The sequence below is a fragment of the Camelus dromedarius genome, chromosome 17 (assembly GCF_036321535.1).
Source record: "Camelus dromedarius isolate mCamDro1 chromosome 17, mCamDro1.pat, whole genome shotgun sequence".
In the NCBI taxonomy this organism is placed as follows: Eukaryota; Metazoa; Chordata; class Mammalia; order Artiodactyla; family Camelidae; genus Camelus; species Camelus dromedarius.
In genome coordinates, this window is record NC_087452.1 from 10979359 (window position 1) to 12132791 (window position 1153433).

A 1153433-nucleotide genomic window follows, 5' to 3' on the forward strand; every position below is an offset into this window, starting at 1 on the left:
TTAGGGTTCATTTTTGGTGCCGTACATTCTGTGGGCTTAGACAAATCTGTCATGACACATATCTATCATTATAATATCACACAGAGTTTTCACGATCCTAAAACCATGTCTGCCCTGCCTATTCATCCTCCCCTCTCCCATCTCACCACCCTCAGCAATCCCTGGAAACCACTGATCTTTTTTCCTTCACAGTTTTTCCTTTTCCAGAATGTCATATGGTCGGAATCATACAGTCTGTTGGCTTCTTTCACTGTGTAATATGTATATATAAGTTTCCTGCATGTCTTTTCATGGCTTGGGACTGTTTATTTTCGGCGCTGAATAATATTCCATGGTCTGAATACAGCAGAATTTATTTATTCACCTGCTGAAGAATATCTTGGCCCCTTCCCAGTTTGGGCAATTATGAATAATGCTGTTATAAACAGCTGGTGCAGGTGTCCATGTGGATGTAAATTCTCAGCTGCTTTAGCTAAACAGCAGGGAGTGAGATTGCTGGATCATAGTGTCTTATCTGATTTTGTAAGAAATGGCCAGTCTGTCTTCCAGAGTGTCTGTGCCATCTGGTGTTCGACCGGCAGTGAATGAGAGTGCCTGTTGCCCCACAACTCTTACCTCGTTTAATACCTGATATGACTTCCTGTACTCAGCTTACGACGGATGTGTCCTCACCGAGTGACTTGGTGTGTGAAGTTTCTGCCTCAGGGGCTGGGTCTCAGAGTACCTAAGGGAGGAGAGCCCTTCTGCTGTTCATTGTGTGTTTGGTTCATTTTGAGGGCTGGATGTCGTCGCCTGACAAAGCAGGTTCTGGCAGGGGTCTGGCCACCGGCACCAGACCCTCATGTGCTCTCTGCCCGCATTTTCATTGGGAGGGATCCATTTCTTCACTACTGTTCCTGGAGGAAGTTGAGCAGCGTAGATTGCTAAAGATTTTCCCATCAGGCTTTTAAAATAGCCCAACCTGTAGTCTGAGAGCTGGCAAACGGAGCTGAGTAGAGCTATGGATAAAATTAGAAAGTCCTAAAGCCTGGAAGATAGCAGACTTCGCTTTGTAACTCCTGTAACCCTTCTCTTATGTAGCTGGGCTCAGTCACATGCAGGCAGAAGACAACTTTATCGTCTCCCATGACATGTTCGAACTCATCACCTGCGTGAAATCTTGGTCAGACCTCAGCACTTTCAGGGGTCATGCTCAGATAATTATAAAATCTCCCCATCACTTTTCATTCTCAAAACAATCTCAAATCAAGGAATTAAAATCTTCATTTCAGTGCAAGGGTCAAAACTCTAAACTCTTATCTGATGGCAAGGATTCTCAGCTCCAGCTCAGTACTGCTTTGAACCTTTTAGTGTTTTGCTGAAGCCGGAGGTGATAGAGGGTGCCCTGTGGACTACTTCTTGATCTCCTGGTCCTCACCAGCTCGTTTTCCCCTCCATGCCCGGGACCAGGGGCTGGCGAGCAGGTAAAAAGGGCGCAGTCTCACGTGCCTGGTGCTGCCGGGATTTGGCATCAGGACTCTGTACTTGGAGGATCTTTATATCAATCTCTTTCTCTTTGGGGCATTTTTTTCTCTAGTTGGATACTTTTGTATGTTTCTCAGTGATTCCAACTGCCCTGCAGGGATATTTTGCTTCATCCAGTCTCATGAGATTTCCTTCTTTAGGCTTTGGAGTCAGACCACAGGGGTTTACATTGTTAATTGTGAATAAATTACCCAAACCGCCATGTCTCTCTCAGTTTCCCCACCTTGAAACAGGATGATAATAGAATCTACCTCATAAGGCTGTTTATAAAGGATTTAATGAAATGATTAATGTAAAGTCTTTTAAACTAGAGCTTGGCATATATAAGATCTAGTACTAAGTGTTGTTATTGTTAATATAATGTATCCATAGTTTGAAGGCAGTTTTTAGAAGATTGTTACCAGAGATACAGATTCATCGTCAAGAAAGCTGGGAACTAGCTACAAAGAATTCCAGTGTAGAGGATTAAGAAACACATTCTAAAGTTACCCGTGATGTCCTGGTAAAGTAGAAAAACACCTGAGTCATTTTCAGGAGACCTGAATTGTAGTCCTGGTTCTGATACCAACTGCCGTGAGCTCTTGAAAACTTACGTGTTCTACGTCTCGTCTTCCTCCCTAAATTTAGATTAAGAAACATGTTTTTGAGTTCATCTCTAAATATTGGCCAAAGTGTTCAATCCCCAGTGTCTTCCTCTTTAAAATGGAATCATCAGTCCGACCCACCACAAAGTTTTGGCAAAGATCAAGTGATACCTCTGTCACGAGCACACCATAAACCCTAAATCCTTCACTCAGTCACTCAGCAAACATTGACTGGCCAATGACGTTCCCAGATGCTGTGAAACTGTAAACAATTGTTAACATCACCAGGAAGGAAGTAGGTAAACTCCAGTGTTTCTTGTAGCTTTAAAATTCTTGGAGTCAAATTATAAAAAAAGAAAAGAAAAGAAATAGGAATCCTTCTCATTGTTCAAAAATAATTTGCACCCAGTAGCAAAGAGAAACATCTAAAGTATCTCTGTCCAACCGAGCTTTCTGTGGTGGCGGAAGCGATCTATATCTGCACTGACTGGTGCGACAACCGCCAGCCACATGTGGCTGTTGAGTACTTTAAATGCAGCTGGTGCCACTAAGGAGTTGAATATTTAATTTAATTTTAAATAACATATTTAAATACCCACACTTGGCTGGTGGCTACCATATTGGGAAGTGCAGAATTCTAAGACCCATGGTAAAGGCTGGTACAGGAAGGAAAAAGACATGCAGGCCATGGAGTCTAATTGGGGAGATACGTTTGCCGCTTGGTAGGAGTGTATGTTTGACTGCAGATATTTGATTTTATTGTTTTTCAATATTAAACCTTGGAATTTGGATAATTGTGATTTGTCTGGAAGAGACTCCAGCTTAAATTGTTAAGATTTGCCCACGACCTTACCCTGAAAATGGAGTGGGGGAAATCCTCAAGCTTTCTGTTCTTATAGAGTATAATTAAGCACGTTTCACGAACTATGAAGAATCAGGGATTTACTAGAAAGTTTGCACTCATTGGTCCTTACAACAGGCATGCTTTAAGAGGCGCTAAATGCAAACAAATGCATTTCCTCTAAGGGCACCGTGGGTGGGGATGTGATAGTGAATGACCTAGAAAGTAGATATTAAGTGCCTCTGATTCTGTGCATTCTGTGAACCGGACACTGCTGGATGGCGTTAGAGGCAGGTAGACTCACAGATCCACACATGAAGCAGAAGGGCAGCATATCTTTTTGAAAACAGATACCCTGCACTGCCTGGTGTGGCCAAAGGGGTGATAGACCCCAAGTTCATTCTCATGCCAGGCCCGGGGGCTCCCCCACTTCTACAAAAGGGGTGACATTTCCCAAATGTATTAAAATGAGATAGACAGGAGAGGTGATGTGTGTACAGAAAACACCCTTCGGCTCCTGCTCTCCTAGTCACACAGAGCAGTTCTGTGACCTGATGCACCAGCCTTTTCCCACACCAGCCAGTTATCTAACACCAGCTGGGTGTCCAACACTTCACTTTGGTTCTGACGCTGTCGACCAGGAGTTAGGGCAGAGCCCCCCAACTCAGGGCCCAGACCTATGAGACTGCCCCACTTCAGATGCCAATCACGAGTCCCAGGTCATCAGCTGTGCTTGTGACCAACCAGCTATAAATCGGGGTTCCTGCAACCCTTGGGTTTGAGGACTTGCTAGAGTGGCTCACAGAACTCAGGAGAACATTTGAGGTCACCGCTTTCGTACAGAGGGTGTATTCGAGGATAGAGATAAACAGCCAGATGGGAGAATCTGTTTCTTTGCCTTTTCCAGCTTCTAGAGACCGCCTGCGTTTCTTGGCTTATAGCCTCTTTCTTCCGTCTTCAAAGCCCATCAGTCTAACCTCTGCTTCTGTTGCCATCTCTCCTTTTCCTCACTTTGACCCTCTTGCCTCCCTCTTAGAAAGATGCTGGTGGTTAGATTAGGTCCAGCCAGATAATCTTGGCTAATCTCCCATCTCAAGAACCTTAACGTAATGATATCTGCAAAGTCCCTTTTACCGTGTACGGTAACCCAGTCACAGGCTCTGAGGCTGAGGCTGTGGATGTTTGGGGGAATAATTCTGCCCCAGCGTCATCAGCAGGGAACAAGCCACCTGGACGGGGAGATGTGTGCAGTCAGGCTCTCTCCGCATTGCTGGAGCCAGTGGCTCTCTGTGTGCTCCCTGGACCAGCAGCATCAGCCACGTTGGGGAACTTGACGGAAATGTGCGTTCATGAGCCTCACCTCAGACCTGCAGAATCAGAAGCTCTCAGATGGGCAGAGCTCAGCAATCACTATTTTAGTGAGCACTGGGGTTGTTACTGACGCCCTGCCGAAGTCTGAGAACCGCTGGGCGAGGGGCTGGTGTGGGAAAGTCAAGGGCTGAGACTATGCTCTTGGGAGCAGCTGTCTCTCCTTAAATCTTTGTCAAGGAGGAATGCCTATAAGGATGCCTATAGGTTAAATTTCTGTAAGATTTAATCTCATTATGTATTTGTCATAGTTACTCCTTGCTCCAAATGGGATTTCAGGTGGCTTACAAAATCCAGTTATGTCATCTTAAGTCAGGGAGGTTTTAGTCCAGTTTTTGTTATCTCTGGGATATTTGTGCAGAGGAGACAGGATTGGAAGGAGAGGGCAGCGGAGGGCCCTACCCCCTCCCCTTTTCTCCCTGTTCTCCCTTTTACACCTCCCCAGGAGGAGCCTTGCTCATGTCAGTTATGCGCCGATGAATATCATGTTGGAGGAGGCTGGGTGAAGTCTGAAGCCACTGATACACAGAAATAGAAAATGTTAGAATGAGAAGAGGTCTCCGAGAGCATGTTCCCAAGGCCCTCATTCTACAGAGGGCCTCCGAGGCCCAGTGAGGTCACACCCAAGGTCACTCTGTTCACATGGAGAAGTCAGGACGAGAGGCCCCGATTCCTGATTATATGCTAGTCAGGTCTCACCTACAAGACAGAGGAAACCTATGAGCTGTTTTCACCCAACACAAAGAAACATGACTAAAACAGGTTGACTCTGACCCACTCACATCTTCAATAAGGTTCCACACGTGAGGAGAATCAGTTAGCAAAATGTGAGATTCCTGTTATTGGCCCTAATGTTGGAGCAGAATGGAATTGAAATGTATCTGAGGTGTCTCCAGAGCAGGAGTGAGCAGAAGACATCATTATAGTTCTACAGAAACAAAAATCTTTTGAAGGCAAAGTAAGAGTTTTAGGAAATTAACAGGGTAGATGAGGCGATGGTTGCTGGGGTAAGTGGATGGGGGAGTGAGGACTTGTTCATACAAAAGGGAGGACCAGGGGAAAGGGGTTTTCACAAGAATAATGTGAAAATCCAAATGGTAAATTATAAAGCCAAGCCAAGGAGTTCTTGAAATTTATAGGAATGAAAATATACAAGAAAAGTATATTCACCATGGCAAAGAGAGCTAGTCAAAGGGCAGAGAGAGCTAGCCTATGAGTGAAGAGCGGGGTTTCCTTTCCTTTAAGCCAGGAGATGACAATCAGGAGGATTTAAAAGGAAAGTGTATGGAGCTGCAGGTGGGGCGGGACAAGGAGGGGGGTTGGTGAACCAGTGAAGTAGGAGAAAAGTGTAGAGATCTGTCACCATGGTCTGACACCTAAAAAAGTGTATGCACAAGAAAAAAAAAATGTGGGGCTTTAAAAATAACCAAGAGAATATTTTCTCATTTTTTTCTTTTTCTTTTTCTTTTCTTTTTTTTTTTTTTTTTTTTTTGTCTTGGTGAGAGGAAATAAGGTTATTCTAGTGGTAAATATGTTTTAGGAACTGATGAATTCAAATCATTAGCGTCTATATGCAGAGTCAGACCTCCCAAGAAGGGGTGCCAGCCCAACCAACGTTAATTTTCACAGGCAAGGTTGAGGAAAGTTTTCAATTTTAAAAACCTTAGTTGAGCATTTTTTAATGCCTTTCTTATGGGCTTTTGTTTCTTTATTCATTAAGTAGAAAGAAATAGAAAGAGAATTTGTGTGTGTGTGTGTGTGTGTGTGTGTGTGGCACGAGCAGTTTTCAAAAGGTCCAATTCCCCCATGGGCTCTCAGTAAATTTCAAAGACCAAACCCGCCATCTGGTGGCGAATGAATATTTGCGTACCTGGCTTAACTCACTTTGAAAAATGATCAAATTTTAAAAATACCAGTATCATGATTTCTCATTACCTTCGATCATCAAATAAAATATGAATCCTAATACCTTGAATATTAACTAGAATTCAGGATATAAATTAACTAGGTGCTTGTTGTAAAAGATTTGTCATGAAATGAAGGGCAATTAAAAATGAAATAGATACAAACCCTTTACCAGAATCTTACCCATAAACAAATCTTGGGAATTTGTCAAGGTCTGGGATGACGCTTGTGAAAACTTATTTTCCACCCAAACCAAAGTGGGTCCCCCTCAACCCTTACCCTTCTGTACTTCCTTCAGATTATTTTTCACAATTTCCTACTTATTTGCTATTTTCCTCAAGGGGTTGCTTTTAAAATGTAGTAAATTTCACAAGATTAGGGATTGCTTTTGTGTTTTTTATCCTTATATCCCCACTGCTTATAGTAGACACTCAATAAATTTGTCGAGTAAATTTAGTTGAATTAAAAATACTTAAACTCTGAAATGTTAAAAAAGAAAAAAAAACAATTATATGAACAGTTAAATTAGAAAAATCTCTTTGAGTGAAGTGTACTAACATTTTTCAGGAAACTCAGTGGAACTGGTTTGGCTGCATCTCTGGTAGTTCCAAGAACTGCAGCGTCTGGGGCCGCGCTACAGACAGTAAATCTGCTAGCACGTGTGTGTCCATTATTCAGTAGTGTGTCACTGGTTTTGAAAAGCCTTATAAGACTGGAGTCTTTGGCAATAAACTGGAACCTTTCAGAATCAACAATCAACTGAAAGAACAGCTTGAAATTCACATTTTGATGTTTGCCAGAACCACTGGGTTATAAAGTGACATTTGGATACCTGATTTAGCCAGACCACTGGAAGCTTCATAACTTGCTAAAGCTTGTGGACGTCAGTGCATAGGAAGCAAAGTGCTAGGGCTCTGCCTTCTTGGATGTGAACTTAGTCATGTCACATCAGACACTCATTTTCAATCATAGAGCCACATTTGGACTTTGCCCTCTGACAAATGCCAAGTGTTTCCTTACACACACAGCCTTATCACGCAAAACCTACTCGAACAGCAGGGAGAAGTGTGGAAAGGTAGGATTTGATTTGGACTCTGCAGATTTCGTGTTCAGTTGAGTTTGTTGATTTAGAGAGCAATCTTGTGGGTTCCCAAAGATTCGTCCAGGGGGATCATTCGCTTTACTGAAAGTTTGAGACCCTCCCAAGATGGTTCAGAGGCATTAACCACTGTGGTAAAGTCTTAGTTGTATTTAGGGAAGAGGATGTGTTCTGGTTGGCTCTTCCTTCTCCCCTTCCCCCTCCAGTGAACTATGGAGAGAGTGGAAGTGGGGCTCTACCAGCTGGATTATTTTTACTTACAACAATAGGAGCCAAAACTATAATGTGAATTAAAATCACCTGGGAAGCTAGCTAAAATACAGAGTCCCAGGTCTAGCTCCTTCTACTTCTATGGATGTGTAGGCGCCAGGAAGCTGGTGCTCAGAGGAGGTGCAGAACACACTTCGGGACACCTCAATTTAGTCCTGTCAGCCCTATGAAGGTGAGGACTCTGTTTTCTTCCCCAGTGTATCCCCATCCCCAGTGCCCCTGGTGCATGGTTGGTACACAGTGGGTACCTCCAGCAGCGATGATGGAGGGATGGGCGGGGGGTGGGCCGAATGGTGGATGTCCTGGTGGATGAATGTGTAGATTCTGGAACTTAAAACAGGCTGAGCAAGACTAGAAGAGAGAAGGGTCAGTTTTTCAAGGTCCAAAGATTCTTTGAATTTATCCTTAAATTTCTGATACATATGTTACATTCGCCCCCTGATTTTATGTGACCTTTATTTTAAATACCATCTCCCTTTAGCAACAGAGTAACGTTGTCACTTGGGATTAAAAATGATATTTTTGTAAAATGGCAAACCATCTTGACATTTCATTACAAACCTTTTAACAAATTCTTGTTCTCATTCAAAGCTCTTCTTCCAAGTAGAACAAAGTCTCCCATCCATGGTTTTATAAGAACAAAATGCTTCCTTGCAGCGAGAGTCCAGTCGGAAGGGCCACGGGGACAGGCGGCAAGAGGTCTGGGGGATGTGCCAGGACAGCTGGAGTCCACATGCCTTTCCTCCTCTGTCCATCACCCTGTGACTTGAGCAAGTCACGCCCCTGTCTGGGCCCCAGTTTCCTCATCAGCAGAGCAAGAGGTTTACCAAGGTGATGTCCAAGGCCCTGGCGGCTGTATGTGTCATCTTGTATCACTTCCAGACTTTGGTTTTCCCCCATGTCTCATCTTTGGGAGCAAAAGCTAGACTTCCCTGAAGGTCTCTGTTGAGCATGCTGGGGGAGGCAGAATAACGGCTCCCCCAAAGATGTCTGTGTTTGATCCTCGAAGCTGGGAATATGCTACCTTCCATGGAAATGGGGTTGTCGCAGCTGTGATTAGGTTAAGGACCTTGAGATGCGGGAGTTAGCCTGGTGGGCTCAATCTAATCACAAGTCCTTAACATCAGAGAACCTGTCCTGACTGTGATCAGAGAGAGCTACGTGATGGTGGCAGAAGCTTCAGAAAGGTCATGGGAGCTTTGAGGATGGAGGAGGGGGGCTGTGAGCCAGGGAGCATGTGCCGCCTTCAGAAGCCGGATAAGGCAAGGTCAGAGTTTTCTCTAGTGTTTCCAGAAAGAAATGCAGCCCTGCGAACCCCCTTACTTCAGCCCAGTCAGACGCGAATTGGACTTCTGACTTGCGGAGCTGAAAAATAGTAAGTGTAAATTGTTTGAGCTGCCACATTCGTGACAATGTACTATGGCAGCAATAGGAAATTAACAAATATGCCCTAAGAATGCAAGCACTATTCAGGAATCTGGCACTTTCCAAAACCCATTAAGTGGGCAAACCAGGGCCTCCTGGTGGGGAGGGAAGGGGGTTTATGAGGGTCATTTGGCCTGGGCCTCAAACTCATCAAGGGCCTCAAATTTAGACTTTTTTGACCTTGATCTTGCAACAACTCCTTTGAAATATGTGTGTGTATATATATGTGCACGTATATATACACACATATATTCAGGCAGAATTAATTTTTCAGCACCCCCAGGAAAACCACTGAATGGTCTAAAATCAAAAACACACTTGGTAACTGAGAAGAAACGCCACAGAGGCTACGTCCCTTGCAGTGAGGGCACCCAGTGTAAACAGTAAGAGGCCCCCCGAGGCAAGTCTGTCTCGTGTGGCTCTGAAGCACAAAGGTGTTGAGTCTGGGTTTGAGAAACGTGGAAGCCGAAGTAGCATCAGGATACAGGGGAAATTATAGAGCCGAAGGGCCCTTCACAGACTCCCAGGCCACCTCCTTCATGCCGCAGGTAACTGAACTGAGACTCAGAAAAGCAGGAGCTTGTCCCAAAACGAAACCTGGAGTTTGCTTTCTGCTACAGCAGAGGTTCTTATTGAAAAGAAAGCAGGGTTGGAAAGGAAACTTCTAGCACAGTATCCCAGAATCTGCATGGCCTGAGCCTCCCTCACAAATCGACTGGTCACATCACGTCTCGAGGTCTTGCTGCCCAAACCAGGGAACTGACCCCGGTTTCAGGAGGCAGCTGGTGGCGGAGGCAGCCGGGATGTAAGAACCGACACTCACCCAAGCAATCAGTTCATGCTGGCTAGAGACGGACACACACATCTCAAAATAATACACAGAATCTCTACTCTAAGGTGGTCTACGGTCCACTTTGGACTAAATTATCTGGAAATCTTGGATGTTGTCACTAGTTTGTTTGAGCCCTTAGCAAACATTAATGAGCACCATCTGGAATATTAGAGCAGGAGGAAACCGCAGGGGCAAGTGGCTTATCGCTCCAACCACACAAATGGAGATGGGCCCCGGCGGTGAAGGGCTGCATCCTCGTGGCAGACGCAGCCTTCCAGCCCCGTTCGTCAAGTCCCAGGCGCTGCTCCTCCCGACTGCTCACCGGAACGTAGACGATGCTGTCTTGCGAGTGAAGACCCGCAAAGCATCGTGAAACATATTTCCAGTCTCAGCCCATGTACTACCCTTTGCCTAACTGTCAGTCTGAAGATTGTGCCTCCTGAGGTCAGAATTCATGTGCTCTGTTAGAGGAAAAAAAATAGACTTGTAATCCCAACTCTTCGGTGAATAAATAAGTGGTGATACTCCACTTCTAGGCCGAGGACAGTTTCTTCAAGAAGATTGGAATGGAAAGCCCTAATTATTCACCAGTGATTGATACCCTGATCACCTCAGTGTTTGGGGAAAACCACAGACTTCTCACTCTCCTTTCATCCAAGTAACAGCATTTTGACAAACTATTAGTCATTACCCAGATGCTCAGCTTAATATATTTAACATTAGATACGATGTCCATCCAGAGCCAGTAGATAAACTTGAATTTGATACCGAACCTAATTTCAAGGTATTGTTCAAATACTTCAAACCTTGGGCTTCTGCTAGGGCAGTTGCTCAGGTCTTTATTCCTGATTTCTCTGCATTCAGTCTCTTCCATTCAAAATGCTTAGCTGTCAAGTGCTACTGTTTTAGGAAAATTCATTTTACTGTTACCGCCTGAGGGACGGGGGGAATCTCAGATCGAGGTGTCTGCATACTGCTGGGATGCTTGATAGATGTCCCCTTGCTAGTTTCAGATCGCGTCCTAGAGATGAAACGCACACTTAAGAAGAGTCGTGCTCCGTGAGCACCCTTCGTGGACTATTCATTTGCAAAGATTGATAACGCCATAAAATACTCTTAACTTTGAAAGTGTGAGTAATAAAATGTAATCTTTCTCTGATAGTTCTTAATGCACTTTAAAATTAGGCAGTGCCTTGGAGTCATTGCAAGGAATATTACTTTTTGTAGATCATGGACCCATATAACTTTGGAAGTGAAAGGGTCTTAGTGTCACTCAGTTGAGGGTTGATAACTAGGTTTTGTGTAGTTGCCAAGTACAACCGATTGGCACGGCTCTGGTGTGCCACACTGAGGAGTCTTTGGTTACTCAGGCTTGTTGGATGAGTGTAATGTGATTGATTAGCAATGTCTGCCTTGGGCGGGAGGAAGGATTAATCACTGGCAGGGTGCATGTCTGCTATCCTTAACAATTTCAGCCTCTTCATTTTAAAGATGAATAGCCTAAGATCAAGCAAGTTCAGAGGATTGGCCAGAATTTACCTGCTGGTCTGTGGTTGAGCAGAACTGTCCACTATTGTTTCTATCATAGCATGCTACTCTGTAATATGAACTCACAACTTCTAGAAAATAAGAAATCATATAGCAGTTTCTTGGGTATCTGAAAACTTTGGCAGGAATAAAAACCAAAGCAGAAAATATATTTGGGTGGTGATGTACATTACATGGGAAATTGGTGACAATTCATTGAATAGTTCAAAAGAATTTGAAGTTAATTTTTCAATGAGGCACCATGTAGTTTAAACTATAAAGTGTCTTTCAAAATTCATTTCTATATACTCAATAAATATGTCTTCTCTATGCAAGCAACTATATTAGAGGTAAGAATAGTAATCAGATACTCTAGGCAAAAGTCTCCCAGCATCCATTCAACAGACGTTTCCTGAGCCCTTGCTTAAGTCAGACAAATGTACTCAGTCCTGGAGATTCACAACCAAGTAAAACTCTGCCTTAAAGAGTTGTTCTTGTAGTAGGCAGTGTCTGGCACCATGACTCATGGTTAAAGCAACTTTATTTTGTCTTCTAGATCTTCAGGGGATTCAGGAGAAGTCCAAGATAGAGACAGTGCTCTAAAGAAAGATAAAGTGTAACATGGGAGAAGCTGGTAATTTTTCAAAACAAATACCCAGTGAAGATGAGAAAGTTCCAGCTTTAAATAATTTAAATCTTTTTATTGACGTATAGCAAACATCATAAATCAAAATGCACAGCTCATTGGATTAACACACAATGAACAGAGTATTCTTGAAACCATCACCCAGGTCAAGAAATAGAACGTTGTCCACACAGAAACCCCTCTGCCCTCCTTCCAGTCAGCACCCCTCACATCAGCCCCAAGGACGACAATCTCCTGATGTCCAGCACTGGGCTGGCTTTTCGGTTTTTGAACTTTATATTGATGGGATCACAATACATTCATCACTTTACATCTGGCTTCTTTCACTCAACAGCAGTTTTGCTGGAATTATTCATGCTCTGTGTAGCGATAGTTCATCATTTCTGTTACTGTGTAGCATCACCCTAGATAAATACACTTTAGTTTCTTTATCGATTCCATCACTGGAGGGTATCTGTGGTGCTTCCAGATTGGAATTATTGCAGAAAATATTTCTATGAACATTCTCGTATATGCATGTCTACAGGGGGATGGCCCTAGGTTGTAATTGCTGGGTCACACGTGTGAGCGTTAGGTAAGTACTTCCAAAGAGTTTTCCAAAATGGCTCGAACCAATTTCTGTTCATACCTGTTGTGTTAGAGAGTTCCCACTGTTCCACATCCACACCAAGATTTGGTATTTTCAGTACACTTAACAGTAATCGGTCTAGTCGGTATCTCGGAGTTTGAATTTGCATTTTCCTCGACTACAAAGAAAGCTGAACACAGTCTCATGTTTTGGGGCATTCAGATGTCCTCTTTTCTGACGTACATGTTCAAACATTTTGCTCATTTTTCTTCTGGATTGTCTTTGTTTTTTTCTTTTTTTGTTTTTTTTTTTGTTTTTTTTAATTTGTACAAGGTCTTTGGTAAATTGACTTATATTCCAAGTAAGAAGACACCACACAGAGTTTCTGTTAAGGTCTAGTCAAGGAGAGACCTTCCGACCACCCTAATTTACTTGGAAGGAGAGAATGTAAGACCAAGAATTAGTAGCTAGATAGAAAACTGTTCTCTCTGTCACCGAATAGGCCAAAAGAAACCAGTGAGGCCTCACAGAAGTAGCAAGTGCGGGAGACAGCTCCCCCCAAACGCCCCTAGGACTGGAGGAGGTAAGGGCAACGCTGACGTTATTAAACTCAGAAGCCCAGGGAAGGGGCTTCGGCTCAGCCTGCCGAGCAGGAATTTGGTTGTCTGAGGAGGAGGTGCTGGGTCTCCCAAGAGGGGCGCAGTAAGGCTCCTCTTGCAGGTGCTGGGAGAGCTACAAGCTGGGTTTGATTACTGCTGGGGGAACAAACCGACACTGTCGCCGTGAAGTGCTTGGCATTGGGAACAAGCAGCAGGCGGGAAGGTGCACGTCCCCCTCACCACCACCAGCCTCGCAATGTCTGGCCCCATCGTCACAAAGCCAAATAGAGGAGTGTGGGGTTAGAGCTGAGGGAGGAGAGCATAATGCCCAGCAAGAGCACACGAAGGCCAAGCAAAGAGGGGGGAAGGTACACCCAGCAAGGGGTTGGATCTGGGCTTGAGATGTGTCACGGTTAAAAACAGCTAACCTGGAGCAGTGAAAGTCACTAGGCTAAGCGCCTGCTTACCACGTGCCCGCTTGTGAGGCTTCGCCAGAGAATCACACCTCATCTCACAGCCCAGCATTAGGACGAGCACCCTCCTCTTCCCACTGTAAAGAGAAAATAAAGGCCAGAGAGTTGGAGTCACCTGCCCCAGGTCACAGAGCCAGGAGGTGCCCGCACAGAGCAGAGAGCAATTCAGATCAATCGAATTCACTTTTCTCTTTATACTCAAATCCAAAAATAAAGAGGACTTACTGTAAAGCTATAGAGGATTATGGTAAAGGAGATGTGAAAATTAATAGCAGGTCTCCTGACTTCGGGGAACTTTTAGAGTAATCAATGTTTTCTGGTATATTCGCTCATAAAAAATCTGGCAGACGGCCTCAATATCTTTCCTTTTTTACCTTTTGTAAAGTCTGTCTCTTCTCTCAGGAATCCTTGTCACGTGGTGAAAACCCAGATTCTGTTGATGGGTTTGAAATGACATTGACTGACTGTTGCTTTGATTTCTGTCTTTTGTTCTCAGGATGGTAACTGTCTTTGGGTGAGAACGGTCCTCCTCTGCCTTCTCTAGGATCAAAACCTGGGCTCCAGCTGCCCTCAGAGCCGTAACCAGGAGGAAAACTCTCTGGTTTCTTCCTTGTCTGGGTGGGATTGTTCGGATGCAGCTGAAGCACCTGCGGACACAAGGACTTCCCGTTCCTCATGGTGGACGCTGCCTGGACACGCGGATCTGCCCGAGGTTTGGAGAAAATGTAAGACCTTGTTCATTCATTTATTCTCAGGCTGAAGTGTAGGTTGAGTTAAAAGTCTGACTTCCTTTAAAAGATGAACCTGCGTGGCAGTCTTGTGGAATTAGAGGGGGGAGCTCTGCGTCTCTGGGCAGCTGCTGGCTCTCAGGCTCTGTGTCATTTACTCCCACTGCCACCTAATCCGTGTCTCCCTGCCCCTGGGTTCACCCATCCTCCGCCTGGCCACCATATGCTCACTGCCGAATGCAAACCTGGTGACAAGACGCCTTGCTCTGGGGAAGGTGATCATTCTGAGCATGGTCCTCCATACAACCTCACCTCAGCCACTTACGCCTTCCCGCTCTGACCTCCTGCTCCCTGGTTCCCCGCTGCCTCAGGACTCTTGCATATGCTGTTCCTGCTATGCTACACCCTCCCCCACATACACCTCCTTCCCGTCCTGTCCTTGACTCTTACTCACAATCCTTCAGGCAGCATTTCCTGATCCCCAGACAGGCCGGCTTCTCCAGTTGCAAGAGCACAGCTCCCCAGACTTCTCCAGTCTAGCATTTGTCATTCATGACATGTGCTCGCCTGTCTGATCCATGTCTGCCCTGTTTTTCCCACCGGAATATAGCTTCTGGGGGAGGAGGAGCAGGCCTGTTCCGTTCACCATTGTGGGTCCTCAACAACTAACAGTCCGCTGGAACGTGACGACCGCTTGATAACGATGTCACGAAGGGGAAAGTAACATACATGAGCACAGCTGGTGGGGGGCGGTGAGCAACCTCTTCATCCCCGTTCTGCTCTGGCTTTCCCTCCTCTCCCCGGAGGCCAGTGCCAGTGTCTTCTCAGTCCAGGTGCCCTCGGTGAGTTCTCTCTCCAGGCAGGCTGTAGCTTGATGTCCCTTGGCTGTCACAGCACCCACACAAGGTCGTGGGGGCCACTGCACGGGAAGTCCCATGGGGAAGTTCTAAGGTGGGGCCCAGGGGTCTGCATTTCACAAGCACCCCAGGAGCCCCGGGCTCGCCTGGAAAACACGGCCGCAGCCGCACATCCGGCTCCATCCGCACCCAACCGCCCTGACCTCAGAAGCCTCTTCCCCACCTCAGGCCTCTGTGTCTGCGACATCCTGCCCTGCACTAGCTTCCTTTCCCCGCTGTCATGAACTGCCACAAACTCGGCGCCTTACAGGACAGAAGTTTATTGTCTCACCACTCTGAAGGTCAGAAGTCCAAAACCAGTCTAAGTGAGCTAACGTCCAGGTGCTGGAAAAGCTGTGTTCTCTGCGGGGGCACCCCAGGGAGACGCGTTTCCTCGCCTTTTCCCGCTTCTGGAGGCCGCTGAGGCTCTCTGCACCGCTGCTCCTGTCACCACACTCCTCCTCTGACGCTGACCCTCCTGCCTCCTTCTCACAGGACCCTAGTGATGGTACTGAGTCACCCAGATGGTCGAGGATAATCTTCCATCTCAGGATCCTTAATGTAACACGCCTGCGAAGTCTCTTGTTCCGCATGAGGTGACACAGTCCCAGGTTCCAGGGACTGGGTTGTGGACATCTTTGGGGGACCAGTATTGCACCGAGCACATGCCCTGGTCCCCCCCACCGCGTTCTTCCGTCCCTGCCATTTCCAAGGACTGCGTGCCCCACGACTGCCTGCCGAGCTCCCGCCGCACTGCGCGCCCCGCCTGCCGTCAGTGTCTCTCCTTGTCTTCCACTCCAGTGATTACGTTCTTTTTGGAGACAGACTGGTCTGAATCTGAAGTCCCAGCTCTGCTAGTTCCACGCTGTGCAAGCTTGGTAACCAAACTTCCACTGTCTGGTTCCTTTCTAGTGGGTTTGCAAATGCCTACGTGCGGAGCAGTAGGGCGGGCTGACTGGAGTACTGGATGGGAAGTCTCTCTCCCAGGGCTTGGCAGGTGGAAAGCATTCAGCTGAGGTAGGTTATTGCAATCCTTATCTTCAACATCTCCCCCTTTCTCCTGTCCTAACTTGGGGTCTGGGGGTCTATACTGGATTCTCTCTGTAAGTCATCACTCGAGCAGCACCATACAAGGACTGGGGAGGCAGAGGCTGGACTCTTCTGTCTGTCGCGTCCTTTTCCAAGTCGAAATTAGTCCAACAATTATTTATCGGCCCCATCCCAGCACTGGGCTCTGCATGGAGCATACGAAAGGGAGTGAGGCATGGTCTCTGTCCTCAGCAGGCGCTCTACAGACAATGTAACCAAAAAAAGTAAATAAATAAAATTTCAACATAAAATGGCAAATGCCACAGTTGCTTGGTCAAACCAGGAGAGATGTATGGATGAAGGGACCCTTGAGCTGAGTGAGTTAGGAAACACTTTTGCAGGGAGAGGGCTATGGCTTTCTGTATGCATGGATTACATCACTGCCCAAGGCACTGGGCCAAACCGTCATCAGCAAGATTTATGCTTGAGTGTTTCAGAAAAATAAGAGCATCACAGCGCTGTTCTTCTAAGCCCAAGCCTGGCACAGGGAGCGCTTGCGGTGGGGGCCTGGCTCATCCCGGGGTGCCCTGCCTTTCCAGGGACAGGTCTGACATAAATTTAAAGCAACGCAGTCAGTCCACTTGACTGGAGTATGGCGGCTGCCCGAGCATCCCAGCCAGCACAGAGGGGCTCCTGCCAGCGGGAAACAACCTTGTGACGAAGCACAAGAGACAGCAGGCCGGCTCCCTGGCTTCCTGGGTCTCGGCTCGTTATTGCCTCCGCCCATCCCCTGTGGTCTGGCTTCCTGGAGCAGAAGAACCCCGAGATGGCTGAACCTGGAGTGAACAAGGTGATGGTAAAGTCGCTGAAAATGCCTCATTCGGCCAACATCACGATCAACAAAAGCAAATCCCAGCATCATTTTTCAGCTGCGTTAATTCATGCAACAGTACGAGCAACAATCTAGGACCGAGGCCTGCTGAGACGGCCCGGGTGCGGTCCGTGTAAGGCAGCACCTCCCCGAAAGCCGTGGGAATCCCTTCATCTCACGCTTGTATGTTCTCAGTAGAAGCTTTGCAGTGTTTCCAAGGCACTGGGTCGTGGCCACAGTTCTTAATAGAATATAAAATTAAAGTCTTTAGGAAACCCTAATAACACCCTAATTTCAGTCGATGAAAACCAAGTTTCAGTTACCCATGTTTTTTAACTTTATTAGTAAATAGTCCTTAGTTGTGCATCAAAATGAACATCTATAGGTTTGGGTCTTCTGTCTCCAAAGAAAAGACGTACATCCTGGGATACATTTATAACCCATCTGGGAGGACTCCTGTAGCCTGCAGTGGACTCAGGGCCTCACCGTAGGAAACTCTGCTCTACTGAAACCAGCATCCGTTCCTCTTCTCCCAGCCCCGTGGATTGGCTTCTCATGTTTTCTGTCTTGGGCGAAGCTGAGGCGTGTCCGACAGGGCTGAGAGAAGCAGGAACAGGGCTGCAAATCTCTAGCAGGAGGAGAAATCGGAAGTGTATCCAGGCAGTGGAAAGATGGGAGCCAAGTGGATCGGACAAAGGTTAAGGAGCACTCTGTGAGCTAAGATCTGAATTCACAGAGTCACAGAAAATGAAAGGTGACTGGGACCTAGAAAATCTTTCAGCCTGAACCTCCCAGTTCATAGGGAGACAGTGACTGGAGATCTTAAGAAATAGGCGTGATAGCCCCCACCTCTCACGGTGGCCGTCAGCTCAGTGAAAGGATGTGTGCAAAGCAGGCAGCTCGGCTTAGCATGTGAGTGACAAAAGCAGAATTCAGCCCCCCAGTTTAGAGGAAGTGCTCTGCCAGGAAGCGCAGGCGCACAGGAGACTCACAGCGCAGCGACGGCGATCTCAGGAGCGCGACTGCGCCTCGTCTGGTCCGCGCGGAGGGGTTTTGTATGTGTCCTTTGGGCGGCAGTGACCCTCAAGCCCGGCGTCTGACTCCAGCCAGTCAAGGCGGGCTTTATGTGCTCCTGTCCCACGGCAGGGGCCTCTAGGTAGCACGTGCCACATCTGTGTGTGTCTGATGTCAACTGCTGTTGTGACTCTTTGGAAAAAAAAATACATACCTCCTCAATTTTTTTAAATAATGGAAGTACTTACTTACAATTATGTTTACTGATAAATTACTGTGAACGTGACCTCTTGGGAAAATAGAAAGGGTTTAGAATCCAGTTCAAGTTGGGGGGGGGGGACTCCCAGTATCAGGAGGTAACCACAAAATCAGGATATTTAATTATTTTGATTGGGTATTATTTCATCTGTGCGTTTATTTCCATATATATCAGTCAAGATTTCCAGTAGCAAACAGAAACTGGTGCTGACTCACTTTAGCGAAAAACAATTCATTAGGAAGATATCAGATGACTCGGAAAAGATTGGACGTTAAGTTTGTTTCCACCTTGCATGTTTTAAGTAATGCTAACATCAACAGCACTTTGCATAAATTTTTCTCTGCTCTGTGAATTATTTCCATGGGATACATGTCTAGATGTAAAGACCAAAGGTAACTCCTTTTAGATCAGGAGGTCCCTCTTCTTGGGTCCCTAGTTTTTGATTAAGCTCTTGGATGGTTAATGTAAGTCCATAAGTCATTCTCACGAAGGAACACTGGTGAGTGATCAGACCCGTCAGTGCTTGCCTGTCTAGGATGTGTACACTGTGAGGCCTACCAACTGCTCCTGTCCACATGCGGCGGTCTGATGCCACCGCTGAAAGCTGAACAATGGAAAGAGAAGCTTCTATGTGCTGCTCCTGCGACCACCAATAACTAGCTCTGCGTCCGTGCTGAGTCCAGCAGTGTCGGAAAGAGTGGTGAGGCCACCCATCTCCTCCATCCTTCTCCTCTTAGAAGGTCCCTGCCCTCCTCATAGAAGTGTGTCCACTCCTTCCAGCAGTCGTCACAGTTCAAATATCACAGTTTCTCTTGAGGAAAAAAAAAAAAGGTGTCATATGGCCCACTGCCCTGGACACTTTGTCAGGTGATTTATATCCCGCCTTCTCCCCCACCTCCACCTTCAGACGACAACCCGCCAAGCGCAGGGTTACATGTCAGTCCATCATCTTTTTGCTCCGCCAGCTCATTGTCCCCATTCTCCCCGGGGAACGTAAGCTCCCTGAGGACAGGCACTCCTGTCTGTTCCCTTGCAATGTCAGTCTCCCCGGTTCTGGTGATACCACTTCGCACGTAGCAGACATGCCGTGAACTCAGATTGATCTGAGTTGAAGAATTGCCAAGTAATTTGGAGTCTGGCATCTCAGCATGAGCTTTGTCTCTGAACGCTTTGGGCTCTGTTCTCGGCTCTGGCCCCGGCCTGCAAACCGTCGTAGCCTTTTTCTGCCTACGTGGCTTTCCAGTTAGTTTCTCTACTGAACTCATTGGTAGACACTTTTCTCCATCGTTCTGTTTTTCTTTAATTGAAAGCCGCATTACTCATGCATCCATTACTAACTTCCTATGACGTATCTTTTCTGGTTAACACGAAGGGTCTTAATTTTTCTGCTACATCTTAACACAGATGGTTCACTAATGTCAATGGCGGCTAAGAATATTTTTACTGGAATCTGGGGACCCAAGCCCTCTGCCTGCTGTCAAAAGTATATTTATTCAGATCCTAATTTGGTCAGTTTCCCTGTCTCTCTTCTCATTTCCCTCATGAACTGCTTAACTTTCTCATACAGCACGGCTGTTATGAGACATCTTACTCTGGTTGCATCGGAGTTTGGTCATGGTGCTGGCCTCTCACTTTTAAGCTAGAAGCTTATGACGTTATTCTGTTCCTGGTCATTAGATGGCATCTGAGGGAGTGTCCAGCCACGGTCCCGGCTAAGTGTGGGAGGGTGATGGGAGTCGAAAGCGTCAGCCTCAGCAGTTCCACTTACATTTGTTTTATTTATTTATACATCCATGTAAATTTCATTTGGGCGAAGTATTCTGAAACATATATGTGCGTATATATCTGAATATATGTATATATATATGTGTGTGTGTATATATACGTTTGTATTTATATGTACATTTATGTACGCGTGCACACGCACACACACACACGGGAAACCTCTGACTTGGTTCCTCCCGGTGGCAGATGTTACTAATCAAAAGACAAAGTATTTTAAGTCAGGCTTGGCCTTAGGATTCACTTTAGCCAGGGCAGTGTGTGTGGAGGGGACGTGTGTCACTGGTAAGCTGAAGCATTTAAGAGACAGTGCTCAATTCTTCTGGCTTTTTCTTCCCCCATGGCAATCAGTGATCATGGACGTTTGTAGCAATGAAGAGGTGCACAGGAGGGAAGCAGCCTAGACCGGGGATCCACCTCAGAGAATCCCCAAACCCAGAACAGACCTGATTTGAGCAAAACAAGGAGGGAAAAAACCATATGTGTTAAGCCACTGAGATTTTGCTCTAATTTCAAAACTTCACATTTTCTGGCCATGGTACACCCTTACACAGAAGTCCGGGAATAAAAGGCCAAGGGGAGGACATGGCGATGACCCAGCTGTGACCACAGCCGGAAGCAAGTCAATGACCGGAACCTAGGACTCCGCACTCTGTGCTCTGTGTTCATCTCCCTGCAATTCCCTGGACCCCTCTGCTTCCTTATCTGCGGTGGAAACAGCATGTGGTATCAGGAAGAGTTCCTGGGTGAGTCATGAAAAGCATAAATTGCCCAGCGTTTTCCTGTCCTGCAAGGTCTTCCCTACTTTACCTGTCAAGTCAGAGGCGGAGGGGATGGCAGCAGGTCTCGGTAAATTGCGGCAGTCAGTATCATCACCAGTAATCACCTCGGCGAAGAATCCAACATGCTCGGGACTTGAATAGACTCTGGGGTGCCTGAAACTATCGCTGTAGCAGTGGAAGATGTCCAAAAGGTATGTTTTCAAATCCCAAATTATCCACCATATTACTGAAATACAAAAGTGAAGTGGTTCATGGAACGGTCCACATTTTGAAGGGGCTATGAAATATTCTCACCACGTCTGGTCGTATGCCTGCTCTCTCCCCTCTAGGTCTGCACAGTGCAGGCAGGATCCATCTTTCCTCCCCTTGTAGCTCCAGGAGTTACGGGATCATAGATGCCGAGCTGCACGTTCTGGGAGAAGAGCTGCTACAGACGCAGCACGTGGAGGTGAGAAGTAAGGACAAGATGCCTGGCTGGACACAGTGTTGCTTTTCCTGGTATTCAGCACACACACACACACACCCCAAATTAAAAAGATTTCTGCACTTGGATGAGTTTAGAAATCTGTCTGTGATTTCTGGAAACTAGAAACATGAGAATTACCAGGATTTTAATTTCAAAGACTTTTTTCCTACGTTCTTGGCACTGGTTGTGGAAGACTGCACAGATACAGTGCTCCAGGCACTTCTGTGGGCCGCATAAAGTAATTGCCCAAACTGGCACACTTTGGGGAGTGGAATGGGGCAGGACTGTCCCGGGCAGATCGGAACGAGGTGTCACTCTCCCTACACGTGCTCTTACAAGAGGTTGTGAACACAGCGCCAGACGGATCTGGGCAGGTGACACACTGGCTGGTTGCAGCCTCTGGCCAACCGGTGCTGCCCCACCTGCAAGGGTGTCTGCCAGTTGGTTCAAGATAATCGTTCCTAGGCATGAATCTGACCAATTGCCGAATCTTCCCATTTTTAAAAGGAAACCGATATTTGTATGTGTGCACTTCAATTTCTAAATATTATCAGTTCATTAAAAAACTCAAAATACCACAAAGCCCAAACACGTCCTTATAATTCTAGCTTGGGGGTCACCAGGTTTTGACCTCTGTCTTAAGAGTGGTAATTGAGAACTGCCACCCTGAAAGAGTGGGAGAGGCTTCTGGGGACAAGGTAAATCTGTCACTCCCATGTGCTTTTGCAGAAAAGGTAAAGAATTGGAAGATGTACACAGTTCCAAAATTAAGGAATTAATCCCTTCATTTAAAAATGATAATAGAATATATCTGTAAATAAATCTAGCTTTGCTTTTAATGAAATCCATTATTTCCTTTAAAAACGATTTTGGCTGTTGGGACTAGCTTGGCTGATTTTATTGGGCACAACAATGTGGAGCTTAACCTTCATCCCTGCAGGAGTGAGTAGGAATGAAATTTTTTCCTTTAATCATGAAGGAAGAACTTTCCCTTCTCACTGCTCTCCATGGCTGCCCAGAAGACGACCCCTTTGTTACATCAGCCAGAACTGCGTCACGTGGCCACTAGCTGCGAAGGATTGCGGGGAAGGGGAGTGGGCAGTGACGGCTTTGGAGCAAACGTGACCCCAAGGGCTGAGCACACCATCGCCCCAAACAAACTGAGGGGTCTTAGCAAGAGAGAAGAGAGGAATCGGTGTTAGGTCAATCAATCATGTCTCTCATAACTGCAATTCATTCATTCATTCATTCATTCATTCATTCATTCTATAGACATTTTTTGAGCACTTATTAAGTGCCAGGCCCTTGGAACACAGGAGTAAACAAAAGAGGCACAGATCTCTGACCTCCCCCACTGAGTTTACATTCTTGGAGTGGGGAGGATAATTTTAAAAGGTAATTCCTCATAATATTTTAGAAGTTGATCAATGCTTTGAAAGAAAATGGACAGAGAAGGAGGGTGGAGGGTGATGAGACCGAGGGTGGGGTTGTAATTTGACATTGGGTAGTCTGGGAAAGAAAGACTTCCAAAGGAGGGACATTTGATCCAAGAACTGGAAGATGTCTTGCAGTAAGTCATGTTTCTATGTGGAGGAAGAGCATTCTGGGCAACAGGAATGGCCAGTGCAAAGGCCCTGAGGGTAGGAGTGGCCCCCACTTGGTTGTGTGAAAAGACCAGAGGAGAGGGAGGCTGGAGGGTAGAGAAGGGAGATCAGAGCAGGACGTGGGGGCCATTGTGAGAAAGTGGGTTACAGCGAGTTGGGGGCTGAGCGCAGGGTTCTGAGCAGGGGAGTCACGTGGTCAGACTTGAGCTTTAAGGGGATCCCTCTGGCTGCTTTGTTGAGAATGAGCTGGGATGGGGAGCCAAGAGTGGAAGCCAAAAAACCATTACAGAAGCTCTTGCAGTAATCCAGGCAAGAGAGATCTGACTGCCTAGACTAAGGGAGCAGCATTCTTTAACTCATTCAGAATATATATACAGATAATACAAAAGCCAAAGGGAGCCAAAAAAGTTCTCGTCCCAGGATGTGTAGCCCGTGCGGCCAAGGTGGCACAGAAGCTGGGAATGGAAAGTGCGGTCGGGCTTTTTAGATTTGCATTTTCTCTCATCTAGTATCAGCCTTAAATACTTACTATTAAAGCCCACTCTCGACAAAGATCTCTGACGCTCTGAGTTTCCTTTCTCGCTGGTTTGCAGAGCTCCTTCTCAATGGACTCATTGCGCACAAGCAAGAGGAAGCGGGAGCCACTCAGTACAATGCGTTGTTTCAGGATAAAGTTACCCAATTAAAAATAAATGGTGAATGATCATGTTTTCCTTTTTGGTTTTAATAACCAGGGCTTAATCCAAGAAACCTGCTTGCTGAGATGCTTTTGTTCGGTGATCATTTGTTGTTACCCCCATTGAAAGAAGTAGCTATGGCTGACTGGTTAGACGCTGGAGGGATGAAATGAAGGAAGGAGCAGATGGTGAACATGAAAGGAGGCGAGGACAAGGAGGCGCACGGGGAGGAAAAGATACCGCAGATGGTCGCGTCGCTGACCCTGGGGCCGAGCACAAAAGAAGAAAGAGGAGCAGCGCTTTTCCAGCCACATCTGCTGACCCCGCCAGGCTCACAGCTGGTTCTTGGTTGACCCAGGGTGCAGAGCATGGTTCTGGTGCCACCTCTGGGGAGGACCCGGCAAAGTCAGAGTCCTGCTTTAGGGGCCAGATGTTTGCTATGTAAAGAAACTTCTGCTGTAGGTAAGCACAGTTCTTTGCAATTTATAAACCATAGTGAAAGTGATAATGTATATATATGTATACTCGGTATGGCCCCTCCCCCCACCCCCCCACACTCACACACACCTAAACACACATACCAGCCCATGTCCCTCATCTTTCTATAGTTCTATCCGGTGTTTCCCTTCCTCTCATTCTGACGTAGCATCATCCTCCAGCTGTCTCGGGTGATCACCTGAACTCCGCTGACCCAGCACGATAATGTACCACATGTGATTGTTATCAACCTGTAACCTGCAGCTTACGTGTAATCATAAGAAGTGATGGTAGCATTAACACTGCAGGCATTATTAACTAGAACAAATCTGGAACACAGTTTGGCCCATTCTTGTTTGGCAAATGGGTTCATTGCAGCCATAAATGACGACCAAGGCCACAGAGAGATGCCGGGACAGAAGGCAGAATGATACACAATGGATTTATCAGCCTCTCTCCCAAGGAGGGTTTTGGCTTTTAACTTTTCAGTGAGAGAATTTTCAGAACACATATTTTTTAAAATACCAGATTGGTTAATGTTTTCTCCAGAACAATGCTGCAGCCTCCTCTCACCCTTCCACTCCCCCACCCTATGTCTAGATATTTTATTTTATATAAGGATTTTTTCAGTTTCCTTCTTTGCTGAAAAAATGATGTTGAAAAGGCACCAAGAAAACTTTTGCCCGTCCTCCAAAATGAAAAATCTTAACCAGTCACAACCCCACCATTGTAACAGAATTATGTTTCTTTTTGCATTCTATAGTCTTCGCTTCGAGATGGGTGCATATAATGCCTCATTTTTCCTAGTTGAAGTAAGCATTTTATATTCTATATAAATTTTATATTTTTAAATTTTATATTGTGACTAGCCAATCATAGGTCTTTTTCTCTTCTGTGTAATCACCATTTCGAGTATTGTTCCTGATTAATACGTGTTAATTTTTAACTGGAAACTACTGACGATTGTCGGAAAGAGAATCAGCTATAACCCAACCGCCCTCGGAATAACTGCTTTTCCCCAGTCTTCATATATATAATTTTTCCTTTAAGAATTGGAGTTAATGCTGTATAGACATGTTTTTATTTGCTCCCCACCCCCTTCGTTAAGAGCGAGTTGGAGACTAATCAGAGCCTCAGTTTTCCCAAGTGTAAAACGTCGTGCCAGGGACTGGAACAGGCGCGGCGCGCACGGAGCCACAGTGTCAGCGGACACAGCGCCGGGTCCTCGCGGCGGTTTCCAGGCCCGGCCGGCGCGCTGTCTGCCCCGCGGGCGCCGCCAGGGGGCGCTGTGGGCCGGACTCGGCGGCTGCGCGGCGGCGCGGACCCTCCCTCCGCGGCCCCGGCGCCGCCCTGTCCCAGGCTCCTTTGCGGGTAAACAGACATGGCCGGCGAGGGAGACCCGCAGGACGCTGCGCACAACATGGGCAATCACCTGCCGCTCCTACCTGGTAACCGCCTGGGGCCGGCCCCCGGCGGCGGGAGGGGGCGACGCCCGAGCCGCGGGCAGGGAGGCGGGCGGGGTTGCGGAGCCGTTGGGACCGCGCTGGGCAGCGGTCGCGCGTCGGCCCGCCGGCCGGCGACCGAGTCACGGAGCTTTTCTCCGCGGCTGGGTGGCCCGGGGCTGGGGACGAGGGCTCGGGGGGCGGGGTTTGCCGCCAAAGCCAGGGACCCCGTGCTCGCCGTCCTCCGTGTGTCCAGAACGTAGCCCCGAGGAAATGGTCTGAAGCCGGCTGTGGGGAGAGAGGAAGCCTGGGTCAGCCTAGCCGCCGAGACTCCTCCTGGACGTCTTCCCTTTGATAAGTGACCGCTGACATGTATTAAGCCGTTACCGTGTCAGCGGCCCCGCAGTCAGCACTTCGCGTGCGTTTGTCCGTTTCATCCTCCCCACATCACTTTTCTGTTCCCGACTTGGGGGGTGAGAAACGAATTGGCAGATGAATTCAGTGACTTGCCCAAGGTCACACAGTTGCAGAGCCAGGACTGCTGTCTGAGTCTGTTTGTCCGCATAGTTGGTGTCTCTTAACCACTTCACTATGAAACAGTGTTTGGTCTGTTCTCAGGCATATAGTTCGAGCACATGATAGAATATGCTTAATTAGAGATAGAATGTGCTTAATTAGAGATACTTAGGACTGTCGTGTTCAACTCCGTTTTCTGTTTGCTTTATGCTTCATGAAAATTTAGATCATGGCCTTATGTTGGAATACTGGGCAGGAAAAAAAATGGGATAATTGTACAGTCTTGTCATGGAATGCTCTAGCAAAGAGATGCTTTTCAAGAGGCGTGTCAGCCAAACTGAGAGTGTTAGCTGAGTCCCTTCACTGTGTGCGAGGAAGTGTGTTAGGTGGAGATGGAAAGAGGTGTGATACACAGTCTAATGCTTGATTCTGAAAATATAACTAGCAGAAGGCAGCTGATTTAGGCCAGATGAGTGAATGCTGCCACGGTCCATCAGAGGGAGGGATTATGCAGGGCCGAGAGGGTTTGGTGAGGAGCCCTGGGTGGTGCAGTTGGAGACCTCCAAAAGCATATAACTGAGGATGGGCTTGCAGAAGATGAGGCCTGGAGAGTAGGTTGGTTGGAAAGTGTGCGTCTCTCTCCAGTGGGATTGGGAGTTTTTTCCCTGTGGGTTGCCAGGAAACAGTTGTGAGTTTCAGACTTAAGGGAAGCTATGCTTGGAGGATTAACTTGCCCGCTGGAGTGGTGGAGTGGCGTGGATTGGAGAAGGAGGAGACTGAATGCATGCCCATCATGTAGGAAGGGCCTTTTCCATAAAAATTAGTCAGAATCAGAGTCAAAGATGCTGAAGCCAACCTAGCTGAATTGGAGTCAACTGAAGAGCTGAACTGTTTTTTTCAGAGACATCAGCCTGGCCCCGTCCGTGCCAAACCCAGTGTGTCAGGGAGGATGCTGATGCTCTGTTGGCATCCACATGGTGCTCCTGCATGAGATGAGTCATCAGACTTCACCCTGGTAGCTCTGAACAGTCAGTGTGTGTTGTGTCAAAAAAACAATCAGGAGAGGGCTCAGGGAGGTTGTCTATATAATAATAATCCTTTTGCAAATCATACATGGATTTTATGTTTAGAAACATTGGATTGTCTGTACATCCATGCAGTATTTGAAGAGTCATCCCCCTTAAGTGCCAAGGCAGTAGCTTAGTATTTAAGATTCGAAGAATCTGTCCCAGCCAAACAAAACATTAATAACCATTTAAGTAGGGGGAAATAGGTTTCAGCCGTATCTATAAGAGGTTACTTTTTATATGGAAATCATTCAGAGACTAGAAGTCAGAGCAGTTAAAATGTGAACTTTAAAATTATGAATTCTAGCCTTTGAGCTGAGAGTTGATCTTTTAAACTTTGTGTAACAGAGCAATAAAGTGTCAGAGTGCCTAGTGAAAGTCAGAATGGTGAATATAAGGAAGTCAATTCAGAATATTTTTGTTACCAGTTTTGATTTTTCTTAGTTATTTCTTAGTCTCTTGTAGAAATTTCTTTGTGCTTAGGAAAATTTTGTATGAAGTATTAAATCACTGAGCATTTGAATTTTAGGTGAAATAGTTACATTGTTCTCTTTGACAAATCCAGATATCTAAGTAACTCGTAAGAATTAGTAGAGTCCAAGGCAGTTGCTGTATTGAAAAAGATGTGTGTTTTCTTGTTAGGGACCTAGCTGGAGGTGGTTTAATTTAAATAATGACATGCACAAAGGAAAATGACTATTTTATAGAAATGCTTTATCTGTTTAGAACTTTACTTGGGGGCTTGCTTGGTTTATTCCCTTCCCTCCCTCGCTCCCTCCGTCCTTCCTTCCTGTCTTCTCTAGAAACTCTTTTAAAGTTAAATGTTTGAAAGAACCCAAGAGATTGTCTTGTTCATGCCGGCCATCTTTCAGATGAGGAAACTAAGGTTTAATCAGGGGGATGAGTTTTCTAAGGTGTCAAAATGAGTTACCAGCAGAGGAGAAGAGAGAAATCTCCCATGAGAAGAATCTCAGATAATTTGTTCAGATAGTCCCCCTTTAGAGAGGCGGGACGCAAACCCTGCCCCTTAGGTGTGGGTTGTGCCTCATGACTTGCTTCCAAAGAGTACCGTGCGCAAAGGAGGGAGACGCCAGGTTTGCAGTGGAGAGGTCTAACCAGCATGCCTCAGCCAGGTGCTCAAGGTCACTAGCAGCAGCTGTAAGTCTCGTTGACAGTGCGCACCCTGATGTGACATGACGAAAACGGCCCCTCACCTCCCTGCTGTTCCTCCCCAAAGCTCACATCCTAGTTGAGGGACGTTCTACAAAATGCCTGACCAGGAGCCCTCGAAACTGTCCAGGCCATCTAAAACAGCAAGTCTGAGGAACCAGCCCAGCCCAGAGGAGGCAAAGGGATGTAAAGCCAACTGTAATGTGATGTCCTGGATGCTGTGCAGGAAAAGAAAATGGATATTAGGATAAAAACTAAGGAAATCCAAACAAAATGTGTTTAGTTAATAGTGATGTGCCAACACTGATTTCTCAGTCATGACAAATGTCCCTGACCCATATGGGACGTTAACTGGAGGGGAGAGGCATGTGAACTATACAGGGACACTCCGTACTATCTTTGTACCTTTTCAGTGAGTCTTAAACTATTCCAAAAGGAAAGGTTGATTTAACAAAGCAGTGGCAGAGCCCTGCCTAGACCCCAACCCCCTGGCTGCCCCTGCACAGTACTGTCAACAGCCCCAAGTGTGTGTGGTGTTTAAAAGAACCCCTCTTTCAAGGGCCCAGAATCCTCATGTAGGAAAATATTGGAAAGCTTTGACATGTTCATGCCTCTGTGTGTTTTTTTTTTCCTTATAATATTTTACTTTTATAGCAGAGGATGAGGAAGAAGATGAAGAAATTGAAATGGAAGTTGAAGACCAGGATGTCAAAGAAGCCAAGAAACCAAACATCATAAATTTTGATACCAGTCTCCCAACATCACATACAGTACGTACTGTTGTAGCAGATCTGGTGTGATAGAGACATACACTTACCTGTGGATAAAAGTCCCTAGAAACAAATGGTTGGTTTTACTGTTACTGGATGTCACCCCACATGAGAAGTTGTGGACGAGGACGTGGGCTCCTTGCCAGTGGATCGAGGGTCTTAGCTGTAATTTTAAAGCAGTTTGATACTGTGTCTATGACTAGTTATAATTCTGTGCAGTTACTGGTTGCCCTCCTTCATCTTCACTGGCAGTGGAGCCATCACAGTAGCTCTCACTCTGTCCCACTAGGTCCCGGGAGTTACTTAACACACTGACGTTTTACACTTGTGTCTGTGCCCTTTGTACAGAGAGGTGTTTAGCTTAGCCAGAGTATTTGGAACTTAAAAAATGCTCTTGAGTTTGTATGCGATAGATTCTTCACAAAAAATTTAGAAACTCTATATGTAAGAGTCACAAATTGACGTCAGTGTGGGGTCCCGATCACCCCGAGCTCACTAAGTGCTGGCCCCTCGGGGTTCTCGCTGCTGCTCGGCTCCTGCGTCTTCCGCGCCTGTTTCTGGCCCGAGTCCGCCGCGCCGCTGACGCCGCGCTGTGTGCTCCCCTCTAGTACCTGGGTGCGGACATGGAGGAGTTTCACGGCAGGACGCTGCACGACGAGGACAGCTGCCCGGTGATCCCGGTGCTGCCGCAGGTGACGATGATCCTGATCCCGGGGCAGACCCTGCCCCTGCAGCTCTCGCGCCCTCAGGAAGTCAGCATGGTGCGGAATCTGATTCAGAGGGACAGAACCTTCGCGGTTCTGGCTTACAGGTAACACCTAGCCCGAGCTGGCTTCACAGCCTCTGTCGTGCAGTCACGGCTGAGGTCGTTAGGGCCAAAACGGACTACCGTTTCGCGTGCACAGGAGGCTGGACAAGGAAGGGGAGGGAGGAAAAGTCTGAAAGTGCAAGTTGGAGTGTTTTGTTGTGATCGTTACCGTCTAAATCAAACATTTACTTTCACATGCAGTTAACTTTCTGGTATTTGAAAGGTTTTGTATCATTATTTAAGGAAAAACATTTCCAGACTCTTATTTTACAATGTAAAGGATTACTTTTACAAAGGAGTGACTTGTTAATTTCTCAGTCCCGAAACCCTGAGTTATCCTGTACAGACCAGTGGTAAATGGAAGCTGAATTTCACGTGTCCTCAGACAGCTAGAGGAATTCAGCAGTGGAGGCAGGAACTCGATACAGGAAGTCCCTGCCCCAGTGCAGTGCTGCCGATAAGGGGCAGAAGTGATGGGCTTCGGATACAGAGCATGTCTGGTTTGGGAAATGACAGTTTAAACCCCTGTCAGTCCTGGATCATTTTCAGTGACTAGAAATCTCTTATTTTCCTAATGGGCCCTAATTACACTTCCTGACGCCTCATTATATATCTCAATTCCCTGAGTGCTTTTTAAAATAAATAAAAATAGAATAGCTTTGCAGTGAGGGCCGTTTTTGATAAGTTGTTTTCCCACGTGTATTGCTTTTGTCACCTTTCATATTTAAAAATTAAATGTTCAAAACTATTTCCTTTTCAAATGTCCCCTGGAAGTAACGCACAGGAAAGGGAAGCACAGTTTGGAACAACAGCGGAGATATACGCCTATCGGGAAGAGCAGGATTTTGGAATTGAGATTGTGAAAGTGAAAGCGATCGGAAGGCAGAGATTCAAAGTCCTCGAGCTCAGAACACAGTCAGATGGGTAAGAGACACTTCTTCCTTGGAGCCTCTTAAATGTCGTAAAGTGGAGTGGTTTTCTTGTATTTTTTCTGTTCTACTGACCCTTCACACTTTGTACCTTTTATCTAGCTGTCCTTCCCTTTGAAGGTGTAGCCTAATGGTTTCCAACTTTGCTGTGCGTCAGAATCCCCGGGGAACTTTCTAAAACTACATGCTCGAGCTCCACCCTCGCTTCCCTTTCCTAGAGGGCAGTGGGGTCTGGGGTGAGGCCATGGCATCTCCTCTTAGGATTTCCAGCCGATTCTATCTCCCCCCAGGTTTGAGAACAGTAATGTAAACCCAGTGGGTAGTGTTATTTGGGGCAGGGCTTCTTTTGGATTGAAGACCTCTCCTCAGGTTGAAAAAGGGTGAGCGGCCTCCATGCACTGTCAGTCGTGGACACCGTCCACACTGAGTGCACATCTGCAGGGAGAATGTTCGGTCGCCTGTCAGTGTATTGTGTGCTTAATACGTTACCAGTAGGTGCCTCTTGTCCCTGGGCCTTACACAGCTTAGAAGTCTTTGAGTGCTCTGTTTTAGCAGTGACCATTCTGGCATAGCTCTCGTGATTAGGGCTTTTTCACAGATTTAAGGGATACTTCATTTTGAAAACATCCAGTTCACCTGTATCTCTTAAAATAAAAATCAAAAAACCCTGCAGAGCATTTGTCCTGAACACTGCATTTTACCTTTCTTTTTTAAGTTTTTTTTTACTTTTTTAAAAATTTTTAGTTGGGGGAGGTCATTAGGTTTATTTATTTTTAATGGAGGTTCTAGGAGTTGAACCCAGGAGCTTGTGCGTGCTAAGCACGTGCTCTGCCACTGAGCTGTACCTGCCCCCGTGCACGTTACCTTTTACGGGAGTGGTTCTCAGCCCCGGCATGTAAGAGTCGTCAGTGAAGACTCAGAAAGATACAGATTCTTGGGTCCCCCAGCCCTAGTGAGTTGGTCTCTAATCTGCAGCCAGTGTTGAAAATCTTGTCAGATCTCTGTGTTGCACAGGTAATGTCTTTGGACACTTGGACATTCAGAGGTTTGGGTTTTTTTTTAAAGATTTAAAAGTAAGAGCGACATGAGGGTAATCACTTTTTCTCTGTTTTGTTCACATAGTGGGTGTTACTAAACATTACTGTGAAAAAATCAGTGGGTCAGTCACCCTCTGGGGCCAGATGGAGCAAGGAAGGAGGAGGGAAGGGGCGCAGGGGCCGCAGAGGTTCGCGGTCCTTTCCGCGGGTAGGTCCCCCCCCCCCATCATGGAACAGTGTCCCGTCCTTACAGGACTGCGTGTCTGTCTCCCTCAAGAGGCGAGCCGCTGCAGGACAGTGGCTGAGACTGCTCCGCGCGCTACATTTAGGACCGTAACTGTTACATGCCTGAATGAAAGACTCTCCCCCCGAGGGCTCTGCGCGGAGACAGTTAGCAAGCTGTTCTCTTGCTTTGGATCTCACTAACACTACTCTGTTTATAAAATTTTGAACACTTGTGAATACTATATTCCAGAAACCATAATGGCAAACTGACCTGGGGAAAAGTTCTATTTCGGAGACTGCCGACATCAGTGACTTCCGATTGTGGAAACTAGTTTGAACACTAGGTGGCAGTAGACCATTAACGCTGAAAACAAGGCAAGGAATTAACACCTGACTCTAGTTGTGAGGCTGGGAAAGCGCAGGTCTCCCTGGTATTCCTTCGACCCCCCCCCCCCCCGCCGTGGCCTCTCACAAAAGGGGTCTGTCTTAATGTCAAAGATCTCCATGGAGTGAGAATTCTCTGGTTCCACGGCCCTTCTGGTCCCGTAACCACCTTCACTGGAATTGGTGAAGTGGAGGAAACTGTGGAGGTAATCTGCTAGCAGCTCCTCTTTTTTTAAACAAGGCAACCAGGTGCCAGAGAGGCTGATAATTGGCCTGAAGTTATTCAGCCAGTAGGCACAGCCAGTTGGTTCTAGGTCCCCAGCTTCCAAACCAGTGCTCTTCCCGCTGTACCACGATTCCTCCAAGCACACCTGCAATTCAGGGCAGCCTCCTTTTCTTTAGTAGCGTCGTAGCAGGTAGCTGTCATTCGTCTTTTACATAAATGACGCTTCGTATATAACAAGTACACCGCTACCTTCTAATGTTGTCCAAATTAAGAGATTTAATTTTTTTGTATCTTCGGAACACCTGGCATTTTTTTGGAAAATTTACTTTAAAAAAATAGAAGTGCATGGCTGCATCAATGTAGGACCCTTCAGAAACTCCTGAGTATTTCTTAGCATGTAGAGAGGGAGGGGAGTACTCTACTTGGAATTACAAAAGAAGTCCTCTTATGTGTCATGATTGAGACAATTGTTAGTTGAAAAGGTTAATTAAAACTGGAAATCATAAAAAGTTACACAGAATATACCTTAAACATTTTAACTGAAAATGTGTAAGTGATGTGTAAACGTGCCCTCCCTCGTTCTCCTCGACGGCTGCCGTCTCCCGCTTGGGTTCAGATGAGAGAGGGCAGCAGCTGTCTTGCATAAACTGCTTTCATGTGCGGCCTCTGTCTGCAAGTTACACATGGAGGTTTTCTTTAAAGAGAGTTTTTGAAGATACAAGGCAGTCTGAGTGTAAACTCCTCCCAGATCTGTGCAGTTGTTTTCCTACCATTGGAATTGTCTAAACCTAATTTGAAAGCATTTTGGGGGGCTCAACCTGCAATTCATTGAAGCAGTTTTAATTTTGTACTCATATTCTATTGGTTGCTATAATATTTATAGAAATTACTTAACTATAATCCTAAAACAACTGCCATAAACAGGTTGGGAAGAAACTCAGCTGCTGGGAGGAGCAGCGGCCGTGTGTGCAGCAGGCCCTGGGCGGGTCTCGCTGATGGAACGCGGCAGCGCTCACCCCAGCGAGGCAGCTCAGCCAGCCTGTGTGCAGACTCACTGTTCACATGCCCACTGAGCTGGTTTTTTGGTAGCATTAATGTGTGTATCATAATAAAAGTTTATGTGCTCAGTGGGTAAAACACAATTAATTCTTGATTCAGTGAATTTTTTTTAATATGCTCTAATAATAACGTTTGAACATAGTTTGAGCATAGTCACATTTATTTTACCATTTTCCAAAGTCACGTAGACATAAACTTGAACTTGCAGGAAGGAAATGAAGTTAATGGAGTCTAATATCGTGAAATTAAATTACATATTTTCAGACATGCTTAGCTATTTTCACTTAATAAATAAATATCAAAATATCGTAACTTTTTGTGTTGAGCCAGTGGTCACAGTGAAAGACCACTTTAGATTTCCTAAACAATTACGAAGCAGAGACTTTTAATATATTTGACTCTGGCAGTCTGACGGTGTTTTGTTTAGGCATTCGGATGTGTGGATGCCTCCTGCCCTGGAAAGCTGTCCTAGGAGATAGGATGCCTCAGGAGACAGTGGCTCAGAGGCACCGCCTTCATCTTGACTTTAAATCACAAGATGTTTGCAACTGTGATATTCTCAAGTAGCATTCTGGAGTGGTGACCTTACTATCATGAGAAGTTAAATAATTTTTAAGTAAAAAAAAGATAATGATGGCTATTTTGGTTCTTTGCATATTTATGATAAATGTTTTAGAATGAGGAGAGGAATGCACATGGAAATACGGCTGCATGTAATTGTCCAGCCTGAGCTAACGTCAGCCGTGTAAATGGGCCCTAGATTTTGTCTTCTCTCTGCTGCTCCTCAGACTGGGTGATTTATGAGAAGGGTAGTGTAGGAGTCGGGCAGCAGACAGAGATGGGGCAGGAGTGGGGCACAGTAAGAATCTGAGAAATTAATTTAGAACTATCATGATCTGTAGTAGGGGTTGGTTTTATGTAGGTTTTTTGTAATTTTGTTTCATTTATAGACTGTATCTGAAAGGTAAACATCTCCCTGTCTGTTCCACAGTGAGATCAAAAATCTTGAATTATCTTTGGTTTTAACCGTGGTATGATTCATGAAGTATTTTCTGAAACTTTCTTGTGTCTTAACATCAGCATTTGATGACTATGTGTAAAAAAGAAAACTTTGAAAATCTTAGTATGTAAAATTACTCATAATGTTTAGAAAGTTAATAGTTGGAGTTAGTTTATCTTAAAAGTGAACAGCATGCTTGGTTGTCTTTAGAATCCAGCAAGCTAAAGTGCAGATTCTTCCTGAATGTGTGTTGCCTTCAACCATGTCTGCAGTTCAGTTAGAATCCCTCAATAAGTGCCAGATGTTTCCTTCAAAACCTGTCTCATGGGAAGACCAGTGTTCATATAAATGGTGGCAGAAATACCAGAAGGTGAGAAACTGATTTTTTATGCATCTTAAAGAAATGAAGCCCCCCCCCCCCGACACACACACACACTTTGAGAAAGAAACAGACACCTCTCCTGATTGGTTGCTCAGACACCTGCTGGGAAAGGGGGGGAGGGGGGAGGGGGGGAGGGAAGGACCCTGGGCCAGGAGTCCCACCTTCGCTTCGTATGTGTCAGCTCCTCCCGCCGTTAGCTCTCACTTGAATCAGGTGTTTATTATTCCGTGGGATTTGCCTGTGCTTAACTGTGGTATTTTTAGGTGACCTTTCCCCCTTTGTTTTCAGAGAAAGTTTCATTGTGCCAATTTGACTTCATGGCCTCGCTGGCTGTATTCCTTATATGACGCTGTAAGTAACTCACCTCCAACTTTGTGTCTGGCGGAAGCCATGTCACAGTAAGGCTCAGTGGAACAAAACAAGCTTCAGTGCCAAGTGGGATCTTATTTGTGGCATTAATGACGCTCATTATGTTTACGGGGACCAGGCAGGCATCGGAGACGCTGCTGTGTGGACTTGCCTTCCAACTGACAGGCTCTCAGTTTTACATCAGTGCATAGTGGCTGGTCCTGAAGTTGTAAGACAGTGGGGTGTTTTAGGGTTCAATAGAAAGCATTTGAAATTGTGTTGAGTCAAGAGACAGTTACATTTAGATTTCTATAACCATTTATTGTCTCTACAAGAGTATACTAACTTCTGTTTCCTGATCCCTGGTGTGCCAATTTTGAGTGTGCACCTGTGAAGATGGTAAGCACGCTTCCATAGTTAACAGATGCCAGGGAAGGCTGGTGGGTGGCAGGTGCTAGTGCAGCTTACAGCACTGCGTCAGGAAGGGCTGCCCAGGAAGGCTGAGAGGGGCGGCCGGGGCTCAGCGGCTGCGGACGGCGCACGCGCCCCGAGACGGCGAGACCAGGGCGGGGGGGAGGGGGCAGTGGAAAACCAGCTCGGCGCCGGGCCGAGTTTGGGCTTTGGTCATTTCTGCGTAAGAAAACAGACACATTTAAATTGGAATTATCACTACAGAATAATGACTTAAGTTGCTACTGGTTTATTAGGTTCATTGCGTTTATAAAGTGGAAAAGCTGATGATAAAGTGCAAAACGTCTGTGAACTTTATTATGGCTACTTTTCTTTCAAACAAGGAAACTTTAATGGATAGAATCAAGAAACAGCTGCGTGAATGGGATGAAAATCTGAAGGAGGATTCGCTTCCTTCAAATCCAATAGGTATGAAAGTCAGTTTCCTTCCTGGGATGCTCACTGAAACTATTGCGTTCTCTGTTTAACGAATCCAAAAATGTTTACTTTTTTAAATTAGTATTCTGAAAAGCATTACACTTTGCTTTTGGTTTGAGCAATTACAAAGTAAAAATTAGTATTTTTTAAATCATTGCAACAAATGTCATAAATCCTTAAGCACTCCTATTTTAGTCAGGGTTTTCATAACAAGTTCACATTGCAGTACATGGCTTGCATCCAGAAACACTATTGGAGTGTAAAAACCCTCCTTTCCCTGTTCTTTAAGGTGCCTTTAAAAGTGGCCCCAGTTCCGGGACCTCTTTACCTCATTACATGCAGTACCCACAGCTGCTAATGAGGTCCAGTTTAGCTGTTTTTCCAGCCCCTTAGCAGACAAGTGACTTCTAACATGGATTTGATTTCACATTTAATTTGAAAGAATACAGTTATAAAAACAGGTATGGAAAAAGAAGTTACATTTTAGAACTTCCTAGGAGTGTATACTTGATAGCTGATGTGTTTTAGTATTGTTTAAAGTTTTGTAAAATGTGCTCTTTGGGACGCCTGTAGAGACAGTTTATATAAAAAGACTTATCACATTTACCTGCTTTTGTAAGTTTAAAGCTTGAAAACCCCACCGTGTCTTTAAGATTTTTCTTACAGAGTAGCTGCTTGTCTTCCTATTGATGATGTATTAAGAATTCAGCTCCTTAAAATTGGTAGTGCTATCCAACGACTTCGCTGTGAACTAGACATTATGAACAAAGTGAGTAAAGTGCACACGTGTTCATTCAGTCTCGAGGGCTCGGGGGCACTGTTGGGACCAGCAGACTACAGGGTCCAGTCAGAGTCGTGCATTTAGAGAACTAGTTGTTTGTCCATCATGGTTTGCATTAAACATAGTTTAAAGGATAATGTAAACATTTCATTTGGGATCATAGAGGAACTCCCTTGGTTTTGCATTCCCCGAATATGAATACATAGCTCTGTGTGGTCTTCATTTTTACTTTGTGACCACTTGACTTCTACATGGAACATATGTGGTTATATTTTTTTGTCTCTATTTCTTTATCCTAGAAGTTCACTAGTTTTGTAGGTGACTGTGTCAGATCTCAGATTGTGTTTTTCTTGCTCCATCTTTAAAAACTGTATTTTTCAATAGTTGTATGGAAATAAGATCTTCAGAGGGATCAACACCACCTTGGAGAATTTTCCCCACTAATTTTCTCCCCAATTTTTTAGTGTACATCTCTTTGCTGTAAACAATGTCAAGAAACAGAAATAACAACCAAAAATGAAATATTCAGGTGAGTACTTTATTACATTTTTAGTATACGTCTAAATAACTACATCTTCCTAACTAACTAACTGCCTCAACAGAATTTGACAGTCGAGGCCGTGTTTCCATTCTCCACACGTTTTCCTCCATTACATGACAGACAGTCGGCAAGTGAGGCCTGGGGCCTGGGCTCAGTGCTGGGTGAGACGGTCCTCCTGAGTGGGCGCCCAGACCAACAGCGGCTGGGTCCGGGGTGACTCAGCCCCGTAACAAGCCCTGTAAACTGCAACAGCTGGGCACACCTCCTTGGTGATGGTCTGTCCATTCCTGAGCATCTTACTGCTTAGGGACCCAGCATGAGTGCCTCAGACATTATAGTTCAATCAAATATCAGCATTGCCACATAGGACCAAAGATAATACAGGACGTGCTTCTGATGCTGTGTGATAAAACGGTGTCAAAGTGTTTCATGAGTCATTATAAAGCAGGAAGGCAAGGGAACTGCTGTTCGCAGCAGTAGTCGGCACATGGTGCTGGTCCCTGCCATTCCACTCAGACTCCGTGTATCTTGAGGAAGGTTTGAAAAACTAGTACTCGTTTCCTTAAAGACTGCGTTGACTGCCAACGACTGCCTAAAACATTAAAAACTGCAGCTCTTCCAACCTCGTTTGTTGAACTTCTTAAATACCTGGTTTTTTACTTTCCCTTCCCACCCTGACTTATGCTCTGTGCTGTCTCTGTTTCAGTTTGTCCCTGTGTGGGCCCATGGCAGCCTACGTGAACCCTCACGGATACGTGCACGAGACGCTGACCGTGTACAAGGCCTGCAACTTGAATCTGATCGGCCGGCCTTCGACGGATCACAGCTGGTTTCCTGGGTAACGTGCTGCTCGCTTTACTGTTTTGGTTTTGCCTTAACTGGGCAGAAGACCTCCAAGTCCGAGGCAGAGGTGCTAGAATTTCACTCAGCAGTAGACACTGAAGTGCATTTAAATGTCCTTCAGTCTACAAGTGGCTAGGAGCGGCTGTTTCCGCAGGGACTCGCTGACGGCAGCGTCAGGGAGGAAGGAGGGAGCGCCTGCTCTCCTCACCCTAAGTGTCCACTCAGCCCGCACTCGCTGCATTTCCCCGTCAGCTCATTCTGAAAATTATGACTCCCGAGAACAACAGCTGACGGCTGATCAGCAGGTATGTGTCGGTGGTGAGACACGGCAGCGCGGCTGCGTCCTCGGACGCGGAGGAGCCGCAGTCCGGGGCTCACTGCGCGTAAGTTACAGGCGGACGTGTCCCTCCCGGGGCCGCCGTATTTTGAGGGTCTGAGCCACATAGCTGTGTGAAGCTAGAGAATGTTACCCAAACAGCGACAGACACTAAACAGAGAAACCATCAAATCCTGCCTGCTTTTCTGCTAGTTTCAGTGTTTTGCTTTTCAGTCCGCGGCCTGCACAGTACGACTGTGGGCCAGCAGCTCCACCCGAGGCCTTACTAGATTCTTACCTTCAAGAACCCCATTATTGGTCCACATTCTGGGTCGGCCTTTTCATTTTGAAAGAGGCAAGCTGAGTAGGGATTAGTGATTATACTTGCTCCTCTGGACCTTAGAACCACGGTCCAGGCTTATCTGATACCCTACTTAAGAACTAAAACCAGAAGTAACAATATAAATACTAAATGTGAGCTATACTTAGGATAAAGGTAAGTGGTCGCAGTTACACGGCTTGGGGTTTTCGGTGTTTTCTCTAATGCCATTGCTTATATTCCTGGTTAAATTAATTATTTGACAAAATCAATTTGAATTTTATATGAGAAATATACTTACCACGCCCCATCCCCAATTCTAACTCACACACAAGTGTATTTCTATGGCCGGTTGCTGTTTCTAACTTGACTGCCATATCGAACAGCAAAGGAAAAGCAGGTACAAGTTAGAATGTTGTCTTGACAAATTCTTGTTAAAAAGATTCTTTTTTCTTTCTTGGCATTGGAGAAAATATTTGAGCATGGCTTAGGAGCACAACCAAGTACCTTTTGTAGACAGAGACTGACGCATCACCATGATGACCCATACAAATTAGAAAATCTTTTCATGAGGTTTGTCTCGGGACTGTATGAAAGCTCAGAGTGTTTCTTCTCCTCCAGCCTCAGGTTTTGGCTCTAAAATCTGCCTTTCTCACAGGTTTATATGATGAGGGGCTGAGATAAGGACATGAGTTTCCGTAGCTGATACCTTTCCTTAATTTTGTAGGTACGCCTGGACTATTGCCCAGTGCAGGGTCTGTGCGAGCCATATCGGATGGAAATTTACAGCCACCAAAAAAGACATGTCACCTCAAAAATTCTGGGGTTTGACTCGATCTGCTCTGTTGCCCACGATTCCAGACACCGAAGATGACATAAGCCCAGACAAAGTAATACTCTGCTTGTAAACAAACGCAGTAAGGCTACAGCTATTTAACAAATCGGTATTCTAACGTCAGGTCTGCTACTGCTTTTGATGCACACCTAAGTAAAAAGCAGCGTTACAGGGGAGGTTGAGTTTGTTAGTCAGACAGTATTTGAAGATTTAAACTTAAACATACTATTGAAAAGGATGAAAAGGATGAAAAGCAGTCGCGAACGCTCGGTTTTCAGGACTAGCTGCTTTAGTAGCTTGGTGCCACTATCCTGAGGACTGTGGTGTCTGGCAGCACGTCACTAGGACAGGAGGACATCTCTGAAACTCAGGAGCATGTTTCCTACACAAACCCATATCTGAAATGCCTGTAACTACCCATAACGTGCGCTTCATCATTTGAGCCTAATACGTGGGACGGGGCGGCGCCCCGCGGTGAGGGTGCCCCGCACAAGCACCTGTTCCCTCCCGACAGAGGCAAGGCGCTGTACATTATTTTAAAAGGGCTTTGTTCCTTCTGATTTCCCTTAGTTTCTCTCAGATACTGATTTGTAAATTTTGAAAATATTAAAAAGAGTTAAGATGTGCAGTTTGAGCCCCCAAATAAAGTTTCCATTTCCTAACATGTTTGTTTGCTAGTGAAAAATAGTATTTTGTGTATTTGCTTAGTGTTTGGTTATTCTGTTCCAAAGTTTAATTTGAACCTAAACCACTATAGAGTACAAATGCTAAAAAACCCGTCCCCTTCATAGACATAATGTATTTTGTAGGCTGTTTGTTCAATGTAAATTTAAGAAAATCTGTAAGTAAACTTTAAGAGCAAAACTAAATTAAACATGTTCTTTGTTTAAGTATTATAACATAGCTACTCATAAGCAGGTAACTTGGGTGTAAGAAATAATTTTGAAGGTCAAGTTCTAGACAGATTTGCCACCTACCTCTTGGCTTACACACTGAAGGGTTTATTGGATCCTTTCCTGTGTGTGTACACCTTCACTGCTTTACATTAATTCATTGGGAAAAGTTCAGCTAATCAGGTAACATGTCTGCAGCCAAAAACAAACTGTTAATGTGTTAATTTACCAATATTTTGGTTTTTTTCAAACTTGCTATGGTTTGACTGCCTAGAGTGAAAACCGCAGTTGCCTATCATTTTACATGTTTGTGGGAAGAGAAACGAAAAGCAGCTCAAGAGCGCTGCGGGCTCCTTAGCAGCTGCCGGATTCTGTGTGCCCGGAAGTGCCGCTCCCCCCCCCCCCACCCTCTACTACTGCTGGGACCCTCGGTTTTATGACTTGACCATTTACTCCCGTGGTCTTACACTGAACGCACACATCCCGAGGGGCGCCACGGTGAGGGAGCCCTGCTCTTCCGCCCGAAAGGTGGACTCTCTGGATGTTCTACATTGTTTACCGACACTTGCAAACAAAACTGCTGGTATATTAAAAAGATGCATATAAATACTATGTTAAAATGGTTTATACATGCCAACACCGGGCCTCTGAAATAGCAAAACCTGTACACTTCGCCTGCGGACCAGCAGGCGTTCTGCCGCGCTGGGCCCCAGCGTGTCCCGGCAGCACGCACCCACGTCAGTGCGTTACTCTCTGCCACAGCTCGTCACTGACCTGTGTGCGGGCGCTTCGGAGGCTCCCTCTCTTGCACCACAGCCCGTTATACTGAGAGTCTGCCACACTTCCTCTTAGCTGGGCTTTACCAGAAATATGCTTTCCAAAACTGGTTTATCAAGGTGTAGAACTGCTCTTTGCCCGCAGAGCATACAGATGCTATGACTGGCAACACAGAGAGGAAGATCAGTTAACAGATGTCAGCATACAGCACCTGAAATGGCGCCCTGTGCCGTGCACCGCTTCACCCACTGGAAGCAACTTTTTACTTTACTTTGAAGGGACAGGAGCACCATGTATCCATGGCACCTGACACGTACTGTCTGACACCACGTTTATCCTCCATTCCGAAGGAAATGTTTAGTGAAGTAACAGGCTCAAGAGTAACCCGCAAGCTCACCATTCCCAGGCTTAGCGGGCAGGTAAGGAAATCGCTCTGACAGGAAAGTACTGACTGCAAACTGGAACACAGCTTGCCAGAGCCGGTGCTGGATGCAGGAGTGACAGCCACCTGGGGCACAGCTGGTCCTCACAGTTTACATCGGGTATTTGATGCAAATTTGTCAACTACTTTCAAGCACAAGTTTATTCTTCAGTTTACATAAAACCTGACACTTAGACAATTATTGTATAAAATTAACTCGGTTACTTCCATTGCAAATAATAAAACATTTTTTTCTTCAAGACAGTTACCGCTTTTTAGGATCACTCTTAGTTCTGCCCTATGCAAAAACAGACAAAAACCACTTTTTTAAAAAGGCCTTGACAGATTAAGATAGGCGAATCCAACTCTACTCTTCTCAGTAGGAACTATTGCAAAAGAAATACAAGGTTCAGTGATATAAGTCAGATTAAGAGGAGGTAGACTTCAGTTTAGTGCCTGAAATATAATTATATTTTACAAAATATGCTAAACTGGCTTCTATTCTGCTATATATTCAAGTCTTTAAAAGGAAGCGGGGGGAAGAAAACCTAGTCTTACCAAACATTGTCTTGCTTTTTAGTAGCCAGCTCTCACCAGTTTTTAGGTCTTCTTTATGTAACTTAGAAGTTCATCTTTTTCCATTTGGTAACCACTTTTCTTCCACTGTTCTCGCAACTGTTGTAAGAGGACCCCAATTTCTTTGCCAGAAGAAATGCCCACTTTTCTGATGTCATGGCCACTTACAGGAAAGGGAGGGATGGACCACTGCTGCATCTCCTTCAGAAGACAGTGCTCTCCCTGGTACTTGAGCAGTTCACAGACGCGAGCAGTTGCATCAGACTCTCTAGACTAAAGGCCAAAGTCAAACACAGTTTCATCAAACATTACCACACTTGCTAATGGTCTTACCCTGAAATTTAAATAAATGCTCACTGTGAAATTTTTTCATTTAAAGCAAGTGACACCCACACATTACACTGTGGGTCTCAGTACTAATATATTCGTTCTACAGTTACTGAAGATGACTTATATTCTGACCAAGCCTAGAATGTACTTACATCTATAATGAAGTCTTGATAGGGTTTCAGTGGCTCCGAACTATCTGTTGCTTTAATTAAATCTTTCCTGTTTTTAACTATAAATAAACCAAGATTCTTCTCTTCTTTTGAAATCTTCAACCTCAGATCCAATTTTGTGACATCATCCTGTACTTTGAATAATGAGGTCAAGAGAGTCATTGGCTTTGGTGAAAAACCTTCAACATTCTTACTCACTCTGTTAAATTCTTCTAAACTTGCATTAGCAGGTAAGCCTGTAGGGACAAAAGCATTTTTACCCATTTTCAGAGTGGAGAAATTTAATAAAAAACACTCCGGTCCTAGGCCAAACATTGTTTTCATAAACAGCAATGCCCTGTCCCTAGGACTCCTTCCTGGTCAAGTCTGATGTGGCATCTGCCAGGTGAACCACTGGTACCCCACCGCTGTCCTCCCCTGCACCCCCCCCCCAGTCCCAGTGTCCCTTCTGAATACCCATTATAACATGTACTGAACTATTTCCATGCGTGAGTCAATCTTCTAAGTGCTTTTACATGTACTAACTCACTGACCCTCTCAGCCCTTCCACTGGACAGATGCAATTATTTTCATACCCCTTTTTTAGATTCAGAAACTGACAGGTAAGGACATAACCCAAGTCACAAAGCTGGTAAGAACCAAAGCCTCCTTCCAACCCGGGAGGGGCTGGCTCCAGAGGCCACTTGGTACCACCACGATGTGCTATCTCTGGGCCTTCTCCTACCTGGGAAAGCACTGTCCTACCACTGACCTCAGAGTGTACCATATTTTAAAATATTCCATTTTTCCTTTTAGAGTTGTTTAACTAAACATTTCTTTCCTTACCAAGTTTTCAATCAGATGTGTCACTGCCAAAAATACACTAAGTTGGTCTCACCTATGTAAGGCGCCACGTCAAGATCATAGATGAGGTGCATCAAATGATTCACATGGTTACCAGTGAGGATTTTTTTCAGTTCCACCCAAATCCTCTCTCCTGATATTCCAGACAAGCCTTTCGCATTTTCTGCAATTGCTTCCAAAGTCTCAGAATCATGGTCACCAGGTTTGTCTACAATTTTCCCATAAAACCTACAAAACAAGATTCTCACAGTGCACCACCTCCGTGCTGGCATTTCGTCAGAAAAACCTGCTTTTCATTTTACTGGTTCTGTCGCACACTTGTATTTCATCAGAAAGAGAGACGCCGTGAGGTCTAGGGGGGGACCTTAACAATGATCTGGTCAGTTCACCTTTTCTTTTCTCTCAGATAACAAGACCTGAGATCTAATGAAGTATAAGTAACCTTCTTGAAGTTAGCAATAACCAGAACCCCCTCCTCGCTTCACTTCCACATCACCAACTGAGACGCTCAGAATGGCCATCAAATGCAGTCTCTGAATTGGTACTGAGAGTGGACGGATAAAACAGCATTCTTGTAAAGACTAAAAAACAAGGCTGAAATGCCATCACGGAGTAGTCTTAATCCCGCAAAAGTTGCCTGTCTGTACACATCAATACTTTTTAATAAAAACAAATCTTGCTGCAGACACGGGAGTGTATTTCTTGCAAGCATTAAAGTACACCCATTTTCAACACTCGTATCTTTAAAATGCAGTTCATTAGTGACAAATTAAATGGCTACATGACTATGTCTGAGCCTCTGTCTGTGTTGTTATTTGTAAAGAGAGACTTAAAAATACTCAAGTCTGAAGGAATAGCGTTTATTGACAAAATATGTAGAATCTATCACAGAACATTGTGAGAGTGATCCCAACTGGTGAAAAGTTAGTATTATTAGACACAAACTGGTTACAACTGGTTCCAAAAAGGTTAGAGTTCTGAATTTAAAAATCATTGCTCCAGAAAACCATCCAAATGCATTTCATACCTACCAAGTTCATCTAACAGATTTCCTATGACCACCTGAAACTTAAGCCATATGGAGGCAAACTTTCAGTCATTACTCTGCGCTCAAAGAACCTGGCACAGTGGTTGGCTTGTGGTAAGCACTCAACACCTGTGTAATGAGTGATCGGTACAGAAGATACTTAATCCAAAAGACAAATGAACACTTTAAAAAAAGTGAATTATATAAAAGACCATCACATAAAGGAGCAAAAAATGTACATATGTTTTGGGGGATGAAAACACGAAGTATCATCTCCCTCGGAGTAAGTCATAGCTCCCTGTCTCTTGGAGACAGGCAGTTCGCATGTCACCGCTGTGTACACGTCACACGATCAGAACTGTGCGCTGGTGATAATACTCAGAAGTGGATCATTAATGTAATTTATAAAAATCCTTACCTAAAATATCTTAAAATTCGGAGATAATCTTCTTGTATCCTCTGTTTAGCTTGTCCAACAAATCTAACTTTTTTATTTTTCAAATCTTCATAACCATTAAAGTAGTCGAATAAAGTACCATCAAAACCTATTAATTAAATAAGAGGGGAAAAAAAATCCCTTACTAGCAAATAAGAATTGGAAAACAAAGGTATACACACAATTGATCATCATTCAGCCATAAAAAAGAATGAAATCTTGCCATTTGTGACAACGTGGATGGATCTTGAGGGCGTTATGCTAAGTGAAATAAGCCAGACAGAGAAAGATAAATACCATATGATCTCATTTGTATGTGGAATCTAACAAAACCCCACAAAAACAAAAGCAAGCTCACAGACAAAACAGACTGCTGGTCGCCAGAGGCCAAGGCCAGGGGATGGATGCAATGGGTGAACAGAGTCAAAAGGCACAAACTCCTACTATATGAAGTAAATAAGCCATGAAGAGGTAATTAATGTACAGCATGGTGACTATAATTAGAAGTGCTACATCATGTATCTGAAAAATGATAAAGACAGTAGATCTTAAAAGTTCTCATCACAAGGGGGAAACAAGTCTGTAAGTAGGTATGGTGCCAGATGGTAACTAGCCTTACTGTGCTGGTCACTTCCCAGTATATCCAAATAGCAAATCATTACATGGTCTACCTGAAACCAATGACGTTGTAGTTCAGTTATACCTCAATTTAAAAAATTAAAAGAGAAACTAGGGGAAAAAAATTGGAAAACATAAGAAAATCAGCTACGAACTATCTCAAACATTACAATAAAATCAAAACATCAAAATTAACCAAAGTGAAGAGTTACAAAGTTGAAATACAGGCATGAAGAGCATTCATCTGTATCCACTATCGAACTGGGGACACAGTGGAATAAAAGGCTGCATTTATAACAGCAGACAGAAGATAATACACTCAATAAACTAAACAAGACGTGTCAGTACGTAGTGGGCGGAGACAACAGGACATCCAACAAGCTGATTTTCAAGTTAATAACAGAAAATAAACAAGTACAGCCAAAACAAACTGGAAAAAATAAACAGTGAAAATTCTCTGGAAAAATTAAGCAAGTAGTAAAAATAATAAAAAACCATAGGAAAAGTTTTTATAATCCGGAAATAGGGAAAACTTTTAAAATATAATTACCAAAACAATAAAACACAACATGAGAGCCTTTGAAGAAATTATTAATAAATTCAACTACATAAAAGATCAGATATGCCTGCACAGCAAAAAATCACCACAATGGGAAACACAGGACAGGTGACGTGCTGGGAAAACACAGTTAAGTCGGTATCATGGAGACTAATGGCTAATTTTGATAATACATAAAAGCCTCTTTAATACAAAGACCATACGAAGAGAAAAGTGAGCTAAAAATATATACAGGAAGTATTTTTTTAAAATCTCTTTAAACATGATTTTCAACCTCAGTCATACAAAATGCAAATTTATGAGGTACCATTTTTCAGACATGTATCACACTGGCAAAGACACAAATTCGAATCTAGTGTTAGCAGGGGTGTGATGCATCTGATCAGGAGACTTCACCATGCAGCCCTTTAAACTTTGTGAAACTTGGACCATGTGAACCGAATATCCATTCAAAATATAAACAAATTTCTATCTACCACAACATGCTCTCTCATATGCTGAACAAAAGGAAAAAGACTAACGATTTTAACATAAAACCTCAGGTATCAGTACAGTGACCGATTCATCCCCGTCTCCCAGGACTTTCCTTGCCTTTAAAACTGAAAATCCCATGTCTCAGAAATCTCAGTTCCAGGAGAGCTGGGACACATGGTCAACCTAAGGACCAAGAAGGACAAAGAACAAAGACACAGATACCATTCAACCATCCATATGGGAGCGCTGCGATCCTGAGCGAGACCTCACTCCCTGCGGCCTCACAGAAAGGAGGCACTGCCACTACTTATGAGCAACCACCACTTGTCATTTTAATTCTCTTGAACTTGAATGCGCTCTGATTATCCCAAACCCAGCCATACTGGTAAGCTCAGGCCTAACACATGCCAAGCTATTTTTGTTTATATGGCACTTTGGCACGTAGAGCCAATTTATAAGGCTCCAGATTCAAAAGGAAGTAACAAAATTAAAACATATAGGGAGATGAACAGACAAAAACGTGATTACAAAGTAGAACATAGATGTGGTCTGCCTCTTACTGTTATTTCTCTTAATCAAGAGACTCTAATCCCCTGGGGAATGTGGAAGTAATAAGCTCTTTTTCAAGGAAACATTAATATTTGGAGGAAAAAAACACAGGATAGGACAACAGGGACAATCGGGGTTTGAGAAGCAAAGAAACCATCACCCCCAGAAAGACGAAGGCTCTATCCATGAAGGCTGGAAGAAAGTCTAGACAAGAAAACGGGGTAAAGCTCAGGGCTAGTGAGTTATATCGGCGTGTACTTTGTTTTGCCAGAGTATTATCTTTTAAAAGATGAAGAATCAAAATCAGAAATACAGTTGAGTTGCCAAGCATTATGTAGTGGTTAAGGACATAACTTCTGGAACTAGGCTGCCTAAGCTGGAATCCTAATTTTGCAGCTTACCAGCTGCAGGACTTGGAGCAAAATATTGTGGGTTAAACACCAGAACCTGTTTCAGAGGGTTGTTGGGAAGGTTACGTTTCTGTGAAGTGCTTAGAACAGTGCCTGGCATATTGTAAGGGTTCAGCAAATGTTAAAAAAAAAAACAAACTAGTACCAATAAGAACAGCTTTTATTTTTATAAAATAGCATCTTAAAAACGAATACTAGTTTCTCTCTTTGAGTCTGCTTATGAGAAGCTAGATGTGAGTTTTTGTACCCTGCATTAGCTGGAGCACTTGACTCCAAGTAAAAATGATGTAGGAAGAAATTAACACCCGGAGTTTGACCCCATAATGCAGAGAAAACATGCCACCAACTGGGCTTCCTCTGGTCATAAACCACCTAGGCTCTGGAAACAGGCTCGGATCAAGGCTCTCTGTGACTGGAGCTCAATCACTTAACACTTCTAAGTCAGTTTGTTCATCTGTCAGATGAGTTTAATACCACTTTATGAAGGTTTTCTGAGAATTAAATGAGATAAAGTGTATCAAGCAACCGCTGAGGTGCCTGGAACCCCGCGCGCTCCAGGAACGTGACTTGGCTTTCCTGGCAAGAGCCCCCAGCTCGGCCTGCTCCTCTTCTCCGGCCCAAGAAGCGAATCCTGTCGCCTCATCCTCTATTACTGCGCCACGAAGCAGAGTGGGAGCTTCATCTCCCTTTCCTAATCCAAAGCCTTAAACCTGAAGAGCTTATCGAAAATTTTAAGTCCGAAAAAAAAAGCTTCAGTTGTGCAGCCAGACCCTAACCTGACGCACAGCCACCCCCGTTAGAGTCTCACCGCGCTCGTGAACGGCAGCTCAGCGGCCAGGGTCACAGGTCCCCCTCACACGCCAGCTCTGACTGAGGGTCGGTGACTCCTCCGGTGCGGCGCCCCGCAAGAACCCGAAGCCGAGTCCAGGCGCGCGGGGCCGCCGGCAGCAGCCACGGCAGCGTCACCGGCCAGGAGCGCCGGCGCGTGGGAACGTGCGCACGCGTCCCACCCGGAGCGCCAAGGGCTTCAGACGCGAGTAGTAAGTTAACACGGACGGGGGCGGGTGCACACGCGCCAGGCACTGCTCCCGGGTTCACGATGACTCCTTTACTCCCCACATCAGCCCGACAGCGGCAGGCAGCACCAGCGCCCCGACTCCGGCTAGAGCGGCGGAGTCGGACGGACCCGGGGTCTCGGCTCCAGAGTCACCTCTGAGCCAGTAAGCTAACTGTCTCTTAGAAGAAACCAGTGCAAGCTCTCCGGGTGAACATTTCCCAAATGCAGGCTGCACTTGACAAGAAGGCATTCGGACTGACTGAATTACAGCATTATCTTATCTGCATACATTACCTAAAAACATAGAATTTATGGTGAGATCTCTGCGTTCAGCATCCTTCTGCCAGTCGGTTGTGAACTCGACCTCGGCATGTCTTCCATCGGTGGTAACATCTATCCGTAACGTGGTAATTTCAAAATTCTCTTCATGAAGCTGTAATTAAACGTAAGTTTTTTCAAAATTAGTTTTTAGTATCACCAGAAGGACTGAAAAAAATACACGTGTCCTGACAGGTATATCTTCGTTCTTTTCATCAGCAACTAGTGCTCTTGCACCGTGACAAAGCGAGACATTCACAACGTTCCAAGGTAGATCCGAACGATTTTTTTAAACTATAAGTCCATCTTAATTTTAAAAAGATGAGTCTGACAAACAGAAATGGGAACTCTGACAAATGACGTGGCAAAGGGAAGAGCCCTTAAAAGAGTGTATTCTGGTTCTTTCATTTCAAATCAGGCTACTGTTTGAGATATTTTTTAATAGCTCCAGTTTGCAAAGAGCAGAATGTCACTTTACAGAATATATACCATTGAGCAAAGGATTCACAGAGGAAGAAACACAAAAACCAACACAACCTCACACCCTTTTCCCTACTTGGTTTTCAAAATGCCAATAACAAGGCTTATTCTAACCTGGGTAACACTGGAGGATTCCTCTGACTCCCCCTGATCAAAGCCCTACTGATACTGACACTGGTGGTCCCACAACTAACAGGGGGACACTTCCTAGCAAATGACAGGAAAGCTCTCAAGTCATTTTGCAGACACCAGAAAACCACTCAAATATAAAGAGCCAAAAACACCCACATTTAAGGAAGGCCAACAGCAAAGACAGAAAAAGCTCAGAGGAAACGAAGACACTGTCAAACAACTAATTGCTACCCTACAGGAAATAAGGGAAGACACTGCATCCAAAACAAGAACAGGAAGCTTTCAAAAGAAATATTCTAAGAAAGATCTCTTGAAAATTTCATAGACAGCAAAAGTTGCGACTACAATAGAAAAGTTGGATGACCAAGTCAAGGCACTCTCAGAGAAATAAAAGAGAATATAAAGTAGTAGACAAAAGAAAACCTAGGAGATCTGTTCCCGTGGTCCAACATCCCACATCACAGGCGTTTCCAAAGGAGAAGACACTGAACAAGGGATGGAGTCATGAGAGGAATACGAGCGGGCCCACCACTGCCCCACACAATGAACAAGAACACTCGTCCAAGCCAGGGCACATCACCTTGAAATTAAAATCACCAGAGGTGAAGACGAGAGAGGCCTCCCGAAGGGGGGAAAGAAATCAGGTCCCAAACAGAGATGGAACCTGAATGAGCTCAGACTTCTCGGTGGTCTCTCTGGAAGGCAGGAAAACACAGCCTTTACATTTCTGCCTGAGAGTTCTTCCCAGCCTTGAGTTCCAGAGCCAACCAAACCATCAGATCAGTGAGAAGGTAAAATTATTTTCCCACATGAAAAGCTCTCCCAGGCTTCAGACTTAAAATGATGACACAAACACAGACAGAATACCATGTGGGATCAGGACCTGGGAGGTCTGAGGAGGCAGCAGCCAAGGAAGTTCCTAGGATGAGAGCAGGGAGCCGGCCCAGATCGTGGGGACGGGAGAAGAGACTGCACAGGAGACATGGCTCCAAAACAGGAAGTGACACATGACGTAGTGAAGGCCAGGGTGGGGGGTGGGGCGGCAGACCTGTGACCCAGGGCCTGAGGTGACTGAGCGGCGCGCAGAGAGCTGTGTAAAAGGGACACGCTACTAACCGCAGGAAAAAGCCAAAGCCGGGGACGCACGGGATGCCATCAGCACACACGACAGGATGGACTCACTGAACCGACAAGTGTGGCGTGAACATGTGGAGAAGACAAGGGAAGGCTCAGCACATGTGCTTGGTGGGGGGTGGGGGAGAAGCCTAAACCATCCTCCCTGTAGGACGCCGATAAATCACATCTGAAGACTGGCAAATTAAAAACCAAAAAACTTTAATGGAAAAGAATATGAAAACGAATATCGGTTTGTATATGCATGGCTGGGACATTGTGCTGTACACCAGCAACTGACACGTTGTAACTGACTGTACGTCACTTAAAAAACAAAACACTGAAGCACAGAAAGGTCTTTTTCAGAAATGTGGAGGGAAAGGTAAGTAACACTGGGTGGAAGGGGCTGCAACAAAGGAGGACCCAGGATTTAACAGAGGAGTAGAGAAGACTGACTTTTTTTTATTAGGCTTTTTGCTATTTGCTTTTCAAAAACCAGAAATTTATCTAAATTTTAAAAATTACCCAAAAAGGCAAGGCAGTTGCTGTCGCACGTGTGACTCACCCTGGCGGTGATCGTCCCGTGTTTTTCTCCTTTGTTGTTGATCATGCGAACGCCGGCCGCCTGGAACAGCTCCTTCATCTGAGTGGGGGTAGCGGTGGTAGCGAAATCCACATCCTGAGGTTTTACTCCACTTAATAAATCCCTCACTGCTCCTCCTGCTATTCTCAATTCATGCTTTTCTTTGACAAATAATTCTTAGATGCAAAAGAACATTTTTTATTTCAGTGTGTTTCTTTTAGGAATCACAGCAGTACAGGTTTTTCCGTCTATTAACAAGAGACAACAGAGGTTACCGCACTGAGCCCCTCGCCATTAGGGGAACGTGGCCACAGCAGTGCAGTGACCTGTCTGCAACAGAGCGCCCCTAACATCCGTGAGAAGCAGGGAACTTGCAGAAGTGTTCCGAGGTTCATTCAGAAGACCATATAGAATCCCACAATGCTTCAATGTCATCAACATAACTCTGAATTATTACCAAAAAGTAAAGTAAATAATTATGTTTTCTTTCTCCAGGATTATGTGTATACTTTAGAAATGGGAGGTTAGACCTAAAGAAGGAAACAGATATCCAAGTACAGGAGGCACAGAGGGTCCCAAACAAGAACCCAAACAGACCTACACCAAGACATATTATAATTAAGATGGCCAAAGTTAAAGGTAAATAAATGATGCTAAAGGCAGCAAGTCAAAAAGAGTTAGTTATAAGGGAACCCCCATAAGGCTTCCAGCTGATTTCTCTACAGAAGCACTGCTAGCCAGAAGGGAGTGGCAAGATAAACAAGAGTCACAAAAAATAAAAAGAAACCAAGGTAATACAAAAGAAAACTATCAAACCACAAGAAAAACAAAAAGGAAAAGAAAGGACCAAAGAAGAAATACCAAAACTGGAAAACAAAATTCAAAATGGCAATAAACACACAACTATCAATAATTACTGTAAATGCCAATGGACTAAACGCTCTGATCAAAACACAGAGTAGCAGATTGGATAATAAATCAAAAGCCTACAAGAGACCGACTTTAGAGTGAAGAACCCACATAGATTGAAAGTGAGAGGATGGAAAAAGATATTTCATGCAAATGAAAATGACAAGAAAGTCGGAGTAGCAATACCCATGTCAGACAAAATAGACTTTAAAACAAAGGCCATAAAGAGAGATAAAGGAGGACACTATATAATGATCAAAGGAGCAACACATGATGACGATACTACACTCGTTAACATGTATGAACCCAATATAGGAACACCTAAATATATAAAACAAATACTAACAGACATAAAGGGAGAAATTGATGGGAATACATTAATAGTAGGAGATTTTAACACCCCACTAACATCACTGGACAGGTCTTCCAGACAGAAAATCAGGAAGGCAATGGAGATACTAAATGACACAATAGAACAGTTGGACTTGGTTGATATTTTTAAGACATTACATTCTCAAAAAACAGAATATACATTCTTCTCAAGTGTGCATGGAATATTCTCTAGGACAGACTACATACTCAGACACAAAAGAAGCCTCAACAAATTTAACAGGATAGAAATTATTTCAAGCATCTTTTCTGACCACAATGCCATGAAACTAGAAATCAACCACAGAAAACCAAAGGAGAAAAAAATGACAGCATGGAGATTAAACAACATGCTACTAAAAATCCAGTGAGTCAATGATGAAATCAAAGAAGAAATTTTAAAACACTGAGACAAATGACAATGAAAATACAAACACACAAACTCTATGGGATGCAGCAAAAGCCGCCCTAAGAGGGAAGCTCATGGCGATACAGGCCTTCCTCAAAAAATAAGAACAATCTCAAATAAACAATCTAACCTACCATCTAAAAGAATTAGAAAAAGAAGAGCAAAGAAAACCAAAAGTCAGCAGAAGGAAGGAAATAATAAAAGATCAAGGAGGAAATAAATAACATAGAGATTAAGAAAAACAGGAAAAAATCAATCAAACCAAGAGCTGGTTTTTTGAAACAGTAAATAAAATTGACAAACCTCTGGCCAGGCTCACCAAGAAGAAAAGAGAGAGAACACAAACAAAATAAGAAAGGAAAATGGAGAAATTATAATCAATACCACAGAAATACAAAATATCATAAGAGAAAACTATGAACTATATGGAAACAAACTGGAAAACCTAGAAGAAATGGACAAATTTCTGGAAACATACAGTCCACTAAGACTGAATCAAGAAGAAATTGACCGCTTGAACAGAGTAATCACTAGAAATGAAATAGAATTTACAGTAGAAAACCTCCCTGAAAACAAAAGTCCACGACTAGATGGCTTCACTGGGGAATTCTACCAAACAAAGAACTCATACTGGTCCTTCTCAAATTCTTCCAAAAGACTGAAAAGGAGGGAATACTCCCAAACTCATTCTATGAAGCCACCATCACCCTGATACCAAAACCAGGCAAAGAAGACATTACCAAAAAAGAAAATTAAGGGCCAGTATCACTGATGAACATAGATGCAAAAATCTTCAACAAATTATTAGCAAACAGCATCCAACAGTACATAAAAAAGATCATACACCATGATTAAGTTCGATTTATCCCAGGGACACAAGGATAGTTCAACACATGCAAATCAATGTGATACACCACATCCACAAAAGAAAGGACAAAAACCACATGATCATCTCAATAGATGTAGAAAAAGCATTTGATAAAATTCAACACCTATTTACAATAAAAACTCTCACCAAAGTGGGTATAGAGGGAACATACATCAACATAATAAAAGCTATTTATGAAAAACCTACCGCTAGCATAATACTCAATGGTGAAAAACTGAAAACCTTCCCACTAAAATCTGGAACAAGACAAGGTTGCCCACTCTCATCACTTCTATTCAACACAGTCTTGGAAGTCCTAGCCACAGCGATCAAGCAAGAAAAAGAAAAAAAAGGGATCCAAATTGGAAAAGAAGAGGTAAAATTGTCACTATATGTAGATAACATGATACTATATATAGAAAACCCTAAAAGCACCACAAAAATACAACTAGAGCTAATAAAAAAATTCGGCAAGGTAGCAGGATACAAGATTAATGTACAAAAATCAGTTGCATTTCTTTAAACTAACAATTAATCAATAGGAAAAGAAAGTAAAGAAACAATCCCTTTTAAAATTGCAACCAAAACAATAAAATACTTAGGAATAAATCTGACCAAGGAGGTGAAAGACTTATACATGGAGAACTACAAAACACTGATAAAGAAAATTAAAGACTTAAAGAAATGGAAAGATATCTCATGCTCCTGGATTGGAAGAATCAATATTATTAAAACGGCCATACTGCCCAAGGCAATCTACAGATTTACTGTGATCTCTATCAAACTACCCAGGACATTTTTTTTTAAAGAACTGAAACAAATGATCCTAAGATTTATATGGAAACACAAAAGACCCAGAATTGCCAAAGCAATATTGAAGAAAAAGAATGAAGCTGGAGGAATAACCCTCCCAGACTTCAGACAATATTACAGAGCTACAGTAATAAAACAGCGTGGTATTGGCATAAAAACAGACATATGGATCAATGGAACAGAACAGAGAGCCCAGAAATAAACCCACATACCAACGGTCAATTAATCTTTGACAAAGGAGGCAAGAATATACAATGGAGAAAAGACAGTCTTTTCAGCAAGGGGTGTGGGAAAACTGGACAGCAGCATGTAAATCAATGAAGTTAGAACACTCCTTCATACCATACATAAAAACACACTTAAGTCTTTAAACCATTTTGAGTTTGTCAAGTCACGATAAATCTCCTAGAAGAAAACATAGGCAAAACACTCTGACATAAATCTTAGCAATGTTCTCCTAGGGCAGTCTACCCAGGCAATAGAAATAAAAGCAAAAATTAACAAACGAGGCCTAATTAAACTTATTTACAAAACAGAAACAGATTCACAGACATAGAAAATAAACTTATGGTTGCCAGGGGTAAGGGAGTGGGAAGGGATAAATTGGGAATTTGAGATTTGCAGATACTAATATATATAAAATAGATAAACAACAGGTTTATACTGTACAGCACAGGGAACTAAATTCAGTATCTTGTAATAACTTATGTGAAAAGGAATATGAAAACAAATAAACGTATGTTCCTATATGACTAAAGCACTGTACTGTACACCAGAAATTGACACACTGTAAACTGACTATACTTCAATAAATTAAAAAAAAACCCACTAAAACATTTTAAAAACCAACTCATAGCCCTGCTCTAGAAAAGCCAAAGGGCTGGAACTCCTGTGAGGCCCTTGAGCAGGAGACCCAGAGCTAACTCCTGGTTTGGCAGACAAGGCAGAGTCCACCACAACTATCCACGACTAAGGGACACCGCAGGGAACCTAGTGAGACTGATGTCCAGGAAGCGGCCCCATACAAGCAGCTAAGCCTTGTGCTCTGACGACCTGCATTCGCACTCACAGTCAGGCCTGGTGTTCTCCTGTGAAGGTAACCGACTCCAGAGAACATCCACATCATATAAAGTCAAGCTGTGACCATGACGGACCAAGACAACTTATTACCGTGTCTGAACACAGATGAGACACCAGCACTGTAACAGTTAATATGGGCGACTATTCCCTGATGACTAGGCAGTTTTAGCCTCCTACTGTGTTCCCATCTTTCAGGTAGGAATTATTAAGATGCGCAGTCAGAGATGAATCCCTGCTTCCTGACACCACGTAACCCACAGCAAAATCCCACTTCTTAAACTTGCCCTCAAACCACGTGGTACAAGCCCCAATCCTACAAGAAGTCTTTTCTAAAACCCTTTTACTGAGAGGCCACAGGGTCCTGCGTGGTCAGCGTTCGCCTCATTGCAAGCTGTGTTCCTGGTGGTCTCTGGCAGGAGGGCACTGACCTGAGCATTTGGCTAAACACACCACAGTTCCAGCATCCCTGATCACAACCCAGAATGTCACCCTCCGCCCTATCCAATCTCCATGCTCCTTGTCATCCTCCTCCTCTCCCTAGTCTGCCTAAGCCTTCCAGCTACAAACCTCTGCAGACTCCCTAAATGATCTGCTAAGAAGATCACAAACGTTCCCTCCACCTTCCTCCCTGAACTAAAGACTCTCCCGCAAGGATACCACTTCCATAAGCCCTCTCCAAGAGGAAGTGTTCATATTCCTTTAACTCTACATTCCCAATCAAGCCCCACTGATTCCTTAGTATGGGGCCCATGGTCCCTTAAAATAATATACAAAAATCATCTGTTACTCCAAAATTTTCATGAGACTTAGAGGTAAACAAGAGTTCCATGAAATACTTTCCTTTACTACACACGTCATACAATCTAACCTGTTCTATTCTTTATCTCTTTTCCTCTGTCTTTTAATGCTGGTCATGACCACTATGTTGACTTTATGATCCACTAACAGGTCACACAGTGGGGAAAACATGGCCTAACTCACCCTTGTTCATCTCTTGTGACTCAGCTCAGAAAGCCTTTCCTGATGGTGGAGTAGAGGGAATCCCATCTAAGCTACCAGGGCAGCCTATCTCTGTGGGCATTCACTATGTGAAAGTGACCTGTTTATGTCTTTGCCTACCCACTTCGCAGGGTCAAAAACCTATCTGACTCATCTCTATACCAACTTGGCTCACAGTGGACAACTGAGATATCCTAGCTTAAAAACCCAAAGTGGCTTCATTGGAAAGTGTACTTCTTAGAAAAGGTTTCCGTCCTTCAAATTCAAACAGTATATAAGAAACTATTTTCGAAGGCAAAAAGTGGGCAAGTTTCACTTTCACTGGGACCTACTTTAACAGGATGAAGGTCAAGGCTGAACACAAAGATTAACCATTATTTTAAAATTCTCATGTTGGCTCCATGAAAATAAAATTGTCATTCAAAGTCAGCCAATAAATTAATTACATTACAGTAAAAAAAAAAAAAAAGACCCAGAACTCAAGGCAATCTATTCATCATGTTGATTAGCCCTATGGACATGGATAACTACATCCAAAAAACCTTATGATCCCAACATTTTGATATAATTGAGAAAGGCACGTGAAGGCGTGTGTCTGTGCCTGTGTGGGAGAGCAGTCAGGAAAACTACAGCACAGGCATGACTTTATACTGACCTAAGACAGTAGGGATTATCAAGCTTAAATAAGACCCCTTTCTTCCTCAATTACTGACATCTTCAAACATGGACACATTTCAACAATTTTTGTAAACTACATACATACTCAAGTGAAAATAACACCTAATGCAACTAAATTTAATTGTAAATTTAAGCTGCAGACTCAAGCAATGCAGAAGCTCATCGTTCCAAATGGTGTTAATTTGCCTCAACTACCCCACCTGATAGTAAGCTATTATTCATTATTCTGATTGGCAATCCAAAAGGCCATGACGTTGTCTCAGGAAACTTTTTTAACTGTCTCCTAGCTTTTAAATTTTATCTTAATTTTCAGTTATTTCTGAAATTTTCATTAACTTCTTCCCTTTACAATTTTGACTTTGGAGCGTTGGAGGCTGTGGGGTTGGACAGGGAGCGGCAAGTGTTAGCAGGAAGACCATCACGTGACACTACTCTTATTACCAGAAAACAAACCATCTGTTCTTCAGCGTTTCCAGGAACTGCCAAAATTCAAAAGTGAGCAGCTATACCTATGGTCCCAAATGTTCAAACGACTTTCTGACATCACACCTAAGCAGGTGACAGTGAACCACTGAGCACCAGCTCCAGCAGCGAGCAGGGACCACAGCCAAGTGGCCAAAGCAGCCCCAGCTTGTCCGCTCACCATGTAACTTATGCAAAAATCATGTTTGGAACTTCAGTCGCATGTGTAGAATGAATAAATAATTGCATGTGCCACCAGTATTAGAGGTTTGTCCTCAGGCAAAAGGAACACTAAATTATATGAAATAAACTGCCATATTATAAAACCCAGTGTGAGCATAATACACCATCCTAACCTCCCGAAGTCTTGTTTACAGGAAACTAATTTTACACATGGCAAACCAGCTATGAGGACTGAAAAACCAGGACAGTGTTAAACGTGCAGAGCTGGGCTGTTCAAACACGTGGTTACTGAGCACTTGAAAAGTGGCGAGTCTGAATTAAGATACTCTATGTGCTAAACAAAGGATATCAAAGACCAGCAAGAATGAGAAAAATCTCACACAGTAACTTACACAAATTTGACATTAAAAGGAAGGTAGCTTAGATATACTGAATTAAATGAGATGATGTACTAAAAATAGCTATTAAAATTAATTTCACTCATTTCTCTTTACCTTTTCAACATGGTTACCAGTAAAAGTTTACATGGCATATGTGACTCTTATCTCTACTGGTCTGTGAGTTTCTGGCATTTTTCACTCTAATTAAAAATCACAGCTTTAGGTCTTGTACTTTAAGACCACGTGAAGATCCTTTAAGAATCTCCAAGCTCTGGACCATTTACCTCTGACATGCACCTAAAAAATCATCTAATTTCAAGAACAGAAAAGTAGCTTCACGAATAAGACAAGGAAAAACATTTTAAAGCAATGGTTCCTCCATCTTCCAGGCATCAGAATTAATGAAGTAGACTTTTTATGAAAATTTATAAATGCCCATCTCTCCCTAGAGAGCCCAGCATCTGTACATTTTAAAAGCCCCCCAGGTGAATCTAATAGAAAGCCAGGGTTGCAAACCAACTGTTCTGAGCACGTTTCCACATACACACACCTGGATATAGTTCTGAAAGCGCGACTCAAGTCCCACAGGCTGCGAAACACAGCTGCACGCACTGCAAGGGCAGGAGCTGATACTGAGGACCAGCACCTGGCGCAAGCTGCGGCAAGCACGATGAAGCTCCTGCCATCCGGCACTTGGCTAAAGCCACCCCTGCGTTCCTTCCAGGTAAGCTTTGCCCGTGCACAAATGGAGGCGACTCCCATTCCCTTCTGTCTTCAGAACCCCAACAAGGCACTTACACTGGGGAGGAAATACAGCTTAGTGGTTACAAGCTGGGTTCTCAGATCAGACTGGACAAGTTCATAAACCCAGCTCTCCAGTGCTAAAAATGTTGGCGAAGTATTTCACATTCCTAAGCCTCTGTTTCATCATCCATGAAACAAGAGAAAATGTTCGTACTCATTAAGTTAGGAGGCCCGAATCTGTGATGCGGTAAACTACCTGGGATAACACACAAGCGGGTCGTGCCATTTACTGCCGTCATTTTTCATTAGCTCAACAACAAAAACCTGTGAATGGCGACTCAAAAACAGTAACCCTCTGCCTCTCCATCTCTACAGGCTTCCAAAGCAAGATAAGGCATCCTCATCTCTCACCTGTCAGACTCTTCAATCCTTCTGTGAAAAGTGACTGGAATTCTGGAGACTGCAACTTCATGGTAAACAGATTCTGCTTCAGAAGGCACAGTCTACTCCAACTGCAGCTCAGTAATGGCCTGCGCCAGGGATCCAGGCACCTCAGCATCTGGGGAGAAAGTCACCAGCCCCACATCTACAGGAAACGCATGCAGCATACCCCTAATGAAACTGAAAAGTGAAGGACAACAGAGGGATATGCTGCAGTTTTATTCATCAACTGACAGATATTCGTCTCCTGTTCAAATGAAAAACTGACAATGTGAGGGTGAGTTACAACTCGATCTATGGCTGTAGTTATCTGGTTCTGTCCTCCTGAAGCACTTACGGCTACACTGGCATATGGCATTTGACGGTTAGGATGCTCTCCTGACAGTCGGGCTCCAGTTAAAGTGTGAGGGGTCAAGGGCTACAAAGAACAGTGGTTCCAGAAAATGTAACTCAAAAGACTCGCAGGAACACCTGGTCCCCTCGAGAACACGTCAGAGTCACATGTGTATATCAACTAACTTCCCCACATGCACCTGAGACTTACGACCCAGGGTTATTTCCTAGGCATAATAAAATATTTTTCCAGAACCTGTCTTTGCAGCCGATTCTTCCTCATTCACCACCCGCCCCTCTCCCCATCATGCAGTCTCCTGAATCCCATTCACCCACACCCTGCCTTCCGTTCTCCATCATCATATCCCGTTTGCCACATAAGGGGGACCTCCGTGAAGCAGCAACAAATGTCAAGTAACTCCCACCCCCAGGGGAAACCACTAGAGAAGAACAATTCCTTTACTTGGAAAGCAGATTTCACAGAGCGGCGTTTCCCACCAGGGGGCGGGTTCCCTTTATCCAGACCACTGGAGAGGAGAGACTGCGTTTCCTTCCACCTCCGCTTCAACTCAGAAAAACCCAGCGGGGACCCAGGCCCTGAAATAGCGTGTGCCGCTCCCCACGACAGGTGCTGGGCCGAAAACGGAGACCCTCAGGGGCCCGGCCTCGAAGATGGGAAAGCGCCCAGGGGAAGCCCAGTCAGTCAGGCCGCAGTCGGCCGAGACGTGGCAGGGTCGGGGCCCCGCGACCTCCCCGTTAGGCTCTGTCCCCTAGTGCGGAAGAGGCCTCTCCCGCCCCAGCACCCGACTTCCCCGAGACACGGTCCTGGCGAGCCAGACGCCCGCGTCACCGCCGCTTCCCCTCCTAGCCGCGCGCACCCGCACACCCCCGGCGCGCCCTCTCACCGATCCGCCGTGCGGTCGCCGAGGGGCACACTTCCGGGCGGCGGGCTCCGTGACGTCACCAACGGGCGTCGGTCGGCGGGGAATGGGAAGTCGCAGCAGGGCGTGGGCGGGGCCGGGCCGGCTCGCTCCGCCCTTCCCGCCTCCCTGCGGGCGCTCACCTGCTGGAGCGCGGTTTCCCGGCACCTTTGGGCAGCCGGGAGTTTCTCCTGCGGGGACCCGAGGGACCAGAGTCTGTACATCTATTTTAATTACATCTCACCGCACCTCTGTCTGCCCCGAGGTGGTTAGACGCGCATCTGCACTGCATACCTGTGTAACCTTGAACAAGTGACACAGTCTTCCTTTGTAAAATGAGACTATCTCGGGGGTTGCCAGACTTAAAGGTCATATTATTCCCTAGTAAAGATGAAGTGCTCAGTAAATGTTACCTTGTTATAGTCTCGCCTGCTCCCTGGTTCGCGCTTGACTCGTTAATACTCTATACACTAATCTCCGTTTGACAGAGCACAATTTTTAGAATACTGAGAATCAGAGACACAAAGACAAGACCTACGCAGAGAGTTCTAGAGACTCTCATTCTGAATTAAAATTGAAATTGTTGAGTGTGTTGAAATTACTGGGTGTGTGTATGTGTATGTATGTATGTGTATGTGTATACACATACATACATACACATACATATATATATATATATATAATTCTTTTTTTTTGCCGCCTGGTTTTTGTAACCATTGGCCTCCATGGTCTTGAGGCTTTTGCAGCGGCAAAGTGAAGAACTTGTTTTTGACTCAGTGTTTTCGTTTTTTCAAGAGCAGAGTGAAGAAAGTGGCAAAGGAGTAGGAAGGACAGCCCTAAATTCTTAAAAGGGGAACTTCCAAGAAATTTTCCAATGTCTTAAAAAAATTAAATCTGTACCATATGTCTGTTTTAATTTTTAAAATTTTTAATGTTTAATTTTAATTTCCCTAAACTTTTTCTAGAAAAATTAATGTACTGTGGTATTTCTGTGGCTTCCATCCATGGGCCAGCCTATCTTCAGAGGTGTAAGGGTCCCATTTTGAAAAGCATAGGACTAGCCTTCCAAGCTGCCATTCAGAGACAAAGCACTGATTCAATCCAATGCCTTAACAGAGCAATGAAAATACACACACAGACACACACAGACAGACAGACACACACACACACACACCTCCTAGCTAGGCTGACCAAGAGAAAAATACAGATAGAATATAATGTAAAGAGCCTATCACTAAAGACACAGGGGCATTACCAGGATAGCAGGAGACACTGTGGACAATTTTATGCCAACCGATGTGATACTGTAGATGAAATGGACAATTATTTGAAAAATACAACTTATCAAAACTGAAACAGGATGAAAATTTAAAATATGAATAAACTTTTACTATTAAATAACTTGAACTTTGTTCAACAAACTTCCCACAAAGATAATTCCAAGTTCAGATGGTTTCAATGGTCAAATTTATCAACCAGTTAAGGAAGAAATAACTCCAACCTTCCACAATTTTTGTTCCAAAAACAGAGGAGGGAACACTCTTTTCTCTCATTTGAGGCCAGCATAGCACTGATAACAAACCTGAAGTAGGTCTTGTCGAAAAAGAATTTACAGATCAATAGCCACAAGAACACGGAAACAAATATCTTAAAAAAAAAATTAGCAAATTGAATCTAGCAAGTTAGATCAAGTTGGGTTTATTCCAGGAATGTAAGGTGGATTTAACATTTGAAAACCAATCAGTATTATTCACTGTATTTACAGGCTAAAGAAGAAAAACTGTATGGTCATCCCAATCGTTGCAGGAAAAACACTTAAATTTAACACACATTATGATAAAAACTCTGAAAATAATGAAGACATCCACATTCTGACAAGGGCATCTATAGAAACTGTACAGCTAATATCATACCTAGTGCTGTGTGCCACTTTTCCCCTAATATAGGATGCCCAGCCTTATTACTTCTTTTGGACATTCTACCATAGTTCAAGCCATTAATATAAGGCAAAGGAAAGAAGGGTGGACATAGCTCAGTGATAAGAGTACATGTACGAGGTCCTGGGTTCAATCCCCACTACCTCCACTGAAGAGGGAAAAAAAAAAAAAAGACAGGAAAAAAACTTAAAAAATAAGGCAAGGAAAAGAAATAAAGAAATAAAAGGAATAGAGGAAATAAGGAAAAGAAAAGAAATAAAAGATGTAATAATTAAGAAGGAAGCAAAACTGTTTTCAGATGATACAATAGCATACATAATAGAAATCATAGGCATAAAAAAGAAATCATAGAAATTGGCAAAGCCATCAGAACTATTAAGTGAATTTAGCAAGGTCTTAGGATTCAAGGTTAATAAATTAAAATTATTTTCATTTTTATACAGTAGCTGCAGAAAGTCATAAATTCTGATTTTAATAGGAGCTCAAGTATATATATATACATACATATATATATATAAAGTAGATATATAGCATAATGTAGGAATAGATGTAACAAAATAAGTTATAGGGTTGGCAACCAAGTATATGGAAACTAATTCAACATCATCAGTCATTAGGGAAATGCAAATTAAAATCACTGTGAGAAACCATTACATACCTATAGAACATCTTAATCAGAAAACCTGACAACATCAAGTGCTGGTGAGGATGCAAATCAACTGAAACTCTCATACACTGCTGGTGAGAATGCAAACTGCTACAGCCATTTTGGAAAACAGTTTGACAGTTTCTGATAGATGCAGAGAAACTTACCATACAACCCAGCAATCCTACTCCTAGATCTTTACCTGAGAGAAATGCAAACTTCTGTTCATACTAAAAAAAATGTACGTGAATCATTATCATAGCTTTGCTGATAATCATTCAGACTTGGAAATAAGCCAACTTTTCTCTAACAAATGAATGGATAAGTTAAGTGTGGTGTTTCCATACAAAGAAATATTACTCAGCAACATTAAAGAGTTAACTGCTGATACACACAATGTGTCTAAAACTCAAGAAAGCCAGACTTCTCACACTATATGCAAAAATAAACTCAAAATGGTTTAAAGATCTAAACAAAAGACAGGACATCATAAATTTCCTAAAAGAAAACATAGGCAAAACATTCTCTGACATCAATCGTAGCAATATTCTCTTATGTCAGTCTATCAAGGCAATAGAAATAAAACCAAAAATAAACAAATGGGACTTAATTAAACTTACAAGCTTTTGCATAACAAAGGAAATCACAAACAAAACGAAAGAATAACCTACAGAATGGGAGACAATATTTACAAACGATGCAACTGACAAGGGCTTAATATCCAGAATATACAAACAGGTCATAAAACTTACTAACAGAAAACAAAAACAAAAACAACCCAATCAAGAAATGGACAGAATATTTAAACAGACATTTCTCCAATGAAGATACACAGATTGCCAGTACGCACATGAAAAGCTGCTTAATATCGCTAATTATCAGAGAAATGCAAATCAAAACTACTATGAGATATCACCTCACACCAGTCAGAATGGCCATCATTAAAAAGCCCACAAACAATAAGCGCTGAAAAGGGTGTGGAGAAAAGGAAACCCTTCTACACTGCTGGGGGGAATGTAGTTTGTTGCAGCCATTATGGAAAACAGTATGCAGAGTCCTTAAAAAACTGAAAATAGACTTACCCTATGTTCCAGCAATCCCATTCCTTAGCATGTATCCAGAGGAAAATTTAATTCAAAAAAATACATCCACCCCAATATTCATAGCAGCACTATTTAGCCAAGACACAGAAGCAACCTAAATGTCCATCGACAGATGACTGGATAAAGAAGTTGCAGTGTGTGTATATGTGTGTGTGTGTGTGTATACACACATATACACATTCTGTGTATATATACATATATACACATTGTGTGTATATATACATACATAAACAATGGAATACTACTCAACCATAAAAAAGAATGAAATAATGCCATTTGCAGCAACATGGATGGACCAGGAGATTATCATACCAAGTGAAGTGAAGTCAGGTAGAGAAAGACAAATATCATAGGATATCAGCTAAATGTGGAATCCAAAAGAATCCAGATGAACTTATTTATAAAACAGAAACAGACTCACAGACACAGAAAACAAACATGGTTACTAAAGGGGAGGGATAAATTGGGAGTGTGAGATTTGCAGATACTAACAACTATGTATAAAATAGGCAAACAAGGTCCTACTGTTTAGCACAGGGAACTATATTCAATAGCTTGTAATAACCTATAATGTTAAAAAAATGAAAAAATATATATGTATAACTGAATAAATATGCTGTACATCAGAAACTAAAAATACTGTAAATCAACTATACTCCAATTTAAAAAAGCCAGACTCAGGAGTCTACAAAAAGAATAATTCTATTTATATGATCTCCTAGAGGAGGCAGAACTCTGAAGACAGAAAACAGGTGAGAACTGGAGGTGGATGGAGGGGCTTATTATAAAGGTGCATGAGAGAATTCTGGGGGATGATGGAATGGTTCTGCATCTTGATAAAGTTATACAGTATAAAAGATAAACAGTATACTAAGAAGGTCAAGTTTTCATGTATATAAATTATATCTTAATAACCTGGACCAAAATATTATCTTTATATATTAGCAAAAAGGAAAAAAAAAGGAACAAAAAAATTTTTTTAAATATATTTTAAAAGGCTCTCAAGGAATGCTTATTCAAATGGATTCAATTATTAAAGCATTTACATAAAGGAAGAAAGAAGAACTTTGAGGCTCTTAAACTAAAGAGAGGAGAGCTCTGTAGATAAAATGCCCCTCGACCCAGTACAGTGAAGATACCCAAAGCTGTACGACAGGGTGTCTGCTGTTACCTCTTCATATAGACCCATCCTAAGGGACAGAAAACTTTAACCTGCCAAGGAACTGACATTCACTGCACAGAAACCCCTCACGAATTATTCTGTGTGTGGCATATACCCCAAAGTAACTGTTGTACACAGAGAGTACTGGTAGGGTCGGGCAGGTTTCCTATCATACACTGGAAACCCCACAGCCATGAGTAGTATTCGGCAGTTAGAAGGCAACATATTATTAAAAAGAAATATCAAGAAAATGAGATAAGAACAGTTTAGAAACATGTACCAGTATTTATTGGATATACCAACTTTAGGTCTTAACAGTGATTGATGCTCATTTGAAAACCCACTCACGCTGGTTGGAATGGAACTTCAGTGCTGGTTACAGAATCCCCCAAGAGGGGACAGCTTCCATCTTTCTTCACAGTGAAGCAGATCTTGGATTCCACTTTATGTATCTCAGTGGCCAAACTTTGGTTCCAGATTGTCTGGTTGTATCTTCACTCGTGTCAGTCTCAGTTGTGCTCCTTTGAAATGAATTCATTTCTGCAAACTAGGGAGAGTAGTAATGGTGTATCTATAGCAGTTGTGAATGGAAGACTTTCTTCTTTTTTCTTTTCTTTCTTTCTCTCTCTTTCATCCATCCATCAAATGTTTGTTTAGTTCTTACTATGAGCCAATGAAATGTGCGATTACTCACAGTAATAAGGTTACCTAACAATTCATACTGTGCTTACTTAGAACAGTGCCAGACATTGTATTAACTTATTGATCCCCACAAACACCCAGTGAGGTATTCTCCCAAAGAGGGAACTGAGGCATAGAGAGGTTAATTAGTCTCAGACTTTTGGATTTCTTTTTAATGGTAATACAAGGAAACGAAAGGTTTTCTACACAAGGCTTTTTATAAACCCATTTGTGTTTTCATGCGATGCACTATGGACAATGGGTTGGAAGGGCCTGGTGTGTAAATGTATTATCTCATGGTCCTGGAGGTGAGAAGTCTGAAATGGGTCCACAGAGCTCAATTCCTTCCAGAGGCTCTTGTGAAAAATCCATCTTTTTTGTTTGTTTTTTTCCAGTTTCTAAGGTTCTTCCCCTCCGTCTTTAAAGCCACCAGTATAATATCTTCTTTCCTCTCTCAGCCTCCTTCCACCTTCTTACAAGACCTTTGTAATGACATTGGACCCCCCTTGATAATCCAGGATAATCTTTCCATTGAACGATCCTCACCTAACTCAAAGCTGCAGTGTAAGGTGACATGTTCACGGGCTCTGGGAATCAGGATGTGGACACCTTGGGGGCACCATAACTCCGCCTACTGCAACCCCCAAGTGTGTGCTTTAGTGACTAGGGGATGGGAAGGCCCAGGAACACCAAGGATTACTATGTTACAAAACAACTGACTGGTCAACCTGGGACATTCACTGCATGGACCTTAATGCTGAATACTTTACTCCATTTTTCTTTCCTTTCCTGGGTTTTCGGCAGGTGATTTGATTTCAGGTAAAAATACATGGCTGAACAGAGGTAGAACAATTAAATGGCAGAGGGATCCCCTTCAGGTCATAGTCCTACGTTCCAGCTGCCAGCACCTCACTGCAGGGCCCTTTCTTTGGCATAAGCCCTCCACAGTATGTCACTGCTCCCAGGAGCGTGTGCATTTTAAAATAGAACAGAGGAGGGAGAACAATGCTTCACATAAAGATATGAATTTCTAATTATAGCATATTAGGCCCCTTGGGGGAGATATTTGAGGCAATATTTAGACAAAATCAGATAAAAACATAATTATGTCCAAATTCTAATATTCTGCAATTCTGGAGTGGTGGTGGTGATGCTTTACTAGCCCCACTCTCTTTTTTTTTTTTTCTCTTTGTAAGCCACACTGAGTAATTTGTTTAAAAGAACAAGTTCTGTTTCAAGAATGTGTTCTTTCTTTGAAACAACAAAAAGTACCTGTTTGAAGAAAAAGTCATTCACTCGTTTTGTTCTCATAAAAGTTTAATAGAAGCCAACTAAAGTTTAAGATCTCCCAGAGGACAAATAAAGATATTTCTCAGCAAATAGAGAATGGCCATTTTCATTGGTGTTGAGGGATTTTACACACAAATGCAATTTTATTTTACATTTAAAAGAGGTAGGTAAATAGACAACTCAATTTTAGCTGTTCTGAAATTTCATACTGGGTCATTAATTTTAAAACATGGGACTCCAGGAATAGTTATAAGAACAGAAGCCCAAGGGTAAAGACGAGAATAATCACCTTCAAAATTCTGTCACAGCAGCAGCCTCAGAACCAGGAGGAGTAGAAAGCAGCTTCCCTGTGATGCTCTCCACTGCCTTTCTTACCTTTAAATATAGGAATTCCTATGGAATTTTCCCTTGTAATCACACAGACCCCCTTTTCTTCCTTAACACTGCATCCTCCGAAGGAGGCAAAAAAAAAAAAAAAAAAAAAAAAAAAAAACAAGCTAGGTACAATTAAGACCTATCCTCACATCTAGCAGGGGAGACAGACATCTAAACATAGTATTCAGCAAAGTATAAAAATAAAATTGACACGTAAATGCAACACTTGAGTGTACACTGGAGGTACATGGACTAGAGTCAGAGAGGTCTTCCCAAAGGAGGTCAGACTTAGTCTGAAATAATTAAAAGCTTCTCGAGAGAAATCTCCTCCCTCTGCCCCACCAACACCGAGTAAAATATTTAGTTCCAGTGAAGTACTTGTTATACTGTTTCTTTTTAAATAATTATGGCAGTTTTAAAGTTTTGACATCCTGGACCATGTGGCTTTGGAGAGAACCACATGGAAGCCATGCTAAATAAGTTCTCTGAGCCTCAGTTTATTCACATGTAAAATAGGCTTATAGAGTTTTCATATGACAATGTGTATAGAGCAACTGACAGTCCGAAGTACATAGAAGGTTCCTTCTTGACTGAAATGGAACGCTAATTTACATTAATAAAGTAAGTGTAATTTTTAGTTATTTTTTTTCCTTCTAGTTGATTTCCTGAAGCTGGCTTTGAGAACAAAGAAATGGTCCCTGCAAAATCATTTTGCAACATATATTCGTATCAAATCATTATGCTGTTCACCTTAAATGTATACACTATGTCAACGATATCTCAGTAAAACTGGGAAAAGTAAAATTGTAAAGTAAAACTAGCCACTGAGTAAAGAACTGAAAAATCTTGTTACTGAGATTCTTCACTGAAGAAACACATGCTTTTAATTTTAGCCATACATGGTAAACCCACAGACTGATTTGTACTGGAATTGTTCTAATACCTACCTGGGAGTCTATTTAAATTCTGTTAGTGCATTTTTCTATTTTTTAAATAAGAGTTTTATTGAGTAACAAATCACATGTCTTAAAATTTACCTATGGTTTTCAGTACAGTCACAGAGTTGGCAATCATCACTCCAATCAATTTTAGAACGTTTTCATTACCTCAAAAGAAACTTGGAACCCATTAGCAGTCATTTCCCATTTTGCACCAATTCCCCCCCATCCAGCCCTAGGCAGCCACTCATCCACTTTCTATCTCAATAGATACACTTATTCCAACACTTACTGTCAGTGGAATTACACTCTATGTGGTCTCTCGTGACCTGGCTTCTTTCACTTAGCTTCGTGTTCTCACGGTTCATCCCTGTTACACCATGCAGAAGTACTTAATGCCTTTGTATGGCTTACTGGAGTGCTGGAATATTATTTATTCCATTGCATGGATACACCACATATTCTTTATACAGACATCAGATGATGGACACTTGTGTTGTTTCATTTTCTGGCTATCATGAATACTGCATCTATGAACAGTCACATATAAATTACTGTATAAATGTATGTTTTCAATTCTCTTGGGTATCTGACTAGCAGTGGAACTGCTGGGTCATATAGCAACTGTACGTTTAACATTTTTAAGTACCAGACTGCCAAAGTGGCTGCACCATTTTACATTGCCGCCAACAGTCCATGAGGCTTCCAGTGTTTCAGCATTCTCACCAACACTGCTCTTGTCTATCTTTGTTATTTTAGGCATCCTAGTGGGTGTGAAGTATTTCATGGCGGTTTGGATTCGCATTTTTCTGACAGCTAATGATGTCGGGCTGTTTTTTATGTGCATATTGGCTATTGGTCCCTACTCTGGAGACATTTCTGTTCAAATCCTTCACGCATTTTTAAATTGGATTGTTTTTCTCCTCATTGTTGAATTGTAAGAATCCTTTCTATTTTTTCTGGATACAAGTTCCTTATCAGATATTTGATTTGCAGTTTTTTTCTTTCATTTGGTGGGTCGTCTCTTCACTTTCGTGCTGCTGTCCTTTGTAGCACAAAGGCTTTTAATTTTGCTGAAGTCCGATTTATCTTTTTTTTTTTCTTTCATTGCCTATTTTCTGTGTCATAGTTAAGGAATCACTGACTCATCCAAAGTCACAAAGATTTATGTAGGTGTTTCTTTCTAAGAATTTTCTAGGTTCAGCTCACGGTTAGGTCTTTGGTCCCTCTGGAGTTAATTTTTGTACATGGTATGAGGAAAGGGTTGAATATCATTCTTTCACATGTGCAAGGACACCATTTATTGAAAAGACTGATTTTCTCCCCCATTGAACTGTCTTGGCATACTTATCAAAACATCAAATGACCATAAATGTGAGAGCTTATTTCTCGACTCTCAATTTTGTTCCATTGATCTCTATGTCTCTAATATTTTAAAATATCTTTTTACTCCTGCACTTGTATAGAATAAAACATTTGTATATAAAGAAGCATAAGAATAAATTTAAAGCAAATAATCCCGCTGTGGTAGAATAAGCTACTGGTCAGCTCTTCACCCCTCTCCAGGGCTTGTGCACAGGCACAGCCTTGACACGGCCCGATCAAGGTGGGGCGCGTGTGCTGCGGCCGTGGTCCCTTTGACCCCGGCCTTGGCCGCCATGCAGTTTGCTCAGACTCTCGGGATGTCAGTGAACGTGATGAAAGCGGATACTTGAAATGCGCCTGCGCAGTAGGTCTCGCTTTCTCACACTTTTGCGATCACGTGAGAAGAAACATGTCCTGTGTAGTCACCGCTGGTTTCGTGTGAACAACAAATGCTTGGAACAAACCTGAACCTTCTCTGTGATCCAGAGCCCAGCCAAATTTAGCCAGACCCCAGTCAAAACTCCGATGCTTGGGCAAGAAATAAATGCTTATCACTGTTTCCCACCACGGTGTCTGCGGTTAGCGGTTGTGTAGCAACAGCTAACTAATTACACCTACCACTGAGAGATAACCACCCCTATCAGTGTGGTCTTTTGATAAAAAACACAATTATGAAAAAAAAATCATGTATTTATATGTGACTATTTATATTCCTCGCTTTTACTTAACATTTCTCTGTAACACCGTTTATAAGTTTTTGATAAACGTTCCCTGTAGTGATCCCCATATTTCAACCTTTATAATTTATACGCCTCTCTCAGCCATTTCTATGTTACTTTCACTATTACAAGTGGAAGTACAACGAACTGCACTCACTCGCCCTGTCTCACATAAATTTGGGCCTACATTTCATGTGATTTCCATGGAATGGATTCCTAGAAGTAAAGACATTCAATAAGCTCCTTTAACCGGATTTCAAGGTAGAGCACTGAATCTCGATTTCCAGGTCATTATTATTCATATTTTCACCTCTGCTCTTTGGCTAAACCCAGATTGTGTTTTGTTTCTTAAGAGATACAGGCAAATTTGATAGCACTTTTCAAAAAAAACATTTTTGTGAATTCTTCCAGTGTGCTCCATTATACTGCCTTTGGACATTTACAGTTTATTCTAAAGAAGAAAGCTGTTGCCACAAAAAATAAACTATACCAAGCCCTGCTTCTATAATTTGCCTTTGGGCTTATTTGGAAATAGGGCGTGGAGACAAAACTGTGAGCACATTTGCTTTTGTTTTTAGTATTGGCATAGTTGATAAAGTATCATATACCTAGGATGATGGTAGCCAGGGTCATAGCCAGGTCTAATTTGCTTTATATCTACAACAGTGCCTGGCATAGTGCATAGGTGCACTTAACAAATATTTATGAAATAAATGAATATAATATAAAAATAAATTAATAATAAAGATAATGTTAAAACAGACATTCAGGCCAGAAAGTTATTGGCTCACAGTGATTAATAACTATTTTTAAGGTTTCTATAGTGACAGACATGCTACATCTAAATTTAGATGTAGGACTTTAAAGAGTAGACCAGATGGCCAATGTTATATCTACACATTTCTGGGTGCTTCTTAGCAAACAGACAACTCTCTCTGTGTTCCCTCTTCAACCTTCTCTTTCTCCAAGGAAAATCACATTTTTTTTCAGGTCATCTGGTAACAACTGATCCAATTTCATTTTGGCAACTGCTAACATGATTACCTTGGGAAGCCCACTAGCCATTCTTGTGCACAACTTAACACTGAGCCTTCCAGGAAGTCTCCAGGGTGCCCATCATGTGTCATCTTGCAAACTGAACCCCGATCTCATCTGGCCATCGCCTCTCTCTGCACCTGCTCTCTGGGGACCTGGGCCCCTCTGTTTCCACTTCTGCACTGGCTTTCTCCAGGGCTACCATCACTCACCCTCCTGGGACTAAGCCTGCAGGAACCCTTTCAAAGGCAAAGACTAGCTCCTAGCTCAGATACTTTAGGCTCCGCTCTTATCTATTCACACCATGGGCAACATCTTTTTTTTTTAAAGTCAGCTTTGTGAGTCAGTCACCTGGAAATTCCCCAGGCCAAAATGGAACAGAGGACAGGAAAACCCAACTAGGTTTACTTAAATTAAAGCATACCAAGGAGAGGACAGCTGAGGTGCTACACTGGGAACCCAGAGATGACAGAAGAGAGAAGGTCCTCGGGGAGTGCAGAACAACACAGCTACTGTTGTAATTAGTACAGCATGGGTCCAGGCTACTGACACCAGCTACTGGTCACATCCCGAAACTCTCCCTCCCCTGCCCCCTCCCCCAGCACACATTTATTGGAGGGCGCAGGACCTGCTAAGAAAGCAGAGAACGGCTAAGGCACACACAAAAAAACAGAAATGTAGTGCTTTAAAATGCCGGCAGAAAACTCGATTACCTTGCCACCCAGGAGCAAATGTTATTTTCAACTCCTGAAAAGAGCAAAACATTTCCAGAGAGTGAAAATGCAGTTGAGACAGTTCATCAGATAGTGGCTATCAGGACATGAGAGATCCTTTCACTCGACAGCAGTTTGCTCCTTGGGAGTTTTGCTGAAGGCCAATTCATAACTGCCCGTTTACAAATGCTCCTTGATATTTGCTTAGACAAGCCCTGTTGCCTTCCCATCGCAAAGGAAACCGGCTCTAAGTTTTTAACCATTACAGCTGCAATGATGAAACAGTGAAGAAGACCCGCCTCTAAGTCAACAAGTGCACCCAGAGAGATAAGGTTCATTTTCATGCCCTGCGGCTGCTGCTGATGGCGTGGCCCTTGCACTTCTCAGTAAGTGGGGATCCCAGGCTGATTTCATCGCAAAGTGAGCAAATGCCTCTTTCTCTATAACGATACTCTGTGTTCCACCTCTAACAATTTCATTACATGGGGTCGGAGGGGCAGGAGAGGAAAAGTGAGAGAGAATGATTACTGAATATATGGCAAACTTTAAAATAAAGAAAAAGGGGAAACAAAACCCCTTATAACTCTATCATTAGTGGGGGCAGAACTAATAATGGTGCAGTAAAGACGGATCAAGCAGGTCATATGGATTTTGGGGACAGCATTCTACTCTTGTGTGCTGGCTCCATAACTGAGGTGTGCACATCCGTGTCACCGGGGGGCCACATTAAAAGAAGACCTGCAGTTTTGGTTGATGCTGATATAAGAGACTCCTTTCCTCCCACTGCTGCAGAAATTCTAGCAATTAAATGAGAACAAATATCCTGCCAAGATTGCTGAGGATTTCTGTGAATTTAGAAAATAGGGAATAGGATGTAACAAAATACCTTGATGAAGAAGTTCCAGAGTTAACTAGGAAAATTACAAATTAAGAAATAACAACAACAAAAACAAGATGACTGCATGGCATCTAACTGAAGGCATTCTGCTTTTTGTTTCTTCTGGGGGTTCTGGTATTTTCAGAATTGTTTAGTTTTATGTAAAATGTACAAAAATCTGAATCATGTCACTTTTGTGTTCCCTAATCCAATTATTCAAGCAGAGCAATGTAAACATATTTTTACATATACAGAAGAAATGGATGGAATGGAAAAAAAAAAGAGAAAGAAAGAGGGAAGGAAAAAAAAAAAAAAAGAAAAATCAGACTCTCTTAATATTCCATGAGCCTAAAATTAATTAACACAAACAACTGACTGCTTTTATAGCCATACTGATTAATGTATTTGATATACTCAATTTAATGAATTATCATGCTGAAAATTCCACTACCTGATACAATTTCTATTTCTTGTGAAAGAGTATGCCCTCTTTCACAGTTATTGAAAAATATGTTAATGTATATAGCTATTGTTAAAAGTTTGCATTTCAAACATAAAGTTTTGGAAATCAAATCACCTCATTTGCTTTCATTATTGAAATGCTGCTTGGGGAAATTTTTAGGCAAGGTACCAAAAGTATCATACCTCCCCTCCGACAGACCAGGCTTGTTACATGTTTCCAGCCTGCTGTGCTCTGATCTAACATGTCCTTCTGCTAGGTTTTACCCTACCTGGCTTGACTTGTTAAGGGTTGTGTATTAACTTGCCTTTATTCTGTACAGGGTCAGGCATATGTGGCAGCTGCCCAGTGCCTGACACTGTGCTAGGTGCCATAGCCACAGGCCAGGACATGATGGACGTGGTCCTGACTCCCTATTGAATACAGCCGTTGGAAGCAAGAGGATCACAGGAGACAGGTATGCCCAGGAACAGGGGAGCGTGGACGTGGGATGACATATTGCACTACGTGCAATTTGGTGGAAGATACTTAACCACTGGGAGATTTGCAGCAAACTCCTTCCAGCATTTTCCAAATACTCAGGGTGGCAGCACTATTTTGACCTTGGTTAAGAGTATTTATATCTGCAGTAACCGTTTGAATTCCGGAGTTATATTTTAGGACTATTTCAGAAAACTAATCAGAAGTAGAAAAAAAATCACATGTCTTATATATGGTCCTTCTTACTCATTTATATTTTGGGGAGTGTGCAGAGTTTTTCACTTGGGGATAATGTACCTAGCTAAACATGTCATTTGCATTTTACACCTTGGTTTATTTATTTATTCTTCATCCCCCAAGAGGTAGAGGTTTTACTGCTGATTACACTGTATAGGGAAAAAAAAAGAGGAAGCAAAAAGTATACTCTTTACTTTTTAAGGGTTTAACAGAGCATGAATCCTCTCAGTAGCTTTTTCATTTCTGTGCACTGAGGTTAAGTCTGGAATTAGTTGTCACCACAAATGACTCAAAAAGTCTCTTTAAAAAAGGCAAATACAACTTTGGTTATAAAACAAATGCCCCAGACAGCAAAATAAGTTGAAAAGAAAAAAAGTGGGGAAAATATTTATAAAGGCTGAACTTCAGCAGAATTTGACCAATTCCCCGGAACCCTGGGGAAATTCATCATTGATTGACAGAACTTCACCTAACTTTCTAGAAACATCTTTAGTGCAAGAGACTGGCCTCCTGTCTTCTCCCAAGTTTCAAAGAATGTAACACCTCCCAGCAGCCAGATTCTCAGAGAGCACTCGAGGAATTTTAGATCGACTCTGTGAAATGTCACAAGAACTGGTCGAGCGCCCAGGGTCTCAGAGCTGAGCGTACATTTTTGACAATTGTAGGTAGACAATTCTTATTGGCTTCATTTGCTCAATTTGAGTCTTATTTTAACCATTTAATGGTTTTCTGCTGGATTTGAATTGGTAGCCATGAGAAGAATGAGTTGAACATGCCATTTCGATATATTTTTTTTAAGGTACTTACATAGCCTACGATACAATGAAATATTACCTGGTTGACATCTATGTAATAGTCTATCTTTGGATTAAACAGATGGCCCAAAGAGATTCAAGCTGTTTTTCCAGTAGGGGAGACTGCCAGGTCTGGGACCAGAAGTTTTAAGGGGACATGTGCAAAGGCTGGAGGTGCTTTCTGGGAACCAGCAGAGCAAACAGAATTATAGAAAATATGGGGTCAATTGCCAAAGCTCCAGCAATACCCAGCCTTGAAGGGAACTTATCTGGCTCACAAAAAAATGTCTTTCTTGGTAATATTTAGACTCGCACTTGAGTATGTTGTGTTGTCTACAGGACAGCTATTTTTCTTTCAAAATTATCATCCCTTTGAACAGAAAATATCACAATAAAAGGTGAAAAAAAGTGTGGCTGCTTTATAGCAAAAAAAAAAAAAAATCATCAAAAAATGTTGCATGATCAAATTTGAAAAATCATTCTATTTTCCGCAGCTATAAAGTCAGAATACATAACAAATTCCAGGGAAGAGTCCTTGGTTACATGAATATTCAATTATCTCCCCACTGAGACATTTTATAGTTTATTACTTCCACAATTTAATGGCAAAGGATAAATAGACATTTTTTATTCTTAAAAGTATGATTATTAACACACTAGTTACTTTGCCACTCAGTAAAAGTCACTCAGGAGTATCAATTTTGAATTTTTTTCTGACCTAGATTTCCTATTAATGACAATTACTGTAAAGTTAGAACATAGGAGATATTATTTCTGGAAATGCTGACATTTCAAAGCCATCACCTTCTTAATCTGAAGAGAAAGGTCCTTTGTTGTTGTTTGTTAAGGATTTTTTTAATCTCTGCGTCTCAGGCTTGAATTCCTTAATATTCTCATGTACTGGAACTTTAACAAAAAACTGAATGTCCGCTTTTATTGTCATCATCGTTTTAAAAATTCTTTTTCTATATCGTGTGAAGGCATCAGAGAGAAAGAAACAATTATTGTTATCAAAAGTGGCATAATTCTGATTAGTGATAATTAAGTTTATTTGAAAAAGGAATTAAATGATTTATATGCTGTTTCTGTCTTCTACGTTGTGACATTTTACTAATTTCAGTAGTAAGTTAAGCAGTGATCATTGTAAGTTAAGTTCTAGTAAGTTAAGTAGTGTAAGTGAAGGAAGCGTGTTTTTGGTACTTCCTGAACGTATCCATTTAGCCAATGTCTATCCTCTGTGGTTCTACCAGAATTTTCGTTTGGAAAATACAAAACCACTTAAATACATTTTTAAACTGAAAATCAAATCATTTAAATTAGTATAAAACACAGGTTTTAAAATTGGAAGATCTGGGGGGGAGGGTATAGCTCAGTGGTAGAGCACGTGCTTAGCATGCACAAGGTCCTGGGTTCAGTCCCCAGAGCCTCCATTAAAATAAGTACACAAATAAAAACCTCATTATCTCCCCCTCCAAACAAAACAAAACAAAACAAAACAAAAAAAATTGGAAGATCTGTGATTGGAGCTAAGTTCCTTTATTTACCAGCCACATGAACCTTGGCAAATGATTTCACCTTTTAGACTCCTTTCCACCACTGTAAATTGGATGATAACTACACACCAAATCATGGCGGGCGGAGGAGGGGAGTGCCTGAGAGGTAACGGGAAGACCTGCTCTGTAAGAGCAACGGCAGCACACAGCAGGTAGAAGCCGTTTGTATTGTTTGTTCTCTTTCAAGTTCACATGAGAAGTGACTTGAAATTTTCAGATGGAACACTCAAGATCTCTAATCTACAATTCCCAACAAGAGATCCTCAGCTCTCTTCTCTGACATGTTAAAAAAAGATGCTGAAGTGACCCGGCCACTTTTCCAGACTGCCGCACTTGAGTTATTATGACATTGCTACTCTGCATTCGTTTTCACTGCCTGCTTATTTCAAGTAGATAGAAATATTGTTTGCAGTTTCTCCTAGGCCTGTAACTATGTTTTCAGTTCCTTTTATGGCTGGTTCCTTTTGGGGTTCATCAAAAAATTCAGCCTCTCCAAAGCTCCAAGTACCACAAACTTATTCTAGGTTTGTGATACAAAGTTTCCCTTTGCCACTTTAAAATTGTTTCAGATTTAAGTTTCTTGTCAGGTTGGCTCATACTTAAATACTCATTAGTGGAAATGATACTGGGATTTATTTTCAGTCTGATTAACTGTGCCTAGAACTCTTACTGCTCAAAGATCTGCTCTGGTCTCCCACTGAAGACCAACCCTCTCCTGCTTTCTCTCCTCTCTTCTGGCTTTGCATGTCTGTGTATGCCACCAAGAATGCCTACCTCCCTTGTGTGTGTGCCAAGAACTCTAGTTAGTCCTTTAGGACTCAGTTCAGAAGTCTTTTTGCTCCTGTTGGACCCAATACACATCTTTATTGGAGCAGCTTTTAGACTGCAATGACAGTGATTGATTTACATTTCATCCTGCCCCTCGGATTCTGGATCTGCACTGGCAAGACAAAGTCCAAGGTTTATTCATATTTGTATTTATAGCACGTCACTGAAAGGTTCACAGTCTTTGTTAAATGGCCAAACGACTACATTTTACTTTATAAAGTAGCTGTCGGTTTTTCTTAAAAATGACAACCAGTGGCCACGTGCATTTCCATCTTTCTGTTTTCTGTAGGATGTGATCATCATGGCACCTGCATTATTGATTCTTTTGGGGGCCACAGTGACACTGCAAGCAGACTTACTTCCTGATAAAAAATGTAAGCACCATCTATTAAATTCAATAATATTTCTTTAAGTAAGTACATTACAAAAAGGATAGCATTATTTTCTCCTGGCTAATACCTCAATTAAGAAATTATATATGATTTTTTTTAAGAGGGAAAGACTGTTGATTCTTATCAGATTACAAGCTTAAACATAGCATATTTAAAGAAAGCAAAGTTGGCTGAAATGCAAATTTTATGCTGCAGTGGGAAATCCTATTCCAAGTGTGCATATACAGGTCCTAAGGATAAGGCTGGAGCTGGTGGCAGCATTTGGAATGTCTTCCAAATCATCACAACCAAAGAATAACAAGCTTTTACTTTGTTTGGTTCAGAAACTTGTTGATCAATGGGCTTGATGGGATGATAGAATTTAAGGAAAAAAAGAACTGGCACATGGTTCCCCAATCAATGATGCCTAAGAGAACTTTCTGTGATAATGACGATGCTCTTTATCTGTACTGTCCAAGGATAAGGGAGTACTGAGCTCTTGACATGGGGCTCATGAAGCCAAGACAATGCACATTCGATTTTACTCACATTAGTTCAAATGTAAATAGCCACAAGGGGCCGGTGGCTACCATGGTGGACAGCGCAGTACAGACAGAGCCCTGGAAGTCTGTATGCGACGAGTGTGGGGCGGAGTCGTGGGAGGCTATTAAATATTAAAGGTCAGTGGAAACATCCCGATCGTGGAACAAATTAATCAAAGGAGGCTTCATAATTGTATAGTATTGTCCTCATTTTAGAAAAAAAAATTAAAAGTTGTATAAACATATGCTCAAGAAAAAAGATAACAAATATATCACAAGTTAATGCCATTCTGAGTGGTAGAACTGTGGGTGAATTTTTTTTCTTTTTTTTTTTTTTTGTGCTTTCCAAGATTTCTAAAAAGAATAGGCATTGATTTTGTAATTTAAATGAAAGCTTTCGTTTTGAAGGTGATGTTAGAGAGTGGTTCATTAAGAGGAAAAAACTCTTCTATAAATGCCTATTTGAGTAATTTTGCTCACAAGTTTTTTGACCTTGAATCATGATAAGAAACAAATCCATTTTACATCATGTACCAATGTACACATACAAATATGTAAGTACATTGATATAATGGAAACAAGAGTTTTGTGAAATAGCACTGCTTCTTGTATTTGATACACCTCGTATTTTCTGTTCCATTTTCTTCCATGTCATTGAAAAAAATTGCTAGTCACAAATTAATACATTATCATGGCCCATAAATGGATAACGACCCTTAGTTTAAAAGTGATGGTTATACTGAATAATGATATAGCAAAATATTCATATTTCAATAAAACCCCTGTAGCTCTTACTGGTAAATACCCGGGCAAAGTAAAAAGATAATGAGTTAAAAGCAGTTCTAGAGAAATGTTTTCCAACATTATTTCAGTATTATACATTCTAATAGCCTAAAAAATACTATAGCACACAATAAAATATTTTAAAAATTTTAAGTGCTGTCTATGTATAATTAAACGTTGTGTGGCTTCTTTTTACTTTCGATCAACAGTCTTACTTCTCCCACCTGTCAATTTCACCATTAAAACCACGGATTTAGCTCAGGTTCTTTTACGTTGGGAACCAAATCCTGATCAAGAGGAAAGAAATGTCAAGCTAGGATATCACGTGAAAATAAACGCTCCACAAGAAGAAGACGTAAGTGTTTATTCCGATGGCAATCCTTAGCGTAAATTTTAATTTTGATGGCATTTTCCTTATCAAAGGAAATTTTAAGTTAAAAAAAAAAAAGGAAACCACTAAAGGGCTTTTTGTCATATTCCCAGCAGAGCAGTGTCTCTGCTGAAGTGGCTGAGAACCAGCACCATGCCGGCATTAAATGGTGACACACAGCGTTATAACTTTGGGACAATTCTCCCATTTAAAAATAAAGTTTAGTAATTTCTGAGGTACAGTGGATTAGATATTGGTTTTATAGTTCCTCCGAAACAGACAAAAGAACAAAAGAGAATAGCTGAAAACAGGAGGGGGCAGGGTGCCTAATGGAAGAGGCCAAGTTTGAATCCCAGCTCAGTCTCTTCCTGCCTTTGCAATCTTGGACCAGTCACTTAACCTCTCTGAGCCCCAAGTACACTGCAGGGATCTGTTTGTTACAGCATTAGGTGTTAGCAGATGTGCAATAAAATTAAAAGGAGAAGCAGTTAGTACTAAATATTTTTCAGTCAGTATGAAATTCTAGAGAATTTTCTGCCTAACAAAACACAAAGAAAAACAAAACAAAACAAAAAACACCAAACAAAAAAGTTAACTTTTGTTAACTCTGGGGAAGAGACTGGAATAGAGATGGGGTCAAAGGGAACTGGAGCCTTAATTGCAATATTTTGTTTGTTTTAGTAAGAGGCATGTGTCTGTGTATCCTTGAAGAATTATTACATTTTTATTATATATTTTAAAACATGTACAGATACTAGAATTGGGTAATGTATTTATTCGTTTTTTAAAAGCACTTTATTTTGGTATGACTGGCACGTAAAAGGCTGTAAGTGTACAACTTGATGAGTTTAGGGGTAAGTACATATCCTGGAAATAGTGGCTTGAGTTTTTTTCTAGCAAAATGATTTCATTGTGTTTTGTTCATGTGCCATTTAAAAGGTGGAAGAAAATGCACTTTGGAGTAGAATAGTTCTCCTGAGGCCATTTCCCCGTGACATATCATAACCTGTGGGTTTTACTTTTAGTATGAAACCAGGAACACTGAGAGCAAACGCACAACCATCCTTCACAAAGGCTTCTCAGCCAGCGTGCAGACCATCCCGTGGAACGACCACTCCCTCCCACCAAGCAGCTGGGTTTCTGCGGAACTCAAAGCCCCACCAGGTAAGGCAGCCCTCTGAAAGCCCAGTTTTATATTTCAGATTTTGTAAACATGGGAAAGTCCAAAAAATGACACTTCGTTCTTCTTCTTTAGTCACCAGTTCCTGCTCAGTATTCTTTTACCTCATCAATGTCCTTAGCAAGGCGTTATCATTTCTAGTGTCAAACATCGCATACTTCCCCTCCTCTGGTTCAAAAGCCACAGGGTCAGAAACAAAATCTGGGCCAATCAGCGCCCTCAGACTGGGGTTCGAGGACATCCTTCCACCCCCCCCCACCCCCACCAACATCAGTCCTCTGCTCTTTACAGGTAGATTTCTAGCCACAACCTAAACACCCCAGCACAGTCCTGCCTTGCAGCCTTTGCCTTCCTGGGCCCACCTCCTCCGCCTGCTTTTCTGAATCCATCCTATACTTCAAAGCCCAGATGGAGTCAGACCTGCTCTGGGAAGCCCATTCTATGCACTGAAAGATGCTGTTCCTCCTTGGCACTCATCCATGGGCTACTCATTTGGCAATACCCCATTACATTATCTCCCTTTCACGAGTAAATAGATGTTTACCCTCCCATCCTTGACTGCAAGTCCCTTGTGGGCAGGGCGATGTCTCAGACTTTACTGAATCCAGCAGTTAACAAGCAGGTCCTGCCTCAGATGTCGTAGTCCCTGTTATGGGTGTGGAGTTGGTTTTAATTCTATGACCTCTCAAACCATACTGAAGAACACTACACTGACAGTTCACAGAATACACAAGATGAGCAATCTCAGAGCCAGGGGGAAGGAAGGCACCACCCACTGTCTCTTATTCTGTCCTCCTGTGGAAGGATGGGTTTCTGATACTTAGATCTAGTGATGCTTGTGATGAAAACCCTGGAGAAATACACACACACACACACACACACACACACACACACACACACACACACTTACACACACAAGAAGAAGAAAGAGAGCAGGCCGCCAGGTCCTGGGACATGTGAGTGCACCTGGTAACAACTGCCTTGGCCAGTCTGGCCTGGGGCTGACTGTCAAACCCTCCTCCTGTCATGGCACTGCCGGAAAAGGCCACGCTTCCCGAATTGTGACTGAGAGCAGTGTCAGAAAGATCTCTGAATTCATTCGTTAGAATGTGGTGTCTAGACCACGTAGGAGCTAGGAAAACTGGGGCCCAGAGCCCTAGGGAACAAGGTGTCACAGCTAGTTACTGACATGAGACACCAAGCTTGCTGGATCCCAGGTCCGCATGACAACTCACTGCACTGGCTGTGAACTTTCATCCATCTCTGTCACACAAAAACCCTCCCTGCAGAGCACCTGCAAAGCTTTTGGCGTCGGAAATAGGACTAAGCCATTTTAGCTTTGTCCCCTGGTAACTGGATCTTGGGCAAGTCGCAGGTTTCTATAAATGTGTGATGACAATTGCTTTTTGATGAACAAGATGCCCCCCATCACTAGTTTCAAAAGAAGTGCAAGATTCAGAAGCTACCGTGGCAACGTTTTGTTCCTTTTACTTCTGACCATGTAGGGTCTCCTGGAACCTCAGCTGTGAATTTAACTTGCATCACAAGCACAGAGGCTAATACTTACACACACTTAAGGCCATACCAAGTTTCTCTTCACTGCACCTGGCTTGTTGGCAAGGACGCCCCTGAGGATACGCAGTATTTCCTCTACTATAGGTTAGTACCTGCTTTTACTTTGGTGAATGGGTTGTTTCCTCCAGCCATAAAAACTTACAAGTCTTCCAATGTAGGTATGGCTCTTGGACCGAAGAATGCCAAGAATACAGCAAAGACACCCTGCAGAGAAATACAGCCTGCTGGTTTCCCAGGACTTTTATCAATAGCAAAGGGCGCAGCTTGCTTGCAGTCTATGTGAACGGCTCAAGCAAGGAAGCCGTCATCAAGCCTCTCGACCAGCTCTTCGCTCTGCACGCCATTGGTAAGACAGGCTTGACTCAAAGCCACAATAACCAAATCACAGAATTTCAGCACTGGAAGGGGTTATAAAGATCACCTAGTTTGACCCCTTGTCTGATGCTAAGTGATCATCTGGCCCCGGCTTAAAAACCACGGGGTGGAGGTTTCTCGAGCTCAGCACTACTGATAGACAGGGCTGGCTGCCTCTGTGTGGTGGGGCTGTGCCCAAAGGGGTTTTCAGCAGCAGCTCTGGCCTCTACCTACGAGATGCCAGTAGCACCTGCCTTCCTCACCCCCGAGCTGTGACAACAGTCTCCAGATTTCCAAATGGCCCTTGTAGGGATAAAATCTCCCCCAGCTGAGGATCACCGCACCAGGGAGAGTGAACCCACTGCTGAAACGAGCCTATTTTATCTCTGACCGCCTCTGTGAAATTTCTGCCCATGGGTCCTGTGATGGCTGGGTACCACCCCTGGACAATTCTCATTCCTCCTCCAACAAGACTCTCAACTATCCAAAGGCAGCCCGGTTTCCCAATCTAAGGTCTGTCTTCCCCAGGCTACCAGCCCCGGCTTCCCATGCATTCCTCTGATGGTCCTCCACTGCCCCGGACTGTCTCCTCTGTATGTTCTTGAGTTAGGATGTGTCTCTCAGCGTGTGATTCTCAGATCTAAGCATTATTTAAGGTCTCATTTACTCAGTTCTCAAAACTGAAGGTCTCCTCCTTCATCCTAGATACATGTAGTGATGAAACCCACCAGGAGCCTTTCACACACCATCCCTGGTTGTTAACCTGCAAGATTTCGATGGTGGTGTGGTTACTAGCGTGGGTTGTGGAGCCAGGCTGCCTGAACTTGGACCCTGGCTCCTCCACGGACTAGCTAAGTGACTTAAGACAATCTGATCATTTCTCTGTGCCTCAGTCTTGTTCTCTGAAATATGGGAAGAAATTAATATACCCTACAAGGTCTTTGTGACAATTAAGCATGTTAATAATTACAAAGTGTTTAGAACCTTGCTGGGCATAAGTATCCAATAAATACACAGAATATTATGTAAAGGACATGGTTTGGCATGTAACATCTGTATCTATTTCTATTTTTTATCATCTATTATGTATCAAATGGAGTGTAAGTTTGTTTAAAGAATCATTTGCTAAAGAGGTTATACAGGTGTCTGCAATAGTGCCTTTCTGAGATGACTTACAAACGTCACTTTCACAAAAATAGGCGGTAATAAATGCCGAGGACCTGGGAAACAATGACATTAATGTGAAAATGGACATGACCTGGTACAGACCACAGGTTTTTATTCTCTTGTATGATACTCATTTTATTGAAACCTACTCCTCGGATTACTAAAAGAAATAAACACTCTCTTAGTGAAAAATCTGGGGCTTGGAGAATGGTAGACTCTGGAGCCAGTGGGTCCCATTCTTAGCTTGTGCCCATGAGTCAGTAATGGTGAGATCTAAGTCACAGAACTTAAGACAAGGATACTCACTTAGAAATAATTTCCATCCACATCAAATGGCCATAAAACAATCAAGTGAGATCTCGGGACAGAACTATGGAGTTTTAAGTAAAGACAACAAAATCTTCCCAACAAACCAGAACAAGATACACAAAACAAAATGAAGTGAAAACTGAGGTGCGGAAAGGGGAAGTGATCAGCTCAGTCACACACCTGCAGCACAGAGGCAGCGCTTAGTGGGGGCTTCAGGGCAGTTTCCCTCCTGGATCAGGTGTACCCCCAGATTGGTCCAACCTGAGAAGTAAAAATGGACAGTGAGGTGTGTCTTGCAATAAACTGAAGGAAAAGGCATTCAGCCATTCAATGCCATTTGAAGTAGGACTCCTTGACGTTTACAGGAAAGCCCTCTCCTTCAGCACTGCAAGACAGGGGGGTCAGATGTGAGCCACTGGAGTTCTGTGGCTTGCAGATTCGTTGATCAAATCCTGATGTAAACACTTGAGAAGATGTGTATTAGAATTGCCTTGAATTTCTAAGGAATGTGAGTGGATTGGGTTTATCAGCCCTGATCACTGACCTCTCATTCTCTAACCTAGATCGAGTAAATCCTCCAGTGAATGTCACCGCAGAGATCGAAAGAACCTGTCTCACTATCCAATGGAAGAAACCAGTTTCTCCTTTTCCAATCCATTGCTTTGTTTATGAAGTGAAAATTTACAACACAAGGAAGGGTTTCTCTCAGGTAATTCTTCACCTCATTCTGACATTTGACGATAGATTGCTTCCAGAAACACTTAAAAAATTATCACCAGTGACTGCCCTAGTTACAGCTTGGAACCAACAAGGTCAAAGGAAACTTACATCTACCCAGGTCTGATGGAAATAAATCAAACCTTACTGGCCTTTTGTCTTACAAGGACATACTTTTGGTTGAAAATAATGCAAAGGACCACATAAAAGCTCATTAGCACTACTCTTGGTGAAATGGTACAGCTGCTGTGGAAAACAGCATGGGGATTTCTCAAAAATTAAAAATAGAATTACCATCTGACCCAACTGTTCTACTTCTGGGTACAGATCCAAAAGAATTGAAAGCAGGGTCTCAAAGATCATTGTACAACCACGTTCATAGCATTATCCACAACAGCCAAAAGAAGGAAACAACCCAAGTGTCCCTCGACAGATGAACAGATAAACAAAACGTGGTCTATTCGTACAATGCAATATTGTTGCCTTAAAAAGGAAGGGAATTCTGACTAGTACTACATCAAGGATGGACCTTGAGGACATTACACAAAGTGAAAGAAGCCAGTCACAAAAAGACAAATTTTGTATGATCCCATCTGTATGAAGTACCTGGAGCAGTCAAATCCGTTAGGACAGAAAGTACAATGGTTGCTTTGGGGGCTGGGGCAAGGGGGCAATGGGGAGTTTTTGTTTAATGAGTAGAGTTTCAGTTTTGCAAGATGAAAAGAGTGCTGGAGATTGGCTGCACAATGTGAATGCACTTACCACTACTAAACTGTACACTTAAAAATGGTTAAGAGAGCAAATTCTGTGTTATGTGTATTTTACCGCAACTTAAAAAAACTCCCCTCAGTAGCTCTAATGGACAAGAAGTTCAAAGGAAAAGGAATTGAATGAAAGTCAGTATTTATTGAGCATCAGCTATGCTTTACTATCCTAGTTTATGCCATCCTTACAGTAACTCTACTGTGCAACGATCATTCCCATTTTACAGGGAAGTGTGGCAGAGAGATTAAGTAAGTTGCCCAAAGTCATAAAGCAAGAAAAAAAAAAAATAGACGTCAGGATTCAAGCTCTTGCCTTATGGACAGTGAGCAAAGCAAATTCAACGTGACTGAATTTGGTTTAACAAACATTACGAGTCGGCTTCCTTGGGGGAGACACAGAGACAGGCGCTGCGTCTGCTACCAAGAGGCCTCATCTGTGGGATGCACTCTCCTGGCCTCAGAGCAGCCTTACCGTCCTAGAGGCCAACATGGGTACAGGGGGGCAGGGGCCAGCAAGCTGCCAGGGCCTCTGGCCAGAGGGACTGAGTAGAATCCTGAAGGAAGAATAGAGACTTGCCTGGTGGGAGAAAAAGAGGACTCTTTTAGCCAGTATTTCCCTAGTACATGAGGTGAAAGGCCGGCTTTCTTTTTCAAATTTCTAAGCCACCATAAATTGGTACTTCTGCAAAATACAATAAAAATGATTTGCTAGAAAAATCGAATAGAGCCAAAGACAAGCCGAATGATCCTGGGCTTGGATGCCGTGGCCATGCCACATTGCTATGAAGGCTCCCCAACTGTTGGCTCCATTTCTGTATTAACCTCCTTGAGAATGAGAAGCAAACAGCTCCTGACTCACATGGGTCCTCCAACCTCACTTGGAGTGGCAGAAGGGTAACTTAAAGGCTTGAGAGAGCATGGTTCCTTCAGCCCAGTGGCAATGATTTATTTAGTCAGCCGGGACATAAGGCCAACCTTGCAATCGTAACTCTAGATCCTACCCTGGGGCTTCTCCCAGAATAACTCTAAGATTTTGTTTTAAAAAAAGAAACAGTTTCTCTTTTTAAAACCATGGCCATGGAGTGGGGGTGGATTATATCTCAGTGGCAGAGCGCATGCCTAGCATGCATGAGGTCCTGGGTTTAATCCCCAGCACCTTCATTAAAAAAAAAAAAAAAACCAAAAAGCCACTGAACTGTTTTACTCAACAGAGGAAAGTGAACGCACCCGCAAAATTGCACAGTCATTTTGGTAGCAGCTTGAGAGCTGGGTATGGGTGGGGAGGGGACTCGTGGACATAGAAATACCAGTTAATGGCTACTGCAATGGTCCAAGCAAAAAAAAAATAACGAGACCTAAAATGGGCAGTGGTTGTGGAGCAGGGATGAGGAAGGGAGAAACTCATCCAGGAGAGTCTAAGATGTAGGCGTTAAGGACACATCTCTGGTTTGGGGCGGCGGGAATTAGTCAGATGGTGGTGACACTGACCAGCAGAGAGAATACAGAAGGGCTTGTTTGAGGGGGAACAGCCTCAAGCCAACACGATACAATGTCACTCTGTGCTGCCTACAGCAAACTAGCATTTACCAAGTACGCAGTATTAGGTTGAGCTACCCACAACTGCTGCTTTTGCAGATCACAACTGGGTCGAGTATTAGCAGTTTTCATATGATTCACCCCAAAATATCCTTAAGCCTGGGCTTTACAAAGATAATTCCATTTTACTCAATAGTCCATCAGTTAGATGGTATTATCTGTATTTTACATATGAGAAAACAGAGGCTCAAGGAACTTGGACTGCAGTTAGTTGAGGTCTAACTAGGATTCAAGCCCCCTTCTTTCTACAGTCAAGGTCCTTGCCCTTTCTGTTTCTTTATGCGTCCTTCACCCTGCACTCCTCACCCTGCGGCTTGGGCCGAGACACTGTATCTGGGATCAGCAAACATTTTTTGTAAAGGGTCAGAGAGAAGACATTTTAGGCTCTGCCTAAATACTGTTTTTGTCACAATTACTCAGCTCTGCAGTAGATATAAGCAAACGGGCATTTAACTGTCTTCCAGTAGAAGTGTACTAGGGGACACTGAAATTACAATTTCATGTAACTTTCATGTGTCATGAAATATTATTCTTTTTATTTTTCTCAATCACTGAAAAATACAGAAGCCATTCTTAGCTTGCAGTCCCTACAAAAACAGGCAGCAGACCAGGCTGGCCATAAACTGGAGTTTGCCGGTGCCTGTTGAATGTAACAGAAACCATGAGATGCTGTTACTCAGGTGATTACAGAAGATCCAGGGACGAGATGAGGAGGGTTGTGTGTTCTACTGTTGGCTGCTCTGGTCTTTCACTCTGGAAATACCAGCTGGACCTGGATGGGTCCTCTAGATCTCAGAATTGCCTGTTCTGTTTGGTTACCACGTAGCTTTCCCCCGAAGGGTGACTGCCAGTGCACCCACCCTGAAGCAGCCAAGAATAAACTACTCAGTATGTGTCCCCTTGATTTTCAGTGGGTCGCTGAACAGAGTCGCATTACTTATACATGACCTCCCATCCTGATCACTGGCATAATTTAAATTGTGTGTCCAGAGATTCTTATAATGCTATTTTCTCCCCCATGTAGAAAGAAAAAGTGACAACCGACACATTCATCGCCATAATTGATGATATTTCCAAGTATTCCATTCAGGTGAGAGCAGCCATGAGCTCTGTGTGCAGAGAGACGGGGCTCTGGAGTGAGTGGAGTCAACCCATTTACGTGGGTGAGTATCCTGTGTTTCTTTTAAAGCAAACAGCCTTACTTGCGGTTAGGACAGATCCTCCTGGAAAGTGTACGCATTCACTTGGGAGCCTTGAAATGCTTTCACCTCTCTAACGTGCCTCACCTGGGGTCAGTCTGCTGCCTTTGTGACCAGAGGTGGATTTACCATGAAGGCCAGTGAAGCCTCGATGTTCAAGGTTCTCACTAGCACCAGCTCTTCCAAAGCCTGGTACCCTTTTTTTTTTTTTTTTCAGGTTATCTGTTTCTACTTAGTTTAATTTTTCTACATTCAACTTTTTAGAGATAATTGTATATTCACATGCAGTTATAAGAAATAACGTAGAGAGAGCCCAGGTAGCCTTCATCCAGTTTCTCCCAAGAGTAACATCTTACAAAACTGTAACAGTACGATATCACAACCAGAAGACTGGCATTGGCACAACCTACTGATCTTAGACTCCTCCAGTCTGAAATCATTTGTGTGTGCATTTAGCTCTGTGCACTTTCATCCCACGTGTACCTTCCTGTGTCTGTCACAAGGGCCCCTTTTATAAACATATTCATCTCCCTCTCTCTCCTCCATTCCTGACCAGCGTCAATTACTGATCTGGTTTCCATTTCTGTAATTTTTCCACATCTAATTACGAATTCATACTTTTGTTTCTTTTCGTAAAGAAAATTCCAACACTGACTAAGCTTCAGGGCCCACAAAACCTGGATCCAGCCCCTGGGCCCTCAGCCTAAGAGACTAGAGGATCCGAAAGACTAGGCGTCACTCTGGCTCCTGTGTTGGTTCTGCAGCTGGTTTTGTTTGGGATTAAACTGACTAGTTTATTTGGCAAATAGGATCATCATATCTGTCTGTGGGATCAGGGGAGGGTGATGATGATGGTGGCGGCTCTGAACAAAGGGGCAAACTTCCATTCTCACTCTACGTCAAATGGTAATTCTGTAACCTGGAGATGTGGCCTTGCACCATGAGGTCAGAAAATCATACCCTGTGTCTGCTATTGTCTGGGTATCTGGCCACCCAGAGGCATTTTATGAGGGAAGGGGACGGTCAGAAAACAACTCGTGTATCTCACGTATGTGCCACAACCATGCACCCTGTGGATGCAGACATGCGTGGTGACATGTCGTGTAAGAGCTAAAAGGACGCACATTAATGGAAAGAACTCTGGAGCCTTCCATATGGAAAGCTCAGGTTTAATGCCAGCTTGGCACATACTCGCTACGTACCCTTGAACAATCACTTCTCTCCTTCCATCCTTGGGTTCCCAGGATGAAGGAAGCAACATCCTCCTCTCCCGCCTCACAGATTATTATGAAATATAAACAACACCCAGTAACTTGTATTACTGACTGTCCTCCAAGCACTGTGCTAAGTGCTTCACACGTACTGCCTTCACAAATCCCGTCCACAAAGCTCTTCCGCACATGAGAAAATAGGTTTGCAAAGTGTAGACAATTTGCTTAACTGCGTGGCCAGTAAGTGGCAGAGATGGAATTCCAACCCAGGCCGACAGACCGCAGCGCCCCAGCCCGCAGCCCGGCAGCATGGTCTGCCGGGACGCGCAAGCTGCAAAGTTCCGGACAAACGCCAGCCCAGACGCGCAAGCTGCAAAGTTCCGGACAAACGAGGGACTTGTTTAGCAGCTGCTGGCTGCTAACGCTGTGGTTCCAGCGCCTGAATGTCACGCTCACGCGTCCTACAAGGTAGTCAGTGAGCGTCTGAGGCGTGTGCCCAAGGAGGGGTGCTCAGGCACACGCTAACATCTTCCATGATTTAATTCAGTCACTCAGGCTCGTGGGTGGGTCTGCAGGAGATTCCTGGGCAGTGACCCGTGGGCCCGTGTCCATGTGAGTCAGAGCCATAGAGCAGGGAGATTTCAATGGAAGGCTGGGAAGGACGAGGAAAGGTCTGAGAAAGGGAGCTGTTCTGAGTCGGCGAGGGGACCAGTCATGCTGAGTTGCTGAGTTTCCCAAGAGGAAAGGCGCGCCTAGAGTTGTTCGACAGAGCAGCATAGCCTTGTGGTGTGTGTGGCCCCGACGTCACCCCACCGGGACTCAGAGGAGCAGCACGAGCCTTCCTGGGAGAGGGACGGGCAAAGATACCAGAACTGAGAAGGGACCAAAGGTCAAGGCCAGGCTTCCTCCTCCCCGCATCCCCAGGCTGGTGCTCCAACCTGACGCAGACCCAGCGCACACAGGACCTCGCTCAACACCGCTTCACCCCACAAAGAAATTCCCTCTGCTCACCGAGAGGGAAAGCAGCAGAAGAAACATCAATCTGTCCCAGGGAACTTTTAACAAGGTTATTACTTTTATCAAATGCCTATGATAGAAGCTTAATTTTCATTACTTGCCTTTGGTGGATTTTTTTTTTTTAGTGCTTGGTTGTCCCCCAAAGGCACCACACTCACTGGCCCCAAATTATTGATATTTCTAAGTGGCTTCTCAACAATGCTGCACACGTAGTTTCAGAGGTTTTTTTTGTTTTTGTTTTTTTTTTTTTTTGATGCTGTCCAAGGACCTCAAACTAACATCAAGAGCAAGGCGGCAACCTTGGCTAAGGAGCCAGGTCTGGTGTTTTAGGGTTTGAGTTTTGAATTCTTGTCAGCGCTGACTGTAGAGAGCCGAGAATTTACAGGGAGAGGAAGAAGCAAGAGACCAGTCAGGGGATCTCGGCTCTCGCCGTGGCTCTGCCAACGCCCAGCTGTTGGAGATGGTACAAGGTTATATTTCATGGGCCAAGGAAGCAGAGTCCATGTAGACAGCTGTGTTGAGAAGGCGTCTCAGGTTCCATCTAGGTCATCAGAAGGCATGGTGCTCTCTTGTCACCAGAGCAAGGGACAGAGTGGTGATGAGTGTGCCAGGCTGTCCCCTGACCTTGTCGGTCACCTCTAATCTCTCCAAGTCTCAGTTTCCTCCCTTGGAAGTCACTCCCCACTCTGCCTGTCACGTTCTTTGACCCTCCAGGAGCCTCCCACAAAAGCGCTGGGAGGGAAATTGTGACCCGCAATGAGAGTTTATTTTAGGCTCCTTTTAAATGTATTACTCAGTCTCCACTTTAGAGCTCGCGGCCTGTATTATTTTCTGAATAACAGCCTCCTAGTTTGGAGCTGGGCTGGTTCTCATTCTCCCTCAGGTGTGCCTCTCCGCCATAACCCATGGCAAACCCCAGGTCATTCACTGACTGCCACCCTTGTCGTGAAGATGAGCTGATTAATACTACTGCTCACCTTATAAATCCATCCATTGTTTCTGGATCCACTCCCCTGCTGCGTTTAGGGTCATTAGTGAATTTAATCAGTGCAGCCACCTCTCCACTTCCACCAGGATGACTGATAAACACAGCGGGGAGTCCAGGCTCCTCTGGGACACTCCGCCTGGCTCTGCCATACCCCTTGAGGACGCAGCAATAATTATGCTCGGCTCGCAGCCCACCAGGCCGTGCTCCCGCTACACTCATTTCCTCCAGACAACCTTCCTCCTCTCCTGCCTTCTCTTACAAATGGCACCCTGGAGCCCTCCCCTCCCATCTTCCCACCAAGGCTCAACTCACATATCACCTCTTCCTTACATATTAAGCCCGCCTCCTTTATTGGAAGGAAATGGAGGCCCAGAGATATTAAATGATTCAGGGGTCATCAAACAGCCAACAAGTGGCCATTAATGGATAATTTTCCCAGACAGGTGACATAGGAGTCAATGAGCGAATTGGAACACATTCGATTTACTATTTAACCCATTATAGCCCAAGGTTATTGAATAAAGAAAGACACCATAGGAGTTAAGTTTTGATCAATGAACAGAGAGGCTGGAGGAGACAGAACTGCAGTCCAGCTTCGGTTGGCAGGGTCCCGGGACAGTCGAGAGGCACAAGGGATGGCAGTTTGGGATACAGCCAGCAACTGTGGGCTCTTTGCCTGCCCTGAAACTCTGTGCTGGGATTTCCAGAGCATAGAATGCTTCTTTCTTTTTTCTTTTTCCCTCAAATGCAAGTAGCATTTTCATTTTATCAGTCCTTTTATCATTTTATCAACTGCCTTTCCTCAACTGGCTTCTCTGCCTTATCTTCAGAGCTAACTTCCCGATTTTCACAGCTTTGCCTTTTTAAACTTTCTTAACTTCCGGAATCTTCTGTTCCTTTGTTATCTCTGCTATCTCCTGTTTACCAGACCCTTGCATCTCCTGAGCGGTTCCTGGTCTTCACGAGGCTGTTTGTTTCTAAAGTCCATCATCCCCACCCTCCTCCCCTGCAGTTCAAACCTCATGCATAAAACAACCAATAACGAAACTAAAGCTTCCTATAGCCGTATCCTTCCCCTGGAAAAGGGTGGTATGTGAGTCTCTCAGGCGTGTCGCCGCTCAGGCTCAGTGGCTCTGAGTCCCGCTGATCAGGGGTGGGTCTCCCACACATCACAGGCGTTGCCCCCTAAACAAACAACTAGGTTTTGCCCTAACCTCACTGGAGGCTGTATCTGAAGGTCAGGATCTATTTGATGATGGAATCAGGTATCAATTAAAACGTATTTTCAAAAAAGATTGCATTAGGCCTGTCCTTTGTAGCCCTGACACCCAGGGGAGCAGGGGAAGGTTCACCGCAATTCTCAGATGGCCTGTCTGTGAGGCCAAGGTCAATATGGGTGCCAGCTGCCTTTCAGGGCATCTTCTACAAGACCTGTCACTCACAGGAAACCCTGGCTCTGTCTTTCTCACCGTGTGTGTGTGTGTGTGTGTGTGTGTGTGTGTGTGTGTGTGTGTGTGTGTGTGTGTCTGTGTGTGTGTGTGTGTGTGTGTGTGTCCGTGTGTCTGTGTGTGCGTGTCTATGCACGCACACGTGGAGGGCAGGGGGGACCCTTAGCATCACATCACGCAGCCTAGAATGCGCTGGGAGGGCTAACAATCAGGACTGGGGTGGAAGTAAGTTTCCCCCGGGGAAACTCCAGTGATTTTTCCCTCAGACTTGACCTTCATGGGCTGTGAATGAACGAGGAGCCCGGGTACACTGGCCCTGGAGCATCAGGCAGCAAAAGCTGGAGAGCGTGGCGACACCACCTTCAAGGCCCTCCGCCCCGCCTGCTGTGCTTTGCGCTCTGCTGGCTCTCACCTCACCCCAGCTCTGACTCCCCGCCTGTGCTCTTTTTTTTTTTTTTTTTTTTTCTTTTCTGCCAGTCTGTGTTTGTAAATTCTCACACTGTGGTGAAACAGGGAGAAAGCCAGGAAGGAGCGAGACGAAGGGGAGGCCTTGGAGAGGGCTCAGATTCACTTTCCCTAGGTCTTCCAAATGACTTTCGCCAGTTCAAAAGCTTGTGTGAGCTAAGACGTGGCAGGCTTCTGGGTCAAGTGACAAAAACTGGGTTGAGGACTGACAAGTTGACTCACTAACATGAAAAACCCACTTGCCTGACCCGAGGGTGATAAACCTTGTGGTAATTCAGGGTTTTCTTTGCAAATGGGGGGGGGGATTTGGGGTTGGTCAATGTGGTGGTTGGTTTGGTCACCTGCTTCCTTTTCCCTGGGGCTCCTGTGGTTTCCAGGCTGGTAGCCCCATGCCCGGCAGCCCATCGCTCACTTGTTCCCAGCAGGAGGGCAGGACCACCTCACCCCAGTGGCCTAAAAGAGGGCGAGAGGGGAGCCTTCAGATTCTGCCCCTCAGTGTCAGGAGCAGGGAGTTCCCACTGTGCTTTCAGGCATGGCCGCTGGAGGTGTGGTACCCACCCCACCCTTCCCTGCATGACTTCTGTCCCGTGATGGGCTGGCCACAGGGGGGAGGAAGGGGGCCCTGCTGTTGGGGCGGGCACTGAGCTTGGCACGTTCCCCTGCACTATCTTGTCTATCTTTACAAACATAGCATTTTCCTAACTTATAGGGGAGAAAATGGATGCAGGGGGGTTAAGCAACCATCGTAAGGGAGAGAGCTACAAAGTGACAGACCGGACCTGGAACCCAGGCACAGGCCTGGATCCACGCCCTGCTCTTTCCGTGATGCCGCATCACCCCATGGGTCACGGCTGCAGCCAGGGAGACAGGCCGGAAGATGGCAGTGGGAGCTGGGGACAGTGAAAGGGTCACGACAGCCAGCTCAGGACCTGGTCAGCCTCCCTGCAGACCAAGCCCTGGGGACCTTTTCTTTGATCTCTTCAGGCTGCTCTACCTAAACACCCCTTCCCATTGCCCCCAGCACTCATTTTAACGCAGCTCTCCTGGAGGGCTGGGTCCATCTGTGCCTTCTGCCCTTTCCTACCCACGAGGCTCCTGACTATTTGGTGTTTTCCTTCCCTCCAGGCCTGAGCTGACTCGGCCTTTTGAGGATTCTGACAGGACTGGAATTTTAGTTTTGCTTTGACTTTTTAGGGAAATTATCTTGATGCCTTTTTACATCCGACTCCCTGTTTTTAATCATCATCACCATGATAATAACCAGTATTCACTGCACACCTAATAGGCACCAGCACCGTGCTGGGCACTTTCCAGGTATCAGCTTAGGCAGCTCGCACCCCCATTTCACAAAGCAGGTGATGGAAGGTGGAGAGGGCTCCTTGCTTAAGGTCAGCTCTCAACCAGGGTGACGGCGCATTACCCCTCGCTCCTAATGTCTACGTGAAGACTGCAGCCTCTGCAGCCAGCTTTCACACGCCTTACCAGGTGGACAGAACAGCGGCCCCTGACAGGAAGAAAGTCCTGGGTCACCCTGGGCCCCAGCAGGCACACGGCTCTTGGTGCTGTGTGGGAAAGTCTGCAGAGGAGGAGAAACTGGCAAAGAAAAGTTCTCCATTCAGCCTCATCAAGTCTAGTCCCACTGGGGAAGAGCACAGACTGAGAACGCAGCAGCGGTCCACCTGGGGCCCTGAGCTCGCACGGGCACGCACTCACCCCTGGGTCTCCATGCCTTTTCCATGTTTTGGTTCATTGAGCCCAGCCCCGTCCCAGGTGAACACAGTACAAGTTTTGCACATTCTGCTCTGGGCCCTGGACTATCTACATTTTGTCCTCTGAGGCTCCATTTGCTGCCTGCCCCCTGTCCTTTGGTCTCCCTAAATCAGGAGACGCCCACAATCCACCTGACAGCTGCTTCGGAAAGCTCACCCACCCAGAAGGCTTGCTTCTGACTCTGGCTTGCACGGTGAGCCTGTGACCTGGTTTCGTGTGTCCCTTCACAGATGACGCCACAGTCTCCCCCTCCAACGAGAATCACGAGGCAGGGAGTTTCACAGACTAACGCACTGACACGCTCTCCGGGACCCAGCCCTGGTGGCACCGTGGGAAGTCCTCCCAGCACCTGCTGCTTTTATGAGCACAGAGCAGGGCTGCTTCACTGGAAGAGTCCACCCAACTGACTCATTAGCACTTTTCCCTCGGAACCTATTGTTGGGTCTGAAATCAGATTTAAAATCATTCTGGAAGCAACACAAGCCATCCCTGGCTGAACAGTTAAGGGTGGAACGGGCCTCCCAATCAAGCTGATCTTCTAAGAGTTACTACTGTGCCCTACATAGGCCACATGGTTTTAGGACGAGATGGGTTACAGCACCAGGGGAGAAGCAGTGTGACGAAGCTCTCAAGGCCGCCGGGGCAGAGCTGGGACTAAGCTGGGGCCAGGGCCTGGGTCTCTTTAACCACCATCCCATTCGCCCCACTCCCAGCCCTTCCCACCATGCACTCCCAGGTCACAGAGCAGGAGCACACTTTTCATTCCCTGGCTGATTGTCAAGGTCAAATGGCTGAGATGTCAGAAACTAAGGAAGCCAAGGGCACCAAAAAGCAGACAGCTGAGCTCCCAAATGCTCCAAGTTGTCAATAGCGGAAAAGCATCCAGAAGTGAGGTGCAGAGTCTGAAGGGCAGGCACTGTGACTTCCTTTTTCTAAAACTCATCTCTGCGTAGCTGAACAGCAGTGCCCATCACTTTCTTGAAAAGGAACATCTGTGGCTTCCATTTTCATGACAGAAAAGTCATTTTTGAATCGGAGAAAAGATTCAAGTTACCTGGAAATACTTGTTTTTAAGAAAATTTCCAAAGTCAGAGACCCCAGAATTTCAACTCAGGGGCCTCCCAAATTTCACGGTGTGAAATTTCACCATTTTGATCAAAGGACACATACCGTCAGCGTGAAATGTTCGCTGTTCTACCTTCAATAAAATCAGAGCAGATGCTGTCTTTATTTTTACTTTTTTTAAATTGAAGTATGGTTGATTTACATGCTGTCTTCAATTCATTTATTTACATAACTGACTCTCATCTTCTTTTTTGCATTAGTAATAACTGAACGGTAGATAATCCCCAAGCAATTTCCATTTGGAAGCAAATATGTGAAAGCTTTTTCCTGCACTAAATTTACCTGCTAGCTTATGCTCCCTTTGCCAGTAGAGCTGACCTCAGCTCCGTTCTCTGGGGGTTCGTTTTGTCCTCAGGGAGCGGCAGGGGAGTGGTTGTACAGCAAGGTGGGGCACTGCAGAAGCCAAGCCACAGAAATGAGTCACGGGCCACCTCCCCCTAGGCAGTGACCTCGACTTCGCTTCCCACCTAGTACCGTGCGTACACGAATAACTTCTTTTTGATTGAATAAAATGAAATCAGTTGCCTCTATACGTTTTGCTAATTCAGTGAGAACACTCACTTGTCCACGTGAGCGCATAAGTGAACAACCAGCGAGTGGTTTAACTGAAAAGATTTTTGAAACCATGCTCAGAAGTCAACGGCACTATTATCAGGACACAGCCGCCTGGGTGGGTGGGGGGTGGGTTGCACAATTTGAGACACTAACGGGACCAAGTGTATGACCCTGATAATATTCACAACACTGCTGATTTTTTTCTGCAGGACCCAAACTTCACCTGTTTAACCTTGTTGTAAACATGAAAACTTTTTTCTGCTGACATAGCCTTTGCTAAATTCATATGCCGTGTCTATGAGTCTCCAGTTTCCCAATGTACCTATTAGGGTCCTTGCATAACGGGTCAGAGTGTGGATGGTGAGTTTCAGAGATGGGGCAACGAAGCAGGCAGAATCCCCTGTTCAGGATGTCAGACTGGGAAATAAAGCAAGACGGTATTTGACCAGGATTAGTTCATTCCAGTTGCTCTTTATGTTAGCTATGAGCAAGTGTGGTAAAAACTAGGTTTAACAGGATACTCAGATACTCTGGGGAACTGAATACTAACCCTGGAACCAGTGTGTGTGTGTGGCATTTGGGAAGATAAAAGGTTTCTATCTCTGAGGATCTGTTTTTCATCATTTTGGCTACTGCTCATTTGTAAATAGATGCCATGGTCACAGGTTTTAAATAGAGGGATTCAGTCCTGAATAGGCAACGTTAGGGGGAGTGGTAGCTTGCAAGGCAGGCAACTTTTGCTGGGGACACAGCCTGCAAACCTAGCCACGTGCAACGGTGAGGACACAAAAACACAGCGGGGCTTCCCTGCAGGAAAGTGGTATCTAGCTGGGAAGAGGACACTCAGGAGTGTTTGATGAGAGAGAAACATTTAGAATGTGTTCTGTGAAGCATGCAGCATGTCCTTGGCTTGGGGGTGGTGGGTGGCGGGACGGGATCCCCCCACCCTGGTTAGGAGCACAACTGCTCAGCAAGTCCTGGGCTTCCCTCCCAGCCCCCCAATCCCAGAGCCACGTGTCCTGAGCTGACCCGCTCTGCCCTCCCCGCCACAGTCCCTCCATCCGTGAGGTGGGGATGGCAGTGCCCACCTGGGAGTGCTGCTGTGAGCAGTACACATGTTGAGCACTTTGCATCTCATCTGGGACCTAGAAAGTGAATGTATTAAGAGATGTATAGAAAATGTATAGAAAATACGCTATTTGTTTCTGCCAGCTACTGATGACTTTTATTTTTATTTTTTGTTTTTTACTACAACTTTCAAACTTTCACCCATGAAAATATACTAAGATCAGTTTTGTTAGAGGTAAGTACACATGAAATGGCAATGCCCTGATTGGGTCAGCGGTACTAGAAAATGTGCTGGATTGAGAGGGTTCTTAAAGGTCGTATTTCAACTCCCTTATTTTCACAGATGAGGAAACTGAGGCCCAGAATGGCCACCTTCACAATAAGCTGGGAATAGAACTCAGGTTTCCAGACTAGGCAAGTATGGGCTTGTGAGACAAAAGCTTGTCTCTCTTACTTTTGTGGCTGGCGGTGCCGTCATGGTGGAAACCGAGCAGATGAGGAGAGGAGGCAGGGGCTACAGGGAATGGGAAGAATTGCAGTGACTTTCAAGGATTCCAGTTTGGGAACTGGGAAGAGTGGAGACCAAGATGGGGACGTTAGTGAGAAGGAGTTCTGATGTGAAAATGGGTGTGAGTTTGGTTCTGAGCGTTGTCAGCTGTGACACATCCCAGTGGGTTTCACACAGGGCAGCCTCAGGTCTAGACGTGGAGCTGCATGTCAGGGCTGCCCAGGAATAAAGACACGAGACAGGTTTCCATGGAATTAAAACACAGAGCTGTGCTCAAACTTTTCAAAGCTGAGAACAGACTGGAGTGGAAAATAACAAAGGGTTAAGGCTGAGCTGGAGTCAGTTGAAATTAAAAAGGAAAGAAGGAAATGATATCGAAGAAAAAGAACATTTGGGTAAAAGAGCCAAAGGCTTGGTCTCTTCAGGTGGGTGCAACCACCAAGTCTGAAATTTAGGAGGGAGATCAGGAAAAGTAAAGTTGGAAAAAGGAACTGACAGTCCCCTGGATTCAACTAGAAGGAAGCCACCAGTGATTTTAAGTGATTTCTGGGAAGAAGACATGAAGCAGCCTGAATCCCTTATTCAAGAAATTAGGCTGAGAAATAAAGTAAGAAGGTATTTGATGATAGTTGTGAGAGATGGCAGAGCAAAGTAATGGCTTATTCAAGATAAAGGACTCTACGAATATTTGAAAGCAGAAGGGAAGAGATGAAGGAGGAGAGATTAAAGCTTTTTGGGAGGTAAAAGATAAATCCCAAGTAAGAGTTCTCAGGGGGTTAAAAAAAAAAAGGAAAAAGGAAAAAGCAAGAGATCAAGGCAACATTGGAATCACTAGCATGAAATCCTCAAGACATCGCTCTCTCTTGATACCTTGAAAGATTTGAGTTTTAAGTATTTTGGGGTCTGAGGAAGTCTTAAGATATTTACAAGGACTTGAAAATTCCACCTCTCATTTTGTAAAAGAAACCATTAATGGCAAACTGGGGATTGGGACCTGCTTCTCCCCATGCAATGTGGACACCTCACCTCTGCATTTAGAGCCGCTGTCACTAAATCACTCGTGCCTTTACTTATTAGTGGCTTCCTCCCTCAGCAGCAGGAAGGGAGGGCTCACATGGGTTGGTTTAACCCCGTCCCCCAGCAACGTGTATAGTCCCCACACATAATGGAAGCCCAATAAGTATTGGTTACGTGGGTGAATAAAGGAATGAATAAGCACAAAAAGGACACCTGGATTCGGGAAGGTAACTTGAGATTTGTATTCTTCTCTAAAAGTGAATCAGGCAGTTTAGCAAGCATATTACTTCTTTAAACACCATTCGGTAAATGACCCTGGGTTTTTCCTGAATGCATTTCCAGTATCTTAAATTAAAAAAAAAAAAAACCACACACCCTCCAAAGCTATCATCTAAGCCTACAGAAGATCCGCCCATGAGTGTCGATTAGAAGCCAATTTACGTAGAGAGTTGGGTGGCATGTTGTACATTTATGATTTCTGTACTGACTCACGGTACAGTTAGCTGTGACTTTCCTATCTGTGAAATGGGGTTATTGGTAAGAGGTGTTTTGAGGATACTTAAGATTGTAAAGGACCCGCAACAAAGTCTGATACCTTTGTGGTTAACTACAAGAATTACTCCATACTTTACTTTCTAAGTTTGTAAAGTATTTTGATTGTAGTGCAATTACGTTACTAAGTAGGCTTACGTTTTTGTAGCTTTTCCATCTAAAAACCTTTTTATTCACCAGAAGCTGATAAGCTCCAAGATCCAGGTGGTGTATCATCTAGAATGTGCTCCATAAATATCTGCTGATTGATTAAATAATGCTTTAAGATTAAAACTGACCTCACTCAGGAATATACAACGGAGAAAAGACAGTCTCTTCAGCAAGTCGTGTTGGGAAAACTGGACAGCAGAATGTAAATCAATGAAGTTGAACACTCCCTTCCACCATATACAGAAATAAACTCAAATGGCTTAAAGATTTAAATATAAGACAAGACACGATAAACCTCCTAGAATAAACATAGGCAAAACAGTCTCTGACATAAATCTTAGCAACATTCTCCTAGGACATTCTACCTAGGAAACAGAAACAAAGCAAAAATAAACAAATGGGATCTAATTAAACTTGTAAGCTTTTGAACAGCAAAGGAAACCATAAGTAAAACAAAACGACAACCTACAGAATGGGACAAAATATTTGCAAATGATGTGATTGACAAAGGCTTAATTTCCAGAATATATAAACAGCTCATACAACTTAACAACATAAAAACAAACAGCACAATCTAAAAATGGGCAGAAGACCTAAACAAGCAGTTCTCTAATGAAGACATACAAATGGCCAATAAGCACATGAAAAAATGCTCAATATTGCTAATTATCAGAGAAATGCAAATCAAAACTACAATGAGGTATCACCTCACACCAATCAGAATGGCCAACATTCACAAGTCCACAATCAATGCTGGAGAGGGTGTGAAGAAAAGGGAACCCTCCTACATTGCTGGTGGGAATGTAGTTTGGTAAAGCTGTTATGGAAACAGTATGCAGAATCCTTAAAAAAACTAAAAATAGACTTACCATATGATCCAGCAACACCACTCCTGGGCATATATCCAGAGGGAACTCTAATTTAAAAAGATACACGTCCCCTAATGTTCCTAGGAGCATTATATACAACAGCTCAGACATGGAAGCAACCTAAATGTCCACTGACAGATGACTGGATAAAGAAGCTGTGGTGTATTTATATAATGGAATACTCCTCAGCCATAAAAAGGAATAAAACAATGCCATTTGCAGCAACATGGGTGGATCTGGAGATCGTCATTCTAAGTGAAGTAAGCCAGAAAGAGAAAGAAAAATACCATATGATATCACTCATATGTGGATTCTAAAAAAAAAAAAAAAAGAAAGAAAAAAGAGGACATAAGGAAGTCATCTACAAAACAGACAGACTCACAGACATAGTGAACAACCTGATGGTTACTGGGGGAAAGGAGGTAGGAAGGGGTGAATTTGGGAGTTTGAGATTTGCAAATCTTAGCCACTATATATAAAAATACATTAAAAGTAAATTTCTTCTGTATAGCACAGAGAACTACATTCAATATCTTGTGATAACATTTAATGAAAAAGAATATGAAGACAAATGGGGAAAAAAATGACCAGGACATTATGTTGTACACCAGAAACTGACACATTGTAACTGACCATACTTCAATAAAAAATTAAAAAGTGGCCTCACTGCCATTACTTCATTTCACCCTCATATCAACTTTGTGAGATGGGTATTTACCCCTCTCCTGTGACTTTACAGGTGGCAAACCTGAGACTCGGGAAAGTTAAGCTACTTGCCCAGCATCACCCAGCACTACAAGGCCAACCCAAGCTTTCTGACGCCCTAATGTGGTCATTTCTCTTATCTACTACTGATTCTAGCTCTGCTTTCTTTCTTTTTTCTTTTCTTCTTTTTTTTTTTTTTTCCATCAGGAAATGATGAGAAGCAGCCCTGGACAGAATGGTTCCCTGTTGTGCTTATGGCAGTCATCTGCTTCCTCTTGTTAATGCTCTCCCTCATCTGCAGAATGTAGGTATTCTTTCTATTTGGGTGATTCCTTTGGGGTCTGAATATTGAATGTTTGCATTCTTGCCATGCACCCGCTAGACGGAAGGTTCTTGTCATCTGGTGGAATTTATAGCATTTCATGTCTTCCTGCAAAGCCTTTCCAAGACGAGTGTGGATCGAGTCAAAAACTGGGAAACACCAGTAGGTGATTTACAGAAACTGGACAGAGCCCAGCATAGCCTTCTGCCATTAGCTGCACGCTTCTTGAATTTGCCGGCAGTCTATTAATTTCTGTGGTTTTTGTATTCATGGTTATTTTTGATGCCTTGACTGCCTTGGTCACCTTTCTTGTGTCACCAAGGCATCCTTTTTATTTCCCAGATAAAGGCAGCCCCCTGGACACTGAACTCACTACAGCACCTCCCATGTTCTGATCCCCAATTATGAGGTCCCAAGTCCCACCCTGGCCCTTCAGTCACCCTGAGTGGCTGAGTGTTTCCAGGTCAGAAGCAGATTCTAGACGTGTCAGGCAGATTTGGAGACCAATCCTAGAGCCTGCAAGTGGCCCCATAAGAACTTCTCATCTATTTTGGCATCTGGTGAGGCCAAGAGCCACTTAGGGGGCTTCAGAACATGGTCTGTCTTCTCTCTTTCATAATTTAGAAAATGACTTTAATTTTAAACAGCTTCACTATTATAAATGTTGTATCAGATGGCATCTGTAGGCTGGGGGGTGGCAGTTCAAAGGAGAGGAAACAGGAAGTGAACCCTGAGAGCCAGCACGTTGTGGGAGGGGCTGCACACCAGCCTCGGAGGTCACAGTGGAGGACCACACACTTGACCTCCGTCACTTGTTTTCAGCAGTCAGACCTGTAACATGCACCAACGTGAAGCAAGTACTGTTACGTCTTTCTTGGCTGGATCAGAAGTCACATCAGAGCCTTGCAGGACCCCCGAGGTCTTCAACGATCATTTCAATGTAGACGTTTGGAAGTCTTAGTCAATAAAGATCTTCCATTTACAAAACAGCAGATGCTGGGATTAATAGGTCAATTTTTAGAGCAGCTATTTAAGGACAAGAAAGGATGTTCTTGCTCACCTGTTTCCTGCCTTTACTCTGTTTACAGATGCCACTTATGGACCAAGTTGTTTCCACCCGTTCCGGCGCCAAAGAGCAATATTAAAGATTTCTTTGTAACCATCAACTATGAGGTAATATTGAAGGTTCTTAGGTATGTGGTATCTGCTCAGGGTTGGGTCCTCAGGGATCTGTCACTGCGTTACTCATTTTCTGTATTACCAGGCAGGTTCTTTTCCCGAGAGGCCAGATGCCTTTGCTTTAGTCATTCTGCTCTTTGGCTGTTTTGTTAATGTACGTTCACTACAGTCCTTGAAGATCGCACAGGTCCTACTCAGCTGTGACGTGAATTTTTATTTTCTATCAGCTATCCCTTCCCTGACCTTGGGCAACTCCTTCAACCCCATAAGCCCTGACTTCCTTTTCTGTATAGTAAGGGGCACAGATGAGATGGTCCAGTGTCCTGTTTAGCTCTGATGTTTTAAGAATCCATGATTCTGCCCACAATCAATAGTTTTTCAGAGCATTTCTTCCTAGTTCCTTAGTATAAAGAACCATAGAGAAGGCAAATGACCCCCCCCCCCAAATACGCCTTCTTAGGCCCTATCAACCACCCAGAGCACCAAGGCATAACTGAACCCTTAGTTACATATGGCTGTGCACTCACTCCAGCATCCTGGGGTGGAAGAAATCATCCTTTCCCCAGTGGGCTGTCTGGCCATCTTTGTTACAAATGAGTTGTGCATGTATACATGTGTGTTTCTGGACCATTTGGTTTCATTGATCCACTTGTCTAAGTTTATGCCAATACAACACTGTGTTGACGACTGGCTTTATTGTAAACCTAGAGGTCAAAGGCTTCCAAACCTAATTTTTTTTTTCCAAAGTTGTTTTGGTTATTCTAGTTTTTTTTTTTTTTAATTTCCATATAACTTTTAAAGCCAGTTTCTACCAGAAAAGCTGCTACAATTCTGACTGGGATTGTACTGTATTATAGGTGAGTTTGGGGACTCACCTATAATATTATTAAAGGGACAAAGGGTTTATCAGGCTGGCGTTGCAGTGTGACAATGGCCAGAGGTGACACGCAAATGACCCACCGTGGCTCCGGCCAATACAACTTTATTTATTGAAACAGGCAACAATCCAAATTCAGCCTATAGGCTGTGGTTTACTCACCCTTATCAGGTAATTTTCTTAACAAATTTAGTTTTCTCTCTGATAAAGTGACTCATGATTGGACAGCTCAACTGGTGACTCATTGTAGGGAAGTTTGATCAAACACTCACCAAAACAGATCATTTCAATAAGCGGTGACCTTTCTTTAGAGTCTGCAGTTTGGGTGTTTGGAATGATTTAGGCAATGATAGTTACTAACCTAGTGAAGCAGAGAACTGAGGCTGGCCAAAAAAAAAAAAAAAAAAATCATCTTGCCCTTACTTGCAGCCTTCTGGCCTCCTTTATCAGGGGAACAGGGCGTACTCTGTTGTCCCACAGCTTTTCTGGAAGGAGAGTGGGCCCCACCATGAAACTTACTTCAGTTCATCTGAATTCGTGCTGTCCCTCCCTCCTGGCTCTGGCCCACTCCTCCCTGAGAAACCACATGTGGTTTAAGCAGCAGACTGAAGTCACTTGCCCTGGCCTCTTCATGGAACATTTTAATGGTGGCATCTCATTTCCCTACACAGCCCCCAAAGGTTTCCTTGACTCTTCTGAGGTTGACAAAAGAAACTGGCTTAACAGCTTACTGTATAAGCTTACGGTGTGTGTTGTCCATTAAAATCAAGTCCCGTCTGCAAAATAACAACTTGGGGTAGACAGCCCGGTCTCAGAATAAGCAAAGGATTAATGTCAGAGCCCACTGCTGCCGAGCTTCTCCGGACAAGCCACTCTCTTCTCACACTGTAGTGTGGTGGGTAAAAACAGATGAGTGGGGGGGGGGAGAGGGAGAGAGAGGGAGAGAGAGGGAGAGAGGGAGAGAGAGGGGGGGAGGGGGGGAGAGGGGGAGAGAGGGAGGGGGGAGAGGGGGAGAGAGAGAGAGAGAGAGGGGGGTGGGGGATGGAAGGCCAGGGCAGGGCAGGGGCGAGTGGGTAGAACTGGGAAAAAGAAGTATCAGCTCTTGCTGTCAATTTCACCGCCTGCGTTCTCCACCTGGGAGAGCACGTGACTCAGCGCAGAGCCAACCGCAGCTGGGCCCCAGGCGGCAGTGCCCAAGCTCCAGGCCCGAAGGCAGAACCTGCCCAACCCGCTTACGGGGCTTCTGCGCAAGGGCGACGAGGGGGCCCCTTAGTCCTGTCGGCAGAGACGTTTGGCTGACCCCGGGACGCCTTTGGCTGGTGGGAAAGGGAACCCTGTACTTTAAATCACCGCTTGCACCTCTGAGCTTGATGCTGGTACCCAGAGTCCTGGGATCTGGAGAGCTGCCATCCCAGAGCTGCTGTTAAACAAGTTTTTGCTTGTCCAGGTTCGAGTCAGACGTTGTTTTGTAACATTCAAGAGACAGGTACTGCGGGGGGGGGGGGGGGGATAGAGGACGGGGATGAGCTGGTTTAGCAGTAAAAAAGGCTTACTTAAAAAACTTATTCTGAGCTTTCAATTTGTTAGAGACTGATTTCCAAGCATTCTTTGCTTCTACAATGTAACCAGAGAAGGTTCCTTCCAAAATCAGGCAGACCACGAGCTGTGTAAAGCACATAGGCAGAGACCACCGCTGTCGTGTCCCTCACGGAGTATTCAGCGCCTAAGTGTCCAGTAGGTACGAAAGTGTGCTGAATGAGTAACGGAGGGCGAGGAATATGATCTCTTACAGGAGGTATTTTTCTGTCATGGATTTTGTAATTAATATCAGCATTATTTACAATAGCCCAAATTGGACATAAACTCAAATTTAAGGGAAGGTTATAATAAACTATGGATGGAATATGCTGGATGCAGGCAAAGAACAGACAGTCGCAGGCATCCCTTGCTCCCTGCAGGGAGAATGGCTCTAGAAGACCCTGTGGATTCCAAAATCCGCAGACGCTCTGGTCCCATAGACAAAAGGGAGAAGAAGCCCGTGGATACAGAGAGCCGAATGCCTATGATTTAAAATACTATGTGAGGTTACCCAGAAAGAAATCAGTTTATAAGGCTCTTAATCCATTTGGCTTCGTAAAACTGTAAAGATAACCTTCTCCCTAGGAAAAAGGGCTGGAGAGAAACAGTGGGCTGTGTGCGCAGGTGTATTTCTGGGTCTTCTTCTTCCTTTCCCATGTTTTCTTCAGTGGACGTTTACTATTTTTTATAAGCAAAATTGATTTAAAACCAATGGTAAAGAAATTCAAAGAATCCGAAAGTTCCCTAAAAGACATCTAAGGAAGGATGCTTTGTTTTGCAGAAAAGTGGTTCTGGTGAAACGGACATTGAAGTTGTAAGTTACGTGGAAGAGCCTGGATTTGAGACCCTGGAAGACTCCGTGTTTTGATCATCCCTGGAGGATTCTGAGAAGAAACTCACGCTCCTGTGCCTCAGGGATGAGAAGAGTGGGAATGGCTGTTTTCAGATGGACAGGAATTTGGAGTTTACTGAACACTCAATTTAGCTGCAAGGCAACGCATCCAGACAAATCCTCTAAAGGCGTGGGGGCCTCCTCAAAATCTCCAGGCCTTCATAGGGTGACTGATTAACCCGACCATTCTGCCCTGTTTCTTCCCAGTACAGGGTAGCACCTGGTCACCTGCCAGCCTTTGTGACCTGCATTACTTACCTCAACCTTTTTTGTGCTAGAGACAGTTATTAAGGCTAATGTCAACTGTGTTTACTTCTGGGAGTGCCAGTTTGTTTAAGCTGCTAGTGGTAACTAACAATCAGCTAAACTCTCAGGAAGAAAGCATTTTGTACCACCCTGGAGTCAGTCATGAACTTGGATTCAAGAATGTCTTTCCTACAGCAAGCAGGAACCATGGTGGTTTTTTTTTTTTTGGTTTTTTTTTCTGAGTTCTACAATACTTTTCCTTTCAAGTTGTGTATGTTTGTGTGTGAGAAAGAGAGAGAATCTCAAGGTCCATGGGCATGATCCAGGTAGCATCATTTGAGGCAAACTCACTTAAAAACATAAAAAGCTAAGATATCACTCCATACCAAACAAGAGGACAGGATTTTGAAGATTATGTTCTCGAAGGCAGCCCTGATATTCCAGGAAGCAGGAAGCTCAGGACAGGCAAAGGAGGTCACAGTGCTCAGAACCCCCTCCACCGCGGTGCATGCTTTACACACTTTCCACACTTTCCACAGCTGCTTTCGTCAGTTTCATCCAAGAAAGGCACACGCTGACTACCAAATAATTCCAGGGGTTGTTTTCCGAATAACCATCCACAACTAGCAGGGATTTGGGCCCAAGACAGTAGGTTTGACAGCTCTGAGTTACTGCCTATTTCCAAATGTTACGGAATGAATGTGCCCCCCACACCCGCCCCCACTCATATATTGAAACTCTATCCTGTAATGTGATGGTGTTAGATGGTAGGACCTTTGGGAGGGGATTATGTGATGTGGGTGGAGCCCTCATGAATGGGATCAGTGCTCTTAAAAAGGGACCTCAAAGAGTTTTTCCCCAACCGCAAACCAGGAAGAGAGCTCTCACCAAAACCCAAGCACGCACAATGGCCCTCTGGTCTGGGACTTCCAGCCTCCAGACTGTGAGAAATAAATTTCTGCTGTCTATAAACCACCCAGACCATGGCACTTTGTTACAGCAGCCTGAGCTAAGATTCCGAGTGTCAGGAGCTGCACCGGATCCTTCGCACATGCTATCTCTAATCCTCAGAAGCCCACATCATATTACTGCCCCCATTTCCCAGACGCAATCACTGAGCGGGTGTTAGATAGGAAGTGACATGGTAGGCGGATGAATACAGGCTCAAGTGACCCCAGTCGTGGGGGGGTGGGTGAGAAAATAAGCTGAAGCGGGCTCAGGGGTGGGACCGGGAGGGCGTGGCCCAGGGAGGGGCTGAAAATATTAGCAAAACGTTGATGAGCAGCTGACCCACACTCTGTGTGAATGCTGTTCAAGAGCCCGTCTTTTTAGCAGATACTCCAAGGTTAGGCATTCGCACACTTGAGAGTGCATCAGAGTCACCTGGAGGGGTCCTTAATGCAGATCCGTTTCCCACGGAGGAGGTCTGGGCGGGGTCTGCAAATCTGCAGTCTAACAGGTGACGCTGATGCTGGTTTCCCCATCACACTTTGAGAACACCTGCCCTGGGGGATTCCAGTGAGTACCACAGAAAACCAATTGTTTTAAGGACTAAGTGATGAAAAAGTCCTAAAAACAACAAAATAACAAATACTACCCCCTTTTTGGCTTATTGCTCCGTGTCTGATCTCTTTCAAACGGAGGCCCGGAAACCTAGGACTTTGGAAACTGCCTCTGCCCAGGACACAGGCCCAGAAGTGAGTTGCCCTCAGCGTGGCCAGTTCATCTCTGTTCAGTGTGGTGCTGGCTGCAGGGACGCCTCCCTCGACCTACACAGGCAGCGGTCGCCTGGTCCTCCTCCTGACTAACAGAGTACATGTGTCAGGAGTGACCCAAAGTAGCCCGTGTGTCTTCCTAGTGGTGTGACCTTCCTTTTTCACCTCTCAATCTTTGGGAAGCCACATCCCACATGTTTTCCTTCAGGAAGCCCAGAGAAGCAGACCCTGCCTCAGCGGTCTCATTCTGGGCCTCACCCCCTCTCTGGGAGCCCCTGGAGAATGCACCACCCCTTGTTTGGCTGTCCCCCACTGGCCTGTGAACTCCAGGAGGTTGGGGCTCATGTGAAGTGCCTTTCTTACCTGCAGTGTCTAGGACAGTGCCTGATTCTTAGAAGGCATCCATGCTTATTGGACCCTCTGAAACCCTCTTTCAGCCCTGAGGCAGCTCTCCACATATAGGTGAAACTAAATTATATTTGGTGGAGCTCATGAAGGTCTAAAATAAGACCACAGAGAGGAAGACGGCGTCTAATGAGAACACGATTGGAAATAACCAGGACATGCACATATGCCTGACCACTGGGCTGGGGCTGCTGGGGTCTGTTTTTGAAGATACGGCTACATTATGAGGTATAAATCGCTATGTAAAAGGCCTGAGGCTTTGAGTGGCAAGTCCTGTTTCCACCACCAGATCACAGCAAATCTGAGTATATGAACATTAATACCCTTGTCGGCGGGTTGATTAGACGCTGGCCCCCACTTCTTCCCAGCTCCCACTGGGACAGGGGTGAGAGCCACCTTCCTCCTAAGAGCCCGCACAGTCACAGGCTCAGAACAGACTATGGTTCTGCAAGACAGCCTTTCCAGGAAGGATTTCAGCCCCATCTCCTCCTTTGGCAGGTGGGATGCTCCCAGGGCAGCGGAGGGGGGGAGCTGGGGAGCCCCGAGGGTGTAGTGTAGCTTGCTGGCAGCTCAGCCACCTGAGCCTCATTGAGATGCCTGGAGGCCCCGAGCTATTTGTGCAGCCTGGGGAGGAACTAACTCCGTGTGGGCAGAGAACATCTTGATGAACAATCCCAGCGTTTTCGTGGGGAGGCTAGTATGTGTCAGGCCCATCTGTTGGTGGAATTAATAAACCTTAGGTGCTAATTTGTTGAAGAAAAAGTAGGTATAAGGAAGCGAGAACAGAGAACCAAAAACAATCGGTTGGCACAAGTCAGGGTGAAAAAACTAATTAGAATAGGACTCAGTGGAGCCAGACCATCTCCGTGACGACGACCATATAGCTACCCTTGTTTGCATGTCCTACAAATTTTGGAAAACCATTCTCTTTTTTAGAATTAAAGACAATCTTATTTTCCGCCCACCAGTATCCCTCTGTCTTAGGTAATAGATGTGAATGCAAATACAGTTCAGGACGACAGTTTTCATTTTCCCCCTCAACCGCCTCACTCTTTGTCCCCAGTACTGTCTTCGCCCTCTTTCGGCTTAGGACTGCTGAGGTAGCCTCTCAACGTCCGGCTCTGAGGTATTACCTTTCTTTGAGGCATCTCTGTAGAATGCATATCTGCTGATATTGCCCCCGTCCGAAACCTTTAAATAACTCCATCCACTTCAAGTTAGAGCTCCTTTTAAAACAACGTCCCCTCTGACAACGTTCCAGTAGCTCCCCAGCCACGTCCCCCAGAAGCACCCCTTCCATCCTGGGCACCATGTTCCCAACTCCCTCCACGGCTCCCTCCGCTCAAGCTTCCTCTGCTGGAAAAGCCTTTTCCATCTTTTTTCCTCCCTCTTGTCAATGCTTGATCCCCTAAGCTCGGCTCTTTGGCACGAGGAAGTCTCCGTCTATCTTCCCCCAGGTACCTTCTGCTGCATTCTGTTTTATCACCTATTATTGTATTATTTAAACATTCTCTGTCCCATTTAGAGGGGAAACACGCCGAAGTCCAGAACGGGGTTCTGTTTATCTTTGTGTCCTTAACTGAGTCAGAACTGGTTGAACGCAGACAATGAAAAAGAGTTCCTTAACTGTAAGCCAGAATAGGAAACTACATTCCTCTTAGAGCGAAACAACTGAGCCCTAATTGGTAGGCTCACTTATGAAGCCGCGAGGGCAGAAATTAAAGCAGCACTAGTGTTTAATAAAAGTCATAAAAACTCACAGTTGGTGCAGCTCCCGCTCCAGAAACGCCTGCCCTCACCTCCGCGGCCAACCTTCCCGGGCTCCGCGAGCCTCTGCCCTGAACGCCCCGGAACCGGAACCGGCGCAGGCACCGCCCTCCTGGCTCTTGGGAAATGGGTCTCGGGCGCAGAGGAAACACCCCCCCGTGGCCCGTGCGCGTTATTTTAAAGCTCCAGTGGACTCTTTTCACCATAAAGGTGTGTTATTAGTTTTGTTTCATTTATTAAAATGCAAAGCAGTTGTCCCTGCCAGGCGATAAAATGGAAGAACGGAGAAACGTGGGGGGAAAATTGTGGGAAACGAATCAACACTAAAGCGTGGTGTCATAGTTCAAAGGTTGCCAGCGTCTCCTTAAAGGGCCAGGTGGTAAATCTTTTAAGCTGTGAGAGCTCTTTGGCCTCTGCTGAGACCACCCAGTTCTGATTATAGACAGAGATGCTGGGTTCCAATAAATCTTTATTTACAAAAAAATAGTCAAGGAGCCAGATTTGGACTGGGGGGCCAATATTTATCTGTTCGTAGCTAATGGATCCCAAACAAGTAACACTGAAGTGTGCTGGGGTTTTTTTGTTTTTTGTTTTTGTTTTTTTCCTTTCTTTCTTTTTCCAGACAAGCGAAGCAACCGTTTGAGAAGATAATTATGTTTAATCAATTAAGATTATTCTATGAGTGCAGGCGGCAGTGATGAAAAAACTGTGCTCTTGCGCTGAACTTAACCTTGTTATAAGTTGGTTTTGCAAGAAACTTAGGTCCAGAATTCTCTTCCTCCTTTTCTCACTTCACACTTCTAACCCCATCTTTAAAATGAGTGTGTGTTTGTCACTTCTGATGAACCGTGAGGCGGGGAGGCCGTCATCCTGTTTACCTTGGTTTTCCCATGCCCAGCACCGTGTGTAATGCACGGTAAGCCCTCAACATCCTATTTGTTGGCAATGAATAAAAGAGGAACAAAATAGGCAAATTCGAACTCCCAGTTATGTAGTCTCAGATAAAGACTGATAATTTGTTTTCCAACCAGTTGTGCTACGTTCATGTTCTAGACAACCAGCCCATTTTTATAACCCTTCTCTGGAATGCCCCCCGCCTTCACCTCCTAGCCACTTAAGTGGGTTTTGTTATGGAACCTCACCCACGGACGGACACACACACACACTCACCCACCCTCAAAAAGGGGGAAGGCGAGTTCTGCAAACCAAACATAACTCAAAATAGCAAACCTCATGCTTACACCTTCAGAGCCCTCAATCCTCAGAGCACTGATAACACAGCAGCGAGACACTGGAATTTCGCACGAGAAAGGACTCTCCTCAGCGAGCGGGCATCTTCTCCCCTGAATAAGGTTGCCAGACCCAGCAGATAAAAATAGAGGAGGTCTAGCTTAATTTGAATTTCGGATATATGTTGCATGGGACATAAGGATACTAAAAAGGTATTAATTATGAAATCCAAGTTTGACTGGGCTTCCAGTATCTTACCTGGCCACCCTGATCCTGCAGGATAGCCTGAGTTTGAAAAACAGCTCTGAAACACCTGAAGCCAAGCACAACAAACAAGCAAAGACACCATTTGTAGTTGAAATCCAAGCAGCTGAGATGGACCACCGTGGTGCAGACACTCACCACACCTGAGCTGGGGTGGGGGGAGGGGGCTCCCTGCAGGAATCCCACACCCGGAGCCCTGCCCACGCCCCTGGTTGCTTTCAACAACCCCTGTACAACTTCCGAAGAAGTTTGATATCTTCTTCCCTTCTTGCTAGAAACCAGTATCTATCTATCTGCCTTCCTATTCACCTACCCTCTCTGCACAAATAGCTAACAGTCTGGAGTGAGGCCTGGAGTCACAAGTCACCAGCATCTGAATTCCTGGCCTTCCCGTCAGGTGTGTGACCCGGAACAAACCTGAGACCCTCTCCGCCTTGGTCCTCCATGTATCAAATCTGAAGAAGAGGTGGTCACTAAACCACCGGGTTGATTTGCACAGAGACTGGCACATACTAAAAGCATAATCGTTGTCAGCCTATAATAGCATTGCATTTCTCTGTATTGTGACAAACGACCGTGACTGGTCCCTTGGCTTCTCCAGCCAGTGTGACTCCAAACCGGGTAATTTCACACCTGCCTCAGAGTGTCTCCTCCTTCATTCCATGGCCCCTGTGGGGTCTCTCATTGGGACTGGACAGCCAGGCACTCTCCTGTGCCTAGAACAGGGCCGGGTACCCAAGGGACAGCCAATAGTCCCTCACGGATGGCAGACGCACAGCCACTGCAGGGACTCACTCCTCTGAACAACTGCACCTGGTCATCATTCAGAACTCCTCCCCCTCCCAGTTTCAGCCTCAGTCTCCCCCTCCCACCTCGCCACTGTCCTCTAGGCTACTTGGTGTCCTGACTGCCCTCTGGTTTAACTTAAGAGACCAGTTTCTTACCCTCTCTTGTCTTTTCTCTGAGGAAATCTTTATTTCCAGGTGTTGAAAAGCACTGAGTTAAGAGTCCTAAACTCTAGTCCTGAAAATTTCTAATTGTCTGTGTCACCTTAGGTGTGTGATGTCAGTTCTTTTCCTCCATTGCGTAAGTGAAAAAGGGATGAAATCTGCACCTCTTGCTTCTTAGTGTGAAGAGCGCTTTGGAAACTATAAAAACAAATTCAACTTACTCTGAGTTAAAACCCTAAGACATCCACACTTCCTGCTGTGGTCTGTGTTATTCCTAACAAGTGGTAGGACTGGGTAGTGAAGGCCCACTTTACAGAGAATGAGACTATCCCTCTTAAATGACTTCCACCTTGCAGTTTCCAGACACTCAGATCTATCTTATGGTTGACCTTTTTTTTTTTTTTTTTTTTTTTAAACTGTTGCTTTTCAGTGTGTCTATATTATTGGAGTGCGACTAATCTACCATGAACCATACTGTTGGGGATAAAGGACAGAGGCTAATTTTGTTTAAATTGTGAGTGCTGTTGAGCGTTGTAGTTTACACTTGAGTTGTGGAATTGGAATATTTAATCTGCACGGCCCATTTAGCACAAGGGGAAAGGGGCCTCCTTTCAGAACAGACAGTGTGACTGGCGGACAGTAATCCCCCACTGGCAGGAGGGACAAGGACTGGGGAAGTCACTCCAAAGGGTGCCAGAGATTCTTCTCCAGCTTTGTTAGGGTCAGAGACCGGGGAATACGGGTCTGGTTCTTGGGAAGTGCAGTTAAGGATCACGGCCAAACTGTAACCCTGAGATACTTTCTGTCTTTGGGGAGGCAGGGGAAAGACATAAACGCCAGTGATTTAAATACCAGGTAATGGATTGATAGACACGAGTGAGTCCTCGTGACGTTCCCTGGAGTCAGAGAAATGAGATCAATTCCAGATGGGGAAACTGAGGGAGGCTTTGTGGAATACCGGGCATTGGACTGAGGGCCGTTACTGCCTAACGTCTTTTATTAATAATATTAAATGTTTTTACTTTATTAATTGTATTATTAAATTATCAAATGTTAATATGTATATTAAGAAAGGAAAGCATTTAAGGCAAAGGTGATAATGGATGTGTCAGTTGAGTTCATAACTCATTTTGGTTATGGGACCACCCACATTCTATGTCCAATATTTTGTGACTGTCTGCAGTCACTGGAGAAAAACAGCAGTGGCTGATTTATGAAACAATTTGCTAGTGTTTGGAGAGCTATGCATTTGGAACTTTCCAAACTTGATCCTGATAAGTGGCAATTGTCTGAATGTCTTCTAGGTGATCAGATTCCAGAATCCATATTCTTAGCCACCGTTACCAGGCTTCCTGTATAAGGCCCCAGTGTCTGTCATTTTGTCATAGAATAACTTTGGGGTTGTCCAGAGAGTGACTCTCAAGTCTTGATTTTAAAAGCCTTGCTCCTCAATTCCCTCTAGTTGGCCAGAGAATTCTTTTAATTGTCATGAAGGAAAATACAGCCAATTCTTGATTATCTGTGTTAATGGAGGTGAACAGTAGCATTGATAATCCAAAAGAGTGTGCAAAAAAAAAATCACCTGGTGGTTGATCACATCTCATTAAATTGCTTTTTAAATTGCATGACATTTTAGTAGCTAATTATGTACTATTTATGTACTTTTTCTAATTCAACCTTCTTGGAACATATTTGCAGTAAGGGAGGGTGGTGGGAGAGACTGGGAAAAGGTGAGTCAGGACTGAACGTTGCTTCCCAGATGTAAATAACCACACATGTGAGGTAGGAATAACTCAATCATTCTAACTTAAGATAAAAGCTTATAGCAGCTCCTGCCTCGCAGGCTGGAGGAATTCCAAGCTCACCTGAAGATGAAATGTCTCGTCCACGTCTTCTGCCCCCGTGGAAAGATGCTGTTTTGTACGCAGGGTTTGTGGACTCTGTAAAAACTCAGGGATGCTGAGAGAATCCGGTATCTGGCAAAATAGAATCTCCTTTTATACAGTTAAATCACAGGTGGGCTACACACACAAAAGGAAGGTAAGAGTAAATGCTTGAAATGGTTAAATAAGCAAAGCAAATAGGCCTTTTCCTAGTGATTCTCCTTCAGTCACTGTGCAAAAATCCCTCTGAGCCGGGTAACTGGGATTAGGGACGGGGGCATCTCCCCTGGGTGTTAAGCACAGAAAGGGTGTTGCCTGGACCTTCACAGTATTTATTATCCCATCTTCTGGAAACATCATCTCAATTTTTCCTTTATTAAACGATCCCTCCCCTCGGAGTGCAGGCTTGGTGTGATCAGGGTCCCCTAACCTGTGTCATTCCTTCACATTTGCTCAGGTTAGCCAGAGTTGTTTCAGTTGCTTGCAGCCAGAGAGCCTAACCTGCAACAACCATGGAAACTAATAGATCAGACACGTTTGGGTGAAGGTGCCAACGGGCACTTGTAAAAATTACCTTGAGCTCAGTCAGACTCAGCTGTCCAGGGCTTCATTTATCAGATGATGAAGCTGGGAGAGTAAAGGACTTTTTCAAGGCATAAAGTCAGAAGCAAGGCCTCCTGAATACTTTCCACCATCTTGCAAAAATAGTGACATGGTCTTCCCTGGTTGGTTCCCTGGGGCACACAGGCAGGCAACTGATGCAAAATGCTACTGCAAAGACCCCTTCGATCAATTAATCAATGATTATTTATTGCAAGGCACTGTGCTAGGCACTATGGAGAGTACATGGAAGATAAGACCAAAGTCCCTGCCCTCAAGGAGCTTACAATCTAGTTGGGAAGACAAGGCATACATACAAGGAAATTTGAGTAACAATACAGGAGTTAAGTTAAAATGCAAGATAACAGTACAAGAGAGTTCCAAAAGTAGTACCTGATTGATTACTAGATGAGGGGCATCAACAGGGCCTGCAGCTAATTTGGAGGCAGGATGTCACCAAGGGCTGGAGTGTGGGAGGTTTCCACAGACAAGCTGGGGCTGGAGCTACCCTAGGTCAGTCGGGATTCGGGCGATAAAGAAGAGTGAGGGGTATTTCAAGAAGAGGCAGCCACATGCCCAAAAGGCACAGAGGTGAGACCAAAAGCAAGCAGTGTTTAGGGGCCAGTGAGGGCTCCATGTGGCTGGGTAGAAAGTTAAGTTGTTATTAGATTAAATCCAATCAGGTTTGGATTTTATCCTTTTAGCTACAGGGTTGGGGATACCTTAAAACAACAGGTATCTTTAGATTAAATCCAGAAAACATTTAACTAATCTAGAGGAAATACTCAAGTCTGATCTTCAGGATCTTTATTTGTGGATTTTTGTCCCTCTCTACTTCCAAAGAGGGTTTGCAGTGGTATCTTCGGGGTTGTCAGTTCCAAAGGAATACCTCTGGGTCATCTAGCTTTGGATCACAGCGAGAGAGTTTTGAGTCCCTCTGTGATCTTAAATTACAACTAGCACAAGGGTGAGCTGACAAATTCCCTGAAGGCAGGCAGGAAGAATGCTCCCAAAAGACAAGTATCTTTACAAATGACAGAATATTTATTAACAATACCTTTAAAAAAAGATTACATATGCTAGATCACTGGTAAATATCATTTACACTGGGGTTGGGAACTAACTGGGGTATCATCTTTTTTTCATTCATTTTATTATTTTGTTGATTTTTTTTTTGCATGTGATTTTAAATCTTGTTTTCTTTTAACATAGAAGTAATCATATCAAAATGAGAAAGGAACACAGCTTGAAATACTGACAGTATATTTTTTTTTCCCAGTTACCACCCTAGTTTTTACACAAGTGGAATCCTGATCATGACTTGATTGGATAAATAGAGCTAGAAGGTTGAAAAGTTAACTTACGGTATTTGTAAGCAAAAATGACAAATTCCAGGCAAATTGGAGCTCTTTGAGAAAGAAGAAAAGGTGGCAGCGTGTTTACTCGTGAAAATTTTTCTAGAAAATTTCATGGCCTTTGATATGCACGGTGCCACTAGTGTCAGCTTACAAAACCTCCCCCATTATACCAAAGGGTTCTTTTCATAAGAACACGGATATTGTCACTTTCCAATGCGTGATTTTAAGACGTAGAAGAGAAAACTTATAAAGCAACGAGGCTACCTATTGTAAAATGAGAGAGTTGTCAAGATACCATACAATTGTACTAAAGATCTTTTACAGAGTCATGAAAAAAATTCTTTCTGGCAACAATTTGCTGAAATAGGAGAAATCTGTCAGACTCCACACATAATTTTGCTTCAAAAGCAGGGCTCTATTATTAAAGAGATACACATATATAAGAAATTTTGTAAAGAAGTTAACGAATCCATCAACAGAGAATTCTCTTTTTTTGTAAAATGTACATTCAAAACAGATACATTTAAAGATAGTAAAATGATCTTTTATCCTTTGAAAGACTTGGCTGACTATAGTAACTCGTGGTCTATGTTACTACAGGATACGTAACTTCAAATGTAATGGCTAAGATAATGCTACTACAAAGACGATGCTAGCTAACTTAGCTGAGGGAAAAGAAAGTCTTACCGTACAATGCTAAATTCAGGGGTGGGAGTATTGCACAAGGTACCTCTGGGGCAGTTAGTTTAGGTGTTGAGATTGCAGCCATTCCTAAAACCATCTCAAGTTGTACTGAACAACAAAATTCACAACAGGGCGGGAAAACATATGGTACGTGTCAAAACGACGTGATTCCGTGCACCAGCCATTCCAAAGACTCATTCACAGACGGCAGCCTTGAGTTACAGACCAAGTCTTCAGCTGTCCTGCCACGAGACCCTTGTAGAACTGTACAAGTAATTTGCAATTTATTTACCAACATGAGTTTCAGACTGTGTCTTTAAAGGAAATATTTCCAAATAATAATCATATGATCGTGTTGCCCAGAGCATTTTACAGCAGAGGAAAAAAAAATTAATATCTACATTTCATGTTAACTTTAAAAAATTCTATAAAACACTAAATATATAATAAAAAATATGCATATAGGGACATATGTAAACTGCTTTGGTAACATCATATTACAGATGTCTTCAGTGCACTGCAGAGTTTCCAAAGAAACTTCAGACAAAGCTAGGTTTGCTTTGAGGAAGTACTGTATAATGCCATTCCTAAAGAAGCAAAAAACATTTTTTTTTTCCAGTAATAAGATGTACTTGAACAACAATATTACTTAGTACTGGGTGTCTTCAAAACAACTAGCTAAATGTTGCTTATATTATAAAGAGCGAGTCCTTTACATAACATTTGTCATAAACTGGACCTGGCTGTGAGAGAAATCATGATGGTACTGATGGCCGACAGCGTGCAGGCGTTGGAAGTGGACGGCCCCGCCCCTCGTGCATAGGCATCTGGAAAGAGAGAAGGCGTTCACTCAGCACCCACGCAGCCCACCGCAAAGGGGCGCGAGGCCCCAGGGCTTCTGTCGCACCGCTTAACAGATAAGGAAGCTGGGGCCCAGAGAAGGGAGATAAGTCTAAGATTACCCTGTTAGTAAACAGCCGAACTGGGATTCGAACCCATGTCTGCCTAAATATACCTCTTTTTTTTTTCCAACAAAACAATCTCAATCTTTTTCAAACTTCTTATACGTCTTGTATTTTTCACTGTAAGAGGTTACCAACTGTCGTTTGAAGTTTCTTCCCGATTGTAAGATCTCTCACCAACAAACTAGCAAATCTCTCGAGAAAGAGATGGTTTTGCTCTCAGTAACATCCCTATTGGCTAATAATTAGACCAATACAATTGCTTAAAATATGTTTTTCTAATGAATTAAACCAAGAATCACCAGTCAGTCTAAAAAAAAAAAAAACAATCCTTGCAAATGATAAGCAAGTATGAAGTCAGATTTTTTAAAAGTGAGATAAATTAACCCCCAAAACAAACTCCAATCTTGTGTTTTTCGTGGCCTGGAGATTACTTCCACATCTCACTATAAATCTGATTTCTTTCAACAGACGGGGACAGATTCCTCCAATGAGGTATAGGAACCAATTCTCCCCAGTGTTTTAAAAGACAAAAATGCCTATAGTGTGTGTATGCAAAAAAAGGTGCATTAAATACAAACATCACCTGGACACTGGCAAACCGCTCCGGAAATCAGAGCAGGTCTTGGTGCAGCCTTGGTTTCCCACCTGAAGTCGTTTCTATTCATTAACATTAACACGTGCTTATTCAGAAGAAGGGTGAAATGACCCAGGAACATTTTCTGTTCTCACTTGAGGCATCCACATTTTATAGATGCAATTAAAAGTGCTTAGGGGGATGCTCTGCTATGACTTGGTATCAGCAAGACATACTAGACCTTTGACTCATCTGAAGTGTCATGTGATGGACTCTTAGCAGGGGCTGAAGCTCTGTGGTGAGGATTTTGACCACAATTTAAAATACTGTACCCCTACTGACAGCTTGAAAATTTCTATCTCTGTCCTTCAGCGAACCCCTTATCTCCAGATTGTTCAAAACAAAGGCCAATGAAAATCTACACTTAGAAATCTAACTCCAATCTTTTCAAAATTATTATTGTGGTAAAATACACATAATATAAAAGTGACCATTTTAACCATTTTAAAGTGTACAGTTCAGTGGCATTAAGTACACTCCCACGTTGTGTAACCAGCACCACTATCTAGTTCCAGAATTTTTCATCACCCCGGAAGGAAACCTTGGACTCCTGAAGCCAGTTTATACCACCGGCCATCACTATCAGCCACTACCTTGTCTCTCTGGATGTGCCTATTCTGGTTTTTTAAAAATTTCAAATACATGAAGTCATACAGCAACAACAAAAATAGTATGCTGCTGAGATGTTTATAAACATAGTATTTGAAAAACAGAGTTGAATGTTTCTACCTCAAAAAAGAAGACCCTCACGCACGATTCAACAGTCTTTGTTAACAAAGATGATCTTAACTATATGTAGACATGTGCATTTATGTGTATGTTACATGGACACATTCAAAATAGTGTCGAGTCCAAAATATTTTCAGCCAAAGACATTAAATTACATGGCGTCACAAGAACAGGCTTCTACAGCATTTGAAAGAACTATTTGCTTGTTCCGCCTGAGTCATGCTTTTAACGTCTGAAGCTATAATTTGGGGGTTATTATAGATGCAAACCACATCGGTCCCCATGGAAAAACCTGGGTGATGGATCTGGGGCTGCTCTAATCTGGTGTTTGAGTGATTGACAATTGATTAAATCAGTCCAAGCGAATCAAACTGTCTTTTGCATGAAACTACCTGTGATGGGCAAACATCAGGGTCTGAGGAAGGAAGTGGTTTTGTCCATTTTTATTTGCGGGCTTAATGTTGTCCAATCCCTGACTCACTGGCAGGCTTAGGAGGTGAGGCAGACATGGAGAAGGGAGGGAGAAAAAGACATTCTTACTTGATATCTTTGGAATTCGAATTTGTTCGCTGCTGCTGCCATCTCCTCCATCACTGAATGGCTTAATTTCTATGATGTAATCTTCATCAAAAGGCAAAGAAAGCTCCACCGATGTTTGATTTGTTTCAATGACAGATGTGCTGCTCTGTCTGTTCCACCTGTACAAGACCTGCCAATACAGAACGCACAGGTGTCACCTGCTGTCCTCACAGAGGCCCCAGAGCTGGAGCATCCATTTGCTTTCACCTCCGGGCACCAGTGAAAGGCAGGGACGCGAGGATGTCAGGCTGCCCATGTGCGTCTGGAAGACTCATTTATAGTGAGAGACATGTCTGCAGGTACCATTTATTTCATCATGAAGAAAGAGTTTAAAGGCTCCGGCAGCCTCTCAGTCTAAACGTGCTGAGCGGCCTCACATGACCTGGGGAAGCTCAGTTAACACACCTGGAAAAGGTGGATGTAGAGAGCTCAGTTACACACGAGGGTCTTTGGCATCAGAAGAGACTTGGCTGCTGTGTGACCGTGGTCCACTTACTTTACCTCTCTGAGCCTTATTTCCCTCTTCTATAAAATGGGGACGATAATACCCACCTTTCTGGGATGTTTTCAAGGTTGCACAGAATGGGATATAATGAAGGGTCTGGCGGAAGAAATAGTATCTATGGAGGCTTAAAGTGAACAAGAGATAAAAACACACTTGGCAAAGGTTAGAAGCGCAAGGCAGACGGGATAAGTTATCACCATCCTGAATCCTTGGGAGAGAGGGCGCTTCAGCACAGGGGGAGGGTCTGTGAAGGGCAAGGGCAGCAGCCCCCTTTCCTCCTCACACTGGGAGCTGTTTTTGAGCAACAGAGAAGAGAGGGGAGGTTCTGTGCATTCGCCGTCACTCTAGAAGTGTTTGTAGCTTCAGCAGGGCCACTCCTCTGGGCCTCCGCTGGGTCTGAGTCTGGGGTGATAGTTCATTTGATGAGATGGCCAACCAGCTTGGCTGAAAACACACTCATCGCCCGGCACCGCCCACTCAGCTCATCGCCCTCTCCGATCAGGACCACTGTCAAGGTCTGGCCAGGTAAGTGCATCTATTTGTCTGGATATAACAACTGTGATGAGACCTACTCCACAAACACTTCCTGACGTTTACTATGATCTGGGCACTTTATTGACAGAACCATGCGTAATCGTCACAACAATCTGACAAGACAGGCATTATTATTCCTTTCCACAGATGAGGAAACTGAGGCCCAGAGCTGGCGGGTGGCCAGATGAACGTTCCTCAACGCGCCCTTAACTGACCAGAACTCGTTCGTTTCTCTCGACAATAAAAAAGATCCAGCTGGGTGAGATCAGTCATTCTGGCTCCTGACGGAATGTTAGAAGCACTTGGGGAGCTTGTAAGAATACTGATGCTCTAGCCCATCGGTTCTCAACAGGGGTGGGAGTGGGGAGAAGCAGTTCTGCCCTCAGGGGGCACTTGGCAATGCCTGCAGACATTTCTGGTGCTACTGGTGTTGGGAGTGGGTGGAGTGGCCCGAGTCACTGTGAAACATCCTGTCACACAGAGGACGGTCCCCACAATAGAGAAATACCCGGCTCCACGTGGCTACAGCGAGGAGCTGGAACATGGTGCCCTAGCCCAGCGCCAGCCCTCCTGGGACTCTGTAGGGTCCCGGCTTTGGTGCTTTTTAAAGAAAAGATCTTCAGGGGATGCTAATGTGGGCTGGGACTCATGAATTAGATCAAGGCTCTCAAACTTAAGCATGCATCAGGATGGCCTGGGGGGTGCTGATTAAAACTCAGATCGCTGGGCCCCACCCCAGGGTTTCTGAATTCATAGGTTTGAGGTAGGACTTGAAAAGTCTGCATTTCTAACAAGTTCCCAGGTAATATCCTTGCCTCTGGCCCAGGGACCACACTTTGAGAACCAGAAGACTGGCTCATCTTTCCCTGAGACCCACTTTAAATTCTGATTTGCTGAGGTTAGAGACATAGGGTCACTCTACTACTGCAAGAAAAACCAAACACAAGTGAAATTCATAAAATCCCCTTAAACTGGTTTAGATCGCATTTATTCCCTGGCATTTCATCACCTTTCTTTATATCTCTCAAATACAAGGTGGAAAACACAATTTCCTTAAGGTGGAAAGATTCCTAAGCATCCCCCTGCCTTCTCGGGAGCGTCCGTGGTATCAGCCTCAGCACCCGCTCAGTAATGACCAGGTGCCAGTAAATCCTGCGGCACCTTCAGGTCTGCCAAAGCATCTCATCCCGGCCCTTCAGGAACTGAGCTGGCTGATGGGATGCAAGGACACATCTGGCTTTGAGGAAGAAATTGCTTCTTTGATTTACCTCTGGGCCTTGCCAGAACGCAGGGAGTTCAACTAGTTTCAAATAAAAATCCAAAAGGAACACTTCTGGGGGAAAAAAAAAGCCCTTTTTATCAGCACTGCTTATCAGCCTTGTAATGCTGGGGAGTGCTGTGGCCTCTAAATCCAGGCCTGTAAAACCTTTATTTGCATCAAACACTGGGTTCAGCTGACTGACTTGAAGGATATGCTTGCATTTCAGATAATCTAGGGTGGAAGACAAGGAGAAAGAGTGAATTTGTGGGAATAATGGTAATAGAAGCAAACATTACTGACTGCTTACTACGTGTTCGAACACTGTATATTCTACGTGCTAATGCAGATTACCTCTCCAGGTAGTCACTGCCATTATTCTGATTTTAAAGATGAGGAATCTGAGACCTGAAGGTGTTAAGCAATGTGCTCAGGGTCTCATGGTCAGTAAGTGGGGACCCAGCATTCAAATACAGACAGTCTAGGTTCATAACCTATTTTCTTAACTAAGTCTAGCTTGGCCACCATCTGTGTGACTGTGGGCTAATTGCTTTCCCTCTCTGGTCTCTGTCTTCATAAAAGCAAAACAAGGGGGTTAGACAATAGAAAGCTGGTGGCCCATGGGTCACATTTGGCCTATATATTTTAACTATTGGATACTTACTTTTTAAAAAAATTTGATGTCAACATTTAAAAGCCAAGAAACTGCACATGATAAAATTTTGGGCTCTACTAAAAACTGGAACATATGATCACACTGGTCTACATGCCTGTCTGGCAACAACTGGGTGAAGCTGAGAAGCTACTGCTTATTCTGGATAATCACAAACTCTGCAGCTGATCACAGTCTCCAACACTTCCTATTGTGTCACACTGGCATGTGCCTACCTCAGGACCTTTGCACATCCTGCGCTCTATTCCTGGAACATTCTTTCCCAGAGAGCTGCCTATCTCACGCCCTCCTTTTTTCATGGCCCACCTGAAATGTCACCTCTTGATAGAGGCTTTACCGGGGCTTTACTTAAAATAACCTCTTCTATCTAGTCCATGGCACTGTCTGTTCCCCCTCACTCTGAGTTATTTCTCTTGGTAGTACTTCATTACCACTTGATATTGCTGGCAGGCAGAAGAGCTGAGTGGCTAAAAGGTGGGACTCTGGATCCACACTGCCTGTATTCAGATCCTAGGTCTTCAATACACTAACTGTGTTAATAACACTCTGTCCTATACTTGAATGTTGCCAAGAGAGAAGATCGAAAATGTTCTCTCCACAAATAAGAAATGGTAATTATGTGATGGGATACAGGTGTTAGCAACTGCTATGGAGTGATCATTTTGCCATCTATAAATGCATCAAATCAACACATGTATACCTTAAACTTGCACAATGTTATATGTCAGTGGTATCTCAATAGATCTGTGAAAGAAAATACTAGCTATGTGAAGTAGGCAAGTCACTAAACTCCATGCCATGAGCTCTTTATCTATAAAACTGAGGCTAATAACTGCACCTACTTCATGGGTCATTATCAAGTTAAAATTAATTAGAACAGCGCTGGGCACATGTATTGACAGTATTTGTTGAAAGGACTGAGTCAACCCATTTATGTAACCTGCCTGGCTCTGGAGACAGTTTAGTTTGTGACACTGAAACCACATATTCTCTTTTTAGCACAAGGGTCCTAAAATAGCTTGATGCTTTGTGCTGAAAGAATATTCTAGGACTTAAAACTTTCTCAAGTCAACTTCTTTTTAAGACTGCTTACCCAAGCAGAAACCCCAAGCAGAAATCTAGACAATTTAGGTGAAAAAGCAAAAAACAGACACACGTGTAATTTTTACAAAACTATATATCCCTGAACATTTACATTGTATGTGTAGCATTTCAGTATCTATAACCAGTTACAGTCAGATTCCTTGGGATCTAAACGGGGATGTATAGGGAGTCTGGCTCCTCCAGTCCCAGCCCTAAAGAGAAGGGAAGGGATTGAACTGGAAATCAAGAAGAACTCAGAAAGGGCCCTTTCCTACCATCTGGTCTAACCCTGTTACTCCTCTCCTCTACTGTCAGCCCAGGTGGATCCTGCAGCATCTCACACATTTGGTACCCACCCATCAGGATGCTTCCTGAGGCATGGAATTCCCAATTTGGAAGTGCCACCGTATTTTTCATAGATACACTTTAGATATCTATAAGATACAATGAATCAACACGATACATCGTATTTTCGGGGAAAAAGCCTAAATCCATGGGTCTCCTTGTGTTATGATTTTTTTTCCCCTATGTGATCTGTCCTTTCTTTGATTTCTGGATAGGACTCTGTATCTGAGCTGTGGTATCATTTTTGTTTTGTTTCTGTTTTAAAAATTAAGCCTCTGTTCGGGCTCTTGTGATGAATATATTAAATACATACATTTTGGATTTTTTTACCCAGCCCCCCAAAAATAGCTTCTATTATCTGATCTGTTGCTCACATCCGGAAGTTTCTATGTTCTCCAGGTGTCCTTTGTTCCAATGTTTCATTCTAGTTCTACAGAAAGAAAGTTTCCCCAATCCTACGTGAAGCCCCAGTTCTTCCCTGGGCAGTGAATGCCCCCGTGTTGCTCTTGTTTTCTTTATTCCAACACACCTGCCCACTTCAGTGCTGCTCCACTGACTCTCCAGTCTGCAAAAGCATCTGTTGAATTAAAAAATATATATAGAAGGGCCTTCTTGGAAAGGTGCTACCCAGACAAGGTCACACGAGAGTTTCTGAGAGGAGCAGTAGGATGAAGACATAGCAACTAGACAAAACTCATTTCCCAATTTTTCTTCTAAAAATGCCTCTAATCTCTCAGACTTGGTTCACGGAAGCAAACTTCAGCTTGCTTATAGATCCCTGCCTCGTGAAAGCTGAGGGCACTCCAAGTCACTTTACTCGGCGGCCTTCAGTTTTCGCATCTGTGAAGTGAAGGGCTCCGGCTGGCTGAGCTCCGGGGTCTCCAGCTACCATTTTGCTTGGTTGCCTGAAATACTCCAGGGAGCTCCCGGCCTTTCAGTTTTATTTCAACACCAGCTTCAACATGAATTTAAAACCTAGTAAAAAGTTCACTCATGGAACTTGTGCCCCTACTCAGGAACTCCTAAAACTTTCTAAACTTTTAGTGTGTGTGTGTGTGTGTGTGTGTGTGTGTGTGTGTGTGTGTGTGTGTGTGTGTGTGTGTGTGTGTGTGTGTGTTTTCTCTGTTCTAATAGAACTAGAAGTGGGGAGAAAGACTCTCTCTCTTCTGGGTTTTTTTTTCCCCACTCTCTCCCTTGGTTTGGTTAAATTAATTCGGCCCAGATCGTATCTGCATCTCTTTCATGTGATGATCAAAGTCCTGGCAGTGTTAGCCTGGGTCAGACCCCGAAGTTGCAAGGGCTGTCTTCACTCCTTCTTCTGTCTTTGCTTCGTCTGAGTCTACTCTTTCCTCTTTCATCTTCCAGCCTACCCGACCCCCTGTGTCTCTTGTCCTGGCTGAGACTGATCAGATGAGCTCTTTCACACTATCTCACCGTAAGAGGCTAATGATTTAGGAGTTCAGGAAATGAAGGCTTCCTTCTAATATCACCATAGCGAATGCATCCTTGGCTGGAGAAAACTGTGGTGCCAATTCAGGTACCGTGCTCTGGAGACCCACAGCCCAGGGGTTCACAATAAGTCATTAGCAGATCAGTTACCCAGGAGGATGGGAAGTACTCTGAGAAAGCTGACAAATAGAGAGAGCTCTGGCCACCAGAAGAGGCTTCTAATCTCAGACCTGAAAGATGAGTGGCTGATAAAGGATGCGGACTTAACTCGTGGCAGGTCCCAGGGAGATGGAATAGAGGCGCAAAGGCTCTGAGGAAGATGAAGATACCAGAAGATTTCTCCTTTAGTAAAAGAGAAATGCAGCCCCAGAGAGGTTCAGTGATTTACCAAAAGTCACATAGCGATTAGAGGACCAGAATGTGGTTGTTTGAAGACCTTTCCAGAAAAGTTTGCTGTTAAAAAGTGACCCAGTGAAAGGTCTGAAGATTGGTTCTGAGGGAATGCTTCTCTGCTGGCAGAATACAAGCCACTGTGTCATGCGGATGAAGGAAAGCTAGTCCCAGGCAAGGAGGCTTTCTAATCACATCACCCAAGGCTCTCCCACCAACTATGTCAACTCGCGATGCCAGCTCCGGCTTTACTGTCCCACAGTCCCGGGTTCTGTGAAGAGTGCCTGACAGCACCGTCAGTACAACACTCTCACCATCTCTGGGCCAAAACGGCACAAAACAGGCAGACTGCTGCTTGTGAATTCACCCTGCCGACTAGTTTTGTTTGGCCTGCCCGGCACTGCTTCAAGTGTAGTTTAAAAGTAAAACAAAACAAGATGTTTATAATGCCTTTTCACTGTGGCATGAAGGCTGTTTTCTTTACTAGCTCTCTAAAGTATGGCTAAAGTTTACAGGATCAGGCAAATGAATTTCTTTAAAAAATCCATATATATAATATATCTCCCTAACAATAAGAACATGGACAAAAAGATTAATCATTAGTAATATTGTGAAATCACTACTACTCATTAAAAAAAAATACAATCAAGAAAAGAACAAAACAAAGCTGACAGTAGAAATGTTAAAAATGTGGTTCATCATGAGTTTCTGGAGACCCAACCACAGGGTATTTAAATATTTCCGAATGACTCCGCCTGAGCCCAAAGTTTAGGCGATTTTCTAAATTCTGTCCAGAGCTCGTGGACTATATATAAAATTCAGACCCGGCCACGGCGGGGCAGAGGCTGCCAAAGAGGCCGCGAGAGCGTCGTCAGGGAAAGCAAGAACATCGTTCCTAAGGCTCACGGGGACAGTCTGTCCCCACTGACAGCAGGATTAGGTGCCTTTGTCAAAAAGAAAGTACCCACTTTGTATCCTTTTACTTCCGACTCATTATCCAGGGCCTTCACTTGATCCCAATTCAGGATAATTTTGGAGTCCGATGAATTCCATATGATGTTTCCGGGGGGTTGACTTGGTGCTATAAAAAAATTAAGATATACGGAGTCACAGATTATTAAGTCTCAATGGATTCTGAGGAATATCTCCTTACTAGAATTCGAGAGTGGAGGCAATTTAACGGGCTATTGCACTAATATGTGTCTTCAAGGTCACTAAAATCTGCCGAGATACAGCACTGCAAATGGAAAAAGATTCAGCTGGTCGCCTAACATTTATAGCGCAAAGAAGTGGCCCTTCCCAGGGAGGAGAAAACATTTATCTTTCTGTCCTCCGGAGCAATGAATTTTGCATGGTATTCGGAAAGGTTCAGCTGAAGTGCTGAGGTAAATCTGCATCTCCAAAATGATACCAATTAGTATGCAAATGATCACTGGGAGGTGGGGATGGGGAACGAACTTGGAATATGTTTGATGAATCCCTAAAATATTTCCGAACAAGAATGTTCTTACGTGGCTTTCTGGTCGTCACGTTGACCGTCGCACTGGAGGGGCCCGTCCCAGCAGAATTATACGCCTTGACGGCTAAATGATACAGAGCGCTGCCTTTTAAGTTGGTGATTTTGGTCGATGTCTGATTTCCTATGGTTCGTATTTTTCTGGCATTTTCTTCCTTGTCATCATGTCTCCAGTATTTAACCTGAGAAAATCAAAAGGAAGACCATGGACAGCATATCTACTGGGGATATTTCCAATGTCATCCGGTGACTTTTTTTAAAGCAAGGTTCTTAAGACACAGTTAATTTTCTCTATAGCAAGTCCTAAGCCGAACTTTCAGACCAAGAGCTTTGTATACGCTGAGAAAGTCTCCACAGTAAAAAAGGCCCCCTTTGTGTTCTTAGCTTCACAGTGAGGTGGCAACTTGGTGTAACCATGGTCGCGTGTTTCTCTCTTTTTCCTCACCTTGTTTTGAGCCCAGGTGATCCTGGGTGTGTCAGAAGTCAGAGCTCATTTTGTCAACCATCTTATACATGCTTAGACCGGCGTTTTGACAGGTGTCTCTGGAGTGTACCACGGAGAGGGGGGATCTCACAGTGAAATGCTCGGTGCTTCCATTAATGCTCCACTGGTAATCACTGTTTTCTAAAACAAGTACCTCTAAAGGGGAGTCAAGGTTTTCTTCCCATCAGAGTGTGTCTGGAGAGTTCTCCCTGAGACGTGGGGACTCTTTCCCAGAACCAAGGCACCAGTCTCTTGCTTACCTCGTAGCCCTGTATCTGTCCTCTGTTCTTCTCCATGGGGGAGGCCCAGAAGACTTCAATGTCTGTTGCAGAAAGACTTCTGGCAAAGATGCTGGCTGGTGGTTTGGTAGGTTCTGCGGGTGAGCATGGAAGGAGTGATTACTCTATCTGCTGCATCGGAATAGGATTCTAGATACTGGCATGAGAAGACATAAAGACTCCATGATCATAGAATAGTCTTAATGAAACAGGAGGGAAGGGGGCAGGGCACAACCGTCAAAAGAATGAAAAAGCAATCGAGGAGAGGACACACACTGGTTAGAACCAACTCGGCCCAAGATGGTAGAAGATTTGACTTCCAGTAGACCTTGAGCCTCATTACACACTCGTTGTAATAGATTAGCTGCTAAATGACACACCTACAGGCACCATGACAGTTCCCAGGCTGACGCTAAAAGGCCCCAAAGTGAGCAAGGGCCCAATACCTGGAACTCCCTGCACCTTCCCCAAAATTGCTGGAATCCTCCTCCCACTTGTCAGCATGTGAAATTACCCCACCCATAAAAGCTAGCAACCCCACACCCTGGGGCCCCCTCTCTTGCCTTCTGAGACAGCCCCACTCTGTCGATGGAGTGTGTACCTCCCTGAATCAATCTACTTCCACTTTACTATGCAATGTGTATCTTCTAGGGCCGTTCTCACCTTCCTGGATGACCCCATGCTCTGTGGCTGCCCTCCCTTCTGAGACGTACTGCATTCTGTCTATGGAATACGTATCTCTCTAAATAAACTTGCTTTCGCTTCACAGTGGCTTGCTCTTGAATGCTTCCCGGCAGGAGAGACATGAACCTAATCTCTGCTAACACTTAGTGATCATGATATTCTGAGAGCCGGGTGAGCACAAAGGCAGGAGAAATGAGTGAGAACCCCTAAACGGCATGACAATGTGCACAATCACGTTGCTTTGTGACTTACCCGTCTCGTTAATAAAAGAGGAATTTATGAGTCCACTATAGGACTCATGAAAACATAGGTGGTGAGAGGAAATGCAAATTCTATTTTGGTATTCACTTAAAGGCATAAAACAAAATATAATTCTGTTGAACGTAATATATATAGAGTTTCAATATCTTGTAACCTAGAATGAAAAAGAATCTGAAAAGGAATCTATGGATGTACGTGTATGACTAAAGCATTATGCTGTGCACCAGAAATTGACACAACATTGTAAACTGATGATATTTCAATTAAAAAAAATATGTATACATGAAGATCTCACATGGTACCTGCGATTCTGGTCCTGAGCACTGGAATTAATCACGGATAATCATTTGTTTTTATAGACAGTGGAGTTGCTATCTTTCTAAGAGATTGGTGGTAGAGAATGAATCATATTTCTCACATGACACTTTTCTCAAATCAGGAAACGCCTTCAGTTTCTGAGGAGAGTGCTAAACTGACTGTACGTTCTGAAATCAACATCTCAGAATTGAAGAAACATCCTACCTTCTTCGGCAGAGTATACCACCGTGGTGGGGCTGAAAGGGCCTTCTCCTTTATTGTTGAAGACGCCCACTTTAACCTCAAAGGGAGAGAAGGGCCGCACACTCTCGTTTCGGAACACGTATCTGGAAGCGTCGGCTGAGGCCAGCACGGTCAGCATCCAGATCATCTTCCCGTAAGGCCGGAAGGCCACCACGTAACCAAAGCCTCTGCCGTTCTGTAATTCCTCAGGGACCGTCTGGGAAGGAAGGGAGGGGGCCTTCAGAAATCACAGTGGTCTGATTCAAATGCTAACACTGTTTTATTCCCCCCAACCCCCGCCTTGTCCACATCCTTCCCCACCTATCTTATGGTGGTTGAGTCTTCCATTTGGGACTTGCCATCAGTCCACCTTAGATATTCAGGGGGTATTGGAGCTGAGGTTAAAAAATCAAGGAATACCTGCAGTGGAGAGCCTGGCTTCCTGATGGGGGAGACCCAGCTCTGAACCTGTTGGAAATGACTGTGGAAGATACAGGGACCGTTGATCTGAAACCCAACATTGCCAGCATGTACCGTCTAATACTGATCTCTGTCCTGTGCCAAACATACACGTGTTGACACAGATCTCAAGAAAGAAGTCAGGGCCATCCTGGCTCTGGCGACATCTTCCCTCTCGGAGCGCAACGGCTGAGCTGGCAGGGCTGAGTGATTTCTCTCACTGCTGGGGTTTCAGTTAAATCAAAGATCTGAAAGTGTAGGGTTGTTGTCTAGGATCCTTTGAAAACATTAAGGACCCTTTCTAAAACTCTGACTTCTTCTCTCAAAATCAATTTTTAATACATTGGTGGCTAACACACCTCCAGGTTGCTTAAAAAAAAAAAAAACCTAATACAAGAAGGCTCCAGCAGCAAAGCCGATCCCAGGAAATCGTGCTGGTACATGGAATCTATTGTGGGCAGATGTTTTAGATCAATTGGCTTTGCAGCAATTCAGGAAGAAAAGAAAAACCGCTTTTCTCTGAACCAGCCTTCTTTTAATGTATATATTCTATATGTATATATTTTTTCTTGTGTGGTCTTCCCTTTCATGATTGTTTTTCCTGTGATGAACTGAATTAAAACTTAACAACTGATGGACAAGCACCATCTTTTCCCGCTAATCATTAATGCCATGAGAGGGAGTCATTGCATTCAAATGGATTTCAGCTGTTAAAAACCAGAGGAGGAAACTTCCCAGACATGTTTAACATTGAGGACAATAGTAAAACAGCCTAGACTAATGTTCCTTTTTGTTCCATGGTTCATTTACCTCCCAGGTTATAACCAGTTCAGATTTGCTGCCTCCACCACCACTGACGTTAGCTGGGGTGACTTCGGGGACTGTTTAGGGAGACAGAAAAAAAAAAAAAAAGTCATGTCAGATGGCAAAAGCCAATGAGTGCCAGGAAAGTGGTCTAGCTGAAGTGTCTCACTTTAAACAAATATTCTAATGCATACACCTTTGTCTTCTGAGATCAGAAATGGTATGGTCCAGGGATCCGAAGCATCAGCTCAAGGAATGAGATGGACCAAGGAAGTTGCTATGAGTTACCTGTTTCCCATTCAACAAGGTACACATGTTATCTGACATGATGGACATGTTCAGCTCCACCCCTGGAAGCTGAGGTTCAGTGGGATGCGGAAAGGAATGAGGTCCTGGTTCTAATGCTTGGGTAGGCGTTTATTAGCCAGATGGCTGTACACAAAGGAGCGACAACACACACTCTGCCCCCACAGAGCTTACAGTCTATTGCAAGGGAAACATGCAGAACGATGACAGAGCCACGTGGACAGTCAACAACAGCTGGTACAGACAATGGAGACGTGCGGTGGCGTTCGCAAGCAGCAGGCTGCTCAGAGCAGGGCTGGGCTAATGGCTTCTTGGAGGAAGGCGAGTTTTGAGCTGGGTGTTGAAGGAACTGGTGGACAGAGGTTGACCCCTGGCTCACTGTGCTTAAACTCTTTGATCCCCAGTTTTCTCTGTAAAAGAGGGGAAATTGCGCTAGCTTCCTCTCCGGGATTGCAGAGAGGAATCAATTATATGACGATTTTGGAGGGGGAAGAAAGCATGAGGATGAGCTATATGATCTCCATGGAAATGAAAGATTCCAGACAGAATCTAAAAATGTCTGGCTGGGGTGCAGATTTGGTCACTGGGTATGTCCCCTTGGAGAAAGCCAATGAGAGAGACCTGGATAGATTTCTGTCCAAGAATAGGGTCATAGTTCCCATTTGCTTAGGGACTTGGCTCTTCCTTCAACTACCAGTTGGCCTCATCGCAGCTGGGAACTCCACACAGGTGCATGCCTAGAGCTCCCATGCGACGTGCAAGAAGCCCAAGTTCCTGCCCTGTGGATGAATTTATGATCTTTTCTCCCAGTGCTCACTCAAGCTGTGCACACAGAAACTTACACTGAACTGCCAACGGGGCTGTCATGAATTAGCAGGACGTTTCCAGTCTCAGCTTTGGGAAGGGCTTATACCCTCAGAAAATCTCACTGAACATTTCTGAGGAACTTAGTCCTGGCCACTAATGGTTGCTGTGAGCTGATTTCATTTCAAGTGTGGGATGTGCATTAACAAAAATAATAATCCTGGTAGGAAAGTCTTGGTGACAAAGGAACCAATAAGGAAAGAGCTGGCATTTGAGGGAACTAAGCAGAGTGTCTCTTTCTGAACCAGGGAACCCATTGAAGAGTGAGGACTTAACTCTGGATTGAAACTCACTGCTGGGACTCACACACAGAGAGAACAAACTAGTGGTTCCCAGTGGGGAGAGGGGAGATGGGAGGGGCAATACGGGGGCAGGGGATTAAGAGGTGCGAACTATTCCGTATAAAACAAGCTACAAGGGTATCTTGCACAACACAGGGAATAGAGCCAATATTTAAAAATAACTATAAATGGAGCAGAACCTTGAAAACTTGTGAATCACTATATTGAACACCTGTAACTTACATAATATTGAACATCAACTATCCTTCAATAAAAAAATAAACAACAACAACAACAACAACAAAAGAAACTCACTGCTGGTTAAGCTGAGCACCTACTGGCCTGATTTCTGATCATTATGGTCATGCGAGGGGGAGGGTGTGCTGATACAGCTGAAAAGCAAGGAGAACTCAGAGCCTTCCCCTGAGGAACAGGATCTGCTGGAACAGACTATCCGGGGGGCTACTCACGGGCCTCTTCCGTCCGCCGCTTCTCCGAGGGCCGGCTGGGCTCCCCGATCCCAATCACATTGGCTGCAACTGTGCGGAATTCATATTCGACCCAAGGGTTCAAACCCACCACGGTCGCTGTGAACGTCTTCCCATCAATAAGTTCCGGGACTGAAAGACATCCAAAGGCGGGGATGTTTCACAGGGTCCCACGTTGGGAGGACAGGAACTTCTGTCTCTCAACAGCATCATTACTGTGTTTAGGGCACTGCTGCTGGTCTGAGGGTAGCTGAACAAACAGGGGCCACAGGGAGGTAATCCCACAATGCTCTATGCTGAACTAGTAAACTCAAATCAGACCCCAGCAGATGACATCACACAAGACTGCCTTCAAGGCCCAAAACTGCTTGTCTGTAATCATAATTGTTGTCACCTCACATGTTTTTCAACATTTACTGTCTCGTGCTGGGCACACTGTTTAATTCTTACAACTATCCTATGAGTAAGGTAAAATTATTCTCTTCATTTCTTTTTTTATTGAATGAAAGATTCTTTAGTGGGGAAGGCACAGCTCAGCGGTAGAGCGCATGCTTAGCATGTACAAAGTCCTGGGTTCAATCCCCGGGACCTCCATTTAAAAAAAAAAAAAACTTTCTAAAAGAAAGAAGTAGTATTTTAAAAAAGACTCTTTAAATTCTACCGGGCTTCACAACTTTCAAAACATTCACACACATGATTTCATATAATCCCATATCCCTTCATTTTTATTTTATTAAAAAAATTTTTACTCCATGATTTTATTTTATTTATTAGAAAGGTGGAATAGCAGAAGAGAAAAAGGCAGGACAAAAGACTAGAGTTTTCTTTCTTCAGATGTATGTAGAGGTGATTACATTATGAGTAGGATTTTATTACAATTTATTTCTCCTGATGAAGAGCTTCAATGAAAGCATCAGGTTTTTGTGGAATTTCTCTAACTCTCTTGAGGTCTAAAATGTGCCTTAGAAAGGTCAAGGGACTCACCCAAGGTCATACTGCATTTGCACTTTGACTGCACGGTCCACGCTCTATAACTTACTATCACAATGGAGTAAATAATAAGTCCACACTACTTCTATCAGTGAACTGCATTACTGTATCTAAGGAGAGAAGGTGTAAACATAAAAGGGATGAAGGACACAGAAAATGGAATCAGAGAGTCAGAGAGGCAGGATTTGACAATGTTCACCCAGCAGCCTGTGGGGAAGGGCTCCTTCACCTGAGGGCACAGCTCATTGCTTGAGGCCACAAGCCAGGAAGCTCTGGACTTTCCTCCAAGCTCGCTGAGGCTAATGACATCATCTATTCACAGTGCGGTTGAGAAAATTCAAGGAAAGCACTCAGGAGAGCAGATGGCATGTAACAAGGGCCAACACATCCTGGCTGTTTTCTTTTGTAAAAACTATCATGATCACTGTCATTATCATCATCATCTCCCTCTTCCTCCTTTGCTGCATTCTATTTATGCAGCATTTTTTTTTAAGTTTCACAATCATTTCTGCATTGGGTCATAAACAATTCTTACTATGTCCCTTTGACAAAAGAGAAAGATGAAGATGTACAGAAATCTGCTGATAAGCAGGGTCAGGACTGAAACCCATAACTCCTTAACATCCAGATCTTTCCTCTCTCTCCTTCCTAAAACACTCCTGTGACTGAGAAGAAAGTGATTCAGCTGGAAACACAGAAGCCCATTCCTGAAGTTAGACAAGCCTAGAGGAGTGCGTGACTTGCTTGCAATAACCACTTAATTTGCCCATTTTTTTTCCTCAGATGAAGCCTAAATAAAATAACAAAATGAGTCAATTTGGAGGTACTGACAGGAGCAGGGATGGTATGGCCAACCTGAGTATTTTTTAATGTAACAAAATCTCATGCCTCTTCACGTCCCAAAGTATCCATCTAAAAAAATGTGTAGCAAGTCAGGAGGCTCCACGCAGTCCTTAGATACTGGTTTCTTGAGAGCAGTGGATAAACTTTACGAGTGCCGTGATCATACAGTAATGGAACCCGCCGCTTCCTGAAGCCCTGCGCTGGTGATGCACGGGTGAATTTAGGTAATGCACAGACAGGTGATGCACTTTATTTTTATAACTAATGTATTTAAAAATGGGTGTTAAGGAAAAACATAGCCAACACAACAGACCTACTATCATTTCAGACATTGTTGCTTGGAACAAATTAAAAAACAAACACATGTGAATCAACAGAAAGAAAAATATTAAAAACTGGTAGTCCAGTTAGTTGGTTGAGGTCTAGGAAACACGGCCATAAAGTCTCATTTGAGGCTGTGTCTGAACAAGAACCCGGTTGCCCCTTGGTTTTGGCTGCAGTGTTTTGTGTGTTATGCTGAGCTTCAGAAACCCCTGTGAGATACCAGCGCCAGGCATCCAACAAGGTACCTGTATTGACTGCTTGCCAGCCCACAGAGAACGGAGTCCTGGCTTGAATGACATACATAGTGATGGGGCTGTGGTTGTCAGGTCCGGGTCTCCAGGAGAGCTGAGCTGTGGTGTCTGTAATTTCATCTATGGTCACGGCCTCGGGGGGACCTGGAGGACCTGAGAAAGAGCAAGACCTTCAGAGGTGGACCAGTGTGTTCAAATGTCCAAGCAAGTGACCACGCTGTTGAATGGGAGGGCGCTGACCTCTCCACCCGTGCATTCACCCACCCAGAGATTCATTCCTTGTCAGTTCCTTTCTGAATACCTATTAGGTGCCCCGCTTTGTTCTAGGCTCTGAAACTATAGAGATGAGTGAGACATGGCCCAGCTCCTTCCTTCCAGGGGCTCACAGTATAACAGGGAAAGCTCACAGGTACACAAAGAACTACAATAGTGTATTTGTTCTAGATGCCAAGAGAGAATATTGGGGTACCACCAGGGACGAAATTCATTCATCTACCCATCATATATTTACAAGTTTTTATCATGGGTTAGACCCTGTTATCTGGGGATACAGTGGTGACAAATGAAGACTGGAGTCTTCTGGGCACGGTCATTTCTACCCCTGGTGATCTGAGCAAAAATGACTTTAGAACTTTGGGGTCACCGTGCTGCACAGCACATTCCAGCTGCACTGTAACTACTGACTCCACCCCCCGCCCCTCATTCAATGCCAGCACACACTCGTGTGCAAGCGAACGGCTGTGAAAGCGACTTGTGGTCAAGAGTCCCAAGGCGATGGTTTCTTCAAAGCAATTGCCAAGTCAGGCTGGAGTCCTACGACCCACACTCGCAGTTTCTGTAAATCATACCTGTATTTTTCTACTCATCCTCTTGATGTGTATTGTTTCTGCCATTGTACTTAAACCATTGAAAACAGGAGGAAATCAGTTTTAAATGAAGGCTTGGAAATCAGAAAGAAACAGGGGGATGGAAAGTGGCTGGCAGGCAAACACAAAGCAAAGACCCAAAGCTGCCCCAGATTCCAACGTGAAGAGGCAGTTAAATGAATTTCTAACAGAGCAGAGCGGCCCTCCTCGGCAGAGAAGGTGAGGGTGAGGAAGACATCAGACAGGAAGAAGATTGTCCTAGGAGGGATTTGCTGAGGCCCAGGACAGCAACCAGATGTTCTGCCAAAATACCATCAGGCCACGGCACACCGGGCAGGGAAGAAAGGGACCTTTCACAGAGTGGTGAGAAGTTACCAGCAATTTCCAGAAGTAACATTTTGTTCTGGGACTCACTTCTGCACCCTCGATGTGATGCCCTAAATTTCTCTTTCCTTTTTTAAAAATCATTTTTTATAGACCCACAGGTGAGACTAAATTTATCTTCTCCCTCCTACTCCTGAATGAAAGGTCTGGAAATCTGTATGCTGGAACTGATTAATTTTCCATGGTGACATTTCAGCATGTCAGTCTAATGCCACCCAGATAGAGCTGAGGTAACCTTCGGCTTTCCAGACTCTTATTAACCAGGTAAAGTTCAGAAGACAATATAACCTTCTTTTTTTTTTTTCCTACCAGCTTTCTTATCCTAGCATTCTCATCCTTTTTTTTTTTTTTTATTTTTTTAAAGAGATGCTCATTCGATGGTCTTTAAAAATCAAAGTACCACAAGGAGGAAAGTTCTCCTCTCCAAACTTAATGAATTAAATTGATAGGAAGATCAGAGCCCGCTGTTGGCAACTGAGGAGGAAGAAGATAAAGGGTTGGCATGAATGTGGCCACTGGAGGTAAGACGGAACCTCCACAGCATTGTTTGCCGTTTCTGTTCCTGCTACCCGCCCCACCGCACGGAGCTATGACCTTACAGAACGTTTACCAGCTTGCTTTTGGGGAAGTTGGGGCTCTCTTTCAAAATGACAAAATGAGCAAATGTTTATCCTCTGAGCAAAATGTTAACGTGATCTGGGGCTCATAGAAGTGTTTGTCACGGGCAACCGCAGAAGGAACGATGGTGTTACACCAGCGTCCCTGCTTCCTTCTCCGGGAAGGTGGCTTTTCTACCTGCCATTCGAGGGCTGTAAATTACACAAAGTAGATAGAAGAGAATCAAGGAAGCTAGAGCCAAGACTCAAAGCTTCACGAGTTTCAAATACAAAAATCTCTTACAGGGCAGTGAAATGAGTATCTACCTCCCCTCTGAAATATGCAGAAAAGCTGCAAAGGCAGAAGCCAGAGGAGATAAAACGAGAAATTATGGTTTAAAATGGCATATTAATTTATTGGCCTTATTAACTGATTAGGCTAGATTTTCTTTTAGACTGCGTTTGCAAATTCCTCTTGGTATTTAATGTTGTATTTTCTGTGAAATGAAGTATACAATATCATTTAAGAACTTCAAGTATTACTGATTTAAATATTTATTAGTCTAATTTATTTCTGTTTAAACTGCTGATCTGAACATTATCCTAATTAAATAGAGGATACATTTTGAGCAACAGAATTCTTTTGTTCCCAAGGGGAGAGAAGACCAGCTCTGGTGTATTTTATAATGGAAATAAACACGTTCCTGTAAGTTACTCTATGGCTAACTCTATCCAGGTTGGAAGATTTTTCTCTTCTCTGTACCACTAGAGAAAGGTTTTTAAGGCATTTTAAAGGGGAACCAAAGTAGACATGATGGAAAGCTATTTTTCCTTAACCTCTCCTGACAGTTTTAGTTGCTGACTCCCACACAACTCCCCCACATCACATTATACCCAGAGGAGATAGCAACACTTTTGGGTATTTCCAATAATATCTTGTTCTCTGTGCACTCAGATTCACCCTGCCTCCAAATCTGATATCACCGGGATTTTTGTTTCCTTGCACACAGAGTTCTGCTGGCCAAAGATCCCTGAATGCACACAGTTAGGGTTCGTATAAAGGAGATGCTGGCCAAGAGATTACTTTGATGTTCTGATTTGGCTTGGCATTTCACTTTAGAAAACGTCTGAGCATGCACCAGTTTGATTCTGGTATATACACTGGTTCACAAAGATCTGAATTTTAATTGAAAACTATTTCTTAAAAGTCTACTTATCAAGATTTGCAAATATTAACTACTATATATAAAAATAGATAAAAAAATTTCTGTATAGCACAGGGAACTATATTCAATATCTTGTAATAACCTTTAATGAAAAAGAATATGAAAGTGAATGTATAGGCATGACTGAAACACGATGCTGTACACCAGAGGTTGATAGACTGTAACTGACTATACTGCAATTAGAAAAAACCAAAAACCAAAAAACAAACAAAGTCTACTTATTGTTCCTTTACACAATAGTTTGGCCAGGCTCAGCCAAGCCGCTTGCAGCTGCTAGGATGAAGTTAGGCCATATCGGTTGTACGCAACAGAACCTCACTCATATCAGTGTTTACATCAACCCTCTGCTTCTTTACTACATCTGAGGCAGTTAGAAGGTATTTTCCTGTAAAGTCGTATTTTAGGAACTGAACAGAACTATTAACTCTCGGGGTTAGTTAGTTAATAACTAACTGGCGGGGAACTGGTAATGATCTCATTTAAGTCCCTCTTACATCAGTGAGCTAAAACACTAATTTGATTTAGCCCAGATGAAACATTAAAAAGCAAAGTTTGATCCCTCTTTAAGCCATTTGCTTTTCTTCAACTAAAGTTACCCCAGAAGGTCATATCAACTCTGACACCATAGTTCAGGGCACTGGGGGCACACACAGGAGCTTTTTTCAGTACAGAGTAAGTGGATTTGCTCTGCACCTTCTGATCCCCTATAAGAACCAAATGCACATGAAACTCCTGTTGACTCTTACCCACTGCTTACAATGTTCAGCTTCTACTGACTTTCCCCCCATAATTCTAAACCACTGAGGTTTTTAGAACTCTGTGCAGGAGTAGATATCACAAAGGTGTTTTAAAAACAGACACCAAAACTCCCATACCTCTTACAATCAGGTCAGCAGCAGCAGACAGCTTGTCTACACTTGTCTGGACCATGCAGACGTATTTGCCAGCATGTTTCAACTGAATGTTTCGGATCATCAAATCACCAGCTGAATCCTGCTGATAAAGTGGGGGAAAGTGGCTACAATTACTTTTTAATGAGCTGTAAATATCATTATCACATGAAGGACACTGTGACTAATGGGTTTATTTTACACTGGCTGATGAAAACATCAGTGATGCAAGCCACGGCCTATTGAAAAATACGCGTGCCTGCCCGAGAGATCAGAAGAGGAGCATCTTCAGAACACATGTCGGACAAGACCTCAGGTGTCTGGCATCTCTGGAACATTTTGCCACCCATGTTGGAAGCACTTAAAACTTATGTAAAGTGGCCGCTGATCTAGTCCTGTGGGCTTCTTCAAACATGCCCTCAGTCGCCTGCAGCCTGTGCTGGCACTCCGATACTTTGGCACTCAGTATTTGGAAAGGGGACACAAGCAAGCCCACATTTGGAGGCATCTGTATGTTACTGCACAGTCCCGTCTGAGAGCCAGCATTTTGATTGCTCCCAGATTTGAATTAAAGAATCAGAAGGACCAGACTCTCTGAGGACATCTTGCATCACCTAGTGTGGAAAGGTGCTCATTTCTTTTCCAATGCCAAATGTATGTTTGATTAGCAGATGAACAGGACTAATTATATCCTGGTATGGATGTCTCTGGGCCCTAGAAATACTTCTACACTGTTTGCCAGCCCAGTACTTTTAAAAAAATAGGCGGAGATGCCTCTACAGGCTATCACGAAGGTGGTTTTAACTGAAGAACACCGCTACGCCTTGGAGTTTGGTTTCATAGCTCTGTTAATCAGAAGCTTGGAGAATAGCTGTTTGAGCAAGAGAACACCCTAGAGGTCAGATTCAGGAAGCAATGTTCATTTCTTAACGTTGACGATGACAAAATAACAGAGGTTATTTTGTCCCTGTTGCTATTCTGCCAAATGACAATAATATCTGATAACACTTGATGGTGTGTAATGCAGAGCAGGCACGTTATTACAGAACTTCCTAGTGCTTCAGTTGTACTAACTCACTAAGGACCCACGCGTCCTATGGGTTATCCTTACTCGACAGATAAGGAAACACAAGCACAAAGAGGTTCTCCAACTTGCCTAAAGTCGCTTAGCTAGTCAATGGCAGAGCCAGGACGTGAGCCCACAGGGTCAAGCTCCGCTCCTTACTTGTAAGTATAATATCACCTGGAAGGATCTGCTTCTCATTGTAAATTGATGTGTACTTGGTTTCCTTCCTTGGTTGTGGTACAACATATTACATATTCACCCAGGGCGATGGAAGATATGGAACTGCCCATAGTTGTAAACAGAATCAGAAGAAAGAGAAGAGAGAGCTGAAGTTTCGGGACTTAGTTGTCAGGGGCTGATCCCTGCTGTGCCACTTCCTGTAAGTCTCTTAACCTCTCTGGGCCCTAGTTTATTGACCTGTGAAAGAAGGATGCATTGCCTACTGTGCTAGCTTGTGAGAATCAAATGAGATTGGATGCGTACATGAAATCCTGAAAACTGTGAAGCACAGGATAAATCTAACCTGGTGTTATGGGTGACCATGATCCATTTTCTCTGTGAAACCACTACGTCCAAGATATTAAATCTAATTGAAGAAGAGCTGTGATTTTTTTTAATCAGAAATCTTTTTTATTTATAACACTGGGGTTCTCATCCAGATTCCACCGTCTACTAATCAACTCCTACAAATGCTCAGTAAGATAGGATAATGGTTACCACATTTCACACAGATTCTGTGAAGATTTAAGAGCTTATATTTGAAAATATGTGATAAATGATTAGGTACTTTGCAAACATAAGGTATCATCATCATTATTATTAACACTTCTTTATCTAAGACATTTCATGTGTTTGGACCTTGATTGTAGGCTTAAACAAAAAATATGCCTCGCAAGGGGCTGTGTGCAGGGAAGGGGGAACGTCATATTGGTTTTAAGGAAGTGCCGACACTATTGCAATAATTCGTTTTATCACCAAGGGCTTGAAGGTCAAAGGCACTAGCTGTAGCCTGGAGATTTGAGGGCACAGCAATCCATTAACAGAATTTTCTGATGGTGTGGTTTACAGCGTGCTCTCCTTATTTGCAAATTTTGACCAGACTTGTGTTTTTAAAGTAAAACTGAAACAAAATAAAAAATAAAGTCAGGACTGAGGTAAGAGTCCCACAGAAGGAGACCACAGTAACTTTCTCTTTCCCTGCAAAGTTGTCCAGACCAAACTGTTCACTGAGACCTACATTTACGTTCCCACCAAAGAGAACAAAACAGCATCGACTTATCTTCCCCGACTGTGGTCTGTTCTGTTCCCAGCTGAACACTTGGAGGTGATTAGAGGACAAGGAAATAGTAACATTTCTCCCAACCACCATAGGTTGGCTCTTCCAAGCATGGTTTCCACCATCCTGACCCAGGAAGTAGAAACTGCAAAATGAACCTGACTTTGGAACGGCTTCCTTCTCTCTCCTCGTGTCCAGTACAGACTCTGCAGATGGGAACGGTTGTGGGGGCTCCCACTGCACTGAGCTCTCACAGTGTGTGGTGCAGTCCTGACTTTTGCACTTACTTCTTAGCGATGGCTGACTGGTGTTAGCAGTACTATCACAGAAGAGACAAACACGTCCCATTCGAAAGGCCAATGAGAGGGATTCCAAGGACAGCAGTCCCCAGAAAGTAGTCAGTGCTTGATTCTACTGCGGGGTGTCCACCTGTGCCTCTGCCCTGGCTGATATGCAGCCAATCCAGCATAAAGTTCTGTAATTTAGTAGCTATGAGGCTAAGGCAAGACATGTAACTCCCACGAGCCTCAGTTTTCACCTTCATACACAGTGAGGAATAACTCATCTGTAGGCTAAGGACTATGAGCATTAATAAAAGGCCTGGCATATTGGTTGCTCAACCAGTGGGGCCGCATATATCATGCAAAAAGGAGCAGACGGTAACCAAGAGGTTTTTGAAATAAGGTATTTGAACAAAATCACCGAAGAATAACTTTATTCCAAGTTAGTCTAAACGAGTTGAGTCCTTTTGAGAAGTGCGGTCACAGTGCTTCCTGTAGACAGTCTGATATCAATACTTACCCCTCCGACTCTTTCGAAGTGGTCCCCATCTTTGTCAAAGTTGATCAGGTGCCCATTGAATGACCAAGTGAACACGATGTCTAGCGAGTGGTCGTGGGTTACCTGGCACGGCAGAACAATACTTTCCCCAACGGTGACGTCCATGCTGGCAGGGGGTACCATCACCCTTGTTGGATCTGGAGAGTGGAAACAGAACAAAACAACAACAGAGCGGGTGAACTTGTGTGGACAGAAAATGCAGACTCCACATGCAGGAGGAAAGACTAAGCAGTTGTGCTTTATTTTTTTCTTAGGCTGTGACTGGCAAACCTCAGTCATCTGGGAAGCTCAGATTCGGGCCGGGAGGTCATCTTTAATATGAAAAGATGAAAACGCTCATTATGTGAACCTGCACAGAGCAACAGAACTCGGCTGGGGTGCACTGAGGTTAGATCTCTTAAGACACCTCTGGAAGGAAGGGCTTCCTTCTGGCAGTCGGTTCGGAAATTGCCTCTTTAAAAAGGTTTTTAGATCTCCCCAGTTTCACTAGAAAGCAATCTTTCAGCTGAGTACAAACAAGAAATCCACGTTAATTGGCAGTTTGTTGGGCTTTCCTTTTTTCTATTATAAAAGTGATACATGTTGAGTATGGGGAATTTAGAAAATTCAGGAAAGTTAAAAGAAGGAACCAAAGAAACCAAAATAAAACAAAACAAAGTCCTATTTAGTCTCTGACTGTCCAGATAAAAAAAAATCCCTATTTTCATTTTAGGGTAATTTCCTCCTGTCTTTTGGATTCATAGTTTTTCAGTTGTTTGTAAACATGCTACACATATGATTTGCCTGCCTTTTCCCTCTGCTTAATGTAAAATAGGTTTATATCTTTATCCACATATTTTTATAATCTGCATAATATTCTATTAAGTTAACAGCATCAACCATTTTGAAACTAGTCAACATTTCGGTACATTTTATTATACTATAAGTGTAAACTATGCAGTAATGAACATCACCGACAAAACGATGGCTGCATATTACTCCTTTAAAGTGAGGACTACTAATTTGTTTTGAAATTCACTCTTTACACGGCAGTTCTAATTGGGAATGGAACGGGAGACTTGCTTGGCCAAGAGAGTTTATCAGCTCCAAAACTACATTCACTTATAGGTAGCCTCTTATTTTCACTGCAATATGATTTCATAAACGGTGTCAGAGAGTAAAATGGTGAAAAGCAATTTGACTTAAATAGAAAGGTCATGTAAGTGCCTGAAGAACGAAATTATGAATCCAGGCAGATTCCAGAAATTTCTGTGTACTAAACCAAATAAAACCAACCAGACAAACCACAATAAAGATGACAAATCAAAAGGAAACAGAAACAATAAAAAAAACCAATGGCGCATCCTCTCCCACATTCACAGGGTTGTGTTTCACAGGTTGTGCAGCATGTAAACATTTACTGCATGTAGCTCCTAGATTAACTCTCAGCTGGGAATCATGTCATAGTATCTCATAGGAGACTTCTGACTGGTCTTACTTTTCAACAATCCACACTAAAATTTCCTCTTTAAAGACAGCATTTAAAGCAGGTTTCTACCCTTTCATCCAAATACGGAAAGCAAATATCTCAGGTCCTTAGAAAAGGAAGGTTTGTGTCCATAAATAGATTATAACCTAGTGGTGGGACACATTTCTGCTGTTTTCTGAACCTTGAAAAAGATCATAAGTGGACGGGTATGCTTTTAGTCACTGTGAAGTGAGAATTGAAAAGCAGGTACTTCTAGCTAAGAGGTAATGGGAGAGAAAACTGTTTATTTCAAAACCTGAGGCTTTTGCAAGTCACATAATCAAAATCTGCTCTATTGACTGACTGACCCACAGGAAAAGATACACATTGAGCTTGTTTTTTTTTTTAAATGAGGGAAAGAGCTGAGAGCAAATCACCTTAAAATAATGCTAAGCAAAAAATCTGAGAATATTGACACAACATTGTAAAATGACTATTACTCAAGATAAAAATGTTAAAAAAATCTGAGAATAGCTTATCACTTTGACTTAACATGTCATTTATCATTTTTTAATTTAAATTTTTATCTATAAAATGAAGATTGGAACATATAATTCCTGGTCAAAATGATATAGGTCTATGTTTTTTATTTGGCAAGACATCACATTATTCTACTTTAAATAGTTGTCCACTGATTTTGCAATTTAGATATTCATTTTAAGGTACCTTCATTTATCTGTTGATTTATCCACTGAGCATGAGTTTTGTGTGATATGAATAACAGTGTCCTCGTACTAAGAGAGATATAAAAAACTGGGGGGAATAATAACATTGGTAAAAACTAACTGAGCCCCTTACATTCTGGACACCACGTTACCTGCTTGACACTGATTATTTCATTTATTCTTAACAAACAGGTAGTATTATCCTTGCTATTTAACAGATGAGGGAAAGTGGTGCCTGAGAGTAGTTAAGGTACCACCTATTGTGCGAAGCTGCCTCCCTTCAGGTAGCTGGAAAGATGATCTCCCTTCACAAGCCATCCAGAGAGCAAGTCTAAGGGTGTAACACAGCACTTCGCACTCCGGCTTCTGCGTGGTCAGCTGGGGATCTGCAAATGCAGGAGAAACTCAAAGAAGGCCATGGCGTGAAGACGGTTTCGGAGGACTTCACTGCAAGAGTATTGAGGTTACTGCCTTCGACAGGTAAGAGGGAGTGATGATTTTATGCCTACAAAGCTGGCTCTGGCTATAAGCTTACACATCAAACTGGTGAGTGCAGAGTCAAATGTCCAGACTCAAGTCCTTGAACATGTCTTGCTCCCTGTCTCCTGACAACTTCTGGGTGAGTAGCAAGGAGCTGGCACGTACCCCAAAGCCTAGAGCCATCTGCGATTCTGGCTCATGTCTTAATTGTCATTTGTTTCCAAAAGAAATGTCCATCCCTTTGTGCACATGGAAGGATCTGGGACAGATGTGATTATTGGTGAACTCAGTTGCCTGTTAACCAAGGACCAGAGAAGTTCCCTAAATCAAGGATTATGCTGCTACAGTTGCCGTGCTGACCGCTGCTAATTCATTCACTTAGCACCTGTCACCGATTCACATTTTGAGACCTGAAGCAGCAAGGATCAACGCAAAGGAAGCCGAGCGCTGTACACACACCAGAGAGGTCTCCTTGGGACCAGACTAGATTAAACTAAAGAGGTTCAAAAACTCATTAGCTCCTCGGTATTCTCAAATTGTAGGCTTGTTCTGTACTCCTGTCTTCTGTGTTGTGAATTCCGATGCTTTTTACTTGATTAATTTCCTTACATTTGAATACAAACACTGTACACAAATAAACAGATGGCTTTTCAAAACAAAACTGTCTCCCTTCCTTTGGTTTTAATTCATCAAGATCAGGAAGAACTTGTATTTACGACTTCTGTTCTGAAGAGTCACTCCAGCTATTGTTCTGTGCATAGAACTCTCAAAGGCAATTAGGACTCAAGATGTGAATTGATGTCTGGATTTGGATGTAATTAAATAGCAACAATAAACAGGACCAACAACACCCCTAAACTTTCCAGCTTATGGTTCATTCATCCTGTGGAGAATGATAAATTCAGAACTCCAGAGGATTGCTGCTTAAGAATATATGTGTATATATATATATATATGTATTTTCCAAGTGCTTAACCCTCCTAGAATGAAAAAAATCCCTTTATGCTTTACAGTTTTTCTATAATATAGAGAGGACAGAAAGTAAACCAAGTGTTTTTTTCCTAAAGATGATAGCAACCACGAGAGAGATTTAATTATTAACCACTCTGTTAATGATTAGGTCAACAGGTGCGTAAGTCGTAACTCTTATTATCCAAGTTCTACTACATCCTGACATGCGCTGTTCGTAGGAAAGCTTTCTGATTTAGGGCTTTTATTATCTGTAAAAACAAGCGCCTGAGGGTTTATAGGATAGGAATTCCATTTTGATGCTGCCTACCTTTTACTATACCGACCCCTCCATCTCGGTTTATAATTTCTTTACCTTTCCCACACAGGACCAAGACACTCACTTGGCGCCGATTAGAAAAGTATTTAATGTGTGTTTTAGTCATCTTCATTCAGGGGCGGTATACATCTCCTTTTGTTAGTGAATTTCGTGACTGCAGTGGTTTTGATCATGCCTTTTAGTCAGGTTGTGTCTTCTTTTCTAAATTTGAGAGGGAGATTTTTAAAAATGGGATTCTTTAAAAACAGAAGCAGCTAGTCAAAGAGCTGACAGTCAGCTCACCTCAAATGACACAGAAGGGGACTGGGTAGAGAACAATTCTTAACAGTCCTTAAATGACACCACAAAGATAGCTGGTTAATGATCACAATCAACCTAGAGGTAGAATCTTTATGGGTGAATTTAAGCACTTTCTAGTTGGTCCTATTTTTCTGATAAAAATAAAACCAGTGCTGGATGAACTATTTTTTCAAACATCAATTCTGCATAAGACACAGATCTAAAAGGAAGCCTCTAAACATGAGATGAGAATTGAAATTCCCAGTGATTTCAAGCTGGACCAATCCTTTAATTTACAATGGAATTTAATAGGGGTAAAGGCAAAAAGCTACACTTATGAAAATCAGCTACTTAGGTTCAGGCTCGGGGAAAACCGGGCTGGAAGTTCACATGGGAAAGACTTCAGCATTTCAGTCCCGACACGATCGTGCAGCTGCCAAAAGAAGCTAATGCAAGCTTAGGTGCATTAACGCCATATGGTATGCCACCTTACAGAGGTATACACCCCACCATATTTTGCAGTAGTAAGACCACAGCTTACTAGGAACATCCTTTGGATTCACTGGCAGATGAGCACACCGAGGTTTAGTGAAGGATCCAATAAATCTATAAGAGCTAAAATTAATGAAAATGTTTGACACTGAAAAATTAGAGGAGACATGAGACTGGTCTGCAAATATGGGAAGGGTTTATAGGCAGAAGATGAATTAAGCTTATTTTGTGTTGCTTCAACATAGAAAGTAAAGCGTACCTACAAGGACGCATACTTTAGCTCCATATAAAGGATTACTTTCTAATGATTTGACCTTATCAACAGGGACATGGGCTGCCTCAGGAAAACAAGCATCGCCATTTCTAGAAGTATGCAAGTGGAGGTGGTCTCCATCAGAGACAGCATGTCAGGCTGCACCGGAAGCCAGCAGGCTAGATGAAGCCTGCCATCTTTCTGAAGAGCAGATGAATGCAAGCCACCTTCCCAATGCTTTCCTGGCCACTCCACTCGGGTGATTCCTTCCTCGTGTAAAGCTTGTCAGCATTAACTGTTCTATTTCTTCGATGTTCAGCGTGAGCACTGCTGTGGAATACCATTTACATAGATTCAGTTTCTCCCCTGTAATCAGGTTCCTGGGGGTCAGGGATCACATCTTACACTTTTACAAATCCCTGGTGCCGAGCTCTGTCCCTGCTCACCAGAGATGACTAAAGATTAAGTTGCTGATGATCTATGAATGGCCGTGCTGGTTACTGACCCAAGCAAGGACCTGAACCTTGGCATGCTGTAGACTGGGAAGCTGTTGTGCTGTATTTCTTATTATCTATCCTGACTTAAGTTGACTACAGAACACAAACAAGCAACCGCCTAAGCGCTCACTCACTGTGCAGACTCTGACCCCCTTGTCTGCTCACTGCTGACTTCTGCCTCTAAGACCACATTTAGAATTTATTTTTGCTTGCTTCTAAAAAGGAATTCATTTTAAAAAGTAATTTATTATAAATTAGGGGTTGGGGATTAACAGACACACATAGGGAACTGTATTCAATTTCTTGTAATATATAATGGAAAGGAATCTGAAAAGAAAAAATATCTATGTTATGTGTATGTATAACTGAATCACTTTGCTGTACACCTGAAACTAACATTGTAAACTGACACTTCAATTAAAAAAAATTTAAAAAGTAAAGATAATTAGGGATCAAAATAAATAAATAAGTAAATAAAAAGGAATTTATTTAAAAAGTAACTTATTTGAAATAATTTCAATCTCACAGAAAAGTTGCCAGAAAAATGCAAAAAACTCTATCACCTTCACACAGAGCCGTCCATTGTTAATATTTTATTGCACTTGCTTATTTCATATTCTTTTCTCTCTTACACGTAACAGAGATGTGTAACAGATATATGTGGTATTATCGATAATTTATATTCATCTACTATCATTAGTCTCTTTCTGAACCTTTTGAGAGCCACTACAGGCATGTCTCATCACCCTTAAACAATCCAGTGTGTATTTCCTCCAGCAAGGACACTTTCCTAATAATCAGCACAAGACCCTCCAAATGAGGAAAGCAACTCTGCCACATCAACACTAGGCAACTCAGATCCCATTTAAAATTTGCTGACTTTCTTAGTAATGTCTTTTTATCCATTGATCCAGGACCTCATCCAGGAATAAATGTTGAATTTAATTGTCATGCGTCTTTAGATGCCTTCAAGTGAGAACATTTCTTTAGTCTTTCCTTATCTTTTAAAATCCTTGACAGTTTTAAAGAGGATAGAGCTTACATCCTGTAGGGTGACTCTCAGCCTGGGTTTATCTGCTGTTTCCCTTCTAAGGGCATCGAATCAGGAGTTGGGTGATGAGTTATCTGGGCAGGGATTCCAAAATTACAACAGTATCTTGATGCTCATTAAACCTCCACCCACCAGCCTTAGGTTCCACTGAAGACTCTTGCCTGAAGCAACCTCTCTGATGTGGCCAAATGGCCAGTCTCTGTTTCTGTCATTCCTTCTACATACACTAAATGACATTCTACTGTAAAGGAGAGCTTTCCTCTCTCATTCATTCATTCATTCATTCATTCATTCACTCTTGGCTTCCTATTTTATTCAATGAATTGCAGTACATTACCAGTGTCACTTATTTTAATGCTCAAATTGCCCCCATTTTGGCCAGGAGCAGTTCTTTTAAGCTGGCTCCTGTGCCCTGGTGACATTTTGTTGTCATTTGTTGAGTGTTTCCTTACTTTCGGCCCCAGGATTGGTGCTTTCTCTCAGGAGGGCTGGTACTTTTTAGTGGAGGATGGTTTTGAGAAACCAAGATGTGGACAGCTCTGCACTCAGCCATTCTAGGCCCTCTCAGCCAAAGAGGTGAGTGCGCGTGCACGTGCGCGCGCATACACACACACGTACAATACACATACATCTCCATCTACAACTGTTTCTATTTGCTTAATCAACTTACGTTTCTGTTTGCTATAATCAACCCCCCAGCTTTGTCCACTGTCTCCTCTGCCCACCACCTCTGCACCTACCCTCAACTACCCCACATCCTGAGATTCTGGCCCGTAGATTCATGCCTCCATATACCTCTCCAGCCTGCCTCACTCCCCTATATCCTCAGCCTATGTCGACTCCTCTTGTGCTGGGAAGCAAAAGGATGATAGGAAGAGAAAGAAAAGAAATGGAAGGAACAACAGGACTTAGACTGCCGTAGTGTTTAAAATATAAAAATTTTAAGTGACTACCCCACAGAAAAATAAAATTAAGAAGATGGCTAACTCTAATTCTAGAGCCTATGCAATTTAAAAATTAAAGTTTTATGAAGGGGCAGGGTATAGCTCAAGTAGTAGAATCTGTGTTTAGCGAGGTCCTAGGTTCAATCCCCAGTATCTCTTCTAAAAATAAACAAATAGATAAATAAATGAATTAATTAAATAAGTTACCTCCCCTCCCCCGAAAATAAGATTAAATTAAAAATGAAAAAAATAAACAAATTTTTTAAAATTAAAGTTTTATGCTACTTCTTAGAAGAATAAATACAGAATGCATTACTTTACTAAAATTGAAACACCCTGAGTTCTGCATTTCACACCAGGGTGAAAATTTGAATCAGTACATCCATAAAATATCTATTGTCAGGAACAAGGCATTACTCAAAATTAATTAACCTTTTAGATAATCATTTATTTTTAAATAGAGGAAAATTGATTAATATTCTAATTCTTCTCTGCTAGGTTGTTTGGAAAGCAGCTATCAAAACAAGCAACAACATAGGTTCCAGTTGGTTCTTTTTCCCCTGATTTACTTTTCAAAACTCCATTCTGCAGGGAGTCAGATAGGGACGTGGGGAAGGATGGGGTGGGTGAGGTCATCCCTGAGAAATCTACACCACTTAGCTAAAAGTCCTTTTCAGATGGTTCCATTATTGCTACTTGTGAGGGTGTGAATTCTTCTCTGCTGTATTTGCTGACTGTCTCTTAGGGGGCCAGAATTCCTCACTGTCTTTGTAATTTTGGTTTGGAAGTTCATCTTATAAGGAAATTTTTTTCTTCCTCATGAACATTCCTCCATGTTATATAGTTATAAAACCCTAAACAGGTTATGTGAAGGGTTTAGGATTCGCATCCCATATGGTAGCAAAATACAGGGCATTGCACCTTATATTGTACAGACCTGGCTCTTGTTTCCTTAGGTGGACTTGCTGCCCACCCTGGCCATCAATAATTTCCCTTTCAACTACTTGAATCTGAGAATTCTCTCCTCCCTTGTATCCACCCCAGCTTCCCGGTAGGAAGCCGAGATCCAGACCCTGGCTTGAGGCGTAGGCAGCTTTAACTGACAAAATATCCTGATGAAGTAAAATACATTCAAAGCATAATCATCTAGATGTATTTGGTATTTGTTTCCAACAGTCCATTTGGGTTATAATTATTACATTTTTGGAAATCTTTTAAACATTTGATTTTTTTTCAGACGTTTACTTTTCACTTAGATATGTTTCGTACTGAGCAGCTATGGCTATGAATTGAGAATTTTAAAAAATTAAAATAAATGGACACTATTTTTCTTTGTTTATCTTACCTCTCTATTTGTTAACACAATTAAAATATGATTTTGTTGTGTGAAAAAGTGAAGGGAACCAGTTGGAAAAAAAAAAGCAGTGCTTTTATCTTGGCTGAAGACAAAGAAATCTTCCCTTTGTAGGTGGTGGAAAAACACAGCAATAGCATAGACTTTCACACGTCAAGGTTTTTAATCGATTCATGCCAAGAAGCACTGCCACACGGTATTGTGACCTGGTTCTTTGAACAACCTGTGCAGCTTGACAAATGACATGGGAAGAAAAAACACAAAACAAATTCTGACCCCAGACTGAGCAGAAACGGGAGGCTTCTGTAAGGTAATTTACAAATCACCCCCTGAGCAGAATGCTTACCTATCTATTTTCAAGGACCAGGAAAAAACACAAAGCAGAACTGTTTAATAAGCTTGACTGTCACCCATGGAAACTGCGATGCATACGCCAGTTGAGGGTGACCAAGTGTAAGTACGTCGGAGACAAGCAGCCAAATGATAATCAAAGTTACTACATTTGCCTGGTCAAAGTGTGTAGCATAAAGCCCCTGTTTCATTATGAAGCCTGTTCTCATGACTTCCCAAGGCTCTTGGCTGCCTTTTAGGCCTCCAAGACGGTTACAAGCATTCATGATGAATTTCTGTTTTGCCTTGTTTGGTATTAAATAGTCAAGTCAAAATTTGTCTTAAAATCATTCCTGGTCAACTTGTTTGCTCTTTTTTTTTTTTTTTTTTTTTTTTTTAACCTGCCACTAGGGCAAACCACCCTTCTGGTTTTGGATTTGTGACATGTTTTAGTTGCTGGGATGTCTTTCCAAATGGACAAAAATTTTCTGCAAGTGCATGAGCTTCCACTATGAATAAAAATACTTCTCAAGCTAATTAGGAGCCATAACAGAGGGAGAGCTGGGTGCGTGACATTTATCCTCTCACGTTTTCTTTCTTTCAGATTTAAAACAAATGATCCTCACAGACTATTGGAAAAGACTATTCTCACTGACAAATTAAATGAAGCGTATCTTCAAGTCAAGATATAATGAAAATTACACTATGCCACTTTTCAGACCGTGATTGAAGATAAAAAAGAATGATAAATGGGACCCACAGATCTCTTTGAACCATGGAGAAACATTTGTATCATATAATAATTAGAATTTTTCTTTTGGAGATGAGGAATTACAGGCCTGTTTTTGTTGTTGTTGTTTTGTTTTGTTTTTTAGTTTTTTTTTTTTTTTTTTACATCAACTACATATGAGTAACTCGCCCTGATGAGTCACTGGGCAAAAAAATTCCAAAGAAATCCCTTGAATGCCAGGGAAATAAAATAAATCCCATCCTATGGCATGCATAGGAATAGTGAAATGAGGTCTTTTGCTGATTAAAGGAATATATTACTGCACCTGATGGGCGTCTGGCTGTATCTACTGACACGAGGTGAGAGAATATTTACCTAAACTACAATAGAAACGGAATGTACACCTTGAGGCAAGGGCAAGGAAGTCCACTGACAGTGCCTTCCAGTGTCACTCATCACATGCAAATCACCAACTTCCTGCAGTTTGTTACGTGGGGAAGGACCAGGGTCTGGTCAGTAGGTGGTGCTGAAGCCACAGCAGAAGGAGAAAGTGTCCCTTTTCTGTTCATCCTGCTGCTCTCAGCAATTTTCCAATTCCTCTGTTTAAGGACCCTGCATCTTGGAAAAGAGGCAATAATGCTCAAAGTCTGAAGCGCTATTTCTTTGTTTGCTTACAGATTTGAGAAAAGGTCACCGAGGAGCATATGACATTTAAAAAAGAGGGTTTTCCTATCTTTGTGGGAATAATTAGGTCCCTCCCATTATTTGGTGCAGGAAGGGTTGAGGTAGAAACAAAATCAAAATTTGGCAAAACAGAATCAAACAAGCCCCCGACCCAAACCTCTGGGCCACTCTCGACTAGCTTGTTTGGAGGCTTGTCTGTAATTCTAAGTGCACTTCTGCCTGCAATCCCTCAGGATGGACGATGGTTAATAGCTCCCAGGCCCCTGCAGGTGCCGAGATGCTCCTTTTGTGTGCCTGGCAGGTAAGGCACCCTGAGTTTAGCTAACTGAGTCCTCTTCTGTTGCTCCTGAGTGTGATCTGTATGTACATTCGATGAAATTTAAAGGCAGGAGAATGAACATGAGGAGGGTCTTCAATGAAGACGCTGTTCCTGCTCTTCACTCGGAGGAGAAAGAGGGAAATAGCTGGGAAACACACTCGTGTCGGGAAGAACTACCTTATGGGGTAGATTTGAGGGTCGCTGCACATTGGGTCCAATCTTCCACACCAGAGACAGGGACACTTTCCTTTCTATTGAGAGTTGCTGACCCAGAGAGAAAAAAAAAATCAATAGAGGGTCAGAGAAGTAGAAAGCAACTTAATTTAGTTAATTTTCAGAGAGATGTTTACAACTTTTCCTGACTTTTAAATTAGGTACAGGGACACAAAAATCTAAAGGTACATCAAATAATTTAAAACACACCTAATGTCTGTAATGGACAGTGGAAGTGAGGGAGAGTGGGACAGCAGAGAGATGGAGAAAAGAAGAAAATACAGAGAAACAGAGCGAGGGGGACAGAAGCAGAGAACGGCAGAATCCCCTGCTTCATAAACCCCAGAGAAATTAGATGCTGAATAAAGGACACCCTACCAAGAGGAAGGCACACAGCCGCCAAAGAATTTCTGGAAAGTGAAAAAGCAGTCTTTTGCAGAGTTACAAATGTTCCATCCATAGTTTTCAGGACATCAAAATAGAAAACTTTTATTGGGCAAGCTGCATCTTTATAAATATAACCATTTACATACAGATAAGTTGCCTAGGGGAGCAAAATTCGCTACCCCGAAATGTGTCTCTTTGGCATGAAGATTAATTTAGTCTGATTTGTTTTAAGAAACAGAAGACTCAGGAAGTCTTTCTTTGTACCATCCCCCTTGCTGCCTGTAGAATCTGGACAGAGTGCCCATTTCTGGAGCTATCCCAGAGATTTCTGCATAGAATATGGGCCAGGTGCCCTGGGGGAGACTCCGAGGGGCCTGCAGCTCAGAGTCCTCTGTGTCCCATTGTCGCTGCCCCACCCAGCAAACATCTGTGTACCTGATTTTTGCTTTTCCATCTCCATTCAATTGTCTTCTTCTCCTTTGAAGTCCCAAACCCCTACCCCTGTCCCCCTCTTTTGTCTTTAGCTGAAGACAGTATTTAACGTGGGGGTTTCCTCCATTTGGGAGAGTTAAGTTTTTCTGGGTCTCTCCATGTATACATGTTGTTAAACTTCTGTTTGATTTTTCTCCTGTTAATTCGTCTTATGCCAATTTAATTCTCAAAAAAACCTAGAAGGGTAAAGGAAAATTTCTTCCTCCCTGACAGCTGCACCTTGCTACTTCCACCTGAGGATGATCGATTATCCACTTTGACCCAAAGTCCTACATATCCCACATCTTCACTGACTGTCCTCTCCCCTGATGGCTGGGCTTTGCCATGATGATTATGTGAGGAATTGCAGTGTTAATATTGTCTAAAAATACTGAGTCATGGTCAACATTAAAAATTGGTCAGATACTTTAGAAAGGGATTTATTTATTAAGGGCAAACGAGAAACTGCTTTTTGGTTGGTCTTGGAAAAAAAAATTAACTACTTCCTCATTCCAAAAACATGTTAATTACTTGAATTAAAATAAACATACAAAAACCCGTGTGTGTGTGTGTGTGTGTGTGTGTGTGTGTGTGTGTGTGTGTGTGTGTGTGTGTGTGTGTTCCTGCACACATATTCAAGTGTCCATTCCTCAAATCTTTTTAAACTTCATAGGAAATGAACTCATTTCCTAGATTAACCATTAGAATGGAACAGCTCCTTCATGGTAAGAAAGATAGTGAGGCAAGATCCCCACCTAGTTTACAACAAATAACGTGCACGTCACTTGTATGACTCCTGTCAAGTCCCTAGGGTATCTTTCTGGGCTGCAGTACATAAGAGAGAACGGAATTTTGCAGACTGCTGCAGCATCAAACAGACCAAGACTTGCAGAGGGACAAGTAAGAAAAATCAATTCATTCATTCATCCAAGCAAGCAAGATAGAGAAAGCTCATGGCCCTACATTTGTAGGTCATTCTACAATTTACAAACAGTTTCTCACCCATTTCCACAACTGTTCTGAACCTTAACTGAGACTCCGCTGGGAGTTATTTCTGTACTGGGTAGAGAAGCAGACGAGCTCAGAGAGACTGTCTTGCATTCGGACACTGTACCAGGACCTGCTATTTTGCTCAACTCCCGGAAACACCACTCCCATAGCAAAGAATGTTCACTTGTGCAACATGGCAGCCATGAGAACCCTTTGTCATTTCTTCCCAGAATGGAAGCTCCCCAGCAATGCTGGAGGACCAGAAGCAAGCTGGATGCTCAGGTCACTGGAAATATGCCCAGTCCCAGAGCGCATCACAGAAATGGCAGCTGGGGGCTGTTTCTTATTGAGTAAAATAACTTCTTTTAGTGATGCTTTGATGTAGACATAGGTTTTGCTAAGAATGCCAGCATAATGAAATGTATAAAACACTCTATTTAGTGTCTTAAAAACCTAGTTTCCAGGTTTGGCCACACAGCACCAATTAGGTGTGTAACCACCAAGAAGTCATTTGACATCTCTGAGCTGTAGTTCTCTCCTCTATTATTTGAAAGTGATGGCATTTGGCATCCCATGATGACTATGAAATTCAAAATGGGTTAATGGATTTCAACATGCTTCATAAACTATAAAACGCTACCCAAGTGTGGGATACCATCACTACCGTTACTGCTGATGTTGAAGATTTGCTTGGGAAAAAAAAGAAGAGACCTATTTTGAGGATAAGAAGGGGATGACAGTCTAAGGGAAAGTGCTCACGGTTGTAAGTCATAGTTCCAAGACAGCTGTTGGCTGCTTAATAAAAGCCAGTGAAGATGACAAAGTAATTTCTGGTTCAAGCATGAATGCTCAAGTACAGGAGTTTATGTTCGATTGCCGGATGCTTCGAGCGAGCAGCTAAATCCAAAGACGCCAAAGACACTTCACGCACCAACAATATCCTGGCCTCTCAAGTCCAAGCACTGCATAAACGCACGTTCCAAAAGGAAAGGATGGCACTGGAAAATTACCCGGGAGGAGGAAAAACTGTGAAACTGATGAGGAAGGTGGCAAATTCAAAAAGAATCGTCCAATTACCAGTTAGAAAAGGAGGTAAAACGTGAATGGAGAAAATGCCACATCTACAGTGTTGGGTGATCAAAAAGATAACATCGCTGTTTCCTAAAGATGAAGATGACTGCGAAGAGGATGCATTCATTTATGATTTTTAGAAATCTGTCAGTGAAAGATTTCACATGGGTGATTTAAAAGAAACTGTTAAAATGTTTACCTGTATGACTTTACCCAGAAGTGAAGGCTGTGTGTAGTACAGCCATCAAGGTGGTAAGCAATGTGTTTATTAAACATTTTCTGTTTTGTTTTGTGGTTGTCTGGTAGATAACTCACATGAGGAGAAAACAGAGAACAAGCTGTTCACGAGGATGCCTAGTTCTTGGAGTTGCCGTTTCAGGTTCTTGGTGGAACGACGATGATACTGTGTTGCCCGCCTCGCCATCACTGACCCTTGTCATTATCATCACCATCGCTGTTTACTATGTTACAGGATATATTTACATAATTACAAACAGTCCATTAACCACGTGCCAGGATCTGTGCTAAATACCTGCATTTTGACCTCACTAAAATTTAAGCATTATGAGGGCAAGGAGCACATCTTTCTGGCTCAGCACAGGTCCCTGACAGATAGCCTAGTTAATGACAAGATAGGTGTGATAAATATCTGTAGAGTGAATGGATCACCACCAGTTAGACTTCACCACTCTACGAGAGGTATATCGTTCTCACCATGTAATATGCTATGGACCCTGAGCCTTCCTTAAAGAGGCTAAATATATTTCCCAAGGCCTCAGACCTAGTTAGAAGGAGAAAATAGGTATTCAGTCCCAGGTGCAGTTGACTGGAAAGCCCTCTATGCTACTGTTTTCCATTCCAATATGACGGCGGCTGACTGCTCACTTTAATTCATTGTGAAAGAGGTGTCTGGGTGGCTGCCAATGCTTAGGCGTAAATGAGCTTTGTCTAATTCTCTTTTTATTCTGATAGAATGTGACATGATGTGTTGGAACCAGGGATACTTGCAGGAGTCAACTCATGGGAAGGAGGAAGGGAAAACAGGACTCCAGTGGAGCCCAGGGGGTGAGGAGAGAAAAGGATTCAAGAGAAGAATGGCAAGAATCAGCTCCAGAAAAGCCCAAAAGGAATCATTACACTTTACTGTCTCATGCTCCGAAAGGTAGCAGTGTCTAGGTTATTTCTGGAAACCAGCCCCATCAATGAAGGCTCAGTTCAAGAGGAGGCAAAAACACATGGATGTAAAACATTTCCAAGTTAAAAATAAATCATTTCAAAGCATTATATATTGGAAAATTGGACCCCTGAATGATGGGATTAAGCATGTGGACAACGGAGACAGACTTCTGAGTTTTAATTCAATTTCAGTCACTCACTGACTGTGTGGACCCTAGGGCAATTATTTCATTTCTCATAGCCTCGGTTTTTCCCAGATTTAATGGGAATGACACCATAGTCCTCATACTTCTAGGATTAAATGAGCAATTTAAGACAAAGGTTTAGAAGTCAAACTTACCATGTAATAAATGTTAGCTATTCCTAAGAAACCCGCAGAAACAAAGATGCCTCCATAGTTCTTTTTGAGTAAATGCCCAGATCTTTACAATGGCCCACAACGCCTTACCAGACCTCAATCAACACTTTTGTGAAAGACAGAAATGTGAAGGTATAACCTCTTTAAGGTACGAAGGTTGATAGCTGTACCATGTATACCCAAACTACAAACCACTGTCTAATCTAGACTCGTGACAAGACAAGAGGGTGCAGATTCTAAACAGAAAGCTGCTCTTACAGACTAGAAGTAGTTAAGAAACTGATCTGTGGAGTCAGAAATATCTGGATGCAAATTTTAGCTCTACCACTTACTGGTTGACTGAGTATGGCTAGGTCACTTGACTTGTTAAGTCAGTTAATTTTTTCCTAACTTTAATTGTCCTATGGCCACATGTAACATGACTGACACATATTCAGTGTTTGATACAAGTTATCATCATCATCACCACCATCATCACCATCTTCATCACTGAATCTATCTGTTGTGCCTGGATTGTAACTGCAGGAACTTTTAAAGAAAAACAGTTTCTCCTAAAATGTGCAAAGTTCGGGGAGGGAGAGAGAAAAATTTAGTGAAAGGAAAACGTTCGTATAAATCTCCGAAGCAATATTGTGGGTTTCTAAGTCATGACAAAATCTGCCTCAACTTTACATGGAAGCAAAAGAGGAAACAAAACTGACAGCTTCTAAAAATGGTAACAGATGCTCAAAACAATTTCACGGCGAGTGAAAGTATCATAAGGAAATTATCATTGTACACAGACGTTTCTTCGCCAGGACAATGTACAGACACCCAGATAAACAGCACAGGTGCCGTCTTGTTCACTTGCCAGGGCAACACACCAGGTTTGAAGACGGTCCCCAGAATGACATCAAGTCAAGATCATCTTGCTTGTTGCATCCACATTCCAGGACCTCCATTAACTCTCCGGACATCATCAGACACTGTGAAAAATGCTGAAGACAGGACAATATGACCCTGAGCTGAGAAGATTAATAACCGGTGAATAACTAAACTCGCTCACTGATAGTTTGCTATGCTGATTTCTACAGCTATCTTAATGGATTATTTGAGTAATTTATGGGGCATGGCCAAAAATATACTGTACTGAGGGACACGAAAGGTCTGAACAAAGCTTAGGTGAGCGGCATCTTTGGCTTTTAAATACGGAATCTTTTTAAACGTTTGTTGTCCCCTCTTGTCTTCTATTTGATAATTCTCCAGAGGCCAGAAACCACACAAAGACTAAGAGTGGCTTTTGAAAGCAGCAGCAGAGATTCCCACAGACGCTGTTAAGACTGCTTCTCTCGCAGGGTCACCCTGAGGCACATGCCTGACTCTGTACAACGGATCCACGTGGGAGCCGGGGTGCCAAACTTCTGAGGGCAATCCACTCTCTAATCAGAGTCAGTAGAACTGACTAACAATTAAGAGATCTGGATTCTAATCCAGAAAGGTACTTACATGATGCTAAACACAGATTGAGCAACCTCATCATGTGAGAGGTTGAGGGGCACACACACTCAATCCCCATTTCTTTCACAAGCTCAGTCTGAATGATCATGATTATGTAGATAACCTAGTAATGGTGGCAAGTGGGACCTGAATAAATCAGATAAATTACATAGGTTTAACTTCATAAGACTTTCCCTTTCCACGCTATTTGACAATATAGAGCAGGCCAAAAGTAATTTACATGCTGGGATGGTTTTATAAGAAGAGAGTAATAATTTTAAAAAAAAGCAACAAAAAATAATCAGTATGATTATGTGTCAGATACTGTGCTAGCTTCTTTCCATAAATTATCTCATTTCCTCCTCATAATAACTCTATTAGGATTCCAGGACCTCTCTAAAGTCTCTTCCATTAGTAGCTCAGGGATTTTTTTTAAAAAGGCATAAACTATAAGGATGGAGAGAATGGTTGGGATGATTCATGATTAAGAATGGTCTTAATCATTAAACTTGGGGGTGCTGGGAAGCAACTGGATGTTAGCAGACAAGAAGCCTGAATCCTAAGCTGGCAGCGGGGAAATAAACACCAGGAGCAGCTTGACTTTTAGTCTTTAGTTTATGCCCCCAAGATTCAAGAAGTGGTGGCATCACTTGCTGCCGGAAGTGCAGGGAATGGAGCCCCGGATGAATTTTGTTTAGAATCAATTAAGTCCCCAGATATCTTCCCTTATTCCAGGCACCCAGGTGACGAGCCTTCCTTACCCCGGAAGTATGCTGGGATTTTACCTTCTAAGCAGAACAAGGCTTCTGGGCCTGGAGATACCAGGTTCAAAGGAGGGTAGCAGGGATTCTGTGAATATGTACATCATGAATGTTGAGATTCCCAACGCTCTTCCCCCATATGGCTCCCAGGACACTAGCAGTGAGATGCCTGTCTTTAGGGACTGTGATCAACTTAAAAATACTGACATAGGGAGGTATTCCCCTCAAAATGGCTCAGTCGTATTGAACTCTTAGTCAATAGACTTCACTCACAGGTTCCTGGCTTTTTCATGCTTCACTCTTTCGTGCCAACTGAGAATCACTAGACATCTGAGGACAGCTTCTAACATAAAAGATCAAGTCCAAGGCAAGAAAAGAAAATCTATCGTTAATATTTCCAGAGAAATAGGAGATATGGAATGCATGCGTAGACAAAGAACCCCCAACAGTGCAAATAAGGAACATTCAGAGACTAAAAGAGAGTTGCTGGAAAGTTAAGCCATGACAATTGGGAGTTAAAAGATAACTTGGCTAACTTGTCCTGTGGGCCGGTATCCAAGAAAGGAGGAGGCTTTGTGCACAGCTCTGTGAAAACTAGCCATGGCCCAGCATTTAGGACAGTTCATCCGAGTCAACTCTAGCTCTTGGCCCCAGTCCCCCATCATGTCAGTGGTCTCCAATCATGAACACTGAGGTGGTATTCCTGCATTCGCTCGTACACTAGGAACCAAAAGGCTTGCCCTCTGGCCTGCAGATCATGCTAAGAAAGAAGAAAGATCTGCCTGCATAATCGTGCACTTTGAAGCCCTAGAGCCCAAGACGCAGCACGCCCTCTTGTCAGGTGACAGCTTGCTCGGTTTCTGCAGGTTGCCCCAGAATGCCGTGGACAGTGGGGGACTTGCATTCCCACCAGTGCTCGTGTCTCTGTGGATTTCTCCCTGGGAATGCTGCTGCAGCACATCCGATGTCTGTGCAGCCTGGCTACCTGCCTCTGTTTGCCTGGCCATGGCAGAGATGAAAATTAGTTGGAAGAGGAATCTGAGGAAAATTTCTGAAGGACAGAGGAAAAATGCAAAAATGAAACATATTAAGGATGAGAGAAAAATCACAGGAAAAAGATAGGAGAGAAATAATCCTCAATAAAAGAGTACCCCCAATTTCCCAGAAGGAAAAGGACACCTGTTTGCAAGTTAAATAGGCCCACTTAGTAACAAACAGAAACAAGAAAATGAAGAGAACAGCCTGTAAGTGTCCAGAGGGAGACAGAGGAAAAACAAAAACAAAAACAGGTCACATGCGGAAAAAAAAAAAATAGAATTGTTTTGGACTTCTCAACGGCAATGTTGGAATCTGGAAGGCAACAAGTCAATACCTTCAAAATTCAGAAGAAAAATTATTTCTAGCCTAGAATTCTACTCCCAGCCAAACTATCATCATGTGTGAGAGTTAAAGAAAGCAACGTGTTGAAAAGCAAGGATTTCCCAGGAAACCCCTGCAGTATGTGCTTCAAAAAAGGAAGGAAGACACAAGATTTAGGAAATTAAATAGGGGATCCAAAATAGGAAAGAGAGGGTGGAAAGTCCCATGAAGATGATGAAATAGCATCCTAGAAGGATATTTTAGAGTAAATGTCTAATCATATTTTTAAAAAAATTTTGAAAACTGGCCAAAAGCTTTGGTTCAAATTAGTGATATGTATATAGAAGGTAAGTAAGTAAACAAAAAGACAGTAGAGAAATAAAAAAGATATGAAAAGGAAATAAAAGGAAATGAATCACAGTTTGTTCCATTGCTCACTTGGGAATTGCTTTGCATAGTCACAATTATGTAATGTAGATTAACAATCTAGCCAGAATTACGATGTATTTAGGTAATAAGAAGGGTACCATGTGGGTCTGGGGTGTGTGAAAAAGAGCTAAAAACTCCTTTCTGTAGCGAGTCAAAAAATAATCCCTAAAATGGGAAAATCAAGACATAGCAAAATAAGCACATTAAAGATATGAAAAGAATGCAAAACCAAAAAACCAACAAACAAAGGCCCCCACACTGCGGGTGGTTACCTCTAGGAAACCAGGAGCATTTATCATTTTCATATTAATGCTCCCTATAGGACCCTGGAGAAAAAAATTAAAACTAAGAAAACAAAATTTTATCAGGTGGACATTATCATGCCTATTTCAGAGATGAGGAAACTGAGGCTCAGCAAGTCGCACAGTAAGTAAGTAGTGGAGGGGAAATTTTCATCAGGGTCTGGGGTGTTCTTAACTGCGGGATATACTTAGTTGCCTCTAGAAGGGAAAAGACTCATTGTTTTGCAAATTGTCTTTTAAGTGTCAGGCTGTGTGCTCAGTGCCCTGCACAATGCTACCTCACTTAAGGCTCCTAATAACTCATCTTGGTGGGTATTATTCCTATTTTAGGAAGGCAGAATCAGAAGCTTCCAGAGGAAATGGTTAAGATCAGAATCTGAAGGGAGATTTCAAAGCCTACGGCGCTTTGACCAGCACCACGTCCTCAAACCCTCCCCGTTACAGTAATGAGTTGAGGGTACTCTCAACCTTTACATGAGATTCCTAAAGTTTTCTTACTGTCAGCCCTGCCTCTTTGACCTGCTGTTACTGAGTCTCAAAAAATTCAACTCTGATGTGTCTGTTTTCTCTGGAGGATCTGTGCCAGGCAGAACGTTTCCTGACGGATTTCTCGTTCTGTCACCTAACGTTCATTCAGGCGAATGGCAGTTTTCGGCTTGACTCACTACATCTCCGAACAAAGACTTCGGAATGACACATTTGCATTTTCCCTACATTGACAACAGAAAAAGATTTCAGCACAGATGGAAAACTGTCCAAACTTGACATAAGATCATCCTGCCCAAGAATTAACAGCCCTCCTCTTCTAGGAGGGGACACCGTCTCAAATATGGAAATACACATTCTCTCCACACTGAATATTAAGTGATGGTTAGTCTAGATCTCAAAGGATGTTCCTCGGAGAACCCAGAGGAGGAGTACACCGCAGAAACATCATCCACCCTGATCGTCCCACTACTGAACATTACGAGGGTCAGTTCTGGTTTATCGCTGTTGTTTCAGTCTATCAACCACACGCCGTTCATTCTACTTTGGGTGAAAAACTACATAATAGCCTAGTGGTAATGCATCGTCTCTGCCATCGTGGTACGCCGGCATGGAATCGACTGGATCCCCTATTCCTGTTTTGCTCCCACGCCAACATATGTGTTACCAAGCCTGTCCACTGTCACACAGATGGATAAGGGGGCATTATCCTCCTTGGTCACCTCCTCGGTGACCTCACTTTCCAACAAGGTATCATCCAGAAAACAAGCATGCATTTTCCTAACCTAATGCCCTGTTCTACATACTGTTTTAAAATAAAGCCAACTTTACTTCTTAGGTGCTTTAAATTAAACCAGGTTATGTGACAAATGACAGCACCCTTTCAGTCCGACATTATAGATAACCACAGGCAGATCCAGGTGACGCCTTGTGTAGGCTATTGATTAAAAGGAGCTGATATCCATCTTTCCAAGCACAGAGTAATCCTCTGGCATTACAGAAATGATGACAATCTTACAGAGAAGGTTAATCAGATACATGGGAAATCATAGCTGCTTCGTGATAAAGTAGACGTCACTCAGGGATCAATCACAGACCCCAGCCACCCACGCCACCGTCCCTCGGAAAACAGAATTCAAGCAGGCAGACACTGGTTTGTCGAAGACCTAGTGCAAAACAAGACATTCTGCAGGTTTGAAGCGTTTTGCCTGCTGAGAGCATTGATCTGTGGGTTTTATAATACATGCACAACGGTAAACAACATAAATAGAAGAAGCAGATACAGAGTAATGATTTACTTTTACTGAGAGGAGGGTGACTAATCTCTCAGACCTCAGTGCTGCTACAAAAACACTGCTGGATTTCTGGCACATTTTTAGGGAGCCTTAGTAAGACACAAAGTTAAGCTCTTTGAGACATTGCTCTTGGACGGCTGTAGTGGAGGCGACAGGAGCAGGCAGTGAGAGGAACACAAGCATGATGCCATCGGCTGTCACTTAGAGGGACCTACTCAATGCCAGGGGCTGGTCCAGGTGTTCCAGAGCAAACTCGAATCCTTCCAACAATGGGATTTCCCATTTTCTAGAGAAGGAGACTCACACTTGTCAAGATGAATTTGTTCTATGTCACAGACCCGCTCAGAGGGGCTGGAGCTGGTACATGAAACTAGGCTGTCTGACGGCACAGCCCAGATGCCCTTCACTGGGCCCCGTGACAACCCCTATATTTCCCTGGTCTGTCGCTTATTAATTTGTTTAGCTGTGACTTTAATAATAAGAATTTGCTAGCTTCTACGGGAGGCAACACAAGAGAGTACAAGGAAGCAAAGGCTACTGGGCCTTTGCTTGGATATGCAATTTCCCCTTTCTGGTTTCCTCTACAAAAGGGCTGGAAGAAATGACCTCATCTTCTAAGAATCTCAGAGGGTCCTTCCAGTTGGGTCAGTTCGTGAGTCGACTGTGACAACAGGATGATCCTAACATGCTGTAAAAGGAGACCTGATCATTTGCTCATTCATTCATTCATTCATTCAAGAGATAGTTACAGAGCATCTTATATTTGCAAGGCAGGTGCTGAAGACTGTGGGAACAGGCCAGGAGTTCTGGCCCTCATGAAGCTTACTTTCTAGTTAGGGTGATGCATGATGGGAGTATAAGTAAACAGAAACAAAAAATATGTTCTGATTTTGAAAATGTGTTAGGAAAGAAATGAATAGGGTACCATGACAGAGAATCCTAGGAGGAAACTTCTGAAGTGAAGGCTAGAGGAGATTCCTGAAGATTTGAGATCTGAAGGGAGACAAGGAGTCAGCCACAAAGTGTAATTAGGAAGTGGGGTGCACAGGAGGAGGGTTTTATAACTCAGAGAAAAGTCACCCAAACAGCTCATAATATGATAATAACTATATGAAGATAACACTATGAAAGACAAAGACAAACATGCCAGCATACTTGAACATGCATGCGCACACACACACACACACACACACACACACACAAGTAGACCCTACTTCTGGTAGGTATTTGCATCATCAAAGCTCATTGGCAGAATGAAAATAAAAACAATAAAAAACACATAAATATATAAATAAATGAAACAGATATGCCTCATTCTTTAGGTGAGAAAATTGAAGCTCCGAGAGATTATGAAGTTTGGTCCAGGTCCCCTAAGCTAAGAAAGCAAATAGGCTAAAGCTAAGGTAACTTAAGTCCACTGGTACCATATGCATGTACCATAGCACTGAGGCTTGCCTTGGTCAGCACACCTGGTGGGATTTATATTATCCAGAGCCCAACCACAAGTTCTACTCCTGGTGTGTCACCATATGGCCTCCAGGTAATCAGTTCAACCCGGTGACACAGCCAGTAATGCTAGCTATTGCTCCAGGCTAGCTTAGGGGATTCCACAGAAGATTTTTCTAGAGGCTTCAAACTTTAAGTTGCCAATCTATACCATAATGACAACAATGATGATACGTAATGCCTACTATATGTCTGCCACGTGGACGGGTACTATACTGAGCACGTGGCAGAATCCTCACTTAATTCTGCCGTCATCTTTATGAGGTAGGCACCATTTTTATTTTCATTGAATGATTCAATGGCTCAAAGTCTCAGAGACAGCAGACTGTCATGGAAACACCACTGAACATTTAGTTTTAAGACTGGAGTCTGACTTGGGATTGACGTTTACTAGCTGGGTGTCTGAAACATGCCATGTTACCTTTCTGAGCCTCAGTGTCCTTGTAAAATGGGAAAACAGAACCCATTTCTGTTTGCCTCACTCAGTCAAGGTGGCATATGTTCTGTGTCATGTGAAGTGGCCAGTATTATTTTCCTGTGGACACTGGGTCATCTCTTCCTTTATTTGAATAAAATAGTAAATGGCAGATGACACAGAAAGCAGCCCAAGCTAAAATGCTGAGCAAGCCTGTAAGTGCAGTTTGTGTACAGTATCCAACAGGCACGGATCTGACAGATATTAAGTTAGTCCAAGTACTAAAGAAGGATGCTGGGTGGGAGAGAGGGCAGATGGATGGATTCGGACAGGAACAGATAAGTAGGCCTAAGTGTCTGGTAATGTTCTAGTTCTTAAGTTGACCAGGGGGCTACAGATATTTATTATTTTAATACAATAATACACAGAATTCAAACAAGAGTTATAAACACCCAAGGGGAAATAAGGGCCCGTCATTATTGGCTGTCAATTAGCTGGGAGTCACTTCTTCACCAGAAAAATGAATCATGCCTTATTTCTTACTGGTTTCTCAAAATTTACCAAACTGTATGCTTAACATGAGAGATTCAAAAATGAACAATAATCAAGTGGGAGTCATAAATCGACTGTTACAAAAATGTGATCAGTAAAATGAGAGAGACGTTCACAGAGAAATATGGGAGTGGTAGGTAGCGAGGGACTAACAAGGATAACTCCCAGTGTTTTCCTACCGTGGGAGAATGGAATGGATGGAGCTGCAACCAAACAAAAGAGAGAGCTCAGCAGGAAATGCTAGCGCTGAGTGAAAGGAAACGGTGGAGCTGACGTGGCAGGGATGCTTTCTTTGTGAAGCCAAGGATGCAGAGGCAGAGGCAAGGTGTTTGGGGAGCACGGCTGATTGGCCAGGTGCTGGGGCTGTCCATGGGGGTGCTGTGAACAGCAGTCCGAGAGAGGAGGAAGCAAACATTTGAATTCTGATGTGTCGTCATTAATGCCAATACATTATCTAATTTAGTCTTCCCAACAATCCTCAGTAACAGGTTCTGTTATACCCATTTCACAAGTTCACCGTGAACAGCTTGGGAGTGATAATGCTGAGATTTGAGCCTGATTCATCTGTCTGCAAAGCCTGAAACTGCCCCCCCTATAATATGTAAGTAGAGATGGGAACAGATGGGTGCTATTGGACATACCAGAGAACTTTCCTACCCAGTACTGTGCAGTTACTATCCAGCACGGTGTCACAGGAATAGAGAGGGACAGGCCGAGCGTCTGTAGAGCTACAGCGGATGGAAGGCTGGATGAGAGTGGTCTCCAACCGGCCCTCAGGAGGAGAGCGGAGGGCTGTGCCCACAGTAGAAGCAGGATAGAGAGAAGCACCTGAGTAACTGAGAGTCATAAAGCTGGTGATCCCTAAGAAAGTGTCAAGCTGCAGGAATTATATGATTCCTGGATATCAGAGCTGGTAAATTTATTTTATTACTCCCCATTTTTCTTTCTTTTTTTTTTCCCAGTGTGCAGAATAGATTATAACTTACTGTTTCCTTTTAAAATTGAGGTATCATTCACAGAACATAAAAATCACCGTTTTAAAGTATACAATTCAGCGGTTTTTGTATATTTACTATTTGTGCAACCGTCACTAATTCCATAATGTTCCGTGACCTCAAAACAAAAGAAAACAAAACACCTGGGCCTGTGAAGAGTCAACCTCAACTTTCCCCTTCCGCCATCTCCTGGTAAAAGCTAATCTACTTTCTGTTTCTGGGAAGGTGCCTGTTCTAGACACTTCACATGAATGGAATCGTACAACATAAAGCCTTTTGTGTTCAGCTTCTTTCATTTGGTATCATGTTTTTAAGATTCGTCTATGCATCAGTATTTCATCTCTCTCTGTGGATTAATAACAGTCCATCGTATGGAGAGACCACATTCGGTTTACCCATTCATCAGATGGCGGACATGTGGTTCCCACTGTTGGTTACTATGAAAAATGTTGCTATGAACATTCATGAACAAGTGTTCATTGCTTTCTGATACTCCTACACAAGGTTCAGTTTTTAAGTCAGTATATAAAATAAAAGTTCTATGTACTGAAAATTGCCCTTAAAAACCCCACAGGAAGGCACCACCTTGGAATCAATACACCATCCAAATGAGCCAGTTTTCTTGCCAGCCCTCTCTTTGGCCGTGAGCCTGTTGAAGTGGCTGGCTTGTGTGTGGTGCCATATTGGATGAAATCAACATGTCGTCAAACACTGGGATCCCACTCAGCGTGGGGAGATGATCCCACTTCCACTTTAAGAAGTACACAAAGATTGAGGAACACCGAGCCCAGGGTCCTTTCAGATTCCAATCTCAGGACAGCTTGTGGATGGAATGGTGGGTAAAACTGTCCACACCATTTAAATTGTCACTTTTCTCTTTCTTTCAGGGATCATAACCTGCATGAAGGTAAACTAAATGTTTATACAATACAAATCTCTGGCAGATGAAAGATTTCATCTCATTTTCTTTGAGGACCTGAGTTAGAGTACCTCTGGATAGATTTTTGTTGTTGTTGTTACTGTTGAGTGAAAAAGAAATTGAAAATTAGAAGGTTTTCATCCTGTATTCCAAGTTAAGTACTTCTTCATCAGATCATAAAACTTTAGATTTGGAGGAGGACTTAACTCTCTCTGTTCAAGGCTCTTCATTTTATAGGTGAGAAAACTGGAGTCTGAGGTGATATGATCCAAGTGGAGTCACACAATTGGCTGGTAACAGAGTTGGGACCAGAACCCAGGCGGGCAGGACCTCAGTCACTGTTCTCCCCTCCTGGATGGCAATCATTCTCATATTCACAACATTTAGAAAAAGTAGGTCATACTTTCTTAAGTTTTTTGACTATTCACAACCTTTACAACTTGTCCCTGTGTCTACTGTTTCCTTCTTTCTCCCTCTCTTTCTTGTGCTGAAGCTGAACTCTAATCCACCCCCAGGCTGGCAGGGATTCCACGAAGCCAAGCCAAGGGAAAGAGCTATTTTGCCTATAATTGGTGGCTTTTCCTTTCTACACAGAGCTTTCCCAAACACACTGGCACACTGATGACTGTGGCTGGAAGACGGCCCCTTGATTTTCTGCGGCTGAAGCTTAGCACAAGTTGTGTCATTCAAACCCACCAGTCAGATCAATTAGAAATATTCACGAAAATGAGAAGATGAGTTTGCAGGTATTTCATGGCCACTCTTTTAATGCCACTAATCACTCTCCCCATTTCTCTGGCATTTGACAAGAATCCTCAGTCAGCAGCTCGAGAAAGCAGAGTCTTTTTAAAGACAGGGCTAATTTGTTTCCTGCTGAGAGGTGACAGCCTGCCTCAATCTGCTTCAGACTTCTCAAAGATAATGACTTGTGTTTTCTCGTCCCAATTAACCACTGGCTGCTCCTGAGAAGACCATGTCCAGTCAGATAACTGAGTTTCCCTTCCCACCGATAACCTCCCGGTACAGATATGGGAGGGAAATGCAGATGTGGAGCAGAATAATGTAGAGAATTTAAACAGAAAGATTTGAAACATTCCCTTTTTCCAATCTTCTTTTTCTCACATCCCCATCATGGTCAATTTATATCTATTTAATAATTTAATAATTGGAAATAATCAAAAGGCTGGTCTTTTCCCCTGAGTAGTGAGACCCACTTAACAGTGTCTGTCAAATGCTTATAGAGGTCCTGGCAGTATCATCAGGGTGTGATTCAGAGATATGAGACAATCAGAGATAATGAGGGGTTGGGGTCAACTTAGAAAATACACACGCTTGTCTAGAAGCATTCTGATTCAAAAGTTTTAAACACTCTCACAACCAAAACAAAATCAGCCTGTGGGTTCAAGTAAAACGAGCCATGGGAGCTGCCAGTTTGCAGCGTCTGGTCCATAACTGATGCTTCAACACCCCTGATGTCCCCAACATTCCTCTTCCCTCCCCTCCCCTGACTCACCCCTTCTCACCCAATGGTGAGTCTGGGAACAAGCAACGAAGACTTCCCGGCTCTGCACCACTCCTTCTCCTGGAGGAGTGAAGGACGCGCATACGGGGGTCTGAGAGTCCATGCTGTGAACTTCATCATGAGAGAGACCTGAGGTCATACAGGGAGGGGTTCAAGGCCATCTGATCTGGAGTCCAGTCTTAGGAAGCCCCCTGTTCCTATGGACCTAGTCACCGTCTGCTCTACCAGCTGTATCGGGGACAAAGCTGACATTTGATTACCACCTGCCTGGCGGCCCTGGCTTACCTCTCAAGGAGTCTAAAACCCAGGCAGTGAACAAAGGTATCATCTACTGAATGCCCTCAAATTCCAATGTATAATTAAAAAGAAAACTGATTCTTGAATTGGACTCTATTTTAATACGCTATTCATAATTAGCCGAATAACCTTTTCTACCTACACAGCATTGCTGATTATGGATAAATTCACGCGGGGAGAAAAAAACCAGGAAGACTGTGCAGCAAGAAAATAAGATCAACATGACAGAATTCAACCTAATGGCGAGCTCTGAGCTCCGGGGTGAGAAAACACGAAGGGCAGAAGTAAGTTTTTAAACCCATAAAATTGTAGAATGATAACATTTCAGAATTGGGAGGTTCATATGGATCAATGTTTACAAAGTCATCTAAGGAGGCCATGAAAATGCTAAAAAGACTAGAAAATGCCCACCTGCTGCATGAATTCTTTCTGCAGTGTCTCCCCAGAGTAGATGTCCAGTCGTGAACTGAACATTACTGATAATAGAAAAATCCTTAGTTTCCTCTTTTGCACGGTCTAATTATTTGAAATTTTTTCTTTTTACTGAGCACAAGTAACACCCTCCGCTCCAACATTTATCACTCATCTCCTCTGGCGCTGCCCTGTGATACTCATAAAGTTTCATAGCTCTTTAAATGTTTGAAAACATTACCCCTCCCCTTCGATCCTCCCCAAGTCCTCTTCTTTGACTTAACCAACCTCAGTTTCTTCGGCTATGCTTCAGACTGACTTTAAATTTTACTGCCAGTCTGGAAAAAAGGGATACAATCCTCCTTCAGTTGTGTTTCCATCAGGGCAATCAGAGACTTTTAGGATTTTCCCCCTCTTGTTTTAGATCCTCTATTAAGTTAGAGATAAAATTTTTTTAAGCATAGAATATTATTAACTCACCAGTAATCTCACAGTCCACTGAGACCTTTCACACAGAGCCAGACCCTAAAATTTGACTCTCTCAACCTGATTTTTGGGGCCAAATGTAAATCTTTATATTTGCCACTATTAACATTTCATCTTGTTACATTCGGTTCCCAGGATTATCTTTTCAAGTTCATTTTGAATACTGATTCTGTCATCTCCTTTATTCCCTAATGGTTCATGTGATCAGAAAACGTACTCAGCATATTGTTAGTTACATCATATGTCACTGATGAAGAATTTCAGTAGAAATGTTGAGGAAAGAGGGCAGAGGGATGACTCAGAATTTCCCCTCCAGGTTGACATGAGAGCCCTCATCAACACTTCTGGGCTGAGACATTTTACTCAGTCCTCCAAAGGATCCTCCAGCCCCTATTCTCCGCCTTGCCAACATAGGTTTCACAAGAGAGCTTTTCGAAAGAGGTCTTTCTGATGCTATTTTAGCAAAAGAAAGAAACACATTTATAAGAAAATAAGGCTATTTATCACTTCTTCAAAAATCTATACTGGCAGAAAAATATTCATGACAAAAGAAGTTATAAAACAGTATGTATCCTATAATCTTTTAGTAACAAGGATGTTTATTTACAGGTTTGAAGACAGACAGACATAGATTTAAATATACACATACATATATATGCGTGCCTACATGTAATTCTGGAAGAAAACATTAAAAATATTTATTGAATCCCTTTGAATGCTGAGATTATCTTTTTTCCCTAATATTTCTATAAATAACATGGATTATCACATATGCAAAAAATAATATAAAAAAATCCTATGTTGGTGATAATCACTTTTCTTTCTAAATTTTCTTAGAAAATTAATATATAATATAAAATGTCCCCTAAAGTTGGTGCCAAGATCATTTAGGTACAGTTGATGGAACTTGTTTTCTCTACATTAAAAGGGAAATCAAAATACTTGCCTCTCTATTGTCCACAGTTTCTGAAATATGACCAAGAGTGTTTCGGGGGCTCCTCTCTGACAGTGTCCTCATCTCTCCTTTCAAATGTGTTTTGTTCCTGAACATGTGGGGATTTTCATGCCTCTTGTATGTTAGATAAACTCGTTCCACCTGGGATTACCTTTACATTTTTTTTTTTTAACCTGGTGAATTCCTATTCATGTCTTAATTCCCAGTTCAATGACCACCTTCACCCCCTTAGGTAGTCACTCATCCCATTCTTTTCTTTCTTTTTTTTTTCTTTCTTCCTTCCATAGTTTGAACACAGCTCTATTTCTTTGCCTATTGGTATCTTCCCTTAGACTGTGAGCTCCTAGATTTTTGACCTTTGCTGTATACAGGTGTTCCCTGGGAAACTTAATTAAAAATGAAAATTCCTGGGTTGCACCCCTGGTGGTTTCTGTTCAGCTGGTCAGGAGGAGGGTCCAGGAATGTGGATTTATTTAAAAAAAAAAAAAAAAAGAAGAAGAAGAAAGAAAGAAAAGAAAAATCCTAGGCAGTTCTGTTGCTTGTGGTCCGAGGCCCTCAGTGTCCTAGAGGGAAAGAGATGGCTATTTCTTTTTTATCTTTTGACTATTCCCTCGAGCTCGGACTGCATCAGACTGTCCCCTCAACACCTATACTGATCTTTATAATTCAGTTTCTTTTGTCTTATCCACCAAGAAGTATTACTTATGCTGTAGGCAAAGCCAGTGGAGACAAACAGATGTGGTATCAGAGATGTGGGCTAGGCTTATAGCAGTGGATATGGAAGAGAAGGCACTTCTGATTGGACCCTTTGGATCCCACCCTTCCAGGTAGAACCCAAGCTCTACTTACATTTATAAGCAGTTTCACTGCTGAAGAGAGAGAAAGGGGGAAAAAAGTTAATATGCTAACAGGTGACGTGCTTGCCAGTTTGGGAAATTTTCAAAGCAGATGTTGCTAATCTCCCCTTAATAACATGTCTTGCACTTTTGCACACTGATTATGGAAGGACTAGAAGGCCATGTAAGGAGCCTGTTGCTCTAAATGTTCTGCTTACATTTCTTTTCCCATAATCAGTAACTGACTTTCAGCTCTTCAAATGGCTGCAGAAAAGAGACAACCATTTTAACCTTTTAGAAATGGATCTTGCTAGAGTAAATCAGAGAGAGATGATGGAAATGTTAATTAACTTGCTTTCATCTTGGTCAGATTCTGTCTTTAACCTAAAGGCCTACACAGTCTTTTGAGTGGTTTTCTCAGATTTGATTGCCTATGACAGCCGGAGAAATTCAATCATGGTTTGGTGAGGTTACCCGCACGGGAGGGCAACAGCCCTCCTGCCTCCGGCACAGAAAACAAATGCCAAGGAAGGAAGGCAGGTGATGGTCGCTCAGGCATTATTCTGACACGTCTCTTTTCTGCTTTAGGGCCTGTAAGAGACCAAATTTTCCTTTTCCAAGTTGGGACCAAGTGTTGGCTTCCCCCATGGGTCTGCCTCTAAAATACAAGAAGTGGGTAATTTAAAACACACACACACACACACACACACACACACACACACACACACACACACACACACACACACACACACACACACACACACACCCTCTGCCTGTGAGAGCAAGTCCTTACAAAACCAGTCTGCATGATAAAGCATCATTCTCAAACCACGGAAGGATATTTAGGAACAGAAAATAAAAGTTACTTTTACTTTCTTCCTTATTTATTACACAATTAGCCGTTTAAAATCCATTTCAGCTTTGGAAGTGATTAAAAAAAAAAGAAAAAGAAAGCACACTGTAGTTGAAAACAAACCACATTGATCCTGAAATTTTTGTGGCTGAAAAGCTCAACAGAAACCCTTTCTTCCCTACAGTGGGGGACCAGCTTTATAGCGAGAGGGAAGGCTGGAACTTGAAAGAGATGTGCTCGAGAAAGAGATGGGTTTTTATTTATGTATTTGAAAAATATATAACTTTAATAAAACCGGCAATGTGTTCAGAAGTGGCAGCAGAGGTAGGTCAGAGATCTATGTTTTTTAATATCAACCTCCTCTCAAGTAAGGATTTTATCACATTAATAGCTAAATCATACCGATTGTAAAGCAGCTGAAATGAGGTAATTAGTACGGCCTATGACAGCCATGAAGAATGAAGCATGTGAGGTTTTCAGTGCCAGCCAGATGGATATCTTCAATATACTTCCTATTATCTGCTTGTGGTAATAATTTCAATTAAACTGAATCAGTACAACACAAGTCTCTTTGAATTGCCGGAAAAGAAATTAATTATGTGTGCTTCACATTTAATGAAGCTAAAGAGTCATATTCTGTGCGCCTTTTTTGTTTGTTTGTGTTGTTTGTTTTGATTGGTAAGTTCTCATTAGGAAATAAACCGATTATTTCACCCTACAGTAGGTTTTCTCTGAAAAGAAAATACTTGGATTAAACGGGTTAAGTATCACTAGTAATGAGGTTTTCTCTCTCCTACAATATCTGGGAGAAAAGTGGAAAATCTGATCCATTGTCTGGGTGACTGTGATACAGCATCTCACCACTCAGAGGAATTCTGATCTGAGGTCTTCTTTTTAATCTGAGACATTACGCATTGCAAAACTACAAAAAGTGTTTACCAATACTCATATTCCCATTTCTAGAATTGACAGTCTTTACTATTCTTCCCATAGACCTTAGCCATTTTCCCCTCTGAATATACATTAAAAATTTACCCAAACAAAATATGATCAATACAGCTAAAGCTTTTTCACGTAACCTTACCCCAGATCCACTCCCTCCCAAACGTGATCACGAGTTAGCGCTGATGTTGAGCAGGTATTTTTATGCTTAAACATTACACTACATATTATTTTTTATGACTAATTTTATATTAAATCATATTATATGCATTATACGAAATACTATCATGTGTATTACACTTTGATTTGCTTGTGTATTTTTTCTGTCGTTACAAACAACAATACAATGAACATCTTTGCAAGTCTACCTCACAACATGTGTGATTTCCTCTAGAGTTAATACCCTGAAGTGGAATTGCTGAGCCAAGGCGAATGTACTTTTTCAGTATCACTTGCTCTCCACACTATCTATACCTGTTCGCATTCCTATTCTTCGCGTTTGAGTTCCATTTTCCTCACATTCTCACCAATTCAGTGTTTTCTTAGATGTCTACCTTTTGCCTCTCTTATACGTAAAACATCATATGACACTGGTACTCTAATTTGCATGACCCTGATTACTAGTGAGGCTCATATTTCTTTTTTCCAAATTTTGTTGGTCCACACTAAATCTTTCATACTAAAGGTAAGCAAGTGAAACCTGCCTTCAGAGCTGGCATCGAGAAACACAGGAGTTAAGGCATTATGTCTTCCCTCTAGACTAAGGATGGAGAAATGACAGGCAGGAGGGAGCCAGGGTGGACTGCCAGGGACTTATTAAGTAATAAATTTAATCTATTTTAATAAATAACACAATCTTAATAAATCTAAATCTCAGCATTATAAAAGGAGAGAAGCTCTTTTACAGAGATTCGACAAAGGAACATCATATCCATGACTGATACCGCGAAGGAACACTATTTACTAAATCTATGTGGCCCTCGCTGGGGCTCACAAGAATCTCAGGGGAAATAACTATGCTCTGCTCCACTGAAATCTTGGCTTCGTGTCTTGGTAGAAAGAGAGTTCCAGGTTATGTCGGGCTCTGTGAGCACAGGTGGAACAGGAGGCCCAATGATCTGCTCTTTCTTTAGGCTTCTCCTATTTCAGCTGGCTGGTGCAAACCCCAGGAGGCAGGTCTTCTCAGATCTTACAGGATCTAGTATTGAAATGTTCTGGCTACCGCCCTTCTACCAGGGGATCTGACATAATTAGCATTTAGCACTCCCAACAGTAAATTTTTGCTTCCTACTGTAGATGCCTTGGGTCAGAATTTGTGTTAATCCTATTAGAAAGACCCTTCATTATCGCCTAGAAATAATTGGTTCCAGTGGAAGACATCTAATTAGGCTGAAATGTATTCTATTATCAGGGCCCCACGTTAAAAGCTTTTGTTGTAGGTTAGCAGCCAAACGTCACTGCTGGTTACTGATTTCTGATTGATCCCCAGTCAAATATGGATAAAGGTTTGAATAATTTTACATAGAAGATAGGGCTGCTTCAACCTCATTTTCAAAAAAGGTTCCAACTGAAAAGACTCTACATGGCTGTGTCGGTCATGCTACGCATGGAAGGGTTGATACTTCTCAACTTCCTACAGTCAAAACAGAAAAACAGTTTTATATAGTGCACTATAGTAATGTTGTAGAAACCCTTCGCTGCTGGTAAGAAATGTTCCTTTCTGTCTGCTATACATATATGTATAGGATAGCATCTTGTCTCCTAAAAACAAGTAAACTCTTGATGAAATGAACAATGAGCACTAATTCCGGTAATGAAACAATAGATTCAACGTTCTGGAAGCCGAAGGAACATCTTCCCTTTGCAGTATTAGAGAATCAGAACACAACGTAATCTCTTACTAGGAGTAAACATGGTCTTAGATAAATACTACTGAGAACCCTTTTTCTATCACAAATAGCTCAAGTACAAATTTATGTTTTTCTTAATATAAAAGTAATTCTGTGCACTGGATAAAAAAACTTAAAAGAAATTTTATATATCCATTAAAATTTAAAAAATAGATTAAATTTATTACTTAAGAAATCTTTTAAAATCTAGATGGAATCAGGGTAAAATTTGTATAGAGAGCAGCTTCAAATAATAAAAAAAAATTATTAGTACAACCTACAGCCTGAAGGACCAAATTATTAGTGAAAGAACAACAAATACCCGGAGAGATGTGTATTCTACCTGTTGAATAATTCAACTGATTTAGGCTGGTGACAGTAGGAAGTTCAGGAAGAGGTTCATATCTTGAAAAACCTCAGCTGATAGGTTTCTGTGCTCAGTTGACTGGCTTTAGGACTCTCCCCAGCATAACAGTCTGGTTCTAGCAGCGTGAGGCCTCCCCAGTTCCTGGAGAGTCAAGGTGAAGACACTGTTCCAGCGTCTGCCAAGTTTTTTCCCTCCACTTTCTCAATCACGGATCCAATTGCCCCTCCTCTGGATTTTCAACTTATATCTAAGTACTGAGGTCTACCCTTCTGATACTGGGGTGAGGCTAAGCGCCTGGGAAAGGAATTTCCCTACCACTTCCAGCTAGGAATAAGACTCAAGGAGATGTGAATGTTTCCAGTTGTGCTGTAGCATGACTAGGCTATATATCTTGGAACAAATTTTGAAGATCTGTCTGGGGAAGGAAAAAAGTTATCAGAAGAAAGGATTAGTAAGTTTTTTTTTTTTTTCTCTAAAGGGCTGAACAGTAAATGTTTTAGGCTTTGCTGATCAGGAGGCAAAGTGAGGCTATCACCTAGGTACTTACACATTATACGGTCTCTCATGACCACACAGCTCGGCTCTTGTGCAAGAACAACCATCATCCGTATGTAAGCAAATGACGTGGCCATATTTCTCTACAAACTTATTTATGCACACTGAAATAAGAATTTCAGAAAATTTTCACACATCTGAAAGTGTTGTTATTCTCTTGATTTTTTTTTTTTTCCAAGCAGCTAAACATATGAAAACCATTCTCAGCTGCTGGGCTATATAAAAGTAGGTGGCTAGCTGGATTTGGCCCATGGGCCATAGTCTGCCAACCCCCCAAAATGCAGTCTTTTCAGACTTTGGTGTGTATGAGGATCAAGTAGGGTGTTCATTAAAAATGGGGTGTTTTCAGGCCTCATCCCTAAAGACATAGATATTTAGGTTAGGGGGGAGGCACTGGGAATCTGCACTTCTGTGAAGCATTCCACTGAACTTGCACTTGCTAGGTGGCGGGTACAAAGTTCTTAGATGTTTCTCCAAGTGTAGTCTGGACCTGCCAGACACAGAATTACTCCAGGTCATTTTGGATGTAGTTCAGCTTGAGAATTATGGTAATAGCTCCATAGCTCAAATCCCTGCACTTCATTTTGAGCCCTGGAGGTGATCCATCGGGGCTGGGGTTGCTGTTACCACAGTTTTCTTGCCAAACTACATCAAGACAAAGAGAAGTTCTTCTTCTCTAGGACTGCTACTTAAAAATATCTCTCATATGAAACTCTATAGCAAAGATCCCATGTCATGCAAAACGACATGCCTTTAACTCTGCTATAGAGATAAAGATGAATTAGTAAGGACGATATTGCACATAGTGGAGCCTGCCTTCCATATAGTGCTTAACGACGTCTACAATCACTGAAGCACATCTTCAATGAAAGGTCAAATATTATACTTTGTTAGGATCCGGGGGTCTGACTTGAGAACTGTGCTTGCTTAAAATGAAAAAGCAAACCAAATCCCAAATATAGTCTAACTAGCTGAAAAAAATAAAGTCAGTCAAATTTAGAAATTCAGATGATGGGATGATAATCAGGAGCCCCCTGGGCACCTGTCAGAATTCTGCAGCTTGGAAGCCGGCTCGTGCATCATCTGAATATTTATCCATTTTGCAGTTGCCTGCTAGAGATTTATTTTAAACCTCCCATACCTCCTTCTCCCCCATTACTTACTGCCCCTGTGTTTCACAGTATCTTCAGCATCTCTCCAAAACATTGGGGATGGGGGTGGGCATGGAGGTGGGCAAGAAGAGAACTGGATTTTAAAAGCATTGTTAATGATAGAATTATTGTAAAAAGGTTAGCGAAGACGTGTTCTGATGACTGACCTTCAGAGTGTTTTAATCCCAGACATCTGAGGAGATCAAAACGAGCACAAGCACATTTTAAGGTGAGAGCACACCTTCTCTGATAAATTAGTCTCTTTGTAGATCTCAAAATTGAATTAAAATACAGCGCTCTACCCTACTTCGGGCTAAACTGTTACATTTACATTAAAGGTGCAGGGCTCAAGCATTTTGATGTGCCATTCAGAACCTGGCACAGTTCATGGGGAGTTCAGAGTGGTTTTCTCTGTCTTTACCATACTTTATGGGGCAGATTTCGAAACTGTATTTCTCCATTTATGTTAATATCCTTCTCAGAGACCTGGCGGTCTGGGGGCCCCTCTGCACATTAATGCTAATGGGAGTCAGAACCAAGCAATGGGAAATAAATGTTCTCTCAAATACCTGCAGACTTACCCAAGTAACAGAATTAACTCCTGTGAATGTATTAACCAGATAAAGCTCGTATTTTTTTTTCCCCACTTCACCTGGGAAAATAATAGAAGAATCAGAGGACCTCTGTGGAGAAACTGATTCCAGTTGAATACCAGCGGCCAAGCCCAGAAAGAACTCTGCTTGGAAACACTTGAATTCTGTCCGGTAATCAGGCAGGGAACATCCTGCTTTGACCTCACACCTCGTGCCTATAAACCTCTGCCTCCCTCTTTTCATAGGTCACCGGGCTCTTCCTGCCCCGCCCCTCCCTTCCCCCATCTATTACAAAATCCCAGGTCTTGAAGTGTTCTTTTGCCTCAGCAAAACATGAACAGTGTAGGCAGCGGGGTACTGTACCATGTCCTCTGAGTTCTCTCCATCAGTTCACTAAAACTCTCGAAAACTGCCATTAAATCACGTGCCCCAATTTTCATACACCACCTTCACGATTTTATGCATATCCTTTTATAACGATGCATACTTAATATTTTTCTTTATATTGACTGACTTGTTTACTTAAATACATTTTAAAAGGAGATTTTTTTTTTTATCATGGCCACCAATGGAAAACTAGTATTTTCCTAATACTAATTAATTCCTGATTTTAAGAAACATACGGTTACTAAAATTAAAAGAAAAAAACAAACAGTTTAACTATGAATTGCCTAAAATGATCTCATATCATACTTGGGGGATCACTGTTCACATTTTACTAGAAGACAAGAAATGACGTATTCAGTTTTTTAAAATGGGTAGAAGTTACAATCCCAGCAACATTTACATCCACCCAAATAAGGAGGCGCATTTCACCACTTGTGTCTCTGTAAGCTTTGCACCGCAATTCAGCACAAGACGAGCGTCAGGGAACTGCATGCATGGTTGGGAATGGTTTTATCCCAGGGCTGCTGGTACTGCTGGGGTATGAACTCTCATGGGAAAAAGAAGACTTCTTCTTTCTGCCAATGATCTTGAGAGCTGAGGAAGTCAAGGCTTATGAGAAGGATGCTAATCAAATGCAGGGCATAACTTGCTCCTACACGTGCAAATACCCCCGTGTCAGCAGTACAAGGCAGCACACAACATGCGCCTCTGTTTGGGTGTTCAGACTCTTCCGTATTCTCAGTCATTTCCTAGTGGCAGGCTCACTTCTCCTTGCTGATCATCTAACAGGTTAGGGGTGGAAGTTTTATGAATTTCCAGTTCAATAAGATTTAGAATGCATGTATAGCCATTTTGTTAAAATATGAACAAGAATAGCAAAAAAAAAAAAAACAAAACTACTATTTCCTAAGTACCAGACACCGTGTTAAGCTCTTAACACAGATGATCTCCGCTGTCAGAACAACCCTACGAGCTGGGTACTGCTATTAGCCCCACAGAGGTTAACTCTCTTGTCTGAGGCCACAGAGCCGGTAAGTGGGAGAAATGAGATTCAAAGCCAGATCTCTCGGACTGTGAGCCCAGCCTCAATCACTACCAAAGAGGGCTGCCGAGTACTCCCTTACAGCTCCCTGACCGGCAGATAATCTAGAATTAGGTCTCGGCTCAGGCATTAATCAGCTCTGAAACCCTGGGGTTCCTCCTGGTCTTAGTTCATCAGTAAGTTTCCTTTTGTAGCTGAGAAAGCTACACGTTGGCAAAGACCTCTAGCTGAAATTTTGTTTTACAAGTATTGTCTAACCTCTGTTTCCTTGGCCCTAGAGTGAACACACAGTCATACACCCACGCTATTGCTCTGATTGAATAATTAATCGGTTGAAATAGCTGGAGTCCATCTCAGTACAGATTCACGTTGGACTTGTGGTTTTCTGTCTGCATCGATGAGTGTGTTTACGACAAAAAGGTTTCCCTAAATGGCAGTCCTTTTCCAACTTCTAATGACCCCGAAATTGATAATTAGGTAATTTTTAGTTTCTCCTTCTTTAATTTAAAATTGAGGCAATTGTTCTCTTCGGCTATTTTTAGTGGCTTAAGGCTACCCCACTTCACAGAGGGAGCTACAAATGCGCAAAAGGGAAATAATACCCTGTAACACATCTGCATCTATCGCAGAGGAACGTGAGAAAAGAGGAAGTGCTCCAGGCACAGGAGAAAGAACCAGAGGGAAATGCAGGATTCCTGGGTTCACAGTCCTCTTCTGCTATTGGTGACCTTGAGAAACTCACCAACCTGAGTTTTGTCTTCCTCAGTTAGATCACCACCAAGACCCCCTCAGCTCAAAAATTCTATGACTCTATGACTCGGCAAGATACAAAGTGAGAGAAATGCAAACGAAATGTAAATGAAAGTCTCATCCTTCACAATTCCCACTTGGTACGACCAGCCCGTCCCATCAACCTGCTGTTGTTACATCATGTGCTGTGGCAGGAGCGTAAAGGACTTCCCGTCATGTACAGTAAAGCACCCGGGCTAAGGTATGTGGAAAATGGTTATTTCTTTAAAACTGACAGGGTTGGCTGGGTGACTGAAGCATAGCACAGAGGCGGTCAGAGCCCTTTATTGGGATAATAATCCACAGCTAGAGCTCCGGAGAACCGAGGGAGCTCTTCTGAAAATCGCCAATGTCATTGTTTAAACAATGTTTTCTAAAAATAGTATTTGAGTCGTGGGTTTTTAATTTGTTAGCACAGGGTTCCTAGCCATGAATTTCAAATCTATAGAGACTTGAAAGAAATTTAATTAAAGGATTGAAGATAGCATTAGTTACAATACTATAATAGATACAATGGCTGTAATTCTCAAAATTGTATTGGATGATTCTGGAATAAGATAGGCTTTCAATCATATTCATTACCAACCGTTCTCTAAGAATTATTAATCATATCATGTTGGCTATGATGAATTAATTTAGCAACACAGTGATATCCGTACATATTAATAGGAAGGACGCCACTTCAAAAGATTACATTATTAGAAATGCAGGCACATATATTACTCTGCGTGTTCTCTGGGTTAGTCCTTACCTTTTACTACCAGGTTTCCAGTGCTGCTGGCTGTCCCAAAGTGGTTAGTGGCTATGCAGGTATAACTCCCAGCATCTGATTTAGTCACATTCACGATTCTGAGACTTCCATCTTCAGAAATGGTAATTCTGAAATCAAAACAAATAAACCCCAAATGGTAAGTTTATCTTCTATGACCAGTTGGAAATTATTTCCATCATTCTGTCATTTCCACACTATCAATCATGGCTATATCACTGTAGATCACAGTTAGTTTTATTTTCCAGGACCGACCTTCCTTCCTTCCTTCCTTTCTTCCTTCCTTTCTTCCTTCCTTCCTTTCTTCCTTCCTTCCTTTCTTTCCTTCCGTTCCTTCCTTACTTTTCTTCCTTTCTTCTTCCTTCCTTCCTTCCTTTCTTTCTTCCTTCCTTCCTTCCTTTCTTTTCTTCCTTTCTTTCTTCCTTCCTTCCCTCCTTTCTTTCTTTCTTTCTTTCTTTCTTTCTTTCTTTCTTTCTTTCTTTCTTTCTTTCTTTCTTTCTTTCTTTCTGTCTTTCTAAATTTTGTTTTTTATTGATGTGTAGTTGATTTACAATGCTAATTTCAGGTGTACAGCAAAGTGATTCTATATACATACATCTATTTTTTTCAGATTCTTTTCCATTATATGTTATTACAAGAAATTGAATATAGTTCCCTGTGCTATACAGCAAGTCCTTGTTGTTTACCTGTTTTAAGTATAGCAATGTGTATCTGTTAATCCCAAACTTCTAATGTATCTCTCCCCTGCCCTTTCCTCTTTGATAACCATAGTTTGTTTCCTATGTCTATTTTTGGTTTGTAAATAAAATTTGTATCATTATTTTTTAGATTCCACATGTAAGTGACATCATATGATCACTGTTGGTCTTAACACTGCTGAAGAATGAGAAAAAAAATCCCTTGATTGGCCACGTTATGCATTTTCATCAGAAGTGTTTCCTTCTAGATGAGAGACCTAAAGTAAATGAGTTATTATTAAGTATACTTATTTCTGAACTACGTCAGACAGTACACTTTTAATGAGATGCAAGAACTAAACTTAAAAAAATTAAAATATTCCCCACCATGGTATGATTTTGGCAGAACAGCAGATGTGGACAGCACACCCTAGGGTCCCAATGAGGGACAAGTATCTAGTACCAGGTGGGAAGGAAACACTTCTACAGACAAACACAAAACTGGACAGAAAGGATTCGAGAGGACCCTGCTTTCAACATGACTACAACAGAAAGGAAAGATGCAAGGATGAATAACACATACAGCCCAGCTTAGAGGCTAGTTGTGGAAATTAAAAAAATGTACACAGATGGCTCATTCAAGGTCAATGTCTGTTGCATCTTTACTGTATCATTTAAATGCAAGCACTTCTTTCTCTCTTTTGTTCCCTTTTCCTCACCCAACCTATCAAAACAGCCTTGTGAATGATCTGCCTATTTCTACTCTTGCCCCTCAAGTTCATTCTTCAGTCAGTGACCATGTGACCTTTTAAAAGATCTGGTTACATCACTCCCCAGATTGAAAGTTCCTTCTTTGGCTCCTTATTGCATGCAGAATAATTTCCTTTCTAGAACCTACAAGGCCTAACAGATCTGGCCTTTGCCTTTCTCTTGCCTACTTTATTGCATCTTAATCTTTCTATCCTTCAATGAACTCTAGTCACACTGATCCTCTGCAAGTTCCCAGAGTATTTGAAACCCTTTCCCACCTCAGGGACTTTCTGTTGGCTGTTCTGTCTGCCTTGATATCAGGGCAGTGCTGCCATCTTCCTACCCGCTCAGGACCTCAGCGTGGAGGTAGCTTTTTCTTCTCGACTTTCTCTGACTCACCATTTCTAAAGTAGATTTCCCTTTTCCCATAGCCATGTTATTTCCTCCCATTCAACACAATCCAGAAGTTTTGTTTACTTGTTAACTGTCTTATCACAGGGAATAATTATCTTCCCTGAGGGCAGGGACCGTGTTTGTTTGGGGACTCCATCTCCTGGATCTAGTGCCTAGGATGGCATGGAGGAGATGCCCTGTAAGCATCTGGTAAGTGATGGAGTGAATAAGTGAATAAATACCCTAAGAGGAAAATCAGTAATAGGTTATAGGAATTCAGAGAGGCTGAACCACGGTGCTAATTAACCTTCACAGAGTCCTTTACAAATATATGAAACAAGGTGTCTAGGATGGGCATAACTTTATGTAATAGAACTTCTGGCTAAACATTTTAAAATCATGGGAAGAGTTAAATGTAAGGGATTGCAAATGCTGTATATACTTTTCATGAAGGCTCTTAGGTACGGAGAAGTGACAGCTTCCCTGACAGCCCACTCTGGGGTCTATGACCCAGGCTGATCAGATGGTGTGAGGTATGAGAACTCTACAAAGATTGATGGAATTACAAGGATGGGTGTTCACATTCCACTTCTGCAGGCTCTAGCTGTGTGACCAGAGGCAACTTGCTTGACTTTTTCAGTTTTAGTGTCCTCATCAATCAAAGGGGGCTCACAATAGCAATCTGGTAGGTCAACAATAAAAAATTAGGTAAGATAGGGTCAGTGAGATTCCTAGCACATTTCCTGGTATTTATTAGGTAATTGTTCTCTTTTATGTTTAAAACTGCCTTCTTTAGTCATTTGTATATGTGGGGAAAATTGGACAACATTCTCTTAACATTTCTTTTAATATGGTAATTAAATCAGCCTCCTTCTTGCCTTCCACCTATCAGGTCTGACAATGTGAAGTCTATAGACAAGTGAACTGGGTCATCCCAAATCAATGTCTAAGACACAGAGAGACCCCTTGTTCGTTTCCACCACAGACAGCACAAAACAGCTGCTCAGTAAACACCACATGATACTCCATTAGCCACACAGCAGATGCTCTTACAGAAATAGAGTGGTGATTAAATCCTAATCAACCCACTAATCACACAAATAGCTTTAAAAGAGTTAATCATATTCCCATTTATAAAAGAATTCACTGGAAATTGTAAAATGCTGGCATATGAGAACTCAATAAGGAAGGTGGCATTTGGGTTTTGGATCTGGAATCACCTCCCGTGGGGTGTCACAGGTGTACTGTGTATTAAACGCTCTGATGGTGAGCTGACTCTTCCAAAGCACAGAGGTCTATTCATAATTTATACCACTTAACATTCCCCAAACCCGGGGTTGGGGTGGGGGTGGTATAGCTCAGTGGTAGAGTGCGTGCTTAGCATGTGCGAGGTCCTGGGTTTAATCCTCAGGACCTCAGAAAAATACACGTACCTCCATAAAAATAAAAATAAAAATAAAATAAAATTCCCCCAAACCTAAAAAGCATGTATCACACTGTATACTGAATAATACCAAAGGATATGAATAAAGAAACAAGAGAAGGATTTGTCATCAGATGACCTGGGCCCTAGCCCGACCAGGACACTTGCTAAGCTTATGACCTGGCTGAATTACATATGCTCTAAGAAAAGGTTTCTCAACCTTCACACTAATGGCACTTTGGACCAGATAATTCTTTGTCCTCAGGGATATTAGCAGCATCTCTGTCCCCCAGCCAGTGCACTCCAGTGGCTCTGCCTCTCCTCTCAAGTCCTCACAATCAAAACTATCTCCCACATGTTCTCTGGGGGCAAAATCACTCCCCCTTGAGAGCTACTGGCCTACATCAGTCTTTATTTTTTTTAATTTCACAGGATATTACAATGATTATCTTCTAAGATACATACAATACATGAAAGATTCCATGAACGGTTACGTGCTGTACAAATGTCTCCCCCAGTGTCATTTCCAGCCCGGCATCCCTAATTTCGGTATTTCCACTGCACAGTAGGCACCCAACATACTGTTGCTGGGGGACCCAGCTTGCTCTTCACAGACACCAAGGCTCTCCAAGCCCCTTACCCTCAACACTTCCCTGTCCAATTTCCCACGGGCCTTACGACATGAGGAAGTAATTTTACAAACAACTGTACTGTCCATCTTTAAGATTCCAGTGCCTGACACTGGTTCAGTGTTTTAATCTTCCCATTGTTTTTCACAAAGAATTGAGTCGAAGAGCTAAGCCTCCAGCACTAGAATTCCAGACCGTGGAGGAAGTCAGTGTGGAAGGAAATTCGCAGAAGAATCTGTAATTTTTAGTAGCTGTCATTAAATCACATCGCACTTATGTGACTGCTTACTCTTCCTAGGTATAATCCAAATGCGGGTGTAATACGAAGTTGGGAGAACTGCTCTTTTGGGAAATTCAACCACTTCCTTACCCGAGCGATACAGTGTAGTGAATAAGAACACATACTCTGGGACTAAATTGTCTAGACTCAAATGAGCTAGGTGACTTCGCGTGAGTTAATATCTCTGTACCTAAATGTCTTTATCTGAGATGACGGAATAATAAAAGTAACTGTATCTCACAGGGTTGTTATAAAGATGTGCAGTGCTCAGAACAGTGCATGGCACATAAAATGCCCCACCTAGCCAAATGTTCCATTAACTAAGGCTCTCTGTCCTCCTCAATCCATCATTGCAAACATTAATAAGGGACTCTGTTGAGGCTATGACTGCTCTCGAATAGCTCAGCCCCTCTGAAGTTTGACAACACATTGTTATACTTACTGAAGCACACGGGTGACCACGAGCGGTCAGGGAAAGGGATGGAAAACTGGACTCATTCACTCGTAGGTATCTACTGTATACTTCCTACACCAGACCCTTGAAAAGCAGGAGGACCTCAGATAACTTACATAACTAGAAATGATTCCACTCTCTTATATACCATAATGCACACATTTCTAAAAGTGTATAGGAGAAGGGTCATTACTTTTTCCAGTGGGGAAGCTCTTTCTTATACTATCTATAGTATAAAGATGGGTGAGGACTAAGGCCCAGCCAGTCAGGACACCCAGTTCTCTTGTCTGCATTGATTGGTTTAGAAATAGGCCACCACCAAATGCAGGAGCTATTTGAGGAAATGACCTCTTTCTGGGGAATCGTTAAATTTGGAGATGGGAATCTAGAACTGTTGTCAGTCATCCTGCCTGCACAGAAATCATGTCTTATAGAAGCTAAAGAAGCTGGGGCAGGGGTGGGAGAGACCTCATGCCTCTTTGAGCCCTTTTCCAACCATGCCTGAAGCCTGCAGCTTCCCTTGGATGCCCCACCTGTATGAGTGAATAACTTAACATATTAGAAATTGGGTTCTAAGCCACAACTGGATGAGTCCAATCTCTTAAATAAAGTCCTGAACTTGTTCAGGACATGGTGGCCATGAGAGTGGAGAGGAGGGAATGGATTCTGGAGATGATTCTGTGACTCCACCTCCAAACTCTACTGCGGAGGAGCAACCATAGTGTAGAGTATGAAAAACTGACCTGATCTTTCTTCATACTGAGCTGTACCGTCTACCATTTATTTCAGAAAATAAAGGCCAAGTATACAATGACCTGTTGCTTTGATTCTGTTTCACGGGATTTTTTTTCTGAGTGACGAATTAGCTAAAGAGCTCGCATTTGGCCTTGGAGGCTAATTAGAACAAACTCAAGGAACTTGTGAAATGCAACTTAACCCTAGATACTTCTTTCCCTTCAATTTGGATCTTATGCTGATTTAGAAAAAGTGTTTTTCAACCAATTACTTCTACATCCATTTTTTCCCCTGAATATAGTGCCTGAATCCAGTCCAAGGATAGTTTTATTTTCATGTTTATTTCTTAATGAGGTTTCAAAGTTTCCACTTCATTTTAGTTTCCCCATTTCAGACTAATGATTGACCCATAGCTATTAGCTTGATACTGAACTTCGAGCGCCTCCTAATACTCATGAATAGGGATGGAGTTAGATAAAATGGAAAATGTAAATCTCTTTCTGCCTCAGAACAGGTTAGCCTTGACCTAACTGTAGGCTCTTTTTAAATCACTGATAGCATCAGAGAAAAGTCAAAGATGATAAAACAGCAAGTAGTAAAAATAAAGGTGTGACACTGGACTTAATTTTCCTGACATGAAAAGAGGCCATTTAATTCACAACACAGTAAATTACCTACCGCGTAGAGAAGCAGTTGTTCCCCTCCCCTGTCATCTGGAGACTTCAGATCCATAGGGGACAGGAACATATATGGAATTATGAGAGAAATTGAATCTCTCTTTCTTAGTATGAGGTTCTGCATTACAGCCATTGAAGAGCTGACCTTGTCAGTCCTATAAATCAAAACCAGTCTGGGGACATTGGACCTTTAAAAATGCTGATCTTTTCTTTCTGGGGGCTTCAGTAACAGATGACAATAGCTGCCAACTCCACAGTATTCTATCACCCTACAGAGCAGGGTTATCCCAAAATGGCGACCTAGGATTTTCTGAGCAGTTCTGTGTGGGAGCCCAAATGCTGGTGTCAGAGGCAGCAAGTCGTAGTCTGCCTCTGAGTCATAAGGAAACATTTCCCTTAGAAGTAAATCTTTTTAAAATACAGCTTAGAAAATCATGTCACCCTGTCTGCAAAGGGAGGAATTGCGGATTAATAATCTCCTTTCAACAAACAATGGAAGTATCGAACTGTTAAGTTAAATCTAATATTATCTTTAATATTATTAGATCAGGGATAATAAACTTGCTTAAAACTATACGTAATTAAAAAAAAAACCCTCAAAGGGTCATAACAAGCTTCTCCTTTCTTTTATTCATGATGTGCTCCAGAAAACATGTTTGGAAGTTGAGTTGAAAGCCTCAGTGTAAAATAATAGATCTACACACTTACAATGGAGGTGAACACTCCTGGAGGACTGAAATACATTATAAAACTTCAAACATAAAAATAAGTACTGCTACGTCTCAGTTCAAGCCAACTGGCAGGACGGTGGAGCCCTCATAGGACTCCTGCCCTCAGGGACCAGAGGTGACGCCCTAGACTCAGGAGGAACTGCCTAGCCACAGGCATGTTTGCTTCATCCTGCACAGAATTTTTTTAAAAACCAAAATAATTGGGAAATTTCATGTAAAAACCCATTCCTGGCTAACTGAGGCTGATGAGATGATAGGGTCGTTCTGCAACACAGTGGGCTGGAGAGAAGGAGGAAACTCTTGTAAGAAGCTGACAGGCTTTCTAGCTCCCACCCACCCTGGGCTTCAGCTGCTCATTAACACCCCACCTCACTCCTGCGGGCTTTTGAAATTCCTTTAAACCTCTAAACCTCTGCTGTACGCTGAGTAAATGGGACAGGGCGTAGGGGCAGCCTTTAGACTTCAGGCCACACCTCCCTCCCTCTTGGATTCTCCCCACCCCAGACATCCCAAGGGAACAGAGCAATGGGGTAGGAGGAGAAATTGGGTTTTGTATGCACTTTCTAGGACTGCCACAGAAAAGTCTCATAGACCGGGTGGCTTTAAACCACAGGAGTTTGTTGTCCCACAGTTCTGGAGACTGGAAGTCTGTCTTCAAGGGGCTGGCCGAGTTGGTTCCTTCTGGAGGCTCTGAAGGAGGACCCTTCCTTGCCTGTTTCTTAGCTTCTCGTGCGAGCAAGCAGTCCCTGGGGTTCCTTGGCTTCTAGAAGCATCACTCCAATCTCTGCCTCCACTGTCACTGTGCGTGTACCTGCACCCAAGTTTCCCTCTTCTTAAAAGGACACTGATCATTGGAATAGGGTCCATCCCAATCCCACATGACTTCATTTTAACTTCAGGTAGACATGACATTTAAGAGGACGCTCTTCAACCGACAGCAGGTGTCAGATGAGGAAACCCACCAGAGTTGTTGGTCTGGGTTGAGCAAACAGCTTCAGGACCTACTCTGCAGCCGTTAGAGGATGGGGAGAAGGTGGTGCAGAGGAACCCGCTGGCGTCCATGGGTGCACATGCTCGCCAGTCCATCCCCTTCCCTACTCTATGGGCCTGGCCCTCTTCCACAAGAGGAGCTAACAGAGAAGTTATTACTCTTTCGGTGGTAAATGAACAATCAACGTGGGGTCTGAAGGGCAGTTTGATGTGGTAATGGATAACAAGGAAAAGCACGCAATTCCAACAGGAAAACAAAAACTAAGGCCCACATGCAATTTCACTTTCTTCTTTCATTAACTCAGTTGATTTGTTGAATTAAACTATATCTTCCATTCTATCCTTTTGTTTTTGTTGTTATAATTCTGGCCAATTCATTAATACTCATTTTGATATTAAAATTATGGCCAAAATTAGATATAGGAGATTGCTACCCACACAGTGACCTATGGTGTTCTAAGTAGTTCTGCAGAGAAGCTGGACTGCCATAGAAAGGCTGTGTCTTTACTTGTCCTTGAGACAAGAGCAATACAATGTAGCTTTAGAATATGGCGCCCATGGCATAGTCAAGACTTTGAAAATGGCAATGATGAGACAGAGATTGGTATATTTAACCCTGTAAGTGCAGAATTAGCCTGTGACCAACCAAGTTGAAGACATAAAGACTTAGAATTATCCTTGGCTTTGTGACAGTTGAGCAGTAAGGAAAGACTGGCAGATTAACTGCATTGGTACGCTGTACACATGAGCCCAAAACACCCAAGCTGTGCTCTGAAGAAAAAAAAATAAAGACTTGTTTTGGTTTGATTTTGGCTGCCTATTTTAAGAAAATTCAAAAGACATTTTAATTTTTGTGATGGTTAATTTTAGGTGTCATCTTGACCAGGTGTAGGGATGCTCAGGTAGTTGGTAAAACATTATCTCTGAGTGTGTCTGGGAGGGTATTTCTGGAAGAGACTAGCATTTGAGTCCGCGAACAGAGTAAAGACTGGCCTCACCGATGACCTTATAGGTGGGCAGCATCCAGCCTTTGGAGGTTCTAATAGAACCACAAGGTGGAAGAAGGGAGAATTGTTCTCTGAACTGGGACACCCAACATCCCATGACTTTGATCTCAGTGCTCCTGGTTCTCGGACCTTCCGACTTGGAGTGGAATTTACAACTTTGGCTCCCCTAGTTCTCTGGCGCTGGGACTCACTCTGAACGACCCCCACCAGCTTTCCTGGTTCTCCAGCTTGCAAATGGCAGATGGTGGGACTTCTTGGCCTCCATAATTGTGGGAGCCAATTCTTAAGATAAATCTTTCAAAATCCTATTGGTCCTGTCTGGCTGGAGAACTGACTAATACAACTTTTAACTGGAATTTGCTTGTGTTTACATATTTAATTTCAAAAGACACATGGAAATTCTCAGCCTGATTGGAGACTGAATTATCCTGGTTTATAGAAAGATGGTGTTGTAGTCTGGTGCAGTTTATAAAGAGTCAACCGAGAGCCCCAGAAGATGCCTTTGCTCCTCATCTTAAGAAAAAAAGGACATTTTGGATGATGAATGTAAATGAAGGTCAGTGGGAAGAGAAACTGTCCAAGGGCAATTTCAGGCCAACCTGTCATTGATCTTCCAAGGACTGTCCATGGCAGCAATAGACATTGTATTGAACAGACACCCGGCTGATGAAGTCCCTTAGAGATCCATCTGCTTTCTGTCATAAGATTCAAGTTTAATAAACCACCGAACAACCTGTGTATTTCCGATTGCCTGCATGACAACCAGCAGTTCAGAGCCCACTGCCCTTGGGTGCAGCACTGGAGAAAATAAACTCATGTGTGTTTAACCTGGTTTGATCCAGGTCTAACTTTCTCTGAACCACAGTTTTTAAAGCTTCATAAACTAACCTGGAGGGAACTAACTGCCCAGGGCAAGATGAGTACTTAATACCGTGAAGTTCATTTTAATTATTCTTTGTGACGTGGTGCATAGATGGATGTGGGAAATACATTTTGGGGGCAGGTGAAACTTTATAATTTCATGTATTCACATGGTAAGAAAACTACACAGAAAATACCACATTTTGGGAAGAAAGGAATTTTAAAAAGGACATGTTTTTATCTAAAATCTGTTTCTTAAATTGCTACCTTTAATTTAGGCAGGATCTCTCTGTGTCTCCATTAATATAAGACTTAGAATTCCTTCCTTTCAGGAACATATGACCTGAGATAATTTCAACATAAATCTAAAAGGCATTGGGAGGATGCATGGGGTCAGGACAGGAAGGCAATGTAATATTCTATTTTATATACCTCTATGTATTTTTATCAAAGCGTCATAATAAGTAATATTACTTTTATAATGAGAAAAAACTTATTAATAACTCCAAGGCACCCAGGAAGGTTTTCTATAACAACCTCTTAGGTTATTAGAATAGCTGGTAAAAGAATCCTTTAATAATCAGGTGCAGCTGTCTTTAGAAATAATTGGAAGTAAAGAAGAAAACACGGACAAAAATGGACCAAGAGACCCAGAGGAAGGGCTGTGAATATACTAAGTTGTGTGTCAGGCACAGTGAGGTGCGGGAAAGTTTATGAAGCACCTACAACGTACTATTAGGTGCGGCTGGATGCTTGTGTGTCTCCTCACATTTAATCTGCACAACAATCTTGAGAAGCATCATTATTCCAATTTTTCTGTTCAGGAAAATGAAATCCAGAGAAGTAAATTAAAATGTCCACGATTAATGTAGTTAAGAAGGGATGGAGTGGTGTTTCAAACTCAGATCTCACTACAAAGCCTGCACTCTTTCTACCACACCATCCTGCAGCGTTTGGGGGCTTAAGGAAGAAAAAACAAGAAGCAAAAAACATTGTAACCACATACAAAAGGTTTCCTTTAAATTTGCCATTAGATCTTTGGTTATAATTAAATATATATTTTTTTGGCTTTTTAATTTTACTGGTCTAAATTACTTTTTCTAATATTGATAAAATTGTGTTCACACTATTGTCGGAAAGCAGAAGCAAAAGAAAAGAACGTATGAAAACATAACAAAGTTGTAATCCCAGAAGGCTCCTTTACCCCTAAGTAACTAAAATGCCTGGAAGACAACGTTAATTATTAATTAGCAAGGGAGGGTCACTATATAGAATATGTAACTTACTGAGGTAGGGAAGTTTCTACAACACGGAGAGCTATACTGGCTATGCTAGGGAAAAAAAAGGTTTCACTTTATGATGTACTCAACTTTCAACTCTTTGGGAAATGCAGGGCCATGGTTTTTTGCTTTCACTCCTCATTCCACGACTTTATAACATGGCTAAGAGAGGAAATCAAAGTGGAGTCTCTCAGATCACGTCCATCTCACAATAGAACACCACTGTCAGCGTCCAGCTAGCACTCACACAGTCCCTCCCTGCCCTGCACACCAGCAGCCCCTACCATTTTTGCCTTTTGCAGAAGAACATAAATTCCTTAACTATATCACCATAATGGTCATACAGTCCAGCGTTTCCCGGACTCCCTGGCCAGCTCCCGACTTCTGCCATATTCATGTATTACGTGAATGGCTCGAGTCCTTGCCCCTATACTTGTGAGACACGTGACTTGGGAAAGTTTCTTAATCTTTCTGGACTCCAGCTCGCCATCTCTAAAATAATAATAGCACCTCCATTTCACAGGGTTTGTGAGAAATTTCCATGTTAAAAACACCCATGAAACATTTATAACAGTGGTGGTGCATGGTAAGCACCTAATAAATGTTAGCTGCAATGACCATTTTTACTATTATGATTCTTTTTTGCATCATTGTCATAATTAATAGTCACAATGTTTTCTTTAAATGGCTCAAAGTTTAAAATTAAAGTAACTGAATAAAGGAAACTTTTATCGCTACTATACATAGAAACCAGTATCACTTGACAGAAATAGATGCCAGCCACAAAAATAAATATGATAAAAACATTCAGAAGATATTACATTCTAACTGGGTGTGGTTGTCGGCTAGCATACCGAGCTGACAGCCTGCTCTCTTTTTGGCCAAAGGGGTATTAACCAGGGTTTCAAAAGTGTTCAGACAAAGGAGGACCAAACAGACTTTCTCCTGAATGTACTCGGGAGTGAACGAGAACTACGCGGTTCAGAGTCATGTAATGTCTTTGTACTGTGTACTGTCCAAGATGACCAGAGTCCTTGGAGAGGTGTAAGTCTTATGCTTTGTGAAACATACATCTATTTCAACCATGTCCCCAGGATCACGTTCCTTTTATAACATTATGACCAAGTGAGCCATCAACCTGCACATTCATGACATCTGGAGGTTGTCCAATCTACTAGCATCCATTTGTCACAGACTGTCTCAGTATCCCATCAACCTGTCTGTACAAAGAATTTCCAGAAATTAGGGCTCAAGTCTTACAGCTCTTCCTGTCCCCTTATTATTTCACATAGTTCTTTTTGTACAAAGAGGAACACAGTAAACACGTTGATAATTGCATTAAAATTCATTTAGTCTTGAGAAATGTCGGGACACTGGTGGCACCTCTTGGGATAAAAACCTTCAGTGTTTTTTTGATGGGTGGTTGGAAGTCAGAGATCTCTTTAAGAATTGGAAGCAAATTATAACATCCCTTACCCCCAGTGCAACTATGTACGCTGTTTTTGAAAGCTTATAAGCCTCCTAAAGCCTCTCCATGTCAGAAAACTAAAAACAGATCATTGTCTTGCAGTAAACAGCAATGTCATTAAAACTTATAGTCATGAAAGTGTGTGTGCTATATTCCTGTTTTCTATAAAGCCTAGTAAAAAGACTCTACGGGCTGATGTTAGTAGTTGGGTATTCTCTTTTCCAGGAGAATTATCTGTATATTCTCTGTACCTTCAGGTTTTTGTTTTGTTTTGTTTTGTTTTTGCATTGGAGAAATTTCCACGATCAACCTAAGTTCTTGCCGTGATCTTCTCTCAACAAATACTCAACCAAGTGTCATATGGAAAAATGCCGGCAGGGACCTGGCTGTTGAACTAGTTTTTTTTCTTCCCAGCTGGAAAATAAAGTTATTTCTTTCCAAGGAAGAGTCTTTACTCTTTCCAGACAAAGCACCTAAAAAGAACTGTAAAGTCACACAGGTAATGGGTTCCAATAAATAATTCTCATGATGACAGAAGACTTAAGGAATTGATATATGGGTTCACTTCTATTTAATAGCCCAAATCTGCAAGGACTTTTTCCTAATTCCAAGGCGAAGCTGATGACAGAAAAAGTGAAGAGCTTAAGAAAGGAGCAGAAAGTTCTTATAATGAAAGGTGTCTTGGGGAGGGACAGAAGATAGTAATTTAGATATCCCAGTGATGAGCAGAGTTTGATCAGGATATCTGGGGGAGACGCTGAAAAGAACAGATCATGGTGAATCTCACTTAAAGCAAAGGGCAGAAAAATATCTGAACACATTTGTTCTGCATGGGTACAAAAGAGTTTTCTGGCGAATCCTCCTCTAGTAATCAACACATCACCTTTCTTGGAATATCTGGTAAATGAGGCTTTTGTGTCAATGTTAAACTCAAAAGAATGATGAAAGGAATACAGTAATCTTGAAAATAACGATAACCTCAAGCAACAAACCAAATGTGTCACAACTATTTTCAAAGACTTCACAGTAGGGAACTATTCAAATTGGATATCTCTAATCATTCAAAACAAAAAAAATGGCTAACGTTAGCCCCAACAGAGCATGCTGTGTTGCTTTGTCTGTGTGTCCGATATCTCAGGCCAAATGATGCAGAATTGTTAGACATGTTTGCCTTGGGGGGATGAAAAGATTCAGATAAAGAACTTACTAGCTTTTTCTTGATTGTGTGCTTGGGAGTGAGTTAAGTCAGTGAGTGAACGTGAGTGTGTGTGTGTGTGTGTGTGTGTGTGTGTGTGTGTGTACATGTATGACTTAGATACAAAAGTAAGGGAACAACCTGATTATTAATGGTGTTATATGAGAAAACTAATGTTAATAGTAACTTCATTTTTTAAAACTAGGTAACCTGAATAATAAGTGATTTAAGGATATTCACTTTGTAGTGGTCAAATAGCAGAGGGAAACAAAGTTGAAAAGAATATAAAACATCAGGAGGTCTGTATAATTAATCAGCAATCCTACAAAGTATGCCATAGATTAGAGCTACAGTTACACCACTGTGCTCAGAAAGTAGGAAACTGGACTTTTTATATACACACTCAGGCTTATTTTTTAATATCTATATCCAGCATGCTGGAAAGTACACTTTACGAAATGTGGCTAAGAGAGTTAATGCTTTCATCACTGCTATTTATAACCTAATTTGCAAGTTTTTACAGCCTTTTAATAGTCATATTGCAGTTAAGAAAGAAACAGGATTGCCATTCTTGAAGATTCTGTCAAGAAAGAAAACTTTAAAAGTCATTGGAAAAAAAAATTCCTCTGGATGCTAAAATTTGCTATGAACCATTTTCCTTTTATGGAATTAAGTATAAAGTTTACTTTTAAGATGTAAGTTGTATCTTTGCAATTTTGAACTTTGTTTCTTTCTCCAGACAATATGCTCCAAGGTACTCACTGTACTAAATTGTTATTCCAAACATTCTGGAATTCCACATTGTTCTTATGTTATGGGTAAAGATTTGTATAGTTTGGGGGAAAGTGTTCACTCAATATAAAGTACAAGGTGCTGGATTCCTTGCTAACTTATGTCACTGAAATAATTCCACGTCATTCACTAGGGTCACTTTTCTGAGAAAAGGGCATTCAGAAAGGCTAAACTTTAGGGGGAGAGTATAGGTTGGGTGGTAAAACACATGCTTAGCATCCACGAGGTCCTGGGTTCAATCCCCAGTACGTCCTCTAAAAATAAATAAGTAAGCAAACCTAATTACCCACCCCAAACAAAAAAAGAAAGGCAAAACATATATATATATATACACATATACATATATATATATACACACACACATACATATATACATATACACATTAAGTATAAGGCCAAAGTTTCATATATATGTAAGTATGGCCTTTCTTATAAAAGAAAGGCCCTAAACAGGAGAAGAGTCTGGCTGCAACCCGTTTTTGAGCTTCTACCCAGCCATTCTGTCAAGTAGCCTCTCAGAATAATCCCCAAACTCTCAGCTTTTAAGTATATTAGTCATTGTCTTAATCTTTGTAGCTTCCTCAAGCAATAAAATAAGGAAACACAAAGTCCTTCATGCTTGGTCTGCTCTATGTTTTAGCTGAAATATAATCAGGCCGTGGATATCTCCCGGGCTCTTGCCACACACATAAAAGGCACTGCGATAACCACCCAGGGGATGCAACAGGAACGAAGCAGCCATGCTCTGATCAGCTACTGCATTGCCTGTCTAGAACCTGTGCCTCTTTGTCTGGTAATGACAATAGTCCCTACTTTCATCTGGGAAGCCAGATCTCCCCATTCTCAGACCACACAGTTTGGGAGTGGCCACTGAGAGTATCACATGCTCGTGGTGAAGGTGATTGGCTCAGGGGTGGGCATGTGACCTACTCTAGGACCATCAGGGTAAATGAGTGTTATCCTAAGACATGTGCTAAAACGACGAGAAAAGAGGTAGGTGTGATCTGCTGGAGTTACTAAAATGGTAGATGATCTGCCGAGGGTCACCTGTCACTCGTACCGTGGAATAGCTTGCCTGAAAAAGAAAGCCAGGGGAATGGAGTCTTGATAATACTCCTCTAGCACAGAGACAAAACTCTGGAATTTTCCAATAGATGAACCAGTAAATTCCCTTTGAAGGGTGATGAAAATGTTCTAAAACTGGAGTAGGGTGATAGCTGCGAAACAGCGAATTTACTAGAAAATGACTGAATTGTACACATAGGATGAGTGAATTTTATGGTATGTAAATTACCCCTCCATAAAGTTGTTTAAAAATCCATCTTATGCCAGTTTGAATTGGGTTTCTGTTACGTGCATCCAAGGAGTTGTGACAAATACAGTCTTACTAGTGAGAGAGTGGATGGAGAGTATCTGTCTGGCTGCAGATGACGCCTCCAGTGGTGAAACACCAGAAGAAGGGGTCAGTGTAGGAGCTGATGCTGATTGTAACTGTCCACTTCCTTGTCTGCCTCCTCACCAGACTCTAAGCTCATGAAACGTAGTCCTTTTCCTCTCTGTGCTCAAAGCCTAGTGCGGGGATGACTCAGAGAGGCTACAAACACCTCTGTTCCGTGGTGGCGGCGGTGGAGCTTGTGAGAAGTCACTTGTGGAAAGAGAGTGAACTCAAACGACCTTGACTGTAAGAGACACCAGGGGAATCTTCTGGCTGCCCTTTTAGTGCCTGATCAGGACATGTTTTTTTTTTTTTTTCTTTTTTTCTTTTTTTTTCTTGCCTTTGTAACAGAATGATTCAAAGTTTGTCATGAGTTCTATTTCTGTTTCCAGAAATTTCAGGCAAAAATTATTTGAGACAAAGAAGTCTGAACCGTCAACTTTTCATCCACCCAACCAGGCAAATTCCTTGGATAACTGCTAAATTTTTCACTTCGCTTTGTCTACATAGGGCCTGGGTTCTCTGGCAGGATTTTACACCCTCTGCAATTAGGCTGGGCCCTCCACATTTTTCCTTAGGGCTGAGGCATTTCTCCAGCTGTTTGGGAACACATTCGAAAGTATGAAATGGTAGACTCAGATACACATCTGACTTTGGAGGAAGGAGAGGGGGGAAGAGCATATTGTAATCAACTTCCAAGAAGCTTCAAAAGTGATTTTCTTGTGAATAGAAATATGTACATGCCCACACATTCCGTACTCAGCTCAGCTGCTGACAAACCATTTTTGGAGCCGTTCTTGAGATCAGTGCGGAAAAACAGCGAAGGCAATCTCAGCTTATTTGTTCCAGCCGATACCATCTGAACAGACGCCCAAAGGCACAGGCTTCTGAGATAAGGCACACTTCCCTCACTTCCAACTGAAAATGGTCATGGTTTAAAGACAGATGACCCACCTTGCTTCTAAAAGAAGGCATAACTTTGTAACTTTTATTTTACGCTAAATCTCATCAAAATTGTTGTCGTGGTTTTTTAAATAACCTCCTCTGCAGCAGGTACTTAGAAAACAAAATGCCTTTCCTCCTAGACTTAGACTTTTAGAATGTGTCCACATACACACAGAGCTTGACTGAACTCACCACTCATTTATTGACTTATTATGGGAATGTGCACAATTTCCTTTTCTTAAAGATTATGGGCCTGGACTTTGTATTTTCTGGCTTTAAAAGTCCATAATTGTGTCGCCAGTCAATAGAGTAAAAGATTCACACATTTCAGCTAAAGGAAAAACGATTTGGCTGATTGGAACAATCTGCCTATGAAGAGAAGACATAAAGTCTTTTATTTTGCACAGTTTAAACTAAATTCAAAATATCAGTTGTTTATAGGCAAGCCATCCAAAAACCATGTCCAATTTGGATTTACACCAGCTGTCGATGGGAAGAAAATAAAGTTAACTGGAAAACTGAAATTTCCAAACAATGAAGAGCCAAGATTTTTAAAAAATTCTTTATCTTACCTGGTTTAATGCATTCTTCCCTTTTTTCCTCTCTCCTTTCTGTCTTACATTCATTCAATGCCTATGAGTGCTAACCAATCATAGTAAGTTCTTGGGCAATAAAGATGAATGAGAAATAGTCCCTGTCTTCAAGAAACTCATATTCTGGCTAAAAATGAAAATCTCATCACCATCAATAAATAATAGGTTAGACAACGTGGTTTCTTTCTTGAAGGGATATATGTAATTGTAGGATGTGGAGAGAATATTTGGCAGAGGTCCTGAGTGGGGATGAATCAAGAAAGGTCTTTCATGGAGATAAAGTGGTTTTTAAAGGATATATAGGAATTAGATACACAGGTGGAAAGGACAGTAGGGGATAACACAGCACCTCGTTGTCAGGCATTCACTCTGAGGCAGAAAGGGAGCTGGAGGATTCAGCAAGGTCACAAAGAACCCAATATGTCATGCTTGAAGCAAACACTTGATCGTAGAGATAAGGTCTTGAGATGTGAGAGAGATACTATCAGATTTGCATTTTAAAAAGACCACACTGATGACAGAGTGAGGAAAAATGAGTCTGAGTACAGGATGGAAGCCAGTGAAATCAGGTAGAAAGTTCCTGCAAGAGTCCAGGTGTACGCTGTCCAGGAGATAGCCACTAAGCTGATGTGGCTAAATTTAAATTCATCAAAATTACATTAAATTTAAATTTCATCTCCTCAGTTGCAATGGTCACCTTGTGAGTGCTCAGTAGCCACATGGGGTGAGTGGCTGCCATACTGGACAGTCCAGATACAGAAAACTTCCATCATCACAGAAAGTTCTATTGGACACTGCTGCATGAGACAAGAGATAAAAGGCTCTGAACTAGGGCAGCTGTGGCCAGGATGACCAAAACCTGTACAAGAGGAACATTTAGGAGGAGAATTAGGTACTGACTGGATGGAAGTGAGAAAGGGTGTGAACAAAGATTCAGAGACAAAGAATGTAGGATGAGGTTTTGTATGGTGGTGAAGACCTGCTGACTACAAGTGTGTTAATTCTGACCATGCAGGGAGAAGATGATGTCTAAGATAATGCCTTAATTCTAGAATTACGTTTTGTAAATATGGTATATTTTAATAGAATCAATGAACTTTGGAGTTGGGAGGGACCAATCATTCAATTTACAGACCAGAAAACACAGTGAGACCTTCGTCTCACTCCCTGTGCCTGATGTGTAGAGAGGCATAAATAAAGTCATTGTGAATAAGGGAATGAGCAAGACCCAGGCAGGTGATGTGAAGCAGCGTGTAAGGTGGAGTAACCACGGTTCCTGAAGTGAGAAACTTGGGTAAATTTCCAGTTGTGTTATGACTTAGATGTCACATTAGAGATAAAGTATAAGTTTTCTAAAGCTTCATTTATTTCCGCATCTATAAATGAAATACTGGGTCACTGTAGGGATTAAAAATTTTCAAAATACTGCTTTGAAAACTACAAAGGGCTTCACTTGCATAAGCTTCTTGCTGCTGCTGATTATCCAGGGTTATCTAGTTCTTTATGTAAAGTTTGGTCCGTGGATCAGCAGCACTGTTTTATCTGGGCGCTTGTAGGTAATGCAGAATCTCAACTTCCATCCCAGACACTCTATATCAGAATTTATATTTTAATAAGATTCCTAGATATGTGAAAGCTTCTTAAAGAACGAGAAACACTGAACTACTTACTACCAGACTTGGCATTTCAAATCAGATCTTCTAATTCTCAGAAGACGAATGAAGAGTCAACACAATTACTAAGCCAATTTGGTGGGAAACGAACATAATCTGAAGTGTGATTTATTCACACTGGATGTTCACAACTTACTGATGGCCCTAGAAAATTGTCAGACCACAGTCTAATTTTCTTATGCAGATGCCATCTTGGTGGGGGCCAAATGTCTCCAATGAGATTGCTGGTCACTTGGATGAGGACAGGGGTAACAAGCTAACTGCTTTTCCAGATGATACAAAGTTGAGAGGGATGGCTCGTATATTGTATATCAGTCAGCATCCAATCAGAAGGCAGAAATCACATTGTGCATGACTCCGAATTAAACTCCTAGATGACCTCCATCATTTGGAATCCCAGGCCGAATATAATAAATGACACTAAATAGTGATATAAATGTCTCTATGAAAGTTCAAAACTATTAATAATGCAAATACGATTATTATTTCATTCATGAAACAGATATGTAACAAAAACCTACGTGTGTCAGGGAATGCACTCGAAAAGCAATGGTGCCAAGTTGATGAGGTCTCTGCCCCCATGGTTCTTTTGGGGAAGACCATTTACTCTATGGATGGCTGTTCTTACATTCTCTAATTCAACAAATATTTCTTGAGCATCCACTGTGAGCCCTGCCCTCTTCTGGGTATTGAGTAGCAGTAAATAAGACAAATAATGTCGCTGCTCTCTAGGAGCTGACATTTTAGTGAAAGGAGAGAGATAAGAAACAATAAAGCAAATATATGAATGGGATCGTTTAGTTGAGTAATATGTGCTAAGAATAAACTAAAGACATTAATATGATAGATCTGTGTGTTCCAGGAAGAGAAAGAAGGCCCGTGGGACAGGAGGGGAGGTGGTAAGAGATGAGCCTGGTTGCTAGGGCTTAGCGAGCCACATAGTAAGGAATTTAGATTTTATTTCGAAACCAATTTGAAGCTAAATAATCATATGCATAAATGTAAAATTACATCATCATAGCTGCTATAAAGGAGAAATACACGGTATCTTAAGAGTTTATAGTAAGCGGAATTGAGGCTAAGTAAGTGATGATACCGCTGAGATCTGAAGCAATGGTAAGAGTTACCAAGGCAAAACCAGAAAGCGGGAGAGTGTATCCTAGCTGGAAGGGAGATGTGATCACGACGCAGGAAGACATTGCAGAGATTAGAGGAACAGTGAGAAAATTAAAAACTGTATTTCAAGTGACTTAAACTCAGTCTGATTCAGGAATGATGAGGTTGCCAAAAATGTGAATGTAACTGTGGGCTGCATTAACAGATGCATGACATCCGGAATACAGGAGGTGATAGCCTCACTCTGCTCTGCTGATCAGTCTGCAGCTGGAGCTGAGGCGCCACCATGCAACATTCTTTGAAAAACTGATCATGGTCTAAGAAGAGGGCAGGCCAGGACTTTAGGTGGTGCATAGGAAGAAGAGGGGTGGGACTCTAAGCCTCTTCACCTGAAAATAAAAGCATGGGGCTCAACATTGGCTGTTCTCGCTGTTTCTTGACTACCTAATATCCATTCTCCCCTTATAACAGCACCCACATCTTCTTTTCAGGATATCTTTCCCCACCGGATTTGACCTGCTGGGGCTGTAGTCAGGGGCTTTCTCCTCCCCTGTGGTCTGGGACCGATGCTCCAATGGTCACACACAACCACCTTCCCCTAGAACAGCAGGACAAAGAGCCTGAAAGTGGCTGGGGTTTATTAAACTCAGCAGTGGCAGCCTGATCAAACTATTTGTGTGAAGAAACAGCTCCTGCATTTCCTGTTCCCCAAGCCCGGAGAGCTCCCTTGGGCCCATTTAGTTTCAAACCGCTTCTTCCATGGATTTTCTAAGTCCTTTGTATCCTCTCCATAAAATTCTTGTTTGCTTGAGTTCGCTAGAGTTATTTTTGTTAATTGCAACCAAAGCAGGCTGACACATTTAGCCTTGGTGAACAAAAGACATGGGTGAACCTGGGGACAGGAGGGCTGCTGTCGACAGACATTTGGAAGACTGTTTTAGAAAAGAAAGTACCATACGAGGGAGCTGGCTTAAAATGCAATTATAAAAAATTCTATTTGTGGGTAAACATTTTAATAAATAAAATTTCCCTAAGGGGTACAATTCTTTACAAAAGGCCATGAATTGCTATTACTGGAAGTATTTTTAGCAGAAAAGAGCTAAAGAAGTAAAGCTTTTCTTAGAGGGAATTCAAGAATGAGAGAGGGATGGCCAAAATGATTTTCAAGGTCCAGAGATTCAATAATTCTCAGGGTTCAAATAACGTCTTTCATACGACTTAAATTTTCAAACGTAATTTTTTCTTTGGCATATTTTTTGCCAGTGTATTTCCCCCAAGCTTAAGGAGACTTTGATGAAGAAGAAAAAGGCAATGGATTTTTATAGGAAGTGTAATTGAAAGCAGGAATGCAAAAATTTCAAGGATCTAATGGATTGAAAAAGTTAGGACATGCTTTCTGGACCAACTTCCCTTTTTAAAACGTTTCTCAAAGGTTCTTCTGTGCAGATGGCTTTGTTTTCACCCTCAAAGCATGACACCATCGTTAAACTGCAATCTGGTAATTTCATTCTCTCTAGGCCTCACTTAAAGTGTTTGAGAGAGTAATAAAGGCCTCTGTTTCCCCAGCCATTAAGCAGGTTGCTGTGCATGACTGAAAGGATGGCTGTTTTCTAATGACAAGTTGGTTTGGTTCGGAGGTGGGCATGTTACCTTCAGCAGGAATTTGGTAATATGTAGTAGGCACTGAGGCAAATAAAAAGTATTTTTATTTTTACATAAGGTATGCTTTCAAGGGTTGTCATTTTATATTCCTACAGTTGCTGAAAAACTGCTATGTAAGACATCATTCATTGTACTATCAAATATCTCTTGTAGGAAGATCTGTATCAGTTGGCTATCACTGCATAACAAATAGCACCCAAGTTCAGCTGCTTAAAAGAACAAGCATTTTTATAGCTCATGAATCTGTGGGTCAGCTAATTGTTGGCTGGGGTGACAGGAGTGACTAGGCCATGTGTCTCTTCCTCATCCATCAGGCTGCTCGTATCTTGTTTGCAGGGTAGTGACAAGCAGTCAGGGAAAATCTCCAATGTGCAAGCACTTTTAAAGCATTTGTTTGCATCGGTTTTACTAACATGCCACTGGCCAAGCAAGTCACATGTCCAAGCCCGCAGTCAAAGTGGGAAGGCATTGTCAAAGGGCATGAACATAGGCAAGCGTAAAACACTGGGGACATTAGAGCAATCAGTCTGCTACTGGATTCAAGTAATAAATTTAACTTATGATTTACTATCAGGAGAAAGTTGTCACTTTTCAATAATATTTTTCAGGTAATGAACTTGAGTAGCTCACTGATTTTCCTTTTGGCTTAGGCTATTAGGAAGCTCAAAACATTAATATTTATTTAGACAAATCATAACTAATGTATGCTTCTCCCATCTTCTACACAGTCCAAATGTTCTATTTAAATAGTCTTAATGGCTATAACTTACATTGTAAGCTGCCCCAAGTTGTTTTTTGTTTTTTGTTTTTTGTTTTTTGTTTTTTGTTTTTTTTAGCCTTAGAGAGAGACTGCATATTAACAAAAAGTGAACATATGGCCATCATCTATTAAGGACCTAAAGACACTAAAATATCTGTGGACAAGAGGAGAGAGAAGCTGTATCTTTTCAGGGGCTTTACTTATCATTACATATTACATTCTTCTGGTTCTACTGTGAACCAAAGTGACAGCTGCACATCGCAACAAAAGTTTTTTTCTGGGAATTACCTCAAACCAATTTTCACTAGGGATGAAGCCTCTTACAGTCTCCACAGGTTCAAAAAGAGAAATATTTTAACATTCAGAACCCAGACCTAAGGTGACAGATGTAAAGAAAATTCATCTGAAAATTGAAGTTCTTCATTTCATTTTGGAATATTTCTTCTAAAGACATCATGAGACAGATTTTCAAAGGACTTTGAAGATAGTGCTGCAGTGTTTCATGCCTATACGATTGAGTCCAGGAAGTATTACCTGAGCCTTGGCAGTGGAATTTGAAATGCTGACTTGAAATATTTTCCTTGAAGTTGTACCAACGTTAAATAAAACTGGAAAGTTATTTAAGCTGGCTTTTTAACATTTTCTTATATATTTCGTCTGAACTGACAGTAAACTCTCAAAGCTAGTGAGACAAAGAATTAATAGATGTTAAAAGCCTCTGGGGGGATTTACTTCTGGAAGAAATCAAAGGATTTTTTTTACAGATTCCAAATTATTTCTGATGAGTTGAAGATTTCTTTTGGATAAACCAGTCACTCACAAATCAATATGAGTCTGAAAGTAAAGAATGAGTCCTCCCAATTAAATGAAGAATGGACTAAATATTCAATTTTGTGGTAAGGAAATGATTTCTATTAAAATCATAATTAGGTTGACCAGTTCCAAAACCAAGGGATAGCTTCTGGATGATTTTCACACAATAGGTGGTATCAGTGGGAAAAGGGCTCTCAAAGTTACAATCAATCTGAAGAATTTAAAAACACCTTGTGTAGACTTGAGGATGATCTGGTTCCAGCACACTGAAATATGATGCAGTACTTATAATTTTATTTTGTTTTGGGGGAGTGGTAATAAAGGCTTATTTATTTATTATTATTATTTTTTACTTAATGGAAGTACTGAGGATCAAACCCATGACCTCGTGCATGCTAAGCATGTGCTCTACCACTGAGCTATACCCTCCCTTCCAAAGTATTTATAATTTTAAAGAGCTTTACACAGAAACTTTATAGATATTATGGACACAACTGAAAATATATTGCCTTCTAGAAACTTGCTCTGAAAATATTACCTGACTTCTTGTTTTTAAAATATTTCTCCCTAGAAGCTAATTTCCTTGACCTAAAAGGACTTCAAAGGATTATCTTCTTTTTCTGATGTCAAGATATTGCTGTAGTTTCCTGTAATGATATTTATTTCCGTGCACGAAGGAATGGTTTATAGCTAACCTTAAGTGCTTATGCATTTTACTCAGAATGATCCAGGGGAAGGCTCTGGCAGAGACACTGAGACCTCTGATTTCAGTTAATGACTCTGTTGCTCCCATTATCTGTACGTCTCTGTCCGTAGGTATGTGGATACTCAGATGACTGCGGACCCTTCTGTTTCCTAGGGGCACAATTTTTGTCAAACAAGACGTTTGGGCAAAATAACTAGTCGATGCAATGGTTTTTCGCCTTTATGCCAATTGCTCTGGAGTTATGTAGGAATCTACACGTTTATAAAATCTAAATTTCCTAGGTCTAGTTTTAGTTTCCCCAGTTTACTCATGGAATGCAAGGAATACCTCTCTTTACCCTCTCCACAAATGGACTGCTTCCTCATCAGGTACGTCTCTCTTAGGTGCTGCCTTTTATGAAGACTTCTCTGATTGTCCCAGCTTCAATTTCTTTCTGTCTCCCTTGCATTCCTGCATCCCTTGCTTTCACTGCTTCTTCAGGGATTTCTTGCTTCCTATATTATATCATAATGCTTCCTAGGGTAGACTCAGTTTCTGCCTACTTTTTATTAATCACAGTTGTACTGAGGGGAGTGATGACAGAGATAATTTTTAAAATGCAGATTGTTTTTGCTAAAGTTTAAAAAGAACACATTGCAGAGGTAGCAGGGAAGGCTGCTATAAGAATGCAACAGTCTGAGTTATGCTGGTGAATTTTCACAGTTCAAAACCCGAGCAACCACTGATCCTTGTATTGTCTCCACAGTGTTGCCTTTTCCAGAATGTCATATAGTTGAAATCATACAGTTTGGAGTTTTCAGATTGACTTCTCTCAGTTACCAATATGCATTTAATGTTCTTCTATGTTTTTTCATGGCTTGATAGCTCATTCCTTTCTAATGATGAATACCAGCCCATTGTCTGGATAGACCACTCTATGTATCTGTTCACCTACTGAATGACATCTTGGTTGCTTCCAAGTTTTGGCAATTATGAACAAAGCTGCTATAAAAATTTGTTTGCATGTTCTTGTGTGAACAAAAATTGTTGGTTCCATTGAGTAAATTCCAAGGAATGCAACTGCTTTACTATATAAGAGTATGTTTGTTTTGTAAGAAACACTAACTTCCAAAGTGGTTGTACTATTTTGCATTCTCACCAGCAATGAAAGAGAATTACTACTGTTTCAAATCCTCACCAGCATTTGGTACTGTCAGTGTTTTGGACTTTGACCATTGTAGTAAAGTACTATCTCATTGTTTTAATTTGCATTTCTCTGATGACATATGTAAGATGTGGCAAGTCTTTTCATATGATTATTTGCTGTTTGTATACCTTCTTTGGAGAGTTGCATATTAAGGTCTTTAGCCCCTTTTTAAAATTAGTTTTTTTAATTGTTGAGTTTTAAGCGTTCTTTGTATATTTTGGGTAATAGTCCTTTAGCAGATGTGTCTTTGCAAATATTTTCCCCTAGTCATTGGCTAGTCTTCTCATTCTCTTTAATTAAAGTGTAAACTTTTCTTTTTTAATTGAAGTACAGTTGATGTACAATGTTATATAAATTATAGTGATCCACAATTTTTAAAGGTTCTTCTCCATTTATAGTTAGTATAAAATAGTGACTGTATTCCCCATATCGTACAATATATCCTTATAGCTTACTTTATACATAATAGTTTGTACCTCTTAATCCCCTACCTCTCAATTGCCCTTCCCCACCTCCCACTCCCTCACTGGTAACCACTAGTTTATTCTCTACATCTGTGAATCTTTTTAGCTGTTGTTATATTCACTAGTTTGTTGTACTGTTTAGAATCCACATGTAAGTGATATCATACAGTATTTATCTTTCTCTGTCTGGCTTATTTCACTTAGCATAAGACCCTCCAAGTCCGTTTACATTGCTGCAAATGGCAAAACTGTATTCTTTTTATGGCTGAGTAGTATTCCACTGTACATAAATATCACAACTTTTTTATCCATTCATCTGTTGATGGGCATTTAGGTTGCTTCCATATCTTGGCTACTGTACATAATGCAGCTATAAATGTTCAGGTGCATGTATTTTTTCAAATTCATGTTTTTGTTTTTTTCAGCTATATACTAGGAGTGGAATGGCTGCGCCATATAGTAGTTCTATTTTTAGTCTTTTGAGAAGCCTCCATACTGTTTTCCATATTCCAGGACATTACTGAAAAGTAGCTGTGAGAGGGGAGACCCTTGTCTTATTCCTGATCCTAGTGAGAAAGCTTCTGGTTTCTTACCATTAACTATGACATTAGTTATAAGATTTTGGTAGATATTCTTTATCAAGTTGAGGAAGTTCCTCTCTATTCATACCTTACTGAGAGTTTTTTTTTTTTTAATGATGAATGAGTATTAGATTTTATCAACTAATTTTTTTGCATCTGTTGACATGATTCTGTGATTTTTCCTCTCTAGCCTGCTGATGTGAGGGATTACATGTTCTTTCTTTTCTTGTAATGTCTTTGTGTGGCTTCAGTATTAGGGTAACACTGGCATCATAGGATAAGTTACAAAGTATTCCTTCTGCTTGTATCTTCTGAAAGAGGTCACGGAGAATTGGTATAATTTCTTCCTGAAATATTTGGTAGAATTCAGCAGTGAATGTATCTGGACAATATGCTTTCTGTTTTGGAAGGTTATTAATTATTGATTCAATTTCTTCAGTAGATACAGGCCTATTCAGACTTTCTTCTTGTGTAAGTTTTGGCAAACGTGTTTTCAAGGAATGGGCTCATTTCATTTAGTGTATCAAATCTGTGGGCATAGAGTCCATCATACTATTTGATGACTCTTTTCAGATCCTTGGGATCTGTAGTGATATCCCTTCTTTTACTTCTCATATTAGAAATTTGTATCTTCTCTCTCTCTTTTTTTTCTTTAATTAACCTATAAGTCCCTGCTTTTAATTCTTTTGAGGACATATCTCCAAGTGAGACTGCTGGATCATATGGTAATTCTACTTTCAATTTTTTGTGAAATCTTCATACTCTTTCCCGTAGTGGCTGCAACAATTTATGTTCCTACTAGCAGTGCACAAGGGCTCTAATTTCTCCATACAATCTTGTATTTTGATCATTCCTTCTTGTATAGACAGCTGTGCCCAGGAACCACTAGCCCTATATCTATAATGACCATTTGAGATTCCATAGAAATTTTAATATGATTTGTTCTAGTTCTGTGAAAAATGTCCTGGGTAATTTGATAGGGATTACATATAATGACTGTTTGAAAAGCCACCCCTCTTTCAGTCTCAGCCATATGACTTTAATAGGATTCACTACAAAACATTGGAGTGAAACATGGAACCCTGGCTTATCCTGGTAACAAAATATAATTTCTTCTGGTCACAGTGATTAGTTAGGGATGATTACATGACCCAAATAAGTCAACGATCTGCAATGAGATTTTTTCTGGGACTTTCTGGAAAATGATTCTCACTCCTTCTTTTTGGAATTAAGTATTTTAAAACTTAAGGTCTGGGGCTGCTGCAACTTGTTTTTTTTGTTTTTTGTTTTTTTGTTTTTTGGGTTTTTTTTGGCCATGAGGAGGAAAGGAGTCACCATGGTAGATAGAAAACCTGAAAAAGTGTTTATTTTGTTATTGCAATGAGAAGAGGTCTAATATACACCCCCTGATTGACATGTGCAAACACCATTCACTATGACAGATGATCAACAATGGCTGAGTCATGCTAACAAATAAGATATATATGCATTTGAGACTTGAGTTACGGGGAATATTTTAGCTTTAAATCCGATTTTGCATCTAATTTTGTTCATGATGTGTGGTTTTTAATGTTCAGTTCTTAGATTCTGGTGAGCACCTGGCTGTCTCCTTTGATGGTCCATTTAGCTGTGCAATGTTTTATTAGACTTTTCATGGCAGATTCACCTTCTTGATTAGTTCTGCTTTGGCCAATATTAAACTGAGGTCGCATTGCTAGAGAATCTGCCTGCTGCTATCTCCCACGGGTCCCCTCAAAATATTCCAGGTGATGGGAGGAGGGAGCAGGACTACAGTTAAACATTAGTTTTATAACCTACTTAATTCTGACCATAGGGCTACTCATGGTGAGAGAAAAAGATGAGAGAACAAAAGCCAAGATTTGAAAATCTAAACAAAATTGTCCAGAGTCGGAAGCTCAAAATTAGAACCAGACACAGAGGATGAAAGCACTAGAAAACTCCATACAGTATTGTTGGAATTACTTACTAGACATAGGCTGCATGACTGTAACATTATCACATCGCAAGATTAAATGCACTGAAGCTGCAAGTCATTGCTTTCCGTCTTAGACATGAAAAGTTCGGACTCCAATACATGAACAGCCCTCCCCCTCAGTGAAAAGAGGAGGAAGGAGCCGGGCGCTGCTGCCCTATTGATTTGGATGACACATGTTCCCTGAACCACCCAGAGGGATGCTCTGTAGACTGAATGAAATCCAAAGGTCAGAGAGAGAAACTGATAAATATAATTGCAATTTCCTTGTAGCACCATATTTGATGACAAGACATCTGACACAGTGACAATTTAATACGTGGAAAAGGGGAGAAAGACCAGACATACTGTCCGTCTCTAGTAATTGATCTTCTGCAAGTTCCCAGTGGGCACAGGGGGACAACTTTCATAAATAGCTTCTTCATGTAACCCAAAGGGAGAAGGTAAAAGACCTTGTTCGTTTTGGTGAAGTTTCGGCTTTCGCTCGAGAAGGCAAGCTGACACCATGACATCAAGCAGAGGGGCCAGAGGAGGATGGGTGATGTGCAAGCAATCAAGAGAAGGTTTCTGAAGGCAAACTCAATCTCCCTCAGGTCAGGTTTACAGTCTGCAATTATCTTGTATGACATCCAAATACACCTCTATTTTGGAAAGAATTAATGCATATTTTAGAAATGGGAATTTGGGAATGAGTGATTCAGAAAACCTCCATTCACTGTGCATTATGGAAACTAAAGGCTGATTCCAAAGTTATCAGTTCAATTTGGAATTACTTATTGCTTCGACCCATGACTCTAAAATTTTTATCTAGAGTCTAGACCATAGTGCATGGCACATGGTGTTGTTGTTAAGTAAAATTTAAATGAATGAACTGATGAATTAATGGCTCCATTAATCAATGAATTCCTCCAGATGGTTTGGAGAACATATGTCATCTAAGTCAACAGGACCAACGAAGCTTGACAGCTTCCCCCCACCCCCTTCACTGAAGGGAAAGACAGTTTACGTATCAGGGTCAGAACTTTTTAGGGCAGTGATGTACAGCAAAGACCTAGGTAGGTGTTGGAGAGGCTACTGAATATACTCCTCTGACGTCTGTAGAAGAAGTCTGGGCTGGAGATAAAGCGTGGACTTCCCGAGCATGTAGACAGCTTAGAAGACAATGACTGGATGGAGACAACACACCTATGAGGAGGAGGCAGATAGAGAAGAGGCCTACACACTGGGTCAGCTTGGAAACCGTAGAGATGAGACTATAACAGACTTAACTGAAAAGGAGCGGCTGGAGCGTAGAAAGAAAACCAGGGTTCTGGACACCAAGCAACGCAGGAGCTTCATTATGGGAGGAGTGATTCGCCACCTGCATCAAAAGCTGCTGAGAAGCCAAGTTGGGAAGGAAGACTGGTCATTAGATTTGACAATCCGCGGGTCACGGACCTTAACAAGAGTGGTGTCAGCACGGTGTAGGGGAGGACTTCTGGTTAGGGCAGCCTGGTACATGACGGTACCCTTCAGAGAAACGGAGGACACTGTGGGGACACACGTAAGGGAAGGGCGAGAGGGCGAGATCAGATTTGTGTTGAGTCTGAGAGCACGTGGGATACTGACATGACGGTGTTTACACTGTGCTGTAGTCACATAAATCTACAGATGACCTCTGGTTTTGCTGCTTACTCATCTGAAAGGCTATGGGTAAGTTAATGCTGACAAACTTCAGTTCCTTCAAGTGTAAAAGAGCGTAATAATTATGAGCTGGAATGTTCTGGAGAGATTAATGTAAGACAGACACCTAGCACATATTAGGTACTGATAAATGCTAGCTGTTACTGTAATCACGTTGGTAGAGATGCCCGAAATATGGCTGCTTGGAAATTTCCAAAGTTATTATTATAATTCTCATTAGGAGCCTAGAGATTTGAAGGGGTTGATGTGCCCTGCAGCGAGTTACACAGCATCTCTCAAGAAGACACTGAGTTGTTCAAAATTAAAAAATATTTTTTTAGTGCTTTGACAAAATCATTTAATGCCATAACGATCGAGCCATTAAAAATAAGAAATGAAAATATGTTCTATGTGCACATTATGGAATGATACCGACTATATATTTCAAATCAAAAAGTCAAGTTATAAAACAGGGACGAGAGAACGTCATTTTTGTAAAAATGTGTATCAGTTTTAAATCTATAGAATAAAACCTCTTCAGTGCTTTACCATTTACAGAGCACTCGCCCACCTCCTGAAGTCTCACCAGAACACCGCAGGTATTTCTTAGTAAGTCTATTTTAGAGACAAGAAATTAAGTGACTTGCTCAAGGCCACAGACATGGCAAAACTGGGCCACTTATTCTGCTCCCCAAATCCAGTCCTTTTCAAGTCAAATCACATCACCGCTGTAGCCTCAAGTTCTGAGAGTGTCTGGGCCTAAGTTCAAAATACACGGGGAAGCTGTGAGCCCGGACAGGCTCCGTCCACATCCGCGAAACCATCTGAGCAAGGCTTGTAGAAACGGCTGTTCTGGGGAAAAGAAGGTCTTATGCTCTTTGTCTTTCTTTGGTCTTTGTGAGGACTCCTGCCTCTGCTTTAAGAAGCTCCCGACTATAGGGGCAGCAGGACTTCTCTCCAGGATCTGGGGCTCCAGGCCGGGGGCCGCAGCCTGGCCTTTCTGGGTTGGGTGACCTCCAGAGCCCGCTGGGCACCCGGCTGTAGGGAATTCCCTGGGTCTTGCTGTAGCTGATGTTCGAGCTCCCAAGTTTCCTTTAGTTCACCCCATCATTTATAGAGCCCCCAGCACAAAGATCCGTGACACATGTGGCTAGTTTGGGGGTTAAAATTCTGGCATTCCAAAACACATCTCCTTTTTAAAATAGGGTTTGGAGGTGAGGTCACTAGAGGCATCCATTCACACACGTTATGATTCTGACGCTTGCAAGAAAAGATCTGCACTGAAAAGAAATAAATGGAACTGTCGTAGAGAGACGAGCCATGTTTGTTGTTCTGATATACAGATATGAAGGAATGCTTATAAATAAATATATTCATGTAGTATCTATTATGTGCCAAATATTGTGTTAATAGCTTAAGACACCATGATCACCAAGACAGGCAAGCCTGTCCCCACAGAGCTCATGGTCGAGTGTAGCAGACAGACTCTAAACCAATCATTGCAACTTCCAGCACTCTAAAAGAAAAGTACATGAGCCACGAGAACAGAGATTAGAGCAACTTGGGATTCAGGAAGGTCTCCAGGTAGAGTTGAATCAAGTCACCCACGAATGCTGGGGTATCTGTTCTTCCTCCACACACACAGGGGAGCTCAGATGACAGCCTAGGTGAAGGGTCCCATTTGCCTTTGATGGCCCCAACGCCATCACAGTACCATCAGGGCAATGGGCGCTTGCCGATGGTCTATTTTTGCTGAAAGAGGGTCTATTTCAGCGTCTCTGGGCCCACATGTTCTGCACAGACGTGGGCAAAGGACCCCATCTGGATGTCACTGGGATGGGAAGCTGCTCATCATGACAGACAGGGGCTGGTCTAACTGCCGAGCACACGATGCTTAAATCACAAGCTACCGAGGTGTTAGGGGCTTCCTGAGCTCATGTGCCTTGTTCACCCACATTGTCCACGTCTCCTCAGTGAGAATCAGTGAAGCAGAGAAGTACAATGACTCATTTAGGAAGCAAACAGATGCCAATCTGAGTCTGCACAAAGATAACCCAAAGGTTTTGTCCGAAGAACTTCACCAACTCCAGTGTGGGAACCAGAACGCTGAGCACGTGCCCGTGGGGGTGGGCGGCATCCCACTGTAGTGCGCGCTCTCCTTCTAGAGAGAAGAGCTCTCTGGAGGGCACACTTTGTTCTAATTCCAGGGAATCGTGCAATTCCACATGTTCAGCAAAGCCATTAGTTCTAGATTAGGTATTTCATCAGGTGGGTAACTGAAGCTGAATGCAAATGCCTTTGTGAAACAAAATGTTTCACACTGCTCCCCAGAGCTTTTAGATATCCGAGATAGTAAGTTGTCCAGTTCAAATAGGGTACAATGTAATCATTTTATAGAACTAATATAAATACCCAAATACCATGAAAGGGCTGCTTCCTAGTTTTCTAAGGCAGATTTAAAGACAAAATATCTTGTTACAGATGATCCAGCTGTTTGCTTCTATCAGCTAGGGAAACAGGGTTGTAAGAAACTGAAACTGATTTTGGTTAACATGTAACTTACTGAAAGGATATGGAGTAGCCACTTGTAGCCACAAAGTGGAGAAGGATTTGAACAAACAGCTTGGAAAGGACAGCAACCAACAGTAGCTCTGGGGATGTAGGGACAGTATCCCCAGGGAGCCGCCACTAAATGACTCTGCCCTGACCTCGTCTGCCCACAGGAAAGTTCCAATTCCTGAAGACCTGCAGAATCTGGTTGGCTCAGCTGTGCCGGCCCACACCTCCATCCACTGCTTAGAGAGGGCCGAGCACTCGAACTGACAAACTTAAGGAGATTGCATGAATGTGAAAAGGCACTTCCCGCAAGGACAAGGATGACTGGGATGCTTTTATCAGAAAAAGAGGGATAAGATACTGTGCAAATACAATAGATTTCGTAATACCCACAATCTTTCTGATATCATCTCATCTATGAACCCGGGAGAAATCTACCTCATTGACCATCACACTGTTTTTAGTTTGCATGACAAAAACAAAGTCATTTTAGGATGTGCTAAAGGTCTGTTGGCCGAAGGAGCATTTCAGCTGAGATGTAGGACAAGAGGGAGCTGGTCTGGTCACTGAAGACCGGCAAGGATGGTTTCAGTCCCAGGGGAAAGCAAGTGCAAAGGCCCTGAGGCAGAGGAGAGCTTGATATCTTTGATTATCTACAAAGCCAGTGTGACCATAGCTCAGTCAAAGAGCTGGCAAGAGGCAGATACTGTCAGAGTGATAAGCAGAGGCTGGCAGGGTGTGGCGAGAAGAGAGGTTCAGGCACACCTCGGAGACACTGTGGGTTTGGTTCCAGATGACCGCAATGAAGCAAACAGAGCAATAAGGCAAGGCACGTGAATGTTTTGGTCTCCTAGGGCCTATAAAGGTTACATTTACACTATACTGTAATCCACTAAGTGTGCAATAGCATTATGTCCACAAAAACCATGTACATACCTCAAACTATAAAAAGACTTTATTGTGAAAAAATGCTAACCCTCACCTAGCCTTCAGCAAGTCATAACAGTAACAGCAAAGATCACTGACCATCATCACAAAGCTTGAAATATCGTGAGAATTTCCAAAATGGGACATAGAGACACGAAGTGGGCAAATGCTGATGGAAAAATGACACCAGCCGCCTTGCTCGATGTAAGGTTGCCACAGACTTTCTGTTTGCAAGAAAGCCGCAGTGTCTACTAAATTCGATAAACTAAGCTATGCCTGTATTTGAAGGGAACAGGACGTGCTGCAGGGGCTTGATAGCTGTGTCTTCCTGAGCAAGATACTTCGTATCGCCGAGCTGCCGTTGGTTTTCTCTTCTTTAAAATGGTCTAATACATAACCTCTCATGAAAAATCCTTAGGGAAAGTTGTTTTTTAGAATTGAGGATTTCTAATATTAAGAAAAAATACTACGGGACATAGTTTTATTATAGATTACCACCCACCCCTCAGTCTGACGCGGTACCTAACCAGCCAATCAATACATGATTATTTCCACAATGAAACATAAGATAAAAAAGGACAAAGTCTGTAGCCTTAGTTTGATTTTGCCACCAAATGAGTTTGCTACAAAACTGCCAAAAGTAGACAATTACATTAGTACGGAAAAAAAGAAAGGAAAAAAAAAAAAACCTATTTTCAGAGCTGTTTGGATTTCAAAGTTACAAAGACAGGATTGTGGGCTGGTGCCCGCAGGCAGGGGTGGTCCGTGCAGCCTGGCAGTGATGAAGAGTCAGGACACACAGGCTCGCTTTCCCTTCCCGTTACCCTCCCCCCACCACCTCCCTCCGAGTCACCACACCCAAGCAGGGCAGAGTGCATATGAAGCACTCCTGCCTAGGGTTTTCCCTATTTCATTGGTGCCTGAATTATGAACTTCAGTTCCTTCCTTATCCCCCGGCTCCAAGGGCTTGAACAAATGTGAAGGTTTGCAGATCACAGAGCCTGTCAGGTCTGTAACATAATGGGACCAACTGGGACCACCACCGACAACTAAATTCCCCAAAGAGAACAACCCTTTCCAGAATCTGTGGGTCAGAACCTGTTCTAACAAAGTGAGCCGTGAAAGCTCCTTTCTATAGTAACTTGTTTAATTAAGATAACAGATGTTACTATTATGCCAGTCCTAGTCAGCCACTATTTAATTGGACACTCATTCACAAGGCTTGTGCCTGGTAAAAACCCTTTCAAACAACCATTTCCCTTGTAGGAGGGTTTTTTTTTTCCTTCCGACAATTAAACTGAATAAACAATGCACCCAGTGCCCATTCATTTAAAGAGACAGCTTTAATGGTGCAAGAGTTTAATATGAACAATAATGTTAGAATAGAATAATTTCCTAGTTTAAAAGGCAAGTTGAATCCTCTATTTTATCCATCAGGCACTAACTTAGGCTGGCAATCAGCTGCTCAGAAAAACCAGCAGAGAAAACCCTCACTTGGGGTGTTGTTAGATGTCTGGTCTTTATGACGGGGAGAGATCTGACTGTAGCTTTTACATTCACATTTTAATATAATCTAGAAGGAGGGATAATTGACAACCTGTCATGCATGTCAGTTTGACAGAGAAAACAGAGACAAAAAGAGAAGGCAAAAAACCCCCAAAAAACCCAAAAAGCCCATTAGTAGAATTCTCTGGTGAAGACAAAATACAGAGATTCTACTATTTAACCGTTCATGGGAAAAGAAAAACAACACTGTGCTAGGAAATAGGTTCTGATCCAGGTTTCTACAGCTAGTGTGAGGGACTCCAAACAATCTTCTTCTTCCAAATTATCGCTGGTCACATCAAGGACAGAACTCAATCTAGATTTACAGGTGACACTGTCTACTAGGGTCAGGGGTATAACCTACATGAACTGAGTGTGTGAGAATCAGTTTTCATGATGCACTCTGCTTATATTTGAAAACAAAAATATGAATTATGAGCCTAAGAAAACATACACTTTTTCTACATGTATTTTGGAAATGTGTGCCCCTTTTAGCCACGATTTCTTATATTCATTTTTGATAGAGAAATAGATACCAGAAATATGTTACTTTTGGGGGCAGGGAAGTTATCTTTAATTTTGCTTTTATTCTGTCCAACAGAAGTTCTTTTATCTCAATTTACAATTGTATATAATCTTTTCTTGTTTTTTTTTTAAGTATAGTCAGTTTCTACCGTATAGCACAGGCAACTATATTTAATATCCTGCAGTAACCTATAATAAAAACAATATGAATACAAAATATATGTATGTGTATGTATGACTGAAACATTATGGTGTACACTGAAATATGTTACTTTTACTTTAACTCTACTGTAAGAGAAACAATAACCCAAGAGCAGTGATAAATGGCCAGCTGACATTACATCTCACTGTGGGATACAAGGGGCATATGACTAACTGGAGATTTCATGCCCTTGCAAAAGGGATAACTGTTTCTCATCTCTGGCCAGCTTATCTCCCTACAGAAATGCAGACTGGCTGTTGTAGATCATCCAGTTTTTAAAAAAATAAATCAGACATCTGATTTACATGATGTAGTTCAAATTTTAATGGTTAGAATCCAATTAAAAATGTAACCATAATGCTGGATCATATCATGCATTTGCTGAAGAAGACCTTTCTGGGAGATGGATTCAGTGAATCTTGGCTAGATGACTTTTGGGACCTTCTGATGGCATCTTTCTGGGATTCTAAATCCTACTCTTGCTCTAAAGCTTTATCGCCAAATCAAGAATGGGAAGGGTTTTCTTTAGCTTGGACACACTGTTACATGAGCATGTTCATGCCAACAGTTAGTTGTGAGACCTGTCATGTGCCACTAACCCCCCTTTCCTCAAAAATGTAGCACAAGTGATTCCTGTAGGATGCAAGCCAGGCATGGCAGCACATTCTGGAGGGATTTTTCAAATCCAGCCCTGCCTGAGATTCTTACACATCCTATGCTCCTGGGCTCCCTCCCTCCACTGTTTTGCCCTCCCTTCCTTCTCCTATAATCTGTGTGGGATGAACCATTTCAAGCAATAGGAACCTGTTGCAGCCCTCAGGTAAGCGGAGAGTGGAAAGAGATTCAAAACCACTGTCCGATTGGTCTCTCAAACTTCATCTAACCCTCAAATTCTCATCATCAGAGATGACATTAGTTCCACGAAAGGCTATATACATCCCTCAAAGAAGACAGGGAGATCTCTGCACCCTACACATAATGTACTTATTACAACTTGCATGTCTAAGTTGTGGAGAATAGTCTCAGCATTCAAATTTTCTACTCACTTTTGAAAACTCCCAAATGAATTCAAATGAATTTGTGGAGTCGTGTTTTTATAATAAGTTCTTTTTGTGTGTGTGTGTGTGTGTAATTTTCTTTTTCAGGCTTGTCACATATCCACCTTCTGGGAAAGGGGCATGTGCCAAGTGAGGCCAGCTAAAGGGGTCTTTTTATCATGCAACTTAAAGCACAGAAAAAGATATTCACTATTTGCATTAAAAAAATCATAGGTACTAGGCCAAAAGGTGCTCTTATTGGTTTAGCATAACAGTTTGATTGTCTTAAGGTTTGCTTTCGCTCCCTCCCTTCCTTCCTTCCCAACCAGCTCCCTCCCGCCCTCTTTTCTTCCCTTCTTTCTTCTTTCCCTTTTCCCTCCTTCTAAACGGATCAGAAATCTTTTACATCTTCAACATGTAAGCAAAAAAAAAAAAAAAAAAGAAATGAAATGACTGATAATCTGAGACAAAAGTCAAGGAAGAGAGGGAGGGAGGGGTTGGGAGGTGGAGGCACACAGAGGGCTTTCAGAGACACCGGGGGTCTGTGGGAGAGAAGAAAGAAAGGGAATTCAGAGGAGAGAGACTCCCCAAGGGAACAGAAAAGGTGCTACTGTGGAGGTGACTTCCCGCGCAAAGGGCTGGGAAACTACCATCAGCAGACGACTCACACATTCTTCCCCACCCAGGAAAGACTGTCAGTTCCAACACCTGCTTTGACCGTGACGCGAACTGCAGAGCAGACTCTTCTAGGCATCTTAAGTCAGGCTAATTGGCTAACATAGCACATTTTTTGGATAATGAATAGTTCCAAACATTCCTCCCATGATAGGTGAGATATGGTCAGTTCTTAGAATTACAGTTGATCATTAAACGATGTGAGGGTTGGGGGGCTGACTCTCTGCAGTCAAAAATCTGCACGTAACTTATAGTCAGTCCGCCGTATCTGCAGTTCCCAATCTCCACAGTGTATCTGGGTTCTGTGTCCACAGATTCAACCCACTATAGATTGTGTCCTACTGCACTATTTACTATGGAGAAAAAAATCCAGTTACAAGTGGACCTGGGTAGTTGAAACCTGCGTTTGAAGGGTCAACTGTATACAGAAGAGCGCACCACCCAGATGCCCTCCCCAGGGCCGGCGCACTCTTCCCCGCTCCGCCTAAGAGCATTCTGTGTATCAGAGTAACACATATTTACATGTAAATATTTCCTATCCTCATGGAAAAACATGTCAGGAAAAACTTGAGACTATTTGTAGCTTTGACCAAGCTTCCTCCATCTGTGACACTGTGGCCGGGAACAGCCCTAGATTAATGCTAGGACCTCAGGCCCCCTGCATCTATCTCCACACCGTCCTCAAAGGAACGTTCTGCCATTTTTCTTAGTGATTCTCTCGGTCTATTTTACAACAAATCTGGTCTAAACTGGTAACACAGAATGGTCACATCTTGTATTCTTGCTGGTAATTACAATCTTGAAATTTCTTCTAACCAATCCTTATTAAAATTCTGATTGTTAGAATTATGACAGCATTTCTGAAGTAAATGACTGATACATCATTTAGAGGAAAGCTTTCCAAAGTTTCCCCTCCCCCTTGAAACCCCAGACCTTTGAGGTATTCTGCAGAATAAGATTCATTTCCAAGTAAATTTGGGAAATAAAATTCCTGGAGATTCACATTGCAAATAGCATAGTAAAGGCTCTGAAAAGGTCTGAAATATAGACTTTATAACTTACTTGATCACAGAATATTGCTTTATACAAAATGTGTCAAGCCCCACCTCCTCCCAAGAACTAACATTGAAAAATACTGCTGGAGATACTTAAAACTTTACCCTTGGGTCAAGCATCTCCACTGAAAAAGAAGAATAATTTAAACATTCATTCATTCATTCATTCATTCATTCATTCTTGGCTCCATTTCACAGAAATGAATTTACTAACATGCCTTTTATCACTACATAGCTTGCCAAATGTATAAAAATTATAAGGTGCATTTATGAAATCTTGTATCTACTATAGTAATTGTGTCTCACGGGGAAGATTTTTCTAAGATTTACTATCAGGCGAAGGAACTCTGCAACAATCTTATAAATACTTAACTAATTATGCGTCTCTCTTTGCTGAAGTCGTAAGACAATCACATCCAGATCTGTGAATTATGCAGAATGAATTTCCATTTCTGACATTTGTTTTTCTACTGATAATTTCCCATTATTCCCACTCCCAAAATTACTAACTTTCATCTTTTCTATTGCTTGTATTTTTTAAAGCAGCCTCAAATCCTTTGTGAAATGAGGTACACGGTGAGCTTACTGACTTTCTTCTTCATTTATTCAACCACTATTGATCGAACTCCTCAGTGGTATTCCTCTGCCGTGCTGGACGAACCGTGGTGAATGAAGCCACGCCCTGTCCTCACCCAGCTTACACACTGGTCTGGGAAGACAGATTATAGTCAGATAAAACAGACATAAATATGTCATCTCAATTTCAGAAAAATGCAAGAAGGAATTGAAGTGGAAAGCAGGCACTGGTGATCTAAGGGAACAAGACACCCAAAATGTCTTAGACATTTTGTCAATTTGACTGGTAAGAGAGAAGACATTGAAAAAAAAAAACCCCAAAATAAACAATAAGGAACCAAACTGGGCAGTGCCTTTAAGGTCCTGGTCAGCAGCTTAGTTTCTGTCTTAAGGGTTAGTGATAAGATCTGAGCTGTATTTTGAAAAGACTATTGTGGCCGGTACAGAAAACAGGTTGGAAGGGGGTTGGGATGCTATCCAGGCAATGGTTGAGGGGTGTTATGGACTGAATGCGTCTTCTCAAAATTCATATGCTGTAATCCTAACCCTCAATGTGACAGCTTTAGCAGGTGGGGCTTTGGAAGATGATTAGGTCATAAAGTGAAGCCCTCATGAACGGGACTAGCACCCAGAGGACTCCTCCTCTCTCTCTGCCATGTCAGGTTAGAGTGAGAAGACGGCTGTCTATGACCCAGGAAGTGGGTCCTCACCAGGCACCGAAACTGCAGACACCTTGATCTTGGACTTCCCGGCCTCCAGAACTGTGAGACATAAGGGCTTGCTGTTTAAGCCACCCAGCCGACCATGTCTTTGTTAGAGCAGTTCGGATGGACTAAGACAGAGGCTGCTGGAACAACCCAACAAGAGATGATGGTGGCTGGGCGGGGGCCCTGGCAATGCAGACGGAAAGGAGGTAGATTCTATACATTCTTTGGAAGCAGAATTTATAAAATTTACTAAAGCACTGGATACGTGGGATGCTGAAAGAGGGAAATCAAAGATGATTTCTAGGTTTCTGGCTGGAGCAACCAGATGGAGATGGTGTAAGCAGAAGAACAGGTTTTAGGGTGGAGGTAGGTGGCTGGAATGAATTCTGTTTGGGGCATGGTAAGCCCAAATTGCTCAATCCTGGACTGAACGTGTGCATTTGGGAGTTGTCAGTCTGGATGGTGTGTAAAGCCATGGGAGGAGATGGGATCGCCTAGGGTCAGGGCCGAAGCACAGGAGCGCAAAGGAGGCTAAGCGGATGAGGAAGGTGTGGATATGCTGAGCAGGATGATCCGAAAGAAAGGGAACGAGAAGGAGGAGTCTGAGGACGAAGGAAAGAGCAGGGGTGACTCAAAGAGTGAGAGTCCTTGAGAAAATGAGAAAAGGGTCATGGTAATTTTAAAGTGCACTGTTTTGTTCTGAGTCAGAACATATTGAATTCACCTGAAAACTGTTTTTCTTGGCATTAAGAGCAGTCAGCTTCATTTTTTTCTGTAACAACTTTATGCATCCTTTGGAACAAACCACCTCTTTTGGAATAAAACCCTTTAGAGCAAATCAATATATGGGAAAGTCAATGTGTGCGGAAGCAAATGAAAATATAAAAAGCACAATCCAAATCTTATCTGATTTCTATCACAAGATGCGTAGAAGACAGTCCAGATGTCTCTTTCTCTCAAGCACGCAATCACCCCCCAACCCCCCATTGCCAGTTTATAGAGATCATGGTCAAGGCCATATTCTATGAAATTCCTCACCTCCCTCTTTCACATTTATTTCTCTGTGCCCTCACCCACCCTCTCTTCCTTCCCACTGTCAGAGAAGACAGGTTCATCCTTCTTTCCCATAATAATTGATTTCAGGTCCAATACCCTCCTGTCTCCTTGAGAGCATCTCCCCTCCCTTATATCTTTAACTCCTTCTTTACCATGATGTGACTCCCCTCAGGCTATCAAGATGCCCCAGTGTCCTCCATCCTATTAAGATCCTTGCCTCAGGGATCCCAGCCTCCTCCAGTGCATAGCCAATCTTCCTCTTTTCACCACTTGACATCTGCAAAAAGCAGTTACTGCATCCAGCTGCTTATCCAGCCAGGAGAGCTTTTGCTTTTGTTCAAAGTGTTTATTTCAAGGTTAGTTTGCCTTCATTATCCCTGCTCCATATATAGCCTGAGGTCCTCATTCTCTATGACCTCTCAGTGACACCTGACAAGGTCAAATATTACCATTTATGATACATTTTTTACTTGGAATTTTACAACATCCCAGTTTCCTGGTTCCCCTCTTAGTTTTCTGATGAAATCTTGGGGCTTCTCTGTCCCTCTCTTGCACTCGACACAATTCAAAAGCATCTAACCAGAATGCTTTTCTTCCTCCATTTTCTCTCAATGAAGTGTATTCACCCTCATCACTTCAAAGAAGATGAGCTGGAAAGCTAGGTGTCTCGTCTTAGTCTCTCCCACGAACTCCAAACTGGCACCTCCGCTCTGAGCTGTGCTATGTCCCACAAGTAATGATGTTCTGGTAAGTGTTTAGCAACTGGCTGTCTATGGAAAAAAATGCCCTGACATGTGCCAATTTCCATGGTGCAAATATTCCCACTATGGTCAATGTCAAGCTGCCACTGTGACCTCACTGAACACAGTCCTGGAAAGAGACGCGCACCACTGGCTCTGTCAAGCCCATCCGAGCGAGGTTCGGGAACCTCCTCATGATAAGCCTTTCAAATTCAGCACTCTGACGCTGAACTCATCATCTACCCAAACTGGTTAGTCTACTTCCAGAGACTATAAGTAAGCATTAAGAAACCCTTTTTTTCTTATTGGTCAAAGGATTCAGTGCTACTTTTGTTATATATTTTGCCGCATTTAAGGAAATAATCTTGCTTGGAGGGAGGAATGCATTCCATAAAATGGATCATCTGATACAGAGTGGCTTTCAGCATTGACAACTTACTACACTTGATCATTTTTAGAGTCATGGAGGGTTAACTAATTTATTCTAATATTATCGATGATTTGTTTCATTAAAAAGCTTAAAACTCCTGTTCTATGACATAATTATGTTTCATGAAGGAAGGACAGTTGAATTACAAAATATTTCTTATTCTGGGGAGAGGAGGAGGAATTGTATGCATTAAAACACACACACACACACACACACACACACACACACACACAGCAACTTTGTTTAATAGAGTCTTTTATCCACCACCTGGATTTCTCATCAGGCAACCTATAATTCTACTATATGTACCCTCTAGGTGCCATATGTTGTAATTATATAGAGAGCCAAGTGTTGCTCTAATTAGATCATTTGGCAAAAGGGATTTAGAAACACCATGATGGATATTTACTAGTAGAGACCTAATTAACTCGGCATATCTGTGACTGAAATATGAGGGCAATACTGCACTGCAGAAATATAGGGTCAAACACAGCACAAGACACTCGCCCTTCAGTATTTACATAGCGCCTACACCTCTAAGCGGTCTAGCAGATTTGATTGCTCGAGATGACAAAGTGAGGAGGAACCCGAATTACCTGCCTTCCTGCCTTCTCTCTGCCGAGGAGGCACAAATGCCGCCTTTCGGGTTTGAGTATCCAGTCATATCACTTCAGTTCTAATTGCTTTTAATTACATGCCACTTCGGTTTGAATATTTCCATGATCACTTAAATCTATTTGATGACACAGAGCTATTCTCTCTGAACAAAGGCACAGCGGAGGTAGTTCAAGGACTTAATTTACCTCTTCTCTGAGGGGCTTAAGCTGGTTGTAACCCAGCCCTGAGAGCAGACCATTATGCCTCCTCTCCCCCAGGAAATTACAAAGCTCTGGACCTGCAGGCTGTCAATTTATTACTGAAAATACGAATTGTGTCACAGTAAAAGCTGCTTCTGGCCAGCCACCCTATTCATTGTAAAGGCATCAGCAATAGTCCAGTTTTAAAAGGGAAGTAGTGAAAGAAGAGGTTTATTTTTATTAATAATTGATTGACTTACAACCAGATTCCGTGTTCTCTTTGCAGTAGAGAGAAGTGGCTAATGTTTTGTCCTTCAAGCAAAGCTGGTGGAGACATGTCTTCTGGAATAGGTGAGACATGGGTTTGAATCCCAGCTCTAAGACCACCAAGCTCTGTAAACCGAGGTAAGGTAGATACCCTCTTTGGACCTATATTTCCTTAACAAAAACATGGGGTTAAAAATAGGACTGATCTCATAATGTTTTTCTGAGGACTAAAAGAGAACACATACAAAATGTTTAGCAGAGGGCAGAGTAAAGGCTGGAAAAAAAAAGCCAGGTATTATTGTTATTAATGCATGAGAGGGAAGTGATGGCCACCAGACAACCAGGAAATACACAAAAAAAGCCAAAGCAATCAGTGTCCGGAATCCTCAAGGATCCCCAAAGCACAAGGTGCACTCACGAATGCGCTTGTGACATAAAGGGAGAGCAAAGTCTCATTTCAACTTAATAATGAGATTTCCTGAGCTTCTTCATAGCCAACCTGCCTCTCAGTGCTTCCGTCACTATTATTTTATATCTGCCAACGTTATTTCATAATGTTAATCATCTCTGGTTGAGAAACCTGAAGCATCTCCCTACTGAAGATTGTGCCATCTCTTCCATTTAACGCGGCCGACACCAAGTCTTCCTCTTGGCTGGCTGCCTCTTCTGCCCTCGTTTCTTGGATGAGACTTGCTCATATCTGTCCCCTAATCTTGCACATTCACAAGCTCCAACATGGAGTCGTCCCCCTTTCCCATCTGCCTCCCTATGTGGACCATTTTCCTTCACAACTGCTAACGTTCACTTCCTGTTAGAAGCCAATTCTGGCCGACCCTGCCTGACCCCCAGAGTCTCTTCTCTGTGGGTTCCCTGAGCACTGCCGCCTGTTTCTGTTGGGAAGATATTATGTTAATTGGTACTTTAGCTGTGGTTTCTCAAATTGTTTCATGTGTCTTGAGATTTCTACCTTCTCTCTCCTTCAACTGAACTCGGCCATGTATCATTTTTAAAAGAATTTGTAAGTCATAAAATTCAAATGAGAACCCTTCTGCAAACCACTCAGTGTAAACCACAGATGGCCAGCCTGGGGTGATGACTTCCCATCACTCCATTCTTTTCCTGGTTTTCCAGAAATGTGGGAAGAAGACTAGACATGCACTTTCCCCTGGATCCCCACCTTCTGTGTCTTCACTGTGGAGGCTCCCTCTCCTGATTTCTCCAGGGAGTTCAAGGCTCTGGGGGCATGAAAAAAAGTCCGCTCCAGCAAAATGTGGGAGCCACCGCTCTAGAGATGCAAAGGAACAGCATTTAGGCCTCCAACCAAATTTACCTCCTCTTTATTTTGCACCAGATGGGCTCAGTAAAACGGACAGTTTAACCAAGAGGTAAGTCACAAAGAAAAGGTAAAAGATGCAGCAAACCACAATAAAACCAAAATAAGAAAGCCAAGGAAAGAGAAGGTTGCATTCCTGTTAGTTATTTTAATACCCCTTGTTTCCAGAAACGTGCCACGAGTTGGAGAGGGAGGCAGCAAACGTTTTTCTGGCAAGGGTCAGACAGTAAATATTGGAGGCTTTGCAGGCCAGGTGGTTTCTGCTGGAACTCCTCAACCCTGCCCCACTGTAGCGCAAAAGCGGCCCAGACAAACCACTGAGGAATGAGTGTGGCGCTGTGTCCAATTAAACTCCATTTGTGGACCCTGAAATTTGATTTTCATTGAACTTTCATGCATCAAATGCAAAAGGCGATTTTTCTTTTTATTTATTTCCTACCGTTTGAAAACATAAAACCCTTCTCAAGCTCGCAGGCTGTGCCAGCACAGATGGTGGGCTGGGAGTGGCCCGTGGGCTGCAGTTTGTCAAACCCCGGACAAGAGTGTTTTGAGCAAAAAGAATAGGTTGTTGAAGAGCTTTATGGCAGGAGGAATAAGGTCATTTGAAGAACTGACAGGAGGTCCACACAACTCATGAAGTAAGGATGAGGGAGATAAGAGAGAGCAGGGGGTAGGACGGCAACTGGGAGCCTGACCAGTTTGGGGTCTTGCTGGTCATGCGAGGGGCTGTCTGTCCTGAGGTTAATGGGAAGCCACTCACATAGTGTCACATCTGGCTGTGAATTGGAATCACCCGGGAAACTTAAATCCAGATTCCTGGGTCTCACCTCAGAATTCGTTCTGAGATGGAGAGTGAGATCTTGCACTTACAAATGTACGTCCATTGGTCCTGCTGCAGTCTGCTTGCACCGGTCTGCAGACCTGAATTTGGGAACTACCTCTGGATCTTCCTGAAGGATGGAGAGACACTGCCCTAGGAAGGTCAAGTGATTTCCCAGATGGCTAGGCAGTAAGTCCCCACAGATGCTTTGTGAGTACACACAACGAACTCAACTGAGCAAGAATGAGAAACAATTTAAAAGAAGCATGGAGACTCCTGCCAAAACCATTCCCTAACTCTGTCTGCTCCCCAGGGACGTGTGAGCTCTTGAGCTCACCATGACTATAAAATGGTATTTTATACATTGTTAAAAAATAAAATTTGTATCTGTAATAAGATGAAAATAAAAGGAAGGAGACTTTTCTGTCCCTTTTTAAATGCCGCCTGCAGAACCCTGATTTAAATTAGGTTATGTTCATCACATCAAACATGTCTCGTACGGAGGAAGCGTGTGACAAATGTTTATTGCTTTGAATTTATCAGAGATATGATGTGGGAGGTTTCGTCTTGTGGCAGGTTTGAGCGAGGGCTGGTTCCAAATAAGCCAGTTAAGAGGTTAGTTTAACAGCTGCGAAGTCCATACAAGAGGTAGCAAGGGCAGAACCAGGACAGGGGCAGAGGGCTGACTGAGGATCAATGTGGGTCTCGAGACCCCTGGAAGGATTTTATCAGGTGTTCTGTTTAGCTTGGGGCCCTTATTTTAAATACTGCCCTATAAAAACTCAGTTCTCTTCTCAGCATATCCTGAGGTATAGCCAGTACCATGACCGCATGAGTAGAACAGCTGGTGTGGGTCCCTGCCTGAATCTGGACATCACTTTATAACCTCTGACCACACAACAGCACACACGACACACCAGACTGAGGGAGAAAAGGCTGGTGGCTGAGGGTTAAGTTCATGGGGTCTGCACCGGACGGGGTCTGTGCATCATTACAAACACTTACAAACAAATGGCTCTAAACTCTTCTGCAACTGCTCTTCACGGGAGCTGAAAGCCATAACTATTTTATGCGTGGCTCTAGGAGAGACAAACCAAAGTAATGGGGAAGTTCCAGGTCTGAATTTGGAGAGCAGGATAAGCTCTGTGTGTTTCCACGACTGCACATGCAAAATTAAAATGATTTAGTACTACCAATAAGCGGGGCAACGGATTCTATCTAGAGCAATGATGCTCGAGTTGCTTTGATGTTGTTTTGCCTCCAAGGCAGGATTTCCATTATTATGGAGATGAACTGCGTCTAATTATTGCAATAACATAATTGTTCCCTAGGGCAGAATTCCTAATAACAGAGCTGTAAGGCTCTGCAGCAACTGTAAGAGATATCCTGAGGGCAGGTTTCTCATTAAGAGCACAGATATAGACACTCTGCCTCCGGAAGAGAAACAGAATGCCTGAGGCAATAAACTTTCCTTTCCACGCAAGGATTCGATCGGCCGTCTGGGCAAATACCTGCCATCACGTTTGCTCTGCCTCCCAGACTGCCGGGATTCACACCTTAGACACAACATGAAGTTTTGCCGCCCTGCGCTGGGATTTCCCTACGTCTATTACACGAATTTCAGCTCTTCCAAAGGCCTTTGGAAAGAGAGGCAAATTAGGGCCATGATCTCATGTCACCTTGGAGGAAGATTTCAACGTCTCTGGACAAGATACATGAATTTTATTCCTATTTGGGTTGAATATGCTCACAGAATGTTCGACCTGACCTGATGATACCGTGGGTGGGGGGCAGTGGTCAGGCAAACCTACATGTGTATTTCAGTCGGAGAAGAAATGCCTCAGAATACGGATGATCATACCACTTTACTGTGTCTTTAAAACATGCCCACAGTGACCTAAAAGTGATCTAGCCCAAGGTGACGTCCAGGTTCCTATTTCCAGCGGTCATCTTTGAGCTGTTATTTTGTTGGACCTTCTTAGAAGCACCAAGCACTTGCTGCTTCCTGAAGCTTTCTGCTCCCTTGGTTTCTGTGAATCTCATTCTGCTGGTTGTTCCCCCACGTCTCTGATCCCCTGTCTCAGTCCTCCCAGGGGGGTCTCTCTGCATGTGGCTGTTCCCCAGGGCTCCATCCTCTGGTTCAAAGGTATTCTCATTCCTATAGCTCCCCCTGGGTGCACACATTCACTCCACAGCTTCTAATCGGCTGGTGAGATCCAGGTCTCTGCCTTTGAGTAACTCAGACTCGTATGCCAATTTCCTATGGGACATTCACTCACCGAGCCCTCATTCTACACCAGCCACTGTCCTAGACGCTTCTGTCACAGGATGGGATAAGCACACAGGGCTCTAAGAAACCACGAGAGTCCTTCAAAGTAGATGGAGGAAGGGACTGTGAGCCGAGGGACGCGGGTGACCTCTAGAGCACTGGACACTGATTCTCCCCTAGAACCTCCAGAAGGAACACGTGACTTTAGCCCAAGGGGAGCTATTTCAGATTTGCAACCTCCAGGGCTGTGAGATATTAAATTTGTATTGCTTAAGCCACACACACACACACACACACACACACACACCCTCTGTTCTCATGGAATTTACATTCTGATGAGGTGGAGCGTAGAGAAGACAGATAATGAAACTGCAAGGGGAATATGTTAGTATTATTGGTGGTGATAAGAAGTATGGAAAATACAAGGCAGGAGGGAGGATGGGGGAGTTTACAATTTGAAATAAGCTAGTGGGAAAGCCTGCAGTGAGAGGGAGACGCTTGAATGGGAAATCTCATTTGACTATGGCATCTCCACTTGCAAGCACCTCAAATTTACCATGCTAATATTAATCTCTTTATTGTCCCCTCTCAGATTTGCTTTTTCTGTACTCAGTATTGTGGCAAATGGCACTGCCATCTACCTGCTCAAGGTGGAATCCTGGGAGTCATTTTCTTTTTTTTCTCCTTCTTTTAAAAGTCTTTCAACTTAACACATCATTAAGTCTTTTAAATTCGACTCTTTAAAAGCCCATCTATGTCTCCCCTCCTTTACTCGCAGGAGACTGACATCATTGAAGGCCTTTTGATTTCCGTCCTGGGCTCCTGCCTGCAACTGGTCTCTCCGCCTCCCTAATCTTTTCCCTCCTCCACGGTGCAGGCAGAGCAACCCTGCAGCACGCATATGAACGTGCATTCCCTTGCGTAAAATCCTTCAGTTCTCTCTGGGGTCTTCCAGATAAAGTGTAAACTCCACACACATAAAATTCAAGGCTCCCACAATGCACTGTTGGCCGACATTTTTCAATGTTCCTTCTAAGTCTATCACCTTTATAACATGTGCCCTAGGATTATTGAAAACCTTACATTGTTATTTTGCTGCTGGGCCCCTTGCACGGATCTATAAGCATTTTGAGAGCTGGGTTTATGTCTCTCCTGTCTGTCTATCCCCAGCGCCAAGCAGAGGGCTGAGCATGTGGCAAGCGCCCAATGAATGTTCTGTTCATCGATCGAAATTGGAGTTGGCCAGTTTGTTCTGAAACCATGCCTGTGACATGCATGGAATTCTTTTTGGAAATCTGTACTCAGTTATTGTCCATTACTTAACATAATGCACTAGCCTAATGTCTAAAAGGAAGGTGAGATATTCTCAAGCATGAGTAAGAATAAGAACACTTTATTTACACAATATTAGCTCAGGTAACATTTCACTCACTTCTGCTTTAATGAGAAGTAAAGTGTTTTGTCTAAGTGAATTTTCCAGACAACTAGGTTTACCCCTTTAAGTATTACGTTAATTTTTAAAAATAACCATTGGGAGGGAGTGGTCTTTCTGTGATGCACACTCTCCTGCCTTACCAACAGAAGAAAATTAAAGACAACCGTTCCTCTCTAGGGACATAATATCATAATAATTATCATCCTTTGCTAGAGAGATGAAGTTATTTATTCCCTTATTAATACTGTTTTAATTCTGAATGGCAAATTAAATTCTGGCTTTCAGAAAGACACTGAAAGAAATGATGGGGACAGTGACAGGAGTCCACGTCATGTCATATGAAGACTGTCAGGGACATTTGGGCTTGGAGAAGTACTGAAGGAAGACTTGAGAGTAACTTGCCAGTATATAGAGGGAAGACGGGTGGTGGTGAAGAATGAGATTTTTTAGTAAAACTTCAGAAAGCAAAGCCAAAAACAATGGGTGGAAATTATAAGTATATACGTTATGAGAAATAATCTAACAATCAGGTCCCTGTCTTAGACATAACCAGGGGAGGATGAGGGTCCAGGCATTGTGGGGGTCCCTGCCCTGCAGTGGAAGCTGGGCACCATGATGGTAGTAGGAACTGGACACTGCTCCCGGCCCAGAATCCTTTTACTCTTCTTCTGGTTGCAGGGACCCTCATTTCTTTGGGGAAATCCCTGTGCTTTCTCAGGCCATGACGTTTGATGCGGGGCTTCCCCATGTGCCTCTTGGGGTAAGCACATGACCATGTCCTAATCGGCGTAGCACATCCCCCTTGCACGTGACCAGTGCAGGGAAGAGCACTGACCATGGCAGATTTATTCAATTCCATGAGCATCTATTCTGGAATTGTTGTGAGAAGTTAGAAAAGAGGGGAAGCAGGGGGCTGCTGGCAGCCACCCTACCACCGAGAGAGGAGAGAGCCTATCAGAAAATGGAGCCACCGCAGAGGAAGGCCCTGGCGAGGGATGAAGAGAGCGAGCCTGTCGTGATGGCACTCTGGGGGCCCTGTCCCACCTCAAGTCACAGTCCATCCCTGCCCTTCTCAAACGTGGAGCCATGAGCTCCCTGTCGTACTGAAGCCAGCTTCTAGTTGGGTGTCTGCCGCTTACCACCAGAAGGGTCCATCTAAGTTGGTTTTGTGACTCCTTACCATACTGGGAGCCTAGGTTTTTATTAATGATTCTACTATTTCTGTACTTTGATGTTTTTGTTTGAAACAGATCAACTTCAGCCTCATCTGCCTCAAGTGCCTTCTGTTTAGAAACCAAAAGTAAACAAAATTATCAACTTTATTCAGTTAATAGGCTTAATTGCTCAATTAATCCAAATGATTCTCCTGCTTTGGCGGTGACTAGAGGCCTCCCCTGAGAACTAAAGTACGTGGACCTTTGTGACAAGTCATCCCTATTTTAAATGTCTGACGTTGCCTACACTCTGATTGCTGGATAAATATATGAGAAAACGAGAAATGATTTATGTATATGGACATGCTGCGTACACAATAACAAAGCTATAAAGAGTGAAGATTAAATCTTTCATTTAGTCGGCTGGTTTAATATAGATAAGGCCAGTGTAAATGTGATTTCAATTTCTAAAGCCTGCAGAAACCAAAATAAGCACATACAAACATATTTAAAAATTTTTTTCGTTTGTTAACATTAAACCAGTATTTTTGATTCCTAACCTACCAAGATAACTACAATATCGCCGTATGATTAAATAAGGTAAACATTTAAATATTTTAAAGTGTTGTTTCTTATATATATATATTTTTCGTAAACTCATTTGTAGGCAGTTGGTCAGTTACATTTGAAATTAAATATCACTTAAAAGGTAGCATTAGGCAAAGTCTGTCAAAACAGAGAGTCTACGGAGAGTATTTGTAAAAAGTGATACCTGATCATAAAGATTTGTCCCATTGAAACTGTGTTTCTATCAGTATTTTGTACTTGAGATTAATAATCTTTTATTGGAATGTTGAAGATTTGCCTTTTGATGCTTAAGATTCCACATCTCAAAAGAGAATTAGGGCTAACCAGCCGGTGTATCAGAAACTACTACTCAACACTGGACACAGTCAAAGATTTTTGCATTTTGTGTTACAGGTCTAACAATGTCAGTCTTTTCTTAAAATAAGAATTCTAAACTTTTTCACTCATGAATTCTACATATAATTGTTCTTGTTCAATTATCCACTTTATTATGTTTCTCCATCATCAGAAAAAAAAGAGAAAATGGCAGAATTCTCTGATTATTGGGGAAATAAATAAAATTTTAAAATTTAAGATAGTCCAAATAAAAGTCCACATTTCTAGTTTCTCTTGAAAAATGAGAAGGTGGGAGGCACTCGACCTGCATCTCCATTTGGTGATAATCGAATAGAGTGGCAGGTGTCGCCCTTGGATCTGCCACACGCGGAAGTCTCCACCATTCACCTTTAAATTATTTTTGGCCAGCTTTTGGATTAATTTACATAATGAAAATCAATCTATCTGTTAACACACTGTAAGCGAAGGAGAAGGGAGAAGCAGAACTGTGAGAACACAGCACGAGTGTGGAGAAAAAGTGCTAATACTGAGAGTTTGGGGCCATGCCTGGTGACACTGGAGGTGAGGGGATAAATACCAAGACTTGAGTAATGATGGGAAGTCTCTTTGGTTTAAAGGTATCTTTAAGTGCCATAGAAATGTGGAAGCAATATTTGAGCCCTATCAATCAAATCAGAAGATAAAAACTGGAGTGAGATAGCTTGGTGATAAGTAGTGGAAAGAGTCTCTAAAACCCACTTAGTAAATAGAATTCTTGATATCAATATACCATTTTCCCAAAGGTAATTTAACCAACATGTACCACGGTTAAGTTATAGCAGTGATAAGCAGTTACCAACATTGTTCAAAACGGTAGGTTGTTCCTTTTCTTCTAGGCATATTGTAAGATTATATTTCCCTGCTGGGTTGTTGAACTTGGGCAGAGCCATGTGACTTGGCCAATTAAACATGTGAAAATGAAGTGTTTCACTTCCGGGCAGATGCTTTAAGACATCATACATATATAGCCACCCTCTTTTCCTTCTGCAGTTCTAATGTTCCAGAGAGGGCTGTTCTACCAGTCGTGGCTTTACAGGGCAGCAAAGCCAAGCTGCCTCCCAGCAGACCCCTGATGGGCACACAGTCAGGATGAGAAATTGCCTCTTGTTTTAAGACCCTGCAGGTTACTTGTGACAGGGACAAAGTTTAGCCTCTTCTGGACTGATTTCCCATGTTACTCAAACTTCATTCATTCATGGTTTTTGACAGGTCTGCCTATTATCCATACAATTTTTAAAATACTTTTTCTTTGTATCATTGTTATATTAAAACTTTTTAAATGTAGCCTAATGTAAGCAATACATGCGGTACATACTAGTTATATTTCAATTAAGTTTTAGTAGACATCAAAGTAAATGCCTAACTGCTAGAAGTAATCTTACATACCATATTGGGGGAAATACTGAGGTCAAACAGGAAAGGAACCTGATGTTTAAGACGGCAAAATAAGAAACGAGGCTCTCAAGTTCTAGGTTTAGTTCCAAGCTATGCCAATAATGAGTAAACTATACTGCTTTCTTGATAAACGGAAGTCAGAAAGAGATGTATATTATGAATTTAATGTGTGACTACACCATCTATAAACTATATCAGGTTTGTTTGCAAAATCATTTAAGGACAGCAACATCAGTGAGGTGATCTACTTTGCATGTGTAAATCCAAAGGTGTACAGGTGTAAAGCAGATACATACACGTTTTAACAGGCTTCCCCATTGCAACCTTGAGTACTTGACCTTTAGCATCAATTAAAATCATTACGTATACAGCTGGTAAATGTCATCTTATGGCTGACATAGACTCACGCATAATTACCATTTTCCAACAGACTGAGTAGATTACAGGAAGGGGTGGGGATATTTTACAGAGGTGACAGCCAAGAAGAGGTCTTCAGAGATACTCACCATTTGTCACAATATGACCTGAAACCCCACACTGTATAAACAACATGCATTCTAAATATAATTCACGTATAACAGGAAATACACAGGTGAAGAGTTTAGACCTCAGAAAGAAAAAAAAAAAAACTTTTCAAAACAAGTTTCTTCTTGAAACTTTGCTTCAAAAAGACATGATTGAAAAAATAAAAGCTATGTTATTTGAGAACGAGTTTTGGAATTAGAGATATTTAGCTTTAGAAAAGGAGAGACGAACGAAATATACCAGCCACTGCCAAATATTGGAGGGGTTGTCATAACAAAGAAGAATTGAATGTTTATGCAAAAAGGAGGTAGGATGGAGAAAAGTGGGCAAATCTACAAATAAATCTTTGGCTAAAATAAAAGAAGATACTCCAGCTGCTCATCTTTGGGCAGCTATGAAAGTCTTCAACAGAGATCATGTGATCAATTCAGGCAGGGAGGACTTTCTAGAATCTTAACATCAAGAGAGAGTATAAAGACCACCTTATTTACCACCCTCTTCCAAAGCTTCAGTTCTCTGATTAACATTCAGTCCATGAAGAGCAGATCGTAAATTCCTTCCTCTAGAACTATTAATCACAGACCAATAAATTATTATAGGCTAATCAAATATTAAAAATAGTTCAAGATAATACCTTTCATTTTCTCTTAATATGTCCCTTCCTTTCTTCCAGGTGTAGACAGGTTTCGGAGAAGCTTTTGGCTTACACTCAATGACAACTTCACCTCCCACTTTGACAAGAGTTACCCTTTTTAAGAGGGTTCTTGAAAAATCCGGACCCACAGCTGGAAAAGAATAAAGAAAAGAGTTGATTATTATGGAAGAAAAACCCCACTAGATCATTCTCTGTAGTTTTTTTCTTTCTGTAATGCGCTTACTGCTGTCTTGAGCATCAAAGGGAGGAAATTAAATTTTTTTCCAAAGTAAAGGCAGTAGCCCTAGAAACTGCGATGGGTTGATGAAGAGTTGAAGCATCACTGGTATACAGTAAGATGTACCAGTTGTAAGCGGACAGTTGATGAATCTGGTATACTCCAACATGAAGATCAAGACACAGAACATTTCATCACCCTACTGAGGGATTCTTTAAAAAAGCATCCCACGTTCAAATGAACAAATATTTAAAAATTTCAGGGAAGCAAAAGGGAAAGACAAAACCAAAAAAAGCTCATAAGGCATTTTTCTGATTTTGTAGGTTAAAGCATCCATTCTTTGATAGCTACCGTCTCTGCGCTGACTCAGCACTGTGTGCATGTCTATGTCAGAGGACGTGCTGAAATGTCTGTATTATTGCCCTATGTGAGCTTCTCCTTAAAAAACAGTGACTTTGTGCAGCTTCCCACTACTACTGCCTAGTGCAATGCTTGCCTCTTGTGGGAGACACTGTGACTTGCTCTCAGAAAACTCTAATCCGTGCTCACTACCAGTGTTCCAGAAAATTCATTCATGTTGACACCAAATGTGTAGTTGTGTGGAAATGACATTAAATAATTATTTCTTTCCTAAAACAAAAGATATACATCTGTGTCCTAACAGAAATATAAAAGATGCCTTCTGAAAAAAATCTCCATTTTCTTCTGCATAAATTGAATTAACATATTTTAGGATCTGTTGTGAGAAGGGCTTCATCTCCGAGAATCTTAATTTTCCCATATTTTAAATCCCAGACTCACTGCAGTTTGACTTGATGGAATTTAAGGTTTCCTATCATGTTGAATGTGAAATTTAAATAATAACCATAAATTACTTAAAGGAGGACAGGGAGTGAGTATGCATGTATGTGAGTACAGAGAATGGTGGTAATTTTTAAATTGATTAAAAAAAAAACAACAGGCTTCAAAGGAAGCAAGTTAAATCTGTATTAAGTGCTTTTGTTGTGGAAATATTTCCATGGTCTAGAAAGAAAGAAAGATGAGAAGGTTACTTTTTAATGGGATGATGCAATATACACCTGAGGCTGGTTTTACTCTGGGCAATTGATACCTCAATCTGTGTACCTTATTCATGAGGGGTGGTTCTATAACTCAGAGAGTAATTCCATAATGATAACTGCAGATAATAAGTAGAGTTCAAGTACAAATGTTTTTGCTATAATGAGATAAATGTATTCCTTGTATGATCTGCAAAATCACATAATAAAAATTATAGGGTTCTGGAAAAAGATAAGGTCAGGACAGACCTACTCAATATTATGTAACAGGAATACTGACAAAAACAATAATCATTCTAGTAAATATGCTGGCATAATTAGAATGACAGCTTAAATTCCTAATAGACAAATACTACACACAATACAGGACTTCAGTGTGTGTGTGTGTGAGTGTGTGTATGAAGACAGCTCAATGAATTAAGGAAGCTGGAAGAGGCAAGAAGAAAGAGTTGAGATTGGTAACCTATAAAGCAAGCGCAAGCTACAGAAAGACTGACGAGAACCACACTCTGAACACCGCCACGTTAGAGTACGCGGCCAAAGTGAGCCAAGAAGAAAAGTACGGGGCTGAATGGGAGTCATGGTCGGTATGCCTTCTGCCTTGGGTAGCTGTGTTGACCTGTGTTTGGTTTGTGTTTGGTTGCTGGAACTAGTAAAACACATGGACAAAGCCAGCATCTGTTACATTGACATCACTTCTCCATTTATCACTCCCACACATGCTAATCTGCAATACAAGAAGATTCTTGTAGCAGAATACACTCATTCCCATCTTGGGTTAACACCTGAACTGACAGGTTAATGTAAAAAAAAAAAAAATCAAGTCCCCAGAAGTTTTTTTTTAAAGGTATTTTGTGAAATAGAGTTACAAATCTCTAACATATAAAAAAATCCCTTCTTAAAACTTCATCTTTTTACACACATATTTTTATCACTTTAGGCAGACATTTTTCATCTGTTCAGGAGGAATTCTGCAATTGCATTTGAAATGAGTTTACATAAATCAAACTGTGCACAACACATGGGTGTATTTCTCAAAAAACTGTATATTGCTTTTATGGGATTTGAAATAGGAAGATATGAGCCACACAGAAGGCAGAAAATGCACATTCCAGTTTCCAAAGCATTTGTACTGTAGGTTGTGCATGTTATCTTTTGGATATCATAGAGATAACACTGCCTTATCTCTAGGCATGTTTTTCACTAATAAAAATGGAATCATAAATTTAAATTTTTTTCTCTTTGTTTACTCAATTTGCTTAATTTACTTCTAGTGTTAGCTAACTCTGGAAATCTATCAGTTGCCACCATAAACTGCAGTGCTTTCTAGGGAAAAACTGTCAGACTTTCATTTGTTTTTGCATACTAGACCCATTAATGGGTTTCTTAACATTCTGCCATTTTGTAACCATCTTTCACACCTGAGATACCCTAATGCTTGTGGGATGATGCTTTTTTTGGTGTCTGTGTCCTATATTTATTCTGATTCCCAAACCCAAGGAGAGGTCTGAAGGAAAAACAAAAGGAGGCTGTTCAATTTGACATTTCTAGAGAATCAGGCTTTAAAAGTTGTTGGTAAGGTCCTAAAAGGGCACTGCTAGAATCCAATCTTTGCAGGTACTGCAAAAAAATTAGTGCACATTGAAGGTGAAACTTCAGTGAGTTCCTAACAGCTCAGAAAAGATAAAACCAACTGTCAAATAACTCATTTGAGTCTGAGAGTAGCACCAATCCTGGCAGATCCTCATTTGCTAAATCTCATGCACTTAGAGGACAATGTTTCTTACATGGACTACTAGAGGGCACTGCTCTCCCAGTCTTGGTTTAAGTCACACTACAGGACTGCCTTCCTGTGGGAAATGCAACTTTTTATTATTTATCAATGATCTTTAATATATTAACATTACATTATCTAGGACAAGTACCTGGCTGGGAGAAGCCGTCTATGCAATTCTCAGCTGTTTGCTTTGACTTAATTAAATGACTCTTGGTCACGTGTCAAGGGGATTTTTAAGTGGCCGACAGAACCCTTGAAAACTGAAGTTGTGCCGTAGTATCATTTTTCAAGAGAATGCTAAGTCCTTAACGAGATGTGCAGTGCAGTCCCACTTGGGAGATGTATGGGTGTGATATTTTAGTCTGTCATTGAAGAGGAGAGGGCAATTACATGTGCCTGTTCTATCAGAGTCTGTAGAAACACCCCTGGGAACAAAGCCAGGTGATGGATTAAGGCTGGCCCTTTCAGAAGTTCCAAAATTCATATTATTTTTAACCTTTATCTATTATCTTTAACTATTACCTCATCACTCCATAAAAATAAACCTAGAGCAAATGCATTCATTCAAGGATTTCCACCACTGAGGAGATGTCGCTGGGATCAGATTTTGAAACCCCAAACTTCTCCTGGCTTGCTGGGCAGGTACCTAGAAGGCTGGCGGCAGGGAAAATACTCTTCTTTCTAGGTCCACCGCTTCAGAATGGCTGATTAAAAATCAGCCTCTCGGAGTAGGGATGGTATTCACAAAGAGACTCTCAACAAATTATAAAGTGAGATTTTTCTATTCTAGTATCAGAACCATTCTGATACTCTGCTCTGCTGGTTTTGATCTAATTCACTGAACACTCTGTTTCCCCAAGGTTCCTCCTAACACGATGGCCCTTCCTGATGGGCTCCTGCTCTTCTGGGTAAGTTATTACAGAACAGAACTAATCGTACTGACAGTCACAAGGTAGTTTTGAAGATTAAATGAAATACACATATTGTACATCAGTATCTTCCCAGAGCAAGAACCTTATACCTGCTCCTCCTCTCTGCTATTCCCGCTAACTCCACTACTGCCACCATTTTTAGAGAATTTTAAGCTGAAAACCCTCTTGGAGACAAGAAAATATATTTCTGTTTGAAAAAAAAACAACAATAAAAAAACCCTTTTTATTTTGAAATAATTATAGATTCACGGAAAGTTGCAGAGATGATACAGAGAGGCCCTGTGTCTCTTTCCTCAGCTCCCCACCACGGTTACATCTTATGTGAGCAAAGCACAGTATCCACACAGGGAAACTGATCTTCGCCACAGTGTGGAGCGTTCTATGTTATTTCACCAACTGCTTCAACTTTTGTAACTACCACTGAAATCAAGATACAGAACACTTCCATCACCATAAAGATCTCCCCCATGCTACCCCTCTACAGCCACACCTGGCCCCTCCTGCCTGTCCTTCCTATGCCTAGAAACCACTAATCTGTTCTCCATCTCTTCAGTTTGGTCATTTTGAGAATGTCATATATATATTATATATATAATGTATGTGTATATATACACATATACACACACACAAACATATGTACATACACACATACATACTCATACATTATGGTCTTATTTCACATAAGATTTCTTTTTTCAGTCATCAAATACTCTTGAGATTCACCCAGGTAGTTTTGAGTACCAGCAATGAGTTCTGTCCTATTTCTGCGTAGTAGTATCTCATCCATCCTCGTGTGGCTGGGAAATACATCTTTAATGTTGGCATTTCGGGCACTGTGATAACTGACAAACACTTGTAAGCACAGGAGCCGTTTCAAGATGTCTTGACACTTTCTCTGCCAACAAGTAGGATCAGACTCAGCCCTTTTTTCTTTATAAAGGTTTGAAAAGCCAAACATTAATTGTGTAGATATGGGTGAAATCTTTCTTATCCAAAGAAAAAGACTTTAAAAGCCATTTTGAAACATGGCTTCTTGCACAATAATTAACGTGTTGGCTGAAAGTCATTCTTATGTTTTAAAAGCTTTCAGCTGCTAAGCCCTTGTTAACCTCCCTTGAGCTATCCCATCTGTATAAAGATAAGACAGTGTGCATTTTTAAATATCTGTAATCACTCTGACCTTCCCGTATCAGGCCAAGTTAGTGATATTTCATCATACTTGGCATAAGGTTCTAAACACTCACACAAATTTGTGTCCTCGGTTAAACAGTGTACATACAGTATTGCAATGCCGTATCTGATTATGAATAACTTTCTTATGAGATAGAAATACTTGTTGAATTAAGAGAGACTGTGAGACTTCTGGAATTCTACTGGTTAAGAAATGGTAGCACTGGTTCCTAGCGATTTATTAGATCATCAGTTTCCTGAAGGCAGCGACGATGCATTATGGATTTGAACATCCCTTGGACCTAGCACAGTGCTCGGCACAAAGTAGATGTTCAGTCAATATTTGTTGAATTGACACCTGTTTTGGGAGAGAACTCGGGAGTTTAGTTCAGAACAGGAAGTTTCCTTCTCATGATGCTTTGCCTGGATACCACAGCCCTTTCTTTTCTCCAGGTGGGGGTATATATGGCTTCTTGAACTTTCTGGTCTGTGTACAAGACACTCCATCCTCTCTAGACTTGGACCTCAGCCAAATAAAGCAGAACCACCCAAGAAACAATCCGGCTGTTCATACAGTCGGCCCTTGGCATCCGGTGTCCATGGGGAGATTGGCTCCAGGACCCCCGAAGATACTGAAATTGGCAGGTGCTCCCTCAATGCTAGTGGAGCACAGTGCATACAGTCAGCCCTCCATAACTGGTAGATTCACAGTGCTGACTGCCTGCACTGCTGACCATGCGAACTGGGGTGATGGCAGATGTTTAACGACTGGCTCTGTAAGCAGAAGAGAACGCCGAAGAACTTGGTTTTTCGTATTTGCCAATTTCTGTGGTGCAAATATTCCCATCAGGGCTGACTTCAGGCTACCAACAGGAAGTCACTGAAAGCTGAACTGAGAAGGATACACTGACCCAGCTCCTGCCAATATGCACTAGCTCCCGCATGTAATATTCTTTCCCCACTTCCCAAAAACACATACTTAGGGGAAGGTGACAGGTGACAGGGCAAGTGGGCTCTGGGAGTTCAGCTGTGCCCAGATTTGGGCCTCTCTCTGAAGCAACAGGACTGTCTCCTCTCTCCTCGCTGGGGACTCCCAGACAGCCAACCCAGTGTCATCAACGCCCTTCCAGTTCCTTTGACTGGTTCATTCTGTTCAAAGAATCTGCTTCCTGATGCTTTGTGAGTTACAGTATCACAGCAGTTTTAAGGGCCCTGCCCTAGACATGCAGGTTCAAGAGCAACATACCACAGGGTGGACGAGAGATGCAGAAGTGGTCCAGCAGTGACTGGTCTCGTGCTTGTCCTGTTCCTCCAATAAGGCACTTAACTGAAGGACTTGTTTTTGCCTTTGTGCTATGCTTATTTTCAAACACATTCAAAAGGTTTTATTAAGAGCAACCTGCCTCACACTAAGTACAAACGAATTTCTTCAGGAGCCTAGAAGAGCCAGTGTCAGCTCGTGTTTGGGGGGAAAAAATACAGCTGGAACGTTGTTGGCACAAACGCTCTATTTCTGGTAGAAATTGTCCCACATGATTAACGAAGCTTCTGTCAACACTGGGTTCATAATTGGAAACAAGGATTAATTGGAAGTAGACTGGATGAACCAAAAAGTCATTACTCCTCCCTCCAACTCTTAGTTGCTTTTACAAGTCAGGAAGCTATTCTGCTGGGACGACTTAAAACTGGGGAACAAAAGGTTTTATAAAGCAGATTCTTGATCAATGGCATCTAAATTTAACTGGTCATAAGACTCACTTGGGGGACCTTATTAACTATACACACTCCTCAACTCCATCCACCATGAGAGGGGACCTGAGAATTTAAATTTTTATAGTTTTTGCCCCTAAAACTGTGCTCCCCAGAGCACATGCATTGGTGATCACCTGGGAGCTTATTATAAAGGCAGAATCTTAGACCCCACCCCAGACTTGAAACTAGAATCTGAATTTAGCAAGATTCCCAAGTAATGCGTATATGCATTAAAGTTTGAAATTCGCTGCTAAGTCTTTTTTGAACACCAATTCTAACACTCCCTGGGTCAGGCTACCAAAACAGAATCGATTTTTTGCCAGAAAGTGGTGGAGAGAAAAAAAATTATTACTTTATTTCATTTATTTATATATTCACTAATTCAAAGAGACTTGCAGTGGATAATGGTAAAAGACATAAAGTAATAAATACATTTAAAATATGGCTGAAGTCAAAGGGAGGATAGAAAACAATCTTACTACACTTAGTACAATAAAGTGAGCTTCTGGAAGCCAAAGTAGTCAGGTTAGCCTGGTGGGCAGAAGGAAAAAAACTCTATTTCTTTCTGACTGATAAAGAACAAAAAAAAACAAAAACAAAAACAAAAACCAAAAGAGAACTATATAATTTTTTAGAAGACAAACTTTCTTCCTGATTCTAATTTTAAGAATTTATTGGAAGTTCCTTTATGTAAAGGTCTTTGGCCCTCGGAAGGATGCTGCCTTCAGAGCAGTTTTACAGAAGACTCAGAGATTTTAGTGGTGGGATAGTATGGTCAGCCCTCAGTATCCACGGGTTCTGAATCCATGGTGGGTTGAATCCAACGCCATGGAACTTACAGATACAGAAGGCCGACAGTACATGGTATTAATACTCAGTGATGTCTTGGACTGCATTCTTGAGTTACATTTTAAACTCTGACTTGCTGAAGGCATTTCTTTAGGGCAAATGACATAAGGAATCATTATAATATTTATCTTTCAGATTTTTAACAAGCCCCTTCTATTGGCTTTAAGCCACCGGAGCCACGCCAAGAACATCTTAGTTCAATTCTCCCATGGCAGCCTAAGTCACTCTGTTGGCTGAATCCTAACACACTATCTTGGCAAAAGGGGCCTTTCAGACATGGTTGGAATCTCTGATGCCCAATATTTCTCTTCTCTTTTTGTTTTTTAAATTTTTTAGTTGAGTGTAGTTGATTTACATTAGTTTCAGTTGTACAGCAAAGTGATTCATTTATACATATACATACATATAAATTTTCCTTTCAGATTCTTTTCCATTATATGTTATTATAAGAAACTGAATACAGTTCCCTGTGCTATCCAGTGGCTCCTTGTTTATCTGTTTTATAGAAAGCCCGATATTTCTTTTTGGCAGAAGAACTTCGGATTCAGAATCCTGACCCAAATCAGAAGCTTTGCTTGATAGACTATATTCAACTTAAAAAAACAGACAAAGAAAAACTCTGTTTAGGGTAGCTTTCCTATTTTAGCCTAGTGGTTTTCAAAGTTGGGTGTGGGACCAGCAGTGTCAGCATCACCTGGGAGCTCATCAGAAATGCAAATCCTCAGGTCCCAGCCCAGAACTTCTACGTCAGAAATTCTGGAAGTAGAGCTCAGCAATCTGTGTTTTATTTAACAAGTCCTCCAAGTGATTCTGACGCATGGCAACGTTTGAGAATCAATACCACAGGATTTTTTTTTTTTTTTTTTTGGAGAATAACATGCTTCTCCATTCTTTTTCAAATTTAAGTACAGTCAGCTATAATGTGTCAGTTTCTGGTGTACAGCACAATGTCCCAGTCATGCATATACACACATATATTCGTATTCATATTCTTTTTCATTAAAGGTCACCACAAGATATTGAATACACTTCCCTGTGCTATACAGAAGAAACTTGTGTCTTTTTTAAATCTATTTTTATAATCTCAAACTCCCAAACTTACCACAGGAAAACTTAACTGCCTTCTGATCTGATCAGTTGGAACAGTAGTTCCCAACCTGTGCTGTTCATTAGAATCACACCTGGGTGGCTTTAAGGACTGAAGGGTCCCAGGGTCCTAGGCCTAGTGATGTGTTAGTTGCTATGGAGGATCGTATGGTATCAGGTTATTGAAAAGCTCCCTAGGTGACTGTAATTGGCAGCAAAATTTGAGAACCAAGGAAATGGATTTACTGGTGATTTTGCGGCTGTCTACATTACAGGCTTTTGGTATGTATACTAGTTAAAAATAGCAAAAAAACAAAAAAAAAAAAAACCAAAAAAAGCCCCCAAAACAAAAGACTATTATATTGCTACAAACACTTTTAGGTTTGCAACAAGTTTTCACATGTGATCTCTTTTAGTTTTTTGACAGTGAGGAAAAGCACATTCTACTGATAAATGAATGTTTAGTGACTTGTGAAAAATATGAAATTTGAGTTTGAGATCCAAGTGCATAGCTTTCCCTCTTCACGATGAGTTAAGTCAAGCTCCTGCCTAGATGACTACAGCTGGGCAGGAGAGGCTCTCGCCCTCTCCTTGGATGCTGATCACACTCAGCACATTTGATTATTTTGTAATCTGGCTCAACGAGGCAGCTGAGAAATCAGACTCAGACGCAGATGAGCACTTGCGAAAGTCCCTGTGAAACAACTTTTAGTTTAGCCTTAATGTTTTTCTAATTTGCAAGCCCATCATTTGGACAAATGCCAAATCAACCAGATAATTGCTCAAGCCTGCACCTCACTTTAATTGGCCCATCAGTTCCTTAATGGCATCAGAGTGTCCTGCCAGAGTCTGACGTCCTCCACCACACAGGCCAGGAGGATCCCCATGGTACTGAACCACCGGACAGAAATTCCTCAGGACAAAGCTACTTCTCTCCCTTATGCAGTCCTGGCAAAGTCGGGCCGTATTCGAGACCACTGGGAAGACATCCACTTGCTCATAGGGATCATTTATCCCATTTCAAAGTCAAAGATACTCAAATAAATAAATGAAATGATACTCCCTGTATAAGAAAAAAAAAATCAAAGATACTCTGAGTCATGGCCTGTTATGACCCAGGTGAACTGGGCGAAGTAACCAAGCATCATGGTCCATCACAACCACTCATCCTCCGTAGGGAGTGCTGTTGGTACCCTACACAGATTGTTTTTCTGACCCTAGCTGCTGTGAGCACTGGCTGCTTACCACCTCCAGCTGCCCCCGTCTCTGGGAAACTGGGAGGTTCTGCCCCATCTGCCTGCCATCGCCACCACCTCCTAAGGGGCAACCCAATGAATAATACAGAGATTTTTACAAGGCCGGCCTCCTTGCCTCAGGTGGTAGTAACTTTGAGATGCAGTTTATGCTCCAGACATCCTGCCTCCAGGATGCAGATGTGACACAGGCTAGACTTCACCTGAGACCACGTCCCTGTTCAGCTGCTTTTGCTTTCAGGTTTGTCCCAAAGGACACTCCCCCAGGGACTCACAGGTACCCGAACCCCTGCCTCTGCTTTTGGGAGTTCAGTCATCCTCTACGATATGTACAGAATGACATAAGTATTCTGTACGGAGCATCACAGAAAAGGCCAAGTTTGGCAATTCAGTCAGCAGCCCCCATCACCAACAGGATCACCTATGTAAGTGGACACAAACATTAAACATGAATAGAAATAGTTCATTAGAAAAGTTATCCTTTAATCAATAAAATGCCTAACTTAGTTTTCTTCATTATTTTTTTTAATGGAAGATTCGAGTTTCCCCGTGATTATAAGACTCTACTCACTACAATTCCAACACACCTTCGTGAGTGGGGAGAGGGGCAGGATGACGGTATCACAGGGAATCACGCAGCACCAGAGGCGTATGCCACACAAGTAAACCTCATCCATGACGTAGCTTAATACAGGAGAAAAAGTCTGGGAACAGCTGCCTTGAGGAATAATAAACTATCAATTGTAAGAGGCCAATCACAAACAAGGACATTTCTATTCGAAATACTCCTAACCAGACCTACTCTAATACACTGACCTCAAGGTAAAAGGCTCTCTATGGCATTCTCCTATCCAGTGAGTAAATCACCCAGCACCCAGGTTAATTATTCAGCAGTTTCAGTCCATTAAATATAGATACGTTACATATACATTAAATACCTAGACAGAACACATAAAACAAGACCAAGGGAAAGCCTATTAAACAGATGCTTCCTGACCATCTCTTATTCATGACTTTCGGGCTGGTACCCAGCATGGAAAGGATTCTCCTCTTAAGCATTGGAGGAAGCTGATCATTTGACTGAGAGCTGGAACCAGCACAATTTTTTTTCTTCCTCATCCTGAAGGACTTGTTTTCATCTTTGTTTCTATGTTGAATTCAGCCTCCCTAGGATTCCAACCTAGGTAATAACCAATCAGTTATTTGATCCACTAGAGTCAAACTATTGCCATTCTGCAAGAAACAACATGACTAGTGGAATACAGTCATATTAGAGCTTACCTAAGGTAACCAATATTAATTTACATGTATTCTCACATAGTCAAGTGTCCCTTTCATTCACTTACAATGGACTCTAGGGATCAACCCATTCAAACTTTACCGCCCTTCAATTCACTTGGAATGTGCTAGCATGATTTTGGGGGGGAGGCAGAAAAATGGGATATTAAAGAGGAAACATCTAAGCTTGTTGATGAAGATCCTCTAAAATTAGCCCTTATTTTTCCATCTTTTTTTTTTCAAGTCTAAACTTTGCCTAAATGATTTATGTGTGTGAATCAAAAATTTTGAAAAAACACTCAGGATTCTCTGTAAGCGAGAAACTATCCAGATGTTTTAAAACTCTGAATCTTCCTTCAGGCCCGTTCACTCTGATCTGCAAGCTTCCTGGTCCTTTCTCTCTGCCTGTACAAATATAAAGCATTTTTCAGGGCTCAGCTGATTAGTCCAGTCCATTAGACGAGCTCCCTTTCCTGAATTTCTGAGAAGACTTACTATTTTTACCACTTATTTGGCCTGTATCACTTACTGACATGCCTTATTGTTCTATTCAACAGAGATCAGGGGGTTAAGTAGCTTCTCAAACGTTTTCATCTTATTTTCCCTGCTCTAGCGTGCTGATCTCAAGGGACTCAAGAAAGGACTCAGAATTCATTTGGAATTAGATCCATTTGGAAATGATTTTAAATAAACCTCTGAATGTAAGAGTTGGAGAAGTGATTCCCACCTCTCAGGCCTTGAACTCTGGGTAGTGGGGAGGGGGAGGACCTGGAGAGGATCCTGGAACACAAACAACATGTATACACACACACACACACACACACACACACATTCGGACGTGTACACATATACACTTCTCATACAGACTCTGTTATGTTCAGCTGTGGGTAGTGCTCTAGATAAAAATCATTTAATAGCCTTTCTCACTTCAGGCTCTGCTTTTGGGACTTCAGTCATCCTCTGTCTTTATCCCGTGGTTGCATCCCATGATTTTCAGTCATCTGTTACTATCAAGTTTTCTTCTTTTAACAAAGGGAACTACAAAATCTTTTAAAATGATAATGAGGTCCCCAGACTTATAAATTGGTGAGTATTCACCTAGAGGGTTTTAGGACCATGTGATTCATTCCTGAGGCCACACAGCCTCCATTTTAGCTGTTCTTCTAACTAGCTGACACAACATTTAATAGAGTAGACACTTCTCTCTGCAGAAAACCTTAAGCAATCTATAGAGTGGTGAACTGTGCTCCAAGAGTCAGTTCCAACTACCCATTAACTACCTGGCCAGGGTGGGACCATCGCATTTGTCCTGGAGGAAGTTGGAATTACTGTTCTCAACATTTATAGGGTGGGAGGTACGTGTGTTGAGGCTTCCAAAAAGGTCATCCTTAGAGTAGATCAAGCCAAGCAGATGATTATTCCAGGGGCACAGAATTCTCCCAGGCTGCTGTGAAAAAGACTGCAGCCCCATGAACTCTCACAAAGTCTTGTCTTTGATGGGATGCTGGTTCATGTAAAGAACTTGGTGAGAAGAACAACGGTGTAAGGTTTTCCTTCCTTTTTGACTTTGCACGGGGTGGAAGTACATTCAGTTGAGGAGCACCTCCTTAAACATGGAAGAGTTCCATGCTGGGCAGCAAAAGAGTGCTTTGCAGAAGGGAAGTCAGGACTCTGAAACTGGGCAAATTACCAGGATTTCTGGAATCAGCTCCTTGTGTGGGCTGCTTTTGTCTTCTTTATAATCTTTCTACTATGCTCTCTCTAAGAACTACTGCTCAGATACTTGAGATAAATTCTGAGTCAGAGTCAAGATTTTTCTATGAGACAAATGCAAGTTGATGGCCTGGACTTTTTTTTTTTTTTTAATGCCCATTGGTTTGTTAATCCACTTAACTTATGCTTTCAATTATTTACTAAACTCATTACTTCATTTTTTAAAACAGTCCCTCAACTCCTTCATCACCTACTGTAGTCATTCATTCTTTCATTCATTCATTATTTACCGAGTGTGTTCTATGTGCTTCAATATTGCATTAAGTCCTGAGGGTTAAATGATGAGTTAAGCCAAATATGGTCCTTGACACCATGGGGAAGTTAAAGTGCAGGGAGAGAAAAAGGCAGAAAAGTCACAGTAACAAACGCAACATGCACTTGGAGCATCTGTTATAAAGGTGAGTTAAAAGGCAAGACAAAAATGTAATAGAAGTTAGAATCCAGGGGGTGGGAAGGAATAGACTGGGATTTCAAAATGTAGACTAGATAAACATGATTATACTGTATAACACAGGGAAATATAGACAAGATCTTGTGGGAGCTCGCAGAGAAAAAAATGTGACAATGAATATATACATGTTCATGTAAAACTCAAAAATTGTGCTCTACAACTGGAATTTGACACAACATTGTAAAATGATTATAAATCAATAAAAAATGTTAAAAAAAAGTTAGTACCTGCACATCTTGACCTCCCAATTTATCCCTTCCCACCCTGGTAACCATAAGTTTGTTTCCTATGTCTGTGAGTGTAGCATAGGAAGCTATATTCAGTATCTTACAGTAATTTATAATGAAAAAGAATGTGAAAAGGAATATATGGATGTGCATTTGTGATTGAAACATTATGCTGTATGCCAGGAACTGACACAACACTGTAAACTGACTATACTTCAATAAAAAATAAAATGTGACAGGAGGAGTTGACCGGGGCCTAGGGCCTGGTGTGGTTTCCTGAGGAAGCATCCACGGAGCTGGAGTGGGAGGATGGAGAGGAGTTAATGAAAGGAAGAGGTGATGGCGGAGCATCTCAGGCAGAGGAACAGGTGCGCGCTGGTGGCCTGTGCAGGAGGGGAGGACGGTTACTGTCTAGCACAGGAAGGTCAGCCTAGCTGAAGAGCAGGAGGAAAGGGGCCGCGGGTGAAAGATAGAGCCGGAGGGGCAGACCGCTAGTGCACAGTCTGGAAAATTCAGATGTGAAAGAACAAGACGTAATCTGCCAGCTGTTCAAATAAACCTTTCCACACCGAGGCAGCTCCTTCTCCCTCCAAGCTGAAGTTGCAGCCAATCAGGGTGGCAGCCACAGACACCAAAGCATTTCAGAAACTGGGCTCGATTTAGCAGAATGACCGATAGAGGAATAAAAATGAGCACCGAGGGAACTGCATTAACCCATCCTCAGCATCAGAAGCAGCTGATTCAGAAAGTGGTCTCTTCTCACTGCTGGTGGAACACATTACTTGTTTCCCGAGCAATATCCTCGGTCTAAAGATCCCTTCACTCCTTTTCTTGGATGGAACATTTATGCTTGGCAAAGCACATGTTAGTTCAGTAAGTTAAAGGTTTTACTCTTTTTTCTTTCCAGTACGAAGACTCACCTATAACGCTCAGCTCCGCGCTGGAAAAGATAACTCCGTGTTTATTCTCTGCCACACACTGGTACATGCCAGCATCTGAGAGGTTCACTACTGTTATGTTGAGCATTCCTTGCTCGATTTGAATTCTATCCTGTGAAAGAGGAACACAAAACAATGACCTTCTGCAACTGAGACCTTCAGGCAATCTTGCTACCTGTTATATCAAAGGGGCTTACGGGGAAGAAAATAGCCATCACATAAGCAATTTACATAACATGATCTATTAATCTGTCAGCTAAATTTGTAGCAGGTCAGATGCTAAATGGAACAACCGGTACATCAGTTGGTAAATGGGATTTAAATTGTAGGAATCTCTCCAGTTCTTATTGATTTAAGAGTGAAACCGTTCAGATTAATATCCGCTCTAAACAGATGAAATTTAAAATACATTTTTTTTTACTCCAAGGCTTGGTGCTACTCCAAGGGGGTAAGGGGTGGGAAATACAACTCAATTTATAGTTTAGAGTAGTTGAAACACTCAGATTATGAGCAGGCAACACTTTGAAGGTTAATAGGACTGTCATCTTCTTGGATGAAGCAGAGACACATATATGACATCAGCTGAAGTTTACTAAGAAAAGGCGTAGGTATTAATAATGTTCTTCCCTTACTCGAGTGCTATTGGTGGCATGAGCTAAGCTTCGGACCATCTGCTGGCAGCCAGTCTGAAGAAAGCAAAGCTAGTGTCTAGAACAACAGACCATCCTCATTCATCAGCCAGAGGTTATGTCAGTTTTTATAAGTACCCCAAAAGATTTCCTCTATTCCGGGAGCCATGTTCCAGGAACCTCTTTTCTACCTGCCATTTTAAAGAGTAAAATGCATAAAGATGTACTGGTTTTCTGTTTGCCTCAGGGTTGTGATTTAGCTGGGCAGACATTGTATTAGGCTTTGAACGAACCTCGCATCCAGGTTGCCTCACATTAAATAAAGGGAGGAAAACGCTAGTTAACCTGGGTACCTACAGTCTAGTGATCCGTTTGCGTTTGGCTTTTAGAATTAAGAGAATCTTGGGACGGGCAGGGGCCCTCCCGTGGCAGGGTGTGGGTTGGGCTCACCACACAGCCCTTTGCTGCGGCTCTGCACACCCGCATCCCGGCCAGTGCCCAGAGCAGGCGCTCTTCCCCGGAGACTGACCAGAGAGGAGATCTGAGCAGGAAAATCTGGCTCTCAACTTGGGGACTGAGGGACAAATCAAATGTCAGCGAATATTTGAATTCGGTAGGAAAATACAATACGGAAAACTAAACTGGCCAAAACTGCTCCTCGTTCTAAGGTCGTCCCCCACCCCCACTCCACTCCTATTTCTTTGTCAAGACTCGCTCCATTTGGATGGGCGGTCCTGTATCTTGTCAATGCCCCGCCTGTCCTAGCAGATTCTGGGGGTACCATCCAGATACTCCTTTCAGAACCAAGGTCCTTATTCTTCCAGCTGCTAAGTGTGATGATGGACCACAGCTGAGCCTGCCTCCAGGCACTGTCCTTTGCTGAAATCCAATGACTGGTCATTGTGAGGTTGCAAAGGCCGGGCTGCCTTGCTGCAACTTGGGCAAATTTAAAGGACCAGCCTTTTAAGGACCACCCTGCTCTCAAGCGCCTCCTGAAGGTCTCTACTGCAACTGCAAGACTGTTTAACATCTCCATCCCCTAGATCCCCAACTCCTTCAGAGGTGAGGCTCACAACGGCACCCGCAACATACTTCCTGCAGGCAAATCTCTTCGTCAGAGTCTGTTTTGAGAAAATCCAAAGACAGAGCCATTTCTGAAATGCTTTCCAAGAGCACTTAAGCTTTTTTTTTCCCCTTTATGCCACATCTCCTACCCCACATACATTTTCCTTAAGAAAATTTCCATATAACCAATTCTGAAAGGCAAACTTCAGTAGTTCTGAATCTAGTAGACATTTAATATTTGGATCTCAGCTCTGCAACTAACTAATGATTTGATCTTAGGCAAATTGCTCAATTATGCCCATTTTACAGGCAGGTCAGTTTCCCTGTCTGTAAAATGGGCATAACAATAGCATTTATCTCGTAAGGTCCCTGATGAATATCAGATGAGACTGTGTTTGAAGTGGCAGGACAGGGGAGAACTTGTTAAAATTGTTTGAGAAGCACGCCTTCCAAGTCCTTTGTGGCTGTTGCTATAACCTCTCATTTCCCCTTACAAAATGAACAGTCTAAGTAGAATTTTCATTTCAATGGTTCTAAATCTCTATTTCTATTTCTATTGTGTTTGTCAAAGAAGAAAATCTGCTATCTTTTCAAAATATCTTGTTTCTTTTCATGGGCATGATTTCTTCACTTTATCTCTTTAAGCATCCTAAATAGACTTATTCCTATTTCTTAGATGGCTCTATGGGTTGATTATCTTTCCAAACAAAAAAAAATTTTTTTTGCATATGGTTTGGAATATTGGTTTGCAGGTTTATTTTGGACTCTGTTTTTTTAAATTAATTTATTTTGGGGGGAAGATAATTCAGTTCATTCATTTATTTCTAGAGGAGGTACTGCGGATTGAACCCAGGACCTTTTGTATGCTAGGCTTACACTCTACCACTTGAGCTATATCCTCCCCGCTGCAGGCTTATTTTGAAACAGAGTTATTTTTGTTTGTCTTCTCCTCCCTGTTCTTTAGTTTTGTGGTTGCCTCCACCTCCTCCCCTGGCCACTGGTCTAGAAACAGATACACTCATGACTTCTCTCAGGCCCTGATCGGCAAGGACATGGGGACAACTGCAGCTCCCGGCCAGGGCGAGTGTGGGGCGTGGCCCAGGACTGTCCTCCTCTCTTACACCGCACTGTCCTATCAGGCAGCAGCTTGGCTGTAATCTTCACTTAAGCCTTAGCTACACGGATATTGTACCCTGTCTCCAGAGAGGATTGATTATACCCGAGCTCTCACCTACTACTGCCTGCTCCCAGGCCTGCAGGCTGGTATCTCCAGCCTCAGTCATTGCTTTTAGTTTCTGTTCTATTTCTGTTGCATCAGAGATGTTAATCTTGTGCTTGCATTCGGCGTTACCACACGTTTAAGGCAGACTGGGTGTTCTGCTGGTGAACATTTTCAACCATGTTGTCCACCAGTCTCCCCAGACAGAAGACAATAGTAACAAAGCCCACTGAAGGAGGGGATTTGGGTGCTGAGAGGTCTGCCTCACTCACGCACTCCTGTCTAGTGTACACACAGACTTGCATCTCAGCACAATTACATGTTCCAGACCGTCAGCATGACTTTCCAGCTGTACAGCCAGAGATCTCAATCTGAGAAGACCAAAGATCCAGTATTGATGCTTATCAAGGCTAAATAAAGCTGAATAATTGGATATACGTACCGTTTCTACTTATCACGTGCATTCACTTCCACATTTTCCACTATTAATGGCATTTGGTTGCATAATATTTTGGAAACAACTGGCCATATTTCTGTTTCTATAGCAACAAAGCCACCTTAACCATCACAGCCAATATTAAAGACACAATTATCAGTCATTTGCTTACCTGCGTTAGCAGGGGTTTGCCATTTTTTAGCCACTTGTATGTAGGTTTGGGCCTTCCGTTGGCTTTGCATTCCCAGAAGACATTTTCTTCAATGGCCACATGGATATCATTTATTTTTTGAATCCAATTAGGTTGAGCTATAGCAGTTCACAAAGCAAAAACAAGACATACATTCAGTGCCTGTTCAGTCCACATTTATCATATGCAATCAAGGGACAAAAATAGGCTTATAATAAAATCCCATTTATAGAGGTTATACAAGGCTGGATAGGAGTTCATGGGGTGCTTTTATAAAACACCCTACTCTCTGTCCAACTCTGAATGTCCTGTTCTTGTAGTCCATGAGGCTGGCTTTCTCATCACTAAAGGCAGAATGAATAAAACTACCATTAGACGTACAGGTAAAATTAACTGCCCTTCTCCCCCAAGTATCTGTTCCCCCTTTTTCCTTTTAGCAGGAGAAGTCTCCCCGACCACCCTAGAACTTCTGGTTGGGCTCATGTTTCCTGAGCTACACCCTGCATTTCTCAGATTCCTTTGCAGCTGGAGGTAACCATGTGACTAAGTTCATACTAATGATACGTGGTGAGTATGAAAGAGATGAGAGCAACTTCCAGGTTATTTACTTAAAACACTTGCCCTAGCCTCGCATTGTCCCTTCCCATTGATTGGAAAAAGTGACCACTGAAACAGCTTTGGGCTCAGAGATGAAGCTCTGTAAGATGCGAACCCTGACCTGCCAGCCTTGGACCTTGAATGACCCTGTGGAGCAAAGCAGCCCCAGACCCACCTGGGTCTTTTTGTAGAGAAGTGTGAGAGAAATAAACTTCTTATTTAAGGCACTGTATTTTGTGGTATCTCTCCTACACATCATATAGATAATTTTTGTGACTCCTTCCTCCTTCAAGATTATCATAATTTTCTATTATTGACTTATTTCATATTGACAGAATGTCGTCCACAAAGGTACAGTCCTAGAATCCCAAATTTCTGATTGAGTCCTGCGTTTCTCCAAGACCTTCTTAAGAAATCAAGTCCCTCCCACAGTCTAACACAGGAACTCAAGACAACACTTAATTCCCACATTGCCTGGTGTCCTCTACACCAGCCCCCACCAAAATGATGTCACATTTCTCACACTTCAATTGAAGTCACATTTTCTTTCCTTGTTCTCATGGGAGATAAAGACAACGTTGAGCCACTTTCCATAATAAGTCCTCCTAAATACAAGCCTTGCCTAAAGCATGACTCATGCTATTGGTAACTGTAATGGCAAATGTATGTAGGCAGAAAACTTTCAGCTCAAAGTTCACACAGGAGAACATAGCTGTCATTCTGGAATGATATCTTCTCTAGGGCATTACTATAGGGTAGTGCCTATCAGTGTAAACCTAACAGTCAGAACTGATATCAGTATTTAATGAGAAGATAGTATTCAATAACCTTAACACGCCTCTTAGCTGACTTGACCTCAGTATTTTCATTCAGTGAGGCCACCAATCATCCATAATTTAATTCAAAAGGAAATTACTAGTGTTGAGGGCAAGCTGTCTATCTTACCTTTCCAATAAGAAGCAAAACTGGAAAAACATTCAACAAGTCGCTTAACCCGCAGAGGTCTCTAGGTCCCTGAATAAATGATGCTTTCTCCTTTTTGCCACCGATAAGCAATTTCATGTTTTTCAAAGAGTAAAACACAGTTTTACAAACCCCTCTAGTGATGAGGATGATTCATTGCTGCACATGAGGGGAAGCTGAAAGGGTCAACTTTCCAGACAAGTTCTAACATCAACAAGCATCAACTTGAACGAAGGGTTATAACCTTCATCCTCGAGAGCTGCAAGTTGGCCATTGTTCTTTACCATCCCGCTGCTAATGCAAAAGGACCTCAAAAGGTAAATACCTTTTTTAGTTCTCTGCTTGGAGAGTTGGATGTGTAACCCTGATAGGGCTAACGGCAGTGGTGTGCCTGATTTCACATTCAACCTGCTGAATATTTACCCCCCACAGAGTTTACCAAAACAAAGCAAACAAGAAAAGCTACAGAAATCTGTGCGGAATATTAACAACTCAGCCAAACTTTTCAAAGAGAGGGAGGAAGGAAAGAATGGAAGGGCAAATGTAACTTATGAAGCAATGTCAAGTCGAAGTTCAAAAAGGAAACATCAAAACCACATGCAGAGACGGAGATTTCAATGTCACAGATTTCCTGTAACTCTTGGGCTTATTCATTGCTTTCTTTCAAAAACACAGAAAGCTGGCGGCACAACCTTGCAATCTCAGAAAGGAGGTGCGGATGGGAAGGGAGGGCTTGAGGGGGTTTTGAAAAGACCTTGCAAAGTTCTAACTAATTAAACGCTTCTGAGGGCTCATTCTGTCTCTTCTGACAGGGTTAGGGAGGTTAAGGTGCTCGACGAGAATGCTCTGTGGTAGCTACTTGTGCTGGCCAAGGTGAAATCAACAAAGTCAGTCTCGGTGAGACACTGTCAAGTACTTTTCTTTTCTTTTTTTTTTTTTAAGTAAAATTAATTCATAGATGCCAAGTCTGAAATGATACAAACATGTTCCTCTTGAAGTCAGTATCTGGGCCCAGGGAAATCAGGAACAGAATATTATATTATATAAATGGCAAAGAATGAGATAATCTTTCTTCTAACATGCCAGTTGCAGGTCTACAGGGCAAATGCCCACACAGGTTTCTCCTGCCGTATCTCTTCGGGTCACCCAGTTCAATGTCCTTGGATGAAAAATGGCCCATTTTAGTGCAGGATACAAAACACTGTTTTCTTTCTTTCCTTTCTTTCCTTTCTTTCTTTCTTTCTTTCTTTCTTTCTTTCTTTCTTTCTTTCTTTCTTTCTTTCTTTCTTTCTTTCTTTTCTTTCTTCCTTTCTTCCTTTCTTCCTTTCTTTCCTTTCTTTCCTTTCTTTCCTTTCTTTCTTTCTATTTTCTTTTTTTTTTCCCTTGATAATGCATGTGGGTCCATGGTATTTATCACTTAATATCTAGGTTCAACTCCATTTTATAATTCCATGTCTAAAAAATAGCACCAAGGAAGGCTTATACATGTTGATTCAACCCTATTATTCCACAAAGCAGATTATGTCTAAACGCCTTTTTGGGTAATATATGTCTAGATCCCAAATACTACATAGAATTAATCACAGCTTCACATCAACAGGGAACCATCTGTTTCGGCCATTCATGCTCTTTCAAGGTTTGAACAAAAGAATCTCTCCTCTAAAACACCTTAAGTCTTGTTCTCAAGATACAAATTCAAATATAAGGTGAAATGGTTGTGTTTTACTTGACCCTGTGACACTGTTAGTCTCTTGAATAGATGAACAAGCTCTTCATTTCAATCTTTTGCTCAATAACTGCCAGACATGACCTAAATCAATCTATCTTCTAGCCTCTGGAACCATGCAAGCATCTTACCTAGTAACAATTTAGACTGCAGACAGTTATAATTTGAACTTAGTGGTCAAACAATTCTCAGAGGCATGTGACTTTCTGACTGCCTCATCGCTAATAGAAAGAAATGCCATCATGAGCCTTCGACCTTAGAAATTTAAAAATCTAAAACAAAGGCTATAATGGGCAAAAAAAAAAAAAATTTAAATTGCTATTACCATGATGACCTGTGGCCATTCAAAATGATTTCTGGCTGGTTTCACAATCTTGGAGAAGATGAATCTTCTCTCCAGGGAATGCAGAGGTTTGGCTAACATTGCTTAAGAAATATATTGGTATCATATGGTATTTTTCTTTCTCTTTCTGGCTTACTTCACTTAGTATGAGGAAACAAACTCATGGTTACCAGGGGGGAAGGGATGGGGAGCGATAAATTGGAAGTTCAGGATTTGCAGATGCTAACTACTCTATATATAAAACAGATAAACGACAAGGTTATGTTGTATAGTACAGGGAACTATATTCAAGATCTTGTAATAACCTACATTGAGAAGGAATGTATATATAAATATATATGTATAAAACTCTATCACTACGCTGTACACCAGAAACTAACATAATACTGTAAACTGACTATACTTCAAATTGAAAAAAAAAAGAAAAGAAAAGAAATATTTGGTCATGAGCTTTATGAACCTGAAGATAATTACTTGGCTTCAGTTTATCATACACACACACACACACACACATATGTATAGTTGCTTTCTAAATCTTTATCTCCAGCCTGGAATTCTTGTACTGTTGACAGAATCACTGAGATATTCTCAATATCTGAATCCAACATTCCCAGAACTTGAGCGATTTATTTTCCAACCTTACTGAAGAGTCTTCTCATTTATTGTTCCAGTCTTCTCTTAAACCCCTGACTTCCCATTTGCAGAAGCCACTGAAAGGAAGGAGCAACTTTACAAGAAATACTCATATTGTGTCGTGTGGCAGTGTCCAAATTTGATCCCCCCTCATAATCACCAGTCCTCTGACTTCAGGCTCGCATCCACTCCCTACAAAACAGCCGTCATCATCCTAATGAGGGTTTTCAAAGTCAGCTCTGTGAAGCTCTGAGGGGTCTTGGGAGGGACCTCCTTCAACAAAAGCAGCCTTGCTTTGTTTTAAATATTGAGAATTTCATGTTAAAAAATAAAAGGAATATGACAATTTAACAACACCTGCACTTTGAAAAATAAAATTTTGAGGTACAAAAATCTCATCATTTTTTAAAAAAAGCTTTGGATTTGGAGCTTGGAGATGGAGGGCTTAAGTTTTCAAATTTGAATCGAGGGGAAGCTGGACCTGACAGAGTCTAAAGCCCCTTCTGACTTCAATGCACTAAGCCTTTAGATTACCTCCTGACCCACCTGAATCCTTGGATCTCTTGGGTTCTCTGTTAATTAGTGCTTCACTCAGACTTTCCCATTTATGGTCTCTGCATCTGTACATAAGTTACACAGCAATTTCACTTCTGGCAATGGCAGAGTGCCATCAGGCCAGTCGTCTCACAGGTAACAATGAGAAGCCACACAGAATGTAAAAACCAACTATGTGAAGGCACACTTAAGGGCAATCCAAAGCAGGAATATTTCTATTAATATGCATTTATTAATAAAATAAAACAGATATAATTGTAGGAAGTAATCCAGGTGTGAGATAATGGATAGGCTGTGTGAATACACTTCGCACCCTGTAAATGTTGTACAAAATAAGCAACATTACCAACAGTTCATATTTATAGGTTAATACTTGAAGTACTCTCCCATCTGGGTCCACCTAGTTCTCTCACTTCCTCTCCAAGTATGCCCAGTGAACACACTGCTCCTGTCAAATAAGGGTTTTCTTTGTCCTCAAATCCAATAAGCTAGATCCTACCTCATATCTTTGTTCATAACATCTTGTCTTTTTGGAATGTACTCCTCCCTTTCATCCCCTATCCAGTTTTCACTCTCCAGAAACACCTCCTCCATGAAGCCTTCCCTGATCTGTCAACTGCAATCCTCGTGAACACATCACAGCTCGTTGGGCACAAATAGCTGTTCCATGCCATCACTTGTATTGTTTTTGTACGAGTCGCTTTAACTCTTTTATTGCTAACCAATTTCTATAAAAGCACACATTTTCTCTTTTCTTCAGGTGTGCTGTTGTCATTTCAGAACTTCAGAAATGAATCATGGAATAAAAAAGAACTTGAAATCAGGAATATGTTCATAAAAAAGGGCTTAAGGCTAGTTCACTAAGCCCACTTCCACCCAAAGGCACCAAGCTCCTGTCTAGCCTAACAGATGAATGGCTTTATATTTATTTTTAATCCTCAACTCAATCACTGCCTAGTGTTTCTCTGGTTGTGCTCTTATTGAGTTGAATTCATCCCTTTCTCCATCCCCTATCCATCTTCTGAGCAAAATACTTCCAATCATGAACACGGAGTATTTATAGACTATCTCAATCTGCATTACTTTATACATGTTATTTCTCAGACTCATAATAACCTGAAAGTTAAGTGTCACTGCCCCATTTTACTGATGAGGTCCAGAGACATAAAAGTCCACATTCAGAAAGTGGCTCAGTTAGGACTGGCACGTATTCTTGCTTGGCTTCAATGTCTGCTGTCTACAGGCTCTCAAAATACGTCCCCGCCAGCAACGGCAATGGGAGTATTCTTTTGGCTCGATGGTTCTCAAAGTGTGTCTAAGGGTCACTGGGGTTCCCCAAGTCTCTTTCAGGAAGCCCATGAGAGCCTTTCTTTCCACCTACACATCTATGTGAGACCAGCTTTTCTTCATATACTTCGACCAAAACAACAGTCATGATAGATTAAATACAAAAGCACATACAAGAATCTAGCTTTTTTTCTGTTAAGACAGATAGGAAAGAGATTTGCCAAAACCTAAACAATGTCCCTCTTATTTGTTTAGAGAAATACAGTCAGTTTTCTTTAAACATAATATTAATTATATTAACATACGCTGGTTATATTATTGTTATTTTAAAATAAATAAAGTACTAAATTAAATTCTCAGTATTAATTGCTAATATGCTATATATTGATAGATACAACCCACATAAGCAATTTGGAGTCTTCTATAATCTTTCAGAGTGAAAAGGAGGCCTGAAACCAAAAATATGAGAACTGCTGCTTTAGACAAGCACAGAAACATTCAGATAAACGAATCCACCCATGCAAAACTTGCTACAAGTAGATTTAAACAATATATCTTGATAGATAAAGATTGTAACAACGACTTCTGCCTTTTGCGGCCACACAGAGTAAGGAGACTGAATTTCACTTCCATACACTGTCCTTGCTGTGACTATTTCTTCCCTGGTCTGAAGTTTCTCATGGGGTAAGGACCCTGTAACCCCACTCCTGTATCACTGCCCACCGGCCATTATTTACAATATGCTTTCACTGTGCACCCCAGGAAAAACTGCAGCAACCCACTTAATTGCAACCACCAGCTGAAGTGAAGGAAGCAAACATTTCTGACTTTATCTTAAGAGACATTCAGAGAAATTGAGGGTCTCAGTATCAGTTATGTCCAGGACAATTAAGTAGATGACTGCTCCGCTGCAAAATTAATTTATCTACTGCGTTCTTTTTTCTGGTCGCTCTGTCCTTTAAGCCACTTTGTGGGGCTGAATATTATCTAGTGATGACATGCACACAGAGTATCTGTGGGGAGATTAATATGAGGGGCTGCAGGAGGCTCTGTATTCACTCACTGATGACCTTAGAGATACTCAGACACCGCGTGCAGTGTCATCAGCCTACAGTTTTGCCTTTAGAGCCAAAGAACCATCGCCCACAAGGTCCAGACATACAGCCATAGATGGTAAGTTGGACAGAAAAATAAAGAAATTTCTCTTTTGGACTCAGTGATCAGGTGCTTGTCCTAGGAAACAGGAAGAGAAAACGTCAGGTGTTCATCTGGATGTTTTCATTTATGACTTTGGTTGTGGAAAACAAGCAGAAAAAGAAACTGGATGACTGATGGATTTTTTTTTCCCTTTACCTATTTTATTAAAATGTCTTACTGGCAGGAAAAGGAACATGTATCCTTTAACAGAAAGAGCAAGTCTAGTCATAGATGAATTCCTGCTCACCGTATCATCTTGGGTAAGTTATTTTATGCCTTTGGGCCTTATTTTTAAAGTTATAACAATCAAAGGGTTGGCCCCAATAGATCCTTCGAACTCAAACATTATAGGATTCTATGAAATATCACCTGTTTATTGCTCAAAAATTATATTCCCTATTTTCTCATGGTGAAGATGATTTTACTTAACACCTGTTACATAGAGAAGAAATTGTAAAAAAGGCATTAAATATCAGGTTCCACGAGTTCATGCTTTGTTCCTATGATGACTATAATTCAACTGGTCTATTTGTGCAAAAAGGAAGTGACTATCCAGACGCAACGAGGTGGAAAGATGAGTAATTATCAAGTGAATTAAATCCATTTTATGCTCCCCTTTCTTTCTTCAAAGACGGTTTCCTCTCCCACTCTTCTTCTACTTTGTCTGTGGAGGCTGGCTACAATGCTTGACGTGACAGCAAGCTGTTAGCTTTTAAGAGAAGCAGGAACACCTTTGCTTGCATGTAACTGCATTGGCGTCACTCCACCCCTGGGAAACAGCCTAGCACAGAGCAATGACTCTCACAATGTGGACTCCAGACAAGCTGCAACCTCCTGACCAAGGAACCTAAAAGAAATGCAAGTTCTCAAATCCCACCCCAGCCCTACAGAATCAGAACTTCTGGAGGTAGGACTCAGTCTCCTGTACTCTGATAAAAATTTCAGATTATTCTAATGCACGCTGAAGTTTGGGGACTTCTAACATGAAGGAACAGGCGTAGCATTTGAAATCTGTCTCCACTTCTTATGGAGTAAACATCAATCAGTAACGTTATGTCTTTGGGAATCAGTTCCCTTATCCATAAAATGTCTATCTGTAGGAATGACAAGAGTGTCTTACTGGCTCTAACTCCAAACTAAATCTCAAATCTCCATTGATTTTCCTTCCTTGAGTGCTAGCCACCAGCCTCTCTCACCTGGTTGGCTTCCTGACCCACTGTCCTGCTTTTACTCTTGGCTCCGTCATCTAGTCACCACAAAGCAAGGCCAGTTGTTTTCTAAAAGCATGAATCCGATTGGCTCATTCTCCTGCTTAAAATTCTCCAATGGTTTCTCATTACAATCGGAATAAAACCCAAACTCCACCCAGCTTACAAATAATGCGTAATCTGTCAACCGCCCATGTTTCAAAACCTTTTGCTCCTTCTCACCATGACTTAACCTCCACTGGTTTCCTTGATGCATCTCACACATGTTAAGTAGCTTCCTGTCTCAGGGCCTTTGCACTTCCTTACCTTTTGCCTGGAATGAACTACCTCTTGAAAGCCTGGCTCTTTTTCATCCTTTATGTTCCAGCTCAGAAGTCAAATCTCAGACAAGTCCTCCCTGACTACCTTATCTTCCCACGCCTTTCTTCTATTCTTAGTTATTTTCTATCATAGCCTCCTAATCATTCTCTTCACATTCTCATCACATGAAATTTTCCAGTTCATTTATTTGCTTCATAGTATATTGCTTGTCAACTGCTAGTCAAAGACAACTTCCTTGAAGACAGGGGTTTGTCTTACAGCTCTAAGTGCCTAACATTGCCTGCCCTATGGTAGGCAATACAGAAAGTTTTTTTTTCAACAAACTAATAATATATTAAAATCATTTGGAAAATGTCTACCTTTAAGCGACAAAGATCTGTAGTTTTTCACCCATGAAAATATAACAGATCTAATTTTAGGAATTTTTTTTTTATGCTGAAAAATGTCTCAAAGGGCAGATTAAAATTAGATACACTCTGGTCAAGTATAAGTCTTGGCAAAAAGAAACTGGGAAGATGGGCTAGGGGAAAAAATGTTCTCTGTCTGAACTAGTTTCTGTTCTTCCTACATCCCAAACTTGAGTAGCACATGCCAACCCAAAGACACAGCCACAGCGAAAACCAGAAGCAGGGGCTCCGCCCAGGGAGTGAGTGGAAGCGCCACCCCCAACGGGGCTGTGGAGGAAGATTAAATGGTTCCAGTGCAAGAACAGAATAACCGCCCTTATGGCAACCCAGAACAGAAGTCAGCACACCTGTCTGCGGTGGTTGAAGTCAAGAGGTGATGAATGGGATGCACCAACTTGGAACCAAAAACAGAGAAGCAGGTTTCTAAGCGGAAACACAAGGTTTATAATCCCCAAGCACAGCACATCTTAATGCTGTAAGAAATTATCTCATCAACAAAGACAGGATGTTCACGGGTAAGTGACTAGGGCTACTTTCTTCCCATTTGTGAAATACACAGTGATTTTAATTATAATAACTCATTTAAATTGGAGATCCAGGCAGCTGGATATTAGGAACATTCTGAAAACCCAAAAGAGACCAAAAAAAAAAAAGAAAAAAGAAAGAAAGAAAAAAAAAGATGACAGCCAAGCTCTTTTGTATAATTAAGCTCTCCGGTGACAATGAAAACATTTCGATAATTTCCGTGTCACTGATACACTAGTTGAGGAAAAACAAAAGAATAAACATACAGGCAACAGCCCAGTACCATGGAAGTCAACTCATCTGACAAGCTTCGAACACCGAGGGTGCTTGACAGCTGAGGAAAAAGCTGTGTTATCTTCAGCAAAAGCAGTCAAATTTCATTCTGCTTTTTTCTCCACGCATGGATGCAGATAACCTCATTTAAAAGGGAAACACTGTTAGGACTTGATTTTCATCTTCAAGGCAGGATCCCTGAAAAAACCTTTCACTGTACAAAGCTGGGCGCCAATGACAAGGGTTATTTTCCAAAACAGGAACTCCGGAGTATTCTTCTGCCAGTGCAGGAAATCTCAGACCTACTAGAGAGCCAACTCCAGGTGATAGAATATTTCATACTCTTTTAACTTACTGAAAACAGATATTTCACTTAAAAGAAAATCATAGAAGTGAATGTGACTTCAATGAATTTGTTGAGCTACTCAAATAACATTCAGGAACAGCCACCGCTGAGTCAAAAATTCGATTCAACTAATACAAAAGAAAACATTGGCCATTTATTAGAATATTTTCAGGTTGCCCCTTCTTGACATACGAGAAATAATTATTACACTGGTGAGAAAAATGTAGCCTCAGCACTTAAAAATTGTTATCTCACTGAACAAATCTGTAACCTTCAGTCTTATATTTTTTCCAGCCAATTAACTGTGTTTTTTTTTTTTGTTTGTTTGTTTGTTTTTTTGCTTTTCGATTACTCGAGTAAGATATCAACCACCACAGTTTAAGAAAGAGCAAAGGTCAAATATTAAGTCTGTCATTTGGCATGGGTAGAGTTAGCTCTTTATTATTGTGGAAGGAAGATGTGTGATTAAAAGAAGAGTGCATATTTATTCAACCAACTGATGCGCAGGTCATCGCATAAAACACTTTGTAGAAGCATGTGTGTTCTCCTCCTTGGGCTGTATCAGAGGTATGAGTCCAGTATGAGGAGGGCCAGATGGCTGAGGTCACTGAAGGCTAGCTGATATCCAAAATCTTCACCCAGTTTCTCATCATGCTTCTAGAAAACCGTCTATGACTAGTGAACAAAATTCTTTCCCCATATCTTAAAACCAAAATGCTCTGGAAGAAGAATTGGCAAAACAGACTTTCGTGGTATCCGCTATTGCAAGAAGTAAGAACGTTTAGCGCTCTGGCCACATCTTGCCCCTGAAGAACTACTCTCATCATTTGAATATACACTGTTGTTTACTTAAGCCATTATTGAGCAATTATCAGTCTATAATACTTATTTTCAATACTCCAGACAGATGGGATTCAGCCATGTTCCAGTTTGGGAGAACTCAATTTGCTTTCAAAATGCCTACCCGATGAAATCCCTTTCTGGATTTCAAATCAATACCTTAACAGGGTTTCCAAGATAGGCTCAACTGAAGACCACGTGCTAGAGGTTTTACATTTATATTATGTTTGGATCAATGCCGACGATTTGATTGGAATAGAAGCAGCTGCACATAAAAAGTCTTCGGGGTGAGAGAGATTTGTCGCACTCCACTCTGATAGAAACTAAATTTGGATAGTGTGCATTTTGAAATGTTCATGGTACCACATTAAACTGCTACCAAATAGGAGCAATTACAAAGGATTAACACAAGCTCCAAATCAAAATTCAAATGAAGAAAAACAGAGAGCTGAAAAAAAAAATAAATCAAGAGCATGAATAACACAACATTTCCTGCGTCAGATTTACAGCTTGATGGCAGGAGCGAAAATGGTTCCTTTGCAAGTGTGTTCACACTAATATCCGTCCTCCAAACACATCCGCCTAACTTCTTCCTCTCTGCTCTGTCAACATCCTTGCCCCCCATCTTCACTCTCCACGCCCCAAATCACCCAGGGAATGCTAATTAAGCAGCAAACCAAGGGTTTCACACAATCCCATTTTGTGCAATCCTTCTGGAAAAGCCTGAATGCAAACCTCCCAGCTTATGATCTTTATAACAAAAAGGTCAACAAATGATAAACTGGAATCACACACTTACCATAAAAAGTCAACTGTCCTCTGGCAACGTTTTTCCCTCTTGAATTTTCAGCCACACATTCGTATAAACCAGCATCCTCCTGCTGAAAATTGGGGATTTCAAGGATTCCATCTGACTTGTGTCTTCTGGCTTTCCTTGCTATCAGCTTTCCATCAGCTCTTCTCCAGATGATAGTTGGTACTGGACTGATAGCGAGGAAAAAAAGGAGTGACTCAAGTTAGAGAATGTGGCATCTTTTATTTGAACCTATGCTCCTAACAAACGCTTCCTTCTCGGGTCTAAATATTACACGCTTGCACTACACACTGTTTCCTGAGCTTCGTTTATGCACTTTAACACCATTATGATTTTAGCCATATCTACATCTCTAGTAGTATTATATACTTAATGTTTTTCTTAAAAATCAATAACCTTTCTTAAACTTATATAAGGTAATCTATGTAATCTTCCATGCAATATGAATACTGAAATAAAAACAGACTTTTATATGCTTGCTAAATTTTTTCTAGTGTATCTGCTTTTTCAAAATCATCAATATGAAAAATGCCCATGCTCAGATGCGGGGAATTAAAGATGCCTCCACCAAGATGAGGTCCAGGCCCTCTCTTCCCCTTGACCCTGGTGGGTTCCTGGGCTCCTGTGACTACTGAAATAAGGCACAAGGGATGTGGTCAGTGTCAAGGCACTGGCAGCTTCCACTGTCTGCCTCTTGGAACACTCTTTATGGAAGCTTACCAACATATATAGCAGTCTATTAAGAGGGTGCCTTTGTAGGGGAGGGTATAGCTCAGTGGTAGAGTGTGTGCTTAGCATGCAGAAGGTCCTGGGTTCAAACCCCAGTACTGCCACTAAATGAATAAATAAATAAACCTACTTACCTCCCCCTCCTAAAAAGAGGGTGGTTTGGGGAAACTGTACTTAGAACAGTGAGATACAGAAAGAAGCAATCTGTGGGGTCTTTATATACTCTCAAGGCATCCATCATCCTACAGCTGTAACTTTAGAACACATCTTAAATTGCAAGGAGGGCATCCCCGAATCTGCAAATCAATGGTGTAGTGAGCTAACCACCGCTTTTAAGACTGCAGTTTCCTAGCAGGGGATACAATTATTTACTTATTTATTTTTCACAAAAACACACACAGAGAAGTAATTAGACTAAAGACTTGCTAATCTTCTCTGGAAAACCTGAGATGGTATTTAAAAAATTAAAGCCATCAACGCTACTATACTTGTTTCAGGAGAATTTACGTTCATTAGGCAGATGCTAACTCAAAACGCAGAAAGGGCTCTATCAGAAGGACATTACGGGTGTCTCCACGTTTGATGCGATAGACACTTAATGCGCACGCCTTTACAAATAACTGTACTTAGACATAGTCTTTCTGCTCTTAAGTGGGCCGTGATGATGTGTTTCAGCAGCTGGAAGTGCGTCCCCCAAACATTTCTGTGTAGACTGGAGGAGCCCAACCTGGGTCTTTTGTTTTCATTCTAATGCCATTCAAGCAGCGTGAATAGACTTTAATTCATACCCTCTTTGAAGTGGGAACAACATAAATTTTGCTGTCTTTCTCTACAGAAGATTTTTCAAGGTGCCACCTTACAGAGTTCATCCAACATATGCCTAGACTATCTAGTTAACCTACTTTCATCTTTCCTTTAAATTAAGTTTCCTGCTATATACGTATTTATACTATATATAAGATATATTTATATATATATGTAAAATAAAAAATGGGACCATCTTCTACTGTTTGGCAATCTGTTTTTATCCTCTTAGGAATAAAACGTGGGCATTTTATGTCTTACATGTCGTTTTACAACCTGACATTTAACGTCAGTACAGTGTTCAGTCCTACAGCTCTGCCATAATTTATTTAATGGGGAAAGTTTTCAGGACGTAGAAAATGATCACTGTATTTTCCTGCACCAAAGTAAAGACACTATTGTAGCTTGTACTGCCGTGAGTCAAAAACATGAAAACCAAAAGGATCCTTCCTTTAGCGCTAAAAAACAAAACAAAACAAAAAAACCCCAACTTTCTTCCATGTTGCTGTAAAACACAAAAATCAGATGAATAGAGATTACATGCTGACACGAGCTGAGCAAAAGTTGGTGCTGTTGCCTTGGCCAACACCTGGGCACGGAAAAGGGATGAGTGAGGAGGTAGCAGTGGGTTAGCCACATAGATGGGTTTGGGCACAGAGATTTATATGCATCATTAAAAAGCACAGATGACCTAAAAATTCTTATTTCAGATGACAGTTTTTGTCACTGATGCCAAACCTTTTCTGCAGGGTTACTGGCAAAATCTTAACCGACCTGCTTTTCATTTTCCTTATGCCCTCTGAAAGACACACTAGGGGAAATTTAACTGGTTCCCAAATAGGTTTAACTAAGAATATTCCACAGGCTGAATAATAAATTTGCAAATAATTCTCAGATGACTCTGTAAAATAAAGCTAAAAAAGATTACTTGAGACTATCAGGTCTTACAGAGCTACAGCCAAAGCAGAAGGAAACCAAAATCCAAAGCAGAAAGAAGAGCGTGGCAATTAAAAAAAAAATACAAGAAAAGTTTGATGCCTGCTCTGTAAACTGGAGTCCACATTTCCCCAAAAAGTCAGCTTCCCTGCACCTCAATGAAGGTCATTACTTTCCTGTCACTCTGGGTTAGACAACGTGCACAGGACAGGTCACAGCACGAGAACAAAATACTTTTACAGAAGCGCCCATTCTCCACTCCTTTGTGGTCACGTCCATCGTGGCAGCCCTATCGGCCTCCCCACCTTCGCCACCACACGTCCCCTCTCCAAGGTGAGAGGTGATGCTCACGCAGCGTCACGAAGGGAGAGGCTTGGCTCACTCTTCAGTGACTTCGGCAACCATCGCTGAGAACAGTGCGAAGAAAATTCTCTACCTGCCCCAGCTGGAGGGAGGACAAGGAAGAAGAGAAACCAGGACTTACTTTCCTAACGCGAAGCATTCCAGCTTCACCGTTGTTCCTTTCGCGGTCGGGACCGTTTCCGGGAACTGCACTTCTATTTTTGGCTCATACTCGCCCATCACCCCTGTGGAGAAACAAAGGAGCTAAGTCTTGGAGATTCTTTTAAAAACATAGACGCAAGTGTTTTCCTGTTAACTAGGATGCTCCTCTACATCATTATGTGTGCAATTAATTCCTTCACGGAAAGCAGATCCTTTCTCTAACAGCCGTGAATTGTGGCTTCTCTCCCAGTTACTGCGAGAGGAAAATTTGTCTCACAGCACCACACCATCTGCCTGCGATTACATTCTCCATGTGCACAACTTTGCTTCTCAAGAACACTTCTTTAAAAAGTAGTTGTGGAAGAAAAAAAGGAAGGGGGATAAAATCCCAGCCACCAGCAATACCAAATTGACAATTTCTTTGGAAACACACTGCAATAAAATTTAACATACATTAAAAAATATATGCATGCTTTATTGTGTCTATGTAAAGAAACTTTCTGAGTAATCAATTTGTGGCCACAAATCACTCTACCTTTCATTTTTGAAGGCCAATCTGAACTAGTCATAAATTAGCCTACACAAGGTAACACAAAATTCTTTTATTTTTATTATATTCTGAAACAGTGGCAAAAGAATAATGGGGAACAACTATAGAAAACAACCTTTAAGGTATACCCACCTTGCCAATGGCAGTAATGGCAAGCTTACCTTGAAGGGCACATTCTCCCTATTTCCCATATCCTGGAAGATCACTGTACAGTTATAGCCAAGGTAACACAGCCTCAGAAATTAAGTCCATGCTTTATAACTAAATACTTACGAATTATTTCTTATCAATACATTCTTGACGCTGTCTACCACTACAGCTAGGTCAGTACAGTGTTTTAATATTCATTTCTATTCAATTTCTAGTCATTTTCCATGCCCTCTGACCCAGCTGGGCCAATAAAAAGTTTGAAATTATCTAGCTTACTAAAAAAAGTGATAGGATCCTCCATTTTGTCTCTTCTTCAGGCCTCCTACAGTTAGAGGAAAAAGAGACTGAAGGATTCAAAGGAAAAGGTTAAAAAGCAAGGGACAGATGGGGACAGGTACAATGACCAAGAGAAACACTTCCACTCATTTGGCAGAGATGACCCTTTTTACCTGCAGTTTCATAGCTTGGGAAGCAACAAGAGGATTTCCTCCATGTGTTAAGAGAAAAATCAACCCCAAGAGTCAGATGATGTAATAGTCAAGCTAAGTTGGCTGGGATGTATGTTGTCAAAAGTGCAAAGTTGTACACTATGATCCAGCAATCCCACTCTTGAGCATATATCTGGAGGGAACTCTAATTCGAAAAGATACATGCACCCCAATATTCATAGTGGCACTATATACAAAAGCCAAGACATGGAAACAACCTAAATTCCATCGACAGATGACTGGATAAAGAAGTGGTAGTATATTTATACAATGGAATACTACTCAGCCATAAAAAACAAAATAATGCCATTTGCAGCAACAATGGATGTACCTGCAGATCATCGTTCTAAGTGAAGTAAGCCAGAAAGAGAAAGAAAAATACCATATGATATCACTTACATGTGGCATCTTAAAAAAAAGACACAAATGAACATATTTACAAAACAGATACAGACTCGCAGATGCAGAAAGGAAACTTATGGTTTCCAGTGAGGGGAGGGATAAGAAGGGATAAATTGGGAGTTTGAGATTTGCAGATACCAACTACTATATAAAATAAACAACAAGTTTCTCCTGTATATAGAGAACTATATTCAATACCTGGTAGTAACCTATAATGAAAAAGAATATGAGAATGAATATATGTATGTATATGCATGACTGAAATAGTATCCTGTACACCAGAAATTGACACAACATTGTAAGCTGACTATACTTCAGTTAAAAAAAAAATGCAACCCCCTTCCCAAAAAGAAAGTACAAAGTTGAACATTGTTGTTTGCTTTTTCCTTTCAGAGACTAATAGGGTGTTGGATTTTGGAGGCATCTTTGAGATAATCTGGTTCAGCAATCCTAATCTTGTCATTCATGGATGCACACTTTTCTGCAGAGGACCCATGCCTAGCAACCTATTCTCAAAAGGACTTTAACCGCCCCAAAATTAACCACAGTTCTAGTCCATCCCTTCCTTTTACAAGCAAGTCTGCAGTCTCAAAGAGGTTAAACAGTTTGTCTTTAGTCTCACAATAGACTTGTGTTCAAGGTTGCAACTCTAGTCCCTGACTCCCCCTCCTCATCTTTTACTCTGGCCTCTCACCACTGCAATGAATAACCCCCCAAAACTAAATTCAGATACACAAAATCCATATTTGACACCTTCACATTCAAAACCATTCCTCCCTTTTTGGCCAATCTCTGCATTCTCTTGCACCCAATTTGGGTTTTCCTCCCCCTGAGCATTTGCCACAAAGCTGGACCATAAAGAGGCAGTGCTTGCTAACGCTGGCATTCACACACAGCTGCTGAACTTGCTAACAAACCGCTCGTACCATTGACTCACCATCCCATAAATATCAGTAGTATAACTCCAAGCGCAGGAACAAGTTAACACCTTTCAGTGCTGTGTGTGGCTGTGCACTCCCAGAGTGGTGTTAATCAGAAAAACAACTGCCGTGAGAGAAAGGAAATCAAGACAGTCTCCATCACAGTCTATCGTGTGTAGAAGGGAGATGAGATGATAAGGTTCAAATACAAGGGGAAAGGGGGGTCGCAGCCGTGATCAGGCTCCCTCCCACCTCCTCGTCCTAGAAACCTTCCATATACACTGGGTTTCTGTCCTAGTAAGGCCCTGACTCAAAGTCCAGTCCTCCAGCATCCTGAACTCCTTACCTCTGTTCCCCTCCTCTCTAGCCTTTTAATGACCAGAAACTATCAAACCTCTTTTGCCTCAGTTCTCACTGTTTCCCATGACTTCTTTTAAAAAAACATGTAATGATTTTTAGTAAATTTACTGAGTTACTAACCATCACCAAAACTATTTTAGAACATTTCCATCACCCAAATAAGACCCCTCATGCCCACTTACAGTTAATTACCAGTCCCCGCCCCAGGCAACCACTAATCTGCTTTCTATCTCTAGAGATTTGCCCTTTCTGGACATTCCATATAAATGAAATCATACACTGTGTGATCTTTTGCATCCGGCTTCTTTCACTTGGCATAGTGCGATCATGGTTCCTCCATGCCGTGGTCTGTACCAGTAGTGCCTTGTTCGTTGCTGAATAGTATTCCACTGGATGGAGGACACCATTTTAGTCATCCATTCATTCACTGGCTCTAGGAGTGTCCCAGGAATGCTGTTAGAAAGAGACATAAACTAACTGGCTTAAAGCAAAATGAATTTATTCTCTCACAATTCTGAAGGCTAGAAGTCATAAACAAAGGTGTCGACAGGGCTATGCTCTGAGACTTTGGACAGAATCGTTCCTTGCCTCCTCTTAGCTTCCAGTAGTGGCCATCTGTCTTGGTGTTCCTTGACTTGAGGCTGTGTCACTCCAATCTCTATCCATGTCATCACATGACTTTCTCTCCCCATGTCTTCCACCGTCTTATAAGGACATCGGTCATATTGGATAAAAGATCCAACCCACTCCAATACGACCTGATCTGAACACGTTCTTTCCAAATAAGGCCATATTCTAAGGTCTGGAGTGGGGGTAGTTAGACTTCAACATATTTTTGGGGGGCACACAACCAACCCCCAGTGCCAGCTGATGGGCACGTAGGCTGCTTCCTCTTTGGGATATCATGAATCATGTTTCTGTGAACATTCGCACGCCAGCACTTGTGTGGATGTGTTTCCATTCTCTTTCATTCCCTATGACCTCTACATGGATGACTCTTCTCTGGCTTCAGGTCTTCGCGCAAATGATGTCCCCTCTGAGAAGTGTTTTCTGATCATCTTGTCTAAAATGGGTTCCTGCTGTTATTTGGTATTAATATGTTCTTTCCTTTATGCTAATTACCACAATTTATAATTCTCCTGGGTAGATCATGTATTTCTGTCTTCCATCTAGATGGTAAAAACCCATGACGTCAAGCAATACATCTGTCTTTTTCATGCTACCTTTTATCTCTGTCTCTGAACTTAATAGGTGCTCAGTAAAAAACTGCTGTAAAACATTTTACAAATAAACCTCTGGGCACTCACGTGGCATCGCTGTTTTCTATCATCTTTATAGCTGTTTATAACCTTGCCTTCTCCTCTGTTGTACCTTCTCTTCCTTGAGAAATGGAAGTACTTCTGCTTTCTTCTGTTCCTCACAAATCCTAGCTCGGTACTAGGCACACAGAAAAAATTTCCATAGGTAGGAATTTGTGAAAGGAAGGAAAAGATACAGAAATGTGGCCCTTTATACTGTGACACATGACAACCATGAAGTCAAACTTGCACATCTTCCCAGGCATGAAAGTTTTGCTTTAAGTATCATCTTGGCTTTTTGTCTGAGTCCACTCACTTAAGATCAAATTTTTCCTGAAATGAGCTGTGTGGGTTATTTACATGGTCACATGAAGTGACTTCTGGGTGGACACAGTGATCTACATTTATGGTCATAAGAACTGAGTAACAGTTATCAGTTATAATGCAGATAGACCTGTATTTATGGCAGTATTTACAGGACACAAAGATATGGATGAGAAATGGGATGGCATGGTTTTCACTGATGTTTAAAGGATTTTTATTGTATAAAAAGGTTGTCCTAGGATTTAAGTCATTAAAAAAAACAAAGGAAGCCATTTTCTTCAACCACATTGTGAATATTTTTTGGAATGCCTGTGAACTGTTCTATGTAATTTGGTTACATCTGGCACAGGCTACATTTTTATTTGACAATCTCTTTGATTTTTAAACGATTTTAGCCTTTATTTTTCTACATTAAATTTTAAAAGCTGTTGCCTTTTTTATTTTTTAAGAAACGAAAGGCCCCGTAAAACAGGAGTGCATTTTTTCAAGTCATTCCTCTGACCACCTGCACACTTTTGAACTTAATTGGTCTACAGCTGCTCTGGTGATTTACAGAAATAATTAGGCAAAAAGAGTGAGGCCATTGATGGAGTTGTTCCAGAATCCTTTCTCCATCTTCAAACTATTTAGAAAGGTGGGGAGATACAAAAGCCTAGGTGTGTCTACACAACCAAGGTAAAGCAGAAGTAAAGAGTGCATCTCATAATAGTCAGGATCAACCAGGAAACATAGTCTCAGCAATATTCCCTTTCTCCTGTGCAATATAGACTTTGCCCATAAGGAAAACTCTTGCTTTCAGTTCTAAATAGAAACACCTACATCTTGCATTTTAAATATAAGGTGAAAAAAGTCTTAATTCATTAAAATACACTGTCGAGGTTTCCTCCTCTTTGGAGTGACAGCGCCACCACAACAATGGTGCAAGTCCCATCACTTGAAATTTCAAATGTCAAAGCCTCCGGGAGTCAGGGGCTTAGTCATGTTTACACCCCAATGCATTCAATACCTATTCGCTTAACACCGACCACAGCCGCGCACTTTACCAAGCAATGGGGGCATGGCATGCAGTACCCAGACCTGATCGCTATCTTCGTGACATTTGTAGTTTCCCCTCTTCAGTGCATCATGTAGCAATGTGACGTGTGCAGGCGACAATTAATTGTTTATGGAATAGCCAGAAGCGTTTATTTCCCAAGGAAGACATGTTAGAAATTTATATTTATATATATATATATATATATATATATTTTTAAACCAGTGTTGGCAAACTTTAAGTCACCTGGAGGGCTTGAGTTTCTGGTTTAGTAAGTTGAGATGGAGCCTGAGAATTTGCATTTCTAACAAGCTCCCAGGTGATGCTAACACTGCTGGTCCAGGGAATGATGCACTTTGAGAACTTCCCCGAAGTAACTGCGAGGTGTGAAGCCAAAGCTAGAAGTTGTATCTCACATTAACAGACATCAGAGTCACTGGAAGGCTACCAGTAATGGGGTCCCACCAGGGACAGCGCCAATCAAGAGCCTGGATTCTGTAGATGACTGTGGTAATGACGGTTCCCCTTTCAAAACCTGAAAAATTACTAAGGCTGATGCTGATGTCTGTAAGAACTAGAAGGCAACAAAATCATTGCCAAATTACAGAATATAAAAGAGAAATCCGCTACACACCATGCTTGTTTAACTATCATTTGCAGAGCGCTGTCTTGGCAGGAGGCCAGCCTGCAGAGTTTTGTGCCATAAGGTTTTGCCAACACCTGCCTTAGCTGGAATCTGCACTTGCTAAATTAAACCACAGAAGGGACTGTAACCAACTTCCACAGAGTGGGATTTTTGACTGAAGAAAAAAATTGCAAAAATTGTCTTATGAACAAGTTCCCACATTGACTTTTCTTGAGGAATAATTCATATGATGTAGATTCCACTTATCTAAAAATATTTGGAAATATCCAATTAGTCAACATACATTTCTTTGGCTGAGTTCACCATTTTACCCTCTTAAAAAAAGGTTCATTTTGCCCTGAGTTGAAGGAGATGTGGGGTCTGAGGGGTTGTCCATTGGATCTCCTCCACCACTACCCACCCTCTAATCAGTGAATTCCCATAGAGTTTGAGGCAACGACCGTCCAAACAAGGACCTCCCTGGGGCTGGGAAGGAGGAGGAAGGAAACTGAAGGTTGTACATCACGTCCTCCACTTGGGTTTTAATGTGACTGCAGAAACCTGTAGAAGGTGAAAAGAAACCCTAAACCTACATCTTTTTCCTTCCTTCTCAGTAGTTAAAGTGCAGAGATAACCTGAGCTATTCCAGAAAGCCCTCTCCCATAAAGGTAGAGTAACCATTTATCTGTGCTTCCGTGAAGTCCTGAGGTAATCGGCTAATAGTTTCCAGGTTGGGTAATTCATTACAAGATCATCATCTTTCAGAAAAAGAAAACCAACTTTTGTCTTTTTTGGAGCAAGTACGTTTATGTTCATCTAACTAAAAAGTTCTGTATATTGTATTGAACTAAACAATCTCTCCCTTTAATTTGTACATGTTGGTCCCAGTTCAAGTCTTTGGAGCCACAAAGAACAAACCTTGAGGGACAGTCGCCTGATATTTAAAGATATTATCATGTTGTCAGAGACTGGCAAAGTTATTTTCTGCAAAGAGACAGACAGCAAGGATTTTACTTAGGTTTTGGGACCATACAGTCTCTGATTCAACTCTGCCACTGTAGCTGAAAAGCACCCACAGACAATATGTAAACAATGGAGCATGGCTATGTTCCAATAAAACTTTATTTACAAAAATGGTGGCGAGCTGTTGTTGGCTCCCTAGTAGGCTAACCTCTGGCTTGGAGAAAATGGGGACGATAGCATAGTTTGAGAGAGTCGAGAGAATGAACAAACTATAGAACTGACAAGATTTCAGCAAGCTTGCCAAATGCTGAATCACATACAAGTCAAATAGAGAATGAGATTAAAATAAAACACCATTTACAATAGCAACAAAAATTACACAGACTCTGGGAATTAACCAAGAATATCCCACATTTTTATGGAGAAAAATGTTAAACTTTATTTAGAAAAGCAGGTTACCAGCAAGCTTGAGCTTTCAGGAAGGAGTTTGCCAACTCCTGGTTTAAACGGACACTGTATCCACTGCCTAGAATTCTTACCCTCTCTGTTAGATTGGCCAACTCTTTATGGAAGTTGGGGCTGATTCCCAAGCCCGGGCTAGGCTTCCTTACACACAAGCTGTGATTCCACTCACAATCTCAAGGACCTTCACTGCTCCTTGGTAGCTCTCAGCACAATTGAGGCTTAAATAAATCTGCTTTCATTCTCCATCCTCCCCAGTTTGGATTCACTCCTGCCTCAGATTACAATTCAGCTCCTCAGCTAGACTACCACTTGTGAGGACACAGAAAGACTTTTGCATCCCTAGTGACAAATATAACAAGAGTCACTCAATGAACATGGGTTGGTTAAATGTATAATCAAATGAATGCCCAAGACATCTCTATTCTAGGCTGGACACCTCTTCTGCCCTCTTTTATTTCAAAGCCCTCCGTCTGTAAATGTGTTTTCTTAAACTCAATTCAATAATTCCAAGAAGAATGAAACTTTAGACCCTTCACTAATTTGGAGTTCTCTACGACCGAAGGCCCCTCAGGGCTGAGATCACATCTTTTTATTTTATAGTGTACTACACACAATGGATACTTAACAGATGCTTCCTTACTGATTACCTAAATGACCATCCAAGACCTTTGGCCCCCCTGGACCTGAAATGGATCTGACTATGCTAGAGGTCTAAAGCTGACTGCCAAGTTCCTAAGCTTGTCAAGTCTTCAAAATATCCGGACCATTAAGACACTATTAAATCAGATTAGCTATGGCAGTTTAGCAAAACATCTCACATCCTTCAGTCATTTAGATGTTCTCTTCATAAAACATGTTGTACACCCACAGATCCTCAGATGTGATGTTGTTAGGGAATTAAACATGATTGCTGGGACAAAACCACACAAAAGTTGTAATTAGAGGTGAGAGAAAAATAAAGCAATGTGTTTTGGTATAAACTCTGGATCTTAAGAAACATAAAATTATGCTCAAGTCAAGGGCATTATCTCTGCCTGTTGCCAGGCAGAAGCTTCACCCTAGGTAATCTAAAGGCTAAGTCATCAAAAAAAGGTAGTAGATCAAGTTTACAATAAAAAAGAGATCCCTTTAATGACTGGGTTTTTAATCTGATGGCGAGGTTAATTAAGTGGCCTCTAATTGAAACTGATCTGTTCATGAAGACACATGGTGGTTAATGTTAACACTTGAAGAATCTAACCCAGTTTGGGGAAATACTGGGAAAGTTTACTATGAACAGGTGGCAGTATCATAATGGAGAATACATTATACTGCATTGATAATCCAGAATATTCTAGAATATTCTACTTTCCCCTTTTACATTTTTTAGTGTTTGGAATGTTGAGAGGAATGTAGTATTCTGAACCACTAGGATATCTAATGGCCACAGAGGCGAAGGATCACAGAATGGCCCATTATGGCCTGAAAGACTGAATGCACCTAGTTTTGCACTAGGATTGGATGGTAGTGCTAGGAAGACACCTGATCGAATGCATCTGTGTGTTGTGTTGTGTTTGATAGTATGTGCCGTGTGCAAACTTTGAGGTTGGAGTGGAGTAAGGTACAGAGTTGTGACCGGAATCCTAGATGACAACTAGAAGGACCCTCCAATATAACTTATTGTAAATCACATATTTTTATAGCTAAGAAAACTGAGGACCAAGGAAACAGCATGATTTGTCTCACGTGACTTAGCGGTAGATCTGGGACTACTTCTCAGAATCTTATGATGTTTTTCCTTCTTGACTTTTAGTTCTGCCCTCCTTTTACTGCATCCCAGGTGACGCCACAGCAAATAGGATGAAGCTGGTTGGCGCTGACCAGTAACACACTCTCAGTCCTATGTTGATCACGTCTATCTGGTCCCACCTCAGGCTAAGGTTATCAGTTGGTCTCTTGTCCAGGAGCTTAAAACTTGACTTAAGGTGAGAAGATTAAGTGCTTTGATGCTGACCTTGTTCAATGCTTTCATGGGTAAACAAAATTAAACTTGGGGAAATGGGTCAGGACTTAGAAAAATATGGTCAGTTATTTTGGTTATATTTGAGAATGTACATTTTTAATAATTTAAATTTATACTGAAGTATAATAAGCATTCAAAAAAGTGAAGTTTACATTTTAACTTCCTAAGACAATATATCTAGTATATATAAAACTATGTATATTTATACAAACATATCTGACATATATATATGCTTTTTAATGTATACAAATATGGGGATGGAGGAGGGAAAGAGAGAGAGAGAATTTGAAATTCTAAGATGGAACAAATCCTTTGTTTCCTGTTTCCCTAGTAGCTCCTCTATTTAGAGTTCTAATTAGGGATAATATCCAAAAATATTTAACAACCAATGTCCAAAGCAAGGACCCATCAGATAGACACTGGCTGTCAAGGGTTCAACATTTGTCTTGGTTCTAATAAGCAAAATAAAGAACTGCCAAACGAATCCCCAGGCAGGCTCAAGGAAAACACAGAAAAAAGGCAAAGGCCATACAATAAATTTTCATGCTCGATTATGTACCTGTGAATACAAAGTACACAAACAGCCTCACACCATGATCTCATTTTCCCAAGACGGTCCTATTTTCTGCGAATTCTCTTCTGCTTTAGCCATTTTAAAGCAAATCGGGGGTAATGGCTAAAGACAGAAAAAAACCTGCCATCATGATTATCACCTAAGTCTACGATTTCTCCCGTAGTTGTGCTGTGCAGGTGGTCCGTTTCCTTTGTTTATGGAAATTTAGGTATAATTCTTTGTGATCTGTGTGGGAAGCACATAATGAAGCAAGTCCATCATCATTAATAACCAGCAATTGGGGTAGCACCGATCCATGGACTACTTCAGTGCCCATGGTGGAAATAATTATGATAGATTTTTCTCAATTACATCGTTCTCTTTCACGGTACTCAGCAACAGGTGCACTTTCCCCATAATGAATTACACCATTGTTTCAAGGCAAATGTTAAAACACCCAGGTAAATAAATATAAACTCTGATAGGAAATTCTCTCACTTTTGTCTCTCAGTTTTATAGTACTTCCCAGAGGCGAGCACTACAAATAAAAGACATTTATTTAGAATTCTCAATATAAAATTCTCAAATATCACAATGTAAAGATGTGAATCTAGAGGTCCAAAAAGCTTTTCTGAAACTCAGATAAATAGCATGGTAAGTGGGGACCAAGTATTTGACCCCCTCGCCATCCTAACTTCTCTGGTCCTCAGTTCCCTTCTTTTCTTAAAGAATAAGATATAAAATTGGGTGATCTCTAAGTGCCTTCTAGTTCCAATCATCTGTGGCTATCCCTTTTACCAAACAGTTTTCTAAAACTTGAAAAAACAGAGAAGCAGAAAGGTTAAAAAATTAAGAACTAGACATTTTATCAATAAAAGTTAACCACGTTAAAGTTGAACACTGCCAGCATTTTGGAGAGCAGCGTTCTAGCTTTCTCTGTCATTGCCCAGATACATTTTACAAATCAAGGAGAATATTATCCATCCACTTGGTGATCTGGTTTTTTAAAACATAACTTGTTGAGTGTATCTTAGGTGGGGAAGGTACTGATGTTGCACTTCTGTTTTGTCCCTATTGAAGGTATTTTACGTACAATTTAACACACAGAGTAAGCCTCTGAGGTAGGCACTGTTATCCTCACTTGGCTGCTGAGAACACAGCACCACGAGGTTACATGATGTCCAAGTCACACAGCTCATAAGCGGTGGGGCTGGATTCCACCCAGGGAAGTTGGCTTGCCTCCGCACCACCCTGCCCTATGTTTCAGTCATGACTTGAGATGCAGGAAGAAGTGAGCCTTGTGAAGAGTTGGGGAAAAGGGAACAGCAAGTACCAGGCTCTCGCAGAACCACAGTGTGTCAGGGGAAAGAGCTAAAGAGGACCAGCAGGACCAACACGGGACACATCACACTCAGGACCTGAGCCAACGTCCACTATTTACATTTGGTGACTCCTTGTAACCTTTGGGGCTGGAAATAATCATAGTCCACAATGGCTTAGCTGCAATGTCCAAGAAGTAATCTGACCACTGAGGACGTGAGTTCTGTAAGCTACATCTGCACTTAGTGAGGGAAGTGATCAGTTGTGGCAATTGGTTCAGTTCACGCAACGAGCACCACCGTCCTGACTATTCACACTTTGGAGCCAGAAGGAGGATATGAAATTCTGAGTGAGATTCAATGATCAAAATGATTGTACAAACTCTATACACACCTTGCACTTATTGGTCTAATACACAGTCGCTAAATATCAGATCATGCGGGATGATAATTCCATTGATTTTACTCTTACGGTACAGACTTTAACAAGAATATCATCTTTATTTTGCAACCTCTTCTTAATTTATATTTCCCCTTTCCTCTTACCTCCAGACGAGAGCTAATTACATAATCTATTGTGTGTTTAGGAATACAGTTCGAGGACCCATTTTATGTACTCCAGCCTAAATGGGAAAGACAGATTATGAATTTCCACGCAATGCTCATGGAAATTAGGAATGAATGGGCATTAATGGCTGAAGAATGAGATCCTCAGTCTGCTAATTTTGTGATAAAATATTCTAATAAAAAACATTTGTCATCTCTATAAAGATACACTAGACAAGTTGAGATAAATCTAAAAGCCAAGCAGAAGGCGGAGTTGTTGCCAACTTGAGGTGCACAGGATGACTCTGGAATTCTCGTGTTCCTGAATTTCTGTTCCTTCTTTCTGAAGCAGCGACTCTGTGTGATGTTTCTCCTGGGCTATGTCTTAGTACATCCAAGTGAATATTTGATTATATTTGCTCCTTGATATACGGATAACACCCCTGAACAGACATTTTGACATAAGTGTATTATGGGCAGAGGCCAGGGAGGCAGTATTTTTAAGTAATTCTGTACAAAATGCCACTGAAACACGTCTCTTGAAAAAGCTTCTTCACCCTGAGGTCTGGAGAGAGAGCCCTGGAAGCTTTTGATAAAATTAATCCCTTGCCTACCTTTCTCTTCAAACTGATAAGATTTTTCAGTTTTATTTAATAAAACACAGCTTAATGCAACATATTCATTTAACGTTTGCCAAGTGGCAAGCACTGTGCTGGGTCTTTGCACAAAGCCATTTGAAAACTGTGATCTGTATGTCAGCATCCGTGGGGTGGGGAAAGGCCAGCTGACAGGTAAATGTCAATACACCTGATGAATATTACGATAGATAGATGGACCAGGACGCACAAAACAAACAAGTGTTTCTGTTGCCAAGGGAGAATTCATGCTTTTGGCTTTGTAAATAATGACTAAAACAATATTCTGAATTTCCCCCTTATAAACCTGTTAGGTAAAATCATCTCAGTAAACGGCATATCTTACACATCCTGCTACTGTGCCAGAAATGATGTGTCATCCTTGAATGTCTCTTCCATCACCTCCCACATTCAATGCATCAGCAAGTTCTGGCAGCTATACCTGCAAACTCTATCCTGAGTCCATCCTCTTCTGTCCTCTCCACTGCATCCAAGAGCTCAAGCTGCCCTTATTTACCAACTGAATTACTGTAACAGTCTTTTTCTTGATTGACGTGTAGTTGATTTACACTGTTGTGTGAGTTTCAGGTGTACAGCATAGTGATTCTTATACATACATATATCTATATTCTTTTTCATATTCTTTTTCATTATAGGTTACTACAAGCTACTGAATATAATTCCCTGTGCTCTACAGTAGGGTTTTGTTGTTTATCTATTTTATATATAGTAGTTTGTATCTGCTAATCCCAAACTCCTAATTTATCCCTGCATACCTGCTCACCACTCTTTTCCTTTGGAAACCATAAGTTTGTTTTCTATGTCTGTGAGTCTGTTTCTGTTTTGTAAATGATTATTTGCGTCATTTTTTTGGTTGGACTTCTACTTCTGAACCTCTCACTTTTTAAAAAATCAATTCTCCACACAGTAGCTAAGCAATCGGTTCGAAAACATACATAATTCTCTTACATCAGATCCCCTCATGGCTCCTCACTGCACTTGAAATAAAATCCAGTCTCCGACCTCAACTTAAACCACCCTCTACCCTGGTCATTAGGCTCCAATAAGGCTCACATTCTCTTTGCTCCCTAAATATGCCAAGTGACTTTTTTTGTAGGCCTCAGGGCCTTTGCATATGACATTAACTCAGCCTGGAATGCTCCGCCCCTTGATCTTCACAGGACACATATCTTATCATTCCTGTGTCAGCTCATGTCACTTCCTCAGAAAGGCTTTCCATGACACCGCTGTCTAAAGTAGACAGTCAGTCTACCCCATAGAGGCTCTGTTTCATCATGCTGGTTTATTCACTACTATCTAAAATAATTGGATTTGGGGTTTTGTTTCTGTTTCTTTGTTTTTGCCTGTGTCCTTTGGTGAATGTACGTGCAGTGAGATAGGGGCCTTACTATTTTTGTTCACTGGCACCTGGAGTAGTGACTGTCACATAACAAAGATACGTTAAATAAATATACGTTAAATATATGAATAAATGAGTGAATGATTGAAATCTACATTATTTACTCAAACATCCCACAGTTTGGTCTACGCTGTAAGGATGCTCAGGCCTCCGCAGAGCTGGTTTGAGAAGGCAACTGATCCAGCATAGTTGGGGGGAGCGGGGCAGAGAGAGATGACTTCCTGGAGAAAGTGATATATTTGAAGAAGCTGGAAGGACTGAGATGAGTCAGTCAAGGGATCAAGGGAAGGATCAAGGATCAAGAACATTTCAGGAAGAGGAAACAGAATACATATGAAGACTCACAGTAGGTCTACAAATACTCATGGTGGGAAAAGGCATAGTGCTATTAGAATTTGGCATACAAATCAGTGAGAATGTCCTTAAAGGCACATGATGAATTACCACACATTGTCATGTCATCCATCTAAGTAATTAAGGTGAAATTCCCATATTTTCTTGAAATAATCTCTTAAAAGTATGGGAAATGAACACTTCTATCCCAAATAAACCTTGATATTTCTGCATTTCACTGTGCTTGGAACTATGTCTTCAGTATCATACATCCAGAAGTTACTTGGATAATTTAAAACTTCTTTCTGGACACTGAATATTAAATTACACAGAATTGATTAATGAGCTGATTGTTCAGCCTTCTACGTCATTGTGCTTGTGTACACAATTTAAGTGAAAAGAAATAAGAAATAGATTCCTTTGTTACGTACAGTCACCTAAATCCACATTCCATTCCTGTTGAGATTAGCAATTAGATTTCTAATTAGTCTTCCAAAATGGATTCATGGATTTATTTCTCACACAAAGGTAGAAAATATAGGTACCAAATGTAGAAAGCATTAAACTTCTTGAAATTAGATGGTCAGGCTGGGTGTGCCAATAACATTAAAACTTTCCAAACAACCTGTGATCGCAAAAAGCAGAATTAGGAAAACCCCTTAGAAAACTCACCATCATTTCTCAGCATCAGCGGTGTGGGTGGCCCCAGGACCTTCTGGTTTGTCACCGTATTTGTAACCACACAGGTATAATTTCCAACGTCTGATTTTTCTACTTTGGCGATATACAGATTCCCAGTCTCTTGAGATACGAAGCGGCGATTATCCTGATAGGAAGGGTATTCGTTGAAAATCCAGGCATAGCTCAGCTCTGAAAGCAAAAGGAATCATCATGACAAATGTGTCTTTTGGCACTGGAACTCTATGGTATTCCTGAAATGGTCAAGTTAAAAATTCATATGGCTATCCAGTGATCTTTTTTTAGGTGAATAAATATCAATAGGAAGTAATCACATTCCCCTGAAGCATTTTATCAGTCTTCCATCAGTCAATAAGATTTTCTGCAGAACTAGAAGGTACGCTGATAGCTGATTAAGAGATGCCCGATCTCTTTAAGTCAAGGGAATAAGCATTTGTAGTTTGCTAAGCACGTGCCAAACACCATGCAATACTTACAGAGCTGACACTCAAGTTACGGACCCAGTGAGTCTACAGTCTTGATATACTAAGGCTGGAAGCCCCTCTGGAAACTATTTAGATCATTTCTTTCATTTTACAGATAATAATCAAAACAGTGCATCAGAGTGCCACACAGTTGCATGGTACTTTGTGGTTTCTAATACATTTTATAAAGTTTCCATTAACCAAGAAACTTTGGCACAGAGGAACACAGTAGCTAATCTAAACTCAGCCCTAGTTAGAGACGGAATAATTCCTGGGTCTCAATCCAGTCTTCTCCCAATGCCTCTTACTATTGATGCAAGTTCTTACTCTCTTCTCACTTGTGAGGTTGAAGCCTTTTCCCATTATTTTAGCAAGATGGTGGTTTAATAGTGTAGCAAATACTCCCTAAACATATAATGACTGATGGGTTGGCTGGTCCCATAAACATAAATCTGTATTTAAGAAAAATTAGCTGAAAAAATTATTGCATCCGTAAGGGAGTGAATATAAAGCAGTGACCAAAAAGCAACCTTTTGGCAAATACTCACTCATCCCAGAATGCCAGTGGGGTAAGTGTAACAGGCAGTCATACCTGCATATGTTCCTTTGAAAGTTCGAATTTTTCTTAAGAATTAGGTGGATGTTTTGTGAATGAGCACGTTAGCCCAAGCGGTTTCAGTTCCAGAAAAGAAGCCCAGATGAGAACAAGTTTAAATGATTTGCCAGAGTGAACGATTGTGCTCCAAGGAAATCAAACTTCTTTTGCTCCAGGCACTCCACGATTTCTCTCTTTAAAGTGTGATCTCCAGATTTGTACAAAGCTGGAGAAGTGATATACTAGCCACTGGCACTGATTAGCCAACATGCCCTGTTTTATCTTCAAAAGTTATTCTGGTAGGGGAGGGGAAGCAACCACATTCAAAGGGAGCCTGTGGTTTCAGAGCTAGGTGGCTGTGTTCTTGCACGCTGCTCTTTAATATGATCCTGGGCTAAATTCTAAACACATGGAGTGTCCTTGGAAAATGGCAGAAAGGTCACTTCAGCTTTGTACAGAGAATACTAATCACTGAAAAAAGGCATTTTGTTGTTGAATACATCACTGAGTCCTCAGTTGTAATTGACCTCAATAACTGAGTGTGCGACAGGAAACATTCTGCCTTAATAATCTACTGTTTATACACAAAGGAAGGGTCATGCAGACTGCTTTCCCTTTGTCACTAGATTATAACATTTCCACATGCATTATTTTAGAGGGATATAATTATGTTTATATGAGAATAGCTAATTATTTTATTTATGCATGTGCATGTAATTATAAGTAACCCCATGCTGATGTCAAGAGGATACTCAGCGTAAATGAGTGCTTCCCAGCAAGCTGTTTACTCCCTCAAGAAACTAAAATCCGGTGGAGGAAAGACCCCTATAACAGGTCATGAAGAAGTACAACCTGATACGGCCGTTTTCCCATAAAAACAGGATTTAACAAACAGCCTAGCACAATGCATTCCTCTCTCAACTTGGTATGTGAGTTTCAGGGAAGCCAAGTAATCTCTGAGTGTCTCCGTGGTCTCATATGAACAATGAGGAGAGCACTGCCTATCCCCTAGTTAGCTGTAAGAGAGTTTTAAGAATAAATTAACACATCCAAAGTCACATGGTGAAAGTTAGAAAGTAATTTACCAGTAAAATATTAATCAACCCACATCTCTCCAAGGAGAGCTCTAATCTAATATATAGAACTGTGTATATACATACACATACTTTTTCCTTCCTGAAGACATTTCTCAAAACTGTTGCTAGTGGCTTGTGTTCCAAGGCTTTCTCAATTTTGTAGAAGGCTACTTTAGTAAATAGAAAGTTGTATGGACCATCGATGTCAGAGAAAAAGACATCCACTTTGTTATTTTTCTAGTTGGAGTTAAAAGAAAAAAAGACCAGAAGACCACCTGTATTCCACAAAAAAGCCCATTTCAACACTCTCACTTTCAACTTCTTAATCCATCAAATGCAGATAATAATAAATGTGATACAAGTATTTGGTGAGGACGAAGTTATGTGAGAGCATTCCGAGTCATAAGCACATGTGAATCATTCAAACTTAATCATTTTTAAAGTAAAAATACAAATAAAACTCAATGAACATGCATTTGATCTATTTAAAAGTAAGTTTTTCGGTTTCACTGCTTTTGTGACTTAGTGCTTTAGTAGGAGATGCAAACAGCCTTCAACATATTCTGCATATTCCTAAATTGTGGTCCTTGGAGTATTAATTTCCTGTTAATAGAAGCCCTCTACCTGCAATCTATGCCAAATTTAAAAAGGTTACATGACCAAATGACTTTGAGAAGCACTGGATTAAATACACTTTAACAGATTTTAAAGTTTCTTCTTCCAGGACTTGCAAGATATTTTTTTTTAACATGTCAATGTTCATCAAATACCTTAGAGAGTATTTAAATCATGCAAACTTATTTGATGTAGAACCGCCTCCCATCCCTGTTACACACACACTGTTTTTCTAAAACATCTACTAATAGGTCACAAAACCTAGGTTGGGAAACCCTGAACTAATGCAACCCTTTCAATTCAAGAAACAGTAAGTATAATATAAAGATTATTAACTGTGTTCCTTCAGTTTGGGGGAAATTCATTAAGTAACAGCAAACAACAGCAAACAACAAAATGCTGAATTAAAGTTGTAATAAGTTTCCCGAATTGTAATAGTAATATGATACTATAATGATTTCCATTGCTGCAGATAAAGAAACAAACCACAGTTGCAAAGAAGAGTCTCAGATGGATCGTGCTAAGGATGGTAACATCAGTTCAACATGTGACTTTTGTAAAATAGCCCTGAGCTCTGAAGCATGAAGGTCAGCTAAAGAGTCTTGGCTTGTCCATCAGTAAGATCACACCGAGCTAAAAGCTGAGCCTCTTGAAGGGGGAAAATTCTCTAAAAATATTATTTTTCTTCACAGCAAACAGCACTACCTACAATACTAAATTTTTACTTGTCTATGGCAATGAGGAAAGAGCAGGAGGAACATAATGTAAGAGTAACGCAGACATCAAAGCAGGAAATCTGTGTAGTTAAAGCTGAAAATTACCCAACAGATGAATTGTCTTGTTTCTTCATTTTAAAGATATCAAAAAGGAAGAAAGCTGAAGGCATCATACGCACTAATTTCAAACTATACTACAAAGCTGCAGTACTTAAAAGAGTATGGTACTCGCATAGACACAGACATATTAATAGACAGGATAGACAGCCCAGATGTGAACCTACACGTATATGGTTAGTTAACTTGCCAAGAAGGAGCCAGCAACATACAATAAGGGAAGGATAATAATTCAGTAAATGATGTTGGGTAAACTGGACAGCCACAGGCAGAAGAATGAAACTAGACCACTATCTTGCACCATATACAAAAGTTAACTCAAAATGGACCAATGGTTTGAATGTAAGACCTGAAAGCATAAAACTCCTAGAAGGAAAAATAGGCAGTAGGCTCTCTGACATGGGTCTTGGAGATGAGTTTTTGAATCTGAGACCAAAAGCAAAACCAAAAATAAGCAAGTGGGACTACATCAAACTAAAAAAACTTCTGCACAGTGAATGAAACCATCATTAAAATAAAAAGGCAAGCTACTGAGTGGAGAAAATACTTGCCAATCATATATCTGATAAGGTGTTAGTTTCCAAAATACACAAAGAATTCATACAACTCATTAGCAAAACAAAAAATATATATATATATATGATTAAAAATTAGGCAGAAGATCTGAACAGACATTTTTCCAAACAAGACATACACATGGTCAACAGGCACAGGAAAAGATGCTCAGCATCATTAATCATCAGGAAGGTGCAAATCAAAACCACAATGCGATATTATTTCACATCTGTTAGAATGGCTATTATTAAGAAGACAACAAACAACCAGCATTGGTGAGGATGTGGAGAAAAGGGGACCCTTGTGCACGGCTGGTAGAAATGTTAATCAGTGCAGCCACTATGGAAAACATTGTGGAGGTTCTTCAGTAAATTAAAAATAGAACTTCTGTATGATCCAGCCATTCCATTTCTGGGTATTTACCTGAAAAAAACTAAAACACTAACACAAAAAGATAACTGTACCCTCATGTTCATTGCAGAATTATTTACAATAGCCATGATCAGAAACAAACTAAGTGTTCATCGGTGGGTGAATGGATAAATAAATCATATATAAATATAAATATAAATATAAATATAAATATAAATATAAATATAAATATAAATATATACACATACACACACAATATTATTTAGCCATAAAAAAAAGAATTAAATCTTGCCATTTGGGACAACATGGATGGACCTCAGGGCATCATGTTAAGTGAAATAAGCCAGACAAAGAAAGGCAAATATCATATGATCTCACTTACATGCAGAGTCTAAAAAACCAACCAACCAACCAAGCTTATAGATATAAAGAAAAGATCAGTAGTTGCCAGAGGTGGGAGGAGAGGGAGTGGGAGAAATGGATGAAGGGCTTAAAAAGGTAAAAAAGTATATATATGTGTGTATAATTAATGTTTAAAAATCTTAAAACTCCCCAGTGATTCCATTATCTCAACAGAATGATAGCTATTGTTTGGTATATCTTCTCAGTTCTAGGCTATATACCTATAGGCTTTTCATGATGTTAACCATAGCATAAATGCCATTAAAAAAAAGCAATAACCAAACAAAAATAGGACAATTCTGATGCCCAGAAAAGGTAAGACCAGAGAATGAAAAAGTGGTGCGGCAGACTATATCTCAGTCCTCTAGCAACACTCCCACTGCAGTACTTCCTCCCGGAAGCAGTAAGAGCTCTTGAAGTTTGAAAGTGAAGAGCTGGCACTGTCAATTCCTCACCAGATGATGCAGTTTCCCCCAAGAACCAAAGTCTATTTTTATCAGAGCAAAACATTAATTCATTGGGTTATATGAAATGCTACCCACACTCCAAAGAAAAAAAGCCAAGTAAATGAAACGAAATAAATTCTCATGTGCTGCAAAAAACGTATCCCACTCAGTTTGATTTCCTTAAGGGACTTCCATGCAATATTTATACTTATTCAAACTTGACAGATTTCGTTTGATAAGTTTTCACACACTAATTGCTCTGGAAGTGACAGACAGTTCCTGTCCCGTTGGCAATTTGTATCAACTCAGTAAACAGATACTTGGAATGCAATATTCAATAGATGGTGAGCTTTCTGATGCTCAACTGAAAAGTACTGAGACTCGTTAGAATGTGATACCCATTACAGCAGAAGGACCTAGTGATGGTTTTCTGACTTGCATCCACATCTATAGAAAACTATGAAACATCCTTCTCTTAATTGGCTCCTTTGTCCATACTATTGGGCCAACAGCAAAGGCTGTCTAGTTATTATTTTTAATAGAAGGCATCGGTCAAGCACTTTTCAAATTCAGGTACTCGTTGAGCAACTTCACCCTCTGATCTGGCTTCTCAGAGTGGATGCTCTTGGCTGGTTTTTAATGCTGATTTCTTTTTGGAGTCATATTATGCTTCATGACATTCTGAGGCATAGCCCAAGGGGTAGGTAGCAAAGATGTCAGTTTTCAAAGATAATCTTTCCTAATCCTCGAAGTTTTAAATCTGGAAGGGACCTTCGTCCAACCCCCACCATGCCTGGATCAGTGTCACACATTTGGTAAGTGGGCAGAAATGGGATTATGGGGTGGTCTCAATATTCAGAAGAGCTGGTTCTGTTAGAAAGCCATATGTTCCCCTCAGAATTTAATTTAGAGCTAGAAGAGATCAGTTTTCCTCACCTGTAAATTGAAAGAGTAGAATTAGATGATCTCTAAGTCTCTTGCAGCATTAAAATCCCATGGGTCTATAAATGTGCCATCAAACCCAACATCCTATTTTGACAAGTGAGGAAAGTGAGATCTGAAGAGACCCAGTGACTTGCTAAGATTCACACAGGTAGTTCACTGACAAGGCCAAGAACTAGTGCTTTTAGACACACCCACAAAATGCAGACACACTTATCTGAGTTAAGCTATGTTGTATAGAAGAAAAAATATATATAACAGAATTAAATCAAGAGACCTGGATTCCAGTCCTTGCATTGCAACCAGTTTGGGCTTTGACAGATTGTTTCAACAGCATGAGAGCCTCCTTATCTTTAGATAGTGTTATCCATGCCTATCCTGCTTTTTTGCACAGTGTTGTGAGGTTGAATTTAAACTGAGATATGGTTCTAAGCAAGCAGATGTGAACATGTATTTTAAATGATTCTACAGATGAAATGGGTTATGTGAATGCAGTCATTGGTTGACTTGTTGGCCAAAATTATGCACCATAAATAGTTGTGGGAGGGTCTAGGAGAAGAGTGTGTTAGTGCATGAAAGATCTGTGAGACAGCCCAAGACGGGGTGACTGACAGACTTCTGAACCCTGACAGCTGCAGCCTCTGGATGACACCTCTAACACTAAGACACTAAATGATCAATATCAAGTCTCTTTCAACTGTCATCCAGTGAAAAGCACTTAGAGAAACAGGAGCAGAGGAGAGGTGTCTGCTAGGAGCTGAAATTGAAGGGCTAGAACAGGACAAATATTATACCTCTGTGAATTAGAAGCTGGACTGATGGACAGTTAACACCTCTAGTGATGGCCACAGCCTTGGACAACTTAATTGCTGAAGTCATGGCTGTGGCTGAAAGGACCCCCATTATAGATGCGCTGTGGTCCAGAGAACCTTGGTTTGGCCAGGTGCCCATCATCAAATAGGACTTCCTGGGGTTCAGACACTGTTTGCCGTGATTCAATAGTGCTAAGCAGGGCAGGGATGGCGTGTATCTATCACTTGGACCAGCAGTCGTCACCCCTTCTCCCATGGCAGACAGGGATAACTAACTGTGTCAGGCACAGAGTCACAGCCCTCAGCACTGGGCTTCAGGCCATTACCTCCAATCAATTCGTGTTGGCACATAAAGTCAAACCTCGTTACCATCTTTGCAAAAGTGATTTTGGGGAAATGAAATGGTGACCATGCGAGGGAAGGATTAGATAAGGCCTAGTGGTAAAGCTCATCCAAACTGGCGGCAAGCATTTCTAAAAATAAGCCTCCTGACTGCTCGCTGTTTTGCATGATTTTTAGTGCATGCTCTTTACTCACTCAGACGTGGCAGTGGAAGGGCGGGAAGTAGGATGGGAAAGAGGATTTTCTAATCGGGGATACAGCCTTTGAATACTGCTCTTGTGTACAGCTTACAAGTTCCCCCCAACCCCGCCTTTATGGGTTACTTCTTGTTTTCTTGCCACTGTTTTACTGGGAAATTGGACAGTTTTTCTGAAGTATAAATTTTCTTTAAACATTTGTAGGTGGAAGTTAAAGAATTTGACTTGAAGGCAATTTAACCCATTGTTTTGACAAGAAGTTAAAAATGAGTATATGATGGAAGAGATATAAAAATCATAGAAACTTAAAGGAAAACAAAAAGCTTGAACAAAATCTTGTACTTTGCAGCTGACTGACTGCCTTAGGACGTGCTCCCCGATTCCCAGTGGTAGATGTTGACTCTCCTTTGCTCTCGGAAATGAATCAGTAAAAAGTTTGAGAATCACTGCCTAGGTCTGGAATCAGCAAACTTTCACACTCTAAGGGAAGAAGCCTATATTTTTTAAACAGAAAAGCATCCTTTTTGTTACCGTATTCAGATTCTTGAGTAGAGGCTGCAAAGTGATGGAATGGACGCAAACATGAAATGGGTTTAGCCTGCACAAGCGTGTGTGTCTTTTATGTCACCCCCTGCTTTAAGAGCACTGAAAATCAAGTAGACATCTAGATATTGGGGCTTTCTGGAAACTCATGGTTCTCAAATATCAGTCCTCTAGAGGAATCAGGGTGGCGCAGACCAGCGTCCACTACTCTAAGTGGTTCCCTGGCTTGAGTGAGCTTCAGAAACACCAGAAGGGCTTGTTATCATGCAAAATGCTGGGTAATCCCCTCCTCCTACCAGAGTTTCTGATTCAGGAGGTTGGTGTGGGGACCGAGAATTTGCACTTCTAATAAGCTCCCAGATAATGCTGACACTGCAGGTCAGGAGACCATACTTGGAGAAACATTCCTTTAAAGGATTCGATTACGTTACTCTCTCATCCCACCAGGGAAACAATCGGCAGAGCTGCCAGCAGCTTCCCATTTGGAAGTGGGCAAGCAGCCTCCAGTTTACCGTAGTCTCCACCAATCCCTACTGTGCACCAGCCTCGTATTATTCAGTAGGCACCCTAGCCTGTGACCTTTGCTTTCGTATGCAGAAGGGAAGACAAATCAAGAGACGGAACTGACCCTTAGTTGCATGTGTTTTGTCAACATGAGAGTGGTATTGGAGACTACAAACACAAGCCAGTCTGAGGATTTTGAAGGTGGAGGTGGTGCTGGAACCACACAGAATCAACATCAGGGCTTTGTATGATTGTGAGAAGGAATGACTCAGCCAATTAGCAAGACCAGGGCACAGCTCGAGTGGGCTACGATCCAGATGAAAATACCATTCATTGAGGATTACAGGATATTTCTTTCAGTGATTTGTTAAATATTTGGCATGTCAAGAAGTCAAAGTATCATCATATTTTATGAAGAGCTCCAACAACAGCCAAAATTCATTTGAGAAGTAGTAATCCCTTGAAGCATAGATACCCTTCAACAGCCAAGTATGAAAGACAGTGTTAAAACTGTATAAAAATTAAAGAGTTCAGTGCCCAGTTCTAGAAAGAACACCACTTTCCCTTGGGGAGTGGGAGAAGAGAAGAAATATTCGGCTTAATATTTATGCCCATGTCATGCAACGCCCTCTCCTAGATCTCAGATCTCTCTACAAGTAGTAAATTTCCTAATGCAGGGGGAAGGGTTAATCCAATCAGCATACAAGCCCTGTTTCTGCTTCCACGCCTGTCTCACCATTACCTGGCATTGGCTTAAGAACATCGTCAAGAACTTAAGGCTCACAGTCACTCCACACCAACCCTCACGCTGCCAGATTAATCTTCTTATAGGACCGCTCTGAATCAGGCTCCTCCTTTCCACACAAGTCCTCTGGGAGCCCCAGTGCCTCTTGGATGAAGTAAAATGCATCAAGCTAGTATTCAAGTCTTCCCAAAGCAGGACTTCAATTTGTCTGTTCTAAGCGTTCCACTCTTCCCTTCATGTAGATCTGCATTTTGGGGGAGGATTCCTCAAGCTAAACTCTGCAAAACTCCAGGGAGGCTCAGAAGGGGCAGCAATGATGGACTTAGTCATACGATACATCCTTATTTCCTGGGGGATCACCTTTCTGGACAAAGATAAGGCACCCGGGGAAGGCTCTGCCCACTCTGTTTGGCTTCAAGTAGAAAGCTCTGGAACGTCTCAACAAAACTATATTTCAGGAAAGGTTCATACTGCTAAGTAGGTTTGCCCAAGGTAACATGGAAAAATAGTCACCGCTCCCCTGGAAGTCTCCTCACTGGGCTGACGCACTCTCTTCACACGACTCCCAACTTCCGCTTCTCTCAACTACTATCTTGTGGGAAAAGATCCATTTTCCTGCCTGGAAAATATAAATGCCCTCTCCTCAACAATCAGATAAGCACATGTTTCTTTTCTGCCTCATAGCACCTACACATTATTTCATAGATTTAAAATGTTGCTTTTCCAATATGAGAATGGTTTAATTGCTTGTCTCTTCTCTGTCGACAGGCTCGAGTACTACTTGTGGACAAGAATACACACGGCTTCACTTTGGTCCCTCACATTCTGTAATCAACTCCATCAACATTAGCTGAACTGAACTGAAATTCCAAATGTCAGAAGTTCCGCGGGGAGCCACAATTTCATTACGGAACTCCAGGCCAAAAGTGCTAGTGAGAAAGAAGTTAACTGTAAATAAGAGGCTGTAAGACTTTCATCAGACCGTTGACGGCAAATCAAAATCACTGAAACCAGAGGAGGGCAAAAAATCTGTAATATCAGAATCCATATGTCTTCAATCAGACTGCATAAACCCTTTCCATAAAAAAGCCTCCCCGCTTTTTCTTCTCTGGCTTTTTGTGGCAGTTTTACTGAATTTGTAAAATGGCAGAGGGAAAAAGATGATTGATTCATAGTCTTTCAAATACTCGAGAGAGAGAAATTCAGTAAAAGCAGTGAGGTAAGCCTGCAAGGGTGAAGTTAGGCCACACAACTAAACAGGAAAAATGACATATGTTGAAGAAACTCCCTGAATCACCAGATGAGACCTGTGTGACCTGGCCAGATTTCAGATACTCCAGGCTGGCAGGAATCCTTGGACCAAGATATTTCCATGCACAAGAAGGTAAGACTGGATCCAGTGAGCCAGATATTCCCATCTGCCTTTAAATAAGCCTACATCTTTTAAGTACAAGCAGACCTCAGAGATATGTGAGTTCAGGAGCAGATCACGGCAATAAAGCCAGTAATTACACGAATGTTTTGGTTTCCTAGAACAGATGAAGGATATGTTGAGGCTATACTGTAGTCTAGTAAGTGTGCAACAGCATTATGTCTAAAAAACGTACACACCTGAAAACTAAAAAGTACTTTTTGCTAAAAAATGCTTATCATCATCTGAGCCTTCAGTGAGTCATTCTTTTTGTGATGGTAACACCAAAGATCACTGGTCACAGATCACCACCACAAATACAACGAAAAAGTATTTGAAATATTGTGAGAATTACTAAAATACGGCAGAGACAGAAGTGAGCAAATGCTGTCGGAAAAATCGCACCCAACAGACCCACTCAACATGGGGTTGCCACCAACCATCAACTTGTAAAAAATGAAGTATCTGTGAAGTTCAGGAAAATGAAGTACCATCAAATGAGGTAAGCCGAATCATTAGCAGAACCACAACTTGCTTAATTTGTTTAAATTTCCAAAACACTTTGGTATGCATTACCTTATATGGTACCTCTGACAACTTTGTGGCAATAAGCAGAATAAAGATCAGTTCCGTTGGAGAGGGAGGGAAAGTAAGACACAGGAAAGTCAAGGGATCTGCTACTCCAAGATCAGAGAGAACCAGTGGAATTAGACTTGGGATTAAAACAGACATCTCTTAAGACCATGGTAGAGGCTTCTTTTCCTACGTTACAAATCACTGCAACTGAAACCTTCAGCTTAACTGAGCCAGTAAGGCGGTGGTACAGGGGTTATCCTGACTCATGACCCAGCCCCTCTGCTGAGCGAGCTGCACTAGGCATTGTGGGTCATGACCAACCTCTCTGCTTCCGTTTTCCACAGTGTCTAACCCCATAGCTGGCACTCAGGAGATGCTCAGATTTTCAGGTCACTAGCTGACCAGCTAAATCCTGAAATATCAGGATGTACATGTCAAGCGTATCATAAGCATTCCAAGACATTTTCTAAGAAAAGGCTGCACAAATCATCATTACTAGACTTTGCGCCTTTTTGTCATAGCATAATCAAAATCTGTCTTATTACTTTAAGCTAAGCCATTTCTGGGGAGAAAGAGGAAAAAAACATTCAATGCGGGAACTGAAGCGCATTCATAAGAACGATGAAAAATTCTGAGTAAATGGTAAAAAATGTCAATTAAACTATAATTATTTATATTTTAAAAGGATTCAAGCAGTTATACGGCTAACTGAACAAGCTTTCAAGCAGTATCATCAACTCCCACGCAAGCCACCAATACACAGCCTTTTCACCAGATTATTAAATAGTTCTACACCGTTCTCAATTAAAGATGTAATCTAAAATTCAAACAAGTGACATTTAAATTCTGGGCATAAATTAACTTTAAATCAAATTTGCCAAGAAAATACTACTCTTCGTTGTAATCTGAGATGCTTTTTTCTTATCTCTTCCCTTTATCTTGCCAATACTGAAGTAAAACTAATACAAAAAAGTTTGGCTTGGTGGTCTATTAAAAATGAATCTGTCCTTCCCCAAAGAGAAGTATTTTCTGTTTTTATTTGGACTTTTAAAAACAAAAAGCGTTTGCACTGGCTGCAGTGATCAAGTTTTGCCCTGAGGTGTGGCGGACAGGACCAGACGAAAGATTAATCGTCCAAGAACAAAACTGCATTATCTGGTTTGCCGTGAAAAGCACTTTCCTTCTTCTTAGCAATAATTCTCCCATTGGCTCCCTTTCTCAAAGGCTGGTTACAGGAATGGGGGTGAGCTATGAAGCAGACCAATTATAGTACTTCATCTCCCAAGGTACAGTGATTGGTCCAGTAAGAGTCATATGACACAAGCCAGCCAATCAGAATTTTATAAAAGTCAAGTGGAGCAAAAGGGGCTTTTTCCCCTTAAGTTTCAGGACTCAGAGGCTGTGAGCAGAGTGCCCCACGCCCATGTCTAGTGTGCTGCTAACAAGCTGGTATCAAAGAACAAGGAGACTGAGTGCTGACAGGCAGAGCAAGCGAGTGCACGTGGTGTTTGAGTTCCTGAGGAAACATTCGTGCGATTCATGTGATCTGCTTTTTCTTTAAAATCAATAAATATGTTCATTAAAAACAATTTCCCAGTGCATACTGAGTTTCTGTCCCCTGCAATCTGAAGTGCCTTGGCTAATAATAACTCTTGTTAGTTCTTTTCCTTCTTAGAGACCTATACTTCCCTCCCCCCATTTAGTAAAGCCTTCTTCTGACCATCCTTCATGAGTGCCCTCAGACTGTCCTTTGAAAAATACTTGTTTACCAATCTACCATCCACACACTACCAATTAAAAGTTTTCTTTAAATTAGTGGCTCTTAGGAACTGGAACTGTGGATGCTTATCAATGATGCTTGTGTCTCTTTTAAGGCAACAAAACAAAGACTTGCAAGAAAAAAGGCAGCGTTGAGAAAAATTTTCAGGAGTGAAATAACATCTGGTGACCACAGCTCTTTACCTGATGTCCAAGCAAGTCTGTGCTTTTTTTACATAAATATTCTCACTTAAGGTGTTTTAGAGTATTTTCTGTAACTGGTCAAGTATCTACCCCAGTATTTGGAGTGAGACATGTCTGATCCTGAAACCCTACTTTGCTACTTCTATGAGACCATGGAAAGTTACTTACTGATGACTCAGTTTTGCCATCTGAAAAGTGGGGATAACAGTAGTTACACTTCATAGGTATTTGAGAGGATTGAAGGCAACGTGATAAGCCAAGGGCTGCATTATAATTAGCACAATGTCCAGCACATACAAGCACTCAGTAAATGTTTAAGGTTTGCCATCATTATGGATAAGGCAGAGATGGTGACTAGAACTGTTTTGATGAATTATACATTCATTCAAATTCATTCTAAAGACAGATGCATTCTAAAGATCAATTCTAAATCATCCACTTATATTCATAGGTCAGATCAGGATTTATGATTAATAAAGTTACACTCACATCTTATCTCAGTATACAGTACTCTATTTTTCTGAAATTATTTTCACTTATGATATTCACTTGACTCATCTCTAGGAGGTCGTATGTGCTTTCCAGGAAAGGAGAGTGAGGCGTGGAGAGATAAATGACTTATTAAAACTCAGCCTTAAACAAAGATAGCTCAGAAAATGGAATCTTCTGACCATTTGTACCATGCTAGTGTTCTTCTGCTAATAAGTGGAAATAGCAAAATCATAACTCACAGTTAGTATGTTCTCGCACTTTCTAGGAACTGAGATCTGAGAGAAGCTGGGGCAATAATGACAAACAGAGGTGTGGTGGGTAATAAAACCAATACTCTATTTGGGAAGCTTAGCAATAAAGTTAAATTCAGAGCTCATGTATTAGAGATTTTAGCTGGAGATACTCTAGAGATAACCTGACCAGCCCTTCCTTTTTCAGAAGCAGGGAGAGGTATTAGAGAGGTACTGGAAAACTGTCTCGTTTTTCACTTGTTTCGCTTTGCTTTGTAGTTAATAAGTGATTAGGGCAGGACATGGTATCCAGGACATGAGTTTTTATGCCTACTGTTCTCTTCTCATACAGTGTATTGAAAAGGCAGTAGGGGAGGAGGTAGCCCCCATCTAACTTTGTGATCTTAACCAAATCACTTAATCTCCCTAAGCCTCAATTTTCTCACATGTAAAGAAGGGATAACCCTTACATGAGAGGCTCGATGACCAAATAAAACCATCTATGTGAAAACGATTTGTAAACCAGAAAAAACACCAAGCCCAGGTGAGAAATCATTATCACACAGGGAGAGCAAATAGATTTCAACTGGACCACAGGGCTCTGCCTCATCGGTGTTGGCCACCCCGGAACGCTGTGTTAGGGTCTGGAGGACGCACTGGGACTCAGAAGAAAAAGGAGTCCTGATAAGTTTGGGATGCTGCCGTGAGGACAAGCGCGGGTACTGGAGACACGTGGAACACAGATTTAGGGTCCTGCCTCTGCCTAAATGAGAGGTGGCCAGGATGGGGAGGGGAGAGCCCTTAATGAAGAGGCATATGTTCTAAGGTATAGCTGTTGCTTTCTTTTCAACCTCTCTGTTCCTATAAAAAGTAAAATTCTGTAAAATGGATATTACTTTAACAAATTCAGTATTGTCGCGAAGAATGGATTAAATAATTTATGCAAAAAAGCTCAAGAAACGGTAAAGCAACACAGTAGAGACAGATTAATATTATTATAGCACAAAAAATTACACATACAACCGTATCTTACCCATAGAAAATACCTCTTTTATGTGGATGAAAATAAAAGTTAATTACTCCTCCGTAATAGTGGCAAAACAATACGAAGCTGATGTCCTTAAGTGAATGTTAGTAAAAATACATTTTGCCCACTTTCAATTCCTAGCTTTTTGCCTGCCACTTTAAATTGGCTAAATGTTTGACAGATGTTCAATAACTGACACAGCTTATCTTCCTCTCTCAGGCTCCTTTCCTACTCAATTGCCAGCATTTCTAGTTGCTATAGCAACTGTAAACATTAATGATTATGCTAACTTGCCAAGAGGTTTTAAATACATTCTTAAGTTAAAGTTTCCCTCAGGAAAAAAAATCTATCCATCTCTGGCAAGAAGGAAAATATTATATGATTTAAATTCCCTAGTTACAGCATTTATTAAAGCTAAATATACAAACCTATTTGAATAGTTTCGCATAGGTAATGATTTTTAGTTCTCTCGTCTAACAAAAGGAATTGTGGGGAATTGAGAAACTCAATTTTCTCTGATGTAAAGGAGAAAGAATTTATCTAGACAAATGATAAATAAGAGAATCAGAGGGGGAGCTTTGAAGGCAACCATCCAAGGTAATGGGTACCAGTTTAGGTCCTTCCAGTTAAAGCCTCAGTAGTTTCAAGAGTAAAATTGGGATCATGGTATCTGTCCTAACCATACATGCCACCCTAAACTGTAAAATGTACAAAATACATTGCATCATTACTGTCAACTGTGAGAAAGCAAACAATAGTCTATCCTTTGGAGGAAACTAAAAATAAACAGAAAGATAGTAACATTTATAACATCTATTTTCAGCTACTGGACCATGGACCAGATCTGTATAATAGTTGTGCTTTATTTTCCATGCTTACAGTATAAAATTTTTTAAATTGGTTGCTAACATTAAAAAATGGAAAGATTTCACATCAGATTCCACAATTCTAGTTTCTCATGAAAAACTGTAAGACCAGGCAATACCGAGCAATAACTGGCCTGAGATGAGCAGTCTCTGGCCTGTTTGAATGCAGCACTCAGTCTCCACCAGACCTACGTGATCTTATTCATTGACTTTCTTACCTGCCTGGTGCTTGGAGACAGTTGAGTTTTCCAAATCTGGCTGAACCTCTTCTACACCTTCCATGCATTCGTAAAACAAATCCCCCCGACTTCCATCAATCCTAACTGTTCTGTATTTCTCTGTCTTCTTACGTGAAGCAGAGGGCAGCTAATATCTGTGCCTGACTTCGGTGGCCCAGCATTGGATAATGGCTACTGCTCCCATTGGTAACTGGTAATTCCTGAGGTCCAGTGACTGACTAGGGCAAGCTTAAATGGAAGCCATAAAAATCTTGCCTTTCTTAATGTTTAAGTCTATTTCCCTTTAAAATAATTATTGTGGCAAAAAATACGCAAAAGTTACAATTTTCACCATTTTCAGGGGGTACAGTTCAGTGGCGTTAAGTACGGTCAGATTGTTGTACAACTATCACCCCTATCCATCTTCAGAACTTTTTCATCATCCCCAAATTGAAACTCTGCATCCATCATGTATGTAATTCAACAAATATTTAATGTGTGCTCACTATGTGCCAGCATCCTCCTGGTGGTGCAGGTAGCACGGATACAGCTCTAGGGGAAACAGAGTTCCTAAATCCTGATTGTGTTTCTAGGATAGGCGATCTTGCAGTTCACAGTCTGTATTCCTCCCATCCTGAGACAACTCTTGGAGGATGGGATCCTGAACCCTAACCTTACCTTAGAATATGGTAACAACTGGGCATCATTTGTTTTCATCACTTCACTTGCCCCCACCAGGTATCCTCAGCCCAATGTTTCATCAGGAAACATTTCCCCTCCCACTCGCAGTAGGTGTGATTGTATGAGTGAGGCTGATCCTCATGCTGCCTCCAGGAATGGGCACATGTTCTAGGTCTGCCCAAGCAGATTTTTCTATCCACACCATCCTGTACCCTCCAGTCATCAGTCATCATAATTGGTTTAGGGATGGGCCTATGACTCAAGTTGGCACATGGAAGTCATTTCTGAAGCTTTTGCTAAATTTTGCTGAAATTACTGGGAATGAGGCATCCTCTTTCTGCTGGGGATTCCATGCGGTGAGAGCCAGTGTGAGAAAAGTCAAGCCAAGAGATGGAGAGTCAGGTTCCTAACATTATCATCTGAGAACTAAAATATAGCTGTGTCTAACAGGAATTTTATGCCAATAGAGTCTCATTTTTTGTTTAAGCCCATGTGAACTGGATTTTTCTCAGCTGCAACCAAAAGGATCCTGATTAACAGAAGAATTAGATAATAGACTTAGTGTTGAAGCGTGCTATATAATCTTAACAAGCGTCCAGTGGCCAACTGTATGGTGACTTCTGGAAATTTCTCAGACTCTTCCTTCTTAATTCTATTTAAAACAAAATTATTCCCCTTGCCCAGTACTGCTGCTTCTGCACTACCACATCCTCAGTATCTCTGATTTCATCCTTCTTCTAACTGAAGAAACGCAGTCCCACTTTAACTGGAAAAAACCTGCTATCTAAAAGTTATGCCAAGATTTTAGATAGAATGTCACATCTACAGACTGTTAGCCAAGTGATCTTGGGCAAGTCACTTCAACTCCCTGAGCTGCCAGGCAGTTAAATCCACCTTTGAGAGGATGAGGACGGGGCAGTAGGCAGACCAGGAACCCTCTGTGGATCTCCTCTGATGGACAGTGGTGAAGATTCAGCAGAGAGGCGAAGGGTCAAATGAAGGAAGGTCCTTCTCGATAAAAGCTTTGAGCACGAGCATTCAAGGTTCACCTGATATGTGCTAGGTGGTTAGAGCCTAGCACACTATGAGTTGGCACAGGACACATACCAGTGACAGTCAACCACAAACGGCCTGGTTGTCTTGCAAAGGAGGGCATGTGGTTGTAGGAGGGCCAGGGATAAGGTCGGCGCAGAGCTATTTTCAAGTGACTTCACAAACACAGAGCAACCACCTCCTGATGCGTCAACTTCAGCTACAACGGACAATAAGATACACACAATTTTAGCATGCCTGCCACCTTTCAGATTACAAATTGCTGGGTGCACAGGGACTAGCTGACTCCGATGATGCCCGACCCTCATGCACTTGTCCAGCTTGTGGTGGAGCTTTACTTTGCTCTCCATAATCAAGCTTCTTAACCGAGGCCTGCTGCACAAGGGGTGATCTCAAGCCTTGAGCTGGCTCTCTGATTAGGGGTAATTACATGTAGCCCTTCCCGACCTCTAAAGGGATGGGTGCCAAGGTCACAATTCAGATATCACAAGAAACTGCCAAGTTTATCTCTTGAAACATTTGCCTTTTCTTTCCTGACTGTGATAATGAGCAGAGAAAAATCAGGGTGCAATAAAAAGATTTGGACCAGAGAACTCTGATCAACAAGCCGAGAGTCTGTAAGAACAGGACTGGACATAAGAAAAAGCAGGAGCACTCATTCTATAAAGCGACACTTAAAAATGTGTGTGTGGAGCTAGAAAACAAGTTACAGGTACCAAAGGGGAAAGCGAGGGCATAAATTAGAAGTTTGGGATTCGCGGATACAAACCACTACATATAAAATAGATAAACAACAAAGTACTATTGTAGAGCACAGGGAACTATATTCAATGTCCTGTAAAACACCTATAATGAAAAACAATATATATACGTATAACTGAATCACTTTGCTGTACACCAGAAATTAACAAAACATTGTAAATCAACTACGCTTCAAAAAAATTAAGTGTGCATGGAATACTGGTTCAAATGAATTTAAAGAGGAATTGCATGATAAAACCATGTGGACAAATATGTTAGGGAGATACCGGGTTTTAAAATGTTGGGTACATATACTGACTACAAGACTTTCCCAGATCTTGGCACTGCATAATTTCCAAGAGATCTGATGTGCAGTATTAATCAAATTGACCAAAAGGACTGCCCCACACCCTCTTCAGGTACAAGAGTTGGTCACTGGATGTGAAAAATGGGATTTCTAGTATCACAATGTCATAGTGATTCATAAGCCATGAATTAAAGTACATGATTAGGTCAGCAGTCTTTAACTATCATTTATTTTGGGAAAAAAAAGTCTCATTATGAAAGATCTTAGTAAAAAGTGTGGGAGAAGAGGTTTGAAGAGGCAATAGGTCTAAGAAGGAAGAGCATGAGCCTTGAGTAAGGGAGATCCTAGTTCTTCACAGGTCAGCTCTAAGTCATTCACCCTCCTTAAGCCTCATGCGTAAAATGGGAATAATAATTCACTTTTCTCACAGGAGCGTTCTGAGCATTTCATCGCCCGTGCTGTTGCCGACATTTCTGTAATGCGACTGTAATCCTTACTTTCGAAAGCTGTTTTCAAACAATGTAAAAACCCTCTTATCTTACACTGTTGGAACCTAGACTTGGTTGGTTAATTAAAAGCCTTGGTAGAAGTGGGAAATTATAAAAAAAAAATCCATATTTACATCTTAAGCATTTTATGCCATTACATTTACATGTTATTTATCTATTTACAGAGTTCATATATATTTATTATTCATGAATAAAATTGTTGATTATTCAAAAAATTATATTTATTATTTGTCAATCTTTTGACATAGGTCCCATATGTCCCTTTGTCTTTTTATTTTTTATCTTTTTTTATCTGCTGTCTTCTTATTTTTTAATCTTTTTTTTTTTTTTTTTTGACTACCAACTGAGGATGTGGTAGTTAACATTTTTTGGTATACGGTACACTCATCATGCATAATCTGCTCTCATTTCCAGTCTTGATTTCCTTAAAAAAAGACTTAAAAGATGTATGAGTAAAGAATCCGACTAGAGTTTAACGATCTGTCCAAACTTTGATGACTGCCCTGTCCGTGGCATCTTTAGTTTTTACAGACTTGCCTTTGTGAGTCACCCCCAAAGGACTGCATGTAGTTTCTGTGGAAATGGCAACCCTCCCCTTTTTATTGTATTTCACTAGTTTACATAATATTTAAAGTAGATGATTATAAGTACAACTGGCATAAACAGGTGTGGGGCTGAAAACAACTGATTCTTGGCAAGCACACAACTCAACAGGTAGGAACCGAGGGACACAGGTTGACTGACAGTAGCCTTCCAGCCACGGACCTTCAGCTACCACAGGGAGCAGTCACTGCGTCTTACAGAGGGAATGAATAGAATCTGTTTATTCAGAAAGCTAGTTAAGGGAAGCTGCTTTCAAATACGTCCTTTTCTGCTTTCCTGCCCCATAAACAGACCCTTGCTCATGAGATCATGTAATTTTATCTAAAATTCTCTGCACGGACTTCCAGCAGAGGCTCTGCAGGGTGACTTCTACCTGTGGTCGGTGCCACTAGCGGAGACCGATGTGAATGAAACCTTATAGGTGTGATGGCAGATCAGTGACAGGCGAATACGGAGAAGAGAAAGTTTTAGCTTTCCCTCTATTATATAATATCGATGACTGTCCATCCATGCAAAACAGTGCGTTTCAAATGTTTCCAATGATGTACCCCTCCCTGAGGAGCAGGATGAACACACATTTCTAAAGGGCTAGGAGGCAAGTTCTGAAGCAGTCCACTGCAAGCCTAGGGTGTTTAGATGCCTTATTTATTCTACTTTAGAATGCATGGTATAATATATCGATGCTGGACTTAACATAAAATGGTTTAAAATAGGACCATGAAATTCTTCAAATCCGTTAATAAATATAATTCTCAGAAATGAATATTATGTCATGTGGTCCTACACACTATTAGAAAAAAACCACAAAAAACAATGAAAAAGATGGTACTATTTTAGAAATATCAGGGAAGGAGTGAAAATGAGCAGGCCTCTGAAATGAGAGAATGCGTCAAGCCACGCAGGTGTCTGGGGAATGAGAATTTAAGGCAAGGGAACAGCAGCCACAAAAGTCCATCACAAGTGTGGGGCACATTTACTATCTTGGAGAAACAGTGGATGGCTGGCGTCCAATGAGAGGGGGGATGATGACTGAGAGGTAGCCGGGGACCCATTTATGGAGGTGGCCAGCCAAGATAAGAGTTCTAGATTTTTTCCTGAGATGTAAAAGCCTTTGGAGAGTTTTAAGTAGGAAAGAAACATCAGATGACTTATATCTCAAAAGTATCATTCTCTCTCTCGTGGTAAGAAACTGCTGGAATGTGGCAGGGATAGAAGCAGGGAGACCACCTAGGGGGCAGGTATGAAAATCCAAGGTGGACGTGACGGGAGTCTGGAGGAGGGCGGCAGTGGTGGAGGTGGGCAGAAGTGGTTAGAGGCAGGGCATATTTCGAAGTTACAGTGGACCAAAATTGTTAACAGACTGGATGGAGGTACAGGAAAAGAAAGAAATTAAGGACTGTATCATAAATTTCAGTCTTGAGCCACTAGATGAATGGAGTTGGTCTTTCTCACGACTGGGGAAAACAGAGGAGGATCAGATTTAGGAAGATCAAAGCTCAGGTTTGGTCATATTATCTTTGAGATGACCATGAGGCATCTGAGCATGATGATGACCAGGCAATGGATACGTGAGTCGAGGATTTAGGACGGAGGGGCACTGCAGACCGACGTTTGGGAAATATGAGTACACAGATGGCATCTGAAGCCATGAACTGGACAACATGACTAGGGGTACGTACACATACAGGTCTGGGTCCTGGGCCTGAGGGCACTTATAATTTACTTTAAGAAGATGGGAAGATAGGAAAATGAGATGAAACCAAGGACAAGAGACCAAAATGGTAAGCCAGTGAAATAAAGGGGGTGCCAAGAGAGTTGTAGCCCAAAGGAAAGAAAGGATTACAAGATGTTTAGAGTGATCAGCTACACTGAGTGCTGCTGACTGGCTGGATAAGATGACAGCTGAGAATTTAGCACTGGCATGAGCTCCGTGGAGATCACTGACGGGACTATTTTTGTGCAACTCTGGGGACAAGTCCTGTTGGACTGGGTGCAAGAGTCAGCGAAACAGAAGATGCAGAGACAACACTCTGGTGCAGTTTTGCTGCAAAGGAGAGCACAGAAACTGGGCAGTGGAGTCAGAGGCACTTCTAATTTGTCTACGACAGGAGATACTGCTATGTTTTTTGAATGCAGATGCGGGTGATGCTGCAGGGAAGGGGAATGTATCTAGTGCAGGAAACTGGAGGAAAACAGTGGCTGAAGCAATGTCCTTGAGTGAGCGAGAAGCGACAGAATGGAGTGCACAAGTGGGTGAGGGTGACCTTAGGAGACTTCGTGTTTGGATTTGGGGAAGGAGCAAAAAGTATCCATCGCTACAGCCCCCTACATAGGATAAAGACACGAGCATCCTTTAGTTGGATGATTCCAACCACCACTTTCTTGGTCTCTCTTCACACACTCCTGCCCTGCTGCAAGCCATTACCTGCACTCTACAAAAGAGTTGTATTTTCAAACTATAAGTTTTATTACCTAAAACCAAATAGCTTTCCATTGCACTTAATGTTAAAGAACAAAATGCTTAATATAGTTTCAACAAAGCTTAGTAAGAATATATTAAAGGCTAAATGAAAACTCAGTAACTTCCCTTAACTGGAGTGTTCTAGAAAAAAAGTGGGGGGGGGGCTAGTTTTTGTATTTTTTTTTTGTATGTTTCAACTGAATAAAAAAAAAAAAAGTTCCTCTGTTTTCACATCATATATTTCAATGTGACCTAGTTAATCCTTTAATAGCCAACCTTCCACACCTTTGATTGGCTTCTTACTGTGATATAAAAGATTAGATCCTGTTCCTAAGACATGATCTCCCACGGAACATTTCCCTGGTGAAATGTTTAACTCTGTGGCCAGTGGAGGAAAATGAAATCCCTACAAATACCTGTGTTCTCGTGAATGAGAGCATTTCTAATAACTGTGAGGCACCACCACGTGCAACCTAGTCCCTTCTGTTCCTCGTGGATGTACTTTTCCTATATAACAAAGAGCCTCTGACCCATAAGAAAATAAAAAGATTTCTTCAAAAAGGATTAAGCAAATAACCAAATCCCTAGGCTACTGGCCAAATGTAGATTTGATATTGGAGCCAGGGTGGGAATTGATAAATTTTTTTTCTTTATTTCTAGCTACAGAATGGAATCCTTGACTGGGTCTCTGTAAGACTGCAGATGAAATTGTAGAAAGAATACAAAAATGAAAAAAGAATCCTAATTTATTTCCTCTGTAAATAAATTCTAGACCACACTACATTTCCTTGGTGAAGATGATACAATTGGTGAAATGAAGATATCGGGGTGACTACAGGTTAGAACAGTGTCACTGTACAAAGCTGCCTCATCTAGGAAGGTACCACCTCTGACTATATTGGTCATCTCTCTGCACTGTATATTAACATACCAATGCTCTGAAAATCTGCACTAAAAGTCAAAATCCACCCAGATGTAACTTTTTTGGACCCAACATCTCTGGATAATGCAAACAAAAGCAGGCAAGCTGGTCAGGATTCTATGAGAATTAGCTTTACTCCTCTTAATATCTTGGTCGGGAAATCCTGCCCAACAATGAGATTGGCATCAATCACTTACAGCTTTGAAAGACCTCTGTTTTCAGCTCACTCTCTAGTTTCACATGATAAAGCAGAGTACAAAAGTTGAGGGAAGAGAAACAGGCTCCCTGGCACTGAACACACGAACAGAAAATATCACCTCTTGATCAATTAGAAAATAGTAACAGAATCATTAGAAAAAACTTTTCACTTGAGCTGAGGCAAGGTTTCCACTTTACAGATGGAGATCCCACAGCTAACTGCTGGAATCCCAGGACATGCCTCTTGTGTTCTGTGGTCCAGCGCTCTTATCCTAGTCTTCTCACCTGAAATTTGGGATATGTAACATTCAAAAACTCTGGGCTTCTGGCTTTTTTAAAAGAAAAAGAAAAACAAGGAGAATGAGGAGGTGGGGGGAGGAGAGGACGAGAAGAAAAAGGAAAGAAGAAGAAAAAGGAAAGGAAAAGAAAAAGATCTACACTCATGCACCCATAAGCCAGCAGTGGGTAAAGTGTTAAAACCCTTTCTTCTTCTCCACGGACAAATTTATCTCGGGTTAACTTTCCGGCTTTGTTAGTTACCCCAGAAACCTGATAAAGGTGTAATGGCAGCCGTGTGACCAGGTAACGTTTTTACGGTAAAAAATGACCCAAGACTGGCGCCCTGCATCTGGCTGGGAGGAAAACAAGTGAAGAATCTGTGCATATCTGGCGCTGGGCTTCCCTGAATGCGGTGACTCTCATCACGGGGCTTGCTCCTCTTGAAGACTTTGGAACCATCGCCACCCGAAATGTTACAAGAGATCTTAACTCCTTTTTTTAAGACATGGACCTTCTAAATCAGGAGGCTCCACACTTGGCTACCTACGGTGAGTCTCAATTCTTTGCTCTAAAAATAATCACTTGGAAAAACAGAAAATAATTTTTTCAAGAAGTCCCTGAAGATCTCTGTTCCCCGGGACTCCCATGGAAGAGAAGGGTCTGGCACTGCTCTGTTGGCACATACTGTGTCCTCTCCTTCAGTGAGCCAGTTGCCAAGTGTGACCCATGTCATGTTGACTAGTTGAGCCTATGAACACTCCCTTGGCTGCATCGTAGCTACTATCAACTGCCTCTTTTTTTTTTTAATAACAGGGATGCTTTCATGTTTACCAGTCTTCACCATTCCTTACTATACATCTGGCTCACTCTAATTCAGTTCCGGTATGGTCTCTGAACGTTTTGGAGCCCTGTTCTGCGCTCTGGCTGGGGTAACTTATTCCTACAGCAACTTGACAAGTAACTTGTCAAGGGAAGGGTTGAACTTCTCAATCTTCATAAGCTTTAGAGAAATAAAAATCATTCACCTCCAGGAGTCTAACATATTTCTGTTCTGATCACCTCTTTGTTCTTTCTTTTTCTTTTTGTTCCTTCCTTTCTTTTTTTTGTTTTTGTTTTTGGAGAAAAGGAGAAACTTGACTTACTAGCCCAGTGAGTTTCCAATTTTCTCTTTCTAGCCCTTAGGTTTTATCCACATCTAAGGTAAATTAAGAAACAGTTCAGCCAAAATCTTGAAGGCTAATCTGACTGACTTCAGAGAATCCTTTTTTAACAATTAATTGGGAAAATAAGTCTTGACAACATATTTAGCTGTCATGTCTTAGGACAATTCTCTAGCAGATATAGAAATAGTGTTTTCAAAATAATTGGCTCTATCTCCAAGGATTCAACCTCACAATTAGAAACATATCTCTTAAATAAAATTGAGAATGTGTGTGTCAGTGTGGGTGTAGGTTTTTTTTTAAAACTGGTTACAGGCTGTCACCAAGCTACAGGAAGGAGGCCATTAGAACGCCATTCATCTTTCAGTATTTCCAGGAACTTCATTTGCGAGAACAATCTACCTGCTTTAGTTTTTATGAACCCCCTATGAGTTACAGATGCCAGATGTCTTTTCTCCGGCCGTCTCTCTGATGACAGGCATAGTGGCACATAAAAGGGAAAGCAGCCGGTACTGGGAGGAAACTCACAGCTTACAGCGGGACAGTCCATTATTAATGGAGAAAGTCACAGGGTAGTTAATGTACGGATGTCAGACTTTCCAGCTTTCATAGAGTCCCCTTGGGGAGTGGTGCTGACAGATGTGCTGAAGGCAGAGCCGCTGGTGGAGCGACAGTCAGCAGGGCATCATTAGTCTGCTTCAAGAGATGGGGCTCCTGAGTGATTAAGAGGTAGCAGCTCACAAGAGCCATGCATGAATTACACATCTCAGGGTCAACACCCCAAATTCTTCTTAATTTTTTTTCTTACAAGGCATAGGGTCTGAATGGAAAATACCTCCTACCAGTCAACAGAAACCCTTAAAACTTCTCCTATTTCTCATTCTCACTATCTATAAAAGCCCACTGACTCTTCAACTAGTTAATCCTGGAGGGTTTCCCAGCTTCTGTGGGGACAGGACTGTGGTAGATTGTACGTCAAAGGGTGTCCAGAAGGGCACTTTCACGTGTTTGTAACTCATGTTAAAGATAGTCGTACACAGCAAAGATGAGAGTTGTGAAAGCTAGGAAGAGGGAGCATTATGTTTAGTCTTGGCCAACTCTGTCTTTGAATGACCCCATCCATCCTCAATCTGAAAATTTCAGTATAGCCAAGGAGAGCAAAATACATCACCTCAACGTGGGCCAGGCTGGTATATCGATTATTTTGAATTAAACTTCCTCAAGAAACAATCAGGGCAAGTGAGACACACTGACCATCCTCTGTGAAAGCAGGAAATACACCCCCCATGTGAAGGGTACCTTCCCTGTACCACAAGGTGGAGACAACCCTTATCACCAGAGACAGGGAGTTTAGGGCCGAGGAAGATGCATAAACCAACCTAGTTAGGTCTTCACTAATTTACTACCCTGAGCTTAAACTGCTCAGGCTTGTCAATTCTCCGCAAGCTTATTGTTTCGTTGTCTAAAAAGTATAAAAGCTCCCTGCTTTGGTCACTTCTTTGAGTCTCATATTTTTATAGACTCCTGTACATACAAAATTAGCTATGTCTTTCTCCTGTTAATCTGTTGTATGCCAGTTTAATTATTAGACTAGCGTAACGACCTGGAGGGAAGAAAGGAAAAGGTTTCCTACCCTACAGTATTCACACGGAAGTTTCTATACATTAAGCTTTATGGATTTCCCTTGACATTAAAACAGGAAAAGTCCCATGGGGTGCTTTAGAGGGGAGTACCTAATACGAGGTTTGCTGAATGAAGTCACTTGTGGTCAGAAACTGGCAGAACAGCATTCTCTGCTGTACTCTAATGTACTTAGCCCTGAACCTGTGGATTTAATTCAGACTTGACCCTTAATTGTTTATGAGCTGTCTGGAATGTTGGTACATCACGAGATAACTTGTGTTAATTGCATTTTTGCTGTTAAAAGATTGCTGCTGGGTACGTGGGATTTTGCTGAAAATAAAAGGAGAAGGTCTACCAGTGGAAAGCAAATTTGGTGTGGTATCTGCTACAAAATAACACACGATATATTTCAGGTCACATCAGCTTTCAGGCTTTGGACGACTGACTTTCCCATCCCCACCCTGTATTTCGTTGGTTGATTTTTAGTGACAAACACTGCATGTCCCCAGCTAGGATGGGGATGGAAATAAAAAGAGAAGCTATGTCAACTTGAATTTAAAGTTTTCTAACCTAACATGAGCTAGTCCTCTTAGCATAATGCTCTCCCCCGCCAGCAATTCTCTTAACTAGGCTGCAGAGCCACTGGGGAATGAGGGTGTTTATATGTCTATTTTTTTCATTCCCTGAAGAAAGTCAAGCCATCTGAACATTGCTCAGTGCAGATTTAATGCACATCACTGCACACTTGCCCCAGTAACACGGTGAAGGTCTGCCGCTGGAGATTCAGAACAGCTCCAGGCAGAAGCAAAGCAGATTACTGCCAATCCAGGCATTTTTAGTGATAACCATCTCTCAAGACAGGGGAGCAAGGACAGCTATTTTAACTTGAATAACCAGAGTGATTTTCAAATTGAAAATAAGTAATAAAATGCTATATGGTTTGCAGGAGACCCATGTGTCCACAAATGAAGAAACTCCTCCATGCAATGCAAACGTCTTCTTACCACAGAGGCTGGTACAAAAATGCTTCCATGGAGAAAGAGGTAATTAGCAACGGAGAATCATCTAAAATCTGAGCTGGAAGCAATCTTGGAGATCATGAAATCTGACCATATATTTGTATTTTGAAATTTCCTGTTATGGAAAATTTCCAACATATCCCAATTATAAAAGTAGAGATAATGGTATATGAACCCTCAGGTATCATCCAGCTTCAAAAATTATCAACATTGTTTCATTCTTGTCTCTTACCCTCTCTGGGTGTCATTTAGCAGGACACAGGAGTATGGTTCTACATTTCATCATGGTTTTATTTTATAACTCTGTTTTTTTGTATTTTTAATCTAGAATATGGAAAGGATTTAAGCATAACTCTTTTTGAGTTATCTATGTACTTTTAAAACTTTTTGCTCATTTTATATACATATCCAAAAATGGTTGTCCATGAGTTGTTGAGGAATGTCATATTTACTTAAACAGTTTTAGAGATTTTGTCATCTGTAAAAATATGGGGATACATATAGCACTTTTATTATCAGGTTCTTGTAAGAATTAAATCAATGCATGTAAAGCCTTTAAAATAGTGCCTGAAATATATTATCCACTATATCAGTGTTATTAACATTCATAAGTGAGACTACTTCCACCTTGGCTGTCTTTGTAAGGTTCTGATGCCAGGGTCAGACCCATTTCATAAAATAAACTAGGGGCTCTTCATCTTGTCTTTGCTCTGAAACAAATCATGTGGCAAGGGAATTACCTGAAAAGTTTGAAAGAATTTCTTTATAAAATATATCACATAGAACACCTGAAGACAGTAATTCTTGACAGCCTTCAACTCTTTCCATGATAATTAGTCTATTCATATTTTCTAGCTTCAATTTTGTTATTTATCTGCTTTTAGTAGATTGTTCATTTCATCCAGATGTTCAAATGATCATAGAGTTGTACCTAGTGTTCTCTTATGATTTTAAATCTTGTATGCAAAATTGTATGCTCTTTTTAATTTCCTATTTTGTGTAAAGTCCTAGTGATGTGTGAGGGACTGGTTCCAGTACTCCCCCCTCAGATATCAAAATCCATGGATACTCAAGTCTTTTATATAAAATGGTGTAGTATTTGCATATAATCTATGCACATCCTCCCGTATGCTTTGAATCAGCTCCAGATTACTTATAATACCTAATACAAGGCAAATGCTGTGTAAATAGTTGACAGCAAGCAACAAATTCAACTTTTGCTTTCAGGAATTTTCTGGAATTTTTTTTTCTCTGACTGTTTTCAATCCTTGGTTGGTTGAATCTGAGGATGTGGAATCTGTGGGTACAGAGGGCCGACTATATTTGTATTTCTCTTGTTTGTTCTTGATTACATTTGGAGAGAAATGCATTTGTATTTATTTTTTCTTTTTTCTCTCAAAACTCCTCAGTGCTTTCTCCTGTGTACTGTTTCTATTTCCTAATTCACTAATTTCAACCTTTATCTTCTTTCCTTCTATTTCCCTTAGGTTTGTTTTGTGTTCTTTTTTAACTTCATGAGGCAAATACTTAGTTTATTGATTTTGATTTCCAGAATTTCTTATTTAATAATGAATTTAAGGTTACTGACTTGCTTCAGAGTACGCTTTTCATAAATTTAGTAATTTCAAGTTATTTAACAAATGGGCTTCAGTAATTTCTCCTATTTCCAAATGTTTAGCATTATAAAGTTTGACCATATATTTTATGATGCTTAAAATAATATAATTGGAATGTTTTTATTGGGGCTTGTGTATTTAATAATAAAAAGTATCTTTTCCCCATTTAGTGTTTTTTGCATGTAAATAATACTTGGTCCTAAACTCATAATTATACCCTCTTTTCTTATAGAGTCCACTTTATTAGGAGAATAGATATTTTATTTGGAAAAAATGCCATCAGATTTTGGTTAGATCATACGCATTTTTAATTCAACTGTATGCTCTCATGTTAAGTACGGAAATGATACTTCTATGTTTTCTGTCACAAGCCATATACTCATATCTGCCATATTTTGTGTATTTTTTATTTATGCTTTTTTCCTACTTTTTTCTTTTGGTCTTTGGTTTAATAGATTACAATTTCTTTGACTGAACTGTCTACAGCAACTTGGAAGGTACACATTTTGTTCTTTTATCTACCTAGATCTCTTATTTCCTTTAATCATTAAAATAAAGAATATCACAATAACTTTTGGCTCCCTCTCAAAGAGGAGAAAGTACAGTATGAAATGGTAAGATATGAAATAAAACAGTATGTATACAGTGATCACATATCTTTATCAATTACAATGATTATGTAGAGGTTGGCTCTTTACTCCCTAACTTCCATATTTACAAAGCTTCCTGATCTTTATATTTTCCTTTTGCATATTTAAAATAAATACTTTAGTTAGTCATGTGTATCACTAATTCAATTTTCCACAAAGTTCACTTGGGTTTTCACTGAGTCTGCATTGCAGATTTTAATTCTTTCATTTCTAATTAAACCCCAGTTTGAATCAGTCAGCTCTCTTTTCACATGATCATCTTTGTTTCATAGAATCCTTGTTTTCTTGTACTTGACTGAAAGCACAACGGAGATGCATCTTTTAATTTCATTGTCTTTTCTTCTTAAGGCATCTCTTTCACATGCGTGTCTGGTGTCTGTTTTGTTTTGCATCCTCAGGCAGTAGCTAACACTTCCCCACTCCCACCCCTCCCTTCTTTTTACCACCGAATATTTTCTTAGGTCGGCAGGGTGGAGTAGTTTTTTTTATTTAACTTTATGTTTTAACATTGGTTGTGAGTCTACCCTGGTCTGTGGTTCACTAACCAAAAGCGTGTGTATCCCTCTATGCCTTCAAACTGACCAGAGGGGGGGCTTCCAGAATCCCTGTCTCAGAACTTACATTTAAGGCAATCTGAGAGCCAGTTTTCCCTTCTCAACACTGGTATCTGACTATCGCTGACTTAGTAAGGTTCTGAGGCACTGAGATGGAACTTCCTGTTGCTTCAGTTTCTACTTTCAGGGTGAACCGGCATCACCCTTTTCCTGTGTCCACACCCAATATGCCACGTTGGCCTCTTAAATGCATTTGCTGGGATTGTTGATTTTCTAGTAATGTAAAGCAGGGGAAAAGATGGTTAGTGGTGGATGTGTGCGTATGTGTGTGCGTGTGTGTGTTGTTAAGTATGTATGGTAGGGCATTTCCTCTGGATTCCTTAGAAAAATGTTCCCTCTGTAATAAGGGAACAGACATCAGACTTTCCAATTAGACGTCCAGATTTGATATCTATTTAACAGAGTGATACAAAGTGGCCATTGCTGGAAGGCTTTAAAGGTATCCTTTTTATCTTCTTTGTTGTCAGTTTAGTTCTTTAGTTATGAGTCTCTGCTCTAGTCTGAAAGCTTGGGTCCCCCTAGAATTCATATCTTGAAATCCAAAACCATAAAGGTGATGGTAGTAGTGGGTGGGGCTCAGGGGAGGGGACGGATCATGAGGGTGGAGCTCTCACGAATGGGATCAATGTTCCTATAACAGAGGTGCTACTGAGCTTCCCTGTGCCTTCACCATGTGAGGACACAGCACAAAGTGCCTGTAACCAACCAAGAAGAAAGCCCTCCCCGGACCAAGTCGGCACCCTGATCTCAGACGTCCGGCCTCCAGAACTGTGAGAATAAACGTTTACAAGCCACCGAGTCTGTGGTGTTTTGTTACAGCAGCGCGAATGGACAAAGACAGTGTCCGGTGGTCACGTCTCAATTTGGCCTGTCTGTGCTACACTTACAGGTGATTCTTCAAGCACAAATTTTGATGGTTACCTTCTGCTTCTAGTCTGATTAGAATATTGCTTCTTTCACCATTTTTCATAGAAAGCTGGGTAATAATGTCAGCTTTTGTTGTCCAGAACCCATTTGAACACTCCTTCCACCCTAACTCATCCTTTACCTCACGACACTATTTCAAAAGATCTTTAGCAATTTCTAACTTCTTTTCGGAAAGCCACCCCAATTTTTCACACCACCTCATACCCTAGTCTCTGCCTGCATCCTGGACTCAGACGCAACCTCTTCTTCCTGCTGCTCTGGAGGTCTCACCACAATGACCTTCTCTTGTGGCCGGACAACCTCCCCACTGCAGACTTACACACTGCTGTTCCGTCTATAATACTGTTCCTTCCTTCCTCCTTTCATCCTTTCATCCTTCAAATTCTAAGCTCCAGAGCTACTTTTTCAGAGACGCATTCTCCTAGACTAAACCACATCCTTCGATTTTTCATGATGAGATCACTGAACTATGTTCCTCCCTCACCTCACAACCCAGAGCACACATCCCAGTGTGATTACATGATAAGCCTCTTACTCCCCAGACCTGTAGTCCCCTGGTAGAGGAACCTTTCCGTTTTTGCTCATTCCCGTCTCTGCCATGTCCACTAAAACGCCTGGCATCTGACAGATGCTGCCAGAGTTCAACACTTTCACTTTTCAAAGACCGTCTGTTCTCTTCAACCTTGATATCCCAATGTACATACTCCATTAGGACCTAAATCATACATCTCGATCATCACAACAATGTCATCGACATAAACTGGAATTGCACATTGATAAGGAATGCTGGCTTGCAGATACAGGGAACAAACTCAAAAAACAGAAGAAGTTCCAGAGAAGGTGTGGGGATGTTTTTGTCATATTTGGGTGTTGATTTCAGAGGCATCTCACCGCTGCCTCATTTATCAGTAAGTGGGAACCACAAATGGAGGAAATACATAACACCTAAAGCAGCTACTATTTATTTTAAAAATCCCATTTATCTTTTCAAAAGCCAAATCTGAGTTTGCATGAAATGATAAGGAACTGTATTTCGAACACCTATCAAACTGAAGTATTTTGGCACTTCCCAGGTATTCCCTAATGTATGGGCTGCTTTGATAGAATAAGAAAGTGTACAAATTTCGAATTACTTTGCAATGTAGAGATTCTTTGGATGTTTTTGAAATGCTACGTTATCAACTATAACCCTCTTTCCAGCTGTGCCTGCTATATGGATTTATGAATTCCTGTGGAGGGTTGTTGTAACACAACTCCTTTCCAGAGGTTAATTTTGACAGTGAGGATTGTGATAATGTGCTAACTTGCGACTGGCTGATGTGAGAAAAATAGGGTGTGTTACAGTCAGGGACGGGAAGAGCTTTCCTGGCTTGATACACGATGGCTGCCCACTGCTACGTGAACGCCCATACCTACACAAAACATCATGAACATGCTCCCAATCAGCCTCTGCATTAAAAAGCTGGCATTTCTTTTAGTTCACAATGTAGGCAGAGTTGGTCTCTCTGCAAAACCATTGCTACTTCAATTGAAAATCTTTATGTATTCTATACACCTCAAATGCCAAAATTGTTGGTGAATATAGTTACTTGGATAAGCATGATTGGTTAAAAAAGTTTTTCATCCATATTGTTTCTCCTTGATGACTATACAGCCACTTTAAATTGCTTCCTTTGAAATCAGAATTCATAAACCTACTTTTAGACAAAAATTTCTTTGTCTGTCAAAGTGAACATCACTTGCCCATATGCACAGTGTTGTCTGGTCTCTGATTTGACCTACTCCAGTTACTTTCTTCCTAAATGTCTAAAACCAAAACCGAATGAGTTCAAAAGAAATGTATCAGAAAAATGGCCAACTTTTCACTGGTGCTGTCACACTCACAAGGATCAGGATCCCTGACAGTGGTGAATATTCCACTTTGGAGACTTCCGATTTCTGCTCTCCCAACCAGAGTCTATTTCCAGGTTTCCAGTGCTCAGGCAGCATATCCTCCTTCGATGTGCTGCACCACTATCCTGCTTAATTCAATGTAACATCGTGATGCACTGACCTGACAAAAGACCGACTCGTGGCTGAAAATGCATCCAAAGAGCTGCTCATTTCTTTTTCAGCTGAAAAGACGAGATTCAGATTTCCAGGGGGCATTAAAACAAGAATGCCTCCCATATATCCTGCAGTGATTGTCCACTGGATTATTTATGGGATGCTCAGCCAGGTTCAAGCTGTTGCAAGATCAGTGTTGATCATTTGTTCTGCTCCAGCTGGTTCATCCCTGGTAGCACTCCACTGGATATGTGATGTGTTTTGCACTCTTCACATCCCAACTAGCACCTGGATTTCCACACAGAATCATCCTTCGCTGTTTTCTGGGACAGGACAACTCTAAGAGGCAACTCTGCATGCAGGGGGGCTTTGCTGAATGATCGCAGTCTGGAGATCATTCAGCTTTTATAGATCAAGTCTCACTTTCCAAATGCCATCCCCTTTTGGTGCTAATGTGTTTGACCCTCCCTCTGAGGGATCGATGGTCCTCCAGTTCTAAGGCTCAAATCTGAAGATAATCACTTTGATCCTTTTTTTTTTTAATGTTTAAAAAGAAAATAGAGCCATTCCCAACTTGAATTTAAATCTATCCACAAATACTCCTGTCATTAAATTAAGCACAGATTAACTACCAGGAGAAAAGCTGGGTAATTAGGGCCATCATTAATTAACTAAAATCCTTGGTTTCTGCCAAATAAAGAACATGGAAATATTTGTATAAAAGTAAAGGAGGAAAAGAAGAGATAGAAAAAAATTCTTGAAATTTACTTCTGCTACTTTTTAAAAACTAAATGATCCTCTTTAGGCTACTGAACACAAAGAAATTTAATTAGCCGCTATTTGCTAAGGAGCTGAGTCTACGTGCTATGTCCTGGAACTTGCTGTAGATGCAAAAGTGGCTTAAACATTTCTCTTACTAGAACTAAAAAGAGAATTATGGTAGAAAGCACATAGCTACCACCCCCGGGGAACAAATCTTTGAAAACAGACCAGCAATTCTCTACACAGATGAATTTAAGAGACTGGGGGCTTGGCTATAAAAGGTCTAGAATTATTCTCCGACCAAGGAATGCATGCTGCTTAGACAGACTCATTTTTTTCTGCTCATAAGTGTATATAATTGTTGACATCGAGGCATTCTTTTGAAAGATAGTCATGAAACACTCAAGTTGTTTTAAAGAGCTGACAAGAAAATTCAAAGGCAAAAAGTATGTCAGTAGCATTACAGAATATGCTTAACCAATTTTGGAGAGAACCAACGTGGGAAATATTCAGCTCAATTCTGCTCGTCACATCCAGTGGTGGGGAAGCTGGCCATTCTTCTAGACACACGGGGCCTCATTTCTGCCTTTAGTTTCCTTTGTCGATCCTTTCTTTGAGCTACATCTCTCATGACTGAGAGAAACGGAGCCTGCATTGGGTGTAGTAAGAACAAATAATCCTAGTGACCCTCTTCCCAAATACGAAACATTTCACCAGGCCATTTACCTCGGACAGTTTTATAACAAGTAGTCCCTGATCAACATGGCTTTTTGTTCCCCCCTCAATGGGTGAAAAAGAGGAGGTTTAATAAATGCAGAAAAGCATCACTTTCCAAACCGTTTCACACTACTCTATTCTGATTAAATCACTCACGTGCTGTGACCTCCTCCGACTGGCAAAGTGAGAGAAAAAAGGGAGGAACTGGCTCATTACATTTTAGAAGAAAGAGTCCAGGTTTGTATCTTTCAAAGGAACATGGAGAGTCAAGGAGCACCAGACAAGACTGCCTTAACAATGTCTAATACTAGATTAAAAACAACAACAGTATTACGGTGTTAACCTATCACTAACCAAATATTGGCCTGTCTTCCCTGAATTTCAATAGATGTCTATTTAAGTGAAAATATAAAGCTTTTGGCTTAGAAATGGAACTCAAAGTGCATGTTCCATAGAAATAACATCATAAAAGGCAGTTTCCCCGAGTCTGGCTGATCTGTGATACTCCGAAGATTGGAACAGAAGTGTTATTTCAGTGCAGCCCAACCAACATTTTAAACGTAATTTCCTGGGGCTCCACGTCCAGATGACAAGAAGCTACTTTTTGCCTTCGTGACAAAACGTCTTCTGAATCACTGATCTCCCACAAGGTCAGTCTTAATTCACTGGACGCTTGTGGTCCTAAAATTCATTTGCAGGAGACAAGGCATCCCTCAGGTTAAGTCTGTTTGCAGGTGACATGAAATGGACATCAAAGGGCAGCTACCTCGATGGGGAGCAAACAGTAAGGACTCAGAATCCTAAGAACATAATTTATCATTTGTTATTTACATTTTTTTTTAAACTGGATCTATTTAGGGGCACCTCGCCTCCCTCTACACACAGAACGAGGGAACAAAGTGGATTTCTGGCCCTTCCTTCTTCCCCATATGCACGTCCAACCATGTCCCCACTACAGCCAGAAAGGAGACCATTACAGCACTGAGAATGGGACGCTCTAATACAGCTTTTCATGACAGTGAAGTGACTGCTCATCTTAGAACCATCTAAAAATTTCAAAAGTTGCTTTTTAAAAATTGCCATTAAAATAAGTTGAAGAGTTTGTTCTCCTGTCTATTAAAAAAAAATCTCAGTAATATTTTAAAAAATCTTAGCTCCTGTGAGGTCAGCTTAATGCTTTGCTTCTTCTAAGGAAACAGAGCGGAGCCCAGACCAACACTGTACAGTAACCGAAGATGCAAACACGAAGTGTCACACAGGTTTTGGCCTAGGTTGGGAGAGTTTACCTCAACTGCCATTTGAGTCTTTAAGAAAAAGTTTCACATGTTAGAAGAAGGCCTAAATCAGCATTTTAATAAAGCCACAATGCCAGAGTATGATGAGTGTATGTAAATAATAGATGCAGATTCCAGACGAGTCTCTTGGAAGAGATAGCTGAAAAATATCTGCCTACTTAAAATTGCTGAACGTAAATCAAGAATCGTATGTCTTCAAAGATAAGTGATTTTTCTGATTAACTTTAATTTCAAGCTTAAGCAGAAGAAAAAAACAAAAAAAAAAGCAAACCAAGCCTCATTAATAAAATCCGAAATGTTTGGAAGTTTGAATTGTGCCAACTGCTGTCACACTATCATGTCTTTTTATCCTTACAACACATTGGAGAGTTTTAAAGGACAAAGACGAAAGATTTGAGAGATATGCTGGAACCCAAGATATGGGGAAGGAGAGGGAGCCTGAAATCTCGAGGAGAGAAAACAGGGAATAAGCTGGAAGGGGAGGGACTGCTTTTTGAGGAAGGTGACCAGTTGTTCAATTCACAGGGTGACAAAATTAGAACCTAGCCAGTATGATGTCTGTACTAACGAGGTCTAATATGGTTAATATGGTGGGTGGGGCCCAGTAACGACTTCCTAGAGGTCACCCATACTCAAAATCCAAAGGATAATGTGTTACGGTTTCAGATTTGGGGTTGGGTTAAAATGGAATCTGGATGTACCTTTGGGTGAAACATAAAGGCAAGAGCTAAATGTGTGGATCACAGTGGAATCGGACGGTGTGTGGAGCAAATACAGAGGCACCTGAAACTCTAACGTTGTGTAAAACTGGTAAACATGAGGGCCAGTCTGGGGCAGGAGCAGGAATGAGGCATGGAGTGGGGAATTAGGCTCTCCCTGCCTTATTCGTTATATAATCTTGATTAGAATGCAGATGTCTTGAAGATTATTCTGAGCATAAAGTATGCTCATTTTAGCACAGCAAGATTAGTCCTGGCCCAGTGACCTGTCAGCATGGTGCGGACTAATTAAGAAACTGGGTGAGCTGGATCCTGAAGGTGACATCCTGATGCTGGAAGCTGAGTACGTGGAGGGAGACAGAAAAAGAACAGGGCTCAGAGAAGTTACATAATTGGCTCAAGTAAGTTGCTAGCAGAGTCAGGATCAGAACATGGGTGCCCTAGTTCCATGCTTTTACCTCTATCCTGCAGCAAAGACAAAATATCCAGCTGAAATCACCATGCTGTGGGAAGGCGTGACTGAATTCTGTAAGGCCATAATATTCATGATGTGTCCAGATCAAATCAAATTTCTAGGACCCTGGAGATGTTTGCAAATAGAGAGGTTTTGCTGGGACAAGACCTGCTTGATTTTGTAGGGCAGAGACACAAGCTTTCCACCCTGGCTGCATCTCACAACCTCCTGGAGTACTTTTAAAACCATGAATGATGGTCGGAGGAACCCCTTTCAAAAAATTCCGATTTAACTGATCTGGGATGGCCCCCAAAGAACTGATGCACACAGAGTCCAATAACTGTTTGTACAGTTGTCTCCTGACTGTAAAAAAAATAAAAAATAAAAAGGAGCACACTGGAGGCCAAGGTAACTCCTGAACCTGCCATTGATTAGCGTATGACCTCACTTAATCTCTTTGCTTCGATTTCCTTATCTATGAAACACATATCCTCACTTCTTATACGATTATTGGGAGGATCAAAAGATAACGTAATGTAAACTAAAGCATTATAAACACCGGAAGGAACTCTGTAAGTGCTGAGCTGTAAGGTCCCCAAGTCTCGTGCCCTGTCAACAGGGTCTCACTTTACTGGGGATGGGTTCTGTGTAAAAGCATCCAACGATGACGATTATAGCTAGTTTCTCAAAACCCCAAAACGATGAAAATAATCTTCAGAGTTAGAATCAGGTGGTTTTTTTCTTTATACTCTAGGAAGGCACAGTTTCACTGACAATAATGCAGTAAGAGCCACTGAAATGTAAAATGCTACTTCTTCACATGGATACCTGAAAAAAAAGCCAGGCTTTCCTTAGTTGTTCATGTCTCTTAACAACAACAACAAAAAAAAGGGGAAATCCAAGGTAAAGCCTGAGGTGATTGTATTTTTTAAAAGTCTTTTAAACATGAATTCTATAGAAGAAACGTTCAGCCCTTCTGCTTGGGTTTTATGTGGAAATCAAAGTACTCCACCTCAGCAGGGTGAACCTGGGCTGGTTTTGTAGAAGGTGATCAAAGCGGGTGGATCTTAAATCTGGTGCTGCCTCAGAGTCAACAGGAACAACAGTTTTGGGGACGCTGCCCCAGATTTATGTAGTCAGAACATCAGCGGGAAAGGGCTAGGCACCTGCGACTTCAACATGTTGCCCTGGGGATGCTTCTATTCCCTGCACACCTCTGGCCAGGGGAGTGAGGTGTGTGCGTGGGAACCACAGATAGAGTTCAGGGCTTTTCAAACTTTAATGTGCATGTGACAGCGGGAGATCTTGTTAAACTTTGAATTCTGATACAGTAGGCCCTGTGTGGGGCCCAAGATTCTGCCTTTTTAACAAACTTCAAGGAGAGGTAGATACTTTTGGTCCATGGATCGCATTTTGAGTAGCAAGGATCTTGGTGACATAGAAAAGGAAGGTGGAAACAAAAACCTCCCTGGATGAACAGTTCATGAGGATTTCACAGGTGAGTAAGCTGGCAATTTCAGCACACTCAGAGGAAGAATCTCAGAGTACCTCACTTCTAGTCCTATTTAATGAGTGCTTGGTTAAAGACCAGGAAGTCCGGCTGCCAAATGACCCTGGAGAGGATGGACAGCAGGGTGAAGGATCTGGATCTCCACAAACTCTGTTTCTAATGGGAAGAAGCATCAGAGGCAACCAGAGCCCCATCATCCATGGTGATTTCTACTGTTTGGTGTTGGTGTCAAGATTTAAGAGTACAATCTATGCAATGACACCACATCTGCGTTTGCATCTATGAACCAAGAGGTGACAAAGATGCGACACAAAGTGATTGGTAGAGCCCTGGAAATACCTGCTGACTGAAATGCTTTTTAAAATAGATTAATTGCTGCTCGTTTCTGCATTACCCTAAGAAGGTCTGACACTGCACAGCTTTTGAATTCAGATGTGCAGCATCCCTTACAATGGATTTCATGCCATTACTCAGTATCCCGCTGACACCATAAAAGGCTGACTCATTTTCTTCCCTCTGCATGATCTGTTACAATAGAAACTGGGCTACCATATGCTGGGTTTAAAACGCTCGGTATGTCCAGCGTCTCTTGGTGATTCTGCCAGCTTTAAGGGCATCACAGCCCGGAGAAGCAGTGAGAGAATCACAGCAATGAGAGGACAGTTTGCACTGGAAGGGCTGGAGTCATCGGGGGAGTTTCATGGGATAGTCATTGACTCCACTGCCCTAAAAGGCCGGATGTCTGAGACAGCGCTCTGACAACCTTCAAGACCCACCTTGTTGTTTCCTTGTAAATTTCTTGCCTTGCCTGCCTTGTGCACAGGATTACTGAGCACACGGTTTCTAATAGAGCCCATAATGAGAATATTTATTTCCCTGTCTTTCCCCGTCAAGACTGTCAGGAATGTCAGCACAACTCAAGGAGCTGGATTTCAGAGCTGCTGACTGCTGCCAGCTAGAGACGAGCATGTTTCAGTGGTTGTCTACAGAAATTTTTAACGTATTTCTCAGTGGGAAGGGGAAGGGTCTCAGGTACCTGACGGTGCAGCAGCCCAGCAGCACTTTATCTGTTTTGCCTTTCCCAGAGATATCGTTATACCTGGGAGGAGTGGTTTGTTTTTTTTCCTCAATATGCTCCAAGATTAATTTTCAGAGTTGCTGCCATGTTATGAAAGCTTAACGCTGTGAAGGCAGACTGCAGAAGAAATTAGCAAAATCTGCCATTCTTATTTTGATCAGAGTTCACGCTAAGAAGAGAAGGGTTCAACTGAGTGAACTTCACTTTAACTGAAGTATATGTCCAGTTAATTGATTTCCTCCTATAAGGGACAGGACTTCAATAATGCAAACCTACTTGATAAATACATGTGGTCTTTATTAAGTTATTATTACGTAATGATAGATCTAAAAGGGGCTGGAGAGATTTCCTTTAATCTCTTCACTTTATAGAGAAGTAAACTGTGACATACGAAATTTGAACCCATTTGCCCAACAGCGAATAATGATTTGAAACAGAGCCGGGACTCTTGTCCTGGACTCCAAACTTAATGCTTCTGATGCTAACTTGGAGGTAGAAATGAAGTCCTAAAGAATAAATCCATTGCTCAGAACACAAACTCTTGAAATCTCATCTGGATTCTTTGGCAGCTGTCAAAACCCAAAAGCCCTAACAATTACACATCTTCCATCCAGACTTGGAGGGCTCCTGACTTCTCCTTCCTGCTTTTAAATTCATCATCATTGAAACGCAAGCCTTTTAGCTATTTTGCTAACTGTTTTTTCCTGCTGAAAATGTTAGCTGGGGCACTGGGTGAGAAGGAAAAGTTAAAACGTTTGGAGATAGGACAAAAAGAAAATGGTGTTTCCAATTCTCAGTTTAAAATATTTCCTCTTTTAATCGCATGTAAAGGCAAATAGAAAATGAAGGTAATAACTAGGATGGCAAATATCAAATTAAACTTTAGCCAGAATGAGCACAAACGGAGTTTATCAATCTTATCACAAAGTGTAGTGGAACCCTAGTAAATGTCACTAACGACTAAACCTCCGCCCTACTGAGCTCTGTGCACACCGTCAGATTTGCCTTTCTGTCGTCATTAATCCTTCCCGCAGACACTGCAAGTTGCCCGCACAGCTTCTCTCCACATTCTGCCTTATTAACAAAATCACAAATTTTTTAGGGCCATCATGTATCTGTATAAAATACTTGGGTTTTCAGTCTCTTTTGCCACTGGGGTGATTAATGAAAAGTAGGTAAAAGTCCTCGAGCAAAGCCAACCTTGCATTCTACAAAGGCACCTTGACATGACTTCTGACATTTGTGCTGGTCTCGCCCCATTCCTGCCTCTCTGCACTGCGCACTCGGAGCCTGAGGCATGCCCTCTGTTCAGGACTTCAGAGAAGGAACAGAGAAAGAGCTTGAGTTCTGGATGACGTCCCAAGAAGTGGGGCCCGCTTTACGCTACAAACCTTTGGAAGTCTTGTGTGTGAGATCCACACAAACCCAAGTCTGCTGAAGCCCGAGTGAGCTGGGTTTTCAGGTCCTTGCACTCAAACACACTCCTAAGGGATGCGGTCACTATGCATTCTCACAAAGTCATCTTGGGTTCTGTGGTCAAGGGGCTTGGGTTCTGGGTCTGATCCCTTCACAGACCAACAGTGAGATGAAATGAAGCAAGGCCATCTTTTAAAAGAATCAAGATGGAAGAAGTACTGGTGGTTTTACCTACGTGGCTTTACCAAGCAACGGGATTCTGATTCTGATGGACTCGGGCATCCTTCCCCTGCGCCAGGGAGACCGCAGTGGGATGGGACATTTGCACAACCTGATATTTTCCTAGCCTAATTATGGGAGGCACGGACAACGATGATTCCTTGACACGGAGGGACTTTGGGACTCTCTACAAATGACACTATCCCCCTAGCTGGTGCCAAGAAGGAGAAGAGTCAGCAAGAAAAACAGCAGGCAGTGAAGTGTGCACACGTCAGCACTGCAATCCATAGTTACCTCCAGAATGGGCTGGCGGGCCGCACAGCAGGACCATCCCCTGACCTTGGCGGACAGACACAGTGCTCCTCATTCTTGTTTTAAAATTCTCAAGATCTGTTGGGAGAAATAAAGGAAAAGGGGTTTAAAATGTAAAGTCCTAAGACATTATGGGAGAGTAACACTATTTCAAAATAGAATGGTGTTCTGTCAAAAAAACAGCCTCTCTAGTTCCCAAACCAGGGAAATTCAACTTCAGCCTCTTTTCCTGGGCTATTGGACTATCCTTCTTGACTCTATGTCTATACTGTAAGGTAGCCACCTGCCACATGTGCCTATTTAGATGAAAAATAGTTAAAATCAAATAAAATGTATAAATCGGTTCCTCTGTCACATCAGCTGTATTTTAAGTGCTCATGAGCCAAATGTAGCTCTTGGTTCCCACACGGGCCAGCAGACAGAATGTTTACACCCCTGCAGAAAGTTTTGTTGGACAGCACAGGTCTAGATGGAGAAACTGAGGTTTACTGATGTTAAGTGACCTCCCCAACTTCTCTCTGTAATTAAATATCATTATCAGGATGTAAGTTCATGTTTTCTGATAGTTCTGTTCACAAACCATTCCATTGTATGCAGTTGTATGGTATCTCTATATATACCTAGAATAAGACTCTCTCTACAAACACACATACACACACACACACTGTATACAATGTATAAACAGACATATATACACACATATCCATAATTATCTTAAAGTTCTTGTGTCTTTTTAAATATTTATAAGGTACTGTCTAAGTTTCTATTTGGAAGAAAGTTCTTTCTCAAGGAGGTCAAATCTGGTTAGAAAGATAAGACCTTACGAACCCAAAGATCACAGTTAGAATCAGGAAATACAGTTACCAACAAAAATGAGTGAATGCAAGAAATATATCTAATTAAGTGGCAGACATATTATCATTCAAAAAAATCATTTTTCTTTCATCCTTCCAAGTGTAAATCCTCTCACCAGGGACTGTTTAAGTGCCATTTCACTTTTTTGTTGTCTACAACACTTGATGTAATAACCTCTTATTGGATGTGAGGATTATTCTAAGCCAAGTATGTTCTGGAGGGTTGTAAGCCCTGTAGCTGTGGACATCAAAGTTCAGTAATGTTTACTGACTATTTTGTCCATGCTGGCCATATTGGTAAGAATTTTTATGATGATTATCTCAAGCGATCCTAACAATGATTATATGAGTTAAGTACCATTAATTTCCCCATGTCACAGACTAGAAAAGAGAGGCACTATAAACTGTGTTAAAGGCTACAACATCAGTGAGTGATAGAGCTAGTGATGGAGCTGGCAGCCTTCCTGCAGTTACCAAGTGGAAGATTTCCACACTCAGACTTGGTTTTAGGGAAGGATCCAACGTTACAGAAATTTATACACATCCATGTCTCGATTATCAGCTTTTTTTCTGGAATTAGGCAACTGTTAAGCACATATGTTACTGTTTTTATCAATTATTTATAACAATTTTCATTTCCAGCTCAGGATACAAATATTGTGAGAACACAGCAGGGACTCAAGAGTTTAGTGGGCAGTACTGACAGATAACACCTGATCACAGGAACCAGAAGACTGTTGAAGCCAAGGTGTGACATGCATGTACTCAGTACAAAACATGACTACAGTTTAATTACAACTCTGATGTAATAAACTTCCTTTTATTCAATGAGCACCAGGTGAGTCTAGGACACGATTTTTTTCTTCTCTTTAAGGAAATGGCTTATAGAAGCCTTCAAAGTCAATGAAACCAGAGAGCTGGAAAACTTCATTATGGCATTAATATTGTAAACCATTATCCCCAAAAGTGGCACTGAATCATTTGAAATTGTCATTTCTGCATATAAGTTCTTAGAATAAGCCATCTGTTTTATACGGACATCTCATCCAATCTCCAGAGTTGCATGAAAAATGAAGAGATGATAGATAATGGAGATCAAGTCTTATCTCAGCAAAATTCACCATGGTTCTGACTAGAGAGAGAGCGTTAAGAAATGGGAACGAAAATGAGAATATACACAATGATTTTCTTTTTCTTATTGTCCTTATTGAGCTTAAAAAAGCTGGATTCCTGTTTCTTTCTTTTTAGTTTTTGAATCCAGGCAGTTATATAGGATTTGGTCAGTTAGAAAAAAAAAAAAAATCACGTTCATCTGGTAGTTGAGAAAATATTTAGACAGGATCCTTAGCAGTTAATTGAAATAGACTCCAAGTGGCAGACCCGACCTACACAGTAAACAGAAAGATTGCATTTGGGCAAAGCTGAGTCTGAAAATCATCTCTGCCATGTATTAGTTGTGTTGTTGACCTGGGGCTAGGCTTCATTTTCTCATAAAGAACACGAGAACAAATGTACTTTGTTTTAAAGTAAGAATTATGGGGAAAGATTAAATGAGATAATAGTTGAAAAGCACAAAGCCTTTCACACTACAAGTTTGGTGCTTAATGTATGTTTGTTTTGCCCACTGAGGAAGGCTGTAATCCAGTGGCAAATCATATCTCAATCATTCCATTTAAGAAAGGGTTTCGAAGAGCAACACACTCTACACAGAGCTGAAGAGGCTACTCAAAGGCCACAATATTTACAGACGTGTTTAAGAAAAGATGGCAGGTCCTCTACTGGTCTTTTGAGATATGACTATCCATCCAGGTCTTAATTGCAAGAAGCATGATAATTCCAAATTAAAAAGCTATGTGTATGAATGAATTTTTTTTTTTTTTTTTTTTGAGACTTGCACACTCGTGGCCAGGCCTTTCCCAGAAATACTGCCATATATATTGTTTTATTAGGGTCATTTTTACCTCCAAAGATTTGTATTGGGTAATGACCAGTAGCAACAGGCATTATGAGACAGCTGGGATACATTACGGATCATGCTTTGTCCCTATGACTGTAACACCAATAGCCGTAGGAGTATCTATTTGCAAAATGCATTGAGGTCACGTCATGTGCTAAGAGCTTTTCATTCAGATACCACTTAACCCCCTTATAGTCTTAACTCCCAATTTGCAGGAGATACAACTGATGCTCAGAGAAGTTCAGCACCTTCTCCACTCACAAAGGAAGTGGTCAGAAGAATACAAACTCTTCTGTCTCTCTCCAAAGCCACTGCTCTCAAGCACCAGAATCTAACACTTCCCCGCTGATTTAGTGAAGCCATGTGGAAAAAAATACTGGCTTCAAACTAGTTACTCAACATCCTAGAGACAAAAAAAAAAAAAAAAGAACAAAACAGTTTATTTGAATGAATTTTAAGCTCTAAGAAAATCCACATTTCAATGTACAATGTGATGAGTTGGTACATTTGATTCCAAATTTCCTATTTCTTTGCTTTTCTGTGTGGGTGAGCACCTGATGGGGGGATTTTTAGACATAAGGTGCAAACGATGAAGTTGATCAAGGAGAAAACAATCATAAACAACTCTATTAAAAAGCAGGATTTCTGCCTTGCTAGGAAGGTAGCTGAACAATGAGAGGTGGGTTGTATTTCCTTTAGCTCTGTGCAGCCAGGTCCTACAGACATGGCAGAACAAATGATGTACATGGATGACAGGGAGTTAATATACATGTCCTGTGAGTTCTCAAACCAGCTAGCCCTTCCAGCTTTGTATATGGTTCATTGCCATGTGATTCAGACTTTTAAAAAATGAGCAGGCATCTTTTCTGGTGTTTTCATTCATCAGTATTGTACATACATTTTTCCCTCAGAAATCATGTACTTAAAAAATTGCACAATTTTGTGGCAGATGTTTTTTCATATCATATTTTCCAGTGTAAAGAGTGTCCTCTATTCTACCGTAGAATGTAATATTAGCACTTTATTTTTATGTGCGATTTTAAAAAAATATGCTATAGTACTTGGAATGGGTAGCTCATTGAGGGCACAGAGGAAGTGATTTAGCAGCCAAATCCCTTGAGGAGTGAAAGTGTATAAATGTCTTAAAGCTGCAATATGTGATAAATAATAAAAATGCCTTAATATATGAAAACATTGGGAATTCAGACCACCAAGTAAATCAGAGAGTGGGGGGGGAGAACACCTCCATATATTTTCTGTCTGGAAAGTTATTAAATGTTTAGAAGAGGCAAGAGGTAGCTTACAAGAAAAATAGCTGGATGTGGTTTAGGGAAAACACAACAGAGGGGAAAAGATAATTTTTGAGATGTAACAACAGTAAGTAAGGAGTAACTTTTTTAGGGCATCATGAAGGAACTATCCACAACACACACAAACAGGAAGAGCTGAAACCATTCACACTCTGAGTGGGACCATCCAGAGAAGAGCGTAAGTTTAGTTTTAAAATGGCCAGGAAAGGTTAATGGGATAATAACACACATCACAGTTTGTCAAGAATCCACAGAGGGGCAGGAGAAAAGGAAAGAGGAAAAGTGACACCCTAACCACGTAAGTTATGCACATATTTTTTAAATGCATGTACTATTTACTAGAAGTAAGAAAGAAATACTAATTCACTTATTTCCCCGACTTGGGTAGACCTGTATTCTATTCATTCTCACAGGGTGTCCTCAGAATAAGAAATTGTCAGTACCAGTTGCCTTTGTTATGGCTTCCTCCAATTTAGAAAGAAGCAATCAATAGAAAAAAAAAATCAATATCAGCTTGGAAAAATGGTCAAGTGATATATTTGTTATAAATGTAATTTCCGTAACGATGACTGCACCATTCATTTTTTTTTCAAAAAGAGGTATTTGCAGGGGTCATAACTTTAAAAACCAATTATCATGCAGCATATTTGAAATTGTCTTGACTCGGCCGTTTGCTCTTTGGGTGCATATGTGCATGTACATTTGCATGGTTTCTTGGATTCTAGAGACTCCTACTGAAATTAAGTCTAACTTTACAAAACCTTATGAGTTGCAAAGCCACATTTTTGACATTCTTTCCACGGGAAGAAGGAAGAAGCCATTAGTGAGAATGGCAGGGGTGACTGGGTTTTCCTGTGAGAGAAGATACAGCTAGAGGGAGAATTGCATGAATGGTTTAACACACTGGCTGATGTCAGAAGGTGCTGGCAAACTCGGCACTCTCACTCTCCAGCTGTATGACTTGGGTAGAGTTTCTTAATCTCTTGTGAAACCCAGTCTCTTCATCTCCAATATCAGGACAGTAATTCCTAACTCACGGGGCTCTTTGAAGATTAAGACCATGAATGTAAAGCACTTAACACAATGACTGGCCCAAAGTCAGAAGTCTATAAATGTTAGCACTATCATGATCATTTCTGAGCATCAAAGGAAAGGCTACAGAAAGTGGCTCACTGGGGGAAAGCTAGTGATTCCAAATTTCCACCAGATAAACTAACACTAGAGTTAGTCAGATCTATCCCATTGTGGCAAAATATGTTGATAAGACTTAAAACACGTATCTTCTTTTGCTGGTCTTCATTGTGTTTTCACGTCTAGATGGGTGCTGAAGTGAGCCAGATACCTTTTCCTCTCCAATGCATGGCCTGTACTCTCTGTGTGACTTAACAATTAAGATGCACACATATATACTGAATTCAGATAATTTTCCTTAAGAACTTCCTATGATGATATGTTTTGAGAGAGCTTTTGTTCCTTTTTAATGTCAAGGTGGGAAACACCCTTTTCATAAAACAGTAAAAACTGATGTTTGTGTATCTTTTATAAAGGATACAAAGTATATTATTTTAAAACAGAAATAAAAGAGGAAACATCATATTATTTACTGATTATATAAATTTACCCAAGCTTAAAGTTTTAGAAGTTTACACTGCATACCAGACGAAAATAGAATGGATATAAATGGAACTTGAAAAAAAGTATATACACATATAAAATATTGATAGATGTTTGTCAGTATCTTGTTTTTCCTTACATTGTTAATTTTTCGATTTGTTTAGCCCACCTTCAGCAAATACTTTTTGAGTTCCTTTTTCACTTTGGGTATTGGTGGAGCAAAACCACTTTCTCTCTCCAACGACTAAGTAAAACGAAACAAAGACCTATGGATATGCTAAAGATCTGACATTAAATACCCCAATTTGTTGGCAGTTTAAAGTAAGGGACCCAAATCTGATTCTAGCTAGTGGTGTGACATTGAAAAGAAAAGTGAATCTCTTTCCTGGATATCTTTGTATAGATAACAAAGGGCCTTAGCAATACTCCAAAGTTGATGTACACTCAACTTACAAATGACTGACTCATAGAAATGGCTCAGGACCGTGCTCCTTCACAGCCTAATGCTACTGCTACAGACACCACGATGAAAATCCTTAGGGCAGGTGTTTCAAAGTAAAAAAGGAAGAACGCTTGAGATCTCTCCCAGGTGCTGATCTGACCCTCAAAATGCTTTCCCTCCAAACATCTGAATTTTTTTTTCTCACCCCCATCAGTCATATCCAATGAAAGTCTATAATTTAGGGATTAGTTTGGAATTGTAGAAATGCCATTTTCAAACCATAAATGGCTGCAAATGCATTACCCTGTTCTTAGTCACTTACAGTGAAGAGTGAATTCAGTAAGATTGCTTCCTCTTAAACAAATAAGAGCAGTATAGATTCTTTGAATGTATATTTTGATTAACTAAAAAAAAATGAAAGGTAATCTATGAAGTGATGGGGATGGTACAGTAGGACTGAGACAGCTCAAGAAAGGATTAGTGACTTAAAAATACTCTTAAAGCTGCTGTTTCTTCACAGGTGTTTCTTACTGAAATAGTTACATACCAACAAAACTATCTATAAATAATACCAGTTTCTCCCTTGCTCTTCTTTTTAATTTTATTTTTGGCAGAAAAGTTGAAAAGGGAAAAAAAAGGGGGGATGAGAAAAGGGGTGCAGAGACTGCCAAAGACAAATGTGTCTGGGATCAGCAAGTCTGCATTTAGCAAAAGAGGTTACCCTCCTCTTTCTCTTCTGTACCATATTACTATATCATTTTTTCCCCAGTAATAATACCTAGGCAAAAACTTAAAATAGCATAATCAATGTTACACGTTAAGGAGGCTTCTGTGGGTTTGCTTTAGGAATGTAATCACTTTGGCAAATATTAATTCTTTGAGGAAAATATAAGACCCGTTTCAACTAGCTTACATAAAGAACACAGTTTCTCGCTTTCCATGAATTCATTCATTAAATGCAGACAACTCTGTGAGGTAAGAATTATTACTAATCCCATTTTATAGAAAGAAAAAAAAATCAACATCCCAGATCACAGTCCTAGTATAAGAAAGAATGTGGATTAGACCCCAGGTCTTCTTGGACCCAGAAGTCCCTATATTTAGTCTCTCTTCTATACTGAATTAAGTAACAGGAATGAAATGACACCTCTCGATTATCAGACTGACTACTTGAGACTCACACTTTTTCACCCCTCTGCTATTATTTTCCTGACTCTACAAGAAAATAAAGGTTGCTCTGCTGCCCTTTTCTCTGTCAGTGTATGACTTTCCTGATAGCTATTTTTATTTCTTCTTTTAGTTTTTTTCTCTTTCCTCATTTCTTTGACACTATCTGTTTTATCTAGAACTTCATGCCATTTAAGAAGCCGGAGAACAACCCAATTTAAAATGTCTGCGCTTCCCTGTGTGTTCCATAAAAATCTGCCCCTGTTGGACTCAGGAGGCTGCCATGATTAGTGCGATACAGCATCATAAATCCTGTCATTCCCCTTGGGAGACAGGGGCCCTAAAACGCAAGCTGCCATTACCAGCATTTTTCTCTACGGGAGCTCATCTCTTTTCGCATATCATCCTGACTCAGGAGTGTTAACGGTTAGGCAGCTGCATCCTCTATCTTTGGTTTCCTAGTTACGCTACACTAACAGAAACAAAGGCTTCAGAAAAAAACAAAACAAAACATCTGGCCTCGTAAATTTTAGAATAAAACACAGACTCTTCACTGTGCTCTTCCATGGCCCTTTGGAATCTGGTCCCTGCCCAGACCCCTAGTTTCATCCCTGCTGTGTGCTTACACTGTGACAACCATGTTTTGCTTTCTGTTCTTCAAACACCTGAATGCTCGCCCTGTTTCAGGACCTTTGAACTTGCTGCTGCCTTTCAGATGCTCTTTCGCCCTCAGCATGCTCGTTCCCCAGGACTGGACTCAAAGGTCACCTTCTCTGAGGAGACCTCCCTGAGGGTTTTATCTGGACTAGCCCGCCACCTGGCTTCTGTTACTCTCCATCACATCACCTCTATACCAAGTCTCCCACAGTGATTATCACCAGCACCTGCCATCACTTTGTTCATGTATGTGCTATTTGGTTTACTGTCCCTCTTCCACACCCCCTCCCCCAATGAAAGCTCAGTGGAGGCAGGCATCATCTCAGTCTCTCTCCGGCTCTCTAGCACACTACCCAAAACACATCTGATGCATATTAGGTGTCCCATCAGTACTTGCTGAGCAATATTCTCCCTCCTGTTCAATACACTGAGACGGTGGCTGGAGAGACTTGCTGGAGCAGGGTGTACTTTCCTGTATTCGTCCACATGGCACACTGTCTTCCATCTTGGTGACCAAGGACCTTTGTGTGTTCAATGGCCAGGGACACTCTAAAAGGTTAACTTTAAGAAAAGGTCTCTAATCAAGGGCACTGAGCCTTAAAAAGAAAGTTTCGAGATGCACTAAGACTGGAATGCAATCAGCACATGAAACAAATTCACTGCTTGGCAAAAGAAACAGCCTCTCACCCACTGACACCTGCCCCAGGGAGCACTTGAGCTGATGGAAACATGAAACGACATCATGCAAATTGCATGGGCCTGTTGCTATTTGTGACCAGGGCTGTTATCAGCTCGTCAGCACTAAATCATACAATTATCTGTTCCTCACCGAGTGTGAGAATTCTGTAACTTGATAGACTTCGGATCATCACAGTTTTGACAGAAAGAAACATGATTCTTCATGTTTGAACTTTCACTTCATAGCCTTTTCTCTCTCCCTCTGAAAATTCAAATTAGCAAGTTGTAATTCACTGTACCAGTCTTCTTCCTAAACGGGCCACCCCAGAGGGCAAATCAGATACATTCAAGTAACATTAGTGTAAATATTCTCTGAAGAAATGCTGAAAGGTCCCCTGTCAAGAGACCATCATGAAGTCACTAAACTATAGGAAAAACCTTGGGAATGAATGACCAAGTGGAGACATACAGGTCACAGATCATGATAAAAACCAAAGACCATCAATCCACCAGCCATACAATTGGTCATGAAAAACACTGCTTTAAAGGGAAGGGAAACCGCTTCATCTCAAACTTTCTCACTCTGCTTCTTTTCTTTTGTGAATCTTTCAGGGGTACAAGCCTGAGCAATGAGATCCCTGCGGAATCTGCCTAACACTTTACTGCAGTGGAAGCAGTCGCCGAAGGAAGAGGGCCTGTTTCTCACTTCCTGCTCATGAGTAAAACTAGGCAGATGCTCCTATAGTTAAACTGTCTCTTATTTCTATCCAGAAAAGTGGGCATTTTCCCCAAGAAGCTTGGGAGGAAATTACTCTGATTATACAAGTTAAAGGGAAAAGCGAAATTTATCAGTTATTTCCTGACAATCCATGCTCTGCAGAAAAGTTTTGCTTTAAAAGCAAATAGAAGATCCTCACTACGTACTCAGTCTCGGATTTCTGAACTAATAAAACAGGGATGGTGACTCATAAGGAAAAATGCCAGTCATGCTTAAATCCATTGCTCCTAAGAAATTGGACATGCTTGGCATACAGCTATTTTGGGGAAATCAAAGCTGTTGGAAGTATCAGGTTTGTTTAATCACTGGCTTAGAGAGGACTATTTCTTTTCTCTTTTCCTGACCCATTCTCTGAATAGAAAAACATTTCTTGGGATACTGGATGCTGAATAAGCTGAATACTGGTTTAAAAAAAAAATTAAGGGCATAAAAATGTTCTGTGCAGAGATGAAATTCCCAGATGAAGAGCAGCTGTTATTTATGTTGAATTTAAGTTGCTTCGGAAACTCCAACCATATATTTTTATCTTTTTAAATTACAGCTTTGAAAATAAAACAATCATCAAATATACATGCAAGATATGTGTTTATTCCTCATCTATTTAGACTCTGCTGTGGGGGCTGTTTCACTGTTTTGGGGATAAGACTGCAGTGCGGTAAACCTGCCAATTTTTGGAAATGTCATCACTCAAGCCCCTTGCTTTTAAATAGACCGTAAGAACCAATACAGATTCATTCAATATCTGTAATATGCCTCCGATGACCACCTATTATTATATGCCAGTCGCTGTTTTAGGCACTGAGGTTACATTATTAAAAAAAAATAAAACAAACAAACAAAAAAATCTCTCTTCTCAAAGAGATTAAAGTGGGTGAAAGGACCATTAACAGAATAAATAAACCACACGTAGTGTCTTTGATGGTGCTAAGTGCTACCAAAAACAAGTCAGGGAAACAGACTAGGAAACGTTGGCACGGAACCTGTAAAAGAGGAAGATAATATACAAGTGGAATCTTGTTACCTCCCATTCTACCTCCGAACGTGGAGGAATAAATCACTCTTCCTCTGCCAACTCAGCTCTCGGCCCCCACTGAGACGGCACAGAAGGGCACAGAGCAGTGCCAAGCAACGCAGCAGTGCTGACTGAATTCTGTACTTTCTTATTTATAACTGAAGTTGAAGTCATCTCAGTTCAGGTAGCACCTGAGGAAACTAATAAATAAGTATTTTCATCTTCCATCAAAAAGCTTAAGAGTGCTTGGCAAAAACAAACTCTAGATAACTGAAGAAACAGGAGCAACGACTGAGCAGGCAGACTGACTCTCCACTGATGTCCTACGGGAAGACAATTACCAAACCAGTAGTGTGATAATTTATGCTCTGCTTTAGACACAGTTACTATTTTCTGCTTCAGAAATCCTATAGAGCCAGAGAAATTTCAGAGGTGGGAAGATCTCACTGTCTGTCTTAGTCTGTTGGGGCTGTGATAGCAGATATGCCGTAGATGGGGTGCCTTCAACAACAGGCATTTATTTCTCACAGTCCTGAAGACCAAAGATTCCAAGATCAAGGTCCTGGCAGATCTGGTGTCTGGTGAGGAACTGCTTCCTGGTTTGCAGATGGCCATCTTCTCACTGTGTCCTCACAGGGGAGAGAGGAAGCTCCCCCTGTGTCTCTTCTTACAAGGGCACTGATCCATGCATGAGGGCACCACCCAAATGACCCAATTACCTCCCAAAGGCTCCACCTCCTCGTACCATCACTTTGCACTTGATCTTAGCCAAAAGCCCAAGAAACAATTTCTTATATCAACACTTTGGAAGGAGGGTTAGAATTACAACATACAAATTTGGCAGGAGAGGGACACAAACATTCAGTCCATAGACCATCCTTTCTTCAGTCTGAACGCCCTCCCTTACCTTCACTTCTTTCCTTCTTCCATCAATACAATTTAAGGTACCACGTGCAGTGGATGCTGTAGAGAATATTATGGTAAACAAACATGGTTCCGGACCTCAAAGAAGTTTACAAGTTAGGTTAGACAGGCACAGAAATAACTCTATTGCAAGGTACAAAGGGAGTAGTCAATGCTACAGAGTTGTAGTGCTAAGCATGCGCTCTACCACTGAGCTATACCGCCCCCTCAACCAGGAAGTACTTTTTGCTGGCACAATTCATCCATTCAGCAATTCATTTGCACAGATGATGGAACCAGGTGTACAGATCTTGGATCTTGGTTTTAATCTAGATCAGCATCCATAAGCTGTTTCCTCTCCATCTCTTTCTCAGTCCTGCTCATTCTCCCCGCTTTCCCTCCTGCAGACGGTGTAAGACACTGCCTTACTCTACTCCGAGGAGTGACTGGATTCTTCAGAGAACCATAGCATCAAGTGTGTTCAGGTTGGTTAGTCAAACCCGTCAAACCTAGACTCAGTCAGCCATTGAGACTACCGGTGTTCTGGCTTTCACAGGAGATAAGCTCATATCTAGCTTTGGCCTCATCTTTCGAGCACTGACCCACCATCTTTCCATCTTAACAGTGTCACCCCTGAGGTCATTTTCCATGTCTCTGTGTGTGCCTCTGCCTGAAAACTTTAACGCTAGAGTTTTCAGAAGATGCCAGTGCAATCCCCATTGTTATTCTGTAGCAAGAAACTGCACAGCAACTTTACACCCTTCAGCCTCATTGTGGCACTTGGCTTTTCACAGACTTCTTTAAAGTTTGTAGATGAATCTATAGTTATGCTACATGTAGATGCAGCATAGATTGGAGATACTACAGCACAGCAAGTGATAGCGACATTTAAAAACGTCTCTAAAGTGCGTGCGTGCAGTTGGGGGAGGTAGTGAAGGTTTTACAGGGAGCCGCTGAGGCATCCTGGGACTTAAGTGATGATGCAATGCTCACATCCTTCTTGCTCAGCTGGAAGTTTAGTACTCATTCAGAGGTGGCTCTGGGTTGCAGTAATAACGAGAACGTTTACCATTAAGACCTATGGAGTGCTTCCTATGTACCAGGCACTATTTTAAGCACTTTTCAGGTATTAACTCATTTAATCCTCTCAACAATCCCGTGAAATTGGTATGACTGTATTCCCTCTTATGTATTCTATGAGGAAATGGAGGCAGAGACAGTGAAATAGTTTGTCCCAGGTTCACATGGGTAGTAAATAATAATGCCAGCCTGCATTCTAACCCAGGCTGTCTGGTTCCAGACATCCTGATGCTTTCCTTCATTTTGAATTTTTTCTTGTGTGGCATATTAAGCCCATAAGAAGTAAATGCATAATGAATATGGAGAGTTTATAGAACAAAAAACGAACACCTGTGACTCTCACGCCCATATTTACGGGTGGAACACGGCCAGTGACTTTGAAGACCTCTGCATACTCCTCTGCTATTGCAACCCCCACTGCTGATTATTTCATCATTCTGCCTTTCTTCTTACAGTTTTCTCATATACATACATATATTCCTAAACAATCCATGCTTAGTCTTGAAAATGGAACTGTACTCCGTGTTCCTCTGAGACTGGCTATTTGTTTACCATCATTCCTTTGAGAGGCCACCTTGATGAGGGAGCTGTGGTGCACCCATTTTCATTGTGGTTTAATACTTCTTTGTAGGAACTGACCACAGTATATATATATCCTTTCCACTGTCTACAGTTAGTTCTTTTTTTCTGCTTATTTGCGATTACAAACTAAACTGCTATGAAGGCAAGTTTCCCCGGAATATTTTCCAGAGTGTCTCTGGTCTAGAGAATATACACCTAGGAGAAGAGAAGCTTAGCTTTACTAGTTCATGAGAGATTTATACAATGCGTTCTCTAAAGTGGTTGGGACAAGTGCTCATCTTGTCAGCCTGCATGAGAAGTCCCACTCTTCCTCAGAAACACTGAGTATTTTACTTTGGGTCAGCATAGTGCGTGAAATGGCAATCCGTTACTTCTAATACACATTTCTTCAGTTACTAATAAAGTCGTTTTTTTTTTTTTTCATGTTTATGGGCCATTCACATTTCATCATTCTCAAAATGCCAGTTCATGTTATTTACCCAGTCATCTAGTAGATTTTTCTCTTATGCTTACTGATTCCCCAGAGTTCTTTGTATATTTGGGACCCTCTGGTTATCAGTTATAGGTTTACAATTATCTTCTCCTGAAGATGACTCTGTTCTCCACTCTTCAGTATTTTTGGATAAATGAAAGTTCTCTGAATGCATCCATTTTTTCTTTATGGCTAACATTCTTAGTTTCATACTTAATAAACTGTTCCTTATCCCCAAATCATAAGGATTTTCTCTGGTATTTTTTTCTAACAGCATTAACGCTTTGTTGTTTTCATTTGAGTCCCTGCATTCAACCACGGCACCATACTAGCAGGGGTCTCCAATCAGTTTTCATCACTGGTACTAGCTGTGTTCTAGGAAATTGCTGCAAACCCTAAATGAGTGAATACCCAGGGGGAATATGGGGCTAGGGTTCTGCGAGTCTCTGGTCACAACATTTCCATCAACTGATCAATACATAACTTTGTTTTATGTGTGTTTATTCTTAAATACACCTTATGAATATATAATGTCAGTTCATTAACATTAACTCACAGCCAAGAGCACTATAACGGGTGCCTGAATGAAACTTATCTAACACACATATTTTCTTTGAAAGGCACAGCACAGTCTTCTTGTGCTTAGGAACACGAGACAGCTCTAAAGTACTACACTCTGGGCTACTTTAAATAGCAAAATTACCAACAAAGAGCACAAAAATGAAAAGGAAAAAAAAAAAACCCATGGCACTAAATGGATTTGCAAAATGGACACTCTTTATAGTAGGAGAGCTGAAACAAGAAGGCAGAAAATCACCTTGTGCAACCTCAGCAGAGAAAGTGTGTGTAGGTGACTCAAATACTGTGCTGTTCGGCACATGTCCACCCAGGACCACGAGGGCGCTGGGAGGACTGACTTGGGGGTAACCGATACATTTCACAGATCATCCATGCATCCTTGACATCAAGTTCTGGGCCAGATACTTTGTGCGCACTTGATAAATGTAACAGTTCAATACTTAGTATCTTAAATTAGCAATGGGTGATGCCGGAAATTTTACTCTCTTAGGCCATGTTTCAGGTAAAATATAATTATGAAGACGACGACAATGATGGTAATAATAATAGCAATAATTTAGCAATGATGATAATAACATTAAAACTATTAGATGTCATAGTAATAATAAAAGTAGCAGCAACTAGACCAATGATGATACATTTCCTCATAGTCTTGTAGTATCTGAAACAAAATAAAACCACTTTATTTTTGTTGAGCTGTCTCGAGTTTGGGGCCGCCTAATGATCAAAGGCACCTGAACTCACATATCCAAATGAACGCAGTCCTTCAACGTGGGCTTAGGATGTGCATATTTTTTCCTTCAAATTTTTTTTTAATCTCAGTAAAATATACATAAAATTCCCCTTCTTAAGTATTTTTAAACATATAGTACAGCGGTATTAAGCACATTCATAAGGTTGTGCAACCACCACCAGCATCCATCTTCAGAACTCTTTTTGTCTTGTAAAACTGAAACTCTACACTCATTAAACAAAACTGCCTACTTCCTCCTCCCATACTAGCCTCTGGCAACTGCCATTCTACTTTCTGTCCCTGTGAATTTGTACCGTGCTTATTTGTAACACCTTAAAAAAAACACCAACATTTTTACTCATACTAACTCATCTGATCATGAAAACGTCTCTGTAAAGTAGACAAGGATGGCAAAAGTATTAACTGCATTGAACAGGAGAAGACATTTGAAATTCAGAAAAGTTAAGAGAGCTGCTCAAAGTTAAACCTCAAATAAATGATACAGCTGCTTCTATATCTTGGCTATTGTGACAAATTCCGCAATGGACATGGGAGTGCAGGTATCTCTGAGATCCCTGTGTTCATTTACTGACTGTCAACAGCTGAATGGATAGACATGAGATATATACGTCTATTTACATAGAATGTTATTCAGTCATGAGAAAAAAGGAAATCCTGACATTTATGACAACATGCCTAGAACTTGGAGCATTATGCTAAGTGAAATAGGTCAGACAGAGAAAGACAAATACTACATAATTTCACTTACACGTGGAATCTAAAAAAACCCAAATTCATAGAAACAGGGAGTAAGAATGGTGTTTACCAGGGGCTGGGAGGTGGGGGAAATGGGGAAATGTGGGTCAAGGAGTACAAACTTCCAGTTATCAGGTGACTAAGTTCTGAGGGTCTAACGTACGGTATGGTGACAATAGCTAACAGTACTATATAATATTCTTGAAATTTTGTAAGAGAAATCTTAACTGTTCTCACCACAAGAAATGAATGTAATTATATGATGTTACTGATGTGACGGGGGTGTCAGCCAACCATATGGTGGCAATCATTTTGCAATATGCAAGTGTATCATATCAACATGTTGTACACTTTAAACTTACAAGATGTTATATGTCAATTGTACCTCAATAAAGCTGGAAAATATAAGTATATGATCCAAGACTAGAACCCAAAACACTTTCAGTGGAGACTGCAGGCTCCTTGAGGACAGGAACGACAGCTCACATTTCTTAGGCTCCAAAAAACTATCACGGTGTTCTGATGGGAGTGGACATGCCATGAAACATTCTTCTTACCTGTGATGATGATGAAAGCAGTGTTATGCTGGACTAAAGAGTAGGATCCTGGTATTTTAAAATAAAGACCCACTCATTTAATCCCCTATTTTCCTTCCCTCAAGGAAGTCTTCATCATTTTACCAAAATTCATTAGAGGGTACAACAACTAGCTTAAGAAATTGACATACTGTGCCCAGAGTGACGTGCGAGGCTACAAAGATTCAGCAATCCGGTTCAGCTGTGGTATTAATGTTGCTCTTCCTGATTAGTGTTAATTGGAATATTTTAATTGGTGCAGTGTTTTACTGCCTTCACAGCTTGAGTGAGCTGAAGTGCAGAGAACAATTTTTCAATAATGAAAGCTAACAAAAACTCCCCTGGTCTCACTAAATTCTATATGAACATACTGTGACAAACAGCACAAATTTGCTATCCTAGAAAATGGGATGGAAACCACGTTCATTTGCTCTATTCTTGTAACCTATGTGTATGCAGTGCCTCACAGACACCAGTCCCTGCTCTAGGGACACAGCAATGAAGACACCAGACAAATATCCCTGCCCTCATGGAATTTACAACTAGCCAGGTGAGGCATGATGATAATAAGCACGAGAGATGTTAAATTACAGAGTACGTTGGAAGGTAGTGAAGTAGGGGGAGAAAGAAGACAAAAACCAGAACAGGGTAAGAGGGGTTGGGAGAACTGGGAGGATGGAGAAAAGATGTAATTGACAATAATGGGCCCAGGGTGAGGCTGAGCAAGTAAATGATGACATTACAGCAAAGACCTGAAGGATGTGAGTATTTGGGGGAAATCACTCCAGGTAGAAGAAAAGACTCTCCAAGAGAGGATAGTGAGCATGTCTGAGGGACATCAGGAAGCCAATTCAGCTGGAGTGGAATGAATGAGGGAGAAAGTAGTTTAGAGGTGGAGTCAGGGGTGTATGCAGGCTGTGGGGTGGGCGACCATGTGGGGCCTTGTGGACCCCTGGAAGGTCCTAGGCTCCTATTCTGACTGGAAGTGGAAACACTGCAGGTGTCAGAAAAGAATGACTTGGCTATTCAACTCAATTCTGTTCAACCAGAATGATTACCTATTACATGCCTGGCGGAGTATATCTAAGGAATGATAGATGTAAAGATAAATTAAAATAAAGCCACTGCCCCTGAAGAGTCCCTCATCTCGTAGGGAAATGTGGACAATTACCTGATTCAAGACAGACAATGGCAAGAACTTAAGCAGACGTGTGAACAAAATGCTAAGGGATAACAAAGGAGAAAGCAAATTATTATTCTGCAGGAAAAAAATAACAACATAGTACATAACATTCAGTCTTGACCTCGAAAAAAAATTAAGCTTTCAAGAGGAGAAAGAAAGAGAAAGAAAATGCCAGGGTATGGGACAGCCTGCACAAAGATCAAGACGCATTAAAAATATGCACTGTGGTCACCGCACCAGCTAGGGGTCTGCACAAAAATAAGAAACATGATGCAAAAAAGGTAGGCAAGGGTCATAGGGCAGACACTTGTGAACACCCTGGAACTGTATGTTGTTTTCCACTGAGTAATCTAATTAAATAGAGATGCTTTAAAATTGTTTTATGGTTAGTTGCAAAAGTTAAAAATCTGTATTGTTCTCTTAGAGGCTTCCCATTCATAATGCAGAAAAAGTCCACAGTAAAGGGATTTGCTTGACTTGACTTAATTCATTATTTCCTAAACTAATTTGAGCCCTGCACCCTTTGGAGGCATCTTTATTAACATCCTACAAACCTGCGTTCACCAGTTTGGGAAATCATGAGCAATAAGAGATAAGAGTAGGAATTTGAATATGCAGTGGGGGTGACGTGGTAAACAACATGATAGTTACCAGGATGTTGGAAAGTTACCTCTTAAAGAATGGTCTGAAGTCAGGATGAACACGTGGGGGGAGGGGTCTACCTACAGAATAGGATGGAGCTAAAAATAAATGCAAAGTTACTACCATCCTCTGTTTAATCTCTTCCAGAGAACTTTAAAGAACACACGATCTTATGTAAGGACTTAAGCAATTAACATTTCTTCTGATAAGTCTTAAAGAAAGAAGCTGGAACACAATGCGAACTGGTAATACTGGTTCATCTTTATTCAGAACACTGGCACTAGCTTAAATTAGATTTCATTGAATTAATGTAGCAATGAGAAAACTTGGGGGTATATTTAGCTTGTGTATTAAGCATGGATTTTATTTTTAGATTCCAGCTTTTCATTTCCATTTTTTTTTTCTCAGAGAAATAAGGGCACGTTAAAAACCATACTATGGAATTAAAAAGGATATTGAAAAGTGAATTTAATCAAGTGGTATTTTTAGATTAAGGGATGCCAAAAGATTCTACTTGATTGGCTTTAAGAAAACTCAAGTTCATGTCAGCCATACTGATGAGTTCTTGAACTTTCCACATTTTGGTTTCTTGAAAACTTTCAGATGTAATATTCAAAGAGACGTCTCTCAATAATTCCATTTTAGTAAGAACTACAGTGATGAAGGAAGGTAAAAACTACCGAGTTCAGATTGTTCACGTTATGACGTCGGTTGTTCAAGTCCCTATTTTTGGTCTGAAACCAAGCACATAATGAAACTGAGATGCACTTGGATTTAATCTAGAAGAAGAAAACAGACACAAACTTAACTTCCTGCGTTTTAAGTGTCAAGAAAGCACTAAACAACAATTCTATAGTGAGAACAAAACATCCTGGTCTTCCCTCCAGCTGTTTCCGTGATTAATGAAAGGATAAGAAAAGTAATTTTGAAAAGTCTGAGAGCGTGTCTAAATTTCCTGCAGTAATGAACACGTAAAACTCAGGTGTAATAAAAGGATTCCTTTGCCTCCAATCGAATTTTACACAAATCTGATTAATTTTTGCATTGATCACGTACACCTTTTTGGATACAGAACAAACTTGAACCAAAAGATATCCTTCAAAGAAAAAAAAAAAAGATATCCTTCTATTCCTCTAAGATTGTTAGGAGTAAAATGAGATGTTTTGTACCTATTTAACAGAATATAGTATAGAGGGTCCCCTCCTCCGTGGGTGCTGAGTTGTGGGAAAGAAAGGCACTGAGATCCTACCAAACCCCAGTTATAAAAGTTCCTCTTCATGCTCTTTGGAGAAAAAGAAAGCGGATGACAGACGAGGAAGGGAAAACAGAGGACATATGTGATGCCACTTTGCACCAGACTCCGGACAGAGAGGGGGATGATGATTGAACTAATGCCAGCAGGAAAAGGTCTGAGTCCTTCACACTTCCCTCACTGTCCCCAAAACCTTGTGGCATGCCCAAATCCATTCTAGTTCTTTATTGGGAGATCAGAGTGTCAACCTGCTGGCTCCAATTTTTTATATCTAACCTGCCTAATTTGGATTATTTGTCTGTGACTATGATACTCTCAAAATATCAACCCTTTTCAGGTTAATCATTTAAATATTTACAGTGGATTTGAAAAGCCTTTCCGAAACCAGAAGAACAAAATCAAACTTGCAGAATGAAATGTGGATTACAGGAACCTACTTAACCTTGGGCAGAGAATCACAGCATTCCAAGTTTTCAAAGGACTCAAAGAGATCATCTACTTCCACTCCCAAAGGAAGCTAAAGCCGAGAGCTGTCAAGTGATTTGCCTCAAGTACGCTGTTTGTCACAGAGCTGGGATTTGAACCCACGTTGACATTTTCACTGCCCTTCCATTCCATGATGTACAGTGCTAATGCTGCAAAATTGTTTCTGAGAACAATCATTTTTCGATGAACAGAAAGGGGATTTACCATCAAAGGAGTTTGGGATTCACTATTTCCCTGTATCTCCTTCCTGGGGATACACAACGCACATGACAGCATCAATGACTCTCAGAAGTCCGGCAGAAGACAAAGCTAGGAACTATTCACTGCCGATCTCTCCTAGAATCGGTGTCCCCCTAAACACACATTGAGAGCTGCTACCGCGGAGCCTCACGCTACTGTTTTTTTCACATGTGGACCGAGTACCAGACTTTATTTGCAGAGGGTGAAATATTTCTTTGATGATATAATCAACTTCTAGGACCAGAATCTGTAAAACATGGCACATGTTTTTCATTATTTGTTCCAAACTATTTAAAAGACGTGAATGGATGGGAAAATGTCCCTGAAAGACATGGTGGATTTGAAACATGCTGAATTTTCCTATGCTGTGAACTTTGTGCCTTACATTCACAGCAACGGGATGTGTGGCACTGCACCCTGGGATTTGGTGTTTCCCACAAGTCATAACCTCCCAGAAAGGTGGGAGGCAGTAGTTGGTCATTTTTCTCTGCTGTGAATATGAGTCATTGATTCTTCAAGACTCATGCCCAGGAGTAGGTCACTTGAATGTGACATGAGTCCTTTCGACTTCCCAGAACCTGGAGCTCATGACTTTGGTGTTCTCTCTTTACAGTCTACTTAGTAACTGTGATCAAGGCAAGAAAGGGTTACCTTTTTTCCTTGTAATTTTTCCTGCGCAGCAGGGAATGAGGCAATGCTGTACTGGTAGCCGCAAACAAGGTTATTACAAAGGTCTGGCAATTTGACATTTGAGACAAATAAGTCATTCCTGGGATTTGTGCATAAGAAATAATACTCTTAAAAAGTCCCTGTAATAGCAGTGATCAAGAACTGAAAAGAAAATCATTTAGGTTCTCTGCAATACAATGCAATTGTCTATGGAACAATGACACTAATTACAGTAGAAATTGCCGAAGAATAATGTATATGATGTTTGAACGGTGGCTTTCCTGGGGAAGGAAAAGAACCAAGAATTGCCAACTCATAAGCAAGTCTCTACTGTATGGCACAGGGAATTACATTCAGTATCTTGTAGTAACCTAGAGTGAAAAAGAATATGAAGGAATATATGTATGTATATGTATGACTGAAACACTGTGCTGTACACCAGAAGTTGACACAACATTGTAAACTTCGATAAAAAATAAATTTAAAAAAATCATTTAGGTTCTCAATAACTGAAACTATCTTTGGTTACACCTGCAGCATGTCATGCTTCATGAAGGTCATCACCAATAATCAAGGGCCCCAAATCCCGGAGTAAAGCCCCAAATCCCTTTTTTTTAAAGATGGAAAGAAACCAAACTGTCCCAGGAACAAGCTAAAGAGGGAGAAACTGCCACGACACGAAGAGTACTAGCCGGGACTTCCCACTTGCTCGTGGACCTCATCTGACAAGACTCCCAAGGTTAATAAGAGAAATGAATGGGCTTGCTGAACAGATGCGATGATTAACCAACCTTCTTAAAAACTGACGAGGAAACAAGCAGAAGTGTGACAGGAATTGAGAGTGAAATGCACGAACTCTGTTTCCAACCAGGAAACCTATTTCCGTGTAGGACTAAACTAATTGTGAAGTTGTTTTCGTTTGAACTCTGGCCTCCTGTTTACAGTATTTTAGACAAGGGTAGTTTTCGTCATTTCACTGCCCGTAAGGTGGAAGTAATTCAGCAGCTGCACTTGCTGCTCCTTGGCAACCGTAATGAAAACAGTAATACTTTCCCCGAGGAGGTTACATGTCTCAGGTCATCAGTGGTGTGACAGAGATGTCCCTATCCTTTATGAAAGCTACTCTCTGCTTTGCAAATCTTGATTCACCAGGGCAAGGCTTCCATGAAAATTGGCATTTCAGAATCTATGTTCTAAAAATGCACAGTATATACATACAACCCTATATATACCTCTGCATTAATTTTGTGGGATTTACTGTTATTACAGCCATTTGAAAACTAAGAACCTAAACTAAGGCTCTCTCTCTCTCTGGGCGTGGAAGATCCTGAGTTAAAGCAAAACACTCTTTAATATTAGAAGTGAGTGCTAAGTCAATGGAATTGGCTGTGACAGGTGTCTCTTAGCGGACCGGTTTCTGTAGCTGATTCTTGGTGAAGGACTTCCACATGTAGCTGAATGATGCTAATCAAAATCCGAATGCATTTGTCACTTCAGTCGGCTCACTAGCATTTTTGCTCAGGAAGTTCACAGCCAGAATTAGTACATATTCAGCTGCAAACTAAAAGATGCATGTATCAATTAGTTTTAGATACTTTAAAACCATCTCATTCAAAACTAAAAGCAATATTAATATTCAAGCAAATTAATGTTACTTCTTTTAAGCCAGGAGGTTTCTGGATCTTTACATGATCCATCTCTGAAATATAGATTATATAGAGCCGTTATCACCAAAGTTGTGGTGGAATAGAAAGTTTTACTCTTAGAGTCAAGTGGTCTGATACTTCTAATTGCAAAAAATGTCCAATTAGTGGGGGAGGAAATGATTAGGAGATATACATTACTATAAATAAAATAGGTACACAACAAGGACCTACGGTACAGCACAGGAAACTATATTCAATTTCTTTTAGTGAGCTGTAACGGAAAAGAATCTGAAATATATATGGGTATTTATATACACACACACACACACACGTGCGCGCGTATATGTATAACTCAATTGCTCTGCTGTACACATGAAACTAACATTGTAAATGGATTACACTTCAATAAAGAGAAAGAACAAAATGTCCAATTAGGATCCATCCTGGGAGAGCAGAGGGACCACCTACATTTACGGAGACCAGACACACTGGGCTGAGCGATGGCTCCAGATACAGGATACGTTCACGTCCAAAGCCCCAGAATCTGAATGTGACTATTTGGAAAAAAGGCCTTCACCAATAAAATTATTGATTCCCATATGAGAGGATTATCCTGGCTTACCTGGGCAGGACCTAAATCAAATGATGAGTGTCTTGAATAGGAGAGAGGCTGAGGGAGATGGGAGAGGCACCCAGAGGAGATGTGAGGACTGAGGCTCGATGCGGACACAAGCACAGAAACCACAGGGCAGCCACGGGAGCTGAAAGACGCAAGAACAGGTCCTCCCCAGAGCTGCCCGAGATTCTCTCCATGTTTTGGACATCTTGGCTCCAGAACTGCGAGAGAACACATTTCTGTCCTTTCAAGCCACTGAATCTGTGATGATGTGTTTGTTACGACGGCTTCAGGAAATGAACACACCAAGTTGGCACTCTTCTATGTGAACTCGGGGGAAGATTCACGAGGTCTGCACAAGATCAGTCCCCTCATCTTGTAGAAAGTTGTTTCTGAACTAAACAGTGAAAATTGTCATAATAAATAACAACACCCTCACCACCATTTGTATAACTCCTGCCAGCTGGGTCACAAAACTTGTAACACTAATCTCAGAGAAGTCAGATGACTCATCCTTGTTGGAACAGGGAGTCTGTTTGGGCTCAACCCTTGGTCTTCCTTTTCTCCCTTTGTTGTTCAACACGTAGTATGTTTAGGACACCGACTGTGGTCACTCTGGTGACGTGGAGCTTACGGTCTAGCAGGGAAGACGGATGCTAAATAAGCAACTAAATCCAACCTCATCTGAATTTTATAATTAAACAAAGGTAATAATACCTGGAACTTTTGCAAATTGGTGGTGGAGGATGTTGATGCTCATCAAGCATTCATTTCATGCATAGAGTTTGCATCAAAGATAAGACTTTTTTTTTTTTTTTCCTTTTGGAATAGAAGGAAGTCAAGAAAATGTAGAAGTTAATGGCTGGCAAGACATCGCTGGTTATCCTCTGAACTGCTTTCCTGGAAGGTCCTGGAAGGTAGACAGGTCTCTGCTGAATCTCAAACTCACTCTGCCACCACCGAAGGCCCTGGATAAATCCATACAATACTCACAGAAAGCAAAGTGATTTTCCCGGACTTAAGACTTGGAAGCTGGTTTGCTCGGCATGTTAAACAGAAAGTTCTCAAGCAGAACATCTCCCAGTAAGCTTGTCAGCTGGGGGCCCGCGTCACATGGAGCACATCTGCTCACGTAGGCCCTTCCTCCGCCGTGCTTGACCGGCTCTGCTCCTCTGCCTTCTGGGGACGTCGCGAAATGACTCTCCCTGAAGATCTTTTGGAAAAAAACAGCCAGCATCTGTCCCACATGTCTGGTCATTCACCTGACAGAGGGCAGCGAGCTGCCCCAGCCGATCTCTCAGGATCTATTAGGGCTCGACGCTTCTCTCTTTTTAGTTCGCTTAGCCACAGCTAATCCCTTCGGATGGCCTGGAATACCGACAGGGGACCCAGCCCAGCAAGGCAGTAGCATTTAGAAGATAAGAATCAAATAAACTTAGGTTCAAATTCTAATTGTGCCACTTACCTGTCACTCCAGATAAATGACTTCTTTGGTCTTAACCTTGGCTTTCTCGTTCTTTAAAAGAGATAATGAATCCCCCCTCCTTGCCAAATATAAAGTGAGATCACGCTGGTAAACGGCATAACTTGGCGCCTGGTGAGTGCTGAGCACTAAGCGCCAGCTGCAGCTATGAACACACTCATGCTTGTTATCTGTGCCAACTTACCTGTAAACTCTACTAAACGGCTGGAAGCCATACCCATGTCCCCAGTCTGATGTAGCCAGAGTCACAGGTCGGGTTCAAAATGAAAAACTCCCTCCTCATCTTGCAACCAGCTATGTACCTTTCCAAGCCCCTTCTAGTTCCATTTCTCTTTGCCTCTACCTCTCTGCACTGTTCTTTGGGATCCTTCTGTTTTGTATCAGAAGGAAACTTCTCAGTGGCATCCACATGGGCAGCCAGGCCAGGACTGAGACTCTCAGGTATGGCGATTTAATAGTGATGATGGTACAATGATGGTGCAATAATAATAACCAAACACTATTCCGCCCTTCGCACGGGTCATACCTTAATCCTTGTAACTGCCCCCCGGCCTAGCTGTTGTTATTATTACCATCATTATTATTACTATCATTCCACAGCTGAGGAAACAAGATACAGAGTAAGGGTCCTGCCCAGAGGCATACAGCTAGTAAGGGGAGTCAACATTTGATCCTACACAGTCTGGTTCCAGAGACTTCCTTCCAATGATCAGGCAGATTCCTAGGGATCCTGCGTCAACAAAATATAATCTCTACCTGATTATACAATGAGGAGCATCTTAAAGGCATAAAAAGAAATAAAGTTGTGGCAGACAGAATCAGAACATGTTTTCCCCTTTCTTGTCACATCTCTCAGAAACCTGATGTGCTGAACTTTGTAGAGACCTCTGTCCCTAAGAGTTTCATCTTTAAGAAAAAGGAAACACGTCTTGTCATTTCTTAAGCAAGTACAGAGGGGTTCTGTTCTCCTGCTGGCCCTGGGAATGTGGGCCAGGCTCCCCTGCTGCCTGGAGGGACGGGTGCTTCTAACAAAAGCCCTTCAGATACTGAGCTTAATGGTTTTTTCCATTTAAGGGTCGGCATTGTAATGACTTATTTCTTAGAGCCTTTGAGGAGGAATGTTTTCTCATTTGACCTTTGGAATAGAAGTTCTGTATAGAATTACAATTTAACTGCAAAAGACTTTTAAAAGATATAGTGTATACTCCAAAGACTGAGGAGAATAATTAGCCAAATGATGTTTAAAAATCATCCTGTCATACGTCCTTCGTTGATATATGTGTATTTTGAACACCTTAACTCGGTAAGAATGTGGTAAGTAGGTGTGTGTATCCTTTGAGAAATCAGTTGTTTATATCTCACATCCCATTTTATCCTTATATTATGAGGTAATGGGAACTTCATCAATTTATATTCCATTAGTTAAATAATCTCATATTATATCATAGAGGGAAATGAGAAGGTGCCTGCAACGAAAGAAACCACAGGACACAGAGGACAATTAGCATTTCAAAAATCCATTTCCCTGGAGCGTCTCAAGCCCAGTACTTCTCCATTCCCAAATGCCTGCACAAACCCTTGCAATTTGGCCCACTGCACCTCATGCCCTAAGAAGAGAGAAATCTGAGCTACTCTCTCACCAGTTATTTTCCTTGCCGGCGATGTGATGGGAAATTCATTAGAGATGCTGGCTCGTGTCCTGAGGAAGGAAGATTCTCACCTCAATTTTCCCACAAGGTGGTAGCCATTACAGATGCCAAGACTGTTCGGAATTAAAATAGAAGGGGTAAAGAGAGCCCACCATCACTGGTCACCTAGATGCTAAGAAGGAGGGTGGGGGGCAAGGCTCTGGAGGACAGATACAGAGGAGAACGGGATGGATCCTGCTTGATTTCTGTCATGAGCGCTGCTTCAGCAACTGAGGGAACTGTCACCTGTACTTTATTGAAAGCCTAGATGTTTCCTCATCCTGAAGTCTGAGCAGAGAGATGTGCCAGTTTCACAGACACAGTGGAAAGAAAGGGACTCCCAGGAGGAGCTGTGAGAGCCCAAACTTCAGGTCTAGAACAATCTGAGAGTCATTTAGTGCAATACGAAGTCTAGGAAGAACCTGGTAAGAGTTGTTGAATAAATGAATGACCCCGTGTTCCGGAAGAACCTTCCTTATGCCATCACTGGAGAAAAACTTTTAAATAAAAGGGGAAGACAAAATTTTTACGTATACTCTACATATACTAATCAGTATTTAACAGACTGCAGAGTCAGGGATTTCTTTATTGGCTCTAATTTAAATTTTAAATGGAAAAAAATTGAAGTTCCTTTTACAGCAACAATAAAAACTAACTGTAACAATGAATCAGCATTACTAAGATGATGGTTTTTAATTTGAGTTAATACTTGGAATTATTATTATTATTATTATTATTAGCAGCTAAGGTTAATAGAAAAAGTTATAGTACTATGTCTAAAGCATGGGTTCTGGAGCCACGCTAGCAGGGCTCAAATCATGGTTCTACCATTTACCAACTGTGTGATGCTGGGTAAAATACTTAACATCTCTGTGCTTCACTCTTATCTATTACATGGGGATAATAAGATTCCTCATAAACTGGTGTGAGGATTAAGAGAGTTAATATATGGCAATTGGTTAAAATAACACATGGCACATAGTAAGTGCTCAAAATATAGTAGCTATTTCTGTTATGATGTGATATTATTATTATTATTGCTATTTTTTTTACAGTGTGGCAGGGCTGTGATAAGTACAATCTGTGTATTAGCTAATGAATAATCTTATCAAATATGTGCTACCTCACCCCATTTTACAGACCAGGAAAACAAATTCAGAGAAGTTAAATAACTTGCCTGTGGTTAAATAGCTGATATGTGACAGAGACTGAATTTGAACTCTGGGAATTTCAGAACCTACAACTCAATCATCGCAGGACTCTGCCTTTTCTACATGATCTTGAGAAGGGTGCAGACGTTTATTCAACAAACACCATGGCTTTTACACCAATAATTCTTGTCTATAATGACTGTTATATGTCTCCTCAGTTTACTCCTCAAGAGGTATAATAATCCTGGTCATATGCCGTTTGAAATTACCCTTCTAATAATTCTTATTAACATAAAAAAATCAAATTTTTAATTTTCTTGAAATGCTGCCAGGTTTTTCTTATTCCCCTTAACAAGTCAAATTGCACATTCATATTACAGCATGCATCTACTGTCATACCAGTTTCTGATACAGTTTTGGTATGCATGAGTGCCAAAAAAAGTTCAAATAAAAAACAGAATCATTTGAATGAATTACTCAGGTCACTCACTGCCTTTGAAGTTAGTATTTTATTCTTAGCCTCAGGACTGACACCAGATTCTGTTCTCCTGGAAATCTGCCCTTGCTGATCTGGGATGGTATTCACTCTACAAATCCCAGAAATGGAGTTAATAATTTTTAACTACGGGAAGCCACATGCAAAAGGGTACTTTTCTTGAGGCCAAGCCACTCAGACCTCCCTGGGACCTATTTTTCTTTCCTGCACATGATGAGGACTCTTGAAAGAGACACGAGACAAGTTTTGATGGTTCCCAAGACTGTTCGTTATTTCAGGCAAACAGGAGGTGGTGGCGAAGGGTATGAATCACTTGTCTTTTAGACTAAACTCCAACACCCACCTCAGCAGAGCCATCACTTGGGGTAGCAAAGGTTGCACAGAACAATCCTGCCACTGGGGAGGTCTTCCTGATGCTTCTCCCCCAGGATTCCTCCTAGTTCCCGTCTATCACAAAACCAGGTGCATTTTCACCAGAGCACACCATCGCTATTCACAGATCTTGATTATTTGTGTGTTCTCTTGTTTTCCATTTGGCTTCCTTCTAAGATACAAAGTCCATGAAAGCAGAGAACTTTTTCGCCCAATCCGTCACTGTACAATCATGAGGACACAGCAGGTCTCAACCAACAGCTTCCGAAGAGCTGGGCGTGTGCATCCCTATGACTCCTTGGAAGAACAAGTAAGAATCTAGGGGATTGGGGGTCCAGGGTCAAGTAAGCCAAGACATGAGGGCTGATTCAAGCAGGAGCTACTCTAGTTTAATCATCTGAATACTTGAAAAAGGGGACTCTTTGTAAAAATCTCCCCTAGAGTCATGCCAGAACTCTAGTCAGTTCTGTAGTCCTTCTGAGTGCCCTCTGAGCCATGGCATTTAATTTGTAAGACCACCTGGTGACGTGAGTCATGTCACCCTTTTGTACAAGAGGAGATGACGCTCAGAGAGGTTAGATAAGTGGCTCAAAGTGAGATGGCTATGAAGTCTCAAGCAGAGCTGGGATTGTAATGCCCCGATGTCTGCCACCAAAACCCTGTTCCTTCTAGGTTGTGACATTGCTTCTAGGCTCCTTCTTTCTGCCTGACTGACCACTATTCGTTCAGTGAAAATACTTCTGGGTTTCCTCTGGGTTCAGGTCGTATTTCTCATGGCGTCATCCCAACGGTGACATGGATCAGTAAGATTCAGCTTTAAGATAATTTAACCAGGTTGCACATATTAATGGCACATCACATCTAGAAGGGCTCTTAGAAGAGATGTAGGTGTTGAACCCTCTCATTTTGCACATAAGGAGAATAAAGCACAGGCAGGTAAATTCCCCGCCCAAGGTGACACTCTCATCTACGCATAAAGATCAGAGAAGGCAGTAAGGTTTGAGTTGCTTTCCTTGTTAAACAGATTGCTCAAGTCAGAAACTATCTTGTCTGCCTGGGTGGACACACCAGCGTACCTCTGATAAATATCTGTGAATCAAGAGTGGGAGATCCCACAGTGGGCACACCCTAACCACACCGGAAAGAAAATCAAAATATTTCACCACCAGTGTAAAGTCATTTTGTTAAGGGCAAAGTTGGGCCTGCAAATGTGAAACGCTTTGTTAATAGCTTCATGTCTTTTTAGCACTAACAGACTGCGTGCGTCATATTCTCTTTTTTCCCTTTGGACCCAATTTCTATTTTGGGGGGCATCGGAGTCTGGTTTGTGCTGAGTTTGAGTATTATTTCTACCACTTATTGGCTGTATGACTTGAGACAAAGGCCTTAACTTCTCTGAAACTGTTTCCTTATCTGAAAAACGGGTCTAACTGTATTTGCCCTATAGTGTTTTGAAGATCAAATGTATTCACGTTCAATCAACTATACAAGGATGGGAGAATCAGCCCAAAGTGTGCTGGGCCTGCCTAACTGAATGACTGAAATGTTTTCAAAACATTGAAGGCTGTACGAAAGAGCGCACACGTGTACTCTGGTCTGGCACAGTATTCACCACTCTCTTCTGGGTTGATATCCACCCCTTTCCCCCACACACTCATGTCACCCACCTGGACTGTACCTGAGTCTGAGTTTCAAACTCCTGAGAGAACAATAAATAGTGTTGAATGTCATTATCCCAATTTCCTAAACGTTGACAAGTAAGCATTTCAGCAGGCGATGAGATGACTACAACTAATCTGTATAATCTAAAATTTGAAATCATGGTACAGTATTGTCTATTCTCTGACAAGTACACACCCCAAAACCCAGAAAGGGTTATGGTTAATCAAAGAGTATGTTGACCTTTCCAGAGGAATCATGGGTGGCACCTTGATAACAAACCTTGTAAAATGAAAAACAAGCAAGAAAACTGCAGAGCTCACTAACCAGAGAACTGGCTCATCGTGAGCATTCATGAAACGCCAGCCTGGTGGACTGGGAACAGTAGTAATTAGCCTGCAGTGATGGAACGATATTCACAATGCCAGGAATGCAGTTTTGGGGGTTTTTTTTTGGTGTTTTGAAAGTGACAACTCTTTTCTAGTCTTGAGTTCAAGTGCTGTCTCACCACATGGGATGCAGGAGACTGGTTTGAATTTTGATAAGCATTGGAAACATTTCAGCACTAAAATACTGGTATTTTCAAGGCGTCAAGAGAAAAGTTTTAAAAAAGTTTAAAAGCCTAAATCCTGCAGGGAAAAAAAAATCACAGTTACCTTCTAACTACTCCCTTTGGTTCCTGCTTCTCCCTCTCATTCTTTTTGGTCCTTAGATTCCCAGGGAAATCTCAGTGCTGTACTTCGGGAGGTAAAGGGGGGGGCACGAACGTGCTAACGCAGGTATGATGCGGGAAGGCTGAAGGGGAAGACCTAAAACAGCACTGGGACGTCTGTTAACAGCCATGACCTCCTTCAAGATGCGCTGCCTCCAAGGCCGCAACCTTCTCGTCTTTACAATTAGGAAACTAGATCAGTGTTTGGCGGGATCCCTGCCGCAGCTAAGTAAATGTGTGGGCCAGGTCAGGACGCTCAACAGAAACACAGGACTGATTCCAGGTCACCCTCTAGCCCTGATCTCCCTTGAAAGCACTTCGTACACATCAAGTTGCTTTCCCTCACACAGGGCTCTAGGACACATGCCTTCCTTTTATTTTCTTTATTATGCATTAAAGAGCAAAGAGATAAAGAAAAGTGGCAGCTTATCCTGAACGCCACAGGGAATGAGCATTAAAAAGCTTTTCAAAATAAAGTGTTACTGGCTTTCAGTCCCCCAAATGAATCATGACACCTGGTCTCTGGCCTGCCCAGTGGTGTATCACAACTTCTTAGAGAAACAGCCAGAGTTAAGCTAATTCTTTGTTAGTAAGGGAGGCGGAACCCTTTATGAACTGTCTAATTCCTCCCGTAAAAAATGTAGTAAGAGGGTGGGAATCAGCTATGGATATGTATTGTCAACTCTTTGTTGCTACCAGGAAACCATTTAGTAAAAAGCTGCTCCGTGGTAAGCAGGCACAAAGGGTTAATCAGTGTGCCCAGGGGTCTTGCTCTCTTCACACGTACACCTTTAGCATACAGCTTGGATGTGATTTGCAGAATGGTATTATGGTATTATGGCTTCCTCTTTTTCCACTTTTTAACATTTTTTTCTTGATGTACAGTTGATTTACAATGTCATATTAGTCTTTGGTATACAGCATAGTGATTCAGTTATATATATATATATAAAAATTCTTTTTCATATTCTTTTTCACTACAGTTACTACAAGCCATTGAATATAGTTCCCTATACTGTGCAGTAGGACCTTGTTGTTTCTCTATTCTGTACTCCTTTTCCCATTAAAAAAAAAAAGGTGTGTAACACGTTTTATATCTGATTTAATGATGATAAACTTCAAAGATGGCAGAGTATTTTCCCCCTGTCTTCAAAGGGAGGTTTCAAAGGAAGGTTATAGAAAGAGAAAGAATACAAATAGTATTTACTGAATTCAGCAAGTTTGAACATGCCAGAATTAAGATTAAAAGCACCTTTATTCCTTTTCTGGCAGATATTTTATTTTGACTGACCTTATGGTATATTGGTTTCTTTTCATTTGAAGCTAAGTACTCCATGTATATTTCTTTCCAGTTCTCTTTTTCCTGCTCATTGGCAGTTTGGGCAGGATCACATTCGCTGTGCACGCCCCCTTCTTTCCAGAGCTCTTAATACAGTGCCATGTGCTTAGTTGGTATTTAAGTGTAAATCAAAAATTCTTTTGACTTAACCTAGGCTTAGCATTGTGAGAGATAATTAAACCCAGCAAAGAATTCACACACTAAAATGTATAATGTAGTCAGTCTAAAGAAGATTATTTAATTCTTCGTGATAAAGAGAATCGCAACTTACATTCTCAGGAAATGAAAATGTGTTCTTATAAAAGTGGTACTTCTTTACTTACGCGTGATTGAAATTTTAAGAGCAAGCGGATATATAAGGTATAGTAAGGACTACAACACACTTCCCTATAGGGGTAAAAGCAGCCATGCCAGGGCAGCCACGGCTGGTAGAAATTCTGCATCCTTAAGAGATGCTTGAAATCCTGATTAGTTTCTGGAGAAACTACCTAAAATAAAATTCTTTACTCTTAGGCAGAACACCAAATAAAAAACATATAAAAGAGAACATACTCATATTGAACACACTGAGGGTTGGAGTCTAGAGCCCTTTGAAGATTATAAATGTGTTTACTGGAGGAATGGAGTGGGTGTGTGAAATCAATTTCACAGAAGCTAACGGGCATAAATGGTCTCTTACACTGAAAAGGGCCATGTAGCCAGGCCCTAAATGTCTAATACAAGAAAAAACATTAGTAGTAGGAACATGATGTTTACTACAGTCTTAATTTAAAATACTTAGAATTATTCTGTATCAACACTTGGCCCTTACAAGGTAGATTTTTAGGGCGATTTAAGATTTAAGAATTAGTGATCTTCTCAAATATAATATGCTCATATATAATACTCAGGGTATGAATCGGATATATACACCAACATTTTCTCTTCAGTCACACGTTGTCCATAATAGTTGGTGGGATTAAGACCTCCCTCATTTCTATAACAGTGGTATCAGTGAGTATTTAATCTTAAAATAATAATATTCAGTTAACACTTCAAATAAATGAATAAATTAATGAGTTTCTCATGTCACTAATTTTGGTATGGCCTACTGAGAGTCAACATTACATCAGTTTGAAGTAATACATTGCTAATTTAACTTATTAGTCGTTAATCTTTATGAAGGCTTTTATAAAAATTTTAAGAACTCTCTCTCCTAATTTTAGGAGTTAACAACAACACAAACAGCTACCATAACTTATCATGTGACTTCTAGCTACTTCAAATATATAACTGTGGACCTGAAAGACAGATATAAAAACACTCTATGCAACAACAGCAGAATACATATTCTTCTCAAGTGTACACGGAACACTTTCCAGGATGGACCATACGTTAGGTCACAAAACAGGTCTTAGAAAATTCAAGAACACTGAAATCATACCAAGTATCTAACTACAAGGAATGAAATGTATTCTCTAACTATAATGGCATGAAACTAGAACTCAATAACTTGAGGAAAACTGGAAAATTCATGAACAGAGGGGAACTAAACAACACTCTGCTGAACAACCAATAGATCAAAGAAGAAATTAAAGGAGAAATAAAAAAGCTTCTTGAGACAAACAAAAATGAAAACACAAAATAATAGAACTTACAGGATGCAGCACAAGTAGTATTAAAAGGGAAGTTCAAAAAAAAAATAAATAAAAGGGAAGTTCACAGCAATAAATGCCTGCATTAAGGAGCAAAAAGATGCCAAATAAACAATCTAACTCCATGCCGTAATGAAATAGGGAAAAAAAGAGAACAAACTTAGCCTGAAGTTAGTAAAAGGAAGGGAATAATAAAGTTTAGAGCAGAAATAAATGAAATAGAGAACAAAAAAAAGAGAAAAGATTAACTAAGAGTTGGGTTTTTGAAAAGACACATAAAACTTGACAAAACTTTAGCTAGACTAACCAAGGAAAAAAGAGAATTCCCAAATCAACAATATTGTGTACAAAAAAAATACGTTACAACTGATACAGCAGAGATACAAACGATGATAAGAAGTTACTGGGAATAACTATATGCCAAAAAAACTAGACAACCTAGAAGAAATAGGGGGAAAAATTTAGAAACCTATGCCTTACCAAGACTGAATCAGGAAGAAATAAAAAGTGTTAATAGACCAATTACTAGTAAGGAGATTGAATCAGTAATCTGCCAAAAAAGAAAAGCCCAGGACCAGATGGCTTCACTGGTGAATTTTACCAAACATTTAAACAAAGCATTAACACCAATTCTTCTCAAACTCTTCCCAAAAAATCAAAGAGGAGGAAACTCCCAAATTCAAACTACAGGCCAATATCCTTGATAAATACAGATACAAAAAATTTTAACAAAATAGTAGAAAACTGAATTCAGCAGCACATCAGAAGGGTCATTCACCATGATCCAATGGAATTTATCCCCAGGATGCAAGGATGTTTCAACATACACAAATCAATCAACATGATGCATCACATTAACAGAACGAAGAAAAGAATCATATAATCATCGTGACAGATTTGAAAAACTGAAAAACTCATTTGAAAAATTCAGCATTCATGATAAAAAAAAAACACTTAACAACGGAGGCAAAGAAGGAACATACCTCAACATAATAAAGGCCGTATATGACAAGTCCACAGCACACTGCATACTCAACAATGAGAGGCTGAAAGCCCTTCCTCTAAGATCAGGAACAAGCCAAGGCTGCCTATTCTCACCACTTCTATTTAGCACAGTGCTGGAAGCCCTAGCTAGAGCAATCAGGCATGAAAAAGAAACAGGAGGCATCAGAATTGAAAAGGAAGAAGTAACATTTTCTCTGTTTGCAGAAGACATGATTTTGTACATAGAAAGTTCTAAAGACTCAACTAAAAAACTGTTAGCACCAATCAATGAATTCAGTAAAGTTACAGGATACAAAATTAACATAAATAATCAGTAAGGATGAATTTTTTTAAAAAAAAGGAAATAAAGAGATAAATCCCATTTATAATAGCATTAGAAATAATAAAATACTTAGGAATAAATTTAACCAAGAAAGTAAAAGATCTATACTCTGAAAACTGCAAGACATTGATGAAAGAAATCAAAGACACACAAAAAGTGGTAAAAGTTCCATGTTCATAGACTGGAAGAATTAATGTTGTCAAAATGTCAGTTCCAAAAGCCATCTATTGATTCAATGCAATCTCTATAAAGATTCCAATAGATTTTTTTTCAGAAATATGAAAAAACAACAACAACACTCCTAAAGTTTATATGGAAGCACAAAAGACAGTGAATAGTCAAAGAATTCCTGAGAAAGAACAAAGCAGGAGGCATCAAACTCTGATTTCAAGCTCTACTATAAAGCAATAGTAACTAAAATAGTACAACACTGGCATAAAAACAGACAATGGAACAGAACTGAAAGCCAAGAAATAAACTCAAGAATATAGTCAACTAATACTTGACAAAGGAGCCAAAAACACTCAATAGGGAAAAGACAGCCTCTCCAATAAATGGTGCTGTGAAGAGTGGATGTTCACAACTAAAAGAATGAAATTTGATCCTATCTTACATTAATCAAAAAGATTAACACGAAATGGATTAAAGACTTAAATGTAGGACCTGAAACTATGAAACTCCCAAAAGAGAACTTAGGGAAAAAAGCTCCTTGACGTGAGTCTTGGTTATGACTTTTTTGGAAATCACACCTAACGCACAAGCAACAAATTAAAAAATAAACAAGTGGAATATAAGCTTCTACACAAGAAGAGGAACCATCAGCAAATTGAAAGGACAACCTATGGAATAGAAGAAAACATTTGAAAACCATATATCTGATAAGAGGTTAATACCTAATATATATAAAGAGCTCATACAACTCAATAGCAAAACAAACAGATAACCCAATCTAAAAATGAGCAAATGACCTGAACAGACATATTTCTAAAGAAGATATACAAATGGCCAACAGGTACGTGGAAAGGTATCAGCACGACTAGTCATTACGGAAATGCGACTGAAAACCACAATGAGATATTACCTCATGCCTGTTAGAATGACCATCACCAAAAAGATAAGAGACAACAAATGTTGGCAGAGATGTGGAAATAAGGTAACAAGGCAACCCTTGTGCACTGTTGGTGGGATTGCAAACTGGTGCAGCCACTATGGAAAACAGTACGGAGGTTCCTCAGATGAATAGAACAATTGTATGATCTAAAAATTCTAGAAGATATCCAAAGGAAATGAAAATCCTAACTCAAAGAGTTATCTGCCCTCTCCTGTTCACTGCAGCATTATTTGCAATAGCCAAGACATGGAAACAACCTAAATGTCTATCAATGGATGAATGAATAAAAAAGTTGTAATACACACACACACACAAACACACACACAAACACACACACACACACAATGGAATATTATCCAGCAATGAAAAAATGAAAAAAATTCTACCATTTGGGACAACATTGATAAACTTTGAAGGCATTAGGCTAAGGGAAATAAATCAGACAGAAAAATAAAATTACTATATAATCTTACTTATATGGGGAATATTGAAAAACAAAACAAAACAATCCCCAAAACACCTCATAGGAAAAAAGATCAGATTTCTGGTTACCAGAGGTGAGGGATGGAGGTGGAGGGAGAGGAGGAACTGAAGGCAAGTGGTCAATAGGTATGAACTTTCAGTTGTAAGATAAATAAGTCCTAGGGATACAAAACACAGCATAATGACTAGGTAACAGCTGTATGATACACAGGAAAGTCGTTAAGCAAGGCAATCGTAAGAGTTCTTATCACAGGGAGAATTTTTCCTTCTCTTTTTTTACATCTACATGAGATGATGCGTATCAACTAAACCTATTTTGGTAATCACTTCACAATATTACATAAATCACACCATCATGCTGTATACCTTAAATTTTACAATGATGTATGTTAATTATTTCCCAACAAAACTGGAAAAAAAACACATAATCCTGTTTATTCATCATTGTAAAATATGTATTATTTTACTCACTCTTCTGAAGGGCACTTTGAGGTTTTAAGGAAATTAACTGACTTACCCAAAGTACTTTAATTATTCAAAAATAGTAAAATTGATTTCTAATTAATAACCAATTGCCAGAAAAGAAAGCCATTAAGTGTTTGTCAAAGTCTCAAGTCATTTTAACATGTTGATGTCAATAAAACCATTACTCTGTACACCAGTAATTGACACACCATTGTAAACTGATTATACCTCAATAAAAAAATTAACTCCCTGCCCCCCACAAAATAAAAGTCATACAAACATGGCTTGCTTTCTGAAAATGCTTTCATTGTCAGTTATACTTAAAACAATTACTTTGTTGATCATTTAATCATCTGAAGTAAATAAATGCCACTATGGGGCATTAAGAGGCTAACATAGTAAAAAATCTGAGCTGCAATTATAATTTGTTTCTTAGCAGCTAATAGCAAAAGTTATAAAGTGGATTCTAGCACATCTGTAAGACGCAGCATTACAGCCTTGGGAATATTGTGACAGTCCTTAACAGTATAATGTTGTGAGTAATTTGCTTTTGCTACTATCGTAGATAAATTATTTTGGATCTGCTTGGTCAAAGCTCTAAAGAATTCTCATTAAAAGTCAGCTATTATTGTGACTTCTTCCCCTCTCTCCCACGTTATACTGAACCCAACCGTATTGGTTATTCTGTGCATTATAATAAGTTGAAAAGAATCAGCGTGATAAAAACAGATTCCTTTAATAACTTAGGGGAAAGGAGTTTATCACTATAATAGTTCCATTTCCTGTCTGAAACAGCTCTTATTAAATGTAGTCATGGTTAGAGTAAATTAAAATTTTGATAATGTATATGAGTGAGAGGAATAAGGATTTTACGGGGCTCTATACTCTGTAAACAGGGAAAAACAGCAGTGGAATTTGAGTGCTCTTAGGTCTGAGCTTAGGAGATTTTTCTGGGTCAAACTGGCTTTTTTTAAATTGAAATATATTGGGTTAATGTCAGGTATCCTACAATATTAGTGATTTGACATTTGACATTATGAAATGATCACCAAAGTAAGTCTAGTAATTATCTGTCCCCATACAAAGTTGTTAACAGTATTACTGACCATATTCCTTATGCTGGATATTACATGCTTATGGTCTATTTATTTTATAACTGGAGGTTGGTACCACTTAAAATTCCCTTCACCTATTTCCTCCACCCCACCTACCCCTCTCCCCTCTGGCAACCACGTGTTTGTTTTCTGTACCTACAAGTCTGTTTTGGTTTTGTTTGTTTGTTTGTTTTGTTTTTCAGCTTCCACATATAAGTGAGATTGTATGGTATTTTTCTTTCTCTGACTTATCTCACTTAGCATAATACCCTCCAGTTCCATCCATGTTGTTGCAAGTGGCAAGATTTCATTTTTTTAATGGATGAGTAACATTCCATTGTATATATACTACATCTTTATCCATTCATCTATCAATGACAGATTTGCTTCTCAAAGATCAGAGTGGTGGCTCACATTTTGAGAACATGATTTAATTTGTTTGGCTTAGAGGAATTCTGTTCAATTCATCAAACTTAAAATCTTTAAAACAATTGTGTCATGGCCTTCTCCTATACACATGTGGAATGTAGATAACATGAGGTATTTCTGGGATAGTTTTGTTTTTCTTAAAACTAGAAGATACGCACTGTCTATCAGGAAAAATACAATACTGCACTAAAATACAGCCATAGGAATAGTTAGGTTAAGTCACTGAATCATATTTTAAGAACTTTTATAGAGAAAAAGATGCAGTTACGTGGTTAGGCGTGTTTAGAAATATCTCAGTCATCCTGGAAAGAATCTGTGTTGTGTAAAAGGACATATACTAGAGCTGCCTGCTTGAGGACGTCTTGGATGAGACACCTCCCAAATAAACCAAGAGTTCATGACTCCCGTTTGTCCCAGGGATGTGCTGTGTGTCAGGAAGCCTGTGCTGCGGAACAGCAGCGCCCCCTCTCCTGGTTATTGTGAGGTGACTCAGTTTATAGTGACTGGGGAAGCTGAGAGGAAGCTCAGTAGCCTGAACTGGGGCATCAGTTGGTCTTCCTGCCCTTTGCTGCTGCCAGAGAGGGTTGGGTGCACCCGGCCTGATCTCAGATGGGGGATCAGTGTTCCCGGGCTCATTAGCGAAAGCACATCTCCACTCAGTCGAAGACCAGTAAGCAGCTATACTCCCTGGTAAAGCCTCCAAACACAGTATTAGAAATACCAGTCGAAGATGTTTGTAGCGGTAACCATGACTTGCTGCCTTCAGTTGCTCTTCACTAAAATTAGGGGGAAAAGCACTGAGATAAAATAAAATGCTGAGCAGTCTTATTTTTTTCCTTCATATCAGAAGTACTAATCATGAATGAGACAATTTCTGTTTAAATATTATTATAAACATTTTTAGTTTACTGAAATCATAAGGGATCTTTAAACTCATCAAATTGCCCTTTACCTGTTGGAATAGAATTGAAGAATTTCCAATATATTATATTTTTAAAATCTCGACATGACTTGCCTGAAAGATCCAATGAAGAGGTTATGTCTATTTCCACTTAGCAAATATGCATAACCTAGGTCTTTAAACCCTAAGGGCTCAGCAAAAATGTATTCAATAAAATTTAATGCAGTGGATGCCTACAGGTAATTCAGAATTTATTTACTCAGCACCGACTCTCTAGAACAAAGCCTGTGTACTGGGGAATCAAAGATGAGGGAGACAAAGTCCCTTGCCTCAAAGAGTTCCATCTACCAAGTCTACTGCCAGGAGAGGGTATGGCCCACAAATGTGTGCAATAAATATGCTCTAAGTATGTAAAAAATGCAAGGAACAGAGGACAAAGTGGTTCGTTCTACCCAAAGAGCCATACTTCAATCAACAAACATCTGCTAAATGCCTGTATGGATCAGGCCCAATGCCTGGTGTTGGTATCACAGCAGTGAATGTAATAGAAAAGGTGTTTTGCTCTCACGGAGCTTATAGTGAAGGAGACAGACAATAATGCAGGAAATAAGGAAAAAAGGAGATGATCACATGGTATGAAAATAAGTGCCATGGTGGAAATTATTTAAATGTTAGAGAGATTAAATTATAGGCAACAGCTTTCGGGGGGGGGGGGGGTCAGAGACAGCATGCTTCTGTAGGAATCCTTCATGCAGAAGAGTTTTGCATGGGGAAGAGGGTGATGGTGGAAGCCAAACTAGAGCAGAAGAAATGAGGCTTGAAAACAGATCTGTAGGAATGAACTGGCTGGAAATGAAAACACTAAGCAGTATTTGAATCCCAAAACAAGCTAAAGCAGTGCCCTAAAGGAGTCCCTGTGAACATTTAATTGTTACAGTCACTGTACAAAGCATATGATCATATCACACAAGATGAATGCTTTTAAGATGCAAAAGCAAACCATCACTTACGCCTGCTGGAAAGTCATTACTGTCCCACCGAGCACATGACGAATAAAGAGCACCAGCTGGCTGCTGGGTGAGCTTTACAAGCATAACCAGTCTTTTGCAAACCTGAAATAGCCATCTCTGCTTCCAGAGAATAAGGACTCTTGCGTCTATGGTTGAATAGGAATTGACATAAGAATCCTGAGAATCTTGCAAGAACAACAGGCTGTTTTGTAAACTGTCCCCCAAAGCATCTATTTCATGTTCTAGATGGTTAATGAAAATGAGAAAATAGTAATCGATAAACATCTTAAAGCCAAATGATGTTGCCTCACAGTCTCTGGTTATATCTTGGTTCCTAAACTCCTCTAGCTCCTCTAACAGTCATCCCTCTTGGAGTCTTTCCAAGTGAAAATAAAGAGATACTTGCTAGTCGGAAGGAGCTACATGGTTTTGGTTTTTGTTTTTGTTTCTATTTTGCTGCCTTACTTTCTCCCTTTCTATGTCTAGTCCACGAGAACAAAGCTCAGGGTTTCCTGAAGGCTCCCTAAAACTCAAAGTATACAAAATATCATAAATGTTCACAAGAGCTAGTAAAGTGAAGGGTAGCCGTAATTTTTGGTCAATTTGTAGAGAAAAGGAGTCTCTCCTTCACATGCTGAACACAAGGAGAAACTAAGTGGTTGGTTACTTTGAAGGTGGAGGAGAGAAAGGAGATACAGTAACATGAGAGTGAGGCGAGGGGAGAAGGAAGGATCGTTGTGGGAATCGTAGGCTGATCAGAAAATAAGCAGCCTGGCAGTTTAAAAACAGAGACTGGGAGGTGGTGCTGATACAACTTTCCTGGATTAAAATACGTCTTGGTCAAAAGCCAACTGAGCTGAGGCGAAGACTTCGTTATGACCCAGCACCAGAGTTCTGGTAACCCCTGAACCTCTGTGTCTACAGGTTGTTCAGAAGTCAGGACACACTTTCTATCCACAGACCAGGAAATCAGTGGTGTAAACGTACTGCAGAAATTGACCATGCGCACAACCAGACTTCCCAGTCTCATCTTCACCCAGAATCACACACGCATCACCTTTCTGAGGTCTTCCTCCAGTTTCCAGGTGTTCTCAAATAATTCTGCAGCAACGTAGCATCGGAAATACCCAATAAGCATGATTCGTTCACTTTCCTACCTACTTCTAAGAGCAAAATGCAAAATAAAACTTAAATGAGTTAATAGTCTCATTGGAAAAAAAAAACAGTACAGACTTTAAACTTGAAGAAAGCTTAAATGAGTCAGTACTGCTACTGGAAACAAACACTGTTATCTTTAACTTTGCTGTTTTGCCTATTAAAATATGCAAATGTCTGTCAACTTGAAAAAAATACACAAAGCAAAGCTTCCTTTGACTCCATACTCCTTTTAGCTGTGTCCCTCGTGTTCTCTTTCCTCCTCTTGGTGTGTCTTACTTCATCTACTTCTTATTTCCCATTCACTCCTCACCCCACTGCATCTGGAGACCATCCCCAGCTCCACCTAAAATCACTGGCGGAAGCCAACTCTAGACCGCCAAATGCAACGGGCACTTGTTAGTTCTTTCCCTATCTGATCTCTCATTTCTCTTGCTGCACTGGACATCTTCAACCACTCTCTGAAGATGTCTGCTCTCTGCCTTCTGCTAATTCCTAACCTCTCTCCTTCCTCCCTCTTAGCCTCTTTGGTGGGTTCTTTCAACTTCGCCTTCCCTTTCAACACTAACGCTCCCCATGTGCCCTTGGCTGCTGCTTTTCTGGGCAATCAGATACACTGTCATGATTTTAATTCTAACCTTTATGTATCTGTCTACTTACCATAAATCTTCAATCCTCCTGATACATTATCTGCATATATTCAACAGCCTGATTAGCACAGACATATATACTTGAATGTCCTAAGGACAGGGTGACTTTACACCCTAGTCTTCCCTAGAGGGTTGTGGTTTACATTTATTGTCCTGCAAAATTATTAAATAATGGTCTTTTCCACATTTGTAAATATCCAAGTTTGGATGATAAATCATGAGACTTGGTATGTCTTAAAGTTTCCAACTCTTTATCTCCAACCCTAATCTGCTTCCAAACTCCGTGACCCCCCACCATGCAGGACAGAAACTGACAAGCCTCTCTGTCTCCTCCCTACCCCTCCCCACACTCACTCAAATCGTCCACCAAACCCTGATGATTTTACCTCATAAATATTCCGTATGATACGTCTCATCTAATTCTACTGCCTTTGTCTTAAAACACACTCTCAACATTTCCTGCCTGGAATATGAAAAAGCCATCACAAGTGTTTTTCTAGGCTCTGACACTCCAGTCCTTTAAATGTACACTCCGAAATGAAGCCAGAGTAACCAGGTTCTGAAATGAAAACCTGATCCTATCATTCTGCTGCTTACAAGCCTTCAAAATCCTCACTCACCAAAAGACTAATTCAAGCTCATTAGCATCTCAAACAAGGCCTTCCATAACCTGACCCTGACCTCTCTCTCTCTTCCCTCTCTCATGGCCTTTCACTCCCCAATTCATATTTGACAACCCTGATACAAGAGTGTTTCCATGCCCCCAGCGTATCAGAGAAGAGTCAGGCTTCCTTGCCTTTGCAGCTCTTGTTGCATGAAACATCTGCCAACTCTGGGCCTCTCTGACTGTCAACCATCTGTCAAGACTAGTCTCAGTCATCGTCCCTCTTGGGGAGCCTACTGGGAACCCACAGACTAGGTTACAGGTTGCTCCTCCATGCTTCCACAGCAGACTGTGCACACTGCTCTCTCTTCACTCACCATACACTTTCCTGGAATTAACACTTTATTAACATTTTATGCCTTTCCCTCCCCTTGAAGCACAAGATCCCTCTTAGTCATTGTTACTGCTTTCAGACATTCCTCCTTTACATCTTTTTCTAGTGTCATTTCCCAAGAAGGCATGTCTTACTTTTATAATTGGAAGAAAATATTCCGATATACTTTGTTTCAGTGAATCTTTAAAACAGCCACTGATAGGAATATCATTCCCATTAAACAAAGAACAAAGCTGATGCTTAGAAGGAAAAAATGCCTTGCCAGGGGCCTCACAGTGGGGTGGCATGTGTGAGACAGAAGAGACAGCCACGTAATTAGTGTGGACAATTCTGCCCACCATGTCCCTCGTTTGGTTAACTTCCCATATTGCGCTGAAGACGGGGCACCCGAATCTATCTTATTACTTAGTTTCCATTTTCACCAGCTTGACACAAAGGGAATACCTTGCCCTGTTTTCTATACTTAAAGCTACCTATTTCTCATACAACATGGCTTTAAATTCATCTGACTTCTTCATCAGATGCTGAACCAAAGAGATGCTTGTATATTCTCATTCTGGTGAAAAAAAAGAAAGTAATGGCATGCCTGTTTCCAACATGGGCACCTCTACACACAACTTAAGGGAGTTTTGAGGGTAATTTTAGCTACTGTGTAGACTTTTCTTTTAATGCTGACTTTGAAAACAAATCTCTGGAAGGTGTGTGACTCTGTCATGCTCTATTTCTGAATACTCATACTTCTAGACACAATTGGTGCAGGAGAAGCAGTATTTTCGAGCATATTTGCTTCCCATTGTGAATTTTTAATAGAAAAGCAACCCAAAAATAAGGCAAACACAGTAAAACACATGGTCTATACCAGCTGCATACGCACTGCCTGTATTTCTGGGAGGAATCTGTCAATGTGTGGTAGCAGAGTCCCTCAGCTGTGCCTCAGATGGTAACAGATCCCCCTGAACATTTACCATCCACTGAGTGTTGCTTTTAAACTCTTGCTACTCCCACTGCATCAGCTGTTCAAATAGCAGTTCTTTATCACATGATCCTTGAGCTTTACATTCCTTCACTGCATCCAGTCTACTGATTATCTCTGGATCATTTCCATGTGCGCATCTGCCACTGTGTGGTGACGCCATGCAGTTCCTGTGCAGAAAGACCTGGAGAAGAGGCGGTCATGGTCTGCAAAAATCGGCAGCTCTTAAGATTCCTTGTGTCTGATGGAGCCAGACTGATGAGGGATTCTACAACACACGTCCTCTCTAGGGAGGAAGGAAGATGACTGTCCTGGTTAAAGGATGGGGAGGTACTGGGTGCAAAAGGCAACACAGCCTTGTCCTAAGTGGTTGCAAATCTCCCACAGCTGCCTCCAAAACTCAACAGACAGAGATGGAAGAGAAGTCACTCCTTTCTTCTTCAGTAACAGGATACAATTAACTTAGCCTTGAAAAACAAGACATACATGGTGAGGCTCAAGACTGGCCTCTAGGGAACACCACAGGGGCTGACACTGACTCCTGGAGAAAGTCTGCTTGTCTTACTGAGACTTCTGGTTGATTCTGCTTATGTTTTCTAAGGGCCGATAATGCCAGTAAGAAGCATTGTATCTGCCACCCATCCTATCAGCTCATGTTGTCTTTAAAAACACCAGCATGTAGACTTCTGGATTTAATGGAGCAACATAATTATTTAAAAAAAAAAAAGGGGAGGTGTTTGAAGCCGACATAGATGTTTCCAAGTATTGGTGCTAAAACCTACCACCATTACCACCACCATCTTCTCCCATCATCAATTCATAAAAGAAAGAATTTCTCAACATTAAAACTTAGAGGAAGGGTATACTGTCAGGAGAAAAAAAATGTTCTTTCAATTGTCTAAACTCGGCCTTTTAAAAAACCACACAGTACACAATGTCATCAGAGACTAGTTTGGGGAACCCGAATTTAAAGGACTATCTTCAAATATCTTCTTCACAAAGCAATGGCAGATGTCAGACACCTCACGAGTAAAGAGCCATGTATTTGGCTTAAGAAAGGAGCTCATTTTAACTGAAAATAACAACGTGGTGTGGCGAAGGGACACCGGGACGTGAAATCAGAAGTGTGGGTTTGGATTCCTAGGTCCGACACTTGTTAGCATCAAGACTTGAGGGAGCTGCTTCGCATCTTGAGCTGCTCCTTCCACGGCTGTGAAATGGGGGTGATGATGATGATAATCACACCTCGTGGGGCTTTTGTAATGACCAAAGGGAAGAGCAGATGTGAAAGCTCTTGCCAAACAGTCAAACAGTACAGACACCTTAGTTATTAGTTACTTTTCCAAGGCAGAACTGTGCTGGCTTAAGATTATCAAGGAGACAGAGAAGCAGCTGACAGAAAGCATCAAAACATATTCTGTGGACAGGGTGACAATTTCCTTGGCTTTACAGTCCTCAGAGCCATGACAAAACGGTTTGGAAAAGTCATCAGGATTGTTCTGGAGGCAACTGGGGGACAAGCTCTTACATGCCTCCGTATTTATCTCCTTAGCTCTCTACAGCTGGCTGAACAATGATATTTACTGCTATAAAACCAGTAAATAGCACCCTGGTTTTCTTTTTTACATAAATACAATTTCAGCGAAAAGACACTTTGCAGTTAACAAATTTAATATTGAACCAATTAGCCAGATCACCTACTTGCTAACTGTAGCAACATTGATTTTTTTGAAATATTAATTATCTAAGACAAGATTTCCTGCTCAAAGCTTCAAAACAAGCTTAAGATTCATATTTTACATCATCGCCAAGGTTAAGAGGAAGATGTTTATGATGTGATTATAATTTATGTTCCCGGATTTACCGTTCACTTGAGAGGCATCAAGGCCACCTGGTCAGATGAAGGATACATTTGTGGTGCTTAATTTCCAGCAGGAAATGGCAATGACACTCAAAGTAATAAATATGAAGGTTCCACAGATGTAACACATGCGTTCATCTCTAAGTGCCACTAGTTGTCCAAATTACCTACATTTCAGTAATCTAGAAACCTCAACTCATGTAACATTTATACACAAATGTTTTCTAGCTTCAACGTTTGGTTGGCAAATAATAAATGACATCACACATCTACTGCTATGTGATCATATTTAAGTTCTTCCTCCCTCTAACCAATTAAAGAAAAAAAAATACTAAGAGTGCAAGCTATTTATTTTAAGAGCTTTCCTTGAGAGCCTGCTGCCTGCAGAGCGGGGTACCACGTGCTGGGCTATCACGATAGGGAAGCCGCAGAGCTGCCACCAGTAAACTCACATTCAAGACTTTGCTTCTTATCGTCATTAAGATGTTGGTCATAGAACAAATCAGAGAAAGAAAGGGAATCAGACCCCGGTATCTGGGATGCCCAGTTTGGCACTCTCAAGTAGGAGCATTATTCCAATGGGCCTTGCATCTTCTGCCCTGAAGTATTTCATGGACTAAATATTATCTCTAGTACCTGTCAATGGGAATACTGCATGAATATTTTAACGAGCCAACTTACTCATGCAAGGCAATAAATCGCACTTCCATAAATTTCCTTTTTCGGGGTACACTAACGAGGCTGACTAGCTGAGGCCAACAATGGGTCTATTTGAAAAACCAGTCACATGACAGCTGCTTAATATGAGTGGAGGGAGAACTGTCACTCCAGAGCCACCACATCCTGCTGGTCAAAAAGTTATATGCACACCAATCACCCGAGAACAAGGGAAACAAAGTTGTGGGGAGAGTGCCTCTCCCCTCCTGCCCCAGAGCAACTTCTCTTCCCAGAGGAAAGCACATTTATCTGTGTCTCTAAATTTATTCTGCACAATGAGCTCTAAAGGGTTAAACTTTTCAAGACTGCCATTCTGACTGGCTTCTCTTTGGGATCCATGCTTCCAGGTAGAATGACTTACTGGCCTGCTTATCCAAAAATGCACCGAACAGAGCAAGGCTAGGAAGATTCTACTGAGTTTGGCAAGCAATAGACAGACTGATAGATACAATTATAGGCTCTTATTAGGGGTTATATAAAGGAAACCAATGGGGTATTGAAAAGACAGTACTGAGGAAGGCCACCTTAGCCAGCATGGCAGAGGTAGCTGATATTAGAGTTTTACACCAAAACCCAAAAATGATCCTTATTGTGACTCTGGACTTAAACTCTGATTTGGAAGAAGGGGTGATAAGAGATGCCTTCGGGGAATGGAAGGGTGGGAAGTCTCTGTTTTGTCTTCTGCTGAAATGCCTGCTCTTTTCTCCGCAGCCCTCCACTTTTACCTCTCCTTGAACACCCGTCTAGCCAACTACGCCATAAACAAACACTACTTTCAGGCCATCTGTCCACTCCCTTCCCGTTGTTGCTTATTCTGTCCTTTGTTCCTTAAAAATCAAGACCGTCACCCTTTCTAATACTCACCACACTTGAGGTTACTTGTTCAATGTCTGTCTTCCCCGCTAAATGTAACTTTCCTAATTGTCTGGTTCATTGATGTCTTCCTCCTCATCTAACACAGCACTTACTACCTAGTTTGTATTCATTAAATAGTTACGGGAAGAAAGAAACACACACACAGGGAATCTCCACACTGAATACTGATAACTCAGTTTTTCACAACACATTTACTTGGATGATGTGGTGGTCCTTTCCAAAGGTACTTAATTTTTCAACTATGCAGGAGAATGAACAATTTCTTGACAGTGCAGATAATTACTTAGTAGAAATCCCAGGTTGCGATTCCTGAGGTTGAATTAGAGGTAGGGTAAATGGTTGGTGAGAAGTATGATGAAGCTTAATATCTTAGCACAGTTTCTAACTGTTGTTAAAACCTTGGAACATCTACGTGTTTAATGCTGAGTAAAATATAAAAACATGTCCTTTTTTTACAGTCTGATTTTGTGGGTGTATACCACCTATTGAGAAGGTCAGATAAAAACCAAAGGCTGTGACCTAGAACCAGAGCACTTGCAGACAAATTACTGGAGAACCCGTAGATGAAGGAGGTAAGAAAGTGTAGCACTCATGTGGTAATGTACGTCCTACGTATGAACCGGGAAAGGCATGTTCAAAAACATACAAATTATATTTCCCCAGGATATTTAATTCTCAAGCTCTAAAATACTATCATTATGCCCCTTCTATAGATAAGGACACTGGGGTTCAGAGGGGTGTGGAAACTTTCTCAAGGTCACACAGCCTTTTGGTGGTAGATTAGAGAATATCAGGTACAAAGGTCAGGAGGGGACTGAAAGGTCTAAGCACCTGTAAGAGAAGTGACTTGTTATAAAGGGCTCTGGTGGAGATGAGGAAACTGACATTTTTCAATAAATCCTGGGTGGAGTATCCTTTGCTCTGAGAAAACTCACTAAGGACCCTGTAAGGTATGCAAATCTATAGCAATTACCTCTCCACAATTCCTGGAGGAGTCAGAAATGGAGATGTGCTGACCAATGTTGAACGATCTGGTTGCTTATTTAATAGTTCTCCTAGGACTTCAACGCCTTAAAAAAGATTATTTCTCTAGGGATTTCGAGTGTGCCTGGCTTGTAAACTCATGATTGCTCTTAAGAAATTGCGAGCATTCTTGTCTGAACGGTTGTTTGAGGAAAACAGAACTGAGACTCTGAGGAAGAAGGAATAAAAAATGAGTCCTCCCTCAAATTTGAGGAACCAGTGAATTAGGTTGTCAAGGCTCCAAATGTGATGTTATTTACGATTAGACAGCCCAGAATTTATCGATACTGAATTTTACATTACACGCCCAAAGGTAATGGAAAGTAGGATGGAGTCTATAGTTACAGTGATATATGCATCATATTTCTTTGATCTTATGATGCTATTAATGGATATTTCTTGATTTCAGAATGTGCTATAAAGCTCCAGTGAACAACACAGTCTGGTACTGCACAGGAACAGACACACATATCAATGGAATAGAAATAAACTCCTATTTAGAGTCAACTGACTTTTGACACAGTTCATGACCATTCAGTGGGGAAAAGAACCATCTTTTCATTAACAGTGCTGGGACAAATGGATATCCACGTGCCAAAGAATATATTTGAAAAAATTTAAAAAGAGTGAAGTTGGATCCTAACTTCAACCTATACAAAAATTAACTCAAAATGGATCACAGGCCTAAATTTCAGAGCTAAGAATGTAAAACTTGGATTAAGCAATGGTTTCTTACACATGACACTGAAAGCACATGCAACAAAAGGAAAAATAGATAAACTGACTTCATCAAAAAGAAAACTTTTATACTTTAAATGCCATCATCAAGAAAAGAAAAAGACATTCTGTAGAATGGGAGAAAATATTTGCAAATCAGATATCTGATAAGGAATTTGTATCCAGAATATATAAAGAAGTGTTACAACAGGACAATGAAAAGCCAAAGAACCCAATTAAAAATAGGCAAAAGATCTGCATATACATATGTTCAAAGATGATACCAACAGTCAGTAAACATAAGAAGTTGTTCAACGACATTAGCCATCAGGAAGATACAAATCTAAACCACAGTAAGATATCACTTCACACTCTCTATGGCAACTAAAATAAGTGTTGGTCAGGATGTGAAGAAATTGGAACCCATACACTGTTAGTTGATGATAAAATGACACAGCCAATTTAGAAAACAGCTTGGCTTTTTCTCAAAACGTTAACATAGAGTGACCATTTGATCTAGCAATTCCATTCCTGGGAACACACCCTAAAGAAATAAAAACATTATGTCCACTCTTAAAAACAACAACAACAACAACAACAACAAAAACCTCTAAATGAATGTTTATAGCAGCATTATCAGCCAAAAAGTGGAAACAACCCAAATGTCCAACAACTGATGAATGAACAAACAAGATGGTATTATTTCCATACAATGGCCTGTTATTTGGCCATAAAAAGAAATGAAATTCTGATACGTGCTGCAACATAGGTGAACCTTGCTAACATTATGCTAAGTGAAATAAGTCGCAAAAGGCCACATATTGCATGATTCCACTTATATGAAATGTCCCTAATGGGCAAATTCAGAGACACAAAGTGGGCTGGTGGTTGTCCAGGACTGGGTGGACGGAGGAGCGACCAGTAATGAGTACAGGTGATGAAATGGTTCTGAAACTAGAGAGTCTGATGGTTGCACAACTTCGTGGATAACCTAAAAACTGAATTGCACATCTTAAATTGTTGAATTATATAGTATGTGACATATCTTAATAAAGCTGTTACTAAAAAAGATGGTATTGAAAGTCAGAGGCAACACTGTAATGATTTTTTGTTTTAGAGAAACAGTAAAAACAAGTTCTTCTCAGTTTAAGGAAACAGAATATTGTAGATGAAATAGTACCTCATAGGTTGCTAGAGGCCAAGGCATTTCTGTATCTCTTATATTCTTACATTGGTTGATTCATATATTCATTCAGTTTCGTTTATTCTACAAGTTTCTTTATTTTCACAAAGTTAGTCAGCTTCTATTCATAAATACCTGCCCTCTTGGTGATAACATTTGAAAAAAGTAGGAGAAAGTAATCACTGAGTTTAAAAATAAGAAAATCCATTTTTTGACTCCCTCACCCTCCCTTGCCCCTGTGAATAATTCTGGGTTACCTAAAGGATAGTGCATAAGGTATAATTAATCTAAATTTTATGAGGTCAAGGTAATAGATCACTCACAGCACAAGACTGCATCGAATTTGGGGTGGGGAAGAAGTAAGTGCCTTGAAAAAAATGAACAAATTTGAAATGCTAATGATATACAACAATGCAAATATTTGGCAGCAAATTAACACTCTCATTACAATTAGTGTGTACCCTAAATACATATATCGGGAGTAAATTACTGACACACAGTGCCATCCACTGAGGGTTTAGTAGCTAGTATAGAATTTAATCTCTGGTAAAATATTCAACAGAATAATTGAGTTCTTGGAGAAAACATACACACACACACACACACACGCACACCAACACCTTTTTATGATTCCCCTGAATCTCAGATTTAACCTCTGGAGCCTAAAGCATGCTTTGTTGTCTCCAGGGATCATGTATTACAGCTGCGAAGTAAAAACCAGCTACTGTGGCACATAACATACAAGTCAGCGAGGAGTCCAATGGCTTGTTCCAATTAGACCCTACTCAGTGAAAGGTGCTGAATGCAAAGACAAGGGAATCTGGCCCTCGACAGCACAGGGGCCTTCTTCAGCCAGAAATGTCATAACACGAATCATAACAATGCATGGGAGAGCACGGTCGAACTGCGACAGACACAGGTCGGTCAGATACTGTAAATGCGGTAATAGCTAGTTTCTGGAACTTTAGAGTGCCAGACAAAAAGGTCAAATTCAGGGAAAATGTCCTAGAAAAAGAAGTCCAGAGAGAGGGTCACGGGGCCAAAAACCAACTCTGAATCACTTGAAATCATTACCCTATGGAGAAAGGGCCAGTCCTGCCTCCTTCAGAGAAAGCCTTTAAAAGGGTATTCCAAGAGACAGGCACAAAAGTGCTGGGGGAGAGAAAGGTTACTCTTTGCAATTCTGTAGCTACTTTTTTTTCACTATTTCATCAAATCTTACTACAGAAAGATTAAAAATCCTTTTATGCTCTTCGGAGGAAAATACAAGTCGTAACACAGAACTTGCCCAGATCGTCCCACGTTCAATCAAGGCCGCCCCCCTCCATACTTTGCTTCCTAATACAGTTAAGTTACAAAAGCACCTGATTTTGGTTTCATTCCTAGGTGTTTCCATTCTTCTTGATGAGAGTGGTCAGGGAAGACAAGGAAAGGAACTGTGCATATGTTGGTCCATTAGTTCCCCAGGGCGGCCGTAAACAAATGAGCACAAATGTGGTGGCTTTCATCTGCAATCAAGGTGTCTTCAGGGCTGTGCTCACCGCAAAGGCTCTCGGGGAGCGTCCTCCCTCGGCTCCTCCAGCTTCTGATGGCTGTGGGTAACCCTGGTGTTCCTTGGCTGCGTCCTTCCTATCGCTGCCTCTGTGGTCACAGTGCCTTCGTCTCTTTGTGTCTTCTCCTCCTCGGTCTCTTAGAAGAACCTTGCCGTGGAATTTAGGGTCCAACTGCTTAACCCTGGAGGATCTCATCTCAAGATCCTTAATTTAATTACATCTGAAAAGATCCTTTTCCCAAATAAAGTCACACTGATAGGTTCTAGGTGAATACATCTTTTGGTAAGTTACTATGCAACCCACTACAGGTGATCAGTTAGGTTTTGACTTTGAACCATAACCTCTCACATAAAAACTCCCAAAAAAGAATGGCTAGTGACAGGATCAGAGTCCTCTCTAGGCTGGCATTTTCTCCCATTTAGAAACTGCTCCCTCCTCGCAACCAACTGCAAACACCTAACTGATTATGGACCAAACCTTGAGTCAAACTTACAGCACAGCGATGGGAAGAGTTGATCCTCATTGTCTAAAAATTAAACTTGAAAACCAATCAAAATTATTTTAATATTTATTGTCTAAGTTATTCACAACAGTGAAACAAAAAGGGACGACATTTTAGGGACTTATTAATTTAAAAAAATACAAAGTATTAGTTGTTTTTAACTTCAGTGATATTTTTAAAGCCCTGCCTGATCAAGTTAGTTTGGACCCCAATATCCGGTCCTGGTTGCCAATTTACATGTGTACTGTACTCTTAGAATCCTTCTGAATTAAAAAAAAAAAAACACCAAATCTCCTTACTTTATTGATTCAGTCACAAACTACTCTTTGACAGCCATGTAGACCCCGAATTGGACTGTGGAATGACTGCAGGAGATACATCTAATAAAGCAACAGCTACAGTTAATTAGCATCTGCACATTAATAGGTTTTGTGGAAGAGACAGAAAAAATACAAGTAAGAATAATGTTGTATACTTGTGAATTTCAATTTTTCTTTGCACCACAACTCCCAGTTGCCTACATCACTAAGAACCAGTAGCATGTCCAAGTACTGACTAGTTCTGTCGTTTATATTATGAAATTTTCAGTAGACACCAATGGTCACCAGCAATGTCTTTCTAGTACTATGGTAAGTGGCAGACAGTACCTACCAAAAACATTATTTCAGAAACTCAGCAAGTTTTGATTTGAATTTTTCTAACTATTCAAATGAGAAAAAATATTCTCTTCTGGAGGATCAGTGCCCTCCATTGATAAATGTTAGCAGCTTTGGTATCCAAATATTCCTTTGTTGATTGAGTTTTAATAGATTTAAATATTCTCAATTTTTATTTATCCAAACAGTCATCCATCAATATTTTATTACTCAAAAACAGAAGTCTGCCTATTTAAGCAGCCTTCCTAATTAAAAATCAGTCAAGACAGTCCTGGGTTTGGCCATCTATCAAACCCCGCGTTAGTGTTCTGATTGCACAATTCATTCTTTGGCTATGAAAGATAAATTAATTAGTGAATATCAAAAGTAATGAACATTTGAAATTTACTGTGAATAAAAGCAATGATCAAGGCTCAAAAACCAGGTTGCCAAAAGCCCCAGTTCAAATATGGAGCTCAACATTCTAGACTGAATATATTTCTTTTATCTTTACTACCATCAGCACCACAACTGTCAGAGGGTGTCCAAGTTAGGGAGAACTCCTACAGTCCCCAACAGAAAGACCTTTTTCAGTGACGTTATCTAATCAGCTGCTGTTCATCAATGTGATACTTTCACCATTAAAAATTGTTGGCTGTCCCATAACTGATAAAGTAAATTGATATTAACCTCAGAAAGGATCAATTTATTGCATTGCTTTGTCTACATAAAGAAGGCCAACATGGAGTGGTTTCTGCACCTGAGTCTCCCCTTCATTGATCATCCTCATCCTTCCTCTTCTTTTTGCCCCCCTTTCCCTCTTCTTTTCCCATCCCCTGAACACAAGCTCAGGTGGTAGATATGCAGGGTTTGAATAGTGTACCAATCTAGTTTCTTTTCCCGGCTCAGGCGAGATACCAACAGAGATCAGCATACCCACCGCTTCCTTCAAAAGAACACCACCTCACCCAAGGCCAAGACAATGCCAGTTTCCCTACAGCAGGCAGGCAACTGATTTTGTGAAATGATTTAATTTGACCATAAGCAATGTGGAGGTACTTATGTATGAATTATAGTCATCCACAACAGGGGAGGACAAGTAACATTAAGTCTTTAGTTTTGAAGATCTGAACTGTTACAAAACAGCTGAACTTCTTCCAGGAAGAAGGCCCCAAACAATGTTTACAAAGCAATCAGTCTGCAGGCTAACATTTGGAGTTACGGGATTATTCTCTTGGAAGCTCTTTATAATAATCTACATTTAAAGTACATCTTTTTCACATATGGGGGAGGAATGCTGTGGGAGTTAAAAAAAAAAATCTTATAATAAGATGTCATTTACTGTTTGGGGATATAAAGTTTGCCAACCCATAGTTATTTACCATAAAATATCAATATTCAGAATGTTTTACAACCTACTCGCAGTAAATTGGAAATCTGCATGTTAACTTTTAGAGCAGAAATATTGTTATTAATTATTCTCATCATGGAACCTGAAACCAATTATATTAAAATTAGAATAGCAAATGTATGCATAATTGTGGTATACCACATTATGGTTTTCAATATTAACAGTAAATCAGCATTATGACAGCATCAAGGAAGCTAAAAAATTAAAAGCAAAAAAGAAATCCGTGATGGATGTGCCACATCGTCAAAGGCTCTAAACACATTAAAAAAATCCAAGTTTGCATCTTGGAAGAAACAATTTATTAAGCACCCAAATCTACAGTTTGCACATGAATTCCATGAGGAGGGTGCAGTTTTAGCTGTTATGGGGAAAGCAGGCGTGTCAATTTGCTCTACCCATTGGATGAAGGGGAGAGTAAAGGAAAGCTGATCCTAAACACATCACTGAAGCTGTACAAACTCTCAGGCCAGGTGTGCAGGATACAAACAAACTCTGATGGCATGTTTGATGTGTTCAACGCATGGACTTCCTTTTTATTAGTCAGGTTAAGGCCTCCTGTCCCAAAACATACCCTAAGGTGGAATTAGGATGTCTACTGTCTTCTATACAGCCACAAGGTGGATTTACTCACATCCACCTCCAAAGAACTCCCCAAGGACCAACAGAAAGTCCTTGGATGCAGTGGTTCAACTCATGCCCCAAATACGGCCTCATGACTTTAACATCCAATTCGTATTACTTATTCATTTATTCAACAACTATTATTGCAAGTTTACTAAATGCCAGGCGCTGGGTAGACCCTGGGAAATCAATCAGTCATGTCTGCTAGCCCAAGGTGAAACCGAAGGAGTAAGCGACAGAAAGGGTATCAGTAGTCTACTGTTAGAAATAGGCTCTGTGACAGCAAGAGAAGTGATCGCCCACAGCTTAAAATTGCAGGGAGGCCGAAAACAAAATGTGCTCCAAATTACATTACGATAATCTATGCTCGTGAAAATGTCCACAACTCATCACGCGTGACTGAAATTATGCTGTGCCTGTTAATCAAGGAAGGTTTTTGGCACTAAAGATACTGAATTTAAAAAAGTAGGGAGGTTAGAGGCATCATTTCCATTAGCTAGAATTTTTGCTTATGTGCATTAATTCATCTTTAAAGTGCTAAACACAAGAGATGACCAGATTCTGTCTATAAAACCAGTATGAAAATATTTTTTAAAGAATCCACAAATAATGTCTACCTTGTAAGATTGTCCTATGGATAAAATTACAGAAGGTATATAAATGAAATCTGAAGTTCAGATATGTTAGACAGAGGTGAAGGGATGCTTTTCTTATAAATCAAAGTGGGTCTAAAGCAGACGCAAGCCAGGGCGCCCTGGACGAAGAGCTGAGGCTGCTGTTCCTCACTTAATAACTATGTAGATAATGAGTAATTCAGTTACTTCAATCTTCAATTCATTTTTTTTTTTAAAGACACAGGTCAGGAAACCTTTCAGGTCCATTTCAGCCATAAAATCGTATGATTAAAAAGAAAGACATCATCTCATTTGCATATTAAACTACAGTAAAGTGGTCAAAAGGCAACATTTTTTTCCCCTCAATGATTATGAAAATGCTTGGAGTGAAAGCAATTACCCAGTAACATTCAAAAGATGTCACTGTCATGATTCACCTTATACCACTGAAGAAAAGTATTTTAATTAAACATGATTTTTGAATAAAGGCAATGCCTTTAAATTTTTTTTTTAATTTAAAAAGATAGGGAAAAAAAAAAAGTCAAGCTATTATGTACTCATGATCAAGAGGCTGGACTCCGGAAAATGACTAGACTAGAAAGGGTCCCAATTTATAAAAATACATCACCCTCAAAATAACCTTATACATGTATTTTCTCTTTGTTGTGTCACTGAACAAGCAATTAATAAAGGAATTCCTTTATTCATACATACAAGGTGCTGTAGACTTTAAGTCTTTACGTCTGGAGTGTAAGGATGGACAAGATGGTCTTAGCACTCTTAGCACTTAGATTCTATCATAGGAGTCAAACAATGAGAAAAAATAAGCATATAAAATCATTCCGAAAACCATTCCAGGTCTCCTTAAGTCCTGAGGATTGAAAAAGAGGATGCTTTACATAGAAGAGTAGAGGACTCCAAGAAGACAGGCAGAGGAGAGGAGAAGACATGATAGGAATTGCTTCTTACATCAGACATGGTGGCATGGAAACCTTCCCTTAGGAGGTCACACCTGTTTTAAGGGCTAAGGATCATAAGAAGGGAGCATGTGAAGGATCGGGAGAAAACCCAACAGGCAGAGGGAGTGAAAGTATCAAGGTTTTGGTGCGAAAGATAGTTTGTCATTCTGGAGAAATTAAAATGAGACCGTGGTAATGAATTTGAGATTTATTCTGCATGCAGTACAAGGCACAGAGCAGGAAAGTGGAATGATCTCATGTACATGTTTAAAAGATTACTGGGGCTGTTTTATGGTAAATGGTTAAAGCAGATCTAGAGAAGACACACAGACACCAGGTAAGAGCAGATGTTTTTAGAAACAGTATGTCTTGATTTTACCAAGACATTTGGCAAAGATTCTCACTACTTTCAGAACAAGTAAGGAGAAACTGGGGTTTGATTATAGTGTTTGGGTAAATCTGTAGCTAGTGGAACAGAGTATGTAAAGAACATTGATTTAAAATTTAATTTCATTGTAGTGGATGGTCTCTACTGGCAGGCTGCCCTGTCCTGGTCAACATTTTGTATCAATTATCTGAATAGACACAAGCTTATCACATTTTCTGTTGACACTGAGGTGGAAGGATAATCAACATGTCAGATTTTTTAAAAAGATTTAAAACGATTTAAACTGTGAGGGAACAAAGGGTCACTACTCAAAAGGTGAATTTAAGAGGGGTAAATATAATATTCTGAATTTAGGTTATAAAATAACATGATGGGGTAGCTCGGGATTAATAGCCATTCATGAAAAATCATTCTTTCGATTTTACATGACGTAAAGTTAAAATATGAGACTGGGGCTCTAATTTTAAAAAAAAATGTGAGTAACATTGTCAGTCCCATTCACTGGAGAAGAAGTTCACATCATGGGATATTAGTGTTCCCACTGTCTTCTTCAAAGGTCAAGGTGCCTGCATGGAATTGGGTATGTTTCTATAGGGTTACAGTTTAATAGCCGATTGAACATAAGTGAGTGTTGTACAGATGGTTGGGGATCAAGTACCTGGAGGAAAAAAGAATTCTGGGACAAGGGACATGAACAGAGTTTCACATATTTGCAGCCTAACCACAATCATACGGCAAGTGCTAGGAATGAAAGTGACAGACATTTAGACATTCAGCTCCAATATAAGGAAGAGATACGGGGCTTGCTTTTGTATTTTTGAGCAACTAGAGCAATTACGGATCAGGAAGCTTTGTGATGAATGGATGAGCTCTCTTGATGTTTAGAATTTTGCAAGCTGAGTGATTATCAGCCAAGGACTCTGAGGGTGGCAAGGATGATAGGCACATAAGAAGTGGGATGAGCAGGGAGGCAGGGGGTAGGGGGGGATTCCAAATTCAGGCCAACTCAACTACAAAAGGAGTGGCACAGCTTTACTTAGGCTAAACTATTCCATTTAAACGACTGTCCTTGTATATGAGAGTCTGTCTCTCAGATATTTTTGGTAGTAGAAACACTTGGACTTTTACAAAAGGACGACCTTAAGAGTCGGTAATTTGTTTATCAAATGTCATACATTAGACAAACAAAGGGTTGGTAATGCTACGTTAATCTCTTTTCTGTTGTTGTCACCGTTGTTGTTTTCAAAATTTCCTATCCTAGGAAATCCAAAATTCAAAGAAGTGCAAGAGTTTAACTGAATACAGAGATTTTCCCTACACTAAGAGTCTATGATTATTTTCTCAAATGAATCCAACAAAATTTATTTGTTAAAAATAAGTATATATTTGTGATATTTGTGTTATAAGTAAATAATAGATTTGTGTTAAACCAAGAGAAACAGACACTTGGGTTCTGTAGCATTCAATCAGACATATTCTCTGATTACTCCGTACACTTCAGATTATCTGGAGGACTAGCTCATAAGACATTCACCAGCAAAATAATCTTGAAATCCCATATACACCTAATATGAGAAAACTCATTTCTCAGCCCAAAACATGCCAGCAAATGGCAATAATAGATTAAGCACTGGATATTAGGTATATTTGATGTTGAGTTCCCAGAGAGGATTTTGTTAATGAGAATACTCTGCAAGGTTACTGCCAACAGACTTTGTAATTAGGAAACCTTTGACATTAACGCACTGCTATCTGAGTTGGGATTTTACACAAGGAAATGTATAATCATATATTTCAATCAAATATATGAACCCTTAAAAATGTAGCTGCTCATCAATCCTCAAAGGCATCTCTACTCAAATGTGTACTCACTGCTCTTGCCTGCGGATTTCATTTTCAACTTCCTAATTCCAGATTCCACTATCTTTCATACGCTCATAAACTTTTATTAGATGGTGCTCTTAAGAGATGGCAGTTTGTTTTTTAAATGCGTTAAACCAGAAATATAAAAGGTAAAGCTTTGATTGTCTCTATTTTCTGCTTTTTCATTAGTTTTTAAACTTTTCCTATTCTATGCAATAAGAAAAAAAATAGAGAATTATAAGATTAATACACTGCCAAGTGTTTTTTCTTCCAGCTCTGAGCTTTATGGTTAAAGCACTTCTCATGTTGACTATTGAGCTACTGGCAATTCATTTGTTTTTACATACTCTCTTTGTAATGTGTGTGTAATTTGTTTTACATATAGACTCATACGTGTGTAAATTTGAGTGTTTGTGAATTTATGTGTACAAAGCATCATAGAACCAAACTATCATATACTCAATCTATCTCAGTCCTTATAAAAGCGGAATACATCTTCCCATCCAGATTTATAATTTATCCTACAAACAAGGTATTTCCCAGATATGAAACAAGGGTAAAGAAGATCGCATAACAAATTAAAATCTGTTTGGTTTTGGAAGATAAACTGTTTTGAAGGCTTACCGGTAAAATGGCACAAAAACTCAAAGTCACATTTGCAGTATGATATAATTGCTACTTACAAGCAAACTGAAGCTTTGCTTCTCTGCTAACAATTGTTCCAAACGAGTTTGTTGCTATGCACTGGTACGTTCCAGCATCTTGGGTTTTATTGGGGTTATTGATCAACAAGCTGCCTTCAACAACACTGTAGCGGAAATCCATACCAGTGTCAACATCTGTTCCGTTTAACTTCCACCTATAGTATAAAAATGTCAGTGGATAAAGCCTTGTAATATTAATCAATATTTTCTGAATCGTCTAAAATATATATAAAAACTATGAATGGCATGAAATATCATCTCTGACTTTTTCAACTGTGGTAAAAAAAATATATAATTAGAAATGCTCTACCGAGCAATGGTGACAATACAGATGTTTATGGAAAGAGCACATCCTTTTAAAGGAAACAATGTTAAAAATTTAACACTTGTTTTTATGACTACTCAGGATGCTACAGACATTATGTCTTTCTTTTCTTTCTTTTTTTTTTTTTGAAATTTCCCATAATATCTTACAAAGCTTTCTCCAAACAGTGCTCCTCAGTAAAAATCTTATCTCTGGTTTGCAGTCATTCTTTAAATGGGTCTGTAGAGATGACAGAATACACCACTTTCTGGTAGATGGCTGAGTATCTGATGCAACTGCAGCACAGTTGCTTTGATTTGGTCCTTAACATGACTGAAAGTGCTGACCACAAAGCTGGGGAATTCTACTGATCTAGTGCGGTCTCAGGAGCCAAACTGGCCTTAGCCGTGAGTCACTCGGAAGATCTCCCAGCCATCGGCCCTCAAACATCAACCAGCCATCCCAGTGAACGACAGAGCAGGCCATTTGGTCACAGACACAAAGAGAGTTTTGTTGTTTTTTGGCTGGTTTCCTTGGATCATCTGTGTATCTGAGTGCAGAGCCTGGCCCAGTAAATTAGTTTTAGTGAGAACCACACATTTAAACACCAAAGCATTAGTAACAAGGTCTACTTTTTTTTTTTTTTTCAGTCAGCCAATAACATTCCAGAGAGAGCTTATTTTAACCAAATTGCCTTTCAGTAAGTTGTCTGAATACTTACGGACTTCGGAACTAATACAATTCAAGGATTAGCTGTCTTATTTTTTTCTCTTCCGTGCCCCCGCCCCCCAATCCCACACAGAATATCAGGTAATGAAAACAGCATAGCTGTAGCTTCTGAATTATGAATACTCTCACAGTAGCATTCACAACGGGAGATGTAGAGCCAAGGAAACACTAGAGAACAAAGGAAATTGATCAGAAGCAACAACAGGGATAAAGAATGAGAAATATTCATTTTTATCTCCTTCAAACAGTGAAAACCACTTATTTAAATCTGTGTGTGTGTGTGTGCCTACGTACTCATTGTGTATCCTCTTACAACATCCTGGGACACTATGTCTGGTGTGCATTACGAAAAAGGATTTAAATGAAATGAATGAAAGCCAGTGAGTTTCAAGACTTTGGATATTGGGTATCAGTGAAAACATGTTTAAAAATGAGCACTTCTTTTTTGTGAAGACTGTCTCACACTTCAAAGTCAATCTCAAACTGTATCTCTTCTAATGAAGTCTTCCAGGACATCCCTAGTCAAAATAAATCAAAGCTTCCCCCAAACTCCTACAGAATTCTCCTTCCCCCTTTAGGTGGGAATTCTGCCTTCCCTGTAGATAACCTGCCTACATTACTTTTGTATTCTCCCTTTAGTACCCTGGAACCTGGCACACAGTGTGCTCAGTAAACACTTGTGGTTGTATTTCTCTAAATATTTTACTTCTTTGCTGGATATTTTAGCTCTGAGCACACACAGTTTAGGAAGCATCATGGCCCACCACAGACCAGCAGTGTATTTGCGTTCACATCTATATCTTTGAAAATGTAAAAATATAGAAACACGAGGGGTGGGAAAAGTGGGCCAGATCACAAAATGGGAGATAGCTCTTTATATGTTTGTTCATAAGAAGATGCGTATTAGAAACTGACACTGTTTTTAAGCTTGACAGTAATTCTGTGTCCTGACACAGACAAGAAAGTTAGAAGCAATAAAAAGGGAACAGCCAGGTTACATGCTATATGCTCCTGAATCTCTGGAGCCGACTGCCTGCCCTGGACTTTTTTTTTTGTCAGCTTATCACATCTCTGTCATAACTCTCAGTTCAAATGATAGTCGAGCAATTTAATATGACAAATCTCAGAACTCAAAGAGAAAATTGCAATATGATGTGAGCTGCAAACAGAGTATGGAATTGAAGAATGGGACCATGTAAGCCTTTTTCAAAAAGCAGTTGTGGGGATAATGAGACCACCTCTGTGGGTTTGTCCACACTCCTCATTGCAACCCAGATGCTCTGTGGAGAGTCCGTTAATCTACTTTATTATCTGCTTTTACTTACAAATAGCAAAGGAAAGCGGATTATTTAGAAAATAAAGCGCTTGCTGTGAAATGTAGTTGAGGCTCCATCACAAAGCACTCTACCAAGTTTTATTGCCGTGAAGTCACTGTTTGTTCCAGCTGAATGTGGACTGAACTGAATTCCTGATTTTACTCCCTACTGAAACGCTCTTGAAAAATTCAGAATTTATTTTCAACGTCTGAGGAGACTTTGAAGAACTGTTAATACGGAGGCGATGCTCATTTGGCACACAGAGGTTTTCCCAAGGGCCAAGACAAATGGAGGGGTCTCATAAGCTGATTTCTGAATCACTCCAAAGAGTGGGGCTGTGCACAAGCACACACTGACACTGTGAAAAGCTCTGGAAGGTGCCATTTTTCGTACCTGCCTGGGCAGCTATCTATGGGATTTGTTGTAGCAAAACCCTCTTTCTCTGTTCACTGTGTCAACTGGGCACCAAAGAAGGGGCAGGACCTTTCTGACTCTGAATTTGTCACCTGCAAACCAAGCTCAATACAAACTTGACAGCCAAAGTACTCCCACCAAGTATCTGACCACTCCTGCTGTCAGGAAACAGAGGTTGAGAGCCATAAGTAATGTCACATGTCCCGAGGGAAATTTAATGCAAGGGATGTTGGCACAAGTCAAAACTTGTGAAGTTTTTCTGGGTCTGGGTCAATCCTTTCAAAATTGAGGGGCAGGAAGCCATGAAAAGAGAAGGCTCAGTTGAGGGAACAGACAAAGGAGAGAGGTCAGTTGGGGTGTCTAAGGGAAAACCTCATGGTGAAGACTCCCATGGAGAACTCACCTTGAATTTCTCCTACTTGGTCCTCCCTCTCAAAGTCAGCCTGAAGACTGAAAAAGTTCAGGTAGAAAGATGCCTGAAAATACCTGAGCCCTCCATTCTTTCTCTGGCTTTTTCCCTCAACAAAAGGGAATTTTTAGCTCCCAGGTCCCAATCAGCTATTATGTGACAGAGAAATGGCCAAAGGTATCAAGGAAAACAAAGCACACTGCAACCAACTGCCAGTGCGTTTGATTAAAAGTTTTCTCAGCTTTTCCTGGCCATCTTTAAAAACAGAACAGGTTTCTGTTCCATGGCTTGTTTTAAACAACAAAGTAAGGCCCTGTATCTAGAAGCACAATGTTACAAAAAGCAAGGTTAATTAAAGGGCACCATTTGGGGGAAAAACAAAGCAGCAACTTGCCAAATTCTGCTGCAAAATTTGTTTTCGTTTATGGTAACACTTGAACTTACACTTGGCAATGTACTGAAAATGAGGGCCATTTAACTCATCATTTATGTATGTAGGAACCTTTGCTTCTTGCATTTCTTTTTTTTCCCATACTATACAAAGTATTTTAAAATGTTTGATGTAGCCTTGAATTCAACATATGAAAAGGAGAATAACGACATAGTCTGATTTTCCCAGGACAGTGCTGGGTCCACACCTGCTGTCCTGGGATAATTATTAACCGTGGCCTTTTGCTTTCAAAAGTATCCTGGTTTGGATGATAAATTGGATGTTCACCCTAATGATATGGTCCATTAGAGAGGTTTGTTTGTTTGTTTTAATTTCTGGAATATACTTTTTAATCCACATGGCAAAAGATCAAATTTAGTGAAATACCTTCTTTTCTGTGAAACTGTCACTGGTATCTTCCCTCTCTATTCTGAAGCAGACTTTCTTTCCCCCAGGATGTCCTAGAACTTGGGCATCCTTCACTCACACTCGGAGCATAGCACTGCAACTACTTCCATCTCTACGATGCTCCCCCAGAAGCACACAACGTGAACATGTAGCATACTGGTCTTTCAATGCCTCTGGAACCTCTCAGCTGCTTAATACGGTGGTTTAAACACCTTTCTTAGAGGACAGTTTTTCAGAATCCTAATATATACCTTAGGTCAAAGCAGAGACACTATGATGGAATCTTGGGTGGAAACTGCAATAACTCACTCCTGGTAATTCTTAAAGCCAACTCCATGGACCCTTGAGTTTGAAAAACACTGGGGTGGTTTGATGAATAATGCTATGTTTGATGAATGAGTGAATGAATGGATGAACAAAAGGGCACACAAATTAAATTCTAAAATAATGTCCACTATGTTAATACCACCATCCTTTAGCTTGTACAGAATGTCCCCCTTGTCCTCTGCCAGTTTGAAAACTACCTATCACAGTTCAAATTCCATTTTCTTCTCTTGACTCCTTGATGGCTCCAATCTCCAAGTTTACCTCCTTCTAAACTATGGCACATGCCATATACTCTTTTGGCTTTTACATACCATTATATATTGGTTATTAGTTTATAATTTTTATCATTAAATTTGAAAACAGGCAGAATAATAGAAGATAAATGTCAGTCATAAAGAATCATGAGACAATCAAAATCTGTGTCTAAGAAAAGGAATATTATTACTTTTGAAATCCCCTATTTCCATTTCGATTCTAATTATTCCCCTCTCAATGATCAATCACAATATTTAATTTTGGTTTTTCCATTCCTTTGATTTTCTTTCTGATTTTATCATGTATGTTAGTATCCTTAAAAAACTACTCCATCTTACCTGCCTTTGAAGTTAAATATGGAATTACACTCTTTATATTCGTCTATGATTTGCTCTGTTTACTCAGCTGTGATCTAGCATGTTAAAAACGAAATGCATTCATTTTCACTGCTACATGGGGTTATCCACATCCTAGGTTATACATATATTTATATCATTTATATTATGTTAAATTTACTCTTCTAGATTTCTGTCAATATGGTAGGTTTGAAAGAGTGTGGCATTTTAGTTTTAATTTGTATATTTTTGCTCACTAATGGCAATGATAATAATCTTTTTATATTTTTGATGGATATTTGATGTTCTTTTCCAAGAAATATCAGATCAAGTCTTTCAGTAATGTTTTTACTGGGTTACTTGTTTCTTACTTATTGATTAGTGGGAATTCTTTAAATAATTTAGATACTAATCCTTTGTGAATGATATATATTGAAAATATCTTCTCCCAGTTGGAAGCTTATAAATTTGCCCCCCTTGGGAATTTCTATTCAATAGAATACACTAATAGTAATGAAGTTCAATATTTTCTTTTGTTATTTGTGCATTTTTGTCAGTATTGAGAAATTTTTCTTCCATCCAAGGTCATAAATATGTATGCCCATTTCCTTTTAAAAGAGTTGTAAGTTTCCCATGTTGGTCTTGTATTCACTTGGAATTGATCTTTGTGTATGCTGTGAGGTAGGGATCCAACTTTATTTCATTTTTTTAACCATATGGATAATCCACTGTGCAGTATTTACCATTTTAATTTATTTCTAATACTGTCATGACTTCTATTTTCTCTTTTTAATCTTCACAAGAGAGTATTGTTTCCATTATTTTTATTGTTTAGTGCAATTGACTTTATGTGGAAATACTAACCTTTTTCACCTGCTTTACTTACCATTTGTCCTTGTATCTTAGGTAGTCTATGTGGAATCATTTTTATTCCGCTTAAAATCTATCTTTTAGGACTTTCATTAGTCAGGGTCTGCTGGACAGTAACTTTAGTTTCTGTCTGCTTGAAAGCACACCTGTTTTCTTCTCCTTTTTAAAAACTATTTCTGCTATACAATAATCTGACAGTTTCTCTCAGCATTTTGAAGATTCTGTCTTCTATCTTGCATTTTAGGATGCTCCTGAGAAGTCAGCTGCTGGTTTTATTGTCATCTCTCTGCAGGTTAACTGTATTGCAACTTTGGCCTATTTTTATGATCATGTCTTTGAGTTGGTATTCTGACCATGATAATCCTAGATGAGGCTTTATTTTTATTTGCACTGCTTGAAGTTCACTGGGCTTCCTAAATCTGTAGCACTGAATGTTTAATTAGCTTTGGAAAATTCTTAGCCTTCTCTTTAAATATTGCCTCTGCCTCATCTTTTTTTTTTTTTTTTCTTTCCTTATGGAATGCTGATTAGACATGTGTGAACGTTTTCTCCTTCTCTCTCTCTCATATTTGCTCCTTTTTATCCCTTTCTGCTGCCTTGGGATGATTTGTTCAGCTGTTATCTTGTACTTGAGTAATTGTCCTTTCCGTTGTGTCTCATCTGTTACTAAAACCACTTAGCACCAAGGTTTGAAATAGGCAATTGCTTTTGCTCTTCAGTCCTTCAGGAGGCAAGGCTGTTTCTTATTATATTATCATAAGAATGTAGTCCTTGGGTCCCAGGTCTATTCTGGGAGGTGTTCTCATGTTCCACTTTCCTATTGGTTGAGTCTAGGTTTTGTCTTGTGACCCTAGCCTCCTGTGAAGCTGCAAAATCCAAAGCCCCAGTTCACATAGTTCATCAAGATGGAAACTTTTTAATGTTCAGTTTTATTCTCTAGTTCCAAATCCACTTACTGAATATTTCTTACTTTCCTGCTAGTTTACTGATGCATTTTTATAAAGGTGTTTTTTAAAAAAGTATGTAGCTAAGTAATGTTAAGGCTTTTAGTGAGATGGTCAATTAGGATATTTAATTCCTGGTATTTAATTCTAAAAAAAAAATGTGACAATGAGTGTGTATATGTCCATGTATGACTGAAAAATTGTGCTGAACACTGGAATTTGACACAACATTGTAAAATGATTATAAATCAATAAAAAATGTTTAAAAAAAAGATTGTCTCTCTAGCATACTTGGGATGCTTGTAAAAGCTCTTTAGGTAATCAGCACTCTGTAAGCATTTGCTGATTTTAATAATAGAAAGTTTATGCCTGGAAACACATGCTTTTAAATCAACAAACCTGATATTAGGTTTAGGATTCCCTTTAACTTCACAATTGAGCTTCACTTTTTTCTCTTCAGAGTCCAAAGGGAACATTACATTACTTGGTTCTTGAATAAAAACTGGGCCATGCAGTGTGTAGTCATCTGAAATGAGAGGAGAGAAAATGTCCCAAAATGAACACCTTCTAAATAGAAACAACAACAGGAAACAACAACAAAATGAAAATAAAAGAGGTAAACTAACAAAAAATAGTAATACACAACAGATTCAGTTTCAGTCTCTGGATTAAACTTCCCATGGCAGACTCATCTTGTGAATTATGAAGTGGAGATGTGAACTCTCCTATTTCATATTGATGACTTACTTTCACTAAAAACTTCCAGATACAGAACTGCTTGGCATTGCCTTTTCTTCCCTCTACGTCTTATTGTTCCATCTGTCTTTAACTCAGCCTTTTGCTTTATTCACATTTATGCCTCCTACATGCCTTTTGTGCTGCCATCATCCTGGACACCTGTCTAAGGTAACCAAGCTAAAATGTCTCTGCTCTGTAATGGGATAATACAGTTGGAAGCAATCAAAGATGCCTTCATAAATACATTAATAGTGAGGAACAGCTCTGACTGCTAAAATATGCATAAAACGTTCTTAAATTAGGTATGTAGGTAAATAAAGAACAACCCAGAATCATGATTCTCAAATTATCTGTGGTAAATACACAGTTTGTTTGCTTGTTTTCCAACCTGTTAGGGACCCATTCATGGGGCTACTTGTGTAAGTACCACACAGATTCAGCACACCAATCCAGTAACAGTCAAACTGGTCTACAGCAAGTTCAAGGAGATTTGAGTATGTAATGAGGTATGAGTTTCTAATTCTTTCTCTCAGTAACAGAAACTAGGTGCATTAAACACACTTGGTCATGGAGCATCAACAAAGTTCAAAGAATGGAATAATCCACACCCTACATTTGAAACAGCAGGGTCGAGTATGTATGCTTCTACAGTAAACACATAATAAATATTGTTCAAAATGTGTCTCCCGACCCATACCATGGAGGTGATATTATTCTTTAAAATCTAGTTTTTTTTTCCCCTAGAAGGCTTTTTGAGACCCTCACCTTCTTCATTTAACCACATGATTCATATATTACATCTCCCTGTGGACACACATTTCTCTATCAAATGCATTTGCACCGTTCTTTACTTTCTTTGGAGTATAAGCTCCTTGAGAGCATGACTGACATCTTACCCATTTTTGCATGCTGTATGGTATTAAGTACAGTAGCTTATACATAAAAGATGGTCGATAAGGATTTGTTCTGGTTGAGTTTTTCTTTTTCATGTATTTAATATATTCAGTCAGCTGATTTAGGCATTGCCTAATTAATTCGGAAATGGAAGGGCCAGTGGCTATGATGTAAAGTGATACTGAATATCACTCACTAGCTGACAATCCATTTCCGTCTTATATGTGATTATTTTGAAGGGTGTGAATTATAACTGCCATCCTGGAAAACCTTCATAACCAGACTTTTGTTGATAGGTAATAGGACGAGACTGAATTCATTCAGGTTGATCAGGACTGAGGAAAAAGAAGAAAAGCGATTTGGGGAGCTAGGTGAAACATGGTAAGGTAATTTCTTTTAAGTCTTTTAATCTAGACTTTGAAAAATCCCCATGTTGAGGCTGAGATAGAAGAAAAATTAAGGACACAAGAAAACCAAAACAGAATTATATTTTATTTTAGAGAAATGGGGACAGCCAATGACCTTGTTTGACAAACACCAGGATATAGATTCAGAACAACTAGGAACCAAGATGCAATGCCTTGTGTCAACTATGACCTCCAAGACCTATGGGGAATCACCTAGTCTTTCTATGCCTCAGTTTTCTCATCTATAAAATAACAGCACTGAACTTGGTAAGTGGCTCTACACCAGCTAAGGATGGGAAAGAAGCTATGAATATTTTCCCATAAATGCACACGCATACACACATGGTTTCTGTGTTCAAAGACGTCATGAATTACATTACTACCACCATCTCTCACCTAAGTTCACGTATAAAATCTCATGCTAATGAGAGATTTAAGCCAAGAAAATATGATTTATCAAAGACCACAGAATAAAACCATGGAATAAGAGTACACAAGCATGTACTTTCTGGCACTCATGAATTAAAGCCAGATATTTCAAAATCTAGGCATTTACATTTCAGAGTTTCAACAATTACAGAGATATTTTCAAAACAAATTTAGATACTGGCCAAAGGTTAGCTCAATTCAATCTTGAAGAATTATGTGGATTTTTAGCATATAGTTAAGCAGCAAACATTACTCATCGAGAGCCCTAATGCAGCCATGAGTTTGGGAGATTTTTCTCTAAGAGAGAAATATTTCTATTGTTGTCCCAATTCCAAAATTATGTCTGTATATATATATATAATATCAATCATCTCAATTCACTGGTGCCCCCTGATTTGAATTTCATACAGAAATACACAGTCTATTACTAGTAATTCCAAATAAGAATAAAACATAATAATGATTATCGGGGATGCAGCTGAGAGGCTGTGGATTAACATCTGTACTATTTCTCAATGTATCCATGCCATATTTAAATAACAAAAAGGATATATTTTCTGTGTATTTTGTAACAAGAATTGATAATAATGATGCTTTGCATTCGCTATAAATAACACATTTCATCTGAAGTTTTTATTTTCTCTTGGTTAACCAAGCTCAGTGCCTAGAAATTAACATTAGCACAAAGGGAACAGTATTTCAGTCCTCATCTAAGGAAATCCACAGCCTGTCAAGCATGAACTATTTGGTTTCACAAAGATGGAGGGAGAGATTTTAGAAAGTTTAGCTAATCAGGTGTAGAAAATAGATATTCTAACTTTAATACCTTTAGACCAGGGTTACCAGTATTTTGATGGAAAAATGAGTTAAAGAGTTGCTTTATTTCCTCCCGAACTTTGAGGTGCCTGGGTTAAACAGCCCTGAGAGTGACATTCTTAGATGAAACATGGAGCAAGGCCCCGCTCAGTTCATTCTATCTTCACGTAGTATCCTCAAAGTGACTTTCAAGTGGCTTGAAGGTACACCCAAAAGACTTTGCATCTGCCATGTTCAAAGCCTGGAAGATTAAGTTTACCCTTTCCATTATTACAGTAAGTGGTTCTACGGAACCAGTGGAGTGACCATGATTTTCAGCTTAGTGTGTAAAGGAGCATCTCAGAAAACAACAGAGGAAAGGATTAATAAGCCAATATGCAATGCCTCAAAGTTCAACAGTGGACCACCTGCACTGTAATCATGCCGTGGTTATTTTTTTAAACCCCAGTCCAGACAGACAACACCAGAAAAATCTGGGGTCCATGACTCTGTCTTTTAACCTAGTTCTCTTGGGGGACTCATTTGCATACTAAAATTTGGGAGCTACCCACATGGAGCCTTCTGATCCTAGCTCTCCATTTCCTCAGAACAGAACATCAACCATTACTGGCTTTAGACTCACTCCTAGACTTTTTTCTCTTAAGCAAAGTCTAATCAACAAATATCTGCCTGAAAACATTTAGAGAAGGAATTTCAGCATACGTTTGGACTCTTAGTTGAGAGGCAAGCAGCCAGGAACAGAAATCTATACAACTGGTACACCCAACAAAGATGGATGCATTTGTTAAGGTCGGGGACTAAAGCTGTATAAAATAACTCCTCCTTAGAACACTCACAGTGGAACTCAAGAAGTCTATTGGGAGAACCCCAGGGCTTCACCAAATTGACAAAAAAGGGGCCTCCTCAGGGAGACCTGCTAGTCCTCTGACCTGTAGTGCTGGCTCATCCTCACTTGATACACAGGACACTTCTGCTGGTTACACACTACTCTTTATTTATAAGCAATGAATCTCATCTTATTTAAATGACTGGGTGTTGGAATTGATGTTTTTACTTTGGGATTCCCAAAAGGATAACAAGTCAACCCGGTGCTCTCCTGTCTTGGAGAAGGGGGGGGATGGGCTCACCTTGGTATTGGAGAACTCTCAGGGGAGCAGTAGGCAATGATCTTTATCCTGCTGGGAATTTTCAAAAACCATGGTTAAGAAGGAGCGGGGAGCAACTGGGGGGCCAAGAGCTCAGATACAGTCTTGTAGATTCCAGGCCACTGACCTCAGTCCCAGCTTGGGGGAGTCAGGGCAAACGCTGATACTGGTACAACCTGATTTGCTGGGTTCTCCCCTCCTTGGCAACCACCTGCCAATGGGTCACTAGGTTACTTCTGCCACATCACCCATGATCCCATGAAAATTTTCCTGGACCACTTTCTGAATAACTGGTATTCATAAAAGAAAGATCTATGTTATAGAAACCCTGTTTTCATGCTTCAGTAAAGAGTGGAGAAAAGACTAGAGGTTTCATGACCAGAAACTTACTTAGGTTCAAGATCAGGCTACTTTTAACCTTTGTCCCCTTTTGGTCATCAAATACTGAAAGTTATTGAAAAACTCTGCTTTCAACCAGTGATTCTCAAACTCTTTTTCCCATTTCATTCATTTCTTTTTTAGAACCTAATTTGGGGGGAGACAAAACCAACATCTGCCAGCCAACTTCTTCCTGTATGCTTCGGCAAGCATCCCAGAAATCAGATGTGCCAGGGCAACTGTGAAAGGTTTGGAATACCAAAAGAGATGCAGAGAATTAAGAGAATTTTAGATTGGAAGAGATTACTTAATCCTAAATGTGTTTTCCCAGCCATAGACTGAAAAATGTACTATATCTATAATGGAAACAAAACTATTTTTCACCTCAAAGTAAAATAATCCTCTAAGAAAAACAGCAATAAAATAGCCCTCCACAGACAAGTGTCACTTATTGTATCTACAGCTTTGGCACATCAATGATTTCACTATGTGTGTCTATTCCTTGAGTTAATTTGGCTCATTTCTGAATGTCCCCAAACTTCTCTCCTAGGCAAGCAGAATGACTATGCTCAGTAGACTATGAGAAGCCAAACTGGGCTAAGGCATTGGGATGGATGGGGCTGACCTGAAGTTTTCTGAGACTGAGCAGAGAAAAATAAGATTGAATTTGAGGTGATGGTAGACTCAAAGAACCAGGACAGAAGCCCGGGTATCAGGTCCCTGGGAGCAAGAGTAGAGCAAACTCTGAATTAAAAGTGAAAGTTCAGCAAAAGGAGCAAGTGAGAGGTTAGTCAGAGCCTGCAAAGATACACTGATGCTAAATATAGATCTTTTTTAATAGGGCATCTGTGAACAACCCTAAAAGGCATCTCAGATGGGGAGGAAAGGAATTAAGAGGCTGAACCAATTCAGACAGCAAGGATGAATTCAGGGTAAATATTTCACAGAAGATAACTTAATAAAAATGTCAAATGATCTCTAAAATAATTGTTCCACAAAACGTGGTCCAGTAGCCTCAGGCAACCATATCACCTTCCCCGGGGGTGCTTGATAAAAAGCAGATTCTTGAGCCCCTGCCAGACTGTCTGGATTTTTATTACCAGCACCTCTGTTCATTATCATGTATTCTGCAGCTTGAAAACTAGTACCTTCAGTTATGAATTGAGCACAGATGACTTTAAGCCCTAGACCAATTAAGGACACCAATGAAGAAAAACAACCCTGCAGAGTTCTGTTCTGTGTGCTCGATCACTCTGTTGCTTGCATGTGGGACGGGGTCAAAGGCCACATTTCGCCAGCATAGCCCCGAGGTCAGTGTGCTTCTCTTCTGCTGGAAATATTTTTCATCTGTTGCAAACTCAGTGACACAAGTCTGCTGGGAAAGGACCAAAATGCAACACAATGATTTCATCTTTGAAAACTGAAAATACCACTCTCAGTTCCACTTGCAATTGCCGTGGCGCTCCCAGTGCTGCACCTGAGGGTTGTTCAGGCCCTTAATCCTCATGGCAGGTAGGAAGCAAGGCCCTAACAGCAAGAATCTAGGACTGTGATATACAGCCAATCTTCCTACGACAGCAAATAGGCTGTTTGATTAAGCACTTGGTCTTGGGTAGAAGTGCTTAAATGGCAACAATCTCAATTTGGGAAGTAAACTCCAGGAGACCTAGTGGAGAACACAAGGGCTCAGAACATGAGCCCGTGGGTTAGATGTGAGTTTTATCTGGGTCACATCTGGAGGGCAGGGAGCCTGTAGCACAATGCATGCACAGAAGCATCCTGATGCAAACCACAGGGGCTTTGTGATGTTGTGTCTTTCACTCCGGATCCTGCAGAGCCCCTGACTGATGCAGAGGGTAACTGCTCGTGTGTGTGTATGTGTGTGTGTGTGTGTGTGTGTGTGATCAGTGGGAACACGTTGCCTTATTGGACTGCAGAGCAAAGCCATGCCACTGGGGACAAGGAAGGGACAGTCCCACTAAGCTGGTTTGCTGGCTGTGCTCCAGCTCCCTTTTTCCCACTCACATCAAGGTGGAAGCCCAGTGGAGAGAACCATTATTCATTCTGCCACCAGAACGTTCCAAGAAGGGCACACATGGGGCCCACTGTGTCTGGCTGGCTGCGAGACTTCTCCTCCAGCCCCTGTAATGATCATGGAAATTCGTTTTGGGTAAAAAAAAAAACCAAAAAACCCCGGTAAGGTCAGCAGCATCTCCATGGATCCAAATTACTCACAAAAATGTATGGGCAGTAACCTAAGGAAATCCAGAAACAAATGAAACACTGTGACCATGATTTTCCCGAGAGTGAGAATTCCTTTAAAATTGAATCACTGATTGTAGAAATGATGAGGGGACAGCTGTCCAGCTATCATCACAAATACGATTTAGTGTTGTCAGTCTTTATAAAATAAGTAGCAAGGGATGTTCAAAGGCCCCACATGAGTGTCTATGTGTGAAGCTAGCCAACATACAGCATTTGTATCGAATAATGATTCCTCTGTTTGCCTCTGTTTGGCTGTTCAGTCGAACAGAGCAGAGACAAAACCAATATTAGAGGAGACAGACATTCGTACTTAAGTAAGAAGACATTTCTTTCATTTTCCTTGCTTCTACCTCCTTATTTTAACCCCCTTTATGAGCATTAAAACAGCAACCAACTGAGAAGTCTACAGACAGACAGTGTATGTTCAAATGCAGCATATGAAAGTCCCACTGAGAAGCGAGCTCTTCTCCTATCCTTTCTCTGGTCGGCAAAGCAACGCTGCCGCCACCATCCATCTCGTACGCGTAAAGAAGACCGAATCTGACATGATGCCAGAGATGCAAGTGATCTCCACTTGGGGAAAAATTCTGCATGGCTGGCGGGATGTTCTGTAGGAGACAAAGCCAGGGGAACAGTGTCCACATCAGACTCTGACCCCTTCCTCAAACCCTGACCCATTTCCGGAACAATGGATTCATCACTCCTTTAAAAAGAATTAGGTGATTTTGACGTCAGGTCCCGGGTATGAAAAGAAAAAATGACAAATTTTCAACAAATGCAAACATTCTGTAACCCAAGTGGAGGCAAAAACTGACCTGCATTGATGGTGAGGCTATATACAGCTTCATGGGAATAACTGTATCTTTTGGCCACAGAATTATAAATGTGTTTGATTATGGAGTGCTGACCCAGACTCAGCTGCGATGTTATATAATACTGGGCATGTTTTGTATTTCTTTTCTAAAATCAGAAGAATTCTTCACTGGCAAACATTTTTAACCCAAACAGTTTCTGATTGGAGTCTGTGAGCCTACACTGAATGTCAATTCCAACATCGGATGTAGAGGACACATAGTGCCGAAAGCAGGCACCATCCTGCCCGTGTGGAGTGTTTATTCTAGAAAGACCAACAAACAATAATGAGACAAGTATAGCTAACTTTATCTTTTTAATAAAGACTTAATTTTTAGGAAAATTTCAGTATCACAGAAAAACTGAGCAGAAAGCACATAAAGTTCTTATATTTGCTTTCTCCCCTGACTCACAGTTTCTCCTATTGTTAACATCGTGCATTAGTGTGGCACATTTGTTACAGCTGATGAGCCAACTGATACATTATTACTAACTGAAGACCACAGTGTACAATAGGGTCCTCTCTTTGTGCTGTATAATTCTTTGGACTTTGGTAAATGTATTTTCACGTGGGTCCACTATTAAGACTATCACACTGAACAGTTTGCTGTCCTAAAAACCGTGGGCCACTCTATCTAACTCTTTAATTTATATTCAAATATATTACTATTTACTCATGAGAACGAATAAGAGTATAAAAACACACATGCATATCATTGGTTGGTTTTGGCTAAAGAAGCATAAATGTTATATCTGGGTCACTCATTCACTCACAACTGCTTCCCTAGTGACATAACCATCCAGTGAACACCTATGGTTTTTGCCTGCTCAGAATCCATTGCTCCTCTCTAAGGGAAGAGCATTCCGCCCTTTCTTCGGAGAACCACTTTCTCAACCTAAGTGGTTTTGGTAGACAAAGATCATCTCTCCAAGTCAGGAGCAGCAGGCAACTCAAGGCCAGACAGTTGATATTCATTTCTCTTACTAAATTATGTTTCCCATGCATAAGATGCAAGTTTGGCTAATAACTCCGTTCCAGGGTCTTCATGAAGCTGCTAGGGCAAAAAAGCCCTTTTATGGCCCAGAATTGCTTGTTGAGAAGAAGCCTAGGGCTTCTCCCCACCCAGAGAGCCCAAAAAATGAATGAAGCTGAAACACAAGCATGAAGCTAAAACAAAACCAAAGGATGGAGGCTGACTGAGATTCCATGACATCATTTGCACTTTGGAACCAGTTCTGTCCCAAGCAGAGTTTATCCCTAAGATTTCCAGGTATGGGAGCTAATGCTTGCCGTTATTTAAACAATTTGAATTGAGTTTTATCAGCAGCTAAATGATTCCTAATTGAGATTGTATTCATGGAAGGTACACTTCAGTTTATTCAGTGGTTTAATTCATGTCGTTGGTCTTCCTTCTCTTTCTGTTTCCTTTTCACAATTCTCCACATGCACTTGAATATAAAAATGCACACAAAGAGGCCACTAGCAACATGGCAGGCAAAGACTTTGTCTCTCCAGGACCTACTGCTCACTTTGTGCCTCTAACTCTACCTGGTCGCTCCTCTGACCAGCTGCTCCCTAGAGGTCTCCCCCTTTGAACTGTGCCTCTTCTGATTCCTGGATACGTATGGTAAGCCCCATCCAAATGTCTTCCCCATGCCCTTCCCCATCACAGGATACTATTCATTATTGGAAATATATATATATATATATATATATATATATATGTAACTGAATGTTAATCCAGTCTCCAAACTCTTATCTTCCAGGTGGACTTCATACACTGTAATGGTGGCCTTTTGACAAGATCATTAATCTAAAGCAGTGGCAATACTCAATGTGTTTCTATGTATTCTTTGTGTGCAAAGAGACGAGGCTAGTTAAAAATGAATATGGAACTACATTCCTTTCTCCCCAGACTCTGATTAGATAGATTTGGAGGTCAGCACAGGCATTTGCATGCAAATCATGCAGCCCAGGTTATTCAGATGCACATGACCTACAAATATGAGTCATCACTGAAGAAAGAAAAAATTGAGGGAATGTCAGCATCCAGAGTAGGCTGTTTCAAGCACCAGGTGTCTGCTACAACTGGTAACCAAGGAAAGCGAGAGTTGTGTAGCTCTCAAGTCAGATGCTGGAAACGCCTCCCTTTGATGCCCTGGGTGACCAGTGCGTCTCCCATCCTAGACGCTGATGGGAGTAAGTCCTGGCTAATGGGAGCTGTCAACGAGCGTACCAGATCTGCCTTGGCTCCAGATGCTGTCCTTACCATGCTTAGGAATACTGCCCCGGCTGCGTCCAAGCCTCTGTGTGACTGGGAGACACAAGCCGCTTTCCCCAGCTCTCTGTCTAAGCCTCCCAGAGCCAAAGTCTTCGCAGCTAAAAAAAGTACAGCCAGAGGGTTGTGGTTGCCTCTTCTGCAGTCAGTCATAATTTCACACTTTCTTGGAGACCATCTGCTTGAAGCTCTTCTGGGGTGAACTGTTGGTGTTATTATCTCCTCAACGACACCCTACCTTCCCCACCGCCCTTCCCCGACATTAAACTGCCTGAACACGGAACGCCTGCAGGCAGTACGTTCATGTTACACACACCGTGGCTTTTCAAAGAATATTCATGAACCTTTGCACCTGTCTCTTTGGCAGCTGAACTAACCCCATGTCTGTCTTTCCTTAAATGTTTCAGGTTTTTAATTTGGCACATAGTGAATGCATCTATTTATCTATCTGTCTGTCTGTCTGTCTGTCTATCTATCTATACACATACTGAGAAGCGTGAAAGGGGGGTAGTTAGAGAATTGCTCAAGCAAAACTCAAACAACATATTTCAAACAGGAAAGCTCCACTAAATGTGAACGGAGTATGCTTCTCTTTCTGGTGTGGAGGTACTTTATTTTGCATATTTGTTGCTTAGGAAACAAGGCTGTCGTGATGTCCCTGATGAGTTAGGGAGGAGAAAAAATGAAGAGGCAGTTCACGGCAGGCAGTGGGCTCCAGGCATGGGTCTCCCTGGTGGGACGCTGGAATTTTCAGTGAAAATTGGTGAGTAAAGTCAAACGAGACTAATGATTTGACTTCCTCACTGACTGAACCCAGAAGTCCTGCTAGAAAAGCATAAAAACAACCACAATCCCTCCATTTAGGCAGCGATGTGTTCAGCTTTGGGAGAAAGAGGCTTAGGAAGCCGCAAGTCAATGTCTACCTGCCCTTTCTCCAAAGATAACACCTGTGTCTCCCAGTGAGCGAGACACAGAATAAAGACAACTTCCCACCACTGAGTGCGTAGTAAAGGCAGGCTCTGTGCTCAGTAAAAACATTGGTCTCACTGACCCTTCAGCACCCCTACTGACTGGTCCTGTGCTCTGCCCCTCTTTGTGATGGAGAAAGAGAGGGTTCACCCTTATAGTAGGCTGCAAAACGGATTTGAATCTGGTTTTTCCTAAAATCAGAGCCCAGTACTCAGCAGCACCGTGACATCCAGCAGCAACTGCTCTCCCTGCGTTACCCTCAGTAAATAACTATGGGGATTCTGCTATGCTGAGTAAGAAAGGTATCATCAAATGTGAGTGGCTTCAGATTTTTAATCCAACCCAGCTTTTGAGGTGAGGAAACAAAGGTTTTCAGAGGTTAAGTGGTTTACCAGAAGTCACACAGATACGCAGTGATGGAGCTTGAGCCAGAATGTTGATTTTTCTGATTCTCAACAGAATGTTTTTCACGCTGCCAGAGCCTCCCTCCAGTTTATCGTTTGGGTAAAAGTGGAATTAGTCCACCCTGACTTAAAATTTAGTGGAGAAAAATGATGGAGGCATCCCTTAGGAAAGGAGATAATCTATTTTGTCAACATTTATGTCTTGAAACTTTGGCTCAGGAGGAAATAAGTTAAAGTCTAGTTCCTTTCAATAGAGAGCAGAAAAGATAAATGTATTCATCAGACACTGTACTTGTTACTAATTCTTTCAAATTACAAAGTTGTTCTTTTGGGGAATTACCAGCATATTGATGTACAGAAAGGATATTTTGTCCAAAAGTAGCCTCTATAGAAAACTTCATGAAAGAGTGGATTCATAACCTTTCAAAACGACAAGCATAAAATTTGCATCTAATGATTGGGCATTCTGCCTTTTCTATGTCATTATGTCAGAAGGTAACTGGGCAAACACAATGCAAAAGCTTTTTCTGTAAAGGGATAAATGGCAGTAAAAAATACCATTGACTTGAATTCACAGGCTTATCAAAAAGGCGGGGGGGGGGGGGAGACTTTCTTGGCTTTCCTTAGACAAGGTAAAAAGCAGGTCCATTAAGTTGTTGGGCACTTTGAATAAGTTATCCACCTGTCCTCTTCATCTGGCTCCCAAATGTTGCTCACATCCATTCCCATACATCTGTAGTCAGAGAGGAGGTGAATGGCCAGGAGCTCCTCTACCTTTATAACAAAAGTAACTGTTTGCTTGAGCAATACAGCGACTACGCAGGCAGTAAATTACAGAGGATACCGGCTTACCATCTTTCATTCCTCCACCAAGTACGTATTGAATCCCCAGTATGTACGAGACCATAGTCAACATGCTGAGGATGGACAGAGAAGTCAGTCAACACACTGCCTTGAGAGAGCTCACACTCTAGCTTGGGGAGGCAGACTTTAAGCAATTTGTATAGTGCGGTGAAAGGTGACTAGTGCTGGGAAGTGAAAAGAAAGGGAACAGAGTCCAGAGAGGGCACTTCAATTTTAAATAGATGGGTCCTGATGCAAAGCTTGAAGGAAGGGACGGAATAACCAGGAGCATATCTGGGAGGTAAACATCGCAGGCAAAGGTAACAGTGACCACAAAAGCCCCGGGGCAGTGGGAAGGTGCTTAGTGTATTTAAACAAGAAATTTCCCAGTTTATCTCCCACCACCCTGCCCCCTCCCCTCCCACATACACCCCCAGTGTACTCGGAGCCCTGGGAGTGGAGGGAGCAGTCACAGGAGATGAGGAATGGGAGCAGCTAGTCTTCCTACCAGTGTCTCCATCTGTCCTATTTCTGGCAGAGTTCTCCAACCCACACTGTGTAAGTGAAAGCAGGTTTTATTGCTAGATCATCATTTTACAGACAAATAAAGTGAGGCAACAAAAAATCCACTCGAGGGAGCTTAGGATGCCCTGGCACCATCATCATGTCTTTTGCTTTTTCTCTCTCAAAGAATGCAAATGAAAGCAAGAAACTCTTGACCGATTTTCTTACATAGAATGTGCTAAGATCTGTATGTTATTTATAATATAGGAATTAAAATAATTGGGCTTCCAATAATAGTGCCTGGATTCAAATCTCAATTCTACCTCTGGGTAACCTAGAGCAGCAAGTTGCTTAGATTCTGTGCCTCTGCTTCCTCATTGGTGAAATGAAGGCGATAGTTGCACATATGTTACAGGGTTATCTGTGTGTGTTAAGCATCTTAATACTTTTAAAATGCTAAGAACAGTGCCTGGTACCTAATAAGTTTACACAAGGAAGGAGATGTAAAATGTCTACAAATTCTCCTCTTCCCCCCACCCTCCAGAATTAGTAGCCTGGATGGGTTGATAAACACTCAAGTGTAAGTTGAACACAATCCATCTTTAATCTTCTCCCAGGTTTCTGAATAAGTGATGCTAATATTCAGGCTCAGAATAATCGTCTAAATCAAAGACTGTCACCTTCAGACAAAACTGGAAAGAATGTGGGCAGTGCCTCCGTGTAAGAAGGAATAAAGGAATCGTCAAGTTCCTTTCATTGGTTTCTATCTTTTGATGTCATGGCGTTTCTATCAATGACAACAACAACAACAACAACAACAACAACAACAACAAATTGAAGTATGATGTGGAACAAAAATAGGAGCTATTTCTATTTCTTGCAGGCAATGAAACACCCCTTCCAGTGAAATGGTCTTTTCTATTGCTTCCAAAACATCCTGTACCCTGTGATATTTACCTGCCCAGACTATGATGATACTTAATTTACTTGTCCATTGCTTGTAAGCTCTTTGAAGACAGAAACCTGAGCCTTTATCATTCTTTCTGCCACACTTATGGTGTCTAAACCATCTGTAATGAATGAGTTACTGCATGAAGGAAACAACTTGCCAATGAATATAAGTCAGTATGTAACAAAACTAGGAATGGAAAACTAAATATCCTGATTGCTCTGTCAAGTACTATTTACAACAGAACTTGGTGCTTCTGGAAGATCTTTTGAGAAAACTAGCTGAGGCTTATTATATCAAGAAGATCAGTTTTTGAATTTGCTCTTAAAATTTTAACTTATCATTCCGTTTTAAAATGGAGTCTTGTCTTCATGAAGCCTGTTTCCAGTGTTAGGTCACTCTACAGAAGAATGCCTTCTCATTCATTCATTCATTCATTCATCCATCCACCCACTCATTCATACAATGAATGTTTTCTGAGTACCTACTCTGTACCACATGCTGAAGATATAATAATGAACATAGACAGATAATGTTCCTCCCTTCCTTCATTAATCATCTGTTGACAAGTTGATGCTTAGTAATTTAATTAAAAAAACCCCCAGATCTAATATGGACAGGCCTAAGACATTATGTAGTCCAGTAAGTAGTTCTTCTCATTTTTTGAGTCAGAGAACACACTGATAAGAAGGTGGAAAGGACTGATATATACACAAACTTTTACATAAAATTTTAGAAGTTACCAGACAGACTTCTCTGAAGACAATACATGGATTTCAGGTTAAAAATTCCTGATCCAGTCTGGGTCTATCATTTCACAAGTATGTGTGTCTATGTGTGGGGGTCTCCTTTTACTTTAAAAACACAAAATAAAAAATGCTTAGCTCATGTTAGAAACATAAAAGCAAAAGACTAACTATAGCTTACTCTCCAGGATATTTCAGGGACTTGAGAAGTTGCAAAAGTGAAAGTAAAATATTTTAAGTAATAAGGGAAAATTTAATAATTAGGGAGAATTTATTCTCTTTCAGTAATAAAGTAGTAAGAAAATATACTTCAAGAGTTAAGTGTTAACTCTTCTGTGCCCTCAGGAAATCAACAGAAAACTATTGGTTACAGTGTCAGAAACCAATCTCATAAGAAAGATTAAGTGAAATAGAACAATTTTGCCCAGGTAACAACTGCCCTCAAATGAGAAGGGACCATTACCGAATGTCTGGGATCTTGACCCAAAGGGCATCGTGAAGTAGGCTTTGTTAACATTTCCTCAAAGGGAATTCAGGAGTTGGCAGTTGACAGGTGAAAGTCTTCTACTCTCGGCAAAAATTCCAGCATGTAACCAAAGTATTTACAAACCTTTCGTAGGTAAGTACTGAATGTGTGAGATACTTGGCCAACATAGACAGGGAATTCGGTGTGCTATCAATACAGCAAAAGTTGCAGGGTCAGAAAAAATAACTGTGAAAGCATATGCATATGGAGAAAATATAAACGAGGCTATTTTAGTAAACTGAAAAAAGACGAGTGATGATTTGAAAATACGATGATTAAAACATAATAATTATAGTCAAGCTTTATGAAACACTTAAAATATCATAAGCCACAGAACAGATGAAAATATTTGCAAATCATGTATCTGATAAGAGGCTGTTATCCAGAATATGTATAACAACTCTTAATGACTCAACACTGATAAGGGAACATTTTTAAAAATAAGCAAAGGGTTTGAATAGACACTTACCAAAAAAAGATACACAAATGACAGATAAGCACACAAAAAGTTGTTCAACACCAGTAGACACCAGAGAAATACAGGAGGTACACTTCCCACCCAGGAGGAGTATACATATTAAAAAAAAAAAAAAAAGAAAGAAAAAGTGTTGACAAAAATCTAGAGAAATTGGAATCCTCAGATATTGCTGGTGGGGATGTAACATGGTATAGCTGCTATGGAAAGTAGTTAGCAGTTGCTCAAAAGTCAAGTGACCCAGGAATTCCACTCTGAGGTATATACCTGCGGCAGAGGTCTCCAGAGCCACCCCAGTTTCAGGACTCAGCATATAGTAGCACTCACAGGTATGATTCATTATGTCCCAAAGTAAAAGGATGAGGAGCAAAATTAGCAAAGGGAAAAGGCACATGAAGTGAAGACCAGGGGAAGCCTGGGGCAAACTTCCAAATTCCTTTCCTAGTGGAGTTATACAAATGGAATGAATTTTGAACACACTTGTGAAATGCTGTCTATCAGGGAAATTCTCCAGAGATTCAGCTCCCACAGAGGTTTTACTGGTCATGTAGGCCGCCTTTATGTAGCACCCACCAAATTTCCAGATTCCCAGCAGGACAGTGGGTATTCAGCATCAACATATTGCATGTATAAGCAGTTTAGGAAGAAGCCATTATTATCAGTTAGGGCTTTTCAAAACTCAGAGAAACCTAAACCTTCAACCCATTCTTTCCAGTATAGCAGTACGGCCTGCTAAATAATCTCTTTCTACATAATACCCAAGAGAAGTATGGTCAAAGTTGCATACATTATGAATACACTAAAAATCATAAATTTTATACTGTAAAATCATTAAAATGGTGAGTTTTATCTCAAATTTTAAAAAATGGAGACATTATGAGAAGCTAAATCTTTGAGTTAAATTTTGAAAAGTATATATTAGGTATATTAAACTTAATTCGTGTATTCTGCTGGTGGGAATGCAGTTTGGTGCAGCCACTGTGGAAAACAGTATGGAGATTCCTCAAAAGACTAGGAATAGATTTACCATATGACCCAGGAATCCAGCTCCTGGGCATATATCCAGAAGGAACCCTACTTCAGGATGACACCTGCACCCCAGTGTTCATAGCAGCATTATTTACAATAGCCAAGACTTGGAAACAGCCTAAATGTCCATCAACAGATGACTGGATAAAGAAGATGTGGTATATTTATACAATGGAATACTATTCAGCCATAAAAATGAAAACATAATGCTATTTGCAGCAACATGGATGTTCCTGGAGAATGTCATTCTATGTGAAGTAACCCAGAAAGAGAAATAAAAATACCATATGAGATCGCTCATATGTGGAATCTAAAAGAAACAAACAAACAAAGCATAAATACAAAACAGAAACAGACGCATAGACATAGAATACAAACTTGTGGTTGCCAAAGGGGTGGGGGAAGGGAAGGGACAGGCTGGGATTTCAAAATGTAGAATAGATAAACAAGATTATTACTGTATAGCACAGGGAAATATATACAAGATCTTGTGTTAGCTCACAGCGAAAAAAAATGTGACAATGAATATATGTATGTTCATATATAACTGAAAAATTGTGCTCTACACTAGAATTTGACACAACATTGTAAAATGACTATTACTCAATAAAAAACTGTTAAAAAATTTAATTGGTGTATTAAAAATATAATGAGCACTGACCTGGACCAACGTATGACCCCCACAATTCATAGGTTGAATCCCTAACTCCCAGTGTGGCTGCATTAGGAGTAAGGAGGTAATCAAGGTTAAATGAGGTCACAAGAGTAGAGCCCTGATCTGACAGGACTCATGCCACTGTAAAAGGAGATACCAAGGAGTCCGTGTTCTCCTTCTGCCATAAGAGGACAAAGCATGAAGGCAGCTGTCTGCAAGCTAGGAAGAGGGCCATCACCAGAAACTGAATCAGCCAACACCTTGATCTTGAAATTCCCAGAATCCAGAATTGTGAGAAAATAAATGTCTGTTATTTAAACCACTCACTTTGTTAACGTAGTCCTAGCTAACACAGGGATGATGCAGGTGCTTACTACATGAAGCATGTCACTGAATCCTTAAAATAACCCTGTGAGAGAAATTCTGTTGGTATTTTCTTTTTACCTACAGACTTAAGAAAAATAATTTGCTAAAGTAACAAGGTAGGATTTAAACAAAAGTTATCTGATAATAAAAATCCACCCTCAATCAGACTCTATACTGCCTCAAATTATGATATTGTGGAGAAATCACCAAATTATGAGAATATATAATATAAAATAGGCTTATGTTTTAAAATTTCCTTTGCATACATAATCTACCCCTTTATGCATGTATCTTCACAATTCCTTTTCCTTTACTATGTTGCTTTTCAGTAACCACTTCCTTCAGAAATATCCAAAATCAAGTTGGGTACATAAAGGCAGTACTTCATTCTTTCTTGTGGGAAATCACCAGAAAACAATGAGTAGAATATAAAAAGGAAGTGCAAACTCTATCACAGATAAAGCCAGGAGATAGATATGGAAATCTATGGAATACTATACAGCTGACCTTGAACAATGCGGGGCTTAATCCATGTACAATTGATAGCGGCCCTCTGTGCCAGAAAGTCCTCCACATCCACAGATTCTACCAACTGCAGAATGTACAGCACTATAGTATTTACTATTGAAAAATATCTGAGTGTAAGTGGACCCACTCAGTTCAAAATCTGCATTGTTCATGGCAGCAGAAAGCTGCCAAATGTGGCTGAAGTCACCTAGAAGTCCATAAAGGCCCTGTTGGAACCTGATGCCCCAAACACAGAGTACAGCTCTCCAAAGCAAGCTGCCCAACCAAGAATAAAAAGAATGGTTTCATGGACTGAAACTAAGGATTCTGTGGAATTGTTTTTGTAGAAAATCTCAAGAAAGAGGGAAGGTGAGAACGAATATGAAATCACATTAAAAACCAAGATATGACAAGTTATGTTTTAGCAGCAGAAATGACTCTGTATTGTGAGCAGCACTATTGCTGTTGATCTCTGTTGGCTAGAGAGAATTAAAACCTAAAAAAAAGAGACTTAAAAATAAAACCTTGAGTCAAAGGAGAACCCCTAGCTAGTCTGGCATACAGTACTGGCTTTTTACATTACTGAGTGGGCCGTATAAGTCTCACTCTATTTGAAGATGTGTAATGTAAAAAAAAAAAAAAAAAAGAAAGAAAGAAAAGAGCGCAGAACATATTGAACAAATTAAAACAAAAAAGGAGAAATGTAGATCAAAAATAAATGGCAGAAAAAAAGAACATGAACCAAATATATGCTGCCATGCAACAGATGAAATGTGATTGAATATATCATCATATTTTAAATATCTTAATAAAACAATAATCTTACAAACATAAACTAGATACAGAGATTCAAAAGCTCAGGGACATATGGTGTGACATCAGAAGAAGACAAATATAAAATCAAGCACAGAAGAATAAGGTAAAATCATCATGGACAAAAAAATCGAATTAGAAGCTCTACAAAGGAGAAAAGGCATTAAGACTATAATAATAGACTAAGAAAATAGAATGGAAAACAATGAGAAAATGAAATAGAAATGAGTCAAGAATTGAAAAGGAAAACCATGAAAACAATTAGATTTTTGGTTTTTGAAGTATAGCTGTTTCAATAGATGCTTAGTTGATACATTTATGGAAGAGAATTATCCTTATGGAATCACTGAAACACACCAAATGATTCAAAGATATGAATTTTTTAAATTCATAAGTAAAGTAAATAAATATAAAGGTAGAAAAGTATGACATGCCTTGGAAAGAACAATGAACACAGAGACATAACAAAGTATAGTCACTAAATAACAACAACAAAGACTTTTAAGAATTGAAGCAACTCATTTAGAAGTCGGCCTCAGATTTTTCTAAAGCAACATTTAATGTGAGATGCTGGGGAAATTTACAAACACTTTAGAGAGAAAAAAATGTGATCACAGAATTTTATACCCAGTCAAACTGTCATGTGGTAACATGACAACACAAAAATATTTAAAAATGTGCAAAATGTAGGGAATCTCCTTCTCATCAGCGTTTCTTATAGAAACTACAAAAGCAGCCAAATAACAGATAAATGGAGAAAATATTGCACAAGGGCTAGAGGTGAATATTGAATTCTTATCCTTGCAGGGCTAAATACTAAAATAAATGAGAAGTTACACACAACAGGATGAAATGTCACAAACCTGACAATGTAAATTCTACAACTACCAAAATTGGGCAAGAGAAAGGGGGAAGAAGTGAGAGGTAGTGGAAGTGCAAAGACTTCCTCATCTTTTATGCCCAGAATCATTATATTTATATCATTTAAAGGTGATAAGATGTGAGCATTGGAAGTTATAAAGAACACTATCTAAAACTGTGCAACATTAAAACCAGACACTAGAGGGGGACAGTGGGAAGGAATCAAGAGGCAAAAATATAATAATTCTATCAATATTCATAGTAGGGAGTCAAAAAGCAGTAGCTGAAGACATGAATGATTACATTATACAGCACTATCATCATAAAGATAATTAATACACCCAAAAGTAAAGTTCCTAATGCCTACCAAAAAATCATAAACTACATGTGGAGATATTTTAAAACAATAAACATGGGTACCATATCAAAATATGACAATTAAGCCAAACAATTATTTTATATTAGTGAAATGTGAAGGAAGTATTGAAAGAAAGATGTTCCCAGTTTGTATCACAAAGCAAATTTTTACTACTTACTAAATAAAAGTGTCATGGCTTAAAAGTTAAGGCATAGACAAATGTATACTCAACAATTGCAAATATAAAGAAATCAGGAGTCACCATATTAGTATTAGACAAGGCAAAAAGAAAAGCAAATGAATCAAAGAAGAAATCTTTACAAGGATAAAAGTTCCAATCCACAAAGAAGATGTAATTGTTATTGATACGTATAAAAACAACAGTAGCAACATTAACAAAGGAAATCCTATAAGAGATATAAGGAAAAATATACTAAAACAAATTCGAACTAGGGACCACTGATTGGTCTCTTTCACTCTGTGACAGTTCAAATGGGAAAAAATAAAGTACATAGGATTCCTAAATAAGGTAACTCCGAGCACTTTCTGCGGAGCTAGCTAGCTGGCTAGGTCTAGATGCATATAAAACACCAGGCCCAACAGACAGAGAATTGAACTTCTTTTTATATCCCCATGTAATAGTCGAAATTGACCATAGTCATCACACACGATAAATAAATTTCCAGATGAAATAAGAGACTAATCACAAACGAAAGGAAAAAAAGTAAATTAAAAAAAAAACACTTAGAAATTTCAAAAACAGTGATCAAGGAGAAAATTAAAATGAAAACTGGAGAATATTTTTAGAACGACATATTAAAACATCACAGAAAACCTGTATGATGAAACAAAAGCAGTGCTCAGAGGAACTCGTGTTCTTTAATACAGTGAAATACGTATGTAATTGAAAAGCAAAGCAAAAGAATGACAACTAAAATGAACGGAATAAAATAAAAGAAAAATCAATCAGAAAACAGAATAATGGCTTAATGCATCTATGTTTTAAAAAACTATAAAAGACTTAAATGGTTAAAAGATATTACATAAGAAAGGAATAAAACCCCAGATACACAAAATAAGAAATGAATAGCCACAAACACAAAGCAGAGAAAATTAAAAGAATCCAAAATTTGAGATTATTTGTCTCAATTTCATGCAAATGGATGATCAGGAGGAAAATACTAATGTTCAAAACTAACTCTGGAGGAAATAGAAAATCTGCTAGGTCACTTAGCTGAGAAGAGAGAAAATTGTTCGAGAACTGTCAAAGAATCAGACACAGACAGATGCACAAATTCCCCGAACATTTAAGGCATCTTGTGTGATTTAGCAGTTCTCAATCTAATAAAATGAAGAAAAGCTTCCAAGTTATTCTTTTAAATCCTGAGAAAGATATATACCATAATTCAACAAAAATAGCCCTGTATCTCTGTTTCTTTGTCTTTCTCCTTCCCTCCCTCTTCTCTCTCTCTCCCTCCCCCAACACCCCAACACCAATCTCACTTTTGATATTATGCTAAATTCAAGTTAAATGCACTTGCAGACAAGAAAAATATGTAGTCTAGTTTCCTTCATTTCAAGGTTACCTTTGAACTAATTTAAAAATAAATTCATAGTATATATGCCCTTGGGTAAAAGAGAACTTTGATTGACCTTCCTCATTTGAAATTGTATTCAGAAGGCTTAAGTTTTATACATGGCATGTATGAAGTATTCCTAAAAACCCAGAATATGGACCAGACTGATAACCACAATTAGCAACAAACAGGGTTTCTACAACATTGATTATCCCAAATTGAATTCTGTACAAGCAAAACCATATCTCTTCCAAGCCAGACCTCCATGAAATCTGATGCTTGGAAGAAGCCTAAGAAATGTTTAGCTGAATTTGATTCTTATTGTAACTGTTTCTTTTATTCTAAGGCCTCAATTGTGTAATTTAAGAGCCACATCTCCTCTGTAAGGCGGCCTTACAATTATTTTGTTTAGGTTGTCTTATTGCATGGTACTAATTTCATCTAATTGACGAGTCACAAATTGAACTGATGAAAATTGCTCAGAACTGCAGCAATTTTCTTCATGGCTAAACAACTTACCATCGTCAAAGAACAGAAAATTAACAGGTAGATTCGCAATGTTATTTCTGCAATTTTATCTGCTTTCTTCCACATACAAACAAAAAAGTTAATTCTGTCACAGGGACGTGGATGCAAGGAGTTGGTGGTGGCTGAGAGAGGAATGGAGGAAATAACATGTATATACAGTATGATGATGACCAGGGGGATATTTTGACCTTGGGTCATATTCTAATAACTTTGTAGATGTGAATATATAGTCTCTGTCTATATGTAGCAGAAATCTTAATAAAATCTATGAAGATTTCTCTATAAAGTTTAGGATCACTTTTAATTACAGCAGAATCTTTATGTTGAAGGATGAACATTGGAGATTTTGGCTTTTATAAGTGATTCCAAAGTTCCACCTCACATCCTATGTTTTTGCTGAGGCACCATTTTTAACTGGGACCCCTGAGAGGTCAGTGAGTGGATTCAACACTCGCTCAGCATTGCCACGCGGCTTTTCGAGCACCTTATCATCCATGGAATAAATACAATGTTGAGATTAAACTTTATTTCTTGGTGGAAAATAATGCCACCTGAAATAAAGCCCCTCATGCATTTGTGAATTTAGAGATTTCCATAAGTAAAGGTCTCCTCAACCTTAATAATACTAATAATAATATTAATAATAATTCTAATATTTCCATTTAAGAAGCATATTTTATAAAAGGTCGTGGTTTTCCCCAATAATCTGAATACTGCCCATTTTCATTCCATGCATTAATACTGTTTAACCTCTTCCTCCATCCAACTCTCACTCAACTGGGACTGAACATAAGGCCGAGTGAGCTCTCACTGCCCTCTCGCTAATTATGCTGGCCTGCTCTCGCAGTGAAGACAGATCCCTACAAGAGGTTTGTCTTTGGGGCTGAAGACTTGTGGGATTTGGCTCTGTCTTTGGACTGCAGGTCGCATGCCTTTGGCAACCTGGCCTCACCCCAGGCTGCAGGTTAAAAGACGTGACCTTCCTCTCAAGCTCTCATCCAATTTCCCAGCAGTCCAACCAGGGCTGAGACGCCTCTAACTGCAACCCTTCCCCACTTGGCCGTTCACTACGCAGTGCCCTGCCATTTCCTAGGGCTACACACAGATTTGTCCATAGCACAGTTTTAGAATCACAAGTGTTTGGATTTAAATTTCAGTTCCTCTACTTACCTCCCTTTCTTTATAATAGTATTATTATAATACAACCTTATACAGTCATATACAATTATGTATACTAATATATAGTAATACTATAATATTATTTCTTTACGATTATGTTTCTTTTTAATAGAATAACTGTCCCTTGGTATCTGTAGGGGATTGGTTCCAGGACCCCCATTCCCTAACCCCAGCCCCCCTCCCTCAGGGGTAAATACCAAAAGCCGTGCAGACTCTTACAGTCCACAGGCCATATTGGCAGAGGCAGAACCCACATGGGATACAGATGGCCAATTATAGCATCAATAACACTTAATCTTTTTAAACAATTGTTGTGAAATTTAGCAGAGTCCAAACACCCTGCCTGGTATACAGCAGTATAAGATTAACTAATAGAATTTTATCTTCTTACGGCAAACTAGCACATTGCTGGACTCTCAGTAGATGTTCAAATAATCATTTATTCTGGTTCCTATTCATTTATTTTGTATTAGAAGTATATAGACATATAACAACAATCCAAAAAAATAGAATTTTTTAAGTGACACGTAATTCCCCCTAAAACAACTACTTGTGGTATATTTCCTTCCACTTTCTTTGTAATTCAACTATAATAATAGTTGTAATCACAATGTACGCACAATTTTCTATCAAGCATTTGTACTGATAAGTACCTTCCATCCTTCTTCCGAGTGTCTGTAAACTGCATTTTAATGGTTGTGTAATTCAGTTAATGCTGAGTGAGGAGTCATCTGTCATTAACAATCAGAGCAGATCAACCATGAAGCCCTCCAATGAACTATGCCATGAATAACATATTCTAAAGTTCTTAATATAATGAAGGGAGAAGTGGAAAAAAAAAACTGGTTGAGTACTTACATGCTTGAAAATGTTTATACCCAATGCAGACAGGCTCTGTCACTCACTAGTGATAGGATTTAGGCATTGGGCAAGTTCTTTATTATCCTTGGTGCTCTGTGGACCCTTATTATAGAATGAGCTGTAATTTATACTCTTTCAAAGGTTCTTACCAGTTTTACAACTTTATTGTGATAAATTTATTATGGTCCCAGTTCTAACATTCAGCACTTGGGTGTCTGGACCAGTTCCCTAGCATATAAAGAGGTGATAGTGAATAAGTAGTTTTTTTTTCTGTCATGCAAACCCTTTCTGTGGTTAGCAATTCTAATCTAGACAGTGGTGCTGATGAGACCCCCTTCCTGCACCTGCAGGGACCTTGTCATCATCCTAAAGTCCTCCAGCTCTATATATTCTTCCTTTTTCCTCTTACAGAAAAGTTGGGGGACTCTTGAATATATGAAGCCTAAAGCCCCCTGCTCCATATGGGCCAAAGATATCTCTTGTGATGCTGCTGTGGTGTTTTAATCCCTTTTATATTAGTTCCTAACATTTAAAATAAAAATCCAGACTTACAGCTCCTCCTAAGAAACCGGGAGCTCTTCTAACACGGGGCCAGCATTCCAAGGAGACAGAAAGCTGGCTGGAACTCGATGAAAGCTGACTGCTTTGGATGAGCCATGCATCCTCCAAAGTCTGGACCACGGCCTCGGTGACCACCTATTATCATCTACCTGTTGAGTCTCGTGTGTTTATTTCCTTACCTGGCCTACATGGGCATCTGGATTTATGACCCTGTATTACGTGTCATACTACTTTGACTGAGGAATTCATCAAACACTGACAATTACTTTGAAGGCCAGTGCTGCAAACAGTTCATTTAGAAAATATCAGATCACTTTAGATTGACTGACCTTCACTTGAATCCAATCCCTGCCATTTCACTGATTAAATGTACACTGTACCTGGTAGGTAAAGCTGACTTCTCTGCTTTGAAACTTAGGGTCAAGTACATTTTCACAACATAAGTAAAAAAAAAAAAAAAAAAAAAAAAAAGGAAGAGATTGTCCTTCATAGAGATGAACTACCTCCTAGTACATTGTTTGAAAGGCCTTTGCCACAAGCAAAGGGTAAAAGAGAGCTATTCCGTGTGTTTACTTTTTATAAACAGTCATTCACAAAGCATTTTCCTTTGTAACAAACTTTATGAAATTATTCATCAGAGGTAGAAATGGCCTCAATTAGATAAAAGAAATGGAGCATTTAATTAATTTGTGACAAACCCACAGGTGGCCAGAAAAATAAAATCATATCTAAAAATAGTTGAAGACAGACCAGAAGATTGGACTCTCTCTCCATATTTAAAAAAAAAAATGAATGCAATTGACACCTTTTAACATTTGTCCTTTATCTGTCTAGTAACAAAAAAATTAATTTCCTTAGTCAAAGCAGGAAAACAAAAGACGAGGTTACAACTACACAGAGCTTTCAGGAAAAGGAAATTGCACTAGTTACGGAAACAAGAAATTCAGAGTGCAGCTGTCACTATTAAAATACAACAAAAGGCAGAATAAAATTGCCACAACAATGCACAATTAAAATTATTCCTGCCTGGTTTTTCTTTTTCCTTTCCAATTACTACTTGTGAGAGAAGCAATCTAGAAACTTCTTTACACATATCCAAGATGGATGCCATTAAAATACTGTATTTAGAGTTTTCTGAGGTCTGCACAAAGAGTAATTTAAGTCCCCCAACTAAAATCACTCTCATGTATTGCATATGAATTAGAAATCTAAATCCCTCATGATTGTGATTCACTGAAATACTTCAAAAATCCCTGGTGCACAGGCTGCCCTTAACCAATCAAATCATAATCTGGGAATTATGGATTTTTAACAACCAACGTGCAGCCAAAGTTAGGAACTCGATTACACTAATTGTAAATTCAGGTCCCTTTCAAGATTGAAAAAATAAAACCCTGTGGATACATTCAGTATTCTAAAAGGATGGTTATCTTTATCAATAAAACTAGGCTTGTCTGTTGTAAACACAATATGCATTTTTTTTTTCTGGATGGTCATCAAATGTTATGGCTATATTTGTGTTGATCTGGTGTAAAATACAGCCTCTGTGTCAAGCAAAGCAAAATTCGCTGGGTGAGGGGATGGGTCCCATGGAATATCTAAAAGAGGTAACACTACCTTTTATTCTGAAGATGCTGGTAGGAACAGCCATTAAAAAATATGTAGAGAGACGGAGATTAAGATGGCAGAATAGAAGAACGTGGAGCTCAGCTCCTCCCACAAATACATCAAAAATACATCTACCTGCTAAAACAACTCTCACAGAATACCTATTGAATGCTGGCAGAATATATTATACAGTCAAAGTTGCATGAAAGATTACCATGTAAGTGGGTAGAACAAGAAAGAGGGGAAAAGGAATTGGGATAGGACCCACACCCTTGGGAGGGAGCTGTGAAAGAGGAAAGGTTCCTTCACCCTCAGAACTCCCTTCAATGGCTGGGAGACCAGCCAGGACAGAGAGGGAGCTTCAGAGGCCCAGAGGAGAGTGTAACAGCTGGCTTGCAGCAGGCAGAACAGTGAGAGACCGGCACAGTTTCCCTGCCAACTCACTGCACCTCCTAGCCCAAGACGTATGTCTGCTGTTGTGTGCGGTGGCTAGGTTCTGAAACTCAGCCCTGGGGAGGAGACTGAGTTTGGCTGCGTGGAGACAGCCTAAAGCGCCTGGAGTGTGGTCTGGGATGCAACTGAAGGTGAGCACAGAACAGTCCAAGTCCACCACAGGAAATGTATTGTCAATGTGTACTGAATGGGGGGTGGGGGGTGGGTCGTGGCTCTGCCATAGCAGGCTCACTCTTGGAGTGCTCAGAGCAAACTAAATCATGCAGAAGGACAGATAAGGGACCTGGAAGATAGAATAATGAAAATCATCCAAACAGAAGAGCAGACAGAAAAATAAGTTTAAAAAATGACAGCAATATATGAGACCTATGAGATAATATAAATCTGCCAATCTATGAAGAAATGGGATCCCAGAAGGAGAATAAAGAGAAAGGGGGATCAAACATGTATTTGAAAAAATTATGTTTGAAAACTTGCCAAACCTAAAGAAGGAAATAGATATCCATATATAGGAAATACGGAAGGTCCCAAACAAGACAAACCCAAACAGATCTACACAAAGACATCTTGTAATTAAAATGGGAAAAGTTAAAGAGAGGATTCTAAAGGCAGCAAGAGAGAAACAGTGTTAGTTACAAGGGAAGCCCATAAGGCTATCAGTTGATTTGTCTACAGAAATGTTGCAGGCCAGAAGGGAGTGGCAAGATACATTCAAAGTCCTTAAAGGAAAAAGGATACTACCTAAGATACTCTGTCCAGAAAGATGATCATTTAGAATAGAAGGAGAGATAAAAAAAAAAAAAAAAAAAAAACTCAGACAGGCAAAATGAAAAGAGTACAGCAATACTAAACCTATTCTAAAATAAATATTAAAAGGTCTTCTCTAAATAGAAAACAATCAAGAATCTACAGAAGAGAAAAAAAAAAAACATACTAGGAAAAACAAATATGTCAAAGGATTGAAGATCACTTAAATAGCCCAGGACACAGATGAAAATAAATCAGAATATTTTGTGAAAGCGATTATAACTACAATGAACAGCAAAAGGATAAAAATCAAGATGTAAAAGAAGACATCACAATCACAAAATATGGGGGAGTGGAGCAAGAAAATGTAGATTGTTTTAAGAATGTGTTTGTGCTTATATACTAGTCTAAAGCAAGTAGTCTCAAGCAAGTAGACATAGTAATGGATTAACATACTTGAAAACCAGGGTGACTACAGTCAAAAACATGCAAGAGATTTACAAAAATCCAAAAGAAGAGCACTCAAGCATAATACAAAAGAAAATCATCAAACCACAAAATAAAAGAAAGAAAGAAAGAAAGAAAGAAAGGAACAAAGAAGAAACACAAAATCATCTGTAAAACAAGGTTTAAAATGGCAACAATACATACCTATCAATACTTACCTTGAATGTCAATGGACTAAATGCCCCAATCAAATAGAAACAGACTCACAAACGTAGAAAACAAACTTATCATTACCAAAGCGGAAGAAGGAGGAGAGGTAAATTAGGAATTTGGGATTAACAGATACGTGCTACTGTATATAAAATAGATAAACAACAAGGTCCTATTGTATAGCACAGAGAACTATATTCCATATCTTGTAATACATAATGGAAAATAATCTGAAAAAGAATGTTATGTATATATGTGTCTATATATATGTATGTGTGTATATATGTATATGTATGTATGTATTTCTAAATCACTTTGCTGTATACTAGAAACTAATACAACATTGTAAATCAACTATATTTCAATAAAAAATACACACATTTCTGCTATGTAATATCAAGCATGAAGCCATCCATACATAACTGGATTTACACTTAAACTCCTGTTAGAACATTCTACATGAGGAATGGTGAGGTTCTATATATATACTGCAGAAGAGACCCTAATCCTCAAAACTCTGGAGAGTCAGTACCCTCTATGAATGCAGAGTCTCCTAAGGAATCCTTCTTTGTCACCTCTTCCAATAATTGTAACTATTCCTTGTAAATAATATGGGTTACATTTTAAGTAGTACCTGGATATAAATGATTACCTTTTATTGGACACTCCTTTCCTTCTTGAAAGTGCCATGTTATGAACAAATGACGATATTTTGTCATCATTATTGTAGTTTTAAAGCATGTAGTGAAGACCAGAATTACTGTATATTTCAGCTTCATGTCACTAACTTTCACTTTTATGCAAATGGTAACTATGAAATTAACCTACTGCAACTTTGAAATAAATAATGTGGGCCAATCTTAAGGATAATGTATCTGATTAGCTTTCTATCCTGAAGCCAATTAGTTAAATTCTCATTTTGTTTCTCAGTACCCAGAAAAACCAAGAGGAGAATGGGCTGGTGTTCTATAAAACAAGCTATCTTTTTTTCCTACTATATCTCAATATGATTATACACCATGTAAAATTTTTAAGTATTATATTTTATTGAATTATTTCCATACTTGTTAGCTTAAATATAGCTATAGTAATTCATTATCATTTGATCACATGAAATCCAGTAGATTTATAAAATTCAAATATATTTTAACTTACTTAAAAGCATCAGACTATATTAAGTTAAACAAAAAAGATATAATAACAAAAATCAAAAAATGTTCTTCCCTGCCATTGCCAAAGGAGAAATTCTGGTGTGCTGGCAACAACTGGCAAAAGTGATTTATGGACCTGGCTCCAGTATTAACTAGGTAAGAATTCTTACACATGGACTTATGTGTATTATCCCTTTGGAATTAAGAGTTTTGAATTAAATTCAGATCTGGATTCTGGTAACTCAGACCTTTAATAAAAAGATTTCTGTTTAAAAAAAAAAAGAGTTTTGAGTTAAATTATCCTGAAAGATTTTTTTGAATTTAATTTTGCATGATTTTAAGTAAAAAGAAAACAAAACAAAAAAACCCCCACAACATTTACCAAATGGTAGGGGAAGTCTTATTTTATTTTATAATTAAACACATGTACACATATTACACAATCTAGCCCTTCTCCATTTCAATTATTTTTCCAGGCACTTTGGAAATGCTAACTCACTTAAATTTTATTACACTACAATAATTTACATTGTACAGTTGAGACAACTGAGGTACAGAGAGGTTAAGGGACTTGTCCAAGGTCACACTAGTAGAACATGGATTTGAATCTAGACAGTTTGGCTCTGAAAACTATATGATCTTTTATTTCTTCTCCCAACATTTGGTCAAAAATTTCAAACATGCAGAGAAGTTGAAAGTATTGCATGTGAACACCCATCGACCTGCTCACTTAAGGACTCTACAAGTACCATTTACTATGGCAGATGAAATTAAATGACCACAGGTGGATCACCTGAATACACTGCTGCGTTTCCACGTGCAGTGAGATCCTGCACCCCACCTCTCAGATGCTACGTGGAGCAGGTGAGGCCCAGGGTCTGATGGGATGTCACAGAAGACCTGCTCATCTTCTGTGAGAAGTGAATTGCAAATGCTGACTTCCGAGTCAAACAGCAGCACCACTAAAAATCAACACAGCCACCTCCACCGTGCTGATCTATATTTCCCAGTACCTTATACTTAATGAAGCATCTACAGATGTCATTTTTCCTTACAAAATCACACTGCTACTTTCTCAAAACTGACAATGGAGTACTGTCTGAGTGGACAGATATCAAGCAGATTTCACTGATCATAATGGTGGGTGGGCATTAAGCGGAGAATGTACCGGCACAAAAGTGATATCCATGTATTATACATTATGTCACTGGGCTTCCCTGTTATATAAAGCTTGCTTTAAAAATGGACTTCTACAGTCATTTGGCTGTTTTACTAGATTAATAGACGTCTCACCTCCACCAATGTAGATGGAAACTTTACAGTTAATGCTTTATGCAACCTATATATTTCTGAAGTTGGAACACTTTCTTTACAACTCAGATTTAATACACGCCTGATACGGTGCTCCAGTGATCTATGGTCCTCTCATCACTCATACAGCCTTTAGGACACAACTTGAGATGGTTAAGAAGACTGTGTTCCTTAACATTTTCCTTAAGACTTAAATTTCAGCAATCATTATCTACGGCCAAGTTTAATGAAATATAGTACACATTAAAGTCTTTTATTCAACATCCTTTATTTCATTTTCTCTAAATATTCCTGCCTTATAACAATAGGAATCCATGAATGCATGTTTAAAGTCAGTATGATGGTCTGTATATAAATCCATATTTCAGCAATGTGGACACACACACACATACATATACAATGTAAGGTCCAAACATCACGCTAGCTATTCATTCTTTTTCTAGGTGTATATAATGCTCATCTCTAGAATAAAGACTAAATCCCAGACATCACTTGAGCAGGGAGAGATGGAGCCCTCTTCCCACGGATTGCTGATAGGAGAGCTCCAAACAGAGGGCCCCCAATACTCTAGCACAGTAGTTCTGAGCGTGGTTTTCAGACTAGCAGCAGCTTCTAAAAATGTACCTGCGTACCTAGAAACACACGTTTTTAGTACCCATCCCATATGTACTGAACAGAAGCTGTGGGAAGGGGGACATCAATCTGTGTTTTAACAAGTCTTGCAGGTAATTCTGATGCTTACTAAAGGGAACCACTCTCCTAGCCTGTGCAATATGAAGTTCTTCCGGCAAAGGACAACAGTCTTACCACTGCACTGCCGAACCAATTCAATCCACTTCTCTTAGTCTTCTATTTTCCTTTCTTTTTAAAAATGTTAAGAGATCACTTTGGTTGGGTTTTTGGGTTTTTTTAAATTGATTTTACTTTTACAGCATTATCTTATTATTTTATAAATTTTCCTACTGCCATTTACTTTAAAGGGGATCTTTAAGAAGTAGTCTACATAAGAGGGGGTGTGTTATAGATAACCACAGTTTGAAGAAAATGGCTAGTTCATTCTTTCCCATCTCCTCTCCAATTCCCCAATAATTATATGGAGATTTTGCAAATTCAAATTTCTTCTTCCTGCTTTCTTTACATGTATGCCATTATCTTTTTTTTTTTTTTAACTTGAAGTAAAGCATCTGAGTCTTTTTTCTTTCTTTTTTTTTTTTTTTGGTCTAATAAATACATGTAAACCCATATTTTTTCCCTCTTAGAATGGCTTTTGCATTTAGATATAGCGTGTTGTCATTATCAGTGGTTTATAAGTAACTGTGATTGCAATTTTGCTTTCTCATTTAACTCACTGTGTAAACTCAATACCTTAAACAACTTTTGTGGTTTAATTGCAATTTTTCATTTTGTGGTTCTGTGCCAAGATTATGTGGCTTGTACAATTTTAAGATTTCTAGGAAATAGTATTTACCAAAGCTTTCTTTGTTGCATAGTATGCCATTTATAGTTAAGATCTAGTTGTTATAATTGTGTCAATATAGGCAATTTACATCTTAGTGATTTTATTTTGAGGCAAAAAATAAGAGAGTAATAATACCCTTTAACTAAAGGCATTTCTTATAAAAACCAAGTGAGCTAATGGAAATGAAACTACAGAAAATTATGAAATGCTACATGTTCTTTTCATTTCATGAAAGTTATTAGGAGAGGCACAAACACTGCTATATATATATAGTACTGTATCTTTTAAAATTTATTTTATTCAATCATTTGTTCAATGTTAAAAGACTACTGCTGCCCTCAAGGAGCTTTTAGTTTAGTGAAGAAAATAGTGCCTTGAAGAGTATGGAAAAGTGTTATAAAGGATTATTATATACGTGTGTGTGTGTGTGTGTGTGTGTATAATGGTCTTAAACAATTTATTAAACATTCTCTCTGCCTCGGTTTCTTTATCTCTCGAATTAGGGTAATTTATGGACACTGTCACAGAGGTATACAAATCGATGTCCAGCCCTCCTGTGCGAAAAAGGGATGGGTACTGGCATGTCTTTCAAACCAAGTCTGTCAGATATTGTTCTCTCTGAAATTCTGGATTCTGAGTAAGAACAAAGATAGAAAAGACGTAACAAAGTCTATATAGCCCACTCATTCCAGCGGCCATGTCTTACCTGAGAAAACTTCTGACTGGATTGCTACCTACACTTTTCACTCTACTCTGGCTCAAATCCTTCTCTGCATCTGGCTCTCTGAGATCTCCATCATTTCTGAGAACTCCTGCTAACTTTTCAGTAAATTCCTTCTCTGCTTAAATTATCTAGAACCAGATTCTGTTATGTGCTCCCTTAGGATCCTAAGTAATCAAGAAATTTTGAAAAATGATGTTGTATTTCAACAAAGAAAACAAGTGTGAAAGAGGAGTCACAAGATTAGGACTGAAATCGCAGAGCGTGTACCATTTATTGTGTAAGTTGTTAACGCTGCTAAGCTCCACTCTTCTCATCTGTAAAAAGTCAGGTGGGACCAAGGACGCTATCACTGCTGTGCAGCCCTAGGAAACATCTGTCAGGATGCAGTGGATGCTCTCTCATCGCCCAACTCCCTCCACGAATCCAGGGGCAAACGATTCACAAAAGTAGCTTTCAACCAAAGTCACATAAAAAGTGGATTTCCAGAACCTTTGAATTGCATCTCAAACAGCCTTGCATCCATGATATTCCAGGCAAGGGGTGAACATCACTGCATCTTCATTAGCACAGCTCACGACTCTATATCATGTTTCCTTACTTATTCCTCCCTCGTTTCTGCCCTATTTCGTGCATGAGACCGTAAGTGATACTGAGGCACCATTCCTACTGATTCATCTCTCATTTCCAGGATCTAGATCAGTGCCAATGATCAGTCGCTCCTTAAAAATGCCAGAAGAATTTTTCAGAGTGGGTTATCCCTACCTATGTCTGCTCCACAGGTGCTTAGTGTGTGTATGTAGCTAAAAGGAAGCCCCCAGGGAAAGGCCCTGATGAGTTTTATTACGTTCTAGTAAGAACAGATAATGAATAGCAAACATCTCTTATTTCCTACTGGTTCTATTTAACAGAGGATGATGTGGGTGCCGTACACTATAAAACTAAATCAAAGGCCCACCACCCTAATGGTGAAAACCCTGCTATAAAATAATCCTTTGTGTCTGTAAACAATTGCATCTGATCCCACATTCCAGCCCCTTTGGACATGCTGTACCAAACAGGGGCCAGAACTGAAGCAACCAGAAAACAGAACAAAAGCCAGGCCAAATAGGTTCATGCCGGTGCACAGGTGAAAACCATCCTTATCATGTCCCATTACTGCATTCTTCGACAGAAATTGTTCACTAAATGGAACTTCTTTCATCTTCATCGAAATTTATGGCCAATTTGAGGGAGAATTTAATTGAATATCTTATACTGTAGAGAAAACTAGTAACTAAACTGAAGCGAACTCTTAGAATTGATCCATACAGATGATAAAATTCTTTCTCACTACATTTCTTTCCTTCTTTCTCTTTCTTTCTTCCTTTCTTTCTTCCTTCCTTCTTTCTCTCTTTCTCTCTTTCTTTCAGCCAAGGGAATTTATTTTAGCTCCATCTCAGTGAATTAGATGACAGGCTACTTTCAAATAAACTTTGAAACAAGTATTTCTACAAGGCAGAAGTTTATCAAGAGTGCCTCCTTCTGGGAATGGGAAAAGAGGAAGTAGAATAAATCCAGGAAGAGGTCCAAGAGCCTCCAAGAATCAGCTTGTTTACATTGTCGGATTTCATATTTGCTTGCGATAGAAATCATGCATTCATTGGCCCTCTCTATGACAACAAGAACTCTGTGACTCAAAAGGACCTGGAATTCTTGCCCCATCCATGCCACTAACTGCCTATGCAACCTCAGGGAAGGGGCTTAACACTTCTGGATCTCACTTTTGTTATCTCTAAGATGGGAAAATTCGGGTTTTTTAAAATAGTTTTTTAATCTCTAATTCTGTCTTTGAAAATCATCATCTCATCAGGGGTTTGTAACTGATAGATTTCACCTGGGCACTAACTGTCCAGCTCAAGAGTGGCACTGGCTTAAGGACCACATCTACCTCTTGCTGTCAACCCCCTGCGGCTCAGCGGCACACGTGATGAAGCAAGGGTGGCTGGGGTGGGCAGAAGGACAGGTTCACATTCAGAGACACTCAGAGGCATAGACAGCTTGCCATTCCATCTGTCTGCTGTAGTGTTATGAGAGGAGGCATCGGCTGCTTCCTCCACTCACCCAGTGGCGGCAGCCTGTGTGGATGCTCTAGGTTTGTGCAGCGATTCAGCTGTATTACCCCCAAAACATCGAAAATGCCAATAATCAACATATTTCTGTTGAAGAATTAGGCCCACGAGGCCAAGCCATACAATCGTTAGCCTCTTTAGGCAACAAATGCGATTCATTCAGAGCCGAGCAAAGACCCAAGAAGCCACACTAGTGATATTATTGTATTGCTGACTTCCATTCCAAACTGGCCAAAACCCAGCGAACAGCAGTGCCCAAAATTCACCGGAAACATACTGGACTAGCCATTTGGACAGTTGCATTCCCCGGCCCCAACTTTGGAGTGAACAGGACACCAATTCTAAGGGCAGCTGAGTTATTCCCCAAATGTCAGTTTCAAATAAACACCAAAGTCAACCAAAAAGGCTTAGGTGTAAATCCATTCTCAATTTACGCCTGACTTTTAGGAGTTCGAGTGAGCTGCACTTGAAAATGTCGGGAGAATTCTTTTTTCAAGTTGCATGTGACTTTTGGGAGCACAGATCTAGTCTGAAGTGGTATTTGACAATCCAGGTGCAACATTCAGAGAGGAGCTGAGTGAAGAACAGTCAAGTACAGAGGAGACAGAGCACCAGGTGTGAAACCATTGCAAAAACACACCAAAGGTGAATCCCGACAAATACAGTGATGGAAATTGCCACTCCAAAGCCTTCCCCCAAAGTCTGAGGCCTTGGGAACCTAAAGTTGTAAGTCAGAGGGCCTATTTTAGGACTCAGCAATTAGATTCACTGAGATTTGAAAAGATTGTCATCAGATTCTCCCAAGCATTAAGCCATCCTTCCCGGTCTAAGTTAAATACCTTGGACAAGTATACAAGCAATTCTAGGCTTCTAAAATTATGCATAAATGACTATCTTTACATATTTTACTTTTTTGTATCTTCAGAGAATGCCCAAATGCCATGATCCATAGATATGAGACCATGATTCCATAACTTCAGCTCTGTCAATTTGATTCAAAACATACGTTCTGGCTGTACTGACTTGGAAATGTATGTGGACATCTGATTGGCAAAGCACAAGGCAGTCAAACCTCATTTTCTGAAAAAGTCGTCACCACAGAGAGCAGCTTCCTACCTGTAAAATGGGCAGAGGGTTAAGCACTGCGTCTGTGGTCACCTCTACATCTAGCCTCTTGGAATGCTGCCTGATCAATCAGAAACCAGTTAATCTCTAAAACGGAAACCCTCCACGTAAAGCACTTTGCACAATTCCAGATTTAGGTAGAGCAACAGGATTACCCAGAGCCCCCAGATGTGGAAAGGGGATGGGAAAGGGGAAAGAAAATTGAACATCTAGGTGTTTCCTATGCACTAGGCTTAGACACCAGCTTATTCAGTTCTCCCAAAGCCATGAAATATATTCCCACTTTACAAACAGAATAGTAAAGCACGGATTTTCTAACTTAAATCCGTAATCTCAGAGTAAAGCTGGTTATTCTTCATGATGCGGGTGGGTCTCATCCTATCATCTGAAAGCTTTAAGAGGAAAAAGAACTGAGAATTCTCCCTCCAGACTGCCTTCAGACTCAAGAAGGCAACATCAACTCTTCCCTGGGTCTCCTGCCCTGCAGATTGCAGACTTGCTTGTCCCCATAATTGCACAAGCCTATTTCTTAAAATATGGGTCCCTCCACTATCCAGAAGGAGAGCCTTCCTGTGAAGCCTTTTGTGAGCTGAAATTATGTCAAGTGAAGAAGCAGTTACCTTAAGACCTACCTTGCTAATGGATGCACAGAATAAATCAGGGTAAAGCCCAGATGCTCACACAGTTCAAAGCTACGGTGGCTTGGTGCTGAGATGCCAAGTGTAGCTGCTGGAGAAGGAGCATGGTGCTACTCCGGCTACTTGGGGAACAAACTGCCTCCATAGGCTCACTGCCAAACAAACATGGAATACTGTTTTCGCTTGTCAGCTTTTTTCCATAAAAGTGAAAATCCTCCTTGGATTTCTTTCAGGTAGTGAAAACAGGTACTAATGTGCGACTTTGAAAAAAGCAAAGTGGTGTGGAGTGAACTTTCAAAAAGCAGGGGGTGCCTGTAAATATTTCTCTCTCTGTGTAGACAAGCATCCTACTGTCTGTTCCTCTGGAGAATCCCAACTAACACAACAAGTGATGGAGAACTGGGCTCAAATTGGCTGAAGAAAAAATGATCTGTTGTCAGACATGACTGTGAGGTCGAAGCTCTATCCAGTCTATTGTTGCCTGTATTCGTGGGCGGGCGTCCCTTTGTGGTGATAAAGACGGTCACAGGCAACCTGGGCTTACATTGTACCACCGCAAGCATTATCTTGAGTAGGCACTTTCCCTTCCAAACAGACTCAGTAAGAGTTTGAAGACACAGGAAGACTTTCAAGAGTCAAAACTGGGTCTCTTTTAAGTGTGTGGGGCAATGGGGGGTGCTCAGGGGAACCCCAGAGGACTAAAAATAGAAGATGCCCAATTAGCCAAAGGAAAATTTAAATGCTATCCCAAAAGCAGAGGAAACAGACAGTAGGCAGGTACACCAGATGCCCCTACACAGCCCAGAGCACTCAGACAGTACTTAGTAGTGCAGGCTACCTTTCCATAGACAGGACATCTTGATCCACTGTATGATGAGTTTCTCATACGCAATTTAAAGGGTTAAAACAGACGATGACTGGTCTTTCTCTGGGGTCTGCTATAACATATTCTGGTACCAGATAAAGGGCTGCACCAGGACAGGATTCCTGTTGCCTAGTGCACATAGTAGGCCATCAATAGATATATGGTATATATTAGCGATATAGGTAATCTTCCCAAAACTAAACATTTATCATGTCAAAGCATTCCCTTATTTGTTTCCTTTATATCATTTATAGGATTCTCCTTTTTAATTTAAAAGCTAAAGGTCCACTTCTAAGCCATTATGAGAGAAGTTGAAATATATTGATTAAAAAAATTGAAATTTTTTCGTGAGGTCCACTCCTAAAACGGCACCTTCCCTGGATTTATATTCAGTAGAGCAATTGCAACACTGCAGCTCTTATAGAAGACTAACACAGTAGGTTCATTCGGATGTTTGTTCAGTTTTTGACTTTATGCCCTTTATGACTTCTGGGAATACAAAAATGTCAGAACCCAAACCCCACTTAGAGATTTTCTAGATCTAAAAATGCATGTGCACACAAGGTAGATTTCTTCATCTTATTCAGCAAATACTTACTCATGTCCTACTCCATGCCCAGCATTGTGGCAGACCTTGTCAGCTGCAGCAGGACAAAGATCTGTGTTTGACTTTAAAAGGGGTTACGGTCAGAGCAAAGAACTACAAGAATTTTTAGAAAAGATGGCTTCTGGATGGGGGAAAGGGAGGAAGACCTGACAGAGGTGCAGTTGTGTCATATAGACGTTGAGGACAGAGAATGCCAGGGACAGGGAGAGGCTTGGGCAAAGGTGTGATGGAAGGAAGTGTGAGCACTGAGGAGTTCCAGAGTGGGGTACAGTTTGAGCAGAAGATGTCAATAAAGGGATAAGTCCTACTAGAAAGTGAAATCAGGGCTATATTGTGAAGGTCCTTGACAAAAGGCACCCAGAACCACGAGGATGAGAAGAATCTATTTATTATTAGAGGCAACAGGGCGTCGCTGGACGAAGTATCCTTCTGATACTTTGGAGCTCAGCAACTCAGAGGGGGAGAGAGTAGAAACAGGCTTAGGGTGCAGAGGGACCCAGCGTCTCAGAGAATCCCCTGTGAGGTGCTTCCTAGGGTCTGGAGAGGATGATGCCCATTCCTCGGCACACTCTCTGATTTACAGATGCTCCCCAACACTGCAACAGCACATACTGTGCCAAAACGCATCTCTGATTTCTTGGAGCAGTTTCTCTGAACATTATTTTCTCCTGGCCAACATTTATTCATTTTTCTCGACTTCAGCTGACTTCTCCAAAATCCTTGCCTAAGAGACCAGGCGGATTAACAGACACTCCTACTTGCTTCGGTAGCACCCACCACATGCTATTATTTAAAACACATTGGAAATGGAAATGCTCTCTTGTGGTGTTTTTTTTTTCACAACCATATATGTGCATTTAGAGGGTAGGAATCATGTCTTCATCACCTTTTGTATCTTGCCTGGATCTAATATGGGTCTGGCAAAAATTTTTCAAGGAAAACTTATCCATTTAAAAGAACCAGACAGGGACGCCCTCAAAGTTTAGCTGTGATACTGCTGAGATATGTGATCTTGGGAAAGTCACTTGCACATCTGGGATTTTTGATTCTTCATAGAGAAATTCAAAGCATAGGATCAGTGATCTCTTTCACAGAGTAACTGCAGTTGCAGACACATACTATAAACAGCAGGTGACCCACCAGTTAGATTCAAGGATCAGTTACCATTAAAAGACTCCTAGACAAGAGTCAGGCAACTGCAAAAATGTGACGTGACTAGAATATACTCATTTGATGACCATGAGAACAAAGATACTAGTTCCCATCACAGTTAAGCAGGCTCTGCCTAATGTCACTAAAATACGCCAAAGAGAAAACCAAGGCAAGGGCGTTCATTAACTCAGGCTGCAGGCAAATCTACCTTGGATTAATCTGTGAATTTCACTAACATTTTCTCCCGGTTCCAAAGAGTTTTAAAGAAAATCTTATCAATCTTTTGATGTTTTATTTAAAACTCAACTCAGACTTGGAAGGGACTGGAATGGGTTTTCTGGGACAAGGTTCTGTGCCTTGACAGGGTTTTGTTTTACACAGGTGTATGAATTTGTCAAATCTCAAGAAGTGGTTACTGAAGATCTGGATGACTCCTTGCATATAAATTTAGCTAAGACTTTAGGAGGAAGTGCATGGGATGTATGTAATTTATTTTGAAATGCATTGGAAAAAAGAACTGATGAAAGAAAAGCAGGATGGAGAGATGCAGGGAGATAGTAAAAAGTTAAAGTGAGAATTCACTTGGTGGGTATATTGGTGTTTGCAGTGACATTATTTCAAATTTAATGCATGTTTTGTTATTTTCATAAGAAGACGATGGAAAGATTGTCAATAAAAAAATTAACATCAGGAACATACATTCAAAGAAATACCATGTTTGTCTTTGGAGACTACCGTAATTTTTTTTTTAAACAGTACTCCAACCTATGGTAAAGAAATGCAAAAAAGTTAAAAATGGAATGCATTTTACTAATAGTTTTTACACATTTCAATTCAGAGCTTTTCCATAAGGATATTTCCCTTTTTTGACAAAGTCATCACAGGATTAAATAAAATCGTGTTTGTGTCAGTGTGTGTGTGACAAAAAATATTTCCCAAAGTGTATTAAGAAAGAAATCTTCTCAGGATATATGGTTGCAGGATGTTTGTTCAAAGAAACAGCAGCAGACCTCAGAGATAAATTTAATCTTAAAAATTTTGTCATATTAAGAAAGAGGCAAAAGGAAAAAAGAGAAGATATCCAAGTGCTCAAAACAGCTGATGGAACTGACGTCTCCTCCCCATGCCCCCGCCCCCGACCCCTACCCCAATCCTCCAGGCTCCGCTATTCACTGAGCTACAGCAAGAAGAAAGAAGGCTTGCAGGGCAGGAAAAGGGAAATTATTGAAACTGTCTTCAAGGAGGGCAGAGGTAGTGGAAAGAAAGCACTGGCCATTGCAGGTTTTCATCTCTTTTAGAAAGGCGAACATTTAACTCTCTTAGAAGCAAAGCTGTTTCTTGACAACTTCTGCTATTTGCAGAAATTCTTAGTCAAGGGATTGCATCTTCAAATATTTGTGAATAAGCAGATAGAACTGCCAGTTGTCTAGCAAGAAACTTAATACTTCTCTTGGGTCCAAGTGTGCCACTTAACTTTAAGAATCTGAGGTGTAATTTATGCCACGCACTGCATGAAAACCAACTGGATCGCATTCTGCAGTTTAGCAATAACAGAGGTGCAGAATACAGGCAGTCACACCTGGATACTCTGCAAAACAGTAAGAACCAATATCACCCTCTCCTGCGGGCAGGTATCCACTTGTCTAATGTGTTGGCACACACTGGTGTGCTAAGAAATGTCATAAACATGTCTGTGATGGCAAGCAGCACCAGTGTTAGCTCAGCTCACTTAGAAACAACAAGGGGGTTAAAAAAGCTCTAATAATTGTTTATTTTAACTTACACATTTTCACAGCACCAAGAAAGTACACCTAACCCTCTTTTGTTAGTGAGACAATTTGTGAGTCAAACTACACATGCTTTAATTTAGGCATGTGCGCTACTGCTGTTGATAGCTATGCTAATTAATGTATTCCCCTGAGGCAATGGCTTCAGGTAAACAACATGATGAAATGTTATCTTAGAAGAATTAGACCCTGCAATTAATAACTTCTATTACTTTCCAGTGAGTTCCTCATTCTCTATACCCCAGTGGAGAGAAGTCCTACCTTGATTCCACCCTGCCTGGAAAGGAGATCATGCGATCCTCAAGCCAGTTGTTGACCTAAGAGTCCCTGTGCTATCATTCCAGACTTGGAGGAAAACTGAATCATCGTTTTTCTTCTTTTCCTCTTCCACCTCCTTTGTCTGCTTCTCCCTTTCTTCTCCCCGTCTCCCTCCTCCCACCAGCATCTCCACTACCAGCACCACCACCACCACTTCCTCCATCATAACGACCACCACAACCACGTACACTACAAGTACAATCACCTTATTACCCCTTTGTTACTAGCCCACTGTGAAAAGCATTGGGTAGGTTTTTCAACAAACTTTGAGGACATGTGATGGGTGTTGGGATTTAAAACATGGTCAATGAGGCAGAGAAGAAATCAACTCTGAGAAGTTCTTGGGGAATGCCTCAAAGACATGGTCACACATTCTTCCCAAGAGCTGAAACCGAGATAACACTACGGGTCAGGATACCTGCCAATGGAGCGAGACAAGCCATGCACATGAAGACCTGACATACGTAAAAAATAAACACTGATTTCCAATGCAAGGCCCGCATCAAAGATAACAAGGGTAAAAGTGATTATTTGTGATGGAGCTGCTTCTCATGTGGTCTCCCCTATATGGGATTCCCTAAGACAGAGTTTAATAAACATCTTCTGTAAAGAACCAGACAGTAAATAATTTTAAGTTTAGAGAGCAAGGGCCTTGTTGCAACTTTGTAGCTATAGTGTGAAGGCAGTCAGGCAATATGGAAAGAAATGAGTATAGCTGTATTCTAATAAAATTTTATTGAAGGACATTGAAATTTGGATTTCATTTAATTTTCATGTATTATGAAATATTAACATTATTCTTCATTTGTTTTTTTCAACCATTTACAAAAGTGTGAAGCTACCCTTAGCATGAGTTCTGTACAAATACAGGTAGCTGTCAGTTATGTATCCCACTGGCCATGGTTTGCTGAACCCTGCCCTAGGGTGAGGGCATGTATTACTTAATGATGGATAACACCTTTCCCCCAGCAAATGAAGAGGATATGGTTAAGGATGGTTAAAAACAACAGCATCCCTCATGGACTGAATACTGATTATTTGCCTAAGTTGTGATGTTGGCGGTATCACCCCACTTGTGGGCTGGAAAATAAAGCTTAGAGATTTGAAAGCCTACCCAAGACCGTATAGCTAGTACAGGGGTGCTTGTCTGGACTACCCCAAAGGTCACGCTCAGTCCACTCTGTTAAATGGCTTCTCCGAGAAATAATGAACTGAACACTCCTGGGACCTTCCCCCAGATCACTTCATCTCTAGGTGAACATACTCACTGGAGGAGGACACACGGAACCAAAAGTAGAGCAAATGTACTTCTCATTACCTGTCCCAGAGAATGTAATTTAACTGAAATGGTAGTTGCAGCAACATATTCACGAGCTGGAGGACACACACTACCTGCTGACCGACTAGGAACTTTATTTTGGGAAGCCTATTGCTCTAATAGCTCACCAAAGAAACTGGAGATTGGAAAGAAAAGAAGGGAAATTATTAGCTAGGAAGAACCTCATATGCTGTTATGACTACTTTTCAAAGTTTAGGTGTTCAGCTTTTCCGTGAGCAATAGAAATAGAAAGTAGTAAGACATATAATCTTAGTTCTTGGGAATAATGGCAACACACACACACACACCTCTCACAGGGCACGCCTGACTTTTCATAAAGAATACACATGACATAGTGAACTGATAAGAACTCTTCTGTATGTGCTGGAAAAAGGGAAGGAGCTATGGACTGCTTAGTGTCACTATAGAAACCAGTGAATTTTCATAGTGATGTATACAAGAGAGGAGTCAGCGGGAACGGAGGCCAGGGCACTGCATTAAAAATGCAGGCTTCTTACATCAGCCTCTCCACCGCTAATCCCAGAGCGGATTTCAGAGAGCTCACTCCCTCCTGACCTTCTGAATCATGATCTTCCCAGAGATTTAGTCCTCTCTAGTACTGCTCCTCCCTGTGCCTCATGTTTTCCTCTCAGAAATGGTCCCAAATATCTAACCTGATCCCATTAAATAAGGCATAGAGCTGGGTTTCTCAGCCTCAGCACTACTGATATTTAGAGTTGGATAATTCTTTGCTGTATGGTACCACTCTGTGCACTGTAGGATGCTCAGCAGCAGCAGACATTACCAAATGTGTCCTGAAGAAGGGGGAGGTGACCCCTCCTCCCCCACCCACCGCCCTTTCTCCCTCCCTCTCTCTCTCTTTCCTAAAAGGAGTAGTAAAGGGCTTGTGAAAACCAGATGGTCTCTAGCAAGATGCAGACAAATGGGCTGGGGCAAGAGTCATAAATAAGAAGAATGGAGAGATCCCTTTGGACTGGGGAGGGGATGTGGTTCTGTGGGAGTGAGGCATCTGGGCCAAGGCAGTGCTCCGCCTACCGTCAGGTTACTCCTTGATGTGTCTAGGGAGGTGCTATCCGAGGTACTGATGTTATAACTTTAGTTGAGATACTTTCTCCAGAGGCAGAGGAGTTGAGGGCTGCTGCATTTCAAGCCCATTTGGGCTTTGACAAAGAGACTGTTAGTAGCAATTGTAGCAGACCAGCGTTTAGATATCCTTTCTCATTTCCTGTGTACAACCTGAGGGGCTGGACTGGCTCCAGTAAGAATGAAAATGCAATTTTCTCACCAACCTGGCAAAGACTGGATAGAGCTTTGCAGTCAGAAATAAGTTGCTTTAAAGCAAATAAAGAAATGAAGCTTTACACACTATTGTTACTTGCTTATATCTGCAAGTTACAGACCTCTCTGCTGTGTTAAACGTCCAGTCTCAATTGTGGATAAATTAGTACACAGTCCTTAGGTGTGAAGGGGTTCAGACAAGCCTCTCCAAAATTTGCCGATTTGGCATGTGAACTATTTTGAGCTTAAAGTAATCAAGACTCAGCAGATTCAAGGAAAACATTTACCTTTCCCTTGGCTACTTGAAGGAATTTAGATAGAGAGCCTGGCCCAGAAAGAGAGCTAGTACCAGAGACAACTTTTTATCTCAATGACCTACCTGTATGGTGGGACAAACATCTAATTATCAAACATCTACTCCACTTACTGTTCTGTGAATTACCGTCCTCCCCTTTAAAGCCCCCAGCCCCTATTCCTACCCTTAGTTCAGGATGGCATATAAGCCTCAACTGCCCAATTTGCCTTCCAGTCCTAAACTCTCAGGGGACCCCTACATACGAAATTAAATTTGTTTTTCTCCTGTTATTCTGTTTTATGCTAATTTGATTACTAACCATTAAAAAAACCAACAAGGGTAGAGAAAAAACTGTTTCCTCCCCTATAGGTGCTATACTGGAACTCAGTAAGGATTCTGTCTCTTCTTCTTGGCTCTGCTCCTTGGTTTAATTGTACCCAGAACACCAACTTCGACAATGTTCTCAAAGCTTAATTGTGACTAGTGGCTAGGCCACAGAAATGCTTTATTCACTAGCTTGGGCTCAAATGATGGTCCCAGGCATACCCAGTGGGGATTACAAAGACCCACAGAGGGAATGAGGTCTGGCCAACACTTCACTAGGTAAACGTGTGTTTTCTGAAAATCTTGCAGCTGGTAACTGGGTGGGACTATTCACACCTCTAGAAGGTTCCTTGCTAGATGGTTCCTCATTATCAAGATGCCCCTACACTCATCTGCTATTTTAATAAACACAAGCCCAAGTTAAGTGTCTTGCTCAATAGCAGGACTCACATACTCCTCCAGGGCAAATATCCCTGTCCCCCCACCAACAACAGGGAGCTGTGTGCATATGATAAATTTCTCTTTGTTGTATACACACATTTGCAATTATTTTAATTCCCTGTATTCGGGATGATAAAAATACAGCTTGGGTAATCAGTAATTGGCTGGTGCTGAGTCTGGCACGGCTCATACCTTCCACATCAAATGATTCCTTTGATCCTTGGGTGGAAGGTGGTGCCTGTGGGCGTTTTAATTTGGCCGCATTGCAAACTGTGTTGAGAAAAAAACCCAATGTGGTCCAAAGGAAAATAGTGAGGAAATAGGTATTTCTCTCTCAATAGGTCAAAATAAGCAGACTATTTTTAAGAAGGTACACTGTTCAAAGCAGAACTGCAATAAGTAAATCTACAATCCCTTCAAAATAACATATATCCGTATTTTAATATCAAATTTGTTACAGGTTTTAACTTCATTTTTGGTGTCTCTTTATTCCCATCCAGATGCAAATATCAAACTTTTCTGTTCAATTAAGAGTAAACGTGTCAGTATATGTTAATAACTAAAGATTCCAAAGTTTAGGAACCATACAACCTGAAATCTGTTCTTGCCATGTAGAGAACTTACTGCCAGCTCTGAGCAACCCCCTCCTTCTGCCTCTCTGGGTCTTCTATTCTCCATCTGCAGAATGAATGGCTGACTAACTGCTAAGATTTCCTCTTAACTCTAACATTTGATGGTTGTATGTCTCTAATGACTTAACGCAAATAACCCTACCAAAAAGCCACACTTAACTCTCATTCAATTTTAAAATGCTGTCCATCCAAGTAATAAGAGAATAAAATCAAAGGCAGAGGTATGTGTTTTCTATTGTTTATCAGAAATTGCAAATTCAAATGTCTACGGTGACATGCTTGCATGTAAACGGTGAAACTCATCAGCAGCAAGCAGTGGAAACTCTGGGGAACCAAGGAGCATGTATCACTCCTCCTTAAAAGGCAACTTCTCAGCTCAGCTAATGCCACCATGCAGGAATGCAAGGCTCCATATCACCAAGAGAAGTCAGAAATCCAGATTTTTCTGTTAGACCCCCTGATACTTAAATGACTGAAACTCCCTATTGGCACACTCTGGTGGGCTAACGAAAAATCATGATTCCCTATTAAAGGCCTATCCTCCTCCCAGATAAGGTCACGCCTACCTTGGCTTCAGTTAATACCTCTAGGCTAAGGACTCCCAAACCTAAATCTCTAGCTTGGCTCTCGTTCTTAAAACTCAGATCATATATTTAATGACCTCCCAGGCATCTCCACTTGGACTTGGACCCCATGAAATTTTAGTGGCACCAATGTATGTACTATTGTTTTTTTCCCCATAGCATTCAAGAACTCAATTGTGAGCACAGTCAACGTGGGCCAAAAAGAAGTTAAAAGGCAGTAAATATGAACTGATTTAAGGGTTAAACCCTGCCAAAGAGGGGTTTCATTCTCAGGCTGTCTGCATCATGTGTCTTGCTAGCTTCCCCTACAGCATCCATCCGCTGTTTCAATAAATGTGTTCTGGAGTTAAGGGCCTTGTTCAATAACAGGGATCACATACCTCTCCAGAACAGGTGTCTCTGCCCTCCTACCAACAGCGGGGGAGCTAGTTTACCGTATGGGATGTAAGTTTCTTCATATGTATTCCCATTTGTAATTATTTTAATTCCATGTACTTTGGGATGAATATACACCTTGGGTAATCAGGAACTGGCTGGTGCACCTTCTCCCAGCGAAAATCAGGTTCGTCTACGGTTTGGGTTTTCTCCTGCCCCAAATCACAGGGTGTAAAAATGCTAACTGAGGTTGGAAATTGGAACAGAAACACAATTGTGAAGTGTCCACTGATGTAAACCAAAACCACTACCATCTACTCAAAGACACAAATTCTTTTACAATATGATTTAAATAACAAAGGGCTCAAACAAAGGGAAAAACAAGGTTTCAATCCAGCAAGGAAACACAGATAAACTTCATCCTTTCACAAAATAAACAAGCCCACAAGAAGCAGTTAGATTTTTTCCTTTAAGTCACTATGATGATCTATGAAGTTTACTTCTCGGGTTCTAAACCTTAAAATTGTAAAATTTTCAAAACAGTGATATTTTTGGAGGGACCTTTCCATGTTTGTAAGTCTTGTCTTAGTAAAAGACCAAATGCTACTAAATTGTATCAAATAGTGCTACCTCCTGATTTGTAATAAAGCCAGATGAAAACATTCAATGAGGGAAGAATTATACTATTTCGATTGGTTTCTTTGGGAGTTTATAAGCATTCTTACATTTTAGGACTACTTTTAACTTTTTTTTTTTTTTTTTTGCCATAATTAAAAAGAATGGAAACGGGACTGGGTCACCTAAAATATTCACCCTCTCATTACTTCTCAAACTGTGATGCTCAAGTTACCTCCCTTGCGATGTCTGTCTTCAGTTCTGCAGTAAGTTACTGCGCATTTTTATCATGATTACTTGACCTGACAAAAAAGATTCATGGTGTGGATATTTTTAGGTTAAAGACCAGACGGTAGATAATGTACACACAAGGAAGAAATGGTAGATTATTATCACTGATGTTTATGTAGATTTCAATGACCAGAGCTAACTGCTATATAAAGAAAGAGCTAATTGCTAAATGAATGTGGTCTCCAATTCACAAAACTGTATGGCTAATCTTTAATTTCCACAAGTTCTGACAAGTACAAATTATCATACTGATCCCTGAACAAGGCAATAGCCTGGCTAATTACACTCCTAAATGTATTCTCTCCTCTGCGCCTCCCAATTCATCTTGTCTGAGTATTTCTGATCCTTCTTTTACCACTTTAATCTGTACAAGGCTATGTTCCTACAGATAACAAGAAACGTACATGGAAATGAATTCTTGTAAAATATATTTATGACCATTAAAAAGAAAACAAAGTTGAAACTTCAGAAGTCATTTTAAAAATAATTTAGGGGAAGTAGTATTCAAAATTGAAGGGGAAACTTTTATTCCCAAAACAAAATTAGCTGATTATCATTGTTTGGTGTAATTTTGTCTGACTGGTTCCGGGTCCAAGCTTAGTCCCATGATTTATGCTGAGATGTCAGCATTAGACTTTAAATACATGGGTCAGACATCAGACTCTAACAGGTCATGCAGGGAGGGAAAGAAGAAAACCTGTTAACTGGGGTCCACAGCTACCACTAATGTCTTTTAAACCCGTTTATGCAACTCTCTGCAATTTCTCCTTTTTGCCTCTGGCTACCAGATCCATTGTTTTCATATTCCTGGAGCCATCCAGGATTCTTAGCCGCAATGCTTCAGTTAGGCTGATCCATTCTGCTCCCTGCCTTCTCTCTCCTTTGTCCTCAGCGGGATTCATTCATCTTCCTCTCCCCTTGAAGCCTTGCTAAATGATTGACTTTCAAATTCCTAAATCACACAGAGTGCTAATGGATGTTAATGGCTTCCCCAAGTATTTAAATTTTAAATGGAAACTCCTATAGGTACACTGGAAACCAAAAGAATGAATATTTAATAGTGTGAATTGCAGAAAGACATTTTAGAGCTAGTGTTCTCCACTAGTCCTCATCAAATGCGAGCCCACTTTTAAGGTAGTTCCTATAAAAGATACACACATGTGAGTTATTTCAGAGTTTGGATAGAGCAATGGTTGTGGAGTTTCTTAAAAAGGCAGCCTCAGGGACCTATGCCCAGAGGCTGTGTTTTACTAGGCATAAGGTAGAGGCCAGGGATCTGTGTTTAAACAAATAATGCAAGAGATTCTAAGGTGTGTGGTCTTGAGAGTACATGGCAAAATATCTGAAAGGCTATTGGAACATTCCAGTCAAGGATCAGAAGGCAACACTTAGAGCTGCCACTTACATGCCTCTCTCAGTTTACTTTGGCTCAAATATCCAAAGGGTTAAAAAAGAATCTTTACTTTGCTGGGTTCTTCTAAGGAATAAACAAGTTAATATTATACCATTGTTCACCACCTTCAACATCAACACCAATAACAAAGGAAAAACACTTCAGTGTGTTCACACGTGCTGGGTGCTGGTTTCAGTGTTTACACACATTAACTCATTTAATCCTCAACGTGTGGACATATGTTCAGAGGGACTAACTGAGTTATGTTCAAGACTGAGCATATAACTACTTTCCTATGATTAAAATTAGCATCAGGAAAACCACATCACAAACAAAAGTCCTAATAAAAGTCGCTGACTAGGACTATCCTCGTGTGTCTGTGTGTGTGTGTGTGTACACATGAAAGAGATGTATTTGCTCAGGGTCTATCAATCTTGTTCTGCCTGTTTTCTCAAGTCAGCAGCCTTATCTTTACATTTACTCCACTCAATCTCTTCTTGTCATTTTCCCTTTCTGTCTGAAAATAACTACCCCCAAGTCTGCAAAGCATCATCTTTGTATTCCATTTCTTGTTGTAAAGAGTTTGTGACATTCTGCGAGATGGACATGCTGTAACAATAATGGTGGATTGTTTTGACTTATAGAGAATCAAAGGAGAAAAAAATGTCCCCACACAGGAGAGTGACAAGACAGATCTCAGTCGTTCTGAAAGATGGGGTCAGTGATTGCACAGTCTGTCCAATCTCTCCTTTGGTTTCACAGAATGCCAAACATACCTGCATGCTGGCAGCAGGAGGGAAACCACCTTATGAAGGATAAGAATAACATCTGTTGTTGCTAAAGCCTTAAAATGAAAATAGGAAGATGGGGTACTTTTCTTGAATTAAGTAAAGGTTACCAAAAGGCAGGTCCTTGGAAATGGCCCCACGATATAATCTGGCACAATTTTCAGTAGTTAAGAGATTTGACTCCTCCCTTTCGATCTAGATCTCTATTACCCAATGCCAGGTATTCGAACAGAGCTACTCTCCATTTTCTATACACGCTTCACACTGTTCTCCTGGGTGTTTTTAACTCACCTACCATTCCCTTTGCCTGCTTCCAGCCCCGTGCGTGTCCAGATTCTAACTACTCATTAAAGTAGAGGTTGGCAAGCTCAGTGAACATAGATCGTCTTGGAGAGAATCTGTCAGTTTGTTAAACGGAATTACAATGTAGTTGTGGGTTTTGGAGGTGGGAAACGACCACTTTCCTCAGATGATAAAGGAGACCTCTGACCTCCTCACCAAAAAAGTTAAGACACGGCAACCTGGAGCCTAGATGGTAGGTCACCTTTTCCACTGAGATGTCCTTGATTTCTTCAGCCCACAGGTCAAGGTCAACGGTTGGAATTTCCTTGAGAGCAAAATCAGCACCTTTACAGGGCCTGATTCCTCCAAGAGACCATAGATGTTTCATGGTTGCGGAGCACATTTTATTTAGTTTAGAATCTCAGTATTTGTAGACAGGGGGGACTCACGTCCTTCAACTTGCACTTTATATTTCCACAACCCTTATCAGTAGCTTTACACCTACTGGAGGATTTATAAATACGTGAGTGGATGAAAATTCATACTGAAAGAGCAAACACAAAAATATTAAACACCTAAGAAATACCCCATTTGCCTAATATTTTAAGTTTGCTGTGATACTTCCAATGGAGAATTTATTTGTTCTCTTAGGTATCCATAAAAAAAAAATTTGCTGTGTTCTTATCCAAAATATAAGGCATTTTTCAATGACAGCATCATGCATATTTTTGACCATTCAGTAATTTAGGATGAAGCAAACTGGTGGCAACAAGGAATGGAAATGACAAATCCATTTAAATGAGGTTATATAATCACCTGCTACAGAATCTGAGTGATTCATGGAAATACAAAATCTTATACACACAGTGCACAGACACATATATACAGAATACACACATATGTTCACACATATAGATGTGTGTGTTTGTGTGTGTGCAATTAATGTTCATCAGATATGGGAGAAGGTACAACCCACATATTGAGGTATTTAGGATGGGGCCCTTTGGAAAGACACACCTTGAGGAAGGAAGGCCAGTGAGAACATCTGCTTGTCTCTGGACCCCTGGTCATATGTCGGGGTGCTCTCTACCCTCGTCCTCCCCACCTTCTTGGTCAGCTCACACATGTGTACCCATCACCCCCTGACTCTGCTACCACAGCAGGTGACTGAAAGCCCACATGGCTTTGCACAGCTGGTGGGACCACAGGTACCCCAAAGGGACATGGCTGGGGTGTAAGAAAAAGCACTCAGGAATTCTATGTAAGTACTCAGTAGCCTCATCTCTGATCTGAACTTGTAGGCTATAACTTATATATCCCACTTTTGGCAGTTTATAGCATCCTGACCCACGGCATGGCTAGAACTGTTACCTGATGTTGTTATTAAATTATACATTTATGTCTTGCTTCCCTAAACCAGATTATAAAATCTAAGTGGAAGGCCCTATCATGCACTCTTCCCTATTACCTTGAATACATCATACAAGGTTCTACCCCTATTAGGGTCTCAATAAACTTTAAAACATTAGCTTCACTGTCTAAAACTGCTCTTTGTATATTTTATAATTTAGCCGTAAGATATCATATTCTATGTCCTTTATAGTATATGCAATTTCAAATATCTCTTGTTTTCTTTGTTATAAAAGCAGTGTATCCACTGTACATACTCTGGAAAAAAATATGCAGAAGGAAATGGAAAGCCTTTGTAAATCTGCCTCCCAAAGGCAATTAATGGTAGCAAGTTAACATATTGTTGTTACTTCCTTTTATCTCTGGGCATATTTTCATTCATAAAACTGGTGTCCAGCCTTACTTTCAGATTTTCACTGCATTATATACATATTGCATTCCCACCACCTTTCTGTGTCATGAAATAGTCTTTAAAACATGATTTTTTAATAGATGCATAGCTCTTCACTATAGAAACTCTGTAATTCATTTAATCATGAACCTACAATTGTTTGTTTTGCTGTTAATTATATTTCTTAATTGCGCTGTGATAAAGAATTCTGAGCATAAAGAATTGCTCATATCTCTGACCATTAAACAGATTCCTAGAAGAGGAACTATTGAGGCTTTTGACTGTACTGCCAAATTGCTTTCCAGGGAGAATGTCTGCCCCTTTGAATCTTGCCAGCAGTACAGAGAATGATCTTACTGGACCCTTTCCAAAAATGAGGACTATCATGTTTTCTAACCTTTGACAGTGTGATAACATCATATTCATTTCTGCATCTGACCTTTGCTCATCTTCTGACCTCTTCCCAACATGCCCTTTCCCTGGTTCTCCATTTATCCAAAACTACCTTCAAGTTCTATTTTAAACAATCTCTGCATTTTTAAAACCTGGTCCATCTTGGCTGATTTGCTTTTTCTGTGTTCTCAAAGGGATGTGTTTCTATCTCCCTTATAGTATGTGTTACAATCTGGCTTATATGGTGTTTAATTGTATGAGTTTTTCCTCTACCATATTATACATCTTTGAAGGCAAGGATTAGCTTTTACTCAGCTACCCCTTGCTCCAGAACCTAATAATACAGCAGCACCAAACATAATGAGCGTGTAATACTTTAGAAAAGGTCAAGTATCTTACAGTATCTCAAAATAAAAAAGTACTAGCTTATTCATTCATTCACTAAAAATTATTTAGTGTCTATTCTGTATCAATTACTGTTAAACAAATGACAAATAAATGATAAGCAAAATTAGACATCATCCCTGCCCTTGAAGAGACTTCATATATTGGGCGAGGTGGACAATCAAATAATCAGCAAAATAAATTGAAATTATAAGGATGAGAGGTGTCAAGGAAAGGTACGTAATTTAGTTGCGGCAGGTTCCTCTGAGGAAATGATACTGGAGATAAAATCAGAGAGTGTGGGAGGGGAAAGGATGGGGAGAAGGAACCAAAATCTAAGGCCTCTCTTTCCTAATCTGCTCACTGAACTATCCTTCCTCTAACCGGTGACCTGCTCAGGGTGACTTCACCTACAGAAACTAGCAAATCCATTCTAACAAGTATCCAAGGACCCTAACAGAACAGCTTCACTGGCTATTCTTTTTAGGATCGAATTTCACCCATAATCATCACACTTCCTTGCCCCTCAGAGATTACACATAATGCACGGAACAACCAGAGTGCATTTGTTCACTGTCCTTTATCAACGGAGAAAAAATTCTTCCTACTTCTTAGGTCAATAGGCTAAGTCTGTCCTATTCAGTATGAGCTGTCACATACCAGACACAAAACAAATCAATACGCTCTACTCTCAGTCAGGATTCAAGGTATTCCAATAATTAAGTAACAATGTGTGTGCAGAAAAGGCAATATCCTCAACGATTAGTGTTAAATTTAATTAATTACCTCTAAAATAAAATGACACATAAACTTTGTAATTAAGAATAATTCTTAATTAAGGAACATTTGACAGATAGGCAGGAAGGAGGAATGGGATGGAAAATGGCTGATTAAGATGGGGGAACTGAGCGCCTCTTTGAAGATATTAGCAAGCCCTGTTTGTGTGTTTATTTAATTTTCAGGGCATTCAAGGAACTGAAATTTACAGCAGATATAGAGGGCATTTCAGTAAAACACATAGGCCCTTTTTCAAGTTAATGTAAAATTGTACCTTTGCAGCTACAATGACAGCTGCACTTTTAGCCCCTTAATCACCCAGCTAAGGAAAGGCAACCAGCTGGTCAGGGAGTTGTCACATCTGCTGACTTTTGAAGGCATGAGAAAAGCCATATAATCCTAAACACCTGAAGTGGACCTGCATTACTAGACATGTAGTTCTCTTCCTAGTATTGGCATTTGAGGAAGCTTCTTAGCCATCTCATGTGTCTGACATTTGGAGGGGCTGAGTTGTGTATTGAGCTATTCCATTTCATGCTGATAAACCAACCATGCAATAATAGCCTGGAGAATCTTGGACAAGAGAAGACACAACATAGGAGAAGAACCCAGAAAAGCTATCTGCAAATGTGGCCTCTCTGTGCTAGGATATTTCTTGTGGTTCTGGTCACTTACTTCAAATGTGACCCCTCCAATTCCACTACAACCACCATTTCTCCCACCAAAGAGCAGAGATCAAAGAGACCAATAAAAAAGACAACTAAATGGGGAAAAAAAAAAAAGGTGACATAAATCATCTCGGTTTGGTTTTAATTAAGCAGCTATCTAGTAAGATAAAGTTGAACAATCTGTAAGATTTCCACTGCAAAGAGATGTTATAATCAATATGCTTAAGGTCAAGGTAAGTATAAACATGACCAAAGATAAATTTTATTTATATTTATACACACACACACACACACATATATATATACCCACACATATATATATGTATTTAAATCCAGGGTTGAATAATTTCTTCAAAAATTCATAGAATTCTAGACTTTGAAGTGCTCAAAAATTGATAAAGTGTACTTTAAATGATTAATAAACAGTAATACTTCCTTTTCCCCAAATTGTATTAAAATAATAGTTGTTATAGTAAGAGTAATAGTAAGTATAGTAAGATAATCATCACCATACTGTGGAACAGGCTGTTAAGAGAAAATGTACCCTTATTTTTTTCCCACTTTAAATCGTTAATAAAAATAACAATCTTTTAGAAAACCTCTGGTAAGCTTTGTTGGAGAAAAACACATTGATCTGCATTTCCTAGGCTGTTACATACTAAAGAGATTTAGTGACAGCTAATATTCAAGTTCTCTGCTAAAAGACTCACTAACTGCTTTACATTTCCATAATGTAAAACACACATTGTTGTGCTTATTGCAAATTCTACAGTTTCTCAATTTTTTGATTTGCACATAATAAGATGCATTGTAGAAAATCTGTTATTTTTTCCCCCTAACACTCACTCCTTTTTGTTCCAAGTTTACGAATCAGCTATTTTAAAAGTTCACTTTGATTTCTCATTGACTAGAGTGCCTGCCTGCTGCCACCACCATCTGCTGAGAATTTGAAGTCAACTGTTTAAAATGCTTGAGACAAAAACCTCACAATGAGCCACGCTGTTTGATGATGATCAACCCATCTTCATAAAGACTGTTTTACTTCCTACACATCCTAAAACTCTTGTTAAGATTAAATCAGTCCTAAGTTTATATACAATATATATTACATATGTTTATATAAATATGCAAGTTTATATATATATAATTATACATAATTATATATAATTAATATCACCAAATTGATACTAAATGTGAAGGATATTATGACTTGCTTTTCTCACACAATTTCTGTTCAGCCAAGAAGGTATTTAAACCTCTCAACTGAATCTGGCATGTTAATCTCTAAACAGTTATCACCTGTTACTGGATTTATGTTGTTTGATGTGCAGGGCAAGCCTCCAATAGACACTTAGTCTAAAAATCCAGAATGTCGCAGACTGAAAAGTTTATGTGCAGATGACTGAAAAGTCTATTTCAATCCCTGCCCCGGTCCACACAAACACCTTCCAATTAAGGACAAACACCATCTACTATTTAGGAATATTGTCTAGTTAGGGTCTTCTCAGTCAGATCATCTCTCTAATCACTTTCTCTCTACTCTTTTTTTTTTTTTAATGTATCTTTTTAATATATTTCTCAAGTTTCCAAAGAGGTTGAAAACAGATCATCAGGAAGGTTTCCTCCCTAAAGTGTTTTCTTTTAGACACTGTAAGCTTTAAAAACACCTTATCAAATCCAGTTTATACCTTCAGTTTCCTTCCCTTAGAATTCCCATTTTCTGCCTGGCCAGTTCTTGCTCATCCATTCGTCAGAGTCCATCTCAAATAAGACTTCTCCATAAGCCATCCCCCATCCAGCCCCCGCCTTCCAAAACTGTAGGAATTACATTTTTTTTCCAGCTGTCTGTTTCTTAGGTTCCAAACTTAAGTTAAGATACTATCATCACTTTGGAGGGAAGAATAAAGATGGGATAATAATAAACAATACTTTATTCAGAAAACCATACTGCAGTGTGTCATAGAAGAATGGAACTCTTGAGTTAAAACCTTATGAGTTTAAATCTTGGTATTTTATCTGAGTAGCATCTAGCTAATTAGCCAGTTGTTCAACCTCTCTAAGACTCAGTTTTTTTTTTTTTATTGGTAAAAAGAGGATCATAAGAGAATCAGATGATGGATTTAACATGCTTAGCAGAGTGTGCCTGGTTCAAAGAAAGCATTCAAGACACAACACGTTAGCAAGTCGGAAGAGCAGTAGGGTTAGCATTTTACTTATTAGCACCATTCTCGTGACCTAGGTCCTCTGCTAGGTGCTTTCAAATCTGTAACTGAATAATTCCTCCGAACGGCAACTTGACCTATTCACTCAGTGTGTCTTTACTAAGCAGGTTCTATGAACCAGACATGGTTGTAGCTGGACACCATCGTTCTAGCTGGATCCAGAGCTGAAGGTGGGGGATGTGAGTGGACGAAGCCTGGTCATCCATAAGGGATAAGACAGCCTGGGCTGGAGGGCCATCCCTTATGCAAGGTCACAGGGAACTGGACACCTCAGAGTCCACAGTCTTTCCTGATCTCATGGAGCTTTCCTTCTTGCAAAGGTGGGAAAAAGCAGCCATAAGGTAAACATAAATAAATGAGGTCATGAGAGGGAGGGCTGACCTCTAGGATGGAGAGAAAATGGGAGTACAAGATTTGGGGCTGGTGGTGGGGATGGGACTATTTTAGGAAGTCGGAGAAGGCCTTTCTGAGAAAGTGATGTTTAAGTGAGAACTGATTTGTGAGGAGGAGTTAGGCATTTGGAAGTCTGGGAAGAAGAATTCAAGGAAGAGAAAAGAGAAAGAACAAAGTTCAGGAGATCTGAAAAGGCTTGGCACATGCTGGGAATGTGGCTGGAAGAATGAAATATGGAGAAGATGAGTTGTAAGGTCAAGAGGGGTCCAGGCGGGACCCTTTTTAAACATGTGATGAGGCATTTGGATTTGCAACACTGGTTTTTGTTTAAAAGTCTACTTTTGTTACGAAATCGACAGGCCAGTCAAGAAACAAGCACCACTCGGAGGGTTGGAGTACTCAGATGTATTACGCCGGCGGGCTCAGAGGGGCTTCTGCTCCGAAGCTCTGAGCACCTCCAAGATGTGCGCATGAGGTTTTATAGGGTAAAGTACAAGCTTGGGGTATTAGGCCAATAGGCATGGAACAGCTTTAGCAGCATTATCATCACAAAAGTGGAGGTGGGGAGGCAGCAAACCAACATTCCAAAGCCAGATATGTGTCTTTGAAAATCCAGCTGGCTAGCAAAAACACATAAACAGCAAACCAACACTAATTAACTTAGATTTACAAATTAGTCCAGCAGAACTCAGATCAGTATTCCAATACTTAGACTTGTGAGTTATCTTGTTAGCCCAGCCCAGCCTCTCCTTCACATTCCTAGACCTGTGAGTTATCTTGTTAGACCAGCCCAGCTTTTCCTTCACATTTTCTCTATTATGAGGTGTACACAATAAATGGGGTCAGTACTTCAATTATCCACTTCTATGTGACAAAATCCTCCAAAACTGAGTGGTTAAAACAATCATGACTTCTGATTCCTCACAAGGCTTCCATCTGAGCTCACTTTCATGGCGACACTCAGCTGGAGCATCAGCTGGGCTGGAAGATCTGTGATGCCTCCACTCAAATGCCTGGCAGCTGGGGCTGGAAGTTGGCTGGGTCACCTCCACGTGCCCTCTCAGGCTAGAATGGCCATCTTTTCATGGTGGTCACAAAAGAACATTTCAAGAGGGCAAAGGAGAAGCTGCAAAGCCACCGAGAGCCAACCTCAGAGGTGCCACTTCTGTTGCATTCTACTGGCCAATGTAGGTCACAAGTCCAGCCCAGATTAATAAGATAGGAAAATACAGTCTACCTTTTAATGAGATGACCAGCAAAGTCACATTGCAAAGGACTGAGCACATCTGGATGATAAGAATTCATTGCCATATGTTGCAATCTGTCTTAGCAGCAGTGGACTAGTGGGTCAGGTAAGGAATCACGGTGCCTTAGACTTGGGTGTGATACAGCAGCAAATATAAAAATCATGTACACGACTACCTGATGAGGCTCTATGTTATGCCTGTTTTACTGTCTCTGGGATAAAGCCTGTAGAGGTTAAATGACTTCCCAAGGTTACCTAGTTATTAAAGCCAGGTATTTAAACCCAGGTAGTCTGACCAGGGAGTGTGCATTTTCAATTAGAATAGTCTACCATTTCCCACCATCATGTATTGACAGGAGAGAAAAACAAACAAATCTTTGAAAGACAGTATGATATTTACCATAATAGAAATATAAAAGTACTACGGAAAGTAGTAAGTCTGTATTCCGTTGTACTTAGCATATCTATTCCTGCAGGTACCAAACTGCATTGTATATTACCTACTTGTGTGTCCTCTAGGCAGCTAGAACGAAAGAAAGCTTTTCTAGGGCAAGAACCAGGTCTTAATCACTTGTGTAACCCCAAGGCCTGCAACAGTGGCTGGCTGGTTCATAGTAGACTTCTCCTAATTGTTACTAAATTTGTTAATGAATTTAAATGTTATAAAGCTAAATTAAGGGTCTATTCTGCCTTAAGCAGTGGAATGTTACATATTTTAAAAATTTTACTCCTGATGAAAAGATTGCCTCAAGGAATATTTTTAGAGAAGAAATGGTAACAGTTAAAATAAATCAGCAGTTGACTTACTTTGGGAAAAAAATCAATAAGGATCATAAAAGGGCCACTTACTGCACTATGATCTAGAAAGAAAAATGGTTGCTCCCTGAAACATAGGTGTTTTTAATGTACATTTTATTAATACCAGTTCAAAAATCAGGTCTTACTTATAACGACCTATTTGTAGAATCATCAACAATGGCTCTGAAGACTTAAGCTATTCTACAAAAATAAGACTCTGAACGTAAATTAAAACCCCAAGGACATGAAACCAGCTATTCTAATACCAAAAATAGCTAGTAAACGGAATTGAGAAATCTGAAACGGGAGAGTATGAATTGGCCTGAATAACAAGATTCTTCATTACTCTTCTAGGAAAAGTCACGAGACAAAGCCCTGTGAATCTGCTCCGTTGTTAGCTATGGTGAACTCCCAGCACCGGTTAGAGTGGTCTGAACTTTATGAGGGCCAGTTATCTCTGTCTGCTTATAATTACAAGCTATATCCTAACTTCAAAGTTCACCAATCTAAATGAATAATATCCTTTACGAGGAAGATAAAATCTTTGAAGAATCAATGCAGTGCCATGACTGACCTCCCTTAGAAGGCGGATGAAAGCATCCATTGTACTGATGCCCCTGGCCATCTATATGAGCACAGGACATTTCAGTGTTAGGATGTGCACAGAAACAAGTCTCCATACCCCACTTTTTGTCTTATATGCCAAGTTTCCAGCTAGAGAAGAAAGTGGGAAATTATTCCAATGTGCCCACTGGGATGGATTCGGAGGGCAGTTGAAGTCTCCACCACCATCTCTACCCTCCCCTTTCCTCCTAAGGAGCCCAGGAGTGGTCACCAAATCAGGCTGAGGCTTTTACCATCAGGATTTCTCCCACCAGAAATAAAAACTGAGACTTCCCATGTTTTTACCCAGGTTCTCCCAAGTGACCAGGAAACAAAAATTACAAAGTTGCATGAAAGAGGTTCGAGCTTGTTGCAGACGCCAAGCTCCATTTCTCAATGTCAACCTCCAGAGACACTGACTCTGAATTTCTATTTGTAGCTTTATTGCTCTATATGATCATGTTGAAAATTCAAAGAAGGTTGTGTATAATTCTATTCCCTATCCTGATTTAGTCTATTATGAGTCTGAAAATGAATTGAAGCCTTTAAAACACATCAACGGAAAAGATACTCGGTTCCCTAAACTATTAAAGCTCATGAAAACATCTTGAAAAAAAATCAACGAATGTGGCTTCAAAGACCTGAGCACCATGCTAATAAAAAAGTAGAACTTCCACAAAGCTGGGCTAAGAACAGGCAATTCACAAGAATGATGCAAGACTATCTGAATTAATATTTGCAACACTAACAAATCCAATTCTTTGTAAAGATAAAGGCCTGCAAGAAGGGTGTCCTACATCACCAGCCTCTTGAGAAATTGTGCATAAACACAAAATAATTATATCCCGAGAGAAGAAATACAACTAGTTGTCCCCCGAGAGAGCTCCTGTTTTGATGTTAGAGTGAAGAATGGGTGTTATTGGTATTTCAAAGGAAAACCTCCCCAGAAGCAGGCTGCAATAAAAACTGACATACAGATTAAAAAGACAGTTAAATATTAATGAAGCCAAACCCACTTACAAATCAAATGCTGAGGAAAAGAGACATCTTTCTTCCTGAGAAAGTTGGTTTCACTTACCACGTTCTATTACTTGAAAACAACAAATCTGTTTGTCTTATTGCATATGAAGCAACACTTTTGGATAACATGGACCTGACCTTTGCAAAGCAAGCTGGTTACTAAAAAATGTATAACTGTGATATTTGTACCGTTCCAGGAAAACCTGGAGAGTATCCAGGAGGAGAATTTCAATGTAAAATGACAAATGTTTTTCTCTGGTAAGTTTGGCTGGGTTCACTTTGGGTCCCAGACATTGCTGAGGGTGTGGTTCTAACTATTTAACCCTGGGTAACTGGAGGCTATGTGTGTTTCCCAACTTTGACATTAATCTTGATATTAAAAGTCTTTTATTACAAGTAAAACTTCCCCAACCTACTTATCGTAAGTCTTAATGCTAATTTACAGAAGACCTAGACTCAAGAAGGAAAAGGCATGGGTGGTGATCTCAGTGCCTTAAGAATGCACCCAGTTACAAATAAAAGTCTTTTCCACACAGAAATTTAAGTATATTTCTGGATAAAAACAAACAAGTGAAAAAATGATTAGTTTAGAAATCACAGAATTCTATGTCTGGAAGTTAGCTTAGAACACAAATGATATTTATTGTACCCAACATTTTGCAGGGTCTCTTTCTTTCTTTTTTCTTGAATGAAGGTTTTATTGAGATATAATTCACATACCATAGAGTTCACCTGTTTTAAACAGAAAATTCAATGTTTTTGCCTATTCACAGAATTGTACAACTATCCTCACAATCGATTTTAGAATATTTTTATCATTCCCCCCAAAGCCCATTAGCCAGTCACTCCTCTGTCTCTTCCACAACCCATCCTCTCCACCCTGCCTCCCGTCCTAGAGAACAACTAACCTACTTTCTATCTCTACAGATTTGCCTATTAAGGACATTTCATATGGATGAAATCATACAATATGTGGCCTGTGTGACAGGATACATTTCCTTAGCGCCATGTTTCCAAGCTTCATCCACGTTGCACCAGAGATCAGTCCATGACTCCGTTCCGTTGCTGAATGATGCTCTGTAGATTTACCACGTTGTACTCATGCATTCATCAGCTGATGGACGTTTGGGTTTTGTTTCCCACCTTCCTTTCTATAATTCTTTCTTCTCTAATTTCTTTTTGTAATCATTTTACTGTCTTGGTGGACAAACTCTTCTTTTTCCAGTCCTTGAAATTATGTCTTGCAGGCTTGTCCTGTAACCTCTGCATGCCTCTATTATTTTCGTTCTCTTTGTGACTGTGCTCACTCTACACGCTTTAAGGAAACCTACATGCTGATAAGCCTCAAATTGTAGCCTCTGGAGACCTCCTTCCTGTACTTCAGACTCTTGCAGATTCCTCCCCAATTATTATCTTTCCCTCCTACTTATTATCTTTCCCAATATTTAACTAATGTAGCCGAGTATCAACCAGGAGATATTCTAGACCCCTCCTTCTTCTTCCTGACTTTTCACATTCAGTGGGTCCCCAAGTCCTATGTATCACCTAGTGATATTTCTTGAATCCATCCCTCCTCCATGTCCTTTATTACCTGTTAGTTCATCATTTATCCCTAATTCTAAAGCCCTAATGTTTTAACTTGTTTTTTTGACTTCTCATGTAACACTTTTTAGATCGTTTAATAACTCACCATCACTGAAAAAAATACAATCTAAGCTCCTCAGCAGAGAACCAAAATCCTGCCTGGCCTTGCCTCTGTTTATTTCTCTTACTTCACACGGTTTAACTTCAGTCTTATATCTGCCATTCTGGCCTTGAGTAATCCACAGGTGGCCTCTGCTCCAGTCCTATCTGACTGCCTTCCATTTATTCCATTGGACAGTTTATTCTCTCTGCCTGGAATGTCATTTCCTCTTCTTCTGGTGCCAGATACCATGTTTTTCAGTAGAGACTACTTACTTGCTTAACAAATCTTCCTGGACTCAGAGCTAGACCAGCCCATCCTGCAGTTAGGCATGGCCACCTGAAGGAATGGCAGTGTTGGCCCGAGGGGCCTCCCAGGCCTAGATCAGAAAAGCCTTCTGCACAACGTTCCTCTCTCTTTCTCTTTTCTAATCAAGTGGCCAGATGCTGATGTCCAGCGACATCCTGAAAGTCCCATGTGGAAGACAAGCCTGAGTCCCTGCAAGACTCCATGAGCTGCAGCTGACCTGTCACACTCCTCTGCTGAATCGTACGTAAGTCAGAGCTACAGGTCTCTCATGCACAAGCCTCAGATTTCAAGGACAGCCCAACCCAGTGGTCAGCACTACCCTTCAACAACCAGGTGCTCAAAAAGGTCTTAATTTCTACCTCCACGGGCCAACTTTGGTGTATCCTACTACCTGCCAGACTGGACTGGAACTGGGACTTAGACGCTTACCTCCTTCCCAATCTAGCACTCCACCAAGTCGTGTCTGGGGCTTTGATTTTATAACCCTGCATTGTCCATGAGATCCAGTATATTTGTGCTTGATAAGTATTTGCTGAATGAATTAAAGCTCCCCTCACACATCCTTCCCTATGTCTGTTCTGCAGGAATGTTAAAACAGGAATTTTTTAAATCAAAAAGTCGGGGGAGAGGAGGTTTCTGTGGCTAAATTTGGGAAATATTACGTTAAACAAAAAACATGTTTCTTTATTACAGGCCTTCTTAAAACCTTCGTATACTAATGAGCATCATCAAAACGATATAGTTCACTCCAAAAGTTATTTGATCACAGGCTTTTTTTTTTTTTTTTCGGTCATGGAACATCTTGAGAGGCAAGAGATCCACAGAGCACATTTTGGGGAAAAAGCTGACCTTGACTAATAATAGAAATATTGCAAAATCTTGCACAGAAACTCTGAAATGTGTTATTTCAGTCCTAGATGCATAAATCACACAGCTGATTTGAATATTCAGGGGCTGAAGAGTGGAGTATTCATGCCAGAGGCTCTCTTCATTTGGGGTTGCCTGGCTTTGGGATACCTCTCTGCCACAAGGATGTATTCAGAACAAGAACTAGGGATGTGAGGATAAGTTAAACCCTGCTTAGTGTATTTCCTTTGTTGTCTTAGTCGGTCTAAGAATGAGCATATTGGCTCAGTTAGAGAGAGAAATAGTTTGGGAGTCAGAAAGCGAGAGTGGAAACTTATTGTACTGGCCCTGTACCTAAGTGGCCTCAGTTATAAAAATCAAAACATTTGAAAGAGTGCTTGGTCAAGGAATACTCTTTACTGTAGTTATTATTAACATAAGAACACTGGTGGGGAGCCTCTTTGTGGTGAACTTAGATAAGTCCACTTACCGCTCTGGGCTTCAGCGTGTCTTTCAAAAGCAAAGAGTAGAATTAAATTGCCCCAGACTCCTAGTCTCGCTTTGATGTGCTGGGCTTCAGTCCTGTATCTGTCATTCAGGACTTGAGCAAACTGTGTTCCTGTGTTTTCCCCTTTTGAAGATGCTAAAAGGCAGCAATCAAGTCTAGATTATTATCACTGGTGTAGACAGAAGCAGGGACCATCCCCCAAAGAAGACAATCCAATGCCACTTCAATTTGACCTTGGAATTTCCAATGACTTTGGGGTTTTAAATTCACCTTCCTAACTTGCTAGATATTATAATTTTAATTCCCAGGTGTACACCAGCTGATGACAAGTTTAAGACAGGCTCGAAGCAGACCAAATACAGAACTTGTCTAACAGACAATGTTGCCTTGGATTCTTAAAAGCAGTGTGCTAGTTTGCAGGAAGCAAATGTATTCAGAGTAGAAAAGTCCTGGCTATCTAAGTTGAACACATGCTGATTATTTTATATAGTTGCTGCTTTATCTCGTCACACATGAAATACTTGTTTGATGTAACAGTGTGGCTGAATTCAACACCCCCAACATTAGTACATCTTTCTTAAATAAGCCCTTGTAGACCTACAGCTTTACTTCTTTTAAAAAATGTTTTGAGTATACCACTGTAGTTTTGTTATCATTTATAAGCCATCTCTCAGCACTTGGAAAATCAGTAAGTGCTGTAGCTTTACAGTTTTCAGGATGTTGGATACTTTCAGCTGAACTGAGGTCATGCCTCAGATTGTTCACAGTTATAGTAGCTTGGGAAGAAATGTAAATTTCTCTGGCCATGAGGAGATAGAGATTTGCCAAAGCCTAGTGACTTTGCATCAAATTGTCATGCTATTTTAAAAGCCAATAAAAGATAAACACAAATAAGATTTTATGTACAAAGTATAGCTGAGAAAATGAGGTTGTTCAACCAATCCTTGAATAGGTTCCCAGTTCAATATATCTGAACAAAAGCAACATTTTGAGAAATTCACATGTTGCCATGTTTAATATAGTGTCTCAAAAAGATTACATGCATTGAGGATGACTTCAAAACATCACCATATCAAAGTAAAACAATCAAATAAATATTTATGCATGTCAAATATATACCAGATATTATGAAAAGTCTTAAAGGATAAAAAGGAAAGAATAAGATGGGCTCTTGGTCTCAGATTGATCATCTTATCCTTAGGAAGCCAAGACAAGTAAGTAGAAAGGTAAATACTAACAACTAAGGAACACCTTGAACATCAATGTAAAAGATGTAACAATTCACTAATCATTATGAGACATAAGAGAACAGAAACCTCATTGCAGACTAGGGTGATGCCTGCAACACATTACAAAGATACTATAAAGTTACTCTCTTTTCCTATTTCTGAGAAGGTTCTTTCGGAATTTTATTGTGTGGTAGAAAGTACCAACTTTGTGTCTAATGGCACAATGTATGTGTTTTTCTAATAAAGACATTCTCTCTATTATCAGTGTACTTCAAACCAAATACAATTCATGAGACCAGAATTATTGGCTCTGTGTGTGTATGTGTCCACAAAAATTAAAAAAAAAAAAAAAAAACAAGCAACTATTTAAAATCATTGAGTCAGGATTTGCAGACGACCCTCTTCTGGGTTCAAATCTTAGAAACCTGAACATGCTCTGTTGGAGAAAGTATGGGTTTTATTATTTAAAAAGGGCTTGGAATTAAGAACCAGTTACCCACCCTGGGCAACTCACTCCACCTTTCTTAGTGCCAGTTCTTTCAGATACAACAGTATAACACCACTCACTTCTCAGATTAAAAGAACAGCTATTTTACTGAAAATATCTATAAGAAGAAAAGGATGGTACACATGCTTCTGGTTCTGGGGACTGAAGGAAACGGGAAGGATGGCACTTGTCAAATGTGAAGTGAGGGAACAAAATAGCAACACAACACAGAGAGAGGGAACAGACTTTATTTGTGTGAATGCCAGTGCATTGTTTTACTTCCCCGAGCTTTGCTTCTCCTCGTCTGTAAAATGGGAATATCAGTAGTGCCTACCTTCATAATCACCTGCTTTAATCACAGTATTAGATGAGATAGAGGTAGATCATTTAGCATCATATCTGGCCCCTAGTATATAATTAATGCATTGTAATTACTTACTGTCATTACTACTACAATCATTTCTATGGCAAACCATTCTTATGGGTTCACTTATACCTGATAAGCTCTATTCAAGTGTCCAGGCAAGTTGGAATAGCTTGTTCATGCTATTTGTCAATTTAAGAGAAATTATAGTGTAGCTCGATGACCTTTTAGGGTTTTACTTATATTTATTTGCCTTCCCCCTGAAATAAATCAAGTCTCTGGTCAAAAAGAGGCTAAGAAATTTTCTTTCTAAAAACACCTTTTTTCTTTTTGGCTCGAGAACTCTGCACTGGAGAACACGCCATTTTGAATCTCTCTCAATCCAAATCACAGAGCCATGAACATACACATCCAATGTATGACTCACCCATCTGAGAAACTGCACGTAGACGCCCCCTGCTAACTAAAAATGCAGCTTTACGGAATGCATATTTAGGAAAAAAACTCATTTACTTCCTGTGCTCCCTGTAATCCCATACTGTTTTCATGCAGCTGATCCGACTTTCAATTCACAAAAGCAAAACCTCCTTAGAACCAAAATAAATACTAACCTTAAATTCAATGTACCCTGACAGCAAATAAGTTTGCTGTGCTTACTTCAGCATGAATAAAAAGCCCGCAAGGGGACTCCTACATAAGAGTATATTTACAAGTTCCATTACCCACTGCAGAGATTGATGCCATAAACCTATAATAAAAAGCCTCATGCTATAGATTTCTCTAATGTTTCTTATCAAACAGCCTGTATTATCGTGGCTTGTGTATTCAATTTAAAATAGGTTTCCAATAAGTACCTCGAAGCTAGAGGTCATTTTCACTAAGTTTTCTGACATGCAGGAATGTTTACACACTTTTTGCCCCCAGAATTGGATAAACACGCTTGTCCGGTCAAGTACCTCATGGTATCAACCTATATATTTGTTTGCAGCCTTTAACCATTTTCCAAGCTGTAACAGTTGGCTGTCCCATTATATAATTTATTTTCATTGCCAAGTAGGAGTAGGTGAACCATTCCAGATCACATCAGACCACCGTTATAATCTTAAATCATTTTGCGGTATGTAAATTAGATTTTTCGGAGAGCTTGCTCATTTGAATTTGCAAGTGTCTGCCCAGAACTCTCCATGAGTCATTCTCCTGAACTGTGAGGCAATCACATGCATGAAACTGGCAGTCCTTCTGCCCCAGGTGAAGGAAGACAGCTGGGAAGGTGTGAGTAGAATACTTGAATTTTTAAACATATTTGAGTCTGTATCTCCCCATTGAGTTCCAGTAACTGCTCATCTATACACACTGAAAAAAAGATTTTGTTGAACTAAGCTATTATTGCATACAAATCCAAAATATCTGTCAGACTTTGAGACTTGTTCAATATATTGTCCCATTAAAATTGTCAGAAGGTATCCATTCACTAATTCATCCAACACATATTAATTTAGTCCATATTCTATTCTAGGCACTGTACTAGAGTTTGGGATTCCAATGGAGAACAAACAGACATGGTTGCTGTCTTCATGGAATTTACAGCCCCTGGGAAAAACTGGACATTCATCAGTCCTAATCGCAAGCCCCTGATTACAGCTGTGAAACATGCTCTGAAGACGGGACCACACAGGGAATCTGATGATGCTTCTGGACAATTTAGATCACACTGCTTTTTGCAGGGGCAGAGGTAGTATTACCCTCAGTTCACTTTTCTATCCATTTGAATCGCTCTTCAATTTCTTGGACTTTGAATCGATTTCTCAGTCTTGAGATAGGATGGGTACCCTCATCTACAAACACCTGACGAAATAAGACTATATCTGCCCTTCCTTATAAGCTAAATTACAATTATTCTATTTTAATTGCTTTTAAAATTCCATAGGCTGCTTGGTCTCACTCCAGCATTGCCAGATAATTCAGATTCTTGCCATAATCCTGACATCTCCATGACAAAAAACACTCTCCTTGCCTCCATTCGAGAAAGTCCGTTTTAACCTTCAGATACCTCAGAGTAGGAGAGAGCAAATTCTCAGCCTGAGGTAGACTATGACTTGAGTTTTCACCATTTGTCTAAGTTCTGGGGTACTGCAAAACAAGTCAGCTTCCTCTTCCAGGGGATGGCCCCTCAAATATTTGAAAGTTAACAACCCAGATGGTATTAGCCCGAAAGCAAGAGTCCAAGGAAATTTAGTAACACCACGATGATTTATATACTTATTTCATTCGCATCCTCTGGCAAAGAGGTCTGAGGCTACCACATGTCCAAATATTCAAGTTCCATCATTTCAAATCACTCTGCTTGTGTGCCACCCTTTCTTTCAGCTCTTTTGACTCCTTGTCCTATCTCTAGTACAGAGAAGTCAGGTATCTCAATGCAGTGTTGTACTTTTCAAGGTGAAGTGCCCTGCCTGTCAGAATACACGGGGAGCAGGACACAGAGACAGAGGAGAGACGACTACGTGAATACGAGATAATGCTGCAGTGCATTAAACCGAAATCAAGACCCTTGATTTAACTTTTATGAGAACAGTAGAGAAACTTTCACTATCAATCTCGCTCTGAGAAAGGTGAAGGGCATACAGAACCAAAGAGACAATTTGTTATTAAAAAATGTTAAAAATAGACAGCCTGGTGCACACACTGGGTGATGCAATAGTGCACACACATCCTTTAACAGACAAGATTCCTCTTTGTAGTCACAGCTATGAATCTCCCAAGTTTAACATCCCTGAACTCTCTCAGAGTTAATGATTCAAAAGGCAATGTAAGCTTCTCATTAAGATTCTGTATCATGCTGCAGTGAGGAGAAATAAAGCAGAAAGACTTTCTAAATTCCTTGAAATATCAGGATTTATATCATTTTATAGGTCATGGCTTTTTTTTTTTTTAAGAGAGAAAGTGACCATGTGTAACTTTGTGCCTGGAGTAGACTATGAATTTCATCAAAAATAATTATTCAGGGAGTTTTTTTTTTTTTTTTTTTTTTTTAAAGCTGTCTGGGGTTTAGGGTGAGAGGCTAACTTGATTCACAAAATTTTGTACTTTCTAGAATGTAAGCTGCATGTAAGATGTCAGTTGGTCATATTCCTCCCTGGCATTAACTGGGGCATCACAGCCAGCCCCAGGGAAGAGATAGTAAGGAGAAGCAAAGAAGTTATGACCCAGACCTTCCAGAAAGGACTGCCACATTTCTATTTACTTTCACAAACCTAAACCTCCCACCTGCACTTACTGGGGTGAGAAAGGACTGCAGGAGGAGGTTACAGATGAAGCAGCCTATAATAAAACTGCCACACTCTTCCCAAACATTCCTTTTCTTCCCTAAACAAAGACTCATTCTTCAAATCCATATCGCAAGGAAGGGCTCAATGCGTGTCGTAACTAAGCTCTGAGAAAGAAAAACATCATTTTTGCTCATTCTCATTAAGTCTTCTGGAAAAGGGAGATATGAGTCATAAAAATGCATGGAGAAAAAAAGATGAATGATTTAGTGAATTTAAAACATATACTTTTCTTTTAATTCAAATTGTCAAACTTTATCCAAGTACAAAATTAGACACACACAGAAAGATCCCTAACAACCTATTTGTACACCCTTTATAAAAGCTGATGGCAATTATTCCAAGATTAGGCTGAAGAGCTATATTCAAACTACTTTGGAAATGAAATATTAAGCTTCCGTAATTCTAAACAGAAGTAGTGTGCCCAGTCTCTGCACCACAGACGTTGTAACCTGTGATAACTGATTGTAAATACAGTATGAAACCAGCTAGACCATTAGTTACACCTGCCAATTAGCTGCCCTCCAGCACTAAAAACAAAAACAAACCGGTAGCAAGAGTCATGACCAAAGCACTCATGCACCCCTCTTTCTGTATCCACAAACAAAAGCTTTTTGTTTTGCACTGACACATTCAACTCTGGGATTTAAAATACATTTATGCATGTATATGTATGACTGAAACATTATGCTCTACACCAGAAATTGACACAATATGACTATACTTCAATTAAAAATAAAAATACTTTTATTCAAAAAATATGCTTACAGAAAAGCTTTGCATGACATGACAACAGCAAATACTTGTTAAAATGGCCACCTCCTTCCAACACCTGTTCCCTTAGAACAATGTAAATGCTGCAAATGCTTCACGGCACTTTTAATTGAGAAGGTATATATGTACCATAAAGCATACACTTACACCCCAAATTTTAGGCTATTTTAACATTGTAAACACAAACAAGAGGGGGAGGATATAGCTCAGTGGTAGAGTGCCTGTTCAGTGTGCATGAGATCCTGCGTTCTACCCCAGGACCCCCATTAAGAAAGAAACAAATAAACATAATTACCTGACCCCTCGAAAAAGTTTAAAAAAATAAACACAAACAATATAACTTTGAAAGTGAACAATAATTCAAATTATTAAGATTCCTTCTAAGGCCACAGAATGTGTATACTTTTAAAAAGCTTTCAACTTTAAGGGGGTTATTTTAGGCAATATCTCAACAAATAACAGAGTTGTTGGCAATGGCAACAAAACTGATGGTCAGGATGATGAAGAATTTTTTTTTTTTTAACCATAGTCTTTCCAGATCCCTCTCAAATTCTTGTAGCTCAGCTTTGGGGCAGAGGGAGTAGATAAAGCTCGTACACCGAACAGAAACTCAGCAATTAACTGCTTTCAGGAAGGAAAGCAAGACCTTGGGGAAATCAACCAATGTTAAGTCTGATTATCAGGTTAGTTTTAAATACCAAGGTCAATAAAAGAAAACAAAACAAAAAATAAGCAACAATAAAACTATAGCAAAAAAAAAAAAAAAAAAGAAAAACCTTCCACTTCTCTACAAATACCTATGATCTCAAATTTACTGTTTTGCAACTGGCCCCATGTAGCCACTTGTAACTCGGGAAAACCACATCCTGGATTTGGCACAAACTGATCACTTGGCCTTTAAGGAAGAGAAAGCTGCAAGCACTGAAAAGTTCACTTATCTAGTGCCTGTCACACGCACGTGCGTCATTTTAAACTAGCAACTGAAGGGAAATAAAGGAAATGAACAGGGAAAAGACTGTCCTCTTGTGATTCAAACTCTACAACTGATGGAAGCCATGCAAGGAGAAAGACAACAGTTTGGTGTAGACTAACGGAGGTTGAAGGCAGAGCTGTCAGAGAGAAGACAGGAGAATGAAGAATACTTCAGGCTGCATCATTCGACCTACGTGAATGGACAGAGCAAACTTTAGTGGACTGGAGGTCAGGAAATGTGAGTTATACTCTCTGGTCCATCAGTTACTATGCGTTTCATGTAAGTCACTTATTTCTCCTTTTTGAGCCTCAGTTTCCTCATTGGACCACTCTCGTTAGCTATTTAAGATATTTCCTATGAATTCAAGATATACATATGGAAAAGAGCTCAATCTACAGGTTAACTGGTAAGTGCCACCAAAGGAGCAATTTTTAAAGAAGCTGATTTAGTAGATAAAAAGGTAATTTTAAATATATGTATTGAGTTCTAAAGGAGTGTGTCAAAATATAATTTAATAATGAATAAAAACACACAAAAAAAAGGCCTTTTGTGGAGTGAATCACACTATTTTAAAAAAAGCTTTCACGTATATTGTCTCATGTGAGTTTCAAAACTCCTCTTTGAAACTGTATAGAGAACTGATTTATGAGCCCCAGAAGAACATTAGCTTCATTAATTTATGGTCACAATTCATTTTTTGACCCAAAACGGAATTACCCAGCATGACCACTGACGTTAACTGTGACTTGGCTCTGAATAAGGTTCTGAAAATAGAAAGGTAGCTGTTGCCAAAAATGCAATCCAACTTCAAAGGACAAGGATTTACCAGCAGTTTTAAATATTCAGAGGAACAAAATACAAGCCTTCAAGGAAACTTCAAAAGAGAAGACCCAGAATAAATATTTTAAACAGTAGCAGGAGTGTGGTAATAGGTATGTAGTTTGGGAGGCATCCTTCTTTGATGGAGAAGACAGTCACACACGAGAAATCCAGTCTGCACTAGAAGCAGTTACTAAGTACTAAGGCGTGGGTTCTGCTGAGACCTGCGTTACTACTTTCTTCCTTCACATCATTGGGCAAGTCCCTCTAATATTTGTGTCTCTGCTCAGGTCTCTTTGCTAAGTCCTTTGTGTCTAGAAATAATAGAACATCCCCTGGAAAGTCTTCTTTCTCTTTGCTCCATCTCACACCCCACGTAGCCCCAGCCTGGGCTGGAGGAGGGTGGTCTGCTGCGCCTCATTGTGGCTGCACTGTGGTCAGTGCTCAGTTTCTGTCCAACACTGACTGTCCTTCAAGGGTGTGTGTGTTTAGATGAGCAGATCCATGAGGGAAACGTGTGCCTTTTGAGAACACCTTCCCAGTAACCAGTACAGTCACTTACTAAATATATGTTTCGTGAGTCAACGTGGGATGGGATGAAGTTTTTCTCTCTCTCTTCAGCTCTCATCCCTCTTTGGTGGTTCTGACAGCACTGCTCAATCAGAGGAACAGAAACATTTTTCTTTCAGCGTAACGCCCAGGGTATATACGAAGAGGAGTTCGTTCTTGGAAGAGTGTAAGGGTAGTTGCATACAAATCTGATAGAACCGAACGACTGACAACCTACGCTGGTGGCCTTGGAGAAGAAACTGTATTTTAGAGAGAAGGAGGGAGTAAAGGCATTAAAGAGACCCATGGATTAAAGATACAAAGGCATCACAGGGAGAACAAAGGAATGACAGAGAGTCCTAACAGAAGACTTCCTTCTCCCCTCCCTATATCCTTTCTGCAATAGAGGAAGCTGCAAGAGATGGGATACAAAGGAGACGAGGGTGGTGAAAGGATGCAGCAGTTAGTGGGCTGCTTGAACTTGCATCCATCTCTTGCTAGATCAGAAGACTTGACAAAGGAAAAGACTGGAAAGGGTCTAGTAAAAGGATTACAAATGAATGAGTTGTTCTTAAGATCCCTCCAGCCTATCAAATACCGAGCCTTTTTATTTTAACCTATAAAAGATTGCTCATCTTCCAAATTGAAACGAAGAAGCAGCTAGTAAAGTTCCACAAGTACCTATAGGCTGTTTGTAAGTACACCTAAGGATACAAGCATTCAAATAAACTAAATGACACTAAAATTACGTGTAGATGGTGGTTCCAAAGGCAAAGTGGTATTTTACAGGGATAAAAACAAAATCTTTGGAGCATTTGCTTTGCAGTTGTTATATATGCTCAATGTTAACTGAAAAGAGTTTGTATTTTAAAATGGATTTACAGCAGAATGCAGCAATTGGCATAAAGGTCAACTACAAATTAGAGTTTTCTTAAAATCTAGAAAGAAACATGTCTCTAATTATAAACATATTGCTTCAACAATGAAGTGTCTTCCTAAAGTGACCATTAAAACCATTCAATATTAATAACTGTCAACTAACAAGGACTGTAAAACAGAAAATGAAATTAGTACAGCTTTTTCTGTACGCAGACAGCTGGTACCTGTATAGCAATTTAGAACTTACCAAGTTCCTTTCCCGATCCTGGCTTAGTTTGCATCTTTTTGTGAGGATATGCGTCCCTTTTTATAAAAAAGTGAAAGGAAGTCTCACAGAGGTGATGCGACTTGCCTGAGTTTATGTAATTTCTACATGTACATTTGTATAATAAGCATATTTGTATAAAATGTAGCAAATCTGAAGTGTGAACAGGATAACAAATGTTACCATCTTTCTACTGCACAAATCTAACACACAGGCTAATTATCAGAGAGGAGAAAGTAAACATGTGGCTTTGAAAGAAAAACTGTAGCCAAACAAACGGGACAGAGACTTTGAGATAAGGCAGAGATTATGCATGCTTTTTAAATACATTATGCAAATAGGTACGCTTACATCCTGCATGCATTCTGAAGGCAGAACATCAAGAAAACTACCACACGGAGGTAAAGTTCCATCGTGGTGTTATGGGCTGACTTATGCTCCTCCCAAATTCATAGGATTGAAGCTGTAACACATAACCTCAGACAGTGACTGACTTGGAGACAGGGCCTTTAATGAGGTGATGAAATTAAAATGAGGCCCTTAGAGTAAGCCCTCATCCACCTGACTGATGTCCCTTAAAAGGAGAGGAATTTTGGATACACCCGGAGGAAAGATTGTCAAATATACAGCGAAAAGGTGGCTCTTTACAAGCCAAGGAGAGAGAGGCTTCAGGAGAAACCAAACCCGCCAACACCATGACCTTGAACTTTCAGCCTCCAAAACTGCAAGACAACACATTTCTGTCGTTTAAGCCCCCTAGTGTGTGGTGCTTGGTTATGGTAAACCCGGTAAACTAATACACTCAGTAACACACAATGACAAAGAAACTCTGATATGTGCACATATCCTTTCAAGATGGTAACAGTGGCAGCAGTGGTTAAATTTTATGGAGTGCTTACTAGAAGATTGTCCAAGGGTTGAACCTGTACTAACCCCTTTAATTCTGACCACAATTCAAGGAGGCAGGTACTCTTTCTTATTCCTACTGACAAATGAAGAAACTGAAGCATGGAGAGACTAAGTAAGTTACACAAAACGCTCAGCCAATATTTGAATCCAACGCCTCGCTGGATTAATAAAAATGATCATTAGTAAATGTTCCTGGAACTTAATAAAAATAGTATCGAGTCCTAGAAATTGAACCTTCCTTTTAATAGTGTTCGTGTATCTTTGGTACAGACCGGATACAGTTGTTTACAAAGCATCTTCTGTTGCCAGCGCCATCCTAGCAGACACTGTCACAGGCCATATGAAACCACAGTAATTCTAGAAGTTACCTTATATATATTCAGCCTCCTTACTTCTACAGACAAGGGCACTGACTCTTGGATAAAGCCAACTGCCCAATATCAGAGTCAGCAAAAGCACAAAACAAATATTAAGCCTTGGTTTGTCTGAATCCCAACGTCATAGTTTTCGTTTGCAGTGATAAACCACACGAGTTGAAGTGGTATGACTGAACAATAAGTATAGATCATTTTGGAAGAGATGTCATTTTTTTATGTATGTGTTTCTGCATTTCAACATACTCTGAAATATGAAAAGAGGTCAGAGGTTGCAAATTTGGGGCTTGAATTTTCCTTGTTTTGAATAATACTGTGTAATAAAGCAGGGAGTGGCTTTCTACCATCCATTTCCCTGTTCATCATGAACAAGGGGTGCACCTCTACTTTGTGGTTTTTTTGCTAAGGACATTTCTAAGTAAAGTCTTTCACATATTCCCAGTAGACACTGAAAAGGATGCTGGGGACCAATTTTTAAATAGAACATCTTGAACAAATCACAGCAAAGGAAAATTTGAGTCCTTGATAATTTAAGTGTTATTTTTACTACTACTGTGAATTCAACCCTGGCAAATTAAAACAGGAAGAATTAATTGGATATGCAAATGAGATTATTCAGTATATAAATCTAATTACATACCAATTTGCTTTAACAGCATGAAAAAAGAATAAATTGTTCTCTGTAAATTGATTGTCTTAAATAACCACCTGTAGCCCAACAAAAATTGTCTTGGAAAAGCTATATTGTAAGTGCAGACGTCTAAGTTAATAACATAATGTTCTTCACATATCTTGTCACAAGAGTCTCTTTAGAATGAAATCTGCTTATACTCCTGATGTTCAATAAGGTACTATCAGGTTTCTAGAACATAAGGAAATAATGTCACATGTTAGCTTTTTCTTTTCCCCCAGAGCACAATAGATTGATAAGACACGTTGATTTCTGAAACACTTAATGCTTTCAGACTAGACTTGAAGTCTGAGCAATTTTCACGTCTGAAAAATAAGAAAGAAAAATGGGTGAAGTGTGCCAGTTTTTGCTAATTTAGCAGCGGCTCTCAAATTTATTTAATCAAATGCTTTCAATACAATAGAGCAAACCCCATCCACCACCCGTCTTTAAAAATGATTTTCTTTGCCACTTAGTTTAGGCAAATGAGTTTTGAATACTTAACTGGGAAAGGAGGCATTAATTCATGAAACCGGTGTCTTGGGAACAAGCAGGGGGATGCTAGATGTTTGCAAAAATACAAGATGAGAGATTAGCTGCTTTTCTCCTCACCAGGATTGTCACTGTGTCTGCCTCTTCATGCGGCACTGACATACGGCCCAAACAGAAATATCAGGCCTGGTTTCTCTGGGTTGGCCACTCTAAGACTAGGTCCATTTGCACGGACTCAGATGAAAGAGCTCAAATGTCCTCGTTTCTGTGACTCCTACAGACAGGCCAGCAGAGGCCACGGTGAGTTAAATGCATGGATTTATCCAGGGAAACCGATTTCACACTAGTCTCGTCCTCTCAGGTTTAGACACCGGTATTTTGCAGAACAGTGGACGAGTAAAGCATGTATCTGAATTGAGTAGCAGATAGGTGGATGGATGGATGAATAGACAAGAGACAGATGGACAGACTGAGCACGGAGAGACTGGTATAATTCTCCTTTGCCATCAGCATCCACCCTTGGCTCTGAGAATCAAGAGAGGCTCGCAAAGAGCTCTTAAGATGGTAAACACGTCAGAACTCCCAGTCTCTGGGGGAGCAGTTGTGGAACAATTTGTCCGAAGGAGACTTTTCTTCTACTGTGTGCTAAGGACAAGTATTGCTGAACCCTTCTTCAATCTCTAAAATAAAAATCAGCTGGTATTGTTGTTGAGCGTCTCCCTGCCCAAGCTCTTTCCTACTGGGAGATAATTAAACCTTACCCTTAGGGGATTCCTTATCTTCTCTTCCCTTCCTGGCAAGGAGGAACACCATGAGGGGAGCAGGGCCCAGGAGTCCAGACGTCCGGGCTGTGTGTGCCTGCTCTCCAGGTATAGAAAATGGAATCATAAAGACGGACCTAAGTGAATGACAGTGTCTAGGGATGAACCTGAAGCCAATGCCAGGCTGACTGTGGCCTTCATCTGAGTAGAATGGAAGACGCAATGGGGTGATCAAGAACAAGGAGAAAAGGAGTTTAAATCTGATAAGAGCAAATGAATCTGAATGAGAAGAAGGAAGCTGCTCACAGAGAAGTTCCCCAAATTAGAATGGAGAGCTGCAGCGGCTTTTTCCAGGATGCCTATGACCTCAGACATGTCAGTTGAGGGGTGTTTGAAAGAGACTCAAACAACAACAACAAAAAGCAATGGTGTGGTCTCACTCTACTCTTCCTAATGCAGCTCCAAACATACACACCCAAACAGTGACTGTCACATCTTCTCTTTTATTTCCTTCCTGGATCTTACTGCTCTCTCAAAGGATGCCATTTACATTAACTTCTTTCTTATCTGTCCTCTCCAGGTGGGAGGAGGCAGGGAGACCTGGTCTGTATTTTCACTACCACATTCTCAGCATCTAACCGAGCATCTGCCTTGGAGGAGCTCTGCAAATGCTCAGGGCTCAGAGTGCAGAAGACAGGCACCCAGGCAAGTCACTGGACTGGAGAACACAGTTTGATAAGAGCTTTCTAACAGCAAAGCACTCAGGGGTCACTTGAGGGGAAGAGATTAATACATGGGGATGACAAGGGCTCCATGGAGATGACACAGCTCAGCTTGCTTTGTTTAAGCACTTCCTCTGTGGCAGGTATTTTGCACAGTGCTTTAAAGGGATTATTTCAATACAATCACATCTCCCCTAGGAGGTATGTACCATCAAAATCCCCCTTTTCCAGAAGAGAACACAGGTTTAGAACGGTTAGGTCACTTGCCCCAAATCACACAGCCCATTTATTGGTGGATTTTGAATTGGGATCCAAGCAATTAGACTATACGCCTCCTGGGTCTTGAAGTACAGACAGAGTTCTAAAAAAAATAGAGGTGAGTGAGGAAGGAATAGCAGGGAGGAAGGACAGAAAAATACAAAGTTTTTATCTTCTAACTGCAAAAATAAATATATGTGTGCTCACTGAACAGGAGGAAGGAAGTTGGGGAGAGGATTAGTGAGAGACAGGAAGGCTAAACACATGAGATTTGGCCACAATAGAAATATACACAGAAAATGCACACACTTAACTCTTCCTAAGTACACACACCTATTTAAGATATGGTCAGGATGGAAGGCACTGGTGCAGAAGAAAGCCGAAACGCTTTACAGAATTGATGTGGCTTATATGAGGAATGAGACTATCTTCTTTCCCCATGTTTTCATGACATATTTTGGGATCCACTGAAGTTAAGGTGTGAAAAATCACCGATGTAATTAAATATATTATTCAACATAATACAAATATGGCTTGCAATCTGACTGGCTTTTAAAGTTCCATCTGTCGATATGGGCTATAATATAATCCGAGCTTCTAAGCAATTTTCCTTGCTGGCATCAAATAAACTCTGGCAAATCAGCAAAGAACATATTTTTAAAAATTCACCTCCAGGATACCAAACTGCATTGTAATTCACTGTGTTACAAACTTTGCCACAACCTAGGGGGCTATTTAGAGTAACAAGAAATGTGGATGAGGGGCATCCTGAGGATAAAGTGTAAAAATATCAATTGAAAAGAAAATGTGGAGCAGTGTTAACAGTGACACTGAAAACTTTGGGGGTGGGTGGGATTAAAGCTGATGCATTTAGTATTTTCCATGAGAGAATTTATTTACACTTCTTTATTTGGCCTATGTCAAGTTTGCTTTCATCAGATATTGCCTGCAATCATGAGGAATAAATATTTTAATGCAAAGGCTGATTTCTGGACAGTCTAAGTGTTTCCACCTTTCATGTCTTCATATTTCATGTGAAATATGTGAATAATATATTGTTTCTGGGAAATATCAACAGAATATACACAGATCATTTCAAATCTATTTATAGATAAATTCAATAGGGGTTGTAACACTCACATGCCACAGTGGAACCACCATCATAATTAACAGAATGATTCGAGAACGACTAAGCATATGACAACATTTAATTTCATCCATCATTAAAATGTGATGCGTTTGTTGCATTTGTTTTGAGACACAAACTTGGAGTTGTGCATACAACTTATTTAATGAATACTCTAAGTTGTAAGGAACAATCTGGCAAAATCTTCTTAGCTCTGCAATAAGGCAGAATTGAGAAATCAAGAGAAGTCTGCATGACCACTCTCCAATGTTTCTTCTCATTAATCACACTGTTCTCTTCCCTTCTTACCGGCTGCCCAGCACCCTAATGTTGTCTGCAGTCAGAGAGGAAGGTGGCCTGGCAAACGTGACACGTTTAAAGACAGGTCTTGATGACGACATGCAATCCTAGGAAGAGCTCTGTTAACAGAAGGGACCCTCTGCTTCCAAAGTCATTCAGCAATAAAGGAATCATCCTCCAGGGATGAAAAAATTTGATATCAAGAACTGAACAGTGATGTTAGTATTTTTGATCAAGAATCTTCCTAGTTGTGGGGAGGGTATAGCTCAAGAGGAAGAGCACATGCTTAGCATGCATGAGAGTCCTGGGTTCAATCCTCAGTACCTCATCTAAAAGCAAACAAATAAATAAATAAGTAAATAAACCTAATTAGCTCCCCCCCCCCAAATTTTTTTTAAAAAGACTCTTTCTAGTCTTCTTCAAATACATAAAAATGTGTGCATGTTTGTTTCAAGTATACCTGTGCCTATGTGTTTTATACACACACACACACACACTCACTCACATATAGCTGCCCCTGGACATTAAAGAGCTGCTCTTGATTCTATTTATAGGTCATTGTTCAGCTTTGGAATTATTCCCAAGTACATTTATCATCACCCTATCGTCCTTTCTCTAAGAACTCTATCAGGTAACCATTGGTTCTTTACGACATTCTTTTTTCCTCTTTCACATCCTATTCCCCCCATAAACCTACCATTTCCTGAGTTTATAATCCTGGTCAGGCATATTTCTGGACAAAAACTGCCTATCACATTTTGTTGAAAAAAAAAAACCCTCTTCTTTCCATGTTAATCAGTCCATAAATGGCCTTCCAAATCTCTGAAGATAGAGAATGCCATTTCCTAAAAAGTCCAGCTCTGTGATAGGATTCAGCTTTTTTTCAGTTTCCACAAGGGTCCTCATGTTTGATGTACTAGGATTTGCTTCCACTGCTTGATTGAAACTCTTGGACTTGTCACACTTTACCATCATGTACTGAATTTTCCCAACACTGTCACTTCAGTGTTCGGAAAGCTTGCTTGGAAAGAAAGGCAGTATCAGATCATTCTCATTTGTTTGTAATCCTCTAGCCCTCAGCGCCATCCCCTGTAAGTCAGACAAAAGCAGATTTTGTTTTACATATAAATGTTGATGATTTTCACTGTGAGTATTTTTGGTTCATTGAATTCAATTAACTAAGTTCTTTTAAAAATCCAAGTGTGTATTACGTGCCTTTTTGATAATTCTAGCTCTAGGATGGGGAGACGGGGTAGAAGTCAAATAGCTTAGTTTTTCCTTAAGTATTTTTTTTTTAATCTACAAACAAGCAGTCAATTCAACCATTCAATCATTTGGCTTTATCTGCACAAAGGCAGACAATTGGTAAGATTTTCTTTTCCCTTCTGTAATTCAGCCTTGCCTAGAAATAGCAGTAGTAACAAACCTCTCCCCGCTCCAACAAAACACTAATGTATGAAACTTTTCCCGGTGAATTTAGTTCAGATAGTTTCACCCATTCATTCAATAAGAATTTACTGAGTGCCTACTCTGCGTGAGGCGCTGTTCCCGGGGCTGGGGAAACATCAGTGGATAAAACAAGGATGTCTGCCTTTGAAGAGCTTATATTTGAGCAGGAGGGAAATACAATAAGCAAATATACATAGAATAGATGGCAGGTAAAAAGTTTTATAAATGTTATAGGAAAAAGAAAACGTGGAAGAGGATAAACAGACCCACAAGTTGGGAGGGAGGCAGGACCACAGGTGTGGTTGAAAGGGGTGTGTTATAGATACGAAGACACTCATCACTCTTATCACTTAGAAATGCCGATGGTTTTTGGAGCTCTGTGCCAGAAATGAGGATGAAAACCATACATATACATTTCTTATGATTAATCACAATCACACAGTGAGAGATTATAAGCCTTGTCAGCTGACGAATATTGTTAGCCATCAGGCTCTACAAGAATCCAGTCATTAGCCACCACAGCTACTGACCTTTAACACCCCATGAAAGGAGTTCAGGGTGGAGATCAGGAATGAGGCGCTCTGTGCTCTGAGAAAATTGGCAGAACATGCCTTCAGATAGAAACTTGTGGGAGATATTTTAATGAACCTGTATTCTGGCATCTTCCCATATTTAGAAAAGCACTAAAACCATTAACAAAGATACCTGATCCTTGTGACTAGCAGCAACCTTCTACTGAGATGTGAGCCTGGTCGCATGCACCCACTTCGCCAAAATCAAGTATATACTGACCTCCCAGCTACTCCTTCAGAGAAGTTCCTGTGAGCTATCTTAGACGCTGTTACCCAGGCTACCGTTCTCAGTAAGTCCCCAAATAAAACTGAAACACACAACTCTCCCTTTCTGTGTTTTTATTTCAGATACAGCATCTACGTGGAGTCGTGAATCTGAAACAAAATAAGAACGGGCACTAAGGCAGACGTGAACAGAGGAATTTATCCAATGAGCTAGATGTTAGAGTCCAGCAAGAGGAAAACAAATGCTACCATTTGCTAAGTTCCTACCATTTGTGTTGCACAGTGCATGACAGTCATGTATAACTCATTAAAGACCTATCATTTATCTATCTCAACTACAGAGGTAGAGTTTATAAGGTTTGTAATTTTTTCAAAGTCATACAGTTGAAAAGTACAAAGGCTTTTTTGATTCTAGGTATGATTTCCAAATTCAGTAAAACCAAAATGTGTGCTTATTCTGCTTGTCTTAGAAGTAAGGCCAAAGGAGGACATCAGCTTATTAACACTTTTTAAAACCCTGTGTATGTAAAAAAAAAAAAAATGGAAATTATGCACTGCATTTACAAATAATTAAAAACTGATAGGTGTGTGTGGGAGTATTGTTAATTCTAAAGCAACTGCCCTTGAGATAGTTAATACTGTTTTGTCCCTCAGCAGCAAATGCATTTGAATGAAAAAGAAAATGTTCTTCAACACATTTGATGCTTTTAAAAACGTTGTGCCAGTGATTCTGTTGGGATTTTATAAGCTTGTTTGGATTTCATTTTTGATATGAGGAGTAGGGGGCAGCTATAAAATAACGAAAAGGTATGAGTTTAGGTTGGGGACTTTGGAAATTGCCCAATAACAAAATGCGTTAAGAAAGACTTTTATTTATTGTACAAGCCACTTCATTTCCAGGTTAACTCAGATCATTTAAGGAGTAAAGATAATCAGTTTCTTTTTCCTTGTCTCTTGGAGGCGAGCAGATCTCTATCAGGTTGTAGGTCCCTATCAGGTTGTAGGCTGTAAGATTTTGGGAAAATGATTATGCAATCCCCCTACCAACATTCTATCTTCTCTGTCTAATTTAAATAGACATACTAAATGTTCTTCATCAGGAATAGAGAGGACAGAGAGGAGAGGGGATGGAGCATATCCCGCTGATGGGAAGCACTCAGAGCATCTGGGATTAGCTGTCTCTTCCTCTCTCTGCGGATGGCTGGTGCAGGTCCCAACAAGATGAAACAGTATTGCAACCTCTGAATGCGGCCAACAGAAGAGGGAGTAGGGGAAGAGTAAGGCAGTGCTGGGGGACCTCCAGCTCCCAAGTCCTTCAGGGGGTACTTTCAAGGCACCCATGTGGGAGCTTCCAAAAACAACTGGAGAACAGAGGGGCGGAGAATTGGGATCCAGTGAAGGACCCAGCGGACACATGGCGCAGAGATTACGTATGGGCACATCCACGTGTATGGGGATCAACAGAGACAGAACACCATTTTCTGCTCTTAAATTCTTTATTTTCAAACAACAGTTTAATGGCAGGTGAGGCATGACTAAAATGTTAATAAAGAAAAAAGGGTGAAAATGAGAAAAATTAAGAGAAAATACTCTGACTTCAAATTACATTTCCTTTTTTTCTCACTTTACTTTGTTCTTTCTTTGGAGACTGGCAGGTTGACCCATCAAACAGAACAGGCTAGTGTTCAGGACATGGAGAGGGGAGGAATTTGAACAGTTATCCAGAGTGGTGGCGTTGGCAAGGTTACAGTTTAAACTTAGTGCAGTCACACTGTATGAAGAAAATTAAAAAAAATATTCCTCTGGATGGTACAGAGCAGTAAGTCTCGCTGATACATATTACGTTATTGCAGAAAGTAAATCCCTTCACTAACTGGCTCACGCTATGTTTTTCCACTAAAAAAACTACCTTCATCTCCCAACTCTAGAACATTTTACAACTTCCAAATGATCAATGTATGTGATCATTTATAGATTTTTAAAAATAGTAATATCCTTCTCTAGCAGCCTTCACAAAACCAGCAATATTTTCTGAAACAGCATCTTCTCAGGAAGGGATGCTTACTTCTATAATAGACAAATACCACTGTGGACATAAATATTTCTTGCTGCTTAAGAGAATTTTTTTTTTAAGTGTAATTCTCCAGCACTGAGACTTTAAAAGCCGTGTCTGCATTACAGACTAGTTCAAGTGGAGTAACGTCTAAGAGAAAATGCCACAGAGTGAATGTTAATAAATTTATACATAGAGACTAATACATTTTTCATTTAACTACAGAGTGGAAGCTAATAAACTTTTGTAGTGAAACTAATACATTTTTCATTACTTAAATGCATAGTAAGATGGGTCCAGAGTTACTAACGAATTTACACGAGATCCTCCAAAGAACTTGGAAACAATTTAAATCATTTTCCAACCCCTGTGTTCCCTTAGCTCATGAAAAGCAATGCTTGTAAGGGATAGATGCCGTTTGCAGAGAGGAGGTAAGCATTTCTTTATCTACAATATCAACAATGTCAGGAGGTAACGGCATTGAGGGAGGGTAGAAAGTTCGTGTTTTCACTGTATTACTTGACTCTGAGTATTGCTTTTATTCTTTCCATTTCCTGACAAGTGACAGAGAGGATGCTTTCATCTCTCTTTCTTCTCTTTCCTTATAGGGAAATGGATTTTGGGTCAAGAGCTAAAGACCAGGTGACTTTCTGCATTAACCTCAGGCCAGAAGGGTTATAAAACCGTGCTTCTGCTTTCAAAAAACTTTTACTGGCTGCAGATGGCTGTCACTGTTTGCACAATACTTGGGATTTAGCTGTTTTGATAATTACACTATCATCACTACTAAAGGAGATAAAAGATGTCTTCAGAAAAATCCCCACCTAATTGAAAAAGATCTACTGAGTTTTCACAAGGGATTGAGGCCTGAAATCAATTTTGGATATCTCTGCAAACATGAGAAATTCAACGTGTTCATGGAACCAAGTTCACTGAGCTGAAATTTCCACCCTTAAAACTGGACACAACCAACAAGTCACCACATTTGTTGAAATCTCTGTGTGTTAAATATGTGCAGGAACAGAGTCTGGAGACGGCGCTGAATGTAACTAGTGAAGTGTGAGAAAGACAACTTTTTGTGTGACGAAGGCAAACTCTTTTGATGAGTTTAATGACTAACGAGTGGGCTGGGGCACTGACTGCTCTGTACACCTTTGCGGTGGAGTCGGGGGACGGCTGACACAGAAAACCGTGTCACTATGGTAGGTGGGCTACAGCTAAGGTTCACATGACCAGATTCCTGAGTACAAATGGCTGATGATTTTACTACCTTAAATCACTATTTGGACTGGGGAAACAATAAATATGCAGAAGAGTAATTTTAAAAAGCAACCTGAAGCAAAAGGGAGCTACTGTACAGTATTAAAATAAATAGACTCATCATTACTTGCATTTCTCCCATTAACATCAATGTATAATAATTGAGTACTTAAGACAGCACCATGTAGGTGGCTAAGAGCCTCTGTGGTAGGTTCAAATGCCGATGCTGGCACTCACTGGCAGATTGACTTTTGGCCACCAACTCAGCTTCTCTGTCCCTCAGCTTCATCACTCATAATACAAAAAGGATGATAATATAAGCCTTGGTCAATGTCATGTGAATTACTGCTGCAAAGTATGTACAATGTGATTGGTCCACAGTAAGTGCTAAGGACAGCTGAGATGTACCACCTGGTACAATGGTTTGGCACCTCAGGTGAATTTATTTTACATGAATGAAATCACACCCTGAGAGCCCAAGTGGTGAGTCTGCTCTGAATGTTCTCAATGAGTCTGTGCCCTGCACTGAGCAGGAAAACACAGGCAGAAACTTGAAGTTCTTTGAGGAAGCCTTGATCTCCATGATCCCTGCCTGCTCCTCAAGGTCATGTTGAGCAGGATTCTGGTGTACAAAGGAGCATATTTTACACACAACCTGGCCACTGAGGATGAAAAAAGTACTCCATCTAACGCTCAACAGCAATTTGCTCCAGTGTTAAGGGGAAATTCCCAAGTGCTGGATTTACCAGAAGTACTATAACAATCTCCAACGTGACCCTTCCATAAAAGGTTCTGAAGAATAATCTTGTCTCTGTATTTTATTTTAAAAAATGAAGCTCTGAATAAGATACGATTGTCCTGTGTTGGAAATGAACCTCATAAACACAAGGAGAGTTAATTAATAAAACACAGTCTGTCTTCTGTGGGATTAGGGATTAGGGGAGAAGGTAAGCCCAAGTCAGCAGAATAGGGAAAAAATGATTTTTAAATACAACAAGAACACTGAATCCTTGTACACTTGCTCTGAATCATAGTTAACCTGATTTCAGATTCCTCAGATTAAAAAAAAAATTATACCAATTAAATTGTTTTAAAACGAATCTCTTCACAGAGTGCCTGGGACATTGTCAAAACCACGATGAAGACACAAGAGCCAGTAGAGAGTGAGATGGTGGAGATGAATGACCCACATCAGGCTTTGGATGACCAGTGGGTTTTCTACAGTCCAGGGTAACTCTAAGGAGTATTTTGTTTTCATGGGAGTATGTACAGCTTTTAGTGTCAAGTTTGCTTCCTTCTTACAGTGTATACGAACCTCCAGCTAATCTCTGGGGGTTATGAAAACATTTTGTAAGGTTCACTGACAGAAGCATTCTGCTAACTGCATTTTGCTGTTACATAATAAATGAGCTCTTTCAAAACTAAGTATTCATTGCAATAACCCATCACACTGTATGGATTTTAAGCTAAGAGTGACTGCGTGCCAGTTTTTCTTTCCCCAGAGCTAAGTTCCTGACCTAGTAACCCAGGCTTCCTAGCAGTCAGTAATAACACATTTAGAAATAAAACATAAAACGATGCCTGAGAGTCATTACTCTTAGAAAACACCATCCAGACTTAATTAGTTTCTGGAGAAGAGATGAGAAACTTTGCCTGATAAAGCTACTACTCTCACATCAGCCAACATGGATGAGACCTGATAGGAAAAGGAAGAAAATCTCTGGTAATTTGGTCAACTGATAATAAATAAAGGTTAAGAGAGAAGTAACATAATCCATAATTTAGTGAACTTAAAGCTTGATCAAGTGCAGAGAATGGGTCCTTAACCACGTACATCTTTGTACAAATAAGACCGCTGTACTGAGAATATTTATTTGATTTGAAGTTTTACATATTGTTTCAAAAGGGAAGTAACTCAGTAAATCCTAGTGTTTCTAAGATTGTGTTAAACACAGAGCATATATATAAATATTTACATTCACACACCCATAAACACATTCCTAGATAGATATATCATATTAACTTCTCTCAAATTTTTCTGTAGTTTGAGAAAAAAAAATTAACAATATTAAGTTACAGTTTGTCAGCATTATTTATGATTTGCATACTAATAAGGGATAGGAGTATATTGGAGCTATCAAGCAAAGGCGTCAATATACAGACAAGGGTTTGCAAATTTTGTCCTTAATTTTTTTTTTTTTAATATAGATAGTGAATGTTTTAGTAATACATACACAAAGAGGTAGCACATATTTTAGGCTCCTGTGGTCTCTTCTGCTCTTTTTGCAACACCTCAATTCTGGCACTGCAGCATGATGGCAGTCACAGATAACATACAGACCAGTGAGTGTGGTTTTGTTCCAATAAAACTTCACTGACAAAGACACGCGTTAGGCCTGATTTGGCTCAAAGCTCTAGTCTGCCCACCCCCAATAAAGAAGAAAAAAGCTGATTTAGCAGAGGATAAAAGTTATCTTAAAGAGAAACAGGGAAAAGTCTCAAATTGAGTTTTGGGGAGAGCAACGGGGTGACCATGGATAAACAGGAGTTTGTAGCATAATTTCATCCCAGAGTTTCATGGGCCTCTGTGACAATCCACAAGTTCCCCCTATAGGAAAACCAAAAAACAAACCACAGGACCAGGCATCATTTGAACAGGAGCAGTTCAATTATTACAGAGCCAAAAAAATTGGGGGATGGCCAAAACCTAGAAGCACATCTCAGGAGTCTTAGACGCCGACAGAAGGGACTATGCACCGTGTCAGCTGACCAAGGGGGGCGATGTCACAACCTGGCCTTCTGCTTCTGATTGAACTTACAGTCTCTTCAACAGCCCGAAAGGCTTAAGCACCCACAGTGAAGACCAAGAGGTCGGTCTATGGACCAGGGATGGAAAGGACTAAGATCAAACGTCTTCATTAGAAGATACAGAATCTAATTCAGAAGTCAAGCTGTGATCATCTACCCTGGGAAAATGAGGTATTTTTAAAATGTTTATTTTGAAATTAGAAGCTCTATTAATCTGCTGGGGCTGCTGTAACAAAAGGCCGCAGACTGTATGGCTCACACAACATAAATTTATTTTCTTGCTGTTCAGGAGGCCGGAAGTTCAAGATCACGGTGTGGACAGGCTTGGTTTCTGGTAAGGACTTTCTCCTTTGCTTGTAGGTGGTCATCTCCTCTCCGTGTGCTCTCACGGCCATTCCTCTGTATCTCTTCCTCTTATTATAAGGACACCGGTCTTACAGGATCAGAGCTCCACCCTTATGATCTCATTTAACCATCACCACTCTAAAGATTCTATCTCCAAATACGGTTACATTAGGAGCTAAGGCTTCACTATGGGGAAGACACACAAGTCCATCGATACAAGATGTCCATTTTGGATACGCTTTCTTAAGATAAAATTTCACTGTAGAAAATGACAGCTGACCAAATTAAATTATTCTGAAGGTCTGCAGTAGCAGTAGTTGGATTTGTATTCTAACAGTCACCCTAATCTATTTGCCATGTAATTGCAGAAGAATTTCTCAGAGAATAATTGTATTGTGAGTTTAAAGAAAACATTTTGGTTTTGTCTAGTTTTATATGATCACAACTTTGAAAAATACTTTTGTGTTTTTTTTTTTTATAAAACTTTTTGGTATGTCCAGTTCTGAATTATCACAAGGAAGCAAGATTAGGTGGCTTTTAATAAGACAGTTACCACTCCTTCCAAATCAGACACAGAACTACAGGTTGAAGGATGTTCAACTGATTGTTCAAGATTCAGATCTGATTTCGTTCCACTTTGGGAGAACAGAGAGCCTTGCTCTCATTTCACTGATACTGATAAAGGCAACTAGGGGAAGAAAAAATTCCACTTCATCATAGCCTACTGATGGCAATCAGAGAAGTTTGGAAATCTTCTCTCAATAGTCACTTAGACTGGCACAAAACTGTATCAGATATCCATTGCATTCTATCTGGAGTGGAAAATATTCTCATGAATGAAATCTTGTAAAGATTTTATTTTTTTGTCCCAAGATCGGAGCACTGTGGAATAGCAAAGTCTGTCTCCGGAGCCACTTCCCTCTCGGTGTCCTACTCCAACTCCGAAACATGCAGCCGCATCCTTCTGTGCCTGCTACTCTGTGTTCGTGATGAGTTCTCCTTACCTGCTGCCTCCAAATTCCTTTCTTGTGCAAGTTTCCTCTCATCCAAGAAGTAACTTTGGAAGGCAGCTGACAAACTATTGTCTGCTGAAAGGGGTACTAATCCAACTGTCTTAATATGCTGAGCTCCCTCAAGGCATCGGCATGTTAGCGGGGAGAGCTAGAGGGAGCAAGAGTAAACCAACTGAACGGGTGGAGACTGGTGGGGTTTAAGGTACGCACTAGGCCAAAGGGAGAGATGCTGCCAGCTACAGAAGCCATTTCAGCCACCTCTCAAATTACTTCATAAAGCAATTTCCTCTACAATTTATACACAAAAATGTCACCCCCCAGGAAAATTCAACCGTGGCAGAATACTTGACAACTACAACTTTTATGATTCTAAAGATGACAGAACAAAAATTAAATGCATATCATCAATTAAAGTCTGCCAGATGTTAATTAAACTGTTTATATTATGATTGATAACAAATTAATTTTAATTAGTAAACTGTCATGTACTTGTGAAAATGAAAAAAATACACGATGGCTAAAGGATGTATAATGGCTAATGCATAAATACATGATGGCAAATGAACATATATACACATATAGAGGCAGACTCTGCTTGTAAAGGATGCCTACAGCCACCATAAGGTCACCATATTAAAGAAAAATGGTTAAATATATTAAGAAAAAGATGAGAGCTTAATGAAATGATATGCTAGAAAATAATCATAACTTGTAAGAAAGACTTAGTAGAATCCAAATCAGAACTGATTGCCTCCCCATTTAATGCAAAACATACTTTTTACATACCGACTACATGGAAACACTGTAAGAAGAGTCGTGCAACAAGAAAAGATGCAATATGCACAGTTCTGGTCCTCAAAGTAGGGCGACCAACTTGTCCCAGCTGCCTGCAGCTTGGGTTTAGTACTCAAAGTCCTGGATCCCAGCAAACTCCTCAAACTTACCCAAAGCAGAACAGCTGGACTCTATCTCAACAGTATGTTCAGACTAGCAGGAAGATGAGGCAAAACCCAAAAACCAAATTAAGCAGAGGAGCAGAGTGGGGAGTAAGGACCATTTGTAAACTCAGTATAGAGATATCAAATATTAAGATTGTAAAGGAAACACAGATGCAATTCTGTGCATCACCTGTGAATCATATCCCAGGGAGATGGTAAATGTGAGGAGTGTTATCCAGATGTAGAAGCACAGAAACACTGCTTTAGCTTGGAATGATTTTTATATCTTTAGTATCTAGTACATTAGTAAATAAAAAGGTAACCTGGACTCTGTTAAGTTAAACTGGAGGTGAACACAACAGGAACTTTAAAGTTTTACTAATGAAAGATTCTGTCTAAATAATCTGGATAATCACAAGTAATTTTCAGGCTTTTATGCACAGTGTAGCCAGAGATTAGAAAATGTAAGAAGAATCTATTCCAAGGTAACTATTTTCTCCTCTTTTGGGTTATTATCTCTCTTATAATGATGCAAAAGGTTCTGTTTGATCTGTTTTCCTATTAGGAAAAGTGGACAGTGGTATTTTTTCTATAAGACAGAAGGCACTATCATAAGGAAAAAGCTTAACAGCCTTGACAATACTAAAATGAAGTACTTCTGCTCCTCAGAAAACTCCAAATAAGCGTTAGGAGGCCACAAATTGCAAACCAGAAGAGGACAACTTTTATATAGAAATTTGTATCTGGCAAAAAGCAGTGTCCAGAAATTCTTCAAATTACGAAGACTATTAAGAACAAGAAGGAGAAAAATATCAATGACTTGAATTGACAATTCACAGAAGAGACATGAATGGTCAATAAAGAGATAAAAATTAAAACTGCAAATTAAAATCATACTGAAATACCATCTCAAACTCAGCAGATTGTTAAACATGCAAAAGTCTGACAATATTGAGTGTTGGTAAGAAGGTACAGAGACTGATAACAACTAGGCACTGCTGGTAGGTATTAAGTTAGAACATCCTTTGGAAAACAATTTCAAATTATCTGGTGAAAATAAAGATGCTCACGATTCAATGATTCTTAGAGTCAGGGACACCAGGAGACATGTATGACAAGATCCACAGCAGAACTTACTGCTAATAGCAATAAAAAAGGCTATCAGTAATAAATGGATAGCAAATGGCAGTACATCCATTCAGAGGATAATGATAGAAAAGTGAAAATAAAATAAAATGAATTATAGCTATTTACAACAATATGGATGAATCTCAGGAACTTCAACTGAGTGAAAAAAGCAAGTCACAGATTTCAGTATGACTCCACTCACATAAGGTTTATATTTATTTGGAGGTACATGTGATAAAATTGTACAGGCAAGCAACGGACTAATAAACAAAATTCCAGGTTAGTGGTTACAACTGTGGGGAGCAAAGAGACTGGGATCATAGAGAAGCAGTCTGGAAATTTCAGAGATAATGGTAATGATGTTTTCCTTAAACTGTCATTAGTATCTGTTATACTGTCATTCTTTTTACCTAATGCATACTGTGTAACTATTCCTGTATATTGACTGAATATTTGTTGAAGCTGTCTTTTTTTTTAATTGAAGTATAGTCAGTTTACAATGTGCCGGTTTCTGGTCTACAGCATAATGCTTCAGCCATACCTGTACATTCATATATTTGTTTTTGAAGCTAATTTTTAAAACAGCATATAGGCTGATTAGGTGATAATATAAACCATCATAGGAGGTAGGTACCAGGATGCTCCAAACCACAAAGCCTACTCTTGTGGCATCCTGGGGAGATGCATGGGTTTTTAGGGACCTACTAACTTTTTTTGAGGATGAAGATGGTGGTGGGCAGCAATTCTTATTACAAACATAACTGCAGTTTTGAAAACACTAGCAATTTTGTGTTAAGCACTTACTATGTTTTTATAACTGTTTCAAGTGCTCTAAGTGCATTATTTCATTTATCCCTCACCACAGCCTTGTAAGTTAGATACTGTTATTATTCCAAGTTTTATAGATGAGGAAATTGAGGCTTAGAAAGGTAAAATAATATATACCCAACACCTCACATCTAATAAAATAGCACAGCTAAAATTGAGATCCAGGAATTTCCATTCTAGAGCCAGAACTGTTAATCACAACCCAACTGCACCTGTATAATAAAAGTTAATATGGGGTGGATTATTAAGGACTAGTCTGAAATTCATGCCATGTTCCTGGGTTGTTATCCAGATACCAAGGTTTGATAAGTCAGAGGAAAGGTATTACTCCCCAAGTTAATTTCTACTCATGGTAAATGCTGACATGTGGCAACATGTACAAGGTACAACTTTTGCTTCCTCAAACATTTAAAGGAATTATATCTCTCTACACTGGAATTTGACACAACACTGTAAAATGACTATAACTCAACAACAACAAAAAAGAATTATATCTTTAAGAAACCAGACCTCATCTAATTGTAAAAACAGTATGTATGTGCCATGGACCTTTTTGATACTCTGGTGAAAGCTATGCAACAAACTAATATTTTTTGGACATCAAAAAACATACAGAGAATTACAAAGGAAACCATTTATACTGAAATGATTATAAAAATATCTTAAGCTTTTGTGACACTACATGCATTTCTAGGGTGAGTGTAATAGCTACTGAAATTTCAAAGGAGTGAGTATCATAAACAATACTTTGAGATATTTGCAGTAACTGTTAATATGATATAAATAAATGAGTGATTTCTACTGGTGGTGAAGCCACAGTAACTGATCATAATTCCACGATTATTACCTGCATTCATAATTGAAGGAAATGCTCAATTTCAACGAAAGGTTAATGAATACAGAATTGAGTTGTTTGTTTGGTTTTGCTTTTTTTCTGTCTCCGGGTGCTGCTTAAGACCCCTGGATGTGCTATGTCTTAGTCTGCTTACCCAAGCTCACCTCCCTTTGACTGATGAGGTTTTCCCAGGCCGGGATGCTGCTGTCTTCTGTGTGCTGTTTCATGCAGGCTAATACAGATACCACGGTTTTCCACTCTGTGTCCCCGAGCCCTGTGATGTATCCGGGCTACCCTGCTACTGCGGTAGTTTCTCTGCTTGCACGTTCACCAGGGAGCAATGTCATGATTCATCACTCACGCCACACAGTCCTCTCTCCTGATATATAAGTTTGACAAAAGGCAGAGCGCTTTGGGAACTAGCATTCATCATGCTTGTTTGCACACACCTGATTTATGTTTACCTATCCCCTGACCTCCCCCGCGCTCTTTGGTCTAGATTCCAGGAAGAAGGTCCACAGTAACAGCTAAATATCATCCCAAAGCCTTGGTAAAATGGCCACGTGGTGGAGAAGGATTAATAGTGACACCACCAGAACATCTGGGTAGTGATCCATAAAACTCAGAAATGACTGCAGAGCTTCAAGACAAGGAGTTAAAATGACAAAAATATATGGACCATGAATAGGCAAAACAAAGGAATAGAAAATCAGGAAAGAAAACACATGAATAAAAATAGAAATCACAGAGGATTAATCTCAAAAAATGGATCTTTCAAGAAGCTACCATTCAGTATTCACAGGCTCACCCGAATATCATCCCTAAATGGGGTGAAGATGAATGGGTTTTGTTATATTAGGATCAACAGAGAAGTAGCTTTCTACAATGCTTTGCACGATTTTTTAAGGTGAAAGAAAATTTACCCTCTAAAACACAGCATGGATCTTCAATATTACTCATTCCTTTGCAGGTAACTCATTAATAGCTGTAGAAAAATTACTATATTATGTATAAATATAGAATTTATATTGGGCAAGGAAAATAAAAGATCCACATCCCCATCAATCTCTTCTGACTTATTTTCACACAAAGAGATCCAATCCTTAAGAACATTGGTTTTGGAATCAACGTGGACTGGGCTAAAATCCTAGATTTTCATTCTAGCTGTGTGATCCTGGGTAAGATACTGACCTCTCTGAGCTTCTGTTAGTTCATCTATAAATGGGTATAGTAACACTTCCTCTTCTATGCTTGCTTTGGAACAGGTTATCTTAAGATAATGTATATAAAGGATTTATCAGTGTCTGACACACATTAAAACATTCAATAAACAATAATAATTATATTAATGACTATTATTTCTCCATAATTGCTCACATGTTCCAGGTTTTCCAGCAATCACCTCTACTGCAAAATGTACTTGTCCTATATATATATTACATCTATACTTCAGAATTAGAACAGATGACTTTACCAATATAATGAATTATACTAACTGAAGGCCGTTCAAAAGACGAATTTTCAAAATCAGAACCCCTCTATAATATCCATGACAGATTTTGACATCTGCATAAAGACTCTTAGCTATGAGAATTCATCTCAATAAATCTTTATTGAGCAACTACTCTATCCACTGCTAGTCTTGTAACTTGGGTGGTATGGTAAAAACAGTAACATCACATTCATTGTAGTTAAGTGTCTAGTACCACCTGGGAAAAGTGAAGATCTTATCTTCTGTCCAATGAGGCCAACATTTTGAGCTCAGAATCTCATCTGGAAGTTACTCTTTTCTACCAAAAGGTAAGACATGTAAAACCTCTCCTCTTGCATAGTATGTGGAACTATGCAGTGAATATAGAACACACAGCCAACAGCAGAACCTTGAAACAGCAAAGCAAAAGTCAGACATGCAGAGCAAGAGCAGACTTTGGGAAAGGATATTTTCTAACAATTAGAACAGAAATGAAACAAAGTACCTCAGTACCCTCTCTGACAAAGGACCCCTTAATGTGAAATTCATGCACTTAAACACGTAGGGAGGCGGCGATCTTTACAGAGCACAAGAGCCTGGATAGTCCAGAAGCAACAGGACAGCACAGAATGGTCTGGACCAAGTCGCAGGCAGGACACAGAAATGGTGCCAGAGAAGACCCTGACCTTCTGAGGAATGTGAACAGGGTTCCTCTTCTTGGCCATGCCTGCTTATGATTTGCACAGAATTTTGTGTGGAAGGAAACTGTGAAAAAGTTTCCTTAGAAATATACAAGTTAAATGCATATAAATTGGGTTTGGTTCTCATTCCATGAGGTTCATTAAGTCATTATCCACTTAGGATTTTTTATGTTTTTATAAAACACAAGTTAAGAATCACCCAGGTGTTTTCATTAGATCATTACTGAAATAGGGCAAAACACATCTGGGAATTGTAACCAAAATTCTCCAGGAACAGAATATTCCCATCTGAAATGTTCTCCGGAGTCCAGTTTCCGTTCCTCGTGTTATATTTCATATACGTTGAAGATGATGAGCAGGAGGAAGGGAGGAGAAGGGGCACTGCTGACATTTATTAAGAATGTTCTACTTGTCCAACAACATGCTGGGATTTTTGCAAGAGTTTTCTCATATAATCTTCCAAGCAACCTTATATGGCAGATTTAAAAAAAGAATATTTAATTGTATAAAGATTGAAATTATGACTCGGTGAAGTGCTATATTGACCCAAGTTCAAATATATAGTTTCTAGAGCCAGATTTCAAGTCTTTCTTATTTATATGTAGGCTTGTTTCTCTTGAAACATAGAGTCTCCTTTTGTTAAACATCCAGGAAAGGGGTCCAAAAAGACAAAATCACACTGAACCAGACTTAATTTTTAACAGAAGTGGTCTGGAGTTTGAGTGTCTTGTTTCATAGGAGGGGTAGTGATGTGGGGTTACTATAGAGGCCAGCGATGTGTCTATTTTCTCTGTAAGTGAGGGTCTCAGATTTCCTAAAATCCTATGACTCCCATCCACAAGGACATTCTTGCATCAACAGATTTTTCACTTAAATCCAAGCAACTATAAGAGATTAAATCCAATGTGTAGCAACATTTTCTGAATCTTTTATCAGTAGAATAAAGGTATAGCGGTTATTATTTTATTCCACATGTCCTATAACTTAGATTTCCATGTACTCTTAGCAAATTAATAAATATCCAAAATTCAAAACCACTCTCTGCATCCCCAGACCAGCTCAGCTAAAGTTGTATTAAGTGAAAAGTAAAATACGATTTTATATAGGATGGCGTTGCCCTGATTTCAGTTACTCAATCTTAATATAATCAAATGAATGACTGGCTTACCTACAATTTTCAAAGCTCACCAGGGACTAGGAAGGATAATATGTCACTACTTGACTACACATTTGGAGTGATATTCTTATTTACGCTGGAAAAAAAAAAAAAAACCACCAGGTACAGAAACGAGTACAGTTTCTATCAAAGAACAACAGATTCCAAAATTGAAAGAGTTAAAGCCAGAAGCTCTGAGTACTGCTGCGAAAATGAAGGCATAACAAATGGTCTGCACTGTCTCGTGGACAGAGAAGCTGCAGGCGGTCAAAGCCCTGGTAGTCTATGTTACGTTATTAACATGTCTGATCAATACAAAAAACATTTCAAGGAAAAAAGTGCTTGTTGCCTCATATTCTTCATCAGCAAATAAAAAGTCTTCTCTGTAAGGATATAAAAATAGCTGTGAAATGTGCTGTGTGAGCTCTAGAACTAGATTCAATAGGACTTGCCCTTCTTTTATTACTAAACCAAACAGTTTTTCTGATGTCAATCATTTGACAACTGTGACCCAATGACCACACTCTGTCTCTGATAAACAATTCCGAAAGGCTTTAGGAAATAACAGAAATAGAAAATCAAGATATACACAGATGCTGTTCATGTCTTCCCCACAGGTGAATAGTGGGATGTTCTTTATCTATTCTTCAAGCTATTTGTTTGAAAAATATTTATTCCCAGTGTGGTTCCTATGGTGCATCTGAGCCGATGAATCAATACGTATTGCTACTAGGGGAAGCCTCATCTTGGTATTTTCAGTTGACTACAGCTGGCAGCAAGAGCCCAGGAATAGAATGTCACTTATATTATCACACTGGATCTTGACGACATCTCTTTGGGGGAAATATAATGTCATCTCTTCCTTCACACTTTATTTCTGCACATACTTAATACGTACTTCCGAGGTGAGAGAGACTATCCTCAATGGTACTGAAGATACAAAGATGTGGTCCCTATTGTTATGGAGAGAGAGTTACAGGAACGGAAGCTCCCATACAATGTGGTGAGGGCTACCATCTTGCTGTCGTGAAGACATAAAAGAGAGGCACCAGGTGGGCAAGAAATACCTTCTCTATTTCACTGATAACAGGTTCAATGAAGCCAAATCATTTCCGAAGTTCCTGCAATTATGTGGAAGAATCATCATTTTGAACCCAAGTCTCCAGATTCCAAATTTACCATTCTTCGTACAACACTAGGTTGCCAATGTGTCTGAAAATATTTCACAACTTTTAAAGAAATATTTCAGGGTAAATTTGGAGTTTTATTATTAGATGGGGACTACCACATGAAACTGTTAGGTCTAACTGATGTTAAGTGACTGAAGCCATATGAGCCATATAGACAAGGGAAATTTCCAGTAGGAAATACTAAATGCAAGTGAGGACTCCAGAGTGGGACTGCCTGCATTCATGATCCCAGTGGTGCCACTCACTTCGGGGGGCATGTGAGAAAACTATTAAATTTCTCTTTGCCTTAGTGTCCCAGTTTGTGGAATGGAGCCAATATAAATGCCTATTCCACATTGTTGTAAAAATTAGATAAAGAAAAAAATTACAGTTTAAAACACAGAAAGCGATGGCTGGTATTATGATTATTACTTGGTATTTCTATTTGGCAAACCACTGCCTATCTCTCAAAAATTTCAAAAAAAATCCCTGTAAATGTGTTCAATGGGACACACTTTTGATATACACACTTATCTAAATTTCAAGTATAAATGTTTGCCCACCGCCTAAGCAACTCTCTGAAAATGACATCTCAGCCAAGAGATTGTAAGTGCAAAAAATTAAGAACATTATTATTATGAAAGAACATTTGTATTCCCTGGATTGACTATGAGAGAACAACACCTAAAAAGAAATAAGGGCACTGTAAAAAACTAGGATTTTAAATTTTTACCAAATACTGTAATTACAAAAGAGTTGGTAGTACTTAAATGTTTATTTAAGGAATAATTAATCCCAAACCTTGATTCATCCTCTCTACAACCCTGTTTTTGAGTTTTAGCCAACTCATGGAAATATTTCAGGACTAGAAGAAAAGGCATACCAACTCTTTTATAGGTCCTTCCTAAAGGCTAGGTATATCCCAGCTTCCCCCCAAAACTAAACTCGATACATCATCATGGATAAATTTATCTAAAGTTGAAAATTTCATTTATTCAAAATATATTTTGGTGATGATTATACAACCCCATACAGTTACTAAAAATCACATATTTGTTCAGCAGGTTTTTAAAAATTATTCTTTGTACAAGAAATTTAGTCAACACTCTAAGTATATTATTTTGGGGGTGAAATAGTTCAGGAACTTCATTCTATTGCCTTAATCCAAGAGAAATCTCAACGATTTAGTTAAGAAAAAGGGCTTTTAAAAATGTGAAGTGTTTTAAGACACTAAAATCCCTTTAACTACCTCAAAACAGGGGCTTTAAACATGTACAGATGTGAAAATGATCAGGGGAAATTTAGACACAAACAGATTAAAGATTCTTTCACATCATCACTGACGCCTGCAAGGTTTAATTAAGCTAAAAGTCACCAACTTCTGCTCAAAATGCTGACTAGTGGCTTGTTAATTAGTTGCTTTTCTCATTGATTAGCAACTTATGCAATACCCTGTTATAAATGGCTATAATGCTTGCTTCGTTTCAGAGCTTAATTAATATGATATAGACTATTTAACAATTGTGTCCTTGTTTGATTTATGAAGCAAAAAGCAGAGAATTGCACTGCTAACCTAAAACAGTGACGCACAAGAAACACATTTTCAAAGCAAGCCAAAGCTGGTAATATAAAACTTTGTCTTTTAGGGAAACTTTGATGAAACGAGCCATCATTGCTTGTCGTGATCAATTAATTTCTCAGAAATGGTGCTGTCAACAAATTTTCAAGACAAAAGTTTCAATAAATAAGTACCCATCATTTTTCAGTTTATCCAAATTATACTTTACAATGTGCTGTGGAATTAATTGAAATAATTGTGTGGGCACTTCTCTGCTTTTTTACATGCAGATGACTCCCAAATCTTTATCTCCAGACCTAGCCTCTTCCTGGAACTCCAGGCTGATGTATCCAATTCTTACTTGACATCTCTACTACGGTGTTCAAGAGGCATCTCTGACTTAATAGGGCCAAAACAGAACTCTGGATTCTGCCTGTCACCTTCCCCCAACAAACCAACTTCCTGCCCATCTTTGCAGAAAACAATTCCTCCGTCTACTCTGTAGCTTAAGCCAGACATCTAGACAGCTGTCCTTTCTCTTGTTTCCCTCTAACTTCCCACATTCTATCTCTTAAACATCTTGCATCTTTACCTATTTTTGTATATTTTCCACTACTACCTTGGTCTTAGCCATCAACATCTGTTACCTGGGCAACAACCTTACTGCATTTTCTTTTTTTTTTAAATTTAGGTGTAGTTGACAGACATTACATAATTTACAGGGGTACAATATAGTGATTCACAATTTTTAAAGGTTATGCTCCATTTATAGTTATAAAGTATTGGCTATATTCTCCGCATTGTACAATATATTCCTGTACCTTATTTTATATACAATAGTTTGTACCTCTTAATCTCCTAACTGTACTTTAACTGCTTCGCTACCATATTGTCCCAACACCATCCAGTGTGTTATTTTCTCACTTCTCAGCGTGGAACTTTCCAATGGCTTCCCAATGTGCTTGGAAAAAATACCAATCTTTCTATATTTGATTACACAATCCCACATGACCTGGCCTCTGGGGACCTCTCTGATCTCATCTCCCTCTCCCCCTTTGCTCCCTGCATTTCAAGCTCATTCTCACCTGAGGGTCTTGGCAACAGCTACTCCTAATGCTTCACCAGCACCTCCCTGGACCTTCACAGGCTGGCTCTTTGTTTTTATTTTCTTACCATTTAGATTTCAGCTTAAGTGCGACCTCAGAGAGGACTTCCCTGACCCCTTAAAAGTGCCAGCCATTTGCTTGTTATCAGAGTATTTTTCACTCTCACTTTCTTTTTTTTTTTTTCCTAGTTGACATACTTGACATTTTCTTTCCACAACAGAATGTAAGCTCTGTAAGAACAGGAATGTTATCTGTCTCATTCTTTGCTTTATCCAAATGGCTAAAACAGTGGCAGGCACATAAAAGGTGCAGTATTTTTCGGCCAAATAGCTCGATGTCTGGATAGATTTGGTGAGATTTATTCCATGCAGAGTTACTCTAACTGGTTTTCTTCTCAAAAAGGCAAACATGTAAGCTGTTGATCAAAATTTTGTAACAGCAAACCAGGTTTTCTGTTCACCCTTAAGAAGAGTGCGTTTGATACACACAGTAGGGAAAGTGTCAACTAAGACAAATTTTGATGTTACAGTTGAGTCTCACCTAAGTGTGGATTATATTCTAAAACCAATCTTAAGGCAAAAGTCTGTGTCAAAATTACCCCCACAAAAAGCCTTCATATTGCCTGTGAAGTACAACATACCTGGTCTTTGGTATACCAGAATAGCACTGTACAATCTATTAGTGAATAAATACGTTGTAGAAGCTATTTGCCTGTCTGACTACTGTCTACCCGCTTTTCTCTCTCCTCACAGAATCCAGTATTTTCCTGCAGTTGGTCCTAAGCATCGGAGAATATGGGTCCATCCCCAAGCCAATGGCTGAATATGGCTGATCCAAGCAAATCATTTTCCTTGCCAGGGACTGGTTTGGGTATATGATACAACTGTTGGCCAAAAAGTGAGGAGAAACAGGCTCGGGGAGTGTCTAGGCAGAGGTACCATCATAAAAAATACGTATGAGAAGAAACAAACTTTTTCCACAGGACCTAGAGTCTCCATCTGAGCTTAGAACTATGGCAGCCATCTTAAGGGAATCTAAGCTGTCATTCTCAGAATGACAGAGCAAGTTAACAGGGAAAGAAACTAAAACCTTATGCCATTGTACTATTGATCTGTAGCCACAGGCTTCCAGTATAATATGGAAAGTATGGCTTAATAATATTGTATATTTACACATAATGTTCATGAGCAGCACCCTAAGATGCTTCCTTCAGTCATGCATGAAAAGACATGAGATCCACTGAGTGACCAGCTGATTCACATCTCCCATCTCAAGGTCACTCGGGTTAGCACTCTTAGGGTGAAATAGTGGGAGAAACTGTTCACGTTATTTCAGCTGATATTTCTCCCATCCTTTCCTTTCAGTTTCAGTTTGCACAGTTGAATTGGACTAAATTAAATGCCTATATGTTGGGATCCTACTCTATTTCCATCTGTAATAAAGATATCATAAAGTACATGATTCCTTCAGAGGAAGAAATAAGAAATGGAGCTTATCACAAGAAATCCCTAATTCAAATAAGCTAGAAAGTATCTTTTATCTCTATCACTCGACCTGGCTGAAAGCAATACCTTCCTCACTGAATTCCCTTAGCAATAATAATGTTTGCTACTTTGTGAAACTAGTATTAATATATGTCGTATCTCGATTTCAAAACTGCTGCAAAAGCACCTGTGTATGCTCCAATTCTCTCTATATAATATGTTACATTAAGTTGAATAGCAGATTTCCAATGGAAACTATTATGGTGTTTCTAGCCATTAAAATGTTATCATCTGGGCACGTGTAATAGAATCTTTGGGGAGGCAGCTTTACAATATTCCATCCCCGGTGCAGCCTGAATAAAACCAGGCCACCTAGTAGTTCAACTCACCATAGGTCCGTTGCACTTAAGAGCAAAACACACCTGACATTAAAAAACGTAATTAAAATGTTTATAGCCATCTGTGATACTACTGAGAGCCAGAATGCCTTAGCCAGTTTCCTCCAACCTGTAATTCCTAAATATCCAAGACCGTCTCTGAAGACTCTGTCGTCCTCCTGCTCCATTCTCTGCCCCCGTCTCCAGACACCTTTTCCTCTCATCTCTAGCTTCCTTCTTTCTTGAGTTCCTTCCTGCCACTTAAAAAGATTAATGTGTTTAAACTTTCCAGGATCTTTCTCTTTCTGTGTCCACCCATTACTTGGGTGCAAACAATGAAATCCAGGTGGCCCAGGGGAGAAGCCACAGAGGTGGTGTGAAGTCCAAGTCACTCTATCTGGAGTTCACAAAGTGGATGCATGAACAGCTGTCTCAACTAGGTTACTCTCGCCCATCCTGGAGATGGGGAAACGCAAACTCAGAGAAGCACAGTGACTTTCCCAAGGCCATACACATAACTATGTTTGAATCTAGGTTCACATTCATTTCATCACATTCAAATCAACAGATGCTGAAAATCTCTTAAGTACAAACTATGATCTCAGAGGGGCACACAGAACAATGGAATGTAACTTGGTTCTCTCCAAATTTGGGTCTCCTACTGTGGTTTGGGACCTTCTCACGATTGGAGCTGGGCAGGTCAGGTCCACCCTTGTCTCTCAGAGTAGCACTGATTTCCTGCAAAGGCCAACAACCAGGATACAGAGGCTCCCCGGCTCTCCCATTAGCTTCTGGAAGTAAAGGTGGGGAGGTGCTGTCACTCTCTCTTTTACCTGTCCTTACCCCCGTCTCAGGGCTATCGCCATTCTTGGAAGGGTCTCTCCATCACAGAGGAATTTTTAATAGGTCCCACTCTTTAGTTCAGGTACTATGAGGACTTTTGCTTCTAAATGTTTTCTTCTGCATGAGGTGGAAAGCTGCACACATGGCAGGAGGTATGATTGTCTGATAAGCCTTGCCCCATAAAAGAAGTTAAACACAGAAGCTGTCACATTCAGTCAATACAACCCTTCTACACTTTACTAAGCGTTGCTGACAAGATCTGTAAAATGAGGCTAATAACAATATTTCAAAGGATTACCATGTGCTGTAAATCAGATAACATACATAAAACATATTAGATGTATTATGATTTAGACGAAAACAACTCTATTTGGAGAAAAAAAACATTGAAAAATTTACTCAGTGATGTTTACCCAATCAACACAAATTTAAGCATCCATTTTCAGGTCAAATAACTTCTTGTATCAACTCCTTGAAAACATATTTTCCTCAAGTTATTAGTGCAGCATGATGTCAGTTTCTTTTAGGCAATGGAAAATACCACCACATTCTCAGATAAAACACTCTACAAATGTTCATAATAGCTGTTCTCCCACGTGGCTGCTTGTTTATAATTTTTAAATGCTCTGATATCAGTCTTATGAGATATCATTAAACTTCTCAGAAAAGCAAACTAATAAAAACACATTTTCATTTTTCCTTCTCCACCTGGGATTTGCAGTCACATAAAGGTTTGGGACACTCATAGAACAGTGTACCCCCACAATCACAAAATGCACCAGGTATAAGGTTTTACTAGATGACAAGCTGTCGTGAGTCTCCACAAGTGCTGAAACGTGACTCAGTGGAAACAGCTGCGGGAAAGGTGAGGAGAGCGAACAAATACATACATAAAAAGTGGAGCTGCCAAAAACAGATGATAGAACTGCTTCACCGAATCATCTCTGAAGGCCACAGACTTTATCATGTATAGCAACAGGAATTTAAAAATAGGCATAGGTTTCTAAAGATGTAAAAAAAGTGTCTTCAGGATGGCAACCCAAAAAATAGAATTATCTCATTATGCAAATAGGGACTAACGTATCAGAGAAGCTCTTTAACGTTGCGGGTGTTTTTCTTTGGTAAGAGAAGACTACAATCACAAGAGTAGAAGTGAGAAAACTCTCCTAGACTCTGGGTCACTATGCAAAAGGCATTCGATTTCCTAAAGGTCCAGTGGAAGCAAAATAATCACCTCTACATCGGAAACAGCACTGTCGATAAGGAGACGACGTGAATCCAGAATTTTCTTAGAGGAAATACTCAAAAAGCTTAATTCTATATTAAGAAGAACATTAAAGGAAGATACCTATTTCTTCTCTTTTAGCAATCTGCTTTAGCTTCTGCAAACTATTATCTGTTGCTTGATTCAAACAGAAATTAGAACACAGATATTACGTAAAACACAGTATTCTAAGTGGGTAAAGCAGTGGGGACAGTGAAATCCCTGTTTTCTTGGAGTGACCGTTCTATGGAAGGAGACAGACAAAAAGGCAAACAAGTGAAGGCAAAGATGTACTACTGCAAGGATTACGGAGAAAAACAAATTAGGATGGGGGTGACAGACAACATGGCAAGTGTACTTTATCAAACTTGATATTCTACATTTAAGTGTCATTCAGATGCTTCTTTAAACAGTGAACGGACACGTAAGTATCTAACGTGGGCCAGGCCCTGGGCTAGGTCTGGGGATAGAGAAATCAACAAGACATTGTCTCTAACCTCCAAAGGACAACAATAAGCAGATATTTTTACTTGGGAAAACACGTTCAAAATTAAGGTTAAGAAAATAAAGTTTTGCAAGTATGAATTCAGTGACGATGTTAGTTTAATGAAACAAAATGTTGTCATACGTAAGGCTATGCAAAGCTGAAAATACCACTTTACTGACACCAAGGTAGAGAATTTAAAAATTGAAAAAAATAGTTTTAAAAAAGAAATATAAGATTTTAATAAAAATATATTATAAATATAGGAATATATGCATATAACATAGAAATACATTTCAGAAATGTATTTCTTAAGTATAGAAATTCTTTCTATACTTAAGAATATAGATATATATGTAAATAACACAGAAATAAATTTAAGAAATACATTTAACATTTAATTTTTCACGTCCCAAGGATACATTCTTTTTCTTTAGAAAGTACAATGAGAAGAAACTCATTCTTAAACCTTAGTTTTTAATTACCTTATTCAGAGATAAGTTGGAGAGTTACTCCATTGGACTTATTGCTCTTGAGAACTACTTCAGTTTTTTAGATACAAATAGCTGTTTCACTGTTTTGAATTCCGTATTAAATGTGTCAGCCCATGAAACATACATATTTATTTCCTAGGAAGCCTAGTAGAAAAATCAGTGTTTCCACAGAATGGCTTGATATGACTTGGCTAAAGTATCAGAGGGTTTCTTAAACCTCTCTTGTTGATTATTTTAGCTCAGAAGATGATGAAACTGGACAGGAAGATCAGAGTGTTTCTGGACTGTCAGCATCTGCAGGATGTCAAGGGAGACCCAAGGGAGCGGAGCAAGAGGGGAATCAGAGAGTTCCAGCCACTAATTCCTTTTTCCATCCACTCTACTCAAACAAATGGGCATTTTCAAGAGTCAAGTATTCATCAGGCTCAGATCAAATGGTGTCTGTGGTGGGCTAGGGCAACTGGTTGGATTGCTTTTCTCTGCCTGAATTTCTCCAGCTCACTCAGAGCATGAATGTCCACCTGATGTTGACGTCAGAACTGCCTCATCATCTTATGTGGTCATTAAGTAGCTGAAACAACACCTCCCATTTCACTGCAGTCAATTTGCTTCAGTCCCTTTATTAGATCTTACAAAAAAAAACCCTGTGATTGTATTGAAGAGTCGACTTGAACATTAAAAGTGGAGCATTGCATCTAAAAATGATTGTCACTCACTAGAAAAAAAAGATTCTATTACGTGCTTGGATGGTATGAAGCACAGAAAAAAAAAAACAAAGAAATGATCAAGATATGGCTCATGGGAAAAGTAACTATAAAAAGACTTAAGTTTTTTTTATTATTCTATATTTTCAATTATTAAATTCTTCTATCCCACAGAAATGTTCATAAATTATTATGACACTCATGTACTCAAAAGTCCAATTTAAGAGATGATAACATTTATAGATTAGTAGAAGATACATCTATCTCTTTTTTAACATAGAATTTTAAAATGACAGGTTCAGCTAAGGCCTTCTCTTCTATCTGCTTTTGTTGAAATTTATATGTATCATTGCCATGCATGTTTTTATACTTTTATTAACCATGTATTGACATAAAATTGTATTTATATAATTTTGTATTTCTAAATGTATATAAACACCACTGCATTTCTATGGTATTTTGAAATTTTCTAATTTCATTCAATATTATATTTTTGCAGGTATCCCCATTGATACGTGTAGGTCTAATTTAGTTACTTTATTACGCAGTAATCCACTGTGTGAATACAGAAATTATTTATTCATTCCCCTTCTGATGGACAGTTGGGTTGCTTCTGTCTCTTCGCTATTAGACACAGCGCTGTGGTGAAACATTGGGTACATGTGTTCCTGTACACACAAGTTGCTCTAGAGCATTTATCTAGAACTATCGTGGCTGGACTGTAGGTATACATGTAATCAACTTCACGGGAAGGTTCAAGCTGTTCTCCAACATGTCTGCAACAATCGATACTCTTCCTCATGCACAGGACAGTTTTCAGCACAAAGAGACAGGTTGAACTGGATACCAAAAGGAGAAGTCATCTTACTAGAATATATAACTTACTCAACAAAGTCCAGATAATCTACTCAACAAAAGAGGCAGCAGGGCAACAGAAGAGAAGTTTAGAGTTATTTAGAAAAGCTTTCGGTGGGAGCTTGCGGGAGGGTTGAGAGAAGTGAAGCACAAAGAGTCCCAGCCAGGAGCCCGGGGGACGAAGAGGACGCCGTATCTACAACTCTCACAGGTCCGGAGCTCCCAAGAGTCTCTGACACCATCACTTCTCATCATCTGCTAACAGGGATGAGGCAAAGGAAAGGATGTGGGATCCTGCTTTCCTCCATTTAAACCGTAAGTGAGTGTTAAACATTCGGGAAAACTGTCATTTAAATGGAGCACATACTTCTTAAAGATGTAGATCTTACAAGGGCAACCCACAGCTATCCGCGAAGTCGTCTTCTAGGGATTATTTCATCCACTGAAATTGGTAAATGCTGGCAGCTTAGAGGAGTACATAACAGCCATTGGTTGTGCAAAGATAGGAAAAGAAGGTGGAACTGGCCATAAAACCATAGCCTCCAAAATGGTTTCAGCACTCAAGTGCCTTTAAAGTCCACTCTGCAGCTGTCAGGGTGAACTTTTATTAAATCAGGTCATATCCCCGGTTTGAAAGATTACAATGATGCCTTATTGCCATGGAATCCCAATCATCTCAATTTCTGACCCTGTCCTAAAAGCCCCGTGTGACCTGGCCTTTGCAGACTCTGCTATCAATGCTGAACCACTTTCCCCCTTCACATTACGTCGAAAATACAGACCATCATCTTCCCACCAGTGGCTAAGCCTAAGGACCCTCGCATGACTGGGTGTTGGCTTCAGCGCTCCCCTTCCACACCTCCAATCTCTTCCTGTCTGGTATCTCTTTGCTGAGACGTCAGCTCTCCAAGGCCTGCCTGATTACCTGTCCAAGGGAGCCACGGACGGCACTCACGTCTCCGTCTTGAAATTTTCTTTCTAGGACTGACTACTGTCTATTTTCTCATTAACAATTTTTTCCAGAATACGTACTGTTTGCCTTCCTTGAATTAGAATTAATCCCCATGAATATTCAATCCTTGTAACCCCAACTCATGGAACGGCATTAGCCCATGACAGGTTAACAGTGAGTTTTGCAGCAAAGCCATCAGCAGCATCTATACGGTAAAAATGACCACAGTTCAGCTTACATCTCCCACCCAATCTATTTCCAGATTTGATGAGTTCATGTTCAAACTGCAGCCAGAATCCACCCGTTTCTCCACCCCCTACCATCAGCGCTCTGGTCCAAGCCAACACGACCTGACAAGGCTGGCTACAGCAGCTGCTGTGTCCTTGCTTCCACGATTGCTCCCTGCAGGTTATTCTCCACCGAGAAGCCGAAGAAATTCCTATCATGACACCCTTTTGCTGAAAGCCCTGTAACCCTTCCTCCTCACTCAGAATAAAACTCAAATTCCTTACCATGCCTACAGGGCCCTTGGCGATTGAACAGCCTGCCCGGTCTCTGAGCAGATCGCCCACTTCCTTCCACGTTCCCTCTTCCTGCACTGGAGACACTCGTGAATCTGTCTGGTCCTCAGGTGTGCCCGGCAGCAACACGCTGGAGGGCTCTCTACTCACTCCTCCCCTTTTCAGAAGGCTTGTCCCCTTCTGGTAACCATATATTCTGATCCCCTCTTTATTTCTAGTGTCTGCACATGTATTCTTATTAGAGAAGTTTTTCTTGAAAAACCTCACTGCTTAATTTTTTCCCTTAGAACTTTTGACCATCCGAAATACTACACAGTTATCTGTCTATTCATTTATTGTCAATCCTGTTGGAATATAAGGTTCACGAGATCAGGGTTTTTGCCGGTTTTTGCCTTCCTTAGGTTCTCCAAAGCTTAGCCAGTGCCTGACACAGAGTAACTCAAAAAATATTGGCCAAGTGGATGGGAAAATAGACTTTATTCTGGTTTGCAGGATATACAAGGTCAGAGGAGGGTCATGGAAAAAGGGGTCAAGTCAGGGAAATCCTCTACATTTTTTGTTTTTAAACAGACAAGACAAATAAAGCTCAGATACACTAAGTGATTTACACAAAATCCCACAGCATGGTGGTCATCAATAATGTCTTGTTAGGCACATGGTGGGGTCTGCTTTCTTTCCTTTGACCACATGGTTTGCTCTGGCAGATGAAATGTGGAAGAAGTTACGTGTCATTTCCAGAGAGAAATGTAATTGGCCTCAGTGGCTGCCCACGTCTCCCTACGAGTGATGGTGCTTGAAGCAGGTATTAAGTGGAAGCCTCCACCAGCCCAGGTCCCTGAATGAATCACTAGCAGAGGCCTCCTGTTGCATCACCTTGGAAGATGGTGCATGAGTGACATATGCATGTTTGCAGTGCTGAGTCACCAAAATCTCAGAGTGTGTGTGTTTTTTGTTTTTGTTTTAATTGTAGCACAAGTGAGACTATGTTGTATATCCTGACTGCTGCTACACATGACTACTAAGTGGTGGTGTTGGGGCAACATCCAAACCTCCCTTCTATCATTCTGAGCTGCCCTGTGACAGCAGACAGAGCTTTGTTAAAGGAGGAACAGGCAGCCCATAATGGGCTGTTTCTATTCGACTGGAGCTCTCATATGCACCTCATTTCGTTTTTAAGCACAGGAAACAAAGAAAAAAAATCTTTAAGCTATACGACATGAAATTTAAGTCATTAATCAAAAGTTTCCGAATCTGATATTTAGAAACTGCCATCTCTAGTACTTACACATTCATTTTTTTGTATTTACCTAAACCATTTTATTCAGACACTTAAGTCAGCAGAGCGCCAGAATTATTTTCCGTGGGATTTTGTTTCTGTAGAGATTTGATTATCTGCTCCTCTCAACCCACAAAAATCTCTGTATGCCGGCACTTGCAAACCATTACAAGAGACGGACAATTTCTAATGATTTTTCTACCCTAGGAGATCCTAAAGTATGTTCTGAACCCAAAATAGACTTGTACGTTGTGTATTTTCAACATAAGAAATATACTGTATTTCCACTTTTATTAGTCTCCAATGTTTGGCATAGAGAGAAAGATCAGTTACATTTAATTAACCCAAAATCGTATTCCCTAATCATACAGAGGAACAACAAGTTTGCTCCAGCCTAAATGATAAAAAAAAAAAAAAAAAAGCCTCCCTGACAATTATAATTTGGCAGAAATTGAGAAGCACAAACACATGGGAAGGGACACGAGAATTCCAGAATGCATTTTAAAGAACGAATTATAGTAGAGTAAGTGAAGAAAAAATTTCCCCTCATATTCATATTCATTGAGCCACCTAAACCACCCAGCTATTTAAACTTTCAAACACTTCACTACGTTGCCTTAATATGACAGGACATATTCCTATTTGCGCTGCGCTCCCGGAAAGCCCATCTCCTCAAGCGTTCCTTTTCCCTAAGCCGAAATGTAGGGCAGCCTATTCAGCAGCAAATTTGTGCTTCACAAAGCAGGAAACTAGTACATTAGTCTTCATGTTGCTTCTGTTATATCATCAACATATAATTTTTGTAACCGGTGGGTTATATTATGCTCTCCATTAATAAGAACCCCACACCTAAAATAGGGATGGATAGAATCCAGAAATCAAAGTTTCAAATTTTTTATCACTTGAGAAACAAACCTCAATAAAAAAGATATTTTAGACTCTTGCTAACAACTAACGCGGGCCTCAGGCGATGGAGAACCTCATCCAACTCATAACCAGCGCTCCTCTCTCCATTTCACTCCCGCAGGAATCTGAGCTCTGCCAGAGAACTGGCAAAAGCACACTCTCTAATGCAATAATGAACAATGCTGATGTAATTTCCTCTAAGGAAGGATTTTTCTTTGACTAACTAGTCAAGGAGTCTCTGGCATTATAAACTTCTAACCAAGGAAAGTATGGTGAACACTACAAATCGTGCTACAACAGACGGCCATAAAAGAGAAGGAGCTGCAGGCCAAGGTGAGAGGAGTTAGATGGGACTCCCGGGGTGTCTTCTGAGCCTGTGCAACAACACTGCACGCTGGGCTAGTTATTCACCATCATCTGTGGACTGATGGAGATCATTCACTTTCAACTAACCTAAAGGATGGGCCGAATGGCATCAGAATAAACAGCCCATAAATTTGCGACTGATGGAAAATAGTTCGCCAGAGGACTGGAGATGGAGATGCTATGTGATGGTTAGCAGCTCACAGAGTCTGGGTTCAGAAAGACTAGTTTTGAGTTAGTGAGTTAGTTCTCTACCATTTACCAAGAAGTTGTACGATCTTGAGAAACAATTTCAGCTCTATACGCATCAGTTTCATCAACTGTAAAACTGGGATAAAATGGTACCCAGGATTAGTATCAGTGCCAACGGGTGGTGTAGAGGGGCTTTAGCCAAACTCCAACCATAGCCCCCAACATAAGGATACCTTCTAATCTCTGAAACAGACAATGGGTATTTTCTGAGTCTTAAGTACAGTAGGACTGAAGGTATTTTTAAAGAAATTTATATTGGTCCAAAGATATACACCAAGTAAAAATAATGTGCTTAAAATGGATATTCAGCTTCAAGACAAGTCTACTTTAGTCTACTCTAAAACCAGATTGCTACCACTGACTCCTTCTTATATAGAACATCTCTTCTACCGACTAACCCATTTTGAAAACTGAAATGGGATACTGCACGTAAAAAACTAAACACCATGCTGGATACAGAGCAAATATTCAATAAACACTAGCTGTTATTATTCATAGTGTATTCTGTTGTATATATTCAAGGGTGTTTTCCTTATATTAAAAATTACTTTTAAAGCCAAGGAAAGAAAAAACAATCTTCTTGTCCCATTTGAAAAAAAATGCCCTTTAAATAGGAAAACTTGTTACCATTAGTAACATCCTGAGGAAATGTATTCAGCTACAAAACCCAGGAAGTGAATCTTTATCTCCCATTTATGTATATATGTTGGGACAACATTTGTACAAATGTCAAACCTCTACACAGACAAATAAATACATCAACTAATTGAACTGATTTGTAGGGACTTAGCTGCGGGGAGCTATTTATATTTATGTGCCTTTAGTGTTTATTCACTGAATTTCCCTTAAAGCTACATAGATTTCTTGATATTTTTGGATGAGAGAATAAAAATGATACACACCCAAAATCAAGGAAGGAGTGATGGCTTCACTGCAGTTCAAATACCGTGTTTAAAAAATATGTATGTGTGAATGTGGGTGTACATACACACACACCCTAAATTCAATTTTAACTGGAAGCATCAAATTAAATTCGGTTCCTGAAAATTCCAGTCATTGGTCATTAGAATGTGGAAAGGCAAACAGAGTTTGCCACGATTATTTTTCCTTTCTCTCTAAAGCATTTTCTCCCTCAAGATAAGCGAGACTTCCTGTATAATAAGGGTAAGGTGATTCGGAAAGTGCAGTCGTACTTGCTAATACCTCTGTGGTTTAAGGAGTGTGGAACTACTCAGACTTCCTAACATTGCCAACTGGGCTCAGTGATAGGACTAACAAGGTTGCTCAGTGACACAGCAAGTAGAAATTAAAATCAGAGGAGCAATCACGCTGGATACTGGGAGTCACGAAAGGGAGCCGGAAGCCAGGCAGTGAGATGCTGCCAGGCTTGAAGCACCTGCTGAATTCAGAGTATGTCTGAACCTCAGAACAGCTTGGTAAGGGAAGGCCGTAAAAGAGAATTACAAAAATCAATTCTTGAGGCAACCAAAGTGTGAATCAGAATTTCAGCAGCTGTCTGGTCAGAACGGATGGATGTAAAAAAGTTCATTAGGGAGGGGGAGGGGACGAGAAAAACTGACAACTTGTAAGACTTTCTTCCTCCTACATGTAGGTGTCCTGGTGTGTTTAATTTCATTAGTACTTTTCTTGCACTTTCAAGTCACAGGATTAGATGGGGGCGGACACTGGCTGTTTTAAGGGACTGGTGAACACGATTGTTTCGTTCTCCGACACCTCAGGCTTGATAAAGTCCGATTTTCTCCTCCGTGGCCTCCTGATGTACGAGCATCTTTCCATCGGGGGGTGGTTCAGATTAAGTCTGTGCTCCTCTGCGTTGGTGCTTCCATAGGTACCCAGCAGAGTGTCTCAGATGCCATCTTTCATGTCTCTGGGCTGCTGCTTCTTTTTCTTTCTTTTTTTTTTTTTTTTTTGCACCTTTCCAGGGAACAGCTGGGGTGCAGTCAGTCACCAGATGTACATGTCGCTACAGCTCTATGCCCGTATCAAACTGATGATTCATGGGCCCTAAGTCAGGACAGAAATACCTTGGCATTTTTATGAACTTCTGTTAAGGCTCTTTCATTCAAGTGTAAGGTGCTCCCTGCCAAAGACCTTTGAAGGATCCTAAAACTTCATTTGAAGCGTTAATGCTGAACCTAGAAGGGACATCACAAATTCAGAAGAGGCACTGTCCCTTCCTTTGCAACTCAATGTTGTGGTCCGTAATAAGTTTATAACAAAGGAGTGCCATAATTTTCATGCCGGTCTCTGAAATCTTGATAAGGGAGCTGATAAGAAAGAGGATTGCTAGAGTAGTAGTAGCTGCAAAAGAAGGTAGCTTGCCTTGGAAATGCTTTGGAAATGACAGTGGGTGCCACGTGTAGCTGCCAAATCATCTGCAAACTGAGCTGGGGGGTGACCTGGTCTTTCAGCCCTGTCCCACTACAAAGCTCGAGACATTCAGTTCATTGACCTCCCCAAATAGTAAGTTTCTGAGTTCGTATTTGCTACGTGTGGAGTCAGACAAACTCAAAGAAGGTCCAATCAGGAATGCTTTCCTGTTTAAAAAAAGTATTTTTTAAGGAATGTTTTCACTTAATATTTAACTGTGTCCTGTATGCAGTACCGAAAAGAGATATGAATGGTAATCAGATATGTAGTCAATTCACTGTAGATTTAACATCCAATCGTCAAAAAAAACAAAACAAAACACAAAAACCTGAGCACAAAATGTTTATGAATTGACACCCTATCTACAAGCTGGTCTTACAACTTTTGGACAGGGGCAGTATCGCCTGGTGACAGCAAGCGTGGGGCTTTACAGTGTCAAACCACCTAGACTCAAATCCTGCTTCCACTCGCACAGTAATGGAAGGCAAATTATTGAACTTCTCTATTGTAAGTTTTCTTATCTAAAAAAATAGGCGTGGTAAAAGAATCTGCCCTCAGGGTTGGTGTGCAGATTAAATAAACATACACACACACGTGTGTGTAAATATATCCCTGGCTCGGTTCTGGTTTGCCGCCACAGTAAACACTCCACAAACGACTACTGTTCCTATTCTTAAGATTAAAATGATTATTGCCAACATTATCATTTGTTTAACTAAGTGAAAACATAGGAAGAATTTGGAGGATAAGAAATGCCCATTTTATTAGTCTCTTAAAATGAAATAAATATGCTCAATGTATAAACTGTAATTTGTTTAGTAAATTAGTTTGCATGTAAATCAATGTAGGGATTATGCACAATTCAATATGCTTCTCACCTGCCTTTCTCCAAAGAAATATATAGATCAGGATGCTTATAAGGTCTATTTTAAACATTTAATCCTAGCTACAGTCAAACTGCAGGACTCTTAAATATTATCAGTAACTTTAACGTACCTATGTAGGTGTTCATTTATTGCCTTTAATTAAACCTTCACATGAAGGCACATACTTTAGTGCTATTTTTTTATTCAAAAAGTTTAGACTTTGAGAATGATATCATCTTATAAACTCCTAGAAGGGAAAAACCATGACGGCTTCATTTGTTATATCCAGGACTAGTGCAATGCCACCCACCTAGGACAGATGATGATAAATGATTCTCATGGTTATTACAGTGAACCTTCCGCTAAATAATGAGACTCTGTAAGAGGTGACCAGCTTTGACAAAACATTATACCTGCCTGCTTAAGGATCATGTAAATATTCTGCTTTTTTTAATAATTTATTTTTATTGCAGTATAGTCAGTTCACAATGTTGTGTCAATTTCTGGTGTACAGCATGATGTTTCAGTCATACACATACATACATGTATTCCTTTTCATATTCATTTTCATTATAGGTTACTACAAGATGTTGAGTACAGCTCCCTGTGCTGTACAGTAGAGACTTGTTGTTGTAAATCTACTGTTGTAGTTTAAAAGAGCAGGACTGTCTGAAAATAAACACAGAAGCTCACTTTGTGTTCATGGACAACACGCAACTAGATGGGGGCTGCTGACTCTCTCCCAGTAGAAGCAGCTGCACCCAAGCTCATGCTCCACGCAAGGAAAACTATAAGATCCCACATGCCTGAAGGTCTCTCGATGCTGGGACCCAGTATTCCAGGACTTCTACAAAGAGCCTGCCTGGGCCAAGAATCCTGTTTCTCCTTTACCAATGAGCTAGATCATTGGAGAGAAGAGACCCTTGACAAGAACAGAGATCCACATTGGAGGTTCAAGGCAATCAGGTTGGTGGGATGTAGAGGATCAGGGCAGCTTTGGCGATTCTCTTTGCTAACTCTTCATCTATGTGGGTTTCTCCCAACCCTGCTCCCTAGTCCATAATGTGTGACACTGGGGAATACGTCCTGAAATCTATGGGACAGATGCAGGCTCAGATGGGACCTGCCATAGCAACTATGAATGATACCATCTTTAAAATGCCAAAACCGAATCATTTCATTATAAAATTTACTGGCATTTGAAATTAATGGAAAAAAATGCATCAGAAAAACTTAGTAAATTATGTACTATTGGCCACTGCTTTGAGGGAATTAAAAATACGTCAATGAAACCATAAGGCAAGCAAAGAAAATATAGTATCACTGTCAAGGGATGCACCATTTCTTCCAAAGTATAATTCAGATCACATCTTGGGTTCTGCATTTTACCTGGTTAAAGGCTGGTCACATACTCAATGTGAAATGAAACTGTGTCCACTGTGATAAATATTACTTCTTTAAAGAGTTTATAATTTTTCCAAATATGGTGAGATCTCGTTTCCTCTAATAGACTGAGATCAGAGACAAGAAATATGCAAAATTCATCGTATTTATCTTTGAAAACGAGTAAGAAAAATCTACTTTAAATACATAATATACATACACAATGACACAGAAAGACAGACACACACGCACACACAAGCTCCTCTTCTGAGCTGATAATAAAGAACTCTTCAAGCTCCGTTCTATTATATCCTGATCAACCAGTTACTCCAGGGAAATCATCCTCTCCCAGACTATCTACTTAGGAAAAGCAAAGAATTTGCGTGTTTTCATAGAATCAATGGGTAAATATATACCTCGTGCACAGAACTGGCCTAAGGGATCTTGATCAGTAATATTTCAAATGTTCAACAGAAAATAGCTTCTCAGGAACCCAATTCAACATTACTCCAACAAAGTGTAGCTCTCCAGTAAAACATCAGACTAAGAGTCATTAACTAGATAAGCAAAGTGATGCATCATGCTCCCCAAATCATCACTCACTTACGAACATTTATTTGAATAGATTTTCAGGCAGCCCAATTCACATGCTGTTCCCAAGTAAGTCAAGGTCTTCAAGGCACTGCATTCTCGAAATAAAAAAAAAGATAGTGAAACTGCCTGAAAATACCTATTTATATAAAAAAATACTGTGATTCTTGCCAGGATGCAATATTTTTTGAAATATATGATTTTATTTAAATACAAGTATAACCATTTAGAACTGGGACATCAGAGGTAGTCAATATATGTGACAACCTCCGACAGTGATGATAATGATGACACAGTCCCTACTTCTCTTCCTAGAATCAAATGGTTAAATTTTTATCAGATACCATTAGCTGCAAGGCAAAACTGGCTTTAATCATTCAGTTTAGAAGCAGATGAAAGAAATTCATCAACCCACATGTTCTACTTGCTAAAGTACTTTCAACACACCTAGGTCTTAGCCAAGGTAGAACATTCTTTATGGGACCTTAAATCTATCCCAACTAAAATATGACCTATTCTACCAAAAATACCTAATCCAGATTCTAAGATGAAATTAAAAAGTGTCCTCACCTGGACTTAAAAATCAATAACCATTGCTTGATCATCTCAGGGACCACAAATTCAAAATTCAATTCAATTCTACAACTTATAAGTGATTTCCTATAGGCAAGTGGTGTTACCATGGGCAGGTTCTACCTAAGCCACAGTTTTCTCATCTTTTAAACAGGGATGATCTCAATGTATCTACCACCAGGATAATTGTCAATATCAATGGAAGGAGATACATTCAGTTGAGGTCTTGTCATATTGTAGGTGCTGAATAAACACAAGGTAGACATCATTGAAAGTCTCACAGTCAGGAACTATTTGAATGCACATGGCATTCCACTGACATGCCATTTATTTATTACCCATAACTCTCCGTACTATTAGTCGCGTAACACCAAAACAGAAAATTAAATCAAAGAGAGTTGTGGATTCTGTTGTGCTTGGTATATCAAATGGATGTTTCCATACATTTAGAAAGCATATAGTCCATATACCTGTTATTTTTCTTACTGTGTATATTACAATTGTGCAGGCATATCCAACATGTGAGATCAGAAAGTGTTGAATGAATGCCATAGATGTTTATATTAGGACTCATAGAGGAAAGAAATACGCTTAAAGATACCAAATTCAAACCCCCCATTCTAACACCGCTTCTCTCCTCAATATAGAGTAACCTAATTACAATCACTCAGTGCAATATAGTAAATGCCAAAATGAACTTGGACAGAGTATCTGTTTTGTTGTGTACAAATATATTTTCTAACATCTCTGTAAACGCTTCTAAGGCTATGAAAACATTAAAAATAAATGCTGAATTTGCTACCAACCCATAAAATGGACCATTCCAGAAAATGGTTCAAGCCAGTCTTCTCTTTAATTTAAAAGAAGTTCAAATGCATATTTTGAATGATATTTGTATTTATCTAGCTTTTCTTCTTTATTAGGAATGATGGAAATCATGCAAAGACAGGTAAAGCAAAGGTTTTAAAGACAGTAACATGCGTATTCTTATCTACTGGTGCCCTATTAAATATTCCGAGATAAAGCCAAGATGACTAAAAGTTGGGGCCAGGCTAAAAACCTTCGATGATTGTTTCTCTTTCCCTATTGAAATAAACACCAGACTACTGTACTTGGCATTCAAAGCTCACTTTTCTTCACCCACCCTACATGACAGCCCAATGGGGATCTTTTGTTTTTTCCTAAGACATATGTCCTTTATTCTCTTTTTCAGATTCAGAAGACTTTTATCTATTTTTATTAAAATTCACAAATCTACTCATAATCAAAGTGCAGCCACAAAGCACCAACCCCTACACTGCTAAGTGAATCCTAATCTCCATCACACTTCCAACTCCCTGACTTAGCACCAGAGCACTTGACCTGTATCTATCCCTTTAAGGGGCCTCGTCAGCTGATAATAGGTGTAATTGTTCATTTATTCAAAAATACATCAAACATCTAAAACGTTCCAGGGAATGTGATCATGGAGACAAAGCACTGAACTCTACAGGCACATTTTCTCTTTATGTGAAACTTACAGTTTAACTGGGGAGACACACAAGTTAGTATAGACTGAAATAAGAGCAATTAGCAATTATAAACTGCAACAAGCATTTTAACGATTAAGCAGCATTTTAATTCAGGAAACAATGACAGACGCTCTTTTTGAAGGGCCATGAGGAAACCTGTAGGGTGATGTATTTATTATGTTACTTGTGGTGATGGTTTCCCAGATGTATACAAACTGTACATTTTTTAAATGGGAAGGTTATTACATATCGATTATATTTCAATATATATATGAAATTATATTTCAAAGCTTTTTTTTTTCTTTAAAGAAAAGAGATGACAGTAGAAAGTTGCTACTTTAGTTTTATCTGGGAAAGTTTCTCTAATGGAGAAGTAGTTAAGTGGAAAGTCAAAGAATAAAGCCAGTTAGAGGAAAACAAGAGGAATGCCCATTCAAGACAGAGTGAATATCAGGAGTGAGGGTCCTGAGTCAGGACATGAAGAGTGGGACATGTTTTGGTCGTGGAAAGGTCAGAATGCCCAGTGAGCCCAGACCAGGTTTAGTGAAGGAGGCTGGGACATAGCAGGTGGGACACGACCGGCTTTGAAGAGGCTCCTACATTTTATTCCATGTGCAATAAGAAGCCACTCAAAGTTAAGAAACGTGAAAAGATAGATTTACGTTTCAGCTGCTACTTGGAGAATGGGAAAGACATGGAGAAGCGTGGAAGGATGAGCATGAGGAGACAATGGGTTAGAACAGCTTGGAGTCAGCTCAGTAAGAAATGGTGACAGTGTAGACCACTAGGGAAGCACAGGAGATGAGGAGAAGTGGATGGTGGTGGTTTTAAACTATGTCCACAAATTCTTTGATGCTCCTCCTTCCAAAAGATGGAGCCCGAATGCCCTCCTCTCTAGTGGCGAGCAGAATACAGTTACTCACTTTAACACACAGTCCACAGTAGCAATGACCTTCTCCTGCAATGACCAGCACCAAGGCACTGTGGCTTCCTTCTGCTTTCTCTCTGGGCCACTGGCTCTTGGAGGAAGGTGAGGGCTATGTTGTGAGGATACAGAGCAGCCCGGGGACCTGTGTGGTCAGGAACAGAGGCCTCCCTCCAACTGCCAGCATGAACCTGCCCAACACGTCTGTGACTGAGCCGTCTTGAGGGCCAACTTTCCAGCCCCTGTCAAGCCTTCAGAAGCTGCGGCCCCAGGTGACATCTGACTGCCACTTCAGGAGGGACCCTGAGTCAGAACACCTCCAGGTAAGATGTTCCCAAATTCCTCACAAAAACGAAATCAACAACAAAAAGAAAACTTGCATGAGACAATAAATATTCATTACTACCTAATAAAAGGAAAACATGGTGAGACTGACCCAAGCCTTCCTCTAATGCCTCCATAATCCAGATATCATCTTTGCGGTGGGGCAGGGAATGAATGGCTTCGACAGTCCTGCCTAAGGAGATATTAGACTAGAAGACGCAGGTTTAAAACATTGAGCTTATTATGATAATAGTAGTGGATGGCTAAAAACAGAAACAAGATTGCACTTCCACACATCAGTGCACTGAAAGGCGCTTCAAAGAATGTTAAAAATAAGGCACTGAAACCAAGGAAACTCACAAGTCCTGTTTGTCAGAGCCAACCAGGTGCCCTAAGACTTTAAGGATGGTTTCCGTGTTAAATCTCACACAGCCAATGCCACAACTACCCAGCACTCTGTTAAAACAGGAAGCACTTAAAGAGCCTCCAGTCACAATAACATCACATGCCAGGCTGTGCCTGTTCCCGGGCTCCTTTCAGAGGCTAGTCTGGCCCCTTTAGGTTACCCATTGTCTGACACTCTGAGAGGGTGCGGCAAGTAAGAAGATGGGCTATGTTCTCCCTAGGCACAAAGCCTTTGAACATCATTAAACAGAATGTTAAAGGTAACATAACAGTACTATTACATGTCTTAGCCCACAAGTGATTTATACTAACTTTTGCACACTACATGGGGTCAAAAATACAATTATTTCCACAGATGAAAAATAAAGCATGAAGAGAACATGATCTCACATAAAAACATGATTTACCTGAATCAATATTGCCGAAGTGCATCTGAAATGTCACTTTGGGGGCATTACAACATCCATTATGCGGCGGGGGTGGAGGGGCTAGAAAATGTCAACTTTCTATATTAGCATTTCCCCCAAATGTGGGATGCATAACATCAGTGTGAGAGACAATTTTCTGATTGTACAGAGACAGGGCACCAAATAACACCGATTCACTCAAGAATAAATTCATTCCTTCTTCAATTAATTCTCTCTTGAGTTCTTCTGATTAAACTAAAGACAAAAGTCTGAGTTGATGCCAGCATGTCTTAAAAACCTGTCTAACACACGACTGTCTTATTTTTGTGGAGAAGAGTCAGGGCTTAGAATCAGAGACATCTGAGGACAAGCCTGGCTTTCATACGTCTGTTTCTACGATATTTATCTTTATGGTTATTATGATTAATTTTTTTACTTATAACAAATAATACTTCTGGATGAAGTTCTTTTGGTAAAAAAACAGAGTTAGTAAAAAATTGAAGTAAATTTCTTATAACTTATAATGGAAAATAATTTGAAAAAGAATATATAGATATAACTGAATCACCTTGCTGTACACCTGGAACTAACACATTGTAAATCAACTACACATCAATAAACACAAACAAATAAATAAAAAGGATGTTGGCTAAAAAAAACTGAAGTAAATAATAATACTTCTGTGTAGAAGGAGCATATAGCTTGAACGGAAACAGATGAGCACTGAATTCTGGGCAACACTCGCCTAGAAAACTCATTGTGGCTCCATTCCATTATTTATTTACTGCAAAATTTCAGGTCCCAATGGTAGAGTGATTTTCTAAAAGTTATAAAACCACAAAGTGGAAAATATGGTTCCAGATTCCTCAGGTTTCTATTATAAAACATCAAAAAAAAAAAAAAAAGATAAAGAACAAAATTCAAGAGTGATTTCTTCTGTGTATGTGCCAAAAAAAAAATTTATGTTAGTAATCCCTCAGTCTATTGCAATGTAATTGATATATAACATTGTATTAGTTAAGGTATCCAACATTATGATTAACTATATGGATATATCTTGAAATGATTGTCACAAGTGGTAATTATCTAAAGTTTATTACTATACATAGTTACATTTTTAAAAAAGTGATTCCATATCACTGAACAAAACATTGATTCATTTCCTTATTTACTGAATTTGGGGATTAATTTAGATAATATGAAATCATAAACAATTAAGAAGTACAACTGATTGCTAATCTCCTTTTCCCTTCCCTCATCTTGAATGCAACTGAACAGCAAGTATGTGAAATCCTACGGGAAACACAAGAAATCTAGAGCATCAGCTTCAAACTCGACTGTATTTCCAGTCAGATAAATATTATATTAAAACCAAGTTTTTGTGCAAATATCACACCACTGGGGAGAAAAGCATTCCCAAAGAAGGTGTCCAAGAACTCTGCTGAAAAGAAAAAAAGAGGCAAGGGGAGAATTCATTTTCAATTGACAATTTTTTATTTTGCAAAGATCACTCGTGTGCAACTCCTATTTGCCAGTCCTATCAGAAGTTCATAACTTCTCAGTGAAATTCTATAGAGAATATCACATCAAGTTCTGACAAAAACTCGTGACCCAGACAAATACTGCTGCATTTTTATTGACTCTTTGGCTCAGAGATGTGAATGTATTTTGCTTTTGCTTTATTCTTTGAATTATCTTAATTTCCATGGAAGGGGCACTATTTTCTTCCATGGACAAGACTTTGTCAGAGAATTTCACCCTCTCCTTTAAAGAGAGCACAGAAGATAGCACATACAAAGCACATGCTGGATCTGAATATATGAATACATTAGCCTAGTGAGTTTTAAACAAATAAATTAAAACTTTACTCATTGCAACACAGAGGGAGGTGAACAGTTGGAGTTTGAAGAAGTGTTTAAAGACAATTTCATTAGCTGTACATCTGTATTCGAAGCTAAGATAGAATTAGTCTGAGAAAGCAAAGAAGGTGGGAGGGAGGGAGGGAGGGAGAAAGAACATACCAGGAGGAGGTCAGAGGGAGAGATAATGACTATCTCCCCAGGGGGTGGAGGAAAAAAAAAGTGACAATTCAAAAGGACATGAAATGTTGGGAGTTGAGGGAAAAATAATCTCCTAGGAGAGAATGCAGGCTCACTATACTGTGGCTGCACAGAAAGGAAAGCAATTTGGGAAGGTAGCGTGAACACAGTTGAATCTGGTTTTCCCCACAGTGATGTAGCTAACTGGTTAATGGGGAGAAAACTGCTGACAGGCGAAACTGCACAGGCACTGGGGGTGGGACAGAAGGGTTGATTTTCTGCACAGGAGATGCCCTCTGCACACACAGGTGTTGCTCAGGAAGGCACCTGGTAAGATCTGAGGCCCATGCTGACCAGGTGAGAGTCAGGAAGATAGTGGTACTGGTGAAGACCTTCCTCAAGGAAGGTCATTGACTTAATATGATTTAGTTGCCCCCTCTGCAATGCAGGCGTGATGATATCAGCCATCTTAGGGCTGCTCAGAGCCCAACACAATTTTTATAATGTATTTAAAGCACTGAGACCAGAGGCAGGTGGACAGTAATTACTGCTGTCATCATTAGAATCACCAGCATCGTCATCAAAACAGCAGTAAGGAGAAAGCTGCCCAGGACTCTAGGTCATGTTTCAATGGTAAGAAATGTGAAAAATCAGGTAAAATAATAATAATTAATAGTTACTAAGCAAAAATGAGATGAGTGATATAGTATTCTCTATTCTTAAAATTCTTTAATTCAAATATTAGCAGATGGTCCAAGAGACTGGGTTAAGGCACAGTAATAAAATGCCTCTATATGTTTGTATCTCTGTGGCTATGGAGAGAACAAGGCACAGATTTATCCTTAGAATAATGCGGTTATGTAAGAGAAAGAGCCATCAACCCCGTCTTCTTTTCCTTCCGTACCTATAAAAGAGGTTCCGATATGCCTTCTTCTTAGTCAACTTCACGACAAGACTAAACACCCTCACCTCTAACCTTTCCTACTCGGTTTTTATCCAGACAGGCCAGAAGACATGCCTGATTTTGGTATTCTCTCCTGCTCTCCCACTCCCACTATGTTCTTTCTCCTTTATTTATATTTTGTAATTCAGGATCCACTGACGTATATAAAGTAGATGGAAGTAGACTGCTTGCACGGGGCTCAGTGGTGAAGAGGGAAGAAGGTTATGCCCTTTTATTACTAATAAATAAATGCCAACAGACATTGTTATTGCACCTTGATTATAGGCTGGTCACTGTGCTAAATATTTTACATCAAACTTCTCAGAGAATTAAGCAATTTCCCAAGTTCATACACAGAGTAACCTACACCTAGACAAAGGTTTCGAACGCAGATTTATCTCAGCCCCAGGGTCGTGGTCTTTTCCGCCATAGGTTGTGCCAAGGCATGAGCTTCTGCTGTTGTAACCTTATGGTTCATTGAGAAGAATACTCACTGAATTTCTCACTTAAATCTAGAGTTAAGTTAAAAATTTTAAATCAAGATTGTAAGCTCCTTAAATCGATGCACTAAACTACACATAACTTGGGATGCCCAGCACCTATCGGTACATGGAATGTAGCAGATTCTTAGCGAATAATCAAATACAGGAATAAACTAATAAAGAATATAAATATTTTCAAGGAAATCAAAAGGTTTAACTTAAAGAAAATATTTTTCCTCCAAATTCACTTGCTACTGTATCAAAAGACTCTAGGACATCATTAGCCAATCTAACCAAAAATCATTATCTCAAATGGGAGAAGAGCTGACCAAGGCAAGTCAAATCTTTTGTCCTCAGCACCCTTAATAATAAAATTCCATGTCCATACACATAAGAGTTTAGACATGTTATAATATAACAAGAAAACAATTATCAAGTCATCATTATTTTGAGAAAAGTAACTCAAACCTTCCCAATTTAATCCTTCCTCTGAAAGCAATTAGCCATGTAGACTCGGGCAAATGAATTCATCTTTTTGCTCTTTGGTTTTCAAACCTGTCCAAAGGATGAGAGCACAACTCTGACAGTCTGTGAATCTCTGACCGCGGAAATAACATATTTGCTACAGTGGACTGCTATGTTAACCACTGGCCTAGCCTTCAAAGTTCCTTAGAAAATAATGCTTTCTTCTGTATCTCAAGTTGAGCCTGAGCTGTTTGTTTTGACATTCGTTTCCACATCAACAAGCAGACTGCGTTTTTAGCTGTGTTAATTCCTTTCTGGTGTGGATGTCATGTAAGTGGAAGCACTATGGCTGAAATGAGGGAGTTTATATTGATTTTTGTTCCCTTTTAGTTAAGTAGTTCAAGCAAAATAATCACGCTTTCTTCAGATCCTCTTCATCCAGGAAACTTTCTTTTTTGTATAAAAACTATTTCAAGACTGGCCTGGGACAGAAGCATCCGATGATGGGGACAGCGGGCATGGTTAATAACAGACTCAACATGGATTGTTAATTTCAGCCACCAGGGGTCTGGTGCGGACAGGAAGGAAGTGAAAAGATGTCCCTAGGGGTGCTCTTAAGGGGCAAAACTGAAAATGGGTGAAGTCAGTGCGCATCCTGACTCCTCAAGATCACCCTCGCAGCTCACATGCTCTCCTCCCCTTCCAAAAGTCCTTCTTTCACTTTCAGGGGGATCCAGTGTGACACCTCAGGCGAGTTAGTCAGAGTTCATTCTCCCACAGCAATTTGTCCCTCATTCTTTTTCTTTTAGTACAAGTAGTTGCCCTTTTGTAAGTGGAAGAGAGACGGGGACTAGGGTTTGAGAAACTTGGATTCAGATTATGATTATGCCCCTAGTTACCTTGGCCAACCCAGTTAACTCGTCCCTGTGGGTCTAACACCCTGTTAATCATGTCTGGGGGCAGGTGGCCCCAAGTAACTTTGACTTCCTGACACTAAGGCAGGCGCTCTGAGAAGGCAGGGATACTTCTATTAATTTGGTTTCTCAAAAAACTTATTTATTTTTTACTGAGCTGTAATTCAGATAGCATGTAACTCACTCTTAAAATGTACAATTAGGTGGTGCTCTGGTCTAAAGGTCTGTGCCTTCCATATTCATATGTTGAAAGCTGATGCCCGACGTGATGTGATGTGATGGTATCAGGAGGTAGAGTCCTTCGGAGGACAGAGCCCTCACGAGTGGGATTAGTGTCTTCATAGAACAGACCCCAGAGAAATCCACTATCCCTTCCACCACGTGAAGACACAGAGAGAAGCGGACAATCCGCAATTTGGAAGAAGTCTTTGATCAGAACTTGATCAAGCTGACACCTCGACTTCGGACTCCCAGCCTCCAGAACTGTGAACAGTAAGTTTCTGTTGCTGGTAAGCCACCCAGTCTGTGGTATTTTGTTATAGCTTGAAGAGACTAAGAAGTGGTTCCTAGTATACCCGTAAGATTGTTCAAGCATCATCACTAGATAATTCAAGAATATTTTATCACCTTAAAAGAAACCACATATCCAATAGCAACCACTCCCTACACCTTCTTGTGACCTGCTCTGGTTCACTCAACCTTTTGGTGTCTAGGGGTTTACCTTTTCTGGACATTTCATATAAATAGACTCATACAATATGAGGTGTTTTGTGTTTAGCTTCATTCACTTTGCGTAATACTTTCAAGGTTTATCCATGTTGTAATACCAGTACTCCACTCCTTTTTATGACTGAATAATATTTCACCACATAGGCATATGGCATTTTGTTTATCCGTTCATCCAATTGACAGAAATCTGGGTTGTTCCAGTTTTCTGGCTACTATGAATTATAACACTATGCATATTTGCGTACAAATTACTTCTGTTTTGGTCAATGCAATCTGCAGGTTCTCTGGAAATACTTAAAAAAAAATATCCTCTGGTCTTCACTGTTTCAGTGTTTTTGCTGACGTAAGACTTTGCAGTCCCTGCTTCTATAAAGGCATCTTAGAGGGCCTGTGATAATGCAAACACTCACCCCATTCTTTGAATCAACAGCTTAGTGCATTTATATTTTGTATCTCTCCCATCTACACTTGTCCCTGAATCACCTTCCCTTCAGGGCTACCACCCTGGGTTCCTATTCCCACAAAGATCACAAAAGGGAATTATTCTCAGCTACAGCTGTAGGTTAGGAATTATTAGGTTAGGTCCTTTATTGTCTATGACTGCTATTCAATAGCAATACAACAGGAGGCACAAATGTAATTTAAAATTTTCCAGTACCCATGTTAACTGGCAAAGTGAGTATGTTTTATCCAACTCAATATACTCATTTCAACATCACTGATGTAAAAATAGCGGGTGTGGTATTTTATATTCCTTCTTTGTATAAAGCTTCCCACATCCAAGGGCAGGACTACAGGCACAGAAAGGAGAGTGATGTGAAGATGGAAGCAGAGATGGAAGCAGGGGTGGAAGGGATGATGGGGCTTCGAGCCAAGGACCCCCAAGGATGGCTGCTGGAACCAGACACTACAAAGAAGCATGGAAGGGCTCTTCCCCAGAGTCTTCAGGGGGAGCACGACCCTGCCACCATCTTGATTTCAGATTCCTAGCCTATGGACTGTCGGAGAATAAATATCTGTGACTGTAACCCTCTCAAGTTAGTGGTCGTCTGGTACAACAGCCCTCGGAAACGACTACAGATTTTGGTAACTCAGTTTGGACCAGACACATTTCAAGTGCTCAAGAGCCAGCCACGTGCGGCTAATTTGAGCGCAGTTTTAACATCTTCAGAGAGAGCGTCTTCTGTGGTCATTTTCCAAACGTTGCTTTAGAAATGAGAACCCTTGGAGACAAGTTGGAATTCAGATCTGAAGAGGTGAGCCCTTTGCCTTAGGATCATTTCTTTCCAAAACTAAATAATCTGTTACTTTCCTTAAGGGAAAGGATTCTTGATTACTCGGAGAAGACAAAACAGCCCAGCAATCCACGAGGGGTTCTGCAAAATATGAAAACCATTTTTCTTTTATCTCTCTGAGCACAGAACTCACACCTAATAACATGTACATTATTGTTTACCAAAACGATCGGTAATTGTACTCGAGTCGCAGGCTCAGGAGACGCTTTTTTCCTTTATTTTCTACTTTCCAAAGATGCTGCAATCTAGTCTTAGTTCCCTTTGAAATTAAAGAATAACCTCTTTTTTGCTTTCATGACATCACAAAACAGAAAGAGCAAGCCAAGGCCAATATCACACCTGTTAGTGCGTGTGGTTCACAGGCAGGGAAAGAAGGCTCAGCAGAAAAATTGAACCATTTCAATATTCAGGACACCTCTTCAACGTAAAAAACCTTCCTTCATATCGTCGGGTATTCAATAAGCTGCACTGAAAGCTAGAAGGACTTGGGTAAAAAAGTAGCATATACACCAGAGGGGAAAGGAAACGGCTGGATTAGAATCAGCAAGCCTTGCCCTTGATGCCAGGCCTGTAACCTTGAGCAGGCCGCCGACCACTCAGATTCTTGTACGTACAGTGGGGATAATGATGGTGCCTGCTTCTCAAGAGTGTGGACTATGACTCTCAAGCTTTTGTAAGCATCAGAGTCCCCTGCAGGGCGTGTTAAAACGCAGAGTGGAGAACTCACATCCAGAGTTAGGATCCTCCAGGTCTGGGGCTGAGGCCCGGGAACCTGCATGTCAGATGAGTTACCAGGTGTTACTGATGCAGCTCATCTCTGGACGACATTTTGAGAACCGCTGGTTCGTAGTATTTTACAAGACGGTAAAGGCCCAGGAGAACAAGGACTATGGGTCAATGGATATCATAGTGTAACAGTTAGAAGCCCCAGCTTTCCAGCTGGGTAGAGCCGAATTCAAATACTGCCTTGGACCAGTATGAGCTCTGACTCCTTTGGCAGGTCACGGGACCGCTCACCTAGGGGATGGGTTGTTGTGTGGTTAAACGGGGTACTGTACTCAAGGATATGATACTCCATCTGGCACAGAAAAGTTCAAAAGAATGTTTACTCTTAATAATATTACTGAAGTTATCTCTAGCCCCTAACCGGCTTGTTAAACAGACTGTTCAGCAAATATATAGACTAACAGGGGCTAAACAAATTAAGGGCATTATTAGGGTGGTGTGGGACTACATCCTCATCAAACTCCATTCTTCCTAGAGGTGAAATGCCTTATTAACCTCACCAACGGGAGTCTGGGAGGAGAGGAATGGAAGGATACGGCCCACAAGGGAGTCTGCTCCAGCCCCTGCACCACACGCATCAGGGGCATCTGTGTGCTCCTTTCTTTATCTTGGCTGTTTCAGTGTTTGGTAAAAGGCATTAAAAAAAAATCTTCTATCATTTTGAACCACCAAATTCTTCTCTTTTCAGAACCCTGATCTCTTCGCAACTTGATAAATTTCTAGGTGTCCCATCATGGACACCTCTCCAGCTCTTTCCCAGTGCCAGGCTCCCAGATAGATGGCTCCACTGGCACCTGTCTGGGGGCCTCGGTGCCAGGAGGCAGACCCTAAAAGTTGTGGCTGCTAAACATGTGTATGGATGCCTACTGGTTCGGTGCTGCTGGTGATGATGACAATGATGATATTAACAGCAACTACTCACAGACACAGAAAACAAACTTATGGTTATGTGGGTGGGGTGGGGTGGGAAGGGATACACTGGGAGTTCGAGATATGCAGATACTAACATATATAAAACAAACAAGCTCATAGAATATAGCACAGGGAACTATATTCAACATCTTGTAGTAACTTAACCATGAAAAAGAATATGAAAGCAAATATATGAATGTTCATGTATGACTGAAGCATTATGCTGTACACCAGAAACTGACACAACATTGTAAACTGATACGTCAATAAAAAATATAAGTATTGAAAAAAAACAGCAACTAACACTGAGTTCATGTTACTAAGTCAAATATCGTCCTAAGAAGTCTACACATATAAATAAGTTCAATCAGTTTAGGAATTTCTCTTTCATAGGGGCTTACCACTGTTATTATAGATGAGGTCACCTTGCAAAAAGGTGGTGGAAGGGCAACAAATGTGCTCTAAACTCGGCTATACAACCTTCAACCACTGAAGAAGGGCCCCACATGGGTGCGCTCACAGGCTGATACTGGCGAGGGCACCAGCAGCAGCCTCGATGCCAAGAGGGCAGGGACGATCTTCCACATGGAGCAAAACTACATCCTGCGAGAGCAGCACAACGCCTGGCACTGGCCGGTCCTCAAATATGCACTGAACCACACAGGGAGTGCTTGCTGAGTGTCAGACACCGTGCCAGCCCCACAGAACACATACACGATCTCAGTCTTCATCAGCACCCCAATGACATCAATCTACCCACTCTGTCCATTTCACACGAGGAAGAGAAAAAAAACTCCAAGACTTAGGGAGGTAAAAATCGCTTGATCACACAGCTGATGTGGCAGACGAATCAATTTCATTTCAAAGGCCACGCTCCTAACTCCCAGCTCTGCTGCGTCGCCAGGCGGCGTTCCTGGCGGGGTGCGCGATGCCACGCGGTATCCTTCACCCACCTTCCAGCTTTGCTGGGATACCGTCAACCCCACGTTTCAACACAGAATGATCACACCAGCTGCTAATGAATGTAACGTCTGGATTTTCCCTTGTCTCTTTGTTCTCCTCTCTTTCTAATTTGTTTCATTCAACAGACTTCAATCTTTTTTTTCCTTTTTTCTTTTTTAAAGACATAACATGCCCTAGACTCTATCAGTAACGGAGTTTTATTTATAGTTAAGACATCCTGCCTGGCTGAGCATATCTAATGAAGCCGTTAATGACTCTGCATCAGGAGAGGTCTTAAATTGAGTATTTCTAATAACTTCTGGTGTGTCTGACTGCCACTCTCTGTCCATGCCGGTGGGGATACAAAATTGCTGCCAGTTTCTCTATTTACCTCAACATCTTCATTACGGATTAATATTTTCCCACCGTGAAATATATTTAAACACTTAAATTGATGCTCAAAAGGAGTTTTGCATTTGCTGCTTACTATTTTCTGGGCATCCTTCTCCGCATTCTTCTCCTGAATTTTCTTCACTGGAGTCACTGCTTTTTAATCTAGTTTTTCACTTTCTTCTTGCTAATCTTTCTACTGCTTTGGCTTCATTTCATGGCCACGGTTATGAGACAGCACAGAGAAATTAGGAAATCCATTCTTTGGCTTCAGTCAGCATGACTGTAAACGCAGTGGCCAGTCAGTTTCTTAGAAGGTGAAACAATAAAATAAGAAGCCAGTACAGCATGCGCTTTGTGGTAACTGCATGAAAACTAACATTTACTCAACTCTCCTTTGATCTGAATTGAATGCCTGTTACTTCTGCAAAAAGCAGAGGCAGTAAGAGGTTTAATGTCTGACTAGAATTGTGAAATTATTTGAAAGTCGCTTGTTCTCCTGTTTATTTTGGGGGAAAAGATGAGTCTTGAGAACTGAAATGCTGTACCTGGCTACCCTGTGAGGCCAAGCTTTGAAACTACCTTCTGTGTGCTCGGCATTCTGGTGGGGCTGTCTGGGCACGAGGAGGAGGGGAGGGTGTTGGAGGCTGGTCCTGAGCTTTGCGGAACATCTGATTAAGAGGCAGCTCGGTAAGACTGGGCTTAACCGAGTTCTATTATCAACATCAACAAATACTGGGGGTTCCTACTGTGCGTGTGTGCTCTCTGACCCTACAACAAGCCAAAACCGTCCACGGTCTACTTCAGTCTCTAGCAAGGCACTTCCTGAGCCTGAAATGCCTTCTAGGGACCACGGGGCGGTGTCTCCACATGCTCTGATTGCAGGCAGTGGCCCTTGGTTTGCATTTCTTACTTGTATTATTTCATAGACTCAAGCTACATCCCTGTGATTAACTATTCCACCGAGCGCACCTCCTTGCTCCAATTTCGTCGACACTCACTAACCCCTGAATATGCCTCTCTTGAACTTTTCCTCCACTGCGTACCTCAAATGCAGCTGTAACAGTGGCAGAGATTTTGTGAACAAATCGACAAAACGCTTGCATTTGGAGAGGATGCACCTTCTCAAAAAGAGGTAAGTGTTGAAGTTGGTAAATGGCCCCACAGAGATGGGAGTAAATTTAGCCTTTCTGAAACCAAGATCGACTGAGGATACATCATACATTTTTTTCACCCATTCACAGAGGGTCTTTCAGTATCTCTAAGCCTCTTGCTCCCATGGAGCAGTCATTTTATTCTTTCCCTCAAATCCGCTGATGTGGACAGAATCCATAACACAGAGTAAGGCAAAGGACCCACGTGAAATTTCATAGTAGTTGAATAAAGTTTCAGGCTTAGCTCTAACCCTCTCAGCATATATATCTGCCTTTCAAATCGTGTGTACAGACAGAACCATACATTCATAGGATTAAAAAGGGCTTTAGGGACCATCTGTTGAATGCCTTCCTCGTACAGAAGGATAAACTGAATCCCAGAGGCAAACATGACTTGCCCAGTAGCTGGCTAATAATAAAACTAGTAAGTAGTGAAAAGAGTAAGAGATTTGGTTAACAGTAAAACTACCTGGTTGCAGGACCTGGACAATACTTACAGGCACACCACTACAGAGGCATGTGTCCAGGTGCTCACACAAGTTCTTACACGCATATGCACACATGGACCTACATCAGAGTCATCTCTGTCAAAACTATGCTTCCTGTCTGGTCTCCTCCTAATCACTGATGTGACCAATACTGGGCTGCCTCTCTGCTATCCATGGGTGTGCTCATGCTTTTGGTTTGGATTCCCCCAAAAGCAGAGCCTGAGAGGACTTTGAAACAGTCAGTTTATTTGGAAGACCATACCAGAAGTAGCCGTGAGAAGGATAAGGGAGAAGGTTGCCTGTGGGCAACCAGGATTCAGTCTTGGGAGGACCTGGAAAGAACTGTGGAGAATGTGCCTGGACATCGTCCTTCCAAACGAGGCATTTGTCTACAGATTCTCAGGCCCACTGTGTGAGGACTGCACTCAAGGAGGGAGTTCATTTCTCATAGTTCCCCTTGCTTGTGACCTTAGAGAAAGACTTGGGGCAAAATAATACAGAGTAGGGAGAGTCCAGCCAGCTGTGATTAAAAGCGGAACTGGGCGAGGCGGGAAGGGTGGCACCAAAAACAATCTGATATAGAGTTCAAGGCATACAGACCAATTTTAATACTTTATATATTTCAATCTAATTTTAAAAAACACATTTGTATGAATTAGCCTCAGAGGTGGCTAGTTGACCACCTTAAAATGAAGGTGGCAAGAGCATGCCTTGTGTCCACAGTTCTCTCTCTCGCGCGCGCATGTCTGGCCAGTATGTAACATCTGTTCATCTGATGTGTGTTTATTCATGTAGTGAACGGCACTATGTACTGGGCATTTTGAAGATGCTGGGTGTACAGCATGGAACAGAAATATCCGTAAGAAAGACAGAACTATCTGCCTTAATAAAGCTTCAATCCAGTGGGAAAAGACATTTAGCATAAAGACAAATACATAGTTATTCATGTATCAGTAAGAACTCTGAAGAAAAATAAGAAGAGGGGTATAAAATGTTGATGAAAAGAGTTCTTACTATTTTAATTTATTTACTGTGGTCAAGGGAAGCCTCACCGATCAGGTGGCATTTGAGCACCAGATTCACAGAAGGCGAGAGGGTGAGTGATGGGACATCTGGGGCAAAAGCATTACTGGAAAAAGGAAGAGTTACTACAAAGACCCTGAGGTCTACTTACTTGGTGCTGTGTCTGATGACAAAGAAACTAAATGCCTGAAATGGACTTTGCAACCTGGTGGACTAGGTATGTAGCCTGAAGACCATTTGGGTTTGTTTTATACAGCCTTTTTTTTTTTATTTTCAAGATTAATTTGAGTTGGTTGGTCATGTTAAAGAATTAGAAGATTTATACACAAAAAATGTCAAAAAACTGGGAACCTGGCATGTAGGGCCAGAGCTGGGCACTGGTTAGTGCTTTATTGGGACATGTTTTCTCCAGTCACCAGCAATCCTTATTGTATGCAGGAGTCACTATTGCTTTGAAAACGTTTTATTCCTTTGTTAGCTTCTTTGCTCTTCTAGGTAGTTGGGTTTTGTGTTTGCTGTTGAAATTGATTAACAGGAAGGATAATAAAAACCGATTTTGTAAAGACTGAATTTTCAGACTACTGGCACCAGTAGCGTTTTTGTTTCTGTTTTTTTTTTAAATTATTGTCAGAGACTGAGTCTAGCATTGGTAAGAGAGAACGTTTCCAACGCACCATAAATTGCTCATCAATCTCTTAAACAATCAGCAGAACTTTCACGACGCACCCCTTGCAGGAGGAGCCTGCTTAGACATTTGGATCTTCTACCTTATTTAGGGGAAAAGATCAGGAAAAGGCATATTTGAGATTCGCTAATTATGATAAACATAACAAACATAAATATTTTCTTTGCCAAGAAGCTCACCAAGAAATATATGACTAAGGAAGTATAGAAAAGGTAAAGAATGAGCAGTTAAATAAATCTGTTCAAAATTCAGAGTATCGAGTGCTATGTAAATTAATGGAATCAAGACAAATAGCAAGAAAACAAAAACATTAATTAAAGCTCGACTCTACCTACACTGAAGGAGGCATATGGGAAGGGACTATTAATGCCATGTAAAACAGTTCACAGGAAACACTCACAAAAAAATCAATACTGATTTCTCACAAAAAACTAAGTGAATAAAAAAGATACAGGTACACATCTTAGGTGAGAATTCTGAGTTTTTCAAAACACAATGGAAGAGATTAATGGCTTCCTTGATTTTCGACCCTTTAATTTCTTGATATCTACGCAGCATAGTGGGTTACATCAGCACTTTGCTGCAGCCAAATACTGAAAAATTGGTTTAGTCTGATGCTTTAAAGAACATGTTTATCCCAGCATCATGAGGAGTTAGAGCCAGAATGTCCCAGTCAAGGACTTTCAGGAAGGACAAGGTGCATGAAAAGACTGAGAAAAGGAACTGAGGCACAGAGCCTGAGGCATTTGGTGGGGGGTGGGGGTGGGGGGAATTAAGCTTCTGACCAGACGAGGAAGAGAAGTAACATCTCTAAAAGAGACGGCTGGACGCCAACATGTCCATGGTGACCATGCTGGGAATCTTACTAAGGCAGAACGTTTCAGATTTGAAGGCAGGGCACTTTAAAGTGTACAAATGAATGGGAGTTTACATTTAGAAAAAACAGAGGAAGAATGAAAACCAAAATTTAAAGAGTAAATTTGCCCTACGTACTGGAAAAATCAACAAGATAGCTAAAAAACTGAATGGCGTGCAGGTCAAAACTGTGGAGTCTGGAGTGGGTCGGCTTGAGTTTGAATCTTATTAGCCTTACCACTTCCTGGCTTGGTGACTTTGGCTGAGTTTCTCAACTTCTTGATGCTTCAGTAATGATATTAATAACAATAGTCATAAAAGGGAAAATAAACAGCAAATCCTTCCTTCCTCGTGGTCAAGAAAGAATGAAATAAGGTAAAGCACACCAAGTACTTAGCATAGTACCTGGCACGGTGTAAGGGACCCACACATATGAGTATGACCATTTCTACCTTTAATTATACAACAACTGCAAATAATCTACCATGTCAAGCTGTCGGTCAATACAGCTGTGGAACTCAGCTAACAGTTCTAAGAGAGCAGTAAGTATTTCTGTCTTGCTTAGGAGTGTATTCCCAGATACTAACACCGAGCTGGCTCTTTATAAGGTATTCAGTAATATTATTTGAACGAGTCCATGAATCAAGGAAATGATGATCCAAACTCATTTTTGTTTTGTGTTGTAAAAATGAAAATACATTCCAGGTGTCCCTCTTGGACTTGACACACTGAATAACAGAGCAGGTCAACTAGACTCATTTCAAGAAGACGTGGAAAGTTGTCCACCATCCCAACCTAGAAACCAGCCCTCAGCGCATGTTGGACTTCAGCTGCATCAACACTGAGTTATGCGTGTCAGCCGGCAGGGTCATATCTTCCAGAAAACCAAGAAAGTAATAAATAGCATGTTTGAACTTTTAAAAGCCCATGTCTAGCAGTTGACCATGAATGTATGATAGAAAATTTGTTGTCTGTGCTTTCTGGCTCCTGCTAAACTACAGGTGCATTGAAATGAAAAAGAAAATCGGAATCAAAAGATGGGGTGATATCAACAAAGACACTGAAGAGCCACCAGATAAACTTCCATCCACTGACATCAAAGTAGGCAATACTCTAGACTCTATTATCAGTTTTACTGCCCAATATCGCTGTGCAATTGAGCACTAGAATGAGCAAAAATAACAACTTTCAAACCAAATAATGGCTCAAATGACTCTAAAAGGACTAGACAGACAGGTTAAATATCAGTGTCTAGCGGCGGATACCACACCATGAAAAGAGCCAGCAAAAGACCATCAGGAGAGTGTGTTCGACAGTGTCAACAAATGCTAGTCACAGTAGCGTGCACTCTTACATTCTATCATTGCCATCTAAAGTGAAGGCCCACTTTTGAATTAGTGTGAAATACACTGGTATTTTTAAATCAGAAAGTTTTAAAATGGCACTCTACCTGCAAGGCACAACATGAATGATTGCAGGACCAGCAGTTCCCATGGCAACCTCATCTTCAGTTTCCCAGGTCAAAGGAGTTTCGAGTCCAATAACAATTGAGTAGTCTAGCTGCTTCTTTTAAGTTGTGTTCAACCTTTAATCTGTGGGAAAGAAGAGACATTACAACGAGATTTAGGAATACTTCTCCTTGTAGTCTCTGCAAATTCATCTTTACTTGAATATAAATAAAAATGACTTCTGGAAAGCTGCTACTGAAGAAGACACAATGTGTTAAATTGTGAAGATAAAGCAAGTAAGCCTCTTTTCCTTCCTCCAAATAATCCCTGGGCAGAGACTGGAGTGGGTATGTGCCTGTGGCTACTGAGTGAAGGTAAGAACAGCTTCTGATTAGGTGTGAACCAACCCGAAGGCAGGGGACTGAACTATTTTTTACAAGTTCTTTTCCAGTTCCTTAGTCTCCAGGCCCTGTTCTTATTTATTTTCCACTTAATAATATGCCCCAAATAGTGAATACAGAAGAAATGCCACTGAATGAGATAGGGCTAGTGGTGGTGGACCTTAAGGAGAAATCCCCAAGTCTTAGAATGGAGTCATGTGAGGGGAAAATAACTACCCCATCAACTCAAACATTTTTTCCCTGTCCTCCACGTTTCACTCCTAAAATGGAAGAGAAATGTGCGGCCTCACTGCCTACCAGGAGAAGTCCTACCAATTATGAGTAGCTGTCTACTAGGTTCTTGTGGACAAATCCAGAGCATGATGAAGAACCGTAATTCCTCCATTAGCCAGGAATCTTAGCACTGGAGAACAGTACAGGAAAGAGAGGCTGCTTGCTCTGTGTACAAAGTACAATGCAGGTAAGTGAATGGGTGAAGCAGGTATTCACGGGCACACTAGGGAGAATGGGTACATACACCCGGTCTGAGGGGGCAGGTGCTGATGGCCAACCCGTGGGGCACGGACCCAGGGTTGCAGGAGAACCTACAACTTTCTCAAAAAGAGTTAAAAATGTTATCGTATTCTGGAAAATCTCCCAAGGTTTAAACATTGGAAATTGGTTCAAAATATATATTTTTTAAACACTGAGGGAACCAAACAAAGCTAAATTGCCTTCAGGTTCCAAAAGTTTGCAACATTTTCTCAGTAAAACAACTCACACTGTACTTGCTCTCAACCACGCAGCCCTTCCAGCAGCCATCCTGTGAGCCGGCCCTGAACTTATGCAACTAGGGTGCACCTTTTGCTTGCCAGACACTAGTGATGCACTGGACCTGCCAAAATGCAGATCCCAGCTCTAGCCTTCAGCATCACCTACTCCAGTGGGGGCAATTACCTGCAATTTCATAAATGTGCAACAAAAGTGCATGCTTCAATAAGAAAGAATGCAAATTTTGTAAAGTGCCACAAAATGTACCATCTTGAAGGAAGGAGGAAACTTTCTGGACTTCATAAAGGAGATGAACTCCCACTGGGGTTTGAAAGATGAGCAGGATGCTTCTTCTTATGCATCAGTTAATCAAACAAGCAAGAAGTCTAGGGAACCGGAAGACACACTCTTGTACAGCTGGAGCTGTAACAAATTACATGATCCTGGAGATGCACCCCACCCTGCCTCCCTCTCCAGGTTGTTTCAAGGGAAACTTTCTGGGTACGTAAATGAAACTGCTTTGAAAACTAAAGAGCACCATACAAATGCTATGTACTTGTAGCCATGATTTTCTTTTTTTAAGCAGATGATAACCCAGGGCTTCTCATCTCACTGCCACTTGAAAGGAAAACAGTGAGCGAACACAGGCTTACACAAAAACAGGGACCAACATGAGCTCCTTAATCAAGGGCTCTCAGCACTCATTTATACCACGTGGTCACTCAGAAGCCTTTCTGTTTACCAGGAAGCTAACAGAAAGAACCATCACGAGAGAACGGCACCCTTCTTTTGTGCCCTTAAATAGCTCAGTTTCTGATAAAGCTAGACTTGATATGTTGTGAAGACAAAAGGGACTCAACTTCTGATCTGCTGACGTGGCTGAAAAGCAGGCAGTGTCTCTAACTGGATATGTTCAGATACTCTTCTGACATGCATGGCGATTAGGCCATTTTAGATAAACAGGATGTGCTGATCAATGAAAACTATTAATGTCTTAAGCAAATGATCAGGGTATTAATAATTAATTTTGTAAGGGAAATGTCATCTCAGACCTGGGGATTGATCTATGATGTTAAGCAGTTTCTAGAAGCAATTAAAATTAGCTTAGGAAATGTATCCAATTACACAATAAAGATTTAATTCATGATACGATGCTGTTTACGAATGTGTGTGTCCCACTTAGAGCTATAGGTTTTTAAGGATGAAGGATTTCGAGAACCCGATGGGCATTTATTTACATTCGGGTAGGTAAGGTTCACCTTTGCTAATCAGGAACGATGGGGTCGTTGACAGTCATTTGTCTGGTGGGCAGCGGTAACTGAGAGCACCAGGTTTTGTGAAGGGAGCTGAAGATTCATGAATCTCAGGTGGGATTGTGGTGTCGGATACAAAGGTTCCTAATTGCGTTTTTCCTGCCAGAACCAGAAAGCCAGCTGCAGGACGAGGCGAGAGTTACGGCCGTGATAGATCTCCCTGCAGCTCGGAGCTCTCCCTGCTTTATCCTAAGGTGGCCACAGCAGCACAAGGTAGTGCGCCCGGCACGAACTGTGGGACCTTGACCAAGAATTAGACTCGTAAATCCTGGGGAGGAGGCCACACAATGAAACAAGGCTGAATTGCTTTCTCTGGCTGAGCCAGAAGGAGATGAATAATTGAGAATTCTACAGTATATCTGGACAGGATGCTCCGCAGAGCAAAACTCCTCCAGCTTCCAAACCTTCAAACAATTCTTACACCAACAGTCATGCCAAAGAACTCAGTATAAAGTGTTCAAGACAAATCATGATTCAGTTCTTCCTGCGATGTCCCAGTTTCTACATGCAGGGTCTGATCACGTCATGATGAGTTTTAGCACCTGGCTCAATTAAAATTCTTCTGGTATCCGAATAGCTCTAACTCAGCTCAACAAGTAAGGAGGCGTGCTTACAGCGCAGCAGGGACAGTGCTAGGGGTTGGATGTGCAGAGCGGATGGTGGTAAGAGCCCTATACTCAAGGAGCGCACTGTTTATTTGCCAAGAAAGGAGATTAAACTGGTCATTATAATTCAGTGCAATTCACTTTCTAAGTCTATTAAGCACAAGGTGCTAGGGATGCAAAGCAACATAGTCTAAATGAGCCAGGGCAAAGGATAGGGTGGGGGCTTCAGGAATGCTCCCCAAAGGGGCTAACAGTTTGGACTGTCTTAAAGGATAAATGAGAGGGAGAAAGGAAATTCTAACCCAAGTGACAAGGACACGAAACAGGCATGACACTGAGAACTCAGAGATAGTACAAGTTACTGCAACGCACTATAATGAAAAAAAACAAAGTGGGCCGACTCACGCCTGTGCTCTAATCTTGGCCCTACCATTCTCCAGCCATGTGGTTCATCTGTAAAATAAAGACAGAACACCCACCTTCCAGGCTTACTGTCAGGATGAGTGAGAATGTATGGAAGGCACTGAAGACAGATCCGTGACACTTAGTAGCTACTCTTGTCGAAGACAGCACAGCACTGGCAAAGTCAGGGGTGTGATTCCCAAACAGCCTTGAATGTATATTAAAGAGTTTGGACTTGAATCTGGAAGGTGGGGACAACTTTAAACAGGGGGAGGTCCTGAACCAACTTGGTTTGCCTGTATGGGGATCTGCTTTACATGCAATCCCCAGAAGCACAGAATCTCTTCTTCCCCCAACCTTTGCTTTTCTCCTCTGGTCAACCGGGGAACTAGATCTCTAACTACGAAGTATATTTCCAACATATACAACACGTTCTTTCAAAACTTCATGGCAGCAAGACAAGAGTGGAGAAAACACTAAACTTGGAATTTCAGTTACTTCTTCCTGGTTTTCCCACTAGCGATCAACTTTCGGGAAGCCGCGGAAGCTTTGTAAACAAATCTCCTTGTCTGTAGTTTGGGAATCACATCATATACCCTATCTTTCTCGTAAGTGTGTTGTAAAGGCCAACGGGTATATGTTTTGAAAGTGAATATTATTTAGACTCAGACTTAAGTCCCTTCCCAGATATTAAACCTTATAAACATAGGAATATTTGTTTTATTCATTGGTATTGAAGAGGCACATGGAATAGTAAGTACGGGACACAGAGTAGGCAGTCAATAAACAGCGTGTAAATGAAAGAATACATTCAGCTAACACCGTTCATGGACGTACTACGTGCTTTTACATTCCCTCCTTATTTAATCCTCATAACAACCCTGGAGGTCAGGCATCACTAATCCTCTATAAAATTATAGTCTTGGAAACTAGACTATGAGAGGCCATAGAACTTGTTCAAGGACAAATGTCCAGAAGTCCACAGAGGCAGTATTCAAATCTGTGTCTTCATACTGCAAGCACTGTGTTCTTTTCTACCACAGTGACAGAAATGTAAATAAAGCAGTGTGTCTTTTACAGGGTGACATAAAATTCTGAAGATGACTCTTCTGACTCTGCTTTTCATGTTGTTCTTCTGCAGCAAAGAAGCCAGGTGCCAGTGAGCAGAAGTGCAGAATCTGTGTAATATCCATAACACAAAGGACAGCATGGGCTTCAGAGCTGAGACCTTGTCAGAAGGCTACATCTCACTGGCGTGAACTCAGGCGCATTCTTGTGATAGCACAACTGTGAGTAAGTTTCTTTCCCTCTTACTGTAAGGACAGCAGGAACCATTTATTTTCTTACTAATTATTATTTAGAATGTGGCCATTCTTAAGGCCGGAATTTTTAAAAGGAGCACCCACAGTTCCCAGTTGTATGGCTGAGCATTTTCTGACTCTACATTTAACTAATGAGAGGTACGGTCAATCACAACGGCAAGGAAGTGGTGAAGAGAACTGAAAACAGGAGAGAAATTCAGCTTCTGCAGAAACCAACATGTCAATCATTTCAAGGGAAAATGGCATATACTCAAATCTTAATGTTCCATCAGTCAACAGAGATTTCTTGAGTGTCCATTATTCAAATGGTAATATGCAGATACCAAGAGGTCAAGGTCTCTGCCCACAAGGGCATGACAACTCAGCTTGGTAGAAAAGATTACTGGCTGTATGAGTTAGCTTACATGTCAAGTGAGTGGGACAAATAGTCTGTACTCTCTACCCTTATGGTAGCTGGCCTATGGTTCTTCTTGGATAATGAAAATTCATATCCTATCAAATTAGCTTAACAGATTTCTCCCTGTATCAGCTTTTTACTCTATCTACCAGAAGGAACACACTTCCATGTCTGTGTCCCTGAAGTCTTCCCTGCTTCTGTGGAGACAGGAATAGGTGGTCTAATAGAAGTGGTGAGAAAATGTGAGTCGCCTGGTTTCTCTTTGGATTGCTTGTCACAAGCATCTAAAAGTAGGAAGGGGACAAAGCAAAGAAGAGAAGATAAAAGGCCCTGGATGATACAGTTTGAAAGCTGCATCTATTAACCAAGAGGTAGGCATGCATGAGATGGAATCCCTTCGATAGCGGTACTCACCTACTCAATGGCTGTTTCGGACTCTATTTCGATCACAAGATCACATTACAGAGAACTCTGAGGAATTACAGAGGGTCAGCTAAGGTGGAACATTTCCCTCATTTTTAAAGGCTTTCTAGGCAAAATAGTATCTGCCACTCGTGGCAATTCTAAGCAGAAATAGAATGATTACATTAGGCAGAAACCCTCTGGAATAAAAGCCAGCTGGGCAATATCTTCTCAATTCAGTCAATGAAGGTACCTTTTTAAAATAAATTCCAAGAGCCTAAAGAATTCTATACACTAATTCTGAAAAATCTCTTATTAAACTTTCTTAAAATATATACTCACTATCACTTTCTCAACACATCTTCTCCTTATAAAAGCTTATTCTACTGTGATGTTAGACCTTTACACTTTGACACTCAGAGAGCATCTCACACAAAACAAAACAAGTAATTCCAATAATCACAGCGTGGTACTTCAAAAGATCGTTGAATTGAGATTCAGAATAATGGGGATCTTAGCTCAGTGCTGTTGTTTACTTGCTGGGCAAGTTTTTTTCACCAGTAAAACAAGGGTTTGGATCAGGTTTTTCTAAGAGTTCTTGAAGCCCCGATGCACCACTGTATCAGAGAAAGATTTAATTTGTCAAATGAATGGTAGTCACCATGCTTTGTTATCACCAAGTAGACATCTCACAATTTCTCAGATTCTATTATCTTCCCACCTGTCAGAGTTGTTTAAGATACACTGTGTTTAAGTTCTATGTATGGTGCTGTTACTGCAAATTTAATCACAAGACACAAATACATAGTCACTATTCACAGTCTCCACTAAGTAATCACTGACTGTACTACTTTCTGAAGTTGTACTTAATTTTTACTTTTATTACAGTAATACATAAACATAGCTGAAATAGTTCTAGTCCCCTGAGAGAACTGCTTCCCAGGGAAAAATAAGTTGTCTCTCTGATATGTGTCTCAGTCTTGATAAAAAATGCTTATCCCACCATTTCTTGATTTGGGGATCATTATGTATTGCAATTTCTTTCATAGACAATGATATTTCAGTTTCCTTAGATACTCTCTCCCCATGACAGGCACACATACACAAACAGACACATACATACCTCATTCCACTGTTGTCCAAATTTACTACCACTTAACTTTTGGTTAATAATTTTCAACTGAGCCCCAGAGTATAATGCTTATATTTCCTTTCTATAATAGTTGGGTTTTTGAAGAGTTAATAATTTCCTCTTTATTTGCTTAGGTTTCTAAGTAAATTTACCATTTATCCCAAACATTTACCATTATCTAATGCTTTCATTAGGTTCAAACACAACTTGTGGCCCATCAGTTTTAATAAATTTTTAGGACATGTAGATACTAAACACTTTTACAGTTCAGCTGAAAACAAACATGTCTTGCATTCAAAGATATAATTATATATATGTCACGTACATAATGCAATTATCCATATATATGAAGCTTGTATGTTTGTGAAAATTTCCAGTACAACATATGAAATTGAAAAGCAACATAAAAGAATATGTGATTAAACTATGAAACAATGCTAGAGGCGATGTAATGATAGAATGTAATACAAATAACTGAGGAATAATAAATAATAGATATCACTTACAAAGCACTTACTATGTAGCAGTCTCTTATTAGTTTATTAGCTCATATAATCTTTAAAACAACCTTTTAAAGTAGACTACAATATTATTTCCCTTTTAAGGGTTAAGAACATTGTCTTCAGTTGGAGCTGGTAACTAACAGGGACAGACATAAACTCTGTTTTCCCCACAAGTTTATTGAAGCGTATCTTACACACACTAAGACGCATTCTTTTCAGTGTAAAGTTTAATGAGATTTCAAAAACTTATGCAGTCATACCACTACTACCACCATCAGGATGCAGAATATTTCCATCACCCCCGAAATCAACCCTGAAAGTCTGACTTTAGAGGCCAGATGTTTAACCACTCTACTGAAAATTTCCCAAACAGTTATAACACAAGCTTATTACAATAACTGGCAACTGCAGGACGTATAAAATATATGGTGTTTTCCTCTTATTTAGGTTGCTTCTCAGTTACTCCACCCCGCTGTTAGAATGTCACTTGCATATTAGTCCACTCAGTACAACAGAAACAGGAACAAAAGTAGATCATAGCAGAAGACACGAAAAGACACAGCACCTCCCCTTTCCCAGGCCCAGGGAAGCAATGCTAACTGAGCATGGCACTCTTCCCTGCTTAGACCACAGGCAGTCCCAGAGTCTTCTCCACATAGCCTTTCAAGTAGACATGACAAAATCAATATGGTTTGCAAGTAAAATAAAAATGTCTTTGCCTTCCCTACGGTAGTTGAAAACCTTGGCTTTAAAATTACACAAGCCAGGTTCAAATCCCAACTCTACCATTTAACTGTTGACCTTGGGCAAGTCATTTAACCTCTGTTAGCCTCACTTTTCTCTTTGACAAAGTGACAGTGATGATTCAAGAGTTGTTGGAAGGGATGTAAGAACAAATCTTTGGAGTTGGATTCTGCTAAAAAAAGGTGAGCCTGGCTTTGAGTAGGTACACTTATCAGGAAAAGAAGATGGACAAGCAGTGGAAGCATCTGGTTTTAGGAGACGTGGATGCAGGGTGCTCACTGTGCCAAAGGGGAAAGACCCATGACCCATCATAGTCTTTCCTGAGCATCAGAGAAGAATACATGGACGTGGCTTGGGGAAAATGACACTTCCCAGAGACTCCAGTCTTGGTCGTGCTCTCTGGGTACTGGGAAGTAAACTTCGCCAACTTTCTTAAGGCTCCTACCAATAGGGTAGGAAGGAAGGGTTTCTTAGCAATCATCTCACGTTTGTTTTCCTTCTGCCCACCGGTGTGCTGCAGAGTGCCAATTCTGCTAAACTCCCCAATAAATCACTGTTAATGAAGCATGTTGCACATACAGACAGCAACAGGCATTTTTTAATCACCTAAACCAAAGAAGAGCTAAAGGTAAGCACAAAACACTCTAATACCTAATATATTAGGTGTCAGATTTAAAGTGGCAAGAACTGTACAACTTTCAGAGCTTTTACTTGGATGCACTTGGTGGGAAGTAAAGCTTACCAGTATATTCATCATTATGCACAGCTTGCCGACTGCTTGGACAGCCAAATCAGATAGCTGGGAGCCTAAAAGAGAGTCTGGATCTCCTTAATCCAAAGGAAAAAATAAGATTACAAACATAAATGCACCGATTCTGATAGGCTCTCAAGATGAACAGGCTAAAGTCTTTTCTCCTCCACCCTTTATTCACAACTTATTAACTAACTTTCTACTAACTGACACGCCACGTGACACAGCAACGAGTCAGACAGACACCGTCTGCCCTCATGGAGCCTATTTTATCCTGCTGGGGGGGTGAGTGACCTGGTACTCTGAGGCGCTGGAACAGGGGACAACCAGGAAAGCACGCCAGTAGGAGTAAGAGTGAATGTGATCTTTGGAAGCAGACCTAACTTCAAATCTTGCTTTTCCATGTCCAATGCCTGAATTGCTTTGAAAAAGTTATTTCAGATGCTCCCATTTTTCATCTATAAAGTGGAGACTCTGCCACTTACTTCAGAAGTGTACAGAGAAGAAGGTGAGCTAATAATGCACGTCCAACGCTTAGCACTATAACACGACCACAGCATGGACTTTGTCTTCCCTGGGGGAAACTTGGAAGCCTCTCTTATGGTAGGAGGAAAAGTGGGGACATGAAACTATCCTTCTCTTTAGTGAAATGCTAACACAGGGTTTGTATTCATAGCCTGCCACCTCCTGCAATGGTGAACAAACTGTACCTTCTAGATCCTGTGCTATCATTTATAGAAATGAATATATTGGAACATTCGTCTAAATAATACTTGTTGAATAACCACAGTATGTCAGGCACTGTGCTAGGCACTGGATGTCATGGTAAAGTTGACCAAGTCCTGTCACCATGGGGCTTACCTTCTAGTGCATGTTCTAGGTTATTTGCCCGTGGAACTCAATTTCTGGGAGAATAAGCTGAGCTCCTACGCACAGCTCGGTGTCACTGTCCTCCAGGCTTGGACTGCACGCCGATGACAGGACGTTTCCAGATCATCTGACAAACTCATCTGAATTCTTATTTGGTATCGAGTAGTTTTCCAGAACTTCGCTGCATATTATACAAAACTATTTAAGTGAGTGGTCACCCCATTTTCTTGATTTTTGGACCCAGAGCTGTATGTGAGGCATGAAGATGATAGAGAGATAAAGTGATGAGCTTTTTTGTTGTTGTTATTTTTTTTTTGAGTATTTACCCTATCAGTTACTATCCAAAGATTTTATATACGTTATCTCATCCTCACAATAAACTGAGGAGGTAGGTATATAGTTACTCCCATTTGTCAGAGAAGAAAATGAAGCTTGGAGAGGCAAGTGAGTCACCTATTCCTTTGGTATCTCTCCCACGGCTTCCTTCTAGACCTGTCAGCAGTCAATTTCCTGTCAGCATACTGTCAGGACAACAGCACTGACATTCCAAAAGAAAAACAGAGTAGACAGCTGGTAAACCTCCACGTGAAGGCTGCCTTTCCCTGTATGGGTGAGGGTGCTTCATTGTCAGATGCAAAATAATGAAACTGAATTACTGCACGTGAACCCTGAATCATTAGCATGCCAAGGGACAGTTTTCCTCCTTGCAAGAACAGCAGAAGTGGCCAATGTGACAGTTTAAAAACCATTTTTTTTGTTCCCCTTATCAATGAGTAGTTATCCATCTAGTTAGTTAAACAGCCAAAATAGGTAGAAAGTAGTAAACATGCTCTTTGTGTAGCCAGGCTGACTGAGGCCACACTGAGCAAACACGAGTTGGTTCTCAGGGAACCAGATTTCAGGCCTGGCCTGTCACATATATAACAGATGTCCCTGAAGTTCTGGGTGTGAAATGAGCACATGCTGCCAATCTACTTTTAACCATTCTATTTATGTTCTTATTTAAAATGCGACACAGTGATCATTTCCAGTTATAAAGTGGCTTTTATCTGAGAGTCTCCAAAGGACAGTGTATTAATGCTTACATTACTGTTGGGGATGAGGTTAGGTTCCAGTCTTATAATTTTTATGCCGGGAAACTGAGGCATAAAAGAGTACAGTGAGTATACGATATTTAGTAAATGAAGAAGAAATAGATGTGTCTTTGTCTAAGGATAATGCCAGAGGGAAAGTGTAATTTTACAGGGAGGAAACTTGGCCAACTCCCTCTTAACCAAGGGATAGAGGCTGACATCACCAGTGATCGTGCCTCAAGCACGCTCTGATATGGCACACTGAGGGGGACGTAGTATTCGTGTGTGGTCTTCTTGCCAACAGTGCTTAAGCTCAGGTGATCCTGAGAAAACATCAGACAGGTGAGTAAGACTCTACAACATAACTGACCAGCAGTCCTTGAAAGTGCTAAGATCACCAAAGGCATGGAAAGATGACTAAAACATTGTCATGAATTAAAGGACAGTCTGGAGAAAGGAATATTTCAAACAAGGTGAGATTCTGGATTAGATCCTGGAATAGAACGAGAACATTAGTAGAAAAACTGGTGAACTTTAAAGAAGATCTATTGTTGAGTTAACTGAATGGTACCAGTGTCAGTTCTCTGCTTTTTATCATGATATTACAGCACAATAAGATGTTAACCCTAGGAGAACCAGAGTGAAGGGGAACTCTGTACCCCTTTATGTAACTTTCCTATACACCAACAATTATTTCAAAATAAAGCTCATGCTGCATCAGTCATTTCCTAGCCTGAGAGTAAGATTTTTTTTTTAATATCACTTTTTTTGTTTTTACAACAATGGGGCCACTCTCCTAGAAAGATATTTGCATACCTAATACCAGTGTAGATGTTTTATTTATGTTCTGCCACATCATTTGCAGAGGAAGTTCAATGATCACAGAAATGTGCTCACAGAAGACACACCGGTCAGGGAAAAAATTATGCAGGAAAAAAGAAAATGTCTGGATGCCCAGGCTGCAATCCATATTGACAATGTTGTTAACTTGTTTCAATTTAATTAAAATTAGACTGCTGAAGAGTGAAGATATGAAAATAACCCAGTTTACCCTACTTTCTTAATGAGCAAAAAAAATACACCGGAATTCTGTTACTTCTTGTATGCTAAAAATACAGCACGCAGGTTTTCCCTAAATGTCTCATTTATTATCACTGTAAGCTCTTTACAATCAGATGTGATATCTATGTAAAGACGGAGAGAAAAATGGAAATGGGAAAACCTATAATAGTATATAATTATAGTTTTTCACAACATCAAAATTCCTCCTTAAATTAGCAGTCTGGGGCCTGCCACTGGTAAAAGAAAAGGTAGTAATTCTAGCTACTTGTGGAAACTAAGAAATCGTTGAATTATCTACAAAAGCATTGTTGAGAACAGAATTCTAATAAGTGATAACTTCAACTTTGAGGCTCGGTGAGAAATGTGGCAATCAGCAAAAGAAAGATCTAAATAGCTGTGGTTACTTTAGAAAAATTCAATTCCATGGCTTCTTTTAAAGTTCGTGCCTCCGCACAGTTCAAGTTTTTATTTTACTGCCTCTCAGCTCTTCATTTACTACATCTCAGCTGCAAGTTTCAGAGAAGTATTTTCAAGCGTAGGAAGAAACGTGATGAAATACGTCCTCCTGGGGCCCACGTTTATGTAACTGTAAACCTACGGAAGTTCTTTCTGACTCTTCCTAGCACATTTCAGGCTCAGGCTGTATCTCAGGTTACCTTACGGAACCTCTGCTACGGGAAAATCCCAAACTATTTGGGAACCAGTAGCCTTGATAGATGAGAAAGAATAATCTACATAAATACAAGGAAATTGTCTTCTGTGTATCTAGCTGAGTGCAAGGAAGGCAGGTTTTTCCCAATCGGAAGTAAATATTTTTAAGTGTACTTTAAAAATTCTTAGCTTACAGTAGGCCCTCAGGTGGGGTGGTGGCAATGGTAGTGGAAATCCATTAGATTGTAATGACAGACTTTTGTCACTTCAAAGCTTTGCCATCAATTCCTCCCAAGAGATGCTACTTTCTACTGAATTCACACAACTGAGGAATGAGTCTGGGAGACAGGATGAGCATGCTCAGAGGAACGACGAAAGTAACTGGAGAAGAAACAGACTACTTCTGTTTTAATGATATTAACAGGGACTCCAGATAAACCCACCTTAATCCACATCCCCAAACCTTAACCCATGGCTTTGCCCCATTGCTTTTTAACACCTGATCCTCCGCAACAGTCACTAATTAAAAACTCCGCATGCTCCTCAGCTTGGGCATTAGAACCTGCATTTCTGAGCAATGTTAAATAGCCAGAATAAAATATGAAAACAGTATATAAACCACGTACATTACATATGCATATGTGTATGTCTATAACCGCCCACTCACAATGTGAATGTATTTATGTAAGTAATATCCCAGAGTCCAGTCGTCAACACAGAATAATTTGTTCTATACAAGAAAACAATTAGGAAAAAAAAAAAACAACCTTTCTCATCTTTGTAAGTGCTTCACTGTGCTGGACTGGAAAAAGTGGACATATTTCATACATTGTTATTCAGTGAACACGTTACGCTACATCCTAATTGAGGAAAACTTTCAGAAACATCTCATGTATTTGTAAATAAACGGTGCTGGTGAACAAGCACAGGCAGGGTCTGCAATTACACCTGTGTATATTGATATGCCCACCAGCTCTTTTGTCTTAAAACAGACCTAAGAGAAGGTTTTTCTGGGCTAATTGCTGTTACTACAGTTTGGTTTCACAGTCAACTGTCCCCTTCAGGCACAACAATCGGGCTGGCCTCTTGGTGCCAACTTTTGTCTAAAGACAAATAGATAAAAAAGTCTCCTTTGAATTTTCTAAAAATACTTATTATTCACTCTTCAGAATTCTGTCAATAACCCCAAATGAAGAGAGCTTAATTTTTTAATAGCAAGCAGATGGTTTCAGGGAGGAAACCATTGCCTGGCTCTTGGTTTCTTAACATAGCATAGGCGGCTAGGCAGCACGTTACCTGTCTGAAGGAAGGGCCGGAGTACTGGGTTACTCGTGACAGGTTCCTTGGGAAAATGAGAACAGCTTAAGGAGAGCCCCACATCTGAGCTGCCCAGCGACCTCCAGTCCATTCTCTGTATCTCAGCCGCAGCTGTATTTCCAGAGTGCAAACATGCTGAAGCTGATCTCCCCAACTACTTTACGGAACCAGCAAAGACCTGCATAATTCCAGCTCCCACCCATCTCTGCAGCACACAGCTGTACTAAGGCCAGACTGAGTGTCAGCTGGATAGGTCTGGCAACCTTGCCTCCTTATCTCTGTACCTAGAGATGATTTGTACGTAGATAACTTCCTCTGGAAGTATTCTCTGAATTCTTAACTATGATTTGGTACTGCTCAGACATGCTTTGACAGCTTTCAGAATTTCTCTTATTAGAGCAGTTATCACACAGTATTATTACTTTTCTCTTTATCCTCTTTTGTTATTATTAATGCCCAGAAGGGAGAGACAAAGTATTTCATTCACCCGTGTACTGAGAAAGTAAGCACACGGTAAATATATGTTGAATCAACTTAAACTCTAATGCATTTAATTACTTAGGAAAAAGCAGAGTAGGTCCAACAGCTCAAATTGCCAGCAGGAAGCGATCTAATTAGAATCTTAAAAAAGAATAATCAGAAAATTCCTCAGAACTAGTTAAGAAGGTTGGGACTTTACCCTGGGTACCTTCGTGGACAAGAGTTTGTGAGTTGGCTGGGGAATTTTAAAAGATGTCAATAAAGATATGCATATGATAATTTATACAGATCATTAAAGTATGATTTTGGAAGCTTGCTTCTAAATCATGGATTCTTAAATATGTTTAAGAGATAACATGATAAAAATAATCCCAAAGTTACATCTGTTTAAGAGAACTGAGTTAACCAAAGTAGACAGATCACTTTATTGCAGGACGTCCCCTAGCCTTCAGTAAGATGGCATGGAATTTGTAGAAAAGAAGAAAGAGGTGTTCCAGGTGGTGCTTCCCAGAGTTACTTGACCAGAAGTTCCTTTTTATCTACAGACAACTCACGCCACAAAAGTTTCTCAGAACTCACTATGGGATATGTCTGTCATCTACCACAAAGATTGGCAATCTAAAGGCCGATTCCAGCTGAACACCTGTTTTTGTAAATACATTTTTATTGGAACACTGCCAGGCCTGCTCACTGATGTATTGTCTAGCGCTGCTTTTGTGATACAATTGCAGGGCTGGGTGCTTATGATAGAGATTTATGACCTGGAAAATACAAAAAAAACAAAAACAAACAAACAAACAAAAAACTTGCTACCTAGTCATTTACAGAGACTGTTTGGTGGCACGTAAATCAATGAAGTTAAAACACTCCCTCACTCCATACACGAAAATAAACTCAAAATGGCTTAAAGATTTAAATATAAAACAAGGCATGATAAATCTCCTAGAAGAAAACACAGGCAAAACATTCTCTGACCTGAATCTTAGCAATGTCCTCCTAGGGCAAGTCTACCCAGGTAATAGAAATAAGAGCAAAAAAAAACCAAAAACCAAAAAACAAAAACAAATGAGACCTAATTTAACTTAAAAGCTTTTGCACAGCAAAGGAAACCATAAGCAAAATGAAAACCTACAGAATGGGCGAAAATATTTGCAAATGATGTGAATGACAAAGGCTTAATTTCCAGAATATATAAACAGCTCGTATTACTTAATAATAATAATAATAAAAAAACCCAATCCAAAAATGGGCAGAAGACCTAAATAAGCAATTCTCCAATGAAGACATACAAAAGGCCAATAGGAACATTAAAAAATGCTTAATATCATAATTATCAGAGAAATGCAAATAAAAACTATAATGAGGTATCACACCAGTCAGAATGGCCATCATTCAAAAGTCCATGAATAATAAATGCTGGAGAGGGTGTGGAAAAAAAGGGAACCCTCCTACACTGCTAGTGGGAATGTAGTTTGATGCAGCCATTATAGAAAACAGTATGAAGACTTCTCAAAAAACTGGTCCAGCAACCCCACTTCTGGATATTCTGGGTCTATTTCTGGAGGAAACTCTAATTCAAAAAGACACATGCACCCCAATGTTCACAGCAGCACTATATACAATAGCCAAGACATGGAAGCAACCTGAATGTCCATCGACGGAGGACTGGATAAAGAAGCTGTGGTATATTTATACAATGAAATTCAACTCAGCCATAAAAAATAATAAAATAACGCCATCTGGAGCGACATGGATGGACCTGGAGATTATCATTCTAAGTGAAGTAAGCCAGAAAGAGAAAGAAAAATACCATAGGTTATCACTCATGTGGAAAGTAAGAAGGAAAAAGAAAAAAACAAAAAAAGACACTGTGGACTCATCTACAAAACAGAAACAGACTCACAGACACAGCAAACAGTCTCATGGTTACCAGGGAAAGGGGGAGGGGAGGAATACATTTGGGAGTTTGAGATTTATAGATGTTAGCCACTATATATAAAAATAGATTTAAAAAAAGATTTCTTTTCTGTATAGCACAGGGAACTATGTCCATTATCTTCTAATAATCTTCAATGAAAGAGAATATGAAAACAAATATATATCTGTGTCTGTATGTGCATGACTGGGACATTGTGCTGTACACCAGAAATTGACACTGTAACTGACTGTACTTCAATTAAAAAAATGAAAAGCAATAATAATAACAAACAAACAAAAAAAGAATGTTTGCTGATTCCCCAATTTACAGTAACAGTTTGTTCTTTCTTAAGCTCCCCTATAAAAGTCTCCTCTGGTGATAATTAGGGTTTACCACAGTAAGCTGGACCCACTGCTGATGTGTGATAGAAAACTGTTGTCTAAATGCCCGATGAAATGATCCACAAACCTGGAGAGCATCACATTTTTCCTCAACACTGAGCTGACCAGCAGTATTCTCTAAATTGAAATGTGAACTAAGCGAAATATGTTTGCACTTTCTGCTTTGAATTCTAATCAGAAACTATTTTACACACATTCTTAAATTAACATATTAAACCTTACAAACATAGACACATTGACCATAAAGAAGTCTGAAACAAATACCTTAAAATACCTTACGGATAATTTATCAAAACACTGACATACTGGAAATTTTACTAATGACAACTAAGCTATTTATTTGGTAATCTGAAGAAATCATACAGGTATCCAAAAGAACCTGAGGTCCTTCATTATAAACATGTGTTTTGGTCACAGAAGGCTAAGGATGAACAACGTTGAAAGAGGCTTGTGATCTAGACTTTATCTACATGAAATACCAAGTTAGGCACAGTAATTGAAATAGTTAGATGATTTGGTTTTTTTCTAATTCCAATTCAGTAGTTAAAGAAAATACATAGTTTTAATTCCTACTAGTAACAAGTATTTTTGTTTCTTCAATTGTTAATCCATAAAATTAAACTAGCTCAAATATTGGGTTGGTTTAGGACACATTCAACATAATTTTGTAAGTTGCTAGAATTGACGTGTTTGGTCGTGAATTTAAGAGAAAAGACTAACATGGAAAGAGAATTCAGTTAACAGTAACTTCTGGTGACAGATACTTGTAGGAATAAAAGTTTCTTCTATTTCTATAATTCAGCCGAATTAGTCTGAAATTCTGTTTCTTGCGTGTTTTTCTCCTCAACCTTCAGCTTGCATCTCCCAAAGACATTTGACAGATATTGCTACTGGTTTTTGGCTCTGCTCCCTTTCCTCCTGTCTGCTGAAAACCATCACATTTGATGCCTAATTTCCCTGGAGAAACTGTTAAATGCTTTTGGGCTCATTTTAGAAGCCAATATTGGTATATTTTTTTGTTTTGTTTTGTTTTGTTTTTTACCTTGTGGCAAGAACACTTAACATATACAGGTTTTGATAGTTATTTCAAGGCAGTCCTTTGACTAGAGTTTCAAAATAAAGAATTTTGGTTTCCATATTCTTGCTCTTCTTAGGATAAAAATGGCCAAACTGATCATATATAACTTAAATGAATTTGACTCAATGTTCTGTGAAAAAGAAGAAAAACACACTAACAAAAAATACACACAGAGATATAATATTGCAAACAGCATATGCCCCAGAATGAGTGTTAGTTGGAACATACAATCCAGTTCACAATTCTCATGGGAGATTTTAGTTCTCATTTACCTATCATACTGTGAGCATTCCACCAGGGTGGCATGATTCTTCCATTTAAAAACATAAATGCTTTTAAAATATAGTTCCTCAACACAAGCCAATTGTTTCATCTGGTGTTCAATCAATAACTTGGTCATCTACCCCAAACCTAGAAAAAGAACGCTCTGTGAAGAACCACTGTGAGATGACACCCTGGGTGCCATCATTTTCCAGGCTGAACCATACATCCTTGGGTGGTCAAATGAATCTCAGGAACACAGGGTGAGTGAGCAGCAAAGGCAAGATTGAAACTCCAGTCTCCAGACTCCTTCTCCTTGTTCCTCTATTAGACGACAGTGCTTTCCTTTCTTTATTAAGTCCATTCCAGTCAAATTCCAGCCGACTTTTCCATCCACATTTCCCAGTCTCCCTGGCATACAACTGTGTCTCAGTCAAATAGGGTTTTTTCATGCAGGAACTTGCTGTATATTATACTGGCTACATAGCTTTGCTTCGACTGTGTCCTCCATTCTTTCTTCCACCTTTCAAAATAAAATCTCTTCAACTGTCACTTTCCAAACAGGTAACTTTTTCTGATTCCCCGAGGTCAAAGTTATCATTTCTGCTGTGAATAATAAAACATCTTTTCTGTAATATTACTGTGCTGTTTATTAAATCCCAACTTGTAATATAATTGCATGTTCACTCCTTTATCAGGATGTAAGCTCAACGAGGCTAGGCAGAGTTCATCATTTGGTAAGATTCTGCATTCCTCACAACATGCTCAGAATCCTGCTTTATAGATCATAGGAACTGAATCTATGTTCACTAATTTATAAGGGCAGACAGATGTGTCTCATCAATAGCAAAAAAAATTTTTTTTTTATTTTGCAGAATTTATTCTTAAACTAAAAGTCAGAACAACTGGAATTGTTCCATCAGCATTCTGGAATTCTCCCTGAAAGTCAGCATTCCTAAAATACTATCCTGATTCTACCTCTTGAATGTGTTTGTTTTTTGTTTTATGTTTGTAAAAGCTCCGTGGGTTTTAATCCGCTGGGGCTTAGAAGCATGCATACACTTAAGTAGGGCTTGGTGCCCTTTCCTTTGGCCTTACTTATCTAAAGATTCAATTCACCTTTTGTATCTTTTCCTTCCTTGCTTTATATATTGAGAAAATCATTCTCCTTGAGTAGACAGTGAAGACAGATTTGTCTTCTCAGAAGGGAAGAGTATGTCACTTTAAGTACTGAATCAGGCAGCAAGAAAGTCTAAATATCCATTTTAGCCCATTTTCATTTCCTCTCTGATGCTTTAATGCTTCTCTAAATAAAATAAAGACAATATTTCAGTTGTAAAAGCGGAGTTCCATTAATAACTAAAGATAATAAATTTAAAAAGTTGTTGCAGACTTCTTAAATGATGGCCATTCTGACCAATGTGAGGTGATACCTCATTATAGTTTTGATTTGCAATTCTCTGATAATTAGTGATACTGAGCATTTTTTCATGTCCTATTGGCCATTTGTATGTCTTCACTGAAGAATTGCTTGCTTAAGTCTTCTTCCCACTTTTGGATTGGGTTGGTTTTTTTTTTTTGTTACTGAGTTGTATGAGCTGTTTATATATTCTGGAAACAAGACTTTGTCATTGACATTATTTGCAAATATTTTCTCCCATTCTGTAGGTTGTCTTTTTGTTTTGCTTATAGTTCATTTGCTGTGCAAAAGCTTCTAAGTTTAAATAGGTCCCATTTGTTTATTTTTGCTCTTATTTCTATTGCCTGGGTAGACTGCCTTAGGAGAACATTGCTATGATTTATATCAGAGAATGTTCTGTGTATGTTCTCTTCTAGGAATTTTATGCAGAGGGGAAAAGGGAACCCTTCTACACTGTTAGTGGGAATATAGTTTGGTGCAGCCATAATGGAAAACAGTATGGAGATTCCTTAAAAAACTGAAAATAGACTTACCCTATGATCCAGTAATACCACTCCTGGGCATATATCTGGAGGGAACTCTAATTTGAAAAAATACATGCACCCCAATGTTCATAGCAGCACTATTTACAATAGCCAAGATATGGAAGCAACCTAAATGCCCACTGACAGATGACTGGATAAAGAAGTTTTGGAATATATATCCAATGGAATACTACTCAGCCATAAAAAGAATAAAATAATGCCATTTGCAGCAACATGGATCGACCTTAGAGATCATCATATTAAATAAGCCAGAAAGAGAAAGAAAAATATCCCATGATATCACTTATATGTGGAAACTAAAAATAAGGACACAAATGAACTTACTTACAAAACAAAGACAGACTCATAGACAGAGGAAACAAACTTACGGTTACCAGAAGGGAAAGGGAGACATAAACTGGGATTTACGGATACTAACCACTATATATGAAATAGATCAACAACAGGGTCCTACTGTATACCACAGAGAACTATATCCAATACCCTGTAATGGCCTATAATGAAAAAGAATATGAAAATGAATATATATATTCATATATATATGAATCACTACACTGTACACCAGAAATTAACAAAACACTGTAAATCAACTATATTTCAATAAAAATAAACACATACATACATAAATGAATAAATAAGCAAGCTGTTGTAAGCCAGTGATTCCAGCTAAACGTGGTTATTTACAATACTTGTACAAAATCCTCTAATAGAAACTGAGATGAAATAAAGATTTATGAAAGAGTTGATGGTCAACATATATCTGCACATTTCCACTAGGGAAGATGTTTATTTCCTTTCCTGCATTATTCAAAACCGTCAGATTCCTCAGAAACTCAAGTTCCATGCTCTGTCTCCCAAGATAACTAATGAAGAAAACAGTTAGTTCTTTTTCTTTTTTGTAATGTTTCTATAATTGTTTCAAAGTAATATTGGTAATATAAGAAATTTTTTCCACTTCTGTCCCAACATAAGTGGAAAATATCAGTTTGTATATTTTTGGTCATTACAAACTGTCCTTATACAGTATCATCTTGGAGTAATAATAAAAGAGAAGCTTGGGTGTGTGTGTGGTGCGTGTGTAAACCTACACACACTCAAGCACACATACATTATATGTACATACATATGTTTGAACACTTTCTTTCTGTCATCCACACGCATTTCAGATTTTCCAGTTGAAGTCTTTCTACTCAAGATATTGCATCAGATGTCAAAAAAACACACCATTTCTTGATTAACACAGATATTAAGTGATACCTTTCTCTGCTTCTTAAGGAATCAACACCAAACCTTAAAACATGTTCCATCAACCACTGGAATAAAAAAGGCAATGTTAAAAAAAAAAAAAAAGGCAACTCAGAGACCGTACTTGCTGTATACCTAGCATCCTCTTTTCACAACCACTTTTTTATTTGGTGCCCTTTTCTGGATTTCCCTAGTCTGCATGTCCTGATGAAAAAATGGACTGTTTCTTGTGGATTGTGGACCTTTGAGCAGTATCATGAAAAACCTGGTTGTTAGTAAGTTATCTTCACATGAGAATAACGAAATCCCACTTCATTTCACTGCCCTCTAGATGTAAAACATTTCCACGGAGAGTCCACAGTCCTTGGCTCTCACATCTACTCTGGTGAGTTCAGTGACCAACCCCTGCCCTGAGGCATAGGACTTAACTGTTTCTCCAAATCTGTCTCCCCAAAATTTCAGGTCCCAAATTTCTAACTGCTTAATGACTACTTCGCCTTGAATCATCTCATAAATAACTTCTGCTTTCTTCCCCATGAGCCAGCTCTTTAAAGAAATACCTATTTCAGCCAAATTGATACATTCTTCTTCCATTCACCCAGGTTTGAAGGTGTGGGGTTATTGGTGATTTCACCAACGTTTGTCTTCCTCATTCCCTATACCCTTATCACCTACATCCCATCAGTGACTAAGTCCTTCCATTTACATGTCTTAAATTTCTTATATGTTTTGATGAAGATTAATCAATATTACATAGGAGCCAATAAGTATTCAATAAAAACATAACTTCTGTTATCATTACACCTGATACTTTTATTTTTTATTTTTTTAACATTCTTTATTGATTTATAATCATTTTACAATGTTGTGTCAAATTCCAGTGTTCAGCACAATTTTTCAGTCATTCGACATATACACACTCATTGTCACATTTTTTTCTCTGTGAGTTATCATAACATTTTGTGTATATTTCCCTGTGCTATACAGTGTAATCTTGTTTATCTATTCTACATTTTTGAAATCCCAGTCTACACCTGATACTTTTAAATTTCCCTGCTTTCACATTTGTGCATTTTGTAACACCTTGTGTGCTTTGCTTTAGGATTCTGCTCAAAATCATTTCTTCCACTTACCTTGGAGACCAAGATAGTACATGGCCCTTTCCCATTCTTCTTATCTCTTAAACGCATTTGTTATTTCTACCATTCATTCAGTCAACTGCTGCTTCATGACATCATCTGTATTTAACTGAACATTTCTTTGTCTCTTACATTGTCACCTTATTCACACTGTATTTATTTTCTTTCACCAATTATACTGTGAGCTCTGTGAGAACAAGGAATGGTCTATAGTCTCATATTTTTTGTATCCCACCAAAACACCTAGCAAAGTGTATTTCTAAAGATGATTAAAATCTTTTGTTGATTTCTTGATGACTGATAATATTCTGTTCATTTGTTTTTAGTGGGATCAATCTTGTATAAAAATAAGCTTGGATAGTCATAGCCCACTTATGATTGTGTAAGAATAATCTTTCTTCTCAACTTCTCCAAGGAGGACTAAGACATTGAGGAGTGTGGTCCTATCATTTACCAAAGATATTTAAGCCTAATCTATGAGTAATTCTAAAAAAGTGGGCCATGGGACAATCATGAATATTGGCAAACCGTCTCAGAGTAAGATTTAATCTGATTTACTAGGATTGTAATATCAAATTGATAATTTAAGAACCTGACTTTGTAAAAAAAAAAAAAGTATAACCACTCGATCAAGAAAATATTTTGAATTTATAATTTAGTACATTAGCTATAAAGGTTCTGTTGTGTGTCCTTAGAGGAAAACAGGGTAGACATACCCAAAATACACAAGACTGAATGCTTAGCAAAGAGAGACTCGTCCCTTCTTCACCTCCACCTCTTACTGTCTGCCCCATGAACTCACCACATGCCTAAATGCGCACAGAGGTAGTAGCAATTTAAGCAATGGAATTGTCTCCTTGGAGTTCCCTATTATCCCTTCTGTAGCCAAATTAATGAAACTCTGAAGTCAATGAAGTCAACTGGCCCCCAATTTCTCTACCTAGTGAAGTTCAGAACTAAGCCCTTACTCACTGTTATCCCCTCTCGGGACCCTAATCCCAGATGACCCAGGGCTCTTGCTAAATGAAACCCAATACTTAGAGATAAACACTTGATTACACACGGACTGCCTTTCTAACGTGTCTTTTTATTTGTTTATTAAATGGTTCTCTGCTGGGTTTTATTTTAAAAGGTTGCTTTTGAATCTGAGCGCTTTAAGTGAACAGATCTATCTTTACCCAATGACTTCTTCAAACAGCAGGTTAGGCACTTAGCTCTTTATTACAGCTGTAACAGGATTGGAGTTCTACCCCTTCCAGGTCAAAATATATCCTCCCTTAATTTTCAAACTAGTGGTAAGTCAGTGAGCCATATATTTTCTGTAACTAACCAAAAAAACAAGTTCCCCAGAACAACTGTGACTGAGCTCAATTGTAAGGATTTATTCTGGCACATCTAATGGCACGTCCATGTGTACAATCTGGCTGTGACCTTTCATAAAATTAGCCTGTGTTAACATCGATGATTTCTATTCCAGCTCTCTTAACACTCACTCACTGTGACTATAGCAGAATGGGTGGAAATGTCTCTTTTCAAGGCCATCATCAGTACAGCACAGGCGTGGTCGGCTGTTTCCTGATTGTCCACTTCCACAGAGAACACCGAATCCTTCCTGAATCCTGACCTGCTATCCAGCCCAGGAATGTGCCACTCACTCCCCAGGACACCTAACAAGACAACATTTTGACTTCTTGCGTTTGACTCAACAGGCAATTTTGCCACTTCATTGATAGAAGAAGAAAAAGAGCCACGGAGCATCTCTATGGCAGCAGAGATCTCATGCTGCGACTTGATCTTGCCACCCTGAAACTAATCTGGAAATATCTGTACCTTAATCTCCTGCAGAAATAAACCTTCTGGAGCTCTTAATCTGACATACAGTGAAATTTGTCCTCTATCAGCTGTTGCTAGGCACGCTGCGAGGAATAAAAAGAAAATGCAGAAGCTTAAGTCTTGTGCTTAAGAGATTATTTCTTGTTTATGTTCTTTCTTTGCAGAAGATTCTCTGGTTCATTATAGAAGATACTCTCTCCCTCCCTTTACTATTCTCTTTGCTGTTTCTCTTCCTTTGGCCTGAAATTATATTTGACAACCAAACTTTTTAACCTGAGTTTGCAAAGTCCTATTCTGCTTATCTGACCATTACAGATTCTCAAATGTAGTTGCAGGCTTCTTTGCTTATCCAGGAGATAAGGCTGGTGGCTGAGAGGCCTATGGGCTGCTTCTACTTCACACCCAGTCTTCTTCGAGCATCCCTGCTGATCTTATCAAGAACTACTCCCCTGCATCATTTAACCCTCTGGTATATTTACATTAAAAATTTAAAAATGATGTCGATACAGAGTTATTAGATGGCAAGGGGCCATGGTGCGAGTGACCCGAAAGTCGGCTGATGCCTACAGGGAGGGTGTCCTGCTCCGGTCACTGCAGACACTGATGGTTAGTTTTAATGACATACCTGCAGACTTCCACACTGCTGTTTTAAAATACACGGGAACACCTGTGCACTGCCTTTTAGTGTCATGACTCAATTCTACAGAGATAAACATTAGAGCTGCCAAGGTCAGCGACCCAGCCTAATGGGACCGCGGATGGCCAATTGAGATGACGTCTCCACCCGCTGCAAGCTAATTACGGGTTGAAGGAGGCCTCCCACACCGTGGCACTGATTTTCGCCCTTGGCGATCGGAGAATAATCTGACATGCACTCTGGTTGTTGCTCATGTGCTTGCTTCAGCAGATTGAAGTGACTCTACCCTCTGCGGTTGACTGCCAATTAATTTTAAACCAAATGTCTGGGAGAGGTGATATCAGGTACCCTGAGAAAATTATAGGTGACAAATGTAGGATAACTTGTGTCACGAACAATGACTAGTCTTAAAATTCCAAAGTTTGCCTTCTATTGTACTTGTTTCAGGAAGAGGAAAGTGATGTTAAGTGCTCTGGGGAGTGTGTGTCAACCCTGATTATTCTGTCCAATTCCCTCATGGCGGAAAAAAAAAAGTATTTTTCTCTTGACTTGTTTGCAAAACAACGCTAACAGTATTACATTGAGCAGTTTTGCTGGCATAGAAAAGTGATGAATAAATAAATGACTGGATGGTTTAATACACAGACCCTTACTGCACTTCAGGAAAATAAGTATGCCAACAAATAATTTGCCAAACTCCTTGAAACTTGTCCGGAGTCCCAGGAGAGAGCTGTAGGAAGCTAGGAGACTAGGTGACAATATAAAGACATACGTTCAAATTCCAGCTGTGTAATGGCTCAAAAAAAAAATCTCATAAATCTCAGCATCCTCATTTGCAAAACAGATAGCTTTATAATCTTAATTTGTGGTTTCAGTAGTTCTGTACTCTCAAATAATTATGGGTACAATCATTAATTGACAACATCAACTATTTCCCTTCTTCCCACTTTATTCTTTCATCTATATCCTCCCTGTCAAGGGGTGAATAAACAGCAAGTTACATAAGCACAGAGTATAAATTCCTGATAGAAAGCTTGCATCAAGAATAAAGGAAATACATGAAGCACGATTATTTTTTAAAAAGTTACTTTTCCTTGTAATTGGCCGTGAATATTTTTTTGACCTGCCATTACTTATTCAACTATAATGTTCATGGAACTGGCAACTTTATTAACTCCAGTATCATATTTTGCCTGAAAAATATTCATATTTAGAATTTAAATAGATAGTAGACATATTATACTGAAACGTTTGCCATTTTAGAAGGCCAGTGAAATGATCCACAGCAGTCAGTAGTGTTTTGTGACAGCCAGTACTTGGAGTAGAAGCCGAACAAATAGTTTTACCCCTCACTCTCATTTCTCCTCTCTGCTCTACAACCACATGCCTCCACTAACCTGCTTTCTGTTTTCTTACAGGAGGAATTAAGACTTGGTGCCCAAGAGGCACATGGTTCCAAACAAAATGCTTTGTAACCCAAATGAGTAGTGCCAAACAACATGATGCAACTCCAGGTAATCAAACTAAGATGTGGTGCATTTTAACATGTAACTGCATTTACTCTCAAGCTCATTACTAGTTATAAAAAAAAAAAAAAAAACAAACGACTTCCACAAGGAGGCAAAAAAACTGAATGGCTGGTAATTTACGTTGGCTTCTTTGCATGGCTCTTATAGCTCTCAATTTTTCTAATCACTTCCTAGTTAGCTCAAAACATATTCACTGATACACACACTGATGATGCAGATTATGACATATACCTTCCTCCGCCACTTTAATTTTAATAGATGATCTGTATTTGTTCAAAGACATTTTCTCAATAGGGTTACTGGATCTACTAGGAAAAAAATTAGAATAACTTGAAGTTCCTCTCCAGCACTCACCGCAAGTGTGAGTGATTGGTGGCAATTTATCATACACAAAATAGCATTTCTTGATGCAAACAGTTCCCATTCATTCACATCAGGTATCAGAGGAAAAAATCACACTATTTTATCTCAAAGGTTCTACCCCATCTTTGAAGTACGTAGATGTTCAGCACCAGGGGGCAAAGCTTGGGAATCCGTTTTACATGTAACATTAATTTCATATTATTGATTTTTGCACCAGGCTTATGTGGTGAAGGGCAAAAAGTGAAAGTTTGTTTTTTAAGTGTAAATAACATGGACTTCTTTTATTGAATTTCTTTGGGGATTTATACCTAGGGCATTTCCAAATACTTTTGTTCTCAAGATTATTATCTTAGGTGGAGATTAAGGGAAAAATAATGAAGTTGTTGAACTAGGAAAAAAAATCTCCTTTTTTTCCAAGATACATATCTGAAAAGAAGTTAGTGCCAAGTGACAGGGGTTCTAAAGACAAAGTATGATGCTTCAGATATGAGGCAAGCTGAGGTTTATGTGAACAGCTAAAAGCATTCAACTGAGAAACTACACAATACATTCAGAAAATTAGAATTCTTATGATTAAATATCAGCATTAGAAATCAATCTTTAGATAAACGAGTTCATGCTATATAGCACAGGGAACTATACTCAATATCTTGTAGTAACTTATGGTGAAAAAGAATATAAAATCAAATATATGTATGTTCATGTATGACTGAAGCATTGTGCTGTACACCAGAAAACTGACACATTGTAAACTGACTATACTTCAATAAAAATACATATAAACAAAAAAAAGTAAGTATAGAATTGAATCTTATCCCTATAGTACTGTTTTCTATCTTACTGGTTTTATGCTAATGTTAAGAACAAATTCCTATCCTAAGTTAGTCAATTTCACTGTTACTTTGCTTATGGATAATCCTTAAGGAAATAATTACTGGAAATCAACAAAATGTCATAACCTTTCATCTATTCTTCAAATAGATAAATATTCTTCTTTACTTAGAATAGTCACAGGTTGTGCACTATAAGTTCCAAAAGCTCAAAACTATAAGGAAACGTATAGTAATGGAGAACTGTTCAATACTTAAAGCATATAAATTTTATTTTCTAAGTATTTAATGGTAGTTCAAAATATTTCATAAAGGTAACATGAAAACAGGACGGACTTTAATATATTAAATAATAAATTACAGACTATTGTATATATGTAAATCCAAATTAGAAATATGTAAAATACATATGCAGATGGGCAAAAACTAGTTGTGAATACACAAAAAAGAAAAAAAAAACTTCCACTAGGGATTATGTTTAATTTCTTTGTTAAATTATTCAGTCCTGTTTTTACAAGTGAGCCTATTTCAGAATTTAACTATAACATAAGTGTATATATATATAAAGCAGCTGTTATGAGATTTAACAAGAACAGCAGTTAGCTTCAAATCTAAACCAGACTGTAAAATCAGTCTGTCGAATTTAAACTTTAATGTAAATGAGAGACAAGTTATTCTACCAACCTATATTTTTGTGAATAGATTGACATTTTGTAACTTGGGTAATAAGTATTGAGACAGTATTCCAGTTGTCTATTGTATACTTGATATCAGTACCAACACAGTACATGGAAACGCACAGTGCACAGATGTCTGAACTTCTCACACAGAACCTACATACGTAAAATACAGTTCTCCCCCCCCCCCCCACAATTCTAGCAATCCACAGCATCTTCCATGCAGGACACATCCCAGTGGTTGATAGGATTTAACTTCATTCTACTTAACATGCACAATAAGCCTACATGGTAAATGTTATTGTTTTTACTTATTTTTTACACATAAGACAACGGAGGTACAAAAAAGCTAAGTAAATTTCTCAAAGTCACACTGGCCAAACACTGCACCTAAGCTCCGAAGTATGTAATAGGATCCCAGAACCCGGGCTCTTCAACACTATATTCTACAACATCTATTTGCATGATATCAAATGTTTCATTTCTGAGACAGAGAAAGAAAGAAGCCATTTTCACCAGCCTAGAAAAACTGCTGGGCTTTGATAGCTTAAAAATATGTTCATTTAAAACATGTCTGGGATCAAACTCAGGGTACTGCTTTGATATGACCCTGCCTCAGTAGGGTCAACTGCTTTTATGACATGTATTTGAGAATGCTAATTTAATATGTTCAGCATAGGATATCGATTTTCAGATCAAGCTCTTTAAAAACAGTGAATTAAATAAAAATTGGTCTCAGCTTATGAACTCAAATATCACTACAGTCATTAGGAAAGTACAGTAATGATTTTTGGCTCTGTGAATCCGCGTCAGCCTAAAAGCAACAGGATTAGGCTTAAAAGCAGGCATGCGGGAATGCATTTGAGTAAACCCTCCAACCAGTGGAACTTTACAGATCTGAAATTTACCCACATATCTAGATGGCTCTTAAAAGATTCCCTGATATATAAATGTCACCTTTGAGGTTTGTGGTGGTCGATGTAGGTCTGAACTGCTTCACCCTTAAATCCCTGCCTATCTGAGAGTGCTCTGGACAGTCCTCTAAAGAAAATGAGGTTTCAGGTTTTAGCTGCTGGCACTCAAGATGTTTCCACCGCTGCTTTCCCTTGTGACAGAGAAAATCTATTCATTGTTCTTGCTCGGCACTAATAGCAAAACAGGGGGTTTGCTTTCTGAAGAAGAGCCTTCAAACACAGCTTCAGGAAAGTGGAAGTTTTTTTCTAGGCCACCAGGCTGTCGAGGAGTGCCAGATAAGACCTTTATTAGATTGGTATCATAAATTCTGAAAGTATGTTCATAAAAAAGCCTGTTTTTAGTTCAACCTATTTTAAGAATGTCTCTTGACCATACATGGCGGTACAAAGGTTTTCACCTTTCATTCAAATGTTTGAAAACTTAAGAGAAGAAAGGACATCAAAATACAAAATAATCAAATCTCAGAGGTTTCGACTCTAAATTCTAAAACAGAGGAGGACTCCTCTTAATAATAACACTGCATAGCAGATTAGACTCTCTGTTGTCAAAAAGGGCAGTCCAATCAGCATAGAAACCGAAATGCGATGAATTACGAAGTCCTGCAACAAGCAGCAAGCAACTATCTGGAAACACAAGGCGATGTCCCTGGCTTCACACAAGAGTCTGACCAGATTCTCAGCAATGGGTGAGAAAGAAAATTGAAAACTTAAAAGTATACAGATCCTTTCAAAAAACAAAAACAAAACACACAGAAAACTCCTGTGATCAAATAAGTTTATTCAAACCTGAAACCTAGAAGTGAGGGGAGATAAGAGCAAGACACATATATGTGGAAAGAGAAGGAACACAGGAATTCTTCCAACAGAAAGAGAGAGCTTCAGAAAAGGACTGAGGACAGATTTTAAAAGAGAAGACAAAGTATCCAACTATAAGGGAAGATATGCCATCGAGAATACCAATAAAGCTGCTCTTTTTTGTTGAATTTCAAGATAGAAAGGCATCAGAGACCCCTTAGAAAGCCACACTGACAAACTTACCTTTTCAATATTGGGATGGTATTTTTATTTAAAGCAACCCTCAAGAAGAGAGTGGGAAGGGACCTAAGAAATACCCAGATCCAACTCTTCTTATTATGCAGACAAGGTATTTTTCAGATGAGGCAAGGCTGGAGAGTTAACGGTACATGCAAAGATACGAATCCTCATGTTCCCAACACTGATTTTCATTAAAGATAACCTGAATCTTTATTTATACACACAACCACTTAGCGACCTAATTGTACCCCTACCAATTCTAAATGTTTCTTAAAGGAAACCACAGCGACAAAAAAGAAAAAAGAAAAATAATAAGAAAGAAAGATTTTCCTCATTTAGTATCTGTCCCAGGGAGTAAAGTGGCAGCTTTTAGCCAACATTTCTGAGGTGACAGGACAGGGAGCAAAAAGGAGGCCAGCGTAACCAACAAAAACTTCAGAGGACATTTAGATAAAAAGTCGAAATAAGGCCAAAGCTCTTCGGTCACGGCCCTCAGCGGCAGAGCAGTGCCAAGGGACTTGCAATGACCAGAAGGAATCCAGAGTTCACATCAACAATGCACAGCTACCATCTCTTTCCAACAGCATCTTAGAAACGGCACCAATCCCTAGTCCACCCACACTGCAGTCAGAAGCAGCCTCATTCTAAAGGAACGTCAGAACATGAGCAATCATGAAGACTAAGCCATCCTGAACTCTCTGTTTTCCAAGAAAGTAAGCCAAGTCCAAGAACAGTTAGTGTCACATGGCCCAGGTCACAAGGAGAGTCAACAGAGGAAAAGGGTCTCAAAACCTAGAGGTGTGTTACAGTGATTACACAAGCCAGTCAACACCCGTACCAATCAGTCTTTAGTTCAATTACAGCACCGGTTTCACAAATTCTGCCCTGTTAGTACCTTCAGTACACCTGTAAGACCGTAAGTCCCACCTTTTTTTCCAGAACAATATGATCTCTTTTCCTACAGTCCTCTCTCCTTCCCTTAATGGTATATGCATGTATTTAAATAGTAATGAAAACAAGCTTCAGGAGGATGTGATTTTTCTATAGCAAACCAGGTAGGCTGACGAATATAATAGAGAAAGAATATGAACACTGTTGTAGTTACTCTTTTAAGAAAGTGAACACATCTTGCTTTGCAATGAAATGTTACTCTGATTTCCACTTACGTCGTGGTAAATCAAGTTTATTAAAGAGTGCAACACACTTACGCTTGAATTCCTTTTCTCCTAGTTACCTATACATATAGCACAACGTTTTAAAATCAGTTCCTTTTTATAGAACTGCACTCCCTCCCTAAGTCAGTTTCTACTTGACAACTTTGATGTTTAAGAGTACAGATGCTAGGAATGGCTCTGACTTTTATACGACTTTTCCAAATATGAAAATTTTAGCAATATAAAGAATTTGTCCTTTAAACTTGCCAAAAGACCCGAGAGAAACTATCTGACATATTACAGAAATACCAGCTTCTTTTACTCCTCCAAACTCTAAGAATTCGAAGAACTACCAGAACAGAGTATTCTCAGACTTTCTAAGAGTAAGTTTTGACAGAGAACTGAAAAAGTGGAGAAGAAAAGAGAGTGTGGGGAGGGGGTAAGGGCATGGGGCTGAGCGATGGAAAGAATCATAGTTCCAGGCATGGGTAAAATTTGTTAAAGGTGTAGGTGGGAGAATAAAGGAAAAACTCATGAAAATAAACAATATTTACTACACAGTTTTGTCTTGTGCTGGCCCTAATTCTTAACTGATGTATTTAATGGACTTGCAAGACATGTTATAAGAAACTTGTCTTAAGACCATCATTTGGAACAGCACTAGGAGTAGGGGTATAATATTAATTTCTATTTCCATGTGGCACTGTAATCCATCAATGCTAAAAAACAGAACTGAATAATATTGCTCAACCATTTTCTCTATTACTCAATTTATCTGTCATATTCACTTCTAAATATATATTTCAATCCTTTTAGAAAGTGGACACTCAATCCTGATTCTGTTCCAGATTACCTGTTTATTAGTAATAATATTTATTAAATGGCAAACCTTGGCTGCTTCAAAATAAAAAGCAAATAAAACGTTAGTGACAAGATTTTGCAAAATATAAACCAATGTATATTTGCGTGTGGTGTTCAACAACAATAAAGTAAATAATGAACCATAAGGACATGTTCATAACTTGTATTTTAAGTAAAATACTTGCATGCTTTGCTTTGAAGCACACTGAATGAAGATTACATCCTTTTTTATTTTTACAGACACATACATTTTAAAATATCTTAGACTAAACATTTACTGACACTGTTCAATTTTCTAAACAATATTCAGTCAGTAGCTTTTTTTACACTATCTTTCATCATTCAGGTCTAGGTAAGTAAATTTTTGTGGCAGATCCTTATCTTTATTCTTTTCTTTTCAGACCACAAACATGTTTATATCCTTCCTCTAACCTATTTTCAACTGGAAAAAGAAAAGGCAGTCCCAGCAGATTACTTGCAAAACATCAAATACACAGGAGTGGTAATCAAACGCAATCCAAACAGCCTTCCAAGGTGCACACGGCATGAATAACATCACTATCCCCAGTGCATTCACTCAGCCTCCTTTCTAGGAGCTGTTCTGATCCAGCCTGTCATAGTCAATGATACACAGTGAAGGTCTGTTTCCAATATGGGCATGTTCTTTGTTTTATGGTCTTGATTGGTGTTTCTAGAGATGGGAAAGTACAAGTACCTTTTTGCATCTACAGCTTTTGAACTTTACAGACCAGCTGACAAAGCATACCCACACTTTTCCTTATTGCCAGGCAAATATTTTAAGCCTCCAAAAGGCTGGGATTCAATTAGATTTGTTTTCCTGATATGCTAAACTTACTTGTAAATATTCTATATCAAAGTTGCATGAATTTTGCTCTTAATAAGTGGAAAAGATATATTCTTTGCTTCACTTTTTATAGAAAATTTAACTTGTCTTGTATTCAAATCCTTAATCATTGGATGGTGTGCCGCTGCTGAGTTTGGAGAAGAAAGAATAAAGTTAAGGAGACACTTTTTTTTCTAAAGAGTAAAATAAATTAAGAGGTGGTTTATGTTTAGCTGAGTAACACTATTCATTGAAAAGCATTTTTTTACTTTAAGCTTTTAGCACACTACCTTAAAAATTCACTATTTTTCAGGGTTGATGAAGTTTAAACATATTAGTTAAAAATCTTTAACTTGGGCCCCCAGTGACACTCCTAGGTATATTTCCATACAGAAATTGTAGGCACATGTTCATATAGGTATTAATTATAATAGCCAAAAAAGTTTAAACAGTAACCCAAATACCCATTAACTGAAGAATGGATAAATATAATGAGATATATCCATACAACAGAATATTACTGTGTAATGAAAAAAGAATGAAGGGTTCATACATGCTACATACAACATGGCTAGAACTTTTTAACTCGTGAGGCAAAGTGGAAGAAATCAATCACCAAAAGAAACAATCACATACTGTGTAATTCCTTTCATGTGAAATATCCAGGATAGGTGAATAATCCTTAGGGACAGAAAGTAGGTTAGTGTTTTCCCAGGGCTAGGAGGTTTTGGAGACATGTGGAGTGACTGCTACGAGGTATGAGGTTTCTTTTTGGGATGGTGAATACATAATACCGTTGGTCCTAGAGCAAAATAACACAGGCGTGAACTGCACAGGCCCACTTACGTTCGGATTTTTTAATAGTAATACTGCAACACTCCATGATCCGCTGTTGGGTGAATCTGTGGATGTGGATCCTTGGATACAGAGAACCAACTGTAAGTTATATGCAGATTTCTGATTCATAGAGGATCAGGACCCCTCACCCTCATATTGTTCAAGGGTCAACTCTATTTTAAAACTGATTGTGGTGATGGTTGTACAACTCTGTGAATCTCCTAAAAACATTGAACTGTACTTCTTAAATGTGTTAACTCTAAGGATTATGAATGAATAACTCAATAAAGCTCTTTAATAAATATCTGGTTGAGAATTTTTCTCGATTGTCACCATCTTTTCAACAATGCCACACATTCACAGGAGGTTTGACAACAAACCTTTTAAAATGGATAAACAGGTTTGTTTCAACTTATAAAATGAGACTTGACTGATGAAAATTGAAAAAGGCAGTTATCTAAGCATTCAGATGGCCACCTAAATATCCAACTATTCTCTGAGGATTCTAGGCAGAAGAAAGCTAGGGAGACCCACACTGGCCATGACACCGGCACCTCTTGGAGACCATCTCTGTGCTGTTGTTTACTCTCTGTTGCCTTCTTGATCTGAAAACCTCTTCATGTGACTCTGGATTTTATTACAGGGGTAACCTTTTGTAAGTTCAAAGCCAAGGTCGTGTCCCTTCAGCTCAAATCCAGTCCTGAGGCATAAATCTTTCAGAAAAGATCCTTCCACGCTTGCATCACAAAGACTCTGACACATGTCACGATGAAGCAACTTTCATTAAGTTGCAGCAATGAATGTCCCTTCATTTGATGGACTCTGAAAAATGGCTCTATCTTCCCCCATTCCCATGACAGCTGTCATCGTGTCACAAATGGAGAAAAGTTTAAAAAAAGAAAGGCTTCTTGCTTTCCCGACAGTTGTCACCACCAGAAGCCACGTAATATGTAATGTTACCAGGGGGAAATAGACAATGTACAGGAAACTAGACAAGGTCTATATTAGAAAAGCCCACGTCTTACCTTCAGAAATCCCAAGAACAAAGGGAAACAAACAAACAATAGCATCACTGATAATATTTCAGAATATTCCATATGGAGCACATCGGTCCTATCTCCAGTATACATCTCAGTTCCTATGATTCGGGAGAGAGCATCTATCCTAGCAAAAACATCCCAAGTATTTCACTTTATATGTCTTTAAATAATCACAAGACTCAGGTGTCAGGGAAAGAAGTACCAGATCAATTGAGGACAGAAGTCAAAGATTTGGAGCATAAATCGGTATAATACAAAATGAGGCAAAAGCCTTTAACTTGACCGGCCAACAGACTTGTTGCTCTAATACATTTTATTTTCTGATTTCAAATAATACAGTGAGAAAAAGAAGCTCAAGAAAGAATTCCTTAGTTATAAAATTCAATGCGGGCAAAAGAAGTTCAAACTGACCTTTACTCTTATTATTCAAATGCAATGTAGACCCCCCAACACTGACATCATCCAGGAGCTAATTATAAATTCAGAATTTCAAGCCTCACTCCAGCCCTACTGAATCCGAATCTGCATTTTCATACATTGTTTGAGAAGCACAGTCCACACCATTTTTCCACTGCTGGCATTATCCAATGTTTGGACTCTCGGGCTATTGAAATAATTCATTTCTTATTAGTTACAGCTATCAAGTAATATTGACCTGAGAAAAGAAATGTAATACAATGCAATATATACAATGTCGCTAAATTAATTAAAAGTTCAGAACATCAGATTTCTCTTGTGACAGCTATGCTAAAGCCTTAATATTGACGTTGGGTTAAGAGATATTCCAGATCAATTGATATTTAAGACTACATCATTTGTTTGTGTCTCTGCGGAAGACGAAACAGCCTTGTTAATACTGAGTATAGATCTTTAACTTTAAAATACTACAGCAATTTGATGTTGAGGTAATTTGAGGCTGATGCTTATGCAAATGTGACTTTGCCTAAGAAGGCGGTGTTTCTAGTTGATGAAAGGGAAGGGGCTTGTATTGTGCGGGTTTGTCATGTAATACACTTTGAACTGGCCAGTGAGGTGTTTCAGATAGAAAGAAAGAAAGAAAGAAAGAAAGATAAATAGATGCACAGATAGATAGATAGACAGATCGACTGATCAATCGATCAGAGTGAATGAGTAACTGCATAGGCAGACCACATGCATACCCAACTCGATGACAGCAGAGGATCTGCCTGCTTGGAAATGGGGAAATAAATCCTGGAGTGCTCCGTGTTTAATTAAGAAAGCAGAGCTGGAAATCCATGGAGCCTGTGGTCTCTGAGCATTAACAATCACCCCTCTCATCACTTCCTAGTATCAGGCAGGGTCAAGACCACTCTACCAAAGCTCAGAGTCAACTTCTTGTGATGAGAGGCACTCCAACTTTTGTGCCTCTGAAAAAAAATGACATCAGATGCCCAGACAATTAATCACTCCGGAGTGCTCAGCCCTCAGACATCAGGAAGGGGAAAAAAAAAAAAAACAAAAAAAACGAAACCAAAACTGTCATCTACTCTGTAAATCCCTCTAACGAGCTACTTCAAAACTTAGGTAAGCTCCCATGTTACCAAAGGGAAGTTAGAAGGGAGAGAAAAGTCAATAGCGTTGGGGAGAGAATTTATAAGGCAGACAGACACTGTATCTTTTAGTACCAATTTTCTTTTTACACATCAAAGTGAAATAGTGCACTAAGAGCCCCTATGCACTTAGTTGCTATAATATTTACTTCTAAATTATTATCTTTAATACTTTAATACTAACAGCACCTTGCAGTTATAAAACATCTTGTTCCTGAAAGCTTAAAGTGTTTTCCTACATATCTATTCAACTCTACTTAAAACCATATCCTAGGGAGCCAGGGCTGTACCCATTACTAGGGTGTAAAATATGGTTATAAATAGGTTTCAAATTAGTCAATTTGATCAACTCATCAATTAGGGCAAGTGGAAAAGAAAACACCTAAGAAGTGAGTGACTTGTTGGGAAAATAGAAGTCCAGCTGTGCTCACATTAAATGAACAGAGGGGGAAGGCTGCCTTAGTGACTTGGTGGCCTAATTATAAAAACCTGCTCTTCATCAAATAAACTAGAAGTCCGCCTCCATTATTCAGCCATTTTAGGCCAATGTAATTTTGAGTTTACAAAAACACGTGGAAAATTGTTTTATCCCTCTACTTTCTATGACCTGTATAGGATCAACTTAAATACCAGAGAAGTACTCTTACCTGAAGGATGAGCCAACAGAGCAAAAGGAGGCAGTGGGAAATCAAAGATAAAAAAGCCACCAAGGCCCCAGGGTCGGCTAGAGAACCTGTCCTCCCTTCTTTACAAACATATGCCCAACCGGAATGGGCATACTTTGAGAAGGGCAGCAATTTTCTGTTTGTTTTATTCATCACCATATCCCTACACCCTGGAACAGCATGAGGTAAACTGTAGACATTTAATAAATAATTTTAAAATGAGGGAATGAATATAGGCCAGCAGTCCTGAAGATGGGCCCACCTGCTGATTCTGTCAGCTGCACGGGATGCAAGAAAAATGTCTAAACATCAAAGCATTGTGTTCCTTTATCAGATACAATGTGTAAAACGTCTGCTGTAAAACTAAATAGCGTACAGGCTGTGTCCTTGAGGTCAAAAACAAGGGGAAATTAGACTTGCATTGTATCTAACCTCATGTAATGCAGATGTGGGGAGAGCATCTGAAGATTCCTCTACTTGCCTAATGAGATTCATACTCTGTGAGCGTCTATGGAAAGTTAAATTCTTTAAAAAAAAAAAAAAAAGGAAATAACCATCAACTTATCCCTTTCAATACCAGTACAAATCACGTTTGGCAACTTTAGTGCCAACTTTAAAGAGCAAAATTACATACTAGTAAAACCAGTAGCTATAATTGTAGTCTATTAAACTTAATTACAGGTAGAGCAAATATATTTATTTATTGAATTCTGTGAGATTAACTTCACACTTGTATCTGTAAAATGATGAGTTCTTAATTCTGACTCCTACAAACTGAAAATTTTTGTGAGACATATTAGGGTCTCAACCAGCTTCGTAGGAATCCTAACATGGTTTGTTCTAGTCTCCCCTAAACTTTCTTTCTCAAAGTGTGCAGGAGACATTGTTAATTCACTTTCCATCGTTTAGGTATAGGACATGCCAACTCACATCGTGAAGCCCTCAGCTGTGGGATGCCCCGCAAATAACTTGTAACAGAGGATGTCTATTAAGTATGGATTTGACAGATGTCTCCAGCTTTCAAACATGAGGGAAAAAAAAGAGATATTTAACAATTTGTGACATGGGCCCACAATCCTACATGGCACAAAGGGAGACACTTAACTACCATGCTGAACCAATATTACAGAATCTCTATTTTCTGACAACTGGTCTAGCTCTTCATTCATGATCTCAGTCTGGTTTCTACAGGTCTTTGCTTTGGGCTTTCTGGCTATCAGAAGAGTTTGAGTATTGCAGCATGAGCCCAGAACCTGAAGAGCCATTTAAGAGTGACTCTCTTGCCAGAGAAAGGGTACTCTGTGGTTCTGGAAACCCTATGCTCCATTCTTAGTAATATTACTTACTATTCTGGATAGCCCCCCAGCCCTGGTAGAAGAGTCGGACCAGATAATCTAGCGCATTGCCAGATTTAACATTCCATGATGTCACACACTGTTTCCCCATTTGCTGTGCGGGCCATCCTTGAAAACACGGGAACTAACCTATGAGAGGGTCACTTGAATGTTATCGCTGCCAGTTCTGTGACATTCCAGAATCACTTCTAAAACTGCTAATGAAAAAAAAAATTTTTTAAGAAAAAGTTGATCAATGTAGCTTTGTCCGAAGCAATTTTATCTGTAAAATAATGTATTTTATTTACAAGTTACACTTTTTTTTTTCCTATACTACCTAAAGTTACCAAATATTCCACCAGAGGTATTTACTTCACATCCTGGGAAAAATCCCCAGGTGAAACCCCAAGTTTACAAAAAGGGATATTTTACAGGAATTGTCAGAGCCTTATCTACAGTTTCAAACAGGTTCCAAACTAATTTTCAGATAATTTTGAGATTGAATATCATCAAATACAAACTTAAGAATGTTTCCCAGGGGAAATATTTTAGTCTATCATGTTATATGTATGACTATCTTGAATATTACTTGCCTGTTATGAAAATAATTCAGAAAAAATACCACTGTAACCAATGTATCATTCAGTCATGGCCTTTGATGAACATTAAAGATCTGCAAAGATTTTAGCTTCAATGTATAAACAGACACACAGACACACAGACCCACACACACACAGACACATACACACCAGGTAGCCTGAGAAACTGTTTTTCCCCTAATAATTTAGGTAAGAATGTTTAAAAGTAAAGTCATTTTTAAAGCTTTCACATCTCTTAGATGTACTCGCATGCCACAAAAGGTACTTTCAACAAGAAATATAATACTACAAGAGAGGTTAACAACAGCAATCAACTGAATACCCGAGCGGATTCCCGCAGGGAGAGGTAGGGGGGACTCTGGGGAAGGACTGTGTCAGTCTAAATCTGTTTTTCTTTTCTCTAAGCACATAGCCAGACAGCTGGGTGGGAGGGAGAGTCACACACCTTAAATTACCAGATTCACACTTAACACACACATCATAAAGATGCCAGAGACTGCGTTTGAACACATGATTTGTTCTCTTCTGGGAGATGATGCTTGTTTCCCCCCCTGGAGTCAAGCATTACGCCTGTATATGAGCAGCTCCAGCAACCTGAAAGGCGCACCAATGCGATGAATTCTAAGCAGCTCAGAGGCAAAGTTCTTGCACATGACTGTGTATAATTAGTGATGTGAAGCTCCTGTCCGGTAGATAAGGGCACTTATTTGAATGTTCTCAAGACCTAAACATCTTACTCTGGCTACGATGCTCGGTAGAAGAAATGTGAAATGAAAGGGTTTCAAGAAGTCATTCCGTACTGTGGTACATCGCATCGCACCATGAGAACTTGAAATTTACTTCCGAGCAGTTGGAGTGATGTGATAAAATCAAACTCCTGAGACCTCCTGGTTGCATCTCCTGGGACCATTTGGGATAATTCTGATTAATCGTGCGTGGGTGTGTGCGGGGCGAGGGGGTGATGAGAAACAAAAACTGAAAGATCGAGACTATTCACTAGCAACTAGTAAAACAGTTACACAGTTTTCATGAGTCCTTGTCTACCAACATTTACCACACTAAACATGATATCCTTACATACTATTCCAGAGGTCCTCATTCAAAGAAGACAGTCCACTGCTGATGCCACCACACACATTTCATTTAAAATAATTATATTTGTAAAGCTTGTTTGGCCAGTTTAGTTAAGAGCCAAAGGCATTCCTTTTTCTCTGTATCTCCTCATTGATGTAAATTTCTCAATCATTTGCACAGTAACTTAGCAGTATCTCTGCCAATTAATTTGGACTTAGTCCCAGTGCCCCGACACTTGCTAGTTTTCATTTGCTCATACAGTTTCTCTTTTGTAGCATGAAGCCACACCTCTTTCAACCACAATACACTCATCCCTTTACTTCCTTATTTATATATGTTTTTTTTCAGGGCACTCAAATTTCTATCCCATAATTTAGAATTTCCTTCTGGCAAGCCTTAAATCTGCCTCCTTGAGTCCCCTTTGCCAAATGCCTGGCACAGTCAGCTTCTCTAAATTCTGTCATATCCTTAGAATCTGTAGCTCGGCATTTTATATCTAACCATAGAAATACTTTATTCCCTTGCAGCTCCTGCTTATGTGTGCCGCTCAGTATTAAATCATCCTGGTCCTTCCTTGAAACAACAGAGAAATTTCCTCTAATGTGCAGAAGGGCTCTGAATCTCATTCCTACATTGTTATGTGGACGAGGAAGATGTGAAACCAGGAACAAAACTTATAGCCATGTCTTAGACCAATTTACAACTTTACCTGTTTAACTGCACAGTAAAACAGTCTAATAAGCCACTGGAGCTATTAACTGAGTGATATTAAATTGAACAACCTCAAGTCATCGGATCCACTGGTTTAAAACCAAAAGTAGTACCTCTGAAGCTGGCTGGTAACTTTATAATCAAGTATTTGAGAACCACAAATTATCAGACATATCTGTCACCATCATATTTTTTTTTGAGGAGAAATAGAACATAAATACAAAATCATTTTTGTCATGGAAGGATGCACGACTGTAAAACAGAGGAATCATTCCACATTACTGGTTCTACTTACTACAGGGCCTGCCGCCTAAAAAGCCAGGGTATCTACTCAATTTTATGAGATTTGGAAAATTAATTTTATACTCTGCACGGATCACATCAAATACAGTCTACAAGTTTAATAAGAAATAACATTAATATTCCAACTCCAGAATAATAAGTCCCATAGACAGAGATTTTTCTAATGGTAAAATTTGAAAGCAAAATTAATACTCCAACTTACATGTAAAAGCTGTCATAACACTACCCTGCTCTGGAATGAGCAGTAAAGCCCATCCAAGCTATTAACGTCATCAAATAGCCACTTACCATCCATCTCAGAGTACACATGTTGGATGTTAAAAATACATGCGAACATTGTCAACTGTTAAGTAGACTATTAGCCTGCAATTACTTGGGCCATCCCAGCTATCCAGTCAATGTGGTGTTGTTGTTGTTGTTTTTAATAGTGAAAGAAACAAAAAGTACTATCATCCTTGCATTACAAATATCAATTCTGAAATTAATTTACCTTCTTCTGGTAGAAGATGCTCAAATGAAATTTACTCACAATTTGGCTTCAAGAAGCCCCATGATCATTAGTGGTGGGTTTAGTAAACTCATCATTTGCCATTTTTAACTGAGAGTCTCATCTAGTAATGAACAGTTCTGAGATTTCAATACCTGTATAATGAAGACAATTTTCCATAAAGCTTTTCTTTTTTAACTTGGATTCTACATAGTTGCTTGCCTGATTTTGCATATGTATGTATGTAGGTATGTATTTCTTAATGAAGTCATTTATGGCTTTTTATTTTCCATACCGTTTTACAAGACTATCATTTCTCACAGAAAAATAAAACCCCTTGGCAAACTTTTTTCCCTTTCTTAAAAATCAAGCTCTTTAATATCCTGTGACACTAAAGTGGATTCTCATTTGTGAATTTTTTTGTTTTATTTTTAAATTAAGTTTTGTCAGCTGAATACATTCAAATGAATCCTGCTTAGCCACCTTCAGTTTAGAATATAAAATTAATTTTTCTCTTATTTTGAAAATTAATGTGGGCAATTTACACACATACATATACACACACAGCACCAAAATGTTCAGTGTCCCTGCTGCACAGACAGGCTCAGGACTAAGTAAACATGATACACAACACAGCAGGATATCAAGTTTATCACTTATCCCTCAATGACCTCTCATAAGGAAAAGTGACAGACAAAAAGGTTCCGCAAGAGAACAGACAATCCCAACCTTGCTTCTGTTTGACTTTAGAACGACTCACTAATGAAACAGGGCAGCAGGGAGGCAGGGGAAAAGGTAACTGGGGACAGGGTAGAGAAGAAAGAGGTGGAGATAGAAAAGAGAAGGAAGAATGAAGGGGAGGCAGGGAGGAAAGAAGGAAGGAAAGGAAACGGAAAGGAATAAGAGGAGGAAGGAAGAAAGAATCCAATGTGCTTTGGATGACAATCATGTCACATTTTACCCAGTCCCAAGGCAATCCGAGGGGCTATCTGGAGTGAGTGAGAGGCCAGAACGAGGTGTCATGAGAACAGACTTTCCAAAGGTAGAGAGTATCTGAGGGAGCACACTGTTTTACAGGGGGTACTGAGGCACAGAGAGGTACAGTGGCTTGTTAGAGATTGCACAGCAACTTAAAAGAGGTAAGTTTAAGTTTCCGCTAGTTCGGGTGATAACTGAAGGAGTGGACACTTTGATAATGCTGAGTCAAAGCTTACTAATATTTAAAAATCAGCCAAAATTTTGGGAGTTATCAAATTCATGTATTTTCTATTCGACCATATTCACTTTTGAATGTCTTGTGGAAACAGTTTATAGAACTTCACACCTCACCTCACATTTGGGGGTGCAACCCATCAAGCAGGGCTAGGGTGTAATTTGTGTGCAGAGAGGACCTGCTAACAAATACTGTGGGGGATGGTGTGAAGTTGTCTACGTCTCAGCCCAGCGGCTCTGGGACAGACAAACAGTGTGCCAAGGCCCAAAACACAGTGGCCAGGGGCTTTCCTCTCTGTGGATGTGCCCCTTCTCATAGGACTCTGCTCTGTCCAACCCCAGCACCTTCTAGATTTCTGCAGCAGTGCTGAACTTGGAGCTGCCCAGAAGTTGTCTCGAGGCTAGTGGATTTGCATGCATGCTTGCAAACACATAGATACGCTATTTTCACGTACAAAGTGCAAGACTTTTATTATCTTCTATAGCATTTGAAATCTATGTTGAAGGCCAATCAAATCACCATGGCTTTAAAAGCCCCTCTTACAAGGTATATGTAACACCCATCTAGCCTCCCTATCTGTCAAATGAGCAGACCCTAAACTTAACCTCTGAAGCATCCAATTCCCCTTTTCTACGGATTACGCACAACTGGGGAGATGGTGTCCCAATTTTGAGTAAATAATCAAAACATTTCTTTTTTTTTTTAATCAAAACATTTCTAAAGTAATAGCAGCACACTATAAATCTTGCAAATACCTCTTGATGCTTTGAGGTGACCAGCTGCAACCACCCCCCAAAAAAAGTTTAACATCATAGAAGTTGAAATTTGTAAATGTTTGAATGGAAAATAAGTCAAACTTAACTACTTCAGAAAAGTACTTCTCTATAAAGGGCAAAAGTTCTTGCTAGACATATATATATGTATATATGAATCCAGGAATCTCATACAAAAAAATTAAAATTCAAAAGAAAACAACATGTACTAAATTAGGCAGACATAAAACAAATAGTCGTACAAAAATCACTGGACCTAAACTACCTCTATTTTTGTTCTTTCATCATTTTAAATAAGATCATACCTTTGCAAGATCATATACTTGGACTAGTTACAGAGACACACACAATTATTTAAAATACAGCCTAGGCTTCCTCTGTAACCATCACTCACAGAAGTCAGCTCAGTTTGGGAAGAAGACATTCCCCATTCTTTTGTTTTGGGGAAATATGACCATTCAGAACACTTGCCTTTACTTCAGACTTCAGTATTTCCGACCCTTCAACACGCTTACTTCTTTTCCGGAGAACAGACTTCTCCTCAGAGACAGCCCTGGGACAGCTCGCTACCCAGAGAGACCGCGGCCATTCTCCTCTGGCTTCGCCTCGCCAGTTGCTAAGCATCCTTTATTGGTTTGCTACCTTTTCTTCCCTCCAAACCTCAAGCTCTGAAAGGGCCTGTGCTCACGTACACAGCCAGCTATCTTGAGTCTTCTCCCCTTCGCCTCATTTCCCTCAACCAAATCTAATGAGAACGTACTTTGTCCTCACCAGTAAGGCACTTTCATCCTTCACAGCCTGTGGTTTGTCTCTGTTTTGAGACTTACTGCCTATTCAGAGAAATTGTATCTCCACTCCGGAAATCATGGGGTCCTCTGGCTCCACAGACTCAAGCTCAAGGAAGGCACTGTGACTCCCCTCTGCAGGTGGGAGTGATCTGAAGTTGACTATGGTCCACATCAGCTCTGGCCATCGGTTCGAGTGGTTAAAGCCTCTTATATCCAAATGCTGTTCTGACAGCAGCTGGGTTGTCTACTTTCAATCCAGGAAGCAAAGTATGATGTATACTTAGGTAAGGGAAATCCAGACAAAAATCCACATGTCCCTTTCCATAGTGATAACAATCTTTAATTTCATTAAGCCATTGATCACTGGAAAGGGACCATGCAAACATTATTAACAACATTAATTTCTAATATCATTTTTATGATCAATTCATCTTGCATGGATAACGAGGATTAATTTGACAGATTGCATTTGGAGACATATGAAAGATAAATGAATCTGGATCTGAACTGATTTTTTTTGCTTCTTTAAATTCACATTTCTTCATTAAAAAGTAGTGCATTCGAAAGCAAAAGTGGGCTTAACATAGGCTCTTATTTTTAAACACTGTCCCTTAGAATGAAAAAGGAAACATACAGTTTATATTTACAAATATTCCTAATAGTTAACCCCACCCCCAGCAAAGTTTCTAAACAGCATGCAACTGAAAAACGAGAGAAACTTTCCTGTTTCTGCATTTCTTAGTGACAGCAGAGAGCCGCAAAATAAACTACCTTACATAAATTCTGGAAATACTGACTGTGCTTCTTTTATATAGAAACACATGCAAGATGATCTCTTTACATAGGTACATTACTTCTACTTACATTTTTCTTGCAGTGGCCAGAGATAGAGAAGAAGATAAATATAAGCTTAAACCCTCCTGAGCACCACAGAAAATGCACCCATGCTTCCAAAAATAAAACAAAGCCAGTAATTTTTAACTTCTATAAAAGCATTCTAAAGGTCTCTTATTTCCTTGTATGAATCAATTATAAAAGAGACCTGACAGCAACAGCAAGCTCTAAACAGATAACACTCTGTCTCACCAGCTTGACTCAACAAAGAGCGGTGGAACAGAAAATCAACTGCAGCTTGCAAAGTCACATTCACATGGAGCTGTAGGGAGAAAGAAGAGGGAGAAAAACCTGGTACTTACAGACTGGAAAGTAAAATGTCCCAGTTTCGCTTTACATGTTACAGCAAATCAAACAGAGATTCCAGCTCTCAGCCAGTGCCTGTTTCCACTACACTGATCATCCACGCAGAACAGGCCCTTATGGACTGCTTAGGCAGCTGGGAGATAATGGGACCATATCCTCAGCTGGGACTAGAGATGCTGAACTGCTCTCCGCTGCGCGCTGCGTGGCTCTCCGCCAGCATTAATCAAGGAGGACCCAGCTCCGTGGCTGTGTTCCCCAAAGGATCGACATAATTAGCGCATGAATCAAAGATGCACACTGGGAGAATCACACACATCTCTAACTGGCTCTGCTCACATAGAACCTGATTAGGAAATCAAGTTGGTTCCCCGATCAAATGTGTTCCACCTTTCACAGATACACAGAGACGCGCACAGCTGTTTATAGATTTCAAGGGAGGGGCAAGAGATTAAGGCTTCCTTCCCAATGGGCAATTTATGTAATTCCTCAACTCTGCAATATAATTACACTGGTTGTTCGCTACATATGGTGGGTTTGCCCTGTGATTTGATGTGTCTGTTAGGGGTTTTTTTTGCAGCTCCCAGGAAGCTTACAGGCTGCAGCATTTCCCCTATGGATTTAGTGGGATATGTTATGTGTATATTTTTCGCGGATCTAGACGGTGGGGAGACAGGTTTGATGAAAGCTCGTCTCTCTCAGGGCATTTTAAGTGTCCAAATGTATGCTTATTACTGAGCTCTGGAAGTCCAGGGCATTCAAGCAGAGGGTTTGGCATAAAACTCAGGACACCAAGTACTCAAAAAGGATCGGGTAATGTTGATTCTGCTTACATAAATGAAGTACCACACTTCTTCAGTCTATCTGCATGGTGATGCAGTCAGGATGTGCAAACTAGTAGCCTGTGGACATGCTCGGTTTGGCAAGAAAGAGATTTTAGAATTTGAATGTGAACATTTTTAAACAGAACATGTGTTCTGTACTTTACCAAAACGGTGCCAACTCCTGCTTTTGCTCATATATGCTACCTGCCAGCCCCTGAAGACATTTGCTTATGTAAATTTGACCTTAGCTAAGCAACTGTGGGTTAGGGATGTAAAACATTCCATTTCAGAGAAAGGAGACTCATGTCTCCTGTCACTCATACAAGGCTGTGCGTAAGGCACTGTGTGATCATTTAAAGTTCCAACACACCAAGCAGCTTAGAGTTAGTAAGCTTCTGTGATAGACGGGGTGGAAATTAGGGAGAGAAAATCTGAGTTCTAATCCTCACCTTGCTAAGAAAATCAGATGATCTACAATATGCCTACATCTCTCTGAACTTTCTGTTTCTTATCTGTACAATCAGGCCTTGGTCCAGATCTCTGAGAACTCTCATCGATAAGAAATTCAACTATTGTCCTAACACCTAGAATGTAGATCTCCATTAGAATAGCGCTTACACTTCATAGCAGCGGCCAGAGCAATGGAAATGAAATCAAGACAGGCTTTTTCAAAACTGTTCTAAATTTGGGAGTCTCTGTTACCTTTGAAGGTCCCATGATAAACTGGCTAACATGCAGCTGTTTTAGACAACTCGAGGCGTCCTGATCAGTAAGTGTGAATGAATTACAAATGTGTAAAAGGGAAAAAAGAAGTTCGGTAGAAGATGGTTTGGGCTCTTTCTACACAAACTGTGTCCACCTGAGAGTAAAATAACTGGATGAAGAGTCAAAAGTCCAGTCAAAGTGTTTTGTCTTCATGGCACCAATGACCAGGTGCTTGATTTGTGGGGAAAGAGTCTTCTATTTAAAGGGGATTAGTCTGTCTTACTTTCTTACACTCCTACCATCCAAAGGTAGAGAAAGATGGGGCTTCTCTTCATGTTGACAGTCATGCCATCTTTTGTGGAAAAATGTGTATCATCAAGGTCAAGACAACCTGAACAGTTGGGTTTTGATACTGGTCTCAGGGAATCAAAGAAACAAGGATCCACACTTTAACGGTGCTTTACTGAACATACTACAAAAACAGCTCACCCAAAGGATACAGGATTTTGTAAACGATGCATGCCTGCCAGATCTTTCTGTAGCCATTGCCAACTCAATTATTCCCAACCAAATACGAGGCCTCAGGTAGACTTATTATCAATTGTTAATAGTAACAATATACAAACTGGCGGATGATGAAAGTGTATAATTAAAAATTTTCTTTTTAATTCACGAAACTTTTGAGTAATTTTGTGTTGCTTCAACATGTTTGCTTTTGTATATATTTTCAATCTGATTTCTTTAAAACTAACTTCTTTCTATATTGTGTTTGGTATTGTTGCAATTTGGCGTAACTTGTAAAACGACTGGCACAAATTTTATGTTTGTTATTTTTATCTGGCTCATTATTACTGAGACTTCAGCACATCTACTTTAGGCGGCTCATGTGAGGTGCCAACAAAAATAGGTTAATTAAATAGCAATTGTGTGTCTCAGTTATATTAGCAAACATATTGCTGAAGCAAATGAAAAGAAAAGCAAATTAAAATACAAACGTGTTTATTCAGTGGTACTGTCGAAATAAATAGTTTAATTGGTTTTAAGTTCTCTTCATTCCCTGTTTGCCTGGCAATTACTTTCATTCATCTTTGATTATGGTATGTGATAGATTCACTTTGACATCATGTGATTTGCACTTATTTCTAACGGTAGGTGATAATTACTAACTAAAAATTTCTAACTTCCATCAATTTTTCATACACTTCTCCCCTGAGTCAGACCATTTAAAACATGAAGTGGTTTATAATGAAAGCCTAAATGTGGGCAATGTCTATTTTTTTTTCTTCTAAGGTCAAAGCCAACAGTAATGTCAAAATAAATACAGCAAAGAGATGGCGAGAAAGACCAAAATGATTAGTAACTGCAAACAAGAGAGACTATCTTCATAAAAACAGTAGAACCTGATATATTACCTCAAGATGTATTCTAGAAGCCAAAATATACAGAGATAGTTTTAGAATTTGCATGGAAATTGCAAGAAACTGTATCTCTTGGGAACTGTGAATAATCAACATTTTTAACAATACTCCTGTCAAGGCTAATAAGAATGTGGAGAATGGGGCTCCTGAGGTCTCTTTTGGGCCACAACACAAGATTCAGTAAGTTTAATATAGTTCTGAGCTTCAGCAAATCAAGGGGCAAAATGAAAGTTATAGCAATAATTTCCCAACAGCTTGAGGCTTAATCAATATTTTTAATGCTTTGGAATCTTCAGCAGTAAGTGACTTGATGTGCATACAACTATTCATTGCTTCTTCGAGAAAGTATTCATATTTCCTATTCCTTGCCTCTCTCACTGAAAAACAGAGCTAAAAGCTAAGACAACTGTGACATTTCTCCAGCTGAGAACAAAATTTCAAAGGAATAGATGGATCAGAAATCACTTCGCAGGGCACCCACTGGAAAGACAATCTCAGCAACTTGACTGGACTTTCTTCTCTAAGCAAAAGTGATGGAGCCGGTAAGAAATTCATCAGGAAACATGGATCCACACAAGAAAGTGTGTGGCCGTATTTGTTTTCTAGGAAGTAGGCAGATTGCTTTTACAATGACCCACTGGGACCTGGATCACAAAATTAAAGTAGTCTGAAGAGAAAGAAGCCTGTTTTGAAAAGTATGTCACAGTGACATCAAAATGACCTATAAGCTGGATAAAAATGCAGTGTGCCTCAATATTTAACTACCAATAATGGCTCAGAAATTTGGAGTCACCATTAGCAAAAAATATCTATTTGTTTAGGGTATGCACACCTGTGTGTGTGTATGTGTGCAGAGAGAGGGAAGGGGAGGGGGAGAGGGACAAATTGTAGACAAGTGGCTTTGTAAGTGGTATTTCTCATTTATTTTTAGGGGTATTTATGCTTATTATACTGGCCAGAGAACACATACTGAGTTTCTTATCATCTGAGAAACAACAGTTCTTTTCCTCAGAAGATTTGGATTTTTCTTCCAACCGAAACAGCAAGTTTTGAAAGACTAGTTTTTGATTGTCACAACCTGGGGAGGGGGTATGCAACTGGCCTCTGCTAAAGTTCCTGCCATGCACAGGGCAGTCCCCCTTCCTGAAATTGTCCAAATCTGTCAACAGTACCACATCTGCGAAACCATGACCCAAAGGAATCTTGATGGAGTCCTCATAGTTAGAATCCCTAAGAATTCAGAGCTGAGATTAAAAACGGACTGAGTTTAAATGGTAGTGCTCTAAATATAGCTGCAGTCGCAAATGGACTGTTTCGCCTTGGAAGTTACTTCAGAATTTCCAGTATGCTTTCACAAAAATGATAACAATCAGTACAACAAGCTAGTCCAAAAGCCGAGAAAATACTGTAATACCAAGTCTATTAGTGCAAACAAACGTGGGCCTTAGAACAAATGTCTAGTGGTATAATGACTCAGTATAAAAGACAAGTCAGAACAGGTACCCAAAACGCCCTCTCCTCCCTTCTCTGCCTCTCACCAAACCACATGGAACTGAGAAAGATGAATCTCCATCCAGCTCCGTTACCCTCTCCTTCCCACCCCCACCACCACAGAAACCAGGGAACACAACTCTATGGCAAGTGGAGGTCCATGTAATTTCATAAATATTTATTTTTTTCCTTTCTGTCTCTGTGATTCTCCCTAAACAGATGGGTATCCTTTCCTATGTTTCCATTTCAGGAATGTGATCTTACTCTCAAAATAGATACACTATTAATAGAGAGTTGGGATTAAATAAAATATGCTTCAATTCATGGACTTGCCTCTAACTCAGTTGTTAGACCTCTTTGGTTTCCTGACTTCAACAATTTATTAAGCACCTACCCAACTCATTGTCCACTGAAATTATGGGGGAGAGAAATTGAATCTCTCAGCATCTGCTTTCTTTACAAATTCCATGCATTTATATTGTACACCCTACATCATCCCATCGGGCTCAGAAAAAGTTTAGTGCATTTCTCATCATCCACTAAGGTCATTATTATTTATCATCAGCTTTATCACTAATGTAGTGCCCTGTGGACTCTTCGGCTCTGGTGCTGAGCTCTTCTGTCAGCTCCAGGGAGGGCAGGCACTAGGTAGATGGCAGGCGCCTTTCATTTTATTCTTTGGCATCCTTTCCATCAACTGCAAAAAGCCTTGTTCAGGCTTTTACATGAGGGAAGTCACAGCTCACCTTTGTTTCTTAAAGGGAAACTGTCTCCCCTTAAATCTGCCACAGATGGAACAAGATGAGAAAGAAGGTACCCAAAGGATGAAGACTGGCAGAAGCAGAGCTAAATCCAAAAAGTTCTGTGTTTGTTAAGATTGCCAGTGTCACTTTAGGAAAAAAGTGAAGTGGATGATTATAAGGGGCTTATCCTATTATATTTTATGGAGCAAAAAAAGAGGAATAAGATGCCTGCTTTCCTTTCCACTTGCTTCAAGAAAATGAATTAAAAGGTTTTTTTTTTTTCCCCAAAATGGATTGATTCCCAGATACACAGGAATAGACTTAACTTTAGAACACACGTAAATCAAAGATTAAGACAGAACTCAAGATTCTCTTTAGAAATTTTAAAAGCTCTTTTCAGGGAAACCTCTGTCTGGATTCCTATCCTTCTACCTTCTGTATCTTTATGATACAGAAACAACGCAAGCAAATGACAACAGTAGGGAAATCAAACCTTTAATTCTAGGAATCTAAAGTTTACAAAATCTACATGATGTATCCACATGATCATATGTAACTTTCAACTATGCATGTGCTCATATGCTAAGTGATATATTTATCTGAGACTTGGAAATTTCAAAACAGTTTGTAATTGTATTTTTTACAGTGTGGGGGTGGGGGGTATTACAGACTTATTCTGAGCAGTGAAGATTGAAAGAAGATGACTTTTATCCAGAGACACATTTTTTTTTTTTTTTGCCATGGACTATCATTATTTTGAGTGTTAATTATGTGTCAGAAATTGCTATGCCCTTTACATGGATTATCTAATTTAATCTTCACCACAACCTTGTGAGTTATGTGTCTTTACTATTCCTGCTTCCTACATGAAGTCACTGAGAACCAGAGATTTGAGTAAGTTGTCTAAGGGATGACAGCTAATAGACGGCAGATTTTTTTTTTAACTTTGTTATGCAGAACATGTATTTTCCTTTGTTGACGATTTTTTTCTTTTCCAATTATGTTCATAACCAAAAACAGTCCTACGTGGGTTTGCCTACAGTAAACCAGTGGTTCTAAAGTTTGAAATTTTAAAACAACCTGATATAAAATAAAGCAAATGTATTCAATCTTAAAATTGTTGGGTAGAGTGGATCTAAAATAACATATAAAATGTAATAACTTTGGATAAAACTACAGAGCACTATTTTCAATTTGATCATCTAGATTTCCTTCTTTTTTTTTATTGAAAAATTTCAAAATGACAAGAAAGTTGAGAGAATGGTACATTGAATCCTCATGTTTTTGACCCAGAACTCATGTAAACATTTTGATGACTGCTTTCTGTTTTTACTACCTCTTCTCTCACCTTCCCTTCTTCCTTCTCTGTTATATTCTTTTTTTTTTTTTTTTTTGCTGAATCATTTGAAAGTAAGTAGCAGACATCATAACACTTTATCCTTAAGTAACTTTAAGAATTGACCAATTTTTTTTTCAGTATAACTAAGGAAACACTGACAAATAAAAGTGCTAAATACTTAACATGTAAAATGTAATGATTCACCAAATACTGCTTTTTTGGGAGAACAATGACTCTCACCTACACCACCGCAAGAGGATTAAAGAAGCCAGGAAAATTAACAGTGATATAAAACTATCATTTACTATATAGTCTTCGTATAGGTGACACTGGATTCTTGGCGCATTGCATTAGGAGGAAGATATTGTCAGTCTGTCTTGTTATTGGTGGTATTAAGTTTGATCACTGAATCTTTTTTTAAACATAAAGGTATAATTTTACTTTTATAACTACTAAGTAGTGATGGAGAATACTCTGAAACTGTATGTCATTTTTTCTAACAGCTTTTCACCTGGTCATTTTCACATACACTGATGAATCTTGACTGAATCACTTTTATAACGATGGTTACAAAATACCTGGATTCTTAAACCTCGATCATTTGCCAATTTCTTTCATTAAAGGACCCCAGCCCACTCACTCTGCCCTCTCACTCATCAAGCTATTCATGAACTTTCATTATCAGTTCCAGAAAAAAATGAAGGTGGGAAGAAAAAATATCAAATTAACCACTTTTTTTTTGAGAGGAAAAGGGAAATGGTCAGGATAAACCCGGATATCACTTTTGTTCAGTGACGTCTTAAGTTGAATAATGAGACATCCCTCTTCACAGCTATAAACGCTAAAAATACTACACTTAACAGAGTAGGGGCACTTTCAACTTCTGCGGAATGCACTCTATATTAAGGAGCCAAAGAGTTCCTTTCAGACATTTTAAATTGTGCCATTTATTGATCTCTAAACCTTCTATGTTGCTACAGCATTTTTCACCTGGAAATGAATAAAAAATGAAAAGCCCTGGTTGAAATCCATTCTCCACACTGATGTCAGAGTGCCCTTTCCAAAATAGAAATCTAAACATTATCTTCCTATTTAAATCCTTCAACGAACCCTATCAATTCTCTGGCAAAACCTAAGCACTACCCATTCATACCACGTCCCCTCTCTAAAGACCTCCTTACCTCCCTGATTTATCAGTGTTTTCTATTCCATTCATCAACCAGGACTCTTTCTTGTTCCTTCCTTGAACACTTCTTGCTATTTTCTTCCCTCCTCACAAATATATTCTCTCCTTATCTGTAATGTTTCTGCACCTCAAACCCTTTCACCAGGAAACATTTCTAATCTTTGAGAAGTAGTTCTAACTTTCAGACTTTATGAGTGAACACGCTGGAGTCAGACAGCCTAGTATCCTCAATTCTCCACTTACTGTGTGAGCTTGGGCAAGTTACTTAGCTTCTCTGTGCCTGACTTTCTATAAAATGATGATAATGGCAATAACTATCCTGTTACATAACTATTCAACCCTTTATCCCTCTATCCTATCCATCCATCAATCCAATAAGGACTATTTTAAGATGAAGCATTTCTGAATGCATTCTTCCTCTTCCCCACCCATCACTCCCATCCCCAGAAAGGCACTGTTGTTTCTTTGTGTTCACATTGTCCTCAAGCATACTGCTTTGTAACGATCTGTTTATACATCAGTTTTGTCTACTAGAATATGACCGCCTCAAAAAAGATAGCATGTCCTGTTCAGTTTTGTTAACCTAGCATCTAGCTCAGTGGTAAAGCTCAATAGATGTTTAAAGAATGAATGAATGATTTTTTTTGAACAGATGCTGCAGTTACAAAGCTAGGCAACAATATGGTTTTCACTAGATTCTTATATAATTTGACAATTTAGTAATGAGTATTAAAATGACATCTATACTATCACACAGGACATCATATGAATGCGCCTCCTGGAATTATGCAAGAAAAGTTTCCCTGGGGGTTAGAGAATGAGCTGTAATACCTGTCAGGGACAGATGAGGCATAAAGCTAAAACTATACTGCAACATATGCGATCAGTATTTACTAAGCACCTACCAAAATCCATGTAGTAAGTATTCACATATATTTGTGATAACTAATATATAAGAATAAAAATAATAAATATAAATAAAATGGGAATATTCAGAAAACTGGCCACATTTTAGTATCCCATGATATAAATAATTTTTATCAGTATCAATATTGGTGGGAAGACAATGATGACATGAAACAGTGTTAGAGGAACACAATGAAATACATATGTAAGCAGAGGGAACATTAATTACCCTTGACACAAGTTCCCATCTGGAGGGACAATGGTAGAGTAACACTCCTGGACTTACCCCAGGAGTTTGGAAGGGACAAAACATAAGGTTCTCAGTTTCCTCTTCTATTCTTACTTCGGAAACTCGTCCCTTCAGAAAGGGTGTTTTCTGTTCTGTACTCTGGCCATGCAGTACAGAACTTGGCCCTTTAGGAAGGGATCCAGGAAAATAAAGTTGTCCAGGTGTGCAAGTAACTGGGTGAGTAAATCTGCTAAATTCAGGGGTAAATTATTAGCACTCAACTTGCCGACAAATCTATGCCATGGTTATAACTATACCAGCAATAAAGTTTATGTATCTATTTCTTTCAGTCTGATTGCTAAGTATGTTTCTCAAATGATCCTCAACATCGTAAGGAAAGAAGAGTATTTTCTTAAGCCTCTTCAAGTCTCCAAACAGGTTTTTCCTGGAATGTTTAAGAATGCCCAACACCCTGGGAAAAATTAAATGAATTAATCAGAAGCAACCAAGTATAATTAAACCAAAATTGCCTAAAAGCCCATCAGATGTCAGCAAGAACAAATGGCTTCCGTACTGCTAGAATCCTACAGTGCCAACATAATTTCAGATAACATGAAAAGTTGAATTTGTATCTAAGGGAAACATATGATTAGCTTTCCTTTGTTCTGTAACTACTACACAGAAAGTAGAATTTTCTTAGTAGTATGGTAACAACTGATATCTCCGAGGTAGAAAACTGCTTGTATTTTCTTAAACCTAACTTTTCTGAGCAAGCTTAAGCACGAATATGACTCCCATTGTCATCTCGATGTTTAGGGACAGCAGACAAGTGACAAGATTTGCATTTCAGCCACACAATGTGAATCACCATCTGCTCCCTCTCTGTGCCCTGTTCCAGTGGCTGAACTCTGGATCCAATGTGAAGTCCTTCCTATTAAATTCCTTTTGAGGTTCAAGTTTGCTATTTTCTAGACCAAAAAGGTACTGTATACACCACTAAAATAAACAAATGTTTTCAGGAATTTATTCATCCAACAAGCATTTACTGAATAAGTCATATGATTAAGTGGCTGGAGATTTAATACAGGTCTAGACTTAATACTTGCTTTCCAGGAGTTTGAAGTCCAGCAGAGAAGTAGACAATACACAGATAAGCATTTTAAGAGTGTTTATTAAAGTCCTATGGGAATCCAAAAACAGAAAGATTCTTTCCTACTTGACACTTAAAAAAAATGCTTTTGGGAGGAAGTAGTGTGAGAAATGAGAACTTGAAGGATCTGTCAATTTTGGCCATTCTGAGATGGCTATTAAATGGTGATTATGATGTTTAAGGTAGGATTTTAAATAATCTTCTATTTTAATTGCTCTACAACAGAAAAGTCCCTTCTGTAGATAAATATCATCTTCCCATTTTGGACATTGTCTCTGATATCTAGATTCTGCTGAGGATTTAAAGGATCTTCTCGCTAGGAAAAAATTACATCCACAATTACAATTTTTCATAAAATACCAAGGAATTCACAGACTTTCAGTTAAGAAACCCTGCTTTAGATCAAGAGAATATTATTAGTGAAAATCATACTGCATATTAAGAGTATTTCATATTCTTTCAAGAACTTTTATATTATCAGAATATGAAGAAGCAATAAGGGCTATTATCATTGTCTCTGTTTTTCAAGTAAAAGTGAAATATAGATAAATCAAGCAACTCTTCTAATATTATGAGTTTCTTTGGGAGTTACTGGGATTAGGTCGGTATTTATTACAACACCGCCCTCATCTGTGGGAATCACACCTCTCTATTATTCATTTGAAACATCACTGTAGCCAAATCAGTTCAACTGCAAGTGGGAGGAAAATCAAAATCATAACAGTTCAGGTCAAAGAGAAATCTGTTTCTCACTCAAAGGGAAAATAATATTAACAAGCATTCCAGGCTGCTATAGCAGTTCCATAGTTGTCAGTTAAGGACCTACGCTTCTTCTATGGTTTTCCTCCACTATTCTAGCTTATTACAATAATCAAGATAACCATGCAGTCCAAGGTAGCTACAAGAGCTCCAGCCATCAAGTCTGCTTTCCAGGCAGCAGAAAGAAGGAAGTGGAATGGAGGACAAGAAGTCTTGATTTCCAGCTGAAGCATCTCCCCTTGAAAAGACCTCTCAGAAGTCCTCCCAAATATTTCTGCTTGTATCTCACTGGACAAAACTTAGTTATGTGTAATAAAAATTATAATATTTTATCTGGGCACATTGATGCACCAAATAACACTGTTACTAAGGAACAAAGGAAGAATGGATATTATTTGGCCACCGGTAATCCCTTCCAAAATCACTACGCAACATTAAATACTCAAGCCAACAATAGAACTAAAGAGGCAGAAATCATTGGATGAGGATCATGAAAATGGGACTTCCAACTGATTAGAAGACATCAGCTAGATCTCTGTGTGGTCTGGGTCTCCTGATTTGTAAAATGAGGGAAGCTAGAGACTAGAACATCCCCAGGTATCCTCCAGCTTTGAGGTTTTGGGACAGCTAAAATGTTACCTCATCACCTTACATCCTCAAGAATGGCATTTTCTGACAAACTCTCCCCATGTCTAGGAATAGTCTAGCTTAGATTCTGCAAGGCTATTAGAGTAGCCCCACTGAATCAATTATTTTTAAGCAAATATTCTTTTTTTCAGAAAGGGAATAAAAGAAAAGAGAGCAAGATAGAAGTTCTCTTGAAGTATGGACAGCAATTTTACCATCTTGCTACCAGTATTAAGCAAAACATCCTGTATATGATCTTCTTGATATGTGTGTGTGTGTGTGGGGGGGGGGAATCCACAATTAAAATGAAACATGTATGGTTATACTTTAAGAACTTTAAGATGCTAACAGTAAAATGTGCAGCTGTTTATAAGAACTACCATTTATGCAAGTAAAATATTCAATCAGTAAAAACAGTTCTTAATGCCCCCAGGGTAATCAATTTTTTTATGTTCATAGAATTAAATTTGTGTAACAATATAACCATCAAGTCTTTGTACAATCTTCCTACAAAACCTGATAGATTGAAATGACTACAGACAATACTGTTTGAACTATAAACTGCCACCACATTTCAGATTTGTTAATTAGGGTACTGGCATGAGGTTCTCTCTAAGCATTATCAAGGAAGACTGCTAATCCAAGCTTATCTGCCTCGTTCCTCTCCTTCATTTATTGCAGCTTCTTAAATGGAAGGAGCCAGAGTGTCATAAAAAGGAATTAAATAGAAAACTAAGTAGAAAATTTAATAATAAAGCTACATGACTAAGACTTTTCCTTTTCATTATTTCACCAAAGAGGGAAAAATATCTATTAAGGACAACATGGCCACCTATGTAGCTGTAAAATACAGAAAAGCATAATGGAGAAGAATGGCTGTGCCTACCTCTGAGATTATGAAAACAATCTACCTGGAAGCAGAAACTGCTCTCTCATTCTGCCAGCTTGGAGCACTGAACAAGGTTCCCTGTTCTCAGCTGGGCAAGACATTTCACTTCCAGTGTTTTCAGACTGCTTCAGAAGATGGGACAAAGTCCAGCTACCGACTCACTATACCAACCTATCCTCTCTGAAACTTGGGATGTGTTTACAAGGAAGGGCTCACCAATGCTGTAACAGAGGTGGTTTAATTTAAAGTGTGTAAAAATATCGGCAAAGCCTATGAGCCAGTCCTTGCATCAAAGTCTCAGTATAAAAATGGGCAGAAGACTTAAACAAGCAAATCTCCAATGAAAACATACAAATGGCCAATAGGCACATGAACAAATGTTCAATGTCGCTAATTATCAGAGAAATGCAAATCAAAACTACTGGTGTGACGTATCATCTCACACCAGTCAGAATGGTCATTATTCAAAAGCCCACAAATGATAAATGCTGGAGAGGGTGTGGGGAAAAGGGAACCCTCCCATACTGCTGGTAGGAATGTAGTTTGGTGTAGCTATTGTGGGAAACAGTATGGAGACTCCACAAAAGACTAAAAATAGACTTACCATATGATCCAGAAATCCCACTTCTGGGCATATCAGAGGGAACCTTAATGCTGAAAGATACATGCACTCCTATGTTCACAGCAGAACTATTTCCAATAGCCAAGAAATGGAAACAACCTAAATGTCCATGGACAGATGACTGGATAAAGAAGTTGTGGAATATATATGCTATGGACTACTACTCAGCCATAAGAAAGAATAAAATAATGTTACTTGCAGCAACATGGATGACCTAGAGATCATCATAATAAGTAAGCCAGAAAGGGAAAGAAAAAATACCAAATATCACTTATATGTGGAATCTAAAAAAAGAAAAGGACACAAATGAACTTATCTACAAAACAGAGACAGACTCATAGACATAGAAAACAAACTTCTGGTTATCAGAAGGCAAAGGGAGTAGGGAGAGATAAATTGGGAGTTTGGAATTTGCAGAGACTAAATACTATATACAAAATAGATAAACAACAGGGTCCTACTGTGTAGCAAAGAGAACTATATTCAATACCTTGTAATGGTCTATAATGAAAAAGAATATGGAAAAGAATATATGTATGTTCATGTATGACTGAAGCATTATGCTATACACTAGAAACTGACACAACATTGTAAACTGACTATACGTGTGTGTGTGTGTGTGTGTGTGTGTGTGTGTATGTGTGTGTGTGTGTGTAAAGTCAAATAGTATTTCTGAAGTACCTATGGTATACAAGGCACTGTGCTAGGAAACCAGGAGGCAACATTTCCTGCCTCAGGGAGCTTTCAATCCACTTCTGTTTGTATAAACTTACAAGAGTTCCTAGAGATTTACCAAAAATAAAAATAAAAACAAAACAACATGATAGAGCCAAAAGTACCAAAGTTTCTGATTCACAAGTAGGTAATAACGTATCAAAAATACTTAAAACACTCCTTGTCTAAAAGTTTACAGTACAGATTTGCGAGACAAAATACAAACTTGTGAGTGATTCACAAATGACCACAGAAATGATCCCCGTGTAAAGCACTAGAGTGCAATAAAGCCACAGTAGGTGGTCTGCTTTGTGATGGAAGATTCATCCCCTCACTCTTCAAAACAGAGTGAATTTCCAGGCTTACCAAAAGGATTTGGATTTCGGGAATGCAGATGTCTTTTAAGGCATCTGCATCATACGGGCTACCAGAGGCCATAAATATTAAACCTATACCTAGAGGGATTTTAGACTCACAGGAAAAGACAGTTTGGATGAGATAGTTTATTTTTAGTAAAGTTTAAAAATTGTTATAGCCTATGAGAGTCTCTAACAATATAAGATAATACTATGTCTTTTATTATATATAGGCAACAGCATGTTTTCTCCTGATATTTTATTGTAAAAGTGTCTCCACATTCACAAAATGTTTTGAAAAGGACAGTAGTTACTGATATACCTATCATCTAGATTCAACAACAGTTAATATTTAACCACAAGTGTGTGTGTGTGTGTGTGTATTTTTTTTTTCCTTTTCATTTCATTTGTTGACTCATTGGTAAACAAGGCACCTGGTAAGGAGGACACGCTCACAGAAAGAGTTTTGAATTTGTTACTCTTCTAATTTAGTTCTTCAATTTTTAGCGCTAACTGTATTTTATTGGCAATGGTAAATGGATGCCTGCAGGGTGGATTTGGTGATATCACAGTAAGTTGTTCTCTGCAGACCCTTTCTGAGTATCTGCCGTGGGCAGCGTAGCGTGGACGGGCAAAGAACCCTTAGAAGGCTTCTTCTAGTCGTTCTCTAAATTGATTTCGGCGCTGGAGAAGTTTATTTCTTGCTTCGTGTGTAAGATCCTACCCACCCGAAAGCACTGAATTTTCCCCTTGTTTTTTCTTCAATAGCAAGTCTGTATGTACTACAGAAGGTAATGTCTTGGTATCCATGTCAGTGACAGGAGGGTTTATTTTGTCCTTAATTCATATCCATGTTTTAGTGTGAGATCTGTCTTCCTAAATACCATGTTCATCTACTAAGACATACAAAGGAGATATAATGACTTGTAACTGCAACATATATTCCAGGGTTGAAGCTATTTTCTCTGTGTTTCTATAGATAAAGTTGCTGGTACCCAAAAACAAAACTGTATAAAGGAGTTCTGTATCAGAGCACAGAGGATAAAGCAGGCATTTCTGTCATACCGGAATATATGTGTTTTTGAAACACCTAACTCTGTAAAATTATGCATTAAAAATACGGTTTACGGGGAAAACACCTTTGAGGTAGACCACTGAAAACCCATGCAACTTCATAACCAGCATGTTAACAAAGACAATTAAAGGCACCCCTACCTCAGAAATCACCTTAGATAACTGAGGCAGGTTGCTGAGTATGATCAGACTGCTCAGGTGAGAGCTAAACATACACAAAACCGTGAGAGGGGGCACCAGCGGGTTTCCTGCCCGGAGACCCCAAGGCTTATGGCCAGTTGTGCTGCTGCCAAGCGGCACCCAGGAGGAAGTGGAGCCCACCACAAGCAGAAAGTCCCCCAGATGGAAATGTGTCTTTCTAGGGAAAAAGTCCCTGCTGTAGATGATTAAGGCTTTTTTTCCCCCTCTTTTTCTTTTCTGTAGAGTGGAGAACGCTCTTGTCTAAGCAGCTGTTAACTGAGGGCTGTTTCTCTCCGGGCAAAGATAATAGTCCTAATCCTGCTATGTCAGCAACCCTTGCCTAGGAAAACAGCACAGGCTCAGTATGTCTTCCATGTCCCCCGACTTACCACTTGCCTATCGCTGTTTACAGACACAGGTGACACTGCAGAACAGGCTGTATACTTCTCACACAGACGCGCGTTCTTTTTACGATAAAAGTCAAACAGGTAAGTTGGGAGGAACCAATATTGTTTAGCATGTTCCTTGGTCCTCAGAGAGTATTCCCTAATGATCCTTAGAGAAAATGAAGAAAACAAATGTAGAAGGCTAGGAGAGAGGGAAACAGAAGGGAGAGGGAGGGGGGGAAAAGCCCATCATTTTCCAAAACAGCTGAAAATGTGGCTTATTCTAGGCACAAACATGATACCTATATAAATAGCTTCAAAACTGAGCAACATGTAGACAAGGCACTCTTAAGAGTGACTGATATAAACAGTATTATTTTAGAGTGTGGAGGTTCTAAAATTAGTACATAATGCTTCCTACACTGGACACGTGAAGTTTACTCTTCAAACTCCTTCAGTTCCTCAGAACATGGTATTTCAGAAACTAAGAAATAACTTCTATGGTTCCCTTCATTTCAGCTGTAGGAAATGGGAAATTTCATCCGCAGGGAAGACCGGGTTTAGCATAAAGGGATGGGAAGATAAATGGTGGGTGTGGGAGTGTGTTCCCTCCTTCAGCAACCCCTCCCCCTCAATTTCATTAAAGTGAGGAGAACTGGATGTATGATGCAACTTCACTGTTTCATTGGTTACTCAAATCTTACTGGGGCTTGAGAACAGCCTTAATCACTATGGTGACTTCTACGAGATTCAATCTGATAATTCTAAAACACTTAAACATCTAATGTCTTTTGTTGAGAGGGCAAAAATAATTTTCAACAAGTTTCTAATCCTCCTAAGATTGGCAAAAGCTCCCAGATGATCCGTTAAATTGAGCTATTTCAATATTTCACCAAAAAGAAAATGAGTCAATCCATGCTAATGTGGAAAATATTTCAACATAAAAACTCACTGGGAAAAAAAAATGCAAAAACAAAGCAAGGCTGGATGCCAGGAAAATATTTGATGGAAATAAGCATGTCTCTGCAGAGCTATGCAAAGATGAATGATTTGGATTCTACTGTATTATTAATCATTCCTTTTTATCTATGATTCCAGACTATCTATTATTAAAAATGGAGCCTACATTCAATTTAAATAACATGATGTTAGTTGCTTTTCTCACTTGCAAGCATCCATTTCAACTGAAGGGAATGGTAGTGCACTAATGCATAAAGAAGTCTATGCATCACCGTCAAATCTACTGTACAGGCGTTCAAAGTTCAGACTTGTTTTGCACATTTTCGTATCAAACATGAACGTAGATTGTTAATTGCCAAGCCTTTGCATCTAAACATCTTAGATAATTACCAATAGTTGTGCTTGAAGGGTAAACGATCGTAAAATGTGCAGTTTGGCTAATGCCCCCAAAAGTAAATCTGTATTAGGGATAATTATAGATACTTTAATTGCTTTGGGGTGTTAATTGGTAAGGTACATAAAAGAGGGAAAAAGGGAGCAACTCAAAGTGTGTTTTTATCTGTGCCAACCCACAGGTTTGCTAAACCTGCTCTGATGTGCAGTTTTAAAATTTACTGAGTCATAATTTAATTTTACAAATTTATTTTCATGAACAAATATAATCTACTGGTACATGTCATTTGTTTTTGAAAAAATTAATTTGCTGCCAAATGCGTATATTGTTTCTTCCCAACTCTCTGTATGTGGCAAATCCCATAGTAGATTAGAAGCTGAAAAGAGAGTATAAAAGACAGTTTCTCATATATTCCTAAAATTAAAAAGACATAGGAGGAAAGAGACCAGTATCAATGCAACATCCAGCCAAAGGCTTTTAAACTTTCTTAAGTCATAGAATCTATAATATAAAAAAGGGAAAATTTTCATCAAATGCAAAAAAGTTTTTAAGCGCTTACATGCATCTGCATTATAAATAAACACAGATACACCCACACTTTGTTTTAGTCTGAAGGAAGTCATCTATGGTAAAGAGTATCTGAAAATGCTGATAGTACCCTGGCAAGGCATTTGACTGTGAGCTCCTTAAAGACAAGCACTGTGTATCTTCACCTCTACATCCCCTGGCAGCAAATTATTGTTGTTGAGTGGATGGATAGATGGCTGCATGGATGGTTAGACAGTAGGCTGGCTGGATGGTAGGAAGGAAGAGAAGAAGGAGGTTAGTTGCTTTACAAAGATGTAGCTTTCCTTCTTGTTATGTTTTTAGGTCAAGTTTAAACAACACCCCATGGCTACCCTCACCAAGAAGTGGTGGTATTTGTAAAAGTCAGTGTGCTGGAGTAGAGACAAGCATACTTACAAATAAGTGGAGAAAGGAGTAAGGATCAGAAACAAAATGCTTATATAAACTAAAACTATTTTTAGAAATAGAAATTTCACCAATGAAAAAACACCAAATGGAACTCTAAAAAGAAGAAAGTGGGAAGATGATAGACATTTGGTTGTTGTCATTTCAACTAGGTTACAAATTTTTACCTGATTTATATGAAGAAAGGATCCCATACGTTAATTTCAAAAAGAAAAAAAAACCGGAATAATCTAAAAATGTTTTATATAATCTTGGAATTTCACGAATGATAGTTTGGAAAAAAACAAGGGCTGTGACTTTACATTCAGCTACCCTTCAAATGGTCAATTTTTACCCCCTCTGGTAAGATGGTTAACCTGCCATCTTTGATCACCGGGGATCAAAAATCAAACCTAATCCATTCCTTTAGAGATGGACCAAATCAAAGTGCTATTTGGAAAATAAAAAGTTATGGCAACATCAACAACACAGCCAGCCAAACTGCCGCTCGGACAAAACAAATACTCATCAGGTACACATTTTCATTTTTCAGTTGAGTTTCTGGTGCTTTATAATTTTTTTAAAAAAAATGTATCTAACACTGATTTTTGGTATAAAATTGCAGACCTAAATATATATTCTATTTGTCCACAAGAATTGAGTTAGAGTCTATGCTCATTGTATTAGTGATGCTGATTAGTGAGATGAACAAACACTTTTTAATCATCCTATCAAATCATTCAGAAATCTAAACATTTCCCTAATTTGATTATAATGTTCTAATCTGATGTTTAATACCTGCCAGAGGTTCCTCTTCGATTCGAGTACACGCTGAGACTCCTAAGACTCTCACAAGCCACATGTGACATCACATGGTCCAGGAGCACAGGCTGCCAGCAGGGCAGCAACAGTTCCTTTCTGTAAATGTCCTCACGACAGTTCACCCAGGGCCTTCTTGGAGCCATCTGTACCCCAGGTGATAGCTTTAGGTGTGAGGAGACGAGTGTCACGTTGGTCGAGTGCTGGAGTCCTCCTGCTTTAAAAGCCTCAGGTCCCCCAGGAGCCAGCATCTCTTTCAACAATGGCTTCCAGGGGCCCCATAAGGAATACACAGTTTGTGAGAGTCACTGCAATCCAGGGGAGCCCAGGGCATTACACCCCAGTCTAGTATCAGAGGCTATTTATAGTTCTTCTTAATGCAGATACAACTGACAAGCCACCAGTTATTCGTACCCCAAATAATTCTACCTGGTGATAGAACAGGATTTACTGTTATATCACGTTAGCAGGTCAACAGACCTGGAGTAATGGAAGCTGAAATGTGAATGTCAAAGGGAAAGGAATTTTGTTACATACTCAGGTGAGTGTCTTGATAGCAGTCACTTCAAATATGTTCTTCTACAGGTTAAGAATTCAAAGGCCAAAACCTACACACTGACAGCTACCATCATCAAATGTTATGCAACCGATGGCAGATTTGTAGACATTCCATTTCCCCATTCAATTACCAACCATTAGATACAAAGGAAACCTGATCCAAACTCAAATCATCTAGAACCATTATGAGACAGACTGCTCTGGATGAGATGCTAGTTGTCTTGCACTGATGGATATCTGCAAAGTATGTGACACAAGCTAATCTGGTGTGGAAGCATGCAGTGGGTTTTACCTAGAGGTAGTCGCTTTTAGAAACCAGACAAAGTTAAATTTTGAAAGCACTAGTTTGTTAAGTTAAATGAGAAGGGTTAACATCAACTTGTTTCCTGGGTCGAAAAGGTAAGAAGCAAAGGAAATGCCAACAGGAGGTAAAAGTATTTGACTATTAGTTTTAGTCTTTTCAAGAAGGAAAACAAAATCTATGTTCTTTTTGGATATTTAAAGGAAGAGACAAAACAAATATGCTGAAATGGTTGGAGCTTTCCAGTTATAGACCGTTGCCAAAGTAACAGGGAGATGGAAAGAATAATCAAGGACTGAATTCCTGCTGCGACTTGGGGGAAACTTGAAGGAGAGAAGATACAGCTAACATAAGCTTCCTTTATTGGTATGGAGAAAAAAAAATAAGCCACTTGATAAAGCTGTGATCAGGATATGATACAGTAAAAACAAATGATCAAATAGAATGAAGAGATAAGGAAGAAAAGATAACTATGTATAAGGGAACTAAAATTTTTCCTTCCTAATTTTTAAAAACTAACTTGAGAGCCACTTTTATCGCAAAAGCATGTGCCCTGAAGGAGCAGGGAGGTGGACTTCTAACTCCTTGATCCTCAGATCTACATGCGTCTCAGACTAACTTATCTCCTGTGTGTATCACCCTCTGAAATTAGAAAACATCAATTATATACCTTTCTGACTTTGTGCCAATGCAATTTCCTTCATCTTTATAATAAAAGGGTTTTGAGTCAATGCATCATCTTTTATATTTTCCATAAACACATGGTGACTTCCTTCTCCCCCTCTTCAGATTATTGAACATAAAAGGGAAACAATATCCAAAAGCACACTTCAGGTCAGAGTATTTTCTCTAAGACATCTGACTGTTGATAATCCTCTTCCCTATCAATGCCCAAGCAATTATTTCAAAGCAATTTAAAAATAGATTATATGTTTCAGCAAAATCTCCTGTTTGTTTTCTGTCCTCCTAATACCCCTTTATTAAACAGCTGTTCCTACTGAGTTTACTGCCTTCTTGCTCGAATGGCCATGGCCAGTGATACCTCAGCGTTTTCACACAGCTCATTCGATGGAGCACAGTTTAGAACACAGGGATGGAAATTAGTCCTTCTCAGAGGATTAAAGCCAAAATAAACTCATCTTACTATTGGTTGAATCATTGGTGATTCCTCCCCAAAAGGATAAGCTACGTATCTTTTTGCTTTTGCATTTTCATTTGATAGAGTTCAAGAACTATATCCTAAGGCATTTTAAAGGCAGATCATAGGGTGTAAGTGTTGAAAGTATGGGCCCTGAGTTCTGACTGCTTCCTAACTGGGTCTGTCACTCGCTGCTTAACGAAGGCTCACCAGGACTCAGGTCTGCATGTGTAAAATGGGATAAAAATATTCTCTATTTGTAGGGTTCTTTTAAGTATTAAATGGGATAATGTGTATAGAGCACTTTGCCCAAAAAGCTTATGACACTGAAAGCACTGGATTTAATCATCATATATAATATCATTATAAATATAATCATTATTATCATTTCCGTCAACATCACATGAACACAAAGCATGGACTATCCAGATAGGCACCCTTCCAGCATCTACCAAAAACATTTATATCTGAAGCCTCCATTTTGACCTAAATCTCTTCCTAGATTTTCTTGGATTCTCTTTCTAACAGGCAAACACATTTTTTAAAAAAAGAGTAATAATAACTACTTTAGAAGCCAGCTGCTTATACCTCTTTGCCTCCTGGAGGAAGCCAGCTTGTGCCAGACTTCACATTTATTTTTGTTAAATTTCATCTTATTGGTACCAGCCCAGCTTTTCAGGCTGTCAAAACAATTCCAAATTTTGGTTCTGGCTTCTATTAGTTATCCCTCCTAGCTATGTCATTCACAAATGTGAAAGCGTGTCTTCATCTAAAACAGTTGATAAAACATTGATGAAGCCCAGCCAAGTGCAGGGCCCTATGTCACACCCCCAGAATCTTTCACTTTAGGGAAGATGGAAAATAAAGACTAGTAAAAGTAATTTAAAAACAAAAAAGACATTAACTGTCATTGAAAAGCCTGAATATTATTTTTAGTTTTTTAAAACAGTTTACTGAAGTATAATTTACACACCAAACGTACCTGTCTTAAGTGTACAAGTCAATGGTTTTTAGGATAGTTACAGAATTGCCTAATCACCACAATGTTAATTTTAGAACATTTCCATCACCCCAGAGAGATCTTTGTGCTAGGGTGCAGCCAATCCGCATGCCCATCTCCAGTCCCAGGCAACCAAGAGTACACTTTCGTCTCCCTATATTGGCCTTTTTTGCACATCCCATTTAAGTGGACTCATACATTTGAGTCCTTTCTCTTAGCATGTTTCTGAGGTTCATTCATGTTGCAGGAGGTGTTAGTAGCCTGTAACTTTTTACTGCTGAATCATCTACCATCTTATGGATAGACTATGCAAACATTTTAACACAGCAATTGTAGGTGGTAGATGCCACATAACAGCATCCCCTACGGTGAAGGTGAAGGATCTGAGGCTTGGAGAAACTGAGAGATTTACTCAAAGATTAAGTTTGCAGTGGAAAGGTCAAAATCTGAACCCAGACAGGCTGACTCCACGCCAATATCCTTAACATACCCTCCCTACCCTTTCAGAAGGATTATCAAGCATTTGAGAAAGCACGTGCCCATAGCATCAGCTAAACTACTCATCATTATCCACATTTTCCACAAGGATGCCATTCAAATTGCTGCCCCATATCTTGCTGAATGACAGCTGTCCTGTCCTAAAGCTGTCCTTCAGTGTACCAGTCATGAATATAAGGGAGATTAATTTTTTGTGACTTATTTGGAGTAAATCCAAACTGATTCTCAAGTCATTTAATACCTGGGCTTTCCAAATAGTGATTTTGAAAGGATTAGGAAAGTACTCTAAAAATTCAATTACAAATTATTTTTCATAGAGGTATAGTTGATGTGCAATATTACATAAGTGTACAATATGGTGATTTACAATTTTTAAAGGTTATATTCCATTTCTAGTTATTATAAAATATCAGCTTATTCCCTGTATTGTACAATATATCCTTGTAGCTTATTTATTTTACACATAATAGTTTATATCCCTTAATCATCTAAGTCCATATTACCCCTCTCCCCTTCCTTCTCCCCATGAGTATGTTGTCTGTATCTGGGAGTCTGTTTCTTTTTTGTTATATTCACTAGTTTGCTTTATTTTTCAGATTCCACATAAAGTGATATCATACTGTACATGTCTTTCTCTGACTTACTTCACTTAGCATAATGCCTTCCAAGTGCATTCATGTTGGTGCAAATGGCAGAATTTCAAATTAGTTTTCAAGAACACCTTTAAATGTGTGTTACAGACAATATTTCAGAATTTTACAGGTAACTACTTGAATTATTTAAAAAAAAAAAGACAATTCTTCTTTATAGCATACAAGTTAAGAGCAGGAAACCCAGATAAATGGACTGTCTAGATTTAAATAGTAGTGCTATTTTGGACAACTTATTTAAACTCTCTGTGACTCAGTTTTCCAATCTTTGAAATGGAGATAAAAATAATACCTACATCATAACCCTGTTCTGAGGAGTAAATGAATTAATACCTGCAAAACCCTCAGAGCGGTACTCAGCACAAAATAAATACTAAAGAAATAACTTTAGGTATTATTATTATTATTAATAATTTTGCATTATTATTTTTATTATGAGGCAGAGAAGTACATCCTGAACCACAAATAGCTTTAATCATGGCTTTTAAGTAAGTAAACAAAAACAGATATCAATAAAAAAAGAAATGCATTGGGAGACTGGTTGAAGGGCATGTATACGGGAGGCGGTGCACATCTGTGGACTTTCACTTGTCATGTTTTGAAATGAAAGGGAATGTAAAATGCAGAGAGAAAAAAAGTAAGTATACTACTTCCATCAAAGCTAAACTATGAATGCATGCTTTACTCGTGTTCTTGGGGTCATGAGATCCTATTCCATGTTGAGTGATGTGACACTAAGGTCATACCTTTACTCCCATGAGTAGGAAAACCTAACAACTCAAGCCTATAAAGGGGTCTTCACTTCATATTAACTTCGGTGTACAAGAGGTTAGTGATTTAGTTTAAGCAACTGAATAAAATAAATGGTATCTTTTTCTTCTTTGAACTCACTTCTTTGTCAACACAATAATGGTAATCTGAAAGAACACTATAGTGTTTCAATAATAAAAACTGTATTTCCCACCATATACTCATTAAAAAAAATACATTGTCCATTTTGTACCTGTTAAATTAAAAAAAGAATTTAAAATGCTGACAATACCCCCAACCTCATGGGAAAATATTGAGCAAAATGTTTCAACTACCATAAATGCTAAAGATTTTTATACTTAAGCAATTTAGCCTATGTTAAAATATCTGTTTCTAAATAAGAAAATCTGCTTGCAGGAAAATATTCAATGCATTGCTATTTAAAATAGAAAACACTGAAAACAATCTAACTGTCCAAAAAGTAATAGGGGAATTTCTAAGTAAATTAGATTGCTGTTACCGGATAGAATACTGTGCAGCCATTAAAAATAATTACACAGTCCACGTTGGATATCTATGATGAAATATTAATGTTAAAACTAAAAATAGAAACTATCTGAGGTAAGGAAGCAACTGTCAAATTACGTATTCACGTAGTCAAGGGTTGGAAGGCAACACAGAAAAATGAAAACAGTTGATGTGTTCTAATTATATTAGATAATGGGTTTCTCACGTGGGTTGACATAAAGCAGACTTGTATTCAGTGCAGCTTCCTTCTCCATAATGGAGTGTGAGGTTGATGGTTATTTTTCCTTAGAGTTCCTGCTATGATGATGATGGTGGTGATGGTGGTGGTGGTGGTGGTGGTGGTGGTGGTGGTGGTGGTGATTACTGTCACTGTCATCGGCACAATTATTGCATTGTTTAGGGTTAAATAGGTTTAACATTAACACATCCTTCAGAGTAAATTTCTTAAGGCCAATCTCTGAGGAAGTTAATTTCCAGTCTTATGATGGAAGTCAAATGAAAAAAAGGAACACTTCGATTCATGGAACACTATAAATACGTTTTTTCTAGGCGGTGTGTCTATTTCAAATAAACATTTAAATTAATCCATCATGAGTCAAAAGATGGCTATGTGTGAACTCTGTATTTTCTGCTCAATCCTGTTGTGAACCTAAAACTGCTCTAAAAGAATAAAGTCTATTAGAAAAAAAAAAGTTTATTGAGTTCTTGCAAACCGGGCACTAACCCACATGCCTGAATATAAGACTAAGCAAGAAATGTGGGTTGAGAGTCTGGCAGTGATAGAGACACACACAATGACAATATACGGGATGAGATTCTAGGCTAAGGGAAGCCCTGTGTATAAAGAAGAGCATAGACCTAATTAAGGCTGGTGAGTTGGGAAGGGAGAAAGTAAGACATCCCAGGATAAATCCCCAGAGAAAGGATCCTCAGCATATGAAACCAGAACAGGGAGGAAGAGTGAGTTAAATAAGAGGGACTTGGTAAAATGAGAGCTCAGTTACCCAGTAACTTTCTGGCTTGTGAGAAAGGACCCCAGGGCACTTATCTTTATAGCACTGCTGCCCAACTGAACTGTCTATGATGATGCAAATATTCTAAGACCTGTGCTGTCTAGTAGGGTAGCCACCAGCCAAGAGAGACCACTGAGCATCTGAAATAAGGACAGTGTGATTTAGGAACTGAAATTTTAATTTCAATTGATTTTAATTAATTTAAATTTAAACAGTGACAGGCGGCAAGCAGCTACATTATTGGAGAGCATAGCTTTGGGGTAACTAAAATGTTTATTATGGCCAGGGCAAAGGGTGTGGGATAGGAAAGAGGGAGGGAAGTGGCCAGAGGTAAGGCAAGTAGAGTCCAGACAACACGGGGACATGTGCGCCATGTCCTGTGGTGTGTGCTACGTCCCGTGGTGTGTGCTACATTCCATGGTGTGCGCCACGCCCTGTGGTGTGCGCCACCTCAGCCTGGTAAGTAGGGGGAGACCACGTGAGTGGAAGCAGTTGTCCAGGGAGGCCAGTCAACAAGGTACTTACAGACTGAGACACCCACCGCCTCTTCCCCCTGCTAATGAAGCCCTGAATCCTGCAGATGGAAACAAGTAAAGCTGACCTACTTAATCCCCTGAAGTGTGGGGAGTCACAGTGGGGTGTGGAAGGGAGGAAAGGAAAGGCATTTTGTTTGTATTTTTTGTCTATACATTTCCTAGAACTCTATGCAGGTGGAACTTTTCATTTCTCTTACACTGATGTCCAGAATGAAAAAGAATGCACTGCTTTGAGCCTCTGGTCTCCTGGCCAATCCTGTTATGTAATGTCAACCTATAATCAAGAATAATGCAGTGGTTTCATAATCAAGTTTGCACTTCAGAAAAGTTTTTTGAAAATGGAACTGAGGAAGCCAGACTAGAGGCAAGGAGATTAGTGAGTATGTACCATAGTAAATTAGGAGAGAAATACTGGAAATTTTAACAAGGTAGCAATACACAGAAGACCCTCTGTATCTGTAGGTGCAACGTCCTTGATTTCAAAAACCATGGATAATGTACTATGTTTAAGATACTGCTGGTTGAATCCACAGATGCAGATTCTGCAGATAATGAGGGCAGACAACTGGACTTGAGCATTCATGGATTTTGAAACCTGCAGCAGGTCCTAGAACCAACCAACCACAGACACTGAGGAACCACTGTATAAGCGATGAACCCAACAGCTGCAGTCAAGAATCTGCCAGAAAGTGTAACAGACAGAACTGGGACTGACTGCATATGGGCAGAGGGGTATAGGGAATGTTCAGCAGTGATGCCTTGTTCAGTGTGACCAGAGTGGAAGGTGGTGCCATCGGTGGAGATGCAGAATTTGGGAAATGCACTAGGTTAAGAGGATAGCTAGTTCTAGCATCATTGGATCCTGACTTTGCTAGTTACTAGCTAGGTAGGTGACTTTATTCAAGTCACTTAACTTCTTAGGGTCCACCCTGCAAAAAGGTCAGAGGAGATGACTGGTGAGATCTGTTCCACATGATTTTAGGAGTGTATTTCCAAAGACACCTTTTCATTATCAAACACGTGTATCAAAGATGACTTGTTCTTCAAACAATACTAATTATCAAAAATAGTATTACTATATCTCTTCACTTGATCTCAATTTTGACTGTGGATGGGACTTCATGATTCCATTTGTTGGTAATTAGATATGCTGATTATGTAGCCAAGCTACAGACTTACACAGATGTCCTGGAGTACACCTTTATGACACTACATAACATTATGTCCTATAATAAATCATAGAGGCAGAAATGAGAAATTATAAAGCACATCTTATTGTCAAAGTCCTCCCTTGGTGATAATTTTTCTTATACAAATTCTGTATTTATTCATCCTTGTTTTTCCACAAGTAGTGATAATAGTGTCTACTTTGATCAAAATACATTTGAAATCAAATAGAATTGTCCCAAATCAATTTTAACACAGATACTTGTGAGTCCAAGGTACTCAGAAGATTGTTACCTTTAGATTCAACATGAGCCACATTCTTCATCATTTATCTTTAAAGGACAAGTTTTAGGAATGACCTTGAGAAAGTAGGAAGCACACACACACACAAACACGGATGTACAGATGTGCTCTTCAAGTGGGGAGGACGGGAATGACGGTGGAGTGGTTACTACTTTTTTATTTAGAAACTTTCTAGCTTGACCTCCCAAGGCCTAAAATTCTTCACTGAAGTTGTTCAGAATGAGCTCTCCAGAAACAGAAAATGTAACAATGAAGGAAGCCATGCTTTTCCCCCACCATAAGAAGGATATCAAGCCAGATGACTAACTAGGCACAAGGATATAAAATACAGTTGTCAATAATTCTGTCAATGTGAGCTCTCTGGACTTGAATTTCCAACTTTACCACTTAATAATGGTCAGTTTTCGGCCAATCACCTAGCTTTTTTAAGCCTCCACATCTGTAAATGGGAATTATAAGCAGAATCCATCTTACCACAGTATTGTGAATATTATCTATCTATGTAACTATCTATCATACTATTTATGAACTAACAGATTTAGTCACATATTTCATAGTTTTCAATCAATTGCAGTCATTATTTATTATTGCTCACACCGTTGCATTTTAGGTAGGTGGGGAGCCCTGCAAGTTGGCTCTTCGTCCTTTGTTATTATCCCATTTGAGTTTGATAGCTTCCTTGTTTTCAGGTTTGGCAAGAGACCTGGGTTATTTTGTACATTACTTGGAAGTCAAGAACACTGGCTTTGTTCACTAATACATCCCAGGTGCCTTAACATGTGCTCAATAAACATTTTTGAATGAATGAATTAGACAGCATGTAACACATTTTAAATAACTAAAGAAATGTCACATGTGTAACGTGTCAAAATTACTCAAAAACACATTTTGTGTCACAACTAGGGTTTTAAACTAGACTTTCAAATATGTATTGATTGCATCTGGCTTGGCCTAGAATGAGGCATTTATAAGTGTTCTTAGAAGGGAAAATCCAAGACTCTTATACAAGATGCAGGCAAGGTTAATGAAAAGTTCATTGGCAAACAACTTTGACACCATGCCCTACTAATGCTTAGAATGCATTCATGAGAGATGTCTTAGTTGGCCTTGCTGGAACATGCCCTGATCGCCTCATTTTCGAATATTGTGAACTAATACATCTTTTGAGGGACAGATGGCTTCCAGTTCAACAAAGTCTGATGATTTATAGGTTTCACTTTTATGGAGGACAATCACAAGATTAAGCAAGCATTATTCCTAGAATTAACTATTTCAGAAAGGAAATGCTAATTATTCCTCATTAAAAAGAGAGAACACAGATGTCACTCACTTGCAAGAAAAAATATTACTCTAGCTCTAGAACATGCCATTGTGTTAGGCAACATAAAGTGGGAAGTGGGCAGCAGAACACTAGCCCTCTACTACCTTACCTTTGTCCTCTTGACAGACAGATTGATGTGTCTTTCTCTAAATATATCCGGTCAATTAACATATGCACAGTCTCTACCTCTCCTCCCCCAGTTTTTTCAATGAGGACTTTTTTTCATTCCTTCCTGAATAAATCTGTCAGTCTCTAGGAACAAATTCTCGTTCTGTCAATAACAAAAGTTAGCTCTTCGGAAAGCACAATCGCTGTCTGGGACGTTGCTGGAAACTTCCACTGACTTCTCTGTAAGGCGAGGGAACTGGATAACCTCTTCAAAGTCAAATGTTCTGTGGCTTTTTAGTCTTTGGTTCACAATTGTTGGTATCTCGTATGAATTCCTATAGCTCTTGGAAGTCACACTGGTGCCACATTCTTTTAATGAAAACGAATTCAACCAATACTGTATAGAGAATCCTACTGGGTAAGATGACTTCCATATACACATGCTGTCCCTTCCCCAGCGAAAGTGTCAGCACCCTGAGGGCAAAGACTGTATTTTTATCCTCCTTGCGTTTTTCACAAAGCATCCTACCCCAAACCTTACACAAATCAAGTGCTTCCTAAACACCACTCCATTGATTTGCTGATGGGCTTATTATTAAACTTTTCTCAGTTCCCCTTGGGAGGCTCTACAAATAGGCATGACTGCAAATGTCCTCCATTCCTAAAAAGAGAGCCGGAACTGGTCCGTTGTTAATCCAGGCACAGGTAGGCAAGAAGGAACATTGTGTCTTATGCATAAAGCTGTGAGAGTGGAGTCCAGAAGAACATAACAGGAAGAAGTAAGTCATGGGGCTGCAAAGCCCGCTGGCCTTTCATGGAAGCAGAACAAATGTATTGGGGAGAAGTCATAAGATTAAGACAAGATCAGAAATGAGAGTAGACGACGTGAGGTTCAGAGGCGCATTTACAACCCACTCTAGAAGGAGCAAGAGTTTGGAGAAGAAATAAGCATCAGAAAGAAATAAACTGTACAGTTTCATCTGCAGAGAAACTACGTTGCTGGAACATGAAAAATTACTACCCAATAACCATGTTTGCTAAAAATAAGCAATATACAACATAAAAGAAATTCCATTGTACTTTGAAAAGCAATCCCACTCCAAGGCTAATGATAAAAGAAGTGTTCATACATTGAGGTGGGGGGCAGTCATTCTGTCTTATACATGAGTTAACTGGAATTGTATACTAACTAAAACAGCCTGTTTGTGGCCGATCAAACACACATTGTACATCTGCCTTGATTATTAAAGAAAAGGGCATATTGACCAGAAGTAAAGAATGACCACGTGAAAAATAAAGGTTACGTGCCCCTCTTCCGGGGACATCAATGCTGGCAGCCCCTTGACGAGAACCTCCAAGTGCCAAGGCCATACTTTGCTTGCTGGTCTGTTTTCTTTTAACCGTGAAGAAATGTCTCCCTGATGTATTTAATGTTCTTGGTTCTGACAAGATATAAAACTTGTGATGAAAACTCTGCTTCTCCGGAGCAGCTTCGCAGAGAAATCTGTGGAGCTGGCTTCTGGGATAGTCCTCATTTTGGCTCAAATAAAACTCCTTTCTATTTTTACTATTGATGCTTTATTGATTACTTTCCTCGACATTACACATTTATCCTAGTGAACGGATGTATAAAAACATTTCTCTCAATGATTCTCAGTCAAAAACTTCATCTCAGATATAAACACATACACCTTGTACTTCCTTCAACTAGGTGGACAAGCAGACTTTAGATAAGGAAACTCACACAGTGAAAACTTATTTAATTTTCCCACTAAGACATAAGGAGGAAGAGTCTCACATGGGTCAGGAATTTCAATACTGGACTTTTCTCCTGGGCCCATAAGCCAACAGATGTGCAACAACAGATCAAGAGAAGGGAAGGTCTATTTTTGCATTCACTCAGACTATACTTCCAGCAACTATAAACCTAGTGAAAAACTGGCTGAAAATGGGAATTACCTCCAAACAGCAGACTGTGTATTCTGATAACTCCCCAAAAGAGGCTCCAGCCAGGCCCAGTGTTAGAATATTTCTCTAATTCTATGACAGATCTATATGAGAAAAAGCAAAAGACTGTTGGAAATTATCTGGTGTGTCTTTCCTGTTCAAAATTATCCTAAAAATTTTAGACCCTAAAAGAAGCACAGTCCATAAAATGGGGACTAGATTAAGTAAGAAATAAGGCATTGCATTTGTTTATGACCATTGTCAGAATTAACGTGAGACGGAATGAGAACCCATTCAGAAAACCAAGTGATCCCTCGCAGGGTTTCCCTGACTTAGTCACTTAGTGAATTAAATCGCTCACTGTTTTCTTGGTGAGAGTAGTTCCTACTTTAAAAGTAGAAAATTAGAAATAATCACCGTATTTAAGAGGCAAAGAAACAAGTAAACGGTTATTACAGAACACACTGGATGACAAGGCATTTTTCAATGTAACAGAAAGAGTAAAACTAAGTTAACTTATTGGGATTCATAGAAAACTGTCACAGTACGGAGAGACGGGGGTGGCTAGTCAGCTAACCGGCAGCCCATCCTTTCCTGTGACAATAGAACTCTGTTTCTCTGCAGGGCAGCCATGAACTCAGCGCACTATGACTGGGCTGGCTCAGTCACAGAAATCTTACTTCTCCTTGCCAGATATTCATGTACCTGGACTCCCTGAAGCTAGGAACAGCCATTGAGCTGGTTTTAACTAATGAGCTTTAAGGAAAGTCTTACATGGGAAGGACGCTTTCAGTAAAATATTCCTTTTTTAATAAAAAATAGTAGGAATAAAACAAAATTTTTTAATACAAAAAAAGTGAGCAAGAGCCTAATGGTGCTTTCCCTTCTCATTTTTTTCATGCTTTTAATACTGATAATATTGCTGGAGTAAGAACAGTCATCTTCAGACCATAAACTGAGACGCATGAGAACGAAAGGCCAAGACACTTACAAGGGCAAAGAGGAGAGAAAGAACCTGCCTAGGTCACTGCTGACATCAGTGAGCCTCTGAGCTAGCCCTGAACCCACCTAACAGACAGTCTTCCAACTAAGTGGGAATAGTGTACTGTTTAAGGCAAATATTCTGCAGCCTAACACATTTCTAAACGAGCTAGTCCTCTCTGCAGAATCTAGTCCCAAGAGCCCACCATACACGTCTGCATTTCCTAAACACATCCTGTCTCTGAGGTAACACCCCAGTGGCCCGCTCTAAGAATCTGCTCATCTCACATGCGTGGCGATTTCCTTTTCTTTTTTCTTTGTATAGAAAAGTTGTCACAGACCGAAACTCAAATATGCCCTCTGCTCTAGAAATACACTCATAACATGCAACATGAAACACACAGTTTCATGGGGCGTAGGGAGCTCCCTGAAAACCATCCAAGAATTTCTGGTATGGTCTTCAGAGAAGATCCAGATAGGAGAATCCTGGATTCGATTTCTTATTACTTTACTCTTAATGTTGCTTTTTGATTAATTTCATTTTATAAGGAAGACAAAATGCCAACATCAGTCTTATTTACAGAACAGTCTTTGTGCTCGTTTCTTATGAAGGAAGGGACTGAGTTAACAAGAAGCAGCGAAGTGGGGGAAGTATATCTCTGGAGGAAGACTCAGGAGAGCCAGGGTCTGGGCAGGACTCTGCATTTGCAGAGTGACCAAGGTCATTTTGAATGTCAGATCCCTCATCTGTAAAATTCCAACTCTTTTGAAAGTATAACGTGTCACTGGGTGCTGATTGGATGGCAGATTAAAGGCAGAGTTTTCATTAGCAAGAGGGACCAGGAATCTCCAAGGCCAAGTTCACGTTTCTCTGTCATATTTGGTCAAACAAGACGATTCTGTGCTACTCTTCTGTTCTATTTAAAAGGTTTATTCATGTATTATGTAGTTACTGATAATGATGATAACATTTATTATGTACTGTAATACCTCCATTTATCAGACATTCTACCTGGAACTTTACATATATTATTTTATATTACTAGCACATTTGAGGAAACAGTGGCTCAGAGACACGGAGTAACTTATAAAGAGCCACACAAACATAAGTAGAAAGGCTGGCATAGGGACATAAGCCTATCCGACAATGGAAACCACTCTCTGGATATTATGTTAAAAATGCACCTCATGCACAGAACTCAATTTTACTATGACCTAGCTAAAAAGTATGTTGGAGATGGTTGGGATCTAAAGTTGTAAGTGTCCCACGGCAAATATAATTAGCATTCACAGTTTCCCAGGCTTTGCACCTAAAGGCCAAGTTACAGAAAGGGCCAATGGAGATGCCAGCTGGAGACTAAATTTAGGATTCAGAAAGTAAATGTATTAGTAAAACTGTGCAAGTTTAGACATCTTATCAATATTCATACCCTTGGTATTTTTGGTAGCCAGGGCCTGACCAGGATTTTTTTTTTTTTCTTTTTGGTCAAAAATAGCTTAACTTGAGCCTACCATCTGATGGAAAATATGTATTAGTAATACTGTAAGACTTTTTAAATGAGGCAAGACTGGCATCTACTCCATATGTGAATACTAAAATTAGATCAGTGACTGAGAGCTTTGGCAGCTGGAAATGGAACAAGAATTTTTTTTTTTTAAAGTGAGAAATGAAGATTTAGGGCTTTGTTAAAAGAACAAAGAAATCCGTGATGAACGTTAACAGCTGGAATGAAATAGTTAACTCTTCCTGCTATTAAAACAATTGACACATAAGTGCCATTTTGTTCACAAAACATGTTCATTTTTGGTACAGCCTTGCATTAAGTAAATTATTTAATTTTGAGACAGAACACATTTCAAAACAATCCAACATTCATACAGAAACAATCGTCAAAATGCATGTACAATGCCTTTTAAAATGACCAGTCACCGTTGCGACAGGCAATGTCAAAGGCAATGCTCAGAGATACCGTAACAACAGGAATCTTTCTGCTATAGCAGCAAACACACGGTTACTAGTTGAAAGAAGGAATCATTCCAGACATTCAAAATTTTTACTCTAAAAAGTACTGCCATCCCCTCTCTCCCACAAAAATTTCTTCATTTATTTTGAATTTTCAGTTTCATTACTTAATGCCTTAAAGGGTTCCTCACTCTATGTAAGACCTGTATCCCAGTAAAAGGTAAAAATACAAGTTAAGACAGCATGGAATCATTAGGTTTTATTTCACATATGCATACTTTTGCTCCAAGAAAACAGTCTTAGGTGTTCATGATTTTTAGGATTTATTTGTTTCACAAGCAATTTATCCTCTGTATCAACTACTCGAGGTGAAATTCTCTTATAATTCTCTCTAATGGCCTTAATATTTCAATAGAGTGATGCATCCTAATATAAATGCCCATTCTGAATGATCAGGATCCACCTGCAGTAACTACCGCAGTGAGATTAGCGATGCCATCCTATGGTCTGGTGGCTTCATGCCGTGTTGGTTTAGTGCACTGAAGTGCGTGGAATAGACTGAGTTCCTTGGTTTATCGGACAGACAGCCGATTACAAAGTACTTGCTCAGTTGATGCTTCTGACATTTCTCGTAACTCAATCTGAACACATGCACCAAGTTGCTTTCATACAGTAACAGTGACACCCTCCTTCCAAAACTTACCAACTGTGAATTGCAAACTCCACTTTAGGTGAAATATTTCACATCAAATGTTAAATAAATTACATAAGTAAACTATAAACCTACAGAACTTGATGTCAGAAAAGAATGCAGATGCTATCTGACCCACCCCAGACCCTGAGAGTTTTCAAGTTTCAAGAAATAACAAAAGTTTCAAGTTTAACACCTGCATGGCTCTCCTATTAATTTCTGTTTTTTAAGAAACCAAAGCAAACATCATTTACATTTTCAGATCTTCGCTAAAACTAAAATGAAAGGAAATAAACTGCAAAGGAGTTACTGTTTTAAATCAATGAACAGCTTATCTTTCTGGATGCCTGATCACTGCAGTCCTCACTGAGAATCATTCCCACAGATCACTAAAATAATCTCACGAGTAGCAGGTGTTGAGTAAAAACCACCAGCCACTTTTTATCGTAACACATAGGTTTAACAAGTAAAATACACACAACATAAAATGTACCTGTTAACCATTTCTAAGTACAAAATTCAGAGGCATTAAGTCACATTGTTGTGCAAACATCACCACCATCCATTTCTGGAACTTTTTCATCATCCCGAACAGGAACTCCTGACCCATTATGTAGTATACATTTGTTTAAGGAAGACAAGTAAGAAAAAACATTTCTTCTTATCCTAATCTGCTCCACAATCTAAATTACAGGGTTTCACGGTTATTAAGGCCTCAATAGGGAAGTCATTTCTAGGTGGTTTACATGTTGGAGGAGGAGACTGAATGTTGCCACAAAACAGCCATCAGTCTGGGGATTCTCTGCTGTCTTGAGAAGGGACCCAGAAATGGAACACAGGATCCTAGGACAGAGTTCTCAAATTGATCCACAGTCCTAGGATCCTTGATAAAATGCAGTTTCCAGTTCCAACGTGAGCCCCAGTAGCTCAGAGCCTCTTTGGGAGTTGTGTAGAGTTGCTAGAGAGTGTCATTTTCCACAGTCCCCAGGGGATGGCAATGCACTTCAAAGTTTGATACACACCACGTGACTGTTCGTAGTTCTCTCTCTAGTCACTGTGTCCCTCCGCCCTGCCCTCCCACACATCCCCCAGCCACCTCCACCCACGCACGATACCCCTTATGCCTTCCCTTTATTCCTGAGCATTCCCTTAAGTCACTGTCTGATGAGAGAGGAAATGGTTCAGCTAACAGGAGTTATGAAAGTTTTAGTCTCAATACAAACCCAAAAGACTAGCTCCAAATGCAACATTTCCCACAATAACATTTAGAAATAATTGATCAAAGGAAGAAGTAACTATGAATTCTCTTGCTTACCATGTTGGCAATCCTGACAAAAAAAGAGTAGGGCATGTATATTACATAGCTTTCTCCAGGGGTGAGTTCTATTTAGCATAATTCACACATAATCAACTGCTTGAGGTGCACAAAGAAGGAAAATTTCTGACTTCCTGAATATCTCACAAAGTAAACTTTGAAATTACCAAAGTATAGAACTTTATGACAATGCTATATTTTCCCAGTGATCTTGTGTGTTGAAAACCTTAGGGTTTTCATTCGGAAATATACCTCCAGAATATTAATGTAGCCCACACAGGTTTTCTGTGAATAATTACAACCTCCCTTCTCTATGATGCATGTCATATTGTGTAAGACCTCCCTAGCATTCATGCTACATTTTCCTTACCAGATGATGAGCTATGAGAAGGCCATGTGCTATGTAGCTTACATAGTCTTTGGGCAAAAACACACTCGATGATGAAAGAAGAGAAACCCTAAGATCTGGGACAAGAAGACTTCTCATCAAATAGTACTCAAGTCTCTCACTTTAACCAACCCAGCCACAAGACAAAATAAGGCAGAAACCACAATAAAAACACAGGTATCAAATCGTTACTATTAGCAGCCAGGCTTGATTCTAAACTTGCTCATTTCCATAAATCCACAAAATTCAGTGCTTACTCAATTGCCTGATTTTTGTGTTTAATAGGAGATGTAGTTTCCTTTAATTTTTTTTTAGCGTTATTTCTAAGTTGACTTCACTTAAAGTTGAAGGATATTCTTAAAGGAATGCTAGTGGCAGGCAACTGCCTTTTGGAGGAAGAAGAATGGACACATATATTGTGCAAATTAATTATTTATATATGTGTATGTGTATCTCAGATAAACGTTCCAATTACAAAATGCCTTTATGTAGCAAAAAAATGTTGGAAGTTAATAAAACTAAGCAAAATATACAGCACAATGCATCCCTCAGTTTTGACCTTCACTGGAGATCTTTCATTTCCTCTCACATTAGACAAGTTACTTAATTATAGAAGCTATTTCAGGAATAATTAAGAACCCCCCTTTCAGAAGCAGCGAAGTAGTTTATGTGGTCATCTGTAGAAGGTTATAACTTGAATGTATTATTTCTTGGATAGTTAACCTTTTGAGTAAGCAAGAAAAAAAATGATGGTATCCATTTCATTTACGATTATGCAATAGCACCCACTATTTATTAAATGTCAAGAAAGAGTATGCCTGCCTTTTCCAGTTACATGGGCTGTCCACCCCCTAAATCCAGCTTACCATTTGGAAATTTACATTGATATACAAGCAGGGGGTTGGTTTCTAAATTTAATTTGAGTTCTAATATTATAATAGGGCATTTCTTTGAAAAACAGCAATATAGGGGACAGTGAATTACAATGTTCAATTTACAATCTAAAGGACAAGATTAAACTAACATATCTAAGGTGTTAGTAGATGACCTAGGATGGTTAGGGCAAAGCACTAATGAAGTTGTCACAGTGGTTCAGTGTAGGTTAGAAACAGTTAACTCCACGTAGAAAGCATACTTGGTGTAAATGGTCTGAGAAGTATAAAACAGCTATCTCCAGTTAGAGGAGCAGAGTTTTATCGAAGACTGGACAGGAGAGTGAGCTTGGAAAATGAAGCCTACCACAGGTGTTCTTCTGGTTCTAGCTCATAAAAATCAGCTCTGGGGAGTGTGTCCCTCTAGTCAGGCACATGGCATGTCCTACAGTAGTACCAAACATCAAGAAGCAGAGTTAAACAAGAAGCAGTTTATTCCTATTTTTAAAATGTCTTTCAAATAAATCAAACAGTATGATTTTATATAACAAAAAGTTGTCCCATCTTCTTAAAGTTTATCCTGCAACCTAACTAAGAATGGTTTGCCTTCCTCTGACATTAATAAGATGAATCGGTAGATGCTCACACCAGTTTTTATTCCAGCTGAAGCACATAGGAGCTGAATTTTGGTTTTATTTTCTATGATGTGTTTTGATTTGACACGCATATTCTCACTTTAAAGTCTGATCAGTTACCTTGAAGTGCATTTTTTTTTAAAACATTGTCAGCCTGTTTAATAGACATAGCCTTTGACTTCTCCAGTTATATCTTCGTCCTCTGCCTTTCCACATTTGTATTCTGACAGGATGCTTTATTTGTCATCATCTCTGATGACAACTAAAGGTACAGAGACATGTGAGGCTAGCAATATCATACCTTAAGAGCACAGAACAAGGGAATGGCTCCCAAATATAGCTGAGTCTCAGAAACCGTGATGTGGTTGGTACAACCTGAGATGTGCTATAACCATAAAATGCATCCTAGATTTCAAAGACTAAGTTTGGAGAAAAATGACGATCTCATTAATGATTTTTACACTGTTTCCATATTGAAATGCTCCTATTTGGGATATACGGGTTAAATAAAATAGGTGATTAATATTAACTTCCCTTGCTTAATATTTTTCTTTTTTCTAATGTAGTTACTAAAATGTTTCACATTGGATATATATGAGTGTCTGGCATTACAAATCTGTTGGACACCAGTGCTACAGACAGGGAGGAAGTCTGGGGTCTGGCTATGTATCGATAACTATGCAGATGCATGCAAGTAAATTTACAAGGACACTGCAGAGACCCGGAAGTGCGAGGAGATAAGAGGAGTCATATAGCTGGTATGTAAGTGTGCTAAGTGATTACATGAATGCTCCTATTTGATAACCAGAATAGTTCTATTATCTCATTTTACAAATGAGAAAGCTGAGAAGTGAAATAATATTCCCAAAGTAACATAGCCGTATGCAGTAGAACCAGGAGTCAAATGCAGTTCTGCCTGACTCTAGAACCCGGGTTTTTTACACGAAAAAGAAAAATCTCAGTCTATAAAGTCTATTTCTGGCACCACCAGATAAGACCTCTGTGTTCTCTCATACTATTCAATCCACCTACTATCCAATCCTTTATCCCTATCTGCGTACCCACATCCACCTCACTTATCAAGATGCAGCTTTAGTTCACACACGTATGCCAGACTCAGAGATTTCTGTCCCCAGTACCACCAACCTAAGGGTTTGTGGATTTTTATTTGTATCAGGTACGTTAATTCCACCTGACTTACCGGTTTCATGAAGGCAGAGACTGCATCTCATTTCTTTTGTGGTTTCCACAAAAGCCAGCCAGAGTAAACAGACCCAAACAGGCTGCTAAAGGAAAACACAGTAAAGGAGGAATGCCAGGTGGACAGGGAGTCCTGTTTGATTACCTGGATGATAATAAAAAATGTAAAATCTTGGTAGGAATCATCACTCCTTTTGCTTGGAATGTATGTCCCTGCCTATTTAAGTAACTTACACACTGGACTTGTGCCCAATCCTGATTAGCCAGTAACCAAATATAAGATTTGCACAGTTGAAGATTTTTGGATGAAATTCATGGGTAATTACACTTGGAAACTCTTGTGAGAAACGTACAATGTAGGTATAAAAATATTTTTATTCCTCTTTTTCATTGTGTCCAAACTTGCTACCCTAAACTGTAACTGAGCTGCACGACTGATAAAAAGCATACTAAATCTGCACATTAGGTTTGAGTCAACGAAAAGGAGATGTCCAAAACATCGGCTTTTTTCCCTCTCCAAAATTAACATGCTGAATAACAATGGGGCTACTTTTCTTGACTGAAGCCAAAATCATCACTAGTCATCAGAGTGCCACATTCATCATCTTCTCCCACTGCGCCATCATTCTTTAATCCAAAATCTAGGCACACCGATTTGTGCTTCCATTGTAGTAGTGGATGGTCCCCGTAGGTTCTTGCCGGGCACAATGCTAGCTTGTATCCTTATGAGATACCCAATAAACTATAATATCCCAACCCAGGATTTCCGTCACGATAAAAGACACACTCGACTAACCACACACACTGGAGGCTACTGTCTCTTTTCCTACTTTGGGAGGTTGCATTATACTGTATGCCTTGTGGCAGGTCAGGTGGGCAGCATAGGGAAAGCGTACTCTAGTACCAAGAGCAGTATCACACTATTGGCATTTTACAGCAAATCATTCTCTGTTGTGAGCAGGCTGTCCTGTGCCCTGTGGGATGTTTAGCAACATCCCTGGCCTCTACCCGCTAGATTCCAGGAATACCCTCTCCAAAGATATCTCCGGGCATTACAAATATCTCCAGAGGGGAAAGGGAAACCCTCTCCTCATTGAGAACCACGGGGTTAGAACAAAGACTATGGCACCAGACTGGCTGGGTTAGGATTCCAGCTCCTTAACTGTGCAGTGGTGTGACCTCAAGCAACTGAGTTAGTCTCAAAATGCCTAAGTTTCCTGAGAAGTAAAATGGGGATAATGCTAGTACTTTGCTCAACATCGCTGTGGTGATTACACACATGAACCTAAAATAAAGCATGAGCAGAGCGCCTGGAAGGTGTAATTAGCTCTGTGATATATATTTCACTGCTGCTGCTGCTTTTGGCAGTTGTTATTATTATCCTTTTTAAGTGAAGACATAAGATTTAGTCTTAAGTCTGTATCTAAACACTATGCCCATTTGGCAAGTCACCCAACAACCTGGGTTTCAGTTTTCTCATGAATCAACTACAGGGTAGACCAAATATTTGTTAGCGATGCAGCACAGTACAGTGGCTAAGAGTCCAGGTTCTAGATCAGACAGCTTGCGTAGGAGCCCTGGATCTACCACTTAGTAGGTCTTTGGCCACAGAAAGATCATTGAACATGTCTAAAGTTCATGCTCTGATTCCATAAAACCTGGAAAATAAAGCTCCAATCCCATAGCATCCATGTGAGAATAAACTGAGATGATGTAGACAACATCTTAGTAGAATAATCAGTAACAACATAAATACTCGACATGTTACACAATTAGTCTTTAAATGTGGTATATGCACACAGTGGAATATTATTCAGCCATAAAGATGAAGGAAACCTTGTCATTTGCAACAAAATGGATGGATCTTGAGAGCATTATGCTAAGTGAAGTAAGTCAGACAGGAAAAGACAAACACTGTAGAAATATGTGGAATTTTAAAAATACCCAAACTCGTAGAAACAGAGAACAGATTGGTTGTTGACAGGAGCAGGGCATAGGGGTGGAGGTGGGGAAACAGGTGAAAGTAGTCAAAGGGTACAGACTTCCAGTTAGGAGGAAGTTCTGGGGATGTAATGTAAAGCATGATGACTGTAGTTAACAATACTGCATTGTATATCTGAAAGTTGCCAAAAAGTAGATTTTAAAAGTTCTCACTACAAAAAATAAATAAATAAATAAAAGAATCTATATGAAGCAATGGATGTGTGAATTAAACTTATCCTGGTAATCATTCTGCAATATACACATATATAAAGCCACTATGTTTTACACCTTAGACTTACACAATGCTTTACGTCAATTATAACTCAATAAAGCCGAGGGAATAGAAAAAAAAAACAAATTACATATGACTATAAAGGTGAGGGGAAATAAGTCATTAAAAAGAATAGCCTCAGTGGAGTACGTGGAAAAGAAAAATGAAACTAATTCTTTGTATTTACCTAACTTTCGTTCCTATTAAGTCCAGAGTGCCCTGGAGTAAATACACTAGCCTTTTTACCTGGATACCCCAAGAGGAAAAGCATAACGATCTTTGAATACAGGCTTTGAGAATCCTCAGAATATGATTAAGGTGGGCTACTCTCCTTTTAAGATAGACCATCATAAGACTATATAGATGAATCCCACTCATTACGCAGAAGGCATGGGTTAAGTTAGACAAGGATGTTCTCTGATCAGGGCCATAAGGAAGCAGGATTCTCAGTTTAATGCCTACTGACTCTACAACAGGAAGCCATATGAAGCACTCTCTTCCTCTGACCCACTGCTTTATTTCTAGCAACTAGCATAGTGTCGGACACACAGTGGGTACACCATAACATTCAGTGACTGATGACTGCAGAACCAGTGTTCCAACCCCTGCGAGAGTCTTGGGTAGAGATGCTAAGCATATGTAGTAGTGTGAGCTAAAGGACAAGGTTTACCGTAAGTCCCTTTGAAGGGGGAATATCCTCATCGGTAACCCTTAGAAGCGAGTTAACTCCAATCTTTAGAGGCCAGAGCTAACCATGAATCATTTGTCACTTAAGCTGGGCAAAATCATCAGTTTCACCAACTCAAAGAAACATCAAGAGAATGAAGACGAGTCAGCAGTCACGGGCAGCAGAGATCTTCCCTCTTAATATTTGAGCCACAAGGGGTTGCATTTGTAGCTAAATTCCAGATTTCACTCTATTCATAGTGGCACCAAACATGCATGGGACCATGATAATAATGTCCAGGAGTTCCAGAATATATAATATTGATCTCTTGTGACCTGACGGGAGAGTTTCAAAATGATAAATATCTAAATGGTTCAGGGGATGATTTCTGGAATAGTGTCACTTAGAAGGTGATTTTAAACTTGAGGAACCATGACCCCAATGTTCATATTAGCACTATTTACAACAGTCAAGACATGGAAACAACCTGAATGTCCATCGATAGATGACAGGATAAAGAAGTTGTGGTATATTTATACAATAGAATACTACTCAGCCATACAAAAGAATAAAATAATGCCAATTGCAGCAAATTGGATGGGCCTGGAGAATGTCATTCTAAGTGAAGTAAGCCAGAAAGAGAAAGAAAAATAACATATGATATCACTTACATGTGGAATCTAAAAGAAAAAAGACAAATGAACTTATTTACAAAACAGAAACAGACTCACAGGCATAGAAAACAAACTTATGGTTCCAGGGTGAGGGGTGGGGGGGACAGAGTGGGAAGGGATAAACTGGGTTTGAGATTTTCTGATACTATTATATATAAAATAGATAAACAAGAAGTTTATACTATATAGCACAGGGAACTATATTCAATATCTTATAGCAACTTACAGTGAAAAAGAGTATGAAAATGAATATATGTATGATCCTATATGACTGAAGCATTGTGCTGTACACCAGAAATTGATCCAACATTGTAAACTGACTCTACTTCAATAAAAATGTAAAACAAGACAGAGTCAGTGTCGAGGTGGGAATACCAGAAAAGATCATACCAAGTGACAGTGGTGATAAACTCTACACTGGAGAAGAAGTCTAGGGTACTTCTATTGTGAGATGTTTTAGAGAAAAAATGTGGCCATGGCTCACACAGAGCTGGATGGCTAGACCAGTTACATCTCATGTGACAGCTCTGATCCACCAACAGCGGCTTTCTCGAGGGCTCTGTTGAGAAATATGATAAACTCATTTCCAGGTTTAACAGGGTTTCAGAGAAGCAGTAACCCCAGGAGCTATCCTAGACTCTCCCAAGATCTACTCATATTGGTTAGGTAGGACTAAAACCCTTATTTTGAATGCAAATCTGCCTTGCAGTAATCTTTGCTCCTATCTGTCCTCAGGAATCACAAAATTGCATTGTAAATGTTTACTTATTTAATAAATGAACATTGCTCTTCTTGGAAACAAAAGGGGAGTGGTAATAATTAAACTATGTATTTGCTATATTTGGCTCAGACACTGAAGTCAACGCATAAAAATCAGATCATCTCCTTACAGTAATTTGCTGCCCCGTGGATCCAATGGTTGAGGTTATGCAGCCAGAAAGGACAGGAACCCAGTTAGCCTTCTGTAACGGCCAAGATGGTCTAATAAAAGACCTTCATTTTCAGAGCTCGGAGCTGTTTTTAGCACCATCTCTGGAAGGCCACTCCTTTTTCATCTGCCTGCCCCCCTGCCATAAACATCACAAATTAACCTGAAAGGGCAAGACCAAGAAGAAAAGCCCATCTGGCCAAATCCTGAGAGGATCCCTGCATCCATGCAGGTTTTATTGTGCAATCTGAAATACTACCAATACGTTGTTGAGAATATGTTTTGCTTTGGAGCTGCACTGCAGATGGGATGGTGACAGGGTGGCAACTGCAATGCAGATGGGCGGCATCTTTGAGGGATTTCCAAAACCCCTGTGCATTTTTCCACTTTTCTGGTTCTTTTAACTGTCTTCAGAAGCTCATGGTATGTGTCTATAGCGGGATAATCCTAAATGAACGCTTCCTTTAAAAGATAGATACGACTTGTAAAATTAGCGAAGAAAGAACGGTTACAGAAGTACCATTGTGCATTTGCATCCACAAGGGAACAATCCTCATGTGTGACTGTTCCTGGGAAAGTGTTCACAGCACTTTTGGTATCAACAAGGGGGCAGGTCACCATTTAGGCAGTGACTGAGAGCACGACTAACATAGGTACTGTGTGTGTGTAATTTTCATAACCACAGGGTGTCCGTTGATCAGATTGCAAATGTAAAGGGGAAATCTGATGCTGCTACTTACCTTAGCTTCGGCTAAGAAAGAATGCTGTGTACACACACACACACACACACATACACACAAAGGGCAATACACAAGGCACACTGGGTAAAAAGGAAGAATTACCCAGTCTAACAGGTGAAAGAACCAATATCACATAAGTCACTAACACAAAGAAAATGTGCTTAGGGAGGTTTGATAGCAAGACCAATACCCAGCACTACAGTCGTGAGGCCAGAAATTTATGAGAACTGCCATTACCTCATTTGCATTTTCTCCCTATCACAAAATCCATTTAAACACGAAGCCTAAAAGAGTATCTGCCCACACAAAATAATCGTAATAAAAATAAGATCATTTATTTTGCTCACCTTTATACCTGTATAAAGTAATCACAGACAGTTATGGGCACTGGCTTGGTAGGAAAAAAATCCATTCTTGAAAAGCTCATTAGTAAATTGCCCAGTTTTAATGAGTACGCCCACCCCCAAAATGATCACTACCAACATCCTCTAAGAGGGAATACATAGATAGTGCCTAATTAATATCTTTAGACTTAGTGAAGACATCAAAACTCAAGTATATAACCTGATAATTAGATATTTCTATTCTAATACAAAGAGTTTATTGAAAATGATAAAAGAGAAAGTTTAGCTTGACTTACATTATAGGTCCGTTATACTCAAGAAAGACATGTCCTTCAGGGTTAGGCAAAACACATTTCAGGCTTTAAAAACACATTTCATTTTATTGGTTAATATTAACTTATATTGGTATCAAAATGGAGTCATATATTATAACTTTACCATTTGGTTTAACTTATAGCAGCTTAGTGAGATTAAAATGTGGTCAAATGCTATTCATGTAGGCACATCTCTCAGACAATAAATTATACTGAGCAAGAGATTGTGCAATTCAATACTCAAACTGAGAATTGCATAGAACCTCTGGTTTCAAATGCTATCATTAAATTTGATAAACGTCTTTCCACCCTTCTACATTGCATTTCTGCAAATGAAACCCTGGTTCTACTAGTAGAACCCTGTTACTCTGAATAACTCCATAACTGGTAGGAGATGTCTGAGCAGGAATCTTTCAGAAATAAATGCAAAGCAGATACGTTTCTATGTGTAGCTTAAGGTGTTCAATATCTCCCAGCTGATAATGATAAATACACTGATTAATATAAATGAAAAATTCCCAGGTTGGTCAAGTGGTAGAGTTCTTCGCATTGCCTAGAGAGTGATCACTAACAAACGGGATACCAAGCTTTGGATGTAAACTTACCTTGAGAGAATGGCATTGGGCCGAACGTGCTTGATGAATTACACAGAAATAAGGAAAGTTCTAGATTTATGTCAAGAAAATCAACTGCAAATGCCAGCATGGCAGAATGGAGTTCTGACTTGACAACAGGTCATATGAAAAGTGTCTGGGAGTTTTAGTCCACCACAAAATCAGTAGTAGCTTCTGGTTTTGTAGATACCTTAAATTAGCTAAAACAGAGCCTTGGGGAAATGAATGAGACTGTGAACACTACCAATGTCAGAACATACCTGGAATGTGTATTTGGAAATATACATAATGTCTTTTCCCAGAAAAAAAGTCATAATAAAAATTTCATGTATTTATTTACTGTTTGGATTTTTCTTCATGCATATGCTTTGTGATTTTATTGGCTTTTCTTAATGGCAACAGATATTCTGGGCTGCAAAGCAGGAGCTTGTTTTTCACTTTGTTATTTATAATTTTATTATTAGTAAGCACAACTAATAAATATTATTTTTAAAAAACTAATGCCTAGTAACCTTTCAAATATAACCAAAATATCAATAATGGTAGTGATGATAACAACAGGAAAAAGAAACCACTCCTGGAATATTATCACCAATATTGGATTCTGCATTTTAAGAGGAAACTTAACAAACCAGAGTCTGCCCAGGGGAGACAGGAAAGGGTGGGATCAGAGAAGGTACAGCTGAAGCGGTTGTAGGTGTTAAGTTTGAAGCTGATAAGATCCAAGAGAGAAAAAGTACTGTGTACAGACTCTGGAACTTGGGTGCTTAGTCTTTGAGTCCCGGCGCAAGCAGGGTGTGACCCAGTGCAGGTATGTTCACCTCTCTGTGACAGTTTCCTCAACTGTAAAGCAGGTTTAACAGCAGTATTCACCTCACAAGTTTCTGAGAATTCAAAGAATGCCGATGTGTAAAACACTAAGTTCAGTGACCCAGCACAAAGCGAAAGCTCCAAAATACACAGCTCCCAAGAAATCGAGAGCAGTTACTCAAACAAATACATGCACATGAACAGTCATAGCTGCACGATTCATAGCAGGCAAAACATAGAAATAACCCACCCATCTATCAATTGATGAAGGGATGAATAAATTATGGTATAATGAATTATACCAATGAATTATTCAGTCATTAAAAAAAAATGAAGTACTGATAAATGCTACAACATGGATGAATTGCCAAAACAGGGTGTTAAGTGAAAGCAGACAGACACAAAAGGTCACATACTGTATGGTTCCATTTATATGAAATATCTAGAACAGGTAAATCAACAGAGACAAAAATCAGACTAATAACTGACAGGGGCTGGGGTAGGTACGGTAAGAGGAAAGAATGGGCAGTTTTATACTGAGTTTTATTTTAAGGTGATGAAAATATTTTAGAATGAGATAGAGGTGTCTTTTAGAACACTGTGAACAGACTGAATGCCAGGAAATTGTTCATTCAAAAATGGTTAATTCCAAATTATGTGAATTTCACCTTGATAAATATTTAGATGATATTTATAGTAATATAGAAAAGGGTAAACTTGTTGATATGTTACTCGTCCCCCTCCACTGTGGATGGGGAACTCACTCCCTCATAAGACAACCTATTTCAGGTTCAGGGAGTTTGGACGTCAGGAAAGATCAACGTGCTCAATGGACTTCAGCCTGTTTTTCAGTTCTAACTGCTATCGGCTGTGCAAAGTCGGCAAGTTACCTAGTCTCTATTGTAAAACAGGGTAACAAATGCCTACAAGATCAGTCTATAATGCACATTAAATAAAAGTAATCCACATTGTGTCTAGTACAATGCCCAGCACACAGTAGGTGCTTGCCGGGAACAAATACACCCTGAACTTACTAGATCTAAGTGGACGAAGATTTGGCAGGGGGATTATGGGAGAGAAGGAAGAGGGGCAAGTTTAGAAGGTTCAAAGTTTCTAGTGGCTAGGTTTTGTCACTGATTAAGTATCAACAGTGAACTCCGCAGTTAACTCTGCTGACCTGTGCACCAACGGCCCTCTCCCCAAACCGGACTCTACTTCTCCCTCCGGGGACACACAGTAATGCAATTCCTGCCCAAAAGGACACCCTTCAACAATGACACTTGGAAGACGCAAGAAACAGAGACACACCTGGCTTAGCACACAATGTATTCAATCACTGAATTTAATTTTCCGTACATTTTGGAGGTGTCCTCCCTCTCTCGCCGACAAAATAGTAAAACCTTGTAAGTAAAAATGTCCTCCTCTCCTCACCTACTACCAGAGCAGTTAAAATACAGATTCCCGAAGAGATTTCTGGTTTTGGAAAGTCAAGTGTGGAAGCAAGGATGTCTCTCCTTAAAAAAAAAAGAGAACAAGGAAGGAATGGAGGGCCCCTTCTCCCTGTTCTGCCTCTCTTCTCTGTCCTCTCTGGATGATGACCATCTCGGGGGGCCGACATTCACCCAGAGCGTCTGTAACAGTCCATTACACCTGTTGTCCTAGCCTGGAGAACAATCGATAAGCCCAAATGAAGAGTAATGGTTGATGATCCTTCCTCACTGATATTACTGTTGCCTACTGCTTCCCACATATTCTTCTGCCACTGCCCTTGCTGTATTCGGCTGCACCCTTTCCTGGAAGAACTCACACGTCCATCCCTGACTTTACGTGAGCCTCAGGCACATTCTCTTCTGAGCAATCCAGCTCTGATTAGTTGCTTCCACACCATATTTACTGGCTTTATTTTTGTTTCTGAGACGAAGTGTGCTTGACACTGAGTGAGTGAGCCACTACTTTCAGTAATTTATCATCAAATACACTCAAGACTCTCCTCCGTTCTCTATTTCCAGACGGCTTAACGACATCTCTTAAGGACTGGCCCACCACTTACACTCCTGAGTGTAACAGTTATCTCTGAATCTCAGTCTAGGATAAAGGTGCTCCAAAAAGTTTTTTTAAATGTCCACAAATCCAGCCATAAAATATTTCCTAAGCATCAAATTAGTATGAAAGTTATGTTAGAGACATAAGATCATTAATGGAGTAGAAAACATATACATAGGTTTTGGAATTAGAAAGACCTAGACTTGATTCTAGCTCTGCGGATTTCTTGCCATATGACAACAGAGAAATTGACTTCTCTGAGCCTCAGATTCCTTACTTATGATACAGGACTGACTATATCCAGCTTCTTGGAGTGTTACAGGATATAGAAACACATGTATATAAATCACTTAAATATTTTCCACATTTTCTATATTTACCCTATTAAAGTATGGTTTTCATTTCCAAGTAACTTTCTGGTTTCAATTGGGGTTTATAAATATATTTTCATATAATTTGATTGTTTCAGGTCAAATCAGCCTAATGATGCTGCATAACTAACCAAACTATAATTCACCTTGTTTATTGTAGTTTTGGCTATTTTATAATACTAACCTTCAAGTCAAACATATTTATCTAGTTCTCTCATGCATTATGAATAAAATCTGAATTTATTTCTCTCTCCAGTTCATGGTCAAATAAATGTACTAAAAACCTTTCAGGACCAACATCCCTTAGATTTTTCATTTTTGTTTTCTTAATAGTACAGTGAAAAGAACATAAAGTACACAAATGTCATCCTAGTTTTCTGCCTCTGGAAAGCTATGTGATCATGAACAAGGTATTTCATTCTACTGAGCCTTATTTGTACCTCACTTTTAAAATGCACTTGATTATATTCTGCCTCCCTACTTTAGTTCTTTTAAAATGAGCTTTCATATATTTGAAAGTGCTTCATACACACTAAAACTAACAACAAGCAGCTATCATTAATTTTTCAGAATTTTTTGCTATTTTCTTGATTATTCCTTTGATTTTTTAGTGGCAAATAAGTGAACATCTTTCTCCTAAAAATTTTTTAAGTAGTATTTATATTTAGGATTGACATGAAAGTTCACTGTAGGCAACAAACTAATTTGAAAAGTTCCAGACATTTTTTGATTCTGTAACTTGATGGTTCTGACTCAATTGCCTTTTTTTTTTCTTGTTGAGTTAATCACATAATTACAAACTAGCAGATTATTTTATGCAAGAAGACTGTTCCACAAATTAGGTCACTGTCATTTATCATTACCATTTCTTTTCAAAACATATCAAATCGTACAGTCTGTTAACACTCGCTTTAGTGTGTATCATTTTATTTCCCTCAAATGAACATTATGAATAATGGCAAAGACCTAATCAGGAAAAAAATTAAAAATTCATTGTAAAGTACAACCATGAATATATGCAATGATCAAAGCCAGTATAAGAACAACAACAAAGGGTGATGTTTTAGTGCTCTTAGAGAACAGGGGAATAGGCTTACAGGGGGTCATGCCTCTTTTATATGCTGAGACTTCAGGGGATGAAGAAATAAGCTGTTTGAGTAGAGACTGTTTCTTATATACTCCTTCATGCCAGTCCCTTTCCCCTCCTAACTGCTTCAAGTTCATGAATAAACATGATTGATTCCAAGGGGTAGAAGCTTGACAATCATGTAAGCTAAATACCAACTGAGTGAAAAACATCAGCTTGAAATACAGATGCATTTAAGTTTTAGGAACCTCTGTCCATACCCCCTTCACCTAAACAACAACAACAAAATGCTCTGGGCTAGAGGGAAATGATACTGTAATTAGATGAGGATCAATTGGCACTTTGTAATTACTAGGCTGAAATCATGCCAGACTAAGTCCCTTCGCCAACAGAATTAAAGCCACAGAAGTTATATAAGGACAGGGCTATTAGAGCAGAAGGTGGCAGCCCAGAGCCTGGGTGAAGTCACATGACACATGCACAAAGGAGCGCTTGGCACTCCCACAAGAACTAACTTTGTACAGGGCTGGAGATCAGTAGGATGGCTGGGAACATCTGCACATCCACCTCATTTTACAGAGAAGGACACTCGTGCCAGGGCAAGAAAAGTGACTTTTCCAGCTCAAACAGCTAATCAATAGCAGAGTCCAGACCTAAGCTTCTGGCTCCTGTTCTCACTTTGCTTTCTACACAGTCCTGCCTCCTCATGTCGCTGTGGGATGGGTTTTTCTTTCCCAGTCTCTGTGAATGTCACCTGAAGATGTGCCTGATTTGTAGGACCTAAAATTAAGAATTTGACTAATGATAACTAAGACAACTCAGATGAGAATCAACAGTATTTCTCTCCCTTCATAAGCATGACTTATATGAAACTGAGATTTAACTCTTGTCCAGAATTCCTGTTTTGGACCCGTAAGGGAAGGAGATCAATTGGTTAAAATTTACAAAATTATGTAGCACACTGCTGCAGTGACTCTAAAAAGTGAACAGATTTGTCTACTAATTTAAAGGACTTACTGGAGCTGGGAAGGCATGTTACATATATAATCATGATTCAGTAATAAAAGAACAAAAAAATAGAATATTTCATCATAACAAAAAAACTCAGGAAAACATGTGCACAAAAGAAAACACGCTGCATCAAAATGGGTTATTTTACAATCATTGTGAGAATATATACATTTATATGGTTACAGTCAGCTAATAATTGTGGTTATAATTATGACCAAATCAACATTGATAAAAGTAGAAAATTAGTATATAATAAATATATTTAAGAGAGATACAGAAATACACATAAATAGTTTGATTAAAGGAAGCCTACTGACTTCAACCCTCTGGGGTTAATTTTAAATACAGACCCTAATGTCAAAACTGTTTTTATATTCAGAATACCTCATTTCTGCTTATTTCAAATCATCATGAAAATAAAACATATGAAGCTTGCTGGTGATGCCCCAGATTGTATAATCCTACCAAAGACGTTAACAGAAGCTCTAAAAATCTAATTAAATTTTAGAGTGCTAGTAATGTCGCCATAAGGCCCATGCAAGCTATTATCTACATTAATAAAAATTAAGTTCAGACTATATCCTTTTCTGAATAATAATATACCTGGTTTCAAGGTCATTCTTACTTCCTTACTTAAGAATCTGTCTTCTCTATTCTCATAAATAAAACTGAGTCGTTATGAAGGGAAAAACCAAATGCCTTCCCTTTTATCCATTGTTCTTCTCTCAGGCCATGTAAGAGGGATCGCACAGCCTTCCCACCTTGGGTTGGGGGGCAGAGTTCATAGCATGGCGTATCTCCACCTTTCCTCACTTGCCCCTGCCAGGAAAGGAAGGTCTCTGTAATCTCTATCCTGTGCTCTCTCTTGAACAACCGGTGTGCTGGGCCACCCACCATATGCTAAGCAGAGAGGACAACCCACCACATACACGGATACAGCTGGGTCTTTTCTCTCTTGCTTCAACATCAGAGCCTGCAACAGGTTTGGGTGAAGTCAAGGTAGACCCTTCCTGGGACGATTACCTTAATTCAAAGGTGGGAAAGAGAGGACCTTGGTCCAGGCCAAATTCACTGGTTCCATTTTAGCAGAGAACCTGTACACTGGGAGTTATTCAGCCTCCATTAATCAAACCTTGAATGGTACTTGTCAGTTTAGTTCCCTTTTCAACTGGTGAGAGCTGAGACAGGAGGCAGGGTGTGACTGACAAGACCTTCACACCTCCAAGGAATGCCACTGCCAAATCACTGTGTTAAATTGGTCAGCAAACTACCATTCTACTGTGCATATCAATAATCAACACTGCCTCCACAACTTTTAAAAAAGCAAACACATCTTTTCTCTCTACCCCTCATACACACACCTGACTGCTATCTTGATATATGAAGAAAATATGTATTATTTTAAATGAATTATAGAGGAAGTGCCTAGAAACAAATCCTTCCCCCTCCCAATTCATTCTCTAAGGAGTCAGGTATTTTCTTTGTTTTTTTCCTCTTTTGACTACATATCATGGTCTTACAGTCTGTCATTTATCTCAGATCTCAGTGTACAGTTTTTCTCCATCTGCTTGGTCTCTGGGCTTGCTAATGGGATCTCTGAATCCATTACTGCAGGCTCACTCCCTGATCACTGCTCCCTACAGATGGATCTACCTAGCCATCGTCAATAAAACCATTTTTCAAAAAATGATTTTGAAAATAACAACGCCTTTCTCTATTATTTTTCCCTCTTTGAAATCTGACATGTCTCAAACATCACCCTAGCTTGGGGAAATGTGTAAAGGTTTCAGGTTTTTCCTTCACTCCCAACATCACCTTTGATCAGAGAATTATATAGGTAACATGTGTTCTCTCAAAACTGTGATCTTTTGTTTGGAAGTGATAATTAGAGTGATATTTGGGGAAAAAACAAAATAATAACATGGTCTAGATTGGGAATTTAAAGTAAAATCTTCGGGAGACAGGAAGGCAGCTTTGCACGGGTTGGTATTGATGATAAAATGGTACCCTACACTCCCATGGTACTTCCTCAGTCACATGATGCTCTCATATACCTTCTCATATACGTGTAATCTGCACACCAAGCACAAATTAGATTTGATCACTGTCGGTTAATAGATGAGCACATCTGGGCTGCTGGACCGCCAGAGCAGACTTAATGGAGGAAGTAATACATTCTATATCCTGTCAGAGCTGCTGCTCGGTGGTATCTGCTGAGTGGATAACTGTGATACAGCTGCCACAACTATGGGAAGCAGAGAAATGTGTGTGTTGTTTGTCCAATATCCATGCAGAGAAGTGTCACTTCCATCTCTGTGTGTCTCTGTGAGAGGAGAGGTGGTCAGTGTAGGAACTCTGATTCATGACCCAGAGTCATCAGTTCTCCATGCCCCGGTCAGAAGGTCAGAGATCTTTTGGTGTTTAATTTAGATGCCAGAGATAAAGAAGATAGCCTTCCAATTCAGTTGTGTTTCTATAACCTGTGACTGAAGAAGTCCTATCATTATACACATCTCCCTACCCCTTCCAGTGGGAGAGAACGGTGCCCCAGTGACCTCGGGTATTTCCCCTTCTACCTGTTTACTCATCTTTCCCTTTCCTGAGAGATGAATATACTTACCCACTTTAACTCAACGTTCTGGTTCATGGTTCTCTGGCTATTCAGATTCTGATTAATGACACCATCTACTGATCACTGTGTTATCTGCCCTGTACTTCTGAGTAACTCCTCTTACATAGCCCCGAGCTTCTATCTCACCAGTAGGCTCTGCTCCCTGCTCTGAGCTTGGCTATACTCACCCCCTCCAGAGGACCACAGGACCATCTGATGATCTTACTGTCAGTGCCCATGCTCCCACGAGCCATAATTCTTCCTGCATTTTCAGGAAAATTTTTCTCTCAGTCAATTATTTTGGAGGAAGTATATTGCTGGGGTTAAGGGCATTTGCTTTTGTTTCAAACAGTCCTGGATCTAAGTCTTGATTCTATCTTCCATGAGCTAAGTATCCTTCAGTAAGCCACTTACCTATACCAAACCTATCTCTCTTCATTGTTAAAATTAAGATAATAATAGTATTGACTCTTAATTTGGATTTTGAAGGATTGATAATGCATTTGAAGGACATATGACAAAACCCAACATATAAATTAATTCAAATATATTTTTTGAGTGTACAGATTATAAATATACAATAATCATATATGTATGACTATATATTTCAAAATAAATATATTACTCTATATATGACAGTGAAGTATCTCTCTTATATTCTAGTAGGCCTTGAGATACAGACAAACAAAGAAAAAAGGGGTTGTGGATATTACATTATAATAGTAGAGACAGACAACAAATAAGCACATAAAATAATGTCTCATATACATAAAATACATTAAAATATGAGAAGTTAATCATGAACACTGATTTTTTTTTTTAGGCCATTTGAGGAATTACTACTTCTGCTACACTGATATCGACTAAATGACTGATAGAAAAATAATTATTAAATCTTTATTGTAACACTAACTTTTAAAGACACTAGATAATTAGAATATGACAAAATTTATGATTGGTGAATAACGTTTCAACCCACCAGGCATGTACTTAGCTTCTAGTATATTCAGAGCAATACACTGAGGCTCTTTGGGTGGGGGAGGAAGGGGTGTTAGGTAACTTACACCTAAGAACAACTAATATGCAAATAAATGTTACGTAGAGACATGTAATGTAATGACTGGGGGACAAATGGAAGTAAAAGTCATTATTACAGAAGGCTGTTAGCTCTGGAAAGACAACTGCGTCAAGAGTATGAAACCCCACCAATATTTTCTTGAACTGAAAGATAAATTATGAATTGTTAGTTTACTACATAAGCAAAAGTACAAAATTTGGGCTTCATTATGAACCAATGAAGAACCATCGACAACAAGAGTGTGTTACAAAAAGGCCTTGGTATAGGAAGTAAATTTTAGGAGCAAGAGATTAAAGGCAGGGAGAACAATTAGGAGGTGATTACACTAGCCCAGGAGATAAATTACAGAGTCTGAAACTCAGACAGTGGCGGGGGCAGCACAGAAAAATATACCGAAGGGACAACGTTTTTGCAAATTTAAGCTTCAAGGGTTTTCAAGACGTTGGTAAGAGAACAACACACCACGCTCTTACTTCTAAACAAAAAACCATCACTGTAATGATCTGAAACGTAAAACAGCCTAAAACAAAATTTTGAGAGGCATAAATATCTAAATTCCTTACATATTTTTGGATAACCACATACACATATGCATTTAGACTTAACGCAGGTAAATACACACACACACAAGTATTCCTACATACATAACAAATAGCAAGGTTCTCATCATCACTGTTTTGCAAATATTATTGCCCTGTTTAGAAAGATACATGGCTCTTACAGCAGTAGTTATTTCCTCCTGTTTACTGACTAGCAGACGCACAGTACACACACAGGGACAGTGGTATGCCTTCACTGGCTTGACTATGGGGAGCCAGCTTCTCATATGTGTTTTAATAAAGCTGCCACATGTTCTTTTAGTGTCACCAGCCCTTCCAAGTAAAGTAACATTTCGGATACGGAAGCCAGCCATGATTAGCACATGTAGTCATTTAACTGAGTCTGCCATTGTTTTTAGTATCTTATGCATCTCCTTATAAATGAAACAGTAGCAGTGACTTCCTCATACAATAATTATGCATAAGGGACCATGTAATAAAAAATACACTAGAGTTCTGGGTAATCTGAGCCAGCCAACCTGAATTTGAATCCTGGATCCATGTCCTACTGAGGTAAGTCATTTTGGGAAAGTTATTGAAATTCCTTGTCTAAACTTTCTCTTTTATCAAAGTAAATGACAAGTATGTACAAATGTATATAATATACATGTGATATCTATGTTCTGCTTCTGTATATATGCATAGAAAGAGAACACAAAAATCTTAGAATAATCCTTGTTACATTTTAAGCACTAAGTAATTATGTTACTATTTTCTTTATTATTATCATTTTTATTATTACTATGACTACTAGAGTTTTCTTATGAACTTAGGCAAGTCAAAGACAACATGATAACCTGTTATTTTCCATAAGCAAGAAACATACCAAGATTTCAGGTGGCCTCTTTCACTGAGGATCTTTCTCCAGGTTGCTTGACAAAGGCTCGGTGACACTGCATTGACAATAATTGGAGAAGTAAGGGCTATAAATGCCAACTCTGCTACGACAAAGTCTCTGCCTTCCAGAGACGTACAATTTAGAAAGGGAAAGACAAATTCTCCAAATAAAGAACAATACAGCAATAAACGCTGAGAGAAGATAACTGTTCCTCCCCATGTATGCAGTGGTGTTAAAGGACTGGGTTCAGGAATCAGGCAGAACTGGTCTAAATCTCAAGCCCACCCTTAGGAGATACCTGGCCTTGGGCTCAATACTTAACTCCCCTGAACCTCAGCATTGCAGCAGTTATAACATTTTACGGCTGAGGCTCTGAAGCCAGTCTTTTACTCACTGGCTGTGTGACCTTGGACAAGTGTCTTAACCTCTCAGGGACTCCTCATTTGCAAAATGGTGTTAGTATTAGCTACATTTAATGGGTTGTGATGATGCTTGAATGAACTTCTAGAGATAAAGCCTACGTTGAAATGAGCACATAGTAAGAACTCAAATACACATGAGTGTGACTGATACTGAAACAGGACTTTTCCCGACCTGGAATTTCTAGAGGAGTCCCCACATTTCCAAGAACAGAAAGAAACCCTTTCATTCTGAATCTAGTTGCTGGATCATTGTGAACAATTTACAAATGTTGACGCCCCCCAGAGGATTTATGAATGTTAGCAACATTGCTAAGAACTGCTCTCCTGCAGATTTCCTCATAGAGAGCTGTCCACCCAGGCCTAAACTAGGGGTAAACGGAGCGCTTACCCCAGCTTAAGTCAAGTGATGGAGACTCACAAAGGGTGGATGCATCTGACTCAGCATCTAAGAGCCTGGATTCAAACCCCAATTCTGTCTCCTGTTTGCTTGGTGACTGAGGGCAAGCCATTGCCTTCTCTGAGGCTCAGGAGTCCATCTAGAACCAGGACAGAAATGCTTTTGTTGCTGTTGGTGGTCCTCCCCCGGTAAGTCCTTCCTTGTCTATGATACAACAGTCTAACCTATGACCTTAGAAATTAAGGAAATTAGAATGAAAGGAAAGAAAGATGGTATTTCTTTCATTAGACTACACTAAACTTGGCTCTCTGAAAATTACAACAAGGAAAGCTCCCTCAATCTGCCCTCACAGCTCAAGATGTGTGTAGCTCTGTCATTTTCAGAACGAAAAATATGATGAGCACTCAAGCCACAAGATGCTGATAGCATGAAGCAAAACAAGCTGATGTGACTCATCTAAGTACCATCCCGAAGTAAACTCGGTGTGTTTATTTATAGCAGGCGGTGTTTTACACTCAGAGAGACAAGCCCCAAATCAGATTCTGAATTTAATTCAAGGGCCAAGGGGGAAGGTATGAATGGGCTACAGGATACTGTACTGGAAGATGAGAGTTTACTGAATTTGAGTGAAAGGAATCAGGGAGAGAATGAGAAAATAATTGGTATGAATAAAACCAGCCCTTTAAGAAAGATGCCAGTTGAATGGGACAGCGGCGACAAAAAAAGACCAAAAAAAAAAAAAAAAAAAAAATCCTCTAAAGCCCTGGAGGCTACAGGAGAGAAAAACAGATCCTGCATTCAGGTCACATTGACATCGCATTGGTTTATCTTCTCACCAGTGCGGCATGGCTCCTTGTAGCATGTGTACGGCAGTCAAGGTTTGTACGCTAGTAAAAACAGGAGTGTGCACGGCAGAAAAAAGGGTCTGTTCTCTCTCTAAAATGTGAAAATGCACAGGACAAAAGACCTTGTACTAAAAAAATGTCTCCCCCTTCTCGAGCTAATGCCACCCGTTCCTATGGTGTCTTCAAGGTCACAGGGCATTTTGAGATTTGGATCTCCAAGCACAGCTGGCAGATTAGGGAATTATGGATTTAAGAACTCAGCGAAAATAAAAAGAGGAGTAAAATTTTCATTCATTTATCTATCTTATCTGGTCACTAAACAGCTAGTTGAGTGAGTCCTACATAGTAGGGTCTCTGCTGGGTGCCAGAGAAAGCAGAACGAGCCAGCTATAGTCAAGAATTGTACAAGCAGAGGACGGAGAGACATCCAAACAACATGGGCAACCCCAATTTTTGTGCAAAGCCTGGAACTGATATTTGGGACATCCCTGAGTATGAATAAAGGAGGAAGTGGTGGAGAGGGAAGCTCCAGTCAAATATGCTGCCTGGAAAACACATAGCAGGAAAAGGGTGCTGGCTTTAGGATGAACAGGATCAAGGAACAGAGGTTAAGTGTTAGAATTATGCAAAAAAAAAAAAAAAAGCAAACAAAAATTACATTAGTATTAGTATCAGTATTTTTATGAAGAATCTAGCCACAATTTCCAAGTCTTTCTTTGAGCTTGTATTTGAAAATTCTATGATTACTTTTAGGAAATAATTAAGAAAAGGAGAATTATAAAACCTAAGAACAGACCTCTTGCTTAGCTATGTAAAAGACAAAAACAAAAACAAAAAAATTCAGGCATCACACTGATATCTTCTGGCAAAAAAAAACTATAGATTTAAATATTATTTTTAAAGGAGGGTTACCTAGATACAACTTTTGCTGTGTTCCACCACTGTATCATTTCATTTGAGCATATTAGCATCTATATGGACCTGTTATAGAAATTGGTCATAACTCTTACTTTTTAAAATCTAAATTTAGTATCTATAAATCACACAGTTTTCCAAGATACTCCAATGCTACAAATTAAACATCTCTTAGAAGTTACAAATAAGTTCCAATTTTCACTTTTTTAAAATCTCAGTTTCTTATGTGTAGACAATCATGGGAAAGATTTGTTAAATGATACTCTCATAATGTCCTTGATTTTGCTTCTTTTTTTCCAGACTGATCAAGTACCACAAATGGCTGTCATTTTTATACTTTCAAGTAGGAGCACCTGGATTTGATGGGACCCCCTTGTTAAAGAGGATTTGCAAGGATGCTCAGGTCTCCTCTGCCCGGCAAGGAGGCTGTCACCAAGCCCGCAAGCATATACTGGGCTCCAGAGTCCTGCTGAAGGAGGATTAACCAGGTTGTGATCATTCTGTCTATCCTATCCCATTGTTTTAGGAGAGTTTATGTCTGATCCTCTGATATTTGAGCTACAGAATCTGGCTTAACATTATCCTTTGGGATTAGTTATCAGATGGAAATACAAGTAAGCTTAAGTGGACAATCACATTCACGATCTCAGGCCAATCAGAATTTTTTAACCTAGGCAGAGGAGGAAAAAGGGTGTAGCATTCAAGGCATGAGGCAGAGAAAATTCTAATTATCTGGATGTAATACATTTTAAACTTGCTTTTATAGAAGGATCCAAATGCAACACCAACTAGCGATATACAGAACTCTGATATTAGAAAAGCAAAGCAAAACGAACTAGCAAAAAGTTGTTTTCAAATAGGCTCACTTAAAAAGAGCAGCAGTGTTGTAGAGCCATTTGTTCACTGGTCTGAGCAGGCATTTGTCCATCCAACATTTACTAAGTGCTAGGCGTCGAGGCTGAAGCAGTCACCGCTGATCATGCTCACACGGCAGGCATGGTCTGACTAATGAGATGCGATGTAAAATCCTACCATGATTTTCTACTGAACGCACAAACCAAAAGGTGAAGGGATGTTGGCCAACAAGGCTGATGGGGTCTGTCCCCTGTCATTCTTCACAGTTTCCGTTTCCACCACTTTCCCTCATTCCCCAAACCCAGTGTCAGGGCCTTCTTCCTCTTCCTCCAGCAGAGTCACTGAGCGCCCCCGCTCAGGGGAACCCCCTCCTGCTGAAGAACTCTTCCCACTGACCTTCCCAGGGCGGGCAGCTGCTTGCCACTCAGTTCTTGGCTCCACCGACCTCATCTGCTCACAGAGGCCTTTCCTAACCAGCCTAGCTAATCTTGCCACAGCCCCTCCTCCCAGGCCAGACCCCCGGTTTACTCCTCTTTATTTTATCTTCGTAGCCTTTCTTATTATCAAATATTATAATGCACATTGCTTAAGTCTGCATCTTTCGTACTAGAATATATGCTGCACAATACAGTGGTTTTTATCCACTTTACTCAGAGAGTATACTCACTGAGGTAATGGTACCTGATATAAAGTAGTCATTGGAAAAATACTTGACCCCCCTCCCCCCCCAAAAGCAAGCATACAAATACGTATAAAATTACAAGGGCATGAAGGAGAGATAAATGGTTCTACTGGAGTATAAAATAAGGTGATTAGAGCTATCCTGGAAGAGACTAAAAAGAGTTTCCTGAGGAAATGATATTCAAACTTAATCACACATGTTTATCGGATAAGCTATGTAAATCAATTTGGCCCTTCAGTGCCTAAAGCCCAGAAGGAAATAAGATAAACTACAAATGAATCAACTTATACAGAAATTAAACTGGTTAGTGAAATTGAAATTGACTGCTTAACAAAAGGAGAGAAAAAACCACCACATGGAACCACACCCCAGGGTGAACAGCCACGGATTCTTGTCCCTCCAACAGATGAACGGGTCTGAGATGCTGGTCCCTAAGCAGAACACAGGTCCTCCCGCAGGCCAGAGACCAGCCTCCTTGAGTGGATCAGGTGAACACTTAAATACATATTTAAGACTGAGCTCAGTGATCTATGTCTGAAATTACTTCGGAATGATCTCAAAAGGATAGAAATAGTCTCTCTTACTGAACTATTTCGATTTTTCAATGATGTGTCTTCTTTGCTGTAGAAACACAATACAGACTTTAAAAGAGGCTGCATGCCCTTAAGAACTCATGCTAAGATGCTAGGGGGCGAGTCACCCTCGTGGTTTAATGGGAGAGAAAACCACTGAAAGAGAAAAGGGTGGGTGAGTAAGTGTGGGAGAAAGATGAGAAGGCAACTCAATTGTCCTGCAAGAAGCCAGAGGCCCTGCCTGACAAACAAGTCTACACCATTCATGTCCTGCATCACTTTCAACTCAGTGCTGCGTAGGTCCCTAGGAACCAGAATGGAACCAACATCAATTATACTTAAGAGGCAATTTGTTCAAAAGCAACTATTTCCTGCAATGTCTTCCTTCAAAACTATCCCCCTCTTACAGAATTCTCCTAAGTAAATTACTTTTCCGTAAGGAAGCTCTTACTACTGTATAAATTACTTCTCTTAAGTATTTTATTAAAAAGAGTCAGAAGTGTTTCCTCCCCTCGAGGATATGTTTCTTCAAAGGGCAGATACCTAGCTGGGAATTAAACCCAGAAAAAAGAAACAAGTGCACTCTCCTTAACCATTTCAAAAATGGTAACTTAACAATCATATCAGTCACACTGGGATGGTTTATGCTAGGTATCAATTTGACTGGAAGAAGGCAGGACCAGAGAGCGGTAAAGCATTATTTGTGAGTGTGTCTGTGAGGGTGTTTTTGGAAGAGGTTAGCATTCGAATCGGGAGACTGAGTAAAGAAGAGGGCCCTCACTAGTGTGGGTGAGCTCACTCAAGGCCCTCCTGGAGGCCCTGATAAAACAAAAAGGTGGAAAAAGGAGGGATTCACCACTCTTGGTTCCTGCATGCCTGCCTGCTTGAGTAGGGTCACTTCACCTCATCTCATCTCTTCCAGCCTGGACTGTGATTGAAACCATCTGCTCCCCTGGTCCTCAGGCCTTCTGACTGAATTACACCACTGGCTTTCCTGGGACTCCAGTTTGCAGACAGCAGAATGTGGGATTTTTCAGCCCTTAAAATCACATCAGTCTATTTGTCAAAACAAATTTTCCTCCCTCTCTCTTCCTCTCTGTATCTGTGTGTATGCGTGTGTGCGTGCGTGCGTGCATGCATGTGTGTGTGTGTGTGTGTTTTCCCACAGGCTGTTTCTCCTAATACACCTAGAAGTAAGCTTCTGAATCTTACCTATCACAGGAACAGGAGTAGTGGATAAATTACTATTTAGATGACACTATTTAAACTACCCAAGTAGTTTAAAGTCCATGTAATAGAATGAAACTAACCAAGCTAGATATTACTAAGGCCCTAAATTATAGATGCATTTCCTTTTTGGACTAATCCATAAAACTTCTAAGATAAAGTATCCCTATGTGTTGGAGGACGGGGAGGGGGAGGCGGTTTCAAGTAAATGACAAGTTTATGGTAATTCATTATTTAAGAGATGTGAGATAAAAAAAATTAGAGAAAACAAACCAAAAAAGTCTTGCAATTCTGCTTCTGTTCAAAACAATGTCTTGAAATTCAGCAAGATGATTTGTAGATAGCCAGATAATCCTCAATATTAGCTAAGGCACGGATTTTCTTCATCCTATACTTAGAAACAATCCATTTTATCTCTTGGGTTATATCTGCTTAAATCTTAATGGTCCATAAGGTACTGTGTATTTTTTTGGTTAGGGTTTTGCAGTTCCAGATGATTGTAAAAAGGCAACTAGGTGATGAATTTCATTCTGGATCTTGAGTTAGATTTAACAAAAGTTAGAGACAGAGGCAAAAATAATGATAATAATCATGAAAAATGACAGAGGAACTGTACACTTTCACAAGGTTGCAGAAAGATCTGACTTAAAGATACACTAAATTTTTATCTTACAGAACTTACTTCAATATGTAATTTCACTATCAATAGATTTTTCTTTTCCTACATAGGCAAATTCCCTAATATTTCTTTAAAAGGCATGTTAAGTTCTAGTTCATAGCACATCAGCCTTTGGAAAGAGGAAATAAGTTAGAGATGAGGTGGGAAATCACTGTTCTGCTAAGAGCCAATTACAAATAAAGGTTAATCAGAAATAAAAATAAAACATTATTTAAAAGAGCATATTTTCATAGTCTTCTATTTATATCAAAAATACACTTTACATGAAGCTTCTCTTTAAACTGAGACCCACCTATTTGGTATATTGCTCACTTGCAGGCAGTTTCTCAATGACTATACTGCTCCCTGCTGCTGTCCTGTGTTGCCAAGGCCCCTGCACAAAATATGATGGGGAGGATTTGGAGATAAGCCTTCCCACCTCCCTTCCTATAGGCAATTACTAGCAATTAGTCACACTGCAGAGCTAAATCACTCTCTCTGCACCTGCAAAACTATGTCTGAATGTCACAGCTGACTCCACTGCAGGACTCAAAATTAAATTTAAACTGAAAATCTAGCCTAATACCTTATTTATTATCTGCTACTCTCAGGAATAGGGCACGTGGAAGAAAAGGACTCCAAAGGTAATATTTTATCTTCAGTTTGTTAGAACATTTCCCCTTGAATAAGAGTGTCTTTTAGGGACAGATAATACAGGGAAATACAGTTGTATTTCTCTTGAGCCCTATTTTAAGCAAAGTAATTCAATCAGATCACACAGGCTTGGGATGCCTAAATAAGACACCTTTTCTCCCTTGAACATGGTACTTTTGAATCACATATATTAATATGTGCTTATGAATGCATATCATATTCAACTCATCTCAATAACGGGCTTCTTGGGGGCTTCCCTCAAATTTATTCAAATGGCTCACTCACTTAGTAAATCACTGAATATAAAACACAATAACTGATTTTGACTTCAACAGTAATACTTTATAAATGAATTGAAGACCACTCAAGTGAATGGTGCCTGGAATACAATAGGCACATTGTATCGCAAGGCACCAGTTCCAATCCTGTATCAATTGTTAATCAAGTAGAGTCCTGACCTAGTCTCTTAACCTCCTTTTATTTCTGCTGGATGGAAAAATGAATTAAAAGATTTCAGAATGTTTGGCCTTGTAATACATAGACATCCAATTATTCAAAGACACACACTCTATTCTCAAATGCACTCATATACATAAATCAGTTGGTTCCTTAAGCATAACTGCTCTGATTAATTTGGACATGTTAAAAGTGAACTCAGGAGCTACAGTTCTTGAGAACTCTGGATGATTCACCAATTGTCTGCTCACAAGTCACCAAAAGTGGATCTAATGAAACAATAGCACACGAGGACATAAGGTCTCACACAGTGGAATTTAAAGATGTATGAGTCATTTTCAAGAATTTCACCATCAGTTAATGGATCTGAGGTCTGCGGGACTCAATTCTTCAGCAAGTACCTTTGCCAAGAGGAAACTCAAAAGTGAGGTGGACAGTGGACAAAGATGACTGGATGCCAAATATGTCTCTGCTAATACAATATTTATGGTAAGAAAAGAAAACTGCTGTTCACGTTTGGAAAATTTCTGTGCACTTCTCTTAGCTTTGGTTTGTTAATCTCATTTATTTATTGCTAGAGGCTTTTGCAAACGCTAGTTTTGACACTACTAAAGGCTAAAACTAAAAAAAGTTACTTCTAAAGAATTTTCTTCAAAAGGAACTGCTTTTAAAATAGACTGTTGTTCTCAACAGCAGGTGAACTTGAGGGTCTCAGTGCTTGTCTTCGAGTTGAGTGCCTCAGGCGCTGGAAATGGAGGATCAGAACCAGGCTCTATGAGAAACGACGCTTCTGCACATCATATGTCCTTGTTTTACTGTTTTTCTCTTCTCCATAATCCCACCCACTCCTTTTCGCTTTTCACTGCAATTCAAACTTGTCATCTTCCTCCATTTTGGAATGTCATACATACACTCCAAAACTTTTTTTTTTTTTAATTCTTATTTTTTATTGCAGTGTTTTAATGAAGAAATGTCAGATGACTACAAGTTAAGGCAGCACATATTTCCTCTATAGTTCTTCCAATGATCCTTAACATTTTATCAGCCCTCACAGGAGGAAATTCAAATGGGAGGCGCACTCAGATTTTTTTTTTAATCTCGTTATTATAATACTAAGTAATGAAGACAGTGAATAAGAAAGGTGCTGGTTTACCAGACTGAAGAGAACAATGATTCTCAAGCTTCAGTGTACATCAGAATGACCTGGAGAGTCTGTTCAAATAGACTGATGGGTTCCATCCCCAGTTTCTGATTCAGTAGGTCTAGGGCAGGGCTGGGACAGCTGCATTTCCATGAAGTTTTCAGATATGCTGGTTTACACTTGCTGTTTCAGTGTTCCATCTAGTAAATGGCCCCTTTCTCTCTAAAAAGTGGGATTGAAGGTTCAGTAGATGCTTCTCTGTGAAGCACAATTTGAGAGACCCTGATGCAGAGGTATACCAAATCAGTAAATTGCCAGTCTACATACCCCACTTAAAACACTGCCCACCCAGTGAGAGCCAGAGCTGCAGACACTGCTTCGGCTGCCATTACTACACTCATTTGTCCGCCACTACCTGTCATGACTGCAACTGCTCAGCCAGCCAGGGATGGACCACCCCACTCTGAGCTGAGTGTTTTCTGAGATGTACATTATTTACTGACCTGACAACCTCACTTTCTGTCTTTTAGTTCTTATTTTGACAAATAATTTCAAAAGGCAAGTGTGAATAAAGGACATTGTTTGTTAAAATTTTTAGAACTTCTTGTTAGGATTTTCTTTCTTTTCTTCAACTGCTTTTAAGTGAATGGGCCTCTGGAACACAATATATGGATTCAGAAATTTGGGTTTTGATGGTTACCAATGATAGATGTTAAATTTTACAATACAAAGAGCTTACATAAAATGTGCATTTATGGCAGTGAAAAACTCATTCATCATATTGTAAAAAAAGAATTCAAGTAATTGAGTCTTTTAACAGACATTATTTTACTGCATTTTATTTTAAGAAACATGAATGAAGTACGTTTTTTTACAGAGACTATTCTTCTAAAATGTACAGCAGTTATTTATTTGCATCTAGTTTTTCTTATGCTCAAGTGAGTTCCAAGAGGAAGAGGACTATGAAATTATCAATTAAACAGATTTAATTATTAGAGTCTCCCTTTTCCTCACTAGAATTGAGACTGGGGAATGCACAACTCTTAAATATGTCTGAGCACTTTGGTAATTAACAGGTTCCGTTCATATGAAAATAGGTAGAGATCAGAGAAAAAGTTAAAGATGAAGAAACATTTAACACAGTATGTCACAAAGCAAACATTCTACCTAACTCCATTTGAAGGGTCACATAGATAAACTTCCTCTCTTTAAGGTTTAAAGTAGGTGAAAATTAATCTTAGCAACCCTTTCTTCTACCACCTGATGAAAACGGAACTTAACATCAAGATCTATAAACTCTAAGTCCCCATTTTATCCTTCACACACACACACAAAAATCAGTCTTAAAAATCATTTAGCCAATTCCAAAGAGAAGGAAAGTATAGTTCTAAGGAGCACTCTCAGTTTAATGAACGTGTTTTATTTACAAAATGATGATTTATGGCCATATCTATTAACCAATAGGGAAAATATATGAAGCTGCTTAAAATATATATGAGACACTAAACTATGTAGCAGAGACTAAAAATTTCAGTGTTTGTGTGTGAGTGTGTGTGTGTGATGTCCATATATATCTCAGCCACAAGAGTTGAAGACACTATATTTTGCAGTTATAAATAAGTCCCATGAAGCTCTGAGATAACAAAGGATTCCTTTGCAATGCCTTGTGTCCAAATTCACAGCATCAGAGGCCAACAGAAAGTGATTTCTAGAAAAATTCAATAAGGTAATAAAAAGCTTAGAAAACACTTAAGAGTAAATGCTAAAATGACACGTTGTCCCCTACACAGAAACGCTGCTCGCTGCCTCATCAGATTAGAAAGGTCACACTCCAGGACTTTGGTCGGGTGTTACCTCCTCTGAGTTTTTTATCTCCAATGCCACCCACCACCCTTTCCTTCACATTTACCTGGAGCTCTCTGCTTATACCATTGATGGCGCTTCACACATTTTCTTCTTCTGTTCACTGTGAGAAATTACAAACTAAAGATCATATTTATTTTAAATCAGTGAATCGGTCTGAACTGAGCTTCTGCCTGCCTCATAATATGTATACATTCAACAAAATGTTGGTTGACTAAATGACTGTTGAAATATTCAGCTGAAAACACTGGCCAAAGGATGAAGTAATAATTGGCTCCTGCTCCCGCTCTCTCAAGGCAATTCAATTCAATTCTAACTAATTTAATTCAACTTCACTCAACAGGCATTTAGGAAGGGTCTAGCCTTTGCCTGTAATAGAGATATAAATGGTTTTTTGACCTGCATTATCTCTTCGATTGCCTTAACGCTTTACTTTGCCAATAAAGGCACAGTTTACGCTGACAACCAGGAATTAATTACAGTGGGCTGGAAATCATAGCAGTGATCCAAGTTTTCTGGGAGCAAAACAAGAATAAATAGATAAAAAATGTGTTCTCCAGAATTCTGTAGATTGTACATAAGCATATATTTATGTACCAGTCTTTTAAGTAACCTACTAGTCTTTCTTTAGTGGTCTTGAAAGAGAAACAATTATTGAATGTCATGAATTAACTTTTCTCCTATAGATCTAGAATAGTATCAGAACAGCAGGAGTACTCCTTGGGAGAAATGAGAAAACAGTCATTCAAATTATTTCCTGTGTTTTAGTGGTTTTGTGTCTAACCCCTAAAAAGACAGGCTGCCATTGTCTCTATTAGAGATTGCATGCAGATATATATGGATGTAGTTTTTCATAACTTATTTCATTGAATTAGTAATTAATTAAAGGAACTAGTGGTTTTTAGCAGTATACACAACCATGGGATTAAGGCAGGGGATTCACTTTAGTATTGAGCTCTTTGATTTGAATCATTTAGATAACTGGCTTAACTCTCCATATGACCCCTCTTGGACAATCCCTGAAACAGATTCCAGGAGACATTAACTGTTGAAAAAGGCTCTTCCTAGAGATGGTTTAGGAGAGGGTCCTTCTCCTTTGTCTCAGGATTTAACAGAGCTCCACACAAAACAATAACTGTTCTAATGTTCCCAACTGGTAAGATTCCTTGAGTATAAAGAGGGCTTTCTGTTAGGAGACAGAAGGCAGAAATTACATAGAAGTAAACAGGAATGGTGCTTCAAATGAATTTAGCATCACTTTTGTGGAGGAAAAGGATGATAAGTCTTTGAGTCAATCACTAAATTGGCTTCAAGGAGGGGAAAAAACCTTGTGTAGTGATGGAGAACTTCAGTTGTTCAGACCTTCACTACAAAGTATATTCAACAAGGAGATGATTTGATTAGATCACTGTTAGAATTCCTGCCACAGCTAAGATTCAACGATTGCAAGATAAAGAGAGCCAGGCTGGGTAATTACAAAACAGACTGCCATCTTCCACTGTCTCAATAAAAGTTGTGCTTTTAGTAGATCCAGGTAGTGCTTCCTCCCAGGAAACGCACACACCTGGGGCTGGCATCCCAGTTCAATTGCACCTTGTTTCTGGCCCTTGAAAATGTCAAATTCTTCCCGAGCTCAAGACTTTTACACATCCCTCTCCCTTCATTCTCTCCATAACTGACTTTATCTAACACTAAGTCTCAGCTTTGTGCCACCACTTCATGAAGACTTCCCCTGAATATACCAAGTAGACCTTCTCTACCCCAATAATTTCATCCACAGCATAAATCTCTATCTGTGACTTATTAAGTATGTGTCTTTTTTCTTCCCAATAGAATATAAGCTTATAGGGTGAGAGCCATATTTCCTTCTCCCAACGACTGGGATACACAAGGTGCTCCATATATATTTTATTGGATACAGAATGCAAGAGCCTATGGATGGAGAGAGGAAAGGAAAGAGTTCAGATGACATTTGGGAATGGCCTGGGGAATGACAGATGCTCAGTTACTCAAATAATGCCCCCAAAAGTGAGCAGAAGCTCAACTGGATGAGGTCTCAGAAGTGCATCAGAAATGAGCACACGAAGATGCACTGGCTTCAATAATACCTGGCTCATTGCTTGTGCAGTGAGAGTTACTGCCTGATTTTTCTGGATGGTTTGCCATTTGCAAAGCATTACAGATTAAGTATAGCCAACCAGGTAGACTGGATAATCTTGCCTATTTCTTAAGAGATACTCTATTCTATACTCTACATGTTTACTCACCTAACTCTTTCTTTAGTGTTTTCACTGTTTTGACTTCATAAATAGCCTCCTCGCTTAGCTAAGCCTGATTCAGGCTTCAGATGTTGGTGCAAAAATGCCCTCCTCAGGAAACCTTCACTGACCACATAATTATAACGATTTCTAAGTCCCTGTACTTTCCCTCCATAATAATAAATGTGTATGTGTATATATTTATATGCATTTTTTTATTTCTTTAAAAGTTTTTTTTAACATTTTTTATTGAGTTATAATCATTTCACAATGTTCTGTCAAATTCCAGTATAGAGCACAATTTTTCAGTTATACATGAACATACATATATTCACTGTCACATTTTTTTTCTCTGTGAGCTACCATTAGATCTTGTATCTATTTCCCTGTGCTATATAGTATAATCTTGTTTATCTATTCTACATTCTGGAGATCAAGCCTTTGTCAGTTTCATTTGCAAAAATTTTCTCCCATTCCGTGTATGTATTTTTAAAGTAAATTTTTATATCCCTGAGCTCAAGGCCAATGTGCCTCTTTGTTCTCCACTATATTCCCATTAACTATAGGGACTTGTACACAGAATGAGTACCATAAACAGTTGTTGACTGGATTAACTGGGTAATCATGACTCATTTCACTGTTTCATGGATTTTCTTCATTAAAAAAAAAACCAATTTGAAACAATTACACAAAATTCAGTTTCACGCATGATTTTTGTAAAATAAAGTAGAGATGTTTGTATCAGAACCCCATTTTCAATGTTCCACATCCCATTTTCCTCCACAGAGAAAGAGAATTCACTTTCAACACATATTTTCTGCATCTACATACATATAAAGAAATGGACATACTTTTCTTTCTATTTGTTAAACAAAGAGTATCATCATGCGCATATTATTCTACACATTTCTTTTCTCATAGATTTGCATATCCCTTCTTATCAGCACATACTGACCTGCCTTATAATTTTAATAGGTTTATCTTTACCACTGTTGGTGGGGACCGTAACTTTTAGAACTCTTCCCCTATATACAGACACTTCTACCATTTCTAATTTTCACGTATGACCCAGGTGCAACTAATACCCCTTAATACACTTATTATTATACACATGTTTAATGTTTTTGGATGACAGAATCTTAGATCAAACACCCACCCTTGCCCCCATGTGAGTGTTTTCTTTTTTTCCTAAAGGTGCATCACATCCTGGATGGAATGCCCATTTTACTTCACAAGATTATCAAAGTTTGAAAGTTGGATATGCGAAGATCTTGGCATCATGATTCAATTCTAATTTTCATCAGCAACTTGGAAAACTCACAAGTTGTTTAGATGAGTCTGTATCATAATTTGAGCACATCTGTCTTGTTCAGCTAACTTGTACCCCAGGGTGATGTAAAAAAAGCTCAACCAGAAGAAATACAAACGTTGAAATAAAAACACACGTAGAATAAAGCAAATGTGCACAGCCCTTTCCAAAACCTGATTAGGATTGTCTCCTGACACAACCACTATGAGTAAATCATTTCTAAACATAATGCACCCCTTGATCAGGCAAACTAACTGAACAGATTTTTTAAATTTGCACCCCATAATAACTGAATAGCCAACAAAAATATCACTCATAAATATGGTGTATTCCAATGATAAGAACCTAAATTATTCCTTCTATGAGATTTTTGACAGGATGCCAAAATCAAATGGTAAGAAAAATATTAAGCGTTTTTCTCACTCTAATGTAGGACAATAAATCTGGCACCAACTGACCAGTGTACTCAACACAATTTATGAACAGTCAAACTACCCAGTAGGAAGTTTTATAATAGAAAGAATATTTTTAAAAGAAGAAAAAAAAAAGACTTTTGGTACAGATAAAGCAGCAAAAAACCCCTGAAATATCCATGGAGCAATCTAATGACTATCAAAGTCACTAGAACTTCAGTTTTAAGTAGTCGAATACTGGATTTATATCAGCAAAACCAGAACAAATTTTTAATTAACATTTCTCTTTTGCAGAAAAATCAAAGGTACATTTTAGCCACATTTGTTTGTTTGTTTTTGGCAAACAGTATTCCACGGAGGCAGTTTGGAGGAAAGGAAAGTTTCTACAGCACCTCTCAGAAATCAGAGCGAGTGTTTGAATGAGCATGATCAATGTTCATTAAGTGAGCTAAACTGACAGGTACACAAAGTGGCACCACATGGTTGTGCATCTGAGCTTTCTATAATGAATAAATGGAGCGTGTGATCCCCAAGGCAGCTGCACCAGCCATAACTTTGTATTTGACACTTGACTGCCCTTAGGAGTCTGTTTGTCAAAAATCGTCCATTTGGAAAAAGCAAAAAAAAAGTAAAGAAAGGCAAAAACTTGTGAGGCTTTCTAGAGGGCGGTTACACACAAGCTCCTCGAGAACATCACTTTAGGAGTCAGACTGTTCTGCCATGAATCAATTATTTATTTTATTGGTTATCAGCTTATTACTGTTAGAGTTCATTCAAAGTTCATTCCACTAGAAATAATGGCATCACCTTACATGCTAAAATCCAAAGCTCCTGTGAAAAGGTGGGCAATGCTGCTTTCCCACTTTGGCATAGGAATTCAGATTTGGCACCAGAGATGCAGGACAGGTTGGGGACAGGGATAAAAGATACTTAGCTCCTGGACAACACAGCACTCACTAATTTGCATGAAATCTTCTATCTCATGACCTGATGGTTCCTCTACCTCTGCAAATGATCAAGTATCCCTTTGAAACCATGTCACTGTCAGACACTAGGGAAAAAAAAAGATAGGATGTTAACAGATCTTTCTCTACATCAAATAATCTCCACACCGTGACAATAAGATGAAGCCATCCGTCCAAAAATCCTGAATTGTTATGAGAATGTACAGAAGCTCATGAAATGCTCAAATAATTCCTGTATCTCATTTCAAATCAGAAATACCAACCATTTATAGGGAATAAACAACAGGCAGTGGAAACCAACTTGCAGAACAATAGCTTTAGCTTGTAAGGGCTTGATCCAAATCTTTGATTACCTTCCTGATCCTGTCTCTCAGGAACCCAAATAGTGTTTCATTATTATGACATTAAGAATCTGTCATTGAGAAGATGTTTTTGTTTTTTAGGGACAATGAAGAAGACAACATTTGTTTGGAGGTGAAAGAAGGAACCTTGGCTCCCATCAAATTCAGATCGCCCACTTTATAAAAAGGCACAGAATTACAGAACAGAAACCCAAGGCCCTGTTGTCACTGTTTCTACCCTGGTGAGGCCCAGAGCGGGGAGCACTTGGAGTCGGGGGTGGGCGCTCAGGATCAAGGGCAGAGAAGCTCAATGGATACACAAATGGGCCTAAAAATCTGGTCTGCATTCCTCCATTTTTTGTTCCCCTGGACAGTGTTCCTCATGTGCAATACCCCTCCCCACATCTGTGGAACTTTCTCTCTGGTGAGAGCCACCTGGTGACTGCCTTTGTAACCCACTGTCGGAGTACAGAAACGTTACGTTGCCCATAGCCGTTAGTTACAGAGGCCGCATTAGACAGTGGCTAGAAGCACAAAATCAAACACGTACACAGTGTTCACATGGCAAGTTTTATAAAGAACATCTCCAAGTCCAGCTGTGCTTTCGGCTTCTGGCTAAGCAAATTACATAATCTCTCTGTGACTAAGGTTTCTCATTGGTAAAATGAGAATAACAGCTCTATCTCAAAAAATGGCCATGACCAGTATGTCAGATCATGACTGTAAAATGCTTAGCATTTTGCCTAACCAAGTAAGCGTTCCATACACAGTAGCTATATTGTAAATGAATTCAGTCTCTGCCCAATCTTCCATGTACAAACACTAAACTTCAGGGAGGACACGTGTCATTCAGCAGAATGCTCAATCAGAATGTGAAAAGGGGCTTCAAGTACCAATTGTCTGGTGCTGCCCATTACAGCACAATAGAAAAAGGAAATTAACATCAACATACAAAACCCTCTTAAAGACACCCTAAAGCTCACTCCCTACTGCCTCCTGACAGCAAGGCATTGATTGTTACAGGATGTCGATTATTAGGGTGATGGGACTGGAATGTGTAAAACTACCATGAAGTAAGGGCTGGTTCTAAAAACCCTTTCAGGATGGCTTGCTCTTGCCAGCTGGGTGTGGGATGTGTCTTAGTTTGGGTTCTTCCAGAATCTGACTCTGACACAAGTATTACAATAAAACAAGTTTATTTAGGAAGCGCAGGTAACGCAAGAAAGAGAGAACATTTTACAGAGGAGTAAAAACATCCAATAAATAATATTTTTGCAATACCCCTCCCCACTCACGTCTGTGGAAGTTTCTCTCTGCTTTCACCACAGCTAATATTGTGCAAATATTGCGGGGTTATCCTGCCTGAGGGGCAAGGGAGCTAGGGTACTTACCCAACATCATTCGAGAGTCACTAGTGGAGGGGCTACTTCCAGGGGATGTTAGTTCTCAGCATTTAAAGCTCGGTTGATACATAGGGGCAGTGCCATTTCCCAGAGTTCCAGGAAAAGAGACCTTAGGAAAAGGGCTGTAGGCAATAGCGGTTGGAAGTCCTCAGAAACATAATTAAGGATCTCAGGCAAACAGACAGGGTGCTGACAGCACCAGATACAGGAGGTCAACATGTCTACTTATACCATTTGGTGCATCAGCAACAAATCCCAGCTAATTCCCTCAGACTGTACATGCCAGATTATCTTCCAGACATCATGTTGTCCAGTGACCATGACTTTCAGCAGAATCAATACCTCAGAACTATTCAACCTTTAACTAAAAATTAAAGTCACCAAGTGCAATCATTAGAAACAGTCAATGTTTTGAAACCATAAAGAAAATATTTGAGCTGATGTGTGGGCTTATGTCTGTGTATATGTGTGAGGGAAAGTGGAATAAGTAGATCCCAGAAATCACTCTCTTTTGGATACACATGATTACTCCTTTAAAGATCCGGCAAAGTCATTTAATACAAGAAGGCGTTTGCTTATCCATAAGTTTCCTTAACATATCCTTTGCTCCTCATCATCTTCTGTATGACAATTTATTATGCTTGTTAGTAGAAGTTTTAAAAATTGCTTCAAAAGTACATTTCAGATTTAGTCACACCATGTTATTTGACATAAAAGTGCTTTATCTTTTAGTTGCAGACTTTTCTATCTACTATGTTATATTATGGCATCCATATTACATTTCCCTAAAATGCCAGCATTTTTTGAATCATTGAGCTGGAAGGGACTTAAGAAGTTCAGTTTATTCTGTCTCCTAACTGGAAACAAGTAAGTGCTGGATATATCCTGAACACATGAGGATCTCTGGAAACACCGTTACCCCCCATCACTTTCTTTATTTCCTTGTAGGACATTCCAAATTCTTTTTAAACTCTATTTATCCCTAAAAATTATAACACCTTAACAAAGTTAAAAATTTTAAGATACAGAGAGCTGTAGTAGAGTAAAATGTAGATGATAATCTTTCAAGCTTTTCAGCCAATGGGAATTTTGGGTACATAATTCATGTCAGGAGGTTATTTGTTAAATGACTGATTACTGTAATAATGCAATATTAACTATTATTCAAAGCAGCTTATTTGTTCCATTATTGGGCAATTCAATTTGCAGAAACTCCTTTTAAAATTTGAACCATATTGGCTATTTAATGTCTACCTATTAATCCTAGTCCTGAATCCTAGAACAAGCTTAAATCTATTTTTACCACAAAATCTTGAAAAAAAGTCTTTTATCTCTCTGGGCCTCGGTGACCTTGTCCTGCAGTAAGAGTCACACTTTTTTTTACCCTATACATCTAAGGCTTCTTCCGCCTCCTGAAATTCTCTAAACTCTGTGATACAAACATCATGCACTTTAAATTACTCCTTTCCTTCACAATGCAAGCCAACACTGATTAAAAGAGATATTGATTACGTTCCTCAATTCAACGTTCCAGAAATCATTTTATGTGTTATTTCTTCTTAATATAGTACATCCTGCCCTCTACATAGCAGAAATGCTGAATGACTTCCTCTTGCTGAAACCCCTTATGTGCATTACAAAAGTGGCATCATTTCCCCGATTCTTTATTTCAGCTTCATCAATAGTTATTAGACACATAAATGCAATTGCCAAATTATAGCTTTATGCTGATACTGGGCCATGTTAAATAGCGTGTAACAGGACAGGAAGTAAACGTTTGCTACTGGGGGAAATTCTATTGTACCTAATGGTTTAGCAGCAATTTTAGCACTCGGGCTGTAAGCAGTTTGATGTTGTGAACTGGTATCTTAGTTAGCATTTGTAAATACTCTCAATATATTATTTTCAAGAGGTTGTTCTAATCTCTTTTTATTAGTTCGTTTTTTTTTTTTTACAATCACTCCCCGAGGGGTCTCTTGGCAAGTAATTAATATGAGGGATGAGAGAAGAGCAGCAGTTCACAGCCTTGCTCAAAACCCCAGGGGGAGAGTGAAACAGTTCAGGGCAAACTCAGTACTTCTGAATCCAAAGCTTGACTCAGACCATGGATTGAGGTTTCTGTTTTTGAAACCAACTCAAAATGTTGTTGTTAATGTCCTTGGGTTGGTTCACGAGGCAGTAGATAGTGTATTCAATTGAAGGAACTGGATTCTACTCCTGAATGTGCCACCAACTGTCTCTCTGACTAAGAACCAAACAACCACAGGACTGAAATAGCCCTGAGAGGACCACCCACCGCACCACTCCTCCCAGGGGACTTATCCTTACACATTTGCTAACTTACATTTGCTTTAACACTAAAAAGAGAGGAGAAGAGGAGAAATAGAGAATACGCTTTATGGAAACCAAATGCACCTCTGTCTGGTCCAGGGCATATAGATACCCCAACGGAGTGGGCAACAGGACACCTCATAGGTAGCTGGAGCCTTTATAACCTGTCTGCCAGCCCTCCGCTGAGATGGGGACTGATAAACTGTGTGACTTTGGATAAAAGCAGCAACTCTGAAGCAGGAATAAGTCAGGACACCAGAAACCCCTTGATTCATTTACAGCACAAGTTACACAGGCTTTTGAGAATCAACAGTAGCAAGTAGAAACTCAAATGAGGACGCACTAGAGTCCACAAATGTAAAGCCCACAGAGGGTGCACACCAGCCCTGCTGCCGGCAGCCCCTAACTTTGATACATTAATACTCTCATCTGTTAATGCAAAGATGGCTCAACTATCATTCAAGGGCATTTATGGGCAACAGATATTTCACCCATGCCATACAAAGCAGATGTTCCTACTACCTCCATTTTAAAGATGCAAACTCTCAAGGCTACATGAAGCTAAATGAAGTCAATTTCCCCAAGGCCACAACATCAGTACATGGCGGAGTCAGAATAGAAGGCGACATAATCCAGAAACTCGAATCTTAATGATCCTATTTTCTTTGGAGGATTCAGGTGGTCCATGTTAGGAATGACCTCATGAGGGAATCAGAGTCTAACCTACAAAGTCCTCTTTTATTATATAAAATCATTATCTGCTTGGTATATTTTTAATTTCTCTCTCCACTAGAATGTTCACTCTGTAAGGACAGGACACTGCATGTAACCTAATGCTTATTTCATAGCCGTTGAGTGACTAAATAATTCTCAACTCCAGTTCACCTTCTGTTTGGAATCCACCCAGTAGTTAAGAGCATCATAGTAATATGAACATAGGTTATAAAGTGGGTTCTTAAGCTTCCAGAGTTGGTAGTGAAGGAGAATGTGGTGAAATCCAGACCTCTAATGAGACAAGGCCAACGTGAATTAAAGAAAGCATTCAAAGAGGAGGTGAAAATAAGCTAGGCCAACAGTAACCACATATGAATGAAGAATCAGAGATTTGAGAAGCTTATGAAATTCATAGCCATGTTATTAGTACAAGGATGAAAAAGAAAAAAGCAAAGAAATTTAGTCTAGGGGACCATCAAAGCAAAACACTGGTTAGACAGAAAAGTACAGCCAGCAAAATTTACCTCCCTTCTTATTCTTACTATGGGACTAAAACTAATGTGACGTGTTTAATCCATTTCTTCTTTCTTATAAAATGACCCATCATATTCTTGTCCTTGCACATGTTATGAGTTTATAAAAGTGCCTAACAATTTCCTACACCTAGTTAAGCCCAATGAAACTCTGTGCTATTACAAAGCTGATCCATGAACTGCAGCTCTATAAAATTCATATAGATTTCCAGGAGGTTGGGCAATTATGGTTCTTTCATTCAGAGAGCAAGAGTTTGATGTGGGCAAAACATTATGGGGCCTTTACAAGCCAACACAATCAATACTTTTACAAAATGCGGTTGCTCCTGGACGGGTCATTCATGCTGAGAAGCATACGGACAGAGGCTACAAAACTACAGAAGAACACATTTAACACCATGGTGTATGAGTAGGTGGCCCTCTTTTAAGTTAACAGAGAAGTCAGAATAGCTCACCTACAGGATACAAACAGGGCTGCTCTTAAGTCAGTTACCAATACAGAAAGTGATTAAACCTACACTTGCATTATACTTATTATATTAGAAATAAAGGTTTGGATGAGAACTGCTTCCTAATGCTGGGATACCTGAAGAGTTTTCCAACCAAATTCACTCAACACGTATCTTTTTCCTCTTGTTATGTGTTTTTCTTTTAAGGTACAAATAGATGATTGTTGGTTTTAGATAAGATCCTTGAACCTATATTCCTAAATCTAACCCATTCCAAGTGTTCTTTGTTGTGCTATTTTGGGCAGGTCTTATTAAGGTAATGATGGCTTTATAAAAATAATTTTTTTAAGATTTCCTTCTTTCTTCATACTCCAGGAAAAACTAAATTTAGAAAATCTGTTTTTTGAAGGTGTAGGCGTGACAATTTCTTGGAAAGTAGTTTTTGAAAAACGTCACTGATTTCTTTTATAAGTTACTGGTTTGTTTAGGTTTTCTTTTTAAGTCCACTATGAGAATACTCCTAATCATATAAATAATGTATAATCACTATAAAAATGACACAATTCCATAGAAATGTTTTAACCATTTGAATTCTCACCCAATAATATTTTAGTGAAAATCATTATATGTATTTTTAAATGCACATAGGCCATTTGTGTACCATATCCCTTTATAGTAGCCTTTGTATTTCACTGCCCTTTTAAAATCTTACAAGCTTGTTTCATTCACTGAGAAATATTTATGTGAGACATAAGTGCAAGGTCCTATGCTAACTGATAAAGGAGAAACCAATTAACACCTAAAATGTGCTCCCCAAAGAAGTTACATTCTCACGGTTGGGATGAAATGTCTATGTAAATAATGTAAGTACCATCTCTGGTAACTGAAAGGCATGGACCTTTGGCACCCATCAACCATCTTACATTGGTAGAAAAATCTGAAATCCCACAATCAGGAAGGTCTTACCATCTTCCAGCCATATCTCCATGCCATCCACCCTTCATATGCTGGAGGTACTGTCCCTAGCGCTCACAGTGAGAGGGAGACTGAGGTCTCTGTCATCCTTTCCACCCAATTAGCAGCACCAATACAGATCCTGGATGCCAACGTAGGGATTAGGCAGAACACTGAGCTGTCAGCACTAAAAATGTGAAATCTTTGACTAAAAAAAAAATCCACAACTGTGGCTGCCAATAGTAGGTACTTAGAAACAGCAATTTAATTTAATATTTATAGATTCAGGGCTTTATACATAAATCTTTATAGAAACATATTTAAAATTTTATTTTTAAAAGATAAAGACTTAAGATGACACACCTGTATGTTCAACAAGTTTGATGTTTATCTTGTTTTTTCACACCTAAAGCATTCTCCTAATATAAGAAGGCTTGGTGTTTCAAAGGGTGAAATGTGAGTTTTCTTTTGTTATTCTTAGAGTAATGTTCTGGATGCTGAAAGGAAGCAGTTGAAATGATTCAATCAAGACCATTGTTGAAGTAATTTAAACTGGAGTGGCTCATTATTTGTAGTCAAGAAGCAATTTCTCTACAGTTGTTATCATTCACTTTGGCTCAGCTAAAGTAGAGATACAAGAGCCAGAGTGAAGGAAAATACTTAGCCTTTCGGCAACTTCAGTTACAGAAAATAGTCAATCGGTTAATTCACATACTACAATTTTACTATGTGAATGTATATAGGATCATACGGAATCTTGTACATATTTTGAATAAAATGACTTGCCTATGTGGAACAAATGAAGTAAGAGCTAACATTTAGTTTCTTATCTACTCTGAAGGTATAGTCTAACTTAATCATCACAACTTTATGATGTAGGTTCCAATATCATCGTTATTACAAATGAATAAAGTAAGAGCCGGTGAATTTTAGTAAATTGCTTCAAGTCACTCAACAGCAAGCAGGATATCGAGGCTTCAAACTCACCTTAATTCTAAAGCTTTCTATCTTAACTACTATGCAATTCTGCCTTGTCTTAAATTACAAGTGTATACTTATGATGCATAAATGCAGTGAAAAAAATCTATTACCAAGGTATCATAATTCTTTAATAATTCAGTTAAACAGAGTCAAATATTGCTTTATAGTGATGAGATAGTTCAGTGTTCTCATTATAACACAAAAGGCCTGTGGCTCAGGCGTTGCAGCAATGGAGTGTCATTTCTGGACACTAAAAACAAATATATAATTATAGATATATTTTACATCTTTATTTATATACATAAAGAGAGAAATGAGTATTATGCCAATCTAGAGTAAAAATGAATAAAATGTGTAATATTAAAAATATAATACATGAATAATAATATGAAAATTCAAAATAAGGGTAAATGCATAAATTAATATGGAAAGAGAAGACTAAGAACGGAATGATCCAGTGCATGTAATGAAAACATCGGGGTGTGGAGATGAGGAGAGGTCTACGGAGGAGGAACACAGATGTCGGGAAAGCACTGTCTGTGGAGGGTCTCGGATGAACTGCACTGAGTGAGTATTTACTAAACGCTGATGCTCTCTCTAAACTTGAATACATGAAAAAATGCAAGATGTCCTCCATACTTGAACAGGTCAATTACTCTGAAGTCAAAGTTCTTTGAATGCCAGAGAAAACACTATCCTCCCACCTCGGTTCACTAAGAATGGTCTCTTAAATCTTACAGAGTCTCAGAAGAGCCCATGGACTTGATTCATTCATAGCTTAGAGACTTACATTTTTATGCTGATTCAAAAATGGTTACTTGCTTCATACTGCAAAGAAGACTAGAAGCAGAAAATCAGGAGTAGTATGGAGGCATAGTATGGAGCAGAGAGTTGGGTTAAGATAAGGATATATGGTAGAAGCCTGAGCAGAAAGCAGTGGAGTATTAAGACAGCACCATGCAATAATCAGTTTGCAATTGATTCATAAAGATGATCATATACTCAGCTGGGAAGATATAAAAGTGTGTAGTATACTTTAGAGATTTTTTTCTGATATAAAATAATTTTAAACAGTTCTGATACTTGAAAAGGGGATTCTTTTTTTAATCTGTATGTATGTAGTTATTGAAGTATAGTCAATTTACAATGCTGTGTCAATTTCTAGTGTACAGAACAATGCTTCAGTCATACATGAACATACATGTATTCTTTTTCATTATTGAATACAGTTCAATATGTACAAGCTATTGAATATAGTTCCCTGTGGTATACAGTACAAACTTGTTGTTCATTTATTTTATATATATATTAGTCAGTATCTGCAAATCTCAAACTCCCAATTTATCCCTTCCTACCCGCTTTGCCCCCTGGTAACCATAAGTTTGTTTTCTATGTCTGTGAGTCTCTTTTGGTTTTATAAACAAGTTTGTTTGTCTCCTTTTTTTTTTAGATTCCACATATAAGTGATATTATATGGCATTTTTCTTTCTCTTTCTGGCTTACTTAGAATGACAACCTCCAGGTCCATCGATGTTGCTCCAAATGGCATTATTTTATTTTATTTTTTTATGGCTGAGTAGTATCCTAGCCCCTTCCCCTTGATGCTTTGTTAAAAAGGTACGATTACATTTGCATTTTCATTGTAACGCTAAAACTACAACTTGAGATTTCCTAAACAGTTAATGAAAACATATCTCTAAGAAGAACCCAAAAACTTGAAGTACAAATATTAATTCATCAAACATTGCTGAGTACCCCGTAGATGCCAAAATATGCAAGATTCTCAGAAACCAGGCAAAATTCAATCAAGCGGTTCCCACTGGAGAAGTAGGCAGGGTCGAATATAAAAAGAAGTATAAGAAAGGAAGATGGATGGTCCCGAGAAGAGGAAATTCTGGCTGGTGATACAACTATGTCATGAAGCTATAAATAGGATAACTGAATCATTTGCCTTAAAGCCTGTGCTTGCTAGATAATGTCTGAGATTTCAAGAACATACAAACGGTATTTTTCTAAGAATAACTTTCATAGCAGGAGGATTAGAAGAGTAAATCACTACCCAATATGGGTGTATCCAACTAACGAGAGAATTGAGGACAAATATACATGTAAATGTGCATCAGACGTGTCCGTCACCAGGAGAGTGGATCAAGAGCTGGGATACTTTCATACAAGGGGATAACAGACAGCAATGAAAGGAGGGCACATGTAGTACATGAAACAACATGTATGAGTCTCAAAGATATTACGTGGAGCTAAACAAGCCGGATACAGAAAAGGGCATCCTTTTCTGATTCCATGTATATGAAACTTAAGAACAGGAAAAACTAGTCTACAGTGACAGAAGTCAGAAGACCAATTGCCTGAGGGTAGAGAGGTATTGACTGGGAAGAGGTGAAAGAAAACTTTTCCCAGTTAATGAAAATAGTCTCTATCTTGATCTGGGTGATGGTTACATGAGCACGTACACTGAGCTACATACTGAAGACTGAAGTTTTTTACAGCGTGTAAATTATATATAAACTGAAAAGGAGAGAATATGCTTCAAGACGCAACCACCACAGAATCAAAGGAAAAGAGGCACAAAACAATGAAATTTACATGACATACACAGGGTAAAGGAATTCAAAATTTTTTCCCAGTGACTTATTTCTCTATCCTAGAGGAAAGAGAGGGAAGATGGAGACAGTGAAGGAGAAGAAAGAAAAAAAGGAGAAAGAAAAGAATTAGTCCAGTGAATGACAGAACAGAACCCTGCAAAATTTCCAGTATGAAAAATAAACTTTCCTTTTGAACAGCTACTCCATATACTAAACCAGGCAATCACCGAAGGCTGAAGCTTCTAAATCTTTATATCAACAGTTTACCTTCTCCTCAACAAATGCATTTCATTAGAATTTTATTAATTAGATTTCAGACACTTCTGTGGGTTGTATTAAATAAGCAGCTCAGTCCTGAAGAAGCAAGTATGTGTCATGCATGCCAGTTTTCTTTATATATATATATATATATATATATTTATATATATATAAACATTTATTTATATATATATAAACATTTTTTACCAGTTTTCAAGTTGACTGAATAACCAATGAAAGGGAAGAGACTGACTATATTAATGTCATCATTTTAAATGTAAAGTCCAGTTGAAATACAGACATTGTACTTGGTGGGCTGGTGCTTACTCTGAACAAACAAGATTACAAAAGCAAAGCAAAACTGTACAGTCTTGAGGAATAGTTCTGGCACTTTAATAATACCACATATTAGAAAAAATAACTTAGTTTTGCTTGTCCAAGATACCAGTCAGGCTGATGTACTACTAGCTTTTAAAGCAGAGGGAGCTAATTCACCCCTAAGCTTATTCACGTAAATAAGCTCCTGTAGTCTTTCATTTTTGGTATGTCACTAAAGGACATGTATTCTAAAGCAATAACATTGAATATATACCTGGAATCAATTTTCAGTGTTAATACATTCTTCAGAACCCTAGAGACTGGGTCCTGACTTTCCAGAGCAGTTTTATTTTGGCCACCAGCAATGAAATTGGCTACATGATATATGAGGTTATGAGACAGAATATGAAAATAGGAGAATAAAAAAGTTATCTTCAAATATCCTCTGAGAGGATAAAAATGGAAGATTACCATTTTACAACTGTCAAAAGAAAGGATTAATTTTAAATCATTTTCTATTTCCACTGTCTGGTGTGGTAAAGTTGGATGAATAAAAGGCCATTGTCTTTATTCATTAATTTCAAGAGATTGTTAGAAGATGGAAATCTTTTGGAATTATTATGCCTCTGTAACAATCTTTATCTAAAAACTATGACTCAGAGAATACTCTGTTCTCTTCTAACTGTAAATGTTGTTAGAAGGATGAATTAGAGACTTGCTGTCAACATACGTTTTCAGTGTCTGCCCCACAAAGTTCCTTTGAGGGTCTTTTGTCTGCCTTCACTTGCCAAGATACCACTTTATCAAAAGAACTTGACTGCAATCATTTCTCAGGGTATACAAATATCAAATCATTATACTGTACACCTGAAACTAATAAAATATTATATGTTAATTATATGTCAATTTAAGGTAAATAACTTGATTTAAATCAGATAAAGAGAAATGGTTCAATGTACTTCACTGATTTCTGAAGTTTCTCCTTGTAAGCCAACATGAGCTAGATTAATGACTGTAAATACAGGTACAAAATGACTCAACTATGGTATAGCTAACTTTCCCAAACACTGAAATCTGTGTCAATGATCCAGTGGATTCCCTTCATGATGCAGTGATAGCTAGATACCAGTGAATCATACCAGGGAACTGTTTTCTGCAGAAACAGTAAGTTCAGAGGTCAAGATAGCAAAAAGACAATGTCTCTATACAAATGCACATATATATACATTTAAAAATAAGATGAAAATACTTTTGTAAATATTAAAAAATATAGAATATATATTAAAGTAAAAATTGCAAGCATATATACATAATATTACCAACATACAGTTGACCCTTGAACAACACAAGTTTGAACTGCACGGGTCCAGTTACATGCCTATTTTATTTTCAATAAATACACTGAAAAAAATTTTGGAGATTTGCAACATTCAGAAAAAAGTTGCAGACAAACCGTGAAGCCCAGAAATACTGAAAAGATTAAGAAAAAGTTAGGCATGTCATAAATGCATAAACTAGGTGTAGATCTACATATAACATACAAAATAGGCATTAAAAGTCAAGTGTTTATGTTATTAATAAGGCTTCCAGTCAACAGCAGGCTATCAGCAGTTAAGTTTTGGGGGAGTCAAAAGTTATATGCAGATTTTCAACTGCAGTTGGGTGGGTGTTGGTGCCCCGAAACTCCACACTGTTAGAAGGTCAACTGTGTATCATACCTACAGATAATATAAGCGCATATTTCTTTGAAACAGAGACTAGGTATCATTCTACATGCTTGATTGTATCTTTGAAATTCATATTGAAATACAGCCTAACCATTCTTAGAGAAATGAAAGAAACTGCAATGGGATCTGAAAATAAATGTTGACTACAAAGTTATGGCTTCTGTAGTTATGAGCTGATTTCCTATATATATGAAACTATCCCATGCACCTATTTTATAATAATATTAAAAAGATACCTGGAAATTTTCAGAACTTTTTAAAAAGGTGCAAATGTTTTATTAAAAAAACCTACAAGATGAGTATGCTTTAATTCTCTGGAATTCATAACATTTTACAAGACAATCCTAAAGCTCTAATTTTGTTCCCCTTAAATGCTGGGTGTGTAAACACAACTATGGTTCATCTTCCTTAAATGATACAGATGTGAAAGATACTCTCGTAAAATGCAGACCTCATCTGACTCATTAGCTGAAAAGGAGATACTATCATACAAAACCTACCAAATGTGTCCAAAGACAAATCGCAAAGTAAGCCTTGCAAATAAACTCCAAACTTAATATTTTGAAAGTTATGAGAACTTGGGTAAGTTATCAACAGGCATGTCCTCAGTTTCCCCATCTGTACAATGAGAAAACGGTTCTATAATGGAGTCTAATATACTTTCTATGTCAAACCATGACATATACTATTATCACATTCTATTCTGTGATGAAGCTGTATTCACTTCCTAATAATGAACACATTTGTCCTACAAAAGAGTACTTATAACACATATGGATACGTCAGTATTGTTATTATCTCTCACTTTTCCACAGGGTCTTTCTGAAGGAAGACTTGGGATCTTCTGCCTTATCAATTTATTAAAATGAACCACTTGCCCAAATAAACACACTGAAGGCGCCCTTCATCCACTCTATTTATTACATAAACCACGACTAAGTTTCCGAGAGTGGCTCTCGGCGTCATTCCATTAGCAAATTGCTGGCCTGACTCCCTAAATGAGAACTATAAATTATACCTCTTACTACTATTTTTCCTAAAGTACATTTTCCTAATATTTAATTTATAAATCATTTCCCAGATGTATTAGTAATAAATGGTTGCAGGCGGCAGACAGGTTCCCAACAAGAGAGCATCATGCTTGCTGTTTACTGGGAGGCCTCATTAAAAAGGCATCAAGAGAAAGCAAAATAAAAACAACCTTGTGAACCTTGGTAATTGGTCTCAAGGGATATGTAATTCTGAGGATATCAATACAGGATTGCCCCAGTACCACATCCCTCTTAGATTGTACAAAAAAATGCTCATTTGCTGATAGAAAGTTTGTATGAGACAGTAGCTTACGGTCAGAATGAAAGCCAAGCAAAAATAACTGCTCCTTAATTTCAGATATTTTCTCCCTAAGGCAGTATTTTAATAGAATAACCAGTCTAATCCTCTTGAACTACCATGCTGCTCAGAAATGAAGTAATTGTAAACAAATACGTCACAACTGTTCATCATGTATGTAGAAGTACATGGATATGTTCATATATCATGTACATAATACACACACGTATTAAAGTGGCATGGTCACTGTTTCAGTTAACAATTCAGACGTATCACAAATGGATTATTCTGTGGAGATTTATTAATCCTTTTATTTACCACTTTTTAAAATACTGGCTTTTCTTAAAGCAAGACATCCCCCTGTAAGGAGCGGGACAACTTTTCAGCATTTGTTATCCATCAGACCTCAAACTTGACATTTTGACTCATTTTGATGATCAATTTCCACATATTGCACTATTTTCACCTTTTCATGACCCAGAGGAGGGTTATCATTCCCGGGCGATAAGTGAAGAAGTGAGTCAAGCAACACATGAAGTTAAGATTACCAAACCACAGACATAACACCCAAACTTCACTCCAGTGTTCTTTATGTTTGTTTTATGTTATGACTTCTCTATATTTTAAGGCATTCTTCCACATGGTGAGATAAATTGATGGCAATTATGTTATGGAAGTTATCAGGTCTTGGTTGATCCGTAGATCAAGTGGTGTATAAAACGAATTTGTAAACAAAAAATAAAGAAAACCCTAAAAGTATGTCAAATCTCAGCATGATTCTTTAGATATATCTGGGTTTCTCATAAGTTACTCGACAACGGATTCATCTCAATGTTTTTTCATCTTTGTTTTGAGCTAAAAGTGACAAGTAAAAATAACTTCTTTTTATTATGGACCCTCTCTCCAGATACAAACCTACCTGTTATGTTATAAGTCAAAGCTATTTATTATTGCCAGCATCAAATAAAAAACATAAACTAAATAAATTAACTAAGTATTTTAGATGCTTAATGTTTGTATCTGTTTTATGCAGAAAAAAAAAAAAATCTAATGTTAGATGTTGGAATCCAGAGCATCAGATTCAATTTTCTTCTCATTCTTGGTCCACCTCCTGGCATAATCATGTACAGATATATTTGTCCATTCACAAGTAACTTATGGACTAATAATAATCTGGGTAGTAGTTTGAACATTTGATCTCAGGTATTGGCTGTATAAATAACACACATAAATTTATTGATCAGTTGACTAAATGTAAACTTATTCTTATATTTATAAATTTCTGTCAGAAAAATCGTACATTTTTAAAATAAAATATACGTAAGATACAGAAAATAAAATTTACTAGTTATTCTACCCAGAAATCATCAGGCAGCATTTTCTTAGAATTCCTATGAGGTTTAATTTAATCATCCTCCTGCTATTGGACATTCAGGTAGTCATTCCAATATAATTAATAACATTGTGGTGAACATTTTCACACATGATTTCTTGGCAGAATCTTTGGTTATTAAAGTTATTAAATAAGATTGACAGATTTCTATTCATTTGCTTTTTTTTTTTTAACACCATAAACAAAATATTTACCTGACCAACTCATGCAAGGATACAAAATATTGTTTAAAGCAACAGAATTTGAGCTGAGGTTCAAGTAAAAAGCTGCACTGAACAGAAACAAAAAGCAAAAGAACAAATATTATATGATTCCACTTATAAAATATCTAGACTAGGCTAATTCATAGAGACACCAAAAACAAAAACAAAACCAAACAGATCAGAGGTTACCAGGAGCTGGGATATCAGAAGGAATGGAAAGTGGTTGCTCAGTGATTACAGAGGTTCCCCCAAGAGATGAGGAAAAAAAGTGTGAAAACAGATCCCAGTGATGGCTGTACAACACTGGGAACATAACTGATGCTACTGAACTGCACACTTAAAAGTGGTTAACATGGCAGATTTTATGTTATATGTATTTTAATACACTTTTAAAAGTTTCATTGATGTCAACATATAATAAGTAAAACCTATCTAATTCAATTTTAAACATAAATATGTAGCAATAATAGCAAGTTTTTGAGTATGTACTATGTCAAAGGCTCTGATAAGTGCTTACCTATTGTATCGTATTTAAAACCCACAATAAGCCTATGAATACTAACAATAGGGAAACTGAAGCCTAATGAACTCAGGTATTTTTGCATGGTCTTACCAGAATCAGGACTGATGGACTGATACCACATTGGCATAACTTAAAAGCCACTGCTTTTAATTATCATGTTGTCTAAATTACATTTCAAACACTTTGTTTGTTACAACCTCTGACTTGTTAGACCTATTTTCCATATAAGTAAAATGAAGCTCAATGAGGTTACAAGAATTAATCCAATATTACAAATCTACAAATAGTATACGGGAGAATCAGACTTAAAAAAACTATTTTAGACTTAAAAAAATGGCCAAACTGGTACAGAGAATTGCCATATAATCTTCATCCATCTGCTCCAATGTTAATCCACATAACCACAGCCCCATGATCGAAACAAGAAACAATACAGATTGTACCAGTGTTTTCACTAATGCCTTTTTATTTTTCTATAATATGATATAATGTAGAATATTCGTAAACAATTTTGTAGAGTGTCCCTCCGTTTGGGTTTGTCTGGTCTTTCCTCATGATGACATGATGGTTGTGTATTTTTCTCAAGAACAAAACAGAAGTAATGAGTGGACCCTTCTAAATGCATCATGCCAGAGGTCCATATAAACTGTATGTCTCATTATTACTGATGTCAATCATGATCATGGTTCTTAATCATGAACAACTGGTTAAGGTAGTGTCTGCCAGGTACTGCCACTGTAAAGTCACAATGTTCCCCTCTTTAATTAATAACAACTTATGCAGAGATGTTCTTAAATAAGAAAAGCTTGTTTTCCCCCAAACTTTCATTTACTAGTTTTAGCATCCATCAGTGGTTCTTTCCTGCAACAATTACTCCGTGGTTTTCTACCATTTTCCATCTTCCTTATTCCTTGCATATTTACTGACTGGAACTCTTGCATAAAGATGAGCTGTGTCTTCTCTGCCATCAATCTATCTACCTAATCTATCTATCTATCTCAGTATGGGCTCATAATTATTTATTTTATCCTATGGGTTAAAACTCAGTTTTATAGTTATTTATTGGGGTGCTCTAATTTTCTAGCTTTAGTCATTGGGAGCCCTTTCATGTTGACACCTGTGTCCTTTGACATAACCCCATCTCTTTCAAGCACTCCCTTACTTGCAGCAACAAAGATGCTCCAAGCTCATCTTGCACTTTCTCTGCCCCAGTCTTGGAATAAGCCACTTCTGCAAGGAGCCCTTAGACAGTGGTATTAAATATCATTAAACAATGGTATTTAAATACCAAGACACAGGCTCTAGGTGTGCTCACTGCTACTGGACTGTTAATATTTCTAAGCACCCTCAAACTCCCAATAAACAAAGCTTGGAAATACATGTATTATTCTAATAAAGAGCCAGATATTTTATCCTGGGGATTTCACTCTCCTTAACAATATCCTCCCCTATCCTGAAGTTGGTTTCTAATTTGGGAGGATTCATAAATCAGGAAGGAATAAGGAAGTAATAATATCAATGATACGAATAGTTAAAACAGAAGAAGGGATAAAATAAAGGCCTGTTTATCTTTATTAAGCTAAGGACTAGCAAATGTTATTTACACAGAGAGGAACTCTAATATACTTGAAATTACAGGTCTCCTGCATCTGAGCAAAACTCTCTAGCTCATGGCTTTTGTTTCCATATCTGTGAGATGGGGATGATTATCTCCATCTCTTACAGATAAGAAAATAACATGGCATTATAATAAATGTGAAGGTATTTTTATACTCTAAGATACATGATTTTGTGTGTATATTGCTGTCCAATATAAAAATGCTTAATACAAAAACAGTTACCAGGCTATGATGTGCAGAATTCTAAATACATCCCTCCGAGATTCCTATTTCTTGGTTATTCCATCAAACATGAATCTAGGTGCTGCTTTGAAGGTACTTTGCTGATGGAATTAAGGTTATTTATCAGCTTACTTTAAAATAGGGGAGTTATTCTGGATAATCAGTGGAGCCAATGCCATCATATCTGTTCTCAAAAGCAGAAGGCGGCAACAGAAAAATCCGTTGGAGGTACCTGAATAAGAAGGTGAGGACTGAGAAATGAGGATGAAGGGGAGGACAGAGAGAGATTTGAGAAGAACCTGACCCACCATCTCTGGCTTTGAAAACAGCAATGAGCCAGGTACGTAGGTGGATTCTAGAAACTCAGAATGACTTCACAACAAAAGCCAGCAAGAAAACGGGGCCTGGAACTCTACAGTCACATGGAGCTGAATCCTGCCAGTATCTTGAATGATCCCAGAAAAAGATTTTACCCTCAGCACCAGGAAAACAAGAAGAAAAAAACAAAAACAAAAAACTTGTTGATCCCTTGCTTTCAACCTTGTTAGACCCTCAGCAGAGATCCATGCTGTGCTCATACTTCTGAGACCTGAAAACTGCGAGCTAATAAATGGGGATTATTTTAAGTTGCTAAATTTGTGATAATTTGTTAGAACAGCAATAAAAACAAATACACCAGGCTTCTGCAGAAGAAAAATGATTTAGAGAAATAAAACAATTCTTTTCCTCACCTATGTCAACCACAGAGCTTCAAACATAATGATTACAGTTGATTGATTATAGGAATGAGAAAGATTTGATTCAAGGAAATTGAGAAAGTATTATATGAACAATGTGCACTTGGTGTTACAGAGTCCACTATATAATTCCAGTGTTTCAGTTTGAGAGTGATCTGAGTCACAAACCCACCTACACCAGTTTTCTAAAGAGCAACATGATGATAGGTAGAAAGAATTCAGCATTTGGACTTGAAATCTTCCATAATAGTTAATCCAGGCTGTGTTTAACCCAATCAGCAGCCAAGGAACCTCTAGCATTTCATCACTTTTCAACCTGAATTTCAAAAATCTTTGATATGGGTACATATTGTAGCTATTTTGGTTTAAGTGAGATAATGTAAATTAAATTCTCTGAAAATTAAAAATATATAAACTCTCATCAGATTGGGTACAATATTTAGTGACTCTCAGAAACTGACTAAAATAATTGCTGGTGGTCAGATTGGTCTAGAGTCTTGTCTTACTAAGACTCATTCACAATTACTGGCTATAGTACTTATCTCATGGTATATTATCTCTCATTGTAACTTCATGATTATAAGTTTAGTATATTAGGATGTGGGTTGTTGTTTGCAGTTAATAAAAAGAATAGGAGTGGAGGAATGGAAGGATACAGAATGACATTATGGTAACTCTAAAGTTTCCCATCAATAAAAAGGACACTAAGTAAATAAAGTAATTTCTAAAATTCCCCCTATTCCTTGTTATGAGTTGAATTTCTTCTCCCCTCCTCCCATCTCCCAAAATTCTTATCTTGAACTGCTAACTCCTAGTGCCTCAAGATATGACCTAAATGGAAAGAGGGGCATTGCAGATGCAATTAGTTGAGTTCGTACTAGAGTAGGATGGGCACCTAATCCAATTTGGATACACACATAGACACAGAGAAAGAGACAGAGACAGAGACAGAGAATTCCATGTGAAGATTAAAGCAAAACTCAGGGTGATGCTCTCACACACGACAGAACAGTAAAGATTAGCAACAAACTCCCAGCAGCTGGGAGAAGGGTCTGGGGCAGATTCTCCCCCACAGCTCTCAGAGGGAGCCAACCCTGCAGAAACCTTGATCTTGGACTTCTAGCCTCCAGGTCCATGAAACAACTATTACGGTTATTTAAGCCACCCGGTTGGTGACACTTGGTTATGGCAACCTGAACAAACTAATGCACATCTCTATTCAAGACAAGATACTTAAGGAACTACTGCAATTATCATTACCCAGCAAAGGACATGGACCACTTAAAGGACTTTCAAATACCTCTAATCCATTTAAGTCTTAAAAAAAAAAAAAGAAAAAAAAAATAACTTGAACCTTAAAGAAGGTCGGAATTGTTACTGCTCTATTTTAAAAGAAACTAGTGGATATAAGATAGTTAGAGAGGCTTACTTAAAATCAAAGAGATGCTGGAGGAAGCCTGAAAATGAAACTTGAAAGTTTGAATCCACACCTCCTTTCTCCATGCTATTTGGGCAATTTTCATTTGTCTCAAATCCTCACACTTACTCCTAAATTCAGATGGGAGAAACTATCCAACAGAAATGGTCAGTAAGCTCAGCCCTGACACTGTATTTTTAGGACAGGATGAAGTCCCATTTTATTTGGCTGCAAGGTGGAGTAGGGAGCAGAACCCTGAAGGAAGGTCACAGCTGTCCTAGCCAGGCCATTCCCACAAGCCTGTTGTCTTGATCAGTCTGTCAAACCAAAACTGCTGGAGCGGCTCAAGCACAGTTCCAGCAGGGCAGGTGTCACGGACCCGTCTTCGTCCATTTCTCTTTTATCAGATTACCTTCCAGCAGCTGTTCTCTGCCCCAAGAGGAGCCCTAACACATTTTACATTCCCAGCCAAACTCCCCTGAGAAATACTCAAAATCCAGGTACCGTTTTGCCAGTGAACAAAATTGCTTCTGCAGGATTAAAATATTCAATCCTTGAGTTTCTGGTTCAAGTGTGCCTTTCAAGGCACTGTGGTGAACCAACAGCTACCCTTGTGTGGTGAAAGTTTTAACCTCTACAAAGTCCACAGCCTATCTGAAGAGCAAACTATTACTAGCTCGAGAAGCAATTTGGAATCCCTGAAGGAAACATCAAACTAGGCGTACAGTTCATTCTGAATAAGAACAAAATAATTCTTTTTCTCGTTTGCTTTCCTCCCCTTGAATTACTCAAATTGTCTCCATCCCTCATCCCACTTGAGAAGACCAGCAAAAAACAAGATCAGAAACCTATTATTTTACAGGAAAAAAAAAAAAAGAAGAAGTTCTAAGTTGTGAAATAATTTACACATGCAAGCAGATCCAGGTGGAGGCTGGCTTTTGTTATCTTAACTTCTGGGGTGACAGTCCAAAACAGCCACTGTGCTACATTGCCCACAGATACCTGACCGGTTTCCCAGTGTCAGCAGGGAGCAGTTTATCGACCTGACTCAGACGAAACATGGTGCACTAAACAGGACAGCACACAAGGAGTCAGGAGACCTGATTTCTCCATCTGGTCCCACTACTAACAAGCTCTATGACCGTGGGAGGCCTTTTGGGAGCTATCCCATATTCAAGTAATGAGCCACATGATCTCTGAGGTTCTCCATTTCTAATCTCAAGTTATGAGATCCGAATCGTGTAACTGACTCCCCAAAACCTACTAAGAAACAATTCTTGATTGTGATTTTGGCAAATCTGGAGAATAAACCTACATACAGGCTGATGAGAGTGGGAATAGCGAGGTCGATTTTCTCTCAATATTTGGCATATACTTTACAGTTAGAAAGAGAAGCAAAAATTAAAATGACTACTTATCATGTACCAAGTTCTATGCTAGTTTCTCCACACACTAACCCTTACCCTGTAAGAATCCCATAAGAATTCTCCTCAAAGAGGATCATTTTAAACCAGGGGAGGGAAAGAGGGGGGTGGCATAGATATTCAGTTAGAAACTGAACGTTGGAGCATAGTGTCTCTCCTGTTATGAACAGTATAATCCAAACTAATTCTGAGTATTCATTGGAACACTGGGAATAAAAGCCATCACAAAGTTCGTTTCTTTGCTTAGAGGCACAAAATTTAGTCACCAAATATTTCATTTTTAAAATGATAATAGGCATGATTCTTGCACCATCATTCTGATATAGTCATGTAGAAAATATTAATTTTTATTAATAATCTGGAAACATTAAATTGTTACTACATCTACATTTTATAATTCTCCATTTGATTCATGGAACTAGCATTTAGAAGCTGAGCTCTGTTACTTACTTCCCTACTTATCTACAGAAACACAATCACACACCAAGTGACAAGGGAAGGTTCCATGGTAAACATGTGATTCCAAAACCTTGTAATATGGTTTAAGAAAAAAAAAAAGATAGTATGAACAATGGGGAAATTTTCAAAATAATACAGGAACAAGTTTCTGATTTTGTTACAGTAGAAATGTTTCAAATAAAATAACATGGTGGTATTTATCAGGAAAGTTGTATAAAGAAGAGAGGTCTTGAAGGAGAAAAGGTGCTACTTTACTGAAGGCAGAAAACCTGGAAATCCTAAAAGGACTAACTTTCAACCTATAGAAAAGTTAGTTACATAAATCCTTCCTGGGAAAACCCAAACCCATCATTATTCTCAGTTTGTCTGCCCACATTAGATTATATTACATGATGTACACAGTTACATTTCTCCTTGATATATTTCATAACTAATACAATCACTCACATCTATTGATTTTATTTGAAGAAAAATGGGGAGGTTACTCTTTACAAGTAGATTCCAACCACAGCCTGATTATGCGGTGAGCTGGAAATGACAGAAACCATTTGGTTTTTACTCTTCATTAAAAATAAATACATGTTTAAATAAGATTCATAGTTAGTGTACTGAGAATCTGTATACCAGGCCAAATCCATTATTACCCAAAACTAGAAATAACTGAAAGGATTTTTTGGAAAAGCGTCCTGATGTAATAGGTGAATGCAGTCATAAATTTATTGAACAGTTACTATATGCAAGGCAAAAACTAAGTATCATTGTGTATTCTCTCATTTGATTCTCTCAACAATCTAATGAGACAGGCAGTATTAACATGTTCATTTCCAAACAGGGAAAACAGGCTCAGGGAGTTTATGTAATGAAGCAGCATAGCTTATTTTCAAAAAACAACTCTATTCCACTCCAATCTGAAATCACGGATGGATCCTAAGATATTCATCATGAAAAAAAAAAAATCCACTACATGAGCACAGTCTTGAAACTATGGTCACAGAAGTGACAATGCCTTAAACCTTACATGAGTTTAAAAAAAAAAAAAAAAGACTTAAAGAAGACACCAGACAGGGCGCAGCAAGAGAGCAAACTTAAAATGCTGATCCTGGCTTACATGGCCAATGACGAGAAATCTAGGGACTAACCCTAGAGACTAACCCAGGGCAAGAGCAATTCAGAGTAGAAAGGAATCCTAGAAAAACATACATACTGAGCAAGAACAGAAGGGTCTCCAACCAAAGGGATACCTTTTTATTCCCTACCTTCAATGGCCCTTTCTTAATAGAACATCTAAGTCAAGCCCTGCATATTACTTTTTTCCAAAATGTTGTTCTGTTCCTAAATTGTTACAGATTTCTAACTTACCATCTTTCATTGGTTTAAAATTTAACATTCATCTAACAAACCAACTTCTGAAAATGCCTGATTCTTACATTCTACAGATTCACTCAAAGTCCAAATATACAATCCAGATCTTCATGCAACAGAATGGAAGGAGTCATACTGGGTTGGCAAAACAGAACGGAAAATGAGCCCATCATCTGTGATCTATGGTCATTTCCAAGAGTTTCAGGGAACTCTTGAGTTTTGGTAATACGCTGCCAACAGTGATGGACCAGGAACTGGATCTCAGAAATGCTTTGGTTATAAAGAGACTTTTAATACTGAACCAAAGCCCAGTCTCACAATCCAATCTTACTAAACCTACCTGCAGTAAACCTACATCTGTACATTTTCCACCCTTAATGCCAGCTTACTGGATTCACCTCTCACAGAGAAAATAAAACCAAGAAAATATTAATTTTTTCAAACGATAGCTGTTGGCTAGGAGTGGAAATGGGTCTAAAATAGGTACCATATCCGTAGCACCATATTATCAATGAAATAAATCCATCTAATTGTCTTTTGGATGCATGTTTGCTCCTAGTTTTGCATACACAAAACAATTTATTTAAAACAGAAAATGAATTATTTCACCCTAAAGGGGAAACGTCTTTTTTGTTTGTTTTAATGTGTCCTACAATTACGTGGCATAATCTCTTTCATTCAGAAAAACCCTTTGGAAATGTATGTTATTATTCAAGCATACTTAAAATTACAGGAGATTTCCTAATTTTTGATACACTATTATTTATCTTTGAAGTACTGCATGTCACAACCTGGCCTCTCTGGCCTAACCAGGAAAATCATCTCTATTCTTAACATTTTCACATCAGATAGGTTCAAGCAAAATGTTAACTTGTCATTATGTTATAACTGGCCGTACAGAAGAAATAGTGCAATCAAGGGGCTTTTATCTCCTAGGTCATTTTCACATTTAGCCATTTTTGTAGAATGAATTTTCTCTCTGTTTTCCTGCACCAAATTTAACCTCATAAAATTCTTTCTGAATACTGTAATCTGTTTTAATTTAAGTCAAATAGGACTAGCGTCACTGCAGTGTACTCAAAGTAATAAAGCTACTGAAATTCCTATTAATAATATGAAAGTTTGCAGAGATTTAGCAAAATAATTATTTCTAAAATAATCTCCTAGAAGGGCTAAGCTAGTGAAACATACGTAACACATTTATTTTAGCATAGCTAACCACAACATACATTTCTACCTTACTAAAATTTATATTGATAAAAAACACCCATTCAAAATCATTGGCTAGACCAGAGCTTTGGTGTAATTTCCTTCTATAAATTGTAATGTTGAGCAGTGTGGCATTTATAAGTTAAGACTGCTGTTGTCTGAATTAGATAGACTCATTGTGTGTATACGTAGAGAGCGTGCTTCTGAAATATTCAGAAATTGCTTAAAAAAAACTGCACATAAAATGAGACTAATCTTATGTTCTCAAAAAAGAGCAGCCTTTAAGCTCATATATTTTCCACATAAGGTTTTAAAATGAAACAACATTACATATTAAAGAGAGAACCAAAGAAGTCTGGGAGGCTTCATCAAGTATTAAAGCTAAGTATCCCAGAAAAAAAACAAAAAGGATCATACATTCTTAGTTCTTGCTTCTTTGAAGAGTTATAATTCGTATATGAAAAATAATGTACTTACTAGGTCAGATGTCTGCTTTCAACAAATACTGAACTTATCTTTAGCACAACTTCAATCCTTGGTGCATTATTTATTTCCTCCTTAGCAGCAGCAGAGATGCAAGACGTTCCAAAGCTCTACTTTCAGATGGTTTTCTTCAACCACAGTCTTTTACATGTCCTGTTACTTGCTTCAGCATCTATGAAACAACGCCATCCTTCACGATAATCAAAACCCTTGAAGCAATCCACATCTGCTTCCTTATACTGACTTTCAAAGCTACTTGCAAAGAAGAAAAAACTCTCTGCTTTGCTTTGTATTTTATTTTAGAAAGTTGCATGGGTTGAATATTCCAACTCCCTTTAACATACCACAGAGCACTAAATGGCAGGAGTCACATTACTGCAGCTCCTTAGATTATAACTGATAAGGTGGGCCTTTCACATTTATACTGGGTTCTGAGGAGCTGATGCTGTACCGGTTTAATAATTAATAATTCATGGAGCCAAATTACAGCCTTAGAAGGAAACAGCCACTTTGACTAGTTCTTTCATAATCCTCTGATTTATGTGTGACAGCAGAGAAGAGTTCTAGGAGAGGTTAAAAAAAAAAAAAGTCCCAGACATAACACTTGAGTTTTTAAAATTAGTACTGTCTTTGCACAAGCTGGGTTTGTTGTGGCATCATGGGAGTTCTACCTCTCTGAGCACAGCCAATTCAAAGAGACAAAAATATCATTTTCAATGAGCATCTGGCTAGTGAGGATGCCCCGGGAGAAGTAAGGGATGCAGGAGGTTGGGGGAGCAGGCAGTAAATTCAATTCGAGGGGCATTTTGGCCCAAAACAGGGGAAGATTTCACCAGCCGTTCCTAAAAAGCGGCCTTTAACAGGATTTCTGAGAAAACATGTCAGGTTCAAATCTATCCTCTTTCTCATCATCCCTCATACCTGAAAACAGAGCGTCTAGAGACACAGTCACCCTGCATGTCCTATGTGTGACTGTGTTTTCTGTGCTTACTCCCTCATGAATACATGGCCATGCACCATCATTCACACAAAGCAGTTTCTTCAATGCCTGGGCTGCCCATAATCTCTAAGGCTTAATAATTAAAAAGGATATTTTTATTAAGGAATAATTTACACACACTCAACTGTACATATCTGGAGTTTAAAGTTCAATCCATCATCCTACCAAGATACAGGATATTTTCGTCACTCCAGAAGTTCTTTTTTCTCAGTCAACATCCTGCCCTCAAAGGAAGTGACTCCTTTCCTGAGAGATTATATTGCCTATTCTGGTGTTCTATACAAATGGAAACAATCAGGACACATTTCTTTGTGTCTGGCATCTTTCATTCATTATGTTTTGAGATTCATTCATGTTACTGCTTTTCATTGCTGAATAGTTTTCCACTGCACGAACATGCCACCATTTGCTTGTATCTTCTTCTGTTGATGGACACCTAGGCTGTTCCCAGTTTTATTTGAGATTATAAATACAGTTCCTATGAACATTCTAAGACAAGGCTCTTTGTAGACATGCTTTCAGTCCTCTTGGATTAATTTCCTTGCATATAAACATAATTGTTAGGTCACAGGGTATATTCATTTTAACTTTTTAACTTTTTATGGAACTGTCAGACTGTTCAAACAGTCCAAAAGAACTGCATCATTTCACATCCACACCTATAATGTATGAAAGTGCTAGCTGTTACCCACCAGCACCAATACATATTGCTGTCAGTCTCCTTCATTTTAGCCATTTAGTGGGTATAGAGTGGTATATCATATAGTCTCAATTTTCATTTCTCCTATAGCTTAAGGTGTTGAATACTTTTTTCATATGCTTATTGGCATAAGGCTCAACCTTCACTCATTGTTAATGAAGCAGGTTTTGAGTTAGTGGTAGGTCAAAAAGAGATCTTCCACATAGGCCCAAGCCACAATGGTTTCTGAAACAATACATCTAATGAAACACTATGTTTCCATTCAGCCAGGCCATCCCCGCCCCCACGATCAGGAATGGCTCATGCTAACATGGAAACCCTAAGACCTATTTCCCATTCTGTACTACTTCTTTTATTCTGGTTTGATGATGCTACGCCTTTTGGTGATGTTTCATTCTCAACATTTAAAAATAATTTCCTTTACTTCTTTCTCTTGCGGTCCCAGGCGATTTGGGATCTCCCAGCTCCGGTGCAGGCATGGCCAAGTCGAAGAACCACACCACACACAACCAGTCCCGAAAATGGCACAGAAATGGCATCAAAAAACCCCAATTACAACGATACGAATATCTTAAGGGGGTAGACCCCAAGTTCCTGAGGAACATGCGCTTTGCCAAGAAGCACAACAAGAAGGGCCTGAAGAAGATGCAGGCCAACAACGCCAAGGCCATGAGTGCAAGTGCTGAGGCTATCAAGGCTCTCATAAAGCCCAAGGAGATCAAGCCCAAGATTCCAAAGGGCAACAGCTGCAAGCTCAGTCGACTTGCCTACATTGCTCACCCCAAGCTCGGGAAACATGCTCATGCCCGCATCGCCAAGGGTCTCAGGCTCTGTCGGCCAGAGGCTAAGGACAAGGCTCAGACCAAGGCCGCAGCTGCAGCTCAGGCTCAGGTTCAGGCTCCCGAAGGCACCCAGGCCCCCAGAAAGGCTCCAGAGTAGAAGCTTTCATCTACTGATGTGAGGATATAAGGACTAGTGTGACCCCTGGGCTGCTGTCTGCATGGGGCTCATGTCTACCTGTGCTGTTTAGACAAATAAACCTGAGGCAGGATCAAAAAAAAAATTTCCTTTGTAGATTAAATGACACTCTTGTTGAAAACTTTCATACCTAAAACTTTAGCTTCTACTAAAGGAGGTTGGACTAGGATAGACTGGTATTTAAGACATCCATAGGTAACCCTGGCCAAAACGTGTCTCTTGATTCTTGCTTTACTTATTTGTAAAGTAAGAGAAATAGCTTTATTTTAGGGTTGTTTTGAGGATTAAAACTGACAATTGGTATGTGACTTATCTAGACTCATTCAGAGCAGCGATGGGAAGGAGATGGTAACAGTTTGACTCCTATACCCAATCTAAAGGTGATCTTTATTCGCACTAATAACTATTTCCTTTCAGTGAGCTAGTGGATTAATGGTGATTCTTTTCTATATTTCATTTGATCTCTTCAGGTATATAATTTATCATCTGCAAGCTTCAACGATGATAATGGTAACACTTAATTATTTATAGTTTATGTTTACACAAAGATCATAGAAAAAGAAGGTAATGTGATTTGAAATGTTCAATATTATTGTACTTTATATAGTCTCAGTAATCAGACCCATATAAGTAAGTGTTTTGATTATTTTATTAAGTACGTATTTGCTAACAGAGTAAATAAACTATTTTCCTCTACCTATGTAAGTACAGTAAAATAAAAAGGAATATAATCCATATAATTCTATGAAAAAACTGTTCCAAGAGGACTGTCTGTTTAGTATTTTCTATACACTAATGGCAGGAGGAAAGAGACCCTCAAGAGTTTGTGGAAAGATAACATATGTTATAGGTTGAAGTGTGCCCCTCTACCAACCAATTCATCTATTGAAGTCCTAACTCCTAGCATCTCAGAATGTGACCTTATTTGGAAACAGAGTTGTTGCAGATATAATTAGTTAAGACAGTGTCACTAGGGTGGGCCTTAATCCAATATGACTGGTGTCCTTATAAAAGGGGAAGTTTGGAGACAGACACGCGTGAAAAAAGTCAATGTGAAAATGAAGGCAGGAATCTGCAAGTCAAGAATTCCGATGACGACAAGCCAACCACCAGAAGGCAGAATAATGGTATGGAAGAGGTTCCCTCATAGCTCTCAGAAGCAGCCAACCCTGCCAACACCTTGATCTAGTCTTTCTAGACTTGAGAAGCGTGAGTCTATAAATTTCCCTGTTTTAAGCCACCCAGTTTGTAGTACTTTGTTACAGCAGCCCTGGTAAACTAACAAATGGGTAAGTCAAGATTTCCAGAAAGAAAGGCTACAGAGAGTCAAGCTCATGAAGACTGTGCATGTATTTATAATCTGATGATAACAGGCATAGTAAGTTGTAAAGCAACACAAGATACTTAATGACTAGGACTTGAAGAACATGAAGGTACATAGTTTCCAAACGAGGTACTGGAAGTGATAAAGGGAGAAAGAGAAGGAGCTAAGTCTCTATCAAATCATCACATCTCTACCAGGATGGAGCTGATTAAGGACTTTGTGAAGAGGCATCCTCACATGGGAACAAAGTGACAACTATTTTCACTTCCTTGATACTAACTTGGCCCTTGACAGTGTAACCAAATGGATGTGGGAAGGCTGAGAAACAGTCTGGTAGAATTCAATTTAGCATCCTGACCTGGGGTCATGGAGCAACATTTTTCTTGGCTGGGCATAACTAGCAGGGTGCAATTTGGAGGAGATTCAGTTCTATTCTGAACTCCATAAGAATTGCCACAATGGCTCTAACATCTTGATTGAATCAAGATGAATAAAAATTCAATCCAACTACTTAATGCTGTTGTCCATACTTGACCCACTGGACCAGCAGACTGAGAACACCTACATAAGGGGTTTTACTTCACTTTTCCTGAAGTGGTGAGTCATCCCAGTTCTTACAATGAGCCCTCATGAGTCACAAGCTCAATAAAAAAGCTAATTACCGAAGTTTTTACGATCAGAAGTTATATTTGATACTCAACTATCAGTTTATGAGAGAAGCAGTTCCAAGCTCAAAATCCTTACTGGGATCATGTAGCTGATCAACACATATAATGTTCTGCAGCCAGTTATCTGTATCTGTGAAGGCATCACATGTAAACATCCTTTATGCTCCATCCTTCATTCACGCATGATAATATCCAACAAAGTAAGGATCAATTTTCTCTGACATATATGTTTTTGGAGGAGCCATGCTGGTAGAGTTTTGAGGTGTGGAACAGGAACTGAAGTTAGAAAGCTGAGTTTGTACTTGGTTTTGCTTCCCTCTTGCTCTGTGACTTTGGCTAGTTATTTTTCTGTGTTCATCATATAACACATGGTGTTTCCATTTTTCTTAGGGTTTGTCAAAGCTTCATCTGTTGAATTTGATAATGACTCTTGGCCATGTAGGGCTGAGATAATACAATTGTAAAAATGGTCATAAAAGGGACTAGCATGGATTTAATCAGGAAACAAGGAGTCAAACAAGCATTTTTTAAAATAAGCACACACTAAATGACTCTAACACACTCTTATTATGTACTACTCTGTTTCACTTTTCTGCTTCAGTAATTTTGGATTGCATGCTGGTTATTATATTTGAAGATATGGAATGTATCCAGCCCCATCAACAAAGGTACTTTTGGGATACTAGCCATTTTATCATGTTAGCATGATGCCCACAGGTAGTATGGCAGGGAAGGTTAATACTGAGGCCATTACAAACTAAACCTGGCCCCTGTATTATAGTCCAGCCATTCAGACCCTGCAAGGAACACCTGATATTAGAATTTTAAGCCAGATAATAACCATTATGAATTCTGCTTTGCAACTTTTATTTTATAACCTAAAAAATGCACTTAAAGAACACTGTATCTTCTGGAAGAAGGAAATGCCTTTTCAGAGTTTATGTTATTTAAAAGGCATTCAAATGAAAGCTTAGGTTTAGCAACTCTCTGAGCAAAATTCCCCAGTGCAAGGAATATATAAAACATAAATTTAGAAATTAATGAGGCTTGATAAAGTCTCAGTTCTATGTCTAGAATTATGTTTTTGTAAAACTATTCTCATTCTACAAATATTAATCTGCATCAAAAAAGTTAGGTGGAAATAAAATTTATGAATCCATTTAGGTTACTCCTAAATCACTAACTGCATGGAGAATATTTAATTCACATGTTTCTCTCAGAGTATGACCCATAAGGTCTTTAGCTGACCTACAATAAATTCAGTAAAATAAATAAAAATCTTAGGTTTTCACATCAGTTAAGTTTATAAACAAGTAGAACATGTGTTTCCTTAAGTATACTTAAGGTTTTTAATTAGGGCATATCAGTATTTGAAATTGCTTTCTAATGATTATTTTGTTCTCTAATGAGATAGAAACTTTGGCTAGATGCATTTTTCTTTTAAGTTTGATAATTTCAGACTTAAAGATGGTTTTAATATTAGTATAAAGAATTACTGTGTGTTCAAATTCCTCAAGATTGGTCAAAATTTAGAATTTTACTACATTTTATCTATCATTTCTATTCTCTTTCTCTCTGTCACACTACAAATACATTCACACATTTTTTTCTTGGATCCACTGACAGCAAGTTGCAGACATAACAATTACTTAACTCCAAATAATTTATTATACATTTCTTAAAAGGAAGGACATTCTCTTACATAATCACAATAAAACTATCAAAATCTGGAAATTAACAATTATATAGTACTATTACCTAGCATAAAGACCGTACCCAAATTTCCCTAATTGTACCAATATTTTTTAGACCGAAAGCTAATCTTAGATCGTATACTCCATACACTTGATGTATCTCTTTAGTCTCAGTTAAAATGGAACAGTTAATTCCTCAGTATTTCTTTGTTTTCCATGTCCTTGAAATTTTGAATAGCATGGATAATTATTTTGTATAATTTGGATTTGTCTGATGTTTCTTCACAATTAGACTCTTCTGTGACTTTTTTTTTTTTGTATTCTCCTCAGTGTAACATATTAAAGGACATGATGCTGAATCACTTGATTACTGATCACATTAACTTTGATCATGTGATTAAGATGGTGAACCAAAGATTTCTCCACTTTAAAGTTTCTATTTATCCCTTCCTGGGCAAAGGGAATATGTCAACCAAGGAAACGGATAAGGCCCATTGTCTTATAGAATGCACATCTTATCAAGGGATGTAGACTATTAAAAAAATGAAAAAGGAAAGAGGGAGGAAAAAAAGGGAAGATAAAGATAGCGAAAGAAGGAGAGGAAGAATGAACAAACGACAGATGAATTCTGGTATCAGTAAGTCATAGCTGAAAATGAGACTAAGGCTCTAGGTTTTAGAACAGGGACAGTTAGGGCAGAGCTGGGGCAAAGTCTCTCAGAGGAGGTAAACATTTCCTCTGTGAACAAAAGAGTGAGAAGGCTCCAGCCCCGTGACCGTCTATCAAGGGGGAAGTGTTTACTGACTGAAACTCAACAGACAGAAATAAGCAGGAGTTAAAATCCGATTGTTTAGACTAACACTGGAAATCAACAACACGTCAATAAAAACTAAAAACTAAATCAGACTGTTTAGGCAGGTTTCCAATCATGTGAAGACTATGCAGGCCATAGCACGGAATTTGGATTTTATTCTGAGAGCAAGCCAAGAATTCGCTTTTGGTAATGAATTGCTGAATGTGGCAAGAGATGGGAGGAGAGGCCAGGATAGGTTCATCTTTGGGCTCCAAGCTTTTCATCCACTGAGAATGTCACTGCACTGGTTGCATGAGAAAACAGTTCTTTTTATTCAATTTTTTATTCATTTTTATATCTAGAAAATTCAATTATGAAAGACAGATTAACTATATGTATGTAGTATATTATGTGATTAATCCCTAGAAATGTTTAAATAAACATATCTATAACTCATCAAAAATATTTCCAGCATTTAAGTCATCATTTTAAGTACCTTTTGCAGAGAGAAAAGACAAATTAACTGGTTTCCAAAAGCATGCATTGTTTAATGTCTTGTATTTTAAAATTTGCTCTACTGACTAAATTTGGAATAAAAGCCTTTGCCAAAGTCCTAATACCACACTTAATTAAGTTGTTACACAGAAATCAAAAAGGATAGACCCTAATTATCGTTCAACCATGTTTTCAGAAATGATGGCACTCTTCTAGAACCCCAGAGTTTGCATGACATGGTGCAATTTTAAAATAAATTTGGTTCACACTTTGGTCTTGGGAAGACCAGCTCTTTGTTTTCCATCTTCTGATGAGACACATACTGCAGGTATAATGGGTGGAACATAAGAAATAATGAAGAATAATGGAACTGTATCCCTTAAAACTAGTACCACAAACCTTGCAGGAAAAAACAGCAGAACAACTCAAGAAAACCTCTGAAAATTGGCTTTTGGGATAAGAAATTGGAAATAGAAATGAAAGTGAAATTCATCCAGTTAGCTACCTTTAGGTTTCTGATAATTAATATTGCTTATAATTAAGTTGTATAATTTTTAAAATATGTCCTTTAAATATTTCTTCTACCTATTAATCATATAATAATGTAGTCAAAGTCCTTTAGTGCTAAAACAACTAAAATGCAAGAGGGTAGTTTATTTATTTATTTATTTTGACATTGTTGTCAAAATAAAACACAGAAATTATATTTTCTTTGATAAAAAATAAATTCACAGTAGGATCAATGGTCTATGCCAATTTTATTTTTAAATGTCCTTCACTTTACTGTTAATAAAGATTTGCCTTGAGAATAGTAGAAATAACTCCAGATTAACGCATATTAAAAGTGATTTGCAAGCAGTCTGTAAAGACATTACTTTCACTGACTAGTAGAACCACAGCCCTTGGTTTATCAACAGACTTTTTAAGAGACAGAGAACAAAATAATGGACTGAGTCACAACTAAGTAATTTTTAAAGATAATAATCATATTCTAAAAACATTTAGTTCATTTAACTTCATATTTATTTAATATAAGGATAGGTTTTATGACTGAATAATTCAAGATGACATGTGAAGTGAACATTTATTTTTTTACTATAAAGAACGTAGTAACAAACATTGGAAGTCACTTTAGAATGTGAGGTTAGCAAGTTCAAAACTCTAAATGCTATTTCCTCCCCTGTAGCTAGCTTTCCTGACATAAAGATGCAAAGCCAGAAGACAGGGAAAAATCAAAAGGTGGGAGTTCTAGATTTGCAGATACTGACTTATAATATACATAAGATAGATAACAACAAATTTATACTGTATAGCACAGGGAACTGTATTCAGTATCTTACAATAACCTGTGGTGAAAAAGAATATGAAAATGAATATATGTTTGTTCCTATATGACTGAAGGATTGTGCTGTACACCAGAAATTGATTTGCTATACTTCAAAAGCAAAAGGGAGATACTTATGGGTTTATTACATAAGTTGTATCCTCCTTCACCAGCCATCAGTAAATAGGTCGTCTTTAAGTGAAACGCTCAGTTGCAGCTATGTCTGATCTCAACTTCTTATGGTAATTACCTCCTATGTCCAAAGTAATTTTTGAATTATCAATTTATCTTTACCCTATCCATGCCTTTTAGTCATAACCCCCTTAAATAATAAGAAAAGCTTCCTTTTTGTTTCTAAAGAGGAAAATATGCCCTTCGCCATTAATTTCTTTAGCTAACAGCTACAAACAGAAATATCGTTGCAATTTTCATACATCCCCTTAGAAATGTTTTAGCTTCAAGCATTCAAAATATTTACTGTTCCCCCTTACAGAAGCATTTCTAAAAATTATTGCTAAAAATGCAAACATATTTTCCAACAAATATTTTAAATGTAAAGTAAACATACTTCACAAATAATAAAGTAATTCCAAGAAACCAAACTATTATATAGTACTCTGGGATCTTGCTGGTTAGATGAACTGGCCCCAGATGGTGAAAGCATTCTTTACTGTCTGAAGTGCTCACAGTAAAATAGTCTCACAGAAAAAACTAGGAATTGTACATTTCGATGTTACAAACTTACCACCTGGCCACTCTGCTGCCACTGCACAAAGGCTGAGCAGACAGCAGTGTGATTTGGGGGAAAATAAGAAAAACAATCCAGTCAAGAAGAAAGCAGAGATTTAATTAAATACACATTTGTTCTTCCCTTCCAGGGACCATGCTGGGCAATGAGGTAGGAAGATGAATAGTACATCAGGGCCCTTCCGTGAGGAATTCGTGGTCATATAATGGCACAAATATATGAACAAGTGTGTTGTGACAGGACACTGAATAAATATGTGACACCTATAGTAACATGTAATCACTGTGACATGGAGGTGGGGTGATATCTCTCTTTTGAATGTTAGGAGGTTTCTCAGAAGCGGTAGCTCAGCCCACATGTGTTTGTTCCACGTGTAAAATACTGATGGAGCATTGCTGTTGGTTGCATTGTGTCTCCCCCCAAAAGAGATGTCCACTTCTAAATCCCTGGTGCCTGCGAATGCGACCTATTTAGAAATAAGGTCTTTGCAGACATAATCAAGTTAAGAAGAGGTCATTAGGATGAGCCATCATCCACTATGGGCAGCACCCTTGTAAGAAGAAGAGAGTTAGGACAGACAGGCAGGCAGACACAGGGGGAATCTGGTCTACTGAAGACGGAGGCAGAGATTGGAGCTCTGCTCCCACCACCCACTGAATGGCTGGGGCTACCAGAACTAGGAAGAGGCAGGGAAGGGTCGTGTCCCAGGGGCTTCAGAAAGGACACGGTTCTGCCAACACCTTGCTTTTGGAATTCTGGTCTCCCAACTGTGAGAGAACAGACTCCTGTTGTTTAAGCATTCATGGTGTGGTGCTTCGGTCACAATAGCCCTAGGAAACTCACACAAGCGCACAGCACATGCCAGGAACATTACTCAGGAAGTGAGAGTGAAAAGAACGAAGATTCTGCCCTCAAGATGCTAACAGGTTGTCCTGGGCAAGGAGAATAATATAAACAAAACACAAAATTATGAACAAGTATGGTTAACTGGAGAGTTGTAAGTGATTGGGTATTAGTATTTTTTTTTAAAAGTAGGATGATAAGGCTGGAGAGGAAGACAGGGACAATTCATAGAATCTCTTCTACATCATTGTGAAGAATTTGGGATTTATCCTGTTAACAACAGTATGATCTATAGTTTCACTCAGGGAAACAGTGATATGCTTAGACTTTCAGTAGGTCACACTGATAACAGCAAGATAATCAGTTTATTCTGAGCAATATCAGAAGAAGAGACACCAGTTTGGAAGCTACAGTAACTGGCCAAGCCAGAGACGAAATGAGGATCTAAGTGGAGGTGGTGGGAGCAACCATGACTTCCAAGTCAGACTGATTTCAAACCTACAGCAATGCAGAAGAGGTTAGGAGGAATTAATTTTCTTTTTAAATTTTTTTAGATTTTCATTGAAGGCAATGTGCTAATAAAAACATTAACAAAAAAACTCTCAAAAATAGGTAAAAAATAAAATTTAGTCCTTCTATTTAGAAACCAATAATGTAGAGATGACAGAGGCACACACATTTGCAAATACGCTGAGTCATTCCCGCCATCAGGGCCAGAGAGAAATCCGTCTGAGGTTGCTGCGTGAGCCGGGGGGCTGACGACAAGGCAGATGTGAGCGTCCTAGCTGAGTCTCACAGCGAAGCAAGAGACTTCACAAAGGGACTGCCACTCAATCATGATTCATCTGGGCAGGTGCCTTTTGCCCTGATTTAGGGTTTGTTTTCTGACTTATCATTTCCTAATCTACTGTGTTTTTAAAAGCCATTAAAATAAACATCATAAATGTGTCTCTCCCTGGTATTCTGACACGAAATCTAAACAGTTAGAAAATGCCTCTTGCTTTCTCCTCTCAATTTAATCTAACAGATAGAGTTAGGTGCTCTGAGTAATTATGCGGCTTTGGAAGAGGCAAGACAAGAACCTGGATGCCAAGTACATCACTGCTGGACTAGAGCAAGAGGACTCGGGGCTCATAGTGCTTACCCTCCAATTGCTCAGAATTCCTCAATGTAAATACCATCAGTCGGTACACAAGCCTGAGGCCTATGTTCAGGCCCACCTTGTTCAATAATGACACTAACAATAATGATGGGGACTGATGTTTACTGAGCCCTTATCATATGCCAGGCTTCATGCTATAAAGTCAATGCACTCTCTTACTGGATCTACCCAACACACCAACAAAGCAGGCTCTAGTCTTATTCTCATTCAATTGATAAGGAAGCCAATTAAGGATCTGAATGCAGTTTTAATCATTAAGCTATTACAGTCAACCCAGGGTATCAAATGGACATAATAAGTCTGTGTGCATGTGTATATTCAGATATTGAAAGCACACATACGTCGTGGTGGGGGGAGAAAAAAAATTTATGGGCTCTTGACAAGATTTTGCAGGATTAAAATTCAAATCCAGCTCCATCCCTGTTGCGTTACTTGGGATCATTTACCTAATCCCTGCAGGGCTCAGAATGTAACATGGGGAAAATAAATAGTATGTGTTTTGAAGGGTTATGAGAGGATTAAAGCAGTTACTCTATGAAACTGCATGGAAAGCACTAGGTAGCTAATTGTCATGATCATTTTCTTCATCATCATCATCATCATCATCATCATCATCATCATCATCATCATCATCATCATCATCATCATCACCGTAAGTGGTCATTCATTACTGCAGATATTCCAACAAGAGTAGGACAAATACACAGCAGGGATATTATAAAAAGGATCCACATGCTGGATAGGAAACTGGATAAGATCATCATTATCCTGTGAGTTAGGATCTGGGATCACCCAAGTCTGGGAAATGCTACACCATATATTCCCTTCTTGCAATTTCAAAATTAATGTCAGGTTTATCTGTGGAGTATTTCAATGGTCAATGAAGCTATTTATCTCCTTTTAACCTAGAATTTCTCAGGTCTGTCAGATTATACTATCCTTCTTGGACTTTATACTTGAGTACAACTCACAACATTGGTGTTATTTAATACATATTATGTAAAATGCCTAAACTGGAGGCAAAGCAAAACATTCCTTATTTTTGGTTGTCATTCAGCAGTAATTCAAAATCATATAGCAATCACTTAAATGAGCAGACCAGAGGTGCAAGATAAGCCTTTTAGAGACTAGGGAGCATTTCTTAGATAGGGTTCCTGTTTTACTGATCATGGTTTACACTGAACAATACCTGGGGTGAGAAATCTAAACTCAGATTAATGAATCAACATAACACAAAAAGTGTGCAAAAAGAAGGTTAAGCCAGTATCAGTAAAGCATATACTGGGCTTTATAAGTAAAGCTCTAGAGTACTCCAGGTTTACCATACTTCTAGCTGAAATCACAGAGTCACATACATATACCATCTTCATAAGCAAATTAAAATTATTTTCTGCATGTGCGTGAAACTGGCCTTGCTTTGCCCCAAGATTTGAAAAGAATACACTTTCATGACAGTTTGAAATTATACCTTTTAAATGTTATACAGCTTGAAAGAGACAATTTGGTTTTAGAACTTACTCCCTTGCTAGGAAAATTTCAAAGTATTGGCAAAAAAAAATCATACTATATGATGTTTTCTAAGTATTTCTTATGAACTAAATGCATTTTTCAAAATATGCCATATTTTATGAGTGGATAACTTCTTAAGTTACATAGTCAAAATGTTACTATAGTTAAGCCTTTCTTCAAGAATGGGAATGATCTGCCAATCATTTCCAAGTGATCATGTTAACTTGTATAAAACAAATCTCAGTGTCTTTCAATTTCCAAGCTAACCTACAGACTTTGAAGGAAGAGACCATTACGTGTTATGTGCCAGATACTCTCTGAAGCACCTTTATGTCATGTAATTCCCACACAAACCATGTAGTTCAGATTAGTCTCATATTACACAAGAGAAAAGTATATCTCAAAGTATTTAAATTACCTTCCTGAGTTCTCCCAACTAGTGAGTGGGATCTAAGCCAGAGCCCTAAATGAAGACGGTCAACCAGATGTTCAGATTCCCAAGTCTAACCAAGAAGCACACCCTGATAAACCAATTACTTGGGTCCCTCTCTCCCTAGAAAGGAAAAAGAAGGCAAAGATCTAAAAATCCTGAAGTAACTCATACTCAGGACACGAGAACACAACAGCCTTGAATTCAGAAGAGCAGGAACGTGTACAAAACAGGGTAGGAGTGGCGGGCAGGTCAATTAAGAAATCAGTGATCCAGAATCACAAAATCGCTAGCAGTCTTTGAAGACAGAAAGAAACGTCTGTCTAGTTTGCCTTCTCTCTTCCAGATTTCCCATTCTGCAGATGGGGCTACTGAACTCTAGAGAATAAGTTATTCAATCTAATGTCAAATGGGATAAAAAGATTTAAAAAAAAATTTTTAAATACAAAGCAAGTGAAATCTGGATATGCTTAATGTGGTAACAGTCAATGCAGTAAACAACTGAGGTAAATTGGCCATGTCGTTAAGATGTCCACAGGTATTAAGTGAGAATATTTACCTCGCCCAGAGAAGTGATGCTCAGATAAACTAATTAAAGTGTGCAAACTGTTCTGAAAATACAGGGAGCTGCAAGCGTGGTAAGCATCGTTACTATTCAAATTAATACCAAATCTCACCTGTTCCACAGAGCTATATAAATGTAAAATAGACTCATTTCATTTTCTTCATCTATTTCCTGCCTCCAATCTTCAACATCTGATCTTAGGGCTCTTTAATATTTTATCCAAATGCCTTAAAGAATCGAAAGAGGAAAAAAAGATCGCTGAATGTGAGAAACACCAATGCAGCCCCTAATGTCATCACCAAGCCTGAGATACACTGGCAATATCCAAATTTCATGTTAAAAAACGAAGAGCTGCCATGGGAAAATTTCACACTATTTTCCCGAACTTCTGTAAAAACACAATGGACTGAGGAAAGGGAAAGGCGCTTTTATTTTAAATGATGGACATTTTCTTCGAGAGCCTGTGCTATGAAACAGATAATATCTAATTAAATTCTCACCAAACCATATGCAGCTGAAACTCTTACAACTCACAATTTTTTAAGCTAATGAGGAAACTGTACCTCATAGAAGTTACACATTGCTCCCAAGGTCCTGCAGCTAAATCAGGTGGCGTCAATAGATTCAAATCCCAGCAGTGAAGTTTCAATGGTAAGATTTTAAATTAAATGAATGCCTTCTCCCCAATGTTTGATTTTATAAACATCCATCTCATGTCCTTAACCAACAATTTACTCCAGTATAGCAATTAGGCAACAGAACCAAAAGAGGCCTGTTGATACTCTGGCTGCAATGCCCAATGTTTTTAGATTAGGATACTGAGGTCAAACACATTAATAAAATTAACTATCCAAGGTAATGTAGGAAGTTAGCAGCAAGGGCGGAAACAGCATCCAGAACTTGTAACCTTATTATGTTTTCATCTACCAAAGGCAGAGAGCTGTGTGCTTCTTGAAGAATTTTATTCATACTGATAACCATTTGGAGAGAAAAACAAAAAAAAACAAAAAAAACAGAGGGAGGGAGGGAAGGAAGGAAGATAAGGGAGGAAAGTAAAATTTTAAAAAACGGTCTGTAGGATCTGAAGATTAGAAAAGCTGTCTGAATCCCTTATGCCATTTGGCTGTGGTTCCACTATCCTATCGGAATAATCAGATATCACACCCCTACTGTGTAAGAAAATATACTTGGCCTGGAATGGGAGATACAAGCAGCACAAACGACGCATCTGCTCTCACTTAACCTACAGGTCAAGGAAAAGAAAAATTGTTAATATATGGAGGGTGATGGTGATAGAATAAAACACTTCACACTGGAAAAGTTTATCAACTGTGGTATAACCTTTCCATTCTTCTAATACCAATAACAAAGGGATGCACTCTTACAGAACCCTAATAAGGATAATGCAAATTCTCCTCTTACCAAGGCTGATACAAAGGGCAGAAAAAGAAAAAAAATAACGCCGTTACCCCCAATTATTTGTAATCCTTCCCCTCTCAAAAAGAAAAAACCAAAAAGCTGAGCCCAATTTATCAAGTTCCCAGATGGCTCTATCGGAACCTTTAGCCTCATTTCTCCCCTGCAACACAGAAATTAAGTTGGCTGTTTCTCTGAGGCACTGTGAGAAGGCCAATGGGAAGATGAAATGATAATCACAGTACCGAGCCCAAGGCCTAGCAAACAAGCTGCTCTCAAAATACACCGAACGAAAGAATAAAGGAGTGAGTGTAGCCAAGACTGCCGCTTGTCCACTGAAATCAATGTATCCCCTTCTCCAGGATATGACCCTAACACAGTATCTCCCCTTCCCACGCAGAGCTGACAAAGGCCATGTGCCTGAAGTCCAAACAAGGTGAATGAATGGAAGTCATCCTGCTGACTTGAAAGTTGAGGCTGAGAATCACCATCAAGGCATATATTGAAGAGGCAAAACCCCCACCTGCCTCCATCCCTGAACACCTCTGTGGTTGAGACGACCACCAACCTTCCCCACTCCTGGACCTGGAACCCCCCTGAATTCTTATGAATTTGGCAACTAAAATTCTATTTGATTGAGTCAATGCATTTGGGGTCCAATTGTTACATCTCTTTATCCTACCTAAATTAATGTAGTGGGTAATTATAGATTTCAAGCCCCAAATCACATTGTGTCATCTAGGTTTAACACTATATATATGTGTGTATATATATATATATATATATATATATACACACACACACACACATATATATATGCCGAATAAAGAAAGACCATGCGGCTACTCCATTTCACACTAAAACAACCTGAAAAACTATGAAAGGACCCCAGCAGCATGGGGGGAGCTCATCTTTCTACTAACACTTTCCTTTGGAGAAAAGAAATCTTTGTGTTGGCATTTTGTTTGCATATTAAAAAATTTTATGCAGACATATATTATACATATTCTGGGCAGCTTCAGTTTTACTGTCTTCTTAGCTATAATGGAGCTCTTAAAAAAAAAAGTGAACTCAAATCTAAAATTAGTATGTTTGTGCACAGAGACAATGAACCTGCCTGACCTTTCCCACAAAGGTATTACATCTCTAGAGAGGAAAGCTTTACAAGTGCACAGGGACAACACATCCCTGGGTGACTTAACAACCTGTGTGTGGGTGAAGGAGACGGAGAGAAAGACTGTGCCTTGCAGATATGACCAATCATTCTATTAATACTCTGTATAATGAAGCATAGTTCAAGATGGCATTTCTATTAAAGACAGTGCGCTATGCAATCCATTTGCATTCTCTGAGAGTGGAGCTATCAGAAACACTAATAACACCTTCATGTTCAAAGAAAAAAAAAAAAGACTGGATAGTGTACCTGGAAACTGACATTTGAAGAACTCTCGGTCATTTTCTTTTCGTGTTAATACAGCTGGTGTCCTAACACTGTCTCTGAGCCGTACGTTGATTACTAATGAGTCAATGCATGGTCAGCACACAAGGTGAAAGGGGAAAGCAGGCACCAAACATTGACATATTGCAGCACATTAAATGCTAGCCATACAATTTTTTAAAAAAATACAAATGCCTCTTTTCACAAAATTATACAGAAACAAAGAAAACATGAAAACTGAGAGGTAAGAATTAATAATTTGACAACACACTGCAAAACAATTATAAATCAATAAAAAATGTTAAAAAAAGAATTAATAGATAAGAGTTCTCAAAAAAGACCCAAAATACAGGGACAGCAGTGAACTGTGCTTAATCCATCGAAAACACTTATCTTTATTTCAGAGATCACCAGGTGACACACAGGTACTTGTACTTCAAAGCCCACCTCAAACATCACCACCTCTTTGAAGCCTTCCCTGACTCACTCATAGCTGTCCCTGTCCCAGAGAGAAAGGTAACCTGCCTTTTGTGTGCTCCCATAATTCCTGGCTTTCATCATAAAATGTATCACCAATCAACATCATGATCACCGTCACCACTATTATTTATCGGGCAATTACCAGAAACATAAAACAGGCAAATGTTCTGATTTGGGTTAGAGAATATACAATAAGAATTATTCTGTTTCAATTAAATAGTTCAATAGGAACAGTCAGAAAAATAGTGCCATGCAGAACATCATTTTCCATCTGATGCATGGATTACTGATGTCTTCGCATTGACAGTGGAGCCCCTCAACACAGTCCTGGGACTACATGACTTTGTTCAACTATGAACAACCAACTGTCACCTAGTAACAGAACAGTATATGGTTACCTCACATTTTCTTATCTTTCATGAGTTGTAGAAAATAGCTTTCCTGAAAGGCAGGGCAACATTCTACACTTCAATAAACAGTAAAATAAAAGTAAAAAAAAAGGAAAATACACCAAAGATTAAGCTGAAAGTGAACGGCAGAAGTTCTGTAGAACCAGCTGCTCTTTCTTCCTTTCTTTCTCTTTTTTTCTTCTATTGATGTATGTCAGGCTGGTATAAAAGGGGCACATTGAACATCTGGACCAAAACCAAGGCATTTAACATTTCCAAGCAATTCAGAGGCATGGATGATTTATGATGCTATTCTGAGATTTTTATCATGTGTCCTCTCACTTTATGAAATGCGGACAGGCACATAAACCTGGTGACACTTCATGACATAGAAACAGTGATTGAAGACCGATAAAGAAGAGAGAAAAGAAGAATCGTTTTTGTTGGGAGATGTTCAGAACAGGGCAGGCCCCTGGGAAGATGAGTTGAATTCTGTTCCAGCTACAGTGCCTTTGAACAATGGGCGGGAGCTTTGTGTTGAAGCAATCATGGGCCGCCTCGATCTCTAGAAAAAGCAGAATAGGATCTGTGACTTAACTGATGTACCTGTGTGGCCCTTTCCACTGGAGAAGCTGAGGCACTCATATTCCTGAGTACTAAAACACCCAAATAAGGGTAAGCTCACTATGATATACTTTGTATCTTCAAAATGACCCATCTCAGTATTGGAGAAAAAAAAAGAATAAGTTAAAAGAAAACAAGAAAAAAAAGGCAAAAGAAAAGACACGAGAGGGGTAAAAGTAGAATGACTTCTGACATACTAAGAAAAATAAAAACAGCACGATATTTTGGCAACGATGAAGTTTGGTTATAAATCGCTTATCTAACAGACACTATCTGTAAGAAAAATAATGCCCCAGAAAATATTTATAGGTAGAAATTGCTATTTTGTGGCAAAGATTTGACAGATATTTAGAAATATTAGAAACTGTCTACTATCATCAACTTGTTGATTAATTTCAAACAATATGCATGCTCATTTACTCTTGTGATGGGAGCAGATTTGTACCATGACTTTTTAAGATAACACATTATATGTACATTGTCAGATGGCTTTTCATCTTTTAAAGTGTATCACTCAATGTACAATAATCACTGTTGTGTATTTGCTCAAGTAAGTAATAGACTGTGGCATAAAATGCTGTACTATGTCTATATAATGCTAACTATAGGTTAGCATTTCACAGAAGTCATTCATCTTTTTCTCACTTATTTTATCAACATTTCAACCAGCGACACTTGATTAGTATCACAGAGCATGAAGAATATGATCTTTTATTTCATCATCAAATAAAAATTTAAACATTCATTTATATTTTCTATATTTATGAGAGTTTTGGCATTCAAGACTTTTTAATTTCCTCGTGGTCAATCGTGTTTAATGACTAATGTATAAATATTTTATTGCTTCTAGTAATTATTTCTCATTAGAAACACAGCCTTATTTTTCTCAAAAAAGGATTGGCACTGTAGAATGGTCCATCAGGAACGTATGATGTTCTACTTTATGCAGAGATATGAGACAAGTGAGCACCAGCTCTGGAGTTGTCTAGTTATGGGACAGTGCAACCGACTCCCAAGTGCCTACTCTGTGAAGAAAACCAGGTAGCTAAGGTCATTCACTAGTAACATTTTTTTAGTTAAACTCTTTTTCATATATTCCACTTACTTATTTACTGTTGTATCATTTTAATTTATCTTGGCGGGGGAAGCAATTAGATTTGTTTATTTTTAGAGGAGGCACTGGGGATTGAACCCAGGACCTCAAGCATGCTAAGCATGCGCTCTACCACTCGAGCTAGACCCTCCTCCCTTAAATTCTTAACATCAACAGCTGATATGATACCAAAAGGGAAAAGAACAACTCTTCTGTCTAGATACTAGAGTTAAACTGCATTAAGAAGCATGGAAGTTAACTTCACTCTAGAAGGATCTGAAGGGAGCTGAACTATCGTCCCCACACAGCCTACTTTCCTATCTGAAGCACTGTCTGGGAGTCAGGGATGGGTAAGCCCCAATCTCCCTCACAGGCCAATTTATTCCATGACCTATGGACAGGAGGTTGTTAAGTCAATGTCCCTGAGTATCACCTTCTACCCGAGGGGCCTGTTTTCCTCTGCTGAACTAGGCACTTACCTCACAACAGAACCCTTTCCCTCAGGGGTTCTAAAATAAGGCTGCTTAATTATTCCTGCCACACATCCTGGAGAACAAAAGTCCTCCTAATCATAGCAAAGAAATCATTATTATTGATTAAAATGCCATTTCAGTCAGAGATCAGGAACCCCAAAAAAAGATCATTTTTGCTTTCCAAATTAAATGTAAAAAGTTTAAACTGTAAGTGAAATGCCATTCCATGCTACTGCAATGAATTTCCAATAATAGTATCTACTTTAGTGGTTCAAAAACATTGCCTTAATTAGGGTGACCTTTAAAAAGCTTTTTCCAGAACTGAAATCCTTTAAAATGCTTCTGCATACAATATTCATATGCAATCTATCTGTCCAAATATAATTATAAAAGCTTTAAAATCACAACTTAATATTTGTTTTAGATGCCAATTATTAGTTCTGTCACTTCTGCCAAAGATCAGAGTTCTACTTAGAAGCCATTAAGAGACTTCAAATTTTAATACGTGCTTATAGCAGTTGAGAACCTGACTAAATGCTAAAAATTGTGTTCTTGGGGTGGGGGTGGGGTAAACAAAAAACCGAAACTCTTTTCAAGCTGTCAGGCAAAAACTAAGCCGTGTATCTGTGTGGAAACATTTAGCATTCAATCAGGAGATCCCTACCTGTCTAACTCTTACCTTGGTTTTCAGTGTTTACAAAACCCTCTACATACTTCAATCCATTTGAAAAATCACGGCATTCCTGGGAAGTGTGGAAGAGGAGTGCTCTATTTCAGAGATGAGGAAATAGATTTAGGCAGAGAAATTTTATTCATCCCTACGTCTTTATTTCATCAGCCATTGCTCTCTGGGAGTAAGATTCTCCTTGGCCAAGCAGAGCCCAAGTCACAGCTTTTCTGGTGTTCACTAAACAGTTACATTGCTTCCTGTAGCTGTAATCACTGTGTGAACCTTTGCGATTAAGTCCTCTAACTTCAGCGTTCCTCCCTACCTTAAAAAATTGAGGGTTAGGGAGGCTAATAAATAAAATGACTTTTTCCAAGGTCAGTTTATTAGAGCCCACCCGACACTAGACCCCAGATCTCCTGACTCCCATCCAATTGTTCTTTCATCTCCTGCCTGTTTCCTCCTTTTCAAGAACTGAATGGATAAAAACATTCTGGGCAGGCTCTGAATGCCAGCCAACCAGTCCTGAAAGACAACGGAGTTGTCTTTGGAAACACTTCTTTCCTTTCTAAATGTTTTTCAGAAGACGCTGAGGATTGGAACCTGATGTCAAATTCAAACTGTGCTTCTCACTTAGGTAAGTTTTGGAAGGATGGGTGCGCTTCCTCTGTGGACCTTTCAGCATCACATGTGTCACGTTCTTTGTTGAACAAGGAAGAAATGTACAGATTCGCAATACGATATAGAATCTAAAGGGCAGTAAAACATGCCACATAGTTCCAGCCACAATGCTCATCAGTCTTGTAGTAGATCAATCACGTAAAGACCATTACTTTCAATGCTCATCACACAATGATCCTATTTCTGTGTGTTCAGCAAGCACTAGAAATCATTCATGCCTCCTTCATATTACTGCTTCAGTATTGTAAGTTTTACCCAACCGAGGCGAAGGTCCTCAATAAAAATAAATAAATAAGCGAGGCTACTGCAAGTGCTCGTCGTTACCCCACTGAGGGTTTAACCAAAGATTACTGTGAGAATAATCACATTTACGCACCTTTCCTGCTCCTAAGCAGGGACATAAACCATTATTACCAGACCCTGTATCATCACTTATACAAAAAAAAAAAAAAAAAAAAAACACAAAAAAATGCATGATGACTGTTTATTTAAATGAGATGAAATTGGTCTTCTCTAAACCAAACAGCACAAAGTAATCAGATGCTGGATTTAATCTGGTTTTAATTCCTCCACTGAAAACAGACCTGCTATACTTACAGGACTTGGCCTACTGCTGAATTATAAATATTACAACTACATGCACTTGATTATTTAGCATGTTTCCCAATCATCACCTGCCAAAGGAAATTATTTACTGCAAATCAGCATCACATTAGCTTTTTGCTTCTATGAGGACTACAGGGAAAATCTTAACAGACATGTAAATATTAAAATTCTTCCAAGTCCTTTTCTTGATTAATTAATCCATTCATTCAAATATATATATATATATGTGTGTGTGTGTGTGTGTGTGTGTATATAAATAATAGATGACTATTGTGTGCAACACACTGGGGATACAATCTTTAGTGCAAAAAGCAAGCGACATACCATGTTCCCTATCTTTGTATCTTTTAGTCTAGTGGGAGAGCAAAAAATAAATCATGACAAAAGAAACACAAAAGCATTCATTCACTAAATATTCAGTCATTCAACAAATATTTATCAAGGGGCTATGATGTGTAAGGCACTATTTTAGACATTTGGGTTATATCAGTGATCGGACAAAATCAGTGCCCTCTCGACACACACATATTCTAGGACACATCTAGATGCAGTGATAAGTGTTAGAGGGAATGAAAAAGAAGAAGTGGAGAAGGGTAAAGAGAATTCAAAGGATTGGAGTCCGGAGCTGTAGTGTTAAACAACATGTTAAGGCTAAGTTTTACTGAAAGGTGACATGTGAGGAGACTTTTAAAAGGTAGTAAATGCCTTGAGTAAATGCTACAAAGCAGATGCTTGATAGGCAGGGAGGCATGTGTGAGCCATGAAAAGGGTGGGATCTTTACCCCAAGTGCAGAGGGAGACTACGGAAAATCTGAGTCAACAAGGAAGGCTCAGATTTCTGACTCACTTGGTAAAATGCATGGTGGGATTATTTACTGAGTTAGGAAAGCGGGGCAAGTTTTAGAAGGGACATCCTCAGATGTCAGTCTGTTTGTGCACAACTGTGGCATCCAGGATACGGAAGAGATCAGAAACCACTCCACACATTTTTACATTTCCAGTTCTAAATTATACCCAAACACAAATAGGGAATTTAGATTTGAATTCTCATTCGATACAAATATGAAATCATGACATCTCCAAGAAACTCATTACCTTCCTTGCTTCGGTGTTTTTAAATAATCCTTTTCAGGAGGAAAGTGAAGCTTATCACTCCAACTGGGGAGGTGGGGTCTTCATAAATGCCTGCCTGATCTTTCCCAGAAAGAGGCGGGTGTGGGACTCAGCATGTAATTTCAAAAACTGGTCAACGTCCAGCTCCCAGTTGAGAAACACTGGGATAAACCTCTAGAATTCTAACACATTCTGAATCTATGATAAAAACACATGAACACATTGGTAAGCAATACATCAGACAATCCATTCACTTATTTTTAAAAAAGTCAGAGGATAGCTGTCTTTGAGATCGCCACCATACTCAGAACAAGAGAATTATCCTGTGAACTACAGAACCACTTTCTCTGATGAAAAATATGCAAATGGTTTTGAATCTAATAGTCTCATTAAGCAGTTATCCTTCCAACGTTGTCAGATCAAACAGGAACAGAAGCAGTAGGGGGCATTTCATCACTCTGTCACCTCGCCCTCATCTCCCTGTGCTCATTTCATTCTTTGGATGTCATTAAACTTGACTCTGGTACACTCTAACCCAGTTTTTTTGGAAGTCGTTTTCATGACCAGTTTATGATTTCAGGTAAACCAAAGCATCAGAGTTATGAAATAGTTCTCTCCAACATAATATTGTCAGTGAGTTTTAAAAAAAATAATGGATTTAAGCATACCACAAAATACCACTGGTCTTATATTAAGTGTTTTTAAAGATATTAAATATCAGAAATTATTTTATAATCCGAGGTCTTTAGATGTGGGTAACTAACCTCTACTGGCTTCAGGCTGTAAATCCAGTTGTATGTATTAAAGCTAGCAGCGAGAATGCAAAGACAGGGGAAAAGGAAAAACAAAACAAAACAAAAAAACAAAAAAAAACTCATTCCCACGTCCTAGAACTAAAGGTGGTGCCGCTACCCAGTTAACCAGGGCTGGGCACGTTGCTAGTAAGGCTGCAGACCCTGCGAGGTGGCTGTAGTCTCACTGATTTCACAGTCTCCATAGGAAATTAAATGTGAAAAGAGACCACCAACATGGACACCTGTACTTTGTATCAAAAGAGTGGTCCTAGTATAAACAGATCCAGACGTTCTCATGAAGGAAACAACATTGCATTTAGGAGAAATGATTAAACCACCACTCTCTTAGGGTAGCTAAAAGAAAGGAAGTTAATTCCAAATCAATGCAATTACTTTCTTTTCTTTTCTTTTTTTTTTTTTTTTTTTAATTTTGGGACAAGTACTGTAGTGTCTGCTGTTAGATGCCAGACAGAGAATGAATGTGTGCTTTTCTGAAAATGTAAAGACTTTTCTCATTTCCAAGCAAGAGGAAGGAGGCATCAGGTGTCTAATACAGCCTGGACATTGCCTTGCGTGGGCTCAAGTCCTGAGGATAAAACCATTATGTAGAACGGGGGTCATTGTACTGTGTCTAAAATTAAGAGCATTTGTGATTTCTAGTAACTCTTCTAATTGCTGCAGCCTCGTGTTAGTCAACCTATGCAACTGAGGCTCCCTTGGAGAGCGTCTGGCTCCTCATGCCAGAACCTATCGTTTGAGACTTAAGAGGGAATAATGCAGGTTGCTAAATAATCATGGCTCCGATTTTTCTTTTTAATTAATGCAAGAACAAGATTAGCATTATGATCAGAAGACTAAGAGAGGTGAGCCAAATAAGTCTCACCTGCGTTGTGAAACTCAGAACAAACGGGGAAAACACCTATGTTTTAAAAATCAGCAAATCACTGCTTTCCCTGACATGCGTCCCTCCTGTGACCTTAGGCTTAGCTCAGCACCACGGACAAAAGCGGAATCCACTATCCAATTTTACATGAGCATTTTCCCTTTATCTTCTTTATGATGCTTGAGGTGTGACAGGGATTTAACCAGAGAAGAAAATCTCTCTCCTTATTTTGTAGTCACAACCTTACACTTCAATATTGCAATAGTGACTTCCTAATACAGAGATTAGTCTTGCACTGCAGTTCAATTAATTCTTTCTCTTATTATTTAAGGAAATGTGAAGAGCCTAGTCCACTCATTTTGTATCTCGAACAATCATCCGTAATACATAGAATTCATAGATGTTTGGGAACAGGCTTGCTAGAGCACAGGTTTAAAAATACATTGGAAATAATGATGAATTGTCCATTGGCTCCTATAAATTTGTGGGGCATCAAAATAAATGAGAGAAGAACTTGGAGATAAAGCAAGTTGAGAAAGAGTGGTTCAAAGAACTGGCTTTGAGTGCAACTGACTGGGGTCCATGTTCACGCACATCTAGATATAAATTCAGACTCTGAAAACATAGATGAAAGAAGTCTCAAAACAGGAGACAGGGAGACAGTATATGTGGCTATACTAATTTTTAAAACAATGAATTGTTTAAAGCCACAGTGAATCAATGGGTAAGTTCTTGCTTCAATAAATCCAGAGGTAAGTTTGTACTTACTTATTAGTACATATGGATCCAGAGGTGAATTTAATGATACTAAGTAGGAGATAAAAGGCTCAAACTTTGAGTCATCTTAGGAGTTGTAGCTAAAAAAAGTTTCTATGGGTTCTATCCCTATGGTTTAAAAAAAAAAAAAAAAAGGGAAAGACTCAGCTAAAACCAAGTGAGGTTCAGTCACTAGTGGAAAGATATTTTACCCCCACTTACCAACTATCTTAAGCATAATTAAGGTTGTTACATTTTGAAGGATAGTTTATGTTTTTATTCCCCTGAAAATAATCTAAAAACATGAAGAAGAGGATAATTCAAGCTGTCAAATACAGCTTTAGTAATTTGCCTTTATCTTCATGAAAAATCTGGAAAAGGAACCTACATATTTTACATGTGCCATGCAAGAGGCTTTCCCCAAGAATAATAAAGTGTGACATCTAGAGACCTACTAATTTTTCTTCTGTAGATCTGTGTATTTTTCTATGATTTTGCTTTTGGTTTTGTTTTTATTCTACAACCTACTCTTTTGTCACAAACCATTTATGATCTTCTATCAGGACATCCCTGTACACACACACATGCGCACGCAGAGGCTCAATAAACATTATTAGAAAATAAAAGTTAAATGTAGATAAATCCAAGAGATCACAAATATTAAATTTTGAATGAACAATAAACACAGCTCATTTATCCTTATTATTTTGAGTTTCCACAAACTATAGCTTGGCATGAATATTTTCAATTTAAAATGGATTTTCAATTCAATTTGGATGCAACTTACTAAATATGACATTCTTTAGGTTATATTACAGAAATTATGCAAACATAGTAAGGTAAGGCTGACAATAAACCTTGGGAAGATATGGCTTTGAATCCACGTTTTAAGAAGAAGCACAGACTGTGTCAAGTAGATTTTGTCCCCTTTCCTTTTATTAACATAAAATTCCTTTTTTTTTTCTTAACATAGAGAGAAATGGTAACACCAAAAAAATGGGTTCCAAATGAAAAAAGGTATGGATTTTTAAGTCAGAACCCCAGACTTTAGGTCCTGAAGTTTCATCTCTTATGGATCACTCATAAAAAGACTTTATTTGGATTCAAACTGACAAATTTATTTGATGAATTTAGTTTCCAGGGCGCTCATTTAATTATAGAATGTGAAGATATACAGTCACTTCTCAGGAAAGGATACAGTCAAGAAAGGAAGAGGCTTTCCAAACAGAGAGAGAGACTCCAGTGCAGAAGCAGCAGAGTGGAGTTGAGGGTTGAGGCTCAAAGCTTTAGTGGACGATACCATGTAATCAAAATTACTCTGACTCACTATAGAGTTGCCCTGTTTGGGATGGACACACTTTACCTTTTCTCAAACAGGCCCAACACAGACAGATTTTTGAGTGTTTTGTTTTATTTCACCCTACCATGGAAATGGGTCACTGCTTCTTCACAGAGCACTCTGCGTAGTTAACTTTTGACTGGCATTTACAGGGCACATTGCCTCACAACTGTTTGTCGTTACCATCCAGAATCACCCTGGGCACAGCCAGATGGTAACCTGGGAAGTGGAAGAACCGAACGGCACCTCATCTCAGTCTCACTTTGGCAAAAAGGCTCACTTGTGGTAAGTAAGGAGGAAATGCCTGCACTCTGCCATCTCTTTTGTTTACTTTCTCTCTCCTTCCATCCCTCCTTCCCCATTCCTTTCGGATTAACCAGCAGAGTAGATTTCGAAAGGACCAATTTCTGTTGAATGTAATCACACATCATTAAGATGAATTTGACTGGGCCTGAGAGAGTCTCTATCCCATAGATAATGGGGACGCTTTTCATCCATACGAGGATCCACAGGAAGAGGGATCTTTAAAAACAACTGAGGGAGTACAGATGAAACACTGAACGAAATAAGGTCACTCTGCATTGACGAGGAGACAAGAAGTGCTGGGTATATGACTACCTGCCCCTATTACAACTGTTTCAAATCCCTCTGTGGTCTTTTTTCAAATCATAAAATAATATTAAACTAAATAACAAATATGGGATCTCCCCAGTTTAGGAATGTGCTTAAGTCACCAGGTGAAATACACATAATATACAAAATATTGTATTCTAACTCCTTTATCCCCACAAGATAAATAAATGGCTTAAGAAATGTCTCCAGTACAAAAGTTAAACTGCAACATTATTAAGAATATTTTGTGGACTATGAAAATAGTAAATTTGAAGCAGAACAGAACACACACACACACACACACACGGAAAAAAAAGAAATTGCAGGGTTTGGTATTGTCATGGCAATGGCCTAGATTCACCATGGAACTGTCTCCCTTAAAAACAGTAATGATAAAATTTTTCCCCTTAATTCTGTTGCAATCATTAATAGGTGCTTTCAATTACCAGGAAACCAAGATTCCTAAAATGAGATTTTGCATAATTTTTCTTCTTACTTGCAACTCCCAAAACAAAATATAACACACTCTCCACTGACATTATTTGCTTCTTAAGCAAGGCCTGTATTATAATGATTTAACTCGCCTCCAGGGATCCAACCAGACTCAGAGATCTAGAATGGCTACGTTGTTGAAGAATGCCAGAAGGTTCTTTTGAAAGATCTAAGTCAGGCTAACATTATGAAAATGGAAATTCTACTGTCATCACTTTTAAAGATTGCAGTAACAGCTCTTGCTTCTCTGATGGGCCAACACTTAGTGGTCCTTGGAAAGAGAAAGAACAGCAACGAAATAGGAAAAAAAAAAAAAAAAAAAAGAGCAAGTGCAGCAACTATGACAATAGTATCATGACACTTCCCAACTGACTGGCTTCCTCTCCAACCCTGTACTAGGCACCTTATAAACATCCTGACAAACCCTCTGAGAGAACTTTCCGTGTCATAGAAGATGGCTCTGGAGATCAAAATGTTAAAGATACACTGCCAGCCAGTTTCAGCGCTGGAGTTCAGACCCAGGAGTATCCCATTTCCAAACTTAATTTAGTTGAACTCTCCCATGTTGCCCACACAACACAAGGTTAAGAAGTAACACTGAAATATGATAGCACCACATCCAAGCAAAGCTCTGGTTCTTAGGCGACCGGAAAATAAAGTTGCGCAGTCTGTTATAAATATTCCATTATTCAGTGATCATTAAGAAGAGATCATATAACTGGAAAAATGCAATACACATGATTATCTATTTGTAGGAAATCACCTACATTAAGGCTATAGATTATGCGTTACCTTACTATTTATTGCTTTAGTCTTTGGCAGAATTACTATATTCCAAGCTTTATGAAGCTTACTGTCAATACCACCTTGAAGAGGACTTTAAATTGCATAGGAAGCCACCCTGAAGAGAAAGCTGACCAGTTTTCTCCATCTCCACGGAAGTCTATAGTAAGAGCGAAGACGTTAGACTTCGACAATTTTTGGAGACAACATCAAGGTACAGTGAAAAGAGAACAGAGTTTTGGAGTCAGGCAGATCTGGATCTAAACCACATCTCCTGGGAACTGTTAATGAAGACACTCCAGACAGAGTTTTCCTATTTACAAACTAAGGGCAAAAATCACATCTATCTCACACGGTTATGGTCAAGCTCAAAAACAAGACACATAAATTATCTGCCTTCTGTACGTTGCACAGAGAAAAGTACAGGTTTGGGAATCAAAGAGATTAGCTCTTAGCACATCTTTACCAGTTACTTGGCCATGGGGCCTCAAACTGGTAGGGTCCTTTAACATTTCTGAGACCTGCTTTCCAGATCTTTATGCAGAAAACAGCACTTGCCTTGGAGGAAGGAGACCTGTCACATGCTTAGCCTCGTACTGGCACTTGGTAAGTCACCAACCAATGTTAGCTCCCTCTCCTGTTAAACAGGAAACATTTGAAAAATGCTGGCTTCCTTCTTTCAGGATCACAGAAGTGATGCCTTAACCACGAGATGATTACCTACCAGGCTCACTAAAGGAGATGCTTAGAATGAGGGATACTTGGACATCTTACAGATAAGAGAATCAGCCAGGCGCTGACTGGTCCAGAGATACCACAGCACTTCCATCATTGAAGTGTCACCAGATGTGCTCCTGTGAAACTTATGAGGCGATGTTCTCTAAATGTGTTAATTAGGCTTCATTTGGGATTCTTACTTATCATGGTCACTCTCTTGCTTGAAAAATCTTAAGAGTCTAACCTTATTTTTAGAACACAGCTACGCATTCCTTACGTGGCTTACAGTACCCCAGTAGACCCAGGTCTTGCCTATTTCTCAAGTCATGGTCCTTAATTGTCACACTTGGTCATACCTGACTGCTGACAGCTCTCTGAATGCACCAAGCTCTCTCCTCCCCCCATCCCTTTGCCTGCTCTGTTCCCTCTGCCCGCAGTTCTTCCTTGGCCTGCTCAATTCTCACTCCTCCTTTTTTCCCACTTAAATGGGAACTTAACCTAGGCCTTTCTAACTCAGGTCCTCTTATAGTTCTCAGATAACCCTATGTATCTGTTTGTCATAAAACACTTATTTAAATGTTAATTTAACACACACTTCTGTGATTTCTTAACAACTCTCTCGAGCCCCTGAAATTACAAACCTACTGACAGGCATGTCGTGGTCCCTGATAGATTCCCCCATTGCCTGTGGAAAAAATGCACATTCACTGAATGAAACCACTCATGTACAGTCACCCAATGTGAATCGAGGAAGTGTTTCTTCAGCTATTCTAGGTGAAAATACTTTTATTTTATAGAAGAAAATAGCTGTGTTTTACAGCTGAACATCTAATTTCTAGCCTAATTATTCAGCTCTTACCCCAAGATAGTTGCATTAACACACTGGTTAATTAATTTCCCTTTTATCATAAGGCATAGACATGTAAGCTAACGTCAAAGTCACAGAACGACCGTAGGATAATGGTGTAGAGCAGGATTTCTCTACGTTGACACTACTGATACTTTAGGCCAGATAACTCTTTGCTGAGGAAGCTGTCTTGTACTAAGCAGGATGCTGAGCACTATTCCTGGTTTCAATCCATCAGATACCAACAGCACTTACTCCCAGTCGTGCCAACTAAACGTATTTCTAGACATTGTCAGTCATTTCCTAGAGAACAGACGCATTCCTAGTTGAGTTCCACAGACACTGAGCATATATATGCCTTTGTTCTTGATGAGTTGCAAGCCTAGGTGGGTGGTGCTAACACAGGCATACACCAATGAAAGAGACACGCAAAAAATGCTATTAAATTTTTTAAAAAGGATCTTTTTCTAAGACGTTAACATTTCATCACATATTGTCTCACACACATTTTACCATGGCCATGGTTGTGTCAATTCTTAATCAACATTATGAGTTGCTTAATAAAAGCAGTAATACTTTGTGCACTAGTCACCACCGAGCCCTGGTGAACATTCACCTCCATCAGCACTGTGAATGATTATGATGATGCCAGAACAAACAGTGAACCCCACACCAGTCTTTCAGGAGAGGAAAATATCAAGCGTTTGGGAAAATTTTTAAGCCAGTTTTCAGTACTATGCAAGACTGTGTTCACATTTCATTGGGCAACCACAGAAGACAGAAACACTGGGAAAATGTTTTTTGTTTTTTGGTTTTTTTTTTTTTTTTGGTCTTTTCAGATCAATGAAAGAAGAAATAGAATTGTTTTGGTAGTGAGGGAAAAGAAAACTCTACAGACTGTGGAAACATTGTTAAACTAAAGAGTAAAATATTTTTTAGTGATTCAAAATGCAATACAAATTAATCATTAATTCTTCCTCAAATTGACCTTCTGTTTGAAGTGCCCTGTTTCTTGCAGTCTCTCACTTTTCACCATCCTGTTCCAGTGTCACCTCTCCTGTGAAGTTTTCCATATTCTCTGCATGCCAGAGGACAGGTCTAGTCACAATATGTAGTGAAATCTCTGTTCACCTGGTTTTCACTCTGCTCTATAAAATCCCTCTAGGCAAGGCAAGGGTTTAACACTGTATCGCATAGTACTAAGAATATGAGAGGAACTCCAAAATAGCTGTTTAACAAGTGAATGAATGACTGAATAAGCAATAAAACACACCTGACTTATGTTAAGCACCTGCTAGTTTGGGTTTGCCTCAGTCTTAAGTTGGACAATGATGATTTACTATTGATGATGATGATTAAACTCCTCTGATGTTTACGTAACTTCCTTCAAGACCTGTAGCACCTAAGCTCTTAGTAACAGACATTTCTGCAATCCCAGAGAGGGGCTCCTAGGTAAGCATGGGGGTATCATACATTTTAATGCATTGCAATGTACATTATACACCATAAAAATTACATCACTGTATTCACTCCAACCAGACAAGAAGCTCAGCTATAAAAACTGAGTCAAATCCATCTGTAAATTCACATCCAGCTAATAAAATAGCACAGACATGACTGATCTATCTGTGTGGCGTCAAATCATATAAAGTCACTACTTCATTATGTCAGAGGGCTGTCATTGGCTGATTAAAACCTGCAAATAAATATTTATCATAACTTAGTCAGAGAAGATGATTTTACTTGGATGGGGTGAAGAGGCCCAGAATAATAAAAAATATGACATATTCATGAACCCACCAGTAACCCCTAACTGCAACTAGAAGGCAGGGAGAAGTACCTCTCTTAAGAAGCTCATGGAATTGCCAGAGAAAAATGCATGCTTTTACACACACCCTACGTCTCCATCAGGCCTATTTTTTTGTTCATCATATACTTTGGTTTTAAAAGGGATTTAGTCTCCTTGAATAAATAACTATACAGGGATTTAAAAAAAAATATTTTTAGGAAATTCAGAAAAACCTCCAACACAGTAATTCATTATTTATAACCAAGAAATTGATGCTAATACCACCATTATAGCTCCATGATGAAAAATGACTATGCACTTTAGTTCTGATCTGAGTTGCTATTATTTACCATTAACTCCCATTTATACAGGCTAATAGGGGAGGCAATGGTGTGGAGAATATGAAATAGTAGATCATCGAAAATCATTTTTAACTGGTTCCAGGAAGTATGCTTTCTTTACTTCTCCCACAGTAAGTTTAAACTATTAATTGTTCAATTATGGTCACAATAAAGCTTATTTCGGTTACCCAAGAGCATTCTAGGTGCAAGAGGTAAATAAAGAGAATTATCCCATGCTTGATCCTAGAGATATTAAATGCTTCAGGGAAAAAGAGAAACAGAGTATTTGCTAAGTGCTTAACATACTAGGTACTGGTTAAGTGTTTTCAAATAGGCTGGCATTTTATCCATCTTACTCTGTGAGGTAGATGTTACTCTCTTCAAGTCATAAATGCAGAAACTGAGGCTCAAAGTGGTACACTTGCCCAAGGGTCACATAAGGACCAAAACATGTTAATACTCAACCTGCTAAGTGGATCCATCTCTAATAGACAGCAATACTGTATCCCTTTTTCTGTCAAGTATTCGAAGATAAAGCTAGCAGAAACTATTAGAAACCAAAAGAAAAGATTTGCCACCTCAGATTTTCTCTCATCCACACTAAATAGGAATGTTTCATGGGGTGGGGGTGGGGGGGGTGTAAACAGATGTACTCAAACCACTGATTATGCTATAGGGTAGGTTTATAAATCACATGCAAAGTGGAGAAATCATGCATTTTACTGCATAGAAGACAGTAGCCGGAGTTATTTTAAAAACCTGTTAGTGAAATATGATATATTCTGTTGAGGGTTCCTTCAGAAATATATTGACTATCACAGTATTTTCAATTTACAGATGTTTAAGCATGATGCCAAATCCATGCAGGATGAAGATGATGAGAGCTATTTATAGTAGTTAATCAGAGATAAACTACATGTTGCAGGATCATATAATTGGAATTATAGACGATTTATTTTTGCATTGAGAAAGGACACAGCCCGCTCAGTGGAAAGGTCCTTAATAAATCTGAGCTCTATTCTCCTCGGTCCCCTTTAGTCCAAGTTACTCATCTTGTTGCTGAAAATATACTCCCAGCTGTCAAAATTTTAGTATCAATCAACAACCTCTCTGCATCCTGGGCTTTGCTTCGAAAAAGCTTGGCTGATAAACAGATAAATCTGTCTTTCTGTGTGTGTGTTTATGTTTCCCGTACCTGCTAGAGCTGAAAACCAGACAGTGATAGTGAATTAGGGCTATGGATGCAGTGGTTTTTACTAAAGTGTATAGAAGATCATGGAATCAACATAATAAATATGACTATCCTGAAGTTGTTAGAACCAACAGAATTTAATGTCTAATTCCAGCACTGCTACAAACCAGAGCATCCTTAACCAAGTTATCTCACTACACTGAAGTGTAGTGAGTCATATAAATCAGTCATGGTTTTTTTTATTTCTTCAGTTGGTTTTGTTCTATTTTGTTTTGTTAGCCATTCAGCCACTCTGTGACTTTTGATTGGTGACTTTACTTCACTTACATTTAAAGTAATTATTAATAGGTATAAATTTATTGTCATTTGGTTAACAATTTTCTGGCTGTTTTTGTAGTTCCTCACTATTCCTTCCTTTCTTCTTTGTTCTCCCTCTTGCCTTGTGTCTTGCTAGTTTTCTTTAGTGTTATGTTTAGACACTTTTCTCATTTTTCCTTCGTATATTTCCTATAAGGGTATTAAGGGTGGTTACCAGGAGGTTCACATACGACATCCTATGGAAGTAGTACCCTGTTTTAACTTGACAGCAACTTAAATGTCAACACATTTCAAAGCTGTTTTACCCTCACCCATGGTTTATACTTTTGATGACATATTTTACATCTTTTATTATAATTTTATTTATTTTAACTTCTTTTGTCTTTTAACCTTCATGCTTGCTTTATATGTGAACCTATTTCACTACCATTATTATATATTTACCTGTGAGATTTTTTACTTTTGGATGCTTTCTTATTAATGAGTGCCATTTCTTTTCAGCTTAAAGAAATTCATTTAATATTTCTTGTAGGTCCAGTTTAGTGGCGATAAACTCCTTTAGCTTTTGCTTATCTGGAAAGCTCTTAATCTTAATTTGTCCTTCAATTTAATAATAACCTTGTTGGATGATAATTCTTGGTTGGAATTTTTTTTTTCCTTTCAGCACTTGGAATATGTCAGGTCACTTCTCTCTGACCTATAACATTTCTGCTGGAAAATCTGCTATGTAACAAGATGATTTTTCTCTTATTTTTAGGATCCTTTCTATATTCTTAACCTTTACCATTTCAATTATAATGTGTCTTAGTGTGTATCTCCTTGGGTTCATCTTATTTGGAACTCCCTGGGCTTACAGAACCTGAATGTCTGTTTCCTTCCCCAGGGTAGGTAACTTTTCAACCACTGTTTCTTCCAATAATTTTCCTGGACCTTTCTCTCTCTCTTCCTCTCAGGACCCCTTTAACGTGAATGTTATTCCTCCTGATGTTGTCTCAAAGGTCCTTTAATGTATATTAACTTTTTAAAATTCTTTTTTCACTTAATTGCTCTGAGTTCCACTGTTTTGTCTTCCAGCTTGCTGTTTGTCCTTTAACTTCATCCAGTCAGCTGTGGGAACTCTCTAGTTTACCTTCAGTTTGCGTTTACCTTCTGTTTTAACTGTCTCTGTTGAAGTTTTCACTGTGTTCATTCTTCGCCCCAGTTCAGAGAGCATCTTTATGACCATTCACTTTGAATTCTTTATCAAGTAGATTGCTTATCACTGTTTCATTTAGTTTGTTTTCTGAAGTTTGGTCTTACTCTTTTGACTGCAACATATTCTTCCATCTCCTCATTTTGCCCAGTTTTCTGCATTTGTTTCTAGCATTAGGCAATTATCACCTACCTCACCCTATCTTGAAGGTATGGCCTTATGTAGGAGATGTCCGGTTAGGTTAAGAAGTGCAATTCCACTTGCCACTGGAGCCTGGTGCTCAAGGGTGTCTCCTAAGTGGGCTGTGTGTGCCCTCCTTTTGCAATGGGACCACAGCCGCCATGGGGCCCTGATGGGGCCCTGGCAGGTGGGTCGGTCCCTCAAACCAGCTGCAGATGCAGCACGAGCTGTCATGGAGCACTGACGGCAGGACTGCCCCCAGAGTGGCTGAGGGGCCCATCAGGGGCTGCCAAGGGGCACCAGTGAGGAGGGCTATAGCTTGACCAGATGTAAGGCCCAGCTGAGGTGCAGCAGTGGACGGGGCTCTCAGCAATGCACACCCACTGGCACTAACAGGTTAGATGGAGAATTCCAAAATGGCACCCACCAGTGTTGGTATTAACAATGTGGCTTGAGATCACATAAATGGCTCCCAGCATGTGTCCCCAAAGAGTATTGCACCTGGCTCCTGCCTCTCGGGTAGATGCTTCAAGATGAGTAAGTAAAAGGTCCCTTGTACCTAGGGTGCATGCATATGATTTTATTCATTTTTTCTGTGTGTTTGTAGGTGAGTATTGGTCTACGGTGGCCAAGTCTACCATGTTACCATGTTTTCAAAACTGGAAGTCTCAAGCATCAACTTTCTAATCGGTTAGAAAAGGTACTCAAACTACATTATCCACAATGACCTCACCACTCTATGATGTATCTCTCCATATAAAGTAACGGAAAGAAGGACCAGATTGCATATGAAGCCTCCTGTCTTTTTTCCACTTTGATATTAACCAATTCTGTAATGTTAGAGAAATCATTAAGTATTGTTGGGCCTAAGTTTCCCAATATATAAAATAAGAAGTTGAAATTCAATACCTTACAACAAATGGCTTCTCTTCTCCAAGATACATAACTTTAGAACTGACAAGTCTTTTGGAAAAGACCCTACTTCATTCCCAAATATTCTAACATTTAATTATTCAATCATTCCTAGAGGAATTATTTTTTTAAACTACATTACTGAAAACATTGTGTCTTAACCCCACTTGGTTTGTGATATTTTACAAGTAACTGTGCAAAGAACCACCATGTCTTTTTAAACCTCTGGATTGAATGGAATTAGGTTTCCTATTACCAGGGTCTCCAGAGGTATTATTAACATAAAATGTTTGTTGACTGCTACAAGATAATTTTTCAAGAGACCTTCCAAAGTAACCTGCACTACTACTTCACCATATGGAAAAAAAGAAATTAGGGTGCATTTTTAGCTTGTCATGTTTAAAATAAGACATACGGTAGCTTGTCAAAATTGCAAAACAAAGTCTTGAATTTGGTACATTTAGTGCAGAATCACCCTACTAATAATATATATAATGAAGGCATGGAAACCTCATAGATCACCCAAAACATAGTGCAATTCCCGTTAGAATATCCTCCTTAAAAGTCATTTCCAAACCAGTCCCAGGATGTGAGCATCGAAGTCAGAGATACACTAACAGATATTACCCACAAGCTAATGAACTGCTGTGCTGCTGTCAGTTCTGTCCTAGTCACACAAACTTTAAGGAAAAAATAAAGATGTATCTGTCTGAAGATTGCACGGAAAATTTACTGTAAGTCCAAGCTTCAGGGGACTGACAGACTACATGAAAACCATTAGCACGGCTCATATTTTGCAAACACATGGACTGAGATACTATTAGTCGAGTGGAGATGTTCAGAAACAAAGTGGAATAAGATCTCCGACAGAGTGCTGATGGACCAATATACTGAACTGAGTACATCGAAACAAACAACCAGAAACAAGCCAGAGAAATTTGAGAAGCTTAAACTGGGGAAACTGAAAGGAAACCACAGCCAACTTTATCTGAAAAGGATGAAATATCATACAACAGGAGGATGTTAATGTATCTCCAGTGAGTCTGTTGGCGGCAGGGTATGGAAGAGTTAGAGCAATCTACTGTTCCCACTGAGATCTGTTTTTTAGTGAGACAGGCACTTGTTTCCAAGGTCAACGGCTGAACGTGCCCTATAGACGTGGCTGTGGTTATTTTACCTTTTAATCCACCTTTGAAATAAGAGATTAGAGATAAGATGAAAGCTAACTGGATCCTTGCTGGAAGAGTGGAGCTTTTAAAGGAGAGCCGTAATTACAGCTGCCTTCAAAGTAGGTGGATGCCAAGTCTTAGGGACATGCGGGATTAAATGTGTTGGTAATGACAGAACCTAAGGTATCCCAGCAGTGTTCTTAAGAGCTTGAAAACCAAGGATTTGGAGAGCAGGTGGTTGGACACAGCTGCTGAATAATCCTCTTAACCTCCTCTGTACTCCGCAGGGAGAATAACAGCAGGAAAATAAAAATCTCCACCAAGTGGCTGATGGCAGTAAAATAAAAAGGAGCATCAAAAGTATACAAGGACAAATTTGTCCTAGTGCTAATAATTTTGAACAAAAGACACACGCAGTTGCTGGAGAGAGCTGTGTACAAGTCTACGATAAAGACATAATAAGTATTCCTCCATAAAGGAAAAAAAAAATAGAGTAGGAGTCTAGGGGTGGGTCCTTTCTTTAAGGCACATTTAAAACTATTATTTGCTGAGGACCTAAATCCCTCTTAACGTCTCTTTATTTTTTTGTTCATGAAATAACTAGAAGTGAATAGCTCCCAGTCAACATTTAATTGATGCTTATAAACTAAATTTAATCAGGAACTACCTATATGCCTCACTATCCAACAGACATTTAAGCAAAGCCAATGTAAGAAAGAAAAATGGGGAGCAAAGCAGGCAACAGGGACCGGTCTTTGTGGGAGAGAGATATAAAACAGTATATCAAGCAATTGACATTCCTTGATTATTATAGCAGAGCCTAACTAATCCTGATTAATACAGACCCCCCAAAGCAGGAAATAAAAATGGTTTAACATATACCTTTGTTTCTGTGCAAAGTAATGGTTCTGAGTCTTAATAATTCTGTATTTTTAAAAGTCCCTAATATTGAGTTTACCTGAAACATACCAACTGTAGAAGGTCAAGTTCTGTTTACTGCATAGTTGCACAACTGTATTGCATCACTCTACCATGAATGGGAGGTCATTTAATGTTCAAACTGTAAAGAGGAAACTCCTAGAACACAGCAAGAAAAAAAAGATCTCCAGGTAACACCCAGGCCAGATCTCTCACGGTACAGTTGAGAAAACCTAGGCTCAGCCTGTTTAATGACTTGTCCGGAGTCATACACTCACAACAGGTTTGATGGTCAGAGCCGGGCTTGCTCCACAAAGATGGGGAGTCTTCCTCATATCAGTGGTGAGAATTTATTTTCCACAAGTTTGTTTTCCTCCCTCAAGTAAAGAAGGAGGCTGATCTTACTTCCTCTCAAGAATTGAATGACATTTAGTTGTGCTCAACCGAAGTGAGAGAACACAGGAGACACACTTTAAAACATAAAGCGGTCCTCACCTGATGATGATGAGAACTTAAAAATCTAACCCAAAGGTAGGTTCTAACATTTTCTTCATTTTTAAATACATCATCTGGAATCTGGAATGGTTAAACAAGTTTCCCAGTATCTCATAATAAATCTGGGGCAGAATTGGGATTCGAACTCAGATCCCTCTTGATTCCAGGATCAAGATTCACAATAACGGTTCATACTTCTGCAGGTGAACAGGAATTGAATGTTCTTGAACCTCAAATGCCCATTAAGGGGTTATGCACATAGGGTTCAAGAAATGCAACCGCAATGTGATACCAGAGCTGCCACCTGCACCCAAACTCCTACCTTCTGCACAGTGGTGAAGTATCGATAAGAACTTTGCATATGAGAATCTGACATTAGCAGCAGACAGCTGTGCTGAGCTGCTTTCGGCTGGCGCTGCAGAAAAATCACACTTGGCTGCAAAGAAGCTGTTGATTGCTTACACAGGTTCCATGGCATGCCAGCTCCTCTTGCCAACCTGCTCTTCTTTATCAAAGAGCCAGGAGTTCCAAGTGAGGTGAGAATCCCACTTGACAAAGCAGACATAAACCATTTGGGGAAAATACAAATTAAAAGGCTCTAAGATAGAAATAGAAGCATTAGCAGCAGGAAGCATCTGGGGGATACACTGTGTCAGATTACGTAGGGGAATTGGGCAATAAGTGAGTCACAGCCTCCCAGCAGATAAACCCTGTGTCAGTAGTTGGGCAGCCTCTGAAGCTGAACTAGCTATTTAAAGGTGCCAGCACTGCTCCGAACGCCCCCAAGCTAGCTTCTGCTTAGGAACATCTTTGAATTATGTACAGTATGCCCGTTTCTCAAGTAGTATTTGTCCCAACTTCTAACCTGTGAGTTAAGGCATCACAATAGAATTTTATCCTTGTGTAAGGGTAGGAATACAGAGATAAATTAAAAAAAAATGAGAGACGGTCTGCCTAATACCAGCCAGTGATTCAGTCAATGAGCTAAAACTACAATGTTAATTTCAAGGAATTTGGGGTTTTAAAAATAGACAATATAAACTTGCTGTCATGGGGCACAGTTGGTCAATGTCTAAGCTAAGAAATACGTTTGTAGGAAATAGAGAATCTTTTAAAATGGCCCAAGCAAAAAGTTAGTTTACTGGAAGAACACAAGGAATCTCAGAGAACCTGCAGCTAAGAAGTGCAGCTAGACTAAAATCAAACCTGACAGGTCAAGGGCAAAGATGTTATCCTTTCTGTGTCTCTGGGACCATGTGGTCAACTCAGCTCTCCACTTATCTCTCTCTCTCTCTCTCTCTGCCGTGTTCTTTTCTTTTCTCTTTTCCGCTCCTTCTTTCTGTGTTACATGCAGTCAATGAAAACAGTCATCCTAGCCCTGGATTAACATTACCTACTGACTGCCTTGTTCAGGTCTCATCTAGTCTCTGTGTCCTAATCTGAAATCCGTCAAAGGGAAAAATCTCCTGCTCCAATCACTTTGTGGTACAAGGAGACACCAGAAATTCCTTTTAGCCAGGGCTGTGGCAGTTGGATATTCCTAAACGAAAGAGCTGTAGACTTGACAGAAAACCCAGATTTCTTTTGTAGTGAGCAAGTTGCTTTGAGTGTTCAGTTCTGATCTAAGTCAAATTATAGCAAAGACAGAGTTTATCTCTGGTTACTGTAGATGAGCACTTACCAACGGAGCCACTTCCTCCTTGCCGTCTAGAACTCCCAGCAGTAGTTGCCTGTGCGTTTTTTTTTTTTTAACTTGTTTCAATCAATGCCTCTTGACTGCTAATCCTGTATTAAAGAACATTCCATATCAGACTTAGGATTTCCATTCCCTATTGTTTAAACCATTTCCAGCTATTGGGCAGGGGAGGGGGAGGGCAGTTTTCAGCTCTGGCCATAAACTTATTACAGGCAAAGTACTTCACTGTTCAGAGGGTTCAAGACGGTGGCAGAGGAAGATCCTGAACTCACTTCCTTCCACCGAAACAAAGAATCAACAACTACATATGGAATAATTCCCTTAGAAAGGGACCTGAAAACTAGATAACAGAGCCTCCACAACAAAAGGTAAAAGGACAGCAGTGAGACAGGGAGGAGAGGCAACCATATGGGCTTATCAAGGAAAAACTCACACCCCAGCCACAGCGATCCACAGACAGGAGGGATTAAAAAGCGTGGTTATTTTCCCTGGAGAACAAGGGACCAAGCTCGACATCAAAGTCCTCCTCCATCACTAGATTCTGCACAGGAGAGATAAGCCCCCAAAATACCTGGATTTATAGACCAAGGGGGTCTATGCTCAGGAAAACTAAAGAACTTTAGGGAACGGAAGTCCTGATCTAACAGGACTCACGTGCAGAATTATCTGACATGAAAACCAGAACAAAATATCAGATTGCAAAGTGAATGGATCATAGGTGAAAAGGACCCACTACTAAACTTGAAGCATCTGCCAGAGAGGCAGGTACCAGATGGGATGCTCTTTGGTGATGAAGTCACTGCTGGGAGCCATTTATGTGATCTCTAGCCACCTCAAGACTAAGTATGGAGATTTGCTCTCTGTCCTGGGCTCAACATGTCCCCTCTAAGAAATCGAAATCTCAGTCCTTTGCCAAACTTCAGTATATGTAAATGCATACTACTCAGAAGGTGTAGGAAATTAATACTGATCTAAGAAACTTTAAATCCCAGGACCTTGGTAAAGCAAAAGCAAAACCACTTTTGGGGCACATTTTTACAACACAAGGTCTACAACATTCCTACAGAGGAAAAAAAAAATCTAATGTAAGTTCATAATATAAAATGACATACTATATGAGAGGGGAGTGGAAACTAATATGGAAATGAATCAGCTAGCATGGTAAAAACAATATGCAATGTAAGCACTAGAAATAATTAAAGATTAGGAACATGAATAGAAAATCAGAGTGTGGAAAATGATAAAAAGGAACTGAACCCATAATAAAATAGCAGAACACTATAAAAGAAACACAGAAAGATAAACCAAATAGAACTTTCAGAAAAAAGCTAACCAAAAACTTAAAAAAAAAAAAAAAGACACTTGGTATTGCAGTTAAGTGCCTTTCACAAATATTCTCCTTTATTTCCAAGCAAATGTTAGTATTTTACTTCCTTGCCCTCTTTGGAGTCACTCATGAACATGTGACTTCTTTTGCCAATGAAATATGAGCAAAAAGTGACACGTGTCCATCTAGGAAGAAGCTTTCCAGACTCAGTTCATGATTCCGGGGGTTCTCTTTATTTATTAAAAAAAACTTTATTGTTTTAACCAGTAAGATTTGTGAATTGTTTGCTAATGCAGCATAAGCTTACTATCTTGACTAATACAAAATATTAATAGAGTAGATACTGACGAAGAAAGAATTTAAAACTCAGAGAAGGAAACTGAAGAATTTTTGCAAAATGCAAAATGGAGATGTAAAGAAATAGAATATTTGAAAAGAGAAACAGGCATTAGAGTAGAAAAAAATAAATGGCCCAAAATATGTGTAATTAGACATGCAGAAGAGGACAGTGGAAAAGAAAAGTGTTAGGAATGTCAATATTTAAACAAACGATGAATGAGAATTTTCCACAACTGAAAAAAAGGAAGGTGTCTTTAGATTGAAAGTAAGGCATCACGTGAGAAGACCTAAAAATAAATGCATAACTGGACAAATTCTAATGCAACTTCAGAACTCCAAAGATAAAGATAAACTTAAAAGGAAACAGAAGAGAAAAAGATGACATAAAGAAGAAGATCTATTTGACTGACAGGAGACGTCAAAATCCATAATAATAAAGAGAAGCAAACAATAGAATGATACCTTCAAAGTACTGAGGGGAAAATTTAGCATCTAAGAATTCTAAATCTTGTTTAATATTACTCAAAAATAATGGTAAAATAATGGCATTTCATGATAAACAAAGATAAGAGAGACTCAGCTATAAGAGATATTTTATGGGTATGTTAAGTAAAAGAAACTTGAATAAAAAAGAAATAGGATGTCGAATGTAATGATGAACAAGATAAATTGGTAAGTATATAAACAAAATAAATTGGTAAATATATAGGGAAACATATATGTTATGCCTTGACTATATTAAATATAACAACAAGAATCACTAGTTGAAAACAAAATAAAGTTAATCTAAAACACTATGTATACAACAATAGCTTGTAATTCTGAGTCATACAATTAGAGTTAAATAATTTTAGGTTTTATTTCAGAACATTGTTAAATTTGGCATTGCTACGTTTACACTTAAGGAAGCCTCCAAAAAACAGAAATAGAGTAAGCCATCTGAAATAAAAGGAAGTAAGAAAAATCCATCAGAATATAGGAAAGAAGAAATATGTAGAAATTTTAAAAACCCTCACGTAAAACATGCAGACACAAAATAAGATGGTAGGAAGAATGTAAAAATATTTCAAGACTCAAAATAAGTGCAAATATTTCAACTCCTTTGATAAAAGAGAAAAAAAAAATTAGATGGAGAAACATAGCTACATACAACTAAAAGGCGACACACTTAAATGACATGTAAGGACTGAAAACAAAGTAAAAAGGGACTCCGTGGCAAATATTAACTTCACTAAGGCAGAGATGGTGATCTCAATATGATATAAAACAAGTATTTTATCAAAAAGCATGACTGAGAATAAAAAGAGAATTATTCCATCATGACCAAAGGTCAGTTCTTTCAGGGAAGAGACCGGATGCCCTTTGGTGATGAGCAGCTGCCCCAGAGGCACACAACAAGGTGGTCGTGATGCAGAACCGGCACCCGAGCTACCTGGTTGCTGTGCTCTCCTCCTTTGCTCAGAGCACCGGACACAAAAATCTTCTCACTTGTTTATTGTCTGTGACCCCTATTAGATATCAAACTCCAAACGTGAAGGTGCATATATATTTTAGTTGCCACCAGAACACCAGGTCCTAATGAAGACACTGGCATATAGTTAGCTCCCAATAAACACTTGTTGCTGAGAGAACAAATGATGCAAGGTGCCTGGCTCTGCTGGCCATTCACCACTGTACAGCCTTTGCCACTGCCCACAAGGAAAAGCATAAAGCAGCCACCTGCTCAAATGGAGAAATTCATCCAGTCACTTTTTCATAATGAAGATGAAATAATTCTGCTTAATGTTACACTTTATAATAGACTTCACTTCATGCCTCGGTGATCTTCTACATACCCACACTATCATTTTAATTTCAATTTCCAAAGACAACGCCAAAGGATTAAAAAAGGATCTCTACAATGTTCTAAAGGAAAAAAGTCATAAATAATAAAAAGGATGGACAATTGAATCATACATTTTCAGGCAGCAGTTTATTTTCTTACTGGCAGCAGCTTGACTTGCATTCAGAAGCATATTCACAGTAACATTTTCATATAAGGCCACCGGGATGTGTTCTCTTAGTTCTAACATCACCCTCATGGTATGTTAATGCTCCCCTCTCAGCACAGGCAATGTTACCTCTGCGCCAGAAAGCTCTGTCGACTACCAAGAGAAATATGGCGAGAATAAAAATCTTGTTTCTCTGTTAAATATTTCCCTGCTATATCGAAAGTCCCCACGGGGCTGATTAAATTCATTAAGTGCTAGCAGCAATCCTAGCCATTCTTTTCTATCTGGTGGAGAGGAAGAAAAAAAAAATTAAAAAGCCAACTCTGGAACAGCTGAGTCACCAAAAATCTATTATAGCCTAATATTTACAACCTACTAACACTAATTAAAAATATATCAACTATATAACAAATTGTAAGTCACCTATACTTCAATTTATATATGTACACACACACACACACACATATATATAGATATATCTATATCTATATCTATATATAAAAATTATAGAGGACCTGTTTTGTAGTGGTATCTTGGTAAGTACTTGACATTTGTTCTTCCTAACTCTTAATAACCCAACAAAATGGGGATTAGTACCCTGACTTTATAGTTTGAGGAATTTGTGGCTTAGAGAAGTTTTAACAGTTTTATTTAGTATATGAACCCATCTCTATCTGACCCCATCACCCCTAACCATTGTATTAAACCATGAATTCTTACAATTAGAAATCTGACTTGGTCTTTGGCTTTGGAAGACACAGCAGGGTTTTTAGGAAGACAGTGTGTACTGATTTGAATGACAGCCCAAGGAGCCTGCTTATTTTGTTACACCCCCTAATCACCAAATCTGAAGGAGAAATTGTGTTTTCTTAAAATATGCATTTCCTATTCTGTTACATCATGGAGATATAATTCACATACCATCAAGTTCACCATCCCTGTACAATTCAGGGGGTTTTACAATATTCACAAGGTTGTGCAACCATCAACCACTATCTAATTCCAGAACTTACTCATCACCCCAAAAGGGAAATCCTGAGCCCTAGCAGCCAGTTCATATTAGTCTCTCCCCCTTTAGTTCCTGGAAATCCCTAACATACTTTTTCTCTATCATTTTTCCTATTCTGGACATTTCATAGAAATGGAATCATATAATATATAGCCTGCTGTGTCTGGCTTCTTTTACTTAGCATAACATTTTCAAGGTTCATCCAGGTTGTAATTTTCCTAGTCTATTTTAATTAATATTCCCTAACAAAAGATGGAAATAATTTGTACCAATCCAGAAAAAAAGAATATAACTATCTTCTTCCATTTTCTCTACGTGTATAGGTTCGATGGAATTTTGTGGTATTAATAAAGCAACTTTACATGATACAAGCCCATAAGCAGTATTATAGTCTCCATTTTATAGTTGGGAAAACAGAGTCTCAGAGAGGATAGTTTATCTGTTCAAGTATTAGGGCAGGAAACTAAGCACAGAGCCCTGAACACAAAGTCAAAATTACTTTCACTTAGTTGATAGATATATGACAGGAACAATGAAATGGCTCATTCAGCCACTGAACCTACGATCTTTGGTTCATGAGGGGCAGGAACTTAGAAGATGAGCTAAGCTTCCTCATTCCATCACTTCACGCGCTGAGCACAGGCACCTGCCAGGGCCATAAAGGCAGCGAATGATGTTGCATGAGGAACTGAAGGTAGAGGGAGGCACTGGAGGCTCAGGTGAGCCCTCTTGCCACCTGGGAACAAAGGCCCACAATAGAAAGACACTCTGTTTTCCCCTAAGAGAGTCTGGAAATCATCGCTGCATGTGGAATCTACTTTTCAAGTCTTAGCAACAAATTATACTTTGTTTTTCTTTTTGAAATTAAAAGAATGAGCAAATGCATGAACAAAAACAACTCTGTTTTGGGGTTTTTCTGATCCATAAGCCACTACTTTTACAGATAACAAAAGGCCGGGGCACTGGAGGGGGCCCGGGCCCTCATTAAGATAGGGCCAAAGGAGAATCAGGAAAATATGAGGATGTGATTTCCTTCCTTTCAATCTTAATTCTGGAAATGTCCAACACTTTAAACTTCTAAAGACAGAGGAATTGGAATAGAAAAGATGTCATTAAATCAAGGATGTCATTAAATCCTTCCTTCTCTCCATGGATAATTACTGAGGACATTCTTTGTATATGTACTGCTAGGTTTTAGAAATACCATGATGTATAAGAAGATATAATCACTGGCTTTAGAGAGTCCACAGTGGGAGAGTAAGACAATCTGGCAAACAGGTACAGTACAATGTGATGATCACATTGTGCACACCGACGTTAGCAGCACAGGGAAGTCTAACTCAGGCAGCAGGCAACATAGAAGCCTTCCTGGAAGAAGTGAGTTTTTATTTAGTGACAAAATGATTTGGTCAAACAAAGAAAAGAAATGAGGGTAGGGGAAGGAGAGCACAATATTCTTGGAAGAAGGGATAAAATGAGCAAAACAAAAAAAGCAAGAGGAAAGATCGTTCATTTAAATAATTTAAAGAAACTCAGGCTGGTTGAACCTACTTTGGAAAGTGTCGGATTGGGGGAAGAAATTCAGGTAGAGAGACAAGCAAGAGCCAAACAATGTAGAACCTTCTTGAAGCCATGCTAAACAGCTGGAATTGCTCCAAGGAAAGTAGGGAACAGTGACAGATTTATGGATGGTTTCGGTAGTTGGGTTAGGTTTAGGAAGTGATTTAAGAAGATCACTCCTACTGCCCTGTGTGGGATGGATTATAGCTAGACAAGCTGGAGGAGGTAAAAATAGAACAGGAGTTCACAGCACATTTGAGAACACTCGGAATTTCCTGGAAAAATCCCAGCACCGTGAGGAGGCTGACTCCTGCTGGTGGATTAGCAGCCATGGGGAGCAGAGACTCCCCGTAACTAACCTACCAGCTGACCCCGGACACATGAACCAACCCACGAACATTGGAGGAATCTGTTCCACATCAGAAGACCCAAGCAGCTGACCTGACAGACTCATGAGAAATAATAAATGGTTACTGTTTTCAGCCACTGATTTTTGTTTGTTTGTTTACAGAGCAATAACTAATTAGTAAAGAATATCTTACTCAACCTTGGCTTATAAAACTCATCTGAGGAATCAAGTGAAATCACTTTTTCCTAAATATATTTTTTAACAGAGGGTGTTAAAAAAATCCCTAAGAGTCAAAATCATGCACTAATATTTACCCAATGTCATCGATCCCTGCACTGAATGACTATTTCATTTTTATATTGCTTGGGAGACAATTTGGCCATCAAGAGAAAATTGCCATATTTTTTAAAGTAAGCCAGCATTTTAAAAATATTGTATGTATCAATGGAATGAGATTTTCTTCCATCCCCACACTTCCCTGCAAATACTTTTCCATTGGAATGTCTAGTTAACCAGAATTAACTTTAACATCACTCATGTCTCTTTTAAGGAATAGGTACTATCATGGGTGAATCATGTCCTCGAAAAAGCTATGTTGAAATCCAAATCCCCAGAACAGTGACTGTGACCTTATTTGGAAAAGGGGCCTTTGCAGATGTGATCAAGTTAAGATGAAGTCATACTGGATTGGGGTATTGGGGGCCTGGTTTAAGGACTACTGTCCTTACAAGATGAGGGAAGTCTGGACACAGATACACAGGGGAGAAGCACACTTGAAGACAGAGATTTGAGCCATGAACTGCAAGCCAAGAACACCAAAAACTGTGGGCAATTACTGGAAGCTACAAGAAGCAAAGTAGGATTTCTCCTTTACAGCCCTTAGAGGAAGCACAGCCCAGCCTATAGTCTGATTTCAGACTTCTAACTTACTGAACTATGAGAGAATAAATTTCCACTGTTTTAAGTCCCTTAGTTGATGGTACTTTGTTACAGCAGCCTTAGGAAGCTAAAACAGTAACAATGATGCTTCTTTAGATCTGTATCTTTTATAAAAACAAAAAAACTGCATACACTGTACAGTTACAACACTCGCGTTTATCCCTAAAAGACTTCCAATTTTAATGCGTCAGTATGTGTTGGATCTAGTTAACTTAGTATTTGTGTAGATTTGACTTGATAAAACGTCCTCTGTAAAACCATGGGTGAGAATGCAAGTCTTCATTTTATTCCCAGTACTCTTCTGATGATGCCAAATTCTGAAGTTTTTGAATTATCCAATTAATCTGAACCACCAAAAACCCACCTCAAATATCTTCTCCAGAAAGAACACAGAAAGGTCTCAACTTCCTATTTTCAAGCCTTACTCTATATGACTTTACTAGTCTTCATTAATTTCGACCTTCAGAAAAAACATCAAAAGTGATCTCATGGTATCACTCTGTAAGGAAAGGATCTCAATGTTTCCATAGCAACTAAGGATGCTAATCAAAGGTGAAAATGCATGTAAGAAAAATACCTTCCCGTGTGAGAAGCTTACCTTTTACCGCAGTTCTTGCAGCCACATGCTGAGGAGTTACTCTATCTCAATGATTCCTAGAATTAAAAAAATACAAATAAGTACATTTTTAAACTATAAATAAGCTTATATGTAGCTGATGCTTAACTATTCCCACTCTAAACCTAAATTAGGAGGAAATGAAAATTAAATAAAGTAGGTATGGATTTCCAGCTTCATAGAGTTGCCTAGATTAGGAGCCGAAGGTCAGGTTCTTTCCTCTGCTCTGTATCTCACTGGCTGGCTATGTGAATCTTTCTTTTTTTTTTTAATGTATGCTTTTTTAAAAAATGTATTTTTGAGGTTACAGTCATTTATAATATTATATAAATTTCATGTGTACAACATTATATTTCTACTTTTGTGTACCCCACCATGTACTCACCACCAAAAATTTAGTTTCCATCTATCACCATACAGTTAATCCCCTTAACCCATTTTGCCTTCCCCATGCCCTCCTTGCCCTCTGGTAACCAATTTAAAAAGATGCATGCACCCCTATGTCCATTGCAGCATTATTTTAAATAGCCAAGATATAGTAATAACCTAAGGGCTCATCAACATATGACTGGATAAAGAGAGGTGGTATACATATATAATGAAATACTACTGGGCCATAAAAAAGATAAGATCTTGCTATTTGCAACAACATGGATGGATCTTAAGCATATTATGCTAAGTGAAATCAGTAAGATGGAAGACGACAAATACTATATGGCTTCACTCATGCTTTATATGTGGAATATAAAAAACTAAGAAACAAAATAAATGAACAAACCAAATTCAACCAGCTCTGTGACCTGTGACAAGTCAATTCACCACTTCATTCTTTCTTTGTTAGTATAACGGCCCTAGAAGCCAGTGATATCCTGTGGTATTCAGATTCAAAAAAAGTGATAACTTCCTAAGAAAATATGTAACAAAGGGATTTTTAAATAATGTAAAGGTGAGCAATGAACTAGGAGGCATCCTGCGGATTTTGTTAGTTTTATGAATATGCAAAACGATGGTAACAATAACAAAAACAAAAGAAAAACTCTTCCAACATGGCATGATAGCTTCCCTTAAAGCTACCAAGCTAAACTTTAATTGGAAAATAACTTTCTACCTAGGAGAGTACTTTTCCTTAGGCAATGGTTTTCCCTCTAAGGAAAATACACACACGATATTACTAAGAATAAATGTATACATTCTTATCTTCATGTTTATGTATATGTGGGGATCCTCTCACCGAGTTTCTCCTGTGGTTATCTTCTGAGGCAAGTTACTGTTTTGTAATTTTTTTAATTGAAAACATTTTACATTTTATATATGTGTGTGTGTGTATATATATCACTCAGAAATATATTTAATGATGCAAGTCTAGTCTAATTTACATTTAAATATAGCATATGTGATTGGTAAAGAAATATTATATTTTCTTTATTAACCATAAAAACACTATCTCTTCATCAGTTTGATATCCCCTGCTAGGTAGCATAATAATTCATTATTTTATAAGTACCTTACTACCTCTACTTTCAGGGTAGTTTCAATAATGTCTGGAAAGCAAGAACCAAGCATGTGTTGGCTTTTTTTATATGGTTAATATGTTCAGAAATATAATTTTTCTTTTTTTGTCCTTTCATACATATTCCCCCCAAAATGAAGTGCCACAAATAATTGTGATAAATGTGCCAAAACGATATAAGGAAGTGCTCTCTATGAAACAGTAAAAATCCTATAATCGACGTGACAATGAATCATAAATACATCACTATTTGTTTTATTTTAATATGAATTGTCACCAGCTGTGTGTATGTGTATGTACATCAAAGCCCAACCATTTTTCTTACACTAAGGATACCCACTGATAAGAAGATAAAGCTCTATTTATAGTTATTGGCACCAATTGCAATTCCAGCTGACATATCAAAACAACAGTTAAAATAAGAATACTCTAAAAACAGTAAAAAATACTTCTGGTGAAGGTTTCAGTCTTTCTTTTCAATTACTACTTGAATCTTGGCATGCATGTATAATATATATATATATTACATATTTTTTATATATATATATATGTATACATACTCTTTTTCATGGAATGAAAGTAAGATTACATTTATCCACTGGAATGATACAGACTTGAAATAAGAACTTAGGCTCTAATGTTATTCATTAAATAATAATTATGTTTCTCTTGTTTAAAAGCACGGGCTCGGAACAGCTATCTGGGATCGGACATTGGTTCAATTATTTACTAGCCATGTGAAAGTGATCAATTCATCAATTGATACAAGCCTCAATTTCACCTATACAGAGGGGACAATAATGTTATCCAGCCTCAAAAAACAACTGAAAAGTAAATAACATAATGCAATGTAGGTATTCAGTCTACTACTTGGCAGATGGTAATGAGTAACTTTGTAGTAGCACTGGTGAGATTCTCATCCATTATGAACAGTCTTATTAGGGATGATATACAGACAAAAAGCAAAATCAGCAACAAGAAACAACACATACTTCCAACAATTTCCCCACTGTCTAAAACATTTAGCACTAAACTCACCCCTTTTATTTTTGGAATTGGTGCCAGGGGGAACTTTGGCCAGAAGAATGCACCTGTTGGATAGTTTAACATTATGAATACATTTATCAGGTTTGTTAGGTGCCATGGAGCAAAGAACAATGCCAAAGAGATGGGAAAACAGGACGGAAAGGATGGAAAAGTAAGGAGAATGTCTGAGACTTTCTCCTTAAAGAAACTGCCCCACCCACAGTTCCTGAAAAAGAAAGTCCTGTGCACTATGTGAGTCACCCTAATTGGCTGCAGCTTTGAGCCATCCATGGGCATTTAACCCCCATTAAGCCTGTAAGATTCAGAGATTTTTGAATTGCAACAACAAGAAGTCTAGGAGTGCAAACATGAAATTATCGGTGAAGAAGTCAGTCTGTTGAGAGAATCAGCAGATGAATCAGACATTCTGAGAAAACCAGACTTGAGATAACACGCACCCTTATTTCTCATCCCCATGAGAAATGAGGGGCTGAAAATAAGGAACAAAGGGTGAGACGTAGCCACATCTCCAGATTTTGCAAGCTAAGTCCTCATGAGGTCAGGTTTTACTTAGTTCTCTGCTCTGAGAGGACCATCGCTTTGCCCAGTACATGACTTCAACAACCCTTCTATTTCAGTCAGCTAAAACAGGCTTCCGTACCACAATTAAATGGTTGCGGGTTAAGAAATGAGCCCACTGAAGTCAAGCTTTCTATGAGTAATATGAAGGCCCAACTCCATAAAGAAAGTGAGGGAAAATACAGGTGAACAATAGGAACTAACAATAATTGCTCCAGCCCCCAACCCCCTACCCCGCTCCCAGCTAACTATTCATCTATTTGCAAGGAAATCTCCATATACAAATTTTCCTGCCTCCTGACTATGAGTCAGGGTCATCTGTCCTTTCCTATTATAGACCGAGATTTTTTCGATTTGCTTTTATTCATTTACTCAAAAATATTTGCTAGGGAAAAACACATAGCAAGGTCCCTCACTTCCTGAGTTTTGGTATCAAAATAAAACTACTATTCTACCACCTTCCCCAGAAAAATAAACAAAATCGTTAAAATAAATGAAGTAGAGTAACAGATTATTATTTTTGAAATAACCCTTTTAACAGAACCACAATATTTCTAGATCAGGTTTTGTGCTCCTGTTACATCAGCACGACACCAGTCACAATCTATCACCCACACCACACACCAACACACTTCTTTTATTGTGGGAAAACATGTACTTGTCTTAACTTGTCTTATTGTTCAAACTGAAGCTGCAGAGCCTAGAACAACCCAGTCTAAAACATGTGCTCCTTACATGTGTGCCAACTGAATCAATGAATGAATCCAACTTAAAAACTGACTTATGATAAATTAAGTTCCACTTCTACAGTTTATTTTCATAAATGGCCTTAAAAGAAAATTTCTAATAATGCCTAAGTAGATAGTGAGAAGATTTTCATTTAATAATTAGAGATTTTTAAATGTATTCCTCATTGGAAGAAAAGTTGACTAGCCATATTCTTACCAGGGGCAGCAGTGATTAAGTTAAAACTTCCCATCAGGTGTGCCAGCAGGCACAGAGATGAATTAGGTAGATAGACACCCAAGTCTATTCTCTGAAATGGGGTAAAAACACAGGAATTATTCTATACTATTTTAGTTCTGCTTTACACAAAGAAAGAAGCTATGCATCTATGCTAGTCCACTGAGTAACAGCCTCTCCCTGGACAAGCACACAAGAAAGGCTTTCGTTTCATCCACCTTCTTTAAGTTCAGCTTCCTTATGCATAAAATGAGTATGATTATATTCCCACCTTACACTGTTTTCATAAGGGCAGAATGAGATAATCTACGTAAAGAAGGTGTCCAGATCTTCTTATGCACAAAATATTTAACTATTTTTAAAATTATTGAGAATTCATTAAATTGTCCGATATTATCATCCATATCATTTACCTATTGTAACAATTTTATGTTTAAATTTTAATAATGGCTTTCATTATAAACTTCAAAAAAGCACATGTAAGAATAGACAGGAAATTAATACATGAACAAATGAATAAATGGATGAATCTCCCTCTGCTAAGAAAGACTGGGTCCCAGAGTTGTGAACAAATCAGCTGGTGTCAACATAAATGTGCCGGCTATACCACCACACACGAGAGCCGGAAATCCAGGAGCTTCTCGGCAAAAAACAGCTATAAAGAGACAGCAGCTGCTAAGGCCTGGGTCAAAAAGGACAATTTTACTCTAGAGAACAAGAAGTCCTGATCTAGACCCTCCCCAAGCACCTCAGAACTAAAAGTTGTGCTATTTATTGATTCAGGACACAGCAATCCTTCCCAAGTGACAGATAAGGGCATGACAATAATTCTCGTGAAAATGCTCAGAAAACCAGATGCGATGTCTCTACTTCCTTCCGTTCTCACAGACACAGGGATGCGAGATGAGGGGGAGAAAACAGGGCTCTCTTCACTGTGGTCTCTTTGCCCTTCACTGGGTCAGACACATATGCACCTACAAGTAAACGTATACGTGATCACCGTCCGCCCCAAGTCTCCTGTGATTGTACTGAATCTTCCACGCGGTCTGCCTTTCAATGACCCGTGGGTAGCAAACACGTGGACTCTGAAGTCGGATTAGATTCTACGCTTTTCCACCCTTCCTGCTCCATGAACTCAAGCAAGTCATTTAATGTCTCAATTTCCTCTTGTCTAAAACAAGAACGATATTAATCAGCTTGCAAGGTTCTTACACAAATAAAATGATAGAAGGTATGAAATAGTGAAGTATGAAATAGAATAGTATGAAAACCGTTGGGTAAAGCAGGTATTCTATCAATGATGCCTATTATGATGGCATTATTTGAACAAGAAAACACAGCATGAGGTGAAAAAGACACCTTTCAGTAACTGTATTCTTAAAGGCTACTATATTTAAAGTGTATTTTTTTTTAGACCTATCCTATTTTACTTAAGCTATTGATGACATTTTCCATCACTGAATCAGCAGGTATTGCTCATGGGTGTTTACTTCCTTTCTCATGAGTGTTTGCTTTCTTCACCGGTAGTTAAAACCCAACCTGAGGTTCCTGTCGGAGGTAAATGTCATGTAGACATTAAATTATCTACGTTTAGTTGCAGATTTCCCATTAGCTTGGCTTGACATAATTTAGTGTTAACATCCGGGTTATTAAACGAATACTAAGCAAGAGATTACATTTAAATGCATTTTCCAGTGGGATGCACTTCTAATCATGCTGTCTAGCTACAAGCAAACAAATGGTCATTTGATTCTTTTGTCATTATCACGACAAATGGTATCAACCACAGAGATCACTAATGGGTTCCCCCCGACACACTCAAGGTAAACAACAATATGGCATGATGCATGGCAGGCTTTAGAGTTATTAAGAGATAATCACATCCTTGGGACTCGCACTGGGCACAGTTAGTGGCACTTCTAAAATATGATCATCTCTCAATAACAAGGCTTCGCGCAGTTTCCACGGAGTGAGGAAAAAGTCCCTATTGTCGGGAAAATATGTATTTACTTTACTGAAACATCAAGCTGACAATTTAAGCTAACGAACAGTGGCTCCCCCTGAGACATTGCTATTGCACAGTGAGGGAGGTTTCCTATCAAGGTCACGCACACCTCGAAGAGCCTGGCTTGAAGTGCCTCTTTCTAGAAGACTAATTTCCGGGGTCTGGACTGCAAGATAAACAGGGCTGGAAGAAGCTTACAGGCCTGGAGATCTAGGAATCTACTGAAGACAGAGGGGATGGAGACGAGCAGTGGGAATGGCTTGTGCAGCTTATCAGTTGTAAGGTTAGAAACCCAAGAGTCTGAGCTTCGCAAGTTGTCCTGCTGTAACATGATTAGGGCAGCTCACCTGAGGGGCTGGAGACAGATGCCGCAGTCTCAACGAGGCCGCAGGACAAACAACGAGAGACACCGCAATAGGGATGGGTGGCATGTGGACAGAGAATTAGAAGAGCCGGAGAAAGAAAAGGCGTGAGTCCTCAGCACTGCTCTCCAGGAGAACAAGTTATACACAAGACAGAGCTTTCCTTGAGGGTTTTAATGAGCAAGAAAACTCTACTGACCCCAAATTACTCAGAACAGTGGTATCTTCTCATCTCCCTAACTCATGAAAAACCGACAAAAGTTACCCGTCTCAAATCTCTACCGACTAATCAATCAGATGAGTAAATAAAAACCCTCCTCAGAGTTACTGGAGAAAAAATTTTAAAAATACTGAGTTTGAAAGTACTCTGTAATTATGAAACACCCTACATTTGTCAGATATTATTATTTGGAGAGATTACTTACATAAACTTTAAAATGGGGTGAGAATGAATAATTTCTCAAGGTTTTGCCAGAGGTGTGACTTGATTTTATTTGTGAGAGATAATACTAGTAAAGAATGCATAATAATTATTTTATTGTAACTGTGAACTTGCAATTGTGATACTATCTCCCCGAAATCTGGGGTCTTAAAACATGCGCAAAAGTGTCATTGATTTTAGGAGTTTACAGTATCAAGGAGTCGAAAATTCTATTACTCTACATCAGTGATTATCAACCACAGACAGTTTTTCATTAAAGTCTAGAGACAGTTTTGACATAGCTGGGAGGTGGGGTGGTTTGCTGTCGCATCGAGTAGGAAGATGACAGGGATATTGCTAGACCTCCCACAGTGCAGGGATCCTGTTTCCTGTTCTAAATACAGGCACTTACTGTCATCACTTAACTCATAATTTGAATGACTTGCATCACTAGGTACCCACATCTACAATTCAGTGCCATGAAAAACTAACTCATCTGCCTCTTCATGCTAGGAAGAGAGATGGAAAATAATTATCTTCAAAATATTGAAGCCCATATCGAAATGAAGGCTTTTTAGCCCCCTTAAATTTCCATTAAGAGCAATTATGAGGTTTGGCTAAATTCAATTCTGTCTTTCCTGTTGGGAAACCATACAGAAAATGTCCATGTGTTGGCAATCTACAAAATCAGAAAATCAAATTTTCAAGGGTTCACCATTATTACAAAAAATTGGCACAGTTATAATGACAACCTGTCACTCTCGATTTCCAAGTCATATTTAATGCCAATGCTTGACATTCCACCACAGCCTAATGTGTCACATTATGTGACACGATATAAAAATATACTGGACAGTTAGAATTTGATATTTCCTGTAAGTGCATGTTCCTTATCTGAGTTTTACCACTGCGGGGGGAAGAAAATACCTTCATTCCCGCCCAAGAAATGGAAGACAAATGAAATGGAACAAAAATTTTTAAAAGTATCTATGGATGTTAGAGTCCAAATACTTTCACATGGATAATTTCTTAAACTTCAAGACAAAACACAGCATGGAACAGTGATTGAGAGTACAGAATCTGGCTTTCAGAACTCAGATCTCCACTTTCTAGCTGAGTGACCTTCAGCAAATTACTTAACTTCTCTGTGCCTTGCTTTCTTCACATATTAAATCCCATTTGCCTCAGGGGGCTGCTATGATGATTCTATGAATTAATGTTTAGAAAGTGCTTAGAATCCTTCCTGATACACAGTAAAGCTATCAAGTGGTTATTTTTAATCAAAAGAAAAACCTCGGTGAGGTAGAGTGTATTACCCCACTTTACCAGAGAAGTAACCTAATCTCTATGAGTTTAAATAACTTTTCCCAGATTCACTTCTTCCTTTCTGTGAGCTTGCTGAGCACTGCCCTGTTCTCAGAGCTGCACTGGACTTCTGTGTGCTGCGTGATTGCTGTGTGAGAGCTCAATTCCCCAAGCGTTTATCAAACACGCCACACACAACTATATGCAGTGAGCAACATAATGGAGAGTTGAGGGAAGGAAACATAATCTGGAGGCCTGAGGGGCTCACAACCGGTCCCTCAAGGCAGAAAGTTTTTTCATGGCCATAAATGACTTGTATGTAATGGAAACCATGGTAAGTGCTCTGGACTGCAATTCCAGTCTTGAAAAATAAGTCATAGAAAATCTCAGTTTTCAAAAATGTGGTCATAGGACTTCTGGGGGTACACAGCATTATATTTATTTTCTGAACATTTTAATGTAAATCTATGCGCACTTATTTTATGTCTCTGTAAGTATTTAGATATTTATTTCATGTTTCTTTTCCATTAATGGTAAGTCTTCACCTGTGTGTATTATTAGTACACACATTCTTCATATCCACAATTCATTTAAAAAATCCATTAGATTTATAGAAAATGTTAAATAGACAACAATAGAGATGGTATACAGCTCTGGTAAGAAATATGATCCTGGTATGTCCATGTCCAGAATTTGGGGTATACTGGTACCTGAGAACAGGGATATTCTATATGAGTAATTAGATCTATGCGCCTAGAAGAAGGAGGGTTTCAAATATGGTCCCTGCTTTTCATGGGGAACATCTACTTATTCTGGCTCCCTGGACGAGGACTACTAGTTCCCACCACTACTCTGGAGAATGTACATCCTTTTCCATATCTGTTGCTCTTCATGGTCCAGGAAGAGATCTATGTTATCAGTTCTTTTAGAGACAGAAGTACAAATCACACCATGACATATCTTTGAAAGGAAACACACCCCAAACCAAAGGTAACATACACAGCATGACTTGGTTTTCCTCTCTAAAGAGGGAGAGACTTGCTGATGCAAAAGGCAAGTGACCTCTAAACACAGGGCTATGAACTCTAAAGAGAATCTTAAAGATCAGTGTGTGTCTACAGTATTGTCAAATATTTTGCTATTACCATCAAGAATGAAATAGCAACTAAACAGCAGAAAGGGATGAAAGAAATAATATTTTACAACTTACTGAATTGAGCTACACACACAATAATTTCCAGGATTGATTTCCTGTCTCCATGTGAAGCAAACAGCCATCAATTTGGAAATCCATGCACAAGAATGTGAAGAATGCAAATACTTTCATAGTCAGCGGGCAATTTCTTCAGCGTTCTTGAAAAGAAACTTAGCATTTTACGCACATGGACATACACACATTTACTCAGAGATTTGTATAATTCATACCAACCTGAAATTTCCCTCATTCACTGTCAGTCAGTTACGACTTCACTGAACTCCAGGATAGGCACTGCTACATTTGAAACCTTATGAAAATTCTTAATGTCCTACATCTTTGTACATAGGAAAATGTTTTAGGTCTAGTCTAGGTGCAAGAAAGTTTGGTGAGCTCGTAAGAGAACAGACTTTTGAATTAGAGAAATGCTACCTACCTCATTTACTCCTGCAATGGCCAGAGGCAAAGGATTCTCTCTTAGCTTCAATTTCTGCATTTATAAAAGGAAGGTCCTAACAACTTTATTGTCCAGAACCTGGCACATAGTGCTAATTCAGAAATAGTCTTGCTTCCAGTGAAACTTCACTCCCTCCTTCACTCCTTATAAGGGACTAAGTCATCTGACTGAACAAGTTCTCAGACAGAAGAGGTTATACAAGTCATGGCTCAATCCTCATAGTTGGCTTATGCTAAAGTATATTTAATTGATAGTTTGCTTAATCCCCTAAAATAAGTATTTGTTCTTTTCACTTCGTACCATGTTATAATTTTCTAAAGGAAATTAGTGCAAATACTGTAGGAAAAATTCCACATTTTTTGATAGTATGCTTCTATTAGGAAAAACACACAAAAATAATATTTGTAATCTATCTTCAGCTATAAAGTATACAATTGTACCACAATGTTATTATTTACATAATGCGATATAAACATTATTTTAAAGGAAGTAAAGTAACATAAATAGAAGTCCTCCTATTTCCCCACCCTCAAATGGATAGACATTTGATCTTTGAATAATACAAGTTTGAACTGTGCAGGTCCACTTAATATGCAGATTTTTTTCAATCAACATACTGTTGGCCCTACATATCTGTGGATGCAGAATCCATGGATACAGAGGGCTGACTATGAGATTTGAGCATCTGCAGATTTTGGTATGTGGGGCAGGTCCTAGAAACAATCCCCCAATGACACTAAAAGGACAAGTAACTGTACTTGGCTGTCGTCCAGCAGGCATCTAACCACTGCTGAGTCCCCTGTTGCAAAGAAACACCCAAACATATGAACAACTGAAGACTTCCAATTTTGGCCATTTCAGAGTAATTGGCATCCTACTTATTTTGGTCTTATAAACTGCTATAAAACTGAACAAAATAATGAGGAAACTGATTTAAAGCATTGGACAACAGACAGCACAAGGCTGTGATCTTTGAGAGAAAATCAGCACATGATGCCAGCTCTTCATACATCCAGACTTCATTTCTCTGGGCACTTTCCAAACCACGGCGAAGGGAAGTGATGCCCACACTGACAAAGGTAGTCTCGCTGGGGAAAGCACAAATTGGAGTCTGGGGCTATCTGGAGTGTAGAACTTACCGGGTTAGATAATGAAAAGGAAGGAGCTACACAGAGAAGGACCTGTCGATGTCTGTATACAGGTCTACCTGAGTCAAAGGCTGAACACTAAAATGCACGTGCAAAGGGCGAGATTCCACAAGGCCTGCAGAGAACGGACACTGGCGGGGCTTGAGATGAACACATTCTGTGGTTCTCCCAGGGCAGGAGATACTAAAGATTGAAAAGCCAGAGTAGAAAAAACAAGATGAACACTCCAAGTGTTCAGCTGAGGCCCTAAAAACGTATACTCTTACATTTACTGAGAACCCCAAAAGCTTTTATTTCTATGGGTTATGTATATCAATACTGACCATATTAGAAATTAAAACTGAAACTTCCAAAGTATAAATACGTAACAGATTAACATAAACAGCATGTTTTATTGAATACCTGTATTATCTGAAAAAAAAAAGTGAGAAGAGTGGCATCTTTTACATTTTCAAATTGTCTTAATGTCTGACTCAATAGCAGATAATTAACTGGGTTCTCCTATTTGTCTCTGCATTTAGTCTTATTTATGTGATATCACATGTCATGCAGCCTCTGGAAAACTCCACTATACACCTGTGAGAGACTGAGAGTGACAGAGGCAAATACCATCTTAGTATTACTAGAAAAATAGCTTTGATCTGAAAACCTGGAAATCTTGGTTATTCCCCAGAGCAGAGTTCCCTGGACCAGACTTTGAGAACTGCTGTAAAAGGATGCACTGGAAACACAGAGAAGGAACAAAAAGAAAGAAGATAAAAAGAAAGAAGAAGAAAATACATGATTGAATAAAACAAAATGTGACAGGGAGAATTTCTTAAAGCAATTTCAGCTTAATTTTCTCTTCAAAAGAGTAAATAAAGGATCTCAGCTTTGCAGAGGGAGTCATTCTTTGTGATTCTGTTTTCAGGGTTTGGGAATTGAGGGGGAAGAGTGGATAGGGATCAGGTGACCCAGGCTGGTCCATCCCCCTGGAAAAGTGCCTAGGTTCAGAGAACACGTAAGATGCAAGGAGATCCAAACATTTTTCTCCTGAGTTTAACCTATGGACTCAGGGAGGGTGGGTACTTCTGGGGGTAGGCTGAAGGTTCTCAGTAGCCACCTGTCTCTGTTCTGACAGCACACACCTAATGAGAGTAGAGCTTGAACCCCTGGATTCAACTCTTGCCTGAACTGAATCTCTTGACTGTCAATTATACTATTAAAACTGAAACAGAAAGACAGCATCAGGAAGAAAGCACACTCCTGACCCAAAAAGAGAAAGTCCTAAGTTACCATCTTATGCCTGGGCAAAAAAATGGGATAGGTCTGATAAAGTTAATGTCATATAGAGTACATACATTTAGTGTAGTGTATAGTGTGTGTGTGTGTGTGTGTGTGTGTGTGTGTGTGTGTGTGTGTGTGTCTGTCTGTCTGTCTGTCTGAAGTAATCCCCTGGGAAAAAAATTACAGACACATTGTCTAAGTATTTTCTTCATCATTCCTCTCCTCCTGCTGCACATTCTGTTGTACAAAACTTAAACTTTCTGAGCCAGGCCAAGGCTGTGGCCCTGGAATTCCACACTCTATACTCTATATAGTGCTTTTCAACTGGGGGCGGTTTTGCGCCTCCCCCTACCAGAGGACCCTGGACAGTGGTTAGAGACTTTTTTTTGGTTGTCATGACTTGTGGAAGCCATGTTACTGGCATCTATTGGGTAGAGTCCAGGGATGTAGCTAAATACCCTACACTGAACAAGACAGGTCTCCAGAATAAAGAATCATCCAGTCCGAAATGTCAATAGAGCTAAAGTGAAGCTCATCTCGAGGAAGTAATCTTGGCTGGAGAGTCATTTTCTATTTTCCAAGGCTAGCACTCCCTGAATCACCAACACACTACCTAGATTTCTAAAAACACCTAACCAGTAATTATAAAGCCCAGTACTAAACTTCAGTATTTCCCAAAGCTGTTTGTATTAATGTTGAATTAATATCCTTGTATCGTTCACAAATTATTTTAATGTTAGTCAGTGCACTAATGGGAATACACACAGATATATGAGTATATGTACTCATATATCTGTGTGCTTGCTTACTCAAATCAGAGTTGCAATGCCAGGTTGCTTTGACCACAATGTGCCAGAAAAAAAAATAATAAAAGAAGGCATCATAGAAACTTAATTGAATGGATGGATGGATTGTTTAGCTTCAAAACGTGTTCATTTGGTTTGAGGCACACCCTGACAGCAGAAAGAGAGGGTGATCATTTCTACCCAGGAGCTCTGAGAAATGGAAGAAAAAGAGACATCTAAGTCTATACACATAGAATTAATAGAACTTGCAGCAGAATTTCACTTCATGAGAACAATCTGCACTTTTGTTTACCAGGTCCCATGCACCTGCAGGAGACCAAGGCGTGCAAAGATATTCTCCCAGATTCCATCGTTTTCTCTACACATGGCACAATCCTCTCCTGTCTGTCTTTCTCTCCCCTTACCATTTACAGTCTGTATTCCAGAGACAGACTAATGGGGCTTGATTGTGTCACCCCAGCCAGCATTCCTACAGGTGACTTCATCCTATAACCATCATAGTTCCAGCGGTGCATGTCTATGAAATTAAAATGGAAGAGATTGATTCTCCAGGTAGGTGCTTGCTGCTACTGACAGTCACTCCAGATCAGTCCCTCCGAGGCAAGACAGCTCGTGCACGAAAAATACCTTTGCTTATCAACCTGAAGCTCTGTGCCACTGAGATGGCAATTTGGGGCCCATATGACAGCAGCCAGAGATGAGCTTGGGCGCATAGGCGAGTGGATTTTGGTAATCCTGCAGTATTCCATTAATCTGAAATCCACTAATCTCAGACTTCACATTTTCCTCCATTTTATGGCTCTGATCCACTTATAATACTACATAAAGTCAGCTAGTTACTCAATATAAGAAAAAAGACATTCCTGGCAGCATGCTTTGGGCATTTAGATTTTCAGTCTCTTAGGATCTAAATTTTGGTTTAAAAAATTTTTAAATATAGTTTTTATGGTGATAAATTATATTTAAAGTAAAATTTACCATGTTAATTATTTTTCAATGTATAACTCAGCAGCAATAAGTACATTCATGATGTTGTGCACCCATCACCACCATCCACCTCCAGAACTTTTTCATCATCCCTAAGAGAAACGTTATGCTCATTAAATAATTACCCCCTCACTCCTGGTAACCTCCATTCTTCTTTCTATTGCTATGAATTGGACTATTTTAGGTATCTCAGATAAGTCGAATTTTCTACCAATATTCACCCTTCTGTGTGTGACGTATTTCACTAGCATGTTTTCAAGGTCTATCCATGCTATAGCACGTATCAGAATTCCACTCCTTTTCCAAGCTTAATAACATTTTATTACATGTATATGTTACATTTTGTTTACCCATTTATCTATTGTGCACATGGATTGCTTCTATCTTTTGGTTATTTTCAATCATGCTGCTATGAATCCAGGTGGGAAAGTATTTGAGTCCCTGGTTTCTAGTTAAATTTTGATTCCCTTCTGCTCATTTAAAACTACCTGACAGCTGTAACCTGTCACAAAATGTTCATTTGTTTCACATAATCTTATGTGACCCCTTGTGGCACAGGTAGAATTTTTACAGATACGAACACTATCACTTGGGGCATTTATATTATTTTCCAAAGCATATAAAACATTAAGTACAAATGTTGGTAATATCCTTTCTTCTCTCTATGTGGCCTCCCAAAATACCTGGTCCTTATCAGCAGATCATGAACATGGATTTTGCATAAACAAATAATACTCTGTTTCAAAGCAGCTCACTGCGTCTTTGTTAAGTTAAATTACAATGAAGGTCAAATCATGTTACTATACATCCTAAGACACTTGTCTCTCTTCTAACACAAATAGCCAAGTGACAGAGCAGAACTGGACATAATGATTCTAAAGTTTATGTGACCACAAATGTCCTCCTTAAGCATGTCAGTATATTAATTCGTCAGTTCCACAAGCGGAAAATTAACATATTAGGGTATACAGAACCAAAACTTCAGAGGCATTCTAGCTGTGGCAAGGCTAAGAACAAAAGGAAGTAACTTGAAAGTTGGTGGGAATAAAAAATGCTAAGAAAATAACGGTACTGAAAACACAGGTTGTTAAACATTATAATAACTGCATGTCAAAGAGTGAAATTTTCGAAATCTTATTTTAATATAGCAGATTGTTCTCATCTAAACAATTGTATAACTCCACATTTTAAGATGTTCACTAAGTTGGTCACTCTGGTAATATTATTTTATTGAACTTTCAATGGCAGTGCTGTGGGGACAAATTGTTATTATTTCCATTTAAAGCTAAGGAAACTAAGAGTTTTAAATAACCCTCATGGGGGCATGAGGCTAATAAACGCTGGGGGCGAACTTTGAACCCATATCTATGTGACTCCTGAGATGAAGCTTTTTATGACTGTGCTATCTAGAATTGGTCCAAACCACATTTCACAACTGAGACAATGCTTCAAACAAATATGTGTTTACGAGGGAGATAAGAATTAACGTGCCTTGCGAATTAAAATCGGTCCCCTCGGAACAGTAAGATGGAGCTTGCTCAGCCAGCCTGTGTTTGACAGAGCCCAGATGATCTGGTATTTCTCCATCCTGAGAACGGAGCAGCTCAACATGGCCCCACCAGGATTTATCTGCCATTTCTCTTAGACATCTCCCCTGAGACTCTAACATTAGCTGTTTTTGTCAGAATACAAATATTTTCAGAATGAAACCACATCTAGAATGTTCTAAAGAGAGTTTCACTGTTGCTATTGTAATTATTCGTCATTGTAACTCTTGTTCCCTTGGGAGCAAGTAAACTTAGGGAGCACTTATGCTATTTGTTCAAAGAAAAAGACTTGATAGTCATCTCTAAAGGAATGATCAACCCAACACAGACTCCAGTGTTCCTTTTTAGTCTGCAATGACACTAATAATTTCAGAAGTGAGCAGTATGTATGGTTTTGAGTTCACACCGATATTTGCTTCAGGATGGTTTATAGCATCCCAAAAGTGACACAAGCAACTTGGAACAGTAGCTGTTACTAACATGGTAAATTAAAATGGAATACTGACTGATGTCTTGGGTAAAATTAATGTGCCATTAATGTGAACTATACCAATAAAATGACATTATGAAGGTCAACTACAAGAATATTTATCCCCCTGGGATACGCAGCAAAAATACATTAACTCCATGTTAATATGGAATGTAGATATTAAAAGGGAAAGGCAATTGAAACCAAATATTAAAACCCAGGTTGAAATAAAAATCATACATGTGGGCACATGAGCTGATTTAGTTCGGGATTCCTGATCGCGTATGACTGATGCTGTTTCCTGTAATTGGTGTTGATCAGTTTTTCATCACATGGCTTTGACCAAAGCTTCTTTTTCTATACCTCAGTAATACATCTCACAAATCTGACAAAGACCAAAACATTCTAGAGCTTGAAAGATCACAAGAGATAATGAAATTCCACCTTCTCATTCTATACACGAGGAACAAAGATCTAGAGACACCGGCACACAGATGGAGGAACAGAGCCTCAGTCCAGCTCTCGAAACAGAACTGCATTCCTGACAACCTGCTGGATTTTCGTTTCCGCTAACTTCTCTTTGCTAAGGAACGCTCTCCTTTCAGTCTCTAACTCTGACGGATTATAGAAGACCAACTTTTAAAATAAGTAAAATAAAGATATTGATGCCTAGTAAATAGATCTATTACATGGACAAACCAAATGTAATTGAAATCTTACTTGAAAATTGTAAAAATTATATAATCGTTTCTATTATAAATATAAAATGGAAATCTATTTTTATTGAAAATATATATATGTATTTATTATACATAAAAATATAACTTTCAAACCACTGAAAAAGTTGAACTCTCTTTTAAGAAGCCAAGAATACAGGCTTTCAGACCAGAAAAAAAATGTGGTTTCTAGGCAAGCCTCACTCAACTTACTGGCTCTCATTCTTGAATATCTGAATGTTCTAGATGTCTCAAGTCAATATAGTAGTATTGCTCTTACATGCTACTCATGAATGTTACATAATATATGTAAAATACAAGAGAATTCTCGAAGCCTAGTATACACTTCATAATTATTGAGAAACATTAATTTTCTTTCCTCTTTCTTTTGCATCATCCTTCTTTGCTTTGAATATGTATAGTTGAATTGCAAAATTTTAAACAATACTGACATGCAGACACTAACTGCGACTTGGAAAATTATTTTATTACAATAGAGATCTACTTACTAAGTTTCTCTATAACATCAACAGACAACTTAAAGACACAAAACAGAAAGTAAACCTGCATATTGAGATGGACCATACACCCCTAAGCATTGTTAAAATAGAGCATATTTGGCTGTCACACTAGGAGGAGAGGAATACAAAAATCGGGATTGATCTTAGAAGAGCTTCAATGGAGAATAATATAGAATCATCTTATTTAAGGGAAAGGAATGCTTATGTGTTATAAGACACTTTGTTATACCCCAGGTATTCTGACAATTCCTGATGGAGGCAGGGTCAAGCTCTTCTGGTATAAGCTACCTTTCAGATAAGAATAGTCCTAATAATGTCTATTTCCAGCACGTTATACATCCTTTCCTATATTGAATGTAGTGAAGGTTCTATTCACATAACATATCAGTATATTCAAGCTGCCACTTTTAACCTATCAATCACCCTAAAATTAACATTCAAATGAATTGTGGCAAATCCAGAGAAACACAGAACAACAGGGAAAATCAAGTCAAAAAAAAGAAGTGTTCTGAATTGAGTCCTAGGGGACATACCAAAGACATTCCTACTGTTGATGCAAAAGTAAGATAGCACTTTTGAAACAGTATTAATCTTCTCAGAAAAAAAGGGATGCCAGCTCCCTGGGCCAGAGACTCTTAAGTGCTAGCACATCAGTCCTCTTAAAGGAATTACTAACATGCTGAGTTAGGTTTCCTGGCTCCCACCTTGCATTTTACAAACTGTATCAAAGCAGGGAGTGTAACAGCTCTAATTTCTATCACAGTAGCTGCACATGTGAGAAAAACTGATAGATTAACCAGAAGAGAGCCGCCAAAGTCACTAGAAATTATGACTGCCCATTAGAACTGAACTGGAGACCAAAGCACACAAGTAAAGGAATGCCTCAGTGATCCACTGTACCATCAACCAGAGGGTATGAGGATGGTACTCAGGATGTGAGTGTGAGTGGGGGAGGCTCAACCCAGGGATGACAACCCAGCTGTGCCGAGCACTCACTCTGGGTGATGATAAAGATCTGGAGTTTAAGCAACTACTGATTTTTCTGGGCATTTCGTTTGTGATTTTGATGAATCTTCTGGTTGGTATCTTCTTCAAACAAATAAACAGCACTAAACATACAAATTATATAAATGAATGCAGTAAAGCTAAAAGAAATACTAACCGCTTCAAAAACAAGTCCCACTGTTAACTGAGTTCAGAAATGCACACTTGTCTTTTTTCACGCTAATCTTTCAGGTTTAGATTCAGTGGGGCACACGACATCTCACATTTACACAGAAATCATACAGTGTGCTTGAGAAGTACTCGCTACGTGGGCCATACAACCATGCTAAAGAAATAGGTAGGCCAGATATTAGAACACCCACTTTAGAGATGAGTGACTTAGAGGTCTGAGTGTGTAAACGTGGTGCCTTAGGGCAGATGCAATTAGGAAAGTGATAGTGTGCCTGTTTGTGGGATGAAAGAAAGGCGCAGTGGAGGAGGAAAGAAGCCTAAAAAGAGAAACCAGAGGAAGATACACATTGGCTCAACCACAACATGATTTCCAAGTCTATTTCCCCTTTTTGAACTACTTATTTTAAAAGTTTGCATCAATGAGTGTTTAAAAGTTAAGCATGGATAAATTAAACCTTTCAAAGAGCAACTTCTGTGTGCACATAACTGGGAAAGATGTGATAGGATATGAGATGTTCTATGCTGTATGTGCGAGCAAAATGGATAAAAGTGCCCTCACAACAGAGTCCAGCTTATTCCTCTGTTTTGTCATATTCCCTTAGGAAAAGGGCTATCAGAATATTTATTATATGCTGTAGTTTTAATGTGCTTACTACAACTATCAGCAACTTAGACTCTTAGAGTTTTTCCTCCAATCATTTAGTACAATTTGATCTTCTAGACTTTTTTAAGTAAGATAGATAAGTAAAGGGGTATCCCTCAAAAATGAAATTTTACTGTCAAACAGATGAAGTAATACAGAGAGATCATCTATAGTGAAAGACTTTAAACATGAGTGTTTAGTATCTACTTATTGACAATTCACCCAAATATTTTACTGATAATTCCCTCTATTAATTTATTGGTCTCACCAGTAACATCATGAGATAATATTGTGAAAAAGAAAACTCTTTCATATTAAAAAGATAGCCCACATCTTCAAAGTTAAATTATTAACATAATCCACAGTTTGCAGATGGGAACTCGAAGAGTCACACAAACTCAATGGCTTACCAGTGATCATCACTAGTAATTCCGTAACTTGAATCCAAGCCTCCTGAGTCTTGGTCCACAAATTTTTCTATTACCTATGAAAACTCCTAATTGGCTAAAAATAAGCCAGTTCAGGGTATCCCAACATATTCTCTAGTCTTATATTTTAGGAAAATTCTCACCATATCCTCACATGCTTTAAGGGGTGAGGGTTCTCGGTAGGGTCCCTTTTATAAAGGCATTAATTTCATTCATGGGGACTCCAATCTCATGTCCTAATCAACACCCAAAGGCCCCATCTCCTAACACCATCACCTTATGGGTTATGTTTCAACATATAAATGTTGAGCGGACACCAACTCTCAGACAATAGCACTGTGCATGCCTCGACTGAATTACCACCACCATCACCAAAAGCACTGACATTTAATTCAGTTCATCAGACAGTGCACCACGTACTTCCAGATTACAGGACATTTGTTAGTTTGTTCTCTATTTCTGTCCTCTGAAACAATTTTGTAACATAAAACTACACATTTGTCACTAATTTGAAGGGATTTATCATTAAGATAGCATCCCAGTGTTATGCCCATGGGGAAAACTGACACGTTTTCATGGTCTTCTGAGTTATTATATCTAAATTACCCAAGTAAAAAAAAAAATAATAATTTGGATTGCTCAAAAAATCATCCATTTCTCTAACATTTTTAATCTCGTCTGTTTTGATATAACACCCTTATAAAGACAAATCTAGTGTATGTGTTTTTTCTTATTTTTTTTTGCATGAGACTTTTGAGCAATGTATGTATGTCTTGAGTTTTAAGTCACAGCTCTCAGATTTATCTAACTTATTTTCTGATTTTGCATTATTAATGATGTTTTCATCATTTTTCTTACTCTTATAGCTTTAGTATCTTGTTTTAACTTTTCAAATTGAACACCAACTTCATTTTTTTTTAATAATATGCCATATGAGGACATTTTAAAGCTATGTATTTGCCTGCAAGTACAATTCTGGTCCCACCTCATGAGCTTTTGACTTATAGTGCTTTTATTTTTGTTAAGTTCTTTATAGTATGTGACTCCAGTTTTTAATGTTAATTTTATTACACCTATGAGCACAACACACTCACGAAAACAATCTCCCTCATGCACACATACACAAAAACAGGCACACAAAATCAACAAACCGTATCATCCTAAAAATACCTGGTTTAGGTCAACTCCATCTGAAAATACAGGTTTCTGTAACACTCGAGAAAAAATTTATTTTCCAAAAACTATGTTGTTTGTATTCCCATTATGAGTTGTATTACAAAGCACAAATATTCCAAGAAACACGACTTTGGTTATTTAAAAGGACTGAACCATTTGGGTCACACCACTTCTTACATGGAGAACCCTGAGTATTATACTACACAGATTTCAGGGTTTCCCGGGAGGGATTTCTCTCTGGTTCACAGGGATTCAGAATTTCCTGGAGGTCTTTGTAACAAATTAGCTGATGACTAAGAGGTTCATATAAGCCAGAATAGGTAGGTTATAGGCCAGTATCATCAAAGTCAAGGCCTTAAAGCAATTTATTTTTGATTCAAGCTTTCTGTCTAATGTTTGTCAGAAATGTTTGTTTATCCTATTATTCAGGGGGATGAAAAAGAAGATTAACAAACATTTCTAAAACCTCCTCAACAGTGAGAAGGGAAACAAACTAGGCACCGGTTTTAAAGCTTCCATCTAATTACGCTTCATGTCACTGTCATCCATATTCCATTGGCCATAGCAATTCACTGGGTCCCATTTTGGGGGAGAAGTACAACCCTACCCAGGTACCAAAAAAGAGACTGAGAACCAGAATATTGCACAAAATTCATTCTTTAATTTTCCCTTTACCTTTAAAAAATAGTGTTTTCTTACGTCATGAAAATCCTCCCAGTTTTAAACTGTTTTCATACATCCAATCAATGAAAATTTATCAGATGCTTACACTACACCAGATACACATCCCTAACTCTGAATCCTCTGAATTCTGTATCTCAGGAAAATATCCAAGGATTACCTGAGACATTCTATTATTTTTCAATGAAGGATTTTTAAGAAAGAAATGTAATTGCTTGGAAAATATCTTTCTATTTAACTACTTTTCATATGAGTACTTTTCCAAATAATTGTCTAATCATACAGTTTTCCAAAGTGTTATAAACGTGTACAAGACTTTCTTCGCCGTAACAAACTAGCTGTATAGACAGCAGATTAAATGCACACTCCGAAGTCCCCGTGCCATGCTACAGCACCACAGGTGCACAGCTACACTCTCCGTCAAGACTGCTTCAAGTAACACTCCATGCACTACTTTTGCCACAGACGATAAAAAGCAGATTGGCAAAGAGTCATTAAAAGCATCAATAGAAGAAAACAACAACAGTGCTAGCAGTGTCAGTGAAAGGCCCCTTTCTGCTTCTTGTCAAATGTTTCTGTTTGATATATTTCTTCGATGGTTGCAAGAAAATAATGAAGCAAATTAAAATCAATATAAAATTACAAATCAAAATGCTATTCTAGGGTTGACAGAAAGACAGAAGCAAGAGTATTTCAAGTCATGGGGGAAAAAAAAATCCATCACCGACTCCATCCGCAGTGCTTTGCTTTCTGAAGAGACTATGACTCATTCGTGCTGCTGCTGCTAGGCGGGACAGGTTGAATCAGGAATGGAGAAACAGCCTTCAATTAGAAATTCATTGAATTTTGTCAGATCCAATAAGACATTAATGTCATTTCAAGGGGGAATGGTAGGTGTGTGTTTTAATCAGTCTGCCTCTCTGTTTCTGATATTTTCATTCTCAGCTACATCCCCTAGCTGTTATTTTTCATTCTTGAAGAAGGAATAGAGTATGACAAACAGGAGGATAAAGTCAAAGGCTTTCTGTTTATAAATCAAATGTGAAAATTTCAAAACATATCTGCTGCTTTGAGAGACAGGTTGAATAGCTATCATTTGAGAGTTAACCAGATTTGTACACTCGAGCACTTGCGGTAAGAACACTGTATGGTATTTCAATTGCAATCCTTTTATTTCTACAGGATAATAGAAAATAAGCAGGAGCAGAGAAAGAGCAAGTCCTGGATTTTAATAGGGCAAAAGGCTTTCATATCCACAGATAATCATACGAATTTCAGTTAAAATATCAAGATACATCTAAAGATGCACAGATGCTTAATTTGCACTGGGGTACAAAAGAAGCCATTTTTAAAGGGAGCAAGTAGTAGAGTGTGTGAGTGTGTGAGTGTGTGTGTGTGTGTGTGTGTGTGTGTGTGTATGGTCAAACATTAGCTACAGCAGATGGCAGACAACTAAAAATAAGGGCCATCTATGATGAAGCGGAATGTGCTGGGATGAAAAAGTGGGAACACAGACCCTTATACTATAAATGTCTCTCCAGTAGCTTCCTAAGTCACAGAGGACATTACTTTCAGGAATAGTGAATGACAGACATTCTGCATTGTTCATTGTTCACCCTTGTACATGCCACACTGATGGCAAAGACTTCTTATGTGTAAGTTTCCTCATATAAGTTCCATAGCTCTGCCGTGTCATTCACGATCAAATAATGTTCACCTGTAAAATTTTACACTTGGGAATTTTACAACCATCAAAGCTAACCTTTTCATTTTATGTAAGAGAAAACTGAAATCTCTAAGAGTCAGAAACTTGAAAAGTACCTAGAAGATTAGCTTAATCATTTGTTGCTTCAACACCCTCCTATCTCAATGTCTCAATCAAGGGAACATATATTTCCCATCCATGCATTTGGTTCCTACAATGCTAACATTTAGAAACTCTTGGAGTATTGAATTGGTGCCTGATCAAGTTTTCACATATTCCACCTGACAAGGTAAATAAGACAGGATAAAAGATTTATGACATGGATGTACCCAGCACACGACATGTTTAACACAACTATGCTTTTACTATTCTTATTTCATACTACTTTATGGGGAGGCAGGATTTACTTAAGGGCATGATGACAACATATAAAACCAAGCATCTCAAACTTGAAATGGTCATGAGACCTACCAAATATATATATATATATAAAAAAGGTGGCAAATGGTTTCTCTCTGACTTTATTTGCCCAATAGATATAGCTTGTTTGGTCAAAAATAATGCTTTTAAAAATCTAAATTAGTTTCCAAAATATAAAAATTGAGGAAATTTTTCTAAACATCTACAGTTTCCAGATATCAAAAGAAATTGGAAAATCTAGCATCACTAGGACTCCAATCAGTAATGGCAACAATTACCTAAACCAGGTAGGGAAGTCTACTGAGTTTCTGCCAGGTGAAGGTCTGGACTGCACGGAGGACAATGGAAATGGAGAAATAAGTCGACTCACAAACAAAATAGGTTTACATATAGAAAAAAATAATAAACAGGCAGATATAAATTCTACCTTGTCAATAATAACATTACATGTAAAGAGATTAAATGGTTCAATTTAAAGGTAGAGAGTTGCAGAATGAATTAAAAAAAATGATCCAACTATATGCTATCTACAAGGGAAACAATGTGGATTCAAAGGCAAAAGAGGTTGAAAGTGAAAGTATGGAAGATGATACACCAAGCAAATGGTATCCAAAAAAGTTTTGGCATTACTAATGTCAGATTTAACACTTTCAAGCCAAAAATGTTACTAACAATAAAGAGGCACATTTTATAATGAAACATGGCCATTCTACCAGGAAAGTATAAAAATTATAAAAGATATATGCATTTAAAATAGAGACCCCCAAATACATACAGGGAAACAGAGAATTGAAAGGATAGACAATTAAACAATAACAGTTGCAAACTTTAATATCCATCTTGCAAGAGTAGAAAGAAAATCAGAAGCTCAATAAGGAAATGTACAATTTTAGCAACACTATACTTAAAGTAGACCAATAAAATTTACAGAACACTCCACTCCAAACCAACAGAACACATGCTCATCTCAAGCGTAAAAGGAAACACTTTCTAAGTTAGAATATAAGAGGTCTATAAGCTATTTATTACACCATAGACTATATATATACACTATAAGAAGTCATACAAGTTTCAAAAAAATTAAATAAAAACTGAAATCATAAAAAAAAAGTTCTCTGACCACAATGGGATGAAATTGGAAATTAAGAACAAAAGCAAATTTAGAATATTTCCAAGTATGTGGAAATTAAATAACTCTCCCTAAATAACCAGGAGGTTAAAGAAAAAAGTACAAGGGAAATCACTTTGCAATGAATGAAAATGATGACACACTATGTCCATACCTATAAGATGCAGCTAAAGCAGTGCTGGGAGAACAATTTATAGCTGTAAATGTCTATATTAAAAAAAAGAAGACACATTCAAATCAATAATCTAACCTTCTACCCTAAGACACTGGAAGCAGAAGAGTAAAGTAAACCTAAAAGCTAGTAGAAGGGAAGAAATAATGAGGACTGGAGAGAAAATAAGTAAGAGTAGAGAAAGACAACAGAGAAAATCCATGAAACCAAAAGTAGGTTCTTTGATAATAACATTGTCAAAATCTTAACTAAAGTGATCAAGAAAAAAACCAAGATTCATTATGATCAATAAAAAATGGAGAAGATTCAGAACCCTAAAATTAAGAATAAAAGAGGGGAGATTACAACTAAACCTACAAATATATTTTAAGTGATTATAAGGGAATGCTATGAATCACAGTACACTATCATATTATATAACCAAAGGACATGAATAAATTCCCAGCAAGACATAAAACTACTAAAACTGCATCAAGAAGTAGAAAATCGAATATAACAACAAAAACAACTGAATTAGTAATAAAAAAAAAAATTCTTACAGAGAAGTCCATGAACAGAAGGCTACAGTGGTGAATTCTATCAAATGCTGAATGGAATTCTCTTTAAAAAATAAATAAATAAATAAGAGGGGATACTTCCCAACTCATTTTGTCAGGCCAGTATTACCCTAATATCAAAGCTGCTTAAGGATACCTCAAGACAGAAAGCTACAGATTAGTACCCTTATGAAGATCAACACACACACACTTCAACAAAATACTAACAAATCAAATCTAGCAAGATATAAAAAGAACCTATGACTAACTGGTTTATACAAGGAATACATGGTTGGTTCAATATATGAAAATAAATCAATGTAATATATCATATCAATGTATTAAAGGACAAAAATCACATAATTATTTTATAGATGCACAAAAAGCATTTGACAAAATGCAACACCATTTCAGGATAAAAAATACTTCAGGAACAAGAAAAAGAAAGCAATTTACTCAACCTGATAAAAGTCACCTACAAAAAACCCAAGGGAAACATCATACTTGTTGGTGAAGGAACGAAAGCCCTCCTTATAAGGTCATAAACAAGACAAGGAGGTCTGCTCTTGCTACCTCCACTCAACACTGTATTAGAGGTTCTAGCCAGGGAAATTAGGCCAAAAAAAAAAAAAAAATGCATCTGAACTGGAAAGGAAGAAGTAAAATTATCTCCATTTGCAGATGGCATAATCTTCTACACAGAAAATCCTGTGGAATCCATTAAAAACAACTATTAGATCTAATAAAATATCCAAGATAAATAAAACCACATGTGCACATAAAAAATTGTACATAAAAGTCCATAACAGCATTATTCATAGTAGTAAAAAAATTGGAAACAATTTCAATGTCCATCAGATGATGAATGAATAAACTGCTGTACACCATACAATGCAGTATTATTCATTCATAAAAAGGAATGAAGTACAGATACTTGCTACAATATAGACAAACCTTGAAGCATTGTATTAAATGTAAAACAAGACCCCAAAGTCTACATATTTTACTCTATTTATGTAAATTGTCCAGTATAGACAAATCTATATAAGTGGAATATAGATTAATGATTTCCAGGGCTAAGGGAGAGGCAAATGTGGAGTGGCTACTAATGACCTTGAGTTTCTCATGGTTTGAAAATACTCTGGCATTGAATAGTGGCGATGGCTGTAAAACTTTGTCAGTATTATAAACAAATTAAATTGTATTCTTTAAAAAAAAAAAAGGTCAGGTTTATGGCATATGAGTGACATTTCAATTTAAAAAAGAAGATTCACAGAAATATTTTTATGAAAGTATCAGTATAATTTGTGAATTGGCCTACATAGACAGGAAGGACTATGCAAGAGGAATCTAAGATCTGGAAGTCAGGACATCTGCAGAGAAGAACAGAGAAGCTGAACCCAGTAACTGTAAAGTTCATCACTTAGTAATTCAACATTAAGTTGATGTAAATCATTAAGCAAATAGATACATGAAAAAGTCACTACCAATCAAAAAAGAAAAGCAAAAGACTTCCCAAAGACTTCCCTGAAGTAAATGTATTGCAAAATAATTTTCAATTAATTCCCAGATAGGAGCAATAGATTTCAGTTGTTACATATGTGTCTCCTTTTTTTGAACAGAGTTTATTCCCTACTATGTACAGCCATGCTAGGCTATTAGCTACCCAGGCCAGAGTAGAAATAGAAATTTCTAACACTGATAATTGTGGGATATTTGTGACCATTCTGTCCCATTAATACAGCTACTTTTCAAGTGTCAAAATTTGGAAACAGTTGACAGCTCTGAGTATAAAATGAATGTAAAGGCCATAGCAGCACTGGGGAAATGGTCCTATAAGTGAATTCTAGCCACACACAGGGAGCTAAAAATAACTTTGTCATGCCATACTTATTAGTCTCCTAATCTCTTTAGGACATCAGTCCTGCCTCTACTGGTTGTATAGGGATACATAAGTAACTGCATAAGTTTACCCATTGGTCAATCAACTTTTTTTAAATATAGCATATTTGATGTTTTTGAAAGATACAATCTCAACAGATTATCACAGAGAAACACAATGGTCTCAAGTCATATACCATAGGTTACAACACAGAAAGCCCACTCCGTTTACTCACCTCTGTTAAATAAACACACTGGGAATATGGGGCATTATCTCACACATATCTTTTGGGTCAGATCACATGATATGATGAAGCCGACTTTTTGGCTTCATTATTTTCCTAATTACCAAGGCAAACAGTGTTTCATCTAAATTATGTTGTGAATTCAAGCGAGAAGATGTGAAGTGTCTTGCTCATAAGTGAGATAACACCCCTTTCCTCCCTTCAGTCCATCTTTAATCATAATCAATGTTGAGGATATTGTGAAAAAATCAAAAAAGTACTAATAGAAACTGGCTCTAAACATGTTTTGCTGCACATAAACGATGAAGATCGGTAATCCAATTAGTATTTTCCAATGAGATACTTATAATATACAATTAATTTCTTTGTTTAAATATAGTAATTCCTTCAGTAACAGGGAAAATTGAGCATCATAAGGAAGTGACATAATTATTATATAAGCCATAAAATAAAAAATTTAATTTGATGTGAATGATGAAATTAATAGGCATATAGAACTATTAAAGAAATATTTTGTAAGAGAAATTCTCTATTTTACATAGTAGCTCCCAACTTCCCATTACACATAAATGAACAGATAGTCACCAAATGATTCTTTGATACTAGTATCTTGAAGATCTCATCAAAAGATGTACAGACTGAATATCATTGTGCATCTCATGTACTAATATGTAATCTAGATTTACAGGAAATATGAACAACACTCAGCTAAAAAGTACCATAATCTAATTTCTTTTTGAAGAGGTTAAGTCCAAACGCGATACTCTATTTTAAACAAAATATACTTCATACAGAGTATTCCAAGTATCCAATCTGCTCTGAAACTTGCTGGAAACACTTTTACTGCAACTTGGGTGGTATGACTCTTGAGCTAAGGATTCAGTTGAAGGGAGCTGAGAAGGCAGATAGAGGGGACATTTCATGTGCTCTCACCTAAACTCACTTGCCTTATTCACTTCTCTGAGGATCACAGAAAGCCTATTTTTTTAAGTATAGTCAGTTACAATGTGTCAATTTCTGGTGTACACATAATGTCCTAGTCATGTATGTGTATATGTATGTGTATGTGTGTATGTATATGTATACATATATTTGCTAAATCAGAGGTGCCCTTGGGACTCCCAAACTTTAAGCTTGGAGCTGTCCTTTGCGGTAGTGCTGAAAGAGTCAGCAGAGCTGTCCAAACTGTCAGGTACAAAAAACCTCCTGTGGTCATGAGTCAACCCTAAGTAACAGGAGAGAGCTAGTAGAGAGCTACGGTTTAAATAGCATGGATTAACATCCATCAATTAATAAATGGCCAAATAAAATGTATATACACACAATAGACTTTTTTCAATTAAAAAATTAAGTATTGATATTTGCTACAATACAGATGAACCTTAAAAATACACTACATGAAAGGAGATAATCATGGAAGACCACATACTGTTTGGCTCTATTTATGTGAAATGTCTAGAATCAGCAGATCTATAGACACAGAAAGTATATTAGTGGTTGCCAAGGACTGGAGGGATAGTAAATTAGGGAAAAGAGCAGTAGTTGCTTATGAGTACAAGGTTTTTGGCGGGGAGGGGAACAATTAAAAAATCACAAAACTGATTGTGGTGACCAATTAATGTAAGTATTATTCACTGTGTTAATATACTAAAAACTCAGTTACACACTTTAAACAGGTAAAACATATGGCATGTAAATTATATCCCAATAAAGCTGTTTTTTTTTTTTAAATAAGACCACGGATATATGTAATGGATTTACCACTCAAGAGCTCTGGAATGATAGAAAAATGACACTACTTCTCTAAGCTTCAGCACATTATCTGAAAGTAGAGATGGTAACAGTATCTATACTTTACAGTGTTGAAGACTAAATAATTTTTATATATGTAAAGCATTTAGGACAATGTCTTACACAGTAAATATGAGCTATTTCTACCGCAAAGCAAAGCATCTTCTTCTAGAGTGTCTCCTGATAGCTGAGGGCTGCCACTGTATGTAACATGTGTCAACAAAAGGGCACTTCATTGTTCAAAATTCCATTCATACGTTTATTCTTAAATATTAATTGAGCAAATACTGTCTGCTTGGCACTGTTAGGTACAAATAAAACTCCAGTTGGATAAGTGAGCTTACTGATGAGACAGCCCAACATTTCATTACATGCTCCTTCTTATGGGAAAAATGACTATCTCTTTGGCATCTACAGTGGGCCAAACCAGCCTGAATCACAAGTATCATGGCTTAAGGGACACATCCAACAGAAGGGCTTATAGAAACCAAAAGTGGATTCTAGTCTGAAGTCAGACATGAATGCTCTATTAGTATATGCATCTGACTCAGCCAAACTCAGGCTTCACAGTATGTTCAAACGACTCTATATTGCTCTATATTATTCCCTAAATGACTTGCCTCCTTTTGCTGTGATTATGACTTCTGCTCAAGGCTGATAATCAAATTTCTTACAAATCAAAAGGAATAAAACATAAGGTGAAACTGTTAAAAACCAGCTATCAACAAAAAGGTCAAGGCCTCTGGCATGGAAAAGGAAAAGGAAAACTTAATTCTCTGGTCTGGGATCAGATTTATTCTTGATATAGAGCAGAACCATTTCCAGCCACAAATTTTTTTAAACTAGTAGTAAAGCATATTATAAGCTTTCTTAATTCAATGTTCTCTGGCATTTATTGTGTTTTATAAAATATCTAAATGTCAACCAGATTTATAAAAATGTACTTATAACTTAATAAATGGCTTAAACAGATTATTCATAAACAGATATACTGCAAGCCATAACAATCTCAATTGATGTGGATTTTCATCTTCCTAGTAATTAGTGTCTGCTTCCAAAGTTTTTTATCCTACAGTAATGAGTACCAAAAATATATCTGTATGCATTTGATATTTCAACATTACTCCTATACAGTTATCACTGAATATCAGAACATTTGGTGGATTTTTATACTTCAATTTACAATGAATCAATCAACAGTCAAGGACATATCAAGGATGGCTTAGTCCAAATCTGGATTTGAGGAATAATACCAACAATATTTTGAAAATGATTATCCATTAAGTTGTTACTTCCTGCAGGTGAACCAAGCTTCTACTTGAAAGCCACCAAATGGGCAAGACTTCATGCTATTTTCAGGTTTCTGTGATAAAATATTTTATTGAAAAAAGAAGATTCACTGACTAAATGTCCCCTGATCCTTTCTCTAGTGTAAATGGAAATAGCAAATGGTTATAAATGAGAATACTGTAATTTTCAAGGCCCCTGGTTTTAAGGGGGAAAAAGTATTGTTTAAGATGAAACTTACAAAGCTCCCCCCAAATTCTGCTATTTTGAGAAATCTGCCCTGCAGTTCCAGGGACTGATCTTTTCACAGTCTTGTCTTTTTCAGAATGTCATATACTTGGAAAAATAAGAGTATGTAGCCTTTTGAGATAGAAATCTTTCACTTGGTACTATGTATTTAAGTTCTCACCATGTCTTTTCACTGCTTGATAGCTCATTTCCTTTCAGCACTGAATAATATTCCATTGCCGGGATGTATCACAATTTATTTACCCATTTACCTACTGGAAAACATCTCAGCTGCTTCCAAGTTTTGCCAATTATGAGTAAAGCTGCTATAAACATCTGTGTGCAGGTTTCTGCATGGATATAAGTCTTCAAGTCCTTTGGATAAATACTAACCATGATTACTGGATTACTAGCTTTTAAAATTTGAATGTAAAAGGATCTGAGATTCATTCTCCATTAAGTTTTACAAGAGAAAGGGAAACACAGACATACAGAGAGACACAGGAGAAAGAAGGAAAGGGGACAGTTGAAAGAAGAGAACAAATTTTAAAATTCCCATTTGTTTCAAGGGCATTTTGATACATGCAGAATGTAATTAGGGAACTACTTTCTCAGAATGCAAGGTTAATTAAATAATTAGTTGAGTTGAGCAATAGATGAGGTACTGCATGTTAAAAAAATTAATATACTAATTCTGAGTAATTATAACTACAGGGACAAAATCCAGGTTTGAAAATAAGCCTGTTAAATACCAAGAAAAAGGTTAAGACTAGATTTTAATCTGACTGACAAGAGGAAGACAGCCCTGTCAGTAAAAGTTAAAATTAGACATTTAAAACTCTTTTTAAATACAAAATGGAAAATATATTTAAAGATGATTTATTACTAATTATGTTGTCTTTTAAGGATCGGTTAAAAGCATTCATATATCCACTTTAATTGTTCATTCATTCAAAATCTATTTAGTGCTCCCTTTATACTAAGCATTGTTCTAGTTGCTAAGTACACATCCCTCAACGTAACATTCAAAAATCCCTGATCTCATGAAGCTTAAATTCATGTGCAGATAACCTGGAAATAAAAGTAACAAACAATAGCAATGTACAATATAAGGGGATTAAACAGGTAGGGTTAAGTCAGACAGAGGTGTAAGGAAGTTTTCAAGTTTTATATGTGGGTCAGGTTGGGCAGCACTTAGAAGGTGGCATGTGAATAGCATCTTTTTTTTTTTTTAAGTTGTATTCCTTTTAAAAACGGCAATGTAAACTCTTAACAGAATCCTCAAAATAACCTGTAATTTTTAAAGCAATTGTTAAAGCATCAAAATATTTAACACCACTTGACATCATTCTACAATATGATTTATACAGATGGTTTGATTTTCTTCTGATGGAAATTTAAAAATAAAAATAGAAACAAGGTCTATCCTACATTTTTTTTACATGTAAATTACAAAGCATCCAGTGTATTCTAATAGTCGCAAGTAAGTTATCTGATAACCTCACATCAAATCTGGGAAAAAAATCTCACTAATGAATCTATTGAAGGATTTTACAGCTGACATTTAAAGCACACTTAAGCTGAATTTATATTGTGATTTAAATCCACATTTTGTCAACAAGAACCTTAGGTGGTGAGAATTACATAAAAGTTCTCTGAAACCCCCTGAAAATGTTTTCAAAATGAAATTAATGCCTGCAATCAAAGGCATGAGAAAATACTTTTATTTTTCACCATTCCTCTACCCAAATTTCTTCAACTCCACTCTGTTTAGGAAAACAAAAAGAGACATTATTTAAAATAAACTCAATAGAACTCTTAATGATAGTAAAGCAAACACTGAAGAGAATCTAGAAGGACAGTTTTTCCTTTAAGTCTAACTTCCCAGTTCATTGGAATTATAGGTGTTTTAGGGCAAGAGGCGATAACATAAACTAAACAAATACCCTTCAGCACACACTACCTGTCAGCTACAATATCTGTGGACCGTTTTACTTTTCTTCTTCCCGTTGTCCTATAAAATCTCCAAGCTAGTGTTGCTGTTTCTCTTTGGCTAAACTCTGCCCTGGTAAATTGGCAACATTTACACCTATGCTCCCTGAGACATATTCTTCCCAGGCAGAACCATTTGAGCTTGGTCTCCTCCTTTTAGTCGTCAAATATTTATGATAGAAAATCAAAGTGGTATCAGCCAAACTTTAATGCTCTTTAATAACTTCCATAGAAAGAATTCTAGACAGCCTATTTCTTTACAAGCATTTGAATAATGTTCTCAGTAAGGAAAACTTTGAAAGCCGTGGCAGACTGAAAAAGACACAATTCCTCTTTCTTCTATTTTTGATGTAACTTTGCAGCTTCTTACATCATCCCTCACAAGATGGGAGGCCTAGTTCCCTCACCCTTGAATCTGGGCTGGACTGGCTACTTGCTCTGGGCAATAAAACAAGTGGAAACAACATAGCACTAGATACAAGGGACCATGCATCTTGTAGTTGAGGTCCCATCTAGACTGTGTGAACAAGCCAGCATAACTGGATGGGTGATGAGAAATATGTGTTAGTTGCCACCATTAACTGAAGCAAGTTGACCCCTAGAAACAGAGCCAGCTGACCAGTAGTGCATCAAAGTCCAGAGGAAACACCAGCTGAATTCAGACCAAATTGCTGATTGCCAAAATAGTAAGCTACATAAATAGTTGTTGGTCTAAGCTACTAAGTTTGGGGGGTGTAACACAGGGATGGATCAGCAATGGATAACTGGCACAAACTCAAGACTAAGAGTACTGTCTATACTGTCAGTGAACAGTTAGTTAAACCAGATTATTGGATTAAAATTATTTTTTCATAAAGACATTAAAGTGAAGATATTTGAATCAAGTACTACTCCTGGTTATTCAAAGAGATATACTCACAACAAATATACAGAGGAATAATGATTATTGCTAATAATCGTAAGTTAGCAGATGTACAATTCTTACTAGGTGCCAAAAAGATCTACTGACTTGTTTACTATCACCATAACCCTATAAAATATGAGTGGTATTATTCCCAGATGAGGAAACTATGACACAGAAAACTAAGTAACTTGTCAAAGGCACACAGCTTGTAAGTGGTAAAGCCAGGATTTGAATCTAAGCAATAAATACTACTCCATTCTGCCCCCTAACAATAACAGTAACAATAATAAAATGACACCATATTAGTTAGCCTTATAATGATGACTAAAATTTGTTGACTATACTGTGTCTAGAACTGTGCTAAATTTATTACATTTACTCTTCAGAGTAATAAAGTAAGATATTAATACTAATAATCCTATTTTAAAAAGGTTAACAAAGGCACGGAGAGAGAGAGGTAGTACTTTTCTTGCACTGGAAAAATTTTTAAATACTTTTATAAAGTGGACAATTTAAGCATATGCCCCTTAACATTTGGTACTACACAATCAATAGTCATCAAGAAAATCCACATTGAAATCACAGTGCATTACCACTACACAATCACTAGAATAGTTAATAATAAAAAGACTTGACACTACCACATGTAAGTGAGGATATGAGAGCAAACAGAATGTCATGCATTGTTGGTGACTGTATAAAATGGTACAATCAATTTGGAATACATCTTGTCAGTTTCTAAGAAATATGGGCAATATATCCTATCCACTGGCAAGTCCACTCTACGGGAAATGAGTGTGTGTGTCCACAACAAGAATTGTACAGATATTCACAACAGTTTTATTTATATCAGCCCCAAATTGAAAACATTCGAAATGTGCATCGGTGAGAGAAAGGAAAAATGTATGGTGGTATATCCATATAATACAATACTCCGGGGAATTTTAAAAGATCAAGCCAGCCATATATGTAACGACATGTATGAATTCATGTTAAGCCAAACAAGGCAGATAAACAAGAGTACATACTATTTGTTTCCATTTATAAGAAATTCTAGAACAAGTGAAAACATTCCAATGTATAAGATGTCAGAAGAGTGTTTATCTGGAGGTAGAGTGGAGACCACTGGAAAGGGGCATAAGAGAACATTCCGGAATGATAAAGACATTCTAAATCTTTACCTGAGTGGTGGTAAATGGGTAATAAAAAGTCAACACATTGTCTACTTCACATATGAGCATTTTACTGTACACAGGTGATATTTGAAAAGGCATATACAACTGATCATATTCAACTTAATCAAGTTAACAAATATCTCTAGGGTACCCACTATGAGGTTAGCATTGTGCTCAAAACAATCCTGAGTGACAGAAGGAAATCTAGCTAAAGTCTATGCTATTAATAAGTTTATTCTGTTTTATGAGAGACAAACTTATACACACATAACAATTAGGGGAAAATCCAGAAGGAAAAGAATCTGCTGCCAAGATATGTGGAGCAGACAAGTGGTATACAGTTGACAATACACATACCACTTTTCATAAGTGAAATAGGGAATAAGTATTTATGAGACATTTTAAGAGTTAATGATGTGACAAAATAATATTTTACTATCTTTTTAAAAAGTAAGTAAAACATTAAAGTTCAGAACAAACTAATACAAATAAAATCAATTAAACCCCTGAGGAATTTTAGAGACATTCAAATACTTTATCATAAAGACTTCATTGAGTTAAACTCTTAATAATTTTATAACAGCTGATATACTATGGTGAGCTATGGGATAAACAAACAAACAAAAAAATTAGAATCCATTCAACAATCATAATTAAAATTTCATATTGAGCCTTTTAACACCCATTTTGTTCTTCAAATATTTAAAGGAGATGTGGATAGGCACCAGTAATAACTAGGGTGATCCTGCTAGTTTAAAGGCATGTCAAAAGTTATTTCATCATTTTAAAATGATGCTAAAATTTTGGAAATGAATTATTGAATAGTGAGAGGTCTCCCATATGGGCTGGGGAAATTAACATGCTATTCAAATATAGTCTTTGTCACCAAGCAAGTTCTAATGTACTTGGGTAAACAGTAAGAGTAGAACATGTACACAAATCCAAGCAGAGGAACAGTAAAGAATGAAAATCATCATGTTTGCAAGGGTGGGGTCCAGACACCTCAATGACCAGGGATGCAGTTATCCAAACATACAGCTGTAGCATCAGTCAGGATCTAACTGCACCAAACACCCTTAACATATATAGATCTCTACTTTTCAATAAATGCAGCTCAGTATCAGAAGTGACTGAATTTAACAATGCAAGACTTTCATAAAAACAAGTCAAGAATTGTAAAATTTTTCTATTAGTGTCTAGATTTATTCTTTGGAGAATCTGGTCATTTCAGTTACAATAAACTCACCAAAGCTCAGATTTGTAGTTTGTGTTAAAGGAGAATGAGTTATTTCCTCCAATTTGATCTATTTGAAGTCAGACATATTTTAATGTCTATCTCCCTAGCTCCCATTCCAAGACACTGCCTGTACCTGTACCATGATCTCACACCCCATTTAAGTCTTGTTGCCTTCCCATCAACACACACACCTTTAACATGGCTCTCAGGATTCAGTGTAGCCTGGCTCATCTCTTCCTCTTCAGTCATCTCTTCCCAGTTCTGATTCAACAACTGGGATTTCAGTCATCCTGGAATGTTTCCTTCTCTTGGATGTACTATTTATGTGTCCACTGACTTCTGTTTCATAGATAGTCTCTCTATCTCTCTATTCTGGACTTTCTATATCAAAATCATCACTTATGATTTTTGCCTGTAACTGCCACAATGGAACTTATTAAGAATTCAATGAATGAGTTACACGTATAAATGAAAAGATAAAAATGGCCTCAAATCAATACCATAAAACACAACGCAGTGTGATGATATTTAAGTCATAATGTACCAGCCTGGAATGAAGAGTTTCCTTAAATCACTATGGATTTCTTCAGGGTCCACCTGGCTTCCTCTACATCACAAGCCAGGATAATCCTATACTCACCTTGTTTGCTGCCTTTGTTTCTGTGATCATTGTTCTGTGCTGCCTGTTGTTTCTCACTGTCTAAAAACTGTTGTTTCTTTTGTTTTTCATTTTTGGTGTTGTTATATTAGGCAGAAAGGTAAATCCAGTCCTGTTACTCCGTGTTAGATGAGAAAGTTACAAGATCTCAGAAAGTGCCTGGCTCAGAGGTCAAACCTCAAGGCACTTGTAATGTAAAAAACAGTAACACAGTTCTAAAACTCCGAAAACTGCGCTTTAAAGTTTCCAGATAAGGGAGTCACAATTTCCCAATCATCAAACATCCAAATAGAACGACTTTATAAACAAATACTCTTAAGAAGTTATCCAGCCACTATCGTAGCAACTTCTATACACCAATGACTATTCTTATAAAGGCAGAAAGTAGACAGAAATTAGAAAGAGGCCCAAAATTAATGATAGGTGCGAAAGGCTCTGAAATTGATTCACAGCCTGGTCTTCATTATCTTATATTCCCTTTTATTTCCATGGGGTGAGAGGCAAGACTCAAAGGTTGGCAGAGAGCTACCTGAAGTCAGAAATTCCATGTGGATTTGAGAACACCAGAAGGACCATCACATGTGGTTCCACTACCCTCCACTACAATGTGCATCCCATAAATGTTGACTAAAAGCAAATGCCTTCATGCCTTGCTTCTCAGTATTAACAAGGACATTTAATGAACACCAGAAGTGTGCCAGGTGCCATGCTATGTGCTTTACATATAATATCCAATTAATCTTAAACCAACTTTGTGATATATTATTATCCCCATTTCAAAGATGGGAGAACCAAGCACAGAACAGTAAGGTAACTTGCTTAGTCTATGCAATGGAACACAGAGGTCTAAACCATTCTGATCATTCTATGCAAAAGCATGAGGTTGAAGCAACTCACATTTAGAAGACCCGGTCTCCCATTTCCCGTAAGTCCCCTCCTTGGTCTGTGACTGTTGCCCAGTCATTTACCAGTTTGTCCTCTACTGTTCCTGTCTCCGATTGGCCATCTTCAGATCAGTTATGCTTCCACCCCTTCCAAAAGGATCTTAGTGAATAAATTGTCTGCAACTTTCAGAGAAGACAGAGAACCTTTACTGAATCTGTTTACGCCAGGGAGCACCTGCCCCTGCTGAGAGCCTAGCCCACGGCTGGGCTACTTCCTCATCACTTCCAACCTCTTCACCTGCCTCCTCCTGCACCAGTTTCCACATGCCAGGAGAGAGCGCTTCTGGTAGAATTTGTGCTGTCATCTCGACTGCCAGCCTTTGCTCTCTTTTTCTATGTTTACCTCTCTCACCTACTTACATTTAAGATGAGAAGTCGAATTTCAACACATTAAAAAAAAAAAAAAAGGATATCACTATCCTATTCTCCATCAATTTGCAGAAGTTTTACCTAAAAGGAGTCTGAACTTGGATAAGACTGGGCCCAAGTTAATTGATTTTTTTCCTTTTTGCATCTTTATATAAAGACGTTATAATGTATTATATATAAATATATAAATATTTTATTATATACATTTATGAATAAGAGATTTTTAAAACAAGAATGTGTTATTTTATAAAATAATGAATTCCATCTTTTCAATCTGTATTATGTAAGCACTTCTCAGGAATATGAGACTAAGTAAGGTCCATTAATTGAATAGGGAGTTGGAGTAAATGACATACAAGATCTCTCTGGCCCTAAGATGGTTCTGCGTACCTTCAACCTCTCTGCCCGCCTATGATATCTGTATATGCTGCCCTCATTTCGCTCCATTCCTTGAAAGTTCTAATTCTTCCACCTTCCCTACATTATTGAACAAAAGTTATTTAACTTAACAAACTATTTTCTTTCATTTATACATTCATCTAACATTTACCAGCTCTCTTCCAACAAGAACAACAAAAAAAAAAACATGAGTTTTCTTTCATTCCGGTTTTCAAATTCCTACTTCTCTTACTGCCTTTTTAGTTATTTGATAACAATGCATTTGTGATATATTTACTGTCTCATACTTCGTGTGCCTTAATCTCTTCCATTCCAAACAATCTGATGATCAAGGCATTGCGATCTTTCCCTGTTTCTTTAACCTGTCTCTATGGTGATTTCCTCCCTTCCTTGTTTTCTTTTCAAATCGTACCACTTTATTTCTACCAACATCTACTCTAATTGATTTGCTAATTCTGCTGTCAATTTTCTCACTGCATTATGAGATGTCAGTGTTTCTGTCAAAATTGCCAGCAGTGATTGAAATCCTCTGTTCTTCATATTTCAGTATAAAATTAATACAATCAAAATGAGATCTTAATTCTCAACTTCTGCATTTAAACTTTAATTAGCACATTTTTATTAGCTTTTTAGTCTTGTAATATAATTCAAACATCAGGAGATGAATATATATTTTACTAAGTTCACTAAGTCAAACAACCAAAATATAATCATACATCCAAATTAAACTTTAGGTTTACTAATGTGCCATTGTAAAACAGCACATTTTTTCAGACTGCATCCTAGAGCTATGATGGATGGAAGGACATACAGCCCCTTACTTGTTCAAGTTTATGGACTCCCAATTAATCTCCAAGCCAGAAACAGCCTTAAAGGTCATCTAGTTCACCTATCATCAAATGATAAAATTGTCTCTACAATAACCTTGCCAGGTCCATGTTTAACCTCTGAACAAAGAGGTGCAGTAAAAGAATATGCCATAAACGTCCTCACAGGAATGTCTGATTCAACTGTGAACACTGTTATAAAAAAGGAACGACGTTCTTCATCATTTAACCTCCAATTCTTTGTTCTATCTTAGGATATAATTAAAAAATTAAATCTGTACTGATAGCTTTTCTAGTGTTTGTACACAAAGATGCCACCCCTCAATCTTAACTAATCTAAATTAAACCTTTAATTTCTTCAAACATTTCTCATGACATTGTGATTAAGCTTTCCTCCATACTTAAAGCATTTTCTAGTTAGTTTATGTCCTTTCAAAGTATGTTGTCCAAGTAAAGTAAACATATGTTCAGTTATGTCCTTGGATAATCCCAAAATACTTACAGCTTCTACTATGCTTTATGAAAAAATTGCCCTACTGTAAAAAAAAATGAATGTATAACCAAGCCAGGTGGGTGCAATGCATCTCATTCCCATGCTAATCAGATATTTTGACTAAGACCCTAATCTAAATACCACTTAATACTTGTACTATTCAGAAATTGCAATTTTTATCTGTTTCCCGTTTTTTTTTAATTTCTTTTTTTAAATTGGCATTCTTTTTTATTGAAGTATAGTCAGTTTACAATGTGTCAATTTCTGGTATACAGCATGTTTCAGTCATAAATATATGTACATTCATTTTCATATTCTTTTTCATTATAGATTAACACAAGATATTGTAAATAGTTCCCTGTGCTATACAGTATAAATGTGTTGTTTATCTATTTTATATATATTAGTTAGTATTCCCAAATCTTGAACTCCCAATTTATCCCTTCCCACCCCTTTTACTCCTGGTAACCATGTTTGTTCTCTGTGTCTCTGAATCTGTTTCTGTTTTGTAAATAAGTTCATTTGTGTCGTTTTTCTTTAAGATTCCACATATAAGTGATATCATATGGTATTTTTCTTTCTCTTTCTGGCTTACTTCACTTAGAATGATGATCTCCAGGTCCATCCATGTTGCTGTACACACACACACACACACACACACACACACACACACACACACACACATCTTTATCCGTTTATCTCTTGATGGAGATTTAGGTTGTTTCCATGTCTTGGATATTGTAAATAGTGCTGTTGTGAACACTATGGTTTAAGTGTCTTTTCGAATTATATTTTTCTTCAGATATATGCCAAGGAGTGGGATTGCTGGGTCATGTGGTAAGTCTATTTTCAGTTTTTTAAGGAACCTCCATACTGTCCTCCATACTGGCTGCACCAAATTACATTCCCACCAACAGTGTGAGAAGGTTCCTTTTCCTCCACACCCTTTCCAGCATTTATTATTTGTAGAAATTTTAATGATGGCCATTCTGACTGGTGTGAGTTGATACCTCACTGTAGTTCTGATTTCCTTTTCATGTCCTATTCTTTTTCTATTATCTTGACAAGGCCCTATTTAATAACCATGTATTTTTAAGCTAACTAAACCCTTTATGGTTAGGATTGTGCTATTTTCCATTCAGGTTTCAGTATATTTTTAAGTTACTATAAATTTGGAGAAAGACAAGTATTCATTTTTCTAATCAATAAGAAAACTGATGTATAGATCAACCAAAACATCAAAATACAGGTTCACAATGTTTTTAAATATCAAGTATATATATATGTATGTATGTGTGGATGACTGGATGGATAAATAGACATATGGATAGAGAGAGAGGGATGGGAATCTCAAACAGAGATATATTAAATTGAATATAGTTAAAATTTTAAATTAACAGAATTCATGAATATATGACATTTTTTTTTTGCTTATAATAATGATAAATAAAAAGAAAAATGCCTCCCCAAATCAGTAAGGATGTAGCTAAACTTGTTCTTTAATTCAGTGCAGATATGTAAATTAGTACAAATTTTCCTAATGGAAATTTATTAATGCATTGAAAGCATAAAAATATACGTGTTTTTTATTCAACAATTATGCTTCAGGAATTTATTCTCAAGAGATAGCAGATTAGTTAAATAAACTGTGTTCATCCATAAATGGAATAATAATTGGCCCTCAAAATAATAGAGAATATTTCCTGACATGGAAGATGTTCATATTATAAATCTACATGTAAAATGAAGGCAATAAAACATTTGAAAAACATAGAATAATTTATTTATGTGACTATATAAGCACAGGAAAAATATACCTAGATGAAGATCACTGCAATGACACTGGTTATAATCCCTTGGATGTATCAATGGCTGTAGGCCTTGGTCTGTTTATGTAGATTTTTCTAGTTTTCTCAAGTGAACACACACTGTGCAGTAAGGGAAGAAGAAGCAATGATACATTTTAGTATAAGGAAGTCCTCACTTGGTAATCCCTCTAACTATAGCAGTATAGTTAGAAAATAAGAAATAAGAAGTATGGTATAGGGAAAGAATGAGTAAGAAAGGAAACTGTTAGGTACCCCAATGCCCAAAAGCAATCTTATATATTTCCATAATAATTTTAATATGTGTCATTAATGAAATTATTGAGTGACAGAATAATAAGCAAATGCAATGTCATTAAATAGATTTATCTATGGTAACTGAACTAGAGAAATTCTTTTTTAAACCAGATCATTCATCCAATTAATTCCCATTTAATTTTCTTTATATATTAAGAACTTCTTAATTATGAGCCTTTAAGTACATATTTGTTACTCATCTTGCAGTACTTTTTCAAGATGTTAATGTAACAACTAAAATTCCATATTCTACTTGTTTGCTAATAATTAACATCACTTTCTAATTTCATAATATATGTTGCAAGAAAATTAAAATATCATTTTTGTGTAGACTGAGCCCTTTTCATTTTATATATGTATTATTTGTCACTCTTATTATTTATAACTTATCACGGGAGAGACACAGGCAAACATAGTATATATAAGAAAATAAAATTAAAACTATCCCATTACTTTCCTCACGTAAGATAACAACCAAGGAAGCAGTAACATATTTAAGACTTCTCTGTGTGGTATAATTTGAGCAATTTTAATATTAATAACTTATTATAATATATACTTAAGATCCTACCTGAGGAATATTTTGCCTGTTATTAAATGTTTCTTCAAGATTACTTTCATGACTCTCAGTCCACTATATATGTGGATTAACTCTTCCACTACTGTCAAATGCTTTATTACTGTTAAAAATGAACAACCTCAAAGATGATACTGGCTCATTTTAATAACTCATTAACTATGTAAATAAATTATTCTACAATACAAAATTACAATTGTGTGGGAGAGGAAAAATAATTTTCCCTCTACCCTTCTGAGTTTTTGGCTGAGCTCTCTGTAGTAGAAGACAGGTGAAAAAGAGAAAAGCAAACAGAGGTTTATTAATATGTACACCTCATGTATTAATGGGGGATACCCAAGGAACACTGAGTAACTCAGAGAGGTGGCTTAGAACTCTGGCTTATATAGTAGCATCTTCAATAAAGACGAATAAACTTATAGCTAAATGACAGGACAAAGGAAAGCACTTTTAGGCTTTGAATGGTGGTAAACTTTTGGAAATTTATCTCTGGCTTTTAGGCAAAAAGGGGTAGGGCAGGGATCCTTCCTTGTCTCTGGTTCTTCTCAATTGTCTACAGCTTCAAGTAATTCTTATGCAAAAGTGGTGTATTTGGGAGAGGCATATTTCACTGTCTTTCAATAATATGATTATATAACAAACCCCTACTGGGATGCTACATTATAAATTTTTTGATACCACACCTCATATAATTGCTTCATTTTAAGCAATCATGAGAACTTTGGTATCAATAAGATTCACAAAAAACATTAACAGACTTTAAGAAAAAAACATCTTTCAGAAAGGCATTAAAGATGAATGAGCTAATTATTGCAAGACATCCAAAAAGTATAAAAAAAAACTACCTTCAAAACCAAAGCAAGCTAAGTCTTCAAATAAATATTATACATGGGCCTAAAGAAAAACATATTTGCAAATAACTTAATTGGTTCTGCATCTTTGCAACTCTATCTAAAAAAAATAGTTTATGCTCTGTTCTTAACTTTTTCATCATTCCTGAAGTTGCTTCCTTTCTAATTTCCAGCCTATAGGCATCATTCTAATTTCTTTCTGTTTCTTCACTTTCTTTATTTCTGTCTAAACCTCATATAACTATCTATCACCCCTGCTCTTTTCCCCTCTTTGGGTACTTATTCTATTTGCCTCTCTTTCCTTTTTCACTTTGCCAACACACCCTTACTATTTTAGCTGTTTTTAGTTTCACATTTGCATTGGCAAACAGCAAGAGATGAACCAGATAAGAAGCAGATTTCAGGCCAGGCAAAGGGGCAGAGAGCACATAAGCATCAAATGAGTGTATGAAAAATTCATAAAGAGAAATATGCTTTCTTAGCTTTTGTAGAAACCAAAAAAAAAAAAAAAAAAAAAAAAAAAAAGTTCTAATGGCCTCCCTTGAGCAGAAATGTAGAAGATGTAGGAAAACTAAACCTTACAAACTCAACCGAAAAATAAGGACTGTAAGCTGTTGCAATTATATTTAGGGAAGGAATGGCTAGGCTCAATGAAGAAATGACTAACCGCTTCTGCATAGAAAAAGGAGTCAAGGTGAGATGAAAGCTCTTATTGCTCTTTATCTGCACCATGGGGAACCTCCATGTGTCTCTCCAAAACTAGCTGAAATAGAATCTCTGATGAAACCTCTCCTTACATCCAGTTCAGCTGTGCAGTACTAGTTACCCTCTCTTTCATAACCCATGCTTCATGACATGGTATTTACTAAATTGTGAGCCTGTTCTCTCACAGATTGGTGAACACATTACTCTATATTCCACTTCACCATTCAATCACTAATTATCTGCTTTTATTTGGTGGGGAGGGGAAAGAGGAACTCCATTCATGGAAACCAGAGCACCCACTAACTTAGCATTATAAAGGATGGCGATGAGCATTTCTTATCCAAATACATTCCTGCATTAAGTGTTATTATTTTGCAACTGCTCATCCATCTTTGCCAATAATCCTCAACTCTAGAATTATGATGCTCTTCCAAATGACAAAGTCCTTTCACTAATTCTAGTAGCTTCTTATTTTTATTCCCTCAGTTCACTGTAACATCTTCTTAACTTTTTAGTAAGATAAGTAGTGAATTTTATGTCATGTTAATATCAATTATTTTGCAGTGTACAATTAATTTTTTTAATATACTGACAAGCTTGTGCAACTATCACCATTACGTAATTCCAGAACATTTTCACCACTTCCAATAGAAACCCCATATCCATTTAGTGTTCACTCTCCACTCCCCTCTGCTCCCAGCCCCTAGCAAACACTGATCTACTTCCTTTCTATAGATTTGCCTGTTCTCAACATTTCATATTTAAAAAAGATGTACGAGAGATGATGGCCTTTTGTGTCTGACTTCCTTCACTTAGCATATCCTCAAGGTTCATCCATATTGCAACATGTATAATTATTTTGTTCCTTTTAACAGATGAATAATATTCCATGTATGAATATGTCATATTTTGTTTATCTATTTATTGGTTCATGGACATTAAGCTTGTTTGTAATTTTTGGCCATTATGAATAAGGCTGCTATGAACATTTGTGCACAAGTTTTTCTGTAAAAGTAGGTCCTCAATTTTCTTGGATATAATGCCTTCTTGAAAAGAACTTAAGATACTCTAAAACCAGCAGTTTAATAGCTGATATGGATAGTCTTACTTTGTTTCCTTATGTTAAATACACATATTTGTTCATAAATTTGGTCAGCCACTTCTATCCAAATGATTCACCAAAACAGAAGGAGGGGTGAAAAAGGCATCAGAAAGAGGCCATAGATTACTGAACAACACGCATACAGAACATGACTCAGGAAAGCACATTGCAGCACAGACTGGCTGACAGTGAGTGTAATGTTGTGCACTTGCTGTCAGAGAACATGAAAAAATACATACCGTGTAATGAGTTATTTGATATATTCTTATTTTAAAGGACATAGCTTAGAGACAAATGGAACTACAACCAATCAGCAATACACAAATGTCATTACATGTTTGTCACCACTGACACATTTTCAGTAATTCTGTAAATGTTTACTGCATTTAACTGGCCACATACAATTCAGGCCAAGCACCTGAAAACTATGTGACACACACATTCACCAGAAAATAAATTGTAAAATAAAGGCTTATATTCATGATCTGTCGGATAGTAAGTATAACCATTGTCATTTTCAACATACTAATAAAGTGTACCGTATAGGGAATGAGGAGAATTTCAAGGGTTATTATAAAAACAGAACAGGAGTATATGTAAAAATAAAGTGAAAAATGAATGGCTGAAAATGTGTGAAGAAAGATATTGAAGAAAAAGAAAAAAGAAAAATGTTGGAGAAAATGTGTGAAGTTAAAAGCTAATGGCTTATTAATTATTTAAAACACATGAAAAACCTTTGTTTCAGAGTCAGTAGAGTTGACAGCCAAAATAAGCAAGTCAAGAATATCAAACGAGTAATACATCACTCAAAGTTAACCTAGCTTTATCCCCACAGAGCAAGACGACATTAGCGAAACAGAGAAGGAATGGGCTTGATGAAGGAAGCAACTCACACACTTTTTTTAGTTAACACTAAAATAAACACACAAAAAAGGGAAGAGGAAAATGCAGATGAGCTAACAATGCACAAAGCCATTAGCCAAAACTTTTTCCAAGCAAATATGTGAGACACAACTATTTCAGCTAGTCAAGAATTAGGAAAAGTAAAACACTATCAGTTGGTATATGATGATACCATCAGCTATGACAGAAGGCTTGAGGGGCCCCAGAATTGCTATATTCTTTTAGGGATAGTTAGCGAGCAGCCTGGAGAGATGTAAGACCACAGTGTAACAGCAGACAGGAGAGAAGAGATTACAGAACATTTCCAGCGCATTCCAGTGCTGAGCTCCTGAGGAGTGTTCAGGCCTGAAAGGGCCGTGGGGAATACAAGCATGGCAGCTGAGTAAGCACAGAGTGGACAGCCACAGGGCTGGGTGTTTTATTTACCCTCACATCTAGACTGTATGCTACGTACTGTCATCACCCCTACTTAACTGATGAGCACATTGAGACTCACAGAAGTTAAATAATTGGTTAAGATAGACTTATTTACAAAACAGAAACAGACTCATAGACATAGAAAACAAACTTGTAGTTTACCAAAGGGAAAAAAGAGGGTTGGGGGATAAACCAGGAGTTCCAGGTTTGCAGATACTAACTACTAGATATAAAATAGATAAACAGCAAGGTCCTACCATATACTACAAGGAACTATATTTGGTACTTTGTAATAGCCTATAATGAAAATAATACGAAAGGAATGTGTGTGTGTGTGTGTGTGTGTGTGTGTGTGTGTGTGTATGAATCACTATGCTGTACACCAGAAATTAACACATTATAAACCAACTATACTTCAATTTAAAATTCTTTTTTAAAAATACTACCTGCCTGACTTCAGATCCTGAGCTCAACACTGCTAGGCATGTTAATGGACTAGAAAGCATCAGAATAGGGTGGAGATGCATCCACTAATCACAAAAACTGGTAATTGTTCAAGATTATTTTTACAAGGCTATGAAGTCTCCTATGTGACTAGAAATGACTTTTCTAACTTTGCTTGTTAGGTCACAGCCAACTTTCAGTGTGCAGTCTTTCTGTTTCATCCCACCAGCACATCATGAACTGTCAAGAATGTGGCAAATGCCACCTGAATCTCAGCTTTTCACTAACAGAGCGAGTAGGTGCCACCTCTAAAAGGCTGCTTCTGTCACTCCCAGACTCTGCTGGAGCTTGATGCCAGTGTGATGTGCCTTCCCCAGGTGATTGGAACAAAAACCACGTGTGTCACTCTCATAATGTTTCCAACTTCTGGCAAGGACTTAAATTAACTGGGGTTGAGGCTTTTAGTACAATTTTGCAGAAGCTGGGGCTCTAAGTGCCAAACTTCATACAGAAGTTCATACCAACTGACAAAGAAAGTAGGCAACAGAGTTTAGGGTTTTCCGTGAAAAACGGTGGAGTCCAGGGTCTCCTATTTTATTTTTATTTTATTTCACCATGTTCTCTAGGGTTGTGACCTTCTATTTGTAGGAACTCAAGACCTGAAGACCCTGTAGTATACTGGCTAAAAGCATGGTTTCTGAAATCAGACCACCTGCATTTCAATTCCAAGTGCCAGCAGCTGTGGGACCCAGGGCAAGGAATGTTACCCTCCAATTGTATCCTCAATGGTAAATTAAATTTTTGCAGCTTGGGTCCAGAGAGTAAAGATAAGAAAGGAGGCTGTGCTGAACACTGGAATTTGACACAACATTGTAAAATTATTATAAATCAATAAAAAATGTTAAAAAAAAAAAAAAAAGGAAAGGAGGGAGAAGGGGAAGATGACTCACTTTCTCTTGCTTTTATAATTACCTTTCAAAGCATCGCAGTAACATCCCTTTAGTCGACAGCACTAGATTCATTACCATGCTTATAAATGCCTATTGACTGGTCCACTATTATACCCAGTAATCAAGAAAACATGAAACAAGGAAGGGAACATCTTCATGTCATAAGTTGTATCTATCTATCTATCTATCTATCTCACAATTGTGTCTAGGGATTTTTTTTTAAGCACTACCTATTTTTCACAATGCATATCCTGGTTTACAAAAGCATGCACTATTTACAAAAACAACCTTTTAATCTTGTTTGACAAAATAATTACCTAATTCAGGACCAAACCCCACATCTTGTTACATTTCTTGGCCCCTTTTAATATAGTACATTCACTTGTCCAGACATTATCTTGTTGAAGAGACCAGGCCTGCTGTCCCCAAAATGTCTCACGTCTGGTATTTGTCTGGTTGCATCTGGGTGATGATGTATAGCTTGTTCTTCTATTCCCCGTGTCTCATGATGATCTGATATTAATAAAACTTTGACTTGAATACATCATGGAGGTTGTCTGTGACATTTTGCAGCACATCAGGAGGCATTTATCTGACTTAATACTGGGTTGCAATAAAAACCGCCTAATTCCTTCATTGTATTTTTTTTCCCCATGGACTAGAATGTTATATGTATAGTTCTATCTTGACATTATAAAATTATCTGTCTCCTCATAAACCAATTTATTAAAAATTGCTGATCCTTGCCTGAATCAGTAATTTCACTTGGATGTGACTGTTAGTTTCAGTTCATTGTTTTGTTTCTTTGTATTTGCTTATATTTGAACAGGGAGAGACCTACTTGGGCCAGGCATTTTGGTCCCATAGAAGGTAAAAACAAGGTTGGCAATGTCAACTGTGAGGTCTAAATTTGAATTTTAACCTGATGGGCATGATCTATCAGCTCAGTCTGCAAAGCTAGCAGGGATTCATTTCCACCTGAGCCTAAACTAAGGATAAATATTAACAGTGGCAACCACCTACCCAGTGCTTACTAATATACACCAAAGGCCAGAGTTAGGTCTTACTTATTAACCTCACGACAGCATTATGAAGTGTTTATCCCCATTTTCCATGTGAGAACCCTAGGGTACAAAGAAGTTAAGAAACTTCTCCAGTGCTAGACAGTGATCTCAGAATCCACCTACATAAAGTCCCTTCTTTTTAACTACTATGTTTTAAGCGTTCTTCTTTTAAAGGCATAGGAAGTCCCACATGTATACAGTAAGCATAGTATTTCACTCTTCACCGCAAGGCATGGCTGCCTCCCTCCATGACACTGACCTCAAACGCGTTGCCTTCTGAGGTTCCTAGTTTGCACACTAACGTGGAAGGATGGGTGGCTGACCTTCGTGGGGAGCAAGGCCAGCGGTATTTTAGCTCCGCTTATAGGTAGTACCTCGTTCAGGAAGGGTCACTTATTTTTCCAGCAAATTTTTTCCATATGTAACAAGACTGGTTTATTATTGGGTTATTAATCCGTGGCCAGATGACATGTTGGTGTTCTACAGGACATGTAGACTAAGAATGCATTTCCTAAGCCAACTCCAAAACTAATAATTAGTGAAATCTGCTCTACTTATTTTTAGCATTTAGTGATACAGAGAAAGTGAGGCCATTTCAGTTTTTATTTCGTTACAGATTATCTTTGTTTATATTTGGAGGAGTTTCTACCTGAGTTATAGGCTCTTTTCATTCTTAATTATAATCTTGCTGCCAATTTGTGACTTTCTCTGTATCTTCTTAAACATTTCATGAAAAACTGAGACAGCCCATTAGAAAACCATTGTCTGCTACCATATTCACCTAGAAAGTCCTGTACAAACTTTAAAAGTTGTCACCTTCAGAAGTGACGGGTCTTCCAATCTAAAGTCTCCTTTTGATTTACAATTTTCTTTAAGAATATTTAAGTCATTATCCTGTGCACTCTAGTATTGTGTTGATTCCATTGAATTAGTCAGCCATGCAAGGAAGGAGAAATTGACAGATAAATTCAATAAATAGCATTGTGCAGAATTTGCTGAGTCTCCAAACAAGAAGGAAGTAAGCACAAATGAGCCATGTAGGTGTATCCCACCTACAATGGAGGGGAATCAATATTCCCCAAGCGAGAAAAGGACAAACCAGGAAGAGGAAAGAAGCAAGCAGTATATAATGCTACCTGGGATACGAATTCTGCCAACAATGGAGAGTGGAGGGGAAAATGAATAATTATGGACATATGTGCCCTACCTAGGAATATGCAACACAAAGTTTCCGAAATGAATAAAACAATACCCAGTTGTGAACAATGGCAAGAGGCGAAGGCCTGAGAAAGAAAAATACAAACATTAAGAAATAAGAATATTTTATGGCAAACAGAGTCTGTTGAAAACTACATTCCTTTCTATATTTTTCTATAAATTCCATAGTGGGAACTTTCAGCCAGCTCCAAGGAATGTTGTTCGAACTACAACAACTTACATGTGCAGTAACTTTAAAAGCAATTCATTTAAAAAACAAAAACCAAAAAAAAAAAAACAAAAAAAACAGGCATTTTGCTCATTATTAACCTGGCTGATAGTCTGCCAAAAATATGTTTATATCTCCTTTCTCTAACAAGGAAAGAAAATCAAGTAACGTAGTCTATCATATTCTCAAGTGATTTGGAGTATTCCGATTTTGTGAACCATCACAGCCCCTAAAATTCCCCTGGCTAAATAATGAATACAAAAACACATAGCTCCTTCTTTTTCTCTTGCTTTTTTAGTCTGTTTTTTTTTTAAATCAAATTTCTTTTCACTTTTATGGCTATTTATTTATATAATAACCTGTTTTGTTCTTTTTTTTTAATAAAGCTATAAATTTACACCTTGGGCTATCATGAGGCACAGGGATCCTTCAAAGCAATTGCATAGATGTATACTATATCACCATAATTATGGGCCAAAAATGATTTTAAAAGAGTAAATAACTTTAGAAATTGACTGACATTTAGTTCACACAAAAGCAATTTATTGAGAACGCTTACTTGCAATGCATCATGTTATAGGTATTACAAAGAAATAGAAGAGTTCTACTTTAAGTATTTATCATTTAATTGACCCATTATTTAAAATTTATTAAAATATAATCAATCAGGCAATAAGAAACTCAAAACAGTAATGCAGATGATGTTAAAAAGGCTGTGCAAACTTATGGTATGTACTCAAGTTACTTTGTACGTTGAAGACAGAATTATAACTACATGCATATGTAATAGGATATTTTTAGAACAATTAATTTCAGTTGTTAGGATTGTTGATTTTATGCTCACCTGATATTTCAAATGTTTCAAATCAAACTGTTTTGTCATCAGAAAAATAAACATATGAAATAATACTTAATTGTGAAATTCGCCGCATATAAATAATAATTGCTAAAAGAGTTCAGAAGTAGTAGTAATCTCTGAGAAAAAAGGATAGAACTAATAGAGAATGAAAGATTTAGGACATTATTCTGGAAAACTTTCATGTGGCTAAGTTCCAGTAAATAATATGGCTCTGTAGTACAGATGAAAGAATTTGGCAGATACTTTAAAATAATGTCAAATGATGATAACCCAGTTTGCACATAAATGATATACTCTTCATGTAATATTGGGTTTTCTCCATATAATTCATAAAATACGATTTAAACACAGTTCATCCAAATTCTATACGAAGAGAATACTCTCGCTAACAATGGCACAGCTCAGTGGGTATGTACTCAGTTGACCATTTACAACAGTAAACATTTAGTGTCCCCAGTTAGCAGGCAACATGAATGATATTGATGAAAAATTTTTTAGGTAACTCTTAAAATCTCAACTTAGTCTCCCTGCAGAAATAATTATTATCCCCCCCATGAAGTACATAAGAAATGCATGTACTTTGAGTTGTTTTTTCAATTAAGGATTTGGATTTATACTAAGACTGGAGGGAAGAGGGCAGAGCACAACCATGAAAAGAAGGACACAGCAATGAGGACAGGACATAAACTGTTTAGAACCAACTCTGCCCAAGATGGCAGAAAATTTGACTTCCAGTAGACCTTGAGCCTCATTATAGGCTTATTATAATATATTGGCATACTAAATGATACACTCACACCTATGACAGTTTCCAGACTGACTGTAAAAGGCCAAAAAGTGGGCTGAAGCCTAATTCCTGGAAATCCCTGGACATTCCCTATAAGAGTCAGAATAATCCTCCCACTTGTCAGCATGTGAAATTTCCCAGCCCATGAAAACTAACCACTCCTACACCTCAGGGCCACCTCTCTTGCCTTCTGAGACAATCACCACTCTGCTTACAGAGTGTGTATCTGTCTCCTAGGGCTGCTCTCACTTTCTGAGACGACACCATGCTTTGGGGCTACTCTCCCCTCTGAGGCGGACCACACTCTCTCTGTGCAGTGTGTGTCTCCCTGAATAAATCTACTCACTTTACTATGGCTCACTCTTGAGTTCTTTTCTGTGCCAAACAGGAACATAATCTCCGATAACAGTACTAATTAATCTACACTCTCCAAACCCTCCAGCCCCTCACTCTTATACCTTGTGACACATTATCTTTACAATGAATCACTCAACTCTGATAAGATAGAATTCCCATTCTTGGATTCTTAACATTATGTTCTAACCAAAGGAATTAACCAGCCTCATCACAGGGACATGGACTATTGACAGTTCTAATTCATTTATCATTTTCGCCAGGAAGGATGACGTTTAACTTTTACTTTCAGAGACAGATTCCTTCTTCCAAGGTCACATGGTTTCTTCTCCTACACCTATTTTCCTCCTTCCCTCCCTCCAGATATAATTTCAACTTTTTTTCTCAAGGCCCATACATTTGCCCTTCTAATATGATGAGAATATCACTGAACACAGCTTTAATTGAAGAGAAATGAAGGGAAGCATTGATTGGTATCATTTATTGATGAGAGAGGGAGGTAAGTGGCCACACTCAAAAAAAAAATTTAGAAAAAGCAATAGTACTTCTCTAGGCTTTCTAAGGCAAGTAAGCAAACCTAGATCCTGAAACAATTACAGATTTGAAGAACAAATAGTTTCCAGGATGACCCTTGATTTCTGGATGGAGATTTGAGTATGGCACAGGCCTCAGCAGGTTGTAGAAGGAATGGAAAAGCAATCTACCTTCCTAAGATCCAAAGTGGAATGTTCTCTCTCACACAAGTCTCTAGGAAGCACTTATTTCTAAGTTTACATGGAACAGGAACGCGATGCTAAACCCCCATTAGATGCAGGAAAGGAGAAAGAAGCTTTTATTTCTTGGATACCAAGCATGAAACAAAGAACATCAAGAGAGATATTATTATCCTATTTCAGATGGGGAAAACTGACCTGGATAATAAATGACAGAGCCACAATTTAAAATCATATGCGTTATACCTGTAAGCCCAGGATTTTGGTTTCGATTCAACATACTTTAGTATTAAAAAGGAAAAAAGTGAAGCGGGAAGCTGACCTTCACACTGGTAGGTCAAAGGTTTCCTTTACCTGGCATGCCCAGTTAATTAAATTTCTAGGATAAATGAACTTGAACTTGAAGATTCAGGCAACTGACTTCCAACCAAGGAACGCTGTTTCCATTTATGTACCATCATCTCAAACCCAACATGCTCATCAGTCACGGCAATCACCACAAATGAGACCAAGAGGTGAAGTTAAATGTCTCCATGTGAGACATTAGCAGTGAAAGGAAATCAACTCAAAGGACACATCCAATTGATATGTCTTACTGCTGTCTTCATTCTAAAGGAAGCTGAATTGGGCCTTTTACCATCTCCCTGGCAAAATGTATACATAAATATATATGTGTTTATATTTATATATATATGTATATATGTACACACACACATATATACATATATATAAATTATATGTGTGTATACATATATTGAGTATCTTCATAAGGCTACACTTAAAATTAATTATAAAATGAAAATGAAGAGTACAACAAAAATTACTTCTTAAATGGTCATTAAAATTTTTTGTAGACAATTTAACAGTTTCATGGTTTACTGCTATTACTGTTTTTTTTTTTTAAGATCTTTAGTAAAATTTCAACTTTTGGATGGCATCTCCAAATCTGGTCAGCATAGGACTTCGATTTACAGCATTGAATAGGTCAAAAAAATTGGACCACTAAGGAAATTTTGAGGTTAAGTTTACTTTTATTTTTCCGCCCAATTTAGAGACTCTAAGAGAAGACTTTACATCCTATATTGATATTTTAAAAAAATAATTTTCATTCCTGCTTTAGGAGGCAGAGTGTTATCAGGTATTACGAACACACAGTTCTTCTAAAAAGGCGTAACAGAACACCCTAATAGAGCTCCATTAGTCCCCTAAAATGCACTTCAGCTCCTGCCTCTGTAACTATAACGGGACTGTAATCCCAATGGTTTCCTCTGATTGGACCATGCGATAATACAAGATCGATGACAGAGTCCAATCACCACCTCATCCTCACCGGAAAGAGGCCAGAATCCCCAGGGTGGGATTGTGGTTAAAATGGAAAAAAAAAATTCTCAAGTGTTTACAATAGTCTTAAAATACTCCTTCTAATGAAAAAGTGATCATAGTAGGTGCATTGTCAATAATTTTAATACAATTACCTAGATTAGGGGCTCAAATCCACCTGTGAAAAGATAATCAACCTCATTAATATTCAAAGAGTAGATTTAAATGATAGAGATTTTTTAAAAACGAGAGTATAACTATTTTCTTACACCTTTATTGGTACTGTAAATTGGTATGCACAAGAATGTTTAGCAGAATATAGGTTTTAGTGCACAAACTGTGATAGAGAAACAAAAAACATATATATATATACACATACATACACACACACACACACACACATACACACGTCTATCAGTAATAGATTGTCATACATCTATCTATTCAGCGGACTGGATCATTAGGATGAAAATGAAGTTCGGTGTGTTTTAGAAACAGAAATGTGCACAACACACTGTTCAGTGGGGAAAAAAGTAGATCATAACTCCATTTAGGTAAAACGTGCATATAGAAATTCATAAATATCTGGAGAAAAGTTCTTTAAAACCTTAATGCTGACATTATCATTTTGAGGAGGTGAGATTGTGGATGATTTTAACAATCTTTATCTTTTTTTCCTGTTTTGCTTGAAATATCTACTCTGAGTTTTATTACTTTTATAACCAGAAAAAAAGAAATCTGTAAGGTAATTTTCATTTTGGAAAATGTTAAGGCCAATCAGGAAAGTATTCATCAAAATTTATCATAGGATTGTAATATTTTAATAACATTTTCATGATTATAAAATTCTTTGATTACAAATTTAGAATCATAATTGAAACACTGCTTTGCAACCTGTTAACCTGTTTTTTTCTACTTAACGTCTTTTGAACATGTTCCCATATTTTCAAATATTCTTCAAAAATATGGTTTTTAATGACGTTTTTTAGTATTCATTGAATAATACATTAGTATTTAACCATTATTTAGGTTTCTGATATAGGAAGTAATTACATAACAGTAATTCTGAATTACAAACATAAGCTGAGATGGTCATAGAAAGAGAGGTTCTCAAGTTAGGCACAGCTGACTCCTAATGCTTAGGCTCCAATAAATCATTTGGAGTGGGGGGTAGGACCCCAACAAGTGATTCTCCTGCAGATCATCTCACGCCTGTGCTCAGAGGCACTGAGATAAGCAGGATATTCTAGGAAGAAAAAGTCTAAATTGGCTATCTACCTGGAATCATACTATTCTTTTCCTTAACAAGATAATCTAACCAACGATTTTTCTATTAAAATAATAATGGTGAGTAATTACATGGCACGTTATAAATATCAACTCATTTCATCCTCATAATAATCCTTTGATGCAGATGCTATTACTACCCCCATTTGACAAATCCAGAAAGGGAGATCAGAAGAGTTTACATCAGAAGATAAAGTTAACACAGTGAGTAACCACAGAGACAGAAACTGAACTCAGGATTATGGCCACAGAGTCCAAGTAATTATTTTCTTCAAAATTATGAGCACATTCACAAAATATGAGGCTCATTCAAGAACATATTCTTAGTTATCAGGAGATCCAGCCTATCAGGTACAAATTCATGGTCTTTCCATCAAACTCCACTCTCTCTTTGCAACAACAACAAAAGTATCTAGATAAATAAGATTATTTTTTTTAATCCTAGGGGAAAAGGAAGAAAGACACACTCCCTGTTCATTTTTCTGGTGACTGCAAGTTCAGTATAAACAGGTTAATTATATACAGACATAAATAAAAGTTTGTAGAAACGTCATGGTTCTTTCCTACCATCTACGTTCTTTTTGCTACAATATTATCACCAAAACAAGACAGGCCCCTAAGTTCATAAGAAGTGACCTTAATTAATATTCAGCTTTCTATAATGAAAAACAGAGTTTCTCAATGTCAGAAATAATTTTTTAAGACAGGGCAGATACTTTAGCCCACAAACCTATGAGCTACTAATTTCCCACATACGTAATGACGGCTGGTTTGCATTTCAGGAGGCAGCTGGACGATGAGGAATAAGTATAAAAGAATTACTGAGCCATGGTCTGCCCCTCCCAGGACCCACCAAAGGAATGTATTTATCCTGGGTAGTTCTAAGGTCCACTTTTTGTCACAGAGCACTTGAGTCTTACTCAAGGAAATCACATGGTTAATACTAGAAAATGACCACAACAAAGCATGTTCTCGTCATTGTGTCAATGAGTATGGACACAGTACACATGAATTGACATCACCAGCAGTCCTCTTAGAGACATCTGTGAAACACCTTTGATAATGGATAAGTGCGGTCCAATAGGTCCTAACAAATACTTAGGTACCATCCCCACACTTAAAGCCAAATTACATTTTTTTTACACAGGGTGATCCCGTATAATCCTTTACTTCTCTGTCCCCAAATGTCTATAAACTAGCCTCCTACCACCAACACATATACACACACACATGCATTTTAAACTTGCTGTGAAAAGTGGATCAGTAAACAAACTAGGAGCCCTGAGTTCAACGCTCTACTACAAAATATCTTTACATCTAAAAATAGTCAATTTCCTAGAGTCTGCTTTCCATTATTTTTGAAATAGGGACTTGATGCTATCATCTCTCCAGTCTCTTTTCTATCCCCTAAATTACAGTGCTAACATAATCCATTACCTCATAGACATAGTTTACTTAACCAGTTTCAGCACACCACTGAGGAAGGTATAATTCTTCAAAGAATCTCATTTTATCATGATTTGCCCTTGTACTCCTAACTGCGTTCTTAAGGCAGTTCAAGTAGATGACATCAAAATCCTGAATTGTTTACAAGCCATCTAAACTGTTCCTCTGGTGTTCTTTCCAGAGACAAACTAAAATGGCACCATTTCCTGTTTGTCATTCTTAGCCTGGTGAGCTAATCAGTCCACAGTAACCAGCAAGACTTGGCTCAGAGACTGTGAACAAAGTAGCCATTTAAAGATGCTGAAATGCACACTGTAGAATTGCCAGACTGTGGAAATGCATCCAGTAGAACATATCTTATTTCCAGAATATAAATGAATTAATCAGTAGGCCTGCCACCACCCACAAGCCAGAAACATCCCTGATTAAATTTAATGTAGTGCATTTGTGCAATCACCACCAAACTAACCACTGATGAAACAAAGGCCTCTGAGTGCTAATTCTTTTAATGTGCAGTTTATCTCTGCTCTTGTCTGAAGGGCACACCTTTGAAAATGTTGCGAGTTTGGGGGACACATTCATATTTGAAATTCAGTCTGGGTTTATTTTTCCAAGGCAGCCCAGCTCTGTTATAGGCTGGGCAACTAACACATCAAACATTTAGACAGATGCCTATTTAATCATTTGTCACAGTGGCACTAAGATTTCTCAACTATGCTGTGGATAGGTAACTTGTTTACTACAAAATAATTAGCCACCTAGTTTCCTCTCTGCACGTATAAACAGGAGAACCAAGGCTTCTTACCCCAGAGATTAGTTAAGAGTTGAAATACACCTAAGCCTCCTGTCTCCCCCTGTCCTACAGATTTTAACTTCTGGTATAACGTTATTCACCTGCTCATGGCTGACAGAGCATGTAAGGGAGTTGCAAAATGTTATATAAGACTCAGGTTTTTCAAAGCTAGTTCTTTATTTTCCTCCCAGATACAGATATCGATGTATCACACATTAACTAGAATTCAATTTATACAACAAATACACTTGCAGACTCTAACTGTAGTTTAATAATAGTTCAGACCTTGTGTCCTGAGTTGCTGTTATTTAACAGGTACCATATAAAAGAATCAACATCTGCTCTCAAAGTAGCTGAAAATCTAGTGGCAGTAAGTGGGGTGTAATATTTCTGGACTAAAAATGTATCACTGGTAGTTTATCAAAGACTGTCTCATTCTGAGTCCTGTGGAATTATACTCATGTAAATACTGGGTATTCAGAAGTATAGTTTTAGACTTAAAATAAAGCTGAGTGTTAAATTTCTAACCTTGACCCATAATGAGTATATAGGACTGCTGTCTCAGGTCAAAGCAGGACTTTTATGGCTCTATTCAGTCCTACAAGGCCAGCAAACAAGCTCTTAGACTTACAAAGCAGCCCTATACGTATATTACGGAGCAACTATTTGAATGAGAATTTTATTCTGTGTTATTATCAAACCTAGTGTACAGAGCACATAGTAAAATGTGTTCAGGTCAAAAAACACTGTTGGCCCCTTCTCTCACAGCCCACATCTATCCCTAGATCAATCCCTGTGGACTGTTCCTTCAAACTACTCCTGCTACATAACCAGAAAATGACCAGTTCTTGTCACTGCCATTGCCACATTCCTAGCCTGAGAGGCCAAAAGTTCCAGAGGACATGATTACAGTCTATAAACATGTAAGGACTGCTGTGTATAAGATAGAAAGCCTTGGTGACTCCAGGTGGCAAAATCAAAATCAATAAAGTGTTATTTTTTTCAATGTACATAAGAAAATCTAGTACTTTCAAAAAAATAATAGGTTGCCTCTGGAAACAACGGGCATTTTCATACAGGTGTTGAGGGATGTTTTAGAGGGGGATCTGCATGTTCAATTAAGAACATGACAGTAGAAAAGGAAAAGGATTAGAAAACACAGCTCCTTCCAATCCCAAAATTCTATGCTTTCCAACTGGGACTTTCTCACAAAGTCCACGAGTCACAGATGAGATAGGATTGTCATGTGTAACACCATGGCATGCTTATAATGGTTTAGAACCATGAAACAATATCCTATTAGAAACTGGGATGCAATTCAAATATTCCTTTCATTCCAAATGAAACTCTCCTGCTTTTATTTGTATACATCATTTCAGGATTTCACAAACCAGCTGTGAAATTGCTGATTTGTCTTCAGTATGAATTTCTTTGTTAGGAAAGAAAATGGCTCTTTGAAACAGTCCTTTTCCTATGAGAAGAGGAGACACTTAATGCTTCTTTCACAGACACATGCAGGTCAATTCAAAGGCAATCTACTTATTCTTAAACGGCTGTATCAACTCAGGAAATGGTTCTTTCAGCGGCTGTTATGCTAAATTTCAACGCCACACAACCATGTTTGGCACAGGAGCCAGGAAAGGAGATGAATGATATCTTTTAGACACAGGCAAAGTTCACTCATCAGAAGCTCTTTAGATCCTTGAAAGGGAAATTCCCCTGGCACCATCTTTGTTTCTTTGAGACAAGACAGATCCATGCCAGTAAATTTGTTTAATTCTTAATTGAGTTCGCTTTAAAATTCTATAATAAAAAGTGTGTCACTCCACTGCTTGCTTATTTTATGTGAGGAGACATAAAAATAACTGGCAATTTCATCTTTGGTTTTAGTACCAGAGAGCCCACGCTCTTTTGGTATCTAAAAACCTCAAGCCAAGCATTGTACTTGAATGTGGTGGCAGCTGTTGCTACTACAAATGACCTTCCCTTCCGAGAACTCTCCAGCAATCCTCTGAGAAGTCTCTGATGCTGTGACATTTCTAGAACACTCAAAATAGCAATGCTGTTCTTTATCAATGAATCAATTTGCACAGAGGCATTGTATGTTCTTCAACAACAGTGCTCACAAAATAAAAACTTCAATTAATTTGATCCCAGAACATTTAGGCTCTTTTTCTTAGAAGTATGGGAACCTCTATCACAGTTAACAGCCCTTATTCAAAAATCCTTCAGGGGACCCAATCTCCATCTTACAATGGTAGACTGTTTTTTTTTTTCTTTTTTAAAGGAAGAATCAGAAAGCTATCAGAGCAAAATATGACCAAAGAAGCTTTAAAGAGAAAAATTAGTAGTAAAGAGAATTATTCTCTTACATATTTTAAAATTTAAGTCTGAAAGTCATTTCCAAAGAAGAATCCAAAACATGCCTTGATAAATGGTTGTGTTACAGTTAGTATGAGAAAAACTATACTAAATCTGACTACAGTATTTAGCATTTAAGATGTTCAGTGATTATGGAAAGACTAAAGATTATGTACAATTATTTTAAACTAAAAAAATCAGTCTCATTTGAGTCATATTTCACATTTTAAAAAATGCTTTCTACATGTACATTTTCAATGACTATTCACAGCTTTGGTGCTGCCAGTAAGACTGATAACTCCAAATATTTTATTATACTTGTTCCTGTCCACATGTAGTTCACAATCTACTCAGCAATATTATATTCTCAAGTATAGGATATATTCAAATTAATGTTTGTGGGGAAAATACAACAAGTCTTCTTTTCTATCATAAGACAGAAATTTTAGTTGGGCACAGGGCCACATGAGTAAGAATGATACCTTCTACTCTTCTTTGAAACCACACCTGACCATATTACTAAGTGCTGATCCATGGAATTAACCAGAGCAGTTGTATAGCAACTACTAGACACTTTCCTTAAGAGAAAAACATCGTTCCCTTTCTCAATTATGCTGCTTGGAATGTGCCCATGACACCAAAGCTCCATCTGCCATTACTGAGACGAGGCTGGTGTCTGACAAAGCCAGGACCCTTAACAGCCTGCAGCACTGTGACAGCTTTGCATTGCCTACTTGACTTTTACTTGAAAGAGAACAAAAGTCAACTTTTATCTCATTTAAGTCTCTGTTCTTCTGGGTTTTCTTTCTCTTGGAACCAAGTCCAATACTACCTAAGACAGTATGAAGAAGAAATGTCATTTAAAGTTCTAATAGGTCTCATGGGATAATTCTCAGAAAAAGTTCTGAAAAAATTCGTTTGCAAAATAAAATGAACATGGAACTGCGCAAGTATTTCACATCTCTGTATACCTCCCACTTGGAAATCTCAAAAATCCTCTGGGCAGGAGAAGGACAGATGATGCAACTGTCATTTTAAACAGAAGAACTTGGCACAGAGAGACTTTAAGTCCAAGCTAATAAAATCTATTCCTCACTCAGTGCCTAAACAGGTTACTTGTCTTATGCCAGCTTAAGGATTTCCCCCCCCATCACATAAAACCCTTCCATAGCACTGTAAGAAAAAAAAAAGCCTAATTGGGCTTTGGCAGTGTTTTGTTAATCAGAAAGTCTGCTGCACAAAATGAATCTGCAAAAAGAAAAAAAAAAAAAGGTTTTATTTTCCTGAATTATATGATGCAGATGAAATTGGAAAGAAAAGGAAAATTACCTGGAAAAATCGGTCCAGCTGGGGATACACAGTGGAAAACAGATGAAGCATTTTAGGTATCTCTTCCACATTACTTTATATAGCGTAAGTTTTCAATAAATGGAAATGTCGTACAGAGAGGGTTAGAAATGTATTTGCAATTTTCACATTTAAAGTGAAGGGAAACATACAGGGAATGAGGAAAGGGAAAACTCTGAATCTTGCTGAGGGGGAAAAAATGCATTTTACCAGCTGGAGAAAGGCCTGGGTAATAAGTAGAGACAATGTGATTTGTGAGGCCAGTTGCAAAAGGCACTCTGAGATGGGAGAGGGAAAATAAAATGAAGACGACAGCGTGTTTGGGACTTATTGGGCAAAAATAAAATCACTTTCAACATGCACCCCACACACAGACACTCAGGTGGATTTATCTGATCAGTTCTGACAATAACAAAAAGGACTACAAATGGAAGAGGCTCAGCCATTCTCAAGACTGAGACACACTTCTCTCTGAAAATTAAACAACTAACTTCTGCATCTGAGCAGTTCTCCACTGAAAGCAAAGAGCAATAAGGCAAGCTTGTCTGACACTCTTTGCTCTGTTCCATCTAATGTTTGAACTGAATCTCTGCAGCCTGGAAGAGCTGGTGTTGAGACTCCAGCTTCCATCCCACAGATGGTAAATGTATCAAGTTATAGTAAAAATAAAACAGGAGAAAATTCTTGATGGAGAAGATGCTCACATTTTTTCTCCTGGGCAGCTTTCTCAAAACCCTGCCACCAAAGCCCATAATGTAAATAATGTATAAATTTGCATTTTAATAATATCTCACATATGACTATCAGCAGACTTTGTAATGACAGCATGAACAATAACATGTTCATGCCACCTCAGAGGACTTTGAGATTTTTACTCTGAGTAGTTGACAAACTAACATGTAGGCTTTTAAATTTAATTGGCACCTTCAATGATCTTAATTCAACAAAACTAATATAGCATAAAAACTCTCACTCTGAATAATAATGTTGAGTCACCCCATAGCACCCCGTACCACAAATAAGAATAATATGCAATAAACCATGTGGGAAAAAATTAGAGATTTTTCTGTCTCCACACGTGGTGTGCTCATTTATTTTGACAAGTGCAATTTAGTTTTAATTATTCATCTTATGGTAGTGAATATGCTGTGGAATGTTTCATAAAGTAATAGAAACTTAAATCTGCAATGGGAAGTCCTATTAACAGGCAACAATATATTAAATATTTGCTTAGAATAATGCAAAACCAAGAAATGGATAGCAGGCATTTGGATGAGGGAGCCTTCACAAGGCAGTAACAGAAGGTGGCCAACTCCTGTGTACACACTGTTTTCTCCTCTGCCAGCAGGGCTCATTCTCCCTCAGGGAAATTTTATTGTTCTTAAAGCTCATCCTAGTAATACCTCGAATTTAAAGTGTGTTTCAAAATTTACAAAACATTTTCATATTCATGATCTTCACTTAATCCACAGACTCTCAACCAGAGACAATCTGGCTTCCCCTGGGAGGTAAAAAAATTGGCATTGTCTGAAGACATTCTTGGTTGTCACAGCTAGGAAGGTGCTACTGGGTGCAGGCTTCTGCCAAACCTCACAAAACACAGGGCACCTTTCCACAACAAAGAACTGCCTGGCCCCAAACGTCAGTAGCTGAGGTTGAGAAACTCAGATTTAATCCTATAGCTGCGCTGTGTGGTAGAGAGTCGAAGAAAGGCTACCTCCATCTTGGGGTAAGAAACTGAGACCCACCACTCTTTAAATTGCACAAAAAACTTTAACTATGGCCAAGTATCTTCCTTCAGAGTCTATTTTATAAAACAATACAAAATTCCAATGATCTGTAGAAACTATGGGCAAGCTTAATCACCAAAAAAAAAAAAAAAAAAAAAAAAAAAAAAAGCTTGAAAATAGTACAGCAAAGTTTCCAAAAACACTAGACAAACAGAAAACAGTGTGGGAAGAAGAGAACTATCTGCAGGTACCACAGTGCCACAGAGGGGAGAGAAAACAAAGCACCTAGATGTGAGTCCCACGTCTGGCACTCACCCACCAGGGGCGCACTTTGCCACAGCGCTTAACATTTTCAGCTCTGAGCCTTGTTCCTTGAACCTGTAATATGATGATTACTAAATGAGAATTCATATGCAAAGCTCTTTATAAAATGTAAGGCATTGTCTAAATGTTATGTATTATCATCAACATTAGAGACTATTTTCACTGACCTCTCCCTTCCTCCTTATCTGGTTAGTGAGGTCCTCAACTGTGTTCACAGACTGACTAGGCTTATGTCCAAAAGTAAACACATGGTCAGATCCCATTAAGATATGAGGGATAAAGGGAATGTGCACAGAAAAGTAGGTAACAGCAGGGTCTTAAGTCAGAAAGTCAGGAATTGAGACAGATTAAATAATCACTAAATAATCAGTTTGCTATAGAAACGTATCTTGGAGTGAATTATTTAACCTCTCTTAAGTCTCCATTTCCTTGTGATACTATAACCATAAACAGGATACATAGTAATAACAACTATCACGTGATATATGTGCATATGTATGTTTTGTGAATCACTGTTATGCCCAGCAATACCCTCAAGATCTGGGAAATAATCGTGGGTGAAACAGACAAGGTCTCTGCCCTCATAAATCACACATTTCAATGAGCAAAATGAGCAAATCAATAAAAATAAAAAATAAAAAATTTTAAAGTTCAGGAAATCAGGCTAAGACATGAGATGCTAATTCAAAGAATCTGTGAAGCCAAAGATTAGCGTTTCCACAAATGATGTGAGGAACAGACTGTGTGCATAGAATTATTAAATAAAGGATTTGTGATCCAGGAAGTTACAGAATGGGGGATGGGTTGACAAACATGAGTAAATAAATTGTATCTAGCAGGAGGAGATGATTTGTAAGGTAGAAAAACACACTCCCACTGTTTTCTTAAGCAGTATTTCATCCAACAACTATCTTGGTCTACTTTTTAATTATTAGGAAGTAAGTTTCTACATGCTTATTGTGACAAAAAAAAAGACTATCTTTTTGTAATATTCTATGAAACTTCTTGAATCAGAGGATCAGAAAGTAACAGGATGTCTATCAGCTATGCAGATATAATTGAAAATGTTAAATTAATAAGAAATCTTGGCGCATTATGATCATACTGATTCCTCTGAAGAGATAAATAGTAGGAAGTTGTATTCTGTTTCAAAGAAATAATTCAATTAAATAGAAATTCGTGAGCTGAGCTCTTAGCAGGGAATTTATCAAAGGATAGATAAAAAATTCTAGAATTAAGAGTATAAATCATGCGGCAGAAAATTTGTTTTGCTTTGTTACTAAAACATATCACTTTTGAATTTCTGATCTCATTTCTCATAAATACCGTATCATCAACCCCTATCAAAAACAAAAATTTTTACATGAAATAAGACTACTTGTACCTGAAATAAAGTTACTGCTCATTCTAATGGGCAGAAAACTAAGGCAGCAGGAATGGAAGCAGTTTAAATACTTTTAAAAACACTGACAAAGGAACCAAATTCTTCAATATGCTTAGAACAATTACAGCGCACACAGGAGATTTAGAATTACCTAGTCACCTGAATCAACTTCCATTAAAAGAAAACCAAACTAGTAATTCCAGACTCAAGGAATGTTCTTTGGATGTTCAATTATTTTTAATAGCCCTTTATATGCTGCAAGCAATCACATAACTACTACATATGTTTTTACTTTGTACTTTGCATATATTATCTGCTATGCTTTTGTGAATATAATAGTCTCTCAACAAAATAAATAAATAAAATAAACTTAATCAGTGTAAAAGGTTAAAGACTTTAGTCAGAAAACAAAAACAATCCTGGCATGCAAAGAAGCAATAAATAATTTAAGACAATCTTTTTTTTTTTTTTAAGTCTTTACACATCAGCAGTATTGATGACTTCACAAAGACCCAAGTATTTTATAATGCTCTGGAAGACCACTGAGTCATCAAGTACAATTATCAAGCCAATACGTACTTAAAGGGACTCAGCATTTTTATCACCTTACTCAAGTGTGTGAGTAAAGTTTCCTAGTGGATGGGCTTTTAATCATCAGCCATGTTAAATCTACAGTTTAACAACAACAACAAAAAGAATACATTTTAGAACAGCTAAACAGTAAAATCAAAGGGTGATAGTCTATAATTTGACCATTATTACAAGCAATATTGTTTCACTTCCAATAATGTCTTCCAATTTTTTTTTTCATTTTTCTTATTCATATGTATGGAAACTCAAGAGAAGTAAAGGAAAAAGTTTTCATTTTTACTGATATATATATACATCATTATATACATTATATATATGTATATATATATAAATACAGGGAATATTTGCAAAGATGTTTAGGAAATCGCAAAATGTTATAAATTAAAAAAGCAATAATCCAAAAGAGATACAAAAAAAAGTAATAAAAGTAACTTAAAAGACTTAAATGTTTTACTGAAGATTCATTTGGAAATAAGTATATTTTATTTCCAACATGACTTAATATATTAATTTATAATCACTCAACTATGTTGGAGGGAAAAACAAATTCAATCATTTCATTAGAGACCACTCGCTTTAATACCTACAATCCCTTCATTCATTATGTATCTAGCACCTACCACATGCCAAGCAATTCTCTACACATTATAAATATGAACATAGAATACATGTAGAAGTCATCACGGGTTACAGTGCCATACACACTGAGTTGACCTGAATGAGGTTAGGCCACAATAAAACTAGATCAATGAAACTGAGCTTGATGTACTCACTTTCCTAACAGTTGTTTTTTATTATATAAAACTGATTGGATAAAATTGAATACATCAACTAGGCAACTAGCTAAAATGAGCAAATAGCCTTCTTTTAATATCCATGCTCCATGGCACTGCTTTAAAGAAACTACACCAACTTTATTTTTCATTGGAATCCATGATGTATGATATACAAAAAAAAAAAAAAAAAAAAGGAAACCTATCTCTGTAATATATTAAAAATCAAGAAAAGTAAGTAATGCTAACTCAGTTTTAAAAGATACAATAGTATCTTTTTGACAACGTATCACCTTAATAGAAGAGACTGTGTAGTATTTTATAACTAAGGCTAAATGAAATAACACTAATTCATTCCCTGGCTATCCAAAAATCCCCAAATACAGAAACGGCAGTTTCTGTGAGGAAGGGGAAGGAAGGGCAAATTCATTCTTTCCATTCATTTTATTACTAAAGTCCTCAAAATGACTTTGATTATTCAAAGACTTATTTCCTAAGGGACCATTAGGGATATAGCCCTGAGAGCCCTATTTCCAAGCTTGGACCTCTAAACGTAATTGAGAGTGGTCAGAATGAAATGGGAACAGAAAAATCAGAAGAATTGAGCAAAATAAATATGAACAGATATTCCTTCATTTATTTGGTACCCCTTAAATTTACTGTTATTGTTTAAAAAAATACTTTGAGAATAGAATGTCACTGTATTTTTATTAGCATTTCTGGAGCAAATATTTAATATCCTACATAGCTATGCTCAACTTCCCATATGTTAACTGATGTCATTTCAAATTGCTTGTGGCATATTCAAGGTATACCAGGAAATTAATGACAGAGCTTATAGGACAGAAAATACATTGTAATAACTGGTCAGGAGGATCCGTTTTTCATTAGCTTTGTTTCTATGGTAAGTAGTAAGACATGCTTATCTGGAATTCTGAAAATATTTAAATAATGACACTGTGTAAATAAGTGACAAGACAAAATTAGTGTTATAAGCAGAATTTTTCTTCCTCTAATTTGTGTGTAATGTTTACAAGTGCTTTTACTGATTATTCTTTCAAAATAATCTCTCTTCTTTCTCTTTTAACCAGAACTAGAACAAATCAGTGCACTAATGATTGAATATTATGTTCTGGGTTCCATGATCACCATCTACACCTACTTTGCCTTTATTTGGGACCCGATAAGAATTATACTATAATAGTAATATTCTTTGGGGGATAACATTTAGTACATCTTAAATATGGCTATGCAGTCCAAAACCAAATGAATATGAAAATAGAGGGACACAATGTAAATTCTTTCACAAGCAAAGGTTCTGAAATAGTTTTGTTACCTTTATTTTCCACTATTGTCATAGAATCACCCTTAATTACAGAGCTCTCAACCATTGCAAACTCAGAAGTATACAATAATGATAAGAATAAGTTAATGAAAATGAACAGTAAGAACAGTTCTCTGAGGAAGGCAGAGCTTCGTGGTGGTCCCTGTGTTCCTGCCCCTCGGTGGACATGCCCTGTGTAATCCCCTCCCTATTAATGAGGGTGTGAAGATGATGGATTTCAGTCCTGTGACTAGATTGCCTTATAGGACTAAGCTGATTGGATTAAGGACCCACATCAGTTGGCTCTGAGTTATTCAAAAGTTTTGGGCATTTGAGTTGTCTTGGGTAGTCTTGACCTACTGAGGTAAGAACTTAAAAAGGACAGGCTCCCTTCATGAAGGGAGAGATTTGAAGTGACAGAGATCATCCTCCTGACTATGTAGAAGTAAGCTGTTGTGTTGGACAGTGCTTTTGGAGAGCACCACCTGACAAGGACCAGAGGGCAGCCTCTGGGTGCTGACCACAGTCTTGACAGACAGATAGCTACCAAGGCAAGGGGCCAAGACCTGGGTCCCACAATTTCAATAGAACACATGCTGCCAAAATCTGAGGGAACTTGGAAACAGTTATTTCCCTAATTCAGCCTCCAGATGAGGACCCGGCCAGCTGATACTTCCATCTTAGTCTTATGAAACCCCTAGCAGATAACCCCGCTAAAACATGTCCAACTTTCCGGCCCATGGAACTTATGATACAATAAATATGGGTGATTTAAGCTTTCATATCTGTGGTAATTTTGTTACACAGCAATAAAAACCTAATATGGATGGGCTGTCACATATTGAATACTTTTGAAGACTTCACAGGCATTGTGCTAAATATTATATTTATTATCCCATTCAAAGCAAATTCATAAGATAAATGCTATTATTAACCCTAACCTAATTCGTAAGATAAATGCTATTTATTAAACCTATGTTATAGATGAAGAAGGAAAAGTTTACAGGACAAATAACTTGATTAAAGTCACACAGATAATACAGATGAGAGCTGAAATTCTAACTTTCAGAGCCTAAGCTCTTCAACGCTCCAATCGGCTCTTCCTGTGACAAAGGGCACTGAGGCCTTGATCCTAAAACCTCAGTTCAAACCCTGTTTCACTATGCATTAGCGATGCCATTTAAAGGAAAACACTGATTCACCCTCTTCATCCCTGGTCTACTAATTAAAAAGTAGTACATCCTCTAAAGTCCTTTTATATCTAAGATTCTCTCAAGAAATTAAAGGCTTATATTCTTAATTGGTTTCATAGAAATGAATGTAGTTCTATGCAGAAAAGTTAAATTACAAGGGCTAGTTATAAGGTATTTTATTTTGTCAAGTGAGCCACTTTCTCTCTATGAGACTCAAAACCCATGCTGAAAACATTTTGGGGTGATGTGCAAGTCCCAGGAAAGGGATTAGGTGATATTAAGAGACAGTTTATTTTAAATTCCATTTCTGTCACACATTCCAGCTAAAATAGACATCGAAAATTTTTCAAAATCCCTCTGCAAGACTCTGTAATAAAATATCTAAAAGTAGGGCCCAATAACAACATTCATTATGTAGGGAATGAGATGTAAGCAGGTTCACAGGTTTTTCCAAAGAAAATGTCCTTGGCAAGGGGCACTAGGGTACTGGGAGTGGAAAGTAAAACCACACTTCGGTGGGACTCTTTTTCCCATTCTCTGATTTCCCAGGTCTAAGAGTTCTGTTTTCTTGATTTCTTTCCAACTCACTGGATCTCACTTTTATGTGTTTCCTTGACCCCCTTTTTGCCCCTCTATTCAACTCCTTGCCCAATCTATGCTCTTTCAAAGGCGCTCCATACTTGTTCTCCTTGTAAACCTCAACAAATGTCTGAACTTGACTCTATGAGCTAGATCCTTTTGCCTCAGTCCTACTAGTTTTAAACAAAAAATAAATTAGTCTGTGGATAAAGAAGATGTGGTATATTTATACAATGGAATAGTATTCAGCCATAAAAATGACAACATAATGTCATTTGCATCAACATGGATGTCCCTGGAGAATGTCATTCTAAGTGAAGTAAGCCAGAAAGAGAAATGAAAATAACATATGATTATCACTTGTATGTGGAATCTTAAAAAAAAAAAAAAGAAGACAAATGAACTTATATATAAAACAGAAACAGACTCACAGACATAGAATACAGACTTGTGGTTGCCAAGGGGAGAGAGGGGTGGGAAGGGACAGACTGGGAGTTTGAGATTTATAGATACTGAAAGGTATATACAGAATAGATAAATAAGTTTATGCTATATAGCACAGGGAAATATATTCAAGATCTTGTAGTAGCTAATGGTGAAAAATATAAAAATGAATATATGTACATTCATGTATGACTGAAAACTTGTGCTGTACACCAGAAATTGACACAACATTGTAAACTGACTGTAACCCAATAAAAAATTAATTTAAAAACATAAGTTAAAAATACATAAATAAATTAGTCTGTCTTCTTCATCTATCTATCTGCTCTCTTACTTTAGTACTAACTTATCTAAGAAACAAACAACATTTGTAATCATGAGATGCCACAGAACTAGAATACCATCTCATGTCGAAGGTCTCATTGTGACTTGGATCCCTGTGACTATGCTGGACCCCACAAGTGGAGTGCTCTCTGGATGTGATACCACAAACTTGCTTACAGTGACTCAACTTAACCTTTTTCATAGCACTTCTTTACTTCCTGCACAAAATAGTTCATCAATCCCTTTAAAGACTGCTAATGACAGCAGTTACCAGTATCTTGGTTACTTAAGGTCCTCCGCAATTTTTTTTAAGGTAGCTTATTTAAAACAGCAGATGATTCTGTTTTCAGCAGCTAATACTTTTGAGTTCCATTATAAAATTCCCTGTGCGTTAGGAGGGCTCAAGGGAATACTTTCAACATCTGCATCTTCACTTGTTCCATATACACCCTAATCTCCTCGTTACAACAAACCCTCCTCCTGAAGTTCAGCTGAATTTCACCACATCAAGCCAGCAGAAATATAAACAGGCTACACTATGCTATTTTATGGTGTCAGGAGAATACATGTCATTCTGCCACTTTAACAAGCTTTTCCCTTTACAAATCCACCAAGTGGCTGTTTTCAGTGTTAACCTGAGAGGGTGCTCAAGCTTATCATCCAAACTTACAGATATGATGAATGACCAAGGCAAAAAAACACATTTGTTAAGGAAGCAGCCCATATAAAGCTTGTAAAGCTTTGATTGATCATGTTTACCCAATGGATACAAATGCTATTGGCCTTTGAAAAATATTTTGGGGGGTTTATGTTTTGTTTTCTTTTCCTTTCTGAAAATGGCTTTTGCAACCCAGCGTCTGCTCAGCCTGACACAATGGAATGGTATGGAGTGGTGCTTACCAGTGATTTCTGTATCAATAAAACTGATAGCTTTTTTCCTACAATGTGATGAGGTTTCCTACAATGGTTGACTTGCAAGTAAGCCCTCACTATTCCATTTCTTTTTCAGGGCTCTTTGTTTCCTGTATTATTTGTGCTAGACAAACTAAAGCCATTTGGGTTAATAAACCAAACTTCTTGGGTTTGGAGCCAAATATTAACTAGCTTTCTAAATTATCTTTATTTAGCACATTATTTGGCCCCCTCTGTGCCTAAGCTAAAAATTCATTTAGCTGATACTTCAACAATTACTAATTGTGTGCCTATTATGAGCCAGAAAATTTTCCAGGTGCTCAGTTTATAGCGCTGAGCAGCTCAGTCTCTGATGTAGCACACATCCTAGGATACAGAGAGCAAACAGACATACAACACCTCAGTGGGTAAGAAGTGCTATGCAGGAATGAGAAAAAGCAGAGGAGGTACAAACACTCTTCTAGGCCTCTGTGTTGAGAAAACATCTGAGCAGAAATCCAAACAAGAAAGGGGGCCAGCCTCGCAGCTACCTGGTGAGAACAGCAATCCAAGAAAAGGGACAAGTGTGTAAGTCCTGAGGAACCGCAAGAGAACACTGAATATTAATGTGTGTGAACAGTCTTCGAGGACTTTAGTAAGGCACTGTTATTACCATATCTTCAAAGTACCACACTTTCTGCCACTTCTCTGACTGGACATGGGTTGCTATTTGTTCCCCCAAACATTATTCACCACGGAGGTCACTGTAAAGCCCAGGAAAACTGTTGTCACTCAACGAGTACATATAGAACAACTCAATCATTTGCGCCATGGCTCAGTTTTAGAGCCATTTAATCATACAGAATAGAGTCCTTAGCAATCTTGCTTTTTATCAAGAAGATACCTTATATGAGAAGAAATCCCCAGTCCAGACTATGACATCAGCCAGCGAGAGAAATAGCAATTTCTGCTGCAAAACTGATTTCAAAACTATCACCACCCATCATCGTCATCATCAATCACATGAGGCAGCTGCTTTGGCAGCATTATTTTAAGTCTGTATTTAATCAGATGACAGCTTAACCTTCTAAGGAAAGCCGAGTAATCTCGTCCTACAACCCCAACAAAGTGCAGTGGAAGTAGATTCGCTCTAATGTAGAAATTGGTTTTCATCTGATTTCCTAAGCAGGCAATGACATTTGACGATTTAATAGGTACTTGGATGTTTCCTTGGAACAGTCAACATTCTATCAGGCCTGGTGAGGACTGTGTAACTCGAGGATTATTACCGTCTCTGCATCACCAGGAACTTATCAACAGAACTGACCGTATGACGGCCAGGTGGCGAGCCATCCATGCAAATGCACATTCCAAGAAAGAAGAGACACTTGCCTAGATACATACAGAAAAATATCCACGTGCCTCACACACGATGGGCACATTTCTTCCCTCATTCTATGCTTGTATGTCACTGGCTTTCTCCACTCACTGTTCACATCCATGGTCCGAAGTTTTTCCTAGCTCCATGTTTCTATTTTCATTACCTATTCACCCTACAGGGATCGTCACCAACATCTCTATATGTTCCTATCCCAACCACAGTCGGCAGATTTCAACACCAACCCCTTCCGTAACACTTTCACTGGAACCCCAGAGAGAAGTAATTTTTGCCTTCTCTGAATTCCCCATCAGACTTCATCTATATTTCTTTCAGCAACTCATCTTCTATTCTACCTGGCAATAGAGTCATTTGTTTGCAAGTATTATCCTGTTTCTCCTATAGATGAAAAAAAATTATTTGCGAGCAATTATAATAGCAGTTTACTTCTTACTAAAATAGTTCTCCCTGTTACACTGTTACAAAGACATGTGATAAATTAACAAATCCTATGTATCCCAATGATGCTGCACCTTCAAACCACTCTTTGGTTAAAAAATGTGTCTTCCATCATTTCCATCATAGCTAAGGACCAGAATCAATTAAACTGTCTATGAAAGCAACTTAAAGCATGTGTCAAAAATAGCAGTTGTATTATGCAGAAGAAAAAATTTAAATACAATGGTAAAATATCTCCCCATTAAAAGTTTCCTTTCAGAATAAGAAGCATTATACATTTTTTATTATGATTCCCCCAACAGGCAGCACACTGCCTTGATGACAATTCATAAAATGAGTAAGTAAATGATTGCGTGGTTATGTGCACATTAGTGTATCTCAGCCACAGAATGTCAAAAATTTGGGGAGGGAAGAGGGTTGCAGGAGAAGTAAGTCCATGATGTGCAGAGAGTACAGGTTGAATTATAGGGAAAATTGAAAGAAAATTTATTAATACTGGTGTTAAACAGCATCTTAGAGAGTAAGTGGTTTAAGAATTGTATCTGTACCTGAGGAAAATAATTAGGATCAATGACATTCTGAAAAATTAGCATCCAGAAGGGTGTTCATCTAGAGCATATGAGACTGTGAGAGACAGAGAGCAGGGCACACACACACATGTGTACCTATCTGTCTGCATGTTGCTGGGGAAGGTGGTGGAAGGCTGGGAGGAAAAGGATAATTCTCAAAAAGCAACTCTATTTACTACTGAGACATATGTATTGATTAATTTAAAAATGAAAACTTCAGCATAGCTAGACAGTTTGAGATTAATGAAAGGAAACCTAGTTAAAGGTAGCTGAAAAGTCTGTCATTTTTCATGGCATAAGACCCATGAGACTCAATTAATAAAAGGAAATTTTTAGCTAAATTTAAAATTTTTCACCAGTCATTTCTCTGAAGGAAAAAAAGAAGTATGTGCACTCATGTTTATTGTTTCAAATCAAAATGGTAAGAGTTTTAAAAACATGTACATGGTTAATTACTCAGTGTTCACAGCGATTTTTTTTTGGTTTTGCGTGCTTCAAAGTCTGTACTTCTGAAGAACAGTCACAAGAGTTTCAACGCAATATGAGTTTTCGGGTAATTAATCATAGCAGGAGAATCACGTTCAGAGTCAGTGTACACACTGTCATTGCCTTTTTCTGAAAATATGAGAACCATCACCTGGGAACCTGTCAGTTGTTAGATTCCCCAACCTGTGTAATTCATCTTCACACTGCCAGCCAGTACCTGGCACAAAGTAGCTACTAAGAAAGTGTTTGTTAAGCTGCGTTGAAAACTGCACCCGTTCATCCATTTTTCCTTAACATCAGATTCTCAAAATGGCACCTTAAGATCACAAATAAATTAGGGATTCCCCCAGCCTTGGATCCTCCCTATTATGGGTTTATCTTCAGTTAAATTAGCAACTCCCCAGATATGTTCTATGCAATACTGGTTATCAAAGGAGCAGAGGGAATGGATTCTATCCTAACAATACGTGAACACCTGTCTTCGAAATGGTAATAGATTTTAACCTTTACAACTTTTAGTTTACTTAATATGGATACATATTATGTGTATTATGGAAAGTGTATTTATCTTTATTTATTTGACTTCAGAACGTTTTTAAATTAAAATATTTAGTGGGTTGACCAAACCTTTTCATGCGCTGAACATGAAGTATTACGAATTAAAATGCTTTCAGCTTTGCTCCAAATATGTTCCTGTGGGCAACCAGCATGTATTAGTCTTTTTGATTGCACAGTCTTTTTGAATGGAGATCATAAAGAATGTCTGTAATGTAGTTACTTTATCAATTGAGAATTTGAACAATGTAGTTTCTCCACATAAATTCCAAAAGTTGTAAGATTAATGCATGTACAAATCTTGGCATCTTTATTTTGACCTTGTTTTTGGGAAAGGCATTATCTTTTACTTCTCAAAACTGAATTACACTGTGTCTCATCCAACCCATAGTGTTCATTCATTCATTTAGTCAATAAGCATTAAACCCTCAATCTACCTCATACGTGGGCCTGGAAGTTGGTCATATAAAGATGAATATAAAAGTTCCTGCTCTAACAGAGCCGTTGTCTCATTTTACAGAGAAAAATGCAGTAACAATAATAACCCCCAAAAAGTGCCTGCTGACATAAGAAAGAGATGTACACACTTACAAAGTAAGACCACCTCTGCCTTGGATAGTCAGAGAAAGCCTCAAAGACATAGGTCTTCAATCAGGTGGCCTCCCTGGAGGTAGGTCTTAGAAGTTCACCAAGTTTAAGAGGACAGGGAATTGAGGAGTATGACACACCCAAAGAGAGAGCATCGCATCTGCTGAGGCGTGGAAGTAAAGAAATACAGACGCTTAGAAGACTGAAGTGATGAGGCAGACGTACACCATGACTAGCTTGCACAGTCTTAACTCGCCAAAGCAAGTAATTTAGCTGAAAAAAATTTTAAGACGAAATGGTACAGATCAGAGGGTTCACATTTCCCATTTTTTGTCTCTAAATTACTACTATATTTGGGAATGTCCACGTGCATACACTTGGACCGAACTGCTGGGTGTAATTAGTATTTACAGGAAAAATTCATCAACTCCTCTGCTACTGGCCCCCCATGAGATTATGATGATCTCAACAGAGCAGCAAGTGATGGTGTGATGCTCTGTATAATGAGTTTCTCACAAGGCTGACTACACAAGAAAGAGTAACACATCCAGATCCCTCTTCACTGATACCTAGTATCCAAGTATCCATAGTGGAGGACAAGAACATTCAATCTGCTATTTCAAGTAAAATTGCCTTACCTCTGCAAATTTAAATAATGCATGGTTATATATTTTGAATTTGTAATCTGCCTGTAACTTGCTGACGAATTGTTATCAATAAGAATCACTCCTCTAAGCTCATCTTTTCCATGACCCCGTCCCAATTAACCCTTCGTATCTTGACTCTTTCTACCAATCTATGATATAAAGTATTTGCTTTAAAGATTTCGTATTTATAATTTCCCCCATTTTTAGCCTGAGTTCTGCTTCCCTGTTCAGAACACCAATGTTTTAAAAGCAAAAAGAGGAGATTTAATTCTAAAGAGAACAATGACTATATGTTGCTTATCTTTTTGACCTCAGGACCTAGCATAATGCTTAATACACACTCAGCAGTTGACGACTATCAGATGGATGTATGCAAGAATGAATAGTGGATGAGAGGAAAGAAGACAGGGGAAGAGATAAGAGAAAAGTAAAAAGAAAGGAAAGAAGAGAAAGAAAAGAGGAACTGAAAGTGGGTAGAAAGAAGTGTTCAGTTCTATCAATAATTTTATCTGTATTAGTCATGACTCTGAGTTGAATAACAAAGACCCAATTCAAACTAGCTCAAATAAAAGGTTAATTTACTGTCTTCTGTAACTCTCAAACAGCCAAGGATATAGTTCAGGGGACTGGAGAAAGAGCTGTAGCCAACAGGATCTGAGAAGAGAAAAGCAGGGATTCAACTCTTTCTGGACTCTTTCTCAGCCTCCTATTCACCCTCTTGTTGGGGTGCCTTGGCTGAATTTAATCAGGTAGACATTAGCCGTCTTCCTATTGAGAGAGTGCCTCAACCCCAATGTCCATACTCTGATGGTCCTTTTTAGGGTATAAGCCTACTCCTATTCTAATCCCTGTCCAAAGGAAGAGGGAACTGTGAAACTGTGAGACTTGGGACACCAGCCCATGAATTTTGATCAGAATAGCTACATTATTTGTTGTAAAAGATACAGCTGTAAGCATACAGCTGTAAATGATGACACTGCATTTTGCATTACAGCTGCTACTTTATTTTTGAATTATGCAAAGAGATCATAGACATTAAATATGAGACAAACATTTAATAAAAGAATAGTAAGATTTTTGGAATCAGCTTTGACAAAAACATTGCTTGTTTCCTAACAACCTTGGCCATGCCTGAATGATTCATAATTTCTGTCCCACCCATCTCATGGTATGACATGAGGATCAAATAAGATGAAGTAATGAATGCATACCATAAACTCTATGAAACTACAGTGGCCATTATGATATTTTTGCTGGTTTTAATATTAAATAAATATTAAGAAGCAGAACAAGAATGGTCAAAGAAAGCATCTATTGCCTTGTGATTTCTATCAGACTTCCTTCTGATCTTTGATAAAATTATTACTCATTTAATTTTTTTAAATAACCATGGTTTCCCCAGTGCCAATATACATTTTTCACAGTCTCTTGCCCAGTACTTAAGATCATGCACGCAGATGCCATTATTCTTTTTCTCCCAGCATTTTTCAACACTTTGAAACTGTGTCTGAAGTTAAATAATTGATGCTGTGAGATGATTTATCTAATAAGGCAGGAAACAAGAAGATAAGTGAGATTCTTCTAAAAGGAAGAAACAAAATAATTGGCCCACCCACTCCAAATGCAGCACAAGGGTAAAAATCAAGCCTGAACCCCTACTACCTTGTCTGGTATACAGTTTTACTTTCAGAAAACAATTCACTCAAATATTCATAGGTTGCTAAGAAAAGCATGATTTGTGCCAAAGCAGGAAACACAGGGAAGAGAGGTACACAATGAAATCTGGGGATGGATACAGAAAGGAATGGATACAGAGAGGACATGTTGGTCACAGTTTTAGATGAGCTGCAGTGGAAGGACAAGATGACAGCAATGACCTTGAGCAGGGAGTTCTGACTAGGGGGCATCTGGATGGACTTGAGGAAGAGGCAAAAGTTAAACTAGACGTTGAAAGATAAGGAGAACTTTGACAGGTAAGGAATGGAAGAAAGGGGGTATGCCTGACAAATGAAACTGAATAAAAGAAGGCAGGGAGGTAGGATCAAGTACCAGGTGCAACGGCAAAGCGACAAGTAGCTAGAGTATCAGGAACATGAAATGATGGTTAGAAAAACTGAAAAGGAATCAAAGGAAGATTATCAGTGTCAGCATGATAGCCATCTACCCAATAGTCAGTATACTTAGCAATAAGAGGTAAGTAATAAAAGTGGAATTAATTCACTTGAATACTTACAATTTTTATAACTTTTCTAATTAGTATTATATGGGCCTCTGAAAATAAGGATGTCTAGATGCTCCATTTATATGCTCATATAATTTCAATAAGTAACACAAAGAATATCCATTATTTTAATTGTTTATTTTTAAATATTTCCCTTAAAATTTGCTTATACTGATTTGCATTCTTTAAAAGGGAAATAGCACATTTATACATTGCCTTTGTCAAGGCCATGCTGAAAACCACCCCTTGTCATAAAAAGATATTTCTACTAATGGCATATAATCAAGTATGCACTTCATTAGTCATTAAAACTTACTGCAAATATTCAACAGCTATGTGGCAATTGCCAAGAAAACAATGAAACTGATTTCAAAATGTAATGCCTGTGATTTGTCTCATAAAACACAGAAAAAAAATCCCTGCAAAAAAGATGTGCAATGAATATTTTATTCCCATTTGATTCACAAATGCTTAAAATATAGTTTTTAATATCTGGCACTCATGATAATAGCTAAGTTTTAAATGAAGTTACTGTCTTAATAATCTGATGAGTTATATTTTTTCCAAACAATAAATAGCTAATATGTAGGTTGATTCATATAAAATGGATACCATCTTATCATTTTTCACCTACAAAACTGGTATTTTTTAAAATTTAATCTAAAAGGTTAAAATCATAGAATCTTAAGAGTTTGAAAAATGGTCTGAGAGATCTAGTGGATTCTTTGGCTTGGTTCATAAAAATCCCCTCTGATATAAAACAGTGATCATTTGACCACTGCTATTGGAATGTTTGAAATAAGAAACATAAAATAATACAGGGATGGTAGCAAGAAGAGACACTCCATGCGGAATAAGCCCAATACTCAAATGGATCTTCCTCCTTCTTCACTCATCTTAGAATTTTTTTTAAAATGAAAAGAAAAAAGAAAAACAAATCTGAAGCAAAACCTCACAACAGAAAAGGTGCCTGAACAATAGTTAGAGTATCTTAAATAACCAGATAAAGGCTATGAGGGCTTACTCTCTAGACTAAAAATATAATGCATTTATTTCTCTAATTTCCAACAAAAGAAACTAAAATTACCATTCCTAGATAACACTCTCATCTAAGTAGCTTGTGAGAATCAAGTGAATTATTCAAATCGAGAAAAGGAAACCACTAAGAAAATAGATATTTTAATGCTCTTCAGCTTTCAACCTAACCAGGAAAAGAGAAACCAGATAAAAGATAACCTTGAGCTAACAAGGTTATAAGGCATTCTTTCAAAATGAGAGATTTTTCAGAATGCGACAATCCTTAATCTCCTTTTCAGGTAGGAAGAAAGGGCACAGAGGGAAGCCTGCCTTCCTAGATTCACCCAAACTCCAGAATTCGGTACATAAACAAGAATACTGCTGAGTATTTCAGAATCAATCGAAATTTTCTACTGTCTTATCCCACTGAATGAAGTTACCTTACCCTGTCACCTCTTTAATTCATAGCAGTTTTACCAATATGGCACTATTCACCTCTAAACTTTAGTTTTTGAAGAAATCAAAGTATTTTCGGAAAGAAAAAACCTAAGAAATCATGTGATTTGGTCCACTAACCATATGAAGGAGGAAAGTGAATCTTAGGGTAACTGAATTGCTCAAGATCCCATAGCTTGTGAGAGCAAGAAAGGTCTCAAAACACTTGACGCTGAAACCCCTGGCTCACTGCTTTCTGTGATGGCCCGATGTCATGGGGCACCTTTCCCTTTGCTGTAATTTGGTCATTTTTGCCATGAGATTGAGTGCTACGTGTGTCTGTGCACGTATCTGTGTGTAGCTTAGGCAGGCATTAATACAGTTAAGACTCAATTTTATACTGATTAATTAATCATTCCTAAATGGTCAGTAATCCTTAAGTCTAAAGATCTTCCCCATAAATTAAACTCTGTAATGCCACAGGATTACTTGCAACTGGGTAACCAAATCCAAATCACATTATTATCACAGAATTACCAAAGTACAAATTGCTACCACAAGCAAACTGATAATTCTCCAGTATATGAGGTATGCACTAAACCAGAAGGAATAAAAAAAGAGAACTTTATACAAAATAGAGAGGTATTGGGTTAAATAATCAAGAAGATGATTATTGAGTATTTTTCTATTACATTCAGAGCCAACTGATCACTAAACAGGACAACATATAAAATAACGTTTACAGAGTTGTGTTCAAAAATGCAGATCTTGGTAATATTAGAATTTAATACAGCAAAAATATAAATTTCATAAAAAACAAAGATTTACAGCTAAATAAACACCTGCAGGAAAATTTATAAATCCATTGCATATTATATTTAGCTATTCAGATAATAAATTTCAGATAGTTAACTTTCCTCCTTTGAAAAGTGTACAATTTTAAAATGCATTTGTAAATGAGATTTAACAATAAAATGTTATTTGCAAATGAACTTTGAGGACTGCATATTACATTGAAAATCACCTACTATCTTATGGTTTAATATAAAATCCATTGTTACTGTTTTCTGTATATTTTATTTACATAAGACAGAGTTACTAACTTAATCTATAATTAAAAATTAATATATTATAAGGAAAAGCAGTCCCAGTTAATATCAAGATCAAAACTTTTGCACAATTCTTCAAAGATAAAATATATTATGTATATTACACATATACATGTTTATTTTGTTTTATTTTTTCACTTTTTTATTGAAGTATAGTCAATTTATAATGTGTCAGTTTCTGGTGCACAGCTATATTTTTATACTAGAATGGTACATACCTTAAAATAGGTTATTCATCCCAAGTTCAACTGCACATCACCTGCAAATTAAAAAATGGATTTTAGAATAAAGCATAAACCTAGACTTTCTTAAGTCTGTGGTATCAATGGTTTTAGAAAAATCTCAATGGTATGTCATGTTAAAAGAAGTCTTCCTCAGTGAATTACAGAGAATCTGATTTTATCAAGATATTCCTTAAGCTGTGCAAGAAGTTACCCTGATGAGCAAGAAGACTGTTGCAGTGAATCCATAAAAAGGCCAATAGGCTGATGTATATCTAAATATCTGAAATGAGAAAGGGATATCAATACTGAAGTGTGTTCAAAAAAGCAAAACTAAGTATTTGATTTTCATATGCAAGTCAAAACTCTATCTCATTTGAAATTAAGGGATACATTTGTAAGATTATCAAGAACAATTAATACTCATTCCTTATAAACCACATGAACACAATTCCCTTCTCATTTCTTTAAAATCACTGCCAAAACTTTAGATCAGAATACACTTTTTAAAACTTGAAATCTAACGCACAAAATTAAGACAAACTGTGCAACAATTATAAAAATTTTAAATAGTTGCAGGGCTACACAAGTTTTACAAATACTTTCTTTTCTTACCCTCCAAAAATATACACAACATCTTTCTAAATTTAAACCCCAGGTGATGCTGATGACAGTTTGGACTTGACACACATATTTATTTACATTTCTGTGAGTTCTATATTTTGTCTTCTTTCTTTTTTGAGCTCCAGATCCATGCAGCCAGCTGGTTACCCGACATCTCTATTTGGCTACTCTAAAGGGATGTCAAACTCGATGTATCTGAATACAAACACATGACTCCTTATACAAATTCTCTCTCGCCACTGAATGGTCCACTTCCAGGGTTCACAGTGAAGAGCACCACCACAATTTGTAGTTTCACAAGCCAAAGAGACTCTTTCTCATCTCTCATAAGTAGACGATCCACCAGTAATCTAGACCATTTACTTCACGCACATCTTTCCACTTCTGTCACCAGCTCCCCCGACTTACCCTGATCTCTCTCACCTGCAATGGCAGTGAGCACACTCTCCCTGCATTCACTCTGGACTTCACCTGTGCCTTCCCTATCTATTGCTGATACAATCACTCCTACCGCTCAAACCCTCTTAAGATACTTCAGTGTCTTCCCACTTGTCATGAAAATAAAACCAAATGCTTTAACTGGTCTAAAGACCCTTTGTCATCTAGTCTTTGCCCAATATTCCCAGTAACTCACTTCCCACCATCCTCCACTCTGCTCTCTGCACTCCAGATATATTCAAGTGCTTTCAGTTCTGGAAATATGCCATGTTCTTTCCCCCTGCAGGGCGTTTATACATAGTATGTTCTCGTATGTTCTTTCCTTTAACCCATTTCCACTTACTCATTCTGTGGATTCCCATTCAAACTTCATCTTCTAAAAGAAAACTCCTGTCACACCCTAAGTCAGGTCCTCATAATACACTATTCACAGGACAACATTTGCTTCTTTAAAGCAAGTATTACAGACCGTCTGTGATTATGTGATTTATGACCGCAGCCCTCACTTACTCTCAACTAAATGAGGGTGGCATCTATGTTGCATATTCCTGGTGCCCAGCATAGAGCCTGACACCCAATGTAGTAGTCAAGGAGATTAAAATGAATAAATGAATGAAAATGATGGTTTGGGGTCTATCTTTTGTAAATTCCATTCAGACCAAGGCATGTTGGTACAAATGGAACGTGAGCAGGTTGTATTGCTGAGGAAAGTATTTAAAATTATTAGATTATTCCGAAGCGCCAAAACAAAAGGTATGGGGTACAGTAATGACCTTTATAAAATGGTAAATGCTTTTTAAGACTAAACAATACCAAGTTAATTACTCCTCACCATAATTTAGTGAATGGACTATAACAGGTGTGGAATAAATATGTATAGAACAAAAGAAGTTACATTTTATAAACCTTTCCCATTTGCCACATGCTTCCAGATTTATAATCTCCTTTGAACACGAAGTCAAACATTTATTGAGTACCTACTGGTATCATCTATGGTTGAGAGATAAGAAAGTAGGTAAGCAAGGTTCAGTATGTGGCGTGTGGTTGTACTGCTAATAAGCAGCAGAGTGAGACATCCTATCTCCAACTCCTGCGTACTTCCTGCTAAATGACAAAGCCTTGGCAAGGATCCAGATGATGTAAACCTTACAACTTCTGCCACTGAGACCATCTTGTAACTTCATGCCGTTGATGGTGATTCCACACAGCATTTTCACAATACTGTGGGCAATTCACACTACCTCCTACCTACAAGAGCACTCACTTAATATCCCTCAAACTCAACTCCACGAACCTCAACTTTGGAGCCTCTCCCCACTGACCGCAGAAGGCTCTTCTCTGCATCTCCTGACACAACATTTTTCTGCACTAAATTTTAGACCTGCTCACTGACACACCTGCTTTAACTAAACCACATGTGCCTTGAAACAGGATGGTGCTCAGTGTTTGTATTCCAGCACTTGGAGCAACACCTCTGCCACGGGGGTCACTGAAAACCTGCATGTTGAGCGGTTGTATGCAACAGTTAAAAAAAAAAAATGAACTGGTCCAAGAAGATGCACCGTACTAGATGCTCCTGGGACTTCTCAAATGTCAAAATTTAAAGTCTAGGGAGAGCATTTTATTGAAATCAAGTTCTCCAGCCAGTGTAGCAACATTAATACATCATGCACTTACTTTATCATGTAGGATAACAACACTCCCCACAATGTTACGTTAAAGGACTACGAAATTTGTATTGGGAAAATCTATTATTTTAAGCATGTATAAAAAGGCTCAAAAACTCATAAAAACAATGACAAGAATTAATTTTTTAAAGTTAGAAAAATAAAACAATACAGAATAGATTTAATTTCTTCAAATCTGGACAGATTTCTTTTAAATATTTACTGCAGCATGCTGAAACACAGGCTGAGACATCTCCTTCCTAGATGTTTATTTGGGGTTCTGTGTTTGTGACTGCACCAAAGTTAGCTTTTACATTAATAAACTGCTTAACCTAAATAGCTTTCATGTTATCCTGTTACACACATCTCTTCACACCTGGATAAACGTACAAATTGATAATGTTAGCATCATTAAATTTCATGCAGTTCTCAATAATCATCCGTTCCAACTCTATTCAAAACGCATGTAGAAGAGGAAAAAATAGATCATGTTTGTTTCAGAAATGTACAGACTTATGGACCTTCTTGGCCACTGTGTTTTTTGTTTGTTCTGAGCGAGCTCTAAGATAGAAGATCTTACCAATGTCATAGATAAGCCTAGATAAGTAAGAACTCAATTTTTCCAAATATCCATGGCCTTTGCCCAAGCAAAAATAAAATCAGAGCAATACTGTTCAAAGCAAGTGAACAGATTTGGTCAAGGCTTCAAGCAACAAGAAAGACAAGTAACTGTTCTCCAAATTAGCATAAACTTGAATCTTCTGACTGAAGTAATACTGAAAATGCAATCACATGCTTCTCTGGGAGAGAGACAGGTGCTACTCAGTGACCAAGAGAATAGAAGAGAAAAAAAAGATAAGAGCAGTATGCTTTTTGTGAAGGTCACCTGATAAAATGGTAACACTTCTTCTGGAGTAACTGATGAGGACTGAAATACATTTACGACAAAGGCAATCAACACAGCTGCCTCACGCTAAAGGAAATAGTTTTCTTTCTTTCTAACTCTAGGTGTTATACCCAACCTTGTCAGCTACATAAAAGGGCATTTAATGAATTTTCCTATCAGGTATGTTAACATAAACCCCTGTCAAAGATTTCTTGGTCCAGTGTCTGGAACAGAGGCACATGTGTAAGTGGTTTTGTATACAAATGTGGTAAGGAGAGAGAGTCCACAGGCTGATCAAGTTTGTAACTCTTAGCTTGATGCAATGAAGACTTCTTAATATTTATCCGTTACTGGTTTTCTTGCCCAAAAGTAGGCTGTCATTTCAGAATCCAAAAGCTACCTGGCAAATTATCATTTGAAAACAAGGAAGGCCCTATATGATACTTAACGGAGCAATAAATCATATGAATGGTAAGTGAGGAAATACTGCCAACACTAATTATACAAGGTAGATGATGTTCCAGGTAACTGTCTTTTGTTTTACCTTTTGCTGTGCATTCATCTTCTTGTTCGAACAGGGCGTGGATCATTTTGAGAAAGGAGAACTCACTGGGCTCAAACCAAGGTTCTGACTGACTTTTTCATTAAATTTCTTAGCAAAGTCATTTCTCTAACGAGCTTCTTCAGCTGCAAAATTAGAGGGGTGAGCTAGACGACAGTCAAGTCTCTGTAAGAGTTAATCACTGTGATGGCTAGGAGGACTCCATCATACTGCTGCTTTGTTAAATGGTGTATCACAGACAACAATGAAATAAGCTCCCAGAAAACGGTCTGAAGATGCTCAATGGAATTCACTTCCCACACCGTCCATTCCCGTCCTCAATCACTGCGGACAATCTTTAAGCAATATTATTCAAAGTCAAGCACTACACATTGAATTGCACGGGCCCCGTTCAGAAAAGCTGTCTACATGATACTACCTATAGCCATGAGGGAGAATGTAGAATATATCAGAAGATTGAAAAAAAAAAAAAAAAAAGAGGCAAAAGCTTTTTAATCCACCACTTAAAATGTTACGTGGAGGCCACAAGGTGAAGGTATAAAGTATGTTTCTGCTAGAGAATGCCATCTACTGACAATGAAATACTCAATATTCTTATGATTTTATTGAGTGAAGAGTCTACAGTGGATTTCAGTCCTGGATCAGTTTAAGAATCTGGCATGTAAAAACAAAAGCACATCGATTGTTAGCCTCCCTTTGGGGTGTCTGTGGGCATATGTTTAATAACTGTCATAGCTCAAAACAGTTCAGTCTGACCCCCATTTAGTTTAAAAATATGATAGTGACTAGAGTTATCAGCCATTCTTCAATGGTTTGAATGCTCCTAACTACATTAACCAATTCCTTAGTGTGCAAACAGATTTATAGCTAAAGGGCTCAAACCACCTCAGAAAGGCGAATGGGGTATTGCATAAAAGTAGAGTCTATCTAGCAAGGTCAAAAAGCCCCTGCATCTCTCCCTCAATTCAATTTTTATTATGACTTTCCACCCACAAAGTTGTTTCATTTAAAATTGTTAATTCCCTGGCAGGGTGTTTTCAGACATGGAGGGTGATGGCAGCTATGGAAAGGGCTTGATCTCAGTTACAAGAGAAAACACAAACGAAAACAAAAGTATTTCACAGGTCATGTTTTCTACCTACCAAATCGTAAAGATCAAAAGTTCTACCCTGTGTTGACAGAGCATGGTGTAACAGAGATTTACATACATTTTTAGTGGGTGGATCCATCGGTACAATTTCTGTGAAGGGTTATTTACCAATATCTATAAAAAGTAAAAAGGCTTTTTTAAAAAAATCAGAAATGCCTCCTCTAGAAACATGAAGTCTAGGAATACAGTCATCGGAGCAGCTGCTACTGGTTGTAGTATCTACGTCATAGGGTTGTGGTGGAGATTAAATGAAATGATGCATGTACAGAACAGAACTCACAGTGTACTAGTATTAATGGTAAGCTCTGATCAAACTGAGTAGTTGCTCATGTAATGATTATTAGATGATGATCATGATACCATTTAGTCATTTTTTTGAAATACAACAAAATTTCAGACAAGTAGAGGAAAGTCTCATATTCATTAATGTAAAAAAGCACAAGTGTATACAATACCTATCTGTATATAGAACATGATATTTAAATGCTCTCTGGTAAGCCTTGCCAATTGGGGAAATGACAGGAAAAAGCAACATATGTGTACAAATATATGTGAATTTCATAGCAATGTTTTATATTGGATTAATAAAGGTCTAAAAGACTAGGGAAAAACACCAAAAAAAAACTTGTCATCTGGATCAAAATTACCATAATTTTATTAGGACATAATTACTTGAATGAGTTAAAGAGTAGGTAAAATATTTTCTGGATTTTTCATTTCTTTCTGTAGTTAAATTACATTCTAACCATTATCAACCATTCATTTTAGCTGAATGACAGAGAAAAATGCGAAGTAAAAGCATATTCATTTGACATTAACCCAAAATAACCAATTTGCTTCTCACGGGCCTTAGTTATTGCTGAGGTGCATTTGTTAAATTATAGCAGCAATTTTTCCTCAGGAATCTTCTAATTTTGTTCCAATCACTGGAGTCATGTTTATGTATTTCCTTGCATAGATATGCGGCTTCCTCGGAGAACTCTTGAGAATAGAAACTCTTTATCAGATGATTGAATATCAAACAGTGAGATGACTAGCCAGTTAGGTTAAAAATATGAAAAGACATTTACATTTTAACATAAAGGAGATCATGTGAATGACAAAATATGGGGATGTAAGAAGACTGAATTAGGAAAACTTCTTCCCTTTTCTCTCAGTTTTTCCACACCTAAGCAGCAAAGCTGGGTTTAGAGCTTTGCTGTCCAACATGGTAGCTGCTAGCCAGACAGCACTACTGAGTTCTCGTAATGAAGCTCATAAGAAAAGAGGTAGTGCATGAAATGAGTGCAAAATATCTTATTCGTAATTGTTGTGACACTGGTACATGCTGATATAATATTTTGAACACAATATATTTAATAGAACTTCACCAGTTTCACTCTCCTTTTTACTGTGACTTCAAGATAAGCTGTACTTTTATTTTTGGCTCACATTGTATTTCCATTGGACACTGCAGAACGTTCCTTTGTGTGCACTTGGCGTTTTGATCGAACTAAGTCAGTCACTAAAAGGGAAGAACCCATACATCTGCACAGTCTCATCTTCACTAAGATGGAAAAACTGGCTCATTCCCATTATGTGGATCCAGATCTTCCCCCTTAAAACAAGGCTCTACCCAACATGGTGTTGAAGTCAGAAGGCTTGAGTGTCCAGCTGGGTTACCTGGAGAAATTACTTAAATCCTCTGAGTTCTTTTTCTCAATTATAAAATGCCTGTCTTTCTAGCAGTCAGCACTGCTGTGAAAATTGTTTAAGGTACATAGGAGAACTCTTCAAGTCGTGCACACCATGGCACTTGAAAGGGTATTAACATTTACTTTTATCTTAACAAATGGCATATGGAACAACTGATCCTTTGTAATCCATGTAAATTGGAGCAGAAATACCACAACTCTGCTGCCAATCACACTGCTGTGCAGGGGGAGGGGCAGCTGACCTAATTTGTTCAATCATAACTCATAACTTGGATTGTTCTATAAAAATTCTTTTTCAAAGCAAGTAAATGGGGTGTGGATCTCTGCAAAAGCTTAATCTTAATCACAATCATAGTACTAGAATTAAGAGTAAAAAAAAACTTTAGATTAAAAACAGCTTCAAATCCCATGACGATGTATTTCTGATTAACTGACTCTTCCATGTACTCATGCATTCACTCACACATGTGGAGCACACCCGGCAACCAGCAGAGGGAGAAAGATCACGCTTTGGCATTAGGGATACCTGAGTGTTCATTTCAGCCACTCTGTTTCATATGGCTCTGTAAACCCTTAATATTGGTATAAATTATTAAGACAAGCAGGTTTTTAGACAACTGAATGAGGTATTAATTGTAAAAAAAATCAGCACAATTCTAGGCATGTAGTGTTCAGTAAATGTTCATAATGATATTTACTATTAGGAAGTTATTGTTCTTGATATTCAAGATATTCTATGACAGGCTCTGCCCTCAAGGCATTATTTGGATTGTCCTCTATGGGGTATATCTAAGGAAGTCTACTGGAATGGGTATTTTTAAGAATCCCTTCAAGAAGGCTAAGCATTTCTGTGAACAAAAATTTAGTTTTACCATGTTTCATTTAATTAGTCCTTCAACAATGAATTTCAAAAAATCTCTTGAAGAAACAATGGTCTGCTCTACTACTGGGCTCCAAGTTAGCCTAAGAACTCTATTAAATGGATCTCCTCTTAAACCATCTTTTAATAACACACAAAATTCAACATCATCACCTCCTAATGCAACAACCATTTACCATGACCCTTGAGTTCAACAAGGGATGGAGAGAGGATTTTTTTTTTTAAATCAGTAATTTCTTGCCTCCTTCCATAAACCTAGCTCCATAAGCTCTTACCATGGACAGCCAACACTTTGGCCAATTTATTTTTGTCTACAATAAATGAGTGAGCAGCAAGGATTTCCAAAGAAAGGCCCTACGAGCCAATTCCCCAAGACTAGTGTATTAGAGTTCTCAGAATAAAAGTTGCACCAACCTGTAATCATTTTTATAGACAGCAAGATCCACATGGACACAGAAAAGCAACTCTGCTACCTATTATCAAACCAGAGTACCAACCTGCCTTTCACAGACAGCTATAAGTGAATACGGCTTGTCAAAAGTTCTGAACCCTGGAATGATTGCTTTCAAATCAACCACATCCTGTTTAAAAACTATTAATTGGATCATAACAGAAGACACAACCCATTTTCAAAAGGCTTAAAATATACTTACAATGTTATTTTTAAATAGGTTTAAGTTCTGGTCATTCATATACAAGTTGTTATAGTTAAATGCTGCCCTCAAAACCCAGTTCTAACCAAGTAAATGATTTAATAATCAGAGCCTCAGTGTCTTGATCTGTAAAATGGAGGTATTATATCTAAGCTGCAGTCATATTAGAAATCACACTCTTACTACTACTGATGCTTTATTTTCTTTATTGGCTAGGGCAGGGGTCTGCAAAGTTTTTCGTCAAGGTCTATTTTCAGCCTTACAGGCCGTACCTGTCTCAGAACTACCCAACTCTGCTGTTATAACATGAAGTTAGTCATAGCCAATCTAAGCACAGATGAATGTGATTGTGTGCCAATAAAACTGTATTCACAGACACTGAAATTCGAATGTCATGTACTTTTCACATGTCATGAATTACTATTCTTTTGATTTTTTTCATCCATCTAAAAATATAAAAAACATTCTTAGTTTGTGGGAGACAGGAAGAAGTGGAGAACCAGATTTGACTAATTTGGCCACAGATTGCCAATCCTTTGGCCAGAAGTCTCTGATCCAAGTTTATAAAGTGATTATATAATTAATTGGCCTTTTTTTTTTTTTTTGGAAAAAAAATTACTTGTAACAAACCAGAAATGCTTTTCTCTAAATACAAAACCATGTTATTCCCATTTCGTTAACTTTAAATTCTGTTGAACATTTTTGGAAGAAAAAAATATTCCATTTTCACAATTTAAACACCTTCCACTTTACAGATCTTTTCATAGTATTTTCTCTCTAAAGTTCAACTATGGTACTTCTAAGCACTGCAAACAAATTTATTTAGAGTGCTTGTTAAACATGTTGCTTATCTTCCTAAATTAACTGCGGTTTGTGAAACAAACAAACGAATCCAACAATACAAGATACAAAAACAATTTCAATAAATAGGTCTTCATTTACTATTTAATCTCTTTTCTGCCACTGACTTAAAAACATCTGCCAGGAAGAGGTGCAAACACCGTATTTCTCCGGTTACATAATGTTAATTATAATGGAATCACACCACAAATAAAATCTTAATCATCTTGGCCACTCTTCTCCGTGTTCTTATTACTTACTCACAGGCTCCCAATCCATTAAATCTGTGCTGCAGTATTAAAATGGGCGGTAGTGCAGGGAGAGAGATCAATTTGATTTGGTCAAAAGGTCAAGGCATAATAATTTAGTTGAATAAGTAAAGTGAGGCATAGTCTTTTATCCTTCTGTATCATATGCTTTTAATACTGGATTATATGCAAAGTGAACAAAAGACTGAGTATCAGGCCAGCTATGTTGAGACAATTAAGCTGACCGACAACTGCACCAAAGGACGTGCTACTGAGGTTCATGTTAGTTGCTCTCATGATATTAACCTAAAGAGTTTAGACAGATTTACCAGGCATTCCTGGTCTATCAACACTTTATCATCCACTGACTTACTTACCTTGTTGAATCTAACTACAATGAAAAGTAGAAATTTAAGGAATGCAAAGATAAGTGAGAACTAAGTTTGCAAATCCTCAGAATAGGTTTCTGATTCTGTTTTGTTTCCTGAGTTATGACACCACACTGGCCCCTAAACAATTAATACAGTAGCAACATTGCCATGGAAGCCCATATCTACAGATAGTTAAGTACACAGAGAATAATGGGAGGCAGTGGAGAATAAGGATTAAGAATACATGCCACAGAGCTAGACTGAGCGGTTTTGTAAAGTCTGACATTTATCTATCTGTGTGATCTTAAACAATTCACTTATTGTATGCCTGAGCTTCTTTGTCCGTAAAATAATGATCATAGCCAGAATGTTAGAAGGATTAAAATCGTATGTATAAGGTTTTTAAAATATTGTCTGACACAAAGTAAGTAGTATGTAAATGTTTGTTAAATAAAGCAATGGCTAAAAAGTTATTATAGAATAATACCCTATATTGCCCTTTCTTTATAATATTGCATTTTGATAGGTCACTACTCTAATGCTCTTTTCATATCTCAATGAGAAAAAAAAATCTCAAGAACTTAATATTCCCATTCACGATAAACGTTTGCCAATGATAAAGGTGAAATGGAAATCTAAGGGTTGTTTTATCTCAAATATAACCAATGTCTGACATAATTAACAACAGTATTGCAGGGCAATAGGGCACTTATTTCTAATGCACCTAACAATGAAGGAAACTTCAACCAGCAGTAAAGACTTGACTCCACTATAATAATCCTGAAAATGGCCACTTCATTATCTCCTGCTCTGTATGTAAAGTGATTACTCTCAACCCAGTGCTTTCTTCTCTTCTCAATATCCCTATGACCTGTTGTTTCCAAACTCCCAGGTCCTCATCAATAAACTTACCAAGATTTCTTGACTGAGCCCCATTGAGCAGCCTATCGCTTTGCTAACTACCATAGGGAACGTCAGCCCACATCTTCAAGGAGCTCGAAGTAGGAGCTCAAAAAGCAAACATGGGTGCAGGGCTTTAGTGTCTACACCGTGTTTTTACCAGCATAATTTATTGTGTGCCTCCATCCCACCCTAGACCAGCAAGTAAAAACACAAACACACAAACAAAAAACATAACTATTATCTCAGTATCATACATGACCAAACAGAGACTGGGGAATTGAAGTAACTTGCTCAAAGCCTTAAAATTAGAGACAAAGCCTTTAGTGCACAGTCCCAATCTCCATACTCACATTCATGATTTTAAGCTACAGCACCTTGTTTCCTGAAAGGAGAGGCCCCTAGGATTTGAGCACTCTGGTAATTTCCCAGAGAGAGGACTTGAGCCAGTTCAGGACACATGGTCAGAAGTGGGCATGCAGATGGGACAGGAAGGTCACTGCAAATGGGAAAAGGTGTCAGCTCAGAAAGGTAAAGAAAAAGTTCAAGTCAATGGCATTAAATGGAGTGTTTGGACAGGAGGTCTGTGTTGGCAAGAAGAGGAAAAGTCAGTAGCTGGTAGTTTACATTTCCTACTGGCTGTGCAAAGATGGGGGAAGAGGACTGGTGTTTTAAAGCAAACGCATGGAGCATTTCCAAGTTAAATTTCAACTCCAGTCCCTCTCATTCCCATCTATCCCTTTATCTCTTGAGACTCTGCTGTGATGTGTACACTCCCTCAGTCTGATTAACTTGGGATTCCCAAACTGCTACCTGGTATTGATCTTAAGATTTACTGGACACTGATGATGTTAGAAGCATTATACTAAAATCTTGCGTATTATCTCATTTAGTTTTCAAAATAACCACAGCAGGTGTGGTGGGGTCCCGAAGACGACTGCTAAAATTGAAGACCTGCTAGGAAGACTCACAGGACTCAGCATCTGAGTTGCACCTCTGGCTAAGATCACAAGCATTACAATGGGATAGTACGGATACACAGCTGGATAATAAAGAAACAAGACACAGGCCGAGTCTGGGGTCCTCCACATGCAGCTTCCCTGGGGTCCCTCCCTCCCATGAGGGGTTCACACAGTGTGCACACTTTCCCAGCAATGAAAACGCATCAGCACGTGTGCGGTATTTCTATCCAGGGAAGCTGATTAGGGGCTGGGTGTGGGCACTGAGCATTTGTTTTGTTTGTAAGAGGGCTGGCCACATAGGTCACCCTCTGATAGAATTACCAGAAGTCTATGCTACTCGAAGAAAGCGGGTGTTCAGGATACTCCACATTATTTGCCCAGATAGTTAGGCATAGTAAGCAACGCTAATCAATTAAAAAAACTGTGTTAGTACCAGCCATGATCTCAGATGTCAGCCAAGGGCCAATCTCAAAAGCATGCCTCTTAGGATAGTCGTCTCAGAGCTGCTGTATTAAGTCTTTCCTACACAGGAAGCAATGATTATTTTATGTATATGAAGTAACTGAGTTATAGACACTAAGTAACTCATCCAGGAACTTGTAAGTTCTAAGGGTCAGACAATGTCCTAGCTTGAGAGCCCTGGAAACCGACATGAGACAAGGTTACAGACAAGTGGTTTAGTTTTAGGAGAGATCCCGGAAACTGAAGGACCACTTGTAGGGGGGCAGATGGATAGCTTGGTGTGGAAAAAGGATGGATGGAAAACTAATTCAAGGGTGTGTTATTAAATTGGTTACCATCATGGCCCAGCAGGAGTCAGTCCTACCGTGGTACAGTGTGAAATGAACTTCAATGTTTTCCACTCAAAACACAGACCAGGGCAGTTATCTATTTACTGGTTGTTCATCCCCTATTGGTCAGAGTTCTCAGGACCTACTAATTCCTAATATTAAAGAAATCTTCGGGCTTAGAAAGCATGGAACTCTGAGGCAAAACACAGCCCAGTTTTGCAGTGAGGATGGGAGCCAAATTTGCATGCAGAGAATGAAAGAACAGGCATATATGGTAAAAAGACAGTCTGTATTAGAGCTCAGGCTGTTTGACTCCCCATGCTCTACCTCAGTCATCACAGTGGGCTTCTAGCAGATCCCCTTACACTGGATTAGAAGTCCTTAAGTAGCTTTCAGGGAATAAGGAAAGGAATAAACATTGTGGACCCACACAACACTGGTAACTCCAGTTTTTGTTTGGCACAGAAGAAAATGATAGAGTAAAACTCTGTCTTAAGAATTCCATGCACCTCAGCTTCAACATTCTTTACAGAAAGCATATTTTTTTAAGACCAGCAATGGCTGATATAGAAGGTTCTGCAGAAAGCCTGACTCTGGCTCAGACAGGTTTCTGTTCAATATTCTGGGAGATGTGAAGGTTTTATTTATATATTTGTAAATACATAATGTGGTGGGGGTTTTTTGGATTGAGCAAGCATTTTTTGTTGTTAAAGTATAGTCAGTTTACAATGTGTCAATTATTTCTGGTGTACAGCATAATGTTTCAGTCATACATATACATACATATATTCATTTTCATATTCTTTTTCATCAAAGGTTACAAGACAGCAAATATAGTTCCCTGTGCAATACACTATAACTTGTTGCTTATCTATTTTATATAGACCGGTTAATATTCACAAATCTCAAATTCATCCCTTCCCACTCCCTTTCCCCTCAGTAACCATAAGATTGTTTACTATGTCTGTGAGTATGTTTCTGTTTTATAGATGAATTCATTAGTGACTTTTTTTTTAAGACTCCATATATGAATGATACCATATGGTATTTTTCTTTTTCTTTCTGGCTTACTTCATTTAGAATGATGACCTCCAGGTCCATCCATGTTGCTACAAATGGCATTATTTAATTCTTTTTTATGGCTGAGTAGTATTCCATTGTATAAATAAACCACAACTTCTTTTTTTTAACATTTTTTATTGATTTATAATCATTTTACAATGTCTCAAATTCCAGTGTTCAGCACAATTTTTTCAGTCATTCATAGACATATACACACTCATTGTCACATTTTTTTTCTCTGAGTTATCATAACATTTTGTGTATATTTCCCTGTGCTATACAGTGTAATCTTGTTTATCTATTCTACAATTTTGAAATCCCAGGCTATCCCTTCCCACCCTCCACCCCCCGGTAACCACAACCCTGTATTCTCTGTCTGTGTGTCTATTTCTGTCCTGTATTTACGCTTTGTTTTTGTTTGTTTGTTTTTGTTTTTGTTTTTTAGATTCCACATATGAGTGATCTCATATGGTATTTTTCTTTCTCTTTCTGGCTTACTTCACTTAGAATGACATTCTCCAGGAGCATCCATGTTGCTGCAAATGGCATTATGTTGTCGGTTTTTATGGCTGAGTAGTATTCCATTGTATAAATATACCACCTCTTCTTTATCCAGTCACCTGTTGTTGGACATTTAGGCTGTTTCCATGTCTTGGCTATTGTAAATAGTGCTGCTATGAACATTGGGGTGCAGGTGTCATCCTGAAGTAGATTTCCTTCTGGATACAAGCCCAGGAGTGGGATTCCTGGGTCATATGGTAAGTCTATTCCTAGTCTTTTGAGGAATCTCCACACTGTTTTCCATAGTGGCTGCACCAAACTGCATTCCCACCAGCAGTGTAGGAGGGTTCCCCTTTCTCCACAGCCTCTCCAGCATTTGTCATTTGTGGATTTTTGAATGACGGCCATTCTGACTGGTGTGAGGTGATACCTCATTGTAGTTTTGATTTGCATTTCTCTGATAATTAGTGATATTGAGCATTTTTTCATGTGCTTTTTGATCATTTGTATGTCTTCCTTGGAGAATTGCTTCTTTAGGTCTTCTACCCATTTTTGGATTGGGTTGTTTATTTTTTTCTTATTGAGTCGTATGAGCTGCTTATATATTCTGGAGATCAAGCCTTTGTCGGTTTCACTTGCAAAAATTTTCTCCCATTCCGTAGGTTTTCTTCTTGTTTTACTTCTGGTTTCCTTTGCTGTGCAGGAGCTTGTAAGTTTCATTAGGTCCCATTTGTTTATTCTTGCTTTTATTTCTTCTAGGAGAAAATTTTTGAGATGTATGTCAGATAATGTTTTGCCTATGTTTTCCTCTAGGAGGTTTATTGTATCTTGTCTTATGTTTAAGTCTTTAATCCATTTTGAGTTGATTTTTGTATATGGTGTAAGGGAGTGTTCTAGCTTCATTGTTTTACATGCTGCTGTCCAGTTTTCCCAACACCATTTGCTGAAGAGACTGTCTTTATTCCATTGTATATTCTTGCCTCCTTTGTCGAAGATGAGTTGACCAAAAGTTTGTGGGTTCATTTCTGGGCTCTCTATTCTGTTCCATTGGTCTATATGTCTGTTTTGGTACCAATACCATGCTGTCTTGATGACTGTAGCTCTATAGTATTGTCTGAAGTCTGGGAGAGTTATTCCTCCAGCCTCTTTCTTTCTCTTCAGTAATGCTTTGGCAATTCTAGGTCTTTGATGGTTCCATATAAATTTTATTATGATTTGTTCTAGTTCTGTGAAATATGTCCTGGGTAATTGGATAGGGATTGCATTAAATCTGTAGATTGCTTTGGGCAGTGTGACCATTTTAACAATATTGATTCTTCCAATCCAAGAGCATGGAATATCTTTCCATTTTTTAAAGTCTTCTTTAATTTCCTTCATCACTGGTTTATAGTTTTCTGTGTATAATTCTTTCACCTCCTTGGTTAGATTTATTCCCAGATATTTTATTACTTTGGGTGCTATTTTAAAGGGGATTGTTTCTTTACTTTCTTCTTCTGTTGATTTATTGTTAGTGTAAAGAAATGCAACTGATTTTTGAACGTTAATTTTGTAACCTGCTACCTTGCTGAATTCTTCAATCAGCTCTAGTAGCTTTTGTGTGGACCTTTTAGGGTTTTCTACATATAGTAACATGTCATCAGCATATAATGACACTTTTACCTCTTCTTTTCCAATTTGGATCCCTTTTATTTCTTTCTCTTGCCTGACTGCTGTGGCTAGGACTTCCAGGACTATGTTGAATAGGAGTGGTGATAGTGGGCATCCTTGTCTTGTCCCAGATTTTAGTGGGAAGCTTTTGAGTTTTTCACCGTTGAGTACTATGCTGGCTGTAGGTCTGTCATATATAGCTTTGATTATGTTGAGATATGTTCCCTCTATACCCACTTTGGCGAGAGTTTTTATCATAAATGGGTGTTGAATTTTATCAAATGCTTTTTCTGCATCGATTGAGATGATCATGTGGTTTTCGTCCTTTCTATTGTTGATGTGATGTATTACATTGATTGATTTGCGTATGTTGAACCAGCCTTGTGTCCCTGGGATGAACCCTACTTGGTCATGATGTATAATCTTTTTTATGTGTTGTTGGATTCTATTTGCTAAAATTTTGGTGAGGATTTTGGTGTCTATGTTCATCAGTGATATTGGCCTATAATTCTCTTTTTTTTGTAGTGTCTTTGCCTGGTTTTGGTATCAGGGTGATGGTGGCTTCAGAGAATAAGTTTGGGAGTATTCCTCCTTTTCAATCGTCTGGAAGAGTTTGAGAAGGACTGGTATGAGTTTTTTGTATGTTTGGTAGAATTCCCCGGTGAAGCCATCCGGTCCTGGACTTTTATTTGTAGGGAGGTTTTTAATTGCTATTTCTATTTCCTTTCTAGTGATTGGATTGTTCAAGTGTTCAGATTCTTCTTGATTCAGTTTTGGTGGGCAGTATGTTTCCAGAAACTTGTCCATCTCCTCTAGGTTATCCAGTTTGGTTCCATATAGTTTTTCATAATATTCTCGTATGATATTCTGTATTTCTATTTTGTTTGTTGTAATTTCTCCATTTTCCTGTCTTATTTTGCTAATTTGTGCTCTCTCTTTTTTCTTCTTTGTGAGTTTGGCCAGAGGTTTGTCGATTTTATTTACTTTTTCAAAAAACCAGCTTTTGGTTTGGTTGATTTTTTCTATGGTCTTGTTAATCTCTATTGTATTTAATTCCTCTCTGATCTTTATTATTTCCTTCCTTCTGCTGCTTTTTGGGGCTTTTTGTTCTTCTTTTTCTAATTCATTCAGGTGGTGGGTTAAATTGTTTATTTGAGATTGTTCTTCTTTTTTGAGGAAGGCCTGTATCGCTATAAACTTCCCTCTTAGCACTGCCTTTGCTGTGTCCCACAGGTTTTGAGTGGTTGTGCTTTCATTATCATTTGTCTCAAGGTATTTTTTAATTTCAGCTTTGATTTCCTCATTGATCCATTGTTTTTTCAATAACATATTGTTTAATCTCCATGCTTTCCTTTTTTTCTCCTTTGTTTCTCTGTTGTTGATTTCCAGTTTCATGGCATTGTGGTCAGTAAAGATGCTTGAGATAATTTCTATCTTCTTAAAATTGTTGAGGTTTCTTTTGTGCCCAAGTACATGATCGATCCTGGAAAATGTTCCATGTGCACTTGAAAAGAATATATATCCTATTTTTGGGGGGTGTAATGCTCTGAAAATATCCACCAAATCTAGTTTTTCTATTGTAGTATTTAATTTCTCTGTTGCCTTGTTTATTTTCTGTCTGGAAGATCTGTCTAGTGATGTTAATGCAGTGTTAAAACCTCCAACTATGATTGTATTCCCATCAATATCCCCCTTTATCTCTGTTAGTAATTCTTGTATGTACTTAGGTGCTCCTATATTGGGTGCATATATATTAACGAGTGTAATATCCTCATCATGTATCACTCCTTTAATCATTATAAAATGTCCTTCTTTATCTTTCTTTATGGCCTTTGTTTTAAAGTCTATTTTGTCTGAAATCAGTACTGCAACACCTGCTTTTATGGCTTTTCCATTTGCATGGAATATCCTTTTCCATCCTTTCACTCTCAATCTGTATGTGTCCTTCTCCCTAAAGTGGGTCTCTTGTATGCAGCATATTGAAGGTTCTTGCTTTATTATCCAGTCTGCCACTCTATGTCTTTTGACTGGAGCATTTAGTCCATTAACATTTACAGTAATTAATGATAGATGTGTGTTTATTGCCATTTTAAACTTATCTTTGCAGTTGAATTGGTATATCCTCTTTGTTCCTTTCTTCTTCCTTTTGTGGTTTGGTAATTTTCCTTTGTATTTTCATGGATTTTATTTAATTTTTGTGACTCCTTTGTAAATTTTTGGCTTGTGGTTACCCTTTTTTGTAAATCTATTAACCAATTACTATAACTGTTTTTATTAAACTGATAGTAACATGATCTCAAACCCATCCTACTGTTAAAAAAATTTAAAAAAGAAAAAGATATTCTATATTTCCCTGCCTCCCTCTCCCACTCTCAGTGATTTGTATGTCTTCTTTTATAATTTCATGTTTACTTTATTTGTAATTCATGAGTTATCACCTTTCCAGTTGTGAGTTTCTCATTTCTGTAGCATCCTGCTGCTTTTCTATTTAGAATAGCCCTTTCAATATTTCTTTTAGCATGGGTTTAGTGTTGCTAAACTCCTGCAGCTTTTTTTTTGTCTGTGAAACTCTTTATTTCTCCTTCTATCCTCAAGGATAGCCTTGCTGGATAAAGGATCCTAGGCTGCATCTTTTTTTCATTCAGAGCTTTGAATATATCTTGCCACTCCCTTCTGGCCTGTAGTGTTTGTGTAGAGAAATCAGCTGAGAGCCTTATGGGGGTTCCCTTGTAACTTACTCTTTGCTTTTCTTTTGCTGCCTTTAGAATCCTTTCTTTATCCTTGACTCTGGCCATCTTGATTATGATATGTCTTGGTGTGGGTCTATTTGGGTTCTTCCTGTTTGGGACCCTCTGAGCTTCCTGTACTTGGATATCTGATTCCTTCTTTAAGTTTGGGAAGTTTTCAGTCATGATTTCTTCAGAAACCTTTTCAATCCCCTTTGATCTTTCTTCTCCTTCTGGGACCCCTATTATGCGAAGATTGGGACACTTTATGTTATCCCATAGGTCCCTTATGCTATTTTCATTATTTTTTATTTGCTTCTCTTGTAGTTCTTCTGAATGGGTGCTTTCTATTGCCCTGTCTTCTAGATTACTAATTCGTTCCTCTGCATTATCTAGTCGGCTTTGCACAGCTATTAGATCATTCCTCATCTCTGTCAATGAGTTTACCCATTCTACTTGGCTCTTCTTTATAGCTTCAATTTCATTTTTGACATATTTTATATCTCTAAACACTATCTCTTTTAATTCCTTCAGCAATTCGATCACTCCTTTTTTGAAATCTTGATCTAGTAGGCTATCGATGCCTATTTCATTGATCTTTCTTTCAGGGGATTTCTCTTGTTCTTTTAATTGGGAAAGGTTTTTCTGCTTCTTCATCTTGCTCATACCTCTCTGGCACTGTGGTTTATGGAGTATCAGTTGTTTATTTTGGTCCTTAAGGATTTTATCTATCTGATGCCTATTTAGGAATAGAACTTAGGGAAAAAAGAAAAAAAAATAAGAGAGAGAGAAAGAATTTTAAAAAAAGGGAGAAAGAGGGTTTGAAAACACTGTATAATGAATCATAGAAGAGCGAATTGAAGCAGAGTATTAATCGGGTTGAGACGTCCTTTTAAAACCTTTACCAAAAAAAGGGGGGGGGGATGAATAGATGTATTTGAAACCTGTGTCTAATCAATAACAGGACATCAAAACCCAAGAGAAATAGAAATGAATTAAGAAGTAAAAATTAAGAGAGTAATAGAAAATAGAACAGGTAAAAACAGATTAAAAAAAAGGGGGGGGGGGTTTGTCCGTGTTCTCCTGGAGTCTGTGTGCTTTTAATGTGAAGTCTTTCTGTCTTCGTCCTGTTTTGGAAGCTCAGCTTGCTGTTTTCAGAGGCCCTCCGTTGGCGCCCTCTTCTGTGCTGCTCCCAGCACCTGTGGGCAAGCAGATCGCGCCTCCTCCTAACACTGGGTCAGGTGCAGCTCTCTGCTCTGGGCGGGAGGGTCGCTGCCCCTCTGGATGCCGCAGTCAGATGTTGCAGACTGGCCGGGTAGGAGGGCGGGTCGTGCCCCCTCCCAGCACCTCGGTCAGGGGCTGTGTTCCTGCCCGAAAGGCGGGGGGCCGCTCTCGCTCTACCTGCGCTGCCGGTAGCTCTGCTGCTCTGTGCGGCTGCGCGCTCCGCCCTGGTCGGCGCTCCGCAGGTGGCCTCAGGGAAGACCTGTCCCTGCTCCGAGCCAAAACCCAGCTCCTTGTTTGTCTTTGTGGAGCAAGTTCTCTGAGGGACCAGGATGGAAGGATCCTATCTGCCCCGGGCTGCAGGCCAGTCTCAGTCTGGCCTTTGAGGCTGCTAAGCCCTTCGGTGCGATGCAGGTTTCGCCCCCGCCCCCGCCTAGGTGCTCAGCACCGGGGGATATGGCGGCTGTGCCTGAGCCCCGCCTCTCTTCCCCCGAAAACTTTCCTCGGGTTTTCAGAGATGGGGGTGTGCACCCTTCCCCGGGAGCACATCAACCTTGCTGTTTTATGGAGGGCCCAGGTTGTTCTGCCCTGTGCACCCACAGCCACCGCGCGCAGCCCCTTGCGTTCTCCCGGGGCTGCCTCCGTGCAGCCACTTCCGTCCTCCGCCCGGCTTGTGCAGCCTGGCCCTGCCCGCCGCTGCCGGCCGCATCTCAGGCTGGGTGTCGGGGGGACGCTCTGTGCCCGTTTAACTTAGTTCTGTTAGTCAAGGGCTGCTCTGTACAGATCCGAGCCTCGGAGGCTCCCCCTCTGTCCCGCTGGCCTCTCAGTTGGAGAGGGGAGACCCAGCGAGCGAGCGCCAGTCCTCCCTTGCCGCTCCCTCCCCGCGGGACCCGTCCCATGCTGCTTTGCCTTTTGTTCTTTCTTTTTTCCTTTTCTCCTACCAGATTTTTGGCGTCTTTATCTTTTGAAGAGGGCGATGTTCTGTCGGAGTTCCGCAGGTGCTCTGGTTGGCTGAGTGGGTCTGTAGATGTGGTTCTTGGTGTATTTGTGGGAGAGGGTGACCTGCAAGCATCCTTCTACTCCGCCATCTTCTCCCCCTCCTCCCACAACTTCTTTATTCAGTCCTCTGTTGATGGATATTTAGGTTGCTTCCATGTCCTGCATATTGTATATAGTGTTGCTATGAACACTGGGGTGCATGCATCTTTTCAAATTAGAGTTCCTTCCAGATATACACCCAGAAGTGGGATTGCTGGATCATAGGGTAAGTCTATTTTTAGCTTTTTGAGGAATCTCCATACTTTTTTCCATAATGGCTGCACCAAACTACATTCCCACCAGCAGTGTAGGAGGGTTCCAATTTTTCCACTCCATCAACACTTGTCATTAGCAGATATAAATATTTGATCAATGGCTTGACTAGAAACTTTCTAATTACTTGTATTCAATATTCCTGAATACATATGATACAGAAGGTAAATGCCTTGTGGGTTACAGAAATGACACATCCTCTAGTAGCTGTTATTGTAGTGGGAAAGTAAGAATATCCTCACCAACACTTAACAGATAGCAGAGAGTGATACATTTTCACAGCAATTCCAAATAGGAAAATCAAACCCAAGAAGGTATGATTTGAAAACTTCTTTAATTAGAGTAGGATTTGGGTGGGAGGTAAAGGAAAACAAGAGAGAAGTACAGTTGTTACAAACTGAATGTTTGAATCCCCCAAAATTCATATGCTGAAGCCCTAACCCCCAATGTTATGGTATCTGGAGCTAGGGCCTTTGGAAGGTGGTTAGGTTTAGATGAAGTCTTCTCTAAGTAGGGCTTTTATGATGGGATTAGTGTCCTTATAAGGGGACGGAGAGAGAGAGAAACAAAGAAAAAAAAAGGTGGCCATCTGGAAGGCAGGAAGAGGGTTCCTACCAGAAATTCAATCTGTTGGTACCTTAATGTTTGACTTCCCAGCCTCCATAACTGAGAAATAAATGTGTATTTAAGCAACCCAGTATATGGTATTTTGTTAAGGCAGCCTGAGCTAAATCAATAGTGTACTAGATGAAGGAAATATTATGACTAAGAGCACAAAAGAAGAAATGAGTAGTTATTTTTATCCAAAACCAAATAGTGAAATACTGACCAACACATTTAAACATGTGTCCTGAAAACAGTGAAAATGATACTGGCCTGGTAGATGGAAAGGAAGCGGAATGAGACTCTGAAACAACTCAGATGTAAGAAGAAAGTTATCAGAGGAAAATAAAAAGAAGCACTGTATGAATTTGACAAAGTAAATTCCATTAACTTTTTTTCTGAACAACACCATCTTTAACTGGGGATTATATGAAAGTTTAAGACCAGCCCAAAACAACCATAATAAATAATGCTTAAGTCAGAGTCTGAAACGTGAATGATGATTATAAGTAAATAAGGTTATTATAAATTACCTTCCCATAATTAAAACCAAAACAAAGCCATTTTTTAAATTATCTTTTACTGTTGATATGGGCCAAAATTAAAGAATATTCCAAGAGAGTATACTTTAAAATATGGGGAAAATAACTTCAAACTCTACAAGAGGTAGTTTAATATACACTTCGATAGATAATGGGGGGCCTCAAAATAATAAGCAGAAAAATAATTCAACAGCTTAAAAAATCCAACGTAATCCAAATAGTACACTTGGGCAAAGCCAAGCCACATAACATTTTTCAGTAACAGTTGATAAAGGCATGCAAGAAGAAAGAAAATTTAAATAAAGGAAATAAAGTTTAGTTCATTGAGAGACTCTCTGGTTCATGTACACTTCTAGAGGTTTTTTTTTGTTTTTTTTTTTTTGTATCATTGGCATACAAAAATTTAAAACTACCTTAGGCATATATATTTATTTTTGGAGCCTTACAAAAGGTATTAAACTATAGTCAAGACAGACGACTGTCCCAAGTAAGGAACTGGTTGAAATATAAATCACCAACTTTCTTCCTTCAGAGTTATTGTTTTCAAGCTCGACATACAAAAATCAGCACTGTGCCAGCTCACCATTTGTATGCATTGAGGCATTTACGGAAGATAAAATCTGCCTCCTGGAAATGTGCTAAGAATTAGTATCTCCAAGCCCTGGGTAAACCTAGGGGACAACTGAGCCCAAAGTCTCATCATTTCTTTAAACATTTAACACCTTCAACTCTAGCATTCTCCTTAACTGATGTTCCTCACATCCCACATATCACAGCACACAGCTTCCTACTATCCCTAAACATAGAAAACATGATGACACATGTTGATTCAAAATGATAAGCAAAATTGGAATTGCTATAGGACCATCTGATAAGCCACCCCGAGCATCATGAGAAATGGAAGGATCTCATCCTGATGGGAAAATTGAGGGGAGAAGAATGGTAGATTAAGACCAATCCTCCTTCGTTGTATGTAAGCTTTTAACCTTTCCCTCAGGGAAAAGGATCTCTTTGGTTTATGTAATTAACCTCTGTTTCAGAATAACATAGAAGATAATTGGAGATAGGGAATTTTTACAGCTACATGCCACCAAATATTAAAACCAATTCACAAATTAGTTAATTTCTACATATCCAGGCCTGGGGATGTATGGAAAAAATACAACTAATATTAGACTTATGTTTTAAAAGAAAGTTACAAAATAGCATACACCTGTTTCCAATTTAAAAAAAAAAAAAGCAACATACTATACTATTAGATTCCAAAATGCACTTTTTTAAACTTTCCATTTATCTGAAACTGGTTATATCATTAAATTGCATTGTCCATTTACATTCTTGCGTCTTTATCTCCCCTTGACTCCCCCAAATAAAGCTGTGGTGAAATTGATGGTGTCTCTTCCTACCTTTAAGGGCATACCAGCCTCTTTCATGTCTCTATACACCCTGCACCTGCAGCTCTGGCTCCCTGCAGCCAAGTCCTCCTTGATCTTCACATGCCTGCTTTTCACATCCTGTGAAACTCAGCTGAAATGTTTTCTTCTAAAAACCCCTGGCTTTCCCCATCACACTAATTAGTTTCCACTCCTTGTAGCTCAGCCCTTGTAGCCCTCTCTTCCCATTCAGTCACAACATTACTAGCCCCATGCCTCTTTCTTACTTTCACACCTTTTTTCTCCATTTGTTTTCACCTATTTACTTATTTTTCTTTTACCTGTCTCCCTCTGTAGAGTTTAAGCTCCAGGAATGGAAGATCCATATTTAATTTATTTACACTCTCTTTCTATACCCAACATCTCATAAGCACTCAAGTATTTACTCACTGAACATGTACATGATGTGTATCTTTTGGACTGCACATGATGGTAATGTTTGCGTTGTACAAAAAGTCAATACGGTTCCATGATAACCTTTTTTGTTTCCTTTATGCACTGCTGTATTTCCCAAAATTTCTAAAATCAACGACATGTATTTGACTTGTGAAATCAAGAGAAAAAAAAATCTGGTTTTTTGAGGGTTCCTTTCCCTTTAAAATGCTATTCTTAGGGCTTTGGTTTTTTGATGTACTTCACATATTTGAGGCAAAAAACAGTCATTTACTGCCTGTTGTACTAGTCACATCTCTGGAGATGATGTTCACATTAGTAAAGAAGATATTGAAATATCTGGTAGTTCTCGAAGTGATTATGACCTTCAAAGCTTACTCAAGGAGGAAAAATAGGTGTCAAAAATTGACAGATTTTACAAAAGACTAAACAGCATGAAATCACTTCCAGAGATGACAGCAATCAATCTTTGTCTTAAATGCTATCAACGGCAGAGTCCATAGTGAAAAACAACTCGTTTGCAACTAGAACAGCCCTCCAGGCCAGGAGGGTGACAAGAGAAGAAGACCAAGCAGAACATATACTGTCTGCAAGTTTGGTCACAAAGAGCAGCCTTCTTATAATCCAGACAGAAAGGAAGTTGAAAAGATACGACGGGGCTGCTGAAGCATGGGGAAGAAGAATCACTGTCACAAAAAGGCACAGTAGCATCAATCAAAGTCCCAAAGAAGCAGACTGAATTTCAGGGATGAACTTCCATCCTCGGAAAAGAAACTTTAAGAAGTTAGATAAAGTCTAAATCCTACTTTTAATGTCAGATCCTAAAGGAATGGACTTTTGAGACAGAGCAGAATGTTCTACTTTTCAGAATGTGGATCCAAGCATACTTCCTATAAAAGAAAAGTCTCGTTATTTGAGCTAAATCGCAGAGTAAAGGCCAGACTAGCAGCAAGCAAATCCACCCATGAGCGAAAGGGTAGTGGGTTGTAGCTTCTCAAACCTGCTACGAAAGGGCAGGGTCTATTCAAGGAAAGTAGCTAAGGCTGGGGCTGCAAAACATTTCAAAAAGTCGTAGCAATGGGGTGAGAAGGACACACAAACTGCACCAGCCAGGGTGTAACATCAACCATAAGCAAAATAAGGGAACAACTGGCGTGAATGTAATTTCGTACAACAACTCCAGGAAACAATTCAACAGTATCTAGTAACACAGACACACATACCCTACAATCCAACGATTCAACACCTATGGGGATGTCTCTAGAGAAACATTTACATCAGGAGAATGCCTGTACCACGAAATGTGTTGCCACAGTTTGTTAAGAATGAAATTTTTGAAACTTAAATGCCCAGTCATGAGAACAGATCATGATCCTGTCAGACAACAGACTGTTACATTGCATTTAAAATAAATGAACTACTATCAATGTTGATCAGATTAAATGTAGGGACAAAGAAAGCAATAAACCTAAGGATATATATCATGTTATTCAACTAAATTTTAACACAAAACAATTGTATGTATGTATGATAAATGAATGTATATAAAAGTGTAAATACCTGGGTGGGAAGCAAATATGCTTACTTCAGGACATTTAAAACCGCTGAAGAGGTGGGAAGTAGGAGACTGGGGTGAGAGGGGCTTCATTTTATCTGTAATTTAAGGGTTTCATTGTATCTATAACAAAAATGGATCTAAATAAATAGAACAGTATTAAGTTTTTTCAAAGGAGGTTAAGGATACATGAATATGGACTGATATTATCTTTTGTAATACTATACATTTAGAATATTTATAAAACTATTTTTAAGAATTAAAATACTAAAAAGTATTCTTTTGCAGAGCTTCCTCTTTTCAACTGAACATCAATATTTTAAATTACTATTAAACAGGATCCCCAGATTACATTTAACAGCACTGCAGCGTGTGCATACTGAGATTTATTTATTATGCACATATTGGAATGCAGCCTAAGCCCCTCCCTCCACAGGTGGAAAAACTCTCCCACCGAAGGCTTTCAAAATCTTCACATGATCATTGCGACTGATTTCATGTGATGCTTTTCATGGACTCTATGCTCTTTTTGACTGTGAAAATTTTTATGTTGTCAAATTTCACGTTAGGAAGATTCACACTGTAATGTCAACTCATAATGTCAAAATTCAGTCATGCGTCACCTCCCTCTCCTATCTGAGACACTGTTTTACTACCATTACTAATTTTTGATAGGAGAAAGCAAAGATGGGGGAGAGGTTGGCATTATACCCTCCAAGGTAAAAAGTGACATTTATAAAAGTTCAGTATTAAACAAATGTAAATCTGATCAATTGTCTGATCATGGTGAACTAAAGACACCTTTGAAGATTCATCACTACAATGCACTCATCAACTGTTCAGACTGAGGGAAAAATCACCAGTTCTTCTGAAGCACTGGGTTATTGGAGGATGCAGAAATATGCAGATTTCAACAGAAGTGTTTGTTCTCATATCCCCTTAAGCTGCATTGAACCCAATTTCCACACTTACCAGGCTAATGCATTTTAACCACATGACCCACCTTATCTCTAGGAGCAAACCTTGAGCAAATACACATTTAAAAACATCTGTCTTACCTCCCAATCATGGGGACCACTTAAATTAAGCCCAGGTCGAAAGCGTGCAAAATTTGTAACTATGAAATTAGAGTGAAACAAACATAATATTCCAGCAGCTAACATGATGTAATGAATCCTAGTATGAAATAAGCCTTCTAGCATTTTCTATCCTCATTTCTGAACACATAAGGGCAGCAGCATGCCAATGAGCCCATTCTACCAAAAAAAAAAAAAAAAAAAAAACTTTAAGCCCATTGATACAGTTTGTGCTAACCTCATTCCACCTTCTGTAATCTTAGATGTGTACAACATAAGAAATTCACAACAAAAACACATCCTCAACTAATTCACTTTGCTATTTTGTTACTTTATGCTCCCAGGGAAATTATTTCCTCTGAGAAAGACACTATCTCATTTCACCAGTGTACCACTTAACTGCACAGAAACAAAACCTGCTTTGCAGGGAGAAAGCAGAATTTGGTGCCCGGCAATTGGAAAAGCTGACGGGAGCCTGGAGAACATTTGATCTGTTGGCAGCAGAAACCCTTACACTGCACTGCACACCAGCATCAGCTAAATTTGAGACCTCGGCAACTTGAGTTCATACATTAACACTGATTGCTACTTCTCAGTGGAGACACACTCCTGAAGGTACAGGTGTAGATCACATTCCAGCTTTTTTCTTTTCTAGAAAATAACACGCATCTGCTTACTGTAAAGTAATTACTGAATGGTAATTGGAGCTTAGCACCCAGGCTTAAAATAACCAGTTGTGGGATTTTTAGGACCTGGCTCAGGAAGAATAAGTCTGAAGTCCTGTGCTATTTCAACAAGGCGTCTGGGAGGCAAGAAGTACAACAGAATGAACACCTGCCTATGAGCTAGGAGCCTCAAGTTCATAGTCCTGCTCCCCACCTGACTAGCTTGTCAAATTGGGCAACACATCTCATCCCTCGGGACCTCAATTTCCTCATCCATAACAAGAACGAGTTAGACTAGAGACAAGGAAAGCTCTCAACTCCATCACTTAGTGTCCCCTGACTTTCAGAGACTTCTAGACAGTAATTTCAGTCAGGAGGCCAGGTTCCCGACTTGCTAACCAACACTAGACAGATCACATCATTAATGAAATTGATGCCCAGACTAGCAAGATACCTAGGAAGTATGAAATTGAAATTTTTCCTATCAGGAACCAAATCTGTATTAATATTATAAGAGCTTGGAAGATGTCAAAGATTCACCAAAAACCCCAATTAACTATGGATCACACCTTAAGAAATTTTCTTCTCAATCAAAATTCCTCAACCCAGGCTACATATAGGAATCACATGGGGTGACTTGGCTCCCAACTTAGATCAATTAAATCAGAACCGCTGGGTGTGGGGCTCTATCAGTGCTATTTTTTTAAGTCCCTAGTCAATTCTAATGTTCAAAGACTGGGAACCACTGTTTTAAACTAAATTAACATTAATGAAAAACTGGGGGAGGGAACTTTAAGTGCATTCAAGAAGAGCTTCAATATGAGGTGAGGAAGGAACATTTTTAAAGCACCAGAAATGCCTCTGAGGAGTTCAATCTGTGATGTGAAAATGGCAATTAAAATTATTAATGTGGGGAAATTTTTAAAAATTTATCATTAAATAGACATTGTCCAAAAGCTAGCTTTAGTCTATTCTTAAGTCCTCCTAAAGAAGGTACTGCATTGACTGAACGAGCACATACGTGAACTTCATGACTGACACATGTACAAGAATGTTACTGAATGCAAATGAGTCTGGTACCAATTCCAATGGGGGGCCCTCAACAAACAAGAAATTCTTCGCTTATCAGCTGGGTGTTCTACGATTCATATCATGTCTGACACTATCTACCCAAAGACAGCACCAAGTTCCACAGGTTAAGAGGTCAGTCCTACAAGACTGCCTCCCTCTCCACTTCAGATGCCAATCACAAGCCCAGGCGGCTACCTGTATTTCTGACCAACAAGCTGCAAAATGGAGGTTCCAAGATCTCCTCGAACAAACCCCTCCAACTCAGGATGCCAACTTTAATCTAGGTTATTACCTGTACTTCTAACAAAGTTAGAAGTGTAAATGCGAGTTTCCCACAACTCTCTCCTCTGAGTTGATTAATTTGTTAGAGCTGCTCACAGAACTCAGAAACATTATACTTACTGGCTTAACGGCTCAGGGACCACCAGATGCTAGAGACGCACAGTGCAAAGTACGGGGAAAGGGAACGGAGCCTCCATGTCCTACGGGAACACCATTCTCCCAACACCTCTGAGAGGTCACCACTCCAGAAGCTTCCGAAACCCTGGCCTGGTTTTTTATGGAGGCTTCATTACATAGTCATGATTGATTAAACCACTGGCCAATGGCGAATGAGTCGACCTCCAGCACCCCTCCCCTCCCCGGAGGTCAGGGGATGGGACTGAAAGTCATATGATTGGTTGTCCTGGAAACCAGCCCCCAGCCTTAGGTGAGGTCCAAAAGTAACCTCATTAGCCTAACAAGAAACACTTGCCTAGGCCATGCTCAATACTCAGGAAATTTCAAGAGTTTTGGCAGTTGTGAGTCAAGAACCACAAATGAAGACAAACTCCATGTAAGAAATACACATAAGAAAATACAATTTTCTTATAAATTAAAACATCTCAAATATGTCTCAATATTTTCTAACAACCAAGAAAAAATACATTTTAAATTCAATATGAAGAATTAGCCAAATTGTTCTTTTAAACTCCTCATGAGCAGTAGTTGTTACAGACTTAATTGTGTTATCAAACAGGTTTTGGAATACATTTACTATAGGAATTTAAAACAAGAGTCAATTGTAATTTATCTAGGAAAATATACACGTAGTTTCTATGTGTATGACATTAAATAAAAGACAAAGTCTACACAGAGTGTAAACTGGAAGAAAATTACACATTCGTAGGAGTGCACAATAGTCTCAGAACCAATGGAAGAAGAAAAACAAAAAACAAAGAAACTAAAGCAATAGTTACTACCCTACCCAAGAATCCTCTGAAAACTCAACTATCAGGGAAACTTGTATTACATAAAATATGATAAATGTTAAATAAATATTACTGTCATTATCATTCATCAATTCATTCCTACTTGCTTTTCTACTATGTGTTTCCTTTTGGGTAAAAACCAGTTAATAATAAAAAGGCTTTGTTTCCAATGAGTTTTTGATGTAGTCAAGGAAGTGGGAAATTCAAACAGATGATTAAAAGATGCTTAGAGCAGTGAGAACAAAGAAGGGGCAACTAGAAGAGAGATGAGGAGTCTTCTTACACAGAAGGGAGAAACAAAGTTGAGGCCCTAAATAAATTAGTAACACTTGGTCAAATTTATGGGGTTTAAGGGCTGGGGAAAGGAAATGAGACTTAACATGCTCATAGGACAGTAAGGACTTCAGAGTGCCAAGACCTGGGGTCCAAACTATAATCAACTGCATTTAATCACATTATAAGAACCTCATCAAAGTTGGTCCTGGCTCCCCCATCATTGGACCCTCTGCCATTTTGTTGCCCCTCAGCCTGTGTGGCTGCTGTCCAACTTCATATGAGCCACTAGATTTTGCCTCCTGAGGGCTGACTGCCACATGCCCAAAACCTCTGCTACCCCCTGTTAACTCCATATTCAGATGAATCACTACAGCACACGTAGAATCTGGCTTCCTAGGCAGTTCTGTATCATCTGCAGATGACGTGACCCAGAAGCACGGGGGAGTTTACCAATGAGAGACCTGAGGGAGCTGGAGGTGAATTCTCTCACATTTCCTCACTCTGATGTGTCTTTCTGTAAGCTGTGGTTTTCTTCTGCTCACACATCAGAAGTGTCCCACATGGTCCAACCACCGCACCTGCCAAGAAACTGTCCTTGATTCTAAGCAGATTCTAAAGTAGTGGCCACCCTGGTAACACAGCATCTTTCTGCCGCCCCTTCTTCTTGCCCTCACTTTCCTTCTTTCTCACTCTCACCACTACAAGATAGCACCTCCCCGTAAAACCGAAACACTTTGTTTTAGGACCTGTCTTTCAGGAACGCAGAATAAGATGGGGTAACAGTGGGGGCAAATTTAAGTTTTCAATAGGAGAAAAAAAAATACTTTATAAAGATCTACTACAAAGATCATGCTGGCTGTCGTATAGAAAATGGATTAGAGAAAGTCAAAAATGAGGTTGTAAGACCATTAAGAAAGCTGATTTGACAAAAGACTCGGAATTGCCAAAGCAATCTCAGGGAAAAAGAACAAATCTGGAGGCATAACCGTCCCAGACTTCAAACAATGATACAAAACTACAGTAGTCAAAACATTGTGGTATTGGCACAAAAACAGACATATAGATCAATGGAACAGAAAAGAGAGCAGAGAAATAGACCCACACATCTTCAGTTAATTAATCTATGACAAAGGACGCAAAAACATACAATGGGAAGACAGTCTCTTCAGCAAGTGGTGTTGGGAAAACTGGACAGCTGCATGTAAATCAATGGAATTAGAAGAATTCCTCATACCATATACAAAAATAAACTCAAAATGGTTTAAAGACCTAAACATAAGATATGACACCATAAAACTCCTCGAAGACAATATAGGCAAAATATCCTGCCGTAAATTGTAGCAATATTTTCTTAGATCAATCTCCCAAAGCAAATGAAATAACAGCAAAAATAAACAAATGGGACCTAATCAAACTTAAAAGATTTTGCACAGCAAAAGAAACCATTAATAAAAAAAGTGAAAAGACAACTTATAGACTGGGAAAAAATACTTTCAAATGATGCACTCAACAAGGGGTTAATTTCCAGTGTATACAAACAGCTCATACAACTCAACATCAAAAAAAAAGCAATCAAAAAATGGGCAGAAGATCTAAATAGATATTTCTCCAGATAATACTTACAGATAGCCAACAGGTACGTGAAAAGATGTTCAACATCTCTAATCATTAGAGAAACAGATGAACAGCTAAAAAAATATGTAGTACATACACATATATATAACGAAATATTACCCACTTATTAAAAATGATGACATATTGCCATTTGCAGCAATATGGATGGACCTAGAGATTATCATGCTAGTGAAGTAACTCAGAGAAAAGCAAATATAACATGATATCACTTATATGTGGAATCTAAAACATAATACAAATGGATTTATTCACAAAAAAGAAACAGACTCACAGACATAGAAAATGAACTTATGGTTACTGAAGAGGCAAGGGAGAGGAGGGATAAATTAGGAGTATGGGGTTAACAAATATACACTACTATAATATAAAAAATATAAACAAGGATTTACTGTATAGCACAGGGACCTATATTCAGTATCTGATAACAACCTATAATGGAAAAGAATCTGAAAATATACATATATATGCATACATATATAACTGAAATATGTTGCTATACACCTGAAACTAACACAATATTGTAAATCAAGCACACACTTCAATTTAAAACAAAGCTAATTTGGTGATTTAGGCAAGAGTATAGTGGCTGTGATTACATCAGGGATAATACCAGATGCCATTAATTCCTCCAGTCCTCTGCCTGGAAAGTCTACTTCCCTACCAAAAAAGGTGACTAGTTTTCATTGACATTGTGCAATATCATGTATATAATTTTATACATTTTTCAACCTAGATTTTCCACATAATTGTAGAACATAGACATCCTTTCATGTAGGTAAATACAGTATCCTTTTTATCAGTTCTATGTATTCTATTGTGCACTTACAGCATAATTCTTTCAGCCGCAACTTATTAAAACAAGACTCCAATGAATATCACTGGATAGAGAGACAGACACAGGGACACAGATATCTTCATGGACCTCTATGTATAGTCCTATAAGACACCACAAGTAGAGATTCTGGGTTGAAGTAGGTATCGGTTAGGAAAGGCTAGGTTATGTTTCACTAACAATAATACTACAAAATTAAATTAAATGAAAACTCAGTGGCTTACACAAAATTTTATTTGTTACTCATACTACACATCCAACGTGGGCCTGTCATCAGCCTTAACAGGAAACCAGTGGGAGCACTACCTGTTGCCTTGAGAGGAGGAAAAGTGAGCACAGGAATTACTTGCTGGCTCTTAGTATTTCCCCCAGAAGATGTACTCATTACTTCTGTTTTAGGATTTTAGCATAATCCGTGGAAATACAGCAAGGTCAAGTGGAAGACCCTGCAGAGAGCAAAAGTTGCAATTCCAACCATGCATCTCCCTTAGTTTCTTATCTATAAAAGGAGAATAACAGCCCCTTTAGGGAGAGTCTGGCTACTTGTCCAGCAAACTTATTTCCTCTCCCCAGTGCACATAGGGCAGGATTACATTTCCCAGATCCCGTGCAATGAGGTGTAGCCACATGACTGAGTTCTCACCAACGGAATGTGGATAAAAGAACAGATGCCTTTTCCATGTAAAACCATCCTTGCTCTCCTCATCTCTTCTCTCCCTTCTTGTGTCAGATGGAACAGAGAATCCACCAGAGGATTCAGAAGTTCTGTGAAAGGGTGGACCACAACTGGAAGAACACACTTGTATTAAACTGTCAGGTCAAATAAAAGCATTTATTCTGTGGAGATTGTTGCTTATAGCATTTAACCTACATACACTATTATACTCCTGTACTAGGGCAGTTATAAAGATTAAATGCAAAAATCAAATGACAGCTCTTATCACAGTGTCCATAAAGAGAGAACCCTAAACCACTACTAGCTTTGAATTTCATCACTGTTCTTATATTTACTTGGTGACACATCTGAATATTTTTTCACTCTAGTCATTTCGGTAGGTAATATAACTGACCAATAAACATATGTAAAACAAAACAGACTCCGAAAGTCATTCTTAACATCACTGTCTCAATAGCAAATACAAATCCTGTCCAGAAAAATTAAGTATGGCTCCTTCCTTCTTTTAGTAAAAATCCAGTCCTTAAAAAATGTTATTTCAGGGTAGAGGAGTACTCACATTCAATATTCTGAGAATACTGGCAAGAACGTATATCGATTTTTAGGTTTTATAATGAAATTTGCTGATGCGGTTTTCTTCACAAATGAAATGAACATTGACCTGCCTGATTGCCTGATTGACAACAAAATCATCCTCCGATATGGGCGCCTTTGTAGATACTGTCAAAGAAAGTTAGACATGATGAGTGGGCTCTTTTATACGTTGACAGGATTTGCGCTGACCCTAACTTTGATCTTTCCCTATGGTTTAGAAAGAATAAGCAGGGAGATTATTAATTCTCCTCTTGCTCCGTTTACCTCCAAAATGTCCAGTTTCAACAAGTTACTTAGGAAGAAGGCGAAGGGGCGAGGACCCAATGGGAGGAAAAAGCACATGCAAGAGCTTACATCTATCAGACAAATACAGGTGAAATGTTCTCACCTGTCAGTGAAAATAACTGCCCACTAAGAAACAGGACTGAAATAGCTGGAACACTCTTCTAAGTATTCATCACTTCCCTATTTTAAATGCAAAGTAATGAAATGAATTCCATTGTTCTGCATTTCCTCAAAATGAGTCTTTCATCTCACAGAATTGCTGATTAAGTGTTCCTCTGGTTATTTGCATAGGATACACCATCTGATCCACTCAGTACAGAAGTTTACTTAATAATCTTATGCTTTTGAGAAGGAAGAAACAGCCAGCTTTGTGAGATCCATGTACATGCCACTTCGCTGAGACAAATACGATTTTGGTTTCATCCTGGGTTTCTAGTATTATTATTTGGACTCCAGAGTGAAAGAACCTAGGACTATGTTTTAAAACCACATAAGCACACTTCTCATTTGTTACCAAATGTGCCTGACACTGCGTTAGCCTCTTGAGAACAAGAGAGATATAACCCCGGCCCTTTGGGAGCTTATAATTGAATAAGAACTTGACCGTGTTGTATTTGAAGCTCAAACTGATTTCAGGAATACAGAAATCCCTACATTTCAAGTCTCAAGTCACTGGCAGAAGTTTCAGTTGGAGAGAAACTATGTGGGTCATAAAATGATCAAAGAAATGTAAAATTAGGTTGGGGACTCCCACTTAAATCGGGGATCACACTTTTCTGAATTTCAGAGTATTCTTTCATAATCAGGAAAAAAAGGTTTTTCAATAATAGTATTTAGGAATTATTACACCTTCTTATTAAATAATATACTGGATAGGAGAGAAAATCATTCACATAGTAAAAAGAACAGTGATTAGGTTAAAAAAGTGTTTTAAATTCAACAGACCATAAGGAAAAACAATACTAAAATCATGGTAAAAGTAAGTCATTTTTATGTGAACTTTCCTTACCAAAAAGAAAAAATAATTCATAATTTGAAAAAAAGAAACAGTGACTATTTTAAGCAAAACCTAAGTATATTCCAACCTACATGTATCTACTACAAATAAATAAATACTTAAATATAAATGAAATAATATCTTTAGTGAGTTTCAAAGCAAATAGATTTCACAGAACTCTGTACTGACAACTAGGAGACATTCATACATTACTCAGACCAGAAATGTCCAAACTCAGATTTCTCATCTATCTACTCAGCAAACTAATATTTCAAACTTGAAATGTTTCTTCAAAAATTGACAGAGTTGATATTTCTCTGACAAGGTTGAATTTACCCAAAGTGGTGCCTTACCTCCTTTGAGGATCCTGAAACAAAAATTACCACACAAGCATTTTTTTCCTGTGTCCTAAATTTAAATGGAGGAAAAGGTTTAAAAATAATTGTTCCTTCTTAGTTTAACATTACTTAAAGACTGTGTTTATTAATTTCGAAGCATGCGTACAGTTTTAAAAGTCACCCAGAAGTTTTACTTTCTTAACCAATAAACCAGCAAGCAGAAAACCACAAAAGTGCAAAACTCTAAGAAAAATCTGTGCACAAATTCTATAATTGTTATAAAAAATTTTTTTAAACCCCACAAAAAACAAACCAAAAAAATGGTTTAATTACCTATTTTTAGGATCAAAAGAAAGCCTTATATTATTTTTTGGTGTAGTTGCATACAATTTTATTAAATGTGTATAACAGCATCAAAGGAATTAATACGTTGTTAAGATTTAAAGGCATTGGAAGTTTGTGAATAATTAGAAAGATGCAAGCAATTTTTTGCTGAGTAATAAATACGTCAAGAAATACGAATTTTACCGAACCTATTTATTAAAGTATGTACATCAAAGATCCTGAAAGTTAACCACTTCTCTGCATTTCTAAGTATTCCCAAATGTTCCCCATGGGCTATCACAATGAATGAATATGAAATCTCAAATACAACTTATAAACTATAATTTTCTATAAAATTTAATAATTTAAAAATTATAATTATCCATCAGCTACAGGATAAACTTCTGAATATACAGGTTTAAAATACACGCATATCACTCATAAACATATGTTTAAGAAGAAACTGCAAGAGGAAAAAAAGAAACTTGGAGAAATTTTGCTTTCTATATTAATTATACATCCAGGTCCATACACTGATTTTGCCCTAACTGGTCAAGCAACTCTTGGATTGTAATTTAAATTAATAGCTAGTTTTTTCATCTATGTAAAGGGATTATACCCAGTGTTCTATTTAGTGGCTAGAAAGGGGAGCATAATTGAACTGAGTTGGACAATTGTAGGGCATTGACTGGGCCACATCTCCTCTGGGTAGTTTTCAAGGGGCTTGGAGGTCAGGACACCTAAATGTGCTCTGACCTTTTCTCTTCGGTCACTTGCAGCATGACTGTCTGGGATAATAAGCTGACTCAGTGCCTGATCTCTCTAACTATGTAAATGGTAGATGCCGGATGTACCTGTTCAGGAATGAAGCTGAGCAGGTCAAAGTAGGCCAAGTATAGACTAATCATCTTAAGGAAAATGAATTCTTCCACATCATTCATTATATTAGACTTCTGTTCTACATTGGCCCAAGGCCCAGGTTAAGATAAGGTACTCTATTTAGCTTTATTTTCCTTTCTTTTTATGCATCTATTTATCTCAGAAACATGATAAGGAGGAAAATTTTCTTGGGCAGACTATGGATGTTATTCACATACAAGGCCATCATATCACCATAAAGATAACACCCCATTTTTCAGTGTCTAACTATAACACCTAGCATGGTATCTTGAACACAATGTGCTTCAATAAAATGGTAGGTAGTGACACACATTCTCCCTATAAGGTGAGAACTGAATAGTTGTAATCATTCAGTCCAAATCCTGTCATTTTTTACATCAGAAAATGTTAAATACAAGGACACAGTAAATGAACACTTCCCTGAGTCCCAGATAGGAATGCATTAACCATTGGTACACTGATGTTCCTCAGATAAAATAAAGATATTAAAATTATCTTATTGGTTAAAATGCTAAGTATTATGGCCTCATAGAAATGCTAATAAAATATAATAATGCATGCTTTATTTTTATATGAATCATTTTAAGGGACTCTGACTACTTATAATGGTTTCTGAGTTACGGGAAAATGAACTAAGCTGACATAAGTGCCTTGCCCATTGTTGAGTAATTAGTAAGTAACCGCTCTAAGTCCTAGGTGATTATGTCAAAGTCAATGTATACATATAAGAATACACCTATGTATATATATTTTGTAACTATAGTCACCATGTTTTATATTAGCTCCTCAGACCTTATTCATCTTATAGCTGAAAGTCTGTACCCTTTTACTAACCTTTCTATATTTTTTCCACCACCCCCTCCCCCAGCCCTTGGCAATCACTTTCTACTCTCTCCTTCTACAAGTTTGACTTTTATTTAAATTTTAGATTACATATATAAATGATACAATGTAGTATCTGTTTTTCTCTCTCTGGCTTATTTCACTTAGCATCATGCCTTCAAAGTCCATGCATGTTGTCTCAAAGGGCAGGATTCCTTTCTTTCTCTTATCAGATACATAATTTGCAAATACTTTCTCCCATTCTCTGGTTGCTTTTTCATTTTGTTTGTGGTTTCCTTTGCTGTGCTGAAGCTTTTTAGTGGGATGTTAATTTGTTTTATTGCCTTGGCTTTTGGTGTCAAATCCAAAAAACCATTGCCAAGACCAATGACAAGACTTACTGCCTATGTTTTCTTCTAGGAGTTTAATGGTTTCAGGTCTTATGATCAACTCTTTAATCTATTTTGAGTTGATTTTTGTGTATGATGTAGATAGGGGTCCAGTTTCATTCATTTGTACGTGGCTGTCCAATTTCTCTACACTGTTTACTGAAGAGATTGTCCCTTCCCCATTGTATATAGTTAGCTCTTCCTTTGTAAAGTAATTGACTATATATGCATGGGTTCATTTCTGGGCTTCCTATCCTGTTCCACTAATTTATGTGTCTGCTTTTATGCCAATACCACACTGTTTTGACCACTTTAGCTTTATAATGTAGTTTGAAATTTAATTCCAGAGTAAATAAGCGACTAAGAAATGGGGGAATAAGCAGTTTTGCAGGTTGGCAGATTACATTTAAAGTTCAAGAGCCACCATTAGCTAGTTATACGCCCTTGAGTGAATTACTTGGTTTTTCTGAACCTTCCATTTTTATTATCTGCAAAGTGATGGGAATGAACTTTCAGTGATGCACAAACACCAGGAGAATGGTGTAAAATAATGCATCTCCTCAGACTTTAGAAAATCCTAAACTCAGTAGGTTCTAACACTCCCCTCAGGTTTCAAATCCACTTAACAAATTGACCCTTTCTACTCGAACATCCCCGCATTTAAGCTAAAACCCAAGGTAAATGACTTGCCCAAGGCCACAGAAGTACTTAATAACAATGTTGACATGACAACAAATACTTCTAACTCCCATTTTCATGATTTTTTCCAAGGAAAGTCTAAGCAACAACACATTAAGCTGATTACTCTGCTACTTTAAATAAGAACTAGAAGCCTTGAAGTCAGGGAATCTTAGAAATACACAGTTTTTCTCCAAACAGAACATGTCTTGGGATCATTATGTATCCCTCCAAATGAAGAACCACTTAATGGTTACTGAAGGTAGAGGAAGAAACAGAAGCTTCCCTATGAGGGGAAAAATTCATATTTCCTTTAAAAAGCAAAAGAAAAATGCCTGTAGGATAAAGTTTCATTCTAACAAGTGACTATCCAGCTTGAGGGCTTTGTTCTACTAGGTGGAGATTATGAAAACAGCCTCCCCTATAATATTAAATAGTATTTTAAATCACTTTAACATTTTATTTTATACACAGCAGTGTATAAAATATACACTCAACTTTATACAATAAGTTGAGAGGATTGAAACAGGAAGATAACGAAGAATTTTTTAAAGGAAGAAAATCATGCATTATGTCAGTATCAGCCTATTATCATGAATGTGGCTCACCACCTATGTGACAGATTCTCTCAATGTCTAGATGCAGAAAGAAAAATCTGGAACTTTTAAGTGATAACGACAAAAATTTTTTTAAAAACGATCCTTTTCTTGCCAGCAGCATGTGCCAGCTGAAAGATTCTCAGGCGTTACGTTCTGAGGTCACTCCTAACACTTCATTCTTGGGTACTTCTAAGCTGTCTACTGGACCCGGCTGTCATTCGACGTAAGCAGGTCTTCTGAAAAGAAATGAACCTCTTGGCAACTGGTTATTTTTAGCAATACTTTGACAAAAGTTTAAACAGTCAACGACTGGAGAAAGAAAGTACCTGGATGTAATTAGCAACGTTTTTAGTTCTCTGTATCTTCAGTTCCGCATTTTTAATTTTCCTCTTGTTTATTTGAACTGTTGATTAAGTGATTCTCTGCCCGCTAATGTATGCATTCACCGAGCCATTGATTACTTCAAATGACTGCCTTGAATATTTACTGCGGGTTAAATATTTTAAACTTCTACCAACATTATCTTGTACCCAATTAAGAACTCATTGAGGTAGTTTTTTTTAACCTCTCCTTCATTGTAGGGAGTGTACTTGAAGCTAATTACAGGAATGGCTTGCTTGTTCCCCTTACTTTGAGGCACAGCTTCCTGGAGGGAGGTGGCCTGTCCTGAGGGAGGTTACTAACAAGAGCCTGGTACAGAGTGGTGCTCGCTGCTGGGGACAGAAGGCAATGGAGGACTGGCTACTTTCTTCACGTCTCGGCTCTCTCTCCAGCTTCTTTAACTAATGCCCTTGCCGGTTCTCAGGGGGACAGGTAGCGCAGTACCCCTAAATTCTCAGGTTCTCCCACCCACCACTTTCTCTTAAAAATAAAAGTTTACTTTGCCACTCACTTCCAGTGAATTTTATACTCAGTCTTTCTGCAACACAATTTACAACTGTGGCTAGAGTAGACTCCAAAGAAACCTTGAAGCAAATTGCTTTCAATTCTTCTCTGCTGCTCTCTGGAAGGGTGACGGGGCAACTGCCCAAAGTACCACATAGAAAATGCACCACCCTAATTCAGGACAGAGAGAGAAGAGATCCTTTTAACGACGCAACTGTGGGAATGTATTGTCTTAACCCCAACAGAGACTGAAATTGTGGCATCGGTAAAACTTTGCATAGAATTTAAAACTTCCATCCTGCTTTACAACATACTATTCCAGGAAATCTTCACAACCACCCTGTGAGGTGGGTGAATGCCTCTCAGGGTTTCTCAGCCTTGGCACCACTGCCATGTGGGGCCAGATAAGGGTGTGCTGAGGCAGCTGTCCTGTGCACTGTAGGGTGCAGAGCTCATCCCTGGCTCACGCACTAGATGCCAGTAGCATCAACTCCGTACACAGCTGTGATCATTAAAATTGTTTCCGGATATTTCCAGATGTCTCTAGAGTCTGGGGAGAAGGGAATGGTGGCAAAATCACCCCCAGGTGGGAACCACTGATATGTCTATAATTCTGATGCTATGAGAGGGCTTGCCATTAGAAACATTTAAGCAACTTATCCATGTTTACAAAGACTTTGATTCCTTTCTCACTGAACCTCCACAAACCATCAGCAAATACTTTACTTCAAACATATCCCCACATGTGTCCACCCGTCCCCCGCTCTGTTACCATCACTGAGACCAGTGAAACACCTCTTGCTCAGGCTGGTGCCATAACGTCCCATCTAGAATTCCTACGACTTCTCGTCCCCTCTCAAACCCATTCCCCACACACCGCATGAGTAATACTTTTAAAACAAATAACAAGACTATGCAGTTTGAAATCTATGATGCTATCCCAATAAACTAAAAATAAAATCCACACATTCATCTTTCTTGTCTCTCTGGTATCTCACGCTCAACCCAGCACACCAGTCACAAGGGTCTCCTTCACATTCTTGGAATATGACGAATACACTGCTGCCTTGGAGTCCCTGCATAAACAGTTCCCTCTGTCATGAATGCCTTTTCCCTGACCTTCATGGTTGAGTCCTTCATATCTCAGCTAATTAACTACCTAATCTAAAATAATAATTTATAGATTTCCTATTTTAATTCTCTGTGTACTATTCATTTGATGCTTGTCTTGATTATTTCCAAGCTATGTTATTTATCATCTGTTTTCTCCATAATGTGCAAACTCCAAGATATCAGGGATATCATGAATGTTTTGTTCATTCCTATATTCTCAGCACATGGAAGGATCTGGCACATAGTAGGCACTCAATTCATGCATGTTGAATAAAAGTATCAAATAATGATGACTAAGTCAGGGAGTTGGAACCAGAATCCAGATGGCTCTTCCCATGATACTACTAAAAAACCCAGTAATTTCAAAGCCATCAATTCATAAAAATATTTATAGGAGAAACAAGGTAGGGACAGGGGTACAGTAGGCGAATAAGGTGGAGACTCGCAGTGAAAAATCTCACGATCTATGGAAGAGTCTCTCTTTCTGTCTTTGTCTCTTTCCCTTTCTCTCTCTCTCTCTCTCTCACACACACACACACACACACACTTTGAAAAAGCACACACAATGGTATGGACACAAAACAGTGGGAAACAAAGAAGTAGAGGGTAGGATCATAGAAGCCTGCATTTAGGAGGTTAGCTTAAGCTGCTTCTTGAAGAAAGCATGGGTCAATATGCATTTCACCCAACTGCAAGCCATCAACACTCTGGCCTTTAGGAGGTCTGAATTAATAATGTCAACTAGAGACTATGAGCTAATTATACGGCTTATATATTTGCTGTAGGTCTTCTCACATCTCTTGGCCACAGGCTGCATGACCCAGAGAGACACTCCTTTCTTGTGTGAGTTGAAATGGTGATTCAGCTTCCCCAGCCCTGTCTTTGTGTGCTTGCTCAGAACAAAAGCTGTCATCTGCGCTGAATGACACCAACGTGGCCCGAGGCTGGGATATTGGAACAGCCACTGAATGAGATGAGGACATAAAACTAGAATCTTTTGTGATCAGCATAATTTAAGAACTCGGAATCTGTGACAATAATGACTAAAATGATAAGACCTGGTTTTCAAATAAAGTGTAATGCGAAGCCTGGAAAAGAAATAGCTTTGAAAATGAAACTCAAAATGAAGCAAATTAAGTCTCAAGTACATTCTATGAAAGTCCCTGGTGTTTGTGGGGGGTGGAGGGAGGAGGAAGCGTATTTTATTTCTCCGACTGTACTCCTCCTCTTCTTGACTCATTCCATGCCAATTCAGAGGTCCAAAGTCACTTATAAATCTGAATATTTGGAAATAAAAATTGGGGAGGGGCTTAATTAGCACAGGCATTTTGTGATTCTGACATGATGTATCCCTGTATGACTTCACAACCATTCTTTAAATTATTGTGGAGTTCGTAAAAATCCCCGTGGTACAAATGCTTTCATATTCTGCACGAACTGACTGAAAAACAGCATCCTACCAACTTGAAAACAGACAGTAGTTTGACTTCTGTGTTAGTCTGTTCAAACATTAAAAATAAATCATCCAAACACATTATTTCCTTTTGCTGTGATGTGAGAAAATGTGTATTTCAAACAGTGATAAAATTGAAAGCAACCAAGTTAATAGGAAAAACCTAAAATTTTCCACAGCTCAAAAGAGCATTGTTAGGAAGACAAATATATCTTCCTCCTTGTACGACCGTAGTACAGATCTACGGTTCAGTACGAATTTGTCACTAATCAAGAACCCCACATGGGAAACCAAAATATCTGCCACGCTCTTCCCTCAAGAACATTCACGGATTATTGAAAACCTTCTATTTTAAGATGCTCCTATCAGCCTTCATCTTTTTTCACAAGACTGATCATCTTTACGTAGGATAGCATTAAAAGAACAGAAAATTTATGCCAGAAAACCTCGAGGTCAAACCCAGATCTGACCATTGATGAGATACAGGAATAGAAGACAGACAGTGAGAAAAACTCAGACTTCTCATCTATAAAACAAAGAAATTAACTACCCTGAAGTATTATGCTGAGGACTACCTGGAAAGGTAGCATCACCATCTTGGCATGTGAAATGCACTCAACAAATGTTACACGTAGAAGAATTCGGGTGTGTTCTTTCTTGACCTTGTTTTCATTTTTTAAAAAATCAATTAATTCAAGCTAGCAAACCAAGAAAAAAGGACAACAGAATGATAGTGTTTTGAGAATTTTAAAATGGACTGTGACGCTCTACTATACACTGCCCACAGGATGAACCCAGGCAAACAGCATCCATGGGAATATACAAAGAGCAGGAGAGGGCCAGGAGCCAGTTTGAAGTGAGAAGAACTAAAGAAGTGATGCCAAATTGTGACAATTCCTTAAAAGTTTCTTGAAGCCTGTGCTTCAATTTACTAATGGAAGAGGTCCCAGGACAGACATCTTTTACGGGTCAAGGGTGGATCACTGCTGAGAGCACTGAGAAGACAAGAGTGACTCACAAAGAAGACACCACAGTCAACTAAGCCAGGAGCATCACAAGAAGCGTATCACTTTGTCTGTATTCCTTAAGGCCCAGCACGTGGTAGGCACAGATATTTGTTGAATGATGAATGAATGAAACCAACAAAAATAGTGGAAGCGAAATCAGAGATCAAGTGCTTGATCAACAAAAACTTCCCACGTTGAACAAATGAATGACGTGATAAAGAAATGATACAGTGATTAAAGGAATGAACAAATGAATGAAGGTTCCTTTGAGTCTACCAAGCAGCCAATGAATAAAAGAATACATAGGTTCCAGAATTGTTATCAATGAAATAATCTGAAGTCCATGATGGAAATCAGGATTCATGGTAGGGTTCACAAGAAAGCAAGAATATCAAGCTGGCCATTTCCAAAAATACTCTGGCACCATTACTCTCTCCATTCTCAGACCTTCAGACACCTACCTCAGAACAGCTCTTTCCAAGTAAGACATAAAAGCTAGGTGCCTAAAAAAAAGCGAAGTGGTGTTAATTCCAGCAAATTCCTGTTACAGGATATAACTTACACATGATATAACTCTTTCTAAACTAGTGTCTTCTAAAGTTGGGTCAGACACAGATACTACTGATTACAGGGTCTACTTATTCTGAGGTCATCTCTAGAAATTGGGGAAAATCTATACTCAAAAGGAGATCAGATGAGCATATACAAGTACTAACTAAAAGCTTAGCAATACAGCAGATAATACCGTAATTCTTAAGAACAATTCACTGAGAAAGTTGACTTTTTTATTCCTGACAATCAAAGAACATGTCTCCAAGATGTCATTTTTTTTCCTTCACAAATAAATTGGTTCACAAGAAGCTTTGGATGGTTTCAACTCAAACTAGGTGATTGCCACTTCAAGCATTATCTTGAAATATTAGGGAAACTACCCACCCTTGTTTTTGAAGGCAACTCTCTACAAATCAGAAAATGATGTGATCCCCAGAATAGCACCTGTCAGTGGAGGGCTCACCTGTATTATGGACCCAGAAATCTTAAACATCTAAAAAAGGTGTCAGTTAATTCCTGTCCTGTGTAAGCAACTAATACTTAAAAACGCATGCTAATTTTCCTCCCATATTTTTTCTTGTAGGCATTAACATTATATATTGGATAAGAATAACAATTATTTCCAAATACTAATACATGACAATAAAACTTTAATTTTTATAAGAAAGTCAATTTCCTGAGAAATTGTATTTTATTACAATGCACCTACTGTTATTATAGTAGCATCATGAATAAAAAAGGTGATGCTCAATAAAATATAAAGAGAATTTGGTCAACATTTTGTAACATACGCCCTTCCCTCATGCTCTCTAGGACTTGCATTCAGTGGTAATCTTTAAATTGTCTCATCTTAGCAATCTGTACTCATACATGTCTTCTCACCTCTTAAACAAAGTCACCAATGAAATTAAGACTTACTAGAACAGAATCCTCCCCTTTTCTGACTTTTCATTTAATGAGAAATTTAGGGTTGATTATAAAGGTACATCTATATTCTGGAAAGAAAAACTGAAAGAAGTAAAACTGGATAACTGCCCCCTTGGATATACATTTCTAATTTCACTACGTGGAGTAGGAAGCCACCACATCCCAGTCCTCAGAACTGAACCACAGGTTTCTTAACTTCTTCTTAAAAGACTTTCTACATATCTCTACTTTAATAGCAAGAAAATCTCAAACTTAACACGAAGGCACTTGTAAAGGGCATACTGTTAACTGCTTATCCAATGGACATTATCCTTTTTGTACTTAGAGGAAGAAGAAGAGCTTTGTTTAAGAGTTCATATCTTTTTTCTCAAATTTGATGTGAAAAAGAGATGAGCCTAGATTTGTCTAATCAAAGGAAGCAAAGTGGGCCATCTGTTGTATAAATAAAGTTTTACTGGAACAGATTTCATGCCATTACTTTACATACATCTCTGGTTGTTTCTCTGCTACATTGGCAGAATTGAGTCATTCCAACAAGGACTATATTGCCAGCAAAGCCTAACATATTCACTATCCGGCCCTTCACAGAAAAAGTTTGCCATCTCCTGGGGTAAACGGATTCTTAATTATCTCATTCCACTTACCAGTAACTGGTTTGAATAAATGGATATGTGGAGAATCAATAAGATATCCTAAATCTATAAGATATATGGAGAAGTCTATGAAGACTCTAGGAAAAGTTTCTTTGCTGATCAAGAGAAACACACATTAAAAAAATAATCCCTCTTGTTCTTTTCCAAGGTGGTATGTCTGCATACATTGGCTAAATTTGAGGCAACTTATTTTTTGTTTGGTTCTTTGCGACCTTAATAGGAGAAAAACTGTATATTAAAGAAATCTGACTGAAAATAAAGAACTTAGTCCCTTGATGATGTCATTGAATCACCAATTTAATCAACCTTGGAGTCTGCCTATCCCAAAGCTTCCTTTCAGGTAATAAATATCCTCATTTGTAAGCATGGTGGGTTAGGGCTTACTTTTACCTGCAGCCAACAGTTCCCTAATAATATCCTCAGACCCTGGGATGCCAGAGAAATTACTAGCCAGTGAGAGACAGGAGAACAGATGTCAGTAGGCTAAGGAAGGCTAAATGTCCTCTCAAAAGACATTTTATTTTTATGATAATGTAGGATTGCAGGAATGATGCAAGATCCACACTTCTTTCTGCAGAATGGAGTAAGAATTCTATATTTATTGCACTTTTTAAAATTCTGCTCTAAATAATTAGGGCTACTTGCCAATAATCCATGATTGCAAACAGTCATCAGTATAGCTATGTATTTTTAAACAAACTGACAGATTATTTCAAAGGTAACTAGGGAAGGAAGAGATTACTAAATTTATATTGACTTTAAATTTTTCCTATCAATGCATATAGCATGATTTAAGTCAATTGCATTTAAAATGCCATTCTTTCAACAAATATTTACCAAGCACCCACTACATGCTAGGTATCTGAGATACAGCAAAATGCAGCCAAAAAAGACCTTTGTTCTTGAGGAACTTGTATTATATTATAGTAGAGGCAGAGACGATAATCCCTAAGAGCAAATAAGCAATGTAAATAGTATGACAGAAGGCAACATAGCATGGTAAGGGGGATTGGGACCACCAGGGAGGATCCCTGGGGAAGGAGAAGATGCAGTATTCAACAGGGGTGTCCACATGCTTTCAATGGGATGCAATTTGAGCAGAGACTTGAAGAATTAAAGGGGTAAAAGAGTAAGTTAGAGGATTCAGAGAGAACAACGTTAAAACAGGGGTCCGTGCCTAGCATGCTCAAGGTCCCTGTGGTTGGAGCAGAGCTGAGTGAGAGAGTAATAGAAGAAAAAGCTACAGGGCTACATCTTGTAAAACATCTGTGGGTCATTGTAAGGACTTCAGCTTAGACTCAGGGCGAAATGGAAGATCACTGCAAAACTTTGAGCAGAGAAGAGCCATGATTTGACGCACAATTTAAACAGATCACACTTTGCTGAAATTAGACTATAGTGATTGGCAAGGGTAAACATCAAAACAGGAGAACTACGAAAACGCATTACAGTTGTCCAGAGAGAGGGAGGGAGGCTCAGACTAGGGTAATAGAATTAAAGGGGGTAAAAGACTGTCCATTTCTGAGTGTGGGTATATGTATGTGTATCTCTATTTTTAAAATGTTTTTAACTTGCAGTAATTTTAAACATACTAAAAATTGCAAGAATAGCAAAGAACACCTCTAAACTCCTTACCCAGATTCACCTACTGTATTAGTTTCTTAGGACTGCTGTAAGAAAGCACCATAAGCTGGATGGCTTAAAACAACAGAAATGAAATGTCTCCCAGGTTCGGATGCTAGAAGTGTGAGATCAAGGCATCAGCAGGGCCCTGCTCCTTCTGAAATCTGTAGGGGAAGTCTTTCTTGTCTTTTTCTAGTTACTGAGGGGTTGCTCGCAATGTTTGGTGTTCCTTGGTTTGCAGCTGCGAAACTCCAATCTCTGCCACTGTGTTCACACGGTCTTCTCTCTGCGGGTCTGTGTCTTCACTTGGCCCTCTTCTAATGAGGATACCAGTCCTGTTAAACTAGGGGCCCATGATACTCTAGAATGACCTCATCTCAACTAACTACACATGCAACAAACCCGTTTTCAAATAAAGTCACAGTTTAAGGTACGAGGGGTCAAGACTTTTTAACATATCTTTTCTTGGGGACACAATTCAACTCATAACACCTAACTGTAACATTTATCCTATTTACTTTCTTTATACATATTCATACTATTTTTTTCTAGAACATTTGAGACAGGTACTGTGGACATTATACCTAAATGTTTCAGATTTTCTTTAACCGGGGCGATTTCCTATTGTATCTGTAATACCCTTATTAACTTCACTAAACTGAGTATGTCTACAGAACTTTAATCGCATCTGCTGGTTGTATCTCCATTTTGTTAATTTACCTATTAATATGCCTTATAACGCTGTATTTCTTACACTCTAAGATGCAGGCTAAAGTCTATTTAGTCATCACATATCTTTTACATCTTTGTATCTGAAAACGTTCCCTAGCCTTTCTTTTTCTTTTATGACATTGATATTTTTGAAGAATAAAGTTGATGGGCCATTTTTATAGTCCCTCATATCACCTTCGTATTATCTTTCTAGAGTTTATATTCCTTTAGGCTTAGAAGGCAAATTTGAGTGTTTTTATCTAGGGGAGTCCTGAGGTGTTAGGGCCAGTCAAGGCCAGATCACTGTATCTGACAGTGTCAGAGATGCTATCGTATGTGAAGGGAATTCTCCGTATAGAAAGAAATCCTGCAGTGAAGGCAGAATAGATTAGGGGGTACAGCTTGAAATGTAAGTATTTTGGGAGACAGCAAGTGTGGAGAAGCTTTTGTTGCAGGAGAAAATGGGCAGAGAAAGTCATAAGTTCTTGAAAAGTCTAATGATATGAGTGGAAAAGGTTAGGTGTCCTCCCGTGGCCACTGCAACAGAATGGGATGGAAGCGAGGAAACCGAGGCCAGTATAATAAATGGTGCCTGACTTGAGCAGTCTGTAACCATAATAGTGAAGCCGTACATATTTCAAATCTGTAATATGCCTGGATCACATGGCAAACACACACTGCCACCATCACCAAATATTCTCCCTCATTATTTATTTTTTAAATATTGGGAAGCCAATAGTGTTTTTGGAGAGATCTGAGAGATCTCAGGGCAAAGCACTCCCAAGAGGGACAAGAATGGCAAACAATGACTGAGGGAGGTTTCCCCACGATTTGCTCCGGGGGGACCCACATCTTTCCCCAGCCTGATCTCTCCTACAGTATCTTTAATGCACAGATTATACTGCTCAATAATTTGTTGTGTGTGTGAAAATGTAACATTTGGGGTAAACTTGAAAGGGGAGTAGGAGTTGAGGTCGATGTCTGGCTTAATGAAAGAAAATAAAAATGCCAGGAAGCTTGAGATGAGAATAGAGGAAATTCTAAGGGAGTAAAATGCCAGGAATTAGGAAAAAGAATTCTAGGAAAACTCCAGATTTTCAAGACTAGTGAAGTACTGAAGTTAAAGCCACAGACGCCAAAGGGTAAAGATCAACCCAGCTAATATCTCTGTATACATGGAATATATAGAAAATTTTACTAAGGTGTATATACACACTCACACATATTCTATATATGTGTGTGTGTGTGTGTGTGTGTGTGTGTGTGTGTGTTCATATTTGGTAAATATATATATATACACATATATACATATATTGTGTGTATGTGTGTGTGTGTGGTCTGTGTGGGTATGTATATTTAGTCTTCCAAATCCTGACCCCAACATGCAAACCAACATTTACAGTAAGCCGAAAGACTGAAGTGGGGAAATAACAAGGCTGCAGGGGTTTAACAGGCTCAGGGTGGGAGATGGGATCTGCCAGGTTAATGGTGGAGGAGAGGGTGGTCTATAGGTTCATCATGTTTGTCTCCTCTCCAACCCTGGAGACCCATTTGTGACTGTCCCATGGCTCTGAGATGTGGGCCAGAATTCTAGGCTACAGTATTCCTGTTCAATACTCAGCTGCTTAGGAAGCAGTATGCTGCACACAACAGAGAAATGTCTCTATCCTTCCTGAAGAATTTGTTTCCAATAGGGGAATGTGGAGGCCATTTGTGTATCACCTTCAAAAAAAAAGGCTCATAGAAGAAGAGAGGGGTCAGTCCACAGCATCCAAGAGACTGGTACCAGTACTAAAGGCAAATTACAGGAACTTCACAGACAAGGACTCAGTGCTCTCAGTGATGAAGGGACAGAGAAAGAAGGATCTCAAGAAAATTGGCCTGAAGCATCAAGAACTCTGTTTAGAAAATCCAGAAAATTCTAGCAACAGAATAACCTTAGGAGGAGTCTGGGCCCAAAAGATAACCTACCAAGGGGCTCAGAAAGCTATCCAGTGAAGACTCACTCACAGGGCTGAGGCTGAGGTGGAGACAAGAAAAGACTCGAGGAGTCTCTCAGGGAATCTGGAGTGGCCCAAGGGAGAATCTCACCAGAAGCATCCTGGAAATGCCTAGACCATGTACTCAGGCAGAAAGAAAGGGCAAATCACTGAGGTTTTGATCCATGAGATCTGGATCTTTCCTGGATCATTCTACATTTGCCCCTTCTAAGAAGCCCTATACCATCTTGGAGACCCGAAACTTAGTAAAGTTGGAAACATCAATGTGAATACTTCTCAGGAGCCTTCCTTCACTGATCCATGCATTTCACAGGTGCTACGAGCCCATATCTTTTGCTTCCACGGGTGGCAAAAGTGGGACCTACTTCTCAAGGTCCTTGGATTCACAGAACTATGGTATCAGACGAGAGAGACTCAATTCTGACCCTTTCACCTTTCCCTACTCAGTCACCCACGTTTCTGGGCAGATTCACTCAACAGCTGAGCTAGGGAAAATGGGTAAACAGAAAAAATATACTGCCTAACCTGGACCATCCTCTCCTGGGAGTGAACAAGTCTAGAGGTATGAGGTGGTCCTGCCTGAATATTTGGGATGGTCTCACACAGACTCACTAGGTTAGGGACGGCAGCAAATGCATTTTCAAACGCTCACACTTCGTAACAGAGAAAATCTAGCACAGTAAGACTAAACTAGGGGCCAACAGGGTGACCCAGAGCTACCTATAAGCTGAGCAACAGCAGACCATGAACCCAAAGTGAAGAATGACAGTTATGCCCCAGGAGACTCCAGCATACCTGTGCCTCTTTGAGTAGAGATATGGAAGATGGCATCAGAGATGCCTTCAAGGGCCAGTGGTTCCAAGGAGAGAGTCCAATGAGGGCTGCAGAGTCTATGACGCCTCAGAAAAAAAAAAATGAAGATACAGTCTGAGCATCATTGCACTCAGAAGTTTCCAAATACTAACTGGAAATCTGAGTCTGTCATGGGCTGTAGTAACAAAGGAATGCCCTGTGCCACCAAGATCACTGGTAATTTAAAATCTAGGAAAACCATGCCTTAAACACCATTTTTTCTTTCAGTTAAAGCCTAAGAGCCAGGCTCATAACTGTGCCACTGAAGTGCCCCCTGACTCAGATAGTTTGGCTGCTAATGGCTCACAGCCCCATACCCATAGCATGTGCCCAGAGAATATGGTACCTTCCCAGGTTTTACATATTTACATAGAGAGGATGGCAAGCCCGGGGATCTCAGGAGCACGGACCTCCTAAGTTTCAGACCATAAGAAGGCTCTAGGATGCTAATTTAGACCCAACTGAAGAAAATGAGAACTCGAGCAGCTACCAACTAGTAGAGAATCCAGAAGCGCATACAAGGTTGGTGACCTTCCACACTGAGCGAAAAAGCCACCATGCAAAGGACAAAGGAAGAGTAGAGACCCTGCTGAGCAAGATACCTCAAAGGACATGGTTTCCTCAAAAATCTGAATTCAGAGAGCTTAGGAGTCACTTGTCTCTGTGGATTTATCCAAGGGGAATAAAGAAAAGTGAGCAAGGTGCCCCGCAGAATGCCAAGTCAATCAGCCTCTGAGCACAGCCCAGGCCCTGTTCATATCAGAGTTGCCTCTTGGATAGAGTGGTCACAGAAGGCTAAGGGCACACAACAGTCATGGGCCTGATTCCAGGGAGGAGGCTGGGTCTTAGGCATAAATCTCAGGCAAGAGAGCAAGGCCAATACACAGAAGAACTCCAAGCCCAGGCAGAGGCAAACAATCCTGTGATTACAGACCTTCCTCCTTCTTTCAGCAAAGTGACAAGTGCCATAATCTGTAGTCTTCAAGAAGATTCTAAGGATCTCTGTTTTTTTTTAGAAGAGCAGAGATTGATGTCCTGGAAACCTTGAAAAGGGCAACTATGTCTGAGGCATTCTCTTTCCATGCTTCCCAAGGAGACTGTGTCCCCATTCTGAACCCACCAGCAGGTGTCCAGGAGGCAGGACACTGTGGCTCACCCTCACCCCTGCTACCATTTCTAGTGTGTCTGAAAATCCTCCTCCGTTCCCTTCTAGAAGGGAAATATCTTTCAATAAAAAATTTTATTCCACATGGACAAAATTTATGTCACATTTCACTAGCCTATTTTCTGAAAAGAATACTCACTGTTTCTTCTATCCAAAAATATGTTTTTATCCAATTATATTCATTTCTTCTAATGAGAGAGTAGTGTCTTCCATCTCTGCTGTACTTGTAGTCAAAGTTTATAGAATTTCAGTAGCTTGGGCTGATTAAAAAAGCATCATTCTCAAATACGACATCCCGCACAAGGCTTTGATTGCAAAGCCATTATGTCCAATTATATACAGTTCAGATATGAAAGAACTGTTCTCCTTTCAAATGGGCACAAAATTCTTAATTGACTTGAGCTCAAAGTTGACAAATAGAGAAACAGATAAAGACTACCAAACCAGATTCTTTATCACTTCTTACTCAATAGAGAACAGAGGTCTATAAACTATTAATCCACATACACAGCTCACCAAATAGTGAGACCATAACACCAAACTGCCAATCATTCTTGACACTAATGAGAAATAACTTATCAGGCCAAAAATAAACCAAAAAAACAAAACAGACAAGGAACATAAAATTAGTAGAGAAGAACATTAAGGTGAGAAAAATAAAGTCAGCAAAATTCTATTGTTCCTTTGGATTCACCTCTGGGAGCCAGGAAAAGACATGCGTAGGCTTAATTTTCCCATAAAGTAAGTATATTTCTCTCATGACAAAATTTACCTGACTCTGTCCGTTGAATCCATTGGATATCTCAGTGGAAGACCTCTAAAACTTGTGAAGTATAATCAATTTTTTTTAAAAAAGTTAAAATCATGATTGCTATAAAGATATAAAATTGACAAGTGATTTTATTTTACGTATAATGAAGAACTTAGTCAGATGTTGTAACTGCTTCCTATTTCCAGTTCAAGTTGACGCTTAGACAACACAGGTTTGAACTGCGTGGGTCCACTTATAAGTCGATTTTTTCAATAAATATAATAGCTGTATTTTCATTTTATAGATCTTTAACTAAGTGTGGGGAAAAGTTTGGGTTCTATTACAGAGCACAATGTGGAATCAAAAGAATAGGGTTTAGTCCTGGGTCTATGCAAACTGTTTCAGCTTCCTGCTCTTGGTTGAGTCATTTATCAATTCCTTTGTTTTTAAGGCAGAGATAGAAGTACCTGGATTTTCGACTACATGGGAGGTCAGTTCCCTTAATCCTCACATTGCTCAGGGGTCAACTGTACTTTGAAAGTATATCTAAGGATTCCCTAAAAGATGGAATATGTGTTGTGAGTTACTGAACTTAGCAAAGAGAATCTCCTTTAAAGAAGACGTGAATTCTAGCTAAAATTTTATTTTCTTACCATATGTATATAGCTCCTTTTTATCTAGCATTTTTATAGTTGATTTTTCAGTATTTGTGAATACCAAAAGCATGTTCAATATAACTCAAAACAAAGGAGAGTGCACCTGCTGTTAGGAACAGTCATTTTAAGTTGAACAATACCATTCGGGGGAAAAAACACACATGCTGGGCTACTGCTTTTATCTCAAAAGTGCCACCATTCTAAATAAAGAAAAGACAAACTTATGGGGAAATTTTGCTTAGAAGATAGCTCGCAAATTACCAATAACTGGATTTTAGGAAGATATGTTTGATTTTATTAGTGTTATAATGAGTTACATATTCAATAGCTTTTTGGCTGATTGACCCATAATTTTAATCATGAACTCAGATAATTCAAATCACACACAATAAGCTGCAGATTCAGTAGCTTTTTCAGCTGGCCATCTCATGATTTTAAATACTAGTACAGGTACAGAACATAATAGTTCATGATAATAGATGGTAGATATAACATATTGGCTGCTTATTAATGAAAATAGAAAATAAAATACCTTGGGATCTCCTATTTAGTAAGAAAGGGATAAACAAGATACAACTAATGTTGTTATCTACAGACTTTATTACAGACAATTAACAACTTTATATCATCTCTGGTCAGTTACTATTGTGAATTTATTTATAGTCTTGACTTTGACTAACTAACAACAAGAGAAAGGTAGGTGGGTACGTAGGTAGGAATGACAGGTAAATAGATAAATTTGAGTAAAGAAAAAGGAAAGTACTGTTGATAACTGATTTTCCACTTACAAATGGCTATCACCGACTGCATCCTGAAATAGGCACCACCTGGTGTACCTGCTGAGCATTCCAGCCACAGCAGTACTGCACAAAACACGCCAGAGTCTAAATATTAACATGGTGGAACATCAGGTAATTGATGATAAAATTACATTTTGTTAGAACCTATTGGTTTTATTATATTGTTTTCTCAAGAATCCATCATTGTTGGAATGGATTTGCTATGGCTACTGTAAATGCCTAGAGGCATTCAATACTTATTCTTGCAGGGGACCCAGCAATGACACACATCACCGACTAAACTTGGTTCATATAGTATCTGGGAATGTAACCATCACACCACCCAAACTGGTGCTATTTCTATTTCCTTTGGGAATGTGTGCTTGATTAGTTTCACCACAGGTTCACTCAACCTGTGATCAACAGTACACATTTTTTTAAATAGTCCAGTTAGAAGGAAAATATGGCAGCTGAAAATAGAATGAAAATTACTAATCCAACAGTGATTATAAGCAACTTTGGCTTTTTTTTTTTTTAACATTAACTGACAAGCCAACCAGCCACTGTACGTAAAATAGAATCATTTACAAAGGCACTGGATTTATAGGTGGAAATAACACTGGATTATTAGTCATGAGACTGGGAGCCCCATTCTAGGTATAATATAACAAAGTACAGCTGACTTCACCTCTCTATGTTTTCATTTTCTCTCTCAAAAATAGACAATATTTGCTAGTGGAGTTTCACTCAAATGACTCTTGGTACTTGACACATTCTGCTGAATGTAAGTTTTCAGAATTTCACACAAGTCACTGTCCCTTTATGAATGGCTTATCACTGACACTCCCTCACCTTTCACAACACATATATTTGGGTAACAACAGATTGGCTAATGACCTTGAAACATTTGGGGGCTTCTAAAAAACCCCTGGGGATGGCCAACTTTGTTTTCTTACTCCTGTTTAAAGAACTATACACCAATTAATGAGTGCCATTTTCAACACCTAATGTATCTTTTTAATAATGCATCAGTCACTTTAAAGTGAAAAAATGTGAAACACAGTTATGACAATCCCCTAAATAAAGCTTTTTTGAAGGTCATGCAGAAGTCATAATACTCAATGGTTTTTCAAGTTTTTCAACTTTAAGCAGAATCACTTTGTATTAGCAGATAAAGCACATTTCACTGATAAACTAAAAACAAATACGTTTCCCATATAGTTGCCCTCAGTAAGATGTTAAACACAGTGAATCCAGACTAATCACGAGCAATAACCAGATGGCTAGGCAATATGTGACACATGACTTCTCTGTCAGTGCTCATGGCCACGGGTTCAGTTCACTCTGGTTTGACCTTGACTGTCTTACAGACTCTGTCAATCATGGTGACACGTGATTCTTCAATCCAAGGTAAATTTCCTCTCTAACTACAATCAGATGGTTGCCAAGGCATCGCTGTCAGTCACTGAGTTATCCCCAAAGGTAGGCTTTCTATGAGTGTGCATGATAGTCAACAAACGTTCAGTTAAAATGCCACTGAAAGACAATTTATTCTGTATTTGAGATAAGTCTGCCAGTGCTAGCTATCAGGAGAGCCCAATTCAAGGAAATGAATCAGGTAACTTAATTCAATGGATAAGGAAGGTCAAGAGTAACCCTTTTCTAATATGGAAAATGAGAATAGGATACACAACTTATCTTGTTGGGCTCTATGAGGATTAAATTAAGTAATACTTGTAAATGTACTTATCATTGTATATAACCCAGTAGACAGTCATAAATGTTCATTCCATTCCTATCTTCTAGCAAACATTTTAATATTAAAAATAGGAATTCTTTTAGTCTGGACATATATTTCACCAGATTATGAAATACAAACTGTTATAATATCTATACATCAGAAAACAAACTATACCTTATGAGCCATATTTCTACCATGTAAGTATGATCAATATAATCAATATACCTACACTATCTAATTCAGTAGCCACAAGCTACATGTGGTTATCAAGCAATTGAAATGTGGCTGATTTTTTTGTTTGTTTTAGAACAACAATGAACACTTATTATTTCACGGCAATTTGGACGCAGCTTGGCTGAGTGGCTTTGTAGGCTGCAGTCAACAAGTCATTCAGAGATGTACCTCAAGTCTTGACTTAGACTAGAGGATCTGCTCCCAAGATGACTCACTCACATGACCAGCAAGTTGATGCTGGCTTTTGGCGGGATGTCTTTGTCATGTGGACATTTCCATTGGGCTGCCTGAGTACAGTGAAGGTTCCATGTGGCCACTGGCTTCCCCCAGAGCAAGTGCTCCAAGAAAGAGAAAGACAAACACTGCAGTGTCTTTAATGACCTGCATGGAAATCACACTCCATCATTCCGAAAATGTGGCTAATCCGAATGAAAATGTGCTGTAAGTAAAATGCACACCAGATTTCAAAGAGTACAGAAAACATAAGATAATAGTCTTTTTTACATTGAGTATCTCTGAATTAATGATTGTTGAAAACAACATATACCACCAGAATTCATTTTACCTGCTTCTCATTGTGTTTTATGTGACTACTAGAAAAAATTTTAAATTGGATGTGCAGCTAACATAGTATTTTTAAAGGACAGTGCTGGTATATGTAGTTGATCTTTAATGGATGACTGAATAAACAAATTTTGGAGATGTTTTAAGAATTATACATACATGTATGCTCCCACTGTATGCTAAAATGTATCTGTAATTCTTTAAGGTTAAGAATGGCTTAGAAAAGTACACTCACCTCACTCTACACAAAGACTTTGAAAATTAAAATACACACTGAATGTGAGTAGGTGAATATTAAAAGTTTTGAAGAAAGAATAGTGTGAGAAAAATAAAAATTCATTGTGAAATCGCCAATGGTGGTGTTGGACAGAGAAAACACACTGTCCTCAGTGACATTCACAGTCTGTACTCTTAATAGGGTAATATTTTTTGTGATAGCTACAAGAGGGAAAGCATTCATCCATGCTGCAAGTTGAAGTTTATTATCTCAACTTCATTGGATGTACAAGGAATCGTATTAATGAAAGCTAAGTTTCTCCTCTCCTTACCAGTTTCTCCTCAACCTATTTGGTGTATTATGGGAATGTCACCCTGACAGTTCAACTTTATCCACAAAAGAGAAGGCCAGGTAGCATCCTGTCTTATTTTCAAAAAAAAAAATTTAGTCCCATGGATAATTTCTATTTGACCAGAAATATTTCAATCATGTGAGCACTTAATAAGGTATAAATAATTATGGGCAATTACATGATAATTACTCTCAACGTAATTACCATGCCAGTGCAGCTTTCTCGGAGATAATCAGATGGTTACTGGTGAACTGCAAATTAATTGATAACAGGACATTTATAATTGCCAATGATCATGATTACCTTGGAGTACTATGAGCGCGTTGGAAATGTGAGCAGGATGGCACGAGGATTGGGGACATTCATTTAGCAGGAATGTCACAGAAGAAGTAAGATGAGATCATAAATCTACTTGTCTCTATTCTAAGCTGAAGGATGTCTGGTGCCTGCCGGTAGCAAAATAATTTTTGCCCTTATTTCATTCATTATATTCAGAGTCTGTTTGGGTTAGTCTACCAGAGATTTCCTTCATGCGTGCACCACCTATGTTGTGGTCCGTGTGTATTTAAAAGCATCTAAGTAACAAATCACACTTTCAGAGCTAGAAGATAAATGAACAGAGTACCTGTACAAAAAAAAGGGGGGGTACAGATGAGAGGCAAAAGTGTAAAGATCACACAGACCATGAGTAAGAGAACTGAATAATTCCTGATTTCCTCATTTTTAGTCTAGGATAACATTACACGAATGATTCACAAACCTAATTCTTTCACATACTACTTCAAAAAGTTGCTATTATTTATATTCTGACCCTCTATCACTTATTCAATAATTGACTCAAGCCTAACATAGGGCTCTCTCTTAATCTTATCCTACACCTTAATACCTGAACATTTATTAGTTTCAGGTTAATTACATTTTTTCTAAAGACGCTAAAATGAGCACACATCTATTAATATAAATACTACTTTGTGTAGTATTATTCAGTATTCTGTGGAATGCCTCCCACGCTTTGTGAAACACGATGCGATGTCACACTCCCACTGTATGCTAGATGTATCTGTAATTCTTTAAGGTTAAGAATGGCTTAGAATAGCACTCCGCACTTCAGAAAGCAAACAAACAAAAAAAACTTATAAGCCCCTTTGTGCAGAGCAGTGTATTCATGCACTAACTCAATGCAAAGACAGTGTGTTACCACCCTGGCCCTTGAGAAGCTCAAAGCTCTCACACAGTATAAAAGTGTTACACAAATACACTGCATACCAAGCAGCATGAAAGGCATGCTGTAAAAGTGGTACATCCTGGCACAGAATTTCACAGGCCCCAGCTGAAGTGAACTTTGCAATGGAGGGAGAAAATAAGCTGGGGCTTAAAGGATACTCAAGTTTAGGAATGTTGAATAAGGATATGTAAGGCAGAGAATGCAAAAAAAAAAATCATTTTAAGTTAGTTTGATAGAAAAAAAAAGAAGCAAGGCATGTGTGATGATTACATTTTATGCATCAATGTGACCACGTTATATTGCCCAGTTGTTTGCTCATTAGTCTTGATATTGCTGTGAAAGTATTTTGTAGGCATGATTAACATCAAAAACCAGTTGAATTTAAGACATTACCCTCTATAATGTGGGTGGGACTCACATTTAATCATTTGAAGGTCTTACAAGCAAAAACTGAGGTTTCCTGAAGAAGGAATTCTGCTTCAAGACTGTAACAGCAAGATTCTGCCTATGTTTCCGGTCGGCCACCCTGCCCTACAGATTTCAGGTTCAACACTATAACATCACTTCCCGTCTGAGTCTCTACCCTGATAGCCTGCTCTGCAGATTTCAACTTCAAGACTTTGACATCGACTCTGCCTGAGTTTCCAGTCTGCCAGCTTGCCCTATATCCGACTTGCCAGCCTCCACAACTGTGTGAGCCAATTACTTACTATATTAAATGTTTAACACAGTATATATTTTATATTCCTTAACACACACACACAAAACTCTATTGGCTCTGGTTTTTTGCAGAACCGTGAATGAGACAGCATGTTAAGATAAAAGTTAACAAATCCAAGAATACAGGGCAACCCTTGACAAGCAGATTTGGAAAAGACAGCAGAAGCGTGCTGAAGAATTCAGATGTGAGAAGAAACTCATAGAGGAGCCACTGAAGCTGTGTGAGCAGAGTCACAAAACGATCCAAGAGGGTCTTTAGAGAGACAGATATGTCAGTAGTGTTCTTGATGTATCGAAGAGAGAAAAGATACTAGATGTAGATAAACCAGGTTGAAAAAAAGATTATTATCAACATTTAGTAATCAACCTTCCTAGCCCAATAAAGTCTGTGAAAATCACGATAATATTGAATTCCTTCCTATAATAAAGTTATATGCTGATAAAATCATATACTCTCCCTTGTACACTGAAGAGTTCGAGAAAATGATCACTTTGGGCCACTCTTGCTTTCAACTTTATTTTTTCATGATCACTTAATGGATACACACCATAGAATTACCACCACAACTCTGCTTTCATCTTCATTTCTTTAAGTACTTGACATGTAACATGGAAATGGAAATCCAATGATGTTTATGAAAAAAAATGTTTTCCCCTTGATTCCTAGAAGTGTTTTTTTGAGTCATATTTTTGAGTATTCCTACATGTGTCTGCATGCTTCCTTGGGTACTTGCTACAAAGTAATTCTTTGTCGATTTTCTGTTGACTTCTGATTTGACACAAGAGTTATTTCTCAAATTCTTAAAATTCAGAGAAGGATCCAATTTCATGATATCAACCTTGCAATGATCTTCAGTTCTTGCATTACTAGCACGAGTACAGAGGCTAGTTTATTTTACATTTTAGCTGACTTTTAAAGCAATATATCTCTTAAACTATATAAAATATCTCAAAACAAACCCACAGAATTTAGAAAGAAAAAATAAAGGTGATAATCTTGGTCCAGGTTGCCTGTTGGTTAGTATGTATGTTAGTTCATATGATACTATACTAACCTGCTAACACTTATTTTGAAGAAGTCATACTAATTACAGTCATTAGCAAACATCCTCCATTATTTTGACGATACGTGCATGCCACCAAAACTCTTTTCTTAGTATTTTTTAACTCATGTCTTAAATTTAAATACCTATTTTATACTTGTCCTAACCAAGTGAATCTAGGAAACCAAGGATGTGCCATGCTAATTATAACTTCCTGATATATGTTCTAACGGATACACGACAATTAAAGCAAAAGCTAATTTTAAATATGCCATCGAAAACAATCATAGTACCACTAAGGGCAATATATATTCTACTTAGTAAAACTCCAATAAGCAAATCTTATGTCCTTTAGTTACGCTCTATCATCCTCACTGGGAAAGTGGTATAATGTGTACTTCTCTCTGACACTTGTTTTCGGCAAAAGACAACATCCCGCTACTGCTGCTTAGACATCTGTCCATCCTACAAGACCTGTCACTGGCCCGAGGGTTAGTGCGTGTTCTGCACAATTTCAGGAAGCATGAACCTGCGGGGAGGCATATCTAAACCACAGAGTCATTTCCATCACAGATTACAAAATGATGCTACATTAGAGAGGCTTTTTTTTTCCCCCAGATACAAGGAATAAGCCACATTTTCAAGTCACTTCAGTTACAGAGGTTTACTATGAAGATAAGCAGGTTGGTAAGAGCGCCCACACCCTCCTGCTTCTAGTAAGTACTCTCTCTACACTGGCATTACACCGTGCTCTCTGCTTGCCCGTGGTATCTGTTTACTGCCCTCTCTCTGTGCCTTTCAGCTTCAGTCATCCACTTTCTGCTCATTCCCTCTGGATGATCCAATTGGGTCAGTGTTTCCATGAAGCCTGGAGCACACACCTGTGAAGCCAGAGCTCTTGCTAAGCCACTTCTTAAAGATCACTATCCTTTGGAGGCAGGGGAACATTTCTGATTCATTGCACCTTGGTTAGTGCTTAAGTCATATGGCATCAGGCATTACTACTTAAGCTAAATCTTCACAATGGCATTTAGGGGGCCTCTGCGTCAGACCCTTCCCCATATTCTTCCACGGATTTTCTCAACTTTCTCTGAAGGAGTTTACAATCTAGTAATATAAAAAAAAAATTGTATACAAACATACAGAAGCAGGCCATTTGAAGTGCAGGTCATAATAGCGCTCCAGTGTGCTACAGGCTATCCAGACCTCATTCCTAGTTGAAGCCAAGGGAAATTACTTTGGTAAGGAGGAGACTGTAAGGTGGGTCTTGGAGGATTAGTGATTTCCAAATTTAGAAAATGTCAAGTTAGGATAGCCTAGACAAGGAATTTCACAAAAAATTCAAGGTCACAGGGGAAAATGGAAGCCATCAGTTAAAGTTTAGGAGATTGATGAACACTGAGGCTTCCAAAAATAGGACAGTTAACCTGGTAAGTACCTTTATGACCTGTCCAGTGGAGACTTTATTTTTATTAAGTTCAAGAAAATGACACATTCATATATACATATTTATAGGGAAAAATGGTCTAGTTTCCGCATCCACCTCCATCAAGGATTATTACAGTTTTGCCATCAGTTGTTCAATCAAAATGATCAACTGTAGCTTCAGCTTCTACAGAACAGAGAGCAATGGTATATTCTGGAGGAATCAAGTCACTGCACCCTTCTACCCTAAAAGCAAAAACTAATCAATACAGACTTTATCAGTCATTTACGCAACTGCTCACCAAACAAGTTTATGCTTGATGACGTTTGCTTAGCCGGTAGCTGACAGTGCTGCAGAAACATCTTAGAGAGATGCAGAAACCCCTCACTTCAAGGTCTACGCACGTGTAGTTGACTCTCAAAGCGTAGTAGGCAATTAAAGAAAACAACAACACCAGCAACAATAGCTACCTTTTTGTGACAAATTCTCTGGATTTTGTGTTAAATATTGCACATGCATAATCTCATTTTTTTTCAGTTAATTCCTATAATATAAACCATTATTATTATTTCTCTTGAACAAATGAGGAACCAGAGAATTCGAGTCAGGCCAAATTCTCTCAGAAACTAAGTAGCTGAGTTGGGCTTTGAACTTCCAAAGTTTTTTTTTTTTTTTTTTATTCCATCCCTACCTCTTACCTGTCATGGTATATCCAGCTTCAAATCTTGGTTCATACTGCTCCATGTCCCAAGAACGTTCAGTCTGTCCCTTGATAACTATTAATAGCTCTAAAGCCCACAGAAAGCTCTCGCTTGCGATAAATACAACATCACTAGAACAGAAATCTAAATGAAGTACTGTGGAAACTCTGAGGAAGCTGTGTTTATTTCTGAAGATAAACTCTAATACAGGGAAATTAGGTTACAGGATGAAAAATCATTGATCAGACTCCCTGAGGCCCTGGCTTCCCACTACTCCGAGTCTTGCTAAAGTACATTGCCCAGCTAGTACCATCCCTAATCAGCACGTTAGTAGCTTATGCCTATGTTGACATTTCCGTTCAAGCCAAATGGTCTGTTTGCTCAGTTGATCACTGTATTCTCATTAGGAGTTCTTAGCCCATCAAAATCATATTTGATGAGTTAGGCAAAAGTATTCAACTGTATTTGTGTTCTCTTTTGTTCTAATGCTAATTACTGAGTATTTTAATCATCCTTCTGATGAACTGAAAGCCCCCATTTAGACATCCAAACAAACCAATCATTCCTGTGATGACTGGTCTCAGTACAAACACAATCTACCAACCGGCAGATCACCGGCAGACTGTCTGATCTATAGTGCCAAGGATACCGATCACATAAGCCTAAAGTTCCGATCACCTTTGCCTTTCTTTTCTTTTGGCCCCGACATGCAGTCAGCAGCCAAGTCCTGGTTCCACTTTGCAGTCTCTCTCATTTGCCTCTTCTTCTCCACTTCTATTTTCTCTGCTCCAGTTCAGGATTTATTACCTTGTACGTGGTCTATTTAATAACCTCCTAACTTGCCTCTCGATCTCCATCCATTGTCAGTTCCCTGCAATCCACTTGCTATCTGTGACTGCTGGAAGGAGTCAACTTTGTAATCATTGTCAATAAATTCTCCAATACTCTCTAAGGTGAAAGATCAACTTATAATAAAACTTGACTTCTGAATGTACGAGAGGAGTGGTTCTCAAACTTCGGTACCCAACAAAATCCCCTGGACTGAATGTTAAAACGCAGACTCTAGGGGCAGAATGCAGTGGTTTGTGAATCAGTGGGTCGGGGTGAAGTTTGAGAATTTGCATGTTCAGCAAGTTCCCAGGTGCTCCTGGTCCAAGGACCACTCTTTGAAGACCACTTGTCTAGACGACAGTATCACAGACAATATTAACACCAAACGTATCAAGAACTCAATGCAAAAAATGCAGTAACTCAAGTAAAGACAAATTACACAAATGATCATTCTTGTCCTTTACAGTTTTTGTTTTTGCTGGGGATTATGTTTCCCTCATAATTATGAACACACACAAAGAGTGAGCACGATTGCATGAGCTCTGGAATACATCAATCACAACATCCACCAAGAATTACAGTTTGGCCTAGGATTCTATTCAATATACAGGTAATATACAGACTATAACTTCCCACCAAATTTCTTACCCTAAGTGAAAATAGCTCTATTTTTTCCAATTATTAAAGCAGTACCTGCTCACTTTAAACATTCAAATAATTTAGAATTTTAACTATATAAAACAAAGTAAAAAATCTCCAGTCATTTCAGCCTCTGCGTTCTTAAAAGTTTGGTTTTCATTTCTGCACTTTTTTTTTTTAAACAAAAGACAGACACAAACACGAAGACATAGGATTACAAAAATGAGATCACAGATTACACCCTACTTAGCAACTATTTTTTTCCTTCTGAAACTGTAGTGAATACTTTCTAAGATAATATATACAGACCCATCTTATCATTATTCAGTCATTTAAACATTCTTTTATAAGAATGTATTATTTTTATTTAACTATTCATTTCCTGGTAGACATTTCGGTAACTGACTTTTTTTCCTTTGGAAATCAAAAATACTCTTATTTATATATACCTTTGTGTTTAGAGAGAACTTCTATCTTATTGAATTTAAGTTTTTAAGAAAACCTAACCTAACTTTCTCTGCTTTTATAGTTCCTGGATTTGAATCATGCTAAGGAATTCCTCCATTCAGAGTTTAAAATACTCCATATTTTCATATTGTAGTATGTGATTATTTTATATTTCAATTTCAAGCTAGTATAAATCTATCGAATCAAGTGTTTTTAATTATAGTATTTATTGAGTTATCAACTCATACTACTGTTTATTTTACATGACATATTTAATAACACATTTCTATCTATAATTTGTTCTATTTCCATTGATCTACTGACATCTGCACAGTATTTTATTGTACAGTATTTTTTTTAATTTGGCTTTTCAATTCATGTTAATATTTAATAAAATTCCCTCTCCTCTCTTATACAATGTCCTACTTCTAAATCTTAGATTTTTCTAGCTACTTTCCTTTAGATCAAATTTAGATCCACTAAGTTCTGCCCTAAATCTAAGTACAAAAATACATAAAAAAATACATAAACCTCAAGATTTTCATCAGAACTCCAATAAATTTGTATACTAATTTGTGCACAGCTGATAGTCTTCCCAATTAGGAGGAAGGTGTGCTTTATTTTTCAGTCAAATATTTGTTCTATAATAAGTAGTAAATGGTAATAAATTTCTTCATGTATCTCTTGAGCAATTCTTAAGTTTAATTCTATTTTTCTTTTTCCTATTTGTTTCTCCTGCAAATACACTTCCATTACATTCCTTTTTTCTTTTCTTTTTCTTCTGTTTTTGTTTATTGACATACAGTTGATTTATGCTATGTTAGTTGCAAGTGCACAGCAAAGTGATTTAGGTTTTTTTCAGACTATATTCTAGTCTGGGTTATCGTGAGTTGCTAAATACAATTCCTTGTGCTCTACAGTAAATCCTTGTTGCTTATTTACTTGATGTATAGTAGTTTGTATCTGTTAATCCCATACTCCTAATGTGTCCATCCCTCCCCCACCTCCTCTTTGGTAACTGTAAGTTTTTTCCTATGTCTGTGAGTCTATTTCTGGTTTTTTTTTTTCAACTAAAGTATAATTGATTTACAATACTGTGTTAGTTTTAGGTATAAAGCAAAGTGATTTGGTTATGGGTTCTTTTGGATTATTTTTCATTATAGTTTATTATAAGGTATTAAATATAGTTCTCTCTGCTATACAGTAAATCCTTGTTGTTTATCTAATTTATGCATAGTATTTTGTATCTGTTGATCTCATATTCATAATTTATCCCTACCCCTCCACCTCCATCCCCTTTGGTAACCATGTTTGTTTTCTATGTCTGTGAGTCTGTTTCTGTTTATATAGATGTATTTGTATTATTTTTTAGACTGTACATTAAGTGATACCATACAATATTTTTCTTTGTCTGACTTCCTCCACTAAGTACGATATTCTGTAAGTCCATCCATATTGCTGCAAATGGCAGTATTTCAATCTTTTGTATGGCTACTATTCCACTATATATATATAGTGGAATATATATATATGCCACATCTTCCGAAACCAATCATCTGTTGATGGGCACTTGGGTTGTTTCCATGTCCTGGGTATTATAAAGAGTGCTTCTATATACATTGGGGTGCTTTTTGAATTAGAGTCTTCCTCTTTTCTGGATACGTGTCCAGGAGTGAGATTGTTGGATCATACAGCAGCTTTATGTTTAGGTGTTATAGGTTTTTAAGGACTCTCCATACTATTTTCCATAGTGGTTGCACCAATTTACAATCCTAGCAGTGTACAAGGGTTCCTTTTGCTGCATCTCCTGCCAACATGTGTTATTTGTAGACATTGTGATGATAACCATTCTAACTAGTGTGATGTGATACCACATTGTGAATTGATTTGCATTTCTCTAATAATTAGTGATGTTGAGCTTCTTTTCAAGTGCCTGTTGGCTATTTGTATGTCTTCTTTGGAAAAATGTGTATTTAGATCTTCTCATTTTTTGATTGGGTTGTTTTGTTTCTTCAACACTGACTTGTATAAGCTGTTTGAATATTTTGGATACTAACCCCTTGTCGGTCACATCATTTGCAAAAATTTTTCCCATTCCATAGCCTTTCTTTTGTCTTTTTGTTTTGATGATAGTTTCCTTCACTGTACAAAAGCTTTATGTTCGATTAGATCCCATTTGTTTATTTTTACTTTTATTTATTTTGCATCAGGAGACAGATTTAAGAAAATATTGTTACGATTCATGTCAGAAAATGTTTTGCTTCTGTTCTCTTCTAGAAGTTTTATGATGTCATGTCTTATATTTAGGTCTTTAAACCATTTTGAGTTGATTTTTCTAAACAGTGTGAGGAAGTGTTCTAACTTTATTGATTTACACGTAGCTATCCAGTGTTCACATCATCACTGTCTTTTCTCCAGTGTACATCCTTACCTCCTTTATCACATATTAACTGACCATAGCTGTGCAGGTTTATTTCTGAGGTTTCTATTCTGTCCCATGACTTATGTGTCTGTTTTTGTGCCAGTACCATGCTGTTTTGATTACTGTAGCTTCCTAGTACAGTCTGAAGTCTGGAAGGGTTACGCATTCAGCTTTGTTCTTTTTTCCTCAGGATTGTTTTGGCAATTCTGGGCCTTTCGTGGTTCCGTATAAATTTTAGGATTATTTGTTCTTGCTCTGTGAAAATGTCATGGGTATTTTAATTTCCTTTATATTTCTGATTCTTATGAATAAAGCTACTGGTTTTGTTTATCTTAAAGCTTGCTATATTACTAAGCAAATTAGTTCTGAAAGTTTCTAAATAATTGTAAAGCTTCTATTGAAAACTCAAATGTAATTTGAAAATAGGAATAATTTGTCCCTTCCCAATATTTATTCTACTTTATCCTCTACAACCTTCAGAGCATCATCAACTAAGAGCATTTATAAGGAGAATTTCTGTCCTGTTTTTCACTTTGAACAGGAATGCTTTTAGTGCTCACAATGAATTTTCATATTTACTATTATTTTTCATAGATATCCTCCATTTCAATCATGCTAAGAAATTTTCTTTGCTAAGAGCTTGATTGGGGAACATCTATTTAATTTTATCAAAAGGCTTTCAACATCTGTCAACATAATATTATGGAATTATTTATCTTCTTAATGTATTATAAAGAATTATATTTCTTGATTCAGTCTTGGTGAACTGTATGTTTCCAGAAACTTGTCCATGTCCTCTAGGTTATCCATTTTGGTTCCACATTGTTTCTCATAACATTCTCGTATGATATTCTGTATTTCTATGTTATTTGTTGTAATTTCTCCATTTTCCTTTCTTATTTTGCTTATTTGTGCTCTCTCTTTTTTCTTCTTTGTGAGTCTGGCCAGAGGTTTGTCGATTTTATTTACTCTTTCAAAAAAACCAGCTTGTGGTTTGCTTGATTTTTTCTATCTTTTTTTTTTGAATCTCTAGTTTATTTATTTCCTCCCTGATCTTTATTATTTCCTTCTTTCTGCTGACTTTTGGGTTTTTTTGCTCTTCTTTTTCTAATTCTTTTAGCTGGTGGGTTAGATTGTTTATTTGAGATTGTTCTTCTTTTTTGAGGAAGGCCTGTATTGCCATAAACTTCCCTCTTAGCACTGCCTTTGCTGCATCCCATAAATTTTGTGTGGTTGTGTTTTTATTTTCATTTGTCTCAAGGTATTTTTTAATTTCAACTTTGATTTCATCATTGACCCATTGTTTTTTTTAATAGCATGTTGTTTAATCTCCATGCTTTCCTTTTTTTCTCCATTGTTTCTCTGTAGTTGATTTCTAGTTTCATGGCATTGTGTAAAGATGCCAGTATGGAGATTCCTCAAAAGACCAGGAATAGACTTACCATATGACTCAGGAATCCCACTCCTGGGCACATATCCAGAAGGAACCCTACTTCAAAAAGACACTTGCACCCCAGTGTTCATAGCAGCAGTATTTACAATAGCCAAGACACAGAAACAGCCTAAATGTCCATCGACAGATGACTGGATAAAGAAGATGTGGTATATTTATACAATGGAATACTATTCAGTCATAAAAACTGACAACACAACGCCATTTGCAGCAACATGGATGTTCTTGGAGAATGTCATTCCAAGTGAAGTAATCCAGAAAGAGAAAGAAAAATACCATATGAGATCACTCATATGTGGAATCTTAAATAAATAAATAAATAAATAAATAAATAAATAAATAAATAAATACAAAACAGAAACAGACTCATAGACATAGAATACAAACTTGTGGTAGTAGCCAAGGGGGTGAGGAGTGGGAAGGGGCAGACTAGGATTTCAAAATGTAGAATAGATAAATAAGATTATACTGCATAGCACAGGGAAATATATACAAGATCTTGTGGTAGCTCACAGTGAAAAAAAAAAGTGACAATGAATATATGTATGTTCATGTATAACTGAAAAATTGTGCTCTACACTGGAATTTGACACAACATTGTAAAATGACTATAACTCAATAAAAAAATGTAAAAAAAACCAAGAAACAATCTCACAGAAGCTGGTGTGGGGAAGGTGATGATCTAAGTAACTTTGGAAATGGAGTTAGTAAAATTAAAGGTAAAAGAAACTACACTTAAAACAAACAAACAAAAAGAATTACATTAATATGCCTCTCAATATTTAACTGTTTTTATGATAAATGCACTTGATAAGTTTGTAGCATTCTTTTAATGTAATGTAGCATTTAGGGTAACATAATGTAGTTCTTTTAATGTAATTAAGAATGTGAAATATTCACAAATATTTACTTCAGCAATCATAAGGAAACTGGTCTACAAGTTTTTTTGTTACTTTGTGAAGCCCTTCCCAAATCTGAAATTATTTTATGTTAACCTCTCAAAACATGAACTTTAAATGAAATAGAAAGTGATTCTTCTTATTTTAAGTTTTAAAATTCTGAAATAGTTTAAATCACTTAGTAATGATCTGTTTCTTGAACTATTTCCAGCTTCTAACTATAAATACATTTGAGTCTGTCCATTTTGCAAAAATGATGGTAAATCTAAGACAATATTTTTCATCTTTTTCCCCTGGGAAATTTATTTAACTGGGAATTTTTCTTGTCTTGAAAAAAATACTGGTACTGTTTTTTTTTTTCTCCCCAAATCATCATTTTGCTTGCATGTATATATCAATAAAATTGCTGATGATTTTGAAAATGTATTACATATCTATGGTCTCATACCCTTTATAATTTAATATTACATATATGTGGACTTCTCATTTTTTCTGAATCACAAATCACAAAACTTTGACTTTACCAGTCTTTTCAAAACATGGACTATTTTTAATTCTATATATTTTTATATAAACACCACTCATTTCTGCTTTTTCAATTGCTAATTAATTTTTACCAATTTCTTTTAGTTTGTAATTTTTGTTTTCCAGCCTCTTGAGTTAAATATTTAGCTTACTTAATTTCAATCCTTTATATTTAAAAAAGGAAGCAATAATGTTTGAAAAAAAACTCTTAGTAAATATCTGACCATATCGAAATATTAAGTATTTTTAGTGAGAGTTATTTAACATAGTCCAAATTTTAGTTAGGAGTTTCTCTTCAGTTCAAGATGCATTCTGAAATTGTCTTTTTTCTTTTAATTTCCAAGTAGTTCAAATTTTGCTACTTGTTAATTTATAGCTTTATTGCTCTCTAATTAGAGAATGCAACCTATAAGATTTTTAAGTTTTGATATGTGAAACTTCATCTAGATTTAATATATAATCAATTTTCATAAACATTCCACACTTTTTAAATAATGCAGAGGCTAAATTTGTGGGGTATTATTTTCAAACCATATCTTTGAAACAAATCTTAATTTATAATATTCAAATCAGTGATTCTCAAATGAGGAAAGATAAACAACACATATTACAGTAATCTAAAAGTCTTATCAAAGTGGATGAGGAGGGATGTGTAAATAAGAAGTGTTTTGTTCTAAAGCTTCAGTTTATTTTTACTCACCAATTTGATTTATTTTAAAATGGGAATGACATTAAAGGAGAAAGTAGAAGTTTTTATTATCAAAGAAGGCATATGAACTTAAAATTGTAGAAAACATACCATTTATTTACAATTTCTTTGACAGTCCAATTCTAGAAGAGGTGTTAAAATTTCCTAGTCTGGTAGCAGTTGTATGAATTATTCCTTGTATTTTTAAGATTCTAAGTCATCATATTTTAATGCATGTTTTTCAGTATGTAAATGCTTAATGCTACTATATCTTGTTTAATGGTTGAATTTTTAACAAAAAAATAGTCCTTTATGCCATCTAATACTTTATTACTTTGAAGTGTACTTTGATATTGGTAACTAACTCTGATTTGGTTTTTTGTTTTGTTTTGTTTTTGTGTTTTGGTGCTGGTAGTGATGAAAGGTCCTGTTATATTTTTGCACATCCATTCATTCCATGAGTCAATAACCATTTTTGAGTCACATGCTCAACTAGGGCAAGTTCTGCTGATATAATTGTGAATAACCCTCTGATTATTTTGTGCCATTTTATTTAAATGTCTTCTTTTAAACAGCATGTAACTGGGTTATACTTTTAACCTAATGTAAGAATATCTGCCTTGTCATTTAGATTTAACTTACCCACTTTAGTCATAACTTGAATATATTCTATCATTTCATTTAGGTTTTTGTTTGTTTATATTTCCTTGCTGTTTTATTTCCGCCCCCCCACCCCAGTTTTTACTTTATTATTGAAATTTTCTCTTTCTCTTTGTTATTTTCCAATATCTAGACATTATGGAGATCCTCATCTTATCTCTTTTGCACTTTTAGTTATGTCAAAATATACAGGTATACCTCAGAGATATTGCAGGTTTGGTTCCAGATCATGCAATAAAGCAAATATCACAATAAAGCACCTTTGGTTTCCCAGTGCATAAATGCTATGTTTACATTATACCATGGACTATTAAGTGTGCAATAGCATTATGCCTAGAAAAAAAACTGCACAACCTTATTTAAAACATATCTTTTTGCTAAAAAGGGTTAACAATTTCTAAGCCTTCAATGAGTCTTAATCTTTTTGGCGGTAGTTGGTTTTGTCTGAATGGTGATGGCTGCTGACTGATTAGGGTGGTGGTTGTTGAAGACTGGGGTGGCTGTAACAATTTCTTAAAATAAGACAATAACGAAGTTTGCCATGCTGATTGACTTTTCCTTTCATGCAAGATTTCTCTGTAGCATACAATGATGCTTGATAGCATTTTACCCATAGTGATCTCCTTTCAAAATTGGACTGAATCCTCTCAAACCCTGCCACTGCTGTAACAACTAAGTTGATGTAATATTCTAAATCCTTTGTTGTCATTTTCAACATCTTCACAGCATCTGCATCAGGAGTAGATTCCATCTCAAGAAACAACTTTCTTTGCTCAGCCCTACAAAGCAACTCTTCATCCTTTAAAATTTTATAATAAGAACGGAACAATTCAGGCTCCACTTCTAATTCTAGTTCTCTTGCTATTTCCACCATAACTGCAGTTATTTCTTCCACTGAAGTTTTGAAGTCCCTCAGAGTCACCCCTGAGGGTTGAAATCAGCTTCTTCCAGACTCTTATTAATGTTGATATTTTTATCTCTTACCATGAATCACAACTTATCTCAATGGCATTTACAGTGATGCATCCTTTTAAAAAGGTTTTCAATGTACTTTGCCCACGTCCATCAGAGGGATCACTATCTGTGGCAGCTACAGCCTTACAAAATGTATTTCTTAATGGCTAAGACTTGAAAGTCAGAATTACTCCTTAGTCCATGGGCTGCAGAATGGATGTTGTGTTAGCAGGCATGAAAACACACTAACCTCATTGTATATCTCTGTCAGAGCTCTTGGTGAGGTGCATTGTCAATTAGCAGCAACACTTTCAAAGGAATCTTTTTCTTCTGTGCAGTAGGTCTCAACAGTATGCTTAAATTATTCAGTAAACCATATTGTCAACAGATCAGCTGCTATCCACGCTTTGTTGTTCCATTTTAGAACACAGGCAGAGTATATTTAGCCTATTTCTTAAGAGTCCTAGGATTTTGGAATGGTAAATGTGCACTGGCTTCAACTTCAAGTCACCAGCTGCCTTAGCCCTTAACAAAAGAGTCAGCCTGTTCTTTGAAGCTTTGAAGGCAGGCATTGACTTCTCTTCTCTAGCTATGAAAGTCCTAGATGGCAACTTCTGATACAAGCCGTTTAGTCTACACTGAAAATCTGTAGTTTAAATGTAACACCTTCATTCATCATCTTAGTTAGATCTTCTGGGTACCTTGCTGCAGCTTCTATATCAGCACTTGATGCTTCACTTACACTTCTCTGCTACGAAGACAGCTTCTTTCCTTAAATCTCATGAATGAAGCTCCGCTAGCTTCAAACTTTCTTCTGCAGCCTCCTCACCTCTCTCAGCCTTCGTAGATTGAAGTTAGGGCCTCACTCTAAATTAGGCTTTGGCCTAAGGGAACATCGTGGCTGGTTTGATCTTCTCTCCAGCCTACTAAAACTTTCTCTGTATCAGTAATAAGGCTGTTTTGTTCCCTTATCACTCATGTCTTTGCATTTTTAATTTTCTACAAGTCCCTCTCCCTTGCATTCACAACTTGGCTACCTGTTTGGCAGCCAAGCTTTTGGCCTGTATTGGTTTTTGACATGCCTTCCTCCCTAAGCTTATTCATTTCTAGCTTTTGATTTAAAATGAGAGCTACGTGACTCTTCCTTTCACTTCAACACTTAGGGGCCACCACAGGGCTATAAACTGGCCTAATATCAATATTGTTGTGTCTCAGGAAATAAGGAGGCCCAAGGGGAGGGAGAGAGATGAATGAACAGCCAGTTAGTAGAACAGTCAGAACATGTGCAATATTTATCGATTAAGTTCACCATCTTACATGGATATGGTTTGTGGTGCCCCAAAACAATAGTAACACCAAAGATCACTGATCACACATCATCGTAACATAGAATAACAAAAAATTTTGAAATATTGTGAAAATTACGAAAATATGACACAGATACAGGAAGTGAGCAAATGCTACTGGAAAAATGATGTCCATAGACGCACTTAACTCAGAGCTGCCTCAAACTTTCAACTCGTAAAAAAATTCAGTATCTGTGAAACTCAGTAAAGCAAAGCACAACAAAACAGGGTTTGCCTATATAAACACATACAACATATTTCTCCATCAATCTCAATAATTAAACAATCTCTAAGCACTCCCCATTAAGAACAAGGCTAGGAAATGACATCTATGTCTTCAGTGACCCTCTCACCCTGCACAACCTTTCACCACAATATACACACGTCAGCTAGCTTCTTTTGAAATAAGCTAGAATTTTAGTTCTAGTACAAAAATTATTTACGGTATACTCGTTCTAGTTGAAGATTCTTTACATTACATCCTGACCCACTGCATTAACATTCATGACTACATTATCAACAATAATTCAGCTATATATTTTGTCAGACTCATTATTCACAGGTTGCCAGATCTGGTTTGGTGTCAGATCACTCAGGGAACTTATGAAAAATACAGACTGCCGGGACCTATCTCAGAGTTACACATTCCATCCCTCACTTTGGACTCTAAGAATCAGCGTTGAAAGTCTCCTCAAGAGATTATAACACAGTCAGCTCAGGGCAAGTCTCGAAGCAGCGTCTGTGAGCCATATACCATGTCCTCCTGCTTCAGGATATGTTCTGACTCATTTTCAGTTTGACTATAGTACTTCATTACATTTTCCTTCCCCTCTTATTCTTTTTTCATTTTTCCTTCCTTTCTTCCTTCCTTCCTTCCTTTCTTCCTCTTTCTTTCTTTTTTAAGAAACTATACATTTGTAGAAACTAAGAGTCCTTTCATGTATCAAAATATAGTCTTTCCCTTCATATAAGATCAAAGGGTGTCTGGTTAAATACAAGGGTTGCACCCGTTTTGATCAGAGTTCTGAGAAGAACATTGCAACGGCCCACAAGCATGTTGTGCTGTAGACGAGAAATGAGATTAACAGTCAAATTCTAATTTCTTTGTAAGTAACCTACTTTTTTCTGTGTCAAAGTTTGTATGACTATTCTCTTTACCCTTGGCATTTAAAGTTTTTACCATGATATGCCTAAAAGTTTTTATTTTCATTCATCTTCACCAGTCTGTGGTGAGTTCCTTCAACGAACGAATGTGAAGGCTGCAGGAATTCGTGCGGCTTACGGGGAATGGTAATCTGCTCATGCTCCTCCTTCCTCGCATCTGTTCTGTTTCTAAAATGCCTAGCATTAGCTCTGAATTGAGCCCCAGGATCTCTCCCATGGGTCTCATTTTCTTCTTTATAAACTGCCTTTTCACGCGTAGTTATGTTCATTTTGCCAGCCTTCCAGTTAATTAAATTGGTTTCCAGGAGAATCCTTTCTGATATTTACCATTTCTATGTATACTTGGTGTTTTCCCCCTAGTAAATCTCTTCCCTTTTTTTGCTTTAATTTTCAATTTTTCCTTGTTCTAGTATTGTTTGTGTTTGATAAACGCAGTAGCCCCTGTGTCTGACTGAGAACTTCAGTTGGTATACCCTTATAGCCCTCACTTATATACAGCTCTAAACTTTCTCCAAAACATTGCGGTTATGGGCTTTGACAGGCCATCTGGCCAGCAGTGAGGAAGAGCAACGTCTTCCACTCCCCAAGTGTGACAGATACCCCTGAGTCAGCAAACAGGTCACACTGTCTCCCCCACATCTCCCTCTGTGCAAATGGTACTGTCAGACATCCCACAAAATTTCCCGTATATGGATGGCGACCCTTGTGGATTTTCCAGTTGTGGAGTATAGTCTCTCCCCTACTACATTATGTGGCAGGAAGCTGGAAAATAAGTCCAAAAACAAAATAAAAATAAACAAAATCTAATTAAGCTATGCATCCTGGTCTTGCTTCAATTTTTTTTTCACATTGAAAGGATTCTTTTAATTTTTTTAACCCAAACATGCATGTACAATGTGTGAACATTAATAAAAAATATTTTTCAAAAATAAATGATTTTTTAAGTTTAAAAAATAAAAAGGAATATTTTTTAACACAGTGAACATAATTTTTAACACAAAATACTTTATTCTCGATCAGATAGGACCCTCATGGCAATGAACAAAAATGAGTAAGCCAATTAATTGCAAATCAAGCTGAAATCATAATATGCTGAAAGGAATAAAATGCATATAAGAAAATTACTCTAAATTATGTGCTATGTTATCTTGTCCTCATTCACATCTACACTATAGTTAACCTGAAGCCTAGGTTGTCATTGAGAAGGAACAAAACTAAATGGAAGTAAACTATTTGAGATATTTTTAACAGATGCAAGATCATAAGTTACTATACTTCAATAAAATATTTATTTTAAAAAATGCAAGATCATTAACGTGTGTACAAATGGCTGTGGTTTTAGCTTAATCTCGGATACAAATACTCTAACCAATCAATTTACACCAAAGAACTGAGACAGACTCTTTCAGTTTTCTATTAAAAAATGATGAATTTGGTTGACCTGTGTAGGTTATCCAATTACTGTCATTGAAGAACACTGTGCTCATCAAAACAAGAAACAAGAATTCCTCAATACTGATTAACATACACAAACCTCGCAATTCATAACTATATTGCCTTCTGGTATTTGACTGTCTTAATAATATATTTGCAGTAGGAATGTCTTCTGTCTGTTTTGTTGGGGGGGAGCGGCAGCAAACTGTATTCAGAGACTGAGATTGTCTTTGCTAGTATTTTATGTGACACAGGTTCACTGTGGGAATTAGCTGCACAAGTCAACAGCATACAGGATAATGTCTCCTAACAAAGAAATAACACTCCAATCCAGTGATAGATTAACCAGACTATTGCTCCAGGCAAAGGGAAATGAAAGGGATAAAGCCGAAATTTAGTTTGAGGTGTACCTTTATACCAGCTGGTACTCGGGAGAGATGCTTGACCAACAGAGAGCTGACTTCCAGCCACCAGTGCAAAAACAGAAGCCCCTTGGCACTAGAGCACGTTGCTAGGGAACAGTGGCACCTGTGCTGGTAGGTAGATAGTCTTCTTGGGCCAATGCACAGCTTTTGCCACTGCTGGTAAAAGAGTTGTCTTCACTAAAACAAGAGCTAATGTCCCAAGGATGTTTGAAGAGCTATGTAGATCAGCAAAGAGTCGCCTTGCCCAGACCGAAATTAAGGGATTATCCTCACAAACTCTGGGTATTTCTACTATAAGTGCCCCCTCACCGTAGTTGCTTCTCCATCTGTTTTTATTGATCAGCCCCCAGTTGGGCCCCTCAGCAGCTGAGCTATTAGGTGCTTATTATCACTTACAACGGATGAGATGATGACATCCCGACACAATGTACTGCATTCTTATACCAAAACAACGTCACTTCTAAAAACAAATTATTTTTGTCCATAAACAAGTAGATCTGAAATCATATCAAACCAATTCACAACACATTCCTAATCATGACTTAGAAGTTCTCTTTTGTCTTCCCTCTCTGTACTACTGTGATCTATAATAAGAAACATGTATTTGGTCATCATCCATGGTTCCTGGCACAGACTTCCCATAACCCTTTTAATTTCCTAAGTAATAAGAGCCCTAGGAGCATCTTTTGTCTGACTCTGGTTCCTGACCAGAACTCCTAAGTCCTCTGGAATCTCCTAGGTCACAGAAGTAATTTTTTTTCTAATGATGTAATTCTCGGTGGGCTACTGAATAGTTCCTGGATAGGGGTCAGTCACCAGAAAAACCAAGCCATGATTAGAAGCTTGAAACTTTCAGCCCCATTCCCCATTGTAGGGGGAATTGTACGACATCTGGCTGGTGTTAGAGAGAATTGCTTGGTGTAGGGGGAAAAAAACAAACCCACACATATAGTGCCAGAATAGTTTTGAGTGTGGTGGTAGTGTGAGAGTAAAGGAGAGACACGCAGGAGAAGTGTGTTTTTTCTACACACTCTCTATTGTGTGGTCCATCATGTCAACATTCTTTTGTGAGAACCTAGAACTCCCTTGTGCTTCAGTTGCATCTGGGAAAATTCTGATCATAGATCAACCTTACTTAATCATTGACAATACCTGGAGCCCAAGACAGAAGTGGAGTCATCCTTTCTACCTCTTTCTGCCTCTGTTAACACACCAATCACACACCATGCTCCTTAACTGTACCTCTGGTGCAGCTGTCAGATCTCTCCTCATCTCCACTCTCTCCACCCCATCACAAGCCACCCTCCATCCTAAAGAGCTCTCTCTGCTTCGGATCTTCCTCCTTCCACCCATCCTTCATAGAGTGCTAAAATGATCTTTATAAAAGATCTGGCCATGACCTTTTCGACTTATAATCTTCCAATAACCTCCCACTATCTTATAATGAAGCCCAGAAAACTTAACATGGCCTAAAAATTCATGATCTAGGCCCCATTCCTCTAGCCTCACCCTCCAGCATCCACTTGCTTCAGCCACAACGACGTTCATCTATTCCGAGAATTGCAATGTTTTTCCCTTCTTGCACCTCTGCATGTATCTTTGAAGAAAGTTTCAAAACACAAAGCTTCCTGTCCTATGTGCCTAGCTAAGACTTTTTCATCCTACAGAACTCATTCATGGACCCTCCTCTTTTGCTCAATCATAGCAACGAGTTCTCATTTTTATCACTTACCCACAGGCATAAATAAACAAGAATCTGATTAATTGTTGAGCATTTTTCCTCCACCCCAAAATATATAAGCTCCATGAAAATAGCAGTTGGCCCCTCTTATTCACAACTGTATGCTCAGGATCTAGCCCAGAAGTATGTACAAAGAAAGAAGGTGCTCAATACAAACCTACTGAATTTAAGAACCAAATGTGAAGAATGGAAACCAAGGGAGATGGGGAGCAAACTTCATGACGCACACCCACATCACTGCTGAACCACGTAAGGCACCCTCGACGAATGCTCCACATTCCCAGCCCCTGCTGAGGAAGCCTTGGCAGACCTCAAGAAAGCCTTGAGGTCATGTGGAAGCACTGCTAGAGCTGTGTGATAAAATAAACCTGGGCTGGTGATCAGAATATTGATTATGACAGTGGCAGAAGTAACAGCACCACATTATTGAGAACTCGGCGTATGCCAGGTATTGTGTGACGCAGTTGGCTGGGTAACTTATTCTTTGTCACAATATTTTGAAGTATCATTATTATCTACATTTTAAAATCACTGAAACTATGGTTCAGAAAAGTTATGTGGCTTGCCTGAAGTCATAGCAAGACAATCAATACACAGTCAGCCAGCCAGGACACAAACTCAGTTTTGTCTGCCTTCAGATCCTGAGCTCTAAACCGCTATGCAGTGCTATCTCCTGATTTGTATGACCTTGGCCAAGATGACTCTCCTAGTTGGTTCACACGGGCTTTTCAGCAAAACAATGGTTTTAGAACAAATGACAGCCCAGGTGCCTTCCACCTCTAACAGTCAACAGAATGCATATTTATAGAGTCACAGAAGGAACTCTGTGAGACTGACATTCAATGATAAAGGATTTTAAATTACAATTTAGTAGCATGTCTTTTCCATCCTATTTTAGCTTTTCCACAAGCAAATTAGGTAACTATGCATTAGACTGGACTATTATTTTTCAACTAATTTTATTAATCCAAGCATAAGAAATTAGGGACATAGAGGGGAAGGGAAAGCAAAGAAAAAGAAGAGTCTGAGGGAGCCCTGGAGTTCAATAACAAGGAAAAGGAATTTTAATTTGCAAATCACATAACCAACCAAGGCAGGGGGCCCAAGGTTAAAGACAAATGTGGGCAAGGTTTGTCATAAGATTAAACTAAATGTTAAAAAAAAAAAAAAAAAGCCAGGCTTTGTTAAATTGACCTTATTACTGTTCAGATAAAAAAAGACCATAGTGGGACAAACATAATCCATTTGAACACTGCTTTAAAAATAAAATAGGGCATTTTTAATGGCTGCTTACAGATCTCATTTTCTGCAAATCGCCTACCAAAAAATGGTTCACCTCACACAACAGAATACTTCAACAGTCCTCAAAGAAAGACAATGAAGAGGGGAGGCGCAAATGCCTGGCAGAGAGTTAATCCATTTAGTGTGAAAGCCACAGGGTAGAATACTATTCATGAGGATGGTGTCAAAACCAACCTTCTAATGCCTCCTGCATCCTTTCTCCCTGCTCAGAGGCCCCTGCAATTCTTCACAGATGCTCACGTAAAACTGGCGTATATCACCAGATGAGAACCTTGAAGAACCCAAGATAGGTCAGGACAAGAGGAGACAAAGGATGCGTAACACTCTTGTATTTTGTTCTGATATCTAATTTTTAGTAAGAAAGTTCATAAGGAAGAGTTAGGGGCATAGATATGGCAAGCTTTGGGGACATGTTAAAAATTACTGAAGCAGTGTGTTCATAATGAGCAACAGAACTCTGAGAGGAAAGATCTTGGTTCAAAGTATCAATTCTGGAACCTCAGTCTTACACAGCCATGTCCCTGATCAGATCTTGCCTTGTGCTGAGAGTCAGTCCGTGCTCCGGGCACAAGTCAGAGGCTTGATACCAAGGGCACTGACTGTGACCTGAGACTTCACCCCCACCCTACTCTTTGCCCCTCAGGATTCCCACATCATACATCAAGCCCGGGAGGTTGTGAACTGAAAGTTCTAGGGCCAAATCTGGCTCCCAGTTATGTCCTGTCTAGCCCACTCAGTGCTGCCTACACTGACAGCCACAGAAGGAATGCTGGGCTGTTTCCCATATTTTTAACCATGGGGATGCAACCCCTCCAAAACAAACGAACAAACAAAAGGTACCCTGCTTCTCTGGAAAAACTGAAGATCTAGAAACAATGGGCTCAAATTCCCAACCAGCAAGACTGGGAGCACACACTGCATGTGCTCCAGCCTCGTCTGCAGACTCAACCATGCATATGCTCCAGAACTAGTCTGATGCTCTTATTTCGGTTACCTACTGCTCTTTGTGGTCCCTGCTGTCAGAGACATTTTCACTTCTCTGTATCACTGACGACTCCCTGCACTGTGAGTTTAGGCTCTTTTCAAACATGGAACAGGAAAGACGAGATTCATCAGCCCCACCATCTCCACCCAAGCATGGTGGCTGTCTTTGGTGCCAAGGTTCACCTTGCCCTTCATAATTCTTTCAGCAGTTGTTGAGCCCACAATCACATTTGTATGGTAAGAAACTGTTAAATAAAGGCTTTCATTTCTCTATTATTTATGAAATGCATTTTAAGAAACACTGGGTATGTATGTACTGAAATATTAATGCACAAATAATGAAGGATGGTAGATTTTTGGAAACACATCTCAACTTTTTACATTAATACTTTTGGAAAACAACATCGCCCTTCATCGGTCTTTGGGTGATAAGCTGCATTTTCGGGAACGCAAAATTTGATATGTAACTTTGCCTCTCTGTCCTATTTACCAGGGTTATTAAAAAGCCCTTTTCAAACATTTTGATTTCCCATGTAGTGCAGCATGTCCAAGATTAAAGAACATGTGAATTAAATACTGGCAACTTCCACTAAATTGAATGCAAACATTAGTCTTTGTAATTTAGGGTATGAGGTTGAGGCTCCGCTCTAATTTCAGTATAAATGAAATCATCCTCCCTAATTTGGGGTTCTTTTCATTCGTTTTGATAGATTCCTAGGAGTGATTTTATGCAAATGTGTGCTTATTCAGCCATGCTTCTTGAATGAAAACAATAATTTATTCTGCACCTACTTATGAAAGACAATTAACTTTCGAGAAAATCCAAAGGGAAAAGTTTATGTCAGAATCAAGAATTCAAGATAAACTGAAAACATTTGTTTAAAATTAGAGCTAGTTCAGTTGCCACGATATGGAATAAATACATTTTAGTACATAAAGTTAAAATTTATTGGACACTTCCTATAAGGCAACATTGTCCTAGGACATCTCTCTGGATATTTCACTTTATCATCACAAAAACCATCTTTTATACATGAGGAAATAGGCTTAGACCCTAAAAACTTATCCGAAGTCACCCAGGTAGTAAGCAAAAAAGTCAGACTGGAAACCAGAAATTACACCAGAGATTGTTCATTTGAAATTTTTTACTTTGTAGAGGTAATCTCCAATGTATACATGCAGAATGTATGAATATTCCCCTTGATACACCCCATAAGAGTCTACAGTTTTGCAAACTCCTCTCATGATCTTCATGCACCAGTCCTTTGGCAACTGAAAGTCCCACTGAGTCCAGGAACAACTTCTACAACCCACCCTCTCCTCAGCTGGTTCTGGGTCAAGGCTTACCAACTCTCTTCTCCCAGTCCCAATAAATGCACGTGCCTCGTTCTCCCACACTCAACTCATGTCTCCCTGGGATGGGAACCTTCTCTGGACAGTTTCATATCTCATACTGTAAAAACCTCTTCCTCTAAGCAGCCATCATTCATCAGTCCTACCAGTCCTCACTTTTATTACCCACCAGGCCTCACGTAATCTATTTTATCACATCAACATGTGTTTACTTCACTTACTGCATGTTCACAAGTGTAAGAGTAATTTCAGATCAGAAAGTGAAACTTCTCTTTCTTTAAAAATCTCTTTGAGAAACTAATGAAAGAAAAATGCCTCAAGGAGACAGGTAAAAAGGAAAGGAGGGGGGTTATTAGGAAAACTAGAAGGAAGAGGTGCAGACATACAGATGAGAAATTTTAATGATCCCAAAATGATTGACAAACAGAAAATAAGCAGCTCATAGACACAGATTTACTTATTTGAAAATAGCCATGGCTACCCATGGCATACTCCCCCAGGAGGGAACGAAATGTGACCTCTTAATACTGGTCAGGGACGTGTGTCCAGCCTTCCTCACGATTTCATTCAACCACAGAGCTACCAAAACTGGGGCCAGAAGATTCACATAGTCTTATCCCAAGCCTACACTTCTTAATGCTATGATCCTGTGATAAGTTCCTTGACTTCTCTCAGCTTCCATCTCCTCACCTATAAAACATTCATTAAGAGTCTACAATGAAGGTTACAAACCAATGGAAACAAAGGCTTCTCCAGACCAGGGTGCATACGCAGTTGCACAGGTATTCCTCCGCATGCATGACGGGCAGGAAGTCCTCCTAGGACACCCACACCAGGGAGCAGAGATCCGATCATCATCACTGCTTACTGCTGCCCTACTGCTGCCTTAGGAGGCTGTGGAGAAGGCTGAGCCACTGCTGCCATGGGCTCCTCACACGGGTCCCACATGGCCTGTGAGCGACAATTTCACTTCCTCAGTGCTAAACTCAACAAAGATGCCTGGTTCATGGGCTTCCAAGATCCTCATGATTCAGATTTTTACATGTCCACAAACACCCACCTCCCAAGTTCCCAGGGGGTCATGGAAGCACTGGCAGGAATGGCTCTGGCATTGACCATCTCTCCAAAATGCCAACTGCTTTTCTTCAAAGATTTCAAGTGTTTTTGCTTTCAGGCCTGATTGTACACCTTCTAAGGCAGCCCTGCTATGGGCCTGCTCTTGGATGGAAACTCACACATCTGATTCTAAGGGGAGTAATTCTGGAATTTCTATCGCTGGAGGAGAGAAAAAGCAAACCTAGGTAAAACTCTCCCATTGTAGGACCTCACAAAATGTAACCTGGAAATATGGTAAATGTTTTGATGAAGAAGTAAAAGTGCAATGAGAAAACAATCAGGGGAAACCCAGTGTAGACTACAGGGTCCAGAAGGTGCTTCTCGAAGAAATCTGAGAACTTAAGGATGATTAGAGATTGCCAAAGGACATCTCAGAAAAAAATTAATCACATGTGCGAGGACGCTGGGGTAGACAAGAGCTAGACGTGTTTAAGGAAATAAATAAAAGGCCAACGTGGTTTCATGGTAGAGAACAAGGCAGGGTGAGATGAACCTGGGAGGTGGCCCAGGTCTGGATCAAGGGGAGCCTTGGACTATGCGCTGCCCCAGGCCCTTCCAGATCACCGTCTTTAAGACTTAGTGCCCACTGGCAACCTAGCAGTAACAAATTCATTTAAAAATAGTTCTCCATCAAGTCAGGAAAAAGAGAAGAGTTGGGTCCTATAAAACAAAGATTGTGGGGGTGTCCTCTGTTCTTATCACCAGTCTTTTGAGTAGCTGATCCAGGGGGACCCCAATGTCTCTGCTACCACAGAAGTTCCCTCCCAGGTGCAGATAATCTGTATTCCCATGTCCGGTGGCACCAGGTGCCCCACTTTTCCATAAAAGACAACAACCTCCGCAATCAGAAGTTAATGCGTCAGGTATCTGAGGCAAATCTCCACTGCTGTGCAGGAATTAATTAATGCAGTCAGGTAAGCATTCAAACAGAGAGAGAGAGAAAGAGAGGGAGAGAGAGAGATGGTGATTTCAGATTTAAAATTAGCCTTCTGAACATAATGAGAAGATTACGTACAAGGCTCAGTGTATTACAATCCCAAGGTTTTTTTCTGGAAAAAAAAAAATCTTTCAGGGGAAGAAAAATAGTTTGGAAATGACTGGCAGAATGCCAAAGTCTAAAACACCAAAACACTTAACACGTTTTGGACAGTTATCTGAATCAAGAAAGAGACAGCTGATGGGAGAGGAGTTTGCTATTGTCAGATTTAGGACATTGGCTGCTTTGCTATCTATCAAATCTATTTACTACGAGCAGGACTTTTTCTCTGGGCAGTCCTATGTAGACAGAGAGAGATCCTAGTGATTTCATTTTCTCTGCATGTCTGGCTATTTCATGGCTCACACAGAGGATGATTAAATGGCTTTTCTGTATTGTTTGTTAAATTTGACTCTTCCCACGAATTGGGGGTTGTTCCCATGGGAACCTCTGGACATGGTATAAGAGCAAAACAGATCACAGACAATCATTGGAGTCTCTAGTGAAAGCACACTTGGCAAAATACTTGATTCGCCATTTCTGTCTGAGCAATTCTCTAGTGCATACAAATCTAAGATCTAAGGAAGGAAAAGTGTGTTTTGTTGTTGCTTAATCCTTGTGCCAAATAAAAATCATGGAAATTTTTCCATTCAAAAAAAGTTATTTTGCACACAAACTCAGCCAAGGACATTATTACCAGAAACTGTCTCTAATGTCATTTGAGCAAAAAAGGCCAGTGTCACTGGAACAGTTCACAGTGGAAGGGAATTTGAAGGAGAGGAAAAAATATTCCTATCCATTTTTCCACTGACAATAGAAATCATTAGTTTTAAAAATGGCAGAATGTAAACTGTTATAAATTAACCAACATAACATCATATTGCTTCAAATAGGCATCATTCATATACGATAAAGTGCAACTGGAAATAAATTATAAAAAAGAATTCTCATGTGCATTTGTGATTTTCATTGGATCACAAAAACTTCTTAAAAATCTTTAAGGTAGCAATCCCACACAACTGTCTTTCTAATAGCATTACCTCCTGGGAAGATGTATGCATGACTTTCCATATCTCCAGTGCTACAACTCTAGCTGAAGCCAAGATACTCTCACCCTGGAAACTGAAATAGCCTCCTAACTGTTCTATTTTCATCCAAACCCTCTCTACACAGCCACTAGAGCAATACCTAGAAGACACACAGATCACTATTTAAGCCCTTCAACTACCTCCCTCCTCACTCAGAATAAAAGCCAACACGGTTACCATTCCCTTTGTGAAACGGCTACATTTAATCTCATTCTTCTCTCTTTTCCACACTCTTCCTCAAAAACTTATTCTGCCTGCTATATCAAATTCCTCTCTTCCTATATTCATAATTAAACTCACTCATTTGCATCTTCACCATGCCTGTGAAACTGCATTTAGCAAGGTCAACAAAGATCCCCCCCCAAAATACATAAGCTATAAAGATAGAATGTATAGCACAGGGAACATAATCAGTATTTTATAATAATTTTAAGTGGAAAATTAATTTAATAATTGGTAATTTATTAAAAATATTTTATCACTATTTTGTATATCTGAAATTGATGTTGACATTGTAAATCAACTATACTTCAATATAAAAATAAATGCAACGATCCTCTCAGGTCACCAAAGCCAATAATCAATTCTTTGACACAGCTGATCACTTCCTTTTCCTCCATATTGTTTTTGTCCACTTACTTTTTAGGCAATCTGTTTTCCTTCTACCTCACTAATTGCTTCTCTTCAGTTTTTGCTGCTGGTTGCCCCTCTTCTTCTAGAATCTTGTGACAGTGCAATAATGCAATCCTTGGTCACCTTCTTTACTGCATTCACGCCCATGGTGATCTCATTCCATCCTGAGGCTTTAAATACCATTAATATACCACTAACTCCTCAACTTCCTTCTCCAGCCCAGACTTCTTCTGAATTCCAGACTGTTACCTCCAAATCCCTATTTAACTTCACTGTTCAGATGCTCTACTAGTGAGTGACTGCCATAAAATTTCTGCGAAGCAGATTGCCCCAAAACTCAGTCTCTTATTAAAGCAGACATTGATCTCGTGGATCTGTAGGTCAGTGAGAGTCTGATGACCCAAGGTGGCTCAGTGGGCAGCCTGGTCCAGCTGCCCTTAGCTGGGGTAGCTCTGCCTCACTGGCACTCACTTGAGGGCCAGGTCAGAGGACAACAGCTATCATAATGATGAGCAATGGCAAGAGACTGAGCCCAACCCTGGGAGCATATTTCAATCCCCTGTTTCATCTCACCTCTAATGACCCACTGGCCAAAGCCAGTCACACTTCCAGCCTGAGGCAGGAGAGGGCACACAGAGTGCCCGAGGACACAGAAACAGTAACCACAGTGTGTAACCAACATCCCCCACATTTTACCTCCAAGCCTCACCTCATCCAGATCTGAGCAGCTGGAGTCTTTCGCATTTCGCTCTTCTGCTTTTCAAGACCAAAGAGTCATCCTGGATCCTTCCTTCTCACAAACTCCACTTCCAAAAGCCTTCAAACTATATTCAGAACTTGACAAAGTCTCACCATCTTGACCACCCTCTTGTATGAACCACTAAGGTGTGTCTCCCGGTTTCCTCCATTATTCTAACAGGTCTCCCTGCTTACAGTCCCCACCCCAGCCATGTGCCTTAATTTACCCCTCCAAGATGGCAACTCATTTCATTCAGAGCCAAAATGAACTCCTGCCATTGGTTTACAAGAACCTGCATGATATCACCTCTTATTACTTCTCCAAACCTGTCTCCCAGCTCTCTCTGTCATTCACTCTGTTCTGGTCTCAAAGGCTTCATTGAGGCTTTCTCAATAAGCCAAGCCAAATGCTACCTACCACCTGCACAGGCACTTACCTATGCCTGGCAACTTGTTCCCCTAGACACTCACTGACTTCCCCAGCATCTTCAGTATTTTGCTGAAATGTCACCATGTATGAGACTTACCTTGACTTCACAATTTTAATATGTAACCCACCTACCCTCATCTCTAACCCTCCCACATTAATTTTTTCATATCACTGATGATCAAATATTCCACATAATTAAATTGTTTATTATGCCTGTTTATTGTCTGCCTTTCCCCAACACCCTCCAACCCCCCCAGCATGATAACGTAAGTGCCATAAGAGAAAAAAAAAAACTATTAGTTTTGTTCACTGGTGTGTGTCCCAATCACTGTGAATAGCACCTGGCCTCTAGACGGCTACAAAAATGAATTCAGCCATTTCTTCCCATTCGCACCAAGACTGAGCTCCTTCTTGCCTGACACCTGCTGCTCCTTGTGCCGGGAATATTTCTGCCCAGATAGTCCTCTCTCATCATTCACGTCTCTGCCCACACGTCACATCTTCACAGAGGCCTCCTCTGGTCATCACATCTAAAGGATACTCCCTCTTCTGGCCTCTTTCTTCCATTTTTCTGCTTCATTTTCCTCATCATACTTTCACACATTCAAAACTATTCATTTGTTTGCTGATTATTGTCTGCCTTCCCCTGTGAGGGTGAAAGCTCCATGGGAATAAGGATGTACTCCATCTTACTCATCACTGTCTCCTCAACTCACCAGGAACAGAGCCCAGGGGGCCAACGAGAAATCAAAAAACTATATGATTCAGCAATCCCACTCCTGGGCATTTATCAGGAGGGAACTCTAATTAAAAGATACACCCCAATGTTCATAGCAGCACTACTGACAATAGCCAAGACACGGAAACAACCTAAATGTCCATTGATAGATGACTGGATAAAGAAAGTTGTGGTGTATTTATACAACAGAATACTACTCAGCCATAAAAAAGAATAAAATAATGCCAGTTGCAGCAACATGGATGGACATGGAGAATGTCATTCTAAGGGAAGTAAGCCAGAATGAGAAAGAAAAATACCATATGATATCACTCATAAGTGGAATCTAAAAAAAGAAAAAAAGTAGACACTAATGAACTCATCTACAGAACAAAATCAGACTTGTAGACATAGTAAACAACGTATGGTTATCAGGGGAAAGGGGATGGGAAAGGACAAATTTGGAAGTTTAAGATTTGCAAATGATAAACACTATATATAAAAATAGGTAAAAAACAAATTTCTTCTGTATAACACAGAGAATTATATTCAATATCTTATAATAACCTTTAATGAAAAAGAATATGAAAACAAATATATGTATGTACATGCATGACTGAGACATTATGCTGTACACCAGAAATTGACACATTGTAACTGCCTATACTTCAATTTAAAAAAAAAAAAATGAAATCAAAACACAGTTGCTTAATAAATAAAGATCCTTTCTCAAAGGGGAGGCAACACAATTCCTGTCCACTTAATGTGGAAGAAAAATGGTAACTGCACTGAAGGGAGGGCAAGCTTTAAGAAATTAAACAGAGGAAACATGAGTTTTGTGGTTAAACAGAATGTTCCCAAGTTCAGTCATCCTTAAAAACAGTAGGAAAATGCCCAACCCATCCAAGATAAACATGCTGGGGAACTTCTTCAGCAGGAAAAGCAAGACAAATCAGCTTCTGGCGCTCATTTTACATTAACTAATTCCCTCAATAAGAAAACATGCATAAAATGAACAAGCAAGTTACTTGATGTTTCAAATGATGAAGTGCAAGCTGAGATAGCTTTGAAGTAGCTGCCACATAATCCCCAGGGGAGGATCTGTAGACAAATAACCAGGCTATCCTTTGGAAATAGATTTCTCCAGCAAGAAGAAAAAAAATAGAAAAACATATGCTCAACACAAGGTACAGCTACTTGCACTGTCACGTTTCCAAAAAAAGGCAAGGAAATGAAGAGATACTGATTTTCCAAGGATGTTAAGAAGTACAGTTATATTGAGAATTAGTTTCAGAATACATTACAAACAACTAACCTTTAGCTGGCATTTTTATTATTGCTGTCCTCCTTATTAAAACCACCGTTATGAATACTTTCAATGCACTTAACACTTTCATTTCCCAGAGTCACTCCATGAGATAAACACTTCTGTCACAACCGTAGCGATGAGGCACAGATAATGTAAGCAGTTTTGCCTGCAGTTACTTAGCTTCAACCATGAGAGTTTTGCTCCACAGGGCAGACTGTTAACCTCTGTGCTAAAAGCTTCTTAAAGGGTAGTGTCAGTTTAAGGACTGCTTGCCATGATCTGAGTATGGAGCTAAGCACTTTGTAGGCACTGGCTTAAAAATGTATGTGAATCAACCTAATCATTAATTTCTTAATTCTAATCCTGCATGTCCACCTACTTTACAACATTAAAAAAAAAAAAAAAAAGAACAAAAGCAATCTCCACTGTTCCCTATTCAATTTGTGCTGAGATCGAAAGGTCTTCCCGACAACCCTGTGGACATCAGGTTTCGCGACTGGACCAGTATGGTTCGGCTCCTGCTTCTGTTATCAGTATGACAAAGGGAAAACGCCCAAGTCAACTATGTCACCTAAAAGGCAGCTGGTTCTTGCCATTTTACAAAGCACTAAAATAGTTTTATATTACAGGGAAAACTTACAATATCAACATATATAAATGTAAGCATTAGTGTTCTTAAAAACTGTAAGCTTAATTGCCTTTATAAGCATAGGTTTAAAAAAAAATGCACATAACCTAGATGAGTACCTATGTATCAGGCTGTTTCAATGACATTAAATAGAATTACAGAGTTGCAAGCACTGTTTCTCGTGATCTAGGACAATGCTATTTTCTAACTACGAAGGTCACCATCTTCAGCATATAAACCTGAAGGTGCTTTTAGGGTACAGCAGTTAACTGTGAGCTAGTGCAGTCTCTGAAGTATGCATGAAACTCAAACTGATAATTAACAGTCAAGTGACACACTTCCCAGTGTATCCCTCCACAGACTAAAGGTGGCCATTTCATTCACGCCATTTCGCAGGTGTTCTGCCCTCTGCCTAAAAACAACCAGATGGAAGTTCTGCACCTTCAGAACAAAATAAAACCTCTGCTTACTGTCCTGGGGTTTTTACAATATCAGTACTCTTTGCACTTGACCAAACTAAAAGACCACCATAAGGCAGAGGGAACATTTCTGAAACAATGAAATAATACAATAGTTGACCCAAAAGCTTAACATAACGTGAAATCTGCCTGGTTTGCTCTAAGAATACAAAATCAAATCTCTCAGATTACAGCAGGATCAATAAAATATACCCAACTCAATACAATTAAAGAAAATCTACAGTAGATTAGTATCTGAGACTGCAATGAGAATAGATTTAGTCAACAGACACACATTAAAAAAAATCACTGGATGAAAAGGGTATAATGTTTAATTGGCATCCAAAGGTAATCAGTTAAATGTTAAAAAGTATTAAATAAACATCTCACAGAAAATTACATTTGTCCTTGACTTTTGCTTCTCTCTGATCCACGTTAGTAACACAGCAGAATACAATATACGTGCCACATACTGAAACTGTTCCAAGGCATCTAGTTACATGAAAGAGAAGACATTAACATTCACTGACATATTTAATTTTATCATCCTTTGAAAATTATTATAAGTGCATTTCGCCAGTCTCATGAGATTTATGCAAACAGGATAATTTTACCCTACTGTCTTGGCCCAAGAAACAGTATGTGTTTAAAGCCCAAACTGTAAAATTGCAATTAATATTACTATTATTTTTCTGGATTATTTTCAGGGGTAAAATCCCACCACCAATCCACTGTATGGGAGCCACGAAATACGTCAACTTGAGACAGACTGACATGCCTTGAGATAGGAAGAAAGAGGACCCTAACATTATGCTAAGTGAAGTAAGTCAGGGAAAGACAAATACTATATGATTTTACTTGTAATGTGGAATCTAAAAAAGCCAAACTACAGAAACAGAGACCAGAATGGTGATTACCAGGGGTGGTTGTGGGGAGTGGAAGGTGGGGAAACGAAGATATGTTAGCCAAAGAGTACAAACTTTCAGTCTGAAGATAAATAAGTTCCAGGGATCTAAAGTACAGCATTGTGATTATGGTTAACAGCACTGTATTATATACTTGAGAGCTGTTAAGAGATTTAAATGTTCTTACCACAAATGAAACAGAAATTATGTGACATGATGAAGGTGTTAGTTAACACTACAGTGATAATTATATTGCAATATATAAGTGTAAATAATCAATACACTAGCATCTTAAATTTGCATACTATTTTATATATCAATTATCTCATTTAAGCAAGAAAGAAAATATTTTTTAATTGGTTGATTATATCTTTCTAGGAATTTGCCCATTTATATTATTTCCAAATGTATTTGCATAGTGTGGAGACGATATTATGAGCAACAAAATGGACACATCAACAGATAAAGTTGAGATTAAAAAAGGGAAGGGAGGGGAAGGGAAGGGAAGCGAAGGAGCTTCAGAAAAACCACCGTCAAATGGAAGCAACATGGGAGTGAAAAGGGGATCAATTAGAAGAATCACAATAAAACTGACAGCTCGGATATGAAAGTTGAAAACAGGAGCAGAGCTTTACATGAATAGAGATAGTCTCAAATAACAATCTTCTAGATGGAAAATAAAGGCACAGAGGCTGGGAAATTGTGAGATCTGTTTGGGGAAAGACAGATCATCTCATCGGATGAGAGAAGTTGGTACAAAATAGACATTTCATACTATGAAATGAAACAGAAAGGAAATAAAGCTCCCAAGGTGGGCTAGAACTGTATCACAGAGGCTTCACTTCAGGCTGAGGAGCCTGTGACTAATCTGAATGATAATAAGGACCCAGCGAAGGCAGTTAAGGTGGGAAATAACCTAATAAAAGCTTTGGCTGAGAAAGACTCTGCCAGCACCTCTACAAAAAATGGGCCAGGAAGGTTGAAGAGTAGAGGCTGGAAAAAAATGCCTTAGAAGATGTTACAAAAGGGGTTCATAAAAAAAAAAATTAACAAATACAAGTAGTCGTTTACATTTGTGATACATAAAAGTTAACAAGCCCCTAGATTCTGTTCTGGTTCCTGGAATACTTAATGCAGGTCTGCTAAAATTACCACAAGATTTTTTTTTTTTTTTTGCTGGTATTTGTTTCTTTTAATTGTTTTTTTTTTAGCCCAAGATATGAAAAACAGACATCATTAAAATCACGAATAGTCTAAGAATCCAATAGAGTGATGGAATGCCCAAATGATGAGGCATTTTCTACCATACTATGGAATAATAAATAATAACTGAAGTGTGAACTCTTTAGACAAAAGAAATGGACATTTACTGAATATCTACTGAGTACTCGGACTCACGACCTCCTGGCAAAGTACTCGTTACCATCATTTTTTATTGGTGAGGTGACATGTAACTAATATACACCAGGTAGGGACCAAACCAGGGTTGTTTGACTTAAAAAAAAAAAAAAAAGAAATTTCATTTTTTCATCCACCACACTATGCTTGAGCAAACTGCAGGATATGACCACGAGGAAGTTATGAAATTAATATTGTGGGTCAGGACCAACATATGGTTTGAAATGGGATAAAATACAAAATATCAGTGAGTACTTGCTATAATAAAGGTAACTAGTAATTTCTGAAATCTTAGTCTCATTATATGTATTTGAATGTGTGTACTCAAAGGGGTAGTGTTTATTTAGGGTCATAATAAAATAGGTTTGAAAGCTGCTTGCACTCACTACAAGATGCTCAAAGCACAGATATGACTAAGCTTACTTTTAGGAAGAAGTAAATTTTCACTCTAATCTAAAATTCTAACAGTAGCTATTCTAAATTTTGCATGTGAACTAGTACTATTAAATTATTCCCCCAAATTACAGTGAATAAAATCAATAATTAAAATTAGTATATAGTGAAGTCTCGGATTCCAAGACACCGCTCAAATGCAAACAAAAATTACTATTATGTTTGAAATAAAGTAAACATCATAAACAAATGATGCAGCAAGTTTACCTACTTTCCAAGTGACCTCTAAGTTTATATAACAACTACTTTCTTAAAATGGTTATCAACTTTCAAAAGTGTTATTAAAAAAAAAAAAAGACTAACGCCAAGACTTCATTTCTAAAACATTAGAATTATTCCAGTGTAGTAATTAGAACATTCCGGATCTGTATCCCAGACTACCACACTCGGCTGTAGGACCTTAGTCAAATTACTTAAGCTTTCTAATCCTCAAATATCCTTGTATTGAAAGTGGGAATGATACTACTTACCATATAACTTTGTCTGGAGCATGACATGAAACCACATGTAAAGTGCAGAGCAAGAAAGAATGCCAAGCTCTTAGAAAATGCTCAACAAATGTGACTGAAATTGCACTTGACGTTTAATGGCTGGCATGATCAATTTATGCAAAAAGCCAATTGTTGCTTTCAGTAAATTACATAGCAATTAAACTGAGCGTGAGGCAAATGAATCAAAAAAGCTAGAGTTTTGAGGATATTTTATCATTATTCCTGACTTTCCCCAATTGATCTGCCCTTTCCTGACAGTCTTCCTACTCCCTGTTAACGTGGAAAAATTAAAAGCTCAACCTCACCTAGCCACACTAATGGGGTTTTTGTGATAATTTCCTAGCCTGTAAGTGGCAAAGCTTTCAGTCTCTGTTCTGAAGGATTAATGGTAGCAAAGGGAGTGGAAAGAGATGTAATGTGACAAGGCCAGAATTGCTAGGCCAGCAACACGACCTATTGTACCTTAGAATCCCCTAAATGGGTTTGGATGGCCGTGGTGATAAATGTGTGGACTGCTTTATAAAGAATCACTTAACAGTGGTTTATTTCTGGGGGGAAACAAAATGCCACCAGAACTAATGCGATGAAGTGACAAGAGAACACGGATTTTAGTTTGGGGTCACAACCTCTCTTCACCCTTCTGCTACAATATTTCCAAGTGAGCAAAGGACATTTGAGGTTGAAAACTACCCTCTTTTTGGAGAAAATTATGACAAAAAAGCCCAGAGCACCAGAGGAACTTACACCTGCACATCTGCTTTCATGAGAGACCCTCCTCCCACACTGTTTTATTTATTTTGAAGGGGGGAGGTAATTAGATTTGTTTGTTTGTTTATTTGATGGCAGTGATGGGGATTGAACCTGGGACCTCATACATGCTAAGCACTCTCTCTACCTGCTGAGTTATTCCCTGCCTCCCACACACACTGTTTTAATTCACAGTGCTTTTCTGAGAGTGGGAAGAAGATGCATACCATGGCGCAAAAGCCTTATGTTGGTAGCTTATCTTCCTGGCATATATATTCTTATTTATATAAGTAAAATGAACCTGGTATGAACAGGGTGACTCCAGTGTTCAGAAATTTCTCCAGGGAAACCTTGGGCAAATTCTTCTCTCTCAGCAAGAGGATACCACGCTAGCCAGTCACCGCCTTGTCACCGCCTTGTCCACCTTGTCCGCAGGTCCTCCATTCCAGGTTTAACAACAAGCATCACAGGAGGACCTGGGGCCAGGAGGATGAATACAATACAGCTCAGATCCTTAGCAATCCAAGTCTCCTGGAGGCAGAGTTGATTCAACCATTACAGATAGGTGAGTGCCACACACATCCCTCAGAACTACCCTTTCCCTCCCTGCCTGTGTGCCCAGCCGAGGCTGATGGACTTTCTATAGTGGGAACCATTCTGAGGCAAATGCGTGTCTGGCCCTCCTAGAATCTGCATGAAAACCCGTAAATAGACGCAGACTGAGACGCATACAAATTGAGATGCCATCAGTGTAAGTGAATTGTCATGGAACTCTCTACAAGAAAGTTTTCAGGTAAAAGGAACTCGTGTTTTACAGAGCTAGTAGCAGGAGGATCATTTTAAGACAGGAGACTAGACCCTCCTGTGTCCAGAAAAATCCCAAGGCCTTGTAGGTGGGCTGTGGTCAAAGAAATGGAGAAAGAGAAAGCTTTGTTCATGTCTAATTCTAATTTATCTTCTTAGTCCCAACCACGGCTGTAACTCAAAAAAGGTGGGTTCAGAAACCCTGTGTCCAACTTGCACCGTTTGCTGCTTCAATTTAAGTATGTATACTTCAGAAGGCCTAAAAAGTAACCAAAATATTACAGTATAAATCAACATGTACTGTCCATTAAAATCAGTCACGAGTGCCTTTAATTGGCACCTTCACCTTTGACGGCCCATCACAATGCAAGAGCTCAGGCTCGGGAGGACACAGCACATCTGCTTGGTTTCTGATCCTGCACTTAACTAACAACAGAACCTTGGGTCATCGCTCAACCATAAACTCACTTTCCCCTTGCAGCAGCCACAGATAATAATAGCTCATAGGTTTGTGGATTAGATAAGTGGTGTAAATAAAAGAGTGGGTACAATGCCTAGCATGGAGTATGCATTTAACAAGTGCTAGTTACGAATGAAATTGGCAGTTCATATACTAGAAAGAGTAAAAATTTAGATTCTGATGATGTGGGCTCAAACCTACATTCTGCTAATGAGTCTCTGAGCTGCAGATTCTTTCCCTCTAAAGTGGGAATATTTTTACCTCCTCCAAAATGTTTTTATGAAGACTAAACAAACAACAACAACAAAAGAATGTTATTGGACCCAATACAGAGATGGCACATAGTTTATGCAAAATCAGAATCAACAATCATTGGTTTACTCTCACTAGCAACCACAACACTTGTGAAGGTAACCGTGAACCAATCCACAAGTAAAAGAAGAAAAAAACATAAATCCAAATAGAACTGAGACAGGAAGGAAGGGGGCAGGGCACAGCCATTCAAGAAACAACACAGCAATTAACACCAAGGTGGTGGAAAATTCAACTCCTAGCAGGCCCTGAGGCTCAAGATGGCAGGGGATTTGATTCCAGGTAGACCTTGAGCTTCGTCATATGCCCCTTGTAATATATTAACAGGCTAAATGGCACTCCCACAGGCACCAAGACAGTTCTGAGGCTAGCCATAAAAGGTCAAAAAGTGGGTGGTGGCCCAATTCCTGGGAATCTCAGTCCCTCCCCTAAAGTGGTTGGCATAATCCTTCCACTTGTTAGCATATGAGGTTACCAAGCCCATAAAAACTAACACCCCCCTCACCTTGTGGCATTTCTCTTATCTTCTAAATCGGCCTGCACTCTGCCTATGGAGTATGTATCTCTCTAAAAAGTCTACCTTTACTCAACTGTGGCTTGCTCGTAAATTCTTTCTTGATCGAAGCCAAGGACTTGGGACCTGGGACATAGCCATCCTCTCGCCCCACATTCATTTTTCCTGTATCAGAACAACTTTATTAATAATTAAGTTGGACATGGCCCATTCCAAGTCACAAAGAAAAGGGGAAACCTTACAAACAGAAACAAACAAAAAAACCCTCCAGTCTATAAAACGAAGCAGTGAAGACGTACCACAGTCATGAGCTGGTCAGAACGTCTGTGGCTCTGCTGCAGTGCAGTGGACCAGCCTCAGGGAGTGCGCACGTGCTCTGAGTGACCTTGATTGCTTATGTAACGAAGGCACAAAGCAGGACATACATTTGAATCTAGTTATGAGAGAAAGAGGTTAAGGCCACAGAGCACTCGTTTTGTTCTTTCAAAGGAAAGCAGAAGTAAAGTAGTTTCACTGCCTGACAACTGCAAAAAAAGAGAGGCTTATTCACAAAACCTGAAAGCCATATGAAAACTCACTGCCCCGTTCTCTCTTAAGTTCCTGCATTATATCCCTGAACTCAAACCTTGATTTTTGTCAAGTGCCTCTGTTTCCCTTTCTCCACCCTCCTCCCCTATCATGTTCCCTCCCCAATCTCCTCCCTCATTGCAAAGTCAGCTACATTGAGCTATTTCTAAACTGCTAAGGGAGGGAAAGATTAAGAAAACTGCAGGGGGAAATGAAAGAATATTCAAAGGCAGGATTGCAAAGGCCCTAGTTCTAAAACAGGAGCAGAAAAGGCTGCTATATTTTGGAGAGATTATAAAATGTTTTCATGGAAAACTATTATTCATGATACTCATACGTAGACACAAATGCACCCACGCTCTACGCCCTCTGCTTCCATTTCTGGCTGTATGACCAGTCAAGACAGCCCCATGAAAAAGCAAATCAGTGTCCTACAAGCTTATGTGTGAACAATTAACATTCTGATGACAGATACAACTGAGGAGTCATAAAAGGAATCTGAAATGTATCGGGATGAAGAAATACTACTGACGGTGGTGAGGTCTAATGGCCAGCAGCGTGAGGTCTGCAGATTCATTCTCAGTTCCCGACTAAGCCACTGACGGTCGGTGAGGTAGAGCATTTCAGTCATTACTTTTATTGAAGCTGGATTCATAAAATGCATGCATCTGCCAAAGACTTTACACTTTTTGGAGGCCATCACCAGAACCCCACGTAATAAGTATTTGATAGCGAGAGTCCATCTGCCTAAACACAAAGACAGTATAATTCTGCTGGCGGTAAACCTGAAAACAGTGAAGATGATTGTGCAGTTATCAGTTTGAGACTCTGAGAGCCATGTTCTAGAGTAAGAGTTCAAGATTAATTTCAAAAGGCCCAGTGAGCTTTCTGTGGTTTTGTCAACTTCATGTCTGTATTTGTTTCTCATTGCTGATGCAACCAGTTACCACAAACGTAGTGATCCAGAACAATCATGACTGATGACTTCACAGTTCTGGAGGTGAGAGATCCAAAATGGTCTAACATCAAGGGTTGGCAGGCTACATGTCTTTTGGGGGGTCTAGAGGACCATCTGTTTTCTTGCCTTTTCTGGCTTCTAGAGGGGGCTCTCATTCCCTGGTTCATGGCCCGCTTCCATCTTCAAAGCCAGCAATAGCATCACTCCAACCTCTGCCTCCACGATCACATCTCTTTCTCTGACTCAGCCTCTCCTGCCTCCCACTTCCCAGGATTTGGACATGGACATCTTTGGTGGGAGCCATTATTCTGCCTATCACAACACCCCACGTGACAACTTCATAGAAAGCTGCCTGTTGTAATGAAGGAAAAGCATTTAACATGCTAAGGTTCTTTGCAGTTTAGGAACTTGCCCCTAACTCTCTCAGCAACTAGTAGTCCAGATGAAAACGGGGGTAGATAATATCCAATTTGAGGCTCCATATAACCCTTTACCCTTGCAGATTATATACTGAATTTTGGTCAGGCTCGTGGATTATCAAAATTGGAAACTTTAAAGGAATGAAGCTGCAATTCTTAACAAGATCAGAGGATATCACTGACTGAAACAGTCAATACACACACACACACACACACACACACACACACACACACAAGACTTGGGTGTATCCAAGTAGAGATCAGATGAACAAGCAGCACAGAGGAAAAAAAAAAGAAAAGGAGTCAGTATATTTCCAAATCCAAAACACAAAGTTGAAGCCACGCTCCAGCTTTGTGCGAATACACACAATACCAAAAAAGAGAAGCCACGCTTTCACATATATCGAATACTGATCTGGGCAACAGAGGTACTCATCTTTCCACTAATCATATAAGAAGAAAGATATGTTTTCTACTGAGTCAATAAAACGTTTTTAAAAATGCGTTTTTTCAGATGAGTTTTATAGAGTTTTACTGAAGAGAAAAGACTGTACACCTGTGATAGGTGCTCACTGAATTTAGAAAAGGAAACACCAAACAGAAGCAGAGAGGATACATCAAGGTAAAGGGTGCACCTGGGCAGAGCTATTGCCTGGCCCTTGGTTCTGTAACACCGCCACTTTAACTCTTCTCCACCAAGCTGTCATGCAAGTATGCCCTTAAACTCAAATTTCTGTCACCATCCCATTAGAACTTCACTGACAATTTACATTCACGGTTCCCTCCTTGTGTTAAATTTTCAAGGTAGTTGGGGGTGGTTTCCAGTTTCAGCATTAGATTGCACAGCCTTTGGAGGACATCATATCTTTGCAAAGCTGGGTTCCTATCATTGCTGAGACACAATATGCTGCATGAAAATCAACGTAGACATGGAAGAGGGCGGCGGATTCCAATCTAATTCCAATGCTCGAGAAGTCGTTCAGTGCCCAACATGGTGGCATGTTCACAGGTAATTATGGTTAAGACTGGAAGAAAAATATTTTTCTTTCAATTTGTATTCTTTTCAAACAGCATAATTTTTTCAGACTATATTAGGACATAAATATTTGTTGATTTGTTTCAAGCTAACTACTTAATAAAGGAAACTTTTGAGTATTTCTGTTGGCCAGACGTGCTACGAAAAGACAACTGAGATACTAAGAGCACCAGGAACTAAGCAAGTTTGGGAACCTTGGATCTACACTCTTCCATTTAAAGGAATGTTTGCAAATACCAGCTTTCCTGTTTCATTAACAAAACCCAGTACCAGAAGGCCACATCTTCATCTGTTAGAAGAAAAATGACGCAGTACCCAAATCTCTCTCTCTCCCCCCTGCTTCCCAGAATACACATCTCTGCTCCTCTCCCCCAAAAAAACCATATGCATGACAATTAGCTCTTTTTTGGCTGCCAAGCATCCGAAGCCTCTTCCTCTTTGGGGAAGTCCCCACCATAAGAAGGCTTTTGGGAGGCAACTGGATTCCCATGAGAGAACTCAAAAGAGCAGGCTACTAGCTTTCCCAGCCTCCTTGCCACTTGGAACCAAATGCCTGACATGTGCTTAGCCAATGAGGTTCACTGCTCCCTGGACTGTGAATGGGGTCCAGCAAAGCAGAGAACAAGGAGCAGCATGAACACTGCAGCAACAGAGGCAGCAGCGTTCAGTCTCAAGGGAGCAGCAGCAGCAGAACCAGCAGGAACGGCCAGTGTCCAGTGCAGCATCAGGGCTGAGCAGTGGCTGTGGGTGCTGATGACACTGCTACCCTGGCAGGCTGCAGCGGTGGGGACACCAGCCTGGCCTCCTTGGATTGCACCATCCTCTAAGACTGACTCTCCAACCTTTCTGCTGGATGCAGTCTCTTTCAAAAAAATTTATTTTTTCCTGCTTATATCATCTGTTGCACTTTTCTGTCACGTGTGAGCAAAGCCAGGATGAGCCTAGCTCCCCAAACACAACCTTCTTTCCAAGGCAGTTCATAAACCTCCCAACGTGATAGCTAAACAAAATAACACCCAAGTAGAACTGAAGCAAGTAAATTGTTTGCAGGCAACAGAACTCATTTTGAGTCAAGCATCTTTCCAAAATCCTCCCCCCTCCACCCCCATGCTCCACAATTATCACATATAGAGAGTGAAAATGTGGAAAAATACAGAGAATATACCTGGATTTGAAAGACCGCACGGTTCCAGAGTTAAGCCACTGGAGAAGTGGTTCCTGCCACCCTCCACACACTCCCTTTGTCTGTAGTGGCGAGGCAGTCCCCTTGCAGATACCTCTGCTTAGTTCATTTAGAATAAGACCTAAATCACTTGCTTTTTATGGGTAAGGCTGACATAACCTTAAGTAGAGCAATCTGAAATGTGCCACTATAACATATGAAATTGACATTTCATGTCCATTTTAGATACAGCTAGATGACCTTAGTCTAAAAAAGCCATTTTAAGTGAGAGCCAGAGTTTTATTTTTTGACAGATGGGTGCCATGGCTAGAGAATTTATCTGGGTTATATCTGAACTCAAGTATGATCTACAAGATTATTTTAATTCAATGGCTTTAGACACTGTGAAAATATTTTTTCTCTCCCAGATTTTAATTTGTTATATCACAGATGTCCTATTTAAGAACGTTTTTTCGCATTTCAGCAATCATATGAAGCAGGATGACACAAACCTAGTCTTTCAAACTGAGCATCTATATTTTTCTGTCTTTACTCATTTCATGTTGTTGAATAATAACAGACTTGACAATTAACTAATTTTTACAGTACACTAATAAAAAAGCAAAACAGTCAGTGCCATTGACAATCCTGTCTATAATTACAAACACCATAAAAGTGTATTGTCCCCTTTTACACATCTGGAACATTCTAGGATTTCTTTCTTTCTTTCTTTCTTTCTTTCTTTCTTTCTTTCTTTCTTTCTTTCTTTCTTTCTTTCTTTCTTTCTTTCTTTCTTTCCTTTTCTTTCTTTCCTTCTTTCTTTCCTTTCTTTCTTTCTTTCTTCCTTTCTTCCTTCCTTCCTTTTTTTAACCAAGGAAGCAATGCTACTGTTTAATTTTCTAAGAATTATACTCTCACAAATTTCTGTCACATCGCTTCTCAAATGTAACTCTCTAAAATATAAGAAATGCCTTAAATAAAGCATTAACAGGGAGAGCTTATGCATTTTATTAAACTCACCAAAACACAAAGATACAAAAATGGAAGAATATTATGAATATGTTCACAAAGTCCAAGCAATGGAATATGGAAGACTACTCCAATCTAAGTTATTACTTGGATACAGGGGCCCTCTCTTACTGACAGTTTCTCCTAATAGCTCATGGTGACTTTTAGTAATTTTTTTCAGTTGTCAGTGAAAGAAAATACATCACAAACTGATGTCATCAAAATGGAAATTTAATGGTTCGCATAACTGAATTCTGGGTCTATGTCGGCTTCAGATACAGCTTCATCCTGGGGCACAAACGACATCAAGTCTCTCAGCTCTGTTCTTTAAGTTGAATACCTTTTTAGTCAGCACCTCCCTTCAGGATAGCAAGATGATGGCCAAGAACTTGGGATCATATCCTCACATCTTCAAATACAGAAAGTAAAGGAAGAAAAGAGTCTTGGAAGTAGCATGGGTGCACCTGAATGGATCCCCTGGGGGCACTGGGCCATACCTGAATGAGACTCATGGCCAAATGCCTCTGAGACCCTATGCCTACATCACAAACCCAACCCTAGAGCCAGGCTGAAGTCAACACCACTCAGACCAAAGAGACAAACATGAGAAAAGGGTATCCCCTATAGAAAAACAGGAAGTATTTACCAGAGGGGGATGGAATATGAACTTCAGTGGGTTACTGCGGCTTCTCAGCATGGCCTCTTCTCTCCAATTAGATGTAAGTTCCAAGAGGACAAGAACCATTTTCGATACCTATGATAATCCCATTTATTCTGAATAACAAGCATGGACAGAGACCAGGCGATGAGAGAGACACTTATGAAGACAATAAACCCTGTATTTTAAATCCCATGGCTCCCATATCTACACTGACCACTCCACTTTCTCAAACAAAAGGCTCTGCCCACACTCCTGCCCCCTTCCTATCCCTGGAGAGGCAAAAACATGTAATTACTCACTCTTCCTCTAATACTTGCTCCTGGTGAGAACAGTCCCCGAATTTACCATTAAATTCTCTCTGGTTCAATGTTTCTAGTTTTCAAGGCTCAGGAACTACCACTATGTCTTACAGAACAGAGGAGATTTACTATCTTAATTCTGATATTAAATATTCCCTATTTTTTCAGACTATAAGATATACTGCACTTGTATTTTATAATACCACCAGGAAAAATAATAGATCAATACACATGCCTCTTTTCAAGCTCCTGATGTTCATGAGAACCGAGACCCATCCTGTCCCAGGCTTGTATCCTATGGTCCTTCTCTCTCCTCCTGATCTCAGCTGGCTTCCCCAAGGCCCATACAGACCATCCCCAGTGCTCTCCAGACTGGCCTGTCACACCCATTTTTAGTGCTGGCTCCCAGAGCATTTTTTTTCAGAATGAAGGATTTCACTGTACTTCACTTGGTCATAGTTCCTCAACCTTGTCACTACTGATGCTTGGGGCCAGATGATGCTTTGTTGTGGGGAGATGGGACAGTTAATTTTGTGTGTCTACCTGACTGGGCCACAGGGTCTCCAGATATTTGGTCAAGTATTATTCTGATTATGTCTGTGTTTTGGGTGAGATTAACATCGAATTGAAAGACTGGGTAAAGCAGATGTGAGTGCCTTTATCCAACTAACTGAAGACCTGAATCGAACAGAAAGGCTGAGGAGAAGGGAACACCTCCTGACTGGAACTTACACCATCTGCTCTCCTGGATCCCCACCCTGCCAATTGTAGATCTTGGGACTTCGCAGCCTCAATGATCACGCCAGCCATTTCCTTATAGTAAATCTCTTTAGACAGAGACAGAGATACGGATATATATGTATGTATCCATACAGATAGCTCCTATTGGCTCTGTTTCTCTGTATAACCTTAACTAATACAGGCACTCTCTCACGTACTGTACAGTGTTTGGCAGCATCCCTGGCCTCTACTCATTAGATGTCAGGAATATCCCCCTCATTGTGACAGCCAAAAGGTCTCTAGACATTGACAAATATCCCCTGGGGACAAAAATGCCCCTAGCTGAGAATCACCACACTAGAGGCACCATCAGGACAACAAGGGACATAAAAATGTCTTACAAATAGCACAGATTTTTTTCAGCAGTGATTACACTATCATTCACAACACCCAAGTGTTTCTGAAATCAGGATGCCTCCATGCTGTCTTAGAGCTTCTCTATGCCTCAGACTAGATCTCATCACCCATCCAACCTGCTACCCTGTCTGTAAAGTGGTGGTTCTCAGACCTAGACTTGATGTGGATTCAAATTACCTGTGAGGGACCTGGAGCTTTTGATTTAATATTTGATTTTAACTTGAGATTTTGATAAACCTGGTGTGGGGCCAGGCACTCTCCATTAATCAAAGGTTTCATAGGTGAGTCTGGGGCACAGCCCCAGCAGAAGCACCATTTCCCTAAAATGGTAGCAAGGATGGAGAGGGACATGACATCCAGGAAACCAAACACCCCTGCACACAGAACACTCTGCCTCTGAACAGAAGTCAGGATGGGCATCCCCCAACTCAACCGTCTTCCCAGGAAGTGAAGAAAGATCATGAAATGTATTTTTACTTCTGTGGGCTAGATCTTCAGATGAGGTCAAATGTTTTTAATTCCATTAATTCTAAAAGGATTACCTTTCATAGCAGAGGAATAGGCAAAGTCACAGAAAAGAAATACAGGCTTTATAAGACACATACTCAATTTTCATAGTAAAATCATGAGAAAACAATAGGCTTTAAATCTAATTCTGGAAAGTGATTTTTAATAAATCAAAAGACTGTTAAAGGACCTAGCTGGTGACAAATCTGAAGAGGAAAGTAACCCTAAATTGAATAATTCATGAACTCAGACACACAAGTAATTTCCTAAAATTCTCTAACAACAATTCAAGCTGCAGTACACATATATCTGCTTTGCCAAATTACAATGTAAGTTTCTCATCCTCAAGGGCTTTCATGTGTCAATTTTAACTCTACAGAAAATCAGTAAATATTATGGATAACATAACTATATAAAGTTTTTCCTCCAAGTAAAATCCAGGTACTGCTAGGAAAAATACAGAAATCAGAGACTTTTTAAAGCGCTATGGAGAAACTGAGTTACTCTCTTTCGAGAACAGATCAACACGGGAATGTGTAATCTGCTCTTCAACACTCTTTGCAAAATACCATTATCCTCTGCTAGTCCCCTCTGCTAGCAACAATCACAGAATGCATGGAGACTCTAAATTGGATGAGACAATGACACTTAAGAAAACTGAAGAATTACATGGGAAAAGTGACTTCACAGAAAATGTCCTTTGATTCCAGACAACTTTAATATAAAGAAGACAATCCATATTACCATTTTTCTTCTCTAGAGAGAAATAAGCTAAGCAAAGCTAGAATTAATTCCACACAGGAGGGAGTGAACCATTAGGTGATGATGCCTCAACCAACCTTTATTTCTCTCTCTCTTCCCAGCCCCTCCCACTCAGCCTACTACCCATTGCTCTGGTGTTCCAGCATCCAACCCTCATTTCTTCCTCTCTGCATCCCTCCTGCTTTTTTCTCCTTTCTTTGTTTCCTTATCAGCTTGCTTGTAATGCTATCAAAGAACCAATTTCTCTCTGACAGTCACTCTGGCAGCCTTTCCCAATTGTTGGGAAGTTGCTCAGCCAAATGTCCTTCAGCTCTTACTGCCACTTTTTCAATGTCCACCACGTCTTGTTTCCCTTAGAGTCTCCAGACAAAGAGTCTAAAAACAGAGAAATGGGTGCTTTCATCCATAATGAGGATCCATCAGAAGTTCTTAGCATGGTGACTGTCACAACAATAAAGGTCTCTTATTGTAGAAAATTCCATTCATTAGGAAAAAATAAATATGAGTGAAAAAGAGGCAGAATTTTTAAAACTCTGGCAGTAAGGAAGAAGGAGGACCATCTTGGCTGCCAGCCAAGCACAAATTCGGACTCTATCCTTGCCCAGGGAGGACAGAACGATCACCATCCTCATCACAACGGCAAATTATAATGAAACCTCTGAGGATATTAGAGAGAAAGGCCTTGGGTTTGAGATTGTCAAAACAATTATAATAAAACAGCTGCTCACCTTCATTTGAGGAATTTAACACGTTATCTTCCCTCTTCACAACACCCCTCTTTTGGATATCTACTGCTGCATAACACACCACCTGGAAACTCCACGATTTATTACCATGGACTACAATTTCTTGTGTTTCCGTGAATGGGCTCAGCTGGGCAGCTGTTCCCTGGGGTCCCTCAAGCAACTGCAGTCAGATGGCACTTAAGACTGAAATCATCTGATGGCCTGACTGGGTAGGGGTGTCCAAGATAATTCGCACGTCTGGCATGTCCATTGGGAACAGCTGCTGGCTGGCCAGGAGTCACTCTTCCTCCACGCGGCTAGCTTGGGATTCCTCGCAGCATTCTAGTCAGACTTATAACACAGCAGTGGCTTCCCCTAGAGTGACTTTGTCACGGAAGTCACACAGCATCACCATCACTGCATCTACTGACTGCACTGGGCCAGCCCAGACTCAGTGTGGGAGATGACCACGCAGTATAGGAACTTCCAAGGCTCTTTGGGCCATCTCAGCTATCACGAAGCCTGCTGCATAAAAGGAGAAAAGTACTGTTTCTCTCAGATGACAAAGAAGAAACAGACTGAGATGCAAAACCTAAAAACTGTCCAAACTGGGATAGGAATCCAAGTTTTCAGATTCTAAGGTGTCAAAGTCAAAAAGCACTACAATTAAAAAGGTACATTTTTCATCCAAATGTTAATTTCATCTGCAATTAATCTCCCATAGAATGGACATTCAGGGCAGTCTGCTGTCCCACATTACTCATACCTTGTTTTGCCAACGGCCATCAATATTCCTTCAGGAACTGGATACGCACACCCTGCTCTACCCTAGCTAAGGGCAGCGTGTGCTCTGATATTCTCTCTCTGTAGGATCTGAGTCTTAAACAGAGTGGCCAAAGGGTTACAGTGTTGAAGCACATTTATTCTAGTGGCAACTTCCTGGAGAGACTGCCAAATAGTTGTTATAAATAAGACCTATCTTCTCCCCCAGTTATCCTATTCCCTGGGCCTGGTACTCTGGCCACCCGATGCCTTTCTTATAAATCCTCTTTGGGCTGATGTTAGCCAGTCTATGGTCTGCAGGTCAGAGACACCAGACATGCAGTGGTTGGGACAGGAGGCATACTGTAATGGTTGTAAGCGCCAGCCTTCCCACCTAACCCAACTCAGTTTACATATGATTCTGCCACTTACAAGGCATATCCATACTTAGGCAAATGACTTAACTTCTCTGAAGCTGTTCCTCATTTTTAAAACAAAATGAACAATACCATCTTCTTCAAAAAGTTGCAATGCTTAAAGGAGATAATACAAGTAAAGCACAGTAAGGTCAATAACGGTTAGGTATTATGCTTAATATTACAGGTGCACAATCCCTTATCTGCAATTCTAATATTCCAAAAGCTCTGAAATCCAAACCCATTATCAGCAAAACCTGACTTGGGCTGAAATGGAACTCCTTGTGACGTTTATCCCATTCAAGTGACTATTCTGACCCTTGCTGTGGAAAATGTCAATACGCATAGGAGCTGCCCATGATGCTCCTGGAATGTCACATGACACAGAGCACAGGCAGCACATTACCTTTCCAAAATGTGAAATTCTAAAACACCTTTGGCCCCAGGGGTTTCAGATAAAAGACTCTAGACCTATGAGTTATTATTTATTCAAGAAGTTTACAATCAAAACCACACACATTGAGAACCGTGGCTAAGAGGGACCGTGGGTGATCCTATAAAACAGGAACTATTTAACAAAACCCAGAAATTATAGTAGAGTCAATTTCAATAACAAACAAACATTTTACACTGAACTAATACTAATATAGGCAAATTGTGCCAAAGGAGCAAATTTACATATAATTGGATAAGCTGCTCTACAAATACTGTACTTCTAGTTAAGGCATGTAATTAGAACTGCATCTCCTGGCTTTTTAATTTAGTGTGTGTTTAAGAATTCTGTTTTATCACCTGAACTAAATACCATTGGTTCCACACTTGTAGGTTTCTCACAGGCTTGCTGCTCACTCCTGTTGGGTCCTCTTACTCATACTGAACTGGATAAATCGGAGTTTGGAATTATAACCCCATTCCAGGACTGTTGCTTTTGTTTATACAGTTAGATCCAGCTCTCACTGGTCCCGAGCTCCAAAAAAAAAAAAAAAAAAAAAGACTAAGCCACTGCAGCATCTTTTCTCCAGGGTTAAGTTTTTAACTTTAGAAGAAAGAGTCTAAGACTAGGTTTTTTAAATTAAAATAGAAGGTTGAGGATAAATCCGCGTAAATGCCTACACAACAAAATTAAAAATGACAATTCAAACCAGAATGACATATAGAGAGCCTTATGACGTCAGATAATAAATCAAATTATGAAGCACTCTATCACTTTTCCACAGTAGTTCTTTACATCCATTTTGTTAAAATTCTTCCTTTAAATGGATTCTAATTCACAGTGTAAATTTTGGCGGCACACAAATGATAACATTTTATATAATACCAGTTTTGAGAAATCTTCATTTTAGAGAACATGTCTAGCTGCCCAAACTGCAAGATTCATTCATGAGATCACCAGTATAAATTTGTTTGAAAGGATCTATCTGCCCATCTAAACATTGATACATGGGATGTGTTTTTCTCTACAATATAATCAAGTAGGTAAATGAAGAGACTGAGTTACATAAAACCAGAAGTGTGCTCAAGGTCATGAGGTTAACTGCCAAACAGATGATGCAAAAGACCATTTGTTACAAAAAAAAAAAAAATCTAACTTTAATAAGTAGGGTGAAGAGCTTCTCTCCAAAGTCTCCAGCATATTTTCAGGTTTCATGAATTTTTCAGAGAGCATCTGTTTTTAAGTAAGTAGAAATATACCCAGGGAAAATAAGGCCCATTATAAGAAATTAAAATCAACGTCCAGAAACATGTTCTGCTCCTTTCCGTGAGTGCTAAAGGAAGTTTAATGCCATCAATGTTTGATTATTTCTGAGAATAGAAGAGAATGCAAAATGCCTTATCTAAAACAACTTTCCTTACCCACCCCTGCACCATGCAAAACTATTGCTTTCTCACAGGTCCACCAAGGAAGCCAAGAGTTCTTTTGTTTCTGATTACTAACAGCTACATGCAAGGCCCATGGAAGGTCTCTGCATATAATGCTATTCTTTGTGGGTTTACATGAGCATTTCCAAACAATGTTCTAAGGGCTCTTGATTGGTGCCACACAAAAAGAAGAATTCTGTGGTATTTTAAAATAATAATAAAATAAAATAAATTTAAATTTTGGGGGAATTCAGGGTTAAATAAACAGTTTGAGGAATTTTGTTTTATTTTGTTTTTCTGAAGAATTGTTGGGACCTTTAGTGTTCTAATAGATATTATAAATCGACAATAAGAGACGCTTCCCCAATATGTATCCACAGAAAATTACTGTTTGTTCTTGATCCTCCACAAAGTATTTTGGGTAATGATTCTCTATGGTACATCATAATCAACCCACTGATCTAAAATTCCTTTAAAACCAAAATAGCCCATTTTTGATCGTTTTTGGTGATGGAGGATTCACTCCATGCTGAGACAGCCTATTCATTTTTGGACCATTCCACTCAGTTGCCTGTCTATGGTTTCCTTTAGTATGTTTTGGATCTTCCCAATGTGCAAATGCAAAACAGAACATCTTCCACTTGAAAACCTTCCATGTATATGAAGACATCTACTGCAATCTCTTGCACTGAATTTCCACCACTAAATGCTAAACATCCTGAATTCTTCATGGTTTGGGAGGCCCTCATTAACCAAACTGGTCACCTTACACTATCTGCTTGTTCGGGAGACACATGAAGTAATGTAGATCACAGTCCTCAGAGTGGGACTGAGTCAGCACAGGATTAATATTGATTTCCCCAGGGTCCAAGCTCGGGCTCTGCCATTCACTATCTTTGAGACGTTGACAGGTTAACTAATTTTCCAAGTCTCACTCTATTCACTAGTTAAAAAGTAATAACAACAGTTCATCGTGAAGTTTCTATGCATATTCCATTTTAAATACTGAATCTGCCACATAATAAGTATTTGATAAATATTATCTAGTATCAGTATGTCCATTTTGGAAATATGTGTTTTCTTTTTAGCCAGTTTATAAAAAGTAGAATTTACCAAGTACTCAACAGTGACTAGCTCAAAGCTGTAAACAGCAGGTAAATGGATCAGTGAGGAAAGAAACTGCCAGAGGATTAAAAATAAGCCACAAATTATCTGCAAGCAGATACAGCCCTGACTGCATAATCGTTACCGAACAGACTATATCTTTGTCTTCCCATGTAGTAACATGTCACTTTCTCTTAAGGGTTTCAGTGAAACATACTTGGCAAAAGCCTTCAATCTGAACGAGAAATGGGGGTGTGGAAATAAACACCTTTTAACAACACAGACTTCAACTTTTTCCTGCTCTGCATGAAAGAGTGTCATTCAGAGGAAGAAAAAAAAAATCTGTGTCAAGTTATTTTCTACTGCTGGTCTGATGCCACTCAGCTTTGAGCTTGCTTTTGGCTACCCCAGTGAAGCCTGCAATCTTTTAATTCAGTGCATGACTTATAGCCTCCTGTAGCGCCTTTTAAACACTGGCAGAGTTCTACAACAATGATGAATGGGACTTCGTTATCCCAAACCTCTAGCATCTTATAGGGGCAAGAGTTCCTGGCACAGAGCAGCTAAACTGAAGTTGGCATATATTTCCAAGGTGGATTCTGATCCTTCCATGATTGGTGGAGTTGTGGAGAACCCTTGGCAGGAGTATAAAAAGTGAAGAGACTCAAATTATCTCTTATGCAATTTAGTTGATATTTTAGGAATGTTCTTGATTTCTAGCAATCAATGAAAAAAGTGAATAGAGGAATCAGACTAGCTTCAATCACGGTGCTTGCTCTCAAAGGGTTATAAACATCACAGTGTTAAATTAGCCCAAATCTCCCCTCTCCTAGGATCATGTTACTCCTCTCTCCCTCACTCCACCTAATTTGATCAAATGTTGAGTTCTTTCCTAAATTTAAAAAAAAAAAAGAAAAAAAGAAAGGAAAGGAAAGGCATCCACTAGGTTCTGAAAGATGGTTCACAGAAAAGTACTTGTCAGAGTTCTCTAATGTACTTGTTATCTCAGACCATGAAGCCACCCCATCAGACACATGTGCTGGGGCTGCAGTGGACACCTGGTAAAGGACCGCTGATCACAGGCAGCTAATGACAGGGCAGTCAGCTGTCTACCAAGAGGCCTCTAGCAAGGGAACTGCCCCCAAACTGGGGAGATGGTGACTTAACCAATGCAGTCTTCTCATGAAAAAACATCAAGCAATTAATTGGAAATGAGGGGGGAAAAATACCCACAAACCACAAAGATGAGAAAGACAAAAAGAGTACATAAATCCTATTAACAGTGAGGTGAGGCTCCTTTAATTGCTAACACTCCTAATTAGGTAAACAACAAAAAATATCCCACATAACCTTCTAGTCCTGGACTTCCCTGTCTTGATGAGGTATAGGTGCACCACGGTTGCGTAGCTTTCCCAGAATTTCCATCAGAACTTTCCATGAGGAAGGTATTTCTCTCTTCTTTATTTTGTATTTCACCTTCTGACAAACCTCTATTACTTAACAGAACCTAAATAAATCTTCATTGCTTGCAACCATTGGAAGACAAAGCACAACTAAAAGGAAGAAAGGTACTCCTTGATGGGTTTTCAACCATCTTCGAAGTTTCATTCTGCCCTCCTCCTCTCAACCTCCAAATACACACACATACACAAAAAAGACAACAGGCCCCGAGTGGAGTCACTTGTGTTACACCCCATGTCAGCATCAGAGACTTAAGAGCAAACTTAGTTACAGTTTCAGTCTCTCTCAGCAATGGAATCTTCAACCAGCTCATCTGGAACTAACTGGTCTGCATCAGTGAGGTAATCTGCGTGGTACAACCCCCGCCATCCCTAAAGAAAGGTGACCTTGCCACAACTAAGCCACTTTTTGCTGGTATAACTTCCCTGTTCCCACTCCTTCCTCACTACAAAAGTCTTTCCTTTTGTACAGTTCAAGCTCCTTTCTGTTTCCTAGATGGAATTTATGGATCATTGAATAAAGCCAATAAGATCTTTAAAATTTACTCAGTTGAATTTTTTTAACACAGAGCACTTATTTTGGTATATCAAATTAACCTAAATTATTATTCCATTCAAAACAATTATGTGCTAAAGAGCTAACACCATCAAGTCTAGAGCTATAGAACTACAAGGTGCTCAGTAAATCTTATTAGTTAATGATTAAATAAAGTCCACAGGACAAAAAAAAGTATTAAATCAATATTTCTTAATTATAAGGCATAAATCTACTAGAAACCCAGATCTCTACTTCTTTTTGAAAATAGAAGTATACAAGAAAAGGTGCCAGATAAAGGAACCAAAAGTTGAATTCACTCCTACCTTTATTTACTGAGTGAGCACTTCAATACTAGGAACTGTGAGACACACTGAAATGCCCCATGCACTGAGAAAACACACAAGGAAGAAACACAGCCAATTATTTCACACTCTGATGGGAGATATGGATAAGAAAACATCATAACACACAACAGATATTATTATTCATTTTCCATCCTATCAAATTAGAGTCTGTGGGCTCTAAGTAGATGGAGATCACTGAGTTCCTAAAAAGTGTTCACTGGTGGACACTCCATTGAGGCAGTGAATTGTTTAATATTCAGACATTCAATGCCACAGTCAGGGGATGCTTGTATGCCATGGGAAGGGCTTCTGATAACAACACAGAGTCACAATCAATGCCGAACATACCCATCAGAAGAGAAATCCTAAATATGATGAAATTTTTAAAAATTAAGACACACATAGACACAGAAAACAAAACAAAACAAAAACTGAGGGACCCAGAGGTCTTAGTAGAAAATTATGCAGACAATGCCTTTGAGAAATGCATAACCTAAAAAAAAGAAAAGCATCTATTTACCAAGAAAGCCATCATTACCTAAAACTGCTCCATTCTAACAACATACCCAGTTGACCTAAAAGGCACAGTTAACCAGGGTGAGAAAACAAGTGAGAGCAGGTCCTGATACTAGTGTCTTCTTTCTCACTGCTACCCTGTTCACACTTTTTAGATGGATAACTTCCTCCCCTCTCCTCTACTGCTTCACCTCTCCAAAATCTATCAATGGCTTGGGAACTTTACCTGACTTCTTCTGGCACACTCTTAGCCAAAATATGCTGTCAACCCCTTGTAAGTAATTCTCTTGTGATCTGCTTTCTTTGTGCAAGCTATTCGGCAGGGAGGGTCCTCTGACTTGCTCCTCCTGATCCAACAGCCTAGGGTTTTGTCTTCAGGCTTCTCCCCCTTTCTAGAATTGTCAAAAGTTTTCCAGGATTCTCAGCTTTGACCAGCCCACATGTTTAAATTCTTTTAATCTGTTTATATCTTTAAAGATTCAACTAGGGCCTCATCAAGAAGCATTAATTTGGTCCATGCACCTTCTTCTGTGTTCTTAATTGCTACACATTTCAGTTCTACTTAGAGTCAGGATGACCTCCGCTATGATCCCAAACAAGGTTTTTGATACATTAAGTGGTGCACGACAAGAGCTGTAAATCTGAAACTCTAACACTCATCATCTCCTAGCCCCAAAACACAAAGTAAATTTCTAAGGAAGTTTCCAACAATAAATCATCTTACGTCAGAGACTAATTAGAGTCAGCATAGTGCTAGAAAACTACGGTATCTCAATAAATCTTGTGAGATGTCAGTTCAGAAACATTAGGTTGTGGGTGGTGTGAGTGGACATGGCACTGCTGGGTGCAGGACTAGCAGAGCCGTCCATCAGAGATATTAGAGGGATGCTGAGCAGCAATGGTACAAAATCTGGACCAACCAAAAAAAGGGATCCTTTAGAAAAGGCACCGTCTCAAATTGCCTGGATATTGATCAAGAAAGATCTTTCTAATGCATGAAGATTAGCACAACAAAGTGATTCTAATGGTCTATTGCAATGATGCAAAATAAAAGGGAAAAAGATTCTAGAAGCAGGCAGAGCTATGTCACAAATACGGGCTCCATGAGGAGGAGAGAACAGAGACTTTAGAACTGAAATAGCTGCTCTGCCAATTATTAGTTATTAGGCTTTTTATTGAAATTCTTGCTCTGCCAATTATTAGACCTTGAGAGGCACTCAGCCTCTCTGAATTTATTTTTCTACAACTGTAAAGTGCAGATAATAACGCCCACCTTGGAGGGTTGTTGTAAAGATTAGAAATCACGAATGCAAAGATTCCAGGCATATTATTAATGCTCAATAAATGAGAACTATTATTCGCTGTTAACTTACTATACCTGACTGCAAGTCCTCAAAAGATCAGCTGGGTTATCGCTTTAGTAACCAAATCCGGAGGCTACCCTAAGCTAAGAAGATATATTCTTGGTACCTTCTATCTGCTGCACAAAATCAAAGACCAGTTTTGACTGTCCAGTCATGGAATGGTCTTACCTGTAGTACTTAATACCTCATAATATAACATGCAACCTTGTAACTGAGAGCCCTTAATGAGCTCTTAGAGCTGGAAAATGATGGGAACAACAGCCAACCATGACCTTGCACAAGGATGCCTAATAAAGCTCTTCTGCCTGGGTACACAATCACTTGTAAGGCTTTGTGATAATTGCTAACATTGACAGATTATAGAATGAACTTCTGCTAATCACCACGGGGCTATTAAATTCAATTCAAAAGGTATGAAGACCTTATTTGGAGAATGTAAATTGTGATCAATTCAATTCTTTGGAGGGCAAACTGGAAATAACAATAAAAATTAAAAATGCAAAATACACTGATTTTTGACTAAGAATCCCAATGCCTCTTTCAAGCATTTACTCTACGGATACACTCATATGTTTACAAAAATAATGTTTATCTTAGCAAAAGCCTGTAAAGAACATAAATGATGGGGAATGAGAGTCTAGTATTATGGTCTTGGTACAAGGGAATAATACTGAGTAGTCACTGGCAAGCAGCTATGCATAGACTGATATCTAAGATTTACCTTTGAAAGAAAAAAGGATATACTATGCCACTGTTTTTATAGTAAATATTTAGATACCTTTTTTATTTAATAAGTATATACATGTATGCCCATATATAATAAATATTTCTGGAATGATAAAGAAATAATAAAACATTGCCTCCAGGAGAAAGAGCTAATAGAAGGTGATAGAAAGGAAGTTTAGTTTTGACCAGATACCCTTTCATACTATTAAAATGCACACTCACAGACATATAACATTTACGGAAAAATAATTTAAAAATACAAAATGTTATAAAGGCAAAGTGAAATTGAAAGTTCAGACATTATCCAGGGAAATTAAACAACATTAATAGCCAGTCCAAATCAATCAAGGTCCCAGACCCTCCTTCTTCATCAGAATACCAGAATGTTTTTCCTTTAAATAATATGGATAATTACCTTAACTCTTCATGTCAACAATGTAGACAGAAGCTGTACACCTGAATTCTTCATTTTATGAAATGGAAACTCTACCAAGTTAAGTTTGACATTTGCTTAAATTCTTCAGTGAGGGGCTTCATATACAGCCCAAGTTCTACAGTGACCTATTTTATAATTCTACAGAACTAGAGGACACACATCCCTAGGCACATAACTTTTTACAGTTGAAATGACATATTCACCATATTCAGTGTTGTACTGACTTCTAAGCCTTTGATAAGGACTTGATCAAAAAAGAAAGAAAGGGAAAGAATGGAGGGGAGTGAAGGGGAGAGGCAGGAAAAGGAGGAGAGAAGAAAACAGACATACAATTAAAATTCCCCCAAGTCACTCAGCCTAGAGTTTCGAGCAACTTGAGACACCAAGATAGCTTCTCGAAGGACAGAGAGCCTTCTAAACCAAGAATATGACACTCTTAAGATTTATGATCTCTGGACAAGCACGCATAAGCTAAGCTTAGATAGTAATCCATGTTCATGACAGCCATATCCATACAAAAAAAATACCTATTACCTGAGTGCCTCATGTATGATTTAAATACTATGGAAGTTAAGCACATTTAAAAACTGGTGAAGTGTGAAGTCAGATAATCTCACACTTGAATCCGGCTAAACTAACCTCATTTCCCCAGTGTTACCATTTTCCTGCATCATTCTCTTCACAGCTTTCACTCCTGGCGCTTTCCTTCCCAGCCGTGGCTCAGGCTTTCCTGACCGATGACCACTCAATCATTTACTTATTAAGTCAAGTTGTGACTCAAGCTCTTCCTTGCCTACTGTCCCTTTACATGTTCTTTCCTTTGCCTGGAATCTTCTTCCTGGTTATTTGTATGGCTAGCACCTTCTCAAGTTTTGGGCCTCAAAATTCATATTCACCAAGAAGTCTTGCTTTACAATGCCATCAAAGGGACATGCTTCCTACATTCTTCTTCAGTTTAGCACCCTCCTTCTCTCGTTCAGAGCACCTAATTCAGTTTATAGTCATTTTATTTTAAGTATTAATTATTTAACACTTTTTTCAGTCTCCCCCACCAGACTCTAAGCTCCATGAAGCAGGGTGCGTCTCTGACTATTTTTCTACCCACACAACCTAACTTGGCCCTAGCACTTGGTAGTAGTCAATATCTATAGGTGAAATGGATGAATGAAGTGAATTCGAGGATATTTCATTCATGTTTTTCTAAATGACAAGAAAACCAAAGCCATACTCAAAAACTGATAATACCACAAACTTGTAGGGAGCAAGAAATTCCACTGCAAACTTTTCTGTGTTCCCATTTACTCAGCATGGCATTTATGAAATGGCCTGATTCATGGGGCCACATCACCAGTGTTATTCTCTACCCAACTCTTGGGGCATCCTTCACATTTCAGTCTATGAAACTGTTTAATGAAAAGACCTTGCTGTCGCAGTCCCACATCCCTAAGGTCAACTCATACTCAGGAATTTGCCATTCTCTGAACACGCCATTTCTCTCATGACCCCATGCCACTGCATACACTATATCCGTTTTCTTCAGTGTTCTTTCTAAACCCAACCTGCAAAGTCTGTCTGTCGTTCCACTTTATTTCAAGTATAAATTCTTCCTCATAATCTCCTTGTAACTCCCACCGTAATATCCCTCTCCACATTGTAAATGGAGTATTCTTTTCACACCATGCAAAGAGCTCCTTGAAAGCATATTATACATGTGTTTTCATATATATATAATAAGGATACCAAAAGCCTACCCTTAAAATTGGCTATGTAAGAACTCACTAAAGCCTCATCAATTACATTGATGGGCAAGGTGGTCGATATGGTACTCGAGATTCCTGACCTTGGCATAAGCAAAAACGGCTTGAGATGCTCTACCACTAAGGGCTTCAAGAAGAACATGATGAGAATATGTTCTCAAGAAATGAAAAAGCTTCCTTTCTAAACCACTGTCTATTCCACCAATGTTGACCATATTCTACCTGAATTTCTGGTGTGAGTTATAATGGCTGAGAGTTATATATCTACATATCTTATCTACCGTACTAGATTCTGATCATGCTTTGGACGTTATTACCCTATTGTACCTATCTTTAAACCCAGTACTATTGGGTGCTTAATATATAATTAGCATGTTGAGTATATATTTTACAATGAGGCATAGCAGCTGGGAACCACATAGTTCAGTTAGTTAAGAATATGCCTATCAGTCTTTAATAAGAATATAAATCACCTGAGAAAATAAAGATTCTGATACAATAGGTCTGGCATGGGGCCAAAGTTCTGCATTTTGCACAGACTCCCAAGAAATGCCCATCTATGGACTCCAATGACATGAAGGTCTTGGGCAAATGTCATGTATGAGTGATACCCTGTATGAGTGACAGACCGTACCGCTAGACTGTGTACACAGGCCCCACTAGAACCAATGCTCTCGGTCAGTGAGAAATACGATATATAACATCAACGCTCAGTAGCAAACTCTTATTATCCCTATTGAAGGGCAACTCATTATATTGTCCTTCCACCCCTTCAGTTACTCAGTCCAGGTAATTCAGGTAATTGGGAGTGGTGAAACCTAGAAATGCAATTGTGTTTCTGTAGCTCTGTCTAACATCTAAAAGGCCAAGAAGCCAGAAACGGCAGGATTTCTACCACCCTTTCCACTGAAAATGTATATTTCAGGACATTCATGACTACTTGGTCTGGTGCTCCAAAGAATCACTTAGAAACTGTAGTACATGGTTCATTCGAGGAATAATCTAATGACAGAGAATACCAGCGCATGAATGATTAGAAGCCTACAGTAAAGCTGATTTCCATAGAAAGCCAAAACTTAAATTCTATAGGATATAAATTAATGGATGGAAGTCTGTCAATGAATTAAGATTCTGATGTGAGTTAGCTTAGTAGATACCAGAGGAAAACGTAAAACACAAAGAAAAACAATAAATGAGTTCTCACTGTATGTGTTAGAAATACAGAAAGAAAATATAAAAGTAATTAAAACCCTAAGTAATGAGGTTAAATGATGAGCTATAAATAAAACAATATATAAGTATTGTTTGAATTCCATAAAGCTGCACAATAAACCTAAATAAGGAAAAAGTAGAGGGACATTCAAAACAAACTTACTAAAAATGTTTCATTCTATAAAAATTTTTCAAACACATGGAAAGTAAAATAACATTAGCTTATTTCTCTACAAATATGTAAAATTCCTTCATTGCATGCATATTAAAATAATACACCAGTCATGACTGTTATGCTTACTAAGTTTTGAAATTCAGAGTACCCACCAAGAGACAGATATTCTCCAGAGTAAACAGAAATTCATTCCCCAATACCATGAGTATTGCAAAATTTTTTTAATTGTGTAAATCTTTTTAAGAATTTCAAACACATTCGACTGAAAGCAACTCATTTTATATTTTTACTCTGTCATATGTCAGCATTTCTGTCTGCAGCATGGCGAGATGGGCTATAGCTGAAGTAGAAAGAATACAGATGAGAGCCTATTCAGTAATTCATTCTTTTTAATAAGACTCTTGACCACAGCCAAAACCATTTCTCCAAAATGAAATCTCAGTGCTAATTGCATCTCAGCTCTGACATACCGGCTCTCTGTAATAGTGAACCATAAAACAACACGCTGTGGAAATGTTGCCTTCCCCTGTTTCCATGCAGCCAAGGGAGATCACATTGTCCATCCACGGACACAGGAGCAAACGTAAAACACTCTAGGGAGTATTTTAAAAGAATGATATTTCAAGTTTGCAACTTATAACTTTCATATATTTCCCCAACAACACAGGTATCATACTGAATAAATACATCAGGAGAATAAGATCATAATAATAAACTCAGTTTTTAGGGATGGTCTAATTATGTGCCTGGCACCAGGCTATGCATATACATGATTAACTCATTTTAGGCTTCACAACCCTACAAGAATTCCCCCCTTAAATGAAAAATGAAACTGAGAGAGGCTAAATAATTTGGTCTTATCTTCCAAATTCACACTTGGTAGAGCCAGAATTTGAATCATCAAATCACTTTCAATCACCAAGTCTGCCTACAGCTTTTCTTTTACATCATGTAAAAGAGTGTTTCCATCTGGGGGGGCTGAAGCCCAGCTTAGAACATGGACTTCATTATTATGGGGAGTATATTACATTATGTTCCTTTTCTTAAGAATTAACCTTACTATATTGATTTAAGGAGCTACATTATAAGAAAATTACTAAAATTTGTAAAAGCTCATTAATTCAGAAGAACAGAAGACCGCTGCTTTGAATAACAGCAACGTTTAAAAGAAAATTACTAATTTCAGTTACAGCGCATAATATAAACTACAATATACTGGTAAATTGCTACCAATAAAAGAATTGAGTAGAGTTCATGGGACTATGAATTCACAATAACCCCATGTTACAGAGCGCATATCCACACCGTACCCCACCTCAACAGTATCTAGAATTGTGGCAATGTCTCGAATTCTGACCGTTCGGTTTAAGAAAGAAAACAGAGGAAAAGCACTAAGAGTTTTTAATTAGGTTCTAGCAAATGGTGAATGAGACCTTGAAATGTGCTAAAGAAAACAAAAGGAACTTTCTTATACAGTAAAGATCATGTACTCAGAGGACAGACTTTTGAATGAAGTTTACTGCACTGCAGGCAAGGCAGCCAACCTCCCCCAACAGTAAGACAGGAATCTTCACAAACAGGCTGTGGCTGCAAAGTGTGTCACAAATACATGTGACAATGCGATCAAAGCAGGTTGTGTTCTGTTTCTGCTGTACCTCTCAGTACCTCAGTTAGGCAGCCGGGGAAGGTGAAGTTGAGAACAATGAAAACGGATATGAAACATCCACACACTGTTCTCTCACAGAAAAGGTGGGGAGAAATGGAGGCCCTTCAGAGCCTCACTCGGAACTATTCAAATTACTAAATATAGTTTGAAGGGCATGTATGCTTGATTTTTCTAGTTCACAAATGGTGAAGAAATTGCAAAGAGAAATGGCTAGTTCCCAAAGCCCGGGATCACACATGACCAGCAGAAAACAGACAGAGGTCACTCAGCGTGGGAACCGACGTTCCACCAGCACTTGATGGGACCCTTCTGCACAGGCTGGTGTGACATCCATCATCTCCACAAACATAGAAAGCATCTCTACACACTATGCTCTGTGTAAACGGCCAAGATCACAGATAGCATAGGGCTAATCTGCTTAGTGCTTAGAATGTGCTATGCACACTGTACTCAAGTATTAAACGCCTATCATTCAATGTTCACAGCATCTCTATAAAGTAGGCATAATCAACTTCACTTCACAGATTTTAAAAACTGCCTTTTAGGGGCTAAGAACATGTTCAAGATCACACCGGGGACAAGTGACAGAATAAGCCCAGGTGGGTCTGATGCAAAGGCCAACGCTCTAGTCCAACTACTAGACTAGACTCATCATGATGACCTGTGTCATCAAGAAGTAAATCACATCTAGCCATGTGTTTAAAGGGGAAAGTAATATAATTTACACGGATTTCCATTAAAAAAGAAACTCACTATTGTTAGATTAGAGACAAACCTCTATTTACCATTAGTTAATTCTAAGAATTCTAGATAACTATGTTTTTTGGTATAATTTTTACTAGGAATTAGATGTGTGACTTAAGTAAATACTCTCTCTTTAAGGATGTCATTTACCTAATTAAATATAGTACGTACAGTAAAAGTAGTGTTTGGACTCCAGTTAATTCACTAATCGGCAAGATGTCTAGAATTAATACCTAACTAATAGCTAATCAAATGAGTCACGAAAGACAAAAATATTCATATTTATATCTGGTAGCTGAAAAGCAATCATAATACAGATGACAATACAAATTTGTACAACTTAAAATGATGGCATTGTGCCTAAAATCAAGCCCTATAAGACATATTTGGGGATTTGAGTCATGTCTTTTTTTTGGGGGGGGGTTGATTTTCTTCTCCTCCAAATGGGACCCAACTCAGCAGTAGAACACTGGTTAACACCTGTCCTCAATGGAAATTTCCATGACAAACCTAAAAGGCATAAGTAACATGAATTGTTGAGGTTACATTAGTAAAACTGCAGGGTACAAAGTATTTTTATACACAACAGTTTAGCCCAAAGGTGTGGAGGCTATTCTACTGTGGTAAGAACAAGGGAGATTATGGATGCATTAGTTGGAACCTCAAATTCATTAGGGAATCAGTGGTGCTGCCATCCAAACGCTCACTTTCTCATGAACCAAATTCCCAGCCCAGAAATGCACCACCTGTTTTTAATTAGTAGTAAAAAGTATGTATTTTAAGGGTAATGAGCTGATACTGACCCTGACCAAATATGGAAAATATTTTCTCTCCTCAAACCATGAAAATGGTTGTTTCTGGCTTTAGATAAGAAGGAACAGTAAAACCCTGTCTAAAAAACACAAATCTTGCAGCCAACTCTTGCTTTTTCAAGTATCAAACACCAAAAGATCTTTCTCAAATATTTCCTAATCACTCTGACTTGTCTGTTCCACTTACCCCAAATCCCTGTAATATCATTAATGCTCCATGAACATGTATTTTCTGAGTTTAATTATATTTCTTGGTGCCTATCATGTTTTAGGCAGAAGATACTCCAATATGAGTCAGATTGGTCAATTAAAAACTTTACTAGAAGCTTACTGGGATTTTCTAAGTACTTGGTACTAGTATTCAGTACTAGGAGGTACTAAGTAGTTTGCATGCAGTATTCCATGTAATCTTCACAAACTGCTGCACGTTTAGGTACTCCCCAAATATATGCATGTGCCCATCAATAAACTGAATGATCTAATTTACCAAGTCTTTTACTTATCAAAACAACTCTACAAAATGCATATTATTCCATCATACAGCTGATGAAACAGAAATCTAGAAAAGTGGTAATTTGTTATCATACATAGTAACAGAGCTAGTACAAAATGGATTTAGGATCAGTAACAAATCTGTATGTCTCCAAATTTGAAGTTCTTATGTTTCAAGAAACTCACATGGTACTGAGTGACATGTGAAATAACTATTACAATGTAGTAGGTAGGGTAATGACCTTGTCCCACTTTGCCCAGGACTTTCCTGGTTTTAACACTGAATGCCCAGCATCCTGGGGACCCATCAGTCTTAGGATGCCTGGGAGGGTTGGTTACTTTCATGACAGGTATTGTACATGGGAAATGGCACAGGAAAAACACAACAGGAGTACACACAGGGAAGGGAGTCATTCTTTGTGCCTCAGTTGCACTCAAGAAGCCTTAACAGAGTGACACTTGACGTGAGCGTTGTGAAAACTATAATAAACATAGTGGGGAAAGACAGCTAGGGTGGACCAGGCAGAGAGGGGATGTCAACAAAAGCAAAGAAAAAAATCACACGACAGGTTCCAGGCTGGCTGACTAGACTGGGACAGTCAGGACTGCAGGTCTGAGGAGGGGAAAACAACCGGGAAGTATGATCAGAAAAAAGATCACTAGGAGGGACCAGAGTAAGTCTCGGCAGAGGGAATTAAGCATGAGGATGCGGTTTTACTTCCACCATCCTTCACAGCTCTACAGAGAGAGACAGACTTTGAAGAAATGAGAGCTTGGCTTTATGATCTAGTGACGAATATATGTGCCTGGGTAGGACTTTGCCAAGTGATTTTTGACTGGAAGTCTGATTTATTACAAGGGAGTGGATGTGTTGCTAGGAACATAACCAAAGTAATGCATCGGATGAGTTCAGGAAAATACAAAAAAACACAAAAACAAAAACACATTTCCATACCATCCATATACTAAAGTTGTTACCCTTGGTCTCCCTGATCTAAAAAAATCATTGTTCACTGCAAGTATAGAAATTTAAACCAAACCAGCTTAAGTCAAAGGGTAATTTATTAATTCAAAGCACTGAAAAATCAAGAGATAAACTCCGTTTAATCATAGCTGGATGAACAGGCTCAAGTAACCTTAAGACCATGTTTCTCTCTGTCCAGCCTCAGGGTTTCATTCTCAAGCAGCAGGTGATGTGACCCCCAGTAGATCTAGGCTTTCTTCTCTGGTGGCAAGACAGCTGAGCAGTGGCAGACTGACACCCCCCTGGTTCTGATCTCCTTGTTCATAGAAACTGGTTTAGGACATGCACGGAGCCCAGCTGGAGCCACTGAGAAGCCGCAAAACATCTCCTTCTTTTGCGGTGGTTCCCTTTGGGCCCCATGCCCATTCCGGAAGCAGTTACTGTGGCCAGGGAAAGCCAATGCTCTTCCTTAAGTAGAAGAGCATGTTCCAGGCCTTAAGTAGGAAATGGAGTTCACCCAGACCAATGAGAACGGGATAGTACCAGACAATAAACTATTATTCAGCGTTAACAAGAAATGAGCTTTCAAACCATGAAAAGATATGAAGGAACCTAAATTAAGTGAATGCTACTAAGTGAAAGAGGTCTATCCAAAAAGGTTACATACTGTATGATTCCAGTCACACAGCAGTTTGGAAAAAGGCAAATCTATGGAGACAATTAAAAGATCAGTGTTTTCCAGGGATTGAAGAAGGAAGGGAAAAAAGTATAGACAGAGCACAGAGGATTTTTTGGGCAGTGAAAATACTGTGTATGGTACTATAAAGATGGATCTATGTCATTATACATTTGATTAAACCTACATAATGTTTAGCACCAAGAGTGAACCCTAAGGTAAACTATGGACTTTGGGTGATTAAGGTGTGTCAACGAAGGTTCATCCTTGGTTAAAAAAAAAAAAGGACCATTCTGGTGAACGATGTTGATAATAAGGGAGGCTATGAATGTGTTTGGGGAGGCGGGTAAATGGGATATTGCTGTTTCTCCCTCTCAACGTTATTTTCAACTTAAAACTGCTCTAAAAAATGAAATATTAAAACAAACCAACAAAAAGAATGGGATAGGGATAGAGACCAACATTAAAATTTATACACACACACACACTCCTTTCTGCACACCTAGAGAGAGTGAAATGGAGAACTAGCTGGTATCCCACACTCATTCATTGTATGTGTGTGGCAGAGACTGGCTAGTTGTTCACCAAAACATGTTTTACTTTCCTCCTGGGCACTCAGTGTGACTGCACTTCTGAGCTCCCCTTCAGAGAGGAACGGCCATGTGACTGAGCGCTGCCCAACAGAATGTGGGCAGGGGCCATTATGACCGCTCCCAGGCTGGGCCGAAACAACCTCCTCTGAAACCTGTCAGGACATTTCTTTACTCACACACCATACACCTTGTCTGAACTAAGAGGACTCTGGGGGGTACTTAGGAGAGGATAAAGCCACTAAAGGGTAAGGGAACGGAGTTCTTGAATGACTCCATGGAAAGCCACTACTATGCTGTGAGCCCTGAACATGAGTGAGAAGTATAAACATTTTTTAAGTCACTGAAAATTTAGTTTATCTGTTACAGCAGCTAGAATTAGCTTTTCACAAGGCCCTGCAGGACTCAGTTCTTTGGGACTGTGTAAACACGATAGTAAGCAAGTTTAAACCTCTCCATCATTCTAACCCCATTAAATCATAAGAAGGGGCTTGAAAGCACCACACACACACACACACACAAAATGGCATGGATGTGAGGGAAACTGGAAGGGAGAGAAATTTAGCAAGAAAAATAAAACAAAATGAACAGGGACTTTTGAGAAAGAGTTGAATGATAAGTATACAGTGTGTCTGCCTCCTTGCAATGGTAAGAAAATGTGTGTCTTCTCATTAATTAATTGTGAAGATGCCACAGATACATACAGAACAAGAAGGAAAAATGACTCTCTGATGTGGAAACATGAATTGTCTGGTACGCTGTCACTGTTGACCATTTATTTCCACTTTGGCCACTGGGAACTGCAACAGGCATTTCTGTAGAAGACAAATACACAGGAAAGGTGATACGAGGCAGAGACTGAGGTAAACGGGACAACCGGATGAGAACAGCCAGATGGACCTTTTTGGTGAAGGATACTAGGATTACAGACAGAGGTCCCTTTAGTCACGCAGGAAACACTAAAACAGTTTTACAAAGCTGAGCGAACAGGGGGAGCTTTCTTGGGGGCTGGGAGTTGGAGGTGTTGATGAACAGCATTGCCTTTGATCAAAAGGAAGGTTAGGAGAGAACATTTTAGTTGTGAACTTACCAGAAAAGATATCTGCTTAGGCTAAGAAATGAACAGGAATTTATCTTCAAATACTGCAGCATAAAAGTGGTAGCCCAGGATTCCCCAAATGAAAGCTTAAATAATGGTTTAAATTCAAAGAATGAACCCTGGCAATGTGTTTATCAGAAGTGAAAAAAACATTATCATTTCCGGGGGGTGGGGCTGGGTGTCTGTCTGCCTTTAACCATCTGGTCTTGATCCTGGTAGGCACTCAAGATAAACCAGTACCATATCTAATTCTACTCCAATATATTTTAGATTAGATGTGATCTTTCATCTTCTTCAGGATTTTTAAAATTCTTCTTCAACTTTCTAATGCAGACAAAAAGAAAAGGTGGTCCAGTGGCTACAGTAGTAAAAGTATTGCAGCAAGAGCAAAAAATGAGTTTACTGAAGCTGTTAAGAAAGTCAATTCTAGAGCCAGAAAACTGGGTTCAGTTCCCAGCCCTGACACTTCCTGGCTGTGTTTGGCAAATGATTTAATTTCTCTACACCTAGCTTTCCTCATCTATACAATAGAGACAATACTACCTATCTAGGAGACCAAAGTGCTTAGATAAGTACCTCAGAAACAGTAAGCACTACATATGTATTAGCTGCTTCTATCATTTTTTTCCCTTATATTTGATCCAGTTTTTCTGCCAGGAAAACCAGGGGTTGGGGGAAGAAAAGGGAAGTAACATTTATTGAGCCTGGGGGAAATATCAGAAATAGTAATAGAATGCCAGACAATGATGGCTGTTCCCCAACCATTTCTTCTGTTCCCTGAAAACACTGCTAAACTACATTTCCCAGCCTCCCTTGTAGTGAGATATACACACACACAACGGCCAACGGAATGAAAGCAAAAGTAGTAAGGATGACTTCCAGGTCTGGGCAGCTAACATCCTGCAAGGCTTTCTCCATCCTATGGCTCGATGCAGATGAGCACGGTGAACCTGCTGAAGATGGCAGGAGAACAGGATGCATGAAGGCTGGGTCTTTTAATCACACCTTGGAGGAGAGCTGCCAGGATCACCCATTTTGGAACTTTCCACAAACAAGAAACGCATTTGTTTTGCCCGAGGCAGTATATTTTGTTTGGATTCATTTGTTTTAGCTCTTAACCTACCCAATCTAATTTAGCCAAACATACCCATACTTTCATGTTTAATACCTACCATGATGCTTTGAAATAAATGTTATCCCAATTTTATAGCTAAGGAAACTGAAGCTCACATAAGTTATGGAACCATCTTGTCCAGCATTATGAATGGAGTAAGTGGTAGGTACACATTTAGGACCAAGTTAATCTGCTCCAAGGTAAATGGGCTTTCCACCCTCCAGCCAATACTGCAACACAGAAAGCGTCGTTCCTTTTCTCACTTATTTACTCCTTAGTTTCCTCACTGGAACTTTAGCCTTTGAATGAAAACTTCATTTTTTTAAATCTGTCTATCCAGTATTGGAGGTCTAGGATGACCCCTAAATCACATTCATCTCTTATGCCTCATTTCATCCACATATGAGTCCATGACACAGAAACAAGTGCTCTTAACTCTGTTACAGGAGACACAGATTTCTAGCAGTTTTGCAACTGGTTACAGTATCAGAGATGATGAATGACAGAGCCAGAGATAAGGAGAGAAAGGTAAAAACAAAATCTCAAACCATCAGTGATCTCCAAAGCAGGTGTACAGCCCAGAGGCTCTGCAAAGCAATCCACTGGAATACAGAAAAATAATATTAGGACTTCTGTTTCGTAAGTCCTGCTTTATTTATCTTTCAGTTTCTTTCTGGGTATGTTATATAAGTAATATATCAACATAAGAGGATATGTCTATAATTTATAAATAACTTTTAGTGATCTGTGGTCATATTTTCTCCTGATAATACATAATCAAAAAATATAAAGACCGATTAAGTTTACGTTAACAAATCTGGTCTCCTTTACCAGAGTTAAAACACTGTGTAATGAAAAAAGGAAACAACAAAACTTTCCACATCTGTGTATACAGACATCTTCCAGCTTACCCTATGAAATAGATTAATTTAATTAAAATCACATCAAAGCCTGTTTTCACAGGAGATTAAATTCTTCAGATAAAAAGGGAGATTGAAATTAATGTGTATTATGTCTATATCTTCAAACAAAACAGAAAAGAATCCACATTGAATCCATGGTCAGAAAAACTTGGAAAAAAATCATAACTATAAAGGGGAGTTTTCTGCTGAGAAGCTTAATTATCCAGGTTACCTTTAAGACCTAAATTGAAGTAACAGCTGTCCTATGTACCTTTCAGAAGAAAAATTCTAGTCAAAAGAATTAGCGCTTAGAATTAGAAGACCTATTCTGAACAAAAAGGAGACAGAACTAAGTAAAATAAGTAGATGGTAAAAAAGAATGCAATATTATTTGAAAGGCTTGCTCTCTCTTCACTCTTAATGACCTACTAGTATGAAATGACTACAGAAAGAGGTACCAAACTGACTGGAGGAGACAAAGTCCCTCAGGTTAAAGGAACAGAAAAGAGTTTGTATAAAGGTTGCAAGTAAGGACACTTGCCTCTGTTGAAATTTCCACGGGGTCTGACCTCTGCCCTTAAACAACAAGTCCCTTCTCTTATAGTCTTAGCGCATAATTTAAATAGGTCAGTTTTTCATGCTTTCCAGCAAACTCGCAGGGTCCAGACTGAAAAATAATGAGGCTTATCATCATGATCCCTCCTCATCAATCCAGGGCAGCTGAAGCCAGTTTAAACACACAATCAAATAAAATCAGTAGCGATGGATAAGGTGGCAAAAATCGTATTCCCATGGAACCTGCCTCTGATCTTCAGAAATCTTATACTCTCAGCATCTATTGTGTTGATTCACACAAGCCTTGAGTGAAATCAAGATGAAGATAGCAAGAATGAAGTGATGGGTGAAACGTAAGTTTTCTCATCAATGTCATGAAAATAATTTCAAGGTGTCTGCCTAAGTGGCACAAAGTTCTTTTTTCATCCACTTGGGCACAGACAGAGAAAGCAAACTTGCCCATCAGGCGGACTGGCGATGCTCCTGCGTGGACCTGCCTGCAAGGAAATCTAAGTCTTTATGCTACTGCTCCTCTCTCTAAAGGACATAAATCATAAACCTCAAAACACAAAAAGAAAATCACATTCCAAATTATTATTACAAGTTTCCAAACAAACCGGTTATATTGAATTGTTCGTTGAAATACCCAGTTCCCTTCACGTTAAACTGCAGGAGCTTCCCAAGCAATTAAAAGACACTGTTATTCTGACAAAGATGTCCCCGCCCCTATGTTGATTCCAGTAGGAAAACTAGAAGAAGTTCCAGAAGCATTCCTCCCAGGAGCTACTTCTTGCAAACAAACCTCCAACACACCCCAAGATTCACCACCCTCCTCCACGCGGACCACCCACGCAAGGTGATCCGTCACACTGATTCGCCCCATAACTACCTCCGCAAGCCTCTTCACTCCAAATCTGGAGACCTAGACCAACAACCAGCCTCCTTAGCTTGCCGTAGCGCTAAGCCGCCTCCTTACAGGAGCTTCGCTGTGTTGCAAAATGTTCTCATGCATCAGACGCCCTGACTGGTTCTGAGAGATTCTGGAGCCCCCGTCCTCCTACCCTCACCTCCACACGTTTCATAAACAATAAAGTATATACGCGAAGCACAATGAAAAGCAATACACGCAGGTTTTGAGCACCCCCCGTTCCAGAAAGAGGGCGAGCGGGTCGGTGTCTGCCGGTGCCTGGCGCACATCTCGCTGATGTCTGTGTCCAGGGAGGAGTCGAGGCGGTTGCCTTTGCCTTTCAAAAGAAACAGCAAATCCCCCTGAAGTTGCTGGAAAATGAACGCCACCCCTACAGGCTCCCTGGGCAGAGCCAGGTATGTGCCACAAGAGCGCAGACCTGGTCGATGTGGTTTGCTGCTGTACCCCCAGGGCTTAGCACTGAGCTGGGCACACAGTGAGCAACCCCCGACATCAGTGTCTGTTCTAACAAGGCTTCGTCCACCACGGCTGCAACGTCCTGCTCTTTCAGTCTCAAGTCCCTTCAGATCCCAGTCCAAGTTCGCCTTCCTCTCCTACGTGCCGCTGCTGGACACTCGGAGCCCCGGGTACCAACACCAGAAGGAAACTCTTGCCAAGAGTCGTGCGTCAGGGGTAGTGCGCACGGAGAGGGGGCAAGAGCCTGAAGCAGTTGGAGGAGCTGATTTTAAGGGTTCCCGGTGCATTACGGGCTCTGAGCTCCTCGTTTTGCGGCTGCCTAGCAGCGCGACAAACTTATTTTCTGACTAAGAATAAGAAGGGTTGCCGTGAGGTGACGGAGGCGTCGTCGGCGCCCTGCCTCCTCCAGAGTTCAGCGCGCGCGCTGCGGGCTGACTGGACTCCTCAGGGTTACCGGCTCAGGGAGGTTCGGCTCGCAGCCCCTGCCGGCCCTGCAGGAGAGGGCGCCCCGACTAGCCCTTCACCCGGCAGCCCCCGAGGACCACGTCCTTTTTCCCCAAACCCCAGAGCCGGGGTGCCGGGGGCAGCACGCACCCTGGCTGGAGCGGACCCCGGCAGCTCGCGCCTCACTTACCTGAGCACCTGAGCGAGGCGCCCGCTACAGCTTCGGGTGCGGCGCCAGCACAGTCCGAGGGTCCCAGTATAGCGGCGAAAGCTTCTTACTTGCGACCAATCCTGGTGTTGAACCCGGTGTTCTATCTGGTGCCGCGCTCCCCTCCCTCCTCGCGTTCGCGGCGGCTCCAAAAACCCGGCGCGGCGGAGTTCTGGATGCCGGCTCCTCAGCCTCAAGGAGCGGGAGACGCGCGGGGAGGGCGGGCGCCGGCGCGCAGCCAGGCTGGGCATGCTCAGTGCGCGCCGGAGGAGGCGCGCGCCCGGGCGCTACACCTGCCCGGCCCCGCCCGCAGGGGAAGGCCCCTAGACCCCGCGAGCAGAGCTGGGAAGGGGCGCCTCGCCTGAATCCCAAGCACCCGAAGACCATCAGCCGGTTCCCGTGAAGGGATGTAGAGGATGTGCTGCTTAGCGATGGGGAATATATCGAAACCGTGCCGCCTTCCTTTGGAACCCAAGTATCTGGGCGCAAGGAGGCGCGACCTGCTCGGATACCCAAACCTATAGCCTCCAGAAGGCACGGAATTCGGGGCATCATTAAGACGCCCTGGCCAGAGAAACAAACCCTTCTGCTTTGGGGGCTGAGATTTGCTGAGTCCAGGAGGATAATGGGGGGGGGGGGGTAATGACACTTAACTTGAGAAGCTGGAAGAGGGGGCTTTTGGAAGGTTTTACCTCACGTACTTAGGAGGAGGACACTGGTCAGACAGGTAGCGTTACCGACTTGGAGTCTCACCCATACAAGAGGGCTTGTGTGAGAGGAAACAGTTACGATGAAATGTACAAGAATCGATTTGCCCTGTGAGTGGGCACATTGAAAGCTCTGTTATTCAAAAACATGTGCTTTGGACAATGACGTTGCCATGGTCATTCTACAGTATGCATTTCTCGCAGAAATGGCTCTTTTCACCCAAACTCCAAACTTCAGGGTAACGTAGAGATTGGCAGCAGTGCCCCAGCTCCTCATCAGCCCTGTGCAAAGTGAGTCTGACAGGCAGAGGAGAGCCAGCCTCGAACTCATCTGGAATGCATTTCCAGCAATCCCAAGAGGGGCTGGGTTCCTCTCCCAGGGAGAAAGCCCTAGGGGCTTTGCTGAACCCTGGTCTTCCCGAGCATCGAGCACCGCTCAGCAGTTCAGGGATACATAAACAACTTCTGACCATTTACACAATCATGTAAACCTACCCTGACATCTCCATTATGTGGAAAAGACGTTAACTGGAAAACTATTTTTAAACTACTGTAGTAAGCAAACACGCATTTCCTACAAATATATGCAGCTGCCTCGTTAGTTCACACAGTGTTTTATGTTTTGTTTTAATTCCTATTCAGGAAGTGAGCAAATTCAGACTTACAGGGTATTGTTGTGGTCAGAATTTTCACCACTTGAAATTCCATGGCTTGCCTTGTTGCTGCAATTAATGATAAGGAAAGGAGATTTTGTTATTGCCATTTTCCCCAGATTTCTTGATTGCTTAAACTTGGAAAGATATTTTGAACTCCCTCCCCCACGTTCTGTGGTGTGTTTAATAGAGGAACTTTTGCAAAATGGACATATGGACAATGCAGATATTTTCCATGGCAAATAACTAGTCAAGATGAATTGTTTTTACTCACTTTAAAGGCTTTTGTGTTTCTGCCAGAAACATGACTTGTAATTTTTTAAGATTATTTTTTCTACCCCTACTCAATTAAAAATAATTTTTTTCAGTAAATATATATGACAAAAAATGCCTGGCTACAAATTCTTCAGAAAATATTCCTATGTACACATGCATACTCTTAACATGTTGAGGGGAAAAGTGAAATTTTAGAAGCAAAACAAAATTTCAAAGAGAAAATAAAGTAAGTTGTCACAGTTTCCCAAAGAGACTACAAATTGAAGCAATTTTCAAAGTTCTATGAAGATTGCAGACAAAGTCCCTTAACAGTGTTTCTGAATTTCAAATCAAGGTATTTTGTTTTCGTTCTTCCCTTTGACCTTACTTCTGTGTCTATTATATATACCAGGCCTTGTATTCTTGTAGGTGCTACAAAACTGAAAATGACCAAAGCTTAGAATCTGCTACACAGTTCACCATGTAGTTGGGAAAACAGACATTATGTATCAGGAGAGACAGATCTGGGTCGTGTTGAGGGGATGTCAGTTAAGTTATGAGAGGCATTTTTTTCACCAACAGAGCCACACCAATCCAACACTAAGCTTGGTCAGCACCTCTCCAACTTTTCCCCCAGAAGAACAGCTACTAGTTTAAAATACAACAGATAATCCAGTCCCTTTTTTCCATCCCACAGAAAAATCATGAAGCTCACTGCCTTCTCTGCCAAGAAAGGAAGCCTCTCACTAAAGCTCCAGGATTGGGGAGTGTTCCTGGGAGAGCAAGCCCCTGCCAGGAGACAAGAATGGTTTATTTTGACGACAACATCCTCACACGTGTGTCCCCGCATATCCGGGACTGGCTGGGTGTCAGTTTCTTGCTCAGGGAAGTTGTCACTGGGATTCTCTGGGGGGAAATGTTCCAAACGAATCAATTAACTCTGCCAGCAGCAAGTTTAATACCACTGCACTGAGTCCCTACTCTGTATCAGTGCATGAATGAATTATTGGTGCTCATGTAATTTGCAAATAATGATCATTATAAGGCAGTGGAAAATTTCTCCTATCCATTCAGCCTGGGTAGCATCTAAGCAGAGACCTGCAGTAACCTCCCATTCCACCCCTCAGAATAATTATTTACACACATACGTGAAGTTTTACTTCCAGGTCTTTTAATATAGGAGTATCTATGTGGACACAAGGTCACCTCTTACACTCATTAAACCAATCTGAACAGAGTCTGATAACTCTTAAGGGAAATCAAGCTGAAAGTGCTTTTGACTTCTTGGAGACATGTGCAGAATATATCATCAGGTTAGACTCAGCATGGAACAGTTCTGAAAACTCCAGAAAGGGCATTTCTCTGACTTCTCTTATTACTTCTTCCCCACACATCATGGGGATTTGGTGGATGTGGCTTTAATATAAGAGGAAGAGCATCACAGGAAAAGATACATGTCTCTTCTGACCACATCTGATTTGATTTGATATTCTTCTTAAACCTTGAACCCAGGGCTGTTGAGACAAACTCAAAAACAGCACCTTCTTTGTTCTATATGACTTGATAAGGGCAGCCAATGGCAGGGATGCCTCCATCAGATAAAACATACCTTAGTTTTTTAATTAATTGTTTATTTTTATGTATTTGGTGTCTGGAGAGATGTTTAGGTATGAAACACCACGTGTATACTATCTCCGTTTTTAAGACTAACTTCAAATTCACTTTAATCAAATGGATAAAGCAGTGCTTTTTTTTTTTTTTTTTTTTTTTTTAGAATTTTGTCGTGAAGAGCTTTGTGTTCCATGCTGAAAAAAGAACATAATAAAACACAGCGCAGGTAAGGACTTTCAGGCCAGCCTCCCTAAGTTTCCTCATGTGCAACTGTTTCAGGTGACTGATGGATGCTTGAGCTTCAAACTAAGGACACCAGAATAATAAAGGCAGCACAGTGGGATAATGGAAATTAGCACACAATAGAATAGTTAATTGCCATGAAGGTTGTGATTCAGACTGACAGAGTCAGAGTAAACTAGAAACCTGACATCTCAGCCAAGACTCCTTTAAAAGCAGAGCTGTGAAACTCCCCTTAAATTAAACACAATGAACTGGAATTAGGAATCAATCCACTGGGCTCCCCTCTGCACTTTTCCAGATTTTATTCCACTCTTTATACAAAATGCAAAAATAAAAGTTCCAGAGGTCTTTCCTTTGCAAAAGTATTTACAGTTGATTTTTATTGTTCACAGTAGTTATGTTCTGTAATGTATAGGGGAACACTGAATTAGTGAATGCTAAAACTATTGCTCCTAGGAGAAATAAAGAGTTAGGTTCCTGTGAGCCTCTGGTGACAACATTTTCATTAACCAATCAATACAAAAACCTTGTTTTATGTGTGTTTCTGCTTAAAGGCATCACATTTAATATATATTGTTGATCCACTAACATTGAACTCACAGCCAACAGCACTATAATTCATTCCTGAACAAAGCTCACCTAACACATGCATTCCCTCTGGAAGGCACAGCACAGAGACTTCTTGCCCTTAGTGCCCTACATAGCACTTCAGCACTACGCTTTGGGCCATTCTAAACAGCAAGATCACCAATAAAAAGCCCAAGTGTGGCACCAAATAGACTGAAAAAGGAGAGTTTACAATATAAGAAATAAAACAGGAAGGCAGAGCACAACCCTTTTAGACTTCAACTGGGAAAGAGGGCAACTCAAATTTTTCACTGTTCTGTGTGTTTCCACAGATGACTGCAAAAGTGCCACAAGTATTGATTTTGGGGTTACAAATAAATTTTAGCAAGTAGACAAATTTCCAAATATGGAATCTATTAATAATAACAATGACTATACCAAATATCTCCTTTAAATGTCTAGCCATGTTAGTCCTATGGTATATGATTCAATTTACAGATATTCAATTCACATTCGTTCATTTTAGAAACACATTATTGTGAGAAAAAATTATATTTTGTACTATCAGAGACTATCTTCTGCCAGCTTCCTTAAATAAATTATATGTTACAATCACACAGGAATTTTCTGTATATTACAGGGAACAGTCGTTTTTTGTTTATTTCCAAAGTGGATTTTGGTGTTTCTGTTGTTATTATTCAACATTACAGTTCATGTAATTATCCACAAAGTAGGATAACTTTAAGAGCTAAGGTAAAGTTAATGGCAAAAGAAGAGGAAGCTTAGTGAAGTGAAAGGTGTATCTTTATAGGAACTGAGAAAACTGGGTTCTGGTCTTGGCCCCGGGCAACATGATCATAGGTAAGAAATAAGACTGACAGTTATCTATGCGCAAGGGTAGACACAGAGGAAACCAATCCATGGGCTGAAATGAACAAGTCAGATCCTCATTATCAATATTTTGTTCTATTAACGGGACTTGCGAAATAAATGAGTCATATACAAATCCTTTAACAATATTGTTAAAAATTCAGATTTGAGGTTTCAGTCCATGTTAGGAAGTTTTATAAGATGGTCCCCAACAATCCATGCTTTCTAGTATTCATGCCCTTATTTAATTCCTTTCCTTTCCACTGTTGGCTAGACTTATTGATTCACTGTTATTGATTCACTGAAATGATGGATGTCACTTTCAGAATTACGTTACACAAAGACTGCGGCTTCTATCTTGGATGCTCTCTCTCCCTCTGTCTCCTTGCCGGACATGAAGGGACTCAGCCAATCAACGGAAAGGCCCCCATGGCAAATAACCAAGGCCTACCAGATTCATTAGAGGTAGATCTACTCAGGCTTACCAACAGCTATGTGAATGAGCTTGGAAACAGATTCTGTACTCCCAGGAAAATCCTGAAATGACAAAATCACTGGCCAACAACTTGACTTTGACTTCATGGGAGACCTTCAGCCAAAAGCATCCCCATGAAGAGGTACCTAGATTCAAGACCAATAACAACATTGGTTAATTAATGTTTGCTCATTTAAGCCCTATATTTTGATGTAATTTGTTACATAGCAATGGAGAGCTAACATGCCCCCAAGAATTTTGGGGTTTGATAAGTTTGACGTGGAGCTTGGATATGTGCATTTTACAAACAAATCAAATGATTCTGATCCACGTGGTTCATGGACTACTCTTTAGTAAACTCTGGTACTTGGAGATGAAAGAGTTACCAAAAAATTAGAGTTCATCAAATAATACATTTTTCATTTTCCTAAACAATCAATACTATACTCACATAGCATAATTAAAGATTTTCTAAAATATGTTTAATGTTGTACATACTGTTTTAACCTCATTTTCTTCACTTATAATGTGCCCTGAAGTTTTTTCCTGTCACTAAATACTTTTCAATGCCCTAATTTTTAATAGCTGCTTAATACTCCATTTTAGCATATTCTACAAATTAATCAATTCTCAACCAATCGTTGAACATTTAAACTGTATATGTTCTCCCGTGATAAACAACTCTTTGATAAACACATTTAAATAAAATTGTACACCCATCCTTAATTATTTCCTTAGAATAAGTTCCTAGAATAAGTACTGTGGCTCTGCTCATTCTTAATTATTAGATTATTTTGGGTAGATATCAATTATTCCAAGAATTAAAGATAGGAGCTCTAGGTATTATAATAATTATAATAAAAGGAAGATTCAAGGCTAAACTCTGCATATGTAAGAACATAGCAAGCAGACGTAAAATGCATCATTTAAAGCACAACAAAGTCCCAAGTCTCCATCCTACAGGTTCTCAATGGCCCTTTGAATGAAAGATTCACTAGAGGCAATTGCAGCAATATTGCAAAGGCAGGATTCAGTTAACATTTTAATTGGAGTTAGGCAACAAAATCCTCTGGAAAAATGATGAACACAGAAATGAGTACAACTTAAGCACGGGGCACCACTCCTAAGAATATAGGCTACTGGGCTCACTAGGTTCTTATGTTCTGCAAAAGCGAAACTCACTGCAATATTTCTAGTAAAACTCATATCTTGAGTACCACTCATTTCACCAGGGACTAATCACTGCTACCTTCAATTATGCCAATTAACAAAGCTTTTATCATTGATCTTCAATAAAGTTAATTGAATCTCTGGTGGATTTCTGATAAGAGGCTTTCAGATGCTAACTACGCACCTCTGGAATATGTATTCCTGATTAGAAAAATACAAATGTTAATCAAACACAGCAAGAGGGTAGGTAAAACCAACACACACACACACACACACACACACACACACACACACACACAGAGTCATCAGCCATATATCACACCACTAAGCCAACATCTTAAATAAACTAAATGCAACATAGCCAAGTTGTTCACATTTTAAGTTTGATGTTTATTGCTTTGTGTCAAAATTTGTATCAATTTACTCTCTCATCAGTACTATATTTTCCCAGTTTCTTGCATATTTGCTAACTCAGTAATATAATTTTACTTAGATTCTAATCTGTGAACATAAAGTGTTTCTCATTTTTTTCTTTTCTCTGTTACTAGTGAGGTTCCATTATTTATATATTTATTCATTAAATGTACTTCATGAAATGCCAGTTTATGTTCTTTGTTCATTTACTTGTTTGAAAATTTATCTTTATCCTAGATAGTTGTCAAAATTTTCAGTATATTTAAGATAATAAAATTTGATCTGTTGCAAATATTTGTTTGCTTTTTAAATTTAGAAATACATATACATTTATATTTTTGTATAAGTAAGAAGATTTATTACTTTTTTCCTTACATTTCTTTTTTCAAGCTTTACTGGGATAAAACTGACACAACGTTGCATAAGTTTAAAGTATATAATGTGATGATTTGATAGATGGACATATTGTGAAATGTTTACCACAATAAGGCTAATTAACAAATCTTCATCTTACATAATTACTTTTGTTATTGCTATTAAGATTTACTTCTCTAGCAGATTTCAAATAGACAATATAGTATTTTGTACTTTAGTCACAATGCTGTATATTTGATGTCTAGAATTTATCCCTTTTACATTTTACATTACAATTTACATTCCCCTCAGCAGTGACAAGGATTCCCTTTTCTCCACATCCTCACCAGCACTTTATATCTCTTGTCTTTCTGATAATAGCCATTCTAAGAGGTATGAGGTGATATCTCATTGTGGTTTTGATTTGCATTTCCCTGATGATTTGTGATCTTGAACACCTTTTCATGCACCTATTGGCCATTTGTACACCTTCTTTGGAAAAATGTCTATTAAGTTTCTTTGCCCACTATTATTATATATTATTATGTCTATTTTTTAATTTCTCCATTCAGATCTGTTAGTATTTACCTAACATGTAGGTGCTCTGATGTTGGGTTCATATATATTTACAGTTGTTATATCCTCCTGATGAATTGACCTCTTTTTCATTATATACTGACCAATGTTTTCTCTTGTTACAGTGTTTGACCTAAAGTCTATGCTGTTTGATATAACTATGACTACCCCTGTTCTCTTTTGGTTTCTATGTTCATGGAATATCTTTTTGCGTCCCTTCACTTTGAGACTCTGTATATCCTTAATCTGAAGTGACTCTTTTGTAGGCAGCATATAGTTGCTCTTGTTTTTTCATTCATTCAGCCACCTATACCTTTTGGTTACAGAATTTATTTACAATTATCATAATTATTAATAGGTAAAGACTTACTAATGTTATTTGTGCATTGTTTTCTAGCTGATTTTGTAGTTTCTTTGTTCCTCTGTTTCTCTCTTGTTATATTCCTGACAAAGACGCCACCAGAAAAGAAAATTACAGGCCAGTATCTTTGATGAGGGTTATATTGTGTACCATCACCTCACTCCTTTTTATGGCCAAATAGTATCAAATGCATGGTATACAACATAGAATGTGTTTGGGCGTGTTCCTCTCTCTTCAATCTTTTGGAAGAGTTTGAGAAGAATCGCTGTAAGTTTTTCTTTGTATGTTTGGTAGAACTCCCCAGTGAAGCCTTCCAGTCCTGGACTTTTGTTTGCATGGAGTTTTTTATTACTGATTCTATTTTGCTTCATGATCGGTCTGTTCAAGTTATCTATTTCTTCTTGATTCAGTTTCGATGGACTGTATGTTTCTAGAAACTGGACCATTTCTCCTAGGTTTCCCAATTTGTTGACATATAATTGTTTACAGTATTCTTCTATTTATTTTTGTATTCTGTGCTGTTGGTTGTAATTTCTCCTCTGTCATTTCTTATAGTGTTTATTTGTGGCCTCTCTCTTTTCTTCAAATATCCCTTATGAAGCTACTAGTCTCTTAATTGATTTCTACCGAAGTCTTCATTGTTTTTGAGAGCATCCTTTGAATTGAACTTCCATGCATTCCTTTGAATAAACTCAATATTATTTTTGTTTGTTGGTTGGCTATTATTTTTATTTTTTTTCTTTTCTAGAGAGCATGGGATGTCTCTGTTCTTATGACTTGTTTATCCTCCTGTTTATCCTCTGATCCATGGCTTTGGAACTGATTGTGGAGACAGTGGCTATTGTGAGATGCTTTTTTCTTATGTCTGGTGTTACAAACACTGGATGGATATTCTTCATGTGGTTTCATTCTCAAGGAGGCTAGACTTGACTTTTTCACTCACTCCTGTGCAGTGAAGCTGCAAGGCTTCCTAAGGTCTTACTTGGGATTCCCAAAACATGACTTCTGCTGCATTTTGTTGGTCAAAGCAGTAAGTGTCATCTCTTGATGAGAAAAATGAGAAAGTCATATCGCAAAGGGTTGTGCATATATCTTAAAAGGGAGGAATATACAGCTAATTTTGGTAATATACAACAATATGCCATCTGGTCACCAAGTATTCACAATCCTCTCCCATGTAAAATGTGCTCATATGCACCTCAAGACTCCCCAGACACATCCAATTACATCATCAGGCTCACAATTTGGGGTCTTGTCATCTGCATCCAGTACAGATATTGATGGGGCTCTAAGGATATAGCTCCATTTTTCTGGCATCTCTTCTGAACTAAAAAGAGACTTCTGAACTTTTAAAAAGACAAGCTATATGCCCTGGACATAGCCTGCGTACAATGATCAGACAGGGACAGGAAAAATGTAATGGAAACTCCTGTTCCTGGAGTCTGGCAACACATGGCAATCATTTGCCAGTAAAAATACTGAATTATAACTATCCACATATTGCTTGTTTCTCCTCATCCAGGAGCAGAGACTGCTCCTTGATTATGGCCCAGGCCATTTCTGCTAGCTGTGAGTGTTTCTTTAGTCCATTATTGTCTGAGGGTCTTGGCTCCACCTTCTGAATAAATGAAACAAATCAATGAAATGGCCATTTTGCAGTTAAATATATTTCTCTATCATTCTTCCCATAGGAAGTTACAGGCTCAGAGGCTATATTTTATACTGAATAGCCTAAACAGTCTCAGTCCAAATTTTCAGTTCAAACTAAACTAGTAGGTTTTTTTTTCTTTTTCAATACAACTCTTTTAAAATTTTGTGAGTTTCCTTTAAACCTTCTTGTTTTCCTTATGATTACATTGGTCCCAACTCTCTTTTTTTAAAATTTTTTAAAATTGGATTTATAGTAGATTTACAATGTTGTGTTAGTTTGCACTCTATTTTCAAGACAGACCTCTCTCTACTTTGGTCATTTCAGGCAGCCATAAGGCAAAGGTCCAAATATTCTGTTGCTTAGCTGAATGACCTAATAATTACCTAATTAAATCTTTCTGAGATCTTACTGAAAGATCTTAAAGTCACACTTATTCAACCTTTACTTTGAGGTTAATTTGTACCTTGAGAATATTTTGCTAGCTGGAAGGATAGGGGATGAGAAACAGTTTGATTTTCCAACTGAGAATGTTCTGGGCCCTCTATACTTCTTCCACATTCTGCTTGCAAACTGACACTTGCAACATTCTAAGACAGACTGCCACAAAAATCATTAAATACGTTTTTCCAAGTCACACTAGGTTGTAGTTTCACGGGCCAATGAACAGTGTAGGTCATTCTTTTTCTGATCTCCTGAAGGTGTTTGCTCAGTTCTTTTCCAGGTTATACTATGAATTTCCTCCCCAATTTTCCAGCCTGCACTCAATACCAAATTCAGAAGTGACTGGCACATGTTTTATGTTTTCATTATAGCACTACCTTACTTTTGGTATCAATTTCTGTATCATTTATGTGTTGCTGATTTAAAAAAAAAAAAAAAAAACCTCCAAAGTTCCTTAAAACAGCAATTTATTTGCTCATGATTCTGTGGGTCAGCACTTTGGGATGGATTTAGCCTGGTGGTTTTTCCCCCGGAGTGACTTTTGCAGTTTCAGTCACCTGACTGCTCAGTTGGGAATGGATAGTCATATGCATAGCAGTTGGCGTTGGCTGTTCCTTGAGCCTTTCTCTTCCCATGGTCTGTTACCCCAGCTTCTTCACATGGCAGTCTACAGGTAGAAAGACTGTGGCAGCAAAAGCTTCAAAGCTTTTCTTGAGGTCTATGCTCAGAAATCCTACATCAAACCTTTCTCCATATTCTTACAAACCAAAACAAATGGACTTACTAGTCTAAATTCAAGTAAGTGAAACAACATACTTTACTTCCTGATAGAAGCAGCAACAGGCAACAGGTCACTTTGCAAAGTGGCTTTCATTCAAAGATGGGGAGAATTTCTGACTCTTTTTCCCTGTCGTTGGTAGAGCTTCTTGAATCTGTGACTTAATGTCTTGTTAAGTTTTGTAAAATGCAGGCATCTTACCTTCAAATATTGCTTCTGCCTGTTCCTTTCTATAGTCTCTTTTTGAATTCCAATTACCCACATGTTAAACCCTCATTCTATTTCTTACCCTTACTACTCTCCGCTCTGTATTTTTCTTTTTCCTTTGCGTGTGTTTGTGGCTCTTTATATTTATTCTGGATAGTTTCTTTTGATCTATATTTTAGTTTATTGTTTTTCTCTCCAAATACATCTAATCTGCTTTCATGCTAATTTAATGAGTTTTGTAACTCCAATGATTGTGTTTTCAATTCTGCTTGTTACTCAACAAAGTTCTCAATCTTGCCTTTCCTGAATGTAATAATCTTAGTAATTATAAGTCTAGTTCTAATAGCTACATTATCTAGAATTCTCACAAATCAATTTGCTTCTGTGGTCCAGTTTCTTGCTTTGCATTCATATGGTCTTTACTCCTCATGTGCCTGCTTATTTGTGATTCAGTATGAGACATTGTATATGAAAAGTTACAAAAATTACTTGAGGCCTAGGATGATAGGATCTTCTCCAGACAGTATTTATGCTTGATTCTTGCACGTGGCTAGAGTCAATGGCAATATCAATTTTACTTAATCTTATTATAGGGATTCAAGGTCATCAATTTTCCTAGAAGATCATCCTACATGATCCTAACCTACAGAATTAAATATTTACCAAGATATCTTTTTTTTTAAGGAGAATAGATTCCCTTATCCCATTAGGGTGTTAAAAATGCTGGTAATTTCCCCTGCTTTTTAGACCCTGTTTCAGATCAGTAATGGCCTTCATGAAGCAACAACCCCCAAGTCCATGCTTACCTCAATGGCTTTCCTCCTTCTTGAAGACTGTCACTGCCTTGTTAGACCTCTGATTCCTGCAAGCAGATTTTTAAAAAATACTTTATTTAGTTTGTTTTCAGGGGACGAGGTGGTCTGAATTACCTAGTGTGCCCTTACCACAAGTAGATTTACCAGCAGTTTCTATTATTACCCTTTTACTGATTAGGAACTTCACGATGTTCACACATCTAATAAGTGAAAGATTGAGGAAAAGTGACATGTTTACAGCACTAGGCTTTCCAATTCAGTAATGCTCAATTACTTTGCAATTATAGATATTTATTAAAAAGAAAAGAAAAAAACAACATCTGCCAAGAACTTTATTCTTATAACTCAGTTCAATTAATATTTATTAAACACTTATTATGTGCTAAGCACCCAATAAAGTGATGAGAAGCAATGATACGCACACAAACAGCACACACAGAACCATTTCTTATTTCTTAGTCTAGTGGTTGGAAAAAGTTACTATAGTTCACAAACAGTTAATCACTACCTCAATTTAGTATATAACATGTAAGTACTTACTTTGGATCAAATGACAATTCTATACAGTAAATATATATTTACATCCAAACATACCTACTTAGTTTCTTCCCTGTGCAATGTAAAATATCTATTTCTGAGCCTCTAATTTAATGTCTTTCCAAATGTTGTTAAGGGTCTCTGTATCAGAATCACATGAGGATGCTTGTTAAAAATCACACTCCTGAATCCATGCCAGTTTAATAAAATATTAATCTCTTTTTGTAAGTCCCTTGGAAGCTGAAAAAGCACCCAAATGATTTTCATGCATAATACATGCAGATATCTGCTACCTTAAGTATATACGTGTTCTTTAAGTCTTTTACAAAGAACTCTTATATTCATTTTTCCTTGAACATTTTACCCTTTCTCAGGACTTCAATTGCCACCCTTATTCATACACATCAAATCGCTGTATTTAACCTAAATGTTTCCCCTAAGAACTGGACCTGTATGTCCATTTGTCTTCTGAACAAATTCATATGGATGTTTGACAGACAAGAATGTCCAAATCTTACCAATTTTCCTGACTATTCTCCTAACCCACTCCCCACTTGTTCATACTCTTTCATTGCCCTCAGAGGAAAAGGCTTTACTGTTCATTAAGTTGCACAAGATAACAAACATGATCTTTATCCTTAACTCTTCTCTCTTCCCCATTATTTCATTCAATATTTTGATGAAATTAAAAGTTTGATTCAGTGGACTTTATGTCCCAAATCAACCCAATTCTTTCCATGTTGACTGACATAATTCCAGCTCTAGACTGCTCTTGGCTAGGGAGTAGTTGAAACTCACTAAAAACAAGTGGTCTCAGCTCTGAGGCTCTTGTATCTGTGACCACTGAATCAGAATCACCTGTCCTGATGGCTAAAAATTCATATACCTGGGACCTGCCTCATATTTATTCAATTTTAGTTAGGGGAGTGGAGATAAGAATCATTTTAAAATAAGTATCTCCAGGAAATTATTGTGCAAATGTAAATGTGAGAGCCTCTGCTTACAGAGCTGGACACTTCCCATAAAGACAGCATAAACGCAGGGCAGCTGAATAGTCAGAAATAAAAGAACACTGGCACTTATAAGGAATTTCAGATGTCAAAGAAACCAGAGAGATAGTATAACCCAACCCTCCACTGCACAGAGGAAAAGCTGGGAGAAGCAAGGTCACGCAGCTGGTTAGTGCCAGACTCAGGAAAGGAAGCTAGAACAGGTGACTTCTAACCTAGCATTCTCCATTTTACTGTGCTTCTGTCCTCTTTCCAATATATTCAAAATTAGAGAATATCTTAGGAAAATTATTTAGACAAAATAGAATCTGGTAACGATGTAAGTCACCTAATGTTATCTCTCATGTGAAATATATACGTGCATGTGTGTGTGTGTATCTCTCTATATATCTATATATCTTGTGCTTTTGTAAAAAAAAAAAAAAATCCCACAATTTACTTAAGCATCTCATGGTCAACATTTCTAAATGCTTCTAAAGAAGACTGATGCATATTTCTTATTAAAAGAAAAATGTACTTTGTAGATTTTTTCAGTGTAACCCACAAATGTATTCACAATCATTTTAATTGTGAGGCAGGACTTTGGAATGGAAGCCCCTAAAGCTTCTCCACTTAAAGAATGGAAAACAACAACAACAACAACAACAACAACAACAACAACCACCACCACCACCACCCACAGACGTCATCCACCTAGAAATCTTCAAGGAAGAATACACTTGTTTAACTTCGTTATCTAGCTCCATACTTGAAAAAAAAAAAAGTAATAGTTTCTTTCCAATTATTAAAAAGACATGTATTTCAGAAAAGAGAAGAGATGTTCCAATGCCTTATTAAAACTTGTTCAAAATGTCTTGCATAAACAGAAAAAGTTTCAAACTCACAAAAAACAGCCGTTTCAGGAAGATTTGTGAAACTCAGACTATATTAGCACTTTAATTTTTTTGGAAAATCTCTAAAATCTCTAGCAAACTTTTGTCCATGGATTAAAGGGCATGAAGTATCATCAGCATTAAATAGTGATTTATTAGGCAGATTACGTGCACCCCGGGCTGAGTAAGTTTGGGGCTTTCTCAGTGTTCCGCCTCAATATTGCTAGGGTGGCCAAACTCAGCCTTTTATCTGTGGTTTTCTGGGCAGAGAAAAGTCTCCTACCATCCTCCAGTGGTTTCAAACTTTTACTTTCCATCCACAGAAGATTCTTTGTGTCAAAATGTTTCCTACATCCAACCATGTGTAGTTGGCTTTTGCTTCTATCCCTTCCACCAGAAACAGTACATCTTTGCCAGAGTCCTGGGAGCTGGAGAATTTTAAGACACTACTACAGCAGCGTAACACTTTCTCACATGGTGGAGGAAAGGGTCTGGAAAATTGGGTCAGGTTTCCTTCCTATGTGCCATGAAAAGTTTTCTGTCCAGTCTTCTATTTTGCCCACAATCTTACTCATGGGCACTCAGGTGAGGTCTAAGGAAAGGCTTTGCAGATAGCAGACTCCCATTACGATTGGGGATCAAAATTAATCTGACCTCTCAGGCTAACTACATCTGTCATTTAAGAATTTACTAAAATTTTAATGGTAGCCATTCTGACTGGTGTGAGGTGATACCTCATTGTAGTTTTGATTTGCATTTCTCTGATTATTAGTGATATTGAGCATTTTCTCATATGTCTATTGGCCATTTGTATGTCTTCACTGGAGAATTGCTTGTTTAGGTCTTCTGCCCATTTTGGATTGAGTTGTTTGGTTTTTTTTTATTAAGTTGTATGAGCTGTTAATATATTCTGGAAATTAAGCCCTTGTCAGTCTCAACTTTTGCAGATATTTTCTCCCATTCCATAGGTTGTCTTTTTTTTTTTTTTTTTGGCTTATGGTTTCCTTTGCTGTGCAAAAGCTTATAAGTTTAATTAAAGTCCACAAACAATAAATGCTAGAGAGGCTGTGGAGAAAAGGGAACCCTCCTACACTGTTGTTGGGAATGTAGTTTTGAGCAGCCATTATGGAAAACAGTATGGAAATTCCTCAAAAGACTGAAAATAGACTTATCATATGATCCAGCAATCCCACTCATGGGCATATATCCAGAGGGAACCTTAGTTCAAAAAGATACATGAACCCCAATGTTCATAGCAGCCCTATTTGCAATAGCCAAGACATGGAAACAACCTAAATGTCCATCAACAAATGACTGGATAAAGAAGTTGTGGTTTATTTATACAACAGAATACATTTCAGCCATAAAAAAATAATAAAATACTGCTATTTGCAGCAACATGGATGGATCTAGAGATTGTTATTCTAAGTGAAGCCAGAAAGAGAAAGAAAAACACTAGATGATATCACTTATATGTGGAATATAAAAAAGAAAAGACAAACTTATTTACAAAAACAGAAACAGACTCACACACATAGAAATTAAACTTATAGTTACCAGGGGTAAGAGGGTGGGAAGGGATAAACTGGAAGTTTGAGATTTGCAGATACCACTATATGTAAAATAGATAAACAACAAGTTTATACTGTACAGCACAGGGAACTGTATTCAGTATCTTATAGTAATTTATGGTTAAACAGAATATGAAAAGGAAAATATGTATGTTTCTGTATGACTGAAGTATTGTTCTATACACCAGAAACTGACACAACATTGTAAATTGTTTATTGAAGTATTTCAATAAAAATATTTTTTTTTAAAAAAAGAACTTACTAAAATTTTAGCTGTTTTCTTCTAACACACCTTAATAGTAGCCACCTCTTCCTCCCTTGCTGTTGCAAAGGTGAAACAGTTTATCGCGTCCAATCTCTTCTTGGAGGAAGGCATCACTTCAGAAATTCAGTTCACCTAGTTGAATGCAACTTAGGTCTCTAAAAGGCTCAGAAAAAGTTAGGTTTTTGTAGTTTATCGAGGTTTTGCTCATTATATAGATGGGGTAACATCATCTTGATGCTTTCTTCCTTCTTAGACCTTTATCTGTTAATTTTTTTTTAATTTGAAGTTTTTAAAAAAAGACCGATGTGTATATTTAAAAATGTATTTAAAATATATTTTAGAGTAGTTTATGTTAACAGGAAAATTGAGAAGCATGCATAGAGATTTCCCATTTACCCCTGCCCTCCACACATGCATAGCCTCCCCCATTATCAACAACCCCTACCAGACTGGTACATTTGTTACAACTGCACTGACACATCATAATCAAGTCAAGCTTATCTTAGGATTCACTCTTGATGTTGTGCATTAAATTGACTTGGGTAAATATATAATAAAATGTATTCATCATTATAGTATCATACAGAGTATTTTCACTAGCCTAAAAGTTCTCTGTCCTTCAACTATTTATCCCTCCCCCAGACGCTAACTCCTGGACACCACTTTTTACTCTCACCATAGTCTTGCCTTTTCCAGATGTTGTACAGTTGGATCATATACCATGTAACCTTTCCAGATTAGCTTCTTTCACTTACTCATATGCATTCAAGGTTATGCCATATCTTTTCATGGCTTGACACCTCATTTGTTTTTTAGTGATGAAGAAAAATTCATTGTCTATATACACACAGTTTGTTTATCAGTTCACCTATTGAAGGACATCTTGGTTGCTTCCAAGTTTTGGCAATTGTGAATATAGCTGCTATAAACATCTGTGTACAGGTTTTGTGTGAATATAAATTTTCAACTCCTTTGAGTAAATATTGAAGAGCACAATTTCTGGATCATCTGATAAGGGTTGGTATACTTTTGTAAGAAGCCATAAACTTGTCTCCAAAGTGGTGGTACCATTTTCGATTTCCACAACCAATGAATTAAGGGTTCCAATTGCTCCACATCCTCACCAACATTTGGTGTTGCGGATTCTGTCCATTATAATACACATATAGTAGTATTTCCCTGCATTTCCCTGATGATATATGATGAGGAGCATCATTTTATATACTATTTGCCATTTGTATATATTATTTGGTGAAGTGTTTGTTAAGTTATTTGGCCCATTGGGTTATTTTCTTATTACTGAGTTTTAAGAGTTCTTCATATATATTGGATACTAGTCCTTTATCATATATGTGTTTTGCAAAGTTTTGTCCCAGCCTGCTCTTTGTCTTTTCATTCCTTAACAGTATCTTTTGCAGAGAAAACATTTTAAAATTTAGTGAATTCCAACTCACACACTTTTCTTTAATGAACTATGCTTTTGGTCTTGTATCCAAAGAGTCAACAAAGTCAAGGTCATATAATTTTTCTCTTATGTTATCTTCTAGGATTTTTAATTGGGTTGCATTTATATATAGTTCAATGATTCATTTTAAGTTAATTTTTGTGAAAGGTTTAAGGTCGATGTTTTGAAGAATTTTTTTTTTTAGCATTTTATCTTTTTCCATTTGTGGAAAAAGTGTTCTATTTAAATTCTTTTTTCCCATCTGATATTAAATTTTAAAAATATTTCTATTGGCTTGTCTTTACTGATTCTTTCTCTATGTCTAATGTTTGGTAAAGTGCATCCAATAAATTTTCATTTTTGATGTGCATTTTTCATATCTAGAATTTATATATACATATATATATATAAATTTTATATATATATAAACTTTGCATTTTGTCTTGAAATTTTCTGTTTACCCTCATTTTGTCTATCTATCTCTGTGTATTATTTAACCTATTTGAAAATCTGTTTGAAGGACTTATCTACTAATTCTAACATCTGCTTATGTCTCTATTGACTCCTTTTTGTCTTGATTATGAATCATAGTTTTTTACTTCTGTGTGAGTCTACACATTTTTATTCTGTGTTGTACATTGTGGATTTTGGACATTTTTAATTTTGTTATATTCCTTTAATGAGTGTTTAGTTTTATTCTGGAAGTTAATTTATTGGCCACTCATTTTAGTCATACGAAGGTTCAATTTCAGACTTGTTAAGACAGATTTACTTCAGTTTCCCATTGGTTCTACGAGAATGTTACTTGTCCTTGTATGTGTTCCCTCCTCTTAAGTAATAGACCTCTTGGTGTTTCAATGGAAAGCTCAATGTGTTTATCAAACACCTTTAAGTTGACAAGAATTTAGCTCAAAACTCTGTCTCCCTAGCACTGGGCATGTGCTGAAATCTCTGGTTAGCTATTTAGCCATCCAGATGCTGCTTTATGATTTTTCGCCCTGCACATATGAAGTTTAGGACTTAGCCAAAGTCATAGATGAATCTGAACTCATATTTGTGAATTATTCATTTGTGTTTGAGTCCTTTTGGAGATTTTCATCTCAGTTTCAAGTCACTGTGCCAGTCCTGAACTCCAATCCCTGTCTTCTCAGTCCCGCTTCTTTATGCTTTATTTCTTTCCTGTTTGTCATAGTATACTGGGAGGTGCCCTCCAGGAAAGTTCAGGTAAATGTGGAGCTCACCTATTGTGTTTCCCTTCTTTCATACTAACTGAAGGGAAATTATGGTTACTATCTGAAGGGAAATTAAATTGATATAACATACTCCATCCTTAGTGGATACAGAATTCCTCTCTTCCTAATTTTAGTTATTACAAAGTCCTTGTCTGGCAATGTCTCAGTAATAATGGATCTGTTTTTATGGTCTGTTATCTTTCTCCTTTGGGAGTTTGGTCATTTGGTTTTCTTTCCTAATATGCCTGGTAACTTGGGTGTTGGACATCGGGCATGAATAATTGTAGAGTGTTTGGATGATCTTATCTAACTCTAGAAAAGAATAACTTTCTTTAGGGAAAATTTAAATTACAAGCATATTACTTAAACACAATCAGCTACTGAGCTATTCCAAAGCCATATTTCAGATTTTCATGCTGAGTTTAGAAGCTGTATTAAACAATGGTCTTAACTCAAGATGAGAAATGAGGAAGAGTTCACTGGGAAATTATTTGGATCTTACAAGATTATCAGCAGGTTCATTTTAAATTGCTGCTACATCTGGCACTGGCTATGTTTTATGACTTGTTACAATTTTTTAAAATATACTTTACAGCACTTATTATCTATAAAATACAGTCTTTGAATTCATATTCCAATAAGGATAAAAATGTGCCTCATGCTCACCTTAGAGCACTTATACCTTCTCAGACTGTAGGTGTCACGAAACTTGAGGAGCTGAAACTTCATGAGAAAGAACATAGTGCAGCAAAGTACGTTTGAACTGGACTTCTTTTAAATAGCCTAAGTAATTTAGCTAGCCAGCGCTGAAATCCCAAAGAAAATTTACATATTCTGTTGCAAAGGTAATTTACTGCACTGAATATGAATAAATGAAATGTCCAGATTTGGTAGGCTAAAAAGTTCCATATCAGTTGTTTGCCAACTTCAGGTCTTGCTTTTCCTGAATGTGCAATGTGCAAGATCAAATCTGATCTGCTCTAGTTAAAGCAGAGATGAGAGAAGAGCCATTTCATCTTTTAAGCAGTACAGGCCTAGGGCTAAAAGCTTTTAGCACCTTCAGAAGATTTGAGAATTGAAAAACATGTCTAGTTTAAAAAAAAAAAAAAGAAAGAAACTTCAAAATATAAATTAATAGACACTTGATTGACTACCTACAAAACATACTTTGTTAAATACCCGTAAAAATTTCATCAGTTTCATCACTTAAGAGAATATTGCGTAGATTAGACTTTTCTCATTTTGCAAGAACTTCTGAATATGCTTTATGATTGCTGAGAAATCACAGGCAATAAATTAAATGAGTTTTCTACAGCCATGCAATTTCAAAAACAAAGTTATAAAATTATTTAAACTTTTAAATTTACTGTGTCATATGGATGGACTTCATTGTTTGATATCTTTAAAGAGAGGGTCTTGAAATCGCAACTGCTGGGTGTCTTGACTTCTCCTTTCTGCAGAGGTTCATGAGGTTACAGCTTGAATACCACAGTAGTTAGTGTTCTCTCAAGCCCCTCTAAGCTAATAACATTTATCATGAGCTTAGTCTATTTCAGGAATTACCCTGTGGTTTTCACACAGTGAGCCAGAAGGAACTAACTTCCATATATTTTATTTCATGGTTAGGATTGTGAATGTCAATATATAGTAGCAGGTATATAAATTAGGAAACAGTTTAATATAGCAGTGCAAACAATCCCTGAATGATTTTCAAGTTTTTTTTCAATAACATTAGTTAGATTAAAAAAAAACAACAACAAATTAGGCTTGTTTAGAAAGGTGTTTGAATCTCTGGACTCACCACCTCTGCATCATATCACTCACTCTTACTCATCATCTATCTCACAAAACTTACGGGAAGAGAACCAAAGTGCACACAAATACAACTGAACACTTCAGATAAAAGATGTTATTATAATTAAAACATTAGGGAAGTAGCAAGACATAGCATCTGGTGATATGCTATCCCACTGAGCTCTGAAAAAGCATAATCTTGAGTTTTTAATTGAATGCCCTAAAAACCTCTATATTGAAGTTATGTTAGTTCTACAAGGCAAGAGCAGCACATTTCTTCAGCTACTTTCAAAGTTATTATTGAAGAATAGTGTTGTTCCTTTTTTAGGTCAGTGAGAAAAGGTATGTTCTCTATTGCAAAAAAAAAAAAAAAAAAGAAGAAGAGAAAAAGCAAAACAAAAAAGAGCACAAAACGAGCATGTTAGAAACATTTATTTTGAGAAGTTTACAACCCAAGATATCATGAAACAGCATTAGCTAGAAGTATTTGCTGTTTAGTCTTGGTAATTTAAGCCCTGAATATAATTTAAGCATAATGTGTTTGTTGGGAAATTGTACCAGCTCAGGAGAATTTCACATTTTTAACTAACGTTGTTGCTGCGCAGGGCCCTTTTGTATACATTAGCATTTGACTTACTGTTAAAAATTTGACCCTGATTAGGACCATAAAACCTTAACTTGCTTACTAAGTGCACCCTTTTATTCTTTTGGAGGAGTGATAAAAATACGCACGTGGATTTATTCTTCAAATAGCTAAGCGTGAATGTATTTGTCCTTCTCCTTAATATTGACAGAATACTGTACTCCAGCGACTTTGCTGCAACCTATTATTACCTGAATAAGCCTTATTTGTTATTCATAAGCTTTCCAGGGCTTACTGCTTTATCATTTATTTTTTTCACTCTTCGTTGTCTATAATTGTCTCTTAAATGTTTTCAAATAAAGCTTCTTTACTTATCATTTCTATTCTTTCCCAAATCATTCCCTGTAGTCAAGGTGAATCAGCATCACCCCGTTTCTCACAGTTTTGTGCTAAACAAGCATATTTTACTGTGGCCTATGTGGCTAATTTTATTTACCGCTGTTCAAAGAGAAATCTCTCAGCCCAGTGAAATTAGTCTTGGAAGGGTTTCTGAAAGACTACTTCTTGGTATGTACTGAATTTTGCAATATGTTTCTCTCCTTGAGTTTATTGTAGATCACAAAGTGATTAAATGAAGGTGTATGGGCACATTTCTGTATTGAGGACACTATTGTGACAGAGACTATTGTTTGACTACATTTCTCTCAAAATATAAGGGCTTTCCATGGAGTGATTATGATAGAAAAGGCTTTAACTTTTCTAGTTGTTTTATTATTATGAATATATTGAAACATAAAAGCTCGAAAATTAGGTTTCTAATTGGCTTGGTCCTAAGGTATAAAGAACGAGAATTGTTAGTATCTACTTTGTGTAGGAGAAAGAGAATAAACAGCTATAATCCAATCAAACAAACAGATACTGTTTAACATGAGCTATTCAAATCTGCTGCAACATTAAATGTGAGGATGTTGGATGTCAGGGCTGCTGTTCTAATATATTCTTCCCATAGACCATTGTGGCATAGCGGCACCAAAGGAAAACTGACTCCCATCTTGAACAAATTCCCTGGGGTTTTATGTATCTGCTGCAAGTCATCTTGAACATGTCAAGTATCAGGGAAATAAATCTTCAGAGACCATTAGACCTACACCTGAATAATAGCCACGTCATCACGAAGGCAGTGAGAGACTACAAAGATGTAGTCTTGGCTCACTGTATCTTGAAATTTGAATAGTATTTACAGAGCACTGGAATCACGCAGAAGGTTCATGCAATACACACCCTTTGCAAGAGTTCATGCATTTGATACAAGATTGATTACCTATTTCATGAAAGCCACAGTCTCAGACTACTATTGAAATCTCCTCTTACTACAGGCCAACAAACCAGGAATTTGCCTTCTCAGCAGAAACAAAGTCTACTAAAAGATGAAGCACTAAAGACAGCCTGGATTGGAGATTGTGTGACTTCATCAGGAAAATAAGAAAGGTGTGATGGGCTACAAAACCCAGTAACCAAAATCACCTTGTCACCTAACATTGCAATCAGGCTAGCATTTATTTACTCATTCATTCATTTATATAAAAGTATTTGTTTGAGCATGTTGTTACATACCAGGTGCTGCCACGGCAGTGGTATGAGGTGATGTCAGTTTTGCCTTTGTGACTCCAGCACTGAGTTGTTTCATGTGCTGAACACGCTGCCCTTGCCCTCTAGTTGCAGGACATTTATGCCAATGACTGCAATATAAGATACTCTTAAGAGAATCATTCAAAATTAGAAGTCACTCTCAAATATTATGTTTTCAATACTTAAAATATTTATTCCTCTTCCACCTTTGGCTTTTTTTTTTTTTGACTTTCAAACAGTATTTTCTATTTGTCTATTATTCATTCCCATATAATGATATTTGCATAAAGTATTTGTCTATTATTCTTCCCCTTATACTCATATTTGAAAATCAGATCTCATAGCACAATGGAAGCCTGGCAATCACAATCAGGCAGCAGCTCAAATTTAGATTTCTGATGTCATTTTCAAATCAGATATTATATGATATAATATCCCAGAAAGAGTGACAGAATCAAAAAAAGACTTTCATCCGTAATTCATTTGTTAAATGTAAACATTTGAAACATCTCATAATTTTGGTCACCCTGTTTGACATTTCCTAATTTTTAATGTGCCAAGAATGTTAGAAAATGATAATGTTCTGAGTTTCTCTTGACATCTGAGAGGTCTGAATGAATCTCTATGAGTATCTATGGATAATATTTATATCTTACGTTTGGCTGTAATTGTGACTGTTGATTTCTATGATCAAATCAATGGCTTATTTATTTCTTACTAGTGTTGGTTTTCACTAGAGTCTGTTAATAATACAAAAATAAGTGTAACAATCTCCCAGTCTTCAGAATCCTGACAACAAAAAGCACTACTTTCTGGGCTCAACAGCAACACTATTAACGAGATGAGAGGCTCTAATGTGTTCTGTGGAGTTATTAGACAATTAATTAACAATACTTTTGATCTATTTAGTGTTAATTCCAATTATTGGTCATCCATCCAGTGGTCAGCAGGCTTCACTGTCACTGTCTGTATAGATAGTGGGCTTTCATTTACAATTATTCACAGATTTTGCACACATTACTGTTCTTCCCTGAGACCCCAGATTCAACAATCTTTTGTCTTAATGACATCCATTACAAAATGGTGAGATCTCCATTGATTAGTCTTATAATTATTCCTAAGAGAAGTGTCCCAGTGGCTCAGATTCCTGTAGCTGCTGGAACTCTTGAGAAGTTCACTGGCTTCCATTTACTTATCTATATCTATGCTTGTTTATTAGGGCATGTGTGTCTATGGTACCCTTTTAAGCAATAGACGTTCTTTGTGGGATGGAGGAGTCATATATGTGAATGGAATATGTATGGAGCTGTCTCTTCAGCACTTAAACTTTGTAAGTGTCAATAACAGTAATGTGAGAGCATTACAGTTGGAAATCTCCTGCCCTTGGCAACATTCACAGTCCTTCCATCTGTATTCATTTTCAAGTATTTATCTCAGATTATCTGGTTACAAATCTAGTGCTTTGAGACATTCTGGCTTAATTTGATAGAAATACTTTATTTTGACCTTTTGGTTTCCTCTCTACCTCTTGTATTTTTTTCTGTGGAGCACGCTTGGGTAATTTTTGGAGAGCCCAGTTGATAATTCCTTGGCAAACATCACACAATGTGAATATGCTAATGATGCTAAAGTACAGATTATACATTCAAATAACTGTGACTTACGTATGCAACATATTCTAGTTATTTTACTCCCCAACGTTGATAATGACGTTTTGGGGCAAAATCTGTTTCTCTTTTGACCTTTGGAAATAAAACCTTCATTATATATGCAGTTTTTAAAGGCAACATTTTGGGCTTGCAAATATAGCAGATTTAGCTGCTTTTAAATCTGTATTTGATTGTTTTAACAACTTTAATAATACTAAGGTTGCTAAATTGCTGATGACTCTCCATTTATCTTTTGTTCTAAAGAAACTTAGGACGTCCTGTTTATCTTGAAATACTGGCAAAATGAGGTGGTGAAAGTCACACTGTTGCATATGCATATGAGCAATATTAACATTACTAATACAGTAATCTATGATTATGGATGACAAATCACATCTTTTATTTTTATAGATCCTGAGAGTTTAGAAAATGATCATTTTTATTTTGCTAATCATCTTATTACCATCATCAACCTCTTCATGATCATTATCTTCAGCAAGGATTTATTTATTGTTTACAGAGAACAAAGCACTGCAAAAAGAATCAACAAATACAAAATCTACTCTCTGATTGTAAAGATAATTTAATCCTTTTTTCTGAGTAAACATATAGATGACTTGAAGATTTATTATCTCAATTTTCCATATGACTGCAGTGAATGGATAGGTAGCCATCTGCATTCCACAAAAGGTAAATCTAGGTCTAAGACAAATAAAAATAGTCTTGTTTTGCTAATAGTCTAGAATGTTCCCTAGAAGATGATTCTCTTCTGGAGGGAAGGATTCAAATATTTTAATAATTGAGAGATAATTTTCCAAAAACAACTCAAAATAAAGTTCTGTTGTGGACCAATGAAGATACACATATTATCTAAAATAGATTGTAATCTTTTTTCAAATTTTAAAACAAAACAGGCAAATATAACCACCAAATGACAAACTTGCTTTCTCTATTATTTATAAAAATGGCACTAAGTAAAGATGCCTGAAATCGCAGCTCTCTACTGATTCCAAAATTAGTTCTAGATTCTGTTTTAGTTTGGGTCCTCAGACTATGTCTCTGGAGATCTATATGGATTAAAAATGAATCCTGATAATTCTTTTCATTGTAATGAACAACCACATTAGTTTGTATGTGATTCTTTTCAGAATACATATACTACAATAAATGATATTTACAATAACTGCCTCTGATTAGACCAGATACACCCTAAATCTGTTGCTCTTTTAGCAAAGATGAATGTTAACATTTCACTTCTATGTCTACCAGTGACTCTGGTGACTCAGAAATAGTGATCATACCTTCAGCTCTCTCATTTCCCTGGTTATATATAACTGCATCGAGTTGTCAAATTTCATTCTGAGGGTCACAGTTGAGTACCTTTGATCATCAGTGCCATCTCTCACATCCCTCCCTTCTCTGTGCTTCAGAATCAGCTTATTTCTCAGCATCCTCTTGGTTTGGGGATGATGTTACACTTTACCAGATAACTCAACAAATGTGCATGTATCTTCGGATCTGATGCTAAACAACTTGGTAGACATTTGAAAAGCATAAAGATTTGCCCACCTCTGTCTTCTATCTTAAGGAAAACGCAGAAGCATGATGTTCAGTAATCTAAAAGGCACTCTTTCTCACCCAGAATTGTATCAAGCCTGGATGTTTCCTGGACAGTCTAATAGTTTGACAACCCTTCAAACAAATACGCAGTAAATATTTTTTCAGTATTTATTTAAAAGATAGTCTGAGATATGTGTAGGAAACAGATAAGAGTTGGAAGACCATGGCAAGCTTGCAGTTTTCAGTCTTTATTTCATTTTTCCAAACAATTCACCTTTGGAAACAAACTAGCAGCCCCCAATCAGAAATATAAGACTCCCTAGTTAACCAGACATATTTTCTTTAAAAGACACCTTGGAGGTTCCTCTTCTATGACCATGCCCCTTTGAAGTTTCACCCCTATCCCTTGTGACTCATCAAAGCAGACTTTTCAAATGAGCTTTTCCTCACAATTAATCTACTAAAATATTTTTCTCCATTTGTATTTTCAGATAATTTTGTATTACCTGGTAGGGTTTCAGGGCCCTTTATCAAATGCACTCCTGAGGGCTAACCCATAATCTCATTCTGTCCTTATCCCCAATTAATTTCTTTATTGGCCTCAAGCCTCCACAATTTGTAGGAGACCTAGATTACTGTGAAAAATATTTTAGTACAATCCAATCCTTTTCATATAAGGATGAGTAAGTGGAGGTCCTGAGAAAGGAAATTGTTTCCCCTGGGTCATCCAGCATTTGTAGTGTCAAAAGTTGGTCTTATGAGCCTAGGTTAGTACTTGCTTAATGACTAATTAGATTAAGAAATTATGCAAATGAAGGAAATAGAACATAAACTATCACATATACTTAGAGCTTTTTAAAAAATCTTATTAAAGCTTATTCAGGATTCCTTTCAATATCTTAACCTGTAATTTAGACTCTCTAGGACATATTTTGGAGCTTTAAATATACTTATAAGGCTTTAGAAGAACCTTATAAAGTAAAGTTACATAGAAAGCTGAAATTAAAGATAACTCATCAATGACATTTTCTTTATGAATCCAACAAAATCCTTACATTATGATTTCAAATTATAGAAGTTAAAAACTAAATCAAAGTAAGAATACCAAATAAATAAAATTTATCTCAGGAATACAGGCACAACATAAGTCTTGCAACATGATTCAATGGCTGATTTGTTAACTCTTAGACAGTTTGTGAATAAAGAAATTTATTACTCATTTTGTCTGAACTTCTGTTTCTTTATCTATAACATGGAGATGATAATTGTGGCACGGACATTTATCAGGTTTTGGCATGTATGTCAATCTGTTTACGCATAGTACCCCTACTCACTTTGGAGGAATACTTGATTGTATGAATTTTTTATAGAAAATCATGTTTATTCCACTATAGGATATGAAGATGCCAGATTCTTATTTCTTCCTAACCACATGACTTTGACTTGGTTAACCAGGAGCTTTTTCACTTGAGTAAGTAATGCAAGTATTTGGGAATTTGTAAAGCATTTTTTTTAAGGAGCACTAACAGTGGACTAAATAGTCATGGCTTCTAGGAGACCCTTGGGATTCTTACAGCCTATAAGAATAGGAGAGAGATCGTGCTTTCTTCTCTAACCCAGATTCTTTAGGTCTTATCAATTCTGTTAGCTCCCTAATTTATTTTTAATTAATTCCTTTCTGCTTGATTTATCCAGAATCTAGTTGTGCAATGAGAATGCTGAGTAATACAAATACTTACTGTGAAAGAGCTTTGGTCAAAATTAAGTGAGATAATTGTGTAGGACATTCAATGGAGAGTTTGGTTCACGGACCTGCTGCTATAACCTAGTGAGTAGCTTGGCTCTTGGCACAGAGTAAGACTACTAAATATTTGCTGAATGAAGACATTAATTACAGGGAGAATTGAAAATGCCAAATATAATGCAGCCTTATACCATTTTACAAGCTTTATGAAAACCAATCCCATGTCTTGTGTTAGTAGGAACATTGAACTGCATCCATTTGTATTTAAATTGAAATTCTTGGTATCATAGAAATCATTCCTGGAAAAAGCTTGGACTCCATGCCTATGGCCTTAGGAATTGGCTGTGCTAATCCACTTAAGTTAGGGGTGGATTTAGCCTTTGTGCTTTAGTTGAAGCTGAACCCACCCTCAATTTAAGCAGATTAGTACATCCACTTCTCAGAGCCACAGGTAAACTTCAGGGTATGGGGACCAAGGCAGGCCAATTAGCTATGAGCAGACATTTAATGAGGGTTTCTGGTAAAGAAGCTTCCTTGCACTTTTATGAGAGCCATAGGAAATAATGTTCTCTCTCTCTTTTTTTTTTTTTTTTTTTTGCATCTTTTTGTAATGGCTTTATTATTATTATTATCGAAGTATAGTGAATTTACAATGTGTTGATTTCTGGTGTACAGCGTAATAGTTCAGTCACACATATACATACATACTTTCATTTTCATATTCTTTTTCATTATAGGTTTCTACAAGATATTGAATATAGTTCCCTGTGCTATACAGTATAAACCTGTTCTTTATCTATTTTATACATAGCAGGTAGTATCTGCAAATCTCAAACTCCCAACTTATTCCCTCCCACTCTCTTCCGCCTCTGGTAATCATAAGTTTGTGTTTTATGTCTGTGAGTCTATTTCTGTTTTGTAATAATGTTCTCTTGACTTGCAAGAAGAGAACAGAGAAATTTGTAGCTGCTGGGGGCCATTCTGTGACAGCATTAACATGAAATAGCCACTGCAAAGGGTGAAGCAAATATACAGAAATAAATTAGGTCTTTGTAATATTGTTGGCCAGCTTGATCCTGGTGAACTTTTATTTCTTGCAATTACGTGTAACATTAACTACCTCTTTTGTTTAATACTATTTGAACAAGACATTTTTCATTTATAACCAGTAGGTACCTAGTGACTCATCTGCTTTGTTGGGACTCAGATTAAATTGAATCCTCTGTCAGACAGATTCCTTGTCTACACCTATTATAATCACTCAAGTATTTCTTTTCTATCATATAATATTTCATATTTTAAATCACCAAAGTGTGTCTGTGTTTGCCAATAAAGGATGCCCTAGGGGTATAAGTATTCATTAGGATTTTTTTATTTCCAAGTGACAGAAAATAAACTCAAATTATCTTAAACAAAAAAAGAGAAATTTATTGTTCACATCATTAAAAATTTTAGAAAAAAGTTTGGTTTGGGGATTCAAATACTATTAAATCATACTTTACCTCCATCCACTGGCTCTGTGCTCTGTTAGTTTAATTCTCAGTCTCCATCAAGTGGCCAGATGACAATCAGTGACTCCAGACCTGCATCATTCTGCTTCCAAGTTGAGTAAGAATGAAAACAAGCTTCTCTTTGACTGATTTGGAAAAAGTAAGTCTTATGCCTGATCTCTGTGACCAGAATTGGATTACCTCCGGTCTCTGAAATAATTGTGCTAAAGAGTGTACGATTAGCCAGGCTGAAGTCATATGTGCACTCAGAAGGCCAGAGAGATGGAGGTAATTCTGTTTGAAAATCTTGCACTGAGACTGGGAAAAGGAATGATTCATTGAAGGACAATCAGGGAAATTGGTACTAGGCAAAGTGGGAATGGATGAGAAATGGCAGGCAGCAAATGCTTACTGCACTGAATAAGCAAAAGTAAAATTCTAAGCACGGTATAGTTATACAGTTGCCCCTTGGTATCCATGGGCCTTTGGCTCCAGGACCCCCTGCAGATATCGAAATCCACAGATGCTCAAGTCCCTTACGGTCAGCCCTCTGGCACCCTGTTCCTAGGGATTTTGCATCTGTGAATTCTACACAGGTGTAGATCTTACAGATCTGGAGGGAAAATGTATTTTGAACCATAGCCCATATATTTAGCACAATTTTAGATTTAGACAAGATCTTAGAGTTTTAGCCTTCTAAAAATTGGAAGGTATTTCTCAAGTCTCATAGAACCAGCTGGTAACAGAGCCAAGTTTAGAACTCAGGACTCCTTACGCTCAACAAAGTTCATTTTTCATTCTACCTTTAGAATTATAGAAAGAGCATGACAACTCTAAAGCTGGACAAATCTGAGTCAGTTTCTCCTTCTGTTAAATGGAAATGCACTTATTTAGGGGATTAAATTAGATATTAATTGTCTGTGGAGTACCAAGTGCAGAGTCTGGAACAAAGGAAATCGTATTATGACTCTCACGGTATTTTGTTCTTTTTCTTCCATACTCAGAAGATCATGTGAATAAGTACTAATCTGGTTTTGTGGAGGACAGGGCCATCTTTTCTACACATTCAGCCCTCATATCTTCAACACATTCACTGAAAGCGTTCAAGAAATTTGCTACTAGAACACACACTGTCCCTAAGTCCAGGGGCAAATTTTACCCAACAGGCCAACAGTCTTCCAAAATAAGAAACAGGTGGTTTAAAATAGTCAACATGTCAACAAAAATTAATCAGTTGATCTAAGAAAAAAGTGGAAAATTTTATTCAAGCTAAATTTGAGGATTATAACTGAGGAAGAGCATTTTAGAAAGCTCTGACAACTGTTCCACCCATTAGAAGTCAAAGCACAGTTACATAAGTTTTTTGAGATGGAAGCCTGCCTCATTAAATGATATATTACTGACAGTTTACATAATCCAAGTCTAAGCATTATTGTGACCCCTTATGAGATCAAGGAAGAATGTTATCTTTAAGGAGTTGTCTTATTGATGGTAGGAAAATGTTGCTCTCTATGGTTGAGCAGGTATTTTTGCTGATGGGGAAGGTTTGGTTGATGCATAACACAGATATACTCCACACAGTGTGAGAAGAGAGAAGGCCAAAGGGCAGAGAAAATGTCTTCATATTTTCTTGCCATAAAACATGATTCTTTTTCACAAAGAGTGCTGGACTGTTTCCCTGGGTCCAAATTCAAACATGAGTGACTTCTGACAAGTCACTCAACTTCCCTGACTTTGGTATCTTCATCTGCAAAATGAAAATGACTTTCCACTCTCCTACAGAGTTATTGGGATAGTTAAATAAGCCACCATGTGTATAAGCATACAGTATACTGTAAAGCATATAAAACTTTAAGATACACAATAATATATTTCTGCATTTATGCATATTAGTAAAGCTGATATCTAGTTTCCTTTACATTGCTATACATTTACCACTGATCTGTACTTACTGGCCAACTACTGAGTACACTGAACAATATGAAACTGCCATTTTTGCTCTATATCAAGAATTAATTGGTGCAAGTTTTCAGCTCTTTTTTTTTTTTTTTTTTTTACCATGTATCCCTTCTCTGGAGGACCAAGTTACGTCTTCCCTCCTTCCTATATGTATGCATAAACTGTGGAAAGGAAAGAGGAACTCTGATTTCTTCCCTTCTGTTACTTCTTCATCCTTTCTCCCTCTTTTCTTTTTTTTTTTTTTTACAATTGAAATGATTTCCTCTGATCAGTTAATCATAATTTTGGTTAAAATTGGAAAGACTTGGGAGTTTTAAAAAAGCCCAATGCCCATACTATCAATCGCTTGGGTAAGTCTGTGGTTGGGACCCAGGCCTCAGTATTTCTTAAGCTACCATGTGATTTCAATAACCATCCAAGTCTGAGAACCATTGCTCTAGGCACAACACACAAACAGAGAATTCCACCAACTTTCTTCCTACTGCAAGATCATCCAATGTATGGTACTTAACTAAGAAATGGTCACAGGAGTAGAATGCTCTTTTCCAGGAGGATTTGGAGGATTAATTTTTACAAAAAAAAAAAAACAACAACAACAAAGATTGATATCAATTTTATTTTCTACTACAAGGTCTAATTTTCAATTTTCTAATGTTTGTAGTGAGAAATAAAAAGGAATAGCAAATATCCAATGATTTCTGCAGAAACTATTATCACATTCCTGAAAATCATATTTTCACCTCCAAAGGTGTATTTCCATGGTTTGTTTGGTGGCATAACGGTTCCAGTATGTGATTCACATTTTCAAAATAAGCCATGTCACCCTTTCCTCGTGTACTTTTCCCTCCTAAAAGATTTCACCTGCAATTGCATCTTTTAAAGGAATGTTTGCTACCTTTTATAGTGTAAAAGATAAATGCCAAGGATAAAAAAAAGTTAGAAAGGGAAAATCAGGCCTGAAAGCTTATAAGTAAAACCACAGAAATCCTTGATAAAAGGCTTGCGCTTGTATTATCTTTTGCTTTATAATTCAACTCAAAGAACAGTCACAAGCCACCATACCAGAGGCCCCAAATGAGACATTTTGAGGGCCAATGCCCAGAGAGAATTTTCTAAATAGATTGAGGAAAAGAAGTGAGCTGCAACAGGTATATATGACTAAGATACACAGTAGGAACTTCCTGAGATCATGAAGCTTGAAATTTCAAATGCCCAAACTCTTCTGTCCAGTGGTCTGCATGGAGAAAGGATTGTATCTGCCTGTGGCCTCTCATTTACGTGCACAATTAGGGCATCAAATGTGTTATCTTACTGGGTTTAAGGTTTGTTCATACTTATTTTCAGTGTCCAGAATAACGTTTTTCTTTGGTGAGTAGAAGAAAAGAAAAAAAAATTATCAAAGAGAGGTTTTAGAAGATTATTTTACTTATGAAAAACAAGTGTAGTAGAAGCTATTATTCTTTAGCTTATTTTTTTATTTTTAACTTATTTGCTTTGAAAGTGACAGCATGGGCACCCACTTTCAGCTTGGGGGAAAAAAAGGCAAGAAAACCTCTAATCAAATAGAGTGCATAAAGTTAAAAGAAAAGAAAACATAGAATATACTTGGAGGAAAAGGGAAGAGAATGGTAACTGGAAGCCTTTTCTGAGCTTTTCCTGTTTTTCTTCACAAAATGCAACTCTCAGCCTCTGGATGGAGAAAATGATAAGATATCCATTTTGTACGTCTGATAACAAAAATCACCTGGTCATCTTATTCCCACCCAGTGTCAGTAAGTAATGTTGACATAACAAGTGAATGATGAGGAAACAATGCACATTGAGCACGTTGGTCACCATCAGTAAGGAAGTTAAACATCTGAGGGACTGGCTGTAAAAGAGATTCATGGAGCAGTGGGGATTATGGTACACTGGAGAGCCAGTACTCTTAGAAGGTGAGCAGCTGATCCAGCCGATGTAGCCATGTGAAAATGAGAAGGAAGGGCCTCTAGAGCTTCTTGGTTTTTCGTTTGCTTATTTGTGTTTCGTTTTTACAAGAGAAGCCAGAATTCCAGAATTTTATGTGAAAGACTTCACATTATGATTAGTTCACATAATGGATTATATAATGTTGGGAATTAATAGAATTTTTTAAAAATGTGGGATATGCTAACATGTAATTGAGGACCGAATATGGTCCAAAGGTCAATGCTTTACTGATGTCTCATTTCTCTGTATTTTAATTATTCAACTGTGTAATTTATTCTTCCATCTCCCAATAATTTCTCTCAAACTGATACTCAATTCTACTTTGACATGTATCCAAAGTTGTTTGCTGTACTTATGGGAATGACTTTTGATTCAAATTAACCTTAGGCTTACAGAATTTCATGAAATTTTTCTCATCTGTATGATGGGAATGATAATAGGATAAATGATATTTTGGGTCACCAGCCTCTATATCTTTCTAAGTGATAAATGCATTTACTAAAAGTCTATAGTGAAATAGCCAATGCATATATCCCTAGAAGATGCTTTTAAAATATGAATTGATTGACTGATAGATGGATAGCTTTATGGCAACAAATACCTACTAAAGAACTTTTCTCACTCTATTCCACTTGTGTATAACCTAGCATTAGAAGGATGTGATTGAAAATAATAAGATTTTAGTTATAGCCACTGATAGCATGTGAAAGCTTAATTCTTGAAATAATTATAGTACAAACATTTCACAATAAATAAAATATGTCAAAATAGCTTCATAAATATTTAAACAGCTAATCCACAAAATCCCACCTGTGCTCTCCAGGCAGCATAATTTGAAATCAAGAGCATTTTCTTAGCCTCATGTGCACCATTAGAACACATTATTTATACAAATGCAATGCCCTTCTCAGGCCACCCAAGCCAATTTCCATTTACAGGGAATATAACTGGTTCTTTTCCGAATCTGTAGCTCAAATGACTAAAGAAATGAAGACAAAGCCAGGAAGTTATCCTTTTGTGAGGGTAATATAAATGGTAAGTAGAAATATTTTCTTTTCTCAATCTTAAACAACAACACAGTGAATTTAGCTATTGAGAAAATCACCTCTCCTTTGAAGATCAGTTTTGTCAACTTTTAAGTAAATGGACTGACACGATGATATCTCTCTTCGAGTTTGAAAAGTCTGATTATAGTAGTAATAGCTGATCCGTATAATTGTAATTATAAAAACAACACATTTCCTCCCCTTTTTAGTTCCATTGAGATAAAGAAGTGTTGTAATTACCACACAGAAAAGTGTGTCCCTTTCCTTCAAGCAGCTTAACATTTATGACAGAATGTCTACATGTGAAGAAAAATCATACAAGAAGGAGACACTGTTCTGGGGAGAATATAGAACATTTTGATATTTCTCCTGAAAAGACTTGATATCGAAGCTAAACTGTGAAGACAAAAAGAAAAACTTGATGGAATATGATCGATTAGAAAAAGAAAATAAAAAAATCTTGAAAAAGGGAAGTAACACAGATTGAGTGGCTAGAGGCTTTGAAGAAGGAGAAATAATTTAAAGATTTAGTGTATGAATTTAGGAAAGAGTAGCAAGCAGAGGAGAATGAGAAGTGAAAAAATTGTGCGTACATAATTTTTATTCAAAGACAGACAAGGCAAAATACAGTGAAGATAAACTGATTTCTTCAGAACAGTTCAAGTCCACAGTCCAGTGACTGCTTCATTTTTCACTGTCAGGAAAGACTTGGTTTCTCTGTTTCCTTCTCTATAGAAATCAGGTGAGGAGTGTTAGCCTACTTTCATATGCTAAGAAAATATTAAAATTTGGCAGGGTTTAGTACTTAAATTATTCATGTATGAGCCAGTTGTCCTGAAAAGTAAAAAAAATCAGGTCTTATGGAAATCACTCCAAGCTCAACAGAAATTTGTTAAAGGTCCTACTAGGATTTTTCTAAGATAGTAGGGTAGATTAGCTTTGTTGAGCATCAGAGAATCAGTAGAGCAGTGGGAATGACATAGCTTTGCTCTGTTCAGTTTCTCTACCTCATTTTATACACATTATAATTGGAGGACAATGTAATTTAATTTATAAACTCTATATACTACCATAAATGTTGCATGTAATATAAACATGTGGATGCATCTGTGCATGTACATTATGAAAGTAAATTGGCTACAAGATTCATGAGCTCAAATTGTCTTAGACAACACCACTAGAAATACAAAGAGAAATAGAAACATACAAGTAGTAGATGACTAACTTCCTCAGCTCATGACAAATCAAGTAGATAAACTGTTAGTGTTGGTGACCTAAGAAACATAACTAATAAGGTGGATCCGACTAAGCATATAGAGATAAACTTCAGTTTGCTAAAAAGGGAAAACATACCTTCTTTTTAACATCACTTGAAACATTCATGAAAATTAGCCAAGTATTGGTCTATAAAGTAAGCTTTAATAAATGTGTAAAGGTAAAATTAATAGTGACATTATTTCCTGATCTGGTGCAAGGAAAGAATGAATAAATAACAAAATTAGTCCAAAACATTTTTTTCACTTGGGAAAATACTCTCTTTTGACCAACTCTCAGTTCAAAGAGGAAAAAACAGAACTGAAGAATATTTACAAAAAATGAAAATAAACATGAAACCTATCCGAACCTAAGGGACACAATGTTCAGAGGGAAAGTTAAAGCCTTAAAGCTTTTTTGGGGGGGGGGGGGTAATTAGGTTTATTTATTTATTCTTAGAGGAGGTACTGGGGATTGAACCCAGGACCTCATGCATGCTAAACATGCTACTCTACCACTTGACCTAGACCCTCCTCCAAGCCTTAAAGCTTAAATTGAATTTTTTAATTAAAAATGCCATTTTGATACTCATGCCCTGGCCTCCAGCACCAAAAGGCTTCCCCTTAGCCATGGTCTTCCCTTGTGGGTGAAAAGGAGAGCAGGAGCAGCCTTTGTCACAGATGACCCCAACAATCTTTGCTGCTGCCATGCACATCTGTAGTGCTGGCCACTAAGTATCTCCACATCCTTCCCTAAATGCTGACCTCAGCTGATGGAGCTGCCCAGAGTCTACACTGCTGCACCCTTGAAAACACTACAGCTCAAATAGTCAGATCATTACACTCAACTGTAGGTGAAGATTTTTCCCTACCACAGTCCAAAAGAGGTGACTGCTCTTTAAATGCACAGACATCAACATAAGGACACAAGAAGTGTGAAAAATCAAGGACATATTCAAAGGAACATGATAATTTTCTAATAACTGACTTCAGATCTCTCAGTTGCCTGACAAAAAGTTCAAGATAACACAACAAAGCTGTCTAAGTGCTGATTTAGACATAGTGTAGACTTTTTTTTCCTATATAATCCTTAAGGGCCTAGGACAACAGGCTAGCTGTATAGGATTGCTAGATATAGTAGATAAAAATAGAGTATTTCCAGTTAAATCTGAATTTCAGAAAACAATAAGTAATTTTTACTGTAATTATATTCCATTCAATATTAGTAACATAGAACCAAGATGGCCTTAACATTCTCCTTAGTGTCAGTAAACTTTAAGAGTCAAGTTCTTTCCTGACTCTAGATGCTTGACATTACTTTTTTTTTTTTTTAACAACATGGTATTAGCAGTTGACATCTTGGTTTATTACTACCAAGACCTGAAACCATCCAAGAACCTGTAGGCTCCAGTGCTGGGATGCCTCAGGCCAAACAACTAACTGGAGAGGGACTCAGCCCCGCCCATTAGCAGACAGGTTGCCTAAAGACTAAAGAGCCTACAGTTGTCTCTTGACATGCCCTTAGACATGGCCCAGCCCACCAGAGGGCCAAGACCCAGCTCTACTTACCAGTGGATAGATACTGGCCCCTCCTGCCAGGAAGTCTGCACAAGCCTCTAGACTAGCCTCACCCACCAACAGGAAGAAACCAGAAGCAAAAAAATTATGATCCTGCAACACAGGCCAAACCATGCCCTGGGACTAGCTGGGTCCTGGCCTTAATCACTATCAGGCCAGTGCAACATTTGGGACATTCTAGACACCATAACCAACTGTGTCAGAAACCAGCTCCACCACCAATGATCTGAAACAACCTCTGGGAACCTTGGGCTCTGTAGCCAGAATTCAAGAATCAGCTGGGCCTGCCACTAGTTTGCACTAAGCCCAGCCTCTGACTTCACCTGTCAGTGGGTGGCCAACACCCCCAGAGCCTTCAAGACCCTAACTCCTCCTACCAGTGAGCCAGCACTAGCCCTGGGGCTCCCTTGGATTCTGTAACCAGTTACCTCATAACCAGGCACTGCTAAACAGCAGCCAACAGCATTCACACAAAGCAGGATCTGGCAACCAAGCAGACTAGGGACCAACCAAGCCTACCAGACTGCCCAGATAGTCAGCCCACCACAACAGGAGGACCCACACAGTGTAGCCTGGGTGATGAAAAGGGAGTACACTGATCAGATGCATAAGACACCTCCTGCAAAGGGTCACTTCTCCAAAGTTGAGAAATGTAACTAATCTATCACATACATTCAAATGTAAATAGCAACTTAGGCAAAATGAGCCAGCAGAGGAATATGATCCAGATGAAGGAACAAGACAAAACCCCAGAAGAACTAAGTGAAGTGGAGGCAGGCAATCTACCTGAGAAAGAGTTCAGAGTAGCGATCATAAAGATGATCAAAGAACTCAGGAGGAGAATGGATGCCTACAGAGAGAGAAGTTAGTAGTTTCTAAAAAAAAGAGAAAGAAAAAAAAATACAAAGAACAACCATAGATGAAGAATACAATAATTGAAATGAAAAATACATTAGAGAGAATCAATAGTAGATTAAATGATTCAGAAGCATGGATCAGTGAGCTGGAAGGCAGAGTAGTGGAAATCACTTCTGCTGAACAACAACAAAAAAAAAAAAAAGAAAAAAGAAAAGAAAAAGAAAAAAGAGAGAAAAAAGAAAAAAAAGAATTAAAAGAAATGAGGACAGTTTAAGAGACTGAAACGCCTGGGACAACATCAAGCACACTAATATTTACATTATAGAGGCTGAAAAAGAGAAGAGAGAGAGAGAAAGGGCTCGAGAAAATAATTGAAGAGATAATAGCTAAAAACCTCCCTAACCTGGGAAAGGAAATAGTCACCCAAGTCCAGGAAGTGCAGGGAGTCCCGCATAGGATTAACCCAAAGAGGAACAAACCAAGACACACTGTAATAAAAATGACAAAAATTAAATAGAAAATACTAAAAGGAGCAAATGTAAAGCAACAAATAAGATACAAGGGAGCTCCATAAGGCTAGCGTCTTACTTTTCAGCAGAAACTCTGGAGAACAGAAGGCAGCATGATACATTCAAAGAGATGAAAGAGAAAAATCTACAATGAAGAATGCTCTAACCAACAAGACTCATTCAAATTTGATGGAGGAAAAGTGCTTGTCTTTACAGACAAGCCAAAGCTAAAAGAATTCAGAACCACCAAACCAGCTCTACAACAAATGTTAAAGGAACTTATTTAGGCAAAAAAAAAAAAAAAAAAAAAAAAAGCCACAACTAGAAACAAGAAAATTACAAAATGAACTAGCTCACCAGTAAAGGCAAACATACAGTAAAGGCAGGAAATCATCTGCACATAAACTAGTAGGGAGGTTAAAGGGCCAAAGTAGTAAAATCATCTGTATCCATAATAAGTAGTTAAGGAATACCTGAAACAATTAGATATAAAGTATGATACCAAAAACAATAATCGTGAGGGGAGGAGAGTACAAATGAAAGGTATTTAAAAATGCACTTGAAATTGAGATCAGCGCCTTAAAACAATCACGTATATATTTGTAGACTGCTATACAAAAACCTCATGGCAACCTTAAACCAAAAATCTATAATAGATAGACACACAAAAAAAGAAAAAGGAATCCAAACATAACACTAAAGATAGTCATCAAGTCACAAGAGAAGAGAAAAAAAGAAGAAAAGCAAAAAAGACCTACAAAAACAAATCCAAAACAATGAACAAAATGGCAATAAGAACACACATATTGATAATTACCTTAAAAATAAATGGACTAAGTGCTCCAACCAAAAGACATAGACTGGCTGAATGGATACAAAAGCAGGACCTGTATATATGCCACCTACAAGAGACTCATTTAAGATCTAGAAACACATACATGCTAAAAATGAGGGAATGGAAAGAAGTATTCCATGTAAATGGAAATCAAAAGGAAGCCGGGTAGCAGTACTTATATCAGACAAAACAGACTTTAAAATAAAGACTGTTACAAGAGACAAAGAAGGACACTACATAATGATCAAGTGATCAATCGAAGAAGATATAACAATGGCAAATATATATGCAACCAACCTAGAAGCACCTCAATATATAGGTAAATATTAACAGACATAAAAGGAGAACTTGATAATAACACAATAATAGTAAATGACTTTAACACCCCAGTTACATCAATGGACAGATCATCTAGAAAGAAAAATCAATACGGAAACATGGACTCTAACAATACATTAGGCCAAATGGACTTAATTGATAGTTAGAGAGCATTCCTCACCAAAGTGGCAGAATGCACATTCTTTTCAAGTGTACATGAAACATTCTCCAGGAAAATCACATATTAGAGCACAAGACAAGCCTTGGTAAATTTAAGAAAACAAATTGTATCAAGCATCTGTTCTGACCAAAACACTATGAGATTAGAAATCAACTATAAGAAAAAAATTAACTGCAAACAAAACAAAACAAAAACAAAACCTCTAACACATGGAGGCTAAACAATATGCTACTAAACAACCCATGGATTACTGAAGAAATCAAAGTGGAAATTAAAAAAAAAAAATACCCAGAGACAAATGGAAACAAAAACATGACTATCCAAAACCTATGGGATACAGCAAAAGCAGTTCTAAGAGGGAAGTTTACAGCAATACAAGCTTACCTCAGGAAACAAAATTTTCAAACAAACAACCTAACCTTACACCTAAAGCAACGAGGGAAAGAAGAACAAATAAAATCCAAAGTTAGTACAAGAAAAGAAATCATAAAGATCAGAGCAGAAATAAATAAAAGACACAAAAAGTAGAAAAGATCAATGAAACTAAAAGCTGTTTCATTGAAAAGATAACAAAGTTGATAAACCTTTAGCCAGAATCAATCAATGTGCTACACCAAATTAAGAAACTGAAGAATAAAAACCATATGATCATCTCAACAGATGCAGAGAAAGCTTTTGATAAAATTCAACATCCGTTTATGATTAGAAACTCTCCAGAAAGTAGGCATAGAGGAAACATATGTCAACATAATAAAGGCCATATATGACAAACCCACAGCTAATATCATCCTCAATAGTGAGAAAACTGAATGCATTCCCTCTAAGATCAGAAACAAGAATGTCCAATTTATTGAACATAGTTTTGGAAGTCCTAGTCATACTGATCAGAAAAGAAAAACAAAAGAGATCCAAATTGGAAAGCAAGCAGTAGAACTGTCACTGCTTAAAGATGATGTAATACTCTACATAGAAAATCCTAAAGATGCCCATAGAAAACTACTAGAGCTTATCAGTAAATTCAGTAAAGTTTCAGGATACAAATTAATACACAGAAGTCTGTTGCACTTCTAGATACTAACAACACAATATCAGAGAGGTAAGTTAAGAAAACAATTCCATTTACCATTGCATCAAAAAGAATAAAATACACAGGAATAAATCTACCTAAGGAGGCGAAAGACCTATATTCCAAAAACTATAAGATGCTGATAAAAGAAATTGAAGACAACACAAACAGATGGAAAGATATACTGTGTTCTTGGATTGGAAGAATCAATACTGTTAAAATGGCCGTACTAACCAAGGCAATCTACAGTTTCAGTGCAAATCCCATCAAATTACAAATGGCATTTTTCACAAAACTGGAACAAATAAAATGTTTAAATTGTATAGAAACACAAAAGACCCCGAATAGCTATAACAACCTTGAGAAAGAATAGTGGAGGTGCGAGAGTCACACTCCCTGACTTCAGACTATACTACAAAGCTACAGTAATCAAAATAGTATGGCACCAGCACAATAAACAGACATAGATCATTGGAACGGAATAGAAAACCCAGATATAAACCCACATACTTACATCAATTAATCTATGAAAAATGAGTTAATAATATACAATGGAGAAAAGACTACTTATCTTCAATAAGTGGTGCTCGGAAAACTGGACAGCTACATATGAAAGAATAAAATTAGGACATTCTCTAACACTATATACAAAAATAAATTCAAAATCAATGAAAGACCTAAATGTAAGGCCAGATACTATAAAACTAGAGGAAACCATAGGCATAACACTCTTTGACATAAATCATGGCAATATTTTTTTGGATCTGTCTCCTCTAATAATGGAAACAAAAGCAAACATAAACAAATGGGACCTAATTAAAAGCTATCGTACATCAAGGGAAACCGTAAACAAAATGAAAGGACAATCTACAGAATGGGAGAAAATATTTGCAAACAATATGACCAACAAGGGATTGATTTCAAAAATATTCAAACAGCTCACACAGTTCGATACCAAAAAAACAAACAACCCAATCAAAAAATGGACAGAAGACCTAAACAGACATTTCTCCAAAGAAGATATACAAATGGCCAACAGGTACATGAAAAGATGCTCATTATCACTAATTATCAGAGAAATGCAAATCAAACTACAATGAAGTATCATCTCACACTGGTCAGAATGGCCATCATCAAAAAGTTCACAAATAATAAGAGGTGTGGAGAAAAGGGAACCCTCCTACACTGTTGGTGGGAGTGCATTTGGTGTGGCCACTATGGAGAACAGGACGGAGATTTCTTTAAAAAACTAAACATAAAGTTACAATAAGATCAAACAATCCCATTCCTGGGCATATATTCGGAAAAAAATGAAAAGATACATGCATTCCAATGTTCACAGCAGCACTATTTACAATTGCCAAGACACGGAAGCAAGCTGAATGTCCATCGACAAATAAATAAATAAGTGATATATGTATATAATGAAATATTATTCAGCCATAAATAGGAATGAAATAATGCCATGTGCAGTAACATGGATGGACCTAGAGAGTAACATACTAAGTGAAGTAAGTTATACAAGGAACATATATAACATATGACAAATATCATATGATATCACTTATATGTGGAATCTAAAAATATGACACAAATGAACTTATTTACAAGACAGAAATAGACTCACAGACATAGAAAACAAACTTATGGTTGCCAAAGGGAAAAGGGGCAGAAGGATAAATTAGGAATTTGGGAAAAACAGATACACACTACTGTACATTAAATAAACAACAAGGACCTATTGTATACACAGGGAAATACATTCAGTATCTTGTAGTAATGTATACTGGAAAATAATCTGAAAAATTATATCTATCTATCTATCTATCTATCTATCTATCTATCTATCTATCTATAGATATATGAATCACTGTGTTGTACACCTGAAACATAGTAAATCAAGTATACTTCAATAAATAATAAATCTATAGTCACTAAATAGTTTTCATCCCCTATTTTTCTCAAGCAAGTTCACAATTATTTATCATCTATAGATGACAGTTCCACTTCACAGGAATGACAGATAAACAACTTTCCCTCAGTAAAATTACATGACATGACATCTAAATTATATGAGCATAACTCTATGTTCATGGTTCCCCCACAATTTAACAACTGAAAACCACATCTTGGTTCTATCCGGGATCTAACTTCATTCTTTACCTTGCTTTTCATTATTCTGTTTTCAATTATTTGTGTTGATTGAGATAAGGGAAAGCAAGAAAAAATTTATCCATTTTTCATCTAGCCATTTGTGCACAAATATTCAGTCATTCTAGAGCAGAGTAACCAGTGACAATTTGGGTGCCTTGGCACTTTAGTCCCTATTATCCTACTTTTTTTGGAGAAGGCAGGTAGTGAACTGAATGCCAGACTGAAGGGATGAAGAGGATGGGGGACAAAGGATAGGTATGATGCCTAGATAAAGATAAATTGCCTCTAGCCAGGTAAGAGTTGTGAGAAAATGTGTCCAGGCCTCGGCGTGTACTCTATATGTCAGTGGAACACCAGCCAGGCAGGCGGGAAGTAAAGCCACAAGTGGATGAGAATGAGAAAATGTTGAGACTAACTGCTGGAACCCTTAAGGGCAACTGGAATCTGCGTCTGTCAGTATCATCACCTTGATGCTAGGGGGACTTGCAAGAGAAGCTGGCTTCCCTCTTGATGAACTGTAGACACAACTGGCCAAGGGTTAGAAGTTGTAAGAGGAGGCCCAGCTGGAGGAGCTGTGGGTCTGTGTGCTGCTGTATACCAAGTTGAGCAAACAGATCGATGATAACATGTGTGATCAGCCATCAAACCTGGGGCTCAACAACGAACTTAATATATAAAAATTTATATAGGTACTACTTCACGTTCTCCTTCAAAATCTTACGTATAATGTCTCTTGTGCCAAGTGATATCCTGGAGACAGAAAGAGAAATGAATTCTAGGAAAAGTCATTAGAGCTTAGCCACGTTGGCACCGTATAAAGCTATCATAACTGGTACTAGAGAAAATACATTGAAAGAAATCTATTTAAAAGGCAGATCAATACTTCACTCGTTTTTTAGGGATAAAAAAATAAAGCATGATTGAAACTTTATCTTGAAAAGTGAAACTAAAATTTATGAAAAAGTGAATTTATCTCATTTAATAACATATAGGCTCTAAATTCAATTATGTGTTAATTTTTTTAGGGAGGATAAAAAACATCAAATGTTGATTTCTCTTTTTTTCTCATATACCTTTCTCATATATCTCTTTTTCTCATATATTATATATCAATATTGATCACATAGTATGTTATTCTTTACTTGTCAGTTAACTAGTCCAGGAAAATCATAATGAGGGTTGTTTTTAAAGAATAATATGGAGTTTTCTCAAGATTTTCAGAAATTTCCTCAAGAACTCCTCTTAATCCTTTGGGTCACAAAGCATTCTTATTTGAATTGCCTCTTGTCTCTGTGTTCCCATTGATTTCCTCTTCATTTTAACTGGTCTATCTCTGACATACCATCAAAGGATTTGCCTGGAATTGATTAGTTCTCCATAATTATCTTCAATGACTTCTCATTATCTTGCATCATCATGTACAAAATTTGTAATTGTTTACTGCATGTTAGGAGTCTGACCTACAAAGACATTGATGATAGCCAAGATACACAGTAACAAGCTGAGAAGAATGTCTGAGTGGCAGTTCATTTTATAAATGGTCAATTCATTAGTGAATACCGTGCAATGGCCACTTCCTTCTTGCAAGGCAGCTGCAAGGCTTGGGCTTAGATAAATGTTCTGACAATGAGGACTCAGAAACTATTCAATAACCGAGGAATAAACTGATTTCCTATAAAGAGGAAATTTCTGGAGAGGACAATATGATTATTTTACACATTGACAGGCTTTTTATGTAAATTTCCTCAAACCCAGAGAAATGTATAACTCTTTAGCTTCCCTCAATTTTATTACATCAGTGTAAAGGCCTCCTTTTATTTCTTCTTCCAGTGATGGGAAAAACCTATCTACTAAGTCCAAGAGTAGAAATGTCATACAGGCTCTCACAATGGTTTTTTCCACTGATGACCCCTTTTCATAAATAGACTCTGAAATTATTCATCTATGATATCTAACATTTGACTAATAAAACTGCTCTTAAATAAATATGAAATAGAGACATAATTTATCACTGCAATACTCACCTTCCAAAGTAACCAGCTAACCATTGATTTAAATGCTTTTATTTTCTAAATCATTATTTATTTTAATTTTGTTAAAATGATGTGAATACAGATCATTTCAATATAGATTCCCAACCTGATAACATTTAATTAGAATGATGCTTAGATATTTTAAAGGCCACTTGATTTGCAAGTGTTGGGCTTTGAAGAAAGAGTAGAAAGATGTTTTTCAGATTCCAAGATATAAGCTTTAAACATATCAAGTTTAAAAAAATGTCAAAGGAAGGATGTAAAAGTCAAAAAAGAATATAAACTATATGCTACTGAACAAGGGAAATATATGGTGTGATCACTTCTTCCTGCCCAACATAACTAAGATTTTTAGAAGAAGTGGGATTCAGAGCAGGATGAGATAAGAATGTAGACATGAATTGGTGCCTAAGAAGAGGATTCTTTTTCTAACTCTTCCATGAGTTTGCAGTGGGGGGCAGTGGGGCAGGGACATTCCAGAGCAGAAGTGCTTCTATCATGGAAGACAGACAACCTCTTCTAGATGCCTGCACCCAGCAGACACTGAAGCATCAGGGCATTTGAGTTGCAGTAGAATAGCAGTGACTGTGAGGGATTTCTTAACATGAATGGAGAATAAATGTCTCAGTTTGGTGTGGAGAAAGCACAAGGATCAGTGTAGAAATGTTGAGAAAGCCACTGGACGAAAAGAAGACTCAAGCGTAGACTAGAGGTATAGCAGGCATGGGCTTTGCTGACAGGAAGCAGGAAAGACAGAGGATGGCACCCTGAGACTAGGTGTGGACTCACAGCTCAACAGAAGCAACAATGATCAAAGGCAGCACATGGAGCAAAAGCCAGGATGATGCAATAGCCCCTACAGACATAAGATTCAGTATCATGGCGGAGTAGAGGAGATGAGAGGAACAGGGGGAATCTTATATTTAACCGAGTACGTACCTGAAAGTGACTGAGTTTTAAATAAAAGATGATGGATACACTTTGAATTAACAAGTATAATTATTTTCAATAATTCATTGAAATGAGAACTCATGAATTACATTGAGTTCAGTGACTGAAAAATAAAATCACATATTTTCTGACCAAGGTTGTCTTTACAAATTTCAGCATCATCACATGTTGATTTGAACAAGCCAATCAATCTCCATCTAGGAATCTGCCCAAGAGAAATATAAGCTCACACAAACTAGCAAAGATTGTTGATTATAGCTTTTCATTTTATGGTAAAAAGCTGGAAGAAATTCAAATGGCCATGTACAGGATTTGTGAAAAAGAATTGTGGTATATCCATTGTACACAGAATGGTATTCAGCTGTCAAAAATAGATGCTCTGTAATTTGTATTTTGAGGGATTTTATTGAAATTTACTTAGGGTGACTTGGCAGGTTATAATGAGAATGTAAATAAATGTTTGGCATTTATTATGAGGTCAATTGTATTTATTTTAAGGTGAATTGTTGACCATCACATAATGGAATAGAAATTCACATGTAAACTTCTATTTTGTATAGAACGCTCTGTTTAAACAACACTGCTTTCAAATATGTACTGCATTAGAGAATCCTTACTTTAAATGTACCAACCTATTTGAAATATCTACTTCAGCTTGAAAATTTTAACGGCAAAGAAGATACAACTTTAGCTAGTCATTGCCTCATTATTTTGAATACTAGAGAGAACATTATTAAGATATTCTTAGTTCATAGGATTGCTGTGAGACAACAGTAGGCTTTGTATAACTGAATTACAGGTAAATCCCCTAATGCTTGGGGAAAAGGGGGTTCTGTTTAATTAAATATTTCATCTTACTAAGTGTTGTCACATAAACCATACATGGTTTCAACTTTAAAGTATTTGAAAAATATTTAAAAATATAAAATCTCTGCAAACAAAAACTGGAATGGACCATACCTTAATTTGTATTTATTTTTAGAATCTTACAGTGTTTCAGAGTCATGGGAAAAAACTGTTAGATACCAGCCAGAGAGGTACGGCACACAGACTGAAAACCGTTTAGCTTCCTTGAATTTACCTCCTACCTGCTATGACAGAGTTCCACAGAACACCTCAGGCTTAAACAACAGGGATTTATTCCTCACAGTTCTGGAGACTAGGAAGTCCAAAAACAAGATGCAGGCCAGTTTGGTTCCTTGGTGAGAGCTCTTTTCTAGCTATGTATAACTACCTTCTCACTGTGTCTTCACAGGGCTCCTGGGGGAGGGAAGGCAGTATGCTCTGTTCTCTCTTCCCCTTCTTTTAAGGACTCATTACAGAGGTCCCACTCTCATGACCTCATCTAAACTTAATTACCTTCCAAAGGCCCTACTTCCAAATATCATCACATCATGGGTTAGGCCTTCAAACTATGAGATTTGAGGGGGGGACACAATTCAGTCCATACGATCTACTTACTTTACGAATGGGAAAACTTCTGCTCAAAGAGGGAAGAAATTTACTGGCAGAGCTTAGCTAAGCCCCATTGCTCCTGATTTCTGGTCAGTAAATTCTCATAATACTTTATTAGACTCTCTCCTAGGAGACAATTCCCATTCTTCCTTATTATAGTTACTTGTCTGTAAGTCGCATTATCCTACCAGGTTGTAAGTTCCCTGAATAGTGAATATAGCATCTATTGAGTTGATGTTCATATATTACCTATTTTATTTTTTCATAAAAATTAAGGTGTGCATTCAGGAGGGATATTGTATTTCTGAATTTTCTCACTGCTATGAATTCAGATATATCAAGATTTACAACAGTATTTTAATGATATATTTCATTCTTATTACTTTTGTCATACTGCAATTTTACACAGTTTTATATTAATTAAATTTTGAGCAATAGCATTTATTATACATTATACATGTCTATTCTCCATGTTGCCAATCACTAGTGTTACAACTATGAAACTGAACTTTTTCTTGTGTGGTTTGGGTTATATTACTTTTCATTAGATTTCAGCTCATATAGGAGGCATATGGAACATGACAATGCCATACAATATGTCTCTTTGGTTTACTCCTTGGACATATGCTTTACATACAAAAGTTATTTCAGTTCACCATATGTGATCCATATTTAAATGTAGAAATGGAGCCTCACAGGAGATGTATCAAAATAGCACATGCAAACATTTACTATTTGTGCCAGTAAGTGGATCTTTAGCAGAAAACTCAACAGCTACCATATGCAGCAGCTGTTATTCAGTGGACCAAAAATAACGGCCTGGAACAATGCAAGCTGCAGTTTCAGCGTATTTGAACCCCATCCACTTACTTCTCAAAATTCATTCAGATGCCTAAAAGATTCTTTGTTTGCAATTAACCATTGTAATTGTTCTGACCCAGACATGCTAGTTATGGGGAATCACTCCAAGAAAAAAGAAATTCTGAGCTATCAGGTAATGGCCAGCTGGGGGATAAAACAGCAGTCAGATTGTCTATTCCCCAGGACAATTTTTGGAACTCAACATGAACTATTTTTTGAGTAAGTCTTCGGATGGCCAACATGGCTGAAACAATACCTCATATGGTTTAAGAATATCAACCAGCTTGTTAATTAGATGCCTCTCTGGCATACCACAAAACAGCTATTTTCTATGTATATTATTTGCTCAGATTTTTTTTTGGTTGGTTGAGATAATCAACATGAGTATGTGTTATTTGTTGGAAGACAGTTAAAGTAAGACATGTTGGGAGTTAATATTTTATGCATTGGGATAATAATGCAGAAAACTCTGATGGTTGTCGCTGAATGGAAGTGAGGAGAGCAATGTTCAGCAAACAAGGTCACTGGCTTAGAGCTCCAGCTCTATCACATGCTTGTAGGCAAGGCCCTTACAAGCCTCAGTTTCACTTCTTACAAAGTGTAATGATAATACTCTTGACTTTTGTTTATTTCAAAAAGTCATTGTGAGGCCAGCTGAACAATGACTACTTCCACTATCTGACATCAGTTACTGAATTCACACTATGAGATAGAAGCTGTGACATTAGTTTATACCATCATGTTATTTAGTCCTCAAGCCAACCTGCAGTGTAGTTTATTTCTAAGCCGAATCAACAAATAAACCTGCAAATCTCAGTGGCTTAACACAAAAAAATCTGATGTGGAATCAGCTGAAACTTCAGAGAAGCTCTCTGGCATGCTGTGACTCAGAAATTCATGCTACCTTCATTTTGTGTTTTGATAGACACTCCCTGAGTCTGCAAATCTGGATAAGAGAGATCTGGAATATTGCTATCCACTTTTATGTGCCCAGAAGTGACCAAGGAGAGCTCACTGGCTGTCATGTGGCCCTGACTAGCCTCCGGGGGCAGAAATTATGGGGGAGCACATAGATATTAGATGGGCAATCAGAACATCTGATGTAGACAGTGTGATTTTTCCCTGTTTTACAAATGAGGGAACTGAAGCTCAGAGATGTCAGGTAAATTACCTAGTCACTTAGCTCTTTAGTAGTCATACACTATTTTCATCCTAAATCTATTTGATTTCGGATTACTATCCTAATCATAATTTTATTAATATTTTGACGACATTATCATGTATTAGTGAATCACAGTAGGCCCACAAAAAGCACATTTTTATAATTCTTCCTTAATGATCTTCTCATCTGGTGAGAAAAGAATTATTTCATTTTTGTTCTTCTTCAACATCGTGAAGAAAAAGAGCTTATTGTTTTATTTCATATATTTGAGAATTAACATTCAAATTACTCAGACACTTTTATAATAGAGAAATTACTTGAAATAAAAATTTTAAACAAATATTTAAAAATAAAGTTTAGATATTTTGGATAAACATATACATATTGTTTCAAGTAAAAGAAATAAAATCCCATATTGGATGTATGTTTAAAAACATTGAAAAAACTAAGAAAGCAAACTAATTTGGGTACTTTTATGTAGAAACTAAAAAAATTAGAAAGCAAAAAGTTTTAATTATAATATTTTCTTCACTGTGTTTCTGAGAAGTGCATATCCAAAAGTGGGTTAGAAAGTCTCCCAGTATTAAAATAGCAAAATAAATCAACAATAAATATTCTAATATAATTGAGACCGTACAATGGAACAACAGATAAACATCTAAAGACATAAATGAAATATGTAATGTACTACTAGAACACAACATATGGCTTAATAATTGGGTGTTGCATATGGTAATGTCTGTCATATTTGTACTCTTATTTATGGCTTTTCAAGAACTACAAGAACAGTGGGATTAATCCAACAGACTCTGATAGGACAGAAAAATAGACTATGATTACGTGAGCTTTGCAGAAAGCCATAGGCAAATAAAATTGTATGCTAGGACAAAAATGCTGTTTTTTTTGTACTAATGGGTTAGCTTCAAAAGCAGTGAAATTCCCCAAAGTTAGGTATGCATCAAGTAATTCTGGGGAGCGCTTTTATTGTAACTAATTGATAATATTAGTTTATGTAATAGAACAATCTTCCTCCATCTTCTTCTATGAACCACACTCAAGAACTGCAATCTTTGTTTCTATTTGCAAGAATTTGAACACATCAATTCATTCTTTCAAATTGATACTTTAGATAAAATTCAATCTCCTATTAGTTTTTCCTACTCTAAATTCAAAAACCATTTGGTATGGTTTGGAAATATACTATTCATGTGTAAAGATATATTATGGAAATGGATACGTGTAGTTATATTTGGACAGCTGAGGGAAGGAACAGCCCCAAAGGCAGTTAATATTTCTTTGGTAGGTACAGTATTCCATTCCCTCTTCTAAGCTCCAGTGTGTTTTACATTGTAATAAATAAGTAGTAATGAAAATGATACTAGTCTTTATTGAGTTCTCTTCTCTTTACCAGGCTTTGTTCTGAGTGGTTTACATACATGAACCCGTTTGGTCCTTACAGCCTATGAGGAGAGTGCTGTTACTGATATCCTTAGTTACCAGATGAGAAACCTGGCGCTTACAACAGTGAAGTGAGTTTCAACAACCCACTTGGGACCGAGCTCAGTTTTGAGTCTATGGCTGTGTGATTCCTAAGTATGACTTTTTAAAAATACTATGATGCTCCCTCTATCTACTTTGCCCCTTCAGCTACACCTTCTAAACAATTGTGTTATTGTGGCTTCCTGGCCAGTGGTTTGAGTCAGGGTGAGGAAAGAGTGTTTCTATGCTAACAGAGTTGTCAATGGTACGATTAGAAATTGTTGATTTCAGGATGATGGCCATGATAAATCTGACCAAATAAGGCTCAAGGAAATTAATTTGTTTTTCACTCCCAAGTAAAAAGCATTAGAGCATTTCATTCTCTTTACAGGAGAGATTAAAGAAGAACAGTTAAGAGACAAGGCTGTTCTCCAATGCCTACAGAGCCACCATAAAATACTGTACGTCTTTCTTAAAATGGGAATATTGGCTCCCACTAATAAGGAAAAAGCTATTCTCAAATTACTACTTAATGTCATGTGAAATAAATGAAAAGCACTCTTAAGCTGATTTTAAGACTCTTGTCAAAAGAATTGTCTACAAGATCATTTCATAGTCCTTATGCAAGCTTCCATGTAAGGAAGAAAGTTCTTTTGTGGAATTTATCTCTAGGAAAGTCCTCTTCTCCCCTAAGGAACTGTGTGCCTTATCCAAGTAACGTGCTTTATTTTTCCCCTGGAGGTTGGGAAGCTCAGACCCATTATGAACGCTTTAACAGAGAACACATTTAGCATCTGTGGCAGAGGCCCTATCATATTTTCCAGCCTCCACTGCAGGTAGATAACTAATTCTAAAGAAAACAATGTAGGTCAAAGGATGTTTGTGATGTTCAGGCCTGGCCACCCACTGCTGATTTTTCCCTTCCCCAAACTGCCTACTGATTTACAATATCTAAGGTCATTTTGAAAGGTGGATATTGAAGAGAGCAGAGTATCTTTCAAACCCACTCTCTCATTACCCTGCAACATTTGTAGCTTACAAGGGCAGTAAATAAACTTCTAATGCATGAAGCCACCAAGGCTTCAGAGTTTATCAGTTATAGTGACTACTAGCATGTTCATTATTATAGGAATTGGTAATAGAGATTAGGCATTTCTTTTAATTTTTCCCTTTTTCCCCTTTGCTTTCAGCTTCTGGAGGTAAGATATTGTGTGTTTCTGTAACAAAAATTAGAGCAGAGCAGAGTGGGTCCTGCTTCACACAGACATTCAGGTTCCCAGGTTGACAGAGGCTCTGCTATCTTCAAAGCATCCCTTTCAAGGTTGTTCTTTGCTCAGTAGTTAATTAGTAGGCAGCAAGAAAAAACTGATATCAGAATCTAGAAAGATAGAAATGCAAATTGTTCAATGGCAAAGCATCTGTTTTCCTGTGACAACTTGTAGATAATATATACACAAAGCCTTTGGCTATAGGAAAAGGGGTTGAAAAACAGTGTCATTGATAAGTATTGGTTGCCACTGGCTGTGCAAAACATGGTATTAGAAGCAGGAATATGGGTTGAACAATAATTAGCTGTTTTTCACAGAGAAAGAAAAGAGAATAGGAAGTTTCCAGAAATTTGAGATGATCCTTTGCCCTTTTAATCACAGGTGGCGATCCATAAAGAGCCACACTGCGTCCTCACGGGGGGGTGTGCTTCATGCAGAGACCTCAGAAACTGAGCTCCTTGCAGATCCTGGGGGGGGGGGGGAGGGGCTTGGGAAGGAGATGGATGGGTTCTACGTGTGCAATGAAGACTAACCAGGTATTGACGATGAGCAGGGTGGATGGTGGCACAGATGAGATAGATAGTTACCAAACCACTTCCATTGCTTTTTCCTCTGGAGTATAGTGTTAGACTTTATTTCCCAGTATCTGTTGCAGTAAGTTGTGGCCATATGGCTGAGTTTATGCCTCAGGAATGCCAGCAGAGGTGCTATGTGTCACTTCCAGGTTTAGTCCTTAAAACCTTCTTGTACAATCTCATCTCTCTTCTCCAGTATCTGCTGAAGGAAGTTAATGCTCTGGGAAAACTTGCAAGGTATATGTTAAAGATGGTAAAGTTTTGTCAGCCTAGATCCTTGAATAACTATCTTGAGTAAATGCCCACTTCTGCTATAAATGACCTTTACTTAAGAGAGAAATAAACTTCTGTTTTGTTAACCTACTGAAATCTCAGTTTTCATTTCTATCATCTGGAATTATCTCACTCCATTTCCTTACTTTGACTTAACTGCAATTTTTGATGATATATTTCAATATTTTGGGGGGTGTAAGCTATCTTAAATCCATTCACTAGAAAGAGGCAGGTGTAAATAAAGCATTCAAAAAAGTGGATGACTGTGAATTCATGAAACCCAGGAAATAAATTGTCCAATCTACTTCCATGAAATTAGGAAATTCAGTTCTTCCAATTCTGGTTACTTTAAAAAGTGAGAAAGGATAACTGTTACAAATGTACATGTATATTTTGATAATCCTCTATTTGCCTAAGGAGTGTATTTCTGATACTACCAGATATACTATGGGAGCAATTACTTTTATAACACATGCAGTGTTTGACAGACTTTCTAAGTGAGATACGATTATCATCATTAACTTTTAAAGTTATGCACAGCAAGGTCAATTGTACAGAACAGTACTGAAGAGCTGTCTCAATATTCAATACTTTGAGTTTCCTTTAATAGAGAGTAGGTTTAAAAAATGTTTTTTAGAAAATATCAGAAAATATCAAGCTACAAATAAGCATCTGTGACCTTAGAACTGATCCCCAGGGCTCCCTAGCTGGAGAGTAGGAGCCAAGCTCTTCAACAGATTTAGGGGCTGCCTGAATTTCTTTTAACTATCATTATGCTCTCCTAAATTCCCGTCCACTAATGATTAAGCTGCTTCTCATAATTACAGTCTTCCCTGACTCAGTTTGGCCTAGTCATCGGAATGTTCTCTCTACTTCTGATCCTCTTATTTCAGCTAATGATACCACTAAGTCTTATAATTACTCAAACTTGAAATCTTATAGTCAATTTAATATCTTCTTCCCTCAACCCTGTATCCCCATCCAATCAATTTCCAAATTACCTACATGCTATCTCCACAAAGGTTTTCACATTTTTAACCTTCTTTCTATTCCTGCTGCCTATACCTCAGTTCAGATCCTCATTATGTTTCTACCTTCTGTACTATAATACCCTAGTAATTGGCTTCTCCACTTCCACCTCTCTCCATTTCAATCCATCTTGCACACTGCTGCAAGATTAATCTTCCTAAACTGCATCTGTGATCACAGAATCACAGACTCTCAGGATAGAAGAGGCCTTAAAGGTCAACCGATCCAACCTCCTTTCTTTTCATTTCTTAATAAATTTAAAAACTGGATATATGCACTTTGTTTTATTACAGAAGTTTAAAAAAAATTAAACAGTACAGAATAGCACCAAATAAAAAGCAAAAATCTTATTCCTCCCCTCCATCTCCATCCATCCCCTCCTTTTATTTCCTAGAAGCAACTGTTGTTTGCATTTATAGTTTCAGTTTTTATTCTCCTAATGACTATCATTAAAACTTTATATAATAAAGTTATAACTTTATAACTTTCTAGATATAATAACATTTAACACTATGTCTACTGACTTCACATTACGAAACAGGAGTAAATTGGTGCATTTACTCCTTTTACCTACCTTTTAATTTTTGTTAGTTTTATTATTGTCTTCTTTTTCACATTTTCAAGGCTTATGTGATTTAAATTATGTTCTATAATTACAATTTAAATCCTCAATGCTTTGTGTATCACTTAACTCTAAAAATCAGAAAAACTCCAGCATTTAAAATACTATGATTATTAAACTGTAACACTGCAGAAGCAGCAGTGTAGTTAGAAATCTACAATGGGAAATGAGAATGAGCAAAAAGGAAGAGGGTGGTCACACAGACTTAAGCAGATTGTGTCATAAACAGAAGTATCTGGCAAAAGTGGTGAGAGTAGCTAAGGCCCTGGGCACCTTAGCATGATGATATCACTATCTTCCCTTTTCCAAGAAAGTTTCCTACATGCTACTTGAGGCTCTGAGTGGAAGGAAAGCAAGATAAACACAAGGTCATCATCAATGAAAGTTTCAAGGGAGAATAAGTAATAAAGAGTGTCAAACCCTAGAAAAGACTAAATGCAAAGAGGAATGTGCTATTTCCCACTGGTTACCAACAGGTTATTTGTTACTGGTGACCTTAGCAAAAGCTGATATACTTAATAGATCAGGGTGGAAGCAGGTTTTGGTGTCTTGACGAAAGTATATTGAGGCAATAAAGTCTGAGAATACAGACAATTTTTTCTAAAAATTTGAATGTCCAAGTGAAAGGGAAATTGCCTGTAGGATAGTCAAATCTAATAATTCTTTTGTTTATAATTTCTTTTATTACTTTTGTGTTTAGATTTGTCTGCAACCTGTGACATGATAGAAGTATTCACTTATCGCTTATGTAATTTCATATTTAAAAGTTTAGTTTTTAAACCCACCTGTTATATATTTTCATAGATGGTATTTTATAAATCTTTAACTTGAACTGTTCATAAATGGTCCATTGTACAAATAACCCACCTTCTCTCTGATGAGCTGAAACATCACCTTTATCACTTCATCAATTTTTATTTTTGGGGGGGCACTTTTCAGATTTCTCTCTGTTCCCTTAATCTAACTCTCAATTACTGAGTCAGTACCAATCTAGTTTAATTAAAGTCCAATATTTTGTGATGTTTTTTAATCAGAAAGCTCAAGAAGAAACTAAGGAGAACATTGTTTGTGTACCTCTTTGAATCTTATTTCTGTCCCATTTGTATAGGTTAGAAACACTCATCTGAAAGTTAAATCCCCATTTTCAGTCCTGGCTATCTAAAATTTTTCTATTGTCATTTTCGTTCTTTTGTCCTTTTCGTCTGTTCTGGTAAAGCATCTCATCATCTTCTTCCAGTGATTAAATTTTCTGCAATGCCAGTTCAACTTCTTACTGCCAACAACCTCGCTATTGAACCTATAGTTTCCTGCAATTTTTCTTATTCCATTCAACAATGTACACCTCTAACTTGTGACTTAATGTCTCCTATAGCTTCTTGCTTTTTAACATACTTTAAATTTTATTTAAAACATAGAGCAGATTTTTCAGTATTTTCTTTTCCTCTATAAAATGCTTTTAAAAATACATTTTCCTCTAAATTATAAATGAAAAATAGACCCTTTTGTGGCACAGAATCTTTTTCTGAGGTCCCCTTTATTTCTCTATACTTAACTTTGCATGGGGAATTTTTGATTATTGCTTGTTTGTTTTTATTAAAGTATAGTTGATTTACAATATTTGTTTCAGGCGTGTAACATAGTGATTCACATGTGAGAAGTTTTTATAACATCTTATTCTGTTTCATTTAAAAATCGGGCAGTAGATTCTTTATTGTTCCACGCCACACGGCTGCTGCTAAAATACTCTTTTTAATAAGAAATTCCAATGCTTTTACGTCAAATAGGAAGTATCCTGTAACTGTTTACCAAATACGAGTATGTGTCTTGAAGAGGGTATGTCTGGTGTTACCCGACCATATGACAATTTAGAAGTAATTTTATTCCTTTTTCATTTGAAGAAGTGCTTGGTTTTTCTTTTCTCAGAAGAGTGAGATTCACTCTTTTGTGGTCATTTCTATTTTTCTCCCTTCTTGCTATCAGCTTCTCATCCTGGAATGCAGTGCACACCATCACTGTCTCCTGCTCCCCTCTGCTCCCCCTTATGCATTCCTGGGAGTTGAAGAGATATAAAAAGTGATATTGAGGTGAGAGATGGAATAGTAAAGGAACCCTAACTGCCAACATAGTAGCTGACGAAGAGAGTTAGGAAGAGAAAGGGAAAAAAGGTAGATGGTGATGATTAACTTTCTAGTAAGTGACAGTTAACTGATTTTTAAGGAACAGGACACTGGAAATCTTCCCCTAACTTTTCATTATGCTATTTGGCCTTATTACCACTTCTGACAGAGAAAATTCCTTCTGCTTCAGGACAGATTTTAGCCTTAAAGCTTCATTTTTTTTTATTTGTAAATATTAGATCAGCAGTTGTTGCCTAATTTGATGTTTCGTGCCTACCAATACACTGCTCCAAAACAGAAAGTGTCCTATCTCATAAAGAATAGAATACTGCCTCTCCTGCCCTGAAGCCCCTGCAACATTGCCCCAACCTTATCTTATCTACAGTCTTATCTCTTTGAAACTCCTTTCCTTTGTACATTCTACAGCCAAATTGCTTTCATCTCCTTACTTGCGACCTTCACTTTCCTGCCTCCAGGACTTTATGCATCTCATTCTCTCAACTTGTAATTTCATTCATTTTTAAAGAGAATTCCTTCTTCACTGGTCATCTTCACAGGCTGTCAAATGACTATTTGACATGAATGTGTGGTCTTTATATACCCAGTTTGCTGTTCAATCATTGTGTATATAATGCATTAGATTATGTTAATGAAGTTTGTGTAAATCTTTTATTTGTCCTGAGGCCCCAAATATTGTTAACATTTAAAATGGGTGAAATAACGATAGCAAGAACAATGAACAACAACGGCAACGACAACAATAATTCTAACCAGTAGAAGAATCACACTTGAACCTCACTATATTTGCTAGGCTGGGCTCCCAAAAGCTTTCTGTAGCATCTATTTTTATTGTAATTTTTCTTACACAGATGTGCCAGTCACAGGATGGTTGTTTTTTTTCTACAGGCGCTTTGCATCAGATCTCTCTGCATTTTATGCTCCTCTTAATTGCTACTGCTTCTGTAGGAGCAGCAGATTGTGCTGCAGCTGTCCTTTCGGTGTACAAGGAAGTAATGAGTTTCCCTTGTAGTGTCCATTGCAAGCGTATGTGTGTGTTTCCCAACCAACCAGCAATTTCTGGTTTTCCTTCCTTTTAGCTAGTGCTTGCACCCTCTCTATGTATCTAGATCTGTCTACCTCTCTATCAACCTACCTCTATCCATCTATCTATCCATCTATACGTCCATCTATCTACCTACCTAGCTCCACTTACATTATCATTCTGATCAAAAATCTTTGCTATAAAAACAGCCATTTAGGAGACATCCTCATTTTATTTCCCTGTTCTATGCCTTATAGAAGTAATGCTCCAACTTGGTTCCAAACTTCCAGTTGCTCTTAAATTAGCTAATCATCTAAATGACAGCAGTGACATTTCAGAGTGCAGAACTCTCTTCCATTAGCTTTATAAACCCATTAAAAACTTTTTTCATTTACTGACATCTAACAGCTTGGAAATAAAGTGTTTCTTGAAGCCTTGATGAACCCAGATTTGGGATAGAAAATCAATTCAATTTCAAGAGTTTGGTTGAAGAAGGGGCAGTAAACCAGTAGGCAAATTTGAGGACTGAGAGGAGCATGGTGCAGGAAACATCAGAACTGGGTCTAAGCAGCATGGTTTCCAGTCTGATGTAACAGTTCAGGTCTTAGCTTCTCTATATACTAGGTATGCGATCTTATACAGGTTACTTAACCATTCTAAGCTTCATTTTCCTCGTCAGTGGAATGTTGAAGTTTAATGAGTTAACGGACTATAAAGTACCTAGAATAGTGTTTGAATTAATGTTGGTATTATTATTATCACTGTCCCAGGTCTGCCACTATATTGCCATGGGACTCCATATATAATATTTGAGTTAGCAGGGCTTTTGTTTTCTCTCCTATAAAATTAAGAAATTTGTCAGATGATTTCTAAGTCTGCTTTCAGTTTTTAAACTTTATTTCCTCCAATTCTTAGAACTGATAGAATGATGGTTGATTTGGTCTCATTCTAGTGTGTGCTTAAGTCTGACCAACAAATCTCAAACCTTTAGGATCATATGTGTAATAGTTCAATACTAGTTTCATACAACACAGCTCACTAGAATGTGTCCTAAAAAGAAAATTCACAACATAGTGCCTTCTGGCCTATTAGTCAATCAATGGGGAAGTAATCTTTTTTCTTTGGATTTGGGAGACCCTGACATTATTTACTAAGACAACAAGAGTTGAAGGCAAGTGACACATTTCACTTGTGTATTTCTAAAGTTACCTACAATTGTGGCCTACTGTACGCAAGTACCATTTAGGAGCAGGTCCCTGAGGAAGGCACTGTTCTGCCTATAACAGGTCTCCAGCTTATAGTTTAGATTTGATAGAACATTAAGGTGAAGCTTAAAAGTGAGGAGGATCATGCCAAGTTCAACATGATTGTAGTCTAACAAGAAAATTCACCAGACTTTTCATCTCTCTCAAACACACTTAAGCCTAGCCTCTGATTCATCTTTCTATGATGGGTGGAAAAAAGCTGCTATGATCTTTTAAATAATGAAGCCCAACAAATGCTGCAAGATACTTAGAATGGTGAGTAGGACAACTAACTGTGTGACCTATGGAAAGTCACTAAACCAACATGGGTATGTTTCTTCATTTTTTAAAATAAGGAGTGGATTCAGATGATGTGTCCCTGAGGCAGAACTACTTCTATCTCTCTGGAGTTACCATAAGGAAGGTTCCATCAGAATCCTGTGATTAGTGTGTCACAAATGTAGATTTCCATACCCTAAGTTCATTTATTCTGATTAATAAAAAATGAGCCTGAACATACGCATTTTTAACATGCACGTATGAGACTTAAGATACAGGCCTGTGATGATGGCAATGGTGCGGATGGTGGCAAAACAACCTCCTTTCATGAATGGGTGACATAAATGTGCTAAGACCTCATAAATCTTCACAGAACAGCTTGCTACGGTAGGTACCCTTTTGCTAATGTTACCTTTAAAGAAACAGGATCATAAGGAGCATGTACATACATACAGTTAACAGGTAGAAAGCACAAGGCTTTGAGCACAGACTGGCTGAACCAGGATTTTGTGGCCTTAACTCCAACTTTTTATTGCTTTTTGGGGCCACGCTAAAGTTTGCCATAGCTGTCAGCATGTCAGTCTCCATTCCTCTAATTTTGATAAACTGTCAGATTGGACCTGGAATTTCAAAACCACCTAATTTAACTTCACTTGTTCAGGCCTCCCTGCTTATGTTTCTGAACTAGCTGGAATAGTACCATGATTGTTAATCTTGCAAGTAGAGAGAATCACAAAAGCAGCTTTCACTTCTTTCATTCAGAGCTACCAGGGCCCTGCAAGAACCATATGGTGCCTTTGTATGAGTCAGAGAAAGGGACTTCCACTGGATGATCCAACTAAATCCCACCAGGAGTGGGACTAATCTCAAGGCTTCTTGGTTCATACTGATGCAGAACCACCAGGTTTGGGGCTTGGGGAGCAGAGCTCAGCTTGAAAGTAAGTTCTGATTTATGCCATTGACTGGGTGCCTCGCTCAGGATTCAACGCATACGAATGTGCACTGTACCCCTACAGGGCTGGAGCATTTTTCTCTCTCTGCCCTTCAGTTTTCCCTTCAAAGTCCTATACTTGAAATTATCTGATAAAGTTGTACAAACAAAAAAGCAGGTAGGAAATGGGGTATTGAATACATAAACTAGGTTTAATTTGGAGTCCTCTATATGTGGATGTCAACACATAAAGGACAAGCATGCAGGAAAACGAAGTCTATCCTGGGCAGTAATTTATCTTTGTCAAGTGTCAATGGACCTGGCCTTTATTTGAAAGCAATTTAATTAATGAGATTAGTTCTCCCAAAGTTCTTCAGTGCTGAAATAAAGGAATCCATACATCCTAAAGTCTTGTATGGATTTCCTCCTTCCTCTCACCCTCAGTTTAATATACTTTTCAAATACCAATCATTGATCATTCACTCATCAGGATTTAAAAACAACAACAATAAGAACTTAAAATCAGCTTTGGATTTAAAGAGAAGCAAAATACACATTTGATAGGGTTGACACTGAAACCATATCGAGGTTTGTGTTCCAGGAGATTTGTTTGTCAAACAGAAACCACCCACCCCCCACCCTCCGCCAAAAAAAAAAAAAAAAAAAAAAAAAAAAAAAGACAAATCTTACTTTGATGCTATTTAAAAGCCCAAAGCAGTTTCTACCCCATTTGTATTTCTGGATTTTTTTCAGCCCCATCTGTTTATTTTCTATTGAGCAATCATAGCAAAACAGAAAGCCAGTTTCTGAGGATCTGAAGGCAGGTGGGATTTGGAGATAATTTGAAAGGCATAATGATAAATTCTCAGAATAGAGGATTTCAGATTGGCTGATACCGTTGGCATTTAATACTTCCTTTAAGTTTGCATACTATTTGCATGAGGGATCATTTATTTGTAGTGAGAAAATCTGAAATGTTCACAAATCATCTGAGTTGAGATCTTTAAATGTGTGGGTTTTTTTTTTTTCTAACTGTGAGACATAATTTTGGATCTTTAAAAATATGGAAGAGGGCTTTCTCAAATTCTTCTAATAAATTCCCAGGTTATAACATCAAACCCAGAAGATATATTTTAAACTTTCCTCATTAAATGTCTAAATATTTGATTCTGATGCAAGACATTTCAGGAAATCAGATTCTATAGGATTTTATTTAAATAGTAGCTTCATTCCAGATTATTGAAAGTGATAAGGTCTAAAACACAGTATATTTAAAAGGAGACAGATTTCCCTAAAAATGAGAGGAAATGATGGTAATGTTACCTTGCTTTAACTTTCATTTGACATTTTTTTTTAATGACAAAATTTTGACATAAAATCATCCTTGCCAAGAATCTGAGCAAATGTCCCTGGTTTTCCTGGACTTTTGCCAAAGGGAGGTGCAGCTTTTTATGACTTACCTCAACACACAGGGACAATGGTGACCATCACAGAAAGTTTACACACCCCTTTCATTATGGGTGAGTAGAACCTTCTGCCCACTCATATACTGAAGACTGTAGGTAACAATGAGCCCATTCCCTCATCAGATATGCATCATCATTTCCAATTTCTATGTACTGAAAACCCAGATGCTGTAAAGCTGGCATGGACAATGGCTGGTCCTGGGCACTCTGCTAATGGCTAACACATAAAGGCTGTCTTCCAAGACAGGGTGTCTCTGAGGTGACAGAAAAGACATGCATGGATGAATAGATAACTGCATTTTTTAACCCATGGACAATGAAACTTTAGTGCTAGTCAGATTAGCTTAGGCTATGCTAACCTCCAAGTCTCAGTCACTGAAATCAATAAATTTTACATAAAATCTTCTCCCAGTGCATGTTGGGCTGCCATTCTGTACCTCGTAGCCATGCTGTCTGAAACACAGGGCTTCTAAGAACTCTGCAGGGAAAGACAGGAATGGGTGAACTATGCCAGCCCAGATATAAAACATGTCATTTCCTGTCAGTATCCAGTGGCCAAAGTAGATACATGGCTCCAGAATAACTGCAAGGGAGGCTGGGAAATGGAGAGAAGCAAATGGAATAATTGGTGAGCACTAAATATTCTGCAAAAGCTACCCAGTAATAGTCTGAGGTCTTCATACTAAAATAGAAAAACATATTTATTTTAAATGAAGAATCTCGTTTTGCATATCTCCTAAGGTTAGCCTTGGAAGCTATTTTCCCCTGATGAAATCTTTTAAAAAAATGAAAGGATACATGGAATTTATTGAATATATTTCTGCACTTTGGGCAGAGCAGTCAGCCGTTAATTTACTTAAGCAGTCTGACTCAAATCTGTTTACTTATATTAATAGCCAGAGTTTGAATGAAATAGTATTAAGAGCTTGAGCTCTAGAGACAACTGCTCAGCTTCAAAATCTTTCTCTACTACCTGCTAGCTGCTGCATGGGCAGGCTATGGAAGCCCTCTGAGGCCAAGCTGCCACACTTGTGGAACAGGAGTAATGATGCTAATAAGCAGTTTCTGGGCTAACATAAGAAGTAAATGGAAAAGAGGTGTGTAGTATAGCATTTGGCCCATGTACATACTCAATAATGTGTTGATATTTTAAATTTAAAAAGCCAAGGGTGTTTATTCTGTTTCCTTAGAGTTCCTTGTGATCAGTGTCAGTTCACTAGCTATGACAAATAGCTAGCAATAGTTGCTGTTGGTGACTATCCACAAGTTTGCATCTTATGCATTTGTAGCAAGAGGCACAATACTGAATGAAGAATCTGAGAGGGGCCCCACAAAGGGACTTGTTAATTCCCTGACGACGGAACTGTTAAGGGCTATATCCCACAATATTTTAATATCTTCACAACAGTTAACTCCTGCCTGGAAACCAAGTTTCACTAATTTTATTATTGAATAAATGAATGAATGATGTTGGGGTAGTATCTTTGATGATATCTACTATTGTGTTTGAGGGGTAGCCCACAAGATCTAGACTAATTTCCTTGTGCTATTACCACATTGAATTCTGAACCAAAATAGATAGTTTTCAGTGTTTTATAATTTCTCTGTATGTTTTTTGATTACCCATCAAGTTTCATAAAATGATTAAACTTATTTTTCATCAAATAACTAACTAGATACTCTTTCCATACAATATTTTATAAAGATGTCACAAGAGATCATAGCATTTATCATTTGCTTACATTTTACTTTCATCTCAGAAGTTTTCAGTGAGGGGACCATATCAATTTGAAGCTGCTATTCCATTAGGAGCCCAGATGTATTAAACCAATGAATTATCCACTGAGATTTATTTGTAAATGGTTGAATTATCTGGTTGGCAATAAACTACAGAATTTGAGTACCCCTTTTTGCATATCTTAATTATATATAATGAGATATTTTTGGGAACAAGCAACCTTTGTGCCTTCTTTCCATGCTGCTTCTACATCAAAGCCTTGTGTCAGCTGAAATGGTTCTTCTCACCAATTGGCTGTGAGTGTATGAGTGCAGTAACCAGTGACAAGGCACCAGAAGTCAGCTTCTCTTGTGTCTTGGGGGTTAGCGGGAGAGGGTTATAATTTGAGTTTCATTTATTCATTTATTTATGTGAGAATAGCTGATACCAGTTAAGCAAAAATGATTCCAAATGCTAAGAATACATCCTCTAATGTAAAAATAAATTCATATTCTTTTAAAACATTCACAAATGAACAGATTCCATTCTAACTAATGGCATTCATATTAATATTTACAGGCCATGGGGTATCACTGTCCATTAAGTAGATCTTTATTTTAGAGCATACATAAGAAATGTCAGTGAAGAAACTTCCTTCAATCTGCAGATTATGTTAACATGGTCCAGGTTTTGAAAATGAATGATGTAGAAGGGTAAAGTCTTAATTATATAAGAGTTCCTTCGACATGATATACAAACAGCTGTTACATATTAATCTAGAGGAACTCAGGAAACAAGAAATCATTGGGGATCAAATAAAGGGCAAAAACTTCAACAAGCAGACTGTCAGAAAAGCCTAATGTAAAATTGAAGCAAAAAGATGGCATCTGCCAAGGTAAGAATCTTGATTAAAGTTGTTCAAGTTATAAAGTTGTTACAGTCCTGAAAATCGGCTCCCAGCAGCAGACTGCCGAAGATGTTTAACAGGTGGTTTAGATGCTGTAAAACTCTTAACTATATTGAAGATGAGTAAAAAAAAAAAAGAGTTCGGTATTTTAATGATTTATTAACTTCATACACCCTTTGGAGACTGCTCCCAATTTGTGTTGAAAATAAAAATGTTTTCCTTGTCAAAGTCATGGATAAATGCTACAGACACTTGGGACCCCTCTACAGGGGGAATTCCCTTTGGACTGTCCAACAATTGAGTAGAAGTTGTATAAGTGGCCATGAGTGAGATGGAGCAGGAGCCTGGGCTTGGTGGGAGGGTTTGCAGTAACCAGGGACTGACATGTTCAGTAGGCAAGGAAGCCAGATAAAGAGAACAAAGATTAAGAAATATGCAGTTATGATAATGCTGAGAAGTCGGTACTAAATACTAGCAAAATATAACCTTGAGACTGAGACACCATTCCCATCTAACCAGATGTTTCATAGAGAAATGCATGAACCACCCTGAACAGCACCAAAGAAAGAGCAGATAAACACATCTAAGTGGAAAAAGCAGTTCAAAACATATGAGGTAGATGCTGATTATAGGTTGAATCACGAAGTGCCCATGAATGACAGCTGTCCCACCTGAGGGACCCCTAAACTGTGGTTTATTTATTCCCATTTCCACCTCACCACTTTAATGTCATATATTTTTAATATTATTTCAATTTCTTTGATGTGAACCTAAATTGCCAGATTCAATTCAAGAATTTAATCCAAGAAGAGAGATATAGCCAACTTTACTATATTCCATCCAGTCTGTTCACTGCTTTCTTGTCTCACCAGGCAGCACTGGATACTGGGGGAAGGTTGGGGAGGAAAGGGCTTTACAGCTAGATTATCCTGAGTTTGAAATTTGTCATCTCTTTCTTCCTTTCTTAATGTTAGTAAAAATTAGGTGAGTTATTTAACTTCCTTGAGTGTCAGGTTTTCTTACCTGAAATAGGAAAGAGGAGATACAGCTCCAGCACCGAGTCATATGATAATGGAAGACAAATTCCTGAAAGAGAACATAGAAATAGGAATAGGTGGTCATGATTATTTTCATCCTTCTGTTGAATCTTTTCTTAATTACAAAGCATAACATCATTCCCACAAAACTAACAGTTGCAGGGACGAGTAGTGACGTCCCTGTTTAGGCAGAGCATTGCCATAATTACCACAGTTATTGTGCATTGTTATTAAGTCACTTACATTACCTAACTATTTCCTATAGGCGTATGAATGAGTCACCTTTATGTAAAATCATATGCAACTGTTGGTCAGGACCTTAGATTTTACAAAATTCAAGTGTATAAAAAACAAGGTGGCTTGGCAAAATGCCTTGAACATAGTATGCAACAAGGTAAGTGATCCTAGCATCTCTGAGCTAAAACCCCAAAGTCTAACAATAATTTTCAATTCATTTCCATTTTGATATTAATTATTTTTCCTATGTTGAGCTTTTCACATAGAATTTGGAGCAGGAGGAAACTTCAGCACTGCCCAGTGCATGCTGTTCATTTGCCTAATAAAAAAATGGACGCCTCCAGGGGGAAAGATCTCAGCATGGTAGATCACATAGTGTCGGAACCAGAAATAAACCTGGGCCACCTTATCGACTGCTTAAAGTTTCTTCAGATGCATCTCTAATTTCTCCCTGAGTGAGCGTGCACACGAAACATTTAGTATTGTGCCAGGCAGAGAGTCGGTGCTCAATAAAAGCGAGCTGTTACAATTGCCATTTCTATCTTTCCGTTGTCCACACTGTTTCAAGAACCTATGAAATTCTATTCCTTTCAGTTAATCACAGTCTGACCTGGACTTCCAACTGTACTTTGGACTCTGTTTCTGATCACTATATATTCAGAGCTGGTTCTTTCTTTTATGATGTCCAGTAGTGCTTAGTGCTCCAATCACTTCTCAGCATTTAATCTATTGCCTAATGCTGTTACTGAGTTTCTTTCTTCTATGTGTATTGCTCAAATTCCCAACAAAATATCAGTTCCCTGGGAGACAGAGGAATCTCTGCATTTGCTCACCTACCATAGGGCAGCATGCTCATGTTTTGCTGATGGATTAAGAGACATGCATGCCTAGTGCTCTGAGTAACACAACCATAAAATTTGCACCAATTGAGCACACCTGTGACCCATATCGTGTACAGCTGAGAACACCAGGGCATCACAGCAAATTATGGCAAACAAAAATTTAAGGTAGTAGATAGAGAATACTATTATTTTTTCAAGAACTGCTATGGCTGAAGTTTACAAAGTACAGTGCCTATGCAACTGCTTAATAAAGAGAATATAAATTCCTTGCTTCTTTCACAACATTACAGAGGCTAGACAACCTATCAGAATCACAAGTATCATTGCACTGGCTACCCTTCTGTCAATGTTTAGTAAGTGGGTCATATTACTAATATAGAAGGGGAATGTGAGAACCAGAAGTAGAAACTGTTTAGGAATAATTTAGAGACAAGTGTTTGTTTATTCAACAGTGTATGCATGAACTGATTTCTCTTGTTTTTACCTTAATAATGAGGATGGTGCCAAAATGGACTTTGCAAGTTTAGGGTGAAGACATACACTTCAATTAAACTGCATACAAATGAGTTAATCATGAATAATAATATGTTGGTGAGGTTCAGCCACAGTTTTGTAATACAACTCAAAGTTCCTTTTCTTACTGTTTTTTTTTCTTTCTAAGCAGAAGTAAATATGAATTTTAATATAGCAGGTACCTGGAGCATATAATGGGACACAGCAATGAAAACAAAACCAGTGATTGTCAAGTATGTTTAGCTCAGTAACACCTTGGTTTGGGTAGAAAGGAATATGACTGTGTTCCAAGGATTTCAACCCTCCACAAAAAGTACGAAGTATCTTAGAAGTTCAATGTGAAACTGTTTCTGATACTTTCTTCCTTTTCTGTTCTTGACTTCCATTTGACTTACAAATCTAAACAAGATCAAGGTAAGTTTGGATTAATGGGAAGTGTGGCAACTCAAATTGCATGGTTCTTTCCTGAGTGTTAAAACTTGCTTTGTGTTTTTAGTAGAAAGCAAGATCAAGCTCCTAAGTGTAACTGATAAACTTGTACAGTAAATCAGTGAGAGAGAGAATGATACAGCAGGTAGATCTTGAGTAATAAGTCACATCTCTGACATGAACAAAATTACTTTAACTCTTGTAGCATACTCCAGTTCTTACTGATGTTGGTTTCCCAAGAGATTGCAAACTAAATGTCATTTTTAAAGTACAGCAGTTGCTAGGGAGAATATTTTCCCTTTTCATTTAATCCTGTATCATTTTCTTTATAGGATCTCCCAAAATGCCACTTCAGTCTCAGCAGAACGCTGGTGGAAGGATCCCACAAGGTTTGTGTTATCTTATTTAAAAGGTGTCACGTATATAGAACCAACATCACCATAACAATTATCTGATGGATAAATTACCATATAGCTACTATAGAAGGCGAGTGGAAAAACTAGAATTAGTGCTAAGACTGGAAAGTCTTTAGAGATATCTAAACTCCATGTATTAAGAATCAACCCTGCTCTGTGATATCCTACATGAAGTCCTTATTCATGTTATTCTTTTACAAATTCTTTATTGAGAGTCTGCTATGTGCAAGACATTATGCTTGTGGCTGGAAATACCAAAGTATGTAAGAAGTGGTCCCTGCATTCCAAGTGTCATGAGCCCAAGAGAAGAAGGCATGTAACAGAGATTATGTTTCCCTTAATAGATACAACTTTACATTGCTGTTGTAATTATTTAAAAAGCAGACTGTTTAGGACAGAGAATAAGCATTGTTCTTGGTGATTTGTTCTCACAGATAATTTTCTGAGATTTCTTTCAGAGCGTAAAAATAGAAAGCTGTTTGGATTGATATTGAGAGAATGGACTGAGAAGAAACAGGCACTAAATACAGTAGATAAAAAGACCTGAGATTGAGCCTGGATATGCCACTTTTCTGTGGAGATTAAAAACAGGGCTTATCTCTCAGAGATGCTGTAAGAATTAAGCGAGATACTGAAATAATTCGTACAAAAATTAGCACACTGGCTAGCACCTGTGTTTCATGAATATTGTTGTAATTATTGCTATGATATTACATTATGACAAAGATGAAGGCATTATACTTGGGCTATTTGTAATTAGTGTTTTTAGGATTGCAGCCTCAGTAGAATGGATGGGCTCAAAAGTCATACTATAAAGTAGATTTTCTAAATGAATGGGTTTAGGGGTAACAGAGACCCTGAGAGCAGGTACTTTAAAGAATTTCGAAGGTAGGGGGAATAATTAGAAAGAAAATTGTGAGTTTATGAAGAAGCAGGGCTGAACTGGAGTCCATTTATAAATTCTGGTGACGACTTAAGAATGTCTTTGAGATTGTAGAGCAGAGCCCCAGTAGAGGGAGAGTTTGGAGATAAATGAAAGAGGAGAGCAAGAGAGGAGGAAAAAAAATATAGATGTAAAGCAATTTCCACACATAAGAGGTGTCAGAGGGAAATGTTGACACATGCAAAGTCTCTATGTGCACACACATCCATTCTTGGAAGAGCACTGAGGATGTAAGAAATGGATAATGAATTGTGCCAAGTGAAAAGTTCAATAAATTCACTGAGCTCTTGGAAGTAGTACCATATATACTCACTGTCCTTAATGCGCACACTGAGAAGAATTGAAATGCTTCATATTTATGGCCTATCTGCATATAGAGATATATAGTACAGAAAGATGGGGAGAGAGAATGTCTATTTCATGTGAGTTATTTGTTCTTTTTCAGTCAATAGAGCAGGGCAACTGAGATTTCAGAAGATACAATTCACACGGTTGATATGAAAATGTAACTGAAGGGAAAGTGGATTTCTGAAAATTTGAAATTTAAAAAGTTTCTGTAAATGATTGACGATGTGTCCTTTTATCTTACGGGCTTTATTTTGTATTTCAGCATGAAAACCTTTGTAGAACAAGAATATCCAGCTAAAGCATACTTTGTTTTACATGAGTGTAGGGCATATTTGTTGTTTTGCCTGATCAGCCTCCATCTCTCCCATTATTGGTGACAGCTCCTTGGTTTCCACCTTTACTCTCTGCCCTGCTGTTCGGACATGGCTGATCAATTCTCTACTGCCTAGTGTACTCATAAAACCTGATTTTTAGCTAGACATTGTCCTAATTTTGTATCCCAAGCTTGGGAATAAGATTTTAACCCTGTAACTCTTTCTGGAACTTTTGGGAAAGAGGTTTCTTTCTATGGAATTGCTCAGCTGGCTGAATGTGGACCTCAGGCTGTAGAGATTACCTTAGTGAAAAAGCCTTGCTGAGCATAAAGTCAGCACAGAATTCTTGATAAATCTGTTAGAGTATCTGGATTCAGCTATGCCTGAAGAATATCCCTATACTTAACAGTGATGCGGCCATATCAGTCTGCATTAGATTTATACCATTGGCAAACAACCTGGACTAATAGATTCTGGTTTCCAAATGATACAAACTCACTGTATGTTTTTTATCAACCACCTTCCTATTTGGCAATCATATGATCAGTCATTTCAACTATGTTCTCATCATCTCTAGCAACCTAGCATGTCTTACTTATTTGACTTTGACCAAAACAATCTTTGACAATGTCAGTCCTGTATGTAATACACTGAATAGTGCAAAAGATCAGATCAGAGCCACAGATTTCTAAAAAAAAAATTATATATATTTTAGAAATATAACTTTCCTTTTGACATTCTCCCCTGAAGATTGAGTATAAAAGTGACTTATTTTTAATTATCTTTTATGTGTAGGATTATATTTTGAATGCACCTATATTTGATTCAACACAATGAGGCTGCCTGGCTTTTATATAGGTTATACTTGTAAACAAATAAATGTAATTAAATAATAAAATTATTTTCATATAAAATGAAAAGAAGATATGTCAGGGAAACCAAACAGTGGGCATTCAATTTGTAGCAACAGAGATGGACTTGGAGGGTCTCATGTTTAGTGAAATAAGTCAAAGACAAATACTATATGTTATCACTTATATGTGAAATCTAAAAAATAAAACAGACTAGTGAATATAACAAAAAGAAACAGGTTCACAGATACAGAGAACAAACTAGTGGTTATCTGTGGGGAGGGGCAAGACAGGGGTAGGGGATTAAGTATATATAATTACCATATATAAAATAAATAAGCTATAAGGGTATATTGTGTAGCACAGGAACTACAGCCAGTGTTTTATAACAACTATAAGTGGATTATAATCTATAAAAATATTAAATCACTATGTTGTATACCTGAAACTCATATAATATTGTAAATGAACTATACCTCAATAAAAAGTATTAAAAAATAATGGGCAGTCAATTGTGCAAAGGGAGAGTCTTAGGAGAAGTTGTGTAGGGAAAGTAAATTTTTAGCCTAACCTTGAAAGATGAGTGCGTATCTTCCAGGTATTAGGCTGTTTGACATGGATAGGTCTGGGCTAAGGAGGTGGGGAAGCCTTCCGGATGATCAGCCTTGCACAGAGGATACATTTCAAAAATATTTAATAAATTAGAGTAGCTATAAAGAGGTTTTACATATTTAAGTGAAAATTATATGTATCAAATGGCTTTAAGAAATAAAACACCCAAATTACTTTAAAAACAAAGGGACTTTGTCTTACTCCTTTTACTCAACCAAATGAATGATAGTGTTTTTGGATACTCCCTATGTATAGTCTTGTGCAATATGATGGAGTAGTTGGATTATAGAAGTCATAAAAGACTCAAGATCTAACCCTTTGCTGAATGTTGGTAGTAGTTCCAGAAGTAACACACTTGCTTATGTTATTGTAGTTCAGATTCCTGTTGTAAGAAAAATGGATGAAGTACTAAGCATATAATGTTATGAAATGTTGTTCTACATTTTCCCACTACAGGAAAAAAACATAATTGTACTTGTGAAATCTACATATTTATATACACAAATGTGAGATTATACTACTGTACCTGTAAGAACATAGCACTATACCTGGCACAAGAGAGAACAAATAAATACTTGTTGGATGAATAAATAAATAGAATAATGCTATTTTGTCATTCTTGGAGTTGTGCCATGAAATCAGTACCTATGCAAATGTGTCTAGAATGAAATATTTTAGTTGCTTCTGTAATTAAACCATGTTGGATGAACTTTAAGGAGGCACTTAATATTGAATTTTGCCTTATAATGAATTGTGTTTTAACAAGGTGGTAATATACTGGAAGACATAACAAAGCTGTACGTACATGACATTAAATGTCCTAAATAAATTCTAAAAAGTACAATAAAAAATAGAGATGCTTCGTTTACCATACCCAGACATAAGGATATTTGAATAGGTGTGGATTAATTGATTGCCTTTTAATAAACTATTGGTGTAGATGTTTCGCCGAATATCAGCAGAACCAATTAGCACTTTGCCTTTTAAAAGAAAAATAAAGAGATTTAGAATGCTAACATGGCCCAGTGGTCAATTACGGAGAATGTAGGAATTCAATATATGACAGATCTAAATACACTTTTCAGGAATGGCAGAGTTAGTGGTGATTGTGATGATGGTGGTGATGATAGTGGTAATGATGATGATGCTACTGACTTAACATTAGTGAATCAACTGCAATCCACCTTACTTTATTTTGTGTTCCATCTTGCAGAGTCAGGTAATGGCATAGACATTAAAATCAATTTTCTTGTTGACTAGATTCTAGGAAGAAGAGCTCCAGATGAATTTTAACTGTCTAATGACAGATTTTATGACTAAGGCATTATGAAAATTGCTTTCAAGGTACAGGGCCAACGAGAGAACGTGTGGTACAGAAAGGTGAACAGCTGTATACCAAATCTAGTGTAAGTGTCTGGGAAAATTCAGCTTCTGCTTTCGCATGGTGTCCTGGGGTGAGTGAGAATTCCAGGCTTTCTGTCTTCAATTAACCTCTTTTACAGGTGAAGCCAAAAAGAAAGAAACATGCATAATAACTATTGCAAAGACATATTTCAAAGTCATTAAATGCACATTAATAATGCTGGGAATCTATAATTTTGTAGGTGACAGATACTATTTTTACAGCTGTTCTTTAGAGAAAGAATAAGTTTCTCTTCATTAAAGACTAATGAGTGACATTACATTTAAGTGTTCACATTAGATATGCTTCTTTGAATTTAATGATGGGGCAATGAGGCCTTTAATTAAATACTCAAAACTCTCCACTGGGAGAAACAAAACAAATTTATCTGCAATTTTAAAAAATAATGGAATCCATCTGTTACATAATAAAATTTTAAAATTTTGGATATTTAGACATATTATTATTGTACCTTTGAAAGCTTAGTTCTTGATACTCTACTTCATTGGTACAACAAAGTAATACGGTACTTTGTGTTGATTATTTTTCTTGTTCTGTTTCCATACCTTTAAAATTCACTGTGGAATAATGAAGAATTCCCTATACTTGGGTAGTTTTCTGAATTACTGTTATAGTCTCAATATCCCACAATAGCAGCAAATCTTTAAGCAATAACTAAAAAAAAAAAAAAAAATTGTAAGATTAAAGATTGCTATCAAGAAATTGGGTTATAACCAGTTTCCTAAATTATTAGATCTTTCTAAATTAGATTTCCTCCATTTTAAACCACAGTCTGCTCATTTACCCTATGTTAGAATTCATTATATATTTATTAAAATATAAAATATAATTACTGTTATTACATTTAAAAAAATCTTAAAATAATAACATTACTGGATTTTTCCCAGTAGGTCACACTTAAACAAAACCATTTCTCCCATTGACATTATTATTTTGAAGGTTTTATAACTTTTGGAAAATCTGGTAGAGAAAAGCAGTATTTCGGTGCAGCAGAGTTAAGACTATAATAAATCAATGCATCACTTGGTGCATTTACCAGCTCTTAGTTTTGTTCTTAGCTCCTGCTATTGTCTAGTTTGGTTAATGGTCATCATTTTGACAAATATCAAAGAAGGACAAAGCACAATGTCATTTCCTTAAAAAGGGAAAGGATTAAAATGCCTTGAGGGATGAAGGGAAGAAAAAAAATATAACTCTCTCACAGTCCATTTTGATGGATTTATGATAAAATCTTTCATTAGGCAAGGGCTTCGGAAGCCTACTGATGTGGGATTAGATACAATTAGATGAGACTTAAAGCAGATGCTACAAAGCTTACGTGAGGCTGGTAATTACTGGTGGTTGAATTTTGTATTTTTCATGGAGCTCAAGTCTACTCTATAGGCTGCCTTTACTTAACAGTTTTACTGAGAATTCATATTAACAAAGAGCAGATCCTGGAGGGTTTTTTCAGCAGACCAATGAAAGAGCTTGGGGGAGACATACTTTTCCCTGAATTAAGTAGGGAAAAGTAATTTCTGAAGTCGCCATAATTTGGGGAGCATTTGACATAAATAACAACAAATCATAGCTTCACACTTATGTAAATAGGAAAGAATTATCTTGAAATATTTTGATGATGTACTATGGGATGTGAAAAAACATGAAAAATGACTGGTTGTCCGTTCATACTTTCAGCATTTTTTTTTTTACCAAGGACCTACAGTTCCAGGCATTGTTCTAGGATCTGAAGGTTAAGTAGTGAACAAAAGAGATCAAGTGCCTGACTTAGGGATTTGGAACACCATTGCTCTCTACACTTCTTCAAATTTGCAGTATGTATTTAGTTACTTGTTTGTCTCTCCATGTCATTTCTGGTTTTAGATGGACTGATATCAGTTGCTCTTTCAGTTCACTCATTATTTTCTGTGTCGTTCTTTCCATCCTGCTGTTGAGTCTATCTACTGAGTTTTTATTTCAGTTATTTTATTTTACAGTTCAAACATTTCCATTTGGTTCTTTATATCTTCTATTTCTTTACTGAGACTTCCTATTTCTTTGTTGAGACTTTAAGTGAGATTCTAATTGCTCAATGGAACATTCAAAATTTTAAAAAAAAGTTTTATAAACATAAAATTTTTACATCTTATTGTGGCTTCTTTAAATTTTTGCCAGGTAATTCTGATGACTGTCATCTACATATTGGCATCTATTGATTGTCTTTCTTCATTCAGTTTAAGAACTTTTTGGTTCTTGATGTGTTGGGTTATTTTCAGCTGAAACTTTGATACATTTTTGTTAGGTTATGAGACAGGATCTTATTTAAACCTTCTGTTTTAGCTGGTTTCCTCTAACACTCTAGTGGCAGGAGAAGGAGTGGCACTTCCTAATTTTAGCCAAGAGAAGAAGTCTAGGTTCCCCCTTGGTCTGTGTTGACACCCAAGGGAGGGGCAGCACCTTTATTACTGGATTGGGGTGAGGGTACCAGTTCCCCTCTAGGCATCCACTGATACCTCCCTGGCTTGCAGGGGAGGAGGGTAGCATGCCAGGTTAATGCTCCCCATATGGCCTCCACTGAAACCACAGTGAGATGGACTTTTAACACTTGACTGTGCAATAGACATCTTCTGATATCACTCAAGCCACTGAGAGGTGTGCCTCATTATTTCTGAGTTGAGGTGCAAGTCTAGGCTCTCTGTGTGCACTTCACTGATACTGCAGTGGTGAGGGAGCTGTGTACCTCCTTATCTATTGACGGGGTTGAAACCCCAGGTTCCTTACTCAGCCTTCTCCTGGTGGTGGTGGTAGAGGGGTGTTGGGGTGCCGTGCTACAGTCTGGTGAACATGTAGGACCCACTCCAACTTTGCTGGTGTGGGTGTGCATGACGCCACAGCTTTTTTCTGTGGCGTTTGGCTGAAAAAGAGCGATTATTGTCTAAAAGTTTTCTGCTTTGTTAGGCTGCCCATTTCCTGGTCCTTAGGCTTTTGAAGAGATTTTATTTTGTCTCCTTGTCTGCATTTTTTATTCTAGGTGCTGGCTACTTCAGCCCAAAGCAGTCTGGGCTATGTGAACAAAAAAAAATCCAGAAAACCAACTATCATGTTATCCCATGGGATCCAAGGTCCGCAGCCAGCCTGCCCTTTTCTCTCCACCCTTGAGATTCTCTTTTTATTTGTTTTACATATAATTAGTGGGATATTAACTGCACATAATGAAAGGAATAGGAAAATGTGTGTCTATTTCTTCTTCCTAGAAATCGGTTTCTTTAAAAAAACAAACTCTAATCACTCTAGTTACAGCAGGGAGACAAACCAGGATATATTAATATATTTAGTCTTTTCTTACATATATATTTGAAATATATTTTAAAATAATGATTTAACCATCAATTTTTATTTTTAAGTTCTAAGTGTATTGTCTTAAAAAGATTTCTAGAATCCCTCTAATTCTAAACAATAGTTGGATGTGTGCGTGCGTGCGTGTGTGTGTGTGTACCTGTATGCGTATGCACAGACATCTGTATTTTGGCAGATATTATTATTGTTATTATTCCTCCACCACAGAACTGTTCACAAGTATCATGTGGATGTCTTGATACTTCCCCCCAAAATGACACTTCAGTTTTATTAACCAGATTGTGAATTCTTTTATAGTTTCTCTTTTCCTATCAGATTAATTTTTCTATGTCATTTCCCTTTTGGCATATATAAGGCATACTTCTTAATCAGAAAATTGCTATTTAGAGTCTCTCGTTACTCTTTATATAATTTGCAATTATTTTCTAATTAGATATATGTTTTCCTACCCCATTGCTTGCATCTAATATACTCTGTCTAGTTTATTCTGGTTAAAGTCAAAGCATATTTTTGACCTAACAGAAATGTGGAAGATAAAAATAAATGCTCTGTATGCAAATGTTACTTATATATAGTAAAAGGATGAAAAACAGCTTGTCCTACAGCAAAACTTGATGCTCTTATATGTTCAGCATCTCTGGATGAAGGCTGTCTTTGTTAGTAATAAAGTTTGCAGATTCCTGGTTTGGAGAATTACAATTACTAAAACCTCTAGATAAATAAAGTAAAGCTATGCATTACCTCTTGTTTCCAAAGGATCCCTGATGTCCACATGTGATAACATATTTAAGAATGTGTGTTCCTTTTAACATTTGATACAAGGAGAAGAGTGACATACTAATATAATGTTGTTACATGTATAGGTGTGAATATGGGTTTGGTGCCCTTCATTAAATTAAGTATTCATTCTCTTGAGTGTTCTAGAAAATTCACAGCAATTATCACCAGGTATTTTCTTCTTAATTCTCTCTTTAATTTCCATCTGAAGATCTGTACTTACTGTATTCTTCTTGTCTTTTTCATACTCTCAATTTCATATTCTCCCTTTGATCTGTGTATCTTCTGGTCTATCTTGTAGTTTAAAACCTTTCTTCTACAGTATATAATTGCTGCTCAATATTTTTGTTTTCAATTTAGTATCTGTATTTTTCCTTTCTAAAAGTTTCATTCTATTTATTTTCAAAAGGAAAATACATCCATTATTTTTCTATGATAGACTATTTTTTGTCATGATTTTAGTCCTTCTACAATTTCTAATTTTAAAACTTCTCATTTTGCTATTTTTCCCCAAATAATTCTTTTAAGTTCTTTCATACAGTTTGTTGCGTTAGTCCCTCATTAGAGGTTATTTACTTGTTTTAAAAATATCTTAAGTCCCTTTTAAGTTTATATTGCATGTCTTTTATGATGAAAGTCCTGCATATGTGGAAGTCCTTGATAAGTTTTACATTAATTTTTAAAATGTTTTTGGCCAGGTATTAGAATTTTTCTAGGCCCTTTTACATGGAGGACAGGGCTTCCAACATACCTGCTTCATACATATATACAGATTCCAGCTCCTTGACTCACATAGGCTTAAGAAAATCTTCTGTTCTTTGGTACATGTTTAGTTGTTGGTATAGTTCTTTGAAGTTCTTTGCTACGCTACTCTCCCTCTGATGGTTTTATGAAGAAATCATTCTAGTTTTCTGTCTTTTGGAGATACCCTTTTCTTTATTATCTTTTTAGGAAGTTTGTGGTATATTTACCCAACATTTTTATGTATGTAGTGGTAGACATATCAACTTAGCTCAATTTACATGTTAAAATTAGCCAAGTGGTCTTTTCATAAGCAATTATGGTAAAATCACCTTTCTATTAAAACACTATAATAACCTCTCTATACTCTTAGGATCTGGGATAAAATTTTTACTCTAACCTGAGATGACTTCCTGTTTTAATCTCCCAAACATGATATTCACAGAATTCTTCCCCTTACTTTCTCTGTTTTAGCCACTCTGGCCTTCTTTCATTTCTTTAAATGCACCATATGCTCCCGTCTTACAGTCCTTACATATGCTGTGCCTTCTGTGTCGGGAGCATTTTTTTCTTACCATATAAAATAACCAAGTTTATTGATACCGATCATTGAGAACTCAGCTTACATACTGCTTCCTTGAAGAAGTCTTTTCTGACCCTGTATCATTGTTTAGGCATCTTTATTACACACACTCATATGATTATATTTCTTTTTTTTGGATTCTTTGTTAGAATTTGTACTCATATGTAATTAATTATATGATAACTAATTTAGCATACAGCCTTCACACTCCCTCAATGGACTGTATGCCCCTTTCAGAGCAGAGAAGCAGAGCAATGCTTACTGTGATTTATCATTTATCCTTAGAGTCCAGCAACCATTAAATGCTTACCAACATTTGTTAGGAAATTGTTCAATATTATCATATATTGGTTGGGGGAAGATTCCACTTGTATTGATTTTACTGAGTGTGCATAACCTTAAATATATGAATCTAAATATTTCAAATCTAAAACCATCATATTTGATTATGAGTTTGGCCAATGTCACAATGTGAAAAATTCATGTTTATTTCAATTTCCCTTGACCTAAATCAAAAAAAAAAAAAAAAAAAAAGGAAATGAGAAACTAAGAGTGCTGCTTAATGAGAAAATTTAGAAAAGAAGAATCACTGAACTAGACAGAACCAAAATATATTATCACATAGATATAGCACCAGTGGATTCAGAGACCATCTGTTCTGCCATCGAAAACTAATTAAATTTAAAAAAATCTGAGCAATTAAGAAACAACCATCAGCCTAAAGTCTGAATCAAGAATGACTTGATAATAAAAACTCTAGCTATTACAAATACAGTTAATTAGGAAGTACCTGAGTAAAAGTCTACAAGTCATTAAAGTAGTATTGAAAACTATGGTACACAGTTAGTAATGGAAAAATTTACCAAGGGGTAACTGTTACCTGTAGCATTGTATTAGACTAACAAGTCTATTCTATCTAGGAAAGAACAGCACACAATTTTAGTAGTTTTAGGAAAAAAACTCATAATGTACTTTTGGACCATTAAATACTGATCTATTTAGTTGAAAAGTATAAAATCAAATGAGACAATTCTATATTATATGCTAGATACCTAATTTTTGTTCTTAGTATAACCCTCAATAAAACTATGTTGAGTATTTGGTTTTCAATGAAATAGAGAATTGCTGAAATTTCTGTTGATGTTATGTAGGTGTGGTGATACAGTACTTTTCACTTAATATAGTATTTTTCATGTGTTCAGTGTTTACAGATCACGAAATATTTTCTATTTCCACATACATGTATTATTTGATCTTTCTAAATCCTGTTAAGTGAGTAAAGCAGGTGGGATTAGTGCCTTGTTTGACAGATGAAGAAACTGAGACTTAGACTGGGTGAAAGGCCACATAGATGGATCTTAATTTAGTTATTCTGACTGTTAAGTCCACTAAGTTATCTACAACAGTACGCTTTTTCTGCTTAATAGATAATTAGTATCTTTATAGGTCGTAAGTAAAACTCATTTGAGAAATACTATGGAAAGATTTTTTTTTTCCTGTAAGAGAAAACTGCGTTGAATCCTACAGCACACCAGGAGCTAGATGAGCATATGCTTTCACAAATTCTTCAAGGGATAATCATATTTCTTTTACATAAAAAATCTAGTCTATGGGTAGAATCTTCAAAGTAGGAAATGTATAGTTAGGTATTTCTGAGGCTGTAATATATCAAAGGAAATAAGCAGAGAAAAATCCTACCTTAATCACTTCCCTGATGCTCACCAACATTCCTCAGTGTATGAGTGGATCATTCATTCTTATCATTTGAGTGTGTTCATTACAAACGAAGATTCTGTGCTCCTATTCAGTCTATATCCATAAGGGTAATACCTGGGAATCTGAATGTTTTATGAGAGCTTCTTGTGAAAACTATGTACAATGTAGTTTTAGAACCACTACCTTGGGTGAATCGTTAAATATGAGGGAGATAATTTAAAGTTGAAAGGAAATTAAGTGCTTTGCCATCATAAAGGGATTAGGAAAAAATTCAAAATCTAATAGCAGTAATATGAGTTTTTACCATCATAATTAAGAATAAAAAATCTCAGGTTTGGGTCACTGTTAGTGCTAGGCTGTGTAACATATAAAATAAACATAATGCAAAACTTCATTTTTAGGAATCTATCAAAGAGTTAGAATAATTCCTTTTGTTCAGTATCTGATGTTGAAAACAAATATCACTGTTATGGCTCTCATCAACCCAGAATAGAAAAAAAATCAACAATAGTCTTCTGGCCTGGGCGATTTTCTTCTCTGTGTTTATAACTAAACCATAGGCATCCATTTAAAATGGTGTCTCTCCCAACTTGCCTCTAAAATACATATTAAGATACAGAAAAACTCACAACATCACAAAAAAAATTGAGACTGACAGAGAGCCTATTGCTAGAAAATGGGAGGAATTTCCACTATCTGTAAAGCCATTGGATTTGGATTGAGGAAAAAAGTGGTAGCTTTGTCAAAGAGAATAGCTTCACACTACTAAAACAATAGGAAGATACTTTGCTTTCCTTAAGTCTTTCTCTCTTTCTTTTCTCCTTTTCTTTCTCTGTCTCTTACATAGTCTGCTCTGTATACCTAATTTGTAGGATCTTAGACAGCCACTTTCCCCTTTTCTATATAGTTGTTGCTTTTATAGATAATCTCAGTCATGTCTGTGTCTCCTTTCCTATAGCAAGAACACAATGGAGTAGGAAGTGGGAGCTTTAAAACAGGAGTGTGTTGCATCCTAAGAAGAGTGGCTCTCAGAAATAAAGCAGAATGGCTTGAGGCAGAGGGTGGAAAAGCTGTGGGAGAAATACATGCAGTCGAATTTCATGTACAGCTTTAATTTAGAGTGTAAGAACTCCAGGGTGTGGGATAAAAGACATCTCTCTTAATTTCAACAGAAAAGACCCTGGGAATTGGGCCAAGAACTGTGCACATCAATTTACTTTTCATATATAGACCTAAGAAGATGATTAGATTTATAATAAAATGGACAGTAGCTGGGCCAAGGGCATCCTGCTAACTGGTAAACACTATAAAAAGGAAAGATCTCCATTCATATGAGAAAGAAAACACAACAACATGTGTCCTATTAAAATCTAACTGCCATACAGGGAAGGGGAAAATAGAAAATGGTTATGAAGTCTCATTTGAAGAACATTTTATAAAAAGTACAATTTATCAAAGAAACCAGAAGAAAGTGTTAACATACGTTAGCTTGAATTAAACCGCAATATGCAAGAAAAAGATTGTGTCTATGCATATATGAGCAGCAATTGTGGAGAGTAAGTGGAACCAGATATGAAACAAAAGGGGGATGGGCTGAAAATAAAACAAGATGAGACACACAGACCAAAGGCTGAGAAGTTAAGGAGCTGATCAAAATAAAGTTTGGCCAATTAAACTGCAAAGGCACAATTAAAATTTGCATTAGAGGCAGTAAAGGTAAGAACTGCTATTGCAGCAAATAAAATAATTCATGTAAAGCACACAATTGAGATTCATTCCTGCAAATGAAGGAGAAAGACTAAGGAATAAAAAATCTGCTAAAGAAAAAGTGAAGCGTACAGAAGTTAGAGAAGGAGAATCTAAAATGAGTATTCGGGGTTTTCTCAAAGAAGAAACCAGAACAATTGAAATGGAATCACTTATTAAAGGGCAAAAAAAAAAAAAGACGAACATTTCCATAACTGAGAAAACTCTGACTCATCTGGTGAAAATGCTCCATAATATTCCAAGAAAGGGAAATTAAAAGGACTTATACTAAAACGAAAATTCTGATTAGGATAATCAAGATAAATATTCTTCGTAGCATGCAATGAAGCAGGTTGCCCATAAAGGAACAACTTGAATTGGTCTCAGACTTCTTTACTACAGTAGTATTGAATAAAGGCATAAATATTACACAAAGGCAATATTTATTGCTTAGAGGCCTCAGAATTTTGATGTTGTAAATATGAGACCTAAAATATAAACCAAATGTTCCTCCATATATTAAGGTAACAAGAGAATATTTTCATATATGAAAGTGCTTAAAATATATACTTTATATACACATAAATATATCATATATTTATATGTATCTATATACCTCTCTCTCTCTCTCTCTCTCTATATATATATATATATATTTAAAATAGATTTTAGTACATACTCCAGTTAATTGAGAATAATGTTTTAAAACTCAAGGATAAGGAACGTTACAATCTAAGAGATTTAATTAATTTTGAAAACATTAAAATTATTTCAAGTGTTTATAAAGTCAAAAATAGTTGCTAAAAGGAGATGGTTCATGTAATAATAATCTATATCAATAATTTGGATCTAAAACAAATTTTTCTCAAATAAACTGAAGTAAGTTTTTAAAAGACAGGGAGGTACAAGCTTGTTAAATTTTTTATCTTTTGTGAACAGATAATAAAGTAACAAACTGGAATAAACAACAGAGAAAGATTGATTAATGGCGGTTATCATGAAAATAACAGTTGAACATATAAAGAATTTAAAACTAGAGGAATTACTTCAAATCCCTGAAGAAGATGAGAAAAAATACTTTCCTATAGAAAAAGATAGAAAACAGAGGCAAATTCCAGAAAGCATAAGTTTTACATATAAAACTCTTCTTTCAGAAAATAAAGACAGTTGGACTTAGCTGGAAATCTAAGATAAAACTGTATGAACCTCACACGAAAAATAATAAAGATGAAATTACACTAAAATATTAAAAAAAAAGAATGATAATAATTTACCCAGCAAACATGAACCAGAATAAGGCAGTGGGAAACAATTTCTGATATAGTGGAAAGTAAAAGCCTTTTAAGAGGCTAAAAAGACCTTTTTCCAATAATGCAAACTTCCAGAGAATCTATTGCAAAGAAAAACAAAAATATAAATGAAGACAGATACAATTTGACAAGGGGTAATGAGAAAAATTTGTCCTACCATATATTAAAATATTCTGTATTACAATGAATATAAAAATCACCGATTGTAATCAACAACATTGTTTTATGTACCACTAAAAGAAAAAATAATTTTCTGTATTATCCTGTAAGAATCATTCCCATTTCAGAAATGCTTACATATAGCAATAGTATGCAAATCAGAACTGATAGATTACAGTATTAAAAAGCTTTCATAATTAAAATAGCATTACACTAGGCACAAATTAGGAAAACAGAAATAGGACAGCACAAATAACCCAGAAATGAATGTTTGTATAAATAAAGCCTTAATAAACTATATAAGGATTTAAATTTATAATATGATATCCTAAAAGAAGCCTGAAAAACTGACTGCAAATGTATGGCATATTCAATAAGTGATATGAAGGAAAATGCATCTTTGATAAAAATGCCAAGTTAGCGTTCAGTGAATGGATATATTTGGTTAGATATAAAAATGATATAATAAAAGACCAAAGAAAATAAAAGCAAACATTTAAATGACTTTGGATGTTTAGGGCTAATTATTAAAACACTGGGAAAAACTTACAAAGGAAAATTGTTAACCATATGAGAAGTTAAGTTTTCTAAACAGCAAAAACATAACAAAACTGAAAGCTAAAAATTGGGTGAATCGTATGGTGTCTCTATTTTTGTAGGTCAACATGGCCAGTTATTGGCAAACTCTCAGGAAATGGGGAGAAAGTTTAAACAATATGAACATTAAAAGTTGAGTATCATTGATTGATTAAAAAATTATAAATTAAAAAAATACAAGGGGATTAAGAGTTACAAGTTACAATGCATAAAGTAAATATAATACAAAGATATATTGTACAACACAGGGAATATAGCCAATATTCTATAATAACTTTAAATGGATTATAAGCTATATAAATTTTGAATCGCAATGTTGTACTCCTAAAACTAATACTGTAAATCAATGATACTTCAATAAACAAACTAATAAAATAAAACCCTAATAGAAAAATAGGTAAAGGATAATGAATCAATTTCTAGAAGAAACAGAAATGGTCAATAAACATTAAAACATTTCAACTTAACATATATTTCAGGTAAAAATGCAATTAATAGAGATTATACCAAATTGTTACTTGTGGTTACTGTGGATGTTGGGATTATGGATGATTTTAGTTTGTGGGGTTTGTGGTATTGTTTTGTTTAGTTTATACTTTTTTGTATTTTTAAAATAGTATTCTCAAATGAGCATGAGTTAATTAACATCAGGAACATCACATACATATATAGCAACTGGGATAGGAGCAAAAGGTATTTAGAAGAGAGACTAGAGCAAATGAAAACTGGAGGCTGAATGTACAAAGTTTCTGTTGGCTGAGGCTGACAGTCACTTGTGTTTCCAAACTCTACACTTTGACAGTATAGTGTATATTCAAGAGATGGCAGTGCCTGGGAAGGACCTGATATTACCTTCATCTTAGTAACACTGAAGACATAATGGGTCACAGCTGAGGTTGTCTAAAAGGAAAACATGAGCAAAATTGTATACCTAAAGTGAAAGCGCCAACCCCTTTCTGTTACAGACCATTTCAGTTTTTTTGTATCCTGTTTTTGGTATCTTTTTGTACCTTTTATATGGTTGATTTAAAACAAGTAACTCATATTCTGATAATTAACTTTTTACATGAGAAAAATGAAACACACCAATGGAGATGCTAAAATTGTCAATACATCACAAATGCTAATGATTCCAGGTCCCTGAAATTGTGTATCTTAATACAACCCTAGAAATTGAAATGTTATCTAGATCAGTAGTTCTTAAAATGTGATTCCCAGATAAGCAGCAGTATTGCGTAGGAATTTGTTAGAAATACAACAAATTTTCAGACACTTCTCACACCTAATGAAACAGAAGCTCTGGGAGTAGGGTCCAACAGTCAGTGTTGTAAAAGGCTCCCCTGGTAAAAAACACACAAACAAGTTTTCCAAAAAAAGACCTATGAATGACCAATAGTAACAGGTACATGAAAAGATGCTCATCATCACTAATCATCAGAGAAATGTAAGTCAAAACCACAGTGAGATATTACCTCACACATGTTAGAATGGCTGTCATCAAAAAGACAAAAGATAACAAATATTGCTGAGGATGTGGAGAAAATGGAACCCTTTGGCACTGTTTTTGGGTATGTAAATTGGTAGTCACTATAGAAAACATTATGGAGGTTCCTCAAAAAATTAAAAAAAAAATAGAACAATCATATGATCCAGCAATCTCACTTTTGGATCTAAACGAAATGAAAACAGGATCTCAAAGAGATGTCTGCACTTCCATGTTCATTGCAGCATTATTTACAATAGCTAAGATATGGAAAAAGCCTAAACATACATCAATGGATGAATGGATAAAGGCGTATATATTATTCCACTGTATTCTTATACATGACTATATATGGCCATTATATTCTTACAGACGACTATATATATATAAGACCAAAGTATAAAGAATATCAGGTTTCAATGGGTTCTCCAAAGAAGCAAATGATGACCTCAAAAGCATCATTTTTCAAGGAGTGTTTTCCAGAATCCTTGACTATCAGATGTTTTCTATGCCATTAATGATTCAGCTTGTAGATTCACAATGCATGTTATCTTACTAAGGATGCTAAGAGGTCCTATAGTAAAGAAACTTTATTTGACCAAGATTGTTTAATGTTTCCAGGTATTAGGAAATATTTAATATTACTAGGTAATTAGATATTTAGCTAGCAACATCATTCAGAACTACTGTCCTATGAATCATCCTTTTGTGAAACATTCTAGCTTCTTCCTCACCACGTCAAAAAGAAAAAGAGAACTGATCCATATTTTAAGTTGAGATTATGGTAGTCAAACTCCTGAAGTTTCCTTTCTTTGGCATGGAAAAAAATGGGAAAAAATAAGGGCTTAACAGAAACTTGTAACATTCTAAACAAATAATCTTATGATAAGTAAGATTTAGTGCTGCTCCTTCACCATGGGGAATATTCACAAAATAGTCACTTATTTCATTAGCAAATTCCCCATGGAATACAAAAACCTTCGTTATTCTCATTGAAAAACTTTCTCAAAAATTCATAGAAAAAAAAGAAATGTGGGATGTGGATTTATTTTAATTTTATTCTCTTTCATTCTGAAAGTAGCTGAGGTCTAGAAAAGTCTTAAAATTTCCTTGCTCTAAACTTTAAGCTTGTTTCTGCCTTATGACTTCTGCATTTCTAGTTCTTCACTAGGAATGCTACTTCCCTTATCTTTTCATAGATGGTTCCTTCTTTTTATTCAGAATCCATCTCAGAGGACTTGCTTGAGTACCCAATCTAAATTAGCTACTTTACCACCAGCATCACTCTCTATAGCTATTATGTTCATTTTATTGTCTTTGTGGGACTTAGAGCTATTGGAAGTAATCTTGCATACTTTGTTGTTGGTGCTATTTGTTTGTTTTTTTATTTATGATCTCATTATTCTGGAATGTAGGTACTACACAAGGCAGAGTCTTTGCCTTGATTGCCACTATATCACTACCACATAGAAGAATGCCTGGCACATTAATAAATAGATATTGATGAAAACAGAATTTGATGCTCTATACCAGCATTTGGCAAACTCATTCTGTAAAGAGCTGGACAGTAAATATTTTAGGTTTTGTGCTCCCTGTGCTTCTCTCATAACTAAGCACCTCTGCTAGTGGTAGTGCAAAATCAGCAAAGGAGAATATGTACATTTATGAGCATGACAGTGTTACAATTAAATTTTACTTACAGAAAAGAGGAGATAGGCTGGAGGTCCACAGGTAATAGTTTGACAAACTTCAAAAATTGGGGTAAACACTAGTTCCCTTCATCAGTGATGTGAGCCAAGTACAACACGGCTTACACAGAGTAATCCTTGAGGGGTCTTGGGTATGTCCTCCTACCAATTACTTTTTTAAATAACCTTTTTCTTTTAGAGGAGTTTAGATTGACATAAAAATTACAAAAGTAGTAGAGAGAATTCCATGGTAACTTGTACCCAATTTTCCCTGTTATTAACATCTTACATTATTATGGATCATTTGTTACAACTGGTGAAACAATATTAACATATTAGTATTAACTGAAGTTCATACTTAATTCACATTTCCTTAGTTTTTACCTACTGCACTTTCTCTGTTTCGGAATCACACCCAGGGTATCATGTCACATTTCATGATCATGACTCCTTATGCCAGCTATTTTTAAGGGCATACATTTTTATCTCTTTGACTCTCATGTTTGCCCATTTCTTTTCTTCCTTCTATTTTCCATTCCTCTTTATGCTCTTTCTAAGTCTGGGACAACTGATGCAGATTAAAAGATGCTTGGAAAGAGAGCATAGCATAGCAGAAATAAACCTGAGTTCTACCCATATATGTGAGTCTTTTGGAGAAATGACTTAATTATGTACACATTAGCTTCCACATCTCTAAGTTAAGAAAGCTAAAAACTCCACTGTCTGTTTCATGAAACTGTTTCAGAAGTAAGTGGACTACTTTATGTGAAAGCATTTTTGCAAACTCTAAAGCACAATTCCAGTATAAGGATTATTGTTATTGTGAAAGGTCAGAATTGTGTGGGCAAAGTGCCAATCCTTCCTTCCTGACTTCAAGGCTAGGAACTGCTGTTAATAATTAGTTCAATCTATGGTAAAGGGCAATAGGCAGAGTTAAGATTAAATTTCAAAATACTTATGCAGAACTCCTAATGATATTTTAGCCTTTGACCAAATTGAATAATCATTAGATATTTTACTGCCAAAATAAAATCGAAGCAGATAAAAATGTATGTTCAGTTTAAAATTCATCATGGTGAATTGTGGAATATTATCAACATGGACATTTTACATGGATAGGCAATCTTGAGCCCACATGAATCTTCTTCCAAATACATCAGCATTTGAAAGTGTTACCTGTTTTCCAAGTGTAATGTATGTAACATAAATATTGATTGGAAAAGCCCCTGTTGTGACTCTGAACGTTGAAAAAACACTTCAAAGATGCTTATAAATAAATTGGAAAATCAGGTAAGCCTCCATCAGAATTAGGTTAATGTTTGTTGATTTTTCTCCCATTAAAGTCTGCAGGTATTTTTACTTCTAGGCCTTCCTCATATCGCAGACTATAGACTCATCATTGCATAGTGTTTGCTTGAATTTGACTAAACTGTCTAAAGAGCTTGGGCTGTTATTTTGTTTATCATCCATGCAAGCCCATTTTTGCACTTTGTGAAAACAGTTCTCTATGGTACTTCCAACCATGGTACACTGACCCTCCTGACTATAAGTGTAAGTATTTCTCAGGTGTAAGTAAGTATTTCTCAGAGCACCATACAATAGACCTTTCTGTGATGGTAAATGTGTCCATCTGAACTATCCAATGCGGTAGCCACTACCCACATGGGGCTGTTGGGCAATTGGAATGTGGCTAGTGTGACAGGATAAATTATTTTTTTTTTACATTTAATTGAATTAAAGTTAAATAAAAATAAGTGCATGTGGCTAGTGGCTACCATTATGGACAGCTCAGATCTAGAAATTTCTTTTATCCTGTGCTTTTTAAAAATGAATGGCAGTTTAGACAATCTATATTTCCATTTCATTATAGTCTAGTAACTATCTTTGAACCTTCCACTAACTAGTCATGTATGACAACCATAGTTTGATTCTTGGAATTTCTGAAAAACCAACATAGAAAAGGATGTATAGAAAAATTGGGGGCAGTTTCTCTGATTTTTAAAATTGGAAAAACAACTACATTGGACTTTCAGCTATCTCTCCCATTTTGTCCTCAAGTTGTTATTGTTGTTGTTGTTTTCCTAACATTTACTGTTCCTTTGTAACCTAGGCTTTGCATGGCAGTCTAAGGTAGCCTGACATAATCAGATAAGGCCGCATCACACAGATAACAGTGGAATAGAACGGGTGAAAAAACTTTACTTGGGGTCAAACTGGAGTTACTGTCATCCTTGTGCCACTTATCGCAGTTTTAGAACTTCTCTCTTTCTAATCTGTAAATGAATTTGATCATAACCTGTCTAAAGCCTCTCTCATCCCTAAAGTGCAATGGTGTGACTGTTAGTCCTCACTGAGATTCAGCACGGTATAAATCATCCTTGACATAACCATAGCCACCAAATGTTGACAACTTGCTGTGTTCCTGACCCTGTGTTAAGTGATATTTGTGTATCATCTTCTCATGATAATCCCGAAGACAGGTAACCCCTATCCTTATCTCTATGTTTCAGATGAGAAAACTGAAGAGGCCCAGTGGGAAGCGGCAAAGCCAAAGTTTGAACCCAGGAAGCAGGATTCCCAAGCTTTGTCCTCAACTCAATCATTATATCACGCTGCCTTGTCAAAAACCTGGTGGAAGGATTCATGCTGTTCTAGCAGTTGAAGTCCTTCCCACCTTGTAATGGACTTGACCCATTAAATCTATGTCTGAACAAAATTCTTCTTAATATTTGAACAGACAGTTTAAAAGAAAATAAGGAATGTGAAAACAAACAGATTTCTCAAAGAATGCTTCCTTCTGTGGCAGAAGTGCCCTAGAGGTAGCAGGCATTCTGGAAATGAGTCTCCAGTGAAAGTGTTGACATATCTTTAGAGGTCTAATTTATCCTGAATTGTTCTCAATTGCTTTCTGTTTGAGAAGATGGCAGCATCCAGTGGTGCCAAAATAGGCCATACCATGAGTGGTTTAGAAAATAAAGGCCATGAGATACAGAGAATTCAGCAGTGGAAAAGTGACCACGGCAGTAATAATAGCTATCATTAATGAAACACTCTATGTGCCAGATATTTATTCTAAGAGCTTTATGTGACTAATTTCCTAAAACCACGTTGCTCTAGAAACATTTCTATGAAGTAAATACTATTATTATACCTTTGTTGCAGATGCGAACATAGAAGCACAGTGACCTCACAATAACGGGTCCAAAGTCACTCAGATGGTAAATGGTGAAGCAGTAGTTCAAACCCAGGCAGTCCACAACCGTCAGGCTGGGCTTTGTCTCTGTCAGCAAACCTCAATGTGGGACAAGATGCCTGTGTAGGGACACAGAAGGCTGCCCTCATTTGACTTTGATTAGCAAGCATATTCCCTTTAAAAAAAAAAAATCCCACAAGAGCTTGCCCAAGGAAAAAGAGAGAAAAAAAATCCAATTATAAAGATGAATGAGATTCAGATTCAACTAACGGGAGGACATAAGAAAATCTGGACTCCGAATGGTGAAGTAACTTGCTATATATAACAGAATCCCTCAAGTTACCAGAAGGCTGAATATTAACTGTCTTTTAAAAATTTTAAATGAAACATTCCTGTTTCTGATTGGAAGGCACTCAGGAAATGTGGAAAAAGATACACTGAAAAATTGCTCAGATTCTAGGATAATTTTGAAACAACAACAAGAAAGTTTCAATTAAACAGTGGTATTTGGGGACACTTATTCTGTGCAATCAATCTTTTAAGAGACTCCATAATCATATGGAAAGTGTTAAGGACCTCTGGGAATGAAATACTAGATGTAACAATTTCTTAAAAGAAGAAAAACAACATTTTGATAAATTATAATGAAGATTTCTATGGGCTATGAATAGAATTAGCACAACTAATAGTGTATTAGACATTTCATTATGTTGTTTCTCAAGATCTTAGCAAAAAAGCTGTGCACCAGTAGACATACAGAACACCTTAATTCAAAACAAACCATACTATACTTAACAAAGTTTAATCACAGGTAAAGGCATCCAATGAGTGGTGTACTTTCTCTCAGTATTATTCATTTTCCTGCAGCTTAACAACCATACAGTCATCAAATGACAGAAACCAGGACAAGGTATATGTTGAAGAAAAAATACGTTTGTCTATACAGATGATTCAACTTACTGGATTTTTTTGTGGCCATTTCAAAATAATTAACTCCACAACAGATTAAAAAATTACTCAAAATTAATGTTAATAAACCAGAAAATCTTCACGTCTACTCAGAATAGAATCCTGAATTGAAATATGGCATATAATTTCATTCTTTCATGAATACATAAAGCTAGAGTTATGACTGGGTCAACAGCAACAGAAGCATAAAGATCCTGAAGATGTTTCAACAACAGTTCATACATGATGGATCAAGATGCCTGGGGTAGAGCCAGGAAATTTCAACATAAGACTCAGTTTGATCACGTAGGCAAGTCACACAGAAACTTAGTTTTCCTTATAGAAACGAGAAACAGTAATAATCTTTAGACTGTCCTCATTACATGACTATGAAAAACAAGTAGGATCATGCAGAAAAAGTACTTTGCAAATTATAAGATAGATATATGTTATCATCACTATGTAGATGAAAAAGAAGAACAAAACCAGTACCTGTAGCTTCTAACAAAGTCTATATATAGACCTAGGGATGGGGAGTTGGGTGGGGGAGAGGAACTATACTTTCTTGTATCCAGTTTATTTCTCTCCTGAGTCTCTACACCAAAAGAGTCTTTATAATCCATAATCACCTTGACCTACACACATTTATTATAGCTAACCTCTCTGTCTCTGTCCCCTTTCCCCTCTTCTCCTTCGTTCTCTTTCTCTCTCTGTCAAAAGGAAAAGAGCAACCATATAACTCTATAAAATGGCTGAAAGAATCATCAGTAAAACACCCTGACAAGATGATGTTCCTATGGAGGAACAAAGCTAACGCTGAAGCATTTCATCTGTTAGAAAGTAAAACTCTTAAAATCTGAAATAAAAATCAGGAATAGATTAAAACTCTACTGTCAGTGAACTAAGTCAACCCAATTCAAAGAACACATGATAAAACCAAACCTCTCTTTCCCCCAAATTAAAATGTCAAATTTGACTTATAGCTTTCAGTACTAAACCGCCTACCAGATTGATGGTTTTGTTTAATAAGTCAGCATTTAATTACGAAAAAATTCAGATTATTGAAATTCCTCCAAGAACCTAAATCTGAGATAGTTGCACACTGAAGTGTATAATAAGCTGTTATTAATTGACATAATCAAGTGTGGCAATTCATACATACTAGATTCTGATTGGTAAGAATGCACGTTTTCCAACTGCCAGGATAGGAGAGAGAGCAAAAAAGGTCTCACGCCCCTCAGTCTCCTTCCCCAGCCAGAAAAGAAGTCTTAGAGTGAACATGCTCAAATATTTATAGAAAACAGACACATACAGCCATCCCCCCTCTCCTGTAAGGTCAGTGAAGTCCTAGCTCTCTGCTCATTCAGGTGCTCCAACCATGCCTTGTATGGCATCATGTCACTGCAGCCTCGCAATGGCAGAGGTTATTTCATCATCTGGGCAGAGCAGGGTAACAAAAACTGTCCTGAGCAGCATTTATGCATCAAGCTTAGCATGTTGTTCAGAACACTGATCCCTTTAGGTTCTCATACCATGTTCATGCGAGGATGGGAGAATCTCTGCAGTATTTCCAGCCATTCCACCTTTGTTGGTCTCTACCAGTTTAACCACTAAAGGCCACTATTAACACTTTTAATGTTGATTATAAGATAATTGGACATAATATACTGTTTATTGTAGCTACCTCTAGTGTGTGACTTTTGATTGGAAAGAACCCTCTAGATGTTAGCTAACCACCTGAAGACTGTATTTCTCATTTGGGTAACTGTTTCTAAATACAGAAACACACGGAGTCTATGCTAAACTATGTTAAAGTAGGTTTCAAACAACAAAGAACAATCCAATCAGAAGGCAAGGTGATTCATGTAAAGCTGTGTTATCATTCATGACAGCCTGAAATCTAATAAATACCTTGATTGCTGTCATAGCTATCTCTTGATCGTGCTTTTTAGAAAGCATCTGGATTGTTGGCAGCCTGCAATTACTCATGTTGAAGCCCAAAACTTCCGTTTCAAAATTATCCCCATTTCTAAATATGATTGTTTATAAAATAAGCAAGTCCTGTAATTTATCTAATAAATTTTCAGCTAAACACTGATCAGTTTAACAGAATAGATTCTTATACAGCATGATTTAATTAAAAATAAAACAAGCAAACACAACTTCCACAAACTAAGCAAACATGGACATTTGCTCACAAGATATGTACTATTTAGGTCATTCAGTTTGACTTCAGTGTTCGAAAGGAAAGAGCTCCTTGTCCAAGAAATGTCTGGGGGTGGGACAAATAGTGAAGTTTCTTTAAACTCATATTAATTTCTGACCCTATACATAAACATATTAAATGATTAATAGCGTCTCCAATTTGATTGACAACATATCTGCAAAGCTTTTCTGAAAATACTACTGAATTTAGTGTTAGTAGCTTTGTATATAATGTGGAAAAAAGCTTTTAAACTTTTTATTCTATTTTCAAAACTGAATTATACCTGGTTTGACTTTCAGTTATTCTGCTGTTTAGCTCTATGTCCTTAGGGATTTCCTCAGAGTTACATAACTTTTAAGAGCTTTCCAATAAATGCTAGTGGCAACTTATATTTACTGAGGGCCTACGCAAGGTACCTGCATTTATTTTATTATCTGATTTTCCTACTAATAATTCTGAGATTACAATCTGTATGTTACAGATTAGCAAACTAAAGTATAAGTAAGTGTGTGAGACCACATAGCTAGTAAATAGCAGCTCCTGGATTTGAATTCATGGGATGTTTCCAGAATCTGTGCTCTTGAAAGCTGAATCAAATTTTTAGGTTAAAAATTCTTTTTTTTTTCTTACTAAATCCCAGTAATTAATGGAGCTAAGAAAAGGTTTGGAGGATTTGAGAGATTCAATAAGCTTTAAATTTAAACAGAATACTACAAACTCTAACCTGGCTAGGGAGATGAAGTAATTTTACAATTTGAAATAAAAATAAACAGACTTTATTTTGGTTAGAGTGTTTTCTCCTACCCTCCTTCTGCAGATTCAGGAGAATATGGTCATAATTCATCTCTTATCTGGCCTTGGATTCAACAACAGGTGGGACATTCCAATATTCTTGTGTAATTATAACACCTAACTACTCCACAGTGACTTAAACAAATTAACAACTTGAAATTCTTTAGGTTAGAGGTCAAAACCCAAATGCATATTAATTCGAAGCATTTTGCTCTTAATGTCTTATGGACAGAGTTGCACCAATTTTTTCTTAAGGTGTTAAGGTTAAGTCAGGGCAGCCAAGATTAGCCCACTATGCTGAAGTAAGCGTTCAGCTTATTCAGTAGGTGGCACTCTTTCCTTCTGTCTACAGATACTAAAACAAAGCCCTAATGTAATATAGGGGGAACTGCTATTGGTGCCATTTTCCAGGAAAAAATGTGAAATAGATGCCAGGGACAACAGTTTAATACTCAGATTTTTTTCTTCTTTTTTTCTTTTTCCTTGAGAAATTGCATTGTCAAATTCTAAAAAGCAGCACATTTACCAGAACTGTTTCTGAAATCTATCCAAATTTATCTGACTCTCCACTTCTCTCTCTCTAGTTTATACCATCCTGGGAAATATACACATTCCACCTCTAAATAGCTATTGCAGTTATTAAATGCTTAATAACACGTGGGTAAACAAGTTAATTTTAGTAACATCAAATTCTAAAATGAGAACTGGACTATTGTATTTCTGTCCTTATTTCATGCACCTATAAATGATCATCTCTTGCTTTTGGGTTACACAAAAATAGTATCTTTGATAACAGCCATCCCTATTAATTAATAATCATCTAATCACCACATTCCTCATGGCCAAGGCAGGTTTTCTTACATAACATCTGTAATTTGTGACATCTTACAGGTCAGTGAACTTTAAATGTTACTTTGTTGTGGCCCTTTGACCAGCAGCATCAGCATCACTTTGGAGCTATACCCAATGCCTTTGAATTTCTGGGATTTGGGTCAGGAAGCTCTATTAGCACGCTGCCCAGGTGATGCAGAAGCATGGCAGATTTTGAGACGCACTGCAGTGGTTTAATGAACCCAATTAACATTAACTGGTGAAATACACCAGGGTAAAGATACCCTTTTCCATGAGGTGCTGCACCTTCACTCACTTCACTTTAAAATGAAGATTGGGACTAACCTGCAATATTTAAAATGTTTCTGATATCAATTTTGTCAGTGAATAAACATACGAATCACTTTTCTTTTACTACAACTCCTAAGTAGATCTATGGCTTTGATATGTATAAAACAAAGGATCTTACGTTTTGAATATAAGGCTTTCCCCCCCTTTTTTTGTAGAAGATTCCACCTTAGATCCCTTGGAATATACATGTAATATAAATTTAGAATATATATCAATAATCTGCACAAAGAAAATGAGGATGATCTAAACAATCATTTCTCATTTCTGTGGAGAAAATTAAACCACTTTATCATTTGCCACACTTGACCTAACCAAACAAGTCTATCAAAATTTACAATTTTACTGTGCAACAAGTGCACTGGGTAACTCTGAGCAATTACATTTGATTCGAAGTCCTTCAAATACAGACCTACTTCAGAAATAACAGCAATGTATGGGCAGGTATTGTTCCTATACTTGGGATCAAGCTGAATCACCAGTGCAAATTTATGGAGCGCCTAATATGTCATGGTATGGTTTTAGATATTATGAAGAAAACACCTTGAGCTTAGTCCTTGTCCTGTAGTATCATTCCTTCTTGGCATTTAAAATGCAGGACTCTAAAAAAAATCTTTGGTCATTTCCACCTCAGAGCAAAAGATCTTGGGAGTTTTTCAGTGAAAACTAGGTTCATGGGTAGCAAAGAACTGGAGAAGAAAAAAATAAGTTGAAAATTTGTTGCTAGCAACAAATAGAAATCTTCTTTTATATCCCAACGAGAGAAGAATGTGTGCTTACACATTTTGAATATAAATTAAGCCTATAAAGATAAATACAGGCCAGTATTTTTATTATGCTCAACTTTATAGTATATTGCAAGATAATAAAACAGCACAACTTCACAGAATATACAACAAAGTTCTCTATCCAATAAAAATTTTGGAACGAGGATGACATTACATGTACCCCTCTTCCAGAAACTGTGTTTAATAAATTCTATTTTTAATTGTAATGTATTATATGTTTTAAAGTATAGCTATTGGGGAGTAATCTGGCAAAGTCCTATTAATGCTAATATATGAGTCATAGGATTAATCTAAAATATCATAACTGAATTGATAATGATGTATTTATAACTTGATATATAATGAAAAGTGAAGAATAGCAGAAAATGAAAACATCAACTAACTCAAGACAACATTAATAGCAAAAGGATAATAAAGTTTATTTCAGAATTGCTGGAATTCCAACTTTTCTTGTTCAGAATGTTGCCACACACTATGGGGCAGCCAAAGTTCTTAGCAGAATACCTAATTAGAGACTTCAATAAACTCTAATAATATGTCAAATTTAGCTTAAGAATACCAAATCTTAATTACATTTAATAGCACATTTATTAGGATAATGGTAAGAACCCCTTAGTTCTATTGTGCAAAAGTCAATGGAATCATATGTCATTTACCTGTAAGAATTAAGGGAAGAACTTCTATCTTTTGTTTCAGTTCAGAGCCAATTAAGAGGACTGTGCATTTTAAAATCATATCTATTGAGGAAGATGAGGTATGAACACTAAAACTAAAATCCACCAGAACTATATAATAAAGATAACAGTAGAAAGGATGTGCTGTATATGCATAAGACCAAATGCTAACAGATACTGTGCATATTAATAAGAGTTCAGACAACAGAAAAATCATTTTAATCTGAGTTGTGGGGCTTGAGATAGACCTTGAATCATACGAAACATCTGGAAAATTAAAAAAGGAAGGAAGTATCCTGATAAGTAAATATTACAAGCCAATGTGTAAAGGTCAAGGCCTTTTCATTTACTACATTTAAATTATTTGATTATCTTTAAAATTGAAGATATGGAGAAAGATATATTAATTATAAATTAACAGGGATGAACCTCAAATCGCAATGCTCATGGTATTTTTTAGAAACATGCAAAGTATTTTCATTATTTTGGATCCTACTAATATTGAAAAGTTCTCATATATTCATATGACAGTTAAAAAGCTTTCTCAAAAAAAAAAAAAGCCTTCTCAACATTGTTTAATTTGGTCATTTTATCATGTTTTTAAGAGCGGGGGCACATTATTGACAAAGGCAATAAACTCTTTATACTAAAAAATAAACCAATATTGTTGAATTATTTAGGGAGGAAGGAATGAAATTAGGGGGACTTTAGAGAGGATGAATACATATTTAAGCCATTCAGTCCTCCAGGTAAGATTGCCTTCCATTAATCTTTATATTACATTGATTACAAAAACTCACTGAAGGTTCATCAGTTTTGATTACTAGGAAGCCAAGGAACATAACTATAATTGAAAGCTGTTATGAGTTCTAAGAGTCAGGTCACTATAAAATATCCCTCAGCCTCCACTTGAAGTTTTATTTTCTTGTAGTAGATACCTTATCCTTTATGTTTTTCCTCCCCTTCCATTAACTCTCTCCTTTCACTTTCCCCTTCCTCCCTCCTTCCTCCCTTTCTTCATATGTATGCATGTGTGTATGTACCCTAAATGTTACATTTCTATCATCTCTTGCAAAAGCCTCAGAGTAACCACTATCTTAAAAGTACTCTACATTCTTCTCATGCATCTTTAAAATTTTTAATATGTATACACTTTAGCTACAAATAATTTTACATTTAAATTAGTTACATTATATTTGGAAGTTAGGTCACAATATTTTGAACATAGTAACGGGGTGTGTCAGCCTCTCTTCTTAGAACTCCTCAGTCTAGTGAAACTAGAAATTTCAAGCTTCTTAACTAAAAGAGTATTTTTGGTTTCTTGTATAAAGTAAGGGTGAGAAGCAGGAAAAAACCCAGGCACGTGGCTTACTGCTTTGGATGGGTCAGGAATGATGCACAGTACTCGTACTTCCTCACCTCTCTTCATTTCAAGACGTACGTGTAGCAGGCATTGTTCTCCATCTGTTCTCCCGCTTACCTCCTCTCTGTGCCTATGATAATCATTTTGTTGTCCCAGTAAGTAAAATTAAACTTTGGCTGGCTTGTTCATTGGCTGCTGTAAGGTCTCTGGGGTCACTGCCAGCATCACAAACCTTCTAATTTCCCTTTTTTCTCCTAATGTCTTAACCCACTCCTTCTCCTTGGCATGTGTATTTTCTGGGATAACTTACTTTAGCATAATGTCATGTACTTTTTTATTCTTATTTAAAAGTTGAATTGCAGTAGACTGACTGCTCCAGAAACTTTAGCTTGATGTTTATCTAGTAGCAGGACATAGTGTCCTATGGTGAAGAGTAAATAATTATGTCCCTTCTCTGTGCAGTAGACTAGACTATTTTTCCCAAACACACCAACCTACTTAAACGTATCACAAAATTTTGGCTTTCTTAGACATTATCATTTCAAGACAAAACCTTTGATGTTTTTTTTTACCTAGTGACTCAATAAATTCCCACAATTCCTACAATAATCTCTAATGAAATACCTGATGGTATGAAAAACTACACAGGAGCTTAAGTTTCTCTTGGGTGTACATACACCTATGAGTGAAATTGCTGAGAGAAATGTGAATATTCAACATCATGATTTAAAGCCAGTTTTTTCTACAATGTGGTTGTACTAATTTATGCTGCCTCTAGAAATACTTGCTATTGATAACTATCTTTTTCCACATTTTCTACTGACAGGGTTCTCCATCCCTACCAATAGTGAGTGTAAAGTGAAATCTCACAATGGGCTTACTTTGCATTTCCATGATTATAACTGAGCTTAGGTATGCTTTCTTTCATATGTTCACCCCTTATTCATGGATCTCTTCCTTCGTGTCTTCCATCTCTGATGGTAGCATTTCCCTGTTTTTCTACTTGGTTGTATTTTTGTCACTGACCTGTAGTTTTTTGTACATCCTGATTACCATCCTCTGCTGCTTAGATGTGTTGTAAATATCTTCTCCCAGTTTTTGAATTCGTGGTAGTTTTCTGATGAACAGAATTTCTTACTTTTAGTGAAGTAAATAATTTTCAAATTCATCCTTAATATTTATTGTTTTTTGTACCACTCAATAAATATTTCCCTAGTCCAAAGTCATAAATCTTTTCTTCATTTTTGTCCTGAGCATTTTATAGTTGGTCTTTTATATCTAAGAAATGTAAGCTATCTGAAACTGATTTTGTGTATAATTGAGGTAGGAATCTAATTTGTGTCCCCTGCACACACTTTTTTACCCCTAAGGACCATCTTTTCCCTTTAATCTGCAACATCATCCTTGTCATTTTGTCAAGTTTCTAAATTTTCATTGATCTAATTCTGGATTCTTTTTCTCAGTTGGTCAATTTGTCTTTCCCTGCAAGAACACCACATATGTTAATTATTATAGCTTTACAGTAGGTCTTAATTTGATTGGCAAGTATCTGCACTGTGTATCTTTTCTTCAAAATTATCTTGTCTATTTTTGTCCCTTTACCCTTTTATGTAAATTTTCCAACTGTTTCATGAAAAAAAAATTATTGTGATTTTAACTGGTATTGCCTTGATATGTAGTTTAATTTAGGAATATTGAGTATTAAAATCAGTGAAGACATTATGTGTCAATTTTTATGGTTCTTTTTAATTTTTTAAAGAAAAATTTTCATAATTTTCTCCTTAAATTTTCTGGGAATTAAAAAAATATTAGTAGGCTGGGTATATTCTGTTGTTGTTGCTGTTTTAAATAATGTTTTGATTTTAATTACATTTTTCTTTTTCTAAAACATCTTAAATATGTTTCTTACATTATGTATTTAATAATTCAATGCCTGTAGTGTGAGTAGGTGTAATTCCATTGTACTCCTTTGCTGATTCTTGCTAGTGAATTTTATTTTTAATTTTAAAAAACATTGTGAGTACATATTCAATGGGAACTTTATGTTTGGAAAGTGTTTTATAGCTGAATTTAAAGTGTATTGCTCCAGAGGTGTGGCCAAGAAGTTAGAGTAGGAAGACCCTGAACTCATCTCCTAACATGGGCTCACCAAAATTACAACTAATTACAGAGCAAATATCTATGAGAATAATCTAAAGATTAGCAAGAGAGATTTTCTACAACTAACGATATAAAGAAGAAACCTTAAGAAAATTGGCAGGAGGGGCAGAGAAGCGGTATAATCAAGACCTTCACTCCCAGGTAAGTGACCCACAAATGGGAGGATAATCGCAATTGCAGAGATTTTCCCCAAGGAGTGAGGGATTCCAGCCCCACTTTGGGCTCCCCAGCCCAAGCGTCCTGCCCTGGGAAGATAAGACCCAGAATGTCTGGCTTTGAAGGCCAGTGGGGCTTACATACAGAAGAGACCAAGGGCTGTAGGAAATACAGACTCCTCTCTTAAAGAATGCATGAAAAATCTCACATGTTCTTGGTCCCAGTGCAGAGGCAGTAATTTGAAAGGATCCTGGGTCAGACCCACATGATGATCTTGGAGAGGCAAGAGAAAATTGGGATTCCCCCTGGGGAATATAAACATTAGTCATTTTTGGTAACTCATTCTACCATGAGGACACTGGTTCTGGCAGGTGCCATTCTGGAGTGCTTTCTCTAAGCCTATTGGTGCTTGAGGTGTATCCACCCACCAATAGGTTGGCACCAGCCCTGGGATCTACTGGGCCATGTCCACCAGTGGATGTATAGCCAGCAAATCAGGCAGGACCTAGCAGCCAACCGGGCTGGGGGCCAGTTCCAACCACTAGTATGCCCACAGTAGGTGGCTCAACCACATTAAAAGGGCTCATGCAGTCCATATAGGGACATCAACTACAAGAAAACAGAAACTGAAAAAAAAAAAAACCCAAAACACACACACTTGGAAGCTAAGTAATATGCTCCTAAACAACCAATAGGTCACTGAAGAAATCACAGAGGAAATAAAAAATACCAGGAGACAAATGAAAATGGAAACACAACATTCCAAAATCTATGAGATGCAACAACAGCAGTTCTAAGAGGGAAGTTTATAGTGATACAATCTACCTCAGGAAATAAGAAAACTCTCAAATAAACAATCTAACCTTACATCTAAGAAGCTAGAAAAAGGAAACAAATCAAGCCCAAAGTTAGCAGAAGTAAGGAAATAATAAATATCAGAGTGGAAAAATAATGAAATAGAGACTAAAGAAACAATAGAAAAGATCAATAAGATTAAGAGCTGATTGGAAATATAAACAAAATTAACAAATCTTTAGTCAGACTTATCAAGGAAAAAAAAAAGAGACAGGACCCAAATATAGTCAGAAATGAAAGAGAAAAATTTACTACATAAAACTGAAGAGGAAGGAATGCTTCCAAACTCATCCTGAGAGGCTAGCATCACTCTGATATCAAAAACAGACAATGAGACCCCAAAAAAAGAAAATTACAGGTCAATATCCCTGATGAACACAGACACAAACATCCTCAACAAATATTTGCAAACAAAATTCAACAATACATTAAAAGGATCATGATTAACTGGGATTTATCTCAAGGATGGAATGATGGTTCAATATCCATGAATCAATCAATGTGATGCACCACATTAATAAAATGAAGGATGAAATCCATATGATCATCTCAATAAATGCAGAAAAAGTATTTGATAAAATTCAACATTCATTTATGATAAAAACTCTCAACAAAGTGAGTATTGAGGGAACATACCTTAACATAATGAAGGCCATATGTGACAAAACCAACAGCCAACATCATACTCAATGGTGAAAAGCTGAAAGCATTTCCTCTGAGATCAGGAACTAGACAAGGATCCACTATCACGACTTCTATTCAACATAGTATTGAAGTTCCCAACCATTGCAATCACACAAGAAAAAGAAACAAAAGGAATCTAATTTGGAAAGAAAGAAGTAAAACTGTCACTATAGTATAGAAAATCCTAAATATGCCACCAAAAAACAATTAGAACTAATACATGAATTCAGTAAAGTGGCAGGATGCAAAATTAATATACAGAAATCTGTTGAGTTTGTAAACACTAACAACAACCAATCAGAAAAAGAAATTAGAAAAAAAAATCCCATTTACAATTGCATCAAAAAAGAATAAAACACCTAGGAATAAATCTAACCAAAGAGGTCAAAGACCTGTACTATGAAAACTGTAAGACATTGATGAAAAGAATTGAAGACAACACAAACAAATGGAAAGATATACTGTGCTCATGGACTGGAAAAATTAATAGTGTTAAAATGGTCATACTTCTCAAGGCAATCTAAAGATTCAACGCAATTCCTATCAAAACACCAATGACATTTTTCACAGAACTAGAAAAAGTAGTTCTAAAATTTGTATGGAACCACAAACCCTGAATAGCCAAAACAACCCTAGAAAGAAGAACAAAGCAAGAGGCATATGAGCCCTAATTTCAAACCACCATGCTACAGTTTCAAAACAGGGTGGTGCTGGCAAAGAAACCAGACACATAGATCAGTGGAACAGAATAGAAAGCTCAGAAATAAACCCATGTTTATAGGATCAATAATCTACGACAAAGGATGTAAGTATTTACAATGGGGGAAGATAGCCTCTTCAATAAGTGGTGTTGGGAAAATTGGACAGCTACATGCAAAATAATCAAACTGAACTACTTTCTTATCCTATATGCATAAGTAAACTTAAACCAAATTAAAGATAAATGTAATAGCTAAAACCATAAGACTCCTAGAACAAAACAGAAAGAAATCATAGTTCAGTACATTCTTTGACATTGGCTGTAGCAATATTTTTTTGTGTATTTCTCCTCAGGCAAAGGAAACAAAAGCAAAAATAAACACTGGGACTACTCAAACTAAAAAAGCCTTTATAAAGTGAAGGAACTTATTAACGTAACAAAAAGGCAGCATACTGAATGGGAGAAGGTATTGTAGACTAGATATATAAGGGATTAATAACCAAAATGTACAAAGAATTCATACAACTCAGTATCAAAAACAAACAATGTGATTGAAAAATGGACAGAGGACCTGAATAGATATTTTTCCAAGGAGGACACACAGATGGCCAACAAACATATGAAAAAGTGCTCAACATCACTAATCATCAGGCAAATGCAACTCAAAACCACAGAGATACTACCTCACACCTGTCAGGTCTGCTATTATCAAAAAGAACAAGTAAGTGTTGGTGAAGATGTGGAGAAAGAGTACCCTCGGGCACTGCTGGTGGAAATATAATTTGGTACAACCACTGTGGAACAAGAGTATGGAATTTCCTCAAAAAATTAAAAACAGAACTACCATATTGTCCAGCAATTCTACTTCTGGGTAATTTTTCCAAAGAAAACATAAACGCTAATTCAAAAAGATATATGTACCCTATGTTCATTGCAGCATTATTAACGCTAGCCAAGATATGGTAGCAAACATGTGCCCATTGACAGATGAGTGGATAAAGAAAATGGGGTATGTTTAAAATGGAATGCTACTCAGTCATAAGAAGAATAAAACTTTGCCAAAATTTCTGATAATGTAGATGGACCTGGAGGGTATTATGCTAAGTGAAATAACTCAGACAGAGAAAACAAATACTGCATTGTTCTCCCTATATGTGGAATCTAAAAAAACCAAAACACACAGGAACAGACAACACAAAACTGAAACAGACTCAGATACAGAGAACAAACTGGCTGTTGCCAGAGGGTAGGAAGGTGAAGGGATGAAGGAAATAGGTGGGGAAGATTAACGACGTACAAGCTTCCAGGAGTCAAATAAATGATTCAAATTCCTGGGTGTGTAATTCACAGCAGAGGGAACACAGTCAATAAGATTTCAATAACACTGTTACAGTGATAGCTGGTAACTAGACTTACCATGGTGAACATTTTGTAATATATAAAAATATCAAATCACTATGCTGTACATCTGAAACTAACATAATATTGTAAGTCTATTATACATCAATAAAAATAAAATAAAGTGTATCGCTCCATTATGCCAGTGTCTTCTAGGCACCGACAACCTATAACCCTTTCATCTGATTTCTCTGCTCGGGATTTTTTAGACTACATCGGATGATATTAATTCTGGCTCATCAGGACTTTATTTGGGTTGCAAAATTTCAGGAAAGGCTCCCCATTCTCCAAGACCTTACCTAGGGCTAAAATGAGCATTTTCCCCCTAACATTTCTCTTTAAATGGTGAGCATTTCCTGGCTCATCCTTTCACTGTGCATTTGGCCTTTTGGGGTTTCTAGTTTTCAGCTTGAATACCTGACCCTATTTTGCACCTTCCAAGGACTCTAGGCTATATGTACAGTGACCATTTTGAGGCAGTCTAAAAGCAGTCATTCCAAAAGTGTACATTCCAAACAGGAAAGCGTATCAAACTCCCAAGGGTTCTTGTGAAAAATGCAGATTCTGATTCTGTGGGTCTCAGTAGGATCTGAGATTTTTTTATTTGTGTCATGCTGTCAGAGGACGTGGAAGCTGCTGCTCTGTAGACCACATTCTGAGCAGCAAAGCTCTGGACCATTACAGATTAGCATATGTGACTAGCACAGCTGCCCTCCTTCCATGCCTGCTGATTTGCACTCTTGTGCGTTTGAGTGGTGGGGGATTTTCCTTACTTTCTTGCCAGCTCATGAATGCACTTAAAAGATGTTTCAAAATCTTTTAAAAGTGAGCAGATTTAAGTGTTTTCTACAAAGAAGGTTTTTGTTAAAGGAATGAAGTTTTTAAAAATACTTATTTTTTTAGACTTCACAGCTAGCTGCATGTATGTATTTAGACTTTGAATCTGTGTGTTTATTTAGATTTAGACCTTTGGATTGGCTTGCTGTAAAACAGCTGTAGCTAGTATTTACATGTTACCTCACCTGAGTGTCGGGGGAAATTAAAATTTCTTTTTTCAGTTCTGTTGATTGTCTACAAAGCAAAGTCTGGAAAATAGCAGGCAGTAAAATTACACATTAGAGTTAAGATCTTACAACTTGGAATCAGAAACATGGATTCTGAGGAAGTCCTGCTATATTAAAGCTGTATGATTTTAGAAAAAAATACTTTTCTAAGCCTTAGTCTCCTTATCTGTATCTTAGAGGAATACTTACCTTAGTGTTGTGAGAATTTAATGATAAGAGTAAAATTCTGTTATTATAAATGTTTAAGCATTTGCCCTTTTTAAGACACATAAATGTTTAAGGTAAAGGGATTATTGTTATTATATTAAAGAACGATTAAGAGAATTTTATGTAGTGGGGGAATATATAGCTCACTGGTAAAGCATATGCTCAGCATGCACGAGGTCCTGGGTTCAATCCTCAGTACCTCCATTAAATAAACAAACAAACAAACAAACGCAAATTACCTCTCCCCCCAACAGAAAAAAGAAAAAAGAATTTTATTTAAAAGTCAAAAATCTCCCTCAAAACTGTAATTTGAATAATGATTTCAGAATTATCCATTATATTCATGTTCTAGACCTATGCTCTCCAATATAGTGAGTCACTAGCCACATGTGGTCATTTAAATTTAAATTAATTAAAATTGTGTTCCACATGTACACAAGCCACATTTCAATTGCTTGGTAGCCACATATGAGCCGTAGTCAACATAATGACCAGTGCAGACAAAGAACATTTTCATCATTGAAATAATTCTATCAGATGACCTTGTTCTAGACCAACAGATACAAATTACTGTTGATAAATATGTGGTACAAAAAAATTTTACTAAATTTACATATATTGTTATTACTGGTTTGTTTCTGTTTTCTTCCTGAAATGACTGATTTTTATTGTTGTTCTTGTTATTTATTTTTAAATGAAGTCAGTGATTAGGTTTATGAAAAGAAAGCTTAATAATTAAATAGTCTTAAAAAAGAACAAACTTGGTCACTCTATCAGGAATGAAACTACGCCTTGGTTTCTATACTGTCTTCTAATTTTGCTTAGGTTATTCTTTTTCCTTAATGAGAAATGGTGGCTTCAAGGGAGCCATAAATTTGTATCACTTGGTTACTGGACCAAGAAGCAACAAACATATTTATAACAGTGTAAACAGACTTAGAGTAAGATATTTACCTGGAAAGTTAGCACATGAAAAAAGGTATAGCACATGAAAAAAGGTATTCTAAAACCAAATTGTGGGGAAATTTCCAAAGGATGCAATGTAGCATGAGGTGGCAGGAATAAAGAAAGGCGAATTCTTGGTTGTGTTTCTTGCAAAATAGATAATAAATCAAATTCAGGACATTGCTATCAATTTAATCTCACCTAGGGGAAGTATTGGGTTGGTCATTATGGAATTCCTTAAGGAAAAGAAAATAGATTCAGAAAATACACAGTTTAGGGTATACCATGAAAAAGACTATTCCAGAGATTTAGTGTGTTGAGGAGAAAGGCTAAGGAAGTGGATCTTATTCTCAGAGGAAAATAGTACACTTCACGATGATTTAATTAGGTAGTTAAAATGGGAATGCGGCTAGATTAATAAAATTGATCCTTAGATCATATTCACACTGGGACAAAACATAGCTGCTGAAAAAGAGGAAAAGATGCATTATAGTATATTAAAGGAAATACTGGAGAGTAACTAAATTTGGACACAGTGAAGTTTACAAGATAACACCACTGGAACAATTCCAACTGCTCGATGTAATCATCACAACCATTTGATCAGAAACAATATCAATAATATATTCAAATAATCTTGAGCCTCCTACTGCAAACAGATGCATTTCTCAGCTTCATCTAATTCACATCTCCCCCAAAGACTGGTTTGTCAAATGATGTAATTTGCAACAGCATAAGATCTAGAATTTATTATTTCAGTGATATCTGGCTATATTCAAATATTCATTAATTTGAAGAGAATGAAACTAGCAACAACAGGATATCCTGTGTGTGCTGATTTATTTTTAATTTCAAACAGTTAATTAGTGGTAGAGATATTCCAGGTTGCAAACGACTTAACTGAAACTGAACATCATGTTCCTGGAACACAGTAGGTGCTCAATAAATATGTGTTGCAATAATCCCTGTCTCTGCATTAGTACTTTTACTCCATTTATCATGGGAAGCACTGCAGAGACTAAAGAGAGAGCACAGATGTGCTTCTACAATGTCTTCATTTCAAGAAAGTTAGCAAACAAGCTACAGAACTAGCAGGGTTCTTCCCAATTGTTGAGCATACATACAGCTTAAAGGAAATTGAATTTACATTTTGAAATTCTGTTTCATGAGAAGAATTGAGCTTGCAACCATCCTGGTTCTTCTTAGAACTATCCTATTTTTAAAACATTCTTTATGCTGAGACCAGTGCTAGGTCTTATTCATATTTATGGCTATTCTTCCTTCTTCTCGTTTTATGATGGTGTGTTTGTTACACACAGAAAGTGTTTATGATACTTGTTTGCTTAACTGAAAAAATGATACTAAAAATGTGCCTGAGAAGTCAATGTACGGCAAGCCTGCCCTTTTGACATGCTAATCCATATTAAGTATGGAAATATATTATTAAATAATCTTTGTGTGTCTCTAAAAATGAAACTATCTGATACTTAAATGTAATTACACACAAATTTCCCTTGACAAACAAAATTATTTCCTGGTGATTACATTATATCAGAAGACATTGTGGAGAAAGAAAATAGCTCAACCCAGGTCACTTGTTAAGTCTCCTGACACACTTGCTCTATTTTGTATATTTATATCTATTTTTATTGTTTAACTGAAATAGCAATTGTGAAAGGTTCTCTGGCAGTTTAAATCAGTGAATGCCCAAAGTGAATATTCTCATTTTAGCAGGGGTCCCAGGTTTTGAGAAAACTGTCTGATCTCTCAGCTGGATTCAACATGCAGATGTTTAGTTTAATTCACTACTAGTCCATGAGAAATTTTTAACAAAGACAGTCTGTTTTATAATTTGCAACAAATATTTACTACTGCTCTCAGTAACCCAGTCAATCAAGACAATGTAACGAGTTTCATTTTCTGTGTAACTTTGTTCATTAGTAGGCATATTAGCTATATAATGCAAAGATAAAGTGCTTTAAAATTCTATTTTACATAAGAGCAGTCTCGTCATGCCACTGAGACATTTTAGCAGTTGAAACTCTGTCGTTTAATATTCTGATTTTTTAAAACAAGTGAAATAAAATGTCCTATCGAAATTCTGTCACATCTTAGGAAATACATTCAATAGGATTTATAGTCACTTTCTCACCAGTAGTCTGGTCTTGGTAGTTCACATATTTGTAAATGTTACATATTTTTACTATTAAGGAGATTTTTTTTTCTTGAGGCTTTGCACCATCAAATTTTAAAAGGCCTTTTAATAATTTCATCAACTTTTTATTTTTCACGTGCTATAAAACTCTTCCTCTACCAGGACGACAACAAAAAAGATTCAAACTGTTTGAGAAACTACCGTGGAGGTTTGGGCAGGAAAAGTATTGTTATAAGAAAATGTCTAAATTGAGAAATGTTTTCGGTGGCTAGAAGAAAGTGTGCTGTGTGAAGGGTTTTTGTAAATGATCTGAAATCTGATCTGGAAAGAGAAAGCAAATTGGCCGAATGAACCACAAGACGTATTTTAATGGAATATTTGAGGCTTTCACTCCAGTCTACTACTGTGACTTTCCAGTCTGTTTTGATTGTGGACATATAATCTGTGCCTCACATACTAACAAAGCACATAACAGACTGTCTAATTCTCTTATCTCACCTATTTATGTGTGGCTGGTGAGAAATTGAATTGCTGAAGCTGATACTGTGAATACAAAATATCAGGGGACAGTTGCATATTCAAATAACACATTGCTAGTAAAGAGTTGCATTATATTCTGGGGACAGGGCAGAACAACTGAAAAGACCAAAAGAGGAAATAAAGAATGTTTTAAAATTTGGCAAACCTTGCATAAAGTATCAACCAGTTTTGATAATACATTCAATGAGTATTTAAACTGCCATTTGGGGGGGGGGCATGGAGCATTTTCCAATATCCCTAAATGCCCTTCTAATGCTTTCTTTTCAGTTTTCCAATTGTCCATATACTATATTCAGGTTATTATTGTAAAATCAATTAAAAATGCTGTTAAGCTCATCTCACAGTTCTAAAGCATCCCCTCAAAAGTTATCAGAAATTTAAAATGCATCTATTATTAGGGTTTAAGAGAGGAAATAAATATAAACCCTTGATTCTTGTCAAGGCAGATTTGCAAGGTGGCCAAACAGTAACTTTGAATTTTAGGAAGCAGTTCAAAGACTTCTGACACAAGACAACTAGGAACATGTTATATTTTGGATATTTATATAAGGCTCTCCCACACACAGAGTAACAGTGAATTGGAACTTTGCTCACTGAGTACATCGTAGCACTCTATGTCCTGGGTCGGGTTCATAAACTAGACCACTTTCTACTACACTTGCTCAATGCTGCCGCATTCAAATCACTTAGGAATGAGCCCTGAGACAGACTTTCCTAACTACAGAGGGACTATTCCACCCCTCACACTGTGGTAGCAAGTTCCATATATTGTTTACTCTTGACCCACTCTTGTCTAAATTTTTCCTTATCTACAAAATGCCTCCTCTCTACTTATTTATTTGCTTTACTTTTCTCTCTACTGTTTTATTTTCAAGCTCAAGGAAGACAAGAATACACTCCTATTTTAGAATATTTAAAGAGCACATCAACCTAAAAACAACATCAAAGTTCCCCCCATCACCATCTCCTCACTCCTACTTTGCTGTCCAGAGGCCACCACTTTGCTATGTGTGTATCTTCCAGGGCACTTACTACTCAGTTATATGAATAGATTTACTCATATGTATATATGCAATCTTTTTATTTTTTTACATAAATTGGATTCTAGCAGAATGTAAGTCCCATGAGAGCATGGACTTTGCTGGCTCTTTGATATATCCAGAATTCAGAGGAGTGCTTGGTACATAGCAAGCACTCCTGTAATATTTGTTGGGTGAATATAACTTGCATTTTTCAACTATCTTCTGGTGACTATCCTATGTCAGCATCTGGATTTGGGCCCACTTCTTTTTTTTTTCCCACACACATATGCCTAGGGTTCTACTGTGGGTATAAGATAAATTATTTAACCACTCTAAATTCTAGCTTTTAATTAGAAGTTTAAGTTTCTCTTGTAAATGAATCCTCCTCTGTGTACAATGTCTTCTTATTGTAACTGACAATATAGTCATTTTACCCCTCATTTACATTCTCTCTTCTGGGGTTTTTAGACCCTTGAAAGTGTTTGCCTTAGATTACGTGCTTCTGAAGGGCAGAGATTGTGTCATTTACCTTTTTGATAGAAAACCTATAACAGTTCTTCCAACAGAGAGAGACTAACAAACATTTAAAAATGAGTATCTGTAGAGTTTAGGCAGTAAGGCATATTGACATACACCTACTTAGCTGCTGACTAATGTTTGGAGGAGTAGTTGTACATAAAATATATTTGCAGATTACAAACTATGACTTATTTGTATTTTTTTTTTTTAGTCAAATGGCTTAGAATTAAGTCAACTGTAGTTGTTGAACTATCTGCAGATCTAGAACAAGGTGGATAGAAAATTAGAACTGCCTCTTTAAAATGTTCTTCTCTTTAAATATTAACACTCTCCACAACCCGTTCTCCTCATTTAGGAAAGCTGACAAGAGCATATGAACTTTTCCAACTGATCAAAGTTGGCCTTGGACTTGTAACTTGCTTACTGGACTTTTTTTAAGACACCTCTAGTAATGCTCAACCATATCTGTTAAATTGTGCAAAAATCAGCATTTTGTTTCAGATTGTATTCAAATTAAATAGAAAGTAGGATGATGAAACCTGGAGAAAAGTGTGAACTTTTCCCACAGTGACATGACAATTGTTAAGCGAAGCAACTTTTTTTTTCTTCGTGGATGAACTTAAATAATGATATATCCAGAGCAAAACCAATATTTTTAACCCCAGGTAAGAGACTGTTTCTGTCTAATAATTTCAAAATATTGCCTTGGTTGTAATTGTTTTCTTGACATAAAAATGATTGAGAACAAGCCAATAAAATTTGTTGCTGAAAAAGGAAAACATTAAATTAGGCTTCAACTTTCACTAAAATAGGACCATATGGTACATTTAATTATAAGTTGAAGAGATATTTGAAGTTTTAATTTAAGTGTTTTACTTACAACATTAGCTCAACTATTCTGCCCAGATGTCTAACATCAAGCAACAGCACCACGTATAGAAAAACAACAAAGCAAAAGATAAAAACAATAACTGATGAGTCATGTACTTGTTCTGCACATCAAAAAGATGAAAAACTCAGAAACTTCATTCAGTGAGGTCAACTCAAAATGAAATCTATTTCCATCCCACTCCACAATGTTATGTTAATTATGTAGTTTGTGTTACTGTTGCTTTTGCTTTACTTCGTAGTCACACGGCTCTATCATGGGCTTTGGAATCAGAGCCCTGGGTGCAAATGCATGTTTTACCACTTCATTTGTTCATTTATTTATTAACCCATTAATCATTCAACAAATATTAGTGCCTACTGTGTGCCAGGTACCAGGTTAGACCCTAGGTACACAATGGTGAAAAAAAACTGGCAAGATGCCTGTGTTCTTGGAGTTTAGAGTTCAATTACTAGAACCTAATTAGCCTTTGACAAATTATTTATCATTCCTGAGCCTCTATTTCTTTATCCGTAACATAGAAAAAAAAGGGTACCTACATCACAGAATTATTGCAAGATTTAGATAGAATAATGATTATGTAAAGAAATGGCATTGTGCTGTTCACAGAACAGACACTAAAAAATGCCAGCTACACTCCTACATTCCATAACTTTCCTTCAGCCCTTTCCTTGAATGAACAAAGAGATCTTTAATCACAGTAAGTCAGCATCCTCAGAAAACGCTGCTGCATTGTACAGCTGGAGGGTGGCACGCACGGTTGTAGACGGATACCTTCTTGCCGGGACAATGGAGATTGATGAGGAGAAGAGGGGGAAGCCTGAATGTGGGGCTCCATCAGGCAGTTGATGGATCCTATGAGCCATGCACCTCTCATTTCGCTTGGTTTGAGGCAAGAGGAACAGGGCCAGGAGCAGCTGAGCAAACAAAGTAATCCAGATCATACTCGTGGTAATGGTGACAAACTCGAAGAAATAACATCAATCATTTCAAGCAATGACTGCCTCCTCAGACTGTGTTCACCTGGACTAGAGGAGGAAAAAAAATAACTCTGCCATTCAGTACTCTTGAGGAAAAGCTCTTTTCAACAGGGATGGCTTTGTTGTTCTCTTATTACTCACTCAATTTTATCCCAAATCCTCACTCTTTTTGTTCTACCTTTACTTTCAGCATCATAAAGCTGACAGAGAAGACTGCAAAACCTACTTATTGTGTGGCTTGTCCAGTGAATTACATTTATTCCCAAATTCTGAACGGTGTTCTCAACAAACACAGCCAGCATTTCCCTCATTAGATGACTGGTAGATGGAAATGTTGGCCTTCACATGAAGAAAGGCCATTTCAGTAACCTGAGGAGCATCTCCCCTCCAAAGAATTCAGTCAGGGACGTTGCCCCCAGTTGTGATGATTTTTTAATTATTTTATGTTCCTGCTGACTGTGTTCCAGTGCCTGGTGGAGAACGTTCACCTTCTCCTTCTTGTTAGTGGCGAGAGCCTCTGGTAAGCCCGAGCGACTGCTGCTGCTGCCCGCCCACTGCTTTCTGCCTGGTTTAACAACACTAGGACTTTATTATTCCCAGCATCATTAATTAATAAATAAGACAGTTGGTGATGATATTAAGGAAGCTGGACCCATTTCAGTTTAGATCAACACTACTCAAGACATTTGCACAACTGATGTTTGTTCAGAAATAGTAGAAGATGGCAGGGAATCTGGGAGAGAATAAAAGATGGCTAATTTGGACCCAACTAATTAGAATACCATCATAATTTGGATGGGGAGTAAGCTAGTATTTATCTTTTTACACATATAAAAAATGATTTCTGAAGCAGTGCCATGAAGCAGTGATTCTCAGTGGGGATAGGGAGTTATAGCAGAATGTGTTATCCAGAAGCATGCCAGGCTTGAAAAAGTATATTCACTATACCTATTTCTTACATAGGCCAGAAAGAAAAGCTGCAGAAAACTTCTTGACTAAGAGGGACAGACTATACAGAATATTCAGTAAGAAATCAATATAGGAGGTATGCAGAGTGGGAACGAAAAGTCAAGGAATACTTTGAAAGTATAAATTAAATATTTGGAAGAATATTTAACTTATTCATGAGAGCAAACTATTTTCAAGAACTTTGGCAGCATATATGTTTTTTTAAAAGTCCTGGTTACCATGGATTTTAATAACTGGTATAGTGAAAACTCCCTTTTTATTTTTTATTGCTTTTAAGCCTAATTGGAGAAAGTACTGCAATGCAGCAGACAGGGTGCTATCAAGACGTCTGCTTTGTTGTTGTGCTGCAGTCACACTCAGTGGATGTTTCTGATAGCACACGGAGTGTGTGTTCTAGGACTTGTTAGAGCCTCACTTCCTCCTTGAGCCTCTTTTCTCATGTAGGTTCCAGCTGCCATGGTTGTGTGTTAAGCCGCCCCAACATCACTTTTTAGCATAATACACTCACGGCATCCCACTCACATGTGGGTCAGGAGCTTGGACAGGCCATAACGTGTACGCATTTCTCCACACCCGAAGTCTCACCCGGGTGGTCTCAAAGGCTGGGTGACTTGAATGAACACTCAGGACGGGAGTTGTCCAGAGGCACCTTAACTCGTATGTCTGGTTGCTCTTACTGGCTGTTGATGAGGCTGTCAGCACGACTATTGACCAGAACACCTACATATGGCCTCTCTAACGTGGACTAGTTTGGGTTTCTTCACAGAACGGCAGCTGAGTTCCAAGAGTGAGTGTCCCAAAGGCCAGGTGGAAGTTGGCCATGAAAGACACATAGTATTACTTTTACCATAGTCGCACAAGCCCGCCTAGTTTCAAGACGATAAAACATGAACCCCATCCCTTTATGGAAGGAATATCAAAATCACATTGTAATGACAGCTTGTGGGATGGGAGATGTTGCAAATATCTTTGGAAAATACAGTCAATCAGTTTAATAAATGGTCGTTGAAGAAAAGTTTTAACTTTAAAAATGAAGATCAGAAAAGCTAGTGATTTTCAAACAGCTGTAACATCACAGGAAATAACTGTATTTCTTCAACAGATATTATGATTCCCTTCTTCCCTAAACCCCAGGAGGTGACTGATTTTGTCTGGTGTATACTTTGAACATCTTCTTGCATTTGGGGTGGGGCATAAGAGTTCCCAAAACTCTGATTGATAACAATACATCTCTTGGTAATTATCTTTCTTAGGAAGAAGTCTGAGTTAGCATGGGATTTGCATCTTGCCTCTACCACTTATTACCTGAAGGACCTTGCACAAAGTACTTAACCTTTCTTTGCCTCAGCTTCCCTGTCTATAGAAAAGGAGACAGTAATAGTAACTATTTTAATGGAAGTATTTTGAGAATAAAAAGAAACAAGCCATGCAAAACAATTAGTGCAGTGCCTGGAAGATACTAAGAACTCAGTAAATAATTGCTATGATTATTTAGATGGATAGCTTAAACTATAAGTCTTTATTTAGCTAAGTTCTTAATAATAGTTGCTGTTATCCAGGATAATACAAGGAATTTTAAGAGGAGGTATGTTGGAAATGATAAAATGGGACAGAGAAACTCTGGAGGAAAAATGTTTAAAGTGAATTTTTAAAAATTAAATTACAGTTAATTATACCAGTTTCAGGTGTACAAAATAGTGATACAATATTTTTATAGATTATTCTCCTTTTAAAGTTATTAGAAAATATTGGTTGTATTCCCTGTTTCGTATAACATATCCTTGCAGCTTACGTATTTTATACATAGTAGTTTGTACGTCAAAATTCCCCATCCCTCGCTTGCCCTTCCCCCTTAAAGAGCATTTTAATGCACAGTTGCCATTGGTGTGCAGGGTTAACAGTCTTCCCTCTCTCCACTCTGAATCTTCAATGAAACGTCCACTTCCCGTGTAAGTGCTGTATGTAGTTACCTATATCTTGAGGCGACAGCAGAGGTGCTGAATTTTGCTTCATACAGAGACAGAATGCAACAGAGGCAGCCTTGAGAGATACCATAATTTCATTCTGTTTATTCGCTAGAGCCCTTTCAGGGGCTACAGAAGGGGAAAGGACAGGTGCCATTCAATCTCCTGCCCTTCCATCAGTCAGAGCTACTCTTAGGCTTTTTCTTTCCCCTTATGTTTATGTTCCTTATAAAGAAGACCTTTCATCTATGACGACAAATACTATTTGAAAACCACTGGGTCTATGGATTCCTCCAACTATGCCAGTTTTTGAGATCTAGTTTTGTGTGTTTTTGAATATCATGCAATTATGATTGTACACAGAGACTTCCACAACTTACATTTAAAGTTTTAACTTCAATTTCCTAGAGCTGTATGTAGCTCAAAGTGGAATCTTCAGAAAAGTCAGTTTTTAACTTATAAACAGCAACATAGAGTATCAGAACAAAAGTTCACATGGATGTGAGAATTCGCCTTCCAATAAAACACGAGAGAACAAAGACTATGTGAGAATAGTTCTCTTTTTATCAAAACAAACTCCTTCAAACACACAAACTCATACACAACCACCACCACTACCGAAGTATTTGGCTGTATCACTGTAAGTGACATCCATATCCGTTTTTGTTCTTGTTGTTACGCTTAGTGCCATGGCTTTGCTCTGTGTCAGTTTAACTAAACTACAGCTACATTCCCTAAATTTTCTTTCCTGTGTGGGTTCCAGATTGAAAAGAGAGAAATCCAGGAAGTGGAAGTGGAGCAGCAGCTAGTTTACACTGTGCAGTTCAGTGCAGGCTGCAGGCCGCAGGCCGCTGGAGCAGCCCATGGACACGAGGCCTGACTTACCCAGTCCCGCTGGGGTGGAGGGCAGCACCCACACCTGCAGTAGCCGGCTCCTGCCGTCTCTTCTCCTTTGGTTTCTGTGAGTTCTGGGCCAGATATGCATGCTATTCCGTGCTGAAGGTCACTCACCTGATGGACTATTCACATCATTAAACGTAGAGGCAGTGAGACTAGGGTGAGAGATTCTTGTTTGTCCTTCCTCTCCCGCATTGTGAGCTCAACACCAACTACAAAGATAACAGCCCTGCAAAGCTCTCTTGACCAGTCTCCACAATTGCCCACGGTCTAATCTTTTTAGTAACTCCTTCATCCCATAGCATTACATGGTGCTACTTCTCTGAAGCCCAACTGATAACGCCTAGTATCATGCTTCTTAGCTATTTACAAACCCACGACTCTAGAATCTTTTCTCACTTTGTCTTCTACATATCCTCAATAGCTAGGAAGATTTTATACAATTTACTTTCAGTAGATATAGATAATCAAGAGGCACTGAATGATCTGACTCCTGGCTATTTCCCAGCTTGACTTTTTGCCATCTCCCCCCGGCTAAACTCCAAATACACAGTAAGCCTCAAACCTCTTCACTGGCACTGTCTTCTGTCTCATGGTGTTGGCAAATGGGACACTTTCCTCCTGCTTTTTACAGGGCTGACTTCTATTCACTATTCAAATATTTACTTAAGTATCACCACTTATGAGAGAACTTTCCTTCCCTTCCCTTCCCTTCCTTTCTATGTGGCCTCTCCAATGGTGTCTATGTTGAATTGTCTTTCTCCTCTATAATATGCACCCACATTCTTATAATATATGCACTTTTTTTTAGTATAGTATTATCTATCTCACTGACTGAAATGTGTATTTTATCAAGACAGAGAGCTAAGTTTGTTTTATTCTCAGTGGTATTCACATTTCCTGACAATATCTGAAACATAGCAGCCTTTAATTGGTGAATAACTAAATTTACTAACTAAATTAATGCATTAACATAACAGCCCAGTTATGTAAGCACTTGGAATCACTCTATCCCCTTAGAGGATAAGAAAGGAATTTTCAACTCACTGTCCTCTAAGTTGTCTTTGGAATGAACTTTCTTTTGATGAAAGTGGTAGTTAAAAAAAAATCTTAATTATTATCAAAAACAATCATATATCTTGGTTGTGATATATGACCTAGCCCAAGACAGCCTGATAATATGAAACCAGTGGCCATTGCACATGAGAAAATACTAACTAAAATACCTTACTTCTTCCTGAATATTATTCCCAGACATATGATTTTATAGAGGCACTGCGTCTAGTTGGAGATGTAAAGAAATAGTAACTTATCTCCCTGAATTCACATAAAAATGGTGCTGTCTGATCAACTATGCTATTTCTGATTTCTCTAGAGTCATGTATCTAAGAAGAGAGCCAATAAAAATGAAAAGAAGTCACACCTACGCCTACTTAGATATATTCATCCTCTCTTTTTAAACTTTTCATATCTATTTCTGTTATTTACCTACAATGAAGCCAACTGCAGTGGGGCACTTGTTTCAAAACAGAAGGCAGAGAAGAGCTGGCTCTGCTACAGTTACAGCAGAATCTGGGTGACACAAAGTATTTTGGATTTGGAAGTTGTCCTTGTGCATTAACTGCCCTGTCCCTGAGAGAATCAAATCATAATATGTCACTACAAACCCATTTTAAAAAGTTCCCTTTCATGACAAAGTAGAATCATTTATTTGAGATAAAAAAGTAAAAATTAGAGGTAAAATATATGTTGCAACGATCAGTTAGGAACTTTGACTCCTCAATCACTCCCCTTCCTTCCATTAAATATCTTACCATTATATCTTGAACTTCTCCTTAGAGTAAGTCATCACATTGACATAAAAAAATTAAGTAAACTTTTAAAAAGCTCTCTTCTATATGAGAGCATAATTTTTACTAGGGATCCTAGTAAGGAGGCCGTTATGCTTTTTCTTATTTACTATGTGTGAAACCACAGCCTCATACGGTGCCTTGCGCATAACATGGTCAATAAATGTTTGTCAAGTGAATAAATAAGGTGTGTCCTTAACAAATGTTACCAACATGGTTTATTTTTACCTACATTTTTCCTTTTCCACCTTCACGTCTACATGAAAATGGAGAGGTAAAAATTAGACACTTGAAAAGTCTTGAGAACATCATCACAGACATTACAGGGCCCTCTGCTAGCACCTAACACCATTATGTAGGTGTAGGTATAATGGTGGTAATATTGTAGTCTCCAAATCTGAGAAGACTGCACGCATTAGATATTTGATAATAGGCTTAGCCAACAAAGTGACTCTGTATTACTTTTCTCTTTTTTAACAATGAAAACAGCAGGGAGGCCTACTTCTTCATATCATTGCTCTTTCTCCGTTGAAGGTGAAAAACCACATCAATCCTTTAATAGAACAATTTCCCTTAACTTTTAACATCAACAAATTTGTCTTCAGTGTTTTCTCTGACCTCTTTTTTAAAGTTTCAGCCTTGAAAATAAGTAGGATGCCTAGTAGACCTAGTCAGAAAACGAGGTGAAGAAGTGGGACAAGTCAGGATATGGTAATTAATCATACCACCTAGGGCACTGCTTCCAAATTTGGCTGAAGAAAAGAATCACCTGGAGCATTTAATAGGAAAAAAAAAAAAGTACTGGCTGCACCTGAGACCTACAGAATATGAATTGTTAGAGGCAAGCTCTATATTTAATATGCACCCCTTATGGATTCTTATCACCAGCCAGGCTAGGAAGAAGGACTGCTCAAGGTAGCCTAGGCTTGGGGATAAACCCAGGTACGGGTTATAGGAAGTTGTTTACTAAATCATGACGGGCACACAGAGTACAGGTAGTCGAGGCAGGCACATCTGCCACACCAGGAAGCCAGTAAGAGATGAAACAGGTTTCTCAGCAAGTCACCATGACGTAGGGACAGTAATTGTGTCATAAGGAAATATGAGTTCAAGTCAGATAAACTAGTTCTTTTTTTTTTTTAAACAAGAATTTATAATATTGCATTTCTTGTTGTTCAATGCCTGCAAAGAGTCATTCTACATTTATAGTTTTAAAATTTGCTTTCAGTGATGTGATGAGTTTGAATCACCTACTCTGCCAAGGCCAGACAGAAAATCTACTAGGTAGAACTTGGCCTCTGAGATGTTCACCCACAGGTCACAGGCTTGGGGGTTGAATGGAAGAAGTCATTCCTATGGTTAAGCTGAAAATTACCACGACTGGGCACAGTTCTCAGAAAATAAAACAAACAAACAAACAAAAAAGCCAAAACCCAAACAATTTTTTTTTTCTAGGCAAGTTAGCCAAACTGCAACTCATGAATAAGAGAAACATCAAAATGACTCATTTTTTGGAGCTCTGATAGACTGTAGGTTTGGACTCAGGAGTGAGAGCAAAACCCAGTTATCTGAATATGAACATGCTGAGTTACCAGCATATTACAACTGATTGTGAGTCATTCGTGAATTTAGCTGGAGGTCCTTAAATTCCTTATAAGTTCAAGGAGGATTCTAAGGCCTGGCATGGCATTATTTGCACAGGTGAGGATCAAGTGCTGAATGATCAAGGAGGCACAGCTGCGAAAATTTATAGATTTTTCGTTGATGACTCCAGGTAATCTGATTTTATTCAGAGAGAGAGATTTGAATAATAAGCTGATCATGTAGTGACAGACAACCGTTTTGTTGAACTGGAATTTACAATAAAAAGTAGTCAGGGAGAATTCCCCTGATCTTCTACATCAAAGAGTCACTCAAGTGAAGAAGGGGAACCTCTAAGATTGAAGCGCCCTAATTAACATAGTGCCTATTAATTACAGACTTCAAAAAGCTTTTATTTTCAAAGTTTAGAAGCACTGCTGATGACCTTAATATGTCTTATTATGCACATCTTTACCTCACCTTGCCACTGGGGAAGAACAAATTTTAACTCTGATCTGGTAGCTAAAAGTATTAAATAAACGATCATTTTAAATGGATGGTTCCTAGGCTACTTTTTTCTTTTTCTTTCCTTTGAATGGATGATAGGAACAGAAAAAAAATAACGAGAGTTTTCAGAAACTCCTTTGCTCTTCCTAGTAAATGATGACTTGCAGGATTCTCTGTACCAGATCCTGCCTATTCTAGGCCTTATTGTGCACACCGAAAGAATAAACAGATCAGGGGTGAGATCTACAATTGGAACAGTAGATGGTAACTTGTGGCAGAAAATTGAGGACACGAGAAAGGAGGAAGAAAGAAGATATTACTAAAAAGAGCTGAGGTTTACTGAGCATCTGCATGACATCCCTTAAAGGTAGAGTGGGAGAGGATATTAGCCATATCCCTGATATCCCAGTCCCCATTCTTTCTTATTAAGAGCGCTTCAATTCTGTTTGGGGGGCAATGTTCCAGTGGAAATTGACCATATGAGCTTCTGCTGCCTCAGTTCTGGACTATGAGGTGTAAGGGAACATCAGCTGGGGACTTTGGTGAACACTTTTATGTTAGACACCAGGGCAGCTCCTTCCTTCTTCTTCCCTTCCTTTGACTTAAATATGGACACAGCTGAAGATGCAACCATCTTGTGAAGATAAGAAATGGCCCAGAAAATTACAGAGCGTGGGCCTCGACACGGTTGAGTTCCCAAACCAGGGCCAACCACCACCTACTGTCAGACTTCTTGTATGAGAAAAAGATAACCAGACTTGTATAAACAACGGATTACCTTTTCTTGCCGCTAAGTTTATTGCTAAATACTACTGGTAGCCATCCTCATTATACAGATAAGAAAACTGTGTGACAGTGAGTTTAAATAACTTACCCAAGTTCACACAGGTAGAAAGTAGAGATAAGACTGATGAGGAAGCTTGCTTGGGCTGACTTGAAGAGATGGATTTTAGAGCTGGCACTGTGTGAGAAAAGTGGAGAGCATCTCTGGAGATTGTGTGAGATACTGAGAGTGATACTGTGGGAAAATGAGATTTTAAAGAAGTTTTGCTTTCCCCTGTGAATATACTTTCCCTGTAGCATTTCTTTTAGAGAGACTGTGGTACAGATTTACAGAGCTGTTATTTACTTCTTGGTTGTTGAATTATGGTTCATATTTTATAATATAATACATGAAAAGCACTTAGTGCATGCCTGGTACGTTTAAAACACTCAATAAATATTAGTTGTTAGTAATACAATAATGATGACGATGAAAATACTGTGCAGTTTTTAAGTAAATCAACCTGGTTGTCTGTGGGTTAAACGAAGGCCTCTGCTAGAGTTTATCTGTATGAAAACATTCTATTGACTAATAACAGGAGCAAAGATTCAGGTAACACCCTCCATGTGCCTGTGTAAACACATACACACACAGCCCATGTCAGTCATTTTCTATCAGTCAGTTTAGGTTTGTCTAAGTTTACAGAAATTAATTACCTAGAGAGTATCTTCATTTCAGAATTTCACACAAGATAGTATGATTCTAACGCTGTATTTAATGATGCATGCCATTACCTTGGTAGAATGTAAAGCACTGATGACCCAACAAATACTTATTAAGTGCCCATATGTGTGAATCTTAGGGATAGCAGCTAGGTGAATTAAGACAGGATTTCTTTCCTGAAGAAGCTTAGAACAAAGTAGGAGACAGTATGCGTTATGTTAATCCCATACATTTTATTTTTATATCAGATTAGAATCCATTTAATTTTACTATTAGGAAGATTTAAATAAAGATACAATTGACACATGATAATGCAGAAAAGTGAGTGATCAGCTTTGCTCAGGGGTGGTAAAAGTTCTTAGGGAGGTGTTCTCTTTTGAGCTGGAGGTTGAAGGATATGTTAGGCACATACCGATGTTAACAGAGGAAAGACAGGCATGAACTGCATGGAACACTGAACAAGTAATGGGTGGAGAATGCTTAGCAAGCGCTGACTATTGACGCTGAAGTGCAGAATGTTTGGAAAGACACACTAGTTTCTACTCTAGGAAAGTTAAGAAGTATGGTCTTACTTCAGTAAGAAACTAGTATTCCTTTGGCAGTTGAGGAAAATAACCACATTCATCTTTTAATGGAAAACAAACAAACCTCAGGCAGCAAATGTGAGGAATTTAGAAACTGAGAGATGAGCTGTGGGAACAATAACCACCATATTTGTTTAAGCAAATGGTTTTCTTATAGCTGTTTGCATCCCTAAGTGATACAGACATTTACTGTGAAGTCCATTTTTACAGGTGAGAAAATTGGTGGCACCGAGAGTTTGAATTACCTGCCATACATCACACAGGTAGTAAGTAGAAATAAGATAGAGGAGATAAGACAGTACGTATCTTTCAGATCATTAGGGTAATAACTAGTATGGTATCAGAGGGAATAATCTAGAAAAGTAGAAGGAAGTTTTGGAAGAAATTTTAAGTAACTGACCAGACTTGCAAAGAAAACATAACCTGACCTGGAAGTTTACATTATTGGTGAATAAAGGAGAAAATGTATTTTTCCGGAGGGGAGCACACATTGGGTATGTTTGGACTCATGTGAAATTTCAGCATAATACAGAAATAACTAGTGTACAGTTGAAAGTCAATGAATAAGTGTGAGCTCAAGTGTGGAATAAGAGGTGCAGGATGGAAGGGAGAACACGGGAAGCAGAGAACGTGGGACCTTTGGGAACGTTTATACATAAAGGTATAGGTGACAGAAGATCTTTAAATATGTCACTGGGTGAATTACTGCTTTCCTTTTTCTATGACAGGTCATGCATGATTGAGTAGGTTAAACGTGGCTGTTTTTGTTAAGACACGAAAAATCATCTTGCAAAATCATTCAGATTCTTGATTCAGGTATTTTTCTGATTATTTTGTCAGATGTGTGCACTTTTAAATTAGCTTTCAGAGTATCTCATCTAAAAATGACCCAATTTTCCAGTGAAAATTGTGGTCTCATTTCCAGGGGATATTGGCTAAAAATGAGGAAATATCTCCAGAATAAAATGAAGATGTATTTTCAATAAACCTCATTTGCTCAAGAGGGAGGAAAAGGGGGAAAAAAAAAAGAAGCAGCCACATTTGTTCTATACATTCATCAGAGTGTGTCATGATGGGGATATCTACACAAAGAAGCAGGTGTTTTGTTCCAACACACCTAACAGTCTGTCAGTGTCACTGTGACAGAAAACAAAACCGCATAGAAAAGCCCCATCCCTCTGTCTCACGTCTCCTCTTAAAAATAATTCTTTGAGACTGCCGAAGGAACTAAAGCCACTTCTTCCATTTCTATACCAGGCACAGAGAATTTCCCCTGGCTTTGAATACTTAATTTCTGGACACATCTGTTTCTCTTCAGGAGTTAACTTTTAAAAGTAACCTTTCAAAAGATGAAAGGGAGGGATGAAACATTTTTATTTTCTTGAAGAATTTCATTTCTCTTCTCTCAGGAGACAACTGCACCTGGGAGCCGTCTGGTTCACTTTAAATGTGAGCTACTTGTTTCATTTAAAAAATTAGAAAGAGGGAAAACAAGGTGTTTTGTAAGGAGACACAAGACTTAAACAGGTTTTATTTTAATTTGTACCAATTAGTTGACCAGGGGAGTCTAAGGTTCTTGTTTGTTTGTTTGTTTAATATTCTGTACCTAACTACCTACTCCCCAAACATTGTAAATCCCAAATTCATTTTCCAAGCCTAACTTTCATGGTTACCACTTTGCTTTCCAACATTTGTACTTTCTCACTTAAAATTAGAGCAGGAGGAATAACTGCAAACATAATTACATAATAAAGGATCCCTTTATGTAGAGTGTAGTTAATTATAGCTGCCCAATTACACCTCTAAAGGCAATCCCTCCTATTCTCTCTCCCCTCTGTTCTTTAAAGGTGTTATTGAAAACTACAGCAACAAATTGATTTTCATATAGTTAGATTCAAGTCAGATGATTTAACCAGATGATGATGAATTTGATTTACAGTTTACCCTCTTCCAGCACTTGTGGTTTTAAGCATTTGGGGGGCTCTTGGAACAATAATATGCATTGTTTTCACATTAGTCATGCCACATAAATCTTACAGAGCCTACAAAACAAAGAAAGGATTACTCACTTCTAATCTCTACTAGGTGGTGGCTGTGGTGGGCCAGATTAGCAGTCATAAATGTCTGCCCCTTAGGTTTTTGGTTTGTCTACAAAACTGGGAATAATAGTATTAACTTGTTTTTATAAACAATAATATTGTTTCAGGCTCCTGTCCTGCCCTCTTTTTTTGCTCTTGTTGGAAAGCAGCCAGGTTTGGACCCAGGTGAGGCAACTAGCAGGTTGGGGTAGCAACCATCTGGCTTAAGAGCGCGTGAAGAGGATGTCCTAGCTGTGTGGCAGCCCAGTAGGGTCAGGAGATTGATTATATGCCAGGGATACAAATATGTGGGCAAATACACAGATAATTTGAAAGATAATGGGAGATGGTTTTCTCACTGCTGAAGGAAGGAGGCATAATTATGAAAATGGAAAAAATTAGAATGAAACTTCTTTTGTTGGGTTGGAGTGGGAAGTTGTGGTGTGAGCGCCTGTTTTTAATACATACAGATGAAGAAATAAATAGAGATATAAATGTTTGTGTCCACTTGGAGGACCCAGGGACCACAATGCTCTAGTAGTAATGAGCTTACTTAGCACCCATTATCTTGGATTCTAGAAACCTTTATCCACTAGAGGAACCAAAGATCCTTGAAGAAATAGCTGATTCCAGGGTTGCAGCAGGGAAAGGACAAAATGATCTGCCGCATTTTGTCCTGCTATGAAGTGGGGACATGTCTAAACATGATGCCAATGTGCAAAAAGGACACAGAAGCCAGATTGAAAGTGCTGCCACTAGCTAGATCTGGGACAGTTTGAGAAACAGCAACCACAACAATGAAGTGATAGCCATGCGTTATAATCTATTAAATAAATGGTTGCACATTATATAAATGGATACTTAGATAAATGAATAAATAAAGGGAATGAAGAGAAAATTCTTCCTTTAAGTAAATGCCAACTAATTAATGTAGAAGGAAGGAAAGAATTAGACAATCACCATGAGACAACTACCATAATAAAATTAATTCAGGGAAGAACAGTCAATAAAAGTGGTATGAGCAATGGGATTTCACAGAATCTTACAGTTTCTATGCACAAAAATATTTATTCTCTAAGATGAGGAGGTAATTTCACAGTGGGGAAGCTTGGTTAGACATCAGCTTCATCAAGTGATCAGCCTTCACACTACCTACCACGAAGGGCACAAATCTGTATCTCTGAGTCACTCAAGAGTCAATAAAAACTTGGTATTACTTCTGTGATATTCCAACCCAAATGCATAACCTGGGTCTGAATCACTGTACCAACCCATATCTAGAGAAACTTTCCAAAATAACTGGCCTTTAATTTCACAAATACCACAGTCAAAACAGTCAGGTGGAAACTGAGGCATGTTTCAGATTGAAGGAGACTGTAGAGACATATATGACAGATAGATGGGTGTGATCTGAGATCTGGGATTGCAGTCTTATTGTAAAAGGTATCACCTGGATAACTGGCAAAACATGAATGAGTTCTGTGAGTGAAGGTTATGGTTGCCATTTATATGATTCTTGGAAATTCTCTGAAAATTTGCTACACTTTTTCAAACTGAAGGTAAAAAATATTAACATAGTACCATCATTATCATGGTCTTTTATATATATATATATAAAGGCTACTAATAAACAGATACTGATCAATACCACCCTACTGCCTAGCAGAGCGTACGTTCTGTGAAGATGGAAACCCTGTATGTCTTGTACATGTCTAGCTGGGCTCAAAAAATATTTGTTAATCTTAAATAGATCAGTGAAAGGAGAGAGAAACAGTACTTTCTCGTGAAATTCTCAAGGAACACAGGACTTGATAGTAGATAGAATTTGTACTTAGAATGTGTTTGTTCTTATTCTGGTAGCAAACAGCAATCCACCCTCAATTGCTGTCTGCCCTCATGAGAGGTGACAATATTGCACCATAGTTTGCATGGTATTTAAGGTCACAGATCCTGAAGACAGGCTGCCTGGGTTAGAATCCTGGTTGTGAACTTCAATGGTGTGTAAGTCTAGACAAGAGAATTCATTTCCAGACCTTGGTGTCTTTGTATATGACATGGGATGATGTGAGTACTATCACCCAGGACTGTAGGTGGTTGTAAATGAGAAAAATATGGCTGCAGTGAGGGCATAAGTAGAACCCAGAAGAATTCACCTCTGCTGGTTTTAAGGTATATGTCATATGCATCACATATACATACAAAGGATATCTCAACTCTTGTGGTCAAAGGGTTTGCAACGGGCAATCACAGAAGAGAAGGAAAAATAAATACTAGACTCATGTTTATTCATTAATTAATTTGTTTATTATTTATCCATTATCTGTTGAGGGCCTATTTTGTGGCAAGCACTGTTTTAAGCAGAAGGGATATACCAGCGAAATAAAATATTAAAACAGAGTTGGCCTGAAACTATAGTATGTGTAGATATCATGACCTCAAACTCTGGTGTGCACAGAAATCAAGACCTCCAACTACAGTATGCATAGTAATCACTCATAGAGATCCAGATCCTTTTGCCTGGACAGGGCTCTGGAAGATGCACATTTAACAAGCACTTATAATAGACACTAACATGACTAGTAATATTAAAAACGTATTTGTCATTATCTCATTTAATCCTTACCACAATGCTATGAATTAGGTACTATCATCACATTTTATGGGTCAGCAACCTGAGACTTGGAGAGATTTTTATCTTGCTCTTGGTCATCTAGCTAACAAGAGGCAGATTCAGGGTTCAGAACTAACTCAGTTCTGTCCAACAATGAAGCCAGCTCCATGTTAAGCCCACCCCCTTAATTTCAGGAGGCATGGACTTGGGGATGCCTCATAGCAGATAGGGCAGTGGACTGGCAGTAGTGAACAGCCTCAGAATGGGTGTTCACCAACGGGTGCAGTCGCATGCTGACTCCTGGTGAGTGACCATGCTCAGTTTTGGTTTGTGAACACGTAAGTCAGGATAAAAACCCAAAAATAAATGAACAGAAAAAGATTATCAAGTGACAAATGAATGTTAGCTGAGGGAAAAAAAAAAAAAGAAAGAAAAGGAAAAACCTTTATCTGAATACTAGATGCCACTCACAGATTTTAGTCCTGTGTAAACTCTCATACAGCATTCATCTTCAATCCATTATGGTGTAGGAATGAGAAAGACTGAAAGAAATTGAGGGTCCACAACTCCTAGTTATGGTCTATACAAAGTAAATTTGGAACCTTGACTGCTTTAAGCCGTGGTAAAACCCTGTTGTGTTCATGCCAAGTAGATCACTGTATGCAGTTCTTCCCTGTCACAGGCATTCTCGTTACCAGAAAACAAAGCATAGCTCTAAGCTGTATGGGTGAAGAGCATATGAGGCTGAAACTCATTATTTTTAGTCTCTTTCTCTTTTCCTTTAAACAAAACTCCACACAAATATATGTCCCTCTTGGCCTTTCTCCCAGTCCCCTTTTGTCAAAGAGCCATCACTTTTTACCTTCTAATGAATCAGAGAGCTTGTCTTCAGAGAAATTCAAGGAGCTTTTTAAGTTGGTTGGTTTTTTACTTCAGTCATGATAGCCACAAGCTAAAAAATGTGTACAGATTTTAGAAACAAGTTCTAGATGAAGTTTCTGGAGTTAATAGTGAAGATGCCATTCACACTCAAACCTAGTTGCCAAGCCCTTTTTCTAAAATACATTCTGATAGTAAGGAGTCTGCTTTGAAAGCCTTAGGAAGGATTTGGGAAGTGAAGTTTGGCATTCACTCTTAAGACTTTATTTCTTAAACACCAGAATCACATGTAGTATGTGTCAAAGTGAAGACTCTTAGGCTTCTCCAGACAAATGAATCATGATTTCTGGGAATATTTGCATGGTTAACACATACTCAAATTTGAGCTCCCCTCCACTAAAAGTTGATGCATGTAATTAATAATGCTTTTTGTGAACAGCTGAAGGCAGCCAGCAGGATGCTGTGCTTCGCTTCTCTGTTAAGACTACAGATTAAAACAACGAAACCAGCAAGAGATATAACATTTCTTCCATTGCATACTATAGGCCAGACACATATGTGCTAGGTGTTAAATATTCCACTGAATTCCTACAACACTATGGCCCATGTACCAATTTTTTCCCCCTTCATTTACTGGCAAGAAAACTGACACTGAGAGAAACTGTGAAAGCCAATCCACAGGAGAGCTGACCCTGGAACCAAGGACTCCTGAAACCATACCCTTGAATGCTATATTCCTTATAAACAACTCATGTTAAAAAACACCTGCCAATTTACTAATTAAGATGGGTTTTGTGGAAAAAATATATACATACATATATGTTCTAGGTTCCTGTTAATATTTGCTCTTTGACCCTGGTTCCTGACACAAATTCCTAAAACCTTTGTAACTTCCTGGGTGAGAGGATCCTCTTTTGTTCTAATAGGTGAGTGACTCTCGGGTGGCCTCCTGGATAGGGGCTGATCACCAGAAAAACCAAGTCATGGAACTTGCAGCAGCAATGCCCCTTCCAGGGAAGAGTTAAAAAAAAAAAAAAAAAAGTCAATAATCGAGCATGCCTACACGATGAAGCTTCCATAAAACCCCCTGAAGTATGGGGTTTGGAGAGTTTCCAGTTTGGTGAACACATTCTTGTACCAGGAAGGTGGTGCACCCAGCTCCACGGGGACAGAAGCTCCTGTGCTTGGGACCCTTCCAGACCTTGCCATATGCATCTCTTCACCTGGCTGTTCATCTGTATTCTTTATCATACTGTTGGGGTCCAGGGGAGGCTGCCCCAAAAGGTGCTTCAATGGCATTATTGATTATTTTGAATTGAAGTTACTGAAGAAATGGCCAATTCAAGATGAACACTCTTACCCTCCTTTCTGCCTCCCAGAAAGCAGGAAACACATTTCTTACGTGAAAGGTGCACTCTCTGCATCTGGAGATAAAAGGACATCCTTATTACCAGAGACAGGGAATCCGGGGTCAAGAAGCCTGTATAAACGAACCTTGGTACTTTAATTGACTACCCTAAGCCCAAACTCTGTTTAGATTCTTCACTAATTAGACACCCAAAGCCTCAGTTTCTTTATCCTGTCAAATTCTCACAAATTTATTGTTTCTTTGTCTATAAAAATTTAAAAGCTGCCTGCTTTGGCCACTTCCTATGCCCTATTTCTATGAGATTTTTTTGTGCACAAATTAAAATTTCTTTTTCTCTTCTTAAGCTGTCTTGTCTCAATGCTATTATAAGCGTAGTCACAAGAATTCAGGAGTTGGGGGGAGGACATTTCCCCCTACTTGAATATCCTTAACAACATAATAAAGCAGTAAACATGGTGCATATTTCCCTAGGTTCTGTGACCAGTTCTAACAAATAACTGAACCCAAGGAGGGGTCATGGGAACCTCAGACTTGTAGCCAAATGGGTCAAAAGTATGGGTAACCTGGGAACCCACTATTTATGACTGGTATCTGAACTGGGTAACAGTTTCGTGCAACTGAGCCCTTAACCTGTGGAATCTGCACTAACTCCACACAGTTAGTGTCAGAATTACGTGGTGTGGGAAAAACCACACATCTGGTGTCAGAAGTGTTGTGAGTGTGAGAGTAAAGAGAAACAGGGAGTTTTTCCTTACACAGGTTTACACACATTATCTCTTTTGGTTTGCACCTGAGCTGAACGGATGAGGTAGGTTTTCTAGTTCCATTTTACAGAGAGCCATAGAGTGTTCCCACAGCCAGGAACTGGTTTTGCTAAGTCCAAGTCTCCATATTTCTCTGGCCCCAGGCTCCAGCAGCTTATTTGTATCACTCCCATATCCAGCAGGCCAAGAGTTTTTGTTACTGTTTTAAACCAGGCACTAACATGCTTTACCTTTAGTAGCTAGCTGGCTGCTGAGCTGTTAGTAATGGGTCTGTTTGAAAGCATTTGGTGATGACACCTGGGCCATGCTATTTGGCAGGAGAGAAGAATTGCCGAAGGTAGTAAAAGCAGCCAGAAAAACCTAATAAGGCATTACCGAGGTTTGGAATGGCTACATACTCTGCCTCTCTTAGTCCCAGAGAAATGATTTCCATTTCATTTTCAAAAGTGGAGCTGGTAACACTGATTTTGAAAATAAACTTCAGGGAGAGTCTCAGCCCCCGGGCCTCTTTCAAAGCTAGTGTTGCCTTCTGCTTATCTGGATGACACCAGGTGTTTCACAGGGAATGTTCAACTTCTACTCTTCCATTTGTAACAATTTTGCATTACCTGAGATATTTGAAAAGGGCTTTATGATCATTTTAGCCCATTACTTCTTGCTAGCCCTAAGGTAATTCAGCACTGAAGTCATCAGGCAGATATTATTAGAGCTATTAATACTAATAATAGCAATAAGCTTAATGCTATTGTCATCTTGGCAAATGGCCTGAACCCTGAGGAGATGAAAATGACAACTGTTGATCTATAGGTTTAAAAAAATGGTTTAAATCACATTCACACTACGTGTCTTAGGACGCTGGGAGAAGTTGCTACAGGAGATTCAGCTTTACATGCAAAGCAACAATGTCATTCCCCAGATGGCTCACTTCAAAGGCATAGCACAGTCTAGAAATAATAATAACAATGACACTGTGCAGGAATCTCATTATAACAAGGTCACTGTCACATGTAGATGTACAAGGGATTCATGTCGGCTACTACTTAATACAAGTTTTCTCACTACAAGGAAATTTTTTACAAATATTCACATGCATTATGTATTTACATAAATGATACCACTTAGAATATATTTTAAATTTCTAACCCTAGTCTCTGTCTCAGCATGACCGGTTCTCCTATAAGTTTATCCATCGATTACGTGATTCAGCCCCAATAACCTCCATTCTGATTCTAACTCCGAGACTTGTGCATGTGTTAGGACTTTTGAGTAAGCTTTCCCTTTCCCTGGATTGCTTCTCCACCAGAGTGTTTTGTGATTAGCTCTTTCTTATCACCCAAAATTCAATTCAAGGGTCATCTCCTCAGAGAAGCCTTCACTGATCATGGTAGCTGGAGTTAGACTTCATTATAGTTGTATGACGGTTTTATTTATTTTTCTTAGTACTTATTACCATCTGAAATTATCTTCTTTGTTTACATGCTTAATGTTTATGTATCCTTCCACCTTGGCCACTAGACTGTAAGCTCCCTAAGAGCAGAGAATTTGTTTTGTTCATCAAATGAGGAGAGCCCCTAGCAAAAATTAGGTGCCTGATAATTACAATTGCTAATACTCCCTGGATCCATTAGGCAGGCACACATGGCCCTTATTGTCTCAACGTATTTATTCCTCATGGAAACCCTGAGAGTTAGGTACTGCTATAGACTTAATGTTTGTATCCCCCTTAAATTCCAATGTTGAAATCCTAACCCCCAAGGTGATGATGTTAGGAGGTGGGATCTTTGGCTCGTGATTAGCTCATGAGGGTAGAGCCCTCATGTTTGGGATTAATGCCTTATAAAAGAGACCCCAGATTGCTAACTTGTCCCTTCTGCCATGTGAGGTTACAGTGAGAAGACAGCTGTCTATGAGGAGTGGGCCCTCACCAGACATGTAGTCTGCTGATATCTTGATCTTGAACTTCCTGGACTCCAAAACTGTGAGCAATACATTTTTGTTGTTTGTAAGCCATCCAATCCAGTCTATGTTATAGCTAAGATGGACTGAAACAGGTACTATTGTCCCAACTTTGCAGATGAGAAAACTGAGAAACAGAGAGGTTAAGTATTTGCCCAAGGTTGTATAACTGGTACAGAACTAGGTTTTGAACCTATACAGTCTGGATCTTAACACACCAGCACAATGAATGTGGGATGAATAAATCAAGGAAATAATTAACACATAGGAACCTACTCATGTATACAATATGTTCATACGTGTATATGAACACATATACAGCCATGTATTTACAGAAGTGCATTGTATTTCTAGAAGTTAAAATAGACTTGAGCCAATGTATCTGTGTGGTAAGTATATTTTCAGGTCATCTAATTGGAATTATACATATTCACTAGGAGCATGGGAGGAACCAATGAAACAGAGCTCTCTCAATATATCAATATTAACCACATGGTCATGAAGTTTTAATATAGTTGACAAGACAGCTAAATGCCCCAAAGATATCATATTAAGGTGGAGTCACTTATAAAGCACAAACTAATGGCCCCAAATAAATGTAAAATTACAGGAAAAATAGTTAATCTATTTAAAAATAAATTTCCAAGAATAGCAAGCTTTGCAATAATAATACCAATTTTATAGAACTAGAGAACCTAAATTTTAAAGGACCTTAAAATCATCTCATTCAATAATCCGAATAGTTGCATGATTGGTTATTATACTATTTAAGTATTTTCACATCTATATATACACACATACACACATGTACACATATACAAGTGTATATGTATGTATGTTTTCTCATTTGACCCTTATATCACATGGAAAGGCATATAAAATGATCTTCATTTTACCAATAAACAAATTGAGACTCAAAAAAATTTGAGTAACTTGAGTAATTTAGCCAAGATCCACACCACAAGCATGGTTGGAGGAGAAGACTTGGAAGAGAAAAGGACTAAAAAGTTTTGAATGACTGCTATGTGCAAGACGATGCTAGATGGCTTACATATCCTACTTTTATTTAATTCTCACAGCAACAAAGTAGATCTTATTGGCTATCCCCAATCACAAGGTATCAATCCAGCTTTAGAGAAAGAGAACAAATTGCCAAGGGTAACACAGCTAATTAACATGAGGATACAAACCCATTTCTGAGTACAACACAATGAATAGTTGAAATAATGATTCACTATTCATACATGTATTTTGTCATTACACATGAAAAATCTACATTCATAGGGTAAGTCTTAGTAACAGAGGTATAAAATATATTTGTGAAGAGGACTGTGTTAAAAGTGGCTTTGGTTAGTGAAAACCATGCCCAGTCAATATTTCTGAAAATTTCTTGCAAATCTTAATTCTAAACATTTAGCAGAAAATATTTATTTGTCATCCAGCCAATTCCTACTGGTAAAGCCTATCAGGATAAGAAAAGATAAAGGAAAAAAATTATAAGCACTCATGGTAGGAATAGAGTTTTAGAATAATTTCTTCATATGTAAATAATTTTCAAGATAGTTGAATAATTTTGGCTAGTTTATTTGAATGTTTGATGAGAAAAATTTTGCTAATTTAAAAGTTGGACTCATGCAGTTCTCACTTTTTAATACAAAATCAAAAAGCATCATGGATAATTTGCATTTGAATCTCTGCTGTAGAGTTTCAGTTATTTACTTAGATTGCTAGGCACAGCACAGTGTGAAATCTTTTATTTTAGAATTTAGCCATATCAACTATTTATATATAATCATATAATTTCCCTGTATCTTCTTTCCAGCATTAATTCACTATCTATTCAAATGGCTGAGCTTGACATACTTTTCTCCATTTGATTAAGATACTGAAGATAATAGTATAATGCTTTTATTAGTTAAAATTTGTTTTCTTCTTGGAAATCTAATATAGATTTTATTTATAAGGATCTATATAATGTATTTGTATAGTGATATATACACCACATGGATATACATATATATGGATATATACGTACAGGTATATGTCTAGATCTTGGCCATTAGGCCATTTCTTTCACAAGACATTATAATCAGTCAGGGATCAATGGATCTATCTATGTATCTATCTTCATCCCTCCTATCAGAGTGGTTTAGCATTCCATAAAGAATATTCCAATTAAAATTATTCTATTAAGAGAGGGAAAAAATGATGTCATTTCTTTGAGCAATATTTTGTTTTGATTTGAATATATGTACAGTTCAACTCAAAGCTGTCATTACTTTGGAGAAATAAGTGGTAAAAATGTGGTAATTGTATAATTAACTAATATCTTTATTATGCTTGCAGTAAAACAGTATTGTGAATAATCACCATTATCTTCCTTGAAGGTACAGGCAAAGATACAGCCATTATCTTTTTTATTTTATAAACATATGCACACATCTGTTTTGTTAAATACTTTTCATGAAAGGTCTTGCCTACAAACATATGGACCAGTTTTTAGACTTTTGAGAAAACCTATCAACCTCTTGCTCATTAGTTCACAGAACTCAAAAAAAAAATTTTTTTTTTTTGCCTGGCATATGCATGATACTTTGCATACACATGGGCTATTGCATGGTTTTAATGAATACATATCTCATACTCTTTCAACTTTTTTTTTTTTTTTGAGTAAATGTTAAGAGTCTTTTCTTGTGATGAGGTTATCTCTATTACCAAAGATGAAAAAGACAGACTATGTGGAAAATAAACAGAGAAAATGCACATGGGCTAAAAGCAAAAATTTTTTATAAGTTCTGAATGCTGGAATAGGTTACTTTGGTAGTGAAGTTGGAATTATTTTCTCTGAAAACGGTTAGAGAAATAGGACACGTGTGAATCTCTCTCTGAGGCTCATCTATGTCATTCTATTTCAAGGCAGGGCAGTGATCTTTAATTTTTTATTAGAAGTACTTTTAAAGTTTTTGCTTGTAAAAATAAAATGTGCTCATTATAAAATTACAAAAGAAAAGAAATTAAACTGAAAAGAAAGTAAAACAAACTTAGAATCCTATATTGGAGCACTACTTTGAATATTTTAGTACATTTCATCCATGCCAATAAATACAAGTACATTCATTCACTCATTCATTCATTCATACATAAACAAAAATGCCAGAGTGTATCTCATCATCCCCTTATACAAAGGTTTAAGTCACAACCCAAGGCAGTTGCCCACCAACAGTGAGCCCTGAGGGCAATTCAGGATGGAGAAAAACAGGATGGAGAGTTAGGTGTTTTGCATAAGGCCCCTAGTTAAGATTTTAATGACCTAAGATTCTTGCATCTTCCTGTATTTAGAAAACACTAAAATCACCTGCTTGTGATATCCATTTGCTGTGATTAGCAGTAATCTTTTACTAAGATGTATGCATGACTACGTGTAATTCCCAGCACCCCCCCCCAAAAAAATCATGTATATACTGTCTCCTCCCCAACCTCTTCAGAGCTACTGAGAGGCTGTTCCTGGGTTACAGTCCTCAGAAAGATTCCTGAATAAAACTTAACCCACAACTTTGACATTGTGTGTTTTTATTTCAGTCCCATTCTCTCTTTCTCTCTCTCTCTCTCTCTATATATATATATATTTTCAAACACACACACACATACACATTTATTCCTTTAGCTACTATTTATAATGCAGTTCTGGATATCAGTCAGTATTCTAGTCATTGAGGATACTGAACAAAACAGAAAAGTCCATAGACTTGTAGGATTTATATTTTAGAGTGAGGAGACAGAAAAGAAAAAAAAATCAACAAGCAAATTCATAGTTTGAGTGATGATGATAAAAACCCTGGAGACAGAGCGGGGCTAGGCAAGTAATGAGTTTTGCTAATTTACCTGGGGTGGTCAGGGAAGGCATCTTTAATCAGGTGACCGTGGGAGAGGCCTGAAGAGACTGACCCTCCCACTTCAAATGACTTGATAATTTAGAGGAAGTAAAACAACAACAAAAACCTAGGCGAGAGCCTCACCTGTCAGGCATACAAAGGAGGCAGGATCATGTCAGGGTTAGATGGAAAAGATCTCAGGAAATCTTGACTTGAATTTCTATTATTTTCTACTAGACTGTAAGCTTCTCCAAACCTGTCTAATTCTTTTATACGAACCCAACAGCCTTCCTATCACAGTGTTTTGCCTATGGCATATTTGCCATCTGACACCTCAGATCTCAACCTCTCATATAAAATGCTGCTGAGAATAAATTTTCTATGCAACAATAGTCTAATACATCTGATATTTATGTACATTTCCCAAATCTCCCATTGTTTGTATATGTTACCATTTTCCGGTTTCTTCAAAGAATGAAAGTTGAGTTTTCCTAAATACTCTTAGTATACATAATAACTGTTTTAACTTCTTCAGGAGACTTTTACCTATTAGGTGAGAATGAAACAACTGTAACTGTTGGGTTATTACCAAAAACACTTCCTTCCCCAGAACACAAGATTTGCCATATTGCTTTTCTCCTTCACCATGATTATACAAAAGGGGTGAGGGACAGGATGGTGGCCTTAGAGATGCACAGTTCAAATGGCTATAATAACTTATTGAGTAGTCCATCCATTAAATACACGAGCTTGTCCGTAACTATTATTAAACTTTCTATAATGTCAATAGTTTTCACTGAATTAATCCACATACATAATTTACAAGGAAGAGCTTTAGTTTCTAATGCTTCATAATAGCAATGGAAAGATATGTAAAAGAAAGAATGTTGCCCACCATCCAGCTGTACAAACCACTACAGTCGCTGACCTATAATACACCCTGAAAGGAATTCAGGGGAAGATCAGGATGAGGCACTCCGTGCTCTGGGAAAACTGGCAAAACAATCACTTAGATAGTTAGAAACATTTCAGGATAAATGTTTTATGAACTTGGATCCTTCCATCCAATACTTTGAAAAGCACTAAAATCATTAACTGAGATATCTGTTCCTTGTGACTAGCAGGAACCTTCTACTAAGATGTGTGCTTGATTGCATGTACCCCTTTGCCAAAATCACATATATACTGGCCTCTCTCTTAGCTCTTCAGAACATTTCTCAGTGCCATCTGAGAGGCTGTCTCTCTGGCTATCATCCTCAGTAAGACACTGAATAAACTCAACTCACCGCTCTTAACTTGTGTGTGTTTTTTGGATTAGCCACAAATAATTTTAAATGCAGAAATCAGAGCAGATAAATATCTGCCTTTCTAGAAAGAAAAGCAACACTGGGATATCAAGATCTGGTTTGGATCTCAGAAGCTTATCTAGTGTAGTTATCAGCTTTTCATGATAAAACACATGATATTATTCATATAATATTTTGGGGTGGTGGTTCTGTGATCTGCCTTAGAAGCCTTTTTAATTTAATACTTCTAGGTGATTCTTAAAAATAAAGCCCTTTCCACTATTGGTGGAAAAGTAAGTTGGTACGATCACTGTGGAAAACACTGTGGAGATTTCTCAAAAAATTAAAAAAGAACTACCATATAATGCAGTGATTCCATTCCTGGGTATTTATCTGAAGAAAACAACAACACTAACTCAGAAAGATGTATATACCCCTATGTTCACTGTATCATTATTTATAATAGCCAAGATATGGAAGAAACCCAAGTGCCTATCAATAGATACACGGATAAGGATGATGTGATATAAATATACAGTGGAGTATTACTCAGCCATAAAAAGAATAAAATCTTGCCATTTGTGTCAATATGGATGGACCTAGAGGATATTATACTAAGTAAAATAAGTCAGATTGAGAAAGATAACTGTTGTATGATTTCACTTATATGTTGACTCAAAAACAAAACAAAACAAATAAATGTAACAAAACAGAAACAGAGTTATAGATACAGAAAACAATTGGTTGCCAGAGGGGAGGAGGATGGCAGGAGGAAAGACATGGGTGAGGGACATTAAGAGGCTGAAAAATAACTGACCCATGGGTATGAAATGTGTAGTGTGGGCAATGTAGTCAGTAACTACGTAGTATCTTTCTATGGCGACAGATCAGAACTAGACTTACCATGGTGATCATTTTGAAATGTAAAGAAATACCAAATCACTGTTAGGAAATAAGAACTAACATAGTGTTGTGGGTCACTTATAGACCAAAAACAAACACACAAATAGATAAACTCATAGAAAAAGAGATCAGATTTGTGATTACCTGAGTTATGGGGTGTGCGAAGGGGGAATTAGATGAAGGTTACAAATTTCCAGTTATTGGAAGGATGACTACTGAGGATGTAGTGTGCAGCATGGTGAGTTTGGCTAACACTGCTGTGTGTTACATACGAAGGTTGTTAGGAGAGTGAATCTCAATAGTTTTCACCAAAAGGAAAAACATTTTTTTCTGTTTCTTTAATTTTGTATCTATACGAGATGATGGATGTTCACTAAACTTATTGTTATAATCCTTTCATAATGTATGTAAATCAAATCATTATGCTGTACATCTTAAATTTATTCAGTGCTGTATGTCAATTATAATCTCATTAGAATTGGAAGAAAAAAAATGAAGCCCTTCCTTTGTGGAAGGGCTTCATTTGATCTAAAACTCTTACTAAAGTTCAAGTTCAAAATACCACACTCTAATGTAATGAGGAATTCATACTGTATGAGATGATAGAGTGTTTCTGCTCCAATTCATGTGACTGAAGTGAATTACAGATGACATTTTCTCCCACCTACAATTGATTAAGCAAATAAAGTAATTGAGACCAAGAAAGATTAAGTGACTTGACCTAAGGTCATTCAAGTCTTCCCATGAGAATCAAAAACAGAATGTGGGTCTGTGTTCCTTATTTCAAAGTGCATGCCTAAGTTATGCTGAAGTACGGCCAATCTGAAATCGTGGGCAGAAAATTTACTGTGGATAACATTTGCAAAGGGAGAACCCATGTAAAAGGGGAAACAGATGTAACATGTAAATCCTGCAGCTGTCACTTCTAATTTGTCCTTTAAACTCAGGCCATGGCACTGCTCCATTTCTTACTATCTGGGGGTCTAGATATGACTCAAAAATCAATATGGAACCTCATCATCTTCCAAAGTTACTGAGCATCGACTGTACATGTGGTGTGGAAGTAAATGCTCTGCACAGCAGCTTCTTTCACAGTCAGGCCCCAGGGTCAGAGCTGCAATTTCTGCATGAGCTGTTTGCCTCAGACTGGCTTGGGGGCTATGTCCCTACCAAATAACATCTTGGTTCCCAGCTAAAATTCTCATCAAAATTCCTTTAAAATTCGGTGATTCTTTATCATCAAACACCATGATATCAATTCTTCTAATGCACATACTTTTCCAACATTGCTGGCTGCTTATTTTCAATATGTCCTTGCTCAAAAGAGTGTCTTAGTCAAGAGATTTTTCATGATTTCATACGGTATATACTCTGATATATTTTGTACCTGGATAAGATTTCTGCTACTTAGGAAAACATTTCTAATCATCATTTACTGAAAATGTATAATTCCGTATCACACAACTAGGATGTACTCAGGGAGCTGAACCCAATTATAACATGAGCAGAAGAAAACATAAGAGCAAGTAGATGCTGCAGAAATGACATAATGTCTCCACTAATCAAATATAAATTAATTTTACATTAGCTCATGTTTTGGATTATCCATGCTCCACTGGCTCCTGCTGTTACCTTTTACTATCCATAGATGTGAGATTAATGTGGATTGTTTTTGTTAACATTTGACAAATGTCAAAACATAGCTTCTCGCTTTCTACCAGTGACCTCTCTCTGATTTTCAGCCTATGCGCTCTTATCTCTGTGTGAGTTTCTTCAGATCTGCTCTCTGTGGGAGTCAGATATATTCACCAGAGTTTTGCAAAATAATGAAATGGAACACTGTAATGAAAGTGCACATCCCTGGTGTCAGGTTTCTTTATGAATTCCAAAATCATTTAGGTTCAGTGCCTGAAACTTAGAAATGCCTTGGATGTGATCAAATGGGGATCATCAGTACACTCACAGATGCCTACTCCTTTCTAAATGCGTGCTTTCTAAAATGTTCCTCTCTTTGAAAAAATGTGAATTAACATGGCAAAGGCACACCTAAGGCTTTGGAAAGGTCCTTTAACAATCTCCTGTGCTACCTACACCTGCTCTCCTCTTTTTTCTTCTCTTTCTTTCTACAATTTGGACTGCTTGTCTCAAAGGCTGTGGGCCAACTGAAGGAGGCCAAAGGACTTATGTGGTTAAAGAACATCATTCAGCTTCTGTAAGGAATGTACGGCCAGGTTCTTGACTAGCAAATTACACTGACTGAGAAGCTGTAAGCCGGTTTTGAATAATCCAATTAAATTAGTAATAGGTCCTCAGTTGTGGAAGTATGTGTTCTAAGCAACTCCTTGTTATGACTGTGTATTTGTATCAGACCCTATTTGATCATGGATAATGGAAATGTTACATTTTGGCTAACCAAGATTTGAACTATTTTACCTTTTGGGGAAATTCACCATCTTGAGAGTCTTGGCAAAGCCAGAGGTCACTTGCTCTCTTTGCTGCAAGAACCTGAACTTATTATATAGTCCAGCCAGGCAGATGAACCTACTTGGAGAGATGGACTTTCCAGCTTTTGAGTTGAAGAAGCAGAAGCAGTAGAGAATCCATCTGGTGGCTGGCAGCAGCCTTGATGACAGACATCTCACATTTCTAGGGTGGTTCTAGCTGGGCACCTAGTGCAAGCTGTCTTTATTTAAATGATTCCATGGTGTAATGTTGGTGTTGGCCTTAACTATTTCCAGCATTCCTTGTTCCTGCCTAGCTTTTGAGGTTGATTCACTTTTGAAGTTGATTTGCAAATCTGTGAACTTGCCACTATCCTTTTAATACATTCATTGTCTGCTTATTAAATCACCCAAAGTTGGTTTCTACTGCTTGCAATTCACAGCTCTGGATACTGTTGCTATACTGTGTAGTATGTGTTAGTGGATAACAACGCATTCTACACCTTGTTGATCATTTAGCTCCCTACAGGGAGTTTATCAATGCCTACATTCAAAAGAATCTTTGGTGAATTAAAAAAATATAATTGTTTTCTTTTTTTATGGCATCATATTATATTTGCATTTTGATTCCATGCAGATATCCCAGTCTTTAATTTCTTTTCTTATTTATTATTTCTTCTTCTTCTTCTTCTTTTTTTTTTTTTTAAGATATTCTCATCTTTAGATTTAGTGATGCATTGTGGGTTGAACTTGCACCAGGGAGGATATCGTTTTAAAGATTTATAGTTTGGTTCTATCTTGTTCATGTCTTTGTTTACTGAGCTAAACAGCCAAATGAGATATCAAATTTGGTACCATAGTATTGCCACTACCAAGATTAAACCACCTCAAACCTTGGTTTATAATGTAGAAAAATCCTCCCTGGAGAGACTTTATGTATAATCCAAAGAGAAATAGCAAACCTGAGGCAAAGATTTAGTCTTCAGGGTTATATAACTTTATTCTATGTTTAATGTGGGGTTTAAAGCTCATGCTGTCGGACAAGAGGTTTTAGACTTCTGAGCAGAAATGTGATGTACTTTCTAAATGAAGAGCAGCGAGAATACCAATCTCTCTCCCGTCACATTAGCAGCAAGACTTGCTCTGCAAATGTTTCCTGCTGGTTCCCACTGAGCACAGGAAGCAATGTTCTGATGATTAAGCAGCAATATCATTATAAAAGCCAAATGAATAATCATTGTGTTAATGAACTTTATCTCAGAAAAAGATTAGTTTCTTAATGTTAAGCCTCTTCCAATATGAAAGGGAAAATGTATTTCAATGTCATTTCATCAACCGAAGATGTTCATAATCCATACAATTTAATATCCTGTCTGCACATGTCTCTGTAGGTCCATACACACAGTGACTTCAGTGGATGCTGTCTGATGATTCTATTAGATCTCTTTCTCTAACACACACACACACACACACACAGAGACACACACACATTCACACAAAACCCCGCACATCTCCAGGAATCGAGCCATAGACTCTTTCATGAATTAGATAGATAATACTTGTTAGTAACAAGCAACATGTGGTTCACAAATTAGTAATGACAATTATATCCCTGAGAAACAAATTTTGCCACTTAAAAGAAACTGGAGTACTTCTTTAGGAAAAAAAGATGCAATACTATTTTTTTAAGTGGTTTATGAGCTTTGGGTCAGAAATTGTGTTCTGAGGACCAATATCTTTTCAAATACAAAATACTCTACCAAAAAAAAAAAAAAAAAAAGAAAAAAGTTGCTAGACAATAGCAGAAGAAAATTTTTGTTTTTTGACTATGAATCCAAAATGTCAACATTCTCTGTCTTTCTGTATCTTACATATTCTGAACGAAATTCCATGGACATAACATGAGTGCTGGTTACTGGTATTATCACTGCATTTATCTCTCTTTAGGTGTCACTGAACTGGATACTAATAGGAAAGAACATTAGATAGGGTTCCCATTGGGCAGGCGATCATAACTCAAAATGGACACTTTCAATCTGGACAAAATCATCCAACAAGAAATACAAAACTCTCATAGACCCCAAGGGAAGGACCTAGTCAAAAATACTACCAATTTTATCTTAACAGTTCTCAACTGTGGTGTCATTGGCTACTGACAATAAAACCATGCACATTTTAAATCTACACTGTAGCCCAGTGTTTAGCAAAGCTTGGTATGCAGCATCATTTTAGATGACACAAATACTGAACAAAATATGTAATTTTAAATATCTGTGGGCAAACACTGAACAAAATATGTAATTTTAAATATCTGTTAGAAAAAATGTATTGCTATCATATTACAATGTGATTTTATGCCTAATTTTACCACAGTAGATAGTAAATAAAACAGTGAATCAATTTTAAACTGACTTAAAAAGATTATTGAGTAAATCATAGTACAGATGCTAATGCTGGTAGGACAAAAATCATGTTTTTAAGTGAATGAATGAGGCCAGAGAGGCACTATTCTAACCTTAGTGAACTACCATGTCTTAGTGAATTACTCAATCAACTAGACTGGATCAACAATAATCTAATTCTACTCACTTTGCATTTTGTATTATAAATGGAGTTTGAGGAATTGGTAGGTGATAAGTTAATACTCACATTCAATATGACTAAGAGTATTTCCACATTAAAAGTTAAAATTTAATTCTGAAAATCAGGAACAAGAGGCAGAGTAGATATTTAGAAGGAAAAACAAAAGAAAGATCAACAAATTGTTCATAACTCCATTAGTATTTAAAGGGTTTTTAGCTCATCCCTGTTTCAATTATCCTCTTACCACTGATGCTTGTTTTTCCCTAATACTTCTTGTTCAGATTCATTAGTATCTACTTTCCTAGGCTGAATCCCAATTCGTTTTATGTCAGCCATCTCTGAGCAGCTCGGGCATTAAATAATTTTTAGTTCTGCACCTGTTAGAGCCTGCACCATTACCTCATTGTTGTCATTTGGAAAGTTATTCTATTTTTTAACCTTTCAGGCATATTGACAATAAATAAAAGTTGTGCCTTGAAGCCTTAGTTTTTCAGAAATCTAAATATTAATTGGGGTATAAGTACCTATCTCAGAGGCTCTGGTGAGAAAGTTAAAGTACTATTGGAAGTTTTTAAATTGATCTGATTTTAGTTGGAATGGGAGCTTGCAGCGGGAGTAAGGGAGGTCCATGGAAGACTGCCCTGTCACTTTAAAATATGCCCTATTTTGCACCACTGTGTCTCTGGCACCAGCCTCTCACTAAGAGCAATGACTGGAGAGAAGGGATATGTTTTAAAAACAGTAACTAGACTCCTTAGCCATGCTTTGGCAGAGCTCTTCACTATTGATCAGAAATGGAATCAGTCTTTCTTCTCAGATTGCAAATTTATTTTTACTCCTGCACAGCTCTGTCGCAAACTCCAATTTAGAATTGAAGTTGTAGCTCAGCTCTCTCCTCTGAGACACTGGTGCTGATATGCACTCTGGGGACATATTTTGCTCCACATTCCATAGAACTATCCTTTGTGCAAAGGGTAAAACTGAATTTAATTAAAAAGCACTAGAAAGTTGCTGCATGCACAAAGATACACATGGATCCAAAAGAAATCATAGCCATTCTTTACTGGAATCACATGGTGGTTCAAACAAGCAATACTTATTTGGGGGAAAACTAGAATGTATACATGAAAAACATGCTAGCATTTGTCAGTTACTTCTATGGCCTTTTCTATTTAATCTGTAGATCTCCCGTAAGGATAGACATTAGTTATCATTTCAATCAATAAGAATAGATGTTCACTGAGTGTGTCCTGTGTGATGGAAAGTGTTTTAGGAAACAGGAGTAGGGAGATCAGTTAAGAATGGTTCCTTACTTCCAGTTGTTCACAGTATCCTCATTGGGGGAGGAAAAGAAAAGGCACAGTAGTTTATTCAGTGAATTATGAGAAGTTGAGTGACTTGAAAGGAGCATAGAGACGGGGTTTATGTTCATCAGGTTGGTGAGTACACATGAAGGAGCCTCTTTTGCTTCCTGAGCATGTAGAAATGCATAAAAGAGCTGAAAAACTATTCTGTTCCATTGATCTCTGTGTCCCTTTTTCTGACAGTACTATACTGTTTTGGTTAATGTAGCTTTGGAGCACAGTCTGAAGTCAGGGAGCATGATACAGTCTCTGTTCTTCTTCCTCAAGATTACTTTGGTTATTCAGATTTTTTCATGGTTCCACATAAATTTTAGGATTATTTATTCTATTTACGTGAAAATAGAAAATAGCATGGCTATTTTGACAGGGATTGCATGAAATCTGTTGCTTTCAGCAGTATGGACATTTTAACAATATTAATTCTTCCAGTCTATGAACACAGGGTATCTTTTCATTTCCTTGTATCATCTTCCATTTCCATCATATAAAAATAACAAAATAATTTTTTAAAAAAGAGCTCAATGAGAGGCTGCAGGAAAGTGAAAGGAACAAATTAAAAGGCACTCATTCTGAAATTAGAACATTCTCTAACACTATATACAAAAATAAACTCAAAACAGATTAAAGACTTAAATGTAAGACCAGATACTATAAAACTCCTAGAGGAAAACAGGCAGAACACTCTCTGACATAAATCACAGAAATATTTTTTTTGGATCTGTATCCTAAAGTAAAGGAAATAAAAGCAAAATAAACAAGTGGGACCTAATTAAATTTAAAAGCAAATGGGACCTAATTAAATTTAAAAGCTTTTTGCAAAGCAAAGGAAAACCACTGACAAAATGAAAAGACAATCTACTGAATGGGAGAAAATATTTGCAAATGATACGACCAATAAGGGATTAATATCCAACATATACAAACAGCTCATTAAACTCAACATCAAAAAAACAAATAACCCAATTAAAAAATGGTCAGAAGAAGTGAATAGACATTTTTCTAAAGAGAAAAATGCTGATGGCCAACAGGCACTTGAAAAAATGCTCAACATCACTAATTATCAGGGAAATACAAATCAAAACCACAATGAGGTATCACCTCACACCAGTCAAAATGGCTGTCATCAAAAAGAACACAAATAACAATGTTGGCAAGGATGTGGAGAAAAGTGAACCCTCCTACACTATTGGTGGGAATGTAAATTGGTGCATCTACTAGAGAACATTATGGAGGTTCCTTAAAAAACTAAAGTTAGAACTACCATATGACCTAGCAACTCTACTCCTGGGTATATATCTGAGAAACAAAAACAAAAACACTAATTTGAAAAGATACATGCACCCCAATGTTTATAGCACCATTATTTACAATTGTGAAGATAATGAAAGCAAACCAAGTGTCCATTAACAGATGAATAGATATAGAAGAAGCTGTGTGTGTGTGTGTGTGTGTGTGTGTGTGTGTGTATATGCATGCAATGGAATACTACTTAGCCATAAAAAAGAATGAAATTTTGCCATAAGCAGCAACATGGATGGACTTGGAGGGCATTATGCTAAGGTAAATAAGTCAGACAGAGAAAGAAAAATACTGTATGATATCACTTATATGTGGAATCTAAACAAAAAAACAAACAAGAAACTAGTGAATATAACAAAAAGAAGCAGACTCAGATATAGAGAACAAACTAGTGGTTGCCAAGGGAAAGAGGGGAGGGAGGATGAGCAACATAAGCATAGGGCAGCAAGAGGTATAAATTATTAGGTATGAAATAGGGTACAAGGATATTTTGTACAACATGGGGAATATAGCCAATATTTTATATTAACTCTAAATGGAGCATAATCCTTAAAAATTGTGAATCATTATATTGTACCCCTGCAACTTATATAACATTATACAGCAACTATACTCCAAAAAAAGAGTCACTCATTCTGGAAAGAATTATATTCCAAACACAAGTCAGGGCAGTGGAGAATGCTATTTCTGAGTCCTTTATCCTTTATTCTATAAACATTTACTAATCCTTACTATGTGTAGAAAGTGTGCTTCAAAAGTTCAGGAGCAATAATCAGCCTCTTTTGTAAGAAATCAAAGAGTGGGAGAAGTAATTTCTAGGTTAAAGGACACAGTAAAGACACATTAACCAATCAAAGCAGGTAGGACATTATTTGTATCCTGATTCAAACATATTTGTAAAAAAATTATTAAACAATGGGAAAAATTTGAACCCTGACTAGCTATTGATGAAATAGTGTCATTTTTATTTAGGTTTGATAATACTGTTATGGCTAACTTTCAAAAATGTCCTTATCTTTTAGAGATACATCCTGAAATATGTATGAATAGAATAACAACAAAATATATATAATTTAAAAGGAAGGATTGTGTCTACGGCTAGGCAGCTCTCAAGTAAAACACTGATTACTGTAATAAGGCTGGTTCTAGTTTGAGAGCCTTAAGCAGTTAAACATCATTTATCTTGGCTTGTCATAAACATTTATGAGCTTTTAATAGGTGACTGGAGTAAAAACGTAACACAGTCCTCCCCATCACCCCTTACAGAGCCGGTTCTCAAGCTCTTTGTTCCCATCTCCATTTCTTAGAGTTGGGACCAAATCATGTCATCTCCCACTTCCAGGCCCTGCCTCCACTTCCTTGGGTTTCAATGCAATGGATATTTTGGACAAGTGTCCTTCAACCGGGTACCTGCACCAGGGGAATGAATATGGTGTGACCCATAAACAAACACAAGTAAGGCATTTACCATGTTTCAAAACAAATTCCTTAGTGCCCCTTTGAAATTAAAAAGGTATACTTTAAAACCATCTCTCTGTTCCTACAACATGCTACAGGAATGCTGTCTTACTCAGGTGCCTAAGGGATGTGAACATCTTCCACCAATACGAGGGGTGGATTTTAAAAGATGGAATCATCTTCAAAAGCCATGATGAGCGGAGTATGAGAATTTCATTTCTCAGGGTTTATCCTTTACAAACTGAGGAAAATAGTTTCAGAAATTAAACGTAAGCAAGCATTTGCCATTGATAAACCTTCCATTTGCTTGAAAACAAAGTGACCATTGTCTTGTAGCCTGAACACTTTTTCCCAGGATGAACTAGAATTCATGTGCTCTGTCTGTAGAGCATAATCACCTATACCCCTTCTTGGCAGGGATTATACTTTAATTCTTTATGATTACACTGTCATTCAGATCTGCAATGAGAACAGCAGAAACAATAAATACGTATATGCTTCACATAAATATTAAAAAGAGCTGGCTCTAAAGAACTATTTCCTAGACTCTGTATCAGGAGATGAACAGAAGCATTGCCCATAAAATTATGAGCAAACCCTATTTATACCACAAATTCTTCCTCGAAGCGCCCTTTTTCTTTTCTTTCTGTTGAAACCACGCCAAATGGCTTAGTGTCGCTTGAGTAAATATTATGTACTTACCAGGTTGGCTTGAAAATAGTTTGGGAATTAGCTCTTGATCCATCAATGGGCAACAAGGAAACTGCAGCTAGCGAAAGGTCTGTTAACATTTTCCCCTGTAAGCAGTCCCTGAAGTCAAGAGTCATTTTCTACTCTAAGAGTTGATTAATGGGAAAAGAACTCTCATGCTAAAATAAAATGTCAATAATTCAGACACAGAACAGTGTAGCTGGACCAGTGTTAAAAGGCTTGCCCTGTGTTCATTACAAAATGAGTCATTCATTTGTTCTTGCATTTATTCCTTTATTCAGACTACTCCATGTGGGCTCCAGGATAATGATGGGAATCCAAAATGGTTACAATACACTCCCTACTCTTAAGAAATTTATGATTTAGACTAAAAGATGATACTATCTAAGGTGTGTTGAACCCTTTCTTAATAATATGCTGAATGCTACTGAAAGCATTTTAGTGGAATTGTTTAGTGAGGTAAAATGGGCATGTAACAGTCAATTAGTTTCAAGTGTACAGCATAATAGTCTGATATTTGCATGCATTACAAAGATCACCACAACAGGTCTAATTACCGTCATCACCATATAACTGGTCCCATCACTTATTTCACCTATCCCTCAACATCCTTCTCCCATGGTAATCACCAATCTGTTTTCGGTATCTAGGAGTTTTGTTTGTTTGTTATATTTTTTAGGTCCCACATAAGTAAAACTGCATAGTGTTTGTCTTTTTCTGTCTGCCTTCTTTCACCTAGAATAATACCCTCAAGGTCAATCTATGTTGTCACAAATGGCAAGATGCTCTTCTTTTTTAAGGCTGAGTAGCATTCTGTTGCATACGTATATGCTTCACATTTTCTTTATCCATTCATCCACTGATGAACACTTAGACTGTTTTCATATCTTGGCTATTTTAAAAAATTCTACAATGTAGATAGGGGTGCATATATCTTTTCAAATTAGTGTTGTTGTCTTATTCAGATAAATACCCGGAAGTGGAATAGCTGGATCACATACTAGTTCTATTTTTAATTTTTTGAGGAACCTCCTTCTTATTTTCCATCGTGGCTGCACCAATTTACATTCCCACCAACAGTGTATGAGGGTTCTCTGTTCTCCACATCCTCTCTAAAACTTAATAAAGTGTTTTAATTCAGCCTCACAACATCTCTTTCTATCAGGTATAATATCTATTTGAATCTTCATTCTCAGATGAATAAACTGATGCTTAGAGGTGGTATTTATGGTATTTACCCACGAAAGCTATAGCACAGTGGGGCAGATGCTACCAGACCACAGAAACATGAGTGATTCATTCTGACTGAGGTTTAGACTACATGCTTCAAAGAACGTAGTAGTATTTAGATTTAATTTTGAAAGACAAGTTGGCATTGCCATCTCATCCATATAGATTCTAACACAACTCTGTTACAGTACTTATTACACTGTATTTCATTTAATCATGTATATTTACATATTCCCCACAGGGTTACATGTGAACAGGTAGCATTTTTACTGCCCAGTGCCTTGAACTGTGTTCAATACATATAAAGTTTTCAGTAAATGTATTTTGAATGTATACATGAGCAAGATTTCATTAGGTGTAGTAAAGCGAGATTTCCAGAAAAACAGAATAGCATCAGACTTAGCACAGAGATATAAATGCAACTGTGCTGTTTGAGTTAAAATGAGTATTCCTCTGTTAAATATAGGGTGTAAGGATTATAAGCGGATGAGAGGTCAGGAAAAGAGAGAGATAAGACTGGAAAAGCAAGTTGGCATTTGATTATAAATTGGTTTTCACTTGACTTTGACTCAAAGTCAGTGGCATTTGGGATGAACATATGACCTGAGCTATGTTAGCAGAAGATTATTAAGCCAAACATGACTTAGAAAAAGGGTTACTTTGAGGGTGAAATGGAGTTTACTAGCACAAAGCTGATGGCTGGGATGGAGGTGACTGAATGGAAGTAGACATAGAAAGGGAAATCAAGAGACTAAATGACTGATAGAGTCAAAGAGATGCTTCAGAGAGAGGGAAATAGACAAGAATAGTAACTTGGACTTTGAAGGGTACCTGGGAAGAAAGTCTAGACATTAATGTGGTAAGTATCAGAGTGAGAAGCAGAGAACTTGGGTTTTAAATTCTCAAAAGTCTCCCAGAATAGAACAAAAAGAAACATCTGTCCCAGATTTCTCAGGTATTCTGAGTATTAAGTGTCTGAGACTTTTTAAAGAGCCACTTAATCTGAAATTCTACAGCAGTCTTCTTTATGTAAAAGACAGACTACTTGGCATCAGCTATCCTGAACATTCAAACATAGTCAAGTAGGGTTTCTCAAGGTTTATTCTATAAGAAAAATCTTTAGAATTCAGGTGAACTCCTGAAGAAGCCCCCAAAGTTAGTGTAGTCTCTAAATATCCTGAGGGTAGCACACAGACCATTCTTATATCTTTGCTATAAGACTTGTAAAGCAATACAACATGTCAATGTGCTGAGTCATCAAGACCCAGGATTTTCTTCATAACTATTCTAGCAGAGTATGGCTGTATCAACTAGCAGAAAATAATAGAAACCCCATCTATACTGACTTGAAAAATAAAGACATTTCTGACTTCCCATAATTGGGATCTAGAGGTAGGGTGCATATTGGGGATGACAAAATCCACTTGCTCAGATGTCCTTTCTCAAGAGTTCTTTGGAAACTATTTTCCTCTCTGTGTGGACTCACATGTCAGAAGGGTAGTGAAATGACTACAGGATTTGAACACATGACTATGTTAAAAGAAAGTATGTGAAGGAGAAAGAGAAGCTACTGGAAAGAAATCTTTCCAGAAAATAGAAGAAAATTACCCCAGACTTTACCAGCAAATGTTCCCTATATTCTCACTGGCACAAATCACACAATATATGCCCATGCTTGGGGCCATCCTATTGTGGGCAATAGGGTGAAACTGCTCTTAGAATCAATTGGTGCCTAAAAAAGAATACAGGATGCTGGTAATGAAACTTGCCAGGGCAGAGTAAGAAATGGGGTCAGGGAAGTGATCCTGGGATCAGTAACTGCACAAAGCCACTTGCCCCTATATCTAGAGAAGCAAAACGGGAGAAAGCCATGTAACCCAGTGCTGTTCCTGATAGAATTACCTGTCACTGGGCAAGAACAACCCATAGACCTCTGCTCCACTCACTCTGCCAGAACCCACTGTCATCTGCAGGTTCTCTTCGCCAGAACCAGAAGCAGAAAGACAAAGGCTTTTCTCTTTTTGTTCCTTATTTCTCATCCAGTGGTTCTCACTGATGATATGCACCTAATACAACAGTTTAAGAAATGTCATTTGCAGACTTCTTTCCCCTTCTGGTTATAAAAGAATGATTCAAGGCTAAGTGTACAGACAAATAATTACTAGGCCATCAGACCAAATAAGCCTACACATGAAACTCCAAGGAGGGTGGCAAGGAAAGTAGGACTACAGCAGGTATCAGCTGCCCTGAAGCACACAGACTATGTGGGTAAGAGATAAATACCTGAATAAAAGTGGGCTTTGTTAGCAAGGAGGAGATGAGAATGGATGTTGGGCAGGTTAACAACTGTGTACACAGTAGCACTGACAATTAAGTCCATAATTCACCTTCAGTGACTAATCCAAATCTGTGAAACGACCTTGGAAAATATCACTTGAATTGAAATCACTTAAATTGTGTGTATCTTTGATGTTCTGAGAAGATTGCTTTGATTGTTTTTGCTTTTACCAACAAAACACCCTACATGGACCAAGACAAAGCATTTCTATGGGGGATATTGTTATCATTACAACACAAACCTAAAAGGAGTAATTAATGCATTAACTAAGATTGCCTCATTAAGATAGAATGTGTTAGACATGCTCACACACGTTATCAGTAAGTCTAACTGCTTTATCGCTTATTTGACACTAACAGATTTCTTTCCCTGAGTTTTCACTTTATGTTGGCTCAGTGGGAGTCCAAGTATCATCACATCAGGGATAGGAATAAAGATTTTGTCAACTCTTTTCCTTGATGAACGTATCATTTAGGAGGAATTCCAGAGGGCAAGACAATCCAGGTTTCCAGTGTGACTGGAGTGCCACGCTGCAGTCTCACTGGACCTGTTTTGAGTTGCTTGGCAAAATATAAAAGATTGCTCCATTAACTTGCTTCTATTCTGCTTGCTCTCTAGAAATGTCTAATCTCTATTTCTTGTCAAACAGACATTCTGCTTAAAGACTTTACTTTCTTTCTGATCATGTATACAACTCAAATGACAAGTCAACTTTTTATGGAATGTGGACCCATCCATACTTCACATCCACCTATGATGGATATGATCATCTATCTGCTTTCCTGCACTAGCCTTGCAATTCCATACTTTCTTTTGGACAATATGGTCTAAACATGCCCTCCTTTTTGGTTTTCTTATAAAGTGTGCTCCCTGTCCCTATTTGATTGCTCAAGCACTCAATGATACTTATTGTAGTTGGATTTAGATTATTTTGGGGCTTTTTTAAAATTACATAGGAATGTAAGCTAATTGTAACAATTAAAAATGTATAGAAGACTAGAAAATAAAAATAATCTTTTCTTCCCATCCTCAAATTCCTTCCTGTTTTTGTAAATCCTGTTAGGTATGTCCTTCCAGACTTAGAAAATTAGCAATCATCATTGTTTTTTCCCATATAGGTGAAATATTTCATTTGATGATTAATTGAGTTAATATATGCTAAGTACCCCAAATCAGTGCCTGACATATAAACTTTTGTTTTTAAACTTTTGTTAAAACAGCAATATATCAAGTTTATGCAGTGCTCGGATTTGACGTATTAATATTCTTCTGTATTTGCATCATACTGCTTTGTGCTTATATAGAAATAAAGCAATATAGATACATTAAAACTTCAAGCTCATGGCTTCTCACTCATCTCTCTCTCCTATCCTGCACTGCACCTCTGTCAAGGTCTCTCCCTGTGGACTGTATCAAAACAGACCTGTTCATAGGTAAAGAGGATTGGCAGAAATCTTAGAATTTGATGCTTGATGTGTAGCAGCCTCATATATGTTTTGCTAACTTTCTTTAGTGTACATGACCATGATCAATATATGCTATTGTTTTGTGTATTTTTTAAATTTACAAATATGGCATCATATTGAACATTTTATTTTATAACTTTATTTTCCCATCATCACATTTTTGAGATCTCTCCATTCTAATTCATGTAATTCTTTCTCACTGATTTTAATTTACACGTAGTTTTCAATAGTATGACTAAATGGTATTTTATTCACTCCTCTTTTTGTTGACAGACTACCAGGTTGTGTAAATTGTTCTGCTATTACAAAGGAGGCTAAAATGAAAATCTTTGTTCACGTTGCCTCCAGCTTTCATGCAAGACTTGCTCTAGGGTTAAGATCTGAACACATACTTTCTGGGTTGTAGTATTACCACGTCTTCAAGTTTGCTAGGCATTAATAAATTATTCTCAAAATTAGCTTTATTAGTTGATATGGTGAGAAAGCTTAAGAGCTTCCCTCTTTCCTGAGTACTCACTAACAACTGGCCTGGTCAGACACTGAAAATTCGTCATTGGTATCTCTTTACAATTTTAATTTGTCTTCCTTCAACATTAATGAGAATAAGTATCTTTTAATATGTTGATGGGTGACTTGGCTTTACATTTTTATAAAATATCCTTTGATTATTTTTCTATTGTGTCATTTTTTTTCAATTGTTTTGTTCACTGTGTATTCTTGATATAAATTACTTCTTGGCTATTTACATTATAAATATGTCCCCTAGTATGTAGTTTATACTTACTGTTTATGGTAGCTTTAATTTTAAGGTAGGCAAAGTTTTCATTTTCTTTTGCAATGTTGCAAATGTTTTTTATATTCTTTATGGGAAGTCTTAAGGATTAGCTTTTTAACATTTAGACCTTTAATCTGTTCAGAATTTATATTTGTATATTGAGTAAAAGAGGGACACAGTCTTTCTTTTTTCCATATGAGTAGCCAATTGTCCCAGTATCACTTGTTTTTTCACAATCTAAAAAAATTTCAGATATGTGCTATCCCAAATTCCCATATGTTCAGCACATTTTTCTTGGCACTTGATTCCATTCATCTGGTCTATTTTTCTATCCTTTTCTATTTTACTTCTCTCCATTATCACCACAATCTTTTAATTACTAGATGTTATTTTAAGAATATTAGCTATATTTCATGATATTAAGCCATTCTTATTTAAAAAAAATTTTGTTTCTTTGTTTCTACCATGTGTACTTGTTTATAGTGGGACAAACTCTTGGTAGAATAAGACTTTTTTGGTTTTAAATACTATATATTGAAAAAAGAATTTTCAGTATATAACCCTAAGAAATTTTAGTCTTCTTTGTTCTTCACTAATAGGGTAGCTAATGTACTTCACATTCATTGCCTCACATTCATCCCAGAGAAGGGATGATCAAACAGAGTCTATGAACAGTAGAATCAGTGACTTAGCCTAGACCCAAAAGGAGGAAAAGGCATAAGGAAAATTTTTGAAACAATAAATTATCAGTAAGAACCTCTCATTTTCTCCATACCCTCCTATAGATTACGTATATTCCAGGGGCTGGAATGAGTGTAGAATTAGATGTTTAGTGCTGGGTCCCCAGAGAAGGTCCACTGCACCCCAATTTTGTGTCCCTCTCTTGCTGCGCGTTGAGGGGCAGTGATGGCAAGAAGTGAAAGAAACATCAGATAGACTTGGAGTATGCAAAGGAATCCCCAAGTAGACACTGTGGAAGCATGAACATTCTAAATTTCCTTCATTCTCAGTGTGTTACTGGAGTAGCAGACCAAAAATGATTCTATCCATGTTTAGGACAATGGGCCCTGTACCTCTCGCAAAGTTTCCCAGGTTCCCAGAACCTAAGGAGGACAGTAGAATGAGTTTCCATGTGCTCTAGAACAGCATGAAAATGTCGAAGGACTTAGAAAGCTTAACAAATTTTCCCACAGCCTCTTTGCAGCACTGGAGCTGCAGGACATTTTGCCCTTTGTAGCCACAGGCACCTTCTGGATATGTAGTCGTCAACAAATCAGCAGACACCTGTATGAGCTTTCACCCACAAAACAAAAAGAAAAACAAATTTGAGGGGGCTTTAAACTACTCAGTGCTCCCTGGGGCTCTACAAACAATAGAATTCTACACATCTCCTGCACTGGGGTTACCTAGAGTTCCTAACAGGAGGTCAAGGTTACTTTTTTGGTATTTAATGGTTGTGAGGGGAAGTTGGATTCAGAAATGAACTCCAGAGTGCCACTGACCTTGAATCTCCTGCTACTTTCCTTTCATGAATTTAATTAAATTACTGTATGTAATTATATTTTTAATGACTACTCCCCCAAAGATTGAAAGCACCTTGAGAGGAAGAATTATGGTTGCCTGTTTATTACTCTAAGCCAGGCAGAGTGCCTGATGCATAGTAAATGTTCAGTATATAATTGCTGAACGAATGAATGAACAAATCATATACACACACAAATACAAAGCTCATATACAGTTATAATGGGAAAAACCCTGGTGTGAGATTTAGGTTTTCTAGGTATAATCCTGATCATTAATTATATGTGACCCTGGCAAGTCATAACCTTACAGAGCCTCGGGTTCTTCTGCAAAATGGAAGGATTAGCTTGAATCATTGATTTATGAAATAACCTTACTCTGGACATATTTTCGAGAAGGGGACAGGATTGGAGAAGGTGTGTAATGTGCAGACTTCTCATTTTTAACTCAACAAGAACAAAATTCGTTTATATTAAATATTAGGTTTAACATTGAAGAGTGTGTCTGTGGCTTACACACACACACATACACACACAAAGCACAGCACACAATAGAGATCTCCAAGTTTTCTTACATCTTCTGGAGATAGACATGCCAATATATAACCAGAAAAGACAATACAGTGCTTCTCTCCATCTTAACTCTGTAGTAAGTGGTGAAAAGACTATAAACATTGTTAAGAATCTAGATTGTTTAGTCAAGAATTGGTAGACAAAGAGATATCTCAGGAATTGCAGTAGTAAGCTGGCCCTCTAATGTTCTGAATCTAGAAACTTCACATATATTCTACTAATCAGAAGAAATATATAAATATTCTCAAAAGTGTTGGATGTGTGTGTGTGTGAGATGTTGACATTTTTGCAAGTACTTAACTTTTTACCAGGTCTATTACTTAGAGATTTTAAAAAATTAATAAAACACAACAACATGATGAAATAGATAAATTGTCATTCCATTTATTTCTTCAGTGTTTATTGAGCAGCTACATATACTTCCTAACACTCAATGGAATGGGCAATGAATATCAAAGTAAAGATATAAAAACTTCCTGCTTTCATGACACTAATATGAAAAGTGAGTGGTGGGGACAAAAAAAAAAACAGATAAATTCATAATATACTTTGAGATAACAATGTGTTTCATCACTCTTATTAAAGATTTTCAGATATCACTGAAGAAAATAAAGGGGGCGATGAAAGAGAGAATCATAGGGATGGAGTGGGATGAGAAGTGAAGCTATGTTTGAGGGAATTCTTGGGGAAGGTCTCCCTGAGTAGAGAACACGAGCTGAGATCTGTGTGATAAGAGTGAACATTGCTGGAGAAAACAGCTGATTGAAATTCTCTGGGTCATGAAAGAATTCAGTACTTCATGAAAGCAGAAAGAATTAAAGATCAAGGCACAGACAGTTTAATTATTCTTACCCATGCAGCTAGTATGTGGAAGTGCCAAATGTAACCCAGGTTTGCCTGATTCCAAAGCTGTTTCTCACTAAGCAACTTGATTTCCCTTAGAAATGGGCGTGGCTATGCAGTTAAAATCCATAAAACAGACCAGAAAACTTCTCAGGATACAAAGTTGTATGATTTTGGTTATATTGTGAAAACATTTAATGATTTGTTAAACATCTGAGAATACTGTAATAGTACGATCCAGTAATAGTCTTAATTTTTATATTAAGAAAAATCCTGTAAAATCCCTCCTTCCTGCTAACTTCATAGCTCCCAGTGAGAGGAGATACCCTAAGGGAAGGATATGGCCAGGTAATTAGAACTGCAAATTGGTAACAATTAGATTTCTTGTACTTGAAGAACAGCAAGCAATAATTGTAATTGACAATGGAGTGGGCTGTAATTGATCTCCATGATTCTGCAGAAGAGGGTTGAAGACAGTTGTACTATGTTTGTGGCCATAATAACAAAAGAGCAACAATAAGTTAATTCAGAAAATAGAATTAGAAAATTGGGCATAAACCACAAACTTTGTAAGTATCATTCTTAATAGCTATCTGAGATTATACACTCCCAGGTATAAGGAACATGCCATTGGATGCTCCCTGTGTGCCAGCACAAATCATCCTTGTTTTGGAGAGATTTTAGAAATACTTTTCAACAGGGAAATTTCTACAACACTGGGACTTGTGTCACGGTTTTGCTACACGTTAACACAGTTCTTTCCCATTTTCGAGCTCTAAGGTTTTCATGGGTCCCTGACTCATTAATTTTTAAAAAGTGCCTGCACTATACATATCAAACCTCATTATTACCCAAACATGAGAAATGCCACGCAGAGTGGTTGTGGAATTCACTCTTTACCACAAAGCAATTAAGAAATGCATGGAATGCTTTAGTCACTAGCTCTCACTGGTTGTTTCTTGTAAAACTGAGTCGCTTATGTACTGTCCTTGGGCTCAAAAGGAAGAAAATAGCATTTAAGGCAGAATGATACAGTCTGCATGAAGTAAATGGCTTAATAAAATATATTCACACTATCTATCCTTGGCAATTTTCCACTGATATTTCCTCAGTAACTCAAAATGTATTCTCTCCTAGTTCAAAATGCATGAGAATTTGGAAAGTACAAAACTATATGAAGAAATGAGGGGGAAATACCATTACTCAGTGTCAGCCAGTATTTTCATCCAAAATTTTTCTGTGGTTACCATTTGTTTCTGGGGTTGAGATGCTATTGAACACTCTCCTGTCCCCTTCTTTACAGTTCCGTGTGACATAACAAATGTTTTACCCTATCATCATAATCTTCATAAGTAAAATTTTGGTAACTGTGCATCACTTATTCTAATGCTGGGTTCATTTTTCTCAATTTTTAGGATACACATTTTATCAAGGAATTTCTTTGTGCATAATTTTTTCATTTCAGATTCTTTCGAGTTGACTTCTAAATTGGGCAAGTAAATGGTTAATATTTTAAAAATGACACTCACATCCTAGACTTTAAAATCTCATATGCCAGGAGTGGCACTTATCAGATTTAAAGTGTGCCTGAAGCATTTGAAGACATTTTAAAAATCAAAATTCTGACCTACTAGGCATCAGATGGGGCCTGAGATTCTGCATTCTAACAACACTGCAAGTGCTGTTGCTGCTGGTGACCCTGGCCCCATATTTTGATAGGAAGATGCTAGTGATTTTATGCCTAAACCTGTCAGTGCTAGAAATATTTCAGAGTCCATGTATATCCACAAACACTTAATGTTTCTGCCATCCAGGAAGGACATCATGACTGGATATGCACTTTTAGGTTTATGTGTTATATTCTGAAAATTCTTTAGAAAAATCCATTCTTTTCTGACATTTCTGTTTTGTAGAAGAGAAGCCTGAGGACACTGGACTTTGTTTTCATTTGTAGTTAGATAACCTCTTACGTTTCCCTGCTATGTGTTTATAGAGTCATAATTCAAAAATGAAATTCAAGCGGCAGGGCCAAGTAAGCTCCTGTAGGACTAATGATCCTGCAGACACTAACTATGAACTCTAGGCAAAACACAACTACGTGAAGACACTGGGGAGTGAACAAAAGCAATGATATTCTAGAGGGGAACTGACACTTGGATAAAGGAAAGACCACAAAGTGAGCTTCCGGTGGCTGTGGTTTTCTTTCCTAGGATACGGCATAGTCAGTGTCACAGAGGCAATTAAAACTACAAAAGAAAACCCACAGTCTTTGTGGCAAGATACACTGGGGATTAGAGTTTGAGGGACCACTTCCCCTCAAAAGTCAGAAGGTCCTGCAAAGGAGATGTTCAGAAAGGGGAGCCACCAAGTCTGTGTATTAACTCTACTAAACAACCCAGGCTGACCTCTGAAATGTGCCTGTGTAGAGCACACCGCCAGCAACTCAGCTAGGGAGGAAGGAAATGAACTGACACTTGAGATGCTTCCCTTAGGGGCATGAGTTTGACAGAAAATGTACAGTGCTCAGTTTAGCCATCTACTGAAAGGAATTAACAAGACTGAAAGAAATAGAGAAGTATAACCATGATATTTTGTTTTAGAAGACCAAATATTGTATATATCAATGTCACCACAAATTGATCTGTATGTTCTATGTACTCCCAAATCATAATTGCAGCAAATCTGATTTTAAAATTCATATGGAAGTGTTAATGGTCTACAATATCCAAAGCAAACTTGAGAAAGATAAATAAAGTTGGAAAATTTGGGCTACAAAATTTCAAGATTACTTGTAACATATTTCTAATCAAATAATTATTTTACTGGTACAAAGATCAATAAATGGATTAAACTAATAGAATAGAGAACTAAGAAATAGATATATACTTGTATGTCTGTTTGATTTTTTTTGACAAAGCCATGAAAACTATCTAATGGGAGAAAAAAGTCAACAAATGGTGCTGAAAAATCTGGATCTTCCTAGGGAAACCAATATGCTTAGACCCTTACCCTACACTAAACACAAGTATTAATTTGAGATGTAATATAGACTTAAATATAAGTACAAAACTATAAAGTTTTTAGAGAAAAAATATAGGAGAAAATCTTTGAAAGTTGGGTGTAAGCAAAGCTGTCTTAGGACACAAGAATCAAAACCATAGAAGAAAAAAAAGATAAATTAGATTTTCCCAAAATTAAATGTTTCTCCTCGTTAAAAAATTTCACAACAAGGTCCTACTGTATAGCACAGGAAACTATATTCAGTATCTTGTAATAACCTATGATAGAAAAAAAAATCTGAAAAAGTATCACTTTGCTGTACACCAGAAACTAACATAATATTGTAAATAAACTATACTTCCCCAAAAAACTCACAAATTTGAAATGAGAACATGAATAAAGTTTATGAAATTGTAAGTAGATAAATAGTCAAACAACAGAGAGTTAGCCTGAATGGGCTCCCACTGGCCTAACATGGGGCAATGTGAGTAATGGATTATAAATGTTTAAAGGAAAATGATCCATGGAACTATGGATAAATAATTAAATAAATAAATTTACATGACGGTTGTAACATGTTTCTAACCAATAAATGTAGAAGTGATGATAAAATTGCAAAGCATTATTTTACAGCCATCATAGGAATAATTTTTGCAGGCAAGACTTATCAATAAGGGGCTAATATCTGTGGATTAAATTTAAATAAAAAGAGGATATTTACATAGTCTCAAATATCTATGCCCAGGTTACTTATGAATTACACATGGACAATGGTAAGCTTAAAGTGAAGGAATCTGGCAGACTCTAACTAAGAGATGAAAGAAGACAAGTAATGGGACAAACTGGTAACATCCACTTCATCATGTGATCCACTGGGAAGGACACAGCAACACTTACACAGTATCACATGAGATAAACCCAACTGAGGAACATTCTACAGAACACTGACCTATATTCTACAAATGTGAACATCTGAAATCTAAAAAAAAAAAAAAAGAAAGAATGAGGAACTATTCCAGATTAAAGGCTAAGGAACTGCGACAACTAATGCCATGCATCATCCCAGATTAGTTCAGAAATGGGTGAAAATCCTACAAAGGACAATCAGTGAAATTGAACAAGAACTTTATTATTGGTATTGTGAATGTTAAATTTTCTGAATGTGATCGTTTGTTGTTATATAAGAAAATGAATGGCCTTGTTTTGAGAGAGAAACATACAGCAAATGCAGTGAGGTGGCAACAGCTGAAGAGTGTGTGGGTATTAACTGTATTATTCTTGTGTGATTTAAGGCTTAATTTTTTTTTCACAATGAAAAATTCAAAAACATAACCAAATATAATCTAAAAATTTTTCTGCTGTTTACTTAGGAGAGATTCTCTTTATAAGTGGATTGCTCATAATCTGTGATTTAGGGCCTTTTCCTCAGCACATGGAAGTTTTCTTTAATATCATTTTTTAATGTCCCTTTTTCAAATGCTCTTGTCCTTTTTTTCCACATTGGGAACAAACATATTTCTCAGATTTTTAAAAATACATTTTTATTGAAGTATAATCCGTTTACAATGTTGTGTCAATTTCTGGTGTACAGCACAGTAATTCAGCCATATAGGAACATACATTTATTTGTTTTCATACTCTTTTTAACCATAAGTTACTACAAGATATTGAATAGAGTTTCCTGTGTTATATAGTATAAACTTGTTGTTTACATTTCTTAGACTTTTAATGTCATTAACTATTCCACATAGTTTGTATCTTTCTTTTTTTAATGACCATATTTCTTAATCTTTGTCCTAAATGTCTGCCTTCTGGTGGCTCTTTTTTAGGTGATTCTTCAAATCACTGATTTATTTCTACAGAGTTAAAACTGAGGACTCTACTACTGCATAGATCTTTTCTCTGAAACCTCTCCCTTAGCATTTTACATTTCAGCTTAACCTACTGTCTGAAAATCTTGTCCCTGCTCTCTCTTAAAGTCTTTTTCTACCTGTATCCAAAGGAAGATGCCAGTTTCAGCTAACACTTGTTAGTAAGTCATTATCAGGGTCTTCCTTTCTATGAGTTTTCAGATAATGCATCTTTTCTTTTATACTGCAGTATTTTGTTTTCATAGTTAGCACGCTGGCGGGTTTTTTTTTTTTTTTTTTTTTACTGCTGACTCATCCAAAAAGGATACGAGGACAAGCCAGTCAGCCATTTGCTGATATAAGACTTGTCTTAGTGCAGTGTTCTTAATGATTCTTATGCTTCTCTGTTAGACTGAAATGAGATATTTGTCTTCATCCCAGTCTGGCTCCTGGACATATTTTTTATATGGGGAGATCTCTCTAACTCTCCCTGCAGGTTGTACTCACAAGATTCTACTTTCCAGTATTCAGAATGCCTTCACAGACTCCCTCTTCTTGTACAATTTATTTATTATTGGTCTTTAGTCACTTGCCTGCTTGTAGATGCTCCAGCTCATTGTCTTTGCATTAGAGAGACAACTAACTCCTTTATGCCTGTTGCTATAGATTTTTTTTTTTTAATCTAGGGAGGACAGGTAGTAAAGAAAGCTAAAAGAGATTTTATTGTTCTCAGACCATCATAGAATTGGTAGGTCATAAATGACAATAATTTTATCCCCTGTCCTGGGCCCATCAGATTTTTGGAACTAGAATTTGGATCTAAACCAAATTTTTAGGTCCTGGCAATAAACTGACTTCCCATTTTAGAATTTTAAGACCTTAGTATTAATTATTTTCTGTGGCTTCACAGTATTTCAGGCAAAAGTTGGTAGAAGATTTATCAGAATCAGACAGTCTAATTATTTTAGCTAAGTTTCCTCATCATATATATTTGTGAAAAGTAATTTTCCATTAATAGCAGAATGAACTTGTGGGCAAAGAATCAACTAAGAAAAAATAGGAGATATAATTTAATTCCAATGATGAATGCCTGTTTTCCTTCTTGAATTGGTCCTTTTGTTTCTTAGGTATATCTTCAAAATTCATATTTTGTGTTCTGCAATAACTACAATATATGGGAGCAAGAGTATGTTCTTTATTTTGAAAATTGCTTTGAAGGTGTATGTCTTAAAATAAATCAAGTTAAGATATAACTTTTGTTATTAGTTTGTAGTTGTATAGTAGTAAATTGCAGTGAATGCGGCTGGATTTATATCCACTTTTAGGGATTTATTGGTGTTTTCTTTATGGCTTGATATATGAGCAATCATTTTAAATGTTCCATTGGCTCTTGAAAAGAAGGAGCAGTACTTACATAGGATTTAGGATTTGAAATACAGTTATACATAAAACATATCCTGTTAATATATTACTAAGACTTGTTTTTTGTTGACTTGCTCTATCAAAGACTATGCAAAAAGTTTTCAATTAAATTTGTGTTTCTATTTCTCTATTTTTTAGTGTATGTTTTAAGTATTTCAATTCTAGGTTAAACATTTAAAAGTTTACTACTATTTCTACTTTCTGTACACGGGGTCTTGTATTTTTAGCATACGAATATATGAACCAAACAAATTATGAAAAATATTAATTTTATTCTTTCGGGGCTATTTCATCTATAAAAGGCTGAAGGGTAATATTAAAAATTTTATGACTCTGTTTCTATTTCTCCTTATATGTCTAAGTACTTATTTTATATATTTAGATAAGAGTTTATCAATTCTTTTTATGGTATATAAATTTCTTTTTTTTAATTGAAGTATAGTCAGTTTACAATGTAGGTTATCAATTTTTAAGTCTCATCACAGTTTAACGCTTACTGTGAATTGTATGTTTTCTAACAAAGAGTGTCTTTATCTACTTAAAAGCATACCTTGAACCCACTTTCATATTGTTATTGGAATCCCTGCCTTATTTTTATAGCATTTATATTGTATATATTTGCCCATCTTTTTCCTTCTAGTCTTTTAATCTACTTTGTTTCACCCCTGTATCTTGCTGAAAGTATATTGTTTATTTATGTATATGTAAATGTGTGTATACTTACTTATTTTAGACTATATCTAAGAATCATTTTTAAATTAAGTGCTTTCATTTAAAGTATCATTTACTTACAGTGAGACACATTTTAAAATATTTAGTCTGGTGATTTTGATGTGTAATGAATACACTATTCAAGAGAGAGAATATTTTCATTACCATAGAAACATCCCCCTCATGTCTTCTCCAGTAAACTCACTTCCCAGGAGAGCCACTCTTCTGATTCGTATAATCATAGGTTAATTTTTCTTTTAATCAACCTTTCTATAAATGTGCCCATACTTCACATACCTATATGTATTTTGGCTTAGTTTCACTTCAAATAGTGTTTTCAAGATTCATGTACTTTGTTGCTTGTATCAGTCATTCCTTTTAATTATTTTTGAGCAGTATTTCATTATATAGATATATCATAATTTTTATGCCCTACGATACTTTTGATGTACATTTATTTCTACTGTTCAATTATTATGAATAAGATGCTCTATGAAAATTGTTAGACAAGTCTTTCAAAATGAATATACATATTTAAAGCTTATTTATGAAACTGCCACATAATTTTCCAAAGTGGTGATACCATTTGTAATCCCACTTGCAACGGAACCAGTTGCTTTCCATCAGCAGTTATTGAAGCAGCATATGTATACACCAGGGGTCCCTGACACTCTTTAGGGAAGTCTGAAAATCTGAACTATTTTTATAATAATACTAAGATTTTTTTGTCTTTTCTACCATGTTGATAACTGCACTTTTGGAAGAAAAGCAATGTGGGCAGTTTAGGGAAAATAAACCTGCTGTTTATTTTAGCATAATCAGAGCAGTAGCACCAAACTGTACAGACAGTCATTGTTTTCTTCACTACCATACAGTTACAGAAAAGAAGAAAGAAAGAAAGAAAGAAAGAAAGAAAGAAAGAAAGAAAGAAAGAAAGAAAGAAAGAAAGAAAGAAAGAAAGAAAGAAAGAAAGAAAGGAAGGAAGGAAGGAAGGAAGGAAGGAAGGAAGGAAGGAAGGAAGGAAGGAAGGAAGAAAGAAAGAAAGAAAGAAAGAAAGAAAGAAAGAAAGAAAGAAAGAAAGAAAGAAAGAAAAATAAGTATGCCAGTATCACATAAGAATGTCCTTGATGAAGCAGGAAAATGGTTAGTTTTACTAAATTGTGACTCTTTACTACACTTAATTTTATTATCATTTGTGACAAAATAGGAACTACACATAAATCACTACTGTTGCTACTCTGAAATATAATGGCTTCTTGACAAAAACGACTTTAATTGTGAAGGACACTAATTGCTTTCTTCATGGAACATCATTTTTAATTTACAAAAGAACTGACAATCTATGATTATTCAAATTGGATTTTTGTTAAACATTTTTAAAATATTGACTAAGTATGTCTATCACTTCAAGGAAAACCACTGACTATGTGTGTTACCAGTGATAAAACTAGCACTTTTAAGCAAAAATTAGAATTTTTAAAAAACTTGTATCTACCAGCTTTGCAATATTTAAAGATGTAGTTGATAAATTTTGTGGTGATATAAATTAATGTGGCTTCTGGTAATGCATAATGAAATATGTCAACATTTGAAAGATCTGTCGATGGATACTGAGATTGTTTCCACGTCTTTGCTATTGCAAATAGTGCTGCTATGAACATTGGGGTGCATGTATCTTTTCTAATTAGAATTCCCTCCAGATATATGGCCAGGAGTAGGATTGCTGGATCATAGGGTAAGTCTAGTTTTACTTTTTTGATGAACCTCCATACTATTGTCCATAATGGCTGCATCAAACTACATTCCAACCAACAGGTTAGGAGGGTTCCCTGTTCTCCACACCCTTTCCAGCATTTTTATCTTTTGCCAGGTGTAATTTTGAATTTGCTTATGTTTCTCCTTAGTTCTGTCCCTTTGCTTAATGCACTTAACATTTCTGTTCTGAATTACATACACTTCAGAATTATAATGCCTTCTTGCTAAATTGACTCTTTTATCATTATGAAAAGATTCTCTTTATCTCATAATATTCCTTGTCCTGAAGTTGATTTTGTCTGCTGTAAATAAAACCATACAGTTTCCCTAATGTTTTCATGGTATATACTTTTTCATTCTTTCACTTTCAAAGTTTTTGTGCCTATATATTTAAATTGCATATCTTGTAAGTAGCTTAGAAGTGGTTCCTGGTATTTCTGTTGAGTCTGGCAATCACTGCCTTCGATAATAATGTTTTGTCCATTTATAGTAAATGCAATTATATAGAATAGTAAGTTTCTCTCTTTGTCTCCCATTTTCTTTGCTCCTTATTTCTTGCCTTCTTTGGATAAACTGAGTATTTTTTTTATCATATTTTATTTTTTCAAATAACTTTATAAATCTTCTTTCTATGTGGGGGCATATGGCTTAACTTACCACAGACTATCATGAATTAAAATTGTGCTACTTTATATATAATTGGATTATTATTTCATTTATTTTCCATTCTTCCTTTGTACTATTGCTGTCATACATATTACTTCTACTTGTTAAAAAACCCCAGAATAGATTACTATTACTTTTTTCAATATAAGAAAAGAAATAGTCATTTAAATTTGTACAGTGTTTATTTCTGATGCTAGCCATTCTTTCCTGTGGATGTAAATTTCCATCTGATATTAGATATTCAGGTTGAAAAATTTTATTTAGCATTTCTTTTTGTACATTTCTTTTATGCTTGTGAAAATTCATCCAGCTTTCATTTATCTTACAATATATTCCTTTCACCTCTTCTTGAAGGTTATTTTTGCTGCATATGGAATTTTAGGTTGACAGATTTTTAAAAATTTTTGTCAACACTTTAAAGATGTTATTGTACTATTTTCTGGACTCCTTTGTTTCTGATGAAGTCAACCATTATTCTTATCTATGTTCCAATAGGAACAAAAACATATGTTTCTTTTTTTGCTGGGTCCTTTTAACATTTTCTCTTTATCTTTGGTTTTTGTCACTTTCACTTTTGATCTGCTTTCATTTATATTTCTACTACTTGAAATTTGCTGAACTTCAAGAAGCTGTAAATTTTTATTTTTCAGTACGTTTTGAAAATGTTTAGCCATTATATCTTCAAATATTTTTCTGCCTCATTTTTTTCTATACTCCTGTGATCCCAACTTCCACACAAGTTAGACTGTTTGACATTGCCCTACATGTCACTGAAGTTTTGTCTTCTTTCAATCTTTATTTTCTGTTTAATTTATAATGACTTCTCTTGAGATTCACTGATCTTTTCTTCTGATGTGATCAATTTTCTGTTAAGTCCATCCAGTATTTCTTTTTCAAATTCTAGACTATTCATTTGGCTTTTTGATACTATCATTTCTCTAATGTTGTTTCTCATCATTCTATTAATTCTGTCTTCTTCTTTTGTAAATTGTAAATCCTATTTATAATACCTACTGAATTCTACATCGGGAACATCTGTTGATCTATTTCTATTGACTGCTTTTTTTTTTTCCCCAGATGATTTGCCATATTTTTCTCATGCTTTGTATGTGTGGTAATTTTTAATTACTACATATACCTGGCAATGTGAATGATACACTGTAGAGCCTCTGGATCTTGTCTGCTTCTAAAGACTACAGAGTTTTATACTTGTAGGCAGTTAAATTGGTGGTAGATCACTTTGATCCTAGAGAGGCTCAGTTGTAATGGGTATTTTTCAGTTTTACTTTTACTCATAAGGTATATAGTTCTGAATCCTGGGCTAACTTGTAAGAAATGGTTCTAACAACGTGTAAGGGAAAGCCCACAGTGTTCAACAAGCTATACTTACTTGACAGAATATGATTTTGAAACTCTGTCTTTCTAGATGCTGGCAACGGCTGAAATGTCTTCTTCCTCCTACCCACTGATTTCTTCTAGACTTCTTGAATCCTCTCTCTGCACGCATATCTTAAAATACTGTTCAAGAATCTGAAGGAGTTACATGCAGAGTTTGGAATTTTCCTGCTGTGGTTTCTTCCTTTCCAGGAGTTTCCTCCAATTTCCAGCTACTCTGGTAGCAACAAGCTCTGACTTTTATCTCTTCAGTCCATTTCTGTTTGAACTCTAATCTCACTCTGTGGTAGAACACTAGGAAATGCTTTTAAGGAAAAGCTGTTTAAATAGGGCATTCTTTCTCTCAAGAATTATGTCCTCTATAGTTTCTGCCTGCTTTTGTTTGCTTATTGGTAGCTTTAGGCAGTTTATTTTAATATTTTGTGCAGAATTTATATACAATGGTCACATGATTAATGCAACATGACCTTTTCTTCCATTTCCAGAACCAAAGCTTCCCTACTGATCAGAGGTGTTTTCTTCCAATAAGAACACTCATCTCATTATTAATGAAATTAACAAAAATATTTGATTTGTTATCTTATTTCATTATTTTGTTTTATATATTTTCTTCGTATGTATAACTTTTTCAATATTTTTTCCTTTGATAACTTGGTAGACATTGAGAATAAAAATAATTAGGGAAAAATGGATTGTTTGGTGGTCATGGTCCCAGCAGCATCACAATCAGTTTCAAAGCCAATCAACTGATTCGTGATATATCATAAGCCTATGTATCAGCGACAGCTCGTTCCTACCAAAAGTCAGCCAATCAGAAACAAATTCATTCCAATATACTTGCACTGAGTGTCAAGCAATCAAAAACAGCTTCACCCAAGTAACCATATATCCGTATAACCATCACCCCATGTAATTCCACTAATCTGTCAACTCTATGATTTCTAAAAATCTTATGTATGATTAGTAGTCTGCTCTGCTTGGAGAGACTGAGCCTGATTATCAATATTCTTCTTTACTGTAATAAGCAACAAATTCAGGTTAAAAAGTTTTAGCTCTATGGTGGTGGTCATGTTATCCTTTAACAGTATAAAGCCTACTTTAATTTCACTAAATGTTACAATTATATGTCCCTATCAGTGTCAGATTGAATTCCCTCCTCCCTCTCACTCTCCACTCTAGTGTTGTTAACCACTTGTTTTTTGGTATATATGGTTTATTTTATATATATATATATATATATATATATATATATATATATATATATATAATTATCTTATAATATTTAAATATTATATATTTTTCCTTTTTCATTAAGATGAGCTCTATTTTATATTCATAATTATACAAGTCACTGTAGCTAATTTTATATTTAAGTTGCTTATTTGTGTGTTCTTTATTTTGATTTATTTTTAAATTACTTGAACTCTGCCCTTGTGTAATTTTTATGAGTTCTTTCTAGTTTATTTCCTGCAATCTTATATATCCAAGATTTTTTGTTCTGTTTTGTTCTGCCTTCAGACTTTAATGATAATGCATCTAAAAACAGTATTTTTTGATCACAACCTTTCACCCTTCACTCTGAAGACCCTGCCTCTTGTTTTGTAGCATTACCATTGCAAAGCTATAGAATCATTATAGCCTATACTTTTTTTGTTGTTGTTAGTAACTTTTCTTTTTTAATCTGCCCCAATGCCTTTACGATACTTTTTAAATCCCTGACATAAAATAATTCAAAGAAGGTTGTTTCTAATTTCCACTTCCATTCATTTTCCTCCCATACAGTGAATCCTTTTAATCTGAACTCCAGTTCCTTCTTTATATGATATTACTTCTGTTGTATCTTTGAATATTCATTTCTTTTCCACTTAAGTTATCCCCTTATTCTTACTTCAGAAAAAAATTAAAACTATACATCATGGAATACAAGGGCTTTTACCATCTGGGCACTCACTGTCTTTTACATTTAGCTTTTATTAAAACTTTCATCTTCATACCTAATGCTTTAGACACATAGACCTACTTTCTGAATCTTTGTATTTACAAGCAAGATTTTTATCTTTGTTAAGCATTTTTGAAATTTCTATACACAATTGTTCAATGTCTCCATGATACTGCCACTGGCACCAATTTTTATCAGAGCACATGTAATACTCTGTTGCTTTCTCATGTTCTCTACTATTAGACTGCAGACATTTAGATGGTAAGTAACTTAGCTGATTTGTCATACGCATTTAGCATAGTGCTTGGCATAAAGGAAGTGCTGTTTAATAAACGTTTGCAGAATGAACAAATGGACTTTCGGTAGGCATTCGCTGGAAGAATGTTGATCAGGAAGTCATAAAACTAGGATTTTTATCATGCTTGGAACTTCCTAATTATTTTACTTTGTAGTTCTATACCCCTGGGTCCTCACTTGCACTTTGGTGGGGTTTAGGTAAATAATTAGTAAGTTCTCCTTCAGCTCTGAAATGTCATGACTCTCTAAATTCATTTCTCCCACTACCAATAATTTCCTTTTGATAGTAAGGTAGTTCTACACAGAAATTCAGTAAAATTTTAAGACTTTTTAAAATTGTAATGACATAGCTTTTACTATATGCAGGACACATACTTTATCTCATTTGTTACTCATCACAATCTGACCATGTTGATAATATTATCCTCATTATATACATATGCAACCTGAGACAGAGGTTAAGTATTATGTTCACGTTCACACATCACCTGTAAGTGATGTATCTAATGTTTGAAAACTAGGTAGACTTACTCTTGAGTTCTGTGCTCTTAAATAGCATCCTATGCTGCTTCTCATTGTTTTAGATTGTTAGAATTCCATTTAAATATAAATCTTCTTTTTCAATAAAGATAATTATTGCTCATAGTAGGTGCTCATATATATGTATATGTGTGTGTACATATATATGTGTATATATATACAAATATATATATATATATATATTTGTTGAATAAATGCATAAACTTTTAATGATTTACTGACCAGGGTGTTGTTATATAGCATGTACACTATAGCTGCATGCACTCTACAAATATAACAACACATCTAACTGGATTTCTTGTACTTTTCCATATTTACCTGTTGTGAACACTAAAATAAAATGTAATTGAGATCTTTACAAAGAACCAAAAGCAGCATTATTTATAAAATACGGTGGTAATAATGCCTCCTGCAGATTAGCAAACAGAATGTATATCAGCAATAAAATTGTAAACGTACTAGGCAGGTATAATACCTTAACTGTGTTCAATGCTATCAGGATATAGTGGCATTCAAATCTAAACTGAAATTTACACAATAGGATAGTGTTTACAATATAGCCTTTATAATTTTAAAACTAGAATTTGAAAAATCCTGTAATGGTGGCCACAACTCTTAAAATTTTGATATGTGTAGTTTAAGATTAAAAGTACCATATATTCACTATATGAAATATAGAAAATACTGGCAAGTAGGGGGATGGAAACCTATAATCCCACCATTCAAAAATATAACCAATGGCAACATCTGGGTGTATCTTTTTCCTATCTTGTGTAGGTAGGTAGGCAGGGGTGTGTGTGTGTGTGTGTGTGTGTGAGAGAGAGAGAGAGAAAGGAGAGGGAGAGGGAAAAATAGAGTGAGAGAGAGAGACAGAATTTGAAAGTATTCCAATATGTAGATGAGGATATGCTGGCAATGACAGTAATAATTCCAATGCAATGCCTCCTGCTCCCTCATAATCTTCAAAGACACTCCACATGTTGCAGAGTCCCCACTACTTTTGGAACTATTAGCGTTTGCTTTGATTCTTCTGTTTCTGTTCAAAGCTACTTGTTGCTACTGCCACTAATGATGCAGCCCAACATGAGAACATCTGTGTCTGTGCCAACAGCTCCTTCCTGATGTTGGTTCCATGCAGATTTAAGACTACTCCCCTTCCCTATTCTGTAGTCCATGTTGTCAACAGGAGCTGACAGTCTGGGCTGTCACATAGTGTCACACAATCTGTGAGTCACACAGTCACTGATGGAGACACCTCCTTTAGGTTCTGCCTCTAGCTACCCTGTTTATAGAGGCCCCATACAAATACAAAAACTCAGTGAGGTCAGATGAGGAGCCAGGTGCTAATAAATTCATTTTGTTTTCTTGACTCTTTCTATCTGTAATAATGTACTAGGATCCAACATATGAAATCATCAATATTCAGCCATTTTTACATGCTTTAACCTAATGGCATTCCCCTTCTCCTCTTTGAGTCTGAACCTCAGAGGGCCTGCAGCTAATTCCTAATAATCCTCCATTGTTCATGCTCTTTTTAGTTTTAGTTAGGCATGGCTACACAGGCAGAGAATAGCTTTCCTTCCACCTCATCTGCCATGGCATCTTGCATACCCACTCACAGTACAAATGTCCTTTGTGCTCTGCTCAACTGGTCAGAAGGTTATAAATTTATTCTGGATCCAGAGTCAAACAATTGGAGTTTGCTCTATGGGTCTGTCAATTCTAAGTCAGATGGCATTATGAATATCACTGAGTTCTCCTGGACTCAGGGTCTTTGATTTTAAAGTGTGATGACTAGACCAGATGTCTTGCCCATTGCCTTCATGCAACGGTTGGCTTCTAGTATCCCTACCAACTTTAAAATTATGTGATACTAATGAGCATATGCAGTTTCTTTTTAAAGTTTTTCCAAGTCACTTACCCACATATGTAGTTTTACTTTTCCGCTCTGGATATTTTAAATAGATGTAGTCCCTATTGTGATTATGGAACTATTTTAGCTTATACATAGATATGCGCCTCTTTTAAGGTGTTCCTGAAGGGCAGAAATTCTGTCCTATATTTTGTATTCCTCATAGCATCCAGGAATAAGACTCATTAAATACTTGTCAAATTTTACTTAATTCATAGTAAGAAAATGGACCGTAGTCTTCTCAATTTATAGCAAAAGGGCATGAAATGTGAGCCATAAATTCAAAGACACATTGCTTGGAAAATTTAAACCACAAAAGGACTATTTAGTAATATACTGCTTAAAGGTTCTAGTTAACACTTTCATGGCCTAAAAGGATTAATGTGGCTTTCAAATGATGATAATGATAATAATAACAATAATATTAATAACAATATGTTATATCATTTTTTGTTGCACTAAGAAAAAGGTTCCAGTTAAACTGTGATGTGCCATTGACTGTAGGGGGTATCCTGATTGCAGAGATATGAAAAAAGTCAAATAATATGTGTCTTAGTATTCACAAATTACTGAAGTAATTGATAATTACAACCACAAAACAATGCTAATATCACTGCAATTCTTATAGTGTTAGGTATTATGATAACTGCCTTACAAGCATAAACTTATTTATAGTATGAGGTTGATGGTTTTATTTTATGAACTTAAAATGAAGAACTAGAGAAAAATAGCAATTTTACCAAAGCTGTACAGTCTGGTAGATCCATCTCTATCAGACTCCATAGGGTAACTTTTTAGTAAATATACTATAATCTAGGTGTTGTGTAGTTTTTTCAAACGAAAGCACTTCTAAATGGAAAAATTACTGCATTTGGATTCTTGGTTTGTATCCTAAGCACTGGTGAATTGGAATGAAATCTCAGTAGTGTTCTATTCTACATGTTTTTTCATACTTATGGCTTATCATTTTTCTCTGTTAGTAAATTGGCTTGTTTTCTTTCATTCTTTTTAACAAGATGCCAGGAGAATATAGTATGAACTGTGGGATGATGTTCAAGTGTTGCAGGGATTCCCCAAACAAAATATATTTCTGTAGTTGTTTAGCAATGTGTGAAGGATTTACATTGGGGTTTCTGTGTAGATGAAGAATGAAAGGTCCTCTATTTCACATCCTTGGAGACATAAAATATATCTGGTGTGTTGTATTAAAAAAGCAAACAACTAGATCTCCTGGTTGCTGATTAAGGACATGGTTTTTGTCTATAAATCAAATATTGCATGATTTTTGCTCCAGAGAGAGTAGAAGACAAATTTGTACTGCCAATTCTCAATTACCAGGGTGCTAATTATTTACTCCTATCTTTCTCTGTTTCTTTTCTGTTGTGAAGCCCCACAGCACATTTAAGATCTTTAGTACTTGGACATTGAACAACTTGAGAACGAAAGGGTATTACCTTCAGTCACTTAATTTTTCAGCTTGTTAGCTGCTCTTCACGAGCTTAGATGGATGAAAATGAATAAGAACCATGTGACTGTGGGCAGACTACACAGCTACATTAATCCCTAATGTTAGTTATCAACAAAACCAAGATGGCAGTGTCTGTCATTTACTAGATGGGTAGCCTTAGATCAAATATGAATCCTGTCAACCTTACAAGGTTTGTATGAGGATCAAAAAATCTGTTTGTATTTTATAAAGTGGAAAGTGTCTTATAAATTGTAAAGCACCTTATATATCAGAATTTTCCTTCTTACTCACCATTATCAACATATAATTCATTTGACCAGCTTATTTCAAGTGTCAATATCAATTACTATTAGTATTTGTTTAGGGCAATGCCTCTCAAACTGTCATAAAGGACCATTTAAATATTTTTCTTCCATTGTGAACTGATAATTTTATAAATATAAAAATATTAATTACCAAAAATAATATAAATCAAAAGAAAGATATACAAAATACAAATTCCAATTCGTTGTCATTCAAGGCCATAAAATTAATGGGTCACGTTGCTATAAAAGTTTCTAAACCCTTCCTCCCCATCAGTGTACCTATTTTAATGTGAATCGGTTACTAACTTTTCAGAGACCAGTACAGTTCTGTCGATCACGCTTTGAGTAGCATTGGACTAGGGGACTGCACATATGGTACTTCAGAGGATTACAAGACCCTGCAAAACCTTGCCCCTGATGACACTCAGTGCTGGTCTTCTCACTGTTCTGTCAAGGGTGTCACTCTCACCCCCAACATCAAGACTACCAAGACTTCAGTGTTCTGCTTCCTCTGTCTGGCATGATTGTACTGCCACTTTTTGCCTTGATAGTACCATTTTATCCTTCACATTCCTGCATGAATTTTACTTCTTCAGGAAACCCTTTCTTGAACTCTCAATCTCAATTATGTTACTTTGTGCTAGGTTCTCATTACACGTTGGACTTCTCCTTTGCAACATTTCCTTTCCCTGTAATTGCTAGTTGCAATAATTTATTGCTTATTACCAACTGAGCATACTGAAACCATCTCAAGACCAAGGACACTGTTAATGTCTTTCACTTTCTGAATCTCAGCACTAACAATTGCTTGTCACATAGAACAGAACAGATATTATTGACTGATGGACTGTTTCTCGGGGTTAAGTTTAAGAATTGATCACACAAAATAATTCCCTCTAACAAATGCTAATAATTTCCCTCTCTCCCATTTAAATTCTTGAATACATAGGTTAGGTATGTCATTTTAAGCATGTCAACAACAAAGCAAAATCTGCCCAGCTTCATGTGGACAGTGAATAATATATAATAAGCATGGTTATTTTTAATATAGTTACGAACACTGTTGGTTGAAGTACAACTTTAAAAAATCAATTTGTTAAGGATTTTGTGTCATTTTCATGAAAGCAGTCAAGATTTTTTTCTTGACACAGCAATATAATGTGGCAATAACTTTTATTACTACTTGATGTCTATCTTACAACAATGAAGTGTTAACAGTAATAATCAAGAAGCCTCAACTTTGTGATAGGACAGTCATTATATCACCTCAAGTGAATCTTGGAAACCTCATTTTATTTCTCTTAAGCATTTATTTCAAAAATATTTACATACTAGTTTTACTTACTGAATAAGCAAATATTTCTATTCATGACTTGAAATTTCCATATAGCACATACACTTACCCTGGCAGGACCAGCTTATAATATTACTTCATCATTTGGTTTGTATCCATCATAATAATTTGTGATTTAAACCTATATGGTCATTTCCCAAAATTCTGATTTTCTTTCTTTTCACTTTTCTATCAGTAAATTTCTCCAACATTTCACCATCTACCAATCTACATTTATAAAAGCATGAAAAAAATTTAAGAAATATGCTAAACAATTTTTATAATTCTCCATTTTCTGTAGTTTAGTTTAGAGGTAGGATATTTGGTGGGTTGGGTATGAAGAAGTGATTGTCTTCCATTTCTTATTTATATGCTTTACAAATAAGCAGTGAGAATAAAATGTACTGAATAAAGTGTATTAAGTAGCAGGCCAATTTTACTGCTGTAATAACTAGAAAAAATTAGATTAAATTGAAAAAATATATATATATATTTAAAGGTATTGAGGAACTGAATAAGTAAAGAGTTCTAAATATATTAAACTTCCTTATTAGTTTACTATTACTGTGTAACAAACTACTATCTTAAATTTAGTGGTTTAAGACAGCACCATTTTTGGCTCATCATTCTGTAGTTCACAAGTCTGTGGTCAGCATGACAAAGCACTTTGAGGTCTAAAGTCAAGTTGTCACCTGGGGATGTAGTTCTTATCTGAAGCTCCAAACATTTTCCCAACCTCATTGGTTGTTGGAAGAATTTACTTTATTTTATTGTGGCTGTAGAATTGAGGTCCAGTTTTGTTGTAGCTCATGGCTAGGGTCTGCTCTCAGTACATACAGGGAGCCCCTCTCTCTGGTACTTCATAACATGGATATTTGCTTTCTTCAAGCTAGGTAGAATGCTTATCTATGATTTCCTCCTCTGCAACAAGCCAGAAGTAACTGTGTTTTTGAAGGTTTGTTGTGACTAGATTAGGTCCACCTGGATAATTTCCCTTTCTCAAAGTTAATCATGCCATATAATAAAACCAAGTTCTATTCATTCATCATATTCAGGGACCTAAGACTATGCAGAGCAAATATCCTAGGGGTGGGAAATCTTGGAGTTTATCTTAATAGTCTGCCTACCAAAACTTTCAATGAGAGAAGAAACTCTTACATAACTTGAGAATCACGAGCTACTTCTACTGATTCTGAGTTGGACAAATGATGTCTTAATCATCACAGACACAGTAAACAAACTTATGGTTACCAAGGGGGGAAGGAGGTGGGAAGGCATAAATTAGGAGTTTGAGATATACAAATACTAACTACTATATATGAAACAGATAAAAAACAAATTTCTTCTATATAACACAGGGAACTATATTCAATGTCTTGTGGTAACCTATAATGAAAAAAAAATTGAAAACAAAATATATGTATCTATATGTATGACTGGAACACTATGCTGTACACCAGAAACTGACACATTGTAATTGACTATACTTCAATTAAGAAAAAAAATGACAACTCTTAGTCCATAACGATGGGATCTACCATGGAAAAGATAAACCAATAAGAGAGTGATAGTCAAGAAATAACACAAACATATGCCCACAAATGAAACCCCATGTTGGAATTAGGAGCCAAGGGACTGAAAATTAAGTATGATTAATACGGGGAAAAAAAAGACTAGAAAAGATGGGCAAAATTAAAGTATGAGGAATTTAAAAACAGAACTGTAATCTATAAAATAATCAATATATAATTCTAGAAGTTAAAAAATTAATATCTGAAAGTAAGAGTTCATTAATTGAACTTAATAAGATACTGCACAGAAGAGAAAAATAGTGGACTTAGGCATGTCGGTGGAAAGGATCCTATTTATGATGCACAGAGGGGAAAAAAAAGGGAAAGAAACAGAAGAAACAGGAAGAAGATTAAAAAAAAAATTCTAACATAACTAATTGGTAGTGCCATTGTAAAGGAGAGAGACTAGAGCAGAAGAGACATTTGAAGGGATAATGTCTAGAATTTTTCAAATCTGATGGCATATAACAGCCAGAACCACAGATGTAAGAAGCTTACTAAGTGAAAAGCAGAATAAACATTAGAAAATTGCACATAACCTTAAAGTAGATATAAAGGAAAAGTTAAAACCTGACAGAGGGAAAAAGAAACATTACCTTCAAAGTCCCAAAAGTAAGACTAATAGATTATTTTTCAAAAGAGATTATGGAAGGCAGAGGACAATATAATGGCATATTTATAATGATGAAAGAAACAGATAGAAAGGGCCAATAAAAATTCTAAAAATTATCCTTCAAAATGAATATGGAATAAATAAGACAAAAATTGAGAAATTCGGTCACTAGCTACTAATAGCAGTCAAAATAATTTTAGGGGAAAAATGTTGAAAATAAATTACTTAAGCACCCAAAATTAAAAGCTAGGAAAATATAGGATATTAAACACATCAGGAATGGAAGAAAACACAAAGCAAGGATGAACTCAGAAATCTATTAAATAGAAAGTACATATAAAGAAAAATCAAGAAAACCAAAAACTGGTTGGTAAAAAAAAAAAAGATGAATTTTTAGCAAGATAAATTACCAACATCAAGACTGAAAAGATGGTATCACTACAGATTCTACAGATATTAAAATAAATAATAAGAGGATATTATGAACAACTTTATGCCAATATATTTGACAAATCAAATGAAGAGAGTAAAATCTTGAAAATCAAAACTTAGTCATCAGACACACAAAAAAAGAGAAAAACTGCATAATCCAATATAAATTTTTAAAAGTTCATAATTACAGTCATACCATAAAGAAAATTCCAGGATTCAAGTCTATTTCTTTCAAATATTAGAGGAGAATTATTACCAATCTTAATTATGTTTTTCTAAACAGTAAGGAAAAGGGAAGACACCCCAACTTATGATATAAAACCAACATAATATTTATATAGAAATCTAAAAAGCAGTTTAAAAGAAAGGAAAATTACAAGCCAATATCTCACATGAACATAGATGGAAAAAATCTTAAATAAGACATAATCAAATTACATCCATTATTATATAACAAGTACATTCAGATCTATTTTGAAGATAAATAGGCTGGCTGATGCAAAATTGATTTTAAAAATCTACCAGAAAGAGAAAGAAAAAATACCATATGATATTACTTATATGTGGAATCTAAACAAAGAAAAAAGAAGACACTAATGAACTTATCTACAGTATACAAACAGACTCACAGGCGAAGTAAACAAACTTATGGTTACTGGGGGAAAGAAGGTAGGAAGGAATAAATTGGAAGTTCGAGACTCGCAAATATTAATTACTATATATAAAATAAACAACAGGTTTCTTCTGTATAGCATAGGGAACTATATTCAATATGTTGAATGATATAATGAAAAAGAACATGAAAGCAAATATATGCATGTATAAGTATGACCGAACACTATGGTGCAAGCCAGAAATTGACACATTGTTAACTGACTATACTTCAATTAAAAAAAAATCTTCTGGAGGCTGGGGGTGGGAAGGGACAGACTGGGATTTCAAAATGTGAATAGATAAACAAGATTATACTGTATAGCACAGGGGAATATATACAAGATCTTGTGGTAGCTCACAGTGAAAAAAAAAGTGACAATGAATATATGTATGTTCATGTATAACTGAAAAATTGTGCTGTAAACTGGAATTTGACACAACATTGTAAAATGACTATAACTCAATAAAAAATGTTAAAAAAAAAAACAAGAAAAAAATTAAAGAAAAATCTTCTAACAAAAAAAAATCCACCAGTATAAGTCACCACATCAATAGAATAAAGGAAGATATCATTCTAATAACCTGAATAGAGAACAAAAACCAAAAAATTTAATAAAATTTAACAGCCATTAATGACCAAAGACCAAAGTTCTCATCATAAAGGTAAGGAAGGGAGGAGTAAAAGAAAATCATCAACTATTCTCTCTGATAAATAGTAGCTATAATAATGCTACATTTAACACCACATATACTGTGAGATAGATAGTAAACAATTTTGTACTGCGGTCAGGAACAAAGACCAGGAGACCCACTTTCACCACTTCTATCCAGCATTGTACTGCTGTTCCCAGATGGTGTAACAGAATGGAACAGAAGCAAAACTATTATTTCTTAGAGATGACATGATGATATTTGTAGAACATCTAAACACTCTACAAACTATCAAAATTAATATGTTAGACTTCTGCCATTTTTTTGGATTACAAAGTGAATTCAAACAATTAAAAAATTGTTAATCTATATAACAGAAAAAAGAAGGAAAATGAAAATGTTAACTATCAACCATCACTACAACTGAAAACAACAAATATCAAAGAACAAATCTAAAAAAAATATGTTTAAGGAAACTGTATTGGGAAAAATTATTATTGAATGAAATTAAAATACACAAACTGTATGTATCAGAATATTCATTATTATCCAAATGCCATAATAGACTTGCTCTATAGCTTCAAGATAATCTCAATCAAAATCCTAGCACCATTTTTTTGTAGAAATTAACAACATAATTCTAAGATTTATATAAAAATGTAAATGATTTGCTAAAGGTAAGACAATCTGGAATAACATGAACAAAGCAGAAGGGCTTAATATGTCAGATTTTAAGATGCACTAGAAAATCAAAACTATGTTTATTAAAGCATGGATAGAAAAAAGATAATTAGAACAGAGAGCCCAGCAGCATACCTAAATGTGACTGCTTAATTCATACCAGGAAACATATGGATTTTATAATAAACTATATACATTGTACATTGAATACAAATGAACCTGAACCCTATCTACACCCTATAAAAAAAATAAATTCTAAATGTATAACAGACCTAAATATAAAATCTATAATGAAATAGCTTTTAGAATAACTGTTCAACAGAAACAATGCAAGACACAAATGTGAGCCACATAAGTGAGTTAAATTTTTCTGGTCACACCATTAAAAACAATAAAAATTAAATATTAATAATATATTTAATTTTACTCAAGCTACTCAAGTATTATTTTAATATTTAATTAATATATGAATTATTTGAGATAATTTTACATTCTTGTTTTGTGCTAAATCTTTAAAATCTAGTGTGTTTTACACCTAGCACACATCTCAATTTGTACAAGCCATTTTTCAAGTGCGCTACAAGTCATATGTGACTAGCAGACAACACCATTTTAGACAAGCATATTGGATAGGGCAGGCAAATATTTCTTAAACAGGGTGCCAAAAGCATGCTCAAAACAAGACTGATAAAGTGGACTTCCTCAAATTGAAAACTGTTTATCAAGCATACAATTAAGAGAATGAAAATACAAACTACAGAGCTGGAGATACTCCCTGCACAAAAGACTTGAGAATTATTCAAAAGCATTAAGAATGTATCAAGGACTCCTATAGATTATTGAGAAACATACAAATCAATAGAAGAATAGGAAAATTGTGGATTCAAAGGCAATTGTTTTCTTTTCTTCTTTATGTATTTTTATTGAAATATGATTTTAGATTTTTCTCTACTTCTCAAAAATATACATAGTATAATGTTTCCCATTTACTACTGGGAAATGGTTTTCTATTATTATTTCAATATTCATTTGTGTATCATTATATTATCATATTTGTTGATATGGGAATATTGTATATATGATTAATTTTACATATGGAAATATTTTACTATTTTATTTTTAATATTCATTTTCATGTTATATATAAACATATATCTATTAACATATTTTTCATCATCCCAACATACATATTTCATAAGCATTGTGAAGTGCTACTATATTATAAAATTATTATATGTTTATGCATGATCATTTTCAACCTAATTAGATTATTTGATAATATTATAGATTTCATAGTTTAATACAAAAAGTTTTCATTCTTCCTGCTGGTTTACTAAATTTTAAAATAAAAGCAATCATTTTTATCTTAAGAATAAAAGTTTGGAAGTGATACAAAAGCACAGTACAAGTAACCAATAGAAACTAAGAAAATAACCACTTGCCTTATAGTCCAAAACAGAATTTTGCTATTCTTATTTTTAAAAAGTGCATTTGCAAAAATAAACTATATTTTCCTCTGAATAATATTAAAAATAACAAGATTCATATGATTCTGACTGTGAGATTGGTAACGTTAAATATAATACAGACAACTTCACCCAGTAATATTTTTCCTTAAGATAACTGCACTCTAGAATATGGGAGTTTATAAAAATCTGTAAAGTTCTAAAGAATACTCAGAAAGAAAATGAAATACTATAAACTACAAACAAAAGGGTAAATGTCAATTGCAAGGTTAAATCAGTACCAAATATTTGAAATAAATTGTGAAATTTTGCAATCTTAAATAATGGCCATTTTCTAGCTGACATTATTAATATAGTGTTTTGGTACCTGGCACAATGGACTCTGAACCCAAATGAAACAAGGAAAATAGTGTTTCGTACTAGCAATCAGGTAAGATTTTTATCGTAGGACAAAAAGACAATGATTTAGTAGAAATAAGAGTCAGAACCCAGTTCTTTACATAATCACTTGTGAGATGGTGGGCAAGCCATAAACTTCTATTTACATGGACAAACTCTGAAATCATATGGATACAGATAACAAAATTTATGTTTCTCCTCACCTGGAATTTTCACATTGAGTATCTTATTAAAACAAATAACAGACTTGCCATTCAATCTTCAAACCTAGGGAAACTTTTGTTCTTTTGAGTCTAATAACAATGAAGAATTTTATATTTTACAAAATTTTTATATATCTTGTCTCACTAGATTATCCTTATGACCCAGGTATTTAAGAAGGCATGAGATAATCAGCAGTTTATATGTATTTATGAGCAACACGATCTGACCTACATTATAACCAGACCAAATCTGTGGTCGAGCACAACACTTTATAATGGAGTTTTGCCAGTTCAGACAGAATTTAATTTGGTCAAAAAATAGAAAACAAAGAAAACCTATATTCATATCATATAGCCTCATCTGTATTCAAACTACCTTTTCCAGATCACAAATATCAGCAGGGATAAATATGTAAGAATAGTTCCAGGAGTAATGGAGTTATGCCTTGCTGTTTGACACTGCTGGAAACCCTATCAGAAGTACAGGCTCCAGGCAAGGAGGAAGAAAGCTTTTTCACATGGGGAGATTAATGGTAATTGGGCAAGGAGGCTCTCATTACTTCCCACAGACACTGTACTCCAGCGTTTCACTCAAGTGAACAATGAACCTGCTTACATTCTTTACGTGTTTGAATCTCTTGATCCACTTATGAGAGAGCTAGGATCATGAAAGACTTCGGAAAGCCCAAGACAAGTAGGGAACGGTTAGGCAGGTTTTTTCTTTCAGCTATACCATTCACAACATGTGTGGCTGGTTTCCTATTCTTTAGGTTAATTATTTGTTGATTCATTAACCTGTTATTCCAGACCCTGCACCACCAACCTTTGGGTCTGATCCACTTCGTAGTTCACTCTCATTGGGCCATTTCTTACTCCACAACAACTCTCTTCATAAAGCAAAGAAGTTACATTTACAAAAACACAGAGGGCTTAGTACTCATCTTCAGAACAGTGTCACTGAGGAAGCAACAGGAAAGACTAGGACTGAAGCCAGTCTGGATAAGGTGAGAACCCCAAAGCATGCAGTATAGGACAGAGGCATCTCTCAAAGGAAAACAAAGCAGGCATCCCATTTGGAAGCAGCTGCAAAGAAGGTAGGGGACACAGAAATCAGTAAAAGGAATGCTGGAGTTGAGCCACCAGAGGCAGCCACGTGTCTCACTAAACCACACTCTTTCTTTCAGTACTCCTGCAGCAGAATTTTTAAATCAAGATGCAGGATCCTGCACTTGCCCTGTTAGATTTCAGTTTCAGATGTTGAGACCATTACTGCAATCTGCAAATATCTTTTTAGATTCTGCTTCTACTAATCAGGTGTTTGGTGTTCTTCTGTGCTGTGTGTCATGTACAGATTTGGTAAGTTCCCCTCTATCAAGAGTTAAGTCACAGATAAAAATGGTGAAACAAGAGAGAGCCAAAAGGGGGGGGGGGGGTTATTAAAATTGCCAATTAAAAATTTAAAAGCAATTCCCTCCATATCCCCTATTTTTCCTTATAGGGATTTTCTTTTTCCTATTACCTCCAACTGTAACAGCCTTCTCTTACTCTGTTGTCACTTGTTAAAATTCTGTCTTATTTTCATGACCCAGCAATGGTCAACTCTTTCAAAAGTCTAATCAGATACCGCAAACACAATATAATACCTATACCTGTTGATTATATAGGGTATATAGGGCTATTTGTAGCCCTCCTGCAAAGCTTATTTTCTTCCTTGATTTAGATACACTCCCTATTTATTCACCCAATTTTACAAGTCCTTGAGTTCTGGGATTGTGTCTTACCTACCATTTAACCCTGCGTCTATTCAATAGAGGTTTGGGCTTTTTGTGTACAATGTATCTGGCCAGTATCTTCTAAACAGTGTCTACTTATAAACACTCCAGTCACGCTTATTAAAATCAAAAAGCCGGACTAAAAGATTTAAGAGCTTTCCTTTTTTACAATGAATGTTTTCTTCCTCATGGTTATGCAACATGGAGAAAATTTTCAGCAAAATTAGCTCTTGCGTTTATATTTTTCTCAAGTGAAATTAAAAGCCAAAAAAAAAAAAAAAAAGATGCTACCATCAATTTATTTCCTAATGTTAACCTCCTTCATCTGATTTAATAGGTTTCATGGAATTTAATGGCATATGAGCTGGCTTTTTCTTTTCTCAGCTTAAATCACTAAGCAATTCAAAATATGGACGGTCCATATTTATGAGTACTCCACCCCAAGGAGGAGAGAATTAGAGGTGACTAAAATAAATCCTTGATCTGTTTTTGGAGCTGAGTCCTCCATGAAAGGCCTTACCAGTTACTCCATAAAGATTACAGTTGCCAAATTACAATCAAGCAAATAAATAGGACAGAATTCCATCTGATGTAAGGGAGGTCTCACATATTTTATTGCACAGTGTGCTTATCTATGATTTACAACCTTCCATTTTTCATTCAGAGAAAGTTGCATGTATTCCAAGGAGTTATAAACCTTGATTTTTTTTTTTTTGATGCATAGTTCAATCAGCATTATTTACTACAGAAAACAACGCTTGTGGGACACGTAAATTTTACTTTATCTCCACTAGAATAGTAAATGATTTATCAAGTACACTATAAAGGGGAGAAAAAAACACCCTAGTAATATACAGTTGTTTGGCTATTCATTTGTTCCCATAATAAGGTTCTGGTTTATGATAACTTGTGTATAAAACTGAGTTAGCCAATATACTTTGACACCATGCTGAGTCTGTATGCAAGAACTGCCTGCCACTCTAACTGTGATATACGCAAGTGAGCTATCAACCGCTGAAACCACTGACTCATAGCTTCAATATTCTGACGGCTCTGGCTCCACTGTTTGCAATTATTTAACTCAACAGATCTTGATAGTCCAGGACCATTACTTTGGAAATATCAGCTGAGAAAATCTGAGAGCCACCTAACTTCTCTGCTGTGTCTAAAAGAGGAAGGAATATAAATTTGGACTTAGGGAGACAAAGTTACCCAAGGACAGAACTATTTCATATGTAGGTATGATTTAGATCTCCAGTTATTGTCAAAATCCTCCATTTTGATTTTTTTAATCAGAAATGCCTAGAGGATTTATTCTTTTGCATTTGGCTAATGCTCATATTAACAATAAGAACTATTTATTGAGTGCCAATTACTGTGCCAGCTGTTTAAAATTTCCTATTTCATTTTATTAGTTCTAAGAACTTTATGTGTTGGAACTGGTTCATACTGGTTCTTGAGGACTGATTCTGCTCACCTCTTCCCAAGTCCTCATTCACTGATACTGCAGTGGTAGCCTGAAATTGGCCATGGTGAAAGTATTACACCACGGAAGTTGACAAATGCTACAAATCACGGCTTTTCAAATTTCTGGTTTAATAGGATACCACTGTGACCTTTGGAAGTAGATATTATTGTTTCTGCTTTATCAATGAGGTAAGTAAGGCTCAAAGAAGTGAAGTATCTTGCTTTTAGTCAGTACAGTCAGTGTGTGTCAGATTGGAGTTTGCATTCTAGTCTACTACACACTAGAATCCAGGCTCGTCCCAATAGAGGTAAATCGCTGAGGCTGCTTACACACTCAAGCAGGGCCAGTCCTTGTGAATAAACTGACTGTTCCTCAACAAGTTCAATCAAATGTTTATTTTCCCTAATGCTTCAGTTATATCAATTTAAAAAAAAAAGCCAAAAGCCAGTTATTTTAATAGGGCTTTAGCATAATAAAAACAGTTTTTTTTTTCTCAAGTTAGTGTGTTTTGGGGGGGGGGGTGATTGCTAGGATGAATTATTGGCACCTTTTCTTCTTAGAGATATTGACAAGATATTTTACCATACACATCCCAACTGACAAATGTAGCAGGAACCATAAGCAGATGGAATGGCAGGAAGAGGGGATAGGTGGGAAAGGAATTTTAAAATGTATCAAGATATAAGGAACAACGTAACATTTAAAAAGAAAAAAGTCTTGGTGAGAGTACCTTTAGAAGTTGTAGTGATTTTTCTTTCAGCAGATTATCAACAGCACAAAAGATCTGTAGTTTTTCTCTCCACAAGCAGGATATAATTCCATGTCACTCTTTATAGTAATCCTGAACAGTTTCTAAATTCAAACCATTTTACTTGTTTGACTGCTTGTCTTGTTTCTGTAATCTGTTGTTATGGAAATAACTAAGATGTCAAAACACTGTTCTGTATGATCCCACAGGGGAAGGAGGGTTTTAGGAGGAAAACTCTGAAAGAGGTTTAGAAGCAAACTAAAAACAAATTTGGACTTTGCACTTAAAAATCGAAACACATTTTTTGCTTGGCTGTGCTTTGATTTTCAAATCACTTCTCCCATGTGGACACTTAATACTCTAGTTTGTGAAAGATCCATGAAGCCCATTTTCAGGTGTTTACCATACACTCAAGAACCTGAATAAGTCAATGACACCATTTCTTGCTTGCACACCGGGGATTATTCAACCATACTGATGGAACTGACCAGCCAAATATAAATGAAATAAATCAAACCACTTATTTGGAATAATGGATAGGCTAAACAATTGCTTAAAATACCTGTAGTCTGTCAATAAATGTCCATTATTTTGTGAATACAGACAGGTGTTAAAAAAAGGTCTACTTTTTATCAAGTGTAAAATCTGCTGTCCTGAAATGTTTATTTTAGAGACCAAATGAATTGCTACAATTTAAATATATGCTTTAAAATGAAAAAAAAAATGTGAGTTTCAAAACACTATTATAAAATATGTATTTCTGTAAATAAACACACTTATTCTTTCTCATTTGAGGGTTTAAGGGAATGATTGCAGTACTCTTTTCAAGTTGCCATTGTCTGGCTTTTTCAAAAACTGGCCAAGTTAATGCGCCATAAATAGTAAAACTAAATCATTGGCCTCCCTACCACGATGCCATGGTACAGAGAAGAAAGAGTAAGAAAGGAAAAATAAGATTAAGAGCAAAAGCATAAAACACCATTTTGTGAGACCAAGTCATCAGTTTGCCAGACACCCGTCAGAAGGTTAAATCCTGACGTGTCCAAGTCTTTGGAAGCAGATTCCTCTGCAGGAAACTACATCAGGTAACAATGTGCTAGGGTGGCCCACAGAATGATAAAACTAAAGACCACTAGAGTTGAGTTTTCCTTCTGAGACAAGGCATTAACTCTCTGTGTTGTCTTCATCTTGACCCCACCAATCCATAAACTCCACAGTTGTGGGGACCACGCCAGGATTATTTAGCAATGCATACCTGGCTCCTAACACCGAGCATGGCAACTAGCAATTTCACAGTAAATACTGTGGAATGAGATTTAGAGAATCCTAGCTTTTCTCAGGGTCCATGTATTTATCTGTAGCGTGGGAATGGAGCCAAATATAACTTAAAATGTGGTTGCTGAGAAGAAACTGAGATTATGAATGTGGGTGTATTTTTAAAAGATTACTCTTTGTCACCTCACAAGTATTTCTCCTTTTCCATTCTTCATTATTTATGGCAGCCATACGTAAAATATATAATTCTTCACTTGGAGAGGATTAATTATAGTAGGCATTAGAAAAAATTAACATTAAAACCAGGTCATTTTTTTTTTCAAACTTGGAGTCTCTTCTTGCAAATTTGATGTTTATTTTTTTAAACAGAATTATTTCTGCATTATTATGAAATTCTGGCAGTATAACCTCGGGCAGTTTGAAATTATTTCTAGATAATTAAAGTATTCTATTATTTAACTGTATCATGTTACTGCTCCCTTTGCTGAAACAATGTGCTGTAGTCGTGTATCCTGGAATTCTCCAGGCAATGCTTAAAATTGCATCTTTGCACATTTTATGTTTTTCTCTGATTGAATTTTTCTCTAAGTGTTGGGTCCCTATGTAATTCCTACTTACCTCTTTAAGCTTCAGTCAACTCCAAGTAAGTCCCTAAATGGTACTGCCCCAGTCTCCAGATGAGAGAATTGATCATAGGCTTATTATTGACTACCTAATTTGATAAATTGTAACATGCATTACTCAGTGAACAGTCCATATTATACTTTAGAAAAGTTTTCATAAGATAGGAGCAGATTATATTTGATCCTTGCAATTACTGCTGTCATTGTAATATCCTAAAATTCTCCAACAGCTATTTTTAAATTTGTCTACAATATTAAATATTCTTGTTGAGAAAATGGATTTCTTTAAAATAAGGAAGAAAAGCCACTCCTTTAAAAAGATGAAACAGACACATTTGAAAGGAGAAGGAAAAAAACCTAATGTTTGTTAACATCTACTGTGTGCCTAGAACTGTGAATTTACATATATAATCCTCAGTGGCAGGCCTGAAATTATAATCTCACTTTACAAATAAGAAAAGGATTCTCAGACGCTTGAAGTCACGTGATTAATAACACACAGTAAGTGTGAAGAGTACATCTGTTTTTTAAAACAAGCATTTAATTTTAGAATAGTATTAGATTTGCAGAAAAGTTGTGAAAACAGTACAGGGAATTCCCATACATCTCACACCCAGGTTCTCCCATGTTAGTACCTTATGGTAGCATGGAATATTTATCATAACTAATGAAACACTATTCACATATTATTAATATCTGAAGTTTGTACTTTATTTATATTTTCTTACTTTTTACCTAATGTCCTTTTACTGTTTCATGATCCTTTTGAAGATACCACATTACACGGAATTATTATGTGTCTTTAGGCTTCTCTTATCTGTGACAGTTTATGAGGAGATTTTCCCTGTTATTGACGATGTTTACAGTTTTGAAGAGTATTGCATATTCCTTGAATCCACACTAACAATGAAAATATTGTTTCCCATTATCCACCATCTATTTACTTAATTTTTTGGTTTTAGTATGAATATATAGTAGTTTCAGAATTGTCAACTGTGGTCCGCAGGAAACAATTTTACCAGCTAGAGCACAGGCTAGAGACCTAGGGAAGAGCTGATGTTGCAGTTCAAGTCTGCAGACCTTTTGTTGGCAGAATTTCTTCTTGCCTGGGGAGGTCATTCTTTGTTTGAGCAAGACCTTCAGCTGATTAGATGAGGCCCACCCACATTATGAAGGGTAATTTACTTTGTTTAAAGTCTACTGCTTTAAATATTAATCTTACCCAAGAAATACCCTCATAGGAACATCCAGAATAATTTTTGATGAAATAGCTGGACACCATGGCCTGGTAAAATAGATATATAAAATTAATGATCTCATCCTCTATTTTTAGTCTTTTTGAGAGTTTTTGTCATGAATGGGTTTGAATTTTGTCACATTCTTTTACTGCATGTATTAGTGTGATCATATGTTTTTCAGTCTATTCTTTTTATCAAAGTATAGCTGACATAATATTATATTAGTTTCATGTTTACAACATAGTGATTCAATATTTTTTATAGATTATACTCCATTTAAAGTTATTGTAAAGCCTTTGTTATATTCCCTGTGCTATACAATATATATACAATATATATATATATATTGTATAACAATATACAATATATTGTTGCTCACCTATTTTATACATACTAGTTTTTACCTCTTAATCCCCTACCCCTACCTTGCCCCTCCCTTCTTTTCCCTCCCCACTGGTAACCATTCAGTCTACTGATATGATGAATTACACTGATTGATTTATAAATGTTGTGCCATTTTACTGGAATATATTACTGGAATGAACTACACTTGGTTGTTATTATCCTTTGTATGTTTTGCTGAGTTTGATGTGCTAATATTCGGTTCAGGATTCCTGAGTCTATGTTCAATAAAGATATGGTCTGTAGTTTTCTTCTAATGTTCTGAGAGGTGTTGCTTCCACTTCTAACGTGTGGCAGAGATTGTCTTTTTGTTACAAATGTAAATGTGCTTATGTAATCCTGCTACTGACTTGGTCTCCAAATCTGATTGACTTACATCATCACTGGATCTACTTCTCTAACTGTGGATTTAAGGGTTAAGTTTAGATGAACTAAAGTGTCCATTTCAGTTCTGGAAATATGATATCCATTTTCCTACATGTAATAACAAAACCCCAAGTTAAATAATTGCTTTAAGTTTCATAAAAGTCAAGGTCACTAGATTATTTTATCTTCCCAACCACTCCCTGTGATTGAGTAAAGCACATAGTAGTTTCACTACTCATAGAAGAAGTTACCAAGGTTCATGAAAGTTAAGGTTTCCAAGATCACATGTTTCTAAGTGGTATTGTTAGGATTCAAATTTAAGATATGTGGGTCACCATGTCAAATATTTTCAATTTTACAAGAGCACAGGTTTATTGCATTAATAAGTAAATTCACTCTCCAAAGATCATTCTTCCAAAGACTATATTCTTCCAAATAACATTCTATTCTCACTTAGAATCGTGTTCCATGCATAAAAGCAAATTGGAAGGAAAGTTCTCAGCAGCTCTGTTTCATAAAAAAAAATAAACAGAATTTGCTCAGAAGCCTACCTGTTCTCTTTTTTCTTTCTTGTTCTGTGCTTATTAAAGTTCAGTTTTCTGCTGTAAATGTGAATCACACCATTAAATTGTGAATTTATTTTTATAAAATGCAACTTGGCCTTAACCAGCAAAGGTATAATTGTTCTGCAAGCCCAAATTGCAGAACTGGTATTAGATGGATATTGTTAAATATCAGGGATGAGGAGAGAGAGTTTCTGGAACCTGCCCAAGGAAGAGAAAAGTGAGTTCCCAGTCCTCTGCATTTGCCAACACATTGATATCTTTATATCCTGTTAGCTGCAAAGAGTTCTGCTAAGTACTGTACTCCACAGCAATAACAGATTTATAATATATGGATCACATCCTGAGGCTGTCTGTCCAAAGAGTGTGCTAATATGGTTTCAAGACCAAAGTCAGGTCTACAGAGTTTCTAACTCCTCACAGAAGTGATGTTTGACTTCTTCATTACACTCCCACCCCATCATCATCAAACTAAGTAGATTTGTCCTGAGTCTGGGGTTTATCTTCCCCTAAGAGGAATAAGGTATTTTCCCCACAGGCTTGCAGATGAGTACAACTGCTGTAATGGTGCGAGGGTCATAGTTATTGGCTGTGGTCTAGATAATTGTAAAAAACAGAAGACATCAGAAGCTTTGTGTTGATGGAGGATTCTAAGACATCAGAAGCTTTGTGTTGATGGAGGATTCTAGGTTTGCCTGTGTAGGTGAGATTCAGCCAAAAAAAAAAAAAAAAAAAAAAGCAGTTCTTGGAAAAGCATTTATCATATTATCTAGGGTGAAGCACAGAATATTTTTAAGAAATTGGAATCTGGAGGTATGTGATGAGAAAGGAGGATGATTAACATAAGATAACTTGCAAATGTGTAGGGGATGATCTGGACATTCATGAAACAGAGCTTAGATAATATGTAAGAAAGCAGTTCTCAAGAAAGAGATTCCACATCAAGGCCTTAAAGCTATGATTAATCAAAGATTTTTCCTTCATCCGCTCATCTGTGGGAGACGCCCACTCATGATGTGAATCATGCGGCAATAACCACCACCAGTAAAGCAGTTACCCATTATTGAGTGCTATACTAAGAATTCTGAAATTTAGTTATGAATGAATTAATTCTCAGACTAACCTTAGGAAGCAATTAGTAATATTGTCCTCATTTTATACATGAGAAAACTGAAGTTAAAGAAGTTGAATGACTAGTTAAATGACATACAGACAGTAATTGGCAGAGCCAGGATTCCAGACAGGTCTGCCCCATTCAAAAACTCCTATTTGGACTAACTATTGGAGGAGCGGCAATATAGCGGTATGGGATGAAGAGATACAAACTACTATGTATAAAATAGATAAGCAACAAAGATATACTGTATAGCATAGGGAAATAAAGCCATTGTTTTATAATAACATAAAATGGAGTATAATTTATAAAAATACTGTATCACTATATTGCACACCTGAAACTAATATTGTAAATCAACTATGCTTCAATGAAAAACAAACAAACAAAACCCTCCTGTTCTTAGCAGGAGCATTACATTGCTTCACTATCTGAACAAATGTATAGTTTCTGAATAATGATGCATAATTTCTTGGAACCAATTCATGCTCAATTTTATATACCACGTTAGATGCATCAGGGTCAAGTAGGGGAAGCAAAACAAAAACAACAAGGAAGAGATACACAAATGTGGGCTTTGGAATCTGACAAATTGGAATCTCATCTCCTATAAAAGGTGATCAAAAAAGAAAACCCAAAGGATCAGGCCTTCAGGTAGAACAGCCACAACTCTTAAAGCTTGCCGCACTTTGGTGTAGGTATTCATTTTTTATTGCTAATGTAACATATAAATTAGTTATTGCTGAAATAGTGCAGTTTAATTATACGACAGTTCTGTAGATTAGATATCTGATACAGATCTCACTGGGTTAAAATCAAAATGTCACAAGGCTACTTTCTTTCTGGAACCTCTAGAAGAGAATCTGCCTTTTCACTTTCTTTGTCTCGTGGCTCCTAACCTCTGTATTCAAAGCTAGCAATGTTGCATGTCTCTGACCATTTCTCCACAGTCACATCTCCCTCTGACCACAGCTGAGAAAGGTTCTGTGATTTTAGGGACCCACATCTTTATATTGAGCCCAAGCTAATAATCTCAAATAGTCTCCCCATGTAAAATCCTTAATTCCATGACATCCGCAAAGTCCTTTTGCCATGTAGCAGAGCATATCACTCAGCTTCTGGCGTTAAGACATCAATATCACTGGGGAGCCATTTTTCTGCGTACCTCAGGGTTCAAAGCTTAGAACCCAGTAAATACAGACAGAGATCAACTACAAGGCTAGATAATAAGTACAGGAAACACTGTAAAGGCCAACCTCCGAGTAAGGTAATTTTCTAAACATCAAAGAGCCGTGTTTTCAATTCTGTCCATCTTTCTCATCTTACAGCTATGAAAATATTCCCCTTACCTAGAGCCTGATCAAGTCAGATTTTCTATTCTTCGCTGTAAGGTGTCAGCAGTGTTAGAAGCTGGAACAGAGAGGCACAAAGACACCATGGGTCTCATCTTTCCAGATCTTGCACAATTCTCCCTTTAGGCTGTGAAGCTAGCTTCTCCTGGAGGGATAAAAGTCTCTGTCAACTGATCTTTCTTTGGAATAAATGGCCTTTCAGTGTTTGGAGGGAGGAAGACTCTATGGATAATTTTACCTGGTTCAAATGAGCATCATATTCTTCTGCAAAGAACACCATTTCCAGTATTCACCCCTGTATACCCATACCAACAATTTTCTATACATGTTTACATATAATTTAAAATATGTATTTATTTAAAATTATATATATAGTTATTTTAAAAATGTATATATATATATATTTGGCCTTAGAAAGAAAGTAAAAAGATGGTTGTCACTGGAAATTGCTAATAGGCTCTACTCAAATCCCACTTCTTTTAAGTTCTGTTCTAAAACAGTAACAAGAACAAAAAACCCCCAAAGAGTTCACCTAGTAAACCTTGATATCCGGTTTAGAATGTCCTCTGAGAGAATCTAAAGCACCAAAACCCTTAATAACGTGTAAACACATTCTTTCCAAGCCATCCTCTATTCAAAAAATGAACTGATAAAACTTTACATTTAGGGGATTTGTGTGTGAAATACAAATGAATCCACTCAATCTATCATCCCTGAATGAAACTGTCACACTCTCACAGGAACAGAGAAGAGCCAATTGCTAAAATCAAAGGCTGTGTACAAGTCCACTGTAGAGTTCCTAGGGAGTGACCCATTTTTACTGCGGAGTGCAAGTGGGCAGTGCAAATTACGTTAGAACGGTAACAGTGAATGTTGAATTCAAAAATCTTACTTGAACAAAAGAAAACAATCTCATAAAAGTTTGCTAATTGAAATGTCCTAATATTGCCAGCAAGTTCACAGGCTGTAGGTTAGCACCCAGGTATGTTTTCCCCCTTCTGAATGTAGTATCTTCCAAATTGGGCAGGTTAACTCAATTGCTGAGAGTCTAGAAAAGAGGTCAAGGATGAAAGAGTTTGCCTTATATAAGAGGAAAATTGTGTTCTCTCAATACAGGCTGTTCTCAAAACCCTGGCCAGTTAATTTTTAGAACTATGGGGATAGCTTAATACTACTACATTTTAGTCAGGAAATCCTAGGTTGCACTACGGTAACAAAACCCCAAATCTCGGTGTCTTTACACAACTGAAGACTCTTTCAATGTCTGGTTTAGATCTGAGTGACTTCCCAGGGCAGCTCTCCTCCACGTGGCACTAGAATTCCAGGCTTGTGGCATCTCCACTTTGCATAAGGCTTTGAACATCCTGCTGTGGCAGGCAAGGAGACCCTGCCTAGACAGATTATTGGTATTTACATATACTGGCCATTTGTATATATTGTCCATCGTCAATCATTTTTCCAGAATTAGGCATTGGAAGGCAGCAGAGGAATGTACTTTCAGTGTAGTAGAACTGAAAACACTGGCAAGAACTAGTGTTGTCTACCACATACAGGTAGATGAAACACCTGGAGGTTATGAAGGTCACAGCACATGTGTGTATCTGACTGTTAGTCTGTGGAGAACATATATTAGGATGTGGTGGTCATTCTATAGGATGGGTACTAAGAGTTGAAATATGATTTCCCAACTGCGAGTAGTGTAGATGTTATTTCTTCATAAATAACTTAAATTGTTCCACTTCTGGTGAGATGAAGTAGGGGAAACAGAGTTGGAACAACTTTGGTTATGTGTGCATTGTTAAGAAAACATTGAGCCACTTAGCTGTACACAATATGTTGATTAAGATCACTCCTGCAAAAAGAATATTAGATACATTCGGTATCCATAGGGCAAGAATTTGCACTTAATATATGCCTTTTCTTTTTTCCCTTTATTAACCTTGGGTTAGTGTATCTTGTTGATTAATTTACTTGCTAAAGATAAGTTCCTTTAGTTTTAAAGTATTTGAACTGTTTACTTTCATGATTACATTAATTACATAGAGCTATATACTTTCTTTTCTAGTTTTTCAAAATGTGGTATTCACTTGGGCTGTTTTAAAATTTATTCAACTCTTCATCCTAGGTATGGAGGAGAAGATGTTATAACTCTTCTAAGTTTTAATACGATGGGAGTTCCCAAATTCCTCTGGGGAGTTTCACAGTCTTAATAGCAATGTGCTACGAGACACAAAAAATGCCAAGAATACATCAAAGGAAGATGAGGCTATCAGGTAAGATCTTCAGAACAAACATCCCTGGACTCAGGGCAAAGTTTACATTCATAGCTAGGCTCATTCTGTCTTTAGTAATTATACCCTGACTGATGGGAAGAGGAGGAAGCCGAAGGTCATACTGCAGAACTTAAGAGATCCTACCATGTAGTGAGAGCATGATCTTCATCTCAGTGTAAATCTTCTTGTAACTTTGCTCCTTTGAACGGATTGGAAATATTGCATTTTTTGTTCTTGAAAATGAGGTCCATGAGCTTCATGATATCAGTAAGTTTTCTCATAATTCTGCAAGCCACTTTGGTCTCTGTAGACAGTCTGTGCATTAACTGTGAACAACTGAGAGTCTATGTTGTCTTTAACAGGGAGTGGTGTGGGACGCAGAAATGACACTCTCACTTTACAGGAACACTCACATTTATTTAATGAAACATTTTAATCACCTTTTTTCCTCATTCCTTCATACTTTTTCTTTTTTTTTCCTTCCTGAAACAAAGTATTATTCAAAAATATATTATGTATAAATTACTACACTAGGTACAATGGAGTTTAACAAAGATGGGTTACATATGCTCCCTAATACAAAGGAACTTAAATAGTAATCTTGTTTCCATAGGGACACTGTCTACTTTCTATTCCAAAGCCTTATTGTGATGTCACAGATAAGCCCTTGAAAGTACCTAAAGGTTTCTCTTTAACGCTGGTACTCTGGCAATAATACAAGGACAAGTATATTTCTGTGTGGCTGTCTTTACTCTGGCAGTTCAAAGTGTAGGGTGTGCAAAAAATCACTGGTTTCTGGACCTGTGCTTTTGCAAAGAATCCATGGTGCCTATCTTCGCTGAACATTTTGAAACAATAGGATTACTTTGCAAACATAGAAATAGCTTCACCTGCAGACCACCTCTAGGCATTATATCTTTTTTTTTAGCTCCCTGAATACTTTCAGCAATCATGGCTTTTACTTCATACACCATAGAAGAACTTACTTGAAATAAAAAAGTGATTAATGACATAAATGGTCAATAAACATCCTAGAGTTTTCCCTAGGCAAAGAACATGTTCAGCCCAGTTTCCCTCCATTTTCTTCATTTGGAAAGACTGACACACTGTGAAAGTCTAGTCAATAGTTGTTAGCATTTCTGAAAGCCAACCAAGTGAATTAGAGAAACGTAGAATTCTTTGGCAGAATTTCAGAATCCCCAATCCACTAAGTAACACAGAGGTTACTGTAGCAAGACCTCGTTTAAGAATCATGCCATTTTTCCCTCCTAGAAGACTTGCTTTCTTTAGCCACTCTTTTTTTTAATTTCTTTTTTTTAAGAACTTAATAAAACTGAAGTCAGTGTTGTGACACATGTTGGATTAGTCACATCAAGCTCAGGAGAGCTGTATGATGGAATATGACAACTTCAGAAGCTTGACATAAAATGCAAAATGAAAGATGCATCTTACACTATTTTTAGCAGAAATAGGGGAAAATTATATTTACAAACATGAAAAAGTGCGAATATGTTTTCATCATTTTTTTCAGCATGGACATTATCTTTAAACCATTAATTGTAAGGATAACTAGAGTTATGACCTATTGCTAGGTGCAGATGGCTGGTTTGCATTTTGACTCTTTAGTAAGAGGTACTGCTATTTATCATTCAAGAGTAATCTACATCACACAGTACTGAGCATTGTCATGATGTGGAAGCCACAGTGAAGCACTCCTGTGAAGTGGCAGTAGATCCTATGATTATTGTTTTGAATGTCAAATTATAAGATACATTCACTACAGACCAGTCAGTGTTTCTCAAAGTTTAATGGGTATGCAAATCACCTGATGGGAGGTAGATTTGAATTCAATATGTCTGGGGGAGGGCCTGGGAGCTTGTGTTCATAACAAACTCCTAAGTAATGTTGGTGCTGCTAGTCATGCTTGAATAGCAAAGAATTAGGTTTTATGTGACCAAAGCTATACAAAGAGAGAAAAAATTCCCTGGAATAGCAAGACTAGGCTGCCTGGTGAATAAGTCCATCAAAAAGAGCCTCATTAGGCAAATAATTGTAGATTGAAAAGAGCAAGTTACTGCAGCCACTATCTTTAAAGCTCATCCAAGCCCTGTCTACTGCCCAGTGAACATCGTACCACACACCCCAAGTACTCTGGTTCCACTGCCAAGACCATCTGTGTTGGGTAATGTCTGCATCAGGATAACTCTTGATGCAGTAAAACATTTTCTTTATTTATTTCATCATCATCTGATTCTCTGCTCACTAGGAAATTTTTCAATTATAATTTACCTTCTCATGTAGGACTATTTAAAAGGAGAGAATTAGGTTAATGGAGTTGGAGTAATTAAGATGAGAATTTCTCATTGAAAATAATTGACTAACAATAGGAAGATATTCTGCTGATCAAAGAATTTTAGGCATTCCAATATCTCATACTGTAAATTTTTATTGAAAATAACACAAAGGCATTTGAACAGTATCATAGTCTTAGATGATATGGAATCATGCAAAATGGATCCACTCTACTGTATGAAGCAAGCAGTTCTCAATGTGAAAAGCTAAAGGCTGATCCTAGACCAAAATCACTATAAAGTTCATTTGGAGAAAAAAAAAAAAAAGGATAGAAAACACATTTTTTTAAAAATAGGGTGAGGTGAAGAGATTTGTCTTATCAGATATTCAAATATATTATGAATATACTATAACCAAATATTCCAGTATCTATATCACTATAAGCAACATAGCTCAGCATGTAGAAAGTTAACAAAAAATGTTAAAAAAAAAATGACATTTTAAACCAAACAGAGAAAGACTGGGTAAGTACAATAATGTGTGACAACTGGCAAATAATTTGAAAAGAAACAAAATTAAATCCATATCTCACACTTTATTCCAAAATGGATAGTATATGCATTAAATAAATAGTAAAATAATAGAAGGAAATACAGGAGAATACTTTCATAATACTGATTAGTAGGAAGGTCTTTCTAAGGAGGGCATCAATGACAAAACCATTAAGAATAAGATTAAGAGACACAGCTGCTTTAAAAATAAAGCAACACTTTTACCCATGCCTCTGCCATAATCAAATTACGGTTCAAATGATAAACATACTTGCATTAAAGTGAATTAGTAATGACTCTCTAAAGAGCTTTTATAAATCAAGTAGAAAAAGAGAATCAACCAGTTGGAAGGTGACCTAGGCACAAGAATAAACAATTATCAAAGGAAAAGGAAAAAAAAAACAACAACAACCCAGAAGTAGTCAGTAAACACATTAAAATGTGTTTATTGGTAGATAACAAGATTGTTATTAGATAATTTGGAAAAAAAGACCTATTCTATGTCCTTAAAAAAATAAAGTGTTCATGCAGCAACTCCACTTCTAGGATGAGTGTTAAAGTATATTTATTGAAGTGTTTACAATGGTTGAATTTGAAAAAAAGATAAAGAAAATAGAAACAGAGTGCATAATTGAATAATTAAAATGTAGATTCATACACAGTAAAGGTATCATAAAGGTATAGATTCATATATATTGAGATGAAAATATGCTCGCAATGTTTTTTAAATGAAAAGGCAGGATCAGCATGCATTGTTAGACTTCCCTTATCATTGAAAACCTCTATTATTAAAAGCATATGCAGGGTAAAACTCCTAGGAAAATATATCAAATTTTAGTAGTTTATTGGGATTATAGATAATTTTCATTTTCACATTTAGGCATTTTCAGATTTTTTATAATAAACAGGCAAGCGTTTTATAAGGCAAAATAGTAAGGCTATTTCCATATTTAAGGATAACAGAAAAGAACATGGCTCTTGAAAGGCTCTTGAGAGGATCTTTTCCTCCTTAGTAACACCTAGGTATCACTGCCATGCTGCTGAAAGTATATTTATTTAGAAACTCTGTAAGCAGGTCATGGGTTTTGTTTTTTTCACCACAGGAAGTTCAACTGGAAACCCAAATTAATTTTGACCCAGATATACTGGAAAATCTTACCACTATTTTTGGTTATTTGCTGCATGAGAGGTGTGGAATTGGAAACTGATGAGGATTGAAGTAAGGAATTCTTACTGTAATTAGTAACACAGTTCTGATTTCTGGTACTTCTGTCTCAGTTTTGCAACCTTTTCTTCATTTATTCTTCCAAATGCACTAAATGTATCACATTTCAAATGTGGGTATATAATGTTACTTCAGTTGAGTAGATAAACAGTATTAAAAATCCCAATATAATAGACTACATTGGTGTTATGAGTTTAGGGAAAGATAGATCTTGTCAGTGGGGAAAATGATGAAAACCTTTGTGGAAGAGTAACATTTCATCTAGCGAATAAAAGGTTAATTTCAATAGAGGCAGTAGGGAAAATGGCATTGCAGCCAGAGGAACAGTAGGGTTACTAAAATTAGGAGTGACAACGCATGACTCCCATGTGAACAATAGAAAAAGAGTCACATGTCACTAAACTGTGGACCTTGGAGGTTTTGAGGAAAAACTAGAAGAGTCCATCACAGAAAGCCTTAACTGGAAGACCCGACATTTATTTTATAGGTTACAAGAAACAGTCAAACTCTTCAGAAAGCCTACAAAAATGATCGCAGTTGCAATGGACTGGAAAAAATAACATTTTAGACAAGAAAGCCACTCAGGAAATTACTGCATTAATAAAGATGAAATTGGAGCTAGAGAATGAGAATGAATTCTGAAGCTGTTGCAGATGCAGAGCCAAAATTATGACAGATGACTGGATAAGGCAGACAAGAGACAGAGTCCTCTCAAATACGCGTATTTGTAAGAATAATGGGAATGGAAACATTGGAAGAAGCTTAGCTTAGGAGGAAGAAGTTTGGTTTAGATTTGTTGAGTTACAGAGGCATTTGTGTATCCTAGAAGTGGCATTATTTTAGGGGTGTAGATTATGGAGAGATGACAGGCATACAGATACAATTTTGGGTGCCATCAGCAATTGGGCAATACTGCACCATGAAAGAATGGATGGATGTGGTAAAATTGGTGGATAGCTCTGAGCAAAAAGAGAAGACCAAAAGTAGAATGTTGGAAGGGAAAGTAAATTAAGGAAGTTTGAAGGGGCAAATAGTGATAGAGACCGGGTGTGTATTTGCCTGTTTTGTTTGCTGCTGTGTTCTTAATACCTGAAATTGTGCCTGACTTATACAATGCCTTGATGAATGTTACTGAATTAATTAATGTATAAAAAAGAGGATTTTAAGAGAAAGAGGTCTGTGAACAGTGAAAGAATACTGCCTAGGAGAAAGGAAACATGATGTTTGAAGAGGAAAGTGGATTTTGTGCTCATGAGGTCATTCCTGATCTTTGAGAGACCAGATTCAGAAGAAATGAGAAGGGGCAGAAATCAGATCATTTGGTAAATCACCTTATTGTTTCCACTCTCATATGTTCTATCTTTTCAAACTAGAATTTTTTTCTGTCAATAATATCCAGGATCTGGGCTATGTATGACAGTATTTTCTTCTCTTTTCTTTTGTTTTTTTTCACAAGATTACTACCCTTGGAGTTTTATGCTTTACTGAAGCAAACAAACAAATAACTGGTAATTAATTAAATCTAAGAAACACAACGTAAGTTCAACATACAATTTGAAATATAAATTCAGTCCTTGAATAAATGTGCTTTGTCCCAAATGCATAAACATTGATTTTGCAGAGAAAAATAAAAAGCCACTATCAGCGATATATAGCTAATTATTTTCAGTTAGTTTCCCAAGCCTTAAATTATGAAGCTCGTGTGTGTGTGTGTGTGTGTGTGTGTGTGTGTGTGTGTATGGAAGGTAGTGTTTGTGTAAGTCACACCTTTTTGTCTACGTGCCAGATGTCTGACAAATTTCAGACATCAGCGCAACTCTTTGAATAGAAGAGAAACTCATGTGGGAAAAGCTCAGATTTGGGGGGAAGGTAATTGCATTCTAGTTTAAGAGATTTTATGTTGTACTACTTAGGAGTGTACTTTGAATTTCTTGTTTACTTACACATTTTGGTTAGCATCATTGCATGAAAGTGCAACCTTTGGGTTCACCAGAGAAAAGTGACAAAAGCACAGCATAAAGAAAAACATCAATTTACTCTGCAGGTACCAGCAGTATGTTTACTTCATACCCTAAAATGAATGGTTATGTGGCACTTATCTTAAATCATATTTTATTACAAGGCCATGGGATAGATTTTGTTAGACTGGACACTTTGTCAGTATAAAAGAGATGAAAAACATGTGTAAATCTCAGACATTCACTCACAGTTAAAGGATGTCTTTGGTAGATGACTTACTGCAATTATGCAATTTGAAAAGTTAACAGGAAATCTCACAGAAGAAAAAGAAGCTTTGCATTCAGACCTGTGACATTCTGTTTCTCACCTGCTGTATATCCACAGGCAAGCCTCATAAACTCTCTGATATGCTTATCCATATAAAAAGCCAATATTATATAGATGAAGAGTTTATAAGATATAAAATATAAGACTATATGACAGAATTATAGATACTGACCTACCAAATATGAGTATTTGGAAAGAAAATGGAAATACAAAATTAGGAAGTTCAGTTTATGGAGGAAAGCTGAAATTCAATTTAGATTCCTTGAGTTATAAAGGTGTTGATGTATCCAAGCAGAGGTATCATTTTGGGAGTGGCAACTATGGAGATTTTAAGGTTTCATGCCATAATACAATAACAACTTATTCAGAGTACACCACAATATATACAGGAATTATCCTAAGTATTTTCTTCATTAACGTTACAATTATTGTATAAGATAAGAATGATTTTAAGTTTTCTTATAAGAAAACTGAGGTCTGGAAAGAGTGACCTTGCATAAAGGTCATGCAGATAAAGTGAATTAGGGTTCAGACCAGGACTGTTTGGGGCTAGGCTACTAACCACAATGCACCCTTGCTTCCCTAATGCAAAAATGCATGTAAAATTACTCTTGAATATAAAAGTACCGCCGACATCTAAAGTGGTACATGTAATCAGTAGATGTTGTGCATGAAGGCTGAGCTAGTACAACACTGCTAAGTCCTAACATTTATTGCATACTTTCTATGTGCCATGCACTCAGTGCTCTACAAGCTTCCAGTTAAATTCCCACAGGAACTTGAATCCAAGTAATGCAGTTGGTGCTTCCAATCAGCCACCATCCCACCTCATCTGTGTGTGAAGAGGATTCAACTGACAATAGGGATTTCCTCAAGGGCTGAGGAACTGTTTTGAGAAACTTAGTTTCATGAGTAGATTTGTGTCTTACAAGAGGAAGGGCAGGAGTGTGTAGTCAGATTTTCACGGAAGAGAATGTTCTTGCCACAACAAGCTAAATTGTTTACTCATTTTGGTTTGATCTTGTTTTGACTTGACTAACTCTGATCACCAACCAACAGGGGTCTTATGAAGAGAAACTGTAGTGTGTTCCAGGAGAAATGAGCAGCCAAAGCCTGGCATAACACCTGACAACCTTCTGGGCACTGACTTTAAGGACCTTAAAGTCAAACTGGCAATTTCCTAACATCTACCTTCATGATCTCACTGTGATTTTTATGACTTTCTGTCTCACTTTCTTCCTCTCCTTCTTAGTTAATGAATAAAATACAGACCTGCTGCAAACATCAACAACCCTTGTGTTTTGTATTGCAGAACACTTTAGGAGCAACAGTATACACTGCAAAAAAATATATAAGCAAGTGTTTCTTTTTTGGTCTTAAGGCATAGAACTGACTAAGGTTTTGAATAAAGTATGTCTTTCGCTTAGGTCACAAACATTCATTCATTTATTCAATCATACATTAATTAATGGTAATTGAGCCCTTACCATGTGCTATGCCCTGAGCTAGTCAGTGGGAACATTATAATCAATGAATCTTTTCCTTTCAAGTCTTATTTTGGTCTTTGTTTCAAAATGAGTAGTTTTGCTTCTGTTTTCCTATTTATTACTTCGTTTAAATGTTATTATCATTTGGTGACTGGTAATTTAACATATATTAAAACTATATCATATATATTATTACATATTATATAAAATATACACATTATATATATATATATATATTCCTTTTTAAATTTTCTAGCAATATTTTCCACTAAGTTGGGAATACCTTTGGATTCTGTTTCCCTTTTTTGTTTTTAGAAATTTAGGTATTTCCTTTCTAAGCTTCAGCTCTTCTTCCACTGCTCTTGCTTTATCTCACTCATTTCTTTTTAATTGTCTTTTTAATAGGTTAAAATCCAATTAGTTTCTTAACTGGTCATTCTCTCCCCTGTGAGTACAAATAAGAATGGTGCTTTCTGCAGCAGGCTTAATTCTCCTTATTGATAATAAACAATAAACCATAAAATTTACTTGGCAGAAAAGAAATCAAGCACCTGAAAATTTTGTGCAATTCCAAAAACTGCAGTCTACTTTAGGTTGCCTTATTAAGTGTATAAGATTTTTTATTTGTTTGTTTTATGAAAATCATTAGCACTGAAATGCTGAGTGGTTTGAAATCAGCAGAGAATCAATAACGGGGTTTAGGAACTCCTTGTTCTTATTTCCTGGGTGGGGAGGATACTTGGGGCCCTACCACAGCAAGGGCTTGCATGGGAGGCACTCAGTTGTGAATGTGGAGAATTGTTTCCATTCGAATGTTCAGGTGTTGTAAAATCCATAACTTTCATGACAATTTGGAGGTAGCAGAACTAAGGAGCATCTGCAAAACTTGCCATGATTTACAGAGCTTTTAAAGCTAATGTCTCACAAACGAATCACTTCAGCAATGCACATTTTCCTTTCTGAACACAAACTAATCATGGAAGATTTTGCATTTCTAGTGCCTCCTGCTCTCTTCTCCTTTTCCAGCTTGTAAAAGAAAAACTGCCTGTGATGCACTAATGTACCTGGTGACCCAATTCTGTTCTTCAGGTAGAGATGTTGGTGCTTCTTTTAAATGGCCTTTGATACATTTGCCAAACTAATTTAGACGTTAAGTTGACCTTTGAGACAACTGTCTTCAATAGTGGTGGGGAAAAAAATGAGGAGAAAGCTACGACTCCTTTATTGTTGGTTTACCTGTAACATTGATAAAGCTAACAGAGCAATTAGAAGAGATATAGGGCACTGATTATTTTCTGAAAGGAGGTCAAACTGAAGGATAAACATCTAAGCAAAGGCTTAGATGGAACAAAAATAGTCCACAGACCTAGAAAAATATTGTACAATGACATGTATGGTATTTTTTAAAATCACAACTTGCCCTGTGGAACTCGGGAGGGTTAGAAACGGCGAGTCAGTCTTAGGGACCACTGAGAGCACATTTAGAAGAGGAAATGAGTCCTGGGAGTTGAAGGGCTGGCTCTCCCTCATTGTTTCAAGCAGAAAGAACTCAAGTCTCTGAATTCTCAGGTTGGTGGCCTCTTAGATGTTTATGGTTTCAAGGTTAAAAATCTCACAACTAACATCTGGCACGTGTCAAAATGAACCCATTTGAGTTATTTATAAAATGAGAATAATAACACTGGCCTCTTGGGTAGACAAATGCTTATAAAGGGAAAGACATCAAACATTGTTAACCTTAGAAATTAATAATAATGGTCTTTCTGGTGATACAGCAGCTATTACATATGCATTGGAACTACAGGCACATTCAGAAAGCCTGGAAATGAATGAGAGAAGGGGTTGCTTATGCAGCCTGGGTTCTACTACCTAGAGACAGTCTAACACTTGCTGCTAATAAGTGTAGACCTCCTGCCTGATCGTATATTGCTTCCTATCTGTAGCTCATCTGGGACTTATCTGGAGTTCACTGAATGGGTAAAGTGCCCCAGACTGTATTAAATTATCTTCAGTGTTGCTGTTAACATGGGGAAAGATAGCCACAATTAAGTTAACCCAACTCAGCCCAAGATGGGCCTGCTGTAATGAACTCTCTGACTTATCTGGAATTATTAAATTCAGCATCATGAGCTCTACATTCAAGATAAAATGTATTTTTCCTCTAAACATGGAGAAATGAATATTTCACTAGTGAAAACCAGTAGAATTATGGCTCTGATTTCAAACACAAATTAGAATGTTTGGTTATTGTGAAGTTTTGTACCTATGTTTTAAGTGTCTTGTGAAATTCTAGTAAGGTGGACCACCAAAATGTATTCTGTTTGCCACAATGTATGAATAAAACACCATTTTAAGAATACTGTAAGTAGGGGTGAAAAATAAAATGTCCCAAATATCAAATAATCAAAATGAGTACACAGTTAGAGTTGATTTAGACATGATAATGTCAAATGGACCATATAAATAAGACAAAAGAAGGAAGGAAGGCTTAAGGTATAAAAAGAGGAAAGTATAAGATGCATATGATAAAAAAACAAACAGAACAACCATGCAAGTGAACCCGGCTTATACAAAATGGATTAGGAACTGACAGAGTTGTCCATGTGACTTACTTTCTGCAAGTCTAAGATCTGTTCAACTCCTTCTTTGTACTGTCTATTTTTAGCCAATCTAAGTAACTGTGTTTTTGCTCTAGGTGGATTAATAATGCTCAAATAAATATACCTTAAGTAAAATATATATTAATTGAGGAGCCTGGCAAACTCATACTCAAAAACATTCTCTATATTATTAAGGATACTTGTCATCTTTTCTTCTTCTAAGAGAGCATACATTTACAGATGGATAAGGCCAATATTGAAAAAAAAAACTCATTTATATATAACACTTGCTAACATTAATATTAGGCTGAATTGGTCAGACATATCTTTTAAAGCATGATTGTTTCTTGGAACTTCATGTGTAATTGAGACATATGATATTATTGATAATATTTAAGTTTTGATCCTTTTCTGACAAAATAGTCTTTTAATTAATAATGTTTCATGAGTATTTAAATTGTAATGAAGTAGGGAATCAATAAGAAAGATAAATAAAATAATACTTAAAGGAAATGCACGAAAATGAAAATACCATAAGGTATTTCTTTTTATTCTTTTTTTCTTTTTCCTTCTGCTTTGATGACTAGAGAAGTTTCTTTAAAATTTCTTGGAAAGCTGGTTTGGAGGTGCTGAATTACTTTAGCTTTTGTTTATCTGTGCAACTTTTGATTTCGCCATCAAGTCTAAATGATAACCTTGCTGGACAAAGTATTCTTGGCTGTAGGTTTTTCCCTTCAGCACTTTAAATATATCGTGCCACTCCCTTCTGGCCTAAAGGGTTTCTGCTGAAAAATGAGCTGTTAACCTTACAGGAGTTCCCTTGTATGTTATTTGTTGCTTTTGTCTTGCTGATTTTAATATTCTCTCTTTATCATTAATTTTTGTGAATTTGACTAGTATGTGCCTTGGTGTATTCTTTGGGTTGATCCTGTGTGGGACTCTTTGAGCTTCCTGGACTTGGGTGAGTGTTTCAGAAGTTTTCAGTTACTATCTCTTCAAAAATTTTCTCAGGTCCTTTCTCCCTGTCTTTGTTTTCTGGGACCCTATAATGTGAATATTAGTGCACTTCATATTATCCCAGAGTTCTCTTAAATTATCCTCATTTGTTTTCATTCTTTTTTCTGTTCTGCAGTGGTGATTTCCACTATTCTGTCTTCTGTCTCACTAATCTGTTCTTCTGCCTTGTTTAGCCTATTCTTGGTTCCTTCTAATGTGTTGTTCATTTCAATAATTTTATTCTTAAATTCTGTTTGGGTATTCTTTATATTCTCCAGCTCTTTGCTAAAAACTTCACTCTGTGCATCTATACTTCTCTTGAGTTCTCTGAACATCTTCACCATCATTATTTTAAACTCCTTCTTGGATAAATTGCCTATTTCCTTATCACTTATGTCTTCTTCTGTGATTTTATCTTGTGTCTTGTCCTGGAGAATATTCCTCTGCTGTCTCATTTTGTCTGCCTTTCTCTTCATGTTTTTAGATGGGCTAGTTATGATTCTCGACCTTTGGAGAAGTGGCCTTCTGTGGGAGATGTCCTATGAGTCCCAACGATACAGTCCTCTCTTGGCACCCAAGGGGCAGGGTCTAGCTGGCCAAGCTTTACCCAGCAGTGAGCAGACACCAACACCTTCTGCCAGGAAATGTACATAAGCGTTTAGCCCAGCCTCATCCACCAGAGGGCAGATACCAGAAATAAGAAAACAGTAGCCCCATGCCTGTGGAAGGAATCCACAAACACAGGCCAGACTCTACCCTGGAACCGTAAGGTATTTCTAAGTACCACAGTATATTATACCACTAACACTTTCTAGACATAAATAAAAATTTTACCAAGTTTCTTTGGTACATCAAAGATTTAAAATATGTGACTGCCTACTTTATGTACAAAAGTGTGTGGCAATGAGAGGGAGCAAAGATAAAGGTTTTAAAATTTTAAGGAGTCATTGAGTATACAAAGATAACATTTATTAGCTTTTAATGAAATGACTGAGAACCAACTATGGTCTCGTTATTGTATTTCGTCCTGATTTAGGACAATGTGAAAAAACAGACATTGTCTAGATCACTATGGAATTTACAGTGATACAGATGAACATGCATGACAAAGTCATATATATAAAAGTAAAATTATAGCTGTGGAAAGAGAATAATAGAGAAGTGCAAGTTTCTCTGAAAATGCATGGTAGGAAGAAATTGACCTAGTTAGAGTATAGAAGACTTCCCTGAGGAAATGATAATTGAATGGACATGTGAAGAGTTCAAGTGAATTAGGGGAAGGAGGCTGGTGAATAGGACTTTAGGAGCAAGAACTGAATGAGTTCCACAGCAGAAGGAAGCAAGGTTAATTAGAAGAACTGAAAAAGGTCCTTGTGGTTGTACTACAGAGAGGCGGAAAGGGTTTAGTACGAGGGAAAGTGAGAGGGAGATGGGCACCAGGGCATCCAGGGTCAGGTGGTTATGTTAAGGATTTCAGTTTTTATCCCAAGACCCTTGGAAATCTCTGGAAAAGTTTAAGTAGAGGATGACCAGATTTGCATTTTAATCTAGATTCAGCCTGGTGGTAGGTTGAGGCAAAAACAAGAGAAGTAGGGGGGCCACTAAGTGTCTTTTGTGGTAGTCTAGGTAAGAAATAATGCTATTTCTGCAAAGAAAAGGAAAACCACCAGATTAGTTGATGGATTAGATGTGGTGTGTGTGGGAGGGAAGTGTCACAAATGACCTCCTGTTTTCTGGTTGTTGTTGTCGTTGTTGTTTTTTTAAATCTGCCCTTCCAGGAAACACACAGAATAGACATGATATGCCTTAGGCTACCCAGGCTGCTTCTCACTTGATCCTAAAAATATCTGGTGTCAAAGAGATAAAAACCTGGTTTCAAGATGAATCTACTTTTAACATCTTTCCATTCTACCATCAAGCTCCAGTTTATAAACTCATTTCTTTTTGGAACTGTATTCAAAGTGATCCAATCTTTCCAGTTTGTTTAAAGAATTTAAACAGAACACACAAATGGTATTCAAATTCAGATGTGTTCCCCTTAAATTAACAAAGAAAAATAACCTTCCTACTTATTACAAAAAGAAGGTCTCATACTTCTTCACATAATTTAACACAGAGGTACCTGCCAACGTATAGGCATTTACCTCCAGTCTGACTCTTGTATAAATAGTTGGGTCACCTCTGTTGGCAAACTCCTGCCAAAAGTAAATAAGATATAAAACTGGCCTGGAATATTCTGCCTGCTCAGAAAGTGATGTTTCTAATGCTGTCTGGGCCAAATTATCTCTTTCTACAGTACAATTAAAAATTGCTTCATAAGCATCTTTCAAAAAATGAAAATTGTTGAAACTTATTGAATCCTCGGCAAGTGGGTGGTCATCCAAAACAGCATTTAAATTGCAGAATTTTTTATATACTGGTTTTGAATAAATTAATACAAACATATAGAGAATGCTAGAAGTAAATTAGCAATCATTTATAGGGATTGATATGTTCACATACAGCATATGGCATTCTGTTTTACTGTGTTGCACTGATTATTTTCAAATTTTTACTTCCCTGTCTTGATCCCACCATGAAAATTTATTTTTTATTCATAATCTATCTTGTGGGAACTGAAAAAAAAAATCACTGTATAATTCTCAATTAGAATGCTCTGAAGTCCTTCAAGTGAGGCCCTGTTATACCAATGAGATAATCTGGGTAGTTGACATTACTTAAAATCTGCTTTATCTGAGCAGCACAGAAGCTAATATAGTTCTCCAGTGCCAATTCTCCTATGTTGTGTCTGGGTAGAAGGGTGATCTGCGAAATTACACAAGGCCCAGTAAAAGCTATCGTGTTCCATGTATGTAAAGCATATCTACTTGAAGTTATGTTCAAAATGTTTGACTAGAATAAAAAGTGATAGAAGGTGAGAAATATACGTGAAGATGATTTTAGTTTTTTTCTCTTGTATTTGTAGTACCCAGTCAAGAACCAACTTGTATGAGGTTAAACCATCTTCTATGTTTTTACGTATAGAATGGATACAGGAGCATGCAGTCTGACTACTTTTCAGTCTCTAGTAGAGTTTAAATTTAATTTACTTGCATAGGATTCGACCAAATATATATTATCAGTCCTCATTCCTCTCTGTTGGGCTACCATAATAAAATACTGCAAACGGGCTGGCTTAAACAAGAGGAATCTATTTCTCAGTTGTGTGGAGGCTGGAAGTCCAAGATCAAAACGACAGCATGGTTGGTTCCTCCTGAGGCCTCTCCCTTTGGCTTGCAGATATTGAATTTTTCACTGTGCTCTCATATGGCCTTTCCTCTGCGAGGCCTCCCTGGTGCCTCTTCTTATAAAGACACGGATGGTGGTACTCCATTAGGGCCTTACCCTTATGATCTCCTTTAATTGCCCTTTAAAGGCCCATCTCCAAAACAGTGACACTGGGGATTAGGAATTCAACATACGTGTTGGGGGTGGGAGGAGCAGAATTCAGCCCATGAATTCCCTCCTTGCTATTCATATTATTCTGTGTGTGCTCTACATTCAAGTATATAAGCATCGTATATTTTCCCCATGCACTGATTATGGAAAATTCTCAAAACTTGTGTATTGCTGAAAGAAGGAAATTGTATATCAAGGTTTATTTCTCTCCCTTTGTCTTTTTAAAGAAGTACGGGGGAACTAGCTAACGGAGACTTGCAATGGAGATACAGCTGCTCATTTAGTCCTGTCTAGAGCCAAAACCCTAGGACACACTGTTTCTAAGTATCTCTGAGGAATAAGGCAGGTGTGTTACAATTAAATGTCTGGGAAAAAATGTACCCAGAAAGAATAACACAGCAAGAACTCTGCTGAAACCATGCCAGCGAACTGTTCTCCTTTTCCCCATGTTTCAACAATTGTATATTTGAAGTAGATCAATATGAAATTCTATATTTAGTACTGGTACATGGAGTACAGTGTAACAAACTTAGAATTATTCTTTTGGTCTAGGGTAATTTCAGTAAAGTGGCACATTGTAATTACAGACAACCTATAGTGTTGCTATAGTTTAGAAAATGTTCTCTTTTTTAAAATCACATAATTGTACAGTTTTTATTTTGGGGAAGGAAAATTACTTTTTCTCTACTTCAGCTAAGGAACATGCGCAGGTACCACAATCTAATGTGGGCTTCCTCCAGATGGTCCCTATGTTTTCACATTTTTATCCAACCTTGGAATCTCCACATGACTGCACACAGGCTTGGAATCCCACAAGTTATAAACATCTAGGGCACAAACAGGATGCTCTAATAAGAGCGAATCTGGAGGCAGATTTTGCAACTGGCACTAAATAGCAAAAGAAAGCCTTGAACAGTGGCAAAGAACGAGGTCATTCTTCTGAGTGATGAACTGGTTTACACAACTATATTCCAGAAGAAGATTTAATGTAGCTTATAATGATACATAAAGTATAACAAAGTATTTAAAAAGGCAAAGGTGGAAGGGGAAAAGAAAATAAAATAAAGATGAGAACAGAAAAGTGAAATGAGACTAAGAAAATGGCATCTTACGCTGATATTTATACTTACATCAACATAGAAATTTGGGCTAAGCTTACAGCAGCCTAACTTGAAGAGACATAGTCAGTCATATAGTTCTTAGTCTCCAAAAGATAAACCAAGCCAATTAAGCTTAGAAGAAGAACAACTATTCTTGTTACTAAAATTTGAAATTTCTTCTGTGCATACTCAATAAAGAGGCAATGGATGACGTAGCAATACCCTGGTAACAACTTACTAAACATCTTCAATTTCAGCTAGAATAGATCACAGAAAATCCAATGATGAGAGAATTGCTTGCTTTTTCTGTGAGCCTAAGATACTATTTTTCAGATATGCAACCTGGTTTATACCTATTGTCTCACCGTAATTATTAATAGTACCAACTATACTCTCAAAAATGTCCCAGGTAGGATAATAGATTATATGCTTACTCTAGCTAAAAATTAAGTGTTTTCTTTTCTTTTAATGGCAAAATATATGTGACATTGACCCAGTTACCTAACTTTTTGAGACCTCAAACTCCTCATATCTAATATGGATGGTACAGAGAATACCTGTCATTTAAAACAATTTTTTTCCTCAGCGTTTTAGTTTTCTAGAACTGCCATTACAAAGTGCCACACACTGGGTGGCTTAAATGATAAAAATGAATTTTCTCACAATTCTGGAGGCTAGAAGTGTAACTGACATTAAGGCTAGGTAGGACTGGATTCTTCCGAGGCCTCTCTCTTTAGCTGCCTTCCCTCTGTGTCTTTACATTCTCTTTCCTCTGTGCATGTTTATAGTCTCATCTCCTTTTCTCTTACAGACACCATTCAGAAGGATTAGGGTCCACCCATATGACCTCACTGTACCCTCATTACCTCTTTAAAGACCCTATCTCCAAATACAGACCTATTCCAAGCTACTGAGGACTTTAACATAGGAATTTGGGAGAGAAACCAATTATTTTCTCACTGTTTTCTAAAGAATATTTTACATCAAATTTCAAATGGAGTGCTCATAACAAAGCAATCTGCATTGCTTTCCTCACTATATTGATAAAGTACATATAGTTTCTGCTAACATTCTGAATGAAATTAGAGAGGTGGTGGAATCTGCTGCATCCTTCTTGAAATACTCGGTTTTAGTGTCAAAGGGCCAGATGCCTGTAGGTTTCAGCTTTAATACCACTATCTTTATATTCTACATGTTTCTTAGCATACTTTCTGATCTACAGTACACAGCTCCATTTCCCAAACATGCCTTACATTCATGTCTTTAGGCACTTTTTCCCCTTTGATTTAAAAGTTTTCCCACAACTACAGAAATCCCACATATGCTTCAAATTCAAAATTAGTAAGATTCCCTTATTCAACACATCATAATTAGTTAACCTTTCCTCTGTCTTATACTATGGTTAGCTGTGTTTTTATAACATCTCTACTAGACTGTAATTTTATCAACATAAAGGTTGTATCTTTTTTTATTTTTACATCTCCCTTCTCTGATCCACACCTCCCTCCCTATTTTTCTCCTTAATCCTGGATAAGTATCACAGTGTTGAAAGCCCAGCCTCATGCCCACTGTATGGTTACTGAGTAAATCAAGTGACCAACAACAGGCATTTGCTATCTATACACTATGTCTAGCATTACCTCACCTCAAAAAAGACATCATGTTCTCCATGACTCATGGTGGCCTTTTTTCTGTCCCTGGAAATCTCAATGTTCATTCATTTCAAGGACTTGCATCTGTGATTTCCTCAACCTGGAATGCATTCCTTCTAGCATTTCACCCTAATTTTAATCCGGGTCTCAATTCAATTGTCACATCTTCATTAGCCCTTCTCAGATCACCTTAGTTAAAACAGTTTCTCTGTTAAGTCATTAATCTGCTTTATTTTTTCATAATATTTATTACAACTTGAATTTATTTATCTATTTACACTTATAGGACAGAAGGCAAACTCCATGAGGTCAGAAAACTGCTTATCTTTTCATTAATTACTCTCCATTGCCTAAAACAGTATATTGTAAGTACTCAGAATATGTTTGATGAGTGAGTAAATCAAAGAAGCTTACATTTCATGCTATTAGGTACTTCAGAAAGAAGATACATCTTTCTATTTTGATTTCATTTTGATTAAAAATATGTTATCAAAGCAACAATGGAATATATTTCATTCAGTTAAAGAAAATCATACCCATTCAAGCAAAATAAAAGAACTGATACTACTTTCATGAACATATATCCTGGCACTCTGAAAAATTACCTGATGAATATGGAATAACTTCCTACCATTTGTGTGTGTGTATGTTTGTGATTATGTGCTTTATTGAAAAATACTTATGCACTAAAAGCACAACAAACAAAAGGAAAAAAATAAATTGGATTTCATCAAAATTTGACCTTTTGTGCATCAAAGGACACTATAAAAATGTGAAAAGACAGCTTGTGGAATGGGATAAAATATTTCAAAATCATATATTTACTACAAGTTCTAGTTTCTTAAAACTCATCAGTAAAAAGACAACCCAATTAAAAAATGGGCAAAGGACTTGAATTAGACACTTTTTGAGGAGGATATAAAAATAGCTAACAAGTATTTGAAAAGAAGCTCAATGTTACTGGTCTTCAGGGAAATGCAAATCAAAACCACAATAATGTACCATTCAACACTGACTAGTATAGAAATAAAAATAAAAAGGAAATAAAATAATAATAATAATAATTTTAAAAATGGATAATAAGTTTTGGCAAGGAAGTAGACAAACTGGAAGTCTCACACACTGCTGGTGAGAGTGTAAAATGGTTCAGTCCCTGTGGAAAACAGTTCAGAAGTTCTTCAAAAAGTTAAACATAGAACTATTGTATGACCCCATGATTCTTTTATTAGGTGTATACCCAAATGAATTGAAAAAAGGACTCAAATAAGTACATGTACATGCATATTTTTAGTAATACTTCCTACAATTATTAAAAGGTGAAACAGCCCAAATGCCATTTCTGAGTCAATCTTAAAAACATTATGCTAAGTGAAAGAAACTAGACACTAAAGGTCACATATAATATGATTCAATTTATATGAAATATTTAGAATAGATACATTGAGAGAGACAGAACACAGATTGGTGGTGTCTGGGGGCTGGATGAAGAAGAGGTTGGGAAAAACTTCTCCATGGATAAAGGGTTTTACTTTGTAGTGATGAGGGTTTTGGAGTTAGATAAAGGTGGTAGTTACACAACATGTGAATATACTAAATGCTACTGAACTGCTGACTGTAAAATAGTTAATTTTATGTTATGTGAAATTCACCTCAATAAATTATTTTCAAAACTTATGATTCTGATTCTTCTGGATAGCAATATTAAATTTATTTGATAAAGACATCGAATATGTCTCCTAAAAATAAGTAAAATGTGGTATATGAACTTTATTGCATATAAATGATTATGTAAAAATATGTATTTCTTAAACCCTACACCATCACTCAGTGCCAGCTGTCTACTTGTCTTCAGAGAATTAGAATGTTCTTTTTTTTAGGCTGAGAGAAGATTTACTGTTTTATAAAGATATTTGCCAATTTAATTTCTTATCTTAACCTCCAGTAACCACAGAATTCCCTTTTGGACAATATTCAAAACTCATAATACGTACATTAGGATATTCAACATGATTTTCTTGATCAGTAAGTATTCAAATGAGGCATTTACAATTAATTATCGAATTCTTCTAACTAGATGTTCTTTGGACCATTAAAGAAGCAATTCTATCAGTTGGATCAGGGTATCCCATGGAGACCCACAGGAACTAGTACCTATTCAGATTGGATGTCACTCAGAGGGAGAGATTTGGAGGGCAGATTCAGCTTCGAATTATGGGCTATGGCCACCTCAGCTGTTTGTCCCAAACTGGCCATCACCATGAATGCTCTGAGAAGAGGTGAAGAGTGTAGACAGGTCAGTTCCTCTGGGGCCTGTGATCTCCATTAGGAGACATCTATGATGAACCTCACATATTCTATTCCTATTACGGTTAAAGGGCTGAATTATATGCCTTCAAAATTCATGTGTTGAAGTTCCAACCCTTAGTACCTCATAATGAGATCTTGTTTGGAGATAGATTCTTTGCAGAGGTAATGAAGTTAAGGTGAGGCCATTAGAGCAAGCCCTAATCCAATATGACTGATGTCCTTATAACAAGGGAAAAATTGGACACAGAGATAAGCATAGACAGGAGATAATGTGAAAAGACATAGGTTAAAAATGATGGCCATCTACAAGTCAAGGAAGGAGGCCTAGAATAGATCCTTCCTTTGCTCACATCCTTCAGAAGGAACCAACCCTGTGAACACATCAAGTTTGACTTCTGGTCTCCAGAACTGTGAGACAATAAATTTCTGTTGTTTAAGCCACCTAGTCTGTGTTATTTTGATATGGCAGCTCTAGCAAACGAATGCAATTCCAAACCCTTGACTCCCTTGTTCATTTTCCCCAGAAAGACTGGAGGAAAAAAAAAAAAAAAACAACTAAACTTAAATGCTAATTTCTTAGTCCTCATTATGGTAGAGGAGACAGAGCACTGGTCAATGATGATTAATTTCTACTAAAAAGGCATAAATGTAAATTTAACTTGTTAAGCACCATTAAAGAGGAAGACTTTCGGAGAGCCTTATGGAAAACTTTAGCTTTCCTGATAAAAACAATAGATGTCACTGGCTCCAGTCCTTTCTACTGATAACTTGCTTTGAACTGGACAAGCAGTCAAGGGCTTCAGCAGCCACCCTTGGCAGCACGAGGTGAGAAGTAGGCACATGAAGGATATTAGAGTGGTAACATAAATGTCCTTGATAATATTATCACTGAGTCGTTGAATGAATACTGACTCCTGAGTACCCTTGATATAGGCAAAAAAGTAATTCCTAATTATAAAAACAATGTTAGTTATGCATAGGTCAGCTGTAGCCAAAAGTTCCCTTGGTATGCCCTCTTAGAATCTTTCTCCAATCAAAAAAAAATACGTATTTTAAAATTTTATTCAACCATACTTTCATCACACTTCTTGTATCATTCCTTCAGAAGACTAATCATATATATTAAATAAATCTAACTGAATACATTATTTATTAAAGCTGGAATTAAATGTTCCAAAGAAATATGGGCACTTTTTCCCATATGTATTCTGTATGTTGCAAGTTTTTTTCCAAGAAATATTATTTTTAACTTCTTTTTATTGAGTTATAGTCACTTTACAATGTTGTGTCAAATTCCAGTGTACAGCACAATTTTTAAGTTATATATGAACATACATATGTTCATTGTCACTTTTTTTTCACTGTGAGCTACCACAAAATCTTGTATATATTTCCATGTGCTACACAGTATAATCTTGTTTATCTATTCTACATATGCCTGTCAGTATCTACAAATTTTGAACTCCCAGTCTATCCCTTCCCACCCCCATCCCCTTGGCAACCACAAGTTTGTATTCTGTCTATGAGTCTGAAGAAATATTATTTTTAATAGAACTTATTTCCATTTTCTGTTTAAGAGTTTGGGGAAGTACAGCTTAAGACACTCAGTGCTTGTTCCTACCCATTCAGTGGCCGAGCAGTGGGAGCTGCTGACCAGCCTTCAGTGGGAGGCTGAGTGCTCTAGTCATCAGCAGGGAACTGCTGGATAGGCACCAGGGAACCTGCACACCTTCAGACCAGTCTGCAGTTCTGGGCTGAGTAGCAGTAAACTTAGGAGCTGGAGCAGTCCATTCACCTTGAGCCTCCTTGGTTACAGCCTTTTCAGCAGCCAGCTCTTCCTTTTCAGTCTCCTCAGAGTTTCTGAAGAAATAGAGGTTGGGCATGACCTCCCATGGGCATTCACCAGAACTGGTGCCACACATGCAGAATTTGTGGGCCAACATCTATTACTTTAGACCTGCTGAGTGAGTTCCCTTGTGTTGTCCTGGATGGCAATGTCGATATACCAAGAAAAGACTATGTTTCACAGAGTCATGGTGGCAGGTTATCCAAGATGCCTAGGCAAGACTGGTGGTCATCTCTGGGACCAGTAACCACTGGAAGTTATCGCTCCCAGGAGGCTATCTGGATCTGGTTAGTGAAGGTTCCTGGACTGAAGCTGCCAGAAACAGCAGTGGCTCCAGGGGCATTAGCAAACTTCAGCACAGCTTGCTGGCCAGAATTCCTGGAGGATATGACACTGACATTAGTCAGGTTTTCAGTGGCAACAGGGCACAAACTGTTAGCAGAAACTTCTCCTATATTCTCTTTAGATTTATGATGTAGATGCCATCACTTTACTTTTTGTAGATGTACTCTTCCATTTGGAATTCAAGATTGATGTCACCTAAGTGCATTTCTGCAGGGATTTGAGGATACACCCCTATATTTCCAGGAATCAAGGGCTCAAGACATTGTGAAAGTTTTCCTTTAAGGTATGATGGGAACCCAGAACAACACTTTATGGACATTTTTCTGGGTAAGGTTCCAAGTTGTTTTTATAAGTGTCATATTATTACTTTTAAAAATCAGAATCAAATAATTAATGTTATATGAAAAAAGCTAGAGCAATGTTTATATTCCATGAATAGGAGGATACGATATCAATCATTAATTTAAATATGCTAGTTTCACTTATCAGGTATGGATTCTGCTTAAATATTCATTTATCACTAAAATGTTTCACATAATGTTAAGAGTTTATATCCACTTAAATACTGCATCTTTCCCCACTCACTTTTTGATGTGATTTTAAAATGAGTATCTAGTTACCATGGCAATAAATGACATAGGAATGCATAGATTAAGCTGGAATGGAATCAAAACTTAGATACATTCAGAATCCATGCAACACTTTCATTTCAAACAAGGACTTTTTCTCTCCCCACCATCTTCGTAAATGGTAGTCAATTCAAACAATCTGTCCTAAAAATGCTCCTAAAATATGCATTTCTGGTGATTGGAATCCAATGTAGTCACTACAAAAAGTAATGCTGACATTTTATGTATTTCTTTTAATCATGGATTTTTTGACAAATGGATAAATAGTTATCAGAATTCTGTAGCCACAGACAACTAAACCTTTGTCTTTTCTGGCAAAAACAAGTGAGAATTTGAGTAATTGCACATTGAATTAAATTCAGAGGCATCAATAACTAATAAAATTAGAAATCATACCTTCTCAATAATGGTATATATTTATATCTAAATATCTATGTATCTATCTATACATAGTTCAGTTGGCATGTAGTCATTGCTTTTGCCATCACTCACAATTTTATCTGATTGTACTTTGCAGTAGGAAATATATATTTTTAAAGAATATATGTTTGTTTATTATGAAAAACTATTTTATACATAACTGAGAGCCTTGGTATATTTTCTTCTCCAGTTGGTCTTTGTGTGTTGATTAACCATTTTGTAATTTTTGTGCATAGGTACTAGTATAACTGATGCAAGTGACATATGTCAGATCTAAAAACATCATTTACCAGTGAGTTCCCAGTTTCTCGTAGGAGACAGAGCTCTGTATTTTTCTAAACTCTATAGATACAAGTAGAATATCGAGTATACACCAAAAGTTATGTATGAATTAATAATTTCTCTACCTAAAATGATTAGAAAACCTTAAGTAAAACCTTAGAAATAAGATAGTTTGAGAAGACCTATAAAGTGGCTTTATTTAATTTATGAAACTTGCAGTTTATAATTTAGAAGACCCTTATGAGGGAAGAAAAATCTTCAGCTTTGAGTTAAAACAAAACAATTTCCTCATTTTTAATTATATCAACACAAAGCATTTTTTGTTACCAATATAGATAGCTAACATTTTGGGTAACTTGATTAGCTCATGAGTTTCCTTAAATATTTCACCAAGAACTGAAATCTATTTTAATTGATAGCAATTATTTTGTGATAATTACATACTTTCATTTGTGAAGAGCTGTTGAAAAATATTTTGAAGCAATTTAAGGCTCGATGGTTGACTAAATAATGGGTCTTTTTCCGCTTTCCTAACAAAAGGCTATACAAGATACTGTTACAAGTTCTAGTTCCTAGGATGGTTCTCCCCCAAGCAACTAGTGTTCCCAGAGAATAGTTGAGATCCCCAGTTGTTTGGCTGGTTGATCTTCTATTAATCTATTAGCCACAAGTCATGGGGATATTGGCAAACATTGGTACCAAAAAAAAAAAAAAAGAAAAAGTAATAATCTTTATAAGAATGTCTATACATGAGTAAACCTGTAAAGTCTTAAAAAGCACAAAGTGATTGTGAACATAGGTCTCCTGGGTTAATAGCTGGGAACCAAATGCATTAGGAAGTCCAGCAGGAAGGGGCTGATAAGAAAAATTCTTTGTTCCTTTGGATATAGCAATACTTAAGATAAAACTCAAGCACATTTTAGAGTACCCAATTCTAACTTGAGAACAAAACATGGAGTGAATATTGCAAAGAACAGCAGGAAAACATTTACATTTTTTTCACACTAAGCTAAATATTTGTCATTCAAAAATAAATTATTTTCTAGTCATTTTAAGGACTCTCCAGTTTTGAACTCTCATTTGTACAGAAGAGCAACTGTCAGATGTCTTCCAGACGAGCCATTAGGAGAATCCAGTATATGAAATGTATTTGTAAAGATAGTAAAGAATTAATACTAAATATGGCTACTAGAATTATTTGTTAAATAAGCTATGTGCATAAATGAGTGTATTGATGTATTTTTTATCTTTTTTTTTTAGTAATTTGACTTATAAAACTAACATATACTATCCCATATCTTTAATGAAATCACATGTAGCCTTTTTTGTTGTGACTTAAATGTGTACATTTGTTTATGTATCATATAATTTATTTCTACAAACAATATTGCACTTTATACAGGTGTGAATAAATGAAGATCAATCAATGAGAATAAGCAAAGAATATTTATTCAGAATTTGCTATGCAAGGGGGTCAACCACCATCCCTTGTTCTGGCAGACTCAAAGGCAGGTAGGGGAGTGGGAAAGATTGCTAACAGGAAAAAATGGAAGGTTTCAGGCATGCCCCGATTGGAGGTGGTTGGCATGGGGAATCGGTAGATAGGTAAGCTAACTAAGAAGTGGGACATCCTATGTGACTGGGTGGAGGTACATATTTGGCATTCTCTGGTTTGTCCTAAGTTGGAAGTGGGACAAAAATTAGGGAAGCTGTCAGTTATTAACCAGATCCCAGCCATTTGGGGCCTACTGTTCCAAGAGTTATTTTTGGCTTCCCAGACTGATAACCAGAGATATCAGTCTGACTTACTATACATCCCACTTATAAATAGGTTGGCTATCTATAGCTAGATAATGAGTTAGTTTCCCAGGTTAGTTGTTGAGGATCAGACTTCCATCTGTCTGTCTGTCTGTCCGTCTGTCTGTTTGTCTGTCTATCTGCCTGCCTATCTATCTAGTCTGGCCATTGTCCTTTTTTTATTCAGTCTCTCTCAGACTACTCAATAGCTCGATATTTTCACTTGAAGGTGAGTTATTGCCAGTCCTGGAAGTCAGTGTTTGTACATATTCCCCATGGTTGCCTAATATACCACAGCAAAAAACAGACAAAAATGTAGTCAGTTCTTCTGAGGGACATCTGGATTGGCCTTCAGAATTTTGCTATTTCAAATAATAATGCAATAAATATCCTCAACTTAGAATCTTGACTTAATGGTATTATTAACAATATTGGTCAGATTCCCAGGATTTTAAATGTCAATGGTTACGTTTATTTGAAATTTTAATACACACAAATGCATCATCTGACATGCTTTTAATAAGGCCCATATAAAGGCCATTACTGTTAGAAGCTAACCCCTGATGCCCGAGCTTTTGATCTTTAGACATCAACAGAAATTAGGTGGTAAGTTTTCATTTCAAGGTGGCAAAGCAAGCACACCTGGCATGTCCATAGCACCCCATTCCTAAAAGTCACTCCCATAAAAAGGTAGCCAGAACAAGGGAATTTAGGGTAATCACTGGTAGATAGAAACTGTGAGCAATCATTGGCAGATAGAAACTGAGAAGCGAAATTGTATCTCAAAAGATGAAGGGATATCACTTTTTAAAGATGGGATATTGCTACTAAATAGAAAACCAGAAGTTCCAGTAACAACTTCCTGGATCTTTGGAGCAAACTGATAGTTCAACCTCCATTAAATGCTTCTTAGAACAGGCATCCAAGATCCATGTTTCCAGGATGGATCAGTGAATAAGTGAGTTTACATCAGAGATTCAGGGCAGTGCCTGATTATCTGGCAATTAATGGCTGAGAGCAGTGAGGAGAATTACAGATAACTAACTGTTTGGTCACTGTCTGGTTCTACATCTTATCCATTCTCATTGATAAATGGCAGAAGTTAAAGCCTTGGCTGGAGCTGGTGAGATGTGCAAAGACTAAAAGAGGTAGCCTATTAGGAAATCTCAACTAATAAGATGAATACACGACTCCGTCTCAACACTTGCAGAACACTGACACCACTGAAGAGAGAACAACCAACATTGGAATAAACTTACAAATATGGAAGCAAAACTAAGAGAGCAAGACTTTGAAAAGTTAAAAATAATATTTTTAGAGTGATACCATATTTCATTCAACAATAAGAGTAGGAAATGTAAAGCCATAAGCATAAAAACAATTACATTATTGGCACAGATGGGCTAATATGCAAAATGCACATGGCTTTAGAAATCTGAAAAATAAAGAAAGAGATAAATTATGAAAAAAGTCGAGATTTGGAGAAAAGGTTCATAAGTTCCAAAAAACTACCTAAACAAAGCTTCAAAAGAGTAATATAAAATGGAGAGTAGAAAATAAAGAGATAAAAAAGGAAATTCTTCTAAAAGAAACTATGAGATTAAAAGGGGGTGCACTCAGAGTTAGGCAGGATTTACAAAATCAAAGCAAAGCAAATGAAACAGAAAACAAAACAAAATTTAAAAAATCCAAACCAACTTGTTTCAAATATGTTTGAATATATCTGAAATCACACAACATTAAGATTAGAATGAAAATCCTAATTGTTTCCGGAGAAAGTAAACTGTAAAAATCAGGACTAATAACTACAATTAATTCATATGATTTGTCTGCTAGGAGGCTGCCACATATTGTGCTATCCCAGATGGCATATTTGTAAGTCACCCTGGAGGGGCTCGGCTATGTGTCTGTGCCTCAGTCTCTGCCCTATAAGATATAGCCCCATCTCTCTGGCAACCTGTCACTTTCACTCATTCTTAAGTTTCAGTTGATCTGCTCTTTTCACCTTTAACTCAGCACCCTATTTTCTGTTTTAGCATCTTTCAAACAGATTCTTTGTGCAAAGACTTATTGTTCACTAATATTACTTTTCTGAGTTGGCTTTATGAACTGTGCCCTAGCAAACCCTA

At 38.7% G+C, this 1153433-nt stretch overlaps 5 protein-coding genes and 1 pseudogene across 17 annotated transcripts; 3 read left to right on the plus strand and 3 right to left on the minus strand.

The window, feature by feature from the left end:
- Nucleotides 1–24122: 24122 nt before the first annotated feature.
- CRBN (cereblon) lies at nt 24123–40794 on the plus strand. 3 transcript variants are annotated; one of them, XM_064496299.1, is made up of 11 exons: nt 24123–24231; nt 29099–29211; nt 29820–30022; nt 30794–30943; nt 35090–35249; nt 35550–35612; nt 36404–36488; nt 37151–37266; nt 37743–37807; nt 38526–38657; nt 40025–40794. In XM_064496299.1, the coding sequence occupies exons 1-11, from the start codon at nt 24138–24140 to the stop codon at nt 40203–40205; spliced, it is 1362 nt and encodes a 453-aa protein (XP_064352369.1). In that variant the 5' UTR covers nt 24123–24137; the 3' UTR covers nt 40206–40794. The 3 variants fall into 3 exon arrangements, with proteins under 3 accessions (XP_064352369.1, XP_064352370.1, XP_031326622.2); XM_064496300.1 differs by lacking the exon at nt 24123–24231 and adding an exon at nt 25581–25694; XM_031470762.2 differs by lacking the exon at nt 24123–24231 and adding an exon at nt 25595–25694 and having other exon boundaries at nt 29096–29211.
- Nucleotides 40795–41590: 796 nt separating this feature from the next.
- Nucleotides 41591–61526, minus strand: TRNT1 (tRNA nucleotidyl transferase 1). 4 transcript variants are annotated; one of them, XM_031470764.2, is made up of 8 exons: nt 61472–61526; nt 60204–60413; nt 51881–52074; nt 49567–49705; nt 45588–45714; nt 44177–44370; nt 43282–43535; nt 41591–43072 (listed from the first exon to the last, which is right to left on the minus strand). In XM_031470764.2, exons 2-8 carry the CDS (start codon nt 60349–60351, stop codon nt 42824–42826), a joined length of 1305 nt encoding a protein of 434 aa, XP_031326624.1. In that variant the 5' UTR covers nt 60352–60413; nt 61472–61526; the 3' UTR covers nt 41591–42823. The 4 variants fall into 4 exon arrangements, with proteins under 4 accessions (XP_031326624.1, XP_031326625.1, XP_010983301.1 ...); XM_031470765.2 differs by having other exon boundaries at nt 60204–60351; nt 61472–61519; XM_010984999.3 differs by lacking the exon at nt 61472–61526 and adding an exon at nt 61030–61434 and having other exon boundaries at nt 60204–60351.
- A 12241-nt stretch (nt 61527–73767) lies between these two features.
- IL5RA (interleukin 5 receptor subunit alpha) lies at nt 73768–109269 on the plus strand. Of its 3 annotated transcripts, none has more exons than XM_064496301.1 (12): nt 73768–73836; nt 75110–75244; nt 78969–79053; nt 80585–80730; nt 81771–81909; nt 83431–83584; nt 83659–83846; nt 85894–86039; nt 89432–89570; nt 103262–103358; nt 104465–104549; nt 107792–109269. In XM_064496301.1, the coding sequence occupies exons 3-12, from the start codon at nt 78981–78983 to the stop codon at nt 107876–107878; spliced, it is 1254 nt and encodes a 417-aa protein (XP_064352371.1). In that variant the 5' UTR covers nt 73768–73836; nt 75110–75244; nt 78969–78980; the 3' UTR covers nt 107879–109269. The 3 variants fall into 3 exon arrangements, with proteins under 3 accessions (XP_064352371.1, XP_010983302.1, XP_064352372.1); XM_010985000.3 differs by having other exon boundaries at nt 73776–73870; XM_064496302.1 differs by lacking the exons at nt 103262–103358; nt 104465–104549; nt 107792–109269 and adding an exon at nt 90245–90401 and having other exon boundaries at nt 73776–73870.
- An 8714-nt stretch (nt 109270–117983) lies between these two features.
- Nucleotides 117984–931452, minus strand: LOC105093180 (contactin-4). 6 transcript variants are annotated; one of them, XM_064496304.1, is made up of 26 exons: nt 931238–931452; nt 801830–801870; nt 720965–721020; nt 631582–631648; nt 530517–530658; nt 395408–395534; nt 388247–388422; nt 328610–328705; nt 286485–286682; nt 271407–271509; nt 268439–268623; nt 256401–256537; nt 252862–252991; nt 238098–238248; nt 184526–184653; nt 144627–144802; nt 141469–141589; nt 137516–137674; nt 135096–135245; nt 133181–133251; nt 131894–132128; nt 130409–130521; nt 129660–129846; nt 129117–129229; nt 121873–122041; nt 117984–119831 (listed from the first exon to the last, which is right to left on the minus strand). In XM_064496304.1, the coding sequence occupies exons 5-26, from the start codon at nt 530569–530571 to the stop codon at nt 119731–119733; spliced, it is 3081 nt and encodes a 1026-aa protein (XP_064352374.1). In that variant the 5' UTR covers nt 530572–530658; nt 631582–631648; nt 720965–721020; nt 801830–801870; nt 931238–931452; the 3' UTR covers nt 117984–119730. The 6 variants fall into 6 exon arrangements, with proteins under 6 accessions (XP_064352374.1, XP_064352373.1, XP_031326620.2 ...); XM_064496303.1 differs by lacking the exon at nt 631582–631648 and adding an exon at nt 712838–712941; XM_031470760.2 differs by lacking the exon at nt 631582–631648 and having other exon boundaries at nt 141469–141586.
- Nucleotides 674392–674853, plus strand: LOC105093181 (large ribosomal subunit protein eL29-like). Its single transcript, XM_064496307.1, has one exon. The coding sequence runs from the start codon at nt 674392–674394 to the stop codon at nt 674851–674853; it is 462 nt and encodes a 153-aa protein (XP_064352377.1).
- A 216088-nt stretch (nt 931453–1147540) lies between the features above and the next one.
- Nucleotides 1147541–1148381, minus strand: LOC105095573 (small ribosomal subunit protein uS2B-like; annotated as a pseudogene).
- Nucleotides 1148382–1153433: the final 5052 nt, after the last annotated feature.

Coding starts and splice junctions, on each gene's coding strand:
- LOC105093180 (XM_031470759.2), bottom strand. CDS start 530,571: ATGAGGTTGCCATGGGAACTGCTGGTCCTGCAATCATTCATGTTGTGC. Junction 388,423..395,407: donor AATCCTAAACCTAATATCAG/GTTTGTTGATTT, acceptor TTTATACTATAG/GTGGAAGTTAAACGGAACAG. Junction 184,654..238,097: donor ATATTAAGAGAAAATGAAAG/GTATTATCTTGA, acceptor TTTTGATTTCAG/AATTACCATTTCTGAAGATG.
- TRNT1 (XM_031470764.2), bottom strand. CDS start 60,351: ATGCTGAGGTGCCTGGATCCCTGGCGCAGGCCATTACTGAGCTGCAGT. Junction 45,715..49,566: donor CATAAATTCTATGTTTTTAG/GTAATGTATGCA, acceptor TTTAATTAATAG/GTTTTGATGGTACTTTATTC. Junction 43,536..44,176: donor TGACGTGGCGCCTTACATAG/GTGAGACCAACT, acceptor TTGTCCCTACAG/GCTTACCTGCTAATGCAAGT.
- CRBN (XM_064496299.1), top strand. CDS start 24,138: ATGGTTCTGGTGCCACCTCTGGGGAGGACCCGGCAAAGTCAGAGTCCT. Junction 36,489..37,150: donor GCTTCCTTCAAATCCAATAG/GTATGAAAGTCA, acceptor CGTGTCTTTAAG/ATTTTTCTTACAGAGTAGCT. Junction 38,658..40,024: donor GATCACAGCTGGTTTCCTGG/GTAACGTGCTGC, acceptor TTAATTTTGTAG/GTACGCCTGGACTATTGCCC.
- IL5RA (XM_064496301.1), top strand. CDS start 78,981: ATGGCACCTGCATTATTGATTCTTTTGGGGGCCACAGTGACACTGCAA. Junction 83,585..83,658: donor CAGTATTTCCTCTACTATAG/GTTAGTACCTGC, acceptor CTTCCAATGTAG/GTATGGCTCTTGGACCGAAG. Junction 103,359..104,464: donor CTCTCCCTCATCTGCAGAAT/GTAGGTATTCTT, acceptor CTCTGTTTACAG/ATGCCACTTATGGACCAAGT.
- LOC105093181 (XM_064496307.1), top strand. CDS start 674,392: ATGGCCAAGTCGAAGAACCACACCACACACAACCAGTCCCGAAAATGG.